Source organism: Symphalangus syndactylus, chromosome 10, assembly GCF_028878055.3.
Source record: "Symphalangus syndactylus isolate Jambi chromosome 10, NHGRI_mSymSyn1-v2.1_pri, whole genome shotgun sequence".
Classification (NCBI taxonomy): domain Eukaryota; kingdom Metazoa; phylum Chordata; class Mammalia; order Primates; family Hylobatidae; genus Symphalangus; species Symphalangus syndactylus.
The window spans coordinates 6,143,586-7,297,018 of NC_072432.2; the positions used below are offsets into that span (position 1 = coordinate 6,143,586).

General features: G+C 46.1%; 7 protein-coding genes, 8 long non-coding RNA genes, 1 other non-coding gene and 1 pseudogene across 57 annotated transcripts in view; 8 read left to right on the top strand and 9 right to left on the bottom strand.

The window, feature by feature from the left end:
* Positions 1–37,971: 37,971 nt before the first annotated feature.
* On the bottom strand, positions 37,972–40,292 carry LOC129491727 (cuticle collagen dpy-13-like). 3 transcript variants are annotated; one of them, XM_055296225.2, is made up of 3 exons: positions 40,119–40,292; positions 38,410–38,709; positions 37,972–38,293 (listed from the first exon to the last, which is right to left on the bottom strand). In XM_055296225.2, the coding sequence occupies exons 1-3, from the start codon at positions 40,128–40,130 to the stop codon at positions 38,069–38,071; spliced, it is 537 nt and encodes a 178-aa protein (XP_055152200.2). In that variant the 5' UTR covers positions 40,131–40,292; the 3' UTR covers positions 37,972–38,068. The 3 variants fall into 3 exon arrangements, with proteins under 3 accessions (XP_055152200.2, XP_055152199.2, XP_055152201.1); XM_055296224.2 differs by having other exon boundaries at positions 37,972–38,296; XM_055296226.2 differs by having other exon boundaries at positions 37,972–38,709.
* Positions 40,293–40,492: 200 nt separating this feature from the next.
* LOC134731571 (uncharacterized) lies at positions 40,493–43,471 on the bottom strand. 4 transcript variants are annotated; one of them, XR_010113972.1, is made up of 3 exons: positions 43,263–43,471; positions 41,897–42,015; positions 40,493–40,571 (listed from the first exon to the last, which is right to left on the bottom strand). It is a non-coding gene; the product is annotated as an uncharacterized lncRNA (long non-coding RNA). The 4 variants fall into 4 exon arrangements; XR_010113973.1 differs by having other exon boundaries at positions 43,247–43,304; XR_010113974.1 differs by having other exon boundaries at positions 43,231–43,276.
* A 16,125-nt stretch (positions 43,472–59,596) lies between these two features.
* LARP4B (La ribonucleoprotein 4B) lies at positions 59,597–180,602 on the bottom strand. Of its 7 annotated transcripts, XM_063609983.1 has the most exons (19): positions 180,311–180,571; positions 152,373–152,463; positions 136,935–137,054; positions 135,730–135,789; positions 115,111–115,258; positions 114,731–114,871; positions 95,178–95,256; positions 93,130–93,266; positions 86,554–86,657; positions 81,359–81,469; positions 80,179–80,232; positions 79,883–80,092; positions 76,226–76,332; positions 75,527–75,778; positions 70,861–70,906; positions 67,853–68,017; positions 65,104–65,228; positions 64,795–65,008; positions 59,597–63,289 (listed from the first exon to the last, which is right to left on the bottom strand). In XM_063609983.1, exons 3-19 carry the CDS (start codon positions 137,013–137,015, stop codon positions 63,002–63,004), a joined length of 2,322 nt encoding a protein of 773 aa, XP_063466053.1. In that variant the 5' UTR covers positions 137,016–137,054; positions 152,373–152,463; positions 180,311–180,571; the 3' UTR covers positions 59,597–63,001. The 7 variants fall into 7 exon arrangements, with proteins under 7 accessions (XP_063466053.1, XP_055152301.1, XP_055152304.1 ...); XM_055296326.2 differs by lacking the exon at positions 152,373–152,463 and having other exon boundaries at positions 64,900–65,008; positions 180,311–180,602; XM_055296329.2 differs by lacking the exon at positions 152,373–152,463 and having other exon boundaries at positions 180,311–180,590.
* On the top strand, positions 179,731–184,828 carry LOC134731681 (basic proline-rich protein-like). Its single transcript, XM_063611508.1, has 3 exons — positions 179,731–180,102; positions 180,153–181,886; positions 183,597–184,828. Exons 1-2 carry the CDS (start codon positions 179,731–179,733, stop codon positions 180,909–180,911), a joined length of 1,131 nt encoding a protein of 376 aa, XP_063467578.1. The 3' UTR covers positions 180,912–181,886; positions 183,597–184,828.
* Positions 184,829–237,480: 52,652 nt separating this feature from the next.
* GTPBP4 (GTP binding protein 4) lies at positions 237,481–266,169 on the top strand. 3 transcript variants are annotated; one of them, XM_055296336.2, is made up of 17 exons: positions 237,481–238,000; positions 240,222–240,392; positions 243,193–243,296; positions 243,375–243,511; positions 244,470–244,570; positions 246,211–246,303; positions 247,890–248,081; positions 248,161–248,226; positions 254,417–254,506; positions 256,119–256,229; positions 258,005–258,082; positions 258,520–258,571; positions 259,252–259,352; positions 260,756–260,953; positions 262,528–262,593; positions 264,081–264,224; positions 265,632–266,169. In XM_055296336.2, the coding sequence occupies exons 1-17, from the start codon at positions 237,953–237,955 to the stop codon at positions 265,782–265,784; spliced, it is 1,905 nt and encodes a 634-aa protein (XP_055152311.1). In that variant the 5' UTR covers positions 237,481–237,952; the 3' UTR covers positions 265,785–266,169. The 3 variants fall into 3 exon arrangements, with proteins under 3 accessions (XP_055152311.1, XP_063466056.1, XP_055152312.1); XM_055296337.2 differs by lacking the exon at positions 237,481–238,000 and adding an exon at positions 238,107–238,421; XM_063609986.1 differs by lacking the exon at positions 254,417–254,506 and having other exon boundaries at positions 237,863–238,000.
* On the bottom strand, positions 265,788–270,741 carry LOC134731493 (uncharacterized). The gene is made up of 3 exons (XR_010113791.1): positions 270,620–270,741; positions 267,175–267,206; positions 265,788–265,877 (listed from the first exon to the last, which is right to left on the bottom strand). It is a non-coding gene; the product is annotated as an uncharacterized lncRNA (long non-coding RNA).
* LOC129491804 (uncharacterized protein IDI2-AS1-like) lies at positions 268,888–285,765 on the top strand (annotated as a pseudogene). The gene is made up of 3 exons (XR_010113786.1): positions 268,888–278,091; positions 278,886–278,991; positions 285,093–285,765. The product of XR_010113786.1 is annotated as an uncharacterized protein IDI2-AS1-like (transcript).
* On the bottom strand, positions 281,609–290,397 carry IDI1 (isopentenyl-diphosphate delta isomerase 1). 2 transcript variants are annotated; one of them, XM_055296356.2, is made up of 5 exons: positions 289,891–290,397; positions 285,563–285,735; positions 284,865–284,957; positions 284,196–284,326; positions 281,609–283,056 (listed from the first exon to the last, which is right to left on the bottom strand). In XM_055296356.2, exons 1-5 carry the CDS (start codon positions 290,028–290,030, stop codon positions 282,739–282,741), a joined length of 855 nt encoding a protein of 284 aa, XP_055152331.1. In that variant the 5' UTR covers positions 290,031–290,397; the 3' UTR covers positions 281,609–282,738. The 2 variants fall into 2 exon arrangements, with proteins under 2 accessions (XP_055152331.1, XP_055152332.1); XM_055296357.2 differs by lacking the exons at positions 285,563–285,735; positions 289,891–290,397 and adding an exon at positions 289,303–289,780.
* On the bottom strand, positions 283,858–283,920 carry LOC129492407 (U7 small nuclear RNA). Its single transcript, XR_008660859.1, has one exon. It is a non-coding gene; the product is annotated as a U7 small nuclear RNA (small nuclear RNA).
* A 9-nt stretch (positions 290,398–290,406) lies between the features above and the next one.
* WDR37 (WD repeat domain 37) lies at positions 290,407–433,886 on the top strand. 24 transcript variants are annotated; one of them, XM_063609991.1, is made up of 17 exons: positions 290,407–290,542; positions 313,603–313,780; positions 324,022–324,118; positions 326,143–326,238; positions 326,540–326,604; positions 330,499–330,634; positions 332,336–332,407; positions 339,036–339,080; positions 341,752–341,828; positions 349,373–349,610; positions 351,218–351,359; positions 370,824–370,958; positions 371,494–371,608; positions 408,400–408,623; positions 412,378–412,462; positions 423,920–424,043; positions 433,209–433,886. In XM_063609991.1, the coding sequence occupies exons 2-17, from the start codon at positions 313,643–313,645 to the stop codon at positions 433,298–433,300; spliced, it is 1,881 nt and encodes a 626-aa protein (XP_063466061.1). In that variant the 5' UTR covers positions 290,407–290,542; positions 313,603–313,642; the 3' UTR covers positions 433,301–433,886. The 24 variants fall into 24 exon arrangements, with proteins under 24 accessions (XP_063466061.1, XP_063466062.1, XP_063466073.1 ...); XM_063609992.1 differs by lacking the exon at positions 290,407–290,542 and adding an exon at positions 297,479–297,718; XM_063609990.1 differs by lacking the exon at positions 290,407–290,542 and adding an exon at positions 297,687–297,905.
* On the bottom strand, positions 295,034–297,775 carry LOC134731492 (uncharacterized). Its single transcript, XR_010113789.1, has 2 exons — positions 297,650–297,775; positions 295,034–297,487 (listed from the first exon to the last, which is right to left on the bottom strand). It is a non-coding gene; the product is annotated as an uncharacterized lncRNA (long non-coding RNA).
* Positions 433,887–434,680: 794 nt separating the features above from the next.
* On the bottom strand, positions 434,681–966,231 carry ADARB2 (adenosine deaminase RNA specific B2 (inactive)). Of its 4 annotated transcripts, XM_055296338.2 has the most exons (11): positions 965,464–966,229; positions 630,815–630,901; positions 614,830–615,719; positions 519,218–519,332; positions 491,071–491,239; positions 486,832–486,983; positions 469,521–469,689; positions 453,574–453,755; positions 453,220–453,327; positions 436,521–436,699; positions 434,681–435,024 (listed from the first exon to the last, which is right to left on the bottom strand). In XM_055296338.2, exons 1-11 carry the CDS (start codon positions 965,561–965,563, stop codon positions 434,848–434,850), a joined length of 2,328 nt encoding a protein of 775 aa, XP_055152313.2. In that variant the 5' UTR covers positions 965,564–966,229; the 3' UTR covers positions 434,681–434,847. The 4 variants fall into 4 exon arrangements, with proteins under 4 accessions (XP_055152313.2, XP_055152314.2, XP_063466051.1 ...); XM_055296339.2 differs by lacking the exon at positions 453,220–453,327 and having other exon boundaries at positions 965,464–966,225; XM_063609981.1 differs by lacking the exons at positions 434,681–435,024; positions 436,521–436,699; positions 453,220–453,327 and adding an exon at positions 451,005–451,421 and having other exon boundaries at positions 965,464–966,231.
* LOC134731494 (uncharacterized) lies at positions 454,783–461,132 on the bottom strand. Its single transcript, XR_010113792.1, has 2 exons — positions 459,918–461,132; positions 454,783–455,703 (listed from the first exon to the last, which is right to left on the bottom strand). It is a non-coding gene; the product is annotated as an uncharacterized lncRNA (long non-coding RNA).
* LOC129491805 (uncharacterized) lies at positions 558,939–573,522 on the top strand. Its single transcript, XR_008660618.2, has 3 exons — positions 558,939–559,053; positions 560,064–560,191; positions 573,400–573,522. It is a non-coding gene; the product is annotated as an uncharacterized lncRNA (long non-coding RNA).
* LOC134731572 (uncharacterized) lies at positions 650,238–651,160 on the top strand. The gene is made up of 2 exons (XR_010113976.1): positions 650,238–650,407; positions 650,756–651,160. It is a non-coding gene; the product is annotated as an uncharacterized lncRNA (long non-coding RNA).
* Positions 933,440–953,524, top strand: LOC134731491 (uncharacterized). The gene is made up of 3 exons (XR_010113788.1): positions 933,440–934,874; positions 934,976–936,788; positions 936,924–953,524. It is a non-coding gene; the product is annotated as an uncharacterized lncRNA (long non-coding RNA).
* Positions 966,232–1,039,673: 73,442 nt separating the features above from the next.
* Positions 1,039,674–1,153,433, top strand: part of LOC129491808 (uncharacterized) — a 146,954-nt gene continuing 33,194 nt past the window's right edge. Inside the window, exons 1-2 of the long non-coding RNA XR_010113790.1 lie at positions 1,039,674–1,039,753; positions 1,070,396–1,071,003. This is a non-coding gene — a long non-coding RNA (uncharacterized lncRNA). The remainder of the gene's footprint in view (positions 1,039,754–1,070,395; positions 1,071,004–1,153,433) is intronic.

Consider the following 1,153,433-nt stretch of genomic DNA (forward strand, 5'->3'; position numbering starts at 1 on the left):
GTATATATTCGCCCACGTCCTAATCCCTAAGTAATTCTGTGGTGGCAGCAGTGGCAACAACAGCCAGAAGGACCCACCCACAGGAGCTTAAACTGTGGGGCAGCCAGACTTTCCTCTCCACGTGGAGGAGCCGTGGCACTGGGCTGGGTGGGGGCACTGGGCTGGGAGATGGCACTGGGCTGGGCGGGGGCACTGGGCTGGGCGATGGCACTGGGCTGGGCGATGGCACTGGGCTGGGTGGGGGCACTGGGCTGGGCGATGGCACTGGGCTGGGCGATGGCACTGGGCTGGGCGGGGGCACTGGGCTGGGCGATGGCACTGGGCTGGGTGGGGGCACTGGGCTGGGCGATGGCACTGGGCTGGGCGATGGCACTGGGCTGGGTGGGGGCACTGGGCTGGGTGGAGGCACTGGGCTGGGCGATGGCACTGGGCTGGGCGGGGGCACTGGGCTGGGTGGAGGCACTGGGCTGGGTGGAGGCACTGGGCTGGGTGGGGGCACTGGGCTGGGCGATGGCACTGGGCTGGGTGGGGACAGTGGGCTGGGTGGGGGCACTGGGCTGGGTGGAGGCACTGGGCTGGGTGGAGGCACTGGGCTGGGTGGGGGTAGTGGGCTGGGTGGGGGTAGTGGGCTGGGTGGGGGCACTGGGCTGGGTGGAGACACTGGGCTGGGTGGGGGCACTGGGCTGGGTGGGGGTAGTGGGCTGGGTGGGGACACTGGGCTGGGTGGGGACAGTGGGCTGGGTGGGGGCACTGGGCTGGGTGGAGGCACTGGGCTGGGTGGAGGCACTGGGCTGGGTGGGGGTAGTGGGCTGGGTGGGGGTAGTGGGCTGGGTGGGGGCACTGGGCTGGGTGGAGACACTGGGCTGGGTGGGGGCACTGGGCTGGGTGGAGGTACTGGGCTGGGTGGAGACACTGGGCTGGGTGGAGACACTGGGCTGGGTGGAGGTACTGGGCGACAAGAGCAAAACTCTGTCTCAAAAAAATAAATAAATAATTAAATTAAATTAGAAAGCACACATGGATCTTGAAAAAGGGAAAGATACTCCCACCCAAGGTGATGAGCCCCACACAGGCTGCATGGGCTTGTTATCTCGTGGTAAGGAAGTATTCCAGGCCCAGTGCTCATCTTTATGCAGCCTAAAGGGGGTCAAAGCACTTCATGCATGTGACTGCCTTTCCCAACACCAAATGGAAAAAAGTTTAACAAAATACAATCATGGAAAAATTTAAAACTCAATGGATAGTCTCAACAGAAGAATGGAAATGACAGAGGAAAGGGGACAGTAAACTTAAAGAAGGACCAGTAGAAATTATCCAACCTAAACAGAGACAGAAAAAGATTGAAAAAATGACAGCTTCAGGGACTCATAGGACAACATCAAAATGTCTAACATTCATGCTACCAGAGTCCCAGAAGAAGCGAAGAAAACGTATGATACAAAAAGAAGCATTTGAAGAAATGATGGCTGAAAAATTCCATTTGACAAAAATCTAAATCTCAGTGTCTTTTTAGGTTTAGAAAGTGCAGTGAACTCAAAATATGATAAACCTAACGAAATGTACACTCAGACACATCATAACTAAACAGCTAAAAACAAAGACAAAAAATTTGAAAGTAATCAGGGTAAAATGACATATTACTTATAGGGTAACAAGCTTTCAAATGACTGTCCATTTATCCTCAGAAACCATGGAAGCCAGAAGGAAATGGAACATTTTTAATGTGCTGAAAGAAAAGGGCTGTCATCCTAGAATTCTATATCCAGTGAAAAATATCCATCAAAAATTAAGATGAAATAAAGACATTCTCAGATGAAGCAAAACTGAGAGAATTCATTGCCAACAAACCTGTTCCTGAAGAAGTGATAATTGGAGTTCTTGAAGCAGAAGGAAATAACGTTAGAAAGAATCTGGACCGTCTCCAGCTGGGCATGGTGGCTCACGCCTGTAATCCCAGCACCTTGGGAGGCTGAGACGGGCGGATCATGAGGTCAGGAGATGGAGACCATCCTGGCTAACACGGTGAAACCCCATCTCTACTAAAAATACAAAAAATTAGCTGGGCAAGGTGGCGGGTGCCTGGAGCCCCAGCTATTCAGGAGGCTGAGGCAGGAGAATGGCGTGAACCTGGGAGGCGGGGCTGGCAGTGAGCTGAGATCGCACCACTGCACTCCAGCCTGGGAGACAGGGTGAGACTCCATCTCAAAAAAAAAAAAACAAACAAACAAATAAAAAAGCCTGACCGCTGTCTGTGGGAACACAATTTTGTTCATGCCTTCTATCTATAAATGTAATGCCTTTTCCATCTTAGCTAAGCATTTACCAGCTCACTGCAACCCCTGTCTCCTGGGTTCAAGTGATTCTCCTGCCTCAGCCTCCTGAGTTGCTGGGACTACAGCTGTGTGCCACCATGCCAGGCTAATTTTTGTATTTTTTAGTAGTGATGGGGTTTTGCCATGTTGGCCAGGCTGGTCTTGAACTCCTGACCTCAAATGATCTGCCTGCCTCGGCCTCCCAAAGTGCTGGGACTACACGCCTGAGCCACCGCGCCCGGCCTCGCTGTAACTTTTGCAGTTTGAAGTGCAACAGCAAAACTAATATGAATTTTTTTCATCTTCATAATTTCATGAATAGAAGATTTGTTCTTACCATAAGATCTTAGGAATCTCAGCATATAACTTTTTCCTTGCCTTATTAAGTAAAAAATGTTTACTTTTTCACTGAAAGGAAGCATTTTACTGCTTGTCTTTGGTGTGTCTACCTGAATTGCCAGCATCACTGCTCTTGTTCTTTGGGGCTGTGATTAAGTGAAATGAGGGTTACTGGAACACAAGCCCTGGGATACTGCAATGGTTGATCTGATAACCAAGGTGGCAGCTGAGGGACTGACGGGTGGGTAGCGTATACAGCATGGATACGCTGGGCAAAAGGACAATTCACATCCCAGGTGGGATGGAGGAAAATGGTGTGAAATTTGATCACACACTCAGGCATGCGACTTAAAGCTTATGAATTCTTTGTTTCTAAAATTTTCCATTTAATAGTTTTGGACCATGGTTGACCCCAGATAACTAATACCATAGAAAGCAAAAATCTGGACGAGAAAAAACTTGGATGAGAAGGCTACTGTAAGCGAGTCTTCTCTTGTGTTCTCTAAGATATCTGGCCTGGATGAGAGGAGCTACTATAAATGAGCCTTCTCTTGCATTCTCTAAAATGTTTGGCAGGTGAAAGCAAAAATTACAACATTGTCTGATTTGTTTTTTCAAGGTATGTAGATGTAACATACAAGATAAATATAACATAAAGGAGAAGGAGTGAAGTGCCCTATGTAGTAATGAACTTTCTGCATTCCATTTAAAATGTTAAAATGGTGATTTTAACTTGACTGTGAAAAGCTAAATATGCACATTCCAGTCCCCATAGCAGTCCTTAAAAAACTGTACAAAGAGATGGAGTTTAAGAATCACAATAAATTAAAATGGAATATTTAAAATGTTCAAATAAGATGAAAAGGGGAAACAGGTGAATAGAGAACAGGGAACAGCAGAAAACGACGAATGAAATCACGGTCTTAAATCCAAACGTACCAATAATTACACTAAATATAAATCATCTAAGCACACCAATGAAAAGAGGGATTGTCAGAATACCTAAAAATGACCAAATCGTATTCTATCTACAATAAATTGACTTGAAATGTGGTGATATAGGCAGTGAAAAGGTAAGAGGATGGGAAAAGATACACCATGCAAATTCGAACCAGAAGAAAGCACGGAAGTGTCCTCAGTAAGGTGGTGGATAGGCAGCTCCAGGCACTTGCTGCCCCAAGGGAGCCCTGAAAGCCAGGAGCAAGTGTAAGAACCAACGCTGGGAACCCGGACTCAGGCTGCGCTCCTGTATCACCAGCTTTCCTGGTTCTCCAACTTGCAAATGGTGGGACTTCTCAGCCTCCATACTCACCGGAGCCGATTCCCATAACAAATCTCTCTCTGTAGATGTAGATTTAGATATGGATAGCTATCCTCCTGCTTAGGCTTCCCAGGATAACCCTAATACACACAAAAAGGATGGAAATTCTGACACACACGACAACACGGATGAACCTTGAAGACACTGTGCTAACCGAAATAAACCAGACAAAAAAGACAAAAAAACAAATACTGTATGATTCCACTTAGAAGAGGCACCTAAAGTAGTCAAAGTAATAGGTTCAGAAAGCAGAATGGTGTAGCTAGGAGCTGGGGACAGAGAGGAATGGGAAGTTACTGTTTGATAGGTACAGAGTTTCAGTTTTACAAGATAAGAAGAGCTGTGGAGATGAATATTGGTGATGATTGCAAAACAATGGATGTATTTAAAACCACAAAACTGTGGTTAACATGGTAAATTTTATGTTATATGTATTTTCCCACAGTTTTTTTAATTAAAAATAAATATTTATAGTCTCAGCATCTTCAAATGTCTCACAAATATTTCCAAGCTTTATCCTTGATTTCTTAGCCTACCTGAGTCAAAAATCTTCACCTTCCCAAGATTTTTTATATCAAGTGCTAATAAGAGGCCCCTAATCTCTGGAATCACTTGATTTTTTTGGAGCCAGGCCGAATAATAGTATATAAGACTCATTGAATCAAGGAATATGGGGTTTGCAATTTTCTGTTCCCAGGCTATCTGTGCAAAACTCAGCAAACTTAGTAATGAATGAAATAATGTTAAAAAGCAATCTCTTTAAAAGTCTGAAGCAAGACAAAGATGCCTGGTAGCTAGGCTTCTATTCAGCATTGTTGAGACCCTTGCCACTGCACTGAAACAAGAAAAAGCCATACAAAGTATAATTCTGTGAAGGAAAAGACAAAATTGTCATGTATAGCTGTTATGGTAGTTTCATAAAGACTCTCCAAAATACATAGACAAATGGTCAAAATTATTTAAAATTGTTGTATTTGCTAGGTATAAAACAAATATGCAAAATTCAATTGCATATCTATATACTAACAACAAATAGAAAATGTAATTTGTGGCCGGGTGCGGTGGCTCACGCATGTAATCCCAGCACTTTGGGAGGCCGAGGCGGGAGGATCACGAGGTCAGGAGATCGAGACCACGGTGAAACCTCGTCTCTACTAAAAATACAAAAAAATTAGCTGGGCGTGGTGGCAGGCGCCTGTAGTCCCAGCTACTCGGAGAGGCTGAGGCAGAAGAATGGCGTGAACCCAGGAGGCGGAGCTTGCAGTGAGCCAAGATCGCGCCACTACACTCCAATCTGGGTGACAGAGTGAGACTCAGTCTCAAAAAAAAAAAAAAAAAAAAAAAAGAAAATGTAATTTGTTTAAAATGTCATTTATAAAGGAAACAATAAAATGAGGAGACAACCCACAAATGAGGATAGAATATTTATAAACCATATATCTGATAAGGGCTTAATACTCAAAAATATAACAAAGTCAAACAACTCAATACCAAAAAAACAAATAACCTGATTTTAAAATGGGCAAACGACATTAACAGACATTTCTCAAAAGAAGACACACATGGCCAGGCACAGTGGCTCATGCCTGTAATCCCAGCACTTTGGGAGGCCAAGGCAGGTGTATTACTTGAGCTCAGGAGTTCAAGACTGGCCTGGCCAACATCACGAAACCCTGTCTCTACTAAAAATACAAAAATTAGCCAAGTGTTGTGGTGCATCTGTAATCCCAGCTATTTGGGAGGCTGAGGCAGGAGAATCACTTGAACCCAGGAGGTGAAGTTTGAGATTGCACCACTGCACTCCAGCATGGGTGACAGAGCAAGACTCTGTCTCAAAAAAAAAAAAAAAGACACACAAATGGCCAACGGAATATTTTTAAATGCTCAACATTTCTAGTCATCAGGGAAATAAAAATTAAAACCACAATGAGGTATCACCTCACACTTATTTGAATGGCTATTATTTTAAAAAGATGAATGATAACAAGTGTTGGTGAGGATGTGTAGCAAGGGAACCCTTGTACACTGTTGGTGGGACTGTAAATTAGCACAGCCTCTATGGAGAAGAGAATGGAGGTTCCTCAAAAAACTGAAACTAGAACTACCATGTGATCGAGCAATCCTGCCTCTGGGTGTACAGTCGCCCCTTGACGTACAATTGGGACAGAGCCCCAATAATACTGAATGTGTATCACTTCTGCACCATCGTAATGTTGAAAGACTGTAAGTCAAACCATTATAAGTCAGGAGCCATCTGTAGAGCCACAGGAATTAAAATCAGCACATCAAAGAGACGTCTGCACTCCCGGGTTCGTCCGCAGCACCATTCACAGTAGCTGAAATGTGGAAGCAACCTCAGCACCCATCGATGGATGAATGGATAAAGAGAACGTGGTGCACATGCAAAATGGAATACTATTCAGCCTTAAAAAAAGAAGGAAATTCTGCCATTCTCAAAAACACAGATGAGTCTGGAGGATATTATGCTACTTTGAATAGGCCAGGCACAGAAAGACAAATACTGCATGATCTCAATTATATGTGGAATCTTCAAAAGTCAATCCCACAGAGAAACAGCGAGTGGAATGGTGGTTACCAGAGGCTGAGGGGTGAAGTGGGGAAGGAGAAGGATGGGGAAAAGGGAAATGCTGATCAAAGTGTACAACATTTCAGTGAGGCAGGAGGAATGAGTTTTAGTGATCCACTGCACTGCACGGTGACCACAGTTAATAATAATGTATGCTTCAAAATTGCTAAAAGAATAGGCTTTTAGCATTCTCACAGTAAAAAAGAATGATGAGTTGGTGAGGTGGTGGACATGCTAATTAGCTTGATTGAGTCTTTCTACAATGTATACATAGATCAAACCATCACATTGTACCCCATAAATATACACAATTATCTCTCAATTAAAAATAGACAAATAAATAAGTTTGATGGTGGTTCATACCTATAATTGCAGCAATTTGGCAGGCCCAAGTGGGAGGATTATTTGAGACCAGGAGTTCGAAATCAGCCTGGGCAACATAGTGAGACCCTGTCTCAATAATAATAATAAGCCGGGTGTGGTGGTGCACACCTGTAGTTCTAGTTACTTGGGAGGCTGAGGTGGGAGGATCACTGGAGCCCATGAGCTTGAGAGTTCAAGGCTGCAATGAGCTATTTTCATGCCACTGCATCCAGTCTGGATGACAGAGCAACAATCTGTCTTTAAAACTAAACACACAAACAAATTGAAAATACATAAAAAATGTGAAGACAAAAGTTTTAGAGAAAAAAAGATACACCTCAAAAATATCTTGCTTTTCGTTTTTTACCTAATTTGAAAGTAAAGGCATTGCAAATGTGCACTGTGGTAACTGCCAGGGCACAAGCAACTGTCACTTCTGGGAATCGACTGTTCCTACATCATAACATCAAACAAAATTTTGATACTAAAATTTTAGTAACAAAATTGAAATGTTTTGCATAAAATAAAAATTATAATAAAAATTAATATTTATTCTGGTGTTTCAGACATTTATTTAGTTTTCTGATATTCAGCCTTGGTCACAGTTTTGGCCAAACATCTCTTTAGCCCCCTGGCCATTTGGTATTTAGCAAAAAATGAAAAAGAGTGTGGAGATGTACCTCTGGAAAGTCTGCAATATCTAACAAATTATTTGCAAGACCAGTACAGAGAAAATTTTGAAACTTTCTGAAGACCACTAAAGGATACTCTAAAATAGATAAATACATTCATGGCTAGGAAGATTGAAGATCACAAACATGCTACTTTCTCCCAAATTGGTATATGCGCCCAGTGTGATTTCAATCAAAATCACAAAAGGGATTTTGTGTCATTGGATGAATTTTAAAATTCCTGTTGAAAGGCAAAGAACCAAGAGTAGCTAAGACATTCCTGAAGGAGAGTATGGTGGGGACCTGCCCAATATCTAGAGTGTGGTGGGGACCTGCCCAATATCTAGAGTGCGGTGGGGACCTGCCCAATATCTAGAGTGTGGTGGGGACCTGCCCAATATCTAGAGTGCGGTGGGGACCTGCCTAATATCTAGAGTGTGGTGGGGACCTACCCAGTATCTAGAGTATGGTGGGGACCTGCCCAATATCTAGAGTGTGGTGGGGACCTGCCTAATATCTAGAGTGTGGTGGGGACCTACCCAGTATCTAGAGTGTGGTGGGGACCTGCCCAGTATCTAGAGTGAGGTGGGGACCTGCCTAATATCTAGAGTGTGGTGGGGACCTGCCCAATATCTAGAGTATGGTGGGGACCTGCCCAGTATCTACAGTGTGGAGGGGACCTGCCCAATATCTAGAGTGTGGTGGGGACCTGCCCAGTATCTAGAGTGTGGTGGGGACCTGCCCAGTATCTAGAGTGCGGTGGGGACCTGCTTAATATCTAGAGTGTGGTGGGTACCTGCCCAATATCTAGAGTGCGGTGGGGACCTGCCCAATATCTACAGTATGGTGGGGACCTGCCCAATATCTAGAGTGTGGTGGGGGGGCCTGCCCAATATCTAGAGTGCAGTGGGGGGACCTGCCCAATATCTACAGTATGGTGGGCAGGACCTGCCCAGTATCTACAGTGTGGTGTTGGCTCAGGATAGACCAAGGGGACAGAAAGAGCCCAGGAGTAGACCCAGACATATTTATAAGTTTAAATGTTTGTGATTTATACATAGAAATATCTGATGAATAGGATAAAAAATGTGAAATCATCTGAGTAATAAAAAATACAGAAATGTAATTGGCATATTAAAGAATACAGCCCCCCAGCCAGGCACGGTGGCTCACACCTGTAATCCCAGCACTTCGGGAGGCTGAGGCGGGTGGATCACGAGGTCAGGAGATCAAGACCATCTTGGCTAACACAGTGAAACCTCGTCTCTACTAAAAATACAAAAAATTAGCCGGGTGTGGTGGCGGGCGCCTATAGTCCCAGCTACTCAGGAGGCTGAAGCAGGAGAATGGTGTGAACCCAGGAGGCGAAGCTTGCAGTGAGCCGAGATTGCACCACTGCACTCCAGCCTGGGCAACAGAGCGAGACTCTGTCTCAAAAAAAAAAAAAAAAAAAAAAAAATACAGCGCCCCAAAAGAGAAGACTTCTCAATATTAGCCATTTACCTTATTTCACCTCTCACATAATGGGGATTTGTTTCCCCCTCTGTGACAACCATCCCACAAGAAAAATTCTCCCTTTCATACCTCTGGGAGTCCTAGTAACTGCCTGTTACCAAAATATTGCACCACACAGGATGAGTGATCTTCGCTTTGCATTTTGAGTGAACACATTGTTAGCAGCATTCTGAATCTGTGTTGCCGACCTTCACCACGGGAGAGTGGCAGGTTTTACAGCTCAAGCCAGGCAAAACAATCCTTTCCAAAATGAGAGAAAAACTGACGAGCAAATCAGTCAAAGCTTTAAATAGCTGAAAAGTTAATTACAAGGTGACATTTGTGAGAGTCCAGAGTTGTTTTGGTCTATGACTCTTTTTTAGTTTTTTTAACAAGTCTTCTCACTCTGGCATCCACTCTGTGCGTCTTCAGCTAATCCCAGCCAGTCAGGTGTCCACCTGCACATTGCTGTTGCCCTCCAGACAGCCACGCGTCCCTCTGTCTTCTCCCAGTGAGATCCTGAACTCCTCAAGCACGCAGACCATGGCCTCTAGCTCCTTTGTGTACACTGCAACGTCTGGCGTGGTTGAGGAGTGGAATTGACTCTACAGAGAAGTTTTGCAAAATAATTAGGGTAAGAAAGACAGAAGTGGGGAGGATGGTAGATGAAGGAGTTCATGAATAAAGAGCTGAGAGAGATGGTCTCAGACTTTAGTGATGTGGAAACTGATAAAAGGAAAATCAGATTGTAAAATAGTATGTACAATATCATCTTATTTTTATTAAAAAAAAAAGGTACAAGGGAAGAGGGCTAACTAGAGGCATTAGTTATTTGCCTCCTTCACTAAGAAGAAGCAAAATAGTAAATCATCACGTTCTGAGTAGATCGTCCAAGAGGGAACACTGGATTTCAGCAGAAAAGTGGCAGGACACTCCTAAAGAAAGGAAGAGAGGGGAGCAAGGCTGCTGCTGCCCTAGGACTGTGGGGGCTGGGACAGACTCCCCCCAATGCAGGGAAAGGGTAAAGGAGGGACCATCAGCAGCCTACATTCCCACCGCAGACTCCTGCAGTCTCAGCCACGAGAGCCCCCTTGACCACCCAGGTCCTGACCTAACAGGGTGCTGCCGGGAGATTGTGCAATGGCACTGCCCAAGGGAGGGGGGAGTCTCGGGTGTCCCACATGCTCCGTGAGATCTAAGCAGCTACAGCAAGGTGCCGTGCTGGAGTCCCGCCCCCAATGGACTGAGGCAGTGTCCTGGGACTCAGTGGCGCCAGGCTGAGGCATGAGTGAGGCGCAGGCTGCCACAGCTTGGACTGAGGTGCAGATGGTGCCAGGATTGAGGTGTACACGGCACGCACATTCTCCACCCACCTGCCTAGGCTTCCACCACTGAAGGGGGTCCTGCCCTCCCCAGTGGAAGGCCACAGCATGGTCGCCACTGCCCCCAAACCAAGCATTCCACGGGGGGCGGGGCGGGGGTGGCTGGGGATGACCCTGCCCCAGCCTACCATAGCTGCTGCCTGCACACATCACTGGGGGGCCTGAGCACAAGCCTGCCTGGCCATCTGTGCCCTCACCCCATGCCAGAGCATGCAGTCTGGGTGCCAGGTGATTGCCCATCCCAGTCCATCACTGTCAGCACCTGAATACTTCTCCTGGGGTCCTGAGGTTGGGCCCACCCACCCTGCTGCTACTACCACAGCTGGCGCCTACCTGCATGTACCACCTGCGGGCCTAGACACTGGCCTGTCCAGCCCATTGCAGCCACCACTAGCACCAGCATGCACTGCTTGGGACCCAGAGGGCCGTCCTGCCACTGTCATCACCCATGCCATGCTGGCTGACCAGGGGCCCAAGAACCACCCACTCACCTGGTCCACCACTATCACTACTGGCATCCAAGTAAGCTACCTGGAAGCCCCAAAATTGCCCACCTGGACCTGCTACCACCAGTGCCAGGATATGCCCCCTTGGGTCCCAAGGACAGGCATGCTCAGTGCCTCACTGCCACCACTGGGGACTGAAGACTGGCCCCACCTGGGATTCCAGTCCCCAGCAAAGCCTCACCACAGCCTCCACTAATAACCACACCCTAAGCCACAAAGGAAATCATAGACACCACTGACGTTGTTTACAACTAAAGAGGAAATATGGAGATGACACTACTGCATGCACCCAGAATCAAAGCCAAAGGGCCCTATCCAACCAGCACCACAGATACATTTACAGGAAAAATCCTGCCCTATGAAAGCAAACTCAAAGAATGGGAAGAAGTGACTATTAAAGCAGATTTGCAGATATCAACATAAGGAAACATGAAACAGAATAAAGGAAGGAAATATTACACCCCCAAAGGAACATCATAATTCTCCAGCAATAGACCCCAACAAAAAACAAACTTACAAAATCCCGGAAAAAGAATTTAAAATATAGATTTTTAAAGTGGCTCAGTGGGATACAAGAGAATAATAATAAAAAGTGCAAAGAAATCAGAAAAACAATCCAGCACATGAATGAGAAATTTACCAAAGAGATAACATCATGAAAAAGAACCAAACAGAAATTATGCAGGTGAAGAACTTACTAAATGAAATACAAAACACATTTGAAAGCTTCAACAATTAACTAGATACAGCAGTAGAATCTCAGAACTTGAAGACAAATCTTTCGAAATAACCCAGTCAGAAAAAAATAAAAAAGAATTTAAAAGAATGAGCAGAGCTTTTGTGACATATGGGACACATAAAGTGGCCAAATATTTATCAGTATTCCAGAGGCAAAAAGAGAACAAATATTAATCAGCATTCCAGATGCAAAAAGATTAGAAAATCTATTTAATGAAATAATAAATGAAAACTTCCCAAGCCTAGCAAGAGTTTAGACATCCAGATATAGGAGGCTCAGAGATCCCCAAGCAGATGTAATGAAAAAGGTCTCCTCCATGGCACATTATAGTCAAATTGTTCAAAGACAAAGTGAAAATTCTAAAGGAGCAAGGGAGTAGAATCTAGTCATCTACAAAGGAACCCCCAGCAGACTAACAGTGAGTTTCTCAGTAGAAATCTTACAGGCCAGGAGAGAATAAGATTCTATATTCATATTCAAAGTACTCAAAGAAAAAAAAACCCTGCTATCTAAGGATAGTATATCCAGCAAAATTATCTTCAATAAGTAAAGGAGAAATAAAGCCTTTCCTAGATAAACACTGGGGAAATTCATCACCACTAGAATGGCCCTACAAGAAATGCTCAAGGGAGTCCTACCTACGAGTGAAAAGAGGACATTTACCATCATAAAAACACAGGAAAATATAAGACTTACCAGTAAAGCAAACACATAAATGAGGAAGAGAAAGAACTCAAATGGTACGACCAAACCACAACCCATAAAACCCACCAAACCACAACAACCCATAAGATAAAAAGAAAGGAAAAATGAATACAAACCAGAAAACAACTAACAACATGACAGGAACAAAACTTCACACGTCAATAATAACCTTGAATATAAATGGATTAAATTCTCCACTTGAAAGGCATAGACTGGTTGAATGGATAAAAAGCATGATCCAAATATATGCTGCTTATAAGAAATGCACTTATAAGAAATGCACTTTACAGGTATTGCACACATGGACTGCACTTTAAACAAATAGACTGAAAGTAAAGGAATCTAAAAGATACTCCATGCAAACAAAAACTCAAAACAAGCAGAAATAGCTACAACTTATGTCAGATAAAACAGAAGACTTTAAGTCAAAAGCAGTAAAAAAGGGCAAAGACGGTCATTATACAATGATAAAAAAATCAATCCAGCAAGATGATATAATAAGACTAAATATATAATCACTCAACACTGGAGCACCCAAATTTATAAAGCAAATATTACTAGATCTAAAGAGAGAGACTTCGATACAATAATAGTGGGGGACTTTCAACACCTTACTCAGCATTAGACAGACCCTCTAGACAGAGAGTCAACAAAGAAGCATTGGATTTAAACTGGACTTGAGACCAAATGGGACCTAAGAGACATCTACAGAACATTTTATTCGACAATTGCAGAATACACATTCTTCTCATCTGCACATGGAACATTTTCCAGCACAGACCATATGTTAGGTCACAAAATAAGCCTCAGTGAATTATATTAAAAATCAAAATCATATCAAGTATTTTCTCAGACCAGAAATGGAATAAAATTAAAACTCAATACCAAGAGGAAGTTTAAAAACTGTAAAGATACAGAGAAATTAAACAACATGCTCCTGAATGACCTCTGGGCCAATAAAGAAGTGTTGAAACAAATGGAAATGGAAATACGACCTACCCAATTCTGTGGGATACAGCAGAACCAGTGCTCAGGGAAGTTCACAGCACTAAACTCCGACATTAGAAAAGTAGAAAGATTTCAAATATACAACCTAACAATGAACCACAAGCAATTAGAAAGGTGAAAACATTCTGAGCCCCAAATTAGCAGAAGGAAAAATAATAAAGATCAGAGCAGAACTTTACAAAATAGAGATGAAGAAACAATATTAAGGATAAATGAAATGAAAAGTTGTTTCCTCAAAAAGATAAACAAAATTGATATACCACTAGCTAGACTAACCAAAGCAAGACAAAAGACCCAAGTAAACAAAATCAGAAATAAAAAAGGAGATGTTACAACTGATATACCACAGATATAACAAAGATCAGACTTTTGTGAACAACTATATTAACAAACTGAAAAATCTAGAAGAAATGAATACATTCCTGGACACGTACAACCTATGAAGATTGAATCAGGAAGAAACAGAAAACTTTAACAGACCAGTAATGAGCAGTGAGATTGAATCAGTAATAAAAGGTCTACCAACAAAGAAAAGCTCAGGACCAGATGGATTCACTGTCAAATCTACACAATGTGTAAAGAAGAACTAGTACCAATACTCCCCAAATGATTCCAAAACATTGAGAAGGAGGGAATTCTCCCTAACTTACTCTACAAGGCCAGCATTACCCTGGTAGCAAAACAGACAAGGACACAATTAAAAAAAGAAAAGTATAGGCCAACATCCCTGATGAACATAGATGTAAAAATCCTCCACAAAATACTATCAAACTGAATTCATCAGTACATCAAAAAGATTATACACTATGATCAAGTAGGATTTAACCCAGGGATGCAAGGATGGTTCAACATGCACAAGTCAGTAAATGTGATACATCAAATCAAAAGAATGAAAGACAAAAAAAATACATGATCATCTCAATAGATGCAGAAAAAGCATTTGATAAAATTCAATATTCCTTTATGAGAAAAACTGTCAACAAATTAGGCATAGAAGGGACATATCTCAAAATTAAAAGGCCGTATATTATCAGCCCACAGCTAACATCATACTGAATGGGAAAAAATGAAAGCCTTTCCTCTAGAACTGGAACGAGACAAAGATGCCCACTTTCATCACTCCTATTCAACATAGTACTGGAATTCCTAGCCAGAGCAATCAGGCAAGAGAAAGAAATAAAAGATATCCAAATTGAGTGGCCAGGCATGGTGGTTCATGCCTGTAATCCCAGCACTTTGGGAGGCAAAGGTGGGTGGATCACTTGAGGTCAGGAGTTTGAGACCAGCCTGGCCAACATGGTGAAACCCCATCTCTACTAAAAATACAAAAATTAGCCAGGCGTGGTGGCATGTGCCTGTAATCCCAGCTACTCAGGGGGCTGAGTCAGGAAAATCACTTGAACCCAGGAGGCAGAGGTTGCAGTGAGCTGAGATCACTCCACTGCATTCCAGCCTGGGCGACAGAGCAAGACTCCGCCTTGAAAAAAAAAAATCCAAATTGGAAAGGAGGAAATCAAATTTCCCCTTTTTGCAGATAACATGACCTCATATCTAGAAAAACCAAGAGACTCCACCAAAAAAACTCTTAGAATTGATAAACAAATGAAGTTAAGTTATAGCATACAAAAATCAACATAAAAATCAGTGGCATTTCTATACGCCAATAACAATATAGTCAAGAAATCCAGAAGACAATCCCATTATGATAGCCACAAAAAATAATAAAATACCTAGGAATAACTTTAATCAATGAGGTAAAAGATCTCTCCAAGGAAAACTATTAAATACTGATGAAAGAAATTGAAGAAGACACAAAAATTGGAAAGCTATCCCATGCACATGAATTGAAAGAATATCATTAAAATAACCATGATTCCCTAATCTACAGATTCCATGTAATCCCTGTCAAAATACCAGTGTCATTTTTCACAGAAATAGAAAAAACGATCCTAAAATGTATATGAAACCAAAAAATATCCAGAATTGCCAAAGTAATCCTAGCAAAAGAAGCAAAGCTGGAGGCATCACATTACCTGACTTCAAAATATGTTACAAGGATATAGTAACCAAAACAGGATGGTACTGGTATAAAAGTAGATATGCAGACCAATGGAACAGAATAGAGAGCCCAGAAATAAATGCTATTTACAACCAACTGATCTTTGACAATGTTATCAAGAAGATACACTGGGCAAAGGATACCCTCTTCAATAAATGGTCCTGAGAAAACTGGATGACCATATGAAGAACAACACTGGACCTTTATCTCTCACCATATACAAAAATCAACTCAAGATAAATTAAAGACTTAAACATAAGATCTGAAACTATAAAACTACCAGAAGAAAACATAGGGGAAACACTTCAGGACATTGATCTAGGCACAGATTTTATGGTGAAGACCTTAAAAGCACAGGCAACAAAAACAAAAATAGGCAAATAGGACTATATTAAATAAAAAGCTTCTGCACAGCAAAAGAAACAATCAAGAGTGAAGAGACAACCAGTTGAATGGGAGAAAATATTAGCAAATTACTCATCCAGCAGGGGACTAACATCCAGAATATACAAGGAAGGAATTCAAACAACTCAACATTAAAAACACAAGTAATCCCATTTAAAAAAATAAATGATCAAAGGAGAATAGACATTTCTCAAAAGAAGACATAAAAATGGCCAACACATAAATGAAAAAATGTTCCACATCACTTATCACCAGGGAAATGCAGATCAAATCCACAATGAGATATCATCTTACTTCACTTATAATGGCTATTACTAAAAAGAAAAAAAATAACAGATGTTGGTGAGTATACAGACAAAGGGGAACTCTTACACACTATTGGTGGGAATGTAAGTTAGTTTAGGAACTACGGAGAACAGCATGGAGATTTCTAAAACACCTAAAAATAGAACTACCATATGATCCAGCAATCCACTACTGGGAATTTATCCAAGGTGGAAAAAAAATCAAAGGGATACATGGCACTCCTAGGTTTACTGCAGCACTATTCATAGCAGCAAAGACATGGAAACGGTCTAAGTGTTCATTAACAGATGATTGGATAAAGAAAATGTGATACACACACACACACACACACACACCATGGAATACTATTTGTCCATAAAAAAGAATGAAATCATGTCACTTGCAGCAACATGATGAAACTGAAGTTCATTGTGTTAAGTAAAATACGCCAGGCACAAAAAGACAAACATCACATGTTCTCATATATGGAAACTAAAAAACTTAATCACACGAAGGGGACAGTGCAAATGCACAATTAGAAAACATAAGGTCTAATGTTTGATAGCAGAGTAGGGTGACTATAGTTAACAATTATGCATTGTTTTTTCAATAGCTAGAGGACTTCGGATGTACCCAACATATAGAAATGATAAGTACTCAAGTGACTAATACCCTAATATCCCAACTTAATCATTACACAGGCACATATACTCATAGTATCCCGACTTTATCATTACACAGGCACATATACTCATAGTATCCCGACTTGATCATTATACAGGCACATATAGCCATAGTATCCCCACTTGATCATCACACGTGCACATATATTCATAGTATCCTGACTTGATCATTAAACAGGCACATATACTCATAGTATCCCCACTTGATCATTACACATGCATATATACTCGTAGTATCCCACTTGATCATCACACATGCACATATATTCATAGTATCCCGACTTAATCATTACACAGGCACATATACTCATAGTATCCCGACTTGATCATTACACAGGCACATATAGTATCCTGACCTGATCATTACATAGGCACATATACTCATAGTATCCCCACTTGATCATTACACATGCACATATATTCATAGTATCCCGACTTGATCATTACCCAGGCACATATACTCATAGTATACTCACATGATCATTACACAGGCACATATACTCATAGTATCCCCACTTGATCATTATATGTGCACATATATTCATAGTATCCCAACTTAATCATTACACAGGCACATATATTCATAGGGACCCCTCCAGAAAGTTCTATGAGTGTAACAAAATTTTACATGTACGCCATAAATAGGTACAAATAGAATATATCAAAAAGAACTTTAAAAATTAAAAATCCAGTGTATGTATACATACGTATTCACACTCATACACATATAGGGACTCTACCAGAAAGATATACACCAAAAGGTTATGTTTTTCTGTCTGTTGTATGTGATTTTTATTTTTTTATGTCTATATGTGATTTCTATGTGTTCTAAAATGAACACATATTTTCATAATTAAGAAAAAGATCATCATTAAACATAAAACCAAGGCTTCTACTTCTAGCTAAAACAGCTAGAAAATTAGACAACATGTATTTAACAATCTATCTGCAAAATAACCCTAGTACATAACACTGTTTACAGGCGTTGAACAGCAGACAGTGCAGGACTGTGATCCTTAGGAAGCGGGGAACAGTGGAGACGTGAGTCCTCCAAGCACCTAGATTGGCTCCTGAAGGCTGACTGTGGTCTTGGCAAAGGTAGGGAAAACAAGGCCAGGTGGCCTTCTTCATTAAGTAACCTGGCCTTGTTCATTGAGCAACCTGGCCTTGTTCATTGAGTAACCTGGTCTTGTTCATTGAGTAAAGGAGACAGAGTACTGGAGAGGAGGAAATCACTCAGGCAAAGAGCTCAGAAAGATCCATAAGGGTTCTCCTGAGTCTTCAACTGGAAACCATTTGCTCATGACCAAGGCAAAACTCCTTAGTTTGCAAACAGCAAATTCTGGGGAAATAAAAGGCACTGGGGAGCTATAAGGGAAGCAACGTCCAGAGCTCACAGGTGAGGAATCATTTACGTCCTCCATGGCCAGGAGGGAAAGACTGTGTTGAGTCCATTGGCCGTCAGTAAACTGCCTTAGTAGTGAGCCTAAACTAGTTCTATGGGAAAGACTAACTTAGACCTGCCTTAAAAACAAAACTTGAAAAGATCAAGCAGGACTGAAAATAACTTCAATAGTTTTTAAAGAAATACAAGAAAATCTAGAGTTTGAAAATCTAAAGGCCGGGCATGGTGGCTCACGCCTGTAATCCCAGCACTTTGGGAGGCCGAGGCAGGCGGATCACGAGGTCAGGAGATCGAGACCATCCTGGCTAACATGGTGAAACCCTGTCTGTACGAAAAATACAAAAAATTAGCCAGGCCTTGTGGTGGGCACCTGCAGTCCCAGCTACTCGGGAGGCTGAGGCAGGAGAATCGCTTGAACTGGGGAGGCAGAGGTTGCTGTGAGCCAAGATCGCGCCACCGCACTCTAGCCTGGGCGACTGAGCGAGACTCCGTCTCAAAAAAAAAAAAAGGAAAATCTAAAGTTCACATTGACTGGCATCTAAAACAAAATTACTAGACACGCAACAAAACAAGAAGATGTGAAGCCTAATCAGTCAATAGAAACAGACCTAGAAGTGACAGAGATTATGGAGTTACCACACAAAGACTTGAAATAGTGATTATAAATGTGTTCAATATTCTCAAGAATATAATGAGAGAAAAATGCAGGATATAAAAGATAGAAAAAGAACTAAATGAAAGTTCCAGAGATGAAAATTACAATAGCTAAAGCAAAAATTCTATTAAATGGTATTAACAGCTAATTAGACATCGATGAAGAAAAGATCAGTGAACTTGAAGGCAGAGCAAAAGAATCTATCCAAAATAAAGCACAGAGAGAAAAACACTGAAAAACTGAGCAGAGGCCTCACACCCCCAAGGCTATGTCATGTGGTCTAAATGTGTGTAATTCGAAGCCTAGCATGGGGATGGGGGCAAAAAGAAATTTAATGGTGCAATTTTCTAAATTCAAAAAAAGCATATAAACCTAGGACCCAAAAACTCAATGAACCCTCAGAGATAAATACAAAGAAAATCATACCAGGACATATTATAATGAAAATACTCAAAACTCATAATAAGAAACCAAAATCTTAAAAGTAGCCAAAGGACTGGAAATGGTGGCTCATGCCTGTACTTTGGGAGGCCAAGGTGGGTGGATCACTTGAGGTCAGGAGTTTGAGACCAGCCTGGCCAACATGGCGAAACCCCATCTCTATTAAAAATACAAAACTTAGCCAGGTGTGGTGGCACATGCCTGTAATCCCAGCTACTCAGGAAGCTGAGGCATGAGATTTGCTCGAACCCAGGAGGTGGAGGTTTCAGTGAGCCAAGATCACACCACTGCACTGCAGCCTGGGTGACAGAGTGAGACTCTGTCTTAAAAAAAAAAAAGTAGCCAAAGAATAAATACACAGAAAGCACAAATTAAAATGCAAACTTCTGTACTTTGAAAGGCTCCGTTAAGAAAATGAAAAAGCAAGCCCCAAACTGGGAGAAAATTTCTGACATAAGACTTGTACGTGGAATACGTAAACAACTCTTACAACTCAACAATAAGACAAAAAACTCATTTTTTTTAAATGGGAAAAATATTTGGACACTTCATAAAATATACAAATTGCCAAAAAACACCAGAAAATATGCTTAACATTATGCATATTAATCACATGCAAATGAAAACCACGAGAGACTACTGTATACTGCTAAATGGCTAAATTTAGAAGACTGACAACACCAAGTGCCAATGAGTATTTGGAGCAACCAGAACGCATGCATGTTGTTGAGCCCTTTCATTTAAATTAGTAAATATGACAGCGACTGATACTCAATCCTGGATTGAACAAGGTGTGCAAGACTTGGAGAACTGGGAGAGCAGGCCATTAAGGGAATCCACACAATGAATGGAACATTTCATTGTAAGAAAAAAGGATGGCTGGGTACGGTGACTCACGCCTGTAATCCCAGCACTTTGGGAGGCTGAGGCAGGTGGATCACCTGAGGTCAGGAGTTCGAGACCAGCCCAGCCAACATGGCAAAACCCTGTCTCTACTAAAAATACAAATATTAGCTGGGTGTGGTGGCACAAACCTGTAGTCCCGGCAACTTGGGAGGCTGAGGCAAGAGAATCACTTGAACCTGGGAGACAGAGGTTGCAGTGAGTGGAGATCACGCCACTGCACTCCAGCCTGGGTGACAGAGCGAGGCTCCATCTCAAAAAGCAGAGACAGCAGCAGATAGAATGTTTGTGTCTCCCCAAAATGCATACACTGAAATCCTCACCCCGGAGGGGATGGTGTTTGAAGGTGGGTCCTTTGGGAAGAGATTAGGGCATGAGGGTGGAGCCCCTGTGAATGGGATTAGTGCCCTTATGAAAGAGGCCCCAGAGAGCTCACTCTCCCCTTCTACCATGTGAGGATGCATGAGAGAGGACAGCATTGTCTACGAACCAGGAAGTGGGGCCCCCGCAGATGCTGATTCTGCCAGTACCTTGGCTGCCAGCCTCTAGCACTGTGACTGTTGCTTACAAGACACCCAGTCTATGATAGCGGCCTGAATGGACTCACACAAAGATGTAAATATAACATTTAAAAAAGTAAAAACCCTAGAATGTTAAGTGTGGGTTGGAAATATTAGCATACACGTATCATCTTTTTCCCTAACTCTGGCCAGTGAACGGCATGGAAGCAGCAAGAGGGCAGAGGCAGCCACCCTACACTCAGGCTCCAGTTGCTGGACACCAACCCCTCGGCAGAAGCCAGGGCTCAGAGGAGGTCAGAGGACGACGGCTGGTCCAGGACGGGGGCAGCGGGGAGCCAGGGCTCAGAGGACGACGGCCGGTCCAGGACGGGGGCAGCGGGGAGCCGGGGCTCAGAGGACGACGGCTGGTCCAGGACGGGGGCAGCGGGGAGCCGGGGCTCAGAGGACGACGGCCGGTCCAGGACGGGGGCAGCGGGGAGCCGGGGCTCAGAGGACGATGGCTGGTCCAGGACAGGGGCAGCGGGGAGCCGGGGCAGGGGAGACGCAAGATGAGCCCAAGGACACCTTTGTGTCCTGGAAATCAAAGAAGCTGCAAAGACCAGTTAGACCAAGACCAGAGGCACCTCTGGGAAGTGGGCTCTGCAGCCAGTGATGGGAAGGCTTAAGGTCAAAGGGAATCATGACTGTATTGACTGAGACATAATCTAACAAAACATGCATTCACGCCATTAGTTTAAAAATAAAAAGCAAAACACAAAGAATAAGACAAAAAATCTTATTTGTTACCATTGGAGGTAAGTTGGACACCAATGTATTATACTCAGAAAATTGGCAATGAAAAGGAAAAATGCTAAAACTTTCTTTCTGAACAATCCTGATTTAATATTAAGGGAATATTCTTTTTACAGAGGAATTCCAGCTAATAAATAGAGAAAGACTGGAGAGCCAGAACATCGCCGGATTGCAACCCCCAGTGAAAGAACAGATCTGTGCAAACCTCATCAGCATGGAGTCACAAAATGAATGCCCGGACGGGAGCTGCAAGGAGCCCTGTAACAGGAGCGTGTTGTCACTGATCAATCTTAGAGTCGCCGCTGAAGTTGGCCGATGTCTGTGCATCCTCATGTGAGAGGAGGTAAAGTGTCCTGCACCACCTGTGAAATATTCCCGCTCCGCTACACTGCACCTTCACGGCTGCCGTTCAGCTCAGAGGAGACAGGGGCATGTAGAAGCCAGCCCAGCAGCACCGTGCAGCCCCCTGTGTTAGCTAGCTCTGGACACAGCCATGCTGCGTAACAAATGACCCTGAAATTGATGATGGGCTGTCACACCCGCAGGAGTGAGGGGAGCCCCAGAGCTCTGTGGCTGTCTCGTTTTGAGCCGAGCTGTGCAGGGGAGAAAGCTCCCAGAGAAGGGGAGGCACCTCCACCCACCCTAGGTCAGTGCAAGTCAACATCCAACCAGCCATGCTGGGGCAGGAAACGTCCTTCTACACAGCCTGAGGGCAGGGAGAGAACTATTTGCTAAAAAATATCCTACATACCTCATCCGTAGATAAACCCAGAAGGTGGAACATTCTGCAGGACAATTGACCCAGTTTCTTCAAGTAAAAGAAAAGAAAAAAACTGTGGAACAGAGAGACGGGTCCCGAGGCTTCAGAATCATGTCCTTTGCAGGGACACGGATGAAGCTGGACACCATTATCCTCAGCCAACTAACGCAGGAACAGAAAACCAAACACCACATGTCCTAACTTGTAAGTGGCAGCTGAACAGTGAGAACATGTAACACAGGGAGGGGAACCACACACACCGGGGCTGATGGAAGGGGTGGGGTGCGGGGAGGGAGAGCATCAGGATCAATAGCTAATCCATGTGGGGCTTAATACCCAGGTAATGCTTGATGGGTACAGCAAACCCCCATGGCACACGTTTACCTACGTAACAAACCTGCACATCCTGCACAAGGATCCCAGGACTTAAACAAACTAAAGAGACTTCAGAGACAACACCAGACCACACGGCTCTTGATGGGGTCTTGATGTGAACACGCAAACACACGAACCACACGGCTCTTGATGGGGTCTTGATGTGAACACGCAAACACACGAACCACACGGCTCTTGATGGGGTCTTGATGTGAACACGCAAATACACGAATTTCCCCAGTTCTGAAGCAACTTGGGAAATTCCTCTGTGGACTGTGTTTTCCCTCATGCCAAAGACCAATCAAACCTTTACCTCTGATGATTTTTCAAAATAATGATGAAGGCATCATCTGCAATGTACGTTTAAAACAGCCGCCTGGCCTGGCTTGGCAGCTATGGAAGATGGCTGGAATGTGGGGAAATGGAGGAGGGGCTGCCCCGGGGCCCCAGCCCGCTTCCTGCCCCTCCCTGCGGCCGCTGCCCCGGGGCTGGGCTGCTTGCTGAGGTCACAGAGCCCCACACTGCTCACCTGCTCACTGCCTGCAGGCCGACGCCACCATCAGACTCCACCTCTCTCCCTGTCGGGGCCACTTGGGGCAAGTGGGTTGGCTGGGGCTTGGCCTCCACCACGCCTCCAGAGCAGGGCTTCCCTGGCCCACCTGTGCACAGATGGGTTACAGGTGAGGACGGTCAGAGTGTGGAAATGGCCCTAAGGCCCCACAGGTGTGACTGGGAGAGAAGCAGACAGCCAGGCCTTGTGGGGCCCTAGAGGTGGTAGACGCTGGGACCAGCTCACTGCGCAGATTGGGGCTGAAAAGAGGGGCTGGGTCCATGCCAGGCTGTCAGCATAAAACACATCAGATTTCTGAGAGTTTGCAGCAAACCCCCCACAAAATACTTCATTAATGATTTGTACACTGGTTACATGTTGAAATGATAATATTACGGATACAGTGGTTTAAAATATTTTATCAGAATTTTATCTGCCTATTTTACTTCTTAACCATGGCTACCAGGAATCTAAAATTACATGGGTGTCTTCTTGTTCTGTTTGTCCTGGGTGGTGGTGGCCGGCTGGGAGGACGAGATGGAGCAGACCCACCATGGATTTCAGGCCAGGGTCACTGGGACCCCTGCTCCGTGCCATTCATGGAACGGTGACTCAGTGGGTGGGACGAAGTGAGAACACCCCTCAAATTAGTGTAGGCACTCAAGGCGGGACCGTCCTGCTGCGGGTGACGCAGTCTCTGAAAAGATCCTAACAAGGTGGAAAGACTGACTCTGCCAAGATTTTTTTTTTTTTTGAGACGGAGTTTCACTCTTGTTGCCCAGGCTCAAGTGCGATGGTGCAATCTCACTGCAACCTCCGCCTCCCAGGTTCAAGCGATTCTCCTGCCTCAGCCTTCTGAGTAGCTGGGGTTACAGGGACGTGCCACCATGCCTGGCTAACGTTTGTATTTTTAGTAGGGACGGGGTTTTGCCATGTTGGTCAGGCTGATCTCGAATTCCTGACCTCAGGTGATCTGCCCACCCCGGCCTCCCAAAGTGCTGGGATTACAGGTGTGAACCGCTGCGCCCAGCCTGGCGAGATTTCATTTTATTGATAAATGTAAGTTTTTGCACTGAACTAACCCCAGACTTCACTAACGTGGGGAGGAAGACATGGCTTCTAGGGGTAGACACAACCCCCAGGGCTCTTGGAGGGAGATCGCGTGGAATCCAGAGTCCAGTGACTTTGGCAGTAACTGAAAAGGGGTATTTAATATTCACGCATTTATTTCACAAATGATCCCAGTGTGCCTGTGTGTGCCTGGGCCCCAGGAGCGGCCAGCCTTGCCCTGGAACACAAATGACTCACAGAGAGGGACAGGTCATGCGGAGAATAAGCCGGGAGCTGATGCGGGAGGAGACAGGCCAGAGGTGCTTTCCCTGGCAGGAAAAGCCAGGCCTCCCAGAACTCCTAGAGCACCCTGAGATCTTCGGGTTCTGATGGTGGCAGGCCCTGCCTGGGAGGGTGGCGGGCCCTGCCGGGGAGGGTGGTGGGCCATGCCGGGGAGGGTGACCAGCCGTGCCGGGGAGGGTGGCGGGCCGTGCTGGAGCATGTGAGCAGGGGCATGATGGGGTCGTGTGTTTTGCAGGGAAACCAGCCTCTGGCTGCTGCAGGGGTGAAGGAGGCAAGAGGGTAGGGGCCGGGCCAGGCGGGTGGTGGTGTGTTGAGAAGCTGGGCACACGTGCTCCAGACGATGGCCGTGTCCCCGTGCCCCCGAGGCAGGAGGGCCTGTCTGATGTCGAAGTGGCTGCAAGGTGTGCCCCAGTGATTCGGGGACATTCTTGGATGGACAAAGGTTGGTGGCAGCCCTGAGTTTCAGAAAACTGCTTTTTCCTCCAACTCCAGTTATTCATTTTAGAAAGTAGAGCTGGGACTGCCGGGCAGCGTCAGCATTGAAAATACCAGGTATTAAAGATGGAGTTTTAAAAAAGAGCGAATGGAGGTGCACCCCGGAAATGCACGCAAAGATGTCACCCTCGGCAGCAGGGGTCGCTTTCCCTGAACAGGCACAGAGGCCAGCGCTGCCCACCAGCTCAGGAAGGAGGGTCAGTGGCGAGGCCCAGCCCTGCGCAGGGCCAGGCTCCACACTTTCCCCGCCAGCGAATCCCTCCAGAGCTCACCCAAGTCCAGGTTCGTCTTTGGGGGCTCGTGGTGGGGCTGAGATGCTGGAGGTGTCGTGAGAAATGAGGCTGGAGGCTGCAGCCAAGCTTTGGTAAAGAGCGAAGGGGCTGGAAGTTTTGCATAATCTCGATGATTATTTTTTCCCCTCAAGATGCTTTTGTGTCCTGGGGCAAACCCTGGGCACTGGCCCTAATTCTGGCCCTGACTGGAGGTTGGGAGTAGAGTTTGTCAACACTGAAGTTCTTTCCGAAACGTTTGCCCAAGGCCCCAAACAGAAACTTTGCCGCCGCTCGGGCAGGTGCAGCCAGACCTGGAGACGGGCCGTGGCACTGTGTTAGGGTTAGGGTCACCGAGCTCGCGCCCGTCAGCATGCACGCCATCACCCCACTCTCTGTCCTAACCACTGGCCTCCCAGATCGCCGAGACTAACCCGTGGGCAGGGACTATGCCCCCTGTGTCTTTAAAGATAACAGTGAGACGTGGGTATCATAGACAGTAACCTATTTAGTCTCTTGAACTTGCTCATTTCAATTCACAAAAGAACCAACAGAAACGGAGTCATCACCTTCACACAGGAGAAATGCGCTGAGCAGTTCCTCTGGGCCAAGGATGAAGGTCTAGCACTCACACCCTTGCCATCCCCTGACGGGCAGGGCTTGCTGCCACGGCCTCAGTGACCCACTCAGGAACTGACGGCAGCGGTCAGCTGTGCCGGCCACACCTTCACCCCGCACCCCCCAGTACCGCCTGCGAGAGGAGACGTTTTCTAAAGCGGCCTGGGTCCCATTCTTTCTGAAGTCTCCCCCTCTCCAGCTCTGGACCGCCTCGTCGCGCACAGAGGGGATGCTTCTTATCCGGTGGGAGGAGAGGAGGTCCAAGGGTCCTCAGTCAGGAGCCTGTGGCCAGCTTTTCACGCATCTGTGATGCCCGGCCTCAGCCCCCATGTCCGGCGTGAGGGCTGGTGGCTGTGGAGACGGATCGCACCCTGGGTTTAGAGGCGCCAGCCGCTGGCAGCACTGGTGCCACAAGCCCTCCTGAGATATTATTGGAAAAGAGCCTTGGTGTGCCTGCCTGGCACAGAGAAGCCTCCCGAGAAATGTCAGATGAGTCATGAGTCTCAGAGGGGGCGGGCAGCCAGGGAGGAAGCAAGGAGTGAAACCAGGAGGGAGCCAGCAGGAAGGCGGGGGCCGGGCGGGCGCCGGGGTCAGTGCAGCGAGGGTCGGGGGCCGCAGGTGCGGGCAGTTGGTGCAGATGCCACAGGCACAGACGCCCTGTGAGTGCCTCGGCCCAACCCAGGCCTCCACATCCGGGTCTGAAGGGGTGGCCTGGCCTCGGCTCCCCTCTGGCCTCAGGTAATCATTCTCCTTCAGATCAGAGGCCCTCTGGTCACCTGGTGGATGGCCTGGGTCTCTAATGCCACAAGGTGGATCTGTTCTTATCCCTCAACACCTGTGCATTCGGCTGAGCCCTGACCCTGGCAGCCCGGCGGGAGGCCGGAGCAGAAGGCGCCTCCGTCAAGCTCTCACCACAAGTCGTACTTTCTTTCTTTCTTTTCCTTTTTTTTTTTTCTTTTTTTGAGACAGAGTCTCGCTCTGTTGCCCAGGCTGGGGTGCAGTGGTGCTTGGCTCACTGCAACCTCCGCCTCCCTGCAACCTCCGCCTCCCAGGTTCAAGCAATTCTCCTGCCTCAGCCTCCTGAGTAGCTGGGATTACAGACATGCGCCACCATGGCTGGCTAATTTTTGTATTTTTAGTAGAGACAGTTTCACCATGTTGGCCAGGCCAGTCTCGAACTCCTGACCTCAGGTGATCCACCCGCCTCGGCCTCCCAAAGTGCTGGGATTACAGGCATGAGCCACCGTGCCCCTCCCATGAGCGGTACTTTCTAGGCTCAGCCCTGTTTTTGGTTTTCTCCTCCTTACAGCTCGTCGATTCTAAAGACGCCATCATACTTTGCTTCTCAGGGCGTGGCCCTGGGCCCCGTCCAGATGCCCTGGGCAGCTTCGCCTGTGGAGCTGGCTTTCTGGGAGGGGCCCAGGAACCTGCATTTCAACAAGTTCTCCAGGGGATTTTAGTTCGAGGTCACCCCTGGCCTGGATTTGGCTTTTCTGTCCCCGATTTGATTCCAAGGCAGGAGCGGTCAGTTCAGGACACCGGCACGAGCTCTCACCAGGTGTCCTGAAGCCCAAGAGGCCCATCCGACTCTCTGAGAAATCAAAGCAAACTCACTCGGCCAAGCCTCCTGCAGATCTTCCCTAAGCAAGGCCCGTGGCAGCCCCGGCCCAGGAGGCATCGCACAGCTCCTGTATTATTCATAGGTCAGGTCCAGTCCAGCCAATCTAAGCCATCTATGCCCCTTTCGAGGCCTGGCCAGCAGCCAGGGATGCATTCAGAGACCCGCTGTCCCCTACCTGCCACTGCAGAGGAGGTGGGAGGTCAGGAAAACCATGACCACTTTAGAAAGGGGCACAGCCCGTTTTCAGGCTGTGCCCACTGCGTGCTCTGCAGAACCAAAACGCCCAGCATCCCCTGTGCACAAATCTGTGACGCAGAAACGTGTCAGTGGGAAACCCCGACCCCACAGGCCTCCTTTCCCCGGCGTGGGCTGTGATACTAAGGTAACCCCTGATCCCACAGGCCTCCTTCCCCCGGCGTGGGCTGTGATTCCAAGGTAACCCCGACCCTACAGGCCTCCCCCCAGGGTGGGCTGTGATACTAAGGTAACCCCTGACCCCACAGGCCTCCTTCCCCTGGTGTGGGCTGTGATTCCAAGGTAACCCCGACCCCACAGGCCTCCCCCCAGGGTGGGCTGTGATACTAAGGTAACCCCCGGCCCCACAGGCCTCCTTCCCCTGGTGTGGGCTGTGATACCAATCCCTGTAGTCGCCGGCATTTTCCAAGTCGACATGAGGTTGATGGTGGTGTGGGGTGCTTTCAGCCACATCCCCTTCTTGTTGCCAGGATGGGAAGAAAAGCCAAGGGCCTGCCCTGGGCCTGTGCAGGTGGCTGGAAGGTGCCAACCAAACATCTCATCCCATCCACAGTGGGGCTCCTTGGGAGTAGAAAACCACTCCTGCCCCCACCAAGCAGGAGCAGGTAGATAAACACCATGGACTCCTCCTGTGAGGGTCATCACATCCCCGGGAGGCCCCACAGGCCCAGCACAAGCTGCCCACATGGTCAAACTGCTGGGCAAGGTGCCTTCCCCGTCCGCTTCCTGGGACCACCTCCCAGATCAACCACTTGCTCTCAGATACCACCCTCAGCTCCTCCTGTGGGAGCCCCAACCTCAGCCCCACAGCACACGGGCTCCCAGGTGAGTGACTTCAAGTCCTCCCAGACTCCCTGACTCCCCAGGCTGCAGGAACCAGGGTAACTTTGGGAGCTGAAGAGTTTTGTCCGGAGGGATTGGTGGGTGGAAGCCTCGCAGGAGGGAGTGTCTTCACATGAACTCAGCTCTCTCAGGAGATGCCTGGGTCCAACCTGGAGGAAACGATGTTGGTAGCCGAGAAGCCCAAGCCTGTTTTGTGCTGGGGCCGAGGACCTTGGCCGGGCAGTTTGGTGGAAGGCACGGCCCCGTGAGCAGCACCAGTCTCCAGAGGCCGCCCTGCCCCCGAGCGAGGGGCAGGTGAGAGCACCAGCTTCACAGATGGGGGGAGGGGATCGGCTGGTGCTGGCCCAGCGAGTTCTCTAGCCCTTGGCTACTGGGGCGGCTCCCACCTGGGGACAGGTGAGTGGGTCCTACTCTGGGGAGGCAGCAACCACTCCATCCACAGTCAGAGACCCCCAGTGAGGACAGCCTGACCTGGTGTCAGGTGCCTGAGTTGCTGTCAAAGGACCTTCGGTGCAGGGCAGGAGGGTGAGTCATTCCTTCCCACTCCCTGAGGCCGAGCATAACACAAGTCCTCCGTTAACCGCTGACAAGTGCTGGAAAATGCATTTCAGAAGCTCCCTGAGGCTCAGTCAGTCAGAATTTCTGATACTGAGCGAGAATTTAGAGAAGCCCTCATTTCCAGCAGGCGGAACCTGGAGGGATGGAGCCTGTGTGGTGAGACCAAGGCCTCCCACACAGGCCCGTGGGCAAACAGCCCTGCAACAGGACAGGGTCCCCAACTAGGGCCCCAACCCATGGGCGGCTCCACAGGGGACAGGGCCCAGATGTACAATAGAGGGTCTGTGGGGTCAGGACCCAGGTCTACAGTGCAGGGTCAATGGGGATGGGACCTGGGTCTACAGTGCAGGGTCTGTGGGGATGGGACCTGGGTCTACCGCGCACAGACTATGGGGACGGGACCTGGGTCTTCAGTGCAGGGCCTATGGTGCAGGGCCCTGGCCTACAATGGGACTGCTTTTCAATGTGTTCATGGAAGGTTGGCCCCCATACTTGCACATGCTGTTGGGACACCCACCTGCCCTCCTGAGCTGCTTTTCTTTCCACCACCAGGATGCAGGTGACCATGAGGCCCTTGGAGACGATGTAGTCTCAGCAGGAGGCAGCACGGGCCTGGGCACCATGTTTGAACCTTGTCCAGCCATGGGAACATCCACCTGGAAGCCCAGGTGAGAGCGCTGGAGCCTGTGCCGGGTGACCCCATGTGCTCAGCCAGCTCCATGGCCCTGGTACCACGGGTGAGGGTCCTGACCTTCTTCCATATGAGATCACCAGGTGAGGCCCTCTGCTCTGCAGGTGAGCAGGGCTGGCCCACTTAATCCCCTAGGATACACCTGCACCTGTGCCTGGGGCCTCTGTGGGTAAATGGAGAAGGGAGGACCGTGCAAACAACAGGAAAATAACAAGCATTGCTGGAGATGTGGGAAAGCTGGGACGTGGGGAAGTAGGTGCACTGCTGGTGGGAATGCGGAAAGGGGCGGCCACTGTGGAAACAGCCTGGTGGCTCCTCCAAGAATTAAAGATGGAATTTCCATAGGATCGACAGTTCCTCTTCGGGGTGGATCCCCAAAAGAATTGAAGGCAGGGTCTTTTTTATTTTTTATTTTTTTTCAGAATCTCGCTCTGTTGCCCAGGCTGGAGTGCGATGGCGCAACCATAGCTCACTGTGGCCTCGACCTCCTGAGCTCAAGGGATCTCCTCCCTCAGCCTCCCGAGGAGCTGGGTCTACAGGTGCACGCTACCACGTTGATATGGTTTGGCTGTGTCCCAACCCAAATCTCATCTTGAATTGTAGTTCCCATAATCCCCATGTGTCACGAGAAGGACCTGGTAGGAGGTGGTTACCCTCCTGCTGTTCTTGTGATACTGAGTTCCTCTGAGATCTGATGGTTCCATAAGGGCTTTTTCTCCTTCGCTCAGCACTTCTCCTTCCTGCCATCACATGAAGAAGGACAGGTTTGCCTCCCCTTCCACCATGATTGTAAGTTTCCTGAGGCCTCCCCAGCCATGCTGAACTGTGAGTCAATTAAACCTCTTTCTTTTATAAATTACTCAGTCTCAGGTATGTCTTTATTAGCTGCGTGAGAATGCTCTAATACACACATGCAGCTAATTTTTAAATTTTTTGTAGAGATGGAGTCTCACCATGGTGCCTAGGTTAGTGGCAGACTCCTGGCCTCAGGTGATCCTCCTGCATTGGTTTCCCAAAGCACTGGGATTGCAGGCATGAGCCACCACCCCAGCTGAAAGCAGGGTCTGGAACAGCTATTTGCACACCTATGTTCAAAGCTTTATTCACAGCAGCTGAAAGGGGGGAAGCAACCCATGCATTCACTGATGGACGAATGGACAACATGAGGTCTGTTCATGCAATGGGATAATTTCCAGCCTTTTTCTAACACACGTTACAGCACGCGTGAACCTTCAGGATGTTATGCTGAGTGGAATCAGCCAGTCCCAAAAGGATAAATCCTGTGTAATTGCACTCATATGAGGTCCCTAGAGTCATGAGATTCACAGACAGAAAGTAGAACGGTGGGTTCCAGGGACTGGGGGAGCGGTAATAAGGAGTTGTTCAATGGGTCCAGAGTTTCAGTTTTACAAGAAAAAAAGTTCTGGAGATGGGATGTGCGACAACACAAATGTGCTTAATGCCACTCACTATGTACTTAGAAATGGTTGCAATAGCAAATGTCACGTTATGTGTATCCCACCACATTCAGGAGGGCCAGGCAGAGAGACCGACACGCTGCAGGAGGAAGAGGCACTGATTCGCCCCGGCCAGGGCAGCAGTGTCAACACAGCAGACACGCAGCTGAGTGTGGCAGCCTGTAAGAGCCTGTAGCAGCGGGAACGGAGCTGCTGGGAACTGGATGGCCCTGGGGCCCCCTGTGCCCTCCCTCTCTACTGCTGGTCATTTTCTGGAGTCCTCAGCAGTGGGAGGAGCTCAGCTGACAGTGACCATGTTCCCTCCAACCAGAAATCCCTTGGGAGCTGGTGAAGGCAGCTTGGATGACACTGCCCAGTGGAGACCTGAGCAGTCCGGGTGTGGACCTGGCCCCGCAGAGCTGGGCTCCCGAGACGCACCCAGTGTGATCTGAGAGGCCAAAGGCACAGTGTGGAAAACAGCACGGAAACCACGTTGCAATCTCTCGCGCTGACGGTGTGCAGTGGCCGTACTTCGAATGGATTGGGTGAATGAACTAAGATGAGCTTAGCCTGTTTCTCCTTTCTTGAATGCGGTTGGCATCCTATTTCCATCAGACCACACTGCGGAGACCACCAGGAGATACAGGATTCCTCCTCTCCACAAGAAGATAAGGGATTCTTGAACCAGAGCGCGGCCCTGGGGTGAGGACCTGCCTGTTCCTGCAGGTGGGGAGTGCCTGTGCCGGGAAGCAGGAGGGGCCGGGCACCAGCGCCGCTGTCCACCCTGGGACAGTCCACCCTGGGACAGGCAGCTGTGACCAGTGGGCCCTGGACTCTTCCCACCCAGCGGCCAGCATCCGGCCCAACCTGGCCCCAGTCTCCACGGGTGACTGCCGCTCTGATCCACAAGCTTCCCTCATTCTCCCGTGGAGCAGGCGGCGCCCTCACCGATTTCTGACACAGGAATCAATTCGCTTTCTGCACAGAAGGCTGCTGTGTGCTGAAGCTGGAAGGAACCTGTGAGGCTCTAAGATGCCCCGTCCCTCAAACCATCCCATTTGTGTGCAGCAAAGGCCAGGACTAGACTGGCCAAGGAGTGATCAAAAGGCCCTGTCCCTCCATCCACCTCCCAGGCCGGCCAGCACCTGGTGACGGGGGGAACCGAGAGGCCCTGTCCCTCCATCCACCTCCCAGGCCGGCCAGCACCTGGTGACGGGGGGAACCGAGAGGCCCTGTCCCTCCATCCACCTCCCAGGCCGGCCAGCACCTGGTGACGGGGGGAACCGAGAGGCCCTGTCCCTCCGTCCACCTCCCAGGCCGGCCAGCACCTGGTGACAGGGCCAAGGCGGCAGCCGGGGCAGGATTTGCAACGCCTCCTGCAGGCGACAAACTGCCTCCCAAGGCCAGATGCAGACAGAGCTGTCACGGCGGGAGCCCGGCATTCCGCGAGCCTCCCCCGGATCCCCAGCAGCAGGCGCCCCCCGCCCCCCACCTCCCGCCCCGGGGCCCGAACTTCCAGCCAAGCCTGGCCTCTGCACACCACAGTGAGAAGCCAGGCCCGACGCAAACCCCCTGCCGGCTCCCCGCTGGCCCCTTCCTGAGTCTCGGAAGCTGTTTCTGAGCCGCACCGGGGGATGCGTCTTCCTCCCGTCCCCGCAGCGCCCTGAGCGGGAGCGGCATCGGCGTCCCCGGCGTCACCGCATCGGGCTTCTCTGGTCCTTTGTGAATCGGGCCTGAGTCATCCCCGGCTCCGCCGCTCACCCACCGGGCCGGGTGCTTTCCCCCCGCGCTGACGACAGCGACTCCACCGCTCCCCGGCAGCTGCTTCCCGGCGTCTCATGGCCCTTGGCGCCCGTCTCTGCTGTTTCCTCCGCCGAGGAGCCCTGGTGAGCACGAGAGGAGCTGCCGGCACCTGAGAGCCTGCTCGGTGGCCTTTCTCCAGGAAACACACCTGACGCCCGCAGGGGCCGGACCGGAGAAGCCGCGTGCCCTGAGCAGCCTGTGCTGAGCAGCAGCCTTTGTGCCCTCCGAGCTGGCCGGCCAGGGCCTCCGAGGACTGTCCCAGGAAGGCTCCGGCCCGGTTCACTCCCAGCTGGCCGCCCCCCGCCCCCTGCCCCCAGCACCCGCCGTGTCTCCTGCTGGGAAGGGTGGCTGCGGTTGCTTCCTCCCCCGCCCCTGCTGCCCACTCTCCTGCCCCATCAGCATCTCATGTGTGTCAGCACAGGCCAGGGTGGGCTGTGGAACAGACACCCCAAGGCAGGGCCTTGGCAGGCGAAAGCTTCTCCCTCGCTGGCGTGCTGGCTGGAGGGTCCGCAGGCCCCCAGGACACTGCCCTCCTTCATGTCCCCGCACAGCCCTGGAGGAGCCTGGGGGGTCAGTGCCGACTCTGACGTGCCCCTACAGGTGACACAGTCATTTCTGCCCAATTTTATTGTTCAAAGCAAGATGCCTGGCCCGGCCCCACACCCAGTGGCAGCTGCCTGAGCACGTGTGGTCTCCGGCCCAGAGGTGCTCCTTACCGGTGTGCAAGCGAGAGGGGGGCTGATAAATAAGTGGGAGGCAGAGTAGGCTGATGGGGGTAAGGGGGGCTCACCACAGCGAACACACTGAGGAGCAGGGTCCGAACCTCCAGACCAGCTTTGAGTGTTTAGGGAAGTCCGTGTGGGGGGCATTTACAGCCAACCACTAATGTTAAGCTACAAAGTGGCCTAGAGGTAAGGAGGAGGCTGAGGGCCAGTCCCCAGATTTAAATGCATGGCGTCCTGCAGGATGGAGCCGGGCGGGGCTGGCCGGCCAGGGGAGAAGCTCCAGGGTCCAGGGGCACCTTATCTCTAAGGTCAGGACAGGACCAAGGGAGGGCTGGGGAGAGCACCTGGGCGGACAAGGCCTCCAGCCGCACACAGACAGGAGGGTGAGGGCTCTGAGCGGGGGGTTATGGCCGAGGCAAGGCGGCCTTCCAGGAGCTTTCCCAACTGAAGAGCAGCTGGAGCCCCTCCAAGGGGAAGGTTCAGCCTTACCACCGATGCCATTTCTCAAGTGCAGACTCTTCCTTTTAAAAACAAAATGAGATGCAATTGATTTGTTTTACTTTTCTGGGAAAAAAAAAAAATTGTTTTTGAGATGAAGTCTTGCTCTTCGACCCAGGCGGGAGTGCAGTGGCGTGATCATGGCTCACTGCAGCCTCAGCCTTCTGGGCTCAAGCCATAGGCCTGCCTCAGCCTCCCAAGGTGCTGGGATTACAGGTGTGAGCCACTGCACCCAGCTAACTGATTTTACCCTCTTCATAGGCAAGAACTGTGCACAGCACCAAGGACCCCAAAGTATGCAGGGCGAAGTATGCAGGGCGAAGTATGCAGGGGGAAGTATGCAGGGGGAAGCGTGGCCCCTCCGTCCCGCCCTCCCTCCCCCGCTCAAAGGCAACCACGACTTCCAGCCTCTGCTGACTCCCATGGGTGCCTGTGGTGCGGGGGCGGGGTGGTGCGGGGGTCCTCGTCTCGGGTAAGGATGTGGCCAGCACGGGGTCAGGGCCTTTCTCTTCTCCCAGGCAACCACCTTGAATGTAAATCTGACATCACTGCCCACTGCCCTCAGGGTCATCTCAGACCCTCTGTGCAGCCGTTTGGGTGGACACTCCACGCCCACCCCCAGCCGGCCCTCAGGCCTCGGGCTACCAGGGTCCCTGCGTCTCCACACACGACGCTGCTCCATGTTTGCTGGATGACTTCGCCTTGTCCACGGCCGTTTCCACCTGCTCCTTGAGGCCCAACTTAAACGCACTGCCTCTTCCTCCCCACTTTCTGCAGAACCACCCTGCCCTCCTCTCAGACCCCAGACCTGTCCCTTCCTCAGCTGTCACAGGCTCTGCCACTGGCAGAACCGCGTCCCCCAAATCCATTCACCGGAGTCTCAGCTTTGACGTGTGGTATTTGGAGACGCAGCCTTTTCAGAGGTAGGTAGGGTAACTGAGCCGTGAGTGTGGGGTCCTGATCCCATGGGCCGTGGCCTCCAGGAGAAGAAGAGACACCATGTGCTCCCTGCCTGTGCAGAGGGAAGGCGCGAGGTGGCTCCAGGACCCACGTCTGCCAGCACCTTGGCCCAGAACTTCCAGCTTCCAGATTGTGAGAAACAAATCCCTGGTGTCCACGGTGCTGGGGCTGACACACGCTCTGCCTGGCTGCCGGGTCCTCTGCAGGCGGGGAACGGTGCCGGCCATTCCTAGATCCCTGGGGAGCAGCACAGACTGCGGGAAACAGGCTCAGCAGCCCGGCTGCAGGCACCGAGGCAGCGTCCAGACTCGGGACATCCTCCAGCCACGGGCGACATCACAGCCATTGCTGCAAAGTTCTTGGGTCCTGTGAAAACTGGATATGAGCCTCTAGTGGCAGCTCCTACTAATGCTTTTTTTTTTTTTTTTGAGACAGTCTCACTCTATCACCCAGGCTGGAGTGCTGTGGCGTGATCTCTGCTCACTGCAAGCTCCGCCTCCCAGGTTCATGCCATTCTCCTGCCTCAGCCTCCTGAGTAGCTGGTACTACAGGTGCCTGCCACCACGCCCAGCTAATTTTTTGTATTTTTAGTAGAGACAGGGTTTCACCGTGTTAGCCAGGATGGTCTCAATCTCCTGACCTCATGATTTGCCTGTCTCGGCCTCCCAAAGTGCTGGGATTACAGGCATAAGCCACCGTGCCCGGCCCCAGTGCTTTTTAAATTCCAAGACATTGAGTTAACTCGTCTCTAGAATCTTCTACTTCTAATCTGGAGTCCCAACCAACTTTGGCCAGACAGAGCTCAGGCCAAGCTAAAGCTTCAAGCACTGGGCCCCAGTCCCTGAGCCGAGACTCACCTTCCTGGACACCTGGGGCAGTTTCCTGGCTCCGGGGGACGAGGTGGTGCCGGCTCCCCTCTGCACACAGTGAGTCGGGGCCTAACTCAGGCCATGCCAGGCTGGTGCCCGAGGGGCTGCGGGTGCCCTGGGCCTCCAAGGGCAGGAGAAGCAAGGGGCTTCCCTGCATCAGTGCGGGGAAACTGACGTCCACGCCATCCATGCGGTTCTGAGCGGCCGGTTATCAGCTGCTGGTGAGGCTGTTCCTTCAGGTGTTTTCCTGCCTGTTCTTCAAGACATGCGGGCATGAGGAGTGAGTCTCGTGAGAGGCCCCCGGGCAGGCCTGCCAGTAGCTGGGGTCGGACCTCAGCTGCCCTCTGCCCATCCTGCAGGCCCTTCTGGTGCCAGCCCTGGGTCCCCGGCCGCCAACCAGCCGGTAGTGAGCGCCCCGGGTCCAGGTCTTGCCCCTGCCGTCCGTGTGAAGTGCCCCGACCCCATGTCTTCACTGTACTGCTCACTGCTCAGGCTAATTTAACAAAAACCCCTGGGACTACGGTGAACTCAGCTAATGACAACAGTGTCTCTCCCTGACCCCATGGTGCTTGAATTTTACGGATGGTCTTTGAAATCTTAACCAAAGAAGCATGTCATGTGACATTTCCAGACAGAAGCCACTGAGAGAGGTGTCTCACTCTGTCTCCCAGGCTGGAGTGCAGTGGCCTGGTCTCAGCTCACTGCAACCTCTGCCTCCCGGGTTCAAGCGATTCTCCTGCCTCAGCCTCCCAATTAGCTGGGATTACAGGCGTGCCCCACCACACCTGGCTAATTTTTTATATTTTTGGTAAAGACAGGGTTTCACCATGTTGGCCAGGCTGGTCTCAAACTCCTGACTTCAAGTGATCCGCCTGCCTCTGTCTCCCAAAGTGCTGGGATTACAGGCGTCAGCCACTGCGCCTGGTGAGAGTTGGGTTTTAGTTTTATTTTGTTTTTCACAGATTCCGGGGGTTGAATGGCAAAGAGACGGGAGCAGGCGGAGGTCCATACACAAGTTCAGACTCACCCTGCAGGAGTTCTGGCTGGGAGGCCCCTCACTCTCCCCACACTGACCTCACATCCCCGTTACGCTCCTCATTCCAGGCTGGGCCGGCCACTGGGCGCTGGACAGAGCTTAGGAAGTAGGATGGCTCCGGGTGGGTTAGAAACCAGGTACACGGCAGAAGCCGGCCTGGAGCTGCCCACAGCCCCCGCCATCCTTGGAGGGCCCCAGCCGAAGGAGCTGGTGCAGCTGGACACAGAGACCTGCTGGTGATGGGACCGGGCCACACGCTCCTACAGGGCCCAAGCCGAGACCCCTGGCTGGAGGGTCAGCACCCAGGGTGGCAGTAGCTGCAGGGGGTCTAGGGAAGGACTGGGAGCAAAGCCTCAGCTCCTGCTGCTGCTCCATACACAGAACGCGCTGCACAGGGGATCCTACGCTTCCTAGGAGTCACATTAAAAAGCAATGTGAGACGGGCGGGGTTAATTCTGACAGTGATGCGTCCTCTGACCGCATGTCGCTAATGCACCATCATCCTGGTGTGGACTCGGTGGAAAGACCGCATGGCTTCTCTTGCCAAACCACCCACGTGTGGCAGGTGGTCACCGTGGAGCACGGGGGCCCAGTGTTTCTCAGACTGAAATCACACACGGACCCTCTTTAACAGAAACGAAAGTCTTGCCACTGCCCAGGGTTTTGATTTAATAGCCACTTAGGCTGTACAAACAGCTTAATAAAACTGGGCACAAGCTCTTGCTGACTTGTATTCCGCCATAAAGCCGAATAGCCTCAAATAAAACAAATGTAATTAAAAACCAGCATGAACATAACTTGGTGGGTGATGTTTTGCCGAGACAGCGCCGGCTCCAGAGACCACTCTGGGCCAGGGGGACGTTCGCGTGGTCGTCCTCTGTGCGCTCCAGCTGGGAGGCTGCTTGGCCCTGCTGGGCCCAAAGGTCCCCCTGACGGACGTGCCTTGATGTTGCCACGTTGGACGGGATTAAAGTGCTGAGGCTGCTGTGACGGGTCAGGAAGACAAACTCGGCCCAGAGCACAACTGCGAGGCACACAGCCGTCCCAAAACGGCATCAAAACCAGACGTGGCCCTGGGAGGCCGCGGGAAGTCGTACCTTGCAGAGCTCTGCTCTGGCGCCAGGGGACGCTGGCTGGGGCCCCTTTGCAAGGCCCACGCGCCCTTGGACACCAGCACCCGCCACAGGCTGCGCGGGCAGATGCTGCCGCTGCGTTTCCTTGCCAGGTGTCCGTGGCGCCCTGCCTAGCGCTGCAGGCTCACCCAGTGTGGACACAGGTGGCAAAGGAGCCTCTCCTGGGTCTCTGTCCCACGCTGATGGCTGTCTATCTGAGCAGGGGGTGGGGCTGGGGACTTTGCCTCGGGTGTGTCTTTCCTTTTTGTTTCCTGACGTGGAATTCTGTTGGGATTTGGGGGACAATGACAGTAAGAACATCAAGGAGCTGCCACTGGATGGTGGAGCCCCCTAGTCACCGGAAGATCACTCCAGCTGGCGTGGTGTCCGTCCCCCTGTCCTCCGGGAACTTTCCTGTCTCTGGTGAGCCTGGCCAAAGACGCCCTCGTGAGGCAGCACTGGCCACTGGAAGATCTGCTGAAGCCACAACCACAAGGACGGGGACGGCTGGGCCAGGCTTCTCTGGCACTGACACTGAACGCCCGCATGGTTCTGGGTGCCCTGGCTGTGGCTGGACCTGCGGCATGCAGAACCCCCTCCTGGCCCAATTGTCTGCGCGGGGCAACCGGGGCGTGGGGAGGTCTGAGCTCCACAGTTGACGCCACAGCACCCGAAGATGGAGCCTGGGACCCTTTTGCTTTTCCAATGTGTGATGCCAAGAATTTCCCCAAATGTCCTCAGTTTTATCCCGGAGTGCAACATGGCTAGAAAGCGGAGCAGAGGCGCTGAGGGCGGTGAGGGCGGGAGGAGGAAGACGGCCTCGCAGGCCAAACGCCAGTCCCACGCTCCTTACCCGCTGGGCTCCTGCACTGCCTACTCCAGGCACACACCCAGGCGGGCACACAGTCACTGCCCCTCATGTGCCCAGGTCCACAGCCACCCCCCGACCTCCAGCAGGCACTGGTGAGGCAGGGCGGAGGCTGCCAGGATAGAGATCACAGCGGGCAGAGACCTGGAGACAGCGCAGGAGGGGGCCGTGTACAGGCCTCATTCAGGGCAGCAGTCACCGATGGGGAGGGGATGTGGCCTGCGAGGCTGAAGTCTGAGCTGCTTTGCACCAGGCCCAACTGCAGGGAAAGCTGTAGAGCCAGTGAGTCTCCCCACCAGGTCTCTCCCCAGCAAGCTGGTCAGCCTCAGCAGGAGGTCACATCCCGGCCTCCAAACCTGTTTCTGGCAGCCACAGACCCCTAGTCAAAGGGACCTGACTCAAGCCCACGGAGCAGGGCTGAAACAGCCGGCTTTGGAAAATCCAGCTCTTAGACTGTGTGTGTGCACGCCTTAAAAACCGTTAAGGGCTGGTTGTGGCGGCTCACACCTGTAATCCCAGTGCTTCCGGAGGCTGGGAGTTCGAGGCCAGTCTGGGCAACACAGCAAGACCCTGTACTAAAAAAATAATTAGCCAGGCATGGTGGTGTGCACCTGTGGTCCCAGCTACTTAGGAGGCTGAGGTGGGAGGCTTGCTTGAGCCCAGGAGTTCGAGGCCACAGTAAGCCAAGATCATGCCCCTGCACTCCAGCCTAGGCAACAGAGCCTGTCTCAAAAAAAACCTTTCAGGTGGAGCTCCTAGGAAAGGTGGTCTGCAGCAGGCATCCCTGAGCCGGGACCCTGGGCACTCTCGGGATGACGCTTCTTACCTGGACCACCATCTGTGTCCGCTGCACTGCACTTCCCCTCCTCTGGCACCGTCATCTAAGGGTGAGGCCAGCCAGGGACCGGGAAGAAAGAGGCCTCCGGGGGTCCTCAGAAGTATCTTTGTCCCCAAGGCGGCTCCTTCCAGGCTAGCCACGGCATCTGCATCACCAGCCTGCGTACTAGTGTCTGTGGTGAGACGCCATAGCACAGGCATTGGGACCCAGCACGCGGAGTCTCAGACGGGCTTCCTGCCTGGGTTGAAGGGTTGTTCTGCTAGGGACAGCCATCAGCTCCTTCTCAAAGCCTCCAAGAGATGCGTCTGTCGGCCTCTCAGCCGTGCATCCCTGTCTCGGGGACTTGCCTGAGCACAGGACCGGGCCTGGAGTCTGCGGCTCTGACAGCGCCCGGGGATGCAGATTGGGCCACCCTCTGAGGAGGACTGGACTCTGACATGCCTTTCACAGAGGAAGGAAGGACAGGCAGGAGTTGAGGCAAGGAGTCGAGACAAGGCGAGCCTGTCGCCAGCGAGTCATGCAGTTGTGCAGGGTCTGCCACAGAGCTTCCAGTGCACCCTGACCCAGCCACCGGACCAGCTAGGCCAGACCCCCCGGGAGCCGAGCACCCCAGCTTTACAGTTTTCCCAGGTGGTTCTGAGTCACTGAGCCACAGGCAAGCCTGGAGCCAGGAACAGCTGTGGAGGATCCAGATGCAGATGCACTGAAGCCCACACCTGCTCCCCAGTCCGGCCCAGTGAGTGTACATGTGTGCACCTGTGTGTGCATGTATGTGTACCTGTGTGCCTGTGTACATCTATGAGTGTGTGCATGTGTGCCTGTCTGCCTGTGTGCATGCATGTGTATGTGTATATGTATGAGTGTGTGCATGCATTCCTGTGTCTGCCAGTGTGTACATGTATGAGTATGCATGTGTGCCTGTGTGTGCATGTATGTGTGCACATCTGTGTGTGCACATGTGTGCCTGTGTGTGCATGTCTGTGTCTGTGTGTGCACTCATGTGTGCCTGTGTGTGCATCTACCTGGGTGTGCATGTATGTGTGCCTGTGTGTGCATATGTGTGCATCTAGCTGTGTGTGCATGTTTGTGTGCCTGTATGTGTGTCTATGTGTGCACGTATGTGTGCCTGTGTTTGCATTTACCTGGGTGTGCACGTATGTGAGCCTGTGTGTGCATCTACCTGGGTGAGCACGTATGTGTGCCTATGTGCACATCTACCTGGGTGTGCACATATGTTTGCCTGTGTGCACATCTACCTGGGCGTGCATGTATGTGTGCCTGTGTACACATCTACCTGAGTGAGCATGTATGTGTGCCTGTGTGCGCATCTACCTGGGTGTGCATGTATGTGTGCCTGTGTGCACATGTGCATGCCTGTGTGCAGGCACCTAGTTGCCAAACAGATCATACCGACTCACTAGTGATTATGTCAACAATAAAATTGGATTGTCATCTTCGTAGAGCAGTGGTTCTCAAAGTCACTTCTTCATCAGAAATCTAGGGGCTAGGCCTCCAGGCAGCTGTGACACAGGCCAACGGCCAAGAGCTGCAGGTGTTGATCAGACTGCAGGGCGTCGGTCCTCCCAAAAAGGTGGCCACAGCTTGTCTGTCAGGGTTGTGTGTGCAGGGCAGCTGTGTGGGGCCCCCTCCTCTCCCACCAGGACCTCTGCTCACACAGGGTATGTGTACCTCTCTGGGTGTTCACCTGATAATAGAGACCTGGTGGCCCAGTCTTCACTCACAAGCATAGGTCCCAGGCTGCTTACCAGCATGTGAACTGGCTGTGTTGGAGTCAAATGCTCACCCCCAGTATGGTCAGCATTCACTGGGAAGGGTCAGGTCTTGTGAAGCCTTGAGCACGACTGGGCAGGGGTGGCCCTCAGGGCTGGGCCATCCACGGGAATAACATGAATTAGAAAACAGACTACTATTAAAATATTTAAAATTTTTAGCCAGGTGTAATGGTGCACCCCTGTAGTCCCAGCTATTCGGGAGGCTGAGGTGGGAGGATCCATTGAGCCCGGGAAATCGAGGCTGCAGTGAACCATGACGGCACCACCACACTCCAGCCTGAGAGATGGAACAAGACCGTGTCTCAAAAAAAACACCTTAAAAATAAAAGTGTTTTAAGAGCTCTGTAATGTTTCTTTTCATGCTTGTTGTTGGAGATAGCTGCACCAAAAGACCACACTGTAAGTCACTGCTGTGTCAAATTAAGTCAGGGCTGCTGGATAACAGCTGTTCTATTGCTGTCACTGATTTCTGGTGTATCAAAAACAGTCCAAATTAAACATAAATGGGATGAGAAGGGGCTGGAAACCAGGAGAAATGGTGTAACATGTTGCAGACTTCAAAAACGGAGCTACAGCCATGGTTTTCCCATCTAGCACTCACCCTCTGTAGCTTTGTTTCCTTAAAGTAAACGAGTCTGAGGAAAAAATGGCACATGACTTTGAACCATGCTATTAAGCATTTTTAAACAGTACTTCTGACTTTCCCCTGGTGCTCAGCTCCGTCACAGGACCAAATGCTGGCCCAGCACTAGGGCCTGCGTGGAGCACGATCTGTGGTATTTGTGTAAACAATTTAGTACGTTAGGCCTAGAATGCTTCCTTCTCAAAGGGCTCCTTCGACCCTCACTACTCCGTAAAGTGGGGAGGGGAGAGCTGCTCACGCACATTTTAAACAAGTTCAAAAGATGCAGAGATTAGAAGATTCAACCCAGGTGTTCAGAGGCAACAGTGAATAAAAGTCAGGCTTGGAACCAGCTCTGAGAGTTGAAGGAAAATAAATTCAATATTAAAAAACCAACCATATTTCTATATGCTTGCAATGAACAGTTAAGCAATGGAAAAAATCACATCAAAATATGAAATCTCTACAGATAAATTTAACAAAAGGTGTGTCAGAACTGAGTATGTTGACTACCAAACACTGAAATTAAGTAAAATAGTGACATTAAGACCTAAATAGAGAATGAGAGGACCCGATACCGTCAAGATGTCAGTCAAGATGTCAGTCCTACCCAATGTCAGTCCTACCCAATGTCAGTCCTACCCAATGTTGGTCCTACGTCGGTCCTACGCAACATCGGTCCTACCCAATGTCGGTCCTACGCAATGTCGGTCCTACCCAACGTCGGTCCTACGCAACGTCGGTCCTACCCAACGTCGGTCCTACCCAACGTCGGTCCTACGCAACGTCGGTCCTACCCAATGTCGGTCCTACGCAATGTCGGTCCTACCCAATGTCGGTCCTACGCAATGTCGGTCCTACCCAATGTCGGTCCTACCCAATGTCGGTCCTACGCAATGTCGGTCCTACCCAATGTCGGTGCTACCCAATGTCGGTCCTACGCAATGTCGGTCCTACCCAATGTCGGTCCTACCCAATGTCGGTCCTACGCAATGTCGGTCCTACCCAATGTCGGTCCTACCCAATGTCGGTCCTACGCAATGTCGGTCCTACGCAATGTCGGTCCTACCCAATGTCGGTCCTACCCAATGTCGGTCCTACGCAATGTCGGTCCTACCCAATGTCGGTCCTACCCAATGTCGGTCCTACGCAATGTCGGTCCTACCCAATGTCGGTCCTACCCAATGTCGGTCCTACGCAATGTCGGTCCTACCCAATGTCGGTCCTACCCAATGTCGGTCCTACGCAATGTCGGTCCTACGCAATGTCGGTGCTACCCAATGTCGGTCCTACGCAATGTCGGTCCTACCCAATGTCGGTCCTACGCAATGTCGGTCCTACCCAATGTCGGTCCTACGCAATGTCGGTCCTACCCAAAGTCGGTCCTACGCAATGTCGGTCCTACGCAATGTCGGTCCTACGCAATGTCGGTCCTACCCAATGTAGGTCCTACCCAATGTCGGTCCTACCCAATGTCGGTCCTACGCAATGTCGGTCCTACCCAATGTCGGTCCTACCCAATGTCGGTCCTACGCAATGTCGGTCCTACCCAATGTCAATCCTCCCCAGTGGGTGTATAGGTTCCCTGCAATCCCGATCAGAACCCCAGCAAGAAATGACAAGCTGCCACTAAAGCTTACATGGAAATACAAAAGACCTAGAATAGCCAAAATTACCTTGAAAATTAAGAACACAGTTAGGCTTGGGGCCAAGAAGGTTTCCCAGCTCCACACCTGGGCCCACCTCTGTGTACCTAGTGGCCACCCCCTGGGTTCTCCCTTGGTGCTGGTGATTGTGCTGGCCATCGGAGGACCTGTGGGTGGACCTGTCCAGTCTAGCCCCGCACCCCTCCAACCCCCTCCTCCCCACCCCACCTCCGGGCTAAGCAGGGAGCTCAGACCTCTGTGCACTCCAAGTATCAGCCCATTGCCTAAGGCAACAGAAAGCTTCTCCCAGTAAACAAGGATCCAGGATACACCCAGCCCCAGTGGCCACAGCCACTCTTACCCATACACACCATCTACTGGCTTGTGGGTCAAACTGCACACTCCGATATAAAACCTGCCAACAGAAGTGCATAAGGCTCCAGAGGCAAAGCCAAAAGACCCCACCTACTACTCGCAACAGTCACACTCCCCCACCAGGGGGTGGGGGAGGGATTAAAAGATAATATTACGGAGAAAGAAAGAGAAAAATCCTACCTGTAAGAAAATAATTACAAAAATTAGAAGTGCCAGCATCTCCAGATGAGCCAGCAGAAGAATTTTGGTGCCATGAAAAATGTGAACATAGGGACACCTCCAAAGAATCCCAGTAGCTCTCCAGCAATGGTCCCTGACCAAAACAGAAACTCAGAAATGACAGGTAAGAAATGTAGGCATGGATTTCAAGGTAAGGGAGGAGACCACCCTCATATTGTCTTATGCCCAATTTCTGCCTCCAAAGAAAAAAGGAGTAAAAACTAAAAGGCAGAAATGAAATCCACAAGAAGACAGCCCGGCACCATGCCCTGGGCCTGGTAGTTAAAAATCAACCCCTGACTTAACTGCTTGTGTTATCTGTAGATTTCAGACATTATATGGAAAAGCATCATGAAAATCCCTGTCCTGTTCTGTTCTGTTCTGATTACTGGTGCATGCAGGCCCCAGTCACGTACCCCCTGCTTGCTCAATCGATCAAGACTCTCTCACACAGACCCCCTTAGAATTGTAAGCCCTTAAAAGGGATAGGAATTGCTCACTCAGGGAGCTGGGTTTTTTGAGACATAAGTCTGCTGACACACCCGGCCAAATAAAGCCCTTTCTTTCCTCAACTCGGTGTCTCGAGGGGTTTTGTCTGCAGCTCGTCCTGCTACAAAGGGAGCTCGACAAGATGCAAAACAGAGTTGAAAATTAGCACACAGAAACTTCTAAAGCCACCCAGGAAATGAAGGAAGAAATAAACATCTTAAAAATAAATCAATCAGAGCTTCTGGAATTGAAAAACTCATGGAATTTCAAAATACCATTGAAACTTTACCAATAGACTGGGCCAAACAGAATAAAGAATTTCAGAGCCTGAAGACCAGTCTTTTGAACTAACCCAGACAGACAAAAATATATGAAAAAAATTTTTAATGAACGAAATCTTCAAGAAACACAAAATTACGTAAAGTGACCAAACCTACAAATTATTGGCATTCCTGAGAAGGGAGAAAAAGTAAACAACCTGGAAAATATATTTGAGGGAATAGCTCAAGAAAATTTCCCTAATCTTGCTAGAGAGGTAGACATCCAGATAGAAGAAATCCAGGGAACATCTCTGATGTGGTTTGGCTCTGTCCCCACCCATATCTCTTCTTGAATGGCAGCTCCCATAATCCCCACGTGTTGTGGGAGTGACCTGGTGGGAGATAACTGAACCATGGGGGTGGGTTTTCCCATGCTGTTCTCATGATAGTGAGTAAGTCCCATGAGATCTGATGGATTTATAAAGGGCAGTTCCCCTGCACATGCTCTCTTGTCTGCCGCCATGTAAAACATGCCGTTGCTCCTCCTTCGCCTTCCGTCATGATTGTGAGGCCTCCCCAGCCATGTAGAACTGTGAGTCCATTAAACCTCCTTTCCTTTATAAATTAACCAGTCACAGGTATGTCTTTATTAACAGTGTGAGAACAGACTAATACAGTAAATTGGTATGAAGTGGGGTGCTGCTGTAAAGATACCCAAATATGTGAAAGCAACTTTGGGACTGGGTAATGGGCAGAGGTTGGAAAAGTTTGGAGGGCCCAGAAGAAGATATGAAAATATGGGAAAATTTGGAACTTACTAGAGACTTGGAGGGCTCAGAAGAAAGGAAGATGTGGGAAAGTTTGGAACTTCCTAGAGGTCTGTTGAATGTCTTTGACCAAAATGCTGATAGTGATATGGACAATAAAGTCCAGGCCGATGTGGTCTCAGATGGAGATGAGGAACTTGTTGGCAACTGGAACAAAGGTGACCCTTGCTATGCTTTAGCAAAGACACTGGCAGCATTTTGCCCCTGCCCTAGAGATCTGTGGAACTTTGAACTTGAGAGATGATTTAGAGTATCTGGCAGAAGAAATTTCTAAGTGGCAAAGTGTTCAAGAGGAAGCAGAGGATAAAAGTTTGGAAAATTAGCAGCCTGACAATGCAGTAGACAAGAAAAACCCATTATCTGGAGAGAAATTCAAGCCTGCTTTAGAAATTTGCATAAGTAACACTTGGTTAATCACGAAGACAATGGGAAAAATGTCTCCAGGGCGTATCAGAGACCTTCAAGTCAGCTTAGGAGTTAAAAATGGTTTTGTGGCCGGGCCCGGTGGCTCACGCTTGTAATCCCAGCACTTTGGGAGGCCAAGGCGGGCGGATCATGAGGTCAGGAGATCGAGACCACGGTGAAACCCCGTCTCTACCAAAAAATACAAAAAAATTAGCCGGGCGTGGTGGCGGGCGCGGTGGCGGGCGCCTGTAGTCCCAGCTACTCGGCGAGGCTGAGGCAGGAGAATGGCGTGAACCCAGGAGGCGGAGCTTGCAGTGAGCCAAGATTGCACCACTGCACTCCAGCCTGGGTGACAGAGCGAGACTCCGTCTCAAAAAAAAAAAAAAAAATTGGTTTTGTGGGCTGGATGCAGGCCCCCCCTGCTGTGTACAGCCTAGGGACTTGATGCTCTGTGTCCCAGCTGCTCCAGCCATGGCTAAAAAGGGCCAAGGTACAGCTCGGGCCATGGCTTCAGAGAGTGAAAGCCCTGAGGCTTGGCAGCTTCCACATGGTGTTGGTCTTACAGGTGCGCACAAGAAATAAGGTTTGGAAACTTCCACCTAGATTTCAGAGGATGTATGGAAATGCCTGGATTTCCAGTCACAGGTGTGGCTGTAGGGACAGAAGGCACCAAGTCCTCAGACTGCACAAAGCAGCAGGACCCTGAGCCCAACCCACAAAACCATTTTTTCCTCCTAGGCCTCCTGGCTTGTGGTGTGAGGAGCTGCTATGAAGACCTCTGACATGCCCTGGAGACATTTTGCCCATTGTCTTGATGATTAACATTTGGCTCCTTGTTACTTATGCAAATTTCTGCAGCTGGCTTAAATTTTTCATCAGAAAATTGGTTTTTCTTTTCTATTGCGTTGTTAGGCTGCAAATTCTCTGAAATTTAGTGCTGTGCTTCCCTTTTAAACATAAGTTCCAATCCCAAACCATATCTTTGTGAAGGAATAAAACTGAATGCTTTTAAGAGCACCAACGTCATGTCTTGAACACTTTGCTGCTTAGAAATTTCTTCCACCAGATACCCTAAATCATCTCTCTCAAGTTCAAAGTTCCACAGATTTCTGGGGGGCAAAAGGCTGCCAGTCTCTTTGCTAAAGCATAGCAAGAATCACTTTGTCCAGTTCCCAATGAGTTCCTCATCTTCATATGAGACTATCTCAGCCTGGACTTTTTGGTGAAAACCATTCAACAAATCTCTAGGAAGTTCCAAACTTTCCCACATCTTCCTGTCTTCTTCTGAGTCCTCAAAACTGTTCCAACCTCTGCCTGTTATCCAATTCCAAAGTTGCTTCCACATTTTTTTTTTCGGCCTCCCGGGTTCAAGTGATTCTCCTGCCTCAGCCTCCCGAGCAGCTGGGATTACAGGCGCTTGCCACTACACCTGGCTAATTTTTATATTTTTAGTAGAGACAGGATTTTGCCATGTTGGCCAGGCTGATCTCAAACTCCTGACCTAGGTGATCATCTGCCTCCCTTGGCCTCCCAAAGTGCTGGGATTACAGGCATGAGCCACCATGCCTGCCCTCAGGTATCTTAATAGCAGTACCCCACTCTACCGGTACCAATTTACTATATTAGTCCATTTTCATACTGCTATAAAGAAATACTCAAGAGTGGGTAATTTATTTTAAAAAGAGAGAGAGAGGTTTAATGGGCTCACAGTTCCACACAGCTGGAGAGGCCTCACAATCATGGCAGAAGGCAAAGGAGGAGCAAAGGCACATCTTACATGGTGGCAGGCAAGAGAGCGTGTGCAGGAGCCCTTTATAAAACCATCTATCTCATGAGACTTCTTCACTATCATAAGAACAGCGTAGGAAAAAGCCATCCCTATGATTTAATTACCCCCACTGGGTCCGTCCCATGACACATGGGGATTATGGGAGCTACAATTCAAGATGAGATTTGGTTGGGGACACAGCCAAACCATATCAGCATCTGAGATCTATTCAAAATGAACATCACCAAGGCATATAGTCAACAGACAGCCCAAGGTCAACACACACATACACAAACACACAAATCTTAAAGCCTGCTAGAGAAAAGGGTCAGATTATGTACAAAGGGAACCCCATAAGGCTAACAGCAGATGTCTCAGCAGAAACCTTACAAGCCAGGAGAGATTGGGGGCCCATTATCAGCATTCTTAAGGAAAGAAATTCCAACCAAGAATTCCAACCAAGAATTTCGTATTCCACCAAAGCTTCATAAGTGATGGAGAAATAACATCTTCTTCAGACAAGCAAGAGCTAAGGGAATTCATTGCCACTAGACCAGCCTTAAAAGAGATCCATAAGGGAACTCTGAACATGGAAACAAAGTAATGATACTTGCTGCCACAAAAATACCTTAAGTACATAGCCCACAGACCCTATAAAGCAACCACACAATAGAAACTACAAAGCAACCATCTAACAACTTGATGATAGGATCAACACCTCACATATCAATATTATCCTTGTATGTAAGTGGTCTAAACACGCCACTTAAAAGGTACAGAGTAGCAAACCGAATAAAAAAGCAAAATCCATCTTCAAGAGACCCATCTCACATGTAACAACACTGATAGGCTCAAAGTAAAGGGTTAGAGAAAGATCTACCATACAAATGGAAAACAAAAAAGAGCAGGGGTCGCTATTCTTAGATGTTAAACCAACAACAGAAAAAAAGGTGGGGGACAAAGAAGGGCATTACATAATGATAAGGGGTTCAATTCAACAAGAAAACTATCCTAAATATATATGCATCCAACACTGGAGCACGCAGATTCATAAAACAAGTACACCTATACCTACAAAAAGACTTGGCCACACAATAGGAGTGGGGGACTTCAATACGCCACTGACAGCATTAGACAGATCACCAAGGAATAAAACTAACAAAGAAATTCTGGATTTAAATTCAACACTTGACCAATTGGACCTAATAGATATCTACAGAACCCTTCACCTACCAACCACAGAAAATACATTCTTCTAATCTGCACATGGAATATACTCTAAGATTGACCATAGGCTTGGCCATAAAGCAAGTCTCAATAAATTCAAACAAAATTGAAATCATGCCAACCATACTAGGAGACCACAGTGGAATAAAAACAGAAATCAGTACCAAGAATATCTCTCAAAACCACACAACTACATGAAAATTAAACAATTTGCTCCTGAATGACTTTTGGGTAAACAACAAAATTAAGGCAGAAATCAAAAATTTCTTTGAAAGAAATGAAAACAGAGACACAATATACCAAAATATCTTGGATGCAGCAAAAGCAGTAATGAGAGTAAAGTTTGCAGTGATAAACATCGATCTCAAAAAGTTATAAAGATCTCAAATTAGCAATCTAACATCACACCTAGGGGAACTAGAAAAACAAGAACAAACTAACCCCAAAACTAACAGAAGGAAAGAAATAACCAAAATCAGAGCAGAATTGAATGAAATTGAGATGCAAAAATCCATACAAAAGATCAATGAAACTAATAGTTGGTTCTTTGAAAGACTAAACAAGATTGATAGACTGCTAGCTAGATTAAAAAAGGAAACTTAAAATCCCCCAAGATTGTACAGGAAAACAAACAAAAAAAACACTGAACAGACCAATATTGAGTTATGAAATTGAAGCAGTAATATACCAATCAAATAAAGCCATGGAATAGATGGATTCACAGCCAAAGTCTACCAGATATATAAAGAAGAGATGGTACCAATTCTAGCGAAACTATTCCAAAAAACTGAGAAGGGACCCCTCCCTAACCCATCTTACGAGGCCAGCATCAGCCTTTTACCAAAACCTCTGCACCAGTAACACTCAAGCTGAGATCAAAATCAAGAACACAATCACATTCACAATAGCCAGGAAAAAAATAAAGTACCTAGGAATACATGTAACCAAGGAAAGGAAAAATCTCTACAAGACAGCTAAAACATACTAATGAAAGAAATCACAGATGACACTAATAAATGGAAAAACATTCCATGCTCGTAGATTTGAAGAATCAATATAGTTTTTTTTTTTTTTTTTTTTTTTTTGAGACAGACTCTGGCTCTGTCACCCAGGCTGGATGGAGTGCAGTGGTGCGATCTCAGCTCACTGCAAGCTCCACCCCCCGGGTTCACGCCATTCTCTTGCCTCAGCCTCCCCAGTAGCTGGGACTACAGGCGCCCACCACCATGCCCAGCTAATTTTTTGTATTTTTAGTAGAGACGGGGTTTCACCATGTTAGCCAGGTTGGTCTTGATCTCTTGACCTCGTGATCCACCTGCCTCAGCCTCCCAAAGTGCTGGGATTACAGGCGTGAGCCACCGTTCCCAGCAGAATCGATATAGTTAAAATGGCCATACTGCCCAAAGCAATCTATAGATTCAATGCATTCCTATCAAATCACCAACATTATTTTTCACTGAACTAGAAAAATTACGAAAAATTTTAGAACTATTCTAAAATTCATATTGAACAAAAAAAGAGCCAGAATAGCCAAATCAATCCTAAGCAAAAAAATAATAATAAAGTTGGAAGCTTCATATTACCTGACTTCAAATTATACTATAAGGCTACAGTAACCAAAACAGCATGGTACTGGTGCAAAAACAGATCCAGAGATCAGTGGAACAGAACAGAGAACCCAGAAATAAAGTCACACACCTACAGCCATCTGATCTTTGACAAAGTCGACAAAAATAAGCAATCGGGAAAGGACTCCCTATTTGACGAATGGTGCCAGGATAACTGGCTAGCCATATGCAGAATGACACTGGACCCCTACTTTCACAAATTTTTACAAAAATTAACTCAAGATGGATTAAAGATTTAAATGTAAGACCTCAAACTATACACATCCTTGAAAAAGACACAGGAATCACCATTATGGAAATCGGCCTTGGCGAAGCATTTATGACTAAGTCCTCAGAAGCAACTGCAAGAAAAACAAAACTTGGCACAGACCTAATTAAACTAAAGAGCTTCTGCACAGCAAAAGAAACTATCAACAGAGTAAACAGACAAACTACAGAATAGGGGAAAATATTTGCAAACTATGCATTCTACAAATATCTAATATCCAGAATCTATAAAAAAAGAAATCAACAAGAAAAACACATAAACCAATTTAAAAATGGGCAAAAGACATAGACGCTTCTCAAAAGAAGACACAAGTGACCAACAAATGTGAAAAAATGCTCCACATCACGAAATATCAGAGAAATGCAAGTCAAAACCACAATGAGATACCATCTCACACCAGTCAGAATGGCTATGCTTTCAGATGTTGAGGGTTTTTTTTGAGACAGGGTCTTGGTCTGTTGACCAGGCTGGAGTACAGTGGTACGATCACAGCACAGAGCAGCTTTCACCTCCTGCGCTTAAAAGGATCCTTTCACTTCAACCCCCTAAATGGCTGGGACTACAGGTGTGTGCCACCACACTCAGCTAATTATTTTTATTTTTTGTAGAGATGAGGCCTTGCTATGTTGCCCAGGTTGGTCTCAAACTCCTGAGCTAAAGCAATCCTTCTGCCTTAGCCTCCCCTAGTGCTGGGATTACAGGTGTGAGCCATTGTGCCCAGCCAGAATTGCTATTATTAAAAAGTCAAAAAACAGATGCTGCGGAAGCTGCGGAGAACAGGGAATGCTTATACACTCTTGGTGGGAATGTGGGCCCTGCGGTCCTGGCCTACGGGCAGACGCCATCCTCCAAAATAAAATGTAGAAATGAACACTCCACCCCGTCCCACGTGGCTGCAAGCATCAGAGTCCTTTGGGGATCAGCTGTGCACAGTAAGCCAGCAGTGCTCCGATGTCCCCAGGACAGAAGTGTGGAATCACAGCAATTAGCCACTCTACCCACAACTTCTGGCCTGTGAGCCAGGGACGAGGATGAGGAGCCTCAGGCCTCGAGGAGCGTGACCCCCATGTGCTGCCCCAGGTCTTAGGAGACCCCAGGACACAGCTCTGGCCTGCAGCAGCCAGGACCACCCTTCAGCCCCGTGCCGTGTGACACAGTCACGGACACACAACACAAACTGTCTCCTTCATCATGTTTTACGTAGATTGTGTTGAAATGGTCCTGTTTTGGGCAGAGTCAAATAAAATATTTCAAAAATCACTTCCCCTGTCTCCTGCTGGGCTTTTCTGGGGTAACAGGACGCTCCCACTCACACTGCAGGAGCCCCTCCAGAGTGGGGCTGGAAGCTTCTCTGGGTTTACTGAGAAGAGGGCCCGGGGTTCTTGCCTGTGGGGGTGTCTGCCTGGCACTCACCGGCCGGCTCGCTGACCTGCAGGGAGGCCTGTGCACCCCGGTGGGGCTGGCTCCCACAGGCCCAGCTCGGCATCCAGGCTGCAGCCATCTTGCAGCCCATATGGCAGTTCCGAGAGGTGGGTTGGCGGTTTCCTCCCATGGAACAGCCAGGACACCGTGAAGCTTGTCTCCTCCCCACCCTCACCCAGTCTTCCCTGAGCCCTGTCTCTCCAGGTCCGGTCTTTCGGGCTGGAATGGCATCCTAAACAAGGCAGGAAATACCTCCTCCTGCCAAACCAGAGGTCAGGCGGGAGAAGGACATGAGGGTAGGGCCATCTGCTTCAGGAAACGAGGCGGCTTCTCCTGGACATGGAGGGTCCGCATTCACGCCACCTGGGTTCCTGCTGTCTAGACAGGTAGGGCCCATGATCCCCGCCTCTCCACACCTCCCAGCGGCTGTCCTGCCCTGTCCTGTCTGTGCACAGAAGGGAGGTGTGGGCACCGAGGCGGTCTTGGGCTGGGGGCATGCTCTGGCCTTTCTCACCTTGAAGCTCCTCAGGGCTCTGCACTAGCAGCCCACAAGATGTGCGTGTTTCTAGGACAGCTGGCACCTTAGACTCTGCCACGCAGGGCCCCTCCCAACTGGAGTCACTGGCAGGGCACCCCCCAGCTCACTCTGTGCCCTCTGTAGGCTCAGCCCTGCTGGGAGGAGGGCCACTCCTGTGCAGAGGGGCCACGCCACGTTCCCTCCCATTTGTGGCCAGTGGGAGTGAACACAGGGTCGGTCGGTGGGTGAGCCGCCTGTAGTTTAGAAGGAAAAAGCAAAAAATTTAACAAACTTGAAATGTAAAAATTGTGATTTTTACAGAAATACTACGTTCTTAAAGCATTTAAGATGGTGAGCTCTGCCACCATTTTTTCATGTTTTTTATTTTACATTTAGGTTTGAGGTTTTCATTGTCATTATTAAGTTTCAGTATATTTTCTGCAGTCATCCACAAAAATGGGTCAGTAGCACAACAGTGTTTCATCAGAACATAAATGTAACATAAATATTAGCTGGAATCATATAAAGTTGCTACTTGCTCACTTTGACCTCTAAAAACAATAATTTCATCTGGCATGACCAAATACAACTGTAAGTAACATGTATGTTTACAAGCAAAGCTGACTGGGCTTTCCAAGTCACAGGGACAGCAAGATGAAGCTTGCAGGACGCAGCTACAGCAAGATGAAGCTTGCAGGACGCAGCTGGCAACAATCACTCAGGGCATCCCTGAAAGTGGCTCTCCTGCGGCAGGGCCACCCACCCGGGAGGTCACAGCCGGGGTCGCAGCAGGGTGGGGCGGGCTCTGCCTCTGCCGCTCAGGTGCGACAGCAGAACAGCGGGCATGACGTGACACAGATGAGCCCTGCCCTGGCTCCTCAGGGAGGACCCTGTAGACCTACGCTGGGGATGGTGGGTGCCCTGAGGAGGGGTCACCTCCCCGGCAGGCCCCTCCACCGGGCGCCACCCTGAGGTCTCTGGCTGCCAACGGGCGGGGGGTACCACCTGAGTTTCTAATAGGAAGGATGAGGTCAGGGTATGTATCCTGGGCAGTGACAGGCGTTTTTGCAGCTGCAAGGGGAAAACCTCCGAGATGCCTTCCCAGCCTTGGGATACCACAAACCCACTGTCCACAGGGCGGGTTTTGCACAGGAGTACCAGTGTCTCGACCTCAAGCTGTGCCGATTCTCCTCACCTGGGGAAAATGCTTACTTAAATGCTTGTTTACAACTGCTCTTATCAAGGGTACCATAAAACTCCGTGTTCAGAATCTGGGAGCTGATGGCTTCCCATGGCCTAAGTGGGTGCTGGTGACATCCCCGACGTGCGGCGTGGCTGGAGCCCCTGAACCCTGGCTGGGGCCACGTCCTCCTGTCACTTTGGGCTCCTCTGGCTAAAAGAGGAACCCCGCCTCTCCTCTCCCGGGCTCCTCTCTCCCCGCTCTCCGGCTTGCAGTGTCAACACCACGAACCCACGTGAGCTCCACTCTGGGCTTGCTCTATGTTGATGGTTTCTTTCCCGCCCTCCCCCGTCTCCCAGGTGGCCGGGGGCTCTTCCCATCCCTCCTGACCTTTCCCTCTAGGTTACTTCCTATGAGGCAGCTCCAGGACCTCGGAGGGGCGGCTGGAGGCCGAGGGCGCGTGTGGGGCCCGGAGGGTGCAGGGGACGCCGAGGGCGCGGGGCCCAACCTCCGGCCAGCCGCCTGGACTCTGGTTTCTGCTCTGAGCCAGGTGCGTGGGTGCCTCCCTGCTTTCGAGCGGGGATGCAAAGGACCACCGGGCTGCTGCGCGGAGAAAGGCGGAAGGGGATCCAGGACGTAAGCAGGGATGGAGGGAGAGGCCAGCACAGACGGCGGCAGGTGCGCGTGGTGAGGCCGCCCCGCGCAGGGAGGGGAGGGGCGCGCAAGCCGGGACTTGCACCTGCACGGGCTGAGCCGTGGACGCGGCCTGGCGGCCTCTGCGGAGCTGCCTCTGGCACCCGTCCACAGCGTCTGGACACCGGGCTAGGAATGGACCTGGAAGCGTCCCCTGCCCAAGGGGTGCTGCAGGTACCCAGGAGAAGAGCATTCACGGCTGCCAGGCCCACGGGGCTCACGCCAGAAGTAGACCAATTAGACGACTACAAACGGTGCTTAGTGCTGCAGAAGCAGCCAGGGACGGGGGCAGGCGACAGGCGGCTGTTGGAGAGGACGCCAGGCATCTCTGGGAAGGGAGAAACATCCTGCGAAAAGTGAGAGAAATTCCACGGGAAGGGGCCCGCAGGTCACAGGCAGTGGGGGCGGAGAGTGTGGGGTCAGAGATGAAGTTGCAGGTCCGTCAGGGAGTGACTTGCAGGCGCGCGTCTAAACATTTCTTCCTGCAGGAAACCGTTGCAGCGTTTAAAGCAAGAACAGTGCATGCTCACTACCACAAAGGAACCCTCGGGCTGGGTGGAGCACGGAGCAGGGAGACTGGCGACGAGATGGCCCGGCTGGACAAGGCGGAGGCAGGAGCGGGCAGGACTCTTGGAGGGACCTGGGGAAGAACCAAGACTGGCCCAGGACTTGGGCTTGCCTGTCTGCATGGGGGCTGCCCGTGGAGATGGGGTTCCTGTGAGGAGCAGGAGGATCCAGGCCGGAGGGTGGGTGGTCCTGTCTGAGATATGGACTGACTGCAGGTAGCCACGCCAAGGACACAGTGAGACATGGGCTGGAGGCTGAGCAGGCTGGGGTGAGGAGCTCGAATGTACTGAGTGGGCGTGTTAGTTACCCCTTCTTTCTTAACGGCCCCAATTTTGTTCAGGGACCCACCTCTCCAGTCACCATGCACCTTGGGTGGTCCCACCCCTACGCCCAGGATGGACCTCACTGACCTCAAAGCCCCTTCCCCGTGACGGTGTTTGGATCCTAAATCTGGCCAGTAAGATGTGAAATTTACTGGCAACTTATTTCCTTATTCCCAAAGCCACACAGAAAGAAACTCGTCTCCCCACCCCCACCCCGAGGTTAAGATGTCTGGCTGCAATATTCCTAGCTGCCGCACACTCCTGCTGCCTGCTGAGGACGCTGCCACCACGGTGGCCTGGCCCGACAGCAGCATGGAGCTCTGCCTTCCTCTGCAGGGGACAGCACATCGCACCTGCCCCCAGGGCCCAGGCTGGGGCCTCTGTTTCCAGGCTGATGCATTTCAGCTGGTATGGAAAGTGTGGCCTTGCACGAAGTAGAAAGGTGTGGGCCTGGAAGAAACTACCCAGTAGTAAAGTGCAGACACTGAAAAGGGCACCACCCCCGCTGGCCTCAGGAAAGGGGAGACGCATCAGCAGGAGAAGGTCAGCTGGTACCTGAGAGCACCAGAGGACTGAGAATTGGCAAATTACAATCCCCAGGAAGGCAAAGAGGAAAAAGAAACAAGAGTAGCAGGAAACAGCAAAAGGGCAGATGTAATTGATCCATACGCAACAGTTAGAAGACTGAGGCTGGCAGAGTGGATTACAAACACCCGCCACTCCGTGCTGTCCACAAGCAACTCCCTTCAGACAGGGCACAGGCGGGCTGAAAGTCAAAGGATGAAAAACGGCACGTCACACCGACAGGAGTGAAAAAGAAAGAGCTGGAATGGCTTTGTTACTATCAAAGTAAGACTTCAGAGCAAAGACAATTACCTGGGTCCAGGGTCCTAATGACAGATCAGTCCAACAAGAAGACACGGTGATCCTAAATGTGCATGCGCGGAATATGTCCCGTTAGGACAGGGGTGAGGAACAGGCTGCGGCTGCCCACACTTGTAAGCGCCCCACATTTCTGCACGCGTAGCTAACGTCAGAGAGAGCCTTTCTGTACACTCACATCCTATGTAGTAAACACATAGTGAGCTTCAGCTGGGAAAAGCGGCTGCTCCGGCCGAGGAAATCCTGGTCGTGGATGAAAATGCATCTCTGTGGGCCCTCAAGCCCAAGCAGAGGTGAATGAATTTGGCTGTCTTCTGCATCTGCATCTCCTGGACGCTCACTGATCTGCCCCGGGGCCTGGTGGTTGCTGTCCCAGCTTGGTCCTGCAAGCCCCTCTGGGTGGAGCTGCTCAGCCCGTGCTCCGGGGCTTACGCCTGCACGGCGGCCCAGCCTGTAACAGCATCCTCTTCACAACCTCCTGACCCCACTGGGCGGTCCTGCGGCCCTCCAGCTCCACCAGGGCAGGGCTAAGCCTCTCTGGCTGGCCTGGCATATATGCTCCAAGACATCACACACTTGGCTATGGCCTGGGCTGACACAAGTTCCATAAGTACCTCAAGGCTGGTGCATGAGGGTCTCTGGCTAAGCCACTGCACGCTTAGGCCGTGCCCTTCCTTCCTGGCTTACGGCCTCACCTGCTGTCCCTCCTCTCCATGGTGGAGACACCCACACACCTTCGTCTAAGCAGACCAGCAGTTGACTTGGATCGGAAACGGCTTGTGCCCAAGCAGGCCCAGCAACACACGTGGTCTTTCTTCAGTTGGTTCAATCCAATGCTTTAGAGAAACATGGGATTTTAGCATTATTAAAAGATGTGGATATAGCAAGGAATGGAATACAACAACTTCAAACTTTGGGGGGTGGGGGCGGAATACGTAAACCTCTGACAGCCATGAGGAGACTGAGCCCTGGCTCTCTTGTGGGACCTGCTGACCCCAGCAGAGCCCTGCAGACAATCCAGATACACGGTGGTCACTTCCATCCAAGGAGTTCTGGCAGGGTTTGTTATGTGGCAACAGCAAGTCAATACCTCATCCTAGTTCTTCCCAGGGCAGTGCTGTGCACAGAGAAGACACAAAATATACTTCGAGTTAATACACATTTACCGAGTAGCTGCTAATTTGCAGATGGCGTGCTAAGGACAAGGGAGAGGCTGATGATCCAGACGGCATAATTCCTGCCTTCAGGGAGCACAGTTAATAACACTGTGGTGAGTTCTATGAAGGAAATTCTCAGCAACACAGGATGACGGGTGAGTTAAATGCTATGGTGTTAGGACAGAAAGGGAAATAGGCAGTGTAGAATAGAGACCCTGGAGACCCCAGGTGGAGATCCATGCACACGTGGGAAGCCTGCAAGTAACAGAAGCAGCACTGCAGACCAGTGGAGAGACAGTGAACTCACTGGTGATACTGGAAAAAGAAACTTTCCACATGGCGTAAAGTAAAATTGGGTTCCAGCCTAAGCACACACACCACACACAAAATTAGGCCCGGCTGGATTAAAGGCGTGTGTGTGCATGTGCGCACACACACGCACACATACACACACTATTTATGTCTCTGGAGTAGGGAAAGCCTTCTTAAGCAAGTCCAAGACACTCAACAAAGGAGAAGATCGATAAATTTTACTACACAATAATTAAACACCGTAAAAGATACTATTCTAAATAATTTTAAGACAAATGGTAGATTGAAAGAAAATGTTTGTAACACATATAACAAAGGATTAATAGCCTGAACAGATCAAGAATATTAATTCCATCAGAAAAAGAGAGTAAAAATGGGAAGATGACATGAAAAGGCAATGCACAGAGGAGGAAGGCAGCAACATCTTAACCAGTCCCCCACCCACTCGGTGCCTGGCACAGGAGGGGCCCCACCTCCCGCCAGCCTCTTCCTAGTGCAGACATCGCTGCTGCCTGGGTCCATCACCATGAGGACCCAACGTCAGCTCCAAACAGCTTCATGGACACAGCTTTGGAGAGAGTGCCATTTTAACAAAATCAAAGTCCTGATACAGGAACATCTATTTTTGTGGTAAATCTTGGCAGTCACAGTAATGACTGTCTCTGCATGAGCACTTGATGTTAATGCTCACTCTGAACCCCTAAAACACAAAGGGTGAGCCCCGTGTGCCACAGCTAGCCCCTATGTGGGTGAGAAGCCTTTAGGATCCAATCATATATGAGGCCCGTGTTTCTTTCTCATGCACTTATGGGAACAGACAAAAAACTATGTTTTAGAAAAGGTGCATTATTGAAGAAATTTTAATTTAAAAAAATCAAAAGAAAAATTGAACAGTGCCTAAATCTTTATTTTCATAACCTACATTTTTTTTTTTCAAATTAGACAGTTTTACACTGAATGACACAAAAGGAAACTTAAATTACCAATAGTTTACATGTAAGCTTGATTCCAGTCTTAATGAAGCAGAACAAAACCGAAACCCTCGAGGAGCGTCCACATGGCCCCCCGCTGTGAGCTGCTGGCGGCCAGCGCCCTCGCCTCGATTGTCTGCAGCCCTGTAGTGGGCCACGAGGCACGCGAGCCGCAACTACAGCTCGCCAGCAGGGCACGCGGACAGGTATGCACCACCACTACCCGTCGCCCGGATACACTGAACTAGTTTTTAAGCCTGAACTGCAGAGATCCTAATACAGCAATGCAGGACGTTTACTGCCACCCGCCAGTGACAGCTGGTGATGTGATGACAGGAGGGCCTGGGTGAAAATGTCAAGACACTCTCAGAGAACGACGACTCCACTTGAAATTCATGTCTGGTGAACGGGACCAGGTTTTTATTCTTCTATTTCAGAATGATAAGCATCATCACACGATTTTACAAGTTAAAATGCCATTTGTCACTGCTGCATCTCTGATTCTATAACCTGAGATACTGCTGGGGGTAAAGGAGGGTGTTAACTTTAAAAAAATGTGTGAAAGCCACTCTCATCGCTGTATGTGACACAGCACAGTTGGCATGGACCACCACAGCTTCCTATTGTGATAACTCTCACTTTCTTCTGAGTGGAAACTCTTGAAATAGTATCAGGTTTTTGCGGACATTATATAGCAATCTGTATTTCACTTTTGTTTAATTAAAAAGGATGCTACAAAAATCACATCCGAGCAAGGTTTCAGCTCTTGATGCAGAAGACTGCTGCTGGCTAGGCAGTAACTACAGTGTATTGACCGGATGGCAGCAGAGCCCTCCAGTGGCGACTGGCTAATGCACGCGCTGCCCTCCTCACGCAGCTGTTGAGCTCACACTTCAGTCGACAAACAAAGTGAAGGACTAAGCTGGGTCTAACCACACACACACTGCGCTGCAATGCTCACACCTTGGGGAAAGGACTTCTCATTATTAAAAACCAAGGACTCACTGGTGGACAGGCAGGCCTTGTGTTTTGGGAATGGCTGATGGCGCCCTGGCCCTTCCGTAGCGAAGATGCACCTCGTAGGCCCAGGCCTCGGGGTTGCCTCCCAGCTTTTAGAGTAATGAGAGTTTGGGTTTCAGAGATCAATTATTTCCGTTTTTTTTTTGTTTTTATTTTTTGGTCAGTGAACTGACAACTACAAAAAAAAAATCCCCATGTTCTTTAAAATGCATTTGAAAAACACTAGCCCTGTGGCTATTTCTCTGTATTTGAATAATGGCAACTGCTTTAAAGGAAATGGTCAAATATGTCAGGCATGTTTGCCTCTGGCAGGGTAAATCATGCGTAGCTGCAGGTGATTTTAATTAGATTACTATTCACCTTCATTTATGATCCTGCCAGTTTTTGCTCTCTATACACTTTAAAACTCTTTCACATTAGATATGATCAGTATGCATTTACATACATTTTAAAAGAGTATGAAAACATCTGGAGGCTTTTAATAAGACTTTCCAATTCCCTTTTGCAGCAAAGAGGCAGAATCAGTTCAACACACCAATGTAAGAGAAAAAAGAAAATCTCAACAAATCAAAATAATATTCAAACCACCACATTTAGTTTATCTACATCCAGCTCAACAGCAACATGTATAATATATGAATAATCTGTATCAGATTTTCTCTGTAGGGTACCTTTTCATATGTTCTGATTATTTACAACTGTACAAGCGAAGCACACTCCAAGTGCACGTATTTAATACAGTATTGACTATTTGCATTTACAGGGTTTTCCAACATTCTGAAAAAAGATCAACGTTGAAGATCTCCAAGGTATATTACAAAAACTACTGCTAGCTCTTGTACTACAGTATGCTTACTCAGTAAAACTCGCGACAGGAGACCCACACAGTAACTGAGTAGCTCTGACCCACTCACGCCAACCCAGGGCCGGGCTCCATGGACTCTAAGCTGTCTTATACAAAAGTTAAGGCAAAGTCATTTTCAAGTTTAAATAAAATTCAAGTCTTTAAATATTGGATGGAAATAATTTTTTCTTAAAAAAAACCCTCAGTCTTGTTAAATAACATTTTGTGGAATAAAGTGTATGGTTACATTTAGCAGGAAATATTCTTATTTTAATGTTTGCTGCTTAGAATAAAGAAAAATTTGAGGCATTTTAAAACAAAATAATTTATATTTAACTTTATTATAAACTTGCTAACTTTAGTGCATCCTTGTTCTTCAGAAGTGCAGCACTTCTGGAAGTGAATCAATGAGGCCCTCGTCTTGGAGGTAAAAGAGCAGGAACTTTATCCTCCACCAGCCAAAGAGGGGGAAAAACCACAAACACCATTCTCTCACGATTACGTAATTCTTAAATCCATGTGCTGATGCAGAGGTACAGGAAGATGTCCACACGGAGCTGAAGATGTGGACTCTCTCCAACCAGAGTGCTGGGGAACACGGACAGAAATGTGCACAGAGCAGGGCCGGGGCCGTCAGCTCACAGGGGTCAAAACAACATCATGGTACAACTTCTCGTAACATGTCAGTGGGCAACAAAGTGTATGTTTTCATTTAGGTTCTATTCACAATGTGCTTTGAATTTATATTACATAATAGCCACTTGAAACTGGAGTGAGAAGCTGGTTACTTGCTTGCAGTGCATCAGAACCAAGGTTTCTGGGGTGGCCCCCTGCAGGTTCACTCTGCCCAGGAGATCAAAAAGGACGCGCTCTCTACATTCTTAAATGCCACAGTCCCCTACCAATGGCTTAGGTGGAAGCACAGCTCCCACATCAGCACTGATGCCCAGGCGCGGCCAGCACTGCCTCTACGAGGCCACACCTGCCTCTGCCAAGGCCATTGGCCCTCATTCATCTGTGGGGACATTCTAGAGATATGCACTTGCAGACCAGTTACCAAAAAAAAAAAAAAAAAAAAAAAAAAAAAAGCAGAGTTCCCTTAATTTAGAAAAACTCACTATATATAGGTTGCATTCAGAGCCACGTGGAGGCTTAATAAAAAATACCAATTTGTTAGGATAAATGCTTTTTCTATCTTGGAAAAAAAAATCAGACTTATGCATCACCTCCAGTTAAGCACCAACCTAAAATAAGGTTTGTATTAATTAAATCCTGAAAAATCGATTTTTTTTCAAGAGGGGGAGAATCCAACTCACAGAAGAAAACCAACTTGAGGATCCCACAGGCCTCAGACACTGCAAGCTCCTAACCAGCGGCTCGCCCTCGCACTGAGTGGGAAGAGTGTCTCGTTTGTGGTTAACACAGCGCTCTGTGACCCCTCCCAGACGTACGGTTTTCACTGAGGAGACTTGGGGGGAGTGCTCTGCTCTCGGCTGAGACGCTTCCCCATGGCCGAGGGCGAGGGCCGGCCCCCCGCCGGCCGCCTCTGGTCTCTGGGGCCTCCAGGCGTGGACTTGAGGGCTGGGGGTTCCCGGTATCTCTCTGCGGGCTCTGCCAGCTTCTTTTCCTCCTTCCCACAACCAACAGTGTTTGGCTTTTGTTCTTTTTGGGGTTGCAATGGGGAAGAAGGAGGCTCTTTACTCGTTCTCTGACAAATCTCTGCGTAGCTGGGCTTTCGCAATTCCTGGAAACAGACAATCCTGGGTTACCTGTGTGAAATGGTGTCTCTAGGGACAAGACAGGAAATCAAGTTCACTTAAGATAAAAGAGTTTTCAACTGTAACTAAGTTTCCATCTTTACTAGCGTTTTTAACTTTTAAAAAGTTCATAAAATCTAATGATTTAGTTTCCCCTGCAGCATAACACTCCCTCTGTGCTACAGTAGTAATGGATAAAATTAGAAAAGGCATGACGAAGAAAAGCGCTGACTGAACGCCATCCCCTACCCAGCCCTATGCCTGCTTGGGCTATGCGGAAGCCTAGGAAGAATCCGGATGCTGCCCACACTGGCTCCGCCAGCTCAGGACAACAGAAGGGTGTCCCAGGTGCCCACGGTGGGCAACGGACCCTCACATGGTACTCAACCCTGAAAGGCAAACTCTAAGAACAGTCTTAAATAAAAATGTTTTGCACATTTCAAACTACAAAGGACTGGAAATGTGTAAGAATGATGAAGACAGCTAAGATCTTCAAAGAAATGTGTAATAGGGTTTTCAGATAAGTGGAAGCATAAAGACCAAATAACAGAAAAGTAAAATATTTCCCTTAATAATAAATTTATTTTTTTTTTTGAGACACAGTCTCACTCTGTCGCCCAGGCTGGAGTGCAGTGGTGCAATCTCAGCTCACTGCAACCTCTGCCTTCTGGGTTCAAGTGATTCTCCTGCCTCAGCCTCCCGAGTAGCTGGGACTACAGGCGCCCACCACCAAACCTAGCTAATTTTTTGTATTTTTAGTAGAGACGGAGTTTCACCATGTTGGCCAGGACTGTCTTGATCTCCTGACCTCATGATCCGCCTACCTCTGCCTCCCAAAGTACTGGGATTACAGGCGTGAGCCACCACACCCAGCCTCTCCTTTTATTATTATTATTTATTATGAAAATTATTAACTTTAACCTATAAAAAAATCCTTTTTTAGACTCAGCCCAGGGGACAGTAAGGGATTAAACTCCCAAATTCAAGGAAAAAGCTCACCCAAGATCAAACTACAGAGGCCACAACTCAGAATAAGAGAGGCCACGGTTCACCCAGTAGGGAAAACAGCAGAAAGGGAGTCGCTGGGGTTCAGGCCTGCTGGGCCCACAGGGGTTGGAGGCTGGTGGGGCCACCATCTTGCTCTTCCTGTCTCTTCATCAGACACACGATGCACACGCACGCAAACACACACACGCACGCGAACACACACACGCACGCGAACACACACACGCACGTGAACACACACACGCACGTGAACACGCACGCGAACACACACACGCACGTGAAATGCTGAAGTGATTCTAAAGTCTACGGAGAAATAGGAGCTGGGGTCTTGTTACTACTCAAGAAACCTCTATTGACCAACACTGAAATAAAAGGACTACATGGTGGTCCGAGAAAGAACTAGAGTAGTTAGTGGAAAATTATTAGCAAATATTAAGGGTATTTTGTACAGAAAACACAACACAGACAGATGCAAATAAAAACCCACCAAATTAGATGTGATTAAAAAACGAGCAGGTGCAGGAGTGCGCAGCGTCTGTTCACACCAGAGCCTCGCGGCTGTCGTGCAGGAAGGCAGGCACGAGGTACGTACCGTGGCGGCTCCGTTCACCTGCACCGATTTACATGCGGTCGCAGTGAGGGCGGGAGGAAGTCTGTCCACACTGTGGGCTTCCCTCTGTTTCTCCGCCACCTTGGGATCACTGTAAAAATGCCACCCAATATTTGAATCTCATGCAACATCACAGGCCATTCAAGTCAGTCAACACCAAGGCGCTGGAAGAACACCAATACTCACTCGGGTAAATGAGCTGGGGAGGGGGATCGCTCGTACGTTGCTGATACAGCACAAGAAGCCGGCACCGAGGGCTCTCTGGAGACCACCACAGGAAGGGTGTTCACGCTTGCATCTGCACTGAGGGTCTGAAACAGGGTCAAGAGTGTTCATCAGAGTCCTGCCAGCACTAAGTAGAGCTGGTACCAGTGCCCGTTCACCCCACCCGTGAACAGCCTTGGGAGAGCGGCACAAGGACATAGGGGAAGACAGTCTTCTCCAGCAAAAATGTCACAGAGCCCAGGACTATCCTCTGCCCCACAGAGTGCCCACCCTTCTCTTTCTCGGCAAATGCCCCACTGTTCTTACATCACAGGCCCTTATCTCTTCTCCCGCAATGATGATCTACAAGCTTATTTCTTAATTGAACAGGCATCAAACACATCTCACCCACCTGGCACTTTGGGCCCAGCATGGCACGGCACAACACCACATGCACATCTGCTGAGTGTCGAATCCTAACACAGTTCAACACGACTCATTCACACAGCTGAGAAAAAACAATCGGCGCCTCCACACCCATATAAATGTGAGCTCCCAGCCCTCCCTGAATTCACAACCCCAGGAAGCAGGTGTGCGAATGCCCCCATCTCAACAGGTGAGGAAACTGAGGCCCAATACCTCTAAGTTAATTCGCCCAAGGCCAGGAAGCTAAGGACGGAGTGAAACTTACTCCCTCCTTACTCCAGCCAGCGACCCCTGTGCAGAGGCTATTTCATGTGTGCTTGATCTTATACATATGGGATGTAATGATACACTTGTCATGCAACTTAAGAAAGGCAGGAGGGCAGGTGATCTTCACACTTCTGCCCTTAGATGAAGGCTGATGACAGACCTAGAGCCCTTCCAGCCTGAGAACCAGAATCTGCTGCGATTCCTGTGCTCGACCAGCAGGAATCCAGCTTGGTGGAAACAGGATGGCAAAGGACTCCTTTTGTAAAAGCTCATTTTAAATTCAGGGTAGGGGCCGGGCGGGGTGGCTCACGCCTATAATCCCAGCATTTTGGGAGGCTGAGGTGGACGGATCACCTGACGTCAGGGGTTTGAGACCAGCCTGGCCAACATGGTGAAACCCCATCTCTACTAATAATACAAAAATTAGCTGGGTGTGGTGGTGCATGCCTGTAGTCCCAGCTACTTGGTAGGCCGAGGCAGGAGAATCACTTGAACCCGGGAGGTGGGGGTTGCAGGGAGCCAAGGTCGTGCCACTGTACTCCAGCCTGGGCGACAGAGCAAGACTCTATCTTAAATAAATAAATTAATTAATTAATTCAGGATATGTTCAGTCCCAATGCAAATGAAATGCAGATCCAAAACTGCAGGTCATGAAGCAAGTCAGAGTGACCATCACGAGCTCCATGTCAAGAGGGGAAGGGCTGAACCCCCTCATTTCTGGAGCCTCCACCCCACTCTGAAACCCAAGGGCCATGCTGTTGACTCACGAAGCAGCAATGGAGTCCACTACACCTGGGCGGTGGCATAAGGCTCAGGGTCAGGCTTTTCAAAGAAGCAATTCTTTCTTCAAGAGAAACCTTACATAAGACTCAAATTGGGCACAGTGGTAGCTGCTGTTGAGACCTGCCTCTTCTCCTCCACTCAGTACCAAGGGGAGTAGGCCACAGTTGGAAAACTTTTAAAGTGCATTTCTTCTCAAGGCACTAATACCTTAGAAATGATGGTGTGGAAATTTAAGGCTAATGTGACAATCCTGGAGTGTACTCAGTCTCCAAGGCTGACAACAGGAGCGTGACCATCTACCAATACGAAAAGGACCAGACACGTCACCTGGCTTTCAGTGTGAAGACACTGCATCAAAATCCACCTTAAATTCTGCCCTAGGAAGTGAGGAACTGTTCTATCTACTGCGGGGCCTTCCCTAAAGCCCAGGGTGGAAGAGACATTGACTCTGCAGACCTGGGTGGGGTGGCAAGCGGCACGGCCACGTGGCGTGGAATACACGTGGTGACTCTGGGGCACAGCTGGGGAAACGGCCCCTGGCACAGGGGACACAGGCAACCGGGAGTGCTCAGCAGGTTCTTCCTGTGCTCTTCCTGTGCACAGTAGATAACTGGGCAGAAAACTTTCTCTGTACTTCTCAGAGCCTTCAAACACCAGGTGTGGCAGCTGGCCAAGTCCCACCTTCACCTCGCTAAGCATATTAGAGGCCAGAGTGCTGGGCTGAGTGTCCTCTGGCAACTGCAGCTCGGGATGACTCCTGGGATGATGTTCACTGCAGTGGAGGCGGCACCTCGTGGGGCAGCCCAGACCTCACCAGAAGCCACCGACACTACAATGAGGTTCTCCCAGGCTTCTTGCTCCTTGTCTCATGTAGATTACCACACATTTTAATTATTTCCAATATAATTCAGATTTTTCTATTTCATTCTGTTGTTTTATAAAATAAAGGCAGGTCTGAACCACAACAATGACAATGCAATCTAAGTTTCTGGGTGAGAGAAAGGGTGTGTATGGCACATCATGGCACAGGTTTCTACCTCTGACTTCATCAGACAGCAAGGTTAGGGAGAAGGCCTAGCCCTGGGTTCAAGGCTGGCCTTACTCCAAATCTGTGTGACCTCTGCAATCATGTGGCCTCCAAGCCTCTCTTGAGTATTAAAAACAAACATGTACAAAGAGCTCGGGCAAAGCGCCTGACACGGAACCCGTACCTAGACACTGTTGGCAACTATTAGACATGCAATGTATCCCTTACCCTTTCTTTGGATGGTCCTATTATCAAGCTAGATAGCCTGTTTTCAAACAAGTCCTCTGTCTTCAAATTGCCGGCAGCTCCAGGTAATGGAGGGAAGCTGGACAGCCCCAGCTCGAAGCTTGGCGACGGAGGCTTTGGTGGCGTTGGAGACTGTGTCTGGCTGCTCTGCAACGGAATGACACCCCAGGGTCACGGTATGGAGAGAGAAGGCCAAGCAGCTTCTCGTTTCCACACCTGTCTGGAAAATATCTGTAGAAACAAGCAGATCATTCAACCCAGACAAGGGCTTCCTCACCCAATTGAAGGTTCTCTCAAGCAACTTCAACCATCTAGAGCAGAGCTGTAAAACTGAAATCTCAAGGATGCTGCTGCCCAAGAGACGTGTCACAAAGGACACAGTGAGGCTAAGGTGACATCCAAAGAGCCGTCCACCCATGGCTGCCAGCACTCACAAACAGCAGGGGCAGCTGAAGGCAAGGGAGACACTCTGGAGTGACTTCAGTCCACCAGATGGAAAGCAGGGCAGCCTGAGTCTAGACATTAAACTTTCTCACTTTCAGACAAGTGTTATTACAGCATAGTTTTTAATGCGAGTCACAAGGTAACTGTAAAAAAACAAAATATGACACTCTCTCCACAACCTGTGTAAGAAATTTTACACACGTGCATCAAAAAAGTGGTTTAACAAAAGGGGAGGGGGCTTGAATTCTCTGACAATAAACTTAATGAAAGTTTGTATTTTTAAATAATTGAAAACACAAGATTTGATAACAAATTCTAACCAGATTCTTTGACTTCAAGAAAGCAAACTCAGTATAATAAGAAGTGAGTGTACTTTGTAAGCTCAAATCTCAGGAGACAGGCAGTAATACCTTTTACCGGAAAATGATCTATCAACCCGCTTTAACAGGCTGGCAGTCATTTTGTGAATATGCAGTTCCTCCGCTGAAGGACACATGGCACAGAAACGGGAAATGAGCTTATATTTAGTTTAGAAATGAATTTATATTAACTAAAGAATACAAGTATTTTTAGTTGAAACAATGAGCTACTCTGACCAGGAAGCAAAGATCTCATGGGATCCACCTAACGTTTCTCCAAAATTTATATACAGGAAGGTGAATCCCTGCTTCAGTAGATTCTAGAGAAAATATGTCAGAAGTGAAAGCAGGTCAAAGGATGAAAATGAATTCAGGCTGACACCAACCCCAGTCCAGTCTGTGGTGGGCATTCTGCTTGCTCCTCTGCTCCATGGGACAGGTGCCTAATTTTAGCTTAGCTTTTCCCAGTTAGGTGTCTTTGGCAGTAAGCTTGTTACCTACTGAGCAGCTGGCTGTTGTATGCTCTCTGTAACCTAGCATTGTGAACATGATGCTCGAAATAGTCCTGAAAAGCTCTAAGTTACACATGGTCACTATGATGGCAAAGCGGTTTTAAACATCTGCACATTTCTGAGGTGAACACAGCTTTTCAGAAGATAAGCATTATTAGAGAGACAGCCTTCCCAAAAAATGTATTTAAATCTCAACTCGTAGAAGCAAAAGAGGCAGGCAACAACTGCCCAGATGTGGGAGTTACAAAATGACATCACCCACAGATGGGACTTGACTTGGAAGGCAGTGTTAAAATCCTCTAGGATCTGAGCACCTCTGGGTGAGGTCTGAGTACTGCTCAGGTCCCATGGGTGTGGTTAGGCCCGAGGCTCACACACTTTTACAGAAAAAGCACCTGGACCTTTCTGAGGTCCTGAGAGCACGTACGTAAGACGATGGGTGTACGCTCTGTAATCAATACAACACTGGGCCACATGCCGAAGCTTCTAAGCAGGTCACAGTCATGAACACATGCATCAGCAAGGCAAAACATAACGGAAGAGAAATGGCTGTGGGAAAACATCATGGCAGGTACAACGGTGCCCCGTGTTTAGATGCTTGCTTTGTTAGTCCAAATGGTCACAGGAATTCACTAATTCCAACTGGAATTCACCGGTAAAAACTGCCTTACCAACTAGTTAAACAAAAACTAGACTAAGCCGACCTTATTAAAGGCACAATTTCTGAGTTCTAAACAGAGATTGTATCTTTTGTGATGAGAAAGCACCTGTGTGATGGCTTAAGGGGCTGGACCAGGATTTGTCCAGGTCTTTTCCAGCATTCCTTGTATGGAATTCCACATCTGCAAGCCCGTGGAGGCATCCCTCCCATCTTTGGGGGTACAGCTAACTGCCACCGTGCTGTCCCACTACTGGTGCGTGGGTACTGCTAACTGCCACCGTGCCATCCCTCCCATCTTCGTGGATACTGCTAACTTGCCACTGTGCCATCCCTCCCATCTTCGTGGGTACTGCTAACTCTGCCACCGTGCCATCCCACCACTAGCTGTGGAGAAGTCCACGCCATCCTCCACTAAAGACCAGCACAAACATTTTCCACAGGAGAAACTCTGTTTAATCAACCCAAGCAAAAATCACCATGTCTCATGTACTTACCGCCACAAAAACCTATCACTTATGGTTGGGTCTGTCCTGCCAGTAAGTTATAGCAGAAGGAGATAATGCTTTCTACACAGTGAGAGAGTATTCGAAAGTTTTGAAGGAAAAACACCGACAAACAAACTGCTCCGTGGAAGATGCTTACTCTGCTCGTTGAAATGAATGGCTCTAGTCATTTCAGACTCTTCAGTACAGCTGCCACACAGAAGAGCTCACGTGCACACCTGTGTGTAGGCTGCAGTGCATGCGACAGCAAGCTCCTGGCCACGCCTATGCCACAGCACACACGCCTGTGCACTATGGAGTCCCGTGCAGCACATCGCTATTTCCAAAACCTCTACAGTTGCTTCCTCATAGGCCAGCCAGGGTGTCAGTTATTACTTAGTGGATTTCACATTACAAGTCTTTTGAAATGCTCATTCTTGTGTCTTAACCTTAATCCATTTAATTAAATCTCAGGTTTGGTATAAATTAGATTTAAATGTCTTGTCAAGAGGTATATGCTTTATGTACTCACTGTAAACTTCTCCTCCCTTTTCTTCCGGTAGCCAAAGGAATTCTTCCTAGAGGAGTGGAGAGTGAAAGACTGTTATTTTTTTTCCCACTTGGAGAATTTACTGTTGAGCACGTTTGCACTCACATAATCAAAGTACACATCAGTTCAGTCTTTGTCACTTTGAAACCTTTCAAAGATGACTTTCAATTCTAAAATCCCAACTTTAAGAAGCAGAAGCAGAACACCACAAAGTTGACAGCAAGGGACTAACGCGGAAGTCCAGGCAAGTGATGAAGAACGGAAGAAAACACGGACTAAAACCAACTCCCTGGTGCCTCCTTGGGATGTCTGTTAAGACGGGAGTACTGAACATCCACTGGGTGGAAATGACAAGACACATAAAATCTGAGGCTGACCTCCACCAATTAGTTGTTTAAAATGGTGGTGAGAATTTTCCCAGCGCAGATTTGCTTTACATCAGATTTAAAAGACCCCAAATACCCCGTCCCATCCCTTCCTCTGCCCTCTCAGCTTCCTCCTCTACTGCCTCAATGGCTGACCCCTTCCCACGAAAGCCACACAAGGACCTCTGTGCCCCAAAGACTTCCTGCCCTAGCCTGCCAGCCTCAGGAACCACATTCTGGACCTCCCCATGCAGGCAGCAAGGCCACGCCATACACGCAGTTGATAACCACAGGACAGACACTGATTAAGTGGCGACTTCACGTGGAGACCTGGGACACTAGGATGGCCAAGACATTCCCATTTCCCTGGACAGGCTTATGTGGTCTAACAAGTCACATGACACACATTAATCTCAATGTATAATTTAATGGAATGCAGACTCCCCCAAGGGCCTTGTATTACATAACCCGGAATGGAGTTAAGAAATAGTCTTGACTAATTCCTTCATTTACAGAAAACCAAAAAGGAGTCTTGCCTAAGATGGCCTAACATTGGAACACTCTGTGGAACCTTGGGCCAGCCCCTCTAGGGCAAGGACGGCACAAACCTTTAGGATTCTGGAGCAAATCCCCATTATCTCCTACAGAAAACTTTCTGGAAATAGCTCCTGGCTTTCTACTGGGGCCTTGCAGAGACTGCAGGCCAGACTATGGGACATGGATGAGTACTGAGCCACAGGTGGGGCATGAGTCCTGACAACCCGACCTCCTGTAGGAACAGGGGGCTTGGTGCTCCTTGTCCTGCATCCATGCCTGTGGCCTCACACGGAGAGAGGGTCCTGGGCCTGCATTATGGACAGCCACACCAGTACACACCTGGCTCAGCACCACTCCCTAACAGGGGGTGCTCCCAAAACCCAGGGAGCTGAACTCCCACTCTGCTGTGCCAGGATTCAGAAGTAGTGGAAAGGTGGGGCTACAATGGCCCATGAGCAGATCTAGGGGTGCAACCGGATGAGAGTCTTGAGTGGGACAGGACTCAACTGGCCCTGGGGACCTGGGAGGGGTATGAGATGGATGGTGTCAGCACCTGTTTGCCCAGAGGCATTGCCCTGAGCGCTGGATGGAGGGACAGCAGCCACATGGGAAGAGGACATCCCGCAGGGCTCGGCACAGGGCATCCCTCCGCCAAGGGCAGCCTGCTCGTCACTACCGGCTGGGACGCAGGGGCACCCATCCCTTGGAACACAGTGGTGTCCAGGACACAGACCTGCCTGCCATGGGGTCCTATCCCAGTCACCATCAGTGGGCCCAGCCAACACTCCCCACACCCTCACTGGGCTCCACGTAACCCATGTCAGACCCAGAAGCCCACCTGCAGCCACAGAACACTGTCAGCTGTCAGTGCCCATCATGCGGAGAGCAGGTTGGCCGAGCCAAGGCTCAGTGACAGGGCCATGGTGGGTTACAGCTCACAAGGGGTAGCAAGGGACCCAGGGTGGTCCCAGCACCATAGAGGAAACATCACTGTGACACCCGCAACTCTGAATGCGGTGGTGTGAAGGCCCGAGACCCTGAAGAGGTGTGCTTCCCCCAGCTGACCCTAACAGTAGCTCCACCAAGGCAGCCACCTGGTGCCTGGGGCTCCTCATGCCATTCAACCCAGCTGGGCCGTGCCCTGCTATGGCCGCCATGCAAGGGTAGGGACATGTGTCTGGACTCCGGTAAGGGGTTCTCCAGGACATCTTAGCACTTTGGTCCAATAGAGAAAGTTAATGGAAACAAAACAAACCCTCCCAAAAAGGGGAGGTGGAGGCATGGCTGCTGTGGATCAGGTTCTCAGGGCAAGCAAGGCCTGGCGCACCTCCCTGCAAAACACCACAAGCTCTTTCTCAAGACAGAGGGAAGGAGGAGGGTACGAAGGTCAGCTCTGGCTTCAGGACCCATCACAGAAACAGGCTACAGGAGCTGCATGCGCTTTCCCCATCCACTGTGCCCGTGCTGGTGTACACTTCCTAAACCACTCCCTGCCCACCATGCCCGTGCTGGTGCGCGCTTCCTAAACCACTCCCTGCCCACCATGCCCGTGCTGGTGCGCGCTTCCTAAACCACTCCCTGCCCACCGTGCCCATGCTGGTGCGTGCTTCCTAAACCACTCCCTGCCCACCGTGCCCGTGCTGGTGCGTGCTTCCTAAACCACTCCCTGCCCACCGTGCCCGTGCTAGTGCGCGCTTCCTAAACCACTCCCTGCCCACCGTGCCCATGCTGATATGTGCTTCCTAAACCACTCCCTGCCCACCGTGCCCGTGCGTGCTTCCTAAACCACTCCCTGCCCACCGTGCCCATGCTGATATGCGCTTCCTAAACCACTCCCTGCCCACCGTGCCCGTGCTGGTGCGTGCTTCCTAAACCACTCCCTGCCCACCGTGCCCGTGCTAGTGTGCGCTTCCTAAACTACTCCCTGCCCACCGTGCCCATGCTGATATGCGCTTCCTAAACCACTCCCTGCCGCATTGCTCAGGTCTCAGGTGGGAGGACAGTTGTCCTCCCTTGGTGGGGAGAGGGTCTCCATTGGTGCAAAATCTGCATCTGTCAGGCAAAAGCATAAACTTGTTCCCGTTGCATTTGGAAGTTCAAGTATTGTTGAAGGGTATCCCGGGTAGACCACATTCGTTAGCAAGCTTTGGACTCTCAGCTTCAAAGCCACCTGTATACATTTTGTGAGGTAGCTGGAATTCAACAAGCCCCACTTTCATTTGCCAGGAAACTCACTGTGAAGCTCTTATGAACAAGGCACACTGAAGGGCACAGGAGGCTGAGGCTGGGGGCCTTGTCCATCTAGTCTGCCTCCTTCCACACCGTGCCTACAACTGATGTCCCTCAGAGGGAGCCACATGGCCTTGATGAGTGGGGCTCTGTCCCAAGTCTGAGCCCCAGCTCTGCCGCCCTCCTCCCTCCAAGCTTCTGGGCCTTAAGAACCCCAAGCTGAGACCCAGGGCTAGCAACTGCTCCCTGAAGTCACTGACTCTCCATGACACGGTGGGCCCCTTTTGGCTTTGCATCTCCAAGGCCTGTTGAGCCAACCTGATGCCATGTTTCCTGTGAGACACAGCCCAGTGCCAGCTCTCCCAGACCATGGTGCCTTCCAATGCCACTGCACAATCCCTGCAGGAACTCCTATGTGCTCATTTAATCATTATGGGCAGGAATGAGATGCTTCTGATGCCTCTTCATGTTGAATTCTCACTGCACAGAGCGTGTGCACTGTGGCAGGCAGGAAGAGGAGCTTGCACGTCAGGCATGGTGCTGTACACTTTGTATATAGAAAACTCTGAAAAAGCTCAAGAATTTGAGTCACTTGTTTGTCACTTATGAGAGGAAAATCCTGACGGTCCTTATCAAGGCAAGGACTGAAAAGATGAACTGGCCTTATCAACAATGGGCAGGTGCGGTGGCTCACGCCTGTAATCCCAGCACGATGGAAGGCTGAGGCGGGAGGATGGCTCTAGGCCAGGAGTTCAAGACCAGCCTGGGCAACACAGCGAGATCCTGTCTCTACAAAAAATTTAAAAACTAGCCAGGCATGGTGGTGTGCACCTGAAGTCCTAGCTTCTCAGCATGCTGAGGCAACAGGATTGCTTGAACCCAGGAGTTCAAGGCTGTAGTGAGCCATCATAATGCCACTATATCCCAGCCTGGGCAACGGAGTGAGACCCTGTCTTAAAAACAAACAAACAAACGAAAACCTACTACAGGATTGATGCCAAAAAAATATTAAACAAAACAAAAAACAGTGGGCAGGAAGCACAGCTAAGACCCATCCTGGCTAGTCTCAACCCTCCAATGAGATGAGACTTCAATGCTGATCTGCCTGGTTACCCGCTCCAGGCTCCACCTGCAGTGCCTGGTGCACACCCAGCTGGAGGGCGGCAGGCCAGCAGTCATGGGGCAGAGCCTGGACATCGCCCTTGCAGACGGGCCTGGTGAGCCAGGGATGCTGCCAAGAGGAGACTGCAGGCACACGGGATGGAGTCTATGGCTGTTGAGCTCCAATGTTTCTACAAATAACGATCTAAAACAACTACAGTTCTCACTGAACCATTTCATATTCCAAAAACAATGAAGCCATTTAAGTCTCAGCAATTATATAAAACCCTTTATGTTTATAGCCTTCAGTTAGATTTTCTGTGACATATTTAAAGACAATTACAAAACATATCTACATTAAATAATTTTTAAAATATTAGTTTATGATGTTACACAGTAACTGCTCAACAACTCACCTTCCCCTCCCTAAACCAGGAGAGGATTCGAGACTGCCTGGCTCCACGCGCCCAGGCCCAGCCTCTCTCTTGGCATATGCTGAAGGGTTTTGAATCCGTGTTCTAGTTTGACCTGTTTGCCTTGTTTGTGGACTCCGAACACCATTAATTAATCGATCTGCAGTGAAGTTAAATATTGAAGGACTTTCTAATAACCCAGGTCCCCTCTCTGCACTAGGAACCGCATGCCGCAGATGAGATTTACTAGGGTTCCTGCAAATAAAAATGGTTTTATGTGTTCAGTTATAAAATGATCAAGGCATTACACAACATGCATACTGACATGGGATAGCTAAGCTGAAATCTGCTTTCTGTTTAATAAAATATAAAAATAGGATTTGGAATGGTTAACTCCTAACGTATAGGATAATGCAAATCTATTAACAATGTGCCATGATTCTGCTTAGCTGTTTTTCAGTCCAGGCCCAAATTAAAATCAGGCACACCTGATGTGTACAAGTTGCCCCAAAGCCTCCTCTCAGAGAATCTGAGGCAGGCACCCATGCCAGATGGTAGTGCTTAGTCTTTACAGAATGCAGCTGTGTGCTTCAGGCGGCTCTGTCTGCGAGGAGCAGGACTAGTGATCAAAGCTCTCTCATCCCAGCTCCAGAAGGGCAGTAGGGTGAAGACCAAAAGCGCTAGGACCGCCCCGGAACTTGCCTGCTTCGAGGAGGATACTGTCTGAGGGAAGTCAGAGGAGACGCCGCAGGCTTGAACGTTGGAGACGTAAACCCATTTATAAATCCAGTATTTGGAAATGGAGTTACCTACATTCATTTGAAAACAGACAAGTAAATAAACCATAAAACAGACTTCAATTTCATTAATACCAACAAATCTGCGGAAACCGAGGGCATTTCTTGATGTTGTCAGAGTCATGACCCATGTTGAGACACATATTTTACAATTTTATCACCAATGGGTGCTGTTTAGAAGTAGGCTGGAGCTTTTGTGCATCCTTTCAGCCAATCCTTACAACAATCTAGCGAGGAGAACTGACACATGTGGAAGCTAGCACTGAGAGGAAAGACGTGGTCAAGAGTGCATGGGCTCCAACAAGTGTTGTAACCTTTAGCATGTCAGTCTGATACGACCTCCATCACTGGCAGGAAGTCAACAGTTCTTGATTCCTGATGGCTTTAATACAACTCATCAACGTTCTCAATCTCAGAAGCACCTGCACACCCACTGCTGCTCACTCGGCTTGATCCAACCACAGCCTGACAGGGCCTTTACCTTTACCTCAACACAAGTCCTGCTCTGCGGATCAGGGTATTTTCAGATCATCATTATTCCCCAAGTCACAAGGTAAGTATGGCATGCAACTATACTAACATAAGATTCAGAAGAAAATTAGAAAGGGTCATAGAACCCCTAAAAGATCTTAAGTAGTTAAAAATATTGAGCATAGAATTTTAAGTATCGGCCAACTATTTTAAAAATCTAGACACATACAAAAATAAGATAACACTTAGTGTTAAAACAGTTCCTTTAAAAACAAACAAACAAAACTCAAAATCATTCATTCTAATTCTCTGGCTTCTGGACCCATGGTTTCCAATACGTTCTGAATCACTGATATTTCGCTCCTAATGCTCCCGACGCAGGGCACTTAGTGCCTGAGGGCCTTCCAGTCCACACCTTCAATGTCACTAAAGTGACAGAGATACGCATAGAGCCCTCCTTGTTTGGAGAAAAAGAGAAAGAAAAGGAAAAAAGCAAGTAATTCTCCTTAATTAGAGCTAACTGGAAGATATAACAGAAAAAGAATATTAGAGATAACTTAGGACCAAAATAAAATCATACAAAAGGGAAGTTAGAATCTCCAATTTGCTACTTGAGAAACTCTTCACTCTGTAAGAATCAGACTCTTTAAAAATACATCACACATGGCCGGGCGCGGTGGCTCACGCCTATAACCCCAGCACTTTGGGAGGCCGAGTGGGGCGGATCACAAGGTCAGGAGATCGAGACCATCCTGGCTAACTCTACTAAAAATAAAAAAAAAATTAGCCAGGCGTGGTATTGGGCGCCTGTAGTCCCAGCTACTTAAGAGGCTGAGGCAAGAGAATGGCGTGAACCTGGGAGGCGGAGCTTGCAGTGAGCAGAGAGCTGGCCCCTGCACTCCAACCTGGGCGACAAAGCGAGACTCTGTCTCAAAAAAAAAAAAAAAAAAAAGAAAGAAAGAAAAAGAAAAAGAAAATACATCACACACGAAGAGCCATGAATGCAGACCTAGATCTGCGGCTGTAAATCACGGGAAGAGCAAGGAGGACTAATCATTTCCAGCAAGTCATTTTACAGACAGAGCCCTGATACTCCAGTAATTTTGCTCAAGATAAAAAATAAAATTGGTCATATATAAAAAATAAAGTTGATTATTAACGCGTTCCTATTATTACTTGTTGGGGATTACTTTTTGGGGATTAACAGGCACGATCTCTCCCGTTGCAGAACAAAGTACGCACATGTTTTAGCGCAACTAAAAGGCTGCGATGGAGAGCCCCAGCTTCACAGACTGAGAGCAGGACCAGCTGTCTGGCACACACCGCAATCTGAACATATAACGCAAGTCAAGGCCATAAGCTGACCCAGAACCCCAAGGATCCCCGAGAGGGTCAATCACAATTAAAGAAATGGAAGAAGCAACTGCTGCAGGAAGAACTAAAAGGAGGAGCATGGCAAGCCACGTGCAGCAATGATTCTTCAACACCCAGAGCCTACGGACTAAAGTCTCTCTGAGGTTCTCTCATGATATGCTTTTGGGAAAACGAAGTATTCAGCTATGGGTACACTTTTATAGAATATGCTACTTCAAAAAGCCAGAAACTTTTCTCACCATTAGGACTTACTCAAAAGAGACAGAAGTAACTTTACCAAAGGTTCTTATACTGCAGTGGTTCCAGACTCAGGGGGAATTGGGGACCTCTGAAATTCTCTCCCTGTCCCCACCTGCCCTTCACACGGCCTTAGGAGCTATTTTCTAAATGGAGTATGGTTTTATTTCTCCGCTTAGAAACCTCAGACAACTTGCCACAAGCACTAGGCCAAAACCCACATGCCTCAGGACAGCTAAGCGCCTGCGCAGTTAGGCCTGGAAACTTCCAGCTCGCTCCCCAACTCCCTGTCACCGGTCTACGCTTCAGCTCAGACACTCATGAATCCACGACCATCTTCTGTTCATGAAACTTCTTTCTCTTTGATTCCTTCTGAAAAACTCATACTTAACCTGAAAAGCTCAACCTAGATGACAACACAATCCCTGATAAGCCCTGTCAGTGTTCTGGCATTCTGTACACGTGTCTCCTTGGCATGTTTGACTTTTCCAGCCTGAGTTGTTTCATGGACCCGTATCTTTACTTTCCGTGTATACAGGCACTTGTTTTCTCAAGTCCTCTCTGCTCTGAACCTACCCTCCTTTTCTGCCTGTCAGCGGTGACGTCCCTGCACATCAGGGTGCCTGGCTCCCAGCCATCCGACCCTGAGGACCACCCAGTCTTTCCCTTAGTCCACAGCGAAACCCTGGACATGAACTCTTTTCAAAGTTACTAACTCAATTTCTGCTTTCTGACCATAACCTTCTATGTATGCTACCCTTCAATCTCTCCAATTCCAACTAACCTGCATTGCTACCTCATGCAAACCTCTAGTCCATGAACCCATCTTCACTTCTCAACTAGACTTCAGCTTCAAGGACATGCTCATCCGTGTATTGCTGACTCTCGTACATCCAATGCCACCAAACTCATGCTAATTCCCACCCAGGACGCACTTGATCTTTCAAGCATCTATAGCAGCACACAAAGAGACAATGTCTAGATCCAGTACAGACTTATGAATTCCAACCATAGGCCTTAACAAAGGCCAAAATCCATAAAAATTAATCATGTTGACCAACTCTAATGCTGGTGAGAAGTGAGTAAAATAAGGGTGGTAAAACAGCAGGCCTTCTCCTTGGCCTTGCTGTCAGAAGCCTATTAAACACCTCTTCCTCCTCAGTTAATCCCCATTGCATTGTCCTCCGTGTAGGGGACACCAGGTACACTACAGCACTTATCGCCCTCTGTGTCTTGCTAAGAGCTGCATGACAAGAGGGGAGACGGGCTGCACAAGGATTGTGATCACAGCAATCCAGAGTTCTTTATGCATAAGCTCTGTTCTCAGCTAAATTTAAAATCCCCCACATAACTTGAAGGTCTATTTTAGTATGTCAGACTGCACACGTATCTGGCTTCCTATTAGATGAGGATTTTAATCCTTCAAACATTATCTAGCATTGTGTCTACAATATAAATTCCTAGTAAAGAAATGACGTACCAAGGGTGGGTCAAGATAGCTGTGCGTTGCTGACCATGTCTGGGGCGTGATCAGGCTGTACAGGGGGAACTGCTGCTGGGGGCTGTACATGGGAGGGAAGTAGAACGACGTCGCATAGCGCTGCTGGGCATACAGGCTCACGTCCAGGGGTCTAAATCCATTCTTTGGCAAAAATGTGTTTATAGCTATTGCCTTTGCTTTTATCCGTGCCTGTTTGAAAATATGTAAGTTTCTATTAGAATACTTAAGAACATCAATTTGCAAATAAACAAAGTATAACCAATGGTCTTGCTTACCTTAATTGGTTTTCCTTGAAAAGTTTTGACTTCTTCTCGAAGGTATTTGTAAGCCTAAGGGCAAAATTAAGTACAAAATTCCATTCGATTAACCTTATGAATAAGAGGCACCAATAGTTGACTCAGTAGCTCAAATAGGGAAATATATAATTAAATTATGGTGAACAGAACCTAGAATAATCATTCTTGACACTCCCTGGGTCACAGATCCCGTAAAATAACCTCATAAGAGCTAAGGAACGTGTACCCCAAATTCTCACAAACGAGATTTGTACACAATTTTGTAAGTATTAACAGATGCCATAGAAGTCTCCCAAAGACCACTGGCTAAGAATCTTGACCTGGTGGAAAATGATAAATACTGAGTTCCTAGTATTAATCTCAATTTCAGATTAGGAGTATGCAGTTCAGGAAATACCAGACAGGAAGGAAAAGGATTAGGAACATAACATCCAAAAGTCATCCTTTACATATCTCCTTGTTCTTCTCCACATTAATTCTACATTAAACTCCTATAAAACCGTGAAGGCCCTGCACCTGATTCAATCTCATCTGACCACATTCGCCATGTGGGCTGGCAGAGCTCACACTCCACTCCACAAAAATGGTTACTCTATCTTCCCTTCCCCTTTACCCCCTCCATCCAATTAAAACCCATCTTTCAGGTTTCTGTGTTTTCTTTTCTGAACCCCACATATTGTTTATACCATTTAACACTTTATAATACATGTGTTAGCTTCCCCACAAATAAGATGCTTCCCTTAAAGGCAGGAAAACTACTAACTCCTCACGACTCCTTACACAGCTTACTTCTCAATACCATTAAAAGCATCTTCCAAAATACAATGAAGTCTGCTGGGAGATGAAGATTAGGTTCAAATTTCCCCCCAAACACTTTGCAAATAGCAAAACTTCTCTGCCCAGATAGAAGAACAAAACTGATTCTCCTAGGCTGCTCAGCTTGTTGTCCTTGGAAAGCAAAATCACATGCTTTTCATATTGCTATAAAAATTGTCCATAAATACACTCATTTAAGTGTCTACAACTTGATTTCCACTGCAGACTATATTCAAACTTACCATCACAAGTAATCTCAACACCCAAGTTTAGTCCCAACATGCACTAATACTAAAAACTGGTAAACTATGCAATTCATAGGGTGATGGTGGAAAGAACTTACCTGTTGTGCATCAGCTTCTGTTTCAAATGTAATAAACCAATTATCATTATATGCAAATTCACAGTTTATAAACTTCGGTAAATTATCTCCTTTAAATAGTGCCTCTACTTCCTACAGGAAATAGAGATGTTAGAAATTAATTCTCAACAATGTCAGTTTTTGTCCTCACCAAAAATTTTTTTAACAAATGCATTCTCTCAAGGAACTATCCTTAAACAAATTAACATACCATGATGCCTAGTAAATCTCTCTTCCAAAAAGGATGAGGGTTCAGCAGGGCTTCCAGAATCAGAATCACAATGCCATAGAGAAAAACAGTCACACAACTTACAGCTTCCCCTATTCTCAAGATACCATTAAGCTAAATTAATGTGAAAACTATCATATCATTTTCTGGGCTGATAAATGCACAACTTTAAAAAAAAAAAAAAGGCAGTTTAAGAAAAAAAAAATCGCTTGGACTTTTGCTTCTGGCCATGATGGACTAGATGTACTCTCCCAGATGACTCAACTAAAAAACCAAAGACAAAATACATGAAGAACAGTTTCAGGCCCTGAACCCCAGCGTGTACACGAGTGTGATCCCTGAGAGGGACATGAACTAGGGGGTGGCCCTCAGTGCCTGGGCCGCAGAGCCAGCAGGGTAAGCCTGCAGATGGCCTTCCCCACATCTTCAGCCTGGGAAACAACTGCCTGAAGGATGAGAGGGAACAAGCCCAGGGAAGGCTCACCAAGAGAGGAATGGTTTGTCTTCCCACTAGCCACAGTGGAAAACTCTCCTAAACCCACAGGATAGCAGGCACAGTGCTCAGAAGGGCACCGCTTCAGCAGTGGGGAAACTGAGCCCTAGAGAAAAGGCTGCTCTGATTCCACCTAGCAAGTTGGTTCCAGGTAACTTAACTGCATTTCAAAACAAAGCTCAAGAATATTCATTAGAATACAAAAATATTCAGTAAAGTAAAATTTAAAACTCCGAGCATCTCCTCAAAAATCACAAAGCATGCAAAGAAACAGAAAAATATGACCTATAATGCAAAAGATTAGACCTAAAAATGATAGAGACGATAGACTTAATACACATAAAACATTTACTGCATATATATTCCATATCCCATAAAAGGTAAAGACTGAGCATATTAAATATATATGGAAGATTTTTTTTTTAAAGACCAAAATCAAACTTTACTGGAGATGAAAAATACAATGTCCGAAATTAAAACTACACTAAATAAGATTAACAGCTGGCTAGACACTTTCTGAAGGACGAAAAGGGAGAGGAAAACATTTAACAAAATAATGGCTCGATAAATTTCAGGTACAAGAAGTTTGAAAACTACACCAAAGCATATTGCAATCAACTTGCTTAAAACCAGTAGTAAAATCTTCACAGCAGCCAGAGAAAGACTTATTACATACAGAAGGATGGTGATAAAAACCACAGAAAACATATACCAGAAGAGAGAGTATCTTTAAAACACAGAAAGGGAGGAAAAAACCCCATCAATCCAGAAATCTGTATGCAAAAATACCTTTCATAAATAAAGGTGAAATAAAATTTTCCCAAACATACTAAAGCTGAAAAAAATTCATCATCAGCCGACCTGTACAAGACATGTTAAAGCAATGTCCAGGCAGAAGGAAAGTCCAGATTGACATAAAGGAATGAGAAGCACAGTAAATAGTAAATACTGAATAAATATAAAACACGTTTTTCTTATTTTTAATCTCTTTTTAAAAATGACTTTTTTAAAGCAAACATAACAACAATGTATTGTGAGGCTTATGACTGTGTAGAATTAGAACGTGTGACAACAGCACAGGCTAGAAGTGGAGAATGGGAGCGCATGGCTGTAAATGGGAGAGCATGGCTGTAAGGTCAAGAGGCATGGTGCTCTGTGAATTACACGGACTCTAGTAAAGTTAGAGGGTCAGCTAAAAACCCCAAAGAAAGGGGGTCCAATATTTTGGCTTCCCTGGGACACATTGGAAGTAGAAGAATTGTCTTGGGCCACACATAAAATACGCTAACACTAACGATAGCTGATGAGCTTTAAAAAAAAACAACTCATAATGTTTGAAGAAAGTTTACGCATTTGTGTTGAGCTGCATTCAAAGCCGTCCTGGGCGGCATGCGGCCCACAGGCTGGAGAAGCATGCCCTAAAGCACCACTAAAAAACAGAAACGAAGAGTTATACCTAATATGCCAAAAAAGGAGATAAAAATACACATGTAATCCCAAACAAAAGGAAGGGAAAGGGAAAGAAAATAAAGAAGAGAAGAGACAAAACAGAAAACAAACAGCAAGATGATAAATTTAAATTTAATCACATCATTACATCATTAACCTCTTAAATGTAGATGGGCTACACTCCCAATTAAAAGACAGAAATTGGGCCGGGCGCAGTGGCTTACGCCTGTAATCCCAGCACTTTGGGAGGCCAAGGAGGACGGATCGTGAGGTCAAAAGATCGAGACCATCCTGGCCAACATTGTGAAACTCTGTCTCTACTGAAAGTACAAAATTAGCTTGGCATGGTGGCGCATGCCTGTAGTCCTAGCTACTCAGGAGGCTGAGGCAGCAGAACCGCTTGAACCCAGGAGGCAGAAGTTGCAGTGAGCTGAGATCACACCACTGCACTCCAGCCTGGCAACAAAGCAAGATGCCATCTCAAAAAAAAAAAAAAAAAAAAAGACAGGAATTTTCAGATGGGATAAGAAAAGCAAGACCCAATTACACACTGCTCACAAGGAATCCGCTTTAAATATGAAAACACAAATGGGTTGGTTAAAAGAGGATAGAAAAGACATACCATACTAATGTCAATCAAGGAACGTGAGAGTGGCTACATTCATATCAGATTCCAGACAAAAAACAGCAACAAGGAAAAACAGGGCCATTCCATGAAAAATTACTAGCCAGGTACACTTCAAAAAATATAAAAGGAATTTGACAACCAAATGAACTACAAAAAAGGTTTCCAGGGATTCTAATGCCCTATTGTTGTTGTCCCATCACTGGTAAATGCTTACTGGCTAAAAGATAAAACACATCAGCGCAAAGTCATACTTGACTAATGGTAAATTAGGATTATGACTTTTAAAGTCAAACAATAATACTTTAAGGCCACTAGACTATCAGTCTACTAGTGGCAAGAATGGTTGACTCCTCTGCCTCTGGGAAAATCCTATTTTTAAGAGAATCAGAATCATTATTTAAAATATACTAATCACTGACAAGCACCTAATGACATTTAAAGAAGAATTTTCTGGAAACTCCTAGCCTACATTTCTAAGACCCAGTAGAAGGGCTCTATAATAATCATACAGAGTCCTTGGAAACTTATGTTCTTACATGGATTGTTTTAGGCTACTTAATTTCTTTCCTTTTTTTCCCCAACTTTTAATTTATCAAACAGTTTCCTTTAAACCTTCTCTCTTAAGACTTTCATTGCTTAAGTTTTACAACAGACATAAGGTCAGCAGTTTTGAATAACATAAATACTCCAAAATCAATGTCTACTGCTAAACAGAAAATTCTCCTTGGTTAAAGTTTTACAAACATTTCAAGTCTTAAAAATTAGGATCTATGTTTTAAATATTACTGAGTTAATACAGATGTCCAAATTAATCATAAGAAATATGCTGGTCCTCGGCCGGGCACAGTGGCTCACACCTGTAATCCCAGCACTGTGGGAGGCCGTAATCCCAGCTACTTGGGAGGCTGAGGCAGGAGAAGCACTTGAACCCGGGAGGTGGAGGTTGCAGTGAGCCGAGATCGCGCCACTGCATGCCAGCCTGGGTGACAGAGCAAGACTCCGTCTCAAAAAAGAAAAAAAGAAAAAAAAAAAGCAAGAAATATGCTGGTCCTTCATATTCAGACCCTTAATAAAAATAGGAGGAAAAAATTATAATCCTAAATTCTTTTTCTCCACATACTACAATATAGAACTAGTAAAGACAGGCTGAGTTGAACAGAAGGTAAAACTTGCTAGAATAAGACCATACTTATATGAGAGTAATAGAACTTCTTACACTAGGCAGAGAGCTTTGTTGGAATGTTACCCTTTGTCACATGCTAGGGTTGTTTTCCTTAAGAAACTCTCACACACACTAACCCACTCGGACTGAAAAGCCTGAGCCGCAATGTCCATTTCCTCTGCAGAGAAGGTGTGTGGAAAGAGGTAGCATGAAAGACGACGCTGAAATCATGTGAGAGATGAGACCAACAACAAACCCAGGCTTCCTGTGTTCTGCGAGTCTCCAGAGCAGGTGGATTCCGTTTTCTGAGGTAGAATAAACTAAGTTGCCAGCACCTTCTACAAAGACTTTACTGCATGGTCTCAAGGTGTGACCATCAGTGTGTTTACTACACAAAGCAACTCAGTTTAGGCATCTGGACAAACAGTAGATTTTATAGCAACACATAACAGTAGATGGCTTTTCATTACTTTTAAGCTATCAGATACTGTGGTTCCCTAAAATTACTGCCCAAGCCGGGTGGATCATGAGGTCAGGAGTTCGAGACCAGCCTGGCCAAGATGGTGAAACCCTGTCTCTACTAAAACATAGAAAAATTAGCTGGGCGCGGTGGCAGGCGCCTGTAATCCCAGCTACTCGGGGGGCTGAGGCAGGAGAATCGCTTGAGCCTGGGAGGTGGAGTTTGCAGTGAGCCGAGATTGCGCCACTGCACTCCAGCCTGGGCAACAGAGCAAGACTCCATCTCAAAAAAAAAAAAAAAATTACTGCCCAAGTTACCAGTTCTCTAAGAGTGGCCGTGCTGACTTGGACCAGGCCACACTGGTAGCTCAGGGAGTTATTCACGATGCCCCTCTGTCATAAAAATACCTGTTTTGAAAAGTTATTTATCACAAAAGTGCTCTTTTTCATTATTTGTGGGTTTACTAATCTTATTTTTTAAATAAATATTTAAATGTGTTATTTTTAATTTCTAAATATAGAAATGCATAAACCTTCACTATCTTATTATAAGGAGTCCTGAGATCAAAAGGTTTGGGAGTCATTCCCTCCTACTCTGTAACTCAGTGTGTGTAAATCCTGGGAAAACAGTGTTAATGTAAGTATTCAGTTTAAAAAACACACAGCCCAAGAAAACACAAAAGTAAAAAAAAAAATCAAAACCAACAAAGACCTTTGGGAAAACGTCCAAGTAACCTTCAGAGGAGAAATTACTTACTTCCACAGGGGTAGATTCAGATATTTCACGCAGTATTACTATGCAGCGATTTTGATTTGGCCTTACTTTTTCTCCCTTTTCATCCACTTGAACTAAAGGTAAAGCTATGAAGAGAAGAAAAATCAATGGTGAAACAAAAATATTAAAATATGATATGCCAGTGGAATGTGTTACATTATATTACTGTATTACTAAATAAGCTAAAGAAATCTACAAATGGGCAAACTGTCAAAAATTTTGCTAATCTAACACAATCCAAAGGTTTTAAACCAATCTCACATGTTAGATTTTTCAAAACTAAGGAATATGGACATTTAAAATCCTGCAAGAGCCATAATGTGTGCAACACTATGAAACAAAGGTTCTAACCAGCTCAAGCACGAAAAGCAGATGAAAACACAGGGTTAATGGCTTCTCCTTTCCACAAGTACCTACAGTGAAATACTCTTGTCTTGTAACTTGTCTCTGTGTGCCCTTCCCTGGCTCCCTGATGATCATCTCTCACCTAACGGTTGTGCAGTGTTTGCATCAGGATGCTCACGTGACTGCAGTAATAGGCCTAATTTAGATTTCGCCAGTTTTTACATAAATTGGGTTTTGGTGTCACATCTATGAAATTATGCAATGCGCAGATTTGAGTCACAGCAAGTAATGATCACAATCAGGGCTCAGAGGTGCCCACTGTCACAAAGACACAGATCACCAGCATCAGGAGGAAAGTGGCAACATCATTACAGGTTCTATCAACAGGAAAAAGATAACAATAGAATATTATGAAAAAGTTCACACTAATAAATTACATGAAATAGAAACATTCCTTAAAAGGTATAAACCACCAAAGCTCACCCTACAAGAAAGGTAACTGGTGCATGATTGTAACTTAGTTTTTATATCTTAATCTGACAAAAGATCATCAAAGACTCGTATGCTGAAAACTGCAAAACACTGCCAAGAGAACATTTTAAAGACCTACATAAAGACATATTCTGTGCTTGTGGGTTGTAAAACTTAACACTGGTAGAATGGGTAAATTCTTATCGAGTAAATTTACAGAATCAATGCAATCCCAATAAAAACACCAACAGGACTTTTTGAAAAATTGTAATGATGATTCTAAAATTCATATACAAATGCAAAACATTTAGAAGAGCCACAACAAAGCTCGAGGTTCTGAACCTACTTTAAGACTTACTATAACGTTACAGTGATCAAGACACTGTAGTGTTAGCATCAAATCAGACAAGTAGTCAAGGGAATGAAACGCACGTTCCAGAGATCAACACCCACGTGCACGGGCAGTCAACACGACAAGGCCCCAGACACGTGAGGTGCTGCGACAGACGCACACAGGATCCAGACCCCACACCATGTACAAATATCAGCACAAAACAGATCACAGACTCGAATGTTCAAGTGTAAAACATAAAACTAATAAAAGGAAAACTATTATAACCTTGGACCACGCAAAGATTTCTTAGGTACAACACCAAAGGCAAGATCTGCAACAGGAAAAAAATTTACAAATTGGACTATATAAAAAATGTCTACTTCTGCTTCTCAAAAGACACTGGTAGGAGAAAAAAAACAGCTGTACACTGAGAGCATATTTGTAAATCACGTGTGTGTGAGAAGGACTTGTATCCAGAATACCTGTAATACATATTTAAGCGTACACACATACATCATCGACAATGTGACTGTGGAGCAAAGGAGCATCTTTTCAACAAGTGCTGCTAAACCACTCGACATCCACATGCAGAAAATTAAGCTAGGTGCAGACCTGGCACCACCATTCATAAAAATTAACCCCAAATGGATCATGGACCTAAGTGTAAAATGCAAAACCTTAAGTCCAAGAAAACATAGGAGAAAATCTAGAAGACCTTGGGTCTAACAATAACTTCTTAGATACCACACTAAAGGCATGATCCATGAAAAAATTTCATTAACATTTAAAACTTCTGCTTTGTGAAAGGCCATGTCAACAGGATGAGAAGCCATTGACTGATGGAAAATAGTCGCAAAAGACACATCTGATAAAGGACTGTTAACATCAAAATGCACAAAAAACTTAAAAACTCAACAACAAGAAAATGAACAAGATTAAAAAACGGGCAGAAGATGTGGACAGACACTTCACAAAAGATTTAGAGAGGGCGAATCTACATATGGAAGAACGCTTCACATCCTATGTCATAGGGAATGCAAATTAAGATATCAGAGATGTCACTGCATACCTGTCAGCACAGCAAAAATCAAAAACAATGTCGCCACCAAATGCTGCCAAGGATGTGGAGCAACAGGAACTCCCATTCACTGCCGATGGGATGCAAAGTGGTACATCCACTCTGGGAGACACTTTGGTGGTTTCTTACAAAACAAATAATATTCTTAGCATATGATCTGGCAATTGTGCTCCTTGGTACTTATCCAAAGGAGCTAAAAAATTATGTCCATGCAAACTCTGCATACAGATGTTTATAGCAACTTTACTCATAACTGCCAAAACTTGGAAGTAATCAAGATGTCCTTCAGTGGGTAGATGGATAAACAAACTGTGGGACATCCAGACAATGAACTATTATTCAACACTAAAAAGAAATGATCTATCAAGCCATGAAAAGACATGACGGAACCTTCAACATATATTGCTAAGTGAAAGAAGCCGATCTGAAGAGGCCACATCCTATAGGATTCCAACTCTAGGACATTCTGGAAAAGGCAGAACTACAGAGGCAGTAAAAAGATCAGTGGCTTCCAGTGATTGGGAGAGGCAGGGATGCACGGGTGGAGCTCAGAGATGTTTAGGTCAGTAAAATTACCCTATATGATACTGTAATGGTAGATAACGTCCCTATACGGTTGTCTGAACCCACAGAATATACAATACCAAGTGAACCCTTATGTAAACTGTGGACTCCAGGTGATAATGATGTGTCAGTGTAGGTTTCATCAATTATAACAAATGTTCCTCTGCTGCGGAATGTTCACATGGGAAGAGGCCACGCACGTGTACAGGGGATATAATGGGAGATCTCTGTACTTTGCTCACAATTTTGCTGTGAATCTAAAACTGTTATAAAAAATAAATACTTCTAAAGAAAGGACTCAATTGTTAATAAAACTAATAAAGTCTGTGTGGGACATCTAAATAGACACTACTGCAAAGAAGAAAAAGGAAGTCAAATAAGCACATTTAAAAATGCTCAATTTCATTAATCATTAGAGAAATAGATGTTAAAACCTCAATAAGATATCACTATATAGTTATTAGAAAACATAAAATTAACATGATTGCATACCAAGTGTCAGAAGGATATGGGGCAACTGGAGCTCTCATCCCTGCTGATGGTGGCCAACCGTAAAATGGTCCAACCACTTTGGAAAACAGGCGGGTGGTTTCACAGTTAATCATACACCTAACCACACAATCCAGACATTCCACTTGTGGTTATTTACCCGAGAGAGAGGGAAGCACATGGTCACACAGAGACTTTTACACAAGTGTCCACAGCAATTTGTAGTGGTCAAAACCTGGCAATAACCTAAATGTCTATAACTGGTAGGTGCATAAACCAACTGGGAATATCCATTTGAGAGAATACTTCCCAGCAAAAAGAAGCAATCACCTACTAATCCAGTAAACAACAACAGTTATGCCAGACCAAAAGAAAGTGATATTGCATAATCGACTCCATTTACATCAAATTCGTAAACATTGCAAGCTAATCTGTAGTGACAGGAATCAGTGGTTGCCTGGGGAGGGGGTAGAGGAAGCTTGGTGGGGGTGGGCTGTGATGGCTGTTTGGTATCGTGATTGTGGTAGTTTCATGGATGTATAAACATGTTAAAACTTACCAAAGGTACACTCAGAATGCATAATTTACGGTATGTAAATTCTACCTCCATACAGGCAGGGGTGATACCCTCTGCACTTCATGCCTCGCCCAACTCACCTGCCCCCATGACATGACACTGAATGATGAGCTTCAATCCCATTCATGCTTTCACACCATCTCTGTGTGCCTCTGAACCCACAAACATTCCTGTGCTTCAGCTTTACACACCCCCAAGCTTTATATACATGGTATCACCTTGCACAAATTTGGAAATATGCTTTTATAAACATTATAATTTTAAAATTTATTCTTGTTGGAATATGTAGGCCTAGCTCACTGTAACAGCTCTGGTACTCACTGTGTGTATATAAGACAATGTATTTATTCTGGTGACAAATATTTTAGCATGTCTTTTTAATTAGCAGTTTCAGTTATATTAAGGGTAAAAACAGCACTTGAATCAGACATACTGGGACATGCACTGTATGTGTATTGTGATATTAAAAATAATCTAGAAATGTAACTTATACAAGTTAACACAAGAGCTGCAGTATTCAAAGTAAAATCATTCAGACAATCTTGAGTTTAATTTTTAAAAAGATAAAATTAAATATTCATCAAATATCTGCTGTGTGTCTGAGTCTCTGCTAGGTATTTTGGGCACAAGATTTAAACATAAGATGAGGCCAGGCATGGTGGTTCACACTTGTAATCTCAGGACTTTGGGAGACTGAGATGGGCAGATCACTAGAGGTCAGAAGTTTGAGACCAGCCCAGCCAATGTGGTAAAACCTCGTCTCTACTAAAAGTACAAAAAATTAGCTGGGCGTGGTGGTGCACGCTTGTAATGCCCAGCTACTTGGGAGGCTGAGGTAGAAGAATTGCTTCAACACAGGAGGCAGAGGTTGCAGTGAGCTGAGATGGCACCACTGCACTGCAGCCTTGGCAACAGAGTGAGATTCCATCTCAAAAATAAATAAATTCATTCGTCCATTCAATTCAATTTAAAAAAAAAGATGAGAACTTTGCTCCTGTGGACCTATTCATGACATTTTCATCCTCTTAAGAACTACAATGAATGCAATAACTTGCTAACTATATTCTTATCACACAGGTTCTTACAAAGGCATGTACATTTCTGTCCAAAAATCGAGTGAAAAAAGACAAAATGAGAAACTAAAGAGTGAGTGCAAATGGATAAAAGGTAAGTCATGAAAAAGGCGGGAGGAGATGGGACGAAATAGGTGACAAGGCTGCCCTGGATCACCTATGGGCAGGTGGGCTCTGTTAAGCAACCAGACAGAGCAATTTAATATCCTCATGGTTGGTGGAAACGACCCCTGGCCAGTAACAATCAACTGAGAAATCATCCCAGTGGGGCAGCAGCATTTGCAGTCTGTCCTAAAAGGAATAACGAAACCTGAAACTCCTAATCATAACCAAAAAGACTTCAGAGTATAAACAGGGACAAGAATGCTGCTGGCCTTTCAAAGATGGGGCCCAATTCAGCTGGCACAGACAACAGCTTCTGTTCTGCATGATGACACCAGGGAGCACGGCGCCATCCTGGGAGACAGCAGTGCCACTCTCAGAACTCATAGTCAATGGTAATTATGTTTGACAGTTTCTTCACTGTCTCCAATAATTTAATAACCCATGATATCTGTCTAAAAACAGAAAAATATAAAACTTTTATTTGTGAAAAGAAAATCCAACTAAGTTCTAACGTAAGATGCTCACTTTTTTTATACTACTGTAAAGTCAAATTCATACAAGAAAAAAAAAAAACCCTGCACAGACTGTCGATAGTACAGTTAAGCCAGGGACAATGTGAAAACCCTTCTGTGTGAGTGTAGGCAATGGACTTAATTGAGACTTGAAGTCAGGCTTAGCAATGTCCAGTCACTCAAAACTATGTAGGGGGCACCATCCGCACTTAATGCTTAAACACTGTTTGATGTTGCCAAACTTCAAAGAAACAACTTCACTCACAACATAACTTTTTTTTTTTTTTTTTTTTTGAGACGGAGTCTATCTCTGTCACCAGGCTGGAGTGCAATGGCGCGATCTCAGCTAACTGCAACCTCTGCCTCCTGGGTTCACGCGATTTCCCTGCCTCAGCCTCTCAAGTACCTGGGATTACAAGCACGCACCACCACGCCCAGCTAATTTTTTGTATTTTAGTGGAGACGGGGTTTCACCATGTTGGCCAAGACAGTCTCAATCTCCTGAGCTCATGATCCGCCCAACTCGACCTCCAAAAGTGCTGGGATTACATGCGTAAGCCACCACACCTGGTCCACAACATAATTTTAAGAAAAATTGCGATAATTATTTCATCCAAACATAAACAGGAAGTTGCAATTTGAAAGAAACACCTTTAGTGGCAAAACTGTAACTAAAATGTATTTTACTTTAACTATAAATGTTATTTTTATTTTGTTTTTCATGAATGAAACAACTGTCTTTAAAATCCCCATTAAAAAGATTCTTTTCTACTTCATATGGCCCAAAACTTGTTTGAGGTTTCATAATTGGTTCAACTGGCATTCCCAGGGACTATCAGGCACTACTCCAGAATTATTGGACCTGGGCAGAAAGGAACGGAAGGCCAGAAAAGAATCTGATTTGCCATCAAGGACCTTAACATTTGATGGCTATAGATTTAAAGGTTCACACTGATAAGACAAATACTCTAAGGACAAGTATTATTAATTTAAAATTGTCATTTACTTACATCTTAGCACTTCCACAATCAAATCCACATCAGTGCTGAGCTTCTTGATGTGGTCAAGGTTAGCCACCGTTGTGATTGGCACATACTGGTCACTATCCATCTGTGATATAAGATACATGTCACTAGCAAGGTTCTCCCTGTTGAAAGAAAACAATCTCTTTTAATCAATATTTCTTTAAAAGGAAGTTTCACCTACTGTAATTCCAGTTTCACAAGGGGCGTGAGTGTGACATGGTATTGCTTTGGAGTTAAATCTCAGCCCAGGACCCATCTGTTATTTGCTGTCTCTCCGGCCTCAGGTAAATTTTTTTCAAAATCTCAGCCTTGGAGAGGCAGGGAGTGCAAAAGTAAAAGTATACTGCACTTTCTACAATCAAAATTCATGAGAAGATGGTTATTTTTAAATAAGATGTAAGTATTTATAGCTGTCATTTTTGTCCTAAGAAGTACCTAAGGAGTTTATTAAAAATACATACAATTTTGTTAGGCTGGGCATGGTGGCTCACGCCTGGAATCCCAGCACTTTGGGGGACCAAGGTAGGCAGATCACCTGGGCTCAGGAGTTTAAGACCAGCCTGACCAACATGGTGAAACCCCATCTCTACTAAAAATACAAAAATTAGCCAGGCACGGTGGCCGGCACCTGTAATCCCAGCTACTCGGGAGGCTCAGGCAGGAGAATCGCTTAAACCCGAGAGGCGGAGGTTACAGTGAGCTGAGATCGCACCACTGCACTCCAGCCTGGACGACAAGAGTGAAACTCCGTCTCAAAAAAAAAGAAAGAAAAAAATTTAAAGTAAAGAAATCCAGCTCAATGAACAAGAAAGGAAAACATAAAAAGGCCAGGATAAGGTCATACCCAAAATTCCTCCTGTAGACTCTGGAACACTCACTAGAGAGCCTATATCCAGCCCTGGCTTCCTAGCAGCCAGAATTAAAAAGAAGGAAACAGTAACTTTACCCACAAAATCCAAAGGTGAGCCACAAATCATCTTTGGGCCAAGATGAGCTATTTTCTGGTGTTTTGGCCAAAGATCAATGTTTCCTGTAAATTCTCAAGGCATCATGTAATGTAGTGAACAAGGCCCTAAGAAACATTTCAAAACTGAGCACAGTGCTGGGTTCCTGGGGCCTCTGCTCAGTGTCGCTCAGTGAAGGCCCACGACTGCTGATCCAACGGAGGCCATGCAGGAGGAGGCCCTGCTCCACCTGCTCCACCCTCATCTCGGCCACCTGATTCTGGTGTAGCTGATTCTGGCCCCATGGGGCTACAGATGGTGTGAGTGGCAGAGAGCTCACACTTGTGCTCCACTAGGGCGTTCCACTGGTGCCCCTGCACCTTTTGCGTCTACTGTGTCATGGTGCGGTATGCTCAGACTCCAAACGTGGAACAGCATGGGCGTGGGGAGGAGGCCAGCAGAGCCCCTCACACCTCCACCTCATACACCCCACAGGCTTCAAGGAGCCCCTAGCAGACACCTGTGTGGAATCCTCAGGGCTCCAGAGAAAACACCTGGAAAATCATCATTGACAGAAAACCTTATACACGGCCAATCGGTTGTTGTCATACTCAGAGAAATTACATCAAACCCAATCCCATCTTCCTTTATGTTCAGTTCTGCCACTGGAACTTTAAAGGTTTTACTAAGAAAAAGGTATTATTCAGGGGAAAGAAAAATGATTAAAAATGAGTGTTATATAAATAAAACAACTTGCTATCTCAGTGTCTGGTGTGTTTTCAGAAACAACGGTGCACATTTGTTCTCAAACTTCAGTGTGATGAAGTCTGATTCAGCAGCACAGGGCGGGCCAGGCACTTTAGATGGCATTCCAGACAGTGACCACCAAGATCACTGGGGACCACAGACATGAAGGTTATGTTCCATTCTCAAATGTCAAAAGATTGTTATTACTCAATAGTCCACGTCTTAATATACATATATATGGATATGAGTAGGTACTCCTTCATAAAATACCACATTTGTTTATTTAACTATTTGTACAATACCAGAAATATCAGGTACTAGAAAAACCACCACCAGCCTTACCTAGATAAGCAGAATTCCAATGTTTTTTTAAGTACTTCTCGGGGGTCTTCCTGGCTTTCTGGTTGAGACTCATTTCCTCCTACATAAAAGTAATAAACAACTTAGGAAAAACGGCTTAAAATTTAGGAAGCAGATAATTCAGTACAGCAGTTCTAATGCTTTCAACTTACGTTCTGACACAACTACCTAAGTGTATACTGAGTATGAAAAATGCTATTTTACCTATCAAAAAAGTAAACCATGCAAAAAAATCTATCCCTTTATCCCCCAAAACAAAAACAGCACAGTTTAGAAAAATAATCTAAGTCTCATTAGCAGAGTTCAGCAGGGGCTTTTTCTACCAGAAATGACAAGTGTAAGCTTAGTTAATGCCTTGTCTCACTGCGAAAAGAATTTTCAAGTAACCTACACAAACACAAACACTAAACAATAATAAAATACAGAGGAAAACATTAAAACAACAACAACAAAGATAACCGGCAAAAAACCAAGGCTGGAGATCAAACAGGCTCTAGGACTAGACAGTTTCTACAACAGAGGCTTCAATTTGCCTTCCAACTTCCAGAGTTGAAGGAACAAGTGAGAACTGTCATGTTACAGAATTCCTGTAAGAGAAGGATAAATAAACCAGATCTTCAAGAGGAAACAAAAGCTGGTTCTAAATCCTGGAAGAAATTTCTGAGAAGATGCCAGACAGCATGGTGTGTGTGGTCACAGGCAGCACAGGGCCGTGAATTTGGAGCTCTAGAAGACAGAGCTGGACTCTGGACACGGCATAAACAGGTATTTTAATAATGTTGAGATGACAGGCACTGAAACGCTAAGAACTCAGTTTTTTCCTACATTCCTATATAAATTAGCACGGTACAATCATATAAGAGCCATGCCAACACAAGAGACACTTGTATCTTAAAAGTCAAAGTTAAAGACCATGAAAAGGCAAAGACAAAGTGGGGCGTTCAGGACAAACGAGAGGGACAGAGTTTGTATGGTGTTACACAATGAGCTTAGTAAAAATCCACCCCCATCAGCAAAAAGAAAACAAAACTGCTAAAGTAACCATAACACAAAACCAAACCATGGGACTCAATGAGACTGAAAATGGAAAATTGAAAACACAACCTGATGCCACTGTCCATCTAGACTAAGGTGTCTCCGGGTCACTCATCTAAATTCACGCTCCACCACCCATGTTTAATAGGTGTTTACTAAATATTTCCATGTGCCAGGCACTATTGCAGACTCTGTGAATTCAGCCTGAATAAGGCAAAGCCTGTGCTCTCGTGAAGCCAACACTCTAGAGGGAGAGGCAGATAACAGATAGTTAACCAGTAACTATACACATCATGTCAGAGAGAAACAGACACGGAGGAAACAACCCAGGATGAGAGGCAGCAAGGCCTGGTGCCGTCCAGACAGAAAGTGCCATGTGATCTAACAGAGGAGGGGTGGGGCACGCAGGAAGGTGGGAAGTGTGTTCTAAGTGGGGAGCCTCAAGCACAGGGGTCCCAAGGTGGGGCCTCTCAAGGGGTAGAGTCCAGCAGTAGGAGGCCAGCACAGCTGAGAAGAGGGGTGACAGACACAGTAAGAAATGAGGTCACAGAGGCTGGTGTGTGTGAGTGAGATCAAGGAGGACGTTAAAGTAACCTAAACGTAATAGAAAACCAATTCAAGGCTGACATTTTGAAAAGATCTCTCTGGTTCCATGGTGTAGACAGACTGTGCAGGCACCAGCCGGAAGCTAATGCAATCATCCAGGACAGGGCACTAGGGAGGACTCTCCAAGCGATAGGTGGTGCCAAAGCCACAAGGGAAGGAAGAAAAGCAGCCCAGGACTGAACCCGGGACACTCCCACCTTCAACAGGAGTCACGCACATGAGGGCCAAGGGACACAGGCTCACAGCCAGCGAGGTGGGAAGACCACTAGGATACTGTGAAGTCAGGAGAAAAGAGAATCGTCCACTATAACATGACACAATACAGCCAGGTAAGTCAAGAAGGTGAAACTAACTACTAGATCTGGCTGCACCAGGGTCATTAAAGAACTCGACAAATGCTGCTTAGGACAACTGTCTACCTGGACTGCACTCAAGGGAATGGAAGCAAGGAGATGGGACAGCAAGCAGACAGCTGAAGTGTTCTACAGTGGAAGATGGGCTGCCAGGGTTGGCTTCACCTAAGATGAGAGATAATACCACCTTAGAAAGATGGGGAGTGACCCAACCACGCAAGAAACGCCTGGCACTGCAGACAGAGGAGACTCAGGAGCAAAGACAATGACAAGTGAGACAGGCTCTCAGGGAGACAGGAGGTTGGGCACATGGTGTTGGTAAGACACAGGCCATCTGCCTCCAGGTAAGATGGAGTCACAGGGGCTAGGTTAACTTTCCCTTTAAAACCACCAAGAAACCAAACAAGACAGATGAAATGACAGTTTTCCAGATGTGGGGATGTGGGACATAGAGCAACAAAGGACATAGATTCCTATGTGACACGAAACTTTTTTCTTTCTTCTTTTTTTTTTTTTTTTTTTTGAGACGGAGCCTTGCTCTGTCACCCAGACTGGAGTGTAGTAGCGCGGTCTTGCAACCTTGGCTCACTGCAACCTCCACCTCCCGGGTTCAAGTGATTCTCCTACCTCAGCCTCCTGAGTAGCTGGGATTACAGGTGCACACCACCAGGCCCAGCTAATTTTTTTTGGTATTTTTAGTAGAGACAGGGTTTCACCATGTTGGTCAGGCTGGTCTCGAACTCCTGACCTCATGATCTGCCCACCTCGGCCTCCCAAAGTGCTGGGATTCCAGGTGTGAGCCACCGCGCCCAGCTTGACATGAGACATTAAAGTAACCCCCACACATCCAGCCCACTGCCCTGAGGGAAGTCCCAGGCTGTGCCCAGGGAGTGGGAAGTCAGGTGGGAACCCAGTGTATGGCTGTGTGGAAGACAAAAAGAGAATGCAGGAGATGGGGAGGCTGACTGCATAGGCCAGACAGCAGGAGGAGCTCCAGAGAACCACAGGGCCCAGGCTCCATCACGTTGTTGGTCAGGTTCTTTGCAAAGCACAGATGTGATGAAACTACCCAAGGCTCGTGGAAGAACCACCTGAGAGGATCAGAAGTATAACAATATATGTCATTCACGTGCAGAGGCTGAAATGGTTAACCCTCCCCACCAGAAAATCTTGTGATTCCCGGAGCCCTGCCTCGGTGATAGGAAACAGGCCCCACACAGCACCGTCCCACTCACACCTAACATCTTAAGAACAAGATATGAAAGGATCACACTGTTTCCAAGAAACTTGGCTGCGTCCCAGAACAAATATCAAATATTTAAAGAAATACAAAAATACTAAGCCCTGAATAAAGTAAAACTCAATCTAACCAAAAATTACCATGCATGCAAAGAAAGAAGCAGGAAGATACGACCCATGACAATGAGAAGTATCAACCAACAGAAGCCAATCCAGAACTGACACAGATGTTAAAATTAACTGAAAAGGATGTTAAAAGTTATCATAACTAGCCGGGTGCGGTGGCTCACGCCTGTAATCCCAGCACTTTGGGAGGCCGAGGCAGGTGGATCACGAGGTCAGGAGATCGAGACCATGGTGAAACCCCGTCTCTACTAAAAATACAAAAAATTAGCCGGGTGTGGTGACGGGCGCCTGTAGTCCCAGCTACTCGGGAGGCTGAGGCAGGAGAACGACGTGAACCTGGGAAGCAGAGCTTGCAGTGAGCCGAGATCGCGCCACTGCACTCCAGCCTGGGCTACAGCGAGACTCCGTCTCAAAAAAAAAAAAAAAAAAAAAAAGATTTCATATGTTCGCGAAGTAAGGCAAGGACATAAAAATTACAAAAAAAAAAAAAGAAAGAAAAAACTTACAGAGATGAAAACTCCAATGTCTGATATTAAAAATACTTGATGAGATTAACAACAGGGTAAGCATTACAGCAGACTCGGGAACCTGAAGACACAGTAACGGAAGCTTCCCAAAATCAAACAGAAAAATGAGAAGCACAACCAGCTCAGAGGATCAGTAAGCTGCAGACAACATGGATCAGCTCAGCTCGAGTGCAACAGCAGACCCTGGCACAGTCAGCCCCCAACACAGAGAAAATCTACAAACGGGAACAGAGAGCACCAGAAACCCCCACAACACGGACAAACGTGTATGCTGTTTTGCTTGTTATAATTTAAATCTCTTTTAAAAATAACTGACTTTTAAATAACAATAGAAACAATATATTGTCAGTTTACAGCATAAGTAACTGCAAAAGGCATGATGACCAAAGCATCCGGCCACGAGAGAAGCGGCGGCAGACTGCCCTGATGCAGTGCTCCATGTGAAGCAGCACGCAGCCACCTCAAGGTAGACTGTGTTAGCTGGAGGAAGTGGAGAAACACGCAAAGAAATCATCAAAACAGCGAAACAAAGAAGAAGGCTACTCCAAAGGAAAACAGAAAAAGAGGGAAAGAGGAACGAAGAACAGATGGGACAAAAAGAAACAGAACACGCCCAGCACTCAATCTTGGTTTCTGATATCACTGTCCAATGAAGGACCCAGTGCTCCTTGGAGAAATGGCTGATTCTAAGGCTGAAGCAAGGAGAAAAAAACAAAACAAAACAAAATAACCACAAAAAGCCCTACGTTGATGGGGCATGTCAAAGGGAGCTGACCAGAATTCCTGACGGCCAAAGCTAGAAGAACAATTTGAGCAACAAAATAAAGCAGTATTGGGTTATAACCAAAAGTATAAAACAAACATTCTTGAATTCACACTGCTATAAAGAGTGAATAAGTAAACAAATAAAGGAGAAGAGACAAATCTCCCATACATAAGAATTTTAAATAATTTACGAAGATTTGTGTCCTCATGGAGGGGGACCATAAATCCCCAATTCCTTAAGTGTGGGCTGTACGCAGCAACTTCCTTCCAAACAGTACAACATGGAAATGGGGAGGTAAAGGGTAACTTCATAGTGAGAAACCCAGTAAACAGCCAGGTGATCAAGATCAACACCAACAGTGATAAGTCACATTGACAGTGTGCACCCTTGATATATGTGATAAAAGTGGTGTTCTACCTTCTCAAGCCCATTAACACTATAGTATCATAACGAGAAAAACATCAAATTCTAATAGAAGAGAATGTTGTTACAAAATACTTGACTAGTACTCTTCAGAACTATTGTATCAAAACTACCAGAAACAAGGAAAGCCTGGGAAACTGTTACAGCCAAGAGGAGCCTAAGGAGACATAACAATGAAATATAATGTGGTTCTCAGCTGAGATCCCGCAACAGAAAAAGGACGTTAGGTTACGACGTATCACTACTGATTCAGTGATTGGGACAAATGTACCATATTAATGTAAGATGTCAGTAATAGGAAAAACTGGGTGCCAGGTATATGGGAATTCTGTGTGTTCAATCATCTCAATTTTTCTCTAAGTCTAAAACTATTCTAAAACAAATAGCAAGATGAGAGACCTAAACCTAACCAAAGCAATTACCACACTAAATGTTAACATTCTAAATAGAAGACAAAAAAGCAAAACCCAAATGTTATGTTATCTACAACAAATGCACTTTATTAAATACACAAATAGGTTAAAGTAGAAAGGATATAAGATATACCATATTAAGGCTAGTCAAAGGAAACCTGGAGTGATTACATTAATGTGAGGCAAAGTAAATTGAGAGCAAAGACTACTAAAGATAAAGGCAAGGGTCAATGAATGAAGAGGCCACAAAAACCTTAACAAGTCTTCAAAATACGTAAAGCAAAAACTGATAAAACTAAAAGGATAAACAGACAAATGCAAAAATTAATAGAACCTTTCTTTAAATAGTTGACAGAACAAGTAGGCAGAAATCAGAAAGAGTACAGTAATCTTGAACACTACCACTCAACTCGACCTCATTAACACTGAGAAAATACTCCCCATAGCAACAGCAAAACACACATTCTTCTCAAGGACAAATGGAATATTTAACAAGACAGCCCATATTTGAAGCCATAAAATAAGACTTAATATATTTAAAGAAATTCAAGTCATACAAAGTATTTCTTTGACCACAATGAAATTAAACTAGAATAAAAGCAAGATCCCTGGAAAACCCCCAAATATCTGTAAACTAAATCAAATATCTCTAAATTATCTATGAGTCAAAGAAAAAAAAATCAAAAAAGAAATAAAGTATTTGGAAGTAACTGAAAATGAAAACAATGCATCTAAATTTGAGAGATTCTGCTTAAGCACCACTTACGGGGAAAATAGTAAAACTAAATGACTACATCAGAAAATAAGAAAAACCTCATATTAATGAGCTCTGCTTCCACCTTAGGACACAGAAGAAAGGGTAAATTAAACCCAAAGAAATCGCAAGAGAGTAAATTACAAACATCAGAAGAAAGACAATGAAATGGGAAAGAGTATAACAAATGAGAAAAATCGATAAAATGAAAACACTAACTTTTTTTTTTTTTTTTGAGATGGAGTTTCGCTGTGTCCCCCATGCTGGAGTGCAATGGTGCGATCCTGGCTCACTGCAACCTCCATTTCCTGGGTTCAAGCAGTTCTCCTGCCTCAGCCTCCTGAGTAGCTGGGACCACAGGTGCCCGCTACCACACCCGGCTAATTTTTGTATTTTTAGTAGAGATGGGGTTTCACTATGTTGGCCAGGCTGGTCACGAACTCTTGACCTCAGGTGATCTGCCCACCTCGGCCTCTCAAAGTGCTGGGATTACAGGTGTGAACCACCGTGCCCAACAGAAAACACTTTTTGATAAGGTCAATAAAACTAACAAACCTCCACCCAGATTGATTGGGGTTATAAAGAAGACACAAATTACCAATAACAGAGATGAGTGATGTAACATGACTACAGATTTCACAGGTGATAACAGAGTATTATGAACAACTCTGTGCTGTAAACCCCACAACTCAGATGAAATAGACCAAATCTTTGTAACTATATAAACCAAAGCTCCCTCAAGAAGAAATAAATGAGTAGCACTATGAAAAAATAAACTGTAGTTGAAAGCTTTCCCACAAATGAAACTCCTGCCCAGGTGGGACGCGGTGGCTCACGCTTGTAATCTCAGCATTTAGAGAGGCTGAGGTGAGCGGATCGCTTGAGCTCAGGAGTTTGGAGACCAGCCTGGGCAACATGGTGAAACTCCGTCTCTACAGAAAATACAAAAATAAGCCAGGTGTGGTGGTGCGCTACTGTAGTCCCAGCTACTTGGGAGGCTAAGGCGGGAGAATCGCCTGAGACCGGGAGGTTGGGACTGAGTGAGCCATAATGATGCTACTGCACTCAAGCCTGGGTGGCAGAGCAAGACTCTATAAGTAACTAAGTAAGTTTAGTAAGTAAGAAAGGAAAGAAGAAAAAAAGGAAAACTCCTGCCCACATGACTTGTTTCACTTCCTCATATGAGGGAGAAATAATACATAACCTCTTCCAAAAACTTAAATAGGAAGAAAAACACTGAAATGAAAACTAGAAACCAAGATCCCAGGTGTAAAAATCCTAAGCAAAGTTTTGGTAAATGGAATCCAATAGTATATCCAAAGTGTACTGTATCATGATCTACAGAGGTTTAGACAACGAATGTTGGTATCACATTTGAAAAACAATTAATACAATTCATCCTCACACACTAAAAAACAACAAATATATGCCCATCCCCATAGATGACAAATTACAATATTCATTCCTCATAAAAATCTCTCAGCAAACCAGGAAAAGAAGAGTGCCTCATCAACATGATAAAGGGCACAGACCTAAAACCACCACTAACGTTATACTTCATGGTGAAACACTGAGTGCCTCTCATAAGACCAGGGACAAGCCAAACGTTTGTTCATTCTTTCCACTTCTGTCCACCTGTATTGGAGGGCCTATCTAGTACAACGGGGCAGGATAAAGAAATAAAAGGCATCAAGATTGGAGAGAAAGTAAAACAGTCTTCATTCTAAAATAATCCAATCATCTATGTAGAAAATCCAATGTAATCTACAAAAAAGTGTCTAAAACTAGTAAGTGAGCATAACAAAATTTCTGGGTTTGGACTCAATATATAAAAATTAACGGCCGGGCGCGGTGGCTCACGCTTGTAATCCCAGCACTTTGGGAGGCCGAGGCGGGCGAATCACGAGGTCAGGAGATCGAGACCACGGTGAAACCCCGTCTCTACTAAAAATACAAAAAAATTAGCCGGGCGTGGTGGCGGGCGCCTGTAGTCCCAGCTACTCGGAGAGGCTGAGGCAGGAGAATGGCGTGAACCCGGGAGGCGGAGCTTGCAGTGAGCCGAGATTGCGCCACTGCACTCCAGCCTGGGCGACAGAGCGAGACTCCGTCTCAAGAAAAAAAAAAAAAAAAAAAAATTAACATTTTGATATACTAGTAACAAACAACTGCAAATACAAATTTTAAAAATCACTTACAATAGCACCAAAAAATATAAAATACTTATAAACTGGATAAAAGATGCAAAAGACCAGTACACTGAAAACCAAAAAATACTTCTGAGAGAAATTAAAGAAGATCTAAACAAGTAAGAGATGTATCTTGTTCATGGATATTGTTCAGATGTCAATGTTCTCCAACTGATCTATAGATTCAGTGAACCCCCCAACAAAAATCTCAGCACTTTGTAGATATTAACAGCCTCATTCTAATTTGCATGGAAATGCACAGGAACTAGAATTTTAAAAGTAACTATGAAAAATAAAGTTGGAAGGCTATCACTATATAATTTCAAGAATTAGTAACAGTACAGGCATACCTCAGAGATATCATGGGTTCAGTTTCAGAGTGCTGCAATCAAGCAAATATTGCAATAAAGCAAGTCACACAAAATTCTGTTTTCCCAGTGAATATAAAAATTATGAGTACACTAAACTGTTGTGTATTAAATGTGAGATAGCAGTACGTCCTTTAAAAAAAAAAAAAAAACTACAATACCTTCATTTAAACATACTCTATTGCTAGCTGGGCATGCTGGCTCAGGCCTGCAATCCCAGCACTTTGGGAGGCCGAGGCAAGTGGAACACCTGGGGTCAGGAGTTCAAGATCAGCCTGGCTAACGTGGCAAAACCCTATCTCTAATAAAAATACAAAAATTAGCTGGGCATGGTGGCACATGCCTGTAGTCCCAGCTACTTGGGAGGCTGAGGCACAAGAATCACTTGAACTCTGGAGGCAGAGGCTGCAATGAGCTGTGATTGTGCTACTGCACTCCAGCCTAAGTGACAGAGTCAGATTATGTCTCAAAAAAATAAATAAAAATAATCTATTGTTGGAAAATGTTAAGGATCATCTGAGCCTTCAGCAAATAATAATCTTTTTTGCTGGTCCTGTCTTGATGATGAGGGCTGACTGTTCAGGATGGTGGTTGCTGAAAACTTGGGTGGCTGTGGCAATTTCTTAAGACAACAGCAAAGTATATCATGTGGACGGACTCTTGCTTTCACCAAAGATTTCTCTGCGGCGTGTGATGCTGTTTGATACCATTTTGTCAACAGTGGGACTTCTTTCGAAATTAGAGTCAATCCTCTCAAACCCTGCTGCTGCTTTATCAGGTAGATTTATGGAATATTCTAAATCTTTTGTTGTCATTTCAACAATATTCACAGCGTCTTCACCAGGAATAGATTCTAACTCAAGAAACCATTTTCTTTGCTCATCCATAAGAAGCAAGTTTTATGCATTCCAGTTGTACATGAGATTGCAGCACTTCAGTCATATTTTCAGGCTCTACTTCTGATTCCAGTTCTCTTTCTACTACCTCTGCAGTGACTTTCTCCACTGAAGTCGTGAACCCCTCAATGTCCTCCATGAGGGCTGGAATCAACGCCTCTGGTTAATGTTGACATTTTGATCTTCTCTCATGAATCACAAATGTTAACAGCATCTAGAATGGTGAATCCTTTCCAGAATCCATCAGAGGAACCATGATCTATAGCAGCTGGAGCCTTATGAAATGTATTTTTAAATAAGAAAATTTGAAAAACACAAGGACTCCTTGATCCATGGGCTACAGAATGGATACTGTGTTAGCAGCCATGCAATCAACATTCATCTCCTTGTACACCTGTCAGAGCTCTTGGGTAACTAGGTACATTTTCAATGAGAAATTAAAATCTGAAAAATATCTTTTTTTTTCCTGAGCAGTAGGTCTAAACAGTAAGCTTAAAATATTCAGTAAACCACGATGTAAACAGATGTCCTATCATCCAGGCTTTGTTGTTCCACGTAAAGAACACAGGGAGAGCAAATTTAGCATCATTCTTATGGGCCCTAGGATTTTCAGAATGGGAAATAAGCACTGGCTTCAAGTTAATGTCACCAGCTCCATTAGCCCCTAACAAGAGAGTTGGTTTCTAATGTTGAAACCAGGATTAACTTCTTCTCTTTAGCTATGAATGTCCTAGGTAACACCTCCTTCTAATATAAGGCTACTTTGTCTTGATTGAAAATCTGTCATTTACTGTAGCCATCTTCATCAATTATCTTACCCAGATCTTCTGGATAACTTGCTGTTTCACCTTGCATTTTTATGTTATGGAGACTGCTTCTTTTCTGTAACTTCATGAAATAACCTCTGTGAGCTTCAAACCTTTCTTCTGCAGCTTCCTCACCTCTCAGCCTTCACAGAACTTAAAGAGAGTTAGGGTCTTGCCCTGGATTAGGCTTTGGCTTAAGAGAATGTTGTGACTGGTTTTTCTATCCAGATCAAAGTTTCTCCATCTCAGCAAAAAGGCTGTTTTGCTTTCTTATCATTTCCGGGTTCACTGGAGGGCACTTAATTTCCTTCAATAACTTTTCCTTTGCATTCACAGCTTGGCTAACTATTTGGCTCCAGAGACCGAATTTTCGGCCTATCTCAGCCTTTGACATTCCTTGCTCACTAAGCTTAATCATTTCTAGTTTTTGATTAAAAGTGAGGTAAGTAAAACTCTTCCTTTCACTGGAACCCTTAGAAGAGGGAATGTAGGGCTATTAATTGGCCTAATTTCAATACTGTCATGTGTCAGGGAATAGGAAGGCCCAAGCAAAGAGAGAGAGAGACAAGGGAAGAGCCAGTGAGTGGAGCAGTCAGAACACACACATCATTTATATATTAAGTTTGCCACCTTAAATGGCGTGGCTCCTGGCACCCCAAAACAATGGCAGTAGTACAAAACGCCAAAGATCACCGATCACCATTAGCATTAATAATAATGAAAAGGCTTAAAATATTGTGGGAATTATGAAAATGTGACACACAGACATGAAATGAATACATGCTATTGGAAAAATGGTGCCAATTACTTGCTTGATGCAGGGTTGCCACAAAACTTCAACTTACAAAGAAGGTGGTAGCTGCAAAGCACAATGAAGAGTAGCACAATCAGGCAAGCTCTGCCGACAATCCAAGCAGTGCACTACCGGAGTCAAAGCGGGCTAGCGCATCAACGAACAGAGACAGTCCAAAAATAAATCCAGACCTACGTGGACAAACGACTTCTGACAAAGGTGCAAAGGCAACGCAGTGGAGAGAAGTCTTTCAACAAACAGTGCTGCAATAGCTGCAGATTCCTATGCACAAAACGAAAATAACTTTGATCCATATTACATACCTTATACAAAAACTAACCTAAAATGGACCTAGAAATGTAAAATCTAAAGCAATTAAACTTGTAGGAGGAATATAAACCAGAAGGAAGAACCATAAAAGAAAAAAATGATAAACTTGATTGTACAAGAAATTTTAAACTGCTTTTCAAAAATACTCTTAGGAGAACAAAGTACGTTGCGTATCTGGACTTACATCCAAAACATATAAATAACTATCAAAAGTGAATAATAAAACAACCCAGTAAGAAAAATGCACAAACAGGCACAACACCAAATAACATACAGGCATTACAAAAAAATGCTGCAACTTCAGGTTCTGCATGTGAGAAGCCTGGAAGTTAACACTCTGGTCTGACAAGTAAAAAATCTAAAAAGAACAATTAACAACTCTTCTTAGATCCTAAGTAAGGTCACAAGGCAAACAACTGCTGCCAAATAGGACAGACAGACAGATAAATAGAGAAGCGATCACAACATATGGAGCAGAAACCTTTGCAGGAACCAGGGCGAGGACAGAAAACACTGTCCTGGAACTGATGAACTGCTGGAGGCTCAGGGTGGCCAAGTCTGAGAGTTAAAAACTGCAGGGAGTCTCAGTCATTGGCGGGTGAGGGGTTCCTGCTCTTTTGTGAGTTATACTTTCTGGAGCTCGATTAGGTCCTCATAGTGAATACCAGAGAAAAATCCCTTTGTGCTTCCGGCAGGGGTAGGAGAAAAGTAACCATTTTGAAAAATACTAGAGCACTCTGTTCTTCTTAACAAGGTCTGCCCTCAGGAAAGACAGTTTAACTAGAGTCCAACTTGCTGGGGTTTAATCAGAGCAGAACATACCTAGAGGAAGGGAAATACCTAGCTCATGCCTCCTCTAGTCACGCTGCCCCACCTAGGAGGGGAGGAAAAAAGAGAAGCTCCTGTGAGCTTCACAGTCCAGGGCCCGGGCTCACCACAGACTTGAGACTCCTAGGTCTCCTATGGAAGGCGACCCCTGCCCACACCTCACCCCACAGCACTGAAGGCATAGTCACCACGGTGCCTTCCACCCAGCACATCACAGCTGGCTCTCAAGAAAGTTACAAGGCATACACAAAGGCCAAAAACACAATGTCAAGAGCAGAGCAAGCATTAGAACCAGGCATGACAGAGATGTTAGAATTATGAGACGGAATTTAAAAGAACTAGGATAAGGTGCTAAGGGCTCAACTGGATAAAGGAGACAGCAGGTAAGAACAGGTGGGCAATGCAGAGAGATGGAAATCCCAAGGGGGAAAAAAAAGAAGTGTGAGAGATCAAAACTACTGTAACAGAAATGTAGACTGCCTTTGATGGGCTATTAGGAGACTGGACATGGATGAGGATCTATCAACAGAAACCTCTGTTGGGACTCAGAAAACAATACCCCAAAATGAAGGCCTCAGAAACAAGTTTTTTGGGTTTTGTTTTATGTCCTTGAGAGCTTGAACTGTGACCAAGCGGGAGCACTCTATGGTCTCCACCATTGGGGGTGGTACAATTTTCGGATCAGGTCAGGTGGCCGGTCTGAAAACAGGAACCCAAGACTTTTTGCTCTGCATACGTCAAGCGCTCGGGAGTTTGTCTTAATAAGAGGTCCCATGTGTAAGGGGCTTTTGTCATCTCAACTCCTGCTGCCTGGTTAGTCTGTGTCAACAAGAATCTTTGCTGATTGAGCTCATTCCTGAGAGTGAATGTTTTGCGGGAGGTATCTTTGGAATTGCTTCTTCTATGTCCTCTCCAGGATCTATCCTGGACTTTATACACCACTGAAAATTCTAACTGTCAATGGCCAAAAGATGGATCCTTTAAATTAGAATTGCACAGTTAAAAAAGGATTTTAGAAATTGTTTAGAAATCTCATCCTAAACAACTGATAAAAACATCAAGAACAAAAAGGGTGCTTGGCATCACTAACCAGCAGGAAATGCAAGCCAATTTCTAGAAAGACCCAACAGTGCTATGGTTAGCCTTAAAAATTCTCTTTAAAATTAAAGAGCAAAAATCTGACCTAAAACATAATTAAAATTTTTTTAAGCGTAAACTCCTACTTTGGATTCCCCTGTTGGTTAACAATGAAGGCTGCTCTATATTCTTGTAGGCCGACAGTTAAAATTCCAGGCTTTCCCTGCAGTGGCCTATTAGACACACAGCCCAGTGCAACAGAAGAGAGGGCCCAGAAAGAAATCCTTGCATACATGGCCAATTGTTTTTTTTTAACAGGCGTGCCACGACCGTTCTATAGAGAAAGGGCAGTCTTTTCAACAAATAGTGCAAGGACAACTGGATATCCACATGCAAAAACAAAGTTGGATCCATACTTTATACCATATACAAAAATTAACTCAAAATGATCAAAGATCTAAATGTAAGACCCAAAACGATAAAACTCAGACAAAAACACAGACAAAACCTTCATTATAATGAATTCAACAATGTTATCTTAGATATGACACCAAAGGCATACGCAGCTCAACAAAAAATAAACAAACTGAACATTATGAACATTTTAAATTTTGTACATCCAAAGACACTTTGAATAAAATAAAAAGGCAACCCATATAATGGAAGAAAATAATTGTGATTGATGTATCTGATCAGGGATTACTATACAGAATATACTGAGAACTCCTAAAGACATTAACAAAAACCTGATTCAAAAATAGGCAAAGGACTTGAATAGACATTTATCCAAAGAAGACAAATGGCCAATAAGAACAAAAAGGGTGCTTGGCATCACTAACCATTAGGGAAATGCAAGCCAAAACTACAAAGATATACCCACTAGAATGACTACTATCAAAAAAATCAGAAAATAGGCTGGGCGCGGTGGCTCATGCCTGTAATCACAGCACTTTGGTAGGCCGAGGTGGGCAGATCACCTGAGGTCAGGAGTTCGAAACCAGCCTGGACAACATGGTTGAACCCTGTCTCTACAAAAAATACAAAAGTTAGCTGGGTGTGGTGGCTCACGCCTGTAATCCCAGCACTTTGGGAGGCTGAGATGGGCGGAGGTCAGGAGTTTGAGGCCAGCCTGGCCAACATGGTGAAACCCCGTCTCTACTAAAAATACAAAAATTAGCAGGGTGTGGTGCCTCACACCTGTAATCTAGGCTACTTGGGAGGCTGAGGCAGGAGAATTGCTTTAACCCAGGAGGCGGACGTTGTAGTGAGCTGAGATCACTCCAGTGCACTCCAGCCTGGGCGACAGAATGATTCCATTTCAAAAAAAAAAAAAAAAAATCAGAAAATAACAAGTATTGGCAAGGATTTAATAAAATTGGAACCCTTGTACACTGATGGTGGGAACGTGAAATAGTATGGCCTGTATGGAAAACTGTATCGTGATTCCACCAAAAAAAGTTAAACATAAGAATTACCGTACGATCCAGAAATTCTACTTCTGGAAGGCAGTTCGGCAGCTTTCTACAGAACTAAACATACTCTGACCTTATGATCCAGCAATCACACTCCTGGGTATTTACCCAAAGGAGTTAAAAACTTCCATCCATACAAAAACCTGCACATGAATGCTAACAGCATCTTTATTTGTAATCGCCAAAACCTGGAAACAACCAAGACGTCCTTCAGTAGGTGAATGAGTAAGTAATTTGTAGTATGTCCAGAAAACGGAATGTTATTCAGTGCTAAAAAGAAATGAGTTATCAAGCCTTGAAGACATGGAGGAAGCTTAAATGTATGTTACTAAATGAAAGAAACCAATCTAAGAAGGCTACATCATGCAGGATTCCAACCCTATGATATTCTGGAAAAGGTAAAACTATGCAGACAGTGAAAAAAACAATGAATGCTGGGGGTTGGGGGAGGGAGGGGTGAGTAGGCAGAACACAGATGACTTTTAGGGCAGGGAAACTACTCTCTCTGATGCTACAATGGAGGGTACGTGTCATTATACATTTCTCCAAACCCACAGAACATACAACACCAAGAGTGAGCCCTCATGTAAACTGTAGACTCCAGGTAATAATGATGTGCCAACATAGGATCATCAATTATAACAAAGGCACCCTCTGGTGAGGGAGTGTGGATAGTGGAGGAGGCCATGCATGTGTGCGGGCTGGGTGAGGGGAGTATATGGGAGATTTCTGTATCTTCCACTAAAACTTGCTGTGAACCTGAAAGTGCTCTAAAAATACAGTCTTTTTTAAAAAGGATGTTTGATAGCATTAGTCCTTAGGGAAACATAAAGCCACAGTAAGATTCTACTGTCTCCCTTTTACAACAGCTAAAATTAAAGACTGACCCTAAGGTCATAAGGGTCATAAGGATGTGGTGCTTTAATCCACCACTGGTTGAGAATAGAAAATGGTACCACCACTTTGGAAAACTGCCTTACCATTTCTTTTTTTTTTTTTTTTTTTTTTTTTTTTTGAGACGGAGTCTCGCTCTGTCGCCCAGGCTGGAGTGCAGTGGCGCGATCTCGGCTCACTGCAAGCTCCGCCTCCCGGGTTCACGCCATTCTCCTGCCTCAGCCTCTCCGAGTAGCTGGGACTACAGGTACCTGCCACCACACCCGGCTAATTTTTTTGTATTTTTAGTAGAGATGGGGTTTCACCATGGTTTCGATCTCCTGACCCCGTGATCCACCCGCCTCGGCCTCCCAAAGTGCTGGGATTACAAGCGTGCTTACCATTTCTTAAAAGGATAAACATGCCTACCAGATGATCCAGCTACCCCATTCCTAGGTATTTTACCCAAGAGAAATGAAAACATATGTTTATATGAAATCTTGCTGACAAATGTTCACTTTTATAAACACTTTTTTTATTGGCAAAGCCACATTTTGAAAACAATCCCAAAATCCATGAATAGGGGAGTGGAAAAACAAACTGTGATATATCCATATCATGAATACTTCTCAGCAATAAATGATTAATTCATGTTACATCATGAATCAATCTCAAAAATAGTAAACTAAGTCAGACAAAAACAGTATACACTGTCAAACTCTATCACACGTCTGTTGTCCAGCAACTTGTGGGGCTGATGCAGAAGGATCTCTTGAGCCTAGGAGTTTGATTTTTTTTTTTTTTTTTTAAAGAGAAAAAAATCTACAAAATGCAAACTGACATATAGTGATAGAAAACAGAGCACTGGGCCAGGCACGGTGGCTCACGCCTGTAATCCCAGCACTTTGGGAGGTTGAGGTGGGCAGGTCATGAGGTCGGGAGATCAAGACCATCCTGGCTAACACGGTGAAACCCCATCTCTACTAAAAATACAAAAAATTAGCCGGGTGTGGTGGTGGGCGCCTGTAGTCCCAGCTACTGGGGAGGCTGAGGCAGGAGAATAGCGTGAACCTGGGAGGTGGAGGTTGCAGTGAGCTGAGATCATGCCACTGCACTCCAGCCCTGGGTGACACAGCAAGACTCCATCTCAAAAAGAAAAAAACAGACCACTGGTTCCGCGGAGAAATGAGAGGGCACAGGAAGCTCTTCCTGGTGTTTGGGATGTTCGTGATCTTGATTGTGATGAGGATTTTACAGGTACAGAACAACTTACCAAACTGGGTGGACAAAGCAAGGAGGAATGAAAGAGGCAACAAATCAATAATGTATTATTTCCTCAATTGTCCTTAAGCTATGGAAAATCTGGGGTATACCTGAAGTATATGATGTTTATTGTACATCGGTTATGCCTCACTAATGCTTTATAGGAGTGAGGGAGGGAGTAGGGGGAGGGAGATGAAGGAGGAAGACAGAGCAGAAGGTATTCTTTTTCTTCTTTTGAAAATAGTTTTAAATACCCCTTTTAAAAACAATCATCTTCTTTTGAAATTAAACTTTCCAGAATATACTTCAACGTGTTGTTATTTCACTTTTGATAATGGTCCTTATCTTCTATCTTCAGACAGATTTTAACATGTCATTTCACTTTTGGTAATGTTATCTATCTCCCATCTTCAGGCAGATTTTCACAAGTTATTTCACTGTTGATAACATTACCCATCTTCCATCGTCAAGACAGATCTTCACATCTGTCTACCTCCTATCTTCCATCTTCTGTATAAATTCTGACCCCAGTTCAAGATTAGGTCATTTCAATTTAGTCTGAAACTTAAATTGTTTATTTTGAACCCCTTTTACTTCCTGCCATTAGGATTCTCACTCCCTCAATGTATAATGCCTTTTTATTTTATCTTTTGTAAAAATCTGTTTTAATGATAGCATTCCTTTCCTCTGCCATCTTAAATTCAATGGACTCTAACATGACTCAAATTTATCCCAATGTTCTGCCATTCCCAAGTCACTAACCAGTTACTGGTGAATTAACAAGGGGGATGTAATCAAATTACATTGCTGAATACTGGCACTTCCTCAGATTTAGAAAACTGCTAATGTAGACAGGAAATTCACTTTATGCAAATTCAAGATGACAACTTTATATTTACAAGAAACAAACATGGCTTAATTTTTTTACCTTTATAAATACTTGATTCATTTTACCAAACAATTATTATTTAAAGCAATAAGCTCCACTGAAGTTTGAAAAAAAAAAAAAACTGTCACAGAACATCTACACATTTTCCCTCTTAAGTGACAGTTTCTGATTTTGACAGTCTTAAGCCAATGAAGTCATTCTGCACGGCTGTGCCTTACAGCATCGAGGTCTGGCCTCTCCAGCCCTGCCCAGTGCATTCCCTGGCAAGTGGGGTGGGGGAGGGGATAGGGACTGGTTAAGAACAACTGCGGTAATAAAAATGAAAACATGAGAGGCCGAGGCAGGCAGATCATGAGGTCAGGAGATCAAGACCATCCTGGCTAACATGGTGAAACCCCATCTTTACTAAAAATACAAAAAATTAGCTGGGCGTGGTGGCGGACACCTGTAGTCCAAGCTACTCAGGAGGCTGAGGCAGGAGAATGGTGTGAACTCAGGAGGCGGAGCTTGCAGTGAGCTGATATCGCGCCACTGCACTCCAGGCTGGGCGACAGAACGAGACTCCATCTCAAAAAAAAAAATGAAAACATGAAAAAATTCCTGCATTTCCAGTAACGTGTGGTCCACTCCCGTAACTGGGCCCGAACATCTCCTTTCCCACCTACTCTCTTCCTTTCCATTTTTTAGCCACTACTACATACTGAGGTACTTACAACCCTACATGAGAACAACAGAGATTCCTCCCAGCCAGTCTTTCACACTCCTGCAAAATTTACCTTCCCCAAACAACTTATTTTCTTCATGTCACTCATTTCCTCATCAACAGGAAAGAAGTTCAAATGTGAATGGCTTCTAAGACTTGCAAATGGGGCCTCAATTGCCCCTACCTACAATACCACAGCATTCCCTCTCTATCCCCCTCCCTTTACCCAAACTGTCTTACTCTCAAATCCAACATTGACATTCCACCTCTGCACTTTTACTGACACTTTGCACTACTAAATAAGTTTCTTTTTTTTTGAGACGGAGTCTCGCTCTGTCACCCAGGCTGGAGTACAGTGGCGTAATCTCGGCTCACTGCAAGCTCTGCCTCCAGGTTCACACCATTTTCCTGCCTCGGCCTCCCGAACAGCTGGGACTACAGGTGCCCACGACCAGCCCAGCTAATTTTTTTGTATTTTTTTAGTAGAGATGGGGTTTTACCGTGTTAGCCAGGATGGTCTTGATCTCCTGACCTCGTGATCTGCCCGCCTCAGCCTCCCGAAGTGCTGGGATTACAGGCATGAGCCACCGCGCCCAGCCCAGGTTTCATCTTTTGAGACCTTACATTCTCCATGGCACCCTCCCTAACCAGGGCCTCTCATCTTCTCTGCATCCACATAAGAGTGAGTTTAAAGTAGAATTAAAAGGAGGCAAAGAAAGACACATTGTTTAGAGAATGTTAATACGCTAAATAAAAAAAATAAAGCAGCCCATATTCCCTGGGAAAATGAACCCATAAGATATGTTTACCTGTCTCGCTATTTTCAGGCAGAGAGTCGTATTCTGAGGGACCCAGAGCGAGAGCATTCATGTCTGCTGGGTCCGACTCCTGCGGGTCTGGCAATGCGGCATTCTCATGGCCCTGGTCACCATCACCATTGGCATCCGATCCTACAATTAGGAGTTTACCCCAAAAAGGCAGGGTTAGAAGCATAACTTTCTCTTAAAACAAAGCTTACACTTGTAGTGACTCAACTTCTTTGGACTGTAAAAGACCTCTGGGCTCTCAAGCACTGCCACATACCATGACACAGTTATGAATGAACAACATCTTAAAGACAGATTAAAATGGCAACAAAAGCAAAGGCCTGAAAGCAGGGGGCTGCACACCACGGCCATGCTCAACTTACCCTGCGGGCCACGGTCTGCGTGGTGGCCAGCCACCTCCTCCCATGCGGCACTCACACCGTCAGCAGCACTGCTTGCTTCCAGATGTAATACAGGAGCCCCCCACACTTCTGCATTAGGGTTCAGCTCTGAAACCTTAGTTGCTGGTACCTAGGAAGAATGTGAGATAGACATTTGTATCCAAATGTCAACCAAATACAATTTTACTCATTAATGCAGAATTAAGAGACATCTGATATAGGCTCCAAAGGCTCAGCCTATGTATTTATACACACCTTTGGAATGAAATCAGGTTCAAAATTAAAAAAAACAAAAAGCAGTCAGAATTCCGTTAAATTCCCCCCAAGTTTTAAGTTCCTCCTCCCAAGACCAAGGCTTGCAGAGATGGGGAAGGACAGGCCTGCCACCAAAAGATTCAGTGTTTCACAAACTATACCTGAGGAATAGCTGGTGACTTCCTAGACTCCTAATAAAATCACGATTCAGGGTTTTACAAACTTGAATACAACATAGATGAATAAAATTCTAATTAGAAAGCTTAAACAAGTCAGCAGCGCGCGGTGGCTCACGCCTGTAATCCCAGCACTTTGGGAGGCCAAGGTGGGCAGATCACCTGAGGCCAGGAGTTCATGACCAGCCTGGCCAACATGGAGAAACCCTGTCTCTACTAAAAATACAAAAGTAGCCAGGCGTGGTGGCGTGCGCCTGTAATCCCAGCTACTCGAGAGGCTGAGGCAGGAGAATCACTTGAACCCAGGAGGCAGGGGTTGCAGTGAGCTGAGATCGCACCATTGCACCCAACCTGGGTGACAGAGCAGAACTCCATCTCTAAAACAAAAAAAAGAAAGAAAGCTTCAAAAAGTCACATAAACAAAAGGTGTAGAAGATGAAAATTGCTCCTAAGAATGAAGGTGTTCTAAGAGGTCTGTCAGGGATACTGTAGGATAAGAAAGCTCAGGCATCCTTTGAGAAAGAAGATAAAATATCTCATATTTTTCACAGAACTACCTGTTCCCATTCCCAATAGAGCTTCAGTATCACCTTGAAAGAGAATCCACAGGTGACCCTGAAGCTGCTAGTCCAGTGTTCTGGACAACGAACTCAGATCACTGGGGCTGAGGCCAAAGCTGCCATGGACAGCTGTGGAACAGGGGCTAAACCTCACCGGAAGACAGCACAACAACATGACGCCTGGCACATACCAAGCTCATCGGCCATGACAGTTAGTCCGACAGGGCAGTCCTCTACTCAAAATCCTCCCGCATCAGCTTGGCTCATTTGGAGTAAAAGACGAAGTTCCCACTGCAGCCACAGCACCCTCCTGTGCTCACCGCTCCCTGGCCTTGTCCATTTCCAGGCACACTGACCTCCTTGCTGTCTCTGGGCACACTGGCACTTTTGCTCTTCCCGTCCATCTGTCCAGAACATCCTGCCCAGAGACCGGGGACTGGTGGTCCTTCCTGACACGGCGTATAAACCCACAACAGTCCCCCACCATGTGGATACTCCCTACTCCCGATTTTTCTGATACAAGCCTTTCTTATGCTTACACACCTTGAAGCACTCCCCAAAGCCTAAAGAAAAGTCAAATGTTCAAACACACAATCCTTCAACAAACTTACACATGATTTGCCTTTTCAAATGTACCACCCACCTTCACACCACAGTGCAGGAAGTCAAAGCTTCCGGAGGAAGGGACAGGTCCCTGGTCCCCAGTGCCCCTTGGACCCAGGCTGCAGGCTGGGAGCAGTTACACTGCACTACCCCAGCATGCAGCATAAACACACCAGTTTCTGTGGCCCAGCACACAGGAGAAGGGCTGGGAAGCACCACCATGAGCCGTCAAAAAAACAATGGGTGCATTAACAATTTTTAAAAGACAGAATAAATCCACATGGGCTCAGGTGATGGGGCTGGTAGTAAAAAAACATAAAACTATTTCTGAAACTGAGAGAAGGCAGATGATGTGGTTTGCTCGTTCCTGCTACTCCACACTGGACCACCAATGAGCATCATGCCCATAAAACCAGATGTTTAAATGAGGACCCATCTGGAATTCTTTTTACTTTTTTTTTAAGTACTGGTGATAGGGCAAATAATTGGGTTCCTTCAAGAATATTATAATCAAGAAACACCAATTCTTCAATTTTCCCTCTTGCATTGCATCTAAACTTCATTTTTGGCCTCTGCTTCTGCACAGTGTTACTTGCTCTCTTCTCTTTCATCCACCCATCTGTCCAACAAGTGCCTCCGACGTGTTCACCAGCACGCTTGTGCCAGACACGGCGCTGAGCTGGCAGGTGTGACGGTGAAGGAAGCAGACAGGAGCTCATGGAGCTACATGAGGGGGCAGGAGACAGCCACAGGTCACCCACAACACTGCCTCTGGCGGCATTTACGCCATTCCGCCTGATCTGTTGTCTTTGTAAATTCATTTCTCTATTGTCTTTTCTACTTTAATACTTCCATACATCGCCTTTCCTAATTAGACCCAGTCTCTTTTCACCACCACCACACAATCCAGTTTTCTGGCCTCGGTTCCATTCCATCCACTTAGCTGGCTCCCCTCAGCTCGTGCACATACTACACGTGCTTTAAATTCCCAACGCTAACTAACAGTAACCTTCTCTATTATTAGTACCTTTTGCAGTTGACTGTCCTATATTACCAAAATACATTTTGTAGTTTATTAATACAGACCAACAGCACTTTGAAAGCAGTGCATGGCTGTTGGGGCTCCCGTGGCCCTCTTGTTCCTCCCATTCCAGGGTGGCAGTCACCATGGACATTTTGCTCACTGTAGTACTGCTGATAGCTAGCACAGTCCTGAATTCAGTAGGGAGGTGCTCAAGATATATGAGGAATGAATCAATGTTTAATAAATAACATAAATTTATATTTTCCACTATTTGACAACTTCTGCAAGGTTTTATGCCACAAATGACTAGGACTCTACCCTTAACCAATGACTACCTCTTAGTGAAGAAGTTCAAATCAAGTGTATGCAGTTAGGAAATGTTCAATCAATACTGTGACTGAAGAGATGTGACCAGGAATGAAAGAATGAAGATGTCTTTTAAGGCTTAATGACATTCAAGGATCTACCACGTGCTGAGCACATTCTACGCACTTCCTTGTACTGAATCAGAACAAGTCTTGGAGGTCGTTATTCACTGGACTCATTTCACAAACGAAAAAACCAAGGCAGAGAAAGGTTGAGTAACTTCCCTATAAAAACGATAGTAACTAGAAAGTTAGATTCTAAGCAATTGCATTCGGCAAAATTCAACATTCATCAAGAGTTCATTAACTTATAATTTACGAGAAATAGTTTGTATTAAACAAAGATCTGAATCTCCTACTTCTATAAAATATGGTTATTCTCTTGCAGTAATATGGAACTCTAAATGGTTATCAAGAACTCCAGCATCGGCCGGGTGTGGTGTGGCTCATGCCTGTAATCCCAGCATGTTGGGAGGCCAAGATAGGCAGATCACTTGTGGTCAGGAGTTCAAGTCCAGCCTGGCCAACATGGTGAAACCCCATCTCTACTAAAAATAAAAAAGTTAGCTGGGTGTGGTGGCACACACCTGCAATCCCAGTTACTTGGGAGGCTGAAGCAGGAGAATCATTTGAACTCAGGAGGGAGAGGTTGCAGTGAGCCGAGATGGTACCACTGCACTCCAGCCTGAGCGACAGAGCAAGACTCCATCCTTAAAAAAACAAAAAAACAAAAAAAACTCCAGTGTCGTCTGCTTGACTGTAAGTCTTATTTTTCCATTAAAAATGTATGGCTGAGCAATGGTTATTAAAACCAGAGGCAAGCTGACCTTAACAGCCACATTCCAAAGTGAACACGCCTGAGTTTTGATGCTTTAAATAAACCCTTCTACCCCACCCCACCCTGTGCGAAACAATGTGCTCCACTTTGAAAAATAACGTATCAATTAATAAGTTTGTATGACTACCGATATGAGACAGGACAATCTCTCCGACAAGTTACTGAGTAGGAACTGGAGTGACTAATGCTGGAGAACGGGGACTGGCCGGTGAGGTACAGAAAGCAGGTGAGAGACAGGGGAAAGAAACATTCCATGCAAGCACCAACCACTCCTAGAGATGCACTAAAAAGCTTAGTAATTCAGGGCAATTTGCTGACTCCAGAACCACACACAAAAAAAAGACACCTGTAACAGCACTTTGAAAATTGAAGCTCTGAAAGGCAAGGCACCATCGTTAAATGTGGTAATGCCTCATATTAGAATACTGTTTGGGAATACCTCATAATGGAAAAGCTAATGTAAAACTGGAAGCACACCTCTCACTTAGGCATCATTTATGCTCTTTGTTGACGTCTGAGGCAGTGACACTGGTAACTAACTGAAAATTACGTCACTTCTGTAAAAGATTAACTGCAGATTATCTTAAAGATGTAGTTTTATACTGTTTTGCCTCCACAACTATTTAAGGAGCAAAACTAATGAATTTGAACATAACTCTCTCCAGAAAAACTCCCAATGTGGGCACGGAAATAAAAGAGGTTGATGGATCATTCCTTTCACTACAGAAGGGGATTCCTACTTGTTTATTTCCATATAGTAAGTGTTGACATTTGAGCCATCTCTAGCTCTTTAATATCAATACTTTTTCTTGCTTCATTGCCCACAAAAATCATGAATAAACCACTGGTTGAATAATGAGATCTTGCTACTCTGAGTATGTGCTTTCAATCACACTGCTTTGATAAATGTCTGTTTTGTGAGCAAAACTAATTTCCTGTTGTTGAATGATGTTGACATTTATTACAGAATTTCTGGAAAGATGCTCAAATTAGCTGCCCATAGAATCATTTGCTAAGCTTCTTCCAAACCAGAGGGACAGCCTTATCTCGGGGTTCTGAAAAAGAAAGAGCTCCACAGTAATTCTAACTGCAAGAAAACAGAACCAAGATTTTATAGCCAGTTAAAAGCAGCAAATTCTACCTGCCTCAGACACATACAAAGATATCAGGAAGCACAGATTTTTAGGTAAGTTTGTCTTCTGCAGTGTGACTTATACCTTCAATGGGCTCACATGCTTATCGAATCAACTACACTGCCCACGAGATAAGATGCCCTCAAAGGGCTCTGACCGCACTGCGGCCAGGAAGACAGAAGAGCTGGCAAAATTCACAGACAGAAAAAAGTCAACACAGAGCTCAGGGCATGCTTTAGTGCTAACAAGAGTTTGCACACAAACTCTGGCTTAACTACACCAAACAAGAATTCATATTCTCCAATTTGGAAATCATTAATGTTATAGTAATTCACAGCCATATGTAAGCATTCACAGCCATATGTAAGCATTCAAACAACTACCCACTGTTTAGAATAAATCTTTATTAATTTTAAGTTAAAAACAATTAAAATGGGCCAGTCCAGTGGCTCATGCCTGCAATGCCAGCACTTTGGGAGGCTGAGGCGGGTGGATCTCCTGAGGTCAGGAGTTCAAAACTGGCCTGGCCAACATGGCGAAATCCCGTCTCTAAAAATACAATTAGCCAGGCGTAGTGGCACATGCCTGTAATCCCAATTACTCGGGAGCCTGTGTCACAAGAATTACTTGAACCCGGCAATCACTTGAACTTGGGAGGTGGAGGTTGCAGTGAGCTGAGATGGCACCACTCCAACCTGGGTGACAAAGCGAGACTCCGTCTCAAAAAATAAATAAAAATAATAATAATAATAAATTAAAATGTATAGCCTAGCATACCACAGCACAATAGTAAACACACAGAAAACATACTTACGAACTGTCCATCTCTATCATGCCATCCCCAAATAACACCGTCCTCTGACACCGGTAGCTGAAGAGTGTTTTCTGAAAACAAAGCAATTTCCAAGTCCTGTGGCTTATGGTGTAGATCCTCACTGAATATTGTTTCACCTTCTAGAGCACCTTTTGTGACTGTATTAGTCCAGAGATAGCCCATTTGATATCCACCACAACCACTGGCCAGTCTTTCAGAAAATACTGGACTTCCTAACCCTCCCATCGGGTAATAGGAAAATTCACTCAAAAAACGGGAGACTCCTTCTGGGAAACTCTGCCAATCCACTTTTGAGGGATGTTCAGATCTATTTAGGACACCTTCTGTGAGTGATAAAATGTGGCCACTACTTCGTATGACAGTGTCTTTGCTGTCCATGGGGACAGCGGGAATCCCCTGGGCTGCATCGCAGGGGGCAGCTGTGTATCTGTCCGCTAGGGTGGGATCAACACCAACCAGAAAAAAATGCCCACTGGAAGTGTCACGTGACTCTATTTTCTCAAAACTCACCTTGGCATTTCCCATAAAACCCATTTCACCATTTAAAGTCGACTGTGTAAGAGTGGACTTGGCGTTTCCTTCTTTGAAATGGTGTGCACTTTCACTCGCCCCACGTGGACCCAGGCAGTCAATAATTTTGGGGTCAATACTATCTTTCTCCAAATAAAGTCTCTCTTCCTCTTCTTTACATGTTAGTTTTGGTTTACTCAACCCTGATGTATTATTACCAAAGATACCAGAAGCTTCTTCAATTGATTCAGAGTAAATTCCCTTCCATTTTGGGCTTTTACCACTACTAACGGAATTCTCTACTATTTCTGACTTCTGTGTAACTCGATTAAAACTTGGACTTAAAGGTGGTAACACATTAAGACCATTATATTTGCAGTCGTATACTCGGTGTGTTTCATAGTTTTTTTCTATTTGATTAGTTTCAAAATCAGCGTTCTCTGTTGTACGAGAACTAACGCAGGAGAGTACATCCTGACTTGGCACTGCCTCATATCTTTGTGTACCTGTTTCCCACTCATAGGTTGTTTCAGAATCTGACTTGACAGTCTCTATGTTATCTTCACTTGTGTCTCTATACTTTGCTTGCAGTGATTCTTTTTCATCACCTTCTAACCTCTGAGGGTCACTCAGCTGGTCTCGTGACACACTGATTGAACTCTTCACACATATTTCACCCTCTGTTTTGTCACCTGGGCTTGTTTCCCTCTCGTCTTCCTCTGTGCAGGTGAAAATAAATGCGGAGGAAATACAGTTACTGTGAAGAGACCTGGACTGACTGGAAGACTTGCCATTGGGGGGCGCTCCTTGTGCCATGCTAAGCTTTAGGCCATCTGTCCTCTGCACCGTCCCCTTCGTGTCCACCACACGCTCCACCCAAGTTTGGTCACAGGTCTGTGTTGCAGCCTCATCTGCTTGACACCAAGATTTCGACTCAAAAGCCCTTACACCATGACTCTCAGCCTTCCAAACGCCAATTCTGTCCTCTTCTTGGTAAAAGGCACTATTTTCAGATTGCAGAGACACCTCTCCTCTGTCTGGCAGCAGGGGACTTCTGGCTTCCAGGCTGCAGTCCCCTGTGCACTGCGCCTTCCTGACTTGTCCGGGGACAGGTTCCGGCTCCCAGCAGTCATCAAGCTGGCTTGGGGCTGCTTCTCTTGAATTAGCGTGACCTGAGAGACACCCACTTCCAAATCTCACTGCAGTGATAGGCCTCTTGGGACTTAAATCAATTCTATCTAGACCAACGGGAAGGATACTATCTGATTTGCTAACATCCAAGTAGAAATCATCGTTGTCTCTTAGTGGTGAGACAGAGTTATTTTCTCTCTCCTTTTTAGAATGTAAACTCTGGTCGACAACAACTGTTACCACCTCCGGGTCATCACTCCCTGCAACATATGCAGGGTCAGTACAAAAGCTACCAGGTGAATGTGCAGTGTCAGTACGGAAGCCACCAGGTGGATGATCCATCTCAATTCCTACTCCTGAGTTATGGCTCTCACTTTCTTCCAGGACACATGCATGTCTTAGTGAGTCACTGTCCACGTTGTTATTTAATTCAGGGAGTAGGTCAATACCATGTAGTGCACTACTTTCTGCATAATTTTTAGGGAATTCAGTGCAAGCTTCTGCCTGTAAAGCCTCCACCTGCATGTTATCAGTGTTTGCTTCACAAGGTGCATGGCTGAATGCCACAGGCTCAGGGCAAGGCTTGGTTTTCCCACTGCATTCCCCTGTCCTTTCACCTGGACCCAGCGTGTCCCAAGGCGAGAGCTCTTCCTGCTGTGGCTCTGGCTCGCCCGCCCCTGAAAAGGCACATAAGGCTAAAGGCACAGCAGAGCAACATTCTCCTCTTGCAGCTACTGTGTCTGCCCAGGTGTCCAGCTCCTCTGCCACGCTTGGGCAGGCAGAGTCGGCAACACAAATGCTGTGAAACTTGCACTCTCCTGAATCCTGACATTGCTGATCATCAATACCAATAGGGTTTCCATCTTTCTTCTCCCTGTCGGATAGGTCTAAAGACTTACTCTCATCACCGCTACTGAGGTGAACACTGACCACCATTTCCTTCTCTACTAAAGAGTTTTTACAAGTAGCTGGGTAACAGTGCAGATGGCCACTCACAAAGGTTTCCTCCTGCTGGCCTCGGTCAGAAGGCACCAGCACACATGAGAAAGGCTCCTCATCTTCCCAACAACCTTGTCGGCTGCCGTTATCCACACACAGTAGATCACAGACCCCCTCAGAATTCTGCTCATTAACAACAATATCTGAATTCTTGTCATTCTCATCCAAGTTTTCATACCTTGTTAAGAATGTATATATAAAAGAGGAAAGAGGGTTCAATAACTGCTTGGGTCCATGACCCTGTTTGTGCCCAGACCCTGCGAAAATCCTCGTCCGCGCGCTAACGCCAGCTGCACTGCTGGCTCCACTGCCGGCTCCACTGCCAATAGGGTGAACCTCCTCACCTTCAGGGGTATCAAATAATGAAGATAAAGTTTTACTTATCTTGTCTTCTGGTTCCTTCTCCTCCACAGATTTTTGTAACAGGCCAGTTTTTTCACTGTCATTGTCACTACTTAGTTCTTTGCTGAAGCAACAGCCCATGTTTGAGAGCTCACAAGCACACGACAGGCGTGCTGATCCCGAGCCTCCAGACGCACCTCACACTAACTTGCTATAATTTCTGAGGAGAAGCCAACACCCAGAGACCAAAAATAACCCCTTGCACAGCGGTCACATGTTCCTGCCACTCAAACCCAAATCCTAATGACAACAGAGCCTGACTGACAGCCAGCATACTCCATGTGCCCAATTCCAAACAGGACCAGGATCCAAAAGCTCAGAACAGCAGCAAGAATGCTGCACTGTATTTTTTCTTATTCTCATAAACTCAATAAAACATAACTTAAAATATTATCCCAGCTAGAAAGATTTCAGGCTTCTGGTTTTTCTACAGTGTTCCAGTATTTCCCAAATTACATTTCATGGGATGGTGGTAACTAAATAAAATAATAAATTCCCCCAAAGGAAAACAGTATCAGAATTTTGTTCTATAAAATATATAGCTACTCACAGTTGTATCTAATTTTCTAGCTTTACGAAATGATGCCTGAAATAAACAGCAACAAAAAATAGACGAAAAATCAAAGGAGAGCAAAAAAATAAATAGCAATAAAAAATAGTATCTGTAGGTATGCAGAAATTATTACTAATTGTGTCAGGTGTGAAAATGGAATGATGTCAGTTAGAGATGCATGCTGAAGTATCTGGGATAAAGCGACACATTATCTACAATTTGCTTTAAAATACCCTAGCAAATATAGTAAATATATACACACACATATAAAAGTTAAAACAGTTATATGCATAGGGGGAGGAAAAGATTTAAAGACAGTAGTCCAGGCCGGATGTGGTGGCTCTTGCCTGTAATCCCAGCACTTTGGGAGGCCGAGTGGGGTGGATGACCAGAGGTCAGGAGTTTCAAGACCAGCCTGGCCAACATAGTGAAAACCTGTCTCTACTAAAAATACAAAAAATTAGCTGAGCATGGGAGTGTTTGCCTGTAGTTCCAGCTACTCAGAAGGCTGAGGCAGGAGAATCACTTGAACCCAGGTGGCAGAGGTTGAAGTGAGCTGAGATTGCACCACTGCACTCCAGCCTGGGTGACAAGAGCGAGACTCCATCTCAAAAAAACAAAATAGTAGTCAAATGTGGGGATGGGTAATGTTCAAGTTAATGATGCTGCATTTGGTTCATGGTATTATTCTCTCCACTTCTGCAGATGTCTGAGCACTCCAATTAAGAAAAAGGAAGGAACAAGAAAAAAAAGGGAAAACAGATCTACAAGCTCTGGTAGCAGAACTAGAAAGTCTCTTGAAAGCACTTGATGCAGGAACGCACGGCCTGCCATCTGGTGAAAAACAGGCGTTGCCCACAACTAAACAAGTTGCTCATGTACTATGTGGTCCAGTCCCTAACTATGGACTCACATAATGGGTCTTGTCTTACGTTGACATCTGTCATGTTTTGCTTTTAGTATAAGTAATTATTTTTCTTATTATGGTTCTGACATGCTATGTGAAAAACAAAATAATTCTTTTAATTCCTCTGCAAGAGAGATTTTGCTGTTTACTTAACCTATGAGTTATGACTGATGCCCTATTAATGTTTTACTTTTTAAAAATATTAACATTTTTATGACAAAAAGCTTAGGAATTACACTTAAACATAAAGGTAACAGGAACACTTCTGAATATACTAAAATTCAAGTACTGAAATCATCGTAATAATGATTATGATGATAATGGTAGTCAACACTTTATATAGCACTTTGTGCCACAAAATATTAATTACATCTATGCATCCATTTTGTCACACGTCTTAATCTGCACTCTTAACAACCCCCAACATAGATACTACTAATCCACTGCACAGATAAGGGAAATGAGGCACCAAGAACTTTAGTAGCAGCTTCGAATGACAAAACAAAACTCAGACCATACATTGACCATACTGTCATGCTACTCAAAGAGCATTAAATATCTACATGGAAAAAACGTTCTGCACTAAAGACACAAACAATTCATATCAGCTGTAGAGTGAACGGACACAGTAAAGCAGAGAAGCTCACGAGATCACCTGCCTGGGTTTGAGTCTCAGCTCCTTTTTTACATGTGTCACCTCTGGCAAATTATTTAACCTCTTTGTCTCAGTTTTCTTATTTGTAAAATGGAGCCAACACCAACATCTATTTCAAAGAGCTGTTATGCAGACTTTAAGTAGTTGGAATAGAATCCCAAAGTCCCACTTCAAAGTCCCCCATAATCTGGCCCTAGCCTACCTCTATGATCTCAGCTTCTAAGATACCATTCCCCCAACCTCTTCTATCTCGTACTAACCAACGCCAGCACACTGCCTCAATGCTGTTTCTTTCCCCAGTCTCCTCCCCGCACTTTTCAAGCCTTAAAGTCCTTTGTGAAACCATTCTGTGCTGCTCTAACAGAATACCTGAGATGGGGCAATTTATAAAGAACAGAGATTATTTCACACAATTCTGGAGGCTGAGAGTCTCAAGTTGAGAGGCTGCTTCTGGAGAGGCCTTTGTGCTGCACCATCACACACACACGTGAGGAGATAGAGTCACTCCCGCCACAACGGCACTCATCCACTCCTCCACTTGTGAGGGCAGAGCCTCGTGTCCTTATCACCCCTTAGAAGGCCCTACCTCCCAATGCTGCTGCACGGTGGACTGATTTTCCAACACATGAACTTTGGGGGACACATGAAAACCATAGTATTCCATTCCAGCTCCCACAATTCATGTCCTTCTTATAATGCAAAAAATAATCCTTCCATCCCAATACCTCCATTAGTCTTAACTCAATTTCAGCACAACTTAAAAGTCCAGAGTCTCATCTGAATCAGATAGGGTGAGACTCAAGGCACAATTCACCCCAAGATCAATTCCTCTCCAGTCCTGAGTGTTGAGAGTAACAAGTTATGTGTTTCCAAAATACAATGGTGGGACAGGCACACATACAAAAAAATTCCCGGCCAGGTGCAGTGGCTCACGCCTGTAATCCCAGCACTTAGGGAGGCCAAAGCAGGCGGATCACCTTTGATCAAAAGTTCAAGACCAGCCTGACCAACACAGAGAAACCCCATCTCTACTGATACAAAATATTAGCCGGGTGTGGTGGTGCATGCCTGTAATCCCAGCTACTCGAGAGGCTGAGGCAGGAGAATAGCTTGAACCTAGCGGGACAGAGGTTGCAGTGAGCAGATATCACACCATTGCACTCCAGACTGGGCAACAAGAGCAAAACTCCGTCTCAGAAAAAAGAAAAAAAAAAAAAAAATCTCTTTCCAGAAGGGAGAAATAGGCAAGAAGAAGCAAGAGGTCCCAAGTTCAAGACCCAACAGGGCAGACAATATTAAATATTAAGCCTCTCTGGAGAATCATCTCCTTTGACTCCATGTCCCAACCCTCTGGGCACAGTGGAACAGGGTTGGGTCTCCAGGGCCTCAGGCAGCCCCATCCAATGGCTTTGCTGGGCTCAGTCCACCCAGCAGCTGTCAGGGGTTGGGGTCTCCTGCCCACAGCTCTCCCAGGCTGATGCTGCAAGCTGGCAGCTCCACAGTTCAAGGCTCCCAGGCCACTCCCACGACTCTACTAGGCAATGCCCTGGTGGGGCTTCTCTGCAGCAGGTTCAACTCCAAATTTCTGCTTGCCATTGCCCAATGACAGGCTCTCTGCAGTTGCTCTGCTCCTGTGACAAGTCTCTGCCTGGGCCCCAGGCTGTCCATGACATCTCTTGAAATCTAGGTGGTGGCTGCCCCACAGCTCTAGCATTCTTCTTGACTGAAAAATCAGCACCACATGGATGCCACCAAGGTTTATGACTTGTACCTTCTGGAGCTGCAGCTCAAGCCACTCGAGCTGCAGCTGGGGTGACTGCGGAGCAATGCACCAGATATGGGGAGCAGAGGTCCAAGGCGGCTCTGGGCAGCAAGCTAGTGGAGGGCTCCCAGTGCTCATCTACCAAAACCCTTCTGCCCTCCTAGAGGGCAAATGTGATGGGCCTGTGATGGGGGAACAGCCTTAAAGATATCTGAAATAGCCTCGACAACACAGCAAGACCCCAACTCTACAAATAAAAATTAAAAGTTAGCTGAGTGTGGGGACACGTGTCTGTAGTCCCAGCTACTTGGGAGGCTGAGGCAGGAGGATCACTTGAGTCCAGAGGATCACTTGAGTCCAAAAGTTCGAGGCTGCAGTGAGCTATTACTGTTCCACTGCACTCCAGCCTGGGTGACAGAGCAAGACCCTGTCTCTAAAAAAACAAACAAAACAAAACAAACAATTCTGAAAAGCCTTTCAGATGGCTGAAAGAGCTGGGTGTTTTAAATTATTTCCTTCTGGTTTCTCTTTTTAAATGAAATAATGGTGCCAAATACAAAGTATTTCCTCTTGAGTCTGGACTCTGAAGCCAGATTGCCTGGGTTCAAATCCTGGTTCTACCACTTTTTAGTCCAGTAATCTTGGGGATAAATTACTTAAACCTCTTTGTGTCTCAGTTTCCTCATTTGTAAAATGGGGATAACAGTACCTAGGGGTAAGACAGGTGTAGGCTAACAGGAATTAATGAGTAAACCGAAGTGTTACGAGAGTGCACAGTAAGAGCCATGAGAGTCTGCAGTGATTACCACCATATGTGACATATTCTTTTATACTGGAGACATCTATGGAGCACCTACCTGTCAGGAAGACACTGGGATACATCAATAAACAAAACCAAATCCCAGCTTTGATGGAGCTTGCATTCTAGTCCAGGGAGACAAACACTAAATCTAACAAATACCTAACATTGTTAGAAGGTGCTAACTGCTACACATAAAGGGCCTGAGGCAAGCCAGAAGTGAGGAGATGGATGCGGATAGATAGGGCTCGCTGAGAAGGTGAGGCCGAGACTGAGAAAGGTAAGAGAATAAGCCTCAAAGACTTCTGGGAAAGGGGCACACCAGAACCAATTGAGGCAGAGAGCCCTGCGGTAAGGTGATGCTGGAATGGTCAAGGGCCAAGAGCCCACTGGGGCTGGAGCAGCACGCCAGAGGAGAGCCAGCGGGCAGCAGAGTCAGAGAGGACAGGTGCCAGACTATGAAGGCTAGGGACCTGCCAGGACTCAGGCTGACTGTGATGTTGAGCATAGGAGTGGCAGGCTCTGACTTGGCCTTCTCGAAGGGATCCTCTGGCCTCTGTGTTAGAAAGGAAGGGTGGGTTGGGGACACCAGAGAGGAGTGACTGCACTGTCCAGGTGAGAAGCACTGGCTTCATGAGATGAGAAGTCCAAACAAAGAATGAAGCAGCCTGACCATCTCAGAAACTCTGACACCCCTGCATGACTCAAGTATCTCATCTACACAAGTTCCCTGATTTGAAGATACACATTTCTCCTATTTTCACAATTTCTATAATTGTGACATGTCTTCAAATTGCTGCCAAAACTGAAAATTGCTGTTTCAGGATCTTGGCAGTGGATTACCTACGTGTGTTTATTTTGCAGAAATACACTGAGTTGTACTTTTATGATCTGTGCACATAGCTGTATGTGTTGTATTTCCACACATATGTAAGGACACCAGGGCCTACGAAGACAGCCAGTTGCCAGGCAGCGGACTCCGACACATCTGTCGCTTTCTCCCAGTGATTTGACTATTCTCTCAGTACAACTGTTTGCATGGTACTGCCATACGAAGTTGATTTATAAATCTACTATTGAACAAAATGCCTTAATAGCAATTAAACTGAATCCTAAAATGAAAAAGAGTTTGCAAAAAAACTATTTGTCATATTCTAAATGATGCAAATACTAAGCAATAAAATTACTAATTTTTTTAAAGAAATTACAAAATGTTCTAAGTTGAGAGATGTTTTTACTGATCCCAGTGCCTTGAAAGACTACTATTACATCTGTCACACTTCCACAACAAGAGAAGTTTTAGCAGCATGTAACTCATTTACACAAGGATAAAACTAAGAATAGTAACCCAAACAGGGAATGAAGAAATCCCTCTATTTTTAAATATGCCTTGGAGCTAAAAAGATCAGGGGTATGTGTTATAGAAAGCATTCCTTCTGTCAGTGACCAAAATGCTACAATCAAAAAGTTACAATACTATGTCATCAAAAAGAAATATCCTACATTAAAAAGGATCTACTCTGTCTCAGCACGAATATATTCTAAGAGGAAAAGAGGGCATCTGATCAGAGTATCCCCCATCCTGGGGCAAGTTCTCTGAAGTTACCAGGAGACCAAGAACCTTGCATATACTCTGGGGGTAAATGGATTGTTTTGTCACTAAATCATTCTGAGGTAAAGGCAGCTTTACACTTCCTGACATAGTAACAAACATATTTCTAAGACAGGAAACTGTATCAACATCCTTAAGGAAAGTTCTTAGGTCTTTTGTTTTTATTTTTTTAGAGACAGGGTCTCCCTCTGTCACTCAGGCTGGAGTGCAGTGGTGCAATCACAGTCACTGCAACCTCAACCTGCTGGGCTCAAGCAATCCTCCCCCATCAGCTACCTGAGTAGCTGAGACAGCAGGCACGCACCACCATGCCTGTTCTTTTTTGCTTTGTAGATATGGGGTCTTGAACTGGGCTCAAGCAGTCCTCCCGCCTTGGCCTCCCAAAGTGCTGGGATTTATAGGTGTGAGCCACTACACCCGGCCAAGTCTTTCTTTTTTTTTTTTTTTTTTTTTTTTTTTTGAGACAGTTTCGCTCTTGTTGCCCAGGCTGGAGTGCAATGGCACTATCTCAGCTCACTGCAACCTCCACCTCCTGGGTTCAAGCGATTCTCCTGTCTCAGCCTCCCGAGTAGCTGGGATTACAGGCATGCACCACCATGCCCGGCTAATTTTTGTATTTTTAGTAGAGACGGGGTTTCATCATATTGGTCAGGCTGGTCTCGAACTCCTGACCTCAGGTGATCCGCCCTCCTTGGCCTCCCAAAGTGTTGGGATTACAGGCGTGAGCCACCGCGTCCAGCCCAAGTCTGTTCTTAAAACAGATTGACAAGGTGGCAACAACCTGCCAAAAGGTTTAACCTGCAAGATTAACATGCTAAGAGCAGCCACATGTCATTTGCGTACAAATACAGAAGTTGGATATTTTCATAAAAATTCAAGCTTTCTGATTGCTAAGCCTACTCTTATTCAAAATATAGGCCTGCAATAATTAATCTGAATTGCTAATTAATAGTTATTCATTCAGAAGCTGTGTCATCAAAAGGCAAAGGTGGTTTTTTTGAAAACTGATAAAGGAAGGGACTAAAGTTTTTTGGTATTACCATCTGTAAAGGAGTTTAAAAAAAAAAAAATTCTGGGCCGGGTGCAGTGGCTCATGCCTGTAATCTCAACACCTTGGGAGGCCAAGGCGGGCAGATCACTTGAGGCCAGAGTTTGAGACCAGCTTGGGCAACATGGCGAAACCCCACCTCTACGAAAAATACAAAAATTAGTCAAGCATGGTGGCGCATGCCTGTAATTCCAGCTACTCAGGAGGCTGAGGCACAAGAATAGCTTGAACCCGGGAGGCAGAGGCTGCAGTGAGCAGAGATCACACTACTGCACTCTAGCCAGCCTGAGTAACAGAGTGAGGCTGACTCAAAAAAAAAAAAAAAAATCATTCTGATATAGATGTTTTGCTGAACTGTACATAGAGTTTAGTATGAGCACGAGTTAGATTTCCAATTTCAGCTTTCCAGTTTCACACTTTGATTAGAAAAGACTTGCTGTGACTTTGCATCTTTCTTCTGAGGAGGTAATTTTACATAAACACATCTACCTAATATTACCTGTCCCTTAAACATCATCATTCACTCACATTCCTCTCTCAAACCTGCTGTTGATTTATGATAAAACACAACAGGATCATTTCAACAGAAAATGGTTTCCAGGCTGATGTAGTGTCTCCAAGGGAAAAGCAGCTACTTGGCTGGTCGCACGCAGGAGTAAGAACTGGAGTCCCTGAGTGGGCTTCAGGAAGGGCAAAAAGCCGCTAAGAATGATGTTTGCTATAGATAAAGTTTGTGGCCCTAACAGGGAAGGTAAAGAACCTTTAACCAAACGACACTGTTGCTGACTACCAGTGGTCAGATATTTTTTCTTCCTCAAGAAGGAGAACCCATCACAGTGGCCCACTGCCAGTGGTCACTCTTCATCATAAACACCCTCAAAACCCTTTCAATCCCCTCTCGCTTTCTATCACCTTACCTTCAAAGCCAAGATCTTAGGAGGAATGTCACTGTCTAAGTTGTGTCTACCACTCCTGTCTCTCGCCCACTGCAATCTGGCTTTTGCTCCTATCAGTCCTGTGAAATACTCTTGCTAAGGTCACAACTGACCCCTCGCTTTGTTACCTTACTACACTTCACTTGAGTCAGCCTCTCTGCCTCTATCTCCACCGCACACTGTCCTCTGGTTTTCCTCCCATCCCTCTGACCACTCCCCGTCCTAGTTTCCTTCCCGTTTCTGATATATTGAGGGAATAGAGAGTTTCATCACTGTCCCTGCCTGGAACTCGGGTAAACTTAATGCAAAGTACTGTAATCATAACTATTAGTATGATATACTTCCAAATCAGTAGATCCTTATTACCTCAAGGTGAGAACATTCAAAATGACCTTGCTTGACTAGGGGCAAGATAAAGAGTGCTTCTTCTAGACTCACCTACGTCTCAGTGCCTCCCACCTCCAGGTGTACGCTCATTTTGTACCTAAGGCTCACATACAATGTCATCATGCAATCTTGCATGCTGTGTTAGGGCTCCTTGAAGACGTGTATCCCATGCTCATCTGAACAACCTCTCCATAGAAAATGTCTTAGCTATCATTATCACTTGCACTCAGTTTTGTTGAATGGATGGATACTCAAATTTTATGCAGGCAGTACTAGCTGCTTGCCTACCAGACACAACGCATTGAGCTGGCCACAGAAGGGAACAGAATGCAGAGAGACAGAGCAAGTTTGTGGCTGCCCAAGGATGGGGGAGAAACAAGGCCTAACTATAAGTGGGCCTGGGGGTGGGCTGGGGGTTTAATGGGGTAATGTAAAAGTTCTAAGACTACATTATGGTGATGATTGCACAACTCAGTAAATCTACTAAAAATAATTCAATTGCATACTTTAAAAGGGTGAGTTCTATAGAATGTAAATTACACTTTAATGAAGTTTTTTTTTTTTTTTTAATGAACAGAACACAGTACCAGAAGTTTACAGTTTGGTGGAGAAAACATATGTACACAAATTTGAGTAATTCTGACAATCATGTCATTCATTATAATATACTGTTCTCATACTAAATAGGGAAACCATATTCTTTTTTTTTTTTTTTTTTCTGAGACAAAGTTTCGCTCTGTTGCCTAGGCTGGAGTGTGGTGGCATGATCTCGGCTCACTGCAAGCTCTGCCTCCCAGGTTAACGCCATTCTCCTGCCTCAGCCTCCCGAGTAGCTGGGACTACAGGCGTGTGCCACCACACCCGGCTTATTTTTTGTATTTTTAGTAGAGACGGGGTTTCACCGTGTTAGCCAGGATGGTCTCGATCTCAGAGAAACCACATTCTTACAGTCTAATAAAGATCACTTTTTTGTGTTCTTTGGCTAACCTGTTATTGCTCAGTAAGTTTTTTGGAGAGGGCAGGAAGCTGTATAATAAATACAACTAAATAGTACCAGTGGATAAATGCAAACCTGCTCCTGAATTATTCATGTATTTCTTTGGGTATCTCAATTGCAAGTCTCCTCCTACTCAACTCTGATGGAATGGCTGAACTATAAACAGCCTGGTTCCTCAACCCTGACTGCTAAATGTATTCACTTGCCCATCATAACAACTAGTTGAGCACTGCCACCTAATCACTAAACCAATGCAAACTCCTGGTCAACTATGAAGCATGTAACTCTCCACACCTTTAGGTGCGCTATGAACAATGCTAATTAGGAAACATTCATAGCAATGCCTACAGTAGGTTTCTAAAGATGTCTAAATATTATGTTGGACTTAAACTCAACCACGGAGAGAATAGGAACTTGTTGAAGCAAACAAACTCCCTTAAAGATTTATACTCAAGGGATATCTAATTTATGTCTTATACAATTTTCTTCTTAGACTACCAAAGGTCTTACATTTGGATTTAAAATGACTTTAAAATATTATAAAATTCATTTTAAAAAAATCAGTGTGCGCCAGGCACAGTGGCTCATGCCTGTAATCCCAGCACTTTGAGAGGCCGAGGCAAGCAGATCACCTGAGGTCACAAGTTCAAGACCAGCCTGACCAACATGGTGAAACCATGTCTCTACTAAAAACACAAAATTATCCAGGCATGATGGCACATGCCTGTAAACCCAGCTACTCGGGAGGCTGAGGCAGGAGAATCCCTTGAACCCGGGAGGCAGAGGTTACTGTGACCAAGATTGCACCATAGCACACCAGCCTGGGCAACAAGAGGGAAACTCTGTCTCAAAAAAATAATAATAAGGCCGGGCACAGTGGCTCAAGCCTGTAATCCCAACACTTTGGGAGGCCGAGGTGGGCAGATCACGAGGTCAGGAGATCGAGACCACGGTGAAACCCCATCTCTATTAAAAATACAAAAAAAAAATTAGCCGGGTGTGGTGGTGGGCGCCTGTAGTCCCAGCTACTCGGAGAGACTGAGGCAGGAGAATGGCGTGAACCCGGGAGGTGGAGCTTGCAGTGAGCCGAGATCGCGCCACTGCACTCCAGCCTGGGCGACAGAGCAAGACTCCGTCTCAAAAAAAAATAAATAAATAAATAATAATAATAATAATAATAGAATTAAATTAAAAATCAATGTAAAACAGAATACACAAAAATTTTACATAAATAATATATTTTTAAAATATAATAATTTGGAAGGTGTCTTTTGTTTTTTTAAAATTCTTCTTTGTTAAAAGCTGGCCAGGCATGGTGGCTCACGCCTGTAATCCTAGCACTTTGGGAGGCCAAGCCGAGAGGATCACTTTGAGTTCAGAAGCTCGAGACTAGCCTGGGCAACACAGTGAGACCTCGTCTCTATTTGAAAAAAAAAAAAAAAAAAAAAAATTAGATTAACAATCCAACTCTTCCTTTAATTCCTACATGAACTGCTTATAATGGGGGGAATAGACGAGATTTATGGTAATTTTTACTTTTTACATAAAATATTTTTACTTTTTAAATTTTATGCAATTTATAAGATCCTTTGATCAAACTGAATTTCGAGTAGTAGCTCTCTGAACCACTTTATATATGCATATGCAAATGATGAAAGGCAGGATTTGAAAACCAATGAATTCTACTTCCTTATTCTTTCATTAATCACAGCTAAAATGTGAAACAAATTTTCTGAGTAAAAGCTTACTATTCAATTTGTGTGGTTTAAGGAACACAAGCTACCAAAATGTAAAGCTACCCATATACATACAACAGATTACCAATGATACAATAAAAATTTTGTGATTAATATTTGAAAATAAATTAATCTAAATGGTATGCTGTTGTTGGCAGAACTGCACACAAAACAGACACACACAGAAGCTAGAAAGGACATACAGTATTGACAGTTACCATACCCAGGGGGTGTGGTGATGAATGGATCCCCTACCACAACTTTTTGAGAAATATCTACATTTTCTAATTTTTGTTACAATAAACATTTTTCTTAAGGAAGTATCTCTGAGCCTTGACTGTGATTAAACAATCTGTGATTAATCTCAAAATTGAATTACCTGACTCAAAGGTGGGATGGAACTTGTCTGAGAACTGGTTTGAGATATAGGACCATTCATCTGTAAAATTGAAAACAAAGACAACATCAGTACAATGTTTAAAAAGAAACAACAACATATTTTCAAACCACAGTAATTAGGCAAAACTAAATCCACCAAGAAATGCACATTTCACATGACAAATTCATGAATTCATAAGACATTCAGAATGTAGGAGCCTTAAAATTTTTAAATTCTGAATGAACATCACAGATAAAGTTCTTTGTAGATTCAGTGGGGAAAACTAAGAAAAGCTACTTTTCTCAAAGCCATTTTGGAACTTTAAATATTACTGCTTGACATAAAATTTTTAAATGAACAATAGTAGTCAAAAAAATTTATATTAAAATCCTAACTCTTTAAATACATCCTACTATAGTGACTATAATGTTATTAAACTATTTACAAATCACTACATATCCTTGATTTAAAAAATAAATGGATTTAAGTATCTAGAGCTGTAACCATTTTGTTTTTGTTATCATCTACTACTGATAGTTTCCTCTACTAAGCTACGTATACATTTTTCAGACTGATGGGGCTCAGGACTTTCTCCCCCAAAAATATGGCACACTGACAATGTGAGGAAACAGCAGAATCAGGCCATGGAAACTAGAAAGAATTCTCCTTACCCCTTTCTCCCTTGAAGCAGGCCATAAAACACAGCTGACATTCCCCTGAAGACCCTTCCAGAGGGGCCCTGCTCTGTACCAGGAGGAGTATCACAGAGGGATGTCAAGAAAAACCTGAACACACCAGCCTTGCTAAGTTTCTCCAGTTTATTAGCTCTAGGTCACATCCCTTTTGTCCAATCATGCTTCTCCACAACCGTCAACATCTGCATTGGACTTCGCAAAAAAAAAAAAAAAAAAATACAGTTTTCCCTATTCCTTTGGTTCTTCCTTTGTGGAGGCTCCCATGTCACATACAACTTATTACTAAATAAATGTGTATGCTTTTCTCTTGTTCATCTGTCTTTTGTTGCAGGGGTCTCAGCCATGATCCTCAGATGGGTAAATCTGTTCTCCCCTACGAGACTCTAATATCTGTATGCAGATCCTAAGATGTGCCAGTGTTCCTGTTTAGAGCTCCTTACTAACTCCAATACAGAGCCCTTTATCAAAAAAAGCAATGGACTCCCCACCACCCCATTTGACAGCACCCACCAGATGAGCGCTGTCCTTGCCCTCCTGGACTCTCTGCGTCTGCGGTTCAGCCACAACCTTAGCGTCCTGATCAGAAGTCATGGGCTCCACTGAGAGAAGTGTAATGCTAACCTCAGGATGCTGTAAAATGGCAAAGACATTAAATAGGTCATTTGAAGGGCACAGTATGATTATTTAAATAAAATTAAAATCCTCAAGTTTTCCAGGACACACGTTTATCTCTCTGAATTCAAAGAAGTTTAAAGAAGTCTTCCCACATGGCATACCTTACTCACCAAGAAGTGATAATTTTTTAAAGAAGTAAGTTTCTTCTTCACACCATTTTGGTGAAGACGACCACACTGGAAAACTTGGAAACCCATGTGCTGACACAAATAAACCCATTTGTGCCTGGAAACTCAAGTCTTTCAAAAAACAGAAAATTGAAGGCTTAATATCCAAGATATATAAGGAACTCGCACCACTCGATAGCAAAATAAATAAATAACCTGATTAAAAAATGGTCAAAGGCATGAACAGGCATTTTTCCCAAGACAACAGAAAAATGGCAATAGAAATACGAAAAGGTGCTCAGCATCACTAATTATTGGGGAAATGCAGAACAAAACCACAATGATATTTCACCTCACAACTGTCAGAATGACTATTAGCAGTCAGACAAGAGATAACAGGGCGTGGAAGAAACAGAACCTTTGCACACTGTTGGTGTGAATGTAAATTGGTGCGGCCGTTATGAAAACAGTATGGAAGTTGCTCAAAAATTTGAAAATAAACTACCATATTATCCTTTCTGAGTATTTATCCAAAGGCAATGAAATCACCACCTCATAAGAATATCTGCACTCCCATGTGGATTGCAGCATTATTCACAATAGTCAAGACATAGAAACCACCTAGTTATCCATCAATGGACAAATGGATACAGAAATTGTGATGTGTGTATCTGTCTATGCTATGGAATGATGTATTATTCAGCCTTTAAAAAGAAGGAAACCCCTCGTATGCTATAACATGGGTGAACCTGAAGGATATTATGCCAAGTGAAATACGCCAGCACAAAAACACAAATACTGCATGATCTCACTCATATGTGAAAGCTACTATCTTAAAAAGTCAAATACATAGAAACAGAGAATAAAATGGTGACTACCGCCGGGCACGGTGGCTCCCAGCACTTTGGGAGGCCGAGGCAGGCAGATGACCTGAGGTCAGGAGTTTGAGACTTGTCTGACCAACATGGAGAAACCCCGTCTCTACTAAAAATACAAAATTAGCTGGGTGTAGTGGCGCATGCCTGTAATCCCAGCTACTATAGGCTGACGCACAAGAATCGCTTGAACCCGGGAGGCGGGGGTTGCAGTGAGCCGAGATAGTGCCATTGCACTCCAGCCTGGGCAACAAGAGTGAAACTCCGCCACACACACACACACACACACACACACAAATGGTGACTACTACGGGGCTAGCAGGTAGGGAGGAAATGAAGAGATCAACGTCAACAGGTACCAAGTTACAGATATTTTGGATGAGTAAGTCTAGAGATCTGATGTGCAACATGAGGCCTATAGTTGTAATATTGTATTGTACACTCAAAACTTGCTGAGAGTATATTTTAGGTGCTCTCACCAACACAAAAGAAGGGTAAAACTATACGAAATGATGGCTATATTAACAGGCTGGACTCCAGTAACCATTTCACTATGTACATCAAAACATCATGCTATATACCTTATGTATATACAATTAAAAAAAAAAAAAGTCAGGTGCGGTGGCTCATACCTACAAATCCCAGCACTTTGGGAGGCCGAGGCAGATGGATCACCTGAGGTAAGGAGTTCGAGACCAGCCTGGCCAACATGGTGAAACCTCATCTCTCCAAAAAATTTAAAAATTAGCCAGGAACGGTGGTGGACACCTGTAGTCCCAGCTACTTGGGAGGCTGAGGCAGGAGAATCACTTGAACCTGGGAGGCGGAGGTTGCAGTGAGCCGAGATCATGCCACTGCACCACAGCCTGGGCAACAGAGTGAGACTCCATCAAAACAACAAAAAATACAAACAGAACTGGCAGGGCGCAGTGGCTCATACCTACAATCCCAGCACTTTGGGAGGCCGAGGAGGGCGGATCACTTGAGGCCAGGAGTTCCAGACCAGCCTGGCCAACACTGTGAAACCCAATCTCTACTAAAAATACAAAAATTAGCCAGGCATGGTGGCACATGCCTGTATAATCCCAGCTACTCGGGAGGCTGAGACACTAGAATCGCGTGAACCAGGAGGTGGAGGTTGCAGTGAGCTAAGATCTCGCCACTGCACTCCCGCCTCGGTGACAGAGCAAAACTCTGTCTTAAAAACAAATAACAGGCCAGGTGCAGTGGCTCACGCCTGTAATCCCAGCACTTTGGGAGGCCAAGGCAGGTGGATCACCTGAGGCCAGGAGTTCGAGACCAGCCTGGCCAACATGGCGAAACTCCATCTCTACTGAAAATACAAAAATGAGCTGGGCCTGGTGGCACATGCCTGTAGTCCCAGCTACTCAGGAGGCTGAGACACTAGAATTGTTTGAACCTGAGAGAGGCAGAGGATGCAGTGAGCTAAGATCACACCACGGCACTCCAGCCTGGGTGACAGAGCAAGACTGTCTCAAACCCGCCCCCCACCCGCCCCCCACACACAAAAACCCAGAAAATGACAAAGTTAATAGGACTCCAGAAATAAAAACAGTTGTTGATGAATGCTAAATTTAGATATATTTATGTGTCCTCACTTAACATCATCAACAGGTTCTTGGAAACTGACTTCAAGCGAAAGGATGTGTAGCAAAATCAATTGTACCACAGGCACAAACAAGTGTTAAGTTCCTACAGCATATTTCCAGTCACAAAAATATCACCAAACTTCTAAATAAAGACCCAAAACTCCTTCTAATATTTAGAATGGCAATAAATATGAGCCACACATTTTTAAAAGATTAACAAGAAAGACAATTACGTACCTAATTTCTGGTGAGTCAGAAAGTGACAGTGGTCATAGTGGTGGCGTAACCACCACTGGATTTAACCAATCAAGGAATAAATGTTTGCAAAGTGAAAACTGTAAGAATATTACGGCAGGGCACAGTGGCTCACGCCTATAATCCCGCACTTTGGGAGGCTAAGGCAAGCAGAATGCTTGAGCCCAAGAGTTGGGAGACCAGCATGGACAACATGGCGACACCCATCTCTACACAAAATACAAAAATTAGCCGGGTGTGGTGGCATGCACCTGTAGTCCCAGCTTCTTGGGAGGCTGGGACAGGAGGACCACCTGAGCCCAGGAGGTGGAGGTTGCAGTAAGCGGAGATCGCATCACTGCACTCCATCCTCGGGGACAGAATAAGATCCTGTCTCATAAAATAAAAACAAAAATAAAAAAAGAATATTCCTACCACCAAGCAGTTAAAAAACAAACGATAACAAAGGGCAGGCTCGCTGAGCACTTTATTTGTTGTGCATTTATATTACTATAGTAGACTTTATGAATTTTTGCTTCACAACAATTTACATTTGTTCATTCATTTCTCAACCTGCTTATTCCAGTTCAGGGTGACAGGTGGCCAGAGCCTATCCCAGCAGCTCAAGGAGCAAGGTGGGAACCAGCCCCAAGAGGACACCATCCCATCACAGGGCCACTCACACACACACCCACACTCACTCACTCAGACTGGGACCAGGAAGACATGCAAATCCACCGAATATGCACACCTTTGGGATGTGGGAGGACACTGTAATACCCACAAAGAAAACACGCAGACATGCAGAGAACACACCAACTCCACACAGACAGTGGTCCTGGCCAGCAATTGACTTCTTTCTCATAAAGTTGAAATGACACTGAAAGAAATGATGTTTTTCAAAGTGGTTCTTCATGAAGCATTCACTCAATCCATGTCTAGACACTAAACTTCACATGTAACATCTCATTCAATTTTCCCAAACGTTAAGAAGTAACTGGATCACCAGCACTTTGGGAGGCTGAGGCGGGCGGATCACCTGAGGTCAGGAGTTCGAGACCAGCCCGGCCAAAGTGGTGAAACCCCATCTGTACTAAAAATTAGCCAGGCGTGGTGGCGGGTGCCTGTAATCCCAGCTACTCAGGAGGCTGAGGCAGGAGAATCACTTGAACCCAGGAGGCGGAGGTTGCAGTGAGCCGAGATCACTCCTAAGCATACCCTAGCCTAAGCGACAGAGTAAAACTCTGTCTCAGGAGGATCAGAAGGGATAACTGTAACAATCCCGTATCCTGAGGATTCCTAGACATCCAGGTCTGACTTCAAGGCATTTCTTTTCACTGCAAGCTACACTGCTTCCCAAACAAGATAAATATTGTTATTTAACCCAAGTATCTTTTTAGGTACATCTGAAAACATACATCAGACTGTCAGAAAAAATACCTTTAAAAGTGCTATTTTTGTCTTACTAGGTAGCCATACAGGTTTTTCACGGTATAGTGGAGCTCCCTATTCGCTATAATCTGCTTGTGATAAATTCTCAAAAACCTTGTTAATGAAATAATCTGATGATCAAAGGCAATCTCATCCAATTGTGTAAACTGTATCATCAATCGCAAAAACATCTAAATGCTATCAGAGGTGGAAATGTAAGCTAGTAGAGAAAAAATGCTTGAAATAAATATGGGATGTATGACAAATGTTACATTTTAACAGATATATTTCATTTTAATGTATACGTATCTTCTTTTTATGTCTGTGTAGTACCAATGTCTTCTTATTAAACCAAGAAAAGAGTGAATCAATTTAAAGAAATATATTAAGTACTAGTATAAATGCTATCGGGACTCAAAACGATCTTGAAAACAGAATGTGAGTAACTAAATTTTAGAAGACACAGATTTCAGGAACATCTGGACTGAGATTCTAGGTCCTTGGTTCTCAGGCCTCGGCCGCAATGAAGAATCCCTGGAGCAAATTGTGACTTTGCAATTTTGTAGTTCGGACTTTTTTTATTATTATTTTTAACTATGTAGATGATTCTGAAAAACCTGAGCAAATACTTCCAGGTGATGTTGAAGTAACACACAGGGGAGTAGCTCCCACTCCCTGAGGTGGTTTTCTACAAGAGAACAGATGGATTCCGTTGTAAAAGAAACCTACATGTCATTAAACATCAATTCTCACACAACCATGAAATCTGGAAACTAAAGACATTAATAGCTTAGCAACCAAATGGGCAAGTCATAGAAGGCACTGTGGATGCTTTTGCCCACATAATTTCCAGATTTTTAAGATTCTTATGATAGCCAAAGGGAAAAATAAAAATCAACTAAAATAACACTTTATTTAATACCCGTATTTTTTTAGACAATCGGAATTTACATACCTCCTGATGGAAATACCAACAATACTATATATGAAGTGGTCTTGCAAAAAAAAAAAAAAAATAGACAACAAAAACCAAAATGTGATCATGACCCTAAATCTTATTACAAACTAAGAGCAAATACAAGAGCCAGGGGACCACCAAGGGACTCCACGTAGTGGGTTTGTTTCCTTTATCCAAGTAAAGCCATAGTCTGACTGACCAGCGTTGTGTCTTACATCTCTTTTGTGTTGAAGAAGCCAGTTATTCCGGAACTTCCCACTGCTGTACTTAGCTGTCCTTCCGTTGAGTCTCCTTTAAACTGCAACAGTTCCTCAGTCTTGCCTTATTCATCTACACTTTTCCAGAGTACTAGTTAATTACTTTGTACAATGTTCCTCAATTTGAGATGAGCCTGGGACATCTTACCATGAAGCAGGAAGCCATGAAGACAACTGGTCCCATCAGGAAGACACAGAGGCCACAGCAAAGTAAGGGAGGGATTCCCAATAGCCATGCATGGGACCACATCAGGATCAGGAAGAATGAACGGAAAACAAGTCGGCAGCAATCATGAGAGCTACCACCACCACCACAGTGCTCGCCTTGGTACTGCAGGACACCCACTCATGATTCCCAAGATCACTAAAGGACAACAATTATTTCAAGCTGCTGTTCCTGGATGAAGTGCATTTCTGAATAACCAAAAAGCTGATCAGGGCAAGAACCACAGTCGATGGGGAGTGAATGACAGGATCAGAAAAATCAAAATATCCCAATATCTAATACAATAATAAAGTCAATAATCTTTGATGTCTGCTGAAATTATCAAGTGAAGAACGTGATGGGAGGTTTCCAAATGGTTAAGTGAGACACTGACTGAAGCTATTTTTCAGTATTATCATTACAACTGGGCCTCTAGGAATTACGTTTTTGACATGATCGAAGACTACCATCCACAAAGTACTCGTGCCAAAAAAACAGCCAGTATTTAATCACACCTCTAGATCTTACTCCCAATTTAAAGGGAATTCTAGGGAAATACATGTTAAATCACACCAGCACAAAGCCATCATCTAAATCCAAAATGTGGGCAACAGAGACGACCTCATTTCTATAGCAAATAAAAGATATTTAAAAGGAGAGCTATTTTTATTGCCACAGAATTGAAAAGCCTTAACCAAAATAATCCAATGTGATGTAAGAACTGTGTTTGGATCCTGAGTCAAATAAATTAGGTTTAAAATGACATTTTTGACATAGAAAAACTTGAAGGTTGCCTAGGTAATAAAGACATGATAAAATGACTATTAATTTTATTGAATTCCAATCATAGTATTATTATATTTATTTTAAAAGATCTTGTTTATAACAGCTAGAAACTAAAAGACTCATGAATAAAGATATACATCTGGAATTTGCTTTAGAATATGCCAATTTTTTTTGTTAAGTTTAAGGGGAGAGAAGAAACAAAAATACATGAATGGCGGCAAGCTGATGGTAGCTAAAGCTAGATGACTGGTAAACTGAGGATCACTATAGTATCCTCTCTACTTCTATGTGTTTAAAACTGTCCACAATAAGCCAGGCGTGGTGGCTCACACCTGTAATCCCAGCACTTTGGGAGGCCAAGGCGGGCGGACTGCCTGAGCTCAGGAGTTTGCGACCAGCCTCGGCAACACAGTGAAACCCCGTCTCTACTAAAATACAAAAAATTAGCTGCGTATAGCAGTGTGCGCCTGTAGTCCCAGCTACTCGAGAGGCTAGGGCAGTAGAACTGCTTGAATCCGGGAGGCAGAAGTTGCAGTGAGCCCAGATCGCGCCACTCCACTCCAGCCTGGGCAACAGAGTGAGACTCAGTCTCAAAAAATAACGTAACGTAACGTAACGTAACGTAACATAACATAACATACAAATAAAACTGTCCACAATAACAAGTAAAGGAAAACCTAACTTCGATATATTATCAGTACACACTTGAGACTTCATATGCTTATTTCTATTTAAAATCTGTATTAATGAAATAATACTAAATGTGTAAACAAATTTATTAACAATGTTCACAGCAGCTTAGCAAAAAAAAAAAAAAAAACCTGGCGGAAATAAAAACACAGAAAGTAGGCTCGTGCCTGTAATCCCAACACTTTGGGAGACCAAGGTAGGGAGATCACATGAAGTCAGTTCAAAACCAACCTGCCTAACCAGGCTGGTGAAACCATGTCTCTACTAAAATAAATACAAAAATTCCCAGCTACTCAGGAGGCTGAAGCATGAGAATCACTTGAATCCAGGAGGTGGAGATTGCAGTGAGCTGAAAGCGCACCACTATACTCCAGCCTGGGCAACAGAGCAAGACTCCATCTCAAAAAAAAAAAAAAAAAAAAAAAAGAAAAGTACAAACTAATGCAATGTGTTACAATTACTTAAAATACTCACAAAAACTGCATAAAGATTTTAAAAAAAGACAAAACTGTAGATACCAAAGTTGCAATATATTTATAAAAATTCAAACTTTGTAAGTACTTAAAAACAAGAAACTAGAAGAAAATATACCAAAAGACTAACAATGTGTGATTCAGTTGTTTACTTCATTTCATCTCCCAGACTCTGTTTTTTAAATAACTTATTATTTTTATTACACATCTTAATAAAACATCCAGCTTTCTGATTCCATCAGTTGCTGAGTCCAAGGTCCCCTGCCGTCTTTCCTACAGAAAGGACGCTGCTGCCCATGCAGGAGAAGCATCTAAGTCACTTTGCAGTTATTTTTCAATACAGATTAATCAAGTGCAATTCAGTGAGCAAATTTTCTTGTGAAACTACACTGCTCAGTCCTGTTCACTAAGATAATGGTTCTCAATGTGTGGTGTAAGCATAGTCCAGAGTCTCAAAAACACTTCCAGTGGGACCACAAAGTCAAACCATTCTCAAAATAACGCAAAGATGTTCTTTGCTTTTTTCGCTCTCATTCTCTCCTCACAAAACCACAGTGGAGTTTTGGTATAGCATCAAAGAACATTCAATATTCATTTATATGAAATGACTACTAAAATAATAAAATAAATTACCTGAGGCCAGATTTCCTTCACACACTTCAACCAAAGTAACACAGTACTAAGAGAAGAAATGCAAAAGCAGGTAAGAATCCAGCCAAGATTCTATTAAGTCGGACATTAAAGAGATTTACAAAACATGAAAAAACAATGCCACTCTTCCCACTAAATTATTTTTCTGTTTTGGAAAATACTGCTACCTTTCATAAACAATGTTATTTATATTATCTAATGGGTTTGTTGTTATTTAAAATGTGTATTTCTAATAGTAATTGATTCTTGATACCTAACATAGTAAATACAGATAGAGATAAACCATAGATGGAGACAAACCATATAATAAACTCAAGCTTTTAGGCATCTTCAGTAATGTTTAACAGCATAAAGAGGTCCTTAGACCAAAAGCTTGAGAACCACTCCACTAATACAAACCCTTAAAACCTAGTTCTCAAGGACAGATGCCCATGTTCGACAGATGCCCATGTTCATGGATGGAAAGACATCCCACGTTTATGAATAGGAAGACATCCCACGTTTACAGATGGGAAGACATGGTATTTTTACAATGCCAACAAACCCCAATTAAGCTACAGATTCAATATAATCCCTATCAAAATTCACTTTTGTGGTAGAATTTTTTTTTTCCAGAAATTGCTGAACTGATCCTATGGAAATGCAAGGTACCCAGAATAGCCAAAGCAATCTTGAGAAAGAATAAAGTTGAAAGACTCACACACTTCCTAATTTCAAATCTTACTACAAAGCTACAGTAATCAAGCCACCATGGTACTGGCATAGACCAGACAAATAGATCAATACAATAGAAACGAGTGTGCAGAAAGAAACCCTTACATTTATAGACAACTGATTTTCCACATAGGTGTCAGGACCAGTTGAGGGGAAAACAACAATCTTGTCAACAAATGGTGCTGGGACAACTAAATGTCAACATGAAAATAATGAAGCTGGGCTCCTACCTCAACATACACAACAATGAAGGCAAAATGAACCAAAGAACTAAATGTAAAAGCTAAAACGATATGACTTGGAAGAAAACAGCAGTAAATCTTCATAAACTTGTATTAGGCAATGGTTTATTAATTATGACACTAAAAGTATAAACAGGAAGAAAAAATACACTGGATTTCATCAAAATGAAAAACTTTTGCCCTTCAAAGCACACTATCAAGAAAGTGAAAAGATAACCCAAAGAATGGGAAAAAACATTTGCAAATCATATATCCAATATGGGACATATATCTGGAATATATAAACAATTCCTAAAACTTAATAATAATGAGACAAATAACCCAACTTAAAAATTGGCAAATGAGAGCCTGGCGCGGTGGCTCACACCTGTAATCCCAGCACTTTCGGAGGCCAAGGCAGGCAGATTATTTGAGGTCAGGAGTTCGAGACCAGCCTGGCCAACATGGTGAGACCCTGTCTCTACTAAAAATATAAAAATTAGGCAGGCATGGTAGTTGGGCGCCTATAATCCCAGTTACTTGGGAGGCTGAGGCAGCAGAATCACTTGAACCTGGGAGGCGGAGGTTACAGTGAGCCAAGATCACGCCACTGCACTCCAGCCTGGGCGACAAAGTGAGGCTCCATCTCAAAAAAAAAAAAAAAAAAAAAAAAAAAATTTGCAAATGATCCGAATGAACATTTTCCCTAAGAAGATACACAAATGGCCACCAAGCCCATGAAAAGATCGTCCACATCATTCGTCATGAGGGAAATACAAATCAAAACACAAAATACCACTTTGAAATGAAATTACATAAAATGAAGTAAATACAGAAAATTAAAACAAAAATACCACTTTGCATCCACTTGGATGACTACTATCAGAAAGATTTAATAGCAAGTGTGGCAAGTACATACAGAAACTACAATCTTCACACACACTGCTGGTACAAATATAAAACAGAGCAGCCACTATAGGAAGCAGTCTGGCAGTTTCTCAATACGTTAAACACAGAGTTACCATATGACCTAGTCATTCTACTCCTAGGGATATATCACAGATAACTGAAAACATGTATCTGCCCGAAAACCTGTATGTGAATTTTCAAAGCAACATTATTCATAATAGCCAAAAATTAGAAACAACCCAAATAATAAACTACCAGGTTAAGAGCCTCCCTTTTGTACATGTGTCTGGCATAACTCATTGGATTTTCAAATAACAGCAAAAATTGTAATTTCAGAACTTGATAATTTCTAAGAAAATCAAAATAAAGAGGCATTTCCTAAACAGCATGTAATTCTTTTCTGGTACGAAAGGGTAATGTGGAAACACAAATTATTTGTCTCTGAATCAGAAACCTGGGAAAAAAAAAGAATGAGTTTGGTAAGGATTTGGTAAGGATTATTCTAAGTGCTTTCTCCGTATGTTACCAAATAAACTTAATTCTGTTAATTAGGTTCCATGCCTATTTAGCAGAGCAGGAAATTAAGATCAGGGATAACTTAAGGTCACAAAGCTACTAAGTTCAGTGAGGCTGTATCAATGCACATATAATTTTGCTATTCAACTATAATGTGCCTGGAGATCATTTAAGTACTACAGGCAATTCACTCTATCAATCCCTGCGTGTGGGTGAATGTTTCATTGTAACACGACCTCAGAGAAGTGCACCTACAGTTTCCTTAGCTCGTCTTCATTCCTTCTTCCCTTTTACAGTAATATTCATTGCACCAATGTACAGATCATGATTTTAGCATGTAAAGATAAGCATCTTTTTTCTTACAATATGGTATTTAAATATAAGCTAAATACTTATCTTTTTATACAACAAAAACAGTGATTTGATTCAACGCCAGAATAAAACTGATATTGGATCAATTTTATCAGTGATAATATTAAATACAATGTACCTTACACGGGCATCTTCAAGTATACTGATGATTTGTGCATTATGGGTTGACTTTAGAATAGACATTTCCCATGAGAGTGTGCTGTATGGGAGCCAAATACATAACCTCTCTCCTGAATCTAAAAACATTATTCTGAAGTCAGAAACTCCCTACTCACAACAGATTACTCCCTGTTCTATCTGCCATGTTCTGCACATTCTATTGCCTTTTCCTGAACACAGGCATCCCTGTATTTTATCTTCTTATCTACAGCACACAGTGATACTGAGAACAGGACAGAAATACATATCCTACCAATGATATATTACAACTTACCTTGATCATCTTCCTTTTGTTAGTAACATTCAAATACATGCAGTTTTACTACAGTGTTGTCTAAGTATTCCATTTCTTTATTTGTAAAGTTTGCTAAGTTATCTTCTAACTCTAGTTGTCTATGATTAGGAACAATGAGTTAAGGGATGGCGCATGAGCAGAGATGCACAGCACGAGATGCTCCTAGACAGACATGTGTTCCAAGAACTCCAACATAATTAAGACCATTTTACAAAAATCAGTAAATGAATATTCAACTAGATAAGTAAACAGAAATTTACCTAAATAAGGAAAAAGGGCTGTTAAGAATGTTAGAGATTGCCTTAATTAAGTACTATATAATCTTGGGAATCAATTAGAAAAAGTCCAAATGTGTTACTTTCAATGTCCAAACATAATTTGTAGAAAAGTTTACCACCCAGACTTTGATCCCTTTGAAGCTACATAAATTGATCAGGAAAAAAAAAATGATCACAGAAGCTAAATCAAATCATTAGAAGCACAATCATGGCCAGGCACAGTGGCTCACGCCTGTAATCCCACCACTCTGGGAGGCCGAGGAGGGTGGATCATCTGAGGTCAGGAGTTTGAGACAAGCCTGGCCAACATGATGAAACCTCGTCTCTTCTAAAAAATACAAAACTTAGCCAGGAATGGTGACATGCGCCTGTAATCTCAGCTACTGGGGAGGCTGAGGCAGGAGAATTGCTTGAACCTGAGAGGAAGAGGTTGCAGTGAGCCAAGATCGTGCCATTGCACTCCAGCCTGGGCAACAAGAACAAAACTCCGTCTCAAAACAATAATAATAATAATAATAAAAAGCACAGTCATAGCATTCTAGGATCGGAAAGGATTTTTTTTTGAGGTAGGGTCTCACTTTTTCACCCATGCTGGAGTGCAGTGGCCCGATCTCAACTCATTGCAGCCTCGACCTTCTGGGTCCAAGTGATCCTCCTGCTTCAGCTCCCTAGGTAGCTGGAACTACAGGAGCATGCCACAAAACCCAGCTAAAAAAGGATATATTTCTTTTTTTTTTTTTTTGAGAAGGAGTCTCACTCTGTTGCCCAGGCTGGAGTGCAGTGGCACAATCTCAGCTCACTGTAACCCCCGCCTCCCGGGTTCAAGCAATTCTCCTGCCTCAGCCACCCGAGTAGCTGGGACTACAGGTATGCGCCACCACGCTTGGCTTATTTTTGTATTTTTAGAGAGACGGTGTTTCACCACACTGGCCAGGCCAGTCTCGAACTCCTGACCTCATGATCTGCCTGCCTCAGCCTCCCAAAGTGCTGGGATTACAGGTGTGAGCCACCAGTGCCTGGCCTTTTTTTTTTTTGAGACAGAGTCTTGCTCTTGTTGCCCAGGCTGGAGTGCAATGGCACAATCTCGGCTAACTACAACCTCTGCCTCCTGGGTTCAAGCGATTCTCCTGCCTCAGCCTCATGAGTAGCTGGGATTACAGGTGCCTGCCACCACACCCGGCTAATTTTTTGTATTGTTAATAGAGACGAGGTTTCACCACGTTGGCCAGGGTGGTTTCGAACTCCTGACCTCGTGATCCGCCTGCCTCGGCCTCCCAAAGTGCTGGGATTACAGGAGTGAGCCGCCGCACCCAGCAGAAGGATTTATTTCTTAATAGAAATTTTCATTATGATTCCCACATGTCCACATCTAAATAGAGAAGCACAGAAAATAAAATATAATAGGAATTATAGTTCCTCATTCATCTGCTTTGTGCTGTTAGTTGGATGATATGGTTTATCTCACAGCTGCCAGCACCACTCTGTAATGTGTATTTGAAATGCACATTCTTATCTTACAATAGAATAATTTGAGAGCACCTTAGGGCAGATTATTTTACGTTCCTTCCATGTACCTTATACAGATCATATACTCAAGTCAATCTGTAAGCTTGAATAGCGGCAACATTTACAGAGCAACAGACTGCTGCTTCCAACAAAACTGTTATTTTAGTCTTTTGTTTTTTTCAAGATTCAGTATCTCTAGGATATACCATTCTTTTCGTTTCATCTTCTTATAGTAAATGTGTCACTCAAAGATACTGACAGATAAAAGAAATGCACCCAATCTCAGTAGAGTAGTTGTTTAATTATGCATTTAAACTGGCACTCAGCACTGGAGTATTCCTAAGGAGATGTTGCCAATAAATTTCAAGATTAATTTTGTAAAATGTCCTTTATACGTGTACATCAGTGCTTCTACTGAAAAAACAGCAGTGAGAAAATGTGAGTTTTATTTAGTTTGAGTTGGTTCTCCTCCTAAGGAGGACATAATCAGACACAAGATAGAAAAACTTATTTCTTAGCAAGATCTGACTGAAAAAGTACCTACATGAGAAGACCACCAAATAATATACTTTCAAAATCTTCCCATTTTTAAATTTAGAACGTGTCTACTAAGTTGACACACACAAAAAAGGAAAGCAGTCCCCTCCATCGTTAAGGCCTGTGACTGGGTCTACGACATTATCTTCTGGAGAGTACACTCTTTTGAAAAGACCATTTTAGCTAGGATTCTTACTAAAACATAATACAAAACAACCACCAAAATTGGAGTTTAGATCATCTCATTAACCCTCTGGCTAGGAGAGCATTTTACTCATTAAACCTTTGACGAACTCAAAAGCCACCACTCTAATACTTGGTTATAAAGAAGCTTAAATAAAGTATCTGAACCAAATGCACAGAACATTGTTTTGCACAAGTCCTAAGCTGCAGCAGGCGAATCACGGCCCTCAGAGTACCACTTCTTGCTTTTATCCCGTGCCATACCTTTTCCAGTAAAGAGCTTCTTCAGAAGGGTTTCCACATCTTTTCACACATTTTCACAAGGGGAAAAGCAAATAGAAAAGTTGACAACTACATTACGAGTATCTTTTTAGGACACAAGCTTAGCTAATTCACATAGCTTCCTTTGTCAAATACTGGACTACCAGGAAGCACCAAAACCAAAATCTGCAGTCTAAGCAGGGCACAGCTGCAGCATGTTCACTTCATTTAACCTCAAGTTGAAGCAGAAACATAAAATCTTTTTTTTTTTTTAATTTTGAGATAGGGTCTCACTCTGTTGCCCAGACTGGAGTGCAATGGCGCCATCTCAGCTCACTGCAACCTCCACCTCCCAGGTTCAAGTGATTCTCCTGCCTCAGCCTCCCAAGCACCTAGGACTGCAGGTGTGCACCACCACACTCAGCTAGTTTTTGTATTTTTAGTACAGACAGGGTTTCACCATATTGGCCAGGCTGGTCTCAACCTGACCTCAAGTGATCCGCCCACCTCGGCCTCAAAAAGTGCTGGGATTACTGGTGTGAGCCACTGGGCCCAGTCTAAAATCTTTCTAACACAGATGTTAAGTTACCTGGTTGAAAAGCTAGTTGCCTCTTTTGTCCAGTCTGTTTAGAATATATTCTAACCTCCATTTTTCTGTCCATCAGCATTTTATTCCATTAGAAATTACTTCTCATGTTGAGAATGTCAACCTGGACAAACAAGATTCAACCTAACCTGGCACAATGTGTGCTGGATGCCCAGGAAGCCTCTCCTGACTTGCAAGCGTCCCCTACTTCCACTCTTCCACATCCTTCAGACCCACCTGCTCACTGCTGCACTCCTGCTCACTTATGCCATCTCTCAGCCATGGACTGATCTCACAGATGGCAAACAAAGTATACCCAGAGTCCACAGCGGGAAAAGGCAACTTCCTGTTGATGTTTCACATGCAATCTTACCTTTTGGACAAAAAGCAGAACTGCCTGATTCAATCTTTTATAATTTACTTTTACCTTAAGGAATTGCATATATAAACTTATCTTACTGCGCAGCTTTAATTCCATTTTGAATATGTGAGTATTTTCTTGAGATTATTGATAGTCTCCATAAAAATCTTTGCTTCCTCTCATTTACATCTGAAAACAAAACAAAACAAAAATGCTGATGGACAAACATAGTAGCATTGGCATACACCTGAACCGAGGAAAAGCCAGAACTGGCAGTACAGCACACAGGGCCTTCCTTGTCAGGAATGCACCTTGTAGAGTACACCGCTTCACTCTGCTGGGTGGAAAAGGTCTCTCTCCACCTCATTTCCAATGGATCCTGCATTTCTTCAAGGAATACAGGTTATGTTCTATTGAGCTTTCCAATTCATAATCACAAAACTACAGTTTTCAAATGAAAATACATAATACTCGAAGAGTAAGATGGGGAAGTGGTGAGTAAACTCATTTTTTAGAGTGGCAAAATGTCAGAGCTGGGAAGCAGCTCAGAGCTGCTTTAATCCTGTGCAGCTCAAATGGGAAGACATATTTGTTCCTAACAATGAGTCAGAGAACCATGAAATGATACATAAACTGATTTCATTTAAAAAAAAAACTTGACACTCAACACTGACAGAATACAAGCTAAGCAGCACTAATCTGAAAATCTGAAATCTGAAATCCTCCAAAATCTAAACCTTTTTGAGCACCAACATGACATCACAAGTGAAGAATTCTGATGTTTCTTCTCACCTACGAAAATTAAACACAATCCAAGCACAATGATGCATACCTGTAGTCCTAGCTACTTAGGAAGCTGAGGCAAAAGGATTACTTGAGCTGAGGAGTTCAAAACCAATATGGGCAGCATAGCGAGACTCTGTCCCCTAAAAGATAAATAAAATAGGCTGGGTGCAGTGGCTCACACCTGTAATCCCAGCACTTTGGGAGGCCAAGAAAGGTAGATCACTTGAGCTCAGGAGTTTGAGACCAGCCTGGGCAACAGTGAAACCCTGTCTCTATAAAAAATATAAAAATTAGTCAAGCGTGGTGTTATGTGCCTGTAGTCCCAGGAACTTGGGAGGCTAAAGCAAGAGGCTCACTTGAGCCTGGGGGGCGGGGAGGAGCATTAAGCCGAGATCATGCCACTGCACTCCAGCCTGGACAACAGAGGAAGACTGTCTCAAAATAAAATAAAATAAAAATACATAAAACACAGTGTACAGTGACCTTTTAATCACAACACAGCATCGCAGGTGGAGACAGAAAAGTCTGCTGCTGCTGTTATCTGACGGCAGATCCAGGTACTGTGGCGATGTTACTGGGCTGGTTAGTTACCTGAGCACATCATTTCCTCACTGTATTAATGCTATGTCATGTTCTTTATTGCTGAGTACTCCCATGTGAGCAAGCGTAAGAAGATGACTGCCACTTGGTAGCATGTAAATCCAGAACCAGGCACGACGGTGACATTAAGCAATCAGACTGTCCACATGGGTGGCTGGGATGGTGACATCTTTGCTTTCTGATGGTTCAATGTACAGACCTCATTTCACGCTAAATTTATTTAAAACACTGTATAAAAGTACCTTCAGGCTATGTGTATAAGGTGTATACGAAACAATTCTGTGTTTAGATTCGGATCCCATCCCCAAGATACCTCATTATGTATATGCAAATATCCCAAACTCCAAAAATAACTGAAATATAAAACACTTCTGGCCTCAAGCATTTCAAATAAGGGATACTCCACCTATAGTTATAAAAATGTCTTCCTGAAGTTATTAATACAGCCCTGGAGGCATTCCCTAAAGTCTTATTATCTGAACACGCAAATTACCTTCCTTAATAATTGAATGCCATTTAACAGTGTTATAAGTGGTGATAAAATACACCTTATTTTACATATGCATTAATGTGAAGTCTTCCTTTCTTGAATTTAATATTCCTAATAGATACATATTTCTTAGCACTTTGGTGAAAGGGAAATATTCCATAACAATTATAATAATCCTATATAGCTCTTGAAAATCACACCTCAGAAGTCAAGACCAGGAATCTACACAGAGCAGACATAAAACACTTGACCAAAGTCAGGATCCTATCTTCATTAGTCCCTCCATCCCCAGTCCAGATCTCATTTACTCTTATCTTTGCAATTACGCTTTTTTTTTCCCTGTTATGTTCAATCCTTCCCTGTCACTGTTTCAACAGCTTATTCTGTCACAAAAGAAAGTGAAGGTGGGGAGGGGAGGAGCTGAGGAGCAGGGGAGGAGCTGAGGAGCAGGGAAGGAGGGCAGAATCAACGGGACTGGATGTCCTCCTGGCCTCCTGCTGAGGAGGCAGCTCTCAACTGTTTCTATCTCCAACCTCCCAGAAAACGTTCCTTCTACAAGCACCAGCCCCCTGGGCAGGGAGGACCTCTCAGCACGGTGGAACAGACCAGCCTTTCCCTTGAAGCCCACTCCACCCTCTTCCACTCAGCCTTTCCTCAGCCTCTCAGGAATGCTCTCCTGCACTAAGGAGGGCAAAAGCTCTCTTGCCCTGGGCAATCAAAAGAAACAGTAAACCAAATAGGCAATTATAAAGACATTTAGTTATTTTATACATCTTCATTCACGTGGGCCTTTTTCTGAGACTTGGTCAATTAGATATTCTTTCTTTCTCACATAAATTATATCCATAATGCATCAACAGAGATTTTCATTGTTTTTTAAAGTGCAGCTGAGAGACCAGAAAACACTCTGAATAGTACAATGCTTCTATGACTCTTCTTCAGTTTTTATCCTTATCTTTATACCTAATTCATCAGCAGTTTCTGTGATTTGTTTTTGAGGTACTCCGAAGTTTTCAAATGAGTAACTGCTTTTACACTACTTTGATCAATTTATATTAATTAAATCACACAGCTGCACGAATGAGTACGATCGATGAACAAGTTTGGAAGCTGACCAGGCTTTGGTAAGCACACAATTCCACTGGTGGGAAGAGGGAACAGCCCTGCTGAAGAGAAGCCCAGCCCCAGTGTGGTGCAACCCACAGGTATGCACGGATCCACGACAGCACTGATCCTGGTGACGGGCCACGGCATGTGTGCAAAGGAGTCTACCTCCTTGTCTCCTTGAGTTATGCTCCTGTGCTCCCCATTTCTCATGGCTTCTGTTCACAACCATATGTTCAATTTCAGCACAAAATTATCTAAGCGAATGCCCAGTGAACATCTTATGATCCTACAGAGTTCTCAAAATCAATTCCCTACTTCTCATTTAAAACAAATACGAACTGATAACCAATCTCTCTTATTGAAGGACATATCATTGACTCAAGTGCCCAAGGAAGAAACTTGCAAATACAGCTTTAACTTCTGCTCAAGTAAGTTTCTATCCCCATCATGAAACTGTGCAGAAAACCACCATCTGAACTGAACTACCACCCAGTTTCTTAAACCATCTCCCTTCCTCCCATCTCCCTGAACTCCACAGATTCTTCCAGAGACTGCCCTCCCTAAAGTGAGGGACTCGCAACTGAAACCTCCTGACAGGCTGCACCAAGATAAAGTGAAAAGAACCACAGCTACTGAGATGCTCTCCCCATCCTCCCACAAAGCCTGGGTTGGTTATTCTACATACTCCTGCAAACCTTTACACCCAGGAATACAGCATATCAAATTAACATCCTCACTCCAACACAAAAGTTTTAGCATTCGGAGGTCAGAAATATGTCTACCCTGTTCACTGTTTTATCCCTAACACAGTACCTAAACGAGGAAAATCTCAGTAAATACATTAATAATTTATTATCTTGTGGTAACAAATATGGGAAAAATTAACTAGCATTTAAAATACGAAGCCCAGAAAATGGGATGAGTCCAAAGAATGGCCTCTGCTGGTGCACATTCCGAGTGGTGTAATAAGGGAAAAGGCAATATTCACAGCTGAGGGCAAAATTACTTTGAGTTAATTTTCATTTTCACTTTATTCTCTAGACTTTGCATATGCATACATGCACGTCCGTTTAAGTATGCACTTGGGATCTAAACATACAAAAGAGGTAAATACAAAGTGATGACTTAAAATTTTCAATTATCAAAACAAATCACTAAAGAAGTTCCGAAGTGGCAAACACATACTAAAACAATTATTTGTATTGGGGGATGTGAGATTGTGAAACATACATATATTTGGTCTTCCTCCCATTTCATGGCATAGAATTCCTAAATTCCCTGGAATCTCCAAAATAATAAATGTCTTTTTGTATACTAATGATATGCCTGGGCTGGCAGTCCTAAGGTAGTTTCAGGATGGAAACTAGTCACCAGAAAGACGGAGGCAGAATTAGATGGTTGGGACTTTCAGCCCACTCCCAATCTCCAGGTCGGGGAAAGTGGCAGAAGGCTGATCATCAATGGCCAATGATTTAAGCAATCATGCCTATGTAATGGAGTTTCCACAAAAACCCTAGGCTGGGTGTGGTGGCTCACGCCTGTAATCCTAACACTTTGGGAGGCCGAGGCGGGCGCATCACCTGAGGTTAGGAGTTCAAGACCAGCCTGGCCAACATGGTGAAATCCCATCTCTACTAAAAATACAAAAATTAGCTGGGCCTGGTGGCAGGCACCTGTAATCCCAGCTACTCAGAAGGCTGAGGCAGAAGAATCACTTGAACCCGGGAGGCGGAGGTTGCAGTGAGCCTGAGCTGAGATCATGCCACTGCACTCCAGCTTGGGTGACAGAGCAAGACTCCAACCCAATTAAAAAAAAAAAAGGACAAGGTTTGGGGAGCTTCCAGATAGCTGAACACATGGAGGTTGTTAAAGGGTGGCAGCCCAAAGAGGGCATGGGAGCCCCTTGCCCTTCCCCCACACCTTGCCCTACACATCTCGTCATCTGCATCCTTTGTAATATCCTTCAAAATAAACCAGGAAACATGTTTTCCTTACTTCTGTGAATCAGTCAAGCAAAGTAATGGAACCAAAGAGGGGGCCATGGGGATCCTGAGAAGCATGGGTAAACAACCTGTGGCATGGGAGTGGCATCAGAAGGGGCAGTCTTGTAGGACTGAGCCCTCATCCTGTGGAACCTGACACTATCTCCAGGTAGAGTGTTGAGACTGAAGGGGAGGGTGTCCCACTGGTGTCTGCTGTAAAACTGATTGGTTGCTGGTGGGGAGAAATCCCCACACACTTCTTGGTGACCAGCAGTCACAGAATTCTTCTGGGTTGATTGTTGTGACGCGAGAGCAGAGGAAAAACCGTTTTTTCTTCAGGAGGGAAAGGTCAAAAAATCCTTTTCAAAATATACTGAAAGCTATGATACAGAATTCAGAAGTTCCAGGACTCCTCCAAGTTCATCTACAAACAAGAAAAGGAAATGTCAAGGAGTGCAGGCTGCAGCATGGGGGGGGCCTCCCTTGCCAGATGGCGAGGGGCCAACCCACCTCTCCTCCCTCGGGGGACACCCAAAAGAGATAGCACAGTGCCTGGCACACAGCGTGTGTTACACACCACAGCCAAACGGCAGGCATGGGAGCTATGAAATTCCAAGTTGCGGCCGGGCGCAGTGGCTCATGCCTGTAATCCCAGCACTTTGGGAGGCCGAGGTGGGCAGATCATAAGGTCAGGAGATCAAGACCATCCTGGCTAACACGGTGAAACCCCGTCTCTACTAAAAATACAAAAAATTAGCCAGGCGTGGTGGCAGGCGCTTGTAGTCCCAGCTACTCGGGAGGCTGAGGCAGGAGAATGGCGTGAACTCAAGAGGTGGAGCTTGCAGTGAGCTGTGATGGCGCTACTGTGCTCCAGCTTGGGCGACAGAGCAAGACTGGCTCAAAAAAAAAAAAAAAAAAAAAGGAAATTCTAAGTTGCTCAGAGAGTCAAAGTCACCGATTGCAAGCACAGAATCCAACAACAATCTTCACATATTAGGCATTACACCCACAGACCAGAATTGTTTCCCAGACAACAATGCAAATTGTTTAATATTAAAATATAATGAATGTTCCCTAAAATTGTTACTTACAAAAGTACTTTTTACAAAACAGACCAGGCGCTGTGGCTCATGCCTGTAATCCTGGCACTTTGGGGGAGCCGAGGCAGGTGGATCACCTGAGGTCAGGAGTTCGAGACCAGCCTGGCCAACATGGTGAAACCTCGTCTCTACTAAAAGCACAAAAATTAGCCAGGCGTGGTGGCGGGAGCCTGTAATCCCAGCTACTCGGGAGGCTGAGGCTGGAGAATATTTGAACCCGGGAAGCAGGGGTTGCAGTGAGCTGAGATCGTGCCACTGCACTCCTGCCTGGGTAACAAAAACAAAACTCCATCTCAAAAAAAAAAAAAAAAAGAATTTAAGTTCCAAGATTTTTTTTGTAATCTTACTTTGGGTTTACTATTCCAAATGACAATTACCTAAGACATAGCAGTACCATCTCCATTCTATAAACAAATTGGATTACAATTATAGGCCAGTTATGGTTATATGCCTACTTCAATAGACAATGTGACTAAGAAAAATAGCTCAGAGCAGTTGAGCTATGTGAGGTATGCAGGCCCAGAAAGCCATGAGTGTGGGACTTCTGTCGTGCCTCCCGCCCCATATCCATGCTGAGCACAATTGTTTAAAGTCGTTTTGTTCCTGACTGGCTGCCTTACCCTTATCTTCATGTTCCTGAAATCTATGACAACAATGAACAATATACAGCCAATCAACAGCTTGTTATTTTGATGTACATTTTTTGTAAACTCAGGAACTGCCTTTTTTCCCTTTAAAAATCTACTTCCAACTTCTGCTAATGGGGTGTATACTCAGAGCAACCTGAATCCATACACCTGGGCTGCAATCCTTAGGCTTGGCCCAAATCAACTCTCTACTTATATTAATTTTGCCTCGGCTTCTTCATTTTAGGCTGACATACATGATGTAAGACAGCAGGATTCAGAATGTCTCCCCTCAATCACTTGCTTTTTCTGAGAGCGGCGCTGGGAACCAGTGTGACACTCTCCATCTTCGGAGGTCTCATGTGATGTTTTGTGTGAGGTCTCCTGAAATTGGAACTCCCATTCTTTGGCTGAACATCTAGACTTTACTTGGACTGTTTTTCAAACTCCCTCTTTCCTTTTAGAGTGAGGGCTTTGCTGTCTTTGGACAAGAGATTTGGGTAAGGAGTTCCACAGACAACTGCCTTCTTTCTGCCTCTGCCTCAGGGCCAGGATTTTGGGTCAAGGTTTTTCCACCTCTGCCTCATGGCAGAGGTTTGGGATAAAGGACTGGCAGATACTGGTGGTTACGTTTTACAGAGCATGCTTTTAAGATTGCAGCTGTTTCCTATCATTTGAAAATCTGGGCTTAGCCTTTCATTTGTGACCAACTCCTGTTAGTTCCCAACTGAAAAGCACACAGCCTTTTTGCCCCTCCAGGTGGGTGTGAGGGTCTGGTCCCCCACACCATGCTTGAGCACTCCCGTCCCCTGGCAGTTAGGGACAGTCCAAGACACATCACACTGAGACCCTAAACACATTCCCAGCCTTTTGTCCTTTTCAAAAGTTAGTAAATTATACAAAATTAGACTTTACAATCTGAGCACTCTTTGTAGAAACATCAGCTGGATGTACGTGCACTTACGGGGCACTCTTATATTTAGAAAGTGGAACCACCTAACACAGGACAGTTGTAAGCAGCAGTAGCCAAGATGAGGATCCTTTAAGTGTCTAAAATGATTAATTTGTGTACCTAATTGGGAGAAAAGCTGGCTTTAGAACCAGAAAAACTAAATGGGAAACCTACTTTATGTTTGTGCTGAAATCTCATAGTAAGATTTGAAAACATTCTTTTTCAGAGTTCTATGGTCAGAAGTATAAAAAGCTGATACTTTGGCTATTGTTTTTTTTTGGAAGGAAAAAAAGAAGCCTTTCTGCTTTTTCCTCTTTTGGATCCTGTTTCTGGCAATTCTTTTCAGTCAACTAAAACTCATCTTAAAATGTGTTTGATCGCTGTTTGCTTCCTGTCTTGTTGGTATGATTTTTGTTGAGGAAAATACAAAACTTAATTTGCCTTTCAGAAAGCTTAACATCTCCCTAAAATGGTTCCTCTGAGACTTGTTCTTCTGTTTCCTTCCACACTTCTACTCCTTCTTCCTTTTGCCATACTTGATCCATGAAGAAATCTAGAGGAGACTTCTAATGACTCTGAGACCCGCTTAGGAACACAGAAAGAGGCAACACTCACCCCCTTCTGGGGGGGTCTTCCGTTTTCGTTACGGAGTCTGAAGAGTTGTGAGTAGTTTCCTCTCAGGTCTAAAGCTCTGCTCCCTTTTGCATTGCACTGTCCAGTTTCATGGTTTTCGGGGGCTTTAGGGATTACTTTACACTGTGAGAGAGAGCCTGAATTTGTGTGTGCGATGGTGACAGGTCACTGGTGAAAGCTGCAGTTTGGGAAGCAGCTGACTGAATAGTTGTTACTGCAGGATGGCTACTGTTTCTTTACACATTTAGACAGATGCAGTTTGAACACTTGGAAGTTATACGAGTGCTCACCACCAAGTGGTAAGATTCCCGTATGGGATGGACTGGTCACAGTGGGCTGACTGGGCCACTCACCAACCTTGAGGGAATGTCCTTGCAGTGAGAAGCACTGTGGAAGCTCTGCGTGGCAGGTGTTATGGCATTTCCCTCCTTTGGGGGACCCAAGATTCAGTCTATTAAAAGTGGAATCCTTGATTTTTAAAGATCTAGATCAAGGGTGTCCAATCTTTGGCTTCCCTGGGCCACACTGATCTTGGGCCACACATAAAATACACTAACACTAATGACAGCTGATGAGATGCTTAAAAAAAGAGAGAGAGAGAAAAGAAAAAAAAAATCGCAAAAAAAAAATCTTCATACTGTTTTAAGAACATTTACAAATTTGTGTTGGGCCATATTCAAAGTCATCCCAGGCCGAGGGTAGGACAGGCTTGATTTAGATACTCTGCCTTTCATCTGTGCCTGCTTTTCAAATTTAAGTATTAGGCCCTAAAAACTGCAAATGTTTTCTTTTTCCACTCATTAAAGTCAGTAATCTAACCAAGAAACATCTAGGTTGGAAGACCACCTATCTAACCAGACTGCTCTCCAATATACGACTTTCTATGGCCGAGCGCATTGGCTCACACCTGTAATCTCAGCACTTTGGGAGGCTGAGGTGGGCAGATCCCTTGAGCTCAAGAGGTCAAAACCAGCCTGGGCAACATGGAGAAACCTCGTCTCGACAAAAAAAAAAAATTAGCGGGGCATGGTGGCGCATGCCTGTGGTCCCAGCTACTCGGGAGGCTAACGTGGAGGGATCACTTGAGCCTGGGAGGCAGAGGTTGCAGAGGTCATTGCACTCCAACCTGAATGACAGTGAGACCCCATCAAAAACAAAAACACAAAATATGACTTTCTGACATTTAGCTAGCTATCCTGAACCTCTTTATAAAAGAAACTGACATCTGTAAGGGCATCTCCCTTCCTGCACTCAAGCCACTATAAACTTTTACAATGAAAAAAACATTGGCTTAAAGTTTACAGAGCAAACCTTACCTTTGCTTGGTGCTTTTCCTGGCAATTCCTGACTATCCCTTTTTGATTCAACAAATAATAGTGTTTAGATCTAAGTTCTCTGCTTTGGGATGTAAGTTTTCACCTGAGAGTCATGTCTTTGGAAGTGAAAATTTAGGGTTGCCTAGCAATCTGAATTGTTTAGGGGAATGGAACAGATAATTAAGAGACTGATAGTCTAAAGACGGCGGGAGGGATTATTTTCACTAGCAAATGAAAAATCTTATAAAACTATAAGATCTGCTTCTGTTAGTACATCTGCACGTCTTTACTTTTATGTATCATATATGATATTTCACTACCAAAATACATGAATGACCTCTAATTAACCAGCTTAAAGAAAACACAAGTGCTTAAATCAAATATTTCATCAGACAAATAGAAACTCAAATGTCTTTTAGTTCATGATTTGGGTAAATCTTTGGTAAATAAAGATTAGTTTGTCAGTTTAATGAAAGGAGCTGTGTCTTCTCATCAGCAAATATTCATTCATTTAACTCTAGGGCTTCACAGGCTGTAGAAACGATTAACAAAGAAATAACTTGAGATGATGGCTAGCTTTGTTTAATGAACTATTCAAGCATAATAACTGTTAAGAATGAATAAATTAGGGCTGGGTGCAGTGGCTCACACCTGTAATCCCATCACTAGGAGTTCAAGACAGGCCAGGCCAAAACAGTGAAACCCCCTCTCTACTAAAAATACAAAAATCAGCTGAGCATGGCGGTGCACGCCTGTAGTCCCAGCTACTTGGGACGCTGAGGTGGGAGTATCACTTAAACCCAGGAGGCTGATGTTGCAGTGAGCTGAGATCAAGCCACTGCACTCCAGCCTGGGCGACAGAGTAAGGCTGCATCTCAAAAAAAAATAAAAATAACAAAGAATAAATTAGATGAATGTAAATGAGATATTTATAAACAAACTTTTCATAGTTTCACAAACCCTTTTCAAAAATTTAATCTTAAAGCCATGTTATGTTAATAGATAATCATAAAATATCTATGTCATTTATAGGGTACAGAAAAGTTAAATATATTTAGGTTATAAACAAAATATATTTAGGTTATAAACAAAAATTGAGGAAATACTGTTTTCATGTGGTATAAAACAGTTCAAAATTACTTCCTGGGTTTTTCACTGGAAATTCGAGTTACTACGAGTTAAAATTGTAGTTAATATACGTAATTAAAACTATTAGGTATAAGAAACAATTTTATATACAGAGCATATTTTAAAAGATGTAAGGAAGTTGAAAAGAGAAAGTAATTGTTTTTCCCTTTTACACAGAGATCTTTGTATGGTCAAAATGATAAGGGGGAAAGGAAAGTAAGTTTTTTTCTTAACGTAAAATGCCAATATAAAAAAGAAAGGTAGGTTGCAGTGAGCCGAGATCGTGCCACTGCACTCCAGCCTGGGCTACAGAGGAAGACTCAGCCAAAAAAAAAAAAGTCGTCAGGCGTGGTGGCTCGCGCCTGTAATCTTAGCACTTTGGGAGGCCAAGGTGCGTGGATCACGAGGTCAGGAGTTCAAGACCAACCTGATCAACATGGTGAAATCTTATCTCTACTAAAAATAAAAAAATTAGCTGGGCATGGTGGCGTGTGCCTGTAATCCCAGCTACTTGGGAGGCTGAGGCAAGAGAATTGCTTGAACTGAGACCTGGGAGGCGGATGTTGCAGTGAGCCAAGATCACGCCACTGCACTCCAGCCTGGGCTACAGAGGTAGACTCAGTGCCCCACCCACCCCACACCCGCAAAAAAAAAAAAAAAAAAAAAAAAAAAAAAAGAGGTATAGGTCAAAACCAAAGGCTTCAGTAAGTTGTAGGCCATTTGTGGAAGATTAATTCTGTGAAAAAAATATTGTGTGTAATCAAGCTTGCTAAATTAGAAGAGAATTATTTAGTTTTGCTAAAATTGAACATTAATATACAACGTACACTAATGCAGGGCCAGAGTCTGGGCCCCTGTGACAGAACAGCGGACTTTTCTCGGAGCACTGGTCTGCTCTTTAATAAAAAATTTTAAGTGGTTGTAAAAAGTTTATGGAAATTTTATCTTGCATGGTCCAAACTGATTGAGATTTGATGGACAGTTTTATTAAAATAGCTTTATACTTAGGAGGCTGAGGTGGGAGGATCACTTGAGCCCAGGAGTTTGAGGCTGCAGCGAGCTATGATCACACCACTACACTCCAGCCCAGGCAACAGAGCAGACCCTGTCTCTAGGGGGGGAAAAAAAAGGCTCTAGCACTGACAATATACTGATGCAAAGGTAAAATTTATTTTTCTCTTTTGAACAAGATGTTCATATAATATTAATGAGGATAACAAAAGACTTTTGTTCACCTTTTGAATAAGCTGCAAAAAAAAAGAAAGATTCTGTTGGTCTCATGCTGTCTTTTTAGGTCTTTTGATTGTTTAGAAAACCAAGTATCAAAAAACAGTAAAGGTTTTTGTTTTTTTGGCCGGGTACGGTGGCTCACACCTGTAATCCCAACACTTTGGGAGGCCAAGGTGGGTGGATCACGAGGTCAGGAGATCGAGACCATCCTGGCTAACACGGTGAAACCCCATCTCTACTAAAAATACAAAAAATTAGCCGGATGTGGTGGTGGGCGCCTGTAGTCCCAGCTACTTAGGAGGCTGAGGCAGGAGAATGGCGACTCAGGAGGCTGAGGCAGGAGAATGGCGTGAACCCAGGAGGTGGAGGTTGCAGCGAGCCCAGATGGCGCCACTGCATTCCAGCCTGGGCGACAGAGCAAGACTCTGCCTCAAAAAAAAAAAAAAAAAAAAAAAGGTTTTTGTTTTTTGAAATATTCCAATTATCTGGCTAAATGACTATTATTTTATAGCAACCTGTGATTCTATTTTGAACAACATCCTTTAATATTTGACACATTTCCCAAAATCAACTTTCAAATTCTAAAATTAAGTCTTTTCCAAAAGGAACCCCCTGGAAGTCCAAGAGAGACCTATTAGGCTTAATTGGTATGTTTAAATTGTATGTGAAGCTTTGTCAAATAAGAAACGGTGTTTAACTTTGGGCTATATTTGTGTGCATGTTATTAATGTGTGTTCCAAAATTACATGAGATTTCTGAAATCCTGATATGTCTTGATGTGTCAGACATAATTATGGTTATTATGTTAAATTGTTGTATGCCACAAAAATAACCAAATTTCTTTGTAAATTGTGTCTTTAACTGTAACTACTCTAAGTCTTTTGGCATCCACAGACAATTATTGTTCTACTTTGACTCTTCTCAAAAAGTAGTTTACACTTGGCTACAGTCAAAAATTTGCTTTTTCTTCAAGGGAATTCATGGAAAATATTTTTTTTTTTTTAAGAGACAAGGTCTCGGCCGGGCGCTCACGCCTCTAATCCCATCACTTTGGGAGGCCAAGGCAGACAGATCACCTGAGGTCAGGAGTTCGAAACCAGCCTGACCAACACGGAGAAACCCCATCTCTACTAAAAATACAAAACTAGCCAGGCGTGGGGGCGCCATGCCTGTAATCCCAGATACTTGGGAAGCTACGGCAGGAGAATCACTTGAATCTGGGAGGTAGAGGTTGCAGTGAGCCGAGATCACACCATTGCACTCCAGCCTGGGCAACAAGAGTGAAACTCCGTCTCAAAAAAATAAATAAAGAGACAAGGTCTCGCTCTGTTGTGCAGGCTTGAGTGCAGTGGCACCTTCTAACTCACTACAACTTCAAACTCCTGGACTTAAGTGATCCTCCCACCTCAGCCTCCCGAGTAGCTACAACTATAAGCACACACCACCACACCTGGCTAATTTTTCAATATTTTGTCGAGATGGGGGTCTTGCTATGTTGGCCAGGCTGGTCTTAAACTCATGGCCTCAAGCGATCCTCCCTTCTTGGCCTTCTAAAGTGCTGAGATTATAGCCGTGAGCCACTGCACCAGGCGGTGAGTACTCTTGTATACAGGTTTCTGATAATTTTGGAGATCATTATCATTGGACTAAGTAAAAACTTTCAGAACTCTAATAAACTGTTGTGTTCATGAAGATTGCCAACTCTGTATATCAAGCAGAATAAAACTTAATTACATGCGACTGAAATTACAGATGACTGAGATGACTTTTACGACTTTTTGTTGCTGATTCTTTTCATGTTTTGTTTTCCCAAGTCGAGGAAGCTTTTTTCTTTCAAGCTTTTTATAGCTTGTAGCAAATGGGTAAAACATAACTTTATGAGCAAGACTGAAACATTCACCTTACTCTCTACCTGATTTCTCCAAAATGTGTAAACTATTCATGAGTATTCTTATTTTATGACAGTCTAATTATATGCGTTTTAAGTTCAATAAAAACCGGTTTATTCTAACAGGACACAATTAAGACACTGGTTATTCTACCGACGCTCTTGACTGGAATGGTGTATTTTAAGATGTGACCAGACTGGTTTAAAGAACTGAGGTTGACTATGTAGAGCCAATAAAAAGCCTGTTGGAAAGACTAGCCTGGTACCTTGTTTACATGGCTCCTTTACAAGGTTCCTGATGTGCAGCAAGTAAAAGAATCTTACTTTCTGACATGCCCAGGAACCTCAAGACATTTTGTGACCTCAAGAGGAGAGGAATCCACCCAATTCATGTATTACCAGCATAGTCCTTGGCTTAGCTTCCTAGCCTTGAGGCTTTATAGTTGAATCCAAAATTCCTTATGAAAGTTCCAGCAAAGACAACTTAAAGAACCTATATGGCCAATCATTATTCTTGTTGTATTTTATGCAAATAATCAGCCCAAGTATAATACTAAAACTTATTTTGCAAGTAAGCTGGTCCTCCTAAGATTTATATCTTTGGTAAAAACGGGGACTGGAGAGAGAAAAAATTGTGCTTCATAACAAAACTACAGTACCCATGTTATTAGATTCCAGCCTTAACCATTGTTTTTGAGTTTTTATTGTTTTCCTACAATTTGGAATGAATCCCCAATGTCATAGGATTTTTACTACGTATTTTATTGTTTTACCTCTCTCTAAGAAAACCAAAAGCATGAAATTCAAAGACTACAGAAGATTTAACAAGCAATGACAGTTACATAAATCAGTGACTTGACTGAGGGCTGAGGATGAGCCTTCCCAGCACCGTCATCCATCATTCCATCATAAAAATCCACTTGTAACTGCCGCTGAGCAACTTGGTCTATGCTCCTGGGTTGCAATCATCATGCTTGGCCCAAATAAACTCTTTACTCAGCTTCTTCATTTTAGGTCAACACTAACATCACAAAAAAAGTTTCAGACAGGCCGGGGATGATGGCACATGCCTGTAATCCCAGTGCTTTTGAAGGCCAAGGCAGGAGGACTGCTTGAGCCCAGGAGTTTGAGACCAGCCTGTACAACAAGACGAAAACCCATCTCTACAAAAAAATACAAAAATTAGCCAGGTGTGGTAGCATGTGCCCGTAGTCCCAGCTACTCAGGAGGCTGAGGAGGGAGGACCACTTGAGACTGGGAGGTCAAGACCGCAATAAGCCAAGATCACACCACTGCACTCCAGCCTGGGCAACAGAGTGAGACCCTGTCTCAAAAAAAAAAAAAAAAGATAACCACACAGTGAAAATTACTATTAATACTTTGTTTAATAGTAATTATTAAACTATTAAATATTTAAATAATTATTAAACTATTAAATACAGGGCCTGTATCTCTGACGCTGAACTATGATGTGTGACTTAAGCCCCCAAATACATCATGTTATTTGGATCCAAGGTGCTGCACAGAACGCTGACCCTTTCTAAGAGCTGGGTATTACTTGCAAAAAGCAAGAAGCTAGAAAGTTCCCATTTTCTGTTCTTCCTGTATTGGATGATGTAAAGCAAAGTGTCACCAAGACTCAGTTTCCCAAACAGTTAAAACAAGTGTTCTGAAGAATAAATGGGGAAAAAAAATGGGGTGGCTTTCAATCCTCTGAATTACAAGTCCAATACATTGTTGAGGGTGGGAGTTGTTGGAATTTGCAGTAGTTTCTTAGAGGGTAAGACAGCTGTGTGAAAGATCCTGACACACAACACAGTTGCCTGAAGACAGTAAACCAAAGGCCAGGAGAGCTCACAGCAAGTCACATTATCTCTAGTGTGATTTCCTCTACACAAAGGTGACACGTATGAACACAGGTGTTGAAGCTGGATCCGAGCCTGCACACAGACTCCTGTGTTAACAGCATGGACGTTAAAACGAACAACTCTCCCTGAATGCTTTAGGAAGAAAACCACTTAATTTACATGAATTTCTCTTAGACTATTTCTCAAAGATGAACTGTAAGCTGCAGTCTGATTACATGATACAAACCGGAGGGTGTTAACTAGAACACCAATTAGCACCTCCCTATTTGGATTAAGGTTAATGGATTATCTAAAATGACAAAACACTTAATTTTTCTGGAGTGAATATATTTCAATCTTTTAAAAAGCACAGTCTAATAACTGCTTTAAAAATCTACCTCAAAAGGCCGGGCACGGTGGCTCAAGCCTGTAATCCCAGCACTTTGGGAGGCCGAGGCGGGCAGATCACAAGGTCAGGAGATCAAGACCATCCTGGCTAACACGGTGAAACCCCATCTCTACTAAAAATACAAAAAATTAGCCGGATGTGGTGGTGGGCGCCTGTAGTCCTAGCTGCTCGGGAGGCTGAGGCAGGAGCATGGCATGAATCTGGGAGGCGGAGCTTGCAGTGAGCCAAGATTGTGCCACTGCACCCTAGCCTGGGCGACAGAGCAAGACTCCATCTCAAAAAAAAAAAAAAACTACCTCAAAAAGTTACAACACTTATTTAAATTATCTAACATACATAAAATTAATACTTTCACCAATTTCTTTTGATATACTACAGTGGAGGGTACACCTTAATAACGACCACAGTAAACTCTGCAATTACATTGCAGCGGGATGCTGGACTTAAAGAGGAGACTCGTTACAGTCCTAGCTCTGTCACCAACTAGCCAGCTGTATCTCTAATTAATTTTACCTCATGGGCTTGTTTCTGAGTCTTTAGAGATCTAAAATCCTAAGACTGCAACTGCAATATTACACTGTTTTTCTGACAATTATTTTCACAAATTAGTTACCAAATCTCAGTTGACAAAATAATGTAGAACAAAACTCAAAGTCTTAGAATATAAACATCTTACTTCAAAAGTACTATTTAATTCACACCTAACATTATATGAATTCAGAATTAATTAGGCCAGGCACAGTGGCTCAGGCCTGTAATCTCAGCATTTTGGGAGGCCGAGGCAGGCAGATCACTTGAGGCCAGGAGTTGGAGACCAGCCTGGGCAATATGGAGAAACCCCATCTCTACTAAAACTATAAAAATAAGCTGGGCATGGTGACATGCCTGTAGTCTCCACTACTCTGGAGGTTGAAGCACGAGAATCACTTGAACCCAGGAGGTGATGACCGCAGTGAGCCAAGATACAGCCACTGCACTTCAGCTTGGGGGACAGAGTGAGACTCTGTCTCAAAAAAAAAAAAAAAAGAATTAAAAAGAATTAAAGGTTCCTTCAGTCTTGTAATTCCAGACTGATAACAATGGAACTGATAAAAAGAAAATACTCCATGCAACTGGGTTAAGGCTGATTAAATGTTATGTTCACTATTATTATTATTAAACATTTCGTAAATATATGCTTTACAATAAATTTACATAACCACACCTCCCAACATCAAATTGAAAACGGCAAGTTAAGGGTCAGGCACGGTGGCTCACACCTGTAATCCCAGCACTTTGGGAGGCCAAGGCAGGAGGATCACCTGAGGTCGGGAGTTCAAGAGCAGCCTGACCAACATGGAGAAACTCTGTCTCTACTAAAAACACAAAACTAGCCAGGCGTGGTGGTGCATGCCTGTAATCCCAGCTACTCAGGAGGCTGGGGCAGGAGAACCACTTGAATCCAAGAGGTGGAAGTTGCAGTGAGCTGAGATCACACCATTGCACTCCAGCCTGGGCAACAAGAGCGAAACTCCATCTCAAAAAAAAAAAGAAAGAAAACTGGAAGTTAATGATCCAGCTTTATTTGCCTCGCTCATATAATTATCTAATACAATTTGTGGCCATATAACGATTTTGAGAAAACATCTAGTCTATAGCTACTTATTTTGAGCTGTAACTTCACGTGATTTCATGAAAAACCTATTCTCAATAACAGAATAAAACTACCACTTCTTTCTTTCCCGTAAGGTTGGCATGGGGAGGCGGGGCGGGGGGAGAGGGGGGGACTACCACAATGACCAACACACTTCCAAAATTCTGAACTTACAGGAAATAGTATGCCAAGAATCGGTGTGGCCTTGCCTGAAAGGTAATAAAACTTGTGGTCACTCAGAATCCCAAGGCACACTGCAAAAGTTTACTCTTCACTGGAATTTCACCAGGTCATGGAGATTTTTAAGTGCCTCGATGCTTCTACAGTTTATTTGGCAGTTCTACGTCCCACTTGCAGTCCTTTCATGCCTAGGTTTAACTCTCCTGTACTCAGCCCTAAAGAATAATGATTTCAGCAGAAGAGATTAAATTCATCGGTGTATAAGAAGAAATGGGAAGAGCTGTGAAAAACTGAAGGCCATGTGCACACACAGCAACACTGGTAATACTGCTTCCCATATTCATTCTTTGGCCTTCACTGACAGTGTGAAGAACCAACTATTGCTGATTCATCAGTTACTCATTTTCACAAAGGTCAGTACTCCAAGTCAGCGGTAACCAACCTTTTTTGGCACCAGGGACTGACTGGTTTCACGCAAGACAATTTTTCCACAGACAGAGCGGAGGGGTCAGGGAGTTGGGGGTGGTGAGGAGGATGCTTTCAGGATGAAACTGTTCCACCTCAGATCATCAGGCATTAGATTCTCATAAGGAGCATGCGACCTAGATCCCTTGCATGTGCAGTGCACAGTAGGATTTGCGCTCTTATGAGAATCTAGCACAACTGCTCATCTGAGAGGAAGTGGAGCTTGGGCAGTAATTCTCACTCACCCTGCTGCTCACTCACCCTGCTGCTCACCTGCTGTGCTGCCCAGTTCCTAACAGGCCATGATGGGTATGGGTCAACAACCTGGGAGTTACGGACCCCTGCTCCAAGTGACCCACTGAAAGGTAACCTGAACTAGCAATCTAGCCTGGTAACAATTGTCACTGGAGCAAGGCACAGGGGCTCACATTCATATTCCCAGCAACTTGGGAGGCTGAGGCTGGAGGATCACTTGAGGCCAGGAGATTGAGGCCAGCCTGGGTAACATGGCAAGACCTCATGTCTCAAAAAATTATTATTTAAATAGCCAGGAGGATCACTGGAGCTCAGAAATTGGAGGCTGCAGTGAGCAATGGCCACGCCACTGCACTCCATTCCTGCAGCCTGGGCAACAGAATGAGACCCCGTCTCATAAATAAATAAATAAATAAATAAGCAAACAAACAACAAGTATCACTGGAGGTATGGATATTAACCACGGAGGAATATGGAACATAGAACTTAAAATCATGCCAAGCAGGCCGGGCGCAGTGGCTCACGCCTGCAATCCCAACACTTTGGGAGGCCGAGGCGGGCAGATTGCTTGAGGTCAGGAGATCGAGACCATCCTGGCTAACATGGTGAAACCCCGTCTCTACTAAAAATACAAAGAAATTAGCTGGGCGTGGTGGCACACACCTGCAGTCCCAGTTACTCAGGAGGCTGAGGCAGGAGAATGGCATGAACCCGGGAGGCAGAACTTCCAGTGAGCGGAGACTGCCCCACTGCACTCCAGCCTGTGCAACAGGTGAGACTCCACTTCAAAAAAAAAAAAAAAACAAATCATGCCAGACAAAAGTCCACCCAAAAAGACTTTCACAGTAAGCTACTGTATTTACAGTACTCAAGAAACACTAAATGCCAGTGTTCTATCAGTGGTTTAAGTGTTTTTAATCTCCTAAAAGCACAAGAGACAATGCTTTCATCCTTTCAAATGTCTAGATTTTTAGAAGGTAACTTCCCATAGGGACTTCAAGTCTACTTTTAAAGTCAGGACTGAATGGTTAAAGCGATGAACTAGAAATCCATTGGGGTTTCCCGGCACAGGTCTGAATCCTACCAACTACCACATCTTTTCCTTTGTAAACATGATTTACTGACCCTTCCTCCAGATAGAGAGCCTGGTATTTATTACCTCTCAGGAAGAAGTGTGACTGCTCTCCAACCTGACTAAACTTTCCCCCTTTATGGACCCAGTAAAAAAAAAAAAAAAAAAAAAAAAATCTGTACGTGCTTCCTAAAGGTTACTGGTATTCTCTGACTGATAAGGCAAAAATTACACAGACGATAACCTCAACGATGAAATACAAATATGTCATCAAGAAAGATAAAGAATGTTCAGAAAAGCATGAAGCCACCTTTAAAGAAAATTTTAAAGGACTTGATATTTTTAAAAAGAGAATGTTCAACATGTTAACAGAAACAAGCACTGAAGCAATTTGTAAATCTATACCAAATTGATCACTAGGTTTTTATCTCTGTATTTTGGGCACTGACAATAAAAACAAAGCTCTCTGAAATGTGAAAACAAAATGTTCTCATTTTTCAGAGATATTCCCAAAAAAGGAATGTTTGAAATTATCTGAAATAACAAATATATTTTAAACAACTGGCAAATATTAGCAAATTTAAGACATATTTTCTAAACAATTTTTAAAGCATTTTTAGGCCAGGTGCAATGGCTCATATCTGTAATCCCAACACTCTGGGACTGCTTGAACCCAGGAATTCGAGACCAGACTGGGCAACATAGTGAGACCCGCCACCTCTACAAAAAAAAAAAAACTTTTTTTTAATTAGCCAGGTGTGGTGGCATGCACCCATGGGTCCCAGCTACTCGGGAGGCTAAGGTGGCAAGATCGCTCAAGCCCAGGTCGAGGCTGCAGAGAGCTGTGAGCATGCCACTGGACTCCAGCCTGGGTGACACAAACTGACTCAAAAAAATAAAATTTTTTTAAACATACACGATTATATGTAATACAAATTACAGGGATTTTAAGGAAGCTGGCTGGTATCATTTAGACTGGGGCTTGGCCTTTTCAACTATGAAGAGAGGTATACACAAGAAGAAAGAGGTTCCCTACCTTGCCGCACAGTAACACCCCCATGTGACCACTCCCTGCTTCCACACCACTCTCTACAAAGCAGAATCATTTTAAAAAGACAATTCTATGATGTAAAATCCTCCAACTGCTTCCCACTGATCTTAGGATAAAGGGCAAAATAATCAACCTATATGGGACCTCCCAAGCTCTGCAAAATAAAACTCTCCACCTACCTCCCAGCCGCATTCTCTTCCTTCAGCCTTGTTTACACTAGTTCCTTCAAAGCACTCTGCACCTTCCCACCTGGGGCACTACACAGGTAATTCTCTTTGCTGACCTCTCACTCCACCACCATCCCTCCAATCTCAGTGCCACCATCACATCCTCAGGGAAGCCTCCTGATCCCTCCCCTCCAGGCCGGATCTTAGTGCACTGCACTTTCCTATTGGATTATGTGATTGTCCACCTGTCTCAATGGACAGCAAACTCCAAAAGAGATGGCAATCTATCCCTCTTGTTCACCATACTGGGATCTACTCATCAACTATTTAGTGCATGCTACGTACCAGATATTGTTCTAAGGCCTAGGTTCATACTGAGGAGCAAAAAATAAATCTTGATCTCATAAGAGTTTACATTCAAGTATGAGAAGACGGGCCATACATAAAATAAGTAAATTATATGGCATGTTATACTGTGATAAATACTACGAAAAAAATATAGCAAGGAGGGGAGACATGGAGAGTGCAGGGCAGGATACACCATAATATATGTGACTGTTGTAGCAGACTATCCAAAGAAGCATGGAGCTGAGAGCCAACCACTTCCAGAGGCCAGTCTCTACGGCTTTACGTAGAACAATGCACTTTCCTATTCCTGCTGGATGACGGGCCTTACAGAAAAATCCTGTTGCCTTTCATCTTTGCATCCCTAGTGTTCAGCTGGTCAGAACACCTGCCACAGGAAGAAAATGAACCCTTTTCTTACCTCTCAGTGGCCCTCCTTTATGCCAGGCCCTTTAGCAATACTTAACAGAAAATAAAAAATGGAAAAACATCCATTAAAGTTTAAAAGATACATTTTCAATATTGCAATTGTTTTATTTTGGGTTAACATGATGTTTTTATTTTAAAGCAAAATAAAGGTAAGAAATTCTATGGCTATCAAAAAGGGGGCATTTATTTATTTTATTTATTTATTTATTTATTTTTTGAGACAGAGCCTCACTCTGTCACCCAGGCTGGAGTGCAGTGGCGTGATCTCAGATCACTGCAACCTCTGCCTCCCGGATTTAAGCAATTCTCAGCCTCCCAAGTAGCTGGGATTACAAGCACGCACCACCATGCCTGGCTAATTTTTGTATTTTTAGTAGAGACGGGGTTTCACCATGTTGGCCAGGCTGGTCTCGAACTCCTAACCTCAGGTGATCCACCCGCCTCGGCCTCCCAGAGTGCTGGGATTACAGGCATGAATCAAAGTGCCCGGCCGAAAGAGGGCACGTTTTTAAAGACTGAGAAACAGTATAATTTAAAGGTCATGTGGTTAAATTACTCTATCTGAAAATACTTTATGCACTATATGTAGCTATGAAAAGTAAGTTAAAAATTTGTAAATATAGCTTTTATACTCTATAAGAAACTTTCTAATGTATCCTTTTTGAGTAAAGATTTTCCTATTTGTTTACAGAAATGTGCAAGTACAGCAAACAATTTCTCTGAAACACGGGTGGGAAATGTCTTTGAGCATTCTTATCTCTTTACTTGAATTAATTTCACTAAACATCTACAGTTTACCAGTCCCTGGGCTAGTCAGAGGTGACAAGCATAAAAAGAGAATCTCACTCACAAGGAGCTTACATTAATTATGTGCTAAATAACACAAAGGTACGCTTACGTTGCTACAGAAACAGAGAAGCATAATCTCAGAAGTTAAGGCAAAGCAGCCTGGAGGACTCCTAAAATATCTTTTTAAAGATGGTTTAAGGAGCTAAGTAAATATTTTAAAAATTTTTTTAAAGGAGGTGGACATTCAATTTCAGGCAAAGAATCTACCCACAGCAACGGCTACAACGTTTGCAACACCAAGGCAGGAGACGGAGGCGTGGTCCTGACTAAAAGGTGGGGCAGGGCAAGAAGGAAGACACAGAAGTGGAAGCACACGCAGGGCGAGGCCTAGGGCAGTCCTGATGAGTTTCTGAAAAGAGGCCAGCCATCAGGCTATGCCACACTCTGGCTACAGTGTGACTAAAATGATTTGTGTAAATAAAAGAGCATTTTATCGGGCAAATTCATGCACATCAGACTTCATAAAGCACATTTTCAGCAAAGATCAAGCCTCATCTCTATGATTATCATACTCCTCCTCAAAAATTAAGTAGTACGCTTTCAAATTTGTGTTAAACATGGCCGGGCGCAGTGGCTCACGCCTGTAATCCCAGCACTCTTGGGAGGCCAAGGCAGATGGGTCACTTGAGGTCAGGAGTTCAAGACCAGCCTGGCCAACATGGTGAAACCCAATTTGTACTAAAAGTACAAAAATTAGCCGGGCGTGGTGGCATGCACCTGTATGTAGTCCCAGCTACTCAGGAGGCTGAGGCAGGGGAATCGCTTAAACCTGGGAGGCAGAGGTTGTAGTGAGCTGTGATCGTGCCAGTGCACTCCAGCCTGGGCAACACAACGAGACTCGGTCTCAAAAAAAAACAAAAAAATTGTGTTAAACATGAAATACTTTCAATATTACAACGTACTCCATGGTCTAGGTCTCCTAACCAGGGCAATGGGGTTGATGGGAAAGAAGATGGAAAACCAGTAGCATCACTGAACTGCAAATCCTTTATGGTTGAAAATAGGAGCCATGACAGCTTCACCAGAAAAACTATGAGAAGACAGAGTTTATAAAAGCATTGAAGGGACAAAAGGTATTAAGGTATGGGGTGGCGGTGGGGGGGGCGATGAGAAAGAGAAGGGAAGGAAACACAGCTGAGTTAGTAATTTTCCTTGTTCCTAAGAAAGGCATTTACACACAGGAAAAACAAAGCATTAGAACGCTAGGGGAAAAAACTTTCAAGTTGGAATTTATCTTCCTTCTTTTGAGAACCTAGCAGTTTTCTACCTTACAATTCCATGTTCTAAAAAAGGAATTCATTTTCTAATCAAAATAACTCTAGAAGTAGTTACAAAGATATCAACAAGCATAAGAGCAAAAAGTTTAAACTGAACTAAACTCTGACCTGATGAGGTTAACTCTCTGAGTGCCTCATTCACTTCGTACTCTGAAATAAGCTTTTACAGAAAGAGGAGAACTCTTCACGTCAATAAAGTTCTACAAAAGAGCATAAGCAAGCAAACCCTTACAGCAGTGTCTGTTTTTAACAAGGTATTTTCCAAAAACATGACATCAGTGTTCATGTCTTCTCCCCATTGGAAAAAGGTTGTTTTGAGAATTTTGCAGAAGAAATTACAAGAATATACTCCAATATTTTTGTGCAATTTATCAATCTGAAAAGAATATCCCTAAATCTGACAGAATCTATAAGAGTACTGTATGCATGATAAAAGCATATTTAAAACTTGTATCTTTGGCCGGGTGCCGTGGCTCACGCCTGTAATCCCAGCACTCTGGAAGGCCGAGGGGGGCGGATCACTTGAGGTCAGGAGTTCAAGACCAGCCTGGCCAACATGGTGAAACCCCATCTCTACTAAAAATACAAAAAAAAAAAAAAAACCAGCCAGGTGTGGTGGCGGGCACCTGTAATCCCAGCTACTCGGGAGGCTGAAGCAGGAGAATCACTTGAACCCGAGAGGCGGAGATTGCAGTGAGCCAAGAAGGCACCATTGCACTCCAGCTTGGGCAACAAGAGTGAAACTCCGCCTCAGGAAAGAAAAAAAAAAAAAAACTTGTACCTTTAACACTAGGATAAAAACAAATGAAACTGATTGATGGTAACACATCTATATAGAGACCCTAACATAGACAACACGCTACTAAAATTGGAAGACCTAGATTATAATCCTAGCTAACACTATTTTGACGGAAAATATGAATTTTAACATGACAATGAAGTAACAGTGAAAGGAGTTTGTCAGCCACTCCTTGGCTGGTAACATCTACCACAGCCTATCACTACAAAAACTTGCAAATCTATGTAGAGTAGCTGCAGCTACCTGGAGGCACTGTTCACTGTAAACACCATTAACAATCTGACGTCCCAATTTGCATGTTTTGGGGGTAGGGGGAGACAAGGTCTCACCGTTGCCCAGGATGGAGTGCAGTGGCGGATCATGGCTCACTGCAGCCTCAACCTCCCAGGCTCAAGCGATCCTCCCACTTCAGCTTCTCCAACAGCTGGACTACAGGTGTGAGCCACCATGCCTGGCTAATTTTTTGATTTTTTGGTAGAGATGAGGTCTCTCTATGTTGCCCAGGCTGGTGAACTCCTGGGCTCCTAAACTCACCTAGGCCTCCCAAAGTGCTGGGATTACAGGAATGAGCCACCTCACCCAGCCTGCACGTATTTTAGAACTACATTTTAAGATAATGTGAAGACTGCTTCATAAAAACAGCTTAAATATATACTTGTCAAAACTTGTGCTTATGGAAATTGCATTAAATTCAATAAATTCTTTAAATCTCACTTTTAAAAAGAGCAATCTTCCCGAACATTAAACCAAATTACATTTCTCCCTGAATTTGCTGCCACTTAATTTCAGCTACTCTTCTACAGAACTGGACCCATGTTATCTTTTTGTCTGTCTGGTTCCTACTCAAATATAGTGGAACTGCTTTCTCCAAATATGCATTCTGTGCTCAGAAGCTGTTTTCTCTGCCCAGATACATGTAAACAAGCCAAAAAACAAAAACAAAAACAAAACTTTCTGCTAATAAATTGACAACTACAAGGTAAAATGTTTTTAAAATTCAGTAAGCTGGGCGCAGTGGCTCACTCCTGTAACCCCAACACTTTGAGAGGCCGAGGCAGGTGGATCACTTGAGGTCAGGAGTTCGAGACCAGCCTGGGCAACATGCTGAAACCCTGTCTCTACTAAAAATACAAAAACTAGCTGGGCGTGGTGGTGTGTGCCTGTAATCCCAGCTACTCGGGAGGCTGAGGCAGGAGAATCACTTGAAGACCTAGTAGGTGGAGGTTGCAGTGAGTTGAGATCGTGTCATTGCACTCCATCCTGGGTGACAGAGCAAGACTCCAACTCGGGGGAGGAGGGGGGGAGAAAAAAATCAGTAATAGTAAAAATAGCAAAAACAGCCAACATTTCCATGTTTGTGTTACAACAGTCCTAAGAAAATGAGATTATCATCATCCCCGTTACAGTTGAGAAAATGTAGGCAACACGAGGGTAACTTCTAATGAATAAGCCATGCCTTTGTTTCATGTAAATAAGTCAACTCAACTCACATTAACTTTTCAAAATACCGGATAAAATTTCTTTCTTTTTTTTTTTTTTTTTTGAGACGGAGTCCCGCTCTGTCGCCCAGGCTGAAGTGCAGTGGCGCGATCTCGGCTCACTGCAAGCTCCGCCTCCCGGGTTCACACCATTCTCCTGCCTCAGCCTCCCAAGTAGCTGGGACTACAGGCGCCCGCCACCATGCCTGGCTAATTTTTTTGTATTTTTAGTAGAGACGGGGTTTCACCGTGTTAGCCAGGATGGTCTTGATCTCCTGACCTTGTGATCCGCCCATCTCGGCCTCCCAAAGTGCTGGGATTACAGGCGTGAGCCACCGCGCCCGGCCGATAAAATTTATTTCTAACCAATGCAAGTTTCAAAGATAAGTATAGAAATTAAATTTACGATTAAATAATAAGCTTGTTACTCTGATGCCTTTCGGAACGCATTTCACTTAGCAAACCTCAATTAAGCTATTTCTTATATGGTCTGATTACAAAACTGCCTTTCAGCATATTAAATACAAGGAGAAAAAACTGAAAAGCCACAACCATTTCAACTTCTGTAAATTACCCTGACTGTAATGAGGGGCGCCAGGCAGGTTGGGGAAGTATGGAAATTGCACACTGCACACACCACCTGACCACCAAGATAAAAGAGGACACCACTCTTCCCCACTGTGGTCTTCACAAACTACAACTCAGCACCTATTTCAAGTGCATTTAAATATTCAAACAACTGAAACTAAGAGAAAAAAACTTTCGAAAGGGAAAATAACTTGTCTGTCCCCTTCAATGTTCACCTTGGAGTTGCTCTTATCTCTAGAAAAAGGCCTCACGCATACTGTTTATACTTGCAAACTCCACTGCCCTGTCAAGGAAAACCATCCTGTTTCCTCAGTTATCCAAAACTTCAAACTTCCAATTTACTATTAAGACAAGTTATTGGGTATCTACTTAGAGAATCTCAAACGAAAACCAGATAGGAGGTAGTTTTCTACAGTTAGCTTTCTCAAGTTTCATCTCAGCCAAGTTTTAAGACTGTTTTACGTAAAAATAAGGGGAAAAGCAAAATTACATTCGCATGAAGTTTCGATGCACAACGGCACTGAGACAGAATGACTCTTAACGTTCCCAAGCGCACCCTGAGAGGCAGGTGCAGCAGCTTTGCGATGGCTCCTCTGCCGCCCGTGTATCCCAGCCCCAAGACCAACACAGGCAATCTTCACATCTGACTTTATTTTTTTAACTCCTTCAGATCCACCTCTGCTCAACTCTATCAAGAGGAAAACAGGAGCGTTCCAAACACACACCGAGCAACAGGATCCCAACTTCCTGGTTCTAAAGGAATGCGATGCCCTGATGACCCGTCCCGCCCCGCACCCGCACGGCCGCCTACCGGGGCTCCGGCGGGACCGAGGGGCGAGCGGCAAGGCTGGAGCCGCACTGCGGGTGCCGGCGCCCGCCAGGCCTGGGAGCGCTCGCGGCCCGCGACCCCGGCCCCGCCCAGGCCCTGCCCGACCCCCCTCGTCGCCGGCCTTGGCCCAGCCCCGGCCACCCGACCCTGACCCCGGCCCGGTCTTCCGGGCACCCAGCTCCGTCGACTCCCACCTCGCCTCAGCGGGTCCTCCTCAGCCCCGGCCCCGGCCCCGGCCTTCCCCTGCCCCGGCCCTGGCCCTCCTCAGCCCCAGTATTCCCCTGCCCCAGCCCCGGCTTTCCCTGGCCCTGGCCCCGGTCCTCCTCAGCCCTGGCCCTTCCCGTGCCCTAGCCCTGGTCCTCCTCAGCCCGGCCCCGGCCTTCCCCTGCCCCGGCCCCGGCCCAGGCCCGACCCTGCCCGCCGCGGCTGCGTCCTCCGGGAAGATGGCGGCGCAGTGACAAGCGGCGCGGCGCGGGTCCGAGCTGGGCCGGGAGGGACCGCCCGCCGCGGCCCAGGGTGCCTCACCTGTCAGCGCCGCCGCCCCGCCCGACCGGCCGCCCGCGGGCTCCTCGCCTCAGCCCCGGGGCCCGGCGGCCGTGCCACACGCGGGGACGGCGAGGAGAGAGACGGCAGGGAGAGGCGGCGCGGCCGGGCCGGGCCGGAGGTAGGTGAGAGGGCGGGGGCGAGCTGGCGGCGGCGGCGGCGGCGGCGGCGGATTCTTCCCCTTTCGGGCCCGAAAATGTCTCAACCCCGGGACTCCAGATCCCCAACGCTCCTTCCCGTTCGCATGAGAACACACAGCTCCCACTTCCGGGGACCTGCGGAAGTCCCGCCCCCGCGCGGACCCGCGCCCCGCGCCCTGAACTCGCGCACTCACCCGCCGGTCCCGCGGACTGGCCCTCGGCACCCGGGAGAGCCTCACGTCATGGCGTTGCGGCGCGCTGATTGGGCGCACCCGACGCCCGGCCCGCCCCGCCGCCCGGCCCGCCCCGCCGCCTTCTTGGCCTCTCCGCGCGTACACCCTGCTCGCGGCCTTGCGATTGGCGCGTGCGCGCACATCGCCCCGCCCCGCGCACGCCGCACGTCCCGCCCCGCCCGCCGTCCCCGGCGCGACCAGAGCGCCTGACGCTGCGGGGCCGTCTGGGCCCTGACTTCCGGAGGGCTGGGCCCTGGTCCTCCGCCACTGCGTGCGCCCCTTAAAGACCCCTGCCCACTGCCCAGGACGGACGGCGACCCCGGCCCTAGCCCGTCCCCAGACCCTGGACCAAGGCCCCGGCCCTGCCCTAAACCCCCCATCCGACCTCCGGGACCCAGGCCCAGGCTCTGCCCCGAACCCCATACCCGGGACCCAGGCCCTGGCCCGAACGCCCCACCCCACACCCAGGACACAGGCCCCGGCCCTGCCCCTAACTCCCACCCCACACCCGGGACCGAGGTCCCGGCCCTGCCCCGAATGCCACACCCTATACCCAGGACACAGGCCCCGGCCCTGCCCCGAACTCCCACCCCACACCTGGGATCAAGGTCCGGGCCCTGCCCCGAACTCCCCACCCCACACCCGGGACCCAGGCCCCGGCCCTGCCCCAAACTCCCACCCCACACCCAGGACCAAGGCCCCAGCACTGCCCCGAACGCCCCACCAGGGACCCAGGCCCCAGCCCTGTCCCAAACTCCTGCTCCACACCTGGGACGAAGGTCCCGGCCCCGAACTCCCAACCCCACACCCAGGACCCAGGACCCGGCCCTGCCCTGAACTCCCACCCTACACCCGTAACCGAGGCCCCGGCCCTGCCCCGAACCCGCGCCCCACACTCCTAACCAAGGCCTCGGTTCAGCCCCGGAATCCCCAACCTCACACCTGGGATCAAGTCCCCGGCCCTTCCCCAAACCCCTAACCCATACCCGGGACCAAGGCCCCGGCCCCACATTTCCCAGAGGCGCTGGGGTTGGGCCCACGTTGGAACCAGTCAGATGCTCTTGGTAGCTCAGGGAGGCGTTCACACTCCTGCCGGTTCCGTGAGGATGGTGACGACTCCGAACTATAGCAGCATACTTTACCTACCCCTGATCAGTTTTATGGAAGAAAAGGAAACCAAACAAAGTATGTTGCATTTCCCTTAAGCTTGCTGCCTGATTTCCTGGTTTCTGCCCTGATTGGCTACATATACACATATATCGATTATTCCAAATTTGAGGTTTGTTCCCCCATTAAAACGGCTTTTCAGGGATACCATATTCATGGTTAACCATGTACCTGTGCTTACAACTGCTTTTTTAACTTTGTTTTTTGATACAGGGTCTTGCTGTATGCAGGTCTGCACTCTGAGCTCAGAGTGCTGTCCCGGGCCCCCAAAATCTGGGATTAGAGATGGGAGCCGCTGTCCCAAGCCTGTGCTTGTAATTTTTCCTACTCAGTGTTCAAATGCTGACAATTCTACATTTTGGAAGAAAGCCTCTCTGACTTCCCATAGTGGGTAGACTGTTGACATCAAGGTTGGGTGCCTTCTTTGTGAAACCTTGTTGCATCCTAGCTTTAAGGGAATTTGCAAGTTAAATAATTATATTCATAGCAATGTTTTTAAAGAACATTTAACGACATACAACAGATTTCCTTTAATATTAAAAGCATATACATATTTCAGAAAACTTGCTTACCTGGACAACCTGCCCTGCCCAGTAGGCCATAGTGTCCTTGCTTAGGTGCCTGGTTCCTTTACCTCCACGGATCACCTACAGGAGCTTAATCTTGGTTCATAACATTGCCAAGCCCATCGATGTGGTATAAGTCTAGGAATTCTGCCCCAAAATTGGTAGGTTAAACTTTTTTTTTTTGAGACTGACTCTCCCTCTGTCACCCCGGCTGGAGTGCAGTGGCATAATCTCGGCTCACTGCAAACTTGGCCTCCTGGGTTCAAGTGATTCTCCTGCCTCAGCCTCCTGAGTAGCTGGGACTACAGGCGCCCGCCACCACGCCCAGCTAATTTTTTTGTATTTTTAGTAGAGGTGGGGTTTCACCGTGTTAGCCAGAATGGTCTTGATCTCCTGACCTCGTGATCTGCCTGCCTCAGCCTCCCAAAGTGCTGGGATTACAGGCGTGAGCCGCCGTTCCCGGCTGGTAGGTTAAACTTCAATCTTTTTTGTCTATGTCTACATTCCAGCAGATGTGTATGTCTTATCTATTACAAAAGAAAGTAATGGGATGGGTTCAGTGGCTCATGCCTGTAATCCCAGCACTTTAGGAGGCCAAGGCAGGCAGATCGCCCAAGGCCAAGAGTTTAAGACTAGCCTGGGCAATATGTCGAAGCCCCATTTCTTTGAAAAATTATAAAAAAGTAGCCGGGCATGTGGTGCATGGCTGTGGTTCCAGCTACTCAGGAGGCTGAGGTGGGAGGATCACTTGAGGTTGAGGCTACTGTGAGCTGTGATTGTGCCACTGCATTCCAGCCTGGGTGACATAGCAAGACCCTGTCTCAAAAAAAGAAAAAGAATAAAACTAAAAGAATTCCATCTCTTACTTTCTCTTCGTATTGTGTAATCCTTCCCAACAATCAGAACTGGGCTTTTTGTTCCCTCACGATCTTCTTTTTTTCAAACCTGTGTTTCAGAAGAAACATCCATTTTCACCTTGAGATGTGAGGTTATAACATGAAATACATTTTCATGGCATTTCTACTTAGACAAGATCAGTTTTTTAAAACTTTAGTATAAATTTCTCAAACCATGGTCAGATACTCCCTCATTTCCCATGTCAAGTGGTTACACATTCTGTCAATCCTACCTAAAAACTCTTTCCTTCTCCCCCTCCCTCCAGTGGTTTTGCCTGTTGTTACTGCTCACCTGGTTTGATTCGGTGGCGTCGCGGTTGGTCTCTGCTACAGTCCGTGACTCACAGTGCCAACACACGTTTCCTTAAAAAGCCTCATCACCATCCTTCTGCAATGCAACCTTCACCGGCTCCCTGTTGCCTGCCCAGGAGGGTAAAGTCCAAGTTCTCCTGTGGAAAGAAGACCCTTCACACGCTAGTCCCAGCCTGTCTTCAGCCTAGTCCCTTATGTTTCCTTTCCTGCCTTATCCTAAGACACCCTTACCTTCCAATCACAGTCACTTTCCGAGCATTTTTGAAGGTATTGAGGGAGTTGATGAGTCTACACTTGAATAAAATACAGACTTTACACTCCAAACTGCACAGTTGACAGGTAAGTCCACAGTTCATAGTGTGGACAGTCCTGTACAAAGAAATGGAGAGGTGCCCCATCTCCAGACGCTGCGCTGCTCTGGAAGTCGAGGGCGGCATTCTTTTGGAGCCTGAGTACTTAGGTCCTAATGGGTGTGAGTCCCCTGGCATCAAATGTGCTTCCTCTACTTGGATGTCTCCTTCTGGCAGAATCTCACTTATTTTTCAAGTTACAGCCCAAATGTCAACCATTGAAGTCTTTTAGACAGTTGATTTTCCTTCTGGGCCCTATTAGAAGCACTCTTTGTAGCGCTGTTGAGCTTCATCACATCGTACAATTTTCAGCTGACACTACTGTCATCTCAAAGAAATGGTCAGGCCCCAAGGGCAGAGGTAGCGAGGGCAGTGATCTTGGGACAAAGTCTCTACCGAACAAATACAGCATGTGTATTTCTCTAGCAAAGGCCTACATTTCAACTGGTGTCTGAGAACATTTTTTTTCTTTTCTTTTTTTTTTTTTTTTTTTTTTTGAGTCTCCCTCTGTCTCCCAGGCTGGAGTGCAGTGGCACAATCTTGGCTCACTGCAACCTGTGCCTACCGAGTTCAAGTGATTCTCCTGCTTCAGCCTCCCGAGTAGCCGGGATTACAGGGATGCACCGTGACGCCCAGCGAATTTTTGTTGTTTTTTTGTTTTGTTTTTTTTAGTAGAGTCAGGGTTTCACCATGTTGGTCAGGCTGGTCTCGAACTCCTGAACTCAAGTGATCTACCTGCCTCGGCCTCCCAAAAATGCTGAGATTACAGGTGAACATTCTTTTCTTTTATCCCCAAGCATTTTCTGTGAAAAAATAAACACCACTTCTCCATTGTGTAGCCGCGCAAAAATTTATTTCTGATGATTTAGGACTATTCCTTTGCCCATTGATTAAACAAATATTGACTGAGTACCTACTCGGTCTCAGGGACTGCTAATGCTGCAAAGACCAGGGGAGCATCACAAATGAGAAGCAGGTAACCAGGGATGGAGGGTGAGGATGAGGGATGGAAGGTGAGGTGAGGCTGTGTAGAGTGCTTGGGTGGCTCACAAGCGGGGTCCAAGCCAACTTAAGAAGGAACTAGAAAACGATGACTAAGCCAGGGCCAGAGACAAACCATCCATGAGAAGGACACAGGTGGGAAGAAGGAGGCAGTGAGTCACGATTTACTATGAGGCAGGCCAGACGCAGTAGCTCAAACCTATAATCCCAGCATGTTGGGAGGCCGAGGTGGGTGGATCATCTGATGTCAGGAGTTCGAGACCAGCCTGGCCAACATGGTGAAACCCGTCTCTAGTAAAAATACAAAAAAATTAGATGAGCATGGTGGTGGTTGCCTGTAGTCCCAGCCACTCGTGAGGCTGAGGCAGGAGAATTGCTTAAACCCAGGAGGCGGAGGTTGCAGTGAGCGAGATCGTGCCATTGCCCTCCAGTCTGGGCAACAAGACTGAAACTCTGTCTCAAAAAAAAAAAAAAAAAAAAAAAAAACAGATTTACTAAGAGGCAAGAAAGGCCCTTAGAAGGTTGTGCTGTGAAGTATCTCCAGCCACAAAAGCCACTCCAATAGAAACACAATAAGGAACTGGCCTAAGCAAATTAGGTGGAAGTATTAAAATGAAGAATGGTGGTAATACATTTGAATACTCTGAGTAAAAAAGAACACATGAGCTTTTACAGATACTAAGAAATATACATGAGTGAGTAAGTAAAAAATAGTAGCAATGAGGAAGGAGAAAAGAAAGCTCTTCTTTACAGTAAAATGCTGACTAATATATGAAGAAGAGATTTTTTTTTTTTTATTTTTGGAGACAGGGTCTTGCTCTGTTGCCCAGGCTGGAGTGCAGCGGCGCAATCCCAGCTCGCTGCAGTCTTGACCTCCTGGGCTCAAGTGATCCTCCCGCCTCAGCTTCCCAAGTAGCTAGGACTACAGGCATGCGCCACCATGCCCAGCTAATTTTTGCATTTTTTGTAGAGACGAGGTTTCATCATGTTGCTCAGGCTGGTCTCGAACTCCTGGGCTGAAGCAATCCGCTTACTTCGACCTCCCAAAATGCTGGGATTACAGATGTGAGCCACCACACCTGGCCAGAATTATTTTAAAAATCACTATCTTGTAACCACCAGAATTCTGGCAGGAATCACAAATGAATGTTAAAATCATTGGGTGAAATTCTGTTGAGGATATAGATTATGTACACCACCTCAAAGCTTATTAATTGCTTGTTGCTTATTAATTTCAAAGGGAAAGGAGTATTTTTACAGTGAACAAATATGTTAGACCCCATATGAATCAAGTAATCAACATTAGCATCACTAATAATGGTGGCCTGACCCCCCCACACACACACCACTATGTGTCTGCCTTAGTTATATGGTATTCCGGCTAAAATTCACAAACTTATCGTGAGGAACAATCAGACAAACTCAAATTGAAGGACATTCTGCAAATGGCCCATAATCTTTAAAAATGTCAAGGTCATAAAAGACAATGAACACTTGAGGAAGTTTTCCAAATTATAGGAGACTAAGGAGAGAACCCAAGCTCGACGTGGGCAATCCTAGATTAGCTCCGAGGTCAGAGTAAACATTTGCTGTGATTAACATTACTGGATTTTATTTTGTTTTTTTTTATTTATTTTTTTTTTGAGACAGCGTCTTGCTCTGTCTCCCAGGCTGGAGAGCAGTGCCACGATCTCGGCTCACTGCAACCTCCACCTCCCGGGTTCAAGCGATTGTCGTGCCTCAGACTCCTGAGTAGCTGGGACTACAGGCACGCACCACCACACCTGGCTAACTTTTGTATTTTTAGTAGACAGGGTTTCTTCATGTTGTCCAGGCTGGTCTCGAACTCCTGGACTCAAGTGATCTGCCTGCCTCAGCCTCCCAAAGTGCTGGGATTACAGGTGTGAGCCACTACGGCCGGTTTGGGATTTGAATATGGACTGTGTGTCAGTCTTCTAACCAAGGCTAAATTTCTTGAATTGGTTCTTTTTTTTTTTTTTTTTTTTTTTTTTTTGAGATGGAGTCTCGCTCTGTCACCCAGGCTGGAGTGCAGTGGTGCGATTTGGGCTCACTACAAGCTCCGCCTCCGGGTTCACGCCATTCTCCTGCCTCAGCCTCCGAGTAGCTGGGACTACAGGTGCCCAGCACCACGCCCGGCTAATTTCTGTTGTATTTTTTAGTAAAGACAGGGTTTCACCATGTTAGCCAGGATAGGCTTGATCTCCCGACCTCATGATCCGCCCGCCTCAGCCTCCCAAAGTGCTGGGATTACAGGCGTGAGCCACCACGCCCAGCCGAATTGGTTCATTGTTTTATGGCTGTGTAAGAGAATGTCTTTTATCTTAGGAGATAGCAATGAATTATTTAGGGGTGAGAGGTTAAGATATCTGCAAGTTTCTCTCAAAAAGTTTAGTGAAATATACACACACATATGAATGTGTGTGTCTGTATATATGTGTCTATATACACAACTCTCTCTCTCTCTCTCTTTGCTCTCTCTCTCTTAGAGAACATGACAAAACCTTAATTGGTAAATCGAAGGGTAGGATATATAAGTGGCTGCAATTTGTCTGTAAACTTATAATTCTTCAAAATAGAGAGTTATCTTGTAGAGACACATACTGCAGTTATTTATTAATGCCATGGTATTATGTTTAGGATTTTCTTGTAAATAATCTAAAGAGGAAGCAGTTGGTAGAGACAGGTAACAAATAATGGACAAGCTGGTGTGGTGAAAATTGTTGAAGCTGGGTGCGATGGATACAGGCGGGGTTCCTGACACTCTTCTCCCTGCTTTTGCATGTTTTAAATTCCCTATAGCAATAAAAACATAGCAATGAGATGGAGGATTTTAATTTGTCATAGACATTCCATGACAGTGTATGGCTCAAAAAGCAGTCAGAGAGGACTCCACCCTTCCTGGCTGTAAGAAAGAGCTCTGGGTCTCCCAGCCTGGGAAGCCAGGGAGGCTGCAGTGGAGTTGAATGAGGGAGTCCAGCTCAGGCGAGGAGGGTGCAGGCTTGGCGGGAGGAGATGGCACAGGAGGGAGCAGCCAGGGATGAAGGAACCTCATGGGTGAGGCCTGTTAGGAGGTTTAGGGTCTGCAGGAACATGGAATTTTGGAAAGACCCTCTCTAGGGGGAGATGAGAAACTGCTGTGGTGTATTTTGTAACTCTCTAGGGCTACAGCCTTTGCAGAAACCCACATTAAAAGCCTAGGCTGCCCTGAAATGGCTTCTTGAAGCTGGATGTGTGTTTCCTTTGAAACTAACACCACTCTGGCCTAAGATATCTGGGGCTGCAGCTTATATTCATGTGATTTCTTGCAGAAATCTGCTAGGGTGTTTAACTTACATAGCACCCGTCTGCACATAGGCATAAAATTATCTTCTAGGCCTGAGAAAAGGCTGCACTTGCACCTTGATAACTTGCCTGGCCATAGCCCTCATAAAGAAGAGGAATGAGTTGACGAGACATGAGATTTGGGAAAGACTCCCCAGTTGAGGATTGGATGTTTCAGGAAGATGCAGAGAACGAGACTTCATAAGCACCTGGAGAACTGGCAAAGTGGACATTGGTTTTAATCCAGCATCTCTGGAGACTTGCCTTTTTTTTTTTTTTTGAGACAGAGTCTTGCTCTGTCGCCCAGGCTAGAGTGCAGTGATGTGATCTTGGCTCACTGCAACCTCCAGCTCCCAGGTTCAAGCAGTTCTAGTTGCCTCAGCCTCCTGAGTAGCTGGGATTACTGGCATGTGCCACCACGCCCGGCTAATTTTTTTTTTTTTTTTTTTTGAGACGGAGTTTCACTCTTGTTGCCCAGGCCGGAGTGCAATGGCGCGATCTCGGCACACTGCAACATCCACCTCCCGGGTTCAAGTGATTCTCCTGCCTCAGCCTCCCGAGTAGCTGGGATTACAGGCATGGGCCACCACGCCCGGCTAATTTTGTATTTTTAGTAGGGACGGGGTTTCTCCATATTGGTCCGGCTGGTCTCAAACTCTTGACCTCAGGTAATCTGCCTGCCTCGGCCTCCCAAAGGCTGGGATTACAGGTGTGAGCCACCACGCGCGGACTTAATTTTTGTATTTTTAGCAGAGATGAGGTTTCACCATGTCGGCCAGGCTGGTCTCAAACTCCTGACCTCAAGTGATCCTCCCACCTTGGCCTCCCAAAGTTCTGGGATTGCAGGCATGAGCCACCACGCCCAGCTAATTTTTGTATTTTTAGTAGAAACGGTTTTGCCATGTTAGCCAGGCTCTTCTTGAATGCCTGGCCTTAAGTGATCAGCCTGCCTCAGCCTCCCAGAGTGCTGGGGTTACAGGCGTGGGCCACCACACCCGGCCTTGACTCTTAAGGGGGATGAGTGGTGGGTTGCAGTGGCTCACGTCTGTAATCTTTTTTTTTTTTGAGATGGAGTCTCGCTCTGTCACCGGGCTGGAGCATAGTGGCGCGATCTCGGCTCACTGCAACCTCCGCTTCCCAGGTTCAAGTGATTCTCCTGCCTCAGCCTCCCAGGTAGCTGGGACTACAGGCACACACCACCACGCCCAGCTAGTTTTTGTATTTTTAGTAGAGACAGGGTTTCACCATGTTAGCCAGGATGGTCTCGATCTCCTGACCTCATGATCTGCCCACCTTGGCCTCCCAAAGTGCTGGGATTACAGACGTGAGCCACCATGCCTGTCCCACATCTGTAATCCTTTTTATTTTTTTTTTTGAGACGGAGTCTTGCTCTTTTTTTTTTTTTTTTTTTTTGAGACGGAGTCTCGCTCTGTCGCCCAGGCTGGAGTGCAGTGGCGCAATCTCGGCTCACTGCAAGCTCCGCCTCCCGGGTTCACGCCATTCTCCTGCCTCAGCCTCTCCGAGTAGCTGGGACTACAGGCACCCGCCACCACGCCCGGCTAATTTTTTTTTTTTGTGTGTTTTTAGTAGAGACGGGGTTTCACCGTGGTCTCGATCTCCTGACCTCGTGATCCGCCCACCTCGGCCTCCCAAAGTGCTGGGATTACAAGCGTGAGCCACCGCGCCCGGCCCCACATCTGTAATCTTAACTCTTTGGGAGGCCATCAGTCACTGGGAAAGGTGATGAGGATGCAAACTCCAAGGTAAAGTTCCAGCCTTCAGAGCATGTGATGAAGCAGGAGCTGAAACAACACATACACCCAGGCTTGTCAGCAGTGCAGCAGGGGCTGTGATGAAGGAGCACAAGGAAGGGGGGACCAGATGTGTGTGTGTGTGTGTGTGCACGCGCGCGCAGGGGCCACCTGTGCAGAGGCCGGGTGTGTGTGTGCAAGGCTCCTGCCCTGCCTTGGGGGTGTGTGTGTGCGCGCAGGGGCCACCTGTGCAGAGGCCGGGTGTGTGTGTGTAAGGCGCCTGCCCTGCCTGGGTGTGTGTGTGTGCGCGAGGGGCACCTGCCCAGAGGCCGGGTGTGTGTATATGCCTGGCCTGGGGGGGTGGGAACGTGGCCGGGGAAGAGGGGCGCCTGCCCAGAGGAGGCCCCAGTGTCTGAAGTGGGCATGAAGAGCCCAGCAGCATTAGAGGAGCAAGGACTGACAGGTTTCCCTCAGTGGAAAGAAAGTTTCTGAAACAGAAAAATAGCACGGGCATTTGTGGGGTACATAAGAAAGAGACAAAATGGAACCATTTGGGCCAGAAGGCATGACGGGAGAAGTGGCGGGAGCCCAGGAGAGGTGTGAGTTAGTCTAATCCTGGGGTGGCCGGTCAATGCCAGACTGTGCCCAGGAGGCCACTGCGAGACTTTGAAAAGATGTTTCACATAGAAATGACTGCATTCAGGTGACAAGCAGAGGTTGACCTAAACACTGCAGAGAATGTTGGATGGCAAGTTGGGACTTAAAATCTTGACTTGGCAAATCACAGGCTCAGCTGGAGAGGCGAGTGTTGGCTAGGACACGAGACCACTTCCTCTAAGACGGACAGGAGCTCAGAGCCCTGGACTCCAGTTTTGTGGACGGGGAGGTCAGGTTGTTTGCTGAAGATGAGGGTGGGCCGGTAGGGTGGAGAAATGATGGGGTCTGTAAAAATGCTTGAGGCAGGCCAGGCGCAGTGGCTCACGCTTGTAATCCCAGCACTTTGGGAGGCCGAGGCGGGCGGATCACGAGGTCAGGAGATCGAGACCACGGTGAAACCCCGTCTCTACTAAAAAATACAAAAAATTATCCGGGCGTGGTGGCGGGCACCTGTAGTCCCAGCTACTTGGAGAGGCTGAGGCAGGAGAATGGCGTGAACCCGGGAGGCGGAGCTTGCAGTGAGCCAAGATTGCGCCACTGCACTCCAGCCTGGGCGAAAGAGCAAGACTCCGTCTCAAAAAAAAAAAATGCTTGAGGCAGGTGCTTGGAGGAGGATGGACGTTTGCCAGTGTCCACTTGTGTCCACTTCATTGCCCACTCACACCTGTGGGTGCTGGGGACTCAGCCTGTTCTTCCTCCTCTTCAGAGTTGCCACCTATTGTGTTCATGGAAGTCCTTCTCCAACCCCCATTTAAGACCAGCTAATCAGGGAGAGTCCCGATTCCCCATGAGCTTACTTTGTTTTTTTTGTTTGTTTGTTTGTTGTGAGATGGAGTTTCACTCTTGTCGCCCAGGCTGGAGTGCAGTGGCATGATCTCGGCTCACTGCAACCTCTGCTCCCGGGTTCAAGTGATTCTCCTTCCTCAGCCTCCTGAGTAGCTGGGATTACAGGCGCCTGCCACCATGCCCGGCTAATTTTTGTATTTTTGGTAGAGATGGGGTCTCACCATGTTGGCCAGTCTGGTCTTGAACTCCTAACCTCAGGTGATCCGCCCGCCTAGGGCTCCCAAGTGCTGGGATTACAGGCGTGAGCCACTGCGCCCGGTCTGATCTTGTTTTTTAAGCGATTGCAATTCTACCTGGTACTCTGGTGATCTGGTGTTCCACGGCCTGTTTACCAGAAGAGCAGTGCTTGTTGTGCTATATTGTTATTTCAGTTATTTTTTTATTTTTTATTTTTTTGTCTTTTGTTTTCTGTTTTGTTTTGTTTTGAGACAGGGCCTCAGCCTGTCACCTAGACTGGAGTGCAGTGGTGTGATCATAGCTCCCTGCAGCCTCTAACTCCTGGGCTCAAGCAATCCTCCCACCTCAGCCTCCTAAGTACCTGGGATTATAGGCGCAAACTAGCATGCATGGCTCAGTACATTTTTTAAAAAAATCCGAATTATGTATATCTTGAACTATACCTAGACAAGTATACATTGGTTGAAATTTTGAGGTGAACAAATGTTCCACTGTTCAGAAACATTCTAATCACATTCTCCACTGTTTGAAATTCCCCAAGGTATCTATTTTTGCCTTAATTTATATTCCCTATGTTAAGAAGGGCATTTGAACACATTTTCAGGTTTGTTAGCTATTTCTATTTTTCCCTTGCCTGTTTAGATCTAGATTTATTACAAGAAGTCCATGATGGAGACAGCTCAGGAATGGAAGAGGTGAGAAATAATTCTGTCAAGGAATATGGAGGGTGTTGTAGGGAACAGGGAGATGAGGGCAGAAAAGGGATTGAAGCTGCCCAATTGCGTGACCTTCCCAGGAGCCCGACCCCTCACTGGTTCCAGTACCAGATTCCATGTTCCTCCTCTCCCCCAAGTTTTCTCTCCAGAGTCAGATGCATTTCCCTAAAATAATTTATTTTAACCAGGATCTTCTTTTATGAATGTCCTATTTGCACAGACTCAAGCCCAAAGATCAGAAGAACCTCTGTCCTGGAAGTCAGTTCTCTTTCCAATGGAACAGCCTCTGCAAAGTGTACCACATTATGATTAATATATCTCTCTTTTAAAAAGAAAAGTACTGATAAGCCACTGATGTGGTTTAGATGTGCGTCCCTCCACCCCCACCCACAGTCCCATGCTAGGAGTGTCACTCATATTCAGCTTTGAATCAATGGGGAACCCATACAGGAAGATCATAATAAATACGGAAAATTCTGATAATGTTATGATTCCATGACATAGGAAAAGAACTTCCCTCTCCTGAAAATCTCACTCTGAGGGGAGCCAGCTGACATGTATTAGGCCTCCCTGCACCCCTGGGAGAGGCCCACATGGAGAGGAGCCCACAGCCAAGGAGGCCTCATGGAAGTGGACCCTCTAGCCTCACTCCAGCTTTCAGATAATCACAGCCCAAGCTGACTCTTTTTTTTTTTTTTTGAGACAGAGTCTCACTCTGTCACCCAGGCTGGAGTGCAGTGGCATGGTCTCAGCTCACTGCAGCTTCCGCCTCCTGGGTTGAAGAGATTCTCCTGCCTCGGCCTCCTGAGTATCTGGGATTACAGGCACACACCACCACCTCTGGCTGATTTTTGTATTTTTAGTAGAGACAGGGTTTCATCATGTTGCCCAGGTTGGTCTTGAACTCCTGACCTCAGGTGATCTGCCTACCTCGGCCTCCCAAAGTGCTGGGATTGCAGGCATGAGCCACCGCACCTGGCCTCACAAGTCCTTTCTGAAACCACAGATGGGCACTTTGCCTGCTGTGTGTTATTCTGGGACTTCCCCAGCCTCCCTCCTCCTGTCACCTCCATCAGTCTGTGGGATGCACATGGAGCCTCTTCACAGCACAGCAAGCGTTTGAACATAGCAGGAGGATGACCTGGGGCCAGGGTTTGTTTTGCTTTGTTTCATTTTGTCTTTTCGAGACAGGGCCTCACTCTGTCACCCAGGCGGGAGTGCAGTGGTGCGATCATGGCTCACTGCAGCCTCAACCTCTCGGGCCCAGATGATCCTCCCACCTCATCCTTTTGAGTAGCTGGGACCACAGGCATGTGCCACCACATGGGGCCAGTTTTCAGCCTCCATTCTGAGTGGTTATGATTTCTGTTGAATTCTTTTTCCAAGAGGTGATTGGGTGAGCTAAGACTGACATTATTAGGTATTTTTAAAACAAGGTTGTGAAGGAAGCAGTGGGCGGCGAGGGCGACGGAGTGGAGGGAAGGCGCAGGAGGGCCCAGGTCGGGAGGGCCCGGGGAGTGCAGCGGCATTTCTGGGGTAATGATGTCTACTTTGCAGCTTTCTTGGTGGTGTCCACATAAGCTCCACAACATCAGAGCCGCTGCTTTATCCCCAGCACCTGATACAGGCACCATCGAAGCTCACTGCAGCCTCAGCGGGACGGGTGCCCTACAGCCCTACAGGGCTGCAGAAAATATGGAAGAACATGAATAGTATGATTCAAAAAGAAAAAGTGGTCTTACTGGTGCATAACAAAGGGAATTAGGAAGAAATGAACCAAAGACACATTGAATTTTGAGGTCAGACTTGTCTGTTTCTTTAGAATTCTCGATGAAGTACTGAACATTGGCTGCACGAATTATTTACACACTTGTCACCGTGTAGCCAAGGACTAAAACTTCAACATTCACCTGCTACCAACCTCGGAACACTGGCTGTTTGTATCAACAGTTACCTAAATTGTAGGTGGGGAAGTCTAAATACTCCTGTTAAAGACAATTGTATTCAAGGCCTGGCTGATGAGACCTGTTTCCTGGGAAGGTAGTTAGTTGGTTTTCACCACAAGGAGAACCTGGACATCTTCATTCAACATCATCAGCCTGAGGTATGGCTCCTAGAAGAGGTTGGAGTGGGGATCTTGGAGCTGGCAGATTTGGGTTTGCATTTCAACCCCCAGCTCGCCCCTGCCCTGTCACCCCCAAGTCTCTGCTTCCCCATCTGCGTGGAGACAGACCTCGCATTGCAATGCGGCTGTAGGTGTGAAGAAACAGCATAGCCTACGTGCCTGCCACTCAGCCAGCGCTGGGGAAACAGCACTCCTTTCCTGCCAGCGCCAGTGCCGGGGCAAACTCCGGCTGTGGTCATCTGCTCTCAGCCCCACACGTGTCTGGGCGTTGCCCCTGCCCTGCCCTGGTGTCTGCCCGTGACTCACTTTTCCTGCTGCCTTCAGCTTTGAGTTCCTATTTCCCATCTTGAAGTCCTGGCCCTAAGTTCCAGTTTCTGTTTCTGCTGTTCTTTGATTTCTAATTAAATCCAGTCCCTAAATGGTTGGCTCAAGTCGGCGTCTAAAGGCGATTCTCTGACACTGTGAATCTCAGGAGTGCATTACAGTCCAAGTCGTACTTACAATTAGTGGCCAGTAAATTGCTGATAGTCTTTAACAAATGTTAGCAATTTGGAATTCAAGAAGTGTTTGTTGATACTTGTGTTTATGGATTTTAAAATGTTTCCAATTTTTTACATATTGCAAAAAATATAAGCATAGATTGTAACCATGTTTATAATTCATATTTTATAAATATATTTTAAAAAATAATTTACTTGTAATCCCAGCACTTTGGGAGGCCGAGGCAGGCGGATCACGAGGTCAGGAGATCGAGACCACGGTGAAACCCCGTCTCTACTAAAAATACAAAAAAAAATTAGCCGGGCGTGGTGGCGGGCGCCTGTAGTCCCAGCTACTTGGAGAGGCTGAGGCAGGAATGGCATGAACCCGGGAGGCGGAGCTTGCAGTGAGCCGAGATCGCGCCACTGCACTCCAGCCTGGGCGACAGAGCGAGACTCCGTCTCAAAAAAAAAAAATAATAATAATAATAATAAATTAAAAAAATAATAATTTAAAGACATTTTTAAGGCTGGGTGTGGTGGCTCACCCCTGTAATCTCAGCACTTTGGGAGGTCGAGGCAGGTGGATCACGTGAGGTCAGGAGTTCGAGACCAGCCTGGCCAACATGGTGAAACTTCGTCTCTACTAAAATTACAAAAATTAGCTGGGCATTATGGCAGGCACCTGTAATCTATTCAGGAGGCTGAGGCATGAGAATCACTTGAACCCAGGAAGCAGAGGTTGCAGTGAGCCGAGATCACACCACTGCCCTCCAGCCTGGGTGACAGAGTGAGACTCTGTCTCAAAAAAAAAAAAGGCATGGTCCAGGCATGGTGGTTCACACCTGTAATCCCAGCACTTTGGGAGGCCAAGGCGGGCGGATCACAAGGTCAGGAGATCGAGACCATCCTTGCTAACACAGCGAAACCCCGTCTCTACTAAAAATACAAAAAAATTAGCCGGGCATGATGGCGGCCGCCTGTAGTCCCAGCTACTCGGGAGGCTGAGGCAGGAAAATGGGGTGAACCCAGGAGGCAGAGCTTGCAGTGAGCCGAGATCACGCCACTGCACTCCAGCCTGGGCAACAGAGTGAGACTCTGTCTCAGAAAAAAAAAAAAAAAGACATTTTAGCGTTACTATCTGTTAGGAACTGAATGTATGTGTCCCTCCACAAATTCATATGTTGATGCCTTAACCCCCACCGTGGCTCTCTTTCGAATAAGGAAGTATTTATAGTTAGTTAAGGTCATAAGGATGGGGTCCTGATCCAATGAGGTTGTGTCCTTATAAGAAGAGACAGCGGAGCCCTCTGTCATGGGAAGACACTGCGAGAAGCTGCCATCTGCCTGCCAGCGAGAGGCCCTCAGCAGGAACAGCCTTGACGGCCCCCTGGTCTCAGACTCCAGCCTCCAGAGCTGCGAGAACATAAGCCCAGCCTGTGGTGTTTTCTTGCGGCCGGCGGAGTAGACTCATCCCCACGCAGCAGTGTGCCTATGAGCCTTCTTTACATCCTGAACTGAAGTTAGCTTACAGCCAGGAAAAACTCAATAACGACAGGATAAATCCCGGAAAAAGTCTCTCTATGGATATTATTTGCTGCCACTTCTTCACATTTATTGTTTTTTGGTTGATACCACATCACAGAATACCGAAAATCCACTAGTAAACATAAAAATGTCCTTTTAAACATTTTGCATTCTGTCTGAAAATTTCTGGGGAGGCCTTTACACCCCTTTCCCTTCTGTGGGAGACGTTCTAGGAGCTGAAGGTTCTACGCAAATTACATCAGCTGGCTCTAAAGCGAAAATACAAAGATTCTTAAATTGATTAGGGATAACTGTGATTTTTAAAGTGATATTTGTCCAAAAGGATGTAGAAAGGTAAGCAAGTTGCTTTCCTGATTCACTTTTAGGTCGGTTAGAGTAGCAATTTCTGTTTCTCTAGTTATGAAAGAATCTCATAGGGTTAGGGAATAGGCCTTTCCTTTAAACTTTGTCTTGTAATTCAGTGTGGTAACATGACTGGGGTTGGGGGACCCCTCTCTCTCTCTCTAACTTTTGGCAAGTTATTTAACCTCCTTGGGGCTTGTTTCTTCCATTTGTTGAATGAAATACTGAACTAGAAACTATTCTGTGACAGAACAGAGCAGTTATATCAATTTTTTTTTATCTTACAAGTTCATCTCCCTCCTCTTCCTTGCCACCCTCCCTCTTCTTTGTGGAAAACATTGAGTGATGAGAACTTAAGTCAAAGGTGCCTGGCCATGAGAACTTCCATACTTTTGACTCTGAAACACTTTTTTTTTCTTTTGAGACAGAGTCTTGCTCTGTTGCCCAGGCTGGAATTCAGTGGCGCAATTTTGGCTCACTGCAACCTCTGCCTCCTGGGTTCAAGCGATTTCTCATGCCTTAGCCTCCCGAGTAGCTGGGATTACATGCACACGCCACCACATCTGGCTAATTTTTATATTTTTAGTAGAGACAGGGTTTCACCATGTTGGTCAGGCTGGTCTCGAGCTCCTGACCTCAGGTGATCCACCCACCTCGGCCTCCCAAAGTGCTGGGATTACAGGCGTGAGCCACTGCGCCCGGCCGGAAGCACTTTTATCTGCCAATCTCCAGAAGTAAACCTATTTCAGACTGACAAGGAAGCGAGGCAGCCTTTCGTCATCTGTGTGTCTTGCCAGTTCTTGTCAACAAACAAAGTTCTGTTCTGCTGCTTTCAGGCATGGAAGATATACGGCACAGTTCCATTCAGCAAGACAAACAGCAAACGTGCTGTGGCTCTCGGGGGCAGGATGGCCATTGAGTGACCCACATATTCTGAGGCCATCACAACCCCATCCCAGGCAGTCAGGACACACCACGCAGTACCAGGAAGGACGAAAGAATTGACAGCCTTCTACGACAGAACAAAATGTTCTGTGGCCCTGGAAGGAGGAGGCTGAGGAGTCTCTGATTTTCTTGATGGACTGAGGAATACTGGTTTCTTCTTTAAATGTAAAAACTCCCAAATCATGACCTTAATGAAATGGTTTGTTCGTTTGTTTTGTTTTTTTCTGGCTTTTTTTTGAGACAGAGTTTCACTCTTGTTGCCCAAACTGGAGTGCAATGGTGCAATCTCAGCTCACTGCAACCTCCGCCTCCCAGGTTCAAGCGATTCTCCTGCCTCAGCCTCCCAAGTAGCTGGGATTACAGGGATGCACCACCACGCCCAGCTCACGTTTTTGTATTTTAGTGGAGACGGGGTTTCTCCATATTGGTCAGGGTGGTCTCGAACTTCTGACCTCAGGTGATCCGCCCGCCTCGGCCTCCCAAAGTGCTGGGATTACAGGCGTGAGCCACTGCGCCCGGCCAGTGAAATGTTTTTTAAATTAACAAATCAAACAAAAGTGGCTGAAAACTTAACCACACTGAAACTGCTGGCAGTGTGATAGTGGACGTGAGACCTGAGGAGGGCAGCACAGGAGACCCCCGAGAGTGAGGTCCTCCTGCCTGGAGCCGCGCCGACTGCCCACCACCCACCGCCCACTGCCGAGCTTCCTGCGCTGCTCCCTGCTGATGGGGCCCAAGGTGTGCATTCATTTAGCTCACACACAGTCAAAGACCTGGCTCCAAATACAAAGCCACGCTGCCTGGTTTTTAAAATTAAACTGTTAATCTTGAGATAATTGTAGCTTCATATGCATTTGTAAGGAATAATACAGAGAGGTCTTGTGCAACCTTTACCCAGTTTTCCCCAATGGTTGCATCTTGTTTTTTTTTTTATTATTATTATTTTTTTTGAGAGTCTCACTCTGTCACCCAGGCTAGAGTAGAGTGACATGATCTCGGGTCCCTGCAACCTCCGCCTCCCAGGTTCAATCTATTCTCCTGCCTTAGCCTCCCGAGTAGCTGGGATTACAGGTGCCCACCACCATGACTGGCTAATTTTTGGCATTTTTAGTAGAGACGGGGTTTCACTATGTTGGTCAGGCTGGTCTCGAACTCCTGACCTCAGGTGATCCACCCACCTGGGCCCCCCAAAGTGCTGGGATTACAGGTGTGAGCCACCGTGCCTGGCCTCAGTGGTCGCATCTTGCACAATTGGGGGACAGTATCAGGATCCTGACTTGTGGCCCAGGCACAGCCATCCACCCCCACAGGACCTTCTGCTCCCTTTAAAGCCACCAAATTCCCTCCCATCCCTGCCTCCTTCTCGGCCCTGGTAGGGTCTCCATTGCTGTACTTGGATCATTTCAAGAATGTTCTATAAATGGAATCTCATGGTGTACAACCTTTTGGTCTGGACTCCCTTCACCAGAGCCACTCTCTGAAGGTTTGTTCAGGCCGTGGTGTATGTGCACATAGCTTGTTCCTTTTCACTGCAGAGTACACTCCGTGGTGTGGGTCATGACCGTCTGCTTAACAACACACTGGTTCAAGGCCATCTCAGTAGCTTCCAGTTTTTGACCATTATGAATGAAGCTACCACGAACAGTTGTGTACAAGTTTTTATGTGAACGTTAGTCTTCATTTTCTCCGGGATGAACACCTTGGCCTGAAGTTGCCGGGTCCGACGGTGGTTGCATGTTTAGTTTGTTAAGAAACTGCCAACCTGTTTTCCAGGCAGCTGTACCATCTTATATCCCACCAGCCCCGCGTGAGTGATCTGCTCTCCCCGTCCTCACCCACCTGCGGCTGCATCACCCTGTTATTTTCAGCCATGTGGATAGAAGTGCAGGGCTGTCTTGTTTTAATTTGCATTTCCCTAAGGGCCCACTATGTTCGGTATCATTCTCTCGGACATCTCTTCTTGTGCTTATTTGCCATTCGTATCCTCTTTGGTGAAATGTTTTTCCTGTCTTTTGCCCATTTTTCTAACTGGACTGCACTTTTTTTTCTTTTTTTGAACAGGGTTTCACTGCATTGTCGAGGCTGCAGTGCAGTGGTGCGATAGTAGTTGTCTGCAGCCTCAGCCTTCCAGGTACCTGGGACTACAGGTGCCACCATGCCCAGCTAAGTTTTGTTTTTTCTGTATAGTTGAGGTTTTCCCATGTTGCCCACACTGGTCTCGACCTCCTGGGCTCAAGCAATCCACCCTCCTTGGCCTTCCAAAGTGCTGGGATTACAGGCATGAGCCACTGTGCCTGGCCTTTGCTTTTTTTTTTTTTTTTTTTTTTTTTAACCATTGAGTTTTGAGAGTTGTTTGTATATTTGAGGCACTAGTCTGTGTTGGATATGTAGTTTGAATATATTCAGAATATTTTCGGCCAGGCGCGGTGGCTCACGCCTGTAATCCCAGCACTTTGGGAGGCCGAGGCGGGCAGATCACGAGGTGAGGAGATCGAGACCATCCTGGCTAACACGATGAAACCCCGTCTCTACTAAAAATACAAAAAATTAGCTGGGCATGGTGGTGGGCGCCTGTAGTCCCAGCTACCTGGCAGGCTGAGGCAGGAGAATGGCATGAACCCGGGAGGCAGAGCTAGCAGTGAGCTGAGACTGCACCACTGCACTCCAGCCTGGGCAACAGAGCGAGACTCCATCTCAAAAAAAAAAAAAACCAGAATATTTTCTCTCAGTTTGTAGCTTGTCTTTTCATCTTCTTAACATAGTCTTTTGCAGAGCAAAAGTTTTTATTTTTTGTGAAGTCCAATTTCTTTTTTTTTTTTTTTTTTTTTTTTTTTTTTTGAGACGGAGTCTCGCTCTGTCGCCCAGGCTGGAGTGCAGTGGCACAATCTCGGCTCACTGCAAGCTCCGCCTCCCGGGTTCACGCCATTCTCCTGCCTCAGCCTCTCCGAGTAGCTGGGACTACAGGCGCCCGCCACCACACCCGGCTAATTTTTTTTGTATTTTTAGTAGAGACGGGGTTTCACCGTGGTCTCGATCTCCTGACCTTGTGATCCGCCCGCCTCGGCCTCCCAAAGTGCTGGGATTACAAGCGTGAGCCACCGCGCCCAGCCCTGTGAAGTCCAATTTCTTTTGTGAAGTCCAATTTTTCTATTTTTCCTTTTATATATTATGATGCCAGTAAGAAATCTTATATATTATCATGCAGGTAAGAAATCATTTCTTAGTCTTCAATCCCAAAGATTTTCTCTGTTTATTTTCTAAATGGTTGCCAGTTTTGCATTTTACATTTAAGTCTGTGATCCATTTTGAAATCAGGTAGATTGAGTCCATCGCTTTATTCTTTTTCAAAATTGCTTTAGCTACTCTCATTCCTTTGTCTGTACATATAGATGTTAGAAAAATCCTCTCTATATCTGCATGATATTTGCTGGCATTTCAATAGGAATTGCATTAAATCTATATATCATTTTAGGAAAAATGATATTTTTGCTATAGTGAGTCTTCCAATCGATGAACACCCTGTCTCTCTCTCTTTATTCAGGCTTTCTTTGATTTCTTTCACTGGCATTTTGTAGTTTTCAGCATATAGATCCTGTACATGTCTTAGATTTATACCTAAGTATTTTTCAAGTGACTGTAAATAATATTGTATTATGCATCTTGGTGTCTTTGTATTCATTACTAGTATATAGAAATATTATTGAATTTTGTATGGTTTGTCATGTATCCTGTGATCCTGGTGAACTCACTTGTTAGTTTGTAGGAGGGTTTTTTTTGAGATTCCTTGGGATTTTCTCTGTGGACAATCATGCCATCTGCAAATAGGGGACATCTTCTCTCTGTCCTTCCTGCCTGCCTGTCTGCCTTCCTTCTCTCTCTCTCTCTCTGTCTCTCTCAGTCTCGCTCTCTCTTTCTTCTTTTCCCTTTATTTTCTTTTTTTGCCTTATTGCAATAGCTACGACTGCCAGCACCATGTTGAATGCAGTGGTGATAACAGACATCCTTGCCTTGTTCCTGATCTTAGGCTGGGGGCTTTCAGTCTTTTCCATTAAGTATCCTGTTAGCTGCAGGTGTTTTATAGGTGTTCTTTATTAAGTTGAGGAAGCTTCCCTTTATTTCTACTTTTTAACAGTTTTTTAGGCCGGGTGTGGTGGCTAATGCCTATAATCCCAGCACTTTGGGAGGCTGAGGCAGGTGGATCACCTGAGGTCAGGAGTTCGAGACCAACCTGGCCAATATGGTGAAACCCCATCTCTACTAAAATACAGAACTTAGCGGGGCGTGGTGTTGGGTGCCTGTAATCCCAACTCGAGAGGCTGAGGCAACTAGAACCGCTTGAACCCGGGAGGTAGAGGTTGCAATGAGCCGAGATCACACCACTGCACTCCAGCCTGGGCGACAGAGCAAGACTCTGTTGAAAAAAAAAAAGTCCAGTCTGCTGAGATGTTGAATTAAAAACAATATCCACTTTGCCAGGAACTTCAAACAGGAGACTAAGTGGTGACTTCAGGGACATCCAGGGTGATGTTGCATCCCAGGATGAGAAGAGGCTGCCACTAGGAGCCACAGATAGAGCTCCAGGGAGTTTAACATACAACCTTTAAAAGGAAGAAATCAGCCGAGTGCAGTGGCTCACGCCTGTAATCCCAGCACTTTGGGAGGCCGAGGTGGGCGGATCACAAGGTCAGGAGATCAAGACCATCCTGGCTAACACGGTGAAACCCCGTCTCTACTAAAAATACAAAAAAAATTAGCCAGGCATGGTGGCGGGCGCCTGTAGTCCCAGCTACTTGGGAGGCTGAGGCAGGAGAATGGCGTGAACCCGGGAGGCGGAGCTTGCAGTGAGCCGAGATCGCGCCACCGCACTCCAGCCTGGGCGACAGAGCGAGACTCCATCTCAAAAAAAAAAAAAAGGAAGAAATCACACCAGCCCAGAACCAACTGCATAACAGAATGGGCTCCAGTGTGTAATTGGCAGGATTTGCTGGAGGACGTCTCCTAGGATGCGCTAGAAGCATAAAGAGATGCCAGTTGTGAGGCTTCCGCCTCAGGACTCGTGGACTAGGCAATCCAGCCCTCTGGAGGCCTCTGAAGAGGCAGCATTCGAAGTCTTCTGGAAAACATCAGAGGACTAACAGGACGTGAGGAATCCCTGAGCAAGCTCCAAGGAAAGACGGGAGCTCGCTTCAGCCTGGAGGCATTTGCTGATTGGGAGCAAGGGGAAGGCAAGGTGCAAGGCGAAGGCCAGGCCTGCCAGGCAGAGCCGCATGGGTTAATCCTGGAGTCCTGTCTGTGAGTGACATCCGCCGGGAGGGCTGCACCCTCGCTCACACCAGGGGCCAGGCAGCCCAGGAAGTCCCAGGCCCACAGGCTGGATCTCCGCGGCCTTGGGAACATGCTCATTTGTTTTTGCACCATCTGCAGCACTTTGAGCTGCAAAGGTAGAGACCACCTAGAGCCTCAGCCAAAGGCCTGTCTTTTATGGTGGTCTGTGTCCACCAGCCCGTCTTTTACAGTGGTCTGTGTCCACCAGCCCGTCTTTTATGGTGGTCTGTGTCCACCAGCCCGGCTGGGGAAGGGCTCCTGCTCTGGGCCTCCTACATGTGGACGCGGACGAAAAGGGAGCTCTAAACAACCCCTAGGAAAGAAATGTGTGAAAAGGACAATCTCCGGCAGTGGTGAATGTGATGGAAAGACGGGGGTGTGAGGCAGAGCCAGGGAGGGTGGCCGGGCTCATTCAGACCGGTGGGTCAGAGAAGAGGTGCGAAAAGTTGGGCCCCGTGGAATGGGAGTCGGGACATGGCCTTGGCTGCCTGAGGTCGGGAGGAGGACACAGCTACTGCGTGCAGTCAAGGGACCGAGAGGCCACAGAACCTAAATAGGACCCGTGGGTCTGGGGGTGCGGCCGTGAGTGGCAGCGCAGCCCTTCAGGGTACGGGCCGGGCGCATTCGCTCAGTGATGGTGCAACATATGCATGGCGGATGTCTCCTCCCCACACTTCCCCAGGACAGCTCCCATCCCACGGCCACACTCTCAGGCAGCTCTGACACTCCTCCCACCAGTAGGCCCACATTCCCTCCCTCTTCACCCCAGTGGGCTTCTGAGGTGGTGGAGGTAACACCCCGACTTCTGAACTGAGGGCCCCACCCCTGCCTCACTCCAGTCTGCCCCTGCCCCCTCGCCCCAGCCAGGACTGCAGCCCATGGGGGGCCCACACCACAGCCGCCAGGCAGGCTATGGGGTGGCAGCTTAGGCAGGTGCCTGAGTACACTGCCAGGTCATTCTTCCTTGTCCCCAGTCCCCAAGGGATTAGAAGTGTTTCTAGCACTTCTGTGCTTCCTGAGATGACTCCCTGTTCTGTGGTTTTGGTGCCAGTAACTGATAAACTTCCAAAATGCTGCTGATCAGACCATGTCCTCGCTTCTAACACTAAGACCTTCAGCTCGGGCCGTTGCCTCTTCAATAAGACACTCCATGGCCCCTCCACACGTGTCTCCACCTGTTGCCCAGGACGGGGAGTTTACGTTTGCTAACACCATGGTTATTAAAGAGCTTTTCTGGGCTGCCTGACTTCAAAATCTGGAGAGCTTAGTGTTCTTTCTGCTTTAAGTTGTAGCAGGAAATAAACAAAGTAAAGACTGCCCTATTCACTGGAATAACTTGAAATTGCACTGTTAATCAAAAAAAAAAAAAAAAAAAAAGAACTCTAATCCTTTGAAAATCCTGGCAGAAAGGAAACTATGTGAGGCCACTCGGAAACCTGGCCTCGAGTTCCTCCTCTCACTCCCGCCTGAGGCGTCGGTTCCCCCTCTCACTCCCATCTGAGGCGACTGTTCCCCGCTGGCTGAGCGTCCTTCCCTCCCACCCTGGCCCCTGCAGTTTGAGGCTCCCACTTCCTGACCCAGTGCCTGCCAGGCACCCCACAGAGGTGGGGATACAGGCTCTGCAGGACAGGAGGCCCCTGCCAGGTTTCCGGCTAATCCACCAAATGGTCACCTTCTTTGCACAGCGCCTCTGGGAGCTGACTCAGATGGCAATGACTCCACAAACCCTGACAGATTCCATCAAATTACACCCAAGCCAACCCCTACAGCTGAGCATGATGGCAGCTTGGAGCTGGACGGACACCACAAACTACACAGTTATGTTATGGGAGTACGTATGAGCCCCTGACTATGGGCCCAGGGGTACACCTGCGTCTAAGGGGTTCAAGCAGTGTCGTCTCACTCAGAAATTCTCCTTTTTTTTCTTTTTTTTTGAGATGGAGTCTCACTCTGTCCCCCAGGCTGGAGTGCAAGTGGCACAATCTCAGCTCACTGCAAGCTCCGCCTCCCAGGTTCACACCATTCTCCTGCCTCAGCCTCCCAAGTATCTGGGACTACAGGCGCCTGCCACCACGCCTGGCTAATTTTTTGTATTTTTAGTAGAGATGAAGTTTCACCGTGTTAGCCAGGATGGCCTCGATCTCCTGACCTCGTGATCTGCCCAGCTCGGTCTCCCAAAGTGCTGGGATTACAGGCATGAGCCACCGCGCCTGGCCCAGAAATTCTTTAACTTAGGATTCCAATTAGCCTAAAAGACAGGCGCTAAGCAGGTTCCGACTGGACTGCTCCCTGGAGGGTGGGCTGTGGGCTGCAGGATCTGGGGCTCCCACACCTGTTGCTAGAGCCATGGCCTGTAGCCGAGAGGAAAGTCCCTCCAGGCCCAAGGTATGTGGCTTGGAGCCAGGCCTGGGGGGTCAGGAGAAGGGTAAAGAGGAGACACCACAGGAGCTCTTAATTTGGGCCAGGAAGGCGATGCATGAGACACGATGCAGGCAGATATTGAAGAAGAGCTTGACATCTCCAAGGCCTCGTCTGCAGCCTGAGATGCAGTGAACAGTTTGCCCCTTTACATCCTGTCATTCTGTGATGGGAGTGAACTCCAAACAGGAAAACAACAAAGCCTCAAATCCCAAACCAGCAGCCCCGCTCACTGTTCATAAGCACTTTTGTGATGGGAGAGTGCAAGCTGGTCCTTTCGGGGAATCTGGGCCTTCTCCTGACCCTCTTCTTTTTTTACTTTTATTTTTATTTTTGAAACAAGGTCTTGCTCTGTCACCCAGGCCGGAGCACAGTGGCACGATCTCAGCTCACTGCAACCTCCACCTCCTGGGTTCAAGCGATTATCCTGCCTCAGCCTCCCAAGTAGCTGAGATTACAGGTGTGTGCCACCACACTCGGCTGATTTTTGTTTTGTTTTTAGTAGAGACAGGGTTTTACTATGTTGGTCAGGCTGGTCTCGAACTCCTGACCTCAAGTGATCCACCAACTTCAGCCTCCCAAAGTGCTGGGATTACAGGTGTGAGCCACCATACCCAGGCTGTAGTTCATTACTCTATTGGCAATTTTGGAATTGATGATGAATGTTTTTAGATACTTATATGAATTGCTTATTTGTCGATTTTGGAGCTGGTGATTTTATTTTATTGTTGGACTTTGTATACCAAAAATATAAATGCTTTTTAATTTGTGACGGGATTATTTTTTGGGTTATATGTAGACTTAATTGTGTTTTTATGACACTCAAATATAATAAAAATTTTATAAGGTTAAATCTAAGCTTTGGGGGGTATGATTTTGGCCTTTTGGATCATGCTTAGAGATTTTATAAAATTTTCTTTCCTGTAATCTTACCCTTTTCGATTCCTTTTCTTTTTTTCTTTTTTTTTTTTTTTTCTGAGTCTGGCTCTATTGCCCAGGCTGGAGTGCAGTGGTGTGGTCTTGGTTCACTGCAACCTCTGCCTCCCTGGTTCAAGCGCTCCTCCCTCTTCAGCCTCCTAAGTAGCTGGGACCGCAAGTGTGCACCACCATGCCTGGCTAATTTTTGCATTGTTTGTAGAGATGGGGTTCGCCATGTTGCCCAGACTAGTCTCAAACTCCTGGGCTCAAACAATCCATCTGCCTCAGCCTCCCAGAGTGCTGGGATTACAGGTGTGAGCCACAGTGGCTGGCCTCCGATTAATTTTCTATGTGTAACTGTGGCGATATTTCTAAAATGCCCACTGCTTTTGTCACTTGGATTTGCTTAAAATCCACCCAGTTCTCCCCACAGCCCTTGGGCTGAAGGGTCCCTGAGAGCTGACCTGTCTTGCTGGTCAGCTGCTCCCTGGCTTAGTTTGGTGCTTGCAAACATGTCTCTTCTGGGACCTGCCTATCTGACCACTATCAGGCCCAAGGACGCCGGCTGCACCTGGGCGCAGACACCCTGTGAAAGCACCTTATTCCTCAGGCTCAGTGCGTTGGCACGCACCACTACCCCTCCTGATATTCTTTCTCCTTCTTTCTTCAATTGACCTTCGAAATGTTTAAGCATCCTGCAGCCTAAGGCAGGTACCTTTCTCTTGATGGCTACCAAGAACAGCACCTGTGTAGCCTTGCTGGGGATGTTGGTGCAGGTGCTGTCCACCCACCGGGGAAGGCAGGGGCCTCTGCACACCCCACACCTCTGATTTATATCTTCCCCTAAAATTATGTCATAAACATCCTTCCTTGTTAGCACAAAAGTACCTGCCTCAGGTCTTCATAGCTCCACAGTCACCTGAAGCGACGGGTGAATCCATTTAGCCGCTTTCTCTGCTGACCTCATCCAAGTCGCACCACCCAGTGTTTCTCCTATAACTGGTACAGCTTCGTGTAGACACACTGACGACGGTCATGGGGGTCCACGTGGAGTCACGGGCCTGCTGCCCACATCATCCACTACGCCAGCTTGGACTTAAAGGACTTATCAGAGACTTCAGGTTGAACATGAAACATTAATTCTGAAAGAACAGAAAGAAACAAAACACATTAGACCAGAAGGACAAAGAGCCCGGGAGGAGCAACTTCAGCCAGGATGAAGTGGCATTTGGAAGAGTGGAGTCTCCGGGCGGAGGAAGGACGCTCCGCCTGAGGTCCCCACAGGCAACAGCCCTGGGCTGGTGGCTGCCGAGTCCCTGCAGATGGCAGGGCAGGGCAGGTGGACAAGGTGTGGTTGACAGTGGGTACTGGCTGAGTTTGGATATAGAGTGTGTGGTCCCAGGACACGCTCAGAGAAGCTTGGAAAATTTATTCCTGAAAACATGAGATGTACTGGGCTGCAGGGGTGTGGAAATATGTATATTCTCCCCTAATGATGCAACTGTTGGGAAGAGAAATTTGGCGGCATTTGTTGGTGAAAGGTGTAAAGCAGGCATTCCTGCTGGTTCAGCAATCCTACCTCCTCGTCAATCCCACTTCCTCATCAACCTACCTCCTCGTCAATCCCACCTCCTCGTGTCCCCTCATGAATCACCCACACGTGGGCATTCTTCATTGTGAAATGTATTGCAGTTGTTGGAAACAGGACTGTTCAACAATAAAAAGAATGAGCTATCAAGCCATGAAAAGGCATGGAGGAACCTTGAACGCATGTCACTAAGTGGAAGAAGCCAATCTTAAAAAGCCACATTCTCTATGAGTCCAATGACAGGACATTTTGGAAAAGGCGGAACTGGGGATAATAAGATCAGTAATAAGATGAGTGATTGCCAGGGGTTGACAGAAGGGAAGGGACGAGTGGGGGTGCACTGAGGATTACTAGGCCAGTAAAATGATTCTGTAGGATACTGTAGTGGTGGATCCATGTCATCCTACATTTGTCCAAACTCATAGGATGTACAACAGCAAGACTGACCCCCCAGTGTAAACTGTAGACTAAGAATGGGAGGGAGGCGCTGGGTATGGTGGGAGGCGCTGGGTATGGTGGGAGGCGCTGGGTATGGAGGGAGGCGCTGGGTATGGTGGCTCACTCCTGTAATCCCTGCACTTTGGGAGGCTAAGGAGGGTGGATCATTTGAGGTCAGCAGTTTGAGACCAGCTTGTCCAACGTGGTGAAACCCCATCTCTACTAAAAATATAAAAAAAAAATTAGCTGGCTGTGGTAGCACACCTGCAATCTCAGCTACTTGGGAGGCTGAGGCAGGAGAATCACTTGAACCCGGGAGGCGGAGGTGGCAGTGAGCCAAGATCATGCCACTGCACTCCAGCCTGGGTGACAGAGCGAGACCCTGCCTCAAAAAAAAAAAAGAATGGAAGAGAGGGTCATTACCAAATGATTTATGAATTAATTATTTAATTAATATGGTTAATTTCATGGACCCCTTAGAGCATTCAGGACTCCAGTCTGGCAGGTAAGGAGCTGGGATGTCATCATTTATATTCTCAGAACAAGAAAAAAGCAGAAGAATGTGAAAATCAATGCCTTTTCTTTGGTCTGCCACAGAATCGAGGCATAGGGAAAAATCACTGCCCAAAACCCCAGAGAGGCAGGAGAACGCAGAGGAGCAGAGCTGAACGGAGCGGAAGCCGCATGTGGATCCAGCACCAGCAGGAACGCCAGACTGCCCCTGATGCCTGCTGGAGTGTGGGGAGAAAAAACCACCTACCTAGATTTCTGTGTCCAGTGAAATTACCTGAGGGGATTTGTTGTCAGGAGATCTGCTTTGTAAGAAATGTGAAAAGTTCTTCAGAGAAGGAAAATGACGTAGATCAGAAACTCATATTTCTCCTTGGCTCGTTGATGGCTGTTGTCTTAGTCCATTCGTGTTGCTCTAAAGGCACATCTGAGGCTGGGTAATTCATAAAGAAAGGAGGTTTATTTGGCTCACAGTTCTGCGGGCTGTACAAGAAGTATGGTGCCAGCATCTGCTTCAGGTGAGGCCTCGGGAAGGTCCACTCATGGCGGCCTGGTGCCGGCATCTGCTTCAGGTGAGGCCTCGGGAAGGTCCAGTCATGGCGGCGTGGTACCGGCATCTGCTTCAGGTGAGGCCTCGGGAAGGTCCAGTCATGGCAGAAGGTGAAGAGGAGCTGCTTGTGCAGAGATCATGTGGCCAGAGAGGAGACGAGAGGGGGAGGGCACCAGGCTCTTTTTAACAATGAGCTCTTGGGGGAACTAACAGGGCAAAAACTCTCTCATTCCTGCCAGGACAGCACCAGCCATTCATGAAGGATACAGCCGCATAACCAGAACAGCTCCCACTGGGCCCCACCTCCAACACTGGGGATCACATTTCGACATGAGGTTTGTGGAGACAAATATCTAAACCATGGCAGGCAACTTCTCCCTGTGTCTTCCTTTCATCTTCCCTCTGTGCACGTGTGTGTCCCAATCTCCTCTTCTTATAAGAATACCAATCCTAGGCTGGACACCGTGGCTCACACCTGTAATCTCAGCACTTTGGGAGGCCAAGGCCGGTGGATCACCTGAGGTCGGGAGTTCGAGACCAGCCTGGCCAACGTGGTGAAACCCCATCTCTGCTAAAAATACCAAAAAATTAGCCAAGTGTGGCAGCTCATGCCTGTAATTCCAGCTATTTGGGAGGCTGAGGCAGGAGAATCACTTGAACCCAGGAGGCAGAGGTTGCAGTGAGCCGAGATCGCACCATTGGACTCCAGCCTGGGCAACAAGAGTGAAACTCCGTCTCAAAAAAAAAAAAAATTAATTAAAAAAATAATACCAATCCTTTTGGGTTAGGGCCCAACAATATGACTTCATTTAACCTTATTACCCTTATATAGGCCCTATCTGCAAACACAGTCACGTGGGGGGTTAGGACTTCAACATGTAAATTTGGGGACACACAACTCAGCCCATAAGAGTCCAAGGGAGCGGTCAAGACTTAAAATAAGAATTTGGCTTCCTTGACACAGAGATGACTATACTCAGTGACCCCCCTCCTGTCGTGTGTGGGACAAACCTGTTAGCTAGGTGTGATACAAATCCTGTGATTATGAAATGTCATGTGGCAAAAGGGATTTATTCGATGGAATCAAGGACCCAAGCCAGTTGACTCAGTTAATCAAAAGAAAAATAATATCGAGTAGGCCTGACCCAATCAGGTGAGCTCTTGAAAAGCAAAATTTTCCTCTGGCTGGCCTCAAGGAAGAATGCAGAGACCTAAGCTTTGAACTCCCACTGGCCAACAGCCAGCCAAAGCCAGGGACCTCCCTCAGACAAGCACAGGGTCTGACTTCTGCCACAGCCTCAGTGAGCTCGGAAGACCACCTGAACTCCAGATGAGACCACCTGAACTCCAGATGCAGCCTCCCGAGACCCTGGCCAGAGGGCTGAGCTTCATGTGCACAGAATTCTGACCTACAGAAGCTGAGGTGATAGCTGGATGTTGCTCTCCACTCTAAGCTTGTGCTAAATTGTGTAGCAGTAGCGTTTCTCACACTTGCTATTTCCTTTCCCCCTCTCCTTCCTCCAGCCTGTGGCCAGGTGCCTGCTCTCTGCACCCCATATACCATGGTAGTCCAGGCCTTGGTCCTCCCCCGCCCCAGGATCACCACAGTGACCTGCTATTTTTAACCATATATTTAAAATGGGGTGGGAAGACAGAAGCATGTCAAGTTCATGAAGCTTGAGTTCCAGAGACACCCTGACTTCACAAGTGAGTGACTGTGGATCTTTCTCACCCCATCTTCTTCTTTCTTGGTTCATTTTCACCACGTGCTTCTTATCCACCACGTTGCTATTCCTTGACATGTGCTCTGAGGACCACCCGCTGCACATGGCTTGGGGAGCTGGGGCCCTGCCTCCAACGTGCAGAATCTGAATGATCAGCACAAGGCCGGGCATTTGCCTGTTCTCCTGGGAGCTTTTGGATATATTAAAATGTCATAATTCCTCTGGTGTCTAAACAGAAGTGTGGGAAATAGAAAGATGAATGGGTTATGGTCCCCATCTTCCAGGAGTTTACAAATTGAACCTAATAAAGAGGAAAACATGCCATCAATGACAACGTAAGGGAGTGTCTGAGTCCATTTTGCAATGCGATAGCAGAACACCACGGGCTGGGTAATTAAGAGTTGATGTTTATTTGGCTCATGGTTCCAGAGGCTGAGAAGTCCAAGATCAAGGGTCCTTCTTGCCCTGTCATGACATGGTGGAAGGCGTCAGTCACATGGCAAGAGAGAGCACGGGCTCAAAGTTGCATCAGCATTAATCCCTTCATGAGGGTGGAGCCCTCGTGACCCAAACACCCCCCATATGGCCCCACCTCCCAGTGCTGTTGCCTTGGGAATGAAGTTTCCAACATGTATTTTTTGGGGGACACATTCAACCCATAGCAGGGAGAATGTGGTAAGTTCTATAAACAAGCTCTAAGGCCTAAAAATGTAGATGCCCCCATTTGTAAACCTGGCTGTGAGTTGAGGGTGATACGAATCTTTTTATTTATATTTTTGAGACAGAGTCTCCCTCTGTTGCCCAGGCTAGAGTGCAGTGGCATGCTCTCTGCTCACTGTAATCTCCGCCTCCCAGGTTCAGATGATTCTCCTGCCTCAGCCTCCCGAGTAGCTGCGATTACAGGCGCCCACCACCACGCCTGACTAATTTTTGTATTTTTAGTAGAGGCAGGTTTCACCATGTTGGCCAGGCTGGTCTCGAACTCCTGACCTCGTGATCTGCCTGCCTTGGCCTCCCACAGTGCTGGGATTACAGGCATGGGTCACTATGCCCAGCCCAGATTCATTTTTTAAAATATGATTTTAGTAACATTTTAGTAACATTAGTTACATCTGTTTTTTTTTTTTTTTTTTTTTCCTGTGGGCTAGGGCACAGTCCCCAGAAATCTGTGGATTAGGGCCAAGGATAGATGAAGGAACCGGAAACCAGGATGTCAAATGTTGTTGCAGCAGATGATCAATTTGGGCTCCATAAAAACTGGAATGTGCTGAAGTTAGCAGAGGTCTGGCTCAATGGACATGTCAGACGTCAGAGGCCACGTCGACGTTAAAGGTCATGGGCCACAAAACGCAGGGTCCAAGTGTAAGCCCAGAGTGACACCGGGTTTCCTGACCCCTCTGAGGATAATGCTGTTGGCCCCGCTAACTAATGAGGGTGTTTGTGATGAAAAGGCGACAGCGGCCAGGACTATGCTGACTGTGGGGTGCCGGGGCTGCGGGGAGAGAGGGACCTCACCAGCCGTGTGTTTGTCATGGGCGTGGACAGCTCAGGACAGCACAGGACAGCACAGCTCTGAGAGGGGTGGACAGGATAAACACCTACCGCGGGGCCAGGCCTCACCGGGAGCCCTGGGAGGCTTACGGAACACGGACACACACTCGGTGTAGACGCACAGGCTACGACGAATGACCCCAAGCAGGGCCTCCAGCTGGGGCTGCCTTGCACACTGAGGCCCGAGAGGGCTGCCTGGGAGCCATGCAGGCTCAGGCTGGGAGTGGACGGGGGACCTGCTAGGTCTTCACGGCTCAGCACCCACCTGCCCGTGGTCCACACAGCTTGGGAGAACGAGTCCTTCCAGCCGTGTGTCTGTGTCTGTCCTGCCAGGAGTGCCCGTGGGACAAGGCCGGGCTGAGGGCCCCACTTGGCTGTCGGCATCTCCCACGGTGGTGCTCAGTGGAACGTCCCAAGGACAGAAGGCGGTGGTGCTGGGTCACTTCTGAGGCACAATCAGAAACCAAGGTCCTGCCTGGACTCTGAGGCCCCCAAGGTCTGGGCCGGTTTCTCTGCCCTCATTTCCCCACCTCTGTGCGGCTCCTGGGTCATCTCAAAGACACGGTGCCTGCTCCTCCCCATTTCTCGGTTATACAATTCGAAGGCGATCCGTATTTTCAAGCAGCTTACAGTCTTGTCGGAGACACCAAGAATGCAGCAGACGCGATGGAAGAATTAGCAACTGACAGATATTTGTATATAAGCAGAAACAAACTAAAGAAGAAAGGAAACATGCTATTTAGAGTCATTTCTGCACTAACCAGTTGCTGATTAAATAATCGATGAAACGGTTGTTTATTTGCCAAGTCGTTCAAACATTTGTTAACTGGCACCTACTAGATACCAAGACCCGGCGCTGTGAAGAAAACATGGCGATGTCACACGCTGGGAGGTGACTGCCTTCTGGGAGAGAGTTATGTCTGCTGCTTAACATGAGCAATAAGGCCGGGCGCGGTGGCTCACGCTTGTAATCCCAGCACTTTGGGAGGCTGAGGCGGGCGGATCACGAGGTCAGGAGATCGAGACCACAGTGAAACCCCGTCTCCACTAAAAATACAAAAAATTAGCCGGGCGTGGTGGCGGGCGCCTGTAGTCCCAGCTACTCGGAGAGGCTGAGGCAGGAGAATGGCGTGAACCCGGGAGGCGGAGCTTGCAGTGAGCCTAGATCGCGCCACTGTACTCCAGCCTGGGTGACAGAGCGAGACTCCGTCTCAAAAACAAACAAACAAACAAAAAAAAAACAAACATGAGCAATAAACAGGTGACATTTTGGTTTAGAATCATCAACTGATTTATGTCAAACAAGCAAAGGAAGCAACCATAGAAACAGAGCTCAGGCCCCTTCCCGGCAGTGGCTTTGCTGTTTAGGAGAGAGAGGCCTCGTGGTGGACTCACTCATGATTTTAATTTATCCCTGTTTGGAGCATAACGTTGTTTGAAGAAGCAGAAAGGGACTTAGGTGTTGATGAATTGAATACACAGTGGGTTCTTGTATGTGTGGGTTTTGTGTGTGTGTGATTTTATTTTGTTTCTATCTAAAAATCTCTCTAAAAAGACAGTAGAGGCGAGGAAGATAGAGAAAGAGAAAAAGAAGAAGGAGGAGGCTGGATGTGGTGGCTCACATCTGTGATTCCAGCACATCGGGAGGCCAAGGCAGGAGAATTCATTGAGGCCAGGAGTTCAAGACCAGCCTGGGTAACATAGTGAGACCCCATCTCTATAAAAAATTAAAAAAAATAGCCGGGGATGGTGGCACACACCTGTAATCCCAACTACTTAGGAGGCTGAGGTGGGAGGATCACTTGAGCCCAGGAGTTTGAGGCTGCATTGAGCCATGATCACACCACTGCACTCCAGCCTGGGCGACAGAGCCAGACCCTATCTCGATAAACAGGAGGAAAGAAGAATGTGGCACAAGCCTTTGAGGACAAAAGGAACAGAAGAGGAGGCATGGACGAGGAGCCGTGGGAGCTGGGTCAGTGGTGTCTGCACATTCTACCGAGGAAGCCGAAGGCTGGTGGAGCCGCAGGCAAGCACATTTGCAGCTCAAACCCAAGAGGCACAGAATGGGAGCGTCAGCACCCATGGCTGTTGGGCAAAGGCAGACCTGAAATAAAAGGCTCGCTGGAGATGGGGCAAGAAGCCTGTTCCTCCACCTCTCACAGAAGGTGAGTGACCCCCACTGTGGCTGACGCCTGGAGAAGGTGTGTTCTCTGGACCACACAGAGAGAGGTCTCTCCCAGGATGGTTTGAGTCTGAGGCCACCCCCTCTTCCCCACTTGGCTCTCAGAACACTGGCAGCCAAAGGATTATCGTCTCCAAGACAAGGCGTTCAAACCCTCTCCTTTAAAGGCTCTCATTCATCCACTCGGAAAGCCACGAAGACCCTAACGGGAAGGGCTCTCCGATGAGGCCTCCCCCAAGATCACGGAACAATGTGGCCACACACAGAGCTGCAGTCAGCCTGGTAGTGCCTGATTTGCTGGGTGGACAGCCCCAAATCTTCAGACTCCTGGGGAAAGCATCCACGGTCAAGTTCACACACAAACAGGACAAACGGAAAGCTATTTGGAGGAAATGGGCGCAGCACAGGGAGAACACCTCGAGGAATAAAAATGCTAGAATTTACATCCTTACAGAAGTAGACATTGACCCCGTGAAACAAGAACAGAACACCTTAAAAAGGAATGTATTAAAGGAAACAAAAGCTTGTGCAAAAAAATTAAACTATGACAGCAAAAATGTCAACCTCAAAAGAAAGGTTGGAAAATAAAATCTTTAAAAATTCTCAGAAGGTGAAACCAAAAGACAAAGAGATTAAAAGAATAAAGATACATTTTTGGTTCAGTGAGGAGCTAAAACATTTGAAAGAAACGAGTTCCAGCCTGAGCAAAGAATGAACAAGACCCACAAGGCATGTCACAAAATCTCAGAACTTCAGGGAGGAGGAGGCTCAACCCTTGCTGCAGAGAGAATCAGAAGCCAGCCTGACACTGGGCCAGGCGGAGGCAACCCCAGACTTCAGGCGGCAACAGAGGGAGGAATGCCGGGAATTCCGTGGGCACACCATCTTCATTAAGCTTCCTCACCCAGCCACGATCTCGATCTCGGCTCACTGCAACCTCCGCCTCCTGGGCTCAAGCAATTCTCCTGCCTCAGCCTCCCGAGTAGCTGGGATTACGGGCATGTGCCACCATGCCCCACTAATTTTTTGTGTTTTTAGTAGAAACAGGGTTTCACCACGTTGGCCAGGCTGGTCTCGAACTCCTGACCTCAGGCGATCCGCCCGCCTCGGCCTCCCAAAGTGCTGGGATTACAGACATGAGCCACCATGCCTGGCCCTGTTTTCTATTTTCTCGAGCAGTGTTTTTGATGGACTGTGTTATCCCCTCATATGTGTAGTTCTGGCTCAGGAAATAGTCAAGCAGAGGCTTCTAGAAATGGATAAAAGATTGGATTCAATTCCCACTAAGATTCCTTCTGTCTCCAAGACCCTATAATCCTTATGGCATGAAAACCTCATTAACATGAAACCTGGTAATTTGTAATTTATACTAATCATACTGAGCTCAAGTTGGAGTGCGGCGTTGAGCTAATAAAAAGGCTTTCCCAGCAAGTAATGCTGCTTAAGAGCAAACTGAGATCAAACTTTATAAATGCACCGTACAAGCAGTTTGTGTGATAATGAAAATAGTTCTCGGAGATAGTTTCCAAAGAATGTTTTTCTACTTAGCAACCCTTTATTAGCATATTTTTTGGTTACTGAATATGCTTGACTTTTCCCTCATTCCACGGCCTTCCCTCCAATTAGCCTAAATTGATAGGATTTTACCCCACGTAAGCATCTTGACTATCGCCACAGAAAGAAGATGTGAATGAGGGTCCTCTAAGGAACAAAGACGGGTCACTGTGGACGGAGACTGACTTCCACTTGGCTGTTGTCAATAGGATTTTCCTGAAAGCTCAGCCTCTGACAATTTCACGTGCTTTGTTGATGATATCTCAAAGAGCTAACATTCCTTGAGCCACAAAGAAGAACTTGGCTGGAATGAAGTGATGGCAACATCGGGAGGAAATGCCATCTTCTTCAGAGTCTGGTAGCTGTGGGCGTGAGCACCTTCGCGTATGATGGCTTCCTGCGTGACAGCGAGCACACATCCCGGGGAAAGGGCTAGAAAGAGAATAGGTAGTTCTATCTAACTGCAAATGCAATATAAATCACAGAATGCTGTATCTGGGGAGAAAGCTGTTATGACCTTACGCTTTATTCATTGTGCATTCCCCAGAACAATGGCTATTCTCCAAGCTCTGTGACCCTCAGCGTCGGTAGAACACATCTTCCGTGTGCGCTTGGGCCTTGGCACCGTATTTTAAGAGAGACTTGGGCAAACAAGTGCATGAGATAGGGTAAAACACCAGGAACTCTGTCTTATGAGGAATAGCGGAAGGAAATGGGAGTAATTTCTGGATTGGATAGGATTTCAGGCAAACACGAAAGATCTTTTCAAATATGTGGGAGGAAAGTAAGGGGAAAAAATGGTTCCCTTTACGAGGTAGGCAGTGACAACCTGTATTTTGTCCCCCTCCATTCACCTTCCCAGTTTGTTCTCCCATCTCCCAACTCCACTCCAGGTGACGGTTCAGACTTTGAATTCGGCTGCTGCGGGTGTCTTCCAGAAAGCTTGATGACAAGGGCTCTTCCTGACTTTTATAAAAGCTTGGAAGAATGTAGTGGTAGGGTAGATAAAGGAGTGATGCTTTTAAGAATTAGGAGAAAAGGCTGGGCACGGTGGCTCACACCTGTAGTCCCAGCACTTTGGGAGGCAGAGCTGGGTAGATTACTTGAGGCCAGGAGTTTGAGACCAGCCTGGCCAACATGGAAAAATCCTGTATCTACTAAAAATACAGAAATTAGCCAGGCATGGTGGCACACGCCTGTAGTCCCAGTTACTCAGGAGACTGAGGCACAAGAATTGCTTGAACCAGGAGGTGGGGGCTGCAGTGAGCCAACATTGCATCACTGCACTCCAGCCTGAACGGCACAGAGAGACTCTGTCTCAAAAAAAAAAAAAAAAAAGAAAATTAGGAGAAAAAGAACTGTTCTGGGAAGAAGGGAATGGAACTATCCCAAGATCAGAGGAAGGCTGATTCCCATTTTATGGAGATGTCCGAAAGAGAGGACCTCAGATGCAGCTGACGGGAGTTCGTGACCTGCACGCCCACATGGAAGGTAAGGGATCGTGAGCATTTTGGCAGTCATGAGCCCAGATGGAAGGCAAGGGACCGTGAGCATTTCAGCAGTCATGAGCCCGGACTGGCGCCTTCAGGAGGTCCCTGAGTGCTTGGCTCTGCGCCAACTCCGGTGACCTCTTCGTTGTCCCAGGGCTGTCGGGCAGTGACTGGGAACTAATAACGACTGAGATGAGGTGCCGCCACAATGCTGATGGAAGGAGGCTTAGACGCGAATGTAAATTGACTTAAATAAATTACTTTCTTGCATGCCTATATTTATGGATTAGATGACTATACATTTATACAGCTCAAGGACAGATCAAGGACCAATGAGTAGAAGGTTCTGGAAGGAAGATTTAGTTAATGCAAAAAGAAATTTCTAAGCATTGTCAAGAGTGCTTTGGAAGCCAGAGCTCCTGCCACAGGGCAGAACACTAACACCCATCTTTCGGGGGTGTTTTAAGGAAAAATTCCATGATGGGTGTCACACACTGGATTAAGCAATATCTTCCATTCCTCCCAAATCTGGGGTTCTGTCATTCTATGAATTATCAGAATCCCTGGCTCACAGGTGGGACTGGACTGAGGCTCTAAGAGCTTGTAAATATTTGCACAGCCGTCCTTTGAAAGCACTCATCGGGACTTCTGTGCCATAACACTCTGCCCTGAGTGACCACCAAAGTGTTTATTTTACTCTGGATCCTCGAGTGGGTGACTGAACTCATTTGCAAACAGGGAAAATTCAGCCATGTCAGCTTTGCTTGCTTTCAAGGTCAGAGGTGTTGTTTTCTTTCTTGATGTGTAAGGAACGTGTTTTTTCTTCTTATGGTAACTGCAAGACTGGACTGAGCATAAAGAGAGAAGACATTTGAAGTACATGTTGCAAGTAGAGCCGGAGGGGTTGGGGGCAAAGGAAATGGAAGGCAGAGACTGGGAAGAGACAGTGGAAGTATTAAGGTTACTTCCCAGCCCAGCTGATTGTTTTATGATGGATGTGTCAGGGCTCCAAGTGTTGGCCTTGGCTCGACTGCCCTGAGATTGCTCTGCTGTGTGTCAGAGGACATCATCAGTGTTTGCAAAATCCAATTAAAGCAGCATTAGTGCACACGGGCACACTGAGCCGCCCAGCACGTTTCATGCCCAGTCCCTCTGGCAGTTCTGCAAGCCCAGCCGCAGTTTTAGGAAAGAGTTTTTTGGGTAAGCCTTTGGAACAGAATTTTTTCCTCCAATTTAAATTATTTTTTGTTTTATTGAAAACTTCCAGAGCTCCATTTGGTTCAAATATCAAAGCAGGGAAAAGAAACTTTTCCTTCCTTTTTGTGACATGCTTATAAAAATTATTTTTGTCACTCTTAGGTGAATTATTAGCAAGTATAATGTAATGCTGCTGAGATTAAGCACAAGGACAGGGGAGATGCAAGGCAGGAAGGCTCGGCTCCCACCGCAGGCTCCTTAGATGCAGAATGTGGAACTGAATTGCAGTTGTTAGTTTTATGTAGTCCAGGGATACTAGGAAGTAGAAGTGGCCCAAACTATTTTATAACAATAGTAGGAAAATACATTTTCCTCGACTTGTAAAGATTTCTGATTTCGATTATGTATCAGTCTATAATCTGAATGTACATCCACATGGTGAAATTGTTTTGCATAATCTGTTTTAAGCCACGGCAGTGTTGCCTTTACTGGTGGAACTCTCCTGCTAATAACCATGATAACTTCTGTATTAGATATTAACAGTTTGAAGGCACTAGATTTCACCCAGAAGCTGACAGAAACTGGAAGGGCAAAACCCTTGCAATACGGGAGGCAAACTGAACAAACGTAGTGTAGCCACATGAATCTATTTGCTGAGGGTGCTTCCCAGTTCACGCAGGGTGTGTGAAGATAGAGTTCAAATGAGAAGTGCCAACGTTCTGAAGGCGGCGGTTTGCCTGTGTCCCCGGAGTTCACGTGCTGGGAGCTGAGTTGCTCTGGTAACAGTGTTGGGGCCTTTCTGAGATGGTTAGGCCTGAGGCTTTGCCCCTGTGGGTGGAATATACTTTTGTGTCGGGAGTGGATTCGTTGTCTAGGGAGGTGGCTCCTGAAAAGTTCGTCCCCACTCCTCTCTCTCTCTCTTTTTTTTTTGAGACAGAGTTTTGCAATTGTTGCCCAGGCTGGAGTAGTGCAGTAGCACAGTCTCAGCTCACTGCAACCTCTGCCTCCCAGGTTCAAGAGATTCTTCTGCCTCAGCCTCCTGAGTAGCTGGGACTACAGGCGTGTGTCAACACACCTGAGTAATTTTTGTATTTTTAGTAGAGACGGGGTTTCACCATGTTGGCCAGACTTGTCTTGAACTCCTGACCTCAGGTGATCTGCCTGCCTCAGCCTCCCAAAGTGCTGGGATTACAGGCATGAGCCACCGCACCCGGCCTCTCTCTGTCTCTTGCACCCACTTCCACCAGCGGAAGGCCCTCACCAGATGCTGGCACCATGCTTTTGGACTTCCCAGCCTCCAGAACCATGAGCCAAAAAAACTTCTATTCCTTATGTATTACCCAGTCTGTGGAATTGTGGCGGGACAGTCCACAGCTCTCATTCTATTCTCAGAGGGGTGACAGGTTCCAAAGGGGTTCACGTCCACTCACGTAGAAGCCAGAGGAAGACAGATCACACAGCCACAGCATCAGAGTTAGATCAAGAAAGGGGTGTTTAGGGACTTCCAAGCAATCATGAAACATTCCATTTCTATGTAAGCCATTTGACTGGTATGAAGTATGCACTTGCTGAGAATCAAACACTGAGAATATCAGGCATTCTACACTGAGATCTGATATTGACTAGTAAGTGACATAAGACGGAGAAAAATAGCTAGAAAAGAAGGAAGATGCAGCCCCGGGTGGCTGCCTTCTTTCCCCTCTCCAAGGCCACACACGCTGCCCAGCAGGTCTTGGCATTACAGAGAATGCTGGCGGTTCTGTCTGTTGTTTGTTTGGAGGGCTCGCCGCTGAGCCACATCAAGTTTTCTGGAGACGCATCAGCTAAGCTACTGAGACCATGCTCAGTTCCTCCCTGTGCAGTGGGCGTTACCACTGTGATTCTGTGGGTGGGACAAGGAGGCAAGGAGGCTAATGGGAGAAGTCGAGGGGCAAGCGCCCACTCGGTGCCCACTCAGCTGCTGACCGTGTGCTGCGGGCGGCCTTTCTTGCAGAGAGTAAAGGAGCTCTGGTCTGGTGATGGAGGTGGATGTGCTATGAGAGTCCCACCTGCCAGAGCCCCAATGGAAATGGGCCCAGACTGCTGGCGAGTGCAGCAGCGACGACTCACTGGGGCAGGAGGAGCTCACAGGGTGGCTGGGACGGCACAACCCCTTCCTCACACAGGGCATGGCACACCCCACTTCCATAAAACAACAGCCATTCAGTTCTCACTTAAAAATCCGAACATGATCCGCTTTTGGTGAAATTTTTTTTTTTTTTTGAGACGGAGTCTTGCTCTGTCACCCAGGCTGGAGTGCAGTGGCGCGATCTCGGCTCACTGCAAGCTCCGCCTCCCGGGTTCACGCCATTCTCCTGCCTCAGCCTCTCCGAGTAGCTGGGACTACAGGCGCCCACCACCACGCCCGGCTAATTTTTTGTATTTCTAGTAGAGACGGGGTTTCACCGTGTTAGCCAGGATGGTCTCGATCTCCTGACCTTGTTATCCGCCCACCTCGGCCTCCCAAAGTGCTGGGATGACAGGCGTGAGCCACCGCGCCCGGCCTGTTGAACTTTTAACGTGCTTCCCTGTGCTCTAGCCATAGCCACACTGGTTCCCGTTAGCTAAATTCTTAACCGTACAGTATTGTCATTTGCATGCGGTAGGTAAGAGCTTCCAAAGGGTACGTGCACTAGATCTTAACAGCTTAGCCCTGATGAATAACATGTTAACTTCCACCATCTCAGGGAAGCAGTGATACTGTGGGATGAGAAAAGTGCGTTCTCCCAGGATTTCTGCCGTGTTTTCATGCTGAGGTGTGACAGAGTATTTCCAGTCCCCTAACTCTGGTCCATGACCTTAAGTTAGGTGGGAATAACCTTAGGAAGTGCCCTTTCCCTGTGTGGTCCTTTACAACCCTCAAAACTCCCCAGGATGGACCCAACCTGACAAACATCAACAGCTCCCCATGTCCCAAAGGTGGACAGTCAGAGAACCTCGGGAGTGAGCCTGCTTCCGCACAGCTAATCAAACATCACACCTTTTGTGCGAGGTCTGGGAGAGCTGGTTTGGAGTGGCAAACACTCGATTCAACCTCCAGACAGCACGGGGTAACCAGGAGGGGCAGGGGTCAAGGTCCCATGAGGAGTGACTCAGCGGGTGCTTTGTCTACACGGCTCGCTCCCACGGAGACCCAGGGCGGGTGGCAAGGGGTTTTCCCCTTGAGGGGTGTTCCCTGGGGAGTTTGCCTCTTTCCCCCATTAACTATTTCTCCAGACAATGCTGAGCTTCTAAAACCGCAACTTCCCAGGAAGACTTGCCGTGGGAAATGTGTCTGAGTGTTTCTCAGAGAGGCCTGGGCCCCCACGGCCTGTGTGTTCTCAGCTTCCTTCATTGTCCCGGGCCTCCGTTTCCTTATCTATAAATTGGGAATGTGAAAGTCTCCCTTGAAACGTTACTCTCGGGACTAGAAATAACTCACGTAAAGCAAGGGGCTGGCGTGCACACTGTCATCTAGAAAGCACTGCTCTGACCCGGGCTGCTTATCTCAGAACACAGAAACGAGGCCAGGCCACTGGTCCGAGCTCCCTCGGCCATTAGGCCAGACTGTAATCGGTTCTGTGTTTACAGAAGTTCAACGAGATGTAGTTTACCTCAACCATGAAACACCTGCTAATACAGACCTCAAGGGTGCTGTGAAGATTAAACAGTTCCATGCTCATCGAAAGCTTGGAGCTCCACAACATTCAACAAATGACGGCTGTCACTGTTGCGCAGACGCTCAACCCTCCCACTCTGTCATTCAAGGGTCTGGGGACAGGCATGAGATGATAGTGTGATTGGGAAAGTAGCGGTGGGGGTGGAAGCCAGGGCAGGCTCAGGAGGCTCAAGACCTGGCACTGTTCGGTGGCTGGGATGGGGTCTGGCCTCTGCAGGCCCTGCCTGGCTCCTTCTGTGTCCACTAGTCACCACCACAACGGATCAAACCAGCACACAGAAATGCCTGTGCTTCAGAGGAAGTCACTTACATAAAAATTTGATGTTTAAAAGGGAAATACATACAAGTTACTTTTATGATTTTATAGGTTCTCAGCAGTCAGAAAAAGTGGCAAATCTATTAATCAGAAATAGTTTACAATACAGTTCTTAGATGATGTGCTTGAATTAATTCTCCTAACAGCATTCACCTGTGGTGTCCCGAGCACGCATGCTCTGATGCAGCAATAGTTACATGTTGTTTTATTTACTATGTCCCCACGTGTTTAGTACAGGCTCTGCCACACAGCTGGAGCTCAGTGTCTGTTGAATTCAGTTACGATGCACTAAATACCCTGAGGTGTACTCTTAGAATTTCTTCTTATTCTTCTCCCAGTCACTGGGGCACAAGCCCTGCCTAGATTTTCATATACAAAATGTTAGGTTTGAAGAAATGGAAGAAATGCTGTTTTCTTATGTGCAATCAAGGAGCGACTTTCGAGGGAGCTCCCCTGAGTGGCGAATTGTCTGAATGCACACAGATCTCTTGGGGTGGACGTGACAGAACCCAGGCAGTGTGAAGTGGGAAACACAATAGGAAGGCAAGAATTGCAGCCTGGCCTAGTAGAAGGTAGGCCTGTCGTGTAATGTGCGGCCTGGCCTAGTGGAAGGTAGGCCTGTCACGTAATGTGTGGACCCGGCCTAGTAGAAGGTAGGCCTGTCGTGTAATGTGTGGCCCGGCCTAGTAGAAGGTAGGCCTGTCACCTAATGTGCGGCCCGGCCTAGTAGAAGGTAGGCCTGTCGTGTAACGTGTGGCCCGGCCTAGTAGAAGGTAGGCCTGTCGTGTGATGTGTGGAACTCGCTTTCTTGTCTGCAAAATGAGACACTTGAGGAACAGATCTTTCACTTAGCAGAGAGGAATCAGTGGCATGAGTTTAAATCAGTGAGTCTACGGTAAGGTATTTAAATAATGCTGAATTAATTTTATTCATTCATTTATTTATTTTTACAGACAGGGTGTGGCTCTGTCGCCCAGGCTGGAATGCAGTGGTGTGATGACAGTTCACTGTAGCCTCTATTTCCTGGGCTCAAATGATCCTCCCACCTCAGCCTCCTGAGTAGCTGGGACTACAGGAACTTGCTGCCATGCACAGCTAATTATTTTATCTTTTGTAGAGATGGGCTCTCACTGTTGCCCTCTTGAACTCCTGGGCTCAAGAGATCCTCCCAGCTGGGTGCTGTGATGCACACCTGTAGTCCCAGCTATTTCGGAGGCTGAGGCAGGAGAATCACTTGAACCTGGGAGGTCAAGGCTGCAGTGAGCCAAGATAGTGCCACTGCACTGCAGCCTGGGTCTGGGCTACAAGGCAAGATCCTGTCTCAGAAAAAAAAAAAAGCGAGAGAGGAGAGAGAGATCCTCCCGCTTCAGCCTCCCAAGGTGTTGGGATTATAGGCATGAGCCAACGTGCTGGCCTAGAGTTCTTTTTCCTGTCATTATTCCCTAAACAATACAGTACAACAACTATTTATATATCATTTATGTTGTATTAGGTATTATAAATCACCTAGAGTGACAAAGTACACAGGAGGATTGCATAAGTTATATGCAAATACTATGCCGTTTTATACGAGGGACTTGAGCATCCACCGATTTGGGTGTCCACAGGGATTCCTGGAACCAATGCTCCACTCATACCAAGCGATGATTACATACAAACACCCTGATGAAAGGCAAGGGTGGACTGAGGCCACTGGGTGTGGGGGTGGGCGAGGCAACTCTACCCACACTGCCACACTTTAAAAGTGAGCCCCCCGCCTAGGGTGTGTCAGATGAACTACCCTATCCCATAGGCTATTTCTATAGAGTTACAAACAGAACAATGGGGCTGAAGAATGAGGCCACACATTCAGGAGCCGCCTCTAGGCTGGAAACAGTATTTCCACTACTCACTTTTCTTCATCAGTCTTGCCCCAGGTTTGGCCATTTAGTCCTTTCATTATCAACTTTTGTTTTATACAGCATGAATTTCTGCTCATTCCTCCATTTTATTTGTTCTTTTACTTTATTTTGCTGTTCTTAAATTTAAGATGGATGTTTACCTCGTTAACTTTCAGGTAGAATTTTGTACTCATGTACAGAGAAACGAGTTTCTCTTTGTAAGTCAATTTTTGCATTCTATTTTTCAAGGTTATGTTATTGGTTTACATTAAAGTTATCTTTATGAATTAAACATTTATTGTACTTATTAACACATTTGGGTTTATAGCTACCATATTATTTGTGGTTTTTCCATTTTTTTTCTGTTTCTTTTCACTTTTTTCTTGCCTTCATTTCAAATAGCTTTTGTTAACCACTTTAGGTTTTTTTTCTACTAATTTGGAAGTTATACATTCTGCTTGTGTAGTTATAATCATTAACCTAGGAATTATAACAGGGCTACTTAATATACCAAGTCTGAAATTCATCAGTACTTTACCCTAGTTCTGGAAGTAGGACCTAGAACTCTTAACTCTATCCCTTTCTTGATTTATAGGCTTTATTAATTATGTGTTAAAATGTAATAAGATATTACTATTGTTTTTTATGCACTTTGTTTGTTCCTCATTCTGATCACTTTGCTTCTACTGCAAGTATGTTATTTAAACTTTCTTTTAGAAAGGGTTGGCTTATGGTAATATTTCTCAGTGTTCCTTTGTCTGTAAATGTTTTTCTCCTCGTCCTTAAAGGATATTTTCTCTGGGCATCGAATTCTAGTTTGGCAGCATTGTTTGCTTTTTTCCCTCCCTCGTCGTATTGAAGATGTTCCACTGTCTCCTGTCTCTCAATGTTACTGCTGAGCAGTCAGCTGTCACACTCACTGTTGCTCTTTTGATGGCAATCTGGCTTTTCCTTTCAGCTGCTTTTAACAAATTGCTTCTTGTCTTTGATATTCCGCGTTCTGACTGTGATTTCTTATTTATCTTTCTGGTACTTTATCTTTCCTGGAAAAATCTTAGTCTTTATATCTTCAAGCATTGCCTCCTTCCCTTGCTCCTTCTCCTGTCCTTCTGGAGTACTTATTGGACAAACATTTGCTCTCAATCCTACCGGTCTTCTCAATCTATTTCAATCTGCTTAACTTCAGTGTTGTGTTTTCCATTTGCCCCTCCAGTTGTGTCTTCCTCTGCCCTGCTCTATGCCCCCGGAAGTTGACTTCTACAGACTGGATGTCCAGGCCCTCTTGCATTCTGGCTGTTGGGTTAGTCAAAGGGAGGCCCCAGCAGAATTATGAGGAGAGACTGCTCTGGTTATTAATTTCTCTCACTCTCTTTCTGCAGGGCTGAGGCTTGGTGTCATGGTGTTCCTCTATGGCTGTGGCTCCCACCTGGGGCCCTTCTACATGGCTTTAGCATTTGCTAGGTTCTACCATTGCTTTGCCCCTCAGTCCTATGAATTGTGATGGCTTCCCACAGTTGCCAGTTAACTGGGTCCTTCGTTATCCTTTGTTGGTTCTTTTAACCCAGCTAACACTTCTGTTAATAGTGTCTTTGGCTGGATGTGGTGGCTGATGCCTGTAATCCCAGCACTTTGGGAGGCTAAGGTGGGTGGATCACGAGGTCAGGAGATTGAGACCATCCTGGCTAACATGGTGGAACCCCGTCTCTAATAAACACACAAAAAATTAGCCAGGTGTGGTGGTGGGCACCTGTAGTCTCAGCTACTTGGGAGGCTGAGGCAGGAGAATGGTGTGAACCTGGGAGGCAGAGCTTGCAGTGAGCTGAGATCGCACCACTGCACTCCAGCATGGGTGACAGAGCGAGATTCCATCTCAACAAAACAAAACAAAACAAAACAAAAAATAGAGTCTTCTAAAAAATTGATTCATGGCTGGACACAGCGGCTCACTCCTGTAATCCCAGCACTTTGGGAGGCCAAGGTGGGCAGATCATGAGGTCAGGAGTTTGAGACCAACCTGGCCAACATAGTGAAACCCTGTCTCTACTAAAAATACAAAAAAAATTTAGCTGGGAGTGGTGGTGGGCACCTGTAATCCCAGCTACTTGGAAGGCTGAGGCAGGAGAATCACTTGAACCTGGGAGGCAGAGGTTGCAGTGAGCCAAGATTGCGCCACTGCACTCCAGTCCAGGTGACAGTGTGAGACTCCATCTCAAAAATAAGTAAGTAAGTAAATAAATAAATAAAATAAAAAATTATATTTATTTAAATTCTTCGAGTGTGCCATCTATTTCCTGCCTGAAGGAACTAATATAAATTTCTATTTCCCACTACTTTTTTGTGATTTGGATAATTTCTTCATCTACATTTCAGTTCTCTACTTTTCTTCAGCTATCTCTATTATGCTGTTAAAACTGTCTATTAAGTTTTCATTTTCAGTAATTAGCTTTTTTAATCAGGAAATTTCAGTTAGATTTTTTCCAAGTCTTCTTGGTTAAGTTTTATAGCCTGTGTTTCTTTCTTTTCCTTTCTGCATAGATTTAAAGTTTGTGTATTACTTCTTTAAACATAAGAAACAATATTATTCTCCATCCTGGCTAACACGGTGAAACCCCGTCTCTACTAAAAATACAAAAAAAATTAGCCAGGCGAGGTGGCAGGCGCCTGTAGTCCCAGCTGCTCGGGAGGCTGAGGCAGGAGAATGGCGTGAACCCCGGGGGGCGGAGCCTGCAGTGAGCCGAGAACGTGCCACTGCACTCCAGCCTGGGTGAAAGAGCGAGACTCTGTCTCAAAAAAAAAAAAAAAAAAAAAAAAAAAAAAGAAACAATATTATTTTGTATCTTGTGTTCTATAATTCCAAAATCTGAAGTCTTTGTGATTTAATTTATCTTATTTGTTGTTTCTGCTGGTTCTTGTTCTTAATGCCTTGTTTTCTTTTGGATTTAATGATTTTTTTTATTATGAGTTGTTCATTTTCCATGGAAAATTATTTGTAGGTATTCTTGGGAGCCTGGCATGAAAATAAGTTTCTTCAGAAAAAATTGTGTTGCTTTGCCAAGTTCACTCTAAGACCGGCATGAGGCCTAGGGTTTGGCTACAACTTCTCAGGGGCCTCCTTTACCCATTTTCCTAGTGCTCCGTGTGCACCCTCTGGGACCCGGCTTTATCGAGTGAATACTCTATTCACCTTTGGTAGACCTAGGCTCTATTTCCAGTGCCTCATCCCCACAAGGCTATAAACACCAAAACTGGAGTTCACTCAGCTCAGCAAATGCTCTGAGAGTGAAAACCAGTGCAGAGCTCCATCTGAGTACCTGCTTTCGCTGACACTTTTTTTCAAAGTGTACTAGGCCATTCTTGCATTGCTATAAAGAACTACCTAAGACTAGGTAATTTATAAAGAAAATAGGTTTCATTGGCTCATAGTTCTTCAGGCTGTACAGGAAGCATGGTGCTGACATCTGCTCAGCTTCTAGGGAGGCCTCAGGAAGCTTACAATCATGGTGGCCAGTGAAAGGGGAGTAGGACGTCACATGGTGAAAGCTGCAGCAAGAGGTGGGGGAGGTTCCATGCACTTTTAAATGGCCAGATCTCATGAGAATTCACTCACCACTGCAAAGACAGCACCAAGCCATGAGGGATCCACCCCCACGACCCAAACACCTCTTACTAGGCCCTACTTTCAGCACTAATTCAACATGAGATTTGGTCAGGGACTAATATCCAAACTCTATCATTCTACCCCTCGTCCCTCCCAAATTTCATGTCCCTCTCACATTATAAAATACAATCATGCCTTCCCAATAGTCCCCTAAAATCTTAACTTGTTCCAGCATTAACTCAAAAGTCCAAAGTCTCATCTGAGACAGTAAAGTACCTTCTACCAATAAGCCTGTAAAAAAAAAAAAAAAAAAAGTCATTTACTTCCAAGACACAGTGGAGACACAGGCAGCATTGGGTAAACATTCCCATTCCAAAAGGGATAAATCAGCCAAAAGAAAGGCACTACAGGCCCCAGGCAAACAAAACCTAGCAGGGCAGTCATTAAATCTTAAGGCTCCAAAATAACCTCCTTTGACTCCATGTCTCACATCCAGGGCACACTGCAGCAAGGGTGGTCTCCCAAGGCCTTGGGCAGCTCTGCCCCTGTGGCTTTGCAGGGTTCAGCCCCCTGGGCTGCTCTCACCAGTTGGAGTTGAATGCTTGTGGCTTTTCCAGGTGTAGTGTGCAAGCCGCTAGTGGATCTACCATTCCAGTTTCTGGAGGATGATGGCCCCCTTCTCACAGCTCCACTAGGCAGTGCTCCACTGGGGACTCTGTGTGGGGGCTCCAACCTCACATTTCCCCTTGGCACTGCCATGGCAGAGGTTCTCTGTGAGGGCTCTGTCCCTGCAGCAGGCTTCTCTGTGCACTCAGACTTTCTCATACATCCTCTGAAATCTAGGTGGAGGCCACCAAGAGTTCTTCATCCTTGCATTCTGTGCACCTGCACGCTTAACACCATGCAGGAGCTGCCAAGGGTTATATTCGCCAAAGTGGCAGCCCAGGCTGTACTTGGGCCCCTTTGAACCATGACTGGAGCTAAGCAGCTGGGAAGCAGTGTCCCAAGGCTGTGCAGGGAAATGGATACCCTGACCCTGACCCGTGAAACCATTCTGCCCTCCTAGGCCTCTGGGCCTATGATGGGAGGGGCTCCTGGGAAGATCTCCGAAATGCCTTTAAGACTTTTTCCCTATTATCTTGGCTCGCTGTTAGTTATGCAAATATCCCTAGCAAGTGGTCATTTCGCAGCCTGCTTAATTTCCTCTCCTTAAAAAGCTTTTTCTTTCTGTGCCACATGGCCAGGCTGCAGATTTTCCAAACTTTTATACTCTGCTTCCTGTTTAAATGTAAGTTCCAACGTTAGGTCATTTCTTTGCTCCCCCATCTGAGGTAAGCTGTTAGAATTAGCCAGGCTATCTCATGAACGCTTTGCTGCTTAGTAATTTCTTCTGCCAGATGCCCTAAATCATCACTTTTTAGTTCAAACTTCCACAGATCCCTAGGGCACGACTAGAATGCAGCCAAGCTCTTTGCTAAGGCATAACAAGGGCGACTTTTGATCCAGTTCCCAATAATTTCCTCATTTCTATCTGAGACCTCAGCAGCCTGGACTTCACTGTCCATATCACTATCAGTATTTTGGTCACAACCATTGAACCAGTCTCTAAGACATTCTAAGCTTTCCCTCATCATCCTGTCTTCCTCTGAGCCCTCCAAAGTCTTCCAACCTCTGCCTATTACCTAGCTCCAGAGTTAATTTTACATTTTCAGGTATCTTTCTAGCCATGCTCCTCTCATTGATACCAATTTTCTGTGATCCAAACACCTCGCACGAGGCCCCACCTCCAGCACTGGGGATTACAATTCAATATGAGATTTGGGTGGGGAAAAATATCCAAACTGTATCACTAAGTAATATTTAGATAACTTTAAAGGGTGTTTAAAACATATTTTAGGTACTTTGTACTTTTTTTTGTATTGTTTTGTTTTTTGAGATGGAGTCTCACTCTGTCGCCCAGGCTGGGGTGCAGTGGTACGATCTTGGCTCACTGCAACCTCTGCCACCCAGGTTCAAGCGATTCTCCTGCTCAGCTTCCAGAGTAGCTGGGATTACAGGCGCCCACCACCGCACCCAGCTAATTTTTGTAGTTTTAGTAGATATGGGGTTTCACATCTTGGCCAGGCTAGTCTTGAACTCCTGACCTCATGATCCACCTGCCTCGGCCTCCCAAAGTGCTGGATTACAGGCATAAGCCACCGCGCCCAGCCATGTACTGTTTTCAATACGAGACTGTCCTTTATTCCTAGCTGACCATGTAAAAGAAATGGCACTTGTTTTAAAATTTGTTAATATGTGTAACAGATAGTCTGAAATTGCCTGAATCTAGCAGCAGGGTAAACATGTTTTTAGCATATATGTGCTAATCAAAGCTATTCTTGATCTGCTACTTTTTCAACCTATAGCTTTCTTTCTTTTTTTTTTTTTTTTGAGATGGAATCTCACTATGTTGCCCAGGCTGGAGTGCAGTGGCACAATCTTGGCTCACTGCAACCTCCTGCCTCAAGCAATTTTCCTTCTTCAGCCTACAGGTGCATGCAACCATGCCCAGCTAGTTTTTGTATTTTTAGTAGAGATGGAGTTTTGCCATGTTGGCCAGGCTGGTCTCGAACCCCTGACCTCCAGTGATCTGCCCACCTCGCCTCCCAAAGTGCTGAGATTACAGGGGTGAGACACTGCACCCAGCCTCAACCTATAACTTTTTATATTTTAAAGAATAATTTGGACTAGACCACATTTTCTCATGGCAGAGTGGGCCAGTCAAGTAAAAAGGGAAAAAAGAGCAAATTGTGATGAGTTGGCAAAATGGAAAACACTATCTAGATAAAGCCACATATAGCAGGCAATAACATATTGCCTCAAAATATGAAATCACGAAGTTTTTACATATCTATTTCTAAAATTTACTATTTAAAGTTATCAAAATTCTGTATGATTCAATTTTCTCCACCAATCACATGGCCTTCCTAGTACTTTCCCATTTCGAATGTGTTTCAACTGCTGTTTACTGAGTCTTGGCATGGCAGTCTGCCATAGAAATTTTGAAAATGAGAATAACTTAAAATAAAAAAGTGGTCTGCATTAATCCCAATGGAAAGTGAGCTATGAAGATGATCAGCTGAAACAGACTATAAGGAGAAAGGAAACAGGATAAGAGTTATTTGCTGGGTAGGGATCATTCACGAGAGTTCTTTCATGTTTTCTTAAAAGTTTGGAATTCCTACTTTGTCAGTCCCCAGGTATACTGATGCTTTAGTGGAGTTTTTAAATGAATGAACATTTATGAAGAAAGACCTGCATTAGTCAATATTAGCCTGGGACACAGGAACAGAAGAGGGTTTATTACCTGTCTGTTTATATAACGGTCATAGGTTCAGATTTTCTAAACATAAGTATTTTGACATTATACATTGTAGCATATTTGGATTAATTATCAATTGAACACAGATTTAAAGAGCATCTTCTTTAGATGCCAACGAAGTAGGCATCAGTACTGTTTGCAAATAACTCTGTTATTCTCAACTCACTGTCCAGAAATAGGCCCATGGGAGCTGAGACGGAAACGTTTGTCAAACTCATTCCGCTTTCCTCAGCATAGCTATTGTCAACCTTTACTCCAGGAGTCTGATCCCTCAATGACCATCCTGAACAGAGGCCCCTGCTGACCTATGGTGGGTATCTTAATCAGCTTGGGCTGCCATAACAAAATACCAGACCGAGTGGCTTAAACAACAGAAAATTTTCTTTTCACAGTTTTGGAGACTGGAAGGTCAACATCAGGACACCAGCATAGTTGGGTTCTGGTGCAGCCTCTTCCTGGCTTGTTGAAAGCCGCCTTCTCTCTGTGCTCACATCGTCTCTCCTTGGTGCATGTATGGGGTCGGGGAAGCCTGGGAGCAGCTCTCTAGTGTCTTTTCTCATAAGTGTGCTAATTCCATCAGGAGAGCTCCAGCCTCACGACCTTTTCTGAACTGAATTACCTCCCCAAGGCTCCATCTCCAAACGCCTTAACACTGGGAGACAGGGCTTTCACACATGAATTTGGGGAGACTTAATTTGGTCCACGGCAGTGGGCATGGAGCATCAGAGAGAAATAACCGATGCTGAGATTTGGAGACTATTTGTTATCAAAGGATAATTTAGACTGTCCAGACACATACATTCTGATAGTGAATATTATTATTTTTATACTTGTATGCTTTTGTGAGGAAATAATATGTTTTTAATTAAAAATAATAGTAAGAAAGGCACTTAGCTTACTATTAGTCTAGAAGTTGGTGGCAGGGCTGGAATTGAAATTTTAAGCCTCCTCCCTCTGGAAGACGGAAATTGCTAAAGCATTATGGTTTCCTTGTGCAGACCTTCAAAATCAATTATTAAACTTGTGACAATGACGTCACATCATCAAAGTGAATTTTTTTCGCTGTTTTTAACCTGAGGGTCAGACATCACAACCACCTGCTTAACCAGCTTCCAGAAACACCAAGGATTCAGATGTCTGTTGCAACATGAAACTTGTCTTTGCTTATCTCGAGTATCTTTTTGGGTACAGCACAGACTGCTAATCTTAAGAAATTCTGCCTGCAGATATTTAGAATCATTTGGAAATTGATCATACAAGCATAAGTACATGCATTCCAAATACACGTACGTTTATTATCACAAATCTTCTCTAGGAAAAGAGATCGCAGGATTTCCATTAAACCTAAAATTATTCCTTTATGGAACAGCAGAATGCAAAGAATGTTTTTAACAGTGTGTCAATAGAATGACTCGTACTCAACCCATAGAAACACCCCTTATCAGCAGCTCTGACGTGAGCAAGGGCAGAAGTTCATTAGCACAGGTGCCTGTCACGATCCATGCACAGGAACGGAATTATCACAGAAGAAACACAACCTGTCTGCGTATGCAAACAGTGCTTTAGTGAAACACAGGTGCTGGGGGATTATTGACAGCATATGGCCCCAAGTGCAATCCATCATGTACCTCCATTTAAATACCAAACAATTCATGACCAGCCTGGACAACATGGCGAAATCTCCCCTCTACTAAAAAATACAAAAAGTAGCCGGGTGTGGTGGCGGGCACCTGTAGTCCCAGCTACTCGGGAGGCTGAGGCACTTAAATCTGAGATTTGCTTAAACCTGGGAGGTGGAGGTTGCAGTAAGCCAAGATCACACCATTGCACTCCAGCCTGGGCAATAGAGTGAGACCCTGTCTCATAAATAAATAAACAAACAAACAAATACCAAACAAGGTAATAACTCTAAAGAGGTCAAGAACAAAGCCACTCTTGGCTGGCAGTGCAAAAGGAGAGTGGCTTTGGAGTTCCATGCGCCCTGAACCCACCTCCAGTTGTGTCTCTCCAGCTGTGTGACGGTGAGAAAGCACTCAACCACCTCAAAGCCAGCACTCTTATCTGTGAAACAGAGACAATCACACCCACCTCACTATGCTGTCCCAAGAAGAAAGCAAGTGACCTGGAATGTGGTGGAGGCTCCCTGCATTGCAGTTGTTAAGGTTCAACGATAATTTAATGAATAGAACAAAAGTTTAGCAAATATTATTGTAACTAAGCAGCTAATAAGAACATAGATAATACATAATAATGCGTAACTAATAATACACAATCTCTTTGCTCACTTATTAATGCCTGTAGAATAGGGTTAGTGAAAAGCTAAAATAATTCACATAAAGTATTTTCAACATGTCTGGCAGATAGTAAGTGAGCAAAGAGTGAAGAAATAGAGGCTTGGTGAAGCTGAGACATTTTCCCAGGATCACAGCGGGTGGAGCTGTATCTCAGACACGAAGCTCACACTCTTAACTCATTGTGTAATTCTGCAGAGAATGTCAGGCTGCACCTTTGGCCTGGAGGGTGGTTCTCATGCCATTGCTGCCTTCCACAAAGGAGGTGTTTCCTTAGACCTCCCTGTTGACAGCTTTCCTCTTTATGGCACAGTGTGGAGTTCTGACCCACTTCAGGGTTGTGCAGGGGGGTTTGACAGTACTGTAATTCAGTAGGACTACTTGAGTATTGCAGAAGCCAGATTCCTTTCTTTTTTTTTGAGATTGAGTCTCGCTCTGTCGCCCAGGCTGGAGTGCAGTGGCGCAATCTTGGCTCACTGCAAGCTCCGCCTCCCGGGTTCACGCCATTCTCCTGCCTCAGCCTCCCGAGTGGCTGGGACTACAGGCGCCTGCCACCACGCCCGGCTAATTTTTTGTATTTTTTAGTACAGACGGGGTTTCACCATGTTAGCCAGGATGGTCTCGATCTCCTGACCTCGTGATCCACCTGCCTCGGCCTCCCAAAGTGCTGGGATTACAGGTGTGAGCCACCCGCGCCCGGCTGCAGAAGCCAGATTCCAAGTGCTACAGCCCCAACGACATCAGGAACTTACTCAAGCCAACATTCAATCAACGGAGTTCCACGGTCACTGTGAATGCTCTCGGCAGTGCTGCCTGATGTGAGGGATGGCAAAAAAGTAAGACACCGTTCCTGTCCAGGAAGAGCTGGCTACTTCTTTTGGAAACAAGATGTACACAAGGAAGCATCTAGGTACAAAGCAGCCTGTGACTCGTTCTGAATGAGTTCCTGTGGGGATCCAAGGAAGTGGCCGACAGACCTGAAGGAGCACTCATAGGACCCTCTAAGACCGGATGCCTACTGATGGCTAATCCGCGCGTAAAGGCTCCTTTCAGGCAGGAAGTTCAGTTCTGCAAAATGTACCTTTCATCCATCAGAATTACAGCAACGAGAAGGTAAAACAGAAAAGACCAAGCCCACAAAATAAAAAGGTCTGAAAAACAAAGCTTTTGACTGAGAAGTGCCTCGCAGTCAGAAGCTTTGCAGAGTACCCTTGAGAGCATCCTTTACTACAGCTGAGAAGTACCTTTCTCTGTCACAAGGTACACACTCGGAGGCGTCCTGGTAGCTGGCACCTCTGTTAACAGTCAGGAACTGGCAATGTGCCTCGTACTGCAGGCAGCATTTCCGACACTCCTCAGAAAAGGCCTTTAGAGTTTGGCTTCCCCAGAGAAGCCCGAAGCGTATAATAGAGAAGCTTGCTCCTAGTGGTGTGGAACACATACTTGCCCCCAAGAAGCTATACTTAGCCAGAAAATCACAAGAACAGGCAAGGATGTTGATTCTCATCAACACGCACATGGTGTAAGATGCTTGGTACCTAATCATTGTTATAGCTCTGGGCCCATGATGAGTCATTATGGTTGTGCATTCACAGACATGCCTTTGTAGCTGAACAAGTTAAAAGCAGGTGGCTCATGCCTGTAATCTCAGCACTTTGGGAGGCCAAGGCGGGTGGATCACTTGAGGTCAGGGTTTGAGACCAGCCTGGCTAATATGGTAAAACCCTGTCTCTACTAAAAATACAAAATATTAGCCGGGAGTGGTGGCAGGTGCCTGTAATCCCAGGTACTCGGGAGGCTGAGGCAGGAGAATGGCTTGAACCCTGGAGGCGGAGGTTGCAGTGAGCTGAGATCACGCCACTGCACTCCAGCCTGCGCGACAGAGTGAGACTCCGTCTCAAAAAAAAAAAAAAAAAAAAAAAATTAAAGAAAGGAGGTTTGCCCATCTGAAGCAAAGTAGTGACTGGACTTATCTAAATACCAGATTAAAAGAAAAAGAGGAACTAGCTATATCAGAGTGAGGGAAAGTGCGAGAGGTTGAGGAAACATACAAGAACCTAAAAGAAAGGGCAATTAAGTATGAGCATAGCTTTGCTAATCTCGGAAATGGTGGCCAGAACTGTCCTGTGGTTTTTAGCAAATGATCATAGCCAGCAAATCCTAATTACCCTAGAAGCTTCCTCTAGAAGTGCCACAAAGATGTAGGAGGTATGCTTATCCGCCTTGTGACACAAAAATGGAAGCACAGTTAATAGATGAGAAAAGCAAGACTCAGAATAATTTTCACTATTGGAATGGTGGGAATTTATGAGAGGTATTTTCGTGTAAGAATAATAGGACTTGTTTAAAAGGATTGGAGAGTGGAGGGCATCCCAGATGCGTGAGAAGCAGTATAGCTAATGGTTAGAAGCAGGTTTGCTGGAGCCAGGCTGCCTGGGTTCAAAGCCCACCTCTGCTGCCTGTTAGCTGCACAACCACGGGGTGCCTTCGAGCCTTGTGTGCCTTGCTTCCCCACGCACTTCATGAGGCTGTTGCAGAAATTAAACGAGTTAATATATAGTCAACAGCTCTGAACACTGCTTGACTGAGTCAGCCCTACCTAACGTTTAATTTAAGGGCTGTGGCCCTGGATTCCCAAAGGGAGCGGCCACACTATTCACAAACATTAAAGCAGTAAAGGCTCCATCCTCATCAACCTTCTCCTCAGTTGGACCCCACAGGACAGTCTCTCGCAACTGTTCCCTTGGCTCTCCTAAGGCACTGTGCGGAACCAGCTGCACCTCTTTTGCCTTAGATCAGGCTTTCCCTTCTCCTCCCGTTTTGGGATTTAACAAGCACGAGAAAGGAGGGCTGCAGGGGAGCCGCGAGGGCCTCCTCACCACGGCCCGGGATCAGGTACCACGCGCGAGGCCGGGGTGGGGGCGTCACCTGCTCCACACCCAGAGCCTGGACACGCCCCGCACGCGTGGCTTCCTCCTCCTCTGCGAGGCTCGCCGCGACCCGGGACCCCCAGACTCCCGGATCCCCTAGACCCTCTGGACTCCTAAGCCCTGCGACCCCCAAATCCCAAGACCCCGGACCCTCAAACCCTGGCCCAGGGCGGGTGGCTGGGGGCCTGAACCCGCTCCAGAAACCCGCAGGGTAGTCTGTCGGAAGCCTGCGATTTACTCAGCAGGAATGTAGTCTCCGCGCTCCTCCTAAAACCCGGGCGTCCTCTCCCCCGCACCTCGCTCCTGGGACCCCACACGCCCTCCGTGGCGGACCTCCAGGCCGTACGGGTGCGCTGTGCGACGCGGAAAGCGCCATAGAGCACGCAGGACACGTTTGGCTGAGCTCCCGGAAGTGACGTACCTGAAGCGCCCGACAGTGGAAGTCCCACCTGCGCCCGACGGCGGAAGTTCCGGGAGTGCTAAGTACCCGCGTGCATACGGCAGCCGGCATGGCGCATTACAACTTCAAGAAAATTACGGTGGTGCCGTCAGCCAAGGTAGGCGGCTCCGGGAGGGCCACTGCGACTTTCGCCTTCTCCTTAGCTGGGTCCCCGGGGAGGGTCCGGGCCTGTAGCCGTGGGAGAGCGGTCGCCTTCCGCTCGCCCACCCCCCGCTCCTGGGCCCGACCGTCTGACCGCGTACTCGGGATCATTTCCCCTCCCGCAGCAGAATCCGAGGTCTGCCAGAGATCGGACCCTCCAGAGACTGGGGTCCACCTAAGACCGTGGTCCACCCAAAGACTGAGGGCCCCCAGTGATCGGGGTACACCCAGAGTAGGGTTCCCTGGAGGGGCCCCGGGTGAAGAGGTGGGCGAGTGGAGGGGGACCCTGACATGTGAGGGAGGAAGCGTTCCGTGGTCCGTGATGAGCCTTCGGATTCTGGGTTTGGCGTAGCCCCCTCCCCTCTCAGGAATCCTCGGTTCGTCGTTCTTGTGATTTAACGTTTCTTAATTTTTAAGTCATTCTCTTTCACTGTTAGATTTGGGAATACCTGTTCCTTTTCAGACCATAGTAGGCCCAGACTAAATTTTTACAGGGTTGGTTGGTGTGGCAAGAATGAGTCAACAAGTGCTGAGTATTAGGTTTGTTTTTTTTTTTTGGAGACAGAGTTTTTCGCTCTTGTTTCCCAGGCTGGAGCGCGGTCTCAGCTCACTGAAACCTCAACCTCCCGGGTTCAAGCGATTCTCCTGCTTCAGCCTCCCGAGTAACAGGGTTTACAGGCGTGCACCACCACACCCAGCTAATTTTTGTATTTTTAGTAGAGACAGGGTTTCACCACGTTGGCCAAGCTGGCCTCGAACTCCTGTTCCTGGGTAATCCTCCCGCCCCGGCTTCCCAAAGTGCTGGGATTACAGGCGTGAGCCACCGTGCCCAGCCCTAGTATTAGGATTTTTAAGAAGTCACGTTTTTATGTAGTGAACATTCGATTTGGGTCGCAATTACACAGACATTGACGGGCAACTCGAGCCTCCCAGGGACTCCTGCACGAGAGGGAGTTACTGAAGTCCCTGCAGAGTGACTGTTTTCCTCTCGTCAGTGCCTCCTTTTCTTCAAGTCTCAAGGACGGCTTGAGCTTGACTTGGAAAGCTTTGTGGGAGTCTCGTATTTTACCTTCATAGCAAAAGTTGTTTCCCCACTTCTCTCCACCATTTCTCATTTCTTCCTGACAATTGTTCTGGCACATCTCTTGATCGATTGTAGTATTTTCTTTCCTTGAGATGGAGTCTCGCTCTGTTGCCCAGGTTGGAGCGCAGTGGTGTCATCCTGGGTGACTGCAGCCTCCACCTCCCAGGTTCAAGTGATTCTCCTGCCTCAGCCTCCCGAGTAGCTGGGATTACAGGTGCGTGCCACTAGGACTGGCTAATTTTTGTATTTTCAGTAGAGATGGGGTTTCACCATGTTGGCCAGACTGGTCTTGAACTCCTGATCTCAAGTGATCCACTTGCCTCAGCCTCCCAAAGGGTTGGAATTACAGGCATGAGCTACCGCACCCAGCCAGATTGTAGTATTTTCGAGTGCAGGAATCATGTCTTATTTGTATTTTTGGTCAACCATCTCTCAAGTTTGTTGAAGGAATTTGCTCTTTGGATTGTATGAACTTTGTTCATGTTATTGACTTATGTCGAGAACTTTTGAATATATTATACACCATCCGTCTTCTGTGGAGTGAGATTTGTATTTTTAGAGAACAGATGACTTTACTTATCTAAAAGATGGGCCATGGTAATTGTTTGGTGACTGGAAGTAAAAAAAAAAAAAAATCACATCAGGAAAGTGTGGTATTCATTTCATTATAGAAGATGTTGAGTGAGTGCCTGTCCTGTGCATCAGGTACTGTGTTACAAAAATGCATTAGATAAAATACCTGCCTCTTTGGAAGTCATTTTCAAGATGGGTGAGTTGAGGCCGGGCGCGGTGGCTCACGCCTGTAATCCAAGCACTTTGGGAGGCCAAGGCGGGCGGATCACGAGCTCAGGAGATCGAGACCATCCTGGCTAACACGGTGAAACCCCATCTCTACTAAAAATGCAAAAAATTAGCCGGGTGTGGTGGCGGGCGCCTGTAGTCGCAGCTACTCCGGAGGCTGAGGCAGGAGAATGGGATGAACCTGGGAGACGGAGCTTGCAGTGAGCCGAGATCGCGCCACTGCACTCCAGCCTGGGCGACAGAGCGAGTAGACACTTTTGATGTAATTATGTTTTATTTTCTTTAATTGCAGGACTTTATAGACCTCACGTTGTCGAAGACTCAACGAAAGACTCCAACCGTTATTCATAAACATTACCAAATACATCGCATTAGACATTTTTACATGAGAAAAGTCAAATTTACTCAACAGAATTACCATGATAGACTTTCACAAATTCTAACAGATTTCCCTAAATTGGATGTAAGTGACTTGGGGGACTTCTATGGTTATGTAAATATGAGCCTTCAGAGAACCAGTGTTTAACCAGTTTGGTGTACTCATTTGACAGAAAAGGAAACAAAATAATTGACTTAGATTACTCAGTAAGTTAGTGGCAAAGAACTAATTTGTTGAATTAATAAAAGTGAGGACAGAATTTGGGGTTTTTGATTCCCTAGTGTTCTTTCTTTCCTCCAACCAAATCCCATCTAAGGAGGCCCGAAGCTGTTTTCTCAGGCTTTCCGTGTAAACCCTGGGCTTGCAGATGCCAACCCAACTGGTAATGACAGCTGTGGTTTATGAACACAGAAGCTGGCAGCTCACTGGTTGTCTGGGCTTCATCTCCTCCACCTTCTTTCCAAGGGTTTTTTTTTCCTCTGGGCTCAGCTTGGGTCAGTGGCGTAAGATCCACCACTGTTTGTGATCTTGTTGCTTCATCAGCTGATGACAGTCAGTTCGGCACTGGCTGTTTTCTTCTTTGGCAAGAAGAGATCTCATGGGGGCTGTGACTCAAACGAAGCCAAAAACCTTGAGCTGCTTTCTCTGCTGCACATTGCAGTTTGCCTGTTTCTTTTTTTCTTTTTTTTTTTTTTTTTTGAGACTGAGTCTCACTCTGTTGCCCAGGCTGGAGTGCAGTGGCACGATCTTGGCCCGCTGAAGTCTCTACCTCCCGGATTCAAGCAATTCTTGTGCCTCAGCCTCCCGAGTAGCTGGGATTACAGGTGCATACCACCACACCTGACTAATTTTTGTATTTTTAGTAGAGATGGGGTTTCACCATGTTGGCCAGGCTGGTCTCGAACTCCTGACCTCAAATGATCTACCTGCCTCAGCCTCCCAAAGTGCTAGGATTACAGGCGTGAGCTACCACGCCCGGCCTGCCTGTTTCTTTAGCTGTAGAAAAGCAAGAGCAGAAACTGCTTGGCAGACTAACAAAGCCTTATGACACCACGTGTGGGGTAATGCAGTTGCAAGGTTAATTGAGGTTGTGAAGGGCGTGGGGATCAGCAGTATAGTCTCAAAGCCTAAATCCGCCATTGCTCCAGAATAGTCCCTGAAGGCAGGTGTAGGCAGAGAGAAATGCTTGGCTTCTGTGACAGTACTTCATATTTAATCAAGTTATAATGGCTTTTTTTTTTTTTAAGCTGGAGTCTCACAATCTCGGCTCACTGCAACCTCCACCTCCCAGGTTCAAGCAATTCTCCTGCCTCAGCCTCCCAAGTAGCTGGGATTACAGGTGCCCGCCACCACGCCTAGCTGGTTTTTTATTATTAGTGAGACAGGGTTTCACCATGTTGGCCAGGCTTGTCTCGAACTCCTGACCTCAGGTGATCCGCCTGCCTTGGCCTCCCAAAGTGCTGGGATTACAGGCATGAGCCACAGTCCCTGGCCAAGAATGAGATTATTCTTAACTGATTTGATATTAGGAAACATTTGATTTTAGCCAACAACATATTTTGATCTACTTAGTATCAGATTTTTGTGGTTCTTTTTAAGAAGTTTTGTCTTTTTCATCCTCAGTGTTATAGCCATCAGAGGTAGGAGAGTTCAGATGTATTAACATTCCATTACTCCTTTTGAAGCCAGGACTAGTTATCTGCGAACACCTTCAGCATGGAGGATTAGATATTAAGTTGTCATTCACTGAATGCTTATTGTCTGTCAGGTACTGTTCTGAGCACTAGGAATCCAGAAGTAGTAAAGGTTCCTGCTCTCATTCTGGTGGAGAAAAGATAGTAAATAGCGTGTCAGATGAATGCAGTGAAGCCACGGAAGGGAGTAGGGAGTATCTGTGCGGGGAGAGGGTGTCAGGCCTGTAATCAAAGAAGCAGCAGGTGCAGGAGACCCAGGAGGTGGGGCAGGGTGGGGAGGTGATCACTGGGACATGGGATTGGAGGTGGTAGTCAAGGGACGAGTTTATATGCACTGGTGAGATATCTCAGGAGATGCTGGCCTGGTGATTTAAAATGCATTAGTAAAATGTAGACATTTAAATCTACATTTTACTAATGTAAAATATAGACATTTAAATCTGTGTTGGAAGGGAGTGTAGGAAGAAGGGTGCTGTGGGGAGCATGAATGTTTGGGGTAGAGCTGTGAGCACTAGCCAGCACGGGACTTATAGGGGTCAGACTCTCCACCTGGAAGCTGTGAGGAAAATGCTGCAGGCAGGATGCGTGGCCAGCCTGCAGCGCTTCAAGAGGTCTGTGAGATAAAAACTGAGAATTGGTCATTGGGAAGTCCTTGGTGAGCTTGTAGGCTATTTAGATGGAATGGTGGACACAGAATTCTGGAGAGAGTGGGTTCAAGAGGATAGGAGAGACAACGGTGTCTCTTGGGAGCAAAGAGAGGGAATTGGAAGGATTTTGGGGCTATGGGAATTTTTAATTTTTTTTCCTAGAGATTGAGAAATAACGGCAAATTTTTAGGCTGATGGGAATAGTCAGGTGGAGGGAAGAATTTCTAGTGCTGAGTTCCTGAGCAGCAGGAAGGGTACATGCAGGGTCGGGGGCTGGTCATTGCTGGGTCCCACAGCTCCACCACTGCACTGGGAGTGAGGTGGGCGGGAGCCGTGACCATTGGCACCCACATCCCTTCTGATGCTTGTTTTCTCAGAGGACTAAATAGACAGGGTCCCTGGCCAGGAGAGGGAACTGGGGAGGAGACACTGCAGGCTTGAAGGGAGAGGGAAAGAAATTGTTCTTCAAGTGGTGCTTCTATGTAGGGATGAGAAACTGCTGGCCCAAAGTGACCATGGTGTGCTTTTGTTTGTTTGTTACAGGATATTCATCCGTTCTATGCTGATTTGATGAATATTCTCTACGACAAGGATCATTACAAGTTGGCTCTGGGGCAAATAAATATTGCCAAAAATTTAGTGGACAAGTAAGGTACTTTTTTACTGTAGTGTCTTTTAAGTTATCGAAAGTGGAAAAAAAAACTAATATTTTTTATTTTTTACAGTGTTGCTAAAGATTATGTACGACTGATGAAGTATGGTGACTCTCTCTACCGCTGCAAACAGCTGAAGCGCGCGGCCCTGGGACGGATGTGCACGGTGATCAAGAGGCAGAAGCAGAGTTTGGAGTATTTGGAGCAAGGTGCTTGTCATGTGTCCGCAGGAACCGTGTTAGCATCCTGCTGAGAGGATGCGTCCTTGTTGAGGACTTGAGATGTCTGTTTTTGTTGTATTTTGGAGATGACAGGGTCAGTTATTTTTCCTAGCTTTACCTATGAGAAACAGTAATAGGCTGGTTTTTATTGAAAAAGTGCTAGCACTTATAATACTTAAAATCAATAGCACTGATAAGGAAATTTATGTATTTCATATTTAATAGGTAAGGCATAGACAAGTCAGAAAATACTGAAAAGTATAAAAAATAAGGTGGCTCATAGTTTATTATTGACTTTATTTTTAAAAATACTTTTATTTAATAGGACTTTCTGAATTAATGTAGTAGGATTCTATTGAAACAATTACTTGCTTATTTATTTGTGTGTATTCTTACATGTCAAATTATTTTGACTCACTTGGTTTTGTTTTCCCTCCTGCATCTTAGAAATAATTTTTAACAAAATCTATGATACTTGGATGCTTTGCAGGTGCTTTCCTACAGATCTGTGTGGTCTTCATGATGGCCCGGGGGTGCCACCTTACAGATGAGGTGGCAGAATGGCAGTAACCCATGTTGTAGCCAGAATGGCATGGCATGCAGGCTTCAAAGTACACTGTTTCCCTAATGTCATCTTGCTAATGAGAATTGTCTGGACACTTCCAGACATGCTGTTGGCCCCACCTTTCACCTAATGAGTTAAAACGTGGGCTTAGAAGGGCTGAGGAATATGATTCTTACTAGAGCCAACTTGGGCAATAACAATTGAATATACTATGTATATACTGTTACTCTCTGCAACTATTTTCTCCATCACTTTTGCATTACAAAACTTGGAGTAAGATTAATATCACCACAGGCCTGGACTGTAACTAAGTTGGAAAGAAAATTTAAAGCAAATCTTAAACTTTGAGTTTCTTAATTTTTCAATTTGAACTTTTCCTAGTGCGTCAGCATTTATCCCGTTTGCCAACCATTGATCCGAATACCAGGACCCTGCTTTTGTGTGGGTACCCAAATGTTGGGAAGTCCAGCTTCATCAACAAGGTTGGTCCGGTTTTTATCGTAAAGCAAATCATCTGACTATTTTAGGTCAGTGTTACTGTATTCGGACGGCGTGGGATTCAGGATGGCCTTGGTAGTAATTTCGGCCTCCGAGCTGGTCCCTGAGTAAACACTGCCCTGGTCTGCAGGAGGCCCCGGTGCCTGAGCACGCCGGAGTTCCTCTTGGAGAGGATTGACTTTGTCTGTATCTACATTTATATTACTGTTACAGAAGCCATTACTTTTTGTTCTTGTGTGTGTCCTATAATTTCTAAGGAATTTGAGACATGTAAGTGCATTTTTGTTGACAACTGGAGAGGTTTTCTTGGGTGGTGTTGGCCTGTCCTGGAACGGCTATGCCAGAGGGGCTCCGGTGGCAGGTGACACTCACCCAGCTGGGGTCTTCCCGTCTGCAGCTGCATCTGAGTGGTCTGTTACCTTGGTTGCTATGTCAGCTTTCACATGAAATCATGTGGTCCAGTAGAGGGACGGTGCTGAGTTGCTCTTTCCCTGGGTGAGCTCGCTGACTAGGATAAGCCTAACATTTAAGGGACTTGGTCATTTGGTGCTTCAGGAAAATTTGGCTGAGTTTCAGGGACCCAGGAAGAGGCAAAGTAACATTTAAAATGTGAATTTACAACCAGCAACAGCTCATGTGCCAAGAAAATTGTCAAATTTTATGGCTTACTCAGTGCCAAGATCACTTTATTTTTAATTAAAAAAATTTTTGTCTTTCTTTTTGTTGAAACTTTTTCTTTTTGAGACAGGGTCTCACTCTGTTGCCCAGGCTGAAGTGCAGTGGTGCAGACATGGCTCGCTGCAGCCTCAACCTTCCGGGCCCAAACAGTCCTCCCACCTCAGCCACCCAAGTAGCTGGGACCACAGGTGCACGCCACCGCACCTGTTTAATTTTTTTATTTTTTGTGGAGATGGAGTCTCACTGTGTTCCCCAGGCTGATCTCAAACTCCTGAGCTCAAGCCATCCTCCTGCCTCAGCCTCCCGAAGTGCTGGGATTACAGGCATGAACCACTCCACCCTGCCTTAAGATCACTTTTGCTTTGAAATAGATTTGTGAGGTTTATTTTGTCTACAGGTTGCTGTGATGTGGTGACCAGCAAAGCTCTGCAGGGTCCTTGCTGATGTTTCAAATGCTTGTCAACTCTGAACCTGCCACAGTGAGCCAGTGCTCTGTGGCCGATTTGGTGGCTACTGGACCAGGTGGCTTTTTAAATTGCAGTTTAATTCAACAAAATGAAAATTTCAACTCCTCAGTCATATGAGCCACATACTGAAAGTTTGTTAGCAGTGCGTGACTGGTGGCCCGGTTTGGACAGTGCAGACAAAACATTCCTGTCATCATAAAGAGCTCTGTGGGCATTGCAGGCGGTGGGGCAGGACGTGGGAGGGTGAGGGGAGGTGGTGGCTGTCCTCCAAATGCCGGCCCTCACGCTGTCCTAGTACCCCAGTCCTTGGCCTGGTGGTGCAAAGGGAGAGGTACCAGGCTCCTGTTTGATGCAGTTTTATCGTGTGAGGTTCCTTCTATGGTTTTTCCCTACCCAAAATCAGTCTTGTTAAAACACACAGATCCCATGTGTACACAGGGGAAATAAGGTGATTCTGAAAGTTCTCACTGTTGTTTCAGGTGACGAGAGCAGACGTGGATGTCCAGCCCTATGCGTTCACAACCAAGTCTCTGTTTGTTGGGCACATGGATTATAAGTATCTACGTTGGCAGGTGAGAGTCTTGTCTTTATTTATTTTTATTTATTTATTTTGAGCTGGAGTCTCACTCTTGTTGCCCCGGCTGGAGTGCAGTGGCATGATCTCAGTCCACTGCAACCTTCACCTCCCAGGTTCAAGGATTCTCCTGCCTCAGCCTTTTGAGTAGCAGGGATTACAGGTGCGCACCACCACCACTGGCCAATTTTTGTGTTTTTTTTTAGTAGAGACGGGGTTTCACCACGTTGGCCAGGCCGGTCTTGAACTCCTGACTTCAGGTGATCTGCCCGCCTTGGCCTCCCAAAGTGCTAGGATTACAGGTGTGAGTCACACTGCACCTGGTGAGAGTCTTGTCTTTAAACAGAACAAATATCTTGGTTTATCTAAGGTAATCAAGAACTTGAAATTTCTCCATCATCATGAAGAAAACTCGTCTGAGCTCTGGGGATGCATAAGAACAGGTCACATGTCTCTGATATAATTCAGGGGAGGCAGCCAGCTGCCAGTGTGGATTTCTGCATTTTGTTAACATAAAATGAAATTATCTTTGTGTCATTTCCAGCTCTGTTATCAGAAATGGCATATATACAGTTTAAAAGTATGAAGCATGCCGGGCATGGTGGTTCACGCCTGTAATCCCAACACTTTGGGAGGCCAAGGCAGGCAGCTAACCTGAGGTCAGAAGTTTGAGATCGGCCTGGCCAACATGGCAAAACCCCGTCTCTACTAAAAATACAAAAATTAGCTGGGCATGGTGGTGGGCGCCTGTAATCCCAGCTACTTGGAAGGCTGAGGCTGGGGAATTGCTTGAACCCGGAAGGTGGAGGTTGCAGTGAGCTGAGATTGTGCCATTGCACTTCAGCCTGGGCGACAGGAGCGAAACTCTGTCTCAAAAAAAATAAATAAATACAAAGCAAGAAGCAATGTTTCCATGCTCTAATTTTATAAATTGTGAAGAAAGTAATTCCTAAGACATGGGAGGGTTCTCAGTTATCCCAGTTTTTGTGTTTTATGATGTCACTGGTAAAAAGAGGAGTCATTTCTCTCAGCGTCATGGCTAGCATTTCTTTGAGCTCTACAGGGTTTCTCCTCCATTTTTTGATGTTTAAATAGTATGTACTTTTCTGTGACTGCTTTATTTTGTGGTGTTCAGTTTGGGAGACCTACTTTTTTTTTTTTTTTTTTTTTTGAGACATCTCGCTCTGTCGCCCAGGCTGGAGTGCAGTGTCGCTATCTCGGCTCACTGCAAGCTCCGCCTCCTGGGTTCACGCCATTCTCCTGCCTCAGCCTCCCTAGTAGCTGGGACTACAGGCACCCGCCACCACGCCCGGCTGATTTTTTGTACTTTTAGTAGAGATGGGGTTTCACCGTATTAGCCAGGATGGTCTCTATCTCCTGACCTCGTGATCCACCCACCTTGGCCTCCCAAAGTGCTGGAATTACAGGTGTGAGCCACTGCACCCAGCCCTAATTTTTTTTTTAATCCAATTTTCCTATAAGATTATTAGGTCTGGTTGGGCGTGTGTGAGTGACTTCTGGGATGTGCTGGACAAAAAGCTTGTGGGTGAGTGTGCTTTCAGTGACAAGGTCTGGCTGTGTTAGGTTGTAGACACTCCTGGGATCCTGGACCACCCTCTGGAGGATAGGAACACCATCGAGATGCAGGCCATCACTGCCCTGGCCCACCTCCGTGCTGCGGTCCTGTATGTGATGGATTTGTCTGAGCAGTGTGGGCACGGGCTGAGGGAGCAGCTAGAACTCTTCCAGAACATCAGACCTCTCTTCATCAACAAGGTGTGTGTGGTCACTCATGTTTTGCTTCGTATCGTGCAGTATGAGAATAATGATTTCATTATTTTTCTTCCTTGCCTAGCCTCTCATAGTTGTAGCCAACAAATGTGATGTGAAGAGAATAGCAGAACTTTCTGACGATGATCAGGTAAATCATGTTGATATTTTGAATATTTCTTACTTACCAATTCTGAATTCTCATCTCAGACAACCAAAGTTTAGATGAAGGAATTTTAGCAATACTAGTCCACAATTGTATTTTATAGTTGAGATAATATCCTCAGTGGTTCAGTAAAATGACATAATAAAAACCTAGTTATTGGCAAACTAAAACGAAAACGTAGGTTTTTGGATTCTTTGTTCTTGAGTGTGTAGAAGCATCTGTATTTGATGGGTTGGACTTTTGGAAAATGTGATTACTTAGGAGAGAACTGTTGGAGAAGGGTGCTCACAGGTGTTACTTCATAAAACAGGTTCTGTGATTAAATGAGTTTGGAAACGAATGATTGAGTGAAGGAGAAGGAGGATCTTGGAATTTGGGGCTTTCTGGATCTGGATCTATGAGTGAGACGTGCCTGCTAGCTTTCTACAAGAGGCAGGCAGTATTGTTGGACATAATTTTTCAAACTAATTGAATCCTACAACCCTTTTTAATAGGCATCCTTCATGATAAATGCTTTTAGAAGCGTGCACTGGTAGAGTGGCTTTCAAATTGTGGTGCTGGACCAGCAATGTCAGCATCACCTTCTTAATTGCTTCCTTAATTTCCTCATTGACCCATTGGTCATTCTGGGACATGTTTATAATTCCCATGGGTTTTTTTTTTTTTTTTTTTTTTTTTTTACAGTTTTGAAAGTTTCTCTTGGTATTGATTTCTAGTTTTATTCCATTGTGGTCTGAAAAGATACTTGGCAATTTTTAAAAATTGATGAGATTTGTTTTGTGGCCTAACATATGGTCTGTCTTGGAGAATGTTTCATGGACTGAGGAGAAGAATGTGTATTATGCAGCGGTTGGATGACATGTTCTGTAGATGTTTGGTCTACAGTGCACTTTTTTTTTTTTTTTTTTTTTGCGATGGAGTCTCGCTCTGTCACCGAGGCTGGAGTGCAGTGGCACGGTCTTGGCTCACTGCAGCCTCCGCTTCCGAGGTTCAAGTGATTCTCCTGCCGCAGCCTCCTGAGTAGCTGGGATTACAGGCATGCATCACCACACCTAGCTAATTTTTTGTATTTTTAGTAGAGAGGGTTTCACCATGTCGGCCAGGCTGGTCTCGAATTTATGACCTCAAGTGATCCGCCCACGTTGGCCTCCCAGAATGTTGGGATTATAGGCATGAGCCACTGCGCCTGACCTACAGTGCACTTTAAATCCAGTATTTGTTTATTCTTTTTTGCCTAGGATCTGTCTAATGTTGCGAGTCTGATGTTGATGTCCCCAAATATTATTGACCCCTTTTATTATTATATAATGACCTTCTTGTCTCTTTTTATTGTTTTCGACTTAAAATCTGCTTTATCTGATAGAAGTATAGTTATTCCTACTTGCTTTTAGTTTCCATCTGTGTTGAATATCTTTTTGCATCTCTTCGTTTTCAGTCTATTTGTGTCTTTACAGGTTAAGTGAATTTCTTGGATGCTTTTTCATGTTTTCATGATAGTGATTATTGTCTTCGCTTCCAGATGTAGGTCTTTCTTTTTTTTTTTTTTTTTTTTGAGACAGAGTCTTGCTCTGTCACCCAGGCTGGAGTGCAGTGGCGCGATCTCGGCTCACTGCAAGCTCCGCCTCCCGGGTTCACGCCATTCTCCTGCCTCAGCCTCTCCGAGTAGCTGGGACTACAGGCGCCCGCCACCACGCCCGGCTAATTTTTTGTATTTTTAGTAGAGACGGGGTTTCACTGTGTTAGCCAGGATGGTCTCGATCTCCTGACCTTGTGATCCGCCCGCCTCGGCCTCCCAAAGTGCTGGGATTACAAGCGTGAGCCACCGCGCCCGGCAGGTCTTTCTTAAGTATATCTTGTAAGGCTGGTCTAGTAGTGACGAATTCTCTCAGTTTTTGCTTTTCTCGGAAAGAATTTATTTCTCCCTTATTTCTGAAGGATAGCTTTGCTGGATGTAATGTAGTTGGCTGGCAGTCTTCTTTTTTTGTTTTTCAACACTTTGAATATATATCATCCCATTCTCTCCTGGCTGCAAGGTTTCTGCAAAGAAATCTGCTGTTAGTCTAATGGGGATTTTCTTTTTTTTTTTTTTTTTTTTTTTTTTTTTTTTTACAGAAATAGGCTTTGTAAGGTCTATGGTTTTATTATTATTTTTTCCCTCTGCAATTCCTTCATAACATTTGAATTTTTTTTTTATTAATTTTTTTTTTTGCACACAAAAAACAATAAACATTTTCTAAAAAATACAAACAAAAAGATGCGTATCAAACATATTAGGAAGGTTGCACATGGGAAGTCGGGGAATAGAAATGGGGGGTGGGAGTTAAAATAAATGAGAGAGGGACTTTATATGGATCGGTGTTAATAACTCAATCCTCTATTTGACAAAGAAGAGGGAGAAGGAAGAGGAAGAAAAAGAAAGTGGGATAAAGGATCAGAAAGGGAGGAAAATAGAAAAAATTAGAGTATGACTCCAGGGTAGACCTTTTTTGTTGTCACTGAGTTGGTTGGTTGGTTTGTCTGTTGTATTTTTCATGTTTCGCCAAGTTGGCCAGACTGGGCTCGAACTCCTAGTCCGAAGTGATCAACCCGCCTCGCCCCCCAGAGTGCCGGGACCACAGGCGTGAGCCACCACGTCCAGCCCCCACATTGCTTCTGGCCTCCGTGGTAGACCTCCCAGACGGAGCGGCCGGGCAGAGGCGCTCCTCACTTCTTCCCAGACACAGGGCGGCCGGGCAGAGGCGCTCCTCACTTCCTCCCGGACGGGGCGGCCGGGCAGAGGCGCTCCTCACTTCCTCCCGGACGGGGCGGCCGGGCAGAGGCGTTCCTCACTTCCTCCCGGACGGGGCGGCCGGGCAGAGGCGCTCCTCACCTCCCAGACGATGGGTGGGCATGCAGAGGCGCTCCTCACCTCCCAGACGATGGGTGGGCGGGCAGAGGCGCTCCTCACCTCCCAGACGATGGGTGGGCGGGCAGAGGCGCTCCTCACCTCCCAGACGGGGCGGCCGGGCAGAGGCGCTCCTCACTTCTTCCCGGACGGGGCGGCCGGGCAGAGGCGCTCCTCACTTGGGGATTTTCTTATATGTGACTTCAAGCTTTTCTCTAGCTGTTTTTAGAATTTCCTTTGTATTTGACTTTTGACAGTTTGACTATAATGTGCCTTGGGGAAGACCTTTCTGGGCTGACTCTATTTGACAATCCTTGAACTTCCTGGTTTTAGATGTCTATACCTCTCCCCAGTCTTGGAAAGTTTTCAGCTATCTCATTAAATAGGTTACTGAGCCTTTTCCCTTCTCTTCTCCTTCTTGAACTCCCATAATGCCAACATGTATTCACTTAATGTTGTCCCGTAAATCTTACAGGCTTCCTTCATTCTTTTTCATTCTTCCTGCTTTTTTTCTCTCTGACTAGGTAGTTTCAAATGACAGAGATTTTTTTCTGCTTCATCCAGTGTGCTGTTAAAACTGTCTATTGAATTATCTCATCCATTGAATTCTTTAGCTACAGGATTTCTGTTTGACTCTTTTTTACAATTTCTGTCTCAATTTAAGTTCTTGTTCATATCATGAAATTGTTTTCCTGATTTTGTTGAATTGTCTATCTGTATTTTGTTTCTTGTTGAGTTTCCTTCAAAAAAAATTATTATTTTGAATTCTCTTTCTGGCAATTCATTGATTTCCTTTTCATTAGAGTCTGTTCCTAGAGAGTTAATATTCCTTTCATGATTTCTTATTTCCTTGCTTTTTCATGTTTCTTGTGTCCCTGCATTGATGTCTCTGCCTCTGGTAGAACAAGAGCCTCTTTTATACTTTCTTCTAGAGTGGCTTTCATGGAGAAAGACATTGGCCTCACTTGGATTTTACTATGCCATTTGGGAAGGGAACCGTGACTTTCTGGATAGGAGCAGTGACATTGTTTCTGTGCAGCTTCCTCAACTCCATGAAATGTTGGCATTAACTGGGTGGCTCAGTGGCCTCGGCTCTGGAAGTTTGTGCCAGTGATGGTGTACGTTTTTAATGTCCTTGGTATCAGGGGCTTTTGGGGTCCTGCTATTCTTGTTTTTCCCACAATGGGGGACTTATCTGAGGGCATCTTTCTTGGTGTCAGGTCTGACATTGTCTGCAAGCAGCTGCCACAGTGCTGGGTTCCAGCTACAGGTACTCAGAGTAGCTGTGGGACTGGAGTCCTAGCCTTTAGGGTCTTGTGTACCTATCATGGCCTGGCCTTGGGGTGCAGGTTTACTCTCTCTGGCGGATCTCTGATCCTGAAGCACCCCTAGCAGCTTAAGCCCACAGGGCAAGGTTGTAGCTGTGACTCCACCCATGGGGTCAGGGCACAGTCCTGGCCTGACTCCAGGGCAGACGTACTCCAGAGGTTTGAGCCTGGGAAGCAGGGTAGATCTGCACTTCAGAAACCTGAGCCAGTAGGGAGGGCTTAGTGTCGGTTTGAGGGGAACTCTGGACCCTGGGATGGTGGGGCCCAGCAGTATCCCAGACTCTCTGATGCTAGGTGAGGTGGCAGCAAGGACCCCAGAATGGACCAGTCCAGCTGTCATTTGGGCCCTGGAGGACAGGGAGGAGGACAGCAATGACTCCATTTCCTGGAAAGAGTGGTGACTCTGCAGCTCAGACTGTAGGGTTAGTCCAGCTCCAGGGAGCAGGTGCTGGAGCTGTTTGTGTGGTGGGGCAGGTGCCTCGGCTCAGCCCCTGCCCTGTTTCCCTGGGGTGTGGAGTACAATGTCAACTCTTCCCCATGGTACGTGGCTGGTCAGCTTGGGCCTGAGGGTTGTGACTCTTCTGGACAGCCCAGACACCGTTTCCCTGGGATACAAGGTACCTCTTCAGCATAGATGCTGGGATATGTGACCATTCTGGGCATTTCCCAGGAAGCAGGGCACTGCTTCAGTTCAGGCAGCAGGGAGACAAGGGTGCCCTGAGAGGCCACGGTGCTGTTTACCAGGAGGCAGGGTACCGTTGGGTGCTGGAGCAAGGGCCGGTAGAGGGGCTCCACCTCCACCAAGCCCTGCTGGGAAGGGGTAGCAGCTGCTCGCAGCTGGCTTGGGGATGTTGCGCCACCAGGTTTGGGTAGTTTGGAGGCAGTTTAGCCTCAGGGATGAAGGGGAGCTGTGGCCACTTTCCCCTGAGCAAGACATACTCCAGCCGCAGTTCCAGTCCCAAGGTGACGGAGTATAGCTGCCCCATGGGTCCAACAGATAGGGCCCAGTGTCAGCTCCTTTTGTGCAGGAGCACAGCTGTGAGGATGGCAGGGGGCTCTGGTGATGAGGCTGTGGGTGTCCAGAGTGGTGGTGGGGCCGCTGCCATCCCCTTGCTTACCCCCTCGCCATAGGGAGAACCTCCTCCTAGGTCCCGTTGCATCCCAGCTGTGGGGTGGGTTGCTGGCGGCCCAGCATTTTGTTTTTTTTTTGGTTTGTTTGTTTGTTTGTTTGTTTTAAGACAGAGTCTCACTCTGTCGCCCAGGCTGGAGTGCAGTGGCGCAATCTCTGCTCACTGCAAGCTCTGCCTCCCGGGTTCACACCATTCTCCTGCCTCAGCCTCCCGAGTAGCTGGGACTACTACGCCTGGCTAATTTTTTATATTTTTATTATTTATATTTTTTTATATTTATAATAAAATATTTTATATTTTATTATATTATTATTTAGCCACCACGCCTGGCTAATTTTTTATATTTTTAGTAGAGACGGGGTTTCACCATGTTAGCCAGGATGACCTTGATCTCCTGACCTCATGATCCACCCGCCTCAGCCTACCAAAGGCTGGTATTACAGGCATGAGCCACCGCGCCCAGCCCCTGGTGTTTTCTTTGGGCTATATTTCATCGTCTTGCGTTTTTCTGCTCCCCAGGGTGCCTGTCACTCCTGTAATGCGAGCTCCCCCTCAGTTATTAACATGTAGTTGTTCGTTATTCTGATTGCCTTTGTTGTGGGGGACAGATGTGAGGGGCTACTAGTCGGCCATCTTGTTGATGTCATTTGTGTTTTCTTTATCATAGAAGAATATGAAGAAAATAACTGTTTTTAGGATATGTCTGTTTGTTAAGACTTTGAAACAGCCACAGATGTTCACGTTTGCAACCTCCATTTGCAGAACTGTACAGTTTGTTCCATAGGGAACTGGAAATGAATAATACATCTCTCATTTTTTCTTTGCATTCCCAGAAAATATTTACAGATTTGCAGGCTGAAGGATTCCCGGTAATAGAGACCAGCACCCTGACTGAGGAAGGTGTTATTAAAGTTAAAACAGAGGTCAGTGCTGCCTTAAATCAGGTATCAGTCTTTTTACTGTCTCTTGCTTGATTCAAGTCAGTCGTGGGGAGAAAATGGTTTTCTTTCTAGACTTTATTAACCCTTGGAGCCCTCGCAGTAGTGAGGCGGGTGGCATGCAAGAGCGGGCATGAAGACAGACCCTCCTAAGACCCACTTTGCCCCCAGTGGACAGTGGGGCGTGAGGGGATGCTTTGCTCTTCTCACCGCAAACAACTTTACCCTAAAGCGGCTGTTGTCTCTGGCCTTCTAATATTTTGGTAGCAAGTACAGTGAAAATTACTTTTATGGAACCTGTTCAGAAGTAGAAGGGAGAAAAGTCTGAAAAGCAGAACAGCTTTTGCAGGAGGCAGTCTGCTGCTGGATTTCACATGCTGTCCTAATTACTTTGTATTTCATGTTGTTTTTATCTCAAATAAAAGGACATTTCTGGCCGGGCGCGGTGGCTCACGCCTGTAATCCCAGCACTTTGGGAGGCTGAGGCGGGTGGATCACCCAAGGTCGGGAGTTCAAGACCAGCATGGCCAACGTGGTGAAACTCCGTCTCTCCTAAAAATACAAAATTAGCCGGGCGTGGTGGCGCATGCCTGTAATCCCAGCTACTCGGGAGGCTGAGGCAGGAGAATCGTTTGAACCTGAGAGGCGGAGGTTGCTGTGAGCTGAGATCGTGCCACCGCACTCCAGCCTGGGCAGCAAGAGCGAGATACCATCTCAAAAAAAAAGATGGCGCTCCTGATGCCATGGTCACACTCAGGGATTAAAAAGATGGTGCTCCTGATGCCATGGTTGCACTCAGGGGTTAAAAAGATGGTGCTCCTGATGCCATAGTCGCACTCAGGATTTAAAAAGATGGCACTCCTGATGCCATGGTCGCACTCAGGGATTAAAAAGGTGGCGCTCCTGATGCCGTGGTCGCACTCAGGGATTAAAAAGATGGCACTCCTGATGCCATGGTCGCACTCAGGGATTAAAAAGATGACACTCCTGATGCCATGGTCGCACTCAGGATTTAAAAAGATGGTGCTCCTGATGCCATGGTTGCACTCAGGGATTAAAAAGATGGCACTCCTGATGCCATGGTCGCACTCAGGGTTTAACAAGATGGCACTCCCCATGGTCGCACTCAGGATTTAAAAAGATGGCACTCCTGATGCCGTGGTCGCACTCAGGATTTAAAAAGATGGCGCTCCTGATGCCGTGGTCGCACTCAGGATTTAAAAAGATGGCGCTCCTGATGCTGTGGTTGCACTCAGGGATTAAAAAGATGGCGCCCCTGATGCTATGGTCGCTCTCAGGGATTTGTTGCTCGGTTAGAGTCCCGAGGGACAACATTGCCTCCAGTTCATGAAGGGCAGTTGGAGGGCACCCTGCATCTGTGCAGAGGGTCACTGTGGTGGAAGAGAGGCCCAGGCACTGGAGATGCACCTTCCTTCAGGGCCGCTTCCACCTGGGCCTCAGAGAGTGTGGCCCCTACGTGTTAGTTACCTTGAGGGAAAAGGCTTAGTGGCTCTGATCTGCAGCTCCTCCTGGAACCTGTAGCCGGAGGCTGCTGGAGGATGCATTTGTGACTGTGTCTTCTTTTTTATGTTATTAGGCTTGCGATAGGCTTTTGGCTCATCGAGTGGAAACCAAAATGAAGGGAAATAAAGTGAATGAGGTGCTGAATAGACTGCACCTGGCTGTCCCAACCAGGAGGGACGATAAGGTAAGACGGCCCCTGGGACAACCGTGGGCTCACGGTGCTGTCAGCAGGTGCTGTCCGTGTGCCTTTTCCAGAGGCCTCCCATCCAGCTTCACGTACTAGCAGGTGGATATTGTGGGTGGGCCTCAGTTTCACCTTCTTGCATATAGTAAAGGATTGAGAAGGTGAAGAAAGCGCAGAATGCCACATGGCACCCGTTTCTCACTGCGTGACGCGGTCACTGTTAGTTTATCCTTCCAGAAATGTTTCTGATATAGAAGATTGATTACTAAAAAGTTCTTTAAACACAGATGGAAATCTGTTTCATTCTTTAAATTTTCATTTTTTTGGCTGGGGGAGATGGCTCATGCCTGTAATCCCAGCACTTTGGGAGGCCAAGGTGGGAGGATTGCTTAAGCCCAGGAGTTCGAGACCAGCCTGGGCAACATAGTGGGACCGTGTCTCTATAAAAAATAAAATAAAATAAATTTTCATTGTTTTGTCCATTGTGGATGGGCACACATCGTTACGCCGCTGTGTCTTCATGTTTTACTGCAAATGTGTCCGCACTTCACCATGTGGTGTTGACAACGTTCCTGTCCCACAGACGCCTTCCTAGTGTGTGCTCCACTGACATTGGAGGCTGTGTCCTTCCCTCTGTCTTGTGTCCTCAGAGTGGTCGGGCGCTGACTCTGTCAGTCTCGTGGTGTAAAGTTGATTTTATGTAATGTTGGGTGCGGTTGAGCATGTTTGTCTGCTTATTGGCCTTTTCAAAGTTCTTTAGGCTGTTTATCTTTTTCTCACTGATTTGTTACTTTTATATTACAAAGGTTGGATTCTTGTCAGATACATTGTAAATATTTTTTTCTCTTTTTGTCACTTGCCTTTTTAACTTCAAATGTGCTGTACATTTTTGAACTATTAACATATATTAATATTTTATTTCTGGCTGTTCAGGTTTGCATCGTACATAGAAAGGCTTACCATTCATTCCAAAGTCATTTTAAAAGTATCTTTTCTTGCCGGGTGCAGTGGCTCACGTCTGTAATCCCAGCACGCTGGGAGGCCGAGGCGGGTGGATCACCTGAGGTCAAGAGTTTGAGACCAGCCTAGCCATCATGGTGAAACCCCATCTCTGCTAAAAATACGAAAATTAGTCGGGTGCGCACCTGTGATTCTAGCTATTCAGGAGGCTGAGGCGGGAGAATCGCTTGAACCTGGGAGGTGGAGGTTGCAGTGAGCCGAGATCACTCCATTGCACTCCAGCCTGGGTGACAAGAATGAGACTCTGTCAAAAAAAAAAAAAAAAAATTATCTTTTATATTTGCATTAAAAATTAGCTTTTTTGGATAGTCTTCACCGTGTCTTGAGTTGGTTATATTGTGAGGGTGGAGGTTGCCCTCCGTTTCAAGTGGTCGGCATTTCTGACCTGAGTATTGGAAATTTTATGTTTCCATTGAATTCTTATATGCACTTGAGTTTATGTCTAAATTTCTTTCATTTGTTGATCCAGTGTTATTTCTTACCACTTTCTTCTTCCATAATTTTTCACGATAATCATGATTTGTGTTTTTCTTGGATAAACTTTGGAATCACTTTGTGGAGTCCTCCCGGTTTCTATGCTCAAAGTGACCCTGAACCCATTCCTCTCCTCTAAAATAATCTGTTGGTTGTTAATTGGTCTGGGTATGGTTTTCTGTTCCCCTTACACGTAGGGAATTTGTTTCTACTTTTTCGGCTTTGTACATATCTCATTCAGCAGGCATTTGACATAAATATTTTATGTGGGATCTTCTCAGGAGAGGCCCCCTTTCATCCCTGAAGGAGTGGTGGCTCGCAGGAAGAGGATGGAGACTGAAGAGCCCAAGAAGAAGAGGGTATGCTGCTGGAGCTCTCATCTGGTGTTCTCATGGGGGAGGCAGGCCATGTGTGCCCATCGTGGGGGCCTAGGGCATCGAACAGGAGCTGCGGGTGCCCAGGCACTGGCCCCGTTAGGCTGCGGACACAGCAGCGAGCCCCCCGGCAGAAGCCTCTCTCATGGAGCTCTTTGGCCTGAGGGAAGATGGCCGTGAACCAAATGCATGAATAGGATAGACAGTCCCCAGACTGCCAGAAACAGCCTCTTCCTACCAGAACCCAAAGGCTGGCCCCACAGACAGGGAGATAAGAAACAGCCTTCCTACCAGAAATGGAAGGTGAACCCCACTGATACTGAGAGGATTGGAGAAAAGATTGTTTCAAGTGACAAGGGGCAGAGCATTTCTGAATCCGAAAGGCTAAATGAAGCTGATGATAATTTCTCTTTCCATTGCAGGAACGAGATCTTGAGCTGGAAATGGGAGATGATTATATTTTGGATCTTCAGAGTAAGGGCCAGAGTGTGATCATTATTATAAAATGCCAATTGGACGTGAAGTATTTCAGAAAAGGGAGGAAAGACTTTAATGAGTAATAAAAGTGTTTCAGCCTATTTGTCAACTTTTAATTTCTTGAAGATTAAAAGTTGCATCCCGCGGGCCAGGTGCAGTGGATCACGCCTGTAATCACAGCACTTTGGATCACTTGTGCCCAGGAGTTTGAGACCAACCTGGGCAACATGGCAGAACCCTGCCTCTACAAAAAATACAAAGATTAGCTGGGTGTGGTGGCATGTGCCTGTAGTCCCAGCGACACGGGAGGCTGAGGTGGGAGGATCACTTGACCCTAGGAGGTCAAGGCTGCAGTGGGCAGAAATTGTACCCCTGCCCTCCAGCCTGGATGACAGAGCGAGACCCTGTCTCAAAGAAAAGGTGCATACTGATAGCACTCAGTGGGAGTTCTTCCATCGTTTCCTGTTTTGGGTTGGTGGGGTGATTTTTGTAGCTTTCTCCGCGTGTGGGTGTTGAATGAGGCTGATGCTGTTGATGCTGCTGCATGTGGAATTGCACGTCGTGCTCTCCTGCGGTGGAGTCGCTGACTTGCTGTCAGTCACAACTCATTTTACGCACGTAGTACTTGAAGATATTAAAAACTACTGTAAATGTAACCACCTTTTTTTTGACTTTAGAGTACTGGGATTTAATGAATTCGTCTGAAAAACATGATAAGATACCAGAAATCTGGGAAGGCCATAATATAGCTGATTATATTGATCCAGCCATCATGAAGGTTCGTGTCACTTTTTAAATTGTGGATTGTTGTCCTTTTTATTGTAATAGTATTGCTGGAAGATAGCAGCACGGCTTCGGCTCAGCTGGGCCTGTCCCCTTCATTCTGCACCCCTCCATCCTGACTCTGGCCCCTGCACCACTTCCCCACCCTGAGACTCTGGTGGAGATGCTGGGCCCTGCATGGGCTCTGCTGTGCTGACCCCTTCATTCTCCTGCACCCCTGCATCCTGACTGTGCCCCCTGCACCACCTTCCCCAGCCTGTGTCTCCGCCAGGCCCTGGATGGGCTCTGCTGTGCTGGACCCTCTTCCTCGGGAGCTCTGCTCTGTCACATCTTTTTCCTGCCTCAATCCCCTCCCTACTTGCTTTTCCTTAGCATATAAATGTCCACAAATTTTACTCATCTTTTTAAAAAACGAAAACATATTTAGACCGTGTCCTCCATTAGTTGCTGTCCTGCCTTCTTCTCTCAGCTGAGCTGTCTGAAACATGCTTTATACAATACTTGCCGTCTGCATGTCCCATGTTGCCACTCCTTGGTTCACACAGGCCCTCCGTAATTGAGTTCACATTTTCAGTCTCATGGTCTCTGCGCTCCCTGTGCCTCCATAGCAGATTCTGGGATAGCAGATTCTGGGGGCAGCATCTCAATTTTGTTGATGCTGGAGGAATGGCCTCAGGGCATCTCCTCTCACCACTGCTGGGGCCCCCGTCCAGCCCGTGCCCTCACTGTCCCTGCGGTGGCCGCCTGCCTTCCCAGCTTCTTCCCCTTTGCAGTCCGTGCTCCTGGGCGCGAGAAGCCTTGAGACTCCCCTCCTCCAACACAGCTGTGCCTGTGCCATCCCCTTCCTCGAGGCCTGGCCCCGCAGTCTCGCCCTCTGCACTCCTGGCCAGAGTCTCACACAGGCATATCTGCCTGTTGGGCTCCTGACCGGGTTGCTTCATTAAGGTGTGATAAACATGCGTGTATTTTAGTTTTCATTTTTGTCTTATTTGTAGCCAGTGAGGTTGTATTTGGGCTGACGTTAGAACGGATACATGGGATGTGGCACGAATTCAGTTTCTCAGGACTGATTTCCTTTTGTGTGTCTGCTGGGAGCATTGGAAGTGAAGGAGGCGGTCTCTGCGCATTTTTAGCCTTGGAATTTAATTGTTTTTTAAAAAAAAGGAAACAGTGCACAGGGGTTACTGACTTGCTGGCAGCTGGTGTTCACGTGGTCTCCATTTTCTTCACAGAACCTCCCTGTGAGGTAAATGGCACGTAGGCAGGGCCCAGGCGGGACCGGACCAGGGCAGTCGCTCTGTCCTCCGAGGCAGGGAAACATAGCTCCCATACACACTGCCACACTCACTGACTTAGGGGTTTTCTCGTTGTTAATTTTGCTTAATTACAACTCTAAAGAAATTGGAAGAATTAGAAAAAGAAGAAGAGCTGAGAACAGCTGCTGGAGAGTATGACAGTGTATCTGAGAGTGAAGACGAAGAGATGCTGGAAATCCGACAGCTGGCAAAGCAGATTAGAGAGAAAAAGAAGTTGAAAATTCTGGAGTCCAAAGAAAAGAATACACAGGGACCCAGGATGCCGCGAACTGCTAAGAAGGCAAGTTTGTGTCTTTCCAAATAGGTGTGACCTAGTTTTTGCAAATTGGATTCCTGTGTGATCATTGCTAAGTAACAACTTTTCAACCCATTTACGGCCATCAGATTGCACATTCTCGTTTTATTGGTGTATGGATTTGCACGATTGCTCACGTCCTGATCTTTTATATTCTTTACTGTGTCCTTTCTTGGTGACTTTCAGCTTCGAGTTTGGCACTACTCCAGATCCAGTCATTTTGCAGTTGTACAGATTAAAACTGTAACTTATGGTTCACAGACGTTCAAGGCTATCAGTTAACATTTTCCTGTTCTTTTCTCTCTCTCTTTTTTTTAGGGAGGAGATAGAGTCTTGCTGTGTTGCCCAGGCTGGAGTGCAATGGCGCCATCTCGGCTCACTGCAGCCTCCACCTCCTGGGTTCAAGCAATTCTCCTGCCTCAGCCTCCCGAGTAGCTGGGATTACAGGCACCTGCCACTACGCCTGGCTAACTTTTGTATTTTTAGTAGAGATGGGGTTTCACCATGTTGGCCAGGCTGGTCTCAAACTCCTGACCTCAAGTGATCTGCCTGTCTTGGCCTCCCAAAATGCTGAGATTACAGACGTTAGCCACCACGCCTGGCTGGTTTTCTTGTTCTTTAATTTCTGCATTAAATCTGGACTCTTTAGGCTGGGCGCAGTGGCTCACGCCTGTAATCCCAGCACTTTGGGTGGCTGAGGTGGGCGGATCACGAGGTCAGGAGATCAAGACCATCCTGGCTAAAACAGTGAAACCCCATCTCTACTAAAAATACAAAAAATCAGCCAGGCGTGGTGGCGGGTGCCTGTAGTCCCAGCTACTCGGGAGGCTGGGGCAGGAGAATGGTGTGAACCCAGGAGGCGGAGCTTGCAGTGAGCCGAGATGGCGCCACTGCACTCCAGCCTGGGCGACAGAGCAAGACTCCATCTCAAAAAAATTAAAAAAAAAAAAATCTGGACTCTTTAGTAGTTTACAGAAACCTGACGCAGTCTACAAAAGGCAATTTATTGGCTCTGTGACAGGGTGGGATGGAGGGGAAAAAAGCCCACATGCAGGACAGTTAACATGTAACCAGGGAAGTCACTTGACATTCAGGATGCCTCTCAGTGGTTCTTCCTGTTTGAACACACTGTTTTCATATGGTGGCGAGTGACTGGTTATGGCGGACTTGGACATTTTTGTGCTTCTCCAGGTGGGGCTCAGCCATCTCTGGGAGGAGTGAGGTTGGCGCACTGCCTTTGTCTGAGGCCACCTGGCTAACCTCAGCTTTAGTGTCTCACCTCTGATGGAGACAGTCACTCTCTCCCCTGTGTTGCGGTGAAGAGTAGACAGACGTGGAGGATACGCTGATTCTTCCCACAGCAACTGCTCCGTTAATGTTAGTTTTCGTGGGATTTAACTGAGCTATCCAAAAACATGAAAGCGAGGCCCAGTAAAAATTACAACTTCTAAAATAAGTATAATTGTTGCAAAATATATATACATATATATTGCCTTGAAGTTTTTTTCAACAGTTCATCAAACTGATTTAAAGCAAATATTTCTTTTTATCCTTCTCAGGTTCAGAGGACAGTTTTGGAGAAGGAGATGCGTAGTCTTGGTGTTGACATGGACGATAAAGAGGACGTGAGTCTGGGGGCGGTTCATGTGTTTATGTGGCTAGATACACCTTTTTAATAAAGAAAACCGGCCGGGCATGGTGGCTCACACCTGTAATCCCAGCACTTTGGGAGGCCAAGGTGGGCAGATCATGAGGTCAGGGGTTCGAGACCAGCCTGGCCAACATGGTGAAACCCAGTCTGTACTAAAAAAATACAAAAAATTAGCCGGGCGTGGTGGCGTGTGCTCGTAATCCCAGCTACTCAGGATGCTGAGGAAGGATAATTGCTTGAACTTGGGAGGCAGAGGTTGCAGTGACCTGAGGTCACGCCACTGTACTCCAGCCTGGGTGACAGAGTGAGACTCCATCTCAAAAAAAGAAAAGAAAGAAAGAAAACCAGGGTTTTGGGAAGCTGTGGGAACGTGGGAAATTACAGCAAAAAGAAGTGAGAGCTTCCAGTTTTTCTCTTTTGAGATTTGCTGGCCCTGGGACTGACTTGAAGTGATGGGTTGAGGATTCCCTGACCCTGGGTCTGGGTTGAAGTGGTGGGTTGAGGCTGCACTCCAGCCTGGGCGACAGAGCAAGACTGTCTCAAAAAAAAAAAGCTCCACAGCCAGCACGAGGCAGCTCTGTGACGTGCCCAGGGTGTATCCACAGCCAGCATGAGGCTGCGCCATGACGTGCCCAGGGTGTGGCTGCAGACCCTGTCCTCTAGATGTGCAGTCTGCAGTTTCCGTCTGATGGTTGTCCCTTTGTGTTCATGTCAGTAACCCCCAAAACGGGGCGATGAGGGAGAGAGCATTATTTGTATCTGAAATATAAATTGTGATGCTATACTCTAATAATCATTTTTAAATGAGAGTTCTAAGTTTGTTTAAGTGGAGTTAAAATCAGCTTTCTTACATAAAGCAGCTTCCGTTAAGCGAATAAGAATATTTGACCAACAACTAATGTGAAATTGTTACTAATGTGAACTTGAAATGGTATCACTAATATGAAAATACTGTGTGTATTTTCAAGGTCTTTAGCCCATGTGGTAATGGTTCAAAGACTCCTGTCCTCCCCTCTTGCTGGCGTGACCTCATGCCTGTCGCTGAGCCTGGGAGCGGGGCTGGGGTCCTGAGTGCTGAGCGCTGATCCTGGGAGCGGGGCTGGGGTCCTGAGTGCTGAGCGCTGATCCTGGGAGCGGGGCTGGGGTCCTGAGTGCTGAGCGCTGATCCTGGGAGCGGGGCTGGGGTCCTGAGTGCTGAGCGCTGATCCTGGGAGCGGGGCTGGGGTCTTGAGTGCTGAGCGCTGATCCTGGGAGCAGGGCTGGGGTCCTGAGTGCTGAGCGCTGATCCTGGGAGCGGGGCTGGGGTCCTGAGTGCTGAGCGCTGATCCTGGGAGCAGGGCTGGGGTCCTGAGTGCTGAGCGCTGATCCTGGGAGCAGGGCTGGGGTCCTGAGTGCTGAGCGCTGAGCTTGGGAGCGGGGCTGGGGTCCTGAGAGCTGAGCGTTGCTTCCCCTGCTTTGCAGGCCCACTATGCAGTCCAGGCAAGAAGATCCCGGAGCATCACTAGGAAAAGAAAGCGGGAAGACTCTGCTCCCCCGTCCTCTGTGGCCCGGAGTCGGAGTTGCTCTCGAACTCCGCGTGACGTTTCTGGTCTTAGGGATGTCAAGGTCAGTCTCTGTGTTGTGTAATGTAATAAAATGACAGTCTCTGTTGTTTATTGCACAGGGTTCAGGGCAAACACCAGCAGTTGCCATTTGCAGGAGCCATGGCAGGGGTTGTGTGCACTGTGTGCCGTCCTTTTGTGGCATCCTTTAGAGGAGAGCACGGGCCAGGGTGCAGGTGGACGCCTCTGGACAGCTGCCCTGGATGGACCCCTCCCTGGCACTTTCCTTTTGTGGAGAGTGGCCAGAGCATGGTCTGACAGCACTAGCAGTCTGGGCTTAGACCCCGCTGTCTGAAGAGGGCCAGGAAGTGGCCGCTGCTGAGCATCAGGAGGCCTCAAGTCCCAGCAAGCCCCCATGGGAGGAACAGCAGAGGGAACGCCTGGGTCGATTGGCGGGTGATTCTGCTCATCCTTAGGTTGCAGTATTGTTCCCCCCAGGTGGAGAGCTTGAGTCACGTTTAGTTTATTTGTAATGTCTTTTGGCAAAGACACTTTAGATGTACACAGTCTGTCTTGCTGAAATGTCCTTTTATTAAACACAACAACTTTTAGTTTCAGCATTGTGGCAGTGAAGATGCAGGAGAGTCTGTGTATAAACTGCAGTCTCCTTCACGGAAGCCTGAGCTTCGCTCCTCTGTGCCGTTGCCATCTTGAAACCTGGCTGTTAATATTGGCATTGCCACTTGTCAGTCAGACCTGAGGAAAACAGGTTCATGGGCCTGAGTCCTTAGCTTGTGTAAGGGGGAGTTAGAACAGACGTGTGCTGACATTCTAGATCTAAAGCGTATCTAGTCCTGGGGAGTCCTTAGCTTGTGTAAGGGGGAGTTAGAACAGACATGTGCTGACCTTCTAGGTCTAAAGTGTATCTAGTCCTGGGGAGTCCTTAGCTTGTGTAAGGGGGAGTTAGAACAGACGTGTGCTGACCTTCTAGGTCTAAAGCGTATCTAGTCCTGGGGAGTCCTTAGCTTGTGTAAGGGGGAGTTAGAACAGACGTGTGCTGACCTTGTAGGTCTAAAGCGTATCTAGTCCTGGGGAGTCCTTAGCTTGTGTAAGAGGGAGTTAGAACAGACGTGTGCTGACCTTCTAGGTCTAAAGCGTATCTAGTCCTGGGGAGTCCTTAGCTTGTGTAAGGGGGAGTTAGAACAGACGTGTGCTAACCTTCTAGGTCTAAAGTGTATCTAGTCCTGGGTATAAAGCTTGTCCTGGGTGTGATTTCATCCAGCCTTGATACAAAAATACTCATTGAGTTCCTGCAGATACTGTGCTGGGCTTAAGAGAACAGAGATGTAACAGGGTCTCTTCACTGAACAGATCTGAGCCATTAAACAGATTGCTACCCAGTAGTTAAAATTCAGAATGGAAAATTGGTTTTAAGTAATGAACATACTGTATTTTTTTCTCCTCCTTTTAGATGGTGAAGAAAGCGAAGACTATGATGAAGAATGCTCAGAAGAAGATGAATCGGTTGGGGAAGAAAGGGGAGGCGGATAGACACGTGTTTGATATGAAGCCCAAGCACTTGCTGTCTGGGAAGAGGAAAGCTGGTAAAAAGGACAGGAGATAGTGTCCGTTTGGTTGGCGTGGCTCGGCTAGACTGTTGCTGTTTATTTCCTGGCTTGGCACAGTATGGTTTCATGAAATTGGAGTTCTGTATAAACTGAAAAAGACAAAATAAGTAAAGCACTTGTTGCTTTGCTGAAAACTATGGTTAACCCTATATAGATGTGGGAAATTTTTGTCACTGCACAATATTACAAATATTTTGAGTAGACAGTGTTTCCACATTTAATGGAGTATCAGTTGCTTCAGATTTTCAGAACTGGGAAGATTTACTGGTGTAACTGGGTTGTTTTTGATGGATGAAAACCTTATTTTCTTTTGTAAGAGCTGGGAGCAAACACGTTTATGAGTGTGTCGGAATCCCGTGCTTAAAATACTCTCTGAAATTATCTTCTAGTCTTATTGTACAACGTCTCGTTGTAGTCTGTCTTCGACTATTTTATCCAAAGTAAACCTCCAGAAGAAAGGAGTTCCCGTTTACTTAGCTCAAGTTTCGGTTGAGTTATACTCGCTATTGATTTGGCCAAATAAAAAGGCCAAAAACATGACATTTCTATTTTGTTTTAAAGCAAAAATACTTTTGGGGGAGTAAAATGTTGCTGGAGGCGTTAGGCAATTAAATATGGGCATTCTCCTATTTCTGTGGCCCGTTCCTGAAGTTATATGTTCAGTAAAACACAAAAACACCCCCAATACCACCTCAAAAGCACCTGCTGGGGAGCATTGGGGTGAAGAGCTGTGGGGTCGGAGGGACCTGCCCAGGGGTCCGTGTGCATTCACATGTGGAACTGAATGTTTTTTTATTTTTTTTTTGAGACGGAGTCTTGCTCTGTCGCCCAGGCTGGAGTGCAGTGGTGCGATCTCAGCTCATTGCAAGTCTCGCCTCCTGGGTTCATGCCATTCTCCTGCCTCAGCCTCCCGAGTAGCTGGGACTACAGGTGCCCACCATGACACCTGGCTAATTTGTTTTGTATTTTCAGTAGAGACGGGGTGTCGCCATGTTAGCCAGGATGGTCTCGATCTCCTGACCCTAGTGATCCACCCGCCTTGGCCTCCCAAAGTGCTGGGGTTACAGGTGTGAGCCACCGCACCCTGCAACATTGGCATTTTAATGTATGATTAAGGTGGCATTTAAAATAGCTAGAAAAGGTACATTATTTGAGAATTGATGATATAACTGGCTAGTTTTTAGAAATAAAGTTGTATCTTTTTCTCTAATGTCATATTAGAGACATCCATGTGAATTTAAGATTTAATTTTTTTAAAATGAAAGCATAAAAGTACTAGAAACATATGTGGATGAATAATTACATGATATTCTGTAAAGAAAAATCTTTACAGGCAAGACACCAAGTTGGAACCCTAGACACACAAAAAATGGTAGATTTAAATACCTTAAAATAATCCTTCTGTATGTCAGCAAAGCCTTGATAAAAGAAAAATAAAAATTATAAAATGTTTTATCTTGATAAAATATTACAGGTAAAGACTTAATATCCTTAAGACAAGAAGAGTTCTAATTTTACAATGAAAACCATGTAATTACAGTAGAAAATTATATAAGAGCATCAACGTACAACTCAAAAATGAGGGAGACTGTTGTGTAAAGATGTTACCATTTGGTATTTAAATCCACTCTTAAGATGGATTTGACTAGTATCTGTTTGATTGTTGTTATGAAACATGTTGGTGTACACGGGCTAGAGTTTCTTCAGTTCTAATTTAAATATGTAATTTGGCCGGGCATGGTGGCTCACGCCTGTAATCTCAGCATTTTGGGAGGCGGATGTGGGCACATGACTTGAGGTCAGGAGTTACAGACCAACCTGGCCAACATGGTGAAACCCTGTCTCTACTAAAAATACACAAAAAAATTTAGCCGGGCATGGTGGTGGGTGCCCGTAATCCCAGCTACTTGGGAGGCTGAGGCAGGAGAAGCACTTGAATCCAGGGGGTGGAGATTGCAGTGAGCTGAGATCACGCCACCACACTCCAGCCTGGGTGACAGAGCCGAGATCGCGCCACCGCACTCCAGCCTGGTGACAGGGCGAGACTCCATCTCAAAAAAAATAAAATAAAATAATGTAAATATGTAATTGACCTTTGCCTCGTTTAACTGGTTTTCAACAACGCGCACTCCCTCTTGCTCAATTTCTTGGCTTATCTAACATCAGTTCCAGGAAAGCCTATTGTTCTTTCTGGGTGAGGAGGCTGGAGTGCTTTACCTTGACTTCATCTACCTTAAGGTAGGGACAGTTCTTCCCTCAAGCATATTTTTATTTAGAAATTGTGCCATTTGTACATTTCCTGGATCATGGCTCCTATTTCAACAGACCTGTATCCTGCCACTCTGTTACCTTTTAATCCTGTGCAGGGTCCGCCTAGAGGGATGAGGGACTTCTCAATAGTCCCATTTCTTTTTTGTCCCTTTTCTGAGGCTCCAGAGGCAAAAATCTTACTATTTAAAAAACCTTGAAAGTATAATTTTTTGCATTGTTTCATTATCTATTTAATTTTTTTTTTTTTTTTTGAGACGGAGTCTCACTCTGTAGCCCAGGCCGGAGTGCAGTGGCTCACTGCAACCTCCGCCTCCTGGGTCCTGGTTCAAGCAGTTCTCCTGCCTCAGCCTCCCAAGTAGCTGGGATTATAGGCATGTGTCACCACACGTGGCTAATTTTTGTATTTTTAGGAAAGACAGGGTTTTACCATCTTGGCCAGGCTGGTCTTGAACTCCTGATCTCATGATCCACCTGCCTCGGTGGATCCCAAAGCACTGGGATTACAGGTGTGAACCACTGCGCCCTTCAATGCCATATTTTTAATTCACTTGCAGTATATATCTTTCCAGATTTTAAAAAGAAAAAATAAAGGTGGCAAATGGAAGAGAAAAATAATAAAGATTGTGACTGAAATTACTGAATAAATTCTTAGAATAACTGAAAATCGATAAATAAATGCAAGACCTTGGAAACCAACGTGTCTGGAAGAGCCAAAACATTGTATAATTTCTTGCCTATCATATTCCAAATATTATCTACCAACTAAAGCTCTGGGCCAAATAGTTTTGCAAGTAGGTTCTGTTAAAATATCAAAAAAATGTTTGCCATATCTGTCAGTTCTCTTAGGGGATATGAAGAGGGAAGCACGATGGATGCATGACTCAGCTGACCTTGGCACAGATAATACAGAACAAAAATAACACAACAGCAGTGAGGGGTAATATTCTATAAAAAGATGAATGTGTTTTGCTCTTTTGTCTTTCCGTAAGTTCACCTTTATACATGTAATTTTTAGTTACGTAGAAAATCAGAAGGCTATGCCTGAAATGTTTTCTCTAGAAATCAGTTCTGAGACTCAGGAATAAATGGTCTCTTTGAAACTTGTGGCCGGGCGCAGTGGCTCACTCTTGTAATCCCAGCACTTTGGGAGGCCGAGGCGGGCGGATCACGAGGTCAGGAGATTGAGACCACGGTGAAACCCCGTCTCTACTAAAAATACAAAAACATTAGCCGGGCGTGGTGGCGGGCGCCTGTAGTCCCAGCTACTCGGAGAGGCTGAGGCAGGAGAATGGCGTGAACCCGGGAGGCGGAGCTTGCAGTGAGCCGAGATTGCACCCCTGCACTCCAGCCTGGGCGACAGAGTGAGACTCCGTCTCAAAAAAAAAAAAAAAAAAGAAACTTGTTTCTTTTGCAGTCAGAAGAGTAAGAATGGGAAAATGATATTCTTTTAAAGATCTAAAAAATAATAAATAAGTCTATGAATTAGGCTTTGAGGAAGAAACTAATATACAATACTGTACTTATTATAATCCAACAACTCTAATAATAATAATAATAATAAGACAGCCAGACACACATTGTGTGCTTCTTTGGTGCCAGTTTCTATTTTAAGAGTTTAATGCATATTAATTCATTTGATCCTCACAACAACTTTTTGAGATAAGCATTATTTTTTATTCTCGCAGCATCAATAAGGAACTGAAGCACAGAGAGGTAAATTACCTGCCCAAGGCAATGTGGCTGCAGATGCAGTTGAGCTGCCAGAATCTGTGCAGTTTAACATGTTGGAATTGTCACTACCAAATTGAGCACTGAAAGCTTTAGAGGCAAATGTTATCAAAATTTCCAGGAAGGAATTGTCATTCTCTGTAAAATGTTCTAGGGGATAAAAAGGAGGGAAACCCTTCACTAGGTTGATCTGGGCACAAGTTTCTGACACATAAAGCACACAAAAAACATCATGAAGGAAAGGAAGAAAGACATTTTCATTAGGCTATATGCGGAGAATTTTCTTAAGAGAGGTTGTGACAACTTTAAGAATGACAGTTGATGACCTATAATGCTGCAGGTAGGAGGTTAAGAATAAACTCTAGGAATAGATGATTACATTTGATTAAGGCAAATTAGAAGCAACAGAAAGGGCTCTAGATATCAGTGAAATATAGAGAAAGACATGGAGGCCAAGACTGGGAAAAGCAAGTAAAAAGAAATGGAAGTGGAAAGAATTAAAAAGGAGTAGGCCAAGTATTGTAGGTATGAAAGAGAGGGTAAAACAAATACAGCATGTGCTAAAGGGTATCCTTGAAAAAGAGAGCCATAATAATAAAGAAAAATATCCCAGACATACAAGATGACTTAAATCCACAGATGGAAAAGGCTTGCCATGTTCCAGATATACCAACACGTTAACGTTGACACTGGGGTAACCTCAGATCTCTGAGAAAACTGCTGCATGAAGAAGAGAACACCCACTCTCAACACCATCACCCCATCTCCTAGGCATTGTACAACCCTAATCCTCTGCTTTCCACCTAGAATGATGGATGATCCGTGTACTTACCAAAAGTCACTTCTTGGGTCAGGTGTGGTGGCTCACGCCTGTAATCCTAGCACTTTGGGAGGTCAAGGCGGGTGGATCACGAGGTTAGGAGATCGAGACCATCCTGGCTACCACAGTGAAACCCCGTCTCTACTAAAAATACAAAAAAATTAGCTGGGCGTGGTGGTGGGCACCTGTAGTCCCAGCTACTGGGGAGGCTGAGGCAGGAGAATGGCGTGAACCCAGGAGGCGGAGCTTGCAGTGAGCGGAGATCGCTCCACTGCACTCCAGCCTGGGCGACAGAGCGAGACTCTGTCTCAAAAACAAACAAAAAACAAAAAACAAAATCAAAAAACTAACTTCTTCTGCAGCAGATTCACCCACAGTCACCTACTCAAAGACATCGTCCAGCAATTTTCCCTTTTTCTTCCCTATCATCACGTTTTCTCTCTGATGGAATTCTCCTATCAGTCTGCAAGCATGTGACCATGATTTCATTTGAGTAACAGCTAGTTTTTTAGGCCTCATTTGCCCAGCAAGCTACTCCACTGCTGCTCTGCTCTCCTTTGCAGGAACACTCTTAGAAAACTTCCTTCGTGCTCACTATATCCAATTCCTTTCTCTAATATTTCTCGTTCCTTTTCTCACATTTAAAACTATCAAGTAACTTAACCTAAATTGTTAAGTACAATTGTTGTTGAGCTGTTCAAATTTTCAACTCCTTTCAACAAAATTCCAAAGAACAAGCTTCTAAGATAACCACTTCCTGATATTTGATAACATAGGTTAAAATTTCTGTAAATATCTTAAGAGATTATATTCAAATCCATGTGTTGGAAAACGGTGATCAATAAAATTTTGGCAGTGAGGAAAATAAAAATAACTTTCCATAATAGGGTTATTTTTATCTATATAAATCAAGAAAGAATTAACACTTTAGCTATGATCACAAAAGATGAGCCGTTGGTATTATTGGGAAAATTTGGAAGAGATAATTAATTTGGGAGGGCTTCTAGAACAAGTACTCAGTGAAAAGTGTTCGCTAATAAGTAAAATGACACATATGTGATTGATATCTTAAGGCTGATGACAGCAGCCCTCCTAAATGAATCTGCAATTTGCTACTAAATCCATACAATTCACCTCCTCTAATATATATATATTTTGAGACGGAGTCTCGCTCTGTCTCCAGGCTGGAGTGCAATGGCATGATCTCGGCTCACTGCAACATCCGCCTCCTGGGTTCAAGTAATTCTCCTGCCTCAGCCTCTCAAGTAGCTGGGACTACAGGTGCATGCTGCCACCCCTGCTTAATTTTTTTTTTTGTATTTTAGTGGAGATGGGGTTTCACCATGTTGCCCAGGCTGGTCTCAAAGTCCTGAGCTCAGGCGATCCGCCTGCCTTGGCCTCCCAAAATGTTAGGATTACAGGCGTGAGCCACTGCGCCTGGACCTCCTCCAACTTTTGGCCAAGCCACGCAATCTTTAAGCTCCCATGTCTGTCCATGATTGTAGGTTTATAATTTGGAACTTCGGTTATTTAATTAATTAAAAATATTCAGCTATATCCTGCAAATAAATACAAAGTTTTTGTACTCAGCATCTTTAGTGCATTTTCCCACAAAGAGTTGTATGTAAATGAAAAAAATAGATAAATGCAAGCATGTAAATCAACTGCTATTATTAACCATTTACTTAGCTCAAGTTTATTTACACCTGAATGAAAGGTTCCATTTGCATCAAAAATATATTCATATACTCCTAAGGCAGTGTCCGGCGCAGCGGCTCACACCTGTAATCCTAGCACTTTGGGAGGCTGAAGCGGGTGGATTACTTGGGCTCAGGCATCCAGCCTGGACAACATGGCAAGCGCCATCTCTACGAAAAATACAAAAACTTAGCCAGGCGCGGTGGTGTGCACCTGTAGCCCCAGCTACTCTGGAGGCTGAGATGGGAGAATCGACTGAGCCTCTGAGGTCAAGGCTGCAGTGAGCTGGGATTGTGCCACTGTACTCTAGCCTGGATTACATATATTTGTATATAGCTGCACATTACCAAAGCTAGTGTCACTGTGCCTAGTGGCTTACTGCCTCATTCAACTGAAAAGATCAAACTAATTCAATCCTGCTCTCCGAAGAACACTTTTTCTGAATGGGCTCTCAGACTTTTTCTGAATGGGCTCTCAGATTCTGCTTTCCTAAGAAAGTGTGTTGAGCTGTTGTTCTACAGCATTGTTCAATGCAAAGACAGGGTTGGCTGTAGGTTTTCAGAAGGTGACCTTTATCAGGTTGAAGAAGTTCCCTTCTCCTCTTACTTTGTTGAGGTTTTATCATGAGTTGATGTTGAGTTTTGTCAAATGTTTTTTCTGCATTTCTACTGAAATGAGTCTTGTGGTCTTGTCCCCTTTATTCTAGCAATATGGTGTATCATATTAATTGATTTTCAGATGTTAAACTAGCTTTGCTTTCTTGAAATAAATTCCACTTGGTCGTGGAGTATATTCTTTTTATATATTGCTGGTTTCTGTTAATATTTTAAGATTTTTGTATCTGTATTCGTGACTGATATAGTTTTCTTGTAATAACTGTTATAAATAGTTATTGTGTGGCTTGGCCAAATACTGGAGGAGGTGAATTGTATGGATTCAGTAGCAAATTGCAGATTCATTTAAGAGGGCTGCTGTCATCAGCCTTAAGATATCAACCACGCTGGGCGCAGTGGCTCACGCCTGTAATCCCAGTGCTTTGGGTGGCTGAGGTGGATGGATCACAAGGTCAGGAGTTCACGACCAGCCTGGCCAACGTGGTGAATCCCCATCTCTACTAAAAATACAAAAATTAGCCGGGCGTGGTGGCGGGCGCCTGTAATCCTAGCTACTCGGGAGGCTGAGGCAGAGAATTTCTTGAACCGGGGAGGTAGAGGTTGCAGTGAGCTGAGATCATGCCATTACATTCCAGCCTGGGCAACTCAAAAAACAAAAAAAAGATATCAATCACATATGTGTCATTTTACTTATTATTGAACACTTCTCAATAGAATTCTTTTTGCTATATTTGAGATATCCCATTTTCTTCTGCGTATGCTATTGGGAGATAGGATAACTAAAATATTATATATAAAATATAAAATAACAATATATAAAATAACTAATATAATAACTGTAATATAACTATATATAGCTATATATCTATATATAACTGCAATATAACCATAATATATAAAATAATTAATATAACTTATAGATTAATTATAAAATATATATAAAACTAATAAAATAACACCAATATATAAAAAATATAAAATAACTAACATACATTGGTATAGTTTCTTGTAATAACCAAAAGAAAGTGTTCCTTTTTTCTCTATTTCTTGGAAGTGCTTATGAAGAACTGGTAATATTTCTTATTTTTTATTTTTTTTGAGACAGAGTTTTGCTCTTGTTGTCTAGGCTGGAGTGCAATGGCGCGATCTCGGTTCGCTGCAATCTCTGCCTTCCAGGTTCAAGTGATTCTCCTGCCTCAGCCTCCTGCGTAGCTGGAATTACAGGCGTGTGCCACCACACCCGGCTAACTGTATTTTTAGTAGAAACGGGGTTTCACCGTGTTGGTCAGGCTGGTCTTGAACTCCTGACCTCAGGTGATCCGCCTGCTTCAGCCTCCCAAAGTGTTGGGATTACAGGCGTGAGCCACCATGCTTGGCCAATATTTCTTCTATAAATGTTTGTTAGAACTCACCAGGGAGGCCACTGGGCTTTGCCTTTTCTTCATGGGAAGATTTTAATTACTATGCCTTAGCTGGGTAATACAAAGATGTACCTGCATTATTTCGGATTTTCGTCTTTTTTGCATTCTCTCTGTTCTTCTTGATCATTCTAGTTAATTATTTTTTTTAACCAACTTTGTTGCTCTTTTGTTTTTTTTTTAGACAGTCTCACTCTGTTGCCCAGGGTGAAGTGCAGTGGTGCGATCTTGGCTCACTGCAACCTCTGCCTCCCAGGTTCAAGCAATTCTTGTGTCTCAGCCCCCTCCCTCTGCCGGTCCCCCCTTCCTCTTGCTGAGCAGCTGGGATTACAGTCATACACCACCATGCCTGGCTAATTTTTGTAGAAATGGGGTTTCACCATGTCACCCAGGCTGGTCTCAAACTCCTAGCCTCAAGTGATCTACCAGTCTTGGCCTCCCAAAGTGCTGGGATCAATAGAAGCTTTTCAATTTTTTTATTCCAAAGCTATCTAATGCAGTTTTTGCTGTATTTGAGATATCTCATTTTCTTCTGCATATGCTATTGGGAGACAGGAAAGATTTTGGAAAATGTGTAAGAAAAAGGAAGATATTAAAAACATACTAAGATTGTATGTAGGGAAAGGTTACACCACTAAATTTGATAATGTTCATTAAAATGACAAATTATTGAAAAGCACAGCTTGATAAATCTAACAAAAGAAGAAAAAGAAAATGTGAAGAGTTGAATATATGTGAGAGAAATGTAAGTTCATTTTTCTTTTTTTTTTTTTGAGACGGAGTCTCTGTCGCCCAGGCTGGAGTGCAGTGGTGCGATCTCGGCTCACTGCAAGCTCCGCCTCCCAGGTTCACGCCATTCTCCTGCCTCAGCCTCCCGAATAGCTGGGATTACAGATGCCCGCCACCGCGCCCGGCTAATTTTTTGTATTTTTTAGTAGAGACGGGGTTTCCCCGTGTTAGCCAGGATGGTCTCGATCTCCTGACCTTGTGATCTGCCCGCCTCGGCCTCCCAAAGTGCTGGGATTACAGGTGTGAGCCACCGCGCCCGGCCGTAAGTTCATTATTAAAATGGGCCCCACATCCATGTGAAAAGGGGTCTATCTCAGACTTAGCTTTAATTTTCAGCCATGAGAAGACTACTGCTCTTCCTCCAGCACTCACTTCTCTAATTTCTCTATCATTCGATCCTGTCTCCTGTACAACTGGGTGGTATTTAACCATGTTTAGGCTCAGGTATAACCCAAGCTCTGAAACTGTAATAGAGAGTTAAGTAAATGAAAGGCAAAAAATTAAAGACTTAAAAATAAGGTTTAAGATGTTATTCATCTAGGAGGCTGAATAATGATACATATAAGTGTTTTTGTTGTTTATGTGTATATATCTTTTATGAATAGATTTGTTCCTATTGTGTTGTATCTTGTAATAATTATTAATGACAAGGTTCATAAATAGCTAGATGTTAACATAACTGGCCAAACTCCAGTGACAAGAGCGCTGTTACAATCAGTAAGACTTGAGCTCAGAGCTCAGAGCTCATGGATGACCAAGGTCAAGGCCCAGTGGTTGTGACGAGATGCCAGGAAACCTTACCCACTGGATGGCTGTGCTGTGCCATGATGCTGTGAGTAGTCTCTGGGTACACTGCCAGTAGGCTTTTGGCATACATGTATGGGCTAGTATCTTCAGGCCAACAAACTATCCCTGTCTCATTGTTTACTATCTTTGTGCAGCAATTTGGTTTTCCTGTTGGTTCTTACTCTGGTCTTGCCCCAAGTTCAATACTTTGGTTCTTCTCTTCTTGACTTATTCCCTAAGCTTTCCTTGTCCTGATTCCCGGAGAACAATTCCCTTTTCTCTGAATTGGGATCCCATTTCTACCCCCTGCATACGTACCCCTCTTAATTCTTCTGGGTAAATTTCTGTGCCCATTAACTGTAGACACACATTTGTAAATTACTGAGACCCTAAATTGAGAATTGTGTTTGCCATTACTTTTAAAAGTATAATCTGAATCCCAGCACTTTGGGAGGCCGAGGTGGGCGGATCTTGAGGTCAGAAGATCAAGACATCCTGGCTAACATGGTGAAACCCTGTCTCTACTAAAAATACAAAAAATTAGCCAGGCGTGGTGGCGGGCGCCTGTAGTCCCAGCTACTTGGGAGGCTGAGGCAGGAGAATGGCGTGAATCCGGGAGGCGGAGCTTTCAGTGAGCCGAGATCGCGCCACTGCACTCCAGCCTGGGCAACAGAGCGAGACTCTGTCTTAAAAAAAAAAAAAAAAAAAAAGTGTAATCTGTTTTTTTGCCTCCTGAAATCACTTATATATAAACACATTAAAGTGGGTCACCGTGTCACGTCTTGGGCTTCCTTGGACAAGAATCAAGTGGCACATGCCTGGCCAAAGTGCTCAAATCAATCTGCAAACCATGGTCACAGAGCCAATCAGAGAGTCTTATGGCTTTCATTGTAGCTTCTCCGTGGAATATTTTCAAGGACATGTGTGTACTTTAGGATGTTCACATGTCATGATTAAGTTGTAAATTTCAAAAATTCTAAGAATGCCTATTGTTGGCCAGAAGTATAAAAATTGCAAAGATTTTAAATAAAATCATCTTTCAATCTTACTTAAATAGGTCTATGAAGTCTCCGTCTTTTCCTCTGGAAGTAACTTAGGGCTGTGAAGAACATTGTCCGTAATGAAACTGAGAAGGGCTGTTCTCCCTGGGAACAGGAAGGTCACTCTCTTTGCTCAACAAACAGCCTAAAGCCAGGAACACAGGCCTCCCCAGGCCTCTTGGCCACCTCTCAAGGCTCCTCAATAAAAAATTCACATGGAAGATTTCTATTCTATCTTCTCTTCCTTCTTTCCTCCCTTTAGCAAATAATTATTGAGTGCTGATTATGTTCTGGACACAGTTCTAGAATTTCTGTGATAAGAAACAGAGACCCCAGCAGTGATTCTCTGCTGGGGCCGATGGCTCTCAGGGGCATCCTTCAAAACTGGGCCCATTTCGTTCTTTTAAAAAAAAATAATGTCCAGTTCCTCTAAAAATTCTGTCATGACTTTTATTTCCTTGACGTTAAGCTTTGTGTCTTAGGTTTGTGGCTGCTGACGTTCTCTGGGCCCTGAAGTCACTGCCGCTGGCTTGTGTGCTGGCCACTTTGTCATGCTGGCCTGTCTCCCACCGGGTGGACGCCCAGTGAGCTCTGGATGCTGTGTATGACAAAGACATGGGGGTTGTTTGGAGCCTGTGATGTGCTATTGTTCTCCAGATAATGGTTTTCTGCAAGAAACTAGAGAAGTAACTATCTCAGATTTCCCTAATAAAAACAGGCTTTGAGCCAATTCCAGGCTGGCCCTAAATTCCTCTTCCTAGCACGTGAAGCTTGGGGAACTCTCCGTGGGCCTTGCCCTTGGCAGCTCTCACTCCTGGTCTCTGCTCCCCCATTCCTGTCCGGCTATTGGAAGCACCTCCCCGTTGCCCAGCCTCTCTGCTCCTTTACTGGAACTGGGCAATGCCCCTTGGGAAAAGCAGCACAGGTTTTCTTCTCCTAGATTTTGCCGTATGCTTCTTTTCAGAGCTATTTGGTCTCTGACATTTTCTCTCAGGTTTTTCCAGCGCTCTTGGGAGGTGGGCTGTGCCACTGCCTGGCCCATCGTTACCTGAAGGGAAGCATGAACAGCCTTTGACGTGGGAGTGGCGACTGCTGAGAGGGAACCGTCTGTACACAAGCGATGTCGCCTTATGGGACCCGTGAGTATACGCTTACTTTTTTTTTTTTTTTTTTTTGAGATGGAGTCTCGCTCTGTCGCCCAGGCTGGAGTGCAGTGGTGAGATCTCGGCTCACTGCAAGCTCCGCCTCCTGGATTCATGCCATTCTCCTGCCTCAGCCTCCCGAGTAGCTGGGACTACAGGCGCCTGCCACCACGCCCGGCTAATTTTTGTACTTTTACTAGAGATGGGGTTTCCCCATGTTGGCCAGGCTGGTCTCAAAACTCCTGACCTCGTGATCCGCGCACCTCGGCCGCCCAAAGTGCTGGGATTACAGACGTGAGCCACCACGCCCGGCCAACGCTTAAGTTTTTATTCATAATTTACTCAAAGTCACTGAGCTCCGACTTCATGCTCTTGATTCAGATTTGAGTCCTGGGAAGATCATCTGAGATGACGTTTAAGCCAAGGGTTTAAATGAGTCAGATTCAGCCAGGTGCAGACGAAGGGAGTGCAGGTTCCAGGCAGAAGGGAAAACACGTGGACACGCTGAGATGCAGGCAAGGCCTCACAGCCGGAGCTGGCTTGTCACCTGGCGTGGGAACACCTTTCCCGTTCAGACTGTATGTTCCTCTTAATCTGCGTCAGGGCATGTGATCGAGCAGCACGCGACTAACCCCACTGCGGCATCTGTCCCCCGTGGGGTGGGGGTGGGGACAGAGTTCTTTTCCTACAGCATAAGTGTGTCATGTCAACCAATGCCGTGTCAGCTGCCTGCAGGGGCCCACGGGGACGCGACGCACACCGTGGCAGCTGACCTTGCTGTCTTCTCTCAGGAGTGGAGCCCCAAACCCACACAGGGCATGTCTTCATGGCCTTTCCTGGCCAATCTGATGCCAAGATGCAGTGGCCAGAAGCACCTGCACTTCCACTCCTGTCAAGGTGAGATGCCACTTGCTCTCCACTGATTCTCTATCAGTGCTGAGCTCTATTCTCTAGAGCTCGCAGATTCTGTATTGTGTTAAGCTGTCACTTAAAAGTGCACAAATTGTTTAAATCAATCCTAACATATTCACCCATGTAACCAACACCCTATCAACACAGAGAGTACTTCCAAAATCTCACAAGGCTCCCTGCGCCCCCTGGAAGTAGCCTCTATTCTTGCCTACATCTTAATTGGTTTTGCCTGTTTTTGACCTTTATTTCACTGGAATCACATGTGCCTTTTGTATCCGGCTTCTTCCACTCAAGATTGGGTCTGTGGATTTACTCACACTGCTGTGTATAGCAGGACTGCTCCCGCGGCATGGCAGCATCCAATTGCGCGAACACCAAGGCTGATGTAATCACTGCAGATGTTCTGCAGGGGCGTCCCTGGGCTAGAGACGACATGTAGTAAAGAGCTCCGTGAGCGAGGCAAGCCCTGAACCCACACTGTATCACCTACTTATAGGCAGTGCATAAAAATCTAGGAAACACCTAGTTTCTCAAAGTAACAACGAATATGTCAGTGACTTCCCAGCTCAAGAATATGCTGCATTCGTTCTCTGCCAAGTTAGTAAAATGGCAACAAAAGAAGGCAGAACCATGCACATTTGTCTCCTGCCAGGTCCGACTCGTTTGACTTTAGTAGACAGTGGCCAACAGCTCCATGGTAGCAGACATGCTCATAAGCAGTTACTTTATTTTCCGTCAACACTTGGTGATGTCAGTCCTTTAAATTCGGGTTTCAATTTGCACCTACCCAGTGATTAATGAGGTTAAGCTCCTTTCCATGTTTAACACCCAAATTTTAATCGACTTTATTCTTTAGACCAGTTCAGGTTCACAGCAAAATTGGGTGGAAGGTAGAGAGTTTCCATAGACCCCCAGCCCCTCCACACACACAGGCTCCCCCACTATCAACATCCCCATCAGAGTGGTCCATTTGTTACAGCCGATAGATGTACATCAACACATCATTATCACCTGGAGTCCAGTTTACATGAGGCTTGCTCTTGGTGTTGGACAAATGCGTAATGACCGATATCCACCAATTCAGTACCATGCAGAAGAGTTTCACTGCCCTAAGAATCCTGTGCCCTGCCCACTCATTCCTCCCTCCCCTCACCCCCCTGGCTTTTTACTGTTTCCAGTTTTCCCTTTACAGGAATGTTGGAGAACTGGACTCCTTCAGGATATAGCCTTTTCATGCTTCTTTCAGCAACATGCACCTCACTTTCCTCCCTGTCTTTGTGGCTTGATAGCTCATTTCTTTTTAGTGCCAAATAACATTCTACTGTCTGGATATATCAGTTTACTTATGCATTCACCTATAGGCATATAAAATAGAGGAGAGAATGCAGTGTTGGAGATTTACGTTTGGGAGTCTAAACCATGTATGGTAAATAAGTATAAAGTATGTGTGAAAATTGTAAAGTAGAAAGCTGTCAGGATACCTGAATACACACAAATACACACTTCAGTTCACGCTATAAAATGTTATAAAATGTGTAAGTACATACTTAGGGCTGAAAAAGCACCCAGAGAGGAAGGGTAAAGAAGAGGTGTATCTGAAATAATAAAAAGAAAATCTGTCAAGAGGGGATCTAGAGTACCTCATCCTATGAGGAACTCCCAACTCTAGTGAGGGTCCAACGGACAGATCCAAGTGAGAGGATGAAACCACTGCACAAGCACCCCCTAGGGGGCAGGTGGAGGGCAGTTCCCACAGGGACCCACTGCTGGTACGACCTGGACTTGTCCCCAGGGAGCAGGTGGAGGGCAGTTCCCATAGGGACCCACTGCGGGTACGTCCTGGACTTGTCCCCAGGTGCCAGGGCCAAGTAAGAAGAAAATGTGCCTTCCTTCCTATTACGCCATTTTCTGTTTTGGTCTTGTTCTCTTGATAATATAGGTAGGGAAACAGAATCAGCAATTATTAGAAAGCCACTTCTACTTTGTCCTTAAAGGAGTTGGCAATGGTTTGACCAGAATCAAACAAGTATATATATTGAAGATTAGAGTTTAAAACAGTTTAAGAAAAAAAAAATTTATAGGTATCATTTAGCTTTCAAGTTTAAAACCAACACATCTGCCTTTGAGGTCAGAAGCAGCTATATCTAGGAGAGGGATACTCCTCTTTATAAAAGATGGAGTTCTAAGGAGTTTATCAGGTCAAAAGACATTCCTACTTAGATTTTCTGGATGGCATCCTAGTAATATTACAACAGTAGTATCTAACGCTTGCTAAGTACTTAACAAGGTGGTGGGTAACAGTCTAAGGGTCCCATGTCCAATTCAGTAGCCATGGCAACTCATAGTTATCACATAACTAATTATATGTGGCTTTCAGCCTAAAACTTCCTAGAAAACTAAAAAAATTAGAAACAATATTATAAATGCAACAGAAACTATACAGGCAATATCCTATCAGTGTATCAAAATTTTAACAAACTAAACACAGTATTAAATTGCATTTTTTACTTGTCAATAGAATACTTGCTAAACAGTCTTGTCTGAAATTATAAATTGCCCAAAGTTAAACATAAGTGAGTCATTCTATTGAATTTAACAAACATTTAACTTTGCAAGAAATAAATTTTTATTTTTCTTCATTATCATACAGCATTTAAGAATAATAAAGCTGTCTTGAGATCTCAAATCTGAGATATCTATGGCAAGTTTATAAAAAGTACATTGATCAAGGTACAATTTTTAACATTAATATACACATTCCATAATCTCATCTATTTAACATTAACACTGGCCTTTGTCGTTGTTATTTTTTTCTTCCTACAATATTTCCTGACTCTGTAGGACAGTGGTTCTCAGTTGGGGGTTGACTCTGTCCCCTAGGGGCATCTGGCAACATCTGGTATAATTGTGGGTGTCACAGGAGAGGGATGCAAACAGCATCCAGTGTGCAGTCCAGGGATGCTGCTCACCATCCTGTAATGCACAGCATGGACCCCCACCACAAGGATTTTATCCAGCCCAAATGTCAACAGTATCAAGTTTAAGCAACTCTTATCGAGTGAGACTCAATTCCCATTTTATGAACACCTCTGTGCCCACTGTAATTCTGAAAACACAGACTTTGCTAACTGGTAAATACTATTTAAAAGAAGATTTAACCTAATCAATATCACTTATCAAAAGCAGTGGCTGACTGTAAGTATCAACATGTTTCCAGAATGAATAAACCAAACAATCAACTCAGAATGATACAAATTAGGGTCCATATCATTTAATTTCCCTTGAACCTGCTCTGCTAGTTTAATCTGCTAATATGAAAGTTAATTAGGACTGTTTTGAAGGAGCGAGGCGATGGTTTCCTTTGCACATTTTTCTGAACTATGATAAAAATTTAATGATACATAAAGGACCTGGCAAATAGCAAGTGCTCCGGAAATGTTTATCACAGCGTACTAAAAACACAGGGCTTCACTCATTTGTTCAAATTTCCCATAAGCATGTATCTGCAAAGGTTAAATTAAGTTTTATTTGCTCTCTCTCATTTTACAATAATCTCTCACAAATGTTGCTTAGAAACAGAACACATATCCAGGGTGTGTGATACAAAATTATACGTTAGTTTTTTCCACACAAGTTTTAAAGTATCAGTGTATAGAACTAAATTTAAAAGGAAAAAGTCATTCTAAGTTTGTTAAGTAGAGAAATTTTTCAGTAATCATTTTACCTACATATTCACATTCTGTGTATTTTCTCATGGTCAACAAACTGATTCAAATGATTTAAGTTATCCCACCATTTAAAGAGAAAAGTCTCTGCAATAATTTTAAACCATGGCGTTATCTTAATTTCACCACTAGCTGCTTTTTTCAGAAATTCTTTTAGTTCTTCCTTTGACACATAACAATAGCTTTTAATCTCATTGGGATCTGGATTCAAAGTTACATTCTTCCTCACCAACAAAATGTAATCAATTTCATGTTCACCCCAGATACCATCAGACTGAGCTTTGTAGTGAATTCGTGTTAAATAATTAATTTCTTCTGGAGGAACCTAAGACATTAAAAAAAAAAGTAATTAAAACATTGGCCACAATAACAAAAAAAATCTAAAATTAGCTCACTGTATTACAGCGGTATCTTGAACAGCAGTATAGTTTTAGGATTAGAACTTTTAAAGCATTAATCTCCTATCAATGGTATATGGAAATCTTCTTAATATTATATATGGAAAAATGATTACATTATTAGTTTCAAGTGTTTGCATTTTTTCCCGTAGGACCAAACAGGTAAGTTTTTATTTATTTTTTTTTAATGTTAAAAAAAGGGGCAAGGGCAGTCACTCAAACTAGAAATGTGACATTCTTCTTTTTTTTTTTTTTTTTTTGAGACAGAGTCTTGCTGTCACCCGAGCTGGAGTGCAGTGGTGTGATCTCAGCTCACTGCAACCTCCGCCTCCCGGGTTCAAGCGATTCTCCTGCCTCAGCCTCCTGAGTAGCTGGGATTACAGGCGTGCCGCCCCACCATGCCCAGCTAATTTTTATATTTTTAGTAGAGACGGGGTTTCACCATGTTGGTCAGGCTGGTCTCGAACTCCTGACCTCGTGATCCACCCGCCTCGGCCTCCCAAGGTGCTGGGATTACAGGCGTGAGCCACCACGCCCAGCCTGACATTTTTCTTTTTCATATTTTAAAATTGTTTTTTGGAAAATATAGATAAGAAATACTTTATTTATCCAGGTCTTATTTAAGGGGGACAATTCCAAGAAAAAAAATTATTTCAATTAAACCAATTAGATTTATGGTTCATATTCCTAAGAATTTCTGTAAGAAAATCTTCACCTTTTTTTGTAGGGGGGGAGTTTCAGGTGAAAACTGGAAAACCTGCTAGTCAAATTCTACAAGAGTTGTAACACTTAGAAATATTCATCTTAGATTTGATCAATTATAGAAATATTCAAACTTATATAGTGCTTAACAGATCAGTCCATCCCAGTATGAGCTAAGTTTTTACGAGTGATATTAAGAAATCAAAATTTAAATAATGTTTATTCAGGATGGTTTGTGGGGCTAACTCATAACTCAGGAGGTTACCAAGCAGAGAACTACATTTGAATTTAAAAATTTTATTAAAAACCTTTTTAAAATATGTTTAGGTTTCGGCTTGTATGGTTGTGTAGTAGAGCCGGTTACCTCTTCCAAGGGAATTCCTAGCTCAGCTTTCAGCCGCCTCTGTGCTGCTCGCCTCACTCCAAGGGCGTCATTTTCCTCAAGCTCGCCTGGATTACTTAATGGATGACTACAACAAGTATTAGTAAAACAACCTGGAAAATGTTAACATAGAGACAGATCAACTTTTCTTCAAAGTAGGTCTGAAAGATCAAGAAAAAGTTTTACAAGTAACTGAAAAATGAAATGATTTTTAAGGATTTTAAAATCAGTTATAATGGGCTATCAGTAATTATTTAAGGATTTTAAAATTGGTTATAATGGGCTATCAGTAATTATTTTAAGGATTTTGAAACGAGTTATAATGGGCTATCAGTAATTATGTTGTGAAACAGACTACATTTGTAGGTAAGTTCCTTATTAATGCTTCTTCAACCAAAGAAGATCAAAGCGTAGATAATACAGATGAAAGATAAATAAGTAAATTATACACATTGCCCAATTGCTTACTAGTTCTTATTTTTTTCTTGCTGTTGTATTAGGTTGCACTCATTGTGTAAACTCACGTTATGCAGAATATAAAATTATGCCACTCACAGGATTTCCCTTTGTGACCTTGGCTCCAAGAATTCAGAATGATAAAAAGTCAAATTAATGTACAAACAAAATATTGTACATTAAAAGTGTACTAACCTGGAAAGGTAATCTTAGCATCTGATCTTTGCTGTAGCAGAAGCTTATTTTCGGTGTTGAATAAGAAGACACTAAAAGCTCGATGCAATAATCCTGAAAGCAAAAGAAATAACAATTAATTTAGCCTTAAGTACCAGTTATTTGCCAAATTCTCTCCCTGCAGTTCAGAATAACATTAGTAACTTGCTGCTGCTTTTGCTTTTTCCCATGGTTTGTCCACATGCATAGTCTCTGCATGGCTATGGTGACGAAGAGCTCTGCACTGGGCAAGGAAGCTGGCCGTCGAGTGAAGGAAATGGTGATGCTGGTGGCCCCTTTCCTGCAGTCAAGTTCCCTATCAAGGACATTCAGTTCTCGGAAAGTGGTGAAGGCACACCCTTCCCTGCATGGTGCCCGCCTCTCTCCATTCTCTAGAAATATTAGAGGCTAGGCTGCTGCTGTATGTCAGGGTTAGTCCCTCTTTTATGAATCCAGAATAACTCTGAAGAAGCCGAGAAAAAGGCATGAAGTGAAGAGAAATCGCTGTAACAGGAAGACAGCAAAGCAGATGCTAGTGACTACACTATTTAACGAACTGGAACCAACGAGAAAATACGGTACTATTGAAGACTGCACTTCCTTGAACAGAGTGCTCTTCTCCGCAAATCGGAAATGCCTACATAAATCGCTTTACAAGAAAGACTATTTCAAAGCAGCACCTTTCTCAATGTTCTCATTCAGGTGACAGTTCTTCTTGGTCTCAGCCCCAATTTTATTGTCATTTTCATCAATAAGGATACACATCTCTGCCAGGAGTTGCAACTGTTGCTTGTCGAGGTGGTCAGTGTTTATTTCAGGCATCATTATAAAATGTCTGATCTGTCCTAGAACACTAATATTAAAGGAAAAGAGAAAGAAAGGCCATCATATATTTTTCCGAATGTCATATAAACACAGGTTAATAATGATGCTGCTTCCCCATCTGCAGTTGTACCACTCTGCATCCCCACAGGGACCCCAAGAACGCTGCCAGCTGCCTGCTCAGCGCTATCTCGGTCATCATTTCTCCTCCAGGTTCCACAGCTGGCCTTTTATCACAGTCATGCTCCTAAACGCCAGGCTCAATGTTCCACTCTCAATTCTTGACCTCTGAGATCCTCTGCAGCACTTGATACTCAATCCTTTTTCCAGTGTACTTTTCTTCTCTGGTTTTTAGCCCCAACCTAACTTTTCATCCTGCTTTTCTACACCAGCTTCTGTAATCTCTAGAATGTGCTCCCATTGCCGTCCTGAATTGTTTTTCCCACTGCCTGTCTCTGCATAGTTGCTCAAGAATGCCACAGGCCAATCTTGGTTGAAATCCATTTTTTAAAGGCACAACTCATGTGCCAGACATTCAATAACCTTTCTACCAATGTCACAGTAAGACTTAATCCAGTTTTTCTCAACCCAAGCTCCTGATCAGAAAAATGATTTGTGTAACTTTTGTCAGTTTCCCCCAGGACAGTACTTAGCTGATATCATTCTAGATAAACAGGAGAAGACTTAATGCATTATATTCAATAGATGCTTTAAGGCAGTGCTTGGCAAGTTTTTTCTGTGAAGGGCCAGAGAGTATGAACTCTGCCTCTGTAACAGTAAAATAGTCACAGGCAATAAGTGAACTGGGCAATATGTAAACTGAGTGTGGGTGCATGCCAATATTTATGGACACAACTATTTATGGACACTGAATTACATTTAATTTTCATGTGTCACAAAATATTTTGATTCTTCTCCATCCGTTTAAATATGAGAAAAACACTCAGCTCACAGGACGTAACAACAGGCAGCAGGCCAGATTTGGCCTGTAGGACACAGTTGGCCCATCCCTACCTTAGTGCATCAAGCATTAATTTTCTGAACCCCCATTTATCCCTCCCATGTGATTAAAATGTAAAGCACTTATTAGGGTACTTTCAGTATTCTGACTCACACTTTTACACATCTATATCCAGCAGCGTCTAAGCTTTCTAACCTTTGTATCCTTCAGGGCACCTTTACATAGCCTGACTTTGAAGTTTTTTATTCCCTTTTTTCTTCTCCTTTATTTCTGAATGAATTATAATTTTTGTTTTTTGATTTTTCTACACAATATATTTTGAAGATCCCATGTGCTCTACTTTCTATGTGACTCTATTTCAAATACATAGATTTTACCGAAATACTTTTTTGTTTCTGAGAGGGAGTCTCATTTTGTTGCCCAGGCTGGAGTGCAATGATGCAATCTCAGCTCACTACACCCCCATCTCCTGGGTTCAAGTGATTCTCCTGCCTTGACCTCCCAAGTAGCTGGGACTACAGGCGTGCACCACCACGCCAGGCTAATTTTTGTATTTTTAGTAGAGATGAGGTTTTGCCATGCTGGCCATGCTGATCTCGAACTCCTAACCTCAGGAGATCTGCCTGCTTTGGCCTCCCAAAGTGTTGGGATTACAGGAGTGAGCCACCACACCTGGACCACTGAAATACTTTCAACAGAGTTCAAGCGTACTGCAGAATGTACACAAAGTGTTTAAACAGCTACTTAATACAAAGTTCTAGACCCACATAGGGTCTGGGTATGTGTGTGTGTGTGAATGCGTGTGTCAGGAGTCAGTGATGATGGAGATATTGATATCTAATACAAAAAATCTGAAATAAGGTTAATGATTAAAACAAGAGGGAAAGTAATGTGAAAAGGAAGTCAACTTCAGAGTTAGCCTCAATTTTAGAAAGATTTCCAACTTCTATAGGCTAGTTTTATCTACAGTCATCCTTTGGTATATATGGGAGTTGGTTCCAGGACCTCCCACAGCTACCAAAATTTGAGGATGCTGAAGTTTCAGATATAAAATGGCATAATATTTGCAGATCACCTGTGTATATCCTACTGTATACATACATGTGTCACATGATGGTGTTTCCGTACACTGCAGACTGCATACACTACAGTGGTTCCATAAAATTATAACAGAACTGACATATTCCTATTGCTAATGATGTAGCCACTGTAACATCGGAGCACAACACATCCTTTTCTATGTTTAGATACACAAATGCTTGCTGTTGTGTTACAACTGCCCACATTATTCCGCACAGTAACACGCTGTCCAAATCTAGGCCTGAAGCAACAGGAAAAATAGCCTAGGAGCAACTGTCTACACCACACAGCCCAGCTGCTCCACTGTCTATACCACACAGCCCAGCTGCTCCACTGTCTACACCACACAGCCCAGCTGCTCCACTGTCTACACCACACAGCCCAGCTGCTCCACTGTCTACACCACACAGCCCAGCTGCTCCACTGTCTACACCACACAGCCCAGCTGCTCCACTGTCTACACCACACAGCCCAGCTGCTCCACTGTCTACACCACACAGCTCAGCTGCTCCACTGTCTATACCACACAGCCCAGCTGCTCCACTGTCTACACCACACAGCTCAGCTGCTCCACTGTCTACACCACACAGCTCAGCTGCTCCACTGTCTTGTCTACACCACACAGCCCAGCTGCTCCACTGTCTACACCACACAGTCCACCTGCTCCACTGTCTACACCACACAGCCCAGCTGCTCCACTGTCTACACCACACAGCCCAGCTGCTCCACTGTCTACACCACACAGCCCAGCTGCTCCACTGTCTACACCACACAGCCCAGCTGCTCCACTGTCTGTCTACACCACACAGCCCAGCTGCTCCACTGTCTACACCACACAGCCCAGCTGCTCCACTGTCTGTCTACACCACACAGCCCAGCTGCTCCACTGTCTGTCTACACCACACAGCCCAGCTGCTCCACTGTCTGTCTACACCACACAGCCCAGCTGCTCCACTGTCTAGGTCTGCGTCAGCGCACTCTGCTTCCACAATGATGAAACTACCTAACAATGAACTTCTCCAAAGTATCCCTGTTAAGTGATGCGGGCCGAACGTTAAATTATCATCTGCAGATGATCTCTTATAGTATCTAAAACATGTAAATCCTACATAAATAGTTGTGCTGTATTGTTTACAGAATAAGTCTGTATATGTTCAGTACAGATGAAATTTTTTTCCAAATATTTTATAATGTGCAGTTTGTTAAATCCATGGATATGGACCCCAAGGATACAGTAGGCCAACTGTATATTAGGTGATCACTAAGATAGGTTTTGTTACTACATAATTACTAGACTTTTTGACGTGACATTTTTTTCCGGGGGGATGGGGCTGGGTCTTGCTGTGTCTGTCGCCCAGGCTGGAGTGCGGTGGCGCGATCTCGGCTCACTGCAGCCTTCGCCTCCGCCTCCCAAAGTGCTGGGATTAGAGGCGTGCACCACCGCCCAGCTGTAATGACAATTGCTCCGTCAGGATTTTCAGAATTCAGATTTTAAAACTAAGCTTCATAATCCCAAGATAAAATGAATAAGTCTATTTATGCGTTTAAAGATAATACCATGTAGCAGACTCGGGAACACATCACCCAACCCAAGAAAAAGGTCTAGTTCCATCTATGCGATGCTCCCCATCTCTTCTCCTGCTCCATTCCCAGGAGAAGCGCTTTGAATGTGTTGCTGTCACCCCCTTGCACGGACGCAGGTGTATGCACCCGCGTCACACGCGTGGACTCGGCACGGGGAGGCCGGTGTCGTCACGCTCGTGTTTCTGACGATGCTGGCTACGCTTGTTTCTGAATTCTCTAAGGGGAGACTCGCAACTCTTAGTCTCCTGCGACTCGGTTTCCAATTCCACGAGTTCCGAAACCTCAGGTGACTGTGCGCACACGACGATCTTTTCCACTGACAAAGAATGGCAACGTCTCTGACGCCCCGACCCACGCCTCCGCCTTCCACGGGGCGCGGGCGCCCACCACAGCCCGGCCTCTCTCCAGTTCGGGAGACCAACGCCGCCACCCCCAGCTGTCCAGGCCTCCGCGCCGAGACCTCACGGGTGGCTCAGACCTCGGGCCTCCTCCCCGCCCCGTCCCGCAGCTCCCCGGTGCCGCCCCGCCCGTCTCCCGAACTCCGCCGCCCGTCCACAGTACCTGATCAGCCTCCGGCCACGGACACCGGCCGGTCCCGGAGCGCCCCCGCTTTGAGCACGGTCCGCGGCGCGCACCGCCCACCGGCCCCGCCCCCCGGCCGCGCAGCCAATCGCCCGCGCCAGCGCCAGTCCGCGCCACATCGCCCGGCCAATTGGCGCCCGTACGCGCCTGACGACACAATCTCGCCAAGCTTCGCCTGGTGGTGCCACCTCCCCGGCCTGTGGTAACCGCAGACGCGCGAAGCACCGGGAACCTGAGCCGTGAGCTCGGGTTCTGGCCGCCCCTAAGGGGGTCAACAGGCCCCACCCCTAGTTCCGCAGAGGCAGCGTCCCGCGACTGGGCGGTGCCCGAGACCACAGCAGCCGCCAGCCAATCACGCTTTGGATCCTGCCGTGCGAGCCCGAGGCGCTGCGAACGGTGCCTAACGTCAGACGTCCCGAGGCTCGCGTTCCGTGGAGCGGAGCCCTCCCCGTCGGAAGGCGCCCGGGCGCCAAGCCCGGTAGCCGGAAGCTCGGTGTCCCATGGGCGTGGCCTCCGCGTGGATGGACCAATGGAAACGGAGGAAAGGCGGGACGTCACTGCTGACTGGCTGGTTGAGTATCCCCCTGCGGAGTTCCGCCGCTGGGACTACAGTGTTTGGCTACACGGCGAGGTCTTGTCTGTCTAGAACGGTGGCCGTTTTGCGGTGTCTGCGAGCGGGACCAAGGCGGAGCAGAGCCGCGGGGCGGGTGGGGCGCTCCACGGTATGTTGGGAGTGTTCGCTTTCGGGGTACATGACAGGACGTTCTAAATGTTTTTTTTTTTTTTTTTTTTGAGACAGTTTCGCTCTTGTTGCTCAGGTTGGAGTGCAATGGTGCAGTCTCCGCTCACAGCAACCTCCGCCGCCCGGGTTCAGGCGATTGTCCCGTCTCAGCCTCCCAAGTAGCTGAAACTACAGGCATGCGCCACCACGCCCGGCTAATTTTGTATTTTTAGTAGAGACGAGTTTCCCCATGTTGGTCAGGCTGGTCTGGAACTCCTGACCCAAAGAAGTGATCCACTGGGCTCAGCTTACCGAAGTGCTGGTATTCCGGGTGTGAGCCACCGCGCCTAGCCCTTTAAACTTTTAAATAATCGTGAAATGTACGCGCAGCTGAAGCGAATTCAGCTGTTTCCTCTACATTTTGTGTGGAATTTAAAATACTGAACTTGTGAGATGAACCTGGTGTGCACCAGTTCTCAAACTTCTTGGTCTCAGGACGCTTGCACACTCTTAAAATGTACTGAGGACCCCCAAAAGCTTTTGCTCACTGTTGTTTACTACTGCTATTTACTAACGTAGAAATTAAACATATTAAAATATTCACTTAAACAACACATGACACTAACATAAGTTACATTTTTATTAAAAATCTTTTCCAGACAAAAAACAGACTTTGATTTTGTTTTATATGTTGGCAAATCTCTTTCATGACTAGCTTCACACAGTGAAAATCTGGCCTCCCGCATGCGCAGCAAGTCGTCACTGCTGTCAGTGCGTTCTTGGGAATTATGACTTTAAGTGAAACAACGTATAGCAAAACCAATTTTACCAGAGGCTAAAAAATAAGGATTAAGTTCCTAAAGCATACTTCTGGCCAAGGAAAAAAAAAGTTACTAAGCTTCTAAAGGCCAAAGTATTCTAATATTAAACATTGAAATAAATGTGAGCTATCCATACATTTAAGAAAGATTAATAAAAAACAAGATAATTAATTATTCCAGTTCTGGGTAATGTGTAGCTGAAGCCTGTTTCAGTAGCTCAGGGCACAAAGAGGGAACCAGCCCTGGACAGGACGCCATTCCATCACAGGGCCACTCACACACCCACACTCAGACTGGGACAGTGAAGACACACCAGTTCACCTCACGTGCACACCTTTGGGATGTGACAAGAACTGCAGTACCCAGAGAAAACCTATGCAGGTGTGGCAAGAACACGTAAACACCACAAAGACAGTGCCCCTGGCCGGGAGTCTTTTTCTCATCAACGTTACAAAGAAATGAATGAGCACCTGCTGTATGCAGTTTGAAAATTGAGAAGGATTTTTTAATAGCCTTTTCAAATTATCTCGGTTATTCTTTTTTGATACTACTACCCCAAAACACGAGTGGTTGATTTTCCAATTACTATTTGCAATGTGAAACCACTTCAATGGACATTTTATACTTGCTACATTAAAACTCATTTTTGACTGTACCTCGAATGCTTATTTTCCTATGCGTGATATTGAAATGTCATGCATTGGTCATTTGGAAAATATTGATTTACTGAATTAAACAGACCTTCCAAATGCTAAAACATTTCATTATTCAATATCAATCACATTGTTAATATCACTAGTAATCTCATCAGAAAAGTTTTTAAGTATTGGGAAGCTAAAGTATTGTAGCACTAGCTTCCACATAAAGTCACCAAGTTCTTGATGGTTTTAAGTTTTTTTTTTTAATTTGAATTTTTGCATGAAAATTCAAATATTGTTGGCAACAAGCACTGAGAATTATGTTCCTTGAAGTGGCACGAACATATTTATTTTCACGAAAATGTCTGCAAAATATCTAGGTTTGAATACCTCAGTTTATCTGTCAGTTCTTTCCAGTAAAAGTGGTATTTCATGAAAAAAGCAGCTAGTTAGTTCAGCTTACAACTCAAACGTTCCCCCAAGTTCTTTTCCTGGAGACAACAATCATAACTCAGTATGTAGCAGAAGTGCTTTATGTGTATTTCCCATTTTGTTATAGAGAATATTTGATGAGTACCAAATGGTCGAGATGATTAAAGTTAATATTTTTTACGGCTAACCATCAGCTGAGCCTTCAGTGAGTCATAATCTTTTTGCTGGTAGAGGGTTTTGCCTCAACGTTGATGGCTATTGATCAAGGTGGTGCTTGAAAGTTGGGGTGGCTGTCGCAGTTTCTTAAAATAAGACAATAATGAAATTTGTCACATTGATTGACTCTTCATTAAAGATTTTTTTTAACCCACAGGGAAACTTTTTTTTTTTTTTTTTGGAGACAGAGTCTTGCTCTTTTGCCCAGGCTGAAGTGCAGCGGTGCGATCTTGGCTCACTGTAACCTCCACCTCCCGGGTTCAAGCAATTCTCCTACCTCAGCCTCATGAGTAGCTGGCACTATGGGCGCATGCCACCATGCCCGGCTAATTTTTGTATTATTAGTAGAGCTGGGGTTTCACCATGTTGGCCAGGCTGGTCTTGAACTCCTGACCTTATGATCCGCCCACCTTGGCCTCTCAAAGTGCTGGGATTATAGGCGTGAGCCACTGCACCCAGCCAGGAAAACTTTCAAAATTGGAGTCAATCCTCTCAAACCCTGCTGCTACTTCATAAACTAAGTCTATGGAGTATTCTAAATCCTTTGTTATCATTTCAACAGTGTTCACACCTTCACCAGGATTAGGATCCATCTCAAGAGACTACTTTCTTTGTTCATCCACAAGAAGCAACTGCTTATCCATTCATGTTTTATTATGCTAATGCAGTGATTCAGTTACATCTTCAGGCAGCCATAGCCTTACAAAATGTATTTCTTAAATAATGAGACTTGAAAGTCAAAATGACTCCTTGATCTATGGGCTGCAGAAGGGATGTTGTGTTAGCAGGCATGAAATCAACATGAATCTCCTTGTATATATCCATCAGAGCTCTTAGGTGAACAGGAGCACTGTAAATCAGCAGTAATATTTTGAAAGAAAATCTTTTTTTTTTTTTTTTTGCTGAGCAGTAGGTCTCAACAGTGGGCTGAAAATATTTAGTAAACCACACTGTGTAAGTAGATGTGCTGTCATCCAGGCTTTGTTGTTCTATCTACACAGCAGAGGCAGAGTAGAATTAGTGTTAACGCTTAAGGACTCTAGGATTTTTCAGAATGATAAATGAGCACTGGCTTCAACATAAAGTCATCAGCTGCACTAGCCCCCTAGCAAGGGTCAGCCTGTCCTTTGATGCTCTGAAGCCAGGCTTTGAGTTCTCCTCTCTAGCTATGACAGTCCTAGGTGGCATCCTTTCCCAAAGTAAGGTTGTTTCCACTCCAATGAAAACCTGTTGTTTAGCAAAGCCATCTTTATCAGTGATCTTAGGTAGATCTCCTAGATGACTTGCTGCTTTATCTTGCACTTTTTTTTTTTTTTTTTTTTTTTTGAGATGGAGTCTCACTCTGTTACCCAGGCTGGAGTGCAGTGGTGTGATCTTGGCTTACAGCAACCTCCACCTCCTGGGTTCAAGTGATCCTCCTGCCTTAGCGTCCTGAGTAGCTGGGACTATAGGCGTGTGCCACCACACCCAGCCAATTTTTGTATTTTTAGTGGAGGCAGGGTTTCACCATGTTGGCCAGGCAGGTCTTGAACCCCTGACCTCAAGTGGTCCATTTGCATTGGCCTCCCAAAGTGCTGAAATTACAGGCATGAGCCACCATGCCTGGCCTATCTTGCACTTTTGTACTATACAGCTTCTTTCCTTCAACCTCATGAACCAACTTCTGATAACTTCAGATTTTTCTTCTGTAGCTTCCTTACCTCTCTCAGGCTTCAGAGAACTGAAGACAGTTAGGGCCTTACTCTGGATTAGGCTTTGTTTAAGGGAATATTGTGGCTGGTTTAATCTATACAGACCACTCAGAGTTTCTCCACATCAGCAATAAAGCTGTTTTATTTCCTTATCATTTGCGTATTCACTGGAGGAGCACTTCAAATCTCCTTCAGGAACTTTTCCTTTGCATTCACAACTTGGCTGTTTCAACATGCCTTCCTCACTGTGCTTGATCATTAATCATTTCTAGTTTTGATTTAAAGTAAGAGATGTGCAACTCATTCTTTTATGAAACACTTAGTAGCCATTTTAGAGCTATTAATTGCCTGACTTTTTTTTTTTTTTTTTTTTGAGTCAGGGTCTTGCTTTGCTGCCCATGCTGAAGTGCAGTGGCATGATCACGGCTCACTGCAGCCGCGAACTCCTGGGCTCAAGCAATCCTCCTGCTTCAGTCTCCCAAGTAGCTGGGACTACAGGCATGAGCCACCACCATGCCTGGCCCCTAATTTCAGTATTGCCGTGTCTCAAGGATAGGGAGGTCTGAGCAGAAGGAGAGAGATAGGGAGGCAGCTGGTCAGTGGAGTGGTTAGAACATATAAAACATTTATTGACTCAGTTTGCTGTCTTATATAGGGGTGGTTCATAGTGCCTCCCAAACAATTATGACAGTAATATCAAAGATCACTAATCACAGATCACCATAACTGATTTAATAATGGAAACATTTGAAACATTCCAAGAATTACCAAAATGTGACACAGAGACATGAAGTGAGCACATACTGTTAGAAAAATGGTGCTGATAGACTTGCTCCATGCAGGGCTGCCACAAATCTCCACTTTGTAAGAAACATGATAACTGTGAAGTGCAATAAAGTGATACACACGAAAACAGTTGTGCCTGTTATATGACACATACACACACACATATATATATAAAACTTGAGAATTTATGAAGCAACATGTCAAACAGCTTATAACACTATAGCGTACTAACTATCCAAGCGTTTGAGACACAGTTAAAATAATCAGTAAGGAGGACAATGACAGAATACCTAGTAAATCTTAATTCCCTATCAAACCATGCTCAAAAATGAGTCTTAGTAAATTCAGCATTGTTGCCCTATGTCAGGGACAAAGTACATGTATTTTGCATAGATGGACATGTGACAAAATAGAAATTGGTTTTCTGAGACAGGATTCCCCACAGCTTCTGCAGGAGGGAGAATGTAATTGGACACCAGGATTGCAATCATAACCTTTTATAATTTCGGCTAGTTTTGTGTCTTTTAAAAAAATTACATTGGATAGTTATTTCGGGATACGGTGTGTTATGGGTTAAATTGTGTCCCCTTCAAATTCATGTGTTAAAGACCTCACTTCCAGTATTTTACCGTGTGACCTTATTTGGAAACAGGGTTGTTGTGGACATGATTAGTTAACATGAGGTCATATTAGAGTAGCACCTACCGTACTCCAATATGACTGATGTCCTCATAAAAAGAACGCTGTGTGCAGACAGACATGGACATGGAAAACGTCATGTGAAGACTGGCGGGGGTATGCTGCCACAAGCCAAGGAATGCCCAGACGCTGAGATACATTAACAGGCTCCCATGACAGCTCTCAGAAGGAACCAACCCTGCCAATACCTTGATTTGGGACTTCCAGTCAAACCTCTGACAATAAATTTGTTTAAGCTGCCTAGTTTGCAGTATTTTGTTCCTGCAGCCCTAGCACATCAACAGTGAAAAGAACATGGGTTCTGATGTCAGCCTTTAGTTTTTGCCCTGCTGCACGATTATTTTTGACTTTTGATGAGTAATTCCCATTCTCATGCTTAAAATTCAATTTAGAATAACTTCTACTTTATTGGATTGTTTTGGGGATTAAATTAGTTACAAAAGATGTAAGACGACTGACCCTCAAAAAATGATTTCTTTCCCTTGTTTTGTGACATGTCATGCACTCAGTTATTTTCAGTGACTTTTGTGGAATCCTAAATATATCAACTTAAAAAAGTACATTAACGATATTCTTGGTGTTACCTGACTGTGGTGCAGTGCTGCAAAATAAAACCACCTGTTACAATGTGGGTTAATTAGATGGGACACTGCGATTTACAAAGCTATTTGCTGCCATACCCAGCAGAATGTCTTTGCATACCACGTACTAAATAAAATTATGTTACTTAAATGTCACAACCTCTAAAAGTTTAAAAAATGACTTCTCTAAAAAGTCAAATATTTTTCCTTGGCGTTCCTGTTACAGAATTGTTTATAGTGATAAAGTTTTATTAATATACTTAATGCAGAAATCACTTTTTTTCGTAATCTGGATCCCCTAAATAGAATGCTAAATTTGTTTCTTTTTTTTTTTTTTTTTTGAGACGGAGTCTCGCTCTGTCGCCCAGGCTGGAGTGCAGTGGCGCAATCTCGGCTCACTGCAAGCTCAGCTTCCCAGGTTCACGCCATTCTCCTGCCTCAGCCTCTCTGAGTAGCTGGGACTACAGGCGCCCGCCACCACGCCCGGCTAATTTTTTGTATTTTTAGTAGAGACAGGGTTTCACCATGGTCTCGATCTCCTGACCTCGTGATCCGCCCGCCTCGGCCTCCCAAAGTGCTGGGATTACAAGCGTGAGCCACCGCGCCCGGCCTTAAATTTGTTTCTTGTGCAACAAACAAGTTACCACTTCTGACTCTTCATCTTGAGCTTCCTTTTTTTTTTTTTTTTTTTTTTGAGACGGAGTCTCGCTCTGTCCCAGGCTGGAGTGCAGAGGCGCGATCTCCGCTCACTGCAACCTCCGCCTCCCGGGTTCAAGCGATTCTCCTGCCTCAGCCTTCCGAGTAGCAGGGGTTACGGCTAGTTTTTGTATTTTTAGTAGAGACAGGGTTTCACCACGTTGGCCAGGCTGGTCTCGAACTCCTGATCTCGTGATACGTCGGCCTCGGCCTCCCAAAGTGTTGAGATTACAGGCGTGAGCCACCGCGCCTGGCCTTGAGCTTCATTTTTAAAGGAAGGAGCAGGAATGTTAACCTACACAGAAAAAAAAATGCTTTCACACTCTTGATTTACTCTAGGTGGGCTTCAGATGCGCGGTTAGAGCTTTCTGCAGAGCGTTGAGACGGCTGTTTACGTAAAGACCATCATGCGGCGTTTCCAACCTAGATTCTAAGAAAAAGGCGGCCCAAGTCCCACCTTTCGCAGGGAACAGCTGATTCTGTTTTTCCTTCCCAGCCAATGGTGATCAAAAACTTCAGGACGCGGGTGAGTCACTGCGGAGGAGCCGAACACTGACCGCGCCGTCCCCGCCAGGCTCCCGCGCGTCCGGCAGCGCGGCCCTGAGCGCAGGCGGCCCCGGGTCTCAGGCCTCAGGCGGACCCCGCCCCGGGCTCGCTGCCCTCCCGCCCCGGCTGCCGGGCTGCGGGGCAAATGGACTCGGAGCGCCCCGCCGGTGAGTAGCTACGACCCCCGAGGCCACCTCCCGCGAACCGCTCAGCGGCAGGAGTAGGCGACCAAGGGTGGGGGCGTTGGCTCAGCAGCCAAAAGGGGTCTTTAGCGCGCCCGGACCCCTCGGGGCTGCGGGGCGGAAGCCGGAGCGTGACTTCCGGCGCCGCCGGGTGTGGGGCGGAGGTGTGGGGCGGCTTCCGGCGGCCCCAGAGGCGAGGGACTGGGGCGGGACTTCCGGCGTCGCCGGAAGTGTATTAGCGCCAGGTCGGAGTTGTGGGGTCGCGTCAGTGCGGAGACAGCGGTGTCCTGCGCGTCGTCGGGTCAGTACTGGGGGCCGCGTCGTAGGGACTCACTGGCGGTGCGCGACCCGGGCTGGCTCCGGGGGTGGCGGGCGCAGCTGCTGTGACAGGTGAGTGCCGCCATCTTCCTACCTGTCGGGCTCCGAGTCCTTCCCCGGATGCCCAGAAGAGGAGTCGGGACACTGCAGGGCTCAAGGGGGTGCAGGGGCAGTCGGGGCATAGTGGCGGATGGGGTGCAGGTGGGCTTGGAATGCGGAAGGTCCTTGGTGGTGCAGGAGGGGTCGGGTCCCAGGAGGGCCGGTGGCGGTGCAGGAAGGGCCGTGGTGCAGAAGGGTTCAGGGTGCAAGGGAAGTCGGGGCGCCGGAGTAAACCGTGGCGGTGCCAGAGGGACCAGGGTGCCGGAGGAATCGGGGCCCCGGGCGGTGCAGAAGAGGTCGGAGTCCAGGAAGAGTCGGGGTGCTGGAGGGCCCGGGGCGGCGCTGGAGGGGTTGGGGGCAGAAGAGTTCGGCCCGGGGTCTCTCCCCGCCCGCTTTACTTCGGCCTGGGCATCCCGGGGAAGTGCGTCTCCAGGGAAGCACTTGGGAGGCCCTTCAGAGAGGAGGATGGCCTTCCTTCTATCCAAAGAGTGGGGATGGTCGGCTTCAAGAAGGGTGGTGAGTGCGGAGTGACGGATGCTGAAGTGATTAACAACAGCGCCATGATACTGTTCCCCTTTTGAAGATTTCCTTTTCCTTCCCTTCCCCCTGAAAGCAGCCACCGCTGGAGGGAAACATTTTAAGACAGCTGTTCACCGGAATAACACAAGAGCAACAATAATAATGTACTCATTTACTAAACAAAGTTGAATAAATACATTTTTCCAGGTTGTGAGCGAAAATAGCTTAAGGTCTGCCAGGTTTTTAGAGATTTTGTCATTTAACTTAAACGGTAAAACATTCGTCCCTTGAAGCGGATACCATTATAAAAAAGTGTTAATTGCTTGGAAGTTTCATTTATTGAAGTTCAAGTGTTTTTCTCTTAAATTCAGTATGTTGGCCTGTGAGTTATGGTCATAAAGTATTGCAGGAATTATTTACCTCTGAATGAGAAAGCTCAAGATAGTTATATCTCCAGGATCTTTCTTCCTCTTCTGAACTTCCCCCAACCCCAGCACACACACACACTGTTCTGGTTACTTTCCTGATCAAATTCGAGTCTTTCAGAATAGCTTTTGATATGTCCCAGGAGTTGAACACGGTAGCTAAATATGAACTGACCAATGTGGAACAAATGGAGTGATCTGTTATCCCCTGGGTTTGGACGCTGCCTTTCTATTAATACTGCTCACAGAAGACAGAGCAGGGACTCGTGTACACTGGCCACGTCTCATAACAGCAGTGTGACCTTGGGCAAGGCCTTCCTAAGTCCCCACTTCCTGTCTTTAACATAGTGTTCGTATCAGCTTCATTTTGTTATTGGGAAGGTTACGTTATGTAATATATGCCAGCCATTCTTGCAAAGCGGTATATGGAGATCTTGAGTGAGTGTGTTTCCCTCCTCCTCTTTTTGGGTAGCTATGTTAGACTGTTCACTTTGGGCATTTGCCCTGAACTAAAATCCCTAAGTCCCTTTCCCCGAGGTGAAACTAAGATAGAGTTTTCATATTTATCTTGTCTTATTTTTTCAGGGAAAAGATTTTACATCTGTTGAATTTCATCCTTGGTTTAAAGTTGTTCTTTTAACTACTGAGATCTTTTGAAAATCTTGATGGCTATTTATCTGATTAATGGTATTTCCTAATTTATTGTCATTCACAGAATTGATGGTGTGTGTATTCCAAGCCTTCGTTTCGTCAATGACAAAACATTTTAAGCAGGTTAATACTGATGACAGATTTCTAAGGTTGCCTGTAGAGACCATTCTCTTCCTCGATATTGCTCAGAAGTTGAATTTGGTGTCTCAGCCCACTAGGAATTCGTCTAACAGTGTTATTATGATAAAATGTTACTACAAACTTGATTAAACTTCTGGTGGAAATTCCATCACATTTTATTCAATTTTCAATTTATTTCTCCAATTTATTTTTAATGCCACATGAACATTATATTCCTTAACCATTCTTTTGCATGTGATTAACATTTGTGAAATTAGCCATTTAAGCAAGTGTTTTTGCTTTGATTAAAGAAAAATGTTTAAAGTCCTACTGGATATGAAACTGAAAGTAATATTCTGTGTTTTTTGTTTCAAATGAAAGTGTAAATTAAGAATTTGTTGGCAGGGGGTGGTGGCTCACACCTCTAATCCCAGCACTTTGGGAAGCCGAGGTGGGCGGATTACCTGAGGTCAGCAGTTCAAGACCACCCTGGCCAGCATGGTGAAGTCCCGTCTCTACTAAAAATACAAAAATCAGCTGGGCATGGTGGCGGGCACTTGTAATCCCAGCTACTTAGGAGGCTGAGGCAGGAGAATCACTTGAACTCAGGAGGCAGAGGTTGCTGTGAGCCGAGATCACGCCACTGCCCTCTAGCCTTGGGGGACAGAGCGAGATTCTGTCTCAAAAAGAAAAGAATTTGTCGTATTGCTGTTTAAAGCTACTTTGGTTATGTTATCTGCCTTCCTCAAATTATACACACTTAGGAGAATGATAATTTCTATAGCTACAAATTAATTAATATTGGAAATATTGAAAAGAGTCTGGCCAGGCGCAGTGGCTCATGCCTGTAATCCCAGCACTTTGGGAGGCCGAGTCAGGTGGATCACGAGGTCAGGAGTTCAAGACCAGCCTGGCCAAGATGGTGAAACCCCGTCTCTACTGAAAATACAAAAAATTAGCCAGGCGTGGTGGTGGGCGCATAACCCCAACTACTCGGGAGGCTGAGGCAGAGAATTGGTTGAACCCGGGAGGTGGAGGTTGCAGTGGGTCGAGATCGCGCCATTGCACTCCATCCTGGGCGACAGAGCGAGACTCTGTCTCAAAAAAAAAAAGAAAAAAATATATAGTAAAGAATCTTTTGAGAAAGGGCAGAAAGCTAAGTGTTCATTGATGCTGTTTAATATTACAGCATTTCTGTCACCCAGGCTGGAGTGCAGTGGCATGATCTCAGCTCACTACACCCTCCACCTCCCAGGGTGGAGCAATTCTCATGTCTCAGCCTCTAGGGTAGTTGGGAGGCGTGCACCATCACGCCCAGCTGATTTTTGTATTTTAGTAGAGATGGGGTTTCACCATGTTGTCCAGGCTGGTCTTAAACTCCTGACCTCAGGTGATCCGCCTGCCTGGGCCTCGCAAAAGGCTGGGATTACGGGTGTAATCCATGGTGGGATTGAGCCACCATGCCTGGCCCAATATTACAGCATTTCTAAAGATGAGGAATTTAGCTGCTAACACAAAGTGTGTTTACGGGTTTCATTAATTAGTCGAATGTTTGGCCAGTGCCTGCTGTGTGTGGAGCACCGTGCTGCATCAGATCTGTGTGCCTGTTGTTTCTGACTGCTTACAAACAGCAGAGGTGTATTATGTACATGGCAACATATACTAAGGGCAGATGAATTGGGCAGACTGTAAATGAGTCAGGAGTTCAGAAGGAGAGTTTATTCTGTTAAATCTCCATGGTAGGATAAAGAGATTGAATTTTTAGAGGGGACTATTTATAGTTTCTTGAAAATAATGTTTTATTGAAAACCAGAAGGACATTTAATCTCCATAAGCCTTCTTTTTAATATGGTAATCTGTCCAATAATATTGGGTAAATGTGAATATTTTGAAGGAAAATAATTATGTTTTGGATCTCAGGTTTCTCTTTGCTTGTATTTAGGTAAAACAGTGCACAGAGGTTAAAGAAGGTTGTATTTGGAGTGAAGAAGTTTGTTTTTTCTCTTTACAGTTCTATAATCAGTTTATTAGTGTTTAGTCTGTTAAATACAATCGGGCGCCACATAACAAATGATGTTTTTGTCAACAACAGACCTCATGTAAGATGGTGATCCCATAAGATTGTAATACTCTATTTTTACTGTACCTTTTCTATGTGTAGATATGTTTAGATACACAAATAGATACCATTGTGTTACAGTTGCCTGCAGTATTCAGTACAGTAACATGCTGTGCAGGGTTGTAGGCTAGGAGCAGCAGGCTTGGCCATCTAGCCTAGGCGTGGAGTAGGCTGTGCACCTAGCTTTGTGTAAGTGTACTCTGTGATGTTCCCACAGTGATGAAATCACCTAATGATGCATCTCTCAGAACCTGTCCCCATCCTTAAGTGATGTATGACTGTGTTGAAAGGCTCTTAATTGGATTTGGGAACTCTGTCTCATAGGGATAGTTTGAGGATTAGTGACTCTTTGTATTTACTGATCCATTTAAGCCTTACAGCAATTCTTTGTAGTAGCTCTTCAGCCTCTGGTAGATCTGCCAGTCCACCAACTTTCTTCCAGTATCTCTCCATTAATTCTTTCTGTTTTCGCTTCCCTTCTTGTCTATTTTAGATTCCATGGTATACCATTTCAGTAGTTTTACAAACACCTGCCACTTCCTTGTCACTCTTCCCATGATACCAACCTGAACACCCCCTAAACTAGTTACTAAACAGTTAAAGAAGATTTATGCTACTACCGGTTGAGCATCCTAATCCAAAAATTCAAAATCCATGGTGCTCCAATATCCAAAACTTTTTGAGTGCTAACATGACACAAGTGGAAATTTCCACACCTTACCTTGTGACAGGTTGAAGTCAAAATGTGGGTGCCCAACATAGTTTATTCAGGATCCCATAGGGCAAAATAAAATTACCTTCAGGGGGCCTGCCGTGGTGGCTCAGGCCAGTAATCCCAGCACTTTGGGAGGCCGAGCTGGGCAGACCACTTGAGGCCAGGAGTTCGAAACCACCTCGCCAACATGGCGAAACCCCGTCTCTCTTAAAAATACAAAAATTAGCTGGGCATGGTGTTGGGTGCCTGTAATTCCAGCTACTTGGGAGGCTGAGGCAGGAGAATTGCTTGAACCTGGGAGATGGAGGTTGCAGTGACCGAGGTTAACACCACTGCACTCCAGCCTGGGCTACAGTGGAGACTCCATCTCAAAAAAAGAAAAAAATTACCTTCAGGCTACGTGCATGAGGTATACATGAAACATAAATGAACTTTGTGTTTGGCCTTGGGTCCCATCCCTAGGATATCTTAATATGTATATGCGGATATTCCAAAATCTGAAAGTGTCTGAATTCTGAAACACTTCTGGTCTTGAGCTTTTTTTTTTTTTTTTTGGGCCAAGGACTGAGTTTCCATGGAGGATCTGGTGTGAAAGGAAGGAAGTGGTGATAGGACCAATACAGACGCTGGGAAAAAATGTGGAGGGTGTGAATACAGAGATGATAAGATTACTCCAGTATGAAAAAATCTGTATTTGGTGCCAAGTTCCAGGGAGGTGATTGTAGGAAATGCATACATTTGGTTGCAGTTGATCAGCAGAAAAAGATTGCCAGTGGTATTGACTGTTATGTGAAGTGGCGAAGAAAGCAAGCTAAACCAAAGAGAACACCATGTAACTTATGGAGAGGCTGGAAGAGCCAGTGAGATAAAATCAGTGATCCAAAACTTATAATTTTGATGAGAAAGGAAAGGTGATATTGTAATCTCTGCATGTTTGGTAACCAACTTGTAGAATGTCTGGAATGCATCGGAATGTTTCTACAGATGAAGTTCTTAAGAGAGGGAAGGGAAACCCTTGGCTGGTTTTATCTGCTTCATTTAACTGAAGATAAGAGTCTCCCTTTTTCTCTGAGGCCATATCAGGACAGCTTTCATAGGCTTTTGATGTGGTTTCTTTTTTCCTTTACAAAACGTACTCCATAAACTACAAAGTAACTGTTTTATGTTGTAAAGCAAGACTTACTTCTTTAAAAATAGGACTACACATATGCAATTTCCGAATAAAAGATGATTCTTGGCTTTCTGCTTGCGGAAAGATGGAGACTTATTTTTCCTTATTCCTCCCTCGAAGTACATCTAAAAACACTGGACATATATAAAACAAATGTAAGAGTGGGCCGGGCGCAGTGGCTCACGCCTGTAATCCAAGCACTTTGGGAGGCTGAGGCGGGAAGATCACAAGGTCAGGAGTTCGAGACCACCCTGGTCAATATGGTGAAACCTGGTCTCTACTAAAAATACAATAATTAGCCAGATGTGCTGGTGGGCACCTGTAGTTCCAGCTACTCGGGAGGCTGAGGCAGGAGAATTGCTCGAACCCAGGAGGTGGAGGTTGCAGTGAGCCAAGATTGTGCCATTGCACTCCAGCCTGGGGAACAGAGCGAGACTCTGTTAAAAAAAAAAAAAAAAAAAAAAAAAGAGACTGAAAGATGGAGAAAAGAAAGTAGACTTGCTTCGTACATTGGGACCACAGAAATGACACCAAACTTAGTTCTGTGAGTTTTCTTTTTGCCTCATGTATCTCATATGTTGTGCTGGATAAGCTAGCAGCGCAGGTATAAAAGGATTCAGACAAAATAAGGCCCAAGAAAAGCCTGCTCTCTGTGTCTGAAAGACCAGGAAAGGGGCAGCCTACAAATCAGAGAACTTTTCAACGGTAAGTACTTTCCTACAGCTAAATATCACAGGAAACCCTGCAGCACCACCCTCACCCTGCTCATCAGAGGCTGGGCAGGTACTTCAGATTCCCACTCATGACAAGCTGGGATGAGATGCTCCTCTCTGCAGGGTTGCTGTCAGAGAAGGCTGGCTGAGGAGTTGGGGTTTTACTTCTGCTGGGTGGTGACAGAGCACAGCCTCCTTTCTGCTAGAGTATCATAAGTGGGACCTTGGAAAACTCAGGAACTTTGTTGCTGCCCTGTGGTCATGAGGCCACCCCTCCGTGGTGTGGGGGAGACCGTATAGGGAGCAGCAGGGAGGCAGCCCTGATTCAGCCTTGGTGGTGGGAGTGGAGGTTCGGGAGGAGGCTGAACTTTCTTTCTCATGCAGGGGTCCGTGGAGACTGAGTGGGAATCTCAACTTTCACCTCACCGTCCACATCCACCTGGCAGAGGCCTGCTCTACCAGAAGACTTACATCAGATCCTGAGTCTGATGTCAGGATTTCAATGGAAAATCACTCATAGGAAAATCTCAACCTCAGTAAGAAAAGACCACTGATGCCAACGTAGAGATGACACAGACTTTAGAATTATTTGACAAGGACCTTAAAGCAGCGATTGTAAAAATGCTTCAATAACCAATTAACATTTGAGACAAACGACAAATAGCCTCAGGAAGAAAATACAGGATGTAAAAAAGAAACACCATATTTTAAAAGTGAAAAATAGAATACGTGAAATAAATTCAGTGGATGGCTCAGCAGCAGAAAGGAGAGGAGAGACAAAAGCTGTCAATTTGAAGATAGAACAATAGAAGTTACCCAATCTGAAGAGCAGGGAGAAAATAGACTGGAAAAAAGTGAGCAGAGCCTCAGGGGCCCATGGGACTTTAACAGAAGATGCAACATCTGTGTCATCAGAGGTCTAGAAAGAAGGATGGGGTGGGGGGAAAATGTGTCTGAAGAAATCACTGCTGTATGTTTCCTAAACTTGGCAAGCCATACACCTTTAGACTTAAGAAGCAGCATAAACCTAGAGAAGATAAACACAAAGATGCTAAGACACATCCAGGCAAACTTCTGAAAACAAGACAGAAGCGTAGTAAGAGAGATACCACTTGACCTGTAGTGGGAAACAATTTGAGTGACAATGGATCTTTGTTTTTTTTTTTTGAGATGGAGTCTTGCTCTGTCACCCAGGCTGGAGTGCAGTGGTGCGATCTCAGCTCACTACAACCTCTGTCTCCCAGGTTGAAGCAGTTCTCCTGCCCTAGCCTCCCAAGTAGCTGGGATTACAGGCATGCCACATCACACCTGGCTAGTTTTGTATTTTTAGTAGAGACGGGGTTTCACCATGTTAGCCAGGCTGGTCTTGAACTCCTGACCTCAGGTGATCTCCCCGCCTCGGCCTCACTCAAGCTTGCTGGGATTATAGTCGTGAGCCACTGTGCCTGGCCTGACAGTGGATCTTATCAGAAATTGTGGAGGGCATAAGGAAGTGGCAGGACATTTTTTTCAGGTGCTGAAGGAAAAGGACTATCAACTCAGAATTTTATATCAAGTGAAAACTTCCTTCACATGATTTATCTCCAGCTGACCTACTCTATGAAAATAACAAATAAAGGAAATTCTCCAAACAGAAAGGAAATGATAAAAGAAATGTGGGAACATCAGGAGGGAAGAACAAACAATGGACAGCAAAAATATTGGTCGATTCAGTATTCATTTATTTTTCTAAATTGTGTTTGGAATTTGAAGCATAACTGTGGTGTGGTTCTCAGTGTATGTGAAGGAAATACTTATGATTATGTTATAAATGGGGAAGGTAAAGAAGCATTGAGGAAAGTAAGATTTGTATACTTTGTGAACTGGTAAAATGTTGACAATCAGTAGACTACAATAAGCTGTAAATATATAATGTAAAGCCTAGAGCTACCACTAAAAAGTTACACAAAACAGGCAAACTCAGAAATACTGTAGGTAAATAAATATGACATTATAAAAAGTGTTTACCCCACAGGAAGGCAAAAAAGAGAAGAGAGGGAGAGAGAATGAATGATACACCATGACCAAGTGCAGTTTATTTTGTGGCTACAAAGTTGGATCAATATTTGAAAGTCGTCAGTGTAATTGGTGCTGTCAGTAGGTAAAAAAAAGCTACTCGGAAAAAAACATGGTAGAATTCAGCACTCATTCGTGAAAGAAACTCAGAAAATGAATGATAGAGGGAAACATTTTCAACTTGATGAACAGCATCTACAAAAAAACTACAGCTGGCATCAGACTTAATGGTGAAACACAGTATTTTCACCCGAATATTCAGGGCAAAGCAAGGGTGTTTGCTGTCACTATAGTAATTTAAGATAGTACTGGAATTTCTAGCCAAATCAATAAGGTAGTAAAAGGAAATAGAAGGCTTACAAACCACAAAGAAAGAAATAAAACTGTCCTTTTTTTTTAGATGACTTAATAGTTGACATAGAAAATCCCAAGGAATCCACAAAAAATCTTGAACTTTAGGTTCAGCAAGAATGTACACGTTTAATGCATAGGATCCAGTTGTATTTATACTAGCAATTAACATGTGGAAACCAAAATAAAAAAAAGTATTTAAACTTACACAAAAAATAAAAAGAGAGATGTTAGTCTAAAATGGAGAAAAGATATGTAGGACTTTTTTTTGAGATGGTGTCTCGCTCTGTCACCCAGGCTGGAGTGCAGTGGCGCGATCTTGGCTCACTGCAACCTCCGCCTCCCAGGTTCATGCCATTCTCCTGCCTCAGCCTCCCGAGTATCTGGGACTACAAGTGCCCGCCACCACGCCCTGCTAATTTTTTGTATTTTTTAGTAGAGACGGGGTTTCACCGTGTTAGCCAGGATGGTCTCGATCACCTGACCTTGTGATCCACCCGCCTTGGCCTCCCAAAGTGCTGGGATTACAGGCGTGAGCCACCGCACCCAGCCCGATACTATGACTTTTATGCAGAAAAAACCTTGACATGGAGGAAAGTAAGATCTAAATAAATACTGTATTCATAGATTAAAAGACTCAACATAATAAATATAGCATTTCTCCCCAGACTGATGTACAGATTTAACACAATTCCTATCAAGATCCCAGCAAGATTTTTGTAGATATGTAAAAGATTATTCAAAAATGTAAAAGGAAGGACGAAGGACTAGAATAGCTAAAACAAAATGGAGAAAGATTTAATAGGAATCACTGTAACTGATTTTAAGACTTACCATACAGAACAATAGTAGAAACTGCGTGTATTAGTCCATTTTCACGCTGCTGATAGAGACATACCTGAGATTGGGCAATTTACAAAGGAAAGAGGTTTATTGGACTTACAGTTCCACATGGCTGGGGAGGCCTCACAGCCATGGCAGAAGGCAAGGAGGAGTGAGTCACATCCTACGTGGATGGCGGCAGGCAGAGAGGGAGAGCTTGTGCAGGAAAACTCCCCCTTATAGAACCATCAGATCTCGTGAGACTTATTCACGATCATGAGAACAGCACGGAAAAGACCAACCCCTCCATGATTCAGTTATCTCCCACTGGGTCCTTCCCACAACACATGGGAATTCAAGATGGGATTTAGCTGGGGACATAGCAAACCATATCACTGCTGTTGGTGGAAGGATAAATATGTAGATCAGTGGAACAGAGTAGAGAACCAAGAAATAACCCCACACAAGTACCGTGAGTTGATTTTTTGACAGAAGTCCAAAGCAGTTCAATCTAGGATGGATCATCTTCAACAAATGGGGCTGGGATAATTGGATACACAGGTGAAAACAAACAACAAAAAAACCTTGACTTAAATTTTACACCTTATAAAAAGGTCAGTACCATATAGGTAATAAATTTAGATATGAAACAGAAAACTATAAAAAATTCAGGAGAAAACAGGAGAAAATTTTTGGCCCCTAGGGATTCATGAAAAGTTCTTGTCATGACTTTAAAAGTGCAATGCATAGAAAAAAAATTATCAAAATTAAAGAAGTGTTGCTTGGTGAAAAACTCTTAGAATGAAAAGCAACAGATTGGGAGAAATGATTTGCAGCTTAACCTATGTGACATGTAATTCATACTATAGAGTATATAAAGAACTCTTAAATCTCAACAGTAAAAAACCCGAACAATACTGTTAGAAAATGGGCGTGAAGAGACACCTCACTGAAGAGGATATATGGATGACAAGCACATGAAAAGATAGTGTCACTAGCCATCAGGGAAATGCAAATTAAGACCACAGTGAGATATTACACGCCTAATGGAACAGCTAAATAAAAAAATAGTGACAAAGGGGTGCCTGCACTTGCAGGTTTACACAGCACTGTTCACAATAGCAAAGGTATGGAATCAACCTAAGTGCCCATTGATGGATGACTAGATAAATAAAATGTGGTGTGCACACACACACTCTGCAATACCATTCAGCCATAAGAAGAATGAAATCATGCCATTTGCAGCAATGTGGATAGAACCAGAGGCCATTATTTTAAGTGAAATAAGCCAGGCACAAAAAGTCATGACTCATGTTCTCACTTACATGTGGGAGCTAAAAAATGTGAACACATGGAGGTAAACAGTGGAAAAATAGATAGATAATAGAGACCGGGAAGGGTGTGAGTCAGGGGTGGAGGGAGGATGAGAAGAGAGTTAAAAGGTACAAACATGGAGTATGATAGAAGGAATACATTCAGTGTTTGACAGCAGAGTAGGGTGACTATCCTTAAGAAAACAGTATTTTAGGCCGGGTGCTGTGGCTCACGCCTGTAATCCCAGCACTTTGGGAGGCCGAGGTGGGTGGATCATGAGGTCAGGAGATCGAGACCATCCTGGTTAACACGGTGAAACCCGTCTCTACTAAAAATACAAAAAATTAGCTGGGCGTGGTGGTGGGCGCCTGTAGTCCCAGCTACTCGGGAGGCTGAGGCAGGAGAATGGCGTGAACGCGGGAGGCAGAGGTTGCAGTGAGCCGAGATTGCGCCACTGCATTCCAGCCTGGGCGACAGAGCGAGACTGTCTCAAAAAAAAGAAAAAAAAAACTGTTTTACTGGGGTGGTGGATACCCTAAATAGCCTATCTTGATGACTGTGTTGTATACCTGGCACAAAATTTCTCATGTATGACATAAATTTTCATAAAAAAGTAGTGACAATACCAAATGCTGGTGAGGATGTGGATAACTGAATCTCTCATGTGTTGCTGATGGGAATGTAGAATGAAACAGCCACCCTGGAAAATACTGATAGTTTGATACTCTTAGAAAAAAACCACAAAAACAAAACATGATTAAACATAAGCAATTCTGTTTCCAGGTATACCCAAGAGAAATAAAAGTATACACATACAAGAAAGTTGCACATTAACCTTCATAATAACCTAAAATATGGAAACAACCAAATGTCTATCAGTTATATTTGGCAATAAAAGGGAATACATTACCACTATGCTACAACATAGATGGACTTTGAAATAATTGTGCTAAGTGAAAGAAGCCGGTTGTCATAGACCAGAGCGTGTATTGTATGATTCCATTTTTATGAAATGGCCAGAACAGGCAGATTCATATGGAGAGAAAGTAAGTTAGTGATTGCCTAGGGCTAGCTGGGAAGTCGGTGGGAGAAATGAGGAGTGAGGGCAAATAGGTGTGGGATTTCTTTTTGGGGTGATAAAAATGTACAGTTGATTGTGGTAATGATCGCACAACTTTCTGAGTATACTGAAAGTCATTGAATTGTGCACTTTAAATAGGTATCTTACATGGTATGTGAATCATATATCAAGATTTCGTTTAAAGCTAAATACACATTTACCCTGTGACTGAGCAGCCTTATCCCTGGGCTGTTTATCCAAAAGAAATGAGAACTTAGGTTCACATAAAACCCTGTATATTATTGTTCATGGCAACTTTATTAGTAATAGTAAAAAAATGGAAAGGATATATATATATATATATATATATATTTTGCAGCAGGTGAATGGTTAAACAAATGGTTAAATGTCCATACTGTGGACACTAGCTAGTAATAAAAAGGAGAAAACTGTTGATACATGCAGAAAATTGGTTGGATCGTAACCATTAAATTGAGTGGAAAAAAGAATCTCAAAAAGGGTACCTGCTCTTTGATCATATTTACGTAACGTTCTCAAAATGACAAAATTGTAGAGATGGTTACAGATTAATGGTTATGAGGAGTTGAGGGATGGTGCCAGGGAGTTGGGCTAACTAATGGGTAGTGTGGGTGATCTCTATGGTGAGGGGAGTGTTTTGTATCTTGAACATGTGGCACCTAAAGGAATTTATATATGTAACAGAGTGACATCTATACACACATTATACTAATGTCAGTTTGTTGGTTTAGTGAAATTAACAAACTAACAAATTAACAAATTGTACTGTAATAAGATGTAACCACTGGGGAGATATGGACCATCTTTGCAGCTTCCTGTGAATCTGCAGTTATTTCAAAATAAAAAGTTGAGGCCAGGCACGATAGCTCACATCTGTAATCCTAGCACTTTGGGAGGCTGAGGTGGGTGGATCACCTGAGGTCAGGAGTTCGAGACCAACCTGGTCAATGTGGCGAAACCCTGTCTCTACTAAAAATACAAAAATTAGCTGGGCATGGTGGTGCATGCCTATAGTCTCAGTTACTCGGGAGGCTGAAGCACGAGATTCTTGCTTGAACCTGGGGGATGGAGGTTGCAGTGAGCTGAGATCGCGCCACTCCACTCCAGCGTGGGAGACAGAGCAAGACTCATCTCAAAAAAAAAAACAAAAAAAAAACAAAAAGCAAAAAAAAAAAAGTGAGAACTTCATAACTCACACGACTATTTTGGTTGAGAGTTACTAGAAGCTTGTGATTAAGTTAAAGCTTTTAAAAACTGTCCTAAATAATAGGCAAACTGTCTTCCAGGTTTCTAACATTTTTGGGTTATGCTTGGCTTTTAAAAAAGTTTTAATAACAAAATTTACATATGAGAGTTCTGCATAGTATGTAAGAAACAGGAAACAAAGCTAAACTGTGTATACTCACGTTCGTATTTAGAAAGATATTTAGAAGAGATTTAGAAAAATGCTACGACTTCCTTGAATTCTAAGGTTAAATATGTTGATTTCTACTGTTTTATTTATAATATTAAAAATAAATGAAGTGAATTTTTATAAGTGACTATTTTCTCTTAGAAAAATATTTTCAGCCTTGGTATTTAGGATTATAATTAGAATGCTTAATAAACTGAATAGGAAAGATCTTGTTTATGTTATTAATAACTTTTATGGAAGACACTCTGAATTTTTTGTGAATACATTTCATCTCTGTTAAGAATACTCTCTTTTATGTGTAGATAAACTTATTTTTCAAAATAGGCTGACTTGTTTAAAAAGAAGGGAACGCTAGTGATTTTTAAATATTGTAGAAAAGGAATCATTCTATAACAAAGTAAGGAGGTGTTAGGGCTATTGAGTAAGTGAGAGCCGTTTGGAAGGAAAGGAGTAGCATTTCAGGGATGTGTGTCTGCACCTGGTAATGTCTAAGGAGTTGATAATGAAGAGGGCTGGGCACACCAGAAATAAGGTCTTGCCTTGAGGCACAGGCTATTGTTGTTGCGTGAGTCACCATTGTAACTGTCTACTTGGAATTTAGATGTTTACATAGTCCTTATGTGTATTTTAAAGGTTAGCGTATTTTTCCGTTATGCTGATATATTCACAGAGCCATCCCCTACTCTTGGGACTTGGGCCAGTCTTTTCTCTAAATGAAGATGATGGAGGCATGTTGGCTTCTGGGAGGTTGTGGGCGTGTCCTGCTTTGCCTTTGACTGCATTTGGGGCAGACATTCTGTCATGGTGAGGTGCTGAGCTGGCCTGATGATAGGATTGTGTTCATGGGAGGAGGGATCAGTAATAGCAAAAAATCAGCAGGTAATGTTCAAAATAGCAAAATCTGTAGTCGAAGGAAGAAGATATGTGTGTAAATATATTACCTAAGATTGTGGTAAGTAACGTAGTGATATAATGGGGAGGAAGGATGGATAATAACAGGAAATGAGTGGAAAATGCCCAAAGTTGGTAAATCATGTTTAAATTAGAGATTTGAATAACTTAATCACATGTGGTTAGTTTGAATTGAGATACGCTGTAAATATACACACTGAATTTCAAAGAGGTAATCATAAAATATCCCATTGTTTTTTATGTTGACTATAAAATATTTTAAACGTATTGGGTTAAGTAAATCATTAAAAGTAATTTCATATGCTTTGATTTTTAAAAATATGGACACTGGAAAATTTACATCCATGACTTGCATTATATTCCTGTTGGACAGCATGAGTCTAGAATCTGTAGTCTAGAATATGCAATTAACATTGGTTCCCTCGGGGGAGTAGACTGTGCCTGGGGAACGTTGGGTTAAGGGAGAGCTATTTTTTAAAAAAATTTTAAACCTCTTTTTTGCCATTTGATACTTAAGATGTTAATGAAATTTGATAAAGAAATTACTTCTTTAATAAAGGCTGTGGTCCCTACATTTGATACTTAAGATGTTAATGAAATTTGATAAAGAAATTACTTCTTTAATAAAGGCTGTGGTCCCTACATTTGATACTTAAGATGTTAATGAAATTTGATAAAGAAATTACTTCTTTAATAAAGGCTGTGGTCCCTACCTTAAACCATCTTAATTTGTCATATTCCAAATTATATAGTTAATGTTAACCATAGTAAGGAAGTCATTAGAAGTCATCATTATCTTCTTCACTGTTTTTCTTTTGTTGCAACTCACTGTATCAGAAACACTGTTTTTTCTTGCTGTTTTTAGCTTATTGCAGGAGTGACCAGGACACTACCTCCTAGAAGTAATGCCCACAGAAAGCGCAAGTTGTTCGACTGCTCGCCAAACAAAACAGAAGCGCAAATCCCATAGCCTTTCTATACGAAGAACTAACAGCTCGGAGCAGGAGAGGACGGGACTGCCAAGAGACATGTTAGAAGGACAAGTAAGCTACTATTGATCGGGGCCTTATTGATTGATTTATTTTTGAGACAGAGTTTCGCTTTTGTTTCCTGGCTGGAGTGCAATGGCACGATCTCTGCTCACCACAACCTCCGCTTCCTGGGTGGAAGTGATTCTCCTGCCTCAGCCTACTGAGTAGCTGGGATTATAGGCATGCGCCACCACGCCCGGCTGATTTTGTATTTTCAGTAGAGACAGGGTTTCACCTTGTTGGTCAGGCTGGTCTCGAACTCCTAACCTCAGGTGATCCACCCGCCTCGGCCTCCCAAAGTGTTAGGATTACAGGCGTGAGCCACTGGGCCCGGGATCAAGGCCTTATTTTAAAGATGGTGATTGTGTCTGTAATGTTATAAAAGTAGCCAAATATATAAAGGTCTCCAAAGTAGAAAAAAAGGGTTGGGTTACTAAAAAAAGATCACCCCTCCCAAACTCCCCCAAAATAAACTCATTAAAACTTCTATCAAATACAACAGCATACACAGATGGGTTAGGATATGTATACTAAGTAATAACAAATCAAAGTAGGTATGAGAGTTTGGATTAGTTTTATTCTTTGTACAGGCTTGTGGACAATACAATTCTGGGTTTTCTGTCTTTGATAGTCTCAAGAAAAGAAGAGTATCATATCCTTTTAATGATCTCTTTCTGTGAAGAGTTTTTGGAATCAGATCTTTTAGTGACTTTGCTTAGGTTCATCCTTGTCTCTGCTGCAGTATGTCATCCTTGGATTAAAATGAACTAATTATTTTTGATAAAGATAAGTTTTGCTTATACTTTCTCTAGTTCATTTATAGCTGATGAAATTCTGTCAGAATTTTTTTTTTTTTTTTGAGATGGAGTCTTGCTCTGTCGCCCAGGCTGAAGTGCGGTGGCGCGGTCTCGGCTCACTGCAAGCTCTGCCTCCCAGGTTCATGCCATTCTCCTGCCTCAGCCTCCTGAGTAGCTGGGACTACAGGCACCCGCCACCACGCCTGGCTAATTTTTTGTATTTTTAGTAGAGACGGGGTTTCACTGTGTTAGTGAGGATGGTCTCGATCTCCTGACCTCATGATCCACCTGCCTCGGCCTCCCAAAGTGCTGGGATTACAGGCGTGAGCCACCGCACCTGGCCCAGAATTTTTAAGAGTATTGTGAAGCCTAGACGCAGTATATTTATATTAAAATAAGCTCTAGATATATCTAATATATGGTTATATACGTATATAACTATACATAAACCTACAACCGTTCCTTCACAATTAGAACAAATTTGTCAGCCATAATGCTGTAGGAAGATAAAGCTTAAACCTGAGAAATTGGCTTCTATGAATATTGGATCTTGTTAGGACCATGTGGGTAACTTTATGCCAGGACTTCGAGGCCGGGACCTCTACACTGAATACAACAGTGTGAACCCAGAACCCGACATGACTGTTGCCACGAAGAGGATCTTCACCTCCAATTAGATGATTATGCATTGAATAAATAAACCAATACCTGGTTCTAATTTCTATAAAAAGTGATTACATTTTAACTTAGTGTTCAAAAAAATTACAAAAATAGCTTTGGTATTCTTAGTGTGTAACTTTGCTGGGACTCCCATAACCTAATGCCATAGACTGGGTAGCTTAACAGACTGGGCAGTTAAACAACAGACATTTATTTTCTCGTGGTCCTTCCAGGCAGCTGGAAGTCCTAGATCAAGGTGTGAGCAGGGCTGGTTCCTCCTGAGGCCTCTGTCTGTGGCTCGCTGACACCGTCTTCTCTCTGTGTCCTCACAGAGTTGTCCATCTCTGTGTGTCCTAGTCTCTGCTTACGAGGACCCCTGTCATACTGGAGGGCCCTCCTTTATGACCTCATTTTACTCTCACCACCTCTGTCAGGGCCCTGCTTCCAAACACAGTCGCATGCTGAGGTCCTGGGCCTGTGGACTTCAGCATGGGACTTCTAGGGGACCCCGTGCAACACAGCACTTAGGAGACAGCAGAGCTACGCGGCAGGACTCCTGTGGTGGGGGCAGCGTCTGTATCTGTATCTGCTGTCTGATGCGGGAACCACCAGTTACATGTGGCTGCTGAGCACTTGAAATGTAGCCAGTGTCCCGGGACATGAAATTTTAATTTTTAAAACTTTTAATTACATTGAAATTTACATAGTCAGATGTGGCAAGTGGCTACCCTATTGGACAGTGTGAGTAAGCAGTCAAAGATCAGTTTTCCTACTTTGTAGGTTCACATACGTTTCTAGCAGTGGAAACCCTGCCCCCTCCCCTGCTGGCATATTCTAGAGTTGTCTCCTGCCTGGTGTGAATGTGTTCTCCTCTGGGCCCTGAATGCCCATTCTCCTTTGTGACACAGCACAGGCGGTGACTGCATCTCATGGTAACCCTCACGAAGGTAGCTCAGAGGTAGCTCAGAGCCGCACGGCCTCGTCCTCTGCACTACCTTCGGCCTGTGTCTCCCACGCTCCCTCCCTAGATGGAGCTCATTTGTTCAAAGAGCAGTGATTTGGAGTGGGACCAGTCAGCATGTTCTGTAAGTGGCCCGCGTGAGGCGCTCTGCCTTCCCCCTGCCGTGGGCAGGAGAGAGCTGTGGTGTCTGCTGCATGCGTTTGGCCTGGTAGGTGTGAGGGGCGATCTCAGAACAGGGAGGTGTTGATTAACGTGGGAGTGGTCTCGTTCTAGACAGTGTAGAGTGACGCCCTTTCAGTTGTTGAGGAGCAGCAATATGGAAGAGAGGGCAGATGAGTCTGAGGGAGACATCGTGTTAGGTTTAACTTTATATGTCTCAGATTTGCCAGTCTGAAGTAGTTTAGAGAGCCAGGTTCGCGCAGGCGCGGGAGGTCTGTCATTGCGGAGAACTGCGACAGCCACGTGCACACAGTGCTGGCTGCGGCCTGAACAGCTGTCTGCTCCCTGCGTGTGTGTGCCTCAGCTTTCAGGTGTGTGTTGGTGTCGATGTGATGAAACAAATTCATTTAAAAGCTTTGCTGAGTCATACCAGTAGTGTCTTGAGTTTTCTCAAGTGGTACCAAAAGTTCAACAACTCGTTTGAGAGTCTGTAAAATTGAATGGCACAGAAAGGGAGAACTGATGGAAAAGTTTGAAAGTCATTTTGTAAGCGTGCTCTTCCTGGGCTCAAGTTCCCCTCTAGTGGGACAAGTCCTCATTTCTCTGTGCATTTAGTTTCTTGATTATAAAGTGAGGTTAATGCTGACTTCTCAGCTTTCTTTTCCATAGCAATTCCTTTTTTTAAAAAAATTATACTTTAAGTTCTGGGGTACATGTGCAGAACAAGCAGGTTTGTTACATAGGTATACATGTGCCCATGGTGGTTTGCTGCACCCATCAACCTGTCACCTACATAAGGCATTTCTCCTAATGCTATCCTTCCCCCAGCCCCCCAACACCCCGACGTGTGATATTCCCCTCCCTGTGTCCATGTGTTAGCAATTACTTTCATATTAATATGCACTTAATATTTAAGTATATATGACATGATGTAATTAGTTGCTGAACAATAAGAGCCTTAAAACATGACGGATATAGATGAGTAGGAACTGATTCTGTAGGAGGAAATTGGCCTCGTGTAAGAGTCAGAAGGGCTTCTGAGGAGGTAACGCTTGTGGGGAGGGATGTTCACAGAGAGGGAATGGGGCTTGCAGAGGCCACAGGGCAGGGAAAATACTAATAGTGATTCTCAGTTCAGTGCAAGCTTATGTTTCGTAGTTATTGGAACTTCTTTTTTTTTTTTTTTTTTTTTAGAGACGGAGTCTCGCTCTGTCGTCCAGGCTAGAGTGCAGCAGTGATCTTGGCTCACTGCAACCTCTACCTCCTGGGTTCTAGTGATTCTCATGCCTCAGCCTCCCAAATAGCTGGGATTACAGGTGCCTGCCACCAGTCCTGGCTAATTTTTGTATTTTTAGTTGAGACGGAGTTTCATCATGTTGGCCAGGCTGGTCTCGAACTCCTGACTTCAGGTGATCTGCCCACCTTGGCCTCCCAAAGTGCTGGGATTACAGGCATGAGCCACCGTGCCTGGCTGGGACGTCCTTTTTAATGGCCTAGTTTTAATTTTTATGGTTATGTTTTCCTTTCTTTTTTTTCATGTTCTTCATTGGTTTTAGAAGGATGTTTAGAGGCTATAGTACCAATTCAGTAGATTCAGTATTTAAAGTAGTATATGTGTGTGTGTGTGTGTGTGTGTGTAGTCTGTAAAATTTTTGTGAGAAATCTGTGATAACTGTAAAACTCACATTGCTGGCTGGGCGCGGTGGCTCATGCTTGTAATCCCAGCACTTTGGGAGGCCGAGGCGGGTGGATCACGAGGTCAGGAGATCGAGACCACAGTGAAACCCCGTCTCTACTAAAAATACAAAAAATTAGCCGGGCGTGGTGGCGGGCGCCTGTAGTCCCAGCTACTCGGAGAGGCTGAGGCAGGAGAATGGCGTGAACCCGGGAGGCGGAGCTTGCAGTGAGCCAAGATTGCGCCACTGCATTCCAGCCTGGGTGACAGAGTGAGACTCTGTCTCAAAAAAAAAAAAAAAAAAAACTCACATTGCTAAAATGCTGTCATTTTTCCCTAAAATTTCTGTCTTTTAAGTTAATCTCAGAAGGATTTAATAAATATAGTACATCTTTTTAAAAAGTTTACAACTCGGCCAGGCGCAGTGGCTCACGCCTGTAATCCTAGGGCTTTGGGAGGCTGAGGTGGGCGGATCATGAGGTCAGGAGATCAAGACCATCCTGGCTAACACTGTGAAACCACGTCTTAACTGAAAATACAAAAAATTAGCTGAGTGTGGTGGTGGGCGCCTGTAGTCCCAGCTACTCAGGAGGCTGAGGCAGGAGAATGGCACCAACCTGGGAGGCGGAGCTTGCAGTGAGCCAAGATTGTGCCACTGCACTCTAGCCTGGGTGACAGAGCGAGACTCCATCTCAAAAAAAAAAAAAAAAGTTTACAACTCATCAGAATAAAAAAGTTTATGCTATACGTAAATTTGAAAAGTCCCATAGAAAGGTTAAGTATCAGCCGGGTGCGGTGGCTCACGCCTGTAATTCCAGCACTTCGGGAGGCTGAGGCAGGCGTATCACGAGGTCAGGAGATTAAGACCATCCTGGCCAACATGGTGAAACCCTGTCTCTACTAGAACTACAAAAATTAGCTGGGTGTGGTGGTGCGCACCTATAGTCCCAGCTACTGGGGAGGCTGAGGCAGGAGAGTTGCTTGAACCTGGGAGGCGGAGCTTGCAGTGAGCCAAGACCACACCATTGCACTCCAGCCTGGGTGACAGAGCGAGACTCTGTCTCAAAAAAAAAAAAAAAAAAAAGGTAAGTATTGAAACACTATTTTAGAAATATTTGATGAGGATTTTTTTGAAAATTACTCTGGGTGTTGGGAGTAGGGGACACATACCAAATAGTACATAGGCCATGCCCTCAGGGAGGTTGGAGTGGCACATGGCTGTATCTAGCAGGCTTTTGTTGACTAGCGGGTCCAGGCAGTGAGTGCCTGTGATATGTTTGGTGCTCAGGACCTGCTTACTTGCTGGACCACACTTGACAATGTAGCTCCTTCCCTTCACCTTCCCAGGGGTGCGGGAAACACACAGGCATGAAGAGCGTGGCCCGGCCGGGAAATTAGAAGTTAATCATTTTTTTTTTTTTTTTTTTTTTTATTAATTTTTTTTGCATACAAAAACAATAAACATTTTCTAAAAATACATACAAACAAAAAGATGCGTATCAAACATATTAGGAAGGTTGCACATGGGAAGTCGGGGAATAGAAATGGGGGTGGGAGTTAAAATAAATGAGAGAGGGACTTTATATGGATCAGTGATAATAACTCAATCCTCTATTTGACAAAGAAGAGGGAGAAGGAAGAGGAAGAAAAAGAAAGTGGGATAAAGGATCAGAAAGGGAGGAAAATAGAAAAAATTAGAGTATGACTCCAGGGTAGACCTGTTTTGTTGTCATTGAGTTGGTTGGTTGGTTTGTCTGTTGTATTCTTCATGTTTCGCCAAGTTGGCCAGACTGGTCTCGAACTCCTAGTCCGAAGTGATCAACCCGCCTCGCCCCCTAGAGTGCCGGGACCACAGGCGTGAGCCACCACGTCCAGCCCCCACATTGCTTCTGGCCTCCATGGTAGACCTCCCAGACGGAGCGGCCAGGCAGAGGAGCTCCTCACTTCTACCCAGACACGGGGCGGCCAGGCAGAGGGGCTCCTCACTTCCCAGACGGGGCGGCCAGGCAGAGACGCTCCTCACTTCTTCCCAGACGATAGGTGGCCGGGCAGAGGCGCTCCTCACTTCCCAGACGATGGGTGGCCGGGCAGAGGCGCTCCTCACTTCCCAGACGATGGGTGGCCGGGCAGAGGCGCTCCTCACTTCCCAGACGATGGGTGGCCGGGCAGAGGCGCTCCTCACTTCCCAGACGATGGGCGGCCGGGCAGAGGCGCTCCTCATCTCCCAGACGATGGGTGTCCGGGCAGAGGCACTCCTCACTTCCCAGATGGGGCAGCCGGGCAGAGGCGCTCCTCACTTTCCAGATGATGGGTGGCCGGGCAGAGGCGCTCCTCACCTCCCAGACGATGGGTGGCCTGGCAGAGGCGCTCCTCACCTCCCAGACGATGGGTGGCCGGGCAGAGGCGCTCCTCACCTCTCAGACGGGGCAGCCGGGCAGAGGCGCTCCTCACTTCTTCCCGGACGGGGCGGCCGGGCAGAGGCGCTCCTCACTTCTTCCCGGACGGGGCGGCCGGGCAGAGGCGCTCCTCACTTCTTCCCGGACGGGGTGGCCGGGCAGAGGCGCTCCTCACTTCCCAGACGATGGGTGGCTGTGCAGAGGCGCTCCTCACTTCTTCCCGGATGGGGCGCCCGGGCAGAGGCGCTCCTCATTTCTTCCCAGACGGGGCGGCCGGGCAGAGGCGCTCCTCACTTCCCAGACGGGGCGGCCGGGCAGAGGCGCTCCTCACTTCTTCCCGGACGGGGCGGCCGGGCAGAGGCGCTCCTCACTTCTTCCCGGTCGGGGCGGCCGGGCAGAGGCGCTCCTCACTTCTTCCCGGACGGGGCGGCCGGGCAGAGGCGCTCCTCACTTCTTCCCGGACGGGGCGGCCGGGCAGAGGCGCTCCTCACTTCTTCCTGGACGGGGCGGCCGGGCAGAGGCGCTCCTCACTTCTTCCCGGACGGGGTGGCCGGGCAGAGGCGCTCCTCACTTCCCAGATGGGGCAGCCGGGCAGAGGCGCTCCTCACTTTCCAGATGATGGGTGGCCGGGCAGAGGCGCTCCTCACCTCCCAGACGATGGGTGGCCTGACAGAGGCGCTCCTCACCTCCCAGACGATGGGTGGCCGGGCAGAGGCGCTCCTCACCTCCCAGACGGGGCAGCCGGGCAGAGGCGCTCCTCACTTCTTCCCGGACGGGGCGTCCGGGCAGAGGCGCTGCTCACTTCCCAGACGGGGCGGCCGGGCAGAGGCGCTCCTCACTTCCCAGACGGGGCGGCCGGGCAGAGGCGCTCCTCACTTCCCAGACGGTGGGTGGCCGGGCAGAGGCGCTCCTCACTTCCCAGACGATGGGTGACCGGGCAGAGGCGCTCCTCACTTCTTCCCGGATGGGGCGGCCGGGCAGAGGCGCTCCTCACTTCTTCCCAGATGGGGCGCCCGGGCAGAGGCGCTCCTCACTTCTTCCCGGACGGGGCGGCCGGGCAGAGGTGCTCCTCACTTCCCAGACAGACAGGGCGGCCGGGCAGAGGCGCTCCTCACTTCCCAGACAGACAGGGCGGCCGGGCAGAGGCGCTCCTCACTTCTTCCCGGACGGGGGCGGCCGGGCAGAGGCTCTCCTCACTTCTTCCCGGACGGGGCGGCCGGGCAGAGGCGCTCCTCACTTCTTCCCGGGCGGGGCGGCCGGGCAGAGGCGCTCCTCACTTCTTCCCGGACGGGGCGGCCGGGCGGAGGCACTCCTCACTTCCCAGACGATGGGTGGCCGGGCAGAGGCGCTCCTCACTTCCCAGACGGTGGGTGGCCGGGCAGAGGCGCTCCTCACTTCCCAGACGGTGGGTGGCCGGGCAGAGGTGCTCCTCACTTCCCAGACGGTGGGTGGCCGGGCAGAGGGGCTCCTCACTTCCCAGACGGTGGGTGGCCGGGCAGAGGCGCTCCTCACTTCCCAGACGGTGGGTGGCCGGGCAGAGGCGCTCCTCACTTCCCAGACGGTGGGTGGCCGGGCAGAGGTGCTCCTCACTTCCCAGACGGTGGGTGGCCGGGCAGAGGCGCTCCTCACTTCCCAGACGGGGCGGCCAGGCAGAGGCACTGCTCACTTCCCAGACGGGGCGGCCGGGTAGAGGCACTCCTCACTTCCCAGACGGGGCGGCCGGGCAGAGGCGCTCCTCACTTCCCAGACGGGGCGGCCGGGCAGAGGCGCTCCTCACTTCCCAGACAGTGGGTGGCCGGGCAGAGGCGCTCCTCACTTCCCAGACGATGGGTGGCCGGGCAGAGGCGCTCCTCACTTCTTCCCGGACGGGGCGGCCAGGCAGAGGCGCTCCTCACTTCTTCCCGGACGGGGGCGGCCGGGCAGAGGCGCTCCTCACTTCTTCCCAGACGGGGCGGCCGGGCAGAGGCGCTCCTCACTTCTTCCCGGACGGGGCGGCCGGGCAGAGGCGCTCCTCACTTCTTCCCGGGCGGGGCGGCCGGGCAGAGGCGCTCCTCACTTCTTCCCGGGCGGGGCGGCCGGGCAGAGGCGCTCCTCACTTCTTCCCGGGCGGGGCGGCCGGGCAGAGGCGCTCCTCACTTCCCAGACGGTGGGTGGCCGGGCAGAGGCGCTCCTCACTTCCCAGACGGGGCGGCCGGGCAGAGGCGCTCCTCACTTCCCAGACGGTGGGTGGCCGGGCAGAGGCGCTCCTCACTTCCCAGACGGTGGGTGGCCGGGCAGAGGCGCTCCTCACTTCCCAGACGGTGGGTGGCCGGGCAGAGGCGCTCCTCACTTCCCAGACGGTGGGTGGCCGGGCAGAGGCGCTCCTCACTTCCCCGACGGTGGGTGGCCGGGCAGAGGCGCTCCTCACTTCCCCGACGGTGGGTGGCCGGGCAGAGGCGCTCCTCACTTCCCAGACGGTGGGTGGCCGGGCAGAGGCGCTCCTCACCTCCCAGACGGGGCGGCCGGGCAGAGGGGCTCCTCACCTCCCAGACGGGGCGGCCGGGCAGAGGTGCTCCTCACCTCCCAGATGGGGCGGCCGGGCAGAGGCGCTCCCCACCTTCCAGATGGGGCGGCGGCCGGGCAGGGGCTGCAATCCCAGCACCCTGGCAGGCCAAGGCAGGCGGCCGGGGGGTAGAGGCTGCCGTGAGGCCAGACCACGCCACCGCCCTCCAGCCCGGGCAACACCGAGCACTGGGTGAGCGAGACTCCGTCTGTAGTCCCAGTATCTCGGGAGGCTGAGGCGGGCAGAGCACTTGGCGTGAGGAGCTGGCGACCAGCGTGGCCAAGATGGCGAACGCGTGCCTGCATCCAAAGGAGAAAAGGCAGGCAGCGGTGGCGGGCGCCGGCAGTCCCAGGCAGTCCGCGGCGCGGGCAGCAGCCAGCCGAGTAGATTGTAGCCTGGGCCAGAGAGGGAAAGAAAGAAAGAAAGAGAGAGAGAGAGAGAGAGAGAGAGAGAGAGAGAGAGAGGGAGGGAGGGAGGGAAGGAAGGAAGAAGTTAATCATTTTTTCACTCAATTAATAGACATTTGGCTCTTTTTTGTGAAATTTTTCTTTTTTTCCTCTTCAGAACGCTCTGTTAGGTGTTATGTAGAGTGACGGGAAGAGTGACTGTGCTTTTGCTTGAAGCGTAGTGGGTATGGCGGGAACTCTGCAAAGTTGCCTTTTCCATGAGGGTCTAGCGGATTAAAATACTTGTAGGATAGCGTATGATGGCACTCAGAGGCTGTTTATAATAGTTCATTTATGGGAGCTGCTGCCTTTCTCTACAAATTTGGAAGTTTTAAAATAAGGTAGGCTTATGTCCTCTCTTGTAAAGGGAAAAATTGTGTTATTTTGAAGGAGTGTTTGTTTTTAAATCCCATATCATACTAGGTAGCCATTATACAATTTGATTTATAGTTTCCTTGGCAGAAATTTGGAACTAACTCTTTAAGCATGTTATGTATAAAAATATGTAATAATACAAAATAAGAGTTTAGAATAAAAGAATTCACTTGGGAAAAAGCATATTGGTACTTAGAGTTTTTCATTCATTCATTCATTTTAAACAAAGTCTTCTTCTGCAGGATTCTAAACTGCCTTCCTCGGTTCGCAGTACACTTCTGGAACTGTTTGGTCAAATAGAAAGAGAGTTTGAAAACCTTTATATTGAAAACTTAGAATGTGAGTATCTCCTATTTTAATATACATTTATAGCTTTACCTATCCATAGTCAAATTTATGAATAGACATTCATTACTATATTAGTTTTCTGTTCTGCTGTAGCAAACTTAAACTTATTTTAGTGGCTTATACTAACACAGATTTATCATCTTGCAGTTCTGTGGGTCTGGTGTGATTCCCACGAGGACTCCGTCTCAAAAATAAATAAATAAAAATAAAAAATAAAAAATACATGGATCTTATAATTTTCCCTACACCAAGTACACCATAAATTGAGAAAACATTGATTTACTTTTTTATTAATATAACATCATTTGAAAATTGATGCATATACTATATCTGACTTATTAAAGGCAAATCAAAACGATTTTGAATTAGCTTGGCTTTAATTTTTCTTTCTTTTTTTTTATTTTGTAAGTAATGCCCATATGTGCTTAAAAATTTATCAAACAGTATAAAAAGAAATCTACCATTACCCCTCAAGCCCATCGCACTCTTCAAAGGAAGACATTTTCTGCGTGTTTTTGCTTTTGGTTCTTTTGGTGGTTAGTCCTGTGAACGTAAGTAATTGTCTTCTGGTTTTAGATCTATCCGCTTTAGTGTTAATGCTTCACAGTGAAACAAACAGGTCCTTTTCACTGCTCTATTACTTGCCAGTTTTTCTTCTTCTAGTGTTTGTGTTTGTAAAACTTATATATATATAAAGACAGGGTCTCACTGTGTTGCCCAGGCTGGTCTCAAACCTCTGGGCTTAAGCAGTCTTCCCACCTTGGCCTCCCAAAGTGCTGGGATTATAGGTGTGAGCCACCACACCCAACCTATAAAATTTGTGTTAGACAAATCTAACTATAATCAAGTCTTTCATGCTTTATCTACAGGTTGATTCCAAAAGTTGAATACTAACAGAGCATTTCCATTGTTAAGCTGTTTTTCACTCTGTAACTAAGTGGTGTGGTTGGATGAATAATGAAGAGAATATAATCCTATGTCATTTAAACTTTGCTGTTGGAAATTTTAATGTTAATACAGGATTCTCCTTTTTAAAGAGTCCACCTTTACAATTCATTGAGGGAAAAATTATTTCAACTTTTTTTTTTTTTTTTTTTGAGACAAAATCTTGCTCTATCACCTAGGCTGGAGTGCAGTGGCTCGATCTGGGCTCACTGCAACCTCCGCCTCCCAAGTTCAAGCGATTCTCATGCCTCAGCCTCCAGAGTAGCTGGGATCACAGGCACCCACCACCACGCCTGGCTAATTTTTGTATTTTTAGTAGAGAAGGGGTTTTGCCATGTTGGCCAGGCTGGTCTTGAACCCCTGGCCTCAAGTGATCTGCCTGCCTCAGCCTCCAAAATTGTTGGGATTACAGGCATGAGCTACTGTGCCCAGCCCAGAATAATGTTTTTAATCGTGCAGAATCAAGCACTATGGAAACTATGTTGAAATGCAGGTGCTGTCTTTGAGACCCTGATAGCAGTGTGTTCCACAGTGTAGCAAGTGTGTGAGCTTTTATTTTTGGAATGGTGTCTCGAATGATTTCTTTCTTTCCTTTTTTTTTTTTGAGATGGAGTCTCACTCTGTTGCCCAGGCTGGAGTGCAGTGGTGTGATCTTGGCTCACTGCAATCTCTGCCTCCTGGGTTCAAGCAAATCTCCTGTCTCAGCCTCCTGAGTAGCTGGGATTACAGGCATGTACCACCATGCCCGGCTAATTTTTGTATTTTTAGTAGAGACAGGGTTTCACCCTGTTGGTCAGGCTGGTCTCAAACTCCTGACCTCGTGATCCACCTGCCTCGGCCTCCCAAAGTGCTGGGATTACAGGCGTGAGCCACCGCACTCAGCCTCAAATGATTTCTTTAGTTTTTTGAGAACTCTATGAATTGTGATCTTGCTTATTAGAATATTATTCATGTCTTTGTTTATATAACACTAATATATAGCATTTTTTCTGTGTGCAAGTTTTGGAAGTGGTGAGTACACTTAAACATAAAAACATACTTTAGATTTTTGAAAACTTTTTTCTTCCCAGTGCGTAGAGAAATCGACACCCTTAATGAACGTTTAGCTGCTGAAGGACAAGCGATTGACGGAGCAGAGCTGAGTAAGGGCCAACTCAAAGCAAAAGGTAAGGTGAATTGAAAGTCTTGTCCTGCAGATTATATATGCAGGAAATTTGGAATTTAGTGCAGGATGCTGGCTGGTTTGTGTTTTGCTGTCAGCAAACCTTGAACTATCTAATTCAGGTGTGGGTCTAGGAGAATAAGGAGCTCGGTTCTTGTTCCTGTTCTGCCATGGCTCTGTGTCACTAGGGTCAAACGAGCCTTTCTGGGCCCCCTTTCTTCTTGTGCAAGACACAAGATCCATTTGGGAGGCTGTGGGTCTTTGATTGTGTGATTGTGTTTGATTGACACTCTCTGTCCCTGCAGCCAGTCACAGCACCAGCCAGCTCTCCCAGAAACTGAAGACCACTTACAAGGCTTCCACCAGCAAGGTATGCAGGCCACCGGCTCTCGAGCCATCATGTGGTGGTTAAGGTGTGCAGATGGGTACTTTAAGTTGCATATTTTCCAATTAGAAAGGCATAGTAGAAAAAGATAAATGGTTTTAAGGGAAATTTAGTTTTTTAAAGGAATGTCCTGGCTTGGCATGGTGGCTCATGCCTGTAATCCCAGCACTTTGGGAGGCTGAGGTGGGTGGATCACTTGAGGTCAGGAGTTTGAGACCAGCTTGGACAACATGGTGAAACCCTGTCTCTACTAAAAATACAAAAATTAACCGGGCGTGGTGGCAGGTGCCTGTAATCCCAGCTACTTGAGAGGCTGAGGCATGAGAATCGCTTAAGCCTGGAAGGTGGAGGTTGCAGTGAGCTGAGCTTACACCACCGCACTCTAGCCTGGGCAACAGAGTGAGAGTCTGACTCCAAAAAAAAAAAAAAAAAAGAAAAAGAATGTCAGTATGCAGGCATTTACATAGTAGCTTACCCTAGTACCTACAGGGATTAATATATGATGTATTAGTAAATATATTGTCTTTAGAGGGAATATGTAATTTCTGTTGTTAATTGGCTTAATATAAAGGGTCTGAATTTGGAGGAAGCTAATAAATAGGTGCAAATTAGTGAAAATTATGTTCTGAGCTAAAGTTACATTTTAGTTCATCACGTTCTTTAGTTTCCTGTGTGATCAGGAAGTGAAGGTCTGTCTCAGGCACACAGGGATGTTCATGGTGTTTTGTATTTTCTTAAAGTATCTCGTGCTGACCTTCTTAAAGTGGAAAGGGTTTAATTGTTTGGGAATTCATTTGTCTGTGATGGATTACTATCAAGTGATATTTTGAGGCAATTTTGTGTGCATCTGTACTTTGGCATATTTCAAGGATACAAAAGATAAATTGAAATTTTCAGTGATCTTGCTATGATGGTGTAAGTAGTTCTTGTTAGCTTTTTATTTTTCCAATTTGTTTCCTTGAGTTTAAAGTTACTTAGCATGACATCTGTAGTAAGATTAACTGCCATTAATAGAGCAAATTCAGTCCTTCTGCCGTTTGTCCTCATTTGATAGTCTTTGGTAATTCTTTGTTATTCAAAAGAAAATCTGAAATTGCTGGTGTTTTCTACTGTACTTTCCTTTGATAACATCTAGAATGTAAGCTGCTAATTTATTTGATTTTTTTTGGCCATGTAATATCTAGCTTATACTTACAAGTTTGGAACTTTTGAATAAATTAACTTGAAGCTTTTTCTTCATAATGAAGTGTGAAATTATGTTCTTCCTCATTTAATTTCTTATTACATTATCTCGGATTATGTTGCTTTTTCTGGTGTGTACAGTTGTATGTATACAATGTATGGTCTTGGAATTCCAAAACTTTGTCATTATTACTGAAGTAGAGGAAGAAATGATTATATAAAGTTGTCCTTTACCATGCGCAGTAAAAGGTAAGATTTGGACAAGGGTAAGGATATGTACAGTAATGCTTTGCTTTAAAAAATGTATTAGAGATATTTAAAGCCCAGTCATTTTAGGTATTAGAAATTCATCTGAATTTATAAGAAGCATATTACTAATGATCTTTATAGCCTTTGCACACTGCCCGTACCCATTGTAAAAAATAACTGAGAATATAAGACATCTGAAGATTGAAGAAATAATTTGGTAACAGAATATATTCTGATTTGTACTACAGTGTGGATTCTTGGTGCCAAAGCTAAGCATGAACGTAACAAGAGAAAGGCTACAGTCTAGATTTATTACTTTCCCTCCTTCTGACCCAGAGCCATGAAAAGCAAGTAACGTGCCTGGTGGGATAGCGGGAACACAAAAGTGTGTTACATGAACGCAGAAGAGGTTTTTCCCCTTCCTGGGTGGCTAATGAGATTTCTGATGCCTACATGGGAGGGAAGTGAGGGAGTCTAACCTGCAGCCCACTTTAAAGAAACTTATAAAAATCAGAAAGGGCTTTTTCCACAAAGGAAGATACTTACCTTCTCAAAAATATTTGCACACATTTTTACAACCATGCTTCAGATTGCGCCGCAGTTAAAATGATCTGGGATGATGGGTGTGAACGTCAGTTTGCTGCTTCATTCTGCTGCTTTTCTGTTATGAACGTTCCTTCTAAGTAATTCAGTCTGTTTTGTTGGGCCTCTTGATAATGATGACTAAGTCAGCTTTTCTAAGGAAAAAGAGTTAAGGTAATAGTTGGTCAAAGTGCAGTGGGCATTTTGGAAGCAACACATGAGAAAATATTTGAAAATGGCACATGATCTCCTGCACAGCTCCAGCTGCCCAGCTCCAGCCGCACAGCTCCAGCCGCCCAGCTCCAGCCGCCCAGCTCCAGCAGCAGTGCAGTTGGAGCCTCCGGGAGGGAGCCACTCTGTTCTTACCCTGCGAATGGAGCAGGTGAAGAATGTAACTCTAGTAGTTTGTTTCTTATAATACTGTTATTAATGTTAGAAGTGGTGAGAGACATGGAAAATGAAATTTACTATGATACGGTTATTAATGTTAGAAATGGGGAGAGACTTGGAAAGTGAAATTTACCACAGCTTATTATGGTGGGAGGTTGTGTGTGTCCTTTAATTTCACTCCCTCCTAAAATGTTACAATATTATTTAACATCTGAATGACACTTTCTGTAAGCAAAAGTATCTCCCATGTTGTGGAGGCATAATTTTGCTGGATTGAATAGGATATTAGTGTTCAGAAAGAAAAGAGGAAAATGATGGGTTTGAGGTTGAACAAGTGCTTTTGCAATTTCTGTGACCAGTTCCAGTGGAAGTTCTTTCTGTAACTGGTGAAAATGTTGGCCTCTTCCTCAGCCTTTTATGTCACTGTATCCGAGGAGAATAACTCGAGGGTGCAGACCCAAATCCATGTGACAGTGGGTTGTGCTTTCATGGTCTTAGGAAGAATGAATTTAGATCTGTTTTTCAGGGCTATGCCAAATCAGTGTTTAAAACAAGTTGTGTAATGCCACTGATTTTAGTTCTTCACTTAGTTTTTTGTTTTATTCTGAAAAGTCTACATTATTCTGATTTACCTAACAGCTGGACAGCTGTTTTCTTACTGAAGAAAAATTTAAAAAGCAAACTCTGCAGAAATCGTTGTGTTGAATTAGTTTCTTCCTCACTCACTTCATATTTTTCCTGACAAGAGACATGAGAACTGTCTGCTGTGTGTGTCGTCATTCGAGACGATGCCTTTCTGTGGTCCGTGATGTGTTCGCGTTGTCTCCTGCTGGGCTGGGCATGTCCAAAAGGCCAGGGGCCCACGGCCGCACTGCCCTGCATCCTCATAGCTGGTGCCTGCTCTGAGCGAGCGCCCAGTCTCGGGCAAACCTATTAGTGTCGTCTTTTGATTCCTCCCCACCACAGGCTTTTTTTACACTTGATGATACATGGTTGGTGTAAATTCTCAAAAACAGCAAAATGTGAACATGTACAGCGATCAGTGTCATTAGCTAAAGTTAAGGGTTTGGGATGTCCTTCCTGACTTCTTTGTGTCTGAGTGGCTAGCTAACGATTTGTTTTTTTTAAGAATTTGGAAATTTTGTCTCATGGTTTGGGTTTGGGGGAGAGGACCTGAAACACCTAAATCCACCCTTCTGCAGTGAGACCTTCCATGCCTGGCTGTCGGACTGAGGTGGGGGAGCCTGCGCAGGTCGCCGCGAGAGCTGCACGCATTCTCTGTGATATGAGCTGAACCTGCCACCTTGTCCACACGGGGCGTTTCAGCTCACACTTGGGCTGTGTTCCTTGATGCTTTTAACTGTCCTAGTCAGTGATTTGTGCATTTTCCAAGACGTCTTTTTCGTTTTCTCTTTCTTGACTTAGAAAAATTTACTTCAGTAAATTGTTTCACAAGACTTCCCATCTCGGTTTCAGATTGTCTCCAGCTTTAAGACCACGACATCGCGAGCTGCCTGCCAGCTCGTGAAGGAGTACATCGGCCACCGGGACGGCATCTGGGATGTCAGCGTGGCCAAGACGCAGCCAGTGGTGCTTGGGACTGCATCGGCCGGTGAGTCGCACACGGACCTGGCCAGCCTGCGGAAGCATGGCTGTGCCTGATCCCTGAGTGACAGACATTCACTTTTCTGTGGCAGAGGAACCCTAGATGCAAAAGCGTCATGGAGGAGTCAGTGGAACCCACACATTAGCCCTTGGTGATGCTTAGTGCTGTGGCCTGCAGTCCTGCATTCTGTGGTCCCGTGGGTGGGTGTCCAGCTGCATCCTGCATTCCATGCTCCCATGAATAGATGTGCATCTGCACCCTGTCTTTTCCAGGTCCCCGTGGGTAGGGCGTTGGAACTCACAGTGAACCAAGTATCTGAGGAAAGAAATACTTGTTTGGAATGGATTTAACTTAAATGTGTTGAGGAATCAGTATTCCAATTATTCGTTTTCTTTTTCCTTTTTGAGACGGAGTCTGGCTCTGTCGCCCAGGCTGGAGTGCAGTGGCGCAATCTCGGCTCACTGCAATCTCCGCCACCTCCCGGGTTCAAGTGATTCTCCTGCCTCAGCCTCCCAAGTAGCTGGGACTACAGGCGCCCGCCACCACGCCCGGCTAATTTTTTTGTTTGTTTGTTTGTTTTTTTAGTAGAGGCGGGGTTTCACCCTGTTAGCCAGGATGGTCTTGATCTCCTGACCTTGTGATCTGCCTGCCTTGGCCTCCCAAAGTGTTGGGATTACAGGCGTGAGCCATCGTGCCTGGCCCTTTTTTTCTTATCCATAGCCAAGTGTGTTTCTGATTTGTAGATGTATTTGACTTTTTTTCCACAAGTGGAGTACAGTTGAGGGACAGGACTGTGGTACTCACTGAAAGTGAGCACTATCTGGGCGTGTAGCCAGCAGTGAGGCTGATGGCCTCCCCCAGCAGAGGTTTGCCCACAGGGGCAGAGTGTGGAAAGCGACCCTTTGTTTTCTCTAAAAAAAAGATATTTTATGAAAGCTATCTAAGGTGGCATAATACCCCTTGAGATAAAAATTGCTTACATTACAAATGGTGCTCATTGAAAATGCTGTCCCAGCTTGTGAGACGTTAATCACTCACTGGACTCTGCTTTTTAGAGGCAGAAGTGAATGTGATAAACCACTTGAATAGCGAAGAAAGTTCTTGCTCCTCTTTGAAACTGTTTTCATGGATGAGCGCCTTGGATTCCTTTGGAAATCATAGTTTTAAAAAAAGAATAAAAAGGTCCTTTCTGATATTTCAGAAATTTCATTTGGCTAATTGGTGCTTATTTCTCAGATTTTCCCATTAAATCTACTTAAAAAAATAATGGCTATTAAGAGACAGGCCCAAAGATCCAAAGAAATGCTTATCTCAACAGTTGTAACTGGATTTGGATGCTGTTTGGATTTGAACTCTGGGAGATGTTCTGGAACATTTTAATACTTTAATAAAATAATGAAACTGTGATGGGAATGACCTCTGTCTGTCATTTTCCAGCATGATGCAGCCAGCCTCATAGTAAAGTAGGAAATCAAGTCTCTGGTTGTCCGTTAGCTGACTTCATGGCCTCAGACAGGTCACAGCTTCTCCCATTTGGGAAATGTTTTCTTTGATCTGTTGAAGTGTAGAGAGTAATAGAATCAAAGGTGGAAGAGGTATCAGTGGTAGTGTAACTTCCCATTTTTAGAGTATTTGTCTTATTCTTTCATTTGAAAAACTATAAACTGATGATAGCTAAGTTCTGACTTCTTCATTTCCATCTTACAGATCACACGGCTTTGCTGTGGAGCATAGAGACAGGGAAGTGCCTAGTCAAGTACGCAGGCCACGTGGGCTCAGGTAAGCACTGCTTAAGGAGTGCCGTAGCCAGAGGCCATTGCCTCCTCCAGTGTGTTTTTAAAATCGTGCCTGATGAAGCCAGCTGCTACTCCGTAGGAAGCCTTACTGTTTCGGTTGTCAGGGGACAGTGTGGTCTGTTCAGAGACTGGGATAACTCTGTCTTGAGCTTGTATGGGCTCAGTAACAGGGAAAAGCTTAACTCCCTAGACAACGTACATATCGTCTTAGTCTGCATTTTATTTAATGTTGTCTATAAACCATATGCAGGAAATTTTGTAACTGAAATGTGCATTATTTATCACAAAATATATATCTCTTTTAGAGGTTTACTTTTGATGTAGTGATAACTTGGATGTATTCAATAAAGGATACTCCACGAATGTGCTTGCGTGCCTGTAGTTAATGCTGTCCACGTAGTTAATGCTGTCCACGTAGTTAATGCTGTCCACGTAGTTAATGCTGTCCACGCAGTTAATGCTGTCCACGTAGTTAATGCTGTCCACATAGCTCTTTTCTGCCTTTTCACTTAGAGCTGTGTGTGTGCCAGTTTCCTGACCAGATTTTGTTTCTGTTTCCTCTCGCACGTGCTGTGTGGTTCCTTCCCCCACAGTGCCCTCTTCACCTGCTCACTTGCCCTCCCTCACACCCCCCACGCTGCCAGGCTGAGAGATGGCATTGCCTGTGTGCACAGAGGGACAGGTGTGGGTGGGGCCCGTGGCTCTGAGCGCCTGTCTGCCCGTCCCCAGGGCCCTGATGAGCTGCGGAGCCTTCCCCTCCCCTTTCCCAGGATCTCCTCTCCTTCGGCCATTCCTGCTGTCACTGTGTCTTCTCTTTCTTGCCCTGGACATTTCCCCTTAGTGTGTAGACAGGCTGGTGCCTTTCCCGTGTTAGACGCCCTCCTCCGTGCTGCCTTCTTACCTGTCTTCCTCCCCTGGCATCCCACAGACTGGCTGGGGTGCCACAGTGTCACCTGCAGCTTTCTAGCAGTGCCTGGCGTGTGTGTGATTGGTGTTCAGATGTAGAGCAAAACGCTGTTACAGGAACGAGTGCTGTATTCTGTTTCCTCATCCAAATTTCCTCTTCAAAAACGTTAAAAAAAATTAAATATATGTGTATAGGCTAAAAACTTAAGACTTGAAAGTGGAAATGACTCCTTGATCCCTGGGCTGCAAAATGGATGTTGTGTTAGTAGGCATGAAATCAACATTCATCTTGTACATCTCCATCAGAGCCCTTGGGTGAGCAGGTGCGTTGTCAATGAGCCAGTTGTATTATGAAAGTTGTAGGTCTTAATGGTAGGCTTAAAATACTCAGTCAACAATGCTGTCATCAGATGTACTGTCATCCATGCCTTGTTCTTCCATTTATGGAGGACAGGTAGAGGAGATGTAGTGTAATTCTTAAGGGCCCTGGGATTTTTGGAATGGCAAGTGAGCACTGACTTCAGCTGAAAGTCACTAGCCGCATCCGCCTCTAACAAGAGTCAGCCTGTGCCTTGAAGTTTCGGAGGCATGGATGTCTCCTCTCTAGCTAGGAAAGTACTAGATGGCATATTCTTCCAATATAAGGCTGTTTGTTTGCATTCAAAACCTGTTGTTTAGAGTAACCATCTTCACCAATGAGCTCAGCTGGATCTTCTGGAGAACTTGTTGCAGCTTTTCCATCAGCACTTGCTGCTTCAGCTTGTACTTTTATGTTGTGGAGACGGCGTCTTAAACCTCATAAACAACTCTCTGCCAGCTTTCAGCTTTTCTTCCGCACCTCCCTCACCTCTCACAGCCTTCAGGGAACTGAAGAGAGTCAGGGCCCTGCTCTGGATTAGGCTTTGGCTAAAGGGAATGTTGTGGCTGCTTTAATCAATCCCGACCACTCAAACTTCCTGTGTGTCGCGTTCTTATCATTTGTGCGTTCACTGGAATAGTGCTTTTATTTTCCTTCAGGAGCCTTTCCTCTGTATTCAGAAGTTGGCTGTTTGGTGCAAGACGCCCAGCTTTCAGCCTGTCTCAGCTTTTGACTTGCCTACCTCACTAAGCTTAATCATTTCTAGCTTTTGATTTAAAGGGAGCAATGTGCAACTCTTCCTTTCATTGGAATACTTAGAGGCCATTGTAGGGTTATGAATTGGCCTAATTTTAGTATTCTTTTGTCTCAGGGAGTAGAGAGGCCTGAGCAGAGGGAGAGATGAGAGAAAGGTTGGTGGAGCAGTCATAACTCCCACAACATTTATTGAGTAAGTTTGTGGTCTTATGTGGGTGTGGTTTGTGCCTCCCCCCAAAATGACAATGGTAGCATCAGAGATCACAGGTCACTATTAACAGATATAATAATAATGCAAAAATCCAAGGTCAAGGTGCTGGCAAAAAGAAATTAAAAAAAAAAAGAAAAAGTTTGAAATATTGCAAGGATTACCAACGTGTGTCACAGAGACATGAAGTGAACACATGCTGTTGGGAAAATGGTGGCAATTAGGTGTTCAACGCAGGGTTGCCACAAACCCTCAATTTGTAAAAAATCCAGTACCTACAAAGCACAGTAAAGTGAAGGGTAATAAAATGGGGTATGCTTGCATCCACACACAGACGTGTACATACACACATAGTCATTTCTGTTCTCTAGAGGGGATTTAATTTTCCCTTGGCCAGCAGATAGAGTGGACGGCAAGCCTTGATTGACTTAAGGGTTGGTGGCCGGTGGGTTTCAGGCTTTAGGGGCTCTGCTGTTCCTCTCGCTTTCCCTTGTTCTAAGGGAGTTGTTCTTCAAGGGTGTGCCTTCACAGGCCCCGAGCTTTAGTTTCATCTGCCAGTCCTTGCCGTGTTAGCTCTTAGAGGCTGCTTTCTGCTTGGTGTCCGCCCTCATGCCCAGTTTAGGTGCTGTCAGTGCCTGGGGGAGGCGAGCAGCTGGCCTGCTCCTTCCTGGCTGCCTCTCCTGAGGGATCTGGCCTCAGCTTCTGTCGTGGCCCCTCACGTCTGGACTTCACCCTCGCTCCGGCTGGTCTCTGTGCCTTGAGGGAGTGCGTCAGGTAGTGGGGCTTCCAGTGCTTCCCTCTGGGGCCTCAGGGCTTCCATGATGACTTAAAGCCTTTTGTTTATTTTTTGCTGTTTATCTGCAGCTTTTATAATTAATCCCAGTAGGGGGTTTGAGTGGATCCATAGAGGCTGCCTTGTCCCAGCAGGAAGAAGTCTCTTCCTGTTCTTTTGCCTGGCTTGTTTTTTTTGTTGGCTTTCCGTTCTTCACGCAGGTTAATTTAACCTTCCCGTGTTCACCCACTCACTGTCACCATCTGCTCTTCTGGCCTCCAGTATTTGGTGTCGTCTCTTTGCTCATCATCTCTTTAGTTCTTTCTTTGTGGGTCTGTGCCTATTTCTTCCAGGATGCCTCCTGCATTTAGAGAGGTGTCAGAGAGGGGAGAAGACGCCTGTGTTTCTGGCACGCTGTCGTGTTGCGTGTGTCTCTCCTCTTCCTCCTGGGGACTTGTGTTTGCGTTTTTCCACTAGGGGATTTTTCTTTTTTTGAGACAGAAGCTCACTCTGTCACCCAGGCTGAAGCGCAGTGGCGCGATCTCCATTCGCTGCAACCTCCGCCTCCCACGTTGAAACGATTCTCCTGCTTCAGCCTCCCGAATAGCTGGGATTACAGGTGCCCGCCACCACGCCTGGCTAAATTTTGTATTTTTTTAAAATTTATTTTTAATTAATTAATTTTTTGAGACGGAGTCTTGCTCTGTCGCCAGGCTGGAGTGCCGTGGTAGGATCTCAGCTCACTGCAACTTCTGCATCCCTGGTTCAAAGGATTCTCCTGCTTCAGCCTCCCAAGTAGCTGGGAGTACAGGCACATGCCACCACGCCCAGCTAAGTTTTGTATTTTTAGTAGAGATGGGGTTTCACCATGTTGGTCAGGCTGGTCTTGAACTCCTGACCTCAGGCGATTCGCTTGCCTCGGCCTCCCAAAGTGTTGGGATTACAGGCGTGAGTCACTGTGCCTGGCCTGGAGATGTTTTGATCTCTAAGTTGACCTAACTAAAGGGAGTGGTGGGGCTGGTGGGAGTTGAATCAGTACAACTCTACAAGGAGGTGGTCTTGACCCTGAATCACACTCTGCCTCTTTCCTCTTGGGTCCTCTAAGCAAAATGCCCAACAGCAGACTCCCCTTTCTGGCCCCCAGGAGAAGAAAATGGGTGAGGGTCCCAGTTTCACTGTGTCTGTGCCTCTCGGAGGCAGAGGTGACACTGGTGGCAGAGGTTGTTGTCCCCTTTGTTCTTCTCTCTTTAGATTTCAGCTTAAATTTTATGACAGTTAAATGTGCACGTGATGGAAAGAGCCAGTGCCTTTGACACTGGATGAAGGGTAGCCATGGCCGGCATCCCCGTTTCTGCTCCCCTCATGGCCACTGTGGATTGGGTCAGGTGCCTGCGGATTCTGCTGCCGCACCTTTAAATCGTGGCTCACAGTGCTGACCCCGCCTTCCTGCTCCAGCCCACCAGTTGACCATCCACTGTGGAAGGTGACCGGGGGTGACTGAGCTCTCTCAAGGGCCTCATTACACAGGCCTGGTTTCCATCCTCACCCCAACATGATTCTGTGCCGATTTGGTAAGATCAGGGGTCAGTTTTCACATTATTATGCCTATGTGAGCAGTGCTGCGAAGAAACTGCCTCCACAGCTCCTGTCACCTTGTACCTGCCCTCTGCCTCCTTCTGTGGCGCGGTGCCTTCCACCCACACCTCACAGTGGCCCAGCTTCATTTGTGATTAGCTGAAGGTTGGGATAGACATAATAAAGTGAAAATTGAACACTGATCTTACCAAAATTTCTCATCAAAATTGGAAGCATTAATACTATTTGTTAGTGGTTCTAGTGATAATTTGGTTTTAGCTCCATTGAGTGCTTAAGTTTATTGCTTATAAGTGTACACAGTTTCCACCAGTATTTCCCACAGTTATCTGTATTTTAATATTAATAATGAGGCTATCTTCTAGCATTTTTCATTTAGTTCCTTAGAAAAATGTAATTCTAATGGTATAGCTGCCAACATTTTGTTAAGGAGATAACCTATTCAGATTTGGTAAAATTTCCTATATGTTCTATGTTAGGGACATGCATTTTCTTCACAAGGGGTGGAAATAAGGGTTGGTGTCCCCAGAGTGACATGAGTCAACTCTTTGCTCTGCTGACTGGTGCTGACTGACGGTAGCTCACCCCATCCCAATCCCTGTCGTTTGCTTCGGGAAGATCCCAGGTGGGCAGTGTGGGCTCCAGACTAGGTCAGGCCTGTGGAGCTGGGCTCTGTGTTCAATGCTGGCATTTATGTGCGTGCTTGTGGTCTTGCTGACCACATGTCAAGCTATTCTGTCTACATTCAAGACAGGAGCAAGGGGGAAGGTGAAGTGCCAGGGTCTCATGCTCCTTTTTCAAGAAAATGATAGCTTCCTCAGACCTCTGGCCAGGTGTGGTGGCTCACACCTGTAATCCCAGCACTTTGGGAGGCTGAGGTGGGCAGGAGTTTGAGACCAGCCTGGGCAACATGGCAAGACCCTGTCTCTACTAAAAATGCAAAAGACCCTGTCTTTTTTTTTTTTGAGATGGTGTCTCAGCTCTGTTGCCCAGGCTGGAGTGCAGTGACATGATCTCGGCTCACTGCAAGCTCCGCCCCCCGGGTTCACGCCATTCTCCTGCCTCAGCCTCCTGAGTAGCTGGGACTACAGGTGCCTGCCACAGCGCCCAGCTAATTTTTTGTATTTTTAGTAGAGACGGGGTTTCACCGTGGTCTTGATCTCCTGACCTCGTGATCCGCCCACCTCGGCCTCCCAAAGTGCTGGTATTATAGGCGTGAGCCACTGCGCCCGGCCCGACCCTGTCTTTACTAAAAATGGCAAGACCCTGTCTCTACTAAAAATACAAAGAAACCCCAAACTAGTCAGGTGTGGTGGTACATTCTTGTGGTCCCAGCTACTTGGGAGGCTAAGGTGGGAGGATCACCTGAGTCTTGAAGGTCAAAGTTGTAGTGAGCTGAGATCGTGCCATTGCACTCCAGCCTAGGCAACCAGAGTGAGACCCTATCTCACAAAAAAAAAAAAAAAAAAGACGTCTGTCAGATACCCCTTTTGTAAGGAGAGTGGGAGGACGTCATAGCCTGCGCAGCCCAGTCCTGATTCATTTTCTGAGGCTGGCAGAGGTTATACTCTCTGGGGTCCTGGGGTCTCTACTAGTCACAGAACAGATTGGGGTCCTTAGGCTGGGAAGGAAGGGGGGTGGGGTGGGGCTTATGGTAATAAATTGTGTCTACCACACTATAATTTGTCTTCACCTGTTGTCATAATTATGTTTTCTTTTTTTAATCCTGATTTATTTTTAGCTAAAAATGACATCTTTGTCTATAAAAAGAACTAGATGATGAATATCCTTTTCCTGGGGTCCTAAACTGTAGCGATTTGGTGGTTCATAGCTTAGTTGTTTTTATTGTGCCTCTGTTCTAATTCACACATTTATTTGTAATTTAACTGAGTGGAGGATCTAATATTGAACTCATAGTTCTTTTAATGTTGACTTTGAAATACACGCTATAGCTAATAAATGTTGATAACATGTTTTTGTCACTTTAAACCTGTTTTTATCATATTTTTATTTTGCAGTAAATTCTATCAAATTTCATCCCTCAGAGCAGTTGGCTCTCACTGGTATGTTGATTTTTTTCTTCATTGAACAAAATGTTAGATAGTCTTAAAACAACTATAAATATTCCTTTCTTATCATAGCAGAATAATCCATGGCTTTTATGAAAGTTAATCTTTAGTAGACATTTTATGAATTAAATGAGAAATGGATAAAGGAAAATACATTGAGCAGTACTTTCTAGAGACAGTAGTGGATAAGCAGTTGGATTTATCGTGAGATGAAGATGGCTTCACGGTCTTCTCGAAGCCTTTCCGTACAGCATCAGCATGTTTGTTGTTCCCCCCGTGGTTCCTGTAGACGGAGCTCCTCAAGGCCCTGTGGTTACCATTCTGTTCCCTTAGATTGTACGGATCTGGTACGGAGAAATGAGAAAAGTAGCACAGAGACACGGCAAGTTGCCAATGTCAGCATTTTTACTTCTTTCTGGGTAATTTACCTAACCCGTGGTAGCTTGGATTTGCCATAATTTCAGAGTAGTTTTAAAAACGTGCCTTCCTTGGTTGCTTTTGGAGGGTAGCCTTACAGTACTGAGAACTTTTCCTGTGAGATTGTCAGACTCCCACAGATCCCCATGATAGCCCAGGGACATTGGTGATGATCTTGAAGGATGTGTGTAGGCTTTCAGTAGACCAGAGGTCCTTATGATTTTTCCGTAAAGGAATAAGCAGTGAATATTTTCATCTTTGCGGGACATTCAGGCTCTGTCGCCAGTACTGAGTTCTGCTATTGCAGCATAAAAGCAGCAGACAGTGCACTGATGAGTGGACATGGCTGTGTGCACTTATTCACAAAAGTAGGCGGCTGCCTGGGTTTCGCCTATGGGCCAAATTGTGCTGACCCAGGAATAGAACACCGAGGTTGAGATGACTGGCCGCTTCATGCAGGTGGAGTTGTTTAAGAAGGAGCCCCAGCGACAAGTTCTTCCAGTGTGTGGGATGCAGCGAGTCGTGGTTTGGTTGGAGTTTCTGTGTGAGAGAGAAATGTGGTGTGAGGGTTAGACTGAGAGTCATTTTGAGCAGGCCCAGACCACATAGCTGACTTTCACCTTCATATGTGTATGAAGGCTAAAGCAGACAAGGAGTTTACACCTTACGAAGTTGGCGGTTTGTGGGATGATTGGAAAGAGGGCAAGGAGACTGGTGGCAATTAGATGTGTCCGGATTCAAACCAAACGGCTGGAAAAGAGGGTGGAACCAGACACATCCAGGAACTGATGAAGACTTGGAAACATGAGGTGATGAGCATAGAGAGGGGAGAGTTAGACTAGGAAACGTGAGGTAATGGGGATAGAGAGGAGAGTTACACTGGGAAACGTGAGGTAATGAGCATGGAGAGAGGAGAGTTAGACTTGGAAACAGGAGGTAATGGGCATGGAGAGGGGAGAGTTAGACTGGGAAACATGAGGTAATGGGCGTGGAGAGGGGAGAGTTAGACTGGGAAATGTGAGGTAATGGGCATGGAGAGAGGAGAGTTAGACTTGGAAACAGAAGGTAATGGGCATGGAGAGGGGAGAGTTAGACTTGGAAACAGAAGGTAATGGGCATGGAGAGGGGAGAGTTAGACTGGGAAACGTGAGGTAATGGGCATGGAGAGGGGAGGGTTAGACTGGGAAACGTGAGGTAATGGGCATGGAGAGGGGAGGGTTAGACTGGGAAACGTGAGGTAATGGGCATGGAGAGGGGAGAGTTAGACTGGGAAACGTGAGGTAATGGGCATGGAGAGGGGAGGGTTAGACTGGGAAACGTGAGGTAATGGGCATGGAGAGGGGAGGGTTAGACTGGGAAACGTGAGGTAATGGGCATGGAGAGGGGAGAGTTAGACTGGGAAACGTGAGGTAACAGGCACGGAGAGGGGAGAGTTAGATGGAAATGTGAGGTAACAGGCATGGAGAGGGGAGAGTTACGCTGGGAAACGTGAGGTAACGAGCATGGAGAGGGGAGAGTTAGACTGGGACTGGGCATGATGTTGATTTGAGGAGTTGCAAGTCCGGGCAGTACATTCATTTGCATAAAACATACTGCATCATCTCAGAGCAGCTCCTTTAGGGAAGTTGGGTGGCAGTGAAGAGAAGGTGGAAGCCAGCCTGCCCGTGTGTGGGTGAGACGTGGCCGTGCTGGTGTCCGAGGCCTGTTCTATGCCCCGCAGTGCTGTCCTTTTGTCTTTCCAATCCTCAGTCAAAGCGTTTCCTCGCAAACTGGCTGCTGAAAACAGAGGAGGACGGGAGCCGCACACATGAGTAGTGCTGATAGGTGCCTGGCGCATTGAAAGGGCCTCTGTGTTGACTGGATGGAGTGAATGTCACTTTCCCGAACATCTCAGAGTTGATTGCAGCTCTAAGTTCTGTTACGATAGGGTTTCTTAGGTTAGATAGATGGAGAGGAAAATCTACTATTTGTACATTTTCTCTGAACTTCCAGGACTTTCTATGCTAAAATGAAAGGTGAAATAGTTTTATAAGTAATCATTATTTCCTCAATTTTGGACATGTACTCTATTCTCAATAGCATTGTGCAGTCTCAGAAAAGAGTTATTTAAGTAAAAAGTACATTCATCTCACTAAGTGGTCACTAAGTCGGAAAGGTCTGACTGCTGCTGCTTAGCCGTAGTGGCGGTGAAGAGCGCATTTTACCATGGTCTGTGCCTTGGGTAATTTTCCCCGATTTCTCTCTTCAGCTTCTGGAGATCAGACTGCTCATATCTGGAGATACGCGGTGCAGCTGCCGACACCCCAGCCTGTTGCTGACACTAGTGTAAGCACCTTTCCTTACCTGCGAGTGTGTAGGATGCTGATGTCTGCGAATCTGAGAATCCATTTATAATATCTGTCATGGACAGAATGTTTGTGTCCCCCCAAGTTCAGTGTTGAAGACCTCACCCCCGGTATGGTTGAATTTGGAGATTGGGCCTCTAAGGAAGTAGTTAAGGTTCAGTGAGGTTGCGTGAGGTCTCCTCATAAGAGGAGACAGTGGAGAGCTCACCTGTGTTCTCAATCTCTCTGTCACTCTCTGTGTCATGTAAGGGCAGAGCCAGAGGGCGGCCGTCCGTAAGGATGAGCCCACACCAGAACCTGAATTGGCTTGCTCTTGGACTTCCAGCCTCCAGAACTGTGAGAAAATAAATTTCTGTTTTTTATAAATCACGCAGTCTGTGGTATTTTGTTATGGCAGCCAGAGCAAACTAAGACAGATTTTAGTACCACAAAGTGGGGGGCTGCTTAAGAAATGCCTGAAAATGTGGACATGGCTTTGGGACTGGGAATGGGTAGATGCTGCAGGCGTTTTCAGGTACCTGCTGGAGAAAGCCTCGATAGCTGTGAAGAGCTTGTTGGTAGAAATATGGACACTGAAGGTGACTTGGGTGAAGGCTCAGAGAGGAAAGGGGAGAGCTGGAGAGAAAGCTTCTAGTGTCTCAGAGAATGCAGGTATCAAGACAGAATGTTGTGGAAAAGTGGATGTTGAAGGCCCTTCTGCTGAGGCTTAGAGGAGGCAAGGGACAGGTTACGGGGAACCAGAAGAAAGTGATCCTCATGACAAAATGGCTGAGGACTTGGCTGAGCTGAGCTTGTGAATGAAATGTTAAAGGTGCAGCCCGGCTGCTCTCCTCGCTTATAATGAAGTGTGAAAGGATGGGGACACTCCGAAAGAGTTGTTAAGGGAAAGGGGACGAGAACTTGTAAGAGTCGGGAAATTCCCAGCCTATGCCTGTTACAAAAAAAAGAGAAAGCTGGTTCTGAAGAAAACATGCAGGGTTTGTCTGAACAGTCAGTTTGCAGGGAGGTGAGTGTGGGTGGGAGCCACGGCTTTAAGCACCCACCACAGCAGGATCCAGGACTGGAGATGGGATTACACCCAGAGACCCCGCCAGCTTGAACCAGAGGGTACACGGTGGGGACAGAATGAAGGAAGGCATCAGACTGCTGGGATTCCACAGCACGGAAACCAGAGCTGCCTGGGCGAGAACCTTTACCACCCTTCAAGATGAGGGAAGAATGCCCCTGAAGGTGATTCTGAGGTTGGCAGGGCTGCAGCTCTCACTGCAGTCCCAGGACGAGGGCCTGTTTCTTCCTTGGTTTCGAAGTGTGGGAGCCTCCTTGGTTTCAGGGCCAGGTTGCCATGGTCCAGTGCTGTGGGGATGGGGTTGCCAGGCTGAGCCAAGGGGGTGACGCCCCTGCCCCAGCATGCCTGGAGGGTGGTGCATCCAGACTAAGAGGGGCTCTCTGGAGCCTGAAGAGCTTGTGGAGTTTGCCTTGGCGGGGTTTTGGACTTGCTTGGGCCCCGCCACCCTTTCCCTGTTGCCTCTTTCTCTCTTTTGGAAAGAGAGCATCTGTCCCGTGCCTGCCCTACTGTTGTATTTTGGGAACACGTAACTTGTTTGGGTTCCATGGTTTACGGCTGGAGGGGAGCTCAGCTTCAGGGTGGGCAAATCGCACCCTGAGTCCCACCCAGTCCTGATTCAGGTGACGTTTTGTTGAGACTCGGGACTTCATACCCTAGCACTGATGCTGGAATAAGACTTCTGGGGCTGTTGGGATGGGATGACTGTATTTGCCATGTAAGAAGGACATGAATTTGGGGGAGGCCAGGGACAGGATGTTCTCAACTGAATGTCTCCATCCCCCAGAAATCTGTGTTGAAGCCCTGACCCCCAGTGTGGCTGTATTTGGAGATGGGGCCTCTAAGGAAGTGGTTAAAGCAAAATGAGGTAGTGGAGAGGATGCCCTGATCCCATAGCATGAGTGTGTCCTTGTCAGAAGAGACACCAGACAGCTCACCCTTATGGCTGCCCTTGTGCGTGCACGCTCTCTATCTCCCCCTCTCCCCATCTGTCTTTTTTTTTTTTTTTTGAGATGGAGAGATGGAGTCTCGCTCTGTCGCCCAGGCTGGAGTGCAGTGGCGTGATCTTGGCTCACTGCAACCTCCGCCTCCCGGGTTCAAGGGATTCTCCTGCCTCAGCCTCCCGAGTAGCTGAGACTACAGGTGCCTGCCACCACACCCAGCTAATTTTTGTAGTTTTAGTAGAGACGGTGTTTCACCATGTTGGCCAGATGGTCTCGATCTCTTGACCTTGTGATCCGCCCTCCTTGGCCTCTCAAAGTGCTGGGATTACAGGTGTGAGCCACTGTGCCCAGCCTCTCTGTGCTAATATTAATAGAAGAGCCCCTGTGGGCACACGGCAGGATGGCGGTGCCACACACCGGAAGAGGGGACTCACCAGAAGCTGCACTGGTTGACACCTTGGTCATGGACTAAGAGTCTCCAGAACTGGAAAATAACTAATTTCTGTTGTTGAAACCTTTCGGCCTATAGTCTTGTGTTTTGGCAGCCTGCGTTGACTGAGACAGTGCCTAGAAAGATGCCCCTTCACCTCTGTATGCATGCATCTGCTCCAGCCTTCCTTTCTACAGACAATAAACGTTTACCATCCACTCTCTTTTTGTTTGGATCCTGTTTCTTACTGTTTCATCTGTTTAATATTAGACATCTGGTATCTTTCATGGACTTGTATCATCACATCAGCTAATGGCCTGTATGACATCAATTTTATGTGGTTCAAATTTAAACGTAGGTAACAAAAGATGTGTATTGAGAGAATGAATTCATGTATTTATACCATAAATTCATAGAATTCTTCACTTACTGTTTGCCTTGTGCTCTCTGCGGTAGCCCAGTGCCCTATGTTTATGATCACAAAGAGGCCTGAATGTTTCTCTGAGTGCAGTTATCTCCCTAGTTTCAATGACAGGATAAACGTTAGTGGCATGATCTTCCCACATGCTCAGCCCTCCCTGTTCAGTGCCTGAACAGGTGGGAACAGTGCCAGGCAGACGGTGTAAATGACGTACACATCTAGAAGTTTCAGTTTGTATTGGGCTGTGATTGTTGCAAGGATGAGAGTAATCTAGTTTTGATATTTTCGTCTTGGAATATTCCTTCAGTTTTCTGCTTTGTGAACATTCTAAACACTGTTCTGTGTGGAGATAGTTAAGCAGTTAATAAATTCCAGTGATAAATGAGTTTTCTTTAGTCCTAATAGAGGTTATAATACTTCATTTTTAACTGCATGTATTATATATTAACACAGTTTTGTTCTCTTTGTGGAATTGCCAGACTATTATGTAGCACATAACACTGTCCACTACATGCACATTTAGTGATGAAACAAGTGAAATGTGCACTGATGGTGGGTGTGGTGGAGAGGTGAGGAGGGTGAACATTGATGGTGAGGAAATTCAAAATGTGCTCTGATGGTGGGCGTGGTGGAGAGGTGAGGAGGGTGAGCATTGATGCTTAGGAAACTCAAAATGTGCACTAATGATGGGTGTGATGGAGAGGTGAGGAGGGTGAGCATTGATGCTCAGGAAATTCAAAATGTGTGCTAATGGTGGGTGTGGTGGAGAGGTGAGGAGGGTGAGCATTGATGCTCAGGAAATTCAAAGGAGTTAATGTATGGATTGTTTTCCAAATAAAATAAGGAAAACACCAATTTTGTCAGAGGGCAGATTCATGTACAGTACTTATATTAAAAACACCTAATAGTTTACTTAGAATGTACACTTAATTTTATTTTCTTCTTCACTACTTTGCTTGTGTTGGGTGAGTGCACTTCTCATATTGATAGCTGCCACCTCAAGATTTGGGGCTAGTGTTGGGGGGTCTGAGTTAAAGACGAACCTCTGTGATGTGCTGTGACTTGAGCTGTCCTGGGAGCACTGCACACACGGTTGTGTTGGGCCCTCCCTAATAAAGAGGAGGCAGTGCAGCCTGTGGATGGCCAGATCCCTGCAGAAACGGCGTGGGAGGCTCCTTCCAGCACTACTGGATGAAATAAGGCTCCTTAGGTGGAAAGCAGTTTTGTTTTATGAAGCTTTTGCCGGCCAGTGTTGACTCTGATTTGCTTAGCAGTTCTAATTTTAAATTTTAACACAAACTCTAATCTGTTAAAGTCTGTGTTCATCTTGAATCATTACAGCTTTTGGGCAAACGTCTTGTGTTTTAAAATTTGCATCTGTGAGTTTTGCTTGACATCCACAGTGTTGATAAGGAAGCGTTTGGGTGGCGTAGTGGAAACAAGATTTAGACCAACAGAATGACTGTCACATGTGAGTTAGGTTAGAGTTACTCATTTAACTTCGTCAGCCTTCTTTTTCTTCTTTGAGGGGTTTACCCCGTGGCTGCTCCTGGCTCTTTGCTGTGCTCCCTCCAGAGCCGTTTTCCCAGCCTCGTGCAGTGCTGTTACCCGTCACCCCCTGCCTTCAAGGTGACATCCCGAATACCCCTCTGCTGCAACCTGTCTGGGGGCCTCTGCCAGCCTTGTGAGCCTCGGGCCCCCCGTCCCGACTGAGCTGTGCGTGCCACCCTGAACTTGCTGTCTCTTGGTGTTCCTTTCCTTGTGCCACCCGTCTCAGGAAACGTCCCTGTCTGTCACCCAGTGCTTTAGACCAAACACCTTTCCACTGTCTGAACGCCTGTATTGTTCTCTTACTGCCTGTGGAAATCACCCTGTCAGCCACTCCTGCAGTAGAGGGCGCTTCAGTTCTTTCTTTCCAACCTGCTCCAGGCCGCCCTCTCTCACCAGCACTTCTCTCATCTCCTGTCCGTCTCCCCCGTTGTTTTCTGGGGCTGCCATAACAAAGTGCCACAGGTGGGGTGACTTCTAAACAACAGATCCGCGTTCCCACAGTCCTGGAGGCTGGAAGCCCGAGATGAGGGTGTGAGCAGGGCTGGTTCCTCCTGAGGCCTCTTTCCATGGCTCATAGATCTCGTTTTCTCCTGGGTCCTTCATCCCTCTGGGAGTGTCTATGTCCTCATCTGTTCTTACAAGGACGTCAGTCCTATTGGAATAGGATCCACTCTCCTGGTCTCATTTTACCTTAATCACCTCTTTAAAGCCCCTTTCTCCGAACAGCCACATTCTGAGGTCCCGTGGTGAGGACTTCAGCACAGGAATTTGGGTCCACAGTTCTGCCGGTAGCAGCCCCTTCCACCGTTCCCTCCGCAGTTTGTTCACACAGCACACACCGGGCATCACATCCCGCCCACAGCCATCTGGTGATTTTGCATCACACGAAATAAAACCTGGTGTCCTTTCCAGTCTCCCGGGATTACAGGAGCTGTTCCCGATGCCTCCTCTGACTTTGCCTCCCGTAGCCGTTCCGCACATGGCGGGAATGTTGTTCCTCAGCCCGGGCAAGCCTTACTTAACCCTTCCTTTCCTCACATCTGACTCAAGTGCGACCTCATCAGAGAGTCCCTCCTCAGTAATTCTATGTAAAACAGCCCCCGTCCAGCTGCCCCTTGTCCTGTTTTATTTTACTTCATAGAATTTACTACCACCTTCTCTGTGTCTCCATGTTGACGTGTGTTCCCGTACTGCTCTGCATCCATGTGACGTGCGTTCCCGTGCTGCCGTGCGTCCCTGTGACGTGCGTTCCCGTGCTGCCGTGCATCCCTGTGCGTCCCTGTGACGTGCTGCCGTGCGTCCCTGTGACGTGTGTTCCCGTGCTGCTGTGCGTCCCTGTGACATGTTCCCGTGCTGCTGTGCGTCCCTGTGACATGTTCCCGTGCTGCTGTGCGTCCCTGTGACATGTTCCCGTGCTGCTGTGCGTCCCTGTGACGTGCGTCCCCTTGCTGCTGTGCATCCCTGTGACGTGGGAACCCGGGCTGTTGTGCGTCCCTGTGACGTGCGTTCCCGTGGTGTTGTGCGTCCCTGTGGCGTGTTCCCGTGCCGCTGTGCGTCCATGTGACGTGCGTTCCCGTGGTGGTGTGCGTCCCTGTGGCGTGTTCCCGTGCTGCTGTGCGTCCATGTGACGTGGTCCCGTGCGGCTGTGTGTCCATGTGATGTGTTCCCGTGCTGCTGTGCGTCCCTGTGACGTGTGATCTGGTGCTGCTGTGCGTCCATGTGACGTGCGTTCCCATGCTGCTGTGAGTCCGTGTGACATGTAATCCCATGCTGCTGTGCGTCCCTGTGACATGCGTTCCCGTGCTGCTGTGTGTCCCTGTGATATGTGATCCCGGGCTGCTGTGCGTCCCTGTGATGTGCATTCCCTAGTAATGTGTACGTGCTCATGACGTTCCTGTGTTAGGCCATTCTTGCATTGCTATAAAAAATACTTGAGACCGGGTAATTTATAAAGAAAAGAGGTTTAATTGGCTGATTCTACAGGCTGTACAAGAAGCGTGGCACCAGCATCTGCTTGTCTTCTGGGGAGGCTTCAGGGAGCTTGGAGCTTTCATTCACAGCAGAAGGCGAAGCGGGAGAAGGCCTCATGTGATGGAAGCAGGAGCAAGGCGGGGGCGGGGGGTGCCCCACATCCAAACAGCCAGATCTCCTGAGAGCTCACCCACTATTGTGAGGTCAGCACCAGGCTATGAGGAATCCTTCCCCGTGAGCCAGACACCCCCACCAGGCCCTGCCACCAACACAGGGGATTCCAGTTCAGCATGAGATTTGAGCTGGGACAAATTTCCAAACTTTATCAGTTCCAGTACTAGTACTTGTGTGCATATGACATACCTTCCCATACTAACGTGTGTGTGGTCTCTCTCTTTTGCTAGAACATAAATTCTCTGAGGGCAGGGGCTTTACCAGGGGTCTTCACTCCAGAGTTCCTACCTGCTAGATTGAGCATAGTTTTGCATGTGTGCATGTCAGAAGCCGTCTGGCCTCTTCTGCACTGTGTAAGCAGCACCTGGGCTGGGGGTGGGGACTGGCACTCTGTCAGCCCCTGATAAATATTTGTTGGATGCATATACAGATTTTCTTACAGATCTGGCTGTAATGTGTTTGTTTTAGCCTTGGCCTTTGACAGGGGGCTTGATGTTACAAAGGAAAATAGTCTCATGACTATAGCAATAGAATTCTAAGTATATTTTAAATAGCCTCTTGAGAATGAAAATGCTTTTTTGTAATGTGATAAATTACTGATTTTTGTTTGTATTTGGTTAGTTTTAGATTGCATTTCTACTAATAACTGATGAAAACTTAAATGTTGAAAATCATTTTATTTGCCATTCTGTTGATGCATGGAAATAAACGGTAGTTCAGTTGCTGATGTTGTGGATTCCACTTTTTTTCTGTACGAGATGGTCGTAGAATTGATGGGTGTTCATGGGCAGCAGTTATGGGTCAGAGGAGGACATACTCATCACAGTGACCAGCACTAGGCTCCTAGTGGTGGCTATCATGATGGATATGTCCTCAAGAGATTAATGAGAACCATCTATTTTGTAGCTATGTCAGAAGAAACTCAAGATTTCCAGGAAATATCTTTCTTTTTTGGCCTTCCCTTTGGCAGCAGATATCTGGGGAAGATGAAGTAGAGTGCTCTGACAAGGACGAGCCCGACCTCGATGGGGACGTGTCCAGTGACTGCCCCACCATCCGCGTGCCACTGACATCCCTCAAGAGCCACCAGGGCGTGGTCATCGCCGCCGACTGGCTGGTTGGGGGGAAGCAGGCCGTGACTGCCTCCTGGGACCGGACGGCAAACCTGTATGACGTGGAGACGTCCGAGCTCGTTCACTCTCTGACAGGTGCCTGGGTTCTCTGAGTCCGCCGCCTCCTGGCTGTGCATGTTAGTTTATGTCCATGGGTTATGTCTGACCTTGCCAATTACTTCTTGACCAGAATAAGTCTCTGTCCTCTTGGCTCTTCTGTGGTAATTTTTGGAGATTCTTTCTATTAATAATAGAACTGTTGGTAGCTAAATGTATTTTATCTTCAGGGGTTTTATTTTTTAATTTTTATTTATTTATTATTATTTTTTTGAGACGGAGTCTCGATCTGTCGCCCAGGCTGGAGTGCAGTGGCGCAATCTCGGCTCACTGCAAGCTCCGCCCCCTGGGTTCACGCCATTCTCCTGCCTCAGCCTCTCCGAGTAGCTGGGACCACAGGCGCCCGCCACCACGCCCGGCTAATTTTTTGTATTTTCAGTAGAGACGGGGTTTCACCGTAGTCTCGATCTCCTGACCTCGTGATCCACCCACCTCGGCCTCCCAAAGTGCTGGGATTACAAGCGTGAGCCACCGCGCCTGGCCATCTTCAGGGGCTTTAAATTGTAGCATGTAGTATCTAGATATTGGACATATGGTAGTTGTATTAGTTTTCCATTGCTCTGTAACAAATTTTCACAATTTTAGTGTCTTAAAACAACAGGAATTGACGGCCTCATGGTTTCCCAGGTCAGGAATTCTGGGCCTGTGGTAGCTGCTCTTCTCCCTGGGGCCTCAAAGACCTAAGTGAGGGTGCTGCCTGGTCAGGACCTCCCCGAGGCTGTGGTCCTCTTCCAAGTCTGCTGGTCGTTGGAGGAGCTCCTTCCTGCAGCTGGAGTTTGAGGCCCTGTCTTCTTGCCAGCTGCCAGCAGGGGCTCTTCTGGGCATGCAGAGGCTGTGCCTGGCCCCGGGGTCCCTGCACAGGGCATGCCTTTCCCACACAGCAGCCGCTTTCCTCTGCAGCTGGAGCTCCCCTGTTCTGAACTCTCCAACTTCTGGGATTCTTTTTAAGGGCTACGCCAGACCACCCAGGACAATCTTCCCTTTGATGAACTCAAAGTCAACTCATTTAGGGACCTTAATTACATCTGCAAAATCCTTTTTGCCTTATAATGTATCATAATTACCAGAAAGATAATCTCATCCTATTTACAGGCTCTGCCCTAACTGAAGGGAAGGGTGTTAGGCATGTAACGGGTGGGGGCGGCTTGGGGCCATCTTGGGATTCTGCCTACTGAAGTTGCTTCTGCGAATCTGTCTCTAAGTGCATTTCCTGCATGAGCATTAAAGATTGTATTTGACTGAAGACCCATAGCGTTGTATCATTAGAAGATATTCTAAGCAAAGAATGAAGATTTAAGTGGTTCTCACATTCAACCTGTTAATTTGCCTGACCTTCTAACTGTTAGGGTGAGAAAATGGGTTGTGCACCTGTTTGGTTTTCTGTTCCTTTGACATGGACGGCTGAAAGGACTTTAGCTTCTGAGGGAAAACCTGCCCCACTGTGACCCACATGCTGCTGAGTGATTCCATTAGGTCAGGTTCACATTCTCAGAGAGACGGCTTCTTGGGTTCTTGTGCTGTTGAAAAGCTTCTCTCTCAGTGTGCTCCTCAGATGATGACCTTGTGTTTTGCCATCTTGGTTACAGGGCACGACCAGGAGTTGACGCACTGCTGCACACACCCCACCCAGCGGCTCGTGGTGACCTCCTCCCGCGACACGACTTTCCGTCTCTGGGATTTCAGGGACCCCTCCATCCACTCGGTGAATGTTTTCCAGGGACACACGGAGTGAGTTGCGGTAGTTTAGATGTCTGTCTTTAGTCATGAAAAAGTTCTGTGGGTTGACATGAAAACTTAATTCTAGCCTTAATTTTCAGTATTTCCAACTCTACTATCTTTCAAAAAAACGACTACCTTTCAAATTCTGCTATTCTTTTTCTAAACATTTAGCTCCATTTTGGCTATTTCAAAGGATCTAGGAGATTAAGAGAAGGCACCCTCCGATGTTCTCTCAAGTTTAATGCAGACAGAATGGGGGAGTGGGTGGAGAAGAGCAGGGCTGCCAGAGCCTGTAGCTGAGCACAGGGGCCGACCACGCCACCATAGGAGCCATGGGAGCTGTTACTGCTACCCACAGGGCCTGTAGCTGAGCACTGGAGCTGGCCATGCCACCATGGGAGCCGCAGGAGCTGTTACCGCTACCCACGGGGCGTCTCCTGGATCTTTTCCATCTAGTTTTTGTTATTACATGTGTCTGCGTGGTATATTCTGGGAGAAGGTACACACATAGACGCGCAAACACAGACATAGACCCTCAATCCAGTGTGTCCTTCTCTGCTTGGGTTTCTCTCCAGCAACTCAAGCGTAAGAGAGGCAGAGTCTCGCTCTTTTGCCCAGGCCAGACTGCAGTGGCGCTATCTCGGCTCACCACAAGCTCCATCTCCCGGGTTCACACCACTCTCCTGCCTCAGCCTCCCGAGTAGCTCGGACTACAGGCGCCCGCCACCACGTCTGGCTAATTTTTTGTATTTTTAGTAGAGATGAGGTTTCACCGTGATAGCCAGGATGGTCTCGATCTCCTGACCTCGTGATCCGCCCACCTCAGCCTCCCAAAGTGCTGGGATTACAGGCGTGAGCCACCGCACTCAGCCATGTAAGGTCTTAACAGAACTTTTCAGTTCTTTCCGCGACCGCCTCCTTCCCCCAGTCTGGCCCTGCTCAGTCAATGATGAGACCATCTGCCCAGTCATGGGGGCTGTCTACCTAGAGTGTTCCCTGGTTCTTCTCTTTTAATCTCTGCTCCCCTTTCCCCCATCACGCCCCATTGTGGTCCACTGGCAAGTCTCCTGCCAGCCATGCCTGTGGGATCTTCCCGGCCGCTCCTCGCTCCTCCATACCCCCCCTACCTCCCACCAGTGCTGCCGTCCACTCCGACGTCTGGATAAGCAGCGTGCATTGAAAGGTTTATAAATGAACTCCAAATATGAAAATCTGTTTTATATGTTTAACGTTAGTTACTAAGTTTTAGATTTAATGTTCAAAATGTTAGTAAGATGTTGGAAAGGAAAATAGGACTTTTTGTTTGTTTGTTTGTTTAATAGACAGAGTCTCTTTCTGTCACCCAGGCTGGAGTGCAGTGGCATGATCTTGGCTCACTGCAACCTCTGCCTCCCAGGTTCAAGCGATTCTCTTGCCTCAACCTCCCTAGTAGCTGGCATTACAGGCGCCCGCCACCACGCCTGGTTGATTTTTGTATTTTTAGTAGAGGTGGGGTTTCACCATGTTGGTTGGGCTGGTCTTGAACTCCTAACCTCAGGTGATCCGCCTCCCTCGGCCTACCAAAGTGCTGGGATTATAGGTGTGAGCCATCGCGTCTGGCCAGGACAACGTTTTTAAAAAGAAGCTTGAGATTGGAAAACTAATTCCTTGACTCTGAGGCTGGAACAGCAGCAGGCAGCAGTCACGACCATGCGTAGAGATCTTTATGGCAGGCTGGGTCTATTCTGGGGCATCACACACATTATACTGCTCCATCCTGACATCAGGTCAGTGTTTATTCTGCCAGCTCTGTCAGCAGTAGCCACAGTAATACAGACCTCCTGGCAGTCAGTGGCTGAACACAGCACTGTGTTGTTGCTGCATCAGGGTGCAGCAGGTGCTGAGCTGGGCCCCCATGAGCTCACCACATGGGCCTGACCCCGCTGCAGGCCAGCTCATTGGTGAGGAAGATGCTGCAGCTCGGGGAGCGCTGCTTCACACACATGTTAGCTTGGATGTGGTGCTCCCTGACGTCCACCAGATGCAGAGGGGCCCCACAGCAAAGCCCTGGCTGGACCTGGGCCCGCCACCTGGCAACACTGTGCAGGGCGGGGCAGAGGGGCCGCATGACTGCCCTGCTGTTCCTCATGAGAATTCACTGGAAGGGCAGTCAGAGGCCTAGAGGATGGGAGGAGCAAGACGGTCTCATTCCTGCGCCTGCAGTGCCTTCTTAAGCTTTTTGCTTAGAAAAGTTTCAAGCCTACATAAAAACCAACAGAGTAGTACAGTGTACCCACAAACCCTTCACCTAGGTTCGCCTGTTGTATTGTAGCACTGCTGTCTCTTTACACATGTGTACACATCTCTCTCTGAAACCCACGCCCACTAACCCTTCACCTAGGTTCGCCTGTTGTTGTATTGCAGCACTGCTGTCTCTCTTTACACACCTGTCTGTAACAGACACGCCCACTTCCCCTTCACCTAGGTTCGCCTGTTGTTGTATTGCAGCACTGCTGTCTCTCTTTACACACACATACACACCTGTCTGTAACAGACACGCCCACTTCCCCTTCACCTAGGTTCGCATGTTGTTGTATTGCAGCACTGCTGTCTCTGTAGATGTGTACACACCACTCTGTAACACACACTTGTATGTTTTCTTTGGCTGAGCCCTTTGAAAGGAAAACTCCAGCACGCATTTTCTAAGAATAAAGATGTTCTGCTAATACAGTACCATTGTTCAAATAAGAAAATTAGTAAAAATTCTATGGCATCCTTTATCTGGTCCGTATTTAAATTTACTCAGTTCTCCCAAAAATGTCTTTGATACTTTTTTTAGAGCTAGAATTTAATCAGGATTCTCTCATCACATTTAGATATTATGTCCTTTGGCTTCTTTTTTTTTTTTTTTTTTTTTTTTTTTTTGAGACGGAGTCTTGCTCTGTCACCCAGGCTGGAGTGCAGTGGCACAATCTCGGCTCACTGCAAGCTCCGCCTCCCGGGTTCATGCCATTCTCCTGCCTCAGCCTCTCCAAGTAGCTGGGACTACAGGCGCCCGCCACCACGCCCGGCTAATTTTTTGTATTTTTAGTAGAGACGGGGTTTCACCGTGGTCTCGATCTCCTGACCTCGTGATCTGCCCGCCTCGGCCTCCCAAAGTGCTGGGATTACAAGCGTGAGCCACCGCGCCTGGCCTTCCTTTGGCTTCTTTTAATCTAGAATGGTCCTTTCCCTATTTTTTGTTACTTTTTAGGATATTGAGTTTTTTGGTGAAGAATCCAAGCCTGCTCTTTTGTAGAATGCCCCTCACTCTGCATTTTTCTTATGACTTCCTTTAAAGTGCCCCTCTGCTGTGCTATTGGTGTGCTGAAGCGCTCCTGCGGTTAAGATGGCGTCTGCAGGTCTCCCTGCCAGAGGTGCTCTCCTGTTTCAAATAGTGAAGCGACACTATTCCACGGATGTTAATTCCCCAGTGACCTTTCCTCAGTCCAGGGCCTCAGCTCATTGTTACGTTGAGTCCTGCAGAAGGAGATCTTTGTAATTCTGTCTACACTGGTTAGTTGGCACTGTGTTTTTTGAGTGTTAGCGAGCATAGACACCTGCACTTTGTTGGTGTTAGTGGTTGTGATCCCTGTGGTCTTTGGTTTTGGCTTCTGAGTGCCCCCCACCACCCCACCGTGGGACCTGCAGGGCCCTGAGTGCCACCATCCTGGCACAGCTCCCTGCCCCAGGCTAGGACAACCCAGCAGCTCTCACTGCATTGACTCTGGTCATCTGTATGGAGCACAAAAATCTGTCAGAGCTTTGAGAATTGGGTGAAGGAGGGTAGTTTTGTGTCTAGCGAGCGGGGAAGCTTCCTATGTGCTTCCGATATGGGAATTGCAGGGATAAGCCAGTGTGCCCTGTGGTGCCCGTCCCCTTTGAGGGCAGGATGGAAAGGCCGAAGAATTCTGTCCAGAGGAGGATGCAGTGGAGCCAGGGCTTGGTGAGTTGCTGGTTTGTGCCAGGCACTGTTGGAGCCCCGGCATCACCCCACTTCAGAGAGAGAAACCGAGGCATGAGGAAGCCAGGTGGTTTGCTGAGGGTTTGGCTCTAGGGGGTCATTCCAGAGCAGTCCCTCCTGGTGCTTTCAAGGTGCCTCTTGTGTTATTTAAGACCCTTCTAGTCCTGTATTGTCTCTGTTCAGTTGCCATATTTAATTGAAAGATTTTATTTTTGTTTTGTATAAAAAGAAAAGTTTTTGTATTTATATCACCAGAGTTGATTGCAAGTGCATGTTTTCGCTTCTAAGGCTGTTGCAACCGTGTGGTCTTGGCCATTTGACTGTGAAGTGTAGTCAATGCTGGTGGCATCTTTAAAATACCTGCTTAGGCTGGGTGTGGTGGCTCACGCCTGTAAGCACTTTGGGAGGCCGAGACAGGCGGATCACCTGAGGTTGGGAGTTTGAGACCAGCTTGACCAACATGGAGAAATTCTGTCTCTACTAAAAATACAAAATTAGCCAGGTGTGGTGGCACACGCCTGTAATCCCAGCTACTTGGGAGGCTGAGGCAGGAGAATCGCTTGAACCTGGGAGGTGGAGGTTGTGGTGAGCTGAGATTGTGCCGTTGCACTCCAGCCTGGGCAATGAGCGAAACTCCAAACTCCGTCTCAGAAAAAAAAAATCTGGTTAATTTGTGGTACATTTTTGCAGCTAGTGGATACATGAAACAATGATTGTTTTTTAGAGAGCTGTACTTATGAAGAATGTAGTAACTGTTATGAAAGAGTTCTTATTAATGTGGACCTATGAATACGGTTTCCTAAGGTTTATGTCTTTCTATTGGAATCAGGTGTGGGGGTAGAGTAAGGTGGAGTGTGTAATTCCCGTGTGCCCTCTCTCCCACATGGGTCTTCCAAGCTGTAGGCTATGCTTCCATGCACCTGAATCGTGGGGGTGAGGTGAACGTGGACCAGACCTGCCTGGGCCAGGCTTACTCAGATCGTTTATGCTTTCTTTTTTCTTACTCAAATTATCATGAACTAGCATATCTTGTTGATGTGTACATCCAAAAATACGTTTTGAAAAGATCTCTCTTTGGTGCTAATTTTGTTGCTGTGTTGGGGCGAGTCCGCTGGGCTCTTGGACATTCAGCTTCCCCTCACCGGCCTGGCGCTTCCTCAGCTGTGCTCATGCAGGATGAGGGTTTGGTCAGCAGGTGGAGCCGTGGATGCCTTTATTGAGCACAAACTCTTCTTTCCTGACATCAGATCAGCTGTAAGCCTGTACACATGCCTCATAATGAGAAAAGCAGGAAATGAATCATATTACAAAAATGTTTCATCTGAGGCGTCTTCTTAGTAACGCTTGCCTTTGTCTCTGGCATGGGTTTTGTAGGTTCGAGCCAATAGACAAATAAAACCTACAGAGTGCATGATCCTTACAAATGTGTAGAGCTGTGCATCTGTGCCACAGCACACCTGGGTGAGGTCCTGGCAGTGCGGGTTTAGTTCTTGAGATGTGCATCTGCGCCACAGCAGAAGTGCCGGTTTAGTTCCTGACCAAGATGTGCATCCGCTCCACAGCACACCTGAGTGAGGTCTGGAGTGAGGGTTTAGGTCCTGAGATGTGCATCTGCGCCACAGCAGAAGTGCCGGTTTAGTTCCTGACGTGTGCATCCGTGCCACAGCACACCTGGGTGAGGTCCGGGGTGCGGGTTTAGTTCCTAAGAGGAATGGCCAGGTTGTGTGTGTGTTCCATTTGATCACTTGTTTGGGACATTCTGAACATGACTTGTAAGAGCACACCCTGGGTCTCCTGCCTTCCCTGCCACCATGTCATTCTGAGAGACCCTCTGCTCCGGGGGATTCTCTGCAGTGGCCACGGCATCGCCAAGGACATCCGTGAGCCTCCGATGCGCGTCCAGCGTGTTAGCGCCCAGACCCACAGGGCCTGGCACCCTGATAGGTGAGAATGTTCACCCAGGGCCCAGCCTGAGGCATACAGGACTGCCTGCTCATCCAGGAAGTAGCTCCGTCGGTTTTCCAGGGTGATCCTGAGTCCTTTTCACTAGTTCTTTTCCTGAGCATTGAAAGCAAAAGTCAGACGTGCGTTCTTAGGAAGTTTGCTGTTCTTGTTGATGTAGGCTGAAAAGTTGTACGCAGGGTGTTTTTAGTGATATCTCTTAAACAGAGGCAGTATTTCTTCAACATATGTGACTAAAAATACCCTTTCTCACGTAATTTATATTAACATGATGTGGAATGTGCTTTTCAAAGTTTTATCTTAGGGCTTATTTTCACTTGTAGGAACTCAGCATAAATTCTTTAGTATAGTATATTAGAATCTAATGTCTTTTGTAATGTAAATAACTGTCTAGTTAAGGTGAATTGCTGTATATCGGGTTTTCTTAAGGCAAGAAGTAGCTCTAAAGGCTTAAGGGTAACTGGCCCAGTTTTGTGATCCAGTTTCCAGGAGAGATTTTTCCCCACTTTCATTTTTTTCTTACTGTAATCCCCATACTTTTACTTGCATTCTGTGCCTTTTTGAAAGACTGGAGTTTGAGTTCTACTGCTTCACTGTAAGAAAGAAAAGCGTAGCAAAATGGGTTCCCTGAAACGTGTGGTCGTTACCTTTGCTGGATGGGGATGGAGCTCCGTGCTGTGAGCTGCTGAAGGCTTTGGTCCTACGTGTTTAGAAGGACCAGTCGCCTTTTCCTTTTGAGGTGTCTTATTTCTTTTCACTCTGTGTTATGGCATCTCTGTATTATAGCAGGAATTTTACCATGATAGTAGTTAGTTGGCGTAACTGTGTGGCTGTTTTTATTTGACTGTTTGTTAGTGACCCAGTGTGTACTGATTTATATGAAAAGCAATTTTAGATACTTCATACAGCAGAAATGTGAAGTTGTATGTGTTGTTCTTAGAAATAATAAAAAGGCTTAATTTGAAAATTTCAGTGTGTCACAGGAATTCAGCTGTTGGTGGCTATTTCTCTCTCTTTTTCTTTCTTTCTTTTTTTTTCTTTTTGTGAGACGGAGTCTCGCTCTGTTGCCCAGGCTGGAGTGCAGTGGCGCAATCTCGGCTCACTGCAACCTCCACCTCCTGGGTTCAAGCGATTCCCCTGCCTCAGCCTCCCGAGTAGCTGGGACTACAGGCACGTGCCTTGGTGGCTATTTCTTATACCTTGTTTGATTGCACTCTGTAGATTGATGTTTTTTTACAAATGAAGGTCTGTGGACCCCAGCCCTGGCCGAGCAGGTCTGTTGGTGCCAGTTTTCCAACAGCACATGCTCACTTCCTGCCTCTCTCTCACATTTTGGTCATTCTCACAATATTTCTTACTTTTTCACTGTGATTATGTGAGGATGGTCAGTGACTTTTGCTGTAACTGTTATAATTGGTTTTGAGGCCCTGGGAACCTTGCCCATAGAAGACAGTGAACTTAGTCGATAAATCGTGTGTGTTCCGACTGCCCCACTAACTGGCCATTCCTTCGTCTCTCATCTTCTCCTAAGGCCTCTGACTCCCTGAGTGAGACACAACACTATTGAAATTAGGCCAATTAACATCCCTACAGCAGCCTCTCAGTGTTGAAATGAAGAGTTGCGTGTCTCTCACTTGAAAGCTGGAAATGACGAAGCTTAGTGAGGAAGATGTGTCGAAGGCAGAGGGGCTGAAAGCTGAGCGTCCTGCACCGGACAGCCAGGTTCTGAATGCAAAGGAAAATTTCCGGAAGGAAAGTAAAACTGCTACTCCAGTGGACACACGAATGATAAGAACACGATCCTAATGCTGATATGAAGGAAGTTTGAGTGGTCTGGATTGATTAAACCAGCCACATTCCCTTTAGCCAAAGCCTTATCCAGAGCAGGGCCCTGACTCTTCAATTCTGTGAGGGCTTAGAGAGGTGAGGGAGCTGTGGAAGAAAAGCTGGAAGCTGGCAGAGGTTGGTTTATGAGGTTTAAGGAAGGAAGCCGTCTCCATAACATGAGAGTGCAAGGTGAAGCAGCAAGTGCTGATGGAGAAGCTGCACCAAGTTCTCTGGAAGATCCAGCTGAGATCATTGATGAAGATGACTGTGTTTAATAACAGATTTTCAGTGTAGACAAAGCAGCCTTCTGTTAAAGAAGGTGCCATCTAGAACTTTCCTAGCTAGAGAAGTCACTGCCTGGCTTCAAAGGACAGACGATGCTTTTGTGAGGGACTAGTACAGCTGGTGACTTAGAGTTGAAGCCAGTGCTCATTTGCCATTCTGAAAATCCTAGGGCCCTTAAGAATTATGTGAAACCTACTCTGCCTGTGCTCTATAAATGGATCACCAAAGGCTGGATGAGAGCACATCTGTTTACACCATGGTTTACTGAATATTTTAAGCCTATTGTTGAGGCCTACTGCTCAGGAAAAAAGTTTTTTTTTTTTTTTTTTTTTTTCAAAATTGTCCTGCTTATTGACAGTGCACCTAAGGGCTCTGATGGAGAGGTACAAGGAGATGAATGGTGTTTTCATGCCTGGTAACACAACCCCCATTCTGCAGCCCATGGTTCAAGGAGTCATTTTGACTTTTGAGTCTTATTACTTAAAAAATACACTTCGTAAGGCTATAGCTGCCATAGATAGTGATTCCTCTGATGGACCGTGGCAACGTCAATTGGGCACCTTCGGGAAAGGATTTGTCTTTCTGGTTGCCATTCAGAACACTTGTGATTCATGGGAGAAGGTCAAAATGTCACAGGAATTTGAGAGATGTTGAGGGGTTCAAGGCTTCAGGGGAGAAAGTCACTGCAGGTGTGGTGGAAACAGGAAGATAACTAGGATTAGAAGTGGATCCTGAAGATGGGACTGAATTGCTACAATCTCATGATAAACTTGAATGGACGAGGAACTGCTTCTTATGGATGAGCAAAGAAAGTGGTTTCTTGAGTGGGAATGTACTCTTGGTGAAGATGCTGTGAGCATTGTTTAAATGACAGCAAAGGATTTTGAATATTCCATAAACTTCAGTAGTAAAGCGGTGGTAGGGTTTGAGAGGACTGACTCCAGTTTTGAAGTTCAATTGTGGGTAAAATGCCTTTTTATTTTATTTTATTTTTTTTGAGATGGGAGTCTCGCCCTGTTGCCTAGGCTATAGTGCAGTGGTACTATCTTGGCTCACTGCAACCTCCGCCTCCCAGGTTCAAATGATTTTTCTGCCTCAGCCTCCCGAGTAGCTGGGATTACAGGCACCTGCCACCACGCTTGGCTAATTTTTACATTTTTAGTAGAGACAGGGTTTCACCACGTTGGCCAAGCTGGTCTCAAACTGCTAACCTCAAATGATCCACCTGCCTTGGTCTCCCAAAGTGCTGGGTTTACAGGCGTGAGCCACCATGACCGGCCCCAGTAAAATGCTTTTAAACAGCATCACATGTGGTAGAGAAATCTTTTGTAAAAGGAGGAGTCAATTGCTACAGCAGACTTCATTGCTGTCCTATTTTAAGAAATTGTCCCAGCCTTCAGCAGCCACCACCCTGATCAGTCAGCAGCCGTCAGCATCGAGGGAGGACCCTCCACCAGCAAAAAGATTATGACTCACCAAAGGCTCAGATGACTGTTAGTGTTTTTTAGTGGCAAAATTTGTCTTACTTAAGAAATGCACATTGCGTTTTTAGAGGTAATGTGGGTGCTCACTTAACAGACTACAGGATGGTGTGGCTATAGCTTCTGTATGCACCGGAAAACCAGACAGCTCTTGTGATCCACGTTACCGCAATCTTCACCTCACAGCGTGGTCTGGAACGAATGGAACCCGCAGAAGCTCCAAGATTGCCTGTGTTTGTCCTAACCCCCAGGAGCTGCAGCTGGAAGTCAGTGCTTTTCACCTGAACTAAGTTCTTTTCTGTTCATGTGTTTTTCACCCAGCAGTGTAATTCCAAAGCCTGGCCCTCTCCTGGCTGCTGCATTCCCTTGCACACACCCAGGGGGGTGAACCCACACCAGGCCGTTCCAGCGTGGGCCCTCACTGTGCAGACCGTGGGTGAATAGACGTGCCTGCAAGAGGCTTTTGCTGTCATGACATTTGCCTGTTTAGATCTCAGCCTCAGCCCTCAGACCCCCCTCAGCACACCGCAATCCTGTAGAGTTTTCCTCCCCTCCCCATTTCCCTTTTTTGTTTTGTTTTGTTGTTGTTGTTGTTGTTGTTGTTATTTTGGTTGCTATAAAAAGGAGCTGACAGGCGAGGCATCACTGGCCATTAAGCCTCCTCTGTGGGTGGCAGGTGGCTCTGCCTTGTGCTGGGCTGGCAGTGTTTGCAATGCGGATAAACTTCAGCATTGAAAAAAACAGGAGATCATCTCAACATGGATGCAATATTTGAGGATGCAAAGTTTTTTGGTTTCTTCCTTTTTAATTCTTTACAAACGATTTTAACTTTATTCCCAAAATGTGGTCTTTGGTGCTTTCTTGTAAAGAAAACACAACATACATGTAACCAAACAAAATTTTAAAAAATCAGTTGAGAAATTATAATGATCACTTTGAAGTGATGACATGTTTGTGTGCTTTTATTTCCAAACATCTGGGAGAGAGATTTGGCACTAAACAGTGAGTTCTAGATCGTGTGCTCAGAAAGGTAAACACACTTTTGCACCTTGTGTCATGGTGTTAACAGTTTTCTTTATGCTTTTAAAGGGAAAAGTTTAGAAAGTGACATTTTTAACTGGATGATGGGCAGTTTTTATTGCATCTGAACTTTGTGCTTGGTCACAGTCAGCATGCAGGCGTCAGCTTGGGTGTGGGCCTCTGGGTGCTGTCCGGCCAGCCGGCCGCCTGGGAGGTGGGCGTTGGAAAGGCCGCATGTGGTCTCTAAATCAGTTTGCTTTCCATTTTCAGATCTGCTTTCTTTTTGGTGATGGCTTTTGAGGCCTTGTCTGTGGGAAAGGTGGAGAGCCAGCCATCTACCAGGTGGTGACTTTGTGGACAGCAGGGCCCTGTGGAAGGGCCTCTGGGGTGGAAGTGACATGGAGATGAGGACGGCCTGCAGGCTGCAGGGGCCTTGGAAGCACACCTGTGTCTCCTCTCAGTGTTACATCGCATACCCATATGCCTGAAAGCTTGGTGGTTGTCTTTTTAATTAGATTACATTAGAGTACTTTAACAAAATGTTGTATGTATTCATGGAGTGTGAGTGCAGTTTTGCTACCTTGATGTACTCCACTCAGGTGAGGCCAGGGCCTTCAGCATACCCCTCGCTGGAGTGACACTCATTGCACTCACCAGGCAACCTCCTGTCATCCACCCTGCCCCGGTTCTCTGCTCTGTCCATCAGTCCTGTATCCACCCCACCCTGGGTCGTCTCTGCCCTGTCCATCAGTCCTCCCGTCGTCCCCCCTGCCCTGGGTCATATCTGCCCTATCCATCAGTCCTCCCGTCACCCACCCCGCCCCGGGTCTCTGCCCTGTCAGTCGTCCCATCACCCACCCCGCCCTGGGTCTCTGCCCTGTCTCTCAGTCCTCCCGTCACCCACCTCACCCTGGGTCTCCACCCTGTCTGTCAGTCCTCCGCTGTCCTGTGTGCACATAGTTTTGCTCCCACTTGCCAGTGAGGACACCCGCTCTTTGTCTTTCAGTGTTTGTATTGTTTCACTTAAGAGAATGGCCCCCAGTTCTATCCATGTTGCTGCATAAATTAATAAAGGTGATTTTATTTTTAGGAAGTATATAGATTTATATAAATACAACTCTTAATAATAACTGGCTGATATCCAAGGTTATCATAAAACCGAGGCTAGGGTCACTAAGGACTCCATCTGTCGCCCGTGACAGCTTTTCGGAGCTTTGGTGGTTGACCTGAGTATGGTGCAGATTCCAGAGAACCGTAGTGGGCAGCCGTTGGCGGGAACAGGACCTCACTGCAGCACTTGTGTTCAGGGGTGGTCTTGGGTGTTTCTGTATATTAGTTAGTGAATGCTTTGTCTTGTGACCACAGAAACTGCCAAGGAGACATTAGCAGATACAGTGTGCAGCTGGGCACACCTAGGCCCAGTGGTTCTTACTGTGCAAAGGAGAATCCTTGTCTCTTACCAGCAGAGCAGCGCTGTCCGTGCCACCACCTGCAGAGCTGCTGTTCCATCCTCCCCTCTCAGTGTCCTGTGGTATGAACCTAACAGTAACTTCCTGAGCCAGTCCCTTGTTGATGCATGTTTTTAAATTTTTATTGGTTTATTTTTTTTGAGACAGAGCCTCACCCTCTCACCTAAGCTGGACTGCAGTGGCATGATCATGGCTCACTGCAATCTCGACCTCCCGGGCTCAAGTGATCCTCCCACCTCAGCCTCCTGAGTAGCAGGGACTACAGGGCTGTGCCACTACTGCCTGCTAATGTTTGTATTTTTTTGTAGAGATGGAGTCTCACCATGTTGCTTAGGCTGCTCTTGAAATCTTGGTCTCAAGTGATCCTCTTGCCTCAGCCTCCAAAGTGCTGGGATTACAGGCATGACTCATTGAGCCTGGCTGCCTATTGATGCATTTTAAAGTTGCTTCCAAGTTAGAATATTGTTTTTAAAAGTGAGAGGAGATTTAGTGTATCTCCGTTTTACCCTTTTAAAGTTCCTCATTTAAGAAGGGCTACTCAGGAACTGATAAATAAGGACTTAAGGAAATGATTGCATTTGAATTGCTCTACTCGACAGCTTTGTTTCGGCCTGTCAGATTCTGTCACTTTGCTTTGAGATGACTGTGAGACAGCCATCAGGCTATTGACACATACTCAAAACTTCCTAACTGTGAGGTACTTCAGGACAGACTCCGGAGACAGGTGCGGGTGTCTGAGTCCACAGGTCAGCAGAAACCAGCATGATATGCAGAGCGGGCAGCATGGGGAGGGGTGGCTGCCTAAAGCGTCAGCTTACGTTTGGAAAAGATGGTGGTGACCATGCTGTGTGCGTGGCCACTGCAGAGCCAGGGCCCGGGTGGCATGTGAGGGTCGCCTGGCAGCCTCTGATCAGCATCTGCACTGTGTGCACTCAGCCACCCTCAGCCAGCTCTGTTTGAAGTCCCTGCATACATCTGCGCTGTGTGCACTCAGCCACCCTCAGCCAACCCTGCCTGAAGTCCCTGCACACATCTGAGCCGTGTGCACTCAGCCACCCTCAGCCAGCTCTGCATGGAGTCCCTGCACACATCTGAGCCGCGTGCACTCAGCCACCCTCAGCCAGCTTTGGTTGAAGTCCCTGCACACATCTGCGCTGCGTGCACTCAGCCACCCTCAGCCAGCTTTGGTTGAAGTCCCTGCACACATCTGCGCTGTGTGCACTCAGCCACCCTCAGGCAGCTCTGCATGAAGTCCCTGCAGGCATCTGAGCTGCAGGGTTTCTGGTGCTCAGCAGCAGAGCAGAGAAACACTTCATTTAACACCATCTTTGGAGAGCACGATGTTCCAGAGAAGTGATTTCTCCAATGATCCCTCAAGAACCAACACTTTGTAAAAAAAAGACTATTTCGTGTGTGTGTGTAAGAGAGGGACACACCAGTGCTTTAGGAGTGTGCACGCACTGCCACGCTGCCTCCCTGCCCCGATGGCCTCACAGGCCGGGTGTTACTGTTTGTCTCTGCCGTGTGTTTTGTTTCAGCTTCTCTGGAAGTCAGTTGTTGCTTTTTCCCATTTTTGTGCTGGTTGCTAACGCTGTTTCTCACTCAATCCCACTGATTTACTTACTGCTCCTGAACATTCTAAAACTGATATGTAGAAATGAAAGTGACCCTGAATGAAAGACTAAGGGCCATTCCTATGAAGAAAGAACATGAGTGCGTGGGCGTTAGGAATTTCCTCTATATACCAGAAGGCCGTGCTGCAATACTAGTCAAGAGCGTGTATTTGGAAAATACGTCTGTATAGGCTCCTGCAGATGCAGTGGTTGTAAGAAACAGTCTCTGTCCTTAGTAGCCTTGACATTCTAGGATGATAAGATCAGCACACGAGACAGAGCAGAGCAAGAGAACACAGAGCTGGGTGCTGTTACTGAGTCCAGGCACCACAGGTCAGTGTTGCTGTAATGGGTCTTCTTTCTTTGTGTCGTAGCCAAGGTGAAGCTCTTCAGCTAGCAGAAGAGTGTTCTCACTGTGCCCCCATAGCTCATGGACCTGATCTTTAGAATCTTATTTTTGGTCGGGTGAGGTGTCAGGTTATACTGAACTAAATGTTTTCTTTGAATAGTCTGTGGAAAGGTTCTTACTAATTCAGTTAGTCAAATGTTAGGGAGGCTTTAGCGTAGTCTGAAGTCACTTTAGAAGCCCTTCTCTGTGGGACGTGGTAAACACGGATATTGCAGAGGCTTCTTGTGGCTTTGCTGTGGTGCCTGTTGGCAGCACTTCCAGGCCTTAGGGTGCTGTTGTGCGCCTAACACTGCTGACCTTATAATATTATAAGTGGCCAGTCACTTGCCCCCTTCGCTGGGAGGAGGGAGGCGTCACTGGAGTGACTTTACCTCCTCCTCTGCTGCACACTGTCTCACGAGGAGCGGGGCCTGCACACAGCCAGTGCTTAATAAATATTTGTTGCATGAACAGTTCTGTAGTGCAGCCCTTATCAGTGACTTAGTTGGGAAATCTCTCGTTATTTCTGCCGAGAGGGGTTGGAGAGTAGCATGGCCCCATGAGACTACTGAGGTAGAACTATGCGTTAGGAGAACTGACTTCTCCAGGGAACAGTTGAATTTGAAATTCTGAAAAAGAATCACATGTGATACATACTTGATTTTTGCTTTGATTGATTTTTATCTTAAGGGTCCACTTTTTTGGGAGGTAGCTGTCAAGGAGTATTTAGAAATGTGTCTTATTTGAATGTGACTTTTCCGTTTCTTGGTGAGTCCTCTGAGTTCGTCAAATGAATGCTTGTGTGAGTTGTTGAATTCCAAAAGGCGTGGGTGACGAGAAAGGCCAGGATGGAGCTTCGGAGACCCCGAGTGTGCATTTGGGCTGCCTGGCTGTGAAGGGAAGACCTGATTAATGTGTTAGGAGTTGGATTTCATGCAGATAGCTTGGAAATTGCAGGAAGGGCCCTGATGACTCTGAACACAACGCAGCTACCCCACGTCTTCCCTTGCACTGTGAGGCGCCCTCTCCGAGGGGCACCCAGGGGTCCTGGCTGGCTTGTTGGGGTGTCCTTTGGTTACTTAGGGCACTGTTTTAAAGTCAGGACTGTTGGTGACACAGGTGTTGTACTTTTGTATGAGCGCTGTAATAGAACAGTTGACCCGCCAAAGTAATAAAGTAATAAAGCCACAGTGGTGCCTGTTTCACAGCTGTTCATTTTCAAAGATCTGTTCTCGGTACCTTGACTGAGAAGGCTGGGTTCCAAGGAAGGGGCTGCCGTCCACAGGCCTCCCCATTGCGCACCCTTGCTGTCTGTGGACACACAGGCGTGCTCCTCAGATGTAAACACATTACCTTGAGGAATAGGAAAGGAAACAATCGTTAGTGTTTGATGTCGTGCTGGAAAAGCACTCCCATCCGCGCTCTGTGGCTCGGTGTTTTCCACATCGTGTCTTCTTATCCTTAGCAGTGAAATTTCGGCAGATTGTTATGCAGAAGCGGTTCTGTGTCTCTGTGTGACTGGGAGACAGCTGTTCGTCCTAATGAGGATGCCAGCTTTGCGGCGTTTCCGCTGATGGAGACCCGCGGAGGGAGCGGAATGTTCCAGACCAGGCAGTGGTGTGCGGCGAGGAGGTGCTGCACTGTCAGCTGGAGGAGCACGCTCGGCTGCCCCACATGACAAGATAAATGAGTTTGCCGGAGTTTGGCAGCGTTGGAACCATTTCCAGTGCACGGCCGTGCGCACCAGCCTCCCCGTGGGACCTGTGGGCTGAGGGTGCCTTGGAAACTGCTGCCTCTTTTGAAGTTCTTTTTTCTTTTGATGTCCAACAATACTTGTCAGGATTGTGATTTATTAAAAACCTAATGTCTTTCAGCATTTCATTAACATGGAGTTAGGCGATCTTTTGTTGAGCCTTTTTTCCTATTAATTTAGTAGAATGTTCACTGAAACTTAACTTGGCCAAACCTCCTGAAGACTCCAGTTCAAAGAGAAGTTGGGGGCAGCTCTCCTCTCGCTCTTCCAGGCTCCCCCAGCAGCTGGAGTCCTCTAAGCCTCATTGTAACCTTCTCACTGAAGCATGGCAGCGTCTGATTTATAGTCACGCCCTCACGTTGTTATTTTTTTATCTCTTTTTTTTTCATTAATTTTTTGCACACAAAACAATTAACATTTTCTAAAAATACATATAAACAAAAAGATGCATATCAAACATATTAGGAAGGTTGCACATGGGAAGATGGGGTATAGAAATGGGGGGTGTGAATTAAAGAAAATAAATGAGAGAGGGACTTTGTATGGATCAATGATAATAACTCAATCCTCTATTTGACAAAGAAGAAGGAGAAGGAAGAGGAAGAAAAAGAAAGTGGGATAAAGGATCAGAAAGGGAGGAAAATAGAAAAAATTAGAGTATGACTCCAGGGTAGACCTGTTTTGTTGTCACTGGGTTGGTTGGTTGGTTTGTCTGTTGGATTTTTCATATGTTTCGCCATGTTGGCCAGGCTGGTGTTGAACTCCTAGCCTCAAGTGATCAACCCGCCTCGGCCTCCCAGAGTGCTGGGACCACAGGCGTGAGCCACCACGTCCAGCCCCCACATTGCGTCTGGCCTCCGTGGTAGACCTCCCAGACGGGGTGGCCGGGCAGAGGCGCTCCCCACATCCCAGATGGGGCGGCCAGGCAGGGGCGCTCCTCGTTATTTTTTTAGATGAAGAATCTGGAGGAGTTACTGGGTTGATTTTGCAGTCTCTCTTCTCTGCCCATGCTGCTCTCGTAACCCATGCTGCTCTTGTTACCCGGGCTGGGCGTTTGCTTGTGTCCTGCCCCATGTGATGCCGTGGTTTCCAGTCAGGCAGTTTCCCCCCAGGAGACGGTGTTTGTTGTCACCCCTGCGGAGGGGTCTGCTCTAGTTTCTAATGTGCCTGGGCAGGGCAGCTGCTACATCCACAGGCCGGGATGCTGCACCACAGGGAAGAGCCCCGACCAGACATCAGGTCCTAGCGGGGGAAGAAGTGTCAGCAAATCCACACCGCAGCTGTGGGCACCATGACCAGGCCTTTGAGAAGGCAGACGTGAAAACGGTCGCCGCCACATCATCCCGACTGTGTTCCAGGGCCTCGGCGTCAGAGCGTGTTGCCAGGTGTTGTTGACACACCTTGATTCTCAGTAGCTTTGCTATACTTTGATGTTATATTTTTAAAAACCTTGTCGTAATGCAGTAGAACTTAGACTTAATTAGAACTCAGCTCGTGTCCACTAAATGAGGAGGATTTTCATAAATGGGCTTGGTGACTGGATGGTGCTTCTCTCATCCAGGGCCGCATAGAGCATGAAATCCCATGTCGTGGCACAGCTTCAGTGGCTGGGGCAACTGGCATTTAATTGGACTCCAGAGTTCCAAGCAATTTTGATGGACCGGACCTCGGTGAGGGTAAATGTGGAAACCAAGCTTTTGGTCCACGTTAAATTAGTGATTTGTGATGACAAGAGGACACTTCCTTCATGGATAGGTGGAAATTCACATGCTTATCATCTCGTAGGTATCTCAGCCGCTTCAGTGAGGGGTGAGGCGGGTTTTGAGCCCCTGTACAGAGTGAGTGAACCCAGTTTTTGTACCCTGGGAGACAGTGTAGGGGTCAAGCCTGTGTCTCTCTGAGAAGGCACTGCCCCTGCGTCTCAGGATCTGCTCACTCTGCCCTGAAGTCAGACCATGTCTTCCTGGGTGGGCCACTCAGGCCCAGTTGCGTGGCGAGCATGGGGACCCACCCCAGCCCTGAGCCAGGCAGGACGCGCAGCCCGCCTGGCCGTTGCTGGAGACAGTGGTGGATCATGCCTGGATGGTGTGCCCTTAGCTCACAGGGAAAGTAAGGTTTTTATCCCATTCTTTTTACTGAACTTTGCCAGTGAGCAAAGAGGTGATTGAATTTTCTTTGAATGTCATTTTATTATTTGAGTTCTAAATACCTGCTGGCAAGTGCCAGAGACTTTCCTTTGATCACTGGTTAAGGCAGTCACCCCAGCCACTGCCAGCACAGCCTCAGCTGGTGAGGACGTGGTTTCCTCTGCCGATTTTGCCTGGGTTTCTTCACTGATTCTCAGTGCAATTCAAGTGATAACATCCTTTGTTTATATGTTTAATCCAATTTTACCACTAGTAAGAGTATTTAATATACTTAGCACCATGTCAAACACATTTTTTACATTTCAAAAGAAAAGTTTATGAAAGAGTTTAACACAAACTGATGAAACCTTTCTTCCCCCTCTCTTCTTGTTTTTATGGTACTTTTCATCTTTAGGGCGTGGGTCTCCCATCTTAGCCATTTCAAGGCCTCTTCGGTTCCTTGAGCCCCTCTCCCTGAGGGCCACATATTTCAACACATTTGAATTAAAAAGAAAACTATTATTGTTTTGGATTTATATAAGCAGGTTCCAAGAGTGGTTGTGATGTTGAATTTTTCTCCTCAAACTTTTTAAGATAAAAATTGTGGTTAATACACATAATATAAAACTTACTATTTTAACTGTTTTTATGTGTGTGTTTCAGTGGCATTAAATCAATTCACATTGTTGTACAACCACCAGCACTATTTCCTGTGCTTTTTCATTATCTCAAATGGAAACTCTGCACTTGTGAAACTATTCATGCCCATCCCCCAGACCCCGAGAACCTCTGTTCTACTTCCTGTGTCTATGAATTTGCCTAGTCCAGGGATCTTAGATGAGGGGGATTCTTGAAAGTTCATTCATGTCGTAGCATGTGTTAGAGTTTCTTTTTTACGACTGAATAATATTCCATTGTGTGTACATGCCACATTAAATCCATCTGCTGATGGACATGTGGGTTGTTTGCACCTCTTTGGCCGTTCTCAGTAATGCTACTGTGAACGCTGGTGTGTGGGGCTTCTTGGCTGTTTGTATATCTTCTTTGGGAAAATGTTGATCCAAGTCCTTTGTCCGTGTTTGAATTGTTGAGTTGTCAGAGTGTTTTTCTCTAACTCCTGTGTTATGATTACATTGATTGAGAGTTGTTGTTGGAATAGATTTCTTTTAAATTCTCTGCTATAGACCCAGATATGTTATGATTACATTGATTGATAGTTGTTGTTGGAATGGATTTTTTAAATTCTCTGCCATAGACCCAGAGGTGTAGACATTTGGGCATGTTCTGTCCAACCCTACTTTCTGTAACCTCTCTTCGTTCCATTGCCTGGAGATGTGGAATAGAGTAGAATGGACTGTGTGTTTCTAATCCACTGGGAAGAAATCAGGTGTCCTTTTCTTGCACTGGCGGAGAGGCTTTGGGAGGCGGGAGCAGTTTGCAGAGGAGAGAGCTGTGAGTTTGCGCTTCTCCGACCTCCTTCCCACTCACTTGGTCCGGGTTGTGTGGGGGGTGTGGTGTCGCGTCCTGCACCTGCTGTTGCGTCTGACTCTGTGCCCTTTGCTCGTAGCACTGTGACTTCTGCCGTGTTCACCGTGGGAGACAACGTGGTTTCAGGCAGTGATGACCGCACGGTGAAAGTCTGGGACTTGAAAAATATGAGATCTCCCATTGCAACTATTCGCACGGACTCTGCCATTAACAGGTAAAGTCAAACCGTTAGTTAAGTAGGTGGCTTAGTTTGATGTGAAAGGGTTGATTGTGGTTTCATGTTTTATTCATGGAGGTTTAATTGATAGAACCCTGGGAACAATGGTTTAGGCTCCTTTGTCCTCTAATGCCATTTCAGTATTCCATGAAAACTTAAACTAACTTAGCCTAAAACCAGGTTGGATCAGTGAGATTTGTAAGAATGAGAATGACCTGTTTGTGGCAGACATGCAGGGCTTCTCTTGACTTCTTGTGAGGATTGGTCTTGTGTCTGGGTGGGTCTGGTTCTACCATTGAGCAGCGTGTGTGTGTGTATTGTGTGTATGTGCATGGGGTCTGTGTGATCTTGTAGCTACGTGTGAGTAACTTGGTCTCTTTTGAATCCCGTAAGCAGGTGGTACACGCAGTGTGTTCATGTAATCGGCCTTGAAATGTGAATAATATGGAACCTCCTGCCTCATTATCTGTCAACTCAAAAACTTACAGTGTCACTGTTTCATACACAACCCACTTTTACCTCTTCTTTGCAGGATCAATGTATGTGTCGGCCAAAAAATCATAGCCCTCCCCCATGACAACCGACAAGTGAGACTGTTTGATATGTCAGGAGTGCGCCTGGCGCGGCTTCCCCGGAGCAGCCGACAGGTAACAGCACGGTCGGTGTGCATATGCAGGGCATGGTGGAGGAGGGCGGGTAGAGATATTTTACATTCTTATTTTCTTGCTAAGTCTTTGCATGCTAAGTTTTCCCTGGAAATGCTTGAGCTGTATTTAGAGTTCATAAAATTTAAAATTGAAGAAGTAGAGTTGTACACCCAAGTTATTCCACACCTACTTCAGTGTTCCTTTTTTTTTTTTTTTTTTTTTGAGACGGAGTTTTGCTCTTGTTGCCCAGGCTGGAGTGCAGTGGGGTGATCTCATGGCAACCTCTGTCTCCCGGGTTCAAGCAATTCTTCTGCCTCAGCCTCAGCCTCCCGAGTAGCTGAGATTACAGGCATACGCCACCACGTCTGGCTAATTTTGTTAGTCAGGCTGGTTAGTTGGTCAGGCAACTCCTGACCTCAGGTGACTGCCCTCCTCGGCCTCCCAAAGTGCTAGGATTACAGGCGTGAGCCACCGCGTCCAGCCCAGTGTTCTTAATACCATGATCAGTTTTTAAGTTTAAAACTAAATAAAACATGCAGTTCCTCTGTTTCATATAGCCACGCGGAACGAGCTCTTTGGTGCAGGTGTTAGTGGTGGTGGCTCTGTAGGGAAGCCGTTAGATGTCTACAGTTGTGTCTGTGCAGATTGGAAGTGTCGAGTGGGCCTTGTGGCCAGGCAGAAGCGGGGTTGGTTGTAGGCTGGGGGGTCTTTAAGGTGGAACCTCTTCCACCTCCAGCCAGAAAAACATGTTTCTATGGCAGGCTGTTGCGACAGGAAGAAATCTATTTAAATGTTGGTTTCTTGTTAGTGAAGGGTTGCTCCTTGCTAACTTCGGAAGACAGTGGAGGGAGTTTCTCGCTATGTGCTGTTCAGCCCACCCATCCTGGCTGCCTGGAAGGTGCAAAGAGAATAGAGACTCCATGGCACCCGCACAGATGCAGAGGCCCGGGGAGCCTGGGGGGCCAGTGTTCAGATTCCCTGGCGACTCTGATGTGCTCTGCAGTCGGGCCTCACTGTAATGTGGGTGGCGTTTGCTGTTGGCTCTCCTCTGGGAAGTCACAGGGGCAGCTGCGATGCACAGAAACTCCCCGTGGTCAGCGGCCGGTCACGGTGGCTCACGCCTGTAATCGCAGCACTTTGGGAGGCCGAGGCGGGCGGATCACGAGGTTATGAGATTGAGACCATCCTGACTAACACAGTGAAACTTTGTGTCTACTAAAAATACAAAAAAATTAGCCAGGCGTGGTGGCGGGCACCTGTAGTCCCAGCTACTCGGGAGGCTGAGGCAGGAGAATAGCGTGAACCCGGGAGGCGGAGGTTGCAGTGAGCTGAGATCACACCACTGCACTCCAGCCTGGGTGACAGAGTGAGACTCCGTCTCAAAAAAAAAAAAACAAAACAAAAAAAAAACAACTCCCTATGGTCCAGGCAGCGTCTCCCCAGCCTTGTGCGTAATGGAGCCCCCCACAGAGGATCCCTCTTTCCTGTCTTCTTTTGATTTTGTTGGAGTACTGTCTGGATACCTGTGTGAGTAAATGGATTTGTTCCCCGAGGCCTCCTGTGGCTGCACAGGGCCACACGCCTGCAGGCAGCTTGGGTGGCCCCCTCAGTGCCTCTGTGGCTCCTTCTGTGGACACCAGCTCATGGCTCGTGGGCCGCGGCTACTCTGCATGGAGTGTGAGCCTCAGAACCTGCAGGCAGGCCGGGTGGTTAGGGAGGCACGTGCGAAGGTGGGGGTTCTCTCAGAGCAGCAGCACCTTTTCTTCAGGTGGCACAGACTTTCTGGAAATGACCTTCCCTGAGACCGGCTGTCTCTTCAGTCCCCTTCCTGGCATGAGAGTGCACTGTTTGAAGTTAATTATTGATGTTTTTACTCCTCGATACACATCAAAATAGTGGAGTAGAAAAATTTCATGAAATTAGAGTAACTAAAATATGCTTTACAACCCCTGACACAGCCATAAATTGCTTGTTCTGGGGAATCTTTTCATGTTTTGTTAACAGCTGAGTATCACTCGTGTGTCCTCCCAGCTGCATCTTAGACACAGTAGAATGTTTTCTTTTCAGCATGCTCGTGTGGATTTTAAAATTTCTGTGCAGCAAGTAAAGTTTGCATTTTGAAGCACAAATTCATGAGAACTATTTGTTTATGACTGTGAACTATGACTTTATTACTTTGAGAGTATTTTCCCTCAGAAAAACGGAATTCTGAGTGGTTCTTCTTGGCCCTAATTCTGTGTAGACAGTTTTATTTACCGTTATCAACTTTGTTGATGTTGTAGGATTCTGTTGTGCCTGGGCTTATTCCCTCCTAAAGTGGTATGTGAAATAGATTTATTTTTAAGATTAATGAATGTGATTTAACTTTATTTAGAACTTGTAACACCTCTTCAGATAAATAAATGTGGTTTTCAGTGTCACAGAACCCTGCTGGAAATTACTGACTTATATTGTTCTTCAGCTGACCGACTTGAAAAAGAGAAAACAAAACACTTATTTGGGCCTTTAAGTAGTGGAGTGAAAGGGACTGATGGAAAATATTTCCCTGTAGTGCTGGAGTAGATGTCACTTCCCAGCGTGAGTTTTGGGAAAGCGAGCTTGCTTGGTGGAGAGTCAGGAGGTCCGGGGTCCGGGTTCCTGTGAAGAGCAGGCTCACTGGGCGCGAGGGTCCCTGTGCGAGGGTCTCTGACATGGAGGCTCACGGGGCGTGAGGGTCCCTATGAAGTGGGGGCTCACGGGGCATGGGGGTCCCTGCGTGAGGGTCTCTGTGACGTGGAGGTTCATGGGGCGCGAGGGTCCCTATGAAGTGGGGGCTCACAGGGCGCGAGGGTCCCTGTGCGAGGGTCTCTGTGATGTGGAGGTTCATGGGGCACGAGGGTCCCTATGAAGTAGGGGCTCACAGGGCGCGAGGGTACATGCATGAGGGTCTCTGTGAAGTGGAGGCTCACGGAGCGTGAGGGTCCCTGTGACGTGGAGGCTCACGGGGCTCAAGGATCCCCGTGAAGTGGAGTCCCATGGGGCCCCGTGCTGACATCCTAGAGCGCATCACATGCACTGGGGCTCACGACGGCATGGGGCATCTGCTTCCTGGGTGGTGATGCTGTGGGCGCATGAGAGATGGAAATCCCATGGCAGCTCTGCCGGAGGTGAAAGCTTGGCTGGCTTTCTTCTGGAAGCTCTTTATCTTTGGCACTTCTGCAGCGAATGCCTTGAGTTTCACTCTGAAGAGCTCTTGCCCACAGCCTTGGTTTTACCTCCAGTTAGTGGATGCATTGCCGCTTCCTTTTTTGTGCCTTTTGTAACCCTTTGTTATGTGGTCTTTCTTACAATTATTTTATTTTTCTGGCCTTTTGTGGATCTCTCTCCAGATGTATAAATAGCTATTGTGGTTCTCTCTCCAGATGTATAAATAGCATATTTATAGGTGAATATTTTGCAGGAAAATTTTATGCCATTCTTTTGAGTGTTTCTTAATCTGTCAACTTTACTTAATACTGACTCATTCTTGTACCTGATGCTGTAGCAGCAATGTATCAGAGCTGTTGTGTAATTTAGAAAATGCAGATAGGTGCTAAGGCACTGCTTACAGATATTCTAAGTGTTGGCTAAGAGCCTGCATCGCTGCGTACATACACACCGATATGCTATTGCTCGGTCACATATTTTGCAGTAACTTTTCCAACATGCTGATATTTAACTGGAATTGCTGAAGATGGCAGGAATCTACCTAAAAGGCCGTTTATTTATCCTTGTTTTATATGACACCGAATGTATTTTTCTAGTTCCTTTATTACAGAAGCCAATTATTTCCTCCTTGTTAAAATGCAATTTGAAGTCTTTGAGGGAATATCATTTAATTTACCCCTAAATATCTCCTAGCTTCATTTATTAAAAAAGGTCACATTGATCATTTATTTATTATTTTGTCTGACTGTAATCTTACTCATTTTCTTAAAGAAGGACTCATACAGTGCTTTTGGGTTGGGTTCCACCAACCCTTGTGCTCACTAGTGTCTTGGCGTCAGTCATCCTGGCCTGGCTGCACGTCCTGGCGGCTCTGCCGTGCTCGGCGATCCGTGCTCGGTGGTCCGTGCTCGGCAGTCCATGCTCTATGGTGCGTGGGGTGCTCGGTGGTCCGTGCTCAGCGGCGGTTGGTGCTCGGCGGTCCGCGATCTGTGGTCCATGCTTGGTGGTCCGCGATCTGTGGTCCATGCTTGGTGGTCCACGATCTGTGGTCCATGCTTGGTGGTCCATGCTTGGTGGTCCGCGATCTGTGGTCCATGCTTGGTGGTCCGCGATCTGTGGTCCATGCTTGGTGGTCCGCGATCTGTGGTCCATGCTTGGTGGTCCGCGATCTGTGGTCCATGCTTGGTGGTCCGCGATCTGTGGTCCATGCTTGGTGGTCCGCGATCTGTGGTCCATGCTTGGTGGTCCGCGATCTGTGGTCCATGCTTGGTGGTCCGCGATCTGTGGTCCATGCTTGGTGGTCCGCGATCTGTGGTCCATGCTTGGTGGTCCGCGATCTGTGGTCCATGCTTGGTGGTCCGCGATCTGTGGTCCATGCTTGGTGGTCCGCGATCTGTGGTCCATGCTTGGTGGTCCGCGATCTGTGGTCCATGCTTGGTGGTCCGCGATCTGTGGTCCATGCTTGGTGGTCCGCGATCTGTGGTCCATGCTTGGTGGTCCGCGATCTGTGGTCCATGCTTGGTGGTCCGCGATCTGTGGTCCATGCTTGGTGGTCCGCGATCTGTGGTCCATGCTTGGTGGTCCGCGATCTGTGGTCCATGCTTGGTGGTCCGCGATCTGTGGTCCATGCTTGGTGGTCCGCGATCTGTGGTCCATGCTTGGTGGTCCATGCTTGGTGGTCCGCGATCTGTGGTCCATGCTTGGTGGTCCGCGATCTGTGGTCCATGCTTGGTGGTCCGCGATCTGTGGTCCATGCTTGGTGGTCCGCGATCTGTGGTCCATGCTTGGTGGTCCGCGATCTGTGGTCCATGCTTGGTGGTCCGCGATCTGTGGTCCATGCTTGGTGGTCCGCGATCTGTGGTCCATGCTTGGTGGTCCGCGATCTGTGGTCCATGCTTGGTGGTCCGCGATCTGTGGTCCATGCTTGGTGGTCCGCGATCTGTGGTCCATGCTTGGTGGTCCGCGATCTGTGGTCCATGCTTGGTGGTCCGCGATCTGTGGTCCATGCTTGGTGGTCCGCGATCTGTGGTCCATGCTTGGTGGTCCGCGATCTGTGGTCCATGCTTGGTGGTCCGCGATCTGTGGTCCATGCTTGGTGGTCCGTGCTCGGCGGTCTGTGGGACTAATCCTGCACACCATGTTGTTTTCTTGTAACTTACTTACTTTGAGTGATGTGGTTATTCATTTCGCGGAGGTCTTATAAATCTTACTTTCGGGAATAATGCACTGATTTTGGTTTGTTTGATCATCACTAGGGCCACAGGAGAATGGTGTGCTGCTCGGCATGGAGTGAAGACCACCCCGTGTGCAATCTGTTCACCTGTGGGTTTGACCGGCAAGCCATTGGTTGGAACATCAACATCCCTGCATTACTACAAGAGAAATAAGGACACCGGCAGTCCTTAGTTTCACTGTTTGCCCGCACAGACCTTTGACGGGTGCAGGCTTTTCTGCGTATTAATCAGCCATTTTTGTGAGAGTTTGACCCTGGGAAGGGTGCTTTGTATATGTTCTTTTCACATAGTGCCCAGCTTGCATGAAGTGTACAGAGAAATGTGTGGTCGTCTTTTTTACTTTTGTCTCGTATATGTATGTGTATTGGCTCCTCTGGGCAGTAGAGGCAAAGCTCACCTCCCATGTAGCACATGAAATGCTTGTGAGTTGTTGACATTGGACAGGTGAACAGTAGGGCATTATATTTGTGTGAATTAAATGTGAACTTCTGTATTACGTTGCAGCGTCGGCAGTCCTGCGTTCCCTGGAGTAACTGTACGTGTCTGCCTGTGCTGGGAAGACTGTGGGGCTGCCTGTGTTGGCTGGCGACCAGCAGGATCGCTCCGGGATTTTGTGTTTACCTTGCGTGAAGTTCAGCGTGTGCTGTTGTGTAGTCAGCTTCTACTCTAATTTCTGTTACAGTTCTGCAAAGGTAACCTGGAGTTTAGAAGTTAAAAAGAAAGCATGGGATATTGGATTTGCACCATTTGGAGTTTCTTTAGGAAAGAAAAGTTTTCTGCTTTTTTATAGAAAATCATTTCAATCTCCCGAGGTCTCATGCTAGCAAATTTTGAAATAGGATTCTAATCACCGATTTCAAATATTAAGCAAAATGTAAAGCACTTTAATTTATAGCTATGATTATAAACAGGTTTTAGATGTTTCAAATGACTTGTCCACTGAATGTGACTTGACCTTGATAAGAGGCCCTGCCACCTGCACACAGAGCCCAGTTAATTTTCCGCACCTCGGTTGTGTGCTTCCAAATGGGCTCACTCCCGTGGTGGTGTTTGAGAGTCAACAACACTACCTCAGAGACAGGTCTTTGGGAAACTTTGGGTCTCACTGTTGCCTGGCTGGAGCACTTTGTTTTATAGCTGGAATACTGAGTTCAGTTCAGAAGGCAGGAAAGACAGTCACACCGACGTGTCCTGAAGGTGTAGGCTCTCCACTTAGGCGCACAAGCTGACAGCCGCAGCCAGCAGGCCCCGGTGACAAGACACTTCCAGGTCCTGTGGTGGGGACGCCTCTCAGTGCCAGTCCCGCCACTGCTGAGGGAGCCTGGTGTTCTTGCCTTCTTGGAAATTACTGCTCACCTGGTATCTGTACATTAATGTTTCTTGCTGAGTTACAGTTTTGGCAAAGAGGCTCTCATTTCCTGCGTCTTGTATTTTCAGTCCTTTCAATACGTCCACCTGGAGGCTCACCACTTGGAGAGACACAGGAAGGTAATATTTACAGCTGTCACGTGACATCCCCAGGTCTTTGTGTTTTGCCCTGTTTTACGGTGAGGTAGGAGGGAACACATCTGGGGACTGGTAGATGCAGGTGCAGTAGGACGCAGGACTTTTGGACCCGTCCTTTGGTGCAGCTCGCCAGGGGTAAGAGGCACCTCCCTACTTGGGTCTTCAGGAGCTGGTCCAAGGAGCTTCGAATCTAAGTCATCCAGAATGACTCTGAAATGACTGACAGCCCCGGGCCCAAGAAAAACTGATAACCACCTCAGATGGATCTGACGTGGCTAAGGGACAAACAGCAAATATTTCAGTCATTTTGATTTTACAAATAAAAAATGTGTTGTGTTTTTGTCCGACATTATTTCCTGACTGCACTGTTCTGAGAATGGAGTCCACCTGGTCCCTCTGGTTGATTAGAATCTCAGGTTTCAGCTCCTGCTGTCCTGAGCGAACTTGCCTGATGCAGGGCTGTGCTGTGTCCAGATGTTGCTGGGGTCTCACTTTTTCTCTTGGCCAGAGGTCCAATTGCCAGGGCCTCCCGCACTGCACACGCAAAGGTGTGAGCCCAGGGAAGCTTCTGGGGCCACTGCACAGGCCACCTGCTTGGGTTCCTCAGAGTTTAATTTGAAAGTCTGGGTGTCTTAGGATGATGGTTAGGAACATTGAAAAATGGCTGCAAATAGCCAAATCAAACTTAAGAACCAGATCTCTGCCAGATTAAACATTTTTGAAGCTTTTAAAAATCAATATTCCTAGTGGCCACTGAGTTCCAGGCACACTGGTGCCCTTCACTGCCACAGCTGCTCACCTTCTCCAGCGAACTGGAGGGACCTCAGAAACTGGACTCCTGCACGTCCTTGGGGGCGCAGCCCTGTGGTGCTCAGGCAGAGCTCCCAGGAGCCAGGGCACCTTGCTGTTCGCTACTGTGTTGTCTTCTAATGTGAGCTCATCCACTGCTGCTGCAGCGTGGTAATCAGGAGTCACAGACAAGATCGGGGATGGTGTGTGTGTGTGTGTGTGTGTGCACGTGTGTGTGGTTAAATTAAGTCATACTGTCAACCACACGTGATCTCGTCTGAAACAGTGTTTGGAAGTGGGAACAGTTTTGTCCTGTATGCTGATGTGTCCAGAATTTCATTTAATGATAGATGGAAAACGTGTGGTTACTGAAAAGTGTGTATCGATACAGAATTTCATAAGAGCCATGCTGTTGGGCAAAGCAACTCTTTTTCAACCACTGCTCATCAGTTTCTGTAGAGACAAAAACTCTGTACATATTTTGGAATCTGAAGAATCCTATGTAAATCATTTGTTACTTAAATCTGTGAAAAACATGTTTCTTTGGAGGAAAATGTATGCATTTATAAGTGTTCTGTGGAATCAGTTTTTATTGTATCAATATAATTGTCTCTAAGTGTTGAGTGTCTTCATTGCAATATGAAATTCATTAAAATGTCCATGTTCCATAATTACTATTATAAAAGCTTTGTGTTATTGGGAGTCTTTTATTATTTTATAGTTTTTCATGTTTTACTTCGGTGAAACATTGTGAATGACTATATAAACATCACGATGACCTAGAAATTGAACAAATATAATATTGGTCACTCAAAAAATTTTTAGACTTAAAAAATCAGTTGTGTTTTGTGTCTATCTCTTATGCTAACATTAAACAATACATAATTATGTTGCTTCATCCTTCATCAGGACCCCGAAAACTTCCAAAAGGGTTAACAGTTTGACATAAATTTTTGGTAAAGTTCCTCAGTATAATAAAATGCTCATACTGTTCTCATTGCCGTAAGCTTGTTTGAAAGTTAAAAAAAAAATACAGTTACAGAAAGTAGGTGCCATTTTCTGTGGGAGAATGCAAACCAGATTGGGAGTGGCTCCTGGGGGCTCCTGGTGCATGGCCATGTCTGACCCACGAGTGGAGGCTGAGGCTGTGGCTGAGGCCGTGGCTGAAGCTGAGGCTGAGGTTGAGACCAGGACTGGTGCTGTGGCTGTGGCTGAGGCTTGAGGCCTAGGTTGGGGCTGGGGCTGGGGCTGGGGCTGGGGCTGAGGCTAGGGCAGAGGCTTTGGCTGAGACTGAGACCAGGGCTGTGGCTGTGGTGGTGGCTGAGGCTGAGGCCGAGGCCGAGGTCATGGCTGAGGCTGTGGCTGTGGCTGAGGCTGAGGCTGCTGCGCTCTCAGCAGGTGGAGAGTCTGGGAGGGTTCTTGCTTGAGCAGATAGTGGCTCCTTCACACTGGCGAGGCCACTGCCTAAGCTGCGTTGGTGCTGGGAGTATCTTCACACCCAGAAAGACAGACCATTTCTCCACTGGTTATTTAACTTTCTCACCTTCCTCCTCAAATAGCCTGTGATTATTGTCTAAATTTCATAATGTTACATCTTCAGTGAATTTAAAAGTTTATGCTCTATTAGTATCAAGAATCCAGATAGAAACACTTACACATTGCTGTGATTTCACCAAAACGCCAGGGCACTGGTCTCCCTTACTATCCATAGGTTTACTGTTTTTCCCTAATAACTTAGAATTTAAAAAATTATGCTAAAATTTGGGAACACCTGATTTTATTATATGTAACATATACAATTCATGTTATAGTGGGAAGAAGCTGAAAATGAAATTAGCTAAAAGTGTTGTGTGATTTTTTATTTTAATTAAAAAAATTTTTTTGAAACAGGGTCTCACTGTGTTGTCTAGGCTGGTCTCGAACTCCTAAGCTCAAGCAATTGCTCACCTTTGCCTCCCAAAGTGCTAGGATTATAGGCTTGAGCCACTGTGCCTGGCCAAAAGTCTTGTGTAATTTAATTTTAGTAGAATATCTTTTATTAAGCAGCTTTTGGTCAAAATGAAAATGAACTAAGCAGGTCTTTGGAGACGCAGGAGCTCTGTGTGGAAGCCAAGCGAGAGTTTCCTGGGGCCTCTTGGTTTGTGGGCCTAGTGGAGAATAGTGAGGAGCTGCCTTGGGTGTCTGATCATGGAGGCATCTCTGAGGTTAGTCAAGGCACCAGGAAGTGGTGGGGAGAGTTCCCAGTGAGCAGAGTGCCATAAGCAAAAACAAGGTGAGCTTGGCACACTTCAGGTGCTGAGATCACAGTGTGACCAGAGTGCAGGTGAAAGGTGGTGGCCCCAGGGGGCTGGGGTGATATGCAGGCACCGTCTTACCCAGAAGCTCTGGGGAAGAGTGTAGATTTCATCCTCTGCACCTGAAAGGGTGAAGATCAGAAGTGGGGAGACTGCCCAGTCATCCAGGTGAAGGATTTTGGTTGCCCCGGCTGTTGTTGGCAGTAGGATGGAGAAAGAGGATGGATTGAGATCTAAGGGTTAGAACAGGCAGTTCTTGCTGGAAAGAAGTGTTCTTCATTCTACAGTTGAGAATACATCTAGGAAAGGTATTGACTGTGCAGGCATTTCTTAGTGTACTCAAAAGATGTTTCAAGCACCGACAACCTAAAATATATGATCAGGATTTTCCCCTTAAAGGGTTGACGATGAGTTAGGAAATGTCAGTCACAACTTAGAGACATTATTATCTTAGCTAAGTTCATCTGTCACCCGTGTTGATGAGCACCTTGTCCCCCCAACTCCACAGACTCTGCCTCCCTCTCACCTGGGCACCACGTCTGCCTCCCACATGGATGCTGCCAGAGTGGTCATGCCCTGGTATGTGACACCCTGTCTAGCATGATTGATTGGGGGGCGGGAGGGTCTCAGGCCTTCGGAGTTGGCCTGGAACCACCACCAGCTCTCTTGGGCCTGTAGTTTGCAGATGACAGACTGCAGGACTTCTCAGCTTCCATAACCACATGAGCCAGTCCCTCATCACAAGTCTTTGTGTATCTATATACATCCTATTGGTTCTGTTTCTCTGGAGAACCCTGACTAATACAGTGACCTATTTAGTTAATGGTTCTAGTACTGTTTGTTATCCACATGAAATGAAATAATCTATTTGGATCCCTACCTCACACCAAACAAAAATGAATTCCAGCATTAACTGTTAAATTTTAAAGGAGAAACATCAAAATTAGATTTTTAAAATAGATTTATTAAAGTTCTTTAAAAATGCATTAAGTGTGCTAGAAAAGATGGATGAATTCAAATACATTAAAATTAAAAGATTCTGTTTATTATAAGACACCTTTAGGGTGAAATGATAAGCCGCAAGTGGTAGTTGCAACATATATAATTCACAAAGGACTGCTGTCCAGGATAGTGAACAAAAGAAGATTTTATATGTCTATAGGAGAATTGGAAATTGAACAGCAGACCTGAATAGGTATGTAACAAAAGAGAACATACGAGTAGCCAATAACAAAATACAGAAATTGAGAACATGAAAATTAAGGCCAAAATGAAATGCCATTTCACAGTCATTAGATTGGAGGGAAAATCTGTGGTCATATATAGACTACTGGAACTTTGCACTCTGTTGGTTGGGGCCTAAAGTAATACAGCAACTTTGGAAACATCATCTTGCAAGTCTGGCTGTGTGCATACCTCTGTGCCCAGCACACTAGGTATGTGTTTAGAATACAGTTGATTATGCTGTAATGTCTAGAGCATTTGCCGTCTTGAGTGTTTGTTAAAATGGAAACCTCTGGGTCTCTAGAAGCTACTGACTCAGGATCTCTGGGGAATGGTGACCTGCCTTTTATAACAAACATGCTCTCACGTGGGATTCTACTGTCCGGTTTGAGAACCACTGTTCTAAAGAACTTGAACATGTGCTGGGGTACTGTGCAGGGTGATAGCACCAAACTAGAAACAACACAAACGTATCCACAGGGGTAAACTGGCAAATCTACACAGAGGTAGCACAGAGCGGTAAAATCGGAGAACACCACGCTACACGCAATCCTTGATCTTAGGAACATAATGTGGAATGAAAACATAGGCACTGAAGACCACAGACATATGAAACCATTTTCATAAAGTACAAAAACAAGCAAAACCAAACCACGTCTGCCAGTCCATCTGTCTAAAATCCATGGTCACATATTTTGGGGGCAGAGGGTAGGACTGGGAAGAGCTCAGAATTGGTAGTGTTTGGTTCTTAATTTGGATGGTGGGAACATTTTTTTTTTTTTTTTTTTTTTTGAGACAGTGTCTCACTGTGTCACCCAGGCTGGAGTGCACTGGCTCAATCATGGCTCACTGCAGCCTTGACCTCCTGGGCTCAATCAATCCTCCCACATCAGCCTCCCTAGTAGCTGGGACTACAGATGCATGCTACCACACCTGGGTAATTTTTGTATGTTTTTGTAGAGACAGGGTTTCGCCATGTTGCCCAGGCTGGTCTTGAACTCCTGGGCTCAAACAATCTGAGTATTCATAGTTTATAATACTTTACAATTAGAAGGAATTTTTTATACTATTCCTTCAGTGTACCTAATATTATATAATTAAAAGAGTAAGAAATTCTAAAGAGAAAGTGTGTGTTATTCCAAAGATGGATAAAGTGAGTGCTGATAAGATGGGGGATTTATACCAATATTTTTTGACAGCATCAGTTTTAAACTCATCATTGAAGAGCCATATTTTATTCACTTCACATATTAGTACTTTTTCCATTTATAAACATGTAGTTTTATTATTCTAAACTGATATTCAGGCAGTGTGCACATTTCATAGGAGGAAACACAAAGCCAATTTTGCTCCAAGATAATGTTCTTGAGAAAATGGTCACTGAGGAAGTTGTTGAAAGGCAGTGTGTTACACTGTGTCAAAACTGGGCTGCTTTCAGATACATTTTAGAAATCCCAGCTTTAAAGTAGGAAATGTAATAAGGATTTCATTTGCCAGGTGTGATCATAAAACAATCAAAGTAGTTTTCTAATGTTGCTCATAAACTGGGACTGAAAATCATTTCAAATCCAGGAGACAGTCCAAAAATTGTTATTGAGCAATGGCCACATATTGGAATAAAAATTTTTATTTTCAGTCTGTGTTTTGGGAAAACAGCATTTCATTGCATAGGTGGGTAAGTTCTAGAATACTGGCTAAACATATGATCATTTTCTATAACGCATATGCATTACAAAAGTTTTCTAGTTCCTGAAGTATTATGGAGTTTTCTAGCTGCATAATACAAAAATGTTCTACTGATAAACTTTATTTTCTTTCTTTTTCAGTAATAAAATTAATTGTATATGTTCTCTGACCACTCCCTGTCAGAAGGAGCTAATTTTAGTTTTCCTCTCTTTTGAAACAGCTTTGTTCTGGTATTCTGGTGTAACAGACAACACACCAGACATATTTAAGGTATAAAACATGATTTCCTTTGACAAGCATTTACCGTGAAATCATCTCCACAACCGAAATCATGCACAATCCCCCAAGGAAGTCACCCGGGCCCTTCCGTGTTCCCTGCACTGCCCCTCCTCACCCCCACTCCACCCTTGGGGAAACACTGGTCTACCTTCTGTCACTAGAGATTAATTTGCATTTTCTATAATTTTGTATAAATGCAGTTATACAGTATGTATTTTTTGGTTTCTTTCACTTAAATTATTTTGAAAGACTAATTTCATTGCATATCCCAATCTATTTCTTCTCCTTGTGAGTAGGATTTTGTCATGTGGATAAACCACATTCATCTGTTTACCTGCCAATGGACATTTAGATTGTTTGTGGTTTTTGGCTATTTCAAATAAAGCTGGTATGAACACTTGTGTACAAGTCTCTGTGCTGACATGTTTTCATTCTCCTGGGCGAATTCTTGTAAATGCTGATTTTGAAGTCTGAGAGCTTGCCATACCTTTCCCAATGTGGCCGTTCTGGAGACCTCTGGTTTCCATTCCAACATGTAAAAGAGCTTGGAAGTCGTTTCTCTCTCCCTCACCACAAAAAGGCAAAAAACAGAAAACAGTGATTTTTCTTAGATCACAACAGAGAGTTGTGGCCACAGGGCAAACTGCTGACCCCAAAACTGGAGAAACAGGCAGATACAGAGAATGATGGCTTCCGGAAGAGCAGCTCCTAGAGCCAGAAATGGGTAGGGACCCCACATGGGGCCATGGAGGCATTGACGGAGGCTGGGGCTGGCTGCGGAGTGAGGGCTCCCAGATGTCTGGTCTGCTGGCTGCCTCAGTTTCATGGGTTCTCCTTCCAGGAGCACCACCAAGTTCCTATGGTGAAGATGGGAGAAGGATCCCCTCCAGTGTGGCGAGTGGAGGGAAGGTGACTGTGAATTCAGCTAGAGCTTTCTCCCAACAGACCCCACTCTACAAGGGCAAGGCCTTCACCAGCACATCTGACTTGGGGGGAGGGAAAATCACTTGGCTCCAGCCTCTTAGCCTTCCTGTGTCAGGGGGCAGTACCTTGAGGATCATTTGTGAAGGTCACAGCCGCAGTGTGCAGGCCCCCTGAAAACATGAGACCAAATCATGGGACTACAGACCCCTCCCCTCCCCTTTCCCTCCCCTGCCTTTCCCTTCTCCTCCCCGCCCCTTCCCCTCCCGCCCTCCCCTCCCCCTCCCCTCCTCTCCCCTCCCCTCCCCTCCCCTCCGCTCTTCCACCTGGCCTCACAACTACAGAGCTCCTGAATAAGGACAGTCAAGGGGGCCACAGCTCTGACTCAATACTTAAGAAGGAGTTTCAAGGGAGATCAAGACAACAGGGGAGACAAAAGCAAAGACACCAGAGGGGATTGGAGCCTTGCAGCTACAGCAGACAATGAGCCCAGCCTCCCTTCTAGACAGAGGCATAAAACCTCACACCAAAGGCCTGTTTACCTAAGTGCCTTCTGCTGAATACATCATGTTTAGCTTTCAGCTAAAGATGAGAAGGCATGCCAAAAGTCAAAACACAATCTGAAGAGACGAAATATCAGACCAGACTCAGATATGGCAGAGGCACTGGAATTAGCAGACACGAATTTAAGAACACCTATGATGAGTATGCCAAGGGCTCAAGTGGGAAAAATGAACAACAGGCAAGAAGAGTTGGGTAATGTAGGCAGATAAATGGAAATCCTAAGAATAAAAAGAAATACTAGAAATAGAAAACACTGTAATAGAAATAGAGAATGCTTTTGTTTGGCTCTTAGCAGACTACACATGGCTGAGAAAAGCATCTGTGAACTACAAGACAGATCAATAGAAACCACTCAAACTGAAGAGCAGAGTGAAAAAAGAATGAAAAAGGCAGAATGGTATCCGAAATTTGTGGCACAATCACAAAAGATATAATATGTATGTTTGGGAATACCAGGAGGAGAAAGAGAAAGGATGAGGTGAAAGATGTAAAGTAATAGTTGAAAACTTTCCAAAATTAATAAGAAAAACCAGAATACAAATCAAGAAAGCTCAGGGAATAAATACCAAATGGACAAATACCAGACTTGGTCAACGCTTACGCACATTATATTCAAACTGCAGAAAACCAAAGACAAAAAGAAAATCTTGAAAGAAGTCAGGGCAAAAATACTTTATCTATGGAGGAACGATAATAATAATGACATCAGATGTCAGGAACCAATGCAACTAAAAAGAGAATGGAGTGGAATGTTTAAAGTCTGGAAAGAAAAGACCATCAATAAAGAATTTTGTGTCCAGAGAATTATCCTGCAAAAGTGAGGGAGAAATAGTTTCCGAGACCAAAACAGAGGAAATATGTGCATTTATCTGTATCCTGCAGTTTTAAAAAAAATTTTACCAGTTAGTTATAATCACTTTTAGTATAGGTTCTGTCAGATTTTCTACCTTGGGATAGCAGCAGTTGGTTTATTTTCTTAGTTTGATGAATTGTGATGGTGAGAACCCTCATTACAATGTGGGACCAAAGTGGGTAAGGTGAACTAACTCCATGTTGTTCCTGATCTGCAAGAGAAAGCACTCAGTATATCACCATTAATTAGGATATTAGCTCTATGTTTTCCACAGATGTTCATCAAGTTGAAGGAGTTCTCTTCACTGATTGCTGAAGAGTTATTAACAGAAATGGATGTAGGATATTTTTTCCGATTTTTTTGGTGCTTATTGAGATAGCCATATTTTTCTTTTATAGGTTGTTAACATGATTTATGTTAATGGATTTATGAATGTTAACGTTGCATTTTTGAAGATAAACCCCATTTTGTCATACTGTACTGTTCTTTTTTATATTGCTGCATTTGATTTACAATTATTTTGTTAAGGATTTTTGTGTCTATGTTCATGAGAGAGACTGGGCTGCAGTTTTCTTCTGAAGTCTCTGTCTGATTTTAGTATCAGTGTAATGCAGGCCTCATAGAGTTGGAAAGCTTTCCCTGTTCTTCAGTTTTCTGAAAGAGTTTGTGTAGAATTGGTATTATTTTTACCTTAAATGTTTGGTAGAATTCATGAGTGAAGCAATATGGATATGGAGTTTTCTTTGTGAAAAGGTTTTAAACTATAAGTTAAATGTATTAGATATGAGGATATTCAGGTTATTGATTTCTACTTGAGTTAAACGTTGACAGCTTACGTTTTTCAAGGAATTCCTTCATTTCACCTAAACTATTGAACTTATTGGCATAAAGTTGTTCATATTATTCCGTTCTCATCGTTTAACATCTGTAGAATCTATAATAATGTCACCTCTCTCATTCCTGATATTGGTAATTATGTCTTTGTTTCCTGATTAATCTGGCCGAAGGTCTATCAATTTTATTGATACCCTTAATGAACAAAATGTTGGTTCATTGATTTTTCTATTTTGTTTGGTATTTTATTGTTTTCTGCTCTGATTTTTATTATTTCCTTTCTTCTCATTACTTTTGAATTTACTTTGTTCTTCTTTTTTCACTTAAGGTGGAAGCTGTGATCTTTGATTTAAATCGAAGTTAGAAGATTACATTTCCATATCTAACTGCCTAGATGGGAACTTTTAAAATAGGTGACACATTGTGGGGTTTTTTTTGTTTTTTGGTTGTTGTCATTGTTGCTTTTGTTTTTAAGTGAAAACATTTTATTAGGAAAAGTAAAGTCACAAAAACATAAAAGTCATCTTTACCAGAATGAAACCATGTTTCATAGCCCTTTATCTTTATGAAACATTGTACAATTACTTTACAGTTATTTTCTCTTTTTTTCTCAAGAATGGAATGTGTAGTTTTCAAATGTAAAATTGAACTTAAATTTAAAACATCATAATCTGGAGTGGTTGAAATGTGCCTCTGTTTGGAAAATGCATGGGGATGATTAATTATCCTAATTCAGTGCCATCAGATGCAGCCGTGGGTGCTCAGACAGCTCCTATGTCAGGCTTCCCTTTTCTAGCCCATTTGAAAAAAAGAGAATGGGGCTGGGTGGTGCAGGGCTTGGTACCTTTCCATGAGGCCAGGGTGTTCTGGTGGCAAGGCTCTTAGCAAACCTCTCCTAGCCATGACAGATTTTCTTCTCTCTCCTGCCTTTCTGCTGCTGCTGTCTGTCCCAGGTCACATGCTGTCCTCAGCAACGGAATCATTTAACGACACTCCCAGCCCCTGGCTTTACATTTCTCTCCTTGTAGATAAGTTTGTTTATGAAAGGTGTTATTTTCTTACCAACAGCTAAGATGTCTTGAGGGACTGATTAATGATATTCCTAGCCCAAACTAAAACAGGCTGAAGCAGCGTCGTGCTTCCATTTCTTTTCATTTTTTGGCTGAAGTCTTGTGCTTGCATTGTTACTTTTAGCTTCACTCCATGGTTTTGCAGCCTTTTGAAGTCACATGTGGACTTGAGCACACTCTGAACAAGGGAGGACCACACTGTCGCCCTTCCTGGGTTAGGCCCCTCCAGCAGGCACTGAAGCTATCTCCAGTTCTCGCATGGCTACTTCAGGAAAGGGTGAAATGCCAACCATGGGTGACACAGCAGTCCTGCAATAGAGATTGCCCAGGAATCGTCAGTATCCACTGCAAGGAACTCGCTCCATGTTTGATATATTTGGGAAGCAGTATGTATTTCCTGTTAATTTTCTAGTTTGTGGTTATGTTCTGTATTTCAAAGATTTCCAAATATGCCGGGAAAGAGGAACCCCACAATATTCCATCCAAGTAACGACTGCCTGTGGGATGAAGAACCCATTTAAAATGGTGTCTCTTCCAGCAGCTCTGTAAATGACTGGATGCTCTGGAGAGTGGGTTCAACGCTGTCAGAAAAGAGTGCATCACTAGCGCAGCCCTCTTGAGTGAGCGAATGGTGGGACTGTGGCAATTCTCCTGAGTGAGTGACCGGTGAGGCCCGGGCAATTCTCCTGAGTGAGCGACCAGTGGGGCCCGGGCAATTCTCCTGAGTGAGCGACCAGTGGGGCCCGGGCAATTCTCCTGAGTGAGTGACCGAAGGGGCCTGGGCACCTTTCCTGAGTGAGTGACTGGTGGGGCCCAGTCAATTCTCCTGAGTAAGTGACCGGAGGGGCCGGGGTACCTCTCCTGAGTGAGCGACCGGTGGGGCCCGCGCAATTCTCCTGAGTGAGCGACTGGTGGGACTGTGGCAATTCTCCTGAGTGAGTGACCGGTGGGGCCCAGGCAGCTCTCCTGAGTGAGCGACCGGTGGGGCCCGCGCAATTCTCCTGAGTGAGTGACTGGCGGGACCTTGGCAATTCTCATGAGTGAGTGGCCGGTGGGGCCCGGGCAGCTCTCCTGAGTGAGCGACCGGTGGGGCCCGCGCAATTCTCCTGAGTGAGTGACGGGCGGGACCTTGGCAATTCTCACGAGTGAGTGGCCGGTGGGGCCCGGGCAGCTCTCCTGAGTGAGCGACTGGTGGGGCTGGGGCAGCTTTCCTGAGTGAGTGGCTGGTGAGGTGATTCTCCCTGCTGATTTTGTAAGGAAAGAGCTTTAACAGAACCCAAAGACCACTCCCAAGGGTGCCTTCAGACATAGTCTCTGGTATTTTTTTAAACTAATATTTAAATGTCACCAACATTTATGAAGCAAAAGGTTTAAAATTCAGATTTTTGACTTTTCTTGTAAATATTACAATACCAGACAAAACTGGGCCAGCATCTCCATGCTGCAACTGGTAGAGCTGCAGAGGGGCCACCCTGTCTATATACCTGAGCCAGGACCAGGTCAGCACCGTCCTTAACTGCCGAGCTCCTGCAGGAATTTGAATTTGCACGCTATGAAACGCATGCTGGCCACTTTCTCAATTTTCTCTTTCAGCCAACTTCTGTGCAGATCTCCAGACTCTGCCACCTGGATGTCATGGATGTCCTGGATGGCAGAAACTCATGATACCAACATTTATTTTTCCACAGCATTTTATTATGAAAATTTTCAAACCTACAGAAAAATTGAAAGATTTTTTTCAGTGAAAGTCCGTATTTCCACCGCTTAACTTTTATGATTAACATTTTAGGTTCCTTTAAAGTCACTGATGCTTCTTTTCTCTTCTCTTCTCTTCTCTTCTCTTCTCTTCTCTTCTCTTCTCTTCTCTTCTCTTCTCTTCTCTTCTCTCTCCTCTTTTCTTCTCTTTTTTCTTTTCTTTTCTTTTTTTTTCTTTTCTTCTTCCCTCTGTGGCCCAGGCTGGAATCTAGTCAGCTCGCTGCAGACCCCCTGCCTCCGGCTCCCATGATTCTCCTGCCCCGGCCTGCGGGCTGCCTGGGATTGCCGGCGCGCGCCACCACCGCTGCCTGCTTTTTCTCCTTTGGCTGGAGGCGCGGTTTTGCCATGTTGGCCAGGCTGGTCTGCAGCTCCTGACCCCGAGTGCTCTGCCCCGAGGTACTGGGACTGCAGACGGAGTCTCGCTCACTCGCTGCTCCGTGTTGCCTGGGCTGGAGTGCGGTGGCGTGGTCTTGGCTCGCTGCAGCCGCTGCCTCCCAGCTGCCTGCCTTGGCCTCCCAGGGTGCTGGGATTGCAGCCCCTGCCCGGCCGCCGCCCCGTCTGGGAGGTGGGGAGCGTCTCTGCTCGGCCACCCATCGTCTGGGAAGTGAGGAGCGCCTCTGCCCGGCCACCCATCGTCTGGGAGGTGGGGAGCGTCTCTGCCCAGCCTCCCCGTCTGGGAAGTGAGGAGCGCCTCTGCCCGGCCACCCCGTCTGGGAAGTGAGGAGCGCCTCTGCCCGGCCGCCCCGTCTGGGAAGTGAGGAGCGCCTCTGCCCGCCGCCCCATCTGGGAAGTGAGGAGCGCCTCTGCCCGCCGCCCCGTCTGGGAAGAAGTGAGGAGCGCCTCTGCCCGGCCACCCATCGTCTGGGAAGTGAGGAGCGCCTCTGCCCAGCCACCCATCGTCTGGGAAGTGAGGAGCGCCTCTGCCCGGCCACCCATTGTCTGGGAAGTGAGGAGCGCCTCTGCCTGGCCACCCATCATCTGGGAAGTGAGGAGCGCCTCTGCCTGGACGCCCCGTCTGGGAAGAAGTGAGGAGCGCCTCTGCCCGGCCGCCACCCCGTCTAGGAAGTGAGGAGCGCCTCTGCCCGCCGCCCCGTCTGGGAAGAAGTGAGGAGCGCCTCTGCCCGGCGCCCCGTCTGGGAAGAAGTGAGGAGCGCCTCTGCCCGGCCACCCATCGTCTGGGAAGTGAGGAGCGCCTCTGCCCGGCCGCCCCATCTGGGATGTGGGGAGCGCCTCTGCCCGGCCACCCATCGTCTGGGAAGTGAGGAGCGCCTCTGCCCGGCCGCCCCATCTGGGAAGTGAGGAGCGCCTCTGCCCGGCCACCCCGTCTGGGATGTGAGGAGCGCCTCTGCCCGGCCACCCCGTCTGGGATGTGAGGAGCGCCTCTGCCCGACCGCCCCGTCTGGGAAGTGAGGAGCGCCTCTGCCCGGCCGCCCCATCTGGGATGTGGGGAGCGCCTCTGCCCGGCCACCCATTGTCTGGGATGTGAGGAGCGCCTCTGCCCGGCCGCCCCGTCTGGGATGTGAGGAGCGCCTCTGCCCAGCCACCCATCGTCTGGGAAGTGAGGAGCACCTCTGCCCGGCCGCCCATCGTCTGGGAAGTGAGGAGCGCCTCTGCCCGGCCACCCATCGTCTGGGAAGTGAGGAGCGCCTCTGCCCGGCCACCCATCGTCTGGGAGGTGGGGAGCGTCTCTGCCCAGCCTCCCCGTCTGGGAAGTGAGGAGCGCCTCTGCCCGGCCGCCCCGTCTGGGAAGTGAGGAGCGCCTCTGCCTGGCCGCCCCGTCTGGGTAGAAGTGAGGAGCATCTCTGCCCAGCCACCCATCGTCTGGGAAGTGAGGAGCACCTCTGCCTGGCCGCCCCGTTTGGGATGTGGGGAGCGCCTCTGCCCGACCGCCCCGTCTGGGAGGTTTGCCAGAAGCAATGTGGGGGCTGGACGTGGTGGCTGACGCCTGTAGTCCCAGCACTCTGGGAGGCCGAGGCGGGTTGATCACTTCAGGCTAGGAGTTCGAGACCAGCCTGGCCAACGTGGCGAAACATATGAAAAATCCAACAGACAAACAAACCAACCAACCCAGCGACAACAAAACAGGTCTACCCTGGAGTCATACTCTAATTTTTTCTATTTTCCTCCCTTTCTGATCCTTTATCCCACTTTCTTTTTCTTCCTCTTCCTTCTCCTTCTTCTTTGTCAAATAGAGGATTGAGTTATTATCATTGATCCATACAAAGTCCCTCTCTCATTCATTTTCTTTAATTCCCACTCCCCATTTCTATTCCCCGTCTTCCCATGTGCAACCTTCCTAATATGTTTGATACACATCTTTTTGTTTGTATGTATTTTTAGAAAATGTTTATTGTTTTGTGTGCAAAAAAAATTAATAAAAAAAGATATAAAAAAACATTTTACATTCCTGTTTTATCACATATTCATCTATTCTCTATCCCTCTACCAAACCATTTTATTTTATCTTTAGATGTTAGTTTTTAGGGCAATTTTAGGCTTACAGCAAAGTTGAGCAGAAAATGCACAGTTGTTGCATATCCCTCTGCCCCCACACATGCACAGCCTCCTGCACTGTCAGCATGCCCCACCAGAGGGTGCACTTATTACAACTGAAGAGTCAACATTGTCACATCATTATCACCCCAAATCCACAGTTTACATTACGGTTCACTCTTGGTTTTGGACATTTTATGGGTTTGGACAAATGTATAATGACAGGGATCCATCATTTTAGTATCATACACAGTAGTGCCGCTGCTCCAAAGAAACCTCTGTGCTCCACCTATTCATCCCTCCCTCTCCTCAGCCTTGGCAGCCACTGATTTTTTTAAAAATTACCTTCACTTATAGCTTTGTCTTCAGAATGTCAGAGTTGGAATCCTACACCATGTAGCCTTTTCAGATTGGCTTCTTTCACTTAGCAATATGCATTTAAGGTTCCTGCATGTCTTTTCATGGGTTGATAACTCATTTCTGTTTACTACTGAATCATATTCCATTGTCTGGATGTCCCAGAGTTTATCCATTCACCCACCGAAGGACATCTTGGTTACTTCCAAGTTTTGGCAATTATGAATAAAAATGTTGTAAACATCTGTGTGCAAGTCTTTGTGTAGACATAAGTTTTCAACTTCTTTGGGTAAATACCAAGAACAGCAACTTTTGGATCATATGGTAAGAGTATGTTTAGTTTTGTAAGAAATTGCCAAACTACCAGATATGGTTTGGCTGTTGTCTTTACCTGAGTGTCATCTTGAATTGTAACTCCCACAATTCCCACGTGTTGTGGGAGGAACCCAGAGGGAGGTGATTGAATTACGGGGGTGGGTCTTTCCTGCACTGTTCTCGTGATAGTGAATGAGTCTCAAGAGATATGACGGTTTTAAAAAGAGGAGATCTCCCTGCACAAACTCTTTCTTTGCCCACCACTATCCGTGTAAGATTTGCTCCTCCTTGCATTCTGTTATGATTGTGAGGTCTCCCCAGCTTTGTGGCACTGTAAGTCCATTATGCCTCTTTTTCTTTCCAGTCTTGGGTATGTCTTTATCAGCAGCATGAAAATGGACTAATACACTACCTTTCAAAGTAGCTGCACCATTTTGCTGTCCCACCAGCAGCAAATGAAGGATCCTGTTGCTCCATATCCCTGTCAGCATTTGGTATTGTCAGTATTTTGGATTTTGGCCATTGTAATAGGTGTATGGTAGTATCTCATTATCTCATTGTTGTTTTAATTTGCAATTCTTTAATGACATATGATGAGGCTGGGCGCGGTGGCTCACGCTTGTAATCCCAGCACTTTGGGAGGCCGAGGTGGGCAGATCACGAGGTCAGGAGATCGAGACCACGGTGAAACCCCATCTCTACTAAAAATACAAAAAAAAATTAGCCGGGCGTGGTGGCGGGTGCCTGTAGTCCCAGCTACTCGGAGGCTGAGGCAGGAGAATGGTGTGAACCCAGGAGGCGGAGCTTGCAGTGAGCCGAGATTGCGCCACTGCACTCCAGCCTAGGCGACACAGCAAGACTCTGTCTCAAAAAAAAAAAAAAAAAAAATGACGTATGATGATGAGTATCTTTTCATGTGCTTACTTGCCATCTGTATATCTTCTCTGGTGAAGTGTCTGTTCAGACCTTTGGGTTATTTTCTTTTTTTTTTTTTTGAGACAGAGTCTCGGTCTATTGCCCAGGCTGGAGTGCACTGATGCAATCTTGGCTCACTGCAAGCTCCGCCTCCTGGGTTCACGCCATCCACCTGCCTTAGCCTCCTGAGTAGCTTATTATTGAGTTTTAAGAGTTCTTTGTATATTTTGGATAACAGTCCTTTATCAAGTGTGTCTTTTGCAAGTACTTTCTCCTAGCCTGTGGCTGGCTCCAGGATCTGTAGTGATATCCTCTATCTTGTAATTTTGGTGATTTGTACCTTCTGTTTATCTTTGTCAGCCTAGCTAGAGGTCTATCAATTTTATTGATTTCCTTTTGGGGGTGTGGGGATGGAGAAGTAGGTTTTTGTCTCATTGATTTTCTGTCTTCTTTTCCTTTTAAGTTTAATTAATTTTGATTTTAATCTTTGTTATTTCCCCTTTCTGCTTGTCTTGGATTTACTTTGCCTTTTCTAATTTCTTGAGGTAAGAACTTAAATGATTGATTTGAGATCTTCTTTTCTAATATAAATGTTGTGTGCTATAAATTTCCCATATCCTACACATTTTAGTGTGTTTATTTTAATTTGTATGCAGTTCCATGCATTTTAAATTTCTTGTAAAACTTTCCATTTGACCTATGGTTCATTTAGAAGTATGTTGTTAATTTCAAGTGCTTGGATGTTTTCCTGTTCTTTCTGCTATTGATTCTAATTCTGCTATTCATTTGTTCCACTGTGGTCAGAGAACATACTGCATGATTTCAATTATTTAACATTTCCCACGTTTTGCTTTTATGGCCCAAGATATGTTCTATTTTTATTACAAGTTTGATGAGTGCATACAAAGAATCTGTATTCTGCTGTTATTGGATGGAGTCTTCAATAAAATTCAGTAGATCTCATTGGTCAATGTTGCTTACTTCTTTTATATTTTTGATGAATTTTTCTTGTAGTTCTATAAATTGTTGAGAGTGGGGTGATGTAAATTCTCAATATAATTGTGGATTTGTCTATTTATTCTTTCAACCTTGTTTTGCTTCATGTATTTTGAAGCTCTGTCGTTTGGTGCATACATATTTAGGATCATTATGTCTTCTCATTTATCCTTTTATCATCATGTAATGTCCCACTTTATCCCTAGTAATTTTATTTGCCCTGAAGTCTACATTTTTTTGATATTAATATAGCTACTCTGGCTTTAATTTTTTATTTATTTTATTTTATTTTATTCTATATTTTGAAACAGGGTCTCTCTCTGTCACCCAGTCTGGAGTGCAGTGGTACAATCATGGCTTACTACAGCCTTGAACTCCTGGCTCAAGCAATCCTCTTGCCTTAGTCTCCCTAGTAACTGGGACTACAGGCATGTACCACCATGCTTGGCTTGCGTTTTTAAATTAATGTTTGCATGATATATCTTTTTCCATCCTTATCCTTTTTGTTTCAAGTTAAGAAAAAAAGATAAGGGTGTCTGAAGTGAGTTTCTTGTAGGCAGCATATAGTTGGGTCAGGTTTTTAAAAAATTCATCCTGCCAACTGCTGACTTTTAATTGCTATATTTAGACTAGTTACATTTAAAGTAATTATTGATATGTTAGGACTTAAGACTGTTGTCTATTTGTTTCCTTTATCATTTCTGTTTTCTTGCCTTCTTATATGTTATTTGGACTTTTTTTTTTACAATTCCATTTTGATTTATTTGTAGTGTTTATGAGTATACTGTTTCATATAATTTTTATTAGTTGCTTTAAGTATTACAATATACATACACAACATCACAATCTACTGGTATTAGTATCTGTCTTAGCACTTTGAGTGAAATGTACAAAACTTACTTTCAATTAATTCAATTTGTTCTTTCTACTTTTAAAATATTGTCATGAGTATTGCTCTGACAATAAAATTGTCTCAAATATTTGCCCTGCATACATCAACCACCACATCGGATGGTTTTCTCATTTTTGCTTCAACCATCAAATACGATTTTAAAAACTCACGAGGAAAAGAGTGTGTCCTATTTATCCCTATTTTTACCTATTTATGTGTTCTTCCTTCTTTTCTGAGGTTCCAAGTTTCCTCTTGCTCTAATTTCCTTTCTGTTTGGAGAGCTTCCTTTAGCCACGTTTTAAGTATAGGTCTACTAGCAACACATTCCTTTATATATTTTCATCTGAAAACATCTTATTCCTCCCTCATTTCTGAGAGATATTTTTGCTGGATATAAAATTTAGGGTTGACAATCCTTTCACACATGAAAACTGTTGTACCACTTTCTATTGGCCTCCATGGTTTCAGATTAGAAATCTGCTATATTTGAATAGGTTTTCCACTGTTGGTAATATGCTGCTTCTTCTTGGCAGCCTTTTTTTTTTTTTTTTTTTTTTGAGATGGAGTCTTGCTCTTTCGCCCAGGCTGGAGTGCAGTGGCGCATCTCTGCTCACTGCAAGCTCCGCCTCCCGGGTTCATGCCATTCTCCTGCCTCAGCCTCCTGCCTAGCTGGGACTACAGGCGCCCGCCAGCACGCCCAGCTAATTTTTTGTATTTTTTTAGTAGAGCCGGGGTTTCACCATGTTAGCCAGGATGGTCTCAATCTCTTGACCTTGTAATCCACCTGCCTCGGCCTCCCAGAGTGCTGGGATTATAGGCTTGGAAGCTTTTAAACATGTTTTTATTAGTTTTTAGTCTTTAGAAGTTTAATTATGATGTGTCTTGGCATGAATTTCTTTGGGTTTATCCTGCTTGGGACTTACTGAGATTCTTTAGCCTTTAGGTTTATGTCTTTTGCTAAATTTGGGCAATTTTCAGCTAGGATTTCTTTGAATCATTTTCTCAGCCCCACACACTTTCTGCTGTCCTTCTGGGACTCTGATGGCATGAATTTTGATTTTTTTTTTGTTATTGTCCCATTGGTCCTTGAAGCTCAGTTCATTTTTTTTAAATCTATTTTTTTTCTCTGTTGGTCAGACTGTATAGTTTCTATTGTTCTATCATGAAATTCACTGATCCTCTCTTTGGTATATTTATTCTGCCATTGAGCTCATGCATTGAGTTTGTTTTTTGTTTCAGTTGTATTTTGGGGTTCCACAATTTCTGTTTGATTCTTTTTGTATCTTCCATTTATTTGCTAAGTCTTTCTCCTTTTTCACTTGGTTCAAGAGTATTTGTAATTGTTATTGCCTTTGAGTGGGGGGGTGATTCTGGTCCTGCAGGAGGGCACCTCTCAGGCCACTTAGTGTTGGCAGAATGCTGTTTGCTAGTGCCACACAGAAGGGTGGAGTGCATTTCCTCAAGTCTCCTGGTGCTTCTTAGTTTTTGGGATGTGGGTGAGAAACCCCGTGCTGCAGGGTGGACAGTGCTTTCCCAGGCCTCATGGTGTGTGTAGGGGGAGGAGGGAGACCCTGGGCTTGTGAGGGGGAGAACATTTCCCCAGGTCACCTGGTGTTGATGGGCCCTATTCATCCTTGCTGGCACCCCTGGGGGTGGGTGTGGTTTGTGGTGGAAAGTCCTTCCAGCACTGCCTGGGGGGCCCTGAGCCAGAAAGGTTTTCCTGTGCTGCCTGGTGCCTGTAGCTGTCCTGCTCAGTCCCTGTCTGTGTCACCTGATTCCTGCTGGTGTTGCCCGCTGGTGCTCTCCTGAGCCACTGGTGCCCATGGGTGTGGGGTGGGACGTTGGGCCTGTGGGTGGGGACTACTTTCTGGGCCACCCATGCCAGAGGGACTCCTGGTCGTTCCCAGCTGACGTGGCTGCTGAGGCTAGAGGTGCTTCCCACGGCCACTTGCTGGTGCTCAGCAGGAGTCAGTAGACCCCAGGACTGTGGGTGGAGACTCCACCAGACCACCCAATGCTGCAGAGGCCCCTGGCTGACCTCTGCTGGCACCATGGACAGAGCAGAAAAGTATCCAAGAAAGATCCGGCTGGTTTCTGCCGCTTGGTGGGGTTGAGTAAGCTGGAGGTCTGGGCCTGGGATGCCTTCTGCCCCCAGGTGTGGCTGGGAGCACTGGGGTGCTGCCCTTCCTCAAGTCCTCAGGGCCTCTCCACAATCTGCGCTCCCCCTCCCACCTGTCAGACCCTTTTGTCACCTCGTGGGGAGGAGCAGGGAGGGAGGAGTCTATGCTGCCTCCTCAGAATTAGAAGTTGTTAAATCTTAACAGTGTCGTAGGGGGAAAAGTAGTTTTAAATTTTGATGAAATCCAAATAATCAACTTTTTAAAAAGCCTTTAACAACTCTCTGTCTCCTGTGCAGGGGTTGTCAAACTTTCTTAAAGGGTCAGATAGTGAATATTTTCAGCTTTGTGGGCCATGTGATCTTGGCTGGAACTGTTTGAGTGCTGTGGTAGCATGAACACCACCATAGACAGTATGCAAATGAATGGGCGTGGCAGCATGAAAGCCACCATAGTATGCAAATAGATGGGCGTGGCTGTGTCCCAGTAAAACTTTATTCAGATAAACACGCCATGGGCTGGGTGTAGTGGCTCACACCTGTAATCCCAGCACTTTGGGAGGCTGAGGCAGCCAGATCACCTGAGGTCAGGAGTTCAAGACCAGCCTGGCCAACAAGGTGAAACCCTGTCTCTGCTAAAAATACCAAAAAAATTAGCCGGGTGTGGTGGATCTCAGCTACTCAGGAGGCTGAGGCAGGAGAATTGCTCGAACCCAGGAGGCAAAGGTTGTAGTGAGCTGAGATTGGGCCGTTGCACCCCAGCCCAGGCAAGAGAGAGACTCCATCTCAAAAAAAAAAAAAAAAAAAAAGCTGTGGGGCTGTGGGATGGATCTGGCCCAGGGGCTGTGGTTTGCTGACCCCTGGTCTATAGGATAAAACTGGGTGTGGCAGTTGACACCCCCATGATTGGACCCTTGCAGTCTCTGTGGCTCTACCCAATTAGATGCTGACCTGAAGTCCTTCGTGCATTAGGCTGTGGACCATGCACCTGGAACAGGCTGTCTCCCTCTCCCCAGCTGTTCTGTGGACCATGGGCCTGGGACACGCTTCCTCCCTCTCTCCAGCCTGCTTCTGGAGAGAATGTGACTCACACATTAAGATTCAGCCTAAAGATCAGGCCACTATCAACCTTTTTGACCCCTCTGATGCTGGCACTCCCTCCAAATGTGTACCGCAGTGTCTGTAATATTTTACTGTCATCGTTTGTTATATTTTTACCATCATAGAGACCGTGGACCTATCGGGAACCATGTCTCTCTCCTGGCATTACACCTAACTTGTGGTAGCACTGACTGAGGAAGTGCTGACCTTGTGTTCCATTCAGACTTAGTTAAAAAGAAAATGCTTGTCGGGTGACTAGAGGAGGATGGGTTCTTAAGCGAGCGGAACTTGGCCCGGTGGCGTTGCCTAAAGCTGCCGCCCTTCCTGGGCTTCTGCATCTCATGCTCATCTCCCAGGTTCCTGCCCCTCTCACCCCACCGGCCTAGGAGATGAGTGGGCTCCATCCCTTACAACTGTGCACAGCATGGCAATTCCCCACAGAGACCGTCCTTTCCCCTTGATCCTAACTCAAAGCATAGGCAGTTTTCCCTGACTCAGTTTATGTTTTCTCCGTAGGGTATTAGGGCTAGTTATCTCCTCAGTAAATTTCTCTATATCTTGAAAAAAGGCTTAATATACAAAAGAAGCAACTACAATTTTTCAGCTTATACATTGTCAGTAGCCTCTCTTCCACCATATAACCTCAGATTTAGAGGCATTACATTCCCATGGCACATCCTAGACACAGTCTGTCTAGCCTTAGAAAGCTAACGTCATCTTAACCTTGCGGCCACAGCCACCAGCTGTGAAAACCGGGGCCAGAGGAAGCTGAAGTGTGGTGAGCGGGTTGCTATGGCAGTTATCAGCACTTTCAAATATCACAGGATGGAAATTGCTTCGCTCAGCAGTGTCCGTTTTTAATCTGCACATTAGTCCCTTCTGCAAATCAGTGCATGGTAGGAAACTGATCTGCTGTTAGATTGAGTGGCTCCACAGTCCCTCTTTGCGGAGGGGGAGAGATAAGGGAGAGGGACAGTTCCCAACAAGCTCTGCCTCTTCGGCCACCATGGATTCCGCTGACAGGAGAGGCCTTCTTGCCACTCAGGAGCCTGTGCGCCCTGGATAAGCTGGGACGAGAGCTGCTGGGCGGCGCACACAGGGGGCACAGGCCACTCGATCATGGTTGGCTTTGTCCTCAGGCTCCCTTCCCAGGGATGCTTCCCTCCTGATTCATCCTCAGACAGGTGGCCCCCTCCTGACTTCCCTCCATCACACACACGTGTGTACACATGCACACATGCGAGCACACACGAGGACACACATGCACATGCATGCACCACACAAAATGCACATATGTACACATGCACCACAGAATACACCCATGTGAGCATGCACATGTGAGCACACACACCACATATATACATGCATGTGAGCATGCACAGAGGTATCCACACACCACACACATACATGCACATGTGCGAGCGCACACTGTGCCCACACACGACAGAGGCACCCTTGGCCCTGCTCTCTGCTTCAGCTGCAGAAGCCCCTGCCCCTGCTTTGATGGTGTGGTTGTGATGCATGGAAATAGTCAATCCAGTATCTGCCTCAGACCAGGGCAGAGGGGCATGATGGACAGACGCCCAGGCGTGAGCGAGTGTGCGTGCGGCCATCCGGGTGCATGTGCTGCTGAGCATGGAGGGGTCACACGGATCCACATGTGACAAGTGGAGCGCTGACGTGGGCCTGGGCACTTTGTGGTGAAATTTGCAAAGGTCTCTGAGACAAGAGGGAGCCCTGGAGAAGAGGCCCTTGAGCACCAGATGTCCTAGAGATGGAGGCTGATGGTCACAGGAGGGAGGAAGAGGGCAGATGAGGTGGACCAGCCGAGCCCGTGAAGGCCAAGGTGGGCATGCAGAGTCATTTTCTACCTTCACAAGACGTTCTCTATGAGAAGCACCAGTAGAGCAGTGAGGCTGTATCCTGAGAGCAGCATTGGGCTCTCTTAGGCCTGGACCCAGAGGGACTGACTCCACGGAGCTCCTCCGTGATTCCTCATTTCCTCCTGGGCGCTGGAGCCTGGTGAGCCAGGCGTGGCCACGACCTCTGGGATGAGTCAGTAAATCTGGGGCTTCCCACATCCATCAGTGGCATGGAGGGAGCCATCTCTGGACACTACCAGAATGTGGTCAAGAACCCAAAAGCCTCATGAGCAGGGTTGTGGTGGGGAGATAAGAGTTAATACTGCCTTTATCAGCCACTCCATCATGCATCAGGTAGCACCATATACACCTCGTCCGGAGAACGCAGCCTTGTGGCTTGTTTGCAAAGAACAGTGCTTGTCCTGTAAGTCAGAGCCTCAAAGAATGAGTTGATTTCAGGTTCTGAAATATTTCTTATGTTTTGGTTCAGGAGTTTTAGTGAAATAAAAGATGGATCCAGTTTGAACTGGTTCAACAGGTAATCACAAGTTGAGCTGATTCATCTAGAAAAAAGATGACTTTCTGGGCTCTTTCATTCTTTAGTTTGGTTCACAGCTTCGTTAGACATTAACAGAGGAACGCAGTGAGGGTTATTGTGGATAGGACAGCGTGTAACCTGTGTGACATGCAGCCTTCTCAGCTAAACATGGACCCCAACACCCTTCCTACCATAGCAGCCACCAGCCAGCAACATCAGCCACTGTCTCTGGAGAGCACCTGGCTGTTTGGGTCTCATCTGTCTCCAAGATTTGATGGGTGATTCACTCAAGTACCAGTGCTGTTCACGAGAGCCTTCCAGGCATGGGGTGTTGTGCAGCTTGTAAGTGTGTAAGAGCAGGGCCCAGGACTGCGCCCGGCGTTGACCTACAGTTATTTTTTGTTTTATTTTTTTGATACAGGGTCTCACTGTCACCCAGGCTGGAGTGCAGTGGCATGATCTCAGCTCACTGCAGCCTCTGCCTCCCAGGTTCAAGCGATTCTCCTGCCTCACCCTCCCAAGTAGCTGGGATTACAGGTGCCTGCCACCATGCCCAGCTAATTTTTGTATTTTTAGTAGAGACGGAGTTTCACCATGTTGGCCAGGCTGGTCTTGAACTCCTGACCTCAGGTGATCTGCCCACCTCGGCCTCCCAAAGTGCTGGGATTACAGGCGTGAACCACTGCGCCCGGCCTGACCCACAATTGTTGATGGACCATGCGCTTAGATGCATCAGTCTGGTGTCACCGTTGGAATTGCAGAAACTTCTATCTGGAGATGTAAATGGAAAAGGGGTTGAGTGTCCTGAGAGCCTTCTGCACGGGAGCAGCTCCAGTCTCAGTCCACATTCCACGGCTGACCACAGAACCTGCCAGGAGCTGTCCTCGGGAAGAGCAGGCGTCCAGTGTATCCTGCTGCCGCCTGACCCAGAAACTCCGTGATTTTATGTCCTCTATCAAGCAGACAGAATTCTCCATGGTAGCTATTGTTTAAGAGCTATGGCTCATGATTAAAAAATCATGAGCATGCCGTTAGCAGAGCTGAGCCCTCGCTTTAAGGAGCTGAGGATGGAGTATCTGACGTCCAAGCAGGAGGCAGGGGGTTCCCCAGATCCGAGGGGTTCAGATGCAGGACGGCCCAGCAGAGCGAGAGGATGGGCGCCCCATGGCATGCAGGAGGCAGGGGGTTCCCCAGATCTGAGGGGTTCAGATGTAGGATGGCCCAGCAGAGCGAGAGGATGTGTGCCCCATGGCACACAGGAGGCAGGGGGTTCCCCAGATCCGAGGGGTTTAGACGCTGGACGGCCCAGCAGATCGAGAGGATGTGTGCCCCATGGCACACAGGAGGCAGGAGATTCCCCAGATCTGAGGGGTTCAGACGCTGGACGGCCCAGCAGAGCCAGACAACATGTGCCCCATGGCACACCGAAGTGAACCACAGAGCGATGACTCTCTTTGAGACAGAACCATGAGGAAGAGGCAGAAGCTTCCTCAGTCTCTCCTGGAATCCAACTTAAGAAGAGCCCTGCCCAGCCTGCACCCACCGTCAGCGCACTCCCACGCGTGCACACGGGTAGACAGTCACGGCTTCTGCACTGGATAACTGACGCCTTGCAGAGGAGCAACTAAGCTCACAGACCCACTTGGAGATGTTAAACGTTGGCTTGGGCAGAGAATGAATCAGGAGCTCCTGACCACCCCAGTTCGATTCTGCAAACCTCTGAGAGTAGGCATTTGTGCTGACTGGCCTTACCCAGAGGGCCGACATCTGTTGCCTGCAAGGATTGACTAGGAAGCTGGACAACTTTCAAGTGCATCTAACAGTCATGGCAAGTCTAATGCTGGTAAATGGTGCAGAATCAATCATGAAGTCTAGTTTTTTTTGTTTTTTTTTTTTGAGACGGAGTCTCGCTCTGTCGCCCAGGCTGGAGTGCAGTGGCGCAATCTCGGCTCACTGCAAGCTCCGCCTCCCAGGTTCATGCCATTCTCCTGCCTCAGCCTCCTGAGTAGCTGGGACTACAGGCGCCCGCCACCACGCCTGGCTAATTTTTTGTATTTTTAGTAGAGATGGGGTTTCACCGTGTTAGCCAGGATGGTCTCGATCTCCTGACCTCGTGATCCACCCGCCTCGGCCTCCCAAAGTACTGGGATTACAGACGTGAGCCACCGCGCCCAGCCGAAGTTCAGTTTTGATACAATTCTAAAACCTCATATTCCTAAGGAAGCCAGAGGTAAAGGGACAATGGTCTCTTTCTTCCCCTGAAAGAATTTCTGTTATTTCTGTTAGCTGGTAAACCAGAGACCACATGAGAAAGAGAAGAAACAGGTTTTCTCAGAGGTCTTTCTGGTGTGCAAGGCCTGCCTAGACAAAATGTGGTTCAAACTCCGCCAAAAATGTTCATAGAAGACACATTTGGGATCATTTGTTTTCTTCCTGCCTTTTTGGGAAAAAAAAGAGAATTGTTTTGTGAATATATGTGCATATTAGATATAAAAAACATGTAGGCTTCGGTTCGTATTCAAAGACTTCCAGTGAAACTGTGATAGTCCAAATTGCACTGTGTTGTTTTTCAAGGAAACACTCAGTACAGCCAAGCAGGCTGTGCAGGGCGACATCGTAGGGGATTGGGGTGGGAAAGGCCAACACCACTGCACACCCCCACCCCACTAGTGTCTCTGTCCCTCCCACGGGTCCTGCCCGCCTGACTCAGACAAGGGCCGGCCTCAGTTCTGGCTGGAAAGAAGTCAGCCATTCCCTCCCCACGTCTGCAGGTGCCTTCTCAGTTCTCCTGCACAACTTCCTTCTGTCTTTCCTCTCTTCTGTGCTGTTCTCAGTTTCCCGTTGTTCTAATCGCTCCCCTCTTCTCTGCCCCAGGGCTCTGGCTCTCCGGGTCCTCCTCCGGCCTCTGTCACTCTCATTTGTCTCCCTTGCCTGCACTTGCTGGATTCTCACAATTCATCCCACACGGAGCACCCGATGGCCTTCCTGCCAGCGTCAGGGAACAGGGCAGGGGCGCAAAACCCTGGGAAAGTGAATGGAAGCTCCCGGGGGGCTGCCCGACATGCACCTTTGCAGATCTTCAAAGACGCTCGCCAGTGATGCCAGGACGAAACACTTTGCAAACTTCTCTTCCAAGAACAAACCTTCACCAGACATTACCTTTAGTTAAAAAGTCAGTATTTTAACTTTTTCTACCTATTGATTTTCTGTCTATCGATAGCTTCTTATCAGGACAGTGTCCTGACCAGTACAGGAAAATCGGTACTTCTACAGGATATTATAGAATTTTCTGAGAAATAGGAAAATGTATACATTGGCGAAAGCTGCTGTGTGAGTTTCCTGGGGCTGCTGTCACAAATGAACACGAACTCAGAGGCTGAACACAGGTTTGTTATTTCACAGTCTGTGGGTTAGAGTCTGACGTGGTGTCCACTCAGTGATAGCTGGGCCCCTTCCAGCAGCTCTGGGGAGATGCCATTTCCTTTCCAGTCTCCAGGACCCCCTTGGAGGTCCCTCCCCATCCTCACAGCCACAGATGGCCCCGCCTGCCGCATCCTTCCCTCGTCCAGTCTCCCTCTGCCTCTTCTGCCAGCTTCCATGTAAGGGCCCTTGAGGTTACATGGGGTACACCCAGATGATCCAGGACAGCCTCCCTATTTCAAGGTTGGCTGAGTAGCTACCTCCTTTCCCTGAAGCTTTAATCCCTCACCGTGGAGTGTTACGCAGTTGCAGGGCCTGGGATGGGGACGAGGATGTTTTTGAGGGACTATGACTCTGCCTACCACAGCTGGTATAAATCTTAGATTACACTGAAATAAATTCCTTTTCATGACCAGCATACGAACCAAACTAATCATATAATGTTTGAAAAGATCACTGTAGCTTTAAATTCTTTTATGTGCTTATAACATGTTAACATCTGCTAGGCTTTGTAATAACTCTTTCATCTTCAACCATTCTCTAAAAATGTGTTTTCTAGCCTGTATTAGCTCTCTTTTTTTCTCTCCAAACCAGATAACAGTTGTTTGGCAGGAGAAGCCTTTCTCTGGGTCTCAATTTCTGTGTCTCTAAAATGAGATTTTTAGACTTCCTGCCAATTTGTCATAAAAATCAGAGTGAAAAAATACGGTCTCTGTCGCAAAGAAATTTGCAATATTTAGGCCGAGGCGGGTGGATCACGAGGTCAGGAGATCGAGACCACGGTGAAACCCCGTCTCTACTAAAAATACAAAAAATTAGCCAGGCGTGGTGGCGGGCGCCTGTAGTCCCAGCTACTCGGAGAGGCTGAGGCAGGAGAATGGCGTGAACCAGGGAGGCAGAGCTTGCAGTGAGCTGATACCGCGCCACTGCACTCCAGCCTGGGCGACAGAGCGAGACTCCGTCTCAAAAAAAAAAAAAAAAAGAAATCTGCAGTATTTAAGGGGAGATAACAATATTTAAGGGGAGGAGATAAGAGATCTCCCCAAATGTTGAGAAATTTTGCAAGATTGCTTCTATTTTTACTTGACCTTCTCTTTATGGAAATATCAGTGTTCAAGGGCATGTAGTTCATATCCAAGAATCTACCTACAAATGTTATCCTAGGTCAGGACCTGCCTTTTCTAGGAAGGCCTGAGCCGTCTTTGGAGTGGGTGTCAGTGCAGGCCAGGGAGCCAGAGGAAGTGGGCCTTTCACCCCGCTGTGTTCATACTTTGCTGCAGCAGCTGCGTGGTTATTGGGTTGTTTGGGAGTTTTGCAGTTTCTAGATCTTCCCGAGGCATTGTGTGGGATTCCATCTCATCCCCACGCAGTGTGACATTCGGGAACCAGACAAGCTGTCTGTTGGGTTAGAAGGTGCCCAGGGGAAGATCCATGGACAACCCTTCACCTGGGGATTTAAAATCTACAATAAAGAAAGCATCTTGAGGCCCTTGAGATGCGTACCTGGTTTTATGGCCACAGCAGCGTCCCCATCCCTGTCTCTCTCCGTTGGCTCTCCCGCGATGAGTGCCTCCTCTTCTCACGGAGGCCCTCCCTGGTTCCCAGGGGCCCTCCCTCTGCCCCCAGCCACGTCGCCTCTTTTCGATTCTTCTCTGTAATCTGCTATGGTTTCCGCAGAGGCGCCCCACCTGCCTGCCATGGAGGGCCCTTCCTGCCTCCCCTCTGATCCCGTCAGGACAGGCCTGGAGCTTGTTAGTCACTTATGCCCTTTCCTGCCCTGCGTCCAAGTCATCTGCTTGGATCTCCAGCTACGCTGGGGATGTGGAGTGTTGGGGACGAGGACAGGGCTGCCTGACCCCAGCCGTCCTCAGGCCCCACCCCATGTCCTGGGGCAGACTGGGTTCTGTGGCTGTGCCCCCTGGGCCCTGTATCCCCAGGGCAGGCTAGGCTCTGTGGCAGTGCCCCCTCGGGTCCTGCGTCCCCAGGGCTGGGCTCTGTGGCTGTGCCTCCCGGGCCCCCCAAGCACTGCACAGTGCTGTCATTGGCCTGTCAGGGCCGTGATGCTGTTTGCTTTGAAACATGCCCATCAATAGCCTCTGTTAAAACTGCCCAGGCTTTCGATGCCCCCATTGAAGGAACCCGCAGGCCTGCCTGAGCCTCATTCATAACCTTTTCCACACTGTTTAGAAGCACAGAGAGACTCATCAGCTCAGTGGCGAGGGTTTTGTTTCTCAGCCTGAGAAGCATGTTTGCTGCCGCATCTGATTTCCTTCAATAAACATGAGATCACGTGATGGTGAGACGGGTCAGGGACTCCAAGCAGGGTCTGGAGGTGACTGTCACGCAGCACTGATGGCAATGCTCACGCTGCACACGTGTGTCCTCAGCAGGTCCGTCTGGGTGCGTGTTCTCCTGTGCGAAGGGAGCCACCTTTTGAGGGCCCCATGGCTGTTTGTGTGGACACCTTCTAGAGGAAAAGGCCCCTGGGGTCTGTGATGCACATCTGAGGAACAGGGCTCCCCTGGGGCAGGGGTCCCAGGAGGTCATCTTCTCGCTCATCTTTTTCTTTCTCTTCTCGCTTTGCTCTCAAGGTCAGGAGCACTGGAGGGTGCAGCCACGTCTTCACAGCCCTGCTGTGGGGGCAGCCTTGGGCGGAAGAGGCCGCATGGGTGCTGGAGCCAGCTGTGGATCTCACCCCATCACCGCCATCGAGTGACCACAGCAATCAGCACACACCCCAAAAGCACCTTGACAGTCACTACCAGCAAAACACACTTGAGAGAGGGCTTAGCATCACGGCACGCTCACGATGGAGGTGAACCGCTCCCGAGTGATCCCGCGTGTGTGTGTGCAGCATGTGTGCACGAGAGAAACAGGGAGAGAGACAGAGACAAGAAGGGAGAGACAGACATAGGGAGAGACAGAGAGAGACAGGAAGAGACAGAGAGACAGAGTGAGACAGTAAGATACAGAGAGAGAGACGGACAGGGAGAGACAGGAAGGGAAGGACAGAGAGACAGGGAGAAACAGAGACAGGGACAGAGAGATGGGGAGAGACAGAGAGACAGAGACAGACGGAGAGACACAGAGAAAGACAGGGACAGTAAGAGATAGAGACAGGGAGAGACATCTAACTCTAAATGTGGCAGAGGCTGGTGAGTGTGATCAGGGTCAGGGGGCAGGTGGGGGTGGTGAGTGGAGGTGCTGGGGTCTGTGTGGGAAGTGAATGACTTACCAAGCTCAAAGGCGGGAACAGAAGATCCCCTGTATGGAGAGGCCGCTGTTGACTTGCAGGTTGACAGCTGACTCCTTCTTTTTCACCTGCCACAGCCCCCGTGTAGGGACCAATCAACATTTTTTCACTGAAACGTGTGCAGGCAATCATGGGGAGAGGAAATGGCCATCTGAGGGTGGGGGGAGACTTGGAGAAAATCCGGCAGAGCTCTTGGGTATTGAAGCATAGGGGAGCTTCCTAGGCTTTTGAGAGGAGGACCAGTGCGTTGCGGTTATTTCTGAGGAAGGACCATCTTCAGCGGCTCATCCAGGATGGAGGGCGGAGGAGAAGCCATCACGGCCAAGGGACTGAGGAGATGCTTGTGATGCCACCTCAGGATTCTGCAGAACCTGGCCTCGAACTGAACTCGGGAGAGAAAGAATCAATGATGACTGCAAAATTTTGAGAATGGAGAACCGAGGAAGAAGGAATTGAAAAATAAAAAAGGGGAAAAAAAGATGAGTTCAGTTTTCCAAATGTCAGATTTCAAATCTGTGTGGGACGTGGCTAACGTTTCCTCCCACAGTCATTGAAAGCAGGGTCGCCTGTGGCTGGCGCAGCATGAGGGCCGCACCCGGGCAACACAGAGAGTGGCCCGCTCAATGCCACGTGACCTGCACAGCCACAGGGTTCCATTTCCTTCACGTTTTTTTTTTTTCTTTCTTTCCTTCCTTCTCTCCCTCCCTTCCTTCCCCCTCCCTCCCTCCCTTCCTTCCTGTTTTCCTCCCCTTCCTTTCCTTTTCCTTTATTCGTCCCCTCCCCTCCCCTCTCCTCTTTTCTTTTCTTTCTAGAGTCTCACTCTATCGCCCAGGCTGCAGTGTAATGACACGATCTCCGCTCATTGCAACCTGTGCCTCCTGGGGTCAAGCGATTCTCCTACCTCAGCCTCCCCAGTAGCTGGGATTACAGGTGCACGCCACCATGCACGGCTAGTTTTTGTATTTTTAATAGAGATGGGTTTTCACCATGCTGGCCAGGCTGGTCTCGAACTCCTGACCTCGTGATCCGCCTGCCTCAGCCTCCCAAAGTGCTGGGATTACAGGTGTGAGCCACCGCGCCCGGCCTCCTTCACTTTTTTTCAAAAGCGAAAGCAGCCCCACGTACACTGGGAGCTCACTTGAGCACCTTCCTTGGTGCTTCGCCAGTGAAGGGGGGCTTGGGAGCCGCTTTGACCATCATTAAAATAGCATTTTAATGATAATACATCAAAAATGTAGTAATATGAAAACTGAAAAATTCCAGTGATGTTTCAAAGCAATGCAGTTTAAAAAAACCAATCCATTAACCAAAATAAACTTGGGGGAAACAACGCATTTTCTGTGCTGGCAAGCAGATGTCCAAGACTGCGTCTGTTTGGGGTGAAAATGCAGGTTGCATCCTGCAGGAAGCCAGCATGGGGATGGGCTGTTCACCTCCCAGGGCGGCGAGGCAGCCGCTGACTCCAGCAGGCCTTGAAACCTCCCCTACAAACGCAAGAGCATCGTCTCAGGCAGCGCGGCCGCCAAGGTCTCACTGTATCATTCCAAAGCGGGCAAATTTCGAAACATCCAGCTGCTGGCAGCAGTAGCAGAACCCACCATGAGGCTCCAGGCATTCGGATGCCGCCAGCGAGGCCAGCAAGCCCACCTTTCCCTGAGCTGCAGTTCGGCTTTCTTCCTCCACGAGCAGGGAGGTGGCTTCAGGAACCCGCTGGAGGAGACAAGGGGCCGCCGTGGTCTCAGCCCTCGCTTTGCGCATGGGCTCTGGCCTCAGCACCGGGGCACCTCCAGCCTCCCGAGGGCAGTCGGAGGCTGAATGTCTTCAACAGGAGCACACGCAGGAGACAGAGAGCTCAGATATGCTCAGGGCCGGGGTCCACCCGTGTTCTCCTGTGAGAGGGAGGCTGTGAAAATCCAGGAGACAATGTCAAAGCGTCGTTTTCCAACACGCTGGCCTGCGCGCCCTCTGCTTTATGCAGATGAGGGACGGCGCAGGCCTGCTTCCACAGGCTTTATGCAGATGAGGGATGACGCAGGTACAGGCCTGCACGCAGAGCTTTAGGCAGATGAGGGATGACGCAGGCACAGGCCTTGTGCGCCCCACGCTTTATGCGGATGAGGGATGACGCCAGGCACAGGTCTGCGCGCCTCACGCTTTATGCGGATGAGGGATGACGCCAGGCACAGGTCTGCGCGCCTCACACTTTATGCGGATGAGGGATGACGCCAGGCACAGCGCCTCATGCTTTATGCAGATGAGGGATGACGCATGCGCAGGCCTGCTCGCGGTACGCTTTATGCAGATGAGGGATGACGGAGGCGCAGGCCTGCTCGCGGCACGCTTTATGCAGATGAGGGATGACGCAAGCGCAGGCCTGCTCGCGGCACGCTTTATGCAGATGAGGGATGACGCAGGCGCAGGCCTGCTCGCGGCACGCTTTATGCAGATGAGGGATGACGCAGGCGCAGGCCTGCTCGCGGCACGCGTTATGCAGATGAGGGATGACGCAGGCACAGGCCTGCGCGCGGCACGCTTTACGTAGACGAGGGATGGCGCAGGCGCAGCCCTGCGCGCTGCACGGTTTACTTAGACGAGGGATGGCGCAGGCGCAGGCCTGAGCGCCACGCGCTTTACGTAGACGAGGGATGGCGCAGGCAGAGGCCTGTGCGCCTCACGGTGTATGTATATGAGGGATGACGCAGGCACAGGAATTGGCACAACTTGAAGTCAGCTCTCCAGCTTTCCAAGGTATGAACAACGCCCGGGGAGCCAGCGCAGACCCCACCACAGCCCACTGGGCCCAGTGTCCCTGGAAGAGGACATTTCAGCTGAGCTAGGAAGGCTGAGAACAGTTTCTAAAGAGACCTGTGATTCTGGTCTCCATTTGTGTCCCAAATAAAATCGAGTGAAATGAAATATATCTATATAGTTTTTGAGGTTTTGACAGACCCTAAGTCTTAGTAGTTTAAAGAAGACAAAAGCTTTGTTTTCCTCCCCAATGTGAAACTGTTTTAATTAGTTAGGATTAGTTTCAATGGTGAATGATAGAAAACCCCAAATAATAGAGGCCAAAACCCTTGCTATTCGGAGTGTCGTCAGCATTTCAGCAGGAGATAATCTAAGTCACAAGCTCAGGCTCTCTGGTCAGAACTTGCATTTTGACAAGATCTGCAGGTGACTTATAGGCATGCTAAGCTTTGAAATAAAACGGGGGTTTACTTATCTCTTATATTTAAGTCTGGAAATGATCTCCCAACACTCAGTTTGTGCCCCAGGAAGTCAGCAAGCCAGGATTTTTTTTTTTTTCATCTTCCAGCTTCGTTCTGTGTGTCCTGTACTCAACAGTCATCTTATGCTGCAGGGTGGCTGCGTGTGCTCCGTACATCACCCCCATATTTCAGGTAAGGATGGTTCCCGGAGGGTGCTCAGCACCATGCTGACTACTGCTGGCTGGCACGTTCACACGTGGCCATGTCAGCTCCAAGGACGATGCTGACATCCTGCTGGCTGGCACATTCGCACGTGGCCATGTTAGCTGCGAGGGCCGTGCCGACATCCTGCTGGCTGGCACTTCCGCATGTGGCCATGTTAGCTGAGAGGGTGATGCCAGCATCCTGCTGGCTGGCACGTTTGCACGCGGCCATGTTAGCTGCGAGGACAATGCTTCTGCAAGTTTTGGTTTCTTCTCTTTCATCCTCCCACCCCTGACTGTTTTTGCCTGGGAGCAAGTGCCTAATCACCCTCACTCAAATCTTTGGCTCAGAGACTTTCTGAGAGAACCCAAGCAGAGACAGACAATGAAATCAACACTGCCACCCACTTAGTTGCCAGCTGGGTGGAGAGGGGGCTGCTCTTCCAAGATGCTTTTCAGCCTCTGAAGGCTCCTTTCCAGAAGGTCCTGTCTATTTGGGCTACTTGCTTCCAGAGCAATTGCATCTGGCTGGATAGCTAATGAGCGATAAGGCCTGCAAACCTCAAGCCACATCTTTAAAGATGAGGTCCCTGATGTTCCACAGTGTGGGACATTACTGGAGTCCAGCCAGTTATGTTCTGGGAGCTGCCTGAATGAAAATCAATTTGATATTTTAGTTGGTTGGCTTGTTTAAAAAAAATTAAATAACAAGAAATAAGAAAAAACATGCAATGGCTTTGAGGTAGAACAGAAAATCCAGTGAGCCCTCTCTGTGCCTCTGGCAGAAGAAACTGTGAAGATTTGCATTTAGAAAAACGCCTCCTCAACTTTGGCGGCACCTAATGGTTCATGGTTCCTAAAATTAGAAAATGCTGGATCCTTGGTTCTTTTTTTTTTTTTTTTTTGACGGAGTCTCACTCTGTCACCAGGCTGGAGTGCAGTGGTGTGATCTCGGCTCACTGCAACCTCCACCTCCCAGGTTCAAGTGATTCTCCTGCCTCAGCCTCCTGAGTAGCTGGGACTAAAGGCGCCTGCCACCATGCCTGGCTAATTTTTGTATTTTTAGTAGAGACAGGGTTTCACCATGTTGGCCAGGATGGTCTTGATCTCTTGACCTTGTGATCCACCCACCTCAGCCTCCCAAAGTGCTGGGATTACAGGCGTGAGCCACCACGCGAGCCTTGGTTCTATGTGAGTATTTTGGAGACAATTAGACAAACATCCCACAGCCCCATTTTGAAGCCTGGCATTGTGTTGGCTGCAGTGAATTCTGGGGGTGGAGGTGGCTGGAGGGAAAGAGTTGGGAGTCTTGTTTTGTTTTGTGTTTCCTGGAGGAGTTTTGGGTTCTGCTGGATAATATGTGCTCGCAGGTGCAGCAGGAGTAGCATTCCGATTTCTCACGGCAGTTCAGTCCCTGAGCAGATGGGAGAGGTGAAATAGAAACACACATTACAGAAGAGACATGCTTTCTTAAGGGCACAGGGACCGTGACGCATTGCTTTGATGAACGGTGATGGAGTCACACATGGGGAAATTCAACATGGGCACACCAGTCTCACTATTGAGACATCTGCGTTGTATGGGAGCTAATGGCTTTGAATGAGCCCAAATTAATTTTTCTAGCAGTTTTGATACTAACATAAAGAGAGAATGTGTGTGGACGGAGGAGGCTGCCCTGCACAGACTCTGCGTGTACTTTGTGCCAGTGACATTTTGTTCCGGAGTGATTTTGCTTGTTCCGGTTTTTCTGAAAGGAAAGCATCCCCACAGTTTTGGGGACTGCTGTTTCTCTCATGTCACATGTGAAGATTTGTGGGGTCCACAGTCTGCGACTGTGCTGTCCAGCATCGATTCCATTCACACTGGTTCTTACTTTCAAAGTCTATTCTATTATAGGGAGAAGACTGCACATATAACCCAGCTCTGCATGGAAAACCTTCTGCCTGGAGGGGAGCCTTCCTAGAGGTGTGGCGTTGCCCTCTGTCTTGAACAGGCTGTGAGCCGTTTTGTCATTTGGGGTTTCTAGATGCAAACAGCAGAAGCCGCTGGCCAATTACCAAAGGGAACATGCTGTTAGGCTATCCGGGCCCGGGAGCTGCAGCAATGTGGGCTGACAGCAGAGAACTAACGCACTTTCCGAGGTGAGGAGCTGGGCTGCTATGCCGGAGACGGCTGGGCAGAAGCAGTTAGCGGGGCGTTTCCTTGTGTCCTTAGCTCAAGAGTCACAGTTTCAGGAGTGAGCATCTTAGAGGTCAGGGTTCATTCATATGCCACCTCTCTTCTCACTGGGTCATTGGGGAGGGGCCCGTCTGGATCCTCTGGCTCCTGTGGCAAGAAATGGTCCCATCAAGTCATCCAAGGGCCTGGAAGGAGGCTCCCAAGGAAAGCAGGAGGGGTGGGTGCTGAGCAGCGTCCAGCAGCAAAGGTAGGCCCCAGCCCCACAGGTGTGGCTGCGCCATCCCAGGGAACGTGCCCAGGCAAGTGCTGGTGCTGTTCTCATTACAGGCAGGGTTGGTTTCACTGGACAGGTGGCGCTTCCTCACCTCTTGCCCTCTGGACCCACGGCAGGCACTTTCCAGGGCAGATCACGTGGGCTTGCAGTCTGGCTGCTGGGTCCACGTGGGTTCTCAATCATGACCTGGCTTGCAAGCTCTTTCCACAGTCAGATAAATGTAGCCCTCGGGGAAGTATCTGCAAACTCTTACAATGAGTGTGTGATAATGACACATGTGTGGCCCTTCTAAGACCTCCGCTGGGCGATATCAGCGACTGTGCTTATGAGCACGGACCTCCGCTAGGCATTGTCAGTGACTGCTTGTGAGCACGGACCTCCGCTAGGCATTGTCAGTGACTGCTCGTGAGTGCAGACCTCCGCTAGGTGTTATCAGTGACCCTGCTAGTGAGCGCAGACCTCCGCTAGGCGTTATCAGTGACTGTGCTCGTGAGTGCAGACCTCCGTTAGGCGTTATCAGTGACTGCTTGTGAGCACGGACCTCTGCTAGGTGTTATCAGTGACTGCTCGTGAGCGCCGACCTCCGCTAGGCGATGTCAGGGACTGTGCTCATGAGCGCAGACTTCTGCTAGGCGATATCAGTGACTGCTTGTGAACGCGGACCTCCGCTGGGCGTTATCAGTGACTGTGCTCGTGAGTGCAGACCTCCGCTGGGCGTTATCAGTGACTGTGCTCGTGAGCGCAGACTTTCACCAGCCACGCTTCCGAGGAGTGGGGTCTTTCTTGGCTCTGCCTCTCCCAGGTGACCATCTTGTGAAGACGATGCGTTCTTTATACACAAGTTCTCTCTGTGTGTCTGTGTGTGTATGTGTGTTCCACACTCAGGACCAAAGTTGAGATAGGTGCACATTTTCTTGGTCCCCCTCGTGGCCCCAGTCGGCTGTCAGAAGTGGGTGTGCTCCACATGTACCCACCATGTCAGGGCACAGTGCTCACATTTCACACCTCAGCAGGTGCCTTGATGTTGACCAGAGGCCCCAAAATCATCTCTTTCCGTGACTTCCAGATCTTACATTCCCAGGAACTGGGAAACGCAGTTAGTACCTTTTGGGTCCAAGAAACTTTGTCAGAGCCCTTGTGGGAGAACCATAGATTCTCACTGGATAAACAGAAGAGCTTCGTGTTAGAGAAACCGCCTGTCTCCCCACATTCTCAGGTTTCTGGAGAGTGGCTGAAAGCCATCTGGGTGGAGGTTAAGAGCTCCAACCGTGTAGCTTTGATGTATGGGGCAAGTTGCTTAAGCTCTTTAATGCTGTTTCCTCATTTATTGTGTGAGGACAAAAATACCCATTCCTTAACATTGTGAGGATTAAAAACAGTAATGAAAAGTGAGTGGCAAGTGCTGAGTACATAGTCAAGTACCTGATACTTTTTAGTGTAAGATAAGTAGCAAGAAAGCATGAAATTTATTTCCATTCACTCTTACTACATGCGGTAAACCATCTACGCACAGAGCACTGCATTGGGTGCCATGAATGATAGAATAAGAGTAGCAGGTGCATGAAAAGCTTAAAAGACAAATGAGACAGAGCTAGGTTGCAGAAGACTTAAAAAGTTTATGTATTTAACTTTTAATGGACACACTGTACATGTTTATGGGGTGTGATTTGTTGTTTCCATGCATATCTGTGTTGCGTAATGATCCAATCAGGGTAGTGTGCTTGCCCATTTCCTCAAGGGTGGATCATTGTGCGTATCATCTTGCATCATCATGTATCATGCATGTACCATCATCATGCATCATTATACATCATCATGCATGTATCATTATCACCTCGTGCATATATTATAATTATCACCTCATGCATGTATTATCATGTATTACCATGCATGTATTGTGCATGTACCATCATCATGCATCATTAGGCATCATTGTGCATGTATCATTATCACCTCATGCATGTATTATGTATCACCTCATGCATGTATCATGCATGTACCATCATCATGTATCATTATGCATCATTGTGTGTGTATCACCGTGTATCATGCATGTGTCACACATCGCCCCATGCGTTTATCATTTCTTTGTGGCGAGAACACTCAGAAGCCTCTCTTCTCGCTATCTTGTCATATACGCTATTTTACTGTTAACCAAAGTCAGCTTATTGTGCAGTAGAACAATCTCTCCTCATCCCCTGTCCTCATCCTCCGCTCCCAAGCTTCCATAACCACTGTTTACTCTTTGTTCCTAGGAGAGCAACTTAAAATTTTGTGTTATTTTTGGATTTCACATACAAGAAATCCATACAAGAGCTCCATATGAGATCACCCAGTACTTGTTTCTCTGTACCTGGCTTATTTCTCTTAACATGATGTCCAAGCTCATCCATATTGTCACAGATGCTGGGATATCATTTTTTTATGTTAGAATGGTATTCCATTGTGTATCTACACCACATTTTCTTTATTCATTCTCCGTTGTTGGGCACCAAGGGCGATTCCATACCTTGGCGATTATGAACAGTGCTGCGATAAGTGTGCGGGTGCCGATGTCTCCTCAACCCACGGGTTTCCTGTCACCTGGGTGTTTCCCCAGCAGTGGGTTGCTGAGTCCCATGGTAGTTCTATTTGTGTTTTTTTGAGGAACCTGTCTGCTGTTTTCCTGAGTGGCTGTACAGAGCTATAGAACTTTAGGCCTGTGAGCGATAAGTCCTCCAGTACACATGCCATTTTCAGAAGGGCAAACTGTAGCCCAGGAAGGTCAGGTGCCTTGACCAAGGCAGGCACAGTGAGAAACAGGCAGTGTTAGGACCACAACTGGTTTTCTTCTCCAGTCTCTTTTGTGAAGATTGGATGCTAAGGTCCTATAGGAAGCACTGTGGATTATGTAGTAGGTGCTCAGTCTGTTTTGTGAAGATTGTATGCCAAGGTCATATAGGAAGCACTATGCATCATGTAGTAGGTGCTGTGTGCCTTACATTAAGATTACATTGTAAATAGCAGGCACTATGTATTGTATATTAGCATGATGCACTGAGTCCTGTTATCTGGGAGCCTGGCATCTGGCAGCTTCAAAGAACTTACAACGTCCACAGGAAGGAACCTGGGACAGCCCAGGGAGCATCACTGGAAGAATTGGGCTGGAATGGAAGCCCCACAGCTCACCTGGGGGGAGCAGGGGGAAGGATAGGGGTGAGGAGGAGAGGACCAGGGGAGCAGTGGGAGGAACGGGGGTGCAGGAAGAGCACTGGGGGTGCATGGGAGAGCAGGGTGCAAGGACCTTGCTGGCTGAGAAGACAGCGGGAATGGCGGGTCCTGGGAGAGGGGAGGAGGGGAGACAGGCCACTGGCCACCCTGACTTCAGCCAGGAGACCCATTTCAGAGGCTCGAAAGGTCCTAAGTTTGTGGAGATTGTGCAGCCACAGTGGGAAGCCGAGCCCCATGCTGGATGCTCAGATTGAGGGGGCTCCTGAGGGGCTGCGTTCCTCTCTCCAGGGGCCATGGCACAGCGGCTGCTCATCTCACAGATATTTATTGGGTTTTTCACCACCTGCCAGGACTTTGCTGCCCACGTCACACATTTCATGTAACCTGTAGGTGGAGAGGCCTCATTTTCAGACAAAGATGAACTAAGATCAGAAAGTGTCTTGTCGGAGGTCACGGCTGGAGCCAGATGGTCAGGCTCAGGCTGGGGCTGGCTTCCCTCGGTGTGACACACGGCTCCCGTGTCACCTTTCCCTGACTATCAGGAGCTCCCAGAGGCCAAGGATGTGTGGGCGCCTGGACAATTCAGACCTGAGGAAGGGCTCCTGGCCTCTTCCCTGAGAGCCTCTAAGCTGACTGCTCTCTTCCTGCTCAGCAGCTCATGACCTCCAGTGGCTTCCTTGAGCTGGGACTGGACTGAAACCCCTGGGACTGGCCCTCCAGCCACCCTGACCTCAGGGGGTCGAGGTGCTCACTGGGCCAGCGCTCAGGAGGCTCCGTGCCAGCCGGAACACCGGGAAACCCTCTATCTGAAGCTTTGACCCAGGGAGGAGCCTGGAGAGGTGACGTCCTGGCAGGCCTCTCCCGCAAACCCCAGAATCAGAAGTGGCCACACCAGGTCCAGCACCCACGGCAGTAGTGGGAGCCATTTCCAGGGGCAGCTTTGGGGATTATCTCCACTATAATTGTCCTTCCAAGTGAAAGGGGCTTAAAAAGACCCCTGAGCAGGAGAGAAAAAGTATCTTCAAAGAAAACTCCCTTCATCTTAAAGTAAGTGTCTGCGCTAGCCTCTTGGTCATCTCATCGCAGTAGAATTTTAGGCTCCGTCACTCCTGTGACTTAATTCAATTGGCATCGATATTTTGAAAATAATGATTTTTCCTAATTGCAAATGTGAAATGTATTAATTATAGAAACATCATCCACAAGACTCTCACTCAGAGAGAGACACCGATAACTGTTTCTTTCCATGGAGTGCATTCCACTGCCCCATTTTCCCACCGCACCGCGTGGCCTGATGCTTTCCTCTGGCATCAATGCCTCTGATCCGACGTGAAATGAAATTCCATCTCAGACATGCACCGTGATCACTCACCCCTCACTCCTCAATGCCTGTGTGTCATTGAGCACCTCACCTGTGCTATGTAGTTCTCTTTAGGGTCACAAAAGAATTGCTCTGTAATCTCTGTGGGCAAGGAGATTTCTCCCGAGTTTGATTGTTTTTCTGTTTTCTTAGGATAGAAATTTTTCTAGCAGTCATTGGTCTATTGAAAACACAAATAAGCCTCACTTCATACACTAGAAAACTTCATAATATAAGGTTTATATTTGCCATGAGAGGAAACAAAATATTGTCTTAAATGCATTCACATACCCTAAGAAAAATGGTATGAAATGGTCAAGGAAAAGTTCCTTCTGATAGTAAAAAAATTCACCCCCTTATTAAACCAACGATGCGATTGCACTAGATTAGAGTTTAGTTCTGAAACTCTGTGCTTTTAGATATTTGGTCCGCTAGGATTTCCTGGTGGGGGACACATGCACATAAGTCTCTTGATGGTGGGACTCTGGTTCCCTGGCCAAGACCACACATGTGTCTCCAGGCAGGTACTTCCTCTGCAAGTGTCTGATGACCACAGTGAGGTGGGTGTGTTGATAATAATTTACTGTCATAGACACCTTACCTTATTATGCTGAACCAGGAATGGCACAATTGATATTCTTAGGTTTTTTAATCCCTTAAGAAGAAAAGATAATTAAAAATATCTTTTCACTCAAGAAGCATACGATAGAATCTGATGATACAGACAAAGGGTATGCTCACTCACTGATTTGAAAATTACAGATTGAATCCCTGAGACAAATATCTCCCCTGCTTTCAGGTAAATCACTGTCTACAGGTGAGATAACCATGTATCAAATTACATCAAATTGTGTTGTGGTGTGTTTTGATTCCTTTGAAATAAGGGCTTCTTCTTTATCCACACCACTGTCAATGAAGAGTTATTGACAGTATATTAGCTAATCACAACAACCGTTATTTATTAGTGACTATTACATATCAGATATTTTACACACTTTATTTCTAGTCTTCCAAAAACCCTGCATGAGAGCTGCTCTATTTTTGTTTCTTTTTTTTGAGAAGGAGTTTCTCTCTTGTTGCCCAGGCTGCAGTAAAATGGCATGATCTCGGCTCACTGCAACCTCCGCCTCCTGTGTTCAAGCGATTCTCCTGCCACAGTCTCCCAAGTAGCTGGGATTACAGGTGCCACCACACCTGGCTAATTTTGTATTTTTAGTGGAGACGGGGTTGTACCATGTTGGCCAGCTGGTCTCGAACTCCTGACCTCAGGTGATCCGCCCGCCTTGGCCTCCCAAAGTTCTGGGATTACAGGTGTGAGCCACCATGCCTGGCCTGAGCTGCTACTATTCTTATGTGATACACGGGAAAGCACATTGGAGGCAGTAGTTGGCCAGGTGGTGGGGCCAGGCTGCACATCCAGGCCGACTTTTCTCCACACAGCCGTAAGAATCCCACCGCCAGCGGCATCTCCCAGAGGATCCCACTGTCCAGGTGCTAATGAGTGCTTTTAGGTACAACTTCCTGTGTTCTGTCTCCATATGGCCAAATTAAGCATTCAGTTTTAATTAAACTAATAAGAGGTGTCACTGGATGTGGTTAGAAAAGTGTGGCATGTTCTGACACCCGGTAGTTTTAAATATCTTCATCTGCTCCGTGGCTTACGTGTGCCACAATGGCAGGGCCCAGTGACTTAGGTTCCTGCTGGGCACAGGGCTGGCTCGCAGGGTCCCATCGGGGGTGGAGGTGTGCATGGGTGGCCTTGGCGTGTCCTCAGCCTTCCCTGTGGGCTGTGGGCTGCAGGCTGGGGCTGTGCCTGTATCCGAGCAGCTTACCCAGGGCTCCCTGGTATGCCTTCCTTTGATGCCTGTAGCAGCCCCGTGGGGCGGCTGGAAGTTTGTGTTGCAGGAGGAACTGATGCACCTTCCTTTCCTTTTGGCTTTGTAGTGCTTTCTTCATTCATTCATGAGCCCCAAGAATAGAATTTGAGGGCTTACTTTTTACGAGGCAAATCGCAACATCTCCTGGCTCGGAAGGGCCAGGGCAGCAGGGGAAAGAAAGTTGTGCAGATTCGAGTCTGAGTGACCCACGGTGGGGTGCAGGGGGAGGTGGTCCCTGGACGCAGCTGGGCAGCCCTTGGTACCTGGCCAGGCTCCACAGTGGCCCCCTACGCCCCTCCCAGTGCCTTCACCACCACAGCCCCATGCCCCTCTCCCGCCTTCACCACCACAGCCCCATGCCCTGCTGTACTCCAGCACAACCTCGGGAGGCTGAGTGAGCACCTGAGTGGGAAGAGGGGGCTTCCAAGACCATGCACGTCCCACAGCTCCAGGGACGTGTCTGACGTTTCCGTGGGGGAGTCGTGTTTTCCTGTGTTGTCTAAGCCACTGCTGTTTCGTCGTCTGCTAAAGCAGCTGAAATGGTTTCCCAGACAGAGGGAGAGAACACTTGGCTAAATGTGCTTTGCTGAGGAATTCCTGCCCCTCCTACACCCCCACTCTCCGATGACACCTGTAATTGAGCTGGGGCCCCGGAGCCGCCCCTTGGCTGGTCAGGGTGGGTTGTTGATTGCCCGTAAGCAGCAGCCACGCCCCTGTCCTTGGCCTCCAAGCTGCGTGAGGACGGCTCACACCAGCAATGCTGAGATTGGCTTAGGGTGTCCAAGTGCACATTCTATTTTGGGGAAGTCTATCTACCAAAATTCATTGGCTTGTATGAGAAGCCATGATCTTCACTGTCTTTTATTTAATGATACATAATGTCCACGTGAACCAGGCAGCTTCCGGCAGCTCCAGAAGAGAGCAGCAGAGTTCAGACCTTCTGTTTCATCCTGAGCCAGCAGCAAGGGGCTCCCAGGAGGAGTCGAGTTTGACGCCCGCACTCCTCCCTCAGTGGCCAAGCTCGCCCCTTCCCCAAAATTGTAGGGCCCTGAGGTCTCTTGCCTCATGACACATCCAAGTGGCAGGCACCATTGGGGCTGCCGTCATCCACAGATGAACTAGCAAACTTGAGGGAGTCTAATGCTTTTCTGAAATGACAGCCAGAAAGTGGCAGGGCTCTTTCGTTCCAAAGCCCTCTCCCCTCACTCCACACAGAGCTGGCTGCATGTGGGGCTGGGAGTTCCAGGAGACAGGGAGGAGGCACCAACGTCTTCATTTGCAAAAAACTCATGCTTAGCATAAAAGTCTTAACGTGGGAAGCCACCAGGCATGGCGAGGTGGTGTGTCACCTCTTGCACATCTGTGTGGTATAGGGGACACCGTATGGGGGCATCTCCAAGAACAAGCAGGACCAGGGCCGATGGAGGCTGGGGTTAGGAGGGCCCTGGAGGGATGGGCAAGCACACGTGAGTGGTGATCAAGAAGTGGTGATCAAGCCGCCCTCAGGAAGCCATGAGAAGGGTTCAGGGAAGCTGATGAAAGGCCCACATCTGGGCATCGCCAGCACACGGAGGACTGAGTGGGCAGGAGAGGCCTGAAGAGCAAAGAGCACTCAGAGCCTGGAGAGCAACCGGCCCAGGGAATGTCCAGGAGGCTGGAACGGAGGGGGCTGGTACCCACGCCTGATCACACAGCTGCTGCCCCTGCTCCCTTCTGAGCCTCTCGTGTTCTAAATCTGGCACACACACACATATGCACACACACGTACACATGCATGCATGTGCAACAGCACACACACATGCACACATGTGCACAAAGCACACATACACATGTATGCATGTGCAACACATGACACACACATGCACACACGTGCACAAAGCACACACATACACATGCATACACACAATACGTGTGCACACAGCACGCACATGCACAGAACACATGCACAGCACATGTCCATGAATGCAAAGCACACACATGCACACACATGTCCAATGCACACACAGCATATGGTCACACATGTGTACACATGCACACAATGCAACACGTGTATACATGGGCAAAGCACACACATGCACACACATGTGTACACACTCCCCACAGAGTTCTGACTGGAAATGCTCAGGCAGGAGCAGCGTTGGAAGGAGGCCCCTGCCAGGCACAGAGACCGGACATAACCCACACTAGCCCCAGACACCATCAGCTCCTATACCCCAGGCTGTTGCCCTCGGAAGAGAGTGGCCCCTGCCCCGTGGGATCCCTCATGCCCTCCTCCTCCCCTCTGTCTGAGACCCACCAGCCCACCGTTGCATCCCTGCGGTTTCTTCCCTTTCCTCTCATTTGGAGCCATGCGCTGTCCCCCGGCCCAGACATCCGTGTCCACACTGCTGACTGCCCCACCAGTGGCGAGAGCCTGCCTGGGATCTTCCCTTTACAATAAAGAAGAGAAGGGATACTTCTTTCTCAGGGACAGTAATAATGGTCATTTTCCTTTCCTTTTCTTCTTAAACATCTCATTATGGAAATGTTCAAACACTTGCAAAGTAGAACAGAATGAGCCCCAGTGCCGTCATCTCTGGGCCGTCTCCTTTGATCTGGCCCCTGCCTGCCATCCCACGTCCCATGCTGATTCCTTTGAGGCAAACATCGAATGACATCTGGGCATTGGATTCTGAAACGTGAGTGTGAAGGAGATGGGGCCTGTGGCTACTAAGTCAGCTCAGAAATCATAGCCTTCGGGGAATCGATCACTGTTTTGAAATGTCAGAACATGTGGACAGGGAAGAACTTAGTCAAAGTTTTGCTGTGATGAGGGCGCGTCTTTAGGAAGAGGCTTGGGCAGCAGCATCCTCAGCTTCTCATAAGGCAACACTGGTCACATTATTCTTGGTTATTCCATAAAATCTTAGGGTCTTGTGACGTGCTGGTTGTTTTTTTATATGTATGACTAAGCCTAGCACACCAGGCCCCTGGGATGCTGATTTACAGGCTGTGTCCTGTCAGTGCCCAGCTCCCGTTTTCTCCGTCCTGCAGTAAGAGCTGTTAACAACACAGAACTCACTGCACACAGCAGCAGGGGGAGCCACTCCCCTCCAGCCTCTCGGGCTCTCCTCACCTGTTTTCTGCACCAGAGAGTGAGCTACAGGGCAGCCTGGCCTTGTCCTCTCGTTCCCTCAGCCGCTAGCACAGTGCCTCGTAGGTAGCAGGTGCTTAACAGATGTTCAACTAAATTCCTTTCAAGCTACATAAAGTACCCATATTTGGCTTCATGAAATTGCATGAGAGATTTGTCTTGTGTTGGTTGAGTGAGAAAAAGCAGCTCCCGGGGCCTCTGGTGATCAGCTTCAGCCTTGGGCATGTCTGCTCCTCCCTCTCCGGCCTCTCCCGATTCCTGTGAGACCCTAGGTCATGCTTGGCCAGGCCTGGCAGGGAATTTCTGAACCTACTTTGTGTTCTTTTGAAAAATGATCTGGTGTGGAGTTAGCTGCCCAGGGAGGCCAGGAGGTTTGTGTGTGGTGCTGGAGGGATCGGGAGGGCCGGGCAGTCCTAGGATGACTTGGGGCCCTGAGTCCCAGGCCCTGAGCCCGTGGGCACGAGGGGCAGGTCAACTGGGAGCAGTTGCATTGCACCAGGTGCTGTGACTCTTAGATGCCAATGTGCCCTCGAGCCCAGTGTAATTCCTCCTCCATCAGAGGGCACGGGGCAGGATGCAGAAGCTTCGACATGGACTGGCTGTGTGCAGGGGCCTCGAGAACAGAACGTGTCGCTGGAACAGTGTGTGCAGAACCAGCCAGGGTGCAGCACACCTATAGTACTGCACAGGATCTGCTTGCAGGCTGGAACACGTGCTTGCTCCGGTGCTAACTCTGTGTCCAGGCACAGAATTGAGCCCATTCCCAACCCAGGAGTGGGTCCCTGTTGTGTTCATCTGAATAAGATGAAATGAAGCACCAGTGGAGGTAGCGTCCCCGGTCTCAGCAGTCACAGGTGCGCACGCGTGAACACAGGGCGTGGGCTCCACCCACCGTCCCCAGTGGCCCACATGCACAGGTGGTGTTCAGAGTGTGACGACAGCTGGGGTTTGTTTGTTTGTTCGTTTGTTTGTTTTATTGAGACACAGGGTCTCAAGGTCTCACTCCGTTGCCCAGGCTGGAGTGCAGTAGCGTGATCACGGCTCACTGCAGCTTCAACCTCCCAGGCCCAAGCAATCCTCCCAGGCCCAAGTGATCCTCCCCCCTCAGCCTCCTGAGTAGCTGAGACCACAGGCTGCTACCACTACATCTGGCTAATTTTTGTATTTTTCTTTTGTAGAGATGGGGTCTTGCTATGTTGCTCAGGCTGGCCTCAAACTCTTGGCCTCAAGTGATCCTCCCACCTTGGCCACCCAAAGTGTTGGGATTGCAGGTGTGAACCACCACCCCAGGCCCTGATATTTTTGATATTGACTAAATACTGAAAGGATAAAAGTCTCCTGCCAAGCTGACCATGAGGCTGTCTCCTTCACTGTCTAGAGAGGAGTGCTGGGGGCCCACAGTGCTCAGGGGCTGTGGATGAGAATGTGGACAATCACTTTTCCCTGTGCTTGGCTTCTCAAGCAACTATCTCATACCTCAGGGATAGAGCTGTGGGCTCATGGTCTATGGAGAAGCCACGTTCTCAGGACAGAGATGGGTGTGTGTGGTCTATGGAGAGACCACATCCTCAGGACAGAGCTGTGTGCTCCTGGTCTACAAAGGGGCCACGCCCTCAAGACAGAGATGGGTGTATGTGGTCTGTGGAGGGGCCATGTCCTCAGGGCAGAGGTGTGGGCTCGTGTTCTATGGAGGGGCCACATCCTCAGGACAGAGATGGGTGAATGTGGTCTGTAAAGGGGCCGTGTCCTCAGGGCAGAGCTGTGTGCTTGTGGTCCTCTCCCTACCACTCTGTACTCCAGCCCCCTGATTCCACACAGCATCCCCTTCCCATCATTCCATACCAAGCCCATTCCTTGACGGAGCCAAATGTTCCATCCACGAAGATTTGTGAGGTCGTTTCCTTCGGTGCGTGAGGCACATCCTCCTGTGGTCTTGAGCTCTGAGCAGTGGGAACATGCGGAGGTTCTCAGCCACCTGTTTTGGGTTTCATCAAGCAATGTGTAATCCTCACAGGCCAGTGGATGGAGGCCAACCGCTCTGGGGTCCTCTGTGTTTGTGCTCATGATTTTCCTCGGTCTCCTCCTGGCTTCATCTCTGTTGATGAAAGGCTTTCTTTTGGGAAAGCTGGCCCTTTAAGGGTAGTGGCTTTCTGAAACCCTCCAGGGAGAGTGCATTTCTGTCATCAAGTTTAACCCAACTAACGGAACCGGAAATAATAAATTCAAAGCAGGCGGGCGTGGTGGCTCACGCCTGTAATCCCAGCACTTTGGGAGGCCGAGGCGGGTGGATCACAAGGTCAGGAGATCGAGACCATCCTGGCTAACATGGTGAAAACCTGTCTCTACTAAAAATACAAAAGATTAGCTGGGTGTGGTGGTGAGCACCTGTAATCTCAGCTACTCAGGAAGCTGAGGCAGGAGAATGGCGTGAACCTGGGACGCGGAGCTTGCAGTGAGCCGAGATCACGCCATTGCACTCCAGCCTGGGTGACAGAGCGAGACTCTGTCTCAAAAAAAAAAAAAAAAAATAGATTCAAAGCGGACGAAGGTGTGTCAGTCACAGAGTGTTGTTTCAATCACAGAGCGGTGTGTCAATCACAGAGCATAAGGACCACTGCTGTGGCCACTTTGTCCTTGAACCCCATGCACACCTATCAGATTTTGAGAATCAGAGTGGATGGTGGTTACTTTCTTTGGGAACATGCACTTAGCTGAAACCTCTCACTAAGGTGATTTATCATCAACTTCAGGTTTCATGCTTTAAAAAAATTCTCAAAAAGAAAGAAAAATGACATAGGAGACGAGGCTGTCTGGGGTGAGGGCAGGCTTGAAGAAAGACTGGGCAGATGTGTGGAGCCGTTATGTTTGGTGGGGTTACCAAGAAGCAGACCCCCCATTGGCAAGAATGAGGGCCTTTTTGGGTAGGAGGGGCTCCTCTGTGAGTGACAGCAAAGACCAACCCCAGGAGCCACTTCTGGGCCATGAAGAGATGAGGCTGGAGACCTTTCTGTCCCTGGGCCATTAAACCATCCCTCCTGACACTGATTCTCCACGTTCAGTGACTCTGACCAGGGACCACTGACCCACCTTGCAACTCTGAAGCCTTTGGTGTTCGTCTTGAACCCTCTTTACACCTGCAGGTCTTCTTCATTCTCTGCCCATAACCCTTACCCCTTGTTTTGCTGTCTATGGGGTAATTTATCATAAGGCCCAAGAAATGAGATGCTCTTTAGGGCACCGACACCCCACCCGGAGGAATGACCCCCACCTGCGGATGAGGGGGAGGCATCAGAATCTCCTGGGGTGTTTTCAGAGCCCCCCCACCTCTGCCTCTGTCCCCATCTGAGACCCCCCGCACCCTCCCTTGAGTGGAGAATCACTGTGATTAATGTGAAACACACAGACAAAAAAAAAAAAAAACAATGCAGGCACCCACGGCCTGGCCTGAAGGGAGGTAGGTGGGACTGGAGACGCGGGGTGGACAAGAGCAACACCTCCAAACAAGACGTCTTATCCCAGCCCCTCCGGCTGCAGCGTTGGAGCCCCGTGCTCAGCATGGCTGTAATTTTAGTCTGTTTCCTGGGTGACAGTGAGAAATCAAAGTCCCTTCCGCCAGCACAGGGATGTCCCTTTCTGGGCCTGCCATGCCCACAGTTAGGCCCCTGGAAAGCAGCAAGACGTGTCATGGGGAAAACACTCTACTGGATTCTGGGGTGCTCAGTCCACACACCGACATGGAGCTGCGGCGCAGGCCCCTGAGATGTTTGGGAATCCCTTCACCCCAGTTCCCACCTGGCTTAGTATTCTGCATGAAACTACCAGCCACACCCATGCTCAGTGTGTTATGGCAAATCTACGGCAAATCTGGGAGAGGACTCAGAACATCTCAGATTTCATAACCCTTCAATCCCTCAAGCCTCCATCAGCAGCCCTGGGAAGTAGGAGGCTAAGGCTGCGTTCACACACTGGTGAGAAAACTGAGGCGCAAAGTCACACACGCAGTGATTAATTCATTTTGTGCAGTTAATGAGAAGCGGGCTCAAGGCTTGAAGGGAGTTCTTTTCATTTCCAGCGCCGTGCTATTATAATGAGTTCATTTACAGTAAATATGTAAGGCTAATGTCGGGCTAGTAACTGCTGCTCAGGCAGAGGCCACTAATTGATGTAACTATTATAAAAAGGAAAAGGTTTTATTTGTTTGTTTGTGCTGAGACGGAGTCTCACTCTGTCACCAGGCTGGAGTGCAGTGGCCTGATCTTGGCTCACTGCAACTTCCGCCTCCTGGGTTCAAGCGATTCCCCTGCCTCAGCCTCCTGCGTAGCTGGGATTACAGGCGTGCGCCACCATGCCTGGCTAATTTTTTGTATTTTAGTATAGATGGGGTTTCACTATGTTGGCTAGGCTGGTCTCCATCTCCTGACCTTGTGATCCACTGGCCTCTGCCTCCCAAAGTGCTGGGATTCCAGGTGTGAGCCACCGCACCTGGCCAGGAAAAGGATTTAGAGCTGATCATGTCCCTTTTTTGGGGTGGGTGGACACATTAGTCTTGAGACCCACAGAACTTTGCTTGATGAAAAAGGCCCAACAACCCAGGAAAGAACAATTTTACTTAATATTTTTATTCACTTAACAGAAACATTCACTTATCAGATATCACTGAAGTGCAATTTACGGAACTTAGAGGCAAATTAACATATGTAAATTCATATTTTAAGGTTTTGGATTTTTTTTTTACAAATATTACAAATGTACATCCATTGATACAATATTGCCATTCAATCATGCTTTTTATGTACATACCTTCAATTAGAATTGCTATGTATTAAGTTCATTTTGCTTACAAAATGCTGAAAACTAACGGGGCGTACTGGGAGAGATTTCTTTTTTTTTTACTGATGCATAAACTGCAGAGAGATAGAAATCTAGGGCCTGTGTGAAAAGAGGCACTGGGACCCAGATGATCTCGCCTCGGTGTTTAGAGGATGCTCATCCCTCCAACCTTGGCTTTAGGACAATGAGTTGGGAAATAAAGTGTTCCTCTCACCAGGGTTTGATCTGTCTACAGTTCCTGCAGAAGTGATATTGTTTGGTGCGAATCTCTAGAGGCAGCGTGGTGGCTCATGCCTGTAATCCCAGCACTCTCGGAGGCTGGGGTGGGCAGATCACTTGAGGCCAGGAGTTCGAGACTAGCCTGGGCAACATGGCGAGACCCCATCTTTACCAAAAATGCAAAAATTAGCCAATCTCATAAGCCGGTCTCAAAAAAGTAAATAGATCTCTAGAGATGTGGCCACCAGCGTTCCTTCTGGTGAGAGGTCAGAGCATGTGGACACATTCAGGAGAGTCCAAAAATGACTGCAGCGACTCCGTGTGCACAAGGCATCAGGAACCCAGCAGGGCTCTCTCGGCCCCGGCATGAACCTGCTGCGTGGATCCCTCACAGCGGGATGGTGCCTGAGACCTCCTCCTGGGTGGGGGCCACGGCAGCAGAACAAAGGAGCCAGGAGTTTTGGGACGGGGACTAACAAGACAGCAAGAAAGGGAAGAGGCGGGGAGGAAAGAAAGGGGCGGGAAGGGAAGTGAAGAGGCTGAGGGGAGAGTGAGTGAAGGGGCGGGAAGGGGAGTGAAGAGGCTGAGGGGAGAGTGAGCGGAGGGTGGTGCCGGCAGCCACTCAGGCTTCCCAAAAACAGCCTGAGAAGGAAGCTCCTCTGTCTTCACCACATCTCTGGTCGGTCCCTGTGGCCTCTGCTCCTGCCTCCTCACTTCCCCACCATCCTTCCTTCACTTTCTCGGATTCAGAATTTGTGGGAGAAGTTTGACAGGGGCCACCACCAGCTCCTGCAGTGGCGAGGGACTCGGACAGCGGCAAGGCCTACGCCGTGTCCTCCAGCCGCCCACCTCGCCCCACATGGTGGCAAAATACCAAAAGACCTTAAAATACCGGCGAGGCAGGGGTCGGTCTGTCCCTGCTAAGAGCTGCCGGGGGGTGCTACAGCCTCTCCTGCAACACAAAGCTTCTAAATTTCCACCTCCAACCGCGAGCTCTGCAAAAACCGCAGGCGAGGACAGGCTTTGGAGGTGTGTGGGACGGCGGCTCCCTGATGTGGACTAGGGGACTCTGCAGCCTACCTGAGGGCTGCAGGAAGCCCACAGAGCCTCACTGGGTTCTGTCGGGTGTTACGAGAGGCGGCTGCAGTGATCCAACGGCAGTACAGAAAAAGAAAGGCTCTCACCTTCCCTTTGGTCTCCATTAGAAAGTGATACTTATTGTATTTTGGGCCAATTAGTCAGATTATTTTATTAGAATGGCTTCTTAAAAAAGGGCATATAAGTTTCCCTAAATTAAAAATGTCTACTTTATGTACGTCTCAAATGTCTTTAATTGTTTTAAACAATATACTATAGACACATCTTGAAATTTATCATCTAAAAATAGGATTTCATCAAAATACTCTAACTATTCTGGGCATCGATATCCTCTGTATTTACTGTTTATGGCTCTCCAGACGTGATAAACATTATATCCAGAAAAAAAGCATGTGCCTTTGTTGATAAGAAAAGCTCCCTGTGAAAACAAAATGAGATGGAGAAATATGATCTGTGTGTTTCTTTGAAAAGGAACCCAGCTTGATGTTTCTGAGGAACAGGACTCATCACAAAGTCAGCATGGTGTGATAGATATATACAGATGTAAAGAGAATCGCAGGAATGGAAAGGAAACAATAGCTATCGACCCGCACATCCTTTCCTCGGCAAAAATAAAACCCACAGAAACCCTAACTCCATCCCTTGACATCACACATAGCTGCAAAAGCGGGGCTGGAGGTGGACAGCAGAGGCTGCCTGGCCATGCGGCTGTTCCCTGTGCTCCGTCCTGCAAAAAGGCCAGAAACCACCAGACACTAACTTTTTGACTAAGAACCAGGCCGGAAACCACATTGCTGACCTTCCCGATGGGAAAGCAGTGTGTGTTTTGGAGGCAGATAAAGGTGGTGTTGGTTTTATGAGGACTTTTGTAGGGGCCTAAGCAGGCATGAATACAGACTACAGAAAATCTGAAGCAAGGGCATGAATACAGACTATAGAAAATCTGAAGCGAGGGGCTTGGCGGTGTGAGGTGGTGGGAAGTGCAGGGAAGCCAGGTGGTGATTTTGAGGTGGACTTGGAGGGGCGGGCCTGACTTCATCAGCCCCCCTTGTGTGGTGCCCAGCGTATTTACAGGGTGACAGAAAGTGACCCGTCCCCTACTTGTGTCTTACTCCCTCACTTGGAGGGGGGTGCGTGGCCACTCTTAAGACCAATTCAGTGGTCAAAACTGCAGGGCAGACCTGGCCTGAAAGTGGTGCTGGGATGTTCTGACCTGAACCCAAGGGCGAAATCCTCAGACTTTAACACCAGCCCTTCCATCTCTGCAGAGGTGGCACAGCCCCTCCAGGCACATCCAGGGCTGTGGGAATCCTGGGACCCGGGTCTTCCAGGCACTCCTGGTGCTGTGGGAATCCTGGGACCCGGCCCCTTCAGGTACACCTGGGGCTATGGGAATCCTAGGACCTGGCCCTTCGTGGCTGGGTCAGGCCCTGCCAGTTGGGAGGAGCCTGCGTGTGGCGTGATCTGGTGTGGCATGCCTCCCGCATGTGGGGTCACCCCTGACTGCCTCGACTACCTTCCCTTTTCACTACCCAGGGCCTGGGACCCTCCTCTCCTTACATGGGGTCCCCTCTGCAGCCCACATCCCCTCTGACAGATCCCTCCACGGAAAAGCTCCAGCACCTCAACCTCACTCTGGCTGCATTGGAAACTGTTCTCTCGCTATCAACCTTCTCTGAAGAGCTTTAATCTCTCCTTCCATGGAGTTTCCTGTGGACTTAATACATACACTTGTACTAATGGGTAGCATGGAATTAATGTGTGGCTTTCTCCAGATGTGGACGTCGATATTTCAGTAAAGTCTGAGTTGTTTCTGGAAGGTCAATGCCTGAGACAAAATGAATCCCAACCCCACAGCTGCGGCTTCATGATGCTGGCCACTGCGTAGCCGAGCGCTTTCTGAGTCCCATGAATCAGACCCTGCGTCGTCCCTGTGACAGTGAACTCTGCTTACAACATAGGCCCCCTCGCTGCAGAAACTGTGATTTGGAGCCCACTGGGACAAAGCATCATATGCTTCTCTAGCCAGCATCTCAGATGAAGGTGATTTGATACCTGGGTGGGAGACTTCAGCCAGGAGCTGGCCGTGCTCCCATGCATTCAGGGGAGTGCTCACTTCTGACGGCTGCGAACGTCTGAGCCACCCATCGCCTCTTGACCCTAAGTTCTCTAAGCTTCATCCTAGTGATGTCAAGTTACCGGAACTTAATAGAAACTGGTCGTTTGAGCTTAGCTTTTGCACTGAATTAAGATTTCATTCATTTTTGCGATTTTTATAAAAGATTAATGTGAGTCCTTTATTTGAAAAATGTTCTTTTGAAACTTTATCTGGAAGAAGTTGTCTACTCCAGTGCCTGTTTTCTTTTCTAAAATAACTCGAGTGATAAATTTGGCCTGATTTTAAATCCCAGGAAAAGTTTCTATTTCCATACTAATATCTCTACTTCTTATTATCTTGTAACAAATAGCTACAACTCAGTTTCATTTCTGCCTTCTCATTATGATAACTGTAATTTATTGCACTTGACTATGTACAGCATGATGTTATTCTTGCACTTTCTGGGGTGGTCAGCTGGGATTCTTTCCGGGAAGCCCACACCCCAGAGGTGGACACCACCATGCTTTGCCATCTGCCATCACTGTCGTGAATTTCAGAGATGGATTTTTTAAGCTGGAGAAATGAGAGACTGGCTATCTAGCATGATGAATGTTAGAAATGAGTTCTTGGTGGTGAGATGACAGCAGCTCGAGGTACATGGATTACGTAAAGATACTTGGAAAAGAGCCTGACCCTGTATGAATACAGTGCCTCGGCTCTCAGGGATGACCCTGTGGGCTAAAGGCCCCGTGTCCCATCTCCACTGTGCGCTGAAGGTCTCTGGTGTTGGAAGCCTGCTCTGAGGGTCACAGAATCCTGCCTCTTACATTTTTTGACAGCTGAACTTTTTTGGGGTCTTGTCCTGCAAGGTGTTGATTGGAGAATCTGAAAGAGTAGAGAGCTGGTAGCCTCTCAAGCTGAAGGTAAAGGTTGTTTTGATTTTATTTTGTGCTTGCTTTCTAATGAAAATTTAGTTAAAAAGTCAGAATTTGATCAAAGACTTGGTCTCCTTATTACCTGGTAGGGAGGTTATAGGGTGGTAGCTAACCCTTACACAACCCAGACCTCAGTGGCTCTCAGTATCGGCCACAATAAACCAAATGCCATGACAGACTGAACAGGCGTGGGCCAGGTGTTTCCAGGCTCCCCACATCTACAGTGCGTGGTCCGGGTGTTTCCAGACTCCCCACATCTGCAGCACGCGTGGGCCGGGTGTTTCCAGGCTCCCCACATCTGCAGCACACGTGGGCCGGGTGTTTCCAGGCTCCCCACATCTGCAGCACGCGTGGGCCGGGTGTTTCCAGACTCCCCACATCTGCAGCACGCGTGGACCGGGTGTTTCCAGGCTCCCCACATCTACAGTGCGTGGGCCGGGTGTTTCCAGGCTCCCCACATCTACAGCGAGCATGGGCCGGGTGTTTCCAGGCTCCCCACATCACAGGTCTTAACTCTGCCTCGCCGGGGTTTTGGAAACTGTTCCTTCACTTTGTGGGAATGGCTTTCCTTTCTCTGGTTCTATTTTAGGTGTTCGGTAATGTCGTGCATCTTAAATCTTTTTTGAAAGGAGGTGGAGTATAAAAACCTAAATGAATAGTGAAAATAATAGAGGATTCTTATTGGTTTCTCTGGGGCTGGGGTGGGCATGGCTTTTCTCTTCGCTTGTGGCTTATCTTCATGTGCCCCCTCAAGCTAGTGAAACCCCAACATCACCAAGAGGCGCACGCAGGGGTGGGGTGCAGGGATGGGGCCTGAGGCTCACTCCTCCCTGGCATCGTGTCCGTGCCTCCTTCCAAGGCTGCAGCTAAAACCCCTTTGCCTGAATGGAACCCCTCCCTCAGACTCCACAGGAAGAGTTGGCGCTAACTCAACAGTGCGTGTGCCCCTGGCTGTGGGGGACAGGGTTCTGGGGCCAGCGATCTGGAAAGAGGCATGTTCTGAATTCGTCTTGTTGCTCTTCCAAACATTGCACACTCGCGTGTTTCTGGAACACCAAAGTAAAACGAATGCAGGGAACCGGCCGACCCGCCGTGTCATCCCCCAGACAGGGTCCCATCCCTCCAGCGTCCCACTCAGCTCCAGCAGCCAGGAGCCCGCAGCCTAGAGAGTCAGTAGAAACTGTTGCTGCTCCGGTGGTTTCCTCACCCAGGTGCCCAGGCCAGCCTTCTGAAAGGCCTTGAACAGCTGCTGTTTCACAGACTGGTAGGTGTGCGCCCCCAGCTTGGCCTCACAGTACATGGAGGGTGTGTCTCCAGGGCTGGGAATCCGTGTGCTCAGCTGCGGACAAGAAGGAGAAAGAGCCAATCAGACACCAGCAGAAAAGGAGCTTCTGCCAGGTGAGTTTTACGTGCCAGGCATCAGCTCCTGGCCTTGGCCTTTTGCCTTTCTTTCTCCCACTATTACAGAGAGCAACTGTGACCAGGTCCTCTGGCAATTCCACAGGAAACCTAGTCATCAAGGAAACCCGCTTCATCCGAGGTGTGAATGATCAATGAGCAGATAAACTTGACTGCTATTAAAAGTACGAACACTGTGCAGGGGCTCCAGGCAGGGTTGGGGACGGAGCGGGGCAGTGGGAACTAAGACAGCATCACAGTGGGCAGGGAGCAGGCTGGTGAGAGTCATGTCAGCTGAGCAGGAGGATGATGGAGCTGGGGCGTTTCCTCTGCTAGCTTTCTGAGGTGTGCCAGGCAAAGTTTTGCAGCAACACAAGACAGGGATCAAGTGCAGCTCTGATACCCCCACCACGGGGCGGGGAGTCCAGGAGGGAAGAGGATGGGGCCATGGGGGACCTCCGAATCCCACAGCGGGTCTTCCAGGGAGGCACTCACCCGGGGGTCACCTCGAGCATGTGCAAGAGGAGAGGGCCCTTTTGCTCAGCAGGACAGCATCGATGCTTCCCTGACCTTCCAAGTCTCCAGAAGAAGGGAGACCCGGGCAGTGTCCTTGAGCGGACAGGACAGAGGCTGAGAGCTGCAGGATGCTGGGCGTCAGAGCTAATATGTGCAATTCTGAGTGTCCTCTAAGTTGGCGAAAACGTTTATTTTAGGCATTAGTATGCCTACCCTGCTCTACCAGTTGAAAAATCAACAACACTATTATTCCTGTTTGGAGTCTTGCTTGGATTAAAAAATATGGAAAAATGAGTGAGGCATTTTTTATGTGTTGGCTGGTTTTTCTGTTATTTGTTGTTTTTGGTTACAGTCTATGCTTTGGAAATGCATACAAATATGGATTTTGATTTAAAATCCAGAAATATCGCTGTTATCCCTACTTGTGTAGGAGAAACTTGCTCCTAATCATGGATGTCGTGGAAATGCTTGGGCTTTGGGGTTGGGGAGAAATTCGAATCCTGAAATTCGTTACCTGTGAAATTTTGGGGAAATTACACTGTTTTTCTGAGTGTCGGTTTCCTGGTATCTAAACCGGGGATAGTATCGACTTCAAAAGTCCCCAGGAGCTGCTCCTGGGACACCCCGAACGAAGCAGGCGGTGCCGTGCCGGCTACGTCGGGTTCAGCAATGAGCTCCTGTCCTGCTTCCGCAGCTCCGGGCTGGTCTGGGGGTGGTGCCTGGGGTAGCAGGGTCTCAAGCCTATGGGGGAAATGCTGCTGGCCTGGGCAGCTGGGAAAAGGACACGTGACGGGCGCTGGGTTTTGTGTCCTGCGTCTCCCTCCCTGCAGGCCAAGTGTTGGCCTCTCCTGAGAGCTTGCTCAGGGCTGGAGCCAGGGTCTGCCTGGGCCCAGTTTCCCTCCAATGATGGGTGCGACCTACCTTGCCATACAGCCGCGCCCACCGTGCAGACAACATGTGCTTGCAGAGCCGGGATGGGCCCCCGCAGCTCCTCCGCCCAGTGGTGGCATTGATAATCTCCAGGTCCATGCTGCCCACGACCCAGTTCATGCTGAAGGGGGGCGACTTCCCTGGCTGGCGCGCCTCGGCGTCACTCACGCCTGTCGGGGAGATGGAGAAAGGCGGGCGTTAATATTCCTGGCCTCACACGGGGCTCCCCCAAGGGCAGCTGCAGGGAAGTGGAGCCTGTGTGTGAGCAGGAATGGTCCTCCCTTTTCATCCTCAGGACTGGCCAGTTCACGTGTCACCTGCAGGGTGGAGGCTGCAAATTGGGCAGGACCGTGGTGGCCGCCTCAGGTCCACAGCATTGCTGCACCTACGTCAACCTTCTAATTGAAAAGATTTTAATAGTCTGGCGATAATAAAGCTCCGTCCAGATTCCCCCCCTTCTATAAATATTTGTTAAGTGAATGAATGAACAGAGCCACGTGGAAGAGATCTGAGTGTGTGTTTATTGGGCACCTCTGCAGGCCCCGCTCTGCTGGAGGCAAAACACTGGGGCTAGTAAGCAACACGCAGCTCCCTGGCTGCCTCAGGTTTACAGTTTAGCTGATGAGAAAAACAAAGCAAAACAAAACAATAAAAACCAGACAGAAATGAGTGTAGGATCAATTGATCCGCAATGTGATCCCAAAACCACACTGGCTACAGAGTGTTTGAGACTCAGTGCAAAGTGGAAATATGGGGCCTTTTGTTTGAAAGTTACAAAGAATTTCGAGATGACAGTGGGGCATTAAACCAAGGGTGGGTTCATCTAAGCTCAGGTGCCTGTGTGAGCTGCAGGGCTGCACGTGCACGATGCTTGTCCTGTCCAGAGAGAGCCGGCATCTTCAGGGAAGCCCTCGTTTCAAAAGTGTTGCCTCTTGTGTGCTTGAACTTTTAACCCGGACCACACAGTCCTTGCAGCCCGGCTAACACTGCAGAAGGATAGATGAGGAGGTCTCCACTCTGGGGTGGCAGCTGCTTTGCAGCTGGGGGTGGTGCACTTTTTGGCTTCCAACTGTGGCCCCTGCCCTAACTCCTTGAGGTGCTCCCGTGCTGATTAGGGCTTCTGGACATGCTGCCATGAGATGTCTGGAAACATCAGTGTGCACCTGCTGAGACCCTGCCCTGTGACAGCCTGAGGATTCCAACACATGAGATTCGGGTGCAGCTGAGCTCCCCCAGTTAATTGTCTCTTCAGTCCCTTCTGAAGGCTGCATTTGGCAATGTGATCCTCGGGGTAGGGAAGGCATCAGAGGAATATAGGCTGTGGGAGGCCAGAGGCAGCACCCCGGGGACAAAGCCCGATGCTTCCCATGCCCAGGGCTTCTTCATGAACCCAGCATAGTGGACGTGGCCCTCAGACATCCATGGGCGGTGGGGGGAGGCACGTGCTGTTTGGCCCTATCTCTGCTCAGAGTCTCATAGGAAGATGCGTGGTCCACACAAAAGTGAGTCGGCAGGGAGTCCAGGCTCCTGCTCACAGCAGTGGCATTGAGACGCTTGGTTTATAACCCAAGATTCCTTGCCCCATTGGTGCCTCCTGAATCTCCTACCTCCCGCGGCACCTGCAGGGCCTCTACCGGACGCGTTCCCCAAGCCCAGCTGGCCGGGTATCTCCCTCTCATTCATGCCTCCTTACAGGTCAGCTCTGCCTCTCCAGCCCTTCCTGCCTTCCTGGCCTGCTGTCCTGCGGTGCTTGGAGGGTATTGGGGCCCCTGAGCTTTTGGGGGCCAGTCATGCATCACGCGAGATGGCGGCGCCTGCAGAGAAGAACTTGGCGTCTTGGCCAGGGCATTGCATACAGGCCACCCAAGTGCCTGCTCAGGTCTGCAGGAAGCCACCAGCTATTGGTGGAGAAGCCCAGGTATCAGCACTGGTCTGAGAGCAAAGACCTGGTGGGCTGAGCTGGTGTGAGTGGGTTCCGGCCATAGCAGACTCCTGGGAGGAAGCTGTCCCCACGTCACATGGTAGCACAGCTCACAACACCTTCCTGGAAGCAGGCTTCATTTAAATTCAGGGGAAGACCCACTCACTACGGAGCTGCACAGCCATAGACCCCAGATCCTCTGCTGCTCCCAGCTTCATCCACGAGCCTGAGCTCTGTGGACAGACTGAGCACATGGCCATCTGCCACCCACTTTGAAAGTCACTTGGTGAGCTTCTGCTGGCCACGGACGGGCGTTGTGGGACACCCAGGCGAATCCCGTTCATGTCAGCTCTTCCTTTTTCCTTCAAGTGATTCATGGTGGCAGCTGCCACCCCGAGAGCCAGGAGGGACAGTCTGGCCCATTGGCTGCTGTGGCCGTCCTACTAGGCAGGGGCTGCCTGGGCAGGGGGAGCCAGCCACCAAGGCCAGGGATGACCGGGCACCAGGAGAGGCAGTCACTGCCCTGATCTGCGTGCACTAGGCAGCCTCCCCTCCTCCTCCCACTCCCATCACCAGGCGGCCTCCCCTCCTCCTCCCACTCCCGTCACCAGGCTGCCTCCCCTCCTCCTCCCACTCCCATCCTTCTGGTCTCCATGACCGTCAGGACCAACCACTGATGTGCCCAGCTGCAAAGTCTGAACTCAGAGGAAAGCCTTTGGAGCCTGAGGTCTACACAGGACCTCCTGGTTCCTTGTCAGGATGCCCTGGCTCTGGCCTGTGCCCCTCTCCCTTCTCTTTGCGGACGACGTGGGCAAGTTGCTGCTGGCCCTTGGCCAGCTGCTGTCTGACAGGGCTTCCTCCCGACGCTCTTGGCTGCCAGGCGTGACGAGACCCAAACACCACCGGGGAGGCAGCTGTGAGGACGTGGGTGTGAACCCAGCACGTGCACTGCTCCACATGCGGGGGACAGAAGGAAGGAGCTGGCAGGGCAGCGAGGGAGGTGCTGGCGGGTGGGCTGCAGGGTCCAACCTTGCATGGGGGCTTCTCACCAGGGTGTGGTCCCATGTGTCCATGTGTGCACAGGGAGGACAGCGTCTGCTGTAAATAACATCTCAGCTCACCTGCGATGATGTAAATCACACTGCAAGTCTTTCAATTCTAACTACAACAGCCCCACAGGCTACTATTTAACATAGAAAGTGGCGTAAAACCAGGAGCAATCTTCAATATCCGAGCCTGTCCATGACCCTGGAGGTGGAAAACGCACCCCAGGGGCCTCTCCCACTGACCAGGAACCAGGTGGCTGGAATTCCAGGCAGTTTGAGTTCTGTGGCCTGAGTCATCCTCCACTTACCGCTCTGTGACAGGTGACTTCTCCGCTTCACGAGGTGATGTGCAGATCAAACCGGGCAAATGAGAGCACTTTCGGAGCACCCAGGCTACGAATGCTGCTGTTTTCATCTGAAGGAGGATTTGAAGGCCAACTGCACTTTGTTTCCTGCTCTCCAAGTCACACAGAACGAAAATGTTTCTAGTTAGATCACAGGGAATGTTTCCAACTTAGTTACAATCACTTAATTGTGTCCAGGGAATGGAGGAACCGACCAACAAGCAAAGGTCAGAGTTCCTTGTTCCTTTCACGGAAGACACATTCTGTTCCCTTTATTTGTCCTCTGCAGGGGACAGGACCGTGTGCTTACACTCTGAGCTTCTAGGGAAGGGTCTGCTCCCCTCTGTGTTCTGCTGGCAAGAGAAAAACTCCCCAAGGCAGCCTGGAAGAATAGCAGTCCTTTTCTTCTACCTTCGTCTTTTTTTTTTTTTTTTTTTTAAATAAACCTTCCATAGAGAGATCGTGTTGGGATGTTTCCTGAATACTCACACAGGCAGTAGTTTCTGACATTGCTGTAACTAACATCCGCAGCTGATCATGCCCATGGAGCCGGAATCACAGCCCAGATCCCTCGAGTCTAATGTGCAGAGAGACACGGAGTGGGAACCACGGCCCAGATCCCCGGAGTCTAATGTGCAGAGGGACACGGAGTGGGGACCACGGCCCAGATCCCCGGAGTCTAATGTGCAGAGAGACACGGAGTGGGAACCACGGCCCAGATCCCCGGAGTCTAATGTGCAGAGGGACACGGAGTGGGAACCACGGCCCAGATCCCCGGAGTCTAATGTGCAGAGGGACACGGAGTGGGAACCACGGCCCAGATCCCCGGAGTCTAATGTGCAGAGGGACACGGAGTGGGAACCACGGCCCAGATCCCCGGAGTCTAATGTGCAGAGAGACGGATGCTCATGGATGTCAGTCTCACTATTAGGTTTGCCGTTAATGACTCTTTCCATGGGACAGATCCCTCATGGTGAGAGGAAGTGCAGTCAGGAGCGGGCTGCTTGCTCTGAGGAACCAGGAGTTTCCTTCTCCAGTGTGGCCAGCAGCCAGGCCCTCTTCCCATGCCGGGGTCCAGCCCTCCCGCAGCAGATGTCCAGGCTCCAGGAAGGCTGTCTCCTCCTCACCGACATGGAAGGGCCATGGCCTCATGTGTGCTTTCACTCTTTCCATTTCCCTGCGTTCCGAATCACCCTCACGGAGGTAACTCCCCGTCCTGGGATGTCTCCTGAGGACACTCCAGCACTGGGACATCAGGTCACTCCAGGCTCTTCCTTTCTTTGTTTTGTTTTGTCCCGGGGGAGCCACTTGGTTTCTCAGGAGCCTTCTGCTCATACGTGAATGATCTCACTCATGGTGCACTGATTTTATAATTTTCCACCAATTTCCCAGGTGCTTTACGAAGACATGCAGAGTGTTCTGGGAGCTGGTCCAGTTGCTCGCCCACGGCGTTCCTGTCGAGCACCTTCCTGGCCATTGAGAAGTGGGTTTCAAAAGGGTTGAAGGGTGTTAGGGCTAAACTTTAACTCAGCTGGATTGCCTTCCTAGTGGTAGTTGTGGATAGAGCCAGACAAGGTGAAGACACATGTGCTCAGGCCTAGAAACGAAAGCCTGGCTTGTGTTTAATTTTAACTCCTGTGGCTGGAAATGTGAAAATGCATTAACTCCTGGCTCATTCCTCCTAAAATGGGCATCGGCTGATTGAAGATAGAACTTGAGTCCCAAGGACAGAGGGTGTCTGCAGCTGCAGGGGCACCTACTCAGGCCTGTCTCACATTGTTCCTCAAGATAACACAGCAGCACATACCTAGTGACCCAGTCTACCCAGAACACATGGCGCTATCTCCTTTCCCCAGAACACATGGCGCTATCTCCTTTCCCCAGAACACATGGCGCTACCTCCTTTCCCCAGAACGCGTTATGCTACCTCCTTTCCCCAGAACGTGTGGCGCTACCTCCTTTCCCCAGAACACATGGCGCTACCTCCTTTCCCCAGAACATGTGGCACTACCTCCTTTCCCCAGAACACGTGGCGCTACCTCCTTTCCCCAGAACGCGTGGCGCTACCTCCTTTCCCCAGTTCACAGCACGAAATGCCTCCTTGAGGGGATTCAGGGAATCTCCAGCAGTGAAAGTTGCCAACAGACCTGCAGCGATTGAGGGACGGAGCCTGTGCCGTCTGAACTCAGAAAACGTGAGCATCAGGCCAGCTGAGCTCCAAGGAGAAACCATCCTCCTGAGAAATTGCACACAGGAGTCTGAACTCAGAAAACATGAGCATCAGCAGCTGAGCTCCGAGGAGAAACACGTCCTCCCAAGAAATTGCACGCAGATACCCCAGTGCTGTGGACAAACGGGTACACACCCTTGCACAGGGGTCCCGCGCTTCTCACTCTGCAGGCCGTCCTGTGAGACCAAAATTCCTGTGAACCTCTGGCATCCAGAAGCTACAACAAATCCAAATTAACCCTATGGAACACTTCTGTGACGCACTTCCTGCCTTTGGTGAATGGCAACACAGGAAGAGTACTGGGCATCTCCTGCCTTCGGTGAATGGCAACACAGGAAGAGTACTGGGCACCTCCTGTCTTCGGTGAATGGCAACACAGGAACAATGATTGGCACCTCCTGCCTTTGGTGAATGGCAACACAGGAACAGTACTGGGCACCTCCTGCCTTCGGTGAATGGCAACACAGGAAGAGTACTGTCTATTCTAATGTGGTTTCCACATGCGCAGAAAATTGTACTTTTGTAGGCTGTATTTGTTTTAGGTGATTGCTGTAACACATTGCTACACACGTGGTGGCTTAAAAGAGCAGAAATCTGTCCTCATAGCTCTGGAGGCCAGAAGTCTGAAGGTGCAGGCAGGGCTGTACCTCCTCCAGAGGCTCCGGAGAGACCCCTCCTTGACTCTCCCAGCCTGTGGTCAATCCCAGGCTCCCTGGCTTGTGGTGGCTTCACTCCCATCTCTGCCTGCATCTTCACTGGCTTCTCTGCATGTGCCATATCTCCCCCGCCTACCTCTTCTAAGGACAGAGGTGGCTGCAGGCAGGACCTACTGAGATAATTCAGATCATCTTCTGTCTCACGATCCTTAGTTTACTTACATCTGCAGAGACCCCTTTTTTCAGAAAAGGTAATTTACAGGTCAGGGATTAGGACTTGGCATCGATGGGGGCCATTATCCAGCCCACTGAGAGTGAACTTCGGGACTGGTCTAAGGATGGAGTGAGCAGCGCTCTTCCCGGAGGAGGGGCAGCCCCACGCTCTGGGGCTCACAATCCGCAGAACAGGGGTTTGCACGCTCTGGGCCCCACAATCCGCAGAATAGGGGTTTGCACGCTCTGGGCCCCACAATCCGCAGAACAGGGGTTTGCACGCTCTGGGCCCCACAATCCGCAGAGTAGGGGTTTGCACGCTCTGGGCCCCACAATCCGCAGAACAGGGGTTTGCACGCTCTGGGCCCCACAATCCGCAGAACAGGGGTTTGCACGCTCTGGGCCCCACACTCCGCAGAATAGGAGTTTGCATGCTCTGGGCCCCACGCTCTGCAGAATGGGGGTTTCTGCTCTGGGCCCCACACTCTGTAGAACGGGGATTTCCATGCTCTGAGCCCCACACTCCACAGAACGGGGGTTTGCAGGTGGCAGCTCATGGGCTACTTCTGCCCGCATCTGTTTCTTTCCCTCTGGACCTTCTGTATGTGATGAGGACCAGCGGGGCTCACAGTCCAGGAGGGTGGGGGGCCGGAGCTGCCCAGACAGCAGTTCTGTGCCACCGGCTGGGTGTGCAGAGCGACCTGGGTATGCACGGGGCGCCCAACAAGTGCACCTGCTGGGTGAGGGTGGCCTCCGTCGGGTGGGACCTTGGATTTGAAAATTTGTGTAGGAAGCCCAAGGAAGGGTGAGGAAAAAAGGTGTCCCTGAAACACTGTGTAGCCTGGTGGTGAGCAGGGTCAAGCCCCACATTTTTTTAGTAATTGCTCCCAGGCGGCCTTGGGAGTAACGCCCTCGCTACCCGAGCAGCTTCTCCCTGAGCTGTCTGTAAGTGAACCACGCTCACAGACGCTTGTTAAACCTGGTATGTAACTCAGGGATGTGTTGGCATTTATTAATTTGTGAATATACCATGCAGCATATGGGCCATTCATCTTTGATAACATTTTTTAGGGAGCTGTCTTATTTCAGAGTAGATCTGTATAGGAATAAGCTGGTCTCCTGGAGCCTTTGACATGAATATTCTGCCAGGCTGTCTGGTATACAGAGATCAGCATGATGAGATTGTGTGACCTTTTTGCTAAATGCACACAATCGTGTTAACAGTGGTCTCTGGCAGCAGAGCAAATCTGGACTCACTTCTGTGACATACTAGCAGTGTGGCCTCTGACAAGTTAATTAACCACTCCTACCAGCACCGCTTCAGCTACCACCATGATCACCACGACCACTACTGTTACATCACCATTACTAGGACCAGTGGGGGTGAATCCACAATTCATCCATGGAAATGAGTTTTACTGTGGCTCACGGAGCTATAAAAAGATGCCTGACTTGAAGAAAATCCTTATTTACCTTTTTAAAAAGGCATTATGTAAGTGAGACATTACAGCATTTCTTCAAATAGTGAGCCTACTATATTACAATGTAACTCACTTTCCCAAAATTAAATTTACACAAGACATTTCAGGAGCATAATTTTTACATGCAGTGAGACAAGTCTGTGTCGCTGGGTAGCACTGCATTTAATTTTGCAGAGTGAATGAAATAGCATGCCATCTGCGCCTGCACAGATTCATAAAGCTAAAGGAATCAGAGGGATCTCCTGAGTTTTCTATATGGCCAGACGCGCTGTGGGGTCTTTCTCTCATGCACACCCACACACCTTTAATGGAAGTAGAGCTGGTAAGTTTAATGTGGACTTATGGATTTGGGGTAACTAACTTCTAAGGCTGTATCAATGCCGTTTTATTCATTATCATTGCTATGAATGTCTTTATAATTGTCAGTAATTTTATAGCTGCTGTCTTGCTTTGATACAGCGCATTCCATAAGAAACATAAAATGTGCTATGGAGGCTGGAGATGGTGGGGTTAACTGAGGATGGACAGCTGGTTCTTTCTGCTGTGAGATAGTCCTAAAAACTTCTGTGGGTTCGGCCTGGCATGGTGGCTCACACCTGTAATCCCACCCGCCAAGGCGGGTGGATCATGAGCCATGACCATCCTGGCCAACACGGTGAAGCCTGTCCCTATTAAAAATACAAAAAAAAATTAGCCGGCGTGGTGGCGGGTGCCTGTAGTCCCAGCTACTTGGGAGGCTGAGGCAGGAGAATGGCGTGAACCCGGGAGGCAGAGGTTGCAGTGAGCCGAGATCTCGCCACTGCACTCCAGCCTGGGTGACAGAGCAAGACTCTGTCTCAAAAGAAAACAAATTCTGTGGCTTCCTGCAAGCCAGAAGGGAATGTGAATGTTGAGAACACAGAGGCCATGGTGGCTTTTCCTCGCCTTCCCTCATGTGACTGGTTTGAGGTGGAGGTGTTGAGAGGGTGGAAGGCAGGTGTCTGCAGGGCGTGGAACGGGCCACGCTGGCTGCACTGTCTGTGAATGTCCTGGGTGCGAGTTCTGCTGGGACGACAGTGATGTCCGGGGATGCCAAGGCCTGGGTGGTGTCCTCTCAGGAGGATTTGTGCCTCCACTATTCTCCAGGAACTTGATTCCTAAGAGACCACCCAGGAGTCACGAGGATGGACGACTGCTCAGGTTCCCCCTAGTTTAAAGTGCAGAGGCTCACAGGAGGCTTCAAAAGATATGAAATTTCCATGGCAGAGGAAAGAATCTGCATTTTTCATTTTTCAGCCTGATAATGACAATGACTTTTGGCTTCCGTAAGGATTGTCATTATTTCAAAAGATATGGGACAAAGGGACTTTGGGGGAATGGGGTCTTTTATTGTTCCAAATTATGTTTTTTTGTGCCCTAGTATGCAAAATGTAGTAATGTGCCAGGTTTCAAACTGGATAAAAGTGTGGCTGGTTTTCATTGCTCTTCAGTCCGCATTACTCATTTGAGATCGTTTTTCTTAAGCCCAGATAACACATTGAGTGTTTCCTGGAGAGTTAGACTCTGTCAGTGTTTGTCTGCAAACGCTGTCTCACCTTTGTTTTTGAAGGATACTTTTTCTTGATATCAGATCGTAAGTTGAGATTGTTTTTCTATCGGCATTTTAAAGATGCCATTTCATTGTTTTTTTGTCTTCTGAGAATCAGTTACCAGTCTGATTTAGCTCCTTTGAAGTGAATTTGTCTTTCCTTTCCTGACTGCTTTTAAGATTTTTTTGGTCTCTGTTTTTTAGCAATTTAACCACTGAGATGAGAATTTAAAAAAATTATTCTTGGGGTATAATGTGCTTTTCAAATCTGCATTTGGATGCTTTTTGTTTGTCTTGGAAAATTCTTAGTTATGATCTCTTTAAATATCTCTCCTGTTCCATTACTTTTTCTTTCTTTTTCTGGAACTCTTATTACATGCATTCAGACTTTCCTGCTCTCTTAGCTCTCTTTTGTACTTTCTGTGTGTGTGATGGTTCATTTTATGTGTCCCCTTGGCTAGGCTGTAGCACCCAACTAGATTAACTGCGAGATTAACCAGCAGTCCCAGGTATTTCTGGGAAGGCACGTTCAACGCGATTAACATTTAACTCATTAGACTTTGCATAGAGCAGGTTACGCTCTGCAACATGGCTGGGCCTCTTCCAATCTGCTGAAGGCCTGAAGGGCAAAGACTCAGGTTCTGTGAAGAAAAATAAATTCTGCCTCCACATGGCCTGTGGACTCCAGATGTGCCACTTCCACTCCTGCTGAAACTTCCCACTTGCCGGCCTGCCCTGTACATTTTAGACTTGCCAGCCTACACGACTGCATGAGCCTATTCCTTAAAATAAATATCTATCAGTCTCTATCTATCATCTGTCGTCTATCATCTATCTACTGTCTGTCTATCTATCTATCTATCATCTATCTATCATCTATCGTCTATCATCTATCTACTGTCTATCTATCTATCTATCTATGTATCTATCATCTATCTATCTATCATCTATCATCTATTCATCCATCCTCCATATATCATTTCTGCCTTCTGTGCTGCATTCTGGATGTTTTCTTCAGAACTGTGCTCCCATTTATTAATTCTCTCCTGTGCTGTGTTTATTTGGTATTAAACCATCCTCTGTTAAATAAATTATTTTATTTTCTGTATTTCTGAAATTCCTATTTGGTTCTATTTTTTTCTGAGCTTTCATCTCTCCCCCTAAGTGTTCCATCTTGCTTTAGAAAATGTCCTTTCTCCTACTGAGCATGGTCATATTAGGGTCTGTGTCTGAAACTCCAACTGGAGCATCTGTCCTGCTGCCTGTTGTTTCTTCTGGATTTGGGTTTTATCTCCTGTGTCTGCTTATTTTTTGTGTGTAGCAATATTCTATTTATAATTTTTTTGTAGAGTTATTTTGATCTAACGAGTAAGGGGACCATCTTAATTTAAATCAGGAGTGGAGACCATTTCAAGCTGTAAACACGGTAAGGGGCTGTTTGCCTTGAGCCCACCTTGGCCCTGGGAGGCAGGCTGACCCGCCGCCTTAGCCTCCTGTGGCTGCTGAAGCACCTCTCAGCCCTTCGGCTTCTCAGGGACTCTTATGGGAAGATCTCCTCTCCCATCCCTGTCCTTCCCCAGGTCCTGGCCTGGCAACTCTTCCCTCTCCTGTTCACTCTCTGGTGCCACCAAGGAGAATTGCAGGTGCCCCTGCCAATGTCTCCCACCATCCTCAGGGTTTGCGGTGCGGTCCCAGGGGGAGCGGGATTCTCCAGCTTTACAGAATCTTCAGGGAACCATCATTCAATTACTGTCAATGCTGTACAGGTTTTTTTTTTTTTTTTTTTTTTTTTTTTTTTTTTTTTTAAGATAAGGGTCTTTAGTCCCTTGTTAAGTTTTATGACTGGCAAACATTTCTCTCTCAGAATGGCAGAGCTTTGCGTGCCTGGGTAGGAGAGCACATCTAGGCAGAGACGATGTTGAAAGGTTTTCATGCCAGAGAAACCTCAGAGTTTTGACTCCAGGGGTGTGACTGTGAGCAATGAGGGATGTCCATGGAGAGGCTGATCCCAGTTCAGAAGAAGCTGGATGGTGCTATCAGCCCCAGGCTTCTGAATCCTTGGAGAGGCTGATCCTGGTTCAGAAGAAGAGGGATGGTGCTATCAGCCGCAGGCTTCTGAAGGAGGTATGGCTCACTGCAGCAGGGCGAGGCTTTCTAGCCCCCGAGCCAGCAAAGCACAGGGGGGAGAGTCTGGCATCCTAAGATGACGGCGGGGGCCAGGTGGCTTTTATGGCACCATCCTAGTCTGCGCTTTTCCCGTTAGCCCTGCGACCACCTTCATAACCCCACTGAAGCGAGGCCCACATGATTGTTTCAGGTCTGGGAACCAAACAGCAGCCTGAAACCAGCTTGAATCTTCCCTTGGTGAGAAGGGAGAGGAAGCCCGCTGCAGCCTTTCCAGAGAGCCTCTCTCTCCTGCCCGCTTACCTCGCACTCTCAGCCCAACCCCACCCATTTCCCAAAACCCTGTGGAAGCCCTTCTCCCAGCTCCATTTCCTCATTCCTCTAGGACTCTGTGCGGTGTCACCGCCACACTGAGAGTGCTCCTGACCCTTTTATTAGGGCTGAGGGTCACTTTTTAATCCTTCTTTTGTCTTGTTTTTTTTTTTGACAGAGCACTCATATTTTGTTTGTCCGTCTCCTCTACTGGAATGCAATAACCCCGAGGTATGGATTTTTGACTATTTTGTTCATTGCTCTATTCTCTGTGTAGGATTTTGTCCGGCACTTTGTAAATCATCAATGCACATTTGCTGAATGATTGAGCAAATGCCTGGATTATGCTGATCAATTTCTCGATGTTGGATACATTTAATGTATTGACAATGAAAGTATTTTCCTGGAGTCAATGATACAATTCTCAGGAGCGATGTAATTAAGTTCTTTGCTTAAATTCTATTGGGAAACAATTCCTTAAGATCATGGTGGAAATTAAATGAAAATTAATTATTATACAAAATATTTTTAAAAGGATTCTCTAGAAAATGAAAACAAGGTTTTTCAATAATTTTAAATTTATCATAAGCTATGTGCCATCTAATTTGCCTAGAAAGTTCTGTGCTAATCTATAAAAATGTCTTATTAAATAGTTCTTTGTTGAATTTAACTTTTTTAGTTTTCATGAAAAGATATTAGAATTTCTTTTCTTTTTTTTTTGTAGACATGGGGTCTGGCTATGTTGGCCAGGCTGGTCTCAAACTCCTGGCCTCAAGTGATCCTCCCACCTCAGCCTTCCAAAGTGCTTGGATTATAGGCATGAGCCACCATGCTTAGCTAAGATTGCTTTTTAGATTATTCTAGCGAGATTTATAATTTTTTCCACCAAAAATTCCTGCAAGGGTACAGGAGGATAAATTCCTAGCTCTAGTGACTGTAAGAAACAGCAGGCTGCTAAAATATTTTTGTAATGCTTATATGTTTATTACTAAACATTTGTAAAAATTGTGTAGGTTACTCCAAAATAGACCTCTGTTTTAATGTAAAAATAATATTGCAAATCACTTACCATCTGGATAAAATATTTGCTACTGCTTCACCATGTTATTTTGCAAAATACTCTTAATGATCATTAATTTCGGAAATTTCTCCTGAATTAAAGAGGCCTGATACTTCGTAGAAATTTCCTCAACTTAGTGTGACAACATTTTGAAAATCTGGACTCATAAAAAAATATGGACATAAATGGCAACAGAGAGAGACTTTGAATGCCAAAAATAGGTGGCATTGGGAAAATTCATAAGCTATTAGTATTGGTACACATTTCAGTACGTATCTAACTTCACATTTTAGTACGTATCTAACTTCTTTCTGACAAATGGCTTTGCTGTGAAACATGGACACCTGAAAGGGCTTTGGACGCCCCAGCTGGCCCTTTTCACACTCCAGGAAAGTGTGTGCTGTGAAGGAAGACAGCCCCTATTCTCCTCTATTTTATCACCAGCACTGCAATGTTCATCACACAAACATAAACCAAGAGTCTTAAACAAGTCATAGTTCTAACAATCAATTCTCTGGGTCCATCTCTCAGATTTCATGTTCATTGCTAAGACCTTGAGGTGGGCTGTAAAAATAATCACAGTTTTATCTTCAGTGTGGACTAAGAAATTAATCATTGACAACATAGCTATTAAATATGCCATTAACACAAACAACGAATTTATCCTACCCAAATTTTTTTTCCCTTTTTTTCTTTTTTCCCTGATGAAGAGAAATAAAAATTTAGCCCTGATGTTGAAAGCTCAGAGAGGCATATATCCTCAGCTTGGTGGAACAGGCCGTCAAAGTGGCTATTTCATCTCACTTTTTCCTAAAAGGATGATTATTCAAAGCATAGATTTTTATTAATTACTATCCCCATCATTTTGTTCATCTTACTGAATTCAATGAGAAGGACCAAGGGCAAACTCCTTTAGGCTATCTGTACTCAGGAAATAATGCAACTTTTGCTGAAGGATTCAGGGTTTGAGACAGCCTCGAAATGGGCTTCTGGTCCTGAAGTTTTGCCGCAGGTTTAGACTGGAAAGTGCAGAATTTTTCAAGTATATCATTCAAGAACATTACTATGCATCCCGTGACTGTGTGAGTAAGGGTACCTTTTTCAGCTTGGTTGCTTCTTTTTAACTCAGAGCTGATTTAGCCATATCTAAATTGCTGGGCCTCATTCTGCTAATACATAAGCTTCATCTTCTAAGGCAATTCTGCAAACTGACCTTGAGGGAAGCTTCAAGCAAACTTCATTTGCTTATTTGAGGGTGCTTTTTATTATTATCCCTATGCAAGGTCTCTCTCTCTTCCTTTTGGTGCAAGAAATTCTGATGATTTCTTTTCAAAATTCGCATGATTGGTTTGTAAATGTCCATGAAGAACAATGCAGGGACAGCTTAGGGGCTGCCTGCAGGCAAGATACCAAGATTTAGGCTCATTTGCATCTCCAGAATAATGAAAACCAGATTCCCAATAAGCATGTAAATGGAGGCTGAAATATTTAGTCAGGCTGCACTGGCTGTGGTATGGCAGGTGCCGCTTAGGCTCAGGAGTGGACAGGTGCCACCTGGGATCGGGAGTAGGCAGGTGCCACCTGGGATCAGAAGCAGACAGGTGTCTCTCGGGCTTGGCCATTATCTGTGCCACTCCATGATGTCAGGTGGATCTGAATTTCTCTAATTGTGTTTTCTAAAATTCACTATGTTCACACTTAGGATTAGAAATTCTTGTTTTTATTTATGTTGAGATGTTCCCAGATGGACACATGATTGAAAATCAGCACTGGGAGACTGGCTGCCAAGGGTGACAAGCCAGTGCCCAGGGAGGGCAAAACTTGCTCCGTTGACGGTGGCTTGGGGAGGACGTGGTTGCATTTGTGCTCCATATTTCCTTGTGCTGAGCAAGCTTAAATAAGCCCTTCAGTAGGTGCTGGACACAGAATGAGGATGGCCTAAGGAAAATGCACAGAAAAAGAGTGCAGGGCCCACTCGTCAAACAGGTGAAAATCCTCTCAGGTTTAACTCAGAAATCTAAGAACTGCACTGAGGCCTTTGGGGCCCCCAGCACGGGAACACTTGCTTTGAGTTCCAAACCGGTGATTCCAGGGCTTTTCGGGGCCCACTCCAGAGCGGTTTTTTCTGTTCAACCACAGTGAGTAAGGAGTCGTCACTTTTAAGAAAAAATAGGGGAAAGAACCAAAGGAAACAGGAAAGCAAGAAAGAGGTTGAAACTGGGTCCAGAATCACTGTAGTGATTGGCCATTTCAACAATGCATAGAATTGTATGGGCTGTGACTTGGAGGCGCACCTTTAGGCCCTCGCCTGGTGGGAGACGGCGGCCACTGAGTGTCTTGGTGACGACCTGGGAGCAGCGGCTGCCCCTCCCTTAGCTGCTGCCTCTTCCTGCGAGGACTGTCTCGAATTGTTAGTTACTGTGTGGTTAGAAACACGGACAGCTGCCCTAAGAAACTGTGCCGCACTGCCCAGGATGCAGAGTGGTACGCTGAAGGAACCAGGGGTTTACCACCAATTGGAACTGTGTTCAAGTCCTTGCTCCCTACTGATGAGGGTTTTGGGTGAGGTGTTGAATTTCTGACTCTCTTCCCATCCCACATTAAGACAACAGAGGGGCCGGGTGCAGTGGCTCATGCCTGTAATCCCAGCACTTTGAGAGGCTGAGACGGGTGGATCACTTGAGCCCAGCAGTTCGAGACCAGCCTGGCCAACATGGTAAAACCCCATTTCTACTAAAAATACAAAATTTAGCTGGGTGTGGTGGTGCATGCTTGTGGTCCCAGCTACTCAGGAGCCTGAGACATGCAAATCACTTGAACCTGGGAGGCAGAGGTTACAGTGAACTGAGATAGCACCACTGCACTCCAGCCTGGGTGACAGAGAGAGACCCTGTCTCAATAAAAAAATAAATAAAAAGACAACAGAGATAATAACCTTTGTCATTGGCTGGTGTGAGAATCGAGCAGCACAGTTAGGTGCTTTGCACAAATTATTCCAAAAAACTCCCACTCCTGCCCCCACGAAGCCCTATTTAACCCCTGCTCTTATAACTTAGAGCAGTTTTAGAATCCTGGGAAGAAATCCTAGGCCCAGTGACTCTCAGCTGCAGCAGGAAACCACTCTTTTATCTTCCTGCTTTCTCTTTCAGGTGATTTGGTTTAAGACCCAACCCCGCCAAGCCCGTGGTGTTACTCTCCTTCTGGGGCAGAGGTTTTCTCCATTTCCCCCACATATCTGCCTGATTCTGCCACAGGCAGGCCCTTCAGAGAGCTCTCCCACTCCAGCAAGGGAGGCTGACTCAAAGACCTGGTGTTCTGCAGGCCCCAGCATGAGGCTGGCAGTGATTAGGAAACCCTCCCCCTACTTCCCTTTGTTCCTGTGAAAGGCCAGGAGTCACCTCTTGTCAGTGTGTCCTTCACAAAACCCTCCCGAGACCACACCCTGGTCTTTCTAGGGCACCTCACAGCTGCCAAGGGACTCTTCATCCTTGCAACTGGCTGTGTGCCAGGCAGCCTGGGCAGGCTCCAGGTAACGTGGGGGAAGTGGAGGCTTGGGGAGGCTCGAGTCTCTGAGGACATCTGGGCTGTGGGGAATCCTGGTGCGGAGCTGGCCCAGTACCCGCAGAGTCACCTTGCAGTCTCTGAAGGGTGTGGAGGGCCTGGGGCTCTGGGTCCCGAAGACCCGCTCTGGCCACGTGGCCCTGGTGCCCCCCTCTCCCTGCCCCTCCTCACCCACCTGGCTCTTCCTCAGCATCGCCTCCTGTGGGCGGCCAGGTGGGCAGGTGGGGCCTCTTGGGTGAGCCCAGCACTAGCGATTCTGTTTTCAGAGCTCCTTCAGACACCGCTGTGAAAACAGCAGCATCACACAATCGCGAATTCACATCAGGACCTGGCCTATTGCTATATGCAGAGAGACGCTGAAACCTTTCATCATTTTTCCTTTTTAAAATTGTAGGACTTTGCCCATTAAATCCTAAATTGCCACTAGCCAACATGGGTGCAGTCTGCCAGGGATGGCACTGTCGGGCACACCTGCGTTTGGCCTGGTGGTGGGAAGGAGGCGGAGGGCCCCCGGGATGGGGGTTCTTACCGCTGAGGAGAGGCCGGTTGTGCCGGTAGGAGGCGGGCAGCTGGCCGACACCCTCCATGCGGTGGCTCATGACGCGTGCGAGGTGGCCCGTGTGGTGCAGGCTGCCCACCACGATGCTCTGCAGGTACACGGGCTCCACGAAGTGGGACAGGAGCGCGCCCTGCAGCCCCAGGACGTTCCACCTGTGGGGAGAGCCAGCGGTCAGCAGGGCCCCCCAACCGGGAGCCCAGGGAGCCCGGTCCTCTCTGCCCATCTGCGGCCTGGTCCTGAGGACCTGTCAGTCTTCCCATCGTGCAGACCTGGGGGGGCTTCCCGGGAGTGCCCCAGACTCAACCCAGCCATCACGGGGGCTCTGGGGACACTGTTGCCTGGGACTGGGCTCCGCAGGCCCCTGTGTGCTAACAAACGCTGCTCTCTTTTCTGAAAATGAGTTGTTAGAGTGGAAGCTGTTATGTTCTCTCTGGGACTTAGAATTTGATTTTTTAAAAAAGATACTCTGTCCCAAAAATGAATCTGAATTTTTCTTTATATTAGCTGGGAAATATTATAAATGGAATTTGTTTATTTTAGTTTAGGGAAAAATACTTTGTACTCCCTTTGTCCTTAGCAGTCAAAATGACCTATTGTGTTGAAAGTACATTAACAAATGACCTTGTTTTGGTCTGGGCATGATTTTGGTTTCAGAAGCCCGGATTGGAGATGAACAACAAGGTCATTTTGTTTGAAATAAATATAGCTCTGGGTGGATGTTTTTGCTTCCTCAAGCAAAAATGCCAAGAGCACTGACATTTTTTCCCCTTAAATTTGGGTGGCAAGAGGTTCCATGTGTGTGTTTTTTGAGGCAACATTCTATGGTTTCCACTCTAAATAATGTGCTTAGAATCCTACCTCCTTCAGCAGCAAGCATTATGTAGCCAATTTCTTACATCATTGTTCGTTTCATTAATTAACATTTCTCCACTGTTAGCGCAATTACTGCCATCCCCGCATGCAGCGTCTCTTTTCATGATTAATAAGGAGTCATTACATTCCCCTTCCCGAAGCAGTCAATTAACACAGAATTCTTTCCATTAATTACCGAATCTACCTGGAGAGTAATCTTCTCTGAGAACCTGTGACACCAATTGCTTTAAAAAGTTCTCTTTAAATTTTATTCCAAAAACACAAGCAATTTAGCCAGCAATATTAATTTGCCTCAGAAGCATCTCCATGAATGAGAAACATCTTTTAATCTCATGCAAGAAAAGGCAGCCATCTGGCTGGTGGGGGTTTCGGGGAGCTGCTCTCCCTCTCTCCCTCCGCAAATGCAGGTCATTAAAGTAATGTGCTCATCTACATAAAACTCAAATGGAATATAAAAGGTTATATTTATACACAAACAATTTAGTCCTACAATTTAAACAGTCATTGGTTTTATGAAACATTTACTTCAGTCTATCAGATTTGCATAGCTTCATTTAAAAAAATATTGTGGTCATTTCTACAAGTCACGGTGTTTCTCCCAGAAAGCAAGGGAAGAGCTGGCCGCTGGATGCGCAAGCGTCTACCAGAGGGGCGAGGTCAGGTGTTCTGAAGGGTAGGATGAGACGGAGGCCACAGAGCACCTGTCACCGAGGACCTTCATTCCACAGCGTGTCTTCCTGGATCTCAGATGGTCAGAGGTCACAGAGCGCCTGTCACGAGGACCTTCATTCCACAGCGTGTCTGCCTGGATCTCAGATGGTCGGACGCCACACAATGCCTGTCACTGATGACCTTCATTCCACAGCGTGTCTGCCTGGATCTCAGATGGTCGGACGCCACACAGTGCCTGTCACCGAGGACCTTCATTCCACAGCGTGTCTGCCTAGATCTTGGACGGTCAGAGGTCACAGAGCGCCTGTCACGAGGGCCTTCATTCCACAGCGTGTCTGCCTGGATCTTGGACGGTCAGAGGTCACAGAGCGCCTGTCACCGAGGACCTTCATTCCACAGCGTGTCTGCCTGGATCTCAGATGGTCGGAGGCCACACAGTGCCTATCACCGAGGACCTTCATTCCACAGCGTGTCTGCCTGGATCTCGGATGGTGGCTCTTCAGAGTCAATCTTTTCCTTGATGTTCACTGATAAGTCAGAGAATGGCAACAAATCCTGGGAAAGGAGATTTTTTGTAACTGAGCTTTTCTTTCAGGGAACAACGGGCAGTGTTTTCTGTTCTGTTTTTTTTTTTTTTTTTTTTTTTTTAAATAGAGGCATGATTTTGCCATATTGCCCAGGTTGGTCTTGAACTCCTGGGCTCAAGCGATCCTCCCACTTCAGCCTCCTTAAGTGCTGGGATTACAAGCATGAGCCACTGCACCTGGTCTTTGTGTGTTTTTTTTTTTAGACAGGGTCTCTGTCACCCAGGCTGGAGTATGGTGGTGTAAGTGGTGCAGCCATAGCTTGCTGCAGCCTAATTATTTTGTATTTTTTCATAGAGGCAGAGTCTTGCTGTGTTGCCCAGGCTGGTCTTGAACTCCTGGGCTCAAGCCATCCACCGACCTTGGCCTCCCACAGTGCTGGGACCACAGGCATGAGTCACTGCGTCCAGCCAATGCCAACATTTTTGAGGAGCGGTTGAGGGATTTGGCTTGTTCCCTTGAATCTGAGACCAGAGGACAGACCAAAAGCTGGGAGGAAATTCAGCAGCATGGCCCTCCTCGGGACGTGAGATGCCCTCCTCAGATTTGGAGATGCCGGAAAACAAGGCCCAGGAAAGGACCCCGTGCAGGGTCCAGGGCTCCGGGTTCCATGGTCCCAGTGGGCCTGTGAATTCTCAGACTGTTAGTGCAGTCTTAAAATGTCTTATAAATTAAAGCAGGGAAAGGTATATTTCCACCATCTGTAACAAAGCACCTGCGTGAAATAAGCCACGAGTTAAAAAGTAAAATTGGGATTCCTGGAAGAGACGCCTCAATGTTAGAGGCCATCAGAGCACGGGCTTTGAATAAAGCTTCTGGAACATATGTGAGTGGCTGTGATGCTGCAGGACCGTCAGAAGACAAATAACTTCTCTCTCTGGTTCCCACCTAATAAGCTTTACAATAAAGAGGAAATCCACCTTCTCCTTGCCTGGCTACCAGAGATTAAACTTATTCTGCTAACACGATCAATAAAACCAAATGTCTTTCTGAATATGAGTTGGAGAATTTTCAGCATTCAGGATTGAATGGAAAAATGCCTCTCCTTTTGTTCAAACAGCTGATATTACTGCAATGTTGACAGAAAAAAAACCCATGTCTAGTTTTCAAAATAGATAATCCCTAAGTAAGTATATTTTTGTTTGTTTGTCAATCATTGAAATACCACAGATAAGTGGGGAAGGTCTTGGAAAAAGGCTGCCATTCTTTAGCCAGGAGATGCAACCTGCTCACTGAGTCCAGGCTGCAGCCTCCAGGCCACAATGGAAGGAAAGACAGGTCTCCGGTGGGTTGACACCTCAGGCTGTCCCTGCAAGTGCGCCGGCATCAGGCAGGGAACAGGACCGCCCTTGCCTGTTTTGGACGCTTTGGTTTGCTGCCATGACGTGGCCCTATGAGGAGATGTAACTCTCTAAAGTTACATGAAGCCTGTGGCAAAGTCCTCAGCTGCCACCTGGCCCGGCGTCTGCAGCTTTGCAGGGCTGGCTCTCAGGCCTGCTGCTGGGATCATCTGGGAGCTTTGAGGATCTCCAGAGGCCTGGCTCCCCCAAGGATTTTGGTGTGACTGGGGAGTCAATGCGGCCATCAGCTTTCTCGGTGCCGCCCACGTGATTCTCATGTGAGCCAGGGTTGAGGACTTCTGCAGCAAAGTGGCACATTTGGAGCCAACACAGTCAGGTACCAGTCAGGTTGTGATGCTGGTCAGTAGGGCCTCCCTTGACCCTTCTCTTGCTGCTGTGAGTGACTGTCTTCTCAGTGGTCCTCAAAGTGGGATGCCTGGGCCAGCCATGGAGCATCACCTGAGAACTTGATAGAAATGCAGATTCCTGGCTGCACCCTGGAGCTGCCGGCTCATGAACTCTGGGGTGGGGCCCGGCGGTGCAAGTTCTAAGGAGCCTCCAGGTGGCTCTGAGGCTGCTCAGTTCGAGAACCACCGTCTCTGTGTTGGTTCTGGGGTCACAGTAACTGTATCTACCTTTCATGGCATTGGAAGAGCACAGGAGACAGTTGAATCTCTGGCCGGTCTGGGGGTGACATTTCCCTTCCTCCACACCCTACCTCCAAACCCTGTCACACACCTTCTTCCTCCCACCTCTTGACAAGACAGGTAATAACCCTGAGGCGTCTCTGCATACAGGCCCCACCCCATTTCCAGGCCACTCAGACCTATTCTGGGGGCCTTTCTAGGTGAAAGAGAAGCCAAAAGCCTTTTAACTCAGTAACATGCCTGCTAGGAATTCACCCAGCATCTGCATTCTCAATGGAACGCCTGATGTATGGATGGGGCCAGTCTTGAAGAGGCTGTTTGTAATTGCAAAGCAGACAAAGCTCAGCTAAACAGAAACGGGAAATCACCTAAGTGCGTCTTAACAGGGAACTGGTTACATAAATGATGGTGCATTATTGACACCCTGGCTTGCCTGACCGTGGGTCCCACAGCTCCTGTGCCTCTGAGGCGGGCCTGGCTTGCTGGGATGCCCTCGGGGCCAGGAGGTTCACAGCTGCCCCACCTGCACCTTCTGCCGTGTGGACGCACCTGTGCGGTCTGAGAGAACTGCGGCGTCTCCTCCTGTTGCCTGTGTGGTCTGAGAGAACTGCGGTGGCCTCTCGTGCCTGTGCGGTCTGAGAGAACTATGGCGTCTCCTCCTGTTGCCTGTGCGGTCTGAGAGAACTGCGGTGGCCACTCTTGGGCCTCTTGGTTCTGGGGACAGAGGACACTTTTCACTTAGCCCGGGGACCTTTGGTTCTTTTTGTGAAGACAGCGGCCGTGAGATGACGCCTTGTGACTCAGGGACCTCAGCCCTGCGCCTCCGTCTCTGCGTCTCTGTATTGGGTTGGTGGCATCCACGCTGTCTGGGTCATTGCTGAGCATCCCAGGTCCCCACTCAGCCCGGCCTCGTGTTTTCTCTTGTCCCCCTGACTGGAGTTCCAGTTCTTACCTTGCAGATGCTGGGCTTGTCACCCTCTGCCGTCTCCATAGCATCTGGGCGGGGTTCCCCCAGGAACTGGGCTCTGGTCTCAGGAGCCGTGGCCGAAGTCGGCGGTGCTGGTGCAGGAGGGCAGAGCCGCGGAGGCAGCGGGGCTGCTGATTTTTTCATTATTACTTTTTATATCTGATAAGTGTTAATGAATTGATCACTGCTTCTTTCCTCACTAGAGGTGTTATAAAATGTCACTTAAGGCTGGGCGCGGTGGCTCACCCCTGTAATCCCAGCACTTTGGGAGGCTGAGGCGGGTGGATCACTTGAGGTCAGGAGTTTGAGACCAGCCTGGCCAACATGGCGAAACCCTGTCTCTACTAAAAATACAAGAATTAGCCGGAAGTGGTGGTGTACGCCTGTAATCCCAGCTACTCGGGAGGCTAAGGCAGAGAATCGCTTGAACCTGGGAGGCAGAGGCTGCAGTGAGCCAGGGTCATGCCATTGCACTCCAGCCTGGGTGACAAGAGCGAGACTTTGTCTTAATCTGTACAATCTATATTTTAAAAGGAGTAAAAATATTTTTAAACCAGACTGGGGGAACTTTGGGTTTGGTGTTTAAAAGCAGTTCTGTTAGGAAGGACCTACACTCTGAGATGAGAACAATGAACATCGCTCATTTGACCTCAGTGGAGTCAACAAATCATGGAGGAAGGTGTCAGAATTGTTCCCAGGCGGGCTGCGTGGCCAAGAGGAGGCCTGAGAAGCTGTTTTGAGGGAACATTGAGCAGCTGATCTCTAGGCGGTGGGGGGCGGGGAGACGGCACTCTGCACAGGCTAAAATTTAGGTTTAGAAATCAGCCAGTGCCGTATTCCCCAGAGAGCAGCTGTAATTTCTTATGGTTCATTTTCATGGAGAAAGTTTTAATCTGTTCATTTAAAGACCCATTGTGATCAATAATCAAGCTCAGGTACTTAAAATTAGAAACCATATCTGAAGGAACATTAGTTCCAGGAGATTTAGATTTTTTATATGCCACTCAACGTTTGATTCTTAGAGACAAAAGCTAAAAGCACCTCTGCGGTTTTCCCCATTCTTTCAGGACCCTGGGGTTTGGCTGTTAGTGAGAGCGTAGCCTGGCTCTATAGAGCTGGAAAAACAGGCCGCATCCACAGGCCTTCAGGATGGGACTGTTATGCCTGTGGCGTTCGACCCTCATCCCATGCAGGGGCAGGGTTTGGTCTCCAGGGCGCTCCTTAACCTTACCTTGTGGCTTTGCAGGTCAGTTCTCATTGAGCTGTAACCACCCACTTTCTGCAGTTCCATCCCATCTTCCCAGGGCTATGGTGGTGGTAGGATTTCAGGAATCGAGTTTACTGTGACTTTATTTGTTCTCTGATTTCCTGAAGACCAAATGGGTGATTTCTCTCGCCCGCCGGTGCCAGCCTCCTAGGGCTGCTGTGGGACAACCACAGTGGGGTGGCTTGAAACAGGGATGTTCCCCCAGTTCTGGAGGCCAGAGTCTGAAAAGGCATCTGCTGGGCAGTGCTTCCCCTGGGTGCATGTGGCTGGTGCCACCCCCCAGGGTCCCTGTCCTCCAAGAACCCACTGCCCCTGAGGTCACAGAGGATGCCAAGGACACCTGGGCGTGTCTGTCCCTGGCCCCAGCACTCAGGTGCAGGCAGCTGGGCCCTGTGCTGGGCTCTGTCCCTGCCTCCCATCCTCTCGCCTCCCTGCTTCCCCAGCCCCTTTGCATCAGCACGAGGCCCTGGGCGGACTGAGGTGCCTCAGGGACATGGGACGCTAGAGCGTCCTCTTACGGCCTGGACCCCCAGTGGGCCTGGCTGCATATCAGGCCATTTCCTCCGGGCTGGTCTTAGCCAACAGGCAGCACCCATGGGCTCTAAGTGGTCACGTAATCATCAAGTCAGTGGTGTTTGCCGAGCCCCTGAGATGTGAGGACACAGTTCTAAGTGCCACAGGGAGGGCCTGATTTGTCGGGGAAGACAAGATGGTCACAGGCCCTTGGCCCAGGAAGAGGGGCTTCTGAGCAGGGGCTTGGCTCACAGCTTTCTCTGCTGGGGCCCCCGGAGCCTGAGTGGTCGGTGCTGTCAGGGCACCGAGGCAGGCGGGGTGGGGGTTCTGCCCAGCAAACAGGCTCAGGGTTTCCTCTTGTGGTTCATTGTGGGTCCCCAGAGACCATGGTGGATTTCAGACGCAGTGAGGGGCCTGTGGCTGCCAGTACCCCCAGATCCTTCTGAATGGCAGAGAACATTAGGTGTGCATTGCGGAAGACACACAGGATGGAGACAAACGACTCATTCAGTGATCCCCAGAGCAACACTGAGGGAGCCTGAGAGGGAATCACAACCCCATCAGCACAGGGTGACCTGCCTCGGCCCTTAGGAATGGGGATGGCTGCACCATCACTGTCACCCACAGCATCACCCACACCCATGCCCGTGCCTACACCATCACCCACGCCCACACCCACACCATCACCCACACCATCACCCACACCCACACCATCACCCACACCCACACCATCACCCACACCATCACCCACACCCACACCATCACCCACACCCACACCATCACCCACACCCACACCATCACCCACACAATCACCCACACCATCACCCACATCACCCACATCCATGCCCATGCCTACACCGTCACCCACACACATACCATCACTCACATCCATGCCCACACCTACAGCCTCGCCCACACCCACACCATCACTCACATCCAAGCCATCACCCACACCATCACCCACACCCACACGCCCACACCACAGTCACGCACACCCACACCATCACCCACACGCCCACACCACACTGTCATCCACATCCACACCATCACCCACACCCATACCCACACCTATGCCATCACCCACATCCACACCCATGCCCACGCCTACACCATCACCCATACCCACATCCACACCCACACCATCACCCACACCCATTCCTACACCTACACCGTCACCCACAGCAACACCCACACCCATGCCCATGCCTACACCATCACCTATGCCCACACCTACAGCTTGGCCCACACCCACACACCCACACCACATTGTCACCTACACCCACATCCACACCCTTTCCCAACTCGAGTGCTCTCCCGTGCCCTGGTGCACTGATCGACTGTGGCTGCAGGAGGCGGCCAGAAGCCCACACAGAGGACAGAGGGGACATCAGATGATGTGTAAGGAAATGTGAAAAAAGTTTTCTCCACAATGTTTTTACAGCTCATTCTAAGCCACTGTAAAAATTTCAAGATTTCTATCACACACTTTCATATTTTGCTGTAAACTGATTTTACCACTGACATTGTGAAGTGAAATCTATTATTATTCATGGAATTCCATACCCAGAAGAAGGTCTGCTGTCACCCAAGAATATTACTACAGGTATTATTGATCCTAAAGGTGATGCCTGTGCATTACTTTTGATCTGTAGGTGGGAAGTAATGTAGCTGTGTGGTTTGTTTAGATCTTTTGATACAAAAGATCATTTTTCATTGATATCAAAGGGAAACTGCAAAGAGAATGACCTATTTGGCAGACACACTTTCTGTACCTTAATGATATATACAATTCTATCCATTTATTCTCATTTTAATACATGAAAGTGGCACGAAGTCGGAGATCAAAAGCCAGCCAGACATTTATCTCATGGCTGCTCGAATAGAACTGCATCTATTCCTAGAGAAATTTCTAAACGACGAAGCAAATATGACCACAGGTTCCCGGCCTCGTGTGGGATGAGACTCGTGCTGTCTAGGAGAGAAAATCCGTAGGTTTCACTGGTTTTAGCACATCCCTAAAACGTACGAGCAGCACACATACCTTTGGAGCCCTGGCCAAAGTTAGTGGCTGAGCAGAGGACACGTGCTTCACCTCCATAAAGTTGTCTGCGTGGCACATCAGAAGCCTGCAGTCCTTTCAACTTCCAGTTCCCAGGGCATCATCAATCACATCGCAGCGATTCCTATTTCATGTCGTGGCCATTCTGACAAAAGAGCAGGTTTCCTTCGTTCATGAGCGCAGTGAGCAGTTCCTGGATGCTGACCGTGTGGAGCACTTTGTACTTCGTGGGGGTGTAAAGAAGCCTGGCAGGCAGGCCTCAGGCAGATGGAAAGGCGGGGACGGTTGGAAGCAGCCCCCTCCTGCGCTGGGGCCTCCCCATGGTGTAGACGTCTCCTCGGGACGAGTCTCAGTGGAGCCATCATAGCCAAGTCAGCCGGCGCTTGAAGGCTGCTGCAGCTAGCACCAGGGCAACGCAGAGGCTACACTCACCAGCCTGTGCCAGGGAGGCTCCGGGCACTGTCCCTGACAGCCCACCAAGGTGTTGCCAATGGCGCTGTGAGGGGTTCAAAGCCCTTGTCCCCTCCTGCTGTGGCTCAGCCTCCCATGGCTCCCTCCCTCCCTCCTATCCATCCATCATCTATCTTCTATCATCTATCGGATCAGTCATCTAATCTATAATCTATCATCTATCTAATCCATCATCATCTAATTTTCATCTATCATCTGTCATTATCATCACCTACCTATCATCTATCATCTATTATCTATTTTCTATCATCTATCAACTGTCATCTAATCTATAATCTATGTATCATCTATCTGTCATCTCTATCCATCTGTCTATCTGTCATCTATCGATCTATGTATGCCTGCTATGTGCTGTATCATCTATCTGTCATCTCTATCTATCTGTCTGTCATCTATCAATCTATGTATACCTGCTATGTTCCCGCACCCACCATGCCAGACACTGAATGAATGATGTGGAATGAGACAAGGTCCCCACCTGCCAGAAGCTTAGAGTTTGGTGGGAAGGATGGATTCTAAGGAGGGTGAGGGCCTCCTGGGTTCAGACAGTGGACTCCCAGCAGCCTCAAATATGTTATTTCTGGACAAGACTGTGGTATGCTGCCAACAATCAGCTCTCGAAAGAAAGCAAGCAGCATGTGTGTGTAGCTTTCCAATTTCCATGGCGTAAGCAGCATCACTGTGGCCGATTTCAGTGTGAGGTCACTGAGCAGGTTTGGGCAGCGATGAAGGGGTTTGGAAAACAGCAGGATTTTGTGGTATTTCCACCACACAGATACAAGAGGTGTAAATAATTTCAAGAGCACAAATAACAGTAAAATAATTTGGAGTGGTGAGTTTTGAGTACCTATTACCTTTGTTTTACTATAATTTATTTAGTTCTAAGTTTATGTAATTTAGTTTTTAATAATGACTTATTTGACAACCAACTTTCAAAACTGCCTGCACATCTCATCATGGCCCTCAGGACGACGATGCTGGCTCCTGTGCGTCCTGCGCCGGGCACGGTGCCTCGTGTGAGGTCATTTCCACAGCCACGTGTGTCCTCCTGCCGCTTCACGGACGGCGACTTCCACCTCCGCATCCTCAGACTCCACTCTCCACAGAGCCCTGACTGTCATTAACTCCCTGACTTAGAATATTTCATCCGTATTTGTGTATGAAGGGTCCTTTATGTTGAATGTTATTTAAGCCCTAGGTTTAATTTTTGCTTTTGTACAGGATAGAAAACAGATGAACACATACGTTATCAGATGGTCTCTCTGTAAAAATAATGCATGGTCCAGATGCTTATGGTCTGGAATCATTAGCGTAACATACGCTTCCACTCAAACGGCAAGTGCGGCGCAATTCTGAAACAGCTCCTGCCTTAGCACCGACATCCTGGTCTATGCTCAGGTCTGATTTTGGCAGATACACAAGTACCTTCTTGACAAAGCCTGTGTCCCCATGCCACTGCTTGTGCCTGGCCCAGGGCAGAGGCTCCGAGTGGTGGCACCGCTTCTGTCGTCGTCGGGACCACTGTTGCCCCCCCTCCCCCCCCCGGCTAAACCAACAAGGGCTGTTGACCGAGGGCCCCCCAGGACCACTGAGGGCCACTGAGTGCACCCCGCCATGGCAGGCACCCTGCAGCCGAGCGGCCCTGAGTCCACCCCACCATGGCAGGCACCCTGCAGCCGAGCGGCCCTGAGTGCACCCCACCATGGCAGGCACCCTGCAGCCAAGGGGCCCTGAGTGCACCCCACCGTGGCAGGCACCCTGCAGCCGAGCGGCCCTGAGTGCACCCCACCATGGCAGGCACCCTGCAGCCGAGCGGCCCTGAGTGCACCCCACCATGGCAGGCACCCTGCAGCCAAGGGGCCCTGAGTGCACCCCACCATGGCAGGCACCCTGCAGCCAAGGGGCCCTGAGTCCACCCCACCATGGCAGGCACCCTGCAGCCAAGGGGCCCTGAGTGCACCCCACCGTGGCAGGCACCCTGCAGCCAAGCGGCACCGGTGAGCCCTTGGAGGTCAGAACTCAGACGCAGAAGCAGACAGTACCTGGAACTGAGCCCCTGCAGGCTCCATGCAGGGAACAGTGTGGCGGCAGGACCCGAGGAGGGAAAGGCTTTGGGGAAGAGGGAGGGAGGCAGAAGGAGCAGCTCAGGGAGCTCATCAGTGAGGGAGGGTGAGTGGAGCAGAGATGAAGAGATGAGATATGCACAGCCAGGGAGGAGGATGAGATCGAGAGGGAGAGACAGAGAGAAAGAGACAGAAACAGACAAGGACAGAGATAAAAAGACAGAGACAGAGACGGGCACACACACAGAAAGACAGAGACAGAGACGGGCACACACACAGAAAGACAGAGACGGGCACACACACAGAAAGACAGACAGAGACGGGCACACACACAGAAAGACAGAGACAGACAAGGACAGAGATAAAAAGACAGAGACAGAGACGGAGAGAGATACAGAGAGACAGAAGGAGAGACATAGAGACAGACGCAGAGACAGAGAGAGGCCGAGAGCGAGAGAAGGAGGGACAAGAGATGACGGGGACGAGGGGAAGCCAAGTCTAAGACAGGAGAGAACCAGTGACAGAACCAGAAGGTGGGCTGGGCTTCGAGGGGCCTGGGCCAGCGGCTGGGGGCATTTCAAGCCTTGCCTGCGCCCCCACACCTGGGCACCGCCCTGTCCACTGCACCCCTGTCCTGTCACCAGACCCGGGGGTGAAGCACTTGTGAATGGAGAGGGAGGACGCAACTCTGTTCTAACCTGGCGGGCGCTTAGGATTAATTCCTGGACAAATTCAGGAGTTCTCACTCCAGCCGCCCAGAACCACGGGTGTGACAATTTCCACAAACTTGTATTCTCTTTTCAAAAGGAGTCTAGAATCGCCCCCAAATCCCGGACACTGAAAGCCCCTGGCCAGGAAGCAGTGTGGACCTTTGTTTTTCAAGGAGATTTTGTTACAGAGAGAAAACCCTGCCCCTTGAGTGGCCACTGAGTGCCTGGACCTGCCATAGTTGTGTGGGTTTGCACCTGTGCCCGGACCTGCCAGCATCGCGTGGCTTTGCACCTGTGTCCAGTGTCTCATGGGTTTGCGCCTGTGCCCGGACCTGCCAGCGTCGCATGGGTTTGCACCTGTGTCTGGCGTCCTGTGGGTTTGCACCTGTGCCCAGACTTGCCGGCATCGCGTGGGTTTGCACCTGTGTCCAGCGTCATGTAGGTCTGCACCTGTGCCCGGACCTGCCGGTGTCGCATAGGTTTGCACCTATGTCCAGCGTCGTGTAGGTCTGCATCTGTGCCCGGACCTGCCGGTGTCACGTAGGTTTGCACCTGTGTCCGGCATCGTGTAGGTTTGTACCTGTGCCCGGACCTGCTGGCGTCGCATGGGTTTGCACCTGTGTCCAGCGTCGTGTAGGTCTGCACCTGTGCCCGGACCTGCCAGTGTCGCGTAGGTTTGCACCTGTGTCCAGCGTCGTGTAGGTCTGCACCTGTGCCCAGACCTGCCGGTGTCGTGTAGGTTTGCACCCGTGTCCAGCGTCGTGTAGGTCTGCACCTGTGCCCAGACCTGCCGGTGTCGCGTAGGTTTGCACCTGTGTCCAGCGTCGTGTAGGTCTGCACCTGTGCCCAGACCTGTTGGTGTCGTGTAGGTTTGCACCTGTGCCCAGACCTGCCGGTGTCGTGTAGGTTTGCACCTGTGTCCAGCATCGTGTTGGTTTGCACCTGTGCCCGAACCTGCTGGCGTCGCATGGGTTTGCACCTGTGTCTAGCGTCGTGTAGGTTTGCACCTGTGCCCGGACCTGCCAGCGTCGCGTGGGTTTGCCCCTGTGCCCGGACCTGCTGGCGTCATGTAGGTTTGCACCTGTACCCAGCGTTGCATGGGTTTGCACCTGTGCCTGCACCTGCCGGCGTCGCATGGGTTTGCACCTGTGTCCAGCATTGCGTGGGTTTGCACCTGTGTCCAGTGTCACGTGGTTTGCACCTGTGTTTAGTCCACCATCTGTGGATGTTGAAGATCCCAGGGACGGCCAAGTTTCAATTCTGTAGGTGCTAATTTACGTCATTTTTCCGGGGCACCAGAGAGCAAATTTAGAAACCCAATGCTATCTTAGGGTACCAAGAGAATTTCAGTTGAGGTGAAAATTACTGCTTTTTCCTTATCATGAATAGATGAAAATATTACAAAGGAGGAATACATTTTCTTCTGAAAAATGAGCTATTTGTCAACAATGGCCTGTTCCCTTTGATGTAGAAACCACGGCTTTGGTCCGCTGTCATTAGGCTGACCCTGCGGTTCCCCAGCCAGGAGCGCCCAGAGCCGGGAAGGAAAGGGCACCATTTTCCCCAGCTCTCCCATGATTTCCACGAGAAGGTGGAACCACTGTTGTCGGGGCTGGGGTTTCATCTGCCTGGAGCCCAGAAGCCGGTCTGTGTAGATCCCAGGGAGCAGAGCTGTAGGGGCTGCAGGGGTGGAGGCAGGTGCGGCAGGGGTCTCCCCTTTTCTCCTGGGCTCTGTGTCCCCTGACGTCACCCCCCTGACCTCCAGCCCTGTGAATTTTGTGGACGGGCCAGGGCCCAGCGCTCGGGATTAGGGTGGGTAAACAGTTGTCCTATTATCTGTTGGGCACATGGCAGGTGCCCATCCTGTGCAGGCACTGCCTGCCCCATGGGCGTCCGTCTGTGCCAGAACCCCGGGGTGGCTGCGTTTTGAAGAGGATTTTATGGGGCCTGGCTGGGCCCACCCTCTGCCTTCTCTCCCCAGATCCTGCTGTGGTTGTAGGGAGCCCAGGACCCCATGGGCACAAAAGCTTCCACTCAAGCATCAGAAGTGATGCGCTGGGGTCCTCCTCAGGCCTTGGGCTTCCTGGCCCTCCCCACTCATCCTCCTTCCTGCACATCCTGGGGACCAACCTTTGCATCTCCTGCCTGGCTCCACCACAAAACGTCCTTACAGAGGGTCTCAGGGCCACAGCCTCGTTGGGAGTTGGGGGTGGCGCCCGGAGACCACATTTGCACCGAATGCACTGTTTTCACTCCAGCTGCAGATGACAGAGGAACAGGACGACCAGAGTGTCCAAGGGTGTTCTGGGTCACTCAACCCAGACTTCCTGTGACCACGTTGTTGTTAGTTTTTTTTTATCAGGCTTGCAGGGAGTTCATGGCTCTTTTAGGGAAACTCATGCTGTCCCCACACCTGTGACCCCTGTTTTCCAAACCAAAGTTACAGAAATGTGCTGCATTGGGGATGGTGCTCTCGGGGCATCAGGCCAATGTTGGGGAGGTCTCAGGGCATCAAGCCAATGTGGGGAAGGTCTCAGGTCTCAGACCAATGTGGGGGAGGTCTCGGGGCCTCAGATCAACATCGGGGAGGTCTCAGGGTCTCAGACCAATGTGCAGGAGGTCTCAGGGCCTCAGACCCATGTTGGGGAGGTCTCAGGGCCTCAGACCAACGTTGGGGAGGACTCAGGGCATCAGACCCACACTGGGGAGACCTCGGGGCATCAGGGCAACGTGGGAGAGGCCTCAGGGCATCAGACCAATGTGGGGGAGATCTCGGGGCCTCAGGCCAATGTGGGGGAGGCCTCAGGCCATCAGACCAATGTGGGGGAGATCTCGGGGCCTCAGACCAACGTGGGGGAGATCTTGGGGCCTCAGACCCATGTTGGGGAGGTCTCAGGGCATCAGACCATGGCCAGAGAGGTCTCAGGGCATGAGTCTGAGGTCAGGGGAGGTCTTAGGGGGTCAGATCGAGGACAGGGAGGTCTCGGGGCATTAGACCGAGGTTGGGGGAGGTCTCAGGGCATCAGACTAACCTGGGGGAGGTCTTGGGGCATCAGACTGAGGTTGGGGGAGGTCTCAGGGCATCAGACCGAGGTCAAGGAGGTCTCGGAGCATCAGACTGAGGTTGGGGGAGGTCTCGGGGCATCAGGCCGAGGTTGGGGGAGGTCTTGGGCAGAGCAGCTTGGGAGCTCAGGGCATGGCAGTGACTGGAGGTGCTGGGAGGGAGGCGGGTGCCCATTCTGCACCTTCCTGCTCCTCTGCACAGAGCTCAGCCGAGGCACCTCACCCCGAGACCTCCACGCGGAGGCTTTGAAAACTCCTTCCAAGAAGAAAATATCTCAGGGGGGGATGGGGCAGAGGTGTTCCACCCAGCTGACCTCAAGGCCTGCGGCTGTCCCTGGATGTTAGTCAGGTTTTGGTGGAAAGCCCAGTGGGGAGGGAGGCCCTGGCTTCTAGTTAGCCTATGGCCACCCCGACTGGCCGGCAGCCTCAGGCCAGGCTGTGTTTGCCCCATGCAGCGGCAGCCTGGGGTGGCAGGGCCTTGATCCCTCGGGGACCCGGGGCACCTCGGCCTCAGGGTGTGGGACTGAACACGCGGAACAGCTGTGGAGTTCCACGGCTCAGGCACAGGGCCCTGACCGCATGTGCCCAGCATCTCTGACCTCACCAGAAGTGGGACGCAGGGAGCCTGGGGCTTGGCACTCCCCACCGGCCGCAGCCAATGTCCACGAGAGGAAGCCGTGGGCCTCACCTGGCGATCTTGTCCGTGCAGGACATGGTGACCAGCTGCTCCCCCAGCAGGACGCCGTCCCAGGTCTGCACTGCGCTGGGGCCACGCACAGGGACCGTCCCTTCCCCGGACTCGATCTTGGTGCGCAGGTGGCCACGGAACTTCCTGACGAGGTGTTTGCTGCTGTGCACTAGGAGATAAGAGGGTGGGGAGGGGTGAGAAGAGGGAAGCTGCCTTGGTTTTGGGAGGTGGGAGAAGAGGAAGGACTGCAACAGAGGTCAAAGGGCCCCTCACCATGGCTGGGCATTTGGCAGGAGGAAGGGGCTTCAGAAGTAAGCGCTGTGTAGGGGTGGGCTCCAGAGCCACACCATCCCGCCTGGGCTGGGCCAACTTCCCAGTCAAGGGTCAGGGGGTAAAAACCCCAGGCTTCATGGGCCAGACTCTTTTCACCAACACCTGCCTCTGCTGTGTGAGTGCAGCCACAGCCTGGACCGTGCTCAGGCCAGCAAGGGGCCACTGCGTCCTCAATGCTTCATTTATGGATGCAGACTTGAACACACAGTTGCACGTATCGCTTTCAGGTATTGTCAAATACCATTTTTCTCACTTTTCAGCCATTAAAAATGTAAATGTTTATGCTTAGCTGGAGGGCTGTGCAGAAATAGGTGGTGAGTGGGACTCAGCTCTTACCCTGGTCCAGGTGTCAATCCCGGCTTCATGGTAAGCTGGCTATGTAACCTTGGGAAAGTGTCTCAAAGTCACTGGGACCTGGTTACTTCCTCTAACGACAGGGGTAATAGCAGTGCTTGCCACCCAGGCTGTGAGGAGTCGGCGAGGTGGCTCCTGTGAAGGTGCTGGGGTTGCCTGGGCACCTCCGCTCTTGCTGTGTCCCCTAATTACCGAGGGTCTCCATAGGCAGGAGCTCCACGAGGCCCAGAAGTGACGGAGCCTCTGGTGGGTCTCTGTGGGTCCCTCAGGTGTTCTGTGTTCTCCTTTCCAGGGTCCCCTTGACACCCCCCGCCCCCCATACCACATTCCCCACAATTACTTGGAGGACTAGCATGAGCAAGAGGAAGCTTAAATTTATGTTTTTCTTTCTTTGGAAAAATTTTATATGTTTTTGTTTTGTTTTGAGATGGAGCCATCTGCTTGGCTGAGGTTGGGGGAGGTCTTGGGGCATCAGACTGAGGTTGGGGGAGGTCTCGGGGCATCAGGCCAAGGTAGGGGGAAGTCTGGAGTGCAGTGGTGCAATCTCGGCTCACTGCAACCTCCACCACCCAGATTCAAGAGATTCTCCCGCCTCAGCCTCCTGAGTAGCTGGGATTACAGGCGCACGCCACCACACCCAGCTAATTTTTGTATTTTCAGTAGAGATGGGGTTTTGCCATGTTGGCCAGGCTGGTCTTGAACTCCTGACCTCAGGTGATCCACCCACCTCAGCCTCCCAGAGTGCTGGGATTACAGGCCTGAGCCACTGCACCCAGCCAAAATCTTGTACGTTAAATCTGGATTATATTGTGATGTGGAAGTGGCCCACTGCTTTGCATTTGAATTATATATAAAATAGTATAGTGGTTCTATCATTTACATACATGTGATAACATAAGTGAATATTAAATGCTTTCTTTAGAAAGTTCCTATTGAAGTTTTAGAAGCTGTGGAAATGGAATTTCCCCCTCACTTTCCCCCACTGACAGTGCTTGATATGGCTGGGATCTGTGTCCCCACTGAAATCCATGTTGACATGTAATCCCCAGTGTCGGAGGTGGAATTTGGTGGGAGATGACTGGATCATGGGGCGGATTTCCCATGCCCAGTTTACTACCGTCCCCTTGGTGCTGTCCTCGTGGCAGTGAATTGTTCTCATCGGATCTGGTTATTTAAAAGCGTGTGGCATCTCCCCCGCCCTCTCACTCCTGCTCTGGCCATGTCACCTTCTGCCATGATTGTGAGCTTCCTGAGGCCTCCCCAGAAGCCAAGCAGATGCCAGTATCATGCATCCTGTACAGCCTGTGGAACCTTGAGCCAATTAAACCTCGTTTCTTTATAAATTACCCAGTCTCAGATGTTTCTCTAGAGCAATGCGAGAATGGACTAATACAGTGCTGAATGGTAACTAATGCTTGGGTTTATATAGGAACTTTCTCCTAAAGATCGCAAGTAATTTCCAGTGTATTTTCTAATTGTCTCTGAGAACTGACATTCTTTCACTATACATTCGTAGTACCTAAGGCGATGCTTTGGGAAGAAAGATCGCTGCATTCTTTGGAGAAAAAACCCTTTGAGAGGCTTCAGGTGGCTTTTCACTTTGTAACCAACTAGTTACTCGATGAGATAAAATTTGGACCAGTCTTTGAGTCATTCATGGAAAAAAGAGCCAAGGAGAGGTATTGAGCCTGGGCAGGCACAGCAAATAAAGGCCCAGCCCTTCCCCAGATAAAGCACAGATCTTTTCTTTGCAGCTTTAATGGTGATGGTGATGATAATGGTGGTGGTGATGGTGATAATGGAGGTGATGGGGAAGATGATGGTGATGATGGTGGTGGTGGAGATGGTGATATGATGGTGTGATGATGGTGAAAATAATGATGGCAATGGTGATGATGATGGTGATGGTGGTGATGGTGGTGGTGGTGGTGATGATGGTGGTGGTGATGGTGGTGGTGGTGGTGGTGATGATGATAGTGATGGTGATGATGATGGTGGTGATGGTGGTGGTGGTGATGGTGGTGATGGTGATGGTGATGATGGTGGTGATGGTGGTGGTGATGGTGGTGGTGATGGTGGTGATGGTGCTGGTGGTGGTGATGATGGTGATGATGGTGGTGGTGGTGATGGTGGTGATGGTGATGGTGATGATGGTGATGATGGTGATGGTGGTGGTGATGACGGTGGTGATGATGGTGATGGTGATGATGGTGGTGATGGTGGTGGTGGTGATGATGGTGTGATGATGGTGAAAATAATGATGGCAATGGTGATGATGATGGTGATGATGGTGGTGATGGTGGTGGTGATGATGGTGATGGTGGTGGTGGTGATGGTGGTGGTGATGGTGATGGTGGTGATGGTGATGGTGGTGATGGTGGTGATGGTGGTGATGGTGGTGGTGATGATGGTGGTGGTGATGATGATGGTGGTGATGATGGTGGTGATGGTGGTGATGTGGTGATGGTGGTGATGATGGTGATGGTGATGATGATGGTGATGGTGGTGGTGGTGGTGGTGGTGATGATGGTGATGGTGATGATGGTGGTGGTGGTGATGGTGGTGGTGATGGTGGTGATGGTGGTGATGATGGTGATGGTGGTGGTGGTGGTGATGGTGGTGATGGTGGTGTGGTGGTGGTGGTGGTGATGATGGTGATGGTGATGATGGTGATGGTGATGATAGTGGTGATGATGGTGGTGATGGTGGTGGTGGTGGTGGTGGTGATGATAAATTGAACATAAAATAGTTCGTATGACTCAAAACACTTGGTTTAAACTGACTTTTTGCAGGTGGGGTCTTTATGAACATCAACTTTCTGTGGAAGGCAACATTGAAAGCATGGAGGAGCCATCACACCTAACAGTTTCCACAACATTACCACAATATTAGGGACTTTACTCTTCCATTTGGGGGATATTTTCTCAGGGAATGTGGTTGTTGCTGTCCCTCCATTTCTGTTAATTATAGTATTCTTATATTCTCCCAACATTTCAAATATTGTGGTATTTTTCGAGATCTTGAAAGTTGCCTATTATATTGTAAGGCCTTTCTAAATTTTTACCAGTTGCTACTGCACAACTAACTTTCCATGAAGTACACTTGATAGCCTGTTAACGCCATGACAACAGGGAGGCCTGGCTTTAATTAACAACTAGTTCCTAGGAGTTAACCCAAAGCTTTCAAGTTAGGCTAATTTTGCCTGAGGAGCCAGGTGCATGAGATGCTGCTGAGTGTTTATTTTTGGAGGTGTTCAGTCTTGGGCTGCCTTCTCCACAGGCTCTCTGATGAGTTTGAGCAGCCCCAGGGTGGCTTGAATGTCGGTGATCCTGCAGAGCCCATTTCCTCTGGCTCTTTCCTGGCTAATTGTGAGAGGTAGGAAGGAGTTGAAGATGCCACTTAAGGCTGAAAAAAATGCCAATCCAACCAGCAATTGCAGGGAGCTGGCCCTAAATGATCTATAGTGGATTTAGAGTGTGCCTGAGACAGTGAAAGCGTAGGACCTCAAACTCCTGACTGCTTTGTCTACATAGATGCTCCCAAATCCATCCAAACATTCTGGTCCAATTCTGACAGTCCAAGTCATCAGACTCTTCATTACAGTGCCTATTAACCTATATAAAACCCTAGATAAAACCCTTGTCTTTTGAGGTCAATATCAAGGTAAATAAGGATAGTTTTTAGATCCTCATTTCTTTTTTTTTTAAATTTTATTATTATACTTTAAGTTTTAGGGTACATGTGCACAACCTGCAGGTTTGTTACCTATGTATACATGTGCCATGTTGGTGTGCTGCACACAGTAACTCGTCATTTAGCATTAGGTATATCTCCTAATGCTGTCCCTCCCCCCTCCCCCCACCCCACAACAGTCCCTGGTGTGTGATGTTCCCCTTCCTGTGTCCATGTGTTCTCATTGTTCAATTCCCACCTATGAGTGAGAACATGCGGTGTTTGGTTTTTTGTCCTTGTGATAGTTTGCTGAGAATGATGGTTTCCAGTTTCATCCATGTCCCTACAAAGGACGTGAACTCATCATTTTTTATGGCTGCATAGTATTCCATGGTGTATATGTGCCACATTTTCTTAATCCAGTCTATCGTTGTTGGACATTTGGGTTGGTTCCAAGTCTTTGCTATTGTGAATAGTGCTGCAATAAACATATGTGTGCATGTGTCTTTATAGCAGCATGATTTATAGTCCTTTGGGTATATACCCAGTAATGGGATGGCTGGGTCAAATGGTATTTCTAGTTCTAGATCCCTGAGGAATCGCCACACTGACTTCCACAATGGTTGAACAGTTTACAGTCCCACCAGCAGTGTAAAAGTGTTCCTATTTCTCCACATCCTCTCCAGCACCTGTGGTTTCCTGAGTTTTTAATGATCGCCATTCTAACTGGTGTGAGATGGTATCTCATTGTGGTTTTGATTTGCATTTCTCTGATGGCCAGTGATGATGAGCATTTTTTCATGTGTCTTTTGGCTGCATAAATGTCTTATTTTGAGAAGTGTTTGTTCATATCCTTCACCTACTTTTTGATGGGGTTGTTTTTTTCCTGTAAATCTGTTTGAGTTCATTGTAGATTCTGGATATTAGCCCTTTGTCAGATGAGTAGATTGCAAAAGTTTTCTCCCATTCTGTAGATTGCCTGTTCACTCTGATGGTAGTTTCTTTTGCTGTACAGAAGCTCTTTAGTTTAATTAGATCCCATTTGTCAATTTTGACTTTTGTTGCCATTGCTTTTGGTGTTTTAGACATGAAGTCCTTGCCCATGCCTATGTCCTGAATGGTATTTACTAGGTTTTCTTCTAGGGTTTTTATGGTTTTAGGTCTAACGTGTAAGTCTTTAATCCATCTTGAATTAATTTTTGTGTAAGGTGTAAGGAAAGGATCCAGTTTCAGCTTTTTACATATAGCTAGCCAGTTTTCCCAGCACCATTAAATAGGGAATCCTTTCCCCATTGCTGGTTTTTGTCAGGTTTGTCAAAGATGAGATAATTGTATATATGTGGCATTATTTCTGAGGGCTCTGTTCTGTTCCATTGGTCTATATCTCTGTTTTGGTACCAGTACCATGCTGTTTTGGTTACTGTAGCCTTGTAGTATAGTTTGAAGTCAGGTAGCGTGATGCCTCCAGCTTTGTTCTTTTGTCTTAGGATTGACTTGGCGATGTGGGCTCTTTTTTGGTTCCATATGAACTTTAGTTTTTTCTAATTCTGTGAAGAAAGTCATTGGTAGCTTGATCAGGATGGCATTGAATCTATAAATTACCTTGGGCAGTATGGCCATTTTCACAATATTGATTCTTCCAACCCATGAGCATGGAATGTTCTTCCATTTGTTTGTATCCTCTTTTATTTCATTGAGCAGTGGTTTGTAGTTCTCCTTGAAGAGGTCCTTCACATCCTTTATAAGTTGGATTCCTAGGTATTTTATTCTCTTTGAAGCAATTGTGAATGGGAGTTCACTTATGATTTGGCTCTCTGTCTGTTATTGGTGTAGAAGAATGCTTGTGATTTTTGCACATTGATTTTGTATCCTGAGGCTTTGCTGTAGTTGCTTATCAGCTTGAGGAGATTTTGGGCTGAGACAATGGGATTTTCTAAATATGCAATCATGTCATCTGCAAACAGGGACAATTTGACTTCCTCTTTTCCTAATTGAATACCCTTTATTTCCTTCTCCTGCCTGATTGCCCTGGCCAGAACTTCCAACACTATGTTGAATAGGAGTGGTGAGAGAGGGCATCCCTGTCTTGTGCCCATTTTCAAAGGGAATGCTTCCAGTTTTTGTCCATTCAGTATGATATTGGCTGTGGGTTTGTCATAGATAGCTCTTATTATTTTGAGATACGTCCCATCAATACCTAATTTATTGAGAGTTTTTATCATGAAGCGTTGTTGAATTTTGTCAAAGGCCTTTTCTGCATCTATTGAGGTAATCATGTGGTTTCTGTCTTTGGTTCTGTTTATATGCTGGATTACATTTATTGATTTGCGTATGTTGAACCAGCCTTGCATCCCAGGGATGAAGTCCACATGATCATGGTGGATAAGCTTTTTGATGTGCTGCTGGATTTGGTTTGCCAGTATTTTATTGAGGATTTTTGCATCAGTGTTCATCAAGGATATTGGTCTAAAATTCCCTTGTTTTGTTGTGTCTCTGCCAGGCTTTGGTATCAGGATGATGCTGGCCTCATAAAATGAGTTAGGGAGGATTCCCTCTTTTTCTATTGATTGGAATAGTTTCAGAAAGAATGGTACCAGCTCCTCCTTGTACCTCTGGTAGAACTCGGCTGTGAATCCATCTGGCCCTGGACTTTTTTTGGTTGGTAAGCTATTGATTATTGCCTCAATTTCAGAGCCTGTTATTGGTCTATTCAGAGATTCAACTTCTTCCTGGTTTAGTCTTGGGAGAGTGTATGTGTCGAGGAGTTTATCCATTTCTTCTAGATTTTCTAGTTTATTTGCATAGAGGTGTTTATAGTATTCTCTGATGGTAGTTTGTATTTCTGTGGGATTGGAGGTTATATCCCCTTTATCATTTTTTATTGCATCTATTTGATTCTTCTCTCTTTTCTTCTTTATTAGTCTTGCTAACGGTCTATCAATTTTGTTGATCTTTTCAAAAAACCAGCTCCTGGATTCATTAATTTTTTGAAGGGTTTTTTGTGTCTCTATTTCCTTCAGTTCTGCTCTGATCTTAATTATTTCTTGCCTTCTGCTAGCTTTTGAATGTGTTTGCTCTTGCTTTTCTAGTTCTTTTAATTGTGATGTTAGGGTGTCAGTTTTAGATCTTTCCTGCTTTCTCTTGTGGGCATTTAGTGCTATAAATTTCCCTCTACACACTGCTTTGAATGTGTCCCAGAGATTCTGGTATGTTGTGTCTTTGTTCTCATTGGTTTCAAAGAACATCTTTATTTCTGCCTTCATTTCATTATTTACCCAGTAGTCATTCAGGAGCAGGTTGTTCAGTTTCCATGTAGTTGAGTGGTTTTGAGTGAGTTTCTTAATCCTGAGTTCTAGTTTGATTGCAGTGTGGTCTGAGAGACAGTTTGTTATAATTTCTGTCCTTTTACATTTGCTGAGGAGTGCTTTACTTCCAACTATGTGGTCAATTTTGGAGTAGGTGGGTGTGGTGTGGTGCTGAAAAGAATGTATATTCTGTTGATTTGGGGTGGAGAGTTCTGTAGATGTCTATTAGGTCTGCTTGGTGCAGACCTGAGTTCAATTCCTGGTTATCCTTGTTAACTTTCTGTCTCATTGATCTGTCTAATGTTGACGGGGGGTGTTAAAGTCTCCCCTTATTATTGTGTGGGAGTTTAAGTCTCTTTGCAGGTCACTAAGGACTTGCTTTATGAATCTGGGTGCTCCTGTATTGGGTGTATATATATTTAGAATAGTTAGCTCTTCTTGTTGAATTGATCCCTTTAGCATTATGTAATGGCCTTCTTTGTCTCTTTTGATCTTTGTTGGTTTAAAGTCTGTTTTATCAGAGACTAGGATTGCAACTCCTGCCTTTTGTTGTTTTCCATTTGCTTGGTAGATCTTCCTCCATCCCTTTATTTTGAGCCTATGTGTGTCTCTGCACATGAGATGGGTTTCCTGAATACAGCACACTGATGGTTCTTGACTCTTTATCCAATTTGCCAGTCTGTGTCTTTTAATTGGAACATCTATCCCATTTACATTTAAAGTTAATAAATATTGTTATGTGTGAATTTGATCCTGTCATTATGTTAACTGGTTATTTTGCTCATTAGTTGATGCAGTTTCTTCCTAGCCTTGATGGTCTTTACAATTTGGCATGTTTTTGCAGTGGCTGGTACCAGTTGTTCCTTTCCATGTTTAGTGCTTCCTTCAGGAGCTCTTTTAGGGCAGGCCTGGTGGTGACAAAATCTCTCAGCATTTGCTTGTCTCTAAAGTATTTTATTTCTCCTTCACTTATGAAGTTTCGTTTGGCTGGATATGAAATTCTGGGTTGAAAATTCTTTTCTTGAAGAATGTTGAATATTGGTCCTCACTCTCTTCTGGCTTGTAGAGTTTCTGCAGAGAGATCAGCCGTTAGTCTGATGGGCTTCCCTTTGTGGGTAACCCGACCTTTCTCTCTGGCTGCCCTTAACATTTTTTCCTTCATTTCAACTTTGGTGAATCTGACAATTATGTGTCTTGGAGTTGCTCTTCTCGAGGAGTATCTTTGTGGTGTTCTCTGTATTTCCTGAATCTGAATGTTGGCCTGCCTTGCTAGATTGGGGAAGTTCTCCTGGATAATATCCTGTAGAGTGTTTTCCAACTTGGTTCCATTCTCCCCATCACTTTCAGGTACACCAATCAGATGTAGATTTGGTCTTTTCACATAGTCCCATATTTCTTGGAGCCTTTGTTTGTTTCTTTTTATTATTTTTTCTCTAAACTTCCCTTCTCGCTTCATTTCATTCATTTCATCTTCCATCACTGATACCCTTTCTTCCAGTTGATCGCATCGGCTACTGAGGCTTCTGCATTCGTCATGTAGCTCTCATGCCTTGGTTTTCAGCTCCATCAGGTCCTTTAAGGACTTCTCTGCATTGGTTTTTCTAGTTATCTATTCGTCTAATTTTTTTTCAAAGCTTTTAACTTCTTTGTCACTGGTTCGAATTTCCTCCTGTAGCTCGGAGTAGTCTGATCCTCTGAAGCGTTCTTTTCTCAACTCGTCAAAGTCATTCTCCATCCAGCTTTGTTCCATTGCTGGTGAGGAGCTGCGTTGCTTTGGAGGAGGAGAGGTGCTCTGATTTTTAGAGTTTCCAGTTTTTCTGCTCTGTTTTTTTCCCATCTTTGTGGTTTTATCTACCTTTGGTCTTTGATGATGGTGACATACAGATGGGTTTTTGGTGTGGATGTCCTTTCTGTTTGTTAGTTTTCCTTCTAACAGACAGGACCCTCAGCTGCAAGTCTGTTGGAGTTTGCTAGAGGTCCACTCCACACCCTGTTTGCCTGGGTATCAGCATCAGTGGCTGCAGAACAGTGGATTTTGGTGAACTGCAAATGCTGCTGCCTGATCGTTCCTCTGGAAGTTTTGTCTCAGAGGGGTACCTGGCCGTGTGAGGTGTCAGTCCACCCCTACTGGGGGTGCCTCCCAGTTAGGCTACTCAGGGGTCAGGGACCCACTTGAGGAGGCAGTCTGCCTGTTCTCAGATCTCAGGCTGCATGCGGGAGAACCACTACTCTCTTCAAAGCTGTCAGACAGGGACATTTAAGTCTGCAGAGGTTTCTGCTGTCTTTTTGTTTGTCTGTGCCCTGCCCCTAGATGTGGAGCCTACAGAGGCAGGCAGGCCTCCTTGACCTGTGGTGGGCTCCACCCAGTTCGAGCTTCCCGGCTGCTTTGTTTACCTAATCAAACAAACAACTAACTGGGCAATGGCGGGTGCCCCTCCCCCAGCCTCACTGCTGCCTTGCAGTTTGATCTTGGACTGCTGTGCTAGCAATCAGCAAGACTCCGTGGGCTTAGGACCCTCCGAGCCAGGTGCGGGATATAATCTCCTGGTGTGCCGTTTTTTAAGCCTGTTGGAAAAGCACAGTATTAGGGTGGGAGTGACCCGATTTTCCAGGTGCCGTCTGTCACCCCTTTCTTTGACTAGGAAAGGGAACTCCCTACCCCTTGCACTTCCCAGGTGAGGCGATGCCTTGCCCTGCTTTGGCTCGTGCATGGTGCGCTGCAGCTACTGTCCTGCATCCACTGTCTGGCACTCCCCAGTGAGATGAACCCGGTACCTCAGTTGGAAATGCAGAAATCACCCATCTTCTGTGTCGCTCACACTGGAAACTGTAGACCAGAGCTGTTCCTATTTGGCCATCTTGGCTCCTCCCCCTAGATCCTCATTTCTAAATGAGGATGTGCTTTAGAAAATTGTTCAAGTGAATCTTTTATTTTTAGGGGAGAATCAAAAGGAGTTGGAGACAAACATCAAGAGGTTTGTCCCCTGGGGAGCTAAAGATTTATCTAAAAAGCATTGCATGGTTGCTACAATCACAAGGGGGAGAGAGAGCACCAAAAATGAAACAAATCACAGGCATGAGAAAAGAAGAAAATATTTTTATACACCAAATAAATTTTAGATTTTCAAACTGTCTTCAAAAGGCATATCCCAGAAAGTCTGCCTGTGAAGCAACCCAGTATTCCTTGTAATAATCATATCCACAGTGGTTACCATGTGGCCATGTGGGTGCACTTTGCCTTATTTGATTGATGATGATGATGATAGTGATGACGCTGGATTATAACACCATTAAAATTCATTATCCTACAATGCACAGATATTATCATATTTTGCATATTTCTGTAACTCTGTGGGAAAATCTGAAGACAGGAATTTAAGGAACTGTATTTTATATTCCCTGACTTCCTATGGGATTTTGGTTAAATCTCTTGAACTACCTTTCTAATCGTTGAATGGAATTGGCTTAGAACAAATGTACTAGGCTCATAGCATGAACTTGTAGGTAAGTATATGACATAATCTATTTTTCTTGGCATTTTCTGGACACAGACTGGAGAATTTAAGCTGCTAAGTTCTCAGAAAATGGCTGTAAGAACTGAGTTTACCAGGTTATTTAAAAACCATGCCAAGAAAGAATTTGCAGGCAGGTCATTGGTGGGATTTGCAGGCAGGTCATTGGTGGGTTGGGAGGAGAGGAGCTGCTCAACCACAGTGAAGTACAGAGATCCTCATCTTCTGCTCCATCTGGGCTCTTTCAGAACTGCCTGAGTTCTATCCCAGGCCTCCTAGGGCCACTAAGGGACCCGTCACCCTCTGTGAGTCTGTGCTAAGAGCAGTCATTGGAATCCTGACTCTAACATAGACACACGCAGCATGTTCTCCTGGCTGTGGGAATAAATGTCTTTCAGGCATTTGTCCCTACCTTAACTGACCTGGCCCTTCTAGGTCCAGGGGAAAGCCACAGATGTGGCAGTTTTGAGTCACCTTAGATGAATGGAGTAGCCCTGGGTCGCATGACATTGAAGACTGAGTCTGCGGTCTCTGTCGCGAAAGCAACTTTCCCCTCGGTCACACGCGATGCACCACAAACACTTTTCCTTCCTGCCCATGACGCCACAGAGCGGGGAGTCTGGCCATAAGCTCTGCCTGGCCTCTGCACACAGACGGGCTACCAGGCCGTCTATGCCTCCAAGCCCTTTCTACAAAGCAAGCAAGGAAACAAATGCCCAGTCTGAGGACTTTGAACTTTAAGGAGTTCAAACCTCGTGGCTCAAAACCCGACCTGTGCTCAGAAAACTAGAGTCTTAGATAACTCTCTGCCCCAAATGTATCAGAATCTTGGCCAGAGTGCATGAGGTGAGCTGCACTGGTAAACACCGGCCTGGGACCCTGATAGATAAGCTAGAGCTAGAAACAACAAACTTGAATGAATGCCTTCTGAAGCTAGCAGGTGACACAGCCCCCAAAATACCTGAGACCAGTTGGCACTGATACCATGTCTAAGGCCTCCAGGAATGGGGAATTTATGATCTATCTAGACAGATGTTTTTGAGGGGAAAAATAAAATGGGGACATCTAGAATTTCTTGAGCCACATGCATCTCAGGAAAGTGGGGCTTGATGGCAACTCCAGGGCCCTCGTGTTGTGTCTAAGACTTGGAGCCCCTGAGCCTGGGCCTCCGGTGGTTGGGGCTCAGGGAACCCCTGCTCCTGCTGAGCTGTTGGAGCAGGTTGCTGCTGGGAGGCAGCTACTCAGCAGCCACCAGAGAGTCAGAAGTGTGCTCCTAGAATCCCCAAGTCAGACTCGCCTCTCTCCTGGGCCTTTCGTTACATGACACTTACCATAATGATTATTTAAACCTATCTACAGAAATTTTTTCTTATGCTGTACTCTGTGTTCCTTCATTTTTAAAAGAAGGGGGAACAATCCTGGGCAAGAAACTTCTCTTTGACTTAATCACGTCATAGTTATATTTATAGATGCATCAGATACCTGTCATGTGCTTGTGTGTGCACATATGCTTATGTATGTGTTTGTGCACATGTACTTATGTATGTTTGTGTGTGCACACGTGCTTATGTATCTGTATGTGCAGATGTGCTTATGTACGTTTGTGTGCACACGTGCTTATGTACGTGTGCGTACACATGTGCTTATGTCTGTGCACATGTGCGTATGTGTGCACATATGTGCTTATGTATGCATGTTCATGTGTGCACATATGCTTATGTACATGTATGTGCACATGCGTGCTTATGTATGTGCGTGTGTACTTATGTTTTTGTGTGCACATGTGCTTATGTGTGTTTGTGTATGTATGGGTATATATGTGTGAGAAAGAGGAGAAGTCTGGCACAGTTGAGAGAGAGGTTAGCAGGCATGGCCGCTGTGGAGATGCACAATAGCTCGATGCAGGCCAAATGGGAGATTGAGGAAGGGATGAGCTGAAGTGACCAGGACCAAGCACTGTGCTGGTGAGAGGAGACACGGCAGGTCCAGAAGGGGTCAGAGGCAGAGAGCACTGGAGAAGACTGAGACCTCTGTCCAGAGTCTCCTTCGGTTTCAGATGAGCTCCTCTGGCCCCCAGCAAAGGTCTTGGTGGAGGGGACTGAGCTCTCTGCACTCTGGGGCCGCTGCATTTGTGAGAGTAACATCATGGCCCTTAGGGCCTCCTTCATTCACTGGGCTTCTTTTGGGAGTGTGGGCCTCTGAATTGGAGGGGAAGTGCTGCTGGGTTTCTGCAGGGTTAATCCATAGGAGGGAGGCAGTGCCAGCTGCAGACCTCTGGGAACAGTGCAAACTGGAGGTGTCCAGCTCCCGCCGCCAGCCTTTCCTCTGGGGGCTTGTCACCAGTGACACTGCCCTTGGTTAGCCCTGGAGGAGCCCCTCACAGGAAAATCTGGCCACTTGCATCCCCTTATCCATGGTCCAACCCTCTTTAAAGGGTAACAAAGAAATACACCGCCTGAGTTAGCAACGTGGAGGCCTCTGCCCCTTATTGTAAAGGAGCTTAAAGCATCTCTCTGCAGGGGAAATGGCAGGAGTTGTTCCTGAAGGTATCTGCCTTCCTCAGGCAGTTCGAAGGATGCAGAGCCTGCTCTCTGAAGGGTCCTTCCGAGCAGAGAACAGCAGGAACTTGAGTTCTCCTGCCTTTACTGAGTGACTTTGGCAGACGAGTCCCTGTTACAGGAGAGTTCACCAGGTACCTTCCTTCTCCACGCCCTCCACATAGGAGAGCAGAGGAGCGGCACCAGCCCAATGTAGAGGCACAGCACAGGCAGGAGTTTCTCAGTTTTGCCTGGCATATCTGCTGCAAAAATGTGAGAAAAATGCTTTATTTTTTCTCCTACCAGCACCTGCCACTTCTTAAAAGCACCATGAAATAAAAGAGTTGTGTGTCTGGAAGTGAACCTCAGGGTGCCTCGGAGAATGTATTTGTTTTTCTAAAGCACAGACACTGCAGTTGGAAGTGAGGGCTGGCTGGAGAGGCTGCAGTTGGTGATCGATGTACAGAGACGTGGGAGGCCCAATGGACTAGAACTGTCTCCTGGGGAGACACGGGGTCTCAGGCGTGGACAAGGCTCCTGCTGTTCTCACTCAGCCCTATCCCAACTCCCACCAGGGACACATTAGCCAAGGAAGAGGCTGGATAAATTAGCCCAACCCCAGGCATTTGGCAGGACTTTTCCTCTCGATTCTGAGGGTTCCTAGTTGGGTCTTTACGATGCCAACCCTTTAAAAAAGAATGGAAAGATAATTCCCAGTAGCTGTCCAATGGACCAGATTTCACAAAATTCCCAATAGCTGTGCAGTACACCAGATTTCACAGTTTTATAGGGTGAGCTGGTATCATGTAGCTCTGGCTTGCTGAATATGTCCGGTGAAAATGAAGCCACTCCTGGTGGTTTTTCTGTCTCTCTGTTCCTGAGTTGGCCTGGTAGTGGGGGGTGCCCTGTGTGATCTTGTGGGGCCACACTGGGCTCCCTTCCCTCTGGGGAGGGCTGTGTCCACTTCTCAGGTACTCTGGCCACCCCTGCCTCTCTCTCCCTCCTGCAGGAAGTTCCTTTAAAAGTCCCTGTTGTTGAACAGGCTTCCTTTTCTTCATTCCCAGTTTGACGGGATTCTCTCATTTAATTTCCAAAGGGTGTGGAAATGCTACCCAAATTCACTTACAGAGAACCCTATCCAGCCACCCCAGAGGATCCACTTACAGAGAACCCTATCCAGCCACCCCAGAGGATCCACTTACAGAGAACCCTATCCAGCCACCCCAGAGGATCCACTTACAGAGAACCCTATCCAGCCACCCCAGAGGATCCACTTACAGAGAACCCCATCCAGCCACCCCAGAGGATCCACTTACAGAGAACCCCATCCAGCCACCCCAGAGGATCCACTTACAGAGAACCCCATCCAGCCACCCCAGAGGATCCACTTACAGAGAACCCCATCCAGCCACCCCAGAGGATCCACTTACAGAGAACCCCATCCAGCCACCCCAGAGGATCCACTTACAGAGAACCCCATCCAGCCACCCCAGAGGATCCACTTACAGAGAACCCCATCCAGCCACCCCAGAGGATCCACTTACAGAGAACCCTATCCAGCCACCCCAGAGGATCCACTTACAGAGAACCCTATCCAGCCACCCCAGAGGATCCACTTACAGAGAACCCTATCCAGCCACCCCAGAGGATCCACTTACAGAGAACCCTATCCAGCCACCCCAGAGGATCCACTTACAGAGAACCCTATCCAGCCACCCCAGAGGATCCACTTACAGAGAACCCTATCCAGCCATCCCAAAGGGAAAGCAGTGGGGCTGGAGGGAAGTCCGCAAAAAGGAGGAGGAATGTTTCTGGGCCAGCATCCCATGTGAGGACTGCAGAATCAGGCTAAGCTCATGTGAGATTAAAGACACCATTTTCCCCACACCTTCTTGTCTTTGGTGGAGGCTGCATGACAAGCCTGGACAACAGCAGAGTGTTACAAAAATGCTTAATTTTCCTTACCTTGGTAATTAAAACGCCATGTAGCCTTCCACCAGAGGACAGTCAGCCCAAAGCCAAGCCTTAATAGCTGTGTGCTGTCCATGTATGTCTACCAGAGATTTCCTCCCTTATCAGGACTGGACCCCTCATCATACACATATCACATACACCACACACACCACACATATAGCACACACACCACATATACCACACATATAGCACACACAGCACACATACCACACACCGCACACACCACACACATACCACATACACCGCACACATAGCACACATACCACATACACCACACACACCACACACATACCACATACACCACATGCATTGCCTGCATTGAAAGATCTACCTGGAGCTGCTTCTGGAAAGGGTGTGGGAGCATGTGAATGTGTGTGTGGTGTATGTGATATGCACGTGGTATATGTGGTATACGTGTGTGGTATATGTGGTCTGTGTGTGGTGTGTGGTATGCATGTGGCATACATGTGGTGTATGTGGTATGCATATGTGGCATGCATGTAGCATATGTGATATGCATGTGGTGTATATGGTATGTGTGGTATATGTGGTATGCATGCGTGGTGTATGTGCTATTTGTGTGGTGTGTGGTATATGTGGTATGTTTGTGGTATATGTGATGTGCACGGTGTATGTGGTCTGGCATGTGTGTGGTATATGTGGCGTGTGTGTACAGTGTATGTGGTATGCGTGTAGTGTGTGTAGGGTGTGTGTGGTGTGGTATATGTGGGGTGTATGTGGTTTGTGTGTAGTGTATGTGATATGCATGTGGTATATGTGGCATGTGTGTGATGTGTGTGGTATATGTGGTATGCATATGTGGTGTGTATGTGCTATGTGTTGTGTGGTATGTGTGTAGTGTGTGTGTGGTGTATGTGGTATATACATATGTGTGTGACATATGCAGATAGCACTAAGCAATAGGATTTCATCATTAAAATGAAAGAGAGGAGTTTCCCTGAAGCACCTTTTCTTTTATCATGGAGTTGCTGATGTCAAGGGTGGCATCAAGGGAGAGCCCCACCCTGCCCCATGCCCTGCCCTCCGACCCTGGCAATCACAGCATCACTGCCCTTTGCTGATGGAGAGGACAGAGGGGTGGGGGCTGCGTGGATGCATTCTGTCCCACTCCCACCAATAAATGCTCACAGGGCAGGTTTGCAATGGAACTTTACAGTTCACCTGGGGAGACCCCTTTGCAGGGAATCACTCATCCCTGGCTTGGTTGCAAAAGCTGAGCTTTTTTCCCTCCAACACTGTGAGCGAAGGCAAGCAGAGCCAGTTGGAATTTGCTCCCAGCCTGCGTAACTCTCACTGGCCTTCCCTTCATTCCATTTTCCCAGCCCAGGGTACAGAGATTGTCTGAGTTATTAAAGCAGAGAACTATGGCAATTAGGTAGCTAATTTTAGGCCTCAGACTGCTCTTCTGTCAATCACTTGAGCATTTCAGACTAAGATTTTGGAGGCATGGTTATCCCACTAATTGTAGACGCAATCCCCTTCCAGTACCCAAGGGCCCCACACACCACGCCCCCGCACTGGTCTGTGAAAGCCCAGGACAGAGTCCCAGATAGAGGGAGCTGGGGGCTGTTGGCCTACAGAAGGTAAAAGCATTGTCTCTTACGGTCTGTGGTGATCTCGTAGGGAGAGTGGAGTCTTGCGTCTCCACAGGGGGAGGTGCTCACGTAGAGATGGAAGAGGATGTTTTCTCGCAGCCGGTAGCCACCTTCTTTTAACCGTACAAATATCGATCGCTCCGAGTCCTCGCGCCGCTTGCTAGAGTCACAAAGAGGTTTGGGGTCATTTATTACAAACCAAACCAGAAACATTCCAACCAGGTGAACGCTTGAGTCGTGTTTTGTAGAGTTGTTCCCCAAGTTTTTTCTTTATCTTTTTCCTTTTTTTTTTGAGATGGAGTCTTGTTCTGTCGCCCAGGCTGGAGTGCAATGGTGCGATCTTGGCTCACTGCAACCTCCACCCACTGAGTTCAAGCAATTCTTCTGCCTTGAGTATCAAGCGATACTCAGCCTCCCGAGTAGCTGGGATTACAGGCATGTGCCACCATGCCTAGTTCATTTTTGTATTTTTAGTAGATATGGGGTTTCACCATGTTGGCCAGGTTTGTCTTGAACTCCCGGCCTCAGGTGATCTGCCCACCTCAGCCTCCCAAAGTGCTGGGATTACAGGTGTGAGCTGCTGCGCCTGGCCCCCAAGTTTTTTCTTCTTCACACCCCATAGTGTGTCTTTTCCCTGCACCAACACTTCTAGAACAGGCAGCAATGAAACTACGTGAATGCGAAAGTGACTGGCAGAAACCCCGCTTTCTTACCCCCCTCGACATTTACCTGTCAGGGTTATTATTATTTTCTAAAGATAAGGTCTTGCTCTGTTGCTGCCCATGCTGGAGTGCAGTAGCGTGATCATGGCTCACTCTAGCCTCGGCTTCCTGGGCTCAAGTGATCCTCCTGCCTCAGCCTCCCGAGTAGCTGGGACTACAGGTGCACACCACCATGTGAGGCTAATTTATTTACTTTTTTATAGAGACAGGGTCTTGCTTTGTTGCCCTGAGTGGTCTGGAACTCCTGGGCTCAAGCGATCCACTTGCCCCAGGCTCCGAAACTGCTAGGATTACAGGTGTGAGCCACCATGATTTTTTTTTTTTTTTTTTTTTGAGATGGAGTCTCGCTTTGTCCTCGGCTGTAGTGCAGTGGTGCAATCTTGGCTCACTGCAACCTCTGCCTCCTGGGTTCGAACAATTCTCCTGCCTCAGCCTCCTGAGTAGTTGGGATTACAGGTGCATGCCACCATACCCAGCTAATTTTTGTATTTTTACACGGTTTTGCCATGTCGGCCAGGCTGGTCTTGAACTCCTGACTTCAGGTGATCCACCCATCTTGGCCTGCCAAAGAGCTGGGATTACAGGCGTGAGCCACCGCACCCGGCCCCACCATTATCTTTCACCAAGCCATTTTTTCCCATTGCTGTTCACCCACACCTATCTGTCTATACACCTGTGATTCTGTGGATTTGCCAGTGCTGCTCATGGCCATACCTCACGGTGGACTGTGGGTTTGATGTAGCCTAAGTTGGCAGCTTGTGCGTGATTAAAAGGAGGAAAGGAGCTGTAGGAAGGCCTGGGCTCAGTCACCAGCACAGGCGGGAGTGGAGAGCCGCGGGGAAACGGCTTTCCTTCTGCATCCAGCCATGACCCAGGTGGGGCAGGAGAGGTCCCAGCCTCTCTCTGATGGTGAATGATTCGGCCTGTTGCAAAACCCCCACCAGCTGTGAAGCTCGAGCTGAGCAGCCCCACGTCAGCCCCACCGTAGCGGGCGCTGAACGAATGCGCCTGCATTTCCTTCTTCGGTGTTTATATCTCTGCTTCCCGGTGTTTATTCCCTGCATCCCGGTGTTTATTCCCTGCTTCCCGGTGTTTATTCCCTGCGTCTCGATGTTTATTCCCTGCCTCCTGCTGTTTATTCCCTGCGTCCCGGTGTTTATTCCCTGCGTCCCGGTATTTATTCCCTGCATCCCGGTGTTTATTCCCTGCGTCTCGATGTTTATTCCCTGCGTCTCAATGTTTATTCCCTGCGTCCCGGTGTTTATTCCCTGCTTCCCGGTGTTTATTCCCTGCGTCTCGATGTTTATTCCCTGCCTCCCGCTGTTTATTCCCTGCATCCCGGTGTTTATTCCCTGCATCCCGGTGTTTATTCCCTGCATCCCGGTGTTTATTCCCTGCGTCCCGGTGTTTATTCCCTGCTTCCCAGTGTTTATTCCCTGCGTCTCGATGTTTATTCCCTGCGTCCCGCTGTTTATTCCCTGCGTCCCGGTGTTTATTCCCTGCATCCCGGTGTTTATTCCCTGCGTCCCGGTGTTTATTCTCTGCTTCCCGGTGTTTATTCCCTGCATCCCGGTGTTTATTCCCTGCGTCCCGGTGTTTATTCTCTGCTTCCCGGTGTTTATTCCCTGCGTCCCGGTATTTATTCCCTGCCTCCCGCTGTTTATTCCCTGCTTCCCGGTGTTTATTCCCTGCATCCCGGTGTTTATTCCCTGCGTCCCGGTGTTTATTCCCTGCTTCCTGGTGTTTATTCCCCTGCTTCCTGGCCATCTACTTTCTGCCGGTCTTGCTGTTTTCGCGTGTTCTGCTCCATGGGTGATGGATTGTGTTCTGTGGGGCCCTGAGATCACACAGGCAACAGAACAGACATTTTCTCCACAGGAAGCCCTTGCGGCATCCAGCAACCTTCCTGCCTCTGTGCCTGCACCCTGCCCACAGCCACCGTCCCCCACTGCCCCAGCTGCCTCCCCCAGGACCCTTGGCAAATGTGTCCCAAGCCTGGGCCCCGGCACAGGGCCTGTCAGCCACGTGGCTGCCCTGGACCCCCCCTCCCCTGTGCTGGTTCCCCATGCAGGGCAGGCGTCGGGTGCACCTGTCTATGGATTCCCCAGCTGGTGGCACAGCACCAAGCATGTAACCAGCTCCTGGTAAATATTGGCCCAGTTGCCTGCTCTGACACAAACAAGAGCGAGGGATCTTGGAGACAGTCCCAGTTGAGCAGGTGGACATTTAGGAGAAATCCTTCCCTACATTCGGAGATATTTCTGTTCCCCCATATCAAACTCCTGCTGCACCCCGCAGGCCTCAGGGAACTGAGGGATGGGTTCAACCTGTGGCTCCCTGCTCGGAGGCTCAGATAAGAATGAGCTGAGTGTGGGCTGAGCGCAGTGGCTCATGCCTGTAATCCCAGCACTTTGGGAGGCTGAGGCGGGTGGACCACTTGAGGTCAGGAGTTTGAGAGCAGTCTAGCCAATGTGATGAAACCCCATCTCTACTAAAAAATACAAAAATTAGCCAGGCGTGGTGGTGAATGCCTGTAGTCCCAGCTACTCAGGAGGTTGAGGTGGGAGAATTGTTTCAACCCGGGAGGCAGAGGTTGCAGTGAGCTGAGATCATGCCACTGCACTCCAGCCTGGGTGACAGGGCAAGACTCCGTCTCAAAAAAAAAAAAAAAAAAAATGAGCTGAGTGTGTTAAGGTGTTGTTTTCAGCAGCGTCTGCTTTTAGGGCTACACGTGGGCCTTTCTCCTTTTGTGTGGCTTTTGCACAGCTAATGGGCACGGAGATGACCCTTGCCAAAGCCCCCCAAGGTCCCATTACTTGTGGATTTGAGGAACACAGACGGCTTCAAGGGATGTAAAAGTGTAGACAGGAGACACAGGAGGGGGTGTTGCGGGCAAGGAGCCCACAGTGAGCCCTCGGGACTGAACGGCCCAGCCTGGGGGTGTGTCAGAGAGGCCACGTGCTGCAAACCACCTGAGTTTCGCTCCCGTCTAAGGTGTCTCAGGGACAGGAGGCTGCCCCATGTCAGCCACCTCTGCCTGACAGCCAGAGCAGGCCATGGAACCCTGGGAATTCCAATACTGGGGCACAGTTCTCAGGGCCTCAGCGGCCTCTTCACATGTACTTGGCACAGGAGGCAAGAAGACAGCGCGTCTCCAAGCCACTCCTTGGACACTGCACTCATGTTCTCTGAGGGCAACGGCGGAAAAGGGGGCAGTGCAGGAATGTAGGGGGCGTGGGGAACCGAGGCCAGGAGAGGGTGGCCTTGCCCGGGAGGACGAGGGCTGCAAAGGTGTTTTCTGGAGAGAAACGTGGAGTAAGGAGGAAGCCTGGAATTTTAGCATCTTCCCAGCCCGCACGGTGGCTCTATTGGTGCACCAGGGATGTCTCTAGTCTGAATAAAAAGGGATGCTTCCTGGCTCACCCTGTGCCAGGATAGAGGGAAGCGTGTTCTGAGCCAGGCATCTCCCTGGCAGCCCCCAGCCGCGGCGTCTGCCTACCCTGGAGCCCGTCACCAGCCGCTCACCTCAGGTGCAGCTCCAGCTGCGTGTAGAGGAAGTGCAGGAACGCCCGCCGGGCCACGACCTCTGCGTGGCAGTCATTCACCACCAGCCCCTGGTCACTGAGGTGCTCGCCGCTGATGCACTTGGTCCCCGAGGACAGGGCCACGACCTGCGCCTGCCGAACGTCCAGGCCTGGGGACACAGACAGTGTCAGAGCAGCGTGGCCCATGGCCCCCATCTCCCTCCTTCTCGGCCTTTTCAGGGTCTCACAACAGCGGTTTCCCTGGGTTAGGAAACCTTGGAAACTGCGTTTTGAGAGCTGGGAAGCGAGGCTTCTGTGTGCCCAGGCCGTCACAGGTGACCGCCCACCTGAGGGATTCCCATTTGCTCCATGGCGGCCTGAGACGGCACTCAAGGTGCCTCTGTTATCCTTAAGGTTGCTGAAATGCTCCTTAGGCACCATAGGAGCAGAGTTTTGAGGTCAAACTTACTACCAGGGCAGTTTTCTCCACCTCTGAGTCCCAGGTCCCCTGTGAGTGGGAGCAGTGCTGGCTGCGGCCTGGGCTTCCTGCCCAACCTCTAACCACCTTTGTGCTTTCTCCTGTCCTCCAACGGGATCAGGGCAGGACAGGAGCTGATGAACCCTTCACCCTAACACAGAAACACAGGACAGGAGCTGATGAACCTGTCACACTAACACAGAAACGCAGGACAGGAGCTGATGAACCTGTCACACTAACACAGAAAGGAGGCTGGATGTGTCATTTTAACCATAGTCAAAGGAACCCCATCCACAAAAATGATACTCTCTTCAGGGACTGAAAACAAACAAAACAAAGAAACCTCAAAAACAACCCCCAACGTGATGTCCTTAAAGTATAATATCCATCACTTTGTTTAAGGAGAAGCTGGAAGACACAAGCCAATGTTTGTTTGCTCTGCTCTAGCAGGTCGGTGTGGATGTGTATTTTCTCTGCACTTAGATGGTGAATTCCTTGAGGACACGAGTCAGAATTTTCACCAACTACTCCAAGCAGGGGCTCCCTAGGGAGTCCGTGTCATTAGACGGGTCAGTGTTGCCCATCCAATAACAAATCCACCATCCAGGCCCTTCGGCTGGAGGTGGCGGGTATGTTGTGGACGCCCAGGAGCCTTGGGATGTGACAGCCACAGGCTGGGCCCGGATCCCAGGCGAAGTGAGGGCAGCACAGAGACTTGTTAGCCGCTGATCGCGGCCACGTCCACGGAGTTACCTGGTAAATACATGTCCGGACCATTTCTTGGAAGAGGTGACACGCAGATTAATGTCACGCCAGAAACAGACCTCCCTCCCATCTTAAATAAAATCAACTTCCCCATGGCAAACGGTGCTGGGCGGGTCATGAGCACTTCTCACTTCTCACACACTTGTTCCTCTGATGTGACTTTTTCTCCCCTGAGAACTTAGTTCTTGAGCCCTGAGGGCATCTGCCCTCTCTGGGCCCCACCGCGGGATCTATCTTTATGAGATAAAAGGGTGGTGTCAGCAGCTACCAGTGACAGCCAGGGAGCATTCGGGGCTGGGAGGGACTGAGCACAGGGGGAGTGCCCCGCAGAGGCCCAGCGGCATCCTTGCCCCCGTGGCTCTGCAGCTGGGGTCTGTCTGTCCAGTCTCCTTCCTTCCAGGCAAAGCGGTCTAGCACAGCCCCCGCCTCCTGCCCATGTCCACTGCTCTCTCCGCTCATCCCAGCTTCTCCCAGCAGCCCCTGTTTCTGTGCCTGAAGAGAACTCCATGGTCCTGGTTCTGTTGTCTACCCACTGCCCCCTCCCTGGTGGGAATGGACTGCTCCTGAGCTCAGGAAGTGACCAGACTTCCCCACGCCGCATTAATCAGAACAGGACACGACCAGCCCCCCTGAGTTTCCTCCCCCAGGAAGGTTTGAGAGCAGCTGCCGGGTTCCAGGTCCAGGCCTCCTCCTCTCTCAGCCATCCTGGTGGCGGGGGCTGCCTCCCAGCGGGGGTCCCAGAAGTGGAGGAGCAGATGGGACCAGGATCTAAGGCCACAGGGAGCTGGGGTGGGCGGCTGCTACTGACTCTGTCAGGGGTGGGAGCCACCATCTCACTCAGGCCGTCAGTGACATGTGGACTGTTGAGAAATGGTTCACAAGGATGACATCGCGATGCAGAAACCACCCCGCGGGTTCCAGCTTCGTTAAAGCAGGTATTTAGAGAAACGGGAAACACATTGGTAACGATTCCTAACAAGTTTCAGTGTTCACGACTGGTGCACGTGCAGTCTCTGGTGGAAATGGACAACTCTTCAGGAATAAGTGCTGTGGCCCGTGAGGCCCCGGCCTGCTCCTCCTCTTTGGATTCCGTGGAAATTGGAGCTGTAGAAAAAGCAACTGCTTTCCCTTCACCTCTCATTGATTCCCAGCTCCGTTTGGCTCCAGACTCTGCCACACTCAGCATAATTACGTGGCCCAAGAAGTGCATTGTTTGCATATTCATTTCATGATTCCCACCCCCACTGCCAGCACCACCCTCCCTACACAGGAGACGCGAAACCTGGACCGAGGGAGATGACGCGGTCAGAAACGGCTGCAGCAAGAGAAGTCGTATGAGAAATGGCGCAGAAGTGCTGTACACGGAATGTCACCAGCATGACAGTGACGGCGAGGGAGGAAAAGGGAGAGACGGACTCACAGCCAGGGAGCTTCTGCACAGGTGGCGGGAGGAGGCGTCCTAGGCAGAGTGGGCATGGCAGCCAGAGGCACGGATGGGAAAGGGCACAGGCGCATTCTGTGTAATCTGCGTATTCTGCGGGATGTTGGAGCCTGTGGGAGACGTGTGTGGGAAAGTGGCGAAGCTTCAAAGGCGGGTGGAAATCAGTCACAGAGGCCTTGAAGATCTAGCTCTTCACCAATAGACAATGGGAGCTGTGAAAGGGTTTTCCGGAAGGACAGCAGTACTGTTGCCCATGAGTGAGTGCTCGGTTGCACAGGAGAAGAGAAGGGGCCAGGACACTGGGTGGGAGGCCAGGGCTGGACATGGTGCATGAGGACTTAGGAAGCGCCCTCAGTAGTGGATTGGTGGGAGGGACCCAGAGAGCACAGCAAGGACTGAATCCACAGGATTTGGGAAATTTACACAGAGGATGGGGGAGAGGAAGAAGCCAGAAAATGTGCTTGAGTACCATACATTACAAATAAGAAATAGGAAGATTTTTATTTATTTTCTTTTTTATTATACCTTAAGTTTTAGGGTACATATGCACAATGTGCAGGTTAGTTACATATGTATACATGTGCCATGTTGGTGTGCTGCACCCAGTAACTCGTCATTTAACATTAGGTATATCTCCTAATGCTATCCCTCCTGCTCCCCCGACCCCACAACAGGCCCTGGTGTGTGATGTTCCCCTTCCTGTGTCCATGTGTTCTCATTGTTCAATTCCCACCTATGAGTGAGGACATGCGGTGGTTGGTTTTTTGTCCTTGAGATAGTTTGTTGAGAATGATGGTTTCCAGCTTCAACCATGTCCCTACAAAGGACATGAACTCATCCTTTCTTATGGCTGCATAGTATTCCATGGTGTATATGTGCCACATTTTCTTAATCCAGTCTATCATTGTTGAACATTTGGGATGGTTCCAAGTCTTTGCTATTGTGAATAGTGCCACAATAAACATACGTGTGCATGTGTCTTTATAGCAGCATGATTTATAATCTTTTGGGTATATACTCAGTAATGGGATGGCTGGGTCAAATGGTATTTCTAGTTCTAGATCCCTGAGGAATCACCACACTGACTTCCACAATGGTTGAACTAGTTTAGAGTCCCACCAACAGTGTAAAAGTGTTCCTATTTCTCCACATCCTCTCCAGCACCTGTTGTTTCCTGACTTTTTAATGATGGTCATTCTAACTGGTGTGAGATGGTATCTCATTGTGGTTTTGATTTGCATTTCTCTGATGGCCAGTGATGATGAGCATTTTTTCATGTGTCTTTTGGCTGCATAAATGTCTTCTTTTGAAAAGTGTCTGTTCATATCCTTCGCCCACTTTTTGATGGGGTTGTTTTTTTCCTGTAAATCTGTTTGAGTTCATTGTAGATTCTGGATATTAGCCCTTTGTCAGATGAGTAGGTTGCAAAAATTTTCTCCCATTCTGTAGGTTGCCTGTTCACTCTGATGGTAGTTTCTTTTGCTGTGCAGAAGCTCTTTAGTTTAATTAGATCCCATTTGTCAATTTTGGCTTTTGTTGCCATTGCTTTTGGTGTTTTAGACATGAAATCCTTGCCCATGCCTATGTCCTGAATGGTATTGCCTAGGCTTTCTTCTAGGGTTTTTATGGTTTTAGGTCTAACATTTGTCTTTAATCCATCTTGAATTAATTTTTGTATAAGGTGTAAGGAAGGGATCCAGTTTCAGCTTTCTACATATGGCTAGCCAGTTTTCCCAGCACCATTTATTAAATAGGGAATCCTTTCCCCATTGCTTTTGTCAGGTTTGTCAAAGATCAGGTGGTTGTAGATATGCGGCATTATTTCTGTTCCATTGGTCTATATCTCTGTTTTCCTACCAGTACCATTCTGTTTTGGTTACTGTAGCCTTGTAGTATAGTTTGAAGTCAGGTAGCGTGATGCCTCCAGCTTTGTTCTTTTGGCTTAGGACTGACTTGGCAATGCGGGCTCTTTTTTGGTTCCATATGAACTTTAGTTTTTTCCAATTCTGTGAAGAAAGTCATTGGTAGCTTGATGGGGATGGCACTGAATCTAAAAATTACCTTGGGCAGTATGGCCATTTTCACGATATTGATTCTTCCTACCCATGAGCATGGAATGTTCTTCCATTTGTTTGTATCCTCTTTTATTTCATTGAGCAGTAGTTTGTAGTTCTCCTTGAAGAGGTCCTTCACATCCCTTGTAAGTTGGATTCCTAGGTATTTTATTCTCTTTGAAGCAATTGTGAATGGGAGTTCACTCATGACTTGGCTGTCTGTCTGTTACTGGTGTATAAGAATGTTTGTGATTTTTGCACATTGATTTTGTATCCTGCGACTTTGCTGAAGTTGCTTATCAGCTTGAGGAGATTTTGGGCTGAGACAATGGGGTTTTCTAGATATACAATCATATCATCTGCAAACAGGGACAATTTGACTTCCTCTTTTCCTAATTGAATACCCTTTATTTCCTTCTCCTGCCTGATTGCCCTGGCCAGAATTTCCAACACTATCTTGAATAGGAGTGGTGAGAGAGGGCATCCCTGTCTTGTGCCCATTTTCAAAGGGAATGCTTCCAGTTTTTGCCCATTCAGTATGATATTGGCTGTGGGTTTGTCATAGATAGCTCTTATTATTTTGAGATATGTCCCATTAATGAAGAATGGCCAAATTTGGGGCTGACCAATTTAATTTGGGGGAAAGGAGAGGGCGGGTGTCATCATCTCTCCCCTTGGTGCCATGAGGGTGATGATGAGGCATCAGGCAGCATAGTGAGGTGGAGAACAGAGCTCAGTAGCAGTTAAAGACTGCGCGTAAAAAGGTGTCAAAAACAGAAAGTCACCAACCAGCATTCAGATAAACACACTTTTCTTAACACCCCCATCACAGGGGACAGTGCGAGGGTGCTGCCACCATGGCGGGGCCACAGGCAGGTCAAGGCCACTCATACCTATGGAAAGAAACAGGGTCCTTGGTTTATGGGCATCACCCTCCAGGTACAAACCAGTGGCATTTGGGGCCGTGTCAACCCTGCACAGAAGTGTCTAACATTCTCCTTTTTCAGTGCTCTGGTTCCCCACACGGAGATTCTTGATTGCTGGGGTCGGGGTCAGGCCACGCCAAGCTGTATGGACACCGAAAATGCTCTGCACTCAATGAGCAATGCTTTGTGTAAAAATGTGCCCGAAGCCAGGCCACCTTGCAGCCGAGGCTGGGTGGGGGATGCTCCAGCAGGGGCTTATTAAGTCAGGAAGACAGGATGGGGCAGCAAAGACACCAGGTGAGGGGAGGCTGTACTGAGGTCCCATGTCCAGCTGACCCAACAGGAAGCTCTGGAGTGTAAGGCAAAGGTGTACAATGTGTCAGTCATGAGCTGTGGGTGCTCCCAGGCATGCAGGACGTGCAGGAAGTCTTCCTGAGGTCCCGTCTCCAGCTGACCCAACAGAAAGCTCTGGAGTGTGAGGCAAGGGTGTGTGACGTGTCAGTAATGAGCTGTGGGCGCTCCCAGGCGTGCAGGCTTCTGGTGGCCGGGGCCATTCTCAGGAGGAGGCTGCAGCCGTGAGCTACTCCTGGCTGGTACTCGGAGCCAGGAGATCAGGCAGCCCACGATGGGGTGGCTGTGGTGCCAACAGCATTTACTCCAATCCTTCCAATGATGCTGTTAAGCAAATAAAACGCAAGTTTGTATAGGAGCATCACTCCACACATAGTGGCTATTGGTGATCTCTTTTCTTATAAATGGCTATCGAGAGTAAAACTACTACTCTGTAAGACAACATGAGAAGTAGTCACAGAAAATATATGTATATGAATTTCTATAGAATAAGTGGAAAAGCTGGCCAAAGAGCGGGGCTACTGCGCCCCTGCCAAAGCACCAGCACTGAGTTTTGTAGAATTCGACTGAACCTTTAAGTAGCAGATGGTTTCAAGGCAATTGTAAGTGTTCCGGAGCATATAAAGACAAGAGAAGCCTTCAGGTTGTGTGTTATTGTGGAATGCCTAAATCATTGCCATACTGACTACGCAAACAAAGAAGACAACAGAGGACCCTCAGTTAGACAAAATACTAGCCATCAAGTAGCAGAGGAAAAGAGCACTACAGTACATCCCTGCAAAGTGGGCTTATTTCTGAAATGTAAAAATCAATTACATTAAAAAATTAAGGCCAGGCACATAGTGGTTCACACCTGTAATCCCAGCACTTTGGGAGGCTGAGGACAGTGGATTGCTTAAGGCCAGGAGTTTGAGACCAGCCTGGGCCACATAGCCAGACCCCAAGTCTACAAAAAATACAAAAAGTAGCTGGGTGTGGAGGCATGAGCCTGTAGTCCCAGCTACTTGAGAGACCGAGGTGGGAGGATCACTTGAGCCCCAGAGGCAGAGGTTGGAGTGAGCTGAGATTGCGCCACTGCTCTCCAGCCTGGGTAACAGAGCAAGACCCTGTCTCAAAACAACGACAACAACAAAAAAGGATTTATATGCAATACAAAAATAAGCATAATTATAGACATTGATAAGACATCTGACAAAATACAACAACTGCTTTTGATAAAACATTGACTTTTTATCAAAACTCAACTCTGTCAAGTGGCACAGAGGGATTTTTTTCCTGAATGTGATTTTATGCACACACACACACACACACACATACACACATACACACACACGAGTATCATGCTCTATGGGGAAGCACTCCAGGCATTTTTATGACTTTTCAGGAACATCTGCTGCAGCCATTGACGAGCACAAGAGAAAGAAATTAGCTCTGTAGTAATTGGAGAGGGGCAGGTAACACAAGCACTGTCTGAACATGTTACGATTCTGTGTCTGGAAACCTCCAGAGAATCCAGTTGACATACTGCTAGAGACAATGAGAGAGCTTAATATGGTGAAACCGCTCCAAGATAATATACAGAAATCAGTAACTTTCATATAGACACACAGCAACTAGAGAGACACTGTAAAGGAAAAATGACTCCATTTATAATGGCAGCAAACAAGATAATAGGAATAAGTTTAACAAGAAATGACCAAGGACTATAGTTAATAAAACTTCAAAATCCTATTGAAGGACACAACAAAATTTAAACAAACAGAAGGACGTGCCACATTTTTGGATAGGGAGGTTTAGCATAATGAATCCTCTCTAAATTGATTTATAAAGTTAACAGGATTCCCAAAGAAACAGCAATAGTGCTTTGTTTTGGACAAGACACCTGGTTAAAAAGTATAATTTTGTTTTGCTTTGTCATTGCTATGGCTTGGGTATGGTTCATTTGTAGCCAAAACTCCTGTTGAGATTTGGTCCTCAGTGTGTCAGTGCTGGGGGGTGATGGGACCTAGTGGGAGGTGTTTGGGTCATGGGGTGGATTCCTTATGAAGAAGGCCTTGGTGCTGTTCTCAAGGCAGTGAGTTCTTGCTCTGGCAAGATGGATTAGTCTTCAAGGAAATGGGTTTGTTCCCATGAGAGTCGGCTGTAATGAAGCCATGATGCCCCTTAGTCTTCAAGGAAATGGGTTAGTTCCCATTAGCGTGGGCTGTAATGAAGCCATGATGCCCCTCTGGTTTTCTCTTTGCAAGTGTCTGCTCCCCCCTTGACCTTCTCCATCATGTTATGATGCAGAGAAAAGGCTCTCACCAGAATCCACTGCCATGCCCTTAAACTTCCCAGCCTGCAGAACCGTGAGCTAAATAAACCACTATTTTTTATAAAGTACCCAGTCTCATGTATTGTTATAGCAACACAAAATGAACTAAGATAGTTTGTTTTTAACTGGGCAAGCTGATTCTAAAAGGAAACCCAGAAAATTCTGAAAAAGAAGGCTAATGCTGGAGACAAGCCCTAGTGTACATCAAGCAGGTTATAGAGGCTCCATGCCAGGTCGCTGTGGGGATGGGGTGTGAAGTGAAATGGAACAAAGTGGGGAGTCCAGAAATTGACCCAACACGTACAGGAATTTAGTATAGGACAAAGGTAATCACATCTCAAACCACTGAGACAGAGAGACTATCCAATTAATGGTATCTAACAACTGCGTAGTCATCTGAGAAATAAAATTGCATCTTTATCTGACACTATGTACCAGAGTAAATTCCAAATTGATCAATATTTAGATGTAAGAAATGAACAACTGTATTTGAATGTTTACAGCATCTTTACCCATAGTTGCCAAAACTTGGAAACAAGCAAGATATCTTTCAGCAGGTGAATGGATAAATAAACCATGGTACATTCAGACAATGGAATATTACTCAGCACTAAAAATAAATCAGTTATCAAGCCATGAAAAGACATGGAGGAAAGTTAAATAAAAGTTAAGTAAAAGAAGCCGATCTGAAAAGGCTACATGTTGTATGATTTCAACTACAGGGCATTCTGGAAAAGGCAAAACTATGGAGATATGTAAAAAGGTCAGTGGTTGCCAGGAGTTGGGGAGGGAAGGGATGAATAGATGGAGCACAGAGGATTTTTAGGGCAGTGAAACTACTCTGTATGATGGTACAGTGGTGGATCCATGTCATTATACATTTGTCCTAAGCCAGAATGTCCAACACCAGGAGCAAACCCTAACACAAAGAATGGATTTTGGGTGATTAAATAAATATGCATATGTCATAAAGAAAATAAGGGATACTGTATAAACTTGGTGGGTACTATGGTTTAAATGTGGTGTTTTCTCCAAAATTTATATTGAAACTTAATCCTCATTGTGGTGGTATTAAAAGGTGGGGCCTTTAGGAGGTGATTAGGGGATGAAGGCTCCACCTTCATGAATGGATTAATACCCCTATAAAAGAAAGAGACTTCAGACAGAGTCCAGCCCTTTTTTGCCCTCCATCCCATCTGCCATGTGAGGGTACAGTGTTCCTCCCCTCCAAACGATGTAGCAACAAGGTGCCATCCTGGAGGCAGAGCACAGCCCTCTCCAGACACCAAGCCTGCTGACGTCTGGATTTTGGACTTTCCAGCCCCCAGAACTGTGAGCAATGAACTTTGTTGTTTATAAATGGCTCAGTTTGAGGTATTTTGTTGCAGCAGCACAAATGGATTCAGACACAGGGCTTCTCCCCAGCACATCACCCATCTCTAGACAATGTCTGGGAATGGGCTTTTATTTACTTGGAACTAAGTCATTCTCAGCCTGTTCCAATGTTTTAAAGGTATATTTCTTATACTATATCTGGTTTTGGAGGAAAAGGATTACCAAATTTCTAAGAAGAAAACTGAAAGTAAAATATACCAAATAGCATCAAAGAAATAAATTTCAAAATTATAAAAGATAAAGGAATAATGTTTACTCCACATGTAGACTGCCCCAAGGGTGTCATGTGTAATTAATTCTGACTCCCTGTTTCCTAGAACTGTGCCCACTGAATTTAATGACTCAATAAAGGGGTTTCCACACCTTCCCTTGAGAAAGACTCTTCCACAGTTTATCAGCGCTCAGTGTTAGGAAACCTTCTTCAATGTTCAGCCTAACTGATCTTCTGTACAATTTCAGTCCACTTCCCAGACTTCATGGTTAAAGCTCCCAGTCTCCTTGTGGTTGGTATTCTCTCAGTACTTGCAGGGAATATCATGATTGGCCTGCAGTCCCATGTCTAGTCATTATTTGCCCAAAGTCTATGTTTTATTTTCAATCTTTTCCTGCAAGCCAATTTTTTTTATCTTCTAGTGTTTCTGCTTCCATTCTCTATATTTCCTCTAATTAGTTCGAAATCAGGTAGATTTTAAAATGTCTGGCTTGGGGACATCTTGTCTGTTGGGGACATGATTGGGATGAGACTGAAAGGAAACAGTTTTGCTTTTGACAGGGGAGATTTTTCTTCCACTAGGGTCTTGATTTATGGCTTTCCTCAGGAATCAGAAGACACCAGTGTCCCCTGGGCTTTTATTCTCTAAACATTTCAAATGCATTGATTTTGGAAGGAAAACAAGTTATGTGTAAATGTTTTGTGCTCTCCTCTATGAATGACAATACATCTGCGGAATATCAGATAACAAAGCATTGTAGTCAGAGTTTAACATGCTCTAGGGCACAGGTAGCCCTGTCTCTGCTGCTTACTTGAGGCAAGAATTTAATTGTGTTCAGTTGTCTGTTTGGAAAATGTTTTTAAAGATTAAAGAAAATAATGTGAAGTTCTTAACATGTGCCTGATACACAGCAAAAATGCCACCATCTTTAGCTATTATGATGCATATATTTCTATTCTCTTGTAATATATTTGTTTCTCCATCTGCAACCAGGACGTTTCTGTGACTTCCCTTGCTAGAATAACACACAAAAAACCATGTGTTCCACTATTACTTCTACTATTCATTACTGTGAAGCACATGTTCTTCCAATGAGAACAAGAGGGCTGGTGTGGGAAAGCTTAAAGACAAGACATGCTCAAGAACACCTTTCAACTAAATCTGACCATGGCACTGCACCAGGGGCCAAATAACAATTCCAGGATGAGCACTCACTTGCTTTAAAGTATCAAGGGCATATTTTAATGTATTTCTGTTTGTTTATCCATCCATGCATTCAATGGGCATTAAACACCTAACTTATTCAAGGGAAAGGGGATAAAAAACTGTGCAGTCTCAAAGCCCCTTTCACAGCACATGCTCACAGGCAGGGAGAAGGCAGCGTGGCAGGAGAGCAGAAACTCACTGTGATTGGGCTACATCAGCTGTGGGGATGCCTTCTCAGAGGATGGGGCAACTGTGGACATCAAAGCCAGTGTTAAGAGAGGGAGAAAGAAGAGAGCTGTGTCCTGGACTAGAAGGAGAAGAGACCTGTGTCCTGGACTAGAAGGTGTGTAACCACTGGCCAGGTAAAGGAGGAAGAGTAGCTGAAGAGTGGGAGCAGCCTGCATGAAAACAAGGAGCATGGGAGGACAGCTCTCTGGTGAGGATGCGGTGGCATCTGTGGTTAGGATGTGGTTGGCTCTGTGGTTAGGATACAGTGGTCTCTGTGGTTAGGATATGGTGCTCTCTGTGGTTAGGATACGGTGGGCTCTGTGGTTAGGATACAGTGGTCTCTGTGGTTAGGATATGGTGGGCTCTGTGGTTAGGATGAGGTGGGCTCTGTGGTTAGGATACGGTGGTCTCTGTGGTTAGGATGTGGTGGTCTCTGTGGTTAGGATACGGTGGGCTCTGTGGTTAGGATGAGGTGGGCTCTGTGGTTAGGATACGGTGGTCTCTGTGGTTAGGATGTGGTGCTCTCTGTGGTTAGGATACGGTGGGCTCTGTGGTTAGGATACGGTGGGCTCTGTGGTTAGGATATGGTGGGCTCTGTGGTTAGGATGAGGTGGGCTCTGTGGTTAGGATGAGGTGGGTTCTGTGGTTAGGATACGGTGGGCTCTGTGGTTAGGATGAGGTGGGCTCTGTGGTTAGGATGTGGTGCTGTCTGTGGTTAGGATGTGGTAGGCTCTGTGGTTAGGATGAGGTGGGCTCTGTGGTTAGCATACAGTGGTCTCCGTGGTTAGGATACGGTGGTCTCCGTGGTTAGGATATGGTGGGCTCTGTGGTTAGGATACGGTGGGCTCCGTGGTTAGGATGGGGCGGATCTGTGTGATTACTGGTGTAGAACTCCAGTGCCTGTGGGGCAGTAGTAGTTTCTGGAGGGCCTCCTGTTGTATGGGTGACATCACCAGAACTGTCTACCTTCTTCCCAGGTCTTCCTGAGTGGAGACGATGGGTAGAAGCCTTGCCCACCATGTTGCCTTCACCAAAACTGGGAGAATTGCTCTCTGCATAAAAGATGTCAAGCAAGTTTTGGCCATTCTTTCTTATACTTGTGTGATCAGAGGAATCTTTTGGTCACTGTTGAAATCACAGATGTGGCTCCAGCCTCCTACCAATCAAGAACCCCAAAACTATTGAATGAGTGTCTCCTTGTGAGGTTCCTGAAAATCTGTTTTTAGGCAATGTTTTCAGGTTATTCTTATGGCCAGGTGAATTTGGGGAGCACAAGTATGTGAAAAAAAGCAGATGCAGAATATTCACTTTTTCACCTGGCTGTGTGATGTCATTGGATGCAGTTTGGGAACAGGTGCTCTTCACTGAGGTGGATTCTTTGGTTTGGCAATTTGAAAGAGAAACCATTGAATCGAGGGGTGGTTTCTCTTGAGCGTTGCACACATATGGTGCTCAGTAGATTCAAGGCATCTACAAAGAAAACCCACACTGTGGGCATCCACAGATGCCATGGTCCCCATTTGCTGTACCTGAGCTTCAAAGAATGGCGGGCAACTGATTAGTGAATCCCAAATGCTGACTGTCCAACTGTGTGAACACGCCGTGAAAGCCAGGGTTTCTCAGCCTCAGCACTTAGTTGTCAGGATAAGCACAGTAATCACATACTCATTAATTTCCTTATAAAATGCTCCCGGAGGACATGCCACCCTCACTTTCAGGTGCTGAGATTGCCAGTCATGCTGGGGCTCAGCCCCAGTGAGAGAGCAAGCAGGGCCAATGCTCTGAGCTCCTCATGGGGCCAAAACATGAGGGAGTGCTTGGATCCAGGAATGTCAGAAATGAATAACTGCTGTTTTAACACTCATTCTTTTTCCTTCCAAAATGGCTGGGGCTTGCTTTGTAGACACAGATTCACATGTTGCTCTGACAGGAAATGAGGCAGTCACTGGCCCTGGCTGCCACGTCACGTAGCTTGTCCTCCTCAGTGCAGCTGACGCTCACCAAGCCTTCTGTGCCAGGCACATGTGAGCGCTCGGTCTACACACTAATCAAACATGCTGCTCACTCCACATAACATACAACACAACAAAGGCACTGAGAGAGCCCAGAAACCACGCCAGGCTGACGCCAGCTGCTGTCCACCTGTGATGGCCTTGGGCGCTGTGGCCCCCACTACAACCCAAAGAAGGTCAGCCCATGGACAGGGATGTGACCAGATGTCAGCTGGTCAACACTCTTTGCTGTTCCCTGAGTGGAACTTCTCCAAACCTGATGGGCTGTCGGTGAGGTTAGAGGTAAGAGGGAGGAAACTTAGGAGATGCCAGTGGCCTTTCTGTGGGCCTTGGGCGGGAGCCGGCTGCATGGTTTGCTAGACACTGCGACCTCATGAGAGTAGAGGGGATCTGTCCCAAACACATCACACGTGTGTCTGCGACTCATGGTGGGTCAAACACACTACAGTCCCATCAGAGGGCAGGACAAGCTGGGCACTGGCACAGGCGGCATCCAAGCAAGCAAGCACATTGACAACCACGTGTCAGCCCTGGGACCTAACGGTGTTTACATGACAGTGGCACAACTGGCACATTCTCCTACTGAATTAACTTGACTTTTCCAAAGTATACTTTTGGGGCATGAGAATGGATGGGCAGATGCAGCAGTATTTGCTGCTGCACAGACCTCTCCACACTTGTCCCAGCGTGGTGCTCAACTTGGAGTATTCCCCCGTATTACAGCTCAGTAAAGAAGAGGGACTTGAGGCTCCAGGAGATGTGAGCAGGCACTGTGGATGCCTGCACCAGTGTTGATTCTTGAACATCCAGCTCCAAGCCGTCCTCCCTCACTGGCTCTGCTGTGGAGACTGAGATGCAAAACTCTCCCTTTCCAACTCTCCCCACTACTTCCTGCACAGCTGAGTGGCCAGCAGCAAAATCGTGGCCAAAAGAAGTCTGTGGGATGGAACATGTCCTCCTCCTGTCCTGATAGAGTCTGGGAGCGTGACCTGCAGCAGCGAGCGGGATGAGGAGAGGCCAGGGGGCCACAGACCCTGAAACCACAGGGGCCTGAATGGCGCCTGCCACCACTGTCTGGCACGTGGGCAACTGTTGGTTACTGAGACAATAAAAAGGTGCTTGTTTGTAACGCTGCCAATCAGCTATCTCACTTCCTGCAGCCAGTGGCATTCCGAGTGGATAAAACCTCAAAACGCGTAGAATTTGGGGTAGGACACCACATACATCAAAAGATGGGGCCAGGCGAGCTTATGAGAAGGTTATTAGTTACGTTTCTCAACATCAACACTGTGAGGGTTTCACTGGATATAAATACGGTAATTTCACATTTAGTAAATATATTCAATGCCCTCTTCCTACCCCCAAGAAAGAGGTAGAATGACAATGAATGCTTTGCAATTAATAGATTGAAAAGTCTTTTTATCTCCTCATTTGCATTGGGCCGAGCAAGCTCTTCACCCCATTAGTAACTCATTCTTTTATATCAAAGGAACAAATAGGAAACACCTGGTCTGATCGATGAACAGTCTCTTCCTTCTCCCACTGAGGATGGCTGACAAGGTCTCCTCACTGGCACTAAAACCAGAAATAATGAGAGCGTGAAGCCCATGCTCATAAATACTTCATGGACTAAATATTGTAAGTGACAGTGCTTTCTTCATCTGTAAGCAACCACTTGGTATGCTCGTTTTTGTTCTGTTTTTAAGAAGATCATATTTGAATCAGCTCAGAGGGGAGCTGTGTTCAGGCCCTGTGAGCTCCACACCCTCTCTGCTGACCTCTAATACTTTCTATTCTTTTCTTGACTGAGGTGTGAGTTCCCCTGGGCTCAAATCTGGCTGACTAGTTAGAGCACCCATTCTTGAGTAATGACCCAACCACACAGGGAGGGACTGACCTAAGGTGGGGAGGCCGCCCTGAACCCGCTGTCGATTGTAGCTTCACACTGTCCTCCCCTTCTCTGCCCTCCACTGACCTTGTCATTGACTGGCTCCTCCCTGAGCCACCTGTTGCCAGGATGGCCCCAAAGCTGAGACTGCTTTCCTCCATCGGGAGCTCCTCCTCAGCCCGAGACCGCACCTCCCTTCCTCTTCAGGGTCAGCACTCAGGGATCAGATGCCCATCCGCTCTCTAACCTGGGAGCCTGCCTCCATGCACACCTCTTCCTGTCATCAGTGTGGTGAAACTGCTGCAGGGGCTAGGTCCAGAGCACTGTGCATGAGGACTTCAAAAGTCCAACGGAGCAGCAGAAGGAGACACAGACACACTGTTGAGTGAGGGTGTGTGGGAAAGAGAGGTGTGGGGAGAGGAATGTTTGGTTATAACAGCATAGGGCAGGAAGCCAGGAGACCTCGATTTTGCTGTGTGAAGTCATGAGATCCTGTGTTTCTTAGTGTGAATTACCCCCAGGTTCCAACGTGGATGTGTCTGGAACAGCACCACAGGTTCCTCTAGTGTTTCACAGGGAAGCCCTTTCAATATCACCTAATGCAGATGGACACATCTTGAAAATTTAAATTTGGGGTCTACTGGGGAATGAGGGAGTGTAAACCACGACCCCAGGTGCACGCATTTGAAAGTCCACACTTACTTCAGAGGGTTACAGCTTCACTCAGTTTCACATTTGTTCACTAATTAGCCAAATCCTTTAGAATATCTTTATTATATCTCCATCCACACAGTGGGGACCCTGTCAATGATGATTAACTCCTGCTCACAGATAATGCACAGTCATTTCCTGAAGCTTCTTTCTTCCTTCTCCCTCCCTTTCTTCGCTCTCTCTTTTTCTCTCTCTCCCTCCCTCCCTTTCTTCGCTCTCTCTTTTTCTCTCTCTCCCTCCCTCCCTCCCTAACTCTTTTTCTTTCTTGCCCTCTTTCCTAAGTGTGCTTAACCAGAGCATGGTTAGGGTAAACATAAGAATATTTTAGCTTGTTAGGAAGAAACTGCATCAACTAACAAGCAAAATAACCAGCTAACATCATAATGACAGGATCCAATTCACACATAACAATACTAACCTTAAATGTAAATGGGCTAAATGCTCCAATTAAAAGGCACAGACTGGCAAATTGGATAAAGAGTCAAGACCCATCAGTGTGCTGTATTCAGGAAACCCATCTCACATGCAGAGACACACATAGGCTCAAAATAAAGGATGGAGGAAGATCTACCAAGCAAATGGAAAACAAAAAAAGGCAGGGGTTGCAATCCTAGTCTTGGATAAAACATACTTTAACCCAACAAAGATCAAAAGAGACAAAGAAGGCCATTACATAATGGTAAAGGGATCAATTCAACAAGAAGAACTAACTGTTCTAAATATATATGCACCCAATACAGGAGCACCGAGATTCATAAAGCAAATCTTTAGTGACTTACAAAGAGATTTAGACTCCCACACAATAATAATGGGAGACTTTAACACCCCACTGTCAACATTAGGCAGATCAACGAGACAGAAAGTTAACAAGGATATCCAGGATTGAACTCAGCTCTGCACCAAGCAGACCTAATAGACATCTACAGAACTCTCCACCCCAAATCAACAGAATATACATTCTTTTCAGCACCACACCACACCTATTCCAAAATTGACCACATAGTTGGAAGTAAAGCACTCCTCAGCAAATGTAAAAGGACAGAAATTATAACAAACTGTCTCTCAGATCACAGTGCAATCAAACTAGAACTCAGGATTAAGGAACTCACTGAAAACCGCTCAACTACATGGAAACTGAACAACCTGCTCCTGAATGACTACTGGGTACATAATGAAATGAAGGCAGAAATAAAGATGTTCTTTGAAACCAGTGTGAACAAAGACACAACATACCAGAATCTCTGGGACACATTCAAAGCAGTGTGTAGAGGGAAATTTATAGCACTAAATGCCTACAAGAGAAAGCAGGAAAGATCTAAAACTGACACCCTAACATCACAATTAAAAGAACTAGAGAAGCAAGAGCAAACACATTCAAAAGCTAGCAAAAGGCAAGAAATAACTAAGATCAGAGCAGAACTGAAGGAAATAGAGACACAAAAAACCCTTCAAAAAAATCAATGAATCCAGGAGCTGGTTTTTTGAAAAGATCAACAAAATTGATAGACCGCTAGCAAGACTAATAAAGAAGAAAAGAGAGGAGAATCAAATAGCCGCAATAAGAAATGACAAAGGGGATATCACCACTGATCCCACAGAAATACAAACTACCATCAGAGAATACTGTAAACACCTCTGCACAAATAAACTAGAAAATCTAGAAGAAATGGATAAATTCCTCGACACATACACCCACCCAAAACTAAACCAGGAAGAAGTTGAATCTCTGAAGAGCCCAATAACAGGCTCTGAAATTGAGGCAATAATTAATAGCTTACCAACCAAAAAAAGTCCAGGACCAGATGGATTCACAGCCGAATTCTACCAGAGGTACAAAGATGAGCTGGTACCATTCCTTCTGAAACTATTCTAATCAACAGAAAAAGAGGGAATCCTCGCTAACTCATTTGATGAGGCCAGCATCATCGTGATACCAAAGCCTGGCAGAGACACAACAAAAAAAGAGAATTTTAGACCAATATCCTTGATGAACATTGATGCAAAAATCCTCAATAAAATACTGGCAAACCGAATCCAGCAACACTAAAAAGCTTATCCACCATGATCAAGTGGGCCTCATCCCTGGGATGCAAGGCTGGTTCAACATATGCAAATAAATAAATGTAATCCAGCATATAAACAGACCCAAAGACAAAAACCACATGATTATCTCAATAGATGCAGAAAAGGCCTTTGACAAAATTCAACAACCCTTCATGATAAAAACTCTCAATAAATTAGGTATTGATGGGACATATCTCAAAATAATAAGAGCTATCTATGACAAACCCACAGCCAATATCATACTGAATGGACAAAAACTGGAAGCATTCCCTTTGAAAACTGGTACAAGACAGGGATGCCCTCTCTCACCACTCCTATTCAAGATAGTGCTGGAAGTTCTGGCCAGGGCAATCAGGCAGGAGGAGGAAATAAAAGGCATTCAATTAGGAAAAGAGGAAGTCAAATTGTCCCTGTTTGCAGATGATATGATTGTATATCTAGAAAACCCCACTGTCTCAGTCCAAAATCTCCTTAAGCTGATAAGCAACTTCAGCAGTCTCAGGATACAAAATCAATGTGCAAAAATCACAAGCATTTTTGTATACCAATAACAGACAAACAGAAAGCCAAATCATGAGTGAACTCCCATTCACAATTGCTTCAAAGAGAATAAAATACCTAGGAATCCAACTTACAAGGGATGTGAAGGACCTCTTCAAGGAGAACTACAAACCACTGCTCAATGAAATAAAAGAGGATACAAACAAATGGAAGAACATTCCATGCTCATTTATAGGAAGAATCAATATTGTGAAAATGGCCATACTGCCCATGGTAATTTATAGATTCAGTGCCATCCCCATTAAGCTACCAATGACTTTCTTCACAGAATTGGAAAAAACTAAAGTTCATATGGAACCAAAAAAGAGCCCGCATCACCAAGTCAATCCTAAGCCAAAAGAACAAAGCTGGAGGCATCATGCTACCTGACTTCAAACTATACTACAAGGCTACAGTAACCAAAACAGCATGGTACTGGTGGCAAAACAGAGATATAGACCGATGTAACAGACATAATGCCGCATATCTACAACTGTCTGATCTCTGACAAACCTGACAAAAACAAGCAATGGGGAAAGGATTCCCTATTTAATAAATGGTGCTGGGAAAACTGGCTAGCCATATGTAGAAAGCTGAAACTGGATCCCTTCCTTACACCTTATAAAAAAATTTATTCAAGATGGATTAAAGACTTACATGTTAGACCTAAAACCATAAAAACCCTAGAAGAAAACCTAGGCAATACCATTCAGGACATAGGCATGGGCAAGGACTTCATGTCTAAAACACCAAAAGCAATGGCAACAAAAGCCAAAGTTGACAAATGGGATCTAATTAAACTAAAGAGCTTCTGCACAGCACAAGAAACTACCATCAGAGTGAACAGCCAGCCTACAGAATGGGAGAAAAATTTTACAATCTACCCACCTGACAAAGGGCTAATATCCAGAATCTACAAAGAACTCAAATAAATTTACAAGAAAAAAACAAACAACCCCATCAACAAGTGGGCAAAGGATATGAACAGACACTTCTCAAAAGAAGACATTTATGCAGCCAAAACACATGTAAAAATGCTCATCATCACTGGCCATCAGAGAAATGCAAATCAAAATCACAGTGAGATACCATCTCACACCAGTTAGAATGGCGATCATTAAAAAGTCAGGAAACAACAGATGCTGGAGAGGATGTGGAGAAATAGGAATACTTTTACACTGTTGGTGGGACTGTAAACTAGTTCAACCATTGTGGAAGTCAGTGGGGCAATTCCTTAGAGATCTAGAACTAGAAATACCATTTGAGCCAGGAATCCCATTACTAGGTATATACCCAAAGGATTATAAATCATGCTGCTATAAAGACACATGCACACGTATGTTTATTGCTGCACTATTCACAATAGCAAAGACTTGGAATCAATCCAACAATGATAGACTGGATTAAGAAAATGTGGCACATATACACCATGGAATACTATGCAGCCATAAAAAATGCTGAGTTCATGTCCTTTGTAGGGACATGGATGAAGCTTTAAACCATCATTCTCAGCAAACTATCTCAAGGACAAAAAACCAAACACCGCATGTTCTCACTCATAGGTGGGAATTGAACAATGAGAACACATGGACACAGGAAGGGGAACATCACACACCGGGGACTGTTGTGGGGTGGGGGGAGCGGAGAGGGATAGCATTAGGAGATATACCTAATGCTAAATGACGAGTTACTGGGTGCAGCACACCAACATGGCACATGTATACATATGTAACATACCTGCACGTTGTGCACACGTACCCTAAAACTTAAAGTATATATATAAAAAAAGAATATGTTAGCTTGTTGAATAATAGGAGGATGTGGCTTCACACACCCCAAACATTGCCTGGCATGCAGGTAAACACTGGATGCTAGCGTCCTTTATTTTTTCACCAACAAAGTTAATGTTATGCTTCCATTAAAAAAAGACTCATAGTCAAAGAGACCAGAATAAAATGAGTTTAGTTGTGTTGCCTTGAGATATAATATAGCGTTGGATTTTCTTTTCTTGGTGAAGCCTTTTGGACAATTAGATTGAAGATAGAATTGAATGCTCAGTTACGAGTTAATAATCAGAAAAGTGCAGAAGTGTATGAACAGCTTTGATTGGAGTACTAGACCTTGAGAGAGTGTAGCAAAAATATTTATTTTCTCCTCCCTTTCTCATGTATTTGCATCTACCCATTTCCTTACTTGGGATAAATGAAGGCATTTGGTGAGGATTTAACTCACGGCCAGGGCTGCCAGTCCTCTCCTTAGTTAATTCAGCCTTGAGGGTTTTCATCGGCACCCTGTGAATTATTCCAGGCTAAACTATTTAAATGAGCCGTGAGTGGGATTCGGGTGGAACAAATGTCCAGTCATTGACTGATTTTCTTTTCCTCTCCATTTTGAGGAGGGATGTTTAGTAGAAATGTGTCAGCATTCACACTACACACGGGTCAGCATCGGTATAGTGAAATCTGTCCTGCATCTTATAGTTTAAACCTAACAGTTTAAACCAAAGATATAAAATCAATTGCCCATCAGTGCTCCTTATTGTACTGAGCCGTCGGCCTCCATGAATCTTAATGTGCCTGAACAGACCCACAGAGACACAGCATCAGCTTCACATTTCTTAGTATCCACTTAGCAATCATTAAGATCAATTCCTTGAAATACAGATGATAATTCACCATCTTTCATCGCAGCATGAGGTTTCTGTTTAGGGTTTTTTGTCCAGTTCATTTGTTTCAGCTTATCTTCCTCATGCCCGACTGGATGCAAATAAAAAGACCTTGCTTTTAATTTTAAGACCAAAGTAACTGCCAGTCATTCAGGGGAGACAACGGAAGGAAAGGTTTTGAAAAACTGGGGGAATAAACTCCTTATACTCTGCTTCTCTTAGGTCCTTGTGAAGATGAACTTACACAGATGCTCTTTGTATGATGGAAAGAGGTTTTAAGTGTATTTAAACTGTGATGGTTTCTAAAGTGCAAATGGGAAAACCATGTTTGATAACCAGCTTTATCTGGTACAACACAGTAACACAATCCTTTATTCAAGCCGAGAGCATGGCACGGACAGTACAGACACATTTCTTTACCTTATGTGCTCATTTTAGGTTCAAAGCCAAACATATGCAGCAAAACATAGTCTACCTTTCAAAACCTGGAAAACTTATGCCCCACCATGGAATTAATTGGCACTTTTGTATTTTCCCTAATAAGAGAGGCTGGACCACTTCCCTCAGAAGGGTTTCCTAGTTGTCCTGGGCTGTTTTTACAAAGTTCAACTCTACCAGGCTGTTTTCAAGAAATGTACATTTTTCCAGGGCAGCTGTAAGTCCAAGAAATTTATGGAGTGATAAAGCTGGACCTTAGTTTAAATGGTAAAGAATATTTATAAAAGCCATATTTTCAGAATATGTTTTGTAGGCTAGACTAGCAAAAGTTTAAACATGAGCCTCTAAAAGTGTACTCTGGAAAACTCCTTTTTTCTAGTTACTTACTTAATAAACTCAGAAAAATAATTTCCCATAAGGAGGTAATGCATAGTCACCACCAGGCCTTGATGCCTGCTTCCAAAAGGAGCCTGGAGCCGGGAAGAATAAAGGACTATCGGCTCCACATTTCAGCTCTGCCCTGCCCTCAGGGCGTCAGGAAAGCCACTTGGCCTCTTGATCTTCGTGTCTGCGTTTCCTAAAGCGTTAATAAGAATTCCTGCCTTCCCCACTTATCGGGGTTATGTCAATCAAACTGATTAGTGTATGTAAAAATGCCGTCAAAATTGTAAATCTGCATATTAAATGCAAAGCATCACTATCAACAGCTCCTTTAAGAATCATTCTCTCATGAAACACAAGAGTTTCTAAATAAAGCGGTACCCTGACAGCTTGGCTAGTAAGTGCTGTCGGGGTTCAAGAGGATGGGGGAGAACATTTGCTTCTCTTTTTCCAGTGAAACGAGAGGATTTGGGAGGGAACAACGCTGCACTACTGTGTGATCGAGAGAAGGGTTGAGTGGGACCCATGCCCTCCCAGAAGACGCCCTGAGCGAGGGCCCAGGGTCCCCCAGAAGATGGCGTGAGCCGGCTCCACATTCCCCTGGAAGACGGCCTGAGGGGGTTCTACACTCCCCTGGAAGACGGCCTGAGGGTGGTCCACGCTCCCCCGGAAGATGACCTGAGCCGGGCCCACGCCCTTCCGGAAGAATGCCTGAGTGCGGGCCCAGCCTCCCCCGGAAGAGGGCCTGAGCCTGGTCCACGCTCCCCCGGAAGACGGCCTGCGAGGGGGGACCACGCCCTCCCGGAAGACGGCCTGAGAGGGGGACCACGCCCTCCCGGAAGACGGCCTGAGAGGGGGGTCCACGCTCCCCCGGAAGACGGCCTGAGAGGGGGGACCACGCCCTCCCGGAAGACGGCCTGAGCCGGGTCCACGCTCCACCGGGAGACGGCCTGAGCATGGGCGCGGCTCCTCCGGAAGACCTGAGCAACGGCCCATGCCCTCCTAGGGGACGGCCTGAGCGGGGTCCAAGCTCCCCCAGAAGACATGGTCCACGGCCTCTGAGAATATGGCGTGTGGGTCAGCACGGAAAAGGAGTGGAGAGAATGAGAACAAAGCTTCCGAGTGGCAGAGAGAGCAGCTGTCTTCAAGGTCGGGCCTGGGAGGGCCCAGGCTGGGTGCCTGCAGGTCCGGGGGCAACAGCGCATGTACTCTTGGCATAGGGCTCACTGGATTATTTTAAATAAATGGCTATGGCAGTTGGCCAAGCATCCTGCTCCCTGGGGAGAATGTCTGAGGGTGGAAGCATTTGTTTCCTCCCTACAGGGAGGGAAGGACCACCTGAGAAGGGTCCAGGGCCAGCTGGGACCCCACCTCATTGGCGCTGTGGCGGGGGTTGGGGGGGGCCATGCCCGCGAATCCTAAGGAGACCTGAGCTGATGGAAATGGGCCCTGGGCCGCCTTCCCATCTGGGCGGGAGCCTGTGGGAGAAGGACCAGCCGGCCACCACTGCAGAAGACACCAGGCCAGCGCCTACGATACCAATCTAACGTCTCGTTCACAAGTGTGTGTATTCAGACGAGAGACATCAGCAGGACATGAGAGAAAGACCACGCGAAACAGAAAGCCACTGCCCCTGGCCTGGAGGACGCGGGCCAAGGCGTCTCCTCAGAGGAGTTGAGCAGAAGTTACAGCTACAGAACAAGAGGCTCCCTTGACAAAGGAAGAATGGAGGTTAAGGGAAAGACTTAAATAATGAAAATAGGTTGCAAAAATTAGGAGGGAAAGGCAGTTGATGAGCTGTAGGATAAATTTAAGAAATCTCTGCTGGGCGCGGTGGCTCACGCCTGTAATCCCAGCACTTTGGGAGGCTGAGGCGGGCGGATCACGAGGTCAGGAGATCGAGACCATGATGGCTAACACGGTGAAACCCCATCTCTACTAAAAATACAAAAAATTAGCCGGGCGAGGTGGCGGGCGCCTGTAGTCCCAGCTACGCGGGAGGCTGAGGCAGGAGAATGGCGTGAACCCCAGGGGGCGGAGCCTGCAGTGAGCCAAGATCGCGCCATTGCACTCCAGCCTGGGTGAAAGAGCAAAACTGTGTCTCAAAAAAAAAATCTCCAAAAACATCAAGTAAAAGAATGAAGAAACTAAAATTTTAAAAGTAAAAGCAGAAGATTAAAAGAGTATTGAAAATTTAACAAAAATGTGTATAAATGAAGGAATTCATGAAACAAATGACATAAAAATATACAAATAGCTTAAATATGTCAAGAGAACTGAATGGCTCACACCTAAACATATTCTTAAATCCAAGTTAAAAAAAAGACGTTTCCCCCTCCCGGGTAGGGGTGGGTGCTGGTCACTGCAGAGAAAATGTGAGGCAGGTCAGAAATATTGGATAAAAGATAATGGAAACATTCCTTCAAAATACTGAAGGAAAATAATTGAAAGCTTAGAATTCCCCACCTGGGAATCTATTGAGACGGATGAGAAGCAAATCAAGGCATTTTGAGATGTGGGAATATTCACAAAGTTGGTCTCCCATTATTTTAGATGATGCTTCTTGAGGAAGCTCTCTATGAGGGGAGACAAAGCGGGGAAGAAGACAATGATCCCGGAGACGGTGTCCCACCGAAGAGCAGGACGCAGGGTCTGCAGAGCACGTGCCTCGATGGGCCTGGCCTGGGAGTTCTCCGGGAGAGAGGCAGGTACCCTCTGTGAGATGCTTCCATAGACCTCATGACTTAGCACCTATGGTAAAGGCACAATCTTCCTTTCTTTTTTTTCAGTAAGAAAAAAAGACATTTCAGAAAAAAACACGCACAATATTTCAAAAGCGATATAAGCAAGTCTAGCATCACACGTGAATCAAACTTAAACACAACACGACTTGGAGCTGGGAGTGGAGGCAGAGCCTCTGTGTGTCCTGACGCCAGGCAGCCAGGCACCCTTTCCAGGGGAACTGTGCTGGGAGGGTTGAACGTGGTTCTGCTTGGCTCTGGTGGGAATATCTACAACACTCTCATCAGATAGCTGCTATTCAGCTCTTACAATCACTCAAAAGACAAAATAGAGAAGACTTAATTATGGGCATAAGAAAGGATATAAATACCAGTGATGATGGTGTAAAGATGTAACAAGTATAACTGAGAGAGGCTGGCTAGTGGGGAAGGGGCTGAGGGCTGCCACCCTCAATGCACAGAACAGGGAGTGAAACCACACCTTCTAAATTTGATGCAATAAGAAATAAAGGTTTATCTATAATTGTGCATTACAAACATAATGGAAAATGAAAAAGTATCAAATGTTAATAGCATGAGTCAATAGATGTTATCTAGAACTGAAAATCTAGAAATATAGAAGTATATAGTACTTAGGGTCACAAGAAAAAAATTTAAAATGGTCAGAGGTGGCTTCTGAGAATGAAGGGGAGTGAGGGGTGGAGTGGGAGAATATGGCTTTTCATTCAGAAGTTCTTTAGAATCTTTACCATATGACTGCATTAATTTGATAAAAATAAAAACTTCTGTTCATAAGTATATATTTCGGTGATTATATTTCTCATAATAGCTAGGAAATGGTCTCTGATTCATAAATAGAACTTTCAGGAGCTAATAAATGTGAGTGAGTTGGCATCCCATCCACTGGAGGGGCAAATCAAATTGTGTTTTATTTCAAAATAAGTTTAATTTTAAAACATTGTGACATATACAGCAACTAGAACAAGACATATTACTCTTTCTTAGGTATTTGCTTGAATAACTGAACTAGAATTAAGATGAAATGGCACATCAACCTTAAGTCAATGAGTATCTAAAACTGTATTAGTAATTTTGCACATTTCTAATTTTTAAAAATCAGTGTTTATCTCTTTACATAGGAAAGTAAATTTCAGCAAGTTATTCTTCAGCGTTCAGAAGTTGCTAGTGAAGCTCTACCTTGTGAAGTCTCATTTTCATATAATAAGTTTAATTCATATAGATAAATTGCCAACCCATAAAGCATTGTATTCACTGGCAACTTAGAAGTATCATTTCCCCACAAGCCTCTAAAACATTACTATTTTCCACATGAAGTTTGAGAGTAGCTTCCAAAACTTGCCAGATTTGTTTCCCAGAAAGATGGAAAGATATTGGACAATCACAGTTCCGGAGCCGAGAAATGCTAAAAAATTACTTTTCAGGTCATACTGACTTATGCGTCTGAGGCTGGAAGTGCATTGCACAATAAGGAAGCCAGGGTGGCATGTACCCTCCCCCTTCTACTCCCTCCCCCTACCCTCCCTCCTTTCCTTTTCATACCAAGACACTAATTTAAACTGAGTTATTCAGAAATCTGTAGCAGAAATCTGTGTAACACTCCACATTTTAAAATTTACCAAAGTTTTGTTTATATGGACCAGAAACTCTGTGTGTATATAATTCTTTTATAGTTCTTTTATATTTGATTTAAATTGTTCTTTATGAACCATTCCCCACTGGCACATAAGAGCCACAAGGGTAGGTGTTTGGTCTCTTGTTCTCTGCTGATTCCCCACAACTTTGTATGCCAGGCACTGACTAAATAATTTGTAAATAGTGCCATTACCAATAATTAACTAACACTTACATGGTACTTGCCATGGGCCAGGTAACTTTCTAAGAGCTGGAAATACATGAACACGTTTAGCCTTCAAAATAAACTAATCAGGTAGGTGTTGCTGTTATCCCCATTTTAAAGGTGAGAGAACAGAGTCCCAGCGAGGCTCAGTGTCTGGTCATGGGTCTCAGAGCTCTGTGCAGGTGGGGCTGGATTCTGTGCTAGGATGTTGCTCTTTGCCTGCCAAACTCAGTGCTCCCTCAGTGAGACTGCTGTACCCTGAGTGGGGGCTGTGTCTCTTTCTCACAGCACCATGGGCCTACAGAGCAGTGCCCAGTTGATGGCTGCATGCTGGAGGATGAAGGAATGGTCACCTCCAGCAGGGATGAGCTTGGAAGTGAACTCTTAGCCCTCAATTTAGAACATTCCTAATTCCACAAAGAGGCAGGTGTCATCTGTGTCTGAAAGGGGGCCAGGTGCTGGTGGCCAGGGTGGGGCTGGTATATTTATATACTGGATGATGTGTTTATAAAGCAACTTTACCTTTCAAAGCATCTCATATTCTAGATCTCACCCAGTTACATTGCGAGGAAGCAGCTTCATTTTCATTTTACGAGGAGGCCCACATTGGGAAGATGACACAGCCAAGACATGGCACTGGGTACCAGTGTTCCCACACCCAGCAAGATTGGAGAGGACCCTGCTGGCCCAGCATGGCTGAGAACCATGCCAGTCATCTGGTCCTTTATTTTTTAACATAAATATGTTTGTATGTCAGGTCGATGGTCTTTTTCTGCCTTAGATTTTGCCGGCACATGCAGAGCAAGCGTGTGTGTGAAACTTAATTCAAAGGTCCGTTACTATTTCACAGTAACGACTCTCAAGTGTGTGAGAGTGTAATGAGTGTGATGAGGAGGTCATTACACACTCGTGAAAAACTTTGGAAATGGTTGAATTCAAATAACCAGCAGCTTGTTATTAATGGGTTGGTGGCTCGTTGTTTCCACGTGGCCGATTGATCACATTTAGCCCTCATTCATTTCCCCCCATCCTGGCTGACTGCAGAGGCCACCTCCTTGGCTGCCAGCATGCCCCTCGCAGCTGGGTCACCCTTGTTTCTCAGAGTGGAATTCCCTCCCTGTAAGTTTGAGATGGGGAATCTTGGCAGAAAGAAGAGCATTCTGGGGTGGGTTACACCCCAACAAGAGGGACTCAGGACTCTCAGGAGACTTGGGTTCTCCGGAAGGGGCTAGCCAGGCCCCCCAGAGATGGGGGACACCCACGCAGAGCTGGGCCCCGGCAGCCTAATCACAGCACCATGGTCAGGATGGCTTTTCCTGCTAATACGCTCTGGCCACTGATCTCTGTGTATGCTATAATATTTTGTCTTTGTCACACCTTGTTGTGGAAGAGAGAGCCTTTTGGCCTCCAAGATCAGGTAGATGCTAATGCCCCTTTCTTTAGAGATGAAAGTGCCCACAGGAAAAGAGGAGGTGGCTACCTTTGGTCATGACGATTCCTGCCAGCGCTTTGTGGCGGGCGTGCATGGGCGTGAGGTCCATCGTCACCTCGTGGAACTTCTGTGTGACCAGCTGGGATATGGAGTCTGCAAATTCCTGAAAGACACAAGCACAGGCCTCCACGTTGGGCTGAGCAGGTGCTGCGGAGGATGATGGGCACTGTCCTCCCCGTCCTCACAGCCTCATCCCCATGTGGCCACACGTGGGCCTGCTCTCTCCTCCCCTCCTCAAAGCCTTGTCCCCACGTGACCACACATGGCCTCTCTCTGGCTGTGCCTCCAAAACTCAGAATCATATTGAGTGGCTTATGAGTGGTTAACCCCAGCGTTGCTCTTAGCAGAAACCCTGAGCTCTGCCAACCTCCCCACGGAAACCGTGTCCACTTCCCCCTCCCTGCCTCTCAGAGCAGTGGCTGGAGGAGTCTTTCGGGGAAGAGGGAATTTTTACAGGGATGATGGACCACCACAGTCTTCTGAGTATTCCAGAGCCAGTGTCTACACAGCCAGCAGTCTCAGGGTGCTCTCCTGGCTATATGGCTGGTGCTGTGGCTCACTCTACAACCTCTTCTCACCTTCCTGCACATGCACACAGATGCACACATTCACATGCAACACACACCTAGGGCACACATGCACACATGAATATGCATGCATAGGCACACATGTGCATATGTGCACACACATGCACACAGACACATACACGTGTGCCCCTGCACACCCCTTAACATACTCTGATCAGTGATAAGGTGACTCCTGGTCTCTGGGAAGGCAGCACACACAGTAGCACGTGGCTCCACATGGTGCAGCCAGAGTGTGGCTCTGTGGCTGCCCTTTCCCCGGCTCCTCTGGGCCCAAGGCTGCAGCACTGCCCTTTCCTTGACATGGGGCGCCATGCTTTTCATCGGGGGCAGTTTGGCTGGCATAGCTGTTGCAGGCCTTGGAGTAGGGAAGCCTGGTTGGACCCTCAGTTCTGCCACTCAGGAGCCTGGGTGAGTCATTAACGCCTCAGAGTCCATTTTCCTAATTTACAACTGAATCATCTTCATTTCCACCTTATGGTGTTTTCGTAAGGATTAAATGTAATACGGCATCTTAAGTGCTCAGCACAGTGCCCCACACTTGGTAGGAAGTGCTCAGAGATGACGGCTGTGACTATTACTCTTATTATTTTCATCATTATCATCATCTCCCCCAGTCGCCACAGGCATTGCCTGAGCCTCTGAGCAGCCAAATCAATTCATTGTCTCATCCGTGAGGCAGGAAACAGTCCCTTTTCCCGATAGACTGGGCTTCCCCGTTTCCACCAGGCATGTGTTGATGTTGATACTGTGCAGGCATTGGGCCCGGTTTCCACATTTCCACCGGGCGTGTGCGGACGCTGATGCTGTGCAGGCATTGCTGCCGATAAGGACAGCTCTCTGATTAATAATGATAAGAAAGATAGACAGTTTTTAAAAATCCCACTTGTAGGCAATAAACCATGTTTGTGTGAAAACAGCCCTGCCTACCAGAAGCAAAAAACCTGCCACAAAACAACCTAGCACCTCTCCCTCTTAATTCTTCTGCAGTAAAGGGCGGAAGTGCAGGGCCTGGCGCAGTCTCCTCTGCTCACCCCGGGGTTTGAGGGCCCCAAGCTGCTGTAGCCTGTAGATGATGTCAGCTACTTTTCCCACTGTGTCGTGAATCAATATGGAAGCCCCACATGGGACACATGGCAGATGAAAGGCACCCCGACCTTTCAGGGACTGCTGTGAGCCTGGAGTCTTCCTGGGTGCTCCCAGCCCAGGCTGCTCCCAGCTGTCCTGTCTTTCATGTCTGGAATCAGGTCCAGAGAGCGAAACCTGTGTCCTGGACACCCCGTGTGCTGTGTCCTGGGGCTGCTGGAAAAATACCCTTAACTGGGGGTCTTTAAACAACAGGGATTCAGCCTCCCGCAGCTCTGGAGGCAGAGATCTGAGACTGAAGTGTCCAGGGGCGGTGCTGCCTCTTGAGGCTCCAGGGAGCCTTCCCGCCTCTCCTGGCTCCAGGACTCCGGGCGTCCCTGGGCGGTGGCCGCATCACTGCAGTCTCCGCCTCTATCCCCACGTGGCCTTCTCCTCTGTGTCTGTTCTTCTGCCTCTTGTAGGGACAACTGTCATTGGATTTAGGGCCCACTTGGGCAATCCAGGATGAGGCCATCTCAAAGTCCTTAACTTGAAGATATCTCCAGAGAACTTTTTCTCAGTCACTGTCATGGGGTTGGATGTGTCTTTCTGGGGCCACTGCTCAACCTGCTGCACCCTCATTGACTCTTTCAATGCATGCTGTCAAGGGAGAGCATGATTCTTAATTTTTTTCTTTTTCTTTGAGACAGGGTCTCTCTCTGCCACCCACGCTGCAGTGCAGTGGCACCGTCATGGTTCACTGCAACCTTGAACTTTTGGGCTCAAATGATCCTCCCACCTCAGCCTCCCAAAGTGCTAGGATTACAGGCTCCACCCACTGGGCCAGGCCCCTGTGATAACCTGGTCTTCCTTGGTGCCCAAATCACACACAGTTGCCATAAATGACGTTCACAAGGTGGGTGGCAGGTGGGAGCCTTCATGACGGTCCTTGGTTCTCACCTAGAAGGCTGGCTGCCCACATCTAAAGGTCAGGCCTGGCTGTGAGGTCATCGGGCCCCGCCTGTGCCCCCCACGACCTTGCACGCTGAGCTCTGAGCTGGGATGGAGAAGAAGACACAGGGGGACAGAGGCCCACAGAGTCCTGGAGCCCCAGTAGGCCTCAGCTATCACCTCAGGCCTCGAGAAATCAGCTTCTGAGCACCATGACAGACAGCGAAGGTGACATCAGCAGCCCCGCCACAGGCTCCTGCAGGGCAGGGCGTGTGCCATCAGCCCCATCCTGCCAGGACCTCCCGCATCTCCCAGGGGAAGCATCCGGGCACAGGGTTGATGGGGCAGCCCTGGCTCCAGGACCAGGTGACGGGTGGGACCTCTGCCAGGCCCAGGGCTCGTGGGTGCCAGCAGGTCTGGGAGGTGGGGAGGCTGGCACTGGGCCTTGACTTAGGGCGCTCATCTTCACCAGCCCCGCAGAGGGGACGGGGCACTGAAGGGCTTCCCACTGGGCAGAAGGTCTAGAAAGCCTTGTCCAAAGCTGACGTCTGAGATGAACCTTGAAGGAAGAGTAGGAGAGCTTCCCTTTCTCAGGTGACAGAACGCAGGCTGCTCTCCCACCAGCTGGCCCCACAGCACATGGGCAGGCGAGGGCAGCACCGATCAGCATTGCTGCACAGGTGTCCCGGACTCCAGCCACAGGGGGACACTTCTCCAGCCTGGGTGGTGGCTGTGGCAGCCTGGGGGCCACATCTGTCCCACGGGGTTCACTGTCGTTCCCAGCTCTGGTATCCGATTCTGGGTGATTCATGAGTGTTAATGTTGATTCAAGGACAGAACTACATCTTTTGCTTCTAAAACAGCTTTTGTGGTGCCAGGCATCTGATTCCAGCACACGCTGTGCTCCGGAGTTATTCCAAATGACGTGTGTAGCTGTTTCTTTGTATTTTTTTAGGATGAAGTTTCAAATGTCTAAGAAGTGATAGCTTGTCTAGCACAGGAGGCCTCTCTGTGTCACTTTGTGTCTGCTTGAGAGGCTCCAGCACAGGACATCAGGACGGTCTCAGACCACTGAGTCATAACAGTGCGTGCAAAAATAGATTTCACTGTGGAAACCTAGGGAGTGCTCTGTCCCCTTAGAGATGGGAAGACACACAAACTGTGACAGCAGGGACTCGTTCTGAGCAGCCGTGGTACCGGCCCAGGGAAGGTGCCAATATTATCCTTTTTAGCTATTGAGGCAACATAACCAGTCACACAGCAGGGGGTGGCAGAGACGGGATGTACTCAGCCATCTTGACCTTGACCCTTACACTGAACTGGTGACCAGATTGCTCCGAGGAAAAGCAGGATCTGAACTCAAGGATGGCCGCAGGCTTCGCTGCCTCTGGGTGCAGGCTGGAGCAGCCGCGGCCGGGACAACACCGGTGAGGGCAGCCGGCACCCTGAGAAGGCGGCAGCCTTCGGAGGGGGGCCCGTGGTGGAGCCTGGCCACCTGCTGTCCGCACCCTGCAGGCCTGTACCCCTGCCCTAGGCTCCCACTATGAACCAAGCAGCCTGAGCCCCGGCCACTCCCTTGTGGGGTCATTTGAGGAACAGCTGGGGTGGAATGAATCACATTTGGTTTGCGCCTCAGCATTTCCACAGACGAAGGCCTCCTCAACTCACTGGGGAGGGCTTGCATGGCCAGCAGATGCCAGGTGGACAGTGATGCTCAGCCTTCTTCCAGAGTGACCAGGGTCTCTGGCTGGTAGAGACGGCCTTGAACTGACGGAGCAGAATGGAGATACTGCTGGCCGGGCGGTTCCACCCACCCCAGCTGGAGGAGGTGGGAGGCACAGCTGCCAGCCAGGAGGCCATGGCACCCACGTGTGCACATTCAGTCCCGCAGGGCGGCTCCAGGCAGCGGCCACGGCACCCTCAAGGGCAGGGCACTTCCTGTCCCCAGGTCCACACATTCCCGACTCCACAGCTCTTTCTTTCCTTCCTTCCTTCCTTTCTTCTTTCTTTTCTTTCTTTTTTTTAAATTATACTTTAAGTTTTAGGGTACATGTGCACAACGTGCAGGTTAGTTACATATGTATACATGTGTCATGTTGGTGTGCTGCACCCATCAACTCATTTAACATTAGGTATATCTCCTAATGCTATCCCTCCCCTCTCCCCCCACCCCACAACAGTCCCCGGAGTGTGATGTTCCCCTTCCTGTGTCCATGAGTTCTCATTGTTCAATTCCCACCTGTGAATGAGAACATGTGGTGTTTGGTTTTTTGTCCTTGAGATAGTTTACTGAGAATGATGGTTTCCAGTTTCATCCATGTCCCTACAAAGGACATGAGCTCAGCATTTTTTATGGCTGCATAGTATTCCATGGTGTATATGTGCCACATTTTCTTAATCCAGTCTATCATTGTTGGACATTTGGGTTGGTTCCAAGTCTTTGCTATTGTGAATAGTGCCACAATAAACATAACGTGTGCATGTGTCTTTATAGCAGCATGATTTATAATCCTTTGGGTATATACCCAGTAATGGGATTGCTGGGTCAAATGGTATTTCTAGTTCAAGATCCCTGAGGAATCGCCACACTGACTTCCACAATGGTTGAACTAGTTTACAGTCCCACCAACAGTGTAAAAGTGTTCCTATTTCTCCACATCCTCTCCAGCACCTGTTGTTTCCTGACTTTTTAATGATGGTCATTCTAACTGGTGTGAGATGGTATCTCATTGTGGTTTTGATTTGCATTTCTCTGATGGCCAGTGATGATGAGCATTTTTTCATGTGTCTTTTGGCTGCGTAAATGTCTTCTTTTGAGAAGTGTCTGTTCATATCCTTTGCCCACCTTTTGATGGGGCTGTTTGTTTTTTTCTTGTAAATTTGTTTGAGTTCATTGTAGATTCTGGATATTAGCCCTTTGTCGGATGAGTAGGTTGCAAAAATTTTCTCCCATTTTGTAGGTTGCCTGTTCACTCTGATGGTGGTTTCTTTTGCTGTGCAGAAGCTCTTTAGTTTAATTAGATCCCATTTGTCAATTTTGGCTTTTGTTGCCATTGCTTTTGGTGTTTTAGACATGAAGTCCTTGCCCACATGCACTCAATACAGGAGCACCCAGATTCATAAAGCAAGTCCTTAGAGACCTACAAAGAGACTTAGACTCCCACACAATAATAATGGGAGACTTTAACACCCCACTGTCAAAATTAGGCAGATCAACGAGACAGAAAGTTAACAACGATATCCAGGAATTGAACTCAGCTCTGTACCAAGTGGACCTAATAGACATCTACAGAACTCTCCACCCCAAATCAACAGAATATACATTCTTCTCAGCACCACACCGCACTTATTCCAAAATTGACCACTTAGTTGGAAGTAAAACACTCCTCAGCAAATGTAAAAGAGCAGAAATTATAACAAACTATCTCTCAGATCACAGTGCAATCAAACTAGAACTCAGGATTAAGAAACTCACTTAAAACCGCTCAACTACATGGAAACTGAACAACCTGCTCCTGAATGACTACTGGGTACATAATGAAATGAAGGCAGAAATAAAGATGTTCTTTGAAACCAATGAGAACAAAGACACAACATACCAGAATGTCTGGGACACATTCAAAGCAGTGTGTAGAGGGAAATTTATAGCACTAAATGCCCACAAGAGAAAGCAGGAAAGATCTAAAATTGACACCCTAACATCACAATTAAAAGAACTAGAGAAGCAAGAGCAAACACATTCAAAAGCTAGCAGAAGGCAAGAAATAACTAAGATCAGAGCAGAACTGAAGGAGATAGAGACACAAAAAACCCTTCAAAAAAATCAATGAATCCAGGAGCTGGTTTTTTGAAAAGATCAACAAAATTGATAGACCGCTAGCAAGACTAATAAAGAAGAAAAGAGAGAAGAATCAAATAAATGCTTAAAATTTCAACTTGTATTTTGGGTTCAGTGGGTACATGTGCAGGTTGGAGTGATGCTGAGGTTTGGTGTACGAGTGACCCAGGTAGTGAGCACAGTACTCGGTAGTTAGTTTCTCAACCCCCTCCCTCCTCCAGGTCTTCCCCAGTGTCTGCTCTTCCCATCTTGATGTCTGTGAGTACTCCATGTTTAGCTTCCACTCATAAGTGAGAACATGTGGTATTTGGCTTTCTTTTTCTGTTAATTCGTTTAGGATGATGGCCTCCAGCTGCATCCATGTAGCTGCAAAGAATATGATTTCATTCTTTTTTATTATGGCATAGCCTGTTTCTCAATCCATTATGTCCTGCCCTGCCTCAGTCTCTAAAACTCCTTCCTAGGCCCTAAAGGTTTCCTGTGCCCCTGTTTGGAGATCCTCTCCCTCATCTGCAATCCACTGCCTTTAGAACTCCAGCAACATTCATGTAGGGGTCGATTCATGTTTTTTCCTGCACGATTACCTAACAGTTCATGTTTTATGATGCGACTCCCACGCAGTGCTGCATCTGTGGCTGGCAGCATGGCTTGGATGCCTTTTGCATTTTCATGGTCCTGCCATAGCACCATGAGTGATCACGGCTGTCATCAACAGTGGTGTACCTCTTGAATGAATGACTGTGTGTATGGATAAGTGAAACTCTCAGGGATGAATTGTCTACAAAGTAAAAATTTCAGAAAAAAGTTGGTTATTATTTTTCCCACCAGTTATTATCAGCATTTTTTTTTTTTTTTTTAACCAACCTTATCTCACTGTCTTCATCTGCTGGGGCTGCCGTAAAAGAATACCATAGACTGGACAGCTTACGCAATGGAAATTAACGTTCTTACAGTTCTGAAAGCTGGAAGTCTGAGATCAAGGTGTCGGCCAGGTCAGTTTCCTTCTGAGGCCTTTTCTCTTGGCGCTTGGGTGCCGCCATCTTGTCGTGTGCTACATGACCTCTCCTTTGTGTATGCTTGAAGACAGAGCAGGACCAGACTCCATGGCATCATTTGTTTGTTTGTTTGTTTTTGAGACATGGTCTCACTCTGTTGCTCAGGCTGGAGCACAGTGGCAGCCTCAACTTCCAGGGCCCAAGTAATCCTCTTAGCTCAGCCTGCCAACTAGTTGGGACCACAGGCACAGGGTGCCATACCTAGCTAATTTTTCAATATTTTGTAGAGGCAGGGTCTCACTATGTTGCTCAGGCTGGTCTCAAACTCCTGGGCTCAAGCAATCCTCCTGCCTTGGCCTCCCAAAATGCTGGGATTACAGGTGTTAGTCACTGTGCCTGGCCCGTGGAGTCATCTTTAATAAGGACACTAATCCACTGGATCAGCTGCCTCAACTCCATGACCTCATTTTGCCATAAGTACTTCCTTAGGGTTTTGGACTTGCTTGGGCCCTGCCACCCTTTCCTTGTTGCCTCTTTCTCTCTCTTGGAAAGGGATGTCTACTCCATGCCTGGCTCACTGTTATATTTTGGGAACATGGAACTTGTTTGGGTTCCGTGGTTTACGGCTGGAGGGGAGAGCTCAGCTTCAGGGTGGGCGAATCGCACCCTGAGTCCCAGTCATTCCTGATTCAGGTGAAGTTTTGTTGAGGCTCAGGACTTCACACCTTAGCGCTGATGCTGGAATGAGTTAAGACTTCTGGGGCTGCTGGGATGGGATGAGTGCATTTGCCATGCAAGAAGGATGTGAATTTGGGGGAGGTCAGGGACAGGATGTTCTCAACTGAATGTCTGTGGCAGTGTCACCTCACTGGCTCAGAGTGAGTGAGCTCACTCTCTGGTGTCACCTCTTACAAGGACACTAATCCCATCAGATCAGGGCCCCACTCTCATGGCCTCACTTAACCTGAACTACTCCCTTAGAGGCCCCATCTCCAAATATAGCCACACTGGGAATTAGGGCTTCAACATATGAATTTCAGGGGACACAAACATTAGTTCCATCAAACAAAACATGATGTCACCTGAGTGGTTCCCTTTCTGAACCCGTGTCATGTGTTAGCCTGGTGGGTATACCTTAGGGGCAGACATCACTTGCTTTCTGCCCCTCATAGGCTTTATCCACAAACATGTGGACATGCAGGTGTGGACTGTCCCTTTCCTTCCTCAACACATGATATCTCCTTGCTTCCAGCATCAAGGAAGGCTGTGTGACCAGGGCTGCCTGTTGAGTGCTGGAGGAAATTGTGTTTGCCATTTTTAGGTGTGGATCCTGAAATTCCTAAGTGATGCTCCGTGAAACTCCTAAGTGATGCTCCGTGAAATTCCTAAGTGATGCTCCGTGAAATTCCTGAGTGATGCTCTGTGTTCGCCTCCTAGGCTCTTTTCTTCCTCTTCCTCAATCCCCCGTTTCTCTCTTCCATCCCTACAAGCTGGATTCAGAGAACCCCAGGATGGAGGCACGAGAGGATTGGGGCCAGGGTGAAGGATTTAGCTACAAGCTGAACACTGCATGGCTTATTTATAGTGCGCCACTGGCTTTGGGGGCTGTGGGCTACGGCAACAACATTATTTACTCTGAGTCATAGAGGAGAGAAATCCATGAGAAAAAGACAAAGAAAACGTGGCAATCGAATTGAAGACTTATGCAAATAGTGCATAAAATCTTACAACTTATAAATAGCAAATGTCTCTGCACCATAACTCTTGATTGATTTGACATGTGTGGTGGATCCATGATGAGTTGGTCTATTGCTGATGTCACACATTTGGTGGGTCCAGATGATGACCTCATCTCCACTTAGGGGCTCTTCAGGCCTAGAGGCAGGTCTTGAGCATGTGCTGGGGGTCCCCAGGCCTCAGGGATTAGCTCCTCCTCACTGTTCTGCTGGCCAGTAGAAAACATTTTTGTTATGAAAGTAGCCATTATTAGGGCCTCACCTATGGAATGCTAGATTTCTGTGTGTTGGTGGTTTGTGGATTCAGATATGCAATAGGAGGCCCAGGCAAAGCACCATGTACTTATATGCTTTGTGCTGGTCGATCCCGGTCCAGTGGGAAGACGTGGATTGGATAGCTCCAGAACTTGTTTCTGAGAATCTGTCCAGCTCTCGTGCAAGTCCAGCCTTGGTGAAAGACAATTTGCGTGATTTCTCAGCACGGTGCCAGCAGGGCTCAGGAGCAGCACCGAGGGGTGCAGAGACTGTTGCCCCAGCGCCCCAGCATCCTGCCCCTCAGGGACCGCAGGGCTGCATGGGGAGGATGTGGCACTAGGTTCCTGGGTGACTGCTCTCGCTACACTCCTAAGCCCAGGAAACTTCCATGAGAACTTTTTATTTCCTTTTAAAAAGCCAACCCCATCTCCTCCTCTATAATCCTTTTCTCTTTATTCTTGACGTTTTAAGTTGAGGGGCTCTTGACATTTATATGAAGCATATTTTTCAACTAACATTTCATAAAGGCAAATGTAAAAAGAGAAAAGCAAAAATTTAAAAAACTTTCCTTACTTTGAGTGGTGAACTAATTAAAATGTAGAGAGATTTGTAGTAAGCTGGTTAAATTTTCTCTTTGATATTTAACCAGCGTGATTTCCCACGACGGCTTCAGCAAGTCTCACCTCCTGGCTGGGGTCCCCACAGGTTGGCACAGCTCAGCTCCAGTGATAACCTCACTGCCTGAGTAATTAATCTCTTTCTCCAGGAAGTGGAGTTAGAATGGGTTGTGTTGGGGTCCCATTTACTCACTGCAGATCTTCCTCCCCTCCCTGTCCTTTCAAGACCAGCTTGGTGTTTACGTGGTGCTCAGAGACTTGAAATATTTCTGTGCTTGGCCACAAACCCGTCTTACTGATAACCAACATGGCTTTCAACATAGATCTTTTTTGCATTGCATCCTTCCATTTCCCCAGTGAAGCCCTTTCCGGGTCTCTCCACAGAACTGTGTCTACTGTGCCACAGATATTTTAAGTGATTGGTTTTTAATTAAATCACATACATGATTACAGCTCTATGTAGTTTTCCATAGTTGAATTACTGTATGTAAATGACACTGCCATTGATGACACAGGGTGTTAGAAGCTAGACAGCAGCTTAGAATTCAGATAGGGAGACATACTTCTTTAACACTAGTGATTTTTAATGTTTTAATCACTTGGGATATAATATATACAGTCAACTTTGGTTACTGCAAACCCAACTAATCAGACTTTGCAATAATGTGATTTTCTTCCCCACCTGGCACTTGGTTTACAGGAGAAGCAGCTAAAGTGCTCAAAAATAAGCTTGTGCCTGATTAGTTTTTTGCATGCAAATTACAGAATATGCTCTTGGGCCTGCAAGGGGTTCATTTCATCTCCTAGGATGGGTAAATGCATTCAGATTTAGTGTTCTGAGCACATGGGCCAAGTTATATTGCATGGTCCCTTTCTAAAATAAGGGAAGACACCTTCCCATAACCCGGAGGACTGAGTTATCTCATTGTGTATTATGACCAATCCACACCTTCCCGTCGTATCTTTCAATTCAGTGCCTACGTCAGAAGCTCTCCAGAGGCTCCTAGGGTGCTCAAAAACCATGTGCTTACTAATTCTGTCCACTTGAACTTGCATCATAGAAGGCAGACAAACCTATGTTTCTCTATGGAGGTCAAATGCCAGCTCCTTTATAAAGGCTTCCCAGCATGGGAACCCTTGGTGTCCTATAGCACTTTGAAGCTGTGTCCTTTCCTGGCATAATTTGTATGCTTGTCTTTCTTTCTCCTGTACATGTCGTACATGTGCAATATACCGCAGACCTTGTGGACAGGTGGTTACTGTTTCTACTGACTTTCTATTGGTTAATAGGAGTTCTAGCTAAGGTCATTGAAATCGTGCTACTTGCCAGACACTTTCTAAATGCTTTAGGTGCATGTTTTTAATTAATCCTCATAAACCACTTTATAGTTAAGGGGCTGCAATGATCTCTGTCTTTGTTTACAATCCTGTGAATTAATGGTAGTGTGCACAGCTTAGGATACATGTCCTACAAGTGGCTCATTGATGGAGTGTTGTCCATCATGAGAATAACCAGTGTAGACAGCCTATGGCACATGCCCTCCATGTGGTTCATCAGAGGAGTGTTGACGATCATGAGAATGACTTCTGTAGACAGCCTATGGCCTGTGTCCTTCATGTAGCTTATTGGTGGAGTGTTGATGATCATGAGAATAACTAGCGTAGACAGACTATAACACATGCCATTGGTGGATTGTTATCCATCATGGGAATGACTAGTATAGACAGCCTATAACACATGCCTGAGTGGTGGAGTGTTGTCCATCATGAGAATAACCAGTGTAGACAGCCTATGACCTGTGTCCTTCATGTGGCTCACTGGACTTGTACAGATACTTGCAGAAGGAAGAAGCCACTTCTGGGTAGGGACTGGGAGTGGAGTAGTCAGGGAAGGCTCCCTGGAAGAGACAGTTTCTTTCTGGGCTTTGAAGGAATCATATAATCTAAACTGTCAGGGATTAAATGATCATAAAAACTTAGTAGAAGCTGTACCCTAAAGCAGTTCAGAGGTGGAAACATTTGTTTCTGGGATAAGAACAAAGAGTAGATCAGTCTGGCCTGAGTAAGAATTTGTGCAGAGTAGTTATGAGAAATTAAACTGAAAGGGCCACTCACTACAGGAGAGTGTAGGGTCTTGATTCCAGGTCATCTGTTAATTCATCAAATATTTATGGAATGCTTCTCAGGGTCAGGCACAATTATACCTGCCAGGGATACATCAGCACAAGAAACAGGCAGAGATTGCTCCCACGTGAAGCTCAGACGTTACCCAGGCACATGGATGTCCTTTGAGGGACCCTGACTGGCAGGGTGACAGGGCTGGGTCTGCAGCTGTGTGAGGGGCCACATGTCCTGGTGAGGGCAATGATCCAGGGCCTGGCACCGAGGGCACATCTCAGTCATGGTAAGGTCAGCAGTTTGCTGTTTTGCTTTGCTTCAAGCACTGTAGATGTAAGCTGAATTATGAGGATGCTCTCAGGGCTAGGAAAGTTAAACTGCTGCACTGGTACTGCACTATAGCTGTTGCTACCAATGGCTGTCTCCACCCACAGCACGGGCAGCACCCTGAGAGTCTCTTGATTGAGATCCCTGCTGGGAACTGTTAACACATTATTTAATCCACCCAACAACTCTGTGAAGAACCATCCCATTTTATAACTGCAGCAAAAGAGGTTTAGGGAGATTTGGTAGCTTGGCCAAAGGTCTAAAGCAAGCAAATAGTTGAGGCAGAAATGGGGTTGTTTCAGGTCTGAATCTGAGCTGTGGCAGCCTATCTTCATGGACACTATCTGATGCTCTTTTGAGGTGGATTCCCAGAAGATCTCGGAAAACAAATCCAACCATACACTGTAAATCCTCGAGATATAGAACTCAGCACATCTGTGGCATCCAACTCCCGTCCTTGAGTGGGAGAGGAAGGTGGGCCTTAGAGACCCTCATGGTCTGGTCCACCTTCAGTCCTTGAGGGGAGGCACAATGAGAGTCCTAGCAGTGACTTCCCCTCCAATGTCAGGAAGGCATAGGTTGCCGTCCAGATGCCCCAGCTCCTGCAGAGGACAGGTGAGCAGCTGGGGAGGGGCCGAGAGAGGCTGGACTAGGGGCAGGTGAGATGGTGCTTTGTAATATAGAAAGCCCTGCACAGAGAGACTCTAAAACCGCTTCAAAAAAGCCTGAATAATCAACAGAAAAGTCATCTGCAGCATACATTCTTTTTTACATATGAAAAAGAGAGACATCCAGCTGTACCCATTATTGCTGGTGATTTAGCCATTTAGAAAATGCCTGCTGAGTTCCTCACCAGCAACGGAACAAAGCTGGACGGAGAATGACTTTGAGGAGTTGAGAGAAGGCTTCAGACGATCAAACTACTCCGAGCTACGGGAGGAAATTCAAACCAATGGCAAAGAAGTTAAAAACTTTGAAAAAAATAGATGAATGTATAACTAAGATAACTAATGCAGAGAAGGGCTTAAAGGAGCTGGTGGACCTGAAAGCCAAGTTTCGAGAACTACGTGAAGATTGCAGAAGCCTCGGTAGCCGATGCGATCAACTGTAAGAAAGGGTATCAGCGATGGAAGATGAAATGAATGAAATGAATGAAATGAAGCGAGAAGGAAAGTTTAGAATAAAAAGAAATGAACAAAGCCTCCAAGAAATATGGGACTATGTGAAAAGACGAAACCTACGTCTGATTGGTGTACCTGAAAGTGATGGGGAGAATGGAACCAAGTTGGAAAACACTCTGCAAGATATTATCCAGGAGAACTTCCCCAATCCAGCAAGGCAGGCCAACATTCAGATTCAGGAAATACAGATAATGCCACAAAGATACTCCTTGAGAAGAGCAACTCCAAGACACATAATTGTCAGATTCACCAAAGTTGAAATGAAGGAAAAAATATTAAGGGCGGCCAGAGAGAAAGGTCGGGTTACCCACAAAGGGAAGCCCATCAGACTAACAGCTGATCTCTCCGCAGAAACTCTACAAGCCGGAAGAGAGTGGGGGCCAATATTCAACATTCTTAAAGAAAAGAATTTTCGACCCAGAATCTCATATCCAGCCAAACTAAGCTTCGTAAGTGAAGGAGAAATAAAATACTTTACAGACAAGCAAATGCTGAGTGATTTTGTCACCACCAGGCCTGCCCTAAAAGAGCTCTTGAAGGAAGCACTAAACATGGAAAGGAACAACCGGTACCAACCACTGCAAAAACATGCCAAATTATAAAGACCATCAAGGCTAGGAAGAAACTGCATCAACTAACGAGCAAAATAACCAACTAACATCATAATGACAGGATCAAATTCACACATAACAATATTAACTTTAAATGTAAATGGGCTAAATGCTCCAGTTAAAAGACACAGACTGGCAAATTGGATAAGGAGTCAAGACCCATCAGTGTGCTGTATTCAGGAAACCCATCTCACGTGCAGAGACACACATAGACTCAAAATAAAGGGATGGAGGAAGATCTACAAAGCAAATGGAAACAAAAAAAGGCAGAGGTTGCAATCCTAGTCTCTGATAAAATAGACTTTAAACCAACAAAGATCAAAAGAGACAAAGAAGGCCATTATATAATGGTAAAGGGATCAATTCAACAAGAAGAGCTAACTATCCTAAATATATATGCACCCAACACAGGAGCACCCAGATTCATAAAGCAAGTCCTGAGTGACCTACAAAGAGACTTAAACTCCCACACAATAATAATGGGAGATTTTAACACCCCACTGTCAACATTAGACAGATCAACGAGACAGAAAGTTAACAAGGATACCCAGGAATGGAACTCAGCTCTGCACAAAGTGGACCTAATAGACATCTACAGAACTCTCCACCCCAAATCAACAGAATATACATTTTTTTCAGCACCACACCACACCTATTCCAAAAGTGACCACATAGTTGGAAGTAAAGCTCTCCTCAGGAAATGTAAAAGAACAGAAATTATAACAAACTGTCTCTCAGACCACAGTGCAATCAAACTAGAACTCAGGATGAAGAAACTCACTCAAAACCGCTCAACTACATGGAAACTGAACAACCTGCTCCTGAATGACTACTGGGTACATAACGAAATGAAGGCAGAAATAAAGATGTTCTTTGAAATCAACGAGAACAAAGACACAATATACCAGAATCTCTGGGACACATTCAAAGCAGTGTGTAGAGGGAAATTTATAGCACTAAATGCCCACAAGAGAAAGCAGGAAAGATCCAAAATTGACACCCTAACATCACAATTAAAAGAACTAGAAAAGCAAGAGCAAACACATTCAAAAGCTAGCAGAAGGCAAGAAATAACTAAAATCAGAGCAGAACTGAAGGAAATAGAGACACAAAAATCCCTTCAAAAAATTAATGAATCCAGGAGCTGGTTTTTTGAAAAGATCAGCAAAATTGATAGACCGCTAGCAAGACTAATAAAGAAGAAAAGAGAGAAGAATCAAATAGATGCAATAAAAAATGATAAAGGGGATATCACCACCAATCCCACAGAAATACAATCTACCATCAGAGAATACTACAAACACCTCTATGCAAATAAACTAGAAAATCTAGAAGAAATGGATAAATTCCTTGACAAATACACCCTCCCAAGACTAAACCAGGAAGAAGTTGAATCTCTGAATAGACCAATAACAGGCTCTGAAATTGTGGCAATAATCAATAGCTTACCAACCAAAAAGAGTCCAGGACCTGATGGATTCACAGCAGAATTCTACCAGAGGTACAAGGAGGAACTGGTACCATTCCTTCTGAAACTATGCCAATCGATAGAAAAAGAGGGAATCCTCCCTAACACATTTTATGAGGCCAGCATCATTGTGATACCAAAGCCTGGCAGAGACACAACCAAAAAAGAGAATTCAAACCAATATCCTTGATGAACATTGATGCAAAAATCCTCAATAAAATACTGGCAAATGGAATCCAGCAGCACATCAAAAAGCTTATCCACCATGATCAAGTGGGCTTCATCCCTGGGATGCAAGGCTCATTCAACATACGCAAATCAATAAATGTAATCCAGCATATAAACAGAACCAAAGACAGAAACCACATGATTATCTGAATAGATGCAGAAAAGGCCTTTGACAAAATTCAACAACCTTCATGCTAAAAACTCTCAATAAATTAGGTATTGATGGGACGTATCTCAAAATAATAAGAGCTATCTATGACAAACCCACAGCCAATATCATACTGAATGGGCAAAAACTGGAAGCATTCCCTTTGAAAACTGGCACGAGACAGGGATGCCCTATCTCACCACTCCTATTCGACATAGTGCTGGAAGTTCTGGCCAGGGCAATCAGGCAGGAGAAGGAAATAAAGGGTATTCAATTAGGAAAAGAGAAGTCAAATTGTCCCTGTTTGCAGATGATATGATTGTATATCTAGAAAACCCCACTGTCTCAGCCCAAAATCTCCTTAAGCTGATAAGCAACTTCAGCAAAGTCTCAGGATGTAATCAATGTACAAAAATCACAAGCATTCTTGTATACCAATCACAGACAGAGAGCCAAATCATGAGTGAACTCCCATTCACAAATGCTTCAAAGAGAATAAAATACCTAGGAATCCAACTTACAAGGGATGTGAAGGACCTCTTCAAGGAGAACTACAAACCATTGCTCAATGAAATAAAAGAGGATACAAACAAATGGAAGAACATTCCATGCTCATGGGTTGGAAGAATCCATATCGTGAAAATGGCCATACTGCCCAAGGTAATTTATAGATTCAATGCCATCCCCATCAAGCTACCAATGACTTTCTTCACAGAATTGGAAAAAACTACTTTAAAGTTCCTATGGAACCAAAAAAGAGCCCCCATTGCCAAGTCAATCCTAAGCCAAAAGCACAAAGCTGGAGGCATCATGCTACCTGACTTCAAAGTATACTACAAGGCTACAGTAACCAAAACAGCATGGTACTGGTACCACAACAAAGACATAGATCAATGGATCAGAACAGAGCCCTCAGAAATAATGCCGCATATCTACAACTATCTGATCTTTGACAAACCTGACAAAAACAAGCAATGGGAAAAGGATTCCCTATTTAATAAATGGTGCTGGGAAAACTGGCTAGCCATATGTAGAAAGCTGCAACTGGATCCCTTCCTTACACCTTATACAAAAATTAATTCAAGATGGATTAAAGACTTACATGTTAGACCTAAAAACCATAAAAACCCTAGAAGAAAACCTAGGCAATACCATTCAGGACATAGGCATGGGCAAGGACTTCATGTCTAAAACACCAAAAGCAATGACAACAAAAGCCAAAATTGACAAATGGGATCTAATTAAACTAAAGAGCTTCTGCACAGCAAAAGAAACTACTATCAGAGTGAACAGGCAACCTACAGAATGGGAGAAAATTTTCACAGCCTACTTATCTGACAAAGGGCTAATATCCAGAATCTACAATGAACTCAAACAAATTTACAAGAAAAAAACAAACAACCCCATCAAAAAGTGGGCAAAGGACATGAACAGACACTTTTCAAAACAAGACATTTATGCAGCCAAAAAACACATGAAAAAATGCTCATCATCACTGGCCATCAGAGAAATGCAAATCAAAACCACAATGAGATAGCATCTCACATCAGTTAGAATGGCCATCATTAAAAAGTCAGGAAACAACAGGTGCTGGAGAGGATGTGGAGAAATAGGAACACTTTTACACTGTTGGTGGGACTGTAAACTAGTTTCAACCATTGTGGAAGTCAGTGTGGCAATTCCTCAGGGATCTAGAACTAGAAATGCCATTTGACCCAGCCATCCCATTACTGGGTATATACCCAAAGGATTATAAATCATGCTGCTATAAAGACACATGCACACGTATGTTTATTGCGGCACTATTCACAATAGCAAAGAGTTGGAACCAACCCAAATGTCCAACAACGATAGACTGGATTAAGAAAATGTGGCACATATACACCATGGAATACTATGCAGCCATAAAAAAGGATGAGTTCATGTCCTTTGTAGGGACATGGATGAAACTGGAAACCATCATTCTCAGTAAACTATCCCAAGGACAAAAAACCAAACACCGCATGTTCTCACTCATAGGTGGGAACTGAACAATAAGAACTCATGGACACAGGAAGGGGAACATCACACTCCGGGGACTGTTGTGGGGTGGGGGGAGTGGGAGGGATAGCATTAGGAGATATACCTAATGCTAAATGACGAGTTAATGGGTGCAGCAAAACAACATGGCACATGGATACATATGTAACAAACCTGCACATTGTGCACATGTACCCTAAAACTTAAAGTATAATATTAATAATAAAAAAGAAATAAACTGTGAGAATTAAAAGAAAAAAAAAGAAAATGCCTGCTGAAGGGTCTCTTGGCAATGGGGCAGGGTTAATGTGTCTTCCACGAGTCTTTCATGCCTCCCAGGAAAGAGCTCACACCGTGGGAAACACGCCCTCCTGTGAACCCTTACAAAACAGCTCGGCTTCTCGAAGGCACGATGGTGGTAGGTGGGACTGGGTGGGTGGGGGTTCTGGAGAATCCCTGGTGATGCCCTGAGGCTTTGCCTGGAGCCCTCGGAGCAGAGGTTTGAGATACCCAGCCTTGAAGCTATGAATGCACAAATGGGCACCGGCTGCACATTGGACCAGCAATGGTCAGATGTTACATGATAGTGATAACCAGGTGCTTCCAGCTCCAGAGTTAAGTGGGGAGTCAGCCCCATATTTGATGAGCTGTGCATTCCTGTGCTTAACGGAAAAGCAAAGCAAAAGGCTGCTCCATTAGCTCGCACTTTTTGTTGCCCACATTTTGCCTATTGCCTCCGATTCCCATGGCAAATTACCAGCATTATTCACATTGGAAAATGAACTTTAAATGGGAACATTGCAAGACTCAAACTTTACTCATTTCCAACACTAATATTTTGAATGGCATGAATAAATAAAATGTGCTAAAATATGCAGCAGTAGTCCTCAGGGTAAAATTGACATTCAGCCGAAGTGTCGGGATACTAAAATCCATAGATTATAAAGGAGAAAGCCTTTAGTAAATATTTTCCTGTTGAAATCCTGTCTTTGGGTTTATACGGCTGAAAAATCAGAAAGGTTAGATTTGCATGTGGGTGAGGCAACATGGAATCCAGGACCAATGCCCTGAGTCCCCAGGCTCCTTTCCCCTTGGAACTTTGTTTTGCAGCAGTGGGGTGGGGGGGGGGTGCCTCACTGGAGAGAGCCGAGAGGGGTCTTGGGAGTGCAGATGGCAGAGGGAGGCAGGGCCAGAATCCACATGGAGGTGGGACACACCTCGGAGCCCCCTCTCAAACAACCCACTCTGTCTAGACCCGGGAAGTAGGAGAAACACTGCCAGGAAAGTCCAGCCAAATACAAACCGAAGCCTCCGCGATAATCAGAGAAAATGGAAGATGATCTTCCCTGACTTCCGTCTTCATATCACTTTGTGTTTCTGTGGAAGAGGCAGTCTCTATGTCATGTAATGAGCCCTGTTTTCTGACAATTACAATAAAGCTTCATTAATTTCAAAATCAGGGACTGGTAAAAACCGATGTCCAACCAAATAGCTCAAATTATCTGACTATTATTCTAAATCTCAAATTACCTAAAGGCGGATGGCAAATTTGAGTGAAGGCATGAAAAGGAAAATCGCTTATTGTAGCCATTGTATGGTGGGAAAAGCCCTAAACTTGGGATCAGAAGAACCGGAGTTGAGTTCTGCCACCACCTTCCCCCAGCTGCATGACCACCATGGGGCAATTGGGGTCTCTGAGCCATGGGTTCCTCCTCTGCAAGAGGCATCATCATAATCACCCCTCAAGGCCAAGGCTTTGCATCTTGGCACAGAGATGTACACCTGCAGCATCCTGCACTCGTCTCTTCAGTAGGAACAGTGCTGGTGTCATAGGGGTGTTATGAGGTTGGATGACAGTGGATAGAGGTACTTAGCCTGGTGCCTGGCACTGTTAAGCTCAGCATCCAGCACTCAAATACCAGCTGCTGTTGTTATTGCCATTATCAACCAACTGTGTGCAAACATAATATTTTTTTAGAAAAAATACAGAAATAACTCACCCCCACGTGCCTCATCCTTCAAATTAAAGTAATCTGTTTAAAGGGTACATTTTGATACAATTAAGTATACAGGCACATGCAGTTTTGAGGGGGCGTATGTTGGGGTGACCTTTCCTGTGACTCACTTGAAGTTGGCCTCTGTCTTGGCTAACTCTCTGACTTTGCTGCTGCTGGTAAGGCCTGTCCCCCACGACTGTGCTCACAGTATGGTCCCCTTAAAAGAACCTGAATAACGAGTTGAATCATAAGGAAATCAAAGCTACATAGTTAGCCTTTTAGAGTTTTATTCTTAATTCACAAATAATAATTGTATATATGTATTGGGTGCAATGTGATGTCTTGATTGACACATTGTGGGATGATCATATCAGGCTGACATATCCACCACCTCAAAGACTTACTGTAATGAGAGCATTTACAGTCCTTTCTTTTGGCTGTCCTGAAATACATGATCCATTATCATTAACTATGGTCACCGTGCTGTGTGGCAGATCCCCAGAACCTGTCCCTCCTGTCTACCTGAAACCTTGCGCCCTCTGATGGACATCCTAGTCCCTGGTAACCACCTTTCTCCTCTCCATTTCCATGAGGGTTCTGCAGCCATGCACGTAGATGCTGGGTAGATTTTGGACCCAAAGCCAACCTTAGGAGGAAATTACACATATATCAGCTGTTCCATTTAGTCACTTTTAGTGAAATCATCAGTCTATTTTTGGTGAGGAAATGCTCATCAGTGAAACTGCCTGCTCACTCTTTAATTACATGTACCTTTATTTCTGTTTAAATTGGAAGCTAGCATCTGAGGCAACAGCACATTCAAAGGTTAAGTTAGTGTGCTTTGGAGTTATGCCGTCGGCTGTGTGGCCCTCTAAGCATTGTTTTCTGATCTAAGTGTTCCTTCCTCTCTGATTTCACAGCTTGGGTGTGTTATTTTGTGACTGTTGACACAAACATTGTCCTTGTCAGACTGGACGCCCGAGGACAAGGACTGTCTCACTCCTCATTGCAATCACAACATCCACTGAGTGCGCACGGTGGGCCCCCATCCCAAAGCACGCTCGCCTCTGGGTCAGCTCGTGCACGGCTGTCTCTGAAGCCCTGCTCTAAAGGGAAGCCGGAAAGGAGCTGAGGGGGTGTCTGTCAGAGCCCTGACTGCAGACAGGCTTGGCCATGCCCAGAACGTCACAGACACCAGTTCTCAAGCATTTCTGCTTTTATTTCACCCCCATCCCTGTCCCTCGGGGAAAAGAATCAATCAGAATTTATTGTGCAAGGCACTGATGAAATACAGGGCAAAATAAGACAAGGTCCTCTACATAAAGCAGCCTAGAATACGAAACAGGAAACACAAAACATCATGTGATAAATGGTAGCTGACATTTCTCAAGGGCTGACTGCATATCAGGTGCTCTTCTAAGTAACAGCGAGTGTCATTTCTGTTCATCTACATTGTATTCCTAAGAGGCAGTTACGATTATTATCCTGTTTTACAGATGAACAAGCCAAGGCTGAGGAAAATAAAATTCCTTGCCCAGCACACAGGTAGTAAGTTGTGGATCTGGGAGTCACACTAGTTCCATGAGGCCCCACAATGCGTGCTGCCTCTGAGACGCTGAGGAGAGAGAGGAGGTGCCTTGGTCACAGCCCCCACCCTCAGATGAGGTGAGCCTGCAGGTAGGAGGCCTGCCATGGCAGATGCTGCCTCTTAGACGAATTGGGGTAGGAGCTTAGGGGAGCAAATGACCCCCGACCTCCTGGAGCAGGCAGGCAGCCACCTGCATCAAGACCACGGGGTGCTTCTGCGGGTCTTAAGCCCCTTCCCCACTCCCTGAATAGGGGTTTCTGACAGAAGATGCCAAGGCACTCTGACATGTGACGCGGTTGTCTAAACACTGGTCTAAGCCAAAAATAAAATTCTAAGGCCCCCCCAACCATCCAAATGGACCCCTCCTCTCAGCCAAGGGCATTCCAGAGTTAACTTGAAAAACTGGTTCAGGCATGATGGAAGAGGGGGTTGGACATGCCTCATGACACCTCCCTCCATTGTGGAATTCAGGAAAAGCCAACCAGCCTTAACATCAACACAGACCTGAGTCCGATGAGAAACAGTGACCATCTATTCCCTCCAAAGCCAGCTACCCAGAGATCTGCACGGTCAAACCTGGTCTCCGCACCCCTTATCCTAACCCAGACCTTCCTTTCTACTGATTGTAACTCTTTCAACCAATTGCCAATCAGAAAAATGTTATGACCTGGAAGCCGCTGCTTTGAGTTGTCCCGTCTTTCCAGACTGAACCAATGTCAATCCCACACATATTGAATGATGCCTCAATTCTCTCTAAAATGTATAAAACCAAGCTACGCTCCAACCACACTCGGCACATGGCGTCAGGACCTCCTGAGGCTGTGTCACAGGTGTGTCCTTAACCTTGGCAAAATAAACTTTCTAAATTGGTTGAGGCTTGTCTCAGATACTTTTGGGTTCACGTTGGGGACCCGGAAGAGGGAGGGGGAGGCCTTCAGGGGGAAGCCTCTGCCCACGGCACCATCGGGAAGCCTGAGTCTGCCAGGGCTGCTGGGTGGGACAGACCAGGGTGCTCCTGACGGGCAGACCCATCCCACTTTCTGAGGTGGAAAACCAGACCTGGGCCTCCCACTGCCCAACTCCTGCTTCCTGTCACTGGCTCAGTGGCCAGGACCCATTCTCTCTGCCCCTCCCTTTGGTCTATGCAGGCCTCACACCATGCATTGCTGCTGAGTGACAAGATAGCCCACAGGATCCCGCCCCTGGGAGGACCACCCCCGACCCTCACTCCACGGTGGGTGTGCCACAACAGGAGCAGGCCACAGGAGCAGGCCGGGCTCCTCCAGCTCCACACCAGGGAGGGGCAGGTAGGTGTTTGCCAAACAATAGCCTCCAGCCTGCCGCGGGAAGGCCCTCCCACGCGTGTGAGGAGATGCATTAGAGCAGGCACGGCATATGCTGGTGGCTGGGCACAGCTTTAATTTCCAGGGTTACAGACATTGAGGCATTTCAGTCTTGTTAGCATGTTTTAATCCGACATAATTAGTTACAGTAAAGAATCCATCTAGGGAAAATGAAGAAAATACAGCTTTAAAGTGAAGCATCTGCATAGAGCAGAAGCAGGGACCGGGTCCTCTGAGGCTGAGTCTCTCTTGGTGCCTGACGCTTTGCAAGGTTGGGAGCTGACTGCCTTTTCCCCCGTGTCTGACAAGTGGATTCTGTCCTCTGCATGTTGCTGTTTATTTTATGAATCAGCCCCAGCCATTGTCCAGCTCACGGGCACCTCCAGCAGAGAGTGGAGGCCTGCAGGGACTCACAGGTGACCCACGCCTACAGCAGAGTGGATAAGGGCCTCCCTCCTGGTCAGCGGAAGAACATCGACGTTGAAGCCAGATGCTGGGGTCCCCAGGACCAGGTGTCCACACTCCCACTGCACGGATGAGACAATCAGCACAGAGAGGTGGGCTGGCTCGCTGACACGGGCTCAGGCAGTTGGTGGGAGGCTTGGAATCAAATCCCTATCCCTATGTTTAAATTCTAGCTCCAAAATCTGGGCTCCTGACCACGATGCTAGAGGTGCCTTCCAGGGGCTTTTCACTAACTGAGGATTTCAATCAAACAAGCCTGAGATAAGAGATCCCACATTCAGCCTTGAGCAACTGAGGGTTGAGGGTTGTGTGCGCTGGCGTCTGTCTACCTGTTGATTATGTAAAGTAGTTGTCCACAGTTTTCTAAATCGTTAAATATCCACAAATCTGTTTACACACATTAACAGTAGTTACTGCTTTAGCAATCAACTTCAAATTTGAATACCATTAAAACACAGAAAATAAACTAAAAACCACATTGGGAAGATGCATATTTCTGTTTTTTGTGAGACTGGTGGTTTCTGGTCTACTCAGGAAGATATTTTGAGCCCGAGTTTAATTAGGATCTTTAAATTCTCATTTGTGTGCTGACACGAGGGTGCTGAGATGAGGTCCTCCGTTTGGGGCTGATTCGTGGTTATTTGCATTCATCTGGACTTAAAAAGATAAAAACCAGAAGAATCATTTCAGGCCATCTAGAGAAAAAGAATTCCCTAGAAAAAGTAGTTGTTTCATAAAGAAAGTAGTATTTACTTCCCAGCTTCTGTTAAATTCAAGAAAACCCTTTAAGTGAGCATCTAAGGAACGCCAACCCCTCTTCTGCAAAATCACCAGGGAAGCTGACGCTATGAGGCTTCCAATGCCGCAGAGGTGGGGGCCCTCAGACCCCTTTGTCCTATGACTTTGCCCCTGAGTCTTTCCCTGTCCTGAAAGCAGGATCTAGAGAACAGAAATCAGTGGATAAAAATTGCCAAGTTGTTCCCAATGCACCTGGGTGTCTGAGGCAGGCTGGGTGCCGCTGCTGAGCATCCTGCACCGCTGAGCGTCCTGTGGGCTTCCAGAGGAGCGGAGTCGGAGCTCCTTCACAGCTCAGTGTGTGCAGAAAACGCAGTCCTCCAGCTCCCTCCTCACAGCAAAACCACCCGCACCTTTGTAATGCTGTGTTCCCTGCACAATCCTGCAATATTTTTATTTCGTTTATTTACATACCCGATGCCCCTGGTGGAGTGAAAGCAACTGCATGGAGTGAGGGCCCCACCAGGTCCCAGAGCTCCAAGAAAATCCCGTGAAAAGTAAGCGTCTCAGACGAAGCCACAGATGGCCCACCTCAGCCGGGTGAAGTTTTAAATTTGGACAAACATGCAACCAAGATGGCTCCTGTGGTGTCCTGGTGGAACCTGAGCTCAGCCCCGCAGAATGCATGGTGTGTGGGTTCCATTAGATTTTCATCTGGTGTCTGGAGGGCTAGAGAAAGCCAGGAGAGGAGAAGGAACCTGTGTTTCCCTAGAGAGGACCCCAAGGCCTGGCTGGGCAGAGGCTTCGTGCCTGGCACTGAGGCAGGTCAGGGGCTGTATGGTGGCAGAAGGCACGTCGTGGCCGTGTCAGTAGAGCTGCACCCTCCAAGTTACCAATCCTAGTGGGGTGTTCGCGTCTGCCACCAACTTTCCTAAGACTCTGACCTTGCCAACTGCTCAGAAAGCAGCGTTCACCACTATCGATGTGCTGCGTTAAGTTGACTTGACCTTGTCTGCACTGGGTGTTTCCAGATGGTCTGGGAGTGGGCGGGGGAGGGCACCTCACTCTGTGACCCAGGCTGGTCTCGAACTCCTGGCCTCAAGCCATCCTCCCGCCTCAGCCTCCCACAGCGCTGAGATTACAGGTGTGAGCCACCGCACCTGGCTAGAATCTTGTTTTTCACTCCCGGGAGCACTGAAACAGAGTAGTCACAAAATAAAAGTTTAGAAAAAAATTTAAAAGTTGCATCTATTACTGTCACAGGATTAGTAATTGTCACTCTACTGTGAAGCCTTTTTATCCCCCTCACTTAGACAAAAGGCTTGTGACCTGAGGCCCTTCCCTATGTATTAAGTGATTTTCTTTCAAATCACAGTACGCATAGACACTCAGTATATCTTTTCTGATAAAATTAGGTGTGTGTTTTCTTCATACCCTGTTGCACCAGGAATCAAAAATGTCTGTATCACTCTCAAGTTCCATCACCCTGAAACCTTCAAGTTCTGTCACCATGAAATCTTGCTGGGTCTTGTCACTGCTCCATGGGACAAAATGTGACGAACAGAGGTGGTTTGGGTCCTGCGCTTCTGAGAGGAGTGACTCAGGTCTCCCGGCTGAGGCTGCGAGGCCACTGCCCACTGTAGGCCCACTTGCCAGGATGTCCTGACCTGAGTACACCCCAGCGAGGAACAGAGGTCGAGTGGCATGTGGCTGCTCGGAGCCTGTTCTTCAGAGAAAACTCCTTGTTCGAGGAAGGTTTCTGACACCAGAACTCATTCTGGTTTCTTGTCAGTAACTGGAGGGGAAAATCCAAAGCCTTTGTTGCTAAGATACGTAACATCCCTCCATGGAGAGAGGGAAGGAGAGAGGGAAGGAGAGAGAGAGGGAGAGGGAGGGAGAGGAAGGGAAGGAGAGAGAGGGAGAGGGAGGGAAGAGAGAGAGGGGAGGAGGGAGAGAGTGGGGAGGGGGAGAGAGAGGGGAGGGGGAGAGAGAGGGGGACACAGAGTGGAAGACAGAAAGAGGGAGGGAAAGAAAGGGGGGAGAGGAGGGAGAGAAAGAGGGAGGAAAGAAGGGAAGGAGAGAGGGGGAGGGAGAGAGAAAGAGAAAGGGACACAGGGAAGGAAAGAGGGAGAGAGAGAGGAAGGGTAAGAAAGGGAGTAAGGAGAGAGGGGGAGAGAAAGACAGGAATAGAAAAAAGGAGAGGGAGGGAAGGTGAGAGGGACAGAGAGGGAGAGAGGGAAGGAGGGAGAGGAAGAGAGGGGGAGGGAGGTGGGGGAAAGAGAGGGGAGAGAGGGAGAAAGAGAAGGGAAGGAAGAAGGGAGGAAGATAGATTTCAAAGCAGTTTTATTCTTCATGTGGTCTGTTTTAGCCCCTTCCTCCTCTGCCTTTCTTCTTGTGTGTGTTTTGAAAGCTATTAATCAGTTTTAGAAAGCAAATCTCTGCCTCTGTCGTGAGCATCTCAGATTTTTCTTTTGCATTTTCCGGGCATTCTCGCTGGAAAGGCTCAGGCATGCTGGACAAACTATTATACCAGTGGAAGTCTGTCCAGTTTCTGATAAAACCAAAACTAATTTATTTTTTGTTTATCCTCCACTACCTTTGACAAAGCTTCCTCTGGAGATGTGTATCTTCATTCCCCACTCCTTTCTATGTCAACTCTTTTTGTTTTGTTTTGCAACTGACAAGGGGAAAAAAATCTGACACCAACCTCGGAAGACGGTAATTCATTCAAGGCTTTTCTTCCCTCTCAGATGTGATAAAAATCTTGCCTAAAACCATGTCCAACCTTTTCAGCAGAAAGTCCAGATGGCTTTGCAGCCTGTGTAACAGACTTTACTCACTGATGCCTCTCAGAGTGTCGGCAGGGCAATGCCTTTCTCGCAGCAGAAATGCAAAACAAAAGACAGCATCTGTGGTTTAGGGAGGGGCGGGCATGGGGGCGCTGATGGTCATCTGGGAGTGCAAACAAAGAAAAAACTTAGAGCAGGCTCAGAAGAGAACTTCCCATGAATGAGAATTCCATCAGGTGGGCTGCAGGGTGAGGAGATGGATGAAAATCAGCTGCAGTGGGTATGAGAATAGATCGTTTGAGATGAGGAAGAATTTAACTTTTCCACCATTGAAGATGAGTGACTGCCGATAGAATCAGCTCTGTGGTGGCCGCGTCTCTCCATCGGGGTGTGCTTGCAGTTCTGTTATGAGAAATTCCATTTTTGATGCTAACCATATGCAGATGGCTGAGGCTCACATGAGCAGTGTGTGTGCAAGAACAGACGCCCGGGAAGACTTGTGATGCCCGGGACCTGGTGGGGTGATGTGGCTCCTCACTCATCTTCAGTGTGAGGACGAGTTCCTCATTTCCGTCAGCCACAGGGCACACTCTGAGTGTGTGCTGATGGGCCCTTCACTCACCCTATGGCGTTCTGCCTTACAGCTGGGGAAACTGATTCTTGAAGAAGGCGGCAGCCCCCTTACGTTGTTTGACTGGTAACCAGGCAGAGGGTTCCAGCGATGTCGTCCCTAGGATTTCTCCAGCTCTGACATGACTGTCTCACTTCCCCCATCCAGCAATGGTAACCGCTGGGTCACACTGCCTTGCCTTTCTGTTATCTTGCCCCCAACTTCAAAGCTTTGCTGAGTTCATTATTACTGGAATTGATGGAATTCCAGTCAAGCCATCTCCTTCCCTGAGTTGAAAATCGCCTGTCCCCTGATGCCAGCCCTAATTAGCGCTACCCAATTCTGACAACCCATGTGCCCACAGCATGGAGTGGTGGCTCTCAGCCCTGCCTGCAAATTGTATTCTCCTGGGGAGATTTAAAAGCCGTCCCCTGCCAAGGCCCCGACCTAGACCAATCGTGATGGGATGCCTGGGCTGGGGCCAGGATGTCTCTGTCTGTCAAAGCAGATTTCTGTGTGCAGCTGGAGTGTGGAGTCACTGGCAGCAGGTAAGCAGCTGGCTTCTGCGGGAATGGCCTGCATCCTTTCCTGGTGAAACATGTTGAATATCTTCATTACGTGTGCTCCTCTCACTTCAGCTATGGAAACGCCGGTGTTCCAGGAAGGCCAGGACAAGGCCTTTCTGTCTGAGGTCATGGTGTTATGTCTGGTGCAGAGCTCGACATGTGACATTTGTCGCTGTTGGTTGGCTGATCGATGGAGGCTGGGGAGTGTGAATGTGACATGGGATGTGGGAGAGAAACATCAGTGGAGCTAAAAACCAAGAAATGACCTTCACGGTGCTGCAAAATCTTGGGAAGGGTGTGAGAGTTGGGTGCAGGAAGATATGCTGGGGTTACAGGTATTTACATCCCAGGCATGTGTTGAAGTGGATTGCTGTGTACTTTTGACCTCTTTAAGCCATTTAGATAATAATCAGATAGACCATAACAATTTCAGCAGAAAATGTTGGGGACAACATCAGAGATGTCCGATGTAATTTAGGAGAAAGAGTACAATGGACAGGGAGGACGAGAGGACCCTGAATGCCACTCTCTCTTGTGGTGGCCAGTCTGGGCTCTGAGCTGACGTGTGTGCCTCTGTTTCTTCAGTGACCTCTCTTGATAAGATTTTGGATCTGCCTCTAGAATCCTGACTTACTTAGAGGTCAGAAATAGCAGAATGTATGAAGGGTCTCATTAAGAATTTTTGCTTTTTAGAATTACCTGTTTAAAATACAGAATAATGATAAATGGTTTTATTTTATTCTTTCAAAATATTTTTCAGAGAACTAATCTCTAATATCATTGAATATGGGGAGAAGTACAGCTTCTTTAAGACCCTGTTGATTCACAGACTATAGTAGGAAAAGGTGGCCTATGTGTGGTGCAGCAGTAAGCTCTTGCTGTGTAACGACCATCCCCAAGCGCAACGGCTCAGTCAGCAAGCATTTGCTCCTCACTCAGGAGCCTGTGTTTGGACTGGGGTGGGGTGATACAGGCTGGCCTGTGCAGCTTGGCTTCCAGCTGTGCTGTGGGGTCAGGCCCGCTCCATGGGCAACTCCCTTTGGATCAGCCCCTCTAGAGACCCCTTCCTGTCACGGTGCTGGCAGATGTGCCAGGGTCCAAGTCCAGCTGCTCAAGTGAACTTCAAACCTCTGCTTATTGGGTCCCTCCAGTCCCACTGGCCTAAGCAGGATCCATGTGTAAGACAAACATGAATGGGAGGGGAAAGTGTGTTCCCTCCACGGAGGAGGGAGAGAAGGCGAATATTTACTGACCTGTAATCTAACCCATCTCAACAGCTTAGTGTGTGCAGAGTGTAGAAAACTGTGAAGGCTCCAGAAAGTGTGCACTAAAGTTTTCCTTCCCCGTGGCTGGTCAATCTTTCACAGTCGAGATGCTGCTTAATCCCATTATCAGAAGACAGGATTGAAAAGGTTATTGGCTACTGATGTTTCCATAACGTATTCTATGCCTTTCCAGACAACTGCCACACTGAGACGCCTAACTGGCGGGGGAGAATTGAGGGATGGGCCTGGTGCATGGGGGTCTTCCTGTGGTGCTGTGGGGTACAGAAGGCCAAGTGCTCCATCACAAATGTTGGGGGAGGGCAGGGAGAAGGGGTCAGGATGGTTGTCTGCAGCGTTGCCTGGGACTGTCTGCATTTAGCATCTTTCCATCCACAACATATGTAATGACCCCAAAACTCCTGGGACACGATCAAGTGTGGAGAGGAGGCCCTCCTGTCTGTGTTCTAAGCTCAACAACAGAATTGGGAAACGGGAGAGTAGTTTTTAGCCACCCTCATTTCTACCGCAAAATTCCTTTTTCACTCATCCCTTTCTCCTTCCTTACTGCCAGAAAAAATACGCTCCTTCTCCGCTCCCAGCCTGGCTCCTTGCTAAGATGCTGGGCACTGTCCTGCCGCTGCCTTCAGGACAGTAACAGTCTGTCTTTTCTAACTCCCGTCTGTCCAGGATTTTATTTGTGTAATTTTTGGTGTTTTCCTTTTCTTTTCCTCCTATACAAAATGCCTATCTAAACATACAAACAAAAATAAGTATCCTGGATTCAATAGTATCCCCCAAATTTAGGTCTACCCAAAACCTCAGAGCATAATGTTATTTGGAAATAGGGTATTTGCAGATGTGATTAGTGAAGGATTTAGAAATGAAATTATCCTGGCCTTAGAGGAGCCCTAAATCCGGGGACTGGTGTCCTTATCACAGGGAGGAAGGGAGGCGTAGCCCCGTCAGTCTTGGGTATTGAGGGAGGCGTAGCCCCCGTCGGCCTTGGGTATGGACCTGCAGGTGGTATGTTTCTTCACTGCAACTGAGCCCCATTAGCTCAAAGCTTGCCAGAGCCAAACTCAAGTTTTTACACATCCAGTTATTTTAAAAATAGCCCAAACAAGCAGATTTTTAGCCATTGAAAGGGTATCTGCTTGGCATTCCCTGTGAAACCTTACCACAGAGCTGTTCCCCACTGATAAGATGGGGCCTTGTGGTTATAAGACCACAGGCCGTTCAGACTCCGAAGAACCCTCTGACCGAGAGACCCCCAGGGTGGCTGCGTGGCATTGCCTGGACATGGAGCCCCCTCCGAACCCCTCTTCCCGGCAGCTCCCTTGCCCTCCTCTCCTCTTGGAACAGTCTTAGGCCGTGACGGATGCCCCTGCATGCAAATCTGTCCAAGCGCCAGCCTCATACAGGCTGTGTGTGCTCCTGCCACCTGGGGGCACATCTTTTTCCTTGGTAAGCCCTGAAACTCCCCCAGTCTAGAGACGCGGGCACAGCCAGGACAGCAGCGGCCATGGAGGCAGGGGCCGGAGGGATGCAGCCACAGCCCAGGGGCAGAGGATCCCCAGCCATGACTGGATACCAGGAGAGAGGGTGGGACAGATGCCCCTTAGAATCAGAAGGAACCAGCCCTGCCCACACCTTGAGGTCAGCTCTGGCTCCAGAGCCACGAGGAATAAACTTCTGTCATTTCAGCCACCTGAGTGTGGCCACTTGCTATAGCGGCCGAGGAGCTCTCACACACACAGCCTTGCTTTCCACTTCCCTCCCTCATATCTGAGATAGCACAAAATGGACTATTCTGTCATTTATTCATTTCAGAAACACACACCTTTTCTCCATTGTGCCCCCACATGCCAGGCAGCAAACGAAACGGACAGAGATGTCTTTCTGGGAGACTAAAATGTAGGGAGTAGATGCTACTGAAAAAAATAACCAAGCTTATAAAGACAAAATGAAGTTTCTCACAATTGCTTTGTAAACACAGCTTGGGGAAAACAGCCAGCTATGTTTTTATGTTTTTTGCCAAGGAAGGTTTTTTTGGAGTGGTTGGACTTAAGGGTTCCCATGAAATCTGCTCTGGGTGATCCTGGGGGCACATCCCAGGGCCGAGCAGCCGTTGTCTATTGAAAGTGAGGTCTTCCCTTCACCTAATTTACAGCCTATATTTGAGATGCCATTGCGCTTAAAACATAGGCAGGATGGTATGCACAAAATTCACCTTGAGGGAGGCCAGAGAAGACTTCATAGAGACAGGCAATAGCCAAACTGAGGCACAGGAAGGGCCTCTGTTTTGGAAGAAACAGGACACACGTGGATGGAGAAGACACATACTGGGCTCAAGCAGGAGCTCCCCTCAAGGGCACATGCCCCACTGCAGAGTGCAGTGCAATGGTGCCGACTGTCCCATGGGCGATGGGAATTTTTTTTTTTTAGACTTGCCCAGGCTGGAGTGCAATGGCACACTCTCAGCTCACTGCAGCCTCCACCTCTGGGGCTCAAGCGATCCTCTCACTTTAGCCTCCCGAGAAGCTAGGACCACTGATGTGCATCAGCATGCCCGGGTAAGTTTTTATTTTTATTTTTTGTAGAGATGGGGTCTACTATGGTGCCCAGGTTGGTCTTGAACTTCTGGGCTCAAGTGATCCGCCTGCCTTGGCCTCCCAAAGTGCTGGGATTACAGGTGTGAGGCACCGTGCCCAGCTGAAATGCCATTTTTATTTGATGATGGATAATGATTCTCCCTGATGATGATAGTCAAGCCAGCTGGAAGACACATGCTCTTAAATGTCTTGCGTGTTAGGAAGGAAAGCGTAAGTGACTAGGAGACCAGATCACAGGGACCCCAGCTAATCTGGGGAGTCAGGAAGGGGCCCCCAAATGAGGAAACCCACAAGCAGAGCCCAGAAGTCATCAGGAGCCTGCCTGCAAAAGCCAGGAAGGGCAGAACCAGTGTGCGCAGAGTGTGAGGGGCACCTGCATCACTGGGGGATGTGGACGTGGCCACAGCCCTGGCCTGGACTGCCCCTCACATGTCAGCAGGGGTGTCCTTCCCCCACCCCTGGTGAAGATCTAGCAGACTCCAGGCATTAGAAAGTTCTAGAGTCACTTTAAGTCACAAGCAGGGACTCCTTTGGTGATTTTAAGCGTGCAGCCCAGTATGTTAGCCACTAGTTTGGACAGTATGCAAATGAGAACTCTGCCTTGGCTGATCGCCTGTGTGAGAGTCTCAGCCCTGACCACAGGAGGACGAGGCTGTGTCCTGCAGACCTCATGCGGAAGCTGCCCTCCCATCCCAGACTGGTGCACGGCTTGGTGTGGCAGTTTTCTGTGGGGCGTGGAGCTAAGGACATTTCATCCATCAGACTTGGGACTCTTCCACCCCTGGGCTTCGCCTCCTCCTGGTTCCTGACCTCCTGGGTCATGATGCAGCAGCAGCCTTTGGTTTGGGCTCCTGGGCAAAGAGCAGGTCCCACATTCTGGTCCCCTGTGCTCCTGGGGGCCATGCGGACACCCTGGCCTCTTCCCTGCTCTGTGTCTCCAAGTGAATAAAGTGCAGTTGCTACTTGAATGTGGCTCATTGTCCTAACGGCCACTTCACGCCTGGCCATCGACCACATGCTGGAGTTACCTACCTCACCAGGGGGGCCGGGTGGAGGACCCCGGAGGGAGAGGGTCCTTTTCCTTGGTTCCCCACCATCCTGGCCACACCCACCACACTTGTCTCATCTCGCAGGTATGAGATTTTCCCACTCTGCCCTACAGCTGTTTAAAGATGATTCCCTTTTTTGGTGCTTTTGGGATTTTTAAAAATAAAAACTATCATAGTTGCCTCTTAGGTAGTCTCTCTGCTTCTTATCTGTCTTACTTCCAAACCCTTTTAGCCTTGCTGGTGGCTTAAGTTTTCTCACATGCAGGTGTAATGGCATCTACAGATGGACGCCCATCGAAGGCTGCCCTCGCAGCAGGGATGGTTCTCCCACATCCCTTCCTGTTCCTACAGTGACGGCCACTCCCAGCCTCTCACACCACACCACACAGCCAGGGATGGTTCTCCCACATCCCCTCCTGTTCCTACAGTGACGGCCACTCCCAGCCTCTCACACCACACCACACAGCCAGGGATGGTTCTTCCACATCCCCTCCTGTTCCTACAGTGACGGCCGCTCCCAGCCTCTCACACCACACCACACCACACAGCCAGGGATGGTTCTTCCACATCCCCTCCTGTTCCTACAGTGACGGCCGCTCCCAGCCTCTCACACCACACCACACCACACAGCCAGGGATGGTTCTTCCACATCCCCTCCTGTTCCTACAGTGACGGCCACTCCCAGCCTCTCACACCACACCACACAGCCAGGGATGGTTCTTCCACATCCGCTCCTGTTCCTACAGTGACGGCCACTCCCAGCCTGTCACACCACACCACACAGCCAGGCTGATGCCAGCTCCGCGCCCCCCACACTGCCTCTCCCTGGGGCACCCCCACGCCTCTCCTCCTGACATTGCTGGGCTCACACAGACACCTCCTCCTCCACTAATCAATTCCCCCCACGTGTGCTCCTATAACACTTAAAAATCTTTCCTATGTTACTCATGACACGGTATAATTTGTTCATTCATTCAATGAATATTTACTGAAGACCTGTTCAAAATGCTTCTTTAGGTGCCTTCCTGAGCATAGCAATTGTATCTTCCTCATTTTAAAATTCCTCGTGGCTTCATAGATGCTCAGTAAATATTCACTGAGAAGGGATTTGGATTTGAAATCGAAACATACAGATGTGAATCTGCTGCTGTGCACTGTCTGGCTGTGGGCAATCATTTACCCTGCTCTTGGAGGCTTGTTTTTCTCATCCATGAGATGTTACAATCCCACTTGTTCTTTCACCTTGATGTGGTCACTATGCCAAAAGAAAGGAAATGTAGGCCAAGGTGTTTAGAAGATAAAGCAATATGCAATGTAAGATGTTGCTGTGATTGTCAGGGTTGTGACATGCTTCTGGGATCAGTGATCAAGGAGCTGAATTGGCCCTGAAGGTCCTGGTGTCCAATCTACTGCCAGACCACGGTGTCATCTCCCACTTAAAAACCACTGGTTCTGAGAGGAATTGACCAAATACAGGGCACACAAGCACTGGTCACAAAGCCCACTCCTCTTGGTAAAATACTGAGGAATTACGAAATACTTTCTTGTCTCTTCAGTTATGGTACTGATGATAAAATCACGGCATAGGGATTTAACAGGTCCACACAGTTATGGACTCTGTGTGTGCTAATTTTAAAGGTAGCAAGATAAAATGTTTATTTAATTGCATTAAAAATAAAATACAGAAGTGACTTAACTGCTGAATATTCATAGAGATAAGAAAAATTAAGTGGCCAAGCAAAAGTTATCAACTCTGGTTACCACCAACAGAGGGTGATAGCAGCCTTTGATATGGGGATAGGCTTGAACAGGCAAATTTCAGAACCTAAACGGATTATAAATGGAAGCGCTTACATACATTATTGAAAATGAAACCCATCAAAATATTGAATATCAATGCCCAATATAAAACCGTTAAGAAAATCAACCTTAAACAGAAAACTTTCTTTTCTTGATGCTTCTCTCTCCTGTCTCTCTCTCTCTCTCCCTCCATTCCTCCCTCCTTCCCTCCCTCCTCAGGGTTCATTAATTTGGCTGATTAAATACTAGGGTGACTGCTTAGGATTTGGAGTGAAGACCAGGCGTCCCTGAGAAATCATTATGGATTTCTTGTGGTTTATTTCCTGTCACTGAGCTTTGTGCTAACAGCACTGGTATAATCCTGCCAGGTAGCTAATTTTTAACAAATAGACTTTATATTTTAAAGCAGTTTTAGGTTCAAAGCAAAACTGGGCAGAAGCTACAGAGACGTTCCCTATACCTGCTGCCCCCACACAAGCACCTGTTCCTCTATTATCAAAAGTCCCCACAATTGGTGACCTCACAGTGACACATCACCATCACCCAGAGCCCACGGTTCACAGGAGGGCTCACTCTGGTGTTGTGCACTGCAAGGGTTTGACAAATGCATAAAATGTATCTCCCACTGTAGTACACACAGAGCTGTTTCCCTGCCCTAAAATCCCCTGTGCTCCACCTACTCAGCCCTCCTTCCTCCAGCCCCTGGTAGCCCCTGATCATTCCACTGTCTCCATGGTCTTGCCTTTTCCAGAATGTCCTGTAGATGGAATCATACAACTTGTATCCTTTCCGGATGGGCTTATTTCACTCAGCAATATGCATTTACGTTTCCTCCCTGTCTGTCTTCTCTGTAGCGCTGACTCATATTCCACTGGATGGATGAGAGTTTGTGTATCCACTGGCTTACTTAAGGGCATTTTGGATGCTTTCATGTTTTGGCAACTATGATAAAGCTACTATAAACATCCATGTGTTTTTTTCCGTGTGGACACAAGTTTTCAATTCATCTGGGTAAAGACCAAGGAGTGTGATTGCTGAACCATATGGTCAGAGTGTGTTTAGTTTCATAAGAAACTGCCACGCTGTCTTCCACAGTGGCTGCACCATTTTGCACTCCCACCAGCAGCGACTGAAGTTCTTGTTGCTCGACACCCACCGGCATTTGGTGGTGTCAGTGTTCTGGGTTTTGGTACTGGTATCTTAACATCGTTTTAATTTGCATTTCCAGGTAGCTAATTTTCCATCATATAATTTATTTTTGTGGATGATTAGCAGGTCAGGGAGCTCTTTAACACAGACCACCTCTATTTCTATTTTTTTTGGGAAGGACAGGATACATAGAGCATGGAATGCACATTTTTCTCTAGCACTTTATTTTCTCAGCTGGAAAAGAGTTGGAGGCTGTCTCACTCTTCATTTGCCTATAGCCAGATCTAGATCGTGGCAGACCAGTGGCAACATCATGTGAATAATCGAAATCCACATTTACTCCAAAACACGCATTTTAGCTATTTAGTTGAAATATATGAAATTTTCATTCTTGTAGGTCAAAATATTGTCACTAAGTTCAACCTTTAACCTCAATTTATTTTTAATCCAAGTTACTAAAAACTACTCCTTGTCTTTACAATCCTGTCTACTCTTTCCCTGCCTCTTCCTTGGGGAAATGAGAGTTGGAGTGAAACGGGACAGGAGATTGAGGCACCGGGGGCCTGGAGAGCCTCCTCCCCTCTCCACTTATCCCAGTCCCAACCACAGAGATCCCCTCCAGGGGCACCATGAGGACCTAGTCCCGACTGGAGCGCAGCAGCCTCCACCATCACCCCATCACTACCCCCATGCCTGCAACAGTGCCCAGCACCAAGTGGGCCCTCCGGAAATGTCTGCTTAGTAAATTAGTAAAATAATTTGTGGTCGAGGACTTTCACTTCTGGGGCCTCCAGGGCTTAGAAAGTAGGTTTAGATGGATTCTTGTCGCTTCTTCCTCTTTTTCTTTCATCCAAGGAACGTTATTCGGAGTCAGTGAAGGAATGTTATTCGGAGTCAATGAAGTTTTTCTCATTGATTCCAACATCTCCATAGGTTAGCAGGAGTGCTGAGCCTCAGTGCCGGCTGCTTCTCCAGGACTGGTGAATATTTTAACATCTGGGAGTGTCTCTCAGCGCCAGGCATGGTGGAAGTCAGAAGTTGTACCTCTGCATAAATGCAAACACCTTCAGACTGCTCACTCAGTGTGACAGCAGCACCTGGCACAGTGCTCGGTCCAAAATAGGCCCCACTCAACATCTGATGAGTGACTTAATAAACAAAGCAGCAGGAAATTATAGAGACTTTGGTGAAATCAAGCACTGAGAAGCAGATGAAATTGGAGAATGAAGGATAGAAGTTAAAGGAAACACATGAAGACCCAGAGAGCGTGGAAACAAAGGATGAAATTAAACTGGAATCTCAGGGATGGAAGATGCTGAAGACGGAGATTCCAGGTGGAACGATGCGGCCCCAGGTGTGCCTGCAGGTGGCAGTCCACACAGCTGCAGAGACTCGGAACTGAAGGGAACCTCAGGAACGTCCTGAATTAAAACAGGGACCGGGAGAGCAGCAAATGGGAAGCGGAGAGGTTGCAGTGCTTCGTGAGGGAGATGGGCCGCACCCCAGAGAGCACCTCCCTCCCATGGAAATCCGGGGCTGACTTCTCCAGCACCACCAGCCTGGAGACTAGGATCTGAAGACCAGAGCCTAGTGGCTCATCCTGCCTTGCCAGGCCCTGAACCAGAGCTGGGCAGCATGGAGCCGTGAAGACCAATGCTCGTGGGGGTCACTCCGGACACCTGACTATAGATCCAAGCGTTGCCTTTACACAGTTGTGTGATCTCAAGCAAACCTCATTTCTCCTTCCATGGGGAATGGTGGGCACACCAGCTCCATGCTGGTGCCAGCCCTGTCCCCCGCCACACATGACTGAGTGCCCATGCCAGGCACATGTGCTACTGCTGATGGCATTACTTTTGTTTCTGGTGTCAGTTTTGTTTAGGCTTTTGGGGGGGAAAAGCCTAACAAAAGGCTTTCCAGGAGCAGGGAATGTCTGGGGCCCATGTGAAGCATCTCCTGTCTTGGTAACAGGTGCGATCCTTCAGATGCTCCCCAAACATCTCTAATAAATGCTTAGTGGGTTCTTCTGGCAAATGAAAAAAAATGACACCTGACGTTGTTGTTGTTTAATATCTGAGTATACCTGCATCTTCCATGTTCAGATACTCTGAACTCAGAGGATAGGTGAAGAGCTGGCCAAGGCGCCTGGAGTGTCCCCCTGCCTGCTCCACAGAGACCCCACCACACAGATGAAGACCCTGAGTGAGGAGAGAGCCTGCAAAACTCCTCAACCCTCCCCCCAACTCTGTCAGTCCTGGGTCCCAGCAAAGACCTTGCTCCTTCTGTCTCCCACTTGGACCCCTGTCACGGCTACCTGGATGCTTGTTCCTCAAGCTGGCACTCAAGCTACCGTCTCCACCCTATGATGATGGAAGCATAGTTAAATGAAACTCTTTCTGGAGCCAATGGGCTGGATCTTAAGCCTCCCTGAGAATGTAAGTGTAATTTAGGAAAGTGGAAGGAATGATTGAGTTTGTGTCCTAATCCCTGAGAGTTCGTACTCACTCAAGTGAGCAGCCTAATCCTCCTGGTACCTGCAGCCTCAGGATGGAATCCTTAATTACCAGAGTCTCATTTCTGCTTCACGAGCACTACCAGAGTAGCATCTGTCGCTCAAATAAACTCATGTGAAAATAAAGTATTAAAATCAATAATTCAGCTTGGAGGTGAAATGGAACAGAAAAATAACTTTCTGGCTTGCCATGTCCTGGATTTGCAGGTGGCCAGTTTCGCTGGCTCTTGCTTCTCCCTCTCCTTGGAGCATGCGCACCTGGGTGGGTGCCGGCCGGCATGCACCAGAGACGCAGTGGGGATGCAGCTTCCTCCAGGGTGTGGGGGATGCACTTTCTGGAAGCAAGGGCAACAGCCATACCTTCTTCCAGCAGCCCCTGTGGCCACCTCCAGGTCAGAGTGAGCCCCCGGCAGGTCCCAGACTGGCTCTGAGGCTGATGCAGCAGGTTCAGTTATTCTGCTGTGGCCTGAATGTGGGTTTCTCTTCACTTCATCACATTTTGGCTTCAACACTGAACAGATTTCAAAGATCACCCGAAGTCCCCTGTCTCCAGGATGTCTCTCCTGATTTCTCATTTCTGGAGTGATTGTGAAGAGAGCCAAGCTTACCAGTTGTTTATAATTTCACTCCAGGTGCAGTGATAAGCATGCACATCTCCCTTTGGCTGTCACAGTAACCCTTTGAGGTAGGTGCTGCCACGTTTCCCATTGAGAGAGGAGGAAAAAGACGCAGGGAGGTGAGGCACCTGCCCAACCCGCACGAGCAGGTGGGAACCAGCGTCCAAACTGGCCTTCCTTTCCTGCCTGTCTTTCCTCTGTGGAGGTGTCACTGCCATGCTGCACACAGCTGCCGTGCAGTGCTCTGTCCGAGGTGCCCGTGCCTGTGACCCCTCTGCCCACGAGGCTGGGCACAGCCACTGCCACACTGAGCTTCTGTGTCTTCTATTTTGTGTGTTTTGCCATCTTTTTATAGATGGTGGGGGATGGAGTGGACACAGGAGGGCGGCAGGAGAGGGGGTGGGAAGATGCGATCTTGGGGTTTTCTCACCATTTCACCTGACCAGAGGCTGGAACTTCATTTGGAATTCTTTGGCCTTTACATTCAATGACACAGTTGGGGCCGTTCGTCCATTCCTCAACAAGCATCTGCTGAAGGCCTGGTGAGAGCCAGGAACCAGCTGTGGAGCGGGGTGGGCGTGCCCAGGTGAGTCCAGGGTCTCAGGGTCTTATCTCTGTGGGGAGGGCCCATTGGGGGGCAGCTTTGGGGAGAAGGACGAAGGGGGATGGGCCCTGAGTGCCTCTGAAGCGACTCAGAGCTGTGGCCTGAACTTCTGAAAGATGCTCCTTCCACCTGCCCCCAACGCACTCCTCAGCCTTCCACAGCCAGGGGTGTCCTGCTGCCTGCCAGGGGGTCCCCACAGTGGACGACAGATGGCAGAATGTTCATGAGGCCTCACTGAGTGCCAGGCACTGGGAACTAAGCGGTGGAACTGGGACTGCCCATTCCAAAACGTGTCTCTGCCACTCACGAGTGATTGTCCCTTTCAAGTGTGGGCCAGTTGTAGTGACAAGAGTCCCTGCTCACAGAAAGCACCGATGCTTCCACAGCAGAGCCCGCCACCGTGAGGCATCACCTCCTGGGATAACGGGGGAAACACAACTGAAACGGCACAGGGTTACCTCTGCCCAGCCAAGATGGCTTCCTGCCCTTGGTCAGAGGGAGAGTGGGAGAACCCCAGTGGCCACACACACCACAGAGAAGACACCTGCACACCCGTCCGAGTTAGTCGAGGGGCCCCGCCTGCACAGTGCAAACTTCCACTGTGCAAAGGTTTCACAGAAACGTGCTTGCATCAACCTTCCTTCTGAGGTTGTAGGGACTCCCAAATGCCTGTGGCTGTGGGTCCTGCCTCCCAGCGTCCTCCTGCAGCCAGCTGGCAATGCTAAACACCCACGCCATGTCTTGCTAATCAGTAATATTCCTGAAACTTGCTATGTCTGAAAACCAGTCACTCGGAACATTCTGCAGGGCAATCTCCAGCCTCCACTCTTGAGGAAGGAGAGGCAGTCGTGGAAGCCACACAGCCCGTGCCACAGCTTAGGAGCCCTGTGGACTCGAGGCTCAGAGACTTCGGCCCTGGCCTTAGGACCTACTCACTTAGGAACACGACATTCTGGATTCTTATTTTGAAATCTGTCTTCCTGTTGCAGTAGGAACCATCATAATCATTTTGAAAAGCACCAAGAGGAGAGCTGCCAACCATCGACACCTGCTCCCCAGCAGAACTGAGAAGGTTTCTCTGCAGCCCCCTCCCTTTCAGCAATGACATCTCCCCTCGCAGGTCACCAGCCCTGCCCACAGCTGGGCTCTACTTGTCCCGTCTTCCTAGGAAGTCCCTTATGAGAAGCAAAGCCAGACAGACTATAGCTGGGGGCCCTAAGTCAGCAGATGGGCCCTACCCTCCCGGGTCTGTCCCTGCAGCCAGTCCTTCCTCCTCCTCCTCCTCCTCCTCCTGGTCGACCTCTTCCTTCCCACATCGGCCCTTCCATGGCCAGTGCCCCTCCATCTTCCCCACTGCCCGGCCTCCAGGGAGACCTCTTCCCATACTCGCCCTGGCCTTGCGGCCACCTCTGACCCACGTGACAGACCTGAGCTTAGGGTTTCGCAGGAGGGTCTCAAATATGGCATGCAAAGGTGCAGAGCTGAGTCTGAGGTGCCTGAGATGTGACGACAATCTGCCAACCACCTGAGGGGAGAGGGGCCCCTGAGAGCATCTCTGTTAGACACGACCCAAACGGAAGCAACAAAAGTGCTCCCGGATGTCTGCACGCTTCAGCGGCTCTCCACGAGGAACGTGGCCTCGGGTGCCTGCGCCTGGGCTGCTCTGAACACTGTGGTGTTCAGAGTGAACTCAAGGCCCTCTCTGGCCTTAGATATTTCACTGTTGGTGCAAAATTCCCCAGAATTTATTTTACTGTCCTAATGGGAACAGGGAAGTTCATGCAGAGGGTGTCAGCCGCACTCTCAACCCCTTCCTGATCATCACCCTTCTCACGGAGAGAAGCCTCCCCGAGGTTCCGACACGAGGAAGTGGGGTACAGTTAAGGGGTCCTGGGCAGGGAGCCCTGAGTTCCTCTCCCACCGAGTCTCTCTGGGAGTTTGGGAAAGTGGTCAGGAGGGGAGGCCAGGGATGATTTGAGTTGGTGCAGACTCTTCTTCCTCTCAGTGGGGTGGGGGCTTGCAGGGAGAGATCAGGAGGCAGCTCGGGAACAGCCGAGCCAGGCACCAGGTGCTGCAGGTGACAGGGTGAGGGTCTGCAGGGGCTCCTGGGCCTCTGCATCAGGCCCAGCCAGTGCACATGGCTTCCACGGTTTCCGCCTTCATTGACTGCTGCTGGGGCACCCAGCACGGCTGAGTGAGCGCAAAGTGTCCTGAGCGCGGCATTTGGCATGGCTGATGTTTCTAAGCCTCCCAGCAAGCCATACATCATGAAATATTGATATGGTTCCACTAGACTGCTGCACCTGACATTTGATTTATAGCTTTAGGTGTTCTTTTTTAATTCTAAACAGTCAATGAGGGATCAAAGGAAATGTCATATTTGTAGGGCTCAAGCTTAGAGGGGCTCCCAGGAAGCCAGGCAGGGAGGTGCCGTGGTTGCTCCTACAATGGGCCCTTCCCTGGCCTCCCAGGGAGGGGCTTTGAGGGGCCCCTATGCAGGTGAAGACGCCCCTTCCCTATGCCCCAGCATCTCAAATATTTACCACGTTAAATATCAGCCTCCAGAATATTGCCTTCATTTAAGCTTTTCACGTTCCAATGATTTTTTATTATTTCCATCGACCAAAATAAATGAAGAAAATGTTTTATACTACACTTGAAAGCATGTAAAAATCAATAACTGGATTTTAAAAGATTTAAAATGTCTTGAATACATTCATTTTCAAACATTTTCCTCTGATCTTTAAATAGCTTTTCTTGGAGCATAACAGTTTTTTGAAAAGTCAAATATGGAGCATTAAGGGTATAATTACCATTTTAATTATAACTCAATCATCCTATCTACTTTGCATAGAAATTAAAGCTTTTATGTCAGGATTTTGGGCACTCACAAATGTTCAGGAGCAATTAATGTTAAAAGTTTAATTTTTTTAAAGACTGAGTGTGAACTTTGCAGTTCTTAATTTCCTTCTTGCTCAGATGGGGCAGCAGAGATGCTCCCACTTGTTTAATTTCTGAAGTGAGTTCATTTCCCCTTCCGAGTCAGCTCCCACATCCCTGTGACAGGTGGCATCACACAGCGGGGAAGGGAGTGGATGGTGCCAGGCTGCTGGGCCTGGACCCTGCTCTGCCGTGGCGATGGCGGCTTCCCTGAGTCCAGGCTCGCCTCACTCGGCTTCCTTGCCCATAACGTGGCCCTGTCGCAGCCCTTGCCTTGTGGGGTTGCTGCAGGACTCCCGTGAGTGGCAACGTACAAGGTGCTGACGGCAGTCTCGGCCACGGTGCACGCCCTGTGCTGGCCTCATTGTTTTCCAGAGTCCCCTTTTTGGTTTGATCTAAAAGAATCTCAGTCATTCTGGGAGTCATTGATTTTCCTCCTACCCGGAATAGGATTGTTTAAAAAATGGTACAACTGTAAATCCTTTGTATTCAGAGCAGTACTTATTAGATCACAAAACAGCCCTGAGAATCTCGCAGAAGCAGGGCCCTCTACTGCTGTGCCCTCCCCACACCCCATGTGCACTGGCCTGGCTATAAAGTGACAAGGCTGCTTTCAAAGTCTTTATTTTACATTAATGAAAATGCCATTTGGCTAAAACTTAACTAGATTTTCATTGAATTTTGCCCTGAGAAGGAAATACTAAAATGATAGATCTTCCCATCATTTTTCCCTGAATGAGTAATGTGCTTAGCTGTTCACTCCGGAGGCACAAGGTTGCAGTTTTGTGTGCGTGTGTCTGTGCATGCTTGTGTGCAAAATGCAGCCTGGACATTTTTCTCCCAGTTAAACCCCCGGTCTAAGATCTGGTCCATTTCCTCTTGAGCTGCCACTGCTCAGGCTGGAAGGAAAAATCATTTTTATGGGCACTGCCGTGGCAAAATAAAATAATTCCATTTTTAGAAAGGCTGTGGCGTAGGCCCCTCCCTTCCTGTATGTTTTTGCTGACAGCCTTGCTCTGCTTCACTTTTTATTTTAGCTGATTTTTATGTTTTTTAGTTTCCTCATTTGTGCTTAAAGTCTACTTATATTAGAAAAAAATGAATGGAGGCAGGCAGACATAATTTAAAAATAATTATTATGCCATATCTTCTATACCTTGTACCAGATAATGTTCCCTGAGACTTAATCACTGAATATCACTTACATAATCAGGCATAATCCCAAGCGTAATTACAAAACATCCCATAATCTCCACGAGCCTGACAGGCATAGTCGATTGGCGTCGTAAGTTGTTGTACGGATTTTTCTAGAACACTGAGGGTTTCACATAATTTTTAAATTTTTGGTGAAGGGAAATTATTAAACATTTAAGTGAACATGATTTAGTTTTGATGGCTCTGGGAGAGTCTTTATATAAACAAGATCACTTCTGGGAAGACATCCCTTTCTTAGGCGCTGTCTTCTGGTTTGGGTTTGGTGCAGGAGTTGGCAATGTTTTTGGGGTAAGTCCAATTGCCTGATGTTGCTGGTGCATCCATCTGCCTCTCTCACTCCTTGGGCAGTATGGAGGGCTCTGTGTCCCTGGGTCCCCCGAAAGCCCATCAGCAGGGGGCACAGGCAGGGGTAGGCCTGGGGGGGTGGGTCAGTTTGTGTGGCTCTGGTCTCTGTGGGCCAGCCACGCCCCTCCACTGGGGGCCCAGCTTGGAAGGGTGGCTGGACACATGGCTGCCTCTCTGCACCCCAGCCTTCGCGTCTTGAGCTTGGTACCCATCCTGTCACTTCCCTAAAGCCTGCCTACTCCCTGCCAGTGCCCCTTTACTCGACTCTCCTTCAATCCCTGGTGTGGGTGGGTAACTGCTGGACCTTGATATATAAAAACATTAACATTAGGAGAAGACCCTGTCTCCTCTGACTGGGTGTGAAGTGTTGGCCACTTATAAACCTGCATTCTGCATAGCTGGGCAATTTAAGGTGGTGAAGAATATACTACACTTTTGTTAGACACTGTAAAATCTATGTCAGTTTCTACTACTTATTAGTTTCACAGTAACACAATCAATCAAATAAAAGAGAAAAAAATCTACCCCACACAGAAGTGTGCAGTCACAGGTGACGGATCCTGTGACAGGAACGTGGTAAAGCCCTATCATGGTACGATTTGGTACCATTTGTTTATTTTTGCAACCTCTTACAGCCCATAAGATACTAGAAGCTCCCTTTAAATTTAAACACTGGCAGCTCCCTGCAGAATTTGAGAACCATGCAGGAGTGAGAGAGATCATGGGCTGGGCTGGAGGGATGTGGGAAAGCTGGACCATTAGCTAGAAACAAGCAGTACCATTTGCATTCCTGGTGTGGGGAGTGGCTTGGATTCATTTATTATTCATCCATGCATTTGTGGATTTCTCAGTGCACACATAATCACTGAGTGCTGGGGGGTGGAGCCAAGATGGCCGAATAGGAACAGCTCCGGTCTACAGCTCCCAGCGTGAGCGACAGAGAAGACGGGTGATTTCTGCATTTCCATTTGAGGTACCGGGTTCATCTCACTAGGGAGTGCCAAACAGTGGGTGCAGGACAGTCAGTGCAGCGCACTGTGCGTGAGCCGAAGCAGGGCGAGGCATTGCCTCACTCGGGAAGCGCAAGGGGTCAGGGAGTTCCCTTCCCTAGTCAAAGAAAGGGGTAACAGACGGCATCTGGAAAATCGGGTCACTCCCACCCTAATACTGCGCTTTTCCAACGGGCTTGGAAAATGGCACACCAGGGGATTGTGTCCTGCACCTGGCTCGGAGGGTCCTATGCCCACAGAGTCTTGCTGATTGCTAGCACAGCAGCCTGAGATCAAACTCCAAGGTGGCAGCGAGGCTGGGGGAGGGGCGCCCGCCATTGCCCAGGCTTGCTTAGGTAAACAAAGCAGCCAGGAAGCTCGAACTGGGTGGAGCCCACCACAGCTCAAGGAGGCCTGCCTGCCTCTGTAGGCTCCACCTCTGGGGGCAGGGCACAGACAAACAAAAAGTCAGCAGGAACCTCTGCAGACATAAATGTCCCTGTCTGACAGCTTTGAAGAGAGTAGTGGTTCTCCTAGCACGCAGCTGGATATCTGAGAACGGGCAGACTGCCTCCTAAAGTGGGTCCCTGACACCCGAGCAGCCTAACTGGGAGGCACCCCCCAGTAGGGACAGACTGACACCTCACTCAGCCAGGTACTCCTCTGAGACAAAACTTCCAGAGGAACTATCAGACAACTGAATTTGCGGTCTCATGAAAATCAGCTGTTCTGCAGCCACCGCTGCTGATGCCCAGCCAAACAGGGTCTGGAGTGGACCTCTAGCAAACTCTAACAGACCTGCAGCTGAGGGTCCTGTCTGGTAGAAGGAAAACTAACAAACAGAAAGGACATCCACACCAAAAACCCATCTGTACATCACCATCATCAAAGACCAAAAGTAGATAAAACCACAAAGATGGGGAAAATACAGAGCAGAAAAACTGGAAACTCTAAAAAGCAGAGCACCTCTCCTCCTCCAAAGGAACGCAGTTCCTCACCAGCAACGGAATAAAGCTGGATGGAGAATGACTTTAATGAGTTGAGAGAAGAAGGCTTCAGATGATCAAACTACTCCGAGCTACGGGAGGAAATTCAAAACAATGGCAAATAAGTTAAAAACTTTGAAAAAAAATTAGACGAATGGATAACTAGAATAACCAATGCAAAGAAGGGCTTAAAGGAGCTGATGGAGCTGAAAGCCAAGTGTCAAGAACTACGTGAAGATTGCAGAAGCCTCAGTAGCCGAAGCGATCAACTGGAAGAAAGGGTATCAGCGATGGAAGATGAAATGAATGAAATGAAGCGAGAAGGGAAGTTTAGAGAAAAAAGAATAAAAAGAAATGAACAAAGCCTCCAAGAAATATAGGAGTATGTGAAAAGACCAAACCTACGTCTGATTGGTGTACCTGAAAGTGACGGGGAGAATGGAACCAAGTTGGAAAACACTCTGCAAGATATTATCCAGGAGAACTTCCCCAATCTAGCAAGGCAGGCCAACATTCAGATTCAGGAAATACAGAGAACACCACAAAGATACTCCTCGAGAAGAGCAACTCCAAGACACATAATTGTGATTCACCAAAGTTGAAATGAAGGAAAAAATGTTAAGGGTGGCCAGAGAGAAAGGTCGGGTTACCCACAAAGGGAAGCCCATCAGACTAACAGCTGGTCTCTCGGCAGAAACTCTACAAGCCAGAATAGAGTGGGGGCTGATATTCAACATTCTTAAAGAAAAGAATTTTCGACCCAGAATTTCATATCCAGCCAAACTCAGCTTCATAAGTGAAGGAGAAATAAAATACTTTACAGACAAGCAAATGCTGAGTGATTTTGTCACCACCAGGCCTGCCCTAAAAGAGCTCCTGAAGGAAGCACTAAACATGGAAAGGAACAAGCGGTACCAGCCAAGGCAAAAACATGCCAAATTGTAAAGACCATCAAGGCTAGGAAGAAACTGCATCAACTAACGAGCAAAATAACCAACTAACATCATAATGACAGGATCAAATTCACACATAACAATATTAACTTTAAATGTAAATGGGCTAAATGCTCCAATTAAAAGACACAGACTGGCAAATTGGATAAGGAGTCAAGATCCATCAGTGCGCTGTATTCAGGAAACCCATCTCATGTGCAGAGACACACATAGACTCAAAATAAAGGGATGGAGGAAGATCTATCAAGCAAATGGAAACAAAAAAAGGCAGGGGTTGCAATCCTAGTCTCTGATAAAATAGACTTTAAACCAACAAAGATCAAAAGAGACAAAGAAGGCCATTATATAATGGTAAAGGGATCAATTCAACAAGAAGAGCTAACTATCCTAAATATATATGCACCCAACACAGGAGCACCCAGATTCATAAAGCAAGTCCTGAGTGACCTACAAAGGGACTTAAACTCCCACACAATAATAATGGGAGATTTTAACACCCCACTGTCAACATTAGACAGATCAACGAGACAGAAAGTTAACAAGGATATCCAGGAATGGAACTCAGCTCTGCACAAAGTGGACCTAATAGACATCTACAGAACTCTCCACCCCAAATCAACAGAATATACATTTTTTTCAGCACCATACCACACCTATTCCAAAAGTGACCACATAGTTGGAAGTAAAGCTCTCCTCAGCAAATGTAAAAGAACAGAAATTATAACAAACTGTCTCTCAGACCACAGTGCAATCAAACTAGAACTCAGGATTAAGAAACTCACTCAAAACCACTCAACTACATGGAAACTGAACAACCTGCTCCTGAATGACTACTGGGTACATAATGAAATGAAGGCAGAAATAAAGATGTTCTTTGAAACCAACGAGAACAAAGACACAACATACCAGAATCTCTGGGACACATTCAAAGCAGTGTGTAGAGGGAAATTTATAGCACTAAATGCCCACAGAAGAAAGCAGGAAAGATCCAAAATTGACACCCTAACATCATAATTAAAAGAACTAGAAAAGCAAGAGCAAACACATTCAAAAGCTAGCAGAAGGCTAGAAATAACGAAAATCAGAGCAGAACTGAAGGAAATAGAGACACAAAAAACCCTTCAAAAAATTAATGAATCCAGGAGCTGTTTTTTTGAAAAGATCAACAAAATTGATAGACCACTAGCAAGACTAATAAAGAAGAAAAGAGAGAAGAATCAAATAGATGCAATAAAAAATGATAGAGGGGATATCACCACTGATCCCACAGAAATACAATCTACCATCAGAGAATACTACAAACACCTCTACGCAAATAAACTGGAAAATCTAGAAGAAATGGATAAATTCCTCAACAAATATACCCTCCCAAGACTAAACCAGGAAGAAGTTGAATCTCTGAATAGACCAATAACAGGCTCTGAAATTGTGGCAATAATCAATAGCTTACCAACCAAAAAGAGTCCAGGACCTGATGGATTCACAGCCGAATTCTACCAGAGGTACAAGGAGGAACTGGCACTATTCCTTCTGAAACTATTCCAATCGATAGAAAAAGAGGGAATCCTCCCTAACACATTTTATGAGGCCAGCATCATCCTGATACCAAAGTCTGGCAGAGACACAACCAAAAAAGAGAATTTCAGACCAATATCCTTGAACATTGATGCAAAAATCCTCAATAAAATACTGGCAAACCAAATCCAGCAGCACATCAAAAAGCTTATACACCATGATCAAGTGGGCTTCATCCCTGGGATGCAAGGCTGGTTCAACATATGAAAATCAATAAATGTAATCCAGCATATAAACAGAACCAAAGACAGAAACCACACGATTATCTCAATAGATGCAGAAAAGGCCTTTGACAAAATTCACCAACCTTCATGCTAAAAAACTCTCAATAAATTAGGTATTGATGGAACGTATCTCAAAATAATAAGAGCTATCTATGACAAACCCACAGCCAATATCATACTGAATGGGCAAAAACTGGAAGAATTCCCTTTGAAAACTGGCACAAGACAGGGATGCCCTCTCTCACCACTCCTATTCAACATAGTGCTGGAAGTTCTGGCCAGAGCAATCAGGCAGGAGAAGGAAATAAAGGGTATTCAATTAGGAAAAGAGGAAGTCAAATTGTCCCTGTTTGCAGATGACATGATTGTATATTAGAAAACCCCATTGTCTCAGCCCCAAATCTCCTTAAGCTGATTAGCAACTTCAGCAAAGTCTCAGGATACAAAATCAATGTACAAAAATCACAAGCATTCTTGTACACCAATCACAGACAAACAGAGAGCCAAATCATGAGTGAACTCCCATTCACCATTGCTTCAAAGAGAATAAAATACCTAGGAATCCAACTTACAAGGGATGTGAAGGACCTCTTCAAGGAGAACTACAAACCACTGCTCAATGAAATAAAAGAGGATACAAACAAATGGAAGAACATTCCATGCTCATGGGTTGGAAGAATCAATATCGTGAAAATGGCCATACTGCCCAACGTAATTTATAGATTCAATGCCATCTCCATCAAGCTACCAATGACTTTCTTCACAGAATTGGAAAAAACTACTTTAAAGTTCCTATGGAACCAAAAAAGAGCCCGCATTGCCAAGTCAATCCTAAGACAAAAGCACAAAGCTGGAGGCATCACGCTACCTGACTTCAAACTATATTACAAGGCTACAGTAACCAAAACAGCATGGTACTGGTACCACAACAGAGACATAGATCAATGGAACAGAACAGAGCCCTCAGAAATAATGCTGCATATCTACAACTATCTGATCTTTGACAAACTTGACAAAAACAAGCAATGGGGAAAGGATTCCCTATTTAATAAATGGTGCTGGGAAAACTGGCTAGCCTTATGTAGAAAGCTGAAACTGGATCCCTTCCTTACACCTTATACAAAAATTAATTCAAGATGGATTAAAGACTTAAATGATAGACCTAAAACCATAAAAACCCTAGAAGAAAACCTAGGCAATACCATTCAGGACATAGGCATGGGCAAGGACTTCATGTCTAAAACAGCAAAAGCAATGGTAACAAAAGCCAAAATTGACAAATGGGATCTCATTAAACTAAAGAGCTTCTGCACAGCAAAAGAAACTACCATCAGAGTGAACAGGCAACCTACAAAATGGGAGAAAATTTTCACAACCTACTCATCTGACAAAGGGCTAATATCCAGAATCTACAATGAACTCAAACAAATTTACAAGAAAAAAACAAACAGCCCCATCAAAAAGTGGGCGATGTGGAGCTTGCAGTGAGCCGAGATTGCGCCACTGCACTCCAGCCTGGGTGAAAGAGCAAGACTCCGTCTCAAAAAAAAAAAAAAAAAAAAAAAAAGTGGGCGATGGATATGAACAGACACTTCTCAAAAGAAGGCATTTATGCAGCCAAAAAACACATGCAAAAATGCTCATCATCACTGGCCATCAGAGAAATGCAAATCAAAACCACAATGAGATACCATCTCACACCAGTTAGAATGGCCATCATTAAAAAGTCAGGAAACAACAGGTGCTGGAGAGGATGTGGAGAAATAGGAACACTTTTACACTGTTGGTGGGACTGTAAACTAGTTTCAACTATTGTGGATGTCAGTGTGGTGATTCCTCAGGGATCTAGAACTAGAAATACCATTTGACCCAGCCATCCCATTACTGGGTATATGCCCAAAGGACTATAAATCATGCTGCTATAAAGACACATGCACACGTATGTTTATTGTGGCACTATTCACAATAGCAAAGACTTGGAACCAACCCAAATGTCCAACAATGATAGACTGGATTAAGAAGATGTGACACATATACGCCATGGAATACTATGCAGCCATAAAAAATGATGAGTTCATGTCCTTTGTAGGGACATGGATGAAACTGGAAACCATCATTCTCAGTAAACTATCGCAAGGACGAAAAAACCAAACACTGCATGTTCTCACTCATAGGTGGGAATTGAACAATGAGAACTCATGGACACAGGAAGGGGAACATCACACTCCGGGGACTGTTGTGGGGTGGGGGGAGAGGGGAAGGACAGCATTAGGAGATGTACCTAATGCTAAATGACGAGTTAATGAGTGCAGCAAACCAACATGGCACATGGATACATATGTAACAAACCTGCACATTGTGCACATGTACCCTAAAACCTAAAGTATAATAAAAAAAAATCGCTGAGTGCTGGGGTTCAGATTCCACCTGATCTCTCTGGGCAGTGCTGCCCTCATGTACAATTGGGGGCAACAATACTTGCTCATTCAACTCAGGATTGATACAAAGACCGCTTGAGACTGAGTTTGGGAAGGCCTTCTGTGAGCTCTAAAGTGTTGTCAAACTGTAATTTGTCCCTGTCAGAAGGAATATCGCGGAGTGTGGGAATCTCTCGTTACTGTGTTGGCCACAGTTGGAATAATCTAGTTCCCACATCTCCACTGGAGAAAGCATCTCTCAGATCACACCCCACAAGTTACCGTGGTGGGTAAAGGGTCTGCCAGCCTCCAGACAGGCATCTGTTCCAGCAGAAAATGACCCAGGGTAGATGGACCGTGCTCCAAAGGCTTATGAATGTGGCCAGTGGCCTTAATTTCTGTCGTCTGCTTATAACTCCATCCAAAATCCTGACTGGAGATGATAAAAAAGATTCAAGGAGCTCAGAGTAAGTGGGACATGTGACCTGCTCAGATGCTGACCCATGCCACATTGTGACAGTGATGAAAACAGAGTGAAGAATAAGGCTAGATCTATAGGATGGGGCTGGTGTCTTAGGAACAGACTTCCTTACACACAGAGATGCAGCATATAGTGAGAGCAGGGACACCCCAAAACAATGAGGAAGTAAGTTCAGTAAAGGTTTCTAGGCCGACTGTCACAAGCAAGCATGATCTTGCCTGTGGATCATACCTCAAGATGTATTACAGGTAGGTAGAATAAAACAGGAAAATAGCACAGAAAAGCAAACACGAATGTTTACCAAACTTCCTGGGGGTGGGTAGAGAAGACCTTTCAAAGCATAAAAGCAGAAGGATAAGTCATAGAGCTGACAGATAGATTACTTGGAAATTAAAATTTTCTCTGTATCAAAAAGCCTCCATCATAATCAAAATAAAAAGCAAAATAAAAGACATGTTCAGGTAATAACTATGGATTAGCAAGATCTCAAACAAAATGATTATAATCACAACATCTTGGTTGATAAGAACTCACTGCACAAATTCCTCTTATATCAGAACTTGAAAAGAGTCTATTCCACGATTAATGGATAGCTGGCATTTTTCCTTCTACAGAGTGTTGGGGACTATGCAATGCACGTTTCCCTCTTTGTCTTGAATGCCAAGGCATTCTGTGCCCTGTCCGAGTACCTACCTTAGCTTGTTGTACTTACTTCCTAGAACATGACTTCTCCTGGGAATTAGACAGTATAAATGTAATGATGTAGCTGAATGCCTGGCTAGTTAGAGAGTCACCACACTGTCTTTCCCTTATGAATATAAATATTTCCTTTGTATGGATTCCCAGCAGTGACTGGACTGATGTGTGTAAACGTTTCTGAAGTTATTGGTGTGTATTGCCAAATTGTTTTGTGCAAGGTGCAGCCCACTAGCAGTGTGTGCATGTAACACTGCCCTCACCCTCTACAGCATTGGGGCTATGCTCATGTAGACCTGGCCTCAGCTCACCTCTTGCTACTCCCTTCCTGTTCCTCATTCCAGCATCTTCATGTCTTGTCTCCATCCTCAGACTCACAGTGGCCTCCAGCCGCCCAACCACTCCCATTCAAATGGAAAGCATGCATTGAAGTTGAGTCCCTCCTATGAGGCTGGTAGGATGCTTCTTGCCATTCTGGTGTCCCATGACATGCTATGGAGAACAGAGTCTCAATAAACATCATTGTCTTTAACATAGCAAAGTGGGACTCTCCAAAAGTATTTGAATTTTAAAAGGGTAAAGGCAGTGATTTGTCCAAATAGATCATCCAGATTTAGGGTCTGGTATCTAGCATCTTTCAAATCACACCATGTAGATGTCACTTTGATTTTAGGGGAGTTGGGCTTACTGAGGAGGCCAGTATCTGAGTTCAGGCAAGACCTCAATTTCACGTCTTAGGGTTTCTCCTTGGTGAAGGCAAAGTGCCCCCTCTCAGGCTGAGAAAAACCACTGAACCATGGTGTATCAGATAGTTCTTAGTCATAATATATACAATTTAACAACTATCTGCAAAGTAGAATTTTTCCACAATGAATGATTTGGTAGCTTTGGTGTTGATTTTATAGCTGTCCTTCTGCCAGAGAACAGCGATGCTGAGATTTGCTGTCAGTCTGTTGGGTCCTATTTTTCTATAATGAGAGATGATGTGGTGAGCTACAAAATAAGAGACAGATGATAAAACAATTCCTTAAGAAAAAAGTATTAGAATACAACGGGCCAGCAGGTAAATGATAAAATGCCTCTTTCCTGTTTTTTAAGCACTGTAATAAAACATTTTGGAGGTAGGGCATTGTGGATGAGCAGTGCCGTATTGTAATTGTAAACAGAACTGAACTGGCCCAGATTCAGAGCCTGTGGCAGCACAGGGTCATTGGGATTCATTGTTCAATGGGAACATATTTTACTGTGAAGTGTTCTGATGACATTAGACTGTAAAGTTCCAACAACCTAAACAACAGGTTTCATTCTGACTTCCATCTGTCATACTGAGGTACCATATGACTCTGTAGTTAAAAACCAATATAAATAATTTGGAACCCAAATCCATCCCATTGGCTCTTTATAGTTCTCCCCATATGATGGTGTCATACAGATCTCTCCTCCTGCACACTTTGCAGAAGCACTGTCCAAATCTTGCCTCATGAAAATTGCCTCTTCTCTCTTGCAGAGAGCAAGCCCATGATGTTGTCCTCATCTGGAAGATCCCAGCCTATCCTGCCTGAAAACAGCCCATTGAGAACAAAGGTGACTGTACTGCCTGCCATCCTCAGATAAAGAAGTGTGCTACTAACTTTTAATTTTTATTTTTTAGAGACAGGGTCTTGCTGTCTCCCAGGCTGGAGTGCAGTGACACAATCCTAGCTCACAGCAGCTTTGAACTCCTGGGCTCAAGTGATCTTCCCACCTCAGCCTCCTGAGTAGCTAGGACTAAAAGTGCTCATCACTGTGCCCTAATATTTTCAAATTTTTTTGTAGAGATGGGGGTCTCATTACGTTGCCCAGGCTGGTCTCAAATTCCTTGCCTTAAACAATCCTCTCACCTCAGCCTCCCAAAGCGCTGGGATTAGAGGTGTGAGCCACCATGCTACTGATGCTACTATTTTAATATCCTCCTTCTCTTAAACAAATCATCATACTCTGTCCCAGGGAGAATTTCCCAGCTACGAGGGCTTTTATCTAGGTTGAAAATGGCATGGGTTGGTAAGCCCTGTACTCTAACGTAGAAGGAAGAAGGCTGGGTAGGTTCCATGGACACCGTTCCTGCCTGTGGGCCTGTGTGTCCCACAGCTGATGGGGAAGGGGGAGAGGAAGGGAGCACGAATGAGGAGGGGACGAGAGAGGCTGTGGGGAGGACTTTGGGTTCTCAGTGAGGGATGAGAGCCGCAGAAGACACAGAAATGCTCTCTCTGCATTGTTTCCATCCTGCCTCCTCCTCCCTCCTCCGAGCACCCAGCCCTGGACTCAGGAGACACCAGTTGGTACCTGGTGATATTTCTAAATAACTCAGTGCAGAGAAACTGCAGGATTCAACATTCCTCGCTGTCTTTTTAATGAAGCCCTTGAAGCTTGGTGAGAGGTGATGGCAGAGATGGAAATAATTTCGAATGGGCTCTTTCTGTTGGTAGAAAGGACTCAGCCCATTTGTTAAGAACCTTGTCTTGGGAACTATTTTGTCTTTTTCAAAAAACTCAGTATAGGATGGAAGAAAAAGCCCAGCCTTCAGAGCAAGGTGGACTCTAGTTTAAATTCAAATGCTGCTCTCACCTTCTGTCTGTCTCTCTCCTTGTACCTCTTCTAATTCTCCAAACTGAGTATTTGAGTTAGATTTCTTCATGACTTACTACAGAGGTCTTTGGTTTAGGCAATGCAGCGATTAATCTAGGTAGTTTAGGGAGATTTACCAGATTGGAGAATGATGAGAAAAGAACAGATGATACCTATGAGGCTAATCTTGAGGAAGGAGAATACAATATTAACAAAACAGGCAAGGGAATTTAAGCCATTTGGCCATTTGAAGCCATTAAGTGAAGGAAAAATAGAAAATTGACAGATCATAAGAGCCATTGGCACATCACCCACTGTAATACAATATTATCTTCTATGTCCAGAAGAATGAAAATTCTAGAAAAAAATGTTATACTTGATACACTCTATTCAAGAAGAAAAGGTATGGCATTTATAATTATTTCTACCCAAGTTACTTAAAGAAAAACATTTGGCATTAAAGTGTATAATTTTAAATTATTTCAAAATTCAAGTTAGTGTAATTGCTGTCTTTTTCATGATGTACATAAATAAGATGGCATCAGTAGCCCCTACTTGGAACAGATTTGATTCAACTTTCTGTACCACATTTGGCACCAGGAGAAAGCTGACGCTACTCTGCTGCACTTACTACAACGATGTTGTTAGAATCAGGAAAACAATACCCTTCTTTGGTTGGTTAGTGGAAAGTTTTTAAAAAGTATATCAGAATTTCAAAAAGTATTGAAGGTTAATAAAGGAGGAAAGCCCTTTTTGTTTTGTGAAATGAATTAACACAGTAATACATTTAGAACTGCGTCTGAATCTGAGGAAGGCTATCTAAATTTTAGTTAATATTGTCATCATCATCTTCATCATACTTCACAGATTCTATGGGATACTTTGAAATTGTAAAAAAAAAAAAACACTGTTAGGATATGTATGACGAAAATTACAAAATGCTGACAAAAAAATCAAAGAAGACCTAAATTAATAGAGAGACATGCCATATTCACAGATTGGAAGACTTAAATAGAAGAAATGTCAATTATTCCAAAATTGACCTATAGTTTGGTGCAATTCTTAACAAAATACCAGCAAATATTTTGTAGACATAGACAAGCTTATTCTAAAATATGTATATAAATGTTTAAGTCCTAGGCCGGGCGCGGTGGCTCACGCTTGTAATCCCAGCACTTTGGGAGGCCGAGGCGGGCGGATCACAAGGTCAGGAGATCGAGACCACGGTGAAACCCCGTCTCTACTAAAAATACAAAAAAATTAGCCGGGCGTGGTGGCGGGCGCCTGTAGTCCCAGCTACTCAGAGAGGCTGAGGCAGGAGAATGGCGTGAACCCGGGAGGCGGAGCTTGCAGTGAGCCAAGATTGCGCCACTGTACTCCAGCCTGGGCGACAGAGCGAGACTCCGTCTCAAAAAAAAAAAAAAAAAAAAATGTTTAAGTCCTAGAATAACTGAAATGCCAACTTTATGAAAAAGGAGAATAAAGTGGAAGGAATCACTCTACTGAATATTAAGGTTTATAGCTATAGTAATTGATCGTGTGATGTTGGTGGATGGACGGATGCATGGGTCCATAGAGCAGAATAGAGAACCCAGTAAAGGTACAAAGGTAATTCAGTGGAGGAAACACAGCCTTAAAAAAAAAGTAAACTGTAAATCCCACATCTCCATGTCTTATACAAAATCTTATACAAAAGTAACTAAAAGTAGACCATAGACGTAAACTATAAAACTTTTAGGAAAAAAAACAGGAGAAAATCTTTGGGATCTAGAGCAAGGTGAAGATATCTTAGACTTGATACCAAAAGCACCATCCATAAAAGGAAAAATGGAAGAAATGGATTTCATCAAAATGGAAAGCTTTCATTCTGTGAAAGATTGATTTAAAGGGATGAACAACAAGCTATAAACTGCGAGGCAATATCTGCAACTCACTTGGCTGACAAAGAACTAGTGTCTAGACTACACAAAGAACTCTCAAAACTTATCAGCAAAAACAAACAATTAAATTAGAAATGGGCAAAAGACAGAAAGACTTTTCAGTGAAGACGATACACGGATATATGGATAGGCACATGATAAGATGTTAAACTGTATTAGTCATTCAGGAAATGCAAATGAAAACCACACGAGGTACCATATGAGTCCACACGTCACGGAATGGCTGTTGTGAAAAGCAGTGGCCACAATAAAGGCTGAGAAGAGCCCGGATGGGTCCCTTATGCCTTGTCTGAGAGGTGGAACAGTGCAGCCACTCTGGACGGATGTTTCTTATTAAACTGAATATGTGATTACCATGCAAACCACCAATTAAACTCTTGGGCATTTACTCCAGAGGGCATTGAAATTTATGTTCACACACAGAAAATTTGTAGTGATGTTTATAGCAGCTGCATTCATATGAACATCAAACTGGAATCTGCCAAGATGTTCTTTCACAGGTTAATGCTTAGACAAATTGCAATGTGGCTTATTGTGGAATACTACTCAACAATGAAAAGGAACAAAATATGAATGAATGCAAGACCTGGATGAGTGTGCGAAGAATTATGCTGAGTGAAAAGACATGATTCCAAATACATACTGCATGATTGCATTTATATAATATTTATGAAATATCAAAATTATAGAAATGGAGAACAGACCAGTGGCCACCAGATATTAAAGTTATGGGGAGTGGGGTTGGAAGGTGGCTGCATGGTCATCAAGGGCCCCTGTGGGATGGGTGATCTGTGTCCTGACAGTGCAGGTGGGCACACAACCTACACCTGGGATAAAATTACATGGAGCTAAACAAATGCAAGTGCAATTAAAACTGGGGAAATGTGAGCGAGCCAGGGGATTGTCAATGCCTGTCTGTCTGTGAGGCGTTGTGCTCTGGCTCTTCAGGGTATAACTACTGAGGGGCACTGGGCACAGGTACATGGGCTCTTTCTGCACTATGTCCTAGAACAGCTGTGAATCTACAATTGTTAGAACTAAAAGCTTAAACATGCACTTACACTCACACACGAAATTCTGGGCCTCACACCAAACCTACAGATCTGTACTCTTGGGAAGGGAAGCTACAGTGTCTGCTCCACATGCTGCTCAGGGGTTCTGCAAAGGACCCAGCCTGATATGTCACAGATAGTGCCCAGGAACCTCCATGGACACAGAGTCCTCTGCCACGGGGTCCCTCCTCATGAGAACATCCTGAATGCTGGGGCCGTGACAACTTCATGCCGCACCTCTCTTCACCTCTTCATGAGGACTTCCGACTGCACGCCTGACACTGCTTCCGCTCCTGCACCCCAAGTGTATTCTATGCTCTCACCTCCTATGTTTTAGCTGTTTGGGGCAAGGGTTCATATCCTCACGTTCCAGCAGCACTCCTGCATGTACTGGATAGTTCTGATGTTTTCCTAGTGAGGGACTGAGTAGCACTCCCGCATGTAACTCACTGCAAACAGTTTGGGTAAAATGTAAAGTGGAATTGGAAGCTGACTTCCCTCCATATTTAAATGTTTCTGTCACTCAGGAAAATAAATAAGAAAAGTATTCAAAATGGGACAAGACCCCGGGACCCCATCTGTTTTTCCAGCTGCGCCTTCCTCCTCCATGGAGACTGTTCACCAGGCGATTGTGAGACAGTCCCTGAAGTCCCCCCACATCTTTCTTGTACTAGAGACTCAAGTTTCCTTCTCAGTCCTACGAGAAGGAAGACCATGTGGGACAGAGGAAAGCACTGGGCACCTACACTTCTGAAAATAGATGCCTAAGAGCCATCGACTGCCATTAGAGTATCTGCACCTGAGAACAAGCTGTTCATTCTGGAGGTGAATTAATCATCCCAAAGCCCGGGACACAGTGACTCTCCTGTTTAAACTCCTAACGCCTCAGAATGTAGATTCTGTAAGTTTACAATATTTGCTTTGCTGAGATAGTTTACTAATCAACTCTCTCACAGGAAACCATTAGAATCGAAGACAGAAAGCAATAAAAAGTTAAAACAGTAGATATGTAAACAGTAAGATATTCTTATCTTGGAAAACTGAATGCAAGTGAATTTGACCATTCCCCCCACACTTGGTAAAACTTACCCATTTTGGTGTCTTGTCCACAGAGTGAAACACGCAGAGAACAGTAAGTCACTATCTTCAGCTTTACTGTGCTGCTAGGAACTTTGCAGCACACAAGGCTGAGCCAATTTTAACTCACGAATTATGATGCTCTGGGGAAGTGCCTTGGTAACTGCCTGAGTCCCTCACTAGGAAAACATCAGAACTATCCAATAACTCCAGGTGGGCACCGATGGAGGGGCAAAAGTGTAATTGCTGAACTATCTGAACCATCCCGTGACGTGGGCAAACTGAGAAGGGTAATCTGGCAGGAAAGGCGAGACCCACGAGGGAGATGACCCCGTGCTAATTGCGTTTCTGTCACTGTCTTTCTATGAACTCAGAAAAGTAACCGTGTCTGTCACTGTTTCTATATGAACTTGGGAAAGTAACTTTTCTCTGGATCCCAACATGAAATTTGACTATTTTTATAAAAGCTGAGGAAGATGGAGGAGGAAATGAGCAGAAGAAAAAGAAAAACAGGAAGCACAAGAATATTAAACCCATAGAGCTCCTTCCCACGACAGTGCCTCCTCACAGCTCAGCGTCTCCTCACAGCGCCTCCCCACGGCACGGCGCCTCCCCACGGCACGGCGCCTCTCATGGCACAGCGCCTCCTCACAGTTCAGCGCCTCCTCACAGTTCAGCGCCTCCTCACAGTTCAGCGCCTCCTCACAGTTCAGCACCTCCTCACGGCACAGCGCCTCCTCAAGGCATAGCGCTTCCTCACTGCACAGCGCCTTGTCACAGTTCAGCGCCTCCTCACTGCACAGCACCTCCTCACAGCTCAGTGCCTTCTCACAGCACAGCCCCTCCTTACAGTTCAGCACCTCCTCACAGTTCAGCCCCTCCTCACAGCACAGCACCTCCTCACAGTTCAGTGCCTCCCACGGCACAGCGTCTCCTCACAGCTCAGCACCTCCTCACAGTTCAGCACCTCCTCACAGTTCAGCCCCTCCTCACAGTACAGCGCCTTCTCACAGTTCAGTGCCTCCCACGGCACAGTGCCTCCTCACAGCACAGCACCTCCTCACAGCTCAGCACCTCCTCACAGTTCAGCACCTCCTCACAGTTCAGCACCTCCTCACAGTTCAGCCCCTCCTCACAGTACAGCACCTTCTCACAGTTCAGTGCCTCCCACGGCACAGTGCCTCCTCACAGCACAGCACCTCCTCACAGCTCAGCACCTCCTCACAGTTCAGCGCCTCCTCACTGCACAGCGCCTCCTCACAGCACAGCACCTCCTCACAGCTCAGCACCTCCTCACAGTTCAGCGCCTCCTCACTGCACAGCCCCTCCTCACAGCACAGCACCTCCTCACAGCTCAGCACCTCCTCACAGTTCAGCGCCTCCTCACTGCACAGCACCTCCTCACAGTTCAGCCCCTCCTCACAGCTCAGCACCTCCTCACAGTTCAGCGCCTCCTCACTGCACAGCCCCTCCTCACAGCACAGCACCTCCTCACAGTTCAGCCCCTCCTCACAGTTCAGCCCCTCCTCACAGTACAGCGCCTTCTCACAGTTCAGTGCCTCCCACGGCACAGTGCCTCCTCACTGCACAGCGCCTCCTCACAGCTCAGCACCTCCTCACAGTTCAGCCCCTCCTCACAGCACAGCACCTCCTCGCAGCTCAGCACCTCCTCACAGTTCAGCACCTCCTCACTGCACAGCACCTCCTCACAGTTCAGCGCCTCCTCACAATTCAGCCCCTCCTCACAATACAGCGCCTTCTCACAGTTCAGTGCCTCCTCACTGCACAGCACCTCCTCACAGTTCAGCCCCTCCTCACAGCACAGCACCTCCTCACGGTTCAGTGCCTTCTACGGCACAGTGCCTCCTCACAGCGCCTCCTCATTCTGGGGGCACGGATTGCAGGGAAGTTGCACTGGAGGAAATGACATGCAAGGAAGCCTTACAATAACCCAGTCGGGAAATGGTGGGACCCACATGAAGCAGCTCAGCAGGCGCGGAGAGGCAGCGCAGGCTCCGGAAATGTTGAAATAGAGGCGTCAATGTGTGTTGGAAGGACCACACCCATGACGTGGAGATGAGCCATTGTGGCGGCACAGGGACCCCTCTATGGGAGGCAAAGAGGGATTCTGGAACCCCTGGCTGTAGTCAACGAAGGGCAGCATCCAGGAAATTGGCAGTTAACAGTAGTGGAGCGTGGAAGGGACAGGACTGCAAAATGGCATTGGCCTCGAAGAAAGGCTCTTAAGGGTGGAAAAGTGGGTTTAGAAGTTGTGTTAGGGAATTGGTAGACACCATGCCAGTGTGATGAAATGAGCAGACACTACCTGAAAATCAACCACGTAACATTCAGTTATTCCATTCAAACCCGTGTCCTGCTTTTTTCTTGAACAGTGCAAACATTATTACATACTTCAGTTATTCTTATCATCATATTTTGCAGACATTCCTGGAGCGGGACAGCCTCCTGGGAGTGTTTACAGAACGGAGGGGATGGGATTATGCCAGCGTAAAAATCTCTCTCCAGAGCTTGGCATGTAAAACTTCGATTTCATTTTGCTTACCAAGAAGCAGTGCAAGGCCGAGCATAGTGGCTCATATCTGTAATCCCAGCACTTTGAGATGCATGAGGCAGGTGGATTACTTGGGCCCAGGGGTTTGAGACAAGGCTGGGCAACATAGTGAGACACCTGACTCTACAAAAAACAGAAAAAATAACTGGTCATGGTGGTGTGTGTCTACAGTCCCAGCCACTTGGGAGGCTGTGGTGGGAGAATCACCTGAACCCAGGTGGGAAAGTCAAGCCATGATGGCACCACTGCACTCCAGCTGGGGTGACAGAACAAGACCCTGTCTTAAAAAAAAAAAAAAAAAAAAAGGACTGCAGAAGTTAGTTGCTGTGCTAATTTATGACACATCTGGTTCAGACACGCTGCTCTGATTAAATATGAAGTTCACACCCCAGTGTGGGCAGCCTGTGGCAGGTATGCAGATAAAGGATTTAACAAAGCACTTCAATATTACATTTCAGCGCGACAGAGAGCGTCTCAGCAGCTGTCTGTATTCTGTGCCTGCTGCCAGTTGAGATGTGAAAATTGTCAGACTATTTCTAAATGGAAATCTAGGCATTTACAGTAATGAACGTGTGAATAAAAAAATAAGAAAAACCTCTACTGTTAAATTTGTTCCAGTGATTCTTAAGAGTTTAAATGATTAAATCTCTAAAAATGTATCACTTGTTTAAGCTCTTTCAGATTGGAAGCAGGATGCCCTGACCTTTCGAAATTCTGAACCCACTGTCCATGTGGGAAGGCTGTGGCCTGACCTGGCTGGGTGCCCCAGCCACATCCAGGGCGCCTGGGTTCTGTAGAAAACGTCTTTAGGCTGAGTGTCCTGGGCTCCTGACCCTTGCTGGGATTCAGGTGGTGGTTTCTGCCCCATCAGCTCCCCTGCACTTGGCTGCTCCATCTGGGTCCTCTAGTGGGCATCAGTCTAGAGGGTTCATTAATCCCTCGGCCTCCCTGATGGCTCCTTTTAAGATCTGTATTCGGTGGTGTGGGACAAACAACATCCCCGCCAGGCACTGGTCCCCGATTCTGGAGCCACGCACCACCTGGGGGCTTGGTTTGTTCTGGAAAATAGGACTGGACAGAACCGTTTGTAAGAGTGTGGGCGGGACCAGGCAGGGGTGGTTATCCGGATTTGCTGATGCTCCTCATGAAGGCTCCAGACCAGGGGCCGTGAATCAGGGCCTCAGAACTAGTAAAGCCAGGTAGAAGAAGTGCCTTTTTTTTTTTTTTTTCTCTCTTAAACACGTTTAGATAGGACAGGAATGTTTTCCAGGGCTGGATGACCTGTTCAATGATGTATTATCTCTTCCCTTGCATGGTATTTTATGATTTTGGATATTCCTATGAAAGTAGGGAATACCTGGATAATCAGTGAATTTTACCCACGTTCTTTTGTGTGTAAGGGTGGTAATAGAGACTTCTTCACAAGGAGGGCTGAGTCAGGGTCGATTCAGCCATGGGCCGTCCCAGGGTGTTGGCAGGCATCTGAGAGACAGCGGGTAGAGGATGTGCAGCTGTGAGGCTTTCTCGGCTTAGGCTGGCCATGGTCATGGCCTCAGGGCACTATGCTCGCAGCTGGTGACCTTCGATTGCATGATATGCACCCCAAGTACTTTGGAGCATTCTCTCCACATTTGCATGCTCACTCATTTATAGATGATCTATAAATCACTCTATTAATGTAATTTGTAAAACACATACAAAAATATAAATTTAAAATGATGAGGTATGCTCAGACAGGAATAAAAATGAATTTCCTCAACCTGCTAAACAGCATCTGCAAAACTCCCACAGTCAACACCACGTGAAACGGGGAAATGCTGGGCTTGTCCCCTGAGAGCAGAACTGGGGCAAGGACATTGGCTCTCACCAGTGCTGATGGTTCTACTCAACGTTGCACTGAAGGTTTCACATGAAATGCTTAAACCCTTAGAAGAAAGCACAGAAGTAAATCTTTGTGCTCTTGCTTTAGGCAATGACTCATTAGCTAGGACACCAAAAGCACAAGTCATGAAAGGAAAAAACAGATAAATTAGGCTTCATCAGAATAAAAAAGTTTTGTACTTTAAAGGACACCATTAAGAAAATGAAAAGACAGGCCGGGCGCGGTGGCTCACGCTTGTAATCCCAGCACTTTGGGAGGCCGAGGCGGGCGGATCACGAGGTCAGGAGATCGAGACCACAGTGAAACCCCATCTCTACTAAAAATACAAAAAATTAGCTGGGCGTGGTGGCAGGTGCCTGTAGTCCCAGCTACTCAGGAGGCTGAGGCAGCAGAATGGCGTGAACCTGGGAGGCGGAGCTTGCAGTGAGCCGAGGTCATGCCACTGCACTCCAGCCTGGGTGACAGAGTGAGACTCCGTCCCAAAAAAAAAAAAAAAAAAGGAAATGAAAAGACAACCCACAGAATGGGAGAAAATATTTGTAAGTCATATATCTGATGAGGCACTGATAAGACATTCTCCTATGTCTGATAATGGTATGATATACCCGAATACATAATAACATTTTATAACTCAGCAATAAGTGTGCCCAAATAAAAATAGACCAACGATTAGAATACATATTTCTCCAAAGAAGATATAGAAATGGCTAATGGTACATTAAAAGATGCTCAATATCATTAATACTTAGAGAAATTAAAATCAAAACTACAATGAGACACCATTTCACACCCACTAGGATGGCTACAATCAGAAAGACAGATAATAACAAGTGTTGACAAGGATGTGGAGAAATTGGAACCCTCATACACTTCTGGTGGGATTCAAAATGATTCAACCAGCTTGGATGTTTATCAAAATGTTAAATACATTTTTAACTCATCAAACCTACTGCCAAGTATATACCCAAGAGAAATAAAAACATATATCATAAAACCACATATTCAAATGTTCGTAGTGGCAATATTCATAATAGACAAAAAGTATAAATGACCCAAATGTTGGATGATCAACTGACAGATGGATAAATGAGATTCTGGACATCCATACAGTGGAATATTACTCACCTATAAAAAGAAATGAAGTTCTGACGTATGCCACACCCTAAAGACACCAAACTTAGTGAGAGAAGCCAGACACAAATGCTCACTTATGTGTGATTCTATTTACATGAAATGTCCAGAATAGGCAAATCATAGAGACAGAAAGATCAGTGGTTGCTAGGAGCCAGGGGAGGGGAAAATGCTAACAGGTTTGTTCTGAGGTCAGAAAAATGTTCCAAAATTCCTATCCAAAGGTAAGAATGATGGTTGCACAACACTGTGAATATAGTAAAGACCTTTGAATTGTACTTTAAAGGGTGATTTTTATGGTATCTGATTTATAGCTCAATAAAGTTGTTATAAAAATACTGAGATCAAAGTATCAGTAAAAGTTCTAGATTTTTTTCCTTTACCTCAATGAATCACCTACATACCCCAACACTTTGAAGACTTTAACACACTACACTAGTGAATTCTGGCCCCGTGCATTTGGAATTATTCAGAGAGCTTTTAGGGTTTTTCAGAGATTTCCTTCCCCATGGTATGGTGGTGGTTATTTGAACAGTTTGGGAAATTTTCAGAAAAGATACAGCTGCAGTTGTCAGATTGGCTGCAATACTTGGCTTTGATTGACAGGGTTCAGGGTGCCATCTGCCATTTTCTTTAGTCATATTCATCTGAAGAAGTCAAAGTCTTAAATCTGCAAAGCAGGCAAGAATGGACACACTTGCTGGGTGTGGTGGCTCACGCCTGTAATCCCAACACTTTGGGAAGCTGAAGCAGGCGGATTGCCTGAGCCCAGGAATTTGAGAGTGGCCTGGACAACATACTGAGACCTCGTCTCCACAAAAAAATAAAAAATTAGCCAGGTGCGGTGGTGGACGTCTGTAGTCCCAGCTACACGGGGGGCTGAAGTGGAGGCTGAAGTGGGAGGTTTGCTTGAGCCCGGGGGGTTGAGGCTGCAGTGAGCTGTTGTTGCACCACTGCATTCCAATCTGGAGATGGAGTGAGACCTTGTCTCAGAAAATAAATAAATAAAAAACAAAAGAGTGGATAGACTGGCTAACTAGCATCACTTTTTTTTTTTTTTTTTTTTTTTTTTTGCCATCTAACAGGTGTTAAATGAATATCTTTTGTTGATTAAAACATTACAGTAAAGAGTGGCATAGTTTTTATATTTTGAGTTGAGAATTCGAAAGACTTCCAGACAGCACAGGACATTGGCCCCCTGACCTCAGAGGAGAGACACATCAAAGAGAATTCCCCATGTGCAGGACTGGAGACTTCCAATGTCCCTCCCACTCTAAGTTGTAATTCTGGTCTGTGATGGCATCTGTCCAATACAGACACAACTCCTGGTTAATTTGGTTAATTCAGACAAGATATATCAATTTATTTGAGGAAAAACCCCAAAGCTTCATGTGATTTGTTTGACTAAATTATCTTATTGATTAAGTTGTAGGAATTTCTCTGATTACATTGGAAGCAGAGTTACTGTTTTCCCTCTCTCTAGATTTTGAGTTGTCCATTTTTCCCCATTCCCACAATCAATGGGAGAGACACTTGTGTTGATGGTGGCAGAGCCAGCAATCTGATAGCCTTCCTCTGTTAGCCTGGATTCCTGATCTCCAGCCCCTTCCTGCTATTGAGTTTTGACTCCAATTGCAAGTGGCCATCTCAGACCACAAATCCCTCAGCTCATTAGAGAAAAGTGCTTAATCCATTTCTTATTCAATTGCCAAGCTCATTACATGTGTCCCAGACTTGGCTGAGTTAACTTGATTTCTACTAGCTTTTCTCCTGGTTTTGATGAACTTTGATGCCATAGTTGCTTAGTTCGGAGTCACCTGATGTTACACAATCTTTAGGCACCTAGTGATGCTTTGCTGGGAAGAAGCTGTGGTCTCAATGTGTGCCGGGCCCTGTACCTTTGTCTACCAAGGCTCTGTGAGCTGGGTGCCCTTACCATCCAAATTTTATGGAGCAGAGTGGGCCACATGCTGAAAGAAGGCCTCACAGGGAGAGCCAGGGTTCAGCTCCTGAGTTGGGCTCCCAGGTCCAGGACCTCAACCACCACGTGAAACTGCCTCTCTGTGCTCAGATGGGCCCCACTTAATTTTGAGGGTATTTTTTAGTCTCTAGAGGTTAATTTTTCTTACACCTCAGCACACTGTTTTTCTCATCATATTAATACATGATACTTGTAACAGGCAAAGTGTGTATGTGTAACAGAAAATTTTATACAGAAAAAAAAGCATGCAGAAACAAGGCTGGGGAAAGAGATGATGATGATTTATCAACTGCAGACCTCAAAGTCCAATAAAATGAAAGGGAAGCAGCAGCCCGTGGGCTACTATCTGTGGGGCCGATGGTGAGAGGAGCTGTCTCAGGTGGGACTGCCTGTGCCCTTGGTTCATCCTACTTACCTGTAATGCCAGAGGGATGCTAATTCCTAGGGACAAAAAGGCAGCCCAAACCTAAAACACAATTCCTGCTTCCTTTGCTACCCAGACTGATGAAATAAAAACCTCTCAGAGAAAACAGACACCAAGCACCCCAGCGGTCTTTTTACAAATGCCCGTAGCCCCATTATAGAAACGCTCACACGGCAGGTTACTCAGACAGGCCGGAACAACTAGACTGGACACACAATGAAGGTTATTTCTGCCAAGGTGTGTCTTTAACTTTTCAGGTAGGCAGGGGCCATGGCAAGATGCAGACTCATGGGCAGAGGCCGGAGGCTGCTTTGTGTTCCCTGGAGCAGCGGTGCGGCAGGAAACATGGAAGAAGTGGCGGGGTGGCCTAGGTGGGGTGTTTAGTGATCTCCAGAAAGGGGAACAATTAATTTGTTAATTAATGACATTCGTATGGAAGAGATCAGGCCACGGCTTTTGGTCAAATACATTTGAAAATATTTTATCAAATGCCCTGCTTGCTGTGACTGTCAAGTGCCATAAGCAGCGAAGTCTAAAGCTGTCATTGTGAGCCTCATGGACTCCTCACTGCGCTTCCTACAGAGAAATATGCTTCCAGAGAGTAGGAATATTTCTCCGCACATGGGTGCACACACGTGTGCATGTGTTTGTATATAATAAATTTATAGTGTATTGCATGTTTATATGTGTATATATATAAATGCATTTATTATCATTCGTATCTGCAAATCTGGCTACTCACATGCAGCTTCCTTGGTCAAGATTTATAACTTCAGTAGATGAATCTTTAAGATTGCAAGGGCTGGGCGTGGTGGCTCACGCTTGTAATCCCAGCACTTTGGGAGGCCGAGGCGGGCGGATCACGAGGTCAGGAGATCGAGACCACGGTGAAACCCCGTCTCTACTAAAAATACAAAAAGTTAGCCGGGCGTGGTGGCGGGCGCCTGTAGTCCCAGCTACTCGGAGAGGCTGAGGCAGGAGAATGGCGTGAACCCAGGAGGCGGAGCTTGCAGTGAGCCGAGATTGCGCCACTGCACTCCAGCCTGGGCGACAGAGCGAGACTCCGTCTCAAAAAAAAAAAAAAAAAAAAAAAAAAAAAAAAAAAAAAAAAAAGATTGCAAGGCCGATTATTTTCTGTGTTATTTGAAGTTTTCCTTTTATAAATAAAGTTTCTTCAAGAAGTCAACAATACTTGTATAGAGTTAAAATTAGCCTCTTATTTTAATGTTTGATTTTTTAAAGAGTGTGTAACTTCTTTGTGAAGCACCTGTGTGTAGCTGTGCCGTTGCTGCAAAGGGTCCTCATTTCTGGGACTGGAGCTGGTCCTCACTCCTCAGTGCTTTGACAAAACCCTCAGTGCATCTCCAGAATGGCACCAGAAGATTAACTGTCATTATTTGTCCTCACTTCAAACTCTTCCCAGAGCTTAATTCTAACATTTTATCATGACTAAAAATCATGTGGGGCCCTTGTTAAAAGTGCAGCCCAAGATAGTATGGTTTGGTAGCTCTGGGGTAAGTGCCCAGGAGCTACATTTTAAACATGACACCCAGCCAAGTCTTATGTGTGTGGGTTACAGTTCAGACTGTGAGGTCTTCTCAGGGGCAATGGGTTTGTCTTACTTGTCTCTGTGTGTTCCAGCTACTTGCGCCTAGGGCAGATAGTACTCACTGAGGATGTCTGTGAGATGAATGGGTGGATGGAGGGAGGGAATGATGGAAGGAGGGATGAAGGGTGGGAGGGATGGATAGAAGGATGGAGGAAGGAATGCAGGAAGGGATGGAGGGAGATATGCAGGGATGGAAGGAGGGATGAAGGGAGGGATGGAAGAAAGGATGGAGGGCTGGAAGGAGGGATGAAGGGAGGGATGGAAGAAGGAATGAAGGAAGGGAGAGAAGGAGCGATGATGGGAGAAAAGGATAGAGGGGTGGATGACGGAAGGGATGGAGGGAAGGATGGAGGGAGAAATAGGGGAAGGGATGGGTAAACAGGGAAGGAGGGTGGGGGGTGAAGGAATGGGGGAAGGGTAGAAGAAGGACAGATGGATGGATGGATGGAGGGTTTGAGGGAGGAAATGATGGAGAGAGGGGTGGAAAGATGGATGAGGGATGGAAACCTGTCTCCTTGCAGGAAGGCTTGACTGCTTACAAGCCACTGGTTGATCTATAACAAACTTGGGCAGTCATTTATGTCTTTTCTAAAACCTGAGGAACATTTTGATATGTCTTAAATAAGGATAAGTGAGTCCCATCCTAAATAGGAAATACTGTCAGTTTTCTCTGATTTCAAAAGCCATCAAAGCAGAATGTACACATCCCGATTACCTCATTGTTTCTGCACCAGCTCACTGCCGGGCTTATCCTGCTTGGCACATGCAAATTAGAGAGATGCCTGCATTACAGACACGCTGCAATCCCCGTGTCTTCACACTGAATTTGGAATTGAATAGTGCTAAATGGGTCTTCACATTTGGCTTTGGTGGTTAATTTGACCATTCATAGCATGTTTTCCTATTTCTTCATGACAAATGTAAACATAATTAGCTCTTATTCAAAAATAATTTGGTTGTAGAATGCAGTGATTTCTAAACATGTCCTCCATTTTAAGAAACTCTAATATGCAAACATTCGAATTCATGGAGTGCATAAATTCAGCATCTATTCTTCTCACAGTGATTCTTGGCTTTGGGCTTCACTGCAGGAGGCCTACAAACAATGGCATCCTATAATGCATTTAAGATGTTACCCACTTGGCAATAATTGGATGACTCTTTAAGGAATGTAGTAGCACCTCCATTAAAGCAATTATCTTGTTATTGTGTGGCTATTTCCGTATCTGTTTCTCTGGTTCACTGTTTCTTAACAAATGTTACCCTGTTTATCTTTGTTTCCTCAGTGTCTTAAATACCAGGTTCCTAATCAATGCTTTCGGCATTTAAGGGGTATTCTCACACATCTCTGTATCTCTCGAAACTTCTGAAGCATCATGGGAAACCCACCCCTCATATTTAGGAAATGAACATCCTTACAGTTAGGCAGATCATCCTGTATTAGGATGTATGAGTACTGCATAGCCGTGGGAGGAAAATGAAGGGTTTAAAGGGTCCTTGGATATTTCTTCATAGCATAAAATAAGAGTGACCTTTGCAACTCTACTTAGGTTCAGCTGCTTGTTAATTACGAGGGGTTCCTCAAGGAACAGACATTTCCTAGAGCCTCCTCACCCTCAGAAGACCACAAAACTTCTCTGCAGAAAGTATTACACTTTCTCAGTCTACTGAGGACTCCCTGTGTCAGATGAAGTTTTATTATTGTCCTTAGCATTGAAAGAATTGCTTGCAGGATGTTTCAGCTCATTTCTTTCCGTCGTCATTGGTGATTCTCAGCGGTGGTAACCTTTACAGTGCATGTGTGGTCTCCCCCTCTGCTCTGATTCCTGACTCTCTTCTTCTTTTCCATCTATACAGAGTACAGAGCCCTGCCACAGATAATGACTCCAGACAGCCAAAAATCAACGGACAGGAGATTAATGGACTGGGTTATTTTATAACTAATCCAAATAATGACTTTTCCCTTTTTAATTTAAAGATTTGTGTGTGTGTGTGTGTTTTAGATATAACCAAGAATGAACTTTTCCAAAGGTCACTTAATTACTAGGGGAAAATAGAAAGTGGTACAGATAGTGCATGTTTATAAGCATGTGGTGTGTGTGCGCACTTGTCTCCAAATTAAATTTTTGGGCCGAATAATCAAGTATTAGGAAACGTAAAATACCCAGAGTGATTCTCACTCAAGATTTAGACTCTAATGGCAAGTTCTAATGGCTCACCTGCATGGACTGCAGTCAGAGAAGGTGGACACTCGCCTCAGATGGCAGGCTGGGCTCGACTACACCAAATGCTGGGCATCCGGCTGAGTGGTCCAGCTTTTCTGAGTGGTTGGTGTCAGTGATGCCATTAAAATGCTCAAGAAATGAGCTGAAACATCCTGCAAACAATTCTTCCATGGTAAGGACTACAATAAAACTTCACCTGACACAGGGAGGCCTCAGCAGACTGAGAAAGTGTAATTTTTTCTGGAGAGAAGTTTTGTGGTCTTCTGAGGGTAAGCAGGTGCATGCGCTGGGGTTACCCATCCCTCCCACCGAGGCCTCCTTATCACCTCAACTTTACCCTGGGGCTGGAGTGCAGGGATTAGAATGAAATTTCTGATACCCGTTGTTTCATTTAGGCCACTCCAATTATTGATACGATTTTACTATATTGATTTTATTGCGTTTAATTCCCATTTCAAATACCAGGAGAAGTTAAAGAATTGGGTCATAAAATCTCTAAGATATTTGGTCAGACTATAAAAGGGAGGTGCCCTTAATTTACAAAGAGGAGAAGTCATAAGATTTGCTTCCCAGGTCTTGATCCAGCCCAGCCTTCTTCACCTCGTGCACACTACACACATGCTGGATGGATGCTCTGCTGAAGTTATGTTGTCACCTGGGACTGACACATGCTTGTCATGGCATCATTTAATATGCCCGTAGTGCTTTGCAAAATGGGGTAGAATCATTGGAGAAAATCATCATGGCTTGAAATAAAAGCATCTATTTTACATGAGAAACATTCACTGAAGCTAGTCCATGTGGAAGGAACTTTGAGGGAGAACTACATTGCCCAAACTCTACAGAGAGTTCATTAAAAATAGGGAGTGTCTTAAGGAATGTGGCAGGCATTTCTCCTTTTATTCATGCTGGCAGACTAATAAGTGCTTAACTGAGCATGGCTTCAGAGCTTCAGCCCAAATGCTTAAATTCATTCCACCAAAAGCTCAACTGTCTTGGGCCGCACAGTTTCAGTCGACTGTTCCCAGTTCACGGCGTCTGGTCTCTAATAACTACATTGCAGATAAACTTCATTTTTGAAACCATTTTTCCCCATTTCCAATTTCTCTTCTTCAGATCCCTATCATATAAAATTCTCAGTTTTAATTATTTCCTCAAAAACAAAAACAATCCTATAGAGGCAAAATGCTGAAACAAGAAAACCAGGCCACCTAGTCAAGTGAGGTGTTGTTTAGAATGACGCAGGGTTTTAAAACGGCAAGAATTCTCCATTTAGGTTGGCCTCAAACATGGACCAGCTAGTTCTCAATTAGGCAATTTCTGTCTGTTTCATAAATGAATCTAAGACACGAATTGAAATGGTGGCTCCTACGTGGACCAGCTCACAGCCCCAGCCTTAGATCACCCCCTGACATTTTGGCATGATGGACAGAGAGGTGGAGGAAGGATTTCTAGGCTGAAAGAAGACAAATCTGCCCCTTCTTCTCCACCAGCCACCAGGTTCCAGATTCTGGAAACAGGGCGGTGGGCGGGCTGTCTGCTTCCTTGCATGGGCTGGAGGGCAGGGTGGCTGTGAGCTCACTCACCCCAACGTTTGTCTCATTCCCAGCAGCTCCGGACCTTGAGGGCTGATCTTCCCAACTCATCCCCACATTCCAACACCAGCAGCCTCCGCTGGGTCTCATACCCTGGATTCAAAGCATCGCTTCTCTTTCCTCATTTTGGTTGGATAGGATGTATCTTTCCAAGTTTCGGACAGTGTTTCCCGTCTGTTGGGTTTCTCCTCCCTGGACCCCACATTAGCCGGGTTGCTCGGCCACACCCTGTGCTGAGCGGAGATGTCTTCCTGCCACCCCTGTAGCTGAGCATGGACCCCCACAGCCCAGCATGGACCCCCACAGCCCAGCACAGCCTCTTCTCAGATTAACCCTGCCCCATTGAAGGGGTGGGTCAAATCTGCAGTTTTCAGAGCTGGCAACATGGTGACCATGATTCACACATGGCTAAGCGCATCCTGCACCTTGCATTGACCCCAAGTCTACAGGACTAAGGAGAAGCCATGTTCTTTTGGGTCCCATTCCTGCCGACTGCACTTTTACGGGAGGAGTCACTCAGAGCCTTTGTTTCATTCATGTAACAGGTTGTGAGGAGGTGGAGACAAACTCTGGCTGTATTTTTACTGTTTTCACTTTCATCTTGCCTCTCACATCCCTACATTTGCTGATTATAGAAGGGATTAAAAACAGATAAAATCAAACAACACCAAACACAGCATAAATATCAACCCATCTAGGCTGCAGTGGATTCTTGCCAAACTTTGAAAATTCTCCAAGTGAATACTTCCATTAGAAAAGAGCTTTTCAGGCCATGAAAAGCTGAGCAGCAGCGAGCCGCAGAGGGAGCGGGTGTGGGGCTGCTCTGGCCCCTGTTCTGAAGCCCCACTGGGAGCTCAGAGGATGAAGAAACATCCACCGATGGCAGGTGCCAGCCCACTTGTGATCAAGTGCAGATTTTCAAAAGGAATGCATTCCCAACAATACAACGCAGAAAGTTTGGAATAACTGCTTTTGATAGAAGTTTTGATGGTTTTGAAGTTACTCTCACAGCAGGGCTCCTGCATTCTGGCTTGGTGTCTCTAGAGGGGCAGGGGTGGGCTCACAGCTGGGGGTGGGCAGTGGAGAGGGAACATGCCACACCTGTGATTATCAACTTTCCTGTATGCTGTGGCCCCAGACAGCTGAGAGCTACATGGGTCCGGAATTGAATCAGCATCCGCCAGAGAACCACGCGCCCCACAGCGACGATAACCAGCATCCGCCAGAGAACAACACGCCCCACAGCAGCGGTAATAAGCATCCAGCAGAGAACAACACGTCCCACAGTGGCGATAATCAGCATCCGCCAGAGAACCACCTGCCCCCACCAGAGAACTACGCGCCCCACAGCGGGGATAACCAGCATCCACCAGAGAACCACCTGCCCCGCAGCGGCGATAACCAGCATCCACGAGAGAACCACGTGCCCCAAAGCGGTGATAACCAGCATCCACCCGAGAACAAGGTGCTCCACAGTGGTGATAACCAGCATCCACCAGAGAACAAAGTGTCCCGCAGTGGTGATAACCAGCATCAGCCAGAGAACCACGTGCCCCAAAGCAGTGATAACCAGCATCCACCCGAGAACAAGGTGCCCCGCAGTGGCGATTTCCTTCAGGCAGAATGGGGCTCTTTGTGATATCTCTTTTTCCTGAGCCACTTTCACCCTCTCACTCTTCTCTCTGATGTGTGCACCCCAGGCTCATTGATCACGGTATTGCTACATGTTTCTTTCAGCCAGGTTTTGTCTTGAATTTAGTCAGAACTAAGCTGCAGCTGTGCAGGAAAGTGTGGTTGGCTGGCAGTGCCCACATCTTGGGGTGTCCCATCCTCCTGCTTATTCTCAAAGATGGGCAGTTATGGTGAAGACAGTGAGGGTCAATTCCAGCTTTTCATGAATTTTTAACCCTCTGCCTGGATGTCCCATTTTATCATTAAAACCACCCTGTGCTGGACTCCCTTCCTCAGCTTCCCCACGCCATGGAGAAGGCTGAGGCAAGTCCCTCAAACACACACATGGCCCCACAGAACCAGGACTGACGCCCACAGGGCCTTGACTCTGAGGCCCCTGCCCAACCGCCCTGCACGCTGCTTGGTTGTCTGCTCCCATTAAACATCACAGCATCAAGAAACATTCAGGGAAGGGTGACTCCTGACTCCTACAGTCTTCTTCAGGTGGGCCATTCCTAGGGAGGAGGAGGAGCTTTGGGAAGCCGGTCTTTCCCTCTCTCCTCCTCTTGGAGATTGCAGACCCACAGGAGGAGAGTACCCTGAGATGCTCTCAGACATGGGTTGGGTGGGGGTAGAAAGTCTCAGCCTCATCCAGCCCTGCCTGTGATGGGCTAGCACTTGAGGACATCAGCAGCACTCTTCTTCTGAGTTAGGAAACCTACCACCCCAACGGTTCAGTCACCTCCTCTGCATCTTTGTCCACCTGACTGTATCGCAACGGGGTGACAAGCTGATTAGGAAAAGAGGTGTTTTGCTGTGATCAGTTCTCATCTTCTCTCCCACATTTATTACTCTTTTTAGTTAGTCCTTTCTTTGAACAAAAGTCTCCTCCCTGCATCTCAAAAACAAGAGCCTTGTTTGTGAATCACATAAGAAAGTGATCTCCAAATTGGGGAATGCACAAAAGTTGGAGAAAAATGTTGGAACTTCAACTTAAGAGACTTGTATGATAAAAAATGCTTTTGCAGACACAAGAACAGGGTGTGGTCATGACCTGCTGGTTCCCAACAACACAAAGAGAAAGAATGGAGCATAAAAGACAGATCTAGGGTGAAGAGAAATGAGATCTATACACAAGACATGGAGTTAGTCAGGGCTTTTCTGACACAGGAAGTCATAGGAAGCCTGTACCTAAAAACCAGGTTTTCAAACAACCCCATAAAAAAGTGGGCAAAGGACATGCACAGATACCTCTCAAAAGAAGACATCCATGCAGTCAATAAGCATATGAAAAAAAGCTCAACATCACTGATCATTAGAGAAATGCAAATCAAAACCACAATGAGATACCATCTCACACCAGTCAGAATGGCTAGTACTAAAAAGTCCAAAAATAATAGATGCTGGCGAGAAAAAACAACGGAATGTAAATTAGCTCAGTGGGAATGAGCTAGTGGGAATGTAAATTAGCTCGGCCGTTGTGGAAAGCAAGTTGGCAAATTCTCAAAGAACTTAAAACAGAACTACCATGTGACCCAGCAACCCCATTACTGGGTATATACCCAAAGGAATATAAATTGTTCTACCATAGACACACATGCACATGCATGTTCACCGCAGCACTATTCACAATCGCAAAGTCATGGAATCAACCTAAATGCCCATCCATGGTGGACTGGATACAGAAAATATGCTACATATACACCATGGAATACTATGCAGCCATAAAAAAGAACCAGATCATGTCTTCTGCAGGAACATGGATGGAGCTGGAGGCCCTTATCCTAAGCAAACTAATTCAGGAAGAGAAAGCCAAATATCCATGTTCTCACTTATATGTGGGAGCGAAACACTGGGCACCCATGGCCACAAATGGCGGAGCAACAGATACTGGGAACTACTTGAGGGTGAAGGTGGGAGGAGGGTGAGGACTGAAAATCCACCTTTCGGGCACTATGCTAATCACATGGGTAACAATCTGTACAGCAAACCCCCACAACACACAATTTACCCATATAGCAAACCTGCACATGTGCCCTTGAACCTAAAATAAGAGTTTAAAAAAACGCAGGTTCTGCAGGAGGCATCTGTGTGTGATTGAGCAGGGCGGGGTCCTCCTAATCATGGCTCTCCCACTTGTGGCCGCGAGTCCTCACCCAAGCCACCTGCCTCACGGGATTTGGGTTCCATTTCTGTAAGATAACGGACTGGGTCAATGTTTCTAAAATTCTACCGGCATCCGATTTACTCATCAAACCAACAGACCAAGCTACAAGGCAGGGAAATAGGTTCCTTTGTTCAGCAGCAGGAGGACTCAGTCAAGGTTATGTGTGAACTCTTGGAGCCTGGATGGCCGTCACGGCAATGACCTAGTGAGAAGGTTATGCCTCAGTATGCCCAAAGCTGCATGGCAGGAGAAGGAAGTGCTCAGAATATTTTTTTCTGGTGTTGTTTGGGAATAACCCTGCCTTTACTAAATAATTAAAGTTACACTCACAGAGGGAAGGTAAAAGGCAAGAATTGTCACAAAGCATAAATGGGAGCTGAACGCTGAGTATAAGAGGGGAGACGCCTGGGCAGGTGACCTGACCGGTCAGGCCGCTGCAGGAGGCTGACCCCAGCACCCTTCTGGCAGCCACAGGGGTCCCACATGGACCCCATGCCTTCCACAGACTGTTTCCCAGGAGGCAAAATGTCAGCAACAGGTGCTAGGAAGGTGGTAAGAGCGAAAGCCGTGGACATGGCTGTGACTTCTGGGACGGGCACGGCGAGGCACTTTCACACACACTGTATCGTGGGGCCCCAAATGAACCAGGAGGTCGGCGTCAGCGCCCACATTCTACGAGTGGGCAGGAGAGGAGCCCTCAGCCTGGCTGTGCTGGGGGTTGGGCACCCGTGTGCCTGCTGTCTCTCCATGTGGCCTTCACTGTGTTTCCAAGCTCTGTGCATAATGTCCTCCCAGGCCAAGAAATAAAACAGACTGTGGGACTCGGTGGCGCCAAAGAGGCAGGCGGCCCCTCAGGGAACACATAGCTGCCCAGAAGGGCACGTGGAGGGAACCACCGCAGCCTCGGGGGTGAGCCGGGAGGGCGCGTGGAGGGAACCACCGCACCCTCGGGGGTGAGCCGGGAGGGCGCGTGGAGGGAACCGCAGCAGCCTCGGGGGTGAGCCGGGAGGGCGCGTGGAGGGAACCGCCGCAGCCTCGGGGGTAAGGATGCTTCACTCTCATGCCAGACCCACCTGTCACGGTGGTCACCCCTCAAGAGAATGGTGTCAGCCTGGGCTGGACTGCACAGTCCAGGGACTCTTTCATGGGCCAATGCCCTCAGACCTTGGAGGTGCTCAGAGACGCTCCCTCCTTTGGAAACCCTGGCTGCTCCCCGGGTGAGGTAGCTCAGAGTCTGCAAACGTTGCTCGGGGCGCCCGGCTGGCAAGAGGCAGAGCCAGGCTGAAGTCCACGTCCTCCAGCTTCCCGGAAGGCTTTCCTTTGGTTCCATTAGAATGGACACACCAGGACCTTTTCGGCACCCTGTGGACACTCCTGTGACCACAGTTGTCACAGCTCAACTGACCCCATGTCCTCCTGCCCTTGGGAACTGAGCCAGCCCAGCCTCGTGCACACGGCTCTGCTGGTGACCTGGATTCCCATCTGGGGAGCTGGCTGGACAGAAGGGCTGCTGCTGTGTTTCCCCCCGTGACTCTGATTGTGAGGACAGCACCCCTTCTTTTTTGAGGGACGGGACAAGAATTGTAGGGTCATGTACAGAGGCCACATGGACGCATGACTCTGCCTCTTCCAGCCTATTCTTAGCATTTGAATTCCTGTTTCTTGGCATTGAAGTCCAGAACGACTTTGCATGGATGCTGCAGGCCAACACATGTGCTTGACGGAAGGACATTCACCTAGATTTCTCAGTTTAGATAAATGAATAAAGCCTCTACACCAAACCCTGCAACCTGAGAGCCATTTTACTAAATACTTTTCATTTTACTAAAATCATCACAAATGAAACGTGGTTAAGGCAGAAGGAGAGACTGCTGGAGAGGATGGCTTTCACCACTGTGTGTATTATCATCATGATCCGAAGAAAAATGCCCTGTATTTTTTTTAAAGACCCATTCACACTTAGTGTTTGTATAGTAACTTTTGTTCTGTTCGCCTTTAATTTTGAATACTTGAGTGAATTCACAATTCCACTGTGTGCATTAATTTAGAAAAATGCATTTTAAAAACATTTAATAATGGTGCCATTGTTACAAACTCTCATTCCACTTTATTACTCCCCATGCACCGACAGGGTCTCAGATGTATGGGTGAGAGAGTGGCCAGAATGTGGCAGTGAAGGAGATGGGGCTTGAGATTGGGAATAAAGAGTTCATCCCTCACCAACTGGTGAGAACCCCTCAGCCCCTCAGTTCCTGCCCCTCTTGTGGGTGCTGTGAACACAGGCGCCCTGCAACTCTGAGGGACCTGAGGTTCTCACTGCATTTTACTTAAAAATGTAGTATATGAGACAGTTGTTGACAGGGGCATGAACTGGCTTTCAGTGTTACTGAGTCTTGCTCTTCAGAATGATCTGGGAGCGTTTGTGGGGAGGAAGAGATAAAATGCCTCGAGATGTGGCATATTTAAACAGATTTGACCCCCAGCCATGCTGCAGGCTCCAGCCTTTACAGAGTCACTTGGTACTAGGGAACTAAAGGCGAGAGCAAGGCCATCAGAGGCAGAAGGTGCCAGGGGCGCCCCACCCGTCTCCTGCTCCAGACACTACCTGGGGCAGCGGGCTGGGAGCCAGGCCCATGTCAGGTGAGGGCACCTGGGTCCTCACCGCCTTCTCCCATCTGCCCAGGGTCCTGTTTCCCATTGGTTTGGAAAGCTAGAATTTAATGGAAAATACTATAGGAGTGAGAAAATATAAGCTCCAGTTTTGGGCAAAATGCTGCAGATTGCATGTCAATGGGGACGTGTTCGTGTTTGCTGCTCTTCAAATGTTACCAAGAAAGCGTCCCTCAGCATATGTGCCCATATTGGATATATCCTGTTGACATATGGACATCTTATATGGGTTCTATTTTCTCAGGATGTGAGAACTGCATGTGAACATTCCATCACAGATCCTTATTTTCAAGATGAGGAAGTGCAGGCCCAGAGGGGCCCAGGACTGGCCCATTCCCTTCGGTTCTGCTCTGACTTCCCAGCCCCACACTCCAGCCCTCAACATGTTACTCCAGAAATGGGATTAGAGGAGCTCGTCTGGATTTTCCCTGAAATCCCTGCTCCCTTTCCCGCCTTCCCGATCATGAAGTTGCAGTGAGTCGTGTCGGAGGACCGAGGCTTCATCTCCACAGCCGGCATCCCTGGGACAAGAATGAGATTGCCAAATGCCACTCTAAGCATGGTTCATGCATCTGCCCGTTTCATTCTCCCAGCTGCTCTGTGAGCGACTGCTTTTGGTATCATCTCATTTAGGAATGAGGAGAAACCAGGGCACGGGTACTTGGCACTCAAGGGCTTAGGTCCCACAGCTGGTAAGCGGATGCAGGAGACTGGCTCTGGAGATGAAGCTCACCACCTTCTCCAGGGCTGTGGACGGCAGCTGTGTGACCTGTCCCCTACCCAGGAGACCACTGAAGAGCACACAGATCAGGAGCCAGGAGGCCTCAGCCATCACCTCAGCTCTCCACACCCATCGGCTACAAGACCCTCAGTAAGACCACAGGTGCCTCGACCCATCCGGTTCACAAGGAGCACAGCATCAATGCCTCCCGACAGTGCTCACAGGTGACGCCCTCCTCTGGACCCCACGTACGCAGTGCACTGAAGGCACCCCCAGTGGACACCAGGATTGCTGAGAAGGGGGCTGGAACAGGCTCAGGGTAATTGGGAGATGAATGGGAAGGGAGAGGCAGTAAGAGATGGAGGGAGGTAGAGAGATACAGGGACAGAGAGGGAGACGGAGACAGAGACAGACAGACAGAGACATGGAGAGATAGGAGCGGAGAGAGACAGAAAGAGACAGAGACATAGAGACAAAGAGAGACAGGGACCGAGAGAGACAGAGCGAAACAGAGACAGCAGGAATGTGAGCTGCAGGGCCCCTGCAGGGCTATCTCAGCCCCGTGGTGCAGTGATTTGCCGAGCATGGGGTGTGCCCTGCATTGCTGGGGGCTGGGGTGGGAGTGGCTACGAAGTCATTTCTCATGGGAGGAACATGTCCCTGCTGTTTCTAAACTCTCAGGAAACTGTCTGATGTCTCTAAAGAAGCCCTGTTGCCTGCGCTCGTGGAAAGCTGATTCAGGAAGGGGTCTTGGGAGTCTGGGATGTGAGTTTCCCGGGTGAGCGGTTGAGGGGCCTCTGCGGTGCCTCTGAGCCTGCAGGTCTTGCTGCTACTGCCACTCCTGGGCTGTCAGGTGATGCCCGAGCCCTGGAGCCTGTGACTCTTGCCAGCCTGAGCAGTGCTTGCTCCCTGCGGGGTTGGCCCAGACTCTGTCTGGAGTGGGTGGTCTGGGCCCCTTGACCAGGCGGTGCCTCCCTCGGCTGCCTCCATCTGAGGCCCTCCCTGCAGCTCTGCCCCTTACCCCCTGTGCCCTGCTCTCCTCCTCCCACCCGCTCTGCTCTGTCTGCTGTTGGTTTCCAAGGGAACCTGAGTTGACATGGGGAGAAGCAGAATTAAGGGCTGTGAAGGCCCCAAGATGGGGTCCAGGTCCCGAATGCTGGCTTTGGGCTCCATCTGGGCACCCTGAGACTGTGTGATGATGGCCAGGCTGCTGCTGAGGCCAAGAGTGCCCACGCATCCCAGGGCTGTCCCCTCAGAGAGCCCAGCACCCATCCACGCCAGCTCCGGGGCTCATGGGAGGCACAGGCAGGCGTGCGAGCGACAGCAGCCCAGGAAGTCACCAGGTGCTGCGAGAATGATGGAAAGAGGCCTGTGTGACAATGGGCGAAGGAGAGAGGGCTCAGGGGAGAGGGCTCAGGGGAGAGGGCTCAGGGGAAGTGACAATGGGCAAAGGGGAGAGGGCTCAGGGGAAGTGACAATGGGCAAAGGGGAGACGGCTCAGGGGATGTGACAATAGGCGAAGGGGAGAGGGCTCAGGAGAAGTGACAATGGGCTCATGGGAGACGGCTCAGGGGATGTGACAATGGGCGAAGGAGAGGTGTCAGGCCTCTGAGCCCAAGCTAAGCCATCATGTACCCTGTGACCTGCAGGTACACATCCAGATGGCCAGTTCCTGCCTTAACTGATGACATTCCACCACAAAAGGGAAAACGGCCTGTTCCTGCCTTAACTGATGATATTACCTTGTGAAATTCCTTCTCCTGGCTCATCCTGGCTCAAAAGCTCCCCTGCTGAGCACCTTGTGACCCCTCACCCCTGCCCGCCAGAGGACAACCCCTCTTTTTCCTTTACCTACCCAATCTTATAAAATGGCCCCACCCTTATCTCCCTTTGCTGACTCTCTTTGGACTCAGCCCGCCTGCACCCAGGTGAAATAAACAGCCTTATTGCTCACACAAAGCCTGTTTGGTGGTCTCTTCACAGGGACGCGCATGAAATTTGGTGCCGTGACTCAGATCTGGGGACCTCCCTTGGGAGATCAATCCCCTGTCCTCCTGCTCTTTGCTCTGTGAGAAAGATCCACCTACGACCTCAGGTCCTCAGACCCACCAGCCCAAGGAACATCTCACCAATTTTAAATCCGGTAAGCAGCCTCTTTTTACTCTCTTCTCCAACCTCCCTCACTATCCCTCAACCTCTTTCTCCTTTCAATCTTGGCACCACCCTTCAATCTCTTCCTTCTCTTAAATTCAATTCCTTTCATTTCTGGTACAGACAAAGGAGACACATTTTATCTGTTGACTCAAAACTCTTGCGCCGGTCACGGACTCAGGAAGGCAGCCTTCCCTTGGTGTTTAATCATTGCGGGGACGCCTCTCTGATTATTCACACACGTTCCATTGGTGTCTGATCTCTGCGGGGACGCCTGCCTTGATCATTCACCCACATTCCCTTGGTGGCAAGTCAATTGCGGGGACGCCTGCCTTGGCTGTTCACCCACATTGCAGCCCAGGGCTTCTCCCCACCCCTCTTCTCCGTGTCTCTACCCTTCTCTTTAAACTTGCTTCCTTCACTATGGGCAACCTTCCACCCTCCATTCCTCCTTCTTCTCCCTTAGCCTGTGTTCTCAAGAACTTAAAACCTCTTCAACTCTCACCTGACCTAAAATCTAAGCATCTTATTTTCTTCTGCAACACCGCTTGGCCCCAGTGCAAACTTGACAATGGCTCTAAATGGCCAGAAAAGGGCATTTTCAATTTCTCCATCCTACAAGATCTAAATAATTCTTGTCGTAAAATAGGCAAACGGTCTGAGGTGCCTGACGTCCAGGCATTCTTTTACACATCCCTAGTCTGTTCCCAATGCAACTCGTCCCAAATCTTCCTTCTTTCCCTCCCCTCAGTCTCAATCCCAAGTGTCGCTGAGTCTTTCCAATCTTCCTTTTCTACAGACCCATCTGACCCCTCCCTTCCTCCCCAGGCTGCTCCCCGCCAGGCTGAGCTAGGTCCCAATTCTTCATCAGCCTCCGCTCCTCCACCCTATAATCCTTTTATCACCTCCCCTCCTCACACCTGGTCGGGCTTACAGTTTCATTCTGTAACTAGCCCTCCCCCACCTGCCCAGCAATTTCCTCTTAAAAAGGTTGCTGGAGCTAAAGGCATAGTCAAGGTTAATGCTCCTTTTTCTTTATCCCAAATCAGTTAGCGTTTAAGCTGTTTCATCAAATATAAAAACCCAGCCCAGTTCATGGCTTGTTTGGCAGCAACCCTGAGACGCTTTACAGCTCTAGACCCTAAAAGGTCAAAAGGCCTTATTCTCAATATACATTTTATTACCCAATCTGCTTCCAACATTAAACTCCAAAAATTAAATTCCGGCCCTCAAACCCCACAACAGGACTTAATTGTATACCTCGCCTTCCAGGTGTACAATAATAAAGTAGAGGCAGCCAAGTAGCAACATATTTCTGAGTTGCAATTCCTTGCCTCCACTGTGAGACAAACCCCAGCCACACATCCAGCACACAAGAACTCGAAACGCCTGAACCGCAGCTGCCAGGGTTTCCTCCAGGCCCGCCTCCCCAAGGAGCTTGCCACGAGTGCCAGAAATCTGGCCACCGGGCCAAGGAATGCCCACAACCCAGGATTCCTCCTAAGCTGAGTCCCCTCTGTGCAGGACCCCAGTGAAAATCAGACTGTTCAACTCACCTGGCAGCCACTCCCAGAGCCCCTGGAACTCTGGCCCAAGGCTCTCTGACTCCTTCCCAGATCTTCTCGGCTTAGCGCTTGAAGACTGATGCTGCCCGATCGCCTCAGAAGCCTCCTGGACCATCACGGATGCCGAGCTTCGGGTAAACTCACAGTGGAAGGTAAGTCCGTCCCCTTCTTCGTCAATATGGAGGCTACCCACTCCACATTACCTTCTTTTCAAGGGCCTGTTTCCCTTGCCTCCAGGCTTCTAAACCTCTTTAAAACTCAACAGCTCTGGTGCCAACTTAGACAATACTCTTTTAAGCACTCCTTTTAGTTATCCCCACCTGCCCAGTTCCCTTATTAGGCCGAGACACTTTAACTAAATTATCTGCTTCCCTGACTATTCATTGCTGCCTTTTCCCCCAGTTCAAAGCCTCCTTCACATCCTCCCCTTGTATCTCCCCACCTTAATTCACAAGTATAAGACACCTCTACTCCCTCCTTAGTGACCGATCATGCACCCCTTACCATCCCATTAAAACCTAATCACGCTTACCCCACTCAATGCCAATATCCCATCCCACAGCACGCTTTAAAAGGATTAAAGTCTGTTATCACTCGCCTGCTACAGCATGGCCTTTTAAAGCCTATAACCTCCCCTTACAATTCCCCCATTTTACCTGTCCTAAAACCAGACAAGGCTTACAGGTTAGTTCAGGATCCGTGCCTTATCAACCAAATTGTTTTGCCTATCCACCCCGTGGTGCCAAACCCATATACTCTCCTATCTTCAATACCTCCCTCCACAACCCGTTATTCTGTTCTGGATCTCAAACATGCTTTCTTTACTATTCCTTTGCACCCTTCATCCCAGCCTCTCTTCGCTTTCACTTGGACTGACCCTGACACCCATCAAGCTCAGCAAATTACCTGAGCTATACTGCCGCAAGGCTTCACAGACAGCCCCCATTACTTCAGTCAAGCCCAAATTTCTTCCTCATCTGTTACCTATCTCGGTGTAATTCTCATAAAAACACGTGCTCTCCCTGCCGATCATGTCCAGCTGATCTCTCAAACCCCAGCACCTTCTACAAAACAACTCCTTTCCTTCCTAGGCATGGTTAGATACTTTCGACTTTAGATGCCTGGTTTTGCCATCCTAACAAAACCATTATATAAACTCACAAAAGGGAACCTAGCTGACCCCATAGATCCTAAATCCTTTCCCCACTCCTCTTTCCGTTCCTTGAAGACAGCTTTAGAGACTGCCCCCACCCTAGCTCTCCCTGACTGATCCCAACCCTTTTCATTACCCACAGCTGACGTGCAGGGCTGTGCAGTCAGAATTCCTACACAAGAGCCAGGACCGCACCCTGTAGCCTTTCTGTCCAAACAACTTGACCTTACTGTTTTATCCTAGCCCTCATGTCTGCGTGCAGCAGCTGCCGCTGCCTTAATACTTTGAGGCCCTTAAAATCACAAACTATGCTCAACTTACTCTCTGTAGTTCTCATAACTTCCAAAATCTATTTTCTTCCTCATACCTGATGCATATACTTTCTGCTCCCCGGCTCCCTCAGCTGTACTCACTCTTTGTTGAGTCTCCCACAATTACCATTGTTCCTGGCCTGGACTTCAATCCGCCCTCCCACATTATTCCTGATACCACACCTGACCCCTATGACTGTATCTCTCTGATCCACCTGACATTCACCCCATTTCCCCATATTTCCTTCTTCCCTGTTCCTCACCTTGATCACATTTAGTTTATTGATGGCAGTTCCACCAGGCCTAATCGCCACACACCAGCAAAGGCAGGCTATGCTATAGTACAAGCCACCAGCCTGCCTCTTAGAACCTCTCATTTCCTTTCCATCGTAGAAATCTATCCTCAAGGAAATCACCTCTCAGTGTTCCATCTGCTATTCTACTACTCCTCAGGGATTATTCAGGCCCCCTCCCTTCCCTACACATCAAGCTCGGGGATTTGCCCCTGCCCAGGACTGGCAACTCTTAACTCCCTCTTAGAGTGGAGAGATGATCTTTGCTGGCAGAAGACCCTTCAATACTTTCACCCTGATGAAGTTCTATTCTTTCCCATTCTTATGCCACCCTCTACCTCTCCCCAGCTATCTCCACCACACTATCCACCTTAGTCATTCTCTCCTAGCCGTTTCTAATCCCTCCTTAGCGAACATCCACTGGCTTTGCATTTCCCTTTCTTGCGGCGCCTACACAGCTGTCCCCACCTAACATGCAGACTGGGCAACAACTCCTGTCTCCTTACACCTCCAAACTTCCTTTAACAGCCCTCACCTTTACCCTCCTGAAGAACTCATTTACTTTCTAGACGGGTCCAGCAAGACCTCCACAGACATCTCACATCAGCAAGCTGCCGCCCTCCTCTGCTCTTATTTAAAAAACCTTTCTCGTTATATCACCTCTACTCCCCCCATATTTGGACCTCTCACAACACAAACTACTATTCCTGTGGCTGCTCCTTTATGTATCTCTCAGCAAAGACCCACTGGAATTCCTCTGGGTAACCTTTCACCTTCTCGATGTTCCTTTGCTCCTCATCTCCAAAGCCCAACTACACACATCACTGAAACAAGTGGAGCCTTCCAGCTCCATCTTACAGACAAGCCCTCCATCAATACTGGCAAACTTAAAAACCAGTAATTGTTGCTTAGGAAGACACTTACTCTGTATTTTACTCCATCCTTGGCTACCTTCCCTTTGCTCATCAGACTTTCCTCCCACCCCCTCTTCTTGTTTCCTTATACCCAGCCCCGTAAATAACAGTGAAAGGTTGCTTGTAGACACTCGAACAAAACCGTAGCCAGGCCATCATCAATAATTCTACACGACGAATGTTTCTTCTAACAACCCCACAGTATCACCCCTTACCAAAAATCTTCCTTCAGCTTAATCTCTCCCACTCTAGGTTCCCACGCTGCCCCTAATCCCGCTCGAAGCAGCCCTGAGAAACATCACCCATTATCTCTCCATACCACCCACAAAAATTTTCGCTGCCCCAACACTATACCACTATTTCATTTTATTTTTCTTATTAATATAAGAAGACAGGAATGTCAGGCCTCTGAGCCCAAGCTAAGCCATCATATCCCCTGTGACCTGCATGTACACATCCAGATGGCTGGTTCCTGCCTTAACCCATGACATTCCACCACAAAAGAAGTGATAACGGCCAGTTTCTGCCTTAACTGATGACATTACCTTGTGAAATTCCTTCTCCTGGCTCATCCTGGCTCAAAACCTCCCCTGCTGAGCACCTTGTGACCCCCACCCCTGCCCGCCAGAGAACAACCCCCCTTTTTCCTTTACCTACTCAATCTTATAAAATGGCCCCACCCCTATCTCCCTTTGCTGACTCTCTTTTCGGACTCAGCCCGCCTGCACCCAGGTGAAATAAACAGCCTTGTTGTTCACACAAAGCCTGTTTGGTGGTCTCTTCACACGGACACGCATGAAAAGAGGGGCCTCAGGGGATGTGACAATGGGCGAAGGAGAGGGGGTCCAGGGGAGAGGGTTCAGGGGAGCAGGGCCCTCCTGGGCATCCTTGGGGTGGGGAAGGTGGCACCCCATGTGCTCTCCCACATCCCCTCTCTCTCAGATGCACCTCTTTCCTTTCTCTGGTTCATTTAAACGTTGGCTTTTCCCAGTTGCCATCTCCTTTAGCTGACCCTGTCCTTTTTGGTGTAACGATGAGTCCCAAAGGAAGGGGGCTCAGCCATCCTAATGGAGCCGTTGCCTACCCCAGGGAGGCTGTAGACTCTCTGCTTACAGAGCCACCTTCCCACGGGGAGCAAGCCCCTCTAGCCTCTGAGCTCCATGGAGGTACCCAAGGCAGCACCAGCCCAGGAGGGCAGTGGAGCCCCTGCAGGCAGGTGACCGGATCCTCTCCAGCTTGCACCTCCCTGAGGTGTGTGTGTCCCTCCCCTGGCTGCCCACCTCCTCCCACACCGTCGGGCTCTGAAGTCTTTCAATCAACTCTTCCCTGCCAGTCAGCCCACCGTGGTTTCTCCGTGTTTGGAACTAATAACAAACACTCTTTTGTCATTCTCGCTGTGCTAAATCACAGACCTCTATTTAATTAACAGTGTTCTGTGTTCTCCATCAGCCTAAAGCCCTTGGGCGCTGGGAGGATGGAGCAGGCTGGAGTCTTGAGGATGAGCCCCAGCCCCACAGAAGCTGAGCTCTGCTGTCTGTAACTGTCCTCCTTGCTCCACCCCTCAGCGACTAGACTTTGGACGTGGGACTCAGGTCTCCGGAAACTCAATGTCCTCCTCTGTAAAATAGACCTCAAAAATTTTAAATGAGGGTTACTGTGCATGTAAAGCACTTGGAATAATGTGCGACCCAGATTAAGTGCCTGGGAAATATTAGCTGCTAATGGCACTACTGTCATCATCAATAATCATGGCTATGAAATAGAGACAAGTGGTGAAGCTTGGCTCACAGGCCCTGCTTAACTAATGAACAGTCATATTAACCATATTTGAAAATTTGGAACATGGTACTGGGAACCTATAGGCTTAGATACATATCAGTTACATATTACAATTTCACCTAACATGTTTTAGTAGGAAGTAGGGTGTGCAGAAGCTATTATATAAATGTATATTGTACATTGCATACATTGTATAAACATACACTGTGATTGCATGTACACTGCATAATGTATCTGTACATTGTATATACATTGTGTAAACATATATCACAATTGTATATACATTGTATACATGTTATAGAAATATATAGCATACACTGTATATACATTGTACACAGGTATAGTGTATAAATGTATATCATACATTGTATTTACATTGTATAAATGCATAAATGTATTGTTAAGCATCTACGAAGCCTCTAGTGCCTCATTAAGGAGGGATTTTCTGAAAGTTTTTTTTTCCATGTGTAATGACAATGAGTGATCTCTCACTCTTTTTCTGGCTGTCAGCATCTCTTTCACAGACCCAGGACACGAAGAAAGCCAGAAGGTTTGGGGATGGCTGGATCTGCAGGACTGTTTTTCCTTCCCTAAAAGAGCACCTTGCCTTCCTGTGTGGACCACAGGATGGTGCGTGTGGACAAAAAACCCAGAAGGTGAGGTACTGAAAGAAAGCAATCTGCTGGGATCATTCCTGCTTCAAAGCAGGTGATGTGGCCACAGGCGCATGGGAAAAATGGTCCCAGAGACACAGGCAGCCAGCTAGGGTGGAAGGGCGTCCTGGGGACCCACCCCCTGGAGGGCTTCACAGAGAACAGAACCACCTGGGGTGAGCGGGTGGAAAACAACAGAACTTCACACAGGCCCAACAATCCATTACCAGGACCCAGAACCTCAGCTTCAACGAGGCGCTGCTTGTCCCCAGTGACTGAAGCCTCCCAGGGCACTTAGCTGACCTGGGGATGACAGAGGGGAGTTGGGGCTTTCATGCTGGTCTTCCAGGGAAGCCTTAGGGCTGGCTCAAGTCTGGAGGAAAAGCTGCATGTAGGAGTGGCACCATCTTAAAGCCCATTCTTTGGAAGCCATCACGATGAAAAATGGCACATGCTGCTCTTCAATCTAACCTCCCTCCACCCTTCTCAAGCAAAGCACCAACAACACACTCATCACCACTTCTAAGACACGAGAACTGACTTCAAACAAGCCAATTGTGAAATCCCGATTTTTCTCATAAGTTATGGAATTACTGAAAACCATTAGGTAGGAAGGGCTGATTCCTACCTAACTGGTCTCTCTTCAGTCTTCTCCCTGAGTTACACTGAGACCTTTGCCACGATAGAAATGACGTTCGTTTTAACACTGGATTCCTGGGCCTTATGGTCAGGAGGGTTCTTCTAGGGCCCCCGCTCACAGCAATCCCTTTGTAATTTTACACATAAGTGAAATCAACAGTGACTGTCCGCACGGGGGGGATAAAAGAGTTCCTGCCAGGGCAGAGGCATGAAACCGAACTCAGGACCCTGCAAAGACGCTTGGCTCCTGGCCTGCTTGTGATTACCCTTCCTCTACTCGATTTATTCACAAAGTGAGTGAGACTGAATGGCCGGTTTCTAGCCAGAGGGGACTGCAATATTTGAGTGAGGGAGACAAGAAAAGACCAGAAAATCATTAGTGTCCCCACCCCAGGACACTGGCATATCCGTGACCTGAGTGCTCTGAGAAAAACGAGGGAGGTTGGTGGGCACAGCGGCAGACAGGTGGCTGCTGGAGTCTCCCTCTTCCCATGGGACCCTCCTCTCCCTGGCACCACACTCTCAACCCCTTTCTCGCTTTTCAGTTGCAAGGAGGGATGCATGGGTTTTTTTAGCAAATAAAATATAAGACATCTGGTTAAACTTGAATTTCAGATAAACAACAATAATTTTTAAATGTAAGCTTGTCACTGTATTTTATCTGGTAACCCCTTGCAAGGAGCTGCAGACTCCAAGCAAATGTCTCCTCTGAATTTAGAAAACACCTTCACCCAGGATGGGAGTGACATGAGCCATCAGGACTTTTGTTTGCTTTTAATATACTTTGGTGTGGGAATAAGTATCTTAAATAATTGAACCTGTAACTGCATCAGAAAAACAATGATGCTAATACAAATAACAGCCAACAGGCCTGGAGCGCTTACTCTAGTGTTGTAGACACACAAGCCCCAGAAAAACCCTGTGCAGTGGAGAAAACTGAGCCACAGACGTGTTAGCAACTTGCTGAATTAAAGATCTCTTGGTAGGTCTCTGAAATGCTCACACAGGACAAGCAGGTTTTTCCTACCTTTGCACAAAGCTCTGCTGACTGTAAGTCTTTCTCTCTAGTATAGATCTATATACACACATATGTACATGTGCATCCTGCACAAATAGTGTGTGAGAGAGAGGAAGAAACAGAAAGAGACAGAGACAGAGACAGAGAGACAGACAGGGAGAAAGAAATTACCCTGGACTTAGCTCCATACACAAAGAAGTGGCTTCATCTTGACTGGCTGCCTCAACTGATTGAAGCCATTCCCAATAATTGGTCATGATTTTTCTGCAAGGATTCAGCTGCATATTTCTCAGTGTGGGGACAGAGCATGAACCCCTCGGGCTTTCCCCTCACTACGGTGTCTCTGGTGGGAACAGTTGGGGATGCAAAGCCATTATGATGTCAGATAGGAGAGAAACCTGCTGTGCCCTCAGCCCTTGAGGATTGCTTGGTGAGAATGTGGAGCCAGGTCCATCTCAGGAGGTAAAGGCCCAAACTCTAGGCTTCTTCTCCCAGGGACTTCACAGACACTTTTTATGTCTTTAATACCTGCATTCCCAGACCCAAACCCACCTTTCCCAGTTCAAACACCTGGTTCTAGTGCCTTTTCCGCTGCCCGGGGATGCCCGAGGTGCCACCCCTCCCTCTCTGGGTTCCCAGTCTCTCTGAGTCTTTATGAAAATATAAAGAACTTCTCGCTAGCAGTGAATAATTCTCAGAAGGCTGGGTGGCAATGGAAAGTTTTTTTTTTTTTTCAGCAAAACAAAGATTCTTTTAACATTTATAGAAAGTCATTCAAGGAACTGTTTCTCTTTCTGAAGGCACTAGTTTGGAGTATGGACTGAGTGTGGGAGAGTGCAGGGTGAGGGTGTGTGGACAACAGGGTGTCTGTGCCTGACATGAAAATTTAAAAAACAAAGAAATAAAGGGGGTACTTGAGGGTGAAAGATAAACTCATAAACAAGTCAATAAACTTCCTTTTCGGAGTTACTGAGCACACAGGTGACTTTTACTGATCTATTTTTACTGGCATTATAGTGTACTTTAGTCTCCTTTCTAGATAGTTTTCATGGGAAGAAAATGCTGAAAAGCATTCCTTTATGGTTGCATTTTTGCTTAGGAATTTTTTTCATGCTAGGGGTGGGGAGCAAACTGAAGAGAGATGTAGATTTTGTGATTTTATCATTTTTTATGATGATGCCTCCAGGTAGCACATATTTATATCCTGACACAGTCTTGTTCTTACTTCTGAGTACCCAGTTAACCTAGAGGAGTCTTGAGTGGACTGCAGATGAGGAGAGCATGAGGGATTTGCAGTGGGCCAGGCAGGTGCACCTGAGCAGGCACTTCCCCTATCAGCTGATACTCATGGAGAGGAGACTGGCCTGCAAACCCTCTGCCAGTACTGTAAACCCTACATGTTTAGGTCTGGTGTGAGTTCTAAGGAATCTGATAAATGCCTGCTTTTGTCACTCTGGCTGACTCGGATCCCATGAAGCTGACGGGTTAGATGAGTCTGATCCTGAGAAACACCCCGGGTGCAGAAAATAGTGAAAATCAGATACGAAGAAGCCACACCTGTGATTTTAATCTTTATGAAAGTATCATGCTTCTGAACTTCCTCTTTCAAAATCCAGATGACACACAAGTCTATCGTACGTCATCGTTACCACTGGAGGGTGACTTCACGTGTTTATAAGGAAGCAGATATTGTGAACCCCAACCACCACCACAACGTTCACCCTTACAGACACACGACGCAGGTCTCCGAGGGCCTTTGGGAGGCCCTGCTTCCTGCAAGCTGTCCCGGCAGGACAGAGACTCTTCCCGCTGCGGCCCTGCCATTCCAGGCTGAGGCTGTGAGCAGCACCATGACAGGCTCTGGCCACCTGGCTCTCAACAGTGTGGGTTTCTGACCACCCGACGAGCTGGAAGTGCAGACTGCTGACCTTCCTCCAGAACCCACTGGGTTCTTGCAGTAGGCTCCTCAGCGGTGTCTAAACACGCCACTCACATGATTCGTATGCACCATCACGTTGGAAACTTTTTTCATTGACTGTTACTTAATGAGGAGACTTCCCTCCAGGGTGGTTCTGAAGCTTCCTTCGTAGGAGCAAGCCTTTGGGAGAGCACTGAGCAGACGTGCTTATCTTTGCTGGCTTCTACCGAAACACCGTGTGGATCCAGACGTGGTTTTGTCGTCCTGCACGTGGAAGCCAGCCCTGCGTGGGGCAAGCCTGGGACTGTGGGCAGAGAACTTCAAGCGCTGGGGCTGGCACCCAAGTGCAGAGACTGCATCGTTCCAGCAGGAGGCGCTGCTTCCAGGCTCCCTGGACGGACTCCGGCAGGGCGGCCTTTCTCCCCAGCCCCAGAGGTGGGCCTGCCCTTTTCTGAGCGTGGGACACAGCCCAGGAAAACGCACGGCTTGCCCTCCAGACACAGGTGCTAACAGGGCCGTCAGACAAGGGCCAGGGACTCAGGCCTTTAGGAACTTCAGCTCCAGAGCCACCATGCGGTGGGACCAGGGGTCTGCGTGAACAGGAAGCAAGCTGTGTAGACGGGGGTCCGCGAAGTAGAGACGGGGTTTTGGGGGAAGGTTGGGGCAGGGCAAGGAGGAAAAGCCACATTTACAGCAATTTCTGAAATCTTTTCATTTTTTCTCCCTGAATCGCATCTATAACAGGATTTGAATTTAATGAACTGCTGGAGGTTCCTGGCCCTGAGTCCCAGTGTCCTCCCAGCCCCTGCCCAGCTGTGGGTGTGCGTGGGGAGGGGTACAAGGGAGGGTAATGGGCCCCTGGGACGCCGGGTGCCGAGCGGTGATGAATGGCGCGAAACCCTCGCGCTGCTCTGTGCCCTTCATCATCGAGTCGGGGTGGTTAGGGACTGTCAGGGAAAAATAATTTAGTGGCCATGGCTCTAACTGATGTGCTGCATTCTGGGGTCAAATGACTATTACAAAGTAGTAGTGCTGCCTGGTTTCTCCATCGTGAGAGCTCAGGGCTGACAACATGAAAGAAAAAGGCATTGCAGCCAGAATTCACTGACATTCTCCACATTTCACATGAGTGGGATGCAGGAGAGGGCCTGGGGAGGGTGGAGGGATGTTTCCTGCTTAACAGATTCAACAGAAGAATGGCAGGCTCAGCTGGGTGAGCAAGGTATCCCAGCGACGGGGGACACGCCCCAGACCATGGGTGCTGGGGCTTCTCAGAGGAGGTGGCAGGAGACTCAAGCCTGCCAAGGTTGCACCCAAGGTCGTAGGCAGCCTTAGGAGGGCTCTCTCCCAGCCCTCCCACCCCCCATTCCCCCCCTCCCCCAGGCTACAGGGGTGAAGTGGCTTCCAGGATGGTCATTGGCAAGTTTAAGCTACAGAGAGTGTAGAAACAGGGTGAAAAAGGAAGAGAGAGGGGAGTAAATAAGAAGGAGGTGTAAGAAAAGACCAAGCCAGGCCCCAGCGCCCTTGTGAGGAGGTGCCCAGGGACTCCTGTGGGAGCCGTCCTTGCTGTCCGCCACCTTGTTTTTACTTACATTGTGTTTTTATTTGAGGGTGAGTTTGGACTGCAAGACTGATGGAGATTGTGGTCTAAATCCCTCTAACCCACTCCTTAAAATGACCACCAGATGTTCCACAAGTACTTGAAAATGATTGAATGGCTTCCTGAGAGGCAGAAGGCAGGGGTGTGCCCTACCCCACACCGGCCAAGAGTTCAACAAGCATTGGTTGACAAGTGAATAGTGAGCACTTGAACCCAGTCACAATTCAAGATGAGGGCTCTGCCACGACGCATGTGGTCTGTGTCACCCTGCAGTCTCCCCGAGCAGTGTCTGAGGTTCGAGTGGGGCCCTACGTTCGTGAAGAGATTTATCATCTCCCCAGGCAAAATAACGGATTCTGTCCTAGGTGTTGTGATGGAAGGATGGTAGCGATCACAGCCATAACTTACAATTACTGCATACTTACGACGAGTCCCGCCCTGGGCTAAGTGCTTTTTAACTATGTGAAATGTTTCTTTCCTTGATTGATGCCAAAATGAATAAAGATAATTTTCTGTATCTGCTACATTAGTGATGCCCACAAATAATTCTGAACATGATAAGAGAAAAGATAATTTGCATAAATCAGCCATTGCAAGACTTGGCAGGATAAGATTGTTTTAAAATGGTATCAGAATAGTTTCTCACAGATACCAGGCAGGAGAGGATATTTCCCACAGATACCAGACTCAGGCAGGGTCTGGAGGCAGGCACATAAGGCCGGTTCACAGTGACTTCCTAGAGCTGAATCAAGTGGAAATACTTCAGCGATGACAGTAAATGTCCTCTCCATTTACACAGGGCCTACGCCGAGTAACCAATGGAAACCTCTAGAGGGTATTTAAATCCCAGAAACTTCAGTAACAGGCTCTCGGGCCCCTGTGCTCAGGCGCTCCCACCCGGTGGAGTGTGCCTTCATTTTCCACAAATCTCTGCTTTTCTTGCTTCGTTCTTTCCTTGCTTTGTGGGTTTTGTCCAATTCTTTGCTCAAGGCGCCAAGAACCTGGGCACCTTCAACCGGTAACGCCCAGACAGTTGAGACCATGACTGGAGTGAATGAAGGTAATCGCAGGTTAGAAGGCGGACCCACAGCTGCGCAGGAAGGAACCAGAGGGGTCCTGCCGCAGAGTGAGGCCCAGATCCCCACTCTCGCTCCGGCCTCCTCCGCCTCCCAGCGCGATTCTCCCTTGGACCAGGGACCCCGTCTGGATCCTGCCGGGCTGGCGGCCTCCGCGGCTGCACCCAGGCACAGGGCGCCTCCCTGGTGGAGAACTTGACCCCAATTTTACCCGGCACGACCATCCGACCCCACGCGTGGAGACCCAGTCACGGACGAAGCCTGGCACGGGGGAACCGTCCCTCCCCCTGCAGACAGAGGCGCCCTGGCCGCTCCCCACGCGGCCTCGCCGTCTCCTCCCGGGCAGCCGCATCGTCACCCTCAAAACCGCCGGCAGCACCTGTTCTCCCATCACCCCACCAGGCCGGGAGACATTCTTTCCCCTCCCGCTCCAGAGGGCCGCTCCTTCTCCGGGAAGCCTGGACGCCACTCCCTACAGGGAAAGGTCGGGGTCTCCCCCGCGCCCCCAGAGCCGCCGGTTCCCCCTGCACCCGCCGCTCCGCTCACCTGCGGGATTGGCGTCCTCCTGGCCCTGCCGGGCGCGTGGCCGGGCATCTGGATGTCGAAGAGCTCCTGCAGTGCGGCCTGCGCGGCCTGACCCCGGGCCAGCTTCTTGCTGCGCCCGGAGCCCTCGAACGTCCTGCCGTCCACGCTCACGGCCATCACGAAGCTCCGCGCGCGCCGCTCGGCCGGTTCTGCCAGACACACGTAGCGCAGCCCAGCGCGCAGGCGGTTCAGCAGCACCACGGGGTTGCGCTCGCCCGGGGCCGCGGGGGTGGCGGGGGTCGGGCCCACCAGGTCCAGCGCGCGGCACAGCAGCCGCCGTCGCCCGTAGGCCGCGGACAGAAGCGCGGCGTCCCCGGGGCGGCCTCCCGCGAGACCGGGGCGCGGCGCCGGGGGCTCGAACTCCTGGAAGAGCGTGTCGGGGAAATCGGCCTGGTCGGAGGTGAAGTCCGTGCCGGGGCCCGGGCCCCCGCCCATGGCCAGGTGCGCCTGGCAGGCGTTGGGGAACTGCACGAAGGACCTGAGTGCCAGCTCGGCCGCGCGCATCTTGGCCTTCTTCTTGGTGGGGCCCGTGCCCTCGAACGTGAGTCCGTTCACCTCCACCGCTACCGCGAAGACCGGGGCATGCACCGGGCCCGTCTGCGACACTGTCCGGTACTGCAGGCCCGGCCTCAGCTCGTGCAGCTGCACCAGCGCGTTCTTGGGTGCCACCGACCACGACAGCTTCTTCCAGACCAGCTGCAGTTTGCACAAGTGGCCCCCATTCCCCTCCTCCAGCGGCCGCTTCCTCTTCGCGCCGGGCGCACCGCCCCGGGCCCGGTCCCCGGAGGGCGGTGGCCGCCCGGCCAGGTTGCCCAGGTTGCGGTTCTCCTTCACCTCCGCGCTGCTGGTACCTGGAGGGGAGAACAGACCAGTCAGGACCCTGGGCGGGCGCCGGCAGGTCGATGGGCACAGCGGGCATTCCCTGAGGGTCCCCGTCCCAGCGCCCTCGCCGCCCGCGCCCCCCAGGCCAGGCCTGAGAAATGACTGTGGCCGCCGGAGGGAGGGAGCCCCGGGGAGCCTATGACCCATGAGGGGAAGCAGCCTCCCTGGCTCCTTGCTGAGGGCCTGTGGCTGAGAGCTGTCCTCTTCTGGGCTGGCTCCTGCTTTAAGTGCGGCTGTGTCTCACAAACAGACGGGCACCCCGACTCTGTACAAGTTTTGGGCAATGTCAAAGGTCAGAGAGGCCTTTCCCGGGGTGGTGTGGTCTAGTGTCCCCCTTCCCACCTGCTACAGGGATCTCCAGGCCCGGTGCCCAATGCCCCCCCAGTACTGAGGGGCAGGGGGTCCAGCCCCCAAACTCTACTTCCTCATTCACAGCCAGAGGCGAGACAGGTGGTGTCTCCTGAGACCTCCCTGGAGGAAACCCTAGGAGCTGGCCCAGGTGAGGCACTGCGGCCTTGGGGTGAGTCCCTGGCCTTTCCCCTGGAGGAGGGGCACACCTGGTCAGTAAATACGGTTGGTCCTCTGTATTCCTGAGTTCCCCATCTATGGATTCAACTAACTATGGAGAGAAAGTATTTGGGAAAAAATGGATGAATCACTACGGAACGTGTATAGACATTTTTCTTGTTATTAGTCCCTAAACAATACAGTATAACAATGATTTGCAAAGCATTTACATTGTATTAGGCAGTATGCATCATCCAGAGATGATTTAAAGTGTAGGCACGCCTCCTCGTTCGGCTTCCCAGGTATTGTGTTATTCACTAATCCAAGGTTTGTGGCAACCCTGAGTTGAGCAACTCTATCAGCCCATTGATCCCACACCATGTGCTCACCTTATGCCTCTGTGTCACGTTTTGGTAATTTGTTTTTTTTTGAGATGGAATCTCACTCTATTGCCCAGGCTGGAGTGCAATGGTGCGATCTTGGCCCACTGCAACCTCCACCTCCCAGATTCAAGCAATTCTTCTGCCTCAGCCTCCCGAGTAGCTGGGATTACAGGCACCCACCACCACGCCTGGCTAATTTTTGTATTTTTGTAGAGATGGGATTTCGCCATGTTGGCTAGGCTGGTCTCGAACTCCCGACCTCAGGTGATCTGCCTGCCTCCGTCTCCCAAAGTGCTGCGATTACGGATGAGAGCCACCGCGCCTGGCCACATTTTGGTAATTCTCAAAATATTTAAACTTTCCCATTATTTTATCTGTTATGGTGCCCTCTGATGTGTGATGTTTGATGTTACTATGGTGATTGTCTTGGGGTGTCATGGATCGCACCCATTTAAGACGGCAAACTTAGTAAGTGTTGTGTGTGTTCCCACTGCTCCACGGACTGGCCATTCCCTCATCTCTCTCCCTCTGCTCAGGCCTCCCTGAGAAGCCCCAATATTGAAATTAGGCCACTTAATAACCCTGCAGTGGCCCCTAAGTGTTTAGTGAAAGGAAGAGTCACTCCTCTCTCACTTTAAATCAAATGTAGGGAGAAGGCATGATGATGGCTAAGATGGGTCAAAAGCTGGTCCCTGCAGGAACGCAGGCCACTTGCTTGGTTTCTGCCCCTGGGAGCCTTACCACCTTCATCAGACAGGCACGCACTTTAAAAAGACCTGTAATGTCCCAGTGTTTTCAGGGTAGGTACCATGGGTCGGTCATCAGGAGCACAAGCACAGCTCCTTTGGAAAGCATTTTGGGAGCATCGGGCAAGAGTAAAGAAACACACACCTTACTCAGCAATTCTGCCACTGGAGATGCATCCTAGAGAAACCTTCATACACAGAGGCAGAACTGAACAGAGGTGTGCACTGCAGCATGCTTTCACAAGACCGAAAACTTTGAAAATGCCCAAGTTTCTGTGGTTAGAGGAACGACGAGTCATCAGTGAAATAATCACACTACAGAATACTATATAGCAGTTGCATCTAATGGACTATGTCTGTATGCTTCAATGTAGATGAATCTCAAGAAATAGGAGGCCAGATAATAAAATTGACTTGCAAAGTAACCCATAGGATAGGATATTATAAGAATACCAGCGTTCTATATTCTTCATGCAGCCATGCATCTGTGACAAGGCTGCTGATGCGTGGGTAATGAAGATCCAGTCCAATCTCCCCTGGGGAGTGCAGGAGGGAAGTGCAATGAGGGCTGGGGGTGACTTCACGTGTGACTTCAGTGCTTTATTTCTTTTGCAGAAAATGCTCTGAAGTCAATTTAGCAAAATCATCATTTGCCAGCTGAGGTGATGGATGCATTTGATGATGATTTAATTTTTCTGGACTGACCATCCTGGACCACTGTTTTCTGGCAAAGCTGTTCCATTAGGGAATCTCAGCCATGGATGGCCCCATGACCTGCTGGGTCCATACTGCCCTCACTGGTGAATGTGCTTCTGGAAGGCACCATGCGGGTTTACTACAAAATACTCTGAGAATTACGGTAGTGAGCTGCGCCCTTGCCCCTCCCTGAGGCTTGGCTCATGCAGAACCCGGACTTTGCTGCTTCCCATTGCCCCAGTCAGCTCTGGGGAGGGTATTAATGTCCGATTTTCTCAGTGAGGAAGTTCCTTTACTGAGGTTGCAGAGTTTATTAGTTGGTCGCGGTGCAGTTCAGTCCTAGGCATGGGATCACCCTCGTCTGTGTTGTTGCCGTAAAGGTGATTTTATGGAAACTGATTACTTCCATCATCGTCTTGGCCTATGTACAGTAACACCCTTTTCTGGGCTCTCTGGAAGAGGAAGATGAAGCTGAGCCCACAGGCTGCCCCACGTGTGACCGGATGGTGAGCTGTCCTGGGCAAGAACACACAGGCTTCCCCTCACTCATCGGCTTTGTCCGTGGGGACAGGCTCTTTCTGCCAGGTGTGGATGAGTTTTTTCTCATTAAGCAAGGGGAAACTCGAGGCAATTTTTACAGCTAACCCACAGCTTAGAAATAGAGGTTGAGTGCAGCTGGATGTTGACACTTGGACCTGCTGGCCATGTGGCCCGAAAGCCAAGCAGGAATGAGGCCTGGTTGGCCCAGCCCCACGCTCCCCGCCCCTCAGCTTATGACATCGTTGTTGGAGAATAATAAAAACATACATTTCATAGGCACGAAAGATGCCTTTGAAAATCAGGCACCTTTGCGAGGTATCCTGACATTGGGGAATGTTCTTTTCAGGTTGCGCGCTGCCTGCCCGTTCAGCTTGGGGTGAAACCATCCGTCTCTTGGCCTCAACTATCACCGCCACCTGGGTTCTCCTGCAGAAGGCTCCAGGCTCTGCTTTGAAAGTGCTCTCTGTTGGCTAAAATCTCTATTTCTCATTTGAATTTTTTGAATTGTGAGGTGGCTTTGTTGTCTTCTCTGGCAATTATGTCTAAAAAGTACTAGGTTTGGGGAGGTAATTTTGTTCAAAATGTGGATCTGAGAGCTTGATCAGTTATAGGTGCACAACATTCATTTACAGTTGATGGCAGCAGAAACAGTTACCTTCTGAGGAGAAAGTGCTGAGTGCAAATGCTTTTGTTAATCGTTATGTACTTTGGGTATACATATAGCACTGCTCTACTGTTTAGTGTGTTTCAGGCCAAGGGTTAGCAGATGAGATTAACCACGTGATTTTCCAAATTGAACTTAAAGATGGAGCAAAAAACCCAACAAGATCAACCCCCCAACCCCATACCACACTGCATAGAGATTTGCTTGGTACTCTGTAATTTCTTATTGATTTCTCGCAAGGTGGGGTGGACGAGACTGTCAGTGTGATTACAGTGGCTGGCGTTATTGCATGACCTTTGCTGGATCTCAGATCAGAACTCACGGAGCAACGCTTTGCCGCTAGCTGCACTGAATGCCTCTTCCTGACTCAATGTCCTACGACTCTCAGAATTAAAGTTTTCCATGGCATAAACCATGAATGTCAGATTGTGGTATGAGGGCTTCTTTCATAATAATCAATAATTGATAATAAGAGCATACTTCAGGGGCCTGTCCTGGACACACCAACTGGGCCCTCTGGGGGTGATATCACCTGATTAGGGTTGGGATTCCTCGGCACAGGCCCCGACTCCCATTTCCCTGACGTGGGAGCCCAGAACAGACGCCACAGCCCAGCGGTGGCCTCTGCATGGAGCTGTGGGGAATGGGGGCACAGGGGACACTCCAGGCTCTGCTCCATCATCCAGGGATGCGTGACCCTGGGCAAGTCACTCAGTCTGGCCAACTGATTTTTTAAGGCAGAAAATGAAGATTTAAAAAATATTTGCCTTATAAGGTTCTTACAGGGACGAACAAAGGCAGCACATCAACGGGCTGAGCGAGAGTTGGCCGTGGGGGAACATTGGACACATTTTGAAAACACAGCAGGGAAATGGTGGGGCAGACACTTCTTGCCCTCCTCTCACCCGTGTCTCGCCCACCTTGCTTCTCCCTGTCCAGGCCTCGCTTCTCTCCCTGCTCATCGTTTTCCCTGAGCTTCTCCGTGTACTTTGCAGGAATTCCAGGGCACCTGGAAGAAGGGTTTCCAGGGCCTCACGTCTGCGAGTCATGAGCTGTGGTGGGGGTCGTGTCTTCCGCCTTGAGAAGAGTTTTTGAAGGAGTTTTGCTCCCTCAGAAGGGCCAAGAGCAGCATTAGCTTTTCCACACACAGCAAAGCCTCCTCTCTCTGTCTGGTTGGCAAGGCAAGAGTTCGTTCTCACAAAACCTTCCAGAACCTACTGAGTCAGGTAACAGTGCAGGTGCCTGAGGCATACGAAGCGAAAAACAGGCTTTACCTTTTTGGTCCCTCAGGCCCAAGTGGGAGAAGCCTTGACACTATGGCCCCGTGACAGTCGTGGGGCCGGCCTGGGTGAGGGTGGGAGTCGAGCTCGCCCTGTGGCCCCGTGACAGTCGTGGGGCCGGCCTGGGTGAGGGTGGGAGTCGAGCTCGCCCTGTGGCCCAGTGACAGTCGTGGGGCCGGGCTGGGTGAGGGTGGGAGCTGGTCCTAGGCGAGTGGCGCTCTGGGCTCTGAGGCTGTTGGAAAATTGAGTTGCTCACGTCTAGGTGCTGCCCCTGCCGGCTTCTTGCTGTAGCGACTGCATGTGAACCACTCACAGCTTTAACACCAACTTTACAAATTAACGTTTTTTCCTTCCACACAGAAGGTATTAAATGTGTTACACTCCCCTCCCCAACCCAGGAAATTAGTCTCATTTTTTTCTCCATATAATCAACAGGTTTCTCACACTCAGTCGTCATATATAAAAACCTAGAGATAAAACATCAGGAGACCAAGAAAACACCTGCCTCTAAGTAGAACGCTATTGATGGAAAGCTATTGTTGATGCACCTGCTTGGTGGGTCTCAGAGCCGAATTCCTGCACTCATCAGGGTTTCTACTCAACAGGCCACACCCTGGGGGTGAGGGGAGCTGGGGGACTATCTGCCCCCCTCTTCATTCTGCCCTGTGGAAGTTGCCCCCTGGGTTGTGTCCCAAACCCCTCACTCTTTCTCTGTGTGCCCCAAGTCTGGGTGTTCCCGCTGGCCCGCAGGGAAGATGATATGATAGCGGCTGTTACCCAAACAAAAGGCAGTGGAAGGTGCGGGTGATCGATCATTTGACTGTGGTAACTACTTCACTAAGTGTAAGTGTAACGAAACATTATGATGTGCACCTGAAATATACACAAGAAAACCCACAATAAAATACATTTAAAAAAGTCAGCCTGACTTAGGTTCACAAAGCCTGATTAGCCCACTGATGGGCAGCTCTGCCCTTGCTCTGAGAGGGTGGGCATGGCCACACCCCTCCTGAGTCATCCCCTCTGTCTCTGATCCCCAGAGCAGGCACACTGAGCCTTTCCCTGGCTCCCACTTTTTGTATTTTGTCCCTGTCTTCTCTCGGGAAGCTGTCTCCAAAGCTCGTGGCACAGATTGGTGAATGGACTCGTTGTCTCTGGGGCACAGAGGTGGATTCCAGTGGCTGGGTGCTGGCAGTGGGACCTGGCCCATCACGCGGTTCACAAATGGAACCTACTACATGGGCCTTGTTAGATCAGTGGAGACAGTGCGTGTAACAGTTTAACATGATCTGTCAAATGTTGCAGACACTCAGAATGCGTGATTTCAGCAACACATCAAAAAGATGATTCATCATGATCAAGTGGGTTTTATTCTAGAGATGCAAGGATGAATCCGCATCTGCAAATCCATAAATGTGATTTACCACCCAAACAGAACTAAAAACAAAAACCATAGGGTCATCTCAATAGATGTATAAAAGGCATTCGATAAAATCCAACATCCCTTCATGATAAAAACTGTCAACAAACTAGGCATTGTAGACACATACCTCAAAATAATAAGAGCCATCTGACAAACCCACAGCCAACGTCACACTTTTTTTTTTTTTTTTTTTTTTGAGAAGGAGTCTCGCTCTTTCACCCAGGCTGGAGTGCAGTGGCGCGATCTCGGCTCACTGCAGGCTCCGACCCCCGGAGTTCAAGCCATTCTCCTGCCTCAGCCTCCCTAGTAGCTGGGACTACAGGCGCCCGCCACCTCGCCCAGCTAATTTTTTTGTATTTTTAGTAGAGACGGGGTTTCACCGTGTTAGCCAGGATGGTCTCGATCTCCTGACCTCGTGATCCGCCCGCCTCGGCCTCCCAAAGTGCTGGGATTACAGGCGTGAGCCACCGCGCCCGGCTCAACGTCACACTTAATGGGGAAAAGTTGAAAGCTTTTCCCTAAGGACTGGAACAAGATGATGTCCACTGTCACTGCTTCTACTTAAGATAGTACTGGAAGTCCTAACCAGAGCAATCAGGCAAGAGAAAGAAATAAAAGACATCCAAATTGGAAAAGAGGAAGTGAAACTATCTCTGTTCCCTGATGACATAAATGTGTGTATACCTAGGAAACCCTAAAGACTCCTCTAAAACACTCCTAGACTTGATAAATGGCTTCAGTTAAGTTTCAGGATACAAAATCAATGTACAAAAATTAGTAGCATTTCTATACATCAATAATGTTTAAGCTGAGAAACAAATCAAGAAATCAATCCCATTTACAATAGCCACACACACAAAATAAAATACCTAGGAATACATTTAACCAAGTAGATGGAAGATAGCTACAAGGAGAGCTACAAAACACTGATGAAAGAAATTGTAGACACAAACTAATGGAAAACCATCCCATGCTCATGGATTGGAAGAATCAATATTGTTAAAATGTCCACATTGCCTAAAGCAATCGGCAGATTCAATGCAATCTCTATCAAATTCCAACATTATTTTTCACAGAATTAGAAAAAAACAATCCTGAAATTCATACAAAACCAAAAACAGACCCTGAATAGCTAAAGCAGTCCCGAGAAAAAGAACAGATCCAGATGTATCACATTGCCTGACTTTAAATTATACTACAAGTCTATAGTAAGAACAGGATGGTATTGGTACAAAGATAGACACATAGACCCATGGAACAGAGTAGAGAACCCGGAAATAAAGTGGTCCATCTCCAGCCATCTGATCCTCAACAAAGCTGACAAAAATAAACAATGGGGAAACGACATCCTAGTCAATAAATGGTGCTAGGAAATTGGCTATCCATATGTAGAAGAATGAAACTGGACCCCTATCCCTCACCATATACAAAAATTAATTCAACAGTGGATTAAAGACTTAAACATAGGACCTGAAACTATAAAAATCCTAGAAGAAAACCTAGGAAAAACTTCTGGACATTGGCCTAGGCAAAAGATTTATGATGAAAGCCCCAAAAGGAAATGCACAAACCCAAAAACAGACAAAGTGGACTTAATTAAACTAACAAGCTTCTGCACAGCAAAAAATAAAAGAAAGTAAAATAAAAAAGTAAACAATCTACAAAATAGGATAAAATATTTGCAAATTATGCCTCTGACAAAGGGCTAATACCCGGAATCTGGATGAAATTCAAATAACTTAGCAAGAAAAAACCAAACAGCTCCACGAAAAATTGGGCAAAGGGCATGAACAGACATTTCTCAAAAGAAAAAAATGTAAGCAGCCAACAAGCATATGATCAAATGCTTAACATCATAGGGGAAATGCAAATTAAAGTCACACTGAGATATCATCTTACTCCAGTCAGAATGGCTATTATTAAAAAGTCAAAAAAGATCCAACATGTTTGTGTAGATGCAGAGAAAAGGGGATGCTTGTGCACTGTTGGTGGAAATGTAAACTAATTCCACTTCTATGGAAAACAGCATAGAGATTTCTCAAGGAACTAAGAATAGAACCACCATTTGACCCAGCAGTTGTACTGCTGGGCATCTATCCAAAGGAAAAGAAAATCATTACATAAAAAAGACACCTGTACGTGTATGTTCACCTCAACACTATTGACAATAGCAAAGACATGGAACCAACCTAAATGTCCATCAACAGTGGATGGATAAAGAAAATGTAGTACATATATGCCATGGAATACTATGCATCCATAAAAAGAGTAAAATTATGTCCTTTGCAGCAATGTGAATGGAGCTGGAGGCCATTGTCCTAAATGAACTAACTCAGAAACAGAAAAGCAAATACTGCATGTTCTCACTTATGGGTGGGAGCTAAACGATGGGGACACATGGACATAAAGATGGAAACAACAGACACTGAGGACTTGAGAAGTGGGGAGAGTAGGAGATGGGTAAGGTTTGAAAAATAAGCTATCAGTGCAATGTTCACTATTTGGGTAATGGGTACACTAGCAGCCCAATCCCCAACAGGGTGCAGTATACCCACGGGGCAAACATGCACATGTATCCCTAAGCCTAAAATAAAATGAAATTAAATTAAAAAAAAGTTTTGGCATGACCTATCAAATGTTGCAGGCCCTCAGAACACATTAATTGTGACCACGAAAGACACTGTAAGCCGCCAACATCTTTTGAGGGCATGAAGAGGGAAGTGTGGGACCCACCTCACAGGGTGGTAACAGGGATTTGGGATCAAGGGGTTTGAGGGGCCTGCAGTATAAAAATGATGTGATTCAGAAAATGCATTTATTTGCACTTGGAACAATTCAAATGGACAGTTCAAAACAGAATATAAGAATTGAAGATTGCTTTAGTCCACTCCGAAATTTATTATCCCAAATAATTATTATTCTTGCCAGTCATAATTGCATACTCATAGTATATTAGAGCTGGGAGTAGGTCTGCAAGAAACTCATGTGCTTACACCAGGGCAGATGGGGAACTACTTGCTATGTCAGCTGCACATCAGGATTCTTAGAAAGGTTTAGCATCTAACCAAGGAGATGAAAGATAGCTTCAAGGAGAGCTACAAAACACTGAGAAAAGAAATTGTAGACACAAACAAATGGAAAACCATCTCATGCTCATGGAATGGAAGAATCAATATTGCTACAATGTCCATATTGCCCCAAACACTCAGCAGATTCAATGCCATGCCCCTGTCAAATTGCCAAAGTTATTTTTCACAGAATTAGAAAAAACGATCCTAAAGTTCATATGGAATCGAAACAGATCCCGACTGGAAAAGCAGTCTTGAGAAAAAGAACAGAGGAGAGTACCACTCTCTGTCTGTCTCCGTGTCTCTCTCAGTCTTTGTCTCACTGCATCTCTCTGTCTCTATCCGTTTCTATCTCTGACACACACACACACGCACACGCACACGCGCGCGTTGGTTAAGGCTCCTCAGAGTCACTCACTCAGACTGGAAACTGATTCTTACCAACCCCTGGAGGTCTCCAGCTGGTAAACAGTGCCTGAGTGTGTAACATAACCAGTGTGTGTACGAGTGTGTGCCCGAGCATGTGCCTGTGTGTGCACGCGTAATCGTGCATGTGTGCATGTAAGTGTGGCTATGTGCATGCATGTGCGTGTGCATTATGTATACTTTGTGTGCATGTGTGTGTGTGCATTTGTGTGTACACCTACATCAGCCTGGTGGGAAATGGCAGGGGAACTGGGAAGAAAGCAGGATGGCATGGTGGCCCTGGGGAGACAGCACAGCTCCCCTGCCCTCTTGCCCTCACTGGGACTCACACCACACTTCTTCTCCCTGGAAAATTCCTGATGTGGACTCCACGCACCTTTCCTAATGAAACCACGCGGACTCCGCGCACCTTTCCTAATGAAACCCGCTCCCAGTGAGACTCTGCTGGTGGCATCCCGGCCGCCCACACCCTGGCATGTCCTCCTGCCTCTGCACCCCAGCCAAGCACCTCACTCTGGAGACCTCTTAGAATGAGGCATCTGTGAACTGTGGTTTCTCTGAGGTCTTTGTGGGTGGCACCAGGTTTTCAGAGAGCTGCCCATATCCTTCCACTGTAGAAATTAGAGAAGAGCAGGCAAATAATCTGGAACTATTGATAAATACCACAAGCCACAGTAATAGGACGATCATGAGCAATTTGAAAACTCAGGGAGGCATCTGCCTGGGAAAATGCAAAATGAAATGATTTCCATCCACTTCTCCCACGGGCGTCCTCCTGAGCCTCATACGCACACGACCTTGTTTGATACAGTGTCCGGAATGTGGTGCTAAGTTTAAAGTTTTAATGCATTAAAGGATAGCATTTGGGGGAGAAAGGCCAACGTTTTATATTGTCATGACTGTGGTGAAACTTTTGCTTTCCAGGTGAAAGCTGTTCTGGCTGTGCAAAGCCGGATGGCCTAGGCTGCTGCTGTTCAGAGGTGGAGAGCAGGTGCGGGTGGGGCCAGGCCTGGTGGGTCTGTCCGCCCTCCGCCCGCCGTATGCAGGGCTGCGCTTGCTCCAGAGCTCAGGCGTCCTCTCCTCTGGCTCCCGCTGTCCGTCCTCTGCTGGGCCGTTTGCACGCCCGGATTCCCCTGTAAGGTATCATTGGGACCGCACGCATCACTAATAATGACGCTGCGTGTCTGCGGGTCAGACGGGCTCCCGGGAGCCAGCCAGGCAGCGCGCCACGCTACATTGGAAAAGATAATGTTGCTCCTGGTGAAGGTTATTCTGAGGCCGAGCAGCCCTTTCCCTCCATGAAGCCCGCTTAGGGACGGGAAGGCAGGTGCCTGGGTTCTCCAGGGCAAGGCAGAGGGTCTGGAAGCGGCAGGAGGCAGGCTGGGGCTGGCGGTGGGAGGCAGTGGCTCCTGGCATTTGCGGAGTGGACACTGGCAGGCTGGGCAGCTGCAGAAGGGCCTCCTTCAAAGACTCGTCATGCAGGACCCCACGGGGCTGGGCCTGTGGTGCGTGGGACTCAGGAAGGAGCAGGTGCGGCTGTCTGGAGACCTCTTTTCAGCACACCTCCAGGGCCCAGGGCCGCCTTTGTGCCGGGCGGCCTTGGGCTCAGCTGGTCCTTGCAGAACTGGGTCGGATCCCAACCCCTGGGCAGCGGTCAGCAGAGAGGTGACAGTGGCCAGATGGCAGGAACTCATGGCTGCTCAGTGTTGGAAGAGAAAGCTCCTCAGAATTAACTGCCCCGGGGCAGACACGCCTTACTAACGTGCAGTTGTTCGGTCCACTCAGCCCAGACCAGCCTATGCCTGATGGGCTTCCAGATGCGGCTCCCAGGCCCACTTCCCGCAGGTATAGGGCATGGTGTGTGCCCTGCGAGCCTGTTCCCCGCTCTGCACCGTTAGATGAGGGGCACTCAGCCCCAGACAAAAGCCACGACCCTGTGAGGTTGTGGGCATCCAGCATCCTCAGGGAAGCACATGGGATTCCCCAAAGGTGGAATACACGCCAGGCGGGAGGAGAACTGTGCTCGTGTTGGAGCCCCAGACACATAGACTCACAGGGTGTGAAACATGGTACACCGGGGGAGGCAGGGCAAGGTCATGTGTGCTCCTACCAGCCACCCTCGCTCCTAACATATGTGCGTGCACACACGTGCACAGATTCACACACCACACACATGCACACACACATGCACACACGCACACAGACTCACACACCACACACATGCACACACGTGCACACACACCACACACATGCACACACGCACACAGACTCACACACCACACACATGCACACATGCACACAGACACACACCACACACATGCACACACACATGCACACACGCACACAGACACACACCACACACATGCACACACACGCACACACACCACACACATGCACACACGCAGACACACACCACACACATGCACACACACATGCACACATGCACACAGACTCACCACACACATGCACACACGCAGACTCACACACCACACACATGCACACACACATGCACACATGCACACAGACTCACCACACACATGCACACACGCAGACTCACACACCACACACATGCACACATGCGCACACACACCACACACATGCACACACACGTACACACACCACACACATGCACGAATATGCACGTGACACACATGTGAACTCCCACACCACACACATATGCACATACTACACATGCCACATACATGCACACACACCACACATGCACACACACACAGACTCACACACCATACATACACATGCACACACGCACACATGTGCACACACATGCACACATACATGACACATATGCACGTGAACTCACACACCCCACACATGGGCACGTACCACACACCACACATGCCACATGCATGAACACACATCACGACACACACACACACGCACATCTTTTTCTACCTTCCCGTGCATCTGAATTACAGAAGATGAGACTGCGCTGGCAGTGCCGCAGGGATCTATGAAGGGAGGGCCCACTCATGTGCCGGTTTGTTTTTGAACAATCTATGAAAATGAAGTAAATAAACATCATCTACACAAAGGGGAGCAACTAGTTCACTGGTTGAAAATGAGACTCCTCAAACATTTCAAGAGCATTTTAACTACCATAAATAATTTAAAGTTATTGTTACCTCTAAGTTTCTACCCATTAGCGTGGAGGCTCTGAGAGTTATGTAATGTCCATAGCCCAAGGCAGCTTGGCTGCCAGGACAGAGCCTGAAAGGCTTCCAGAAAGTCCAGAAAGTCTTGGCCTCATCAGGCCCTCTGCTCTCCTCTCTGCCCAGTGTGGGGGTTCTTACGGGAGGGCAGGGGAAGGAGAAGCTCCTACGTGGGGTGGGGACGTCCCTCTCTCAGGAACCTCACGGGCAGAGCAGTAACTTTCCCATGCAGCCAGGTGGTTTGTTTCTCCAGGTCTTGGCCTCTAGTTGCTACACAAAGGTGGCTGCTGCACTTCTGTAAGTTTGAAACCATTCGCTCTGCACCCCCAAATGTCCTCTGGCCCTTGCTGAAGCTTCATTTCTTTTTCTCCTGAGGGAGACCCGCTCCAGCTGGGATCCTAGCAGCTCCAGGTGTGGAGCAGGAAACAATGAACTTCCCCTTTCCACGTGTTTCTAGGTCCACACCACAGGCTCAGCTTTGGCGGGGGTTGGGGGGGCATGTGTGCTCCTGGGGTGTGTGTGTGCATGTGTGTGTGTGCTCCTGGGGTGTGTGTACGCATGTGTGCGTGTGCTCCTGGGGTGTGTTTGTGTGTGCCCCTGGGGTGTGTGCGTGTGTGCTCCTGGGGTGTGTGTGCATGTGTGTGTGCACCCCTGGGGTGTGTGTGCACATGTGCATGTGTGCTCCTGGGGTGTGTGTGCACATGTGCGTGTGTGCTCCTGGGGTGTGTGTGTGTGTGCTCCTGGGGTGTGTGTGCACACATGCGCGTGTCTGGTGTGTGCTTTTTACTTTCTGTATCCCAGATTTCAGAAGCAGTGATCAATAAAGGGGCTCTTCTGGAAATTTTCCAGTTTGGGTCACCAGAGAAGAGAAGCGACCTGTGTCAAAGCTGGGCTTGAGTCTCAGCCTATGCTGGGGAGGGAGCAGAGAGTCTGAGCTGAGCCCTCTCTAGTGCCAGCACACCCTCTTCCTAACCCACTCCTTCCACGTCTAGTAGAGAAAGGGTCCAAAAGAGGGCATTGACCTTCACTCTGGTCCTGACACTCAAAGGCTGTGATGCTGCTTTTGCGGAACAACCTCCATTTCCAGTATGGTTAATTACTACGCTGTCTGGGAAGGGCTGTGTTTCCCAGGCTGATGGCAAAGTACACGGCACCCCTTGCAGACCCCTCCCACTGCCTCTTATTGGTCTGACCAGCAATCCCAGGGTCACCTCGCCTCCTCCCCGTCCTACAACAACAGGCCTGTGCTGACCTCTTCCTGGTTGAAAAAGGAGCCATCTGCCAGGTGGTGTTAAAATGTGAGGAGCTGTTCACGTGGTGTGGAATGTCTTGTCCTCTTTGTTAAATGTCTGACAATTTGCTGTGAACCAGAGGACAGCTCCTGGATCCTCACCCCCCTGGATCCTCACCCCCACAGTCTGCTCCCGAGACGCCGCTCAGATCCCTTTCCTAAACCAGCCTGGTGCCATCCTGAGGACACTGCTTGGCCCCTTTCCAGTTTCATGTACCAGAAATATTTGCACAGGAGGGGCCCCTATCCAGCCCTTTCCTTGTTAAATACTTGTACAAACCGCGCTCTAAGACACCGTGACCATTGTTCTTTCTGGTTTGATGGAAAAACAAAGGAAGGAGAAGAGAGAATAGTCCAAGAAGACTGGTTAATTTCTTGGAATAATTTCTCAGTCCCACAGACATTACTGACACTTTCCTGCCCTTTAGGTAAGGAAGGGATGCCAGGTGAGGATGGGACTGACTGCAGGTGCGCGTAAGATTCCAGGTGAGGGTGGGACCACAGGTGTGGGTAGGATTCCAGGTGAGGATGACACTGAAAGTGAGGATAGGACCACAGGTGACGATGGGACTGCAGGTGAGGGTGGGACTGCAGGTTACAGTACGACTCCAGGTGAGGATAGGACCTCAGATGAAGACAGGATTGTAGGTGGAGATAGGATTCTGGGTGAGGATAGAATTGCAGGTGCGGGTGAGATTGCAGGGAAGATGGGGATTCTGCGGAGGAATGAGAGCAGATACTGTCTCTCCAGGTAAGACCAAACAGACCCTCCCAGATGACCCCACATATCTCAGGTTCTGGGGACAGCAGGGACCCCCGCACTCAGGATACAGGGGACTTTGTGTACTTTGGGGAAGGGAAGCTGCTTACTTAGGGTGTCTTCATCCTCCGTGTTTGTGGTGCCAGGACTCAGGTGCTTGAAGGGAGCGAGGAAGGTTGACAATATGCTTACTTTATCTGGAAAGAAAAGAACAGGAAATGCATTTTTGACATGGAGTTTCGGAAAAACTCAATGTTTTGTAAGTTCTTATTACTGCAGGTTGGACAAGGGAGGTGGAGAGGTCACTTTGGTTTCAGCCATTTCATTCTGGTGCAGTCTTTTATTGAATAACTGACAGCATTTTATCAAATTCCTCTCTCCACTCAGTTTAAAACTCTATGATTTCCTTCGTTTTCCTTCTCTTATTTTGGCATCTCCCGTCATCTTGCCCATGTCCCTTAAAACTTTAAGCAGCTGTCTTCAGGGTGACGAACTTTCATCTGTTTACAAAATCCTGGGTAGGGCAGAGCCTTCTGTCCAGATCATTTCACACAGATGGGCTAAAACAAGTAAAACAATCTCACAATTAAAAGAGAATGGTGCAAATAAAGCCAAGACTGTCTTTCCCTATTAGTGCAGAATTTGCTTCCTGGGCTTGACATGCATTAAAAATAAAGGACCTGTCACTTAGCGGGTGTTTGGCAGAAGTAGAGGAGGGGAGGAGGGAGCTAGCGGTGTGGGGCAGAGCACACACAGTCCTCTTGGAAACGGCCAAGCGTCCCGAACGCGGTGGCTGGAATTCCAGGGACTGCCTCTGCCTGAAGCCTGTGGCCGGGTGAGCAAAGGCCAAGCAGGTCCTGACTCCTGGGTCCCCACCACTCTGAGTGCAGCACAGCTGTGGAAACAGATCCAACCAGGAAATGCCACTCCTCACCAATAAAGTATGCTTTTTCACTCCCATGGTCTCAGCAATTTATTTCATCAATAGCGAGATTAAGGAATGGTGGGTTCGAGGTATGATTGAGAGAAATAAAAATGACTAATAAAGGGATCTGAAAGAAAAGCTCCTTATTTTGGAGATTTTCACCACCTAAATTAAGCCACCGCACTCGGGAGTATTGGTGCACACGCAGAAGTCACTGCACTGCAGAGGAGACGCCAACAAGAGACACAGCACAGAGAGCCCCTGGCTCCCAGACGTCCTCCAGTCCGCACGGTTCGCCACATGCCATTATGAACCTGGATCACATTGATTAAGACGCCCCAGGTTCAAATGTCAGCGTTGCTCATCCAACGCGGTGCAGAGCGCGACAGAAGCAAGTTCTAGCGTCTCTGCTAGGTTCCAGGGCACTGGCTGTGGGATTGGCTACTTCACTACGCGGGATTCTTCCCTCTCCTTCGGAAGCTGTGGATACCTGCGGGTGGGATTTCCCAGGAGGTCACTGAGTTTACATCACTCTGTAATGAGGACGGCTGTCCACAGGTGCCCCACCGTGGCGCTGTATACCTCCTCAAGCGTGATTTCTCAAGAAAACATGAACTGCTGGTTTCATCTGCCCTTGGCCTTCAGCCCTCCAGACCCAGCCTGAAACTGGCTCTTTTTCTTTCGAGGCTGAACCTGTTTTCTCCTTAGCCAAGATTTCCAGAGTCCAGGAGATTTCCCACTGAAATTCATTCGGGAGCCTGTTAAGAACTGTTGTCTCCAGTAGGGACGGGCAACAGAGAAAACAATAAATAACTCAAATATAAAATGCCTGTGCCTTCTTTGTTCTACCAAACAAGAATAAACCAGGAAGGGTTTGCTCTCCTAAACGCTCGCAGCCCAAGCTAATTTACTACCAGAGAATGAAATATCTTGCTTGAGTTATAATTTTATTAAGGGAGTCCAGTAATGTTACACTAAGAGTGTGAAGCTCAAATGATTTAGTCCGGAGGATCTCAAGACGAAATTACATTTTTAATAAAGCAGGGCTACCAGCCAAACACTCACAAAAATGCACTAAACTATTCCAGACTTGACTTTAGCAAAATTGTAAGATATTTAAGGATTGTTTTAGATCCATCAAAGTTTTTACTTTCTGATGTTGCTAGATTTATCAAATAAAAATTCAGGACATCCAGTTGAAACTGAGTTGTAGATAAACAATAGATAATTTTTTAGTGTATAGACATTTCTAATATTGTGTGGGACACACACATAAATATATATTTGTGTATACACACACACACACACACACACACACACATATATACTTAAAAACCTTATTCATGGTTTGTCTGAAATTCAGTGGAAGGCAAAGGACTTCAACAGACATTTCTCCAAGGAAGATGTACTAATGTCACTAAGCACAGGGAAATGTAATCTGCAAATCCAAACCACAATGAAATACCATCTCACACCCATTAGGATGGCTATTAGAAAAACAAAGCAAAGCCAGAAAATAATGTGTTGGTGAGGACATGGAGAGATGAGAGCCCTCTGGGAATATAAAATGGGGGAACCGGCAGTTCTGCCTGCCAGGGGGTCAACCCAAGTAATTGAAACTCAAGGAGAGATCTGCATCCTCATATCCTCGGCAGCATCGTGCGCCAGAGCCTAGAGGTGGAAGCAACTCAAGTATCCTTCAGTGGATGAGTGGATAAGTCAAATGCGGTACAGCCAAGCAACAGATTAGGCAGCCTTAAAAAAAGGGAAATCCTGCCATTTGCAACCAGTGTGCATGAAACTGGAGGACCTCATCCTAAGTGAAATATGAGGCATAGAAAGACAAATACTAGTGCATGATCTCACTCATACGTGGAATCTAAAAAAGTTGAATTCACAGAAGCAGAGAGCAGCATGGTGGCTGCCAGGGTCCATGGGGTGAGGGCAGAAGGGAGAGAGTGAGGAGATGTTGGTCTAAGGTACAAACTTCCAGACAGGATGAATGAGTTTTGGAGTCTTAATGTGCAGCACGGGGACCCTGGCTAATAACATGTATTGCCCTCTTGAAATGGGATAAGAGAGTGGATTTTAAGCATCCTCATCCCCCACAACGGTAACTATGGCTGGTGACAGATGTTAATTAATTTGTGGTGATCATTACACAATGTGTATATCAAATCATCACATTGTACACCCTGAACATATTCAACATTTGTCAATTAAACATTTTAAAATTAAAATAAATACATAAAAAACAATGGCAAAACAAAATCAAATGTAACTGGGCATCCTGTATTTTCTCTGACACCCCTAAGTTGTGCCTAACCAACTTCTCTTTCCACGAGTGCAGTGGACTTTAGATTTCATGGGACAGCTTGAGCAACCAAACTGAAGCAAAGGAAACAGAAAGCCAGCAGAATTGCTAACACTTATTTATTGCTAACAAGTACACCTGAAATTCCAACTATGGCCTGCAATCACCATGAAGGCACATAAGCACCGGGAGAGAAGCAATTATTTCTAAGAAAGGGCAGACCGCATCTTTAGAGTGTTGTTAGAAAAGAGGTGAAGAATTACATTTTTAACATAGAAAAAGCACAACAGAAGTTCTTTGACGTCAGGGCCTCTCTTTGTGGTTTCCTCGGAACTCATTGTCCTTTTGGGATCTGATCTATATTCTATTAGTTCAATATGAGTGGAACTCCGATATTCAGCTAATTCGATTTTTTGCATGCTTCTCATTGTCTTCTTTTGGAAATCTGGTTTTACTCAAGCTTCTGGTGAAAAAAGGATGCCATACTTTTTTTTTTTTTTTGCCTCAATTCTGGACCTTTGGGGTGTGCCAGGAGAAGCTGCATCACAGGGCTCCCCACGCTACCGCCATCTCCCCACCCTCTGGATAATGCCTAGAAGAGGGGGCCAGGCTGGCCAGGCGTTACTCTAGAAATGACAGGGGTCAGCTGGGCACTCCCCCCTCCTCAGCTGCCCACATGCTGGCTTCTTGAGCTCGGGCTCCCATCATCGAATATGGACCAGCTGGAAACTGACCTGCGGGACGCAGTGGCCCGGGGCCAGCCCTGGTCTAAGAGTCAAGAGTCATTTTCAGGAAAGGTCTGATGGCCGTTTTTAATGTATGACTTGAAAGTTCCAGGACACTTGCTTTATAAACCTTGTTACTCACTGTGGAATAAATGGCACTTACTTGAAGCAATTTTATGTATTTTAGGGGGCCCCTGGGTGAGCAACTGGAGGGCACAGAAGCCCTTGCCTGGAACCAAGTATAGCCGTGAAGTGCAGTTGGCGTCTGCAACACTGAGGTTCTGAGGTTATTGCTGGTTTTTCATATTACGACAGTTTGGGAGAATTACTACACTGTCAGGGCTGAGGGAAAGAGATACTCACTGGAATAATTTTTAGGTATTTTCAGATTTCCTAATCATCTTGTTTAGAAATAAAATGTCCTGAGTTAATAGTTTACTTATTGTTTCTTGTTAACATCTTGGGGTGAGGATTTTCCTGGAGTATGATTTAAAAAAAAAACGATGGCTTATTTTCCCTGAAAGGCACATGTGGATATGCCAGCAGTTTTTCATGCAATATCAGGAATTCATGAGTCCCCTGAATTCATGGCCTTCCCCAGAATGCTTGATAGGAATTATCAGGCTTTAAGAACATGTGGTTGAAGTATTAGGTGTTAGTGTACTTTGCAAAATCAAAATAACTGCACATACTGAGGATACCTGGTTACCTGGTTATTAGTCACACTGCATAATCACCGGGACACATCTTAGCTTTCTTGATGTGTTTGTTCTGTAAAGAATCTGAGACATTGAGAAGTTAGCAGATGTGCCTAGGACTCTCTATAAGGTCCTCAGCACGTCCCAGGCTTCCAGGCTGCAGTTGCCTTCCTCACTGAGCAAAGGCTACTTAAGGAGATCCTCATCTTCCTGTCTTTTTCTGCCCAAGTAAAGTTTATCCTTGTAGTGGCTGCTGAATTTTCTGGATTTTTCTTCCTTGCCTTGCCTTTGTTCAATTTTATTTAACCTTCTATGTTTCATTTGTCATATCTTTAAGATCAGAATAGCATCTTTGTTTCTAGGGCCACAAAAGGAAGAATAGTGCAATAAACAGTTTCTAATTCAAGTATGAAAAGCATTTAAATTTAGGGTCTGGTTAATATTTTGTAGAAAAATCAGATGGACTCTCCTCTCTGCAGAAGTAATCGCATACAATGTATTCATAAACAAGTTACTGGGGTTGGCCGAAAGCCCCAGGAATTGACGGTGTAGGGGAACATTCCCTCATCATGAAGAAGGAGAGCCAGTTCTCTACCCTTCCTGGTCCAAGGACCGTGACTCAACACCATTAGCAGAGTGGGGCGCAGTGAGTTTTCAGTTCTGTCTTACCAAATTTTCTGACCTATTGAAACCAAGAAGGGAAATGGTAAGTGCATTATAGCCTCCTCCAAAGTGAGCCTGGAGAAGACAGGAATGTGTGAAGTGATCTTGAGCCCACATCACAGTCCTAGAAAGGGCAGGAAGGAAGGCTTGCTGGCTGTGAATGGACAAGCCTCTGGCAGGATCAGGGAGTTGCAGCTCACCAGCTGCCTCATTGTAAACAACGGCAAAACTGGACAAAGTCTATGAAACAACCGTTTTCAGAGTTTGGATGCCAGGCAGTGCATGACCATTGTTCCTGCGAAAAGGAAGGCATACGAGTGCACCCCACAGCTCCACAAGCTTCCCACCCGGAAGCTCTTTTTAGCAGTAGACAAGTGGGCCTGGAGAAGAACACAGCAGCACTGATAAGTTGAGAAGGTGAAAACCAAAGTTTGTGCTGCTGAGATAACTAGAATTTGAGGGCAGAAGGAAGCTGCTTCAGAGATCTGGTGGGGCCACTGCTGGATTTAGTTGAGATTCAGCCCCACATGAGAAGGGGAGATTCAGATTTCACGGAGAGCAGCGGCTGGGGACCTGCGAGTTGAATGAAAATTCAAGTGATGGCACAATGCTGAAAGTCTGGCATTCTGATCAGGCGGAATCATAGATCACTGAAGAGCTAGGATTCAGCTGGGATTGTAAAAAGGTCAAGTTTTAGGACTAGGAATACTCTAGTCCTAGATTAAGAACTGCCATGAACATGTGCTAACAAAGACTTAAAACAAGCTTCAAAATGATCTAGTTGATCATTTCAACTAGAAATTGGTCAGTAATAAACTACCCTTGGTCAGTAATAAGCTACCTGCTAGAAGAAAACTCAAGGAACACCGCGAAATCCATATTCTGAACAACATGGTATCCACAAAGCCCAGCAAATAATGATATAGTAATTTAGTAATAATGTCATAGTAATAGTAATGACATAGCCAGAAGTGAGAAGCAACAGGAGAATATGACCTATCATCAGAAAAAAATATAGTCGAAGTAAAATGATCTACTGATGCTGAAATTAGGAGATAAGGATGTTAAATAGATGTCAGAAATATTTTTAAGAATTTAAAAATAAAGGGGACGTGATAAGTAAATAGATGGGGAATCTTGGTAGAGAAATGGAAACTATATAAATAAAATAAAAATTCTCAAGCTCAAAAACATAACATTTGAAATGAAAAAATTTACTGGATGGGTTTCACATTAGATATGTCATTTTGCAAAACATATCAGTAAATTTGAAGGCAGATCAATAGAAACAATCAAAACTAAGCACAGGGAGAAGAAACAGAAAAGGTGAAAAAAGTGACAGACTCGATGATCTGTTGGACAATATAAAGCAGTCTAACTTATGTATAATTGGAATTCAAGAAAAAATGGAAAAACTGTTAAGGTAGAAAATATACTTTAAATAACAGTTTAAAAGTTTTCAATTTTTTTAGACACATCAAATCACAGATCCAAGTATCTCAATCAAACTTACATAGAATAAATCTGAAGAAGACTGTACCAATGAGCACAGCCAAATTCCTGAAAACAAAAGGTAGGGAAAGTATTTTCAAATCAGCCAGAGAAACAAGACGTCTTACATACAGAGCAACTGCAATGAGAATGACAGAATACAAATTAAAATTTTGCTAAAAGACTACTAACTCTTTAAATACAAGATAATGACAGTGTACTGTAATGTTTATTGTATATTTAGAAAATATATAAAGAGAGCAGCAGACACCTTGGGATGGGGTAAATATAATTATTCTGTTGTAAGTTTCTTCCTTTGATCATAAGGTAGTTGGCTGTGATAAGTTAAACATGCATGCTTTAATCTCTAGATCAGTCACTAAAAATAATACAAAGGAGTATAGCTAAAAAATCAACAGAGAAGATAAAATAAAATACTGAAAACGATCAATTTGTTGAAAAAGGCAAAGAAGGAGAAACAAAAAAATGGAATAAACAGAAAAAAATTAGCAATATGGTACACTTAAATGCAAATATGTCAGTAATTACATTAAATGTAAATAGACTAAGTACTCCAATTAAAATGCAGAGATATTCAAATTGTATTTAAAAAACAAAACTTCATTTTTGATTGCTACAAAAACCTACTTCAAATATAAAAATGTAGATAGGTTAAAAGTCAAATTATTGAAAAAGATACATCATGTAAATGCTTATTTTAAGAAAGATGGAATGGCTATGTTAACAATAGACACAGTAGTTTTCAAAATATGAAATATTGCCAGGGATTGAGACAAACATATCATAATGATCAAGTCATCAGGATAATATAATAATCGTTGGTGTTTATGCACTCAACAGAGTTTTAAACAACATGAATAAAAAACTAACAAAATGAAGGAGAGTAGAAACGTACATAATGATAGTTTGAGATTTTAACCTTCCTCTCCTAGTTACTGATAGAACAAGTAGTGAGAAAAAGGCTCTATAGAACAAAAAATTAGAAGAATGCTAATAGCTAACTTGACCTAAATTACATTTATAGAACATTGTATAGAGTATTTGCTGAGATGGACTATACACTACAAAATAAAAAAGGTCTCAATAAATTTTATAGGTTTGAAATCATAAAAGTGTATTTTCTGGCCACAATATAGTTATGTTAAATATACATAACAAAAAGATATATGGAAAATCTCTAATATACTCAAATTAAGTATCACCATTTTAAGTGACCCGAGAGTTAAAAGAGAAATCACAGGAAAATTAAAGCCTCTTTATTCTCAGTGATAATGAAAGTATAACATAACACAATTTGTGAAACAGAGTTAAAGCAATGCTGAGAGACACATTTTAGCTCTAAATTTATGCTTATATTAGAAAAGAAGAAATGTCCAACATTATCGAAGCTTCCACTGTCAGAAGCTAAAAAGGAAAAAAAAAAGAGAGTGTACCAAACTAAAGTTGTTAGAGGAAGAAAATACTAAAATTAATAGTAGGAGTCAAAATAGGATGTGGAAAACAACAGGGAAAAAACCCTAATGAAACAAAAAAATTGGCTCTTTGAATAGGTTTGATAAATCTCAAGTTAGATTAATCATGAAAAAGGAGAAAAAAACTTCCATGTTTTCTAATTAGAAATAAATAAGAGGATCTTACTACAGCTCCTGCAGTCATTAAATAAGAATATTGGAATAATGTAAACTATTGTATGCTAGTCAGTGAAAAACATAGTTGCAATGGGAACATTCTTTGAAAGGCACACACTGTCAAAGTTCACTGATGGAGAAGCAGAAAACCAGAAGAGTGCAATATATATTAAGTAAATTTAATTCATAGTAAAAACCACCTCACATGTAAACTAGGCTCAGGTAGCTCCCTCTGGTGAACTGCAAGAAATATTTAAAGAAGAAATTTTACTAATTCTGTGCAAAATTTTCTAGAAAAATGGAAGGGGGGGCGACTATCAAAATTATTTGATGAGGCCAATGTTAATCTAAAGCCAAAACCAATCAATGATGTTATAAGAAAAAAACCCTACAGACCCATGGTCCTCACAAGCAGATGAGTTTTTATTTTATTTTATTATTATTATACTTTAAGTTTTCGGGTACATGTACACAATGTGCAGGTTTGTTACATATGTATACATGTGCCATGTTGGTTTGCTGCACCCATTAACTCATCATTTAGCATTAGGTATATCTTCTAACGCTATCCCTCCCCACTCCCCCTACCCCACAACAGTCCCTGGAGTGTGATGTTCCCCTTCCTGTGTCCATGTGTTCTCGTTGTTCAATTCCCACCTATGAGTGAGGACATGTGGTGTTTGGTTTTTTGTCCTTGCGATAGTTTACTGAGAATTATGATTTCCGGTTTCATCCATGTCCCTACAAAGGACATGAACTCATCATTTTTTTATGGCTGCATAGTATTCCATGGTGTATATGTGCCACATTTTCTTAATCCAGTCTATCTTTGTTGGACATTTGGGTTGATTCCAAGTCTTTGCTATTGTGAATAGTGCCACAATAAACATATGTGTGCATGTGTCTTTATAGCAGCATGATTTATAGTCCTTTGGGTATATACCCAGTAATGGGATGGCTGGGTCAAATGGCATTTCTAGTTCTAGATCCCTGGGGAATTGCCACACTGACTTCCACAATGGTTGAACTAGTTTACAGTCCCACCAACAGTGTAAAAGTGTTCCTATTTCTCCACATCCTCTCCAGCACCTGTTGTTTCCTGACTTTTTAATGATTGTCATTCTAACTGGTGTGAGATGGTATCTCATTGTGGTTTTGATTTGCATTTCTCTGATGGCCAGTGATGATGAGCATTTTTTCATGTGTTTTTTGGCTGCATAAATGTCTTCTTTTGAGAAGTGTCTGTTCATGTCCTTTGCCCATTTTTTGATGGGGTTGTTTGTTTTTTTCTTGTAAATTTGTCTGAGTTCATTGTAGATTCTGGATATTAGCCCTTTGTCAGATGAGTAGGTTGCAAAAATTTTCTCCCATTTTGTAGGTTGCCTGTTCACTCTGATGGTAGTTTCTTTTGCTGTGCAGAAGCTCTTTAGTTTAATTAGATCCCATTTGTCAATTTTGGCTTTTGTTGCCATAAGCAGATGAGTTTTTAACAAAATATTAGTAGATCAAGTTCATCCCTATATAAAAATGTTAATGTATCATGAACCAGTGTGGTTCATCCCGGAATGCAAGATTGGTTTACAGTTTGAAAATCAATGTAATTCACAACCTTAACATAATAAAGGGGGAAAAATAATAGTATCTTAATAGACGCAGAAAAAACATTTGAAAAAGTCATGCCAAACCTCCACACTCATATTTACAAACTATTGCTAAAATAAGTTAAAGATAAATAAATAGAAAGATACACCATTTTCACAGAATTCAAGATTCAATATTGTTGTAATATAAATTGTCCCCTAATTTATCTATAGATACAAAAACCCATTTTTCATGAAAATTCTCAACACACAAAGGACTAGAAGAAAATTTCCTCAAATTGATATAGGACATATCCAAAAGTTATAGCTAGTATTATATTTAATGATGAAAGAGTGAATGATTTCCTTGTGGGATTGGGAACAAGGCAGAGATGTCTGCCTTCACCACTTCAACATTGCACGGAGGTCTCAGTTAGTGTCATAAGGCAAGAAAATAAAAGTCATAGAGATTGGAAAGGAAGTAGAACTGACTTTATTCTCATGGCATGATCATATATGTAGAAATTCCTAAGGAAAGATGAAAACAACTACCAGAACTAATAAGTGAATTCAGCAAGGTCACAGGACAGAACTCCAATATACAAAAGTCTACATGCTTCTACGTACCAGTAATGAAAAAGTGGAAAATTAAATTAACAAACAATACCATTAGGACAAAAATGTATAAAACACTTAAGCATAATTTGAAGAAAAAAAAAAGACATGCCAAACCTCTACACTCACATTTATAAACTATTGCTAAAATAAGTTTAAAAAGACCTAAATAAATAGAAATATAAGCCATTTTCACAGAATCTAAGATTCAATATTGTTACAATATCAACTGTCCCCTAATTTATCTATAGACATGATTCGATCTCAACCAGCACCCTTGTTGAAATTGAAAGATAATTTTGAAGTTTATATGGAAATGCAAAAGACCCAGAATAGTCGAAACAATATTGATACTGCAGAACAAATACAATGTAGTAATGGTGTAAGGCTAGATAAGTATCAGTGGAACAAAAGGGGAAGTCTAGGAATAGAATCAAGTCTGTATGATCAATTGATTTTCAACAAAGGTACCAAAGCAAGTTGATGAAGGGAAGAAAGTCTTTTTAATAAATAGTTCTAAGAAAATAGACAACATATTGGAAAAAAATGATTCTGAGCCCTACCTCACATCGTATGTGAAAATGATCACAAGATGGATCATTGAACCAAGTGAAAAAGCTAAAACTGTAAATTTTTAAGAAGAAAATTGAGGAGATTACTTTCATGGTTTTCATGTAGGCAAGGATTTCTTAGGAGATAGAAAGCACTAACTACAAAAGAAAAAAATGACAAATCTAATTAGTTTTCATCAAATTGGAAAAATTCAGCTTGTTGAAATACACTGTTGATTAAGCTAAAAGGAATGGATAGATTGGGATGATATATTTACAATCAAGATGACTGTTTTGTATCCAGAGTATAAAAACTCTTACAACTTAATAATAAAGGATAACAAATCTCCACTTATAAAAAGTGGGCAACATACTTGAACAGAAACTTCACTATGGAAGACACTACAAAGACATACAAATAGCCAATAAGCACTTCCAAAAGACCAGCCTGGGCCACATGGTAAAACTCTGTCTCTACAAAAAATACAAAAATTAGCTGGGTGTGGTGGTGGGTGCCTATAATCCCTGCTACTTGGGAGGCTAAGGTTCAAGAATCGCTTGAACCGGGGAGGCAGAGGTTGCAGTGAGCTGAGATCGTGCCACTGCACTCCAGCCTGGGTGACAGAGTGAGACTCTGACTCAAAAATAAATAAATAAATAAATAAATACATAAATAAATAAATAATAAAGACTGACAGTGCTACATGTCTACATGTCAGTAACCATGTGGAAAATCAGAGCTCATACCTTGGTATAATAACTTCAAGAAACTTTGGAAAATGTCTTGGTTGTTAAATATACACCTTTCCTATGAATTACCACCTCCACTTCTAGATATTTAACCAAGATAAATGAAATGTATATGTTCACAAAAAGACTCACATAGGGATATTTATTCAAACTATTCATCACAGCTTAAAACGGGAGATATTCCAAATGCCCATCAAGAGAAAAATGGATACATTAATTGTGGTGCATTTATACAATGAATTACTCTTCAGTAAAACAAAACAAAATGAGTGAAATATTAAAATTTTACATTATGATATAGATGGATTTCAAAAGCATTATGCTGAGCAAAAAAATCTGGGCATGAAAAGGAATATGCAGTGTGGTTCCATTTACATAAAGTTCCAGAAGGCTTTCAGTACTCTGTGGAGAAAGCAGAGCATGGGTGTCTCTGAGGGGTGCTTGTAGATTGTGGGGAAGAGGCGGAAGTGGGCTTCTGCTGGTGAAATGAAAAGATGCTGTATTTAGATGGCGCATGTGCTACATGTGTGCCTGCATTTGTCATTAGACTGTAACGTGTGCGGTTTGTACATTTTGCTGTACGTAAATTATACTTCCATTATTAAAAACAATTAAAAAACAAAAATCATGACTGGACAAGAAAATAAATGATGTAAAGCAAGCCTCAAAGAATTGTTGAATCTATAAAGAAGAAAATTGAGGATGATATTAAATGAAGATCTCTGCTAGGAAAGCATATCTGCTTATGTCTCTACTTATCAGGACTTTGGGTTTCTGTTTTCTTTTTTATTCCCCCTATTTTATAGATGTGAAAGCTCAAATATATTAAAAAGCCTTAGACATTGCAATAAGAAAAATTACAGTCTCAAAGACAAAGTCCTTCAGAGCCAACTTTGGATTTGCACTGAGCCTCTGCATCTACATAAAGCGAAGGAGGAGTAACCAGTGAGGGGCAAACAAGAGCTGCAGAAAGCTGCAAGCTAGGATCAGAACTGTGAGACTCAGGCCTGAAGGAAGTAATGTATACAGTGGTCCATTTCCAAGACAATGTGCCTTAAATCGGCTTAGGTCAGCAAACTACAGAAAAAACAGGATATACTAGGCCCCTCCTTGGATAGCCGACACCTGCTTTTTGGCCAACCCCCTGCCCCCTTAGTTGCCCTCACCTGAACCAAATAAGTTTAGCCTAAGATGAAAGTTTACTAGCCTGTGAAATAGCTCGTTTTGTCTGTTCTTTTCAGCCTGCCCAGCTACTTAGGTCACAAGTCAAATATCTGAAGAACCCCTGAGCTGACTGGGATTGCAATACATTGTGGGTTGCAATAAAATGCAGCAAGACAACTCTAAAGAAAACACCTAAAGCCCCTGCCCAACAACCAATAGGCGGCGTCTGGGAAGACTGTGACCCCATAGTGTTCAGCCTATGAGGAACTGGGGGAGGGACCTGCGCACTAGGGGATAAATTGCTTGTTGAAACTGTGCTAGGTTTGCCTGCCCATCAGACACCTGATTTTGCAAGACCATCATTAGAAGTCTCACTATCGCTGTTCTCTGGGTCTCTGGGTCCATTCCTTGGGTTTGGACGAGTGAGTTTGTTTCTCACAGGCCCAACCACACATGCCTTGGTGGTCTCTGAGTCTTCAGTTTACCCACGATGATTTGAGGGACTGTGAAAAGATCAATGTTTTTAGAGTCCACTTTGTGGATTGAAACCCTGTTTCGTTTACAGTTTATCAAACAATTTTTAGCAAGTATGATGAAAACTTAAAAACATCTTTTGGTGCATGATATGTCAGTTATCTGGAAACTTATTCATGTGAAATAACACATTGGCTGGAAGTTTCAATAAAAATGATAATAAAATGATAACTGCCAGGATGTCTAAGAATTGGATTTTTTTTTTTTTTTTTTTTTTTTGTGAGACACAGTTTCACTCTGTCACCCAGGCTGGAGTGCAATGGTGTGATCTCGGTTCACTGCAGCCTCAACCTCCTGGGCTCAAGCGATCCTCCCACCTCAGCCTCCTGAATAGCTGGTGCCCACCACCATGCCTGGTTAATGTTTATATTTTTTGTAGAGATGGGGTTTTGACATGTTGCCCAGGCTGGTCTCAGACTCCTGAGCTCAAGCAATCTGCCTGCCTCACCCTTCCAAAGTGCTGGGATTACAGGTATGAGCCACCATGCCTAGCCAGAATTTGATCTAATACTCCTAAAAAGCACTAAATATTTCATAGGATAGGCTATTAAAAATACATAAATCGAGCCTTTGGGTCTGTCCTTATTTCAAAAATTGAAAGTGAGGTTTGCACTTCTGTCTTTCCCTTTTGTGGGCCACGTCCATTCCACATCTCGCAAAGCTCTGCACTCCTGAACAGTTACATAATTGGGATTGGGGCTGACAGTTGGAGTCCACAGAACTCTCTTGGTGCCCTCAGGCTACAATACTTCAGCCTCTGTTACTAGTTTCCTTCTCATGTTTTCCTTTTGCCAAAACACACTCTGACAGATGGCCTCCCTCAGGCTTGACCCACTTTCTCCATAGCTGTATATTCGAACAGAATACAGGTATGTCTTCAAATGGATGCACTTCTATCTAAACACAAAAGCGAATCAGTGTGGACAGGTGGGATGCCCTGAGAAGCAAAAGGATGATTAACCTCCACGCAGGCAGGAGGAAGGAATAACATTGCGGACGAAAGGCAAGGAGTTTGTCTCACGGGTTTTCAGGAACATGGGCTTTAAAATGCCATCTCCAAGCTCCCGTCCTATGAACAACACAGGGAGCTCAGGCAACTTTTAAAGAGATTCTGGGTCTGCACTGCGTTTTGTAAAACACAAGGTTTGATTCTTTTGGTGAATCTCTTCTGGCAGTTTCAGAGATGGACACGATTCATGGGTTTGGTCCTGAAAGCGTCCAGTTAAAACAGCGGTGGCCTGTGGTGTCAGCCACACACTCATTGTCAAAGGCTGAACGATGTCCTCCAAGAATTCATGCTGAAGTCTAAATCCACAGTCCCTCAGAACGTGACCGTATTTGGAGAGAGTTTCTTTAAAGAGGTAATTGTGTTAAAAGAAAACATACAACTCCTAATTTCCTTCTCAAAGTCCCCAAATTTGTAGGAACTAATCTGTCTGTGAAAGTGGCAGTGAACCTCTGGCAGTGACAGGAGCTCCTAGTAGCTGTGCATGTGAAAACATCACTTCCAACTCATAGGGCTCAAAGCAGGGCTAGCAACTAGTTGCGTAGCCAAATTTGAGCTACTCGTGGAATGTGTCCTTTTTTTCATGGTTTAATTTCTTTTTCTCTTTGTTGGTTAAAATGTTTCTAGTATTCTTTAATTTTAATTTTTGTGGGTACATAGTAGGTATATCTATTCATGGGACACATGAGATGTTTTGATACAGGCGTGCAATGCATAACAATCGCATCATGGAAAACGTGGTATCCGTCCCTCCCCTCAAGCATTTATCCTTTGTGTTACAAATAATCCAATTATTACTCAGTTATTTTAAAATGTACAATTACATTATTATCGGCTCTATTCACCCTGTTGTGCTATCAAAAACTAGGTCGTCTTCATTCTTCCCAGTTATTTTTTTTTTTGGTACCCATTAGCCATCACCACCTTCCCCATCTCATGGTTTAATTTCTACGGCATTTTGTTCTCTTCCCAGGTAGCTTTCCTCAAAGCCAGGGCACTGGGACATTCCTGTGCCAACAACGGGACTCATGACAGGGCAGGGTTTTGACAGTGACTGTGGTGCTGTGCACAGTCTCAAAGACCACCCAGGCCACGCTTTATGCACCACACTCCAGCTAACCTTGGAAAAAGCTGAAACGCCAACACGGACACACACCAGATTGTTCTGTGTGCCCTTCCAGATGTGAGCGTTGGGCACAGATACAGATGGTCCCTCAAATGATTGATGGGAAAAGGTGACTCCTCGCAAGAAAGTATATTTAAATTAGGAAAATAGTCTAAAGGTGTCTGTTCACACTTCACAAGGAGAAACTCACAGCTTTCCAAATGATTAGCCAAGGCTCAGCCAAATTTGCAAACTTCTAGACATGAGTGCTCGTCCTGGGAGTGGAGGCTCCAGAAGTTGCCTGACATCATCCTCATCCTTTCAGGGTGGTGTCCTCCGTGAACTCTGCCTTACAGTGCAGTAATTAATAGCACTTGCTCCCACTCACTTGTCCCAGGTTTAGAAGAGAAAGCGCAGAGCCATCCCACGTGTGAAAGAAGCTCCCTTGGGAGGTGGGTGGCCTGAAGGCAACCATACTCTAATCCCCAATCAGCTTCTGATTCCAAGGCCAAATTCCTCACGTCCTACTGGAAGATTATCTGATTTTTCTGTAGGATTTCTGAGTCCATCTACTCAAAACTGGACAAGTATGTCCTGTGAAGATGCAGTGTGTCCTTGTTCCTCTGACCCATTTAACGCCATCCGCCTGGGGCCCAGCCTCAAGTCCCATGGGTCACCTCTGCCTGCCTGTTCTCCTCACTGCACCTGTTAAATGCCTCAGCTTCTCTAGAGGGTCCCTCCTGCCGTTTCTCTGCTCCACAACCTGCTCCTGCCGCTTCGGTTCTCATCTGGGCTTTGCAATAATCTCCTATTTATCATGTTCACCGATCTATTTGTTAACTGGTTGCCAAAGTCACTTTTCTTAAGTGAACGTTGTGCAAAGGCCCAGGAGGGGAGAGGGAGTGACCTCGTCGAATTTCACGGAGGCTCGTGTGTGGCCAGTGCTGGAGGGTCAAAGGTGAGTCACGAGCCAAAGAGGGGCAAGTGAGGCCCACTGGGCTCCCTGCACTGCATGAAGTCACTGACAACCTGCCTGGGGCCTCAGGAACGTCAAAGGGTCTGAAGCCAGGGCCTGAGATGAGACTTGCATTCTGCAAAGACCTCGTAGGAGTGTCTATGGAGAGGAGCTGCTTCCTCTCCCTGCTAAGGAAGAGGGGCACCCCAGACACCAGGACTTGCTGTGCACAGGTCATTTTTTTTTTCCTTTCTCTTCTTCCTTCTTCTTCCTCCCTTCTCCTCCTCCTTCTTCCTCTCTCTCTTTCTTTCTTTCGACAAGGTCTTGCTCTGTCCCCAGGCTGGAATGCAGTGGCACAATCACAGCTCCCTGCAGCATCGAACTCCTGGGCTCAATTGATCCTGCCTCGGCCTCCCAAGTAGCTGGGACTACAGATGCGTGCCACCACAACTGGCTATTGTTTTATATTCACTAGAGATGAGGGCTTGCTATATTGCCTGGGACCTCGGCCTCCCGAAGTGTTGGGATTACAGATGTGAGCCACCGTGCCTGGCCAAGCTCTTTTATTCTCCAAGCCTAATCTGTTCTTTCTGAATTCACTGCTCAGAGCTCCCACTGGACAGCTGATGACACCGTCTTGAATCGAAGCCTAATGCAGGAGTCAGGCTTTAATCCCCATGGTGAGTGGGTGAGCCAGGGACCTTGGCCACATCCCTCCTGTCTCCAACCCTGGACTCTCCCAAGGTCCTGGGAGGAGCTCGCTGAAGGCCTCAGCTTCCCAGAGGTCCTGGCAGTTCCTTGATAAGAGAATGGCAAGGTCCTTCCTGCCCTCCTCTAACTCCTCCAGCCCTGACGACCCAGCCTCACACTTGCTGTTACTCGGAGCCCAGGGGCCGTGATGGGCCGCCAGGCACTTCTCCCCAGCGGGGCGTCTGTTCCCTGCGGGCCCAGGCTGCCTCCTCGGCGGCTCCAGGTTCCAGTGCAGGGGCTGTGAGACTCTTCTGAGTCCTGGACCTCCCTACAGCTGTTGTCCTCATCCCTGCGACGCAGACTATCCGGGCGATGCAGACCATCCCCATGTGTGTCCTGGGGAGCTGCAGGAATCCAATGAGACAAGGACAAGGACAGGCAGTGCAGCAGGGTGGGGGGCTGCCCTCCTGTGATGGCCAGGCCCAGCTCACTGCGTCTCACAGCGGCTGCATTCAGCGCCCCCGGCTTCCCCAGGCCTTGCTGACGCTTGCCCTTCTGAGGCCAGTCATGACCAGCACTTTGCTTTATTTTCTACTGAGCTTATTTGAAACTGGAAGTGCGGCATCGCGAACCCTCCGAGCAGGGTGCCCTGTCCTCCGCTGACCGGACTGAGCCACATTGTCTGCTCTGAGTCCATGTTTCTTCAGCACTGGTCCAAATGTTGGCCATTTCTCACCTTTTCTACGAATTAGACATTCTAGTTAACTGGAAAGCGAGCAATGATGGCGTAAGTAATTTGTTTAGAGAGCAGGTCAAAGAGTTAATAGCTGAGCTTGCAAGTCTAAATCGAATTATTTCCTCAGCACTGAGCTCCTGGCTGGTACACGGGATGGGTTTTATTATTTTGAGCCTCCCGACTCCTCTCCTCGTGCGACTCTCTCCAGCCTTGAGAGCGCTGCCGGACTGAACTTCCCGTCCCTGTCCCCACGCCCTTGGTGACCCATCGCAGCTGCACGGGTGGGCGCCCACGCCTCGGCCGACACATCCTTCAAGCCCGTCTCTGGTGAGTTTGGGCTATTTGAACAAACGCTGGAAAAGCCTGTCATTCATTCCTTCCATCACTCATTTGTTCAACAAAGACTTGCCAGGCACGTGCTGTGTCCCAAGATCTAAGAATCCAGCCCTGAGCTCCTGTCCTGCTCCATTTCCTCCCTGCCATCCCCGCCTCCAGTGTCCCTGTGACGCCTACTAACCGCCCACCTCTCCCCTCCCGAGTGCAGACTTCCGGGGTCACCGTCCGCCTCTCCCCTCCCGAGTGCAGACTTCCTGGGTCACCATCCGCCTCTTCCCCGCTGAGTGCAGACTTCCTGGGTCACCATCCGCCTCTCCCCCCACGAGTGCAGGCTTCCGGGGTCACCGTCCGCCTCTCCCCCCACGAGTGCAGCCTTCCTGGGTCACCGTCTGCCTCTCCCCTCCCGAGTGCAGACTTCCTGGGTCACCGTCCGCCTCTCCCCCCACGAGTGCAGACTTCCTGGGTCACCGTCCGCCTCTCCCCCCACGAGTGCAGGCTTCCGGGGTGACCGTCCGCCTCTCCCCCCACGAGTGCAGGCTTCCGGGGTGACCGTCCGCCTCTCCCCCCACGAGTGCAGACTTCCTGGGTCACCATCCGCCTCTTCCCCGCTGAGTGCAGACTTCCTGGGTCACCGTCCGCCTCTCCCCCCACGAGTGCAGGCTTCCGGGGTGACCGTCCGCCTCTCCCCCCACGAGTGCAGGCTTCCGGGGTGACCGTCCGCCTCTCCCCCCACGAGTGCAGGCTTCCGGGGTCACCGTCCGCCTCTCCCTCCACGAGTGCAGGCTTCCGGGGTCACCGTCCGCCTCTCCCCTCCCGAGTGCAGACTTCCGGGGTCACCGTCCGCCTCTCCCCCCACGAGTGCAGGCTTCCGGGGTCACCGTCCGCCTCTCCCCTCCCGAGTGCAGACTTCCTGGGTCACCCTCTGCCTCGCCCTCCCGAGTGCAGACTTCCTGGGTCACCGTCCGCCTCTCCCCTTCTGAGTGCAGACTTCCTGGGTCACCGTCCGCCTCTCCCCTCCTCAATGCTTCCTGGGTCACCGACCGCCTCTCCTCTCCCGAGTTCAGGCTTCCTGGTGAACCCTCCACCTCTCCCCGCCGCCTCTCCCCGCCTGAGTGCAGGCTTCCTGGGTCAGGGCTTCGCCTGCTTCCTGCAATTGTGTCCAGGGCGCGGGAAGCTGCCCAGCACAGGCAGGGGCTCCGACAGGAGATAAAAGACCGTGAGTGCTGCTCGGGACATCTGGCCTTTCACGTGTGCATGGTTGGGAGGGAGACGGGTTTCTTCCTTGGTCCTGCCACTCGCTCCCATTTTTCAGGGCCCCTCCTCTCCGACGCTAAGCCCTCCCCACCCTCTCCCTGTAGAGCTCCAGGGAAGACCCCTCTCCAGGAGCCCCTAACCCCAGTTCCAGAAAAACCTTCTGTTTTTCCTAAAACTGTCAGAACCCAGTTCTAGAGCGGAGATAAGACAACCGAAAAATGTGAATTTGCCATTTCTTTCTTTGAGAAATCTGTAATAGGCTAAGGAACAATTGATCGATATAAATAAAGTTTTAACGGTGGAATTTCAGGTATCGGCACAGATGGAGAAGAGACTTTCGTGCCTCTGACCCTCAAATTACCCAGCTCTCGGCTCTGCGTGGGTCGGCGTGCCCCAGTTTACCTGAGAGGCCAGGTTCACATTTGGGAAGAAGAGATTTTCTCCCTCCGCAGCAGCAGCGCAGCCTGCACGAGGTCGCTGGAGGAAACAGACCGCTCTGTCTTCGGGGTCTTGACGGGTAGAGTGGTTTGCCAGAGAACCACCGAAGAGCCTTCCAGCAACTTCCAAGAGTGGCACTTACTTCAGCCCTGGGAAATCTCTCCTCAGAGCCTGGCACAGGTTTTGGTATCAGCGGGGCCACGACAAATGTTCACTGAATGAATAAATGAATGACATGGGATGTAGGAAACATGAAATAAAATGAACTGGGAAGATTTGCAGGGACTGGTTATTTTGTCCATCTCCAAACACAGAGGAAACACCCTGACTCCCCCCAGCCGCCTGCCAGGACCAGTGGCAGTTAGGCCGCTGTGCTGAAGTGCCGGCTGTCTCCTAAGAGGCTGAAGGAGGGTATTTATAGTTCATGGGTTGCAAGGAGAAACCAGCTCTGGAGATCCCGTCCTCTCTCAGAAATCTTTGCGATAATATGGAGAGGGATGGTGTTTTGGGCCCATGATAGATGAGGCCACCCCAGATTTGCAGATGAGACCCTTTTATGGGACAAGTGGACACTGGTCAAATGGCATTCATAAAGAATCTGGCCAATAATATCTTTTTTTTTTTTTTTGGCTCCTGGTTTTCATTACCATTCAGCATTTCCCACCTTTCTGACTGAAATTCAGTCAATTAGCAGGGTCTAGCAGGGTCCCCGGCCCAATGCCTGGGGTCCCTCTGCCTCTCAGCTTCCCGGGAAGGGGCTAATGAGTGCTGAGATGCAAGAGGGAGTGTGACAGATGCTCTGTGGGGGTCGTCCTGCTATGTGATGATCACACCCTGAGACGGATTGGTAAATGTGGTCTTTCCTACGTTCAGGGTTTTTGTAATATTATTTGAAGGGTGCACCAGCTTGTCATTGAGTGTGCCAGGGAACCACTGACCAGAGAAGTTTATTTTCGCTGTGTCATTAGGACTATGAGTAATAATAACAACAATAATAATGAAACAAAGGGAAGAAAACCCGGCAGGAGGCTGCCCTTGAGAGTGCCCCGAGGGACACACAAGAGGCCCTGGTGTGAGGCTGCCCTGAGGAAGCTGTGCATTCTAGGATGTCACAGCCTGCATCCGGCCTGTGCTTGGGAGGTGCCAGTGCAGCCGCACTTTCCATTTCTGTCTCTTATTTTGGAGGTTGGCTTTGATGGATGAGGACAAACATGAGGAGCGAGAATTAGCAGGTTCAGATCAGAGGAAAAGCATGAACTGCAGATGGAATGGGGTGTGTGGTGGGCAGGGTTGGAGGCACCACTGTGGGGGATAAGGGAGCGTGGGCAGGGAGGGGACAGGCTCCAGGGCTCTGCCTGCCACGTGGAGCCGGCACCTGCAGCTGTCCTGCATCTGTCACTCCTGCATGGGTCGGCAGAGCAGCGTGGGCTCCCCCAGGCCAATTCCGCCGCAGGGCTGAGCCCTGGGCCTGTCTGAGTCCAGGCAGCAGTTTTACCATAAAAGGCGCCTTAGCAAACACACCTCAGGGCCTGGACTTCGTGTCACAGCTGCCTGAAGTGCACAGAGCGAGACACATCGCGGTGAATCGCTGGCCTCTCACTGCTGCCAGCGACCAGCAAAGCAAGTCATGGCAGCACATGGAGATGGTTTTCTGGGAGAAAGGCAGCCGCAGTGCTCTCTGTTAGATGCCCTGAGAATCAATCTGCAGCCCACTCCAGCCTGGTGAAATTAGATCTAAAACTGGTTAATTTAGTTTCAGGAGTGTTTTCCCACCCGATGCCAGGCCTGAAGACACCATGCAGTAAAGCGCCCTGAGCTACTGCCAGCCCCATGCTCCTCCTCTGGGTGGGGACGATGCAGTGCTCCCTGGCACTGAGGGGCTGGTGCCAGGGACGAGATGGCGCCGCTCCCCTCTCCACCTCATCGCTGAGAGCCTCCTTTTCATGCTGTTCTTCTGCATTCCACACGATTTGTAAAAAGGTGTGGCATGTGGATGTTTTTCATTTACCTGCGTGGGAGGGCTTATGGTTTTGGAGTTGGATCCTTGGGACAGCTGAATGCTCTAGGAAGCAGCTGTTTTGCAGCTAAGCCCTCAGCGAGGGCTGAGTCAGGGAGGGCCAGGAACCACCTCAAGGCAGGAGTGAAGAAGGCCTGAGAATCATCACTTCCTCCACCGGAACCTTAACCGCTGGGGCCCCTGACCATGATTGGAAAATTGGAAAGAGCAAGCGCAGTATCAGAGAGTCCCAGGACCCCTTGCCAGGGCCCCAGCCTGGGTGGGCACCCGCGCGATTACATGCCTCCCATTGTGTGTCCCAGCAGCGACAGACACTGTCAGGGCCAGCGTCACCCTCCCCACCTGCTGGATGAGAAGGAGCCTCCAGAGCAGCTGAGGGACCTACCATGGAGGCAGTCGGGCAGGGGACAGGGCTTGGTGTGTGTGGTCTGGTTGTGACTTTCCCACAAGGCATGACCTGTGGGAAGGAGGCACGATGATGGTAAGCAGCACAGAGCCCTGCAGGGACCGGGGTTTTGCAACACCCCGGCCTTCAGTCACGCTGCGGGAAGCCTGGGTCCTCTCCCTGTCAGAGAAGACAGCTGGGTTCTGGGGTTTCACAGCACACGGGTACCCCCGGTTCCAGGACCGGCCGTGGAGGGCAGGTGCCAGCGCTGTTCGGGGCCTCCGGTGATGGTCCCAGCTCCCTTCCCACAAAGGCCAGGGGCAGCCTTGGAATCCTCTGACACTTGGATCCGCGTGGATCCAATGGGAGCTTGCGCGATGTGAAGACGGCGGTGCATTTTAAACGGCGCCAGCAAGGAGGCTACACTGTGTATCCCGTGTCCCCCTTTCTACCGAAGAGCGGCGGCTTCACGGCGGTTTGGGAGTGGGGTCCAGGCTCTGTTCTGCAGAGTCCCTGTTTTTCTGGGAACTTCACCCTCTCTAGAGGGGAATGAGCCACTGAGCAGGCAGAGTTTCTTGCTTGTCTTTAGAAAACTGCAGCAAGGCCTGGGGAGCAGTTCCCAAAGTGTGTGCTGCCAAACACACACAGGTGCTACTGCCCAGAGCATTCCCCCGAGCATGTACTTGTGGAGGGCCGAGTTGTACAGAATTAAGCAGATTTCTTTATGGAAGGGCTTCCTGGGGCTTGTAATGCACATTGTTTTGATACAATTTGAAAATCTCCAAAATGGAGTAAACACGCAGCCTCTCTCATGACCTTGGAACTCGATTTTCACGAGCATCTCACCGAACTTCTGTTCCACGAGACAGACTGGAGAAGTGCTGACATCTGGGGTGTCACGAGGCCTGGCTAATGTCTTGGGAACTGCCCTGTAGACATTTCCTAAGTGAAGCAGCAGACAGACCTCATTTAGCCTGTGCTGAGCTCCAGGATGAGGGTAGGGAAGGAAGGCTGTCTGATTCTGCTCTGGTCCAAAGTCAGTGTTTATGCCTGCGCCCGCGGTCTGGCCAGGGGTAGGGCGCATTCTAAAATCTACTGAGCGATTTGCTCATCAACGGCTATTCTGCACACACACGTGGGGAGCCTGCCACGTGCCCACTCTGCTTTGCCTGGTGGGGTCAGGGGAAAATAGAACAGAGGGAGTTTCACTGAGAAAAAATGCCGTGTGGAATTGGTGCGTGGTTAGCATAGACGCAGCCACTTAGCTCACACAGGCCTGGAAATGCACGCTAGTGCAGTATGTCATTTACATCAAACTGAATTCTCAAATCTGTGAATCAATCAAAGACGGCTGATGGAGGGGCTCAGCCAATGGCGCACACTGTCATCGAGTCAGAGGCGGCCCCACTTCAGTGGAGGGTCATCCTGCCTTCCTTGCCATCAGCCCCCATCTCCTTGTGGTCAAAGGACTCCTCCTCCCTGGGGCCACCCCTCCTGCCCCGCAGCTTCCTGGGTGGATGAGGCTGACCCCTCAGCTCCATCGGGGGCTCTGATTAACCTGATCAGCATAAACCTACTCTCCTGGCCAAGAGGGACTCCACAATTTGCAGTGTCCAGTGTAAAACAGAAATGTTCGAAAATCACTAAGAATTTCAAGATGGCGCCAGCAGAGCATGAAGCCGGGCCCGGGGCCTTCCAAGTGGGACTGGGCCGGCCCCTGCCCCACGCCCAGATGCCACCCTCCTCCGTGGTGTTTGTTCCGTGACGGGCACAGGACTCAGCTCAGGGCGGCGGAAGTCAGTCTTCCTGCTGAGGCAGGTGCGCTCGTGCGCCTGGAGCTCTGCTGGGTCCTGCAGGCACCGCGTGCGGCTCTCGTGGAAGCTGCCAGAGGCGGGGATGGAGAAAGGCCGGCTGCCGCCTCCACTGGACCCTGACCCCAGCCGCTGCTCAACTTATTTTTTTCTTTTCTGAGCCAGCCGCTGCTCAACTTTTCAGTTCCACGAGCCACGATTGTGCCTTCTCACACGTGCAACCAAAGAGGTCCTGATTCGTACACCCCTTGTGACCAAATACCTCAGGCGTCTTCTCTGGGCTTGGAGTCCCCCATGCGTAAAGGGGCAATCACGATGTCTCTTTCAGTCACTGGGGGGCCCTATCTGGGTCGTCACTCACACCCCAGACGCAGGAGCAAGGCTAAGCCTGGTGCTGGTCAGGTGTGGGCTGTGCTTGAAATTATATATACATTTTTTTAAGGGCTTTTGCTACTTTTGTCAGTGAGAGCCATTCTCATTCATTCCTGCCTTATTCATGCCAGAATGAACCAACTTAGGCAGCAGCTCCGGGTGAGCTGACGGGGAAGCCACTTCCACAAGCTCAGAGCTTGCACTCCATGTGAGGGGCCCGGCAGCTGCCCACTCTGAGGGAGGGCACCGTGGCCCCCGGCGTAGCTGATCTGCAGACCCCCAAGCTGTCATTCTCAGAGCTGCAGCCTGGGACCCACTCGGCCTGCAGCAAGGACAAGTTCCTCTGTAACCCACAGACTTTCTCATGCAATGCAGTATTGGAGGCACGTCCCTCCCAGTCTCCTGTTGTCCCTAAATCTGCTTTCATTCATCATTGCAGTGCTCCTACCGTCCCCACTCCCTAGCCTTCTCTGCTCCTGCCTCCCCGATTGGAGGCAGCCAGAACACACCTGTGTCATCTGGGTGTGTCTGCAGGGCGCTGTCCTGTGACTATCAACCAGGCCAGTAGTTATGGGGAGCGACATTGCACCCCAGGGTCACCAGCCACCCCCCATCCACTCTCAGCAAGCCAGGGTCAGGGGGCTTCCTGTAGTGCAGGGGCTTCTGTGTCCCCGCAGCTGGAAAGCTCTAGGCCAACGAGGATGAAACAGCTCCCAGCGCAGGGCCCCTGCCACCTCGGTGCTTTCCTAAAGATGAGCTCTAGAGGCCAAGCTGCTTACTTAGTTAAAACAAGCGTTTTGGCTCAGAAGGAGCAGGAGAAGCTGCTGCCAGGAGCTCTCTATGCTTGGCCAGGAGAAGAGCAGGACACAGGGAAGGGCATGGAGTGGCTCACGGGGGACCTCGGGAGATGCCCAGGCTGGTCTCGCAGGCCCTACCATTGGGGGCCTGATGGGGCTAAGCATCTCCCCTTGGCAGGTGCTGAGGTGCCCCTCAGTGCCCAGCGCAAATAACTCTGCAGAGATGCTGCCCATTTGCCGGCTGCCATCCAGCAGACGCCAGGGAGACGCTGCGTGGTGATGAGGGCGCAAGAACCGGCACGGGCTCCACTCCTCCCGCCTGTGCCCTGAAAAAAAAATGTGTCATTGTGTCACTCGATTTTCTCAATGACAACCATGTGGGGCTCTGCAGGTAGAAAAGTGACCACTTGTGCCAGGCACTGAGCTGAGCTGAGCTGAGCTGAATTCAGCAAAATCTCTCCTCTCTGGTGCCTGGAGAGTCTCTTAAAGCTGCTTGGAGACCTGTGAGCTCGCCGGCTTCGGGGCAAATTCCTTCCGCTTGACGGGCTAGCAGTGACATTCGTGGACCCAAAGGACCCTGGACAGACCCCTGAGGGAAAGTGATGGGCAATTGTTTTGAAATCTCCAAAAGGGAGCTGGAACAGAATATATTAGGACCATCTTTCCCATCCCAGGGAGACATGGGTGAATTCCCCGGTAGCTCACGCTTTCTACATTGGTCCTTTTCGTTAGATTGTTTAAGAAAGTGCAGCTTGTTGAAGCAGCAGGACCCTGTGTCCCTTTATGTGCCAATTAAATCTCAGGTCGAAGCCTCCTACGTACAATTCCTGGTGCCTGCGTGGAGGCACGTTGTGTCTTCAGAAACTGCTCCCAGCTCTGAGGGTTCCAGAGCCTGTGGGGTCATGCGGGGCCCAGCTGACAAACCACAGAGGTAACAAACCATAGAGGTAACAAACCATAGAGGTAACGGGGCAGAGGCCCCCATTCTGCATGTTGCTCTTGTGCCAGATGCAGTAAGACGCTCAGTGCTAAGGAGAATTCACAGTTACCACACCCTGACTGTGTTCCAAAAACGCGGGAAGCATTGATGTAGACATGTTCCCTCAACCACTGCTCGTGGGGTCTTCTGAGCTACCTACAATTACTCTCCTTCCCATCTGGAGCTTCAGTTTGCTGAAACTCAGGCTGGCTCTAGCGCCTCCACAAAATGAGAGATCTCCAGAAATAAGAGTTCAAGATTCAATGTGGTCAGGAGTTCGGGACCAGCCTGGCCAACGTGGTGAAACCCTTTCTCTACTAAAACTACAAAAATTAGCCAGAGGTGATGGTAGGTGCCTGTAATCCCAGCTACTCAGGAGGCCGAGGCAGGAGAAACAGTTGAACCTGGGAGGCAGAGGTTGCAGTGAGCAGAGATGGCGCCACTGCACTCCAGCCTGGTAGACAGTGAGATTCAGTCTCAAAAAAAAAAAAAAAAAAGGAAAGTGTTTCTTGGGAAATGTACCAGAATCCACCCACATCTTTACAATGTATGTTGAAGCCTCTAAGAAGCTGTGCACCAAGATACACCAGTTTATTAAACCCCCTAGATACACCTGTTTATTAAACCCTCCGCCAAGATACACCCATTTATTAAACCCTTCGCCACGATACACCTGTTTATTAAACCCTTCCCCTAGATACACCCGTTTATTACACCCTTCTCCAAGATACACCTTTTTATTAAACCCTTCTCTAAGATACATCAGTTTCTTAAACCCTTCCCCTAGATACACCTGTATATTAAACCCTTTGCCACGATACATCCGTTTATTAAACCCTTCCCCTAGATACACCTGTTTATTAAACCCTTCACCAAGATACACCTGTTTATTAAACCCTTCTCCAAGATACATCCGTTTCTTAAACCCTTTCCCTAGTTACACCTGTATATTAAACTCTTCGCCAAAATACAACCGTTTATTAAACCCTTCCCCTAGATACACCCATTTATTAAACCCTTCACCAAGATACACTCATTTATTAAACCCTTCCCCTAGATACACTAGCTTATTAAACCCTTCGCCAAGATACACCCATTTATTAAACCGTTCACCTACATACACCCATTTATTAAACCCTTCACCTGTAGGCTTGGGCTATGTGTTGTTCTTTTTAAAATCTCCGGCCGTGGTGGAGGTGTGGATTTTCACTGCAATGAGCTTGCTGAAGGATCTGTGGATTTCGATGTCACCCTGGTCCTCACCCATCTGCTCTCCTTGTAGGACTGATTAGCCCAGGGCCTGCTTCCTTCTGTGTGTGGGCCCTCCCCAGGGGCTCAGGTAGGGAGCTGAAGGACACACCTCACTCTCAGGACACTTGCTGTCCATGAATCACCTTGCCAAGGTATCTGCTTTCCATCCAGCCCTAAAGCCATGTGGGCTCGGTACCAGGGAAGGAGAGAGTGGCTGGGGGACCTTGTGGCAGGCTGGAGGGGTCACTGAAACCCACACAGGATCATCTCCTAAAGTGTCTCCTTTCTCCTTCATCTCTGTGGCTTCCCTACCAGGGGGCCGCTGGTAGCTAGAAATAAACTTGGCCTTGACTTTCCCTCCTATGGGTTGATGGGTCTTTCAAACTTTGGCCTAACTCTCAGACAATTTAACTTTGGGCTGTGTTAGCTAGAGATGTTCCCTTTTCCCAGGTTGTCTGAAATAAAGAAGGCTTTGGTGGGGGTGGCACCCCTTGTGACTGCTGTGAGGGTGAGTGCCAGGGTGGATCTGGGGCTGCCCACAGGTTCGATGGCACCAGCGCCCTTTTCCCCACCATCAACCCACTGGCCCTGCAGCTGGGGCCCTGATTCCTGCATGTCCCAGGACTGGACGAGGATTGCTGGCTTTCCTACTTCACAGATGATGAATGGGGGGAGTGGCGACAGCTTGCAGGACAAGAGGAGGGGCTTATGTCCCCCATGCCAGAAACAGCCCACCCCCACCCTCCCCAGAAGCAGCCCTCCTGGGGATGGCCGGGGGAAGCTGGTGATCTGGGACCTGGGGGATGCGTCTCCTCCTTTGGCTGTGTGGCTGCATAAAGCAGGCATCCATAAAGCCCACCTATTTTTATGACCTTGCGTTAAACTAAATGTGTTGTTTTATGCAGGTGCTTACAAAGTCCACTGAGTAGCCTCTGATGGCTCCCTTGTTCCCTGACACGGTGGCAGGACTGGCACAGACCGAGCGGACCCCACATTGATTTGCTGTTCCTGGGACAGGACAGGAACAGGCGGGCAGCACTGCTGACTCCTGGGAAGCAGGACAATGACCTGCAGTCACCCGCAGCTCCTGTGCTGCCCTCTGTCTTCTACAAGTGCCATTGGAAGGGGTCCCGGGTCCGACGTCTCCGGCATCCTTGTGAGCCATGGCTACTCCTGAAGAGGGTACAACAGCCGGGGCGGGGGTCTCTGGCTTAACCCCTGGCGATGGTTCCATTGGTGACCCACTGGCCTTTTCCTCTGCAGGGCTAGGCTGCCCTTAAAAAACGGTTTCAGGTTCAGAGAGACTCAGAGGTTGGGGAATTCGATGGTAGGGGGCAGGGAGTCATTGCTTTCTGGGGCCTCAGCCTGCATTCTGTTGGATTATGCCTCAGCCCAGGCATCCCGGCTGCCCTTCCTCAGGGCATAGTCCTAGCCCAGCACTGGCAGAGACGATCTCCCTGGGGCTTCTGAGAATTCAAGATCCTGGCATCAGATGAGTGACGGTGTTTTGAGAGCACTCAACCTGCTTCCCAAGGTGGTGCCCTCCCCTGCCTCCAGGATGGCAGATTCTCCTGAGCATGTCCTGGGGGCTGCTCTCGCCCAGCCTCCATCCCCAGGCCCTCCTTCCCCTCTGCATGACTGTTCTGTGGGGGGAACTGGGCAGACAGACCCAAACCCTCCCAGCAAGAGAGAGAAGTGAGGAGGCCGGAGGCCAATGCTTTCTTTGACTCTAAAATGAATCATCTCAGTATTATAGAAAATATAAAAATATACAATAATATTTAAAAAGGAAATTGCATTGTCTCACACCCCACCTTCCAAGGGCTCACACTGTTAATTATTTTGCAGAATATTTTATACTGTCTTAGCTTGAGAGGCAAGATATTAGACGAATATAAATTGGATTTAATTTGTAAATATGCACGCATGCATCCTTCTTAATGAAGCTGAGATCATGCTTTACATGGTTTGGCAATCCCCTTTCCCATTTAATATTACATTGTGAACATTTTTCATTATCTAATATATTCTTTAAAACACGAGTTAAAACGTCTACATAACACATTCCAATGAAAATATATCCCATGGCATGGTCGACTATTCCCAGATTGCTGGATATACAGGGAGCATCAGTGTTTTCAGATATTGTGTAGGTATGTGCTCACATGTGATATGCATATGTATTATTAATGCTGCACTGAACACCTTTACACAGGAGTCTTGCACCACATCTATGATGATCTTTCAGTTCACACTCTTAGAAATGCAATAGCTGAGCGAAAGGGAGTCAAGAACGTCAGGGCTCTCGATATCCAAAATCAAATTATTTTTAGAGTCACACCGAGTCCCAGGGCATAATTCATCCAGCATGAATATGCCCATCTCACTCAACCCTTGCCAGCCGTGAGTGCAATTTTAAAACCTTGTTGCTCATCAAAAACCAGAAAGTCACCTTATGGCTTTGACCTGTCCTTGTTGGTAACTAGGGAGGCTCGGCTGCTGCGTGTCTTGGTGAGCCTGTGTGAATATTGTGTTCACTGGGCTCTCGATTTAACTTGCCTCTGAGCCTCTGTGGACTGAGAGAGACCAGGGCTGCACATTTGTAGCTGGGAATCGTGTCTGCACAAGCACACAGGGAGTGGCCTGGGTCTTGCTCTGTCTGCCTGGGACCCAACGCCTGCTGCAGGCTCAGGGGATGAGGGTGGCCGCGGCTCCTCATCCACTGTCGCTGCAGCTGGGCTGGTCGGGTTGTGTCCCACCCCTGGAGCTGCTGTCAGTGATTGCAGAGGAGGCTGGGCCAGCTGTGCTGCACTCTGGGGAGACCTAATGAGTTTCTGCTCACTCCTCAGGCTGATGCCCATGTCTCAGTCTACTCTGGACCCCTGGACTTGCTCTGTTCACACCAGACACACCCCTGCAGCACGCTTGGCCCATGGAGCCACCGCATCCAGCCCAGTGCAGGTATCTCTGCCTTCTTCGCCCCGCCCTGCCTGACAGCGGGCTCCCACCTTTGTCAGTGCATTCTGCAACCTTGACTTGACCTGCAGCTAAACAGAGAATTTTTCTCTTTTCAGATGTTTCATCTCTGTGGCCATCTGAACCCCATCTGCGTGGGGCATATGGATTGGCCATCGCTGTGGTGATGGATTCTCAGTGGTGCCGAGGCCTGGCCGTGGTCATGGGGAAGGATTCTCAGTGGTGCCGAGGCCTGGCTGTGGTCATGGGGAAGGATTCTGCTCGGTGCTGCCCTCACCAGCACAGTATCAGGGATGGAAAAGTTTGGGCCAGTTGTCTTCTGAGGCTGAGATAATGTAATCTCATTTCCTGAGAGCAAAATAATAAAACAAGGAGTGATGTATTCCCTTCTCTAGGCAGGCAGACAACAGAGATGTCAATTACATCTAAAGGCCTGCGCTTGCTCAGCAGAAAATGGCTGCTGCTCTAGAAATATTATGACGTTAAGGAGATCACTGGAGTCTAAATAACTGTCGATGGTGTAGCATCTGCTCCGACCACCTCTCCTCGGTGTCTGCCGCAGTGGCTGCGGTGGTTTTCCTGTTTGAAGACCCCTGTCCTCCTTCACTTTCAGGGTCAGCCAGTCTGTGCTTTGATTCACCACAGGGACGAGCAGGAATCGTTGGTACAATTTTACCTGCGTAAACAAGCGAACCTTCTTCCACTGAGCTTCTGCCTTGAGACGTCTGTGAGTGCCGCCTGATCACTTGGTGAGCAGCTGTTTCAGCCTCCTGGATGGAGGGGAGTCCAGTCAGTTACCGCCTCTTCCTCTCTCGAGCTGTGCCCTGTCCTCCTGGCGGCGAGGGCCTGAGTCTCAGATCCTGGGCTTTGGTGCAGAGCAGGAAGGCCTGTCCTTGGTCTGCTCCATGCTGTGCCGGCGTCTGCGCTCCTCCCTCATGTTGACTGCAGGGAAACTGCATCCTGCTCTCCTCTCTGCAGCCTTTGGGACCAGGGCACAGCCATCCAGACACGGCCTTAGCTTCCTTGTCTCTCCTGGGCCAGGTGGGCAGGTGAGATGCGTCCCCAGCTTCTGTGGGCCTGGAGAATCTCAGGGGCCTGGTTCAGGCCTTCTGCACCTGTCTGCTCCAGGCTGCATGGTGGCTGAGGCACAGGTGCATCCGTGAGGCTGTGGGGCAACCCTGGCTTTGGGGGAACACAATGCTGTTCCTTCAAGCGCACCGGAGGCTCCGTCATTAGCCCACCCGTCCCCACCAGCCCAGGGTGGGACCAGCCCACAGCACTACGTCCTCTCCAGGCCACCAGCGGGAGGTTCAGGAGAAACCAGGCCTTCCAGATGCAATGTTCTCCTAACTCTTACCCAAGTTACTGCTGGACCCAAGATTCTGTGAACCCAAAGTGGGAATTTGAAGCTTTTTCCTCCTCAGGTGACTTTCTGACTGTATCCTGGGGCCAGGTTAGCTTCACTAAAGCGACAGGCACCCCAGATGTGGTCCTGGGTGGGTGGCGGGGACGGGCGGTCGGTGCTGAGTGGACACATTGCAGCAACACCACGGAGGCCCCACAGTGCGCTGGGTGTGAGCTCTGCCGGCAAGAAGCGGATCGAACCGTCCATGCATGGCTCTGTGGGTACTCCCTGAGGCGCCATTTACGAAGGTCTTAGACGCAAGTGCCCGGCATACAGCAAGTGCCCCTCAGTGCTTGATAAATACACACAGTTCTGTAGCAAAAGCTATTTTGTTTCTCTGCATTTTCAACCAAAATTTGAAAGACATTGCTTTCAGCTAGCAGTGTAGATTTCTATACATAAAGACCTGGAAACTGCTATTTAAAACAAACTTTACTCAGAGCGGACTTAGAAATGATGCATCAGGCTGAGAGGAGCAGAGAGGGCTGACGTGTCCATTCCCTTTTTGCCGTGGTCAAGTTATCAGGAATTCGAGGAGAGTGCTTGTCTTCCGAGAAATTCTCAGACTCCAGGGCATGCGTTGGGGAGGGATGCGGTCAAGATGTCTGTGCCTTGTCAAGGGCGCTTTCCTCCGCTGAGCTGAGGCTCGGGACAGTGCTGGACGGGTTCGGAGGGTGCTGCATCCTTCGAGCCTGGAGACCTCGGGGCTGGTTAGAGGACGGCTCAGTTCCCAGGAAACACTTGGGTCTTTAAAAGGAAGTCGCATTTTCTTAATCCAGTCTATCATTGTTGGACATTTAATGACGAGTTAATGGGTGCAGCACACCAACATGGCACATGTATACATATGTAACTAACCTGCACGCTGTGCACATGTACCCTAAAACTTAAAGTATAATAATAATAATAAAAAAAAGGAAGTGGCAAGCCGTGTTAAAGAGCTGGACTTCTTTTGTCCGTTTACTGTATCACCGTGAAGTCTTTACTGAACAGTTGATTAAAAGATGTGTTTTTTTTTGTGAACAAATAACTTAAAAAATTTATAAATCCATGTTTAAATGGAACCCGGGCTTTAGCTATGTGAGGTTGTGACTTTATTATTATTTTTTTGCTTTTAAAATAGCTCTCTATTTTATTTTAAAGCAATTATATCCATACATTCAAAAAAGTCCAAAACAGCAGAAAATATTTCTTTTGAGCCAACGCATAAAGCACAAAATAATCCTCGTATCTGCCAGAGGATGGGCCAGACCGCATTTCAGGTAATCAACTTAGGAGCAACAGAAGGCTTCCGAGGGTAATGGACCATGTAATGAGTCAATTTGTGGTTGCCAGGTGCATCCTGCTCAGACCTGGGCGGGGCAGGTGGGTGTGGGGGCACAGCTTTCGGGGCTCATCTTCCCCCACCACCTGTGGGAAGCTACGTTGCTTCTCTACGTCTCAATTTTCTCCTCTTTACTACAAAAATAGCAGCTACCTCATAGAATTCTCTTGAATATCAAATAAGGAAATCCACGTACAGTGTTGTGACTTTAACGTAGGTTCCTTTTCCTGGGTTCATTTCCCTGCCGGTCCCCAGCCGCCCACCCTAGTGGAGAGGGGTCTTGCCCACTGCCTCAGGGCTGGCGGGAGGGTGGATGGGCCCTCGGGCTGTGAGCTCCATGGGGATTTGGGCATGGCTGCTTCTCAGCAGAGGAGCCATAGGAGCTTGGCAGAGCCCAGCCATGCATACTCTAGAATGGTCTGCAGGCAGGAGATGGGTGTTAGAATCTACCCAGGTGGCTGATGGCCTAGGAACCACTTGAGCAGCTGTTGTATGGTGAGGTCGCAGGGCCCAGCCAGGGCAGCAGGGGTCCCAGTGAGAACATGAGTGGAAGATGGTGCAGGAAGGGGGTCCCCAGCCAATGTCCCAGCCCCAATCCCGACACTGACACAGCACTGGGGAAGGGGTTGCTCTGTGGATAGAAACAGCACTCGGTCTCGCAGAATGGAGGTAGAGTTCCAGGGCAAGAAAGTCTATTTCATCATGCCCAAGCTCTCAGTCTTGAATTCACACAAAAACCATGTGGGTCCTAACAGCGACCCAGCCAATGTCAGCGATGGCTTGTGTAACTGGAATACCATAAATTACAGCTGAAGTGCATACAGCCTGTGTCATGCACCTGATCAGGTCTAACCATCTTATGAAAGGGTCCTGCTATCAGCCCTGTTTTGCAGAGAAGAAACCTGGACACAGGAAGCACAGCCGTGAACCCCAGGGCAGGGAAGCCAAGATTCTCACCCAGGCCCCACCCCTGGGGCCAGGCCTCCTGTTCTGCCCAGCGATCTCTCAGCCTCGCCTTGAGAATCTTACAGACTGAGAGCTGATGATGCTCCCAGGCACAATGACAAATTCATCCTTTTAATTTTTTGGTCAAAACCCAAATAATCTTTAGTAAAAACCGATTTGTAAATTATGCATCAATTCTGCCATGATGGATAGAAAAGTTTTGCGATACCCAGTGAACATTGTGGATGAGTTCAGTTAAGCAGGTAAAGAAATCCTTGTCTTGCAATTGCAGGTCTCACGGTGATGTCCCCTCAGTGAAGCCCAAAAAACAATGTGTGCTCGCTGGGTGCCAGACCCACATCAGGGGCTCTATTCGCTCTTCAGACGCTGTTCAGGGCCCACTCCCTGGAAGTCTCCCCGATACTCCTTGTCTCACCAGCCCAGCTCGGGGGGTGCCCTGCACAGCCATGGCCTCCAGCCAGCTACCCTCACTGTCCTGGAATTGCTCAACCTATCCCCCACCCAGCGTCATTTCCTTGATGGGGGAATACAGTGAGCACTTAGCTGATGGGCAGATTATTGGGAAAAGCTGAGTGTTGCGAGAAGCTGAGGCAGGGCTTGCATGTCTGACATAATGTAAAAGAGTCTTAGAACATGTCCGGGGTTCAGGGTCTAAAACCCCTTATGGCCTTTGGAACACCAAGCTCTGTGCTAAAGGGTGGAAGGCTACCCTGACGCACCATAATCTAAGCCCAGGGCATAAAATCCCTCGTGGCTTGGATAGAATCCAGGGCTCGTGGCTCTGGAATGTGTCTAGACTTGCTGGCTCCTTGCTCCTTGCTCTCCCAGGATCGATTGTATCTTGAATTAAGAGGACCTGCTCTCCATTATCTCAGGTAGCAGAGCAAATGCTAAACCATCACAGCTGTAAATCATGTGCTTGATGCAACATGCCCTTTTGACCTCCACATTCTCATCACCCATTTCTTTGTTGGATTACCAATAAATAGCATGCGCTCTCACAGCTTGGGGCCTTTGCAGCCTCCATGATCACGATGGCCCCCGGTCCCACCTTTACTTCTCAAACTGTCTTTTTCTCCATCCTTTGACTCCGCCGGACTTTGTCACCCCCACGACCTGGTGTTGGGCCTGATCACCCCAACACAGATGGACAGAAGGATGGATGGAGAGACAGCTGGGACGATGAGATGAGGGATGAGAGACAGGTAGATGATGGGGGCTGGATGAGTGGCTCATGGATGGTTAGAGAGATGGATAAAGGAATGGTGAATGAATGGATAGATAGGTGGATGGATGGATGGTGGATGGGTGGGTGGCAATATGGTGAATGGATAGGATGATAGAAGGTGGATGGATGGATGGATAGATGGATGATAGATGGATGGATGTATCAGGGAATGTTTGGGTGGATCATGGGTGTGTGGATGGATGGTGGACCAATGGATGGATGGTGAATGGATGGGCAGAGGGATGATGGGTAGACGGGTGGATGTATGGTGGATGTATATAAGGATGGGTATATGGATAGATGGGTGGGTGAACAGATGGTGGATGGATGGATGGATGGGCGGATGGATGGGCAGATAGATGGGTACAAGGGTATGTGAGTGGTTAGATGCTGGATGGCTGGGTGGGTATATGACAATAGAATGGGCAGATAAATGGTGAATGGATGGATGGATGGATGGGTGGATCATGGATGGATGGATGAAGAATGGGTACATGGAGAGATGGATAGATGAGTGGATGAATAGATGGTGGATGAATGGATGACAGATGAGTTAATGAGTGGATGGATGAATGGATGATTGATACATTAGTTGGCGGTCGATGACAGACAACTAGATAAACACGACACCTCTTCAGCATGGTAAGAAATATTTGGGAATAGGGTGACTCTCTCTAATTAAGACTTAAATCACTTTTTTGTTTGAGTATGTGTCATGAAATGATAATTTGGCTATTTCTTAGTCATTCATCAAGTCAATTCTATGCAAATAAGAAAACTACCATAATATAGCAGATTAGCTATTTATTAAAATTAAAAATAATAATTTAATTTACATTAAGGCTAAAATTAAATTAGAAAAGTTATTTGTTTGATTCTATTCATCACAGAGTCAAAATAAAGTTATCATCTTATGTGAAAAATTATCACTTTCTCAAATGCCACCTCTTCCATGCAGCCCTATTTATTGCCCCTAAAGAAGTAGTGTCTCTTTTCTCTGAGCATTGATGGAACTCCTAGGGTAGTCATGTTATAGAGCCTGGATATGAGGCTGGTTCTACCACTCACCAGCCGTGTGATCACAGCCTACTGAGTGAATATCTGTAGACCTCAGTTTCCCACTCCATAAATGGGAAATATCAATAGGACCAAACTCAAGATCCGCCATGGGGCTTAACAAGCAGTACACATGACATCACTGTACCATCCATGAAGATCTAAGTAGACATTACTTCTTGTGATTGCCTGTCTTATTTCCCTCCTGCAGGTTCTTAGATGGACTGGTCTGTGAATCACATGAACCTATACGGTTCATATTCATAAACACTTATTCACACACACACAGATATGTACACACATGTACATTTGCACGTAAGACAGGATTTGGCAAATAGAAGATATTTTTGAATAAATGAATTATTGGGCAACTCATGCTGTCAAAAGTTGGGAGATGAAACTAAATGAGGGCCCAACTGGGGTGAGTGTGCCTGTGGGTGATTGTTGAGGGGACGCCAATCATTCTATTGCACTTCGATTACAGCTGGTTCCTCCACTAACCTACTCTGGGGTTCAAAGTCAGCACAGCAAGCCCAGAGGAGTGAGCGCCTGGCCATTGGCCGGCCCCTGTGGGTCTCTCTCCCTCTGTTGATTCACAGCCTCCCTGTGGATGGGCCGGGGGGAGAGCTAGAGCAGGTAACTGGCTGGGATCCAGGAAAGGCCCTTGTGAGGCTGCGCAGGCAGGGGCCCTGGAGTTTCTCACCCAGGCTGCGCTGATGCACGCGGGTCTGTACCACGCACCTGGCTCCATCACCACCCTTGTGGGGTCTGGGAGGATGGCAGTCAGTCATGTGCTGTACTCCAGAGAATGGGGCCCATGAACTCACTCGGTCTCCATGAGAGCCAGATCCCCGCCAGTGAGTCACATGGTGAAACCCCATTAGGGCAGCCAACCTTTTCACATTGGCAGCACCCAGCTTGCTGATGTGGGAGAGAGAAGGTGTTGGCCTGGGGCATGACCATCCACGGCTGAGAAGGGAGGTGGGTGCAGCACGGGTCCCCCTGAAACATTCCATGTGGAGACACCAGACCCCCCGGCTTAGGAGTTGTTACTGCAGGAGTGTTTGAGAAACTGTGTGGTTGGTGGCCTGCAGTGTAGACCAGATAGTCAGGAAGCATAGATCAGATGGCCAGAAAGTGTGGGATATAATAGATGGGCACGAAGTGTAGACCAGATGGCCAGGAAGTGTAGAATAGATGGGCAGGAAGTCTAGATTACGACAGTCAAGAAATGTAGACCAAGGCAGTCAAGAAGTATAGACCAGACGGTCAGGATATGTAAACTAGATAGTCAGGAAGTGTAGAACAGTCAGAAAGTAGAGAACAGTCGGTCAGGAAGTATAGTCTAGACGGTCAGGAAGTCGGTCACGGTAGATGATCAGGAAGTGTAGCCCGGAGGGTTGGGAAGAGACCTGATGAGCGATTTCTAAGGCACTCTGCTAATTGCCCTGCACTAATTATCTTACTGACTCATAAGAACAATGAGGGGTTGTTGAAGGATGGATTTTATTATCATTCCTATTTTACACGTGAATGAACACAGCGGAGTAAGTGATATTCCTGAAATCACATCAAAACAGGCAGGTATGGAGTTTGCACCGTTTGCCTGACACAGGGACAGGAGTCTGTGCTCTCTTTTGTCTGGGCTCTGTATTGGTGGCTGGGTGGTTTTTGCCTTCCCACTCTTCACTCCTGTGCTATGGGCCGGCGTTGTACCTCCTGGGGTGGGCTCCACTCCTCTGGACTCCGTGCCCTGCCTGGCCTGGGCTCTGCGTGCTTCGTAGTGGGTGCCGTGGCTGCCCCTCCAGGGCTCACAGTAGATGCCTGCATGGCGAGTGGCAGCCATGTGCATTGAGGTCACGCGCTGTGGGCCCCAAGGCACCACAAAGTTTAGGCAGGAAGAGCAGACACCAGGGTGCACAGGGTAAATGGCGGACAGAGATCTGCATATTTGTTTACAGATCACAATATTTAGAAGCTTTAAAGAATAAGCCACTTGCAGTACATTTAAAAGCCGATGAAGGTCATTCCACATCCTTTGCTGAGATGTCTGGGGAGACTTGACTTTGGAGCAGACGGCCCAGGCAAGGAGGTTCACAATTGCACCTCCTCTGTCAGTGGAGGGACGGCTCCGTAAACCGAAGGGAGTCACCCATCTAGGATCACCTTCATCATGTTACGGTGTTTTGTTAAACTGTCCACAGAAACCAAGCAGCCTAGTCCTGGTGTGGGGAAGCGTCTCCTTAGAATTTCAAGTCGGCTATGAACACACCTGGAGCTCCCTGGAAACACTGTGGGCCCAGGGTCAGGCCTGGAGCTTTAAGATGCAGCGGGGACCTGCCCTGTGGCTTTGCTCTGTCCCGGGCAGTCCCATCTCCCTTCTCCCGGGCTGCTCTGGCGGATCTCCCCTGCCGAGACGCCACGGGGGAGCCTCCTTGTATGTGGGCTCTGGCTAGAGGCAGACAAGGCCCAAGGTGCCAAGGAGAAGCTCTGACACTTGAATGTCACTTAACTAATTTCCTTCCAGGCACCAACAAAATAATTGGAAGGGTATCGAGAAGGGGAAAAAAAAGCCTGCAGTAAAAAGCAGTTGTCTGAAGCTTCTGGTGTCTTGAGGAAATTATTTCCGCTATTGTCTTTCATGCAGGACTGTAGACTGGCCACAGTAGTCCGTAGTATCATGTGACTATCCAGACTATTTCCTCCTCAGCACCCTAGCTAGTTTTAGGCCACGCAACACTGATACAATAGTGATTTTAAACTCAATGAGCATTCCAAAGTTCAGCAAATATATCAAGCCTTTCAAAGTTTCTGCAGGATAACTCTGAGAAAAAAAAAAATCTATGTCTTGGTTTTTGTCAGTTGTCTCGGAAAATTTCCCTTTTCTGTTTCATGGCTGCTGTCAGAAACCAGCCAAGTCTGTCCCGCACCCTTTTGGTATGTAGGCTGCATGGCCGAGGGAAGAAAAGGGTTCACTTGGAACCCTGGATCTTGGTTGCATAGTGTGGCTAAGAAAAGGGACGTGTAGACAACACTGGTTTTCAGAAAAATGAAACTAAACAGGAGATTAAATATACACAAAAATGTACCGTGATATGTCTTTTTTTTTTTTTCAACAGAGTTTTGTTCTTGTTGCCCAGGCTGGAGTGCAATGGCACAATGTTGGCTCACTGCAACCTCTGCCTCCCGTGTTCAAGTGATTCTCCTGCCTTGCCTCCCAAGTAGCTGAGATTACAGGTGCCTGCCACCACACCTGTCTAATTTTTGTATTTTTTTAGTAGAGACGGGGTTTCACCATGTTGGTCAGGCTGGTCTCGAACTCCTAATCTCATTTTATTGATCATTTTATCGTTTTGGTGTCTAAGAATCTACTCCCAATTTGGTATATAATTTTAGCTTAGAATTTAACGTATGGACGGTGGGAACTTACTATCAAACACTTTAAAAAAATTCAGCAGAATCCATATGAGAGGTTTATCTTGGCTCATGCATATGCTCCCCTATGTAGACCGAGTTATAGCAAAACTACGGGCCACTTTATGGAGGGCACAGCCTCACTGGGTGGAACTGGTACCCAGAGGGACGGTAAGCCCAGAAGGTTGGTGCTGCAGTAAATTAAGCCTGATATAGAGATGTTTGTGGGTTTTATTAAAATCTCATGATGTCTCTAAGCAGCTCTTGTTACATAACAGAATGAATTATATCGTCCAAGGTTATTGCTCAGATAACCTACTGGAAGTGATAGTTTTCCTCCTTCATCACATGAATCTAAATGTTAACTAAGTGCTTGTTAGCTTTTCACATCACATTGGAGGGATTCATTAGCTCTCACATCTCTGCATATGTGCTTTAAGAGTCTTTAGATTAAAGATGAATCAAAGTGATTCAGTTCTGTAAGTTTTCGACTAGAAATCAGGGTCTCTCTGGACATCATCCGAGTGTAAAATGTAGCACAAATTCCCTTTAAAAATTAATAATTTACCAAATCTATCAGCTAAGCCCAGTCTGGCTTGAGAAGATAAGTAAAATAAATATTGTAAAGTCAATTTTTAATAATCTGTGGCATGAAATTTAAGCACAAGAGAAAACATTTAGCAATTAGGCAGGAACATTCGGTGCATGATTAAATGTGAATAATAATACATATTTAAAGGCCCCATACCTTACCTGCTAGCAGGAAATATTTAAAGTTCTAATCTACTACACAGCACAGCTCATGCCGTTTCTTTGTTTAATGAGCTCTTGCCTTGTGATTTTCATGTTTGAGCAGTTACTTTATAAGTATTTTTACATGGACAGCTACGTGAAAGGCTGACAAAGAGTAGCGCAGACAGATATGTGGTGGGGGATTGTCAGGCCAGCGCAGCCACGGAAAATAATATAATCAGATCGTTCATCATGCTGGTATCCAGTGGTTGGGTGTATTCATCTAATTATTGGGACAGCACATTCACATCTGAGGGATTTTATTATAAGAGGTTTATACAATTTAGAGTTGAAGCTGATCTGTCTCTATCTACCAAATAGAAGCTGGACTCAGGACCATGGTTTTTCATGATGAAGAATCAAATCCTTGATGAATGATGGCAGGTCCTCATCTTCCAGAAAGAGGAATAATAATAAAAAAAAAAAGGCAGAGGAAAGGAAATAGCTTGGCTGAGAAACAGAGAGCGAGCGAGCACAGCGTTGGCAGAAGAGGGAGCCGCCGCCTGCCGCTGAGAACACACGCTCTGCACCCAGGGCACAGAAGCAGGAGAAGATGTAATTCTCGAGGACCACATTGATTAATGCCCACCCAGGGCCAGCCACAAATTAGAGCCCCGTCCTGAAAGAAGTAGTGCTATGTCTTGTAAGGCATGCTTCCAGAGGAGCTTGCATTGCACACACCCCGGAGCAAACCGGCCAGTAGAGAAGATGGACACTTCCCAATGAAAGTGAAATGTTCCCGCCTGCCCTGCGCCGCTCGGTTCTCCTTCCTCTCTCTGCTTTCACAGGGTGGTATTACACCTCCACCGTTCTCCATCTAGTGTGTTTGTGAAACACTCGCCTCCAGGGGGAGCTCTCACAGGGAGGTATTACACCTCCACTGTTCTCCATCTAGTGTGTTTGTGAAACACTCGCCTCCAGGGGGAGCTCTCACGGGGTGGTATTACACCTCCACCGTTCTCCATCTAGTGTGTTTGTGAAACACTCGCCTCCAGGGGGAGCTCTCACAGGGTGGTATTACACCTCCACCGTTCTCCATCTAGTGTGTTTGTGAAACACTCGCCTTCAGGGGGAGCTCTCACGGGGTGGTATTACACCTCCACTGTTCTCCATCTAGTGTGTTTGTGAAACACTCGCCTCCAGGGGAAGCTCTCACGGGGTGGTATTACACCTCCACCGTTCTCCATCTAGTGTGTTGTGAAACACTCGCCTCCAGGGGGAGCTCGAAGCTCTCCCGCCCTTCACCTCTGATCAGAGCGCCGATGTGAGTCAGGTCCCCAGGATGGCGGGGGCACCGGCTGGAGGAGGGCGGGGGCACCGGCTGGAGGAGGGCGGGGGCACCGGCTGGAGGAGGGCGGGGGCACCGGCTGGAGGAGGGCGGGGGCACCGGCTGGAGGAGGGCGGGGGCTCCTTCAGACCTGCCTTGATTAACCCGGACCAAGGGGGCCCTCTGCACTGGAGCGTTACAGTCAAAGCACAGCCTGTGCACCTGCCCGTCGGTTCCATAGTGTTTGTCTCCTGCTTGGTTTGTGGGCCAGGTGGCTGGTCAGGATCTGCAGGACCTAACCCCACCGACGCTCAGCTGTGAGGAGATTAAAGGGTCTCAGTGTCTCAGGGTCAGGTTCCAGGCTGGCTTCCTGCGATTTCACAGAAGCCACTAAATCTTTTTGGGTAATATTGGGCTTACTCCTAAAAGCAGTGGGAGGTTGGGGGTCAGGGAGCAATTTGAACTTATTCTTCTCTAGATTCTCTTTCATTACAGAATCTTATTCACATTGAATAAATATTTATTCATACCTACTGTGGGCCAGACACTATCCTGGGCCCTGGGGCTATAGCAGTGAACAAAGTAGACAAAAATCCTGCCTTTATAAAATGCACATGCTGAGAGTTAAGGCTCACGATGCTCAGACGGGGCTGCGTTGTGGAAGTCACGAGAGCCCATGCTGTTAGTGCTGTTTGTTTTGTCCTTTCCATTGTAAGATTCACCCCATTGTCTCCTAAAGTGAACCCCAGGGCTGGGAACATGTTGACAGGGAGGTGGTCTGACCTAAATCCAGCTAGAACACTCAGAGAGCCCCTAGACTGAAACAAGGAGAAGGAAGCACATTTTGGATGATTGTATTTATTCCTCGGTGGGTCTGCTGGGGTAGAGCTGAGACATGTACCCATTGCATGTGCTATTTCCATCTCAGGTTATTTGAAGAGAATACGGAGGAGAAGCAGCCCCAGGCACCTACTCTAGTGGCAGAGTGGCAGGCTTGAGGCGCCTGCATCTGAAAGCTGCTGTGAGTTAAGGAAGCCCCCACCAAAAGGCCCAACAATGGGCAACGTCCCCCATCAAAGCCATGGACATGTCCCTGGCAACACACTTGGCTCTTGACTTCCACGAGTTTTTAAGCCAAGGTTGGCAAGACGAATACAACAGGGACGTCAAGGTACACCAAAGGAAAGATCCAAAATATATGGAATCCATGAGGCCACAAAGGTATTTCACAGCTTTATGCTTTTCTGATAAATCCTGGAAGACTTGATATAAGGTCAGGAGTTTTCAGTGCTCTGATTCTGTAAATCTATTTACAGAGACAGCTGTCCTAGGGTGGAATAAGGACTCACGAGTGAGAGGGAAGTACTGTCAACACTTTCAGGCCAGCCCAGCAGCTCATGCTTGGGAGACCGGGGCTGCCAGGTGGGGGCACAGGTGGACCTCAACCCACCTGGACACTCCACCAGAGGGGAAGGTGCAGTGAGAGGCAGCGCCCTGTGGCTGAGCTGACGGCACTGGTCTTGGGGCAGGGAGAGGAGCCCGCAGGTCACAGTGGCCTTCGTGACCCCAGCCTGCAGGTCACATGTCCCTTACCTGGGAGCCATCTACTCTGGAAACCATGGATACCTACACATCTGTGCAAAATTGACACAGTGCCTCAGTTATCTGGGGAAGGCTGACCAGTGAACTCTGATAAATTGCTGTAACAATGACCACTCATCCGTCAATGTGTCACCAAGCATAGGCTGTATACACCGTGCAGACTGTAGGGACCCACTGGGCTTTCAGCCTGCGGCACCCAGGTATAAAGGGCATTAGCGTACCTCCTATGGCCACACGCAAACTCCGCCTGGGGTCCACCCCATCGCTCTCCACTCCATTTTGCAGATGGAGCCCACTGAGTCTCCCTAGAAACAATGGCTTGGATCCTGGGAGCAGCGGCTCCCACCTGTGTGGTCCTTATGGCCGAGAGCCCTGCGGCTAGATGTTCTGTGAGCCTGTGTTCCCATTTTATGGAGACTCAGAGAGGCACTTGCCTTGTGCATTTCTCCTGGAGCCTACACCACGGAAGGGGATCCTTGGCCAGCAGTCTCTCTGCTCAGAGTCCCCAAGTCTCCACAGGTGGCCGTGGCCATTGGGTTCCAGCTCAGCTCTCACCTTTGCCACCGCCTTCCCAGCCCTCGCCAAGCTGGAGTCCTGGCCCGGACCGTTGTCCCAGCTTCATGCCATTGCTCACACCCTCGGCCCCCTCCCTTCCTGAAATCACTGACCTTCTTTTCCCCTCTAATCTGAGTCCTGTTTGTTCCTTAAAACTCAGCTCAACTCCCCTGTTCTCCCTGAGGGATTCTGCAAGCCTCCTAGAAACCCCTCCAGCCTCCTGGCTCCTGAGCACTGGACTTGAGCCTGCAGCCACCTTGCCCAGCACTGCTTGGTCCTGGCAGTGTGGCTGCTGCATGTTCATGGTGCTAGGGGGACTCAGAGGTTCTGGGGGAGGCAGCAACTACTCTTCAGTTGTCTTTGCTACCTTCCTAGGGCCTAGTGAGTTCCATGCCACTATGTATGCAGTAGGTCCACTATGTATGCAGTAAGACCACTGTGTATGCAGTAGGTCCACTATGCATGCAGTAAGATCACTGTGTATGCAGTAAATCCACTATGTATGCAGTAAGACCACTGTGTATGCAGTAGGTCCACTATGCATGCAGTAAGATCACTATGTATGCAGTAAATCTACTATGTATGCAGCAGGACCACTATGTATGCAGCAAGACCACTATGTATGCACTAGGTCCACTATGTATGCAGTAAGATCACTATGTATGCAGTAAGATTACTACGTATGCAGTAGGTCCACCATGTATGCAGTAGGTCCACTATGTATGCAGTAGGACCACTATGTATGCAGCAAGACCACTATGTATGCACTAGGTCCACTATGTATGCAGTAAGATCACTATGTATGCAGTAAGATTACTACGTATGCAGTAGGTCCACCATGTATGCAGTAGGTCCACTATGTATGCAGTAGGACCACTATGTATGCAGTAGATCCAACACATATGCAGTGGGTCTACTATGTATGCAGTAGGACCACTATGTATGCAGTACGACCATTATGCATGCAGTAGGTCTACTATGTATGCAGTGGGACCACTATGTATGCAGTAGGTCCACTATGTATGTAGTAGGTCTGCAAAGATTTTGCTGATTGATCTGAGGAAGGATAGGAGGATATGAATGTTTTTCCTGTGGCTTTGGGAGTAAGAAGTGTTTAGGGCTACACACCTGACTACCTCCTGGCCTAATGGATGCTCTGTGGGCCTGTGTGAGAGCAGGAAGAAAGGTTGGACACGGCTGTGAGAACCATGTCAGAGCCGTGGCTCCAAAAACCACGTGAGATGTCATGCTCTGAGGCCTCTTCCTCGTGTTTACTGACTCGTGGCAAAGCGTGGATTCTTGTGGATATTTACAAATGACTTCCGTTTACCACTGGACAGTTCTATTGCTGAGTGGTCTGATTTCCTGGATTATGTCCTAAAAAAGTTTAGGACAGGGCATTGTGGCCAGCCCGCCAAAGTGGTCATTTAGTGCCTATGGAAGCTTGGTGCTTTGTGTGTCATGATGGTGCATCAGGAGATTGCAAAAAAAAATAAAAAGAGAGAGAGATAAATAAAAAGTAAAAGGCACAGATGGGGCATGGACAGCTTCTCATTGCTTGTTCCATGTGATGGAACTCAACACATCTGCTCTGCTGCGGAAAGCATCTTTGCACTAATTTGTTTGTCAGTGTCCACTGAGAGGACGATCTGTCATCCTGTCACATTTTGGTTGCCCCGAGATGTTTGAAGACAAGGCTAGCCACAAATTGGAACTGTGGCCACTAGGGAGTAAGTGGTGGAAACCACCAGCTGTTCTAAGTAACATCAACTGTGATTTTTTTGTAAAGCTGAAATTTCAACCTAAGGTCTCCAAAAGCATTTAGCAGCCGCATGAAAAAAGCTAATCACCGTAACAGAAGAGTGAGTCTCTTCTAACGCGCGTCCTGGGGTGCGTGCTTCGAAGCCTTGTTACCGCTGGAAAAGCAGGAGAAGGGGGTGGTCAGAATTCAATGAGCCTGGAGCCTCTATTTTGCTCCCTGGTATTTTAAGTCTTTCTGGTCAAAGGTAACAAGCATTATCCTGTAACTGGACTAGGGTTTCAGGAAAAATAATTGAGATTTCATTGTGCTACTGCATTTGATTTCCTGATCAAATGCTGTGATCTGGTCATGGCTCTCCTGCCCCATATACCACCTGTTTCTCAGGACACTTTACCCTGAACAGCACTCATTTATTTGGGTTTTTGTTTCCCTGAATCCATTTTAACCTTCCCGGAGCATAGAGACTATGCTTTGTCCTAGAACACAATAGATGCTCAACAAATATTGCTTTGATTAAACCAATTCAAGTTTGTATCCTTCAAGCAATACCTGAAGTATCTAATCTTTTATACTGAATGTGTTGCTGTCCAGGATTCCAGGGATTTGCTTGCATACTCCCAGCCCTCTGTCACTGGGCAGGTCTCTGCGGAGCACCGCAGTGTGGGAGCCTGGGCTCACTCACTCCGCTTAGATCTTGGAGAAGACGGTTGGATCTAAGCAGAACCTTCCATCTACGGCCTCCAAGTTGCCAACCCATAAAAACCAGCTGTGCTCCTGGCTCAGTGACCCTTCAGTCCTTGCCTTTCTCTGACTTCTCTTCCTTGTCAGCAGGTTAGTTTGTAGCCTGAACTGCATGATGGAGATTGAGCTGGATCTATTTTAATTGCCATGAAGACATCATGGGCAGGAAGCCTGCATGCTGGAATAGATGAGCAAACATTGACTCCTGCTGAAAGCCACAGCCTTCCAACTGCAACTCACTGGTCAGAGGAGGATGAGCAAAAGTGGAGGAGAGAGAATGACCCGATGTGGAGGTGAGTGGGTGAGGGCTAATCTCACAGAGGGATGTTCCTCAAAAATGTGGAAACAGGTTCTTTCAGGAGGCTAGAGTTACCTTCGTCGACTCAGGCAGTCATTCTGAGCATTGTGGCATTTATCAGAAGATTGTGTTTATGTTTTATGCTTGATCTATAATGACACAACAAAACTCATATAGAGAAGGGGAATCAAGATCTGATGTGTAAATGAGCCTGTGGTTTAAAACATGGAGGTATTTTGGGCTCCCTGGTCAGTGGTGAGGCCGAGCAATGCAGCACACAGATCAGCTCTGCAGCACCCGCCTCGCTAGGTCGGCCCGCGTGCTCCTCTGAAATGTACAGTTCTGTTGTCTTCACTGTGTATAAACAGAACAAGGAGAGAACTGCCTTATTCCTGGGCATTGGCCTTTTTAAATCCTTTCTTTTTCTCTTTAAATTTCATGTTCCCTTGTCATTGTTGCTGTAAAACCGAAGCCCTCTTTTGCGTGGCGATTTGGAGAACTAACACAGTCAGCATGCACACGCATCATTCTTCAGGTGCAGTTATGATGGAAGGACGGTCCTGTCCCATCCCCACGCCTGTGAGGCCTCAGTTCTGCCTCTCTCCCCTGTTGTGGGCTTGGAAGGAAAAGCCTCCAGCTCTGAGTCTGCTGCCAGGCGGAGGTTCTTCCATTTGATTAGGTGAGGAGTGTGAATGGACGGAGCTGAGTTTCTGAGACTGGGAGACCAGTGAACCTGCTCCCCACGCAGGGCAGGAGAGCCCAGTGGCTGGCCTGGGAGAGGCGGCAAGGCCGTGTGCAGACACTTTGCTCCTGGTTGACTCCTGATGGCGCTTACTCCACCACTGCATCCCTTCTATACCCCGCTTCTCCCATCAGACGAGGGGCAGACTCCTAAGAAGGCAGCTTTGTGTTGGACAAAACACAGTGGGGCCAGGAACCTAAAGCAGCTGTGAAAGAGCCGGAGGACCCCTGTCCCCAAACCCTGCCCATCGGGAAGGGGCCACAGAGCTATGTGTTGGCCTCACGCTTGGGCAGACCGCTGCAGGCACATGTGCACTCCACTGGGCTCCGGGGGCCTGATTTTCTAACTTATCCCTGAGACTGAGTTATAAAATTTAGATCCCCCGTAAGTAGACTAACATAGAGTCCCAAAGGATTTCTGATAAGGGCGGAAAAGGAATTCAATGGAGGACAGTTCGCCTTTTTAGAACATGGTATGGGAGTTCTCAGATGTGATGCCGAGTACAATTCATAAAAGAGAAAATGCACACATCAGACCTCATCGGAATTAAAAACTGTTCTGTTCTGCAGAAGACTCTGTTAAGAGGGTATGAGAAGCTCAAGATTAAGATAAAGTATTTGCAAACCACGTATCTGGCAAAGGACTTACGTCTAAAAAATATAAAGAACTCTCAAAACTTAGTAACAAAGTCGGCAATACCATTAGAAATGGGCAAAAGACAAGAAAAGATATTTCGCTGAAGATGATATACAGTTGGCAAACAGGCATATGAAAAGATGTTCAACGTCATTAGCCATTAAGGAGATGCAAATTAAAACTACAGTGAGATGTTACCACATACCTGGCAGAATGGCTTGATTGAAAAGTAGTGACCACACCAAATGCTGGTGAAGATGTAGGGAAACTGGATCATTCATACATTGCTGGTGGTAAAGTAAAATGTTACAGCCACTCTGGAAAATAGTTTGGCAGTTTCTTATAAAACTAAACATGCAATTACCACATGACCCAGAGGTCACATTTTTGGGCATTAATCCTGGAGGAATGGAAATTTATGTTTGCATAAAAAACTGGACATGGATGTTTATAGCAGCTTTATTTGTAATAGCTCCCCACAGAAATTAGTCCAGACCAGGTGTTCATCAGTGGCAAATGGTTAAACACACCACGGTCATATACACTGCTCAACAATAAGAAGAAATGAACTATCTGCATACATAACTTAGATAAATCTCCTGGGAATCATGCTGAACGAGAAAAGCCAGTCCCATTTTTTTTTTTTTTTGAGACAGAGTCTCACTCTGTCACCCAGGCTGGAGTGCAGTGATGCAATCTTGATCTCGGCTCACTGCAACCTCTGCCTCCCAGGTTCAAGTGATTCTTGTGCCTCAGCCTCCAGAGTAGCTAGGATTACAGGCGTGTGCCACCACGCCCGGCTAATTTTTTTGTATTTTTAGTAGAGATGAGGTTTCATCATATTGGCCAGGCTGGTCTTGAACTTCTAACCTCAAGAGATATACCTGCCTCAGTCTCCCAAAGTGCTGGGATTACAGGCATGAGCCACCACACCTGGCTCCAAAATGTTTTTATTCCTATTTTTTTTTTTTTTTGACAGAGTCTTGTTTTGTCACCCAGGCTGGAGTGCAGTGGCGCTATCTCGGCTCACTGCAAGCTCCGCCTCGTGGGTTCACGCCATTCTCCTGCCTCAGCCTCCAGAGAAGCTGGGACTACAGGCGCCCATCACCACGCCCAGCTAATTTTTTGTATTTTTAGTAGAGATGGGGTTTCACCATGTTAGCCAGGATGGTCTCGATCTCCTGACCTCGTGATCCGCCTGCCTTGGCCTCCCAAAGTGCTGGGATTACAGGCATGAGCCACCACGCCCAGCCTTTTATTCCTTTTATATGACATTTTTGAAATGACTAAACTATGGAAATGGAGAACAGATTAGTGGTTGTCATGGGTTAGAGATTGGGGGCTGGGGACGGGAGGGAGGTGGGTGTGCTTATGAAAGGACAACATGGGGACCTTGTGACAGGACGTTCTGTGTTCTTCACAGTGATGGTGGAGGTACAAGCCTACACCTGTGATAAAATTACATAGATTTAAACACATGCACTTACACACACACACACACACACACACACGGACAAGGAAACAAGTAAAACAGGAAATCTGAATAAGGTGGGTGGGGGCACCAGTGTCTGTATTCTGATCTGAATCAGGTGGGTGGGGGGCACCAGTGTCTATATTCTGATCTGAATCAGGTGGGTGGGGGGCACCAGTGTCTATATTCTGGTTGTGATAGTGTGCTTTAGTTTTGCTAGTTATTATCATGGAGGGAAGCCGGGTACGAGGTATGTGGGCACTTCTGTAATGCCTCTTACAATGGCATGTGTGTCCATAAACTTAAAAGTCTAATTAAAAATTGTTAAATGCTTACAGGGTTATATGGGTTTTATGTTTGCATAAATCTCATAATCAAAATCTTAAATCATGATGATGAACTGCAGTGGTGCTCCTGGTGGTGTTTTAGCTGATGAAATTACATTAACCTGCCTTCCGTAGGACAAAACGCTCATCATTCAAAAGTGTACCCAACAGCCTGCAAACAACATAAACTGAAACATTTAGTATGCAGATGGAAATTCTCATTCTCAATAAGACGACTCTGTAAAGAGAATATGGTAAAATATTAGCCTATAGATTCGGGCCCAGCCCACATGGATGCTGCAGACGTGAATGCAGGACAAAGGTTATTGCTCGCTCTGGTACACACATGAAGACTGTCTTTCCACGAGAAGCAGCCTCTGTGGGCTCTAGGCCTTGCAAGAAGCATTATTCAGCTTCTATATTCTGCTGATATGTTTGCTTAAATGAAGATGCATTAGATATGAATCCTGCTGGGCTGGTCTGCACGATGCTTATAAAGACAGTCACTTTGAATACCTGACTTTAGGAATCCTGCTAAAGATTAGATACAATCTTTCTCTTCCTTATCTTACTGCTTTTTTCTATAACTGCTATTTTTGCTTTTCCTCTACTCTTTCCCTCCTCTCCCCTCTTTTTTCCTCCCCTGTCTTACTCCTCTCTCCTCCCCCATCTCCTTTCCTTGTTGCTAGCAAATCCACTCTTAAAGAACAGCTAAGGGAATTTCTCTAAACAGAAATGAAATAATAACAGAAGAAGGCTTGGGGCTTCGAAACGGAAAGAACAACATTGAAATGAGTAAAAATAGTGCTAAGTATCCTTTTCCTCATGTGGCGCTCTCTCTCTATAGACGGTACTTACGACAATTGTATTTAGAAAGTATGGAGTGTAAGAGAACTAAGTGAAAGTGAACTTTCTATGCTTTACTCGAAGTGGCAAGGCACTGATGTCAGTAGACCATGGTGCGGTGTACTGAGATACAAAGAGCAACTGATAAGAAAACTGTAAAAGGCGAATACTAAAAAATTATGAATAAATCAAGGTAGAATCCTTAAGAATGTTCAAATAAGCCACAGTAATGTAAAAAGGAAATAAGCAGAATGAGAGGCAGAGGAACAAACAAAACAAATAATAAAATGGAAGATTTAAGCCTTGATATGTCAGTAATTATACTAATTGTAAATGGCCTATAACACTAATTAAAGACAGAGATTGACTGAGTGGATTTTTAAAAAACCCACAAAAACACGATTCAACAATATGCTGTCTATGTAAAACTCAATTAAATTACAATGACATATGTGGATTGAAATTAAAAGGATGGGAAAAGATATACTGTATAAGTAGTAATTAAAAAATCAGTAGCCAGGTGTGGTGGCGTGCACCTATAGTCACAGCTACTTGGGAGGCTGAGGCAGGAGAATCACTTGAATCTGGGAGGCAGAGGTTGCAGTGAGCTGAGATCATGCCACTGCACTCCAACCTGGGTGACAGAGTGAGACTCCGTCTCAAAAAACAAAAAAAAAATCAGGAGTGTCTATATGAAATTATATAGACTCATAGCCAAGAAAATCACTGAAGGCAAAGAGGGAAATTATATAATGATAAAAGGATCGATCCCTTGGGAAGACATAACTATCCTAAATTTAGTGCATGTTCCAAACAACAAAACATCAAAATATATAAAGCAAAAAGTGATAGACCTGAAATGAGAAGTAGGCAAATCAATAGTTACCTTCGGGTCCGTCAACACCCTACTGTCAGTAATTGATAGAACTGCTAGACTAAAAGTCAGCAAGGATACAGAAGACTTGAGCAACACCATCAACTAACAGGATCTAATTGACATTTTAGAATATTGTCACAGAATATGTCACAGAATTGCCATCAGCAACAAAGAATACACATATTTTTCATTTCTTCTGAAACACTCGTCAATATATACCATATACTGAGCTACTAAACAAATCTCAACAAATTAAAATAATAAAAATCATATAGTGTGTTCCTTGACCATAAAGGAATTAAACCAGAAATCAATAATAGAAAGACTACAGAAAAGTCTTCAAACATTTGGAAATTAAACAACACACTTCTAAATAACCCATGTATCAGAGAAAAAATCTCAAAGGTAATACAAATGCATTGAACCAAATGAAAATGAAAATACAAAAGCTCCAATGTTAAGATGCAGCTAAAGCAGTACTGAGAGGGAAATTTATAGCACATTTAGCACTTATACATATTTATAATTGATCTAGAATGCTTACATTAGAAATGAAGAAAGGTCTCAAATCAATGGTGCAAGTTTCTATTTTATAAAACTATAAAAAAACAAGAAAAATAAACCCAAAGCAAGCAGAATTAAAGAATAAAGATGAGAGAAGAAATCAATGAAATTGAAAACAAGAAAATAGAAAATCAGTGAAATGAAACTAGTTCTTCCAAAAAATCTATAAAACTGAAAAATGTTTTGCAAGACTGAGAAAGATACACAAAGAGAGAAACACAAATCTCTGGTATCAGGAATGAAATAGGTGCTATTACTACAGAACGTGTAGTTTTTAAAAGAATAAGGGAAAACTATGAACAATTTTAAGTTCACAAATTCCACACTTAGAAGAAATGGCTTGTAGAAAACCATAAACCACAAAAACTCAACCAAGATGGAATAGCTAACCTGAATAGTCTTATAACCATTAAGTGAACTCATAATTTAAAATCTCCCAGGAAAGAAATATTCAGGTTCAGCTCCCCGCCACACTTCAGATTAGGTCGGACACCCACTTCTGCTTTAGTTCCTGTTCTTTTCCTTCATACCATGCATCACAGTTCATAATAATATATTAATATGATTATCTTATTAAGCTGCTCTCCCAGAATCCTATAAATTCCATGACTATGTTACTTATTTTATGTCTCCAGCATAAAGCCTGACACCTCATGGAAAATGCAGAGATAGTAACTGAATGAATGAATGAAATCTTTGAATGATAGAAACATAGCTCTCAGGGTGTCTTATTTAACTTGTGATATATTGAGAAATTGCCCTAGAATATCAAGATGGAATTTGTTTAGCTTGGCAATGTCTTCATCATTGACAAATATTAGCTCATGGGGTCAGTCAAGGGCTGGCTGGCTAGAGGAAAAAGTAAACAGAGGTCTGAAGGAAGCACAGGCCCCTAATTCTCTAAAGTTTTACACAATAGAGTTTGTCTTCCATTTTATGAAGTCTTAGCCAGTGACTGTGACCTTTACCTTTTTACTTTTGCTAGGAATATTTTTTCATGAGGGTATTTTAATCTAGGAGGCATGTTCACTTATGTCCCAAGTCTGGAAGTTCCAAATCTCTTTAATGGAGGTTGCAGTTACGACTTACTTCCTTTGTCTGGGAACATAACCTTGCTGTCTGGCTGTGGTACAGATTGCCATTCAATATGCTTATATGAGTATGCTTAATATGAATCTGCTTATTCAAAGAATCAATGCAGAGGTCCCCAGGGCTCCACTTTCTCTTTTGCTTTGCATTGTTATTGATTATTGTCCTTGGGGAGATGGTCACCTCAGGCAGGGAAGGCTGCGGTTGACCCAGGCATCCCCCAAGGGCAGGGGTGGTTCTGCTCAGCTGGAAGCCAGAATCTCGCACAGCCATAGCCTCTTCCTAAATATTTCCTGAACAATTAATAAGTGGTTCAATGGATCCTTAGTTTTAAAGGAGATCCCAGGTGAAGATGAACCTGGCTGATATACATCCTTAAAAAGAAAAAACTAACAAGCCAAAAAAATCTCCCATTTTCTAAAAAAATCCTGGTCTGGAAAGAATTCAAGCCATTTCAACTCCGACATAAGCTTTGAGAATGGAATTATCAGAATCAAAGAGAAAATGAAGTTAAGACAGTAGGAAGATGAGTCATGCAAGGAAAGGCGAAGCTCGAGGAGGAACACGGCGGGATAGCCAGGACCACAGCATTCTCCCAATTGTGGCAGCTGGTGTGAAATGAGGGCTGGGGTCTCTCCTGTGTGCCCAGCACATCTTGCATGCATGGAAGTGCTGCACTGGTCAATGTCATTCTCACTGCCCCACAAGCCTGCAGGGAGGACGTATGTTGCTCTGTGACTGATTTTAAAGTGATCTCAGGGAATAAGAGGAAAAGGCAGAGAGTATTGTCACCAGGGAAGTGGATTAAAATGTGTGGATAAGCTGCTGCATGGAAGTCTCCTGTAATCCTCATCGCCTCCTTACAAAAGAAATGAGTCCAGCTTCCCAGATGCGGACGTTCAGGTGGTGAGGTTGTCGGTGGTGAGGTTGTCATTTGGCCAAGATCACATCCATAGATGACTGATGTTCAGGTGGTGAGGTTGTTGTTTGGCCAAGATCACATCCATAGATGACCGATGTTCAGGTGGTGAGGTTGTCGTTTGGCCAAGATCACATCCATAGATGACTGACGTTCAGGTGGTGAGGTTGTCATTTGGCCAAGATCACATCCATAGATGACTGATGTTCAGGTGGTGAGGTTGTCGTTTGGCCAAGATCACATCCATAGATGACCGACGTTCAGGTGGTGAGGTTGTCGTTTGGCCAAGATCACATCCATAGATGACCGATGTTCAGGTGGTGAGGTTGTCATTTGGCCAAGATCACATCCATAGATGACCGATGTTCAGGTGGTGAGGTTGTCATTTGGCCAAGATCACATCCATAGATGACTGACCTTCAGGTGGTGAGGTTGTCGTTTGGCCAAGATCACATCCATAGATGACTGACGTTCAGGTGGTGAGGTTGTCGGTGGTGAGGTTGTCATTTGGCCAAGATCACATCCGTAGATGACTGACCTTCAGGTGGTGAGGTTGTCATTTGGCCAAGACCACGTCCATAGATGACTGAGGAGTGGAGCAGGGATTCAACCCACTTTGTCCAACCCTGAGCCTGAGTGTCTCTCCCAGGACCACCCCTACCAACCCTGAGCTGGGATGAGGACTGCTGCCCTGCCCCACTGACAGGAAATTGTGGGGAGAAGAAGAGAGAAAGTTGGAAATACAGCATAGAGATAATTTAAAGGATCAGTAGCAAGAAGTTCTATTTATGTGTATAGAATGTCTGAAAAATTTAAATGATTCCTTCAGAAATTTAATAATTTTGTAAATATAGGTCTAAAATGAATCAAATTTTCCGCTAAGATACATCTCGGTGGACACTATATGGTGACATTACCATTATACTGTTGCCTGTAAATGTAACTGAATGTGAAATTATGGTATCATTTGACGAGTTGGTGCATACTGAACACATACTATAGAACACTGTGGCTATTTTAATATTTAGGTGCTGATTTTTTTGTAATCAGAAAGAAAACAACTATATTTTCAAGTATATGTTAAATAAAGGGTTTGAGTTTTGGGTGAAGCTATTAGATTCAGAGTAGGCTGATAATGAGAGATTTAAAATAACATGAAGAGGTGACGTACACAGAGGCCGGTATGAGAAATACCACATTAACTGTAATTTGAAAATGTTTTGCCTGTCACCGCTTTTTGCGTTTTAAATGGAGATGTCTGGCCCTCACTCTCCAAGGCCTGCTGTCTTTGTGTCGGGTTTCGACTCCCGCTGGGGCCTCAGATGTGCGGGTGTGGCAGGCCAGGTCTCACTAATACAGGCCTCCATAACAACTGTTTCAGTACTGACTGGGTGGTGAAGTTAAATATTAAAAGCCAGTGCCCTTATACAAAGGCTGGGACAGAACAAAAGCCTACCAAGAATTTTGCCCAGATCTTTCCTGGGCCTTAAAGCATGACAAAATAACGAAGGAATTCTTTTTTTTTTTTTGAGACGGAGTCTCGCTCTGTCGCCCAGGCTGGAGTGCGGTGGTGCGATCTCGGCTCACTGCAAGCTCCGCCTCCCGGGTTCACGCCATTCTCCTGCCTCAGCCTCTCCGAGTAGCTGGGGCTACAGGCGCCCGCCACCACGCCCGGCTAATTTTTTGTATTTTTAGTAGAGACAGGGTTTCACCGTGGTCTCGATCTCCTGACCTCGTGATCCGCCCGCCTCGGCCTCCCAAAGTGCTGGGATTACAAGCGTGAGCCACCGCGCCCGGCCGAAGGAATTCTTAACAGGACCCATTTAGAATTAAACAAGTTTTATTGGGGGTCTGAAGAAACTCCCCAAACCTCCATGATTTATCAGGAGACAAGATAAGGGTAATCACCCCAGCACCTGGACCCATTTAGATTAAGTAAACTTACTGAGGTTCCAGAGCAAGGTCTTCAGGACTTGACCTTAGTTATAGATTAGAAGAAGTTAATCACTTATGTCTTTAGATGAATGCACACTTACACGTAGACATGGAGCTTAGAAGGTATAGAAGCTCTGGAAAGCTTTGTAATTATGAGTTGGTCTGGGGATATTTTCCACTTCTTCTCCCTGTAACCAGTTATAGAAATAAAAACTCTCTTCCTCTTCAGATCATCTGCATCTTGTTATTGGGCAGAGAGAAACAACAGCCCAACCCTCAGTTTGGTCTGGGAACAAGGGGACTTGGGCTCACAGCTTCACTGGGGGAAGATTCAGATCCTCAAAAAATTAAAGCACAGCACGGGCCTGGGTCCCCTGGGAGGCCATGCAGCACGAGGGAGGGCACAGAACCCACCCTGGCCCCAGGCCGGCTGTGCCTCCAACGAGAGGTGTCCCCGGGCTGTGGATGCCCAGATTCGGGGGAAGGTGGGGCGGCTGGTGCTGGCTGGGGGGCTGGGAGCAGACGAACAGCAGGAGCTCAGACAGGTGTTGGTGAGAGAAGAGTGGGGCTCAGGCCTGCTTCCAAGCCAGTGCTTTTGCATAAAATGAACTCAAGTGAGGGTTTGAAGCTTTCCTCCCCTCAGTGTTACTCCTGGTGGAGAAAGCTTGTTAAAGTTATATTCTAATCTCTGCTGTGGTGAAAGCCAGAACCATTAACCAGGGGGCCTGTGTTCCTTCTGCCTGAGGGCAGAGCCTTTGCTGCCTGGGGCTGAGCCTCCCTGTGCACCAGGACCATTAACCAGGGGGCCTGTGTTCCTTCTGCTTGAGGGCAGAGCCTTCACTGCCCTGGGCTGAGCCTGCCTCTGGAACAGGACCCTTAACCAGGGGGCCTGTGTTCCTTCTGCCTGAGGGCCGAGCCTTCATGCCCTGGGCTGAGCCTGCCTCTGCACCATCCTGCAGTGTCCTCTCATCCAAACTGTGGCCGCCCTGCCAGGCCCCTCTCTCTCCTTCCACTTCCTGGGCGAGACTTTAGGGTTCACAGCATCGTTCCAAAGCCTGCACAGGATAATTTAAACTCAGGCCTGCCTGCGTCCAGCACGGGTCCTGTCCTGTCCCTGGCTGCCACCTGCCTCCCTGCTGGCCACCCCAGTGGGCAACGTGAGGCTGGAAGGATGTGGCCTCCGGGAAGGTTTTAGTCCACATGTCACTCATAATACGACATTCAGCAAAAAGAGTTAAAACGTTTCAAGGGGAAAATGATTTTATAGAAAGGGATGGGTAACCTTTGTGATAAAATTGCTTTGCTAGAGCGTGTTGCTTGTGACAGCACCACCTTTCTGTTCCTGACAATGTTTGTCTTATTAACTAAACAAATGTTAGCTGAGTTGAACGAAATTATGTACAAACTAGAGAAGTCGGGAGGATGTTTGTGGCTCGAGCCCCCGTCATCACCTTTTGTAATATAACTTCATTTTGTAATGGAAGAGGCTGTTGCGAGGCTGTGTGTGTATGTGATGTGTGTTTGTGTGTGCGTGTGTGCATGCTTGTGTGTGGGTGTACAATGAACACCTCTATTCAAATAGAGCAGCTCCTCAGAAGCCACTTGGATTGATCCGTTAATTTTCCAGAATTTTACAATATGGAGAATCATCACGAGGGAAACCTATACTATCCTAGCAGCTACTTTTTAAAAATTCTTTTTGTAATTAGCCCAGGTCTGTTTTTGTTTTAAAGAAAGTCTTCACTGATTTTTAACGATCACACTTCTTGTGAGCAAAAGCCGATAATGTTTGCAGTTTCAAAGGTAATTATGCCTAGCTTCTCATCCAGCAGCTACTCTGATATTCCAAAATAATAATATGAATGTTACCATTGGAACTGGGTTATTCTTCATACGATACTTTGTAGTATTGTAACCATCTTTATAACAATAAAAAGGCATTTATATTATGAACACTTAATTTTTGTTTTCTAAAATTTCCCACCTCTCAAAGCCTTTAGGAAAGAGAACATTAAAAGATGTTAATGCACACAGATACATCTAAATTTCCCTTGGGGAGAAGCTACCTCAACTGCCATTTCAAGTTTTACATTTTTGCTTTAAACGAGTGATTTCATTTAAATAAAAAAGTCTTATTTTCTGTGATGAAAATTCAGCTGCTCCTTGTAACCCTGAAGCATCTTGATTTATTACTGACTATATCCTCTTTCAAGGAGAATATTCTTCTCAAAGACATTATGCAGGAATTCTTATATTTCTTACTGTTTGGCATTTTCTATTAATCCCACCGCATCTGTGTTCATGCTATTTGGATAAAAAAATCAGAAAAGTATAGTAGTTATGTATTTTGATAAATATAATTGCAAGAATCAACACATTCTGTTCACCTGAAGGAGCCTGTCTAATGTATGCTGTTAGTTGCATTAAGGAACTCTTAGAAATTTAAAAAGCATTTTCAATAGGGCAAAGGTTTTCTTCAGTTCTTTAGTAAAAAATGTACAAACTTCATTAAAATAAATTTTAGAAATTACTTTGTAAAAGACTTAAATGGGAAAAAACATTTTATTTGAATTTGTCTTCCAAAAACAATTTGGTATATACATATATACACATATATACACACACACACACACACACACGCACATACATATATATAGCTAACTTTCCATATGTGTGTGTATGTATACATGTGGATGAATGTAAAGTTAGTTGTAGCTTATTATATCGTTTTCGTCTATGTATAGTTGCAATTCATACATATTTATAGTACATATCCATAGAGTCGCAGGACACACATGCTTACGGTACAAAGACTAAGACGCGACTCCAGCCAGGACGCCTACAGCAGACACGCAGCCACGGGTTTATTAGGAGCCCGAGTCAAGTCTCTTCTTTGCACAGCAGTTATGTGCCTGGCTCTGCGCTGATCTAAAAGGCATCTCCTGCCTTAAGAGAGTTGAGTGACTCACCTGAACTGATTGGGAAATTATTAAGGCAAGAAATATGGGAAGAAGGGAGGGATCCAAGTGCATCTGAGCCCTGATGAGGATCCTGGCCTTGGAAGGGCGTCCTGGGCAGGAGTGGGGTTTGGACAGTGATAGCGGGTCCTGTGGGGAAGGAAGCCAGTGTTTCAGGCTGGAGCGAAGCTCCTTTGGAGGTGAAAAGTGACATGGAATGTGCAGGAAACAGTAAAACTTACAATGGGCCGAGGATGGGACGCGTAGGGCAGATGGAATAAACAGGAGCAGATCAACTCCAGTTACGCTGAGCAGATCTGCTATCTTTAATCTCCAACGTGAGGCTCCCCACCCGAGGTCTCACTTCTTAGGAACACTATCCCAGCTGGCGTGACCCCGTTTACTCATGAGAACCACTTCATCCCCTTCCCTTCCTGCCACCTCTCACTCCCTCCTCTCCTTTGGGCAGCGTGGCTGAAGCAGGGTGGGCAGCCGAAGGCCCTGAAAAACACCAGCTGTGGCCTTGGGAGTGAGACGCACCTTCCCTCTCCTCAGTGGAGAGAGCAGGTCCTTCACGATGGGACTCCTGAGTCTCCCCCAGGATGGAGGCAGGTCCTTCACGATGGGGCTCCTGAGTCTCCCCTGGGACGGAGGCAGGTCCTTCACAATGGGGCTCCTGAGTCTCCCCCAGGATGGAGGCAGGTCCTTCACTACAGGGCTCCTGAGTCTCCCCCGGGATGGAGGCAGGTCCTTCATGATGGGGCTCCTGAGTCTCCGCTGCACATTAGCGCTGACGAGCTGAGCAGCACCTGGGCTCAGAGACAGCCTGGATTCCAAACTGAACATGGCCACTGATGAGCTAGGTGACCGTGGGACAGTCATTCTGATCCTCATGGTGTGGACCGTGTCCAATATTAAATCTAATATTATATCTCCGGTCCTTAATATTCCACACCTTTGCTGCAACCACCTTTTTTTTTTTTTTTTGATACCATCTTTAAAACTGGTAGCACCTGGCTCAGAGATTGCTTTTTGGAGCCAGAGCCCACGATATACCCCCACATTGTGACACAGTTTCAATGTCATGATAATGAATGACATCAGCTACACATAATATTTTCAATTTTAATTCTTAGTTTTGCACAACCTAATTTATTTGTAGCCTGTCCTGGGGGTGGCTCTGTACTGGTTTCCTGAAAAATGTCTAAATTCTAACATAAATTAATCAAGATCATGCAACACTCTGGTCCAAGGTAAGCTGTGAGCCAAGTGTTAATTGTAAAGTGGTTCCTAATGTGTTTCCAAAGTCCAACAGAACAAATGCATGAAATGCCAGGAGATGAAACTGTTTTAAGTCATGAAATGGGGTTCTCAGGAGAACATGAGCACAAACTTCAGGTGAGTTTTGCAGCCATTTTTGTGCCTTAGCCAAGGTGCTCACAGACATGACAACGAAAATTCATGTGTTCAAGCCTCACTCCAGCCTTTGCTAGACCTAGAGGAATGAATAGCTAGCACTATTCATTCATAACACTGCAGGATATTTTGTGATTATACTTTATGGGTTCACTGGTGGACCAGTTTCTCAGCTCGCTTGGTAGTGTCAGCTGAATCATTTCCCTAAGTAGGATTGTCAGGTAGACCAGATGTCAGCTTTTGCATCTGTGCAGTAGACAACTAGTTTCACTTGCTGTTGGGTAGTTAATAACATCTGCCTCCTGAATTGCCTTTCATTATGCATTTAGAGAAGAATATCCTAGATTCCTTGGGGAAAAAAATATAAAAAGAATATGTCTAGCAAAATCTTTTACCTGCAACTTGTCTAAAAAAGTTGTTTTTTGGAAAAGCAATATTCCTATCTGCTGTTTTTATTGTTTTTGCTTCAGATGCACTGTTTTTAACATAAGCTTTCTAACATCTGAAAGAAAGAAGAGTTAGTGTGGTTAATCTTTCCGAATAAAGAGACAACTTCTCAAAGGAAAGAAGATTTGATGCAGAAAATCCATTGTTTACATATGATTCTTAGTTTTGGACGACAATAATAAATAATAACAGTTAAAGATATTTTCCAAGTCCTTTAGACATATTATCTCATTAAACTCACATTCAATCCTTCCTATGAAGTAGGTATTACTCTTCACTTACGCAAAATCACACAGGAAGTAAATCAATCATTTTTACTTATTCTCATGACATATTTGTCTTTTTTTCTGTGACGATCTATTAACGTTGTAATAATCAAAAGAAATTTTAAAATTCGTTGAAATGTTGATGCTTCCAGTGCTTAATAATGTATAGAATCTCCTTTAATTTTCAAAATTCACATTGGTAATAGGATATTCACCTCTGTGTTTTATGCAGATGAGGGAATTGAGCTTAGAGAAATTAAGAAACTTGTGCTAATTCTGTTATTCTAGATTCTCTTCTTATACTGTGGAAATAAATATTCATTTGATTTTATATTACAAGTCAATTCCCAAGTAAATGTGTGGATATTCAACACCCTGGTCCCAATTAACAATGAAAAAACAAAACAAAACAAAATTCAGTTTCAGTCTGATTTTTAACCAATGCGTGCTAAAACATCCTTGAAATAGGATCTTTCTCTAACTTGCCCATGAATATAAAGTTAAATACCCCATGGGGTATATTAGGCTAATAAAATTTAAACAATATAACCGCATAAGATCTGGATTATTCAAAATTTCTGCAACAGCTTATCTCCTTATTACCCTGACCCAATAAATACTTTCCCTTTTTCCAAGAACCCCTTCTGGGGGAGATCAGAAGACTGTTCAGGTTTCCCTCCTGGGTAGGTGAGGTTTCCTAATGTCTTTGTCAAATTTCTCCCTGGTTAGGTCTTGTCTGTGCCCCCACCACTAAGCATCACCCTGTGGAATTCATGTCTTCACATTTTAATCTAAATTTTAAGTTTTCTCTGTGTTAGTATGTGTTAATGTTTCGTGTTTTCAGTGTGGAGCTCAAACCACAGGCCTGCTAGAGACGGCCATGCTGTGCTTGAAGCTGAACTGAAAAACAAAAACATCCACACACAAAATAGAAAACCAGACATTTTCATTTAATAGCTACTCTCTCGGTTCAAATAATGACAGTGTTATTCCAGGCTCACCGTGGTGCTACCCCGACAATAAACATTCTTATAAAATGAAGGGACCAGCAGTCGTACTCTTGAGAGTGAGACACTGTTCTTACGAGATTAAATGAAAAGATCAATAAGAACCAAGCTGCCTGTTATACTGTATATGGTAAAAGCACAGAAGAAAGAAAAGTTCAGTTTAACAGTTTGCCGTTTTGATTTTTTTTCTTGGAAAACTTGGGAGAGAAACAGAGAATTCTGACCTAGTATAAAATAAACAGACCAAGAGATGCTTGAGGGGTATGACCACCTGAGCTCAATGGACAACAGGAAAAGCGAAAACAAGGAAGATGGGGAAATGCAATGAGCCTGTCTGAAAAGGGAGTTGACTGTACTTAAACTGATAGAAGACAGTAAAGTAAATGAGATGGGACAAGAGAAAAGAGGAATGAAAACTACTTCAGCACAAAAGACTAAATTGAAATAGCACCTACAATGGGTTGGGAAGGCCTGGAGAGAAGTGAATGAATAAAAACAACAAACAAACAAACAAACTGAACCTTCTAGGATGAGACCAAGTACAAAGTGATTTAAATTTTTCCTCTAAGTAGGCATAGGCCAAGGGGGAAAAACACCCAAATTCAAAGTTTATTTTTCTGTCCTCTGCTTGGGACTCATTTTTCCTTAGGAGAGCTTTTGCCCCATTTCATGTGGGAGAATGTGAGAAACCTGGAACCTACATCTGGTTCTTGCTGAAGACCTTTCTTTGCCATTTATGCTCCCTCAAAACTAACTGTCTTCAGTTTCCTTTCCTATTATGCAGGTGAATTAATTCTTTAATGTTAATAATATATTCCATTTGTTAAATATTATAGTTTTTGGTCTGCCATTCCTAACAACTTCTTTGATTCCCCTTGCAAATTGAATTAGTATTTTTATTTAACCATGTCCTTCAGTTTTCAAGTTCTTCAGCTCTCTATTGAAAGAATCACCTCTGTGTGTGGGACCAGAGGACAATGAAAAATTCAATACATTTCTAATCACCATTTTAATGTTTTAAGGCTATTAAGACATTAATAGAAACCTCCTTTTTTCAGATATCAGTATGAGTTTAGCTGATTTCACAGCTAATTCCTAATAGCTTGGACTTAAGTGAGAATAAAAGGTTCAAGAGTAAAACTCGATTAAATGAGAGTTATCTAAGAATACTGAGAAAGTCATTGCAAGAAATGATAAAAACTAAATAAAAGGAAGACTCGAAGTCAGTGGATTATCTTTTTCTGGAGAGTATTAGAAAAAAAGGAAGGTAAAGAAATGTTTCCCACCCACCCACTCATTCATCCATCCATCCACCCACCTACTCATTCATCCATCCATCCACTCACCCACTCATCCATCCAACCATCCATCCATCCATCCATCCAACCATCCATCCATCCATCCATCCATCCATGGGGGAGTAGAAATCTACCACTATTGCAGGTTAACACAAGTGCTACCAGTCTATCTATCTGTCTGTCCATCCACCCATCCATCCATCCATCCATCTATCCATCCATGCACCCATGCACCACCCTATCCATTCACCATCCATCTACATCCATTCTTCTATCCATCTATTCATCCATCTATCCATCCACCCACCCACTCACTCATTCATCCATCCATCCACCCACCTACTCATTCATCCATCCATCCACTCACCCACTCATCCATCCAACCATCCATCCATCCATCCATCCATCCATCCATCCATCCATCCGCCCACCCATCTATCCATCCATTCACTATCCATCTATTTCCATCCATCCATCCATCCATCCATGCACCCACACACCACTCTATCCATTCACCATCCATCTATCTACATCCATTCTTCTATCCATCTATTCATCCATCTATCCATCCACCCACCTACTCACTCATTCATCCATCCATCTGCCCACCCATCTATCCATCCATTCAGCATCCATTTCCATCCGTCCATTCATTCATCCATCCATCCATCCATCCAGCATCCATTTTCATCCATCCATCCATCCATCCATCCACTCATTCATCCTTCCATCCACCCAGCCATCCACTCACCCATCCCATCCATCCATTTACCATCCATCTACATCCATCCATCTATCCATCCACCCGCCCATCCATCCATTGATCATCCATCTATCTACATTCTCCTTCCATCTAACCATCCATCCACCAACACATCCATTCATCCACCCACTCATCCATCCACTCACAATCCATCCATCTACATTCATCCATCCATCCATCCACCCACCACTCTATCCATTCACCATCTTTCTATCTACATCCATTCTTCCATCCATCTATTCATCCATCTATCCATCCACCCACCCATTCACTCATTCATCCATCCATCCATCCATCCACCCACCCACTCACTCATTCATCCACCCATCCACCCACCCACTCATCCATCCATCCGTCCACCCACCCATCTGTCCATCCATTCACCATCCATTTCCATCCATCCACCCACTCATTCATCCATCCACCCAGCCATCCACCCACCCACCCCATCCATCCATTCACCATCCATCTATCTACATCCATCTATCCATCCACCCACCCATCCATCCATTGACCATCCATCTGTCTACATTCTCCTTCCATCTATCAATCCATCCACCCACCCATCCATTCATCCACCCACTCATCCATCCACTCACAATCCATCCATCTACATTCATCTATCCATCCACCCACCCATCCATTCACTCATTCATTCATTCACCATCCATCCATCTACATTCATCCTTCCCTCCATTCATCCATCCACCCACCCACCCACCCATTTATCCATCCATCCATCCATCCATTTACCATGCATTCACTCACCATCTATCTACATTCATGTTTTCATTCATCCATCCACCCACCAACCCATCCATCCATCCACACACCCATCCATTCATTCACTATCCATCCATCTACATCCATTCTCCATCCATCCATACATCCACCCACCCACCCATCTATTCATTCACCATCCGCCTACATCCATCCTTTCATCTGTCCATTCATTATTCATCCCTCTACATCAATTTATCCTTCCATCCATCCATTCATCCACCCATTCATCATCCATCTACATCCATCCATCTTTCCATCTATCCATGCATCTATCCATCCATCCACCCACCCACCCATCTATTCACCATCCATCCACCCATCCTTCCATCCATCCATCTGTCCACTCATTCTTCTGTCCATACATCTAAACTCATCCATCCATCTGTCCTTCCATTATTTACATGTTGCATGTACTCACTAGTAAATCACATGCTGTGATGAAATCAGAAATTTAATATAGAACCATATTCTTAAAAACTTATTCTTTAGTTGAGAAAATTAAAAATTGCCAGTAAAGTAGGGGAATACACGTTCAGTGGTACAAATAAGAATAGTAGTGGTCAAAGAAAAGGAAAGTTAAAAGGCTGGAGAGGCCAGGGAATGAGCTAATGGGCTAATAAGCTGACCTGTGTGATGGAAGGAGGTCTGTTAAGAGTGAGACATACAGTTGATGATTTGGATAGGATAGTTATGCAATGTAAATGACAAAACTCTATAGTGGGCCATTCAATATTTTAGGGGAAGGAAAAGCAGGTGAAAAATCCATAGCTTTTCTTTTGATGTTATAGTCCAAAGTGAGACTGCATAAACTCTCTCTCACCATGTAAAGCTCCTACTCCCTAGGGTAAGGTTCTATCTTTAACACTGTAGGACGGGGAATGGAAGGGAGGGGTGAAGGAAACATGAGGTCATTAAGTTAATGCTTTGCGTTGTCATGGACCAGGACAAGAAGGCTGAAATAAGGCTGTGTTTTTGTTCTTCCACTTTCTGGACAAAATTCTTTGGGCAAGTCATTTAGTCTTTTTGAGCCTGTGAGTCTCCATTTCTGGAATGGAAATATTATTATTATTATGACTACGACTACCTCAGATGATTATTGTGAAGATAGGAAAGAATTTTGTGAACTACCCAAATGGTACCCCAATACACAAATTGTCATAGTAAGAAAAATAGCACCCCATCTTTCTGGACACTTGTACAATGTACAAGCTATGTTACATGCACCTATTTATTCAGTCTTCACAATGACCTTATGACGTAGGTGTTACTATTTTTCCCACTTAACAAATGGGCAAACTGAGGCAGAGATTTTCAGTGGCACAGCCAGTAAGTATGAGTGCTGAGGTCAGGGCTTAGGCGGGGGCGGAGGCATGCAGGGAGGCGGTGCTGAAGCAGGAGACACGCTGGGCACGGAGGCAGAAAGCCTGGGCTCCCATTCCTGTTTGTCAGTGAATAGCTGTGCCCCTCAGGGCAGTCACTTGAGCTTTCTATGCCGGTTTTCATACTTTTTAAAGGAATAATTTTTCATCTCTCTTACAGTGTTCTCGTGACAGTTAAAACGTTCATGTATGCAAGTTCGCCTATTATAGTGCTTGGTTCAGAGTGGACTTTGATAAGTTTTGCTTTCTTGTGAACATATTCAACCATTTCTCATTTATTGATACTCCTTCCAAAGTGCCTGACTTAGGCCCCGGGAGGGTTCATGGCCTCAGAGGGTTTCAACCTATGCAATTGTCAAGCGTTTATTTCATTCTTCTCCTTAATTGAATTATGGCACTTGGGTTCTTGAAGCTCATGACTTCATTTAGAAAATATTTGCAAATTGATTATTTAATCACTTAATTGTAAAACATGAATGGAACTTCTTAGTTAATTAAAGCTTGGATAAGAATTTAATTATAACTTTATATGCCAGATTTACTCAAAGCATCTTAAGGATGAGGATTCAATTAGGAGCCTTCGGATGCACAGGTCAGTGGGATATCACCTACAGCAACGCATGGAATGGCTTAGAGCAGCGTAGCCAGAAGCGCTTTATAACAGAAGCTTGGAGAGCAGGACACAGCTTCTGGCTCCACAGGTATCTGAGATTATCCTGGAAAAATTATTCAACCTCTTTAGGTTAACCTCTTTAGGTTTCAGTTTTCTCATCTGTAAAATGGGATTTTTATATCTCTTTCCAAAAGATATTGTAAGGATCAAGTTATTTTCCCCTGTGGCTCATGGCAGGTAACAACCAACCTGGCTCTCAAGTGTGGGGAGAAAGGAGACAGCTGTAAAGGATGTCACTGTAATTCCACCAGGCAGAACAAAACGGGAAAAGAGTACAGAAGTCCAGCCACAGAGCTTCTGCATTTTTGAGTGAAGACAGATCATATGTAATATTTTTTGTTGTTTTGTTTTGCTTGGTTGTTTCTTTTCAAAATGTTATTGCAGCTTCAGGGGTACATGTGCAGGTTTGTTATCCTGGTAAACTTGTGTCACAGGGGTTTGCTGTACAGATTGTAAGGGCACCAGGTAATAAGCACAGTACCTGATTGGTAGGTTTTTGATCTCCATCCTCCTTTCACCTCCAACCTCAAGTAGGCCCTGGTGTCTATTGTTTCCTTTTTCATGTCCCTGTGTTTTCATAATTTAGCTCCTGCTTATAAGTGAGAACTTGTGGTATTTGGTTTTCTGTTGCTCTGTTAGTTTGCTTAGGATCATGGCCTCCAGCTTCACCCACGTTGCTGCAAAAGACATGATCTTGTTCTTTTTTATAGCTGCATAGTATTCCATGGTATATATGTAGCACATTTTCCATATCCAGTCTACCACTGATGGGCATTCAGGTTGATTCCATGTATTTGCTATTGTGAATAGTGCTGCAATGAACATATGCGTGCATGTGTCTTTATGGTATAGAAAAACAGTATTACAAACCTATAGGCTAAATTGATGTTCTTTAGTTATCAAAGGCGAAAGATAATTATATCCTTGGTGGTGTTTGATTTGTGTAATACAGATGTTTGAAACAAACATGTTAGTGGTGTTGGAAAACATGTAAGACAATATCTATGAAGAGGTGAGGGGATGATTAGGTTTTGGGCTGACAGGCTGTCTCTACCTCCATGAAACAAATGTGAATGAGACACAGGGTATGGCTCCCTTTGATATTTAAATGTTAAGTGTCTACTCCAAAGTGAACATGGGTTTTATGTATATGCATGTGTCAAGACCCCCTTCATGAATATCCACAGCTCCTTCTGTCACCTGTTGAATATGTATGTTTAGCCAACCTATTCAGCATAGAGCTGCTGCCCAAATCCTTCCTCCTTGGAAGTGCCCATTTCTGGTCTTGGCAGGAAGCTCTTCTTCCCAGCCTGTGCGATGGCCATGCTTCTCCCAGGTGCTTTCTTATGAAAGTTTTCACAGATCACTTGCATGGTAATAGGGTGCACGGACAAGCCCATCTCACATAGCTTCTAATGTTAACAGCTTTATTTCCTGTCCCACATTTGCCCAAGACTCTGCCTCGGTCAGGGCTGCCCTTTGGCCAGTATCCCTTACCTTTTTATTAGGATCTGGTGAGATCTCCCAGCTGGACCCCGTGCCCCTTCACATCCCAGTGACCCATCCTGTATCAGCCTGTATCATTCAGCTGCCCCCTCCACTGTGCTGAGTGTGTGCAACGCGTCCCTACAGTAAAAGTTCTTAAGATGTCCCATATCCATTGGTCCTGTATGTTTTCTCCCCTTTTATCCCAGGCGTCTCCTGTGACTTCTGTTTCCTCTCCCCTAATTCCTTTCAGGACCCTCTGCACTAGCACATCAGATAGCTTCATAAAGGCTCCTGGAACAGAAATTAGATGCTCAGCCAGAAAGAATTCCCAGAGGAGAAGCCGAAGAGAACACGCCTGAAATTTCACACAAATCCCTGAGAGTCAGGACCTCATGGGAAGAAATTCAAGGTATTCCTTTAAAGGAGGGGACATGATGAGGCTCATCCTCAGGGCTTTGTGCAAAGTGCTTCCCCCAGATTGAAATATAGGCAGTATCTCCAGGTCCAATTTAATCTCTATTAGACACTCAATGGCTAAATTAAGGACTTTACCGATACCTAATTTAGATAAACCCTTAACTATTAACCTCCAATAATGTCATCATTTCACTGAGTAGAAAAGAAAACATCTGGGTGAGTTCAATTAGCCAAGGGCGTGGAAGAGAGGCCGGCACAGTGCCTGTGCATGCTAATTTTGTCTCGCTGACCCTGACGGAGGTGCTGGCTGCAAGGAGGCTGCAGCCAGCATGATGCTTGAATGGAAGGAGGCTGCCGCCAGCATGACACTTGAAGGTGGCCACCCTGCCCTCCCGGGAAGAGCTTCCCGAGAGTCTCCACACTGACAGCACAGGTGGAGGGAGCCCCACGCTCCCGTCGAGAGGGAGGAATTCCTCCTGCATAGCCCTGGTCCTCAGTTACAAGCCTGCTTCTTTTCCTGCGCTCTGAAAATGAGGACAACTCATCTTATTTTATGCAATTACAGTCTGTTATGTAAAAGACATCCATAATCTTTGGAAAATCATTATGGGCGTGTCTGTCCACTTCGTTTCCTGCGGCTGGAAGGGTGCTTTTTCTTTAGCCCCTGTGGCTGCAGTTTGGTTGCTGTAGGAGGCACCCAGAGGCGCCCCTGCCTCTCGCTGTCATGGCTTGGGTGATGATTCAGCACCGGACTCTCATGTCGGACGCCCAGATGCTGCCTCCTGCACCTGCGAATGCCTCCCTCGCCCCCTTGGATCTGTCACTCATCGTGTTCACACCTACCCTTTGCTGGCTCCTTTTGTTGAGGATGTCTGGTTCTTCCCCAGGGGAAACTGATCACAAAGGGGACTGAACAAGAACAGGCTGCCTAAAGCTATTTGACGAGGATCTGAGTGCAGGTGGATTTATTCTGAAGGTCATGGCAGGGAACATGGGTGAGTGGCTAGGAAGGGAGGTGAGGGGAGACAGAAGCCCTTGCTTGCATGGGGCCCCTGGGGCTTTGGGGGCTGCAGGAGCATGCCTCAGCATTGTTCCAGCCTGAAAACCCAAGATTTGGGGTGTTATCTGCCACCTGACCCTCCATGAGCTGAAGGCTGCTGCTGAGGTGTGGGAAAGTGGTGACATTTGGGTGACCTCACTGGCCCTCACCATAGCTGGGCACAGCACACAGTCAGATGTGCTGGCAGGGAGCTCCTGGGGCACAGGCATAGCAGCCTTGAGAAAAGCAGAGGGAGCTAATGGTGTCTGCTGTGTGCAAGCCAGAAACACAGAGAGATGTGTGTGCCAATAAAACCTGGAAAATAACCATGTCCTCACAGCCTGGGGACTCTGGGAAGTCCTATAGCAAAGAAGAAGCCTGGCCTGTCCATCTTCATGTGACAAGTGTTTGCAGGAAATAGTTCATCATAAAACACTTTTCCTCAGGTGACAACTAGGAATCACCTAGGACACACTATGAAATGGTGAACCAGCGATACAGGTGAAGGTGCCCTCCCAGTATGGGAAAGACAGCAGAGTATTCAACAGGGACACAGGAGCAGCGTTTATCCTCTGGAGGGAGCAAAAGGTGGAGTGTGCACCTTACTCAGCCACCAACATTGCACCTGGCGGTGCTGTCCTGACACCTGAGGACTCATAGGGCCAAGTGAGGCTCAGAGTCTGAGGCAACTTGGACTGATCCCTAGGTGGACAGCAGGATGAGAGCCACCTGTGCAGGAAGAGGGAACACAGCTGCAGAGAAGGGGACACACATGTATGAGGAAAAACACACCTGTATGGGGAGGGGACACACCTGTATAAGGAGGGGAGACACCTGTATGAAGAGTGGATTCACCTGTATGAGGAGGGAACATACCTGTATGAGGAGGGAACACATCTGCCTGAGGAGGGGACACACCTGTATGAGAAGGGGACACACCTGTATAACAGGGGACATACCCATATGAGGAGGAAGTACACCTGTATGAGGAGGAAGTACACTGAACACACCTGCAGAGGAAGGGAGCCCCCACCATGTGCCAGGGCTGGTGGACATGAGATCATGAGAGACATCTGGTCTCTCTCCTTGCCCACATGTGAGACAGACAGGAAATTCTGGCATCTTGTTTACAGATTTAGAGAAGAGAATGAGTGGACATTTTTTTTTTAGAGAGGTCACAGGACATCTCAGTGGCTTGTTAAAGGACAGCCTTATGAATGGTACCCAGGAATCGCAGACGTGGAGTTGGAGGCTGTGTGGGAGCTGAGGGGTGGCCTGCTGCCATGCACCCCTGCTGGTCAGAGCAGATGCCTGGCCAGGAGGCCGACACACCCCCTTTGGATTAGAGCCGCTGCCACCATCACACCACTGAGTGTAGTTTGATCCGAGACAGCAGTTTCCAGCTGCGGGAATTCAGTGGCATGATGACGGCATACATAGGGAGACAGCAAATGTGAAAGCACTGGTCAACCGTCGCACATGTAAATCTAAGTCCACGGCCCACAAAAATCAGCTCTGTGTCTTGGGTTTGAATAATTGTGGGAAAAATAGTAATAATAATAATAATAATAACAATAATTGAAAAACTTCTTGGTTTTCTCTCTCTCCATGACTTTCTAGTTCTTTTACTCAGCTCAGAGACTTTCTTAGAAATACAGCTGATGCCATGGAATACTATGCAGCCATAAAAAAGGTTGAGTTCATGTCCTTTGCAGAGACATGGATGAAGCTGGAAACCATCATTTTCAGCAAACTAACACAAGAACAGAAAACCAAACACTGCATGTTCTCACTCGTAAGTGGGAGCTGAGCAATGAGAACTCATGGACACAGGGAAGGGAATATCACACACAGGGACCTGTCGGGGGGTGGGGAGCTAGGGGAGGGACAGCACTAGGAGAAATACCTAATGTAGGTGACAGGTTGATGGGTGCAGCAAACCACCATGGCACGTGTATACCTATGTAACAAAACTGCACGTTCTGCCCATGTACCCCAGAACTTAAAGTATAATAAAAAAAGAAGACATGAAAAAAAAAAAACCTTTTGTATTTTTAGCAAGCTTATGCAGCTAATAAATTCATTTAAAAAAGAAATACAGGCGACAGCAGTGGTTCTCCACATCAGTGTGTGCCAGTCACCAGGCTTTGTCACAACGCATCCTGATGGGCCGCACAGAGCCGGGCCTCAGTGGGGTTGGGCCGGGCCTGACAATCTGCATTTCCAGCATGTCCCAGGTGCCACTGCTGCTGTCATTGGGGCCACACTTTGAGGACCCTGGGTCTGTGACGCCTAGTCCCTTACCTAGAATTTAATTCCACATCCTCTCTCCCCTCCCCCAAGTCTGCAAAAAAATGGCCTTGAAGGAGTTGTATCAACAAGACATTAGACAAGGCAGTTCTTCCCTGTCTTCCCGTGGAATAACCAAGTAAATCATGGGCTTTTCCCTTTGTTGATTGTGCCCTTTGATGTTCAAAAAATTTTTAATGTGATGATGTTCAATTTCTTTCTGCCTTTTGTTTCTTGAGCTTTTGGTGTCACATCCGAGAAATTCATTTGCCAAATCCAATGTCATGATGCTTCCCTCATGTTTTCTTCTAAGAAAGTTTTAGCTCTTACATTTAGATCTTTGATCCATGTTGACCTGATTTTTGTATATGGTGTAATGTAAGGTTTTAACGTCATTCCTTCAGATGTGACTATCCAGGTTTCTCAGCACTGTTTCTTGAGAACACCGTCCTCTCTCCACTGAATGGTCTCGGTGCCCTTTTCCAAAAGGCAACCTACAGAATGGGAGAAAATACTTGCAAATCATAGATCTGATGCGAATTGGTTTCTAGACGATATTAAAAATTCCTGCTACTGAACACACACACAAAACAGAGAATCTAATTAAAAAATAGGCACAGGACTTGAACAGACATTTCTCCAAAGAAGGTAAACAAATGGCCAGTACGTACATGGAAAGAAGTTCAACGTCACTAATCATTAAGGAAATGCAAACCAAAACTGCGAGATACCACCTCATATCCACTGGAATGGCTACTGCAAGGGTTAGTGAGAACGTGGGAAAAAAAATGGAATGCTGTGCACTGACGGTGGGAATGTAAGATGGTGCAGCTGCTCTAGAAAATGGTATGGCTGTTTTCAGAAAATTAAAAATAAAATTGCCATAGAATCGAGCAATTCTTCTAGTTACATAGTGTATTGGTCTGTTCTCGTGCTACTAATAAAGACATACTTAAGACTGGGTAATTTAAAAAGGAAAGAGGTTTAATGGACTCACAGTTCCACATGGCTTGGGAGGCCTCACAGTCATGGCGGAAGGGGAATGAGGAGCCAAGTCACGTCTTTCATGGCGGCAGGCAAGAGAGCATGTGCGGGGGAACTGCCCTTTATTAAACCATCAGATCTCGTGAGATTTTTTCACTATCACGAGAACAGCACGGGAAAGACCCACCCCCATGATTCAGTTACCTCCCACTGGGTTGCTCCTATGACACATGGGAATTGTGGGAGCTACAATTCAAGATGAGATTTGGGTGGGAACACAGAGCCAAACCATATCATAGACCCAGTGGAATTGAAAGCAGGGACTTGAAGAGAATTTATACATCCATGTTTATGGCAGCACAATTTATGATGGGCAAAATTTGGAAGCATGTATCCATTGACAGATGAATGTGCAAAGAAAATGTGGAATATCCACTATTCAGCCTAAAAAGGAAGAACAGTCTGACACGTTAAAACATAGATGAACCATAGGGACCATCTACAATGAAAACTAAGCCAGTCACAAAAGGACAAACAACGAACAATGTCACCTGCATGAGGTCCCTAGAGTCCTCACAGCCACAGAGACAGGAAGTAGAGGGTGGTTGCTGGGGCCGGGGAGGGTAACGGGCTTAGTGTTTCGTGGGGACAGAGTTTCAGTTCTGGAAGATGAAATTTTTTTTTTTTTTTTTTTTTTTTGAGACAGAGTCTCGCTCTGTCGCCCAGGCTGGAGCGCAGTGGTGCAATCTCGGCTCACTGCAAGCTCCGCCTCCCGGGTTCACGCCATTCTCCTGCCTCAGCCTCTCCGAGTAGCTGGGACTACAGGCGCCCGCCACCATGCCCGGCTAATTTTTGTGTATTTTTAGTAGAGACGGGGTTTCACCGTGGGCTCGATCTCCTGACCTCGTGATCCGCCCGCCTCGGCCTCCCAAAGTGCTGGGATTACAAGCGTGAGCCACCGCGCCCGGCCTGAAGATGAAACTTTCTGTAGACGGATGGTGGTGATTGCTGCATAACTGTGTGAATGTACTTAGTGCCACTGACCTATACACTCAAAAGTGGATCAGAGGGTACATTTTGTGTTATGTATATTTTACCATAATTTTAAAAAAAGAACAGAAAAAAGAAGACCCTTGCCGAGCTTTACAAGCAACTCAGTCTTGTTTTCAAATATTCTTCATGAATTGAGATGGCGCCAGGTTGCTGTTTAATACGAGCAAGCGACAGAGGAAATTCTAAATAAGTTTAGTCACGTCGTAGAAATTTGCTTACAAAACTCGAGACTGGAATCAAACTCCTTCAGGGCTTTTCCCCCTCAGTGGAAAGATTGGATACCTTGTCACTGAACAATGTGATTTTCCCAGGTACAGTTTATTTACAGGCAACGCCACGTCCTGCTTAAACATATGAATAGTTGGCAGCTGGCTTTAGGGAGGATGGATTGTAGGTGAGAGGAGGCGCTTTGTTAAGGACCAGATGCTTCCCTATTCTTTTGCCAGGTGCAAATCAAGCACCACCTGGAAGAAATGTAATCATTTGCGATGCCTTTAAAAATAGTCACTCTCTGAATTTAAAATGTTAATTTAAAACAATTATGATGAACAAAATAATTAGGAAATACAGACTTCCTAAGTTAGGGAGCCAGGTTATTCAGACTACGATAATATTGAATTACTTATGTATCATGGATTAAGCAGCTAGATCTAAGTAAACAAAAACAAAAAAATAGAGAAAACAGAAGCAATAATTGAATAATAATGCACAGATTAAAAAGAAAACAATTTGATGTGTCTTTATGGAAAGTTAAGCTCTGGCCAGAGCTAAGTTGGAGGTATTGCTGTTTCTTTCTCTAAAAAAGTTTAATGTGTTGGATCCAGTTTTTTCATAGCATTAGAAAAACTCTTTTTGGGATTGTTACTTTTAAAAAAATTAATATTCTTACTACTACTATATTTGAGGGAACTGAGCCATTTACGATTGTGAATTGCCAAATTTCTTCATGGATACAGATTCATTTCTGATTCATTGAACTGTAAACTTATTTTTTATAGGGAAGAACTGACCAAAAGCAAATGATTTTTATATCTAGAAACTGTTGCCCCCTTCTGTCTATTTCTCAGCTATCACCACACAAATACGTCTTCCATGAACACAAGCAAAATAACATATAATATTAAACAAAAGGGATTCCTTTTTCTTTAATGTATGTCACTTAAAGGATTGTACTAGTTCAGAACTTGGTGAACTCATGCACAAAAGAGTGGTTGAAAAGTTTCACTTATAACAGCACATTCAGAATTAATCATATGGCTATAATTATTTGTATGCTTTCCCAGGCACATTAACTAAGCTAAACTCAATATATCATTTCATGCATAATTAAAGATTTAAGATCAATGAAACTTACACTCTTTTTTTTTTTTTTTTGAGACGGAGTCTCGCTCTGTCAGCCAGGCTGGAGTGCAGTGGCACAATCTTGGCTCACTGCAAGCTCCGCCTCCCGGGTTCGCGCTATTCCCCTGCCTCAGCCTCTCTGAGTAGCTGGGACTACAGGCGCCTGCCACCACGCCTGGCTAATTTTTTTGTATTTTTAGTAGAGACGGGGTTTCACCGTGGTCTCGATCTCCTGACCTCGTGATCCGCCCGCCTCGGCCTCCCACAGTGCTGGGATTACAAGCGTGAGCCACTGCGCCCAGCCGAAACTTACGCTCTTTATCTAGTTTCGCCTAGGGACCCGGTGAGGGAAAAAGCTTAGAAAACTTTTTAGACGTTATGTACTAGTAAGAACGGAAACCACTGTAATTCCTTGTCCCTGTGTTAAACAATACTGGGACCAGCAAAAGGATCTTCCCTGATTTCTCCAGGAAATACCTGCCCATGAGAGCTAAGCCTGGGAACCAACCAACCAAGTCACTTCCTTCTCAACACCAGCAACGGCTCCTGGAAGCTTCTGCCCAGAAGACATCTGCTCTTCCTACCAACCTAAAGTTTCCTCATTAACTCTGCTCCATACAAGCCAGTTCTTGGCTCTCATGCCTCCCATCCCTGGCCTAAAACCTATAAACACCCCACCCTAATTTTCTGCTTTTAGCTCCTGCCAGGCTGCAACCCCCACCTCACTGCAGGGGGTCTCGTGAACCCAGCTCTGCCTCAGCAACAATCCTGCAAGTGGCCATTTTGGGGACTTGACGGTTGATGGAATTAGTCATCAAGGTGTGCTCAAGACGCATGGGGCAGGGTAAAACAGGTCACTAGTGGCCCTTTCTTGCCCTTTCCCCTTAAACATATTTCTCTTTTACTTTGGGTAAAATAAACAGTTGAGACTTCTTTAAGAAAATAGGATCTTCTGACTGCCTGAGAAGGATCAATTTCTTTTTTTCTTTTGAGACAGAGTCTCGCACTGTTGCCCGGGCTGGAGTGCAGTGGCACGATCTTGGCTCACTGCAACCTCCCCCTCTCAGGTTCAAGCGATTCTCTTGCCTCAGCCTCCCGAGTAGCTGAGATTACAGGCAAGCGCCACCACGTCTGGCTAATTTTTTGTATTTTTAGTAGAGACGGGGTTTCACCATGTTGGCCAGGCTGGTCTCGAACTCCTGACCTCGTGATCTGCCTGCCTCGGCCTCCCAAAGTGCTGGGATTACAGGCGTGAACCACTGTGCCAGCAGAAAGATCAATTTCTTTTCTCAGAAAAAGATGACATGGCACAATCTCCTGGGACAGGTTTTCATCCTAAACGACACATTTTGCCTGAACAAAATAAAACCACTTGAAACTACAAAGGAAACCTTCAGAGAATAATTTTCTGGACAATTGGAATAAGAAATAAATTTAGACATAAGGCTCAGCTTGCTGCAGAGGAGTGGCGAGCATGAGGGCTGGCCAGGGCGCTGGACACGACCACTGAGACACAGCCAGTGTCCACCTCTAACCCTGATTCCAGGAGGGTTCCGAGTTCGCTGGGACAAGCCATCCTCGCTTTAAGGAGGCTTCTCATGTCAGGGTCTGTCTTTGTCTTCTGATGCTCCCGTGGCCAGGCTTCTCCCAGCTGTGGGTGGAAGGTGCGCCCCATTAACCCACACACATAAAAGCATCTTGCTGCAGCTTAGGAGTCTCTGCTATGCCTCGGGAAATAAAATCGAATCTTGGGACCCCACACTCACTCTGCCAAAAAGAAAGTTACACTTCAGAGCTGAGCCACGCGATACTGCTTTCCTTTTGTTCCTGAGCACGGAGCTACAATTCCACAGCCTCATCCCTAAGAGAGGTTCCCACAGTGACAGAAGGCCACATAACTCCCTGATGGCCTCCCGCACAAACTGCTCACAAGGAAATTCCTGGTGAACCCCTAAATCCCTCAACCTTTCAGGATAGATATCCCCGTTTCTAGCCCTAAAACCAAGTTCTGTGGAATCTCACCCTGACAATGTCAATGACCAGCTCATCTTCACAGGTAGAGGACAGAGACCTGAACGAAAATCATCCCTCTGCCCAAAATCATCCCTCTGCCCAACCCGAGGCAAATGCATCATTGGCCTTTTCCTGCACCCCTTCTCTTTGCAAGTACAATGTAGATTCACATCAGAGCCTCCAAGAACTTAACCATTTGCCTTATTGCCGACCCTCCTTCCTTCTTTCTCTCCTGCTCTCTCTTTCCCCTTTAAATATCGAAGTTCCCCAAACGCTCTTTAGAAAAGGCGCAGGTGATGGACACTCATGTGACTTTTGGTTCTTTTCCCAGACACATCGTCACACTAGGGCCAAACAAACCTCTCTCAATGGAGGTGTCACTGTGGTGAACCCTCTCTAGGCACGTGTCCATCTGTCTGAAGCTCTGGAGGTCTCCACAGAAAGAACCGCGTGCGCCCACATTTAATTTCTTGCAAATACTTCCCATCTGCAAGATAGGATCTTCTGAAGCTTGCAGTTGCTGTCAATCTCCTGGCCCTAACGAGCTGCCAGGAGAAGAAGGAAAGGTCCCACTTGAGAAGGAGAACTTGGGGTCTCACAGGCTTCTCTTTCCCTGATGAAACAATCGAGGCTTTTCTATGAAATTAAGCTTCTTTGCATTTTAATATACATTGTAAGTTTTTATTGATCACTAAAAACAACAAAAAAAAGAAAGTCAAGAAGTCCTGCTCAAGAACTGACGATGTCTCTCTTAGCCCTGTCCTGGGAGAGGCTCGCCTATGTGGAGGGAGGCCCTGCAGAACCCCTCTTCCTTTTCCACTTGGGGGTCCGCTGCTGTGGCTTCCATGGTGCCCTCTGGTCTGGCATCTTTGCTTTTACATTTTTCTGCCTGCTCCTCATTCTGGGAGCTAAAAATCAATTAGTTCTTAAGTAACGAGGTCAGTACCCACCTAAATCAACCTCATGGGGAAGGCTTCTGTGAAATGAGGACCCATCCAGCAGCGAACATAGTCTTTTTTTCATGCACATTTTTAAATTTAACACTAGATTTGCTTCAAGTGTGACAGAACAAATACTCAAAGAAACAAATATATTTAAAAAGGTACTTTTCAAAAGAAGACACTTATGCAGCCAACAATCATATGAAAAAAACTCAACATCACTGATCCTTAGAGAAAGGCAAATAAAAACCATAATGAGAAACCATCTCACACCAGTCAGAAGGGCTACTATTAAAAAGTCCAAAAATAACAGATGCTGGTGAGGTTTTGGAGAAAAAGGAACATTTAAACACTGTGGGTGTGAGTGCAAATTAGCTCAACCATTGTGGAAAGCAGTGTGGTAATTCCTCAAATAACCATTTGACCCAGTAATTCCGTTACTGGTTATACACCCAAAGGAGTATAAATCATCTGTCATAAAGACACATGCACATGTATGTTCACTGCAGCACTACTCACAATAGCAAGACATGGAATCAACCTGAATGTCCATCAATGACAGACTGGATACGGAACATGTGGTACATATACACCATGAAATACTATGCAGCCCTAAACAAAAATGAGATCATGTCCTTTGCTGGGACATGGATGGAGCTGGAGCCATTCTCCTTAGCAAATTAACACATGGTCAGAAAACCAAACACCTCATGTTCTCACTTACAAGTGAGAGCTAAATGATGAGGACACACGGGCCAGGCACGGTGGCTTATGCCTGTAATCTCAGCATTTTGGGAGGCCAAGGGGGGTGGATCACCTGAGGTCAGGAGTTTGAGACCAGCCTGGCCAACATGGCCAAACCCCATCTCTACTAAAAATAACAAAATTAGCTGGGTGTGTGGCGGATGCCTGTAATCCCAGCTACTTGGGAGGGTGAGGCAGGAGAATCACTTGAATCCAGGAGGCGGAGGTTGCAGTGAGCCTAGATTGGGCCATTATACTCCAGCCTGGGTGACAAGATTGAATCTCTGTCTCAAAAAAGAATGACGAAGCCACATGGACTCAGCGGGGAACAACACACACTGGCATTGTTGGAGGGTGGAGGCGGGAGGAGGGAGAGGATCAAGAAAAATAGCGAATGGGCATGAGGCTTAACACCTGGCTGACATAATCCGTGCAGCAAACCCCTGTGACCTGAGTTTACCTGTGTAACAAACCCGCACATGGACCCCTGAACTTGAAAGTTAAAAAAAAAACAATTTTATGTGCAATACCCTGACAGGTTTTGTGGTTAAATTTAAATGTTAATTTGGACATTATATATTCTGTCATTTTCGATTGTCTTTACTAAGATGAGAAAAGTAGTCAACGGAATTAACTTCCTTAAAATCAGTATCTGCTGCACGCCAGGGACAGCAACAGAAGAAATCATTTCAGCAACAACGTGACACTTCAAACCTCCAGAAGAAGTGCCATATCAATGACATCATGACAAACGCCCCAGACCGAATTATTTCTGTGTCAGAGTCACTCATTATAGCTCTGGCTCTTGCAGGTCATCTCCCATTTAGGAGAATTTGTCCTATTGTCTTCATCAGAACACGTGTACTTGTCAGGCCTGCAGTCCTGATGTTTGGTTCAGAAAATATGGTCACTGTAATTATAGCTCTTTCCCGGGTGAGGAAATGAGAATCCGACTCGTAATCCTTTTATCATTGACTTGGATGATTTATTTCTCACCAAATGAGAATGGAGAAATTTCAAGGGCAATTTATCTAATCCTTTCCCTGTGCATATTTTTTTTTTAAAGAAATTTTCCCCAATCAGAAAAAGCACATTTTCCAGAGGGATTCTTCAATGATATTGATCTCTTGTGCATTACCTGGCCTCTGGTAGACTTTACATAATTGACCCAATGAAGCTACCAGGTGAGTTTCTTAATCGTTTTCTTTTTTTCTTGAAGCATCACAGATGACTTTAAAGTTGTTTTTAGACCAGGTGCAGTGGCTCAAGCCTGAAATCCCAGCACTTTGGGAAGCCGAAGTGGGTGGATCACCTGAGACCAGGAGTTTTAGACCATCCTGGCCAACATGGTGAAGCACCCTCTCTACTAAAAATGCAAAAAAATTAGCCAGGCGTGGTGGCATGTGCCCGTAATTTCAGCTACTGGGGAGGCTGAGGCAGGAGAATCACTTGAACCCGGGAGACGGAGGTTGCAGTGAGCTGAGATCACACCACTGCACTCCAGCCTGGGCAACAGAGTGAGACTCCATCTCAAAAAAAAATTTTAGTTGTTAATTATTAAAAGTTGTTTTAATAATTACTTTGCCATCAGGTTCTGTTTTCCCAAGCAAAATGATCACAGTGTGTGCTCAGCTCCTCTGCCCCTCTTGGCAGGATATAGCCATTCCCCCCTCAGCCCTGCCCACTTCCCACCATCCCCAGGCCCCCTGAGCACCCAGCAGCAACCCTTAGACAGAACCTGCCTTGGCCACAGCTCAGGGCTCTGCCAGCTCTGCTGTTGAAGCCCTTATGTCACCTGTGCATGTGTTCTCTTGGCCAAGTGTCCCCAGCAAGCCTTTTAGTGAAAGAGAGCTTCAAGGGGAGAGGCAAAACAGTGGCAAAAAGCAAATTATTACAGCCTGTGACAAAAGGTACTCCACACAAGCCTCTACCTGCCGCCAGGGCTGTGTCCTAACCAAAGACAGCCAGGCAATGATGGTGACTTTCGGAATGGGATGAGGCTGGGGGCTTGAGAGTTGCCCAGTTAGGGCGTGTGCATGAGTGCGGTGTGCCTGTATGTTCCTGTGTGTATGTACATGAGTGTATGTGCATGTGTGTATGTGCCTGTGTGTATGTGTGCATGCGTGTGTGCCTGTGTGTATGTGCATGAGTGTATGTGCCTGTGTGTATGTATGCATGTGTGTATGCACATGTGTGTATGTGTGCGTGTATGTGTGCATGTATGTACATGAGTGTATGTGCCTGTGTGTATGTGTGCATGTGTAGTGTGCATGTGTGTATGTGCGTGTGCATGTATGTGCCTGTGTGTATGTGCTTGTGTGTATGTGTGTGCCTGTATGTGTGCATGTGTATGTGAATGTGTATGTGAATGTGTGTACGTACATGTGTGTATGCATGTGTATGTGAATGTGTGTAGTGTGCACGAGTGTGGGCATATGCATTTATATACCATTGGGAAGGAAATAACTGACAAATAGAAATGTTATTTAAAACAAGAAACAGCCTCGAAACATGTCCTCCACTCTGGATGCAGTAGGGAAAGCACGTTTCTGGGGCTGGGTGGGGTGGGACACGGCTGGTGGGGCAGGTGGTATGTGTGTCGATTTAGGGAGGCCTGAGTGAGCTGAGCATAGTAACCGGGGGTCACGGTGGGTTTGTGGGCCACTGAGAAGGACGTGATCTCACCCAGGGTGATGAGTGGGATTGGGGGCTGCAGTGGGGGCAGAAGGAGTCAGCCCATGGTGCGTGGGTGGTGTGTGGGTGCAGGTGCCTGTGGTGTTCAGCAGTGTTTCCTCTCTGGGGTGTTCACAGCATTTGGTGGAGGCCATTATTCCAGCACTTGTTGCACAGAATCCCTGCGTGTGGCCCTTGCTGATGAAGCTGCCTTCTGCCCTCCTGTGTCCCTGGTCCCTGCTCAGAAACCTCCGTATGTCGTTGGCGAAGAGGAGCGTGTCCTGGTCAGTGATGCAGATGCAGACATGGGTGGAAGTGGCAGCAGGTTTGATGCCATCAACTCTTCCACTAAAGTGGTTAATCCAGGCTTAAGAAGCGAGCATATTCATCTTAGAATGAGAATCTATTTATGTCTGATAAATAAAATGCCTCATTTTTTCTACTGTGTACAACAAACAAAAGTTCTATTTTAGTTTTCATAATAGACCCAGACATGACTCTGTCTCAACTTGTGCCACTGAAAGGATTTCTGGCACACATGTAGCTTGAGATTCAACTTAAATAGTTTGGGCCTTATTAAGGACTTGTGCTCTTTGAAATGCACTAAGAATGAAAAGAAAAGCCACAGACAGGGAGAAAATATTTGCAAATCACACGGCCAATGCTGGACCAGTATCCAGAGTATGGAAAACACTCAAAATTCAAAATTAAGAGGATAAATAACCCAACAAAAAAATGGTAAAGGGATTTGAGCAGACACTTTGCTGAAGAAGAAGTATAAGAGACACAAGAACATAAAGGACAGCCAGCACCATCAGTCATTAGGAAAGTGCAAACGCAAAACCCCGTAAGACGCCTGGACACACCTGCGAGAGTGGCTGCAATAAAACAGCCACAGAGAAGCTGACGGCAGTGAATGCTGACAAGGATGCGGAGGAGCCAGGACCGCCACACACACGCGCTGGGGGCAGTCACAGTGGGCAGCGTGCTGGAGAGGGTGGACACACAGTCCCCCACACATGCACTGGGGGCAGTCACAGCGGACAGCACGCCAGAGAAGAGGGTGGACAAACTTCCCCACACACGCACTGGGGGCAGTCACAGCGGGCAGTGCACCGGAGAAGAGGGTGGACACACACTCCCCCACACACGTGCTGGGGGCAGTCACAGCGGGCAGCACGCTGGAGAAGAGGGTGGACACACACTGCCCCACACACGTGCTGGGGGCAGTCACAGCGGGCAGCGCACCGGAGAAGAGGGTGGACACACACTGCCTGGAGGCCCCGGCGACACCAGCCTCAGTCACCTCCCGCAGGGTGAGGGCGCTCACACCCCCTCTAAGACCTGCATGAGACTGCCCACAGCGGCTTGGTTCATCATCACCCTGAACTGGAAACAGTGACATGTTTTCCTATCGGAGAATGGAGGAGTCAAAGGGCCTCCTCCCTGGGATGAAACAGGACCCAGCCATGCCCAGGAAGGAGCCGCCGACAGCGAAACTCAGACACGTCCTGCTCGGTGACAGGCCCTGGCTCAGGCGACTGAGGACGGCTCCGTTTCTGTGTCCTTCTCAAAATGGCAAAGTTACAGGGTCGGGAGGCAAAGCTGTTGTCTGCAGAGGCTGGGGTGGGAGCAGGAATGGGCCACAGAGGGTGCAAGAGGGTTCCGGGTGGTGGAGCTATTTTATATTTGATGGTGCTTTTCAGCCATGTGCACTTGTCAACACCCAGCACCGTGCACCGAAAGGACTGAATTTTCCTGTGTGTTAAGGATACCTCAGTGAAACCTCAGCCAAGGTGAAGGGAGCAGCCAGGGCTTCTCTTAGTTGGAAAACATCAAGGAGTGCTTGGAGCTGCCTGCCCCTGCGAGGCACTAGGGGGTCGGAGACGTGACGGTGTCCTCAGGGACCGTGATGACCGCAGTGCCGACACAGTGAGCCCCAGAATCGCCCTGTAGAACAGCTCACTCAAGCAAAGCTGCCTCTGGCAGGGCAATTCCCCTGTAGGGAGCATGTGCCTTTTGACTTTACCCGTCCTCAGACTGACCTTTGCTCATGAGAATAGTGAAAAACGCAACTTGGGTGGAGATTTAAGGTGCTAATGAGGCTCGTGACATATGGACAAGCATGGACAGCTACCGCATGTGCACCCAGAGGCCCACCCAGAATGTGCATACCAGCAACACCTCTTCCATCCCCGCATAAACAGTGGTGTGGGACACCCAGAGCCGGAGCCTCCCTCAGGTGGTCCTGGCTGACTCACTCTCCATCAGCTGCACTGACTCCTCTTTCCAAGTATACTTTTGCTTTTGCACTTAGTTTGCAGAGGGTTCTTTCTCTGTTGCAATAAACTGCTTTCTACTGCTGTGTGTCTCTTTAAATTCTTTTAAACTAAGAAGACAAGAACCAAAGGCTCTCAATCGCCATCAACAATGGGAGCAGCTAAACATGACCCAGGCAAGACCTCCCATTCACCGTGTTAAACCCGTAGTCCACTGCTGACTCCACAGCTCTGCCCTTGTTCTTACACCAAAGCGCCCTCCAGAGAGCCCGTGGGTGACGTGAGGCTGGCCTCCCTCAGACACCACATCTTCTGGCTTCCCCGGCCTCTGGCCCTGTTGTTTCCTGGACCTTGGCCACGGCTGAAGTTCAGGCTCCTCATGATAACAGGCTGCTGATGGCTTCTGATGAATGAAAAACGGGGCAAAGACGGTTCTTCTCCTCCCTCCCGGCCCCTTGCATGTTAGGGAAATTTGAGTAGCACAAAGAGAGATGGCCTCCCTGAGGGTCTTCACAGGGCCCCATCCAAGTGTCTCCAGGATGTGGGCAGCTCTCTGAGCACACGGAGGTCCATGCCATGGCTGCACACATGGTGGGGGATGAAAACGTTTCTTTCTCTGGGAATCCTGGGGTGGGAGCCTCACGTAGTGGCTAGGCAGACACACAGCACGGGGTGGATTCAGGCCCGCCCCACCCTGTGAGAAAGGAGGGGCCCCTCTCAGGAACATGGGAGGGGGTTGATTTCGACCAAAGGCTCTGCCGTGGGGACTAATTCCCACCCTTGGAATTCATTAGACTTTTCTGTTGTTGGATCCCCGGAAAGCCCCAAATAAAGTTCGAATTTCTCTATGGAAGACTCTAGCACCTGGAGCCACAGAGCACGTTCCCCGTGACACGGGATGTGACACTGCTTGTCAGAAGCTGCCTGGGTCTTTGGGACAGATTCTACTTTAATGTAAACTGGAACCCAGGGAAGGTAAACTGAGGCACGGCCCTGCGTGTTGACTTCAGGGTGGTTGGAGAGTTCTATGGAGAGGAAGGAATGTGGTGAGCGGTGGAGACAGGATTCAGGGCGCCATTCTGAAGGACCGGCCTTCAGCAGGGAATTCGTATTGTGGTTTCCAGTCTATTTACGGCAACTCTCTCTCTCTCTCGCTTTCTCTCCCCTTTCCTGCCACACTTTGATCTATTCTCGTAAAGCAGGAGAGAGACTCCTTGGTTTATAGCCACCGTCTAAACATTGCGATGCTTTCTGTGTGAGCATGGCAGTCGCTCTGTTTCTGTCTTTAATACTGTAACTGCTCATCGGTTTAGCTCTTCGCTACCAATTGGAGAGATGCACAAGATTCAGGGAGATGATTTGTGAGAAAAGGCATTGCCGTTCTTCAAGCCCCCATCTTCAAAGCAAACATCTCTCTGGCAGAACCCAAGAAAAATTCCAGTTGGGTTTTCAAGAGCTAATTAAGTCACTGCACAGCTTCCTGCGAAATCCTTCTCCCTCCCCATCTCCTTCTCAGTTTCTTCAAGATTAGGCTGAGGTTGGAAAGCAAACCCGAGAGCGGCTCCAACCGCGTTATTTCTGGGTTGTGTTGACGCATGAAGCCACATCTGGCTCAGGATGGAGACTCAGGGTCTGGGCGAGGTGACAAATCCAAAGGCACCTGCTGTCGAGCGAGGACTGAAGCCACCGCTGACACTGTGCCCAGCAAAACCAGCACACATGGACTATTAACTGGTCGACTTTTCTCCTGGGGGTGTGGAAGGCAGAATCAAACTGAATAATGTAAGCATTCCCGAGGCAGCGCCGGCACGCCCTGCTCTGGGAAAATAAAAATAAATGTTGATGCTGGTGGATTGTAAAATCCCCTACCACTTCCCTTATTCCATCCTGTGCTTTTGAGTCGAGCACATTAAGCTCACCAGGGGAGGCTGGCTCTGACACAGCGCCGTGTCCCTCTTCCTGAAACGAAAGCCGTCTGTCTGACGAGGACATCGAGGACCCGTAATTTACTACCTCCGCTGCAATTCTAAATGCTCCCCCACTGCAGGGATTGAAACGTTCTTCCTATAATTATAGTGGAATCAAAAGGCTAGCCGGCTAATGCATGGAGCTTCTGTGCCAGCTGTTTATAATAGGGGCTTCTCAGCCAATATGTGGTTTTTAATATGTCATCCGTATGAGGTTGTCAGGATCAACCTGTCCTTATTTTCTGTGTTTCTCCCCTAAAATAATATTATTACTTAAACATTTAAATATTTGTGAGACTAAAAAGAAAAAGAAAAATACCTGAAAATGTAAAACCCAGCCAAGCCCCGTTGCCTCTTGGTCGGCCATGGAAGGATTCTTTGGGAGGGAGGCCCACGGTGGGGTATTGCTGCTGCCTGAGACGAGGGGGCTCTCTGGGAAAGCAGGCTCCAGGCTCTGGGCCTGTTAGTCCGGGTCCCTGATGACAGTCGCCTTCTCTCTTTGGGAAACACTCCTGCTCCCTGGCGGTGTGGCGTCAACGGGGAGACGCTACCTAGTGTGGCCCAAGATGTGCTTCTGTCCAACTCATCCCACCCACAAATCCGGGCGCGGTGCAGCTGCGTGGATATCTCACAGGGCACAGTGTTATTCTGGCATCTGAATCCCCTAGCTCTGCTATCCAAATGCTCTCCAACGGAGAAGGTGGCAGGCAGCGGCTGGTGCTGGAGAAGCCTCTAGCTCTGACAAAGCCTGGTTTTGGCAGTCAGGGCCGGGGGCTCCCCCAGCAAGCAGCAGTGCTGCCCAACACATTCTGGCTCAAGGACGAGGGGTGCCTTCCTTCTTCTGACTCAGACCCCCGGCCACCTTTCCCTTTAGCCTGTGGAAGCGACGGGGCGTGCATGGCAAAGCTGCCACAGAACAGGTGTGGAGGTGACGGTGAGTGGCAAACCTCCGTGCCCAAGTGGGACACAGCTTGTACTTTCTTGAGTGGTTGAATTTGAAAGCCTGCAGGATCCACACCAACACTTTTGTTATTTTGCACCCGAGAACACTGTGGCTCAGAACGTTGGGGCGTCTTCCCCAAGTGGCCCCGCTGGGCTGATGAGGTCCCCTGATTGCTACCGCGTGTTCTTTCCAACACAGCGACGCGTTCTCGCTACTCAGTCTGTTCAGATTGCCCTCTAGGAATTGGAAACGGCCCCCAGATGCATCCATTTCTTCTCTTTCTACATAAAGTGCTGATCACAGACACTGAAAGAGTCGTTTCTATTAGAGACGGGAACGTTGGACTGGGTTTAATGTGGATGTTTCTATAGCAGAACTAACAGAGCAGCACCTCCCCAGTGCCCCCTGCAAAGCACCGTGGTCTGCGCACGGCTCCGGGAGGTCACGGCCTTCCCTTTATTGGCAAACGCAAAGCTGGCAGACGACACTTAGGAGTCACATCTCTAAGTCCACCGTCTTTATTCTCTTCCCTATTTGGATTTCTTTTCAGTATTCTGATCTTAGACTTTGTACGGAAAAAATGAAAAAAAAGTTGAAAACCGCTGGATTCTCCAGATTTCACTGGAGCTATCTGATAATTATCACATTTTTAATACCAAACTTTTACACTTTTACACAAGTTCTTGAGAAGCCCCAAATTATGAAAACCTCTAGAATAGATTGGTGGGAGAATACTTGTCTCAACCATCTAGAAATCAGTTTATTGAATTGGCTGGTTTGATGTTAGTTGTCGTAATTGATGATGGGTGCCTTCTGAGGAGAGAACGAAAAAGAAAACAGTGCTTTATCCTCAAGGCACCTGTGGGCTAAGAGGAGCCAGTAACACCCACAGCTGTGATACTAGAAAAAGGTAACATGGGAGGAAGCTGTAAAGTGCTATGAAAATCCACAAAAGGATGACAACTGCTAGAGAGATGGTAAACGGGCTCCACGGCAGGTGCAACACACGGGTGGAGTGATTTCAAAATCATAGAATGAATCCAATCAGATGGAAAAAACAATCAGGTCTCGGAGACAAGAATAAACAGGGCTCTCCTAGGGAAGGATGGGAGTTCAGTTTGGATGAAGCGAAGTGTCCTTCCAGGGGGCATGAGGCTGGCGTGCCTGGGAGCCCTGGTAGGCTGGACTTTGTCAAGGGAACAACAGAGAACTGGAGACTCCCGGCCCTGGAGCGACCTTCCAAGGTCATCCAGCCTGACCCTCTCCCAGCTGCGTCCATCCTGTCTCACACCTTCCCAGCCATGGTCCTGGGCAAATGACGCCATGAGCCACTTACACACCCATTTCTGCTCAGCTGTAGCAAAACCAGTCACATTAAAAAATAACTTTTCAATACAAGTGCCTTCGAGGTCATGATGTGTTTATGTACTTTATCAAAATGTGTATCGCCTACTCCTAGTCCAACTGCAGTACACACGTCTTTCCACATCCACGCACAGCACATCCCTCGCTGAGATGCTGCTGATGCAAATACACATCACTCTGCACTGTAGGCCCTGTGGGGCTAACAATGGCATCCCATGAGATTGCTGAAAATGCCAAATTAACAGAACTTTATACTTAGCAAAATGAAAATTGGCAACTCCAAACCATGACTAACTCAAAATAACAAGGGCTCTTCCCCGACTGCAGGAATTCTGGGAGCCCTTTCACAGCCAGGACTTAGTGTAAATGCATAATTTCAGTCTTTATTAACTCAAGAACACCAATTTTTAGCAAATGTTCTGACTCATGTAGTGTAACATGTGTAAATGATCATTAGATGTAAAAATAGATAAAAACCTATGGCATCAATTTCTTGTAAGAACCAGAGAAAAGAGAACCTATAAAAACACCTCCCGGCCGGGTGCGGGGGCTCACGCCTGTAATCCCAGCACTTTGGGAGGCCGAGGTGGGTGGATCACGAGGTCAGGAGATCGAGACCATCCTGGCTAACACGGTGAAACCCCGTCTCTACTAAAAATACAAAAATTAGCCGGGTGCGGTGGCGGGCGCCTGTAGTCCCAGCTACTCAGGAGGCTGAGGCAGGAGAATGGCGTGAACCCGGGAGGCGGAGCTTGCAGTGAGCTGAGATGGCACCACTGCACTCCAGCCTGGGCAACAGAGCGAGACTCCGTCTAAAAAAAACAAAAAAACCCAAAAAACACCTCCCATTTCTTAACAGCCTGGGAACCTACTCGGAATGATCCCACAGGGGTGGTTTTTTCAACCTCAAAAGAATGGAAACTCACCATTCCACAAAGGATTTCATTCCGCAGAACACTCCAGAGAGGTTTTCTGTTAGTATCAGCGTCCTCCTTGTAAAACCTTCCCACCGTTCTTCTTCTGAAGCTTCACAGAGTGAGTAGAACTCTGTCTCTGAGTGTCCACTATGGAATGACAACTAATTGCTCTTTTATTTGGTGGGGGGCCAGGGGTGAAACTAAGAGCAGACCTTTGTACAATTTTTTTTTTTTTTTTTTGAGATGGAGTTTTGCTCTTGTTGTCCAGGCTGGAGTGCAATGGCGAGGTCTCGGCTCACCGCAACCTCCGCCTCCCAGGTTCAAGCGATTCTCCTGCCTCAGCCTCGTGAGTAGCTGGGATTACAGGCATACGCCACCGTGCCTGGCTAGTTTTTTTTTGTATTTTTAGTAAAGACAGTGTTTCTCCATGTTGGTCAGGCTGGTCTTGAACTCCTGACCTCAGGTGATCCGCCTGCCTTGGCCTCCCAAAGTGCTGGGATTATAGGCATGAGCCACCACGCCTGGCCTGTGTAATTTCTTGTTAAACTTTATGTTGGTGAGTTGCTTACATTATTGTAATTTGGTGAAATACTTTTGCATCCTAATTCTGATGTTTGCTACATTATGTGCTTCCCAAGTCCCCGTGCCTTCACAAATTTATGGCCGTGTACACATGTTAGACATTGGATAACACAGGACCAAGGAGAGAACCTTGTATCTCACCCTCCTCATCCCCCTTCTTGTGAACAGCAGTTTCTGGGTACTGTCACTTGACCAAAAAAGTACTTTAATTTTTGGTAATTTTAATTACACATCAAGTTTATTTATGCTATAATTCAATCCACACTACACCATCTTGCCCTCAGAGGAGACCCTACAGTCTAAGAGTTCAACAAGCACATTGAGCCTCTACTGAGTGCCAGTGAGATGGCTGAGATGAGAGAGACGCAGCACCCGCACGAGAAGGGCTTGTCTTGCTGCTTCTTTACAGCAAAGGCATGTTGATGCCAAGCGCAATGGCCAAGTGTGTAGGGTCTCAGGAGGAGGTGCTGTGGCTGTGGCATCACCCAGGGAACCCTTTTCTCCAGCCGACCACGCATGAGGGGCAAGGGTGGCCACAGGAGGAACTGCCCAAGCAGAGACCAAGGGCCACACGGCTCAGGGGTCAGCCAGGTGTGATGAGCTCCGGACCGTGGGGGTGTGCACAAGTGGGCACCGGGCCAGGAGAGTCTTTCTCACCATCCCGGGGACTTGGAGCTATGCTGGGAGAAGGACCAGTTAGAGGAGAGAAACGTCATGCCTTCAAGAAAGATGGTGGCCATGGCCCAGCAGCCTCCTGGTCTCACAATCTAGAAACTTCTGAAAAGGAAACCGGTCCAGCACAACCTCTCAATCGCTCTGTGCAATGACTTTTTGCCGGTGTTAAGTATTAATAAGTGATTTATTAAGTAATTTTAGCCATGGGAGTGTGCTGCCTGGGGCTCTGCAGGGTGGGGCAGGGCCACGCTCCTCACACCGACGTGAGGAGGCATGAGCAGGGCAGGAGAGGGCTCCCACACACAGCAGGAGTGTCGGGTCCCATCAGGCTGCGGTCAGGCGGCCATCACACTATCTCTCTACGGTAATAGTTGGTCACAGCTGGCACCAGGAAAAAGCATCTCCCAATAGATAGAAATGCCTGGGACTGGTGATCAGCAGCTTCCCGACAGGATCTCAGGAACTGGGCTAGTGCGCTCAGGCGTGCGCATGTGGACAGCCCATTCCAAGTGAAGAATCATGGGGGAAGCAACGTGGGGCCCTGGAAGCATGACAGTGGGTAAAACCCCAAGTCACAGGTCAAACCGCACACTTGTCCTTCAAGCTGCCTGCTTAGGCCTCTTCCAAATATACTTTCCTTCCCCTCATTCCTGCTCTGAAGATTTTAAACAAACTCTCACTCCTGCTCTAAAACTTGCCTTGGTCTCTTCTTCTGCCTTATGCCCCTCAGGCGAATTCTTTCTTCTGAGGAGGCAAGAATTGAGGTTGCCTGCCGCAGACCCTAATGGATACAAATTTGCTGCTGGGATAATTGGATCTGTTATTTTTTTTTTTTTCTTCCTGACAGGGCCTCACTCTGTTGCTTAGGCTGGAGTGCAGTAGTGTGATCTGTCTCGCTGAAACCTCCACTTCCCGGGCTCAAGGGATTCTCCTGCCTCAGCCTCCCGAGAAGCTGGGACTACAGAGGTGCCACCACTCCTGGCTAATTGTTTTGGTATTTTTTGTAGAGATGGGGGTCTCACCATGTTACCTAGGCTGCTCTTGAATTCCTGGGCTCAAGCTATCCACCTGCCTTGGCCTCCCAAAGTGTTGGGATTACAGGCATGAGCCACTACACCTGGCCTCGGATCTGCATCTTAAAGAGTCACTCTGTCCCCAGAGCCACAGCTGTCTATAGAGGTCTATAGACATTAAGGAAATTTATTGGACTCGTGGACTGGAAATCTGGGATAAGGAGAGAAGGGTTTTTGGACAATTTGGGTAGCTTCTGGGGTGTTCACCAGGATGAAAAGTGTAAGAAGAGAACAAACCTTCGTGGTGGGGACAGGTGTCAAGTTCCACCCTAGAGCTGAAGTGCAGCCGATCACCAGGGAGCCCTCGGCAGGGGGCTGGGTAGTTTCTAGCACACGAGACGCGCCTTTCCTTGCTGAGCCCCCGGATCATGGGGGAGCCCTCGGCAGGGGGCTGGGTAGTTTCTAGCACAGGAGACGCGCCTTTCCTTGCTGAGCCCCCATCCCACTGAGCACCTGCTCTTCGGTTGCTGGCGTCCTCTCCACTTTGTGTGAACGTCTCAGGCTTGATTCCCCGCGTGGCCTTCGTGTGTATCTCACAGCGCACGTCTCTTCTGTAAATTAAAAGGCATCTTCTCCACGGACACCCTGCTCTTTCCTCCTGAGCTCCCAGCATCCTTGTGTAAATTCCAGGGAAATCGAGGGTAAAACTCGTTCTCAGCCCTCTGGGAAGGGACGGCCCTGGGGAGGGTGAGAGGTCACCAGCTGCAGTTTGGGGATGGGCTGCCAGGAGGGAAATGTCTGGGACACACGGGGCTCAGAGCAGGGGCAGCGCGGTCTACACTGGGGGTCAGTGGGTCTTCAGAGAGACTGAGGGACACACAGGCCTCTTCTGGGGGCCAGGAGGAGGGGGATGCATCCCAGGAGGCTGGTGGCACCCAAGCAGGACTGTGAACTGAGTGACACAGCTGGAGTGGAGGGGCGAGGCGATGCTGTGTCCACACACGCAAACATGACACAGGCCACGTCCGTGTCCCAAGCACCTGGGAGAGGCTCTCAGCCTCCATTTGCTGAGTGAGACCATCTCCCCTCCAGGAGGCAGACCCAGTTCACCTGCGCCCAGGATACAGGGGAGAGAATGCGTGGGAATGGATGAGCCCCAGGCAGAGGGTAGGTGGACTGGGCGGGGATCCAAGCCTTGGGGAGATGAGATTTACGTGTGCAAAGTCGGGACGGACACGCCTGTGTAAGAGTGCTGAGCAGGACGCCGGGAGGAGGCGGCTTCAGAAAGGCAAGGATGCTCGCAGGACTGCGTGTCACGGAGGGTCCCGCACCACACGGCTGGACTGAGCCCGGGGCCTCAGTGACTGAGGCGGCTGTCGGTCGCCCTGCAGGGAGCGCTGCCTGTGAATCTGTTGCACAGTGGGTCGGATCCTGGTCTAACGGCGCCACACCCACGGGGTCCCCCACGGGCTGCTGCTGCAGAGCAGCGGGTGCCAGCAGGTCAGGTGCTCAGGAAGAGTTGAGGAGAAATCAACGCCTTGTCTTCAAGCTCAGTCAGCAGGAGGACCCCCGGGGAGGGTCCGGCACTCAGGAGCCCCCCGGGCAGGAGGGGCCTCTTCCTCCCAGACTGAAGCCAGACGCAGGTCCCCTTCTGCTGCTCTAGGGGCTTAGGTGGTTTCGAATAACTACTGTGGAGAAAGGAAAGTGTACACCAGGCTGGGTTTGACAGTGTATCTGGGCGCTTTTTCCCCTTGGGCTTCCTGGTTGGTTTTGTCAGGAGTCTGTTTCAGGTGCTGTGAGGGGAAGTCAGGGGCCTTCACTCTCATCTCTTGCTTTCTGTCCCTGAGCAGCACGTCACCCATCCCGGACCTCAACGGCCTCCTCTGTGGGGAGGGGACAGCAGCGGAGCGGCCTGGAGTCTCCAGAGTTGTGCTGTGTGGACACGGAAATCCTTGAAATACCCTCAGGATTGCCCCAAAGGAATTTGAAAATTGGAAGAGAAGGAGACACACGTCAGGAAGACAAACAAAAGATGTGACACCTTGTTTTTCCACCTGGCACATTCTGGCATGATTTTTAAAGTTCAGCCGTTCAAGCCAGACCTTATTATGGGAATTCTATGAATGCTTGATGTTTGATGGATATTTTGCATAAGTTTGGAACTGAAGTTTGAAGAGAGATAGGGCTGCCCAATGGAAAGAAAATGTGGAAATCAATTACCCTTTGCGTGGAGCCTTATCTCAGGATGCGAAGGCCGCCAGCAATGAGGAGGGCAATGCCCCCACAGCTGGAGGTAATTGTGTGAATTTTCTAGGCCACAGAGGATGGTTTCTTCACTACAAAACACTAACATTTTCGTTTCAGCCAAGTCTAGGTGGCAGTCTTTTGTCTTAGAGACAGTTAAGTGTTACTGTGAGAAAATTCTCAGCTGCTTTGAAAACAGTGAAAACTTTGCATTTTTAACAAAAGAAATGTATTTTGAAGGTGGGAAATTGTCACTAGTGATTAAAGAGAAAGCTCTGCAGAAGTAAAACATCCTTTGAAGGGGTGAGAGAAGGAGAGGCAGAGAAAAAAGGAAGAGAGAGAGACAGAAAAAGAGAGTGGGAGGAAGAGGGAGGGAGGGAGAGAGAGGCAGAGAGAGAAAGGGAGAGCTGAGGGCTGCAGGAAGCAGCCTGGAGTGGAGCCGGGTGGGCCTGCCTTGGGCGGGGCCAGTGTGGAGGTCGAGGTCCAGCCCAGGGCGCCCGACTGTGGGTCTCTGGCAAGGGCCCTTGGCTGGGAGGAGCCCCAGGCCCTGCAGGGCAGAGCTGGGCTGAGTGGGGAGAAGGCCACACCTGGGGCTCAGGCGGTTGCTTTCAGCTTCATGCGGTGGTGACTGTGCTTGTAAAACTCCAGTTCTTGGGGGATGAATTCCAGGCTCCTGAAGACGCCTGGGCTGCCTGATTGACAGCCCAGAAGCTGAGGCCTGAACGCATCTGCCAGGTGGTTATTGCTCTGCTTCCATGGAAACGCACGCAGGACGGGGGAGCCGAGGTGAGGTTTTAAAGACAGCCTTCTTTTTATAACTTCCCTACCTTATCCTCTTCCATCTGACCGCCGTTCCCATGGCAACCAGATCAGAAAGGCCATCAGCCTCATGAACTCTGATTTGCACGGTGGATTTGCCAAGTGCCAGGTGCCACCGTGCATCCAGGGAGGCAGGGGCATCCTGGTGCATCTCAGTCCCCCGAGGCCGGCTGGATGCAAAGGGCCGGGAGGTTGCAGGTGCCACAGCCCTCTGGGGTGTGGAGGGAACTCTAATTTCTGAGCCCAGCCTGGGTGCCATGAGTGAGGGTGGCCACATGATGTTCACATGCTCGGCAACACTCCTGGCCCACAGGGACTTCCTTTCTTAACAATCAGAGACACAAGTGTTGGGCTGCCCATGGGTTCTGGATGCTGACCTTGTGGCAAATCATGATGACTCTCCCCAGATCCCCACCTGGCCTACGATCCAACCCCTAGAGCACCTTCACGGCCACGCAAGGACACCCACCCACTGCGCAGCACTGCCTCTCACTCACGGCTGTGAAACTTGGGTTGCCCGATCCTGCAAACGCTGGCTTTCTCCTCTGACCCATGGCTAACACCACTTCCTTACAGGAGAGGTGACTGCACTGATCATAAGTGTGGAGTCCTGATAAGATTAGTAAGTAACATTGAGGAAGGCACTACAGGTGGGGGAGAACAGTTGTTCTGAGAGACGGCCAATCACAGGCAACTGCTGGCATGACATCCTGTTCCCAAATACCTCACACAAGTAGCCCCAGCAGCATGATCTTATCTGCCCATGGCCCCCTCCAGCATGACCCTATACAGCTTCCTTCCAGCCCTGCTTCTTTGCAGATGGCCCCTTTCCTGCTGTGCTGCCCATTGCTTTCTTGCAACATATCTTCGTACTTTCTCTAATAAATCTGCCTTCTTTACCCACGACTGTCTTGGTAAATTCTTTTACAACCTGTGACACCAGCCCCAGCCATTGCACCCACAACAACATGGTGATGTGCCAGAAACAATGAAAAGCCATCCATACATAGATAAAAATACGGGGACCGACATGAAGCATCACCCTGTGCACCTCTTTCCACATGATAGGCAGGGTGCTTAATTTTCAGAGAATGCCTTCATGACTGTTTCCCTTCGACATGAATAGAGACCACAGCCACATGTTATTTCAGGCTAGTTTAATCTAACTTGGGACTTCTGTGGGCCACAAATGTCTTTGACAATCATGTGATGGGCAGGTGCCTCCCCAGAACACTTCTCACAGGTGCACTGGGAGGTTCCCTCCTGTCCTGACATGCATCCCAGGGAAGAGCCCCTCTGCTGGAGGACTTAGAGGGTCCATGTGGGATACTGTCATGCCCAGGTAAACTGTCCCACTGTGTGCCTGTGCTTGAGTTCTCTCCCTGTGAAAAACCTGACTGCAGCAAACCTCTTGGAGACTTTACTGAGCTGTGAGTGAGGATCTGGGCCTGCAAAGCCAAAGAAGACGCCAGTCCTGCCCTAACAGGCACAGACTCCAGTCATGGGAGCTCTGCTGGGCCTCTCTAGCCCTCGAACAGTGTGCAGTGTCTTAGGAAGTACATAGCATTCAGGCGTGGTGTTATTCTCTTTCATGTCTCAGTAAAACTCTGAGCTGCACAGATGTGATGGAAGTCCTGGGAATGGTGTCACGGACGTCAGAGGGGTGGTTCTTCTGTGTCTCACCCTGGCATTGGCACAGGGCATGGAGGTTTCCATGGCTGGATGTTAAGTAGGGTCACGAGAATCCCTCTGTCATCTGCTCTATGCTTCCTTAGTATCTCTGTTTAAGTAACTTAATACCCTGGGTCCAACTCTTAAATTTGTTGGGGAAAATGTCCTAACTCTGGACACAGACATTGTTGTTTGAAAGATTTCAGCTTCTCAAAGTGATGATGAGCACCGTCACTAACTGCTGATCATCAGGAGAACGTCAAAATATGGACCCTCAGACGGGAGAGTGCCAAAATAAGGACCCTCAGACGGGAGAGCGCCAAAATAAGGACCCTCAGATGGGAGAGCACCAAAATAAGGACCCTTGGACGGGAGAGCACCAAAATAAGGACCCTCAGACAGCAGAGTGCCAAAATAAGGGCCCTCGGATGGGAGAGCGCCAAAATAAGGACCCTCAGACAGCAGAGTGCCAAAATAAGGACCCTCGGATGGGAGAGCGCCAAAATAAGGACCCTCGGATGGGACTGCACCACAATAAGGACCCTGAGATGGGAGAGTGCCAAAATAAGGACCCTTAGATGGGACTGCACCACAATAAGGACTTTTAGATAGAAGAGAGACAAACTAAGGACCCTTGGACTGGAGAGCACCAAAATGGGGACCCTCAGATGGGAGAGCACCAAAATAAGGACCCTTGGACGGGAGAGCACAAAATAAGGACCCTCAGATGGGAGAGTGCCAAAATAAGGACCCTTGGATGGGAGAGTGCCAAAATAATGACCCTTGGACGGGAGAGCACCAAAATAAGGACCCTCGGATGGGAGAGCACCAAAATAAGAACCCTCGGATGGGAGAGCGCCAAAATAAGGACCCTTGGATGGGAGATTGCCAAAATAAGAACCCTCAGATGGGAGAGCACCAAAATAAGGACCCTTGGACAGCAGAGTGCCAAAATAAGGACCCTCGGATGGGAGAGTGCCAAAATAAGGACCCTCGGATGGGAGAGCACCAAAATAAGGACCCTCGGATGGGAGAGTGCCAAAATAAGGACCCTTGGATGGGAGAGCACCAAAATAAGGACCCTTGGACGGGAGAGTGCCAAAATAAGGACCTTGGAGGGGAGAGCGCCAAAGTAAGGACTCTGGGATGGCAGAGCACCAAAATAAGGACCCTGAGATGGGAGAGCGCCAAAATAAGGACCCTCGGATGGGAGAGCACCACAATAAGGACCTTTAGATAAGAGAGAGACAAACTAAGGACCCTTGGACTGGAGAGCACCAAAATGGGGACCCTCAGATGGGAGGGCACTAAAATAAGGACCCTCAGATGGGAGAGCAAAAAATGGGGACCCTCAGATGGGAGAGAGCCAAAATGGGGACCCTCAGATGGGAGAGAGCCAAAATGGGGACCCTCAGACGGGAGAGAACCAAGATGGGGACCCTTGGAGGAGGAGGGGCCTGCAAACAGATGGGTCTTCACCAATGAATCCAATAGCTGGTAGCACTCTCCTGAAAGGTAAGCCAGCAGTCTATGGCATAGCAGCCAAGAGGGGAGTGGGGCTGCAGCTGTCTTGGGCAGGGGCAGCATAGGTTGAGTATGTGTGGCCGCATCTCAGCCTCTCAGCTACAGGGCAACTTATCTTGGTCAACCAGGATCCCAGTCAGTAGCTGCAGTACAGAGTCCGATTCTTAAGGCAGGAGTTAGGCTGGAGGCTGGGACTCCATTCAGAGGGACTGTTTGGAGTGAGGACCGGGGGTACAGACCAGAACCCAGGCAACGCAGCAGCCACATGGAGCGGGAAGAAGCCCTGATATTTGACGGGTTTGCTGGGGCCCAGGCAGTAGCAGATCACCCATGACATGTGAATGACAAATTAGGGATAGCAGATTCCTTTCAGAACCTCGGCCTCACACGGCGGGTTTGCATGGCTTCAGCGCCCGGACAGCAGAGGCTGGGAGATGGAGTTTTGATAGCGCAGCTCGGAGGAGTAGAGTAGGTAGGATCTCACAGCCTAACTTTTGATTGAAAACCTGTTTCTGAGAGGAGCCCAGCACAGCCTGTTGGGGAGAGCAGGAAATCCAGAGTTGGGTTCTGCCTCCTAAACCATGGTTGGCATTTGGGTGTATGGAGGGCAGAGCCCTATAGGGAAGGGAGAGGCTGAAGAGGGGTCGCGGCTCCAACATGTAACTGGTTTCCACCAATAACACCAGGCAGGAGGTCAATTTACTTAGTTACTTGAGGGATGCATTTTACTATTGATTTATGTTGATCAAAGCTGAGAACAATCATTTACAGGGAAGTGTATTTGAAGGACATACACTTCATTCATTTGTCAAGAGAAGGTTTAGCTTCTCTCAATATCGATACAAAACATCGGAGGACTCCGTGCTTAAGCCAGGTTCTTTGGGGTCCTCCATAGACATGCTCTACTCCATAGACGTGCTTTGCATTTTGGATTACGCACCCAAATGACACACAGAAGAGATGGAAGGAGCTCTTTAAAAACTCAACAAACTGGAAATAGAAATAAATGCTCTCAACATGATAAAAACCATACATATATTAAAAAAAAAAACCCTACAGCGAAAATCGTACTCAGTGGTAAAAGACAGAAAGCTTTTCCTCTAGAACAGGAAAAAGAGAAAGATACTCACTTTACCACTTTTATTTAATACAGTATTGGAAATTTTGGCCAGAGCAATTAGGCAAGATGAAAGAAGTAAAAAGCATCCTACTTGGAAAAACAGAATTAAAATTATCTGTTTGCAGGTGACATGATATCATATGTAGAAAAACTAAAAGCATTGTTAGAACTAATAAATGAATTCAACAAAGTTGCAGAATATAAAATCAACACTTAAAATTAGTTGCATTTCTATGTACAAACAATGATCAATCTGAAAAGGAAATTAAGAAGAAGTTCTGGCCAGGCGCCGTGGCTCACACCTGTAATCCCTGCACTTTGGGAGGCCAAGGGGGGTGGGTCACGAGGTCAGGAGATTGAGACCATCCTGACTAACAAGGTGAAACCCCGTCTCTACTAAAAATACAAAAAATTAGCTGGGTGTGGTGGCTGGCACCTGTAGTCCCAGCTACTTAGGAGGCTGAGGCAGGATAATGGTGTGAACCTGGGAGGTGGAGCTTGCAGTGAGTGGAGATCATGCCCCTGCACTCCAACCTGGGTGAAAGAGAGAGCGAGACCCTGTCTCAAAAAAAATTTTTTTTCATTTATTGTCTCATCTAAAAGAATAAAATACTTAGGGATAAACTTAACCAAGGAGGTAAAAGACTTGTATACTGAAAATTACAAAACGTTGTTGAAATAAATAAAATACATAAATAAATGGAAAGACACCTTATGATTGGAAGGCTTAATATTATTAAGTGGATAACACTACCCAATGCAATCCACAGATTCAATGCAATCTCTATCAACATCCCAAGGACTTTTTTTCAGAAAGAGAAAAACCCATCCTAAAATTCCTGGAATCTCAAGGGGCCTTGAATGGTCAAAATAATCTTTAAGAAAAGGAGAACAAAGTTGGAGAACTCCTGACTTCACTTCCTGACTTCAAAACGTACTGCAAAGCTACAAATCAAAACAGAGTGGTGTTAGCATACCGCACACAGACCAATGAAAGAGAACAGAGGGCTCAGAAATAAACCTTTGCATATGCAGTCAAATGAATTTTGACAAAGGTGCTGCAACCAGTCAATGCAGAAAGGACAGTCTTTTCAACAAGTGGTGCTGGGAAAACTGAATATTCACATGTAAAAGAGTGAAGTAACACCATCTGCAAAAACGAACTCAAAATGGATCAAAGACCTAAATATATGACCTAAAACTATAGAACTTGTAGAAAAGCTCATCAGGGAAAAGCCTCATGACGCTGGGTTTGGCACTGATTTCTTGGAATGACACCAAAAGCATAGGTGATGAAAGAAGAAATAGATAAATTCTACTTCACATTTAAAAGCTTTTGTTCCTCAAAAGACACCATCAAGAGAGTGAAATAGAAGCCCACAGAATGGGAGAAAATATTTGCAAATCATATATTTGATGAGAGATTAATATCCAGAATATATAAAGAAATATGGGCTGGGCAGAGTGGCTCATGCATAATCCAGCTGAAGTGTGTGGATCACTTGAGGTCAGGAGTTTGAGAACAGCCTGGCTAACATGATGAAACCCCATCTCTATTAAAAATACAAAAATTAGCTGGGTGTGGTGGTGGGTACCTGTAATCCCAGCTACTCAGGAGGCTGCAGCAGGAGAATCGCTTGAACCCAGGAGGTGAATGTTGCAGTGAGCTGAGGTTGTGCCACTGCACTCCAGCCTGGACGACGGAGCAAGACTCCATCTCAAAAAAAAAAAAAAAGAAAGAAAGAAAAGAAAAGAAATGCAAGTCAACAACACTTAAACCATCCAATTTAAAAATTGGCAAAAGATTTGAAGAGACGTTTATCCAAAGAAGATGTACAAATGGCCACTAAACACATGAAAAGATGCTCAACGTGACAAATTATTAGAGAAATAAAAATCAAAACCATGAGAGACCACTTCACACCCATGAGGATGGCTATTACTAAAAAACACCCACAGGAAATATAATTATTGGTGAAAATGTGGAGAAACTGAAACTTGTAAATTGCCAGTGTGAATATAAGGTGGTGCAGACACTGGGGAGAACAGTATGGTTGTTCCTTGGGAAAAATAAGCATAATTCATAACTTGCACTTGTGGGTATATGTCCCAAATAATTGAAAGTGAGGCTAGAATAGATATTCAATACCCATGTACACAACAGCATTATTCACAGCAGCCAAAAGGTAGAAACAACCCAAGTGTCCATCAGTGCACGAATGGATATCCATACAATGGACTGGAATTCTGATTCGTGCATAATGGAGGCATTAGTGTAAGTGAGATGAGCCGGCCACTAAAGGACAAATCCTGTGTGATTCCACTCGTATGAGGGACTGAGAGTTGTCAAATTCGTAGAGACCAAAAGCAAAATAGAGGTTACCAGGAGGAGAAGGGGGAGCTTGTGTTTAATGGGGACAGACTTTCAGTTTGGAAGATGAAATGGTTCTGTGGGTGGATGGTGAGGTGTTGGCACAACAGTGAGAAGGTGTTTAACATGACGGAACCATACCATACTAAAAAGTGGTAAATTTTGTGTTATGTGTATTTTACTACAAAAAAGATGAAACACCCACATACTCAGCAAAGCTATCTCATGATATTCTTGTTGCCTGCATTGCAATGCAGTGAGGATGACATCCCTTGTCAGGACTGCTTATGTGGACACTCGTGTGGGACCCTTCTTCCATCTGTGTTCTGGGTTTCTTGGGGTCCATGGACAGACATTGTTCCCTATGAATAGCAAGTTAACAAAACTGTGAAGCTGTCAAAATTTTCTTTATACTTGGGCTGCAAGGAAGCCCCATGCTAAATTTGTAGCTCAACTTGTAAATTGCCCATGTATGTGTTCTAACTTTCCAACGAAATTATGTTTTTATTTTTCCTGTTTCTGGACATGATTTTAATGCATTTCATTTCCTGTTTTGTTACACTAAAAGCATCCTAGTAACTGAATTCAGTGTTCCTGTAAACTGTGTTGTACTAATTATTATAACTAAATAGAGCTTTGAACCTATGGTACACCTTTTTATTTCTCCTTAGTTTCCCTTTTTTTCTAAAAGTCCCATAGGATTTAAATTACAGATTCAAATGATGCTAAAAGTAAAAGCAGAGAATAAGAGTACATTTCAAAATGGCATATTTCAACACGTTTCTGTTTCAAACAAAGTAGTTATTTTGTTAGTCATTTTTCTGGACACTGTGAGCTCAAGGTCTTTTGGGATCTAGGAAACCCCGTTACTGAAACCACACTGTTCTAATGATGTAAGAAGTCACAGAATCCTGAAAAACAACTTTACGATTCGATGGTAATTCCAAGACAATGGTACAGTCGTTTCGTCCTAGCTGTACAAATGTTCGTGGAAAACAATACTTAGCTCCCTAGAGGGTGGATACTTTTCAAGGGCATTTTTTCCTTGAGAAGAAACACAGCTCTCTGCGGAAAAGTCAGAATTCTCTTTGTCCTTTCTATCCCAGAGTATTATTTTTCTGGTCTTTCAGTGGTGTTCTTTACCTGATAATACCCAGAAAGTCAGTTTGATTATTACGTGATGCCAACAAAAGTGTTTGAAAATGACGAAGCAACTAATGAAAACAAGCAAACATACAAAAATAGCCACAAAAGCCCCCCTGGAACTGACGAAGTCTAGCTGTGTTGTTTTTGATTTTTTGGTGACGCTTGATTCCCCTCTTGTCACTGATGTCCCAGGGCCAGGGCCACCCTCCAATGACTCTCTGGAGAGATTTAGCATTTACAGGTTTAAAAAGACAGCACCTACAGGAGAGACTGTAATACGACATTGTTTAATCAAGTTAGTGTTGAGCTTGTTATAACCGTTTCGACTTTCAAAGTATTTACAAATCAACAGTGCTGGAATTATCCCTCCAGTTTCAAATATGACACGGAAGTAACTTAAATGAAAACATCCTTTCTTATTCCGCCATGCACCAGGGAATTTTTCTTACCCTGAATGAAAGTGTCAGCATCTCATTTATTAACAATGCAGATACACATCAAAGCCACTATTGAATCTGTCTCTCCCCATTTACTTTGCCTTCCTATTTCTACACCCTATATTTCTTGTTCAACGAATTGTTCTTGATGTGACGTCTCCACAATAAGCCCATAAGCACAACTGAAACACAATTTCCTGCTAGCTTCAGTCAAGATACATTAATCCTCTCGATATTTCCCAGGACAATACTATCTCTCCTCTGCAGACTTTATTTCTCTCATTTGGCTGAGAAGGAGAAAAATCCTTGAAAATTGGTTTGAAAGGTGGTGTGCAAAAACAGTCAGAGCTAAAATTTCTTGGGCACACAATTTTCTTTAAATGCTCACATGTTCATGATGCGCCCTCACGTCAAACACTCGCGTGTGAGAAACTGAGAATGTGAAGTTGCTGGACAGCTGAGTGTCCCTGTGCCGCTGCCGCCCCAGGCTGCCGCCCACCACTCAAGCTCAGAGCTAGAGCCCTGTCCACGCTGTCGCCCCTTCCTGTGGCTCCAAGTCTATTCTGTTCAAGTCACTTCTCCATGAAAATGCTGAGTGGAGCGTAAGGAATGGGAAGAAGCCTAAGCCATTCCTCTTACAGACCTGGGCAACCACATGGTGTATATTCTCCAGACTATTCATTTGATGGGGACCTATGGGAAGTGCTCTGGCAGCTACACTAATTGCCTTTCTGCATAGGTAGGTATGCATGCATGTATGCAGGTGAGGCACATGTGTAAGTGCATATGTCTGTGGGTGTGGGGGTGTGTATGTAGGCATGCATGTAGGTAGGTATGCAGGTAGGGATGGATGTAGGTACAAATGCAGGTACACATGTAGACATCCACCTATGTTGGCATGCAGGTGTGTCTATAGGCACCTATGCAGATACGTATGTAGGTACATATGTAGCTATGTAGGTAGATTTGTAGGTGCACTTGCAGGTAGGTGTGCAAGTGTCTATGCATGTAGGTATGGATATGGGTACAGATGCAGCTATACATGTAGATATGTGCCTATGTCGGCATTCAGGTATGTATATAGGTACATATGTAAGTTGTAGGTCAATTTTTAGGTGCACTTGCAGGTAGGTACCTATGTAGCGTGGATTTCTATGTGCACTTGTAGGTAGGTATGCATGTAGATACATATGTAGGTATGTAGGTGGATTTGTAGGTGTACTTGAAGGTAGGTGTTCAGGTAGGTATTTATGTAGGTATGTAGGTGGACTTGTAGGTGTACTTGGAGGTAGGTACCTATATAGGTATAGGTAGGTATGTAGGCAGATTTGTAGGTGCACTTGTGAGCATGTGTGTACATATATAGAAGTGTAGGTAGATTTGTAAGTGTACTTATGGATAGATCTCTACCTAGGAGGCATGGATATAGATGCAGACACAGGCAGACATGTAAGCATGTACCTATGGCAGCATGCAGGGGGAGATGTAGGCACCACACAGCTCCACACGCAGCTTCCATCAGTGACTCTCACCCGCCATTCTCTGGCCGCTGCCCACTTGCAGTGGGTGGGGGAAGAGGAGTCCACCAAGTGTCCCAGGTCTCATCAGCATAGTTGATGACTCTCCTGGTCTGATCCACAAGGCTGAAACACTAACTTGTTCATTGCTGTCCTGTCACCTTGTCACAACACATGCCCCAGCGGGATGGAATAATAACGCTCTGTCTATGGCGAAGGCTTAGGCTTTGCAGAATTGTTTGGGGTGAGAATGAGGCAGCCCTGATCCCCCGTGTTCATTCCTCTGTCTCACCCACCTTGAGTGTTTGGAACCAGAAATGATTCTAATTCAGACTTGCAATGTGATTCTAATTGACAAAATATTGGCCTTGGCTTGGAGTATTCAAGTTACGTCCAGTGAGAAATAAAATATATGACTCTCCCTCCCTCTTCTGACTACATCATTGGATTCCAGCAATTGAATGTTTGTGAAGGCCTGGCAGGGAATTAAAATCTATTTCAGCTGGCAGAAGCTCCGAGGTGCTATATTTCTGGCCTATGTATGGTCGTTTTGAAGGGAGGAGACACACAGTTTCTAGAGGTGCCACGTTGGCTACTCATTCATCTCTGAGTTTTGTGGTTGGGCCAATTATCTCAAGCTCTACTGTAAACCTCGTTAGAGGAAAAACACAATGAAAATGTATGTGTGCATGTGTATGTGTGTGGACGCCTGTGTGTGTGTGTGTTGTTAAGCACATCTCAGAGACGCTTTCTAGATGGCATCTATTCCAGGTTTATCTGTTTGGGAGATGATAAATAGAATTCTTAATTATTGCGTTATTCTCTCTAAATTCCAGATCATTAATATGTTTATTCTACATAGGTAACTCTAGATGGATAATTAAGTAAATCATCAGGAGAGTCAAACAATATAGACACAAAGTCTGCACATTTCAGGCGGAGCTATTAAAAACTCCAGGGTCTTTAGGGACCGGCTGTGTCTGGCCAGAGTTAACCAAGCTGGGTTTATAACAGATTTGCTTTGGCTGTGTATTAAGCAGTTAGGGCTGCTTTCATACAAATATATTCTACTGTGTTTTCCATGGACCATGTTTTATTTTCTTATTTTTGACAGAAATATGGGTATACAGACCTCAGGAAAAAGCAGGGGTGCAAAAGTAACGACGGCCAGCCATCAGCATCAGCTTCAGAACTGAGGGTGACCAGGGTTGGTGGGGACTGACCAGAGACACCACAGCTCTTTGTTCTCACATGGGAAGGCATCCAGGACTGCCAGGTATCTCAGGAGGAGCCAGAAATCTAGATTTACTGGTGTAAGAGATTCCCACATTTAAAATGCATGAGGAGTGAACGTCACTGGAATTGAGATAGATGAAGTACATGTAACTGGTTTAGGGTTGGAAGAGGAAAGAAGAGAGAACACGCAAATATCTGTTCTAAGTTTCCCACTTAGACCTCCCACACAGACCTCTGTGCTCTCAGCGCTCATTGTAGGTGAGAATTATCTGCAAGAACTCTAGAAAGTCACAGAGCTCTGGGCCCCACCAGAGGCTCATCAGCTGTGTGTGTGGGTGCCGTGGGAGCCCGGATACTGGGGAGGCTGGATTTCAGCCCGGCTCCCCTTGGCCAAGCCCTTGGATAGCAAACCTGGAAAATCAAACCAAATCCATCTATGACTGGGTGAGACTCAGGTGAAGGGTTGTCAAGTTATCTGGTGATTCTGATGCAGCATTAGGGTTGGGAACCCCAGTAACATTTAAATTACTTGAGCTGTTCAGTTGCAAGTTATTTAAAACAAGCGAAAACAAAAAGACTAAATAAACATTCTCCACACATACACTCACACTTCTCGTAAACAGAATTTGGCAAGATAAGCCCTTGCTGGTCTGGGAGCTGGTCTTCTTTATAGCTCTTGAGGGGAAGGAGAGGAGGTGCCTGCTGCTGAGTGGATACCCCGTGGGCTCGCCCATGCCCTGCCCCGACCTGCTCCCGGCCCTGGGCTGTGGGCGAAGCTATAGCCTCACACTTCATTTTGGGCCAAGGGTTAGGTGAAGTAAATAAAGTTCATGGAACATGACTTGGGATATCTGACTTATTCCTGAAGTGTAGTTGGAATAAAGCAGGAAGAAAAGAATATAGACATTCGGGACCGGACATGGTTTAGGGAAAAATTTTAGGTATTACAAAATGTGCAAAAAGATGTTTGTTTTGCAATTTATGCTTTCAAGCTGGTGTGAACTAAATACAGATTGACAGCTCTGAAGAACCAAGAGTGGTCAGAAGGACAAAAGTGTGGTGGTAGCTTTTCACCTCCTGATAGTTAAAAACACCTGCCCCGGGTGTGAGGCGAGCTTGGCATGATTCCACAGAGGAGGAAGAAAAAAGGAAAAAAAAAAAACAAACAAACAGATGAAAAGGAATTTGTTGAATTTACAATGAATTGGAGTCTTTCCATTGTACTAATTTAAAAATTAATATATCAGCTTGTAATTTTTCATAAATTGTGGAAATTTCCAAGAAGGTCATATATATGTTTCTTGGTTTGCTTTGGGAAAGCACTCAATATAAAGAATCCATTCTATTTCTTGTTATATATTAAAATCTCTCTTAAGCATCTGACGATTTCCTAATTTATAAGTGAGTGTAGACTTTTGAGGCAATCATTTTCTTTGAAAAGAGACAGACATTATCTCAGATTTGGCAAAAAAAAAAAAAAAAAAAAATGTACAAACATCCTACAGTTGGCACTGCCTTTTAAAGCGCATTCAAAAATGATCCACAGCAAAGTGAAAATGGTAATATTTGCTCATATCACATAAGCAGGTCTGAGTAGCCAGTGACCTGTGTCTGGGTTGCTGGTGTGTGTATTACAGTTTCTACAATTTGCTGCAGGCAGAAATCTTAATTAAGGCCTTTCCTAAAGAGTGACCTTCAGGGAGGGCATTACTGAATTGGTGTGAAAATAGACAAGGGGCCAAATGGCCCTGGTGGGACAGTGGAGCACTTGGATATCCCTCTCCCACCAGAGAATGGGCTGTGCTGGATATAGGCCAGGCTGCAGGATCAGTGATCAATGATCAATGAGCCCTGCACCCCATGAAAGATCCTAACGCTGGGGAGACGTGAAAGGGAGGACTTTTCTTTTTGGCGAGTGCACGTCCGCTCCTCACACTGGAATATTCTGCATCTCCCTGCATGCACGTCTTCTCTGTGAATTCTGGGCCTGCGCGAGTCTGTGAAGAGCAATGCTCCCCAACAGCATACATCTGTCTGTGTTTCCTCGGGGGAAAACGCTCGCGTGTCTGCGGTCCTTGACGATACCATCTGACAGGTTTTAGAAGGAGATGGTTTCTTCTTGGTCAGCAAACCAGGATGAGACGGGAACACGTTCCGATCTGGTCAGAGAGACCTTATACAGTGTTTGCCCTTGTTTCTGAGAGAAATTGGAAGTCATCCTCCACTAAGGTGAAGATGGATCGTGCAGCTCAAGAGGCACAGGCTCCTGGCCGGGTGCCAGCAAGTGCGACTGCGCACCTCGGATCAGTGAGGCTTGCTTCTGCCAGATTTCTCGCGGCTGTGTGAAGCATTGCAGCCAAATGTCTCTCAATTTGCTCCTTTCTTGGCCAAAGTTACTCCCTGATATTTAATCTCTAAGACATTGGTCAGCTTCTCATGCACTCGTGGAGGCCCACGGATGCATCCGACCTTCCCTTTCAGTAAGGTGTGACCGTGCATCTCTGGGAGCTTCTGCACTGGATGCACCTGACCTTCCCTTTCAGCAAGGTGTGACCGTGCCTCTCTGGGAGCCTCTGCACTCAGGGCAGTGGATCTATCCAAGTTGTCTGGTCACATTTCTCAGTATCCTCTGATCTAACATTTTCCTGTGAGTCCAGAGGAACAAATACCTTCACAGCCGCCACTTAATGTGCTGCCCATTAGTAGCGGATCCACAAGTTCCAAGCTTTCTGTTTGCATTAGCAGAAGAAAACCAACAAAGTCAATCTCAGAGGTTTTTAAACCACTGGGAAAACTATAAAGATGGCAAATGCTTTTGAGTAACAATTCTTAGGGAGAAGACACCACGGTTATTTCAACCTGCCTGGTCTTTAGGTAAGACGAACTCTGAACTTCTCAAACCAGCACTTTCTGAAGCCTAGAAGAAGTATATGTAAGGAAGAAGAGACTCCAACACAATTGCATGCAGGAAACGCCGGATGAGTTTATCATATTAGGACCAAACACTCTTGGGTGTCTCTCTTGGGTGAAATATCTGGTGACCCTGAATGAGAGGGGGACAAAATGCTGTGGGATATTTAAATTAAAAAGTCTCTATACACCACATACTTTCATATCATGAGGGCCTGTCTATGCAAGCTGCTGCTACAGGTGCATAGACAACCAAGACCTCAGCCTTGCAGCTGACTGACAATTCCGTGATAAACAGAAGCACACATTAGCTGTCAGGTGAGCCTGTGCAAGGTGCTGTCATCAGAGAATACATGAAGAACCAGGAGGCCCAGGAGAAGAAGCAACACTAGCAAAGGCCTAGGAGAAGAAGCAAGCCTAACGCCAGCCCCTTTAGTGGAAGGCTTCACCCAGGACGTGCCTTGGGAACTTGCCCTGGAGGAAGAGTAGGATTCCACCACTCAGAAAGGCAATAATGGGATGATAATAGCAGGCAATAGTATACCATAGATTATACGGAAAGAATAATTAAGCACAGTAGGTTAAATGATAAGATAATCTTATATCTGTAAGCACTTAACTGTTTACAAGGTAAGTTCCAATGTATTAATTCAAATGACCACTGAAAAAATCCTCTGAGGTTTCTTTTACTACTGCTTTTAATTTTTATTTTAATTTTTTTTTCTGAGACAGTGTCTTGCTCTGTGGCCCAGGCTGGAGTGCAGTGACACAATCTAGGCTTACTGCAACCTCTGCCTCCTGGGTTCAAATGATTCTCCTGCCTCAGCTTCCCCAGTAGCTGGGATTACAGGTGTGTGCCACCCTGCCCAGCTAATTTTTGTATTTTTAATAGAGATGGGGTTTCTCCATGTTGTCCAGGCTGGTCTTGAACTCCTGACCTCAAGTGATCTGCCCTCTTTGGCTTCCCAAAGTGCTGGAATCACAGGCCTGAGCCAAGACACCTAGCCTTCTATTGTTTTTTAAATAAGTGGTTAAATGGCTCACCCAAGACAATATACACATGGAAGTAAGAATCCAGAGCTGAACTCGGTTCTCTGTTTCCAAGGACCATACCCCTGTTGTCTCATGGACTACATACATCAGCAGAGAGGGTGCCACGTTTAAGCCTTACAGGTTTACTATGCTGAAGGAAGAGGACCTTGAAGTCCACATCATGGCAGGTGCTTCATATCTGTTAGGAACAATGAAAAAGTAACTGGCCAGAGGAATTGCCTTCTGCAGTCCTCACGATTTTATAATTTCTTTTTGTTTATGTATTTATTTAATGGTTATTATTTTTTAAGAGAGAGACTCTTGCTCTGTGGCCCAGGTTGAAGGGCAGTGGCGTGATCATGGCTCACACAAGCCTCGACCAGGCTTAAGCAATCCTCCCACCTCAGCCTCCCAAGTAGTTGGAATTACAGGCATAAGCCACCACACCCAGCTAATTATTTTTTTGTAGAGAAGGGGTTGTGCCACGTTGCCCAGGCTGGTCTGGAACTCCTGGTCTCAAGCAACCCTCCCATCTCGGCCTCCTAAAGTGCTAGGATTACAGGCATGAGCCACCGTGCCTGGCCTATTATTTCTTTTTAGGAATCATTTTGAATCCTTTTATTTAACCAGAGTTTTACAGTCTTACTGACAACTAGCATTTGTGTGCCTACAGAATGTTAAGAAATCTGATAACTCAAAAAAGCCCATTCTTTGTTTCACCATTTTGTCAGCTCTACAGTCAACCTGCCTGACCATTAGCCAATTCATAAGGAGTCCCAAACCAACACACACTGTTTTTGTGGAAAATAAAATTGGAATGATCAAAGTCAGATTTAATGAGCCCCACAGTCTGGAGAATATCCTACCCCTAGACTTGCCAATGAGCCTGCCATAACCTACCTTTCTTTATCTGTGTATACATGCTACCCCTCAACAAGGCAAGGAGCTTGTCTGTAGCAAGATTTCAGAAAAAAAGAAAAAGAAATCAGAGTGGAAAGACCTTTCGTCTTCGCTGTTCATGGCTGAGTGATTCACCTCTTTGAGTTGCAGTTTCTCGTGTTAAAAAGTAGATAAATTTCCCTTGCTTTTCTAACTGGATTGTTGTAAAAATCAAAGGAGATAAGACAGCAGAAAGCTACTTCTAATTTGTAAATTGCTACAAAATGAGAGTTATTGTTATGTATCTCTCTTGGCCTTTAATAGTTGTTGATAAGATCATTTTTGTGATATAAGCATCACTCATTTGTTCTATAACTCTTCATTGAGTCTCTGCTTTTTGATTTAGGGAACTGAGTAGTGGGCAAGACAGGGAAGCAAACAGTTTAGTGGCAGAAGGCAGAGTGAACCATCAATAAGTGAACAATAGGCGCCACACAGAGAAGTAAAACTAAGTAATGGGATGAGAATGAGAATGGCTGGGGGAGGGGCTTCAGAGGTAGGGATTGTTATGGGTTCAGTGGTGTCCCACCCAAAAAATACATGTTGGTGTCCTAACCCATGGGACCTCAGGATGTGACTGTGTTTGGATATTGGGTCCTAGCTCGTTAAGAGAGACCCCACTGGGGTAGAGTGGGTCCATGGTCCAGTATGTTGGTGTCCTTATCAAAGAGAGTCATGAGGGGACACAGGGAGAGTACCACGTGATGCTAAGGCAGAGACTGAAGGAGCAGGAAGGATCGTCCCCTGCAGCCTTCGGAGGGAGTGCAGTCCTGCTGACACCTTGATTCTGGACTTCTGGCTTCCAGAACTATGAGAGGATGGATTTCAGTTGCTTTAAGTGCCCAGGTTTGCGGGACTTTGTGTTGGTAGCCCTAGAAGACTAATGGGTGGTCCAAGAACACCTGTCTACAGGTGCAGCATTTCACCAGGGACTCAACCAAGGAGGGAGGCAGGGATGCAAGTCAGGGAGTGTCCCGGGTGCTGGGGGACCCTGGCCTTGTGAGCCTCATAAATCAGAAGGTGGGCAAGACAGCTGGAGGGGAGCAGGTAGGGAAGGAGGTGGGAGACAAGGCCAGGAGGGAGAGCAGGGCTTTGTAGGGGGAGGTGATGTGCTTGGACTTCATGCCAAGCACCATGAGAGGCCTGGGAGAGCTTTAAACACAGGTCGCTGCTGACATGGAGCTCAGGCCTTGATGGGAGTGTGTAATCCCCACGCACTTGCCGGGCAAGGCCACACGAAATGCTCCCAAGAAGGACTGTGACTTTAAAACCCCGAAAGGGACAGGTCACAGAACATTTTTAAAGTTTGTGACGTGACGTTTTCTGTTGCTATTCAATAGTTGTAAAAATGCTTCATCAGAACTTTTAAACCATGCAACAGCCACCACCTAATGTACACTTCGATTAAGGCAGTACAATTGGCTCCAGACTCAGAAATCAAATCGGGATTCCAATTTTTGGCAACATAGTATCTATCATAGTATTTTATTTTTGCTATTGGGTAATAGAAGTGTTTATGCTATTTATAAAGTATTAGGTGGTGCAGGTTACAGAAACATTTAAATTCCTAATTTTTAAGTGCTAATTTGCAGTCAGTAGCTTTGTTCCATCTTTTTATTTCTTTGGGTATATTTTTGTATTAAGTAGATATAGTTTAGTTTCAGACCCTGATAGATTCAGGTCACAATAATGAATACATAAAGATTCAGAGGAAAAATAATGGCAAATTGGTCTGTTGCTCTGTGTGCTACAAAGAATGAACTAACTAAGGAATCAGAAAGTGCAAGTTCAAACTTGATTCATGGTCCTCTTGCTGTTCTCTCTGAACCTATTTCCTCAATTAATTAATTCTTTCCTTAATTTACCAAGTGTTTGTTTGTTGTTCAGTGCTGAGAGGACCATACTGTAAGACTAGTGTGATCCTGTCTTTAATCTGCAAAGTAGAGATGGAATCCAAGCATTATTATTCTAGGCACAGCATAATATGGCTTTTTTTTTTTTTTTTTTTTTTTTTTTTTTGAGATGGAGTCTCGCTCTTTCACCCAGGCTGGAGTGCAATGGCATGATCTCAGCTCACTGCAACCTCTGCCTCCTGGGTTCAAGCGATTCTCCTGCCTCAGCCTCCTGAGCTGGGATTACAGGTGTGTGCCACTACGCCTGGCTAATTTTTTTTTTTTTTTTTTTTTGAGACGGAGTCTCACTCTGTCACCCAGGCTGGAGTGCAGTGGCGCGATCTTGGCTCACTGCAAGCTCCGCCTCCCAGGTTCACGCCATTCTCCTGCCTCAGCTTCTCCGAGTAGCTGGGACTACAGGTGCCCGCCACCACGTCCAGCTAATTTTTAAAATATTTTTAGTAGAGACGGGGTTTCACCGTGGTCTCGATCTCCTGACCTCTTGATCCGCCCGCCTCGGCCTCCCAAAGTGCTGGGATTACAAGTGTGAGCCACCACGCCCTGCCAGCTAATTTTTGTATTTTTAGTAGAGGTGGGGTTTCTCCATGTTGTCCAGGCTGGTCTCAAACTCCTGACCTTGTGATCCACCTGCCTCAGCCTCCCAAAGTGCTGGGATTACATGTGAGCCACCACACCTGGCCCATAATATGGCATTCTTATGCCAAGTATAGTACCTGGTTTACAAGAGACAAGAATGATCCATTTGCATGGTTTCTTACTCAGGACACTAATTTTAGGTATTCAACAGAAAAGTTAGCAAAATCACAAACAGGAATAAATAAGTATATTTTCCTCCATTTTTCTCCTATAAATAGACTTTAAAATCATGAAGGAATGAGCCCATAGACAATGTCCACGTCTCCTGAGAGGCAGCTTTAGGTCTGAGGTCAATCAACTACTTTTGATTGAATAGTGTCCTGTCTGGATTTCTGTTCTTTATTTACTTTGAAATATGTAAATATTTGCATACATGGTAAATGGAAATGCTGTACTGGTTGGTGAACCTCTGTTTGATTACTAAAGCCATAACAATAACACCACCAGCTATGCATGCTAAGCAAAAATGACCCTTTGTTCTAATTTTTCAAATCTGTGGACTACAACAGCACTCTTGGGGACAATAACCTACACAATAGATTAAAAGCCTGTTAAATGTTATTTTCAGCTTGGCAGAACACCAACTGCTGAGTACCCTTTAGCTCCACTTTCTTTTGAAGTATGGCAAACTTACTATATCCAGGTGACAACAGTAACCTGTCATTTTAGAGTGATTAAATAATGGTACAAATAAATGGAATTAGGCTTACTGTCTGACTCCGAAATACAAAATTCAGGCAGAGCCAAGGGGTGAGTTGTGGGGGTCTTTGACCTCCCAAACGTGTACCATGTACTCCAAACCTCCCTCGACGAATGTATAATCTAGTAGAAGTACACCTGGTGGATTAGTGCAGCTTCAGGACGAACCATCTCCCATCCTCCAAACTACAGCCTGTCCTATTTTGAAAATCTGGAGGTATCTCTCACTAAAAACATAAAAGATTTAAAGATTTTTCTACGTTTTCTCTTTTTTTCTACTTTAAATTCTCAACCAAAACAGAGGCATAATTTATATGTATGTTTTAGTAGGAAGTCTTGGATTATCTCCTAATTTTAAATAGTTTGATTCTGGTTAAAATAATTTTTAGACCACAGTTTACATGATTTGGCTGATTTGAAAACTGCTTTTTATCATAATTAGTAGAAATTGGTGAACTGAACTCCTTTAAGTCTGCTACAAAACCAACCTTGCAAGGATATTTCTTCCATTAAAGCACATGGCTTTAAGAGAATTGCCACTAAAAAGCAACCAGTTAGAAGATTCATGCTGGAGGAAACGTTCAAGTTGTATATCAGATACATACAAGGTATATCAAGTAGTTCATGTTCACACTTATTTACAAAACTCCTCAGAGGATTTCTACTGTGCTAAGGACAAAAGGAGAGCTCATAATTCCTGAATTTAATAAAAAATATCATAGAGGTTATTTTGCCAAATGAAAATAAATCCAATATGACACTACTATGCAATGGGTTTAAACATTTATACCCAGGTTGATGAATAGAATTCCAGCCCAATGCTACATTTTGGCAGAACATAGTCTTAGAAAAGATTGGGAGCTGCCTCCAGTCTTTGAGATGGTAAGATTTAGAGGAGGCTTAGAAATATTCCATGCCATTAGTTAGAATATGATGAAAAGTACAAACTTTTCTAGTCATCATGGTTGTCATTATTAATATGATTGTCATCATACTTATTAATATAATCATCACCATCATCATAGTCATCATCACCATCATTACTACCAACATCATCACCATCATCATCATCATCATCATTGGTATAAACATCATCACCATCATCGACACTGTCATCATCACCACCATTATCATTATCATCAACGTTACCATCCTCTTCATCACCATCATTATCATAATCACCTTCATTAGTATCAACATTATCACCAACATCATCATCATTGTCATCACCATCACCATCATTATTGTGATCATCACCATCATTGCCATGATTATCATTGCTATTGTCATCATCATAGTCATCATCATCACCATCATTATTATCAACCTCATCATTGACATCATCATTATCTTCATCATCACCATCACTATTATTGTCATTGGCATCACCATCATCACCATCACTATATCATCATTGTCATCACCATCATCATTATCATCATTATCATTATCTTAGTCATCATAATCACCATCATTATTATCAACATAATCATCACCATCATCATAGTCATCACCGCCATAGTTAGTATCAACATCATCAGTATCATCATCGTCATTATCACCATCATCATTGTCATCAGCACCATCATCAACTTTATCATCATCATAGTCACCATCATCAGTATCAACATCATCCCTTCCATTATCATCATTGTCATCAGCATCACCATCATCATCACCGTCATTATTACCAACATTATCATCCTCACCATCTTTAACATCATTTAGTATCAACATTATCATTAGTATCAACATCACCACCACCATCATCATAGTCACCATCATCAGTATCAACATCATCACTTCCATTATCATCATTGTCATCAGCATCACCATCATCATCGTCATCATCACCGTCATTATTACCAACATTATCATCCTCACCATCTTCAACATCATTTAGTATCAACATTATCATTAGTATCAACATCACCACCACCATCATCATCATTGTCATCACCATCACCATATCATTGTCATGATCACCATCATCACCATGATCATCATTGCTAATATCATCATAACCATCATTAGTGTCAACATTGATGATACTAATCAATCAATCATCATCATCATTATCATCATATCATCATCATCATCACCATCATCATCATCATGATTATCATCATAATCATATTCATCATAATCACCATCATTATCAACATAATTATCATCACCATCATCATTGTCATCATCACCATAATTAGTACCAACATAATCACTGTTATCATCATTGTCATTATCACCAGCATCATCACCATCATCTTCATCATCATCATCATCACCACCACCATTGTCATCATTATCATAATGTAACTTAACTTTCCTCATATGGAGAGCAATGTACACTGGGCTATGAACAATGGGGAAATTACTGTTACTTTGGCTTCTTAGGCTGAGACATTAGGTAGAAACAACCACATATTAAGAGGTTTTAGATAGACATTTATAGCACCATGACCCAGTGGTAAGGACCTGGAATGCAGACTCAGAGGACCTTAGTCCAGCCCTGCCTCTAGCTGGACCTGTGACAGTGACAGTGACCCTGTCACTGGCTTTTGAATCTCAGGTATGCCCCTGAAGTTCTATAAGCCTAAGTTGTCACATCAAAGAAGTGGGATAATAATAATAACACTTGACTAAGAAGTTGTTGTGAATATCACACAATATCCTTACTAACATCTTCATTTTGCAAAGAGAAAACCAAGCTTATGAAGATTAAGTAACATATACAAGGAAGCACAGGTGTTAACTGATGGAGTCTGAGTATGAACTAGGGTCTTTTTGATTAGAGAATTCGTGCCCCAAACCACTTGTCTATACGCCTTTATCATATGAAATATTGCACATTTAATAGTGTTCCTCTCCATTTTTAGAGACTCACCAAAAATTTCTAAATAAGTTTGTGGAAATATGCAGAAAACACGTGTTCATTTGAGACAAATTTTAGAGAAAGAGCTTTTTGAAATAAAGGCCAATTTAGAAACCATTTTCTAATTCATCAGTTCCTCTCAGTTGTATTAAACACTTATTGTTCTTCTTTCTCTTATAAATAATTGATTCAAAACTATTTATAAATTACATATATATGTACACACAGACACACAGGCACAAGCATCAGTTATGCTTTTTAGACACTAATCCTAAATCTCTTCAATCTGAAATTATACTTCATAAAGAACTTGTTCTGAGGAAATAAAATCACATATAAATGTCACTTCTATTTTCCAATCATTTATAAGTTAATTGAGGGGATCTCACATACATTCCTGATATATCTGCAGAAGTAACCACTTTAAAGTATAAATTCCATAGAATTTGAAGGGGGGTGGAGTTTAATGTTGGTTGGTGAGGTGGAGATGGCTCCCTGGAGGGCATGGAAGTTGAAGCATGAAAGAGAATGTGTCTGGGTAGGATGGGAGAGAATAACTCGGTTTTAGAGGTAGAGAAAATTAACATTTCCGGGTGGCCAAAATAAAAAAATCTCATTAAATCAAATATTTGTGTGTATATGGAAAAGCAGAAACTTTCATTCAGTGCTTGTGGTGGTATAAGTCCGTAGATACCCTGGAAAACTGTTTGGGCTGGGCATGGTGGCTCACGCTTGTAATCCCAGCACTTTGGGAGGCTGAGGCGGGTGGATCACCTGGCGTCAGGAGTTCGAGACCAACCTGGCCAACATGATGAAACCCATCTTTACTAAAAATATAAAAAATTGGCTGGGCATGGTGTCAGGTGCCTGTAATCCCAGCTACTTTGGGAGGCTGAGGCTGGAGAATCACTTGAACCCAGGAGGTGGAGGTTGCATTAAGCCAAGATTGCACCATTGAACTCCAGCCTCAGCAACAAGAGTGAAACCCTGTCTCAAATATATAAATAAATAAATAATTTTTTAAAAAAGAAAGGAAAATAAAAGAAAACTGTTTGGAGTGATCTCATATGTGTGAAAATACACATGAACTATGACCAGGTAATCTCGCTCATACATTTATAAACAAGAGAAACTCCTAGCATACAAAAAAAATTATTGTTTATAAAAACCAAAAGTGGAAATCATCCATCTATGTTAGAAAGAATAATTTTATGTGTTCAAAATTTTAATGTGTTCAAAATATAATAAACATGACACGTGCAATAACATGGATGAATTTCACCAATGCAATGGTGAATGAAAGATGTAAAACACAAGTTATAGACATATGCTTTTGTATAAATTTCAGAAATGACCAAAATCAAAAATTGTTGCTTAGAAATACATCACTGACTCATCACTTACTCATCATTCATTCATTATTCACTCATCACTCACTCATTACTCACCTGTTACTCACTCATCATTTATCATTCAGTCATTACTCATTCATCACTCAACACTCACTCATCACTCAACACTCATTCATCATTCATCACTCACTCATTACTCATCATTAATCATTCAGTCATTACTCATCACTCACTCATCCTTCAACACTCATTCATCACTCATCACTCACTCATTACTCATTTATTACGCATCATTCATCATTCACTCATCACTCACTAATCGTTCATCATTACTCAACACTCATCCATTACTCATCATTCACTCATTACTCACGCATCATTCATCATTCCCTCATTGCTCACACATACTCACTCATCACTTAACATTCATTCATTACTCATCACGCATTCATTACTCACTGAATTAACCATTCAGTCATTACTCACTCATTACTCATCACTCACTAATCACTCACTTATTACTTACTCATGTATCAGTCATTACTCACTCATCACTCACTCAATACTCTATTACTTATTACTCACTAATCGCTCACTCATTACTTACTCATCATTCAGTCATCAGCCACTCATCACTCACCTATCACTCACTCATTACTCACTCAAACTTATTCATCACTCGCTCATGTCTCACTCATCACTCACTCATTCATCACCCACCACTCACTCATTTTTACTCAACACTCACTCATCATTCACCACTCACCACTCATTCATCACCCACTACTCACTCATTACTCATCACTCACCCATTAAACATCATTCACTCATTACTCATAATTCATTCATCACTCATACGCATCACTCACTGCTCACTCATCACTCACTTATTACTCATTACTCACTCATTACTCACTCATCATCATTCCCTTGTTACTCACACATCACTCACTCATCACTTAACACTCATTCATTATTCATCGCTCACTCATCATTCATCATTCAGTCATTACTCACTTTTATCACTCATTCATTACTCATCACTCACTCAACACTCAGTCACCAATATAGGTACCTCTCTGACTACATGAAGAAGTGATTTTGATATCTTTTAACCCTTAATCAGCTATAAAATGATAGCCCATAGGTTGCATATGAACTGCACAACATATTAGGTATCATTTGCTTCGTGAATTTTTTGTATAGTTCTATGCAAAAAAGCTAGATTCAAGAGTTCCTTTGAAGAGCTGGAGTTGTTTGTCAGGCCTGGGTCCCTGCTTCTTAGCAGTGCCTCCCACTGAGCCCAGCACTGAAGTGTCCTGTTCCCATCATCCCACCCGTGTTCTTGTTAAGGCACCTATCGCCTCACCCCATGTGTAATGACCTGTCCTCTGTTGTTATTTCAGTTTTCTCCCTGAACTCTAAGGACATTTAACCTAAGTGTTACACGAATCAAAGTGCTGTTGTGTTTTTCTCTGTCTTTGGAAAGTTATAGAAGGTAGAATCGGCATGACTTTGAAGCAATTATTCCAGTAGAAATTCTGTTTTCATAGCTACCAAAAAGGGCGCATGACAAAAACAGTGGCAATTCCCAAATGCATCTTGATACTTCTAGGTTGATTCTAAATGATAACTTATTTACTAACATAAAATAATAATTTAGTTAATTATATTTTTAGTTCTTCATAAATACCTACAGCACAAAAGGGTAAAAATAATTTTGGGGTGAGTTGTAGCAAGGAAAATTTTGATTAGGGCAATAAGGAGAGGTAAAATAGATACACGGCAAAAACATTTAATCTTGCCCAGCTGTTATAGGTGGGCTGCATATTTAGAGAGGAGCTTCCTAGCTGCCAATGCAAAGAAATTATTCTGACCTTTGCAAGATTCACAATAATCATGGGATAAAAACAAAACACTTGTTCTGGAAAAGCACTGTTGTGCTGTCCCTGAAACCTAGAGTCATATTCTCTAGTGCACCTTTTAAAATTTTACTTTATTTTTATCTTTGAGGCAGAGTCTTGCTCTGTCTCCCAGGCTGGAGTGCAGAGGCCCAAACTCGGCTCATTGCAAACTCCATCTCCCAGGTTCAAGCGATTCTCCTGCCTCAGCCTCCCAAGTAGCTGGAATTACAGACATGCACCACCACGCCCAGCTAATTTTTGTATTTTTAGTAGAGACGGGGTTTCATCATGTTGGTCAGGCTGGTCTTGAACTCCTGACCTCGTGATCTGCCCCCCTCAGCTTCCCAAAGTGCTGGGATTATAGGCGTGAGCCACCGTGCCCAGCCTCTAGTGCACCTTCTCAAAGAAGTGATGGGTGGTGTGTTTGGGCAGCTTAAACATTCCTGCAGTAAAAGGGGGAATTTAACTTGCTAGCTATGTATGGAAACAGTTTTGAGTCTCCTGGAATTGTACACAGAATTCGGTGTGCATGTATACATGATTTTTCTAGAGTTAAATATCCGGAGCTTTCTCCGGTTTCTCAAAGGCAGCATTCTCCTCAATGTGCCCCACAGCCCAGTTGCATCAGAAGCACTCAGGGAGCTTGGTAAATTGCAGAGTACTGGGCCCTACATGAATCAGAGTCACTGGAGATGGAACTCAAGAATCTGCATTAGAATAGCTCTTTCTCTCTCGTCCCCCACAACATGTACACAAACCAATTCATGTGTCTGTTTATTACCATTATCTTTAATTCGATTAAAAATGAAAAATAGCAAAAATCAATTTAGCAGAAAGCAATTCCACAGAGGGGCCCAATCAAAACAGCTGGAGTATACTGCTCGCCAGTAGCCTGTTTTGATCCAAGGGTAAAACGTAAACTAGCCAGGGGAATTTATGGACTTCGTGTCCTCCAGCCAATCCTCCATAAATATCATTTCTCCCCGCTGGGCATTTCAGGAGGATTAGAAAACAGAATTCTTTTTTTCTTCACTGACAAGAACTTGGAGGGCAGAAATCCAGTGTTTCAACTAAGGACAAAGCCATCTGATTCATTAGTCAACTGGGCAGAGGACAGGATTAAGGTTTTATTCTCTTCTTTCGAAGAACTCTGCCTGGCTGAAGGGTCCCCCTGTACCCAGTACCAAAGTAGGTCAATGGGTGTTACCTGTGGGAAAAGCCTCGTGAGATCCAAAATAAAAACTGCAAAAATCGTGAGGAAACTTTCAGAACATTGAGGCTGATCATTGACCACCAGGTAAACTGGCAAGGAAGGATGCCACACAGGGTCCACCTGGGTGCCATCAAGAACTGACACAATAGCTGTTGCTTTCACAGCGAAAGGAGGCTTCTCGTTCACCAGCCTCAGTGTGGGCCCGGCCCCTCCTGCACCTGCTGCCCCCATCGGGGCTCTGTGATGCTGCATCTCCCACAACTATCCAGCCAGTCATGCTAAAGACCCCTTACTTCCTGGAGCATTTCTAATTTTAAATTTTGTGCACACACACCAGGAAAGAAGGTTTAGTTCTGTACTCTGGACAAGTATATGACTGTGTGCACACAGGCAGACCCACACATCCTTGGTCTCTCAAGAGCGATAAAAGGTGCTTTTGCAAACTATAGGCCTCCTTCAAAATCCTGAGATTCCCAGCAAGGTTTTGTGCCACCCCTCCCAGGCTTGAATCACTGACACGGCAACCCATAGAAGAAGCAGGTCTACTAAATTTACTTGTGTTTGAAGAGGAGTTAAGCTGCAATAAAGGAGCTGTCACCCGCTTGCAGGGGCCTCAGTCCTACCTCTGTCAGGGCCTCTGGCCTGTGGACGGAAGTCTGAGTGGGTGTCACTTGGGTGCATTAGCTGGGCCTCAGGGTGAAGTCCAGGTTGTGTAGTTCAAAACATCCCTTTTCTAACCTGTGTTACTTTAATCTTTCTTTGTTTTCTCGCAACACTTAGATCGAAAAACAAACGGGATCATGTTGTCTGGTTATTGCATTAAAAATCTTTAAGCATGCAAGAAAGAATTATTTTTCAATAAATTTTGGTGCAATGTCTGCATTTCGGAGAGATCTTGGTAATAGCATGAGCATATGGTGCCATTTATTTTCTGTCACCATCTTATTCATTTCCTTATTTTTTGTGGCAATCTAGCATATTATCTTAATTATGTTTTAAATAACTTTTGGAGAAAGCATTAAGGAATAGCAATGAGATTAACCCTGAACACACGTATCATATGCACATCCAAGGAGAAATCTAAAAGAATACAGCAGCTATCTCCACTGTTTAGAGCTTTACTCAGTAAATTATTTTCCTCAAAATAACACATACATATTTAATTTTTAGGAAGAGAACCATGGATTATGCAATATCAGGCTTTCGTGAAGGGATTTTTTTGTTGTTGTTCAGTCTGTAGCACAGGCTGGAGTGCAGCTCACTGCAACTTCTGCCTCCCAGGCTCAAGCGATCCTCCTGGCTCAGCTTCCTGAGTAGCTAGGAAAACAGGCACACACCACCACACCCAGCTATTTTTTTTTTTTTTTAGAGATGGGGTTTTGCCATGTTGCCCAGACTGGTCTCAAACTTCTGGACTCCAGAGACCTCCCTGTGCCCCCGAAGACCTTGATAAGTCACAGGGAAGCACAAACGCAGTCAATTCCCTTCCAGCCCCCCTTTCAGCACCTGTGAGCCCTTCACATTCGTTGTATCATTTGCTTTATACAGCACGCTATAGATCTTGGTCAGCAAACATTTTCCACAAAGGGCCATGATATGGTTCTGATCTGTGTCCCCATCCACATCTCATGTTAAAATGTAATCCCCAGTGTTGGAGGTGGGGCTTGGTGGGAGCTGACTGGATCATGGAGGTGGATTTCTCATGAATGGTTTAGCACCATCCTTTTGGTGCTGATGTCGTGATAGTGAGTGAGCTCTGGTGAGATCTGGTCTCTAACAGTGTAGCCCCGCCTATGCCCCGCCCCCTTGCTCCTGCTCTGCCATGTGACATGCCTGCCCCATCTTCACCTTCTGCCATGATTGGAAGCTTCCTGAGGCCTCCCCAGAAGTCAAGCAGATGCCAGCATCACGCTTCCTGTACAGCCTGCAGAATCATGAGCCATTTAAACCTCTTTTCTTTATACATGGTCCAATCTCAGGTATTTCTTGATAGCAATGCAAGAATGGCTTAATACAGGCCAGAGATTAGGAGTTTTTGATCATTCAGCCTCTTTCCCAATCCTCCACTCTGCCAGTATTTCATGAAGCAGGCGCAAATGACATGGAAGTGGCCATGTTCAGTGAACTTGGATTCCGTCGCTTGAACTGGCTCCTTCACTTCCATGCTGAGGTCCCGGATCTGCAGCTCCAACCCCCTTTAAATCCCTCAACACGGAGCCCATCGCTTCCAACAGCAGCTCTCACACTGCGAGCAGGCATGCTCTGTCCCAGGCAACACCTGCACACCTTTCTTCACAGCCCACAAGCCAGTCCTGCTGTTTTCTCCCATGAAGCCAACCCTTTCATTTCTCCAAAACTCAGCCCACCCCTTACTTTTTCCCCTCCTTAATGGGAAATAATGCATCTGGCTCTGGACATTCTGAGCGTGTCTGAGTGCACGTCTCATTGCAGACATGTGTGTACGCGGGCGTTATGCAGCCAGCCCGGCCCTGTTAGGGAGTTTTGCTGCAGACCCCTGACTCGGCTGGCTGTGCACTGCGTGGAGTCCCACGTGCGTGGGCCTGGACATTCACACGGAGCTCCTGCCGTGGTGGTGAAATATTGTGGACTGCTTGGCTGACTACACGGGTCAGCTGCTGCAAAAAGCCAGTCTGCAGGGGGGGCAGTCCAGGACCGTTTCCGTGACAAAAGGAGAAAAACAATGACCTTGAAGTAAAATTTGTATAAAGCTACATTTTTTTCAATATTTAAAAAATTCTTAAACAGTATTCTTACTATTCATTTTTTGCTATTAATATACAAGGGGGTAGTTGTTGCCGGCTTCATGCTGTGCCTGGCACTCTTTTTTGAAATTGCTCTGGACTGAAATCCCTGAATCTGGGACCCAGGTTCTAGGAATGCAAACACACACTCATGCGTGTGCACACACACACGTACATACACACAGAGACACACACATGACACACACAGACACATGCACACACAATGCACACACACATGTACACATGACACAACACACACAGACACGCACACACGACACACAGACACATGCATACACACTGACACACACAGGACACACACACATGCACACACAGACACACACACGACATAGACACGCACACATACACACTGATACACACAAAACACACATGCACACAAACACACAGGCACTGACACACACACAGAGACACACACGCATACACAGAAACACACACCAACGACAAATCAACCTCACTGTGTGCATTGCATTGCCCCATTTAACCCGCATCCTGCGTTGCTGGAAAGTGTGTATGTGATGATGACGCTGAGGAAGATGACAGCGCAGAGGGAATATGGCCCCTGCAAGAGATTGGAGGGTGTTTTTTTTTTTTTTTTGCAACAGATAACTCAGATGCCAGTTTTCCTTTCCAGGGAAGTTTTATGGTTGAGTTAGCTGTCTTAGGGAGGTGAAATGATTTCCCTAAGGTGTCATCTGACTCACATCCACACACATCTTCCCTCGGAAAAGACTCGTTCTGCCTGAATTGAAACCAGTGCGTCTAGCCCTGAGCCAGTTGGCCTCACTGTGCCCCAGCCAGGCACGTCAGCCGCCTCCCCACACCTGTGGTTCTGCCACTCCCAACCCCACCGTGGCAGCCGCCTCCCAATGCCCATGGTTCTGCCACTCCCCTCTCCACTGTGGCAGCTGCCTCCCCATGCCCGTGGTTCTGCCACTCCCGTCCCTACCGTGGCAGCTGCCTCCCCATGCCTGTGGTTCTGCCACTCCCATCCCCACCGTCTGCGCTCCAGGCATCTTCTTGAATTAGGACTCCAAACCAGAAGCTCCATCGTGTTCTATTTCTGTGTGAGTGAGTGTGTGACATCTTACAAAAAAGTAATAAACAATCTTTCAATGTATCCTTTTCCTTGACTTTTTCCATTCTTGGTATCAAAATCAGAGCACACTTTAATAATCATCTAATTGTTTCTGGTTGTTTCTCTTAAAATCTGATCATCTATGATCTGATTATTATTTTATCTGATAATCTATTATCAGATTTTAAGAGAAACAGTGCATGTAACCGTGTCTTTGGGGAGATGATGTGCACCTCACCTATTGGACTTCTTACTGTCTGTCATGACGGTTCTTTGGAATGGTTTTCAGGTAGAAATGAATAACATTATGGCATTGGTCAGGAAGAAATTTAACGACGACTGAATTTGTTTATGAAAGTTTGAATTTTGTCATGCGACTCATTTCAACTTCTCCTCCTGCAACCCTTCTGAAATAGAGAAATTCTGCCAATAATATTTATTGTTTCTGGGGGGGAAATGCTAGAATGCTTAACGGAAGCTTCCAGATGATAAAAGTCCCAGCTCTAGCAGGAAGCCCACAGGCCGTTCAATTCCCCACTATGGTATTTGCCTGTTTGAGGCTCATGTTCCCAAGCTCCAGACACCTGCAAAACTCTGATTCCCCTGCTACGTGTTCCCAAGCACCAGACACCTGCAAAGCTCCGCAGCACATTTATTTACGCTTTTCTGTTAGTTTCAGCGACAGCCTGTTTAGGCATGCCTTTCTAGAAAGAAAACCGTAATAATGCTAAGAACGGTGGCTCTATTTACTGAGGATCATCTGGGCTCCAGGCGTCCTGCTGACCCACTGTGCACGGTCTCATGTGGCTGTCCACATAGCCCTGGGAGATGGAGATTCCTATTGTGTTCATCTCATAAAAGAGGAAAATTAAATGTAGGGGAGAAACTTGCTGTAAGTACCTGCTGTGGACTGGCTGTGGGGTCCCCCAAATTCCTATGTTGGTACCCCAACCCCAAAGGGATGGTATTAGGAGGTGGAGACTTTGGGGGGTGATTGGGTCATGGGGGTGGGGCCTGGTGATGGGATCAGTGCCCTTCTAAGGAAAGACATGAGGGCCCTGGTTTCGTCCCTCTCTTATCCCTGCGGTGTGAGGACACAGTGAGCAGGTGGCTGGCTGCAGGCCAGAGGCCAGGATGTCAGGAGGCAGGTCTTCCCCACAATCTGGATCTGCTGCCTGGACAGTGGGCTCCCAGCCTGTGGCACTCAGGGACCAACGCCCACTGCCTAAGCCACCCAGCCTGTGCCCCGCTGCTATGGCTGCCCAAGACGGTGGCTGACATGGAAGCACTTCCGAGTCCTAGGGTGTTCCTCGGTGACGCTTCCGAGTCCTAGGGTGTTCCTCGGTGACGCTTCCGAGTCCTAGGGTGTTCCTCGGTGACGCTTCCGAGTCCTAGGGTGTTCCTCGGTGACGCTTCCGAGTCCTAGGGTGTTCCTCGGTGACGCTTCCGAGTCCTAGGGTGTTCCTCGGTGACGCTTCCGAGTCCTAGGGTGTTCCTCGGTGACGCTTCCGAGTCCTAGGGTGTTACTCACTGATTCTTCCAATGGCTGTCGAGTGACTTTCCTATAGGAGGGCAGAGCTGTGATCAATACATATGGAAGCCAGGAGGACAGGAGGTGACGCTGCTACAGAGGAAGGAAACAGAGCGGGCTCAGATGTGCTGACTGCAGAAGAGGAGCTCGTTTTAGGTGAGGGAACCTCAGGAGGCATCAAGACCAGACCCACCGGAGAGGCCGGCATGAGCCCTGGCACCGGACAGGTAGGCTGCACCTGCCCCCTTCACCAGGCTGCGTCCGGAGCTCCCTGCTATCCACGCGCCCCAGGTCCTGCTCATACCGGCCTTCAAGGCCCCTCGTGAGCACATGGCAGTCCCTTCTGAGTGCCTCCTTCACTACGTGAATCTGACGACCACCTAGAGGGAAACGTGAGCTCCGTCTGGAGATGTCTGCCCTAGACCGGGTGGCAGCCTTGAATGGCAGGGACTGGAATCTACCAGTGTAGCTCCTGTGCGGGCACTGGCTCAGGATGGGAGACAGGCCGAGTTCCAATGTCTTCCAGGACTCGGTGGAGGGGCAGGATGCTGTCTCAAGGGGTTTCCCCGGCTCGTTGTGAGTCCTAAGTGCCAGCTGTCGGGTGTGCCGTGACTTCATTAGGCATACGCAGCTTTCCTGGCACTCACATGGGGAGAACCCAGGAGGAGAAGAGCTGGGAGCAGCCAGCCCTCCCAGTCCTGGATTCGACCACGGTGCCCTTCTTGCCGTCTTCTCCAGGGTGGGACAGGCAGCGATGGCTCTTCCACCGGCCTCTGGGTCCTTCAGAACTAGTAACACGGTCAGGGCTGTTCTTTAATTTTAAGGATGTCTGGTCCAAGGTTCCACAATTGACTTACTGTGTGACCTTGGGGAAACCTCACCTTTCTAAACCTCACAAGGGAGATCACACAATTCCCGAGGGGTGCGTTCATCAGGCAGGTCAAGTGAGGTCGCGCACGAACATGAATTATCCAGCAGCACACGGCCAGCGAGCCCTTGACACTGGTGTTGGCGTTGGATGAATAGGATGCATTTGAGGGCCCCTTGGTAGTTGAGAGCCCTCACTGTCACCGACCTCCATCCATCCCCAGGACGGGCATCGTGCAGAACCTCAGTGGACGTCAGTGCTGTCCCCACAGCTGATGAAGACACACGCTGTTGTCAGAGGCTGCGTCTGGACCTCGGCTTGGCCAAGCTGTGTGTGAACATGAAGCTTGTTTCTTTCTCTCAAACATGGGGAGAACCCAGTAAACCTCCCTGGCAGAGTCGGTGGGAGACTCCCAGGAGGCCCGTGCCTACATTGCTGTTTTCACACTGGCTTCTAAAGAAGTCGTGTTAGCCGGGCGCAGTGGCTCACGCCTGTAATCCCAGCACTTCGGGAGACCAAGGCTGGCTGATCATCTGAAGTCAGGAGTTCGAGACCAGCCCAGCCAACGTGGTGAAACCTGTCTCTACAGAAAGTACAAAAATTAGCCGGATGTGGTGGTGGGCACCTGTATTCCCAGCTACTCAGGAGGCCGAGGTGGGGGAATCGCTTGAATCCGGGAGGCGGAGGTTACAGTGAGCTGAGATCACACCACTGCACTCCAGCCTGGGTGACAGAGGGAGACTCCATCTCAGAATAAAGAAGGAAAGAAGTCGTGCTTATTCTGTCAGTCCCTAAGAAATCAGCCTTGATTTTAGTGACATTGGAAGGCTGCAGAGCTCCTGAAAGCCCAGCCCTGAACCCAGGCTCTGCTGAGACCATTCCTTCTCCTCTGGCTTCAGGTGAGAAATTGTCTGGCCCAGTGGTCCCTGGGCCGCTGAGGAGCATGAAGGCTGGGGAGCTAAGCAAGGAGTTTGGGCATTTCTAGAAGAGGAGTCTATGAATAGATCCTATTTTGTAGCATCCGGGAGGAGCCAGTCGGTCTATAAAAACCTCGATAATCATGCCTCGTTTCCTGCTTTCACTGCGTGCCATGCCCTCAGTAATTAGCGTGTTTTTCAGACTAACAGCAACAGTATGTTGAACTGAATACTACCTCCTGGGTAAAATGATCAATCTCTTTGACTTCTGCAGTAAACACGTTCCATCGGGGGGTCACTAATATGCTTTTATGACCTCACTGTCGGAGATGATACCATTACCAAGCTTGAGAAACTATTCTTCAGAGGCTTGCTTTTAATTTTATTTTTTATGCAATCATGGGGGACTATAACCAATAAATTTATCTCGATGCTTTCTCACTATTAACTAATTCTGAAGAAGCCCTCGGGGGTTGGTCAGGCACAAATCCTTCAAAGAATTTGTACAGGATATTGGAAATGCTATTCACCCAGGGACAGAGGTTTAAGCCTGAGCTGCTACTGTTTTCTTTGCCATTAGAGTTAACTTGGCTAAATGTCATTTAGTCAAAATGCTGGATTCTGCAAGATTTGCAGATAGGCCTGACTATTTGTCTTTAATAAATTCATTGACTCACAGAAGAGGTATTAGACTATTTGTTTGAGAAAAGGATGTGTAAGTGGCACCAGACTGCTGATGTGCAGTTTCTCATTAGGTCCGTGCAGGCTCAAAAGTGCTCAAATCCAAATTAAGCTCCAGAGCCTTTTTGGAAAACATTGTAACAGCTGTGAAATGGAAAGGGGAATTCAGATGAGAGCCTGGCTAGGGATCTTATCTTAAAGGGGCATCAGATAAAGCCGTGTCTGTGGTACAAAACCACGGGCCTGGCTATTTTCTTCTTTATATCAAGGAGGGAGCTTCTTAAAATTATGCTTTAATGCTTGCATTGCTTCTGAGGTTCTGATGTCTTAAAATCCCATTTGCTTCCCTTTCTTTCTCTTTCTTTCCTTTTCTTTCCTTTCCTTTTTTCTTTTCTTTCTTTCTTTCTTTCTTTCTTTCTCTCTTTCTTTCTTTCTTCTCTCTCTCTCTTTCTTTCTTTCAACAAGATCTCGCTCTGTTGCCCAGGCTGGAGTGCAGTGGCACAATCTCGGCTCACTGCAGCCTTGAGCTCCTGGGCTCAAGTGATTCTCCTGTCTCAGCTTCATGAGTAGCTGGAATGACAGCTGTGTGCCATGATATTCTGCAAATTTTTTGATATTTCTTTAGAGTTGGGGTCTCACTATGTTGCCCAGGCTTGTCTTGAACTCCTGAGCTCAAGCAATCCTCCCTCCTCAGCATCCCAAAGTGTTGGGATGACAAAGGTGAGCCACTGTGCAGGCACCAGAAGTGATTTCTGGCTATTGTTTTCAACCACTGAGGACACCTATTACCGAATGTTTATTTTCAAACCAAAGCTAAAATTTGAAAGGTGTCTTAAACTAACTGTGGGAATCATTTCTTGGTTGAATTTCATATGCATACATCTATCTGGAGACCTTGGAGATGAAGGATAGAATCAATGACACCTTAGAGTCCTTTGTGATTCTATAGTAATTATCGTAATCACTGTTAATCTCAGACTAATAACTCCCCCACCCCCTACAGTCCCTTCTTCACTGGAATCTAGCCTAACGCCAGGCTAGAACACTGAAAGCTTTTGCCACAAAACCAGTAATCATCAAATACCATTATCGATGGAACTCTCAATTCCAAAGCTCTTTCTCTCTCTCTTTTTCTTTTTTTTTTTGGTAACTTTCTTTTTTTTTATTTTTATTTTTATTTTTATTTTTATTTATTTATTTTTTTTATTATACTTTAGGGTTTTAGGGTACATGTGCACAATGTGCAGGTTTGTTACATATGTATCCATGTGCCATGTTGATTTCCTGCACCCATTAACTCATCATTTAGCATTAGGTGTATCTCCTAATGCTGTCCCTCCCCCCTCCCCCCACCCCACAACAGTCCCCAGAGCGTGTTCCCCTTCCTGTGTCCATGAGTTCTCATTGTTCAATTCCCACCTATGAGTGAGAACATGCGGTGTTTGGTTTTTTGTCCTTGCGATAGTTTACTGAGAATGATGTTTTCCAGTTTCATCCATGTCCCTACAAAGGACACGAACTCATCATTTTTTATGGCTGCATAGTATTCCATGGTGTATATGTGCCACATTTTCTTAATCCAGTCTATCGTTGTTGGACATTTGGGTTGGTTCCAACTCTTTGCTATTGTGAATAGTGCCGCAATAAACATACGTGTGCATGTGTCTTTATAGCAGCATGATTTGTAGTCCTTTGGGTATATACCCAGTAATGGGATGGCTGGGTCAAATGGTATTTCTAGTTCTAGATCCCTGAGGAATCGCCACACTGACTTCCACAATGGTTGAACTAGTTTACAGTCCCACCAACAGTGTAAAAGTGTTCCTATTTCTCCACATCCTCTCCAGCACCTGTTTAATAAATGGTGCTGGGAAAACTGGCTAGCCATATGTAGAAAGCTGCAACTGGATCCCTTCCTTACACCTTATACAAAAATTAATTCAAGATGGATTAAAGACTTATATGTTAGACCTAAAACCATTAAAATCCTACAAGAAAACCTAGGCAATACCATTCAGGACATAGGCGTGGGCAAGGACTTCATGTCTAAAACACCAAAAGCAATGGCAACAAAAGCCAAAATCGACAAATGGGATCTCATTAAACTAAAGAGCTTCTGCACAGCAAAAGAAACTATCATCAGAGTGAACAGGCAACCTACACAATGGGAGAAAATTTTTGCAACCTACTCATCTGACAAAGGGCTAATATCCAGAATCTACAATGAACTCAAACAAATTTACAAGAAAAAAACAAACAACCCCATCAAAAAGTGGGCAGAGGACATGAACAGACACTTCTCAAAAGAAGACATTTATGCAGCCAAAAAACACATGAAGAAATGCTCATCATCACGGGCCATCAGAGAAATGCAAATCAAAACCACAGTGAGATACCATCTCGCACCAGTTAGAATGGCCATCTTTTTCTTTCTTGATGCTGTCACCCAGGCTGGAGTGCACTGGGATGATCATGGCTCACTGCAGCCTCAACCTTCTGGCTTGAGTGATCCTCCCACCTTAGCCTCCCGAGTAGCTGGGACTATAGGTGCATGCTACCATGTCCGGTTAATTTTTTTTTTTATTATTTTGTAGAGATGGGGTTTTGACACATGGGCCAGGCTGGTCTTGAACTCCTGGGATCAAGCCTTGGCCTCCTAAAATGCTGGGATTACAGATGTGACCACCATGTCTGGCTCCTGTTCTATTGCTTGTTTTGATCCATTTGTTTGTGTGCTGCTGGGGTGGGTGGGCATATCAGCTGGATGCACTTATAATATTGTTAAAAGCTAAGGTGAAGTGCTATGTTCAAGGGATATATTATGTATCAGAATGCCTTTTTGTTAAAGCAATACATATTTATTGAACATCTACCCCATGGTGGGCTTTGATCTCATGCCTGGAATTCAACAGTAAACAGAACAGGGGGACTCTCTTTCTTCAGGTAGCTCCTATTCCAGTGGTGGGAGACATGTGTGGGATGTGCCAAGGGGTGAGAAGTTACATGGAGAACAGAAAAGCAAAGTCAACGAGGTAGGGATTCCTGTAGCATGGGGGGGGTGGGGGCAGTGTCAACATTTGATGCTACATCTGTGAGCCCAGTCTGAAAGGAGTGAAGAATCAGCCCAGGAAGAATTGGCTGAGCACACATATGAGCCATTAATGCCACTACACTGGATACCAAGACATGGATGCTGTCTACACTGGATACCAAGACATGGATGCTGTCTACACTGGATACCAAGATCTTGATGGTGTCTACACTGGACACCAAGACGTCGATACTGTCCACACTAGATACCAAGACTTAGATACTGTCTACACTGGATACCAAGACATGGATGCTATCTACACTGAATACCAAGAGGTCGATGCTGTCTACACTGCATACCAAGATGTTCATGCTGCCTACACTGGACACCAAGAGGTCGATGCTGTCCACACTAGATACGAAGACTTTGATACTATCTACACTGGATACCAACATATGGGTGGTGTCTACACTGCATACCAAGATGTTGATGCTGTCTACACTGGACACCAAGACGTTGATGCTTCTACACTGGATACTAAGATGTCAATGCTGTCTACACTGGATACCAGGACATCGATGCTGCCATGCTGGATACCAAGATGCTGATACTGTCTACACTGGATACCAAGATGCTGATGCCGCTACACTGGATACCAATACATCAATTAAGTCTACACTGGATACCAAGACTTTGATGCTGTCTACACTGGATACCAAGATGGGTGTTTCACGTTGGCCATCTAATCCTCAATGTGGGGAAAAGAAAGAGAGATCAGATTGTTACTGTGTCTGTGTAGAAAGAAGTAGACATAGGAGACTCCATTTTGTTCTGTACTAAGAAAAGTTCTTCTGCCTTGAGATGCTGTTAATCTGTAACCTCACCCCCAACCCCATGCTCTCTGAAATGTGCTGTGTCAACTCAGGGTTAAATGGATTAAGGGCTGTGCAGGATGTGCTTTGTTAAACAGATGCTTGAAGGCAGCATGCTCCTTAAGAGTCATCACCACTCCCTAATCTCAAGTACCCAGGGACACAAACAATGTGGATGGCCGCAGGGACCTCTGCCTAGGAAAGCCAGGTATTGTCCAAGGTTTCTCCCCATGTGAGAGTCTGAAATATGGCCTCGTGGGAAGGGAAAGACCTGACTGTCCCCCAGCCTGACACCCATAAAAGGCCTGTGCTGAGGAGGATTAGTATAAGAGGAAGGAACGCCTCTTTGCAGTTGAGACAAGAGGAAGGCATCTGTCTCCTGCCCGTCCCTGGGCAATGGAATGTCTCCGTATAAAACCCGATTGTATATTCTACTGAGATAGGGGAAAACCGCCTTAGGGCTGGAAGTGGGACATGGGGGCAGCAATACTGCTCTTTAAGGCATTGAGATGTTTATGTGTATACATATCTAAAGCAGGACACTTAATTCTTTACCTTGTCTATGATGTAGAGACCTTTGTTCACGTGTTTATCTGCTGACCTTCTCTCCACTATTATCCTATGACCCTGCCACTTCCCCCTCTCTGAGAAACACCCAAGAATGATCAATAAATACTAAGGGAACTCAGAGGCCGGCAGGATCCTCCATATGCTGAACGCTGGTCCCCTGGGCCCCCTTATTCTTTCTCTATACTTTGTGTCTTTTTCTTTTCCAAGTCTCTCATTCCACCTAACAAGAAACACCCACAGGTGTGGAGGGGCAACCCCCCGCTTCACTCAAAGCAACAGAATGAGGTCAGTATCATCATATGCATTTCATAGATGAGAAGCCTGAAGTCCAAAGAGTGGAAGCTATTTCCAAATAAATCCAAGTCCCATGACATGGAGAAGAGCTGGGATGTAAATTCGAGAACACATGATTCTGAAGCAAATTATTTCCCTCCAAGTTTCTGCTCTCATTGCCAGACAACACCTTCTCAGGGGTCAGAGCTTCAGCCACAAGCAAAGTGTGTGGACACTGCAAGAGTTATTTGTCCTCCAGGGACGTGGAGCAGGTGCTCTTACGTGTCCCAGTGAGATGCAGGAGCTGTGTGCTGATCTTGTCATGCCAGGGACACATCCGGAGTCTGTGCTGGGCTCACCCCGCATCTGCCACCAGCCTTTTGCATGGCAGGAAATCAACAAGGACTTGGTAAAGACAATGGGCTCTGCCAAGCTGCTTAAAGTTCACCTGACACGTTTACACTCAGGGAGAGTGACGAGGTCTGGAGAGTGAACGTGAAGAATGAAGACTACAGCTGATGACATTGCATACTGAAAATCTGCCACGAGAGTAGATTCTAGTGCTCCTACCACATCCACACTGAATGGTAACTTTGGAAGGTGATGGGCATGTTGGTTTGTTTGACTGTAGTGTTCATTTCACTATTTGTATGTATATCAAAACATCGTGTTGTACACCTTAGATATATACAATAACAGTAAATAAAAAAATTACCAGAATGTTCACTAGTTCCAAGAAACCTATTTTAATCTTGAGCTGCCAGAAACCCATAGCCCATACATTAACAACAAAACGTAACTAGACATGCTCCTCGAAGACCCTCAGTGACAAGGCTGGCTATGACGGGATGACCGCCACCATCAGGCCTGTTTCCTGAAGCCGGCAGCGCCCCGCAGCTGACCTTGGCAGGAGGGCACTCCAGAGTATGTGGCTAGTGATGATGGCCGTCCTCTGTGGCTCAGGATCCTCTTCTCACCTGCGTGGAGTTCGTGGCTCTGCTCTGGCTCCGGTGCTCCCACCGTGGTTCTAGCCGGGAGTCTCTCATGATGGAGCGTGGTGGGGAGGGCTACTTTGGGGTGGAATTATCCAAACGCATGGCAGTGCTGGGGTTCCAGGGAAGCCCTGAGGAGAGGGGCAGGGGTTCTGCAACCCCTCCGCCCAGGTGCACGCTCAGAAGCTCGGTGCCTGTGTGGAGGGACTCAGTGTCAGGAACAACCATGGATTTGCGGAGAAGGAGAAGCTCTGGGCCGGTAGAGTTAGATCACAGCTAATCATGCTGGCTTGAAGGGATAGCTGGTGAATGCTTGTCTTTCTTGTGTTCTATCACCTCTCTGGCTGCCCCTTACTGTTCAACTCTCCATTTTCTGAGCTCTGTTAACCCTGTTCTATGTAAAACACTTAAATTTGTTTTAAATGAGGTTGTATATAAACAAAATAACAAAAATACAGCCGGGGGCAATGGCTGATGCCTGTAATCCCAGCATTGTGGGATGCTGAGGCAGGAGGATCACTTGAGTCCAGGAGTTAGAGTCTAGTCTGGACAACATAGCGAGACCCTGTCTCTACTAAAAACAAACAAAAATTTAGCCAGGCAAATCGCTTGAGCCTGGGAGGTCGAGGCTGCAGTGAGCTAGATAGCTCTCTGCACTCCAGAGTTGGGTGACAGTGTGAGACACTGTCTCAAAATACAGATATATGTATATTATATAAAATAACAAAAATATGTAAATATATAAAAATATCCCTGATATTGCTGATACAGAGGACTCTTGAATGTTCAGAAGGACGGCTCTGACGCTTTGGGACAATAGTTGGGGAATCACACACTTCCACGGCCCTCAATTTCAGGGTAACAGCCATTAGTTCTCTACTGCTTTTCAATTATTTGAACAAGAAATGAATTTTGAATTTTAATGTTTCTCAGTAACCATGTGGTACTATGTTTTTTGATGCCCATTATCTGGGACTTATTTTCCTCCTACCTCCCTCTCAGTGGGGCTCATTTCTGGCTGCCCCCACACAGTCTGATAGAACTTGGTTCCCTCCAGACGTGTCCAGATCTGGGATGTCCTGTATGGCAGCCCCTGGCCTCTTGTGGCCTTGGAGTGCTTGAAATGTGGCCGCCGAGACAGAGGAACTGAATTTTAAGTTGTATTTAATTTTGATTGAATTAGAGTTGTCACCTATGGCCGATGGCTACTGCGCTGGACCGCCACCCAGGAAGCTTAAAATCCCAGGACACTCAAATGTGGATGGGTTTTGTGTTGTGAGAACAAGAAATCCTTTATGAAGAGGTTTTTACATCTTGCCAAGTACATGGAAAATTATGCAATTTGGCCACGTTGCAGGATGGAGTGGAGCCCTCTCTGCTCATAGCGAGGCCAGAAGTGGAGTGCGGGGTTTCAGCACTCTGTGAATTCTCATGACCACAGTAGAGAAAGGACACAGAAAAGGGGCGAAAGAGACAATAAAATGGAAAGGCACGCTGTGAACAGGCGTTTTCACTGGAAGGCCTTTGTTCTACAGCTGAAACCCAAATCTACCGGCCAAGTTGAAATTAAATTTTAGCTGGAAGCTCTGCAGAAAACCTGTTGCAGCAGCAATAGTGCAACATCATTAACAAAAAAAGAACAAAATTGGAGAGGAAAACTATGGAATAGCCAGGAAGCAGACCGAAGAAGAAGAAGCCTCAATGAGGCCACAGCAGCACAGAGCAGGGGCAGGCAGGCACACGGTGTGGCTCATGCCTGGATCCCCTGCTGGGAACCTGGTGCTCGTTGGCTGGTGCACTGGGCCCTGACCCCCTGAGCTGACAGAGTCCAGGTGAGCACAGCACGCCTGTTTCCAGGTGGGAAACCCTCTGTCTGGCTGCCGCCGTGACCCAGTGGATCTGAGATCACAACGATTACAGCTTTCTGGGTAATGAGGGGGACATTCACACTGCAGAAGAGTAAGGACATCCCAGCAAGGTCATCCTGCAGCCAAGATCCAGGTCAGTTCTGGAGAAACTGAAGGCGTAGGAAAACCTGCCAGCCTTGGGAGGCTCCCCAGGCCCCAGAGTGACCCCCTTCTTGGAGCACTGGTCCTTTGTCCCCATAGTGAGACGGTGTACCCCATCGCCTTCCACAGCTGTGCTGACACCTGCCCACCCACCCCTCAGCCAGAGTCACTCAGGTGCCCAAGGAAAAAGTAACTTCGGATCCCAAAGTGTTTCTTACAGGCCCGGAAGGTGCAGGAAGCGGCCAGCCACTGCCTGCCCGACTGTCACCTGCAGCCATGATGCTATTCTCACTCAGCCGATCTGTGAGCAGATTTTTCTGATTCTTTGATTCTTCTTTGTGAGATTTAAGGAAAGCCTACGTGACAGTGCCACTATCACCTCTCCGAATTCTTGCTGTCTGCTCATGGTCAACACGGAGTGTGCAGTCCTAAGGTGTCTTCCATGCCTGGGCTCTGCCTCCATATCTGTGGGCAGGAGATCTGAGCCAGTGCCAGATGTGGACAAAACTCAAGTCAGAGCCCAGAGGATGGCCCTGCTGTGATACAGACTGGGGTGCCCTGACCACACCCTCTTCCCAGAGGACGGCCCTACTGTGAATCAGACCAGGGTGCTCTGACCACACCCTCTTCCTAGAGGACGGCCCTGCTGTGATACAGACCCGGGTGCCCTGACCACACCCTCTTCCCAGAGGACGGCCCTACTGTGATACAGACCGGGGTGCTCTGACCCTCTTCCCTTTGCCACCTCCATGCCTGGACTTCTAGCTGCACCTGCATCGCTTTGCCCAAGGTTTTCTCTTCTACTAGGGTCGGCTTTGCCATGTCCTTGGGCCAGAAGAGCTGGGGAGGGAACCCTCCCAGGAGTCACCTTGGACCAAGAATGGGGCCGTGGGCGCAGGACGCCTGGCTCCCGCCTCCCTCACAGGGCATGGTTCTGATGCACGTGTTTCAAGCCCTGCAGGTTCCCCAGAAGGGCTACCCACCAGTTGCTCACCGGGTAGCAGGCTCAAGGCCGGCCTCATTTCGGGCTGACCTTCCTTCCTCCTGTGCTGCAGATGCGTCCCTTACCCTTACCCCAAATAAACCACTTTCCCTCCATCCTGCCCCGAGGCCCTCTGCTTTCCCAGGACAATGGAGGCCGGCAGGTAAGCTCTGACAGGTGTGTTTAACAAACATGGGTGCAACAGAGGCGGCTTTCCCTGCTCCCTTTCCCTCCTCCTTTCCCGATGTGGAGCTGGATTCAGAGCTTCCCACCTGCTTGTGACAAGTGTACATTCTCGACATACACGCTTCAGACCAAAAGTCTGCTTGTTCACCTGTGCGGGCTTTGTGTGGGCTGCTCTGCGCTGTGCGGGCTGCTCTGCGCTGGGCGGGCTGCTCTGCTGTGCGGGCTGCTCTGTGCTGTGTGGGCTGCTCTGTGCTGTGTGGGCTGCTCTGTGCTGAGAGGGCTGCTCTGCTGTGCGGGCTGCTCTGTGCTGTGTGGGCTGCTCTGTGCTGAGAGGGCTGCTCTGCTGTGCGGGCTGCTCTGTGCTGTGTGGGCTGCTCTGTGCTGAGAGGGCTGCTCTGCTGTGCGGGCTGCTCTGCTGTGCGGGCTGCTCTGCTGTGCGGGCTGCTCTGTGCTATGTGGGCTGCTCTGCGCTTGGGAAAATGAAGGTTGCCATGATTTCCTGCGGCAATGCCATCCCGTTTTATGCCTTAATAAGGGCTAGAAAGAAAACATTTTCCTCAAGCTGTGTGCCAATATCATCCAAAGTGCAGCTCCCCGCGGAGGCCCTGTGCACCTTTCCGACTGTGATGCGACAGAGATGGGGGAAAATGAGTTAAAGTGTAAGGATAATCTGTAAAGTGACACAAAAAGGTTGCAAATGGCCTCACTTGAAGCGTTTGTATTTTAAAGGTCTCAGGCAATGATAACGCATGGAAGTCGGCTGGGTAGTTTATTCTAGACACGTGTGTTTGTGACTCAGCCTTTCGCGTGCTGGGTTTTAGGAGTCATTATGCATCTAAAGTAGCAGAAAAGGGACGGCTTTTCCCCCACGCCGGCCAGTCCCTTCCTGGTTTTTCATCCGAGCACTTGCTGCGGGAGGAACATTTGACCCCAGCCGTCGTGGCGCCAGGGCCGCCTGCTCACTGGAGGGAGGATTTCCATTAGAAAATTTCAAATTCAAAGTTGGAGGCGGCTGCGCCGAGAGTGTGAGAGAGAATGTCACTCGGACGTGGCCCCTGAAAGTAACTCTTGCATCGCGCCTTCCCTTTTTGGAAAAGGGCACTACTGTATGTGCTTAAATGGGGAATTGGACAGGAAGTGATTCAAATTCATTTTTTCTCCTTCAGATCATTCAGGCAAATTAATATCCGATAGCACATTTTTCTTGTCCTTCTTTATATTCTCACTAAAAGCAAAGCAAGGTAGAGACATCCTGGAATGCTGTAATCTTCTCTGGGGTAAAAGCAATTATGGAAACTGGTATTATCAGGAAAAAAGCTCTACTAGGTAGTAAGCCTAGAATTCCACTTGGAGGTTCAGTAAATCTGCTCTTGATATGGCTGGGAAAGGATGGGAAAACTTGCGTTCTTTCATATATTGGAATTTAAGTTTTTAAATTTCTTCTTTCCTTTTCTTATTTTCCTGGTCTGCCCCCACCAATGCCCACCAAGTGAATTTGCTAACGCCATGTGTCACCTCGCTTAATAATGAGGATTTTGTCAGAATACTTGCACACGCAGCTTTCTGGGACACCGTTCCAAGGTGGGGTGGACCCAGCGACTGTGGGAGTCCATTTTCATGAAGAATCCTGAAAAGAGCCTGCCCTGAGAATCACGAGATGGGATTTTTGTCTTCGGTCATATGATCAGCTAGCCAGGAAGTTACTTAGTTTTACTAGTCTCTGCTTCTTCCTGTGAATCACCAGGATAGGCACTCTGTGAGGAAGGGGTTCCTGACCCACCCTTTCCCCGCAGCTCAGCCCCAAAGCACAGGACAGAGGCTTTGCATAGCGGGCGCTCAGGAAACATTCCTTGAGTGAATGAAAGGGGGCAAAATTCACATCCCTATCAGTCCCACATCACTCTGAAATAGGCCTTCTTAGTGGGAAGGTAAAAAGAATTCAAGAACAGACAGACAGATGAAACAAAACAGGCGATATTTATTACTTTGTATGTGAGAGGCCAACCCGTTAGAAAGGCAAGCACTCCAGCAGCGAGAGTGATGGATCCGAAACTCCCCGATCAGATCAGAAGATGCTGTGTTGGCCGCATGAGCTTCAATCTCAGCCCTCTAAGTAGAAGCAGTGAAGTCAGACAAAGTGAACTCAGAGCTGATCCACTCTGCCACGTTCTCACTCCAGAAACCCGGGGATGACCTGTTCAGTTCCCACACAAGCAATGACTTCTAGAGTTTCCAGGTGAATGCTCCCAATTTCACTTCACATCTGTATCTGTTTGCCCCGGAATGCGTCTGCTTCATCTGTGGACATGTAGCCTGTGAGGACGGAGCTCTGCACACGCAAGCTCCTGGAAACAATAACGTCCCTGGACCTTCCCTGAGGGGCGTCAGATGGAGCCTTCTGTAACATCTGCACGTGGTGTTTCCATACGCCTGCATTCCGTGTAATGTCTGCATGTGGTGTTGTCATACACATGCATTCCGTGTAACATCTGCACGTGGTGTTGCCATACGCCTGCATTCTGTGTAACATCTGCATGTGGTGTTGTCATACGCCTGCATTCCGTGTAATGTCTGCATGTGGTGTTGTCATACGCCTGCATTCCGTGTAATGTCTGCATGTGGTGTTGTCATACACATGCATTCCGTGTAACATCTGCACGTGGTGTTGTCATACGCCTGCATTCCGTGTAATGTCTGCATGTGGTGTTGTCATACACATGCATTCTGTGTAACATCTGCACGTGGTGTTGCCATACGCCTGCATTCTGTGTAACATCTGCATGTGGTGTTGTCATACGCCTGCATTCCGTGTAATGTCTGCATGTGGTGTTGTCATACACATGCATTCCGTGTAACATCTGCACGTGGTGTTGCCATACGCCTGCATTCTGTGTAACATCTGCATGTGGTGTTGTCATACGCCTGCATTCCGTGTAACATCTGCACGTGGTGTTGTCATACGCCTGCATTCCGTGTAATGTCTGCATGTGGTGTTGTCATACGCCTGCATTCTGTGTAACGTCTGCATGTGGTATTGTCATACACATGCATTCCGTGTAACGTGTGCATGTGGTATTGCCATATACATGTATCCCGTGTAATGTCTGTACACGGTGTGGTCATACGCATTCATTCTATGTAACATCTGCATGTGATACTGTCATACGCATGCATTCCTTGTAATGTCTGCATGTGGTGTGGTCACATGCCTACATTCCATGTAACGTCTGCATGTGGTGTGGTCATACGCCTGCTTTCCATGTAACGTCTGCATGTGGTGTGATCATATGCCTGCATTCCATGTAACGTCTGCACGTGGTATTGTCATATGCATGTATTCCATGTAACGTCTGTACATGGTGTGGTCATAGGCATGCATTCTATGTAACATCTGCAGGTGGTGTGGTCATATGCATGCGTTTGTGTAGTGTCTGTGTGTGGTATTGTCGTATGTATGCATTCTGTTTAACACCCACATGTGGTGTTATATGCTTGCATTGTAGTGGCCTACTTTCATGTCTGAGGAGCTCCCTGAAGGACCCTGCAGCTGCGCCAGCAGAGAGCCATCACCCCCAGTGCCCTGCTGTGGTTCAGGTGGTGTGGATGGGAGGTGTGCTGCTCTCTGTCAGCCCCAGGCCCTACCTTTGGGTCTGTTTGACTTCTCTGTTGCTGTGATGCCCATATTATCAGAACATGAAAAAGTCATGCCACTCAGGATTTGGGACTGGCCATGGCACAGTTAGCAAAACCAATGGCCTGAGGATTTTTCACCCTGCATGGATCTTGTAACTCTTACCTCCCTCTGATTCCTTGAAACAGTAACTGTAGAGTATTCAAATAGTTGCCATGTAGGCTGCCTTCTGCCAACTGGAAATGTCTTTTCAGAAGCTCACACACCCTGGGCAAATCCTTTCCTCTAGAATGAGTCCCTTGCTGTCCCTACCTGGGAATTCCACTTCAGAAGAGGCTGTAGTGAGCATGTGGGGAAAGCTCGCATGGGCATATTTGCTGGTGTTTTCCATAAAACCAAAACGTTTAAGTAGAATAAATATCCAACAAAAACTAGATTAAGTGCATCCATACACAGGAGCATATGCGGTTTTAACTTGGTAGCACATTTGCTTAGAAATTTTCATATAATACATTGTTAGGTTAAAAATCCAGTTTCTGACTGAACCATATGCATCATATGACCCTGTTTTTGTAATAAAACTGTATTTATATTTATTGCAAATGTCTATATATGTATGTGTATAAAAATATATCTGGAGGGACACAAACCAAAATTGAAAAAGCACTTATATCTGGCTGGTGGGGTTATGAGTGACTTTTCACTTTCATTTTTAATATCTGTCTGAATTCTCTAGACTTTTACCATGGCCATACTTTATATTTTTTAAAACACACACATGAAAAGCTAAACTTAGGGAAGAAGGAACAATGGGTCAGACTTTCCCATCTGACATCTGATGATAACTAAATCATTTAGGCCAATTAGTTAATAGATGTAGGGAACATTTGCTAATCACCAAACTTGCATTATTTTTTGACATTTCAATACGAAGTGGCAAGAACCACATTGCTTAGTTTGTCTGCTGTTTGGCCAAAATGGCTAGACTAAAAATCTGAGTTAAGGTCATTCTGCGTGCATTTTTGGCTAATATGTATCACCTCCTATGATAAGAAAATTATGGAAAAATTACTTCACACATTTCCTGGGTGGTGGGCACTGAGGCTTCTCAGAGAACACTGTTTTCTACACATGTTGATATCAAGTGATATTTGAATATTTACTACATATATAGCATTGAGATGCAAGCTTTTCAGACGGTTCCTGGACCTTTTCCATTTCTGAGAATAAGACCTCGATTTACGCAGAAATGTTTAATTTGACAGAATACATTTCAGAAACGTCAAATGGGTTAGTCTAGGTCCAGCCCCACTGTCATCCTGAAGTTTTATTCTTTGAGTTCGGGACCACTTGGAATAGACCCTGAGGCTGCCCCTCGGGGACTCGGAATTAATACTCCCGTGTGCTCAGCAAGTACGGGCGGCCCGGAGTCGGGTGAGGTGGCTGTAGAAACTCTGTATTAGTTGTAGAAACTGCATGTTTAAAAGCTGCCACAAGTTCTGTTTATGACGGGCATGCCATTACTCCCCCCACCATAGATGAGTTGGGTCCCAGGCGTCTCAGGTGACAATAGAATGTAGTGGTTAAAAGCAAGTCTTTGAAGCTCAATGGACTCAGGGGTGAATTCGGACTCAGCTCCAAACCACCTGTACAGTCTTGGACATTTAAAACCTCGCTTCAGTCTTTTATATACATATTCCCTACATAAACCAAAAATAACATTCTAAGGCCCCCTAAGCTTCTGAATGCACTTCCTCCCCAGCCAGGGCTCTTTTAAAATTTAACCTGAGAGACTGTTTGGGGCCATGATGGGAAGTGAGGGTCAGACATGCCTCATGATGCCTCTCCGGCATTAACAGCAACACAGACCTTAAGTCTGATAAGAAACATTTACAGCCTCTTCTCTCTGAAGCCTGCTACCTGGAGGCTTCATCTGCATGATAAAACTTCAGTCTCCACCAACTCTTATTGTAACATAGACATTTCTTTCTATTGATTCCAAGACTTTGGACAAACTCAACCAATTGTCAAACAGAAAATGTTTAAATCTATCTATAAGCTGGAAGTGCACCCCTCCCCATCCATCCCCCACCACCCTCAACCCCTTCCCTGCTTCAAGTTTTCCCACCTTTCTGGACCAAACCAACATATGTCTTAAATGTATTTGATTGAAGTCTCATAGCTCCCTAGAATGTATAAAACCAAGCTGCGCCCCGACCACCTCGGACACATGTTCTCAGGATCTCCTGAGGGCCGTGTCATGGACCGGGTCACCCATATTTGGCTCAGAATAAATCTCTTCAAATATTTTACAGAGTTGGACTCTTTTCATTGACACTTAGTTAAACATGTCTACCCCACAAGATTGTTGAGAAAAATGAAAGGAATTTCTGATAACCACACAACTGTCAGGAGCAAGGGAAACATTCAGTGAATGGTAATCATCATGATTTTAGTGTTGAGACCCTACCTTTGTGATATTGTCAGGGCTGCTAAAATACGTGGCTACCTCTCAGTTCTCAGATAGCCTCATGTTTGAAGTAGCTGCTAGTAACTGAGGTTGTCTTCGTATAATCAGATAGACAGGGATCAGAGACAATTGATCTCTGGCCTCACAAACTATAGGAATCTGAGAGAAAAAGCCACAGGACACTGCCTCTAAGAGGGGAGGTGGAAGGCAGGAAAATTCGCTGTGGGGTGTCTGATGCCTGAGAGTCAGAGGGCAGTAAAACAAAAGGTGGCTGAAGGCCTTTCCTGCAAACCAGAAACCAGTGTCCCCAGCTAGCCATGGGGTAAACCCTGACTCCTAGGAAGGTCCAGGCCCAGATGCCACCTTCTGTCTGTGATGAGAACATGACAACGTCTCCACTTTTGCATGCTCCAGCTCCTTCTGTCACCAGTGTGTGTGTCAGAGAGTCCATTGTGTACTAAAAACTCTTAACACATGCATGCCAACCCTACACATGTCCCTCTTCTCAGCAATCATTCCTCTCCTTCTTCCTTTGCCCTTTTATACATTAGTTATTAAACTCGTGGATCTTAGCCCCATTTTTCAGTAGCCTCTAAAGACTGTTGCACTTCTACCTCTCAGAACACTTCCGAGGTCCTCGGAGGACAGCGTGCCTGCAGCTCAGGCCAGGCGCCTTCATGCTGGGCTCCAAGCTTACCGTGGCTCCTAACCAGACACGTTGTTTGTGCCGCTCCAGTCCCCACGGCAGGAGCGACTCCTCTCTCACACGAGCACGAGGATCACGATGTTATTGCTTATAAAGCCCTTAAGCTCTCTTTCAGGTGTGTTTCAAATCGTTATCTCCTTACACCGACCAGACAGATGTGAGTCCACTGCTTGGTGACATCATCCTCTTGTTAGAAGAGCACCGACTCATGCTTCTATAGCAAATCGATAACACTATCTGACAAATCCAAAATCAACAACGGCTATTTCTTAGTTTTAGGTTTTATTTTTCTTCAGAGAGAAACGAGTATGGCAAATATCTATGAATTTCTGTTTAATCTGATGACAAATTAATTAACAATGATAACAAACTGTTATCTACTTAGATATGTAACATAGGCATTGGAAGTAATATTTTATCCTAACATTAGAACCAAGATTTTGTGTAAGTGCAAAGAGGACATAGTCTCCACCCCACTGTGTTACAGATCAGGAAGTTGGAGGTGGCTCGGTTACGGGGTTAAGTTACACTCATGTCACGCAGCCCTGAGCTGGGGAAACCAAGAACAAAGCCCCTATGCTTGCTGGGCCGTTCCACCCCCTCACATTAGATTTGCTTAAAGAACCTGCCGGAGGCTTCGTCTGGAACAGCACCTCAGTCTCATTCACCTCTATCACGAGTTTCTGCATTTTGACCATGAGCCTGTTCCAACATTTCAGATTCTCCACTCATCATTAAAATAACTTTATTCCAAGCTTGCAGCTTCCAAATTAATACTGACTCTTTCCTTATCAGAAACAAGCAATGATTTAGAGTATCACTGAAATAAAATCAAGATGTTTTACCTTGAGGCTTAATTCTCTCTAAAATCTAGTCAGATGCTCCACATCCCGGTTTCACCATTGTATCAGCACAAATCTTGAACATTTCATTTTCTAATCTGTCATCCTTTTAATCTCCTATTTAATACATGCTCTTTTCTGCATAAATGGCCTGCATATTATAAACAGTATTGAATAGCTTGTTTCTTTCTCTAATCAACCTGATTTGTCTACTCAATATCCATCCATCCATCCATCCATCCATCCATCCATCCATCCACCCATCCACTCATTCATTCACCTATTCATTTTTGAATTAAGCATTTCATTAATTTATTCAGCACTTACTATATTCTAGACAGTATCCTGGGGATATGAAGATAGATAGATCGATCGATGGATGGATTGGAGAGAGAGAGAATAGATGATAGTTAGATAATTCTTTGTCACTATCTTTAAGGTACACAAAATTTTGTAGGAGAGTCTGAGACATACAAACTTCTTATAATACAATGAATGTATTTGGTGCAATAGAGCAAAAATTGGGTCAGGGCTTTATGACTACTAAGCCTCACAGGTGTTTTGATGCCTATGGAATCACCACATGTAAGTCCCATTAATTCAATCGCCATTTGTGACTAACACGTCCAATGTTCAGTAGGAAAGATATAAAAGAAAATAATTAGAGTTCCTTAATATCTCTTTGGTCCACCAGCAGGCATCCATGTTTGTGATCTTCTGGGCAATTTTCAGTCCTGCTGGCATCACAATTTCCTCCAACTAGACTTGGATAACGGGTCAATCAGCAAGAAGCACTTTTCCTGAGCCCAAGTTCTAAAACCTCCACAGCAACAGCCCTAATGAAAAATGTAGTATCTCCCACTTCTCCTTTCTACTGCCTTTTTGTTTGGTTTTCACAGGAATCTATTTCTGAGTGTTTGCTGTAGGCAGACACTTTCCTCATCTCCACCTTTGATTATGAGAACAGCGTAGCCCGGTGGCTGCCCAGGAGGAGGTGGTGGGCAGGGTCAGAGTGCACACACGCGTGTGTTCATGTGTGCTGTGTACATGTGCTGCGGGGCTCCAGGAACTGCTGGTTATCACAGTGAGCGGCCACACGAAGGCCTGTAATTCTATGTTGAAAATAATATTTCCAGCCTAGAACTTGCAGTCTGGCTGGAATGAAATACACAGAAAATAGTCAGGATAGCCCAATCTATGTCTGAGCCTCAAGATTTAAAGACAATTTATATCCACAAATACATACTGCTATGTCTTTTTACCTTTCCATTTTCACAGCTAGCTGCCAATTTAAGTAAGCATCCTTGCTTTAGTTAAAGGCTTTAGTAATAAAATAATAATAACTTCACAAACCGGAAGAGATTCTATAAATCCTGAGTTTCACACCAGGAAACCACCCCAGAAAACACTTTGTGTACTAATAGCTGTAAAAACAGTCAGGAACCTGACTTAAATAATTTCTTTCCTTTGTGTATGTTGGGGGAGGAGGAATTTCTAGTTCTGCCTGTGACACGTGCATATGAGGTTACGCAGAGATTTCTTTCGTGGAACGTTGGAAATAATCATAGTCAAAACTGTAAAATGATCAAATACTGGCGCACTTATTTTCTTCAGGAATCTCACAATTTCATCTGGGGGAGTGGATCTGAAATCTAAAATCTGAAAACATTTATTTCACTTTATGACTCTTTTTATTCCACATTGTTCTCTAATTTTTTCCTTGACTGAAACACTGGTGTCTCTGTTTCTCATGGTCGCTCTTCGCCTCAGCCGTGCAGTTCTGTGGGTATCTAGGGGGCCTTTCAGTTCAAAGTACATCAGCAGCCCGACGCTGGTGGTCCACGTTTTCCTGTCGGCTCTGTGGGTTGCATCTGTGTCCCGTTACCTCGGAAGGGTTGTATGTGCGTCCTGAGAGGGAGGCAGCCTGGGAAGCCAGGGTGGCTTGCAGAAGACATCCACCATTTGCACAGAGCTAGCCAAGGCAGCCGGCCTGTGTGAGCGTGTGTGCGTGTGTGTGTGCATGTATGGGTGTGTACGTGTATGCTCATGTGCGTGTGTGTTTATGTGCGTGTATGTGCATGTGTGTGTGTGAGCATGTAGGTGTGTGTGCGTGCATGTGTATGCTCAAGTGCTTGTATGTGTGTGCGCATGTCTGCGTGCGTTTATGTGCGTGTATGTGCACGTGTGTGTGAGCGTGTATGCTCATGTGCGTGTGTCTGTGTGTGAGCGTGTATGGGTGTATGTGTATGCTTATGTGCGTGTGTGCGTGCATTTATGTGCATGTGAGTGTATGCACATGTTTGTGTGTGTGTGTATGCGTGCGTGTGCATCTGTGTTGAGGGGGTGGTTGCTCAGGAAGCAAGGGCCAGGGCTTGTCCTGACTAGAGAGAGCTTCCTGGGGAAAGCCTTGTTCTAAGGCAGCAGGGCGGTCTCGCACTTGTGTGGCTGCTCCTGGGATTTGGAAAGGACACAGGTGGGAAGTTGGAAAGATGGCCTGGAGCAGGTGGGGTAGGTGGGACATGTGGGGCAGGCATTAACGAACATGCCTGGAACCCCATCCCTAGCCTTGCAGAGGAGGCAAGGAGCTGTCCAACTGTCTATTAAGAGTGGCACAGTCAGTGCTATGGTTTGGAGGCTTGTCCCCTCCTGATCTCATGTTGAAACGTGATCCCCAGTGTTGGAGGTGGGGCCTGGTGGGGGATGCTGGGGTTAGGGGTGGATCCCTCATGAGTATCTTGGTGCCGTCTGTCCTCCCGGTTATGAATGAGTTCTTGCGCTGTGCGTTGCAGTGAGAGCTGATTGGTAGGAAGAGCCTGGACCCGCCCACCGCCTCTCCCACCACGTGATCTCTGCACAGGCAGCTCCCCTCCCCCTCGGCCACGAGTGAAGCTTCCTGAGGCCTCACCAGATGCAGATGCTGGTGCCACGCTTCTTGCACAGCCTGCAGAGCCATGGCTGCACAAACCTTTCTTCTTCATAAATCACCCAGCCTCGGGTGTTCCTTTCTAGCAACACACACGGACTGAGCCGGATGACATGAAGTAGCTGTTCCCGCCTCCTCCTGGCACGTCCCTGACTCACGCGCTTGGTGCGTGGAGGGCTCGTGAGCGGGCACAGGCAGCCACTTCGCTGCTTGCCTCATCAGCCCCACAGTTCCCCCAGGAGAGTCCTGGCATAGAAACATCCCCTGCATCTTAATTCGCATTTGTTAATAACTATGTGACATAGAGAAAATAACTTATCTGTGCACAGCTCTGACTTCCAAAGGAAACCACTCCAGCTTTTTGGAAGCTTCCGCGTTTGGGGATGATATTAACCAAGTGACCACAGACGAGAGAGGCACTGCCCTTCTCTTTAACCCAGAAACTGGTCAGGAGCCTGAGGAGAATGACAAAGGGAAAGAATTCCTACAGCAACTTCTCCCTCCGCTTGCCTCAGTTTAAAAGTACAGTGCTCGCCACAGAATCTCACTTCCAATTCCTATGGAGATCTGCTTCTTGTACTTATCGCATCCTCATTTGCGATATGACTCTGCTAGTGTTTTAAATACATGTCTACCCTTCCTTATAGAGACATTCTCTTCCCCACCTAGACCAGGGGTTATGAGGGAGTTTTCTTTCCTAAGCCTAGGATTCTGTTTTGATGATTTTTACGGGGTTTGCTTATAGTAGTAACTCAGCAAACTGCCTGACGATATTTAAAAACTTCTTCCTCCTTGATTTTCATTTTAAATGAAGCAAACACGATAATCCACAAAAACTAAATTAAAATCAATGCCCTTAACATGACTGGCAAGAGGGATGCTATTTCTGTTGTAAAAAGACTTGATATGCATAACAGGATGATTAGAAAGTTAAAAATATAATATCGTGAGATGCTATTTGATTTGGTAAGATGGGGGTCAGATAGTCTATTAGAATTATTTTCTTCCGTTTGATCACACATCTCATCAGAGGAGCAGGAGAGCCGTCCAGCGTGAGATATTTGAAGGGGTGTTGGCAAGAACATCAGATGGACAACAGGGGAGAGGGGCCCAGCTGCACGGGGAGAAGCGGATGAGGGATGGGTCTTTGCTGTCATCAACATTCACAAATCTATCATTCTGGATGCACAAATTAAAATTATTCACTAAGCAAGAATGCCATTGAACTGTACCTTATAAAAATCCTGGAGTAAGTAGAAAAATGCCAGGCTGATATATCTTTGCAGTAAGAGACATATAATCCTGTCTCCGTCAATAACAGCCCCCACACTTTATGGACTCCTCTCTTGGAGGTGGCTGTGAATAACCCGAATGCGTGCGCAGCCTCTCGACAAACTCGTGTCCATGGCTGTGGGCTACGTTCTCACCGATGACTGTGTCTTCGGCCAACACACCTGAGTTTACTGCATTAAAGTTACTGTGTGATACAGCAGCTCCGTGCCTCCTGTGAGTGCCCGTGTTCACTTCCTAAATTGCTGGTCTACCCAGATTTTTAAAGTGACATATCAAATACTGTTCCTCTATTTCTGGTTCCTTTCAAGCTGCATTGGTATCAATGTTTGGAACCCCTGGCCACATTTCATATTTATGTAACTGATCTGACAGTGCACGTGAATCTATGAGCAGTTACTTATTGAGTCCCTGCTGTATGTGAGGCTCTCAGGAAGGACTTATGGATGTGCCAAATTACTGCTGATGATAATAGTGTGAGGAACACACTTTTAGCCCTGTTTTATAGAAGCAAACTGTGGTACAGAGTTTCACGTTACTCATCTGAGGTCTTTGGTCATCCCAGCAGTGCCCAGTGTGAACCCTCTCCAGTTCTGCATGGTTTTCCCATCACCCACACCCCTCCCGTCGTGCTGGTTGATGGCACTCTTGTCCGTTGGGTGAAAAAGCCCTTTCCTGCACAGGTGATGCCCTTTGTAGTGAAAACAGTTAGATGCTGTCATGTTTGGTCAGAAGCTGAACCGCAGATTTTAGAATGAGGCAGTGACGGCCTGAGAGGGAAGTGGTTTCTGTTGATGCCAGCAGAATGCATGGAATTGGGATTTTGAAAGTGTATTTACCCAGTGGCGTGTGGTCTCCAGTGGGATCTGCCCTCTATGAGCTCCAGATTGGGCTCGTCCTGCCCCTGTGGTCTGTCCCTTCCTAGGTTCCCATGGTTCTCTCTTTCCCACAATGTAGCTTTTCTTTGGACTAATTTTTGGGACAAGATGTTGCTTGTGAGGTGGGTCTGACTGAAGGAGCCAAGCAGCACCACCCCAGCAAATCTTCCAATCAGTCCATGCACCATCCCCAAAACAAATCCTCCAATCAGTCCACGCACCATCCCCAACACAAATCCTCCAATCAGTCCACGCACCATCCCCAACACAAATCCTCCAATCAGTCCACGCACCATCCCCAACACAAATCCTCCAATCTGTCCACGCACCATCCCCAACACAAATCCTCCAATCAGTCCACGCACCATCCCCAACACAAATCCTCCAATCAGTCCACGCACCATCCCAACACAAATCCTCCAATCAGTCCACGCACCATCCCCAACACAAATCCTCCAATCAGTCCACGCACCATCCCCAACACAAATCCTCCAATCAGTCCATGCACCAGGACCAACACAAATCCTCCAATCAGTCCACGCATCATTCCCAACACAAATCCTCCAATCAGTCCATGCATCACCCCCAACACAAATCCTCCAATCAGTCCACGCACCATCCCCAACACAAATCCTCCAATCAGTCCACGCACCATCCCCAACACAAATCCTCCAATCAGTCCATGCACCAGGACCAACACAAATCCTCCAATCAGTCCACGCATCATCCCCAACACAAATCCTCCAATCAGTCCACTCACCATCCCCAACACAAATCCTCCAATCAGTCCATGCACCAGGACCAACACAAATCCTCCAATCAGTCCATGCACCAGGACCAACACAAATCCTCCAATCAGTCCATGCATCATCCCCAACACAAATCCTCCAATCAGTCCACGCACCATCCCCAACACAAATCCTCCAATCAGTCCACGCACCATGCCCAACATGCGTGTCCCCCACAGATTGACGGGGAAGATTAGGGAAGGCGAGGACCTGAGAAATCTGACTCCCTGGGGTCACCAGCACCCATGAGACACCTGCCTGAATCCGCCCCTGCACAGTGGCTATGGCCATCCTTGGCCGTGGGCCCCACACCCTTCCACTCTTCTGATGCAACGTCACCTCTCCTGTGACCCCTTCCATAGTTTTCCCCTCACGAACACCCTTATCACCATATTCTAAACATTTTCAAATCTCCCCCATTTAAAAAATAGCCCTCGTTGGAGCCCCTTTGCCCCTGCAACTCAGTAGCTTCCATGGGAGGGGGAGCCTTCCCCAGGAGACAGAATGATATCAGCAGAAACTACTGGTTGTGAGACTTGCGTGCAGTGCTGCTGCATGTAGAGGGCAGAGTTTAGGGGCACACGCAGGGCAAAGGACAGGGTATCTCCAGCACCAGTGCATGGCTGGGAAGCCGCTCTCTGCTCCCCTGTGACTGCGGGCACACGTCCACTGCCCCCTGCCACCACGGACACCCATCCACTGACCCCTGCCACTGCAGGGACCTGTCCACTGCTCCTGCCACTGTGGGCACCCATCCACTGCCCCTGCCACTGTGGGCACCTGTCCACTGCTCCTGCCACTGTGGGCACCCGTCCACTGCCTCGTGCCTTTCTCCTCTGCTCACCTGTTGCCCCTGCTATGGGACACGGAGCATGCAGCCGAGTTGCCTGACCGAAACGCCCCTCTCAGAGCTCAGTGAGGGTCTCCCTCCTGGCACCCAGGCGAAGGGACATTGTTCAGACCTCATCCTGCATGTCCTCTGCCCTAAGGCCTCCCACAGCCACAACCTTCCTTCCTCCTGAAACACTTGTGCCCTGGATTTCCTCATCCAGTTTCCAAACCCAGCACCTGGGCCACAGTCACTTCGTCCTCCTTTCTCCAGCCTGCCCAGGTCCTTGTGAGTGTGTCTCACTGAATTCTCTCTCTGCACAGCCACTGCCTCAGCCAGGGTCCCCTGGCGTCTGCGGGAGCCACAGGACGAGACTCCTTGCGGCCTGCTCTTCACGCGGAGCCTGAGTGGGCTTTTCTGTTCATCAGCCTCGTCCGCCCCTGCGCCTAAAGCCCTCCGTGCACACTGCCCACTTGTCGGTTTCTAAACAAGATCTGTGAGGTGTGGGATGTGGGCGCCCCATACTCTCCAAACTCCTCTCAAGTCATGGCCCACACTCTCCCTGCTCATGGCATCAATGGGTTCTCTCTTCAGCTCACCGAGCTCGTTTCCCATGTATGCCTTTGCCTTGAGGCTTGATCCCCTTCACCTCTGGAAACCCACTTGTCACTCAGCACTCAGTACTCAGGTCTCAGCACTCAGCACCCAGCACTCAGATCTCAGCACTCAGCACCCAGTACTCAGGTCTCAGCACTCAGCACCCAGCACTCAGATCTCAGCACTCAGCACCCAGTACTCAGGTCTCAGCACTCAGCACCCAGCACTCAGATCTCAGCACTCAGCACTCAGGTCAGTCTTTGCTTCTTCAGCAAGGTCGGCCCTGAGCATTTCTGCCTCCCATTAGGTTGGATCCTCGAATGAGGCTTTTGGACAAGCCCTGCGCTACGATAGCTGGTGAACTGCAGCCTACCATGTGCTCCAGGATGTCCTGCCTGTGGGCCACCCATAGGTTTGCTGAGAGCCTCCCCCTGTACTATGTCCCACGCAGGCAGTGGGCAGAGTAACCACGGAATGATCTAGTAAATTAGCGAGTGACCGAACAGACCTTGCCTTTTTGGGAGTGCAGGATCATTTCACAAGTCAATCCCATCAGGACAAAGTGAGTGTGAAGGCTGCTGCATGCCAAGGGCTCCTCCTCCAGGCAGCCCTTCGCAAGAGGCATGACCAATGCTCCAAAATTCAAGTCTTTCTGAGCCTCTGGCTGTTGACAGTTCCTTAATTAAAAATCCTCCTTCCAGCCCCGAAATGGACACCTATCTACAATATTCCACACCAACTGCAGCTCAGTCAAGCATTTTACTCATTGCAGTGATAACCGTGCAGGCTGATCATTGTTACAGCCACACAGTAATAGTGCCCTAGAGGCCGGGCACAGTGGCTCACACCTGTAATCCCAGCACTTTGGGATGCTGAGTGGGTGGATCACGAGGTCTGGAGTTTGAGACCATGCTGGCCAACATGATGAAACCCTGTCTCTACTAAAAATACAAAAATTAGCCAGGTGTGGTGTCAAATGCCTGTAATCCTAGCTACTCGGGAGGCTGAGGCAGGAGAATCGCTTGAACCACAGAGGCGGAGGTTGCAGTGAGCCGAGATAGCACCACTGCACTCCAGCCTGGGAGACAGAGCGAGACTTCATCTCAAAAAAAAAAATTGCCCTAGAATTCCAGCTTTCCTCCTAACAACACACGTGGTCCACATCCCGTGTCTGATTCCCACCCCCACTGCAGATTCCTCCAGCATTCTGTGTATTTTTTGTGTGTTGTTTTCAAAAAAACACCATCCAGTATTGTAGGCTGCAAACTTACATCAGATAGTTTCCTGCCTGTGATCTGAATCAGAGCAAAACATCCCTGGGCACCTCGGCACTGTCCCTGAAGAGTTAATTATTGGTGCCCCCACGGCATGCTGTCTGCTGGCGTTTTCCTGTATCAGCCCGTGCCATACCCTGAAGACAGACCGTCCTGTGATGCTTTCTCGAGGTTGCTTTCTCCCTCGAAGACATAATGTCTATCTCTAATTCCCACATTGATTTTCTTTAAGAAACAACAAAACCAGTATCAAAAACAGCTGTTCACCCTTATCATCTGAAAGCATGGGAACCAACTCTCCCCCATGATTTCCTGTTCTGATCTTGATGACCCCTGGCTCCCCGTGTCTGTTTGTGAAGCCTCAGTGGCCCGTCCCCATGTCCTTCTGCCTTGGGCCTGTAGCTGGGAAATTCACCCCCTGGCATTGACCAGGGGAAGGTGCAATTCCCTTCGGAGTTGGGAAGTGGCTCTCAGGGGGCAGGCATTGGGTGCTGCCCCAGTGCGTGTTATGGGCAGCTGTCCACAGCGTGCAGGGCCACTGAGACGCGAAGAGGTCATCACGGGCCTCTTCTCATCTCACTGCCAGCCGTGATGATCAGAAACAAAACTTTTCTTTAGGGGGATATGACCGCTGGCTATGGGGCTGGGACTCTTCTCCCAGTGGGTCAATCGCACCGTCACTCTAGGCAGGTGAGGGCACAGGCAGAAGCCTGAATGTGCAGGTGCACGCAGGCCAGGCGGAGAACGGGTGCTTCTCCAGGAACTTAAATCTTGATAATGAGGTGCATCTGAACCCCTCAGGCTGCCCCAGGAGCCTCGCCTCACCTGCGGGCATCCAGCAGTGTCGGTAATGAGCCTGCTCTGAAATGAAGGGGAGGAACTGCATCCTGTGTGTTACCCCAGGGGAAGGACAGGGCGCTGGCCTCCACCCTCCTCAAAGCAAACTCTCATTGGATGTTCCTGCTGGGCCCTGGAGAGTAATGAGCCAGCTGATTACTGTCTCTAGTGTAAACATCACCTTTTTTTTTTTTTCTGAGATGGAACCTCGCTCCATTGCCCAGGCTGGAGTGCAGTGGTGCAATCGGCTCACTGCAACCTCCGCCTCCCTAGTTGAAGCAATTCTCCTGCCTCAGCCTCCCGAGTAGCTGGGACTACAGGCACACACCACCATGCCTGGCTCATTCTTTTTTTTTTTTTTTTTTTGTATTTTTAGTAGAGATGGGGTTTCACTATGTTGGCCAGGCTGGTCTCAAACTCCTGACCTGGTGATCTGCCCACCTTGGCCTCTCAAAGTCCTGGGATTACAGGTGTGGCCACTGCACCCAGCCAAACATCACCTTTTAATCACCAACCTGCAAGCTGTGACCCTGGCATTGCCACGTGTGAGTCCCCCTAGGAACCCAGGGCCACGCTGGGAGCGCCGTGGGGCTGTTTAGGGACTCAAGGCCACACCAGGTCCTGACTCAGTGATGCCTCCCAAGGGTGAGCAATGGGTTCTTGTCTTTGCCACAAAAGATGCTGCCCTTGGGAATACCAGGACAAGTTAATGATTTCTGAGCATATTTCCTAAACTATGTTCCAAAGAACACCACAGCCAGAGGTCTGAAAGGAATTTAGGAAAGATCTTACGCATATTCCATTTCCTCCTCAGAGTAACATCAGTGTATGAAATGCCCAGACAAGTCCTGTGCCGAAGAGATGCATCCGCCCTCCCCCTCTGTCAGAGGACGGGACCCTCATGGCCCCAAGGGAGGCTAGTCCACGTTCACCACACAGTCATTCTGAGAAGTGGTTCTTAACATAATCATTTAGAAGTATTTTTGTAAATAACTTTCTGATTACCAAAACCATAATTACAGGATTTTAATTATTTTATGGATACACAGGTTGAAGAGACTGGGTTTTGATGACTTTGATGGTGGAGGGGGGAGAGAGAGATAGAGATTGATTTAGTTTCTAAGGAGACAAACACTAGGGTTAAGAAGGATTAGAAGGCGATTTTCCTGCATTGAAATACTTTTTTTTTTTTTTTTGAGAAGGAGTTTCACTTTGTCACCCAGGCTGCAGTGTAAGGGCGTGATCTGGGCTCACTGAAACCTCTGCCTCCCGGGTTCAACCGATTCTCCTGCCTCAGCCTCCCAAGTAGCTGGGATTACAAGCACCTGCCACCATGCCTGGCTAATTTTTATATTTTTAGTACAGACAGGGCTTCACCATGTTGGCCAGGCTTGTCTTGAACTCCTGACCTCAGGTGATCCGCCCACCTTAGCCTCCCAAAGTGCTGGGATTACAGGCGTGAGCCACCACTCCCGGCCTTTTGCACTGAAGTCTAAAGGCCAGAACAACCCGGAGGCTTTTGGTGTTTCTGCGTTTGCGTTCCGATGTCCATTCCCGTCTGAGCAGTCATTTCTGCTTAATTCTGCCATTACTTCCTCCCTTGATGCTTCTGAAACTATCTGCTCAGCAGATGATCCCTGCGTTAGTTGGCAGAGCTGATGGTTTTCCCTGTTTCACCCTGCGGTCTCATTTCCGGATGCTGCTAACGATGCCTGTCTCTATGGCTCTCTGCCCACGCGTGCAGCCCCGTCACTGAGAGGGAAGTGGCTGGAGAGGTGTCCAGATCTGGAAAGACTGAATGAGCCAGGACCAGGCAACAGCACACAGGCCACGCCTCCCCAACCCATGGGTCCTGAACAGGATTTTGGTGACACGGAACACCCCTGTGGCTCCTGCTCTGATCCGTGATGGTGAGGGAGGTTCCCATGGTCACGCCTGTGCTGGGACTCTGCTCTTCATGCCGTCCCCAGGCAACACAGACATCGGCTCTTCCCTCCTCCAGCTGAGCAAATGTAAGCTGTCCAGGAGAATCCATCCCAGCTGCTAACAAAATCTTCAGACGAGAGTCAGTCTGATTCGGAGTGAAATGAAATGAGCATTCGGCAATACCTCCATGCCGGTGCAGCTAAGTTCTCGGTAAACACAGTATTCCGAGGTGATACTGAGCTCTGCTTCCTCAGATTAAATGTATCTCGTTCTTAGATTTGCTCGGGCACTTTATGGCTTCTGCAAATGACAGCCTCGGCGCTGCAGAGTAATTCCACACTGTCATATTTGTCTTTGGAAATTGTAACAAATTATGGTGATTTATAACATCAAACTCAACTCTCATTTTTCCCCAGACGGCAATGTCGCTGATGGCGAGATTCCAGGCTATCCATTTATCCTGTGTGGAGGCTGACAGTGACGCATGCCTCATCTGCTACCAAGACACTGGGTTCCCTTGAGGGGACTCTGTCGACATAACTCACGCCGTCCCGGGTGGCTCGCACCACTGCTTACCTGCGGCCTCCTAACCAGCTGTGACTTCTCGCCCGGTGAGTGGCGCAGGCCCTGAGTCTCCTTGCCACGACCTCGCCCCTGTGAGTCCATAGAGGTTCAGAGTTGTTCCGCTGAGGCGTGGGGGCCAGGTGTGGTCAGGGCCTGTCTGGGGAGTGCCGCCTTCTCTTGCCCCAGTCTTTTCCTTTCATTTGAAAGGGAGGCAAACATCAAATCTCTCCCCCATGGTTTCACAGATGACCAGGAATCCTGGCCTTTTAGGGTAGAAAGAGAACACAGAATCCCGGCCCATCAACCAGGCCCCAGAAACATGGGCAGTGGCGGCAGAGTGACCAGGCTCCTGGCAGGGTGGGTCCAACCCTGTGTTGTGCCCCTGATTCAGGCGTTGAAGCCTCAACCCCAGAGGCTGGCACGAGAAGGTGGTTCCTGGGGAGGTGATTTGGGTTAGACGGGGTCTTCAGGGTGGGGCCCTCATGATTAGAAGAGAAAGAGACTGGGCCCGCTCTTGCTGTCTGCTACGTGAGGACACAGAAAGCGCCATCTACAAGCCAGGAAGGGGACTTCACGGCAATCCTAGTGGGCTGGACCTTGGTCTTGGGTTTCCAGCCTCCAGAACTGAGAAATAAACATTTATTGTTTAAACCACCAAATCTATCGTATTTTGTGATAGCAGCTGAGTGGGCTAAGACACCTTTCTCCCAGTGCCATGTCGCCCAAAAACCTTGAGGCTTCTCTGTCAGCAATGGACTGGGAAGGCAGGTCTGCCCCTGCGTCTCCACGTCCCACCTCGTATGCGGCATCTGGCACCAGACGGTGGCCGCCTCTTTTCAGATTACTCACGGCTCTAGAATCTAGCTTATGTGTTTATTTTCTGAATGCTGTAACTAGGACTCCGGCTCTAGACGAGCAAAATGTTCCTAAGAAAAATGAGAAAATAAAAATTGCTCTTTTTCAACGGGGAGATGGTTCCCTATCTAATAAATGGTGCTGGGAAAACTGGCTAGCCATACACAGAAAACTGAAACTGGACCCCTTCCTTTTACTTATACAAAAATTAACTTAAGATGGATTAAAGACTTAAATGTAAAACCCCAAACCATAAAAACCCTAGAAGGAAACCTAGGCAATGCCATTCAGGACAGAGTCATGGGCAAAGACTTCATGACTAAAACGCCAAAAGCAATTGCAACAAAAATCAAAATTGACAAATGGGATCGAATTAAACTAAAGAGATTCTGCACAGCAAAAGAAACTATCCTCAGAGTGAACAGACAGCCTACAGAACGGGAGAAAAATTTTGCACGCTACCCATCGGACGAAGGTCTAATATCCAGACTCTATAAGGAATGTAAACAAATTTACAAGAAAAAAACAGACAACCCTGTCAAAAAGTGGGCAAAGGATATGAACAGACACTTCTCAAAAGAAGACATTTATGAGGCCAGCAAAGATATGAAAAAAGCTCAGCATCACTGGTCATTAGAGAAATGCAAATCAAAACCACAATGAGATACCATCTCATGCCAGTCAGAATGGCAATGATTAAAAAGTCAGGAAACAATAAATGCCAGCAAGCCTGTGGAGAAAGAGGAACACTTTTACACTGTTGGTGGGAATGTAAATTAGTTCAACAACTGCGGAAGACAGTGCGATGCGATGATTCCTCAAGGATCGAGAGCCAGAAATACCATTTGGCCCAGCAATCCCATTACTAGGTATATACCCAAAAGAATATAAATCATTCTACTATAAAGACACATGCACACGTATGTTTATTGCAACACTGTTCACAATAGCAAAGACTTGGAACCAACCCAAATGCCCATCAATGATAGACTGAAAAAAGAAAACATGGCATATATACACCATGGAATACTATGCAGCCATGAAAAGGAAGAGATCATGTCCTTTGCAGGGACATGGATGAATCTGGAAACCATCATCCTCAGCAAACTATCACAAGAACAGAAAACCAAACACCGTATGTTCTCACTCATAAGTGGGAGTTGAACAATGTGAACACATGGACACAGGAAGGGGAACATCACACACCGGGGCCTGTCGGGGGATGAGGGGTGAGGGGAGGGAGAGCATCAGGACAAATACCTAATGCACGCTGGTCTTAAAACCTAGATGACAGGTCGACAGGTGCAGCAAACCCCCATGGCACATGTATACCTATGTAACAAACCTGCATGTTCTGCACACGTATCCTGGAACTTAAAATAAAAAAGAAAAAGAATTGCTTTTTTAAAAAAATGGAAAGTTCAGAACTGCAAGCAGTAGCTCCTCCTAGAGCAAGGTGGTGAAGGGCTCAAGTTGGAGCGCTTCTGAGACACACGTGGATGACACAGAGGCCTGGGGGAGCTCCTTTAGAGGCTGGATGTACTGCGCACCTGCCCGCCTCCCTTCCTTTCCCTTTCGGGGCCAATGCCGCGTTCTTGCACACGTCCAGAGAGTCTGGCAGTCTCTGCGGTGCCTGCATTTGTGTCTGTGGCTGCGGGGGTCGCACGCCTCTGGGAAGGAGGGAGCCTGCGGGTCTGTGCCGGCTGGTGGGCGTCCCACAGGGGTCTTGATCTGGGACTGGCCAGACTGCAAAGCCGCTTCCAGAGCACAAGCTGGAGGGGTCTCCTCTGATCCCTCCTTCACCCTCTCCTCAATTTGCATCAGACACAGGGGATCCAGGAGTGAGACAGGACATCCCCAAGCATCTGGTAGAGGAGAGAGAAGCGGGCAGCTGTGGCAGAGCCCAGTGTGTGTTATCTCGGAGGACTACGTGGCCCCCAGAGGACATGCTGGACGCACACCTGACCCAGACCTGTGGGAAGAGTGAGAGGCATGGAGGCCACAGGGCCCTTGGAGGATGGGCATCATGTGGTGGATGGGGAGCGTTCTGCCCATGGACGTGGCCTGGGTGAGGGTATAGTAGGCTGAGGCCAGGCACACTGAGGGGCTCGAGGTCTTTAGTGCCACTGGAGCACGTCACACAACGTCAGGGCCATGGCAGTCAAGGACAGGAACTCAGCAGAAATCAGGGCAGGAGAAGCCTCTGCCGCCCATGCCGCCTGACCCTGGCTGCTGCCGCACGCAGTGGACACTCAGCTCCATCCCTAGAGGGAGAGTGACAGGCTCTGCCTGCCCAGAGGTTCACACTGCATGGCATCCCATCTGCCCTCACCGAGGCCTCTCTGCTGTCCTGCGGGTCTCAGAGGGTGCTGGTGTCATTCTCACGACAGGTGAGGGGTCTCAGGCCAGAGAGGGCAGAGACCTGCCTGGCTCCACACAGCATGCACGTCAGCCCTGGGATGTGAGTCTGCATCCTACAGCCAGAGTTTCCTCTCGGAGACTGTAGCAGAGGGGAGGCAAGGCCAGAGCGGGTACAACAGAAACTCCAGGGGCAGCACTCCAGGTTCAAAGCTGACCTTAGGATGTAGCTGCTCTGGGACTACGCACCTTACTTAACATTTCCTGAACGCTTTGTCTCTTGTTTATTTATTTTGTGGTCCAGCAGTGCAACAGGTGTGCTACCCACTTGCTAGTGAGCTTGAAGGGGCATGGAGTCCTTCTCTGCCTAAGCCTTGCAGGTGCTAGGCGCTCACTCCACAGCGGCTGGTGCCATTTTCTCCATGCCAGGGTCTGGCCTGATGCAAACCCATCGACCAGTGCTGTGTGCCTGGCTTCCAAGACTACAGAAAGGGGACACTGGGCCTGTTGGTGTTGAAGTGTAAGTAACCTCTCCGGGACTAGGCTAACTATGGTGGTCTCGTTTCTCTCAAACAGGAAACGAAACACAGCTGGCCAGGTAGAGGGTACACTGGAAATTAGGGAGGCCCACCCATGGTGTTTGGAACCCTGAAGTTGCCCAGGAGAGCTAGTTACTGCCTTCACTTCACAAGGGAATTTAAAGCGGCACACTCCTGTTTGACAATTTCGCTTTTATTTACAGGGGCTGGATAAAACGTATATTTTACGTGATAAGTGGAAAGTGTCAAAATGAGCCACACATAAAGTGGTGACAAAAGAAATCATTTCAATAAAATTACATAATGTAAAACAAAATCTTAGAAACAGCCCCCATTAAATATGATTTGCATGCAACATAACATTATACAATTTTTGACACTCTGCAGAGAGGTATTGGGTTGGAAGTAGCTATGTTTAGAAAGCAATTTGCAGAATTTCTGTTCTTTTAGTGGTTTGAAAGCAATGATAATTTTTTTTTTTTTTTTGGTGGCTGACAAGTGAACAAAACCAATAATTGAATAGTACCATTTTACCCAGAAGGCAAGCTGATAATTAGAGGTGTAACAGACAGCTTGGATTTTATCTGAATCATGGCAGCTCTGACTTGTTTTTAAAATCTGGGAACCAAATCAAGGCCCTGATTCTCAACAATATAAGAAGGAAACAGGATTTTATTTGCAGTTCCTCACTCTTGGCTGACACATGTTTTTTGGTCCCTAAAGGGCAGCCTGTGGGTCCTGAGATGAGCAAGTCCACATCTGACTCGGGAAATGGCGAGTTTCTCGTGGCCAACATGGTCAGTAGGAGAATGAAAATAAACTCAGTCTGTGCCACTGAGGGCACGTCAGGCAACAGCCCCTCCCTCCTGGCCCACCTGCCTCAGGGCATGTGAGTCTCACCGGTGGCCTTGGAAGGTAGCACCCCACTGAGACGCAGTTCAGACCCTGGATCACAGCCGTCCAGACCCCACTCAGATGCAATTTGGATGCTGTGATCACAGCCGCCCAGACCCCACTCAGATGCAGTTCAGACCCTGGATCACAGCGGCCCAGACCCCACTCAGACGCAGTTCAGACCCTGGATCACAGCCGCCCAGACCCCACTCAGACGCAGTTGAGACCCTGGATCACAGCCGCCCAGACCCCACTCAGACGCAGTTTAGACCCTGGATCACAGCCGCCCAGACCCCACTCAGACGCAGTTGAGACCCTGGATCACAGCCGCCCAGACCCCACTCAGACGCAGTTTGGACCCTGGATCACAGCTGTCCAGACCCCACTCAGATGCAATTTGGACACTGCGATCACAGCCGTCCAGACCCCACTCAGATGCAATTCGGATGCTGTGATCACAGCCGCCCAGACCCCACTCAGATGCAGTTCAGACCCTGGATCACAGCGGCCCAGACCCCACTCAGATGCAGCTCAGACCCTGAATCACAGCCGTCCAGACCCCACTCAGATGCAATTCGGATGCTGTGATCACAGCCGCCCAGACCCCACTCAGACGCAGTTCGGACCCTGGATCACAGCCGTCCAGACCCCACTCAGATGCAATTTGGACACTGCGATCACAGCCGCCCAGACCCCACTCAGACGCAATTCGGACGCTGTGATCACAGCCATCCAGACCCCACTCACTGGATCACAGCCGTCTGTCCGCCCGAGCAGACTCTTGTCCAGGTGTTTTTCCACTTGCAACTCCGCGGCTGGACAGCTGCAGGCCTGTTACAGCGACGGTGCGGCTTCCCTGCCTGGGTTGTTGGGGCGGGTGGGATTCCAGCCCTGGGGCAGTGTGGGGTGCCTTCCCTGCTCTCCCTGCTCTCTGCGTTCCCATGCTGCAGGATGACCGCGTTGAGAGCCAGAAACGGAACCCCGAGAAGCAGAAGCTGGGTGTTCTGCCTGCCCTCCTCTGCCAGGCCTCGTCTGAGGGCTGCGCCAGGTCTTTCCAACTTTAAAGAGTTGCCTGTGAAGGGCGTCCTCCAGGTGGGTCTGCAGTGCAGCCCAGGCCTCCTGCAATTAACATGCTGGGAACACATTTTAAATAGCTCCCTCTCCCTTGAATAGCAGATGCGGACAACAAGCCTGTTATTTAGTATTCCATGTTTGATAGCTCATTGTATCCAAAAAGAGATCAATTAAAGCTCTCACAAACCTCTCCAGTTTAACTGAAGGACAATTTAGACATCACAGTAACAGCAGATCTGCCGTCCATTGCCGCATTTATTCGGGCTGGGAGCTGTTCACGTCTCCCACACACCCTGGCAGATGAAGAGATTTCAACTGGAAAAGAAATGCTACCATCAGAGGAAAGATAAATTGTCACCAACTTCATTCTTTAACGGATGAAGGGAGCTTTTGAAATAAAAAATAGACCCAAACAATGATGTGGTGGAATTATTTGTGCCTGTGCTCTCCTGAGCAGCCGGGGCCTGCGTTCCTTCTTCTTCCCTGTGAAGGGGCGGCGCTGGGCCCGCTTATTAGCGCAACAGCAAAGGTGCGTTAAGTTTACAGCCCGCCCGCGACGTGAGGCAGCTCTGGCCAGAAATCTCAAATTCATCTCATCGTCAATTTTGTCTGTATTTTAAGAACGTATCTCTTGCAAAATGGGACCTTAACACGTTTGTGATGGCCCACAGATAGCTCTTACTGAAAGCAAGAATTGCAGGTGACAAAACAAACAAACAAACAAACAAACAAAACACTAAATGGTGACCTCAGGGACGTGACGAACATGCAATGATGGCTTCACTGTGTGTTTTCCTGACCGTGGAGTAGAGCCGTCCCAGGCAGACCCTCTGGGCCCTGCTGAGGACAGTCATGAAACTGCATGCTGTTGTTATGTGAATATTGAAAGCAACACCAGGGTCTGAGAGGGCAGTGGGGTGAGCCTGGCCTGAGGCAGGTGGCACCAGGGCTGCTGAGTTTCCAGGGGCATCGGCTGGTGGGTGACCACAGCCCCTCCCGTTGGTCACCACCTGGTGGGCAGCAGCATGAAGCCCCCGGGGGTGTGGAGTGTTGGGCTGTGTGCCACCTTCAGGGGCTCTGATGGGCAGCGCCACTCCTTGGCCCAGGGCAGACTTCTCAGGAGCAGGCTTGGGGGCTGCAGCTTTTCACATGGGACGTGGACTAGCTGCTCACCTGAGGGACCACCCTTCTGGATTGCAGAGGACCCAGCCAGAGTCATCACGGCGGGGTCTGCAGGGTTGGAGAAGGCTCTGTTGGGGGCGGGCACAGCAGGTGGTGGCAGGAGGATAATGCTGGCGCCTGGACAGGGGGTACAGGTGCGGGAAGGGATGCACAGGTACAGACCCTGCTCTTACGTCTAGGAGGCAGGTATAGCCTATGCGATGTGTAATGTGCACATACAGTGTGAAATGTATGTTAGTATGTAAAGTACACATAATAAAGTTTATATAATATGTAAAGTACAAATGCTATGTCAAGTGTACATACCACGTAAAGTCTATATAACATGTAGAATGTATACGATAAGAGTATGTAATATGTCAAATAAACAAAATACATATGGGCTATATAATGCAAAGTGACTACATTATATATAAAGTCTACATATTAAGTAAAGTCTATATAATATGTGAAGTCTATAATTGCAAAATATATATACACACACACACACACACATACACACACACACATATATATATCCTTTGCAGCAGGAATGTGGATGGTCCCTGGGAAGTTTCGTAGTCTTGGTGAACTGACTTTTGCTGAGCACCCAGTAACAGGAGTTGAAACACCAGCCCCATCTCTCCACCTGTCTCATAGCTGTTGGCCTTGGCATTCTGAGCCTCTGTGTCGTGTGGTGCCACTTCATTCTGAAGTGTGTAGCACGGTGCAGCCATGGCTCCACGCTTCCTAACGAGTATTGATCCCACTAGGGAATATTTTCAGAACCAGATACAGTGGGTGCAATTCACACCAGTGTCCTTCTCTGGAAGACTAGCTACATTTTGCACTTTACTTCCATTTTCTATCTTTTTTATGTTTAAAGATAGTTCGAAATAATTAAAATCAGTGTGATCTGAACATTTGGGGGATGTTTGTAATAGTAAACAATAGATTCTTTGGGATATAAGATAAAGGAAAACAAGTAGAACAGAAACGAGAACGGATTTCCTCACACACAAAGTTAGAAGAGAGTTTCAGTGAGCTCCCACGGGCAGTGACCTTGGCTGTGCGAATTTTATCTCTTCCCTGACATTTTCTTCCCCTTCCTCCCCTTCCCTTAAGGAAGATGGCCTTGGTTAGCCAGGAAGGGTCCTCGTGGAGCTCTGGGAATGCTGCAGCCTTAGCAGCCGAGGGGTATTACCTGTTCGTGGGCATGGGCAGCCTTGGCAAGGATGGCAGAGGGGCCTATGCTGACTGCACTGCACTCCATGAAAAGCAACAAGGAAACCCCAAGGTCAGCAGAGGCAGAAGCGCAGTGAGGGCACATGGGGCATGTAGTCAGTGCCCTGCACACTCTAGTGTTGGGAGCAGTCAGCAGAACGGCCGGTGCTAGTGGGCAGGATGAGGGAGGCTGCAGGGAGCACAGATTTCAAACTGACCCAACAGTCCCATAGCTTTTTGAAATGAACAGAGAAATGGACACTTCTGGTCTTAAAGCTTGAAAATTACATTTGTTTTATCTGAGTTTCTTCCTCAGAAAATGACCCTCAGTCCTTTAAAAAAAAAAAAAAGCACCAAGGAGCTGAAACTCACCAGATCACTGCATCGGAACAGCAAGACACCAGCCCCTCGCCTGCCTTGACTGCCTTTGCTGCCTGTTGACCAGTGGCTCCTCCTAACTCTCCCTGGTTCCTGTTTTCCCACACATGGTTACATTTCTTCCCTGCTACGTAAACTCCCGATTTTAGTTGGTCCAGGAGATGGATTGGAGACTGAGCTCTCCTCTCCTCTGCGTCAGCAGTACTCGTTGTCTCAGTGATTGGCTTTCTGTGCAGAGAGCAGCAGGATGTAGGTCAAACCCCTGGTGTTTCGGCAACAGGTTCCTGCACTTATAGACTGGCCTCCACTGTGTGGGAAGGCTCTCCTGTGCTTCTGTTACCACTGTTGACCAGCTCTAAAATTACCACCTGCAACTCGCAGTGAAAAAGTCTGCCTTTCTGTCCTGCTCCTGACTTTGACGAGAAATGGTGAGGAGCTGGGGACACAGCCTGGGGACACTGTGGCTCTCCAATCACAACGCTCTCACCACAAGTCACTGGAGAAGGGGCAGCAACTCTCCCTGTGTCCTGGGTCTCATGTGAGACAAGAGTGCCACCCTGTACCAGGCATCTCTTGCCCCTTAAAGCAGATGATAAAGCCTTTGCAGAAAGGCCACATCCCAGCCAGAGGATGGTAATGATGTTTAGGAGATCACAGCTGGGCGAAGGGTGAAAACAACGCCGGGAGGTTCCTGCAGAACCCATTACCTGTATCCTGATAGCCATTCCGATGGAAGGCCCTGACAAATGACTCCCTGCAAAACCGGATAAGGCCCCTGCATCCATTGGCTAATGCCAGGAAAGGCAGGAACGCGATGAGGGCTGGCTGGAGGCAGGGCTGCCAGGAAGGGAGGGTCTGTGAAGTGCGAACACACTCGCTGGTTTTGGGGAAAGGATGAACAACCCAGTGAGCACTGCATGTTAGGAACAGACGCAGTAAACACAGCCCGGCAGGAGCAGACAGAAGCCGTTCGTCGAGAGCAGGACCTGGGCGGGAGGCCTTGGCTACACAGACACAGGACGTGAAGATAAGATACTGTGGCGTGTCGGTCACCACTGTGTGTGCATAGCAGTGCAGGCGACGTCATCGCCTCTGGGGGAAACTGGGAGAGAGGCTGCGTAGGTGTATACACTGTAGGGTGGGGGAAAAGAGGCTGTTCAGGTGTATACACTGTGGGGAGGGGAGAGGCTGCACTGGTGTATACACTGTGGGGAGGGGGAGAGAGAGGCTGTGCAGGTGTATACACTGTGTAGGGGGGAGAGGCTGCACTGGTGTATACACTGTGGGGAGGGGAGAGAGGCATTGGCTTGTCATTGCAGGACTGATCTGGAGGCCAGAGCCAAGACTCAGGGCAGGGCTGTTGGTGAGGCCCCAAACAGGCCTGGGAAGGCCTTGCCTGGTCACAGTATTCTGTGGGCCTGAGGATTCGGGCTACGTGGTACTCACTTGACCAGATAGTTTATTTTAACGATGGAATTATAGAGAATTTCTGTTTTCCCTCTGGGAGGCTGGAGGCTGAGCCACTGTGGTCCGTCACACAGACATTGCCTCCCTAAGTGACTGACCCTTAATAAAAACCTTGGACACCGAAGCTCAGCTGAGCTTTCCCGGCTGAACCTTGGACCCGGAGGCTCAGGTGAGTTTCCCAGCTGGTGACATTGCATACATTCTCACCATCATTTCTGGGGGAACTAAGCCCATTCCCGAAACTCACTGGGCAAGGACGCCTGGAGGCACATGCCTGGATTCTCCTTGTTGTCACCCAGGCTCCCCTCCCTTCGCTGGTGACAATTTGTGGACTTTCACAAAGTTAAACAATGGCTGCTGGTGCACCAGCCTTACCCAGTGAGTACCAGTGAGTACAGAGCCCAAGGGTGGTTTCGGGGACCCCTGGCATAGCCAAAGACCCCTTCACTGACATGGTGAATACACTGTGTAGGTCCAGAGACAGTGATGACAAACTAAGTTTCACAGACTTTGAATTTGGGAAGGCCAGTGAGATATCCCAGCCAAGATACCCTGGAGGCAGTGGAGCAGGGTGAATAAAGTCTCACCAGAGGGTCAGATTTGGCAAATGCATGGGTTGCAGTTGAAGCCACAGATGTGAATTGCAGTCCAGTAAGGGTAGGGGGAGTAATGGTCTAGGATAATGAGAGAAAGAGATACTGGCACTGACAGAAACAGGAAGAGGAAAAGCCGGCAGAAGCTACATGGAAAATACCACACTCAAGGGAGGTTGGCTAATGGTGTCACATGATGCCAGGACACCTGGAGAGTTAGGAACCTGGGAAGGGTTATTTTGTGACCTGGGCTGACAGTTTTATTAAAAGGGACAAGTGAGTGGCCAGAGTGTGAGGGGCCAAGGCAGGCCTGGTGGGAATGAGGGGATCTGGCTGGGCCACAGGGGTGGGGGAGAGAGGTGTTGTTTTGTCGTTGTTCTTGAATTAAGCTTGTTGAGTTGCCAACTACAAGATGCTAAAAGAGAGGGAGAATCTGAAGATGTCTGAGGGGAACTGCAGCCGGCTTTCAGTACAGGGTGGGAGCAGAGGCTGGGGTCCGGTACACGGAGTTCAAAACACTAGGGTGGAATCGCTTTAGCTGGGGGGTCCCTCCTCTCTCATTGAAAGGCAGAGTGGGGTGGGGCGTGGAGCTGGGGGGTCCCCTCCTCTCTCACTGAAAGGGGGAGTGGGGTGGGGCGTGGAGCTGGGGGGTCCCCGAGTATATAAGTTGGAACTCAGCAGGAAAAACAAGTTTCCTTAAAAAAATTCAACTGTCTCTGTTTAGCAGGGACACAAGGCGTTCTTTCTGAAAGCCCTGGGAGTGGATGGATTGTGATTCATCTTTGTTATTTGATCATTCCAAAGGTATATTTGTGGGAGAAATGCAGGAAGGAAGGAGGGAGACGGGAGGAGGGCACAGGGGCGAGCAGGGTGCCCGGGGCTGGTGTTTCCACCCAGTGGCATGGATTTGTCCTGATTGTGCTAAAAGAAGACGCTGCCTCCTGTTCTTCCTCCGAGACCCACCCATGGTCAGTTTAAATAAGAGGCGAACGCAACGCAGAGCACTGCACTGAGAGAACTGCATAAGAGAGAATGCAATGCACTGTTCCTCCTCATTGTCACGGAGTTGGCCAGATCCATTGTCCCCATTCTCTAGACTCCAAAACCGATGCCCTGGAAAGGCAGGAAATATCACAGGGTGCCCAGCGGGACGATCCGATCCCTGCTCAAGCGTGGGAACGACCCCAGACCCTTCCTTCCAGCCAACTGTGATCCCAGAGAGACGGCAGCCAGGAGAGCCTCTCACCCCCTCTCCTGGATGCTGGGTCTGCAGCGAGAGATTAGATGCAGCTCTCCGTGCCCATCCAGGAATCCTTGAGTTTCTCTTAATATGCAATAGAAGCTTACAATAGAGGGAATCCCTCCAAAACACAACACACAATATTGTTTAGGAGAGGCTACCAGGGACTGAAAAGTAAACACACAAAGACAAACAAAGTCTTCCCTACACCCAGCTGGGCCAAAGAGATTTTCCCCTCTTTCCAGTAGGCTCTGAGAAATGGGGTCCCTGCTCCCCACACCACAGCCCACACCTGGAACCCCTCCCCCCTGCAGGCTGCCCGGCCACCTGCTCCACTGTACTCGGAAAACACACAACGACATTTGGTTTGTTTTCCTCTCTGGGCCTCTGATCAAATTTTTAAGCACCTCCTTGTTGCTTTATTCTCCCCGAATTTCCTGGAAGTGCTAACCTCAAAGTACCATGGAAAATGCCTTCCTAGAGTACCTTTGGCCTGACACGGCGAACAGCAGCTATTTTCTGAGAAAGCTCATTCTTTGGAGAGTCTCAGTGTAATTGCACTGATCGTGCTGGCTCTGGAAACCTCAGAGCCGCCATAGGTCTTTGAAAACCAACGAATATGAGTCAACACATTTTTGCAGCTAATGACACTCTCTAGTTGATTAAAGCTGATGGCCCACATGGCCCTATTTACCACTATTTACTGGAGATATAAATGGCACGAACCTCAGGCCCCTTCTGGGAGGTTGCAGCCACACAGACCCACACTGGAGAGGTGTTAGTGTTATGCAGTCTCACGGCTTTGGAGTGAAAGGAACTGATTTTGGAATTTGTTAGAGTTGTGGGAGCTAGAAGAGATTTGGAGACCAGTAGATACAGTAGATACCTCGGTTGTACAGACAAGAAAACCGCAACCCCGAGTGCTTAGTCATTTGGCAAGAGTGAAGGCGAAGAGGTGGCAGATCTAAAACGTGGAGTCTCTGCCTCACGGTCCCCACACTTCCCAGGCCGCTGTGCGAGCGCTGTTTGTGCTGCAACAGGATGAATCGTGCAGAATTCAGAGACCAAAGGTGCATTGTGCTTTTAAAATAAAAAGGACAGCAGAAAAGGGGCTGTTCTGGGCTGTATTTGGCCCTGTCAAAATTCACATGTGGAACCCTGACTCCCAGGACCTCAGAAGGTGACAGTGTTTGGAGGTGGTGTCCTTACAGAGCTGATGAAGATAAATGAAGTCACACCTTCCCTTCCTAGGCGGCTGTCCCTCTGCCCACCTTTCCTGCCATCCCTCTATCGTAGAACTGGTAAAGCTTCCATTATTATTTTTAAAGCAAAACTAAAATAATTTTAAGGTCTATCTTCCAATGACATCTTACTTGGTAACTGAGAAATAAAACAAGAAAACAAGGAAGCACCTGAGGCGCCGGGGCCTGGGGATTTGCTCCCCAAAGCCTCCTTCCTGCCCCTCTGGTGGCCGATGCGCCCCAGGTCCAGTGATGGCCAAATCGAAGGTCCTGCCGGGCTTCTGGCTGTGAATGTCTCCGGGACACAACGTACCAAATAGACAGGTGCTCTGAGAAGTGAGGGCTGAGCTGGGCTTGTCAGAACGTGCTGAGAAAGGCAGAGAGAATGGGACTGACCGGCCTTTATACTGCAGACACGGAGTCCTGGCCTCAGGAGCGGCAGCATGGCCACCCCAGGGGGGCGGAGTGAGGTGAGTGAGGCTGAGGGGCTCCAGGTGGCCTCCTGCGTGGGGCACGCAGGCTCTGGCCAAGCCCTCCTTCCGCAGTGGCCTGAGCCTCCTCCCTCGCAGCCGATCACAGAACCATACAGTCCCAGTCGTGTGAGCAAGTCATTATCAATCGGGGGTTAAAGGCTGCTCCTGGCCACTCCCACTCTGAGCAGGTGGCTCTGCAGCCCCCAGGACGCCCATGGGGGGAGCTGGCCTGCGGCCAGGAGCCTTCCTTTTGCAGCTCGTGGACTGCACTTCAGGGCAGCCACGGCCTGCGCCGTGTAAGTGGATACAGCCTTGGGTTTCACTGCACTCTCCCTCCTCTCTGGCTAGTTTTGGGCCCTGTTCTTGGGGCATTAGGGGCGTGAAATGCCTGCAGACCCATGAGTGATGCCCTTTTGAGGGTAGGTGAAGAGAAGTGGGAGGCACAGCCCCAGTGCTCGCCCCAGGGGGCCGGTGGGAGCAGGATCTGTGTGTTCACCCCACAGTGGCTCCAGAGAACATGGGCGGCTGTCCTGCCCAGCACTCAGTGAGGGGCTGCCAAGGTCAGCTTCAGGGAACAGTCAATCAACACATCTACTGGGGACAGGAGGAGGGAGGGAAGGGGAGAGAAGGGCATGAAGAGTGGCCCTGGGGTCAGAGAGCACCTTCCTCTGGCCTGGTCCTGCCGGACACTCACCCCTGGCGGAAATGGAATGGATCCTTGTGGTCTTGTCAGGTATTTTGTTGACCTAGATTTTCTGTATGTTTTGGTTTTCACCTTCTGTGGAATGGAACCCTTAATTAATTCATTTGTTTAGTCACTCATTCAGCAAACGTTTGTCAGGATTTTTGAGGCAGAAACTGTATGTCACCCCCACGGTCTGTACCAAGTCACTGTGGGAACATCCTGGGACATGGGGGGAGAGCAGTGTTACCCACAGCTCCCTGCCGGAGACCCTGCCCCATTGCCAGGAGCACCGCGTCCTCACAGCCTGGGCCAGCACTGCCCTCTCTGAATGCCACCAGACACCAGGTGGCTCATAACATCTGGAAATGACTGTTTTAATCATTAATTACCAAATAAATGTCATTTTGCTGGTACAATATATGCAGTAATTTCTGTCATAAATTGACATCTGTAAGTCATAAATTGCTTAGTTTTAGCTACTTTTAATTGCTGAATTTTCCCAAGCTACATGGTGCACACATTTTGGATCAGGTTCAAACTCCTCTGGCACCGGGCGCCTTCTGGGAACTGGCATGGACGAGGCAGGCAGCGGATTCTGACGGTGGCAGCAGCGCGAGAGGCACCCGACCTCTCACTGAAACGTTTGGCCTGCTCCCAGGAAGAGGTTTCCGTGGAAAGCAAGAAGACCCTTTAATCAGAGGAGATTCTAGCGGGTCTCAAAGGAAGGATGCAGTTTCCGCCGTGGAAAATGGAAATCAAAGGAACACGATGCTCTCATGGACTCGAGGAGGCCGGCTGCGTCTTGGCATTGTTCAGAAACATCCCGGCTTCTTCTCTGTTTGATTTCCAACAGGTTATTCCCGGAGGAACCACAGTCCTTTCTACCCAGAAGCCTAAAAATACATGCTTTTGAGAGCACTGCCAGAGTAGGTTAAGAATAAAGAAGGCGTTTGGAGCGCAGGCAGAAGGGAGTTGTGCTCTTCTAAGCACAGCGACCGTGGCAGGAATAACGAGCTGCAGAGGCCACACCCTCACGTGGGAAAGGCATTTCCCATTGCCCCAAACACAAGCCCCGCGCCTGTCGCCTATAAAGGAAGTCCAGGCTCACTTAGAACCAGTAGAATTCTAAGATTACACAAATCAGCAGAGGAGGCCTGTAAACCGGCATCTGGAAAGTCGGCCGGTGGAGGCGGTGCAGGGTCGGAACCTGCCCCCAGCGCTCAGCTCTGCTCCGTCGTCTCAGGGGGCCTGGGTCCCGCAGCCCAGGGCAGAGACAGAATCTGGGGTCTGAGTCCCCCCAGGTCCCCCAGGCTCATCTCAGCGGCCCTATTTCTCTTTCTCCCACCCATCTGCAGGGCAGGGCCCTGGTGCCGTCTCCGGGTGGCCTGTGCCCAAGGCTCTGGGCTTCTTACTCAGCTACTCAGCTCTCCAGCATCCACCCAGCCTGGGGCAGGGGCCGGCCTGTGGCTTCCTCATTCCTGGCTGTTTTCATGGGGCTCCCAGTCCTTCCCTGGCCCATGGAATCACCTCCTAGGATTAAATTCCCTCGGTTTAAATGCACAGAGTCATTTTTTTCTCATGGTTGGGCTGTCACAGAACCATCAATGAACGCTGTCTCTTCCCTGGTGTATGCTGGAGATTAAAAATTCACTTAAAAACACACCAAGACCCTCTGCCCCGGTCTCCACTGTCCCCCAGCCAGCATCCCCCCAAGTTCTGCTGGTGATGCTGAAGCACAGCTTTCTTCCCTCCGGGGGAGGTGACTTCAGGGCACAGACGACTTCCCTTCATTCTCCTGCCTTCACCACAGCCCCCAATGGTACTTCAGTTATTGTGGGGGTCAGTACGTCCTTTCCGATTTCAAGCAACATGTGTGTCCTGGGCCTGTCTTGCCTCTTATTTCTAGGATAGCTTTGTTTACACTACTAAAAAGGTATTTTTAAACATTTAACTTCAACTTTTCTCGTGGGTTCAGGAGGTACGTGTGCAGGTTGTTACCGGGGTATACTGCGTGACGCTGAGGTTTGGGATATGAACGATCTCGTGCCCCAGGTAGTGAGCATAGAACCCAATAGTTTTTCAACCCCTGTCCCCTGCCCCCTCCCAGGGTCCATTGCTCCCATCTTTATGTCCGCAACTATCCAGTGTTTACCTCCCACTTACAGGTCAGAACATGCACTGTTTTTCTGTTTCTGCATTAATTTTCTCAGGGTAACGGCCTCTAGAGTCATCCATGTTGTCACAAAGGACATGATTTCATTCTTTTTTTACAGCTGCATAGTGTTCCATGGTGTCAATGTACCACATTTTCTTTATCCAGTTCACCACTGATGGACACCTAGGCTGATTTCATGTCTTTGCTATCATGAATGAACACAGGAGCACATGTTATCTTTTTGGTAGGACAATTTACTTTCTTTTGGATGCATATCCCAGTAATCGGATGGCTGGCTCAAATGGCAATTGTCTTAAGTTCCTTGAGAAATCTCCAAATTGCTTCCCACAGTGGCTGAGCAAATTCACATTTCTACCAACAGCGAATAAGTGTTCCCTTTTCTCTGCAACCTCACAAGCATCTGTTATTTTTTGCCTTTTTAATAATTGAAAAGGCATATTCTTAAATACAATTTGAAGCTCAATCATCCTTCGTAAGAGAAGTGGGGGCTAATGAAGTTTCAGGGAACTCATGTCCTGTGCTCTCTTGAAGTGTGAGAAGTTTGACCGCAGGGACCGTGAGTGTGCTGTTGCCAAAAATGAAGGATGGACCGGGGCTTGATTAAGAAAATGTGGCCCTGTGTCAGGTATGCGAGACTACAAGGCAGAGCTGAGGGCCTTATGAAAACATATACGGGCTGGGCGCGGTGGCTTATGCCTGTAATCCCAGCACTTTGGAAGGCCGAGGTGGTTGGATCACCTGAGGTCAGGAGTTCGAGATCAGCCTGGCCAACATGGTGAAACCCCGTCTCTACTAAAAATACAAAAATTAGCCAGGCATGGTGGTGGGTGCCTGTAACCCCAGCTACTCGGGAGGCTGAGGCAGGAGAATGGCGTGAACCCCGGAGGTGGAGGTTGCAGTGAGCCGAGATCACACCACTGCACGCCAGCCTGGGCGACAGACTGAGACTCTCAAAAACCAAAACAAAACAAAACCAAACAAAAAAATGAAAACATATATGTTATGCATGTTAATGAAAGAATGGGGAAACATTTGAAAATAAGAAATTGTGTTTTTCTTTGTGTTTCACACATTCTGAATTATCAGCTCTTAGAGATTAGGGTCTGGAATCCTTCAGTTCCTCATACTGTTTAATATGATGCTCAAGTGATGAAATTCCCAGGATGAGGGGCACCTTCCCATGGCTGGGAAACGGGACACAGCTTCAGGGCCCCAGGTCTTCCTTCCCTCTTCACCCCACCAAGAGCACCTTCAAAGAAAGCCTTCCTCTCAAACAACAAGCCTTTTTTTTTTTTTTTTTTTTAATTGCTTTACTGAGGGACAAATCCCTTTGCTTGAGAGGGTTCTAGAAGAGGAAGGGGATAGATGCGTTGTGTAGGATATCTTGGATTTGTGTTTCCACTTTTCTTGGTGAAGCAATTCCCAACTCTACCCCGTGCCGATTCCAGAGTCCTGCCAGCAGAAATGCTCTACGTCTTCCTCCTTGTCTGTAAATATTCCCCCCTCTTATTCCCTGCTGGTGCTTTGCAAACTTCACTGTGCATTCGAATCACCTAGGATCTTATTAAGCGGAGATTTCGACTCCACGGTCTGGGGAGGGCCTGAGCATTTGCTTTTTTCTGTCTCTTTTGCAGCTATTGAGGATGCCCTGCTGTCTGTTCTCACATCACATAGCACTCCAAGTACCCCGGCTGCAACCAGAGCTCAGCAAACCAGGACCGGAGGGCACATCCACCCTGCCTGCCTGTGTCAACAGAGTTGTGTGGGAGCCAACCAGCCCCCAGGAAGACCCCAGATCTTCCTGCCCCTGACCACAGCCCTGTCCTCGGAAGCAGATGCTGCAGACACTCCCTCTGCTGCAGATTTTCTGCACAACCCCTCCTCATGGGGGAAGGTTTGGTACCTGAATGAGGCCTCTTTTGACCTCTACTCCTATCATTATTTTTGGTGACCTCAATATTTATGAAGGTAATAACTTGGTCTTTAATTCAGACAATTTTCACCTCCAGGAATCTTGTCCTGCATCACACGTTTCTTCCTGAGTCCTGTGGTCATCACCAAAACCTGTCCCTCCTCGGAAACCTCAGTTTAAGCATCCCACTGTCCGAGGGTACCTCTTTCCTTCCCATTTCCTCAGTTTCAGGTGTCCAGTCCATGGCGCCCTGTCTTTGCCCAGTCAACAGGTCCAGTCCACTGTGCTCTCATCTTTACCCAGCCACTGTGTCCAGTCGATGGTGCCCCCATCTTTGCCCAGTCACCGTGTCCAGTCCATGGCACCCCCATCTTTGCCCCAGCCACCACTTCTCGTCTGACGCCCCGTCCTCCCCTTGGTGCTGGGCTTCTGCCTGTCCCTCCTCTGTCAAGTGAACCTGGACCTGGGAGTGACCTTGACCCTGGCAGCTCCAACTGTCCACCCATCTCAGGGCTGCACCGGAGCCCTTGAAACCTGGCTGGAAGGAAACAGCAAACCCTGCCACCTGGAGTCCCCTAAAATTCACAGCCACAGGCCTCCAACAGGCCCCACGCTTCCCGCCAGTCCAGCACGTTTCCTAGTTAACTTATAATTCCGTTTTCCCAGGCAGCTATTTTGCAATTTCCAGGCTAACAAAGCCTCCAACAGTTCTTCACCTTCCTAATTCCGAGCTGTTGCCCACACTTGTTTATTTTATCAAAAGAACTTCCGGGCTGGGGGTGGTGGCTCACGCCTGTAATCCCAGCACTTTGGGAGGCCCAGGCGGGTGGATCACCTGAGGCCAGGTGTTTGAGACCAGCCTGACCAACATGGTGAAACCCCATCTGTAATACAAAATACACACGCAAAAAATTAGCTGGGCGTAGTGGCGGGCATCTGTAATCCCAGGTACTCTGGAGGCTGAGGCATAAGAATCGTTTGAACCCGGGAGACAGAGTTTGCCGTGAGCTGAGATCGCGCCACTACACTCCAGCCTGCGCAGCAGAGGGAGACCCTATCTAAAAAAAAAAAAAAAAAAATCCATCAGCACCTACAGCTGCCAAATTCCCCGCCCTCCTTTTAAAGCAGCTGCAAGCAGCTGAGGTCCCAGCCTCAGCGGCGTCACCCCAGGCCCAGCAGTGAGCGTGGCTTCCACGCTCTTCATGGAGCAAGGAAGAAAGGAGCTGCCCGGACCCCCTGCCTCTGGAAGCCTCACGGCTCCATCCTTCCCACCCCCAGGCTGTGCCCGGGCGCCGTCTCCCCGGAGAGCCCCCGCGTGCCGCATCTAAATTCGCATCCCACCTCTGCCCCCCTCCGTGGGTGCTCAGCCCCCGCGTGCCCCATCTAAATCCGCATCCCACCTCTGCCCCCGTCCGTGGGTGCTCCACTCCCGCGTGCCCCATCTAAATCCGCATCCCACCTCTGCCCCCCTCCGTGGGTGCTCCGCCCCCGCGTGCCCCATCTAAATCCGCATCCCACCTCTGCCCCCCTCCGTGGGTCCTCCACCCCCGCGTGCCCCATCTAAATTCGCATCCCACCTCTGCCCCCTCCGTGGGTGCTCCGCCCCCACGTGCTCCATCTAAATCCGCATCCCACCTCTGTCCCCGTCCGTGGGTGCTCAGCCCCCGCGTGCCCCATCTAAATCCGCATCCCACCTCTGCCCCCCTCCGTGGGTGCTCCACCCCCGCATGCCCCATCTAAATCCGCATCCCACCTCTGCCCTCCTCCGTGGGTGCTCAGCTTGCCTTATTTTTCTTCATAGCCATGACCACTTCCCAGCATAACATGCATGTGTTTCTGTTTTATCCATGGATGTTTATGTTCCATGAGAACCAACACTGGGCTGGTTTGTTCACGTTTGGACTCAAAGCCTGGCATGTGTACATCTGGTATCTGTGTCTGGCGCTGCTTTTGAGGCTTGGGAAAGGCGGGTAAAGTCTCCCAATCGCATCCCCAGTGCTGAGACCGTCCACGCACACATCACGTGAGGCTTTAAGACACTGATGCACTTCAGCTGCAGGGACCATCAAATCCAAGCTCAGGAGAGAATGATGTGGTTTCCAAGATAAATGCCAGATACTTGCTTCTCCCCACCCAGGACTCTGCTGCTTTTATGGAAATGCACATTGCTGTGGGAGAGGAAAGAGGGCTGAACAGATCATGTTGCAGTGTGGATATCGGTTTTGGCTGATAGGGGCTGTGATCGCTGGCTCTTGGGGCTGTCCCCGACAAGGTGTCAAGGGTCCTGAGATGCTAATGTGGGTGGTGAGGTCGGAGTCTCTCTAAGACCCTGCAAGTGACTCGGGTCACATCCCCTGGGGAGGGTCCTCCAGAGGCTGGTCCACTGGGTGGACGCCTGGGCCCCTGAGACGGAGGACTTCTCTTCCACCACTAGCCTGGCTGAAAGGACAGATGCCCTCTGGAGATGTGGCAGTTAAGCTACCGTGACAGGGGATGGGTGCTGACTAGCAGATCCTAGTTCAGATTTTGACACAAGAAGGTCAGGAGGAGCCTGGGCTGGTGGGGGGTGGTGCTGAGGTCAGCGGTGGAGGAATAGGGCGAGAATCACACCAGAGAACAAATGCCTTGCTCAGCGACTCCACAGTCCTGCCCTGGGTTGACTGATGATTTTAGACATTTTAAGAAATTTCATAGGGTTTTCTGTAGATTTGACAGGTCTTTTCATTTTGGAGCAGGAAGTAAAAATGATAGGACTAAGCAAGGAAAAACAGTTTATAAAGAGGAGCCCACGCTGCGGTGACATTCTCATCATCGCTAGAGACGGGCGGCTTCTCGGAGGCGTGTCCTCACCTGCGGGGGAGCGGCAGGCTTCTGATTGTTAAAGGACCCGGGCTCCACATCAGATCTGTGTAAGTGAGGAATCCCACTGTGTGGACGGCAGGTGAAAACTGTCAGTGTAAACAACCTATTTTCATATCTAGGACAAAGGTTAAGACGGGAGATTTTCTCCTTCCACGGCCAACTTGGATTACTTATCTAACAAATCCTAAGATTCCCAGACTAGTCAGCTCCCTAACGCATTTCTCTAAAAATTCCTGAAAAGAAAAGAGAGCCAAATGTTTGTGTTTTTCTGGATCCCCTAGCTGAAGCCTGTTCCTGAAACGCAGCCTGGAAAAGAATGGGATCTGCTTTCTCCCTTGTTCCTGCCGAGAGGTCAGGAGTGATTATTAGAAACATTATTTGATCAAAATCACAATCGTTTTAGTAGAGCAGCAAGAGTTTAACAACTTCTTTCACCCATCGCATGCAGCAGAAAATCAGATGAGAAGGATGCATTTCACCGACCCTGGTGCACCCTGGGTCATCACGAGGGGCACCCTGGGTTGTCACACATGTGTGAGCACACGGGCACCCTGGGTCGTTACACATGCGTGAGCACATGTGGGGCACCCTGGGTCAGCACGCACGCGTGAACACACGGGGTGCACCCTGGGTCATCACGCACGCATGAGCACACGGGCACCCTGGGTCGTCACACACGCATGAGCACACGGGCACCCTGGGTCGTCACACACGCATGAGCACACGGGGGGCACCCTGGTGTATAAAGACATCAAGGAGATACTTGAAATTCATTTTTTCTTTGAAAGGTGTTGTGTGTGGGTCACTGGCAGCCCCTCTCTCTCCAGAACTGCCAGGATCTGAGTGTGTAATTGGCACGTGTGCCCTGGCTGCGGGACTGGATGTCATAGACCCAGACAACTTGTGTTTCAAATGCAAGGTACAGAGACATGAATTTATTTTCATCAGTCCCAAACTTGCTCATTTCCTTGAATGCCTAATTTTTTGGAACTGACTTCACACAGCATTCAACACGTTCTTCAACTAATATTTCCTGAGGGCTTGATGGGCTCACCACTGTTTCAAGCACTGAAGATTTAACAAGACAAAACAAAATGAACAAAAGACCAAATTAGGCCCCTTGTCTGTTCACCCAGGCTGGGAACCATATGATCATTTCGGAGCCTTTTCTTAATCCGAGATTCGGGGGAGTTGCCGGAACCTGCCAGTCCTCCCCTCTTTCCACCTGGTCCTCCCTGCAGCTGCTGGGCCTGATCTTGGATGCTGATAAGAGCTTCCTAAATCAATCTCATGCACCGTACCCTAGAACTCCCCCCAGGTGGAGGTCTGAGAGGCTCCTCCTGCCCGAAGGCCTTCAGGGGCTCCCTGGCACTCAGGATCCTCCTGATGGGGCCACAGCTGCTTTCCTCAGCACCGCCGCTCCCTCGGCACCCACTTCATGCTTACCCCACTTCCACTCTCTCACTCTTGCCCATGCAACCAGGATTGCCACATCATGTCTTTGCTCCTGATGCCTAGAAGCCCTGGAAATATGCAAATCAGATCCTGCTAAAACGCTTCTGTGAACTGCAGTCGCCTCTGTATGCAGCCCCAGCTCCCGAGCTCATCGCCTCCCGGGAATGGTCCTGCCTCAGCAGGAACCTCTCTCCCTCTGGCCATTCGCACTGCGGTTCTCAGGGGCGCCTGCCACATGTCCTGTCTTCTCAGGGACCCTTGGTTCTTCTGCCTGGAGCAGCCCCTCTCACCCAGCCCAACCCCCTCCCAAGCCCAGTCAGCTTTTGTTCACCGTGAGCATTCATCTCTGGGCCCCTAGATCTGGCCATTCTCCTGTGATCGTGTTCGGCTCATGCTGCCAATCCATGTCCCTCCCAGCCCCCATCACATGAGGCCCTCATCACTCGTGCAGCTGCCGTTTCCTTCTGGCAGGGAGAGAGTCTTCCCTTCTGGAGGGCAGAGACCTTCCTGTCTCAAAAAGTCACAGGACACAGAGGTTAGGGTCAGGGCTCTGCCATCAGACCCACCTAGTTACAAGCTTCACTCCATCACTGGGACAAAAGGTTCCCAGCATTTCTGAATCTGCTCCTCAAGTGTGAGACAACAAAATCTAGTGTGTCAGGTACATGCGGTGAGCTCATGAGCTGTCTCCCTGGAACTGGCTCAGTACATGCCAGTTACGATCTGTGATCGCTCATTTATCTCCAGCACCTGTGATAAGGCCTAGCACATAGTAGGTGCTAGTGAATATTCCTAAAAAGGAGAATGACGCTCCCCTGGTTGGAATACTTCCTGGAGCCTGGCCCTTGGCATTGGGCTAGACCTGAATTCAAATCATGGTTCTGCCAGTTACCAGCCTGCCGTGATGGGCAGGCCACTTCACTTCTCTTTGCCTCACGTTCTTCAGTAGGACAGCCGAGGTCAGGCCTTTGCCCTTGCAGGGGTGTGGGGAGGCCACTGCATGGGCTGGAGACGATGCAGGTAACAGTGGCGTCCCTCATGGCAGAGACTCAAGAAATATGATTGAAGTTGTTATTGCTGTTCTTCCTCTTCTTCAATTGCTCCTTCAACAGGTGTTTCCTTAATCTCTCAGCCAGAAAGAAGCGCTTCCCATGCTGAGATCCCACACCCTTTGGTGCTGTCTATGGTGAGAACGTCGTTCACTTAAGGTGCTGACTTGAGTCCCTGTGTCCTCCGCACGTGACCTCCTGAACCCTTTGAGCTGTCCATGGTGAGAATGTGGTCCCTCTAAGGTGCTGACCTGTGTCCCTGCGACTCCCCAGGTGACCTCCCGCACCCTTTAGAGCTGTCCATGGTGAGAACATGGTCCCCCTAAGATGCTGATGTGTATCCCTGCATCCTCCCCACAAGATCTCCCACACCCTTTAGATCTGCCTATGGTGAGAACGTGGTTGCTCTAAGGTCCTCATGCGTGTCCCTGCGTCCCCCTCCATATGACCTCTTGCATCCATCTCCCACATCAGATGCTTGCTGCTGGCTGTAGCTTAGCTTAATCATCTTCTTATCCTCCTTGGCCACTTAAATATTAAGAGGCCATTGATGAAATTTTGTTGAATGAATATAAGGTCACTACTACAATCACGCCAGTTTATGGAACAAACAGAACGCTGACTTGAGGAAGAGAGAGCACTCCCTGTCTCTATAGGACATTTGATTTTACTTTTATTATCTTTGTTTGTTTTTATTTCTGCCTTTAAAACAAACCTAGAGCTTTGTAATAATAGCAATACCTTTTGCCTTAACAGTTCTTAGGGTCAGTGGGCCGCAGGGTGAATTCAAGATTCCCGAGATCTCAATTCATCAACTTTCTAGAGAATTCAACGAATGGCTCCTCCAGTGATTCAGGCCTGGCCTTGGCCATAGACCTGCATCCCACCTGGCCTGGGGGCCGACGTGCAGCAGCACCGGTGCCTTCCCTTCCCTCCCACGCAGGGCTTTCCACTCTCCTCGCCTGGAATGATACCATTCCTGTCCTTCTGATTACGCTGGCACCAGGTCTTCTGTGAAATTTGCTTGAGAATATTTTAGGTTCTGGACCTCTCACTGCACTCTGTCCTATAATTTGCGCCATCATCATCTGTATGTCTGTCAGTCTACGACTTTGGATCTATTTATGTGTATTATTCTGGTTTCTTTATATGAAACCTCTTCTTGTGTCTTTTTCTGTTTTAATCTAATTCCAGGAAAAATCATTGCCTGCAACACAGATTGAATGCGTCTTCGTGAACCACTATAAATAAATACATGGGTATGCATGTAATGTTATGCCTCCCCTCCCCCTTCTCGAAGCACGCCCTCTTCTCCAGTGCTGTCTATCTTTTTAGATCCACGGATATACTTGGAATTTCTGAAATGGAACTGAAAGTGTCTACAAGACGAGAAGAGGCTGAGGGGAGGCAGCAGGGAACTGGGCCAATCTCTTGGGGGCCTTAGAAGCAATTAGGGAGCATTGTTGAAAGGCTTCTAACTTCTGCCACCCAGGACAAGAGAGAATTTGAATACTAGAATTTGGCCACCTAGAATAATTTACCTTACTCTGTTGAGTGAGAGCAAGCAGCTTTGTTTTTTTCCTCCTGTTTTCCACAATTTGTCCAGGCTGACTATACACTGTATTTGTGGTATGCCAAAGACACTTATTTCATCAAAGCATTAGGAATGAGTATTTTATCCGAAGAAGATTCCTGGAGAGAAGGGACATTTCGGTCATCTGTCTTGGAGGTTTGGTGTGTTCACCTGCTTCTCCGTGGTGGGCAGCATTGCCTGCTCTGGTCCTGCCTGTAACTCTGCGCCCCACCCCATCAGTCATCGCCGTCTCTGCTTAACTCTGCAAGCAAAGGAAGCCAGGATCCCAGAACCCTCCATGTAGGCTGGTCCGAGAAGGACAGAGTTAAGAGATCTTGATACTTTTATCATCGTTACTTCTCCTCTAGGTTGAGCTCAGTCTAGCAAACAAAACAAAACTCATCTGTGTACAGTGAGTGTGTGTGTATCTAGTTGAGAATATTTTGTAATTGTTTGTAAGATGGTTTACTTCCTGTGAAGCTTTCATTCTCATTTCACATACCCAGAGTTCGCAGTTGTTGGATTTGCCAGGGACAGACCCAGCTTTTGTCCCCTGTACTATGTAATTTCTGCTAGCACCCCCTTGCCCAGTTAACAGGGTCTTGGTTTAGAAAAGGATTCATATTTTCAGTCTAAACATGTGTCTCCTTTAAAGAACGGTACTAAGAAATTGTTCTTTTTTCTCTTTTGTTAGCAATTCTAATTTGTTTTCCCAAGTTGCTACTCTAAAGACCAGGTACCATGAAATCCTAATTGCTTTCCCTCAATAGCTGTGCACACGAGAAAGTAATTTGGAAATAATGGGCAGCGTTTTAGTGGTTACTGTGGGGAAAAAGAAGTGCATTCATTTTTCAGTAGAACAATTGTATGTGATTCAGTGATGTATATTTTCTAATAGCAGATGGCAGATTCAATGAGAGAAATTGCAACTCAAATCATTCATTAAAAAATTCGTGTCACTTTGTTAGATGTGGTGATTGCATTCTAAACTGGAAGTTGAATTATACACTGTTTACATATCCTGTTTAACTCTTCTATATATTCTGTATATCTACATATAACCATTTTAACTGCAAAATTCCATGCACGTATATGTTCCTTTCTTAAATGTGTGCTTCCATATAACTACATTCTTTAAAATTCTAACATCTAGCTAAAACAATTTTTATGAACAGAAAATAATGTCACTATAATTGACTTAAAATTAATAGGAAGATCAGAAATGAAGAGGTATAAATATACAACACACCCATCAGGAAAGAAAATAAAAACCCGGGGGTTTTGGAAATACAATGTAAGTAAGAATTCTTCATTGTACTCTCTTTAGTTTAGACTTCAGAGCAGACTTAGAACTGTGAAAGTTTAGAGAGCGAAGGACGAACAGTAGGAAGGCCAGTGGGCACCCGTGTGGGTGAGGCTGAGGGTGACTGGGGGTCCCTGTGATGCTCAGAGGAAGTCTGTGTGTCCTCCCCCCACCAAGAAGCAGACCTGCTCACACTGATGCCTGTGCATTTGGAAGATTGGAGTCTGGTCTTATGGAAACCTGCCCGTCCACTTCGAATCCTTTCCCAAGAAGCCTGAGATGACCCATCACTTTCTAGATGCTCTTTCTCCCAACGTGCTTTGAACTCGGAGGCGTGAACCCAGTGCGGTGGGGTGAGTGGTGCCTGCATGTGGCTGTGGGTGTTGGCTTTAGTGTGGGTCTCTGCACCCTGCCCAAGGCTCACATCCCAGGTCTGTCTCTCCCACTCTCCCAGGCCAGGGGACCCTCACTGGCCACAATCCTTCCATCCGTCTGTCAGGACCCAAAGCAAACTGCCCCCACTCTGAAGAGGAAAGGACGGTCAGCCCCTGCAGGGGGCTTCGTGCCAGGACACAGGGCATGGCCAGGCATGGGGACTTCGTGCTCGTGCCTCTTAGCTGTGCCCGGGCACCCCCGCAGCCCTACCAGGGCACTACTGACCTCGAGGCTTCTGATGCTCGGCGTCTCGGAGGCAGACCTTCTTTTATCCTCTCTTCCTCACCACTATCTTCCTCACAAGGATTCATCCACTGCCATGCGCATAGCAGGGGATCAAAGAGCGTTGGTTGAAGGAATGGGAAACTGAGGAATGGACGGTTACGTGCCTCACTCGAGGCCAAAGTGTTTAGCGGCCAGACAGGCCCGGGATCTGATCCCGACTCCTCGGGGTGCCCTTTGCCTCCTGCCTGGGGGAGCAGCTCAGAGACACCGTTGATGGCACGGCATCACCCCATCTGGAGAAGCTCGATTCTTGACAACCTGTGTCACACAGCAGCAGCTGCCATTCTCTAACTCACAGGAAACCTAAACGGGTTAACAGGAAACACAGCTAAAGCATATACTGGATCATCTCACTGACCAGCGAGAGACGGCGCAGTGCAAATCACCCGGGGAACAGTGTCACCTCGCAGGGCCTGAGCTGCCGCTGGGGAACCCTTGACACAGCTGAGGCGTTTCAACAGCGGCTTGGCCAGGCCTCCGCGGTCCTGACTCTGCTCTGGTGTCCTATATGGGTCTAGATGGAGCCCGGGACCACAGCTGCCAGGAAACGCTCAGCAGGGAGGAGGGAGGGAAGGAACGGCTTCTGCACCAGCAGCACAGAAAAGCAGCCCCGATGGTCCAGCTGCAGGGGCCTCAGGGAACACGCGGTCCAGCTGCAGGGGCCTCAGCGAACACGCGGTCCAGCTGCAGGGGCCTCAGGGAACACGCGGTCCAGCTGCAGGGGCCTCAGCGAACACGCGGTCCAGCTGCAGGGGCCTCAGGGAACACGCGGTCCAGCTGCAGGGGCCTCAGCGAACACGAGGTCCAGCTGCAGGGGCCTCAGCGAACACGCGGTCCAGCTGCAGGGGCCTCAGCGAACACGCGGTCCAGCTGGAGGGGCCTCAGTGAACACGCGGTCCAGCTGGAGGGGCGTCTCTGCAGATGCAACTCCCCACAGCCGAACTTCTCACCAGTCAACCTGCCCACGTGAAGTGTAACCCAGAAGTCTGTGGTTTTAGTAAAAGGCTATTTGCTGAGTTAATAGTTTAAAAAATACCAAAAAGATGAAAGAAGAAAGAAAGAAAAGGAAGGAAGAAAAGAAGGATGAAAGAAAGAAAAAAGAGAGGAAGGGAGGAAAGGAGGAAGGGAGGAAGGAAGGAAGGAAAGAAAGCTGGAGGTCTTCACATGGAGTTAACAATGTCACCGTTTCCTACGGAGTTTGGAGACCAGGACCTTGGAAAGGTAAGCAGGTCTGATTTACTGACACTGGGCTCAACTCCTGAAATGCTGACTTTTGAATCTAAACTTGTGTGTGTGTGTGTGTGTGTGTGTGTGTGTATACTAAATGGACAAAACACACATGGCAGAATCCCCCATTTGTCTTGAGCCTCTGTGGCTAGTTCAGTTCCCCAAGTGAATAAGTTACGATTTCTATGACGACCTGGAAGGGTCTGAGACAGGAGATGCGCCCGTTAGACAGGAGATGGTGAGAGAGAGACACAGAGAGACAGAGACAGAGTAGGACAGAGATAAAGAGACAGAAAGACACAGAGAAGAGACAGAGAGAGACAGAGACAGAGTGAGTGGGACAGAGATAGAGAAACAGAGAGACAGAGAGATATAAAGAGGGACAGAGACAGACAGAGGGACAGAGACAGAGAGATATAAAGAGGGACAGAGACAGAGAGTCAGAGAGAGACAGAGAGATATAAGGAGAGGGACAGAGACAGAGAGAGGCAGAGACAGAGGCAGACAGAGAGACAGTGACCAAAAGAGAAGGTGGTGGCGGGGGGCTGGGGGAGATAGAGACAGAGAGAAAGAACTGGATCCAGATGTACCCAGTGGCTTCCACAAACTCCAGCAGCGGCTGCTGCTTTGCTGTTTCTTGCCCGTTGTGTGGCACCAGACACACACCCTGTGTCACAAATCCCCAGCCTGCAGAAGGTGAGCAGCAAGAGGCATGTAGAGAGGCCGGGCAGCTGGGGAGCAATCCTCTCTCATTCCCAGAGGGAGCGTGGCTGGTTTACCCAACACCTAACGAGGTCAGCAAAGGTTGCCTCTGGGTTCTGACCCCATCTGTTTTTCAGCTTCTAATTTTATTCTTAAATTCCATTCTGATGAGCTGCAGAGGAGGAGGCCTTAGGAAGTAAGCATTTCTACCTTCGCACCTGTCTCCTTTTTGGAAATTAAATGCAGCCATTGTCGTATCTTAAAATCAGTTTAGGGTTTAATTGGCCATAAATTTGATCATCTTTTGCCTTCATACTCCAGACACATAGAAATTATTTTCTAAAATGTCATTTTTTTAAAAAAGTAATACTGCTCAAAATACTATGATGTTATGCTCAAGACTCTCTTATAAATGACGTCCTAAAAGAATGGCAGCATTTGGCACTGCTTGTTTTTTATCCCTACATTTTTATACTGCCTTGGGACATTGACAATTATTATTTAAATCAAAAAGGAAACCAAAAATAATTCACATTGTTGGTCACTGTTCCTTGAATAAATTACTAAATCATGGCTGGGAACCCCATTTTGAAAGTAGCAGTTCCTCCTGTCATGAAAACTACATATATTGATTTTTGTCACCGAGAACAAGATTCGTTGTCTCATTTACATATAAACATATATAAGTTAAAATTACCTTAAAACTTCAGTATACTTTAGAAGATGTTAAATGCATCCCCTTATGACATATCGATTTGTGCAGTTTTATTTTTTAACAGTATATGTTGAAGTTGAGTGTGCCACTATTTAAAAATGTTTGCGGTATGGTGAATATACCCTAGGATTTAGCTTGAGACTGATGTTTTTTAAGATGTACTAAACACGCGTGTTCACTTTGCTGTCTCTCCCCCTCGGCGGTTGCTATCTGGGCTGATTAACCACGGCTTTCTCTCCTTTGTGTCCCCCAGCACCTGCACCTGGGAGGTGTCTCTCCCCCTTGGCGGTTGCTACCTGGGCTGATTAACCACGGCTCTGTCCCCTTTGCGTCCCCCAGCACCTGCACCTGGGAGGTACTGGGTAGAATGCCCAGGGACCGGGGAGGGGAAGCAGGACGGGCACCACGCTCGCCGCACGGCAGGAAAGGCCTCCCTCCCGAGTGTGTCTCTAAGCCTGGTGGTTTCAGGATTCGCTGGTTTCTTGGCGAAGCCTCAGCTGAAGCACGGACCTTTTGCGTTGGATCACATGGGCGTCTTACCTCATTTCTCTCACCAGAGACTCTCACGTCCCCTGGCCTGGCACAGCAATGGGTGAACCAGGAGGGCACAGCTATGGGAGAAGACTGGGATTCTGACAGGGGAAAGACCAAAGTTAGCCCTGCTAGTGCTTTGGAATGGCATGGGGGCTGGTAATTGTAGTGGCAGGGAGGACGGGGCAGATAGGAACCCACAGGGACAGGAGGGTGCTGGACCCGAGTGGGGACGCAGAGAGGACACTGCATGCTGGAAACTTCCAGGAGGATGGGAGACCGCACCCTGGAAACCGGAGGACTTGATGTGAAAGAATCAGCCTTTCTAAGAATAATTTTTAATGCACTCAGAATTAAGGTAGAGTTAAAAGAAAGCCCACTCTAAAGTCGCTTCTTGAAGGCCCTCGCGTTTGAACATCCGCATCCAGCAAAGGAGACACACACTTTCCTGCAGAGCCAAACGGGGATCATACTATATACTTTTAGAAGTGTAACTTTTGATCTATTTTTATTTTTTTTTAAAAAGCCTGTATGACAGGTTTTGTTTACAATTTCATGAAAATATTTGCATAGTGCTTGATGCTGATACTATAGTTTATTTCAATCATGTTGTGTTCTGTGATATTTTCTCATTATAAATTTAGGAAGTAAAACAGATAAACGGTGTGGAGTTGTTCAAAGCAAAATCACCAGCGGGATTTGAAATGTTTTTCTGCTGCAAATGAGTAAGAATTGTGGATATTGTGGCAGCCGCAGTTCCTGAGGAGCTATGAAGCCAGATACGTGAGTGTCAGGACTCACTCTTTCATCTCCCCCTTTTCCTTTGGTTGCAGAGGTAAGCGTGCAGGTGAGCAGGCAGATGAGTGTGCAGGTGAGTGGACAGGTGAGTGTGCTGGTGAGTGGACAGGTGAGTGTACAGGTGAGTAGGCAGGTGAGTGTGCAGGTGAGTGTACAGGTGAGTAGGCAGGTGAGTGTACAGGTGAGTGGACAGGTGAGTGTGCTGGTGAGTGTACAGGTGAGTAGGGAGGTGAGTGTGCAGGTGAGCAGGCAGATGAGTGTGCAGTTGAGTGGACAGGTGACTGTGCTGGTGAGTGGACAGGTGAGTGTACAGGTGAGTAGGCAGGTGAGTGTGCAGGTGAGTGGACAGGTGAATAGGTAGGTGATGTGCTGGTGAGTGTACAGGTGAGTAGGCAGGTGATTGTGCAGGTGAGTGTGCTGGTGAGAAGACAGGTGAGTGTGAAGATGAGTGACCAGGTGAGCTTGCAGGTACATGTGCAGGTGAGTGGGCACCTGTTTATCTCAGGTCTCTACAGGGCTGAGCCAGGCAGGCATCAGGCAGCTATGCTGTGAGGCCACCAGGACATAGAAGAGGGAAGATAAAAATGGCTGCAGGAGGCTCTTCAGGGACTGACGGTGGGTGCCCTTTCTCGTCCGTCTGAATGACGGTGAGGGTGTTTGTTTTGTTTTGTAGCATGTTGGTTCGTATAGAAGAGACAAGTGCCCAAGTCTTGTCATTCTCACTTGTAAAATGGGAGGACCACTCCTGTGCCATGCTAGGCTGAGTACTGACTGGGTAGGATGTGGGCAGAACTTGGCATAGTACTGAGCCCTCAGTAAATAGTAGATAAAGAAGAAAATAAACACAACACTTTGTAAAGAGAGAGGGCTGGGGAAGAGGGGGGTAGAGAGGAGGTCACTGAGGGGAGGATCCAGAGAGCAGGTGCTGCAGCCTGGGCTCCACAGGGACCATCCTGAGCTGGGACTTCCCCTGCGTGGACATTTGCTGTTGGTGCCTCTGGGCCCCAAGTGCTCCTAGTGTTCTTCTGCACCCGTGCACGGCTTTTCCCTGCTTGGCACACTCACACATCCTACTGCGGCACGGCAGGCGGGTCTTTTCCTGCAGTAGTGACCTTTTTCCACATCCACTGCCCCCCAGTGCTCACTTACATGGCCAGAGTGGCCCCAGCCTGTGAGAGGCTCGGCTTCAGCAGCCCAGGCTCCTGCAGGCCAGCGAGCTCTCAGCAGAGGTGGGGCTCAGAACAGGGCTTTGGGCTTCAGTTCAGGAGGCCAGTAAATGAACAGAGGATGCATCTGCCGACATTTGCTTGGAGACAGATAGTGGCTCTGTGTGCTTGTCTGGGGTGGGCCTGTCCCTGTCACTGATGGGGATAAGAAGCTCAATGAGCCAGGGGACCACGGCTCTCAGCTGGGAAAGGACAGCTTGGATGAGCCCAGGTGGGGCTGTCACTGGCACTCAGCTGTGCTCAGGTTGCAACTCCCCACCCCGTGTGCACCAGCTGTCAACTGCTGCTGCCTGGGATAAAAGGGCCTTCCCCCATTTCCCCCCATGTCACAGATGTGTTGGGGATGTGTTGAGCATGGGGTGGAAACTGGTGAGGCCGAAGTACACAGCAGAAAGTAAAGGCACCATCAGCAGAGAGCCGGGCCGGTGCCTCGAACACCCCACCCTCGCTCTCATTCCGTCCCCTGACGTCCATTTCTGAGAGAAGGTGAATAACACGGATCATGCAGTGGCCACGGTGGCCTCTCCCTTCCCCTCCCAGGCCCAGGCACACTCTGCAGCTCCTTGCTGAGGCCTCAGGAAGAGCTCAGTGTCCTTGGCAGTATGAGGAGGAAAATGCTGGGTTCTCGTTATGACGTTCTCCATGCAGCAGGCACCCAGCAGGGCGGTGCTCTACCCGGCCCCTCGAGGTAAGATCATGGGAGCCAGGACTGGGGCACCCTGGGATGCAAGCTCAACGGGGTCTGGTGAGGCCCTCCTGCCGCCCAGTGAGCCCACTGCAGCCAGCTCCTCAACTGGCCATAGAGGTCAGTGACACCCACTGTGATGGCCGCTGGGCAGGACACAAGACACGTCCTGCTAACCCTCCATCTGTCATGAACTATATCTCTTAACCTTTTGGGGCCTTTGTTTCTTACATTAAAACAATGACAAGACCTCCATGATGTACCTGGCATTTTTTGAAGATCAAAATGTCTTATATCTGAAAGACCTTTAGGAAAAAGATAAGATACCCACACAGGGAATCCTGAGGTTGCAAATTATGGAAGGTGGCGTCCTTCCCTCCCGCCTCCCAGCTGAGTCGTCTACTGAGCGAGGAGGAGCCACATGCGATGTGGGCCAAGAGCACGGAACGGAACAGCCTCTTACACGTGCACAGCAAGAAGGAAACAGCTGGTTTGAGGGCATTTTCTCGGAGGACATGAGTCAAACCTGCATAGATGATGAGGCGTCAGGCTGGGACAAGGGCTTTGAGTTGAAGATTGAGAAACTGGTGCTGCAAGCAGAGGGGACATGGTGAAATGTGGAGTTTTAGGAAAGAGAATTGGGCAGACGACGGGAGCCAGAGGACGGGTTAGAAGTGGCACGAGTCTGCTTGGACTTTCCTAGAAAGCACCACCGAGAACAGACACTCCTGTTCCCAGCGTTTTGGAGGCTGGGTGTCCAAGGTCAAGGTGTCAGCAGGGCTGGTTCCTCCTAAGGTCCCTGTCCTTATAGACCCTGCCGTCTCTCTGTGTCCTCACGGGATCTTCCCTCTGTGCGTGTCCTAATCTCTGCTTTTATAAGGACACCACGCAGATTGGAGTAGGGGCCACCCTAAAGACCTCATTTTACTTATCTCTGTAAAGACCCCACCTCCAAACCCAGTCAACTGAGGTCCTGGGGGTCAGACTTCAACCTGTGAATTCGGGGGACACATACAGCCTGGAAGAGGTGGCCATTTCAGTTACCTGTCATGAGGCAGGAGGGGCTATGTTGGCAGAGTGGAGAGGAAAAGAGGATTTGAGGGGTGATTTCAGGATGCTGAGTGGCACTGCCAGGAGATCCAGAGGCAGCAATTCAGGGGCTGTGTTGACAGAAAAACAAAAGCCAAAGAAGAAACCACGGGCAGCAACATTGTAACAGGTAACTGGGCTGAAACATTGTAACAGGTAACAGGGCTGAAACATTGTAACAGGTAACAGGGCTGAAACATTGTAACAGGTAACTGGGCTGAAACATTGTAACGGGTAACTGGGCTGAAACATTGTAACGGGTAACTGGGCTGAAACATCGTAACAGGTAATAGGGCTGAAACATTGTAACATGTAACTGGGCTGAAACATTGTAACAGGTAATAGGGCTGAAACATTGTAACAGGTAACTGGGCTGAAACATTGTAACAGGTAACTGGGCTGCAACATTATAGCAGGTAACAGGGCTGCAACACTGTAATAGGTAACTCAACTTCCTGACTCCCTTGTACAGGTTATTAAGCTGAATTGGTTTTGTGGGTGAATTAAGATTATTGATGGACCAGAATGAATCAATAGCAGTAAAACCTTAGTAAGTAGCGCTAATTAATTCACCCCTCACGGAACGGCTTGCTTGTGATTGGATTTTATGAACAGAGCAATTCTGCTATTTTTGTTTCTTAAAAAAAAATTAAAACTAATATATTCCCCTGGCTGCTTAAGAAGCTGCTATAAATTAAAGGCCAGGCTGCTCAGCTCATTAAAAAGGTAGTGGTTGGATTCTGTATTCTCAGTGCTGATTATTTTTCTGGGAGGGAAATGCATGCTCGTTCTGGCAACTCACAGGTGGTGATTGTGGAGAATAATGGGTCTTAAAGATGCCAAAGCAGCACATTTCACAGCGGAGACATGGGAGAAAAGTAAGCAGACGGGCATGCAGCACTCAGCGCCAGCACTGCCGGGTCAGAGAGGCCGTGGAGGCCCTTCCTGTTTGCACACCCTGGAGACACGTGTGCAGACGCTGCTCTGAGGGGCTCTGTGCCCAGCCACCCTCTCTCCCCCTCGATCCTCAGCCTCCTCCCCACCTGCTCTTGTGCCTCGGTGGCCCTGGGGTGGAGGTGGGTGGGAGGTTCAGCTGGGGGACTCTGTGGGATCCCCTGTGGTCAAGCTCCATGGTTTCCAGATGGGGTCACAGAGACTCAGGGAGCCTGGTGGTTTGGCTCTGGCCTTGGGGCAGGGCCAGGGTCATTACTGAATCAGCTCAACCCAGTCCACCTGCATCCCTCCTCCATTGCACATTGCTCAGGAAACCCATCCTGTCAGAGAGCCCATGAAGCACTTCAAGTCAGAGAGGGGCACCTATAGCTGCAGAGCACACAGCCCATGGGAGGGGTGCTCAGGGGCCATGGAAGGGGGTTCAGGATCTGTGGGAGGAGGCTCAGACCCCCCTATCCAATAGGATAAGCCTATTGGAGGGGGTTCAAGGCCACTGGAGGGGTGCTCAGGGTCACTAAAGGGAAGTTCAGGACCCATGGGAGGGGGCCCAGGGCCACTCTGGGGGGGGGGTCAGGGTCACAGGAGGGGGGCCTAGGGTCACAGGAGGGGGCGCAGGGTCACAGGAGGGGGGCCCAGGGTCACAGGAAGTGGCTTAGGGTCACAGGAGGGGGCTCAGGGTCACAGGAGGTGGCTTAGGGTCACTGGAGAGCTCAGGGTCACAGGAGGGGGCTTAGGGTCACTGGAGGGGCTCAGGGGCCATTGCAGGAGGGCTCTCCCTGCTGGACATCCTGCAAATAAGGTAGCAGCAGTTCATGCCATGGTTCTGTGGTGCTGGCAGGAGCCGAGAAGACTGAGGGTCCCATGAACTGCAGGTGGGACCCCCGGGATAAGCAGTGCTAGGTCTGTGTCTCCGTCCAGTGATCCTCGGTCTCAAGTGGGTGAGGGGCACTGTGCAACCCCCATTTGGAGACAGGTGATCATCAGTCTGTAGTGAGCAGAGGGGAGCTGTGCACCTGCACCCTCCAGTTGGAGATGGAGCAGCTGCATTTCCTGAAGCTTTGAGCCCTGAAACCCGCATCCCCAGGGTCTCTCAAGGAAAGGCCCTTGGGGACAATGGCTGCATCACACATTGAAGGTGGAGGATAAGGAGGGGCATGTGGACTTTGTCAAGTGCGATTCAGGCCCCATTCTGCTGTGCGGCCCTGGGGCAGCAGCTGCTTGCCCTCTCCAAGCCTGAGTTCCCCTTCTGGTCTTGGAGGCAGTGAGGTGTCTCCAAGGGGCTGGGGCTGGGTGACAGCAGGCCTCAGGCTCTGGGCAGGTTGCTGGCCCGGGGAGGCTCAGCAGGTGCAGTGGTTGCTGTCCCCTTGGGTTCCCGTGGCTGATTTAACAGATTCACTGCAGTTCTCACAAAGGAACCCCCAACTTTCTCCACCTTGGAGAGCCCTAGGCCTGGGGTGGCTCAGACGCAGCAAGGAAAGAAGCCCAGATGCGCTCTGGTGTAAGGCCATCCAGAAGCTACGGTGGTATTCTCATGCACACAGGAGGTGGATGGAAAAAAGCTCAGGTGCATCCTGGTGTAAGGCCATCCAGAAGCTACAGTGATATGCTCAAGCACACAGGAGGTGGATGGAAAGAAGCCAGGTGTGCCCTGGTGCAAAGCTGTCTCGGAAACTGCAGTAATACCCTCGTGCACACAGAACGTGGATGGCAAGAAGCTCAGGTGCATCCTGGTGCAAGGCTATCTAGAAGCTGCAGTGATACGCTCATGTACACAGAAGGTGGATGTTGTTTATTGAAATTAGAATCTGATCAGGTCTCCTTTATTTGGTCTGGTGACTCTATCCAAAAGCAGTGGTGCTTGTCCCCAGACTAGCACTGATGTCATTGAGACCAGGGCCTCTGACCAGGGCTGGCAGCTGCGAACGTGCCAGGCTGTAGGAAGGCCTTGTGGCTGTAGCTGGTGAGGGTGGTGCCCAGGGGACGGTGGGAAAGGATGGCGGGTGGAGTGAACGTGCAGCCCCACCAGCCCTGCCGCGCACGACACACAGGGAACAGTGCGATGTATTGCATGTGAGCTGTGTCCGCCAAAGTCCCATGCTGAAGCCCTAACCCCCAGGACATCAGACGGTGACTGTATTTGGAGATCAGGGTCTTCAAACAGGTAATTAAGATAAAATGAGGTCATAAGGATGGGCACAAATCCGATCTGCCTGGTGTCCTTATAAAAAGAGGAGACGAGGACACAGACACAACCAGAGGGACGACCCTGTGAGGACACAGGGAGAAGACAGAATCTGCAAGCCATGAAGAGAAGCCTTAGGCAGAGCTAGCCCTGTGGACAGCCTGATCTCAGACTCCAGCCTCCAGGACTGTGGGAGCAGGAAAGTCGGTTGCTCCAGCCGCCCCATCCGCGGGGTTTCTTTCAGCAGACCCAGCAAAGCAAGGCGGTGTGTGCTGTATCTCATTTACACCTCGTCACCACCCCACAGGATGGAAATGTGAACAAGGTAAACTTTAGGGGTTCCCAGCACTTCCCACAGCGGAACAGATGGCACGTGCAGAGGCGAGAGGGCCAGGCAGCAAAAAAGAGCAGGTGGCAAAGCATGAAGTCACACTTATCCCCGTTTTGAAACACATTTAAAAATATTTTGTTACTAAAATTTTCTTATTTTTCTTTAATGAGTTGTTAATTGTGACATTTTTAAATTAAAAAATGTAAACAACTTAGTTTCATTTTATCACTGTGAGTGACTTTGAAACCTGCATGAGGCTTTATTTCTAGGACAGACTTGAGGCTGAACAAGTCACTGGCAGTAGCGAGCTGGGAGCTGTGCTGGTGCAAAGGCAGCCCCGCCTGTGAGTGCTCAGCTTCCTGGGGCCCCTGGCATGGATCTGGAGGCTCCCCTGGCAGCCATGGGTGCTGTCAGGCCAGGTGCCCAAATCCTTGGCTGAACCACTGTTCTCCATGAGCTCACACTGTGTACCATGTTACCCCAAACACACACATACACACACAGAGAGAAGTGTGTGCACACACACGCTCATGCACATTCAGACTCAGGCACACATTCACACTGCACACAGGTACACCTATGTTTATACACACAGGCACACAGGCACTCGTATACACAGGCACATCCCCCCATATATGCACACACATGCATATACACACACCTACAAACACCACCAGCACCCACAGGCCCACACTCACACACTCTCCTGGGGACCCTGGGAGAGCTTCCCCATGCGCCTGGTGAGGCTGGGCACTGGGGTCTGGGGTGGGACACACAGGGAGGATGCTGCAGCCAGGGGCAGAGGTGAGCAGGGCCCAGTGAGCCTGGCCCATCAGGGCAGGAGGCAGGTGGGCAGTGAGCGGGATGGATCAGGGCACGACGAGGTGGGAGAGCCCCAGGTGCCCACACTGCCTCAGTTTACCCTGCCTTCCAGCTCTCATAGGCTGGCATCCTCCTAGCACACCCCTTGATATCAAGTACTTAGAGTCAGGCAGGTGAAGATGTTCAGCAGCCACAGACCTGTCATCTGGGAATGTCAGTCACCTGTTCAAGGACAACTATGCTGTCTCCGATGAGGCTTAGAGCCCCTGGCAAAACCACATGATGAATAGAAGGCGCAATTTACATCCTCCTACGATTGCCTGCGTTAGACTCAGCCACATGTTATGTGTGCCGCTGAATCATGTAATTTCTGCATTTTTTAAAGAAAGATGAAAATGGGGAAATTATAGTATGCACATAACAGCAAGTTAATCACCAGTTGGTTGGAATCAAGAGAATTGCTGACTATGATTTGAGAGATTGTGACTCAGCTGTAAAGAGTACACAGGGAAACAGGCGTTCAATGAAACGGATCCCTTTCTGATTTGACAGTCACAGGGGTGGAAGGGACTCTAAAATACTCTCCAGTGAGGCAGCATGTCACAGATGCAGAGCACCTTGCTTTTCTACATGAAACAGAAATACTTCCTAAAAATAAAATAAAGACTCCGAATCTGAGCTAGTCGATTTAAATATGCTAGTTTATCATGTGAGAAAGAGGAAGGATGAACTTCCCAACAGAAGGCGAATTCCTTGGCCCCAACTGACACCTCTGAGGTTACCGCCGGTGACTTCTCATCCCAAGCCCTCATCACACTTGGTCTGACTTCTGAGTGGCCCAGACGTCCCGCCCAGGCTGGCCATGGATACCCAGGTGGCATTCTCTCCCCGAATCTCCCCAGACATGCCTGGTGTCTCTAGCAGCCACTCACCTTTCAGGACTCAGGGACTCCCTTTTGAAGTCTTGTCTGTTCACCCAGTAAACATTAGTTATCCCTGTTCACGAAAACAGTCTCCACTCCCCAGGAATGTACAACTTGGACGAGGCAGATGAGTGAGTCACCAGTTGCCGAACAGTGCCTCCGAATTGTCTATGCTGTGTGCCAGATTTCTTTCTTATTTTTAAAAAACCTTTGTCACGGTTTCAGGAGTACATGTACATGTTTTTTGCACAGGTAAATCGCGTGTTGCCAGGGTACACTGGTGTACAGATTATTTCACCACCCAGCTCATATGCAGAATGGCTGATAGATGGCTTTTCAATCCTTGCCCCTCCTCCCACCCTCCACCCTCAAGCAGGGTGCGTATCGGTCCTTCTTCGTGTCCATGAATACTCAATGTCTAGCCCCCACTTATAAGTAAGAAAATGTGTTTGGTTTTCTGTCCTGCATTAGTTCGTTTAGGATAATGCTATGCCATATTTCTAAAATTGTGTATATATGTTGGTCTGGCATTGTAACTTGTCTCTTCACGGGTCTTTCTTTCTGAGATGAGAAAAATTGTCTTAAAGCTTTTTGTTTTAAAAAAAAGATTTCATTTTATTTAGAGCAGTTTGAGGTTCTCAGCAAAATAAAGAAGGTACAGAGAGCTCCCCTGTACTTCCTCCCCACAAATGCACAACCACCCCATTATCAAGTCCACAGATTAAGCTGGGGCTTACGCTTGGTGTTGAACCTTCTATGGGCTTGGACAGATGGAGAGTGTCTTGGACCCACACTGGAACATCACACAGAGCAGTGTCCCTGCCCTAAAAATCCGCCGTGCTCCTTCTGTTCCTCTCTCCTTCCCCACAAGCCCTGGCCACCACAGGTCTGTTTTCATAGCTTTATGTTTTTAGAATGTTTTTTAGAACATACATCTTATAACCGTTTCAGACTGCCTCATTCACCTAGCAATGTGCATTTAAGATTCCTCCAGGTCTTCCCATGGCTTGCTTGCTCATTTCTCTCTGTGAGAATCATGCTCCATCGGGGGGGTGAAGCCCAGTGCTTATTCTCTCATGCACTGAAGAGCATCTTGGTTGCCTCCTATTCTGAATAAAGCCACTATAAACATCCGTGTGCAGGATTTTGTGTGGACATGTTTCCAGCTCCTTTGGGTAAATACTCAGTGTAGAGCTGCTGGAATACACGGTGAAAATGTTTACGGCCCTCTATGTCCTCACTAATACACTGACTAGAAGCAGGGATAGAACTTGGTCTGGGAGAAGCCTGCTATGGGGCCAGCAGTCCTCAAACGATGTTCAAGGTGTAGGGAAGAAGCCTGGAGCTGTGTGAGGCTTAAACCCATCAGACGTTCCGCTCGTGGGAGCTTTCCCTGTGACGGCTACAGGGAAGCACACACCCAGTTCCACTGGAGCCAGGCTTCCAGGAAGGTGCCGCCTCTCCTGGTAGAGAAATGTCACCATCTCCCCCGAGGACAGGAGCTCGGGTGGCCACGTGGCCCCTTCACTCCCAGAGCACGAGGCGCGACAGTGGAGCCTGGGCCCTGGAGCCACCTCCTGAGTTCCCAGCCTGGCTCTACTTCTCGTTAGCTGTGGCCTCGACCAGGTAATGAGCCTGAACGTAAACCTGTAGAACGGAACAACAGTACCTACGGCAGGCGTAGATCTAGAGTATCTGATAGTACTCACCTCATGGATAATTTTTTGAGTATTAAGTGTGTGTGTGTATACACATATACATGCATGTGTGTGTACATACATCTAGATAGAGCTAGATATAGACAGAGAATGTATACACAGCACATGTAGATGAGAGAACACACTCAGAGTCACATACACATACATAGACACAGTGCATAGAGAAACAGATGCACCCAGATAGACATAGAGATGACTTAGAAATAGATGTGTGTGTGTGTGTGTGTGTGTGTGTGTGTGTGTGCGCGCAGAGAGAGAGCCCACGATCTCAGCACCGTGTCCACACATGCTAAGTACACAGTGGCTGTTTTCTGTGTCCTGGAACGGGAAACCGCCTCCTCCTCCAGAGGCCACTTCCCTACTCACTGTGGTCCACTGAGCTTGGTTGACACTTGAGCTGCATAAACAGCACTTGACTCGAGGTCCGAGCAGACCTTCTTAATCTAATCAGCTCTAAAATACTTGCTGTCGAGGGCTAACAGCCTCTTGAAGAAACTTGGGACCATTCCACGTTTCATTTACATGACGGATGAGATGCAGAAATGGATTAAGTGGTAGACGAGCACCTTGGGACACAGGAAACCATTTGGAGTTGGAGTTGTCTCTGGCCCAGCTACTTCAGCGGCAGTGGGAAGTGATGTGACCCTGCGTTATCTGCTGGTGGCAGAGGGAAGGCCTCACTGCCTCCCATGCTCAGTCTCAGGGCCCCTATCAGCAGCAGCCCTCACTGGGGTCTGCCCAGCACTGACCCACAGCTGGTAGATCCCTGCGTTTCACTCCACATTTTATGCCTTAGGAAGCAAAATCCATCCTCATGCTGCTCTGGTTTCCCTGGCAGTGTCAGAAGACCAGAAATGGCCTTGAAAGAATAAATCCATGCATTTTTTTTCTTATATATTTTCCGCCTTTACTGGAGATGAATGACAGTCGTAGCTACGAAACAATGACCACTTCCACTGCAACTGCCGCCACGTTTGAGAGCAACGGGCGCCCCAAGCAGCACCCTCAGCCAAACAGTGAGTGCCAGTGCGTGAACTCAAGCCACCTCAAGCCACATCTGCTGGTGTCTGTGGCTCGACCCTAACCCAAGAGCAGACGCTACTGTCCTCAGGCTACTCAAGCTCCTCTTACCCTCCATAAACTCCCATGAGTTCCACGTCACAGGGAATCATGGTTATCAGGAAGATCAACGTCAGCCAGGCCCCATTCGGCACCCTCCTCGTAGTGCCCTTCAGCACTGATTTCGTAATCATGCTGCCTCTGCTCAGACCTAGGGGCTGTAAGAGCCCCCAGCTCTGCCGAGCGTGTTAATGACACTACAGAGCACTCGTGGGCCTGTCTTTGAAAGGCCTCCCTGGTGCATGGGCTGAGCCACTTGCATCTCTGTATTCCCAGACGCATCCCCTTTGTATTTCTTGTCACCGGTACTGCCCTTTCTCCTGGTGACTGCAATTTCATCTATCATCACAAAGTAATTGTTGGATTAAGGACGAACAATTTTTCAGGATTTCAGCCATTGGGACTTCATGCTGTAGATCAACACTTGACCTATTCTGCCTCCACAGAGGTCACATTTCAACATGAAGTGTTTCAAAATTTCACCTCCCCAGAGAAAAGTAAAAAATTCCACATGATAAGAGGATGGCAAGGGGTCACTGTCATAAAAACAGTTGTAGAATTTTATGTACTGATGGGCGCTTAATGCAAATACGATTTTGAGAATCTACAGAGCTTTGCATTTTACAGATAACTTTCAAGTGTGATTTATCATTTGGTCTTTGCAACAGCCCTGTGCAGTGTATAAAGCAGAATTTTTAAGATGAAGCGATGGAGGCCTAAAGGAGATGAATGGTTTACTAAAATAGATAATTAGGTCAACAAAGAACTCAGCACCCCCCAATGAGATGCTTAGGTATAAATCTAACGAATCATGTACAAGACATGAGGACAACTACAAAACTCTAAAGAAAGAAATTCAAGAACCAGATGAGAGAAATTCCATGTTCATGGATAGGAAGACTCTGTATTTTTAACAGTATCTTTAAGATGTCAGTTCTTCCTCACTTGATTTGTAGATTTAATATATTCTCAATCAAAATCTGAGCAAGTGATGTTGTGGATATCACCAAACTCATTCTAAAGTTTATGTGCAGAGGCAAAAGGCCCAGAGTAGCCAACACAATGCTGAAGGAGAAGCACAAACTGGTGAAAGAATGGACAAATAGATCAGTGGAACAGAATAGAGAACCCAGAAATGGACCCACACAAATACAGGGTTAGGGTTAAGGGTTGATCGTTGACAGAGCAGCAAAGGTGCTATAATAATTAGACATCTGCAAGTCAAAAAATGAGTCCAGACACAAATCTAACAACTTTCGTAAAAATTAATTCAAAATGAATCACAGATCTAAATGTAAAATGAAAAGCTATAAAACTCCTACAAGATGACATAGGAGAAAATGTAGATGACCTTAGGTATGGTGATGACTTTTTAGATACGACACCCAAGAAACAATCCATAAAAACAAAATCAATAAATGGGACTTAATTTAAAAACTTGTGCACGGTGGAAGCCAACATCAAGAAAATGAGAACGCATACCATAGATTAGGAGAAAATACATAAAGGACCCTTAAAACTCAACAACAGAAAAACAAACAACCCAATTAAAAAATGCACCTAAGACCTTAACTGATACCGCACCAAAGAAGAGATACAGATGGCAAAGCAACCTATGAAAAGATGCCCTGTATCATATATCACTAGAGAATGCAAATAAAAACACCCATGAGATGCCACTACACCTCTAATAGCATGGCCAAAACCCAGAACACGGACAGCCCGGGTGCTGCTGAGAATGTGGAGCAGCAGGAACTCCCATCATTGCTGCTGGGAATGCAAAATAGCACAGCTTCTGTGGATGACAGTTCCATGGTTTCTAACAAAAGCAAACATTGTCTGGTCATATGATCCAGCAATCGTGCTTCTTGGCATTTACTCAAAGGAGTTTAAAACTTATGTCCATGCACAAACCTGCACTTGGATGGTTGTAGGAGTTTTATCCATAGCTGCCAAAACTTGGAGCACCCAAGAGGCCCTTCAGTGGGTGAATGGATATATCGTCTGTGGTTCATCCAGATCACGGCCTATTATCCAGCTATTCAGTGCTTGAAAGAAATGAGCTACAAAGCCACAAAAAGACACAGGGGAAATGTAAGCGCATATTGCTAACTGAAAGAAGAAAGGCCATCTGAAAAGTCTACATCCTGTAGAAGTCCATCTGTAGGACGTTCTGGAAAAGGTGAAACTTTGCAGACAGTGAAAAAATCAGGGGTTGCCAGGGGTTGGAGGAGGGGGAGGTGAACACGTGGAGCACATGGGATTTAGAACAGAAAAGCCACCCTGTATGGTGCTGTATACTGTAATGGCGGATACGTGCCATTGCACATTTGTCTACACCCACGGAATGTACAGTACATTCTGCTATGGTGAACCCTAATGTAAACTGTGAATGCTGGGTGGGTGGTGGTGATTGTCAATGTAGGTTCATCGACTACAACAAAAAACCCCTTTGATGGGCAGTGCGGACAGTGGGGAAGGCTGCGCCTGTGTCCGGGACAAGGGCATGGGGCAACTCTGTATTCACCACTCAATTATGCTGTGAACCCCATGAAAGGAAAATAAATCTCAGGACCCCAAAATCGCTAAGCCAAAGGGAAAAGTCAAGCTGGGAACTGCATCGGACAAACCTGTTTTCCATTTCGTTCCTAAATAAGATCGCTACAAAGATAAAAAAAGCTACATGCTTCCCTCGTGATTTGCCCACAAGGAAATTCCCCGTGGACAAAGGACAGACAGAACTCAAAGTCATCCCCTTTGTGCAACTGAGACAAACGTATATCTAATTGCTTCCTCTGCACTATTACTTATGTAACAATGCAGAGTCACTGAGCCAGACCAAGGCTTACGTGACGATTCCTGCTCTACCCTCCTCTCACATGGGAATTGGGTATTCAGTGAAAAGCTACCTACGACCTGGAAGCCCCTGCTGACCTCAAGTTGTCCTACCTTTCTAGACCAACTGATGTACATTTTACATAGACTGATATTGATTGATGTCTCATGTCTCCCTGAAATCTATAAAACCAAACTGTGGCTGGGTGCGGTGGCTCACGCCTGCAATCCCAGCACTTTGGGAGGCCGAGGTGGGTGGATCACGAGGTCAGGAGATCGAGACCATCCTGGCTAACATGGTGAAACCCCGTCTCTACTTAAAAATACAAAAAAATTGGCCTGGTGTGGTGGCGGGCGCCTGTAGTCCCAGCTACTCTGGAGGCTGAGGCAGGAGAATGGTGTGAACCTGGGAAGCAGAGCTTGCAGTGAGCCAAGATAACGCCAGTGCAGTCCAGCCTGGGTGACAGAGCGAGACTCCATCTCAAATAAACAAACAACAAACAAACAAACAAACAAACAAAAACCAAACTGTGACCTGACCACCTTGGGCACACGTCATCAGGACCTCCTGAGGCTGTGTCATGGGTGCATCCCGAATCTTGGCAAAATAAACTTTCTAAATTGATTGAGACCTGTCTCAGGTATTTTCTGTTCACAACCCCCATATTATTAAAGTCTATTAACAACAAACAGCCTCAAAAAGTCCAACCCAGTTCTTCTGCCCCCCAGTCTTTGGCTTTCTACTCCTGCAGCAACTACAAGAAGTATGAGGCACAAAGGGCATTGGCTGAAGGACCCCGGGTGCTTGATCCGAACGCCACCAAATCCAGAAGGTGAGGCAGCAGCTGGCTGGACGGTCGGGAACGGCTCAGCCCACATTTTCAGATGCATTTGATTTCACTTCAAGGACAGTGTGAAGCCTTTTGTGTGGGAAGATCAACACAGGCTGGCATTTCAACATGGTACCAAGGTCAGGATCTCACTTTCCTAAGTGATCACCTGCACCTCTGCCCCGAGGGGATCTGCTCACCTTACTCCATCAGGTGGTGGTTAGATCTTTCCCAACACCTTTTCTTTCAAGTACATCTCAAGTTGCTTTGCCCAGAAAACAAGGAAAACCAACTCCTTCCTACACAGAGAATGGATTCCTGGCTTCTCTGCGATTATTTAATGTCAGTGGAACAACATTCTCATTACTGTAGCTGGGAAGAAAAAAATGTGTTGCACAAGTGCGATTTCTATTCAGGACGTAGTGTGGGTTTGTAAGTAGCATAAAGAAATATATAAAAAGCCTCTTTTATTAACTCGTTAAAATATGAAACAATAAACAGAAATGAAATACAATGTAATCAAATCAATATATGTTAGGGTTGTTTTTAATTATAACTTAAATTAACCAGGGTATCTCTATTGTACAAGTATTTATTTCCAAAACAAAAATGAAGTCTATAAAGGTATACTCAATTACACCGGGGAATTGCAAATTTTCTATCTTCCGGCATTCAAGAGATGTTTTTTCATTTATGGCTAAAATTATTATAACTGCTTGTATACACATTTCCTTCACTAAAGGAGCTTATCTTCTTTCTTGTGTACACATAGTTTGACGGTAAAATTGATTTGTCCCTAAACAATGATTTTGACCTCAAAAACAAAACAAAACAAAACAAAACAAAACAATGATTTCTGACATGAAGGCTCCAGGGATGGAGTCCAGTTCTGGGAGTCCGGAGGCCCTTTACAGACCCTCAGGGGTCCCTCCGGCAAAGAGGAACTGCTGAGGTTCCAGGCCTCATCCAGACAGAAGAACTCAGCTTTCTTTTAAATACAGGACTTTCTTGCTTCCCTTGAAAAATGAAAAAATGTTTGAAAACCACTCCTTCGGCAGGGTGTGTGATCGTGGCGTAGGTTTGGTTTCGGACAGAAGAAGGTGGTTCTGTGTGAATATGGTTATGCATTTGGTCTATTTGTTGTTTTGATTTTTTTTTTCATGAGCACTTACAAAGCAATACAGGTAAGTGTGGGGAGATAGCGTGGGTTCCCACGAGAAGTAACACTGATTTCTTTTTTGTGCCTCAGCTGAACGATTTGAAACCAAGCATTTTATTTTTTTCTGTGCTAAACCATTGATCGGTTTGGCTATGTCCCCACCCAAATCTCATCTTGAATTGTAGCTGCCATTATCCCCACGTGTTGTGGGAGGGACTTGGTGGGAGGTAACTGAATCATGGGGGCGGTTCCCCCGTACTGTTCTCACGGTGGTGAGCCTTATGAGATCTAATGGTTTTATAAGAGGTTTCCCCTTTCTCTTGGCTCTCATTCTTCCTTGACTGCCACCATGTAAGATGTGCCTTTCATCTTCTGCCATGATTGTGAGGCCTCCCTAGCTTCGTGGAACTGTGAGTCCATTAAGTGTCTTTTTCTGCATAAATTACCCAGTCTCAGTTGTGTCTTTATCAGCAGCTGAAAATGGACTAATACAACAATAGTATGACAAGGGGAAAATGATTTGGCTCCAGTAAATCTTTGTTTGACCCAATTACAGGCTGCGCACCGAGGCCACCCTGGCTCAAGGCTCACTTCAAGACCCACCTGGCAGGACAAGCAGTTCTAAGCTCACAGGTCACACCCTCTCCCCAATCCCTCCAGTTGCTGCCCTGAAAGATCCACCTTAAAGCTGCCTGGCCCAGGCCTGAGACCCTGAACTTATCTTCCTCTAGTCCCATTTTGAGATACCCCAGATGCTACGTCAAGGTGGTTTTTTAAATGCAGCGAGTCCAATAAGCCTGGATTTGATGGCCAACAAAGCCTTTCCTTGGGTTTTTGGAGCATCAGCAACAAATATAAGGAACTTGATAGGCCAAATGATGGGAATTTAATGTGCAGATTGTCTCAAACAGATTTCTCCTTGGTAGACAGAGGTAGGTAGGCCAGACGGTGCTGCTGTTGGAAGGATTTGCTGGTGAACAATCAAACACAGAAGGACGGCACCAAGAGTCACCCCTCTGCAGCTAGAACATCACCTGGATGAAGGCAGAGAAAACCTTTCTATGCCTGATACTGAGCTTGGAATCTTGGCCTAAGGAAGAGAAAGTGGGTTCAACAGCCAGAAATCAGGGAACAAAGGCGGGAATACAGCCCGGCCCTGGATGGATGCCAGCCCCTGCCTTGGGGTTCACACTCAATTATGGAGGCAACGGGGTGTGGGATCTGCTTTGACACAAATTCATGAGAAGATGTGGGGAGCTTCGCAGATGACAAGATCGATACAGGCCAAGATAGAGCTCCTGATAGAGGCAGCGTGGCCTCCGATGCCTTGGAGGAGTCGGCTTGAGGCCTGGCTGGCTTCATTCTGATCAGGCCTATCCAGGCCAGAACCACAGCCCAGCACCCACATCCACATTTTAAAAAGCTCCCAAATCTAAAACCCTGTGGCTGGGAGACGTAACCCAAAGCGAGCCAAGGCTGTTTGTCTTCTTGCGTACCCCTCTTCCTCTGAATATTCGTGTGTTCTCGTGCACGAGTTGCTGGCATGGCTCCACCAGTCCACTGGTTACTATTTATGTGCACTGAATTCCTTCCTTTCACATCGGAAAGCCCCCTGCTGGTTCTGGATTCTGCCACATTAGTGGCGAAGGGATGGTGGGCATTTTTAGGACTGATACTTCCATACGGGAACCTACTCACCTTCAGCCTGACCGCCAGCCTCCAGGGGAGAATGTATGGTGGGAAGGTGCAGACCCTGCCATGGTCAGGGCATCCACGTCAGGGCGTCCACGGTCTGGGCATCCAGCTCCGTCAGAACCACAGGCCCTGCCTCTTTGGTCTACGCTCGTCCATGGCCACCCCTGTTAGAAGCCTGCTGGCTTCTGTCCTCGGCTGCTTGTCCCCCATCCCATGTTTCAGTAGGTTTTTATTTTTATTTTTCAGGTATGAGACGCAGTCTCACTCTGTCGCCCATTCTGGAGTGCAATGACATGATCTCGGCTCACCGCAACTTCTGCTTCCTGAGTTCAAGCAATCCTCCTGCCTCAGCCTCCTGAGTAGCTGGGATTATGGGTGCCCGCCACCATACCCGGCTAATTTTTGTGTTTGTAGTAGAGATGGGGTTTCACCATGTTGGCCAGGCTGGTCTCAAACTCCTGACCTCAGGTGATGTACCCTCCTTGGCCTCCCAAAGTGTTAGGTGGTTTTTAAATGGTCCTTCTGGCTTCAGCAGGTGCTCCTCTGGAGCCAGGCTGTGAGCTGTGGGCTGGCCTTGCTGGATTTGGGGAATGGGCCTGACAGAGGGTCCAGGCCCCGGCGGGCTGCACGAGGTTGGTCTGGTTTGCTGGTGGCATCGCCTCCACGGTTGCTCCCAGCACCTCCATGTCTTGGGTGCCCGTGTGGTACCATCTAGAGGCCTAGTGGTGCCGAGCCCGCACAGGGCAGTGGCCTCGGTGATTTCCGGCTGTGCTCATTTTCACATTTTGGTTTTGGCACCCAGCCCATTAGGAGCCTCAGATTGCTTGGCCAGTCTGGGATCAGCTATTAATACAGGAATTCAGGTTTTAATTAAGCATGGGCAAAACAGGCTCAAGATAATAGCTCCATATGACGAAGTTCATTCCATAACATTGCCGCTTCTAATGTGAATGGGTTCTCGTTGATTTTTATTCTAAATTTCATTTTTATGAATAATATATCCACATGGTTAAATAAAAAGTGGAAAACACACAAAAATAAGGCAGCAGTCCCCCCTCCCGCCCAGAGGCATTTTCTCTGGAGCTGGTTCCTCATGGAGGCAGCACCTGTGTCTGTCATCGTGGTTCCACTCTGGCGGTTAAACGAGAGGCTCTAAGCGCTGACCGGAAAAAACCGTGTGCTTTTGTCAGGCTTGGAGATTTGCAGCAGTCTTTTCATGCAAAGAGATTGTAAAAGTTGGTAGCATAGTCAAACTCATAGAAACAGAGAGCAGAAGGGTGGTTGCCAGGGGCCGGGGGAGTGGTGCAGGGGGTTGCTGGTGTGAGGTGGACGGTTTCAGGGATGGGAGGAGAGCCTTCTGGAGACCCGATGCTCAGCGTGGGAAACGCAGTCAGTAACCCTGCATCGTCTGCTGCAGGAGCTGTGATGAGAGAGGCTCTAGGGCGCTCAGGTTACTCAGTAAAAGCGGAACTGACCACGTGAGGCCACAGGCGTGCTACTGAGCGCAGTTGTGGAAATCATTTCACAATGTACGTGTGCATCTAAACGCCACACTCGGCTCCGTAAACAGGTGCAATTTCTATGTGTCAATTATACCTCAGTGAAGCTCTTCTAAGAATCTGTGGCCGAAGCCTTTTTAATTCATGCTTTGTGGTTCCTCAGAAGAGGATTCCTCAACCTTGCCTGGGCTGGGGTCTCGGAGGGAGCCTGGTCCCCGGGTTATGGACTCCGCCTGAGTTTGACGGGTGTGGGTGGGAGAAGCTGCCCTGAATCCAGAGGCAGCACCAGGAGCAGGGCTGCTGCTGTCCCTGCCTCGGCCACACCTCAGGGCCGCTCGGAGGCTCCGCGAGGGCGCGCCATCCCCTTCCTTCTTTCCTCCCACTCAAAAATGCCCCTTCATCCCCCCACTGACAGCTCATTCCCACTAAGCACGGTTAAAGGGTTCGCTGCTGAGGGTCTACAGCTGCATTATTGGCGAATGCCTGGACCCAAAGGCATCGAGACAGTGGGGCTGCATTTGGGTGCAGGGGTCTTCATGGGAGCCCCTGAGTTAATTCTGTGCCCTTTTGGGGGTTGGGGGGCTGTTCCCTGTCTTCAGTGCCTGTGCAATTCAGAAAATGCTCCCTGGGTGCCACTTCCCTCCACATTAAATGGATCTCTAGTTTCCCTGTCTCTGAATCTCTCTCACACACACACACACGCACGCACTCACCAGGACCCCCCCACCCGCCGCTGTCTTGTTGGACGAGGCGGCAGATTGTGTTATGCTTGTCCGACATGATTCTACTTATGCCTTGACATGGAAAACTCCTTAGGGCAGGGACTTGGTTCAGCACAATTTCATCTATTATTCAGCAATCTCTATGTAGCGCTGGTATCTTGTAAGTGATAAATTATTATAATGAAAGAAAATCTTCTTGGCAGTTCATCTTGGAAAACACAAGATCGACCTCCAGCTGGCATCCTTCACCTCACCCACCAGCCTGTGGACAGCGGCTCTCAGGCCCCCCGGGCAGGGGGTCCTGCTCTATGGCTGACCCTGGTACCTGGGCTTTTTATACCCCTGGTTTTCCCCAGATTCTCCCGTCAGGGTGGGATCCCTTTACAGTGAATTCGAGATCTTGTTTAGGAAGGTTTGGAAGAAGATGCTGAGAGCACTGGATGCCCAGGATGGGATAAAATCCTTTTGATGACAATAATAAGCTCAGATGCCCTCGCAAGTATAACAAAGCCCAGCTCCTCCATGCCACATGGTCCCCTCTGTCACCCAGCTCCCCTCGCCCAAGCCACGCTCCGTAAGTCTCCTCTCTGGCAAGGTCCCCTCTGTCACCCAGCTCCCCTCGCCCAAGCCACGCTCCGTAGGTCTCCTCTCTGGTTCAGCAGTGTCAGGGAACCATGAGTGCTCAGTACTCTTGAGTTTATTTAAATCATATTAAACATCCTTTAGGTGACTGGTAATTAGAAATACAAGCAATGACATTTTTTTAAAATTTAAATTTCTCAAGTATGTTCCATTGTACACCATTTCTGTGAAGTAGTAATAAGTGAGGGCTTAAAGAAGCAGAGAGTTCTGTAGTTTCAAGAGTTTAGAAAAGCTGTCTTTGAATTAATTAATTTACTATTTGGTTTATGTTTTTGCTTATAACTGAGGCTCCTCAGCAATATTACTGCAAACGTGACTGCATGTACAAGGTTGATGATGGGCAAATTTTTCCAAGTTTATTTGACTTTTACCGTTCTCTCTCTTTTTTCCTAATACAGTGCTTGGTCAAATGGTTTGGGGGAATTTCATAAGAATGAGCCCTTGAGAGTAGAATTTGACGACACATAAAGTGCTTCTACATGACATCTTATGCCTGGCCCATCTCATGGGACTCAGAGAGCCGCAGGACCCGAAACAGGCATCCAGTCAGCTGCAGCTGGTCTTCCTGATGTACTGACTTAAAAACACGTCTGTGAGGCCGGGTGGGGTGCAGTGGCTCATGCTTGTAATCTCAGCACTTTGGGAGGCTGAGGCTGGTGGATCACAAGGTCAGGAGTTCAGGACCAGCCTGGCCAACATAGTGAAACCCTGTCTCTACTAAAAATACAAAAATTAGCCAGGCATGGTGGCGGGTGCCTATAATCCCAGCTACTCAGGAGGCTGAGGCAGAGAGAATTGCTTAAAATCCAGGAGGCAGAGGTTGCAGGGACCTGAGATTGTGCCACTGCGCTCCAGCCTGGGCAATAGAGCAAGGCTCCATCTCAAAAGAAAAATAAAAAAACAAACAAAACAACAAAACCCATGTCTGCGTGACTGCCCCCCGGGGCGAGGTGGCATGCCTCCTGTCTACGCAGCCATAGATTTCTCTCTTCATTTTCCTCCTCAGGTCTTCCGTGGTAGGGCCATTTTCACCTCAAGTCCCCAAGAGCAGGGCCTTTCCACCCAGTCTGTTGGGAAGGATTTTGGCGTGGGTGTTTGCCATGAGCGGATGTTGCTAACTCGCTATCAAGCGGCTCAAATTCTCTGAGTGGGCAGAGCAAATGCCCTGGCTCCAGCACAGGGCGGCAGGCAGACCCTTCGCGGTGGCCTCAGCGCTGAGAGAAACGCCCACTCCTCGTTTTCTTGGCTAAGCAAGGGGCTTCTTTTCAGAATTAACATTGAAAGCAGCTTAGGCTGCTGGAGCAAGATCAAGAGCCTGTGCTGGAGGATGCTTAAACAGCCTCCAGTTTTTCCGCCAGTGGCATGATACCAGGTCCTGTAAGCGGAGACTCGCAGAATTGCACAATCAGGGCTCCCTTCCTCCCACCCCTTCGTTGTATCAGGGGCAGAGCACGGCTTGAAGATGTGTGGCATGCCTGTGGTGGGGTAGCCATCCACACATCCAGCACACAGCCGCTGAGCGCCCACCGCCTCCCCCATCTCTGCTGGGGGACCAGGGCTGTGCTGCAGGATCTGAGGAAGTGCAGGACGCCGTCTTTCCTCAGGGGCTTGGTGACTCATTCCTAGACCTGCCCGCCCAGCACAGACAATGCAGGGAGCCAGGTGGCATCTGGGGCGTGGCCTGAATGTCACACGGAAGCTGAGGCTTGGGAATGGTGCACTTATAACATAGCTGAGGTTCCTCTGGGTGGATAATCTTTGAGCTGGCTTTTGGAAAATAAGCAGACATTTGCAAGGCACAGAAAAAGATAAAAACTTTGCCCTCAGAGAACAGATGATGTTTAAATTCAAGAAATGCACTCAAGAACAGCTTGCCTGCACGGAATTCCTGTGTAGAGAGGAGAGGGTCTCAGAGTACAGCAACAGGGAGACCAGAAAGACCATCTGAGCACCCAGCAGTGACATCAGACGGTACGGTATGGAGGCTGGGCTTCACCCCAGGGTACTGGCTAAGAATGTTCAGAAGGATCAACACAATCAGATTTGTATTAGAAAAAATAGTGTGGAGGGCGGACACGGCAGGGGCGTCTGCTGGTTGGAACCATGGCTGCCGTCAGGGTCAGAGGCTGAGGGCCAAGGCTCAGCTGTCACCATGAGGCCAGGCTCTGGGATTCTTCCCTGTCCTCCCAGTCCAATGCCTTTTCCCTGGATCTCCATGCAGGCACTGCTTGTTCTGCACAGACCCCAGAGAGACCAGAGAGAACTATTGTGCATGGTGCCTGTCTTCACAATTTCTACAATTCGGCCGAGAGACAAAATCCTCCCAAGTGAACCATTTTAAAAACATTTGGTGCTGGTCATAACGGACTTCAAAGTTGGTTTGTGGGGATCCACAGAGATCAGAGCAGCCCTAGGCCCGGCAGCATTGGACATCTACATGTTGGAGCCTACAGGGAGAATGTGCTCACTTCCAAGAAGGTAAACGTGCTGTGTTCCACGGCCCACTAGCCTCGCTCATGCCTTCTGCAGTCTCCAGGTGTGTGCTTCACAGACAGGCTGCTCTGCCTATGGCTTTGTGGTCTGTTTCCACTTGCGGCCAGGTCTCACAGACACCCCTTCATGACTTGTTCACAGAAAGAGTGAAGGGGGCTTTCTTCATGCTGGTAACCAGCCAGGTGCAAGAGCTGGATGACTGGATTTTGTGGACTGCTGGGTTGCATATATCTTTAGGATTACTGTCTTCTAAGAACTTGTATTCAAAAATGACAATAACATAGTTTGTAGTGGTATTCAATGGCAATGACATTTTTAAACAAGGAAAACAGTGATGGGCATCAATTGGAACGTCATGATTGTTTTTCTTACATCCCATTTACTTGTGGGGAAAAACCACCAACAAGTCTATCTTGTTTAGGGGTAAAATGGCTCAAGTATAAAGAAAATCTTCTATGAAGAGGGATCGTTTTGGCCTCCCTGTAAGCATTACTGCTCTATAAATGATTTAATAATGCTAATAATGACCATCAGCAGCTAGGAGAATAAAGTCCAGCACTGGGAGAGAAATGTCACTTAACAAATATTTACGTGCAACCCCCTGTGCTAAGAGCTGAGTGAAGCCTCCTGGAGAGGGCCCCATCAGAATAGAGGCTTGCAGGAGAGATGCTCCCTGGGACAGGCCCTGATCCCTGCAGGGGCTGGGGAGGTGCCGAGGATGGACCCGCTGGCTGAGTGGCTGAGGCCAGGGGAGCACTGCTCAGAACAGGATGAGGGAGTCGGTGTCACCCAGCCATGAGCCCTGGGCCACAGAGCACAACTGGACAGAAGCACCTCTGGGAAGGCCTGTGGGGTCTGCGGGGTCTCAGTGGGGAAGATGGCCATGTTGATGAAGTAGCAAAGCAAGGGTGTCTCACAGCAGGAGGGAGAGTGGGAGCAAGCCAGGATTTACCGGCACCCAGAGGGTTTAGTCTTTTATCCTATTTCCCATCACTGGTGCCCAGCGTCTTCTTAGGCAAAAGGGAATGGGGGGCTTCGTCGCCGACTTCTCTCCACGGTGGGTGGCAGTGTGTGATTATTAAAGGGAAAGTGAGCCTCCTGCCCAGGGGCCACGAGACTCAAGAAAGTTCACTAGAACTACCGACCACAGTATTAAGGAATTATGATTATATAGGCACAGAGCATGGAATAATTATACATTATGCTGATGGTGCCTTTCTTTTGAAGAGTTGTAAGCCTTCATTAAAATCTTGCAAATGACAGTAATGAAATGAAAATAAAGCCTTTCAAGTGAAGCCCTCTGGGTGTTTTTCTTTTCTCTTTTGGGGGAGGGGGATACATGTATATAGCAAAAATGAAGCAGATATTTAGGTGACTATGATTTTTATCATCTTTAAGGCAATTCCCAATTGACAGAGTAAACAGACAACCTACAGAATAGGAAAAATATTTGCAAACTTTGCATCTGACACAGGGTCAATACCCAGAATCTACAAAGAGCTCAAACAACTCAACAGAAAAAAAATAACCTCTTTAAAAAGTGGGCATAGGACATGAGCAGACATTTTCAAAAAGAGACATATGAGGGGCCAAGAAACATGTGAAAAAATGCTTAACCATCATCACTAACCATCAGAGAAATGCAAATTAAAACCACAAGGGGACACCGTCTCACACCAGTCAGAATGGCTGTTATTAAAAAGTCAAAGAACAACAGATGTTGGTGAGCTTGTGAAGCAAAGGGAATGCTACTACACTCTTGGTGAGAATGTAAATTAGTATAGCTTCCATTGAAAACAGCTTGGAGATTTCGCAAAGAACTAAAAATAGAACTACCATTCAATCCAGCAAACCCACTACTGGATCTACCCAAAGGGAAAGAAATCATCGTATAAAAAGATGCTTGCCTTCCTTTGTTTATTGCAGCACTACTCATAATAGCAGAGCATGGAATCAACCTAAGTGTCCATCAGTGATGGACTGAATAAAGACAATGTGGTACATATACACTGTGGAATCCTATACAGCCATGAAAAAAAAGAAGTCATGTGTTTTACAGCAACATGAATAGAGCTGGAGACCACTGTCCTAAGAGAAGTAACTCAGAGCATGTATCAAATGCCACATGTTCTGACTTGTAAGTAGGAGCTAAACAGTGAGTACCCATGGATACACTGAATGGAAAAGTAGACACTGGAGGCTCCACAAGGCAGGAGGGCAGAGGTGGGGGCATGAGCTGAAATGTCACCTGCTGGGTGCCCTGTTTACAATTCCGGTGGTGGGTGCAGTAAACCCAGACTCCACCACTCTCCAATATGTGCATGGAAGAAATCTGCAGCTGCAGCCCTCACATCTATCGAAATAAAATAAATGAAGATCATAACTTAAAATAACAAAAGCAAGTCCCCACCCAGCTTTGCTCAGACGCCCACAGTAGACAAAGATCCGTGGAGAAATAAGTGGCAATGTAGCCCATTGCTTGGACCGAAACGGGTGGGTGATGTGGCCCATTGCTTGGAGTCCTGATGCTGAGCTACACACAATTCCGGAAGATCCTGACAGCAAGCCCCTGAGAGGAGAGGAGGAAGAGTTCCTGGGCAGGAGGAGCCCATAGAGGATGCAGAAGGCCCCAGGAGAGCTGGTATGGGGCCACGCAGGAGCTGGCTATCCGGTCAAAGCTTCAGCAAGCCAGGGAGAGTCCTGGCCCTCTGGTCAGGAGGCAGACTGGAATCCGCAGACAGAAGCGAAGGGATCTCCCAGGCCACACACAGCCTGCGGCAACCAGGCAGAAACGAGTGAAGCCCAGGGGAGGGAGCGGACACCCATGGGGTTCCTGACTGGAAGCCCAGGGCCTCCGGCTCCGGGGCGCACCTGCTGTGTGGCTGGACAGAGGCGCAGCTGCCGGTGTGTGGTGGCCCCAGGCTCTCAGCTGTTAGCACGCAGCCCAGTATTGTAGCTCACAACCATGAGTGCCATGTTAACAGGACGACTCAAAAGAAATCTTAATTGATAAATTGAGAAAGTGTGTATGTGTTTTGTGAGCTAACAGTGTATCTTAGATGTAAAATTCCAGCTTCCCAGTTTATGATTGGCACGGGTCATCCTCCCTGCAGCACTGACTTGCTTGACAAAGAGTTTCAGGGGCCGGCGGGGGGTGGAAACAAAGAGGGAAAGGCCATGGAGAATCTCACTTTTCTACGACCAGGGACTGACCCACAGGCTTCTGTTTGCTGAGCTGCAAAATGAGGGTGATGGCGGGTGAAATTCATACAAGAACTGTACAGATTAAGTGAGAAACATGTAAAGTGTGTGTCGCTTTGACCTGCAAGCATGCAGTGACGACCGGTAGCTGTGAATACTGCCACTGTCATCACTATCATCATTTCGACGACCACCTCACGTTATGATCCTGTGTACAGGGAAGCAGGTATTGGAAATATGGGTTTGGGGAGGGGGTAGTCCTGAACAGCCTTTAATTAATATTTTAATACACATCATGGTACTGGAATGGACACTAAATTTATTTGGAAGATGCAACCCTCCCAGTTGGACTTTAAATCACAACAGAAAGACAGACCGTGAAGTGGGTCAGTGAGAGGGTTTAGGAAAAAATTCGCACCTGGCCTCTTAAGTATCCCTTCCTCTGTCCGGAAGCCTTTGTGAAACCTCTTTTTTTTTTTCCATTTTTTTGAGATAGGGTGCTGCTCTGTCGCCCAGGCTGGAGTAGAGTACAGTGGTGCCATCACAGCTCACTGGAACCTCTGCCTCCCTGGGCCCAAGTGATTCTCCCACCTCAGCCTCCCAAGTAGCTAGGACTCCAGGCATGCATCACCATACCTAATTTTTGTATTTTTTTTCTAGAAATGGAGTTTCACCATGTTGCTCAGGCTGGTCTCAAATACCTGGGCTCCAGCGATCTGAGCACCTAGGCCTCCCAAAGCGCTGGGATTACAGACACGAGCCACTGAGCTCGGCCTGTGAAATAATTTGATGACAACAATTACTTCTACTTTTTAAAAAGTCATGAGGACTCCACGTGACAATGCCAGGTTCACCTGAGGGTAGGCCACATGCGATATAAATAGTGCAGAAATGGGAGTGGCAGGAAAAGCAAATCTGCTGGCGGGGAGAAGCTGCAGCCTCAGATGCGCCCATTAGGCATTTGCCTGGGATGGGGTGCTGAGGCCTGGCTACACTTAGGGAAACTGGCATTGGCAATACCTTATCCCAGCAACTGCTGGCCTTCATTGCCCAGGTCCAGTCCTATTGCAAACACCTGATAGAGGATGGATATTAAGATTCAAGCAGGAGGCCGGGCACAGTGGCTCATGCCTATAATCTCAACACTTTGGGAAGCTGAGGTGGGGGGGATCATCTGAGGTCAGGAGTTCGAGACCAGCCTGGTCAACATGGCGAGAACCCTATCTCTACTAAAAATGCAAAAAGTAGCCGGGCGTGGTGGTGCATGCCTGTAATCCCAGCTACTCTGAAGTCCGAGTCATGAGAATCACTTGAACGCAGGAGGCGGAGGCTGCAATGAGCTGAAATTGCGTCACTGCACCCCAGCCTGGGCAACAGAGTGAGACTCTGTCTCAAAAAAAAAAAAAAAAAAAAAGATTCAGTGTTACCAGAAAGGACACTAATTTATTATGTAATAGCTGCTCCGACTAGAAGGAGTCCAGTTGACTTCCCCTCTCCCATTCTTCGTATTTGGCAGGGAACTTAACAAAGGCGCATGTTTGGGCAAATCTATGATTCTCTGAGGCCCCTGTTCCATAACATGGTGATGCTAAATCCCTCCTCCCAGGTGCTTGTGAAAATGGCATTCTATGGTGGAGAGGAAGCAGCCAGCACGCAGCTTCCTCAAGGCAGATTAGCTGGTGGCAGCGATGATGATGGCCGCAGAAGCAGTGACTCTTGCAGCAGGGCCTTGCTCAGTCTCAGAGGCTGATGCTATGTCTAATTCATGAGAGGAAGTGAGCTCTGAGTGTGAAGAGCCTGCAGTACTCAGACGCAAGTTCAGACAGGTTTGCGTTGGTCACAGACCGGCTGCTCAGAGCAGAAAGCCAGTTTGTCTGTTCCCGTCGTCTTTGGAACACCCAACTCCTAAAGTCACAGAGACACCACCTGTGGCTCAGAGACTCAGCGGGACCTTCCCTAGATTTTCGTGAAGGCTGTGAGTCGTCGCTGGAGCCCAGGAGTCAATGACCAAGTGGACGATAGGCCAGGTGGGTCCCCACCAGTGGCCATCGGACAGAATCCAGGGTCGGCTCTGCAGTGGGGTCTAAGCTAACTTTTGTCCAGTTTTCTTGCCAGCATGCCCTTCTCACAGTAAACAGTTTCCTGTGCCCTGAAGGAATCTCCCCATCTCAGCCTTGCCAAATGCATTCAATTTTCCTGTAACAACATGATTTAAAGGCTACTTTAAAAAATAAACACCGATCTTAGCTATTGTGTCTTAGCCAGACAGCTAGCCGCACACGAAAAAGGCTCACGTCTGTTCCTTTGGCATGAAACTTGGCATGCTGTACACACGTTAGAAACATGTGCTAAGCTAATGAGCAGCTCACCAAAAAGAACCACAAAGCTGACCGGTGTCCAGGGAACGTTGGTGGGAGAGATGATGTGCTCCTGACGACAGCCACCTGCTCCCCTGAACACCAGCATCAGCCACTGCGGTCTGTGTTCTGGGGTACTTCCATGCATCTTTCAAAGAAATCTTTTGGAAGAGTTGTCACTGCAATCCTTGTGAGTCACAGTGAGAAAAGTTCGGTTTCAATAGAAAACTAAGCCAAAGATAAAACAAAAGCAAAAGCATTGAATGTGAGGGGGTCTCATTCCCTTTGTGGAAACCCAGGACTCAGCAGAAGTCATGGACGTTCCCAGCAGAGTCGACCATCACTACAGCAAGTTCTCCCTCAGAGATGGACTCTCGGAAGCCACTGGCAGGAGGGCTCATGGGAACCGGTGCATGTTGGGTGCTGTGTGCAAACGGAGCAGGGACGGGCTCAGAGGGCCTGAAGGCGGCGCGGAAGTCGCTACCCTACCACCCAGCAATGGCTGGCTATCCTGCGGTGGGGTCTGCTGACTCCACACGGAGGACTGACTCCCAGAGACCCTGACGTGGACTTTCTAACTGGCACCTACTGAATGCACACCATGGGTGGCCAGGCCACTTCGGTGGAGGAGCCGTTCCCTGAGGTTCCTTCTGTGCCTGCAGAGGCCTGAGAGCCAGGTCCACTCTGCTTTCAACGCCACTTTTGAGCTCCTTGTGTTTTCCCAGCGTCTCCCTCCCCAAATCAGCAATTCCTCACAACACACCGAGGGAAGAATGGCTCCCAACGACAGGCCTCCCCAGGAATGGAGGAGGGGAAGTGTGATTTTTCTTCTTTCCTCGTCCCTCCGTCATCTATTGACTCTCCATGATAAATGAGGAGGCCATAACCTCTTTTGTCATTGGAGAAACTGACTCCACATTGCACAGCCAGGGAAAGGCTATCCTGGCTATTTCCTCAAGAATGAACCTTGATGGTGGCTGTGCAGATACACACACACATCCACATACATCCACACACATACGCACACACACCTGTACATACACACATAGACATACGTCAATACATACACCTGTACACACATATGCACACACACCTGTACATACACATCCACACACATATGCACACACACCTGTACATACACATATAGACATACATCAACACACACACCTGTACATACACACCCACACACATATGCACACACACCTGTACATCCACACACATCCACACATATGCGCACACACCTGTACATACACATCCACACACATGCACACACACCTGTACATGCACACACACCTGTACATACACATATCAACACACACACACCTGTACACACACACACATGAACACACCTGTACATACACACACAGACACACATCAACACATACACACCTGTACACACATGAACACAAACACATCAACACGCAGACACACATCAACACACACACAACTGTACACACACATACACACATCAACACACACACATGCACACACACACCTGTACATACATACACACATCAATATACACACACACATGCACACAGACCTGTACATACACACACAACACAGACACCTGTACACACACACACACATCAACGCACAGACCTATACACACACACTTATACACACATCAACACAAACACACCTGCACACACATTCACACATGTGGCCGGGGTGGAGCTGGGATGAGGAAGATGGATTCTTCGGGCAATTGGTAGGCAGCACCCCCGGATGACAGCAGGGCTGTGTCAGGGACGGCCATGGCTGTGGCTCTTCCTGGTGCCACATTGACAAGGGCCAGGAAGCAGCACCGGCTTGGAGCCCGACCCTGGCAGTCACTCTGCTCTAAGGACCTTTGCACCTTGAGGCCCTGAGTAGGGCCAGCCCTGCTACCTGGACAGAGATGAGGATCACAGGACTGAAGATTCCTGCTTGTGAAAAGGACGTCCCCTAACCTACCCACAGCGTCCGGAATCACCCTGATTAGAACGATTTCCTTGGCCGAAGGCAGGCCTGAGTGTCACCGAGAGAGCACGAGGTGCCCAGTGCCATGGAGGGTTCTCTCTACACTGCCACTTGCACTTCTGTGGTTTATGTGACAGCTCCCAATATGTACAGTGGTCATAAGTCACAGTCACATACAATTTTAGAGCTGTGATCAATTTTATTTTATTTTTTTTACCATTTTCAAATTTTATAGTAAAAAATGGGCCTGTAATCCCAGCACTTTGGGAGGCCGAGGTGGGCGGATCACGAGGTCAGGAGATCGAGACCATCCTGGCTAACACAGTGAAACCCCGTCTCTACTAAAAATACAAAAAATTAGCCGGGCAAGGTGGCGGGCGCCTGTAGTCCCAGCTACTCGGGAGGCTGAGGCAGGAGCATGGCGTGAACCCTGGGGGGCGGAGCCTGCAGTGAGCCGAGATCACGCCACTGCACTCCATCCTGGGCAACAGCGAGACTCCGTCTCAAAAAAAAAAAAAATAGAGTCCTGAAAATTTGATAATTTGCTTAGTCACAAGCTATAGTATCAATATATAGTCATATATATTTTATTTATTTATTTTGAGACAAAGTTTCACTCTGTCTCCAGGCTGGAGTGCAGTGGCATGATCTCAGCTCATTGCAACCTCTCTGCCTCCTAGGTTCAAGTGATTCTCCTGCCTCAGCCTCCTGAGTAGCTGGGATTACAGGTGCACATCACCATGCCTAATTTTTGTATTTTTAGTAAAGATGGGGTTTCACCATGTTGGCCAGGCTGGTCTCAAACTCCTGACTTGAAGTGATCCACCCACCTCGGCCTCCCGAAGTGCTGGGATTACAGGCGTGAGCCACTGCCCCCGGCCAACATTTTATATTTATATCTATCTATCTATCTAGTCAATACTCAGTCATCAATCAGCATTTACTATGAGTTTTTCAGAAAAATATATTTGTTTCAGCTATTACAGAACCCAGATAAATTCTAGCTCTCAAGGAATGGCCTTATAAAGTGTCAATAATAAACAGTATTTTCTCCAGAAGTTAGTAAATGTCAAAGCCTTTTTTGCACTATCTCATTTTAATCTTTACAAGAATTATTTGATGTTGACCCGACGTTAACTGTTTCTAGAAGAAACTGATGTTGAAGGCGTGGGTGACTTCCCTGTGATCTCCAGGCTGGGAACAGGCAGGAAGATTTGACCCCGATCCCTAGAGCCCTGTGTCAGCCTTTCCTGGAAAGGGAGAGGGAGTGGATGGAGATTTACTCCAGGGAGAGGCCAGGCGCTGTTTTGTTTGCACTGCCACGGTCACACCACAATCAGAAACACTGTAGCACAACTTAGGGGTAAAATACAAAGATCCTGGTTTTGTAGTGTTTTGAATCTTACATCTGCCATATATTCTCTTTACTGTTAACACCAAAAGGAAAGAGCTGCTGTGAATCTATTACCTGTAACCGGTCCTTGTCTCCTCAAAGCCTGTTCCTCCTTAACGCACGAGAACATTACAATGAATTCATGCATCAACTATAGTGGCTGGTGTACTTTATTTGGTTCTAGATTCGAAAGCCACCCAATCACTTCTCACGGCAAGTTTGGTGAGGATGTCTGTGTGCATGAAGCTCTGAGCAGTACAAGTGTCTCCCAATTTTATCATTTCTGCTATGACGAAGATGCATACTATAGCGAAAACTCAGAAAAGAGATAAGAAAAAGGGCAAACTGTTATGGTCAGAGAACTCAAAAGGCACATTTTCCATGCAATTATTTTTGTAACAGCAGAATAAACCCATTTATCTAATAGAGTTATAGTAATAAATGGTATATTCAATTTTTCTGTAGGGATGATGAAAATGTCATCTAGATAAAGCCAGACTGAAAGAACTGTTTCCAAACAGACCCTCGGGGCAGAATCCATGGTTCAGGTGAGTCCTCCCTTCCTGTCCCTTCTTCTGGCTGGCAAGCCATGCGTTGTCTTTGTGGCCTCAGTGGGTCCCTGAGCGCCTCGTTCCTTCAGCCTGGGGTTTACAGGGAACCCCTGAGGGTTTGCTGGTCACTGATGCAATCAGGTTCTTTCGATTCCATGCAGCTCTTACTGTGAAGATGTCACCTTCCCTTCTCTCAGAGGCATTGCCTGGGGAGTGAGGTGGGCCCGGAGACCACTGGGGCCCTTCCTTCCTTGCCAATCTCTGATTCTGGATTGAATGGGTGTGAATGGTCTCCTCTGAGAAGCCTGGATTTAGGATTCAGTAAAAAGTCCAGGGTGACCATTTCCTACTGTACTTGCACTTATAATTGTACTTGTAACTTATTTTTAATATATGTAGTTTCTATTGGGATAAGGAAAATGCACTTACTTATTCAAGTCCTAGTAAGTTGCTTTTTGTAACTATTTTCTTAAAAAGTAAGTACCCAACCTACAGCTACTATTGCGTGAGGAGGCAAAACATTTTGGATATTTAAAGAGGGCCCTTACCTTTGAAAAGAAATGAAACTTCTGCTTTAGATGTCTCAATAACAGGAAGAGTGATGCAAAAGGGCTTCAACGTGTATTGGCTTAGAATATGAATTTATGGACAACTTAGAGAACGTTAAGAGGGCTAGCAGCCCATTATCTGGCAAATGAATGTCCAAAGTCAATGATTAGAATGAAATAAAATATTGATTTTCATGACAAAATGTCCGTAGAACAATCAGTTTGGGTGAACAGCTGCACAGTTCTGGAATTTAAACATTCAAACAGTCTAGTGATCCTGATGTTTACCAATCAATTTGTTTGTGATTTAGTTTAAAGGATGGCATTTGCAATATGTATATTTCTTTCACGTGAAAATTACACGCAATTCAAGATCATTCCCACTGGTGATTCCTGGGCTGGGTTTCAGGTTCTCCGTGTCTCTTCCCCCGCTCCTTCCTTTCCTGCTGCCCAAGTTTGGGGGTGCACCTGGTGTCCCAGCACCTTTCTGGGGGCCTACAGTCTTCACCCTATGGCACTAGCTCTTGAAAGTCTCCTCACCTGGGGCTTAGAAGTCAAAGTCAAGCCCCAGCCCACACCATCTGAGCTGGAAACCTAGGGGAGGGGCCTCCAGGCTGTGCCTGGCAAGCCCCCAGGTAACCCTGGACACACCTGGTGAGGAGTGCGAAAGAATGCTCTCTATGCAGGCAGGTGAGAGCCCTGCTTCACAGCCCAAGGAAGGGACACAGGAAAGGTTTAGGGCCTGCAAGAGACAATATGCCTTTCAGACAGAGGCTGATTGGCAAAACACGCAATGAGATGAACCCACCAAGCCTGTGTCCATCCCAAGTCCGAAGGAGACCACGAGAGAGCTAGCTAGAGCCCCACAGGTGGTCAAGAGGGAAGAAACCAAGAGACAAGGAGAGAGCCAGCTAGAGCCCCACAGGCTGTGTCCATCCCAAGTCCGAAGACCACGAGAGAGCCAGCTAGAGCCCCACCCCATGGGTGGTCCAGAGGGAAGAAAAGGTGCAGGGAAGGGATGATTTCTTTCTGGCCGGAAGTTCTTTCTCCTCTAATCCAGCAGGTTCAGCAGTAGTAGGATGGACTCCATGGGAGTGTGGGTTGGGGCACTTGGAGAGCTGACGGGCTCCTGCACAGACTGAACAGGAGACACACTGGGCTAGTACCTGCTTCCTGCATGGGGAACAGAAGCCAATGAAGCCCACACAAGTGTGTGTCGGGCAAACTAAACCTGAGGTTCACATTACCCCAGTGAAACGGCCTGTGCTGTTGTGCCATTTTGTACTGATTTTGTCCATCCGTGACAAAATGTGGGGCAAATAGACCAGTAGTTCAGGGAAGGAATGAAGAATTCCACCGTCTACTTAAACTGCTAAAAGGAGTGAGGATTTTTAACAACAACAAAAACAAAGCAAAACATATAATGTCCACTCTGGACAGGTAACAATATACACGTTTTGAAATGTCTATAATCCAACAACAAATATGAAATATAATTCATTTCAGTTGGGCCTTTTAACTTTGATAAATAAAATGAAACTTTTAATTTTCTTCTCGCAAGTGGCTGATCCCTAACTCTGTTGGGCAGAAGTTGGGCTTCCCCTGGCCGAGGTCCCCGAGGGCTGAGCTGCCCCTCTTCCTCCATTCATGGACGATTCACCACGTCCATCAGAGGTTAGAGAGGACCCAGTTCCCTGTCACTTGTTAGTAATGCTAGGCCATTTAGGCTGGGACAGAGGTCTGAAGGACCCTGAAACTCTGGAGTCACAGAAATACAGTCCACACTCTGTGTCCCAAGACCTAACCTCGGCTCTGAAGTTTCTCATCACCTAATGCCGTGATCTGCAGCTGAGACACACGTTTGAGCCACAGGCTGCTGTCCTGCTTGATAAATGATGGTGACCACATCCCAGACACCTGGCACCAGCTACCGAAGCCCTATTCACCTGCAGACCTGGAGGGACGCCCTGACCCAGGAGCTCTGCGTCAGTGCCATTCACTCCTCCAGTAAAGTACGAGAGCCCCTTGATGCTGACACGATGGGAACCCTAGGGACCCTGCCCACAGCGACACGCATAGAATCGTGACTCCAGGCAGGGGACGTCACACGGCTGACCTCTGACTCCAGGGAGCATCTGCTCAGTGCCTCCGGACCTGTCTTGGGGCTCCAGCCATCACCCACGCTGGACATCACGCGGCTGACCTCTGTGGGCTTAGGGCATGGTCCTCCAGGCCTTGCATGAGCTTTAAGTGGAAAAGTGGCTTCTAATAGGTAAGTAGTGGTTGTTTTTAACATGGCTCCCAGCTTGATAATTTCAGAGACTGCTGTCTACCCATCACAGCCCACACAACAGTGTGCAAGGGCAATGCAATATAGCCCTGTCCCATGGGGGGCCAAGACCACAGCATCCACTGGAAACTGACCTAGGTTTCAGGGGGATTCTGAAAGAAGGGTAAAACACAACCTCTGGCATCATCTATTTATCATCTTGTTCATGAAACAAGATCCATGCAAACGGAAAGTGATTTGACATAGTATAAAAGTCTGTGCCAACATCTGGAGCGGGGTTTGGAAAGTCCATAAGATATTAAAGGAGAAAGAGGTATTTTGAGAAGACATTTTGTATTTGCCTCACTGTTTATTTCCTGGATTTATGCTAACTGGGTCCCTCAGCCCCAGAGGTCACGGAGACGCAGCGTGCCTGTGCTGCTGCTGAGATGTTTGTCCAAGAGAATTTAAATTGTCACCAGCGGCAGGAAATAGTGAGTGTGCAGTGCATGAAAGAACTCTACCACTCTATCTTCGGGGACCATTGACAGACAGGAGGAAGGAAAGGGGCGAGAGGAGGGAGAGCAGGAAAAAAGGAAGAAAAGGAGAAAAGAAGGGAGAAAGAGAAGGAAGGAGAATGAAGGAAAGTGGGAAGGAAGAGAAAGACAGAAGGAAGGAGGGAAGGAGAGAGGAAGGAAAAAAGGAATGAGGAAGGAAGAAAGGAAGAAAAAGGAGAAATGAAGGGAGTGAGGGAAGGAGGGAGGACGAGAAGGAAGAAAAAATGGAAGGAGGAGGAAAAAGTAAGAAAGGAAGGAAAGAAAAAAGAAAGCAAGAAAGAAAGAAAAAGAAAGAGAGTAAAAGAAAAAGAAAGAAAAAGGAAGGAAAGAAAGTGAAAGAAAGAAAGAAAGAAAGAAAGAAAGAAAGAAAGAAAGAAAGAAAGAAAAAGAAAAGCAAGGGAGGGAGGAGAAAGGAAGGAGAGAAGGAAGGCTGGGAGGGAGGAGAGATGGGGGTAGGGACAGTGTTTCCCTCTGCATTTCCAGCTCTTTGTTTTGAGCGCCTGCAGGGTGCCCGATGGCCATGCCCTATTGTGTGTCCCTCTTGCAGCAACACCACATTAAACCGTGGCATCCTCTTGTGGCTGCCCCTGAAGATTGCACAGCTAATGCAGAAGGCTAGAAAGAAGGACCCGAAACACCCACCAAACTATAAATTAAGGCGAAGACCTCAGGAGCAATGTGCCCGGCGCCTGGTGTCCCTGGCCTTTGGCCTGCTTGCAGCGAGCCTGACCCTGCTTCCAGAGATGCTTCTCGGATTCGCTCAGGTCACAGGCTGGATGGGAATGTGCCGCGGGTCTGCTGCCTCACACGTCCGGATTTAATAGACTTTTTTTCCACTGATAAAAGACCACTAATGAGTTCATTTTCAAGCTATTAAACGGGCTATAATAGCTAGTTCTCCTGATGATTGCACAGAGACCTGCTGGTCACAGCGGGTTTGTCTCCCTGATTAACTCTTTGCTGCCGTGGTGCCAGGAGGCTGCGTGCCTGGGGAGGCGGCACCCCCACCTGCCAGCCCTGTCTGCCCCCGTCTCCTGCTTTCAGGTTCTCAGGGCCAAGAAGCCTCCTGGCCCGAGGACCCACGAATCTGCTCTCCTGCATGCATCCAACAGCTGCCATCTCTTCCCCTATGAGAAACCTTCGGTCCTAAGCCAGGGCATCAGCTTACTGGTTGCACAGATGGTGTTTCAGTATTCACATTTCACGAGGGACTGCGTGCTCTCTTAACTGTGCGTCTGTAATCCTGAAAGGACGCCCTAGGAAGATGCTTCCCTTGGGGACGCTCTTTTATCAACACAGGGAGCACATGGGCGGGGCTTTAACCCACACACTGGGCTCTCGTGGGCCCGGGTGAGCTGTGCGGCTGCAAAGAATGTGTCCGCCATGTGTCTGTGGTCATGACCACGAGTAGCGTTGGCAAATCGCCTCTCCAGGTGTCTGGTTTAAACACCCTTCTCCAGCATCGGAGGGCAGGTGATGAATAGCAGGGCGCTGGCAGTCCCCATCTGCCCTCTTCATTAGGATTGCAGCAGGCTGACTTCAGATGCTTCTGTTTAGTATAATTTTGTTTTCAGCTATTTAAGCAAAGGTGCCCAGAGACCTTCAAGCTTGGGCAGCCACCAGCTGAATTGGATTGCTGCATATATTTTTTTTATTATTACTGCCTGTTTTCCTTTTTAAGATTGTTTTATTATGAGAGGCCCAATAGGTCAGAGATGTTAAATTGCAGTGATAAATGCTCCTAGGCCCCCTCCAGCCTGTTCTCAGGATCCTTCCAGAATCACCGTGGGCTCCCTGCCTCCCTGCAGCCCCAGGGCCCCTACACGGGCAGTTCTGCTGCTCAGCTCCAGCCTCTGCACAAGGTGCTCACTGGGGACCCAGGTGCAGTCTCAACAATACGATATGTCCACAGGCCCCTCTCTCCTAGCCCAGACCCCAAGTCAAGGGCCAGAAACAGGCTTTGCTCCCCTCTGTCCCCACACTCAGTGATGAACATTGAATCGATGTCTTTGCAAAGATGGAAAAAGGGATAATTTTCAGTAACTAGCACTACTTTTCTGGGTAAAACAAGTGGACAGAAAGAAAAGCGCTAGGCACTGGGGCCTGTAAACCTGAGTCATTGATGTGGGGTCGGGACAGGTGCCTGCCACGGTCCTCATCCAGCACCAGCTGCTGAGCCGGGCATAAGGGGCTTCCTCGTCAGAGCCCTCATCTAGGGACTTGCTGGGCCACGGATGCCTCTCCATCCGGGGTCTTTTAGTTTGTGTCCCGGCATTTCACAAGGTCGTAAGGCCAAGCAAGAATGCTTTAAGCAGGACTGTTCATGGAGATGGGCAGGCACACACACACACATGCACAGACACACATGTGCACAGGCACACGCACACATACAGACACAGACATGTACAAAGACTCACAGACACACCCATACATGAACATACAAACACACATACACACATAGACATGTAAATGCACACAGACCCATAGACACGCGTATGAGGTGGGGGCTTTAACTCATGAATTTTGGGGACCTATTCAGCCCATAAAATGTCCACCAAATTGTACATTAGTGGTAGGAAATACATACGGTCCATACGACGACATCAACGTTACAAGCCTTTACTTTCCAGTCACTGGTGCCGCGTGTGTGCAACTAGTCCTAAACCTCCACAAACACACAAAGGGCAAGGGAGCGGGAGGAAACCTTCCCCGTGGACCCGGCTTTCCCTGGAAAGGCTGAGGAGTGTCACAGGCTGGGGGCTGGGGGCTCTCTCAGGCCCATCTTGGAGGCGCGGAGTGAATGCATCTTCCAGTGGCCGATCTTTCTTCTTCTCCTGGACCTTCAGTGTGCCCAAGGCCCATAAATCAGCGTGTGCTGCTAAAATCTGTAATACTCAGTTCCTCTCTCAACTTACTCTCTGAACAAATAATTTAAGACACTAAGACAGTGGCAGTATATTTGATCCGAGGGGGAAATTCACTCTCATTTCGTTGGAAAGCACCTGCCTGGATGAAATTCTCTCTCCAATAATTGATTTTCTCCCTCTTGCTGCTTCACTTGCTGGAGCTCCCCATTCCCCAAATGCTGGGGAGGTGGGGGGTCTCGTGGGATGAGAACTCAGCTCTCCCCCTCCACTCACATCCTTAATGCATCCTGGCCTCTTCCTCCCTCCTTGGGAACAGGGAAGGGTCCCCCCACCGATGTTCCTAATACGGGAATATGACATATACATTAGGCTGAAGGAAAGGAGGAAAAAACATTTATGCCTTTGGTGTAATTTCAGCCCAGAAGTAGAGGATTCATTTCACACGACCTTAGCTCAAGGTGACTTGATATATCTTCCCAGCGATGAGATTTTTTGTGTGTCTCTCTTATCCACCCGTCTCCTTCTGAAGGAAACTCTTGCAGCAGTGAAAAATGGACAGACAGAGCCCTGGGCAACTCTGGACCATGCACTCCGCATGCGTGGTGCCTGGGGGTGCAGCTGAGGCCTCTTCCGCCCCCACCGGCCCTTGTCTCTTTCTGTTTCACCCCGTGTGAGCAAGGAGACCTGTCGTCAGAATCACAAGGAATTATGCAGAACTCATCTCCCAGCGCTGGGGGGCACGATGAGGTTGCTTCAGCCCGACCAGGGAGCTTGGAGTGGATCTTTCCAGCTGGTAGCTCCTGTGACTCAGTTCCTCCCCAGGGCTGAGCCGAGGAGGCCGCCTCTCCCACAGCTCATTAGCCGTTAAGAGAAATTCAGAAAAGGCTAGGGTCCTCGTCTTTTTCTGAATTGTGAGGAGGGGCCGCATCTTTGTACTTCTGCGCCAAGCACGAATCTGCCCTGCCGGAGGGAATGGGCGTGTTGCTCAAATAGAACACCGCAAGCCAGGACCAAAGAGCAGAGCAGCCACGGCCGCCCTCCCCAGCCAGGACCTGGGCACTGAGCTCCAGACCCAAGAGCAGAACAGCTATAGCCGCCCTTCCCAGCCAGGACCTGAGCCCTGAGCTCCAGACACAAGGGCAGAGCAGCCATGGCCCCCCCTCTCCCCAGCCAGGACCTGGGCCCTGAGCTCCAGACCCAGGAGCAGAGCAGCCATGGCCCCCCCTCTCCCCAGCCAGGACCTGGGCCCTGAGCTCCAGACCCAGGAGCAGAGCAGCCACGGCTGCCCCTCTCCCCAGCCAGGACCTGGGCCCTGAGCTCCAGACACAAGGGCAGAGCAGCCATGGCCCCCCCTCTCCCCAGCCAGGACCTGAGCCCTGAGCTCCAGACCCAGGAGCAGAGCAGCCACGGCCCCCCCTCTCCCCAGCCAGGACCTGAGCCCTGAGCTCCAGAGGGAGGGGCTGGACATAAGGAGGCGGTCACAACACCGGTGGGTCAAGCCTATTAAAAAGCAGCAGGTGGTCATGAAATACTGAAACAGAGGCTAAGACAGGGCTAGCAACTGTTCCGTAGATATTACACGTTCCCAATATTACTCATCTTCCCAACTCTGAGGCAGGCTGTATTATTGTCTTTGTTTATAGGTGAGAAAATTAGGGTTGAAAGTCATTAAACAACGTGTCCAAATCACCTGCCAGTGATAGAGCCAATATCGCAGCCCTGTGTGTTGCCTGAGGCTCTTCTCTTGAACCAGGGGTCAGCAAACTATGCATATCTTGTTATTTATTTATTTATTTGGCATCCATGAGGTAACAATGGTTTTTACATTTATAAGGGCTACATTGTATAAGCAGGTACATACCATCCTCGTTTTGCCTCTTGCTCTGCAAAACCTAAGCTACTCACTATCTGATCTTGAGGATAAGTGTGCAGAGCCCTATCTTAAACTATTGGGTTGTAGTGATTAGTAGCTGAAATAAATGTTGTTTTAAATTACAGTGTCTGAAGTTTTGATGAAAGCTGTTGATAATGGGTTGTGAACAAGTTAACACTTTCGTTTACTTCTAGAGTTACAGCCCACATGAATTGAATGACTTTTAGTGGGCGTACAGAGCTTCAGAATTATAAAGGCTCTGATGGTAACAGCTTCCCGGCATGTACCTGACAGAGATAAAAATAAACTTTACTGTTACCCTAACATCTCCAGAGTAAGATCTGTGGAAGGAGAAATGTACAAAGAAAGGCGTTTACTTGCAGGAAGCAACATCATTCTCAGAATGCCTTTGGGGCAAAACAGGCATTAGCCACGCCAGAAATGTGTGTCTTGTGTGGTCAGTTGAATGTCTTCAAACCCATTCCATAAAAAGATTGTTTTTAAGCAAAAATATAAATGTCACGATTCTTCAATGGAATGTCTTTGTAATTTTTTCTACTACTTCTTGTCGTTACTATTTCGAGGACAACATCCATGAGACATTCTTCAGTCTTCAGGATTACCTGTGATTTCAAAGTGAACTTGAAAATCCACCCCAGCAGGCCGGGCGCGGTGGCTCACGCTTGTAATCCCAGCACTTTGGGAGGCCGAGGCGGGCGGATCACGAGGTCAGGAGATCGAGACCACGGTGAAACCCCGTCTCTACCAAAAATACAAAAAAATTAGCCGGGCATGGTGGCGGGCGCCTGTAGTCCCAGCTACTCAGAGAGGCTGAGGCAGGAGAATGGAGTGAACCCGGGAGGCGGAGCTTGCAGTGAGCCGAGATTGCTCCACTGCACTCCAGCCTGGGCGACAGAAAGAGACTCCGTCTCAAAAAAAAAAAAAAAAAAAAATCCACCCCAGCAGCAGGGAGGGGTAACTGTGCAGAGTTCCCAGCAACTCATGCAGCCGCCCAAAACAAAAGGAGTATACAGCAGACGCTCATTTTCGTGAATGCAGAGCTGAGTAATCTATTAACACGACAGTGTGTCCAGGTTTACACACTGTAATCGTGTTCACCCATGAGCTGGGATTTGCCTGGAAGTTATCTTTTGGTAGAGTCCTCAAAGGTGGAGTTGAATAGACATGTTTCTTATTAGCTGGTTTCTGCCACTTTATGATTAGAACACGATGCCTTCATGTACAAAGCTAATAACGGAGATAAGGCTGGATAGTGAGCCGAAAGCCCGCAGCTCTGCACCTGAGAGCAGCAAGCCAGTGGTTAAATGTGCTTGGGGAGCATGGGGAAATTCAAGGAGTTTATTTCTCCAGGCTTTCCAATTTGATTACTATAGAGTACAAAGCTATTAAAAATATGACCTTTGTATTTTTTTATACCTTGGCAAAAAGCCAGATAATAACTTTGTTTGACTTGGTTAGTGTGATAGAGTGCTTATTCAGATGGAAATAAAATGACTTTTCTTTACTGGAAATTATACCTTGAAGTCTAAATGTCCGTCACTGATACAACACACAGACAGCCTGAAAACCACCGAGGCTGTTAAAGAATACAGCATTTCCATTTCCTCAAAGGAAAAATTTATATTTTTGTACAGATGTCATCAACTTAACATGGTAAAGAGTAAATCTATTGTTTCAATACAAAAGTTAAAAAAATTGATTACATTAACAGAATATCAAAACAATGTTTATTACAGCTTCAAAAAGCAAAATAGATACTGTTCTCTCCTTAAACCATTGTTTTCTCATTGGAACTTTTAAACTAGGCAAAGCGAAAACGTTTGCCTACATCAGCCCAGGTTTTAATTTGAATTTTACAAAATACAGAAAAAGCAATGATTTTATTTATCTAAATTAAGGATCAATTTCTGAAAGTTCACAAAACATTGGCGATGTTGCTCTCAGGGTCTATAATGAGTGAAATAAAAAGCAGACTTTGTTGATGAGTTCCCATCCGTGATACAGAAAAATAGGTTCCCTCAATGTGTGTTAGCAGAGAGGGGGTGTGTCTGTTTCAGGACTTAGTAAGAATTTTAGAAAAATGCCCTTTTTGACCGGGCGTGGTGGCTCACACCTGTCATCCCAGCCAGGACTTTGGGAGGCCGAGGCAGGTGGATCACGAGGTCAGGAGATTGAGACCATCCTGGCTAACAAGGTGAAACCCCGTCCCTACTAAAAAAAAAAAAAAAAAAAAAAAAAAATTAGCTAGGCGTGGTGGTGGGCACCTGTAGTCCCAGCTACTCGGGAGGCTGAGGCAGGAGAATGGCATGAACCTGGGAGGCGGAGCTTGCAGTGAGCTGAGATCATGCCACCACACTCCAGCCTGGGCGACAGAGTGAGAATCTGTCTCAAAAAAAAAAAAATAATAAAATGCCCTTTTTGTTTTGGGTTTCGGAACATAAACTGGTCTCAGGGGTTTATGGCTCTTTCTTCTCGTTGCTGGGGAGGAGCTCATGGGCCCTGGGTACACCTCGGTCTACTGAGAAGTGTATGTGATGGATTGGTAAAAAACAGCAAACAAAGTTACTTCTGTCTGAGGCCTGAATTAAAAAATTTTTTTTTTTGCTATTAGAAAATAATGACAAAAATTACAACAGTGAGAACAGGGTATGAAGGAAAGTTCTAGAATGGTCAGCAGGTACACTGCTTCGTGGTCTGTCTGCCTCCAGGTTCACTCTCCACTGCCTGCCCCACCTTGGAGCCAATGCCCATGGCCTCGCCTTCCCGCCCTGCCACACTGTGCTCACAGCAGCCTCCCAGATTGAAGTGTGCCTGCCCCTCCCCAGAGAAGCTGGGCATCCCCTCCAGCCCATGCTGGGGAGTCAGCACAGCCCTGGATGTGGCCCAGGACTCACTGCCATCACCAGGTACCCACCACCCAGAGGCCCAGGATGCACAGTGTGGTGGACGTGTCAGGGTGCACAGCTGTCTGGGTGGGTCACTGTCCACCCGGGAGATTGTGTCTTACACCAAGTCCGATGCATGCCGTTTCCCTCAGTCAGAAGGCACAGAACGCACAGACGTGAATGGGAATTGGGCTCTTCCACTGACACCGTCACTGGAAGGATGTGTTTCTTCCACCCCCAGGACTTGGGTATGCTGGATTTGGAGATGTAGTGAGTAAAGGAGGTGTTCCTCTACTGGAGAACATGGCCGTGCTTCTGTAAGCAGGAGGCTGAGGCTGTTCCCAGGACACTTCCACCTCTCCAGTGTTGACACCACTTGGCAGGGCGGGGGCTGTTGTCCTGAATACCACAGTCCCTCCCTTCAGAAAGTGGGTGCTCCTACCCAGTGGAGCAGCAACACTGTGTTGTAAACACGCTGAATTCACCAGCCTCTGATGTTCATTGCATTTGTCAGTGGGAAACTGTGACCCCTAAATAAGGAGAAAGCCACTGAAAATTGGATTCTACTGGAATGCAGGTTCAGATCACCCCGCCTGTCAAACCAGCAGAGGAGATGGCAAAGTATCATCCATTGTACAATGTTGGTGGCAGGGGGAGGCTGGAATTCTACATTTAGGCTTTGTGCCCTCCTTCAGAAGTGAGGAATATGGCAGCTGTGTTTTATGTTGACTAATTATACTTTTTCTCCCATTTTTCTTGCCACCACATAGGAAGGGCATTGATGGTGGCTTGCATTTCTATAGAGGATCCCAGTGGGAGTGTAACTGAATTGAAATCATCATTCAAAACTACTGCTGCTAGAAGAACTTTGTATTTCTCTTCTGTTGGGAACTTGAATGTTTCATCCAGAAAAAAAAGAAAAACGAGGATCAGAACCAGCAAGTAGTGCTAGATGTCTGTGTGCCCCTCCAGACACACTCTACCCCGCCCTGCTGAGCTCTGCATCCTGGGAACTGGCCTCAGAGGGTTGCAGTCTGTTGCCAGATGTCTGTATGCCTGTCCAGATACACTCTACCCCGCCCTGCTGTGCTCTGCATCCTGGGAACTGACCTCAGAGGGTTGCATTCTGTTGCTAGATGTTTGTGTGCCCATCCAGACACACTCTGCACCGCCCTGCTGTGCTGTGCATCCTGGGAACTGACCTCAGAGGGCTGCATTCTTTTTTTATTTTTATTTTAATTTAGTATACTTTAAGTTTTAGGGTACATGTGCACAATGTGCAGGTTTGTTACATACGTATACATGTGCCATGTTGGTGCGCTGCACCCATTAACTCATCATTTTACATTTGGTATATCTCCTAATGCTATCTCTCCCCCCTGCCCCCATCCCACAACAGTCCCCGGTGTGTGATGTTCCCCTTCCTGTGTCCATATGTTCTCATTGTTCAATTCCCACCTATGAGTGAGAACATGCGGTGTTTGGTTTTCTGTCCTTGCGATGGTTTGCTGAGAATGATGATTTCCAGTTTCATCCATGTCCCTACAAAGGACATGAACACATCATTTTTTATGGCTGCATAGTATTCCATGGTGTATATGTGTCACATTTTCTTTTTTTTTTTTTTTTTTTGAGACGGAGTCTCGCTCTGTCACCCAGGCTGGAGTGCAGTGGCGCAATCTCGGCTCACTGCAAGCTCCACCTCCCGGGTTCACGCCATTCTCCTGCCTCAGCCTCTCCGAGTAGCTGGGACTACAGGCGCCCGCCACCTCAGCTGGCTAGTTTTTTTTTTTGTATTTTTAGTAGAGACAGGGTTTCACTGTGGTCTCGATCTCCTGACCTCGTGATCCGCCCGCCTCGGCCTCCCAAAGTGCTGGGATTACAAGCGTGAGCCACCGCGCCCAGCCTGTGTCACATTTTCTTAATCCAGTCTATCGTTATTGGACATTTGGGTTGGTTCCAAGTCTTTGCTATTGTGAATAGTGCCGCAATAAACATATGTGTGCATGTGTCTTTATAGCAGCATGATTTATAGTCCTTTGGGTATATACCCAGTAATGGGATGGCTGGGTCAAATGGTATTTCTAGTTCTAGATCCCTGAGGAATCGCCACACTGACTTCCACAATGATTGAACTAGTTTACAGTCCCACCAACAGTGTAAAAGTGTTCCTATTTTTCCACATCCTCTCCAGCACCTGTTGTTTCCTGACTTTTTAATGATTGCCATTCTAACTGGTGTGAGATGGTATCTCATTGTGGTTTTGATTTGCATTTCTCTGATGGCCAGTGATGATGAGCATTTTTTCATGTGTCTTTTGGCTGCATAAATGTCTTCTTTTGAGAAGTGTCTGTTCATGTCCTTTGCCCACTTTTTGATGGGGTTGTTTTTTTCTTGTAAATTTGTTTGAGTTCATTGTAGATTCTGGATATTAGCCCTTTGTCACATGAGTAGGTTGTGAAAATTTTCTCCCATTTTGTAGGTTGCCTGTTCACTCTGATGGTAGTTTCTTTTGCTGTGCAGAAGCTCTTTAGTTTGATTAGATCCCATTTGTCAATTTTGGCTTCTGTTGCCATTGCTTTTGCTGTTTTAGACATGAAGTCCTTGCCCATGCCTATGTCCTGAATAGTAATGCCTAGGTTTTCTTCTAGGGTTTTTATGGTTTTAGGTCTAACATGTAAATCTTTAATCCATCTTGAATTAATTTTTGTATAAGGTGTAAGGAAGGGATCCAGTTTCAGCTTTCTACATATGGCTAGCCAGTTTTCCCAGCACCATTTATTAAATAGGGAATCCTTTCCCCATTGCTTCTTTTTGTCAGGTTTGTCAAAGATCAGATAGTTGTACATATGCGGCGTTATTTCTGAGGGCTCTGTTCTGTTCCATTGATCGATATCTCTGTTTTGGTACAGAGGGCTGCATTCTGTTGCTAGACGTTTGTGTGCCCGTCCAGACACACTCTGCACTGCCCTGCTGTGCTCTGCATCCTGGGAACTGGCCTCAGAGGGGTTTGCATTCTGTTGGTTTCAGCGATAGGGAGGGAGGCTCTAGGGTTTTTTTTCCATTCTGTCTGACAGTTGCTGTGTTTCTTCTAAGCCCAAAACTTTTGTTGGACGGCTCTTCTCCTCTTACTACAGATTCCCCTGAGTTCAGTGAATTGCTCTCCACTTTTTTCCCCTGAGGCTGCATCTCCCCGGGAGCTTCATCATGCCCTTTAGTTTCTGTGACATTCTCTGCACCTTTAAGAGGACTTCCTTTATTAAATTTCTTACTTAACCCTCTGAGTGTGCCATCTGCTGCCTGCCCAAACAGGTGCACCTAAGTTCTAGCCTTTACTCTAACACAATGCCTTTAGGCGAGTCATCGAATTGCTCTGTAAATTAGAAGAGCAGGCTTATTTATGAACTTTTCTTATTTAGGATCCTACGAGTCCGGCTTTATTTTAAAAACTCCACCACCATTACTATAACCTCTTTACTGCCATTCAACAACCCCAAATTATAATTGTTTAGTGGATATTGTAAAAGTATGTATAGCTTATCACCTTTTTAATAAGTCCAATAATGCTTCAAACTTAAGAGGAATGAGAAGATTCTACCAATCCTGAAAACTCGCATACCTATAGGAAATACTGATTATTCAACCATAAGACACTTCATAATAATTTCCAAAAGTAATTTTTACTTTCAACAAGTCATATTTTTTTTTTATTCCAGTACAGTGTCACTAGGTTTAAAAATCAGATTTTTTTTTTTTTTTTTGAGACAGCATCTTGCACTGTCACACATGCTGGAGTGCAGTGGCCCAATCTTGGCTGACTGCAACCTCCACCCCTGGGGCTCAAGTGATGTTCCCCCCTCAGCCTCCCAAAAGTCAGATCTTAAGTGGTGCCACCTAGCAAGTTTCAGGTAGTTAAAAATCTGTGACATGGTAATCGACAGTTTCTCAATGAATGAAATAGAAATAAAAGAGTATTGTTTTGTTGGAGGGATCATTGTGGCAGTCTCAACAATAAAAAAATTAAAACCACTAAAAACAAATCACAGGTGAGATTTCCAGCAATGGCCATTTGAAGAGAAAATTAAAACCTCTCCTCCAAAAGCAACTATACAGCTGAAACCCCTGCCCCCTGCAGCTTGTAGAAGTTGTGTCAGATTAAGGCAGGCTGTGAAGGAACTGTAGCTTCTTGGCTGCAATTAATGGATCACTTGGCTTGGAGCAATGAATTGTGTAAAATAATCAACAGTGGGGTTAAAGCGATACACTCAGTTATTCAGGAAAAGAGTGAGAAGGCGAGAGACATGTGGAAAATAAATTGCAAAATGGTAAATGTAAATCCAGCCATATCAATAGTTGCATTAAATATGAATGGTCTAAACACCCAAATAAAAAGAGCAGAGATCATCAGATTAGATAAATAAGATTTAGCTACATGCTGTCTACAAGATACGTTTTAGAATCAAAGATACAAATACGTTGAAAGTAAAAAGAAAAAAAAAGAAAAAATACGCACCATACAATGACTCTAAAAAAACTACATTTGCTGTATTATTTATTGATAGAACAATTAGGTGGAAAATTAAATGACAGTATTAATCAACTCAACCTATTTAACAAAAATAGACACTTCATGTAATAACTGCAGAACATATATTTTTGTTTTCTCAGAGTCTCACTCTGTCACCAGGCTGGAGTGCAGTGGTGCGATCTTGGCTCACTGCAACCTCCACCTCCTGGGTTCAAGTGATTCTCCTGTCTCAGCCTCCAAGTAGCTGGGATTACAGGGGTGTGCCACCATGCCCAGCTAATTTTTGTATTTTTAGTAGAGATGGGGTTTCACCATGTTAGCCAGGATGGGCTCGATCTCTTGACCTAGAGATCTGCCCATATTGGCCTCCCAAAGTGCTGGGATTACAGGCATGAGCCACCATGCCCAGTCCACATATTGTTTTTAAGGACAAGAAACATTTTAAATAGATAATATGCTAGATTAGAAAAAAAATCAATACATTTAATAGAACTGGCATCATATAATGATGTTTTTGACCACAATGAAAGTAAATCAGAAATGAACAACAGAAAGAAATCTGGAAAATCTGCAAATATTTAGACATTAAACAATATACTTCTAAATAACCCATGGATCAATAAAGGAAAAACAAGAAAAATAAGAAAATAACGTAACTGCACTAAAACAAAATTATAATAATATAGTTGGGGTGCAACTAAGACAGTAGAGGGAAATTTATAGCTTTAAACACCTATATCAGAAAAAAAGAAAGATCTCAAATCAATATTCTAAGCTTCCATGTGAATATAGTAGAAAAATAAGAGCAAACTAAAATCAAAGTAAGACGTAATAAAGATTAGAGCAAAAATCCATGAAATAGAAAACAAACCAAAAAATCAACAAATTGACAAATATTTAGTTTGACTGACCAGTAATAAAAGACAGAAGACACAAATTATGAAAATTAGAAGTGAAAGGAGAAACATTATCACCAATCTACAAAAATTAAAGAGGTCATAAGTGAATGTTATGGGCAACTTTATGGCCCAAATGAGGCAACTTAGATGAGATGGGGGAAATTACTGGAAATGCGCAGATTTCCAAAAATGACTAAAGAGGAAATAAAAAAATCTACAAAAATAACAATTAAGAAAATTAAACTAATAATTAGAGATCCCTTTACACAAAAGAGGCCCAGGCCCAAATGATGTCACTGGTGAATTTGTTAAATAAAGAAAAAATACTAACAATCTTTTACAAACTGTTCTAGAAAATGCAGAAGGGGAGACGACTCTCCATTCATTCAGTTGTTCTATTATATTGATAGCAAGCACAAAAATATCACAAAAAGTATAGCCCAAGATTTCTTATGAATATGGATGTGAAACTATTAACACAACATCACCAAACTGAATCAAGCACCATATGAAAAGGGTGTATGTAAAGACCAAGTTAGATCTATGCCTACAGTGAAAAGTTGGCCTAAAATGTAAAAATCACCTAGTGTAATCTACTATATTAATCAAATAAAGATCAGACACCTGATTATCACAATACATGCAGAAAAAAGTATTGGAAAAATCCAATACTCAGTCATGACAAAATCCCTTAACAACTCTGAGTAGAATAGAACTTCTGCAAGCTATAAAAGGGCATATATGAATCACTCATGCCCAGCACCATCCTTAGTCATGAGTGGCTGAGTGCTTTCCTGTAGATCAGGGACAAGGCAAGGATGTCTACTTTCACACTTGAATTCAACAGTATACTGCTGGTCCTTGCAAGTATGAGAACAAAACAAACAAACAAAACAAACATGCCAATCATTCAAGGCATCCAGCATAGGAAATATTAAAATGTATTCATTTGTAGATGACATGAACATCTATGTAGAAAATCTGATAGAATCAACAAAAAATATATTAGAACTAGTAGGTGATTTTAGCAAGATTGCAGGACACATGATTAGTATAAACATATCAATTATCTTTTTACATATTACTAACAATCTAAAAAGAAAAACAAGAACACTGTTACATTTACAAGAGCCTCAAAAATAAATAACTAGGAATAGTTTCTTTTCTTCTTTTTCTTTTCTTTTTTTTTTTTTTGAGTCTCACTCTGTCACCCAGGCTGGAGTGCAGTGGCATGATCACAGCTCACTGCAGCCTCGGCCTCCCAGGCTTAAGCAGTTCTCCTGCCTCAGCCTCTGGAATTGCTGGGACAACAGGCACATGCCATCACATCCAGCTAGTTTTTGTATTATTTGTAGAGATGAGTTTTCACCATGTTAGGAATATGCTTAACAACAACAACAACGAAATGCAAGACTTGTGTACTGAAAACTACAAAACGTCACTGAAAGAAATGAAAGGAGACCTAAGTAATAGGGAGAAATTCCATGTGTATGGATTAAAAGACTCAGTAATGTCGAGATGTCAGGATAACAATTCATCCCAAATTATCTGTGGATTCAATGCAATCTCTGCCAAATCTCAAATCCCAGGATTTTTTTTTGTAGAAAATGACAAGCTCCTCCTAAAATATGTATGAAAATAAAATGCAAAGGATCTAATAGTAAAAAGAATTTTGCAAAAAAAGAAAGAAAGAAAAACGTTGGAAAAGTTATACTAGCTGATTTCAAAATTTACTACTAAGGTAAGGTAATCTAGATAAATTGAACAGAGTTGAGGGTTCATGAATTAATGCTTACATCCAAGGGCAACTGATTCCTCCAAAGTACTAAGAAATTTCAGTGGGGAAAGGATACTGTTTTCAAGAAATGGTTCTGGTACGACTGTATACTCACATTCAAAGAAATGAATATAGACCATTATCCTACACCATACACAAAAATTAACTCACAATGAACCACAGACCTAAAGATCATAGCTAAAATTTTAAAACTCCTAGAAGAAAACAGGAGAAAATCTTTATTATCTTGCATTTGGCAAATAATTCTTAGACACAACATAAAAAACACAATTCATTAAAGGAAATATTAAAAAATTGGACTTCATCAACTTTTAAAACTTTGAGCTTCAAAACACATCTTTAATGAAAAATCTTATACAGGTTGAAAATATTCCCAAGTTATATATCTGATAAAGAACTTTTATCTAGAATATATATAAAGAAAGAATCCTACAACTGAGTAATGACAAGAATCCAGTAAAAAGGAGTAAGATTTTGAATAGTCATGCCACTAAAGAGGATATATAGAAAACAAATAAAAACTCAAAAAGATGTATACCATCATTAGTACTTAGGGAAATGCAAATGAAACCACAATGAGATACAGCTATATACCCTCTAGAATAGCTCTAATTAAAAAGACAGAAAATACCAAGTGTTGGATGAACTATGAAAAGAGGCGACTCCTCATGCATGGCTGCTCGGCATTTAGAATGCGACAGCTACTTTGGAAAACTGTTTGTTTCTTAAATAGCTAAACACACACCCGCCATATAACAGAGTAATTCAGCACCTAGGCACCCACCCCGGAGGAATGAAAGCACATCCACGCAAAGGCATGTCAGGGAGTACTCACGTGGCTTCATTCATAACAAGCAAGAACTGATGACACCAAAAATGTCCATCAACAGAGACGGGGAGAAACAACAGGAACTCTAGCCAAACCTTAGAATACCATTCCATAGGCCAAAGGTGCGAACTACGGACATGCGCCACAACACAGATGAGCCTCAAAAACGTTGTGCTGAGCAGGAGTTGGAAGGAAGATGTGACGTATGGCATGATTCTATTTACACAAAATCTCCAAAAGAGGAAAATATTTAGAGATGGGGAGTCCATTAGTTGTTGCCCAGGGCTGGGGGTGGGATTGGATTGTTGCAAAAATACTATTAAATAAATGAAAAAACAAGCTTCCTTCTGCACACACATCCATGAAGCCCACATTCGCAAGAAGACGTGAGGGGCATCCCAGGTGGTCATGGCAGCTCAACACTGCAGATGTGTGAAGATGATTGAATTGTGCATGAAACATGGGCAAAGTCTAAGGAAAGGAATCATGTCAGTAATGCTCCAACAAATATATGAACTGCAGACTACAATAGTTTCTACTGTATAGCTAGAATGGCACTTACTTTGTTACACTTGAGTAAGAATATAAACTGTTGTTTTGGGAAAATGTTTGTTAGAAAACTAGATTTCACACAGCTCATAGAATTTTTGTCACTACCCATAGAATTCCATTGTCAGCGCCTACACCTGCCTCCGGCTGCCTCCCCAGGCATGGTCCACCGAGAGCCATCACTGCTTTGAATTCCTTGTCTGTCCCATTGCACCGTCATCACCTTCTCTGTCATCAGTGCAATTGCACACTCATGGATCCCCTGCCTTACTGAATACACTGGAGACCTCCCTCCCCCCTGCAGGACCAGGGGCCTTCACCCTCAGGAATGCCCAGTACGAGGGCTGAGTGTTGCAGTCAAACAGTTAATGTTTGCAGAGCTTATTAGAGACCCACAGCATTTAATCCTCACACAGCCCCTTCAGTTGGCACTATTATTATCATCATTTGTTCATGGCGCCGCTGAGGCACAGCAAGATGAAATGATTTGCCCAAGGTAGCTTAGCTGGTGAAAGAGATGTGGGGTAAGAATCAAGGCCGGTGCAGTGGCTCATGCCTGTGATCCGGCGATTTGGGAGGCTGAGGCAGGTCGATCACTTAAGCCCAAGAGTTTGAGACCAGCCTGGGCAACATGGCAAAACCCCGTCTCTACTAAAAACATAAAAAATTGCCTGGCATGGTGGCAGGGGCCTGTAGTCCCAGCTATTTGGGAGGCTGAGGTAGGGGGATCACTTGAGCCCAGGAGGCTGAGACCCCAGTGGGCTTTGAAGGCGTCACTGCACTCCTGCCTGGGTGAGAGACTGAAATCCTGTCTCGGAAAACAAACGAACAAACACCAAAGAAAAAAAGAAAGAGAATAAGAATCCAGACTGCCTCCATTTTAAACCAGTAAAGACGATTTGGGGTTCTGCTCGTATTATCTGATGCAACTCCAGGCCCCAGCGAGCATGCCGTCCTGCCTGGTCTCCTACCCGACTCCGAGCACAGCCCCGCAGCTGGGAGCCGAGCACACCCTCCCGCCTTGTCTCCCCACCGGCTGGGGGCCACGATGTGCGCTTCCAGATGCTACTGTCATTTCCTGCGACAGCAGAACACACACATCCGTGAAGTCTATAATCACAAACTGAGCAAAACTCACGAGGTTATGACAATTCCCCACCTCCGAAAATAACATTGATGGATATGTTTTTAAGAGACTGACACATGTAACTCTTTATTAAAAAATTATTAAATAACTCCTTGAAATAAAAAGGCAGTCATGTAATTAATAGTTATGTACTGCTTGACAGCATAATTACTCATTACCAATATGCAGGAACAAAATGACTTCTAATTTTATCTTCAGAGTCTTTAAAGGTAAAAAAGTACTTGAAAGGAAGTAAACTAGAAAGGGAAGATGGCTTTTGTGCTTGAGATTTTTCTTGACTTGGAATAAAAAAAATCTAAAAGTTAAATTACAGATGATGTTATGCTGCATTTATTGAAGCAGGTGAATCATGAAAACCACTTGTATATCTCAATAAAAATAAATTAAACACATATATATGTAGAAGGCATTCTAACACGGGTTTCTCCCACTGTTGTGTTAGCTACACATTTTTCTTTTAACTGTCTGGGGAACTGTGAATTTATCTGCATCTGTTCAGAATTGGCCAAACACCTCCACAAATTGTTCAGAATTATTGATGAGTCCTGAGAGCTAAACCCCAAGAGATATTTTTCCAGCCTGTTTTCTGCGGTGCAGAAAGGAGCGTGGTGTGGGGGAGCAGAGGCTGCTCTCAGCTCAGGTGCTGAGTCCAGGCCTGTGTGGAACCTGAGGCTGAACTCTCCATCTTTACGCTCCTTTAAGGGAAAATACCCCTTTCCAGGGACAACTAGGAGACAGAGAGTCGACGTGGGTTGCAATCCCAATGCCGGTTGCAGTGCTGAGGGCTGGCCCAGCAGGGGCAGCTTACAGGGACTGAGGTTTGCACCTTGGCGCTGGTGGGGTGTTTAGAGCCCTGGATGGAACCAACGCTGGGATCCCAGTGAATGGACAGCAGGGAATGTGCCTCGGGGGGCAAAACAGGCCTCTGGAGGTGCAGGGCTTGGTTTTGGAGTCTAAGCTCCACGGGTGGAGGCCACCGAACAGCTTGCTTGGGAGTCCCCACTGGCTTTGTGAAGAGCAGGGAAGGCACAGTGAGTGTCCGAGTGTCATCACATTAATACAGAATTGACACATGTTCACTGGCCATCAGATAGCAGACATGCCCTGGAATGACAGCCTCCACAGATCCAGCCCATGGGACCCAGCCCCAGGTTGCTAAGTGTCCCCAGCGAGGCCTGCCCGACCCCTCCCATCCCCCTCCTGCCAAGCTGTGGCCTTCCTGTGTCCTCAGCACCCAGCACAGCTGTGCCTCCTGCTCCTGCCCTCAGTGTGCACCTGCCTGGCCGCCCCGTTTCTCATGCCCCTGCCTGACCCTGCACTTGCTCCAGCATGGACACAGGCCTCCACCAGACCTCAGCTCCTGCATGGACACAGGCCTCCACTGGACCTCAGCTACTGCATGGACACAGGCCTCCACTGGACCTCAGCCCCTCCTCCCGTGGCTGTGAACTCTCCTGCACGTGTCACGGGAGCTCCCAGGCCCTCTGGGAGGGCTTGCTCCTCTCAAACTCCCATGACTGCCTGTCCTCAGTGATATTTCCAGGTTGCCCCCACACTCGACAGGGAAGAAGAACCTGAACGACTTGCTGGGGCCGTGGGCAGAGGGAAGGTGGCTACATACATCCCAGCGTCTGTCATTCACCACCTGTTAACAGCCACACACGAAGCAATCCGCACGGTCTGAAGTGACCCGATTGTTACATGTTGTATTATATATAGTTCACTATATATTAACAAAATGCAAAAACCACAGTTACTTTTTCACCAACCTAATATAAACACGTATCGATTTCTACTGTGGTTCTGCATCTCCTGCCCTCTCTCATCAGCACCCACCCTGTGCCTTCCTCCTAAGAATCCCTCTTTGTGGGGTCCTGCTGCCCTCTCCTTGCCTGACGCATTCAGGTCCCACCTTTTCCCCCTGCCCCGGCGCACCTGCTAGCACCACTTTCTGCCCACCCTGGCCTGGATGCCTCTCCCTCCCAACAGGCTCACGCATCGGTCACCCACTCGAACTGGAGCCGGCCCCTTGGGTGAATCGTTAGCTCCTCAAGCACTGAGACTGAGACTTATACATTTAATAACTTGGGACGTGCACAAGAAGGGGCTTGATGAGCCTCGGATTGATTTATTGATTTAGAGGTTGCTTTTCTAGCCAAAGCAACTGAAGATTAGACTCCTGGAAGATTGTATGGTAGAATTTGAGACATGAGAAGCACCGTGGTGATCACGGGCACTTGACTCCATTTGGAGAGCAGGGCCGATCTGTGCATCCAAGATTGCCTCCCACAAAGGAGAGAAATTCTCCTCCATTCTTTCTCTTGATTGCCTTTCTAAATTTTTTTTCTCTCTCATCAACTTCTTACATCTGTTGCAGGTTAAAGGGCACAGTTCAATGTCTGTCGGGTGAACTTTGACTTTAATCTCAGTCCTTGCACAGACCCCATAATCAAAGTAGAAAATCATAAGCTGTAAAAACTTCATGTAGAAGTTTGCCCACAGCTACACAGCCATGGCTATGAAAGCTAACGTTCCTAGATTTCTAATGGAATTAACTTCTACTGGTTTGTCATAAGAGATGGAGATGCAGAGCACTGGCTATTTTACAGATTACACTAGAAAGAGACACAGGGGTTTTCTCTGGCTTTTCTCTGTCTACGGCAGCTGTCTGTACCACTCTCTCCCCAAGTGATTTCTTTCCATTGATCACCCACTCTCTAATATACAAAATCCAATAAAACTGAGACACAGCCTCGTAGAGATCACCTGTCTCTACGGTCATGTTTGTCTTCAAGGTGCCAGCACTTGAAGAGGTGCAGCTGGAGGGCATCAGCCATGGAGAAGGTGCGACTCCGCCCAGCATCGCCCCTCCTCCACTCACACTGCAGACAGGTCTGCCCGGTCTGAAATCAGCCTGACCCTCCATCCTGGAAAACTGCCGGCTGATGTGAGCTTTAGCCCATCCCTCTGTGACTGGCCTGAGCTCTGCCTTTGTTCATGTGTGGGGAGATCAGAGGCAGGAAAGACCCATCCACCCTGGAGTACCCCGGCAGCAGGTGCATGAGGGGCTGAGAGCAAATGGGCAGCAATGCATTGCCTGCAGTCTCCTCTGGCCTCCCTGGCATGCTTAGGGGGAAAAAGTCACTTCTGTGCACATCATCAAGGAGCGAGGGGGCTCATCAGTGCTTTATGATGACGGTACACAACCCTGCTAGCCATGGGTAGTGCCTGTGATTACTTGCTTTCTACCGACGTTAGGCTGCGTTACGATCGGCACTCGCTGTTCAGCGCTTGCTAGGCTGTTAATTATTGTTGTGCGGCTCTAAGCAAGGCTTTCAAAACATTTTAGAATTTTGTTACTGTGAAGGCACCAGGAGGAACTTAATAAGCCAAGATTCTACATGAGAATGACACAGATATTAAAACAATGAAAACAGTTTAATCACGGCCTTTTCTTCCACAGCTATGGCTGATAAAAATGTGTTTCTGACACTTGGCCGAATGTCACCAGAGACTCTCAGCTGTCCAGGGTCCTTGTTTCATTCTGCACAAGAAGCCTCCATGGGTGTGGAAGTAAGTCAGTTTCAAAGAAAAGAATTTGAATCCTGAGCGATTTTATTCATGGATTTCTACATTTTAAATGAAAACCTTCTTTCCGGCGAGCTGGGAGAAACACAAAGACTTTCCTGGTGTGTCTATCTCTTCTGGAAACCATGGAGAAAAATGAAACCAGTCCCCACCGTTTGCTCACGGCTGCCTCCCCGCCCGGCCCTGGTCCCACTTCCAGGCCAGCGAATCACGGCTGCCCAGTGTCGTGACCACTGGAGGGGGCCTCCCTGGTGTCCGTTGGGTTCTGACTCAAGATCGGTCTGTGCTTCCCTGTAGCTCCTGTGAGGGCTGGGCAGCTGGCCGGGTTTCATTTGTCTCATGAGGGGTTTGGAGACGTTGATGAGAAGACAGAGAGGGGAGTGCTGAGACCCTCAGTGTGGACAGGCGTGAAACTGGCTCAAGCTATTCGCCAGGGTATCCCCTAGCAACACAGAGTCCACGAGTAACATATTCATTGGAAGTTTAGATTATTATTTTTTAATTTTGAGAGATTTGTGGTTACTTGATTTACTCTTTCTCCTTTGTTAAGACAAGAAAACTAAGGCCCAGGGAACTGGACTCCCTGGTGAGTGATGAGCCAGGCCACAGTTTCTACCTGCCAGTTTGCAGTTGGTAAAAATGTTTCTGAGACAAGCGTGGGTTTACTCCTAGCCATGCTGTCCGCTGGGATTGGCGGAGACCTCCTCATCACGACGGTCAGGACTTCACAGTGGGATTCTAATTCACTTCCCCCAATGTTACCTCCTGCTCCCATGGAGCTAAAGCCTCAGCGCCCAAGCCCCTCCCCCCAGCGCCCAACTCCCCTCCCCTGCGCCCAACGCCCCCCAGCGCCCAAGTTCCCCCAGCACTCAACCCCCCCCAGCGCCCAAGTCCCCCCAGCACTCAACCCCCCCCAGCGCCCAAGTCCCCCCAGCACTCAAGCCGCTCAGGTTGTCACAAAGGCCAGGTGCTTCCGCTCTGGGTCTGTCCCCATTGCCTGGCCATCTGCAGATCCTACAAGTCCAGCTCACCCCCCGCCCTTCACAAACTCCCCCAAACTGCCCTCCCGGACACGTTGTCTCTCTTCGCTAAACCCCTACAGCTTGTAACCTGAGACACACAATTTGCCTGTGACCCTTGTGTGGCCTCTGTAGGGGTTACACAACAGCCTTGCACATGCTGTTCCAAGAATGGCCGCTAAGTAAAACAGCATTAACACAAAGTGACCTGGACACAAAGATAGGGAGTGAGACACAGAGAATGCGGGGGAAGGGAGGGTGAGGAGGGAGGAACCTGACAAAACCAACCCCCATCATTCCTTCTTCTACTTGCTCGACACCATGTGCCGAGCCCTTGTTCACCCGGGCAGTCACCCAGCCACACCCACTTGGTGCTTCATGGCCACCTAGACAGGAGCCTCCAGCCTTGCTTGCTAGAGCTGCAGTTGATTTATGAGATAACCCAGCAATGGCACCAGATCCTTTGGCTTTGAGTATTTCAGCTTAGAAATAGGAGATAATGATTTCTATATACATTTAGCAAACATTCATGAACGGTGCACTGTGGTCAGAGACCATTCTGGGTCCATGAATGGGACAGACTAGAGCTTGGCCCTCCCGACACTGATGTTCTTATGAGGATGGGAGCAGATGACACTTGTACAGGTAACAGGATAATTTCAGATGGTGATCAATGCTGTACAGAAGCAAGGCAGGGCATAAAGGGGTGGGGAGGGCTTCCTACCCAGCGGTGACACCCTTCCCTGGGTACCTGCCTGTTCTCAGGGAGGGGGCGGAGGAAAGTGGCTTACCCTGTGCTCTGGTTACAGTAAACTCTCTATCGAAAGCCACGAGTCATTCACATTTCAGTCTCTACCCTCACTCAGCTCTTGGGTCTCCCTTGTCAACAGTGACTCTGGGCAGGGCGGAGGGGGTGTGTGCTGGAACCAGAGGCTGAAGTTTCAGGCAGAGAAATGGCGACTCTATGAGTGCCTCAGTGCATGTTTCCACAGGGTGGTTTATTAAAGATCTATGTGCATTTTAGATTTCTGAGTTACAGAAATACGAAGGAACACTTTGGGACGCAGAGGTGGGCAGATCACGAGGTCAAGAGATTGAGACCAGCCTGGCCAACACAGTGAAACCCTGTCTCTACTAAAAGTACAAAAATTAGCCAGGTGTGGTGGTGGGTGCCTGTAGTCCCAGATACTCAGGAGGCTGAGGCAGGAGAATCACCTGAACCCAGGAGATGGAGGTTGCAGTGAGCCGAGATCGTGCCATTGCACTCCAGCCTGGGTGACAGAGCGAGACTCCTTCTCAAAAAAATAAAAATAAAAATAGAAATAAAATAAAAATAAAAAATAAAAAAAAGAAAAAAAGAAAAGAATTATGAAGGAAATACTTATTTCTCAGTAGAGGCACCACCCGTGGTGAAGTGTGGGAAGAGAGTGGTCTGTGAACCAGTGCCCCAACAGTGAGTTCCCAGCTTCCCTAGAACAAGAAAAAAGGGTATGTCACACGTTTGATGTGCCAGGTGCCTCTGCGTCTGATCCCAACGCCATCCATGTACGTCCACCTCTACCCTTTCTACCCTGTCTTCCTTCTTTGCTTTCTTCCTTCCTCCATTCCATTCTGTGAGGCCTGTGGAGCACCCACCACTACCTGGCACTGAGACAGGCTGGACGTGGCAGGGAACAGCTCACTCAGCTTCAGCCAGAGGGAACCTGACAAAGGCTGCCTCGGGTTCCACTGTGAGGTCCCATTCCTGGTGACTGGGCAGGCTCGGGCTCAGGGCCAGCTGGTGTCATGCCAGGGCATATCACCTTCCCATGCCTGACGTCAGAACGCAAAAAATATGCCTAACAGGAAACCCTAATGAACAGCAGTGCTTCCGTCACTCTTTGATGCCTGGGAAGGACTTCTATATCCAGGAAGCGCTAAGTCACCCTTTGAACGTCAGGTACAGTTGCAGTGAGGTAGCTGGCGGATGAATGGGTCTGGTGATTTGATGATGTCTGTCTACTGGAGATCTCGGGTAAAGGATGATGCTGTGTGGGCTGCAGTGTAGGACCAAGCTTCCATTCTCCTCCTGCTGCCAGATCTAGGAAAATGTGGCTCGGTTCATAGTTATGAAGGAAAATATGTATTTTTTAAATGGTAATTTGTAAAAACAATTGTGAGAATTTTATCAGATTATCGTAGTTATTCTGGAAATGTATAGTGTCATAGAAATTCTAAACAACAACTTTTCTCTCTGTTAAAATTCTCGCCTTTTTCTTCTGAAACTGCTACCCAGAGGTGTGGATAAGCATGATTTAGAGAGGAGCTTGCCATGCACTGCCTTAGGAGGACACGTCCGCTCTTCACAGGGAAAAACAACACGGCGGTGGGAGGACTGACACATTTTAAAAAAATGCTGTTGATTTTCAAAGGTATGCATCTTAGAAACGTCCCTGCTTTTAGCTAGTATTAAGCTGTGCCTAGGGCCATAAAATAATCTAAACTGGATGATAAATTCATCATTATACTAAATATCTCATGAAGAAAAACAACATAGATCTTAAACATCCAACTTCATAAACACACTTGTGCAGGCACGTGCACACGTGCACATTACACACACATGCCACATGCATGCATACACTACACACACGTATGCACACACTATACACATGCACACACTACTCATGTGCACACACATGCATACACAGTACACATGCTCACACAGGCTTGCAAACACAAGCACGCACACTAGGCATCTGCATCCACACTATACATGCTCACACAAGTGTTTGCACACACGCATACACGATGCATCTGCACACACTACTCATGTGCACACAAGTGCTTGCACACACATGCATACACACTACACATGTGCACACACACACATGCACACACACTGGTTACTCACAGCACTAGCCTTGTGACCAAGCACCTGCCCATGTGGCTGGGCCTATGGAGAGGCTGTGGGCTGAGTTGTGGCCCTCACCCCAGAGACAGTGTCCGTGATGGTTCTTCAAGTCTGGTGAGACTAGACGGGAAATAACTGCCCTAAAGCCCTGAGAAGTCAAGGATTGACGGCAGATCCTCACACCAGCGTCCTCCTCCCACTCACTGTGGGACTGCATGTAGTGGCATTGAATGGACAGAGACCACACAGACCAGCAGTCACCAAGAAATACTCCCATCTGCACACTCATTCCAGGTTAGCGTGACGTGCTGTAAAGGCTCATTATGTGGCAACCTGACTGGACTCGGGGCTGCCCAGGTGGCTGGTCAACTGTTATTTCTGGGTGTGTCTGGGAGGATGTTTCTGGAAGAGACTAGCATTTGAAATGGTAAACTGAGTCAAGAAGCTCCGCCCTTGCCCATGTGGGTGGGTGCATCCAGTCCACAGAGGGCCAAATGGAACAAAAGTTGGGGGCAGGGTAGATCACCCCTGCTGGAGTGGGCCTCCCTCTCCCCAGGGCCTCACACTCTCATGCTCCTGCTTCCTCCTGCTTTTCCTGCTTGTCCTCCTGCTTCTCCTGCTTCTTCTGCCTCTGGACTCAGGCTGGGACTGCACTGTTGGCTCCCCTGGTTCTGAGCCTTCTGGGCTTGGACTGAACTACGTCACTGATTTCCTGGTTCACCAGCGCCCAAGCAGGGATTGAGGGACGTCTCAGCCTCCATGATCACGTGAGCCAGTTCCCATAATAAACCTCCTCACACACAGGTTGAGTGTCCCTAATCAAAAATCCAAACTCTGGAATGCTCCAAAGTTCAAAACTTTTTCAGTGCCAACAGGAAGTTCAAAGGAAATTCTCACGGGAGCGTTTCAGATCTTGGATTTTCAGAGTGTGGATGCTGAACTGATGAATGTATTGAAAATATTCCAAAATCTGAAAAAACCCAAATCCCAACTCAGGTAAGGGATACTCAATGAGTCTGTCTGTCTGTCTATCTGTCTATCTATCTTCTATCTATCATCTATCTATCTATCATCTATCTATCATCTATCTATCTATCATCTATGTATCTATCATCTATCTATCATCTATCTATCTATCATCTATGTATCTATCATCTATCTATCTGTCATCTATCTATCATCTATCTACCTATCTATCATCTATCTATTATCTATCTATCTATCTATCTATCTATCTATCTATCTATCTATCTATCAATCATCTATCTATCATCTATCTCTCTCTCTATGTAATCTGTCTATCCATCCATCTATCCTACTGGTTCTGTTTCTCTGGAGAACCCTGGCTAGTGCACACACTATCTTACATTGAATAATGCTGAGTAGTTTCCAAAATATTTTCACATGAAGTTTTGTCAGCTGACCCTCCGAGCTGGTGTTCAGGGGACAGGCTGTCCTGGGCTCTCCCTGAGGGTTTGAGCAGGCCCGGGGACTCAGTCCAGGCCCCTGACTCTGGCTCCTCCTGTAGTGTAGAGCAGCCTGCAGTCCAGGCCCCCAACTCTGGCCCCTCTTCTAGTGTGGAGCAGCCTGAAGCCCGAGGGAGTGTCCTGTGCCAGCACCATATGAACCCGTGTGTCTAGGCGACCCACCATCCTACATGGCACCTCACGAGCCCCATGGAGCTCCTTGCCAGCACAGAAGGACACAGAGCTCCTCCTCTCCACCTTGTCTTCACACCTCCCTTGATCTGCACATTTCTGCTGCCTGGCGGTGCTGTGGCTCTTGGGCCCCTTCTCCCACCCTCGCCTGCACCCACCTGCCCTCTGCGCCTCTCCCCATGGGTGTTTTTCCTCCTTCCTCAACACCGGGAGGCCCCTGAGGCCACGCCTGCTCCAGAGTCAGATTCAAGTAAGCAGGTCCTTCAGCCGAAAGTGCAGTCAATGGCCCAAGACCTAACCCATCTGTGAGAACAATGGACATGGGCATTTGTATTTTGCAATCAGGCCACAGACACAGCACACAGAGGTGATGTTTCCTCAAGAAAACCACAGCAGGTGTTCTCCCAGGACTCCCCAGGTGTCCAGCCTAGGCAAGGGCAAGGTGACCTCAGAACTGGCTGTTCTCAACGCTGCTCCTTGGAAGCGCAGACCCCCAGGGACCATCTGAGCTGAGAGGAGGGGCGGCCGGCTGGCCCTGGGTTCCAGAGGCTCCTTCCTCCAGGCACTCGTTCCTACCTGGAAGGATGTGTTTCTTCTGGAGTTTGCAGATTAGGGTCACTCCAGGTGTACAAGGTGTTTGGAAATGTACCTGCCAAGTATTGTCACATACTTGGCAAGATTCCTGCACTGAATTCATGTTTATTATAATGTCACATGACCTCAAAACTTTAGAAGCAACACAATACCCATATAATCTTTCCAGTTGATACACTCTAAAGAGTTATATGTATGTGTAATAAAAATATTTTAATTGAATTCAATTCATTACCAGAACAACCAACACTGGTTAACTGAAAGCAATATAAAAGTGCAAATATTCATTAATAATCCATTTTTAACAAGCTCTAATAAGCTTTTCATAAAACCAGTAGTTACTTTCCAAAACAAACATTTTTTAATTTTTCTGATCTATTCTCATTCTAGTCGATTCTCGGTCACAGCTGGATGTGGTTAAGCAAACCAATCTGTATTTGTAGAAGCTGGTTTTCATTTCAGCCCTGGAAAGATGGCATAAACTTAAATATTTCTCTGGATCCAATACATATTAACTAAAATAAGTATATTTGTGAAATTGAAAAGATTATAATGTACACCGAAAGAGTTTATGGCATTTTTACAATTTCAAATGTATCTTACATACAGGAGTGCCTTTAAAAAATATCAACCATGGGTGCCACAGTTTAAAAACACACACAACTTTAATAGGTTATCTTGAGAATGATCACCTTCCTTCATCATTTAAATCATTTCTAGAGTGAAATGTTCCTATGTTAATTTATTCAATAGAGTTTTTGGAGTCAAGCTCTGTGCAAAGTGCTGGGCCTGGAGTGGTGAACTCGGCAGGCTGAGCAGTCCTGGCAGGTGCACGTCCTATGTAACTTAGAATACGTCTGCAGGATCTTCATCTAAGACGGTATGAGCCTTGAGACCACAACACTGTGCTTGCTGAAAGCATTCATGTCAAATTTTTCCTTGGAGAAGACCAAACCCAACAGGTCGCCTTGAGATGTGGCTCTGCCTAGTGTTGTGTTGAAATCTCCGGATGATGAAACCTCCCTGCTTTGTGGGTGATTGCCCCGCCCACTCTGAGCTTCCCTCCCTCGAAACAGCCTCACATTGGATTGGGTTCAAAGCTCTCCCACTGTCTCTATCTCCCTTCCCTCCCTGTAAACGGAACTGGCTGGCCACACTTCTCTTAGATAATTTAAAATCATAACTCAGTTACTCTTCATTTATCTCAGACACATGTTGAGCAATTCTGGTCCCTTTTATCTTCACTCATTTCGCTCCTTGCAATCGGCTTTGGCTATCTCTGGACACCTCCTCATTCTATCCCTGGACAGTTGCTGGTGTGGCTGTCAAAGCCCCTCCACTGACCTAGAGGCCTCTTATCTAGCAACAGGGATCTCTGGAACACTGTGCAGAAAACCTGACGTTAAAACAAACTAACAAAGAAACGAAGACACATAAAGGCCACTGGATAGGTGAACCCAGCCGTGATGAAGTCCACACGGGACATCAGTGCAGGGCTCCCAGGTGTGGCTCTGAGGCACGTTTTTGGAGCTCGGGTGCTCCTTTGTTAAAGCTGACTTTATACTGGGTACTGGTTTCCAGTACATAGAAGATGAGAAATAGCTCAAGGGAGCGAGTTGAGTGGGGTGCAAGACATAAAGTGAGGCTGGGAGAAAAACTAAAACTGGTCTAGGCAGACTGACTGTCTTAAAAAGTACTAAAGAGCCAGGTGCAGTGGCTCACGCCTGTAATCCCAATACTTTGGGAGGCTGAAGCAGGCGGATCACTTGAGCCCAGGAGTTCGAGACCAGCCTGGGCTACAAAGAAAAGTCCCATCTCTATAAAAAATATAAAAATTAAACAGGCATAGTAGTGTGAACCTGTAGTCCCAGCTACTCAGGAGGCTGAGGCAGGAGAATTGCTTGAGCCTCAGAGGTTGAGGCTGCAGTGAGCTGTGATTGCACCATTGCACTCTAGCCTGGGTGACAATGAGAAACTCTGTAAAAAACCAAAAGAAATGGTGCCTATGTAATGTGGGGGGAGGCTCTGCACAGACCAGCAGTCGCAAGAGATACCACAGTTCATGCCACCAGTAATGCCAACAAGAATGTTGGTAAGAACACTTTGTTGATATAAATCTTGAACTTATTCAATTTTTATATATATGTAGATATCTATCTATATATATCAATATATATTTGATATATACTGATATGATGTATAATATGCATCATATCAATATACAACATATGAAATATATATAACATATATAATATTGATATATGTCATATAGTATATAACATATATAATATTGATATATATCATATAGTATATAACATATATAATATTGATATATATCATATAGTATATAACATATAATATTGATATATGTCATATAGTATATAACATATCACAAATTATAACATATAATATTGATATATAATATATATAATATTGATATATATTTTTTCTATGTAGAATATATATAATATCTCTCTCTATATATAAAATTTCCAACCAACACTTTTGGGTCACCTTTGTTTAACTTTTGGCACTTAAAATAACAGTCTTTTTTTTTTTTATTTTTATTTTTGAGACGGAGTCTCGCTCTGTCACCCAGGCTGGAGTGCGGTGGCGCGATCTCGGCTCACTGCAAGCTCTGCCTCCCGGGTTCACGCCATTCTCCTGCCTCAGCCTCTCCGAGTAGCTGGGACTACAGGCGCCCCCCACCACGCCCAGCTAATTTTTGTGTATTTTTAGTAGAGACGGGGTTTCACCGTGGTCTCGATCTCCTGACCTCGTGATCCGCCCGCCTCGGCCTTCCAAAGTGCTGGGATTACAAGCGTGAGCCACCGCGCCCGGCCTAGTCTTTGTTTTTTTCTCTGAAAAGTGCCCTTATGATTGAATACTCATTCATGATTGAAAGCCTGTTGCTTAAATCTCACAGAATTAAAGGTGTCTGCAACACAACAGATGCAGACACACTGAAGGAATACTGCTGCCTGAGCCATTTTATTTTAAATTACTGAGATTTCTTTTACCACAAGTGGCTCTGCTCTAGCTAACATCAGATACTTGGCAGTTTATATTTCTGCCGTGATGGTGTAAATCCTATTTCCACAGAATTCTTTAAATTCCACACCTTGCCAGCTCGGAGTGGGAAGGAAGGAGCAGCGTTGCCTGTCACTGGCTTCATTCTTCAATTATGGCATTCTTCCTTGATTAGAGCTATAATCACATAGCAATCCCCAAATCTTGATTACTGGTGGAAAATGCGAGTCTAATGAAACCCATTATACTCTCGAAAAGCAAATACACTTTCTTTTAGAAGATGGCAAGGGTTTTTTTTCTTAAATGATTACCCTCAACGCAGAGTTTCAGGGTGTTGAAGTTTCCCAATAATTTTCCATAAAATAACGTATTTGTTCCTTGATCCTAAAAAGTTAGAATCCATGGCAACATGTAGGGAAAATCTTGTGAGGTGAATTCTTTTCCTCTAACAATATGATTCTTCTGATTAGATTTCTATCCCATCCCTAGAAAATATAACTTAAATGTGTCGCCACTCTTAAACTGCAGTTTCATATGATGATGTATTAATTGCTCGCAATAATTTGCCTCCTCACCAAGTTAATGCGTCTGTGTGGCTCCTGTTTATGAGCAAAGCAAACCTCCTACTGCTCCAGGCTGCCTCTTAACGCCACTTCTATTTCCCTACAGACACTGGTATCGGGGGTGACGAATGGAAAAGTAGAAGTTAACATGGAAAATGTATTTGTCTGGCATTGAAAAAAACAGCCAATATTTTTATGTGAGAATGAACACTTGGAGCTGCTTCCACCAGAAGACAGAAAAGAGTGGTCTGGGGGAAAATGGGTCTTGGATGGCTGGGAGGAGATGCTCCAGGCTGTTTTCCACATGCAGGAAACTTGGCAATAATGAAAGTTCCTTTTCTAGCTCTCATTAGTTGCCGCTGTATTTCCTGCATTACCCTGTCAAATTCAACACCCAATATAAATGAAGCAACTTTTAATCATTCCAGGAGAGATGGAGGACAGATGTTGATATTACACTTCAATATATGGAAATAGTCTCGAAATGTCATAAACTCGTGAATTAACAATGAGCTTTGATTGTTGAAAAAAGATGACATATTTCCCCATTTAGAGTTTGGGACAAGAAGTTAATTTAAATGCTAAAAGTACATATATTTGACTAACTTGATGTCAAATAAATCTCTTAGCATTAATACAGAAATGGCATTTATAAAAGCCATAATGAATGTAGCTCAAGGCACGCTTTCTTAAACAGTTTGACTCGATTGAGACCTTATAAAGCTTTGGTCTATTGTTCTACTTTCATGAGGTTTTTTTTTTTGGTCAGGCCAATTATAGCGAAGGATATATATTTCAGGTGAACATTTATTGAGTGCTGACTGCTGGCCAAACATCGCTCTCTGTGCCTCGTGTGCATTACACAGTTTCTTACAACAAGCCGATGAGGCAGATAATTTTATCACCATCATTTTCCAGGTGAGTAGAATGAGATTTAGGATTAAGCGTTTTTTTGTAAGGTTGCTCATCTAATAAATGGTGGTTCCCACTGCAGCCAGTCCTCTCCATGTCTACGAGATGACACAGCTGGACCCGACGAGCTGGGAGAAAAGGCAAAGTCACCACTCGTCACTCATCTTCTATTTGCTTAAAACGGTGTGTTGGGGGCTCACATACTTCTCATCCGTGCTCCTTCCATGCAGGTGACACAAGTCACACAGGTCTTTTTCTTAAAGGAGGTGGAGAGTCTGCGTTGCCTGCACTCACGTGGACTTCCAGTGGGGAAGAAGCCCTCTTGGTGAGTGTCTTGGTTTGAGACCATCAGGGCCATCCCCTCATCATGGTACAAGTGTTTGTGCAGTCAGGGTAGCAACAGCAGGGAGCAGACATGCTGTGGCCATCTCCTAAAGCCGGCGCACTTCAGGAGAATGGGAAGGCCATGGTCCCATGGGTATGAGTGCTCTCCTGCTGCTTGCCAAGCCTGTCCCAGAACTGAGCCAGGAGGCTGACCCCATCCAGGAAGCTGACCCCATCCAGGAGGTTGACCGCATCCAGGAAGCTGACTGCATCCGGGAGGCTGACCCCATCCAGGAGGTTGACCGCATCCAGGAGACTGACTGCATCCAGGAGGCTGACCACATCCAGGAGGCTGACTGCATGGTTCTTCCTAGAGCAGGGCTTAGAGCCTGCACTGTGGGCAGTCATGTGGCCCTGGAAGAGAAGTCCCCAGAGCCTTTAGGAACATCCCAGGGTCTTGGAATCAGAGAAGACCAAGAAACACCACCAGCTTTGGAACTAGGTGAGCTTTATCTGGTTGTTTCTCCCTGCCTGGCCCACAATCCCAGACCATTCATGAGCAGCCTGATGATCACAGCTGATCCACTGCCCTAAGAAAGCTTTGAGCTCCAACATGACTTCCCGTTCTCATAAAACACGAAGAGGGCTGGGCGCAGTGGCTCACGCCTGTCATCCCAGCACTTCGGGAGGCCAAGGCGAGAGGATCATGAGGTCAGGAGTTTGAGACCATCCTGACCAACATGGTGAAACCTGTCTCTACTAAAATACAAAAAATTAGCTGGGTGTGGTGGCGGGTGCCTGTAGTCCCAGCTACTCAGGAGGCTGAGGCAGGGGAATCACTTGAACCCAGGAGGCGGAGGTTGCAGCAAGCGGAGATCATGCCACTGCACTCCAGCCTGCGTGACAGAGTGAGACTCCGTCTCAAACAAACAAAACAAAACAAAACAAAACAAAACAAAACAAAACAAAACAAACAAAAACATGAAGAGGGCTCAGGCCGAGCCTCCAAGCCATGACCTGCCCTTCTAACAGGCACAGTGGTTCTTTGGGGAACCACTCAGAAGAAAACTTCAGACCTTAATGGGGTGTTGGCGGGAAGGTCTGAAGTGCGTTTTAATCCCACAGCCCATAAACGCTGGATGCCATCAATGAGGGAGCATGGCGGCTATACTTACACACCTCTAATGATGGGGAACTCACTATCTCCCAAGGGTGTTTTTCTGTTTCTCCCAAGGAAATTTACTCCGTCCTTAGCCAGTTTGTTAGAGGTTGCACCTTTGTGAAATTCAGTTTAAAAGTCTCATTTTCGTTGGACAATTATAGTCTTACTCCTTAAGTGGAAGGGGTTAAGTTCAAGCTCTCCTTCTAAATGACTGCTTCTTTAATGGGGACACGCTAGGGAGGGAAGGGTAGATATCACCGTTCCTGTGCAGTATGAGAATCAAGAAAGTGACAAATAAACAGAACCAATTCTACCTTTTAAAGCAGGTTAAAAGCAAGTGTCAGAGCTTGCAGTTTGCTGCTGTTAGAGGGGCTCCAGGGGCCCATTTACATTTTGACGTGAAATATGAGGAAAACACAATTGAGACAGAAACCGTAAAAATGGTGGATGCTCTAAACTAAACCCACAAGTTAAGCCGAACATCTTAAGCATTTTCCAGATAACAAACTACCTAGGTGAATCCTGTTGTTGCCTGGGAGACACGCACACACACACACACACACATAAATGTTTATAAACTCTAAATATTTTTATGGACGATCTTCTGAAACACTATTAAATTGTGAAGTATTTTGTTTGTTTTGTATATCATCGGAAAAATATATTAGTGAGAAGATAGACGTCTGAAAAGGAGACCAATGGTAAGTGGTGAATTTTAGTAACAGAAAGTAAAGGATATAAGAAGAAAGCTTGGGATGAGATGGTGAAGTGAATGTAACCCATCCTAGCTGGACAAAGATGCCCTGTGCTCTCACCTGGCTACAATCGCAAGATCCCAAATTCACTCTTAGCTAACATCAGCGAACCCATGAAAAGCTTAGATTCTAGCGAAAAAGTATTCATTGTTTTGTCCTCATTCTTAGTTATCTTTGCTAAAAGGAAAGGTTAGCTAAATCTAAGGAACATTTTCATAAACTACAAATATATATTAAAAATATCTGTAATGGATATGAGCGCCATGTGTTACCAAGGGTGGATCTCGCTATATTATTTAGCACCCAATATAAAATAATTCAATTAAAAAATCTCTGGGCATTTAAATCTAAATCCAGCATTGACAAAGCATGGAGTAGCTCCAAAAGGGTCTAAAAGCTGATAAATTCCAATCAAAGCAACAGCAGGAAGTGGTGTGTTTCCACGATGACCTGCCATGTGCTGACCTAGCATAACTGAAGTCAGCTGCTTTATTATAATTTCACAAAAACAAATGACGTGAACAACCCAATATCAAGTCTAAAAATCACATAGGCTGTTGTTTAAGCCACGGCATTTTTTGAAGGAAATAAAAGGTCTGTATTTATTTCTAGAACACAGAAGCTACTGGGGTTTTAGCCAAAAACTCATCTGTAGTTAAAAGAGCAGCAGAAAGCTGATTCTTTAAGGACTTTGGGAGCACCTGTTTCACTGCGTCTTTGCTGCGAGAGTGTGGTTGGAAGACTCTGGCCCCTCCTCCGTCTGCACGTCTTGCCAGCATCTGCTAGTGTTCTGCTTTCCAAGTTAGTTAGTCTGTTAAGATTATTTCCTTATAAATCTTTTTTTAAAAATGTGCTCCTGGCTGGGCGCGGTGGCTCATACCTGTCATCCCAGCACTTTGGGAGGCCAAAGTGGGCGGATCACCTGAGGTCAGGAGTTTAAGACCAGCCTGGCCAACACGATGAAACCCCGTCTCTACTAAAAATACAAAAATTAGCCAGGTGTGGTGGCGATCGCCTGTAATCCCAGCTACTCGGGAGGCTGAGGCAGGAGAATCACTTGAAACCAGGAGGTGGAGGTTGAAGTGAGTCGATATGGTGCCATTGCATTCCAGCCTGGGTGACAGAGCAAGATTCCACTTCAAAAAAAAAAAAAAAAAGAAAGTGCTCCTGTTACAGGTAATTTACATTTTACCTCAGTGCAAATATTTGATATTATTGTTTCTTTTTATTTTTTAGGCCAAAAAAGTCTCATTCTCCGTAGTTGTGCCATTAATGACTTCTTTTGAAAATTTGACCCAAAAGCTCAGAAATCAAAACCAGAACTTTTGTGAGGTCATAAACTTCAAAAGCACACGGATTTTGTCTACCTTATATCAGAAACACTCGAAGCACTGCTTGCCTCATTGTCAGTGCTCAATGATTACTTGTTGAATGAACAATCCACCCAGATCCTTTAACTTCAAGTCTTCCTGAAACCTGTGAATTTGGCCCTGCAGAAAGGGATGGAGGCACGTCAGTTCCCGTCTTCCTGGGATGAGTTAAGTATTGGTAAACATCGTCAACAGTACAGGCAGCCACATGCATGTTTTGGAAAATTTATGTCAGTATTTATTATAATTATTTCCCAGTTTTTATTGCTCAAATCACATACTATAGCCAATCAGATCATTTGATTAGAAAAAACCACCACATTGATATAATTGATATAAAATAAAAGCAAGATAAAGAAGGAGCTATTAGAGTTGACCTGCTACCAGTAAGTATCACTCACCACAGGGCTTTCAAAATAGCAAATTAGCTCAAGGCCATCTCACCACAGACACTCACTCACACACTCACACTCACACATTTACCCACAAACTCACATCCACACTCACATGCACACACACTCACACTCCCTCACACACCCGCTCACACTGACATATTCAGACTCACACACATCCACACTCACACTCACACACACTCACCCCTTGGCTGTGAACTGCAGGCAGATATGGGAGAAGTGGGAGAGGCAGACGGCCTCCACACTGACCCTTCTAAGTCTGGGAAACCTCCACCCTGCGGCTCCCTCCTAATTAGCAATGACATCAGCATGAACGGATTCCCACTGTGTGCAAGTGCAGGGCCAAGAGGCCTGGGTGTTTATTCAGGGAATGCACCTAATAAACAGGATGTAGGCGCACTTCTCCACTTCACACCCAGGGAAGCTGATGCACAGACACCCAAAGGCCATGGGGCTGGTGAGCAGCAAAGCTGGAATTTAAAACTCATCTCTAATGGATTCTACTCTGTCTTCCCTATCTAAGGTGCTACGTTAAATAAGACATGCCATCAAACACAGAAAAAAACAGATTTTTGCCTAAAGGGTGTTAATGATGTTTTACATGAAAGGGCTGGAATTTCCCTTTTGCAGCATTTTCAGTACAAAGTCTCTGCGCCTGTAAACTTAGCCACCTGCAGATGGAAGGTGAATGACTCATTTTTCCCCGCACTCACTTTCATATCAGATGAAGCAACTGCCAGTTACACTTGATGTGTTACATTTTCCCAGACTGGAGGGCTACAGGCCACTCTTAGGTCACCTGGAGGGTGGCTGATGGTGGGCGGCTAGGGTTACTTCATGATTTCATCCCCCAAAAAACAAAAGCAACAGTGACGTCAGCTTCACCAGTATGGGGAAGTGGGTGAATAAGGTAGAAGAGGGAGCTGCCATGACCTGGGAGAGGCCAGGAAGAACTCAAGTCCTGCTGCGACGCGCGTCAGAACCACGGACAGCTCCCGGTTCCCTGCCCCTCAGGGGCGCCTGGGCTTCATGACCGCAAAGGTCCCTTCCAGCCTCCGCATGCAGCTCCAAAATCAACTTTTTTTCTGTACAGAGGCATTAGGGCTAATTTGCCGTCTCTGCAGAAACCCAATCGCAGATCTCTAATTCCAGTCCTGAGAATGATTTGGAGCCTGGGGAGTGACAGTGACAAGGTGCCTGGTGGATTAGGCTGGTCCCTAGAGAAGTGGATGCTACATTAGGTCAGTAATGTGAAAGTAGGGCGGTGTGCTCTCCTCTCCCCAGGCTTCCTCACGCAGAGCTTCATTACCGAATCACACACAGCCCACACGGCTGTCTCCCGGCCCCCCTCAGCCCAGGATAAATAAAACTCCAGGTTATCTCAAAGGCAGGAGAGGAAGAAGCTAATGCGGGGAGATGGGGCATTCATTACGCCATTTACACGAGCTGAGGATAAATGATCAAATTCCCTGTGTCAGCCACAAAGAGCTCCAGGATAATTTTTAAATGCAGGAAGTATTCCTCCAGGGCTTTTGTATTTTCTTCCTCCAGGCTGCAGCCGCATTTGCGAGTGTGCCAAGCTATGCCACTACTGATTTACTGTGCTGGGAACAGCACTCCATCAATGTCCCCGAGCTGCCACTGCCACCAAGCTCCCCCTGTCCCTGGGCGTCTTGCTTACAGAAGAAAATTATTCATTTGCTTGTATGTTACATGCAAAACAAACTATTTTTAGCTGCCTACATCTATCACCTCCCTTTGCTATCCAGGCTCGGTCGGGGGAGCGGGGAGAAGGAGAAGGACAAAGGAGTGGGGAATTCTCAAATGTTCTTTTAAAAAGCAAAACGTGCACATGCTGCTGGTGACACAGGTTATCATCGGTGGTGACAGAGAAATGTGCAGGCTGTTCCCATTGCTGTCACAGGAGCTTTGTCTTGTCCTGCCAGGCGCCTGCGCGGAGTGGACAGTCAATGATGCTGACGGAGCACCAGCAATTTTTCTTGTCTATACAAGAAAGGCTCCATGGAGTCTCCTGCTGCTGAGCCTCTCACACTTGTAGGGAGGGTGGGAAGCCTTTCAAATGACTTTTCTGACCGAATGAGAGATTGCATTGGCACTGAATTCCTCTTCTTGAGGTTCTGGATTTTCACTTTGTTTTGTTAATGTTTAAATTTATGACTCAAGATTTCACTCTCAAATAGTGATGGCTAGGGGCTATTCCAGTGTGACTTCATCACGCTAATTTTCGCAAGCAGTTTCAAGAGTGCACGTCACGCCTATACAAACACACAAAAAAGAGGTCGAAGTAGACTGTAGAATGCCAGCGTTTGGCTAAGGAGGGTGTTTATGTGGTCAGTGTATATAAAAGGAATGTTATTTGGCAAAAATGCCAACGCATGGAAAACCGGCTTCAGAGAGGAGAATCAGTGGGTCCTGGGATTCTGGCAGGGGATCTGGACCCCTTTGCAGGGGATGTGGGATGATACAGGGACCAAGGTTCGGAGCACTTAAGATGCTTCAGTCAGATTAGCCAATAGCACGATTCGCTCCGTGCCCATTGTTGCATTGCATACGCACGCATGGCTATGGCACAGTCCACTAGATGGGCTCTAAAGCCTTAGGTGTGGCAGAATCCACAGAGACTGATTCTATATGTCCCTACTGGGAGGTTAGATGGACCAGGGTAGAGATGCATGCCAGCCCATCGACCTGGAGCCTGCACAGCTATGGAACTCCCATTGCCCCTGCAGTGCCATTGCCTAGCAGAAGTACGGGGGATGCAACCACTTTGTTACTTCCACATAAAGCCTCTAACTTGAGTTCTTGAAGTTTGCAAGAAGACAGCATCCACTTAAAGTCCAACTCTGATTGTGACAGCTTCCTCACCTGGTCTAAGGATGCCTCAGTCACACAAAACCAAAACTCATGCCGGCAGTGTATATAAACGTACATCTAAGCACTCCTCAGACCGGTTGGAGGCTCTGTCGCATCGAACCCAGCTGTGAGTCCATGCCTGGCACCTGACTGCCTCCCACCTCCCTGCCTTCTACACCTCATCTCCATCACGAAACTCTGCAATGTTGAGCTGCCCCCTCTGCCTCTCCTCTCTGGAGTTCACTTTAACGCCTACACCCCAATGCTTGGGGTCTCTTCTTTTGCTCAAGACATCCCTTTTTCATCCCTTATTCTTCTTCATTCATCAGGTTTATCATTCATAAACTCAATCAGTCATACCAGCACAGGGAATGTGCGCTGTGAGGTGCTGTCTATCCCTGCCTGGTGGAGCTCACCATCCCACAGACACGAGACAGATAATGACAAATCACAACCAGAGTGGTGTTAGGAGGTGTGTCCCAGAGACACGCGAGGACGGCACCCAGTCTGATGCAGAGAGGTCCAGGAAAGGCTCCCAGAGGGAAGATCCCCGTGCGGACTCTACAAGGTGCACACAGGTGAGTTAGGGGCAGCTTAAAACCCCTGAGGGATTTCCATTAGGACACACCCAGGTCTATCCACATGGCCCAAGTGCTCTGAAGACGATGTGTCCTGGGGTCCAGCCTAGCTCATGACAGTTCCCTTTACTGCTGCCATCTTAGCCATGCTGGGCTTTGTCAAGCAGCAAAATGGCATGAGAGCTCAAGCCCCCATGCATACCCAGACCGTGTGCATCTTGAGGGACTATTTTCTAGCCAGGGCTCTCTCTCTGCATGTTCTTGGCATCCTTTGAATCCACAAACAATGAACAGTGGTCTCATTGAATAGGAAGAGAGCAAATCAGACATTGAAAGGAAAACTCCTAATGGTGTGTGGGTCTTGATGACTATTGGGAAGGGCAGTGGCTTTGGCTGCTGGTGGGCATGGCTGCACGGTGAACTCACCCTGCTGCCAGTGCAGTCACAGAAGACAGTCAGGTTGACCCCACTGGCAGCAAAATGCCAACCTTTCCATCAAGATGAGAGCAGGGCTCTGGACTGAAATCCAAACTTGCAACAGTCCCTTCTAGTCCTACATTCTCTGCTCTTCACCAGTTTGATATCTCTCAGACAACCCTCTCCCTTTTTGTTCATTTGTTTTCACATGTGGGAGGGGGGCGTGGGATGTGCTATTTGAGGTGCTGATGAACTCAGCAAAGACCCTGGAGATACACTGAGCGTGATTGCTGTGTGCTCCCCACAAGACACCAGCAACTGATCATGCACCCTTGGTGCAGTCCTGCCAGTGCCTGCGTGCCTGCGAACAGCATGCAAGAGTTCCTCTGACCTAGAAATAAGGTGGCTGTCAGTGAGGGAGGCCAGTGAGAAAATGGAAAGGCCCCACCATTTTTGGGAGGATAAAATCCAGAGGAGAAAACTGCGTGCCGTGTTGCCACCGACACTTGCACGAGTTCTGTCCTCACTGCCGATGTTATTCATTACAGTGCCTGCTGCTCTGGAGGCATAATTTAAAAAGACGCGTTACTACAGAGACCCTCCCCAAGATAAGTAAGGACTCTGAGGCTCTTTCACTTCAAAGTCTTTTTCCAGGAACGTTAGAAAGAAGAAAGTGCTTTAGAGTTCTTTGTAGAAACAGACAATTGCAGGATTGCATGATTCCACTATTTTCTGTTAGCTGTGATTTCTTCTACCATTGGCTCCTTATGAAAAAAAAAGTGTGTGTGCATATATGTGTGCATGTATATATGTGTGTGTGCATGTGTGTCTATATATGTGTATGTGTGTATACATATGCATACATGTGTGTGCATATATGTGTATAAACATGTGTGTATACCTGTGTATATACATTTAAATGTGTATATGTATACTTGTGTATATACATGTGTATATATGTGCCTGCATATATGTGTGTATGTGTTTATATATGTGAGTATACATGTGTATATATATATCTGCATGTATGTGTGCATATAGTGTATGTATATATGTATGTGTGGGGATATGTGTTTATACGTGTGTGGATATATGTGTGTGTGGGTATATGAGTATATATGTGTATATATGTATGTGTGTATACATGTGTGTATGTGCATGTATATGTGTATATATGTATGTGTGTATATATGTGTGTATATGTGTGGTGTGTGTATATGTGTATGCATATATATGTGTGTGTATGCATGTGCATGTATATGTGTATATATGTTCGTGTGTATATGTTGTATATATATGTGTGTATATGTCTGGTGTGTGTATATATGTATGTGTGTGTAAGTGTATGTATTATATATACAATTTTTAAATTTAGGGTATGTCTCGAACTGGAGGCTCCAATTTATGAGCCTGAAATGCCAATAAGCTGGTGTGAGAAATTCTAATTGAGTGGATACATGTCTTCCCTGAGAGGGATAATTTAGGGAAATCCAAGAAGACTGTGGTTTAAAGCCACATAGACATGTTAGCAGAAAGCTTAGGAAACTGAAAACACATTTTTATAGTTTTAAAAAGCTTCTGTTTTCTTTTTTCTGAAGTGTAACATTTCTCTGGCTTCTGAACTTCTGCAGGTGATTACATGAAGTTTACACTGTATCTGTGCAGCACTTTCCCCTTTGCTTCCTAAAATAATTCATCTTCCATAGTAACAGTCTCTTCAAAGCAGGATTTATCTCCAACCCTTTCACACACAACCAGGCACAAAGCCACGTTCTTTACCTTGAAGCCGGGACACAGGAAGCACCGTAAGCTTGATTTACAGCCTCCTCCTCAAGCATTCCCAGGACCCTTCATAAACGGAATGATCTCGAGCTGGCTTAACTGCTTGTTTTAAAAGTGTGTTTTTTAAGGAAATACTTGTTCTGCCATCCCCCCCCACCCAAGTTTTACGAAATAAATCACGTTGTGCTTGGAATCGTCCCTGCATATGCTCGAGAACAGTTCACTTAGAAAATAAACATGTGGGTAAGCATTGGTCCATACGTATATTCGATCAAGAGACCCTGGCCCCCGTGGAAATATGTTTTCACGCAATCCAGCTCTGGTGCTCTTTGAGCTGCCTTTCTATTTTAATGCATGTTCAGAAGATGAATCTACCATTACGCTGACTAACGAAGTCTAGTCATAGGGATAGCGATGTCTTAGCAGCAGAAGTGATGGCTGGTTACTGAGCGCGTTTTAGACGCCATCTGCGTTAGAAAGTATCTTCCATGGGGTGGGCCATGGAGTCAGCACCACTGTTCTCGAGGGGCAGTCTGGAGCCCCTCATCTTACAAGGGAAACTGAGGCTCACTGAGATTCAACAACTGGTGCAATGTCAGCTGCTGGCGAGTAGGTGGCGCTGGACCTACTCAGCACCAGGCCGGCTGCCCCTCCATCGTTTGCAGTGGTAATAAGGCGCTTTACAGAGGATGCTACCATACTTGGTATAGAAATCTTGAAAAAGGTGGATGCTCCGGTGAAGCTCAGAGAGGCTGTGTGGAGTACCCGGGGTGCACAGGCACGGACCGCCGATGCAAACTCAACACATTCACGCCCATCTTTCCATTTATGTTTGGTTAGATCAGCCTAATTTGCTTGTATGAAATGAAATTCAGAAAAAAAAAAAGGATGATTTATTTTTACGGCCTTTGAAATGTCCTTAGTCATGTACTTGTACTTGGTTTGAAATCGTATCATAAATTGGAATCAGGGAATTTGAAGGGAATTTTCAAAGTCCCTCATGACTCTTCATGTGCAATCTCCAGCATCGAGTATTCCCCGATTTTCCACAGGGGATACACTTTCCTATCATGATCTGGGCTCCTGTCCTGCCCTTCAACCACAGTTCATCTTTCCTGACCATTCTGCCCTATGATAACTTCTCCCTTTTATTTTCTCTATGGCTTATTTGACAGCTAACCTGTGTCCACTTTTCTGTTTTAACAGCCAGCTTCTTTACACAAGATATGGGTGTCTCAAATGTTTAGGCACATATACAAAATTCTAATTGGTTGATTGCTTTGCCAGAAATGACCCTATAACCTGGGCCAGATTGCCAGATGGGCCACAGTGTGCTCCAGTCGGCGGGATGTGCCCCTGGGCCAGCCAGGGTGTATCTCAGCCAGACAGCCACAAGGTGTGGTGCTGGACACCCCAGTCCTGAGTTCACAGAGCTGCTGACTTTCTGGGTTTCAGCTGTATCATCAGGAAAAGAGTGCTGTATCTATTCAGGCAGAGGATACGGTCTCTCCAGCTCCACTAGAGATCTTAGATCTGTGATGGGCACATAATTACTCCTAAAATTACCTAAGACGATTTCTGAAATCACGAGGGAGTGTGTTCCTGAGGAGCGATGATTACGCAAACCTGGGAGGACCTGGAGGTCCTGCTTCTGTCACTGGCTGGGCTGCATATCGTACCTTTTCATAACTACAAACCCTCCCTGAAGGTCTTCCCAAGGTGAAATATCCATGAACAATTAGACTGTATTTGCTCTTGCTGCTGTTCCCCATGGTAGATGCCTGCCGTAAACATGGTGGTGGTGTCTGCAAGACTGGCTACGTTCATGACTGCTCTCACATTCTTTTTTGAAGCATAGATTAAGTGACAGTTCTACAAAGAGAGAGATTTATAGCCTAGTTCATGTTTTTTGGGGGTAAGAAATTCTTCAGTGTTTCTAGAACCTACTTACCCTTGGTTGATGTCGCTTAAAGGGGAAGAAAATGTTGGGTTTGCAAGGGGAGCCTCCTGGTGTTTGGAGTAGGTCAGCATCCACATTACGAGATGGTAAAAACACTTTGCTAGGACCTTTGACAAGCTAAGTACTCGAGGGGCCGTGATACTGAAGGGGATGGAGAATGGAGGCAGCTCATAAATAACGTGGGGCTGGTAGGCTGCAGCCCAGACATGACCACAGCTCAGGGAAACGCACCTCCGCCAGTCTTCGCAAACTTCACAGCACCTTCCCATACAAAAGTGTCAGATACTGATCTAACCGCATCAGAAGTCCTTGCTATCGGTCCGTGAAAGGTCTAATTTAATCTGTCCCTTACTATTTTAAATTAAACGGGCACATGACTCCACTGACTGTCCACAAGGTCTTTCCTGGAGGGAAGCTTTAATTCTCCGTCCACCCACTGCAGTCCTGGATAGGGGAGTTAGAAGGCCTGACATTTAATAACACTTGAGGAAGAGGTGCACGCCTGGAGTTTCTCAGCAGTGGGACATTTGCCCCTAGCAGAGGGTCAAGGGCCACTGGCAAATGCTGACGTGGATGTAGCACAGTCACCAAAACCCCCCATGTCCGGGATGGTGGAGCAGCTTTTCCTGGCTCACGTGAGGGCTGGCCAGCCACACAGCACCAGGCTGACTTTAGCAGCTTGGTCTCCCAAGCCGAGGTTATCTGAAGGACACCGGAGAGCTGTGTTTCTCCTTCTGTGCCAAGGTGAACACACAACGCTTCAGATGTTCTGCTGTCCCCTCGTGAGACAGACAGCCCGGCTTCTGTGTGGCTTTGGGGACGGGAGTGCCAGTCACTGGCCACAGAATGACAAATTGCCTCTCTGCCAATATCAGAGCAGGGACAGTTCTCGCCACAGCGTCCTCCAGATGGGCCCAATTAAACTATTAGCCAATGAGCAAGGTCTGACGGCTCCATTAGGAACCCCCCTGTGCTTAAATAAACAGCTCAGAATAAATAGTCTCTGCATCAAGCCCCGGTTCGGTGAAGGCCCCATCCGGGCAAGGTCTCCAAGGTTGGCCCTGGCGAGCCCCAGGGGGTGTTGGGGTGGCTAGGGCAGGCTGCCCTCCCTGGTTCTTAGGGTCCTGCAAGCCACAGCACAGTGGGTGATGTGAGAGAGGGGGCAGCACCCCCACCTGCCATGGCCAGGGCCACGTTCTCCACCAGCCGTACCCCTTTGCTTGTGCACGCCCAGACAACCACATTCCCTGACTGGATGGAACTTCCAGAAGCAGCCCTGACCTCGGCAAGCTAGTCCCTTGCCAGCTGTCTTTCCCACATACAGAAATTTCAGGCCCGTGCTGTTCGTCGTTTGTAATTATTGCCAAGCAAGGGGCACATTTTGTGCAGAATGAGTGAAGACAGCAGACAGCGAAGCGGGGCCTTGCTGCCGGAGCGTGGTGGGCGTGACTCTCGGGGGGAGCGGGGGCTGCCCGCCTATGGGTGCCGCTTTCTCTCTGCCCATGAAGGTGACCATCACACAGGCCCAGGGTCCCTCAGGGCTCTTCTCACCCCACACGACCCAGGGTTAGTTCCCAGTGGGAGCAGAGCCTGTCCAGGAGAGGCCGCTGTCTCCACTGGTCCGGCTTACACAAAGATCCATTGAAAAGCATCAGTTCTTGAGAAAAACAACACTATAAATAAAACGGTTTTCAATACAGAGAGCTGGGCCCCATCAGCCCTGCTGAGATCCTTGGGGGTGGGGCTGCACCTTTCTCTTTGTGATTATGGTCACTGTATTCCAGTAATTTGGGTGAACTCTGATTGGCCATCCAATATCTTTGATGTTCTAGGAGGTCGTACACTAGAAAAAGCAAAGTGGGTCTGTCCCCTGCTTGCTTCTACTGGGAGGGGCCATCTCACGCCCTGCAGCACAGCCCTGGCCAGTGACAGCTCAGCGTGGCTGCCCAGTCTCAGCTTTTAACTGGGGCATCTGTTCTGCAAATGCTCCTGGGCACCCACTGTGCACCGGCCCCGCTAGGGACGTAGCAGTGACCAGGACTGCCAAGGCCCCTACCGGGTTTAATTCATTCTGTGTAATCTCAGGCTGCCGCCAGCTCCCAGGAAGACCAAGCCATCTGTGCCCCTCCCGGGAGCACCCCACTTCCTTTCCAGAGCTCAGGGCTTGCCTGTTGGATTCCATCCTTCCACCACTGACATCTGCTCTTAGGGGAGGAAGAGAAACTTCCTCGGGGCAAATTAGAAATAGCTAATTTGTGCAGTGTGCAAAAGAAAGTCGTTGCTTGCTAGAATTGTTGCTATGATTTTTCCTTATTCATTAATTTCCTTTTGCTACTGGGTAGCATATTGTTGTTCTTGGTTTGTGTTGACCTTTTCAGTCCTCATGAAAGCAAGCCGTCCTGAGCAGGCCTTCTTTGCACAGGTCAGCATCAGCAAGGGAGGCTCATTACCCATTTTTAATGCAGTTAGACGGTGCTGAACTTGACTGTGTGCTTTCCTTCCAAGACATGCCCTCTTACCGCCCCCTCTAGCCTCAGTCTTGGCCTAGGACTGATAACAAACCAGCCGATCCATGACAGTGACGACAGAAGGGTGTGTGTGTGCAGAGTGGGGGGGATGCATGCTCTCTCTGCTCTGCCCCTCTTGTGGCCGTCTGCCAAGGCCAGTGTCCTCCCTGAGATGCTGAGCCCCTCAGATGACAGAGGCCTCCTCCCCTGGGATCCTGATGAGAACCATCTCAGGCACCCAATCACAGAGTGCTTGGAAATGACCACTTAGAGCTTCCCTGCGAAACGGTGGCTGATACCAGTGTCAGGCTGTTGCTGTCTCCAAGGGCCACCTTCCCGTGGAGGTGACCTGCACGAGGGGGTCAGCATCCAGGGGAAATACGGGGCTGCTGCCAGAGCCTAGAGACAGATGGGAGACGGCGAGGAGGGAGACCAGTGCTCGGGCGCTGGCTTGCTTGGGGTCCCAGTCATGGCAGAAGGACTTGGGGAGACAGCAGGGAACAGGAACCCCTGCTCAGAGCTGCTCCTGAGACACAGAAAGAACCTCCCTTGCTGGTGTCTGGCAGAGGGTGTTGATGACAGTCCAGGGGCGTGAGGAGGCTGGGGTTCGAGGCTGCTGTGGGCTCTGTGGGGGTCCCAGGAATGTTGGGGGGCCCAGGAATGTGCCCACATTTGATCGTGGTCAGCAGTCTCCACCCGACGCCTTCTGCGCCTGCAGAGCCACAGGGTCTGGGTTTTGTGGCACCACGTTTGGTCTCATCTCCTCCCAAATCCTGTTAAATTTCCCTGAATTTAGGACCAGGCCTAATGCCATGGACACAGTAGACCCTCGATAAATGAGTAATCAAATTGATGGTGAAGAATTGACTTTTTTTTTTCCTGTTAACCCTCTCTAGCAGGGTTTTTATCAATGGGGTTTTCAGCAGCCTGTGATTGAAAGGCCGCCTTGCCCCAGGGGACAAAGAGGAAGTCAGTCAGGACCCCCAGGAGGGAGGCTCCATGTGGCTGAGGGAGGGGAGTAACAGAATGAGCATAAAATCACAGGGAGATGCCCCACAGCTGCCCCGGGGGTCCTGGGGGTCCTGAGGGCTGGCTCTGTGGAGGTAGAAGAGCAGAGGTGCCTTCAGCATCCGATGCTCCTGCCTGCCTCTGGGTCTCCTCTGCACGCCTGCTCCTTCCCCATCGCCCTGGCCTCTGTGGCCATTGCAGGTGTTGTAAGCCACATCAAATCCACTTGAAATGGGGTGAAATGTATCTACCAATACCTGAATCAGTCAGTAGCAACCTGAGGCGATCATGTAGTTTTCCGGCTGCCTGAGGCTTGCGTTTCAGGTTCAGCTTCAACAGGTTCCAGGGGCCATGGAGACAGGAAGTGCACGCCTCCCCCAAGGGTCTTAGCTTGCCCAGGGCTGCAGTGTGAGGGCCACATTTCCTGGGGGCCACCCCATGGCACTGGCTACCCCAGGGGTGCTGAGACAGGCCTGTTCCTGGAGACCACCTAGACCCTCCAATGTCACCTGCTTCTGTCTGAGCTCTGAAATCCCCTTCCTGTGTGGTGGTGCTGCCCCTGTGCACCCCCACCCAGAACCCCTCTTCCCGCCTGTGCAGTGTACCCCAGCTTCCTCTCAGGGTGGCAGTTCAGGGCTCACTCCCCAGCTTCCCACTCACTGCCTGCCTACCCCTCTAGACAGAGGTTCTGCCAGGACGGAGCTTTCCTGTTTCCTTTGGTTCTGTCAGATCCCAGCATGGACAGATCCCGAAGTGCAGTCCCTCAGAGGGTGGAGTGGGCGTCTGTGCAGGCTATTTGGTAATGGCAGCAATGTCGCCTCTCCCTGACGACTCTACCAGGTTGGCCCTGCGTGCTTCTGTGTGCTGCAGGTGAGCCTGGCTCACGGCTGCTGACCACCGCAGCCCCTTCCCAGCCACATGCCAGGCCCAAGGTGATGCATGCTGGGCCATGCCAGGCGCCTGTGATGAAACGCTCAGTTGTGTGAAGGCGCTGGCCAGCCCATGAGAGCTGGAACACCAGAGTCACACTCGGTTACAAGGTGGAGCCATCAGCACAGCGGGCAGGCGAGAGGGTGAGGATGCGGTCGGGAGGAATCTCACTTCCCCTGCAGACCCTTGGGAGAGACGCAGGGGACACAGGGTGAGGACTGGGAGGTGAGATTCCAGCAGAGGCGGGGTTAGCCCTGCATGGAGCCTTTCCTTGAGGTTTCTCTGTAGGGTGTCCCCTGAGCCCTGAGGCCACAACTCCCCGGCTGCTGAACCTGCCTGCGCTGTGACAGTTCATTGTCCTGGACAATAAGGTGCTAGAACAGAGGGGGTGTTGATTACTAAAGCCAAGCCCCGTGCTGTGGAAAGCGGGTGCCCACTCAGCACCCCAGGGTCTAAGGGGACCTGGCAGGTTTCACTCCCAGACTGGCCCTAATGCAGAAGAGAAGGGAGAAACCACCGGGTTCCCACATTGTCGTCCAGGCATTTTTTCCGGGCTGAGTTTTCTGCAAGGCTTGTCGGGTCCATCAGAGGTAAAAACTCTGCAACGTACACTTAATTATACCTAATTTGCTATTGATTAACCGTTTATTATAACAGAACCACTGTAAAACTGTCCTGTGTGTTTAACTATCAAAATAAAGGAGTGCTGGCACCTTCTGCATTTTCAAACATTCTATGCTGTAGGGAAGGTGGAAAACCACATTAGAAAAAGTGGAATTAAAAAAAAGAAAACTGGAAATGCCTTTTTATTAGAAAACGGCCACATGGGCACGGCTGGCTTTCAGGAGTAAATTCACGGAGGGTCCCTCTCGATGTGTCAGTACTGAAACAGTGAGGTTTTGAGTATTTTCAGTAGCATCCTTGTTCAAGGTTAATCTTGTGGATATCAAACCACCTCCTGGAAGGAGGAAGAATATTTTCATGTTTACATTACAAAAGAGCTCATAAATTAGTGGGTTCCACTAAAAGTTGTATTGAAGTAAGCTGTGGGTTTTGTGTGAGGTGTGCCCACACACTTGCCTATCTCGTTTATCTAGCTTCATCCAGACAAAACAATGCTCACATTTTATTTTTCAGATAACTGAAATAAAGCTAAGAGTAAAGTCTTTATAAAATTGTAAGCACTTTTATTAATGCATTTCTGGGATATTTTGCTTCCTCCCCCTGCTTTTTAAAACAGAAACTACATCATAATATAACCTTTTAAAGGTACTACCTCACCAAAATGGGCATCAATTAAAACCCTGGAAAGTAACTTTGAAATCATCCCCCTTGTGTTGGTAGAACAATGTATGCTCATCTGGGGCCTCGGACGATGTCGGACCTAGGGACTCATGGCGTCTCCTCCACCAGGAATCCCTGCCAGCCTCCCAGGGTCCACGTGTAATTCTACTTTTCTCTTCCGCCATGAGTCCTAGCCCAGAGACAAACACTTCTTTGCAATCTCATATTGTGCTAATTTTAAAGCATCTGATATTTTTGAGGTGGTATTAGATAGCTTCACTTTCATACTGGTTGAGAGGTTGGGGGAAAGAGAGAGAGGGAGAGAGAGAAAAAGAGAGAGAGAGACAGAGCTGCTAATGATATACAACTCTATTCCTCTGGTATGTGGTCTTGTGAATGATGCACCTTCTTGCATAAAAGGCCTTTCTCTTCATATTGGGGTGTTGGCTATGACTTGAGATTTGGGAATCTCACTCTTCCTCATGTGGGATGCACCAGCTTTGACTCTGTGACTAGAACTGACTTCTTTAGGCCAATGTGCTCACCGGTATCAAATCAATGATAATAATGGTAATTAATCTTCTTGTAATGTGCCTATTATATATGGGAAGATTATCTTAAGATTAAAATGATCCTCAAGGATTATTTATCCTGTTGCCCAGAGAATGCTGTGGATTTTTTTTCCATGCCATGAAGTAGAGGCATTAGGATGGGCCAGAAAAAAACAAAGCAAATTCCTTCAAAGATAAGATACTTTAAGTTGAAAAGTCATGGAACTCTCTCTTCCTAAAACAGTGGTACCCATCTACTGTTTTTTTTTTCTTTTTTTTTCTTTTTTTTCTTTTTTTTTGAGACAGAGTCTCGCTATGTCGCCCAGGCTGGAGTGCAGTGGCGCAATCTCGGCTCACTGCAAGCTCCGCCTCCCGGCTTCACGCCATTCTCCTGCCTCAGCCTCCCGAGTAGCTGGGACTATAGGCACCTGCCACCACGCCCGGCTAATTTTTTTTTTTTTTTGTATTTTTAGTAGAGACGGGGTTTCACCGTGATCTCCTGACCTCGTGATCCGCCCGCCTCGGCCTCCCAAAGTGCTGGGATTACAAGCGTGAGCCACTGCGCCCGGCCTTTTTTTTTTTTTTTTTTGTAACAAAAGTGCTCATGAAGCTTAGAGTTTCTGATTAACTCAGTGATGCCAAATTCTAATTTTTTTTTTTTTTTTTTTTTTTTGCAATGTACACCATAGAAAGCATGCAGCCTTGTGAAAAGTTCGAAAAGAGGTCTTCAGACTCAGTGTCTCCAGGTGGCCAATTTCTTCTGATCTAGATTTTCAAAAAAGTATGAAAGCAGCAAAAAGTTATTAATCAAAGCTCAATGGCACAGCTCAACTTCAATACGTTGCTTCTGGTAGTGCTGCAAATTCTAATTAATGGCTCGCTCGTTGCATATAGGAAGTGAGATTTAGCCTTGGGAAAAGAAAGCAAGGAGTAACTCATGGAATTTGATAAATCATATTTTTTATGTTTAAAATTCCTTCTTTTTGAAAACGTAACACTTTCTCTTCCTCTTACGGGAAATTTTCAAATAATTTTGTCTTTCCTCCTCTCTTGTCCTGGGACAGATTATGGAGATAATGCACCCACCATCTCTCTCCCCTCTGAAGCCACAGTTTCCTGAAGATCTCCCATTTCTGGGTCTCTCGAGGCTTCCAGCAGAAGGTGGCATCTCCTGTGCTGCAGGCGGTTACCAAGTAACAGACCTCAGAAGCCTTGCAAGGTCCAAGGATGCAAATGCAGTACGTCCTCTAAGCCGAGTGCAGGGTGCTGGCATCCCAGAGCCGGGGCGCCATGGCAAGAGCTGCCTTTGCTGGGAGGCACGGATGGGATGGGATGAACTCCCTGGAGGCAGAAGGGCAGCCTCCCTCCCAGTCTTTCTCTGCTGTCTCTCCCTCTCTATATCTCTCTGTCTCTGATTCTCTCTTTCTCTCTGCTCTCAGTTTCTCTCTGGTTCTGTTTCTCCCCATCTGTGTGTCTCTCTTTATCTGATTCTCTGTCTGTATGTGTCTGCCTCAGTCTCTCTCTGTCTCTATCTCAGTCTCTCTCTTTCTGTGTCTGTCTCTTATCTGATTCTCTCTGTGTCTCTCTGTGTATCTCTCCTGTCTCTCTGTGTCTCTGTCTCTCTGATTCTGTCTCTGTCTCTATTTGATTCTGTCTGACGCTGTCTCTCCTCTGTCTGTATCTTATTCTTCCTATCTCTCTGTGTCCCTCTGTCTCTGATTGTCTCTCTCTGTGTCTCTCTGTCTCTGATTGTCTCTCTCTGTGTCTCTCTGTCTCTATCTGGTTGTCTTTCTCTGTGTCTCTCTGTCTCTGATTGTCTCTGTGTCTCTCTGTCTCTGATTGTCTCTGTGTCTCTCTGTCTCTGATTCTCTCTGTTTTTCTCTGTCTCTCTCTGTGTAGCTCTTCTGTCTCTCTGTCTCTCTCTATCTGATTCTCTCTCTGTCTCTATCTGATTCTCTGTCTGATTCTCTCTGTTTTTCTCTGTCTCTCTGTGTATCTCTTGTCTTTCTCTGTCTCTATCTGATTCTGTCTCTGTCTGATTTTCTTTGTTTTTCTCTCTCTGTGTATCTCTTTTCCTCTCTGTCTCTATCCGATTCTGTCTCTCTCTCTCTCCCACTCCATTGGCATCAGCACAGGACCCAGTGGTCCGGGGAAGCTCCCAGCCATGCAGGACAAGCCTCTGTCATGACAGCCCTTGCTGGTGTCTGCATCAGGAGGTCTCCTTGGCAATGAGGTCTAAGGAGCAACTGGCATCAGAACGGAGCCTCCAACCTGCCGTAGGTCGTCAAGACTTTGAGGCAAGAGCCTCAGATGCAATTAGCAGGATCTGCCTTTGTGTCGTGTGCTCTGAGCTAATCTCGTGGAGGCCGCTTTGTTTGGGGTTCAGCTGTCAGTGTTGTTATCCTGCAAAATCTCTGAGTTTCCACTTCTCTGTCCAAGTGCCATGAAGCCAGCCAAGTGGGGAGAAAGGGTTTTCTGAGATTGATTTTTTCCCAGACACTGTGGTTCTGTTCAACTGAATTCACTCAAGTTGTGGTTAACATAAGCACCACGGAGAGTATGACATGTCAAATTAGCAGCTTTGCAAATCTCCTGTTAATTGTCAGCCTAATTAAAAAATTGCTAATTATAATGTTTATAACTTCAAATAACTGCTCAGCTATAAAGTAGGCCTGTCAGGTGTAAACAGGGGACTGGAGGGAAAAAGTCAATCGACATCTGTTAATTTATCAGCGGCAGTATACCAAATTGAAAAATAGATTGCCTATTGCACTGTAAATCTGCATCACAATAAAAAGACCGAATCATTCCACACCTGCTAAATAAACGGGGATGGGAGTCCTCCTTCCTGGCCTGCCCCGGGCTGCTCTGCTGCTCACATCCCCGTCCTGTCTGAGAGCTGAGGGAAGGCCGGAGCCAGGCACAGGGACAGAAAATGGGGGTCCCCACGCGACATCTAAACAACGAAAAAACCAAACTGACTAAAACATGCACAGAAACACAATTCAGACAGTGAAAGCGGGGTGATCCCTCTTCCCTGGAAGGAGCCTGGAGCCCCACTGCCGGCCCTGGTCACTTCGGTCTCAATTCTCAGTGCGTCTCCAGCTGCGGAAGCATGAGGCTGGAATATGACGCGTTAGTCTCTAAGATCCGGGCAATCCCAGCCCAACTTTCAGAGCCTGGTGAACTTGCCTAAGCCCACATCTGCAGGGGGAGCTGCTGCTGGGCCCTGCCCCGCCTGGGCGACCCATCCTGCTGCTTCCGGGTTCCTCCGCCTGCCGTCCTTCCTCTCCTCCAGTGACCTGTGAGGCTCCAGGGCAGGAGCTGCCTCCACCCTCTTCCTCCATTGCCTGCCCCACCTGGGCGACCCATCATGCTGCTTCCGGGTTCCTCCGCCTGCTGTCCTTCCTCTCCTCCAGTGTCCTGCGTTCACCCTCCTCCTCCATCGCCCCCTTCCAGCCTGGGGAGTGGAGGATGCAGAGTAGAAGCTCCCTGTGACCTAGCCTGTGCTCACAAAGCACTGACTACTTCCTGGAGGAAAGTCATCAATCCCCTACCGCAGGTGCACTAACAGCACTTGGGTGTTGTTTAGTTTGGTTTAACAAACATTTATTGAGCATTTCACTCTGTGTCAGGAATTATCAACTATTAATATATTCAGATGAGGGAAGCAAAGTCAGTCGTAAGGTCCCACCTTTGGGAAGTTTACAGATGAGCATGACTATGCATGTCGGATTAAAGTGGGGTGGAATGGTGGCCAGTCATGTCAGCTACAGATAACTGCAGGTAATGAGGGGTAAAGAAGGAACAAAAAGCTCCAGTGTCTGGGGCTCCGGAGCCCCTGGGATTTTGCCCTGTCGACCAGAACACGTAAGGCCTAAGACCCCAGAAAAAGGGTGGATTTGTCTTACAATTGTGTCCCTCTGATGTTTCCTGCAGCCACTGTTGGGACCCTGTGTATCAGGTGAGTGGGAGCGGAGTTGGATCCGGTGTCAGGGTATCCGTGGACGCCTGCCCACCCCCAGCCCTGCACCTTGGCCCCAGAGTCTATGGACTTTTGATCCACTCCTGTGTCAGTACACGTCTGGCCTTGCGTTCATTCCACTGCGCGTTTAATCGCATTTTGATAGAGCAGGGGAATTACCATCTCGGACAAACAGCACCATTTTAAGTTCTCCTTGATTAAAAACCACCTAAATCCAGCCCAAAAACATCAGCCTAATGGCTAATGTCAGCATGACCAGAAACATTCCAACCCTGAGATAAACCCCCCTCTGACCAGAAGCATGCCAATCCTGAGATAACCTCGTCTCCAAACAGAGGCATTCCAACCCTGCAATAAACTTTCCCTCACACAGAAACATTCCGAGCCTGCGATAGGCTCCCCTCTCTAAAACCTTAAATACCCTTAGTCTGTAAGAGAGTGCTCCTGACCAAAATCAGCCAGAAGCCCCTCTCAGGTTTATTTTCCAAAATAAACCTGTCTTTGACTGTGAGGCCACTTTTCGTGTTTCCTTTCTTTTTCTTTAACTCTTACACATTCCCCAGGCCCTGTCCCCGTCACTTTCTCTAGGTCATAATTGGGTTTGTTCCCCATGGTTTCGTGTACCTTAGCTAGAGGGAGGGTGGGTTTCCACTGTTTCCTGAGTCACAGATGGCCTATGTGTCATAGGTTATCCCTTTCTTCCCCACCCTAACATCCTCTCATCTCATCTCCCAATAGAGGAGAAAGAGAATTAGAAAGATTCACTGCGTTGGGCCAGGTTTCTTTCCTTCATGGTCTTTATTTTATGGGATGCCTTGGAAGTTGTCTGTCTGAAGAGGCAGCTAGGGTTGGGGGAGGGCCCTCGCAAGCACCTAGAGTGCAAACAAGTTAAGCAGAGGGTGGGCCTTAGCCGGGGAAGCGGAGCCAGGGTGGGGAGTACAGAACCAGCCCAGAGACAGAGGGAGGGTGCCATGCGAGGATCGGCATTCACCGAGCAGACAGGAACCGGCAGTCACAGTGCCCAGGATCCTCTTCCAAACCCACCTCAGAGAACGTCACAGTCACTCCCATTGCACAGACAGATACTTCAGGCACTGACTTTCACACACTTGCCCTAAATTTCCCAAGTGCAAAGGGATGGGGAGAATCAGGCGCTCAAGTCTCTTGGCAGCTTCACTTCACCGTCTTCCCTCCACGGAACCGCACGGCTGCTGGGGAGGGAAAGGGCCTAGGAGCTATAATCAGGCTGAAGGGAGATGCAGGCACGGAGGCAGCGGCAGACGCTCTGACAGATGAAGCCGCACTGCAGCCGCTCCTCTCAGGGCACGTGCAGTGAGCCCAGGAGTCCCCAGGGAGGTCCACACCCTAAGCCCGGGACCCAGACATGTTACTTTTCAGGGTTGAAGGAGCTTTCAGGATGTGGTTGAGGTTACTGACCCTGCAGTGGGAGGATGTCCCAGGCTATCCTTGGAAGGGTTACTGGCTCAATCCAATAACCCTTCAAAGCAGAGAACTTTCTCCCACTAAAATCAGAGAGGTTTGGGGGTAAGGGGAGCCCAGCCCAAGGGTTTGAGGAGGAATTCATCCAGGTGGCCTCCAGGAGCCCAGGCTGGCCCTGGCTGAGAGGAGAGGAGAGGAGATGGGCCTCCATCCTCGGCCTCAGGAACTGAATTTAGCCAGTGCCCTGATTGAAGTGGAGCAGGGCCCTTGGAGCCCCCTGCAGAGCTTCCCCATGGACCCCTTCCCCCACCCAGAGCCTGGCCTGCCTGCTCTTGGCTCCCTCCTTGCAAAGCTTTGTTCAGAGGACTGGGTGCAGCCACGCAGGCCCAGACTTCTGACTCATGGAACCATGAGGTAACAAATGGCGTGGTTTTATGCTGCCAAGTTTATGGTAATTTTACCACAGCTATTAAAAACTAGAGCGAGTTTATTTCCTGTTCCAGAACTGTGAAATCTGAGTGAGGCTAGGGTCTGCGGTGAACTATGGCCCCTCGAAACCCATGGCTTCCAGCAGGCCAGAGACAGAGGACAGCAGGGAGGAGTCTGCAGGCTCTGGCTGCGACGATTCACATCGTTTCTGCTCCTGCTGTGACCACACCGGGTGCCCAGGGTGCTGGGCAGGAAGTTGGGGTGACATCTCCCAGCAGCACCCCTCTAGGGGAAGGAGCACTGGCTCCTGATGGGCAGCGGCCACTTCTGCTCTGGTTTCTACGGACCAGACTTTTGTACACATGCAGCCTGGGAGCATCAGCAAAATGCCAGGGCGTGACCCAGAGAACTGCCAATCAACCAGACGCAGAACACGATGTCACCAGGGAGACACAGGACAAAGCTAAATTTAAGTCCAATGGATGTGATTCACTGCAATGTTCAATTGAATTATTTGGTAAATTCGGTTAATAAATTTTATAAGTTCAATACATTTAAAAGTATGCAATTAAAGTATTTTAAAAGTGATCAACTATTTTAGAGCAATTTTCGGTTTACAGAAAAGTTGAGCAGAAAGTACAGAGACTTCCCACACACGCCGCCTCCTTGTACATAGTTTGTCCTACTATTAACATCTCGCGTCCGTGTGCGCATTGATTACAATTAACGACGCAATATTGATGCATTTTTCTTGGCTACATTTACATCTGGGCTACTCTGCCTGGTGCGGCTCCGAGGATTTCGGCAAGTGCATCTCCCCGCTGTGGCTCCTACAGAGCACTGCCACTCCCGAAAAGCCCTCCGTGGTCCACCTGCCCATCCCTCCCTCCCCGCCACCCCTGGCAACCATGAATCTTTTTACTGTCTCCGTAGTTTTGCTCTTTTCAGAACATCATAGAGTTGAAATCACACAGTTTGTAACCTTTTCAGATGGGCTTCTTTCACTTAATAATGTGCATTTAAGCTTCCTCTATGTCTCTTCATGGCCTGATAGATGAATTTTTTTTTTTTTTTTTTTTTTTTTTTGAGGCAGAGTCTTGCTCTGTCACTCAGGGCTGGAGTGCAGTGATGTGATCTTGGCTCACTACAATCTCTGCCTCCCAGGTTCAAGTGATCCTTCTGCCTCAGCCTCCCTAGTAGCTGGGATTACAGGCACATACTACCATGCCTGGCTAATTTTTGTATTTTTAGTACACAGGGTTTCGCCATCTTGACCAGGCTGGTCTTGAACTCCTGGCCTCAGGTGATCCGCCTGCCTTGGCCTCCCAAAGTGCTGGGATTGCAGGCGTGAGCCACCACGCCTGGCCAGGTCATTTCTTTTTAGCATGAAATATCATTCCCTGGTCCGGATATGCTGCTGTTTATCCATTCACCCACTGAAGGACATCTGGCTGCTGCCGAGTTTGGGCAATGATGAATAGCGCAGCTATAAACAGCTGTTTCTGTGCAGGTTTCTGTGTGCCCGTGTTTCCATGCCTGTGGGTCAGTGTGCGGGTTTCTGTGTGCCCGTGTTTTCATGGCTGTGGGTTAGTGTGCGGGTTTCTTTGTGCCTGTGTTTCCATGCCTATGGGTCAGTGTGTGGGTTTGTGTGTGCTCGTGTTTTCGTGGCTGTGGGTCAGTGTGTGGGTTTCTGTATGCCCGTGTTCTCGTGGCTGTGGGTCAGTGTGTGGGTTTCTGTATGCCCGTGTTCTCATGCCTGTGGGTCAGTGTGCGGGTTTCTGTGTGCCCGTGTTTCCATGCCTGTGGGTCAGTGTGTGGGTTTCTGTATGCCCGTGTTTTCATGCCTGTGGGTCAGTGTGTGGGTTTCTGTGTGCCCGTGTTTTCATGCCTGTGGGTCAGTGTGTGGGTTTCTGTGTGCCCGTGTTTTCATGCCTGTGGGTCAGTGTGTGGGTTTCTGTGTGCCCGTGTTTTCATGCCTGTGGGTCAGTGTGTGGGTTTCTGTGTGCCCGTGTTTTCATGCCTGTGGGTCAGTGTGTGGGTTTCTGTGTGCCCGTGTTTTCATGCCTGTGGGTCAGTGTGTGGGTTTCTGTGTGCCCGTGTTTTCATGCCTGTGGGTCAGTGTGTGGGTTTCTGTGTGCCCGTGTTTTCATGCCTGTGGGTCAGTGTGTGGGTTTCTGTGTGCGCGTGTTTTCATGCCTGTGGGTCAGTGTGTGGGTTTCTGTGTGCCCGTGTTTTCATGCCTGTGGGTCAGTGTGCAGGTTTCTGTATGCCCATGTTTTCATGGCTGTGGGTCAGTGTGTCGGTTTCTGTGTGCCCGTGTTTCCGTGCCTGTGGGTCAGTATCAAGGCATGCACTTGCTGGATCGTATGATCAGAGTGTGTTCAGTTTTGCAGGAAACTTCCAGACCACCCTCCACAGTGGCTGCACCATCCTGCACTCCCACCAGCAATGAATGAGGGTTGCTGTTGCTCCACATCCTTCAAAGACCTGACCTAATGACCCACAAACGCTGCTGTCACGGCTTCTTTCTAAGAGGCTTCACAGTCCACAGAACTGCATTTCACTAATGGCCTTTAGGAGTTGGTAAGAAGAGTCGCTGTTTAAGGCGAGCAGGCGGTGTGCTGGGCATCTCTCGTGTTCATCATCTCATTTCATCGTCTTGGTGGTCTGGGAGGAATGCACTAGCCTCCCTCGATTTCTGACAAGTAGCTGAAGACTGGGGAGGTGAAGTAACTTCTCAAAGATCACAGTCAGCAGACGGCAAGGGGAATGTGGGACTCCCATGTGGCTGACTGCGGGGACCCTGCCGTCCCCAGCCTGGGGCGCTGTGTGCTGTGTCCTCATCGCACTGTTGCCAAATGGCTCAAGACTGCCAGAGTTCTTCTGTGCCCCACTGAGTTGCGTGGGCTTAATTGCTTAGAATGAGATGGCAGAAGAAATGTTGAGAAGGGAAATAAAGAAAACAGATAGCATTTGGGAGGGCACAGAACTGAAAGAACACCAGGGACCCATGAGATTCAAGGAGTGTCATGTGGACACCTTGACCAGGGGCAAGGGGGAAGGGGCCCCCGTATTTTGTCATTAAAATCTCTAGAGTTGCCAGAACTTCTTGTATTAAGTTTCACTTTTCCCACAGGAAGTACTGGAACCATAATTAAAGAAAAAAAAGCTTAGGTCACTGCTAACTTCCAACTTCAACATCTTTAATTTTAGTTATTTCCCCTGGCTCCCTGGCTTACTGCCCTAGATCTTTCCTTAATATTTAAGATTTCATATAACAATTAATATAAAGCCTTCACCGCCGTTTCCAGCTCATTGGAAATGCACATGAGTGGGCGTCGTGTGCAGACACTGAGCATGGCTGGGGGAGACGCCACGGAAACGGAGGATGCACCCGGTCGTGGGGAACTCGCATCCACCCAGGGAACGGCACACATCTGCCTCCACTGCCAATGCAGGAGCGCTGGGCCCACCCCCAAGAGGACCTCCTCGAACGCCTTCTGCATGCAGGGCACCCAAGGCCCAGAGAGGGAATCCCCAGGCACCCCACCCAGGTGGTGCATAGACAGTGCTAGGCCCTGCATGCTGGGGTCCAGCCCAGGGCTGCGGCCTGTGTCCCATGCTAAGGAGCGATCGTCCACTGGGAGAGGAAATGTCAGTCACTCTGAAGCGGCTCAGGGAAATCCAACTCCTCCGTCCTGAGGACATCAAGAGTAAAAGGAGTGATGGCACAGGCCGGGGTCCAGGGGGAAGGGAGGGGCATTTCTCTGGGAAGTCCCTGGAGACGACACTTCCCTGGGCGCCTTGTGTCCCACAGAGGAGGCCTCAGGGCAGCAGCATGGATGCTCCAAAGGCTCCTTGGGTTTGCAGCATCTCAGGGCTCACCAGAGGCCTCCAGGCCCACAGTAAATGAGGGTGCGGCATGCGGGCATCAGAGGATAGACAAGGACAACACGGGAACAAAGCACTCCAAGGGCTTAGCCCGACATTCAGGGACCTATGGAGTGGCCTGCAGGGAGCCGGGGACCGGCCACAGTCTTGCCAGGTGGAAGGAGCAGGCGTGGAGGCTCCAGGCTGAGGCCAGCATTGGATAGGGTGGGCAGGGATTACTTAGGTGCCAAGAACCCAGGAGTAGAGGAGATGGCACTGCTATAAAATGCCACAAGAGGTGCGCATGAGGGTTCAGGGCTGTGTAGAACTGGGAGGGAGAGGAAGACCTCGCTGGAGCAAGTGCCAGGGTGACAGAGCCAGAGGCCTTTCTGAGACAGCACAGCCCCGAGGGTCAGCAGGGCACTGAGGGCCACCTGCCCTGCCTGCCCCGCCAGGGCGAGCATCTGAATCCACATTCTCCTGGGCTGCAGCTCATCTGTGAGTCAGAGCCTGTGAAGCGGGGCCGGTGGCACACGTCCCAGCCTCTCTCACCCAGGTGATCATGACCAGACGCGGCTTTGCTACAAGACAGCTCAGACTGTGTTTCCCCAATCGTGTTCCCGCAGGAAAGCTGCCTGAGGGTTTCTGTCACGCACACGCCACTGCCAGCCCATTAGCTCTCCCTGCTTCCCGTGGTCTGCCGCATCTGGGGTATCCAGTGACCTCCTGCAAGCCAAGGGGGAATTCTGAATGTTTTGCTAGAAACCGTCACATCAACATTCAGTTTCCTAACAGTGGTTCCAACCCTGATTTTCAGTTTCATTGTTTTGAGGGGGGAGGGCATCTGGGCATTGGAAATGCGGGAACCCACACACGGCTGTCATCCACCCATAAGCTCTGACATTTTTAACTCATGTTTGAAAGACTCTGAGACTCAAGATGGCCAATATTTAACGGCATCAGCTTTGACCAGCACAGTTGCAATTATTTGACATGATGTGTTCAACCCATCAAAGTTGACCAAGGGTTTTGTAGACCCATTTGCTCAGGGTAACATAAGAACCTTTGACAAGCATGTATGTTTACGTACTTTCAGAATTTGTGTAGACTCTGAAAAGACCCCTGATGTAATCTACTAAAAACACAGAGGGTTTTTAAGTTATTGTTATGTAATTAACATCTGTAATGGCAGTTGACTTAAGGAAATGTCTTTGCACTTATAGTAAGTACATTTGTGTGAGAAATTATTTGCATAAATTGTCCCAAATAGAGTTTAATTTAAAACCATAGATTTTATGATCTTGCTCATGAAAAGCTGAGAATGATGAATCAAACATTAAGTTAAATGTCACAAGATAATTAGTCAGATATTGCGAGCTCACAACTAGGATCTTTCTGGTTCTCTGTCTCTTTAGGCATCAGGACTGAATCATATGTTTTATGAGGCCAATAAAACATGCAAACCTCTGATTTAGCTATTTTTTAAGGACTGTAGAGACACTCAAATTTGGCATATTTAAGTTGAACTCACATATAGTATATGTAAAATTGCATACAAAATTGCAAATGGGGTTCTCTGTAAATATCTTTGCTAATGAGAATATTTTAATTTCATAGATCATACCAGGAAAATAAATCATCCATTTACAAACAGCAGTTGCTTAAAAGATGTGGACTAGGCAATTTTTCCATCTCCAGTGGAACTGAGAGGTCCTTGTTTACACAGCTGAATATTCAAAGGGGTGTTTACCATAATTGGAGGATGCTTGACAGTTTATGCAGCCCACACTTAGCAGGCTTCAAAATAGGTCCTGAATTATTTGTTGCAAGCCCTTAGATAAACAAGCAAGAATGTTGCTCAATTGTCCTAAAAAGCCACAAATTAGAGGTATTTTGGGTTACTCATAGTGATTTCTGAATGCAATGGTAAAATTCTGATTTCCATTTGTATTAATTCTCTTTGTGAACTTTATAAGAACTATCTTTCAAGTTTAATAACCTTTCTGAAAAAAAAAATCCTAACTGTAGATATTAACCTGAAACACAAGAAAATGGATCAGGTGGGGCCTCACCTGTGAGGCCTTGTTGGGAACATGTTGGGTGAGAACATTAGGTCAGTTCTCTCTGTGACAAGGACACCCTCCTTGGCTAAAGGCTGGTTGGGTCCTGTGAGCCCTCCCTGGATGAGGCGTTAGCAGGAATCCTGCTGAGCCAGTAGGCTGGGCGCTCACCCTCACCCTTAATGATATTAACCGAGGCCCTCTGTGATTATCCCTCCAGGCCCTCACCCCACCACTTGGCTGCCATCCCCACTGGCCACTGGTGCATTTGGACCTGGGTTCAGTCTCTCTCTCTGGTTGCAATAGTCTTGAATGAAGTCTTCCTTCTTTGCTTAACTGGTGTCATGCAATTTTTCTTTTGCACATGTTACAACTCATTAGAACCCAGTCATGTGACACGCTGCTCCTCTAGGAATGAGGCACAAAGGACATTGGAACAGTCAAAATACACTTCTCAAACTTTAGGCACTGACGTGTGCTGTCAGTGCAGTGGAAAGCCCCTCAGATATGAATTCAGAGACAGTTTACCAATATTTCAGATAGGCATCTACAGAGCTTGGATTGATGTGTGGTTTTCCAAGTCCCAGGGCATGCAAATGAGCCAATTAGAAGCAGTGGTGGGGCTGATTGGCTCACTGGAGGTCGGGAAAAGTGGTGTGAATCACCCACGTTCAGGTCAAGAACTCAAACAGCAAATAGCAATTAGGGCTGAACACTGAAGGGACCAACACTGTCACCATCTCAAGAGGCCCCGTGTGCACTGTTCTGCAGCACTTTATGAAAACCACTTTTCATAATGACAAGCCCTGGTCCCCAAGGAAAAGATTGATTTATATTTCACGTATTTATTAATGGAAGGAGAAAGGCATTCTAATCTTTTCGAGAGCTTTCTTTCTAAATAAAACACTCCTCCACTTGTGCTGCTCACAGGCTGCTTCTGTTACATCCAGGAGGACCATCTTCTGCGAGCACCTGGTGGCAAAGGTCTTATTATGTGTGACAAAGCCTGGTTAGGTGGCACCAGCCCTGTAGGAAGGACCAGTGCAGTAGCTAGTTTATTTTCACCTTGGGCTGGTTGGCCATGACTGTCTCCCCTTGGCCCCCGGGGGTGGCCTGAGGACAACACTGGGGAATTACCAATGGAGAGGACATTTTATGCAGCAAGCCAAGCCCTAGCCTGCTGCCTGCCTAATGTTACAGTGAGATGAGGAGTCCAGGTCTGCAGGGCGAGGTGGTACCTCCCAGGTGTCCTACAAATGAGAGTCCTCATCAGGGCTTCACCAAGATCCCTCAGCTCCACGAAGAGCTGTGCAGGGCTAGTGAGGCCTGAGGAGATGACACCACGCGTGTCCCCCGGGGGGGTTGACATCAACCCCTAGAAGGGAACAGAGGTCTCAGAGTCAGCCAACCCCGAGGACTTGAAAATCAGGCTCCTGGAAGCTTCCACCACCCACCCGCCTTGTGTGAAAGAAGCACACACACACAACACATAGAGACACACACAGACACACGCAGACACACACAGGGAGACACAAACACACAGACACATGCAGACACACGCAGACACACACACAGACACAGCTAGACACACACAGACACACTCACAGAGACAAATACAGACACACTCAGAGAGACAGACACAAACACACACAGACACACACAGACACACTCATAGACACACAGACATACACACAGACACATGCAGACACACACACAGGGAGAACAAACAGACACATGCAGATACACACACTCACAGGGAGACACACCTAGACACAGACACACTCAGAGAGACACACACAGACACAAACACATACAGACACACTCACACAGACACACTCATAGACACACAGGCACAAACACACACAGACACATGCAGACACACACAGGGAGACACAAACACACACAGACACATGCAGACACACACTCACAGGGAGATACACCTAGACACACACAGACACACTTATAGACACAGACACACTCAGAGACACACACAGATACACTCACACAGACACACTCGTAGAGAGACACACAGACACACTCACAGAGACAAACACAGACACACTCATAGAGAGACTCACCTAGACACAAACACACACAGACACATGCAGACTCACACACAGGAAGAAACCATTCACGTGTGGGTACAGGGCGTCTGTGAGTCTCACACTTGACCATGTCTCCAGTCTGGAGCCTCAGGCCTTCATGAAGCCTCCCAGGTTCCCAGGGGAAAGACATAGCCCTGTGGAACCCTACACTAAACATTTTGAATATTTGGAAAGATATCTTTATAATACAGCCCATATCAAACATTCATTTTGCTTCTGTTAGCAGCCAATATGTTTGGGTAAAATTTTCATACTGGTTTGTGTCATAGTTAGTTAAAGAGGTAGTATTTGGAAGGTTTTGCATCAAGATTTCCTTCCTAGCACATGGAATTTCAGAAATAACATTTATTATATTTCCCAAAGTTTGAACAGGGGTCCTTAGAGGACTGAACCCAGTAGCAGATGGATTTTACCTAGGGCACGTTATTTCAAAACATTCAAATGATTCATCAGCTTATAAACCAAGATTTGCTCCAGTAAGATTTTGGCTATTGGCTTCCCTTGAAACACCAGGAGCTCCTGCTTCCTTGAACCTGAGTAACCGCTGGGAGCAGTTCTCAGATGCTGACCGGCAGCCACCCCTCTCCCAGTGGCCCCGGCCCTGCCACACATACCAGCCCTGCCACACTTGACTCAATCCTAGAAGGAACCTGGTGCCTGGACACACGGGTGTGCAGCCCTACTGAAGCTCAACGCTCACTGTCGCTCAGGGCCCTGAGGCTCAGAAAGGCTGTGACCTAAACACCCCACGGAGGCCGGGCACACAGCGGGGCCAACACTCAGGCTTCCTGAGCTGTCCAGCAGGTTTCTGCTTCTCAACGCGGCCCTGCCTGGTTCCGTAAGAGCAGCAGGAGCAGGTGATTAGGACGTGTGCGCAGGAGCCGTGGCAAAAACGCTTCCAGACAATGGGAAACTCAGAAGTCTGGAAGGGATGGGGGCAGAACGTCAGCGCCACAGACAAATGTGAATCAGGCTTATTACTCATCTATTGAGTGAGTCGGCTGCACACCTCAAGCCTTTTCCTGATTCTGATTTTTAAATGGATTTTCAAATTCTTTCTATGAAAAGCAAAGGAAAGGTCAAATACAGGTAATTTCATTTCCGTGCTGCACGTGCACATTTCAAATACAACCTTCCCGCTTGCCGGAAGAACCTCACACCTCCAGGTTTCTTCTCCTCTTCCCAGGGCTCAGCCGGGGTGGCGGTGCTGGGCCCCGGCAAGCCACGTGTCTGCTCTCATGATCTCGCCCTACCCACGTTGGGCACCAAGAGGTCTGTGCCTTGCTCTTCCTCCTCGGAACGTTCTATTCATTATATCCCAACAGAGCACCTCACCACGGCTGCCCCAGGAAACGATGCATGTGCGGTTTTGCTGTGTTTTTTTTTTTTTGTTTACAAAACTGATCATATTGGTTAACTCCAGCCCAGATGTTGCAGAGGTTAAGTCTGCTATCAACCTGGAGATGTTCGGAAGGAGACAGCCATCACCACCCATCACGCCTGCTTTGCTGCTTCTGGTAACATGCATTTGCCTACAGGCTCAGGGCGCGTGGAAGGAGGTGTGAGGTAGAATCGGGACAGGGCCAGCTTGCCCATGGGGGTGGCATCTCCCGCGTGCTTCTCTGGATTCTGTCACCTGTTCCAGTCCTGGGAATGGGCTGATGATTCATCTCCTGAGTTCTGTGCTTATAACATTGCATTCCCAGAGCATCGGTGCCACCTTTCCAGCTGCGACAGTGTGCCCTGTGTACCACATCCAGTAACCTGCAATTAAGAGACGCTCGATAACGCTGTGTCAAACTGAGGAACATGCAGCGAATCTGCCACAGACACTGACACCACATCGCACCGAGATGCCCAGGCACCTGGAAATCAGGAGTGTAAGGAGACGTCGCTGCTTCCCTTTTCCCTTCTCACTTGCACTGGGGGGAGTGGGGTGTCTGTACCTATAGCCCTTTCTCACTGGCTGTCTTTCGGCAACATACTTGCTCTTGAGTCACATGCCTCTGTTCCTGCACACTTCGGGGGAAGGAGGGGCGGCCAGAGCCCTACACCATCCCCGAGAGTCAGTATGAGGTGGGTGTGGACAGCGGGGGTCACAGCCTGCCATCGTCTCCCTCTCCCTCTCAGTGTCTCCACGGGCACTGCCAACGCCCCTCTTTCAGCCTCCTTTGCAGCTTGGGGCTCCTGTGGACTGCGGGCTGCCAAGGGATGTCCTGTGGGTTCCTGGGAAGGGCGCTGGGGTGTCGAGCCGCCTGGCCATCCTAAGCAGCACGGGGCTCGTGATTAATCCTTCTTGATGGAACGCTGCTGAGTCCCTCACCATTACCAACAACCTGCGGTTGAACTACAGACAGACCTCCGGGCGGGCACACTGAGAAGGAAAACAAAATCCCTCCACCAGGAAGGTCTGCCTCTGACGGGTGCCGCCTCCAGGCTGCGCTTCTGCAAGAGCCCGCCCTCTCCTCCCTGCAGGCCCCGCACAGCTCCTGCCTCCCTCCATGCACGCGCTTCCTCTTCCTCCCTCCAAGCCCCGCGCCTGCCTCCCTCCATGGACACACTTTCCCCTCCTCCTTGCGGGCCCCGCAAGGCTCCTGCCTGCCTCCACGCACTCGCTTCCCTTTCCTCCGTTCAGGCCCCGCACCTGCCTCCTCCACGCACCGCAAGGCTCCTGCCTCCCTCCGCGCACCGCAAGGCTCCTGCCTTCTCCACGCACCGCAAGGCTCCTGCCTCCCTCCGTGCACGACACACTTCCCCTTCCTCCCTCCCGCTAATACATATCCAGCAACCTCCACGTCTGGTTTTCCTGATGGAGTAAGTTACTGAGGACAAATCATTTTAGACATGAGACAACTAAGAGCTAGAAGTGGAGAGTGATTACTCAGGGCACTGCACAAATCCGTAGGAGGGAAACACACTTTTAACCTACGGGTTTCATCCAGGGCTTGTCAAATGCCACCGCACTTAGTTTCCAGAGACACCAACAGCCCAGAGGGGACCAGGGGGATGAACTGAGGCGTGTTTCTGCCTCAGACACACAGTTGTCGGCTGGACCAAATGGGCTTCACCTCATTCCTTTTGGTGTAGCCTTTCCCAGGGCCAGCAATACTGACCTGAGGGTTGATGGATAACTTGAAAAGTCTGTTATTCTGGCATTGGGAAGACCTTGCAACTCACACTGTAAAAACATGAATTTTATCATAATAAAAAATATTGTTCAATGAATATACATGTATGTGTGTATGTATAAGAGATCATATGTATTTCAGTTGCATAACAAGTGATTTGTAGATTTCATTGTGTGTGTGTGTGTGTGTGTGTATTTAGAGGCACTTTATAAGTGGGCAACTTATGGTCAAAGTCTGGGACTTAAAATATCCTAAATGAACGTTCATAATTTTTTTTCTTAAGGGAAATATTGATGAAACCCACTCGTTGAAATAAAAAGTTTATAATGATAAATCTTGCAAAATGATTTCTTTACTTTCTAGTAGTAGTCACAGAAACAAAGAAACATGTCACTTAGACCTTATTGAAGTAGCTGCGTGGGAGACACTTGATTATTCCAGGAAAGACACATGGCAGGATGAGAGTGTGAAAAATGAACACTGAACACTGCGGGAACGTCGGGTCATAAAGATGACGAAGGAAACGGCGAATTCCTCCAATGGAGTCTGCTGCATGGACAGGGCCCAGGAGGGGGAACAGGGGCCTTCAGGGCTGAGGCCGTGCAGCCACTGCCACCGCTCACTGCCAGGTAGGCCTTGCTGGGCATACCAGGAGGGGCAGCTGGGCTGTGTACCCACTCAGCCACTTCTGGGATGGGATCCTAGGCCGGTTACTGACTTCTCCCTGCCTTCATCCTCTCATTCGTAAAATAAAAGCAGCATTCATATCTGCTTCATATTAAAGAAAGGTTATTGGGCGGATGTTAGAACAGCCAACATAAATGTGTTAAATGTGCAAAACTGAGAATAACAACCAAATAATGTGTTAATAATTGGAGAGAGGTTCTATAGGAGAATGTTTGTCTGCTACAATCCCCTGAAGTCGATGTCAGACCTGAGGGCTGCAAGGAGGCCGCTGGGAACGGCCCCGTCGGCTGGGGGCCCAGGAATCAGCCCTGTGCAGTGAGTGAGTTCCATAATGTGTGCACCTTCTCTACTTCGGAAAAAAATATTCTTTGAAAGATCCATTTTTTAAAGCCTCCAAACCCCTTGTGAGAAAATCGGCGGCTGTGGGGGCCCCAGCAGCCTCAAATGTACCAGTCCTACGTGTGTGACTTGAGAGGGAGTTTCCTGCTGGATTTCAATGAATGGCTGCGTCTGTCTGCACTGGCTGTGCTTGGCTCCCTAGACTTCCTTGGCCGGCATTTTGGAAGCTTTGGGTGGCACTGAGATTTTCAATAGGTGCTATTTGTTATAATATGGGCTTGACCAGTATTGATCTGGCTTGTAGTAAAAAGTCAGAATAAAAAGCTTACACAGCCTAGCATGAAGTAGTCACAATTGTGATTTGATAAACTGTGCAAATATCGTTGGCCAAAAAACGTCAAGTTATTTGTGTCAAGCCCTTTGGTTGTGTTGCGGTTGGGAGGTCACAGAGTCTGTCCCGGTTTTGATTTCCAGCCTTTAGATCACAGTGTGATGCATCTCCTCTACTTGACCAGTCTTGGAGGTCACGTTCCACTCACTCATCAACTGTAAGTGAGTAAAAGCGGCGAAAATCATCATGGGGAAGTCCAAAACTTAAAATTAAAAAACTGGGGAAAGTTTAAGTCATTCAAGTCGGAAAGCCCCCAAAGACCTTTTCTGCCGTCTGCAAGATTTCAGAAGCAAAGGGCCTTGGTTCAGGAGGTTTGGGCTCAGGGATGCGTGGATGTCCTGGAGGTTTGGGGGTGCATGGATGTTCTGGAGGTTTGGGTTGGGGGGTGCATGGATGTTCTGGAGGTTTGGGGGTACAAGATGTTCAGGAGGTTTGGGTTTGAGGGTACATGGATGTTCTGGAGGTTTGGGTTTGGGGGTACATGGATTTCTGGAGGTTTGGGTTTGGGGGTGCATGGATGTTCTGGAGGTTTGGGTTCAGGGATGCATGGATGTTCTGGCTGAGAGCCTGGAGACCTGGGGTTAGTTACTCAGTCTCTGAGCTGGTGGTGTCTCTTCTGTAACAGGTGAGATAACAAGGGAGGCCTTTGCAGGAGTGAAGGGAAGCCGTGTCTCTGATCCCTGCAGGAGGGCAGAGGCCAGCCTCAGCTCTGAGTGGCAGCTCAGAGGAAGGGGCTGCAGAGGTCCATGTGGGTCAGAGTTGAATCTGCTCAGACTTGGAGCCCAGTTAGATGAAGATGTGGAGTAAGGTCTGCATCCCACCCACCCCTGACTTCGGTAAGAGGCCGTGAGTCAGGGCGGGTTTCTAACTCTGGACCTGAGCCCTTGTGCACAGCTGCTTCCGGGTTCTAGGATCCATCCCTGAAGGTTTGCAGGCATGTTAGGGCAAAACTGCCATTTGGGGTCTTGGCAAATGTGCAATATCAAATTAAGTGAGTTAATAGGTAGTTGGGAAAGTATTAGAGGGGCTCAAAGTCCCACTTCTGCTGCAGAAGACAATAAGAGTCCCTATTTTCTCAGATCTGTCCGAAACTTTCTGTGAGTGCAGCTCACAGACCCAAGGGCCTCTAGACGCCCCCACCCAGAACTGCTGAGCGAATGGTCAAGGCTTTCTTAGATAGTCCTGGCTCGTGAACCATTGACTTGTATAGACTTAGGCATTTTATACACTATTTAAAGTTCATGAATATATTAAGGCATGATGTTTGAAGCATATTTAGACATTCCTTTTGAAGAAAAATAGTTTTAATGGTGCACCTGAGAATGACACAAGCATAACCATATTATCTTTTAAATGGAATTTTCCCCCTTCATTTTTATTTTTGAGATAGGATCTTGCAGTATTCTCCAGGCTGGGGACCTCTGGGCTCAAGCGATCCTCCTACCTCAGCCTCTGGAGTAGCTGGGACTACAGGCTTCCCTGTCATTTTTATCTCAATTGTTTAGAAGTTTAATGGGAAAGAAACAAGAGAGTCTTAGAAACACTTAGGTGATTGTTTAAAAAATTCCAAAGACCCTACTTCCACGGACACTCCTATTATTCATTTTAATTTTTTTTTAAGATGGAAAGAGTGTTTCAAGGAAGTGAAGTGATGGTCACAGGGCAAGCATGAAGAGGATGGAGAGAAGGTGGGTGAGGCCCAGTGAGTGCTCAGAAACTCAGACCTCACGGGTCACTGTGGAGTGGAGGGCCCGCACATTTCTTCGGCATCAGTCCTGTTCTCAGGGAGCCCCTCTATCTGGGGAGGAGCCCCCCTGACCTGCCTGTTCTGGAAAACAAGGACTCTTCACACTTGTCAGGCAGCTGACACATCCCCTTCACCCCAGCACTAAGGAGCAAGGCTCTGGGCCTGAGGCCATTTCATCAACATGCTTAGTTTTAATTTAAAGAATAAGATAATAAACAAAGGAGCAAGCTTGGAGTGGAAATCTGCACACGAAGGTTCAGGCTAAAATAACTATTTCCTTCTGAAGGCTCAGTTTCTCTTTGTAGCTGTGTGTGTTTGGTGTCTTTGGAGGAATTTGTCACTAGAGTCCTTAAACTGAAGCTGCCGACATGGACCACTCTGTGCTTCAGCAGCAGGACTCGTTTTAGGCTTGCAAGACGGAAACAGGTGCAAAAGGTTTGTTTAGAGGGAGCCTGATATGTTTAAAGGGAGCCACCCCTAAATGATAGAACATGCTGGTACTGGGCGGGGCTGGGCTGGTGCTGCCTGGTTGGGAGGAGGTGAACATCTGCCCGGGATGGGGTGTGCAGGGCTGTCAGCCACACCGAAGGGGGTCCCAGATGACAGGAGCCCTGGGGAGGGGCAACAGTGGGACCTGCTGGGAAGAAGGCAGGAGTGTCCTAGCCAGGACCCAAAGCCACATTCCTGCCAGGTGGAGCTCCTCCTGGCCTGCTGCTGCCTCATGGATTTGGAGCTCAAGAAGGCGGCTGTCTACCTGCTGTTGGATTCGCTTTTTACCTTTTCAACCCCCACTACAGCTAGGTATTTGCATAACTCAGCTTTGGCGATCACAGAGGGGAGCAGCTGTGCCCATGGCTCCTGCACCTGCCCTGGACGCAGCACACACAGGCTGAACTCGGCGAGGCTGCTCTGTCTCTGCAGATCCAGGCTCTGTCCCACCTCCTGCTGAGGGACAGCCGGCAGGCCAGGCTTCCCTCAGTCTCCCTAGCAGGCCTGGTCAGATACTCTTTTAGCATGTATTTTGTATTTGGTAAATAAGGCTTTATGTCTTTTCACAGATAGCAGAGAACGACCATACGGTTACAAGCATGCTTTTTCCTCCAATTCTTCCCTATAAACTTGGATTCCGACATCCAGGAGACACACTAAGGGAACAAACTGGATAAGAAACACCACAGTCCTAGTGGTTTTAAAGGCCAATTTCTGTGGCTTCAAATTCCAAAGGAATGGGTGAGTGCAGATGGCAGGGGCTTGGCTGAGGGGCGGGTCACCCCGCAAATGCCCAGGGCAATACCACAGGACCTCAGGGTGAGCAGCCTCAGGGTGAGTGTCCTCGGGGTGAGGGACCTCAGGGTGAGCATCCTTGGGGTGAGCGTCCTCAGGGTGAGCGACCTCAGGATGAGTGTCCTCAGGGTGTGTGTCCTCAGGGTGAGCATCCTCGGGGTGAGGGACGTCAGGGTGAGCATCCTCGGGGTGAGGGACCTCGGGGTGAGCATCCTTGGGGTGAGCGTCTTCAGGGTGTGCGTCCTCGGGGTGAGGGACCTTGGGGTGAGCGTCCTCGGGGTGAGCGACCTCGGGGTGAGCATCCTCGGGGTGAGCATCCTTGGGGTGAGCATCCTCGGGGTGAGGGACCTTGCAGTGAGCATCCTCAGGGTAAGCGACCTCAGGGCAAGCGTCCTCAGGGTGAGGGACCTTGGGGTGAGCGTCCTCGGGGTGAGCGACCTCACGGTGAGCATCCTCGGGGTGAGTGTCCTTGGGGTGAGCGTCTGCGCACCTTCCCTTTCAGCACTCAGGACAGTAACAAGCACAAGGTCACACTCAAGGTCATGGAGAACCTCGGGGAATGCAGGGGGGCTGCCTGGACTTGCATCTCCCTCTCACCTGCTGGCTCTCTCCTTTTCAAGTCGCTTTTTATCTTCTACAATATCTTGAAAGCTCAGAGCTTGAAAAGACTTGGGGATGCTTTACCCTCCCTGGAGTCCCTTTTACGGGTCTGGTATGGTTAGCAAGCTGCCGTAGTTCACAGCCAGGGGCCCAGTTCTTTTTAGGAGAGCACCTTTACTTGCAGGTAACTCCACTGTGGCGTTTGCCCGAGGTGCAGCTCAGCTGGGCAGTAAGCGTGGCCCCTTCCCTTCCACATCTCAGCTGTCCTAACACCGAGAAGCTGCTTTTGTTTCTCCACCAAGCCCCCCTCCCAGGCACTTGCTCCCCACTTTCCCATGGCCACTTGCTAGTGTCCTGTGTCTAATGTCCCTTCTGGACCCTGCTGCCTGGGGTTGTCTTACCCACCGGGTAAGACATGTCCTAGCATGGAGGAGGAGAGAGTACAAGTGCCCACGTGGCTGGAGGTGGGGCTGGCTCCCACACAGGCATTCAGGCCAATGTCCACTGGGTGCGGACATGAGTGAGTGAGTTCTCCTGTCCTTTCCCATCAGCTTCCATCAGTCACGATTTGGGGCAATTCTCACAATAAGAAGTGCAGGCCCTGGGCTCCATTTCCAGAGAGGCAGCTTTAAACAGCAAATATGGGGCAGTTGGTGTTTCATCTTTCCGAAGATAACCCAGCCGTGGAGAGAGAAAAGGCATTGAGCTGCCCACTCCTTCATCCTTGGAGGGGTGACCACACATTCCAGCAGCTGGGGACTGTCCTGGCCTCATTATTAGTAGCGCCCTCTCTCACTTTTCAGAGTGTCCTGGTTTGGGTGATAAATAATGTGGGCACCCTATTTAGAGGAGATGTGTGCTGGGCGCCACAATAGCCAAGGAGTCTCTATTTCCCTCCCTGTATTGTCACATCAGACACATATCTTTCCAAGCAGAGCTAATTAGAATTTTGCATAAATGGAATTAGTAATGAGAGATTTACCCTTGTGCTATTATTTTGGCTTGAAATCTGTCCTGGACTGAATGGCTGATTTCAGTCAAGGTGATCGGGTGCCACTCGGTGCAACTCCTGGGCCCTTAAAATCTCATTTCATGTGACCTGGTTAATTGAGGTGTTTTTATGTTAATGCCTCATTATGGCCATGGTGGGAAGAGATCCGGTTACAGGATGAAGAGCACTGTCCCCTAGGAGCACTCCGGTTTCCAGAGTGTACAGCTGCAGACTGTTCTGACACACACGTGGCATCTAAGCCACTGTGCCACGATCTGTCATTGAATGAGGAAATGTTCCAACGACTGGATTGCTTGGGCTCAACACGGAAACTGAGTGCAGGGGATGCCTGCTTCCTGGACGACTGGACAAGCCCGTTCCTCCTTAGTCTGTGGGTTGTCACTCTTAACATTTGTTGACATTCCTTTGGCATGCTGCACTTTCTCCCTCTTAGAAATGTTCAAAGGCAGGAAGCTCCCTTCCCACAGACTCAAGTCAACAGCAGGCCCAGAGCAGCCTTAACCACTTAACCTGCCAGGCAGTGCTCCAATGCCGTAGCCAGCAACCCCATTCCCCTGGGCCTCCCCAGCCTGTTTGCTTGGCACCCATTTCCCTACACATTCTTTCCTGTGCAATCTGCCATTCATACAAACTGCTTGGTGTTCTGGTCACTTCTGGAGCATTCTTGCACCGTCCATACTCCGTTCCTGAGCTCCTCCTTTTCCTCTCCTGCTTGAAATAACCTTTGTCTCCTCCCTCATCTGCTTCCATCTTTGCCCATCAACACCCTTCTCCGCCCACATACATACAGGGGCCAGTACAGTGTCCTCCGTAAAGACTCTGCTGATCATCTTAGCCAGGGCTGGTCCCCATCACCTGCCAGGACTCCCAGGCCAAGCACTTCCCACAGGCTGCATTATCTGTGTGTGTGTGCATTTTTGGAAGTGAAGACAGGGCCTAGGGAATTTTCCCACAGTGTTCCCCACCAAAGATTCCCAAGAACAGGGCATCCACTGAGGGACTGAAGGAGCGAGTGAAGATATTTACAGCTTTATTAGAGAAAGGCTCATCTGTCATTTATTACCTCCTCCCAAATCTTCAGGACAGTTTTGCTTTAATAATTCACTGTGAGTGTGCTTGGAGGAAATGTGTGATGCTGGCTTCTGGCTAGAGGTAACTCAACGTAACAAGCATGTTTGGGTCATGCCAGGCCCTGGGGTGAGTTTTCAGGACACACACATGCACTTGAAAAACAAAAACTCTCCTTTCATAGTCTACGAAGCCTGCAGCAGGGAACTGCATCCTCATCAGATCCTGTAATAATCTTAATTGTTCTGGCCAGAAACGGGCAACTCCATAGTAGAACACAGTTTTCTCACACCAATAGTGATGGGTGTGTGTCTGTAAACAAGGGGTTAGGGACCCCCCTGGAGTCATGACTTAAATGGGCCTGAGAGAAGTGGGAAGTGCCAGGTTTGAAGGCAGCCCCTGGACAGGAATAATGTAAGGACGCAGCAGCCTCATCTCAGGAATGAAGTGCAGGCTTCTCGTTATAGAAGCCACCTCTGCCTGCAGACACATCTCTCACTTGTTTTCAGCTGATTTATTTTGCTCAGGGAGAAAAAGTTTACCTTGTAGTAGCAATGGAATAATTTTTATGTCCAAGCCATGCAGACCAGAATGCATTTCTCTCAAATTCATTTCCTCGAAGCAGTCTATTCTAAACCAGAACACATGTGGTATGTTCTTAATGTCCTTTTTCCCAACAACTTGTGGAAGAAAATTCTCAAAGAAAATATTGTTATGCCTGTTATGACTCCATTTCTTCCTGTGATGAGAAAGTCCAGAACTTGAAGAGGCAAACTAATAGCTTAAAAAATAATTAAAAAAAACCACCCTAAACCAGGAATTAGGCCACCTAGATTCTAGTCCTGGCTCTGCAATGAATTATCCGTGTGACTCTGGCAAATTGGCCTCAGGGTCATGGTTTTCCCACCTGTAAAATGAGGTGATCACAGGGCACGGTCCTGTGGTTTCTAAGAGCTCCACTCTTCTGCAATCCTCCAGTGAGCAGAGCTCTCAGAGACCCCGTGGCTGCAGACAGGGCTACTGCTACTCTCAAGCAGCCCAGTCCAACGTCACAATGGGGCCTGATACCATGCATTTGACATGCAATCAAATACTGTCACCCAGTGAGGCCTGGGCGTTTGGTGTGGCTCCCTGCGAGGAATCCTCCCAGCCACAGTCATAGGTGAAAGTGCAGCACACTCCGCAGAGACTCAAGGGTGTGAGGGTGCATCTATGCAGCAAGTGAGGGCACCTGAGTGTGGACAGGTGGGGCAACAGCAGGGGACGGCAAAATGAAATTCCCGAGCTTCGGTGCTGTCAGCCAGAATACAACATTCCTTCCTTAACAGACACATATTTATGTGCCATGCAGACCCTGGGTGCTGGCACACAGAGATATTTAAAATAGCTTTGAAATCTATTTTGTCAAACAGAATCACTTAACCTGACTCAAGAAGGAAGAGTTGCGGTCAGTCAGGTGCAAAAAACATGGATGAGAACTCCACAAAGATGGAAGAACATGGAGGAATAAGAGAGCACTGGGCGTCAAAGACCCAGAGGCCTCAGCACGAAGCCAGCAGCTCGTCCACAAGCTCAGATGCGAAGGAAGGACTAGTGTCCGTGTCCCCCCCACCACCTGGCTTTCCTCCCGTGCTTCTGCAGAGCCACTGAGGGTCTCGCCTAGAGGAACGGCAGCCAGATAATCTGCCAAATGAAGAAAGCAGCCTGGGAAGCCATTTGCACTTTAAGGAAACTAGTATCCCCTGAAAGTCGGTCTTAGAAACCAACCAACCAACCAACCAAAAATGACCCCAAACCAGAGACCCGAAAGGACCACAGGTATTGGGTGTCTCTTTGCTTCCTCCCCTCGGTTGGCCATTCTTTTCTGTGCAACCTGGGATTAAGCCAGGTTCGGGGTGTAATTTCCGAATGCCAACTGCATCTCCAACTGCAGTTAACATCACTCAACTGCTTCTCAGGGTTCAAACGGGTTCTGTGTCACTCACAGCCTCTGTTAGCAAGACCAGAGAGCAGAGGGGTCCCCCAACACCATTGCCAGGTGTGTCCTGGGAAGGGGTTGAGAACATTATGGTGACTGTAAGAAATTTAAATTGCACGTATTTACAGAAACAGAATAATATTCAAATCAGTACGTAATGCAGACGGCCGGGGCAGATGGGTTCTCATGGCATTCAGAACCATTGTGGCATGGGCTGCAGATGAGAGAGTGAGACGCCGCAAAGCCCACGAGGCCAACAGCTGATACAGCTCTTTAAACACGGCCCGAATGCTGGGGGCAACACAGCACCGCAGAGGTGGGCTAAGAAGCATGTGGTTATCGAATGTTTTCATCACAGCTTCATTTGCGTGGAAGCAGAGACGACTATGCTGCTACAAACAACATTTTGTGTGTTTTTCATGCTTTACTTACGGGATAGACATGATTTCTCATTCACAGAGGAGAACAGTGGGATATTTGTGCGAGTTTACATAGGGAGAAACAAATAGCGCTAGCATTCCTACCGAGATAGGTCTGACCCCAGATGCAATTCACTTTTCCGAGGATTCGGGCATCTCTTGATTCTAAATTAAATCTTATTTCTGAGAACTTTAAAATTGTGCTTCATAAGGAATCCAACTGACCTGATTGAGCACATTTGGGGGAACATGACTCTAGAAGGATGAAGCGAGGTATGGAAAGAAGAAAACCAAACAAACTCACATGAAAAACTTCTAAATTTATTCGAAAGGCAGAAGAAGGAGTGAGCTCGAAAGATTTTGCAGTGATGAAAAGTTCAGAAACTCCCAGTTTCTGGGCGAACTCCTTGAAGGCTGCAATGCACAGGGTCAAGGGGTCCAAAGCAGGGAGTGGGGTCTGTTTGCCCTCAGATCCACTTGGGTCTTTGTGCCCAGAACAGATGCTGGTGGAGAAACACTTGGTGTTTTTGTACCAGGGTTGGAGGTGCCTGAGTTAAAGTATCTAACTCTGGGGTTTTGTGAGGGGTACATATAAAGTGGTCTGGAATCATGTGGGATCATTGATATTATTACAAAGAATAAATCTGATAGGGTCTCAGAGAGCCTGGAAGCATAGAATGATAAAAAAAAGCTAGTGTGGGTCAAGATGTTAAAGGGGTGGGGAGTATTGAGAACGGTGAGCTTGCACATGCCAGCCTGAGCCTCCACTCTCACTGAGAAGCCCAGCAGTTTATCGTTTGAGCAGGAAATGGGTGCAGGGGAGACCATGAGGGTGTGGGCACCACCCAGCCATGAGTCTCAGAGGCAATAACCCCACGAGCGCAGACCCACAGGCAAAGCCCTGGAAGAAGTCCTTTCAAAGCTTTTCAATATGTGTGAAAAAAATTACAGCTGAAATCCCATAATTTCATTAAAAAAATAAACAAATGTAGGTTGATTTTTCTATTAAAGTGGCATTTCTTCACATTTTCCAAACCTCTGTAGCATCAGAATGGCTTAGACCCTAAAGTCCTCTTGATCTAATGATGAAACCACTTTGACACTTTGAGGACATAGGTGGATGGGCCAAGGCAGCTGTGCTTTGCAGGGGAGTGGGGGCTGCATTCTGCATGGTGCTTCTGCCCACTCTGTGCCGGTTTTGTGGCTGGGGAGGGTAGTGTGGTCTGGAAGAGTGGCCAGTATGATGGACAAGGCAGACGACATGGACGGCACCGGGGTCCTGGGAGACTGGAGAGGACGGACTGGGTCACTTGGTCACAGTGCCACTGGAGCCCCAGGGCAGCAGCAGGAGGAGAGGGGGCAGATGGGGTGAGAGGGGCTGCAGGGCCAGGTAGGTTATCGGGATGTCGGGCAGGCAGCTGAGCAGGGGTTAATGAACAGAATGCAATGGAGATTGTTTACAGACAGTTTTGTAGAGAACAAGCTTAATCTGAAAATTTCAGACATAACTGTCCTGAAATGCAGGGTGCAGCAATTAAGGTGAAGCAATCTATTTATTCCCATCATCCACCATCTGATGATTTTACGTCTCCACCTAAAGCTGTTCTTACAAAAAAGCGTGCAAGGCCTCTCAATATTGTGCTACTCTGAGGGTTCCAGGGATAGCTGGCACCCGCCTCTGTGGATAACAACTCACAGGGACAATGAGAGGTATACTTGGGAAGTTATTTGAATTTGGAGATCAAATTTTGCTTTTCTCTATTAAGTATTTCTTCCCTAGCTACTCTAGGATCAGAAAGTGACAAAACATTTCGCGGTGAATTACAGTGGTTTAATGCCTTATTTTAAATTTATGTTTACCATTTTATCCTCTTGTTTTTTATGCTTTAGCTGAGGTTCTAGTATACATGAATGCTTTACCAGCCATTAGCTGTGATTAGTGGAGCTGCAGTGAATGACAGTAATGTGAGCAGCATCAAATGTTGACCTGCTTTTATCAGAGAGCAGAGAATGTACAGAATCAGCTGCATGCTCAAATTCACTTTGCTAAAACGCTGGTGTTTTTGATCCCTACCCTGGAAGCATGGGTGATACTTTTTCTCTCCTAAGTAGAGCTTGACTAGGGTCAAGGCCATGCATATCGACATGGCTGACCATGTTTCTTGCTTCTCAGAAGCAGAACATTCCATGCATGCAAAACAGTGCGAAATGGGTACAAAGAGAACTGGGTAATAGGAACAGCTTGGGAGCAGAAGAGGTGAGCACCCCTAGGTTTCAAAAATCTCCTCTCCTTTGCTGCTTTTCCTGTGGGCTGCCCTTTGTCCCGGAAGCCAAAGGCCAGCCACGGGTATTTACATATTCAGGTAACACATTTTTGTGCCGCAGTGATTTCTTCTTCTCAAGGCAACAAATCCAAATGGTGTTCCAGGAGAGTATTTTCGGTTCCTTTTGATTCCTCCAAGTATTTTTATTTCAAAGGAAAACAGTCCTACTTTTCAACAGAGGGCCTGGCGCTAGACTAGAATCTGCAGGATGATGTTGCTTTCTGCAGTAATTGAGGATCAGAAGCCTGGTTTCTCAGGTATTTTTATCTTCTGCCTGTGTGTGAAGTCAAAAATCTTACTCCATTAAATAAACACGCATTGACGTGCTAATCAGAAAGACAACACTGGCCTTATAACAGGAGGAGACTATGGGGAACAAAAGAATCACACCCTCCACTGAGGACAACCTCTCCGGGGACACCATAGTGGTGAACAGCAGGAAGTGGGGTTTTTGTTGGGCAGGAAGTAGGGTTTTATTGGGCAGGAAGTGGGATTTTCGTTGGGCAAAGGGTTTCCCCAGGCCTTCTGACATGGCTTCATGTTCCTCTCTTCAGGTGCCTGGTCCGGAGTGAAGAGGGAGATACACCCCACAGAAAAAGTTTAGGATTTTTATTTCATCAAATGGATATCAAAATTATTTCCATCATAACAAACATTGTTTCCAGAAAATATTCCCTTTTCCCCTGGATTCCTTTACAGGTGCTTCCTTCACGCGGTGTCCCGGATTCCTGCGCCGGCGCACAGCTCAGCACGGCGGCCCCAATCTGCCCAGGACCTGCCCACAGGCGCCTCCTTTCACTGATTCCACCTCAGATCCACCTCGTCAGAGGAGGCAGAGGGAAGACTCCGAAGGAGGAAGAGAGGGGTGTGTCCCACGGGGCTTCAAATCCTCATGCATCCCGTTTCCCAGAATTTTCTGTGAACGTTTGTCTGTCCCAGTGAGAGCTCATCTTAATCTTCATTTGCAGCTTGTTTGGCCTGTGGTCTTCTCACAAGCAGGCATTTTCTCCACATTGTCTTTTGAATCTGGTTTCCTAATGTAGCCTTTGAGACGTCCTGAGGTGGAAAATTAATCTTGTTACTTGATGAAGATGGTGTTTGAAAATCGATCCCGTGGCCTGGTGTGTTAAGAGTGGTTCCTGTGCAGAACTGTGTCTCACCTGAGGACAGGCAGACTCGGGCTGCCTGGAGAGTGTGGGTTAACCACTATACAGGGATGCCTTCATGGGCTTGGTTCGGCATAGTTAGACTTCTCCAAATATATATATATATATTTCATCTTCTCCTTTGTTTATAAACTAGACATTTGGCTCAGAAGACTGTGAAGTTGAAGCTTGGTTAAAGCTGTTTCCTGCAGGCAGCACAGAATTCAGACCTTTGTCTGATTTGTCCTCTGCTTGTTGGGGGACCAGCAGGGTCCACACACAGCAGAGTCAGCTCCGGACAGCAGGAGAGGTTGCAGGGGCTCTAAAAAGAGTTTCTGGCCTCCATTCTTTCTCATCATGAAAAATACTGTATTCAGAGTTGTTAACATTCTACAGTGTGTTAAAGCGTAAGACACAGGTCTCTTCAGGAAAATGACACGGCAGCTTGTGCTCACATGAGGGTGGAAATGACAGGTATGCAGTGCTGGAAGGCAGTGGCAAGCCGCAGCTCTGTCTGGGGCTCTGCTCCATGCGGGCTGCCTTCTGTCCCTTGGGGTTCCAGTTTCTCCATATCAGATTCTAGTTTAACTCTTATCTTTTGATGCCTGTTCAAAGTGGAAGATTATAGGAACTCAGGGGAGTTTTCTGTGTTACAGGAGAGGTGAGAAGATCAAGGGGGATGAAGAAAAGGGACTCTGGGCTCCCAAAGCCAGGGTGCCTACTTGCAGTTTAACCTTGCAGACCCCACACCAAGCCTTGGTCTGAGAAGCCCAATCTGTTCCTCAAAGGAAAGACTGCATTTACTCAGGAAAATCTGCCCTGACTAAATATGTATTAATTTTCGATTGAAAGGGAAGTATGAATATGTTTGCTTCCTTCCTGGTCAGAATCTTTCAGCCAGGGACCGTGCTGGCGGACAACAAGACACAAGGCCCTTTAGTCAAGACGCCGATGGAGAATTTGCAGGAAAAGCTACAAGAAGAAGAACGTTCAAGGAGAGGCATGGGCTTTGGGGGCAGCCGGGGTCCTGGGAGACGTTCGGGTTCAAGTCCTAGTTTTGCTAAATTCATTATCATTTTAGGGCAAGATTTTCCTTTTCTGTAAAATGGGAATAGTAGCATGTCCCTCCTGGGGTCACAGTGAGGATTTGGCGAGGATGTACACACAGAAGCACTTGGCACATGCCACGTCACCATCACATATGAAATCCTTTTTCCTTCTTTCTACAGTCACTGCAGAATCCATCCTCCAGCCTGCAAGCCACACCCGTGAACATGCAACCCCTGCTGTACGTGAGCAGAAGGCTGAGGGCGTGGGTGGAAATCCATAGGAGAGGACTGTGGTGGTGGACGCAAGACACACCTGAGGTAAGGAAAGGCAGAGGCCACGCGAGGAACATTTTAAATATGGAGGGAGGAGGGGAGGTCACCTCGGGTCCTGAGAAATCTTCTCAGCCTCCATGCTGACCCCATTGATCTAAACTAAGAATGACTGTTTCATAGGGTATTTCCTGCTCCAGTGCTGAATGAGTCTCTATGGAAGTTGCTAAGTGAAGACCTACTTATGTTGCCTTTTATAATAAAGCTACTGTACAGTGTTTATGCTAAGTCTCTTAAGGGGATGGTTTAGACTTTCTGCAAATTGCTACAATGTACACAGCTAATTAATAACACAAGTTCCCTCTGATGAGGGGGAAAGTATTTCTTGCCTAAAAAGGGATGTTGTTTAGTCTTGTAAAACTGTAGTTATGTCTTCTCTACTCCCTGCCAAGCAAGTCTTCATAAAAGTTAGAAAGAATCCATCTGTTTTCTTGCCACAGACTCTACTTTCTTTGTGAATCTTATTTGGATTTGAATTCCAATGAGCAAACAGCAAGGTTTGTGCAATGTTTATTAGCTGCTGACTATGATGTGGAGGCCAGGTTTTCTTTTCCATTTTTCCTTTTCATATTGTCTTTACTTTGGAGAGACTTTTGATCTGAAGGAAGCTGAATTATGTGTCATTAGAAAGAGTGACCCTAAGCACAGGTGGTGACTTGAGCTTTTAAGGGGGGAACATTCTGAAAGTATCTTCAAAGAGTACGAGTGGGAGAGTTCCAATGATGCTTCCCTTGCTTTCTCTCTGTATAGATGACCCCATGCCTAGCTCTTCTTACAGGAAGCGCTTGGCACGTCCACACACCCCTCTCCTTCCCTTACCTCAACCAGACAACTACCTTAGCAGCTCAGCTGTGTTATTGAGACATTGCAGCGTGAAATTTGTTTTTCCTCACCAAACTTTAAGCAGAATTTCAAGTGCCAAGTCTCTAAAGCCAAGTGGGGCTATTAAGAGATAATTACTAATTATGCTAATTTGAGAAGTTGCTGCTATTTCCTTCCTGGTCATTTTATGTGCAGCTCTCCTGAGAGCACAGTCCCCTCGCAGGGCTAATAACCTTCCCTGCAAAGTGCTCAGTGGAGGACGGTTTGTCCTAAACTTCCATGCCCCAAACCCGGGAAGGTTCACAGTTGAGCGGAAAGGGTGGCTTTAGGGGAGTCTATGTCCTCATTGTTAATGATTTATACTAGTTATTACAGCTTCTCACAGGCCAGCAGTAGCTATTCCTTTATACTCAGCCCAGAAGAGTATATTTAATTTCTATCATAGCTGTGGTTTCCCCCCTCATCATCTCTGAGTCTTAATAATGGATCCCAAGCATTGAAACTGTCCTCAGGGCCCTGCAGCACTGAATCAGAGGCTGGGGCCTTGTTTGACATTGATAATTACCATCCTTTCTCCAAAAAAGTTACTATTTAGAAGAAATATAATGGATAAGCAAAAACAATTGACGAAACTCCCTGGGTTTGAGTTGATCCTGCCACTGGGACACATGCACCCAGGAGATAAGCTGGAGGGATAAGGATGAGATGCTTGGGAATCCAGCCTGCACTTGGGTGCTGGGGGCACCTTCCCCTCCTTCCCACTGTCCCTGCCACTTATTCACGGCACTCACAGGGCAGGGGAGAGACGAGGCTGGCTGGTAAATCTGGTGTGCTGACCAACTTATCTGGGCTCACACCACACTGCCATGAGCGTGGACTGGAGAGAGGCACCAGGGCTGCCGTTGGGCACCTGACCGTGAGGTCCTGCAGCCTCTCAGCTTTCACACCATGCTCCTACCTTCAGCTTCGTCTTTACTGGCCAGAAAGACCACCCCAGGGCTTCACCTTCACTCCTTGTCTCATTTCTCAGCTTGTTCAGGCCAGTGTGAGGAGGAGGACGGCTTTGCACCTCCACAGGTGCTTCCCAGGCCTGTCCGGGGGCCCTGCAGGGTCACATGTGATCAACCTAGAGGATCTGATTTTTGGCCCAACCATGTGTACTCTGCATTTCCATGTTTGAAAGTCAGTTCTTGCAAACTCTCAGGGCACCATCAGCCAGTGCCGTGTGTTACTCCAAGACCTGGCCCGTCCTGAGCTTGCCAGGCCCCAAAATAGGCTCACAATGGCCGGGGACACCAGCATCTAACCTCAGCATCGTCTGGGATGCCAGACAGCCCCGTCTGGAAGCTCAGGGCTGGATCTCAGGCATTAGTCCTTCCTGTTCGCCCAGTGGGGAGCTGACTTACACTTACAACATGAGAAGCTGAGGACACACTCAAGGTCTCCTATCTGGAGGGGAACCCGCTGGACACCCGGTGCCATGGTGAGGCCCCCGCTCTGAAGGACGCACCTAGGAAACTCCTACCCCTGGCCAGGACCAGCATGGATCCTGGGAGCACCACCATAGCTGATGGGAGCACTGTGAATGTCGATAATTGGCACTGATTTTGTTCTTCTGCTCTTTGATATAGAACATAGTCTCATAGGGGATTCCTTACTAAGGTGTTTTCCTCCACTTGACAAAGAAGAAAAGGTGAGAATAACAAGAGAGCTGGAGACCTTTAGTGCTGATTTCCAGCTGTGTGAGCTGAGGTAATTCCTCCTTTCTCAGGAACACAGTTGTGTCTTGTGTGATAGCTTCTAACAAATAGGAGTTACAGGCATTGCCAAAGCTCTCGAGGCTAATGACATTTCTCTTTCCCATGAAAATAAGTGATGAAAGAGTTTCCCTCCTGCCCAGGCGGTTACAGATTTACATGTACAGCTTCCTCCTTTATAAGGACTAGGATAAGAGGAGGCTCTGACATTTCCAGGCTATTCCAGGTTCTAGTAGAATTCTCATAGCTGCCTAGAATTTCATACAACTCTGAACCATGCTATCATGCCCCCCTGCAAAGCATCCTGATAAGGAATTAAAACCTAGACAAATTCTCTGGGTGGCTTATCCATTTAATGTTAGATGGATGTTGACTTTGGATTTTCCAGCCTTCTCCAAATGCTCATAATTTTAGTTACTCAAAATGCACCCAGTAAAAATACATTTATAAATTATAAATGTGTAAGATACATTAAGAAAATACAACAGCTGATAATGTTCGAAGCTGTATTTAAAACAGATGTTCTCAAATTCGTGCATGAAACTTCCTCCAGGACAAAGACCTGACTGACAATGACTGTTTTCTTTTTATGACTCAATATTTGCTTATCTCCTGACACACAGTAATTGCTCAAAATGCATTTGCCTAGCAGAAATGCAACAGTTTTTTTATTATGTAAAAATTACTATTTTTTGAAAGGTTTCACACAGCTCCAGCAGGCAAAAATTACCTAGTTTGATGGCCTCAGTTTTATACAAAGGTAAGAAGTTACGAGGTGCATTGCAGAATTTGCTGTTTTTTTTTTTTTTTTCTTTGTGTGCCTCCTGCATGAGGAGAGGCTGTGTGGAAGCACAGGGGGCAGGCACACTGTGTGTTCTCAAAGCTGGACTTACAGTCCCAGCTACTCGGAGAGGCTGAGGCAGGAGAACGGCGTGAACCTGGGAGGCGGAGGTTGCAGTGAGCCAAGATCACGCCACTGCACTCCAGCCTGGGCGACAGAGTGAGACTCTGTCTCAAAAAAAAAAAAAAAAAAAGAAGCTGGACTGGCTGTGGTCTGTGGGGAGCAACCCGGGAGGATTGGGAAAGCCCCCCTTATCCTACCCAGAAAGCTCTTCCAGTTACTGAAACCACCATTACTTTTTCTTTTTCTTTTTTTTTTTTGAAACAGAGTCTTGCTCTGTCACCCAGGCTGGAGTGCAGTGGCGCAATCTCGGCTCACTGCAACCTCCGCCTCCTGGATTCACGCCATTCTCCTGCCTCAGCCTTCTGAATAGCTGGGACTACAGGCACCTTGCCACCATGCCCAGCCAATTTTTTGTATTTTTAGTAGAGATGGGGTTTCACCGTGTTAGCCAGGATGGTCTTAATCTTCTGACCTTGTGATCTGCCCGTCTTGGCCTCCCAAAGTGCTGGGATTACAGGCGTGAGCCACCATGCCCGGCCACCACCATTACTTTCACTGCATTGGTCAAAAATGATTTTTCCTACTAACATGAAGCTCCTTAGTCCTGACAGCATGGTTTTCATCAGTCATGTGTACTTCCCTGTGAAATAGTCTATCAAATCATTTCCACTTGTCAACTAGCTGACATCGGATTTTAATAGTGGCCAGTTTGAGAAAAAAGAATAGTTGTTAGGAGACAGGCGATGGAGCCTGCAGACACGGGGTGCCTGGAGGGTACCGCTCACACCTGGGTGCCGGGGAGGGGACCACACACACCTGGGGAGGTGTGGGTGATGGGAGGCGAAGGCGGAACCTGCAAAGTCCCATTCAGTTGATGTTTCAAGAAAGCTTAAGTGGTTCCTACAGCGCTTGGGATGAAATTCTCTGTTCCCCGGACCGGCACCCACCCACCTTACCACAGAACTGTCTGGCCGCGTGGAGAGTTAGAGAAGAACCTTAGAACATGAATCCGGGCAGTGCTGCTCCCAGCATATTCCAGTAGGATGGGCAGGGGGCGGAGCTTGGTGAAGGAGGTGGGAAAGGGGCCGGGTGGACTCTTGATAAACACAAACAGAGCTGCCATCGCTCCGTGGGTGTAAATGGTCGCAGCGGGACGGTGCTGCAAGACTTGCTCACGTGGGTTCCAGGGGGTTTCAAAGCGCATTGGCAAAGCCACAATACTCTTCTATTTGGCCAAAAAGCAATGGGAAGAGAGTGTAGTGAACCTCAACACCTGAGCTGCAGAAGCCTGTTAAACAAGCGCCATGGCCAGAATTCCTCCTGCTGTAGTACCTGGATACCTCCATGGGTGAAGTGCCATGCTCCGGTCCCATGGGGAACATGGAGAGAACAAAGTCACCCTTGTCACTTAAAAGCAAATTGTCAATGTATTGCATGTCCTCACTTCCTTGAGGACGCAGAGAATGCCAAGTTGGAAGAGTCTGGTTACAGACGTACCTAAAATGATATCTGCCATACAAGTGTGGGTCAGGGTCAGATGCCTGGGGACCCAGTGGTCTACTGAACATGCTTCCTGGAGCTCTGAGGGCAAAGCTTAGTTCCTTGTTTTGCATAAAGAGACTCTGTGTGTGATTTCACTTAAAAGATGTTTCATTGCTTCAAAAAAGATTTGATGTGAAAACGTGTTTAGAAAATTTGAGAGGAAGGTACTCCTTGGACTGGATTGGTACTAAAGCCAACCAAACAAAAACCAATGGACATTTCAGCAGTTTCTATTTAAAATTTGACCCCAGGATTTGAAATACTACAGTGTTCCACATGAATTTTGCACTGGGTGGAGGAAGGTTGGACGATTTAGGTTGCGTTCGCAGCTGGCATTGTGAAGCACCTCCATAAACTACGTGTGAGGGTTGCTATCTAGAACCGGCATGAGGACCAAACAGAATTTAGGCACCATATATTTTTTAAGGCTAATTGCCAATCTCTCTTTCATTTATTAAAAACCAAAGCTAAAATAATTCATCTAATGAGCATGTCTAATTTGCATGGAGCCTTTAATTCATTGGTCAAAGCTGGCCTCTAGGCACACATCTAAACCAGCCAATGCCCATTTAATGCTTTTTGAATCCGTGCACACGTTCAGAATGTGCAGTCTTCTCTGTATTCAGCCTAAAGTGGTAAAAGCTATGCTTGGGTCCTAACTCCCTTCTTATGTTTCTTATTTAAGTAACTTTACTTGTTTTTCATTCTTGTAGATACATACCCTCCTCCCACAGAAGGCAGGAAGTTCAATACCTGTCTTTGCAGTCCTGACACATCCATGCCCATCTGAACCACAGAAAGTCACTCCATGAAGCCTGTGAGCACTTTCATTTACCCAGGTGTGCATTTTATAGCTGATTCTCACTGGACAGCCCGTTGGAACAAGCTACTTAAATGCCAGATGCTTCAGTGAAGCCTTAACAAGGGGCTTTTTTTATTATTATACTTTAAGTTCTAGGGTACATGTGCACAACGTGCAGGTTTGTTACATATGTGTACATGTGCCATGTTGGTGTGCTGCACCCATTAACTCGTCATTTACATTAGGTATATCTCCTAATGCTGTCCCTCCTTCCTCCCCCTACCCCACAACAGTCCCTGGTGTGTGATGCTCCCAACAAGGGGTTTTTATCACCATAATAGCCAATTAGTGATATCTGCTCTCATTCTTTCCTAAGTCAGATAACCTAATTCTTTTCTCTCTGTGGTGTGACCTCCTGGTTTGATTGCTTTTATTAGAAAGCAAGAAGTCTCTAAATCATTATGTTTCCCTTTTTGCCTTGACTACCAGGAATCCCAGCATTTCATTCCATGCTCAGTGGCAGTAGGTCTCATTACCCCCAGATTTTTCCATTCTATGTGGAAGTGTATTTCCATTGGCAGAACTTTATGCCTTTTATGGTAAGCCTATGAAATTCTTTTTGGAAATAAGTAGGGTTTGAAAATGAAATAAAAGTCACTAAGTGTATTTTTAATATTTTTTACTGTACAAATAGATTTTGATTAATTGAGAAACTTTCAAGGTTGTTTAATATTAAATGTGATTTAAAAAAATTGTAGATGAAAACTGACCCCCAAATCTAGGAAATGTAGGAAAGCTTAAGTATCCTGAAGCAGAAACCCAGCCAGTGGCTCCAAATCTGCTTCTCACCAGTGTTTCCACATCTGGCCTTCTTCTATCACCTTACAAAGGTCCTGAGAAGAAAATCACACGCTAGTTCTTATTTTCAAGCAGTTGAAACTAAGCCCATTAATTTTATGCAAAAAAACAAAAACAAAAACAGGTATTAGAAGTACACAGAGCACTCCTGGAGCGACCAGCTGGTGCCGCTGAGGAAGCCAGGAGGCTCCGGAAGGTTCCAGAGCTGCCTTGCAGCACGGTGAGGCAATGGCCTCCAACACCGCTGCTCACCGCTCTGCCCCAGCTGCTGGTGCAAGCTCTGCACACCCTTCTGAACAGCAGCAGGGCTGCAGGGAATGCTGCCTGAAGGAGGTGCTGTGCACACTTCTCGCCCGACTGCTAACTTGGTGCACCCTGTTCGTTCCACAACTCACGCCCAGCTGCTGTATGCACACTCCCCTCCGACCCGCTGAGTCAGTGTGCCCTGCGCGTTCCATCACGACTCATGCACACCTGCTGTGCACACTCCTTTCCCGATTGCTAATGGGGTGCACCCTGCATGTTCCACGACTCATGCACACCTGCTGTGCACACTCCTTGCCTGACTTCTCCCTGTATGTTCCATCACGACTCATGCACACCTGCTGAGCTCCAAAAACACACTGGGTAGCCTCTGTAACTGCCCCAGGCAGAAAGGTGCTTTAGACTCTGAAGGGCCAGAAAATGATAAACATTTTTCCAATACAGCTGGAGACAGTCATGAAGGTGTGAAAGACCTAAAAAGAGTATGATCCTTGGAAAGACAATAGACATTTCAGACAAAGTAAAAATTGTAGATTACTTGGTAGCCAACTCCATTATGAAGCAGCCAGTGAAAGTTCTTGATATTGTGAATTAATCAGTTGAGCATTTCCTAATTTTATTGCATTGATTGCTAATATTAAGTGAGGCATTAATGTATCATTCCCTCCAAAAAAGTTGTTTAAGGTTGAGATAAATTTAGAAAACATGACATGTGTCTCTTTTCCTTGGGGGTTCTCAATGTGCGTTACCTCTAAGAAGTCTTAGAGCAAGACAACCTGATACATTTATATAAAGCAAAATACCCCAAACTTTAAAAAATAAATATATATTACATGAAAGTTGATTTGGAAATTTTACTTTACTCGATCCCACAGTCGAAGTGTCATGCCATGGATGCTTTGGCAGATTTAGGATTCTGAGATCTCTGAGTATATATCTCTTATGACTATCAAGGAGCTATACTGTAGAGAAGATCTACAAGAAAAAAGCCTACAAAATAACCATAAAGTTTACGTATACCTTGAATAACAATAAACCACATGCAGGCCTTTTGAATTCACTAGGATTGGAAGGGCTAAAGGCACTCCTAAAATTCCTAGAGAGCATTAGAGCGCATGCTTCATCGCACACATAGCACATGTTATTCTGATCACAACCAAGACGGGAAGCGGGCCCTCTGTCTCTGCTTGGGTTTGTAGTGTGCTTTGGTTTTTTTTTTTTTTTTTTTTTTTTGGCTTTTTGTTTTTAAATCTCTGAGCTCTTCCCATTTGCAGACACAGATTGGCCCATTTATTTCTCAAAGCAATTTTGGGGCAGAAACATTGTCCAGGGCCCTGTGTATTTGGTTATGCAGGGATCTGAGTCGGGGAAGCCCTGCGGACCCTGGGGCAGCTGGGCCTGTGTCAGTGACAAGTCTGTCCTGACAGAGCCTCATGTCTGAACCTCCCTCTGCACCCACTCCTCAGATGGGTCCTCACTCTCAGACCCTGCGCGAGAAGGGACTCCAGTCTCTTTCTTTCCCTTCTTTCTTTTCTTTCCTTTTTCTTTTCTTTCTTTCCTTTCTTCCTTTCCTTTTTCCTTCCTTCCTTCTTTTTTCCTTCCTTCCTTCTTTCTTTTTTTTTTGAGACAGTCTCATTCTGTCACTAAGGCTGGAGTGCAATGGCACGATCTCAGCCCACTGCAACCTCCTCCTCCTGAGTTCAGGAGATTCTCCCGCCCCAGCCTCCCGAGTAGCTGAGACTACAGGCACACACCACCACACCAGACTCATTTTTGTATTTTTAGTAGAGATGGGGTTTCGTCATGTAGGCTAGGCTGGCCTTGAACTCTTGACCTCAAGTGATCCACCTGCCTGGGCCTCCCAAAGTGCTGGGATTATAGGTGTGAGCCCCCACACCCAGACACCAGTCTCTTTCAATATGTATGCAGGCTAAGGGTGGCTTGCAAGCTGATTTTGGGTGGCAAGTGGAAAACTTTTAAACGTGTATTAAATGCCATCTTATATTTTAATGGGAATTAGAACAATGTAATGCAGGCACATCAAACCCACAAGCCTATGAATAAAATAGTTAGAAAAATGCTAACGAAGGAAGAAAGGAAGGGAGGGAAGGAGGGAGGGAAGGAGGAGGAAACCAACAGGCACAAACACAGCAGCAGCAGGAAGTCCCTGTTTCCACCATGCTGAGAAAACCTAACACGCATCATAGGAAGGTGATGGCCGGGGCAGAAACTGAAAATATGGAATTCGAATAACTACAGTTGGGGGAAACTTATGTTTGGTCGCACTTTTTTGATTCTGGAGCTTAGCTCTTCCCACTCTCCATGTTCCTTGCCTGTGACTTGGAGGAATCATCCAGAATGTGGTCCTACCCACATGCGAGGATGGCTGGGCTTCTGCTGGTAGGGAGGCTGCTTCCTCCCAGTGTTCTTGGGCACCTGTGGCCCCACTGCCCTGGGAACACGGTGGGGAATGAGCATGCTAGCCCCCAGGGCTGACCCGAAATGTCATCCTTGCCCTTCTGTGTGTGTGCATGCCTCCGTGTGAGTCCACAATCAAGTCTCTCGGCAAATGCTGGGCTGTCCTGTACCTCCTGCCCTACCTCCGTGTCTGAGCATTGCCCCTGTGGGAGAAATGAGACAGGGAGCGGCGTTTAGAGATTGCGGCTGGCAACATGGCTCTGAGCATCCCTAAGGCAGGGGCCAGGGTCTTCACAGCTGCTTTACCTAGGGGTGCAGCATGACCCAGTTGACAGGAAGAGGCCAGGCCCCCCGGTTGTGTTTCCGACTCTGCCCTCCCAGGAGGGGGCTCAGGCTCTGGCTTCCAGCTCCCAGACTGAGGTTCTTGTGGCCGGGACTGTCCCTGAGCCTCTTGGCAAGATGAGAGACTTTGCCTTTCCATCTCAATTGATTCTGAATTCAGGAACTTTGGAAATTTACCTTGATTGTAGTGGTCAGATTTTCCTATTTTTCTTAGCTGTATAATCTGCCTAAAAGTTGACCTTTACCTTCTTTTGTTGTTGTTGTTTTTTGAGATGCCTGGAGTGCAGTGGCGTGATCTAGGCTCGCTGCAACCTCTGCCTCCCAAGTTCAAGCAATTCTCCCACCTCAGCCTCCCAAGTAGTAGCTGGGATTACAGGTGTGTGTTACCATACCTGGCTAGTTTTTGTATTTTTAGTAGAAACAGGGTTTCACCATGTTGGCCAGGCTGGTCTCGAACTCGTGACCTCAGGTGATTGGCTCACCTCAGCCTCCCAAAGTGCTGGGATTACAGGTGTGAGCCACTATGCCTGGCCCATCTTTACCTTCTATAATGCCCCAGGGCACTATAGTCTCACACACTCCTCTATTCTCTTGCTCTCCAAATTGAGATCCCATCATTTTACACCACTGATTCTTCTCTCATGAAGTACAACATTTCAAATCTTTGGATTTCAGAAAAAAAATGCCTTCTAAATTGAATATATAATATCTACAGAATAAACTAATTTGTTCCTTACCTCCATTGAATCGGAAGCATTTTATACGGTGGCCTTTTGACAAAAAATTGCTAAAAGAAACAAAACCAAAAATTGGCAAATGGGACCTAATTAAACTAAAGAGCTTCTGCGCAGCAAAAGAAACCATCAACAGAGCAACAGACAACCTGTGGATTGGGATAAAATATTTGCGAACTATGTATCCGACAAAGATCCAGAATCTATAAGGAAACTAAATAAATCAACAAGCAAAAAAAAAAACAACCCTATTAAAAAATCGGCAAAGGACATGATCAAACACTTTCTCTAAAGAAGACAAACATGCGATCAACAAGGATATGAAAAACGTCGAACATGACTAATCATTAGAGAAATGCAAATCAAAACCACCATGCAATACCATCTCATACCAATCAGAATGGCTGTGATAAAAAGTCAGAAGATAACAGATGCTGGCAAAGCTATGGAGAAAAGAGAATGCTTATACACTGTTGGTGGGAATGTAAATTAGCTCAGCAAACTTTTCCAAAGAACTTAAAACAGAACTACCATTCAACCCAGCAATCCCATTCCTGCGTGTATACCCACCCCCACTCCTCCACCAAATAAATTGTTCTGCTTAAAAGACACATGCACTTATATGTTCATCGCAGCACTATTCACAATAGCAAAGGCATGGAATCAATCTAGTGCCTATCGATGGTGGATTGGATAAAGAAAATGAGGTCCACATACACTGTGGAATATAATGCAGCCATGAAAGAGAATAAAATCATGTTCTTTGCAGCAACATGGATGCAGCTAGAGGCTGTTACCCTGAGAAAATTAACACAGGAACAGAAAACCAAATACCACATGTTCTCACTTATAAGTGGGAGGTAAATACTGAGTATTCACGGACACAGATATGGGAACAACACACACTGGCAACACTAGAAGGGGCCAGAGAAGAACAAGGGTTGAAAAACTGCCAGGTACTATGCTCACTCCCGGGCTGAGAAGATGCTATGCCAAACCTCAGTGACACCCAATTTATTCAGGGAACAAACTCACACGTTAACTGAATCTAAAATAAAAGTTGAGTACCCCTGAATCTAATATAAGAGTAGAAAAAAAAAGGTTAACTGGTAGGTGGCAAAAAGAAAAAATTGCCAAAAGAGAAATCTAGGGGCAGTCTTTATTTGAATATTTAGCAGAGTAATCAGTATTGTCTCATGGATGATGGGGTACAGGACTGTATGAGCTACTGCCTCACGTGTGAAATGGGACATTATTTCTACTTTGGCCCACACTGCAGGAGCACGTGGGGGCCTCCGGGCAGCCTGGACACGTGGAAACCCTGTGGCAAGACATTTGGAGGAGCGGGAAGCTCACTCAAGGCAAATTTGGGGGCAGCAACTAATATATGGAAAAAGAAGAGGAGCTGGTATAAAAGACGTTTATTAATGTGCGTGTGCCCGATGTCCTGGCGCCACTGGCTTGCTGCAGTGCTTCTGTCTGGAAGGTTTTCAGAAAGCAAAGGCACCCACCACCTCTACCTGCACAAAGCCACCTTGAATGTACATCTTCCCATTGCTCGGATGAAGATGATTTCAAAAAAGAGAGTTCAGTTGTGGAACTTTATGAGGAAGAATACAGTTAACATAACTGAAAGCAAGGCCAGCACTCGCTTGAAGGAAATGCAGGAAGAGGTTAATCTGACAAACCTGCATCTCCAGCTCAAGTTTGGCCTCCTTCTGCTTGAGGGGACGTCAGCAGAAAGAAGGGCCCTGGCCTCAGCAGAGAAGTTAATTCATCATCATCAAAATTATGTAAATAATTCAAATCACTTTTTAAAAATAAAGCAATAAAGAGAAGAATGCAAACCAAAATATTTCAAGAGGTGACATTTTGCTGTATGTTTTCAGATAAGACCAAACAAATGTTGATGTTGAGGTAAAATAATTCAGAAAGAACAAGTATCAAACACAGACTTTAAAAGCACCAGCTTACTATCGGCGTGTTTTCTATATTTTCCCGGGTAGCTTTCATCTAGTGGGATTCTATTTATACCGAATTAGGTGGGCTTGCTGTGTGCACACACATCATATGGCGTGCAAAGACACACACACACACTGGACACATTCGTTTCCGGTACACAGATTGCAAGTGATTTCTGTTGGAAGTCAGTTGGGACTTTGCATAGGAAGGTATTTTACACATAAAGAATTTTATGCATTATTGCAACAGCAGCGAAGCTCACAAAAGCCCATTTAAGCCAGATGTACAGAGGGCCTTGTGTGGCCTCAGTGTAACATACAATATTGTCTCAATGATGTGTCTGTTCTGGACTGAGCTGTGAATCTCAGGGACACAGCATTTGTGCTTTCATCTCTCCTCAGCCTTGGCCTCATCCCAGCACTTGGTCAGGGTTCCTGGGGTCCACAGAACTGCCTGGAGAGGGGTCTAGAGAAATTGTCTCCATCTGCATCCTTGTCAAAGTTCAGCGGCATGAGGGGACCCCTCATTCCTGGTGATCAGAGATTGATACTTACTGGCCCATTGCTAATAAAATGCCACCAAGAATCGGGAATTTGTTTACTATATTTAAATGTTTAAAATGTTTAAATCTCAGAAATCCTACCTGTGTTTATGTAAAATGACTTTATAAGTAAGATTGGGAACAGATGGGAAGAGCTATTTTAGTCAGTTGGTGTGTCATGAAATTGTGTAGACTCTATTTCACTGTAAACCCTTTGTTACATTGTGGGGGTGCTACAATGTTACAACATGTTTTCTTAGGAGGGTCGCACTTATTTAACCTTTAAATTGACACTTGGGGCATTGGTCACTTAGAGTGAGTTCAAATGTCCTGGTTATTATTGTGCATCCAGATTTATTTCTGTAATCTACTTTTCATTCATTGACTTACTGAGGTTAAAATAGAACATGCACATTTATCTGTGGCTTCAATTCCACTTTGTTTTACCAGCACTGACTCTGAACCAGTTAATCTAAGAAGTGACTTCTTGTTTATGCAGGGAAGTGGATGAAAGTATCCTCTACACAAACACACAGGGACACACAAGAGAATGCAGTAGGTCCTCATTGTAAATCTACATGCCCGGTAACCCAAAGCGTGAATATCAACCTGATAAGCACACTTTGTAATTTTCAAATTTATTTCCAGGGTTTTACTGAATGAATAATGTGCTGCATTTTGTTGCATTTCTTGGTAGCACATCAGCTTCCTAATTTTTTCTATTTTTCTTTTGGGAAATATAATTAAAAATTTCCTCACCTCTCATCTTAATTCATTGTATTCCTTAAAGATTTTTACCTTGTGCTGTAATTAATAATTATTTTGGAATTCAATGTACTTATTATATAGATATCTGAAAAATGAAGACGTTTGCCTATCTGAATTCAGTTCAACGACCTCTGCAGTTTCCTTTAACCCTCAAATCAAAAAGGTGTATTACTTAAGCAAGCAAAAGCACAGTGGAGTGTGCCTATACATACGTGTATATTTACCTATATTCATATACACAGGTACACACGCACGTACATGCACACGCACAGTGTGCACATACACACTAAGGTGTCCTATATTCATATACATGTGTACAGATGCACATACACGCATATGCACATGCAGATGTGGACACACACGTTCACTAAGGTGTCCTATATCCATATTCATGTGTACACACGCACATACATGCACCTGCACACACAGGTGTGGGCAACACATGCTCACTAAGGTGTGAGCTGGGCTGCATGATATGCAGTATCTCCCTGGAAATGGGAGTGCATGCCCTTTCTCAGAAGGCCCTTGTGTGTCATGGTCCCGTGATGTAGCTTTTACGGCCACTGCTAAAACACTGTTTCTGAGACTTCTGTTTTAAGAGCAACATGGAAGAGCTTCCGGCGGAGTCTTTTCTAAGTGGCGATTCACTCTACATTGCCCAGAGAACACCTGCTCCTGAGTTTTGTGCTCCTGTCCTCTGGGGACCTGAGCTCTCCTTGTGGCCTTTCTGAACCCACCTGTTCAATCCCACTCCAGGGCCTTGGTCCCTTCTTAAGCAAAGAACAGCCAGTGGGACCGGAGGGACCAGGCTCTGATTCAGGCTTGCTCTCACCATCTCGCTTTCTTCGGTAGCCACTTGCATTCTTTGGGCCTCACTTCCCTCATCCACGAGACAGAGACACAGTTTAGTTGATGGTGTCGTAGGTCCTTTTGACTTCCCCATAAGAGAGTTATGGAGCAGACCTTATCTGACCTGGGAAAAGAGCCGTCAGCGAGAGGTGAGAATGGTCCGCTTGCCACCTGCACAGGGGACAGCAGCTCTTCTTAGAATCACCGCAGTTCTCTCCACCTTTCATGAGAAATGGGCACCTTCCAAAGGGCCAGGAAGGGAGAATTCAAAAGGTGGAATGAAATAAAACCACTCAGCTTCGAACCACCCTGTTAGAGGGCATCGCGTGGCAAAGAAATCAAGGGGAATTTTCTGGATGTTATTTAACCTAATCAGAGGTTAGTTCAATTCTACAAGTATTTCTCACCCCTGGAGACATGATGGTTTCTCTAGCAGTGATGCTACAGGGATGAAGATGGGATTTATGAATTTTCTGGCCCTTATTGAGGTAGGGATGTTTCTGGGAAAAGGGCGCTGATACCCTAACCGTAAGCTTTAGTTTTCAGAAAATGTTTCCGAAGGTGAATTTCTGTGGTTTTCTCTCTGTCGTGGGCTGAATGGTGTTTCCCCCAAATGCATGCATTTAAGTCCTGACCTGTGGTGCCTCACAGTGTGACCATATTTGAAGACGGGGTCTTTAAAGAGGTGTTTAAGGTAAAATGAAGCTGAAAACATACAGCTGAAAAGCGTGCAGCCAAGATTAAAAGCGTGTGCATGTGCCTGTGTGTCCGCAGGACTGGGGCTTTTTCTGCTGCTGGCTTTTCAGCTGCACCCATCTCTGCATCTGGCCCATGGAGAACCACGAGGTACACAATTCTTGCCTAGCTAATTATTCTAACTGTATCTGTGCCCTGGTGGTGTCGAAGGACACTCTCACAGGATCGGGTGAAAGCACTCTTCTCCCCGAGAGGTCAGGGCATGTCTCCTGCCTGGTTTATCTTTGTTCCCAAGTGCCAGATGCATCAAGCCCCCAAAAGCGTCTCCATCAGAGCCAGTCCCCCAAACCCCAGCAGCCTCCGAGGCTCCTCGTGTGCGCAGCAGCAGGAGGGCCTGCCTGTCATCCCGGGTCCCCGACAGAAAGTGATGATGCACCTCATTTCCATGGCCAGGGTCCCATTGTGCTCTCTGCCTCAGTGAGCCACAGCCTGGCGGGGTCCTGGAAGAGCTTCAGGTCCCGTAGAGCAATAAAAGAAGATCCAAAGGAAAGAAGACATTGGTCCGGAAGTTCCATATTCAAAATGGGGGACCCTAGCCACGTCTACCCTTTGTGGGAGAGAGGATGTAACCTAGGGAGGGGGCCACAGAACTTTAATAAGCAGGGGTGTCGTAGGGAGAATGTGGACAGCCACAATGCCTGATGAGGGGCCACAGGTACCTGCTGTAACCTCTCCACGCCAATGCGGTAAAATGAAGACAATAAATGTCGCCGCCTTGTAGTGTTGTTGGGAGGATTAAATGAGGCAATGCACATGAAGCTGTTAGGACAGGATAAGGGCTCAGTAAATATTAGTTAATATTTAGTTCCTATTGCCTAAGGGCCAAACGGACAATCAGTTAAACAGACGCACTGCACTGATTCACACCTGACTGAGCATGTGGACCCTGCAGAGAAGGAGAGTCCCGACCAGATGAACCTGCCAGGACACGCCTTCCCTGCATTGTGCTAACCTCAGGGCCCGGGTTAACGTGCTGTAAAGTAGATATATCCAATCTCATGAATTTTTAGGGAATATACTCTTGCCTGGGATGTGAGTAAAGGGCCACATCCCTGACTCCTGAACCAGAGCGGTCTCGGCGATGTCACATGGCTGTGGCACACGCGGTTCTATTTATTTCTTCTCCATCAAGGGTGGGGGGCCTGTTTCTGACATGAGCCCAGACTAGAATGTCATTCCTTCTTGCAAAAATACATCAGTATAAATCACATGTCACCGCTTCAGAGTCACATGAAAAACACTCGCAAGTGAGTCCTGCAGCCCCCCCAGAAGAGACGCCCAGGACCCCGCAGGGGGGAACAGCCCCCCCAGAAGAGACCCCCAGGACCCTGCAGCGGGGGAACAGCCCCCCCCAGAAGAGACGCCCAGGACCCCGCAGCGGGGGAGCAGCCCCCCCAGAAGAGACACCCAGGACCCCGCAGCGGGGAACAGCCCCCCCAGAAGAGACACCCAGGACCCCGCAGCGGGGAACAGCCCCCCCAGAAGAGACGCCCAGGACCCCGCAGCGGGGGAACAGCCCCCCCAGAAGAGACGCCCAGGACCCCGCAGCGGGGGAACAGCCCCCCCAGAAGAGACGCCCAGGACCCCGCAGCGGGGGAACAGCCCCCCCAGAAGAGACGCCCAGGACCCTGCAGCGGGGGAGCAGCCCCCCCAGAAGAGACGCCCAGGACCCCGCAGCGGGGGAACACCCCCCTAGAAGAGACGCCCAGGACCCCGCAGCGGGGAACAGCCCCCCCAGAAAAGACACCCAGGACCCCGCAGGAGGGAACAACCCCCCCCCAGAAGAGACGCCCAGGACCCCGCAGCGGGGGAACAGCCCCCCCAGAAGAGACGCCCAGGACCCCGCAGCGGGGGAACAGCCCCCCCAGAAGAGACGCCCAGGACCCTGCAGGGGGGAACAGCCCCCACCCCACCCAGGGCGACACCCGAGACAGCCAGGAACAAAGACATTCACTTCCAGGACAGAAGGCCACACGCAGCACTCGTATCTGAAGTTTGAATGTCTTCAGCCTCAGATGTGTTTTTTGATATGAGTGACAAGAACACTGACACAAGACACTAACCTTTCGAGAGGTGCGGGTGAAGCTGTCCTGGAAACACCAAGGAATCAGCTCAGCCTGAACCGAAGGAAGGAGAGAAGTCCCAGGGAGAGAGGCATGAAGGCCATTTCCTCGGCCACACTGGACTACGGATAAAATGTTTTCATAGTAAAGAGTACAGAGGCTAACCCCAGAATTCTACTGTGTTTATGAATGATTATGCATAAATATGTACAAACAGTATACAGCATTCAGTCTATTGACTGATTTCCATTTTAGCAACTCGCATTTTTAGTTTCCCTGATGTTCAAGTTTTGAGGCATTACTAAGTACTATTATGGATAAGCATCTCTGCCTAACTGCTGCAGCCAGTGTTCCTGTGGCCAAAAATGAGCAGCGCCTAGGCAAGTAGCACATAGGACAGAATTTTATTTGTTCTCTACGGTGCGGTTGGGTGTAGCTTCTACATATGTCCCCTGCTTAGTTAGTGTGTATGAGAGAAAAGGAACAGACGATAGATTGTTTAGATTCTAGATGATAGATGACAGATCAGTAAGGTAGATGGTAGATAGTTGGATGATGGGTGATAGATATGATTCCAAAGTTATCTAATAAGATAAGAAGACCAAGAGACATGCTGTCTACATAGAAACACGGGACCATTCCCACTGGGTGACTGTCGCCTTTTCTGTTCCCTATCCCATATCTGCAGTATTGCGTGAACACGGTGCTGCCAGCAACTTCTGTGACTCCACGGATGACTCTGTAAATAGTGTGAGACAGATGAGTGTGTATCCTGCTTCACATGACCAACCTCCAGGCAAAGAGATGCCATCCTTGGTCACGAATGTCGCCATGCTCTGTTGACAGTCAGAGTCCTCGGTCTCCCCGGCTGCCTGGCTTTTTCATGAGATAGGCAGGCAGCACTTGCCCTGAGCTGCAAGAAGCCAGAGGGTCCTGGGCACTGGGTAGTGCCTGGCTTTCCGTAGATGGGGAGCTGGGGACCTGTTTGCAGGTGAGGGAGACTGGAGAGCAGCTGTGTATTCAGGAGGGAGGAGTGTGGGGAGGAGTGTGTGCATCCCAGGGAGACCTCAGGGGCCCACGCTGGAAGCTCAGCAGAGGGGCCAGGGAGAGGGCCCGGGGAAGGACAGCGAGGGCGCCCATCTTCAACAGAGACCACGGAGAAGGCAAACCACATTCAGACTTGCTCTCCGGCGTTTTTAGAACATGTTCTAGAGCTTCTGTTCCTGCTTAATCTCTACCATGTAGCACAGTGACTGACAATGAAAGGTGTTCAGTAAATGTTTGCTGAATGGACAGACTCCAATTTACATAACTACGGCTTAAAAATAAACCCGACAGGGCACTTTGTAAATGTACAATGTAAATCTGATAATAAATTCTACAACAAGCACGTATTCATGGTATGCGGCGAGAGAGTCACTATGCTGGTTTCTGGGAGCCCAGAGATAGGGATTTTGGCCCCCATTCTTGAGAAATCCCAACAAAGGAGGAAGCACCACCCGCATCCACACCTGCGGGGAGCCCCACAGAGCAAGAGCCAAGGAAGAAGTCTTCTCTGCTCGTCTCATCACCCCAAAGGTGGTCGTGGAAGCCACCTCCAAACCTGCTCCACACTGAGTGCTGCCCTGTGTAAAAGACGACAGCTCAGCCCGTCTCTCTACAGCCTCCCCCGAAAACGTTCCCCTCTCCCAGAGTGTTCCGATTATTTCTTTAAGAAATTCTTATTACAAAAACGCAATCAGTTTTCTCAGTGGGTTTTAATTGAGTACCTATTATGTTTTGATATTGTAGAAAGAATAGAAATGTTCAAACGTAAAGGGGTTTATATTTTAACGGTTTAGTTTTATAAAGAACTTTCACTTGATATAATAAAGGAAATACAATAGAAATCTATTTTTTGTAAGCCCATCTGATGATAATTTATATGTATATAGCGTTGAGATCACGGAAGGTTATTTTTGTTCCGTGTTCGGATTTCAGGTATGTGCCTCTGTATCTCCATAAGCAATAGAAGCTCAGGAGCAAGGGCCACATCCACTGCTTTTTCTCATGTCGTTGTGAAGCCTCACTCTTTGCCTGTCTCATAGTAGGCACTGGAGATAGATTTACACATGAATAAACAAATAAATAAGACTCATTCCCAATACAGTTTTTGCCTAAAGACACATATAATGTTTGAGGCAAAATTGCAAGCAGAGCAGAATTGGATAGCATGCACCATACTTTAAAATCAAGTGTTCTTTCTGTATTTGTAGTCACATAAAACAAAATGTAAGAAAGATGAACTTTAATCAGGCACAAGAAGAGACTTGGAAGTTATTCTTTCTGTCTCTCTCTCCGTTAAAATCCCTTCCTTCACACCAGTGTGGTGGTTGTTGCTCTTTTGTTTTATGATGTAAGAAGATAATTTTTTTATTAGTGGCAATGACAAAAAGATTTATTTCACTTGGTGTAAAATATGCACAAAGGGAGACTTTAAACAATGATGTTTTGCAATTTTTAAAATTAAGCAGTGTTTCTCTCCATACCCTAAAACACAGTTACAAACCCACATTCTTTTTCATCACCTCCCAAAGAATTTGTGCTCTCAGAGGTTTAGATAAGATTTCTTTCTCGACATGATTTTTGTAATGTTTATATTAGACTGCTGCTGTTCTAGAGCTGGGGAGTCTTTTAGTATTCCAACTTTCTCTATTTGAATAATGGCTTTTGTGCTTTACCTCTTGAGTCTGTCATCCCTCTACGTTGCATGCATATATAGACATCTGCACAAACACACAAGTGCACATGTTAATGGCATGCCTTCTATTCATTACCCACATACGAGAGCCCATGTCATGATTTCACTTCCCTGAAGCAACAATTTGATTAAAAACTCAGGTGATTACATAAAATTATATGAATTCTCACATTTGTTATACTCAAAAACAAAGAACCTTATCTTCCTAAATGGTTAATAAATATTTCCCTGCATGTCAGTCAGTGCTGAATATATACCCATCCTTATTTCCTGAGAGTGAAACAGTATAAGGATGTTGGAATAACTCTTTGCTACACATCAAAGCTATTATACTTCCAGAGGCAACAGCTTTTGCTCTCAGTTCAGTATCACTCAGGGCTGTCAAAGTTTCTGTATCCCTCATGCTGCTGTCTTGGAGTTTTTTCAAAAGCTACTGCTCGTCCTAGTAGTTTTCCTAGAACTCCAACAATGATGTTTATCTCAAAACTATTTCTTCTTCAGAAAAAATTAGCATAGAGTTCTTAGAATTTTCAAAATTTCTCCTTCAGCCTTATATTTTGGATTGAAAACTCTCTTCCTGTTAGAATTCTTTGAGAATCTGGATAGTCCTTTAAAAAGGTTATCTGTAGTAGTAACATTTAGAATTGAAGCACGAATAAAATATCTTTGTGTCTGTGGTTAAATTAGGCTACCTATGTTTTTCTTTACCTAAGGAATAGTAAAAGGTATTTTTTTTTAAAAAAACAAATCACTTGTAGATCCCCAAATTTATAAAAACAATGTCCTTTTTAATTGTACACATCAGATAGTGTCTGAGCTTGTATATATTTTATGTTTCTGTCCTCAGTCCTGAACACAGTCTAACACAAAGAGGGCAGGTACTTCCTTTAAGAATGCGGCTATTTTCACAGCTATGAGCCCAATGTGAGCACAGCATCTGCTCCAGACAGGGATGAGTGAACCCAGCCAGACTTGGGGTTTGGAGGAGGTCAAAATCTATTCTGCTGTTTCTGTCATGTTATTAAATTGCATTTTTTTCCCAAATGCGATTACACTTTTAGGAAATATTGCAATTATTTTAAAGAGAGGACATTTTTGTACTTCCGTTGGACTTAAACTAATAAAACCTGCTTTTTGTTTAGTCATTATTTGTGCCCTAGGTATATGCTTTGAGATCTTCTGCTATGGGTCTCAAGTCCTGCTTCTTAGCAACGGTAAGGACCCTCTACTCTTGTTTGTTTTTAGCCATAAGAAGAGATTTGACTTGGGTTAGCATTTTCAGGTAGGAGTAGGCTCCAGTTTCTGAGAACTGAGCTCCCCATTCTATTTTAATGCCACCTTTGAGAAGACGTATTTGAGAAATCATGTCAGACATTACAAAATGATGAGGCAGAGCTTCCGTCTGTCGGCAGTGGGAAACAAGAATCAAAGACTTCATCTCAAATAAATGGAGCAGCACAGATTAATTAAATCGATAAATTCTCCAAAGCACATCTTGGTTAAGGGGTTTAAAGGAATTCTTTCCATTATGTGCAAATCACCTGAAGGTGTTGAGCTATCATTTGGGTGTAAGACTCACTCCATCTATTAGAGGCCCTAGAGAAGTGGGTTTACAAATAGATTCTGAGCAATGTTCATTTTATTTATGATCCAAATGGCAAAACAACAGCCACAGAGAGAAACCTGGATCTGTTTTGCAAATGAGTGATCTGTTGTTGGCACCGTTAAAAAGACGTGCAGTGATGAACGTGGCCAGATTTGAGTTAGAGATCCCTAGGAGTGAGACGGTACTTAACACCAAATCAATAACTGCCCTCTTTCACCTTTGCATCCCCACTGCTGGGTTTCTCTTTCTGATCCGTGGGAGATTTTGCTCGTACACAATGTGGCCCTCTTTTGCATGAGGCTTCAGCTGGTATGACTATTTGCATCAGAACTGAATTAGCCGTTCAGTTACACAAACACGAGGGTCCTAGTTGCCCTCTGCCTTGGAAGCAGCTCAACGAAGCCACCCACAATTCCACAATTTTAAGTGTACACAGCTGAAAAAACTTCCAAAATTTCACCTCTTAGAGAGTTGAAATAAATTTCCTTAAAATCTAAGTCACCTGAGCATTTATATCATATTTCTCTTCGAACTTAAGCACACATGCTACTCTTCTTTGTTTATAGGAATGCATGATTTATTGGGCACTACTTCTTAAGTATAAAATCCCCTCCTTAATATAAATATGGAATTTAATGATCTATGTTTTGAGATTAAAAAACTGAACATTAACTATTGATCATTTTTGTAATTTAGAACAGATGATACTAAATTCCAATATATATGTATTTTATAATCCAAAGAGGATTTACCAGACATCTTCCTGCCAGAAACTAGATACCAACTGTATTCATTCACCATCAATAATACAATGTAATTATTTTGCTGCTCTTCCTACTCAATACCTATGACTAGAATAAAAGGTGATTAAATATCCACAGTGCATATGGGGGGCCTGGGAAATTCAGATTAACTCTTTATTTCCAAATATAGATCGTTCTTCCAAAAAGTCTGCTATCGTTGCAAGTGACCAAATTTTAGGGGCTAGAGGGAGATTGTGGATCTCTTGAAAAGCAAACATGTCAGTTTCTAAGTTGCTAATATTTGGATGTGGTTTCCAGGAAAATGGATTCACTCATAAATTTGCAGATGGAGATTCAGGGCCTACGAGCCCTGTTTGCTAGGGCGTTGCTTAAACAACGTCAGGCAAGCAATCAGATAAAATAGCCCCGTCCTCCATTCCTTTTAAATCAAATAAACGAGTAAATAAAAGCTCAACTTTAACTGCTGAACAGGGATGTCTTGATACTAAGATAGTAACATACGCAAGCAGAAGAGGAGTTCTGGCTCCGAGTTCCTAAATTTCTCCTATTCCCTTCCCTTCCTGTTTTCTACAGTCTCACCAGAGCGCGTTAGCTGTCCCTGTGAACCAAAAATTTTATAAGCATTGTTTCTTCTCTTTTTGAACGTAATGTCTCTATTTGATATTGGTACGTTCTTAATTGAGTTATAATATATCAAAACTAGGAATAAGCAATCGCCTTTGAAAAATCAAGTATTAAGCAGCATCTGTTTCTCTGAGTGGAGGAAAAACTTTTAATTGTACAGATAGAGGTTAATTTAGTTTCATTCTATTGGCAAATACTTAGCAACACGAATCAGGTTCTTGGCCACACACCAGGCAGGGTGCAGCCCCTGCTGCTTTTCTTGAGCTATCCTAACCACAGAGACGGCGTCAACACGCAGTAGTTTGAATGTTCTGTGAAGGGCAGCCAGGCTTTGCATAGTTCATTTGCCATTTATTCACCTTTATTCGTATATTCGGTTTCAAAATGGCAATAAGAGCTTTTAAAGTCTTGCTTACATTTTGGAAAATTATCCTTTTAGAAATCTTGTGAGCTAGTAATTAAGAACCGAATTTAAAACTGCAATATCTATTTTGATATAATATTTTTAAATGATGAGAAGAAGAGTATTACAATAATTTTGGTTTTAGGAGTTGTTCGAAATTGTTCAGATTGCAAAAATGCTGACATTCATTTTCCACTATTTTGGAAAAAGAAGTAGGGGGGTATAAAAATTGCTCAAATGTTTCAGCTGCTTTTACCGTGTATATACATATACATACATACATAGTAATATACATGTATATATATAATATGTATGTGTGTATATATATCATACTATATATATGCATAGTTTTAAAATTGAACATTAAATGCTTTTAGGGCATAAGTTATCTTTTCATGCCTCAAAAAAAAAAATTTTCCTTTTCTGTGTTTCCTCACGCAATGCTCTTCCAGGGTGGTTCTTCTGCAGGAACCGACTCACCCCTGTTTAGATATGGATACACGAATCCCATATTTTTATTCTACATTCAAAATCGCTCATTATATCTAATGCCCTTGAAGCAATCTCCAATTACTGTTACTACACGGGTCACTAGAAACCAGAGGCACTGATACAAAATTTTTAAAAAGAGAAAGGGGGAAAAAAAGCACCACACAATTAGATGCTGGTTAACGGTTGAATCAATTTGATTTTATCGCTAAATCTAGCCCTTCCTCTTGAGCTGTTAGTGAGCGAGATAAGCAGAGGATGTGGGGCTCCGGCCAGCGGTGCAGGGCTGTGTCCCTAGCCAGCCAGGGTGACACCGGCGGGGACGACATGGCAGGGGCTGCGGAGCCCACGGCCGCTCTGCCCTCGTCCTCAGCACAATCTTTCTATTTCATTAATTTTTCATGGATTTTCATTTCACAGCAAGCCGGCGTCTGCCATCCATCTGCTCGACTTATTTTGTTCCCTTTGCCAACTTTTTATTTACATTTCACAACATTCAGCAACCTGCCCGTTCTCCACACCTTCCCATGACTCATGGCTTTACTTTTACAGAGCTACCTCGTGCTCAAAATGCATTTTCAAGTTCCTAAAACTCTGTATAACCAACCACTCTAGAACAAAACCTAAATTTCAAGTTAACTTATTTTGCTGTCAAATGCCTCAAAGAGGTGTCCTGTGCCAAAGCTCAAACGCAACCCGACTGGCCCCGGGTGACTGCGGATCCTGCATGGCCAGCCACCCCGAAGCCCCTTCCCGTTCCATCTATGAAGATTGACACGCCGCTTCTAAAACCCCAGCCTCCAATGTACCTTGTGGAGCCAGCTGATTTTGGATTGGCTCTCAATCTATTTCCAAATATGTTTGCCTTGAAAGAGCCTTTTTCAAAGAAAAATTATGGAAACTTCAGCCATTTTACACATTGTACACAGTAATGGGTAGAAGATTAAAAATATTTCATTTGCAAAATGCCTTTCATGCCAATGCATAGCTTTAGAAAAAAAATACATTCACAAAAGAGAGAAAAAGACAAAACAGAATATACGCACTGTTTTAATAACTAAAAACATTTAAGAAATTCCTTATACATATTACCTTGAAGTTATTCCAGGGTTCAGAGAATTATTGGCATATTTTAAAGTGATTTATTTTTATATCCTATAGTGTTTTGATAAGTTCTGCCTCTTATTCTACCTGGTTGAACTGATATTAACAAAAAAAAATAAAACCTTTTTATTTTTTGGTTAAAATACATCCTTTTTTAATACTTACACATTGAGCTATTTTCTAATACAGGCAGATATTACTGTATATAACCACATAATATGGATTTGGTTGTACATAATTACCTTGTATAATTCTACCAAGAACTATAAAATAAAGTGCAATCTCCTGGTACTGTCCATGAGAAATGAACTCCAGGGGTATTTAGTGATGGCAGGTAACAGTCTCCATAAACTCCAAGTGCTATTATTTTTCGAACGGCTCTGAGTGAGGCAGGCGCGGGACACACTGACGTGTCTGGCATGTGTCATGGGATATGAACGTTGCTTTGCCATCGATGTAAAACTGAGAGAGGTTTTCCCTGTCCTTCTCACAGTTCTTTTTTTTTTTTCAGCAGCTTGTTTTTCTCTCATATGAGAGTCAAATTTTGGCATTTTTCATTTACATAAAAAATTTAAACCATTTATGAATAATTTCTAAAAGAAAGTCCCTGCTGAAAAATAAAACAGAAAATGCAAAATTGTACAACACTAGGTCCCAGTAAAATAACAGAAGTAGGATTGATGTGTGGGGAGACATATTCTGAGAATCTTCTTTAAAGTTTATCTGAGAGAGAAATACAGGTTCCTGCCAAATAATACCTGAAAGTCATATTCTGTGACAAAGGTGTTTTTTTTTTTTAAAGATACATACAGCTTCCTTTGTGGCATAGTAACTAAAATATACCTTCCACAGGAAAAAATATCATTTCCAAGACTATGGATTATACTTAATGAAAGTATTGCGTCTTGACCACACTTCAGCTGTAGCCCCGTCATGCTTTATTTCAGAGCTCACAGATCATTTTGATAAGAAGCATGTCGTGCCAAAGTCACTCTCAGAGTCACACATAGAAAAGGAGCCAGATGTCACCACACTGGGAAATTAAAGTTATCATGCGTCTTCACAAATGATTCTTGTCCCTTAGACTAGGTGGAAATACGCATCTCACAGGCAACAGGGTCAGCATGTATCTTAATTGTCTTTATTCCCCCATAAGAACAGCCCCTACTTTGTGCTTCTGTCAGTGTCTTCAGTTAGCACCCAATAGAGCCACACTAGAATTCCTTAACAGTCTCTCATACACACGTGGATTTTAAATTGTGGCAAGTATAGAGTTTTAATATCAGATAAGCTTAAAAGTTGAGGTTATTCTATTCATTTATGATTGTTAAGATTCATGAGAATTAGAACATAATTTAAACTCACCATTGTTTTTTATAAAATAAAAAAAATCAGCATCTGTAATAACTAGGTATCATAGATGAAGTAATCAATTCCCAGGAAAATGTAAATAATTATTTAATGTGCCTCTTAGCTGGCTATGTTACCTTTTAATTTGATCAGGTACATCTACATGGTTAACATTTCCCCCAAAATTGAATATTTAGCAGTTTGGTTTGACTCTTCTATCAAGCTAGCTGCCGGCAGGTGCCATGGGAAATTCTCCCGCACGCCAGAAATCTCTTCGCAATAGAAATCAGTGTACAAATCCTGAATGCCCTTTCCCGCTTCAATTTTTGGCTATGAAAATTAAGGGACTTGATATATTCAAAATAACCAAGGTATGGAAATATTTGCTATCGGAGTTTTATTTTGAATTGCTAAAGTTAAGTCTACAGCAAGTGAAGTCTTTCCCCAGATTTCCTTTCCCCCCTAAATTGAATACTTTCTAAGCTAGCACGACTGACGCTTCCTGGTAAGGCAAGTGAATTTGGAGAAAGGCAACACTTTCCTCCTGTTTATATTTCTATAAACTGCATTATTGCAAACTATTACTCCACATTCTTCAACTCTAAATATTTAAATAGACTAATCAAAAAATATTGGGAAATGTGAACACTTGAAGTGTAAAGATGATGCTTCCTTTTTCCTCTTTTAAAAGTCATATTCATTATTCAATCCCGTGACTTTCTCAATATCAATGCCACTTTGTGTTGGCATTATCTTTGGAGGACACTAACAGGTCTGTTTCAAAATGATAATTTCAAACAACAAAGTGAATCGCAAGCGCACACTTAGCAGCTGAGAGGTAAATGAGAACCACAACATCACCCCCCTTCTGAAACCAAAGGCTCCAAAACCTTTTGAGGAAGTTGTGGGGGCCAATCCCTCCCAGTGGTCCTGACGTTGGGTCATAATGAATGACTGTTTGCTATTGACATTTATGCCTGCAGACTGTCTGGATAATTTCTATTATTGGAAGAAGCAATAAAGGACCTGGTGACGGTTCGAGGGCACACAGGAAACGGTCTGGTAGAAACTTATCTTAGGCCAATGCAAAGATGAAAATTCTCCAGGAAAGATGGACAACCCCAAACACACCTAACGTTGCCTCTTGCTTTCAAACACCTGGCAAAGCTGATCAATTCTAGCTGTGTTTTTCCAACAGTTCTTTATAATTCTACCTCACTTTAAAAAGAAATCAGCACATTTCAAATCATGATTAGAACTGAACTTTCTCCTGCAGGCCCACTAGGAGCTGACGATAACACAGGTTCCTCTCTGGACGAGAAGGGTCGGCATGAGAAGAATCTTTTAATCCTTCCTGGCATGCACGCAGGCTACGACGGCACTGGGGGCATTGCTCTCATATTGGAGCGATTGCTAATTTTGCACAATCCCCAGTGTGAAAGCCCTCGCTTGCTGTAGCATTGACTAACTTCAGCGCGGCCCAGCCCCAGGAATATCAGTAACAAGGCACAGCTGAGTTTGTCAGTGGCCTCTGTCAGCCGGCGGCTGCTTTTCCTGCTTTCCTGGTTTGCGGCTTTTTTTTTCTACCACTAACAAAATATGTTGCTTCTTTCTGTTTTCCTGTATTCATTTCTGCTTATTTCTCCAAGGACGAGCCCTGTGTTCTCTTTACGTCCCAATGTTTACAAATCGACGGGCACCACATTGAGTAAAAACTGCCAGCCAATTTGGGGAGGCGATCGCAGGGCTTCGCCCATCCCTTCCTCCGGGACAGTTTGGATGGGAGTAGCTGGCGCGAGGGCTCGTTCCCCCGTTTTTGGGTAATTCCTTTGGCACCGGGAGACGAGGTGGCCTCCGGAGGGTGGAAGGCAGTGCCAGCCCGGCGGGCCACTGGGGACTGCGGGGCCCGGAGACGCGCGGGGTCCACGGGGAGCTCCTCGCCGCCCTCGCCCCACTTCGTCCCGGTCCCTCAAACATGTCGCCGCGTGGCTGCTCACTGTCCCCTCTGGGCGAGAGGAGGCCCCAGACATTTCCACGGGATCTGAACTCCCGAGCGCCCTGCACGGGGCAGCCATCCCGCCAGCGCCCCAGAGTGAATCTGCTCACAACGGACAAGCCCGGAGACCCCATGAGAGACCGGGGTGGAGAAGCCGGAGGGGTGGGGAAGGGGGACAGGGGCCGGCGCGCCCCGCGGTCCTTACCTTTCCGCTTGGACCTCCGCCTCCTCCTCCTCTTGGACTTGCATTTGAGTTGACTGCTCAGCCCTCCAGAGCCTCTGCCGCTCCCCAGGACCGACGCCATGGCCGAGACCCAGGCGCGGAGCCCAGAGCCGCCTCTCTCCTGCACCTGCACCTGCCTCCTTCCCGGCCGCCGCCGCCGCCGCTGCGAAGCTTGAGGTTGCAAACCCGGGAGCGGCTCACTTTTCAGGACTGAGCAGGAGAGCGCGCTCCGTCTGTCTCTGTCTCTCGAATTGTTCTCTATGACTCGCTCCCACTGGGCTGGGGGCCTCGGCTGGGCGCCTGGAGCGAGCTGCTCCCTGGTCAGGGAGGGCGGGGAAGGGCGCGCGGCGTCCTGAGTGCTCCGAGCTTCCCGCGGGCTCTGCCTCCTGCTCTGGGCTCCCAGCGCAGGGAGGCTACTTTTGCGCCTCTGCTAGTTGTTTGGCACCAGCCACTTTGAAGCCAATCACGCAGGGAGCTTGTCTATTTGCTGCAGCAGCGTCTAATTAGATCCAATCACAACTGCTTTCTGGCTCTGACATCAGCAGCAGCACCAGCCGCACCGCCGCCTGGCAGCTTGCAAACTCAGCTCCCGTTTGGACGGTGAAGCTCCCAGGACCGGCGGCTGGAGGGAGGCTGCTCCCGGGGAACAAGGACGCGGCGCGGGTGCGTCTGGGAGAGACCGGGGGAGCCTCCGGGAGGGACCCTGCCCGGGAGGACGAGGCCTCCTGCCGCAGCCACGCGGACAGCTCAGCTCGCCCTGCTCAGAAAGACACAGGGACGGGTTTTTCCAATCAACAGTTTTTAGCTAGTCAATTCATTATCATGCTCCTTGTGTCAAGGGGGGGAAATACCTGTTTCAGAAACGCAGAGACCGCACTTCCTCAGAAACGGACTGAGGTTTGCAATTCCCCAGGAGACAGCGTCCTGAGGGGTATTTATTCCTCAGAGCCTGCATGCTTGTCTGTTTGCTTGTCTGCCTCTTCTTTCCCCCTCTTCATATTCCTTGGCCATTTCCAATGCAAAACATAAATCTTGCATAAAGACAGAGGTTTTGGGATCTGAGTCTCATTTTTGCCATCAGGAATTTCATGTGTTGCTTTATTTGGGGAACAATGACAGAAAAGGAAGAGAAGGCTCTCATCGGAGAGTTTTGTTGTAACATTTACAAAGAGGTGGATTGCACATTGAAATAGTTTTAAGCAATTTTTTTTTTCCAGGAATGTCCTATGTTTCAAGATTATACTTATGGAACCCTAGAAGTCTGATGTAAAATACAAAGAGGAATAGAATCTGGTAATCATCATTGCATCTTGTGTTTAAATCACATAAGCTTTTAATTACAATAGTCATGTTTTTAAAAAAATCCACTCTAAAATTCATTAGCACACATTAACATGTTGATATAAAAATGGCACACAAATATTTCTGCTATTCATTGCCTCACATGCAACCTTTTCAGCTGCTTATGTGCCTAGAAATTTCCAGATAATTTTTATCATAAGAAAAAATAATCACTCTGGGGAACACTGGAAATAATTAGGATGTTCCTGTGTTATGTGCTGAGCTCATAGATCATAGCTCAGTTTTCACTGATGAGAGAGAGTAAGAGATTGGATTTCAAATCTTCACTCTACTGCTATCACCTTGGGTAGGTAAAACCGTTCCTCAGTTTCCTCATCTGTAAACTGGGGATAACAACGTCACCCACCTCATAAGTTCATTCATACTCGTTGAATCAGTATCGACCAGTATAGACAGGAACTGGAACATGTTAATTACTCTATGATTGTTTATTAAATTTTTTCCAGCAAATAATTTGGAAGGAATGAGCATATGTTACAGACAGGCCTCAGAAAGATAGGGCTTCTGTGTTTTCCTTTTAGAATGTTGAACCTTCTAGTCCAAGTCAGACTGAGGACCACTATCAAACCAATATCCCTCTTCAGTTCTGGCTTCAACAATCCTGTTCCCATGACAGCACAGCTCAGCTCTGCTGATAATTCCCAGCGAGGGTTGAGAAGGCACATAGCTCTCTCACTTCCTCTCTGCAATACCCGAGATATTTAAGTGCTTAAACTATATCGAGAAACACAGCTCTGGGACTCTGCCTGTGAAACTTCTGAGCTTCACACAATGTGCCTGCACTAATCCAGAGTTGCCCTATTTCTGTATCTTCAGAAAACCCATCAGGAGGTGAAGTCACCGAAGGAATGTGCTTCAGAAGAGCTTCACACACACACACAGCCCCCACAAGGTGGTCAGCATTTATTAGTGGCCCCAGTAGCTCCATCATCACACGGAACAACCGTGCTGTCTGGGAGACTCGTACACACGGACCCTTGTTTCACTCAAAGGGCAGGTATGGTGGCCGGAAAGTAACGTGTCTGTTATATGTTCTTCTGATGTTGGTGGAGTGGGGAAACAAAACTGAAAACTGTCTTTGAACACTTCATTTAGACCCTAATTTGAAAAGTTAGTTACGATCAAAATTTTGGCAAACCTTTTTCTTGAAGTTCCTCCAACTTGTTCATTTTTGTATAACTTATGAAAATGCTGTTTTCACAGATACTTGCTGTTTTCTGTGTTTTATTTATTTTGCATAAGACGATGCATAATAGATGATGCTAGGGTGATGGCTGGGCGAGAAAGCCTTTGTTTCTCATCATAGAGGGGCTTTAAAGAGGAAACTCGCAGCGACAAGTGCATTAACTCCAGCGTGGTTTCCAGCACGTCTCACTCCGCTGTTGCAAGCCGGGCTGCGAGTGAGCAGTGCTGGTGAGCTGCCATTCCCCGATGAGCCTCCGCACCTCCCGCCTGTTCCCCACAGTGCCTCAGCGCAGCTTGGCAGCGTGGTGGGATGAGCAGCAGTTGGAAGAGGCTTCAGGAGCAGGAGCCAATCTCGCCCGGTGCCCATCAGGAGATGTCGCTGTGGTGTCCCCAGCTACTTCATGCTCAGTTCCTGCTCTTCTCACAGAACAAAGCACTAGCAGAGAGGTTGCAAGGAGGAACCGGGCAGCTACAAAGCCAACTGCAGCCCGGCATGAACCTATCGGGGTCGGGGGGAGATGGGTGAGGCAAAGAAAGGGGCCCTTGGCTGGATGGAAGGGACAGTGCTGCCTCCGCAGTGAGTCCCCACACCCAAGTGGCATGTGTGTGCCAGGAGGAGGAGTTTTATCAGTCAAGGCCAGAAAGGGTCCTTCTGTTGGCGTTGCTTAAAGCTCCCCCGACTCACCATTGCTCTCATCAGTCCTGCAGTGTTACAGGTCTCCTGTGTGATATTTTGCTTGTTTCTTCAATGTCTGTCTCTCCATAGATCACAAGCACCACAGAGGCAAAACCACATCTCTCTGTGGCTTTGCTGCTGTGCAGGCACTGACCTGGGACACAAGTGTCCTTGCATGGCAGATGCTGATATTTACAAGTGGGGCAGTGCTTGCTCTGCTGAAGGTATGGTTCTGAGCTTAAATGTTATAGTGACTCTCATTTAATGCAGAAGACCTCGATGGCAGCAGTACTGAAACAACATTCTGAGCAGAGGCTCAGACAACTTAGGTAACTTGCTAGAAGTCATACGGGTTACTAGTCAGGATTCACATTCAGCACATCCTAACTTCATAGTCTGGGCTTGTTACCACTATGCCCTGCTGGTATTTTATCCTGCGGCCTGAAATTGGTGGATTTTGTGAACTTCTACAAGCCTTCTTGAGATACGCAAAAAATACATTAAATAGTGACTCAAAGCTTCAGTAAGCCTATGTGTGTGCATAATATACACATATATAAACAAATCAGAATTTTTCTTTCTTCAGAACGAACATATGATGTGGACAGAAAGATCTTATCATCCTCATTTTTCCCCTGAGGTTACGAAGGTGAAGTGTGAAGTCTGGATTCCTGTCATGTTGCCAGATAGCAGCAGAGCCATGACCCGAACGTAAGGTTCTAATACATCCCCAAAATAACAGCCATGAGAAATTTCATAGATTCACATAACTGCCCTGATCTTTTATTTCTGCAAAAGAGAGACCTAAGGCATCCTTCCTGCGGCCGACCACACAGATTGCATCTTTTAACCCATATTCAGGTCATCTTGTGCCTACTCCGGAATGTTTTCCTCTCAGCTCCTTGATCTGTCTGAAGACATGGACAACTATTCTTTGCTTCAAAGTCCTGAGGTCAGGACTGACTTACAATACTTCAGTTCTTAATGCATTGCAATGTGTGTCTTTCCAGACAGTTAAAGGGTTGGCTGACTTGATTTCTTACTGGTTTCCCAAAACAAATAAGAACACTGACAAACAAACATGATTTCTTTAGAATCAGAATTCTAGTTAATATCCACTTCCCTCCATCAGACAATTTTACCAGGTGGAAAATAGCAGAACAAAGGATTCCCTGGAGATATTTGTTTGCTGACTCACTTTATCATCACATATGACACACAATTATGACTTTTTACAAGAAATAGCACAAGGGGACTTTTTTACTCTTTCATCTTCAGCCATTGCTCTTAAGTTTAAATAACACACATCAAAGAACTTGGGCATGAGACCTGAAAGTATTGACAAACAATATTGTGCAATATACCTGCTATGCCACATGCGCATGTATTCACATTCTCTTCAAAGGGCGTGGAAGGAGGCTGGTGAAGGGGAGGGGGCAGCAGAGAAGTCCCAAGATGCAGAGAAGCATCTTGAATATGAAATGCTCTTTATCCTACACTTTTACCAGTTTTTCCCTTTGTTCATTCTTTTTCTCGGAGGCATGCCTATGGTTTGAGAGCACCAAATGCACACTTACCAATTTCCTGAATGAACTTGGTGTGGAGCAGGCGGGTGGATCACCTGAGGTCAGGAGTTCGAGACCATCCTGGCCAACATGGTGAAACCCCATCACTACTAAAAATACAAAAATTAGCGAGGTGTGGTGGTGCACACCTGTAGTCTCAGCTACTGGGGAGGCTGAGGCATGAGAATCACCTGAACCCAGGAGGCAGACGTTGCAGTGAGCCGAGATTGTGACACCGCACTCCAGCCTGGGTGACAGAGGGAGACTCCATCTCAAAAAAATAATAAAAAATAAAATAAAATAAAATAAAAAGACAGTACTTGGAAAATACAAGTGAAAAAAAATCCTACATGTGTAATCACAAGAGGAGACTCCAAGTCCTGCTTCTGTTGGTGCTATGGGTCTAATACACTGGGGAAGACATAACCCTTTCTGAACATCATCTGTAAAAGGAGGGAAAATGATCGCACAGAACCGCTATGAAGATAAAGAAAAAGGATGCAAATTTCTTTGTGAATGATCCTGAAATGCCAAGGTCACATAAGATGTTTAGGGTCTTCTTTTAACACAGTTGATTTTAATCACGAACGTACCTGTGCCCAGGTGAAAGCACTGAAAATCAAGATCGTCTTTAAGATCAAGGGAACTCAGGGATGGAGGCTTCCATCCCGCAAGCCCAGGAGACACCCAGGTCCATTTATTATGCAGCGCAGGTGACCTCAAGTCATCAATCTTTCCTCAGGGCTAATTGTAACAGCTGATTCCATTTCTTCCTGAAGGTCCAGGTCGTTCGTGAGATGGCTCTGCCAGCTGCGGGGAGAATGTGCTGATAAGTTGTTTTATGATATCTGTGGCCTTTGGATAGAGTAAAGTATGGTATTTTACTACTAAATATTTGTGCAGGATATGAGAAATAATGGCCTGAAAGAATCCTCTTCAATATCCTAGATAGGTTCAATTACTTACATTTATATTGACAATGCCCTTGGTTGCTAGTTTCTGAAATGAGAAACCTTAATATTTTATGGAATCATAAAAATTACCATTTTAAAGCTACATTAATGCACGGCCCACCGTCGGTGTTTCTTTGTGTCTTAAATGAGTATGGTTCAAAGAGTTATTTTTTTCACACTTTCCAAATCTTCTTTTTGAACCAGTGATTTTCAAAATGAACACTGTCATATCCCTAGAGCGCTGTGTGACAGCAGGAAGAGAGCAGGAAAACAAAATACAGACGGAATTAATGGTTTGGGGTGTTAATCGATGTAATAAATTGAAAGAAAAGGATGAAAGCTTGTTGAGAATACATTTCTGTTATTTAAACTAGGGTAGGCTGATGTAATGAATTTATTTCAATTTTCCACTCTGATGTTTAAAGTCTAAACACTTCATTTCCTCCTCCGGCTTCCTCCGTTCTCCCGCTATCTGAGGCGCAGGTGGTGCGCATCTGTGAGACTCCAATTCTTCATTTCCCGGCCCTCTCCCTGGTCTTGGCCTTCAGGGACCACATGCAGAGGCCTGAGTGGACGGCTGCTTGTCACGTGGTTTTGATGCTTGAACTGGCATCTCTGGCCATTGATAGCATTAATTTAAAAACCCTGGATTTTAATTCCGTACATTTGGTTCCAGCAGGGAGAGGAAGAGCCAGGGAAACCCTTATTGGGTTCCAAGCAAGGATGAAGCCTGGGGAGCTGGGCAGCCTTGGGTTTCTGCTTCCCCAAGACCCCGGCCTGACTGGGATCCAGGTGGGGGTCGGTGAGAAGCCCCTGATGCGGGCCCTGCCACCTGTCTCATTTTTTTTAGTCAACAAATGAGTAAAATGGACAATCGCCAAGGGGGTGTGTGGCTGCCTTGCGGGTCAAAACCACGTAATATTATCCCTTAACTGAGTGAGCCTGGGCTTCATGAAAGGTAACCACTCACACGAGCAGAAAATGTTGCTGAACTAGAATGGATGTGCGCAAACAGCAAGTGACGAAGGACCTTGCTTTGCTACTATTGTACCCACTCGGCACTCAAAGGCCGGCCAGACAGCCAAATCCCCCAAAACGCAGTGACATCCTCTTATTCCTCAAAATCCTGGGTCCATGCAGAACAGCTTTGCTCTGAGGACAAATATATATTAGGAGAGAAACCCTGTCCCACTCACTTCTGTGAAAAACAGCAGCACCTTCCGCCACAATTGCAAGAGAAATAAGGAAAGTGAACAGGAGGCAGAGGAAGGGGTCCTGCCAGGACAGTGGCCAAGTGCAGAGTCCATCAGCTGTGGCCCCAGGGTGAATGGCAAAGCAGGGGCACCCCTGCAGCCACGGCAGATACGCTTGCGGGGTCTTCCTCCTGCTGGGGAGGAAAAGAGGGAAATGAAATTCATCCATGTCTCCTTCCCTCGAAGCTGCTCTTCTCAGCCTCACCCAAGCAATTTTGGTCGTAATTCTGGGTTTTCTGCTTGATAATTGTCCTAGAGACATTGGGGTTCCACTCACATTTTCTGAAAATGAAGCCAGTTTTCCACTTCCATGCTTCCTTTTTCTTATTTCCAGTGCTCAGAAAAATTATTTATACCGCCATCCATGACTTCGAAACCCTGTCCCTGGGAGAAGCTCCCACCGATGGGCTCCAATCCAGGCCTGGCCTGTGCCAGGGGATGCAGTATTTCCTCCAGGCATTTTCGTGAAGGTTAAACCAGTTAACACTTGTAAGAGTTATCAGAACAGTGGAAATCTGTGTGTGCAGATACAAGAAAATAACTCGAGCCAGCTGTTGTCTTGCACAGCACACTTCATGTCCGCAGGCAGCAGACGGGCTTGTGCCCTTCAGCCCCAGGAAAGGTCCCAGTACCGCAGTCGTTGCCCAGAGGGTAGAGCCGCTGGACTCCCAGTCTTGGCCCTACTGGCCACGTGGGCTGTGGCTTCACGTCCCCGATCTGCAGAAAGCACCAGGTTGTTATGTGGTTGAAGAATGTCAGCATTTGTGAGGCTCAGAACACTGCTGGGCACATGGAGTGCTGTGCAGATATTTGTTATATCATGGCCAAAAAATTAAAAAATGCAGGGAACTCACGCCATCGCTTTAGACAGCAGTGTCGAGGGTGTATTTTCACAGCTGAAGTGTACCTTGGGAATGTATTATACATGTGCCTATGGCTGGGTTGTCTCCTTTTGCTGTCTAACTACAGATACTAACTAAACGGGCATATTTTATTTTGTTAGATTTTACACTGGGATGGGTGGGGCCTTAGAGAATACAACTAACTTTCTTAGTGCAGGTCTTTATTTTCATAGATCCTTTGGTTCACCACAAATATTGTTAAAATATATTTGGGAAAAGTCATGGGAGAGACCATTGCAGTCTTTGAAGAAGAAAGAATGCAGAAAGACGGAGACTAAAACATATTCCAAGAGAAATGAGTAAGTACAGGGAAAACATGAAGCTGGTGGAATAGATGAGCAGGTCCCTCTGAGCCATGCACGCAGGGGTGTGTAGACTCTGACCACAGGGAGGGAGTGGGTTTGGAGCCGAGCGGGCCTCAGCCCAAGCTCAGTTGAATCACCTGTTACCTACATGACAGCTGTGCTGTCCTCATCTGTGGGGTATCCACATAAATATTCATCTCACGGTGTTGTGAGGATCAGGCGAGGTTGCTTACGTGAAATGCTGTGTTCCCAGGCACTCACAAACATCAGTAGAGTGTCGCCGATAGCCTGTCAGACTGGGACATTGGTTTCCCCGCAATACTTAGGTTAATATGATCACTGCACACAGCAGTTTCCACGCTGATGCTTCAAAGCTTTGTTGGAATCTAACCGTCTGAGGTGGTATCCCACAGTCATGGCACCAAGGCGTCCATGAAGTCTGGAGCAGCCTGGCTGTGGGTAGAGGGGACGCAGGGCTGTGGAAAGTCACCTTGGTTTTCATTCTGGTCCTCCACAGCTGCCAACACATCAGAGGGAGATCCGATTTACAGGATAGTGGCAGTGATCCATGTAGATTGCAGTTCGAGCGCAATCAATGGATGCAACACATGGTCAGTGCTGGACCTAGTGAAGGTAGGGCTGTGTGAGCACTCAAATGGCAGTGCAGGGCATGGTGGGGCATCAGTGTGCAGGTGCCTGGGAAGGTGGGGCTGTGTGAGCACTCAAATGGCAGTGCAGGGCGTGGTGGGGCAGTGGTGTGCTGGGTGGGTGCCTGTGAAGGTGGGGCTGTGTGAGTGCTCACAGACAGCAGTGGAGGGCATGGTGGGGCAGTGGTATGCAGGTGCCTGTGCAGCCTCTGGAGTGGGTCTGTGCTGTTGTCCTCTGTGATTGCTGGTGGCAGCGGAGCCCGCTGAGTGCGGAGGGCAAGCATGCAGCCTGCATATGCTCTGCACTACAATCTGTTCTGGGCATCACTGGCTGACCCACAGTGTCAGTGACCACCTCCTGGTGGATCTGACAGCCCTGAAAACACTCCTCCTCTTGGCTGGGAGTCAAGAGGCTGGTCATTAAAACAATAATGAATCCCAGGCTCTCCGAGAAAATGATGGGAAGGGAAAAATCAATTTGGGCTATTATTAAAATGTTTTCAATTTCTTTTGTATCCAGGAAACAGTTTCTGATTAAATAAAGGAAATATGCTAAGATGGTCTTTCTTTTAAAAAAGGGAAAATCGAAAGATGCCATTTGAAAAAATCTAATCTGATATTTACAACCTACATGTACAATAATATTTCAAAATAATTTTATTTAAGATGAGCTTAAATAAAAGTCAATGCATAATTTTCATGATATCTGCCACCACAGATAGGCAAAAAAAAAATTTCATTCAAAGGCTTGAACACGGCTGATCCATGGGGGAGTAAAACAGACAAATAAAAATCAAACAATGCAAACACATCTGTGAAGGTCACAGGCCAGAGGACACAGGCTCACTAAAGACCAAGACCTAATCATAGGACTCTGGAACATGTCCCCCTCCTAACTCTTCACCACCACTTCAACGAGTCTCCTGTATAACAGCAGAAGTAAAAGACTGACAGAACTGTGTGTCTCAAACCTATTTAAGAAGGTGTCTCTAGGGAAACCCAAAGACAACAGGAGAAACAAAAACACAGGACATCAGCTAGCTATGGCAAGCAGGAAATGTGACCTAACTCATAGCTAGACAAATATCAGACCTCATACTGAAGGTTTATTTGCTGCTATCCCTTTACCCAACACATCATGTCTGACTTTCAACACAAAATTATGAGGCACCCTAAAGTCAATAAAACATAATTTGAAGAGGCAGAACCAGAATCACAACCATACTCAGGTATGGCAGAGATGTTGGAGTTATGAGACTGGGAACTTAGAACAGGTATGATGAATGTGCAAGGGCTTTAATGGAAAAAGTAGATAACCTGCAAGGACAGATGGGTAATGTAAGCAGAGAGATGAAAACACTAAGAAAGAATAAAAAGGAAATGCTGGAAACAAAAACTGTAACAGAAATAAATTCTGCCTTTATGGGCCATTCAATAAACCACACAGGGCCAAGGAAAGAATTAGTAAGCCCAAATAAATGTTAAGAGAAACATCTGGAAGTGAAATGCAGAGAGAAAGAGGAAGGAAAAAAGACACACCAGCCGATGCAAGACCTGTGGGACAATTATAAAAATTGTAATGAGAAAGGCCAGAAAGAAAGTAGATAAAAAGAAATATTTGTAGTAAAAATGACTGAAAATTATTCCACAACTAATGATAGATATCAAACCATAGATCCCAGAAGCTCAGAGAACACCAGGAAGGATAAATACCAAAAAAATCTACACCTAAGTCTATCATGTTTAGACTGTAGAAGATCGAAGGAAAGGGAGTTTTAAAAGAAGTCCCTTAAAAGAGAGAGAGAGGGGTGGAAAAGAAACACCTTACCTCTAGAGGAACTAGAATAAGAATTATGTTAGACTTCTCTTCAGAAACCATGCAAACAAGGAGAGAGTGGAGTGAAATATTTAAAGTATTACAAGAAAAAAAAGAAATACAAATGTAAAATTCCATGTCCAGCAAAATCATCCTTCAAAAGTGAAGAAGACAAGACTGTGACTGAGATAAAATATTTACAAAAGACATATCTTATAAAGGACTGGTATCTAAAATATACATACAAAGCACTCTTAAAATTCCACAATTTTAAAAAAGCCTACATTAAAAAGTGTGCAAAATATCTGAACAGGCACCTAACAAACATGATATATAGATAGCAAGTAAAGACATGTAAAGATATTCAGCATCATATATTATTAGGAATGCAAATTAAAACAATAATAAGATATTACTACACACTTATTAGAATGATCAAAATCCAAAACACTGACATCATCAGATGTTAGTGAGGATGTGGAGCAACAGGAACTCTTATTCACTGCTGATGGAAATGCAAAATAGCACAGCCACTGTGGAAGCCAATTTGGCAGTTTCGTACAAAACTAAACATACTCTTAATATAACATGAAGCAATCATGCTCCTTGATATTTACCAAAATTAGTCAAAATATAAGTCTACACAAAACCTGCACACAAGTATTTACAGGAACTTTATTCATAGTTGCCAAAACTTGGACATAACGAAGAGGTTTTTCACTAGGCAAATGGATAACCAAACAGGTACATCCATAAGTGAAATACTATCCAGTGATAAAAAATAATCTATCCGACCAAGAAAAGATATGGAGGAAGGAATCTTAACTGCATCTTAAGTGAAAGAAGCCAATCCGAGAAAGTTGCATACTGTACAGTTCCAACTCTATGACATTCTGGAAAGGAAAAACTATAGAGGCAGTAAAAAGATCAGTGGCTGTCAGAGCTTGGAAGAGGAAGGGATGAACAGGAGGAGCACAGAAGATTTTTAGGGCAGGGAAACTGCTCTGCATTGATGCTCTAATAATGTGGATATATCTTGTTATAGATTTGTCAAAACCCATAAAATGTATAGCCTAATGTCAACTATAGGCTCTGGGTGATAATGATGTCCAAATGTAGGTTTGTCAGTTGAAAATGCATCATATTCATGCAAGATGTTAACGGGAAAGTGAGGAAGAAAGAATTGATTTAGCAAGAATTTGGTTTACAGAAAAACCAAGTGGTGGAGATTAAAAAAAAGCTACTAATTACAAAAGTAAAAATTTAGACAAAAGATCTGTGGTTTTAGAGGTATTAGAGAGAAGGAAAAATAGGTGCAAAAAGTATAAGGATCTATAGATATATCAGTGGAAATGGACATTTTACCACATGCTCATGTTTTACGACAAGGGACAAAATTTTCTAAGCTTTCCTTATAATGAGAATCATTATGCTTAGGTGAGGCATATTATTTTATATTACTGGACACGGAGTCTCTTTGAATAGGAAAATATTGCTAAATTAGGCACATATTTTGAAACATTATGTAATACTAATGATCTTGACTGCTGGTAGATCACATGAGCTACTCAAAAATAGATGCCTGGTACAGCTTAATACAGTTCATTGATTTATTCTATCTCAATTTCATTTTCAAAGAGCTCAAAACAAAATGCCCTTCAGCTAGATACAACAATTTTCAGTACTTAGCTATGAGAACCCACAGAAAAATGACAAAAAATATACTAAAATAAAAATCTTTGAGAGAATTTCATAGGGTCAGTACAGAGTCAATTCCATCTTATCATCGGTGATTCTCAACTTTATTTATTTATTAGAAAAGTTGGGGGAAAGTCGAGACATTGAAAAGCAATCTAAGGACTCCCAACTGCCTCTGAGATTGGAATCCAAATATTAGCACCTTTTAAAGCTCCACAGGCAACATGAACCCAAAGCCAAATTTAATCACCACTGCTCTGCTCCATGCAAAGAGGAAGGTTGGGGACACCACTCTGCTCCATCACACAGAAAGGCTGGGGACATAGCTCTGCTCCATGTACACAGAAATGTTGGGGACCCCTGCTCTGCTCCATCACACAGGAAGTCTGGGGACGCTGCTTTTCTCCATCACACTGGAAGGTTAGGAACACCACTCTGCACCATCCACACAGGAAGGATGGGGACCAGTGTTCTGCACCATCTACCTTGGAAGGTTTAGCAGAGCATTTTGCTCTAGCTAGGTAGGGCAGTTTATTTCTCAACAACAGCTAAAGGGCATGTACTTATTAAGTAAGAAAGGGAAGTGCACTAGGAATTGAGCATACTCATGCAGGAAAGCTGACTAGCAGTTTAATGTTATTTTCTCTTGCAATCAGCTGAAATACCCTAATAATGCTATTCTTTAACCTCAATTGCTTATTAAATAGCTAGGATAACAATTGCAAGTACATTCTCATTATTTAAGCTTTTTGGGATTGACCACACTCCCAATGAGGGTCTCATCTAAGAGTTATGATGTGAACACAAGGAATAGCAGAAATTATCCTTTCAAATATGGGCAATAACAGTGACCATGGCAGAAAAACACTGCTGTTGTGGTCTTCCTCCCATAGGCTTACTCACTCATTCATGCACTCATTCATTGGCCAGATCTGTAGTTAGCAAGCCTTAGAGCTATGTATTTTCCAAAGCATTGGGGAAATTGGTAAGAAATGATTGACTTGTGGCAATGGCCTTCAAGACAAAGTGAGGAGCGAAGGCACCGGTGGGAATGTGTTAAGTGAGAGCAGTGCTGTCCATGGTCCACAGAAGTAGGCAGGGTAGGGTGGGAGGCATAAGTTCTTTCTGTACACCCTGTCTGTGCAACTGGGCTGCAAAGTATTTGTGTGTTTGGAGGCATGGGGGGGATGTTCAAATTATTGGTATAAAAGAGAAACAACTGTACTTATTTAGACTGTCCATCAAGCAAACTTGGGAAGATACGGTGTCATCAAGCTTCCCCTTGGGACATAGATGGTTAAAAAGAGAGACTCACCCTCCTTCGCAGGTGGCTTGAACCTGTCTCCTGGCTGTGATTTCAAACACACTGGAGCCTGTTCCTGATGGCAAGGTTCATGATGACAGCCACAGTACTGCTCAACCCGATCCGATGTCCCAGAGGACCCAGGAAGGAGGCAGCTTTCTGAAAATGGCTATGAGAAAAAACAGTAAATCCACCTGTCTGTAAGTCTAAATACTTCCTGCCAATAGTGTTATAGATTACAGTTTCTACAATCATGAGAAACACTCACCTGGGGTTTGCTACCCACCGTATCTGGGTGTGGATATTAAAGACATTGTTCTAAATACTCTTCTCTGTAACTCAAAACAGAAATTTTCACCATCCTCATGCCTCAGAGGAAAGGGCTTATTTTTGAAGCTCTATTAGTACATGTGCTCAAAACCCAAGTGGTTTTCTCATATGTACGTTATGCCGTTGTTTTTATCTACGTTGTCTTTAAAAGTTTTTTGGTGCACATGGAAAAAAAATAAATGAAAGAGAATTTTCACCTCTCTCTAGGTCTAATATAAATTCAAATCTTCAAGCTTAAGAAATTTCAACAAATTTTGCTCTGGGTTTCATAAGTAATTACTTTAGGTTTATAATTTTTTTCTAATTTATTTCTGTTGTTGTAGTTTTCCTTGCCAATTATCAAAATGTTCTCTAGAAAACAAAAATGTTAAAAATGAAATTCAGATGTCTGGCTAGAGACTTCTTGTTATACAAGGATTTTGCCTAGCTCGGTCATCAAGGCTGTAACAAACTAAGATCAAGCCCAAAAGGCCCATCTATGTACATTTCTACATGTGTCAAAGTCAACATATTCTGGTATAATTTCCAATTTTTCCCCTCATAAGAATGGTGACTAAAGTTTTTTTTTTTATTTCTTGTATCATCTGTGTCTCTTGAAATGAATCATAAGGGAAATTGGCAGGACTCAGGCTCTTTTACAGAAGATAAATGATTTTATGATATTTTAAACGTCTCTGTTTGTTGGGAGAGTGTATGCGGGATGATCCATCTCAGCTCCACTTCCCTGTGAGAAACAAAGTCGCAGTGTAAAGCGATTTCGTCTTTTCTGTGTCGCAGAAGCATGGTCAGCTTTGATGCTATTTAACATTTTATCAGCTGAGCACGAGAGGAGACAGGAGCTCTTTGAGGGCCCTGTGAAGGCCGTGTGGCTAATGCTGACCCCTGCTCGCTGTGCTGCAGGGTGTGGGAAGCAGCGACAATTACGGCTCCACTGCATTTTGCAAGACTCAGGGGTCAGAACAATAGGATTGTTGGGCCGCCGGAGAGCAATAATTCAAGTCCTGCTTGCCTGTGCTGAGCTCCAGCCAGCCGCTCAGGCCAAACGTGGCTGAGCTGTCAAGACCGCCTAGAAAGTGAGGACCGGCCTTGGGCAGCTGCAGGGCACACTTTGGGTCACCTGGGGGGCTTGGGGTGGAGACATCTTGCACAGAAGCTGCCCCACTCTCCGAGTTCCCACTTCTCCTCACTCTTGGAAGAGGGAGATGAATCCATCTTTTACCTCTGAAACAGATTTCTCTGGAAGCCCTGAGTAGCTGGAGAGAAGCAAAGGCCCCTCTCTCTGTAGCTCTTCCTGCCCTCTCTTTCCCTCACCCCACACTCTTCAGCGCTGGGCCTCTGGGGAAGGGCGGTTACACTGGGTTCCTTCCCACAAGTGCTGCCCTGCTTGGGAGAACCTGGCATAGGGCCAGGATGCTGCAGGCCTCCTGTGTGCTCAGATGCCAGTGTGTGAGGAGAGGGAGGGAGCAAAACAAACCCCACAGCTGAAAACAACACGACAGGGAAACACCGGAACCAAAGGTCCCACTGGAATGTAGAGAAATTACCTCTGCAGCTCCAGGCCTGTGGCTACCTGTAATAGGCTTTGTCTTTTTACCAGCATTTTGTAATAAATTAGTTCGCATTATGTGAAACATACTTTTCTCTCCTTTGTTCTTGGAATAACACCAGGGAGTTCTTTCTTCTCTTGGTCACAAATGTGTTTCCCCAGCAGAGCTCACAGCCTCACTCACACAAGACGGAGCCTGCTGGCCACACCCTCGGCTCTAAGGTCACCCTGAGACTCACGCCTGCAGGTCTCTATTGCTGGGTTCTAGGAAGGTGCAGTACTATCAATGCTTCAAGTGCCGTATTTTCAGGCTAATGTAACTAACCAGAACCCTGTTTTCTCCCGAACACACACACACACACACACACACACCAGTAACTGTAACAAATGATGCCAGAGAGACAGACTTTGTCCCGTGTGGCCACAGGGGGTCGCTGGAGAGCGCCAGTCTGGTCTTGCAGGCTCAGGGAGGTCTTTCTCCTGCCTTTCTTTTATCAGCAAAAGTATCCTCTAAGTCGTCAGGGACAACCTTGCTTTGCTTCAGAAAAAAATGAAGCAAGAAAATGTAAGAAAAAAAATCTATTCCTAAGTATTGAATAAAAGGGGATGCGGTGTGCAGATAAATCAACTGGTTTGTGAAGACAGCCCCCTGCAAAGGCTGCTGTGGGGCAGTCAGCGGGCAGCCAGGTGCCCAGGCGCTGAACTCCCAGAATAGACCTGTGGAACCATGCCAGCAAAACTGGACTTAGAATAATTTAGAAAAGAAAATTTTATGATATGCTAAGATAATTAATTATTAAAAACAGAAGAGAAAAAGTCCACACAAATGAACAGAAGGAACACGGTCATGTTTAGAGAATATGTTTGAAAAACATAATAATTACTGTGCTTTACCTGGCAAAAATAAATTGAAAATTGAAATGCTGAATCTAAAATAGAAAGTGTAAAGGAAAATATTTATTTTATTTTTTTGGTGTAACCTGCTCTATCAGAATGAATGGTTAGAGTTCATTCAGCACTTTGATAAGTATATCTACCTATATTTTGGTAAGTAAATTGCTGAGGTGGTTTAAAAATACTCTAAGTGCATACACACATGTTCGTGGAAATAAAGTTTTAAAATAAGACAAAAAAAATTCACTTTGGGCTAGAAAAGTGAAAAAGATTTCCGAGAATTTGCAGTTACCAAGATTGAGTTATCAATCATGTAACTCTGAATGAGTAAAGGAAAGAACCATAGCCGATCAAAAAATATCTGAATACCTGCCACAGATAAGGCGCACACAAGATATTCTGCAGGGAATGTGTACATCATAATTCTTCAACTGTGTAGTATCAAAGGAATAGATGCCAAGGTATGAAAAGTTAACTAATAATTCATATAGTCTTATAATAAGTTCTGCTAATTTTGACATATACATACACACACATATACATATACATGCATTTACATATATGTATATGAAAATGCACATATATATTTTCATATATATAGAAAATACGTATATATGTGTGTATGTGTATACATATACATATATAAATATGAATTAAGAGCAGATAAGGCTGGGGCATTCTGAGAATTCTTCATTTAGCAGGTGAGTTTTCATTAATCCAGTAAACAATTTTTGAGTATGTAATAACCTTGAAATAGAAAAATGGCTTTGCTTCACGTTGCAGATTTGTATGTTTGGAGGCAGGAGAGAGATTTCAGGCTGAAAGGCAGAAGGAAAGGAATAGTCTACTTTGTTTCAGGAGTTCTGAGGAAGTCATTCTGGGGGAATTATTGAAAGGCTTTTAATGGAAACATGGAGATTTGAATTTTATTTTGTACAGAAGCCATAGAAAATGTTTCAGCAGAAGAGTGGTTGGCTGATATCAACACAAAGACAAGATCCACCTCAAAATGCTTTTTCTTGTACTCCTTCTATGCTAGGGAATGTATTCCTTCCCACCTCCAATTTTTCTAATTCTGATTTGCCCCCTGAATGAAAAATTCTTAGGAGCCATGAGGGTTCGAAGCATATACACTTGGCCCAGGCCCATAACCAACTGTATTAGTCATCACCTGCCAGTTGCTGCTGCAGTAATGAATACTTCTGGCATCTAAAAGGCTTACTACAGCAAAGGCTCATTTCCAATACCATTGCCTGTCAGCTGTGGCCTTGCTCCACAAGGTCCTCCTCATCCTCAAATCCAGGGTGATGACAACCTTCATCTAGGGCTTTGCTGTGCTCGAAGTAGAAGGAAAAGAACAGTGGCTGGACCATGAGATGGTTTTCAAAGTTCCTGCTCAGCCATGATCAACATCACTTGCAGTCTCCTCTCATTGACCAAAGCAAGTAACATGGGCAGCCTGGAGTCAATAGGATGAGGCAGATGAGCCCATCACGGGAAAGGGCTGGAATCATGGGAGTGGAGTGCAGTGATGCACGTTCATTCACACATGTCCACATGACCCATGGACACCCAAAGGAAAGGACTCAGAATCTTTCCCCAAGTGTTTTCTTTATCTTCTTTTTCTTTACTTTTGGCTTGAGCAGTGGGGTGAGGGTGTGAGGAGGGAAGAGCCTCTCTCTGTTAGGAACCTGGGAATATGTGGTGTCAGAGCCCATGGAAGCCATGGCAGCTGGTAAGTCAAAGAAAATAGACTTGAGAAAATAAAGCCTCCATGAAGAAGGAGCAAGGAGAAAATAAAAAACGAGGAGCGTGACGGTTCAATCACACCTGCTTTTCCTGCAAGCTGGTTCTTTGAAAAACAGTAACTAAGTTGATAAGCCCTAAAAGAACCTATCAAGAAAAAAGAGAAAAATACACACTTCCAATAGCAGTAATGAAAAAAAATCACCACACATCCTGATAACATCAGAAAGGCAATAAGGAAATATTATGAATCAACTTCATACCAATAAAATAGATAGCTAGATTAAATGGACAACTTCCTCAAAACACGATTTACCAATATGGATGGAAATGAACTATGAAATCTGAGTATGACATTTATTAAGTAATTCTAATTCATTATAAAAAACATCTTCATTAAAGAAAGAAATTCTTGACACTCAGTCACACTAAATTTTGTGTAACATTGACAGAATAAATAATTCCATTCTTACCCCAAATCCTTCAGAAAACAGAGGAGAAAAGAACATTTTCTCACTCAATTTATAAAGATAGCATATAGCTGATACTAAAATGCAGCAAACTGAGAATTCAAGGCTACTTGCGTGATTCAATGAGGTGAACCTATGGAAAAGTCAGCAGCAAACATCACAGTTGAGAGTATAATACTGAACATTTTCCACAAGGCCAGGAACATGGCAAGTGTATCCACTCTTGTTATTTCTATTAAACTTTGTACTTGAATTCCTAACCAGTGCAATAAGGCATGAAAAAGAAATCAAGATATAGATATGAGAGAGAAGTTAAACTGTGCTTATTCACAGCACAAGTGTAGAAAAGTCTTAAGTAATTTACAATAAAGAATTCTACTGGAACTAGTAATGAATTTAGTACAGAGGACACTAAGTTAACATATAAAAATCCATTGAATTTTATATGCTAGCAGCAAACTATGGAAAGGCAATTAAATAATTCCATCTTCAATAACCATTAGAACACATACAACTTTGATAAACAAATTTATCAAAGAAGCGTAAGAACTATTGATATGGTTTGGTTGTGTCCTCACCCAAATCTCATCTTGAATTTTAACTCCCACAATTCCCACATGTTGTGGGAGGAAACTGGTGGGAGGTGATTGAGTTATGAGGGTGGGTCTTTCCGGTGCTGTTCTTGTGATAGTTAATGAGTCTCATGAGATTTAATGGTTTTAAAAGAAGTTTTTACAGAAGTTTCATGGCTGCACTGGTGACTAGTCATGTACACAAAATACAAATATTTTATGCCAAAACGCTTTTGAATCTTCCTAATGTCTAAAATAACTGGCTGTTCTGCCACAACCATTTAATGAAGGCTAATTTGATTCAATGGGAATGGCCCAATACTATGAAAAGGAAGTTTCTACAATTCACCTGTTAAGAAGCTGTAGCAGTATTACTTACTGATAAACAGCAGACACTAAGAGATGTCAGAGCATTTTGCTATTAGCATTATGAAAAATGCATAATCTGCATAGTGATTCACGTGAATTGGACCATATACATTCTTGCCAGATAACCTATTAGCAAGTTTTGTGTCTTACACACACTTTAAATTGTTGTGAAAAATTATAAGAACTATTACTTTATTTAAAAAAAACAGTAGTTTGTTTCTGACTCAGATGAAGAATGGAGCATAATTTTTGGAAGCCCTACATGGATTATTTACAAACCCAAGTATTAATTCTAAATTCAAAACCCAGGAATATATTTTTCAGGAGTTCCTACTCCCACAATCTTCTCTCAAAAAATCAGAATTAAATTTATCAAGGTGTTATTTTTTTCAGCGGACCCATAAAACCATAGAAAATATGATATAATATTTTTTTCTTTAAAAACATCTTCAGCCCTTTATAGATTACTCAACTAAAATGCACTTAGAAAGCAAGGCATGTCTCTTCATTCTCTGAGGTTAGAGTGAAAAGAGAAAAGAAAATCGAATAAACACCCATGAGAGCCATGCATCAGACCCAAGGGAGGCTGTCTTCTGTGACTGAGGCAGAAGTTTTAAAAACCCATGCAAACTCCTAGGTCAATAATTTACACATACTCCCTAAACATGGAAAGAACTCCAGTGACTGTCCAGGGGGCCCATTGCCCTGCAATTTTATAATAGTCAGACATACAGAAAGGAGCTCATATGATTAGACCCATTCTTCCATTTTGGATTTATTTATTACAAGACACTTTACATTCTTCATAGTTTTTAATGTAAGTGAGAGTAAGAAAGCCAGGGGGAAAAAACAGAAATCCAAATACAAGCAAAAAAAAAATTTGCAAAATTCATCCATATGATAGTTACTTGTAAGAAATATCATTTTGTTGCTTAAAAGCTAAAAAATGTTTGAACAAGTGAAGTAGCTGAAAACATGATTTTCCTTAGGGCGAAGTCAGTCTCTGAATGACTCAGTGGTGCATAAAGTAAACATTACCTGTGTATGCCGTGGGAGTTAGCAAGGACTGGAGAAGGACCAAAAACAGAAGCGACAGTCAAAAAGAGAGAAACAAACAAATAAACAAACAAACAAAAACAGAAGAAAGAAAAGGCTGCTTCCTAACAAGACAACAAAACCAAAAAAAAAAAAAAAAAAAAGAAAATCTCCAAAAAAAATGTTTTCTTGTTACAGACAAATTTTCAAACAAGGAAAATCAAACTGCCCACAGTTATCACTTGAAATCTTAAAAGCAAAGACCCAGAGAACATTTGAGTTGGAGAGAACTTTGGTTAGAAAGGTGAATTGATGCAGAAACCAAAAATAAACCACATGTTCTCAGCTAAACAATGGGTTCACACGGACACAAAGATGGAAACAATAGATACTGAGATTCCAAAAGCAGGGAGGGAGAAAGGAGGGTCAGGGTTGAAGAACTGCCTACTGGGCGCCATGCTCACCATTTGGGTGGTGGGTTCAAGGGAAGCCCAACACCAGTGTCATGTACCACGTTCATGTAGTGAAGCTGTATGTGTGACCCCCGACACTAAAATAATAAAACACTTTTAAAAAAGGGATAAATTCCCAGGAGATGAACCATCCCTCTACTCACCCACCTCCTCTAGGAGGTCTGCGAGAGACCACTTGGGTCAGCTGGGAAGGGTCTTGGGAAGGGTCAGATGGGAAGAAACACCGGGAGAAACAGACCCGCGTGTTTCTCCACCTCCTGGGCACCTCGCTGGCCACCAGCATGATCTTCTCATGATGACGTGATGCTATGAAAGTGATTATCTATTGATCCATGTGCTCAGTTTTTAACATAGAAAGTCGATCCTCATTAGTCACAGATTCATAGTTATGAATTTGCCCACTTAGTACGATTTAACTTGTTATCCCCAAGCTTGTGCTCGGGAAAGCTTCAAAGGGGTGAGAAGCTTGGGCGGTGAAGGCGCGTGTTCCTGGCAGAAGCCAGGCTGTGTTCTTCCTGCAGCTCTCATGCTGTGAACATGTGTTCTTTCCATGGCCTGTTCCATCCCTTGCGTTTTGCCGTTTCATGCCTTTTGCTGGCGATCTCGCTGTTTACAGCGATGCCCAGCACAGAGCTGAGATGCTTCCCGGTGTGTGTGAGCATCAGCAGCTGGGATGTGCTTCCTTGGGAGAGTCTGTGCTAGAGGAGTTTTGGTCAGGCCTGGGTCATGGGGTATGGGCCTCGGGTCCAACGTCAATGAGTCCACAATGGTTATTAAATACAGTGTCTTTAAACAGAAGCACACACCCAACAAGTTTAGCTATTGACTATTTGATGAAAATGTGTGACCAGTGGCTTTCAGGAACCTAACCTTGTGTTTTCCAGGGGAGCAATGGTTCAGGCTGATTCAGCGTCAAGTTGACTTCAGAGAACATGAGAATCTGTGTTTAAATCTGCACAGTTCTCTCAGTTCACTTATTCCCTTCCAGGCCCTTTCTCATGCCTATCCCTGTGCTGGATGATGGGTTATAGTCGGGACCAGGGGCAGACACAGCCCTGTTCTTGCCTTCTTTACAGTGAAGACCAACATAACACCCTCAACCAGGTGGTTCCCCAGCCGAGGGTTCCATTCCCAAGACAGGCCTGCAGGCTCCGGGAGCACCGACCTCACCGACCTGGCCGCTGCTCTCTCAGGAGGGTGGGAGGAGGGAGAGCACCAGGAAGAATAACTCCTGGGTCCCAGGCTCAGTACCTGGGTGACAAAATAAACTGTACAACACACCTCCTAACTACGGACATGAGTTTACCTAGATTACAAAGCTGCACATGTACCCCGGAGCCTAAAATAAAAGTTTTTTTTGTTTGTTTTCTTTTTAAGGTTTCCACTAAAAAAGCGACAACTGGGATGAGGGCTGCTCAGGGATTGCGACTGAGCGAATATGAAAGTGGGGGTGCAAAGAGTACCTCCCAAAGAAGGGGAAGGTTTTATTGAAAAAGCCCTGAGGCCAAAGAAGCAGTACGTTATCTAAAGGTTTCGTTCATAGACTTCCCTGATGCTGCAGCGTATTGGAGTGGTCCCTGTCCACATCTAAAGATGAGTGACTCCAGGCTGAAATAGCAAGCCACTTGCTGAAAATCACTCTTTCATACAGGTCATGGCTGCCCCTCCTGGGTAAAGTAGACAGCTTTTTGGTTGAAACCCTTGGTGATATTTAGTTAATTCCCCCAGTCTCTCACTCCACAGCCCTCCCCAACTTTCAGCTCCATCGTCCTGTCCGTTGAATCCCCTTGTCTGTATCTTACAGGAGAGAGTGAAGGGCTCTCCTTTTGCAAGTCTGTCCTGAAGTCTTCATTCCTCCCTTCCAAGAAAACCAGCAGCTGATCATCATCTTAAGCAGATCAGCACTGGCAGCCAGATGCCGTTCAGGCTTAAGTGCCCAGAAAGCCGCACGGATTAATTGCACACTCTGTGTCATTAACCTCCAGGTCCGATTAGGTCACCTCGATTAAAAGCTGATGCTGAAAAGATTGAAAAGGGTGAGAAAGTCCTGGATACAAAGGCAAAAACTTAAAGCACGAATGTCCCAATCCTGGGGGCTTTAAAACAACAGTCCAACAGTCTGATTCATTCAGAAATCTCTTCGTCTGTTTTTGTTCACACACTCACACACACTCACACATATACATTTCCATCCTTTGCACGCATAAAGTTACTTTCAGAAGTTCAGTCTACTGCCGTGATGAGATTCTTTTGCTGTCATTACTGATGTTGCTGGTTGTTTTGTGGTTGTTGTTGTTGTTTTGTGGGATAATTGTATGCTACAAACATTTGTAAAAGTCCATTAAATTATAACACAAAATGCCCCAATGGCCAATTCTTTGTATAAAGTTTGAGCCCGCTTAGTTGCCCTCAGAGCCTGCAGTAATGTGGTAATTTGCTGTGGAAATGGGGTTTCCTGTGTTGCTTTGGTAATAGAGTCCTGTTACGGGCTAATTACCCGTGAGGACTGGTCACGTCCAGGTCTGTGAGTGCTTATGCCCATTTCGATCCCAAAGGAAATGGCCTGACTTACTTCTACTGATTGTTCTGTAGAGGGGTAGGATGTCTAAGCAGAGAGGAACAACTGCTGCAGAGCGGAACTTTCTATGCTTCCTGTCCCTTTGTGGAAGCCTCGTGAATCCCTCCGATGAAGAAATGAATAAAGTTTCACAAGTATGCCTTGGACGTGCAGGCCCCAAATCCTAAATTGGTGCAAAGGTTGTCCTCTCTCCTCTGATCCTCCTCTCTCTGGACTCTCCTTATAAATATGCCCACCGCCTCCACTCCAGCCCACCAGCAACAGCCTCACTCCCCGGCCTCCACCCTACAGCCTCACAGGGGCCTGCTTTAGGGTCTCTCCACTATGACTCTTCCCCTGGTTGGAACAAAACAAGTCTACTGCAGTACAGAACAAGGTGTTGACCGACACAGTGCGCCTCGATGGAAACCCAGAATCCTTCTTGCCCAAACCTCCAGGACTCTCCCGCTGAGATAGGCAGTCTGCAGTCTCACTCTGTCACCCAGGCTGGAGTGCAGTGGCTTGATCTTGGCTCACTGCAACCTCTGCCTCCTGGATTCAAGCTATTCTCCTGTCTCAGCCTCCTGAGAACCTGGGATTACAGGCGCCTGCCACCACGCCCAGCTAATCTTTGCATTTTTAGTAGGGACTGGGTTTCACCATGTTGCCCAGGCTGGTCTTGAACTCCTGACCTCAGGTGATCCACCCCCCTCAGCCTCCCAAAGTGCTGGGATTACAGGCGTGAGCCACCGTGCCCAGCCCCACTACTCATTTTATTTTTTTCAGCCTTCTTTGAAATAACCTAAATTTGACCAAGGAAATATATAAAAAGAATAATTACACTAGTTTGGGGGCCTTCTGGAAAGATATTTGCTTCCTAATTAAAGGACAGAGGAGAGATTGCCAGCACTGCCTGTACCCTGTCTTCCTTGCTTCAGTACAAGGGACTCTGGCAGATGTGAGGTCATATAAGCAGGGGGACAAAAACCAGCGATGCTCCTGACAGCAGAGTGGAAAGCTGTGGAAGGCAGGTCGACAGGGACACGGCGGACATGCAGATCTCCAGGCATTTGTGATAGAGAATAACCAGACACTTTTGTTTCCTAACCCACACATACACATGTCCTTGCAGCGGAGTACAACCTTAATTGATGCATTGCGGAAAACACTACTGTGCTTCGTCTAGGCTATAGGATATATAGTGAGACCCCACGCCTTCCCCGAGAGCCAGCACGGCGGGTGGACAGGTCAGAGATGTGGGTAAGAAGACCCTGTCTCTCAGACTCTAGCACTCAGGGTCCCAGCCCAGCCCCTCATCAGAACTCCAGCTCAGTCAGTGTAGATTCTCTCATCTGTAAAATGATGATGGCAACACTCACTTCACAGACTTGTCATCAAGATTAGAGGAAATGATGATTACCAAACAGTGCCAGGCATTCCACACCTTCACAAAGCGTTCCCCACAGCCCTCCCTGTTCAGCGATTTATTCCTGAATAACAAATCACTCTGGAACTCCAAAGCTTAAAGCAACCAGCATTCAAATCTCATTCTTCCTGAGGCTGAGAAATCCAGAGGTGGCTCAGACGGCTCCTGGTGTGGGCTGAGGACGCCATCTCAACAGAGGCTTGACTGGTAAGCACCTGCTTCCAAAGGCGCTTCCGTGGTTTTTGGGCGAACACAAGACCTTCCTGGCTTTTGGATGGAGACTTTGGTTTCTCACGATGTGAACCTCTCCATAAGCTGCCAGAGTGTCCCTGCAACAGGGGAGCAGGTATCCCCCAGAGCAAGTGATGGGAGAGAGAGAGTGAAGGAGAGAGAGAGAGAGAGAGAGAGAAAGAGAGGAAGAGAAAGAGAGACAGGAGAGAGGGCAGAGAGACAGAGAGAGGGCATCCAAGAAGCAAGCAGCAGTATTTTGCAACTGCACCTCAAAAGTGGCATTCCATAGCTCCTGCCTTTGCCATCAGTCACACATGGGACAGGTGAGCACCAGGAGGTGGTGGTAGGTAGGGCCACCCGGGAGGCTTCCTGCCACGGTGCTCAGAAGATGCGCTGTGGCACGTTCAGATTAAATCACTTGAAGCAGTAACAAACAGACACTAAATTGATATAGAAATAATGGAAACTTCAAAATGAGGATGGCAAGACCAAAGCTGTTCAACAGAAATGTTAGTCACCTACATAGGTGAGCCCTGTAGAGAATTTTAAATTTTCCAGTAGCCACGGTAAAAAGTCACAACATGGAACAACTTAATTTCACTGAGGCTCAATTTCTTCTCCCACGAAACAGAAATGTCTGGAGTCCCCACTTCCGAGGGCCATTGTGCAAACTGAATGGTGCCACTCAGGCCGCGCCTCGCCGTGTCAAGCTCCCTAAATGTCGGGGACACCATGACTGACACCGCTTTGTTTGGATTTGCTGTGACTTGGGTTCTTGCAGCCACGGACCTGCACATGAAGAAACTGGATGGGGGCTGAGCTGTTGACCTAATAGGGTTCTAGAAAAGGCTGAAATAGTTGATAATCATAATACCTTTTGCAACACTTCTGTCATGAACAGGACTTTTATTGACAAAGTTTAGCCCCAAGATAACTTTTAAAAAAACCATCTTGTTTTCTAAAACCACGTCTTCCTTGCTGTGATTGCATAGCAAGGTTACTAACGTGGGATGGCCACTCTCACACTCTGTCATTTTATCGCATTTTATGTTTAACAGATTGTAATTACATAAAATACTGTACATTCTCCTGAATGCTAATAATGACTGAGAATATATGAATGTGTAAGTATTATTAATTTATAGTGCTGTTAAAAATGCAGTTTCATGACAGTTTTAACTGGGTTAACCGTGTGTGTGTGTGTGTGTGTGTGTGTGTGTGTGTGTGAGAGAGAGAGGGAATTTTAATAGAGGGCAGTACCATTATTTAATCTTCTTTTTATCAAGTGAGTTTTCAAAATATATTTAAAATTCTCACCTCTCCACTTTCTTGATGGTATATTTGGTTTTATGCTAAACTGAATTCAGAAGATCCTGTTAATGAAGATGGTTTAATGCCCATGCATTATTATAATGGACCCCTTTGTTCTGCAGTTTCCCTGCAACATGGACTAAGTCATTAATCAATGGGTGCTGAAAAATAATTGTCTAGTTCTTAACAATTGTCTATTGTTGAAGCATTTGGAATTTTAAGATAAAGATGTACAGGCTGCTCTAAAAAATGGTTTAAGATTACCCTTCATGGAATCGTGCACATATTGTTGGAAGCAGGAAGCAGCTGACCCGGTTTTAATGCATTTTTGAGTCTCGCTGTTCAATTGCCTATTCAAATTGTGCTGGAAAAGTTGACTTCATTAATGTCAGGAAATAATGATTTCATATTTTGTATTGAGCTGGCATGATTATTAAATGCAGAAATATCATAGAATTCCTCAGCATTTTGAAATCGAGTGAAGCATGTGAGTAATCACAATGATAACTTTTTGTCTATTTAACATCAGTTTTTGTACGTGGCACTCCCATCTTAGATACCTGCTATAAATAAGAACCCTGTATCTGAGTGATTACTATTCAGCAAGAAATATATGACTACACCATGCTGCTTTAGTGGCTCAAAATTAGACATCTTTCTCACTGAAAATGCTGTAATTTGAAATGTCAATAAATACATTTCATGCCATCTTATACTGTAAAAAATTACCCCTTAAATCTGTCAAGATCGAAGTCTAACTCATGGCTGAAAAAGAAAGTAAATTCTAACTTGGGGAGCAATGTGTGCCCCGATTTTTAAATGTGGCTCTCCTTCATGTAAATTCGCTGACAGGACTAAGTCTCCCCACATAGCATTCCCAGGGACTGTCTTAGGACATGCTTATTTTTGGTATAGCAGTAACCCATTGCAGACTTTTTTTTTCTTTTTCTCTTTTTTTTTTGTTTTTTTGAGACAGAGTCTCGCTCTGTCACCCAGGCTGGAGTGCAGTGGCGCGATCTCCGCTCACTGCAAGCTCTGCCTCCTGGGTTCACGCCATTCTCCTGCCTCAGCCTCCCGAGTAGCTGGGACTACAGGTGCCCGCTACCACGCCCAGCTAATTTTTTGTATTTTTAGTACAGACGAGGTGTCACTGTGTTAGCCAGGATGGTCTCGATCTCCTGACCTCATGATCTGCCTGCCTCGGCCTCCCAAAGTGCTGGGATTACAGACGTGAGCCACCATGTGTGGCCCAGACTTTAATAATTATTATTGACTGATTTTTATTTGGTGAGTACCTGGAATAAATACCATTTCTTAGAAGAAAATAGCTGTGTTTGTCTCAATACCCCTTCCCCAGTGGGACCAACTGCAATTATTCTTTTTTCTCTTGTCCATAACAAGGCACTGCAAAATGATCAGGCTTCTGTCTCTTATGTGTATTCAGTGAGTCTTCAGGGTACATTAAGGCAGGAAGGGACAGCTGGTCCCTCCCGCCACTTTAAAGTCTAGGAGGGTGAGGCTATGGAGAGCACCCAGCTTATTTCAATAAGAACCGTCTTTGGGGAGCTTCTCTGGGCAAAACATGACACACACACATTATCCCGTTGAGCCTTCACCTTCACCCAGCCAGAATGAGGAGATGCATTGCCATGGTTGTACAGGTGAGGAAATGGGCAGATGGGCCACCCAAGCCATGCAGCTCGAATCCCAGAGCCGTGATCAGAAACCAGCCCACCTCACTCCAGAGCCCCCAGTTCTCCCTTCAGGCTGCTTTCCATTCTCAGTCTCACGCTCCTGAGGGAAGACAGAGCTGCTGACCCCAGATCCCAGGTGATTTCCAAGGAATCAACTATGGATTGACAGTGTCGGCTTTGGGGGCATTCAGGGCTCATGGCACCCAGGCATACACACTGTTCCCCGGAGTAGTTCCATGGGAAAAAATAGTGAATACATGTGTATGTATACATTTATACACATTAGTTCATTAAATTACATTGTATGCACGCATGCAGATACCTGTATTACTTTACACGATGTATATTTAAACATATGTAACGTACACTATATTACATTGTGTATATATGCATACGCATACATGTCTATGTATTCTGGCCTCTTTAGTAAGCAGTATGTGTGCTGGGATGAATCAGAAACCACTCACATTTTTGCCTCTCCCACTTCCCTTTTCCAAAATGTTGATGGAAAACTAAACAAAACAAAACAAAGCAAAACCAAACAAAATACTTTCTACCTCCGAAAACCTGGCCTGAACTCTTGATATTTGCTGTGGTTTAAGTGTGTCCCCCAAATTTCATGTGTTGGAGACTTATTCCCCAGTTTGGTCATATTGAATGTTGGGGCCTTTATGAGGTGATTGGATCATGAAGGCTCTGACTTCATGAATAGATTAATCTATTGGTGGACTAATGGATCAATAAATTAATGGACTCATAGATTAATCGGTAATCATGGGAGTGGAACTGGTGGCCTTATAAAGAGAGGTCCTGGGAGTGACCACTGGTCTGAGCTCTCCTGTGGCCTCTGCACTCACGGCCAGTCCTCCTGCATGGACAGCTGTGGGGTGACCACTGGTCCAAGCTCTCCTGTGGCCTCTGCATTCTGGCCAGTCCTGCATGGACAGCCGTGGGGGTGACCACTGGTCCGAGCTCTCCTGTGGCCTCTGCACTCCCTGCCAGTCCTCCTGCATGGACAACTGTGGGGTAACCACTGGTCCGAGCTCTCCTGTGGCCTCTGCACTCCCCGCCAGTCCTCTTGCATGGACAGCTGTGGGGGGACCACTGGTCCGAGCTCTCCTGTGGCCTCTGCACTCTGGCAAGTCCGAATAGGTCTTGTCCTTTGCAGATGCACGCTGGGCTCTCTGAGCAGCTCCTCCCTGGCTCCTCCTCAGGCTGGCATGAGCTGTCCCATCTTCTCACTGGAATATGGCACATAAGGTTACCCAGAATGTTTCTTCTAGATAAAGCACTGATCTTCTCAAGCTCTGCGTGTTTTCACACGCAAAGTTGAATGGGAGCCAGTTCTAGGCCTAAATAGAAATACCTTTCCTGAGGAAATGGAATTTTAAATTCTTCTGCTTAATGACATATAAGGAAGAAAATGAGAGATTTTTTTTTTTTTTGAGATGGAGTTTCACTGTGTCACTCAGGCTGGAGTGCAATATGCCATGATCTCAGCTCACTGCAACCTCTGCCTTCTGGGTTCAAACGATTCTCCTGCGTCAGCCTTTTCAAGAAGCTGGGATTACACACATGCACCACCACGCCAGGCTAATTTTGTATTTTTAGTAGAGACGGGGTTTCTCCATGTTGGTCAGGCTGGTCTCAAACCCACGACTTCAGGTGATCCGCCCGCCTTGGCCTCCCAAAGTGCTGGGATTACAGGCATGAGCCATCATGCCCAGCCATGAGAGAATATTTAATGTAGTTTTTATTTAAAAATCTGTTTTTATTCAAATGTATTAATGTCAAAATCATATTGATCCACACAATATGTTTATTAACTGGAAGTAAGTGTTGCTGTTTTTCCAATCATTGTGATCCAAATAGCGTAGAAGTTAGAATTGTCTCCACAGGTGGAGCCAAGATGGCCGAATAGGAACAGCTCCGGTCTACAGCTCCCAGCATGAGCGACACAGAAGATGGGTGATTTCTGCATTTCCATTTGAGATACCGGGTTCATCTCACTAGGGAGTGCCAAACAGTGGGTGCAGGACGGTCGGTGCAGTGCACTGTGTGCGAGCCGAAGCAGGGCGAGGCATTGCCTCACTCGGGAAGTGCAAGGGGTCAGGGAGTTCCCTTTCCTAGTCAAAGAAAGGGGTAACAGATGGCACCTGGAAAATCGGGTCACTCCCACCCTAATACTGTGCTTTTCCAACAGGCTTGGAAAACAGCACACCAGGAGATTGTGTCCCACACCTGGCTCGGAGGGTCCTAAGCCCACAAAGTCTCGCTAATTGCTAGCACAGCAGTCTGAGATCAAACTGCAAGGCAGCAGCGAGGCTGGGGGAGTGGCGCCCGCCATTGCCCAGGCTTGCTTAGGTAAACAAAGCAGCCAGGAAGCTCAACTGGGTGGAGCCCACCACAGCTCAAGGAGGCCTGCCTGCCTCTGTAGGCTCCACCTCTGGAGGCAGGACACAGACAAACAAAAAGACAGCAGGAACCTCTGCAGACTTAAATGTCCCTGTCTGACAGCTTTGAAGAGAGTAGTGGTTCTCCCAGCATGCAGCTGGAGATCTGAGAACAGGTAGACTGCCTCCTAAAGTGGGTCCTTGACCCCCGGGCAGCCTAACTGGGAGGCACCCCCCAGTAGGGACAGACTGACACCTCACACGGCCAGGTACTCCTCTGAGACAAAACTTCCAGAGGAACGATCAGACAGCAGAATTTGCGGTCTCACGAAAATCCACTGTTCTGCAGCCACTGCTGCTGACACCCAGGCAAACAGGGTCTGGAGTGGACCTCTAGCAAACTCCAACAGACCTGCAGCTGAGGGTCCTGTCTGGTAGAAGGAAACTAACAAACAGAAAGGACACCCACACCAAAAACCCATCTGTACATCACCATCATCAAAGACCAAAAGTAGAAAAACCTACAAAGATGGGGAGAAAACAGAGCAGAAAAACTGGAAACTCTAAAAAGCAGAGCACCTCTCCTCCTCCAAAGGAACGCAGTTCCTAACCAGCAACGGAACAAAGCTGGACGGAGAATGACTTTGACGAGTTGAGAGAAGAAGCCTTCAAACGATCAAACTACTCCGAGCTATAGGAGGAAATTCAAACCAATGGCAAAGAAGTTAAAAACTTTGAAAAAAAAAATAGATGAATGTTTAACTAAGATAACCAATGCAGAAAAGGGCTTAAAGGAGCTGATGGAGCTGAAAGCCAAGTTTCGAGAACTACGTGAAGATTGCAGAAGCCTCGGTAGCCGATGCGATCAACTGGAAGAAAGGGTATCAGCGATGGAAGATGAAATGAATGAAATGAAGCGAGAAGAGAAGTTTAGAGAAAAAAGAAAAAAAAGAAATGAACAAAGCCTCCAAGAAATATGGGACTATGTGAAAAGACCAAACCTATGTCTGATTGGTGTACCTGAAAGTGACAGGGAGAATGGAACCAAGTTGGAAAACACTCTGCAGGATATTATCCAGGAGAACTTCCCCAATCTAGCAAGGCAGGCCAACACTCAGATTCAGGAAATACAGAGAATGCCACAAAGATACTCCTCGAGAAGAGCAACTCCAAGACACATAATTGTCAGATTCACCAAAGTTGAAATGAAGGAAAAAAATGTTAAGGGCGGCCAGAGAGAAAGGTTGGGTTACCCACAAAGGGAAGCCCATCAGACTAACAGCTGGTCTCTCGGCAGAAACTCTACAAGCCAGAAGAGGGTGGGGGCCAATATTCAACATTCTTAAAGAAAAGAATTTTCAACCCAGAATCTCATATCCAGCCAAACTAAGCTTCATAAGTGAAGGAGAAATAAAATACTTTACAGACAAGCAAATGCTGAGGGATTTTGTCACCACCAGGCCTGCCCTAAAAGAGCTCCGGAAGGATGCGCTAAACATGGAAAGGAACAACTGGTACCAGCCACTGCAAAAACATGCCAAATTGTAAAGACCATCAAGGCTAGGAAGAAACTGCATCAACTAACGAGCAAAATAACCAACTAACATCATAATGACAGGATCAAATTCACACATAACAATATTAACTTTAAATGTAAATGGGCTAAATGCTCCAATTAAAAGACACAGACTGGCAAATTGGATAAGGAGTCAAGACCCAGCAGTGTGCTGTATCAGGAAACCCATCTCACCTGCAGAGACACACATTGACTCAAAATAAAAGGATGGAGGAAGATCTACCAAGCAAATGGAAAACAAAAAAAGGCAGGGGTTGCAATCCTAGTCTCTGATAAAACACACTTTAAACCAACAAAGATCAAAAGAGACAAAGAAGGCCATTACATAATGGTAAAGGGATCAATTCAACAAGAAGAGCTAATTATCCTAAATATATATGCACCCAATACAGGAGCACCCAGATTCATAAAGCAAGTCCTGAGTGACCTACAAAGAGACTTGAACTGCCACACAATAATAATGGGAGATTTTAACACCCCACTGTCAACATTAGACAGATCAACAAGACAGAAAGTTAACAAGGATATCCAGGAATTGAACTCACCTCTGCACCAAGCGGACCTAATAGACATCTACAGAACTCTCCACCCCAAATCAACAGAATATACATTTCTTTCAGCACCACACCACACCTATTCCAAAATCGACCACATAGTTGGAAGTAAAGCTCTCCTCAGCAAATGTAAAGGAATAGAAATTATAACAAACTGTCTCTCAGACCACAGTGCAATCAAACTAGAACTCAAGATTAAGAAACTCATTCAAAACTGCTCAGCTACATGGAAACTGAACAACCTGCTCCTGAACGACTACTGGGTACATAACGAAATGAAGGCAGAAATAAAGATGTTCTTTGAAACCAACGAGAACAAAGACACAACATACCAGAATCTCTGGGACACATTCAAAGCAGTGTGTAGAGGGAAATTTATAGCACTAAATGCCCACAAGAGAAAGCAGGAAAGATCCAAAATTGACACCCTAACATCACAATTAAAAGAACTAGAAAAGCAACAGCAAACACATTCCAAATCTAGGAGAAGGCAAGAAATAACTAAAATCAGAGCAGAACTGAAGGAAATAGAGACACAAAAAACCCTTCAAAAAATTAATGAATCCAGGAGCTGGTTTTTTGAAAAGATCAACAAAATTGATAGACCGCTAGCAAGACTAATAAAGAAGAAAAGAGAGAAGAATCAAATAGATGCAATAAAAAATGAAAAAGGGGATATCACCACCGATCCCACAGAAATACAATCTACCATCAGAGAATACTACAAACACCTCTATGCAAATAAACTAGAAAATCTATAAGAAATGGATAAATTCCTTGACAAATACACCCTCCCAAGACTAAACCAGGAAGAAGTTGAATCTCTGAATAGACCAATAACAGGCTCTGATATGGTGGCAATAATCAATAGCTTACCAACCAAAAAGAGTCCAGGACCTGATGGATTCACAGCCGAATTCTACCAGAGGTACAACAGGAACTGGTACCATTCCTTCTGAAACTATTCCAATTGATAGAAAAAGAAGGAATCCTCCCTAACACATTTTATGAGGCCAGCATCATCCTGATACCAAAGCCTGGCAGAGACACAACCAAAAAAGAGAATTTCAGACCAATATCCTTGATGAACATTGATGCAAAAATCCTCAATAAAATACTGTCAAACCGAATCCAGCAGCACATCAAAAAGCTTATGCACCATGATCAAGTGGGCTTCATCCCTGGGATGCAAGGCTGGTTCAACATACGCAAATCAATAAATGTAATCCAGCATATAAACAGAACCAAAGACAAAAACCACATGATTATCTCAATAGATGCAGAAAAGGCCTTTGACAAAATTCAACAACGCTTCATGCTAAAAACTCTCAATAAATTAGGTATCGATGGGACGTATCTCAAAATAATAAGACCTATCTATGGCAAACCCACAGCCAATATCATACTGAATGGGCAAAAACTGGAAGCATTCCCTTTGAAAACTGGCACAAGACAGGGATGCCCTCTCCCACCACTCCTATTCAACATAGTGCTGGAAGTTCTGGCCAGGGCAATCAGGCAGGAGAAGGAAATAAAGGGTATTCAATTAGGAAAAGAGGAAGTCAAATTGTCCCTGTTTGCAGATGATATGATTGTATATCTAGAAAACCCCATTGTCTCAGCTCAAAATCTCCTTAAGCTGATAAGCAAATTCAGCAAAGTCTCAGGATACAAAATCAATGTACAAAAATCACAAGCATTCTTGTACACCAATCACAGACAGAGAGCCAAATCATGAGTGAACTCCCATTCACAATTGCTTCAAAGAGAATCAAATACCTAGGAATCCAACTTACAAGGGACGTGAAAGACCTCTTCAAGGAGAACTACAAACCACTGCTCAATGAAATAAAAGAGGATACAAACAAATGGAAGAACATTCCATGCTCATGGGTTGGAAGAATTAATATCGTGAAAATGGCCATACTGCCCAAGGTAATTTATAGATTCAATGCCATCCCCATCAAGCTACCAATGACTTTCTTCACAGAATTGGAAAAAACTACTTTAAAGTTCATATGGAACCAAAAAAGAGCCCGCATTGCCAAGTCAATCCTAAGCCAAAAGAACAAAGCTGGAGGCATGATGCTATCTGACTTCAAAGTATACTACAAGGCTACAGTAACCAAAACAGCATGGTACTGGTACCACAACAGAGACATAGATCAATGGATCAGAACAGAGCCCTCAGAAATAATGCCGCATATCTACAACTATCTGATCTTTGACAAACCTGACAAAAACATGCAATGGGAAAAGGATTCCCTATTTAATAAATGGTGCTGGGAAAACTGGCTAGCCATATGTAGAAAGCTGAAACTGGATCCCTTCCTTACACCTTATACAAAAATTAATTCAAGATGGATTAAAGACTTACATGTTAGACCTAAAACCATAAAAACCCTAGAAGAAAACCTAGGCAATACCATTCAGGACATAGGCATGGGCAAGGACTTCATGTCTAAAACACCAAAAGCAATGGCAACAAAAGCCAAAATTGACAAATGGGATCTAATTAAACTGAAGAGCTTCTGCACAGCAAAAGAAACTACCTTCAGAGGGAACAGGCAACCTACAGAATGGGAGAAAATTTTCACAACCTACTCATCTGACAAAGGGCTAATAACCAGAATCTACAATGAACTCAAACAAATTTACAAGAAAAAAACAAACAACCCCATCAAAAAGTGGACGAAGGACACAAACAGACACTTCTCAAAAGAAGACATTTATGCAGCCAAAAAACACATGAAAAAATGCTCATCATCACTGGCCATCAGAGAAATGCAAATCAAAACCACAATGAGATACCATCTCAAACCAGTTAGAATGGCCATCATTCAAAAGTCAGGAAACAACAGGTGCTGGAGAGGATGTGGAGAAATAGGAACACTTTTACACTGTTGATGGGACTGTAAACTAGTTCAACCATTGTGGAAGTCAGTGTGGCGATTCCTCAGGGATCTAGAACTAGAAATACCATTTGACCCAGCAATCCCATTACTGGGTATATACCCAAAGGACTATAAATCATGCTGCTATAAAGACACATGCACACGTATGTTTATTGCAGCACTATTTACAATAGCAAAGACTTGGAACCAACCCAAATGTCCAACAACAATAGACTGGATTAAGAAAATGTGGCACATATACACCATGGAATACTATGCAGCCATAAAAAATGATGAGTGCATGTCCTTTGTAGGGTCACGGATGAAACTGGAAACCATCATTCTCAGTAAACTATCGCAAGGACAGAAAACCAAACACCACATGTTCTCACTCATAGGTGGGAATTGAACAATGAGAACACATGGACACAGGAAGGGGAACATCACATTCCGGGGACTGTTGCGGGGTGGCGGGAAGGGGGAGGGACAGCATTAGGAGATATACCTAATGCTGAATGACGAGTTAATGGGTGCAGCACACCAACATTGCACATGGATACATATGTAACAAACCTGCACATTGTGCACATGTACCCTAAAACCTAAAGTATAATAATAATACTAATAATAATAATAAAAGAATTGTCTCCATAAATAAATGCATTTTGCTCATAAATAAATCATAACATTTTGGAACACTGCGTTTAGAAGGGACTCTGCTACGTGCATTGACATTTGACTTATAATGAAATATGAAGTAATTTTGGATGCTGATGTGTTAGGATGTGTGTATAATAGCTTTCAGTACCCAGTTATTTCAGGGACGATCTCTGCTATGGTCAGATTAAAACAAAACAAGAGAATGCTAGAAATTATCTACTCCTTCACTTTCTTCTATTTGGGGACAATTTGGAACTATAAGATAAAATTATTCTTAAAAAGAAATCAAATGAATGAACAAAGAAGAGAAGCAGATGAACAATGAAGAAACACAACCCCAAACCCTGTTTTGGTTCATGGTAACTGCACATGGGCTATTTCTCTCCATGCCGGGGCTGGCCTGGTGTCGATAGGTTTTAGTGTACTGACATTCCACTGCTTATGCTCATCGTTCTTGGAAGGAAGGCTCTCTCGGGTCTTGGAATGATGGCATTTATCCTGCGACTTTTATTAGATGGGGATATTAATTAAATGTAAAATTCCCTTAGGCTTATATGAAATTTAAAAATAGAAATATAAAAATTTATAGTAATAATAATGCTGTAAATCTAATGAGTTTTAGTCCATTTAATTCCTTTAAGGAATTTTATGTATTTTGCCCTCCGTTACCAGATGCATGTCATAAATAAAGGTGATGATAGGACAACTGGGAATATGTGGAAACATAATTCAGTTTTAGTGTTTGATATGGGACAGGGAACACAGTTAAGTCAGATTATTTTTATGTTCCCATCTACTTAACTGGCGTCTCTGAAGCTACTGCAAAATCCATATTGGAGACAGGACAGAGAAAAACGCTTTGCTGAGAGACGTTCTGCTTTTCACAGCGCGTGTTTCTGATGAGGGGTATTTAGCTTTTCACGAGGCGCATTTCCAGGTGAATGCAGCTCCCCTTACATCTGGACAGAGGCAGAAGGAAATGGCACCGCATGCCCTAACCACTGTCTAGTATGATGGGACTTATACCCTTGGCTCTGCCCCTGAAGTTTATTATTCTTCCTGATTATGTTGAGACCTCTTTATTTTGCATTTCATTTTGGACTTTATAGACATCCTTATAGTTTGTACTGTCATCTTCCTTTCTTCCCCTATCTCAATCACCTTGACCAGATATGATGTTGGACCAAGGCCAAGAAAAGCAAATTTAACAGGGCCATCTGTGAAGTCTCACCTTTAGAAGAAACAACCAAACATCAGCTGCCAAAGTATAGATTTGGAGGGCCTGTTGGGCCCAGCCAGCCAGGCATGGAGCTGGGAGTTTTAGTTGGCAATAAGCTTGTAGTGAGCCGACAGTGTGAGTTCCACAGACGGATTCAGAGCTAGAAAGAGTGAAATAGGAAGTATGGTCTGGGACACGAGAGGGAGGAGACATTGACAATCTGTAATTTACCGAGAGAAGAGTGACCAAGATCACCTGGATTATCAATCACTTGATAACTCTCATCGTGAGTGCTGTGGGGAGACGCTGCCCAGTCTGCAGAAGACGGCAGAACCAGTTTGCTCTGGCTTGGCCTGAAGAAGACACTGAGAGTCGTCGAAGCTGCCTCAGTTATTGAAACTCTGTTCTGAGGGAGGTGGAGTGCTTTCCTCCACATGGCTCCAGGAGATTGGACGATGATGAGTGTCTGAGCATTGAAAAAAACCCATTTGTTATACAAAGCAGGAATTTCTTAATGAAGAGGGCCAGGTCTCAGTGAAGAGGGTTTCTCGGCAGGATATGAAAACTTTCCACAGACTGGACGACTCTCCATCAGAGATACGGTGCAAGAGCTGGCTCTGTGCATGAGACGTAGCAGCAGAGGTGAGGTGGTTTTTTTGTTTTTTGTTGTTGTTTTGTTTTTTTTTTGAGATGGAGTCTCACTCTGTCACCCAGACTGGAGTGTAGTGGCGTGATCTCGGCTCACTGCAACCTCCATCTCCTGGGTTCAAGCGATTCTCCTGCCTCAGCCTCCTGAGTAGCTGGGACTACAGGCGTGTGCCACCACGCCTAGCTAGTTTTTGTATTGTTAGTAGAGATGAGGTTTCACCATGTTGGCCAGGATGGTCGCGATCTCTTGACCTTGTGATCTGCCTGCCTCAGCCTCCCAAAGTGCTGGGATGACAGGCGTGAGCCACTGCGCCCGACCAGGTGAACTTTACTGATGGAGACACTGCTGGGCCATTGGGACACCTGCAGTAGAAATGTTTACAAGGCAATAAAATGTGCAGTTCATGCTCCAGACCCTCTCCCGGGTCTGTTTTTCCTCCTTTTCCTGTTGGGCTTAGGTCCTAGCCCTGGCAAGTTCATGTGACATTGGTAAAGTCTGTGAGCAAGAGTGTCCTGGGATTGGGGCTGGGAATCTAAGCGTGGTGAGCACTGAAAGAGTTGATGTGTGTGGTAAGGCGTCTGCCTGTGCTGGGTGCCCTGGAGAGGAAGGGCGTCAGTGGTAACCATTGTTTTCCAGGTCACCTCCTTACCTGGATGCCTGTCTCGCGTCTAATTCTTACCTGTTCTTCATACTGAGATGTATATGCTTCAATCTAGCATCTCCGTATCCTGCCCCTGTATCCACACTGACCCTCCACGGAAACGCCCTGGTGGTCTCGTTAGAGTAGGGAGCTCAGCAGACATGAGCGGGGAAGCAGAGGCCCCGCCCCAGGACTGCCACGTGACCATCAGGTGACGGTCAGGCAGTTGTTAAACTTTCTCTCTAAAATAGTAATTGATCACAGCCAGTGCCAGGGAACGGCAGTCTCCCCATAGATAGAAAACACCTGAAGCTGGTGATCAGCAGCTTCCCAATAAGACCTCCGGAGCTGGACGAGCAGGCTCCAGCATGCGCACTAAGAGGCAGGGTGGCGGAGTTTAACCAGCGTGTGACCTTCTAGGAAGCTCAACTGCTAAGGGAAGGACGCTTCAAGTGAGCATGCGCACAACTCCGGTAAACACCTGGCCTGCGGACGGCACACCCCAAGGGAAGAACCAGGGAGAAGAAATGCAAACCCCAGAGACAATGCAACACAAAAAACCCCAAGTCAACGGTGGATGGAGCACTGAGACCTCTCACATCGCCTGCTTGGCCCTCTTCCGAGTGTACTTTACTTCTTTTTGTTCCTGCTCTAAAACTTTAAAAAAACGCTCACTCCTGCTCTAAAACTCATCTTAATCTCTCACTCTGCCTTATGCCCCTTGGCCAAATTCTTTCTTTTGAAGAGGCAAGAAGTGAGTTGCTGCAGATTCATACAGATTCACCTCTACTAAATGCTCTGTGAGGAAGTAATTCCGACTGCAGGTATGGCTGCAGCTGGGCTTTATTCTGTGCTATAACTGGCCTGGCTGATGCCTCTCTCTCCTTCCCAGATGAGTGAGGGCACAACAGGGCAGTGACTACTCCTGGCACTTAAATCTCAGACTCTCGATATTTTATCTGATGAGAAAAAATAAAGTGATTTGTAAAGGGATAAATCTGGGATGCTATGAATTTTAAACATGTAGCAGAAATATGTGTCATTTTAACTTTAAGAACAGCCACCATATCCAACCAGGAAAGGTTAGCGTGTAAATGGTATCCCTGGACTAGATTGTGTCCATCATGAGCTTCTCCCTGGGCGTTTGTAATCGACCTCACAGCGGCCTGTGAATAACCCCCAAATAGGGAGTTTTCCCTCTTTGTAAGTGAGATGTACATCCTAGAGTCAAAATCAAGTGGAAAAAAACAAACCCAGAAAAAAACTGATGCTTACCCAAGAATGATTGTTATCATGAATTAAATTAAACACAATTTTTTTTCTTAAAAGATCCCAAATTTTAAAAGAGGCATTTTGTAATCAGAAAGAGCTGATGGCAAAACCCATCTTGCTTGTGGAATGTATTTCTTTCTTTAATTTGTGGCCGTCAAGACAAAAGTTTAAATATCAGATATGAACGTGAAAAGCACCGTGTCTACTATATTTAATATAATTATAATTTTTCAATATTTTTTAGCAACAAAATCATATTATGATAATGAGGCATATTAGCATATTTATAATTTTGCCCTTTGTACCCAGCAGGTTACTTGCAGGCTCTTTAATTCGAACGATCTTTTGTGTAAATGTAACTACCTTTCCATTGCTAGCAACACCATTGACCCCAGGTCAGGCAACATTATCTTTTCAGTAATTTGCACCAATAGCTGCATTGTGTTTCATTTAGCAGAACGCTTATCAGGGAAAGACAGGAAGAGAGACATCCACAGCTCTTTGTCAAATAAATGGAGGTGATAATAAAAAAACGATAGGACTTCAGGAAGCAGATTGAGGAAGTGTACAGACAGGAGGCAGAGAGAGTATCTGACCATTTGAGAGCAGAGAGAGAGGTAGGGCCAGGAATGCAGGAGAGGGCTCCAGCTCTGAGTGGCTTTGGGGTAGGAGCAGGCAGGTTGCAATTCCTTATTCCCAATTTCAGGTGCTTAAGAAACTCAACTTCTGGATTTGGGGGTTTGAAATACAGGATGCAATTGCAGAAATATCCTGTAAAGACGGAAGTGGGGAGCTGGTTTCATGGGCTCTGAACCCTCCACGGAATTGGAGGTTGCAGTGAGCCGAGATCATGCCACTGCACTCCAGCCTGGATGACAGAGTCAGACTCTGTCTCAAAATAAATAAATAAATAAATAAATAATAAATAATAAAAAAAGGTGTGTTCGTGCCTAGTTATAATGACTTAAAATTCACGGTCCAAAACTGCAATGACTTTTGCACCAACCTAATAGTCAATGCCCTAAGAAAAGACTGTTGGCTCAGCAGGCCAGGGCCAGAGTAAATAGGAAATTTTCCCAAGGAAATTTGGGAAAGGAAAGAGGACTGCTGCAGGCAGTAAGATGGGAGAGAGAAGGGATAAAAGTTAGAGCAAGAGGGGTTTTCAGAACTCTTAGGCTGTTACCACAATCACCCTGGACAGAAGTGTTGGTCCAATTTTATTTACATCTTTAAGGACAGAGTGGTTCCAGTGGGCATTCAGCTACATTTAAAAATGACAGAAAGTATAGGAGAAAGGAAAACTAAGCCCTATGTGATTATCTTTCAAACTAAAATTGAAGCTTACGGTTTTTCTGCGGGGTTATGTGTGTGGATATTTAAAGTTCCAGTGGCTTCCCGTCTCTGGCTGTTATTTCTGTGGCATTCAGAACACAGGACTCTCCATTGACTCTCTGGTATTATTAGGTCTTAATCAGCACAAAAGCATAAACAATCTGAAACACTGCAATAAAAATTTTCTGCACCAATAGGTAATGAAGGAAGGAGATAAAAACAAACCTCTGAATACACATGTATTTATGCATGTGTACATGGGCACACACATGTACAATGGAACGATCTGTTAGAGTAGGGAGCTCAGTGACATGAGCAGGGCAGGAGAGGGCCCCCCCCCATCCAGGAATGTCAGGTGACCCTCAGGTGATGGTCAGGCAGTTATTCAACTGTCTCTCCAAAATAATAATTGGTTGCAGCTGCTGCCAGGGAACGGCAGTCTCTCCATAGAAAACACCTGAAGCTGATGATCAGCAGCTTCCCAATAAGACCTCAGCAGTTGGACAAACAGACTCAAGCATGTACACTAAGAGGCAAAGTGGCGGAGTTTAACCAGGATATGACCTTCTAGGATGCTCAACTGCTAAGGGAAGAACGCCTCAAGTAAGCATGCGCACAACTCCGGTAAACACCGGGCCTGCGGCCCTCCTGAGCACTAGCAGGCCGCTGTGCACGCGGACAGCACACCCCAAGGGAAGAACCAGGAGAGAAGAAATGCAAACCCCAGAGCCATGCCAACACAAAAAACCCCAAGTCAAGGGTGGATGGAGCACTGAGACCTCTCACATCGCCTGCTTGGCCCTCTTCCGAGTGTACTTTATTTCCTTTTGTTCCTGCTCCAGAACTTTTTTTTTTTGGAGACGGAGCCTCGCTGTGTCGCCCAGGCTGGAGTGCAGTGGCGCAATCTCTGCTCACTGCAAGGTCTGCCTCCCGGGTTCACTCCATTCTCCTGCCTCAGCGTCCTGAGTAGCTGGGACTGCAGGCGCCCGCCACCACGCCCGGCTAATTTTTTTTTTTTTGTATTTTTAGTAGAGATGGGGTTTCACCATGTTAGCCAGGATGGTCTCCATCTCCTGACCTCGTGATCCACCCGCCTCGGCCTCCCAAAGTGCTGGGATTACAGGCGTGAGCCACCGAGCCCGGTCACTCTAAAACTTTTTAATAAACTCTCACTCCTGCTCTAAAACTTGCCTGTCTCTGCCTCTGCCTTAAACCCACTTCTGCCCCTCAGCTGAATTCTTTCCTTTGCTGAGGGAAGTGGCAAGGAGTGAGTTTGCTGCGGACCTGTTTGGATTTGCTGTTGGGGACAGAGCTATTTTACTGGTATCCTCTTGGACCCTTTGACACTCTGTTTTAGTGCCATATTTCATGGGCAGTTGTTGATATTTTAAAATCATTTTTGGAAGGAGACAACTTGCTTCGGATTATTTTTTTTGCCATGCACAATGAATGGAAGTGTTGCAAATATGAGCTTTCAATATCATTTGTAATTTTTTCATCAGAATATAAATTGCCGAACTTAGTAGTAGTTATCAGAAAATTGAGGGAGAATAACTTAAGAAAAGGTCAGTGGAAGTAAAGTGTGGCTCTAGAAACAAGGGGCTCCCCTAGTGGAAAAGGCAGGTTCAAATAGAGAAATAGCAGGGGAAAGGCTGTGACGGGCAGGAGGATTTCACACCCATCTGCCACTTACTCAGATGTCGTGGACTGGCCGTTTAATTTTTTGAAACTAATTTTCCTTATGAGAACAGATGTTAATAGTGACCTGTCAAAAGTTATTTCCATCAAATACTATAATAACCTAGCTCAGTGCCTGGCACATGCAGTCACTTAAGGAGTAGGAATTTTTATCATTATCATTATTATTATTGCTAGTATCTTGCTTACTAATAGGTTGAATGCTGTTGACTTCCACTTGCCTATTGGTCCAGGCTTTAAAGCTTCTTGAGTGTTCCCTAGAATGTCTATCAATCTGATTGAGAAGAGTGTTTAGGCTTCTGAGATGGAATCATTGACTTCAAAGTGCTCAGACATTACTATTGCTTGTGTTTTTAATCTGAAAGAGAAGACAATTACAACAGTTATTGATTCACAGGATTTTTGTGTTGGAAAGAACTTCAGATAATTTTGTTTTCTTTCTTTTTTTTGAGACGAAGTCTTGCTCTGTTGCCCAGGCTGGAGTGCAGTGGCACAATCCTGGCTCACTGCAACCTCCATCTCCCAGGTTCAAGTCATTCTTCAGCCTCAGCATCCCAAGCTGAGATTACAAGCATGTGCACCAGGCCTGGATAATTTTTGTATTTTTAGCAGAGACAGAGTTTCACCATTGTTTGCCAGGCTGGTCTCAAACTCCTGACCTGAAGTGATCTGCCTGCCTTGGCCTCCCAAAGTGCTGGGGATACAGGCATGAGCCACTGCTCCCAGCCAGGCTTCAGATAATTCTTGAACCACTTCTCTGCAGCCACCACTTAGACTGAGGTTGGCTAGGCCAACAAAAGTTCCCCTTTTCTGACCCGTGCAGCTGTAGTCAAGTTAGAACAAGAATCCATGTCTCCTAGAAACCACTGCGGGGTTTCCACTTTTTAAAATAGAATATAGTTGGGCTTGTTAGTATTACAGCAGCCCTCTCTGGAGTATCAAAATACATGATATGACAAAAGTTAATTATACACAACCAGCCAAGGAAAAAATCTCAAACTGTAATTCACAGTTGAATCTTTATGGTTTCCATGGTAATGGGAAGTTGAGAGTGTTCAAATAGAGGAATCTTGCACACAAAAAATGTGTTGGGTGATTTTTCCAACATCTCGTAAGTGGTTAATCAGGCCAGATCCATTGTGATGTTACTGGGAGCTGTGTGTCAGAGAAAAGAGCAAGCTCCGTTTCAGTGCCATCTGCATTCAGCACCTGTGGCCCTCGCCATGTGCTGGCTCTCCCCAGGCAGGGAGACAATTAAATAATGAGAAAGGCACTGGCTTCCTGGGGCCCACAGGCCATTAGAAGGAATCCTCTTCTGCACCCCGGTCTGATGTTCTTCCTCATGCAGAAGTTTACCAGGGGACTCAAGGTGTGGTCGAGGTCTGCATCCAGTGACCACAGTTGCGTCATCGACTGAGCCACAAAGAGAAAGCAAAGCAAGGAACACACAGGGGATGGAAGAATAACTAGAGGGAAGCTGGCCCACGGCTTTTTAATTTTGTATTTTTTTTTTTTTTTTTGAGATTAAATCTTGCTCTGTCACTCAGGCTGGAGTACAGTGGTGCAATCTTGGCTCACTGCAGCCTCTGACTCCTGGGTTCCAGGGATTCTCTTGCCTCAGCCTGTCTAGTGGCTGGGACTACAGGTGCGTGTCACCATGCCTGCCTAATTTTTGTATTTTTAGCAAAGAATGGGATTTCACCAGGGTGGCCGGGCTGGTCTCAAACTCCCAACCTCAAGTGATTCGCCAGCCTTGGCTTCCCAAAGTGCTGGGATTACAGGTGTGAGCTACCGCGCCCAGCCACACCCACAGCTCTTTATCATGTGGCTGACAGTGACTCCATTGCACAGCGGTGGCAGAATGGCTGCTCCTTGTTGATGCTGGGTCATAGACCTGTGAGATTTATCTCACTGTTTTCTTCACTTTTATATAAATAAGAATTATAATAGAGGGAAAGAAAGATAACCAATACATACATTAGCTTCAAATCACAAAACATCTTTAACATAAACTGGCAAGAAGTGCATATTAGTGTGGACGAAAAGAGTCAAACTCTTTAAAACATATGAAAATATTTATTCTGAGCCAAATATGAGTGACCATGGCCCATGATGCAGCCCTCAGGAGACACTGAGAACATTTGCCCAAAGTGGTCCGGGCACAGTTTGGTTTTAACCATTTTAGGGAGATGTGATGGGGGCAGGGAAGTGCTGCATAGAGAAGGGCAAGGTCCCTGTTGAAGGCTCCATCCTCTGGCCTGTGCCCATGGACCTAAGTGAGAACAGGTACTCCTGTTTTTGCACCTGAACGTTGCGTTTTCCAAGCCCACTCCAGCCTGCCATGCCCCTTCCCATCCTGTGCCCATAAAAACCTAAGACCATAGTGGGCAGAGACACAAGTGGCTGAACATTGAGAAGAACAGAGGCACAGAGCAGGGCAGAGTGGAACTGGACCACAGGCACAAACCCCAGCCCTGAGCAGCACTCTTGCTTGTCCAGCTGGGAAGGTGGGAGCACTGCCCTGCAGCGTGAGGACACACAAACTGCCAGTGATTGGCCAACAGACTCCTTCCAGAACAAACTGCATGATCCAGTACAAGGACATATCCAGAAAAAGCCTCCGGGTGGACCTATGGCCCTGGCCAGAAAGTACAATGACCTTGGAATTCCACGTTAATGCACCAGGAAGACATTGACTCCAGAGGAGGCTTGGAACAGTCAGGTGAGCAGGTGTTCCTTGGACATCACAGTTCCAGGACCAGGACGGTCCCGGTGATGGAGATGGTCCCCGTGATGGAGATGGTCCCCGTGATGGAGATGGTCCCTCTGGATTTAAATTGTCCTAACAACATGGGCTCCTTCTCATCCCCACATATCCTGCTGATGCCATGTATAGATGCAGCTCCCTTAAGGCACTGCGATGAGATTGAGCAGTGGAACGTCAGGGAAATGAGGAGCTTAAAATTATCCCCAAATAGAGAAGATAAATTAAGAAATGAAATTTTGTAGCATGTGCCCATTCACAAACACTTTGAGATTCTCCTAAATATTTCAAATGGGATGAGGAAAGATATTTAAGCTACCTAGCCGGGGGAAACTTGTTTTCAACATTAATATTACTATTTCAGAGGAAGAGCTTATTTTCCTCAATGTTATATAGGTTTATTAATTAATTCATCATCAATGTGCAAGCCAGCAGCTGCGGTGCTGTGTGCTTATTTTTAATGAAAACTAGAGGAAGACGTTTCATTTTTTAAAAAATTATTTAAATATTAACGATAGTAATTCATAAATATTGTTTTTGCTTTATAATAAGAAAAAATAAAATATACTAATCCTTTTATCGTTGGTTCAAGGGGTATGTAGAAGACCCTTTTAAGATTCTGATTTTTTTTTTCTAGTCTATCCTGCTACCTCTCTATCGTCACCATCATATCGAAACTTTAGTGAAAAAAAAATTAAAGCTCTTAACCAGCAAGGTAAATATACAGCATACGTAGTCTTCAGACAGATTGACTTTAGGCCAGGAGGAAGCATTGGTGTTTCTTTCCACAGTCTAATCTGTATGTTGGTGAAATGACTCAGAGATCTTGGTGAAACAAAATGTGTAGACAACTGTCACAGTCGATTTCATCTGCTTCCCAGAAAAAAGAAAATTCATGATGCACATCAGGGCATCTGAGACAAATGTGAGAGCCTGTCCCAGAGCGTCTGTTCTAGGGATGCCTCCCACTGCGGTCAGTGCCCTCCTGCTGCTGCATATGCAGGTGGTTTGTTTTTCTTTTCTTTTCTTTTTTCTTTTTTTTTTGAGACGGAGTTTCGCTCTGTCACCCAGGCTGGAGTACAGTGGCGCAATCTCGTCTCACTGCAACCTCCGCCTCCCGGGTTCAAGCGATTCTCCTGCCTCAGCCTCCCGAATAGCTGGAGTTACAGGCATGTGCAACCATGCCCGGTTAATTTTTGTATTTTTAGTAGAGTTGGGGTTTCACCATGTTGTCAGGCTAGTCTGGAACTTCTGACCTCAGGCGATCCGCCCGCCTTGGCCTTCCAAAGTGCTGGGATTACAGGCGTGATCCATCGCGCCCGACCTGTATTTTCTTTTCTTTTCTTTTTTTTTAGACAGAGTCTCGTTCTGTTGCCCAGGCTGGGGTGCAGTGGCGCGATCTTGTGCCTGAACCTCCCAAACAGCTGGGATTATTATAGGCGTGAGCCTCCGCGCCCGACCTGTATTTTCTTTTCTTTTCTTTTTTTTTAGACAGAGTCTCGTTCTGTTGCCCAGGCTGGGGTGCAGTGGCGCGATCTTGTGCCTGAACCTCCCAAATAGCTGGGATTATTATAGGCGTGAGCCTCCGCGCCCGGCCATGTAGGCAGTTTCTAATCTACATCCTCATGAACGACGGCATCGTGAACATAATCGCACACGTCTTTCATCTGAATCTTTCAGATTATGAAGGTAAAGGCGAAATTGATTCCTGTCATATAAATGTTCAGGAAAAGGACCTGAATTTTAAAGAAACGTTGATAGGCAATTGCAAGGGAATTTATGGTATTCTAACACCTGTATTCCCATAGGCAATGCGTGATAACTCTCTTTTCACTATTCTTTTGCAAAGATTTAGTATTCTTATTAGACATAGCTTATGCCTTTTGGTACGTAAATTCTGGTATCTGGTATATTTTTATTTTATTGCTTATTCATGATATTTTTCACATTTTAATGTATTTATTGAGCTTTTTTCTTCTTTAGATATTTAAATTTATTTCTATTTTGTGTTCATATTTTATTTTTTATTCGTGAGCCCTTTGTATTAAGATTATTAACTCTTTATAATTCTTGAAGCTGATAATTTGCTGGGTTAATTGAGGTTGTTTCTGAGAGACGTGGCTGGAGGGATGACAGAGAGAGAGAAGGAGAGAGAGAAAGAGAGAGAGAGAGAGAAGGAGAGAGAGAAAGAGAGAGAGAGAGAGAAGAGGGAGAGAAGGGAGAAGGCAATGTAATTTGCCTTTCTTTGTTTAGTTGCCTAGCAGAATTATACTAAGATTGTGGTCAATTGGGCCTATTGTAAGTGTACTTATTCAGAGTGGATAATATTTCCATATTTACCCGGTATTTCAGTTTGTTCTTTAGATGTTGGCTGTTTAATTAAGGGCTGTAAATGGCTACATGTAAAATAACACTTTGATAGTGGTTACCTGTATCTAATAATTTATTCAAAGACTCACTGTAGATATTTTTCTTCACGCTACAAAAAGGAAAAGTTAGCATCAATTCCATTTTTGAATGTGTAGAATGATTCACCGACAAAACCAGTTTATAAATTGCATCCACCAAAGAGATATTTAGGAAGGGAACATTATGTCGTGAAGATCTATTTATTTAACCAGAACTTTGTAAATCTGTGGGATCATGTCGGCACCTGCTCATTCTGCTCCTTCTCTGGGAGGCACCTGTGCTCCTGTCTGAGAAATCCCAGCAGGCCATGCCGGCTGTGGAAGGCACATGGGCTGAGGAGGTGCTGTGTTCTCAGAGCGAGTTGCCCGGGATGCGGGGGCTCAGGGCACAAGTGTGTGTCATCATGCAGCATGGAGGTCCTTGACTTCCCAGGTAATTGCGATGTCCAGAAAGGCAAAAAATAAACATAGAGCAAGTCAGAAACTAAGATTCAGAGAAGTTTTTCTTTGAAGGGAATCTAAGGTTGGGAGCAGAGGCTGAGAAGACCTATATGAGCAGTTCAAAGAAGAGGTTTTTTTTATTATTGTACTTTAAGTTCTGGGATACATGTGCAGAACGTGCAGTTTTGTTACATAGGTATACACGTGCCATGGTGGTTTGCTGCACCCATCAACCTGTCACCTACATTAGGTATTTCTCCTAATGCTATCCCTCCCCTAGCTCCCCATCCCCCAACAGACCCTGGTGTGTGATGTTCCCCTCCCTCTGTCTATGGGTTCTCATTGTTCAACTCCCACTTATGAGTGAGAATATGCAGTGTTTGGTTTTCTGTTCTTGTGATAGTTTGCTGAGAATGAAGGTTTCCAGCTTCATCCATGAACTCATCCTTTTTTATGGCTGCATAGTATTCCATGGTGTATATGTGCTACATTTTCTTTATCCAGTCTATCATTGATGAGACCCCTGCTCTCCTCCTTCTGAATGAACTCTGCCTGTCACTGGAGAGTGCCAGCTTTGGGATCCTGCCGGCTGAGCTTGATAGTGGATGATAGGAGTTTGCAATGACCACAGTGTGCTCTGCAGTTGATGAGACCCCTGCTGTCCTTCCTCTGAATGAACCCTGCCCTGTCACTGGAGGGTGCCAGCCTTGGGATCATTCAGGGGACACTCTGCACTTGAATGACTGCTTGCCTATTTTTAAACAACTGTGACAGAGGTGAGGTTTGTTTCCAAAAATTCAGGGTCAGAGGGCACTGACCAGTAGTCGGCACCTTGTGATGGGCACATGTAAGAACTCCAATAACTTTCAGAAATAACTGATAATATATTCTGAAGGGGCTACTATTTAGATATAAAAACAAACTGTATTTTGTAATCACTGGGATGAACTTGGGTGCATTTGGCTACGTATCCTGTCAATCAATGCACAAAAAAGTTTTTTAAATATTCCAAAGTTCCAGTTTCTTTACTTAAAATGGAGATATGAGGAACTACCTATCACATAACACTTTTTACAATTAATATTCGTTATAGACTTGCACTTGACATTGTTCCAGCATGGTCATTCCTCCCCTGGAAAAGCTGAGATCTATCCCATAAACATAACATGAATCTAAAAAAATGACTTAGAACCCAGAGCAGAGAACCGCTTTTTTTCATATTTGAGGGGTTGGAACACATTTAATGGAGGAGACAACTTCTGCGCTAAACATAAGGAGACGATGGTTGCGTGGTCAGTGCAGATGCAGAGGAAGCTGGAATAGTAACGGGCAGGTGTCCAGGGGCTGTGTGTCGATGAATGTGAAGACAGGCTCTGTGTGAGTGCACGTACATGCAGGTGTGTGTGTGTGTGTTCATGCCTGTGCACACACACACGTGCTTGCAGCCATGTATGTGTCCGCACGTGTTTCTGCATGTGTGTGCACCTGTGTGAGCACCTTTGTCAATGCACTTATATTTGTTTCCATGTGCACATGTGTGTATGTGCGTATGTGCATGTGTGCAGTGTATTTAGCACTAAAGAGAACTGTAAGGAAGTAAGTTCTCTTTAGAGAACTTTAGAGGCAAATCCATCCCACTTCCCTTTGGAGAGGTGGGATGGATTTGCCACACAGAGACCAGGAAGCCTCCTTTCAAAGGTTGTTGGCTTCGCACTGGTAGGTGGGCAGTTTAAAATAAGAAGATGAAGAAATGACTTCACGCACATATCTAGAGGGAAGCACATTCACAGAGGTGCTTGGCAAAATGAAGTGTTGAATAGGGTGAATTAAAAAAACGCAGCTGCCCTTTGGAAGTTATAGAGAGATTCACGCACCAGTTTTCACTGTTAAGCCTTAGAAAAATCCTCAGCAGATAAAATATAAATTAATATGTTTTGTGAATAGCCAGAGATGGACTACTGAGATTCTTTTATGTGATAAGCTTTCACAATCTGTTTCAAGTTTTCATTTTTAAAAATATTTAATCTGTGCTCAAAAATTAATTTATATCTTGAAAAATGACAAAGCTCCTCACTAAGTCATAACTGGGTTCAACAAGATAGCAGTTGAATAGATGAATAGCCTTTTTTTGCATAGTGATTACACTGAAAGCAGACATATGTTTTGCAATCTAATAATAACAAAAATTAAAATGTCCTTTTATTGTTATTTCATACTAGTTTTTACAGTTGTGATTTCATTATACTTGTAGAATAGATATGTTATAAAAATCTTGCACTAAAAAATTATGGGCAATGCAACATATAGGTTGACTGCAAGAAAAGTTCCAATTAACAAGAGTAAAAAATATTTTCTAGCATTCATATGTTTTTATTATGCTTCCTGATGATTATTTAACAGAAGCTACATATTGTCAGTGTAGAACTTAATCAAACATGCTGCTTTTGATAAATCGTGATTAGTAACTACATGCTCATAGTTTTAAATTCAAAATCTATGATCAACAAGATAATATGATTTTACCTTTTATGAAATTCTGAAACAAACTTTATGACCATTTTATATCTTTAAATGTCAGATATTAGGATATATTAACAGAAAGGGCCCTTGACTGGCGGTCAGGTGCATAGTATGTAGCCCTGGTTCTGGTTGTCCTGTCAGCTTAGCCATTCTGAGTCTCTTTGATGTTACCTGTATAACGAGGGCGTTTGGGCCATGCATTCTCTTGAATCCCTTGCAATTGTGAAATGATCAGATTTTCCTCTGCACGTAGGATTCAAAGAATTTGCGAAGTGTTGTATAGTTTTAATGCAAATTATATTTAAGTCCGTGCAATATAGTTATTTAGGTACATAAAATAGAGTTAGAAAGAAGATGATAAATATGAAAGAATTACTGTTGGTAACCACATTTCTTTTGTAGTCCTTTTTTCTTGGAAGTCAGCAATTTTGATGAGCAGCCAGGTGGTAGCATTTTAAGTCCAGTAGCCATTGCACTCTTGTAACAAAGGGGTTCGCTGTCTATGCAAAAGAACTGCCTCCCTAAGGTGGTCAGCTTAAATCAAATCATATGCTTGGTTTAAAATGATACGATAATTTCTATTGAGATAAGATAATTGAACAAATATTTTTTGACCATGTGTGTTAGTCCGGGGCCTGTTTTAGGCTCTATGAACATCTGTTTTCAGCATAAAACATACACAATCACTTCCCTGTGAACTCTAGGAAAAGTCTGTAGTTCGATTTTTTGATCTGGTGCAGCTAAGGGGAGCTCGTGGGGAACAGCGCGTGAGCCTCAATGGCAAGGGGAAGAACCTGTTATAAGCTGGAAATGAGATGCGGGCCTAGGGGAGCCAGGGATCCGTTCTGAATAGGCTGCTCTTTGGAGGGATTAGTGAATGTGAGGATTAATTCGGGATTAGGTGTTGCCATGAGTTAAGGGCAGTTTAGCAATCAGGTATCCAATTTCTGGGAGGAAATAGCAAAGCAGTTCTAGGGTGGTATTAGAAAGAAAGCAATTACCACTCAAAGAGGGGGTCGCAAAGGCATTTCACAGCTGCTGCGTCACCCCAGAGGAAGCTCTTCCTCAGAACCTGCAGCTGGATTTATCTACGTCTCTTCCAAGTCTGGCCAATGACAGGGCTGTGCTTTTTCTTTTTTAAAACTAGACAAGTTTATGCCATTTTGAAATGATTTAAAAAGACATCACTTATTATGGTACCATGCTTATACGTAGTATGCAATAAACTACTTTGGGGAGCGATGCTGGGTAGGACTGACGGAGTGTTGAAATTTCAGAGAATTGGTTGGCTCAATCCAAGGGCAGACAGACTCTGCAGCCAGGAGCACGGTTTCTGCTGCAGCTGTGGAACTCCTCATGGGAATATGGCTTCATCTCATCAACATTAACTTCTTCATTCATGATGCCCTCAGTGATGCTAACACAGAAGTTAACATGAGAATAAAATGAGATAAGGAATGTGAAATGTCCTATTCTCTCCATAACTGTACATGGTAGATACACAATGGCAAACTCATTGCTTATCCCTCTCCTCTTGTTCTTTTTTTTTCTTAAATCCTTCCGCCATTGTTTTCTGTTCATAGGATTCCAGATGGAAATAGATATGGTGGAACTTTGAAAAGGATTTATTTGCTTAGTGGAAATAAGTGTATCTAGTGAACATTTGTTCAAAATTGTTTATAATGTTCATAAAATTGTTATGATTTTTACTGCATCCAAATCCTAATTCTTTTCACAGCTTGTTCCCAACTGCAGCATGCACCTTGGGCATTTGTTTAATGGAGGTGCTATCATTGTGGCCTCATATGTCTACACTGCTGGCTGTTTCAGCCTCCTGGGGATGGGGAACAGCCTTTGGCACGGCTGCAGTGGTATTCACTGTGAGGTCCGCCCAGCCCAACTCAGCTGCAACCATGGTCATTTAGCTCCCTCATCCTCTTCTTCCTTCAGCATGGCATGGTAGGTGGATTTGGCCATCCTATGGTTAATGAGAGCAGCCGTGTAACAGAATCTGGGACTTAAGACCCTGTGTGGTGTCCTTTGATCAAGGAGCAACAAAAAGGGAGTGGCAGAAAAATCCCCTCCACTTCTCCCTCAACGGGTCTGTTCTGAGCCGATGAGGCCAGCAAGATCTGTCTGAAGACAGCCTGCAAGGCTGAGCCGCCAGGCGTTACTACCGAGTGCTTCTACTTCTGTCATTTAGCACCTTGAATATTTTTTCTTTTTCTTTCTTGCCCCACTTCCTTTTTTCCCTTAGTCTTACTATGCTGGAATTGCACTTAATAAAAATCTCAGCACACAAATTGTGCCTGATTCTCCGTTTTCTAGGTAGCAGAGGGAATTAAGAAAACTGCTGCTGTGGGTTACTTTACAAGGCAGATTTGTAGACTGGTCATTTGGAGGGAATGACCTCCACTGCCTCAGTTATTAGCACCCCATGATGAGGAAAGCATGAGCCCTGTTCCAGGAAGAGGCACATGACCAGAGCCTGGACTGTCCTCAGTGGCAGAGAACACTTTCTGTTTACAAAGCACTGCTCACTGGCTGCTACCAGGTCTGCATCCGTAACTGGCCCCACAGATGTGAATTAATTGTGATCTCAGTATTAGAGGCTCCTCATGTCCTATGGCTCCTGGAGGCAGCAATAATGCCTCATCATTTGATGATGATCATGACACATTGGGAACCAGGCAGGAAGGAAAGAGTTGGTTACATCATCAGGTAGACCAGATGCCCATGCCACCTGCTTCTTTGGCCCTGAGGCGCCTCATCCTCAGCTCCTACCTGACCTCATGGGAGGCTTCCAGCATCAACTGGCAGAGCATAAAGGGACTTGAGTGACATTCACAGAATTCATACAATACGTTGCTCCTAGACCGACGTGGACTTTGGCTGCACTGCAGCCCCTCTCAGCATTGCCCCTAAATAACACGGGCGCAGGGAAGCCTTCCAGGTGGCAAGTTGAGCAGTACATTTGGTTTTCCATTTTATTCGTAGGGAGATACTCAGGAATATATGCCAACTCATGAAGGGTCATCAGTGCCTGAGCTGGAAACAGTGATCTCCGTCCTGAATGGCAACCTGCTTCTCCTGCAGCTGCTCCCAGTCCTTGCACAGTGGACCAGTAAACACGGTGGCTCTTTGGACCACTGCAAAGGAATGAAGTCTGTGTGTGGCTCTGAAAGTATGGGCTCTCTTCTACCACTGCTGAATGTCCAACATTCCAGTAGCAGAGTCCAGTGCTGGGTTCTGGGTGCAGCACCTTGGGTGCCACGCTATGCAACAGACTGCAGGCCCTGCTTGCCTGAGAGGGGCAGCTCTTATCCTTATCATGACTGATGCACACTGCAGAGATGGGAATGCCTTCCTGCCCAATAAACCTCAGGCAGGACAAGGTTTGCTGAGGCCAAACTGACTGATCAACAGACAGCACATCATACAAGTTTTCTCACCAAAAAGCTGTTAGGGAGGAATAGACAGGGGTGCGCCAGGGGGCTGAGGACAGGGAATGTGCTGCTCTTTCCCTGCAGCCACCGCCACCTCCTGTGGCAGCTGCAGAGTAAAGAGGTGATCACTCAGCCCGGGAAGGGCAAGCTTTTTTCTTCAGCATTTTTTCCATGTTCTTGGAACTCATGCAATTCAAAGGAAAAATAATGAATATGAAAGACAATATGGAAACACCTTCAGGATAAGTGGCAGAGTGGAGAGCTCTCAGCAGAATGCAAAATGCCTCTTTTAGTAAGAAAACCATATGAGCTCACAGCCCCTTCGTAGGCACTCAGTAAGATTTTCAGAAAATTTACAATGGCTGTGATTCTCTACATATTCATTTAAAATAAGATTAAATACATTTCCTACACATTATTGAAAGGCTGCATTGAAATTGGGAAGGTAAATATATATATGTGTATATATGTATATATTTACATAAAATTATTATCATTATTATTTTGATATGGAGTCTTTCTCTGTTGCCTAGGCTGGAGTACAGTGGCACAATCTCAGCTCACTGTAACCTCCACCTCCCGGGTTCAAGCGATTCTCCTGACTCAGCTTCGGGAATAGCTGGGATTACAGGTGCACACCACCATGCCCGGCTAATTTTTGTATTTTTAGTAGAGACAGGGTTTCAACATGTTGGCCAGGCTGGTCTCGAACTCCTGACCTCGTGATCTACCCACCTTGGCCTCCCAAAGTGCTGGGATTACAGGTGTGAGCCACCGCACCCTGCCAGGTAAATATATTTTTACAAAAACATCAATTGAGATTTTTTTCATGTTGAGAAATATATTCTATATAGTGAAAGGATTAAAAATTGCATGGTATTTAGCCCAGACAATGTCAAACTAACCTTGCATTCCTGGTATAAACATAATTTGATAATGATGTACTGTATATGTGAAGTATACATATGTATGATGTGTACATAGCTGATATGTATATATGAATATATACACACATACATACATATTTGGTAATGAAGTATTATATATAATATTACATTCCCACATAAAATATTAGAATAGTTTATCAATATTTTAGTATTTTGTTACCTTTTTAAATGAGTGATATTGGCTTGTAATGCTCCTTTATCTTTTAATCCTCAGTAACTGGATCATATGGAAAGTGCATGTTTAATTATTTAAGAAACCACCAAATTGTTTTCCAAAGTGGCTATATCATTTCACATTTCCACACACAAAGAATGAGAGTTCCTGCCTCTCCACATCCTCGACAGCAGTTGATTTTGCCGGTGCTTTGGAATTTGGTCATTCTGGGTGTCTAGATGTACCTAATTGTGGTTTTCGTTTGCGATTTCCTAATGACATATGCTATTGAACATCTTTTCATATGCTTACTTTCTTCCATACATCTTATTTGGTGAGGGATCTGTGTAGATATCTTGCCCAATTTTTTAATGATTTGTTTGTTTTCTTCCTGCAGAGTTTTAAGAGTCTCTATATATTTCAGATACCAGTTCTTTATCAAATACGTGTTCCACAAAGATTTTCTACTAGTCTGGTTTGTCTTCTTCTTCTCTTAATGATGTATTTTGTACATTTTGATTTTCAATGAAGTCCATGTAATCAATTATTTCTTTCATGGATTGTGCCTTTGGTGTCATATCTAAAAAGTCATAGCCAAATTCAAGTTAATCTAAATTTTCTGCTATGTTATCTTCTAGGAGTTTTATAATTTTGTAGTTTGCATCTAGGTCTATGAATAATTTTGAGTTGATTTTTATGAAGGGTGTAGGTGTCTAGATTCTTTTATTTTATTTATTTATTTATTTTTTGCATGTCGATGTCCAGCTATTCTAACATCGTTTGCTGAAAATACTGTCTTGTCCCTGTTGTGTTGCCTTTATGCTTTGTCAAGACTATGTTTGTATAGGTCAACCAATACCACACAGTTTTGTGTGTTGTAGCTTTATAGTAAGCTTTGATGTCAGGTAGTGTTAGTTCTCTAATTTTGTTTTATCTCCTTCACAATTGTGCTGGCTCTCCTGGGGTTTTGGCCTCTTCATATAGACATTATATTCAGTTTGTTCATATTCACAAAATAACTTGCTAAAATTTTCATGGGAATTGTGTTGATCAAATGGGGGAAGAACTGACATCTTGACAATATTGAGTGTTTCTCTTTATGCACATGGAATCTCTCTCCATTTATTTGATTTTTCTTTGATTCTTTTAATCAGAGTTCTCAAAATTTAGTTTTCTTCATACAGATATTGTACACATTTTGCTACATTTGTTCTTGTATTTCATTTTTGAAGTGCTGAGTAAGCACTATTGTGTTTTTGAATCAAATCCAATTGTTCATTGCTGGTATAAACAAAAGCGACTGGCTTTTGTATATTGACCTTAAATTCTCCAATAACTTATTAGTTCATTTTTTTGCTACAATTATTAGTTTAATTATTTGCTACAATCTTTGTTGATTCTTTGGGATTTCCCACATTAAAATTATGTAATCTGTGAACAAAGTTTTATTTTTTCTTCCCAATTTGTATGCATCTTCTTCCTTTTTTGTCTTACTGTATTAGCTAAGATTTCTAGTAAGTGTTGAAATAAAAGAAGTGAGAGGAGACAGCCTCGTCTTATTCCTGATCTCAGTGAGACTATTTTTTATGATGAAAGGACAGAAGCCCATCTTCCTTCATAATGATAGGAAACCTTTATGAAACCCTCAATATTTTAAATATTCAAAATATAGTAAAAATTGCATTTTAATTTAGAGGTTGGGAAAATGAAACCAACACATAGAATACGATAAGCTAAATTGAGTAACATTAGTGACGTTGTAAAATAAGATACTGGAATTTTAACAAGAGCACCCTGGGGAGAAAAATTCCTATTTAACAATTAAATGTCAACTTACTTTCTAAAGATAGATGTGTGCTTAGGGTTGGCTCAACTTCATCCCCAAATTGAAAAGTCACATAAAGATATGTAATCACACTGCCAGCAAGCACCTCATAAACTCTGCACTTCAAACGCCTGTCCGTACAAATGATAAAATCAAATGCAAATGCTTTTTTTTAAGAATAGCGATGCCTAAAACATTACATGTGGTGGTTTTTTTTTTTTTTTTTTTTTTTTTTTTTTTTTTTTTTCCAGAGAAGTAACCTTTGTCTGGTTGAAAGCATGTAGTGGACTGTAGTATTTAAGAAGCTGGCAGAAAGCAGAATGACACATTTGGATGATGTGAAGAATGTTCTCAAGAATTCACATAAGTGTGGTAGAGTGGAGAAGCCGCCATGTGCTTGCAGTGACCTGGGGCTGGGAACAGCGCAAATTGATCCTCAGCATGACGATGAGGGAAGGGGAGCCCTTGAGAATCTGGGGACAGGGAACTGTAGGGAGAGGCCCATCCACCCCCTCGCCCCCGTCAGATCCCTGACTGTTTGTTAAGGCACAGAGCCAGTCTTTGATACCCAAGAAAGCTAGACATAGCCAAATCCAAACTTCATCCTGTCCTTTTTCCAACTGTCTGCTTGTCTTCACAGTGACCAAACCCAATTAGAAGCAGATGACCAGAGAGCCTTGGATACTGTTCACACAGGTGAGCTGCCCTGGACAGAAAGCAGAGTGAGGAAGGGTGCAGGGTGCGTCTGGTGCTACAATGCCAAAGTGACCAGCCCAGAGATCTTATAGACATGGTGTTATAGATAAGGCAAAGAGTGGTGTCAGTTAGCTCCCATTGCTACAGGGTGGAAAGGGGTCGTCTCTCCCAGTTACTTCCGGTTCACACACTGCTTGATATTTACCTGCCAGATCTTCAGGACAACTGCCCAACATTCATCTCTCTATAGGGTGACACATTCATCAAAGAATATTTGCACTTTAGTTGGATTTAGCATTGGCTCCAGCTATGGTCACTGTAATGGAGTGCATGTTTGTGTCCCCTCAAAATGTGTATGTTGGAATCCAGCCTCCAATGCATAGTATTAGGAGGTAGGCCTTTAGGAAGTGGTCAGATTACAAGGGTGGAGTCTCACGAATGGGACTAGTTCCCTTATCCAAGCCTTTATATAAGAGCTCATAAATAAGTGCCCTATATGAGAGAGCTCTCTTGCTCTTCTCCACCATGTGAGGACACAGTGAGAAACTGGCCGTAGGCAGGCTGGAAGACGGCCCTCACCAGAACCTCACCTTACAGACACCCTGATCTCAGAGTTCCACCCTTCTCAACTGTGAAAAATAAGTCTCCATTGTTTATAAGCCACTTAGTTATGATATTTGGTTAACCAAATACCATAAGCCAAGAATAAGACCATAGCTGTGGTCAATTATGACAGAAATGACAGAAAAGAAATGAAGCTTGGTGAGAGATGGGAGGGAAGACGTGGCTCGCACAGATCTTGAGAAACAGTATCTTGGGAGGGAGAATGAAGTATCACAGAATGGAGGAGGAGAGGCACGGAGAACTCACAGAAAGACATCATTTTCCTCATATTGCCCTGGTGTGGCCTTGCAGAGGGATCCTGGCTGAGCAATTCAAATCAGCAACACACAGGCAGTATCTGGGCTTCCCCTACACAAACACGCACACTCATGGGTGCAGGAGTGTCTGCTCACTCCTGCTTGGACCAGTCCCCACAACATGGAGTATGTGTGAGGTGAACCGGTTTTACAGAGTCCCAAACAATTAAGGTTTCATTTGCAGTTCTGCCATATTTTTCCCTGTGATCTTGAGAAAAATCTCTTAATGTTGCTGGTTTTCAATATCCTCAACCTTAAAGTGTTGCACTAGGAATGACTCTTGCTGGCAGGTTCCCTGAGAAGCAGAGTCTGAAGTTGGAGAGCTGGTAGATTGTTATTAGGCCAATGAGAAGGGAGAGAAGAAAGCAGGTGAGAAAGCAGAGGGAGAAGATGGGCTGGGGGAGCCGTGCCCCCAAAGGGCCTTCAGACTTGTCCTGAGTCGTGCCATGTGGGGGATCCTGTGGGGGGTGGTGGACAGCTGAGGACCCTCAGAGCACCCCCAGCTGGGGAAATAGGTCCTCCAGTCCTGTGGGACAGGTCGGGGTGCAGCCCAGTGGCCACATCGCCTACGCAATGTAGTGGTGGTGCAGATGGGATCTTACAGAATTATTAGTCACAATTAGCTCTTCAAATGAGTCAAACAGAAAACACGGGCTCTCTTTGCCCTTTGACTGCTCAATCACCAAGAATCCAGTTTAATTATAAATAGGTTATTTTTCTTTCAATCAAAATCTCCTTGGGTCCACATCTTATTTGGATATAATTATGATCAAATATCAAATACTGGATTCTGGGTGAGTTAGCCCAGTTTCTCAGCAACTAACTATCTCACTGGATTGGCTTTTTCAGATATTTTCTCAGGCCTGGTTCTTTTTAATCCACTGAACGTTCTCTTGGAACTGGCCAATGTTATTTTCCCCAAGGTATGTCTCACCAGCCCTGAGTCGTTTTTTACTATTTGCATTCATTTTAAAATTGAAAATATGTTGAGAGTCCCAAGTACCCAATGTAGGTATCAGTAGAGTCCAAGGCTGGCGTGAAAGCCATATCCCTTAGAAGGTAGTAGGAATGGGAACTCATCTGACCTGAAGAAGAACAGGAGAGCAGAGAGAATAAAAAGATGCAGGTGGTAACATGGAAATAAAAACAAGAAAGAAGCAGTGTGTGGAGAGAAACTTGCATGTGGACAGTGAGGAGAGGCAAGTCAGAGAAAGCTTCTTGCCTGATTAAAGAGGGATAAGAGTTTCTCTAATGACATCTTATTACTATAATTTCTTCACTCAGGATACACTGTTAAGTTCCCATTGTAATTATAAGAAGCATCCTGGAAACCATTCCTAATGTTGGTTTTCTCCAATTGCACAGTGGCATGAAACCCTACAGTATCAACATTGGATATATGTGGGTTTTATATTTACTGTGAATAAAATGAAAATATTTAGATTTGTATACTTGAAGTCAGAGATGAAGTGCTAACTCTTTATAATTAAACATAATTAAATATTATTAATTATAATTAAACATTTCTGTATCACTCTTTTCTACCATACAATGAAAGTTTTTTGGTAAAGATAGATCACTTGAATTCCATTTTGCCTGTGGTGAAAATAATTATTTAAATGTAGTTTGTCGTGAGATCAAGTTTTCTGTTTTGAGATAGAAAAATTGGTAATGCATATCTTAGCTAAAACATAGAAATGTGCTAAAGATTTCATGAAGTGATTTTTCAAACTTGGTTTCATTCTTGCTTACTATATACACTCAAATATACTCATTGAATGTAAGCTTTGATAATTAGTAGTTTCTTATTTCTTTTTATTATTATTATTATACTTTAAGTTTTAGGGTACATGTGCACAATGTGCAGGTTTGATGGCTTCTTTTCTCTACTTTTTTGTTCCGTTATGACTTACCTTTGACATACCTCAATCTCTCCCCCATATTCACGCACCTCTTTGTAATTTAGTTATCAATATTCTTATTACAGTTTTATTTTTATTTTTTAAAATAATCCAGTAAAGCATAGCTTTTCCATTATTTTCAACAACACCGTGTTGTTTTAAATGTATGCATCCCAGAAAAAGTATGTGAATGAAAGATGTTTTAAAAATCAATCTGATTCTTTCAGCAGGAGAATATAATCCATTTACAATTTTTGTCAAAACATAAATACTCTAAATTACTTTAGCCACAATACATTTTCCTTTTATTATACATTTTGTTGTTTTCTGATTGTATGCTAATACTGATTGATGAACTATTATTGATTTCCATATCATATTACTAATAGTACTAGTGGATTCCTCCAAAGTTTGTTTATATGCATTTAAACCTTAATGTCTTTATCAGCCTCCCTTGTATTGAATAATTTCTCTGGCTTGCACTATATAAACATCCCTCCATATCATCTCCTACTTCTACTCTCACTGCCCACAGATAGCAGAAATTTCTTTTCAATGACCTTTAATTTTAGTTTTGTTTTATGAAATTAAGTATCTCTAACTTTGCAAACTGTTTTAAACCACTGCATTGACATTTATATACCACATCATCAACACTTACTTTGACCTGTACTCTGAAATGTATTGGAGTTAATGCTTTTCACAATTCCTTGTACTTTATATTTTCTTCTTTTCAGTGATTCTTGTTCTTGCGCTTTGCTTATTTGTTTAACCAACATACGAACCTAAGCATGTATTGTAGCTGTGTTGTCAGAATCCTACTACTATATTATAGAGCTTCAGCTTCATATACATTTAGTAAACTTGATTCTCATCTTTTGAGCTGCTGATTTTTCTGTTACCTAATTACATTCATAGGTCCATGTCTAAGGTAGCTGGTAAGTATCCAGTAAGTTAGCAATTGAGGCCATTATATGGTTTTCCTAGGGGCCCTCTCTGGTGCCTTTCAGTTCCATGGAAGGCCCCTCTCACCTGCAATGCACAATTAGGTGTTTTCCCAGGAAACAGAGATTTTCTATCCAAAGTATTGGCAGGGAGTCAACCACAGAGGAGAGCCCCTTGGGGAGAGGGCTTTGCGACCCTTCTCCATTCCCCTCAGAGTTCTCTGCAGAAGCGTTCACACCAGACACAGGAGGCAGCAGGTGCCAGGGCACTCAGGATGTGGCCAGCTTGAGGGCAGCTTTCCCATGAACAGCCCTGGGGAAGCCCCACCCCTCAGACCCGCTCCCTGGTACCTGGTCTCAGCTCCTCTACCTTCTGGTGGTCAGCTGGGGGGAAGGCAGTTGTGCATATTTCAATGGGAAGGGGCCGAAGTTGTGGGAGCAACATAGGGAAACACATCCTGTTATAAACAAGATATTTCTGGTTAGATATTGTTTTCATTATTTTTATTACATTTTTACTTTGTCTTTTGATGCCCCCAAATTGATTCTCTCAGGAAAGGGCCTACCATGGCAGAGGCTACATAGAGCAAGACCAACTAAGCAAAGTCCACTGAGGAGTGACTAGGTCACTGCTTCGCTAGGACTTGTGAGCCAGCTTGCTCCACGGCTGTCCTTGTTCTCAGCTCTGAGGTTTGGGGACATTGTGACATTCCACCAGGGAGTGTGTTTCTCTGTTGGGTGTCTCCTTGCCTCTCCCCATCGCTGACTCTTCACCAGTAATGGCAGTTTTCCCCACTGTCTTTTGTATCTACCCAAAACTCCTTACCTTCTTCTATATCACAGCTACTCCTTCAGACCAGAATTAATGGACATTTCTTTTAGTGAGTGGCACTAGGTGAGTGACATTGCTTTTCTTTAAGATGGGAAATGTGAAAAAGTGATGCGTTAAACAGGGTGGAAATATGTGTGTACCTGTGTGTGTTACTTTGCTCAGTTTTGGTGGTATTATTTTTGATATGCTTACGGGGAATGTACATGAAGTTATCCAATAGGTAATCTAGAATTTAGAGAACAGAAGGCTTTGAACAATCAGTATGAGGGGATGAGATCCTTCAGGGTAGCGTATGATATACTGTTAGACAGATTTACTTAGCATTTCCTGATGTCAAACACACCTGCGAGTGCTTTACAAGCATTCACCAATTTAATCATCATATTTACTATGAGATAGATACCATTAGCATATATGTTTTAAAGAAGAAGAAACTGTGGCCCAGAGAGGTTAAGTGTCTATTATGTAAGATCTCACTGGGCAGAGACAGGAAGATTCAAATGACAGAATCCTTGAAAACGTCAGTATGCAGAGACAGAAGAGAACATGAAGTCTGTGATGAGACTAAGGAGATGCTGGAGGGCCAGGGACAGGCCGGAGACGAGAGTTGGTGTTGGAGAGGCGAAGGGAGGAGATTCTGGAGGAGGGGCCTGTGGCTTCCAGGGCACATCCAGGGTGGTCACTGGAAAGCGGGAGGACCTGCAGGGGCAGTGTCCATGTGGTCACTGGGAACCTTCTCCTGGGAAGGTTCACAGTGGAAGGTCCCATTGAGGAGGGAGTGAGGGAAGGGTGAGGAGACGGGCATGGGTCTGCTCAGATGTGAGGGAGGAAGAGGATGGTGTGGCTACTATAATGCCACCCCATACGGAGACACAGGTGTGTGTGTGTCTGAGATGACCCGAGAGAGACCAAGTACGTGAACAAGAAGGAGAGGAGAAGCCAGACACCTAAGACCCCAATGCCACCCACCTAGGAGCACACGGAAGTAGGAATCAAGACCCCTGGGAAGACTGGCCTTCCAAAAGAAGAATAGAGGCAGACGCATGTTGAGCCGTGGGGACTGGGAGTGAAGAATCAAGAAAAGACAAAGTCTCTGATGAATCAGCTTCCAGGACAGCAAGCAACGGCCCTGTCTTGATTCTGTGGCATTCACCTGGTGAGACGAGGCCAGGCCACCAGACTTATGCATGTCAGCTGTGGCCCTTGCCAGAGGTCCCTACGTATTAAAACAGAATGATTCCACATCACTCTTACAGCTCACCCATCTGTTAGAAGTAAAGAAAAATTCCCCTTAAACACATTGCCTTATAAGATGTCATTTTATCAGCTTCCTGTCTAATGTGCATATTTTGCGTTATTTCTCTCTCAACGACATTTGGTTCTAGCATGCATGCAGAACACACACATGCATGTACACATCGGCACACACATGCACAAGCATGCATGCACACACACATACACATTCACACACACATATATATGCATGCAGAACACACACATGCATGTACACATTGGCACACACATGCACAAGCATGCATGCACACACATGTACACATTCACACACATACACATGCCTGCAGAACACACACATGCATGTACACATCGGCACACACATGCACAAGCATGCATGTGCACACACATACACATTCACACACATACACATGCCTGCAGAACACACACATTCATGTACACATCAGCACACACATGCACAAGCATGCATGCACACACACATACACATTCACACACACATACATATGCATGCAGAACACACACATGCATGTACACATCGGCACACACATGCACAAGCATGCATGCACACACACGTACACATTCACACATATGCATGCAGAACACACACATGCATGTACACATTGGCACACACATGCACAAGCATGCATGCACACACATACACATTTACACACATACACATGCCTGCAGAACACACACATGCATGTACACATCGGCACACACATGCACAAGCATGCATGCACACATGCACACATTCACACACATATACATGCCTGCAGAACACACACATGCATGTACACATCTGCACACACATGCATAAGCATGCATGCGTACACATGTATATACACTTCTGCACACACATACACACACACGCATCTGTAAATACACATGCCTGCAGAACACACACACGTACAAATCCGCACACACACATACACACACATGCACGTACACATCTCCACACACATACACATACATGCAGAACAAACACATGCATGTACACATCCACACATCCACGCACACATTCACACATGCATGTACACATCTGCACACACACATACATGTAGAACAAATGCATGCATGTACACATCCACACACATACATATACAGAACACACACGTGTGTATATATCTGCACACACATACATATGCATGCACACACACACTCTCCCTCCTCCAAGCACCCAAATCCCAGTTTTCTTCTCTGAGTTTCTGTAAGGAGCTCTGCTACATACCACTTACAACTTCAGAGCCCCAGTGAGGGTTTGTCTGTGGCAGTCCCAGGACTGCAATGCATTATTTGGTTTTGTGTGAAAGCCATCCTTTGTGTCTCATTTTTTTTTTTTTTTTTTTTTTTTTTGAGACGGAGTCTCGCTCTGTCGCCCAGGCTGGAGTGCAGTGGCACAATCTCGGCTCACTGCAAGCTCCGCCTCCCGGGTTCACGCCATTCTCCTGCCTCAGCCTCTCCGAGTAGCTGGGACTACAGGCGCCCGCCACCACGCCCGGCTAATTTTTTTTGTATTTTTTAGTAGAGACGGGGTTTCACTATGGTCTCGATCTCCTGACCTCATGATCCGCCCGCCTCGGCCTCCCAAAGTGCTGGGATTACAAGCGTGAGCCACTGCGCCCGGCCTGTATCTCATTTTTTGTCACAGGGTATCAAGTGCAGGTCTTTGTACAGAACAGATTCTCAGTAATTGTTTATTGATCCATTGGTAGTGACTGATATTTTAGGAATTCTTTGGGTAGAATGATCACAGCTATGGTACCCAGCAGAAGAAAAGGGCAGTGTCCTGCCCTCTGGATGATTTACAATGACAGGTGTGGGTTTACACTTTTTCTCAGCATTCTTATATAATGCAATAAGATGCTTGCTAAAAATACAAGTTTTAGAGATTTTTTTCCACTTGGATTGGAACCGAATTCCTTTGCACATTCTTGGGAGAAAAAGCTGAAATCCTGTTAGCTAGCATTATGAGTCAGCTGTCTATATTTATGACAGAGATTTTATAGAGTGCATATATTTAGTTGGAAATGGTACCTGAAGGAATAAGGAAATCAAGATGAATGTCTTATGGTTTCTCCATATGATACTGTTGTAATTCTACCAATTCTGTAAAAAAATCATGCAAGCATGCAAGTTAATTGTTTGGAATTTTGAGTGCAGAAAATCTGACAGAATGAGTTTTTCAATTTCATTATTTTCGCTTAGTGTAGACACCATTCAAATACTAAGAATCATATTTCATTTTAAAATGAGATCTATGAAGAATGTTTGCCACTATTTGCTGGCCTCCCTCTTGCACACTTATTTGTGATGGGGAGGCTACATTGTTTTGCTCCACAATAGGCATCAGAATACATTTTAGGGAGATAAAATCACGACTGAAAAAATATTTTCTACCTTTAGCACTGATCAAGGTAAGACCCTGGGTATTGGTGACTCCCAAGGTGTCAGAGAAAAGGGATGTTTCTTTGCATGATAAAACAAGTTGCATGTACTTACTGCTGCACAGAGAGGAAGAAGAAAAGAGCAACAGAGAGAGATGGTGAGGTTAGATAAGGAGGCCAGAAGGAACATGGGTGATGTCACATTGCTCAAGAGAAGGCCAAGAGAGAGAATGCCAAGTGGGCAACATGAGCTTTGGAAAGCAGGGACGTCTGGAAGGGAAGGGTGACTGCAAGGCAGGTGCTTCTGGGCTCTGTGATCAGTGTCAGGCATAGTTGGGCTACTGGGAACCTTGGAGAGAGTGCTCAGAAGTAGACACTGGGGCTGTGGGGCTTTAAGGCTTGGCTTCCACTGCCCTAGAAAGGGGTAATCGGGAGGCCATTATTTAGGTGGCAAGGGACAAGCTAAATTCAAGTTGTGTTTTTTGTGGCAACTGAAAGGACCACAAAGTAATAAAGATATTACCAGTGCTTTTTTCTTTTTTCTTTTTTTTTTTTTGAGACGGAGTCTGGCTCTGTCGCCCAGGCTGGAGCGCAGTGGCGCAATCTCGGCTCACTGCAAGCTCCGCCTCCCGGGTTCACGCCATTCTCCTGCCTCAGCCTCTCCTAGTAGCTGGGACTACAGGTACCTGCCACCACGCCCGGCTAATTTTTTGTATTTTTAGTAGAGACAGGGTTTCACTGTGGTCTCGATCTCCTGACCTCGTGATCCGCCCGCCTCGGCCTCCCAAAGTGCTGGGATTACAAGCGTGAGCCACTGTGCCTGGCCACCAGTGCTTAAATACGTGACAAGGCTGGACGTGATGGCTCATGCCTGTAATCTCAACACTTTGGGAGGCTGAAGAGGGTGGATTGCCTGAGCCCGGGACCAGCCTGGGCAGCTTGGTGAAACCCTGTCTCTACAAAAAAACACAAGTATTAGCCGGGTAAGGTGGTATGCACCTGTGGTCCAGCTACTCAGGAGGCGTGAGGTGGGAGGATCACTTGAGCACCAGGAAGCCCAGGCTGTGGTGAGCTGTGATCGTGCTATTTATTTATACCTATTTATTACCCAGCCACCGACATCCATTCACTTAGCTATTCAATTCCAGGGGAATGCATAGCAGTACCAGAATTTTTAACCTGCACACCCACAATAAACACATTATTAACTAGAACATCTTCCTACACAGAGAAATGTCATTTGTGAACAAAAGCAGTACTTCTGCCTGGGTAACAGAGTGAGACCCTGCCTCAAAAATAATAAATAAATGACAAGTTTGGTCATGAGGCTTCAATCACCCCCAAGGAACACTTCCTACAGAAAGTGCACTATGGCTCGCTCCCTGAAGCATGCCAACCCTTAGAATAGACCCACACGCGTGGAGGAGAGGAGGCAGCAGAAGGGATGAGAGGTAAAGAGGGAAGGAGGGTGCCAGGCACACGGGAGATGGGCCCCTTCAGTGAGGGAGAGTGGACCTGTCTTTGCAGAAGGTGAAAATAAAAGAAGGAAAGGGCTTCGATTTCTGATGAGAAGGGATATAGACAAAGCAATGAGAGTTCTGCAACAGACACACCACAGAGATGCAATACACAGCGGTATTGACCAACTCTCGGCAAGCACCCCGTCATCAGAGGTCCTTCAGGCTACGTGCCCAGGGCCCTGCAGTGGGGCCTCCTCTCCATGCCCCCATCTCTCCACCACTTTGTTTCATTCACATTTCTCCTCAATTATTTTTTTATTTTTGAGACAGAGTCTTGCTGTGTCACCCAGGCTGGAGGGCAATGGCACAATCTCGGCTCACTGCAACCTCCGCCTCCCTGGTTCAAGCGATTCTCCCACCTCAGCCTTCTGGGTTCATCTGGGTTTACAGGTACCCTCTACCAAACCCAGCTAATTTTTGTATTTTTAGTAGAGACAGGGTTTCACCATGTTGGCCAGGCTGGTCTCGAACTCCTGACCGCAGGTGATCCTCCTGCCTCAGTCCCCTGAAGTTTTGGTTGGGATTACACGCGTGAGCCACTGTGCCTGGCCATTTTCCTCAGTTCTTGAGGTCCTGCTATATGGGCTTCCAGACCTGTGAGCCTGTTGTCAGCACCGTCTCCCATTCTCAGCCCTGCCTTTCACCTTTTCCCTCAGGCTGACCAGAGCCTCAGGGCACAGCGGCCTTGGCTGCCCGCCTCTCGGGGGGCTGTTTTCCCCTCCCCCATCCTCCTACCCAGCATCCCACGTGCCAGCTGGGCCCACCTTGATCCTCACTGGTGCATCCAGGCCGGGCCACTTCTGTTTCCTTTAAACCTCAGGCCCTCATGACACCAGGCTGTACCTGTTCGTTCCTGCACCACCTCGCCTGTGAATTTGGAGGTCACAGTTCAGACCTGCTTCTGTAGCCACAGAAACAATAGGGCTCCACTGTGACGCCTTTGAGCGGGCCACGACTTCAGCCCAGCCTGGCCCTGGTGAGGTAGCTGACACCCCCACAGCCTCACGGGCTTGTTTATGATGAATCCGAACAAATGGGTCTTTCCTCCATTTCTTCAGCATGTATCCAGGCTGTCGACTCTAGAATGAAGGAGCCTCTGGAGGAAGAGGGAGTCCTAGCTTCTTTAACCATCTTTAGGAGCACGGTTGGTGTGGGGTAAGCACAAAGACAGCAAGATAGATATTTTTGAAACTATGTAGCTATGCGAGATTGCGCCACTGCACTCCAGCCTGGGTGAAAGAGCGAGACTCCGTCTCAAAAAAAAAAAAAAAAAAAAAAAAGAAATTATGTAGCTATGTAACAAGCAGGATTTTCTTGTAAAAATCATACCTTAGGTTAGTCTACAAATGATAAACATTGGTAAAAATAAGAGTTTTCTTGCAACAAACCTCAAACGGGACAGAATCACCAAATGTAATATTCAATATAAATTATCGTTTTTAGGAGATGAAATATCTTCAATTTTTAATATAAAACCAAGGCCAAGGTGCATAAGGAAATTAATTTATGGAGGAGCAAGTGACACACAGGGAGCATCTATATCTTGGAAAAATGTATGTGTGAGCAGAAACATATGGACTTCTCTCTAAAAGCATCAGCTTCCTCAGGCCCCATTAGGCGTGCATTTTTCTAAATAGTTACTCTTAAACTTCATAAACAAGCCAAACAACATATGGAATGATGATGATCTGCATAAAATATGAGGTGGGAAATATCCCATCATTTCTTCCTAAGTGTGTTGTGCACTTCGTTTTTGGGAACAACAAATCCAAGAGCCAAAAAAAAAAAAAGACTTCAATTTGTGATTGAATTTTAAAAAGGGCCTCTCCTCTTCCAGCATCCACCTGTTTTCCCGAGGCCCTCTGTTACTCCGCTTCAGTGTGGTACAGCATTTTCTCTCTGGAGTTTAGGGAACTCTTTCTGGCCCCAGACAGATCTACTTTTCGGTAGGATGTCATCACAGAATCCCTGTCACGGACTTGCTGCTTCCACCTGAAGGGAGATATTCACCGTCGTGGGCAGATGCCACAGCCAGTCCCTTTCCGTCGTTTTCCTCTGGGTTCAGTGACAATAAGTAGGTTGTTCTCACACCCTTGCAAGGGATGTTAAAACACACGTGTTTGTGATGAAGTGTGTTTTGGCTGCACCGGGAGAACCAGGGCACAGCACAGCTCCTGGCGTCTTTACCTTGACCCCATCCATGTGTAGGGAAGTTGGGAATGCAGTGATTTTACACCTCGCTGCCTGCTCTGCCTCTGGAGAGAGACTGGAGGGCGTGGTGACAGGTCGGGTAGAGACTCTGGGAATGAAAATCTCGCACGTGTGGACATTTATTCTATCATGTCCATTCACTCAATTTGTCCCTCCTTCGTCCTTCCTTCATCACACTCATCAAGGGTCACCATGTGTCAGGCTCTGTCTGCCACAAGATGACAAAGGCGAGTTAAGCCAGAAACAGGCCAGGCCATCAAGACCCCCGGAGAGGGCACTGGGCCCACCCCAGCCCTGCTGCAGCACCCGGGACTCAGTTTCCCCGTGGCTGCAGGTGTGGGTTCCAACACTCAGTGTTCCGGCTTCAGAGAGCGGCTGCGTTTCTACGTCATGTGAATGCACAGGAAAGCACTCTGGAACCTACAAACCCTGAAAAATATAAGTTCTTACTTTCTATGATACACCCTTACCTTGATTCACAATCAGAGACCAGAAGAAACCTGCGGGGCCATGACTTGCCCCCCTCTCCACGCAGAGCCGAAGTGAGCCCTGAGAGGTGCACCCTGTCACCCTGCCATTGTTAGACTGATTTGCCCGGCGTCTGCCTGCAGATGTTGTTTTGAAGAGTGGATTCTCATATGGTTTACTGCTTCTGAGGGTTCTTCCTGGTCTCAGTGGTGTTTCGAGGATTAACTGTTGATGATGGACTCTTTATAAATGCAGCACAGAGACACAGGTAGGTGATGACATAGCGTGACGTGGCCACCCGTCCTTTTCAGAACTGGCCTTTTCTCTCCATGCTACTTGCCTCATTTGGACACATATGAGATTGTTGCTGATGGGATATTTCCAGGGTCTAAGCAATCCTCTCTGACAGATAAGATATCTGTCACCAAAGCCAGATCTTGGCACCAGTTAAGACAGAGTTCTGGCCGGGCGTGGTGGCTCACGCCTGTAATGCCAGCACTTTGAGAGGCTGAGGCAGGCAGATCAGGAGGTCAGGAATTCAAGGCCATCCTGGCCAATATGGTGAAACCCCGTCTCTACTAAAAATAGAAAATCAGCCAGGCATGGTGGTGGGCGCCTGAAGTCTCAGCTACTTGGGAGGCTGAGGCAGAAGAATCGCTTGAACCCAGGAGGCAGAGGTTGCGGTGAGCTGAGATGGTGCCACTGCACTCCCACATGGGCAATAGAGTGAGACTCTGTCTCATAATAATAATAATAATAATTCTAACCCTCATCCCAGGCAGAGATGACGACAGTGTCAGATGGCAGTGTCAGATGGCAGTGTCAGATGGCAGGGGCTCAGGAGAATGAACCTCCTCTATCAGAGGCCTCAGTGTGAGAGAGAGGAAGAAAATCTATCCTGTAGGTGCAGGTCTGGTTCCCACAGGTAACAATGCCAGGGCGTGGCCTTCACGGCGGGGGGTGGGTACCCAGGCCTGCACACGTGCCACCCTTGGACTCTCCCTCAGCTGGTGCCGCCCACCATGAGCTTTCCCGAGCAGAGCACGGTCCAGGCTGGCAGCGGGGGGCTCTCCAGGCTGGGTACACCCAATGCCAGCTCAGATGGAAACCTGGGCACGTTGGCCAGGAGCCCTGTGCCTGGACAGGTGGGTGGGCTGGCCTGGGGGTCCCTGTAGCCAGAGAGAGGTGGCAAGCTTGGAGGTCTCCAGCAACAGAGATGGCACAGGGAGCGTGGCTGGGTCTCCGTCTCCTCCCAGCTGCCTCTGCAGATAACAGGTGCGGCAGTGACCCCCCTCTGCGGCAGATGAGGGACATGGCAGTGATCCCCCCTGGGAAGGAGGTCTGCCCTTGCTAAGGTTACCCCAGAAGCTGGGAGCAGAGGCAAATGGAGAAAGAAGGATGGCAAAGAAAACAAGAAACACATAAAAAGATGACCGGAAAGGCATCAGAGAGCCACAAAAGGGAACATTTTGAATTTCCAGATATGGGGGTTCTTGGTAAAACGGACCTTCAGCAGCACACACCCGGCCACTGCAACCACAGCCAGGCACAGAGGAAAAGTGTGCAAAGAGTTTGAGAGTGAAGAGCACACCTCTCTTCTTACCCAACAATTCTACTCCTGGGAATGCAGATCATAAAAACAAACAAGCCGGTGCATTATTTCTACTCATTAAAATTAGAGTTCGCTGTGTAGGAGGTGATGTGAAAAATTTCCAATCATGTTTGAAACATGAACGGTGCGCTCCGCGCCTCGTGTCCGCCTGGCGTGTGTTTCTCCATGGTGCCCCGGGGGAAGGTTTGGGAGGCCCACGCCACAGCGTTGGCGCCTGGCAGGCACAGAGGGCAGAGCAGCTGGGGGAGGCCAGGGCGACGGGAGCGCGCGCCAGAGAACTGTGAGTGTCCTGGGAACACATTGGTGCCACTGCCCGTCCCTGCGTGGGCGCCAGGGATGAGCCACAGAGTTGCCTCCAACACAGCAGAGCTGGGATATTTATAGATGAATATTTTCTTTTGTATAACTTGTTTAGGTTGTTTTACTTTATCCTATTACTAGTGTAGTCCCCCTTACGCAGTTGCTCAGTTACCCGTGGGCTACCCAAACTATGGCACAATAAAATATTTCGAAAGAAAGAGACCACATTCACCTAACTTTTATTGGAGTATATTGTTATCATTGATCTATTTTTATTAGGTGTCGTTGTTAATCTCTTACTGTGCTTAATTTATAGACAACACTTTATCATAGATATGTAAGTACAGGGAAACATAATACATACAAGTCTTGGTGCAAGCTGCCATCTCAGGCATCCACAGGGGTGTTGGAACGAATATTCCATGGATAAAAGGGAGATAACGTTTTATTATTATTATTGCTACTTTTTACAGTAAGCACATGTTATTATATAATTACAAAAAAATCAGATAAAATGAAGCCCCGTTCACCGTGGACAAAGAATGGGTATTCATAATAAGAAAAGATTTGTAATCTTCTGGAGAGGAAGAACGATGGCTTGTCTCTCACCGTATTCTGTATGTCTAGCATAGGAATTTTACAGATGCTTTTAGTAAATATTTTTTAAAAATCAATTCTAATATTCAAGGACATTATTCACTATAAGAAATTTTTTCTCATGAAATATGAGTAAAACAAATAGATGCCAACGGAAAAGAAAAAGCATCAGTTTTATAGAAAATAAGTAAAGAAATTTTTTTTTTTTTTTTTTTTTTTTTTTTTTTTTTTGAGACAGAGTCTTGCTGTGTCCCCCAGGCTGGAGTGCAGTGCCGCGATCTCGGCTCACTGCAAGCTCCACCTCCCGGGTTCACGCCATTCTCCTGCCTCAGCCTCCCGAGTAGCTGGGACTACAGGCGCCCGCCAACACGCCCGGCTGTTTTGTATTTTTAGTAGAAACGGGGTTTCACCGTGTTAGCCAAGATGGTCTCGATCTCCTGACCTCGTGATCCACCCGTCTCGGCCTCCCAAAGTGCTGGGATTACAGGCGTGAGCCACCGCGCCCGGCCTAAGAAAATTTTTAAAAGATTCAGCATTAAACATTTTTTGGAATATGATAAAGCAGTAAGTATTCTCAAAATTCCAATTTTTAATCGAAATAAATATTTTCTCATTAAGACAATTTGAACTTATTGCTGTTTCTATGTGTAATTCCTTAAAATAACTCCTGCAGATATTTCAGTTACTAGCGCGGCGACAGTGGGGAGCTTCCGCTGGCTTCACTTACGCGTGCGGAGCCAGCGTGGGCGAGGCGCTGTCGCGTGCAGGCCTGTGTGCGCATGCGTGCAGGCCTGTGTGCGCATGCGCGTGTCCATACGCTTCCCTAAACGCAGCCGCGTTGAGAATCACCTAGCAACACGGTGCGGAGACTGGATCAGGCCGAGAAGCAGGGTGTAGCCAGCCGTGAGGGGAGAATGCTGCAGAGGTGAGTGTCACAACTGCTGGTTTCCTTTTAAGAAAACGTATAAGATTAATTTCCAAGCTATGTATGCTGTGTAAGGTGCAGAGCTGAAACCAACCAACATCGTGCCTCATGTTCTAGGCGTGGGTGACACAATTTCACATCCCATTTAGTCATCCCAGATCTCCCTTGACAGACAGCAGCCGTCAAGAGACGGTTCTCACGCCAGCAAGGAGTGGAGGGTGCTGTCGGAAACCACTCCCAGAATCTGTGTCGTGTGTGTGTGTGTGTGTGTTGTGAATATTCAGATGTGTATGTTGGTAATATATACACACATGTGCATATTAGTCTGGATGTTCCAGGGAGTAGAAGCAATAGGAGATTTTTGATAGGAACCGGACTCACAGTGTGCTGGAGGCTGAGCTGTAGACCCAGGACAGCCAGAGTGGTGAGGTCCAGTCTGAGGCCAAGGTAGATCCGTGTCCCAGCTCAGACACTCAGGCAGAGAGAGACAGAGAGTTCCTTTTCTTTTTTTTTGAGACGGAGTCTCGCTCTGTCACCCAGGCTGGATTGCAGCGGCACCATCTCGGCTCACTGTAAGCTCCGCCTCCTGGGTTCACGCCATTCTCCTGCCTCAGCCTCCTTAGTAGCTGGGACTACAGACGCCCGCCACCACGCCTGGCTAATTTTTTGTATTTTTAGTGAGACAGGGTTTCACCGTGTTAGCCAGGATGGTCTCGATTTCCTGACCTTGTGATCTGCCCGCCTTGGCCCCCAAAAGTGCTGGGATTACAGGTGTGAGCCACCGCGCCCGGCCAAGAGAGAGTTATTCATCATGCAGACTTTGTCTACTCTGCAGGACTTAAATGGTTTGGTGAGAACCATCCACCTTAGCGAGGGCAATTTGTTTTCTCAGTCTACTGATTCCAGTGTTAATCATGTCCAGAAGCCTTCGCGCAGACACCCCCAAAATCATGGTTAAATATCTGGGCATGCCACACCCAGCCAAGTTGACACATAAAATTAATTAATGCTATTAGTTATATTTCTAAATAGAAGGGGAGGGACAGAGAGAGAAACACACATAGAGGGATAGAGAGGCAGAGAAGAGAGGAGAAAAAAGAGGGAGGCTTTGAAAACAGCCCTTAAATTCTAGACACAGCTCTATTATTGAGAAGAAGTGTAAAAGTTGAAAGTCCATTAACCTTTCAAAGTTAGAGTTCCTAAATTACAAAAATACTCCAAAACAAATATTTAGATTGTCATGGAAATTAGAGTGGCAGAAGAAATTGTAACCAAACTATATCTACAATAAAGCCACAAAACAGTCTCTAAGTTATGAGACAACCTTGAGGAAATATGCGGACAGTTATTTTTCTCTGGTTTGCATGACTTACAATCTGATTTTCACGTTTTGTCTTTAATACTAGTATAATCATAATCATTCTGCATGTTAGAATGGTATTATCAGTTTCAGTACATGGAAAATTAAGAATAGGCCCTGTGAATTGTCTAACTTGCCATTTAAAAAAGAGTTTATAACATTTATTAAAACGCCATATTTTCATCTCAGTATTCCATTTTTGATGACGTATTTATTGAAATACCACTGTGCACACACATTTAAATTTATAGATTGAAAGTTTCTTGCTATATTCTATAGGAGGAAGTCTAAGAAATTATAAAATTATATGTATCTATACATACATACAGATAGAGATGTGTGCAGATACAATGTAATAAATCTAACATTTAAGAAACAGATTTCCTTCTTTACTTCAAGTGTAAAAATTCAAGATCAAGGGAAAAATAATATTTTAATTTGTATTCAGAGACATTGAATGTGTCCAAAACAGATAAGACCTATATATTCAACCATGGACCTATGCATATCTAATTTTGTAAATAAATATTTGGAATGATTCTTTAAGTTACAATCCAATTTGTCCTTTACAAATGGATTACTATGGGTTCATTAAATGTGTTCATTAGGCCTCCATAAGGGGCTTGCTGTGTTAGGAGACAAACAGGAACAATTTGGAACAAATTTGTTATGTAAATTAAGGCACGCGGACGAAAAGGAAAGCTTGAGATTCCGTGAGCTTTATTTCCTTTAAAGAATGAAATGGCTCAGTTCACTTGGGTAATGGTTCCACAAGCCTCTGTCCGGTGGGTCACTGACATAGTGTGAGACCATGTCAGCACCTAGCAAAGCCACACATCTCTGGGCTTTCTGCTTTGGAATTTTCCGGAAAGGGATATGCTAATTAGTTGAACCACATGAAATTAAAGTGCATGCACATCAAAAAGCATCGATTATTTGTAGTTTTCCAGGATTCAACACAAATAGCCATTTAACAATCAGGGTCAGTGAATTTAAGGGAATATGAGAAAATACATAGATATTCACTCAGACTAAAAATTGGGATTTGTGTTTCATAATAGCATTACTTGAAAGCAGATAACTTTGGAGGTCAGGTAGGTAATATTTGTCCTTAGAGGTTTTAAGCAATAAATTGAGCATTATTCAAATAGATGTAAATGAATGCATGAGAATAAAGATATGAACACAAATTTGGTACCACAAAGCAAAAGGTGATGACTAGATGTGCAGATTCATTAAATTATTGAATTAGCAATCACTCTCACATAATTCTTGTCTGATTTCCAAATTATCTGCTTACCCTTCCTTCATTATTTTATGTTTTATTCCCATTGAGTTGTCAACTCCTTTAGTCTGTATGTCTCAAGTTTGATTTATACTAACCACATGGTTTCTAAGCCCTGTCATTTTAAATGGCTTATTCCTAATCCTTTCCTTGATTATATGTCAGACAAATCCTACCCGTCTTTCATGTCCAATACTCAAGCCCCACTTCTCCTAGAATCTTCCCTGCTCCAAATATCATATTTCTCAATGTATCAGACACTTCAGAATAATTATTTTCTATATCCATAATTTGTAGCATGAATATTGTATTTTATTGAGCATCAATTTCTCATGTGTACTTCTCCAGTTAGATTATTCATTCCTTAAACTTTGGGGTCAGCCTTAACCATTATATCCCCCAGGACATATAAGACCTTAATGATTAATTAGTCATAATAACTTACTGCTTGTGAACTACACGTAACAGCTACCTATAGAACATTCCACCCAACAAGAAAGAATAGGTATTATCCTCCAGTGCATATAGGACATTCTTCCGCATGGACCATAATATACCATAAAAAGCCTTAATACATTTAAATAATTAAAAAATTTAAACATAATGTTTTCTAACCATAAAGGGGTTAAATTAGAAACCAATAATGGAAAGAAATTTGAAAAATTCACATGTATATGGATATTAACACATTCCTAAATAACCAACAAGTAAAAAAGAAACTACAAGATACATTTTAAAATACTTCAAAATTAATGAAATGAGGACACAACATGACAAAGATTATGTGGTGCAGCTAATGCAGTGTTTAAAGACAAATTTATGGCTGAAAATATGCACATAAGGAAAGCCAGATAGATCTTTAATTGACAATCTAATCTCAAACTAAGATATCAGGTGGATGAAGAGCAAGCTAAACACAAAGCCATGAGAAGAAAGGAAATAACAAATATTAGAGCATAATTAAATGAAATACAGAATAGAAAAGCCACAGAGAAAGCCAATGAAACTAACAGTTGGTTATTTGAAAAGAAGAAAATTGATGGATTTTTAGCTAGACTGACCAAAGAGAAAGGGAAGAAGAATCATTTCCCAAAGGAGCAAAAAAAGACGGACTTACTGACAATACTATAGAAATAAAGATTATTGTAAGATAATTGTTATAAAGTATATAATTGGCTAGCTGTGTAAAAGTTGGAAGTTCATTGACCCATGAACAACTGCATGACAGCAAATTAGATGGCTTAGATGAGATGGACAAGCATCCAGCAAGACAGAAACTATTCAAACTAACTCAAGAGGAAATAGATAATCTGAATGGGCCTAGTAAAGAGATTAAAGGATTAAATTAGTAATCCCAAAACTACCCACCAAAAAACCCAAGACCTAGTTAGCTTTATTGTTACATTTTACCAAACACTTAATAATCAACATCAATTTTTCTCAAACTCTTAAAAAAACAGAAAACACTTTGCAACTTATTCCATGAGGCTGATATTACTCTAATAGCAAAATCCAGACAAAAGACATAGTGAGAAAATCAAACCACAGATGAATATATCTTAAAAACATAGGTAAGAAAATTCTTCACTAAGTAGTAGCAAACAAAACAACCATCTACCTATAAAAGGATTATATAACATGACCAAGGGGCATTTACCTATAAAAGAAAGATGGGATTAGCATCCTAAAATCAATTAATGAAATACACCGTATCAATAGAATAAAGGATAAACAATATATAATCATCTCAATAGATTAAAAAAAGAGCATTTAATTAAATCCAACATTCTCCATGATAAAAATTGTTAACAAAATAAAAATGGAAGCGGTCTTCCTGGACCTGATAAAAGTCATCTATAAAACTCTCAAAGCCAACGTCATACTCAGTGGTAAAGGCTGAATGTTGTCTCAATAAAATAAGGAACAAGGCAGGATTCCACTCTTTTCACTTCTTTTCAATATTAAACTGGAAGATGTGGCCAGGACAAGTAGGGAAGCAAAAGAAATACCAGGCATCCAGATTGAAAAGGAAGAAGTGAAACCATATGTAGCTGAAGATGACATAATTGTATATAGTAAATTCTAACAAATATATTAAAATAATTAAAACTGCTAAATGACTTCAGAAATGTTGCAGTATGCAAAATTAATATATAAAAATTACTTCTATTTCTGTGCACTAGACATGAACAATACAAAATTAAAATTAAGAAAAAAATTACTTATGATAGCACTGAATTAGGAATAATTATAGCAAAAGAAGCGGAATGTTTATGCTCTTAAAACTACAATAAATTGTTTAAAGAAATTAAAAAAGATCTAGATAAATAAAAAGATATCTCATATTCATGAAATAGACATCTTAATGTTGGTAATATAGGATACTATTCCAACTGATCTACAGATTGAATATAATCCTATCAAGATCCCAGATGTCTTTGGCACAGAAATTGACAAACTGATACTAAATTCGCATGAAAATTCAGATGGCCCAATATAAACCAAACCTTTTTGAAGAAGAAGACAAAGTTGAAGGAGTTATGCTTCCTGATTTCAAATCTTACAACAAATCTATAGGAATCAGGACAATGTGGAACTGACATGAAGATAGATATATGGACCAATGGGACAGCATGAAGAGTATGGAAATAAAGGGTGTCAAGACCACCCTATGGGGAAGCAATTGTCTTTTCAACACATGTTTCTGGGAACTGAATATCCATATGCAAGAGAATGAATTTGATCTCTGATTCGCACCAAATACAAAATTAATCAAAGAGCTAAATATATGACATAAAACTATTAAACTCTTACAAGAAACATAGGAGTAAATTGCTGTGCATTTGAATTAGGGAAGAGTTTCTTAGATAAGACATCAAAAGCATAAGCAATGAAACAAAAGATGATAAATTGAATTTAATCAAAATTAAAAACTATTGTTCTTCAAAGGACAATACTTCTTCTCTTTTTTGGAAGAATTTGAAGAGAATTACTATGAATTCATTATTAAGCATGTAGTAAAATTTATCAGAGAAACCTACTGTAGATGGGTTTTTCTTTGTGGGTGGATTTTTTTATTACTAATTTAATATATTAGGGGTTGTAGGTCTAATCTTATTTTCCATTTCTTCTTGTGTCCGTTTTGGTAGTTCTTTTATTTCATCTAAGTTATCTAATTTGTTGGCAATTGGTTGTTTATAGTATTTCTATTAATCCTTTTTATTTCCTTAAGTTTGATTGTAATATATCTTCTTTCACTTCTAATTTAGTAATTGGACCTTTTTGTCTTTTATTCTTGGTCAATATTCCAATGTGTTGTCAATTTTGTTTATATTTTAAAAGAACCAAAATTGAGGTTCATTGATTTTTCTCTCTTGTTTTTTCTATTGTCTAATTATTTTATGTCCTGACAATATTTATTATTCTTTTCCTTCTTATTTCTTTGGGTTTAGTTTGCTCTTCTATTTTTTATCCCCTTAAAATGGAAGATTAGTTTATATGTCTGCAATCTTTCTTCTTTCATAGTGCTCACATTTCCAGTTACAAATGTTGATCTGAGCACTGCTTTCATTATATCTCATAAATTTTAGCATCTTTTGTTTTCATTTTCGTTCATATTAATGTATTTTCTTGTGATTCTCCACTTTTATTGGTTTTATAAAAAGTTGTTTAATTTTCACATATTTGTGAATTCTATTTTTTTCTAATTTTGATCCTTTAAAGTCAGAGAACATATGTGGATTTTTAGATTTTTAACTTATTAATACCTATTTTATGGACTAACATGTGGCCTACCCTGGAGAATGTTCCATGTACTCTTGAAAAAATTTTGTATTCTGCAATTGTTAGATGGGGTGTTCTATAGATGCCATGTCTGGTTGGCATATAATTCAAGTCTCGTTTTCTTACTGATCTTCACTCTAGAGGCTTTATCAATTACTGAAAGTGGACTATTAAAATCTCTATTTTCGTAAATTGTCTGTTTCTTCTTTCAAATTATGTTTATAAAAGAGTTGATCCATTAAAAATATATAACATTTACAAATACTTATTCACCTAAAAACAATGTACCAAACTGTTGAAGAGAGTTAATCTTTGCTTAATTTTTGCTTAACTTATTAAGTTAATTTTTGCTTCATCAGTTTGATTTTTTTTAGGTGAATACATGTTTATAATTGTTACATATTTTTGATGAATTAACCCTTTTATAAACATATAATGTCCTTCTTTGTCCTTTATAACAATTCTTAATTTAAAGTCTATTTTGACTGATATTTGTATAGCCACCCCAGCTCTCTTTTGGTTACTATTTCCATAAATTACATCCTTTTACTTTCAATCCATTTGTGTCCTTGAATTTAACATAAGTCTCTTATATATAACATATAGTATGATAATTTTTAAAATATGTCCTGACAATCTCTGCCTTTTATCATGTAGAAGTTAGTCAATTACATTTAATGAAATTTCTGTTAAGTAAGGATTTCTGCCACTTAACTATTTTATATATGTTTTATACCTTTTTTCTCTCACTCTCCATTATTGCTTTCTTTGCATTAAATAAACATTTTCTAGCATACAATTTCAATTCCTTTAACATTTCCTTTACTATATTTTTTGAGTTATTTTCATAGTGGGTGTCCTGTAGAGTACAATAAATATCTTAAATTATACCAATCCAGTTTAAATTAATGCCAATTTAGTCTTAAAAATATTAAAAATTTTGCTTCTACCTAGTTCTGCTCCCCACTTTTTGCTGTGATTTTCACAGTAGCTTCTTTATATAGTGTTTTACCGTCAACCTAGATTTATAATTATTATCTTATGCAATCATTTTTAAAAAAGATAAAGAAGGAGTTGTAAACAAAACAACTCACTTATACTGTTTTTATTTTTACTTATGTGGTTATCACCCCCTGAGTCCTTCATTATTTCAGGTGGATTTGAGATATTGTTGATTGTCCTTCTGTTTCAGCTTTAAGGACTCCCTTTAGCATTCCTTGTAAGTTAGCACTAATAGCAACAGATTCTGAGCTTTTGTTTATCTGGTAATATCTTAATTTTTCTTTCATTTTTGAAGACATAGCTTTTCTGGAAATAATATTCTTGGTTGACAGTGTTTTCTTCAACACTAAATATATCATCCCACTGCTTTCTGAACTTCATTGTTTCTAATGGGAAACTTGTTGTTAATTTTGCCAAGCATCCCTTGTGTGTTACAAGTTGTTTTCCTCCTACTGTTTTCAAGATTGTCTTTGACTTCCAACAATTCAGTTTTAACATATCTTAGTTTGGATCTCCTTGATTTTATCCTGATTGGGGTTTGTTGAACATTTTTATGTGTAGATTAAAATTTTTCTTCACATTAGGGAAACTGGTTATTATTTTTTGAAATATTACTTGTGCCTCTTTCTCTCTCTGGTCTTTTTCTGAGGCCCCATTTTGTGTGTGCTTGTACATTTGATGGTCTCTTGCAGGTCTATAAAACTCTACATTTAAAAAAAATATTTTTTCTTTTTATGCCTCAGACTGTGTCATCTCAATTGACCTACCCTCAAGCTTACAGATTCTTTCTTCTGCCTGCATGAATCTTCTACTGAGACCCTGTAGTGCATTTTTCACTTCAGGTACAGTACTTCCCAATTGGAGAATTTTCATCTGATTCTTTTAATTCCTCTCTAGTAGGTTTCCAGGGCTACTATAACAAAGTGCCACAAACTGGATGGTTTAAACAACAGAACTGTATTGTCACACAGTTCCAGAAGCCATAAGTTCAAAACCTCTGTGTCAGAAGCATTAGTTCCTTCTTAGGGCTCTGAGGGCAGGATCTGTTCCAGTCCTCTCTCCTTGGCTTGCAGCTGGCTGTCTTCTTCCTGCATGGCCTCATGTCTCCATTCCTCTGTACATGCCTCTGTGTCCAAATGTTCCTAATATGCTAGTCATACTGGATTAGAATCCACTCAGTTACCTCATTTTAATTTGGTTATCTCTGTAAAGATGCTCCTCCTCAAATAAGATTACACACTGAAATACTGGTGGTTAGGATTTCAACATACAAAGTCCAGGGAATGTGAGCTGTTACTTTTATGATGACCATTACACTGGGGAGGGAGAAATGGTACTGGGGTAAGTCAAATCTCTCTGGAGTTTGCTGTTGCTTCTGAGAATAAGCTCTTTTTTTCTTAAAAAAGTGTCCCCCAGGGTGCTGCAAGCCTTTGGTTCATTTCCTGATTTCTAAAAATGTTGAATCTAACAATTTTGCCAGGTTTTCACAGCTTTTATGAAAAAACAGAATTTGGAGTTGCTTACTTCACAATTTTCTATTTACTTGCTTTTAAAAGGTGTGTATGTATGTGTGTGTGTGCAATGAAGCAAAGTTTTATAGTTTTACTTGTTTAGGACATGTGTGAAATGATTTTTAAAAACTATTTTTCTTTAATAATATTTCTAATATTTGTTTAGTTTTTACATATAATTATGTCATTTATTTTTAATTGTGAGAAAATATTCCATTGTGTGAATATATCAACATTTATGTATTTATTATTCTATTGATAGTCATTTTCCTCATTTTTATTCCAAACACTGATATTTGAACATTCTTACATGTGTTTCTTTGGGACCGTGCTCAAGACTCTCTTTAGGGTGTACTCTAATACCAATGAGTTAAATCACAGACTCATAGATATGTACATCTTCAACACTACTACCTAATATCAAATTTTTTTTAAAATGTATTTCCCAATTTACACTTGCACCTACATGTAAGTAAGTCCATTTTGTTCTAGATATCCTTTCACAATTTGTATTGCTAGGTTTAATTTGTGTGAGTGTGTGTGGATACTTATCCATTTTGATTGCTGTTCATCGTAATTCTTTTTTTTTTATTATTATACTTTAGGTTTTAGGGTACATGTACACAATGTGCAGGTTTGTTACATATGTATCCATGTGCCATATTGATTTCCTGCACCCATTAACTCGTCATTTAGCATTAGGTATATCTCCTAATGCTGTCCCTCCCCCCTCCCCCCACCCCGCAACAGTCCCCGGAGTGTGATGTTCCCCTTCCTGTGTCCATGAGTTCTCATTGTTCAATTCCGACCTATGAGTGAGAACATGCGGTGTTTGGTTTTTTGTCCTTGCGATAGTTTACTGAGAATGATGGTTTCCAGCTTCATCCATGTCCCTACAAAGGACATGAACTCATCATTTTTTATGGCTGCATAGTATTCCATGGTGTATATGTGCCACATTTTCTTAATCCAGTCTATCGTTGTTGGACATTTGGGTTGGTTCCGACTCTTTGCTGTTGTGAATAGTGCCGCAGTAAACATACGTGTGCATATGTCTTTATAGCAGCATGATTTATAGTCCTTTGGGTATATACCCAGTAATGGGATGGCTGGGTCAAATGGTATTTCTAGTTCTAGATCCCTGAGGAATCGCCACACTGACTTCCACAATGGTTGAACTAGTTTACAGTCCCACCAACAGTGTAAAAGTGTTCCTATTTCTCCACATCCTCTCCAGCACCTGTTGTTTCCTGATGTTTTAATGATGGCCATTCTAACTGGTGTGAGATGGTATCTCACTGTGGTTTTGATTTGCATTTCTCTGATGGCCAGTGATGATGAGCATTTCTTCATGTGTTTTTTGGCTACATAAATGTCTTCTTTTGAGAAGTGTCTGTTCATGTCCTCTGCCCACTTTTTGATGGGGTTGTTTGTTTTTTTCTTGTAAATTTGTTTGAGTTCATTGTAGATTCTGGATATTAGCCCTTTGTCAGATGAGTAGGTTGCAAAAATTTTCTCCCATTCTGTAGGTTGCCTGTTCACTCTGATGGTAGTTTCTTTTGCTGTGCAGAAGCTCTTTAGTTTAATGAGATCCCATTTGTCGATTTTGGCTTTTGTTGCCATTGCTTTTGGTGTTTTAGACATGAAGTCCTTGCCCACGCCTATGTCCTGAATGGTTGTAATTCTTAAATCTGAATCTATGCTTTGGTGTCTATAAATAATTTGGAAAATTTCTGTGACCTTATTTATTCAGGCGTATCTTTTGCATGAGCAAATGCACTTGGGGGAAATGTATTAATGGTCTTGATAACCTAGTAAGTTTTTGTTTGAATATCTTCATGAAGATTGGTGTTGGAAATGAGTGTATGGCATTAAACAAAAATCATAAAATGATTTTCCCCTATGGAAAGGAACAGTAGAAAAATGTTAGATCATCCATATGAACACCTCTTGAAAAACATATGAACATCAGTGATAGCTGCCTGTTTTTGTTTGGGCTGTAAGTGGAAGAAAAAACCCAAAATGATAATTCAGAATTTAGAATTTTATATCACATTGGTTTGGGGTTGGAATTTAAACAGCAAGCTTTGTGTGTAAATGACACAAGCTGGAAAAATAACTAAACTTAAGGGATTTTAAATAAAAACAAATTAACATAAAAGAGCTTATAATAAAAATAGAAAACACATGAAAACACTGTGTTTTCTATTTTTATTATAAAACTGGAAAATAGATTTTTGTGGGGACATCACAAAAATCAAAGTCAAAAAACACAACAAAAGGTAGAATTAGACACTTAAGAACTAAAAATAAGAGAGTAGTAATATTAAGATCAATTCTAAAAAATATGGTTGAGTTGATTAAAACAGACCAAATAATAGAAGCCGTGATGTATGAAGAATGGGAAAATTGATATTTCTGTAAATTAAGTGGAGCATCTACAAATTTAAAAGCATAGATATGGCAATTAAATCCAATTATTTGACATATCTTAAGAAGAAATTAATGAACTAAATAGGTGATTGAGCTTTATAAATTCATCAGAATTGATTAGAGATGACAAATAGAAAATATCAAATAGAAATGAAGAGTTATGAAGGATGCAATGATAGACTCCAATTTCCATTAAAAGTATCAGAAGAGGGAAGTTGATAAGACAGAAGAGGAGAGATGATTCATTTTCCAGAAAGTGTGAACAAATATATTCCTCAAATTTTAGATTAACAAGGAACTCAAAATAGGACATATAAAAATAAATTACACTGAGACCATGTATTACCACTTCTCAATACCAAACAATGATGTTCTAATACTGAAAACAAACAACAGATGATAAAAGGCACTGGAGCTCTAACCCCAGAGAGGTTGTTACTCAATAATATGGGAAAATAAGGATGTTTCCATCTGATGGAAGTAACCGCTTACATAAAAACATCTAACAGAGGATATTTTTCAAGAAAAATAAACTCTACATGATGGGTCTAGGATTCCAAAAATGAAGATGAGTAAAGATATTGGTAAACAAGAGAGGGAATTACATAAACATAGTCTGTGTGGGAAACTGAAAAAAGATATGCCCCATCACCTCCTCCAAATTACATCCTTGAGTATCCCTGAGTTCCACATCCACACATTCAACCCGTTGCTAGTTGAAAATATTTTGAAAACAATAAAAATAATAATACAACAATAGAAATACAAATAAAAATAAAGCATAGCAAGTATTTACATATCATTTATGTTGTATTAGGTGTTATAAGTAACCTATGGATTATTTAAAGTTTATGCAAGGATATGCATAGGTTATATGCAAATACTGCACCATTTATATCTGACATGAGCATCTGTGAATTTTGATATCAATAGGGGATCCTGGAACCATTCCCTTGTGGATACCAAGGGATGAATTTTTCCATCTTCACTTTCTAATTCATGTAACATTAAAATATTAGCTTACTTACAAAGAAGGGTCTTTGCATATGTAATAAAATGAAGTATCTTGAGATGCCGTCATCCTGGATTATCTGAACACCCTCACAAGCATTCTTGTAAGACAAGAGCAGAGGGAGCTTGGGCAGACACACAGGAGAAGCTGTGTGTCCATAAAGACTGGAGCCATGTGGCCACAAGCCAAGGAGTGCCTGCGGTCACTAAAAGCTGGAAGAGACAGGAAGACTTCCACCTTGGGGCCTTCGGAGTGAGTGCACCTGTGCTGAGACCTCAACTTCAGACTTCTGACCTCCAGGGCTGTGATGAGAACAGATTTCTTGTTTGAAGCCTCCCATTTCATACCTTGTTGCCACAGTGGCAAGAAACTAACACATGGTAGGACCAATTTATTGAATGGACTGGACTCAATTGGAGTAGAGTGTCATTCATGAAATGGTACAAGAAAGGATATAATGAAGATGTGAGCAAGAATTGATAAAATAGAGAAAAAAAGTGAGGTCAAATTAATAACTAAAAATCCTGGCTCTCAGTAAAAACAACAAAACAGAAAAATCACCATTGAATGTAATTGAGGAAAAAAAGGAGCAAGTACACTTTGGGGCTGCTGATCATCCTCCAGATGTCATATGGAAGGCTTCTCTGTGTGAGACATAGTGACAGGTATCTGTCTTCCCATCCTACCGCATCACCTAATCAGTCTCACACACAGAAGAATTTGTATACACTTTTCTGGATAAATAAAATGCAACCATTCATATGGATCCTGTATTCATTTGTTCTCACACTGCTATAAGGACATACCTGAGGCTGGGTAATTTATAAAAGAAAGATGTTTAATTGACTCAGTTTTGCACAGCTGGGGAGGCCTCAGGAAACTTACAATCTTGGTATAAGGGGAAGCAAACATGTCCTTCTTCACGTGGCAGAAGGAGAAAGAAGAATGAGAGCAAAGGGAGGAAAATCCCCTTATAAAACCATCTGATCTCGTGAGAACTCACCGTCACGAGAACAGTATAAGGGTAACCGCCTTCATGATTCAATTACCTCCCACCATGTCCCTTCCGTGACATGTGGGGATTATGGGAGCTACAATTCGAGATGAGATTTGGGTGGGGACACAGCCAAACCATATCAGACCCCTTATAAACAGACTTGCCATGTGTAAAACTCACAATGAACGCGAAAGTAAATGCCTGTTAAGGAGGAGCAAGCTGGTTCTGAACTTTATGGTCCTGAAAGGCAGAGGACCATCCTCTGCTATCACCATAGATACATCTAACCAGCTGAGGCTTCTAACAGCCCTGAGCAGGAATGGGCTGCACCTGTCCCGAATCCAGAAAAAGCTGACACCTGTGTGCAGAACGGGCTCCACTAGGGAGCAGGTATAGGAAAAAGGTGATCTCGAGGTTGATTTTTAACACACTAAAGAGAAAAAAATGCAATCATTTTCTATGTCCCATGGGGGGTCCAAATGACAGGCAGGTGTGTACTTAAGGTGAACCAGAACTTGAAAAACAAAAGGAACAACGTGGCGAAGAATAACTTTGGCTTTAGATCCAAGGGGTTGCGTGTCCAGAATATGATATAGGATGAGGGTGTCAGTTTCCCGTGGACAACTGGCCAGGCAGTGCAGCAGGGGAGGGACGTGGGGAGAAGGAGGGGAGCTCTACACGCTCTTAGGTGTCCAGGGCGACGTGGAAATTTCCGGCACCTAAAAGTCCAAAAACAGCAGGGAATGTCCAAACTCCAAGGAAAATTGGTAATCTCTGGTCTTCTTTTAGCACAACTATCTTGGCACCATTGGCTATTATTGCCCTAGAACCCCGACCCTGTGTGTCTCTGTCCTCTTTCCAGGAAGAGATGGCTTAAAGAGATGACTTAAATAGGACACACACCTCTTACTTAGCGGTTTCTTCTCTCATCCCTGCCAGAGTATGCCGACCGCAAAATGCAAATCCAAAGAGACATTTTGATAGATGAATGTGCTTTTGAAAGTTTAAACCAAATCCTTGCCATCATTTATAACTTTTCATCTTAACAGTGCAGTATTTTTTTGTCTTGCATAAATACAAAAGTTATCCCTTAAACTATTCCAGATAAAATTTTTATACAGCTCTTCACCGCCTCATTCACTTTCTCTTTATAAGTTTCTCTTTTCGAATCCTATTATCACCTCAAGCACTGCACATAATTTTTCTCTGCTTGTTAGCGTACTGGCTTGCTAACTCCAATTCTTTATTGCATGCAGGGTATTTGTTCATGCTTACGATCTAGATCTCACCAACCATCAATTGAGTTGAAACTCTCCATGGTGCCTCTTTCAGCAATGAATCTCTTACTTTATTCTCATCAGCATCATCTTCCATATCATTTCATCTTCGCTTTTGTTTAATGCTTTGTGTCAATTTCTCTCTTCCAGCTGAAATTGTTATTTTGTCACATCATCAGCTAAATATTAACCATTGAGTCTCTCTCTCTCTCTATCTCTCTCTCATTTTCAATCTCTCCCTCTCATAAGCAACCTTGAGCTTCACCTTCAGTTGAGATGCTGGCAATTAGTAATATCTATAATATTTCTGGCTAGGGTATTTGCATAACTTTATGGAACACCTATGTGCAAGGCACTTTGCCCGGAGTTGTGAAGTAGCTATCAATAAGTCAGACTTATTTTTGCTCTGAAACAGTTTATTGTGCACCACAGAAGTTAAGATATGCATTTGTATACACGAATACAAACAGTTTTATCGCCTAACAAAATATGATTATTACCATGTTGGTGATGCTATTGCCCTGGGAGTGGAGATTAAAGTCAGAACCACAGCTTGCTCAGGTGACTGGAGCAAGAAGTGGAAGAGGTGGCATTTGAGTTAAGATTTGAATAGCAACCAAGGTACTCAGAGAGGAAAGGCAGACAAGCTGGACCAGGGAAGTCAGCTAGACAAGATCTTTAACAATCGATGGTCATAAACATTACATTGGTAGAGACTTAACATTAAAATAGGGTGGGATCAACTTTTCTGCAAGTGGAAGAGTTTTAGAGATTCTCATCTTTAATCTAGTGATAATGATTAGAATGTCCATGCATCTGCAGATATGATATTTTAAATCAAGCCAACCTCCTGGTCCTGCTGTGAAAGCATCATTGAATAATGATAGTTACACAACCTGGAATCTTCAATATGTAGGTCTCGGTTCCAGAAATCTTGAGTGTTGATGCCCAGAAGACTTTATCCTGTGAATACAAAAGAGAAAATACAGCTTTGGACCTGTGATGGAGAGCAGGCATTCTCTTTTCAGTATGCTGAGAAGAAATTTCTCAGATCCCAATTTCTAGTGCAAAACGGTTTCTTCCACATCTCTGTTAAATATTCTTTTGCTATTCCCTGTGAAGCATGTTGATTTTATGAAGGTTTGAAAGTTCTCCTAGTGCCTTGAGATTGGCTTGGTCTTCATCTTTCCCAGGTCATTCTGGAACACTGGAGATTCCAGAGCTGTTATGCGTTGTTCCGGGACATGATCCAGGCTTAGGGCTTCCAGGCCTTGGCAGTGAGGAAGGAATGGGGACTCTACCGCGGAGAAGACAGGATTCTTCTTTGGTTGATGACTCAGAAAACCACAGGGATGCTCCATGACTATTACAAGACTTCAAAATTACAGTTAATTTGAAGATAACATGGTTTACATATTTCCCCCAAGTAGTAACACCATTGTCTGCCATGTTTGTAAACCCAGTGTTCCTGCCTGGGAGCCCCCCTTGCTTAGTGGTCAGCAGCTTTGACAGAACTGCCTGCCCTCCCCCCACGGCATTCTTCACTGAACTCCAGGAGCCTCCTTCTCTCGGTTTCCCTTCCACGCCACTGGTGCTCATTTTCTCCCAGTCTGAGTCCTCGTCCTCTCCATCTTCTGATAAGCACTCGGTCCTCTAGCCCCCGTGGATTTCTCTTCACTCACCTCTGTGACGATTCCATCCATTCTCTTGGCACCTGTACGACTCGGTTCATCAGTGGCCTCCTGAACTGAAGGCATCCACCACCAAATCCATTTTCATCTTTCCTCCACCCACAGACCTAAGCTTGATCTTGCAAATTCTTCACGCCTGTAAACGGCAATTTGGTTCTTCCAACTTTTTGAGCAAAAACTCACACATACTCTTGATTTTTCTCTTTTTCTTAGTTCCCATGCTCAGTTACTAGCATATGCTGTTGAATTTGCCCTCCAAACCTGCAGTATCCAATGGCCGCTTATTCACCCTGTGTCCAGACTAGGTGGAGGCAAAGCATCCCTTCCTGGGTTGATTGCAGCTGCTGGTTTCAGATTTACTTCCTCCTTTTATCACTCTGCATCCCCCAGCTTTCTTCTCTCTACAGCCATCAGCATGATCCACTTAATGTAGGAACATGCCACTTTCTGCTCAAATCCATCTGAAGTGAAAGCCATAGTCCCTCAGGGCCCTAGGCCTGACGCAGGCCAGTCTTCATTATTTCCAGTGATGCTTCTTGGGACTTCTCTCTTCGATGATCTTCTCTAGAAGCCTTGACTTCCTTGCTGCTCCTCAAACAGATGGAGAGCATCCCAACAGATTCTACAACATTAAAAGGGTTACAAGGTAATCTAATGATCAACAAATTGATGGGAACAGACAGGTTCTTCTAAAGCCAACAGTCACGTTATTCCCACCTCCACATCCTTCCTTCCTCACATCTCTCTGACTGACCCCATGCCTTCCTCTTTCCCTCCCAAGGACTCTCATGATTTCAGAGGAGCCACCTAGAAAATCCAGGAACACCTCCCACCTCAAGGCCCTAACTTAATGACACCTGCAAAGTCCCTTTTGCCACATAAGATAACATAATATCTTCATGAGTTCTGGAGATGAAGATGTGGATATCTTTGGGGGTCATTATTCTGCCCACCACCAGATAACAGACCTAAATGCAAAAGCTGAAAATGTAAAGTGTATATAAAAAATTGAATACTTTTGAGACTTCAGGGTCAACTATTTCTTATATATTACACAAAAAAGCAATAAACAAAAAGGAAATAAATATTTAAAATATCCCTTTTTCAATAGATAGTAAGAATATGAAAAGTCAAATTACAAATTCAGAGAACATACTTGTAAAACACACATTTGATATAGGATTTGTATCCAGAATATATGAAGAATTCCCATGGGAGAGATGAAAATTCAAACAACCCAATGACATTGGGCAGCAGACGTAAATTTACAAGACAGGGTCTTGGCAGGGCCATGAGTGATGGAGACAGGGGCATGGCCCATGTGGAGACACTGGCGTGGACTCCCTGAAGAAGGACATGCCACTACTTTCTAGGAGAGTGGTTAGCAGGCAGCCCCTGGGCATCGGGTCTGCCAAGCTGTGAGGAGCTGCCCTGCCTGAGGCCATGGACATCCAAGGCTCAAGGGGACACAGCTTATTGTCCATGTTTTCTTTGGAGGTCCCTGCTAGGTCCACTGAGACCTCGTCAAGCCTGCACCTCAATTCAACTTCTCCCTCTGCTTCATTCACTTTCTCCACATTCCTTTCACTGTTGCTGATCCCTTAAAAAGTATACTTCTCATACTCCATCAGAGTTTACATTTAGAAAATGTATCTGTGACATGTGACAGTCACATGAGCAATAATCTTTGACAGTCCTAAGCATTGTTTATCAGAAAACTGTGAATTAAAACCACCAGGAGACACCACTTTACATCCAGTAGACTGGCTGAAATGGAAAGACTGCCCACACCAAGTGCTGGCGACGTTTTGAGAAAGTGGAACTCTGTCCATTGCTTGGGGGACTGAAAAACAGCAAAACTATTTGAGAGCAATTTGACAAATTCTTATATAGTTAAATCAATCCAATTGCTTGATAATTTCACTCTTATTTCCCACCACAAATAAAAACATGTCCACAGAATGAGTCAGTGAAAATGAGCAACAGATTTGGACATACTTGGGTGTCATGGCTTCAGCAGGTCCCCCAGTCAGGGTCCCTGACTTCTGGCAACACCACAATTTATGTTCAGAGATTGCAGTAAAGACAGGTGTAATAAATTATAAAAGTATTAATTTGGAGAACTAGCAAATGTCCATGAAATCTTCACAATTTATGTTCTTCTGTCATGGCTTCAGCAGGTCCCTCTCTTGGGGGTCCCTGACTTCCCACAACATCTGGGGTAGATTGTGTTTTCCAATATTGCCACAGCAATACTTCCAGTCCTCTTCCAGAATCGTGCTGCTCCCCCACCAAGAGTCTGATTCTCTTACCCTTTTCATAGAAATGTGGCTGTCCTTTTTTGGCTGCCTTGACTGATAGAAGGTGGTAGAAGTGAGACTGAGTCATAGACAGCAAAATGCCTCTGCCAGGTCTTTCTCTCTCAGGACAACTGCCCTTTGTACACAGCCTCCATGTTGGGAGGAAGCTCAGGCCATGTGTGGAGGCATCAGAGCCAATAGTCCCCACTAAGAACTTGAAGCTACCACCAGCCTCAACTACCACAAACACCAACCAGTGAGCCTTAAGAAGATTCCAGTCCACAGCCTGCTCCACTCCAGTGGTGTCAGGCAGCTGAGATAAGCTCTCCCTGCTAAGAATTAACTGATTTGCTAATTAATGAGCAAAATAAATGTTGTCATAATTTCCCTAAATTCTACACAAGACGCTTCACACTATTTGCAATAGCAAAGACATGGAATCAACCTAGATACCCATCGGTAGTAGACAGGATAAAGAAAACGTGGTACATGTATACCATGGAATACTACACAGCCATCAGTAACAGACTGGATAAAGAAATGTGGTACAAGTATACCATGGAATACTACACAGCGATAAGAAAGAACAAAATCACATCTTTTGCAACAACACTGATGCAGCTAGAGGTCATTATTCTAAGTGTATTAATGCAGGAACAGAAAACCAAATCCTACACAGTCTTACTTAGAAGCGGGAGCTAAATATCGAGTACACATAGATACAAAGAGGGAACAATAGACGCTGGAGCATACTTGAGGGTGGAAGGCGAGGCTAGAAAAACTGCTTGTGGGTCCCCGTGCTGGCTACCTGGGCGATAAAATCATTTCAAAACTGCTTATTGGTTCCCGTGCTGACTACCTGGGCGATAAAATCATTTGAAAACTGCTTATCGGTTACCATGCTGGCTACCTGGGCGATAAAATCATTTGAAAACTGCTTGTGGGTTCCCGTGCTGACTACCTGGGCGATAAAATCATTTGAAAACTGCTTATCGGTTACCATGCTGACTACCTTGGCGATAAAATCATTTGAAAACTGCTTATCGGTTACCATGCTGGCTACCTGGGCGATAAAATCATCTGAAAACTGCTTATGGGTTCCCGTGCTGACTACCTGGGCGATAAAATCATTTGAAAACTGCTTATTCGTCCCCGTGCTGACTACCTGGGCGATAAAATCATTTGAAAAACTGCTTATTAGTTACTGTGCTGACTACCTTGGCGATAAAATCATTTGAAAACTGCTTATGGGTTACCATGCTGACTACCTGGGTGATAAAATCATTTGAAAACTGCTTATTGGTTACCGTGCTGACTACCTTGGCAATAAAATCATTTGAAAAACTGCTTATTAGTTACTGTGCTGACTACCTTGGCGATAAAATCATTTGTACACCAAACCCCAGTGACACTCAATTTACCCATGTAACAAACCTGCACACATACCCCTGAACCTAAAATAAAAGTTAAAAAAAAGAAAGGTCTACGAATGGTCAAAGAGCACATAAAAATTCCCCAAATCAGAAATCATTCTGGAATTGCAGATTAAAATCACAATGAGACACACTATGCACTCATTAGGAGAAGCAAAATCAAAATGGTGACGATGGCAGTGTCGGGAGGGCACAGAGCAACTGAAACCCCCACTACTCAGCCAATCTGGAAAATACTTTCACCTGAAAATAAAAAAGTTAAACATGTGCTTTCAAAAAAGTCAGCAATTCAGCTCATGGATATTTATGCAAAATAACTTATTTAAAAGCTTACACAAAAACCTGTACGTGAATGTTCATGGAAATTTTATTTATAATTGCCCCCAATTGGAACAAATACATGTACCTATCAACTGGTGAATGAATGGGTGAGAAAATTGTTATATTCTTACAGTGGACGGCCAGATTGTTCTTAAAACTGTGTTATATTCCTACAGTGGATGGCCGGATGGTTCTTAAAACTGTGTTATATTCCTACAGTGGACAGCCGGATGGTTCTTAAAACTGTGTTATATTCCTACAGTGGACGGCCAGATTATTCTTAAAACTGTGTTATATTCCTACAGTGGATGGCCGGATGGTTCTTGAAACTGTGTCATATTCCTACAGTGGACATCCGGATGGTTCTGGAAACTGTGTTATATTCCTACAGTGGACGGCCGGATGGTTCTTAAAACTGTGTTATATTCCTACAGTGGATGGCTGGATGGTTCTTAAAACTGTGTTATATTCCTACAGTGGATGGCCGGATGGTACTTGAAACTGTGTCATATTCCTACAGTGGACGGCCAGATGGTTCTTAAAACTGTGTTATATTCCTGCAGTGGACAGCCGGATGGTTCTTAAAACTGTCATATTCCTACAGTGGACGGCCGGATGGTTCTTAAAACTGTGTTATATTCCTACAGTGGATGGCCGGATGGTTCTTAAAACTGTGTTATATTCCTACAGTGGACGGCCGGATGGTACTTGAAACTGTGTCATATTCCTACAGTGCACGGCCGGATTGTTCTTAAAACTGTCATATTCCTACAGTGGACAGCCGGATGGTACTTGAAACTGTGTTATATTCCTACAGTGGACGGCCGGATGGTACTTGAAACTGTGTTATATTCCTACAGTGGATGGCCGGATGGTACTTGAAACTGTTATATTCCTACAGTGGACGGCCGGGTTGTTCTTGGAGACTGAAGACGCAGGGAGGGACCTACTTCAAATGCTGGTAAGAAAACTTTGGGGGTGATGGGGAGGGTCTGTTTATTAATCATGATGCCAACTCCACAGGAGCATACACCTCTGAAAATCAATGGATTGTGACTTTAAACGAGAACATTTTATTCTAAGTGAATAATACATCAACGAATTTTCTATTAAAAACATATTCACGGAAATACATGTGCAAGAATCTTTGTAGCTTCATTATTCACACTCTAAATAAGGCCTTTTGCTTTTTCTGTTGCTCTATGATTTAAAAAAATTAATGTAGAAAAAGGCACATTACAGTTTTATTATGTTTTTCGTTTTGTAAAACCAATGTGTTTAATTTAAAATATCTGGGAAATAAAAGAATATACAAAAAATAATTAACTGTAATTCTACCACACTATTCTAATCACTATTAACTTTATGTGTGTTTTCTTCCAGTTTTGTAAAAATTATTTTTAACGTAATTTAGACTATTGCATTAGTTTATCGTTAAAGTTATTAATAATTATTAATAAATATGTTTCCCAGTTGTTCACATCATATACTTTAATAGACCCTTTGTCATGTCATTAAATTCATAACTGATTTAAAGTTAGCATAGAAATCTCCTTTTGAACAAATGAAGGTTAGAGCAAAAGAAATGGATCTTTCCTGTATGAGATCACACATCTCATGGTTTGGGCTTTCTGAACCTGGTCTTGGCTGATAAAAGGAAATTTGAGAAACAGCAGCTCAGACCTGCCTATTCTAAACAACTGTTGTGAAAAAGATTATTCAAAATATTCTTTTTTTTTTTTTTTTTGCAATAATACAATGAGTATTTATTCAACTGTAGTTGAATCTCAGGAAAAACAGCAAGATCTATGGCTTTTTAAAAAAGTTTTTTTTTTATTGTTATACTTTAGGTTTTAGGGTACCTGTGCACAATGTGCAGGTTTGTTACATATGTATCCATGTGCCATGTTGGTTTGCTGCACCCATTAACTCGTCATTTAGCATTAGGTATATCTCCTAATGCTGTCCCTCCCCCCTCCCCCCACCCCACAACAGTCCCTGGAGTGTGATGTTCCCCTTCCTGTGTCCATGTGTTCTCCTTGTTCAATTCCCACCTATGAGTGAGAACATGCGGTGTTTGGTTTTTTGTCCTTGCGATAGTTTACTGAGAATGATGTTTTCCAGTTTCATCCGTGTCCCTACAAAGGACATGAACTCATCGTTTTTTATGGCTGCATAGTATTCCATGGTGTATATGTGCCACATTTTCTTAATCCAGTCTATCGTTGTTGGACATTTGGGTTGGTTCCGACTCTTTGCTATTGTGAATAGTGCCGCAATAAACATACGTGTGCATGTGTCTTTATAGCAGTATGATTTATAGTCCTTTGGGTATATACCCAAAATATTCTTTTAGTGAAAATAGTCCTGAGCTATATATGACATACATCTAAGTGTGTCTACTAACTGGCACATTTCATTGTATAATCCCTGGACAATTAACATTTAATGAAAAGCTTTGAAATAAGTAAATTGTGCCATCTTAAATTAAATTGTGATGATTGGATTTCCACTGGAAATCTCATAAGAAAACAAGAAGACATTTCTTAGGAAACAAATGTACTATTAATTCAATAGAGAATAGAAAGTGATGTCTCTAGCTTGCTATAAAAGATAAGATATTTTTTTCATATTTGGATAAAAAGCGTTATAATTAGGGCACTAATTGGGGGCCAGGGACTTTAAGTGGAGTTATGTTACAATTTTGTTTATACCATAAAAATAGTTATATTTTTTCTTTAAACACATCACAAGAGTACAATGAATTAACTGAAAGTTGTGATTAATATGTAAAAATTGATTTTGCAATTGGTGATGAGAATTTGAAATCTAAAAAAACTGAAAATGTGTTAAAATTGATATGCATAGGTGTTAACAATTTTCTGGAAACTCTCTTGCTTTCCAAGAGGGCATTTTGAGCACTTGAGAGGAGCGATGGCTTCCTTTCATGACTGACATGCTGTGCGTTACTATAACGTGCTCTGTTAGCATGGTAATTACAGCCTGCACAGCCAGGGTGCAGGATAATCACTACCTGTAAGTGTTTACAAGAGAAAAGACATGCTGCAAGAAACGGAACTGTATTACTTTAGACCTAACTGTTAGCATTCTCTCACAGTCATCTCATGGTCTTAGAAATACATGATACTCCTTGTTTCCCTATCATTTTTAGTGTCTGAGAAGGTCACAGAGAACTGAATTCTGTAATGATCCTTCATTACTCAGTGTTCTCACTGATTCTTTCTTACCTTGGCTATTTTTTACTAGTTAATGTGGGATTTTTTTACCCGTTGAGTATTTCTTATCCCTGAATTACTCATCAAAGGTCCACATGACATTTTCTCAACTCGATGTTTCCTTCATAAATCTTCTTGGAGCTATAGTTTCCTCCTTTCCATTCTCAGAGTTGAGATTTCCATGGCTTCAAACATGGACTACTTGAACAATGGCAGATACAGTCCCTGATGAACATGTATTGGTGTAGAGATATAAGGGGTAAAAGTCACCTCCAGGCTTCAAGTAGCTCATAAGTTAGTAGATACGGTGAGTAAATAAACACACATACATGCACATGTGCACATGCATGCACACAAGCGCAATACACAACTCACACACATGTGCACTCATGAACAGCTGCACATATACACACATACATATGCACACGCAAGTACGGTGTGATCTGCGCCTTTTCAACCAGCTAATCACCAGGCAAGGGATACAGAAGCCTGCCTCTGGTGTGAATAGAGGAGATCATATCCAAAGCATAGCCATAGTTATTTACACATGCTTGAAGTATTCGTAGTGTGTCACGGCCTTAGAAAAGGGTGCACACAGGTTGCGGGCCCTTGGCTGGCACTGTGTTTGCTCAACAACATGTGTGCCTCTCACATGAGCCAGCGGTTTAACCACTGGCTTCACCATGGGTGAAAAGTGAAGCTTTGGCTTTTCATAAGAGGCTGGATTGGGACACCTGGAATAAGAAAATTACTCACCATTTTCGGAGGGACGGAGGCCCTGGAAATGCCATCAATAGACCTCAGGGCTTGTGAAATGGTGACACTGGACTGGTGGCAGCCAGTTTGCAGATATGGGCAGGAAGATCCCAAACCTAATGTCACCAGCACAGTGGACAACACCATGGTGGAGAAACACGTGGGTATCAAACTGATAGACCAGCAACCAGGTAATCCACACCCAGCACCCCACCTGTCCTGCAGCTTCAGCGACCTCCTTAAATTCCACAGGAGTTTGGTCCAGAAAACAGGTTTCACTATGAAGGCATTTAAATACCTGAGGGTCCTCAAAACCAAAGCTTAGGCAAGAAAGAACTTAGCAGGAATGCAGGTGTGGGATTTGGAGAGACGCCCTTGCCATGGCTCACCTTGGAGGGGCGGCCTCTGACCTCCAGGCTGGGTAGGGGCCACGTGCAGGTAGGTTTCTGCTCATCCTGGCATGTCCCCCTGCTCCTGGCCCCTGCCACACACACCCAGAATTCTTTACCTTAATGGCCTTTGTGATTTTTCTAAGAAGTTTATTTTCCTTTGTTGACTTTTATAAGAAGTTGTGATTATGTATTTTTATTTTCTCACTCATTTGACTGCCAGTTCCTTGAAGACAGATAAAATTCGCTCCTGCCATATCTCCACCCCTAAGCACAGTGTTCAGCAAACATTTGTCAAATTGTGCTAAAAAAGGAGGGGAGTTAAAATATTTAATAAGAACTTTGCAAACATTTTTCTGTTCAAGTGTCAATAAAATTCCAAAGGATTGGATTTGAAAGATTCAACAGAGAAATAACCTGTTGAAATTGTTCTCACCACACACACACACACACACACACACACACACACACAGACACACACACGGTGACTATGTGAGTAATGGTAATTAACTTGATTGTGGTGACTGTTTCACAAAGTATAGCAATGCATCACGTAGTGTACCTTGAACATATGTGTTTTTTATTTGTCAGGTATATTTCAAAAAAGCTGAAACAAAAGAAAGTTCTTAATCCTACTAGAAATGAAAGGCCTTTTACAGCTTAAAATACACAACACTTCAAAGAAAATAAAAAGATGAAAGCTGTAGGAATTTTACAGCTTTCTGTTTTATGGCAAGTAAATATCCTATGTGATAATCAAATTTTCACCTCTAAAGGTAAAAGTTAGCAAGAAACATCATTAGCTAGCTCATCCAGATCATAAAATAACATATTTTTCTCTAAAGTTCAGTTGAGAATACCTGAAATTGGTACTCATATGTAATATTTGCCAGAAATTCAAGGAGAACACACACACACACAGATATTCCACATAGAAATTTATTCAGGTATTTATTAAATTTTTCTATTGGTCAGACATCATAGAGCTCCTTTTCTCATGGAGTTTCTATTTACTCTAAGACAAAATAAGTAAAATTTAGCAAAATAGCCATTGCGTGAAGAAGGAGCCATGAGTACTCTTGAGAAAGAGAAAACAAGCAAGTGGGTAAGCAGGCCAGACATGCAGGACCTGCTGTTTGCAGCAATATGGTCCTGGGAGGCCTTACTAGAAAAGCCGGATTTCAGTGTTGTCCGGAAAATGGCAAGGAAGCGATCTAATGCAGAGATCTAGTGAGAGACATTGTCAAGCAGAGGGATGGGGCAGTGCAAAGACCCTGGGGCAGGGACACTATGGTGCTGGAGGGACCAGGTGCCAGTGTGGTGAGAGCTGACTTCTGCAGGAGTGAGGTGGGGTCCCCTCTGCAGGGCTTGGCTGACCAGTGGAATGGCAGGTCTTTCCAAACCTAGAGGGGGCCAAGTGTGTTTCAGAACTTGAACTTACCCAGATTTTCAGGAAAGTAATTCAAAATCAAAGTTTTCTAACTAGAAATCATGTCCAGAAATACAGTTAAAAGGCCAGGCCTGGTGGCTCACACCGGTAATCGCAGCACTTTGGAAGGCTGAGGCGGGCAGATCATTTGAGGTCAGGAGTTCAAGACCAGCCTGACCAACACGGTGAAACCCCGTCTCTACTAAAATACAAAAATTATCCAGGCATGGTGGTGGGTGCCTATAATCCCAGCTACTTGGGAGGCTGAGGCAGGAGAATCACTTGAACCTGGGAGGTGGAGGTTGCAGTGAGCCATCATACTACTGCATTCCAGCCTAGGTGACAGAGTGAGACTCCCTCTCAAAAAAAAAAAAAAAAAAAAAAAGTGGCTCATGCCTCTAATCCCAGCACTTTGGGAGGCCGAGGTGGGGGGATCACATGAGGTCAGGAGTTTGAGATCAGCCTGCCCAACATGGAGAAACCCTATCTTTACTAAAAATACAAAATATTAGCCTGGCATGATGGTGCGTGCCCGTAATCCCAGCTACTTGGGAGGCTGAGGCAGGAGAATTGCTTGAACATGGGAGGCACAGGTGGTGGTGAGCTGAGATCGCGCCATTGCACTCCAGCCTGGGCAACAAGAAACTCAATGTAAAAAAACAAAAAAGCCTGGAAACTCCGTCTAAAAAAAAATCACATAATTTTCTGCATATTACCATTAAAACACAGTCTCCCATGGGGTCTGGGCATTGCCGTGTGATCGTTTATGTGGACAGAACAGCAGAGAAAAGGTGGAAAGAACAAAGGTGAGAGGCAGCTCTCATTTCAGACCAGAACACCTTCTGTTGTACTGGAAGTTTTGGCTTTCAGCTCTTACTATTTGGTCTTGAGGAGCTCAGAATTGTTGAAATGGGATTGGGACCTTGGCCTTTTGTTTTGATTGTGAGTAAGATGTGGTACAAGGAGAAAGGAAGGAAGACTGATGCTTTTAACACATCCCTGGTAGCTGTGTGGAGATGGTGACCAGAACAATCTAGAACCAGTTGTTTGCTGCACTCAATTGTATGAGGTGCAATACGTGTCTTACTTTCTTTATGCGTATTGTGTAACTGAGACACCATGTGATGGGTTTTAGTATGTCCAGTTTGCTCAGTATCCATACCTTAAAATGTTTAAGTTCATATTCTCCATTAGCTCTTTTTCCTAGGTCTTTTCTTTGTAGTGTTTCTGTAAAGCAGACCTACAAACTGTATGTATGAAATATTTATTTATTTATTTATTTGTTTATTTATTTATTTATTTATTTATTGAGAGAGAGTTCCACTCTTGTTGCCCGGGCTAGAATGCAATGGCGTGATCTCAGCTCACCGCAACCTCCACCTCCCGGGTTCAAGTGGTTCTCCTGTCTCAGCCTCCCGAATAGCTGGGATGACAGGCATGTGCCACCATGCCAGGCTAAGTTTGTATTTTTAGTAGAGACGGGGTTTCTCCACATTGGTCAGGCTAGTCTCGAACTCCCAACCTCAGGTGATCTGCCCGCTTCGGCCTCCCAAAGTGCTGGGGTTACAGGCGTGAGCCACCACGCCCGGCCGAAATATATTTTTTTACTTTTCTGTTTACCTTGCATTTTCTGAAAATTCCTTTTATTGTTTATATCACACCCTGGGGTGCTGGCATTCTATCATCTGCAAACTGTTAAGTCTATTTTGAGCACGGACAATAATTGTTTCCACTGAGATCTCATTGCAACAGCTGATAAAGAAGTGAGACCCATAGCTACCAGAGTGATAATATGTGGACGTCACAAATGCCTGAATCCTGCTTTCCTCTATCCATGTTTAAACATGTCTTATACACATCACACTGCTACATGGTCTTTGGCGTCCTGAATAGAAATTAAATGACTTGATTCATGGTGGGTTTTCTCTTGTCTCTCATTTTCCTTGTTGTCGAGTTAATATTTTCAACATTTACCCTAAAATGCAACATGAGGGACCAACCTCATTTCTAGCCTAGGGAAGAAAGTCCCCTGATAAGTACATGTACACGTCTGTCAGGGTCTGGATGGTCACTGAGCCCAGGGAGGAGGGTGGTGCCTACTGGGCTTCCCGCTGCCCGGGATGGGGCTGTCCGTGTATTTGTTTGTTGACTTGAAGCCATATGACTGGAACTGCCTCCTTTTCTTTTCTATTTTTTTCATCTTCTTCTTTTTTTTTTAACAATTCAGTGGGTTTCTGTGTACACTGACTCTTGTGGCTGCACCAGTGATGGGCTGGAGGAGGTATCCCGAGGGGCCAGAGCCCACCTTTGTTTCCTCTGGGATCTGAAGCGGAAACGCATCCCTGGGGTGAATCCTTGCTTCTCCAGGGGGTCTGTTCTCCCTGCACAGGATTCTGGCCAGTGGAGGACACACACTTTAAGCTGCTTTGGTCTCCTTCATGAAGAAGAGGCCACCTGCGCACACCTGGGTGTAACAGGCCCCTGCCCGACTGCCTGGCATGGTGATCAGCCCCTGTCCCGGGGAACCTGCTCGCTTCTCCCTGTCTGTTCCTCTAGGACTGTTCTCCTGAGCCTAGGGCAGTGCCTGGCACACAGTGAGTCTTACTGACCTGCATGTCAAATGCACAAATGCTCAACGGTATTTCTGAGACCACTGTAACTTCAAAAATGCCAGTATCTCCCTTTGGTCTGGGGACCTTGTAATTGCAGAATCACCTTGCAAATGCGCACTGGATCTATTCAGCCCAGCTGGGCGGTCACAGTGCAGCTGGACCTTGCAAATGCGCACTGGATCTATTCAGCCCAGCTGGGTGGTCACAGTGCAGCTGGAGACGTTCCCTTGGCTCAGAGGATGCTCTTGAAGCCACGCACAGCCGGGGCCCCGAGGCAGGAAGATGATTCTGTTTTCGTGTTTTTCTGATTTCTCTTTATAAAACTTTCCCCCAGTAATTACCATTTCAAAGAGAATGGGAGCATATTAACCAGGTATATTCTCTACAGCAGGATCTCTGTCTTGAAAAGATAATAATTAAAAATAATAACAAGAGAGGTCACACCATCACTTAACTCAACATTTGTCTAGTTATTTCTGAATAATTTATCCAAGCTTGTATGATATTCAGGTATTTTGAAATAATATATAATTTTAATCTGATTTTAATACCCTATAAGCCTGTTTTTTTTTTCTGTAATTTAAACAATAGATAACATATTTTTAAAATAAGAACAAATAACTGAACGTAATTCCTTTTGAATGGCTACCTTTGTCATAAAATTCTTAGGTGAATTCCTCTTTTACTGAAATTCTTACTGGGCTGGAAAGCAGGAAAGCTTCCCCTAAGCTTTTGTGTCAGATAAATCCAGTAGCATTTCTTGACTTCTATTTTTCTATATACACATCTTAAAAAAATTAACTAATATTATCGGTAGTGTCTCCTACAGCTGGAAGATCTCATATGCTTTCCCTGCCATTTCTCTGTGTGGCACTATAGTTGCTATTACTAAGATACAAAGCAATTAGAATAGAAGCTGCTGGATATTTAAATATTGGTCAGCACTGATATTATACTCAGGTGTGGGTTGTAGTTTTGAAAAATAATGTAAGATGCAATTTGTACCCTCTAGGAACTCTTTTGATAAATAAGACAAAAATAAATGAAAGAACTAAAAGACAGAAATGGACAGTGTGAAACTGGATGTCAAAGACGTGGTGGGGAGAAGGGGAGTCAGGAGCAAGGGCTGGAGGAGAGTCAGGAGGTCGGAGGCTCCTGGGAGGCAGTGGCAGTGGAGACCCGAGCCTGGGTGAAACCAGGGATCTGGCACCTTCTGTAAATGCTGCTTAAATGGCTCAATACTGGCCAGAGGGCTGTGGATGGATGTGGGGGGAGGACAAGGGAGGAGAACAACTCTGCATCCCTCAGTCTGGGAGGACTCAGCAGAGCCTCAGTTACGCAGGTGATGGAAGAGGCTGACAAGGCAGACAGGATCTGGAGGTTACCTGGACCTGCCTGCCAGGCTCAGGGCAGAGGGATGAGGCCATGCCACCAGAGCCCTAGAGCTGGGCACCCATCCCGAGGCCCCACAGGGCAGGCTGTGGTGGGAGAAGCTCAGCTTCCCGCCTGCCACCCCCCTCCCACCTGCCCCTCTGTTGTGGAATCAGCTGTCGCTGGAGGCTGTGGGACAAAGGCCAGGGACCTGAAGAGAGGAACTGGCCAACGGAGGTGCCCACGTCCATCCAGCACCTGAGATGTGCTGGCCACGTGGCAGGATTCTGTGCCATGAATTTTAGAGACCAGAAAATGAAGGTATAGAAAGATTTGGTAACATACTCTTCCCATCTAACTGACATTTTGTATCCCTTGAGCAACATGTCCCCACCACACAGCCCCAGCCCCTGGTGATAATCGTTCCTTTCTCTACTTCTACAGGTTCAACATCTTCAGCCTCCACATACAAGTGAGACTGCGCAGCGTCCGTCTTTCTGTGCCTGGCTTACTGCATGGAACACGATGTCTTCCAAGTTCAAGATCTGTCGGACAACATGGTGACTTAGTGGATAACTGTGATGGTTAATATCAAGTGTCAACTTGATTAGATTGAATAATGCAAAGTATTGATCCTGGGTGTGTCTGTGAGGGAGCTGCCAAATGAGATTAACATTTGAGTCAGTGGACTGGGAGAGGCAGACCCACCTTTAATTCGGGTGGGCACCTTCTAATCAGCTGCCAGCATGGCTAGAATAAAGCAGACAGGAGAAGGCGGAATGAGCCGACTTGAGAGTCTCCAGCCTGCATCTTTCTCCCGTGCTGGATGCTTCCTGCTGTAGAGTATCAGACTCCAAGTTCTTCGGCTTTTGGACCCTTGAATTTACATCAGTGGTTTACCAGGGGCTCTCGGGTCTTTGGCCACAGACTCTTGGCTGCACTTTCGGCTTCCCTAGTGCAGGGAAGGTTTCAGGACTTGGACTGATCCATCACTGGCCTCCTTGCTCCTCAACTTGCAGACAGACTATTGTGGGACTTCACCTTGTGATCGCGTAAGTCAATTCTTCTTAATAAGCTCCCTTCCATATATACATCTATCCTATCAGTTCTGTTCCTCTAGAGAACACTAATACAATAACAATATAATATATGTTTGAAAATTGCTAAAAGAGTAATTTTAAGTGTTCTCACCATATAATATGAGGTGATGTATGTTAAGTAGCTCAATTTAGTCATTTCACAAGGCAGACAAATTTCAAAACATGTTGTACATGATGGATTGAATATAGACAATTTTTATGTGTCAGTTATAAAGATGAAAAACAAAGAACCTGGGAATTTCTCACCAGGGAAGGGTCTTTTAGAATCAACAAGGACTTTCAGATTCCTATGTCCCCTTCTCATGTCGCTCAGCGTGGAAGATGTTTTTATATCTATATGAACACAAAAGGCCTGCAGTTGTTAATTACTTGTCATATTAAAGCCCACAGGCTACACTGTAGAACTACAACTTAGAAATTAAAACAAAGATTTACAATTTTTTTAAAAAGTAAATAATGCTAATAGGGTTGCAAAACTACTAAACAGAAGGAAATTGTGAGTTTCTGATTGTGGTGATGAGTCCTTGCTTTTCTCACTGTAGGTACAAGAAATGCTTGAATGAGTGGGTTCCAACACACTCTGGTAAATAGTGGCCAGCTATTCTTCAATGGGTTGGACTATTTATTGTTATATGGTACACAGTAGGATATGGGGGTGGGAACATTTAATAAAGGGCTTTGGGCTTCAGTATGAACCAAAGTGGCTCCTCTAGGAGCTCCTGAAGCCATCATGGGTCTTCAGCGATGCTTCTTCCTTCAGGAGCCAGATGGCTGCAGCCCAGGCTGAAAGGATCCAGGTGCTGCACACAAAGTTCTGATGGAATATTTCAGAGAGAGAAAAACCAGGCAACAGGAAAAGCAGGGTTTGTGAAAATGAGTTATCGTGTGGTTGACATGCAACATTCTTACAGTGACGTCTGTGAAGGATTTGGAATGGTATTATCAAACTCAATTGCAATGAAAATGATCAATGCCAGTGACTTTTTATAGATCAATCCCTGTTTTCAAAATACTTGGTAAGGTATTGGTTAGTTTTGAAACAATGCCTAGTTCAAAGTTTGATGCACACCGAAGGCTGAGTGGTTCTAAGTACTCTACATTTCAGGCCTGTTTTCCCTTTTGTGAGGTTGGCATCTGAAGTACATAATGAAGAACATGAAGAATATGTTTATTATTCAGAGTACACTGGAAAAATACCAGGAAAAATACTAGGAATTTCTAGTCCAGTATTCCTTTTCTGCATCCATGTACCGACCACAAGTACAAGATATATTTTAAATATGTATAATGTACTTATTGCCGCAGGTCTCGTGGTGTCCATCCTCAACCTTGGTGCAGAGTGCTGGGTTCTTGCTTTCCAGGGAGGAGAAATTGGAGGAGGCAGATATCAATTAATTTCCCAAAGATTGTAGGAGATGCTGATGGTATCAAGGGATTATTGTGAACACCTAAATTTACACCATCTATACGCCTATGTATCTATACATCTGTGTATGTGTGTATGTGTGTATGTATCAATCAATCGATCATCCATCTATTTATCTCTATATCTAGATATGTCTGCATATCTAGATATATCTATATAGATACCTATAGATACTGATACATTGATACATCTATAGATGCATTGTGGATATTGATATCTATATATCTATAGATATTGATACATTGATACATCTATAGATACATAATGGATATAGATATCTGTATATCTATATCTATGTATCTGTATATCTGTATCTATCTACATCTGGATTTAGATATATAGATACACAGATTTAGATTGGCAGATATACATCACGGTCTATCTGTAAAGCAGGCTTTGGTGCAAGGCTGAATATTAGGGAGCATTAGATCAGAGCGCCTAATTGATATAGGACAGAAAAGACAGAATAAAATAGATGGACTGGAACACTCAGGTGTAAAAGGAGCGGTTTCCCACCCTGCTTTCCCTCGAGCAATTCTGCACAAGCATGTCTTTATATACATCCTTTAGGACATTTAGGTTCTTGAGTTTTGCAGCTAGATTTGATATATGAGGATACTTTTTGTATATTTCTCTTCAACTGCTTTTTAAAACCAATAATTATCATTTCAAAGACAAGGGTTGCATATAAACCAGGCGGATGTGTTCATGTATATGAGGTATAGTAATAAATTTAGGGACTTTTTTAGCTTCTTAAAAACACTCTCATTAAAAATAAGATCATGACATGAGTCAGCTCATCAAAAGGACACATTTTTCTCTAGGAGTTTTTGCATTCCTGTTCTCTTCACACAAGGAACAGATAATCACAGGCTTATTAGCTGAAGAATGATTAGGGGAACTTCATGTGTTGGATTACAAATGATTGTGTTGCCTTTTCCAGTGTGAGCTTCAGGCATCAAAGCCATGTCTGTGTGCTGGCAAGTTTGCAGGTTCAGGAGCACTGGGGAATCGTGTCTTTGGTTTTCACCTTAACATCATTGTGGTGGCAATTAGGGCGCCGTTTCTGAGATGCTGTCCTCTGAGGGTTTCCTAAGTAGGGGTCATCCATGTGGCAGGGAGAGAGTGCGGCTGAACAGAATATTCGTGGAGGCTTCCTGAATGCAGAGGAGGTTTCCCTAGAAACCAGGGGCCTAAAAAATCTATTAAGTTATATATATATATTCTTGTTATTTATATCCTTGTTTGGTTCTATAATCAATCTGGGATACATTCTTCAAACTTAAGGCATAGTAGTTTAACTTTTCATTCTTCAGAATTCCTGAAATTCAGTGATTATAATGATGACGGTGGTGATGATGATGATGATGGTGATCATGATGACAGTAATAACAGCTAATATTCATGGATGGCTTTGGCATAATTCAGGAAGATATATCTCCATCTCTCTATCTATCTGTCATCTATCTGTCTGTATGTCTATATCTATCTATCTCTGTCATCTGTCCATCTATATATACCTATCAATCATCTATCATCATTTATATTTAAATATTCAAAGCATGCAGATAGGCTGTATTACTCCTGGCTTTCTGGATGGCATTTGAGGCACAGATTGGTGCGTGAATCTGGCAGGGTCACAGAGCCCCAGTTGTTCAGCTTTATTTGGATCCCTTCAACCTAACTGTAGAGCCTGGATTGTGGATGGAATAAAATTTTATGTGAATGAAAAACAAAACAAAGGGAAAATTTAAGTTAGATAATTCTTCATATGAATTATTAAAGATGTGTGTGCGTATCCGTTGATAATTATAAAATGATATTCAATACTGAATCTTGATAGGTGAAAGTATTGACTAAATGATGAAAATCAGTGTGTTTATGAGTCCCATGGAGTCTCTTTTGCCCTTCAGTAATCCATTCATCAGTCACAGCCAGCAGGGAGTTAAAGACTTTGCATCTCCAGGGACCAGAGTCTGTTCAGGAAATAATGTGAGGACCTGCCTGTTTCCCTCATTATAACCAGGGACAAGGAAAGAAGGAAAGAGAAAACTCACCAACAAGACCATCAGTGGAGAGGGAGATAGCAGCAAGATGGGCCATTTAGAAATACGAACATAAATCTCACATCAATGTCGCTAACATGGGGTTCATTCCTGTGTGTGTGTTCTTGTGTGTGTGTGTGTGGGGGGTAAGTATATAAATGTGTGCATATATTTTTCAGATGATTTAAAATCTTCCTTTCACAGGTATGAATTGAATAAACACATACATCACAAGATCATCTAATTGTTATAGCGTTCTCTCTAAACGGCTTTTGAAAGTACACAAACTTGACAATTTATGCAAAGCATTTGTGACGATTTTAACAGACTTTTTAGTAGTGAACGGACGAAATATGCTGGAGCTCTGAATTGCACTTCGAGTCTGAACAGACTCCGTAAACAATGAAAAATCTGTATCACATTTCATACATTGACTTAAAATTTGTGGAAGTCAGAGTAGTTTCAGTTCATAAAATAAATTTATAAAATCTCTAGAGAAAGTTTTAAAAAAGACTCATCCTGACCCTATAGTGAATGACCTTTGTCATCCATTTTAAGGGTCATTTATTTCTGATGATTATATTGTGGATTACATGTATAAAAATGAGAGGAAAATTTGTATTATTCACTTTGGAGGCTCTTTTTATTAAGAGAAGAAATAAAATTCAATGAAAGTCATTTTGCTGATAATTATAATGAAATATGAAGTGTTGTGAATATATTCTATTGCAGGCAATATAGGAAAAAAATGACTCTATCTGCTCAATGATGATTTATTGGGTAGTTTCCACAAAGCTCGGTCCCGGCTCCGATGTGAGCATCAAAGAATACTTAGTAAGGTTGCTTCTGAAGAGAGTTTTGGGTTGAAATAGCAGGAGAAGCAGGGGCAATCTTGTCTTAATGTCAAGAATCTTAACCATTTAGCACGGTGTCTGGGGCAGCGCCAGTTACCAGTGACAGCTCCACCAATGATGTGGTCTAAACAGATCGTCTTGGTGGCCGCAGGGAGGGGGAGCTATGACTGAGCGCATCAGAAGCTTGACACAGGCCATGGTTTTCAGGAGGAAACAAGTTGGATAGAATTCTGCACACCTGTGAACACACAGTCCTCACATTTTTTAATTTCCAAGTTTTGATACATCATATTTTCTAACCTGCCTAATACAATCCTGCTTTTATAAAAAGTAACAGTGATGCCAAACCAGGTATGAACAGGTGAAAGCAATCGTGCTAGAAAGACGTAAAGACACATGTTGAGATGTGGTTCCCAGAAACTTGCGGGTCGAAGACCAGGAGCTGCCCCAAGGGGTCAAGAGGTCAGTTTCATGTCCTCCCTCCTGGGCAGCTGACCGCTGCCACTTGGGGCCTGGGGATGTGGCGTTTAGTGTCCAGGGGTGTGGGGAGGGCACTTATTGCCCAGCAGTGTGGGGAGGGCAAGCGAAGGCTTTAAAGTGAATGGCCTGGGTCCAGGTACCATAATGGTGCTTTCAAACACAATTGAGTGTTTTAACTGTGAATAATGAACCTGAGGAAATTTCAATTACAAAAAATAAAATCTAGAGTGTACATTTTGAAAGGAGCTCAATTTTCAGAGGAATCAGAGGGCTTCAGATCTCTTACATATTTTAATCCAAATAGTTTAAAACTGGAATTTGAAATTCAGGACAATAATCTAAAGGCCACAAAGAAACTTTGAAAAATACATTTAATGGTTTTCATTAGACTCTATATTGTTTTGGTGGGAGCATAGCTGAACAGTTAAAAGCCCAACTTTTACAGTAATATATGAGAAGCTGTAAGTACCAGAAGTCAAGCCCAAACACCTGGTTAGTGATAGTATTTGGACTCAAAGCCTGCTCTCCTGACTGGAATCTCCGAGTGTTTTCAGCTACCCATCCAAGGCACATTGGTTTCAATGCCATTTATTGGAACCTGTTCATTAGATCTTCAACTGACCATTGACTGGATGTGGGAGCTGGAACAGGTTTTGTCCTTTCTCCTGGGCCCCACCGTTTTCTTATTTACAGAGTGGGGATAACAATAACGCCTACATCACAGGGTTGTGTTGCAAGCTATGTGAATGGAACACACGTAAACCCACTTGCACAGTACCTGGCACACCTCATTTTATCTGTTGTTATGGAAAATAACAGTAGTCAATGAGAAATTTGCATTAATGCCTGACACCTGAGTAAATAACTGGGATATGAGCACACATATGTGTGATTTCATAATTAAGTCAATTTAGCCTTGAATGTATTATACCATTCAGACTCATACAGTCTGGAGACATTTCATCAGTCCACTTATACAAATTGCCACTGAATTCCGCTAAATATAAAATGCTTTCATCCCAGAAAAACTTGAAACTCACGAACCAGTAAAGGGAAGGTAATAGGACTCCATGGCCAAAAACGTCCAAGGCGATTTATAAATCAAGAGAAACAATAAAATGGAACATCCATGAAGGCTTGAAGGAACAAATCATTGTTATAAATTCTCATAAGGGTATTTTAGGTTCTGTGCCAATGCCTCAAACAAGTTGAAATTTATTGGATTTGTTTTATGGGTTGAACAATCTCTCATTGTCACCTCAACTCCTTGTGATTTACGTTAATGAAGATAAAAAGGTTGGAAATATCTGAGATTGAAAGACCCTGTTAGATTTATAACCAGGGAGTTGCAAGTTATTTAGCTTACCGTACACCAACATAATTTAAAATATAGGAATGTTCAAACACTTCTGTCTGATTTGAAAAGCTTGAAATGAATATCACAATAGTAACTTTTGTGTACAAGTGATTTTAAACATCATCTGGCAGATTCTTCTCAAATTAATTTACTATATAAAGCATGAAGAAAACTCCCAGGAACATGAATTTACTAATAACCCTCAGATATATTCAGTATATTGTCAAGAATTTGGAGGTATCTACACAGATGTGCCATGAAATTCTCTTTGCTTAGAATTAATCAGAAATTAAAATAACATCTTTCCTTATTTATATGAAACCACTTTTATTTAGTTCAGAATACAGGTACCAGAGACAAGAAAGCAGGCAAATCGGGAAGACAGAATCTAAAAAAATTTCAGTATGTACCATGACAAATTTTGATAAAATTATCTACCACAGCACTGAAGTGTGTTACCCATCCTTCATATTCCAGTGAGAAATCAAGAGGAATATGCTTGATAAACAAAGTGGCATCCACGTGATGTAATAAACGGAAATAGGCATTAACATCATTGCTGTGAACACATTTCACTGTAGGTTACCCGTACTCCACAGGCTTGTTTCTAAATAACGAACTTAAAACAGTTGAGGAGTTAGGACTCGATCAAGGTACGATGTGATTCTCGCCTTTTAACTGTAAAACAAGATTACATGCATTTCAAATGCAATTAGTTCATTTGGTGAAATTGAACTTCCCGATGACCTTTTTTCAAATACAGGATGCTGGTCTCTGCTGGTCATTAGCAGAAACAGCTATGTCAAATGCTACTTTTAAACTTATGTTCTGATTCAAATTTAGTAGATCTAATAAAAAAAAAATACCTTAGGCTTTGCAGCTGCATCCATTTGTACATGCAAATGCAGTAATTGCTTATATAAATTGGGTAAACTGTACATGAAAACAAGCTGTTAAATGTTCAATTAATCAGTTTGCAAAAAAATCCTTCGATGTTCTTGCTACCAGCAAACTCTTCCCCAGATCATTCATATGAGCTGAAAACAATCTAATATTTCATCTGCACATGCAACAAGGTTCCTTTATTTCCTGTGACTTAGCTCTGGTTCCCTCATTCACTCAGCACCATTCTCTATACACATCCTGAGTGTCAGCACAGAGACTGTGGCATACAAGGCAGGTGCAAGTCCCATCCAACTCAACAGCAGTGATGTGGATAAAATTACTTATCCTCTAGTTTTGGTTCTATGATCTTCTTTCTTCCATGTGGCTCGAAAGGTAGACAGAATGATGCTATGAATATAATGCAATAGTGAGATCCAGTTCTGACTCACTGCAATTAGAATTTGTAGAAAATAACTTCTGTGTTTTGACAAATTCCTCCTGTGTGCAATTAAGGGGTTCAGCGGGGTCTCACTCATGTTGCCCTGTGTTATGTGAGTCCACACTGTGCCTGTGTTCATCCTCTTTCTCATTCCCCTTGTGGCGGTCTCTAGTGGGGCTCCTGAGAGCCTGTGAATCCTTGGGGAAATGTGTTAAACTGTGGATTTCAACATGGGGGTCTGTGCTGGAGCTGGAGAATCAGAACATCTGACAAGCTCTAGATGAGGCTGATGCTCTGGGTCGCTGAGCTGCGTGGTTGGTGGTCAGGGTGGAGCAGAGGCTGCACTCTGTGTTTGCTCCCCTGGCTTCTACTTCTAGATTGGTTTCCCCAAATTAGAGTCTAGTTAGAGCAAGAGGAAGGTGTTTTTAACGAAGGTGGTCATGCAGGAATGGACAATAGCCTTGTGCATATAAATCAAGGAATGCAGGAATTAACAAACCATCCTCCATATGTCCCAGGTTTTCCTAACTTATTTTCTGGATGAGAAGCATGAGAATTCAACCCATAGTCTTCATGATAGGAAACAGGAGTAGCTGCTCACGGGGAAGGAGATGGTCCCTGGTACCTCTCGGCATCCTCACAACCACCCTTTCCATGACCTGTGTCTGCTGCCTACGATAACTCATCTTAGGGTGGTTAAGTAATTTTCCCAATTTCACACTCGCTGTAAGTGGTGGAGCTGCAATTCTCAGCCAATTGTGTGTGATGCCAGAACTTATGCTAGGCAAAATCTCTCCGGCTATCACTCAGCGATCACGGCTGTTTCCATCTTGATACAATTGCTGGGTGGGTGGTAGAGGGCACATTATGCAGAGAAATGGAAGAACATTGATTTTATCAGCCCATATGATTTAAATCATCAAAATGTGACACCACTCATGTTTGTTGAAATGATGACCTATTCAAGAATTTGGATTTCTATGTTTCTCAGATTTAATGAAGATATAGTTCGGTGGCATTCCATGAAAGTTCCTATTAATATGTATGTGCAACAGAAAAAAAGTCACTTCTCAAGATGTGCATTTGGATATGCAGTTTAAAAAATCCTTTCCAAGGTGAAAAGACAACCTAATCATAGCATTTAGGCCAAGAAGTTCTGAAGAATTATTTTGTTACCTAGTTCTTTTTTTTTTTTTTTTTTTTTTTATTATACTTTAGGGTTTTAGGGTACATGTGCACAATGTGCAGGTTTGTTACATATGTATCCATGTGCCATGTTGATTTCCTGCACCCATTAACTCGTCATTTAGCATTAGGTGTATCTCCTAATGCTGTCCCTCCCCCCTCCCCCCACCCCACAACAGTCCCTGGAGCGTGATGTTCCCCTTCCTGTGTCCATGAGTTCTCATTGTTCAATTCCCACCTATGAGTGAGAACATGCGGTGTTTGGTTTTTTGTCCTTGCGATAGTTTACTGAGAATGATGGTTTCCAGTTTCATCCATGTCCCTACAAAGGACACGAACTCATCATTTTTTATGGCTGCATAGTATTCCATGGTGTATATGTGCCACATTTTCTTAATCCAGTCTATCGTTGTTGGACATTTGGGTTGGTTCCAACTCTTTACTATTGTGAATAGTGCCGCAATAAACATACGTGTGCATATGTCTTTATAGCAGCATGATTTATAGTCCTTTGGGTATATACCCAGTAATGGGATGGCTGGGTCAAATGGTATTTCTAGTTCTAGATCCCTGAGGAATCGCCACACTGACTTCCACAATGGTTGAACTAGTTTACAGTCCCACCAACAGTGTAAAAGTGTTCCTATTTCTCCACATCCTCTCCAGCACCTGTTGTTTCCTGATTTTTTAATGATGGCCATTCTAACTGGTGTGAGATGGTATCTCACTGTGGTTTTGATTTGCATTTCTCTGATGGCCAGTGATGAGGAGCATTTCTTCATGTGTTTTTTGGCTGCATAAATGTCTTCTTTTGAGAAGTGTCTATTCATGTCCTCTGCCCACTTTTTGATGGGGTTGTTTGTTTTTTTCTTGTAAATTTGTTTGAGTTCATTGTAGATTCTGGATATTAGCCCTTTGTCAGATGAGTAGGTTGCAAAAATTTTCTCCCATTGTGTAGGTTGCCTGTTCACTCTGATGATAGTTTCTTTTGCTGTGCAGAAGCTCTTTAGTTTAATGAGATCCCATTTGTCGATTTTGGCTTTTGTTGCCATTGCTTTTGGTGTTTTAGACATGAAGTCCTTGCCCACGCCTATGTCCTGAATGGTATTGCCTAGGTTTTCTTGTAGGATTTTAATGGTTTTAGGTCTAACATATAAGTCTTTAATCCATCTTGAATTAATTTTTGTATAAGGTGTAAGGAAGGGATCCAGTTGCAGCTTTCTACATATGGCTAGCCAGTTTTCCCAGCACCATTTATTAAATAGGGAATCCTTTCCCCATTTCTTGTTTTTGTCAGGTTTGTCAAAGATCAGATAGTTGTAGCTATGCGGCATCATTTCTGAGGGCTCTGTTCTGTTCCATTGATCTGTGTCTCTGTTGTGGTACCAGTACCATGCTGTTTTGGTTACTGTAGCCTTGTAGTATAGTTTAAAGTCAGGTAGCGTGATGCCTCCAGCTTTGTTCTTTTGGCTTAGGATTGACTTGGCGATGCGGGCTCTTTTTTGGTTCCATATGAACTTTAAAGTAGTTTTTTCCAATTCTGTGAAGAAAGTCATTGGTAGCTTGATGGGGATGGCATTGAATCTATAAATTACCTTGGGCAGTATGGCCATTTTCACGATATTGATTCTTCCAACCCATGAGCATGGAATGTTCTTCCATTTGTTTGTATCCTCTTTTATTTCATTGAGCAGTGGTTTGTAGTTCTCCTTGAAGAGGTCCTTCACATCCCTTGTAAGTTGGATTCCTAGGTATTTGATTCTCTTTGAAGCAATTGTGAATGGGAGTTCACTCATGATTTGGCTCTCTGTTTGTCTGTTATTGGCGTACAAGAATGCCTGTGATTTTTGTACATTAATTTTGTATCCTGAGACTTTGCTGAAGTTGCTAATCAGCTTAAGGAGATTTTGGGCTGAGACAATGGGGTTTTCTAGATATACAATCATGTCATCTGCAAACAGGGACAATTTGACTTCCTCTTTTCCCAATTGAATACCCTTTATTTCCTTCTCCTGCCTGATTGCTCTGGCCAGAACTTCCAGCACTATGTTGAATAGGAGCGGTGAGAGAGGGCATCCCTGTCTTGTGCCAGTTTTCAGAGGGAATGCTTCCAGTTTTTGCCCATTCAGTATGATATTGGCTGTGGGTTTGTTGTAGATAGCTCTTATTATTTTGAGATACGTCCCATCAATACCTAATTTATTGAGAGTTTTTAGCATGAAGGGTTGTTGAATTTTGTCAAAGGCCTTTTCTGCATCTATTGAGATAATCATGTGGTTTTTGTCTTTGGTTCTGTTTATATGCTGGATTACATTTATTGATTTGCGTATGTTGAACCAGCCTTGCATCCCAGGGATGAAGCCCACTTGATCATGGTGGATAAGCTTTTTGATGTGCTGCTGGATTCGGTTTGCCAGTATTTTATTGAGGATTTTTGCATCAATGTTCATCAAGGATATTGGTCTGAAATTCTCTTTTTTGGTTATGTCTCTGCCAGGTTTTGGTATCAGGACGATGCTGGCTTCGTAAAATGTGTTAGGGAGGATTCCCTCTTTTTCTATCGATTGGAATAGTTTCAGAAGGAATGGTACCAGTTCCTCCTTGTACCTCTGGTAGAATTCGGCTGTGAATCCATCAGGTCCTGGACTCTTTTTGGTTGGTAAGCTATTGATTATTGCCACAATTTCAGAACCTGTTATTGGTCTATTCAGAGATTCAACTTCTTCCTGGTTTAGTCTTGGGAGGGTGTATTTGTCGAGGAATTTATCCATTTCTTCTAGATTTTCTAGTTTATTTGCATAGAGGTGTTTGTAGTATTCTCTGATGGTAGATTGTATTTCTGTGGGATCGGTGGTGATATCCCCTTTTTCGTTTTTTATTGCATCTATTTGATTCTTCTCTCTTTTCTTCTTTATTAGTCTTGCTAGCGGTCCATCAATTTTGTTGATCTTTTCAAAAAACCAGCTCCTGGATTCATTAATTTTTTGAAGGGTTTTTTGTGTCTCTATTTCCTTCAGTTCTGCTCTGATTTTAGTTATTTCTAGCCTTCTGCTAGCTTTTGAATGTGTTTGCTCTTGCTTTTCTAGTTCTTTTAATTGTGATGTTAGGGTGTCAATTTTGGATCTTTCCTGCTTTCTCTTGTGGGCATTTAGTGTTATAAATTTCCCTCTACACACTGCTTTGAACGTGTCCCAGAGATTCTGGTATGTTGTGTCTTTGTTCTCGTTGGTTTCAAAGAACATCTTTATTTCTGCCTTCATTTCATTATGTACCCAATAGTCATTCAGGAGCAGGTTGTTCAGTTTCCATGTAGTTGAGCGGTTTTGACTGAGTTTCTTAATCCTGAGTTCTAGTTTGATTGCACTGTGGTCTGAGAGACAGTTTGTTATAATCTCTGTTCTTTTACATTTGCTGAGAAGAGCTTTACTTCCAACTATGTGGTCAATTTTGGAATAGGTGTGGTGTGGTGCTGAAAAAAATGTATATTCTGTTGATTTGGGGTGGAGAGTTCTGTAGATGTCTATTAGGTCCACTTTATGTAGAGCTGAGTTCAATTCCTGGATATCCTTGTTAACTTTCTGTCTCGTTGATCTGTCTAATGCTGACAGTGGGGTGTTAAAATCTCCCATTATTATTGTGTGGGAGTTTAAGTCCCTTTGTAGGTCACTGAGGACTTGCTTTATGAATCTGGGTGCTCCTGTGTTGGGTGCATATATATTTAGGATAGTTAGCTCTTCTTGTTGAATTGATCCCTTTACCATTATGTAATGGCCTTCTTTGTCTCTTTTGATCTTTGTTGGTTTAAAGTCTATTTTATCAGAGACTAGGATTGCAACCCCTGCCTTTTTTTGTTTTCCAGTTGCTTGATAGATCTTCCTCCATCCCTTTATTTTGAGTCTATGTGTGTCTCTGCACGTGAGATGGGTTTCCTGAATACAGCACACTGATGGGTCCTGACTCCTTATCCAGTTTGCCAGTCTGTGTCTTTTGATTGGAGCATTTAGCCCATTTACATTTAACGTGAATATTGTTATGTGTGAATCTGATCCTGTCATTATAATGTTAGTTGGTTATTTTGCTCGTTAGTTGCTATAGTTTCTTCCTAGCCTCGATGGTCTTTACAATTTGGCATGTTTTTGCAGGGGCTGGTACCGGTTGTTCCTTTCCATGTTTAGTGCTTCCTTCAGGAGCTCTTTTAGGGCAGGCCTGGTGGTGACAAAATCACTCAGCGTTTGCTTGTCTGTAAAGTATTTTATTTCTCCTTCACTTATGAAGCTTAGTTTGGCGGGATAGGAAATTCTGGGTTGAAAATTCTTTTCTTTAAGAATGTTGAATATCGGCCCCCACTCTCTTCTGGCTTGTAGAGTTTCTGCTGAGAGATCAGCTGTTAGTCTGATGGGCTTCCCTTTGTGGGTAACCCGACCTTTCTCTCTGGCTGCCCTTAACATTTTTTCCTTCATTTCAACTTTGGTAAATCTGACAATTATGTGTCTTGGAGTTGCCCTTCTCGAGGAGTATCTTTGTGGCGTTCTCTGTATTTCCTGAATCTGAATGCTGGCCTGCCTTGCTAGATTGGGGAAGTTCTCCTGGATAATATCTTGCAGAGTGTTTTCCAACTTGGTTCCATTCTCCCCATCATTTTCAGGTACACCAATCAGACGTAGGTTTGGTCTTTTCACATAGTCCCAAATTTCTTGGAGGCTTTGTTCATTTCTTTTTATTCTTTTTTCTCTAAACTTCCCTTCTCTCTTCATTTCATTCATTTCATCTTCTATCAGCGATACCCTTTCTTCCAGTTGATCGCATCTGCTACTGAGGCTTCTGCATTCTTCGCGTAGTTCTCGAAACTTGGCTTTCAGCTCCATCATCTCCTTTAAGCCCTTCTCTCCATTGGTTATTCTAGTTATCCATTCTTCTAATTTTTTTTCAAAGTTTTTAACTTCTTTGCTATTGTTTTGAATTTCCTCTGGTAGCTCAGAGTAGTTTGATCGTCTGAAGCCTTCTTCTCTCAACTCATTAAAGTCATCCTCCATCCAGCTTTGTTCCGTTGCTGGTGAGGAACGGCGTTCCTTTGGAGGAGGAGAGGTGCTCTGTTTTTTAGAGTTTCCAGTTTTTTTGGTCTGTTTTTTCCCCATCTTTGTGGTTTTGTCTACTTTTTGTCTTCGATGATGATGATGTACAGATGGGTTTTTGGTGTGGATGTCCTTTCTGTTTGTTAATTTTCCTTCTACCAGACAAGACCCTCAGCTGCAGGTCTGTTGGAGTTTACTAGAGGTCCACTCCAGACCCTGTTTGGCTGGGTGTCAGCACCGGTGGCTGCAGAACAGTGGATTTTCGTGAGACCACAAATTCAGCTGTCTGATAGTTCCTCTGAAAGTTTTGTCTCAGAGGAGTACCCGGTTGAATGAGGTGTCAGTCTGTCCCTACTGGGGGGGTGCCTCCCAGTTAGGCTGCTCAGGGGTGAGGGACCCACTTTAGGAGGCAGTCTGTCCGTTCTCAGATCTCCAGCTGCGTGCTGGGAGAACCACTACTCTCTTCAAAGCTGTCAGTCAGACAGGGACATTTAAGGCTGTGGAGGTTCTCGCTGAGTTTTTGGTTGTCTGTGCCCTGCCCCCACAGGTGGAGCCTACAGAGGCAGGCAGGCCTCCTTGAGCTGTGGTGGGCTCCACCAGTTCGAGCTTCCTGGCTGCTTTGTTTACCTAAGCAAGCCTGGGCAATGGCGGGCGCCCCTCCCCCAGCCTCGTTGCCGCCTTGCAGCGTGATCTCAGACTGCTGTGCTCGCAATCAGCAAGACTCTGTGGGCATAGGACCCTCCGAGCCAGGTGCGGGACACAATCTCCCAGTGTGCCGTTTTCCAGGCCCGTTGGAAAAGCGCAGTATTAGGACGGGACTGACCCGATATTCCAGGTGCCGTCTGTTTCCCCTTTCTTTGACTAGGAAAGGGAACTCCCTGACCCCTTGCGCTTCCCGAGTGAGGCAATGCCTGGCCCTGCTTCGGCTCGCGCACAGTGCGCTTCACCGACTGTCCTGAACCCACTGTTAGGCACTCCCTAGTGAGATGAAACCGGTACCTCAAGCAGAAATGCAGAAATCACCCGTCTTCTGTGTCGCTGGGGCTGGGAGCTGGAGACCGGAGCTGTTCCTATTCGGCCATCTTGGCTCCACCCCACCTAGTTCTTTTAAGAAGTGAAGAAACCTATTTTAAAAAAGTCAAATATGTGAGTATAAAAATAAAATGTTCTCATTTTGGGGTATTTTCTTCCTCTCCTTTGCGCATAACCTTCCAGAAACATGAAAACTTTGTCTCTGGCTTTCTTTTGGAAAGACAGGGGGATTCAATCCTGTTTCTCGCCGGGTGTGATGTGATGCCGGACCTGAGCCCCCAGGTAAAGGCGAAAGCTGCATTTCTGAGAACATGGTTTGAAGCATATTCCCCTTTATTCTGACTTTTTGGACAATATATGAAGATGTTTATGTAGTTTTGAACCTCACACATTAATAACGGCATAGGAGAAGTGGGTTTTTTTAAAAAAACAGTGGCGAGGATGATAGGACGTCCTTGGAGTAACTGTTGAAATTCTAGCCTGGGTAGGCGGGGAGTTGGAGGCACAACACGTTTTCCAGGAATATGAAGGGGAATATGAAGGGTGGACCTGTGGATTCAGCTAAATCCAATGTGTGAAATTTAAAGGAGGCAGCTTTGGGCTCAATAAGAAGAAGCTGCTGATCTCTAGTACTTTGGTTTTTTGAGTTCTGGGTGCAGGGGACAGGCAGAGGCCGGGCATCCGCAGAGTCCAGTGCTGTGGGAAGGATTTCAGCATTGGAAGAGGGAGGCAGAGGGGTCATCCATGAGGCCCTCTCATTGGAGGCGCTGTCCAGGTCGGGGCGCTGTCCTTTGAAGCCACCCACCTGCAGGCAGGCACTGGGAAGAGTCAGGTTGGTTTAGACAAGGGACCGAGGGCAAACCCGTGAGCCATCTGGGCTTTATTCTCCTTCTTCTCTAGTATTAGTATCTCTCTCCCTCATGTGTCCTCGCCTTTCCCATTTCACTCTGGCTCAATGGCCAAGTTCCTGTATTCTGATGGTGCGTTCAGTCCTGGAGTTGAAGTTACTCTAGCAGCTTCCCCACCCTGCACCGACACATCGCCATGCACCTGCATAGCGGCCCCTGCAGTCCCGAGGGACCGTGCGGCGGTGGGCCCCAGCGGTGAATGAAGGGGCTCCGCCAGGGTGGTGCTGGCCTATTAACTTTCCAGGTGACAAGCCAGGGGGTAGTTTACGTTATGGTCCTTTATTAGAAACCCTCGCGCTATGCCTGCAACGGGACTCACTTCACTGTCCAAATGGATTGCTGTGCCCGAGGGTAAGCACCGGGAAAACGGCAGAACTGAGGCCTCAGCAGGCTGGGCTGCGTGGACGGACGGCGTGCAGTAGAGCCTGGGGCGGGGGTGAAGGAACATCCAGCCCCACCCTGTCCAGAACGGGAGATGGGCGTGTTTCCCTTCGAAGGGCTCGAGAGAGCTGCACCCCGTAATCCCCGGAATGGGAAGCCATAAGAGTCAAGAAGAATGTCAACATCGTTAACGGGAAAGGAAATATAAATTTCGAATCCATCTTCTGACGGAAGTGAAGGTAGTTTTCGAAGTTTCACAGGGAGCATAAATGTAAGGACATTTCCTAATTAATATTCAAATCGACTAAATAACAATGGAATCGGGTGCCCGAATCCCACGGGCATTTTCAGGATTCAGATTTCTTTGACCCTCTGCTAATTACTTCCTACCTCTTTTCAGGTCTAGCACCGCAAATCTGACTTCTAACTTTCCTAATCAATTTCTCAAATAACTATAGGGCAGAAACCATTTTTCTTTGTTGATTCATGACCTGGTTTGGGCACAAGAAGCTAAAACACTTGTTAACAGGAGCCAAGTAGAGGTGTATTTCATCTGAATGTGAACTTTGATATAGCCCTCACTTGAGTCACACTTGTCAGTTTTATATTCATGTCAGAAATGGCTTGAAATTATATTAAATTTATGTGTTTGCATATATATTTGTATTACATGTCATGTATATATATCACATACTTATGATGTGAAGATTGTATTAAAATTAAGAACTATTTTTTAAAAACTTAGATATGTACAAGTGTGTAAGCATGTGTGTGTGTATGTGTGTGTGTGGTGTTTATGTAAAAAAAATAGGAGAGAAAGAAAAAAGAGATGAAGTGAAATATAGGCCTAGTACCAAGTAGATGATCAAAGATCCTAATTGATACTTAGACAACAGAGGGAACAGAGGAGGGTTTGTGGTGGAAGGGATATGTTCTCGATGTAGAATGAAATATTTGGAGAAAAATCCAGTTTTTTATTTATTCGTTGACTTATTTTCTGATTCAGGAAGTATTTACTCTCTAGTGCCTTACGCACTGTCATGTGCCTGATTCTGCATGTGGACACAGGCAATAGAATAGCACAGATCTGTCTCCTGTCTTCTTGGAGCACAGATTATATTAGAAGGTGAATTCGTCAAATCTTCATTCAGAAGAAAGTATATAAAATAGCAACTGTGACAACAGCCTTGAGGGGGGCCCATGGAGCACTTAGGGACCATGATGGAGCACTGAAATAATCCTGCATGTCAGGGAGGGTGACGAGGATAACCGACTTGTCTAATGACAGTCACAGATGTATTCTGATAAATTAAATTAAATGTGCACATGCAGATCTTAGAAAAAATTAAAAATTTCAGGCTAGGCACAGTGGCTCACACCTGTAATTCCAGCAATTTGGGAGGCTGAGACAGGAGGATTGCTTGAGCTGAGGAGTTTGAGACCACTCTGGGCAACACACTGAGACCCCATCTCTACAGACTAGACTAGACTGGACTAAAATTGGTTGGGTGTGGTGCGCACCTGTGATCTCAGCTACTCAGGAGGCAGTGGCAAGAGGATGACTTGAGCCCAGGAGGGCGGGACTGCAGTGAGCTGTGGTCATGCCACTGCACTCCAGCCTGGGTGACAGAGCGAGACCTTGTCTCAGAAAAATAAAATAAAATAAATAAATAAATAAATAAATAGATTAAACATTTTAAAGCGCAGCTGATAAGCCAATAGTAAAATAAAATGGAATAATAATAATACTCATTTAACACAAGGCAATACATAGAAAGAGGATAAAATGAATAAAGAACAGATGGGGAAATGGAAAACAACTAACGAACTACTGCATTTAAACACAACCACGTTAATAATTATATTAAATATAAAGATATTAATAGAGATTCTCACTTTAGATGAAAAGACGTGAGAGGATGTCTATTTAAACCCTTTTTAAGTATAAAGACATAAAATTATAAGACAAAATTCAAAGAATGCTAAGCAAACACTAGCCCAAAGTAAGCTTAAGTGGCAAATTAATATCAAATTAGACTGCCTAAGGAGAAGTATTACCAGGTATAAAGAGACACATATAATATTGAAGAAGTTAATTCGTCTAGAAAAAAAATGTTATTCTTAAATGTCTATGCAACTAATAACAAAGATTCAAGGTAAATCTGACAGAACTAAAAAGGAAAATCGACGAATCCAAAATTGTTGGATTTATCTACTTGTTTTTGGAGTATTTAACACCCCTCTCTTATCAATTGATGGAATTATTAGACACAGTGAAATGAGAGTCCGGAAGCCCTGAACAGCCCTGCCATCCCAACTTGAGCTTGTTGACATTTGCTGATTACTGCACCCAACTGCAGAGGGGTACGGATAATATTCTAGTGCACATGCAGTAGTGCTCAAGACAGTACTCCTGGCCATAGAACACATATTAACAGGTATAAAGTCACTGAAATAATACTAAGTGTGTTCTCTGAACACACCAGAATTAAATTAAAATTAAAATTAAAATTAAAATTCAGGAACACAAAGGTATCTTGACAATCCAACAACAACAGTATTTTACATACAATGGTCAAAGAAGAAATATCAGGAAAGTTATAATTTATTATAATTGAATAAAAATGTAGTAGAATTCATAAAATCGGGTAACATGCAGCTAAAGCAGTGCCCAGAGGAGACTTTATAGCCTTAAAATGTTTATATTAGAAAAGGAAAGAAAGTTTCAATTCCATGATATAAGTTGCAGGGTTATGAAACTTAAAAAAGAAAAGCTAATTAAATGCAAAAAGGTGAAAAGGAAAATTGTAAAGATAAGCAAAGAAATAGAAAACAGAAAATTGTAGAGAAAATCAGTGACACCAAAACTAATCCTTTGAAAAGATAAATAAGATTTCTAAAACTCTAACTAGTGTGATTAAGGGAAAAAAAGAAATACACAAATTTCCAATATTAGGAATGAAATTAATGAGGTTATTATAAACTCTAGTGGTAATAAAACATAAGAGATATTAAAATAACGGTAAGGCAATATATTTGAGGGATTAAAAAGAAAGTTTCCAATCTCGACCAAGAAGTAGATCAACAAAATCATCATTAATTCACTAAAGAAACAAAATTACAGGCCTGTATATTTTCCCTGATAAAATTTACAAAATAATTTTAAAAAAATACTTATAATTCAGCACAATGTCTTCCAAAAAATAAGAGGACAGATCATGTTCTCAACTTATTTGATGAGACTAGAACTACTGTGAAAGCAAAACCATACAAAGACATTACAGGAAAAAGAGCATACTACAGAACAATACTCCACATACACAGGGACAAATAAAATTGCTAACACAATTTTGAGAAGTGAAATCCAGCAAAATGAGAAAATGTAGGATGACTCATTGAAATTCATCCCAGGAATGTAAGGTTGTTTCGACATTTGAAAACAAGTAAGTGTAGTTCCCAATATCAATATGTTAAACAAGGGCCCAGGAGTGGTGGCTCACGTCTGCAATACCAGCTCTTTGGGAGGCCAAAGCAGGTGGATCACTTGGGGTCTAGAATTTGAGACCAGCCTGGGCAACATGGTGAAACCTATCTCTACTAGAAATTCAAAAATTAGCCAGGCATGATGGTGGGTGCCTGTAATCCCAGCACTTTGGGAGGTCAAGGTGGGCAATCACTTGAGATCAGAAGTTTGAGATCAGAAGTTTGAGATCAGTGTGGCCAACATGGTGAAAGCCTGTTTCTACTAAAAATACAAAAATTAACCAGGCATGATGGCAGGTGCCTGTAATCCCAGCTACCTGGGAGGCTGAGGCAGAAGAATCACTTGAACCTGTGAGACAGAGGTTGCAGTGAGCTGAGACCACGCCACTGCACTCCAGCCTGGGCACCAGAGCAAGATTCCATCTAAAAAAAAAAAAAAAAAATACACACATCAAAAAATGTGTATGATAATGTTATATAATTTTGGACAAAATCCGGTCCCAATGAAAACTCTCAGCAAAGTAGAAAAAGAAGACGTCTTCAACCTGATAACAAAACTTCCTCAATCTGTAAGAAATTTCATACTTAATGGTGAAAGTCTTTTCCCCGAAGATGGGAAACAAGGCTTGGAGTTTCTCCCTTACAACTCCTATTCAATACTGAACAGGTAACCACAACAAAAAGGCAAGAAAAATACTGTTTAGACATAGATGTTGGAAAGGCAACATAAAACATGTCTGTATTGGAAGATAAAATAATTTTCAAAGAAAGTCCTAAGAGTCTACAAAAATGCACTGGAATAGATGAGATTAGCAAATTAACAGAAAACAGACTCAATACAGAAATCGATAGTTTTTCTATATATTATCAATAAAAATTAGAAATTAAAATTAACAAAATACATTAAAATTGCATAAAAACTATGGAATTGTTAGGGATAAAACTAAAATATATATGTAAAAATTCTTTGCTGAAAACTACTACCAGCCGGGCGTGGTGGCTCACGCCTGTGATCCTAGCACTTTGGGAAGCCGAGGCAGGTGGATCACCTGAGATCAGAAGTTTGAGAGCAGCCTGGGCAGCATGGCAAAACCCCGTCTCTACTAAAAATACAAAAATTAGCTGGGTGTGGTGGCGGGTGCGTGTACTCCCAGCTACTCAGGAGGCTAAGGCAGGAGAATTGCTTGAACCTAGGGGGTGGAGGTTGCAGTGAGCTGAGATTGCGCCATTGCGCTCCAGCCTGGGCAAAAGATTGAAACTCCATCTCAATTAAATGAAAAAAAAAAAAAGAAAGAAAACTACTACCAGATATTGCTGAGATAAATTGAGTAAATCTAAATAAATTTGTTAAGAAGAAATATATACCATGTTTATGGTATATATTTATCATAAAACTCATACAGTAAAATTGTCAACTATCACAAAACTGCATTATAGGTTTAACACAATCAAAATTACAGCAGCCTATTTGTGTTGAAATTTACAAGGTCTTTCTAAAATGTATAAGGAAAACAAATGACCTAGAACAGCCAAAGTGATTTTGAAAAAGCAGCGCTCCTGATTTCAGGTCTTTTTGTAAAGGTAGAGCAATCCAGAGAGTTAGAGCAATCCACAGAGTATGCATTGGCATAATCATTGGTATATAGATCAATGAACCAGAACAGAAAGACTCTCAACGATTCTTGACAATTGAGCCAAGGTGGTTTAGTAAAAAAATATTCAATGAATAGTGCTGGAACAATTGAGTATCCATATGTACAAAAGTGAACTAGGACATAAAACTCACACATCAAACGTTAAAAAAATGGGTAAATCTGACTTATTAAAATTAAAATTAAATTAAAAATGCCTAACTTTTGAAAGACATTGTGAGGTAAATGAAGAAACAAGACACACAGGATAGAAGAAAATATTTGAAAAACACGTATCTGGTCAAAGACTAGTAACAAAATTACACAAAGAATTATTTAAACTCAAAATAAAAAGACAAATACTGGCCGGGTGCGGTGGCTCAAGCCTGTAATCCCAGTACTTTGAGAAACTGAGGCAGGAGAATCACATCAGGTCAGGAGTTCCAGACCAGCCTGGTCAACATGGTGAAACCCTGTCTCTACTAAAAAAGTACAAAATCTAGCCAGGTGTCAGGTGTTGTGACGGACACCTGTAATCCCAGCTACTTGGGAGGCTGAGACAAGAGAATTGCTTGGCTCTTGGAGGCAGAGGTTGCAGTGAGCTGAGATTGGGCTGCTGCACTCCAGCCTGGGCAACAAGAGCAAACCTCCGTCTAAAAAAAAAAAAGATGAATACTCCAATATGTCGTGGGCAAAATATTTGAACATTTAGTCAAAGAAATATAGATGTTACATAAGCATATGAAAAGATGTTCAATCTTATTAGTAATTTCATTAATTAATGAAATACAAATTAAAACCACAACGTGATATCATACCATGACACTTCTAGAATGACTAAAACCAGGCAAATACAAAGCAGTGGGGTAAGCAATTCTGAAAACAGTGTGGCCGTTTCTTACACAATTAAACATAAACTTATCCTAAGCAGCAATCTAACTATCGTGAAATGAGATATAATAATGAAATTAAGATTAAATACTAATTCACATTACGTGACATGAAATGAACACAACTATTTTAGTTGTAATTCCCAATACGGTGGGGGAAGCCAGTGTCTATCCACTTTTTAATAGATTAATAAATTGTGGTACGTGCATATAATGGAAAAGGACTTGGCGCTAAGGTCGAATGCTTCATACGATAGGACTGATGAGTGTCAACAGTGCCATGTTGACAGGGTGATGGAAATGCTCCACCTCGATTTTGGTCATGGTTAAAAGTCTTACAATAGTTTGTCAAAGCTCATTACGTTGTACCCTTACAAAGAACGAATTTTACCGTCTGCCAATTACTCCTCTAACAAGGTGATTAAAGAGAAAATAAAAATTCCCACCTTACTGTGGTAAATGGATTGCAAAACAAGCAAGAACCCTGCAGCGGGAGCCAGTGAGGTTGCCTGGTGCCGCGACTGTCTAGAATCACTTTGCCGTCTAGTTTGATGAAATGAGTTGAGACACGCAATACCGTTGCGACACTCTCTGGCACTCAATAAATATCAGTTATTGTCATATGCACTTAGTGACAACCCTCAAATGTTTTACCAATGTCACATTTTAGTAAGATGAGCTGTACAGTATTATCTCCGCTTAAGCAAGATCGTTGTTCTGTCTCCTCCCACGCCTGAACTAATCATCCTTTTAAGAGCAGCTGAACATGGGGCTGCAGGTTCTGCTCCCTGCCAGTAACAGCAGTGCTCACCCTGGGAGGCCTTAAGACCTCTCTTCTCTAGTTTTATAGATACAAAGTTTTCCTGGGCTGATGCTGGGACTGTCTGCAGGGGCAGAGGAATAGATGGACTGACCTCCTGCTGCTTCCTGGGATTTTAGATACCTTTGGAATTGGATTTAAAACAATGACTTGACCTGGCACGGTGGCTCACATCTGTAATCCCAGCACTTTGGGAGGCCGAGGCCAGTGGATCAGAAGTTGAAGAGATTGAGACCATTCTGGCCAACATGGTGAAACCTCCTCTCTACTAAAAATACAAAAATTAGGAAGGTGTGGTGGCGGATGCCTGTAGTCCCAGCTACTCAGGAGGCTGAGGAAGAAAAATCGCTTGAACCTGGGAGGCAGAGATTGCAGTGAGCCGAGATCGTGCCACTGCACTCCAGCCTGGGTGACAGAGCGAGACTCTGTCTCAAAAAAATAAAAATAATAAATAAATTAATTAATAAATAAATAAGCGACTTTACTCATACATTCCAGTAAGAGTAACTCGACTTTAACTCTTGTCTCAATTTTATTCACATTTATTCACATTCCTTTGGCATAAAATATTCTCCACGAGCTATTGTCTTTTACCAAAGTTTGTGATTTATTCATTTTCAACTGTCTTGGACTCCTTGATTTTTTACTTGTATCTTAAACAGCGATTTAGCATGCACTGTACAGGGGGCTTTCTCTTGATACCTAACTGAATGCTGTACTGGATCCTGTGCCCAAGAGATCATTTGAGAGTCTGCTTGCGTTTAATATGTTTAATGGAAATTTAATGTTCTCACAATTGTTTTTGCCCTCCCAGTAGCACTGAATTATTTATGAATAACCTCAGATCTCTCTAAGTAAAACACGGTGCTTTTAATGAGCCAGTGATCACAGTTCAGTCAGGGAGACGGTGGCTGAGGACTCCAGTCCTGACACTTGAGTGCTGCGTTTTCCCTGCGTACCAATTATGGTTACTGTAACTTGGGCAGCATCAGAGAAGGGCTGCCCCCACCATCCCACCTTGCAAAAATGTGTTTCTTATATTAAAACTCTCACGCACGCACACACACGCACTCTTCTCTCTCTCCTTTGTGAAGGTATCTCTCCGTTCGTCCTTTGTCTGACGGTGAAGCCACAGGTGCCGTGAGCCCTGTGAGTGCCGTCCCCGCCCCAGGGAGACATCAGCAGAGTGCGTGTGTGAGGCCCGGGGGTACACCGCTCCTTCAGTCTCCCAGTGTGCTGCCTGCCTGCCTTGGAGGTAGCCTTAGTCCCTGGGACACGTCCAGGAAACTGAAACCAATAGGCAGACTTGGATTTCAGCTCCTCGCCTGACGGATGACCCCAGGCTGCTCTACTATGAAATGGAGCACGCCAGTGATTACTGTAAAAGGCTGTTGTGAAGGTTCCAGGAAGTATTCCTGAAGTACCTGGCCACTGGCTCACACCTACAAGATGCTGAATGAGTAGTGGCTGTTTCTGGCATTATTGTATTGGACCCTTTGGAATAACATTTGTGTAAATGCCCTTCATTTTGTCCCAAACAATGGAACTATAAGAAAAATGGCAATGAAGTTTTCGAGGGGAGAATTCTACTGGACAATTCTTCATTTTTCTTTGTTTGAGTAGGGGTGGCACCAAAAGGGTCATGTAGATTTTGCTCAGGTATTAAAGTTTATGTATTAGTTCCATAATCTGATGAATATTTAGTTGGCACTTCTCAGGTGTGCTGTGACCATGACGTCCCTCTCCGTGGTCCCCTCATGTGCTATGGACTAGACGGGACATGAGTACGGGGAACTCCAGCCATGATGACTGTGGTACTCAGAACCGTTCTTGTGTCAAGTGCTGCTCAGTTTCTCCTATGAAGGAGATCGTGTTATAACCTAGGAAGATATCGGAGATGGTGAGTCTCTGTATTGAAAGAGAGATTACAGGATTCCAAGAACGGGGCTGAACCTTGACCAAGAGATGTTTCCGAAAGTGAGTTAGAATAAAAAGACATGAGGAAATTGTCTTAGGTTTTTGTTTTAAAAATGTTTCTGTGCTCCTTTTTAATGTCAGCAACTTTGAAAAATAAAATAAAAGAAATGCTCAGCCTACCCTTGCTATTCTTCGTGGGAGACTGGAGTGACTTCTCCTTTCTTCTTTCTTATCATTTGGACAGAGCCGCTCAGAGCTGAGGAGGCAACAACACAGAACCCACGTTCCAGGTGGTATGTTCTGGGATTACAGGCATAAGCCACCACCCCCAGCCCCTCTTCTATTAATATCCCCTGGTGGGGGGCTCTGAGGGCATCAGCTTGTGTGTGGAAGCTTCCCGTTGTAATGTAATCGGCAAATGGAAGCCGCGTCCCTTTAAACCCTTGCCATCACTTCTGCATGTGGTAAAATCAGGGTGGAAACCTGGACCATTCCATTCCTTGCGCTGAGAGTGAAATGACCCGCGTGTCAATCAGAAACCATGTAACAAACCTGCACTTTCTGCACATGTATCCCAGAACTTAAAGTAAAACTTAAAAAAAGAAAAAAAGAAAGAAGTCACGCCTAGGTATCATGACCAAGCGTTCTCTCTTCCACTTGATGAATTTTTATATACTTTTGTGTGTGGAACATCCGAACATGCCCACAACTAGCGTGCTGCAGATTTTCAGCCCTCGGTCAAGGAAGAAACAAATGAATAATTTGAAGGGACCCAGCACAGTGGCTCACGCCTATAATCCTAGCACTTTGGGAGGCTGAGGTGGGCAGATTGCCTGAGCTGAGGAGATCAAGACCAGCCTGGGCAAAATGGTGAGACCCCATCTCTACTAAATACAAAAAATTAGCCAGGCGTGGTGACATGTGCCTGTAGTCCCAACTACTTGGGAGGCTGAGGCAGTAGAATTGCTTGAATTCAGGAGGTGGAGGTTGCAGGAACTCAGGAGCCAAGATTGCACCACTGCACTCCAGCCTGGGTGACAGAGCGAGACTCTGTCTCCCAAAATAGACAGATAAATAAATAAATAAATAAGTAAATAAATAAATAAATAATTTGAAGGAAGCCTTTCCTGTCAGAGTTCATCTTCTTGAAAAACAACGAAATTCCTATTATTTTCATCAGTTGCATTTTCTATGTGAGTATAATCTACATGAGTGACATAGATGCCATTCCTAATTTCAAAGAAGATACCACAGGCACACTGAAGATGTTGCAGACAAAGTCAATTGAAGCTAGGGGGTGCATCCAAAAATTTACTATAAACCTTTCCTGTACCCTGAAATGTAGGCATTGTGTGGAGCTTTAGGGCAGGTGGGAGCAGATGTAAAAGTTTGCAATTGTGCTGGAGGAACAGACCATCTAAACAGGGTAGTCAGAAATGTAAGTAAATACCCAGAGAAAAGGATGTACTAATGGGGATATGTTTATAAAATATAATGGAAATAAGCAATTGACTTTTTCTTTGGTAAAATTTGGATCAGTTTAATTTGAATTGGATCCTGAAGAGTTAGCAGGAATTTGACGAGCGAAGACGAGTTGGTCTGTGAAGAGGAGGCAGCCTGTGGCGGGTGAATGCCATTCACGTCTGCCAGAGCCTGACAGCACCAGGGGGAGTGGGTGCCCGTCTCCCCCTGTCCTGAGAGCTGAGCTTCAGGACCAACGGGGCGAGTGGCTCAGGACCCACTCAAGGTGCCTGTGGTGGGAGGACAGCCCAGCCCTCCAAGGTGAACTAAAAAAACACCTGCCAGCGAGTTTTAAAGCTGAACTCTGGAAAGCTCTTCTCCATTGCAGGGCTCTGAGATACCGGCTTGGCTTTCACAGGAAACTCAGCTGTGCGTGGGGTGTCCTCTGAGATTCTCCTAATTGCTTTGCAGGTCTAAACATACCGCACGATGCTGTCAGGGATTGCTATGGATAGCCAACTCCATTCTGCTAAACAAAACCAGTAATTTGGAAAAATTACAGCCCTGGATGCCATCGTTGGCACCACAAGGATGGCCTCCCTGCTAACTGTTAAAAAAAGAAAAAAAAAAAATTGGCGGCACACCAGGCCAGGGAAGGCCTCTGTGTAAGTGTGGAATACAACAATCCTTTAGGAAAAAAAGCAAAATAGAAAACTGAATGAATTTTTGATGATTTAACCTAGGACAGTGGGGTCTTAGAGGGCTGTGGCTGTTTCATTTGGAATAGTTATTTTGTAACAAAAAGGGCATATCCTGCTTCCCAGCCTTAACCATATGCAAACACTGTTTAGCAACTTGTTCCTAATGACACCTTCCTCTGAATAGCTGGTTCGCCATGGAACAGATATTTATGAGGCCTGCGGTTCATCTTCCTAGAGAGTCCTATAAACACAGGTGTGTGGACACATCTGAGCTCCACAAGCCGAACGCCCGTACCCAGTGCCACCTTGTTTTTCTGTTCAATCCCCTCCCCAGAATTTTGCAGTCTCAGAGAGGAGGCATCGTCACTCAAAAGTTCTTCTACTTGCCCCATTCTTAATATTCTGTATTGAAGGAAAGGATTATTCTGGCTCAAGGCTTTTCTCCCTCAGACGAAATGATGTGGCGTAAGATTCATCACCAGGTGAGTGAACTTCCTAGGGGCACAGACAGGACAGCTGTCCCCACTGGAGGCAGAGAAGAGTGAGGAGGACTTTTGTTTTCCTTTCAGAGTCAGCAAGCTTTAACTTAACAGTGATATAAGCTGCCTCCTCTCTTCCTCTTATTCTCTAAAAGTGCATGGCTGTGGCTGCGTGAAGTCTCTTCGTATTAACTCAGTCTCTCAGGCCACTGTATAGGCAAATATGCTTGTGTGTATCTGCCGAGCAGGATTTTAGTAAAAAGCACAAGCCAGGAAAACACCACTGGGTCTTCGCCATGGGTGCAGGTCAAGTCTGTTCCGTGGCCACATAGAGCAGGCCTGGTTTCCCACTTCCACGATTGTCTTTCGTATATGTAACATCAAGAGTCATGTTCCACCTGACATTTCTCAATTTTTTTTTCATATTGTTCATCTCATGTGGTCTTACATTCAGAGATTGAGCTGTTGTGTCATATTCTGGAAGCATTCCGGGTCACTATTGCTCCTCTTTTCAAAAGGTTGTGGGAAAACAAAATATAATTTCAGGCTAAGTTCTCATGAGGATCTAACCTTTCTATACCATAATGCCTGTGAACCCACACGCAGGCTGCGGCTTGCTCTCCCGCCATTTCCAAAGGTGCTTTCTCATTTTGAAATCTTAATGCTTAGGTAAGAAAGACAGCAGTTTTGGAGGAGAAAAGAGGTGGACCCTGAAACTCAACAGCATATTTTGTTGGGGTATTGTCCACTCATTGCCCTGAATTCAGAACTTGCCATTTTGAATTCCTCATTATGGCTGCTTAGTCATAAAATAGAGGCTTTCCTCCTTCCTGTCCATTTGCTGATTACATTACAATGGGAAGTTTCCACACACAGGTAGATGCTGTAAGAACCTCCCCATCACCAGGAGATATGAATAGGAAAGGGGTTGGGTGCAGTGGCTCATTCCTGTAATCCCAGAATTTTGGGAGGCCAAGGTGGCAGGATTGCCTGAGGTCTGGAGTTCAAGACCAGCCTGGGCAACATAGCAAGACCTGTCTCTACAAAAAATAAAAATGAAAATTAGCCAGGTGTGATGGCACACATCTGTAGTCTCAGCTATTAGGGAGGTTAAGGTGGGAGGATGGCTTGAGCCCAGGTGTTAGAGGCTGCAGTGAGCTGTGATACCACCACTGCACTCCAGCCTGGGTGAGAGAATGAGACCCTGTCTGAAAACAGAAAAGAAAAGAAATGAAAAGGTTTGTGAAATATCTGAGGATTTAAGATGAAGCGTAACTTCTTGAATATAGTGTTCTATCCTTCCTATTAAGGGGAAATTAGTTGCCACATTTGAAAGCCTCAATCTGAGCGGGAAATATGCGGTTTAGTGTGTGAACAAAAAGAGTAAATACACTCGTTTATCACAGGGCTTGGCCCCAGCTCCCAGCCTCCTGCTGTCCGAGTCCCCCCACGCCCCGGCCTGAACAGAGCATTAGCAGGATGGTGCGTTTTCCCCTGGGAGCTCTTCCCCCTGCCCCTCCAGAGGCTCCTTCTCTTGTGATTTTGTTCTTCTGGTTACACACAGGAAGAACACTGCCATGACCACTACTTACACAACCATTTTTGCTGCTACGATGCCCAAACGTTAACACATATTGGATTTTTATTACTATATGTCAGGCACCATGTTAAGGACTTGCATGAGAACATAACCATACGTGGTGGAGAATATTACCCTACTCATTTTGCAGGTGAGAAAACCGAGGCTGGGAGGCATAAGGTAGTTGCCAGAGGCACCTATTTTTCCAATGTGACTCCAGATGCCACGTCTGACTCCAGAACCCCAATTGCTCTGCCTTTCTGATGGAAGTATCTCCTGCCACCTAGAAACAGCCACATATCTGAACAAAATGAAACAATCAATCAAACAGAAAGGCCACGTTGCATATTCCAGGATGGTTGGTGTCATCAATAATGAATGTGCCTGTGCATGAGTGAGGCTTGTGGTTGGGCAAAGCACTCAGCCACCCTCCTGCAGAACCTGATTCTCCAATGTGTGGCATTTACTAATGAAGCTGGGAGCTGCAGCGTCTGTGGGGGAAAATGTCTACAACTGCAGTGAACAAGTGAGAATTTATCTGATTCATAAAATTGACACCTGCAGCCTTAGTACCCTGGGCCAATGTTAAACAAACATTTTCAAAACAGTAAAATCCAGGAAGCTCTGAAGCACTGCAGTGAATTGAAGCCCATTTCCTGCACCATCTTTCTGGGTCCAAGTCGGTTTACTGATCAGTCTCTTGGGCAGGGTCACAGCAGAGGCAGCTGTGCAGTCAGGGCACAGAGGGGCGGGCTGGGGTCTCGGGCGATGCCACAAGCTGATGAGCCAGTGGCCAGAGGACAGCGCTGCACACCTCTCGGGGTCTCTCCTTCCTCCAAGACAGAACCAAGGAATTTATATGGGTGTTCTCTCAGCCTCAGACCAGACTTCAATCAGACGCCAGACACGTGGAGGCTGTGGCTTCTCTGAAACCGAGCCTCCTCTTTATCCTTTCCCACACCCCTCATTGCCATGGAGCCTTTTCCTCCTAAAGTGCTTGAAGCAGGGAGCTTTCTGGTGGAAAACTCATATGGCTGGGAAGGAAAGCTCTCTAGAAATGTCCTTCCTAGAAAAGCTCTTCCTTTATGTACAGCAGAAGAAACTACTTTAACCACTAGCAGATGTGAAAAGTTAAATTGTTTTGAAAAATCATTAAATTTGTTTAAAAATTGTAAAATGGTAGGTAACTACAATTTTAAAAGGGGAGAAAAACAGATAATGCCATAAACACCCAAATGCCTCCCTCCCCGAAACCACAATTATTAATATTACGTCATATTGGCCTTACAATTTTAATAAAATAAGTAAAATATTACAGATAAAATTAGAATCTTCAGTATAGTGATAGTTTACCCTCGATAACAAGAAAGAATCATTCTAATCTCTGATCTACATGTAAGCTATGGGTGTCACATTTATCTGTCTTCTCTCTAATCTATAACCTATAAATCATATCTATCTATCTATCTATCTATCTATCGCCTATCATCTATCATCTCTATCCATCTATCTATAATCTATCAATCACCTATTATCTATCATCTCTATTTATCTATCTGTCTAGTCTAACATCTATCTATCATTTTCTATTTATTCATCTGTCATCCATCTAATCTATCATCTTTCCATCTACTTAACATCTATTTATCTATCTCATCTATATATCTATGTAGCTATCTATGATCTATTTATCTATCATCTGTGTCATCTAAGCGATCTAATGTCTATCCATCTACCTAATACCTATCTCATCTCTCTATGTATCTATCTGTCTACTATTTAGATCTCGTCTGTCTATCTATGTATCAATCTGTGCCTCTATCCTTCATCTCTTTATCATCTGTATATCCATTGACCTACCTGTCTCTGAACTGTGGCTCATATTTACTGGCTGTATTGAGATAACTTGAATCAGGGAAGAACACCTGACTTGGCTGCTGAGATGTTCCAAATCAAAACACCTCAGACTTTGTAAAATGTCACCTCTGCCCAGCAGAACATGTGGAATTGTATCACATCCAGAAAGTGTTTAATGAGCTGGTTACTGATGAGCCTGGCCTGCTTCAGCTGTGGATCCCATCCCTTGTCAACAGCAAACACCGAGCAATGGCACTCCGCATTTCTTAACTGGTGCTTTTTAGACAGTGGTGTGTATGGAAACAGGGTTGTGGGAAGCCAAAAGCCCTGTAAAAATGTGGTCTAGCGTCCCAGTCACCTCCTCCTGGGAGGGTTTGGCTTCCTGCCATTTCTATTCTGAGGCAGGCACTGGCACGCTTGTGTCTGATCCTGGCTGGCAAGTGGCAGAGGGCATTCCAGTTATTATGGAAATTCACTGAGGGAAGAGGCACTTTGCCACTTCATCCCCACCCTGCACGGCACCTTCACAGTCCCATGCAGATGAGGGCTGTTCAATAAATATTGTGGATTGAGCCAAGAGGGGATGACAGATAACTGGAATTAACATGAGGCGGATGACGCATGGAGCCAGAGTCATTTTATTCGATTATTGAATCAGAAAGATCTCAGAAATAGTATTTACATATAGTCCATGGGACAATAAAAATTCCACAAAATTTTATTTTTAAAGAGAGAGGGTCTTAGGTTCCTTTGCCACTCCCTTCCGTCTTATCTCAAATAGCTTTGCGGGTCCTTCTGTGCCGTCTGTTCCAAGTAGAAATTTCTTTCCCACAATGAGCCGTTCCCTTAATCTCCTCCACTTCAAAGGATGCGTAGTAGTTTCACACACCTCTGTGAGCAGCTGGGAAGATCTTGGAAAATCAGCTTCCCTCCTGCTTCCCTCTTCAGTACACAATCCATTTCTTTAATACCAACTTAAAGTGAGTTACATTTGACAGCATTGCACAGGCCATGATTGCACGCCTATTGCTATCTGTGAAAAGATTCATTTGGATATTTGGCATGTATATTTCAGAATCCTGTACGCTCTTGGTTTCCATAGATTCCATAGCTTCTACTTTTGCACGGCTCCATTGTTTCATGTTTAGTGTTGCTGAACAAAAGAGGAGGCTTTCTCTTTGCTTCGTTTTCTGTTTTCATGTGGTTGCTTCTTGTTCCCTCCACATAGCAGCAGGAATACTGCATGGTTCTTGTCCAGGAACACAGAAATTATGCAAAATAAACCAAAGTACAAACGAAAATATGAGGCCTTCTTGCTCTTTTTGTAGGTAATACAATAGGTGTCTGAATCATTTGATTTACAAGCGGAAGTAAAAATGTTTTGTGTGTGTCTGTGTGTGTATTAATCAATAGTTAACAAATTAATACAATTCTAAACATAGCAGGAATGGTGGTTGTTTTGCATGCAATTAGTTGTTTTCTATTTAATAACTTTCTTTTGGCCTGCTATGTTTAATCATGACATAAGGTGTCTCCATCATATTAACTGTTGAATCCTTTCTAGGATGATTGAATTAGTTATCTGATTAGTTTATCCTGTAACTGTTTAATGCCTTTACTGGGTTTCATTGCATTATGATTCAGTTACATGAAAACTGCAATTTACGGACTCATCCAGGCTCAATTTCATTTCTGAATTTGGCTTTTTAGAACAAACAATTCAAGAATAAATTTATAACAGAAGTGCACTCATAAAAACAAATTACTAGGGTTTCTGAAGTTAAATCTAAAGAACTCTGCGCTGAGAAATCACATCTACATCAAATAATCGAATATACATTTAGTTTCAGCCATCAATCACTTTCTAAGGAGGAACAATCTACAGACACTATTTTAGGAATACAAAAACTATTTATGTTCTGTAGAAACTTCACTCCTTCTAAACCACTAATTACTAAGCATAGAGAGGTTTGCAAAATAAGCAGTATATTATTAGTAACTGGGCATAATTGATCATCATTTATTGGTGTAAATAATAAAGACAACAACGTGGTCCATCTTCGGTCAAGGGCAGAGTATTATGCAAGAGGAGCATGGACTCTGGACTGCACCTGTGATGCCACAGAAATGCGCGGCCCCACCTGCATGTGGGTCCTGGTCACATTGGCCCACATCTTCCCTGCCTGTCCTTACCCTGGGAAACAGTTCGACAGAGGCACAGCCTGCACAGAACTCGTGTCCACTCGTATTTCATAGGTGGAAGCACTGAGACATGGTAAGGAGCTTTGATACGACTGTCTCAAAGTTCAGAGAGCTAGAATATTTAACAAGCAGCACCAGGGATGAGGCAGGATTGGATCCAAGGTGATTTCCTGCTGTGCAAATTGGAATTTTTTTTTTTTTTGCTTTAATTGTCCTGCATTCCATTTTCTTCATCCTTTACAATGGAGATGATAAGGCCCATCTCAAGAATGGTCGGAACTCAGTGAGATAGTGGAAAGCACCTGGCATAAGGCAGTTTACACAAGATCATTAGTCAATAGCTCTGCTCATAGTTAATGCACTGTATTGACAATTTTGATTGTGTAGGGAGTTTGACTTGAATTACCCTATTTAATCTTTATACTGACAAATAATAGTATACACTCCATTTTACAAATGAGGAAACTAAAATTTGAAGACACCTGATAATTTGAAGCTGTGCAGGAATTTGACCAAGGCCAGATTAAACTAAATAGAGAAGCTGGGATTGGCCCAGATGCCTCCACCCAACAGCTGAGGCTTTTCCCCCCAGTGACACACCAAGGACATCGTTGCTGTCAGGAGTACAGAGGCCTCAGAGATCCCCTGCCTCTCACTATCCCACCTGGTTGGGGAGTTTCCTAGGTCCTCCACCCACCATGATGCCAGCAAAGGCTTTCAATCTGGATAAAGACCTTGACGTTTCATATCAGAGAAAGACCCTCTTGTGGTCTGTGTCTCATAAATGAACATTCATGTTGAGAAGGTGAATTCAGCAAAAGGTTGGACAATCAGGACTATGTGACAAGTATGGGCACACCTTGATTTGTGGAGCTTCACTTCACGGCACTTCACAGATCATGTGTTTCTTACAAATTGAAGGTTCATGGCAACCCTGCATTGTGCAAGTTTACCAGCGGCATTTTCCCACAGTGTGTGCTCACTTCGGGTCTCCATGCCACGTTTTGATAATTCTCCCAATGTTCTGAAGTTTTTCATTATTATTATATCTGGTCTAGTGCTCTGTGGTCAGTGATGTTTGATGCCACTGCTGTCATTGTTTCGGGGCACCACAGACCATGTCCATAGAAGGATGTGTCTTCTGACTGCTCCACTGACCCGCCATTCTTCCATCTTCCTCTGTCTCCTCAGGCCTCCTTATTCCCTGAAATACAACAATATTAAAAGTCAGCCCCAGTCAGTAACCCTACAATGACCTCTAACTGCACAAGAAAAAGAAAAATTTATACTTCTCTTCCTTTAAGTGCAAAGCTAGAAATGATTAATCTTAGCGAGGAAGGCACGTTGAAAATTGAGACAGACCAAGAGCTAGGCCTCTTGTGCCAAACAGCCAAGTGGCCAATGCGAAGAACAAGTTCTTGAGGAAGTTAGAATTACTACACCAGCGAACACACAGATGATAAGAAGTGAAACAACCTCATTGCTGAGATGGAGATCTGATAGAAGATCAAACCTGCCACAGCATTCCCTTAAGTGGAAGCCTAATTCAGAGCAAGGCCATAACTCTCTTCGATTCTGCAGAGGCTGAGAAAGGTGAGGAAACTGCAGAAGAGAAGTTTGAACTTGTGAGGTTGAAGGAAAGAAGCCATCCGTGTAACGTAAAAGTGCAAACCGAAGCTGCATGTGCTGATGGAGAAGCTGCAGCAAGTCCTCCAGAAGATCTAGCTAAGATCATTGATAAAGGTGGCTACTCTAAACAACAGGTTTTAAAGTAGATGAAATAGCCTTCCATTGGAAAGAAAATGCCATCTCGAACTTTCAGAGCTGGAGGTGAGAAGTCAATATCTTGCTTCAAAACTTCAAGGGACAGGCTGACCCTCTTGTTAGGGGCTAATATAGCTGATGACTTTAACTTGAAGCCAATATTTATTTACGACTCCGAAAGTCATAGGGCCCTTAAGAATTATGCTAAATCTACTCTGCCTGTGCTCTAGAAATGGAACAACAAAGCTTGGATGACAGCACATCTGTTTATAGCATGGTTTACTCAATATTTTAAGCCCACTGTTGAGACCTACTGCTCAGAAAAAAGCTTCCCTTCAAATTGTTACTGCTCATTGACAAGACACCTGGTCACCCAGGAGCCATGATGCAGATGTGCAAGGAGATAATGCTGTTTGCATTCATGTGCCTGGTAACACAACTTCCATTCTGCAGCCCAGGGATCAAGGAGTCATTTTGACTTTCAAGTCTTATGATTTAAGAAATACATTTCAGGCCGGGTGCGGTGGGGGATGCCAAGGTGGGTGGATCACCTGAGGTCAGGAGTTCAAGACCAGCTTAACCAATATGGTGAAACCCCATCTCTACTAACAATACAAAAATTAGACAGGCATGGTGGTGGGCACCTGCAATTCCAGCTACTCAGGCAGCTGAGGCAGGAGAATTGCTTGAACCCGGGGGTGGAGGTTGCAGTGAGCTGAGACTGCACCACTGCACTCTAGCCTGGGAGACAGAGTGAGACTGTCTCAAAAAAAAAAAAAAAAAGGGAAATACACTTCGAAAAGCTATAGTAGCCATAGACAGTGAGTCCTCTGATGGATCTGGGCAAAGTAAATTGAAAACTTTCTGGAAAGGACTCATTCTCCTAGATGCCATTAGTAACACTAGTTATTTATAGCACAAGGTCCAAATATCAACATTACCAAAAGTTTCGAAGAAGCTAATTTTCAACCCTCGTAGATGAGTGTGAGGGATTGAACACTTTGGTGGAGGGAATAACTGCAGAAGTGGTGGAAATAGCAAGAGAACTGGAATTAGAAGTGGAGCCTGAAGATGGGACTGAATTGCAATCTTATGAGGAAACTTGAATGGACACGGAATTGCTTCTTAGGGATGAGGAAAGAAAGTGGTTTTTTTGAGTTAGAATGTACCCCTGGTGAAGATGCTGTAAACATTGTTGAGATGAGAATAAAGGATTGAGAATATTATATACGCTTAGTTGATAAAGAAGCAGCAGAGATTGAGAGGACTAACTGCAATTTTGAAAGAAGTCCTACTGTGGGTAAAATGATATCAACAGCATCACGTGCCACAGGAAATGTCTCATGAAAGGAAGAGTCAGTTGAGGCCCCAAAGTTCACTGTCTTATTTTAAGAAATTTCCAGAGCCACCCCACCCTTCATAACTGCCACCCTGTTCAGTCAGCTGCCATCACCATGGAGGCAGGGCCCTTCCCCAGTGAGTGATCATGACTCATGAAGGCTCAGATGATCCTTAGCATTTTGGGGGCAATAAAGTATTCTTTAGTGAAGATAGGCACTTTTTCTAGACATGATGTTCTTGCATACTTAATAGACTATGGTATGGTGTAAACATAACTTTTAGATGCATAAGAAATCCAAAAATTTATGTGACTTGCTTTGTTGTGATGTTTGCTTTCTTGTGATGTTCTGGAACCAAACCCATCATATCTCTGAGTTTCGTCTGTGTACAGTCGACCTTCAATATTCATGGGCTCCATATCTGTGGCTTCAACTAACCACAAATCAAAAATGTTTGGGAAAAAAAAATCTGAGTCTGTACTGAACATGTACAGATGTGGTTTTGGTCATTATTTCCTAAACTATACGGTATGACAACTTTTTACATAGCTCTCACACTGTATTCAATATCATAGATAATCTAGAAATGATTTACAGTGTGTGGGAGGATGTTTGTAGGTTATCTGCGAATACTCCATAATGTTCAATAAAGGACTTGAGCATCCGAGGGTTTTGGTATCTGTGGGAGATCCTGGAACTAATTCTTCATGGATATTGTGGGATGACTGTGCAACGATATGGACAGGTAACGAAGAGGGAAGTAGAGATTTGGAGACTGAATCACTGATGTTTACTTAGTGTTTTATATACAAGCCCTGTGCACGATGAGTTTCTCCACACGCAACTCCATTTAATTCCCAGGATGGCCGTATGAAGACAACTTCATCTTCTCTGGTTTGAAAATAAGGAACCAAGCCCAGAACACTTCAGGAACTTGCCCACATTTGTTCAGTGGGTTCAGGAACTAGTTAGACTTTCAACTCCAATTTCCACTCCGCCTTTGGCATTTTTTCAATTTTACCCAGCTAATTTTAACAATAACCCTTCCCAAAATACATCCACACTTGCCTGGATGCATGCAAAGCCAACTGAATATGAAAATATGCTTCTTTCTCCGAGGTTTTTGTTGTTTTCTTCTGCCTGCTTTGGGGCTTCCTCAGGTCTTTCTCTCCCTGGGGTGCCTGGGTAGCTTGCTGACGAGTTACTCATGATCGGAGCCATTTCTGCATCCGTGAAGTGGTAGAAAGTGCCAGTGCTTTTTTCTATTTTTACTTTTAGCTAGGACTCTAGTAGAAGATTGCTTAGTTTAATAATCCATCCACTACACAATCTATCAGTGTAACCAAATTGCACATGTAGCCCATAAATTTTTACAAACAAAAAATGTGTAAATAAAATAAAATGTTTCATGAGAAAGTATTTTTTCCTGTCTTGTATCATCTCTTTCCAAATTTCTTGTTTGAAATTCCTCAACGGTGGATATAGGGAAATACCAGTATAACTAACGAAATATAATGTGTATGCATACACATAAACATATATACACTTACATAAATTATATACCTCTAATTTCACAGAATACTTTTTGACTCCTCTCTTTATTCAGTGTCTATATCATAAAGTGAATGGGATGTGGTGCTTGACTTTTTGCAAAGATAAATGTTTCCTTTTCAGTTTAATGGTTGTTCCTAAAAGTGAGATGAGATTGATTTGACTTATATGACATCGAGTCCAAACACGGCTATTATTTAATAACCTCCTGTAATTCTGAAAGTTCTCTAGCGAAGGACAAACAGTTAAAACCAGCTTAATGAAAAAAAATTCATTGTAATCAGCCTACTTCATTTTATTTGTAAAGAAATATTCCAACTGCAATATATGCATGTAAATCCACACCATATAATGTTTTCAAATGAAAAAAAGCTCTGGCAGTTGTTAAAATGGTAAGGAAGACTTTATTCTAGACTATTGCAATGGGGGAAAATATCAAACTAAATTCCAAACACACTAAGAACAAGTGGGGATTTATAGTCAAGAAGCAGAGTGTGGGCTCTGTGCATGAAAAATTACCAAGAGGAGGCTTCCAGATTAGGGTGATTCTCCCTACACAGACCTAGCAGAATTGTTGCCAAAACTGGACTCAGTAAGGACACACAAGAAAGTCCAAGGTCAAGGTCAAATGAAAAGAGAACGCAGAGGAGTCAGACTAAAGTTTGGTTGAGGAGAGAGCTTTTGTCAATGTACATAATAAATACTCAAATGTACATAAATATTGCAAAGTACATAAACACTACAGTGTACATAAATACTACATAAACACTGCAATGTATGTAAATACTACATAAATACTACAGTATACATAAATACTAAATACTGAAATGTACATAAATACTACATAAATACTGCAATGTACATGAATACTACATAAATACTGCAATGTACATAAATACCACATAAATACTGCAATAGGCATAAATAGTACATAAATACTGCAATGTGCATAAATACTACAATGTACATAAATACTACATAAATGCTCCATCAATACTACAATGTACTTACTATGTAAATACTACAATGTATATGAATACTGCATAAATACTACCATGTACATACATAATTCACAGTACATAAATACTACACCATAGCATGATAAAATTTCCACTCATTTAAAGTTCATCCCATAGCAATTATACAATTTACATTTTACTTTTCCCTGCTGTACTGAGAGGTCTTTCTTTTTACATTTAGTCAGCTCAAGCTTCTTATCCTAGACTTTTAGCAAATGTGATAAAAACAAGACCAAAATCCTCAGAAACGTCTCTCCTCAAAGGTCTTTGTCCTGAGTTTCTAGAATGCATTAAGTTATCATGTATCACTAATGTATTCTTGTCAGGGGATGATTTTTTTGAGACATTTGACATTTAAGATAGATGTTAATGAAAACATAAGTTTATTTTTACCTTTCCTATTAAAAATCAGTTTTGGTAAATGAACATGACCTTTTCTTCTTTTCATAGAAATTCATCCCAATGCCAACAAAGGTGCCACCTGACCACCCAAAATACTCCTCCTTTTGCCACCTCATTTTTGTTCACCAGGGGCAGCAGAGACACCCACTGTTGTTGACAGTGGACATGCAACTTACATTTTCAGGAATTTAACTCAGGCTGTCCCCAATCCTTGGGAGAACAAGGTCCCTCTCGGTGCATTCATCTTTAATCAGATGGCATAAAATTTTTCTACCTCAATCTGCACCTCCTCAATTATTTCCAAGTATTTCCTCAAGGCACCCACTTCTCCCAAGATATTTTAATGCTCTTCATGTTGAAATATGGACAACGGCTCTTGTAGAATCCACAGACACATAGGCCAACTGTCCAGATTCCTGGACACCATCAGAGACCTGCTGTGTGGCCTCTCAAGGACCAGGGCATGTTTCTCTCTTGCAGCCCAACCACAGACGCTTCCTGAGATGGAGGTATGGCTCATGCAGTGACAGGTGCATCACTGCAGGGTGTGGGAAGTGGGAGGCCTGACGGCATCACCCCAATCCCTGCGACCTGCAAGTGCTGTTGTCTTGTGTGGCAAAAGGGCCTTTGCAGCTGTCCTTAGGATTATGGAACCTGAAAATAGATTGTCTTTGGTTATTCAGGTGGGCCCTATTTAACCACAGGGGCCTTTGAAAGCAGACAGTTTCCCTGGGCCAAAGGCAGGGAAAGGGGCCACTGCAGCAGGGGCCACGTGGAAACTGATGGGGAATGTGGGGGCCTCTAGAGGAAAAGGCCAGTCCTGGCTGAGGAAATGGTGCCTGTATCAGAGGACAGGACACACTGGAGAAAGCAGTCCCCGGCTGAGGACATGGAGGAGAAGAGGGATACCCAAATCAGAGGATGGGATGGACCAGAGGAGGCAGGGACTCAGTCCCACTGCTACAAGAACTGAACTCCGCCAGCACCCTGGGGAGCACCTCCTTCCCTGGTGTCTCTGGTAAATAATGCAGCCCTGCAGGAGACTTGAGCTCAGCCCATGAGATCCTGTGCGGAGGACACAGCGGAGCCCACACTGACTTCCAATCTATAGAACAGTGAGAGACGATAAAGCTCTGCGGTTTGAAGCTGACAAGTTGGTGGTGATTGGTTAAGGCAGCAGTAGAAAATGAGATTAAACAGTAACATTCTATGGACTAATGGTGAGAATCAACCTGCAGAGAGGCCTCAGGGGCCCAGGCTCACCTCCTCCCAGTCACCAAGGAGCAGGCCCTTAGGTCAAATTCCTTCCCGAGTTAATCTTGGTAAAATGAAGAGGCCACCCCAGGAATACAGCTCTTACGGGTAGAAGTCAGAGAAAAGAAATCTTCCCATCCGAACAGTCACCCCCACTGTGAGCAGGTGCACCCGCAGGACTCCCAGGTTGCAATCCTCTTCTGAAAGTCCCCGAGGTGCTCCGGTCTCTAGTCGGCCCTATCCTTGATTTGGGGCACCTGAGTCGACACTGGGCTTGTGTCTGGAACTGGGTTTGTCAAATACTCACCAGCCCTTCCCAAGGACCCTTTTCCTCCAGTCTCTGGCTGGCGTATGGAGTGCCTGAGAGGAAGATGTGGACAGCAGAGCGTGCCTAGCACCAGAGCCCAGATATGCCTGGGCTCCAGCTTTGACGTTGCCAAGAATTCTTGCATTTGTCCTCACGTGTTAGATCTCGACGCCACTCGGAGTGGATCCTGCCTCCATGTGAGATGTGGGTGTTGAGCGTGGGCCATCATCCTGGGGCCCACGGTGGCTGTGCTTCCTGAGTCCTCTTCATCTGCCTAGGTCTGGGTGCCTCCCGCTTCAGGCTGTGTTGTGAGTATCTCTTTGTGCTTCCACACAAGGCCCCACTAGGCTTTGATGACTTAAGGGAACACAGTATCTTGGATCAGTAATAAGACATTTGGGGGTATTTTAAGTCCATCAGATCTTGCTCATGGGTATCGTTCCTGGTGTGAAGCCCAGGACTCTGTGGATGTAACAAGCATCTCCAGGTGGCTCTGGCCAGTGAGGGGATCATTGAGGACCTCTGCTTAAGGGATCCATGACTACTCCAGGGATCTGTGGCTGTCACGAGCATCCCCAGGTGGCCCTGGGCAGTGAGGGGATCATTGAGGACCTCTGCTCAGGGGATCCATGACTACTCCAGGGATCTGTGGCTGTCATGAGCATCCCCAGGTGGCCCTGGGCAGTGGGGGGATCACTGAGGACCTCTGCTCAAGGGATGCTTTCTTATTCCCTCAGCCCCAGCCAGAGTATCCCACCCATGCGGGAAGCTGGGTGATTCTGATAAACACAGTTCTCACTCCAGTACAAATGGCTGATGACTTGTGAAAACTTGTCACACTCCTAACCTCAGAGAGTGAACAAATGGGCCTTTTCCACAGGAAAGAAGGCAGGGAAAGTGACAGAGAGAGTCACGTGGGATAGGCTCATAGCAGAGCCTCAGTGTTCCTGGCCAACCCCTGTCCTGGGCTCCCCCCAGCATCTTCGCCCACTGGCCTGTACCACCTGCTCACAGCCCACATGTTAGCAGAGTCTGACGCACGCGCAGGCAGGAAATGCACCACTGGGGCTGAACCCTATGATTTTATGCTCTGAAGAGCTTGCCTGTGGGAACCAATCCCCTAAAATCGGATGTTTTCTTTTATATTGAAAAACAATAAAAAGGACAGTTAAAAATCAATTGAATGTTTGGCCCGCATGTGAATGAAAGAAACTTCGGTTCTGTCCCATGGGAACAGTGCCCTCAGGTTAGGGTGAAAATTGCTTTGTCATAACGTTGTCAACAACCTCCTGTGATAAAATCTCATTCTAATTCTCCAAAGAGACAACGAGTGTTATTAGTTTGTACTCTTCTGTAGGATTGATCTCAATTTGTTTTTCCCCGTCAGCCTAGTTATTATTCCATTTCATGATTTACAGCTCAGAAGCCAAGAGTACTTTACGGTCTGCAGTTGATAACCATGGTAAATAATGGATGGGCTGGGCTGCTCAAGGCAATGGGCACCCTAGCCTGCACGCTATCATGCCGAGCGATGGTGGGATCCAGGAGCTAGGCTCCTAGAACAGGACCCGAGTTCCTCAGTCTATAATAATTAGATTTGCACATAGGGTGCAAGTGATGAGAGAGAGAAGAGAGGGGCAAGAGAGAGGAGCGGGTGGAAGAGGAAAAGAGAGAAAGAGAAAGAGAGAGGAAGAGAGAAAGAGAAAGAGAGGGAGAGGGAGAGGGAGAGAAAGAGGGTCCAGGAGCTGGGATCCTAAAAGGAGGACCTGTGTTCCTCAATTTATAATAATTAGATCTGCATATAAGGGCCTGGAGGGATGAGACACAGAAAGGGAAGGAGAGAGGAGGGAGGGATGAGAGAGGACAGAAAAAGAGTGGAAGAAAAAGAAAGAAAGAGAAACAGAGGGAAAGGGAGAGAGAAAGGGGTTAGGGGTCAGGAAGGGAGAGATAGATAAGGACACGGCGAAGGAAGAAGAAAGAACATTCATTTGAAGTTTTCAAATACTCCAACTAACTTGCCCACTCAACATATGTTCACTGGCAAATTATGAAACCCACCCACACTTTGATTTGCATTTTTTGGATCACAGTGACAAAAGCGAAGTGATTCCCACATCCATTGAGACACACAGGTACTGGAAAATGTTCACTTAAGTCTTGCACCCAGAAAGAAACTAAAAGCTGTAGCTGTGAGGTGGGTAACTGGTGTGTGCCGTGCATGCTGAGGTGACATTTCTGCACTCATGCAGGGGGCGTCCCCAACGGGCTGCCCTTTGTGGGGCTGCCAGGATCAGCCTAGAAACGACCAAAGGGATGTGGGATGTTAGGATCAATGGGAAGTCTTCTGTCCCCTTGGAGCTCAGCGTCCAGGTGAGAAAACAAACCCAGGACAGAACAGGAGGGATTCTGTCAGTCCGGGCTGAGTGAGCCGAAGCCCCACTCCCAGGTTGCTTCTGGGAGAAAGGAGTGGGTTTACAGGAAGTGATGTTGGATGGCTGATCGCTGTAGACACAGGAGATGCCGTGCTGGGGTGCTGTTAGGCTGGTGGAAAAGGGGTTCTCTCCCAAAAATATTTATAAGGGAGGCCACCCCTGTGGGTACAACAATTGTCAAAAGGAACATCTTCTTTTTTGTTTGTTTTTTTTTTTGAGATGGAATCTTGCTCTGTTGCCCAGGCTGGAGTGCAGTGGCATGATCTCAGCTCACTGCAACCTCCACCACCTGGGTTCAAGCAGTTCTCCTGCCTCAGCCTCCCGAGTAGCTGGGATTACAGGTGCCTGCCACCATGCCTGGCTAACTTTTGTGTTTTTAGTAGAGACAGATTTCACCATGTTGGTCAGGCTGGTCTTGAACTCCTGGCCTCGTGATCAAGAGGTCAGTATTCCCTCGCGATTGGGAGGCCCACCTTGGCCTCTCAAAGTGCTGGGATTACAGGCGTCAGCCACTGTGCCCGGCCGGAACATTTTCAGTAATAGTATCAAACTTCCTAGTCTGATTGTCTACAGAGGAGCGGAGATCTTCTCCGTGAGGCACTGCAAGGAATGGTGAGCACAGGTGAGTGGAAACTGGGTGGGCAGAGCTGTAAGATGGATTCATGTGTTTCTGTTCCAAGTTCATCATTTTGTGTTCTCTAATTTGTAGCTAAGAACTTTTTTTTTTTCAAAATACATATTCTTTAGAGATTGTGGACAAACTATAAACATAAAAATTTGCACTCTAGGAAAAATACAAATGCTTTTTATTTGGATTTATAGAAGAGTGACCTGTTTCTTAGTAGAGCTGTAGACTGAGATCTCGATTTGAAATCCTCAGGAGGACAACTACATTGGGAATTCTTAGGAAGAAAACTAAATCCTTAACATGTTTAAACTTGAAAAGTGACCATTTATTGCGAATAAAACAAAGGACCAAAAACACATTACTCAAAAGAAAAAAGGCCACCTCTTTAAAAAAAATACAGACAAAATACCTTGTTTTTACTGCTCTTCTCCATGAGCTGTGTCCAGTTGCTTTGCACACTCTGAGGCAACAGCACTTGCTCCTCCCGGAAGCAGTGATGGGTTAGTAATGGATGAGGTGCGTTTTTTCAGACACGTAATAAGCTTGGGCCATTCCACGCTGAGCAGAGCTATAGCGGTGTAAGGTCATCAGCACTTCCATTAGGGAGGAAATGGTGTCGAGCCGTAACAACCTTTAACTTCGGTTGTCGCTGCAGTCAAGACGGTTAAAGAGGACGTTGAAAGAGCCAATGTAACATGCTCCTTATTCATGGACTCGGTCCCCTTCCCCGCCCACACGGTGCTTTCATGTTGGTGCCTCCCGTGGGGTGGGGACAGAGGAGGTAGCAGGACCCAGAGAGCAATTTGTCAGGTGCTAAAGTCCGAGCAGCTGTGACGTCTCCTTAGAAGGACACTTCTGTTGAACCTTTTTTTTTTTTTCAGCAAACTTTGAGTGGTTGGGTTTGTTGGCCTTTTTCTCACCTCTTCTCAGTCTGTATTTATGAAATAGAAGTAACTTGAAGACACAGGAGGAAGCTGAGTGTAGGGCCAGGTGAGGGGAGCCCCCTTCAAGCCCTCCGGATCCAGCCCCTCTGGCCCACCTTGGGTTTATCTGAGGACTCTCGCACCTATGGACATTTTAACAGGTTAAAACCGAACACTGACTGTTTCCTTTCCCAGGAAGGTGAACACAGTAGAAATATGAAATAAGAGCTGTACAAAGGTATTTAATAAACTCTTTCTTTGCTCATGGGGCTAAGGACAAAGTGGAAGTCCTTCACTCTTTCCTTTAGTTGGATGAAAATTTCATGATGAATGGAACTTCAATGGCATGAAGAAGATGAAATAATAAAGAAATTAGATAATCACTGATCCCAACACAAGTGTGACTCAAACCAAAATATGTTTCAGGGAAACCCTCAACCCACCCGCTGGTCTCAGATGCAGCAGCAGAGGTAGCGGATGGAGGAGAGAGGGCCGCTGGACATGGCCATCAGCTCTAGGGGACCCCAGCAGCCCCAAGGAGGGGCTCCCCAGCTCCTCCCCCAGAGAATCCTCCCAAGGGCCCATGCTCCTGGTAGCAAGGGAGCGGCGTGGGGGACTTGGCTGTTCAGAAGCCTGAAAATTCATAGGCAGAAGCTGCTCAGACGAAAAATTGATGCTACCAATTTGAGTTTTTTGTTTTCCTTTTAATTTATCGTTTTTTAAAAAATAGCAGTGTTGGTTTTCAAAAGTTGAGAGAAACATGTAGAAAGTTCGCATATGAACGCTTTCCAACGTTCTCCTCTTACTAACATCTTGCCTCAGTGTGGTACGTTCGTTACTGTTGATTAGGCAATGATAATACACAATATTGTTCACCAAAGTCCATGGTTCCATTGAGGTTTGTGCCTAGTGTTGTATATTCTATGGGTTTTGGCAAATGGATAACAGGTAACCACCACCGTGGCATCACACAGTCATTTCCCTGCCCTAAAAATCCTCTGCACTCTGCCTGTTCATCCCTCCTCCCCAACTCCTGACTTTTTTACTGTCTCCATAGTTTTGCCTTTTCCAGAATGTCCCAGAGTCGGAATCGTGATGTCTGTAGCCTTTTCCGATTGGATCCTTTCCCTTAGTGATGTGCATTTAAGATTTTTCTGTGCTTTTTATTGCTTGATAGCTCACTTTTTTAGCACCGAATAACACTGCATTGTCCAGATGCTCCACAGCTTGTCCCTTCACCCACTGAAGGACATCTTGGTTGCTTCCAAGTTTGGGCAATTGTGAATAAAGCTGCTGTAAACACGCATGTGCAGGTTTCTGTGTGGACGTATGTTTGTAGCTTATTTGAGTAAATACCAAGGAAAGTGATGGCTGGATCATATGGTACAAGTTTTGCAAAACACAACTTTTCAAAAAAGTTTTTAAAGAAACTGCCAAATTGTCTTCCAAAGCAGCAGCCCCATTTTGCATTCTCACTAAGAATGACTGAGAGTTCCTGTTGCTCCACATCCTTGTCAGCATTTGGTGTTGTCAATGTTTTGGATTTGGGCCATGCTAGCAGGGGTGCAGTGGGATCTCATTGCCATTTTAATTTGCATTTCCCTTGATGACATATGATGTGGAGTATCTTTTTGTATGCCTATATTCCATTTATATATATTTTTTGGTACTAGATGTCTGTTCAGATATTTTGCCCATTTTTTAATTCAGTTACTTTGTTTCCTCATGGATAAGTTTTAAGAGTTCTCAGTCATTTGTCAGTTTTTAAATTTGGAAATACTTCCTCCCTGTCTCTGACTTATCTTTTTGTTCTCTTACTAGTGTCTTTTGCAGAACAAGTTTTTAAATTTGAATAAAGTCTAAGTTATCATTTTTTCATGGAATATATTTTTAGTGTTGTGTCTAAAAAGTCATTCCCAGGTTACCTAGATCTTCTCTGATGTTATCTGCTAGGAGTTTTAGAGTTTTGTGTTTTACATATAGCTCCGTGATCTACTTTGAGTTAATTTTTGTGAAATTACCTATAGTCTGTGTCTAGAATTCATTTTTGCAGGTGGATAGCTATGTGTTCCAGCACCATTGGTTGAAGACACCATCTGCCCTCCTCTGAATTCTGTTGATCCTTTGTCAGAGTTCAATGGACTATATTTGTGTGGGTCTATTTCTGGGCACTCTGTTCTGCTCCATTGATCTTTGTGCCCCCTCTCTTGCTGATGCCACCCTGCCTCGATTCCTGTCGCTTCATAGTAAGCCTCCATGCCGGGTAGCGTCTGTCCTCTGACTTTGCTCTTTCTCTTCAGTATTGTGCTTGTTTTTTCTGGATCTTTTAAATTTATAGATAAACTTTAGAATCAGAATTGTTGTCAATAAAATAACTTGCTGAAATTTTAATTGAGATTGCACCAAATCTATCCATCAATCCGGGAAAAACTGACACCTTGAGAATACTGAATTGCTGTCTATTAAAAAATTTATAAAGAAGCAAATGTGAGGCTTATAACTGAAATCGTATATTTTAGAATTTCAAATTCCCTCCATGAATTCTATACAATTATTTTAAACTTGACTACTTCAGGTTTATTTTAGCTTCTGAAATATATCAAATTAATGTTTGAAGTTAATTCTGAAGTCACATGATTGGTACTATCAGTTGATTGTCATTCTTAAGCACCCGTTTATTTTTCTGCACAGAATGTTTGAGATACATACAAGAGGAGCTTTTTTTTTTCTTTCTTTCTTTCTTTCTTTCTTTCTTTATTTTTTATTATTATACTTTAGGTTTTAGGGTACATGTGCACAATGTGCAGGTTTGTTACATATGTATCCATGTGCCATGTTGATTTCCTGCACCCATTAACTCGTCATTTAGCATTAGGTATATCTCCTAATGCTGTCCCTCCCCCCACCCCACAACAGTCCCCGGAGTGTGATGTTCCCCTTCCTGTGTCCATGAGTTCTCACTGTTCAATTCCCACCTATGAGTGAGAACATGTGGTGTTTGGTTTTAATAGGAAAAATTATCAACTGAAACTGTGATTGTCTAAGAAATACCTTTTCATTCCTGGAAAAATATAGCATTGTGTTATATTGAACGAGATTCTGTATTTTCTGTACAGAAGTAAGGTACAGATATTTAACTGTCACTGATAGCACCCCAGTGCTAAAGTGTCTTTTATAAAGAAATTAAATAATCCACTTTCAAAATAAAAGGCTGCTGATAACAACAATAAATTTTTTAAAATCTATTTTCTAAGAGACCTGCAAGGAGATTATAGCAACAGTTATCTTTTAGTGGAAGTAATTTGCGTGTAATCGGAATTTAAAGATGGAATGATCTGGATTATTGTGTTATGTTATGCCGTGGTTATTGAGGTTAGCAGCTTGGAGCATGGAGGTTGTGAGACTAAGGTCATGACTTAGGACCTATGAGGCTGGGGTAGATACACTCATTGCCTCCAACACAGTTTCTCTCAAGGCATGACCAGCTATCTTGCAAGGTTGATGGTCATAGGAAAACTGTAGGCGTGCCTGGAGTAATCTCAGCAAACCCCACTGGGCCATGGGATGGGGGTAGCAGGTTCAGAGCACAAGTCTTTGTGAATTGAAACAGAAGCAGCACTGTATGTAGACAGAATAAAGCATGAATTCTCCAAAGTAAAACTCACATAAATGTGGGATTCAGCATTCTTCCTTATCTTAATATTATTGCATCCTGTTCTTTTTTATTTTTTAAGTATGGCTTTTAGAATCATTTTTTAAATTTAAATTTAATTTAATTTTTATTTGGCAGATACTAATTGTAATATATTTATGAGATAAGATGTGATGTTTTGATGTGTTTACATTGTAGAATAATTAAATCAAGTTATTTAGCAGATTCATCACTGCAAATACTTATCTTTTTTTGGTGGTAAAAACACTTAACATCTACTGCTTTAGTAATTTCGAAATATATACTGCATTATTATTAACAATAGTCACCATTCTGTGCAATCAATCACTAAACTTATTCCTCCTGTATAACTGAAACATTGCACCCTTGGACCAGTGTCTCCCCCTGCCCTGCAGACCCCAGCCCTGGTCCTGGTCATGGGAATTCTACTCTGCTTCTGTGAGTTCCTCTTTTGTAGGTTCTAAACATAACCGAGATCAGGCAACATTTGTCTTTCTGTGCCTGGCTTATTTCTCTTCCTTTTCTTCATTTTATTGTCATTGATTTAGTTAATTTGGTGTTTTCAGTCATATTGTGAGATGCCAGTAAGCATTCATTGCCATTTAAACATTGAGTCATTTGCTACATAAAATCAAGTGATTAATAAACCTAGGAAGACTAGGCAGTCTTCGGTAAATGTATGGGAGAAGTTTTACTTTTTATTTTCTGTCACATTTAATGTAATCATTCTACATTTTTCCTTTTTATGTCACCAAACTGGTGCATTTTTGATGCTGTGAACTAAAAAAAAAAAAAAATCGGGGCACGGTGACTCATGCCTGTAATCCCAGCACTTTGAAAGGCTGAGGTGGGAGGGTTGCTTGAGCCCAGGAGTTCAAGACCAGCCTGGGCAACATGGTGAAATCTGTCTCTATGAAAAATACAAAAAAGAAAAAAATTAGCCAGGCATGGTGGCCCATGCCTGTAGTCCCAGTTACTCTGGAGGCTGAGGTAGGAGGATCACTTGAGTCTGGGAGATCGAGGCTGCGGTCAGCAGTGATTGTAGTACTGCACTCCAGCCTGGCAGACAGAGTGAGACCCTGTCAAAAAAAAAAAAAAAAGGTCATATTGCTACACTGTATCTTTAAGGCTTCAGCTGTCCAAGTTTTTAAAGTGTTGCATGTGTAAAAGCCAGACCATTTTGCAACCTGATCAGTGACAAAAATTAGTATGACATTAGTATGACTGTGGACTGTGAATCAGAGAAGAGTGTGAGGGGGAAGACAGGGGGCTGCACTTAGGGCTGTCTCCTCCCTGTTGCCAATAACGGATGTTCATTTCTCTTGGTGATGTCAGTGGGAAGCTGGAAATGCACTCAAGTCAAACATCATTTTTGTCCAAAAAGTCTGACTTGAAGAGAATGTTGTTGTAGAAACAAAAGAGGTATATACACACATATATATCTCTCTCTTTATACACACATATATACACATATATCAATATCTATATCTATATCTATATATATATATGATGAACACTGGAAAAACAGACAGGAAGAAGGAAAGCACACAGCACATGTGAATGTGTCAGCAGCTGTCCTGTATCCTGAGCGACCCACTTGTCAACTGAGCTGCCCAAAATATTCCTGGAAGCTTCGCATGTCCCAAAGGCCATTATTATTTGTGAGCTAACATGTAAAGTTTATCATTATAATTTTGACAGCCATTGAAAACAAAACCATATTAACATCAAATTAATACTTTCACCTGATTCAGGATACCTTCTATAAATATATCAAGGTGCGAACGTCTCCAACGCCATCATTAAACATGCTAACTCTGTTACCAGGCAACACCTTCCTTAATCTCTTCGTTCAAACAGATATGAGAATGTCAAGTTTTAGTATCTCATAGAAGTTGACTCAGGGAAAATCACCAGCATCATGCAGGGATTTGCTTAGGACAAGAAGATACGTTTTGATTTTCAAGTGAAGGATGTGTTGCTTTAAGTTCTATGACATTTTAAAGCATTTCAGTATTTAGACAGATGCCATTTTACAATAAATGCACTTGTGCCCTAAGTCATAATACTCTTTATTTTCTTTTTTTATTTATTGAGACAGGGTCTGGCTCTGTTGTCCAGGCTGAGTGTGGTGATGCAATCATGACTCATTGCAGCCTCGAGTAACTGGGACCACAGGCACACACCACCATGCTCAGCCAATTTTCTATCTTTTTGTTCTTTTGTAGAGATAGGGTTTAGCCATGTTGCCCAGGCTGGTCTCGAACTCCTGAGCTCGAGTGATCCTCCTGTCTTGGCGTCCCAAAGCGTTGGAATTACAGACATGAGCCACCACGCCCAGCTGATACTCTTCTATAGATGGCAAAGTTGAGATTTTCTTAGGGATTCAAGTGGGAGAAACAAGATGCCTATAAATTTGTATTCTTGCTCTACCACTTTGATTATGCCAGTTCCTCAAAATTTTTCCACCTGTGGTGTTGCAAGAAGAGGGAGTGGGAAGAAAGAAGGGGGAAAATCTAGGTGGTGAGAGAGATGTGGAGAGATCTGTGAGCATCTGTTCAAAGGGATTTAGGGATTTCTACAAGAAACTCAAAACAGGCCATTTTATCCCATTTCTGTCAACATCTTTGTTTCTTATTCATACATAACCCGTCCAACCCAAGTCCTGTGCTCAAGGACTTGCTATGGGAGAAGGATGCAGATTACAGACATGGACAGGTGCTTTGCAACCTCCAACAGCAAGAACTGAGAGTTTCCCCAGTCCTTGAACCTGGGCTTGACTTTGACTAGCCTCTGTCAATTGACTGTGGTGAGGTGTTGTTGGAGGCTCTGGGTCTTGTTCTCAGGAGGTCTCACGGTTTATTCTGTTGCCCACGGATCTCTGCCAGCCTGTGGGAAAGATGGGACAGCCTTGCTGGGGAGAGAGACTCCACATGGAGCGGAGCTGCCCAGACTTTAGTGACATTTCCCTTGGCCGGCTGGGCCCTGGCGGACTTTGTAGTGTGACCACAGACACTTTATGATCCCTGTTAAGAAAAACTGTCCAGCTCATCTCAAGTTCAATTGAACACCTGGTTGTTGTTTTAAACCACGAAGTTTGGAAGTGGTTTGTTACTTAGAAGCTCGCAGATGGAAAAATCGCTACCTGGAAGAGGAAGGCTGAAAACAACAGCAACAACAACACAACAAACTAAAACATGTGACGTCGGCTTTGGGACGAGGTAGGGAGCAGAGGCTGGGGACAAGGACTGGAAAATGATGAGCAGGTTTTCAGTGGAAAACTCCACGAAAAGCTGGAAAATGCTGGCCCCTGTTCTGTTGAAGCCAGAGAATTAGCGCAATGTCTTCAGCGGTCTCTCGGGTGACAGAAAATGGGTCCCATCAACGTGTGGACCTTGTGGAGGGGATTTCCAGGCAAAATGTTGAAAGTGTAAGTTGGTTCCTTTTTGCTATTTATGAGAGGGCATAGGAAGAGGGAGGTGAACTCAAGAAATGATTGTTCAGCTTGGATGCAGTATTTTGCAGGAATCTACAGTAGGCAGGTCTTGCTAGTTTGAAAAACAAACCTGCTTCTCCTCCATGGGATCCACAGCTGGTAAAAGGCCCTCAATGTGCCATGAGGCCTGGAGCCAAAGGTTACATCTAGGGGGTGGTAGGACTGTTTGTCAGGACTTCTGATACGATTAAAGCGCTACAGAGAAGACCCTTCAGCTCTAAGGGAGGGCTTCTAAGAATCAAGGAGTGCAGTCTCTTAGAAGCTTAATCACAAAGTATCTGGAAGCGAGGTTGAGAAAGAAACATGTCTCAAAAACATTTGAGGGTGTGGCTTTGGTTGACCGTAGAGGGCTAACTTGTAATATGTGAAAAGCTCACGACACTTTTAAGAGTGTTGTGCGTGAAAATATAACATGATGTTGTGCTAGGAGGGCCTGAGATGGATGAAAGGGCAAAGAGGTCCCCGGTTTTCCACAGGCAGGAAGCAAGGTGAGGAAGGCCCTATCCGCAAAGCCAGAGGTTTCTGTGGAAAAGGAAGAGTGTCTTGGAGGAGGATGACAAGAGCCGAGTGGGTGAAACCAAGAGCCGGAGGGAGCAACAGAGAAGGCAGCCCCTTGCAGGGCATGGCAGGACCAAAGCGCCAGGGCTTCTGAGAGAGGACGGTCTGAAGGGAGGCTCCTGAGGGGCAGAGCTGAGGCCTGATGTGGGCACTGCCAGCGCTGCTAACAGGGAAACGGCAGCTGCCTTGGCAGAATCTCAGAGGTGTTTCGGAACAGGAACTACATCACCCGTTGCCTTCCTTCACTGTCCCAGTGGTCCTGCCTGTCACACGTATGCTGTCCCCAGAACACCAATGTGCTTTGTGTGTGTGAAAGACAGAAACTGACCTTCTAATTCAAAGGTTTCTGGATCATTAGGGGTTGACTTTGAGGAGTCACGTCTGGACATGATGTGAATGAGGAGATGCTGGGCTTTGGGCTGAATTCTATGGTCGGATGAGGCATCAGGGGCTGTGGGTAGGTTGACAGCCCTGAGCATGTGTGAGGGGTGCAGCTTAGTCATGCCAGAGAGTGAATTGTTGATAATTGATCGACGCAGTGTGGTCCCACGTGAATCACACCAATCTCAGAGTAACCCACCTGAGGTAGGGCTCAGGCCTTCGGCTTGCTTTGGCTGATGAGACAAGAGTCCTTGTGGTTTCAACCCAGCCGTGCACAGTGCTCACCCCACAGGGCTTGCTCACGCCTGCTGCCGGAGTGCAGCCACCTGGCAGCCTGATTGATTACGAACAACCTGTGGTCTGGGGCCTCCACTGTCCCCGCTGACTGCCAGCCAACGTGCATATATGTGAGAGAGGCTGTGCAGACTCGTAAATGCTACTTCATTGCCACCAGCAAAATATATCCTATGTCAAGGACAGAACTTTAGAGTAAAATAGTCTGGGTCACCTCACGACTCCCATTCTTAAGCTTTTTTTACAGCTTCTTGCTCAGAAATAAATGTGTCATATTTTCAATGTGTAATGTGGTGAGAAATGCAGTTTCTTTTCTTTGAGTCTAGAATTTGTTTGGATAAATATGCCTTTGACATAGATGATATGCAAGATACAGAATCTGAAAAATGTGTATAGCAGTTCTCCTTGGGCAGAATTTCCATCGGAGCCTTTGTTCGTTATTTTACTCATAAGGTTAGCTCAGTGTTTGTAATGAACAAATACTTTAATTCTGTTCCAGTTCTTACTGATGATGCAATATTTTTCTACCTTAATCTACATGAAGATAAGATCAATATGGTTGAATAAAGTCTGCTGTTTATTGCTGGTATGACCACTTTATTGCTGGTGTAACCATAAGTATGAGCAGATATTTACAACTAAGTTTGCTTGTTTGCTTGTTTGTTTGTTTAAGTAGGTCTGACTCCCAGATTTTGCAAACCCTGACTTAGAGCATTGACAATGGGAATCTCACCTGTCTATCAACAACCCCTTCCACACGGACTCACTTTTCCTCAGCCTCTCCATGGCTTGTCCTTTGAGTGCTATCATTCTGGCGTTATTACTGTCATTTTTGAAACAGGGCAGTATATGTTGCTGACATTATTAGCTGTAGATATCCCAGAAATGTATAATTTTAGATGTTCACAGGCTGCGGTGGCTGACACTGGCCCCCCTCAAGCTGTCAGAGCCATGGGGTGGCGCCCCTTGTGCCCCTTGGAACAGATGATCCTGGGAGTCTTCTCCACATGAGCTGTGAAAGTTGCACTGCAAGGGATGTGTGCGTTGGTCGTATTTGTGTGTATGTGTGGGTGTGTGTGTGTTACCACTTAATACAGAAGCACCATGCGTACCGGGAGAAAACAGCCTCTCTTGTGAACGCATCCCTGTACTTTAAACACTTTAAAAGGCGTGCAAGGGGGCTTTCTACTTCTTCCAGCTATGAAGAAATGACTGCTACAAGACCAGCTCCTCCCGTAACAACCAGGAAAATGGAAACAAAAACATAAGGAGTGATTGTTTTCAGACTGTGGACAAAGACAGCACCATGCTGTCATCACTTGATGGACGGTATTTATTGTGGAAAAAGGAGGCTAATGAGGTGAGTTCCACATTCATGCTGGTTCTTGGTCTGGGGACAGTTTTCTACCTCGGGGCAAACTCTGGAGCCCAGTGGAGTGCGGTGACCCCACAGAGCGGAGGACGAAGCAGAGCTCAGGGCCTGGCAGCTGTGGGTCTTCTATCTGGGCGGCTCGGCCCAGAGGAGAAGGCGCTGCGCAGAGCGGGGCACGGAGTTCCAGGCGGAGCGTGTGCAGCAGCAATGGAAATCACACGGATTGTTATTTTGAAGGCAAAGTAGTAGAGCCACTTTGGAACATAATTTGGCAGTTTCTTTTCAGCTTAAACATACTTTTACTATATGGGTCAATTAGTAAATGAAAACAAGAGAAATCAAAATGTACCTTGACAAAAGTCTTGTATCTGTATATTCATAAAAAGCTTTATTTAAATAGTCAACATTTGCAGAGAAACCCAAAGTCCATCAAACCAATAGAGATGAATACATCGTGGTTCTATCTACATAACAGAATACTATTCAGCCAGAAAAAGACACAGACGGCTAACCCATGCAACAACCTGGGAGATTCTCAAAAGCGTGATGCTGAGTGAAAGGACAAGGCATAAAAGATTACATATTGTATAATTTAGGCCCGTAAAGTTTTAAATTTCATACAATGCAATGCTATAGTGGCAAAAAGCAAATAAGTCATTGCTTAGACCAGGTAGCATGGCAGAGATTAGCTGCAAAGGAGTGGTAGGAAAATTTGGAGTTGACAAACATTTATGCTATGACCATGCTGGTGATTACAAGTCTGGACATGGTGCCCAACCTCAAGTTATAAACATGAATAATGTTATTAAAATATATCATGCCTCAATAAAGCTGCTATAAAAGTGAGTAGAAATAGTCTTTGTCAGACAAACAGAAGCTGAGAGAAAACGTTGCCAGCAGCCCTGCACTGCAAGAAATGTTAAAATAAGTTATTCATGCAGAAGAAAAATTACACCAGATGGAAACTTGTATAACAGAAAGAAATGAAGAGCACCAGAAATTGTAAATACAGGCAGACATATCAAAGACATATTTTCTCACTTGTTAAACTTTTTAACTGATCTTTGACTCTTTAATAAAAAAAATGACAGGAATGTATTGTTGGGTTTATAACAGATCTAGATTTAAAGCGCATGACAGCAAAACAAAAACCAAATGGTAGCAGGGGAACGGAATTACAGTGTTTACATGCACCTACACTGTGCGTGAAGGTTCCCTGAGATCCGTTACGGTGACATGCTGCAGACCCAAGTGCTACCACTGAAAAGTAAAGAGATACACCTGTTACGCCATCTTGGAGGTCAGATTGAATCTTAAAATCCTTCCACTAATTCCCATGCAGATAGGGAAAAATAAGCAATGGTCATGTGAGACAAAAGGGAAGCTCAGAGCAAGATAGTAGATTTAAACTTAGATATTTTTAGAGTACCTCAGTTATATAGTAAGCTTACCAATTAGTAGGTGGAGTGCTTGGTCAAGAAAACAAACCACCAAAGATTACTTAAAAAAGGAATAAGACACACTTTGGGAGGCCAAGGCAGGCAGATCATGAAGTCAGGAGTTTGAGACCAGCCTGGCCAACATGGTGAGACCCCATCTCTACTAAAAATACAAAAATTAGCCAGGTGTGGTGGTGGGCACCTTAACCCCGCTACTCAGGAGGCTGAGGCAGGAGAATCACTTGAACCCGGGAGGTAGAGTTTGCAGTGAGCTGAGATCATGCCATTGCACTCCAGCATGGGTGACAAGACCAAGACTCCGTCAAAAAAAAAAAGGAGTATGACTTGTTCTAGATCTAGTAAATGAATAAAATCATAAATTACAGTCATCACTAAAATCATTTTCTTAAAGAATATTCCAGTCCCAGTGGCTTTACTGATGATTACTGTCAAATAAATAAAGGATATGTAATACCATTTTACATATTCTTTTCCAGAAAATAGAAGACTTAAGAAGTAGTCAATCCATTTAATGAGGCCAGTATTACCCAAAAATCACAAACACATGTAACAATAAAACTAAACTATGTGCCAATATTTTCATGAACATAGATACAATAATCCTTAATAAAAATTTAGATCAGCAAATCCAGCTATATTAAAAATTACACATGTGAGCAAATTTATCTAAAGAATGTAGTTTTAATTTAACATTTGAAAATTCCTCAACCTGTATATTAACAGACTTTCAAATAAGAGCCATGTGATGTTCTCAATAGATGCAAAAAGGGCACTTGAGAAAATCAAAATTTGTTCAGATAAAACCAACAAACCAGAAAGAGGAGTTCACTTTTTCAATATGATAAGTGACATCTATGAGTTATCTACAGCTAAAATTTGGCGGGCTTAAATTTCTTGCAAGTTATGGTACAGGGCATGAATGTCCGTTCTCACTACTTTGCTTCAGAATGGGATAAAAGTTTCTAGCCCATGCAATATGGCAAGAAAAATAAATTATGATCATAAATGTTAAATTTCTATTTGCATGATGCTTAGTTGGATATGCAAAAAAACTTAAAAATGCAATCTACTGGAATTAATGTGAATTTAGCAAAGTTTCAGGATATCAATTTACTATAGAAACACCAATTGTATTTTCTTATCTTAGCAATGAATAATGAAAAATGTCATTTAGAAAAGCATTTATAGTAGCATAAAGACACTACTTTTAAAACTCTTTAATAACAACTAAAGTATATTACACAAAGGACTGCAAAATAAAACTAAAAGGAAATTTAAAAGATCTTGAAGATTTGACTGTTATACAATCTTCATGAATTGCAAGACCCAGCATTGCTAAGATGTTACTCTCTACCAATTAATCTGCAGGTTTAATGCAATCCAAACGAAAGTCCCAGGAGGCTTTATTTTATAGAAATTGACAAGCAGAGTCTATAATTTTATATGGAAATTCAAAGCACTCAGAATAGCCAAGAGAAGCTTAGGTAAAAATAAAAGAATGGGAGGACTTACTCGGTCTTATTTCATGACTTACTATGAATTTGTAGTCAATAACAGAGTATATTGTTTTTATACCATTAGAAAATTAGGCCAATATAGCAAATGAAGAGTCCAAAAATGTACTCATACTCATTTGGCCATTTGATTACCAACCAAGGCTCCACCATAATTTAGTAGCAAATGGAAGTTCTCACAATCAATTGTTGCTGAAATAAAAGGATATTGATTTCAAATAAAATTAACTTTGACTGCTACCACATAGATAAGTAATTTAAATTGGAATTAAGACATTTAACAGTATAAATATTGTAGAAGACAACACTAAATAATATTTTCACAGCTTTTAGATTGGCACAATTGTTTGAACAAACAGCACAGAAGAAAAGCATGCAACGTATAGCAAGAAAGATAAATTTAGCTTCATCACAAATGAACATTCCTGCTTATCAAAAGCAACTGTAAGAACTGGAAAGAGAAGCCACAAATATTATATATATACCATTGAGATGGGTAATATATATATATATATATCTGTCAAAAGACTTTCATCTATAATATATATAAAGAAATCCCTCAAGAGCAAAACTCCATCTCAAAATAAAACCAATAAATCCCTTTAATGAGAAATCCCTTTAATTGTAAATTAAAAGATAACCAAATAAATAGAAAATAGAGAAAAGACTTAATCAGTTACCTCCCATAAATAGACATATAAATGGCTAATGAGCAAACAAAAGGTGCTCAACATCATTAGTCATCAGAAAATTGCAAGTTAAAACCACAATGAGATATTCCCACTTTTATACTACAGAGTGACATTAAAATGATTGAAAATACTAATAACAAATCTTGGCAAAAATGTAGATCAACTGGAACTTACAAACATTGCTACTTGAAGAGTAAAATGATACAACTTTGTTGGAAAACTGTCTACAAATTTCTAATCAAGTTAAACATATATGTTCATGAGACCCAATGAAAAAATGTTCATTTCTTTTCTACCTGTAATTAAAAAAAAAATTCTTTATCTTACCAGGTTCGTGCTTACCAGACTACCTACTTACAGGTGGAAAAGAAATGAAAAAAACCTTTAATAATTCTCTAGGCGTGTTTTTATTAATAATATCAGAAAACAAAATTAAAATAAAACCGAAACAAAAACCTGTAAAAAATTTTATTTTTATAGGTTTTTGGGGAACAGGTGGTATTTGGTTACATGAGTAAGTTTTTAGTGGTGATTTTTGAGATTTTGATGCACCCATCACCTGAACAGTATGCACTGAACCCAATTTGTAGTCTTTTATCCCTCACCCCTTTCTCACCCTTTCCCCAAAAGTCCTTAAAATCCATTGTATCATTCTTATGCCTTTGCATATTCATAGCTTAGCTCCTACTTATGCGTGAGAACATACAATATTTGGTTTTCCATTCCTGAATTACTTTGCTTAGGATAATATTCTTCAATCCCATCTAGGTTGCTGTGAATGCCATTAATTCATTCCTTTTTATGGCTAAGTAGTATTCCATTGTGTATATATACCACAGTTTCTACATCCATTCGTTGATTGATGGGCAGTTGGGTTGGTTCCACATTTTTGCAATTGAGAATTATGCTGCTATAAACGTGCGTGTGCAAGTATTTTTTTCAAATAATGACTTCCTTTCCTTTGCGTAGATACCCAGGAGTGGGATTGCTGGATCAAATGATAGTTCTACTTTTAGTTCTTTAAGGAATCTCCACGCTGTTTTCCATAGTGGTTGTACTAGTTCCCATTCCTACCAGCAGTGTAGAAGTGCTCCCTTTTCACTGCATCCATGCCAACATCTATTATTTTCTGATTTTTTGATTATGGACATTCTTGTGGGAGTAGGGTGGTATTGCGTTGCAGTTTTGATTTGCATTTTCCTGATCGTTAATAATGTTGAGCATTTTTTCATATGTTTGTTGGCCACTTGTATATCTTCTTTTGAGAATTGTCTTTGCATGTCCTTAGCTGACTTTTTTTTTTTTGAGACCGAGTCTTGCTCTGTCGCCCAGGCTGGAGTGCAGTGGCACAATCTCGGCTCACTGCAAGCTCCACCTCCTGGATTCACGCCATTCTCCTGCCTCAGCCTCTCCGAGTAGCTGGGACTATAGGCGCCTGCCACCGCGCCCGGCTAATTTTTTTGTATTTTTAGTAGAGACGGGGTTTCACCGTGGTCTCGATCTCCTGACCTTGTGATCCGCCCGCCTCGGCCTCCCAAAGTGCTGGGATTACAAATGTGAGCCACTGCGCCCGGCCCTTAGCTGACTTTTTGATAAGATTGCTTGTCTTTGTCTTGCTATTTTGTTTGAGTTTGTTATGGGTTCTGTATATTAGTCCTTCATCAGATGTATAGATTGTGAAGATTTTCTCCCACTCTGTGGGTTGTCTGTTTACTCTTCTGACTATTCCTTTTGCAGTGCAAAAGCTCTTTAGTTTAATTAGGTCCCAACTATTTATTTTTGTTTTTATTGCATTTGCTTTTGGGTGCTTGGTTAGGAAATCCTTGCCTAAGCCATTGTCTGGGAGGGGGTTTCCAATGTTATCTTCTAGAATTTTTATAGTTTCAGGTCTCAGATTTAGGTCCTTCAGTTGATTTTTGTATAAGGTAGAGATGAGGATCCAGTTTCATTCTCCTACATGTGACTTGCTAATGCAGGAGAATGAATAACCAAATTATGGCCTTATTCATATGATGGGGTACTATCAGCAATAGAGCAGAACAACCTACTGATACAACACAGAGGACATTAAAAGTGGACGCCAAGCAAAAGAAGTCAGATGGAAAAGAGTCTATCCTATATTATTTCACTGACAAAATTTTTGAACAGTCAAAACCAATCTTTGAATTGACTGTGAGAATATATAGATAGAAAGAGGCATGAGAGAAAATGCAAGGATGATAAAAATATTTGGAATCTATCAGGGTGGTACCTACTTTGGTATACACACATGTAGAAATTCACTGAGATGGGTAATTGTGACTTATACTTGTATTATATGTAAATATAAAGCAATAAGCTATCATTTCAATATCTGTCAAATATGGTTTCATTTTAATATTTGTGGGTTTTTTTTTAGCTAGAATCTTGAGCTATTTACAATCATTCCCAGTGAATAGTTTTGGATAGCATGGGATAAGAAAAAGGAGTAAATTTTAGCCCTTAAAGCTAATTTAATTAATGTCCAAATCTGACCTCTTTTGGTTTTCTAATATTAGCAAGTTAACTTTATTTATTTATTTATTTTTTGAGACGGAGTCTCTGTCGCCCAGGCTGGAGTGCAGTGGCGCGATCTCGGCTCACTGCAAGCTCCACCTCCCGGGTTCATGCCATTCTCCTGCCTCAGCCTCCTGAGTAGCTGGGACTACAGGCGCCCGCCACCACGCCCGGCTAATTTTTTGTATTTTTAGTAGAGACAGGGTTTCACCGTGTTAGCCAGGATGGTCTTCATCTCCCGACCTCGTGACCTGCCCGCCTCAGCCTCCCAAAGTGTTGGGATTACAGGCGTGAGCCACCGCACCTGGCCAGCAAGCTAACTTCTTACCTTACAAGGCTCAAAACAAACGCCAGAATAGCATAATATACGCGGGAGGAGGCGGGAAGGGCCTCCTGTGGCCACTAAGTAAGAATGCTCTGGCGATCAGCTTGTTCATTTCCTGATTGACTACAGGACTGACTTGCAGGCCTAAAATGTTGAAAGATCAAAAACACCAGGGATTGTGAATTAATCTGAGGACTGCATTTTATATTTCATACAATAGATTTTTATACAATAAAATAATCTATTCAATTGAATCCATTTCATCAAAATTTATCGATTAAAATCAGTCACATCAGTAGCTCACTTTGTTTTTGGTGGATGGTTTACTAGGAAGGCATCGAATAGAGGATAATGGGGTGTGCTGTTCTTGTATTTTCCCTGCTGCCATTGGCTGGCTGTGTGCCTGGGTTTACATCTAACCAGCCCACCTCAGGATCTTTCCATATTGACCTTTCCATAGCCAGTAATCGACCTTCCCTTTGGTCTTGGATACAGCTTTTATTCTAGTACATCTTTCATTGTAATGCTCATTAGATGATATTTTCCCTGTTGAGGATTAAGTTTTGTCCCAGAATAACTTACTCTCTCCCCAAAGAACTGACCAAAGAGGTGAAACAATCACGCAGATGAACAGTCATTTGACAGCTTTTCCTCGGACAGCTCCCCAATCCTCCCTTGCCCACCCAGGAGAGGCTGTGGTTCTCCTCGCCCTCCTCAGCGCAGCTCTCAGCCTGCTCGCTGTGCCTCAGTGGATTCCACTCCTCTTCCTCTGTTCTCAGGTTGTGGTATTTTAATGTTTGTATGACAGTGGGCTGAATGATAGATATTCTCTGCAAAATCTTGTCTTTTTCTACATTTTTTCTATCTCTTAAAAAGATAATATTTTCCTCCACATTTTATATGTTTCTCAAAATATTTGCCATTTCAAAAATTTATTATATAATCTCAGGGGAAAGATAGGGGATAAAGCATAATATTTACTGTACCAGACACATCCAACCCCAGTTAGAGCTCCATGACTACCTCTGCTTCTGCTCCTTGACCTTTGCCATCAGATTTTCCCAACAACCCATTCGAGGATACTGTTTTCTCTCATTTCCTTCCTTCCTGCCTTCCTTCCTTCCTTCCTTCCTTCCTCCCTTCCTTCTTCCTTCCTTCCTTCCTCCTTTCCTTCTTCCTTCCTCCCTTTCTTCTTCCTTCCTTCCTTCCTTCTTTCCTCCTTTTCTTCTTCCTTCCTTCCTTCTTCCTTCCTTCCTTCCTTCCTTCCTTCCTTCCTTCCTCCCTCCCTCCATTTCTCCTTCCTTCTTTCCTTCCTTCCTTCCTTCCTTCCTTCCTTCCTTCCTTCCTTCCTCCCTTCCTTCTTCCTTCCTTCCTTCTTTCCTCCCTTCCTTCTTCCTTCCTTCCTTCCTTCCTTCCTTCCTTCCTTCCTCCCTTCCTTCCTCCCTTTCTTCTTCCTTCCTTCCTCCTTCCTTCCTTCCTGTTGTACTTCCATTTCTATTCTTAAATTTCCCATCTATTTATATTTATTGTGCAGTTCTTGTACTCATTTACTAGAATAACTTTCCATAGGTTTTTGTTGTTGTTGTTGATTTAAGTCCCAATCTAGAATTCCTGCATTTGCCTCTCTCTGGGTTTTGCTCAGTCCTGTCTTGGTAGATGTCAAATTTCCTTGCTTCTTCAAGTATCAACTAATTTTTTATTGGATTTCAGATATATTGTGTAAAAAGTCCAGAAAATAATTAGATGCATCATTTTTACACCCAGGAAACTCCATGCCTCTTGTGTCAGGAGGCCAATTTGGGCCTTGGGTCAATCTACTCTGTGGATGAGTTCAATCTGGGATTTATTTTTCCGAACTAGAGTCAATTCGCTCTGAGGTGTTAATAATTTGAGAGCAGTGTGAGAAGAGTTTTTGAGGAGGTGAGTGCCTAGGAGTCTTTGTTTGTTCTTCTCGATGTCTTTGTCTTTCCCCCAGACTTGAGCAGGACCAGCACTGGGGTTCTCTGCTCCCCTGCTCTGCCTGAAGCTTTTTATGAGCATAAAGGTGAGACCCATTGGTAAGGACAGGCAGGTGAAAGCCAACCCTTCATGGGGTTCCTTGCGGCTTTCACCCACCATTCCAGCGGGTACTTGGCCCTAAAGTCCATTGAAACTCCAGTGCCATGTTCTTACCTGCCCCTTCCTCCACGGAGGGCAGCTCCCTCCCTGATCTGTGATTCTGGTGAAGATAAAAGTCGCTGAGCATCTCCTCCTCCAAGGAGGGGACTCATCTTCCCGGCCCATTGGGTTTCTCTGCCTCCTCCACTCTCGGATGGGCGTCGAGGCCTTTTCACTCTGGAGAGTCTTTGAGTGGTATCTGTTGTCATGGCAATCTGATGCTTTCTTTCAACTTTCTGTGTCTTGAGCAGAAATAAAGAATTTAATACATTTGTAAAGAATTATTAAATAAAAAGGGAATAACCAATAACAATTAGCCACATGTCTACCAATATGTCACTGTCAAGTGTACCCCTCTTGAGTTTTAAATAGCAGGTAAGTGTAGAAACTTTTTTTTTTTTTTTTTTTGAGATGGAGTCTCACTCTGTCACCCAGGCTGGAGTGCAGTGGCACAATCTGGGCTCACTGCAGCCTCCGCCTCCTGAGTTCAAGAGATTCTCCTGCCTCAGCCTCCCGAGTAGCTGGGATTACAGGCATGTGCCACCACACCCAGCTAATTTTTTGTATTTTTGTAGAGACGGGGTTTCACCATGTTGGCCAGGCTGGTCTTGAACTCCTGACCTCAGGCGATCCACCCACCTCAGCCTCCCAAAGTGCTGGGATTACAGGAGTGAGCCAGAGTGCCCAGCTAAAACTTATATTGAAGAGCAGCTGGCCTGTCCCTGGCACCTGCTCTCTGATTGCTACTCTTTGACCTCTCTCTTCTTGCATTTTGGTCATCACCATAGGGACGAGCCCGTCTCTTGGTTCCAGGGTGCTCTGCACCTTATCGCAGCCTTAGGTGGAATGCCACATTTGGGTATGACATGAGTTGCTATCTCACCCTCCTCTTGAACTCCGCCTTCCCACATTTCTCCAGAAAAATAGGTCCACACATGGAGGGTTTTTGGATAGAATGTCAACATTACCTGCGGACCAGAGCAGGCGCTTTATAAAGGTGCTGCACAGGCAACAGAGGCTCCTTCAGGCGTGCTGCTCTCCTTGGAGGACTTGCTTTGCCCATCACTGGCCTCCTGTCCCCATGTGCAGCACTCAGCTTCATTGCCAACCCTCCCCCTCCTGTGACTTTCCTCCAAGAATTCTCTATTCTAATCCATTAATTGTGCAGAATTGCTTCTTTCTGTTCTATAAAACATAGCCGTAGCCTAAACAAAATATCTCTCCAACACAGAAATGACCTTACCAGAAGCTTAGAAAGTAAGACTACCTCAAAGTTGTTACATTTAAAATGTACTAGTGTTGCTTTCATTAATATACTTATGCTTTTTGATCTATTTTCTCATATCTCTATGTACACATGTCCTCAATGCAGGATATTCAGACATGACGATGATGTTTGTGGATATAGAATAGATTAGAATGCCTTACAATTCTTTTTAAAATTGTTATTTGTATAATTTTAGGCGGTACAGGTACAATTTTGTTACAAGCACAGATTGCATAGTGGTGATGTCAGGGCATTTATGATAACTGTCATCCGAATAACATATATTGTACCCATTAAGTCATTTCTCTTGGAATTCTCACTGAACCACAACTATACCAGACGGTTATGAAAGGCTGCCCCCAGTGGCTAGATAATGTTGACAGAATCACACCAAATATCAAAAGCATTAGAACTCTTTTATTTTATGTTAAAAGTTAATCTAAATGTAGCATTCTACTCCCTGTTTTAAACTTCATTTTATATGAAATGTTAATTTTGTATATATGTGTATATATATGCATATATGTATGTGTGTATGCATAGATGTATGTGTGTATGCGTAGATGTATGTGTGTATGCATAGATGTATGTGTGTATGCATATGTGTATGTGTGTATGCATAGATGTATGTGTGTATGCATATGTGTATGTGTGTATGCATATGTGTATGTGTGTATGCATGTGTATCCCATTTATACATACAATGTATGTAGTCCTGTGGGCTCCAGGATCTTCTGAAACATAATTGCACAGATTTACAATTTTCGGAGAAACACAGGGACACGTTTTCCACTTCTTCCCTGGCTTACCGCGTTGCATGTGACGATTCAAGACCGCAGCCCACAGTGTGCTCTCCTCCACATTCCTCTGGAATCTTATCTTTTATTAAATCCTACCCTTGAACACTCAGCAAGTGCCCCCCTTACCAATGTTTTGCCCACCCTATCCAGAGATCGCAGATGGAGATTTCAATCCAGGTCTTATTTTCGCAGTGTTTGCCGTGTTTAGTGCCCTCCCTGAGCGGCTGCCAGCGAGGCACCTGGCCCAGCTGAGATGGATGCCCTCTCCCCAGCACGAGGTTGCGCGGGACGCCTCTGCCCCACCTGACCTCAGACTAATTGTACAATTAGTGCTGTAATACAAAGTCTCTGAGCGAACACAAGTTCCCTCGTGCCGTGATTAACTCCTGGGCTCCGAGGCAGCAGGAACCATTCACAAAGTGCAAACTAATTAATGTTGGAGGACACGAGTGAGGACAAGGGAGGTCATGGAGCTGGAGGCTCACGACAGAGCCGATGGCAACAGAAATCAAAGTGCAGCTACAGCAGTCGCAATGGAGATTTTTTCAAGCTGAATTTTATTATTTTCTCTTCGTTTCCCTTATTATTTCCTCCTGACTTTGCATACAGGAGGCTGGGGGATATAGAAAAGAAAGACATTTTTATAATGATGCAGCTCTGAACAGCTTATCTGCTGTATGTTTCAATATACTTAATAAATATTAATACTTAATTTAATTAATAATATTAAAAATAAGCATTTTGAAACATACAGCAGATAAGCTGCTCAGAGGGCCACAGCCTCAATGGCCAGAGAGGAATCCTGTGACTGGGAAAGTCTATGTTTTCACCGATCTTTGTTAGACAGTCGTAGGAAGCACGGCTGATATGGGCTTGGGGATTAAAAATTGCTGTTCTGGCCATGTTGCCATCAACTCCCAATATATGACACATGGGAAGATTAAAAAAATAAACACAAGCAGCAACAGTGAAATAAAAATACCAGTAAAAAATAATGATGCTATTCCTATAGTTTATGAAACTGAGTGAAGAAAAATATCTCTCTAGAATCAAAAAGTGGTACCTTAAAATTCTCCTATTTAATCCTGCCGTAGGCAAATCTGAAAAAAAAATTGCTCCTTGATCTTTGTGACTTTTTACTGATAGGAGTTATTGCTAAGTGGCAAAAAACAAAAACAAACAAAAAAGCACCATAGTATACACCGTAGTATACACCGTAGTATACACCGTAGTATACACTGTACTATAAACCATAGTATACACTGTCATATACACCATAGTATACACCACAGTATACACCACAGTATACACCATAGTATACACCGTAGCATACACCACAGTATACACCATAGCATACACCATAGCATACACCATAGTATACACCACAGTATACACCATAGTATACACCAAAGTATACACCATAGTATACACCATAGCATACACTATAGTATACACCATAGCATACACCACAGTATACACCGTAGTATACACCACAGTATACACCACAGTATACACCACAGTATACACCATAGTATACACCACAGTATACACCACAGTATACACCACAGTATACACCATAGTATACACCACAGTATACATCATAGTATACATCATAGTATACACCACAGTATATACCACAGTATACACCATGGTATTCACCATAGTATACATCATAGTATACACCATAGTATCCACCATCCTTAGCAGGATGTGTTCTAGAAGTTTAAAAATCCATCCTGACATTTTGGTGGAAATCTCTAAAGTGATCTATATTAGGGATAAATGCTCATGATTTGACAGACCAGCTAGAGGAACTTACAGGACACATGGAATGCAATGACTCATGCAGTGGTGAGTGTGACAGTGAAGAAAATGAGGAAGGAAATCATCCCCAGCCCGGGTTGTTGGAGACACTGATCAAAACCGGTGGTGATCGTGATGCACTTGAAGGCTTGCTAGTAAGTCAATGCCTTTGAACCCAGCCGTGAGCTATCCAGTGATCGAGTACTATGTTTTGGATAACAGTTGAATACTTGACATCCAAATTAAATCCACTTTGAGCACGTAAGACTCTCGTGAAGTAGCCAAAAGCAGCACTTGAACTGTTTATAGCACACACACATTCATGTAATCTGTTCTGCAGATCGTAAGGCTCATTAGTATATTACAGGATCCTGGAACCCCTGGGGTGAAGAAATCTCTCATACCTTGTTAAATCCAAAGCTTCCTGCCTTTTTTTTTTCAATCCACAGGACCCCATTTCAAATGGCATTTTAAAATGGAAAACAGTTTAAGGTATGTTGGTTTATGGTGTGCTTATTTACGGAAAAAAATGTAGCCCTTCAAACAGGGCCAAGGAGTGGCAATGAGTGGTTTTCTCCTCGCAGTATTCTCAAGTTTGAGTTAAGCTGTACTAAGTGAGTTGGACTCTGTCAAGAATTCAGTAAATTCTGCAAGGACATTTTTAAAAAGATTATTCATATGAACCCTCCTCCACTCTAACTTTCCCATGAGAAAGAATAGTTTGAAAGGTCAGCTGAGCGCCCCTTCTTATGATAGAACAGACATCTGCAAAGTGGTAACTGACTGTCTCTGGCTCCTGTCCACTCCAGGGCAGAGCAGATGGACGGAAGTGTGCAGTCTTGGGCAGCAATTTGTTTGTAATCTTTCGATTTATTTGTAATCTTTGGATCATTGTAAGTGCATTAAAAGGCAACTCAGTGGGTCACAGCCTGATTCAGACATTTGTCTGCTTTACCAACCTTGGGTGGGAAATAAAAGCAGTGCTTTGCTAAATTAAGTTGCAAATGATTCACTGATCCAAAGAGATTATTGTGACAGTCAGACTAAATTTTCCCTCTGGGGAATAAAAGCTGACATTGAACAACTTTCTGATGCAGCGGGTAAAATAATCCTGCTCCTGCAAGTCCTAGAGTGATGAACTGGGAAGTGTTTTCAGATTTCAGTGTTGTTACTTCATTGTACCCGTATTTGGACTTATTTTTCTTGCAGCTTTTCCTATTTGTAATAATCCCATTTCCCTAGCTCAACGTGCCCTCAGAGCCCATAAAAACACCCTATGCATTTTATCTCTAATTTTAATTCATAAATTACACATACCTAATGTATCAACTAAAATTAGAATATATGCACATATAAGTATATCTATACATGTATATACACGTGTGTAAATATGTATATATATACACACGTATAGATATACTTATAAGTGCATATATTCTAATATATTGTCTATAATTGTCTATAATTCTTTTGTATTTATATTAAAAGATTGGAGCAAACCTGACTTTATGATTGTCTCAGTTTTTACTTTTTTATTTACTTTCCATTCCATGTGCTGATATCATTTCCCGCAGCCTCAGCACAGTTACATCAATGCAGCCTGCAAGAAGACACACTCCTGGGGTCAGATCATTAGAGGGGCTTTAATCTTTTAGAACAATGTTTCAATACTGTTTACACCAGGGGCTTTCTTGTACAAACCGTCTTTACACAAGACAAGAATAACATAGGAAAGAACTATTTGTCTCTGATCTGTGCAAAGAAGGAGAGCAAACGGGAATCCTCAGGGGCTTTTTCGTCTTTTAAACCTACCAGGAGGAGATTAATCAAAGATATCTATGCTGTCTGATGTACAATCAGTTACATAGCTGCAGTGCCATTGATCACGTTATGGTGGAATAACGGAATCCCAGCATCCGCAGCAGCGACGTGGTGGGAGCAGAAACAAGCCCCAGGGCTGCACGCTGTTCACAGAGCAACATCGGTGAGGAGTGTGAGTTCACTGCTTCTTCCAGGAAGTCTCCGTTGCCAGCCTTTTATCTATGTGGAGTCTCAGTCTTATCAGCATTGGTTTGCTTATGATTTAATCCATGTTTTATTGTACATTTCACACATACCAAGCACTTTTTTATTTAATTAAATATGATCTTATTTAATACTCACAGTGATGAGTGAAATAAGCCTGAGAGTATTTAAAGAGTGTTGTGAGCTCTTGCCCTGTCCCAGGCTCCTGTAATAGACATGTTGAAATAGAAGATACTGTATTGTAGGTACTTCCTTCAGCTCTCATAGTAATCAGAGTTCAAGAAGTCTTTCTATATAATTCAGTCTATTAAACATGCAGCAAACATTCCGTGGATAGGGGGCTTAGGAAATGATAGAGATCAACGGTCCGGCTATCCCACTAACTAGTTTGCATAAGTTTCTTTTGTATTTCTGGTGTCTGCTCCTTCAATTAAAATGTGTTTGTCTTTATGGTTGTGTACTTCCATATTTTTGGTTCTACTGTTCTTACTTAAAGATATAGTCGCATTTTTTTTTGAGATAAATATGAAACATAAGAACTCTATTTTTTTTTTTTTTTCAGACAGCATCTGGCTCTGTCACTGAGGCTGGAGTGCAGTGGTGCGATCTTGGCTCACTGCAACCTCCGCCTCCTGGGTTCAAGCGATTTTTCTGCCTCGGCCTGCAGAGTAGCTGGGACTACAGGCGTGTGCCACTACGTCTGGCTAATTTTCGTATTCTTAGTAGAGATGGGGTTTCACCATATTGGCCAGGCTGGTCTCGAATTGCTGACCTCGTGATCCACCAGCCTTGGCCTCCCAAAGTGCTGGGATTACATATCAACTCTATTTTTATGAAAAATAATTTTTTCTTGAGACAGTTTCACCCTCTGTCAGTGCGGTGGTGCAATCACAGCTCACTGCAGCCTTGACCTCTCAAGCCCAAGTGATTCTCCTGCCTCAGCCTCTCAAGTAGCTGGGACCACAGGCACAAACCACCACACCCAGCTAATTAATTTTTAAATTTAATTATATTTTCTTGTAGAGGCAGGGTCTCATTATGTTACCCAGGCTGGTCTGGAACTCCTGGGCTCAAGGAATTCCCTCAGTTTGGCCTTGCAAAGTTCTGGGATTAGAGGCATGAGCCACTGCACCCAGCCTGAAAAGTAATTTCTATATTTAAAAAACATGCACTGTCAAATTGAGAGTAATGCATTTTAAATTAGATGCCTTTGATTAGCTGCAAAGGGAATGCATATATCTTATTGGGATTTTTTTTAATGAAGAGAGAGTAGTTGGGAGAGTGAAAACACGTTTCCTGGACTTAATGAAAGAAGAAAAAAAAACCCAAAAATAATAATAAAAAAAAGTAAGGAGATCTAATTAAAAAAACCCAGGCCAGGCATGGTGGCTCATGCCTGTAATCCCAGCACTTTGGGAGGCTGAGGCGGGTGGATCACCTGAGGTCGGGAGTAGAGACAGGTCTCTACTAAAAATACGAAAAATTAGCTGGGCGTGGTGGTGCATGCCTGTGATCTCAGCTACTCAGGAGACTGAGGCAGGAGAATCGCTTGAACCCGGGAGGCAGAGGTTGTGGTGAGCCGAGATCACACCACTGCATTCCAGCCTGGGTGACAAGAGCGAAACTCTATCTCAAAAACAAACAAACAAAACAAACAAAAAAAATCCCCAAAGAACAAAAAGTAACAGAGGGTGATCAAGTAATGTCTCAGAGGGATTTGAACCAGAGGAAGTAAAACATGACTTTAATAAGGCAGAAAAACAAAGTAAACAAATAAAGTTATGTCTTAGACATTGAGGTTTTGGTGAGTTGAAGAACAAATGGGGCTCGTGGACAGTAGCAGAGTCAAGGGATGCCAAGCACATAAAATAACCCATGGTAGGTGAAGAAGTGGAAACCGCTCAGAGCGTCCTAGAATATTTGATGCATTTTTTTTCTGGCATTCCTGCAGAATACATCCCAATAAGGTAGTATTCAAAGAAAACAAATTTGTAGCATGGTCAACTGTGATACAAATGGATTTTGCCAAAACATGGTCAGTGGGTTTGAAGTTTCTTGCAAGAGAAAAATATGAGAGACAAAGCCACCCAAAACATTTCTGCTCAGCAGGTGAGTTATGTGGTCCACTGACACCCAGGGAACTTGGGAAACACTGAAGGATCTCCTGGGATTATGCAGAGGAGAAATGGGGAGAGAAGCTCAGCCAAGACACTCCGCTGGTTAACTTCTGGGTGTGCACGCAAGGCAGGAAGCACAGCTAGCATTTAATCCAGTCTCAAATGAGGCCAAAGGCAGAGGGGAAGGAAGGAAAGTCCAGAAACCAGGGCAGAAGAATCAGGGTCTCAATACAATGGTTGGAAATGGCGGATCAACAACAGCCATGACTGTGAAGTCCTAATAAGGGAACAGGAGCCAGGCTGGAGGGAGATAGGGAAAGCAAAAAGCAGAAGCAGATATGCTGTAAGCCTGCCTTTCTTCATGGTGCAGGACACACAGCCCTCCTGTGCAAATAACTCACAATCTTCCTGGGCCCAGCTATCCCCAGACCCTGTGCTGATAGAAAAATGCCAGTTAGCTCATTGCAACCTTGGTGTTCTTAGTACTGCACGTGGCTCTCTCCAGCACAAGCACCATCCTATAAAATCCCCAGCAAGTCTCTGTCGCCTTGCAGCCAGCTCCTCTCTTGCTGACTTGCCCATTGCTTTCTTGCAATGTATTTTCCTACTTTCTCTAATAAATCTGCATTTCTTTACCTACAACTGTCTTGCTAAATTCTTTTTACTGCCTGAGTGACACTGATCCCAGATAGGCACTACCCATAACAATGCCCCTTATTAATAAGCATATAGTGGAGTTTAAAACTGATTGATTCCATATATTCATTCAAATATATTACAAATACATTCAAATATATTATAAATGCACATGATTTGCATATGGTTAGTAATACAATTCTGTGTTATACAAACTGTTTTATAGTATTTTTCCTCTTCATATTGTATTGTGACAGCATCCTATAATGTTTGAATTATTTCTAAAATGCATTTTTGTAGCCACATAATATTCCACTGTGTGGAGGTATAATGATTTAATTGATATAAATTATTACATACTGAGGATTTTTAAAAATATATTTTCTTATTTATAAAAATGTTGCTATACATGATTGTTTGCTTTGGATAACAGACTTGAAAGAAAATGACCAGTCTGAAAGTAATGATATTTAAAATTTTTGATTCATATTATAAATAATTATTTAAAAATATTTGACCAATTTATAATTAAACCAGAAATATTTTCTCACATCCTCATTTTATGATTAATATAGATTCTATTACAACAATGTTAAGTTTACAGCAAAATGTAGTGGAAAGTACAGAGTGTTCTCGTATACCCCTTCCTAACACAAGGCAAAAGCGACCTCACTAACAGCATCTCCCCCATGGGTTGCTGTGCATGCTACAATTTTGTTATTCCACCATAGCTTGATCAATGGCAGTGCAACTCTGTAACTGATTGTACACCACGCAGCATAGATATCTTAACAGTACATTTGTTACAATTGATGAAACTACACTGATGCATAATTATCATGCAAAACCCATAGTTCATGCTGGGATTTCCTCCTGGTGTTATAAATTACGTGCGTTTAGACAAATGTATAATGACATGTGTCCACCATTACAGTATCATACAGGGTAGTTTCACTGCCCTACACATCCCCTGTGCCCTGTTCCTCCCTCTCTTCCTCAACCACTGATTTTTTCACCATCTCCATGGTTTTTCATTTTTCAGAATGTCATGTAGACGGGTTTATACAGGATGTAGCCTTTTCAAATTGACTTCTTTCTCTTAGTAACATACATTTGAGTTTCTTCCATGTCTTTTCATGGCTGCACAGCTCGTTTAAGTGTTGAATAACATTCCAGTGTCTGGATGGAGCAGAGTGGATTTATCCATTCACTCACTGAAGGGCATCTTAGTTTCTTCCAAGGTTTGGCAATTATGAATAAAGCTGTTATAAAATTCTGTGTGCAGGTTTTTGTGTAGACAAAAGTTATTAACTCTTTTGAATAAATAGCAAGAAACACAATTGCTGAATTCCATGGTTAAAGTATGTTTAGTTTTTAAAGAAACTGTCAAACTGTCTTCCACAGTGGCAGCACCATTTTTCATTTTGCACCATTTCCACCAGCAATGAATGAGAATTCCTGTTGTTCCACATCCTCACTAGCATTTGGTGGTGTCAGCATTTTGCATTTTGATCATGCTAATAGGTATGTAGCGGTAGCTTACTGTGAACTTGCCAATTCCTGGTAACATAGGATTTTTTGATTTTTTCATGGCACTATTTTTCATATTTATATCTTCTTTGGTGAAGTGTCTGTTCATATCTTTTGCCTATTTCTTAATTGGATTGTTTGTTTTCTTATTGTTGAATTTTAAGAGGTCTTTGTATACTTTGAATACCAATCCTTCATGAGATATGTCTCTTGAAAATATTTTTTTCTCAGTTTGTGCCTTATTTTTTCATTACCTTAACAGTATCTTTTACAGAACAGAAATGTTTTATTTTAACCAAGTCCAGCTTACTGTTTTTTTCTCATGGATCATACTTTCAGTGTCGTACCTAAAAAGTCATTGCTAAATCCAGGGTCACCTAGATTTTCAAATGTTATCTTCTTGGGGATTCATACTTTTGCATTTTACACTCAGCTCTAGTGTCCATTCTGAGTTAATTTTTGTGAACGTATATAAGGTCAGTGTTACAGTTCTTTTTTTTTTTGGGTGGGGGTGGATGTCCAGTTGTTCCAGCACCATTTGTCAAAAAGATTCTTTTCTCCAATGAGTTGCTTTTGCTTCTTTGTCAATGATCAGGTGACTATATTCATGTGATCCCATTTCTGGGGTCTCTATCCTACCACACTAATCTATTTATCTAGTCTTTACCAGCACTCCATGGTCTAGATTAATGTATCTTTATAAAAAGTCTCAAAGTTGAGTAATACTAGCTCTGCGTTTTCCTGTCCATACATACCTATGATGACATTCATTTTATGAATTAGGCACAGTAAGAAATTAACAAGAATAACTAATAATAAACATAACAATCATAGCAATATACTGAATATACTGTTACAAAAGTTACATGAATGTGTTCTTTCTCTTTCTCAAAATATCTTCCTGTACTGTACTCACCTATTTTAGAACCGCAGTTGGCCACTGGTAACTGAAACTGTGGAAAACTAACGTGCAGTTGGGGGGACTTCTGTTCTGGATGGAATTCTCTATCAAACTCCTATTTTAACTGACTTTCATACACAGCTGGAATGCTTGCTTTTTCAGATATTCTGGCATAGGAGAAGGCTGATAAAAGTTGATTTTGGTGGAAATAGTTCCCCATCATATCTCCAGGGTCTACTCAAAGGAAACCATGCCTCTGTTAGCTGCATGGGCTAGAGGTGGCCAGACAGCAGGATGAGATTTTCCTAGAGACATCTTTCCTGGTTGATAGAGGATAGCATTGACCCTTAAGTATGACCCATAGGTAACTCTTATTCTTCTTCTATTTTCTCCCGATTCTAAACAATGTCTCTGAATTTCAAGTAAAAAATATGAAACCATCATTCACACAATAATGCTGAATTAATTTAAGCTATGTGTAAAAAATGGGTATGTGTTGGGATTTACGATTTGAAATTTTGAAGTTGATGACTATTTACTGGATCGATGACTGACAATTCCTTCTGTTATTGGCATCTGTGGTCCATGAGCACTAGGGTGAAAATCCCATGCCTCTTGAGAAAATCAATCCAAACAATTTCTATTGTGTATGTTAACATTTTGGAAATGATTCAACCACTTGAGCCACTTAAGCATCTCTTGAATCAGAAAGCATCTTTTGGGGATAGAAGGACTCTCTGTACTGGAGGGAAACACGGCACTCCAGGTGGCCCCTGAATCCTTGCTTTCTCGGGTGTCAACGTGTTTAGTGATGCATTGCAAGCAAGCCTTCATGGATATTTCTCCTCCAGTCAACTTCTCGTTCCAGTCTCATTCTACACACATTTCCAAGGGTGAGCCAATGCCATTCCTACTCAGTTCCTCTACTCCACACTGTATAATTCAAAAATGATAACCCAAGATCATCTGTTTTCAACAGAAGTTTCCAGAGTCAGGCCAGTATAGGTTTATCGACAATTATGACACTCCATCTAAATCTTATGACCACTTCCAGAAGGCAGAGAAATAAGCCTACCATTGATATCTATACTGAAGACACACAAAAAAGGGAAGGAGGAAGCTGAAGTACTAAAGAATATGGGTGTATACACACGCACACAGGCACACACACACACACAGGCACACACACATGCACATGCACACACGCACCACACACATGCACACAGGCACACAGGCATGTGCACATGCACATACACACATGCACACACATGCACAAACATGGACACACACACGTGTACACATGCATGCACAGGTGCACACACATACAGAGGAACTAATTCAAAAACAGAGCGATCATCCATTCAAATCTGCACACCTGCAATCCTCCAAATGATTCTTTTCCTAAGCAACAACTTGTAGATAATGAATCATTTTTAAAATCACAGAACTTTGTTTTTGGGGTGTAGACACTTTGCTCAGATAGTAAAGACAGTTAAATCATGCAAAAAAATGTTTATTCTGAAGGTGTCAATTTGAATGCAATTATAGTCCATTCACAAGAAACAGCAAAGAGATGCAGAGCTCAAACCCCTCCTGATCTTTGCATAGAAAAATTGCATAATGATGATGAAGACTCTGATGGGATTTATTTTTTATTTTGTAGGAGGCTGAAGAAGCTGAAGGCAATATCTGTACAGCTACTTATTTATTTGATGCTTACTTATTTTGTACTTATTTTACATGGGGTAGCAAAAATTATGCTGCAATGCCATTGTGAGTACCCCATTCACACAGGTAGAGAGTGTCTGTAGAAAAATACTAAGGATAAAATCAGTGAATCAAAGTTGTTGGCATATATGCATTTCTAGATATTGTCAAATTACTTCCCAATGGATTCTTCTGACATCCTTTATGGACAGTGTATGAGACAATCTGTTTTTCTCTGCCTAAGTTAGATATCTCTATCAATCTATTGATCTATCAACCTATTGAGCTACTCATCTGTCTGTCTATCTATCTATCTATCTATCTATCTATCTATCTATCTATCTATCTATCTATCTCTATCTATCTATCATCTGCCTATATGTCTATCTGTCATCATCTTTATCACTCAAATAGGTGAAAAATTGTGTCTCTATTGGCTTTTCATTTTTATTTCTATTATTAAAAGAGAATTTGGACATCTTTTCATACGTTTAAAAAACAATGTTTTCTTTTCTATAAAATATGTATAGTGTGACGTAGTTTTTTATATACACATACAATTTGAGTATCAACTAATTTTTAGGACTTCAATATATGTTACAATAGATCAACAGCTACAATTCTTGCTATAACAAAAGTTACATTTTTTTTCCTAATTTGTAATTGATCTTTGAACTCATTTGGTGTCTTTTTTTTTTTTTTTTGGTTGTAAAGGTGTGTGTATGTGTATGCATGTGTGTGATCTAGCTTTTCACTTATTTCTTCTCAACTATGACATAGTTTTAGGAAGACAATTCCTACTTTGGGATTCCGTCACATTTTATGCTAGTTCTTTTATGATTTTTATTGATTTATGCTATACTTTCTTATTCAAATCAAAATTACTTTGGTTTAAGTTATAAAGTAATGATTCAAATGATTACTTTCCAGTTGGCTATCCAGCAATATTTATGGATCATTCCCAGTGATGAAAGCATCTGTCATTAATCCTATGCACTAACATGAACGGGTCTCCACTGGACTCTGAGCTGCGCCCCAGCCATGACCTTCCTGTCTGTAAGGTGACACTGCAGAGGGTGCCTCAGAGCAGTGTCACTGCTTCGGACACAGCTCGTGCGCCCCAGGATCGGGTCTACCCAACCTCTCTCTTGGATCTTGATTTCCTTCCAGATTGAGAGCACAGTGGCCGCAGCAGTCCCAGCATTTCTTAAATCCCGGACTGTCTTGCTTTTTTCAAAGGCGAGATCTGGGGCCCCGCTTAGTCCTTATTCCCGTTTCCCAGGGCTTTACCGCAGGTCACTTGAGTTTGGTGCCATGAAGATTCCAGGGCCCATTTCCGACCTGGCAGCATCTGAAGGGGCCCTGGACCCTTCTGTCACATGACCTGAGGCTGATTTCAGGCAACAGTGGAGTCTGAGAGGGTTTACTCTCTCTAAGACAAAGCAGAGCTGGGCACACCCACGGTTAATCCAAGACAGAGTGGCCCTGTACCTCCCGGGCCCTCCCAATTACCACTAAAACATCACAGCATCTCAGAAGCATGGGGAGTCCCTGAAAGGAAGAAAGAAGGAGGTGGGCGCCCTGGAGGCCTCTGCTCAGCACCCTCCATGATCAAGCTGTCAGCATCAGTATAGTGTAATGTCCCGGCACACATGTGGCACAGGACACACGGCCACCGCACTGATCAAGCTGTCAGCATCAGTATAGTGTGATGTCCCGGCACACATGTGGCACAGGACACACGGCCACCACACTGATCAAGCTGTCAGCATCAGTATAGTGTGATGTCCCGGCACACATGTGGCACAGAAGGACACATGGCAGCCCCACAGCCAGATCACACTCAATAGTGAAGGGCTGAGAGCTTTCCCTCTAACGTCGAGAGCAAGGGTAGGGTGCCCTCCACCAAACACACACTTCTATTCACCATCAAAGTGGAAGTGCTAGCCAGAGCAATCAGGCAAGAAAAGGAAATAAAAGGGATCCAAAGACAAAAAGAAGTAGTTAAATTGTCTGTTTTATGATGACATGATCTAATGTATAGAAAACCCAAAAGGCTCCACCAAAAAACTGTTTAGAACTGACAAATATCTATTATAACGTTTGTTTCTCTTTAGTAATAGTATTTAAATTTCATAATTTTCATATTAAACTTTTAATAACATTTCTGTATATTCTATTGGACTTTTAACACAGAATTATATGCACTGGATTATGAGGGTGTTATTCCTTTTTGCAAAAGCTTATAGATTTCATTTTTTTCTTCCTTTATTAAATGGGTTAGCACTTCAGTAATGTACAGAATAAATGTGAGCAGAGAAGGCATCCTCATCTTGATTCAGTGAGAAAGATTTCAACATTTCTCCAGCAAAATCATTATTTCATTATCTTTTTTATTTTATTTTTATTATTATACTTTAGGTTTTAGGGTACATGTGCACAATGTGCCGGTTTGTTACATATGTATCCATGTGCCATGTTGGTGTGCTGCACCCATTAACTCGTCATTTAGCGTTAGGTATATCTCCTAATGCTGTCCCTCCCCCCTCCCCCCACCCCACAACAGTCCCCGGAGTGTGATGTTCCCCTTCCTGTGTCCATGAGTTCTCATTGTTCAATTCCCACCTATGAGTGAGAACGTGTATATACCCTTTCCTTAAGATGAAGTGTATTTAATTAGATTTTTAGAATGCTATTTTAAAATTAATTATGAATGACTTTTTAAATATATCAATTTCATTGTTTAAGGATATTTGAATCTATATTCATAAATGAGTTTGGCCTATATTTTATTGTTATCATTTCTCTGTCAAGATCTGGCATCAGTTTTTTTTTCTGGCATGTTAAATTGGTTAGAGTGTACTTAATAATTCTCTGTTGTCTGAAAAATTTTGTAAAAAATTGGTATTATTCCTTCATTAAATATTTGGTAAAATTCACTAATATAGTTTCTATGGTCCGCAGTTTTCATAATAGTTTCATTTTATTTACAAATTTTATGATGATTTAAATTTCTATATCTATTTGGTCAGGCTTTGTGAAGTATGTTTTTTGAGGACTAATCTATTTAATATGTACTTCAAAATCATGGGCTTTATATTTTCCCTTATAGATTTATATTATATAGAAATATATATTTATATATTTACTCTATATTATTATATAGTTACACTATACTCATTATATATATATATATATTTCTCCTTTAAAAACTTAGAAAGTGGTAATGATATACATTTGTTATTTCTAATATTCGTTATTTCTACTGCCTTTTTTCTCCATCAATGTTCTCAGGGGCTTATCAACATTACACATTTTTTTAAAAAGCTAATTCTAGGTTTTGTTGACCTGCCTAGAGCATATTTATATGTTGTTTGCTGTTCCTTTGATTTCTACTATTATTGCTAATATTTGATCCTTTGTACTTTCTTCTAAAAAGTAAATTATGTAAGCATCCATCTCATTAAGTCTAAAAAGAACAATAAATTATTTTTAAAATTTCATATCAAAATTTATAGTAAGTAAATTTTTAGTTCTGAATTTTTTCTAATATCTTTTATCACAGATTATTCTTTATCATATGGGCAAGTGAGATGTACTGTCCTCAATTTCCAAATTTATATGGATGCTGTAGAAGTATTGTTTGAGATTTGCAGGATGAAGTGCGTACCCTTTGTATGGCCTTAAACCTTTGCAGTGTGTTGGGCCTTGTATGGCATTATTGAAACCAGAAAGCTCTAGTAACAATTTCGTAGATTATTTATTTGTTAAAAATTTAAGTAATAAATATTCGGAAGTAAATATATTAAAAATATATCTCTGGTGACTGTCCAGGCAGGGTGGCTCATGCCTGTAATCCCAGCACTTTGGGAGGCTGGAGTAGCAGGATCACTTAGATCCCGGAGTGTGAAAGCAGCTGGCAACGTAGTGAGACCGTGTCTCTATAAAAAAAAGAAAAAAATAAAAATTAGCAGATGTGGTGGTGCATGCCTATAGTCCCAGTTACTTGGGAGACGGAGGCGGGAGGATGGCGTCAGCCCCGGGGAGGTTGAGGCTGCAGTGGGCACTCTAGCCTAAGTGAAAGACCCTGTCTCAAAAAACAAGCAAAACCCCCCAAACCCCAAACAAACCAACAGAAAAAATACATTTCTGGCATCTAAAAGTTTATGGATATTAGAGAAACAGGGAATAAACAAGTAAAAGCATGGTTAAATAATTAAAACTCTAGCAAAATCATAGTAAGAGAGGTAAAGTAAAATATGGCTTACAGTTTGGCCAAGTATGGAATTTCCTGTGCGATGTACACACATTTTCTCCATGGCTGACACCTAACGTTTTTCTGTAGGTAAAGTGTATATATTCAAGCAAGGCTGAAGCATTTGTGATTCGTTGTGGGGACATAGGTCATGTCTTCCGAGTAGATCAGTATCTTCTGCTTCTAAAAAGTGTGGGAAATGGTGTGCAGTGTGTGCAGAACACACTGTTTTATGTTTTGATTAAGTTTTGTTATGTCAAAGTAAACACCGACCCCTCCATTCCTGATAAATCACCTAGAAAAATGTGGCCGGCCGCAGGCCGTTCTTGGCCCATTCTGAGCACTAAGGAGGCAGGGATGAAAATGTGATAGCGAGAGGCAATTTGACAGATACTGATGGTGAATCCCACAGTTCAGGACTCCAACAAGGGAGAGGAAGGAAAATAACAGAGGGAAAGTGGGCACTGGGAGGTGAGATTCTAGTCTCGCCACCTCTGTCTATCCTGCATGGGAGAGCCATTGAAAATACTTGGTGAAACACTTTTCCTCATTTCTACATATCATTAAAAATAAAATTCAGTTTTTTTTTACTCACATTTTCTTTAACACACTCTAACCAATGTGATATAAAAACCTAACTGCTGGAATGAAAGATTAACAGGTTAATACAGAGATGGGAAACATTCTTGAAGCCTAGAAAACTAATTCAATCGAACACATTATTGAACACACTACGTCCTCCCAATAGTAAATGTTGAAAGTCACAGAAACAGATAACGCCCCACTGCACAACAGAAATTAATAAACTTTAAACAAGGCATAATTTTAAAATGGTGTCTTTCTATTCTGTCCTTCTTGCAAAACAGAAAAATAAAATATTTCATTAATGTAAAAAAAAACTGGTACTAAATTTTGTTGGCTTTACATTTCTAAGAACAGAAATACAAGAAATATTAACACATTAAAAGGCCCAGTGTACTTCCTCATTCTAGAAAAACAAATTTAAAAACCAGAGGAAGAACTATTAAGAATCAGATTGCATCATGTTACATTAGACAAGTGGAAAAATAAAGTCCAACGATAGCAAAGATTTTCCTATAAGAAAAGGTAAAACCAAATTCAACCTTCGCAAATGCAATTGTTCTTTATGAGAATAAATGCAAATATCTGGATTTGTATAGCATCCAGGATATTTTCCTTATGATTCTACCAGATGTAAATCTAACCCCACATGTTTTTCAGATCAGTCCTGATATTATTTGTGTCTCTCTCCATAAGGTTGAAAAGAAAGTCATTACCCAATGTAATAAGAAATGTAGATTTATTCATCGACCTGTTCCAAATGGTGCCTAATCACTTGTTATTCTGTCCTTTCGCAACATTCTTTGAATGTCAAAGAATTTTAGTATTTGAAATTATCATTAAATACAAACATCATGCTGAAATTTTCAAATATGGTAGCATCGTGATTCTCCCCATCTGCACGAATGTCTCAGTGATCATAATTATTCTCACCATCACTGAACTTCTTAGTTACTGCATACTTAATGTATAGTGACAAGCTCACCCAGGCCATTTGCCTGATTTTCTATTAATCTTACAACAACTCTGAAGTTGATGGAGTTTAAAACGACATGCAGATAGAAAGTGAAATGCTGTTCCCCTTCCTGTGTCCATGTGTTCTCATTGTTCAATTCCCACCTATGAGTGAGAACATGCGGTGTTTGGTTTTTTGTCCTTGCAATAGTTTACTGAGAATGATGGTTTCCAGCTTCATCCATGTCCCTACAAAGGACATGAACTCATCATTTTTTATGGCTGCATAGTATTCCATGGTGTATATGTGCCACATTTTCTTAATCCAGTCTATCATTGTTGGACATTTGGGTTGGTTCCAAGTCTTTGCTATTGTGAATAGTGCCACAATAAACATACGTGTGCATGTGTCTTCATCACACACTGCAGACGGTTGTGGGGTGGGGGGAGGAGGGAGGGACAGCATTAGGAGATATACCTAATGCCAAATGATGAGTTAATGGGTGCAGCACACCAACATGGCACATGTATACATATGTAACAAACCTGCATGTTGTGCACATGTACCCTAAAACTTAAAGTATAATAATAATAAAATAAAATAAAATAAAAAATAAATTTGAGAAGCATAAAAAAAAAAGAAG

Coding starts and splice junctions, on each gene's coding strand:
- LOC129491727 (XM_055296224.2), bottom strand. Junction 38,297..38,409: donor CCAGAGCAGAGCTCTGCAAG/GTACGACTTCCC, acceptor GACCCGTCACAG/CAGCCTCAGCACTTTAATCC.
- LARP4B (XM_055296329.2), bottom strand. CDS start 137,015: ATGACTTCTGATCAGGACGCTAAGGTTGTGGCTGAACCGCAGACGCAG. Junction 95,257..114,730: donor GCCTGAAAATAGCGAGACAG/GTAAACATATCT, acceptor ACTTTTATGTAG/GAGGAAATGAGTCTCAACCA. Junction 75,779..76,225: donor CAGTATCCTCCTCGAAGCAG/GCAAGTTCCGGG, acceptor TTTTATTTGCAG/GAACCCTAGTAAATCTCATC.
- LOC134731681 (XM_063611508.1), top strand. CDS start 179,731: ATGACCCGTCCCGCCCCGCACCCGCACGGCCGCCTACCGGGGCTCCGG. Junction 180,103..180,152: donor TTTCCCTGGCCCTGGCCCCG/GTCCTCCTCAGC, acceptor GGTCCTCCTCAG/CCCGGCCCCGGCCTTCCCCT.
- GTPBP4 (XM_055296336.2), top strand. CDS start 237,953: ATGGCGCATTACAACTTCAAGAAAATTACGGTGGTGCCGTCAGCCAAG. Junction 243,297..243,374: donor GCCAAAAATTTAGTGGACAA/GTAAGGTACTTT, acceptor TATTTTTTACAG/TGTTGCTAAAGATTATGTAC. Junction 248,227..254,416: donor AACTTTCTGACGATGATCAG/GTAAATCATGTT, acceptor TTGCATTCCCAG/AAAATATTTACAGATTTGCA.
- IDI1 (XM_055296356.2), bottom strand. CDS start 290,030: ATGTGGCGCGGACTGGCGCTGGCGCGGGCGATTGGCTGCGCGGCCGGG. Junction 285,736..289,890: donor CGTGGCCGGAGGCTGATCAG/GTACTGTGGACG, acceptor CTTTAATATTAG/TGTTCTAGGACAGATCAGAC. Junction 284,327..284,864: donor TGCTAAGATTACCTTTCCAG/GTTAGTACACTT, acceptor AACATTTTCCAG/GTTGTTTTACTAATACTTGT.
- WDR37 (XM_063609991.1), top strand. CDS start 313,643: ATGCCCACAGAAAGCGCAAGTTGTTCGACTGCTCGCCAAACAAAACAG. Junction 351,360..370,823: donor GTTTTCCAGGGACACACGGA/GTGAGTTGCGGT, acceptor CTTTGCTCGTAG/CACTGTGACTTCTGCCGTGT. Junction 370,959..371,493: donor ACGGACTCTGCCATTAACAG/GTAAAGTCAAAC, acceptor TCTTCTTTGCAG/GATCAATGTATGTGTCGGCC.
- ADARB2 (XM_055296338.2), bottom strand. CDS start 965,563: ATGGCGTCGGTCCTGGGGAGCGGCAGAGGCTCTGGAGGGCTGAGCAGT. Junction 486,984..491,070: donor CAGCTGGAGCTGCACCTGAG/GTGAGCGGCTGG, acceptor TTGTGACTCTAG/CAAGCGGCGCGAGGACTCGG. Junction 436,700..453,219: donor CGATGCTGAGGAAGAGCCAG/GTGGGTGAGGAG, acceptor TCTCCCCGACAG/GCGTGAGTGACGCCGAGGCG.